Source organism: Saimiri boliviensis, chromosome 6, assembly GCF_048565385.1.
Source record: "Saimiri boliviensis isolate mSaiBol1 chromosome 6, mSaiBol1.pri, whole genome shotgun sequence".
Lineage (NCBI taxonomy): Eukaryota > Metazoa > Chordata > Mammalia > Primates > Cebidae > Saimiri > Saimiri boliviensis.
In genome coordinates, this window is record NC_133454.1 from 44324188 (window position 1) to 45477620 (window position 1153433).

Consider the following 1153433-nt stretch of genomic DNA (forward strand, 5'->3'; position numbering starts at 1 on the left):
ATGCATATGCATGAGGAGATTTGTAACCACAACTTTTTTGGTTTTCAAATTTTACTTTCCTAAAGATTTGAGGCTCATTACCTCACAACAGTATAGTACAAAATAAAGGTGCTTTTGTGGTTACCAAATTCTCAAAATGGACATTCAGGACAAGCTAATATTCTGGAAATAGGAGAAGCTTTAAATACACAACTTTTTGTCTTTTTAGATGGAGTCTTGCTCTGTCACCCAGGCTGGAATGCCATAGTGCAATCTCTGCTCACTGCAACCTCCACCTCCCGAGTTCAAGCAATTCTCCTGCCTCAGGCTCCCAAGTAGCTGGGATTATAGGTGCATGCTGCCACACCTGGCTAATTTTTGTATTTTTAGTAGAGACAAGGTTTCGACATGTCTACCCAGACTGGCCTTGAATTTCTGGGCTCAAATGGTCTGCCTCCTTCAGCCTTCCAAAGTGCTGGGATTACAGGCATCAGCCACTGTGCTCAGCCCACAACTATTAAACTTAGCTTTCTAAATGTTCCTCTGTGTGTTGTTGAATGTGTATTTGCTGAATATAGGAGGAAAGAAGTTTTTCATGCTTTTCTGCAGCTCCTTCCCAGAAGCTAAGAGAATTGGGCTAATACCTATTTAGTGGTATAGAAAATTGTCCAAGCAGAGATTGCAAAGACTTCTGTCTTAGACAGCTGTTCTCTGCAAGCCAAAGTCACATCGTTGGGCCAGGTGCCATGGCTCACCCATATAAACCCAGCTACTTGGGAGGCTGTGGCAGGAGGATCGCTTGAGCCCAGGAATTGGAAGTTGCAGTGAGCCATGATCATGCCTGGTAGGCAGAGCAAGATCCTGCCTCAAAAAAACAAAACAAAACAAAAAACAAAGTGACATTCTCCATGTGAGAGAGAGGGGGAAGGGAAAAGAGAAGGAGGAGGTGAAAAGAAGAAAAAGGAGAGGGAGGAGAAAGACAGAGGAGGAGGAAAAGGAAGAGAAAAAGGAGGGAAAGAGAAGAGAAAGAAAGGAGAGAGATCAAGTCCAGGACTGAAGGCTGATTCCAGCAACCACTGTCCATGAGAATTATTCCTGCCTGAATGAGTCCTCTATACTCAAATTCCTTTTGGGATCTTGGTATCTCACATGATACATGAACTTTGCTGATATTATCCTATGTAAGTGGTTCTTAAGCAGGGGGAATTTCTCTTCATCCCCACCCCAGTGGGGACATTTGGCCATGCCCTAGACATTTTTGATTGTCACAACTCCGGGGGTAGGGTGGGGAGGGATTAGTGGCAGAGGGGGCATGTAGCTACTGGTATCTAGTTCTTAGAAAATAGAGGTGGTGCTAAACCTCCTTCAATGCTCAGATGGCCCCTGAAGATAAGCAATCATTGAGTCCAAAAGGTCAACAGTGCAAGGTTGAGCAGCTTTGCTCTATCTGATATTGTCTTGCCTCATCAGCCTGATGTGTGACCCTGGTCATTCCCTATCTCTCATCCCACTTTTTTTGCTATCAACCAGAACGTATTTCTGTTTACATCTTCCATCCACAAATGTAATGCCTTTTCCATTTTAATCCAGCATTTATTATGCATCATGGCCATACTTCTGCAGTTTGAGGTGTTAGAGCAAAACTAGCACACATTTCTTTACTCTCCTTCAAAATGTCACTCATAAAAGATTCATTCTTATTATTAATCTTAGCAACCTCATTGTATGAAGTTTTTTCTTATTAAGTTGAGAACTCTCACCTTTTCACTTAAAGGAAGCACTTTACAACTTCTCTTTGGCATTTCTGAATTTCCAGCATCGCTACTGTTGCGCTTTGGGGCCATAATGCAATAAAACAAGGGTGACTTGAACACGAGCACTGTGAGACCTCAACTATTGATCTGATCATTGAAACGGCTGCTAAGTGACTAAGTTACAAGGAATGTAGACAGCATGGATAAACTGGACAAAGGGAGGATCCATATCCTGGATGGGAAGGAGCAGGATGGTGTGAGATTTAATCACACTACTCAGAAAAGTGTGCAATTTAATACTTTATCAATGTTTCCATTTAATATTTCCACAGTTGCAGAAAGTGAAGTCTTAGATAAAGGGTACCTATTGCATACTGTCTCATGAGCAACTTAGGGTACAGTAGAGGCTCAGCCTTGTACTCTTTGCTCCCCTCCAGAAAAGCTCAGAGGTATTTCTCTCCATTTTCTTCCTCTTAAATTTTCTAAATTAATAAATTAATTGATTCTTGAGACAGGGTCTTGCTCTGTCACCCAGGCTGGACTGCAGTGGCACAATCAAGGCTCACTGCAGCCTCAACCTCCTGGGCTTAAGCCATTCTCCCTCCCTGGCCCCCCAAGCAGCTGGGACTACAGGCAAGCATGCGCCACCATGGCCAGCTAAATTTTGTATTATTTTTTTGTAGAGAGGGGGCTTTGCCAAGTTTCCTAGGCTGGTCTGAAACTCCTCAGCCTCACAGAGTGTTAGGATTACAGATGTGAGTCACCATGGCTCCTTTTTGAGATATGCTGATTTTTAGACGTCTCATTGAAGAACTGAGTAAAATAATAAAATTCCAAGTAATTCTTATAGTTATTTTTTTATTTACCCTTGAAAGAGATCTTGATATTTTTATTGATATACTCTCTGCCAAACATTTTCTGACCTGACCTTCTAAATGTAGCTATTTGGTATGGATCTGCAGACCCTATAGTGGTGGTGGACAGGAAGTGTTCAGGAGAGCACAGAATTGGAGGGCAAGTCTGGTGATCACGCCATGCTTTTATAAGACATGGATTACCACAACAGCCTCAAAATTTTGTTTTATTTTTTTTTCTTTGGAGGGAGGGAATAAGAAACTAAAATAAATATTCTATTTGACAATGCTTGTTTCAGACTTGAAAAATTCATCATGTACAAAATGCCAACTCTCAAATAGGACAGTAGACCACCCAGGATTATGTATAATTTAATTCAGTATTTATGCCCATCCCATGGTGAGGAGTCACAGATCAAAAGTGCTACGTTCTCCTACTTTCCTGTAATATGATAGCTACAATTTATTTATTCTATTATTAATCCTTTTAATGTATTTTCTTATTAATCTTAACAGTAATTCTATGACTATTATTACCTAAATTTCACAGTTCTAAGAAGCATGTTTTCCCACCACTGAACGTCTCTGAAACCAGGATGGATCATACAGTGTCCCATAGCCACTGTCCGCAAGACAGCAGCTAGACACTGATTGTCGCTGCCCATTCATCAGCAAATTTGGTTGTAACTTTTTGTGACATGAAAGTAGCAGCATCAAATTATGGCTTGAGGAAAATCTTGGAGGCAGTAATAGGGTTGTCTTGTAGGAACTAAGCATCATTCAATGTTCTTAATGACATAGAAGCCAATATTATATAGAAAAGTGGGGACATCAGTGACTGAATAGAAAGCAATTCAGAAAAGTCTTTCTGGGGCAGATCACCTGAGGCCAGGAGGTTGAGATCAGACTGACCAACATGGTGAAACCCCATCTCTACTAAAAATAGAAAAATTTGCCAGACATGGTGGTGCATGCCTGTAGTCCTAGCTACTCAGGGAGGCTGAGGCAGGAGAATCGCTTGAACCCAGGAGGCAGAGGTTGCAGTGAACTGAGATGGCACCACTGGACTCCAGCCTGGATAACAGAGTGAGACTCTGTCTTTAAGAAAAAAGAAAAGTCTTACTATGTTATATTTGAGGAATACTTAAGTAACTTACTTTGCTAAGATTTTTATTTTTATCTGTGCATTACGGTAACTCCAATATATAACATTATTAGATTCAATGAAATAGGGTATTATCCCCTTCCTGTCCATAAAGAAAATTAACCTCAATGATATCATTTTGTGCAAGGTCACAAAACTATTAAGTGACAGAAGTAGGATGTGACCCTAGGTCTCCCAAACTCCAAAACCTGTGCTTATTTTCCACTGCCTTGTATTGAGCCTCTACTGAATTTTTATTAAAAATCACAGACCTGTCTGTTTATTTTCACTAACATTTTGTGGATCTAGAACGAGAACCAACTGATACATTTTTAAAATCTTCCTAAGTTCTTTTACAATGTGATACATGAACTCAATAAATGTATTAATAAGACTTTTGCTTTGTGGAAGCAAAATTTAACTTGGAGCTTGTCCAAACATTTTGAAACTTAAAAGAAGGAATCAACATTTATTAAGCTTCAGTTAGGCAAGGCATAGTGGCTTACTCCTGGAATCTCAGCGCTTTGGGAGGCTGAGGTGGGAGGATCACTTGAGGTCAGGAGTTCAAGATCAGCTGGCCAACATGGAAAAACCTTGTCTCTACTAAATATACCAAAATTACCTGGGCATGGTGGTGTGTGCCTGTAATTCCAGCTACTAGGGAGGCTGAGGCAGGAGAATCTCATGAACCCATGAGGCAGAGGTCACAGTGAGCTGAGATGACACCATTGCACTCCAGCATGGGTGGCAGAGCAAGACTCCATCTAAAAAAAAAAAAGCTTCAGCTACACAGGGCATTTAAAGATAGGTATTATCAGCCCCACTTTACAGATGAGGAAACAGAGTCACAGAATTTAGATAATTCATCTAAGGACAACTGCTAGGAAGCAGCAAAGCTGGGACTGAGTTCTTTTGACTGTGAGTGTGGATTTACCTCATCAATATGCAAAAGCAATAAAATATATTAACTCATCATTATTAAATGCTACCAAAGTTACATGTGTCTGGCAAGGAAGAATTTAATGCAAAATTTTTTCCTTTACATATACTTCTTTTATATTGTAGTGTTTGGTGTTAAATAGCAGAGCTTTTCAGGCAACCACAGCCAGACATAAAACTAACCCATTACTAACTCCTCAGTGATACTCATGTGAGGTTTTTTTTTTTTCCCCTTCAAATTTTTGTCTTTGGAGACAGTCTCACTCTGTCACCCAGGCTATAGTACAGTGGCGCGATCTTGGCTCACTGCAACCTCTACCTCCCACGTTCGGGTGACTAGTGCCTCAGCTTCCCAAGCAGCTGGAATTACAGTTGCATACCACCACACTTGGCTAAGTTTTTGTATTTTTAGTAGAGATGGGGTTTCCCCGTGTTGCCCAGGCTGGTCTCAAACTCCTGGGCTCAGGCAATCTGCCTACTTCAATCTTCCAGAGTGCTAGGATTACAGGTATGAGCCACCGTGCCTGGCCTTATGTGAATATTAATGCTGCATTAGGTTTCTTAACATTCCTGCTTCCATTGACAAAGAAGCAATTTCACACTATGCTCTGATTAGAAGCCTTGGAGATGTCCAATGAGTCTTTAAAGCAGGGGTTCCCAACCTGGGGGCCACACAGCAGCAGGTGAGTTCATATTTCAGAGAAGTCAGAAGTGTTTCTGAGTTCATATTTTAGAGAAGTCAAGCTATTTATTCTTGTGTAAGTTACTATCAGATTCAACTTCAAAACCTTTATACTTCTAGATTGAAAAGCACTTTTAGGTTGGGCATAGTGGCTCATGCCTAAAATCCCAGCACTCTGGAAGTCTGAGGCAGGAGGAGCTGTTGAGCCTGAGAGTTTAAGACCAGCCTGGGCAATGTAAGGAGACCCTGTCTCTACAACAAATTTTTAAAAATTAGCTTAGTATGATGTGTATGCCTGTAGTCCTAGCTACTTATGAGGCTGAGGCAGGAGGATCAGTTGAGTCTGGGAGGCCAAGGCTAGATGACACAGCGAGACCCTGTCTCAAAACAAAACCAAACAAACTTAGAAAAAAACTTTACTTTTACTTACATAAAATTGTCAACATTTAAGAAGTAAATAGTAAAATTTAAGAAGGTGTTACATAGTCAAATTTCATTATTGTGTTAATGCTCAATGAGACATGCCAAATGAATTATTACTGCACTGAGCAGGTGAATTTACAACAGAACATGTATAGCCTACTTGTGCTGATGAGTCATGATTTTTAAGTTTTCATTTATAATGTGTATCAATCAGTTACTCTGTGACAACTAAATTAAAATTGGTAAAAGACATTATAGCCATTAATAATGGGGGAAGAAATTATGGTTTTTTTGGTTTGTTTGTTTTTTTGAGAGTTTCACTCTTTCACCAGGCTGGAGTGTAGTGGCACAATCTCTGCTCACTGCAACCTCTGTTATTCTGGTTCAAGCGATTCTCCTTCCTCAGCCTCCCAAGTAGCTGGGACTACAGGCACACACCATTGCGCCCAGCTAATTTTTGTATTTTTAGTAGAGACAAGGTTTCACCATATTGGCCAGGATGGTCTCGATCTCCTGACCTTGTGATTCACCAGCCTCGGCCTCCCAAAGTGCTGGGATTACAGGTGTGAGCCACATTGCCCAGCCAGAAATTATGTTTTATGCTCTATTTTTTACTCTATCTAGATCACTACAGAGCAGGAAGCTCTGAAAAAAAACGGCCAGAGTACAACCCAATAGTTTGGTTTGTGCCACACTTACAGGAATCTATATACAAGTATTGATTATTTGGTAACTCTCAAGGTCAACAGGTGGCATGAGAAGAAACTGCTTCTGAGAAAGTATTAACAATAGTGTCAAGACAGTTCAGGAAGTTTATAGGAAGGGCCTACCATTAGTCCAGCATGTCGAAGTTGAGAAGTGCATTCATTCATTCATTCATTCATTCGTGCATCAAATATATCCTGGACATCCATGTGTGAAAGACACCTTGTGGGAAGCCAACACTGCTAAAGATATTAGCTAGCAGAGAAAACTTCGTTGTCCTACTGTCTACACAAAAAGGTTAAGGACTGAAAAAGACTAGTGGCCTATTTCTTTCTTACCAAAAGCTAGGCAAAAAGCTTTGCTTATCAATCATAGTGGCATTCTTTTTTTAAAAAAAGATTAAAGTTTTTTGTTTTTTTCTATGATTTGAAGCTCATTTCTTTCTTTGTATCTTTTTCTAAAATTTAAACATTTTTTCCTTGTTGCTACTATCTGGTCAGTTATATTGCTTAAGAGATAACAAGATTCATGTTATCTCAAGAGCGAGGGTCATGCTGATTGTGTTAGGAGAGACTTTCTCAGGGGAAATCTTTTTTCTCTCATCCTCACTTCCAATAGCTATTCACAATAATTTAGGACATGTTATATGAGTGAATATTTAATTTGGGAATAAACATAACGCCTAGTAAAGTATACAAAAGATTTATGAAGTGAGAGAAAACACTTAGGATTCATTTCATTTCTTCCATAGTCACAAAACTAAAATATATTTGTGCATAAAGAGTATTTAAACTTAAGCAAATAACCGGGTGCAGTGGCTCACACCAGTAATCCCAGCACTTTTGGAGGCCAAGATGGGCGATTGCTTGAGCCCAGGAGTTGAAGACCAGTCTGGGAAATATGGTGAAACCCCATCTCTATTAAAAATACAATAATTAACCAGGCATGGTGGTGCATACCTGTAGACCCAGTTACTTGGAGAATAAGGTGGGAGGATCGCTTGAATCTGGGAAGCAGAGGTTGCAGTGAGCCAAGATCGAGCAGCTGCACTCCAGCCAGGGTGATAGAGTGAGACCCTGTCTCAAAAAACAAAACCCCAAAAACAACAAACAAAAAGCTAATAATTCAGGTCCTTTGCTTTTGTCTGTATTTGGTATGCTGCCTATTATTTACCTGAGAAGCAAAACAAACTGGATATTCCAACTGAAAATGTGACTGTTATGACTCATACTTCCTGCTTGATTTCAAATCCTATTGTCTTTTGATTACCTCATTGGAATTCTGTGAATCACCTTGTCTTCTGTGTGTTGTCTAATTAGAAACAGCCTCCTGGTTTCTCCTGAGAGATGGCTTCCTTTTTGTTGTGGTCAGCATCACCATGACACTGCAACAGGGTGATCACATTCCAGAACAGTGGATGGTGTACTGAGCCAGGAGCCTGAATTAGGGATAGCATAATTCCATCCTATTCCTTAAATATTAGATGTGCATCTACTCAGTATAATGCTCAGTAGCGTAGTCCACGGTCTTTTAAAACTTTGCAACTTGGCAGAGGATTAGAAAATGTAAGGGAACAGCTGAAAAAAATGGGCCAGGGTAAAATGTTTAATCATTTTCAGTATTAATCAAGCCCCTCTTAAATTGAGATGAGGACTGACCTAAACCTAATTATTTTCCCTTTTGGGATAGAAAAATCCTAAGATCGTTCCCAGGGCTTGAGGCTATCACCAAGAGCTCCTTGGAATTTCTGAACTCTAAGATCTGGTCTAATTAGCCAGGCGTGCTGTCTGCTAGAGCCTGCAATCTCAGCTACTGGTGTGTGTTGGGGGTAGAGAAAGGATAAAGTGGGAGGATGGAATTGTTTGAGCATGGGAGTTCAAGGCTGCAGCGAGCTATGACTGGGGGCCCCTGCACTCCAGGCTGGGCAACAGAACTGAGACCCAAGATCTAGTCTACATTCCTCAAATTATTCACGATGCCCAATGTTTTTCTTTGTAAGCAGGACCTAATGTGGTAACAAATAGAGTCCACTAAAGCCATGAATGAGAAAGAAGGCGAAGTCTTGTTCTCCTTGTCCAGTGTTTTCCCGCTCAATGCTGTAAGAGCATTATTTGTTAATGGAGCATCATGTTTGGGTACAAGGGGAGGTGAAGGGAAGAAGGAAGGAAGGGGAAGGGAAGCAGGATGACTGAGGGTACTTCAGTGGTCCAGAAAGAGGTGGAAAATTTATCTGTTGGCTACTGGCTTGTTAGCCTACTAGGTGCAAATGCTGTTTGTGGTCATGAAAAGCTTAGTCATCTTGCAAAGGTGCACATAAGGCAAGACTTTTTTTTCCTATATTCTTTCTGTATTTTCTGTTAACACCAGCTGCACACCAGAGATGTTCTAGGCAGGTTAAAACTGGCGTAGAATTATATCTGATTAGTAAAGAGTTAATGAATTTATGGCAAAATTCTGAGTGGCTTAAGAAAGTCGGCTACAGCATAAGCTTCCTGAGCCACTTACGCAGGATGTTTAAGGACAGTTTAACCTGTTGGAGAATCATCACAAGGCATATAGCACTCTATCCCTTTCCTTACCTCTTAGAAGTTTCTGTGACATAATGAGACTTCATCTTTATTTTAGTGTATATATTTGTTGGAGTTACTAATAAAATAAGAAATTGCAAGATGAAAAGGCAGGGCGTGGTGTCTCATGCCTGTAATCCCAGGACTTTGGGAGGCTGAGGTGGGTGGATCACAAGGTCAGAAGATCGAGCCCATCCTGGCTAACACAGTGAAACCCTGTCTCTACTAAAAATTAAAAAAAAAAAAATTAGCTGGGCATGGCAGCACACACCTGTAGTCCCAGCTACTTGGGAGTCTGAGGCAGGAGAATAGCTTGGACCAGGGAGACAGAGGTTGCAGTGAGACAAGATCACGCCACTTCACTCCAGCCTGGGAGACAGAGCAAGACTGTTTTTTAAAAAAGAAATTACAAGAGAACATTTTTTAAAAATTCAGATAGGTTTGAATAGACAAAGAGGCATTTGTTTAGGGATGAGAGGTGGGTGGATTTGGGGGCGTATGCCCCCATATGCTTATTTGTGGAATTTGTGATGCATTTTTGGGGAGGAAGGGTCCTGGTAACCATTAAGAAATATTTCTGCCAGACACATTTGTTTTCCTAGAGTATTCTTAGGAGAATAGTCTGAGAATATTTTGGTCTGCTTCCACTTAGCACCTGAAATATACAAATCCTGAATGGAAAAGGCTCACATTGTATAATCCCCTGTACAATTCAAGTTTTACCCAGAATCAAATACAGAAACCTTATAAAGAAATGTGAATTTAAAAAATTAACTATATCGTGTTATTTCCTCTATTCCCTTCCGCCTCCCTCCATATAAATAAAATTGATAACATCACGAACGGTAGTCATTATTTTAGTGAATATGATTCATGTTTATAGCAGACCCTTGTGAAATGTCATTTCATACTATTTAATTCTCACGGCTGCCTGAGGCTGGTGGTTGAGAGATGATTATCCTCATAATGGGATGTTAGATTAAACCTGGTATCACTCTGGCCACTAACATACATGTATAATGATGCTGTCCGAAAATGACTGGTCAACCTCACAATGGCTTTTATGATCTGTAAGGTAATCCTTACTGTTCCTATCAGCGTGTGTCTGCCAACGTTTTCTTTGTCTCTATGTCTGCTAAGTCAAAAGCTACATACATTTTGTATATAGGTCCATGTATTCATGTATAGATCTTTTGTGTCTACATATCTATGTATGTCTATGACTTTTTTGCCTCAAATTCTTGCCTTTTATATACATTCTTTAGGAATCAAATCTGATGGCTTATTGTTTATCTATACATATTTGTTTTTCATTGAATATAGAATAGTTGTCTTCCTTTTATCCACCAAATTAATATCTTATGAATAGATGAGTTGTTTAACAGTCATTGTTATTGAAAATTAATTTGGTCTTGTTGAAAGTGACCGAAAGCATGAGCTTCACTCTCTCTGACCCAAAATAGTATAGTCATCCCTCTGTATACTTTGAGGATGGACTCCAGGACCCCTGCAAATCCCCAAATCCCCACATGCTCAAGTCCAGCAGTCTGCCCTGTAGAATCCCCGTGTGTGAAAAGCTTACGCTGCGTATATCAGGATTTCCTATCCCAGGAATACTGTATTTTCATTCTGTTCTTGGTTGAAAAGAATCACATATAAGTGGATCAGCGCAGTTCAAACCCGTGTTGTTCAAGGGGCGGCTGTATGTGGATTTTGACAAAAGTGTCCCGGATCTTTATGGCCTTTTGGTGTAGAAATATGCCTTACTCTTCCTGTTCCTTGTAACGTGATGAAATCTTGGCTTTTACTAGAGTGTCGTTTATGGCCGTGGTAGAAGCTCTTAGTCTAGCATTGGGTCAAGAATAGGCATAGAAGCTTCCAAACATGGCAAGGCCATCTTTGAGATTTCTGGTAGGATGGCCAGAAGATGGAGTAGGTGGAGTTTCTACTTCTCTTGGGAAAATTCTTTCAGCTAGTTCTCCTCTCCCTTCTTGCCAGTAGTTGGGGGAAGCAGGACACTCTTCTACCCCAGGGGAAATGCAGCAATTTTTTAATTATAAAAGAACAGATTCCTCGGAACATATCCTTGTGGAGAAAAAAATTGACTTTATCTATTAGATAAGTAAAATATATCTTGTTCTAATGTATAAACAACCATATTCTAATAGGCCAGAACTATTTTTCTCTATTTTACAAATGAGAAAGGGTAGACTCAAGTTAAATTTTGTACTCAAGGTTACATAGCTATTACATATTATTGCAATTTTTGTAGTTAATTGAAAAAGGTTATATGATAATTTCACATAGTTCAACTTAATAGAAAATCCAGGGCTGCAGTGCATGGATTCTGTCTCCTACCCTAGAGTCTTATCTTACACTAAAGTGAACTAAATATGGCCTGAGAAAGACTTCATACTTTGTATCTGAGCTCTTGTGGAGAACCATAACCTAGCTTACTAGGCAGACAAAATTGAAAACTAAACTTGAGAGTATGCACCTGTAACAATAGCTGAGTGTTGGTCAATCCCAGCAGCCATACTTCAACCACCCATAGTCTGCTGAGTGTTCAATCTGTGTTCAAATATGGCAAACACTAACTTGTAACCAATCTTACTGTTTCTGTACCTCACTTCCAATTTCTGTATATCACTTTACTTTTCTTTAGTCTATAAGTTTGCTCTGACCATGAGGTACCCCTGGAGTCTCTCTGAATCTGCTGTGATTCTGAAGGCTGTCCTATTCATGAATTGTTTCCTTTTTATTTATTTATTTGTTTTTGCTAAATTATAATTTACTCGATCAAATTTAACTTGTCTGAAGTTTTCTTTTAACACTTATATACCATTGTTTCTTACTTGGATCTTCAATGATGACTTGAATTGTTTTAATTTAAATGATACTTAATATATACAAACAAAAAATTAGGTACAAACTTCTGATTCATGTAGCTTTCTTAAACTATATAAGCAACAATATTTTAAAAATTAAAAAATTAGAAAAAACTAAATAACCTAAAAATCTATTTACCAACATGTATGTCATGAAATAGAGGGTATAGTATTGCTGAAAAAGAAAAGAACTAGATTTTTAAAAAAATCAACAATATGTTACTTTAATGAAATATTCAGTTTAATATTGTATCTTCCCAACACAACACTAATGAATAAAACACACTGTTTTCATAATTTTTAATTGCATACTTACTACTATATATACTGGTCCTAAACTGTTAAACTTCTGTAACGCATCTACTCATTTATGACAATATGCCTTTTATAGTATTTGCTGTGTGATGACTCAGTTCTTCTACCAGTTATCTCTATTTGCCTACTTGTAAAACTTTCACTCGCTTATACATTAAGCCTTCACTTGTATTGAACCCATCATGCATACATTATATTTGCTGCTTGTATTTTTTTTCCTCATTGGTTTATAACAATTAAAGTAGTTCATGACTCCACTGTATCCTATGATTTTCATACAAGCAAATGGAAGTCTCAGTGGATTAATTTTTCTATAAACTAAAGTATTTTTTCTGTGAAATTGCCTTTAAGTTTGAATTTTCACCTCAGTGAAGTACGTTTGACTTTGGTGAAAGAATTAAACATCAGTACTACTTTGAACACAGGTAACTGTTGGGCGTAAAATCAACCACTGATGCTTGCCAAGAAATTAAAGATTCAATGCTAAACATGTAGTTCTAACAACATAGAGAATGAAAATAACACAGAATCTTCTCCTGTAAACCTCAAAATGCTGGACACAATGTAACTATTTAGAAGTGTGATGTAATTTGATGTAACTATGTAGAGAAAGGAAACTCCCCATGCCAGAAGTGGAAAAAAAGATGTGAAAGCTTTGCGGTAAGCACACAGGCTGACTCTGCACTGGCCCTGGTGGGCAGAGATAATTTTAGACTTAGAAATTAGCAATGCTATTTAAGACCATAGGTTTTAAGCCTATGCAGGGATACTGAGAGAGATTTGCGTGTGTGAAAGAATGACTAGAATTCTCCCCATTGTCCCTGGGAGACTCAAAGGAAACTTGTCGATTCCTAGGTCTTTAGGCAGAAAGAAACATAAGCTCTCACTAGAAATTAAAATCCTAAAATACTCCATGGACAGATTTGGGACTTCCTGTATGGTCCAACCCCCCCCCCCCCACCCAAGTCACAAAGCTAATGTAAACCTCAACTTGACAGCCTGCCAGAAGCAAAAATTAAATAAACAAATAAGCTGAGGGTGATGGCTCATGACTGTAATCCCAGCGCTTTGGGAGGCTAAGGCAGGTGGATTGCTTGAAGCCAAGAGTTTGAGACCAACCAGGCCAACATGGCAAAACCCTGTCTGAACTAAAATAAAAAAAAAATTAGCCAGGCATGGTGGTGTGTGTCTGTAGTCCCAGCTACTCAGGAGGCTGAGGCATGGGAATCGCTTGAACCTGGAAGGCGGAGGTTGCAGTGAGCTGTGATTGCATCACTGAACTCCAACCTGGGTGACAGAGTGAGACTCTGTCTCAATAAATAAGTAAAAATTAAAAATAAATGTATTACCCTGTTCTCATGCTGCTATAAAGAACTGCTCAAGACCGGGTTATTTATAGAAGAAAGAGGTTTAATTGACTTCCAGTTCTGCATTCCTGGGGAGGCCTTAGGAAACTTACAATTATGGCTGAAGGCAAAGGGGGAGCAAAGCACCTTCTTCACAAGGCAGCAAGAGGGAGAGTGCTAGCAGGGGAAATGCCAGGCCCTTATAAAACCATCAGATCTTATGAGAACTCACTATTAGGAGAACAGCAAGGGGGAAGCTGCCTCCATGATCCAATCACTTCCCCTGGTCCCTCCCACGACATGGGGACAATGGGGATTACAATTCAAGATGAGATTTGGATGGGGACACATATAAATTAATATAAATAAATAAATAAGCTACTTTACAGGGTACTTCTAAACCCAAGGCTATATAGAAAAATGATACCCAGTGAAGATAAACCTAAATTTTGAAAATGACAAAGTATGAGAAGAAATAACCCACCTTATGTGAAAGTTAGCAGATTCAAGAAACAGCAGTTATGTACTCCCTCCCAAGCACTTCAGCTTATAGTATTATCAAATAAGCATGTTTAAAGCAAGAGATAAGAAAGAATAGAAATTACAACAAAATAAGATCAAGGTCCTACTTTTAAAAAATAAGATTTCTAAAAATAAAAATTAAAAAAATCAGCTACACTAATCCTTAAATAGGCAATTCGTGATCTGAAATACAGATCTAAGGGAATATACACAATTGTGGGTCTCAGAAAGTTTGAGAAATGGAAACTATGGAAGATAGTTTAAGAGATATGGAAGAAAGAAGAAAAATGTCCAATGCCTATCTAATAGGAAATTCCAAAGGAGAGAATGAAGAGTGCAATAGGCAGTATTTCAAATGATAATATCTGAGAATTTTCTTAAATTTATGAAAGACATGAATCTTCAGAATGACTAATGATGGAACAACTCAAATGAACAGAAAATATTAAGACACCCAAAGATTTTTAAAACTTAAACTAAAAGGGAACATTAGTTAAAATGACAATAGACTTTTCAACAGAAATTATCAAATTTGGAGTCAATGGAATAAAAGTTGCCAAACTGTCAACTTAGAATTCTATCCCCAACTAAATTATCATTCAATTGTCGAAATAAAATAAGGCCAAATAAAAATATTTTACGACAAAACAGAGATTTACCACTCATATTTCCTTGCTAGAAGAGCTACGGAAGGACTTACTTTAGGCAGAAACAATTTGAACAGAAAGGAAAGGATCAAGGCAAAGAGGGATTGAGCGATCAAGGAGAAGGAAGACACTGGTTTTGACTTCTTGCCTCATTTCTTCCCCGTTCCAGAAGGGCTTCTATGTTCCATTCTATTCTTTTTTTTTAATTATTATTTTTAATTTTTTTGTAGAGACAGGATCTCACCATGTTACCCAGGCTGGTCTTAGACTCCTGGGCTCAAGCAGTCCTCCCACCTCCCAAAATGCAGAGATGACGGGCATGAGCCACTGCGCCTGGCCTGTCCCTTCTATTCTTATGATTACTTGCCCTCTATCTCTTCTTCATTCTATGGAATTTTCTTCTGGTTTGTATCTTCTTCCCTGGGTGCCATTGGGCTCAGTATAAATTATAGTAGGGTACTGTGAAACAGAATAAGTGAGGGTAATAAGAAATAGCCTGATGAATATTTTCAAAATATTTTTGATGTAATGATTATACTAATGTCATTACATTATCACTGAAATAAAAACATAAAATTTTAAAGTTCTATGTACAATGGTTCAAGGCCACCAATTTGAAAGATGTGCTCAATAATATTTGGCCTCTTGTCTCATAGTTGTTCTAATTTTTTCTTAGCAGCAGGCTCATTTTTCGTCATGGTTATAGGCTTTTCCCAAACAGGCCAGCATGTGTTCATTGTTTTGCAAAAAAGTTTTTCATTTGAGGTGGGGCTTGTGTGTTGGAGATGTGTCTGTGGTGTGATTGGCATTATTGTTAAAGGCAAACTTCTCCAAGAATTGGAGAAAGGAAATGTGTCTAGCATGCTTTCTGGGTGCAGCATTGATATTGGCACACCCACAGAAAGCTCATTTGCCAGGTCCTTCCTGTTCAATCATGTAAACATCAGTGCTTAAGCAGCAGTGAAGTCATTGCCTGGCTAAACAGAAACTCTCATCCTTCAGTAACTGATTCTTTTAGATTCATTTGAACAGTTTGGGAAGGACCTCAACTTCCAGATCTCTGCCTCCATTAAACAGGAAAGGACATAGATTGAAATTTAAATTACATGTAAGATTCTCTGGATTCTGTGGTTTCAGTCTATTATCTGTCCTTTCCTTGTCTTCTATTGTTAAGTCACTTTTGTTTTGATACACTGGGTGGGGAACTGGCAATTCATCTTAACTCACAATGAGTAATGGAATGCTTCCGTCAGTACGCAGAACTGGAAACACTGCTAATCTAGATAAGCTTTCGAAGGTAGGTAACCGAAGTGAGCACACTTAGTGTTTCTATAGGAGCTTTTTTTTTTTTTTTTTTTTCTAGAAAGGTCACTTTTCATGATGCAGCATAGACTTTCTTGCCTGATCTGATAAAACACATTCAATGATATAAATGTCACAGTTTCTGTCTTACACAAAGGAAGACAAGTAGGTACGGAGAAATTAGGGGCAGCAATAGCATTGAGAGGATAAGTCATCATCTGTATTACAGGTAATCAGAAAGATCCCAGGCCCACAATTTCTTCTCCAATGGCCCTGCTTAGGTGGTAAATGAGGTATAAAGTCAAGCGAAAGTAACTTATAAGAGATTTTATTAAAATATGCAGCAGTGGAGTTCTTATTAAAGAGTGGGTTGAATATATGCTTTTACCTTTACTTGCTTCTAAAATGCTATTCAGATTACAGTAAAGACTTTAACATGGCAAGAATCCACAAGGACAAATTAAACAGAAAAAAAAAATGGGGGAAAAAAACCTTTGGAAGCTGGAAAGCAAATGGGCTAGTATAGGTGAACTTAGCAGAACTTAGAAAAAAGTAAAACCTAAGAAGTAGTGGAAGCTAAGAAGCAAATTGCTTCATACTACAGAGCTCAGAAAGGCTGGAATTGAAGGTGCTGAGTACCACTAAGTTCATCATGTAGCTGAGGTTAATACAAGATTAGTTGAAAGCCTATGTAGGAAGGAGTTGGATCACTAGGTCAACTCTGTGACTCTTCAGAGCTAGAATCAGATGGTTTTTCCCATCCTGACATAAAACTGGAATTGTGTTGCTCTCTGAGAGTAGAACCAGGCTTTGGGCTGGATGGCACCAGGCACAACTGAGGGTGGGGTTAGGAGATGCAAAGAAAACAAGCAGGGAGGCCGCATGTAGTGGCTTATCCCTGTAATCCCAGCACTTTGGGAGACCAAAGCAGGAGGATTGCTTGAGCCCAGGAGTTCCAGACTGAAGGGAGTTATGATCATGCTACTCTACTCCAGCCTGGGTGACAGAGCAACACCCTGTCTCTAAAAACAAAAAAAAAGAAAAAAGAGAAAATGAGCAAGGTGATGGTGGGAACTGAGTGTAAAACCACATACCTGATGGCAAGACTCCCAGCTTGCTCTGAGAATGCTGATAGCCAGATGTTAACCTCCAGGCAGGAGAGTGGATTTTTTTTTTTTCAGGAAAAACTGACTATCCCATGAGAAAAAAAGATAAATTTGAAATGCGTGGTTGGAGCCCCAACAAAATCTTAGCCAGACCACACTAGAGTGGTGATTCTCAACAGGGACGGCTTGGTCTTCCCTCCCACTAGGCATTGACAATGCCTAGAGATATTTTTTAGTTACAAATAAAGGGGGATGCTACCATCATCTAAAGGGTGGTGGTCAGGTATGGTGCTAAACATCGTACAGTGCATTGGACAGCCTCCCACAACAAAGAATTCACTAGTTTATAATCTCAATAACCTCTCTTGAGCAACTCTGCTCTACAGCAAAGTTTACCGGTTGAAAAGCACAGCCATGACTCACAGGATCAATCAGCTTTTTGATGCCTTATTCTTAAAAATGAAGAAACAGCCAAAGAACACTAAACACTCTGAATCTGAGAAAATCTTGTAACCAAATCTTTTCTTTTCTTTTTTTTTTTAAAGACAAAGTCTTGCTCTGTTGCTCAGGCTAGAGTGCAGTGGCGTGATCTTAGCTCGCTGCAACTTCTGTCTCCCAATTTCTCCTGCCTGAGCCTCTTGAGTAGCTGCGGTTACAGGTGCTAATATCTGTATTTTTAGTAGAGATGGGGTTTTGCCATGTTGATCAGGCTGGCCTCAAACTCCTGACCTCAAGTGATCCGTCTGCCTCAGCCTCCCAAAGTTCTGGGATTACAAGCATGAGCCACTGTGCCTAGCCCAGAAAGGCAGAAATTGTAATAATCAGATGGAAAGGCAAATGTAGATTTTTAAAAGGTAATGAAGAAGAATAAAATATGTGTTGTGTTTTATATATGTAAATATACATATGCATATATATATATACATTAAATCCTCATTAAAAGTTTTTAAAGTACATCCAAGAAAGCAGAAATAAGATGGTATAAAAGGAATCTGTATAGAAGAAACAGAATCCTAGGAAAATAATATATGGAATAAATTCAATAAAGTGTTGAAGCCGGGTATGGTGACTCATTCCTATAATCCCAGAGACTAGGGAGGTGCAGGCAGGAGGATCGCTTGAGACCAGGAGTTGGAGACCAGCTTGTGCAATATGCAAGACCCCCATTTCTACAAAAATTTAAAAAACTATTAGCTGAGCTTGGTGTTCCAAGAGGCAGAGGATCTGCTTGAGCCCAGGAGTTTGAGGTTGCAGTGAGCTGTGATCACATGACTGCACTCCAGCCTGGGTGACTGGGTGAAACTTGTACTCATAAAAAGGGTTGGGGGTAAGAGTAGGTGTAGAAAGATCAAGTTGAAGTAATTGTCCATATACTAGAACAAAAGGGCAAACAGGTGGAAAACTAGAGAGAAAAATAAAATGCCTAAGATATGTTGCAATCCAAAACTCAACAATGAAAGTTCCAGAAAAAGAGAACTGATAAAATGAAGGTGAAGAAATTATCAAAGGAACAATATAAGAAAATTTTCTGCAAAAGGAAGACAACAGTTTCTTGACTAAACGGGGTGACCATAACTGATGAAGAAGACCCATATTAAGGCACATTATTGTGAATGTTTCCAATTTCATGATTAGGAGAAAATAAGTAAGTAAATAAGTAGACATAAAGAGAAATACATCATATACAACGGATTGGGAATAGAATGGCATCGTATTTCTCAAGAGCAACACTGGAAAGTAAAATACCATGGAGTTTAATGTATTTGAGCAGTACATTCAAATCTGAGGAAAGTAATTTTCAACCCAGAATTCTGTGCTTAGCTAGACAACCAAAGAAGTGTGAAGATGTGATGAAGACATTTCAGGATAGCCAGGTCTAGCACACATGTAGCTGGAGTTCTAGAAGGATATAATATAAAATTAAAAACCAGCATATTCCAAGATAATGGCTGAGAATTTTCTAGAATTATTATCGTTATGTTTTTGAAACACAATCTCTGTAGCCCAGGCTGGAGTGCAGTGGTGCAAACACAGCTTACTGCAGCCTTGGTCTCCCAGGCTCAAGTGATCCTTCTGCCTTGGCCTCCTGAGTAACTGGGACCACAGGTGCACACCACTGCCACGGGACTCTTAGGGTTTCACTTAGCCAGAAACCTTTGTGGTGGGTGGCGCCTTGTGCTTGAGTATTGCTCATGCTTTCTGGCTCATTGTGTCCACTTGGTCTGGCAGGCTGCATTTGGCTCATGCTACTGGCCTAGATCCCACACCTGCCAAGGACAAGTGAGCATGGGGTCCAGCCGCCGCACACAGCCAGGCACACAGGCTGCTGTGGTGGGGGTGGGGGCGGCACAGTTCCAGGTGCTGGCACAGGTGCTGGCTCTGTGCAAGGCTATAGTTGGACCCGATATACTGCACACAGCTTCTACTGTGGGCACCTGCATTTGGATAAGGTGAATGCAATGGTGCCTGGAAGTTTGGAGACACCAGGAAGCACAGAGCCCCAAAGAGGTTGTCACAGCCCAGGCTTGGGTAGCCCCTAGGTCTGGGATCCCCAAATGACCACAGCTCTTCTCTCCTTCTCATCACCCACAAAGTGATGAGTTGCAGGGGGATGTTTCAGCCCTGTTTGTGTTATATACAATTCTTTCCATCCTGCCATTTGGAACATCCCGAGTTATTGTCCTGTGTCCAGGAAGAATGAGGTAGGTAGACAACTAGAGGGTGAGCAAAGCAGAGAGGACCTTCATTGAGTTACACAACAGCTCTGGCAAGCTGTTCTGACCAGTGTCCAGCTCTCAGCAGGAAGGAGACCCAGAGTGGGTAGCTTCTTTCTACAGGCAGGTTGTCCCAGACCGGTTGAGGAGACCTGAATTGAGTAGCTGCTTCTCACAGCTGGTCCACCCAACATATCTGTGAGTCTGGCTAAATGTAGAGTTTTTAATGGGCTTCACAAGGGAGGAAGTACATGCTGATTGGTCCACAGGTGGCCATGGGCAGGCCTGGAAAAAACACGGTAAGTTCTCACTCCAGGCTGCAGACTCCACCGAGAACTGACAACCTGGCCCCCATGCCTCAGGCTGTCCCTGGCTTGAAGGTGGGGCTTCTCCAGGACCCGCCCCTTTCTGTCCAGGAGACTAGCTGCCTCCTGCCACCATCAATCACGTCTTCCATGGCACCCAGGTTGTCTGTGCAGAGGGGCACCTGCAGGGCCATGCCAAGCTTCCCTCAGTGGCCCTTTGGGCTCCCCTTCATGCTCCTCAGTGCCCTAAGTCTGGAGGGGGCTGAGGCAGCAGGGGACTGGCATGTCAGCACCCCCAGAGCAGAGATCGGAGAGGGTGGCAGGAAAAGGAGAGGCCAGGCACCGGGAGCAGGCACTTCCAGGCCTGTGGGAGCAGGGGAGGCTTCCCAGGTCCCTGAGAGAGCAGGGATACCCAGCTTGGCAGCTGTGGTTGGGCGGCCACAGCTGCACCCGGAAGGGTGGGGTTCCCACTCAACCAACTGGAAGTGGGCAGGGTTCCCGCCAGCTCCATGGAGCCTGCAGCATCAGCCAGGCCTCCCCTCCCTTGTGCTGCAGACGGCATCTTCGCAGCAGCCACTCCAGATGGGCTGCTCCTACCATTGCCACCACACCCAGCTACTTAAAATATTTTTTGTAGAAGTGGAGCCTCTCCATATTGCCCAGACGGGTCTTGAACTCCTGGGCTTGAGCAATCATTCTGCCTCCCAAAGTGCTGGGATTACAATCATGAGCCACTGTGCCCAGCCAATTTTCCAGAATTATTTAAACATACTAAACCTCAGATTCAGGAAAGCTGACTAACCCAAAGCAGGACATATCAAAAAAACCCCACAACTATACACCTAATAGTGAAATAACAGAACAAAAATTAAAAATCCTAAAAGCAGCTGGAAAAAAGTCAGATGACTTACAAAAGAAGACTGTTAAAATGACAAGAACAGTAAAAGCTGGAAAGCAATGGCATAATATCCTCAACGTGATAAGAGAAAATTGCCCTCAACCTAGAATTCTATATCCACCAAACTACTTTCAGGAACAAACTAAACCATTTTAGGCAAACAAAATAGAGAACTCACAACTCAGAGCTTAGAAGTCAGAAGAAATTCTAAAAGATGTCTTTCAAGTCAAAGAAAATGATGCCAGAAGAAATAGTGAATAGAGATAATGATAAATATATGAAGAAATGTAAACCAACATTAATCACATAAAAACTTAATGTTTAATTAGTTATATATATAATTACATATATATATAATATATATATGTAATTATATATGTAATTTATATATTATATATTATATATATAAATTATATATATAAATTATATATATATATAACTTTATATATAAACAAACATCCTGGGCAGTAGTAGCATATAAGTCAGGAGGGAATGATTAGAGCTCAGGCATTTTATGATCCTTACATTTTTTAAAAGGAGAGTAAAGATAGGGTTAACTAGAAAGAGAATAAGTATAGAAAGTATAGCTCATAAACTATTGAAGGGGAAAATAAAATGGCCAAATGAAAATAAAAACCCGAAAGCAGACAAGGAATAAGTGAATTAATAATTAAGTAAACATAAATGAACCAAACTCTGCAATTATAAGACAGAGATTCTTATAAACAAATTCTAGCTATACGTAGTTTATAATAAACACACCAAAAATATAAGGGCACAGAAAGTTTAGAAGTAATAGAATGAAAAAATAAACCCTAAACAAATAACAACAACAACAAAAGCAAAAAGCATTCTCAGAAATAAAGAATATTACATTGTGATACAAGGCTTAACCAACTTTTGGCTTTTGTTTTTATCTTCTGTATAATGTAGCATTGATTTATGTTTAACTAAATTTCCTTCTTTCTTTTTTCTTTCTTTTTTTTTTTGAGACGGAGTTTCGCTCTTGTTACCCAGGCTGGAGTGCAATGGCGCGATCTCGGCTCACCGCAACCTCCGCCTCCTGGGTTCAGGCAATTCTCCTGCCTCAGCCTCCTGAGTAGCTGGGATTACAGGCACGCGCCACCATGCCCAGCTAATTTTTTGTATTTTTAGTAGAGACGGGGTTTCACCATGTTGACCAGGATGGTCTCTATCTCTTGACCTCGTGATCCACCCGCCTTGGCCTCCCAAGTGCTGGGATTACAGGCGTGAGCCACTGCGCCTGAACTGAATTTCATCTTATTACTTGCTTCTTTTCACCTTCTTTGGATTTATTATTTTATTCATTTTCTAACTTGTCCCTTCCTTTTTTTTTTTTAACTTGAGTTGGATGTTTTGGTCATTAATTTTCTTACCTTTATCTGTTTAAAATATAAGCATTTTAAGCCTATATTTTAAATGTCCCTCTAAATGTTTCTATAACTGCATCATACAAATATTTTCTTTATTATCATCTTTTAAGTAATTTTTAAGTTTCTATTTTGGTTTCTTTTTAGCCCATGATTGCTTTAAAAGTGTGCATTAAAAATTTTCAATCCTGTGGAGCTTTCCTAGTTTGTCATTGATTTCTCATTCAATTGCATTGTGGAGAGGTTATGTATGATGCTAAATAATTTGACATTTACTGTAATTCACTTTTTTAGTTGATATATATTTAGTATCTATATGTGTTCTCTCTATGCTCAAAATTAATGAGTATTGTTGAATTGTTATATGGAATATGCTATACATTTATGACTTAGGTACTTAATTGTGTTTTTCAAATTTTGTATGTACTTGTTATTCTTTTTCCCTATTTGCTGGTATTCTGGTGTCAGAATACCAGCAATACCAAGACACCACAGCTGAGGAGGAGGAGTTTGAGGAGTGTGCTGAGGAGGAGGTAGCCTAGAAGCTTCCTTTTCTAGGTAAAGTGGGCAAGCAGTGTGGATTCTTTAGTGTGTGCTGATAGCCATTGTCAGTACATACTTCTTTGAGTCTTTACATCTCCTCCTGCTACATTTTAAAGAATTTTGATAGTAAGTAGTTTGGCCTAATAAAACACTTTTATAGCAAAAAAAATTGATCTATAAATTAGATCTACAAATTATTTGATCTATAAATTAGAAGGTGTTGTGTTTAAAAAAATTCTATTCATTAAATTTTCCTTATCAATTTTTGCCTCATATATTATGAAGCTAAGTACTAAAAGTTTGTAATTATCACTTTTAAAAAATGAGTTAGCCACTGAAATTGACATAAAAATGCAAGTTGATGATTATCAGGTATGTATAGATGCTCTCAGGGTGTTCTTTTTTAAAGAAAAATAAGTACTAACTTATCTTTCTGTATACCTGCTTTCAATCTATTTCTGGCTTTTGGAGATTTCCCTCATTTCCTTTTGAGATACATTTTGAAAAAATTATTTTGCATGTCTTATTTTCTATTGGTTTTCAGGAGGGTTATTCTAGGCATGTATTTGACCATGATACTGGAAAATGAAACCTACCTTTCTTTTTATAAGCCTTTCCTCCCTTTGTTTCCTGCATTCTAATTTTTTTGACTGGATTTTCTAGAACCCCTTTTATGCATTCTAGTGGTTTGGAGCTTTGGAGATATACTGGAATTTAGCTCACTCAGCATCCATGCCAATCCTTCTGGTTTGCGTTTGGGTATTATAGAGGTTAGAGAGCTAAAATAACGTTTCTCAAATTCCCTGAAGCAAGGGATCCACATATGATATCATATCCACCCAAAGATCCCCATGTGTGTGCATTCTATTTCCCAGATGCACTCCCAAGAAATAGAAGGTAAGAGACCTTGGGCAGGGAGTTAGTTTCTTTTTTTCTTTTCTTTTCTTTTTTTTTTTTGAGATGGAGTTTCACTCTTGATACCCAGGCTGGAGTGCAATGGCATGATCTTGGCTCACCGCAACCTCCACCTCCTGGGTTCAGGCACTTCTCCTGCCTCAGCCTCCTGAGTAGCTGGGATTACAGGCACGCACCACCATGCTCAGCTAATTTTTTGTATTTTTAGTAGAGATGGGGTATCACCATGTTGACCAGGATGGTCTCGGTCTCTTGACCTCATGATCCACCCGCCTTGGCCTCCCAAAGTGCTGGGATTACAGGCTTAAGCCACCGCGCCCGGTGGCCGGGAGTTAGTTTCTTATTGAAGCAATGTATCAAAGGCATCTGGTTATTCTGGAAACAGCTGTGGTGTATTTTCTGGCATGTGGTCTTTGTATCGTGAGTGTCAAAATGCCAGGCATTGGTGGCAGTGTTTTTCCATTGGAATAGTTCTGTGTTTTGGTTGGCCATTTTCTTTTGCTATTTTGTCCCCAGCTGTATGGTTACTGGCTGTGTAGCATTCAAACTCAGCATGCTGGGCCTTTCAGAAATCTTCTGAGTTACTCCCAGACAGCTGGAAGCTTTTTAGCTGTTTTTGCTGTTTTGATTTTTTTGTTTTTGTTTTTGTTTGGTTACTTTCTTGGGGTATTGCCAAGGTATTCACCAATATCCTTAAGGGATTTTCCTGCTGAGTGTCAAGATCACTTCTCCACACTTCTCTTCTCCCTTTCCTCTGAGATGTTGGTCCCTTAAAGTCTTGAGTGCTTTGGGAAGCCTGAACTCCAGTTTTTATCTCTTCAGCCTTATAACATTGCTGAAGCTCTCCTAGTTTCTCTGACTCTTAGGAGCAGTCTTCTGCCCAGTTTCTTAGCCTCTCTCCTAAAAAGCTGAAAAATCAGCAGATGCCCCAAGGGAAATAATGACACGTGTAATAATGAGCTCACATCAATGAGCTTCTCTTCTCGCTTTTATCTTAGCCCCTCAAATAGATCTCACTATGTTGGAGGCTGTCCTATATTTATATCTATCTATATTCATCCTCCCTCTCCCAACTTTCATGGTTGTTTCCAAGTTGAAGTGGTTGGTATGTTCAGGCTACTTCATTATAGCAAGATGTAGAATTCCTCCACCACCTTCTTTCTTATTACCATGATGTTTTGAACATGCTATTTCCTTAGTCTTTTCTTCTTTGTCCTTACTTATTTTGAGGATAACTCCTACTTCAAGATTCTGCTCTATCATGACCTACTCTGATAATCAATCTCAAAGTCTAGTTTAGATTTGCCTCCTCTATGTTCCCTTGTGCTTATTCCTTAATACATAGTTTTATTATGTAAGACAGTTTTCAACCTATAGACCAAACTCCTTATGGGCAGAGATTTTGGTTTGTAGTTTTATATTCCCAGTGTGTAGGACAAATCTGGCATATAGTATTTGCTCAATTAATACAAAGTTAAAATTGAAATTCAGGCCAGGAGTGGTGGTCCACACCTGTAATCCCAACACTTTGGAAGTTTCAGCACTTTGGGAGTCTGAAGTGGGTGGATTGCTTAAGCTCAGGAGTTTGAGACCAGACTGGGCAACATAGCAAAACCCCATCTCCACAAAAAAACACAAAAATTAGCCAGGCATGGTAGCATGTGCCTGTAGTCCCAGCTTCTCAGCAGGATGAGGTGGGAGAATTGCTTGAGCCTGGGAGGCCAAGGCTGCAGTGAGCTCTGATCATTCCACTGCACTCCAGCCTGGATGACAGACTGAGAAACTGTTTAAAAAAAATTGAAATTCAAAATGGAATAATTTTCTATATGGCTATTGGACTTGGGAGGGATTTAAGGAGAGTGAATAATCAAGAAGTATGCTTTATGCTTCTAGTTCTAAGAATAGACCCACTGGTATGCATGATAAAGAGGACAAATCTTTTTCTCATGGGGTGGATGGCCCTTTCCATTGAAAACTAGGAAATCCACCCTCCTAGAGCCACCAGTTCTTTGGATAGGCTGTTGTTCCTGTACTAATAGCTCTCTCTTCCCCTGCTACAGTTTTCTGCCAGTGTGTTCCAGCCTCCGGGAAAGACTCACAGGATTGCCTGGAGAGGATGGTGCCATGTGGCCATTCCATATTTTAGGAATCTTGGCTAAATCCACATATTTTATCATTAACTTGTTAGGCATTTAACTAGCTTATTGATACTTCAACTTTCTTTGAAACACAGCCCACAAAAAATGGGTACTATTGTAACTCTCCCTCAAATTTGCATCCCAGCCAATCAAAGAGCTGACCTTTTCCTGTTGACTTGATCTTATTGGTGAGTTGACCCAGGATTTACTGTAGTTATTCTCCTGTCTGGTATTGCTTTCTGTTCTGTTTTCCTTTCACCCATTAGATCTGCTTTAGAGCCTCTTGTTTCTATTGTTTTGTCCAAGAAGCTTGTTCCATCTGTTTTTGCAGACACCTTAACAAGCTTCCCTTTTCCTAACCTTACTCATAATGTAGTATTACAATTAAAGTTCAGTAATTCAAATCCAGTATTGAAGTTGCACATAGAAGAAACAGTATGCTTCAAAAAACCATGATTGTTGATCATCTGTGCTTTTTTTAACGCTCAGATGTCCATGGGACATCTTGACAACTTGGTTCATGCCTATTGTGAACTACACGAGTTGTCAAGTTCTAGCACATTGTGAACTTTTTATTATAAGTGATTTCTCCTGTATTCCTCTCCTCCACCTCCAGTCAGAAATGATTAGCAGCTCTCGTCTGTTTCTACATTTCATGCCAGATGAAGGCATGTGAACAGAATGCCGACAAGCAGCATTTCAAGATTCACTGATATTTCTTGAAGAAGCCAGTGAATAGTTTGTTTCTTGGATACCTCTCTTAAATTAAATCATCTCACAGTTCTCAAGTACGTAGTACTGGTGTTGCTCAGAGTTTTGCCAAACGTAGGGATGAGTGTGCTTAATTCAATTGGCCTTGATGGATAGATTGGTTTCCTCTCCCTCCCTCCTACTTCCTTCACCTGGAAAACAGAGTTGGAAATAAGGATTCTTGGCCACAATGGCCCTGGTAGATCTAACCACTGGAATTTCACTTTTTTCAGTTGATCTTTTATGAAAGGGCCATATTCACCTACCAGGATGTAGTTGTCAGTCGGGATAGCTAGTGTAAATAACTTGCATTGTTTATGTCTCAGAAACAGAAACAAGTATTGCTGCACTTGGTTGTTTACATTCATTTATCTGGTCAGGGATAAATGTTAACAAGAATGCAAATGACAACAAAGGTTTATGGCATTCAATTAAGGTATATGTTTTATATTGTACATAGTGCACAAGAGTCTTTTTTTTTTGTCCTAAATAAATACCTGACAATGTCCAGTTTAAAAGAATCTGAAGTTGAAAGTGACAAAAACACAATACTTTCTCCAACAATATGACTGAAAATACACATTGTAGAAGTTGTACATGAAAGGAGCCGGAATATATGGAACAATGAAGTGTTTCACATGCTTATACTAGGATGAAATGGCATTTATTGTAGTCTGATCAATATGCCTTTGAGTAGGGCCGTCTCTGTTCCCAGAAATCCTCCAAATATCACTGAGGCAAATTTAATAACCAAATAGGATACCCCTAAGATTGGGCAAAGACTAGCTTATTTCTTTTTTTTTTTTTTTAGACAGAGTTTCGCTCTTGTTACCCAGGCTGGAGTGCAATGGTGCAATCTCGGCTCACTGCAACTTCTGCCTCCTGGGTTCAGGCAATTCTCCTGCCTCAGCTTCCTGAGTAGCTAGGATTACAGGCATGTGCCACCATGTCCAGCTAATTTTTTGTATTTTAGTAGAGATGAGGTTTCAATATGTTGACCAGGATGGTCTCTATCTCTTGACCTCGTGATCCACCTGCCTCGGCCTCCCAAAGTGCTGGGATTACAGGCGTGAGCCACCGTGCCTGGCAAGACTAGCTTATTTCAATGTTCCCTTCCATTTTTCACTCACTGAAAGGGAAACACTTTATGGTATTTTGTATATTCATAGTAATATCCAAGATATATTTAATATTGACAATAAAGGAAGAACTATAACAAAATTACTTGGGACAATGCTATTTTTAATGAATGTTTTTATCATAATGAAACTAATGCTAGGCTGGGAGCAATCTCTAATGCCTGTAACCCCAACACTTTGGGAGGCCAAGGCAGAGGATGACTTGAGGCCAGGAGTTTGAGAACAGCTGGGCAATGTAGGGAAACTCTCATCTTTAGGAAAAGAAAAAAAAAATAGCTGGGTGTGATGGCTGATGCACCTGTAGTGCTAGCTATTTGAGAGGCCAAGGTGGGAAGACTACTTGAGCCCAGGAGCTCAAGGTTACAGTGAGCTATGATGGCATACTGCATTCCAGTCTGGGTGACAGAGCAAGACTCTGTCTCTACGAGGAAACAACAAAGGAAAAAAAGAAAAGAATAAAGTAATGATGAAAGATGAAAGCAGATTATCTTGATGCTGTTGGAAATACTCAATGAATGGTAAAACCATTCATTGAGTAAATGAGCCTCAAGTAAGTTGAGGTGTATTTGTAAGTATAATAATAAAAACTAGGTCAAGTCAAAAGATTCTCCACTTGGCTTATCAATCTTTACATGGCTTCAAGGAAACCAGAATAGGTTCCCTAATTTTGAATATTAGTATAGGTTATACATATGCAGGCATTAAACCAATAAAAATTCACTAAAACTCTACAAGCTTCTAATAACTGCTTCTTTGCAGTGAATAAACAATTTATATGTGCTGAAATCATAAGAAATATTCAGTGAGCAAATTTATTGAGTGCCTCTTCTGCTTGGTAATGAGGGTTATTAAGAAGTACAAAAGAAGGGCTGGCTCAAGAAGTTTAGAATAATGTTTTGAAACAAAGATGAAATACAAGAGAAGATAATGGACATTGTATAACCTTGACAGAATGCCAGATGAATGCCGAGGTAATTTAGCCACTTATACGCGGTGATTTGGTAGACACTGAGACAGTTACTGGCAATAGAGTGGTGAAAAACTGGAATTCTCATCTCATAGATTATATGTTTTGGTCAGGAAGGTATAAAATAAACAAGGGGAAAATCTATACTAAAGATAATTTGAGATAATTACGGGTGTTCTAACTACCAAGCGTAACCAGACAACATTAGATGCATAGGTCAGGGAAGGCCTCGTAAGAAGGTGGTGATCTTTGGTCTGTTTGATCAGAACGAGTCAGCCATGTGAAGATCTGGGGAAAGGGCCAGTTCAAAACTGCACTGGCAAGAACAAGCTTGGCATGTTTGAGGGAATCAGAGTGTGGCTGAGTATTGTGAGCAGGGAGTCACAGAAGATCAGATGGGAGATGTAGCTAGGGCCAGAATATGAAGATCTGGAAAGGTTTGGCAGAGTTTGGACTCGTAAGTGTAACAGGAAGCCAGCTGGAGATTTCAAGCAGGAGAATAGACTTATTCCATTTGTTTCCAAAAACTGTGATGCTAAGAGTGTGTGCAAGAGAAATGAAAACATATGCCCCCATAACAACTTGTACATGAATGTTCATACCAGCATTATGCTTAGTAGAGAAAAGGTAGAAACAGCTCAAATGCCCATCAGCTGATGAATGCATAAACAAAATGTGGTTTATCCATACAATGGCATATTGCTTGTCCATAAAAAGAAATAAAGTACCAATAATGCTGCAACATAGATGGACCTGAAAACATTAAGAGAAAGAAGCGAGTCCCCAAAGGCTACATATTGTGTAATTCCATTTATGGGAAATGTGCAGAAGAGGCAAATATATAGAAACAGAAAGTAGACTAAAATTTGCTTAGAGCTGGTGGGAATAGAGATTGGAGAGGGTGGCAGCTAAAGGGTATAATGTTTCTTTTTGAGGTGATGAAAATGTTCTAAAACTGATCGTGATGTTGGTTGCACAACTCTGTGAATATATGAAAAGCTATTAAATTGTACACTTTTAAATGGATGAATTATATCTCAATAAAGCTGTTGCCCAAAAAAGGATTGTGATAAACCCTATAGAAATTCTGAAACCGTCTTTCTGGGTTGACCAAGAAAAGTTTAATAGAGAAGTCATCATTTGAGTTCATAGTAAAGTATGTGAGAAAATTAGGAGAGAAATACTTTGCATTTGTAAATGCATGATTAATTGCCAGGTAATTTTCCAATCTGTTTTCCAAGGGACATTTTTTTTTGTTCTGCAATAAAGATGCAATTAATGGTCACGTAAATTTGAGAAATAGTCATATTTCTTTCTTGGAGATTCACAATGCACTTTATCAGCCTATTAAAAAGTTCCGAGTAATCCTACAGCTTCTGTGGCTCAGAATAAAAGTGCCTGCTCAAAAGAATTTGAGGCTATATCATTGGACAAAATTTTCCTTCATCTCAGCATTAAGGTGACAGGAAGACAGAGCACTTTTTGGAAATGGAAAAGGAAGATATAGTCAAGGAAAACCTGAAATAACACCACAAATGTCTAAACTTACCAAAAAGACAGGAGTATCTCAACTGCTGTGCTGTAAGGCACAGTGGAAATCATTTACATGCCAGTATAGGAGCAGAATGAAAGACTGAAAGAGGTTTCCCACTGCATTTAAGCCCATAGGGCTTTGGCATCCTAGTAAAACCAAAACACAGACTTTGTGGACCCTTCTTCTCTCAGATGCTTCTGAGTCTCTGCTCTGGTCTTTGCCTGGCAGCAGCACTCTGGGTCTAGACTGCATTGACAGCTGGGTTCTCAGAACCAAAGTGAGGCATGTGAGAAACTCTGGATTGCATTAATTTAAAATTGGAGTTACTGTGGGAACCCCCAACTCTACTTAGGAAGGGTACTTCTGTAGTTTTTACTCAACAAATATTTATGGAGCACTTGCTGTATGCCAGGTGCCATTCTAGGTACCAGGTATACAGCAGAGAGCAAAACGGAAAAAATTCCTTGCCCTCATGTAACCAGTATTCTAGTGGAAAGGCCCAAAATAAGAGGAAATAAACATGGTAAAAGGCCTTTGTGAAAAGATAATTTTGTCTTTTTTTGAGATGGGGTCTTGCTCTGTTGCCCAGGCTGGAGTGCAGTGATACAGTCATAGCTCACTGCAGCCTCAACTTCCTGGGCTCAATCGATCCTTCTTCCTCAGCCTCCTGAGGAGGTTGGACTACAGGCATGCACCATCATGCCCAGATAGTATTTTTTTTACTTTTGTGGAGATGGGGTTTCACTATGTTGCTCTGGCTAGGAAAAGGGGATTTTGATAAAAGACTTAAAGGAAGTAAGGAAGCCAGCTTCAGAAGGAATAGTAGATGAAAAGGCCCTAATGTGAAAACATGCCTGGCGTGTTCAAGGAAGAGTAAAGATGTTAGTATAACTGAGCTGAAAGAGTATGGGGGAGGGTAGAAAAAAAAATGAGGTTGAAGAGAACACAGGAAGTCAGATCATGGGGGTCTTACAGGTCACAATAAGGACTTGCTTTTTACTCTGAGTGGGATGGTAAGCCATGGAGAGTTTTGAGCAGGGGACTGACATGATTAGACTCAGATTTTAACAGGATCACTCTACCTGCTGTGTGGAGAACAGACTGGAGGTAACGAAGACAGAAATTAGGAGAACAGTAAGAGGCTAATGCAACGATGTGAGAGAAGGAAGATAAAGGGGAGTGGGATCAGAGTGGTGGTAGTGGCAGTAATAAAAAGTAATTGAATTCTGAAGATATCTCAACAATGCCCCCCCCCCTTTTTTTTTTTACTTAACTCTGAAGATATTTTGAAGGTTGAGCTGACACAATTTATAAATGGAGTGAAGATGTCCATTTAAGAGTGACACTAGGTTTTGACCTGAGCAACTCAAAGGATTGAATTGTAATAAGCTGAGCTGGAGCAGATTGAGAGGAACGGTGGGAAGGAGTGGACCTGTCAGGGCTGAAGGCTAAGTTGGACAGGTTGAGCTTGAGGTTTTTAGACATCCAAGTAGAGATGTCAAACAGGCAGTTGGATACACAGAGCTAGAAGCCAGAAAATAGGTTTGTGCTAGAGATATAAATTTGGGTTTCCTCACTGTAGAGATGGTATTTAAAGCCGTGGTATTTAAAGTAACTTCACCTAGGAAGTGAGTTGGGGCTCAAAAACTGATACCCCAAATACGGCATTCTGACATACAGAACTGAAGAAATCTCCAGGTCTCTCTCAAAGACACTGAAATTCCTTTATCTTCCTAACATCCAGTCCCAACAAAAAGAAGAATTATTTTTTCTATACCTCCCTGGTATCTCTCATTATCTATTGCAGAAAAGAAGACTAAGAATGTAACCACTCCTGAACAGACCCTTTCACACGATAATGTCTGTTTCTCAGATTCATTCAAATTCCAAAGACAATACCATTTACCAGCTAATCTCTGTTTCAGATCCATTCATTCTCCCTGGTAACAATTTATTGCCCCTCAACAGAATTTCTCTTCTTCCCGGACCCATCATCTATTTTGACGGGATTCAAGTTCTGATTCTTTCTTCAACCTCATGATGGTAATGTCGATGCAAAAGGAAGAAGCTGAAGCAAAATTAATATAAGTAGAGAGTTTATTTGGGCCAAAGTTGACGATGGCAACCAGGATCATAGATTCTAGTTGCCCTGAATATACACAGTATGTAAGTTACATAGCAGTTACAAGGCGATTTTTAAAGGCAAAAAATGGGGACAGGGAGTAAGCTGGTGCAAAGCTGTTTGTTAGGAATTCTCACTGGTTTTCAGAATAATATTGGTTTGTGATTGGCTGTATGTGGTTAAGCTGTAGGATGTGGATTATATTATAGCACTGGTGTAGCACTGTTAGGTTAATTTACAGCTATTTGTGGCAATAGCAAGCAATTTTAACAGATGACTACAGAGCTCAAACCGGGGAGTAGGGTGTGATTTTTGTCTCATTTTAATGCCTCTCTGGGCCTAATAATTTGAAAGCACTCACATTCTTTTTATGAAAGTTCTTTTCTTTCCTCAGTGTATACGCATCTGCACTCGACAGGGAGATTGGGTCTTCATTCTGAAAGCTCTTATGTATACTCATCAAATAAATTTGCATGCTTCTTATCCTATGATTCTGCCTCATGTCAGGAATTTTCAATGAAACATTGGAGAACAAGATAAAAGTTTTCCTTGGCCCCTACAAAAGAAGAAAAGATCTAAAGACTTGGATCACTCTAAAATGTAGGGGTCAGGCATGAAAGGGAACCAAAAAAGAAACTCAGGGGTGGCAAGAGAGATTTTAAAATAAGCCAGGCGTGGTGGCTTATGTCTGTAATCCCAGCCCTTTGGGAGGCTGAGGTGGGTGGATCATGAGGTGAGGAGTTTGAGACCAGCCTGGCCAACATGGTGAAACCCGGTCTCTACTTAAAAATACAAAAATTAGCTGGGCATGGTGGCACACACCTGTAATTATACCACCCAGCTACTTGGGAGGCTGAGGCAAGAGAATTGCTCGAAACTGGGAGGCGGAGGTTGCAGTGAGCCGAGTGAGCCATTGCACTCCAGCCTGGGTGACAGAGTGAGACTCTGTCTCAAAAAAAAAAAAAAAAAAGGAGAGATTTAAAATTAAAAATTCAACAACTGTGGTATCCTGTTGCTCATGCCTGCAATCCCAGCACTTTGGGAGGCTGAAGCAGGTAGACCACAAGGTCAGGAGATGGAGATCATCCTGGCTAACATGGCAAAATCCTGTCTATACTAAAAATAACAAAATATTAGCTGGGCATGGTGGCAGGCACCTGTAGTCCCAGCTACTCTGGAGGCTGAGGCAGGAGAATTGCTTGAACCTGGGAGGTGGAGGCTGCAGTGAGCCAAGATTGTGAGATCAGCTGACTCTGTCTCAAAAAAAAAAAAAAAAAAAAAAAAGAGAAAGAAAGAAAGAAAAGAGTGGAGAAGAGAGAAAGCAACTGTGTCAAATAGTGCTGCTGGGATTGACACCTGGATTTGGTATTAAAGCAACCTTGGTAGAATAATTAGATGGATTGGTGAAGAAGAAACCTGATTAGAGTGGATTCAAGAGCTAACAGGAAGAGATATTAAAGACACCAAGCACAGAATGAACTTTCAATGATGTTTTCTGTAGAAATACAAACCAAAATAAAATTCTAAGCCCCTGAAACCAACCGAATGGAGCCCTCCTCTCAGTCAAGGGCATTCCAAAGTTCACCAAAAAAACTAGTTCAGGCCATGATGGGAAGTGGGGGTTGGACATGCCTCATTATACTCTCCACCCTTTGGAATTCAGGCACAGCTGATCAGAATTAACATGATAACAGCACTCTTAAGAATGACAAAATAGACTTTTGGTAGAAATAAGGCACCAAATTCCAGCCTGATTCTAGTATAGCATCATGTGACAGACAGCAGGCCATGAAGAAATTGAAGCATTGGCTGGGTGTGGTGGCTCACACCTGTAATCCCAGCACTTTGGGAGGCTAAGGCGGGTGGATCACTTGAGGTCAGGAGTTCAAGACCAGCCTGGCCAACATGGTGAAACACCATCTCTCCAGAAAATACAAAAATTAGCCAGGTGTGGTGGCATGTGCCTATAATCCCTGCTACTTGGGAGGCTGAGGCACAAGAATTACTTGAACCCCAGAGGCAGAGTTTGCAGTGAGCTGAGGTGGTGCCACTGCACTCCAGCCTGGGTGACAGAGTGAGACTCTGTCTCAAAATGAATAAAATAAAATAAAAAATAAGAAATTGAAGCATATTACCCCAAAATGGAAAACTCTAGATTCTATAGAGAATCTCCATTCCTTTCCAGGTCTTTTTCCTGATCCAGGAGATAACTGAGTACCTTTTTAGATCTGATAAGAGCTCTGAAGCCTGCTACCTAGAGGCCTCATCTGCATGATAAAACCGTGGTCTCCAAAACCCTTTAGTTTAATCAAGACATTCTTTTCTATTGATTCCAGGTCTTTAGATAATAACTCCTTTAACCAATTGCCAATCAGAAAATCTTTGAATTCAGCTATGAATGACCAAGACCCCTACTCCCCTCAAGTTGTCCTGACTTTCTGGACCAAACCAATGTACATCTTACATGTATTGACTGATGTCTTATATCTCCCCAAAATGTATAAAATCATGCTGTAGCCATACCTCCACCTTGGTCACAGTTCTCAGGATCTCCTGGGGCTGTGTCACAGGCCATTGGTCACTCATATTTGGCTCAGAATAAATCTTTTCAAATATTTCAGGGTCTGACTCTTTGTGTTGACAGAGAGGAGAGATATGGCATACTAGCTCATCAAGAGAAGTTTTTGTTTCTGGTTTTTTTTTCCTACTAAAAAAAAGTTTTGGGCATGCTGGCTTTGTAATCCTAGCACTTTGGAAGGCCCAGGTGGGTGGATCATTGAGCCCAGGAGTTTGAGACCAGCTAGGAAAACATGGCAAAATCTCGTCTCTACTAAAAACATAAAAATTTGACAGGTATAGTGATGTATGCCTGTGGTCCCAGCTACTTGGGAGGCTGAGGTAGGAGGATTGCTTGAGCCCAAGAGGTGAAGATTGTGGTGAGTCTAGATGGTGCCATTGCATTCCAGCCTGGACAATAGAGCAAAACCCTGTCTCAAAAAATAAAATAAAATAATATAGGGTTGGAGGAGAGAAAGCACACGATTGCTGGGCTGCATGGAGATCCTTGAGGAGCCTAGAGAGAATGGCATTGGATGCATTCATTTTAGGGCTGCCCTAGGATCAAATTGTGTCCAGTTTAGAGGAATCTGTGTAAAATAAAATTGAAAAAGAGTAGTCTTTGGGATTTTGATTTGATTTTAAGAATGTGGGGCTTTACTATATTGTACATTTGCTAAAAGGATGAAGGAGATTCATTATTTGTAATTTTTTGGTTTTTTTGAACGACAGTCTTGCTCTGCTGCCCAGGCGGGAGTGCAGTGGTGTGATCTCAGATTACTGTCACCTCTGCCTCCCAGGTTCAAGCAATTTTTATGCCTCAGCCTCCTGAGTAGCTGGGATTACAGGCATGTACCATCAACCTCAGCTAATTTTTCTATTTTAGTAGAGACAGGGTTTTGCCATGTTGGCCAGGCTGGTCTCAAAATCCTGTCCTTAAGTGATTTGCCTGCCTTAGCCTCCCAAAGTTCTGGGATTACAGGTGTGAGCCACTCTGTCCCTGGCCATTATTTGTGTTTTAATGTCACCTGGGAATTTGATAATGAAAGGGAATTTGTATTGTTCAAATCTGCAGTTTTTAAATATTGTTGACATTTCCTTATTTGGAATCATGCTACTAGGCTCATTGTATACCCATGGTTGTTGAGCTGTGTTTAGGGACTATATGTCTTAATATTTTTCTCAGGACAGTCCTAGCTTATGGTTTATGTGTCAGAGTAATTATTGATAGCTCTTCCTTCCACTCTCAAAGGTGTGCCAGTTCATTTTATAAATGCCAGAGTCCAAACTGGCTGAAGTGGTGGGAAAAAGATTAGGGAGCAATATTTTGTCTAAGAGGAATAAGGCCATGACTAAAGCCATGACTCATTTCAGAGGTTTTTTCAGCATAAGATGAATAGCCCACCAGGGGTCCCACAAGAAAATTCAAAGGACAAGATGTCATTGTATCTGATTATAACTGTAGGTCCTTTACCCAGTGCACCAAGATACCAGGTTGCAGTAGAGAAAGAGGTGTAATCGTGGGGCCATTGAATGAGGAAATGGGAGGAAACCTCAAATCCGTATCGCTTAGGATTTGGGGACAGAACTTTTAAGGGTTTTGGAGTGGGCCAAAGCATGGAGATTGTTGAATGGTCGAAAATGTAGAGTGAAGTCATGGGACAGGGAGAGAAGGAAACTTTTCTCATGCCGGTTTGGTTCCTCTCCGGGGGTCCTTAAATTGGTTGGCATCAGCTGTTTCCCTGGAATTTGAAATCTGAAAAACATCTTAAGCAATTCTTAAGCAAAAGCCTTATGATTCTAACATCAGAGATCCTAACTATAGGAACAGTGGGAATACGAGTGGTCAGTATCTAACGTTACTTTCAATTACAAGGAAGAGGGCCAAAGCACAGCCTGATTAATTATAGCTGCTTAATTATAATTACACTCTGTCCAGAATTCTTGTTAACCCTGTGGGGACAGTTTGATAATTATGAAGATTTGTAGTATACATATGCATAGGGTGACTCTGAGGGTAGTGGCTGATGTAAGGTCAATGGTTTCTTTTTCAACAGCTTTATTGAGATGTAATTCACATACCAATTTACCCAGTTTAAATGTACAGTTTGGCCAGGCACGGTGGCTCACATCTGTAATCCCAGCACTTTGCAAGGCTGAGGTGGGCAGGTGGGTTGAGCTCAGGAGTTCGAGACCAGCCTGGGCAACATTGCAAAACCCTGCCTCTACAGAAAATTTAAAAATTAGCTAGGCATGGTGATGCATGCCTGTAGTCCTAGGAACTCAGGAGGCTAAGGCAGGAGGATCACTTGAACCCAGGAGGTCAAGGCTGCAGTGAGCCAGGTTCATGCCACTGTACTCCAGCCTGGGTGACAAAGTGAAACTCTCTCAAAAACAAAAAAGTACAATTAAATAGGTTTTAGTATATTTTAAAAGTGATGCAAACAAATAATAATGATAATAGATATATATATTTTAAAAAGCTATGCAACCATCACTATGGTTTTAGGACATTTTCATCCCCCAAAAAACACCCATGCCCATTAGTAGTCATTCTGCATTTTCCCCCACTGCCTCCCTACCCTCTCCCACAGCCCCAGGCAACCACTCATCTACCTTCTGTTTCCATACATTTGAATATTCTGGTTATTTCATGTGAATGGAATCATATAATTTATGGTCTTTGGTGACTGGCTTTTTTTTCACATAGCATAATGTCTTCAACAGTGACTTATTGCAGTTGGACCCAAGGCTGTCCCAATGATTTATTATTTGGAGGAAGGTAGTTACTCTCATGGATGGCCAAAGCTATAATTATTAAACTGAAAACTGCCAGGGGGCTTGGGTTCTCCTCCACTCCTTATGTCTCCACAGAGGGGAGGGATGTTCTCTCTAGAAAGAGAAAGCATGGTAAGAATCCCATAACAATGCAAACAGCATGAGAACTCTATGTAGAAAGATTGCTATGAGCTCAATGGAGGAAACATTTATAGTGTGTTTTAGGTGATGGCTCAGATTTAGATAGAAGAATATGAGGGCAGAACCTAGTACAGAATCAAGTAGGCAGAAAATGGAAAATCTGTTAAATAATAAACGATCTTATAAATACCCAAGGGATATGTTGATGCTTATAACTTCATGTTAGAGACAAGCATAATTACCCAAATGGTATCATGAACAAGATGCTTGGAAAATCCCAGGTGAATGTTTATAGGCATAAACTGCATACTTCGTTAATAATAAAGTATGCATAGCTGTGTTATGGCCTGCAGTGGTAAATATCTGCATGTTTAGAAAACCAGATGCTTCCTGAAATCATTTTCTCCTCTGTTATTGCATTGCTTTTCTTGATGACTACAAGGTTTCTAGTTACTTTAAATTATTAAATTCAAGATATAATTTAAACATAATAAGAAGTATAAGTAGAATTTCAAATATAGCATTAAGAGCTGGGCATGGTGGCTCATGCCTATAATCCCAGCACTTTAGGAGGCTTAGGTGGGAGGACTGCTTGAAGTCAGGAATTTGAGACCAGCTTGAGCAACATTGCAAGACTGTGTCTCTACAAAAATAAATTTAAGAGGCCAGGTGCAGTGGCTGAAGCCTGTAATCCCAGCACTTTGGGAGGCCGAGGTGGGTGGATCATGAGGGCAAGAGATCGAGACCATCCTGGTCAACATGGTGAAACCCCGTCTCTACTAAAAATACAAAAAAATTAGCTGGGCATGGTGGCGTGTGCCTGTAATCCTAGCTACTCAGAAGGCTGAGGCAGGAGAATTGCCTGAACCCAGGAGGCGGAGATTGCGGTGAGCCAAGATTGCGCCATTGCACTCCAGCCTGGGCAACAAGAGCGAAACTCCATCTCAAAAAAAAAAAAAAAAAAAACAAAAAACAAAAAAAAAACAACAAAATTCACTAGTAATAGTAAGTACACAGACAAATACAGAGTGCTCTAACATTGTAATTGTGGTATGTAAACCACTCTTATCTTGAGTAGGAAGACTAAAAGACCTATCAAAAATAATAACTGCAACAACTTTTTAATAAATATATAGTATTAAGATATATAAATAGAAAAAACCAAAATGTCAAAAAGGGGAAAAGGATGGAATTAAAAGGTAGAGATTTTTAAATTTTTCTTTTTTTTTGTAATTAGAGTAAAATTGTCATCAGTTTAAAATAGTTGGTTATAAGATGTTATTTGCAAACTTTATGGTAACCACAGATAAAAAATCTGCAACAGATACACAAAAAATTTTTCAAAAGGAATGAAGACATACTACAGAGAAAATAACTTTTCCACAAAGGAAAATAGGAAGGAAGGAAGAACAAAAGAGAGGACCAACAAAACAACCAGAAACAAATAACAAAATGGCAGCAGTAAGTCTTATCTGTGAGCAATAACATGTAATGTAATTGGACTAAATTCTCTGGTCAAAAGACATAGTGGCTAAATGGATTTTTTAAAAAAGGACCCGGCTGGGCACAGTGGTTCATGTCTATAATCCCAGCACTTTGGGAGGCTGAGGCGGGCAGATCATGAGGTCAAGAGATCGAGACCATCCTGGCCAACACAGTGAAACCCCGTCTCTACTAAAAAAAAAAAAAAAAAAAAAAATTAGCTGTGTGTGGTGGCATGTGCCTGTGGTCCCAGATAGTTGGGAGGCTGAGGCGGAAGAATTGCTTGAACCCAGGAGGTGGAGGTTGCAGTCAGCTGAGATTGTGCCACTGCACTTCAGTCTGATGACAGAGCAAGACTCTGTCTCATAAAAAAAAAAAAAAGGACCCAAGTTTATGCTGCCTACAAGAAACATGTGACACCTATAAAGACACACATAAACTGAAAATAAAGAAATGGAAAAAGAGATTTCATGCAAATGAAAACCAAAAAAGAGCAAGAGCCAGGCATGGTGACTCATACCTGTAATCCCAGCACTTTGGGAAGCTGAGGTGGGAGAATTGCTTGAGGCTAGGAGTTCAAGACCAGTTGGGCAACATAGTGAGACCCTCATCTCTACAAAAAAACCTAAAAATCAGCTGAGTGTGGTGGTATGCATCTATAGTCCTAGCTACATGGGAGGCTGAGGTAAGAGGATTACTTGAGCCCAGGAGTTTGAGGTTACAGTTGAGGTATGATCACACCACTGCACTCCAGCCTGGGTAACAGAGTGACACCCTGTACAAAAAAATAAAATAAAATAAAATAAAAAAGGAGCTGGAGTAGCTATACTTATATCAGATAAAATGGATTTCAAGATAAAAACTGTAAAAGGAGACAAGAAAGTTATCATATTATGATAAAGGGGTTGATTCTGCAAGAGACCATAACAATTATAAATATATCTACATCCAACACTGGAACACCCAGATATATAATGCAAATATTATTAGAGTTAAAGTGAGAGATAGACCTCAATACAATAATCGTTGGAGGCCTCAACATCACACTTTCAGCATTGGACATATCTTCTACACAGAAAATCCACAAAGAAACATTGAACTTAGTCTGCACTACAGACCAAATGGAGCTATTAGACATTTACAGAACATTTCATCCAACAGCTAAAGAATACACATTATTCTCCTCAGCACATGGAAAATTCTCAAGTATAGACCATATATGAGGCCACGATACAAGTCTTTAAAAATTCAAAAACATTAAAATCATATTGAGTATCCTTTCTGATCACAATGGAATAGAACTAGGAATCAATAACAAGAACTTTAAAAACTATAAAAACCCATGAAAATTAAACAGTATGCTCTTGAGTGACCATTGAGTTGATGAAGAAATTAAGAAAGAAGTTTAAAAATTTCTTGAAACAAAACCAGAAACATAATATACCAAAACCTATGGGATATGCAAAATTATTGTAGTACTAAGAAGGAGGATTGTAGCAATAAATGTCTACATCAGAAAAGTAGAAAAACTTTAGATAAATAACCAATGATGCATCTTAAAAAACTAGAAAAGAGCAAACAAAACCCAACATTAGTAAAAGAAAATAAATAATAGTCTCTTGCTGCAGCAACGCGAGTGGGAGCACCAGAAATCCGGGCTTGGAGCGGGACCGTATGGATTGTTTTAAGAAAATGGTAGACAAACCAGACATGGGAGAAATCGCCAGCTTCGATAAGGCCAAGCTGAAGAAAACGGAGACACAGAAGAACACCCTGCCGACCAAAGAGACCACTGAGCAGGAGAAGCGGAGTGAAATTTCCTAAGAGCCTGGAGGATTTCCTGTCTCCGCCATCTTAAAGACCCTAGTCCTGATGTGGAGGAAGAGCCACCTGCAAGACGGACACGAGCCACAAGCTGCACTGTGAACCTGGGCACTCTGTGCTGATGCCACCGGCCTCTGGGTCTCCGAAGGGACCCCCCCAATCGGACTGCCAAATTCTCCAGTTTGCCCCGGGATATTATAGAAAATTATTTGTTTGAGTAATGAAAATAAAACACACCTCGTGGCAAAAAAAAAAAAAAGAAAATAAATAATAAAAATCATATTGATCACTTCAGCAGGAGTTCAAGGATACAGTAAGCGATGATTACATCTAGCTTGGTAACAGAGTGAGACCCCATCTCTAAAAAAAAATTAAGTAAAACTACAGGCCAACATCTCTGATAAACATAGATGCAAAAATCCTCAACAAAAAACTAACAAACCAAATTCAACAGCATATTAAGAAGATAATTCAGCTGGGCATGGTGTCTCACTCCTGCAAATCCCAGCACTTTGTGGGGCCAAGGTGGGCAGATTGCTCAAGGCCGGGATTTCAGGACTAGCCTGGGCAACATGATGAAACCCATTCTCTACTGAAAATAGAAAAAATTCGCCAGGTGTGATGATATGCACTTGTAGTTTCAGCTACTCAGGAGGCTGAGATTGACGGACAGCTTGAGCCTGGCAATTTGAGGCTGCAGTAAGCTGAGATCACACCACTGCACTGCAGCCTGGGTGGCAGAGTGAGACCCTGTCTCAAAAAAAAAAGTAAAAAATGAAAAGATAATTAATAATGGGGCCCGGCACGGTGGCTCAAGCCTGTAATCCCAGCACTTTGGGAGGCCGAGGCGGGTGGATCACGAGGTCAAGAGATCAAGACCATCCTGGTCAACATGATGAAACCCTGTCTCTAGTAAAAATACAAAAAAATTATCTGGGCATGGTGGTGCGTGCCTGTAATCCCAGCTACTCAGGAGGCTGAGGCAGGAGAATTGCCTGAACCTGGGAGGCGGAGGTTGCGGTGAGCCGAGATCGCGCCATTGCACTCCAGCCTGGGTAAGAAAGCGAAACTCCATCTCAAAAAAAAAAAAAAAAAAAAAAAAAAAAAAAGGTAATTAATCATAATCAAGTGGGAATCATTCTAGGAATGCAAAAACAGGTCAGTCTATGCAAATCCATAAACTTGATATATTATATCAATAGAATGAAGGACAAAAACATATGATCATTTCAATTAATGCTGAAAAAGCATTCAATAAAATTCAACATTCTTTTGTGATAAAAAGTCAAAAAACTGGGCCTAGAAGCAACATATCTCAACATGATAAAAGCCATATATGATAGAACCATAGTTAGTATCATACTGAATGGGGAAAAACAGCAAGCCTTTCCTCTAAGATACGAAACAAAACAAGGCTGCCCATGTTGACCATTGTTATTCAACCTAGTACTGGAAATCCTAGCTAGAGCAATTAGACAAGAGAAAGGAATAAAGGGCATCCAAATTGGAAAGGAAGAAGTCAAACTATTCTTGTTTGCAAATGATACTGTCTTACATTTAGAAAAATCTAAAAACTCTACCAAAAAACTATTAGAACTGATAAATTCAGTAAGATTGCAGGATACAAAATCAACATAGAACAATCAGTTGCATTTCTGTATGTCAACAGTGAACAATATGAAAAAGAAACCAAGATAGTAATCCCATTTACAGCACCTGGAAAGTATATAAAATACCTAGGAAATAACCAAGGAACTAAAGGTCTCTACAATGAAACTATGAAACATTGATGAGGCCGGGCATGGTGGTTCACACCTATAATCCCAGCGCTTTGGAAGGCTGAGGCAGGTGGATCACCTGAGGTCGGGTGTTCGTGACCAGGCCAAAATGGTGAAACCCAATCTCTACTAAAAATACAAAAATTAGTCAGGCATGGTGGCAGGTACATGTAATGCAAGCTACTTGGGAGTCTGAGGCAGGAGAATTACTTGAACCTGGGAGGCAGAAGTTGCAGTGAACTGAGATCGTGCCATTGCACTCCAGTGTATGTGACAGAGTGATACTGTATAATACCAGCACTTTGGGAGGCCGAGGTGGGTGGATCACGAGGTCAAGAGATCGAGACCATCCTGGTCAACATGGTGAAACCCCGTCTCTACTAAAAATACAAAAAAATTAGCTGGGCATGGTGGTGCGTGCCTGTAATCCCAGCTACTTAGGAGGCTGAGGCAGGAGAATTGCCTGAACCCAGGAGGCAGAGGTTGCAGTGAGCCGAGATGGTGCCATTGCACTCCAGCCTGGGTAATGAGAGCGAAACTCTGTCTCAAAAAAAAAAAAAAAAAAAAAAAAAAAAAGAATGACATAAACAGTGTATATACACAATGGAATATTATTCATCCATAAAAAAGAATGAAATCTTGTCATTTGCAACAACGTAGTTGGAACTGGAGGCCAATTTTGTTAAGTGAAATAAGCCAGGCACAGAAATACAAATATCACATGTTCTCACTCATATGTGGGAGCTAAAAAAATTGATCACATGAAGGCAAAAAGTTTGGAAAGTTTGTAGCCATTATAACTTCAGATATTGCTTCTGCTCCCTTCTCTCCTTTTTCTTGTATCCCAATTATATATAAGTTATATATTTGACAGTACTTGGCCTCTGCAAATTTTCCCCTTTTTTCCTTTATTCATTCCAGCTTGGAATGATCTATCTTCAAGTTAATGCATTTTCTTTTTTGTCTCTGTTGCCCAGGCTGGAGTGCAGTGGCGTGATCTCAGCTCACTGCAACCTCCACCTTCCAGGTTCAAACAATTCTCTGCCTCAGCCTCACAAGTAGCTGGGATTATAGGCACCTGCCACCACACCTGGTTAATTTTTGTATTTTTTAGTAGAGATGGGGTTTCACCATCTTGGCCAGGCTGGTCTTGAACTCCTGACCTCGTGATCCACCTGCCTCAGCCTCCCTAAGTGTTGGGATTATAGGTGTGAGCCACCGTGCCAGGCCAAGTTAATGGATTCTTGACTTGACTGTGTCAAGTACACGGTAAGCCCATCAGAGGCATTCTTTATTTCTCTTACAGCACTTTTGATATCTGACATTTCCTTCTGATTGCTTCTTAAAATGTTAATCTCACTGCTTATCTTATTCAACAATTCTGGCATATTATCTTTTTTTTTTCCATTAAAGTCTTTTAACATATTGGCCATAGTTATTTTAAAGTCCCTGTCTCATAATTCCAACATTTTCTTCACATCTGAGTCTGGTTCTGATGTTTGTCTTATCTCTTCAGACATTTTTTGTAGTATCTTTTGACATGCCTTAAATTTTTTTGTTGAAAGCTCTACGTGAAGTGTGTGAGGATTTATGTTAATCTTGCTGGGGGTTGAGCTTGGTTTAATGTTTGCTGTAGCTATAAGTGCCAGAGGCTTCAAATTCCTCTAACGTTTTTTGGTTTAGTCTCTTCTCTTGACTTTGGGTATCCCTAAGTTCTTCTCTTTAGAGAAAGTCTATGTCTTGCAGCTTTTTTAGTTATGCTTCACTACTATTATGATATAGTAAGTCTGGGCATGGTGGCTCATGCTTGTCATCTCAGCACTTTGGGAGGCCAAGGCGGGCAGATCACTTGAGGCAAGGAGTTCGAGATCAGCCTGGCTAACATGGTGAAGTCCCATCTCTATTAAAAATACCAAAAGGGCCGGGCGCAGAGGCTGAGGTGGGTGGATCATGAGGTCGAGAGATCGAGACCATCTTGGTCAACATGGTGAAACCCCGTCTCTACTAAAAATACAAAAAATTAGCTGGGCATGGTGGCATACATCTGTAGTCCCCAGCTACTAGGAGTCTGAGGCATGAGAATCACTTGAACCTGGAAAGTGGAGGTTACAGTGAGCCGAGATCATGCCACTGCACTCCAGCCTGGGTGACAGAGTGATTCTGTCTCTAAAAAAAATTAGTAATACTATATATAATATTATCTTATTATAATATATGAGTATACTGGAGCCTTGCTGGAGTGGTGGTGAGATGTAGAGGAGAGGGAGTTGTTTGTAATCTTCCCATTCAATTGCAGTCTTTTATTGAGTCTGTGTGTCTGGCCTGGACCTTCACGAGTATTTCTTCTTCTATAACCTTTCCTCCACCATAGGTAAGATAGGAAGATAGAGGCTGGAGTCAGAAGAAAGAGCTTTTTTTGTGACTTTGGCACAAGGATCTGGTTACGTTGTTTTCCCTGGAGAACAGGTCTTCCTTTGCTATGGAGAGGGCTTTGGGCTTATTTCAGAATTACTTTACCCTTCATCCCTACCAGAGCCATACAAGCAACTTTCTTAGATATTTACCTTGAGAATTTGGTGGGAAAGGCCCCCACTCTTATACTAGTCTACACTTAGCCTCCAGCAATTCATCAAAATCACCACGTAAGTGTTCCTACCAGTTTACGGTTTCAGCAACTTCTTCTGATAGGCACATCCCAGCTGTGAGTCTCTACATTTGCCTTTCTATTCAGATTCCAGCATAACAGTTTGCCCTAAAAACTCAGTTCTCTGGTGGGTCCAAGAAAAGTCATTGATTTTCACTTTGTCCAGATTTTTCTTATTGTAAAGATGACAGTGACAACGTCCAAGCTCTTTCAATGTTAGACCTGAAACTGGAAATCTTTTAGTAAATTGTTAATAGGAAAACTTGGCCAGGCATGCTGGCTCACACGTGTAATTCCAGCACTTTGGGAGGCTGAGGAAGGCAGGTTACTCGAGGTCAGGAATTTGAAACCAGCCAGGCCAATATGGCGAAACCTTGTCTTTACTAAAAATACAAAAATTAGCTGGGCATGGTGGTGGGCACCTGTAATCCCGGCTACGCGGGAGGCTGAGACAGGAAAATTGTTTGAACCTGGGAGGCAGAGGTTGCAGTGAGATAAAATCACGCCACTGCATTCCAGCCTGGGCAACAGGGTAAGCAGAGCGACTTCATCTCAAAAAAAAAGGAAAAACTTCAACTGAATTAAATTTAAAGGAGTTTAATTGAGCAAGGAATGATATTCTGGGCAGCTCCCAGAATTACAGCAGATTCAGAGAGACTCCAGGGATGCCTCATGGTCAGAACAAATTCTATGTTAAGAAAAGGGAAGTGACATACAGAAATCAGAAATGAGACACAGAAACAGCTGAATTGGTTGCAGGCTGGTGTTTGCCTTATTTGAAAACAGTGTGAACACTTAGGAGTCTATGAGTAGTTGAAGTATGGCCACTGGGATTGGCCGAGACTCAGTTATTGTTATAGGTGCATACTCCTAAATTAGATTTTCAATCTTGTCTGCCTATTAAGCTAGATTACGGTTTGTCCACAGGACTCAAATATAGAAATACAGAGTCCTTCTCAGGCCATATTTGTTTGTTTGTTTTTTGTTTTTTTTTTTGAGACGGAGTTTTGTTCTTGTTACCCAGGCTGGAGTGCAATGGCGCGATCTCGGCTCACTGCAACCTCCGCCTCCTGGGTTCAGGCAATTCTCCTGTCTCAGCCTCCTGAGTAGCTGGGATTACAGGCATATGCCACCATGCCCAGCTAATTTTTTGCACCTTTAGTAGAGACGGGGTTTCACCATGTTGACCAGGATGGTCTTGATCTCTTGACCTCGTGATCCACCCGCCTCGGCCTCCCAAAGTGCTGGGATTACAGGCTTGAGCCACCGCGCCCGGCATTTTTTGTATTTTTAGTAGAGATGGGGTGTCACCATGTTGACCAGGATGGTCTCAATCTCTTGACCTCGTGATCCACCTGCCTCGGCCTCCCAAAGTGCTGGGATTACAGGCTTGAGCCACCATGCCCGGCCTTATTTGGTTTGTTTTAACACTATATAAGACATAAAAATATATGAAAATTGTACATAGGTAGTGAACAATTAGATTCAAGGTTAACTCAAATAACTGAACTCAGTAAGATTGGCCCCAGCAAAAGATAAATTGCTATTTATGAAGATCCTAATTCTTTTTAGTACAGGATAGTTGGAAGTCTTTCCATGATGAAATAAATCAAAATTATGTATGTTTTGCAGTGCCACAAACTGGGAGAGAATACCAATGATATCATGTATTAGGTCACATATGACCCCGGGCATATCACTTAATTTTTCTTGCTTTCTGTTTTCTCATCTGGAAAATGAGTTGTGTGAGTTTAGAGAGAACATATGTAAAGAACGTAGAAATAGCACCTATTAGGTGCTCAATAAATGTTAGCAATTACTTTCTGTTAATTACAAAGAAGCATTGGAAACATGAACTAAAAAGAGAATTTTGGGAGTACTAATGGTAAAGCATATCCTAAAAACTCAATGTTTTAATAAGGCAGACAGACCTATCAGCACACCAAATTACTGAGTGACTATAAAAACCCAAGCCAAATTCAGTCCAATCCCAAGGGAAAACTAGCACTTACTCCTACACTGCCACCTGCTGGCCTGTGATAGACCAAAAATAATGATCTGGAAGTTCCAGTTTCTAAGTGAACACAGTGGTAGAAGTTAAGTTTATCTCAGACAAGTGATTAGGGCACAAGTTTCCAAGTATTCTTACTAGTGAACTACGGTATCAGAATCCTAATGTGTGGTAGCCACAGTAGTTTTTATTGATAATATTGATGAGTAGAGATGGTTTTGTTAGGCATCTCAGTAATCTTTATGTGTGAGAGCCACAGTGAGTTGTATTGATAACATTGAGGAGTAGAGATGATTTTGTTAAGCATCTTAGTATTATCCATGGTTCAAATATGAATCAAGGGCAGGTAGGGCATAGTGGCTCACACCTGTAATCCCAGAACTTTGGGAAGCGGAGTCAGGCAGATTACCTGAGTTCAGGAGTTCAAGATCAGCCTGGGCAACAGGACAAAACTCTGTCTCTACTAAAAATACAAAAAATTAGCCAGACATGGTGGCATGTGCCTGTGGTCTCAGCTACTTGGGGGACTGAGGCAGGAAGATGGCTTGAGCCCAGGAGGTCAAGGCTGCAATGAGCCCTGGTTGTGTCACTGCACTCCAGCCTGGGTGAGATCCTATCTCAAACAACAGCAACAACAACAAATAATCAAGGACATTTGGAAGCTTTATTTATTGCTATTTTCTCCTTGTATGTTAATTGTCATAGTTTTATTATGGTTTAATTTTGGTGGTATTAAACTTGAACTGATTCAAAGTATATAATTAATTATAATTGGCTTCAATTATTATGATTAATTGTAATTTTCTAGACCAGAGGTCCCTACGGAACAGAATTGCCTGGTTTCTGTTTCATACTTGCAGAATCAGAATATTTTTGGGTAAAGCTCAGGAAGTACTATTTTTTAAAAGCTTTCTATGTGATTCTCATGGAGTTAACTTGGGAGGTCATCATGTTTGTTTATAAATTCCTTGAGGCGAGGATAGTTTCTTCTTCATTTTTGTATTCTTGAGGCTTAACAATGTCTACTAGAAGACAATTAGATAAATAAATGAAAAAAGTTATACATAAAGGAATGAACAAAGGCATGTATAGACAAACTAATTGATTCATGACTCCTGGGTAGTTAGCAACACAGCACTTGTGGCAAGCTTAAACCGCCTGGCCTTTTAGTTTATGTGTACTAACCAATTAGGTATATATATATTTTATATATATATATATATATATATATATATAATAATATATAATATATATTTAATATATTATATATATATTAAATATATATATTAATTTAATATATATAAATTATATATTATCACCGCAACCTCTGCCTCCTGGGTTCAGGCAATTCTCCTGCCTCAGCCTCCCGAGTAGCTGGGATTACAGGTACGCGCCACCACGCCCAGCTAATTTTTTGTATTTTTAGTGGAGACGGGGTTTCACCTTGTTGACCAGGATGGTCTCGATCTCTTGACCTTGTGATCCACCCGCCTCGGCCTCCCAAAGTGCTGGGATTACAGGCTTGAGCCACCGCGCCTGGCCCTAACTTTCAGCATTTTTAAGCCTAGTTATTCTGATCTTGTGGGACTCTCTTAAAATTAAACAGTATTTAACTTTATTGACACCGCTGGGCACAGTGGCTCATGCCTGTAATCCCAACACTTTGGGAAGCTGAGGCAGGAAGATCACATGAGATTAATAGTTTGAGGCCAGCCTGGCCAACATGGTGAAACCCATTCTCTACTTAAAATAGAAAAATTAGCCAGGCCTGGTGGTGGGTGCCTGTTGTCCCAGCTACTCGGGTGGCTGAGACAGGAGAATCACTTGAACCTGGGAGGCAGAGGTTGCAGTGAGCTGAGATCGCACCACTTTACTCCAGCCTGGGCAACAGAGCAAGACTCCATCTCAAAAATAAAACAAAACAAAAAGACAAAAGCAAAGAACTATTATTGAAGAGGTCCACTGTGTGCCTGGGAGAACTGACCCATAAACAATTAACTCTAAAACATAATTTAGTAAAATGATTTAATATACTAAAAAAAGGAGAAAAAATTATCTGATTTTCCATTCAAAACAATTAAGGTCATTATGAAAGGGAGAAAATTAGATTGGCATCAGACAGCTTGGCATCAACACACTAAAAAACAGTGGAACAACCCTTTAAAAGAAACTCATGGGAAAGAAGTAAGAACTGAAGACTTTACAACTTGAGGCTATTGAGAAACAATTTAAAGCATGCAGAACCTCAGGGAATATCGCACCCCTAAGTTTTTTTCAAATGAAGAGGTGATTTGGAAAACGTTGGCAGTTGAAGAATGAGCATTAAATGTAATTTTAGAACTGAGTCTAAACAAAGTGGAGTCAGCATGGAAGAATAAAGCATAAATGTGATATGCTCTGACAATGCAAATGAAAGAAAATAAAATAAACTCATGGATTTCCATATTGATAATAAGTGGAAATCAATGAGTATCACTAACTCAAGGAAAAAGGAGTGTAAGAGCATCATATAAAGGACTTATTATATAGACAACTACTACACAGTGTTCTAAATGCAAAAATGTCAAAATGACCAAAAGTAACAGACAATATAGGAAAAGAACACATCAGATATAGTATATAAAATTTTATATAAATTACTATCACAGAACTGAGACCAAACTTATCAGCCATAACAATTAATTTAAGTGGACTCAAATTATCTAAAAACTTAAAGAAATGTTTTCAGATTGGTTCACAGTGAAGCAGTGAATAATCATTGTTAAAATTTAACAGCTTTTTTTCATACATATTGCTTTAAATTTGTATAAATTCTGAGATAAAATACTAAGCTATTATGTAATTTCTTACTACACATCAGAAAACATTTTTAAAAATTAATAGAATCATAAAACAGAAAAAAGAAAGCCATCATAGAGGAAAAAATAATATTATTGAGATAATAGAATATTTTTTTCAACATAAATATAGAAAATATTGGGGAAATATATAAAGATACTAGTTTCATTAGAACATAGAATTGAGAGCAGGATGGGAATTTGCTTTTTGTCTTCATGTCAACCACAAGAGAGGAATGTAAATAAAAATTAGAAGAGAAATAAATTGAATATACATTTGTAAAACACTCTCTCAGTTCAGGTACATGGGCAGGTAACTTGAATGTTAAAAAATGGGTCATTCTTGTTGGAAATCATCACAAGCAAATAAACAAAACAAACAAATGAAAAACCACATAAAAGCAAAACAAAACAAAAGCACAGGTGGAAGTTTTTGTAAAGTTTTTTTTTTTTTTTAAATACAAACTTTTTCAAACAGTAAAAAAGTTACTGGATTCTGGTTACTTGATTGTAACTTGAAGGAGTCTGCCTTTATTAAAAACGGAGGTAAAAAAAAATCAACAATATTATGCAAATGGATGAAAAGGCTGGCATATATTACTTCTTCTTAAAAACCATAAAGAAAATAAAAAAGCACATCAGCAAAGTGTTAAGTATTCAAAGATAAAATCTGATTTGAAAAGTATAATATATGTAGTTATTGGTGCTGTGAAACAGAGCTTATATTTAGAGGATAAAATATAAAATCAAATAGTTAACACTATCACATTGAATGATATCATTTAATTATGTAAATAAGGCAAGGATTATAAATATTGTCCAATTACCTAAAGTAATTAACTAAATTATAAAATGTATCAATCCCAAGTGGAAAAATACCAATGTGCTAGATTTACAGATTTCTAAAACCCTATATTTCCCTATGTGAATATAGAATTTGCTCAGCAGATGACATAACTGTGGAATCATTTGATCTACATATTTAGTAGACTACTTAAAACACAGAATAGAAACCAAAATAATGTGATAATTTGCTTATCCTCTGTTTAAGAAAAAAAGTGGGAGAATAGGAAGAATTCTTCCTGTAACGTCTTGAAAGCATTTAACTACCATCTTGGTTCAGTTACTTCTCTGCAAAACCAAGAGCAGTAAGAGATTAACTGAAGTCTGAATTCAAAGTAAATGACAAAAAAGTTTCTTACAGCAGTGTAAAAAATGTGACTGAAAAGAAATAACCTGACTAAAGTTTGACATGCTATAGTTTTGAGGTAAAGAATGTTATGGCAAATTGAGAATAATCTCCCCTTAAAAAACATAAAGTCCCTTCTTGTTCATAGATATCTAGGAAATTTACATCTGGTTCTGGTAATAATAATAATGTAATTATTAATTAAAAATGTAAAGGTCAGAGATATGACATTACCACAATTTATGTACATAAAGAACAAAGCTAATTTTGATAGGAAGATTTCCAACAAGTATTACAGAGCACTCCATATTCATTATGCATTCTTTAAACTTATGGTTAAAATTTAAAAAGTGAAAACCTTTAAAAAAAATTTTTTTTTTTTCGAGACAGCATCTCCAATTGTCACCCAGGCTGGAGTGCAGTAGTGCTATTACAGCTCACTATAACCTTGAACTTCTCAGATCAAGTGACACTGCCACCTTAGCTCCTGAGTAGCTAAGACTACAAGTGTGCATCACCACATTTGGCTCATTTTTAAATTTTTCATAAAGTGTTGCTATGTTGCTCAGGGAGCTCTTGAACTCCTGACCTGAAGCAATCCTTCTGCCTTAGCCTCCCAAAGTGTTGGGATTACAGGTGCGAGCCACTGCCTGACGGTTTTTAAACTATTGAAAATTTTGTATAATCCAAGAATTACACAATTACCTTTTAGCTGTTGGAACATTGTTGAAACACTGAAACTAACGTTTACTGAGGTTAATTTTGAAACTTGTAAAATACATGACGTACAGGTCCAGTTGAGGCCATCCTGCTACTAATTCTCAATTATAGGCAGTAAACAATTATCTTTTGTGCATTATTGATATTTTAAAAAGTAAATTATCACCTGTAATCCCAGCACTTAGGTAGGCCAAGGTGGGTGGATCACGAGGTCAAGAGATCGATACCATCCTGGTCAACATGGTGAAACCCCGTCTCTACTAAAAATACAAAAAATTAGCTGGGCATGGTGGCGCGTGCCTGTAATCCCAGCTACTCAGGAGGCTGAGGCAGGAGAATTGCCTGAACCCAGGAGGCGGAGGTTGCGGTGAGCCGAGATGGCGCCATTGCACTCCAGCCTAGGTAACAAGAGCAAAACTCCATCTCAAAAAAACAAAAAAACAAAAAAACAAAAAAAACAAAAGAACAAAGTAAATTATCTAGATAAACTTTGATGCTAGTCGAAGTTATGCTTTTAAAAACACCTATATTTTGGCCGGGCGCGGTGGCTCAAGCCTGTAATCCCAGCACTTTGGGAGGCCGAGGCAGGTGGATCACGAGGTCGAGAGTTCGAGACCATCCTGGTTGACATGGTGAAACCCTGTCTCTACTAAAAATACAAAAAATTAGCTGGGCATGGTGGCTCGTGCCTGTAATCCCAGCTACTCAGGAGGCTGAGGCAGGAGAATTGCCTGAACCCAGAAGGCGGAGGTTGTGGTGAGCCGAGATCGCGCCATTGCACTTCAGCCTGGGTAACAAGAGTGAAACTCCGTCTCAAACAAACAAACAAACAAACAAAACAAAACAAAACAAAACAAAACAAACCACCTATATTTAAATGTATTAGCTCAGTACCAATTTGGCATGACTTTTTGTTGTGAACTTTTTATATTTTAAACCATTTTTATTGAAAAATATAATATACCTATTGTTGGGGAGGAAATATAATTCTTCCTCAACCCTCATAAAATTGTAGTTAGGCACTACACACTGGGGTTTGTTGGGGGGAATTAGGGGAGGTACAGCGGGGGTTGGGGAGGTGGGGAGAGATAGCATGGGGAGAAATGCCAGATGTAGGTGATGGGGAGGAAGGCAGCAAATCACACTGCCACGTGTGTACCTATGCAACAATCTTGCATGTTCTTCACATGTACCCCAAAACCTAAAATGCAATAAAATAAATTAAAAAAATTGTAGTTAGAAGCAGCCCAGTGACAAAAGACAGATTAACAAGAACAAAATGAACAAGTTTAGTAATGTGTGCAGTGCTCGTCACATGGGAGTAACTTCAACGGAAAGTAACTCAAAGTAGTGGCTGGGAACTCTGGCTTATATAGCATCTTTAACAAAGGACGATACACTTCTAGAGCAATGACAGGAAAAAAGGGAACCAGTTTTGAGCTTCCAAATGTGGGAAACTGTGGAAGGTAAATGTATGTGAAGAAACTAATGGAGTAGGATTAGTTTGCAGATTCCTCCTGTGCTGTCTCTGGGCTGCTATGACAACTAGAATTGTTTCCAGTAAAAGGTAATTTATATCCTCTGTTTAAGCAAAAAAAGTGGGAGGATAGGAAGAGCTCTTCCCATGTTTGCTGCTTCTTAATTATCTTTAGCTAAAAAATAATGTTTTATCAAAGAGGCATATTTTGGGGTAACATATTCTTTTTTTTTTTTTACACTACAGAAAGCTACGTAAAATGACTGTAGAGTCTACTGAAGTATTATTAGGCAAATATCCTCATAGCTGTCATCTAGGTCAAGAAATAGAACTGTCCTGTCCATTCCAATAATTCTTTGAGAACTTTTTTTTTTCTGGCACTTCGAGATATTCCAGTTTATCTGGTTCTCTTTTTTGTGTCAGCCTGGAATTAGCTATTTCTTCAAAGGACTTTGGCTCATTTGATTGGAAAAAATGGTCTTTACAAACTGAGATCTGGGCAATGGTTGTGCTCATCACTACCGTTATTATCTTGCTTGACCAGAAAATCTTTTTAAAAAAGTTTTAAAGTACTGAAAGATTATAATGATCTTTTCAGAGTTTTTGAGACATGCAATTTGAATAATTATGATGATAAACTGTTGCAAACTTACAAATAGAAACTAAGTGATGGATAATATTAGATATTAGATAGGGCATCAATGCATGATGAACTATAAGCATTTTTTTTTTTTTAGATGGGGTCTCCCTCTTGTCATCCAGGCTGGAGTGCAGTTGTGTGATCTTGGCTCACTGAAACCTCTGCCTCCTGGGTTCAAGCGATTCTCCTGCCTCAGCCTCCTGAGTAGCTGGGATTATAGGCACATGCCACCATGCCTGGCTAAGTTTTGTATTTTCAGTAGAGACGGGGTTTTACCATGTTGGCTAGGCTGGTCTTGAACTCCTGGGTGATCCACCTGCCTTGACCTCCTGAACTGCTGGGAATACAGGCATAAGCCTCCATGCCCACCAAATATTACATTTTCTCCCTAAATTTTACAATGGACCCTCCCTCTGCTACTGGAGTATTGCCTCTATTTGTATTAATAGCAGTAGTTACCAGGCACATTTCCGATTTTTTTCTTTTTAGGTCTTTGGGATCTTTGTGAATATTGGTTGGAGGTGGAGAATATAGAGTCTTAAAACATGTTAAAACATATTTTATGTCCTCAGTATTACAATTGTAAGCCTATCTAGGGGTCATTTCTACAGAAAATAAGGTATTAGAGCAACTAAGCATTGAAACCATCATAAAGCTGTCATTTTAAGTGATACATATATGGTCTATTTTCATTACAAATTATTAAATCCTAATGACTTTGGAATGTGATACTGAGTTCTTGTGACTAAAATTTAAATTTTCTATTATTTTATGTTAACAATTTGATTTATATAACAAAAAAATGACTTATATGAAGAATTCTTTTTTTGTTCTCTGAATATTCTCTGTTCTTTTTTTTTTTTTTTTTTTTTTTGGAGACGGAGTTTCCCTCTTGTTACCCAGGCTGGAGTGCACTGGCGCGATCTCGGCTCACTGCAACCTCCGCCTCCTGGGTTCAGGCAATTCTCCTGCCTCAGCCTCCTGAGTAGCTGGGATCACAGGCACGCGCCACCATGCCCAGCTAATTTTTTGTATTTTTAGTAGAGACGGGGTTTCACCATGTTGACCAGGATGGTCTTGATCTCTTGACCTCATGATCCACCCGCCTCAGCCTCCCAAAGTGCTGGGATTACAGGCTTGAGCCACCGCGCCCGGCTCTCTGTTCTTATTTCCTGGGTATGAGGCCTTATCTTTCTAATAATATTAATAATGATTTTTTGAAGGCTTATTTTGCTCTCTGAATTAGTTTATTAAGTTAAACAATTTCCTAAAATGTTTGTTGGTCTTTGGTTATTCTTCCATATTTAATAATAAGGTGGTCAGTCAAGGTGGCTCACACCTGTAATCCCAGCACTTTGGGAGGCCAAGGCAGACGGATCACCTGAGGTCGGGAGTCCTGACCAACATGGAGAAACCCCATCTCTACTAAAAACACAAAAAATTAGCTGGGTGTGGTGATGCATGCCTGTAATCCCAGTGACTTGGGAGGCTGAGGGAGGAGAATCGCTTGAACCCGGGAGGTGGAGGTTGCAGTGAGCCAAGATCACACTATGGCACTCCAGCCTGGGCAACAATAACAAAACTCTGTCGCAAACAAACAAAAAAACCAAACAAAAGAATAAGGCTGATTAGAAATGAGTGAATGGAGGGCTTATTAACTGATAAGTTTCACTAAAGAGCAAGGGGTTCTGTCGCCCAGGCTGGTGTGCAGTGGTAGTGTCAGGGCTCACTATAGCCTTGGCTTCTTTAGGCTGAAGTGACCTTCCTGCCTCGGCCCTCTAGTAGCTGGGACTGCAGGTGTATACCACCAAGCATGGCTAATTTTTTTGAATTTTGGTAGAGGCAAGGTCTCACTATATTGCCCAGGCTGGTCTCAAACTTCTGGGCTCAAGCAATCCTCTCACTTTGGCCTTGGAAAGTGCTGGGATTATAGGCATAACCCACCGTGCCCAGCCCCTAAATGTCATTATATTGAGATCTTTCTCTTGGGCACTCGGTTTCCCTAGAGTTGAATTTTCCAGTTTCTTACCTGGGATGCATATAGGCCTGCAGGCATGCTGCAGTTTTAGGAAAAAAGTGACTTATAGCTGAGGGCCTTATTGTTCTGTAGGTATACATATGTGGTACACATGTGGTAAAATACACATCACATAAAGTTTAACATTTTAGCCATTTTTGAGTATACAGTTCAGTTGCATTAAGTACATTCACCCTTTGTGTAACCAGTCTGTAGAACTCTTCCCATCTTGCGAAACTGGAACTCTGCACTGATTAAACAGTAACCCCCCATTGGCCCCTCCCTGAGTCCCTGGCAACCACCATTCTATTCTCTCTATCATTTTGACAACTCTAAGTACCTTACATAAATAGAACCATATATAGTATTTGTCCTTTTGTGACTGGCTTATTTCACTTAGCTTAATATTCTTAAAGTTTATCCATGTTGTTGGCTTCTGTCAGAACTTCCTTCTTTATGAAAGCTGAATACTATTCCATTTTATGTGTATATTTTCTTTACTCGTTCATCAGTGGATAGAAACCTGCGTTGCTTCTACCTTTTAGCTATTGTGAATAGTGCCGTGGTGAACATGGTGTGCAAATATCTTTTTGAGACCCTGCTTTCAATTTTTTTGTCTGTATATACCCAGAAATGAAATTTGCTGGCTCATGTAGAGTTCTATTTTTAATTTTTTGAGGATGTATATATGCTTTTATATAATCTCTCCTTATTGAGCTTTACTGTCTACCACATCTAGTGTCCCTGAGTATAGAAATTCTGGTTCACCTACTGTCCTCACTCCCTTCCAGTAAGCCATGACCTGTTTGGAGGATGGACATAGAGGTGAGAGTAGTGATCTGAATATGTGGTTGGAAAGGGAATTTGAGGGCCCAAAATTCTGCATGTGAACTTCAAATTCATTTTTCCACTTTCCTTTGCCACAACTGAGCTCTCCTACCACGATCCAGTGTTTTCCTGGAGGCTCTAGGTAAGTGTGTCAAAAAACCCAATTCATTGAAATCCAGTTCACTTAAACGGACAACTAGCAATTACTTTTCTATTACCTACTTTTTTTTTCTTTTTTTTTGAGATGGAGTTTCACTCTTTCACCCAGGCTGTAGTAAAGTGAGGCGATCTCGGCTCACTGCAATCTCTGCCTTCCGGGTTCAAGCGATTCTCCTGCCTCCGCCTCTCCAGAGCGGATTATAGGCTCATGCCACTACGCCTGGTTAATTTTTGTATTTTTAATAGAGACGGGGTTTCACCATGTTGTCCCGGCTGGTCTCGAACTTCTGGTGGTCCCGACCTTAGTAGGTCCACCCGCCTCAACCTGCCAAAGTGCTGGGATTATAGGCGTGAGCCACTGTGCCCGGTCTCTACTATCTACTTCTTTACTTTTAGTTATCATTTTGTCTCCATAATAGCATTTTAAGGCAAATTCTGTTTGATTCCGTTCCAGTTTCCTTGTTGTTGCAGCTAGAGTCTGAGGGGCCCAGAGGAAAAGGAAAACCTAGAGGAGCATAAGAAGAATATAGAATATTTATTTTTATTCCTGAGAAAGTACAACCTCAGTTGATAGAAATCAGAAGTCATTAACAAGCTGTTTACTATTGGGCAAATCTTTTGGCTCGTTGGGCCGAAATGTGCAAAACGAGAATGCAATTTTAAGTCACAGGTTGTATGTGTGTACGCATACGCTCACGAACGCTTCTCGAAGTTGAACCTGGAGCAAAAGTGTTCGTATCCCTTAAATGGTCAGCGTATGACGTCACCATAGTAACAACAACAATGCGCATGCGTTTTTTAAAGAGCCGGCGTGCTCCAGGCGCCGCTCAGCGCCTCCGTATCCCCGTGATTGCTCCTCCCTGCAGGAGCGAATCTGCCAATCACAGCCCTCTTTTTCCTTACCGTCATTGGCGCGTGCCCCGGTTTCAAAAGCTCGGGGGCGGGTTTCCCGGTTCGCGCATGCGCCTTGGTGCGTTTTCCCCATGCTGGTTCCGCGATCTTGGCCTTAGGTGTCTCTCGTTTGGGGGTCGATCCGAACTGTCTCGGCTGCCGTGATGGTCAAAACTGCCGACTCTCCGGGTTCGGGAGCCCGGCCCGACCCGGTGCGGAGTTTCAATCGCTGGAAGAAAAAACACAGCCACAGGCAGAACAAAAAGAAGCAGTTGAGGAAGCAACTGAAGAAACCCGAGTGGCAGGTCGAGCGTGAGGATATCAGCCGCCTCATGCTGAACTATGAGAAGGTGAGGCCGGCGCTGGGGAGGGAGCGCAGGCCGGACAGCAGCAGGGCAGAGTGTCACTGTGGCGAGGGGTTGCAGAGTGGAGGAGGCGGACCTGTTACTGGGACCCGGCCGGGAATGGGAGGCCAAGCCGGGTGCCACAGCTCAAACCTCTCCACCGTCCTGGCCACTCTTTTGCTTGCTACACTGTTCCTGAAAAAAATGATAGAAATGCGGCGGTACCTAAGGGTAGGGAGACTAATGCTATAATAGCCACAGTCATATTCATAGTAATAATGCTGATGACAATAATGGTAATAACACCTACATTTTTAAGCACTCACCATGTGCTTACATTAATTGTTTGACTTGATCTGAGGTATGGATGTTAATAATCCCATTTTATAGATGAGAGAATTGAGGTTCTAAGAGAAATGAAACTCTTTAGTGTCCGAATCTCTCACGCTTAGTAGGTAGTGTGGATTTGGAAGCTAAATCCATGTCTTTCTAATCCCAAAGCCTTTGCTTTTAGTGATGAGACGAGACTGCATGCCCCAACATCATCTATGCACCTTCCTGTGGCCATCTCATTTTCTCCACAGGCTTCATGTTTCCATCCAAGAATTGGCCTAGGAAAGCTGGAACGCTGGTCTCTTTCTGTCACCTATCATTCCCATATTGTAGCTGGTGTTCCCAGATGAGTATACCTGAAACCATCACTTTGACCTGACTTCTCCCCCCAAACCCCAGGCTCCACAAGTCTGTCAATTCCTCTTTTCCCTTTCCCTAAATCTCGTGTTTGTTGGCCTTCACCCACATCCTTCAGCTTCTCAGCCTCCTTCTAGTGCAGTACAATCAGAGTTTTAACAGGTGGAATATTTTTGGAACTAAAGTTGCCATTGTGACAAATTACCACAAACATGGTGGCTTAAAACAACTGAGACCTTGAGGTCAGGAGTTCAAGATCAGCCTGGCCAACATGGTGAAACCCTATCTCTACTAAAAATATCAAAAAGTTAGCCGGGCGCGGTGGTGGGCGCCTGTAATCCCAGTTACTCGGAGGCTGAGGCAAGAGAATCACTCGAACCTGGGAGGTGGAGGTTGCAGTGACTCGAGATTGTGCCATTGCACTCCAGCCTGCTCAACATGAGTGAGACTCTGTCTCAAAAAACAAAAACAAAACACCCCCCCCCCCCAACAGCAGAGACTTATTCTGTCACGTTCTGGAGGCCACAGATCTGAAATCAGTTTCACTGGGCCAAAATCAAGGTGTCAGCAGAGACATGCTCTCTCCAGAGGTCCTAGGGGAGAATCTGTTTCTTGCCTTTGTAGCTTCTGGTGGCTGCTTGCATTCCTTGGCTTGTTGCTGCATAACTCAAGTCTCTGGCTTCTCCTGTGTCATTCTACCTCTTCTGTTATAAGGATGCTTGCGATTGCCTTTAGGGCCTACACAGATAATCCGGGATAATCACCCAATCTCAAGATCTTTAATCACATCTAAAAAGTCACTTTTGCTGTGTAAGGTAGCATTCCTAGCTTCCAGAGGTTAATACACGGATATAATTTGGCATCATTTTTAGCCTACCACATCTTAACTCCACCATCTCAGCAGACCATAGAGCTAGAATGGCAGTAGGAGCAGTCTTAGGTACTTCTCTCTTACCTTCTGTTATATCCAGTCCGTCACACTGGTGATCTGTTCTGCTTCTTAAAGGTTGCAAATGCTTTTTCATCCCTAGTGCATTGTCTTCAGCCTCCCATCATCTCTTACCTGGATTACTATAGCAAATATTGCATTCAACAGGGGTCAGCAAACTTTCTCTGTAAATGATAGTGAATGTTTTCAGCTTTGTGGTCAAAAGGGCGGAACTACTCAATTGCGCCCTTGTGATACAAAAGCTGCCATAGAAATACTTAAATGAATGGGTGTTGTTTTTCAGGAAAACTTTAGTAAAACAGGTGGCTGATATGGGATTTGGCCTGTAGGCCTTAAACCTTTCTAATTTATCCTCTATCCTTCGGCTAGAATGATTCTTTCCAAGATGAACATCTAATCATTTTACTCCTGATTAGAACCCTTCCTTGGCTCAGTTACTTTTAGAAAAATTGTCAAATACAGTGTGTCAACATGTTGTAGTTCACTGAAGAGTTCACTTATTTGCAGTCAGCCTGACCTGGTTTAAATCTCATTCTCTTCAGGTATTGGCTAGCCAGGTTTCTTCACCCCTTTAAGTCTCAGTTTCTTCTTTCAAAAAACAGAGGTTATTAGCCACCCAGAGCACTGCAAGGCTCAAATGAGATAATGCACAGATAATACAGATAATGCACAAGAGGTACATGACAGGCATCTATGAAGGAACAGCTTGCAGTTTTGTGAATTGTCCATGCTTCTTGTGCTTCTCCTTCTGGTACTTAATGTTTCCACTGCTTGCAGTGAGCATACCCATCTGTCCACTCTGAGGACAGGTACTCTTCCTTCCAGATTGAGTGCAAACTTCTCTTCATCACCTCCCCCGGCTGAGTTAGGGCTACTGTGCATCTGCAGCATTTTGTAGATACTTTCATTACAACATTTGTCAACTGTCTGTGATGACTGGCTTCAACTTTTTAAAAAAAACTCTCCTACTAGACTATGAACCATTCAAGGTCAGCAACCAGTGATACGCTCATCTTTGCACTCCCCAGAGTCGGGTAGCACAGTGCTTGTTCTTGATTAGGTGCTCAGTCAGTGTTTAGATGTTCTTCGCTGTGAGACTAGACCTTTCCCAGATTGCTTTGCTCTGGTTAGCAGCATTGGCATTGGCTAGTTCTTTTTTTGTTTGTTGTTTCAATAGCAACTGTGAACATTTATCAAACTTTTACGCATGCTGACTTTCTATATACTCACAACAAATAACCCTGTCAAATTGTTCCCATTGGCTGAGCGTGGTGGCTCACACCTGTAATCCCAGCCCTGTGGGAGGCTGAGGAAGGCGGATCACCTGAGGTCGGGAGTTGGAGACTGGCCTGACCAATGTGGAGAAACCCCATCTCTACTAAAAATACAAAATTAGGCGGGCGTGGTGGCACATGCCTGTAATCGCAGCTACTTGGGAGACTGAGGCAGGAGAATCATTTGAATTCGGGAGGCAGAGGTTGCCATGAACTGAGATCGCTCCATTGCACTCCAGCCTGGGCAACAAGAGTGAAACTCTGTCTTAAAAAAAAAAAAAAAAAAAAAAAGAAAGAAATTGTTCCCGTTATTCAGGTGAGGCAACTTTAAGGCACAGCAAGGTTAAATAATTTGTGTAATGTTAAACAGCTAGGAAGTGAAGAAGGAGTTCTAACCCAGGTAATCTGATACCAGTGCACCAAACCACTATGTTTTACTATGTTGCATTTATTTAAATCCCATTTGTTTCACTGTTGGAGCAACTTTTTCCTCCTGCTAAGCATTGTTCTGTTTCACTTCTTTAATTTTAGAAATATTTTCTTAAGATTTGGTTGAGACATAAACACAGTGGGAAATCAATTGTCAAGGTTAGCAATGCTGGATATAATCATTTGAATAGCAGGCTTATTATTCTCTAGGAAACCAAAGAGCAGGCCCTCACTAAGGGGCTCCTCAGGTGGTAACATTGTATGTAAAACTTACAACTGTAGCCATGGTAGACAGGTGATGTTCAGTAGCCTCACTGGTGAAATGCTGAACAATTTAACTGCAAAACCTTTTGAAACAATTTGATGGACGTTTTTCTAGGTGGGTGTAAGTATACATGGAAAAAAATATGCCCAAGTCCCTAGGGAACCTGGGCATGTAGGGGTTGGTATAGTTTGACGCGTTATATTAGGATGTATACAGTGTTATAATAGTAAATTTGTAACATGTACCTCAGTGCTCTGGAATTAGGGGATGGTGTAATTAGGGGAAGTTGAGTTATCCTATACTGAGCTCCTTCTGGTCAAATGCATTATAAAAACATGCTTCCTCTGGGTATGCTACCATTCTTCCTGGTGATTGCAGCCTCAGCCCTGGCTTGGGGAGCTGATGTGGGCTGGATTTCAACCCCTGCATCTCAGTCTTAGCAGATGTCACTGTGGAGCGTAATAACTGTCCAGTGCTTTGTGGTTGCCAACAGTGGAGCTAAGCTTTTTTTTTTTTTTTTTTTTTTTTTGAGATGGAGTCTCACTCTGTCACCCAGGCTAGAGTAAGGTGGCACACCATCACGGCTCAGTGTAGCCTTGACCTCCTGGACTCAAGCGACCGATCCACATCAGCCTCCTGAGTAGCTGGGACCACAGGTGCATGCCACCATGCCTGGATCATTTTTTTTGGTAATTTTTGTAGAGATGGGGTCTTACCGTATTTCTCAGGCCAATCTTGAAATGTGCTCAAGTGAACTGCCCACCTGTAATCCCAAAGTGCTGGGATTACAGGTGTGAGCTACTGTGCCTGGTGGAGCTAGTTTTTGAATGATGAGTTCATTAGATAGAAAAGATTGGCAAGGCTGTTCTAGGTGGAGGGAACATGAGGAAATATGGAGATGTGAAAATGCATGGAATTGTTTGAGGAAGGAAATATTCCTTGGATTGTTGCACGCATTCCTGAGTTGGCTTCACATGGGTTCGAGAAGAAGGTTCGACTGTGATGACTTTGGAGGCTGTAGCGGGTAGTATAGTGGCTTCCTAAAGCGTCCACATCCTAGGCCAGACACAGTGGCTCACGTCTGTAATCCCAGTACTTTGGGAGGCTGAGGTGGGCAGATCACTTGAGGTCAAGAGATTGAGACATCCTGGCTGACATGGTGAAAACCCATCTCTACTAAAAATACAAAAATTAGCAGGGTGTGGTGGTGCGCGCCTGTAGTCCCAGCTTCTTGGGAGGCTGAGGCAGGAGAATCGCTTGAACCCAGGAGGTGGAGGTTGCAGTGAGTCGAGATTGTACCACTGCACCCAGCCTGGCGACAGAATGAGGCTTCGTTTCAAAAAAACGAAAGTGTCCACATCCTAATACCTCGAACCTGTGACTATGTTAGATGGCAAGGGGCAATTAAAGTTGCTAATCAGCTGACCTTAAAGTAGGGTGATTATCCTGGATTATCCAGGTGGGCCCGATGTAATCACAAGTGTTCTTAGATGTGGAAGAGGGAGGCAGAAGCGTCAGTGTCAGAGTGATGTAAGAAGGCCTTGGAGTCTGTTGCTGGTTTTAAAGACAGAAGAGGGTTACACCTAGGAATGTGGGCAGCCTCTAGAAGCTGGAATAGGCAGGGAATGGACTTTCCCCTAGAGTCTTCAGAAAATAATGCCGCCCTGCTGACACCCTTGATTTTAGCCATGCGAAACCCATTGTGGACTTCTGACCTCCAGAGCTCTAAGGTAATATATTTGTGTTGGTTTAAGCCACTGTTTGTGGTAATTTATTACAGTAACGGTAGGACATTTATACAAAGGCCACAGTCAAAGACTTTATCTGGAAGCCCTGGGAAGCATGTGGCGGGAGTCTATGTGGAGAGTATACTCTAGCTGTAAACGTTGAAGGGTAAGAGACCAGGGAGGAGACTATGGAGACTATTGGTAGAGTTTAGGTTTTTAGTTTGTTGAGAAGCAGATGACAAAATGGGATTGGGTGAACTGGAGCTTTAGGGATTACGGGGGCAGGAGCGGGGATGCCTATGAAGGCTGAAGGAGAGGGAGCAGGAATGGGGAGGGAAAGGAGAGAAGGATGAAAGGAGGAGCAGGTAGGAAGAGTCTCAGACTGCAGAACAGTTCCAAGAAAGTTTCAGCCAGGCTGATGCGGAGTAATTGATCCAAAGTTGTCCATCAGATGAATCCCTGGGCCTGCTAAGCCCTGCCATTGACTAGGAGCAGCCTGGTGAAGGCATGGCTTTTTTATGGTGGGTCTTTAGGAGGCACAGGTGGCATGGCCAGTCAACTATGCGACTCACAGCAGGAGGGTGGTGTATTTCTTTTCTTTCTTTCTTTTTTTGAGACGAAGTCTTCCTCTGCTGCCCAGGGAGCAGTGCAATGGCGTGATCTTTGCTCACTGCAAACTCTGCCTCCCGGGTTCAAGTGATTCTCCTGCCTCAGCCTCTCAAGTAGCTGGGATCACAGGCACCCGCCACCATGCCCGGCTAATTTTTGTGTTTTTAGTAGAGATGGGGTTTCACCATCTTGACCAGGCTGGTCTTGAACTCCTGACCTTGTGATGAGGGTGGTGTATTTCTGAGGGGTAGTGTGTTTTGGAGTAACTGCTAGAGAAGTAGGGATTGAGGCTCACTGAGCAATGTTGAGCTGTGTTAGTTCACCAGCCGTTTTCACTATTGCTGAATGACTCTGTGCACCTGCACATTTAGACTATAATCAGCTGTATCATATAGAAACTGCATTCAAATCCCGATTTTTTTTTTTTTAATTAAAATTTGGTCTGGTGTAGTTGAGGTGGTTTGCTTTCCTTCCATGACTGCAATAGGTGGAGCATTCTAGGAAGTTTCAGTGCTTTTTTCACCAGGCATTATTCACTTGAGTAAGAAATAGGTATTACTAGACAGTTGTGAGAAGTATAAGAGGATGGTCAAAGAGGATGGTCAAATGATGTCCTCCTTTTCTCGTTCTCCCCTTTCTGACTTTTCCACCAGCAGTGGGAAGCCTTTAATAAAGACCATTCCTGAAATACCTCTTCCCTGAATTCAGAAGAACTATGAGGCAGATTTTTAGATTGAGTGAAAGTAGTGTGGAGATGGAAGTGATTTTTTTTTTTTTAACCCCCTAAGAAAGGGAAAAAGGGAAGGGGAAAGAGTTACTATCATTATTATTATTATTATTATTATTATTATTATTATTATTTTGAGATGGAGTCTTGCTGTGTTGCCCAGGCTGGGGTGCAGTGGCACTGTAACTGCTCACCAAAACCTCTGCCTCCCAGGTTCAAGCAATTCTGTCTTAGTCTCCCAAGTAGCTGGGATTATAGGTGTGTGCCACTGCGCCCGGCTAATTTTTGTATTTTTAGTAGAGACAGGGTTTCACCATGTTGGCCAGGCTGGTCTTGAACTCCTGACCTCAGGTGATCTGCCTGCATTGGCCTCCCAAAGTGTTGGGATTATAGGCGTAAGCCACTGCCCCCAGGTGAGTTATTTTGTTTGTAGGAACAATAGCTATCTCCTGCTGTGGCTGCTCTGTAATCCTTGGAATATAACTGAGAGTATTTAGAGCAGTGTCAGCAAACTCTTTCTGTAAAGGGCTGCATAGTATTAGGCTTTATGGTCCATACAGTCTCTTGAACTACTACACAGACAATAAATACATGAATTATTGTAGCTGTGCTCCAATAAAACTTTACTAAAACAGGCAGCAAATTGGATTTGGCCTGTAGGCTGTAGTTTGCTGGCCCCTGTTTTAGAACATCAGCAGAATCAAAATTTCCTTTTCTTTGTCTTCTTTAAAAGAATACAATATATAGTTTTCTGTTATAATCCTTGATGGAAGAATGTTGGAGCAGTTTCATTCTAAACTTTGCCTCCAGGAGGGTAACAGACTTTAGGAAGATGGAGGTACTGCACGGTATTTTGTTTGAGGAGCTCATTTTACCTGTGCTGTGTCTCTTGCTGGGGCGGAGGGCTTGAAGAGTGTGTTGGCAGCCTGCCTCCTTCTGTAGGCATTCCATTCCCTGTGAAAACAGCTTTTTGGCTGATAAAACCCAGAGTGCAAGGGTCGACCATACCTAATTTTAATGCCTTGTTTGGAAGATTATCTTGTAATTGAGGTTCCTTGCTGTGACAGGTTGTTATTTGAATAAACCATTTTTTCTAATGTTGGTATACTGATTCTGCTCCTTTCTGTTGATATCTGAAATGATTTGTAGGGATTAAGACAATGTTGTAATATTTGTATTTTTAGCATTTGAGGCCAGAGAGTAAACCCTGCCTGGGCTTTGTTAAGAATCCTAGGAGGAAAAAAGAAAAAAACACAAAGATTAAAAAAAAAAAGTAGAATCCTAGTAAGATGTGTAGATTGTAAAATGAAATACAGCTGTCATCCCTTCACTGCCTAGAGTGTAATTTAAATAAATGAACCATACAAATGCAGCTTTTTCTTTTTGCAAATAATGAATAATTTGGGAGCATATTTCCAGGTCTGAGCAGCGGTTCCTGCATTCTGCATCTGTAACAAAATAATTCTCCTGAGCAGCTGAAATGAAATTCAGAAAATTGGGTTTGTACTAATAAAGAACACCAGTAATGAATGTTTGAATAATGTAAAGTTAGAGAGCAAAATGTTAACTTACTGTGGCTTCAGAGCATGACAGACATTTCCCCTGATTATTTTTGAAATAATACCCTTCCTTCAGTATACCCCAAAATGAAACCAGATTGGATTTCATAGGCCACTGATTTATAGTTAAAACTTTGAATGGATTGTGCTAACCAGAAATATTTCTCCAACTAATTTCACGCTTTTTTCCAAATTGTGTATATAGAACTATTTTCATTGTGATCTTGTGAATTGTAACTTTGTCCTATTTCTTAAATTTATATCCCTTAAAAGATGATTGGAAGTAAATTTTCTTCCTAAAATTGATGTGGTTGGTGATGTGTTCAACACTTTGGAAGCCAGGGATGTTGAAGATAGTAATATGTTCGGTGTGTGTGTGTATTGGGTGACTTTTTCCCTTACCAACTGAAATAGTTACAAATGTATATTTGATTCAGGAACTGCCTCTTGAAGGCATATTTCCTTTCAGAAGGAATGATGGCTTTTAATTAGAATTGATGATTGAATTCAACCTTGCATTACTAGGGATGAGCTAGGCAGTACAATATAGAGAAAAAACAATTGTGTTGTGAAGCAAATGAATTACCCAGATTCCTTTTTCTTTTTTTTTCCAGATAAATGTAAGCGAAATTACAAGATTTTCAGATTTTCCCTTGTCGAAAAAAACACTGAAAGGTAGGTATATGGTGATCTTGGGATGTGTTATATATTTCTTGGTATTTTTGATAAATGGGAGAAGATTTAGAGAGTTTATCCTAAAAAAAACCTTATTTTGGCAAATTTTGGTATGAAAACAAGCAGTATTCAAGTTTCAACAGTTTGTTATTTTCATTCATCCAGAAAGGACTGATTAAAAGAAAAACAAGATTCCAACAGCCTCTAAATAAAATGAAATCTAATTGTGTTAGTTAAAATAAGCAAGGGAACAAACCAAGATATGACACCCTTTGTATCTGTTTGCTAGGGCTGGCATAACAAAATATCAGACTGGCTGGCTTAAACAACAGAGACTTTTCTCACAGTTCCCGAAAGGTGGAAGTCTGAGATCAAGATGCTGGCAGCATTGCTTTCCTTTTAAGGCAAAATAAGGGAAGGATCTGTTCAGGCCTCTCTCCTTGGCTTTTGGATGGCTGCCCTCTTGCCACCTTTTAATTTTTGTATAAATAAAATTTGTATATATTTACAGTGTATGACATGATGCTTTGAAATATATATATGCTGTGGAATGGCTAAATCAGGCGACTTATACATGTTGTAATAATACCTTATACTTTTTGTGGCTAAAACACTTAAAGTCTACTTAGTAATTTTTTTTCCAGTGTATTGTAATTAACTCTAGCCACCATGATATACACTAGATCTCTCTCTCTTTTTTTGAATACAGGGCCTTGCTCTGTCACCCAAAGTGCAATGCAGTTGTGTGATCTTGGCTCACTGCAGCCTTGACCTTCTGGGCTCAAGTGATCCTCACACCTCAGCCTCCTGAGCAGTTGGGACCACAGGTGCACACCACCATGCCTGCCTAATTAAAAAATTTTTTTTTGTAGGGACAGGGTTTTGCCATGTTGCCCAAACTGGTCTTGTATTTCTGAGCATAAACTATCTGCCTGCCTTTGCCTTCCAAAGTGCTGGGATTACAGGCGTGAGCCACCACGCCTAGCCTACAATAGGTCTATTGAACTTCTTCCTCCTAACTGAAATTTTGTATCCTTTGATTAACATCTTCCCACTCTCCTTACTTCCCCCAGCTCTGGTAACTACCATTCTACCTTCTGCTCCTATGAATTTGGCTTTTTAAGATTCTACATGTAAGTGAGATCATATGGTATCTTTATTGCTTTGCCTGGTTTATTTAACATGATGTCATCAGAGTTTATCCATGTTGTTGCAAATAACAGGATTTCCTTTTTAAAGGCTGAGTTATATTCCACTGTGTGTGTATATCTATATACCACATTTCTGTATGTACTCATTCATGGATACTTTGGTTAATTTCGTATGTTGGCTTCTGTGAATAATGCTGCAATGAACATGGGAGCACAAATACTTTTCAAAGAACTGGTTTTTTTTTTTTTGAGACGGAGTTTCGCTTTTGTTACCCAGGCTGGAGTGCAATGGCGCGATCTCGGCTCACCGCAACCTCTGCCTCCTGGGTTCAGGCAATTGTCCTGCCTCAGCCTCCTGAGTAGCTGGGATTACAGGCATGTGCCACCATGCCCAGCTAATTTTTTGTATTTTTAGTAGAGACAGGGTTTCACCATGTTTACCAGGATGGTATCGATCTCTTGACCTCGTGATCCACCCGCCTCGGCCTCCCAAAGTGCTGGGATTACAGGCTTGAGCCACCGCGCCTGGCCCCAGTACTGGTTTTATTAACATATCCTTTGGATCATACGCAATAGTGGAATAGCTGGATCATAGAGTAACTTGCCTCCTCTTCACATAGTTTTCCCTCTGTGCATGTGGACTCTTGATATCTCTTTGTTCAGATTTCTTCTAATAAAGACACCAGTTGTATTGGATGACAGCCAAACCCTATGGGGCTCTAACTTAGAGCCCCAAACCCTATGGGGCTCCAGTCACCTCTTTAAAGGCCTTCTCTCCAAATACAGTCCTGTTCTGAGGCATGAGGCATTAGGGCTTCAACATAGGACTTTTGGGGAACACAACTCACTTAGCCTATAACACTATCCTACGGGGATTTTCTAAAGTATAATTTTTCCCTCCATGTTGCCAGGTTTGCAAGAAGCTCAGTACCGTTTGGTAACTGAGATACAGAAGCAGACCATTGGATTGGCTTTACAAGGTAAAGATGTACTTGGAGCGGCTAAAACTGGATCTGGCAAGACTTTGGCTTTCCTTGTTCCAGTAAGTACATTATCACATTATCATTGGGTCAGACCCTCTATTAAACGATTTTATAATATTCTGTGCCCAGATGCAAATTATATGAAGAGAAGTTTTCATGTTAGATTTCGTGATCGATTGGCTAGAATGCAAGCTTCATCAAACAGGAGCCACATGTGTCTTGTTCACCATATTCCCCAGGTCCTATCACAGTGTCTTGTATGTGTCAGGTACTCAGTAACTTAATGAATGAACTATTGTGCCTTGACAAGTCATTACATTCTTGATGGAAGTGGGGTGCTCCAGCATGGCAGGTTAGAATGGTTCTGCTCTGCAGTAGGACTGGTGGGAGACACTGTTTCTGCTCTCACCCTTGCGAGCCTGCCAGTGGCATTTATACTTGCCACCTTGATTAGGCTAAAGCTGAAATATGCTCAGTTTAAGGAGCTTTAGGCCTGGGTTGAGAATTTTCTGGGACATTGCTATTGGTCTTTTATGGCAGTAAAACAGTAGAGCTTCTTAGGCATTCACTTCCATCTCTGTTATGTTGGTCTCCTAATTTTTCATTCTTATAAAGTGAAAAATCTTATTTTAATGATGATTCTAAATATTGCAGAACCACTTTTCTCTTAAATCCTAGTGTGCTTCTCCCCCTTAAAAAAAAAATGTCTCTCTATAGCTACAGAATTCAGTCACTATATAACTACAACAGCTACATGGGTGAAAGTTTATATATTTTTTGAGATGAAATCATGCTGTGTTGCCTGCCTGGGCTAGAGTGCAGTGGTACAGTCTTGGTTCACTGCAACCTCTGCCTCCCAGGTTCAAGTCATTCTTCTGCCTCAGTCTCAGAGTAGCTGGGATTACAGATGCGGGCTACCACACCCAGCTAATTTTTGTATTTTTAGTAGATACGGGGTTTCATCATGGCCAGGCTGGTCTTGAACTCATGACCTGAAGTGATGCACTCGCCTCAGCCTCTCAAAGTGTTGGGATTACAGGCGTGAGCCACTGTGCCCAGTCAAAAGTTTATTTTAGTGTGGTTATTTAGAAAATAATAAATAGGATTCTTAAATGTGTTGTTATGGTCTGTGGGTTGCTGCACATACCTTTCACTGATAGCCAGTTTCCTGATGGCATGGCTCTGGCAGCAGCTGAACTACCATGGGATTTCTTTTCCCTTCCCTCTGAGTTGGGGGTGGATGGTTCTGATGGAAGATAAACAAAATCTCTTGCTTTGGACTAGATAAAATGTGAGTGGTATGCCTACTGCTTGGAAGGTCCATTTGATTTGGAGGGGCAAAGTTGAGAGATACAGGTAAAAAAGCTGACTTCTGATGACTTACTGAACATGAATTTGCTGTCTTTTTGAGGTACTGGAAGCCTTATATCGTCTGCAGTGGACCTCAACAGATGGGCTGGGGGTTCTCATAATATCACCTACGAGAGAACTGGCCTATCAGACTTTTGAGGTTCTCCGAAAAGTAGGAAAGAATCATGACTTTTCAGCTGGTCTCATCATTGGTGGAAAGGTTTGTCCTTTTGTCTGTGTCCTTCCCTTCTTTCTGTAACCTATACTGGGGTACCGTGGCAGTTGACAGGGAGGCGGCAGAGACGTTATCTAAACAGACTGACTTCCTAGACCAGGGCCTTGTGGAAAAGTAGCACCTTGGTGTGGTCACTGTCATCTATGATCTGGTTGCCAATTTTGCAGGCCCAGAAAGTCCATTTTTTTTTTGTCAGTAAATCTGAATGGATTAGTTTCTCTAAGACATATCTACTTTAATCCTGTAAAGCTATTTGTTGATATCCATTGATAAAGATATTTCTGTATATGAACTAGTACCTTTTAATAAGGTGTCTATTTAAGAGGTTGAATAATTCAGAGCATTGGTACATCAGCAGCATAAGAAAGGAAGGTAGAGTGTTTGGAGGAATGTTTATAGTAGGGTCAAGATAAGACTTGCTGCTGACTTTTGTCTATCTTATAGCACATCTGGAATGCCTGAATCTACTAGAATCTCTAGACCACGAGGATAAATACTTGAATTTCTATGCAAACATGCACAAAAGAAGAAAAAATAGCATCACAAACCCTCATGTACCTGTTGTCCAACTTTAATAATTAACAGTATTCTGTTTTTTTTCTCCTAGCCTCCAGGTCTGTGAGACATGGTTCTTGTATCAAGGAGAGAACTTCTAAATGTAGAGAACTCGGCTCTTTTTTTCAGTTCACAAAGTACAGTCCTTGAGTGGTGTCAGAGTCTGTTCAGTGTCCCTAGGTCCCAAATTAAAAAACGAGAGTAATTCCAGTTTATATCAGTTCTAATCCAAACAGGAAATCGTGACTTGGAGTATTCATTTGATTATTTTTTTTCTTGGCTTCAAAGTCTATGAATAAGAATTTAGAAGAACTCTGAGCTCCTTATGTCTTCCCTTAAAGAGTTTTATTTAGCCCAGAAATGTGGATATGCTGCAGAAATACAAGGGAAAAGTTGTGTTTGTTTCCCAGAGTATCTAAGCTGCTGTGATGAAATGCCACATGCAGATGGCTTTTACAGTTTTGGTACACAGGCTGCTGAGAGTGATGTGTCCGTGTAATCAAAATAACTGTTTTCAGGATCTGAAACATGAAGCTGAGAGAATCAACAACATAAATATACTAGTGTGCACACCAGGTCGGCTTCTTCAACACATGGATGAAACGGTATCTTTTCATGCTACTGATCTCCAAATGTTAGGTGAGTCAAATAAGTTTCTAATAATAAAAAAGCTCAGACTTAGGAGAGAAGCCTTGTAAATTTTACTGATGGAAATTTTTCGTTGGATAAATGTTATGATTCAAAACAAACTTAAAAATTACTGAAACTTTTTGGCATTTGGGTCTAAACCCAGAAAGTAAAAGTAGACTTAAAAAAAATCAGAAGAGGCCGGGCGTGGTGGCTCAAGCCTGTAATCCCAGCACTTTGGGAGGCCGAGGCGGGTGGATCGCGAGGTCAGGAGATCGAGACCATCCTGGTCAACATGGTGAAACCCCGTCTCTACTAAAAAAAAAAAAATACAAAAAATTAGCTGGGCATGGTGGCGCGTGCCTGTAATTCCAGCTACTCAGGAGGCTGAGGCAGGAGAATTGCCTGAACCCAGGAGGCGGAGGTTGCGGTGAGCCTAGATCGCGCCATTGCACTCCAGCCTGGGTAACGAGCAAAACTCCGTCTCAAAAAAAAAAAAAAAAAAGAAGATATGTATGTTTACATATGAAATTCGGCACATTAGTATTAGACCATGACAAGATTATTTTTTTGTTGATTGAGATGCAGTTGCACTCTGGTTGCCCAGGCTGGAGTGCAGTGGCATGATCTTGGCTCACTGCAACCTCCACCTCCTGAGTTGAAGTGATAATCCTGCCTTAGCCTCCCAAGTAGCTGGGATTACAGGCATGAGCCACGACGTCCAACTAATTTTTATATTATTAGTAAAGGTGAGGTTTCTCCATGTTGGTCAGACTGGTCTCGGACTCCTAACCTCAGGTGATCCGCCCACCCTGGCATCCCAGAGTGCTGGGATTATAGGCCTGAGCCATAGCGCCTGGCCCCTGTGCCACAATTTTTAACACCTGCTTCTAATAACGTGAAAAGTCAAATTGGTAATTTTTTTTTTTTTTTTTTTTTTTTTTTTGAGAGAGTCTCACTCTGTCACCAGGCACTAGGCTAGAGTGCAGTGGCACAATCTTGGCTCACTGCAACCTCCGCCTCCTGGGCTCAAGCAGTTCTCTTGCTTCAGTCTTCCAAGTAGCTGGGACTACAGGCGCACGCCTCCATGCCCAGCTATTTTTTTGTATTTTTAGTAGAGACAGGGTTTCACCATATTGGCCAGGATGGTCTCGATCTCTTGACCTTGTGATCCGCCCACCTCGGCCTCCCAAAGTGCTGGGATTACAGGCTTGAGCCACCGCGCCCGGCCTGGTATTTTTTTTTTTAATGAACTTTTTCTTTTTGCTCGGTAATACTACCTAATGTGTATTTTTAGATCAACTTTGAGTGTTTTTGATTTATAGGAAAGTTGTAGTGGAGAGTTCCTGCGTATCCTTTACCTGGTTTCTCCTAATGTTAATGTCTTACATGACATGGTACCTTTATCAAAACTATGGTTAACATTTGCTAGATCATATAAATTCCAGACTTTATTCAGGTTTTGCCGGTTTTTCCGCTAATGGTCTTTTTCTGTTTTAGGGTCCAATCTAGGATACCACATTGCATTTAGCCTAATGTATGTTTTAGATATTATAGTTCAACTTGCATTTTCCTTTTTTAGTTCTTGATGAAGCAGATAGAATCTTGGATATGGGCTTTGCTGATACCATGAATGCTATTATTGAAAATCTCCCCAAGAAACGTCAGACTTTACTTTTCTCAGCAACACAAACTAAATCTGTAAAGGACCTTGCACGTTTGAGTTTGAAAAACCCTGAGTATGTCTGGGTTCACGAAAAAGCAAAATATAGGTAGGTACTCTTTGATTCAATCAAGATAAATGTTGTTTTCTTTTTAAGTTTAGGGATTTTATTTAAATATGTGTTTAATATATGTTTTTCAGGAATTAAGACATTTTATGTGTTATTCGTTATGCAAAGCGTAGTAAATATAACAGTTAAAATTACTCAAATTCTGGACATATCTTTAAATGTCAGAGTACTTGAATGTAGCTTTTCACAAAATGTGGTCTGAGTGGGGAACAAATGTTTTTCCATAAGACATTAACAGGAGTTTTACCATTTACCAACACTGCCTCTCCATAAACAAAGGTAGAAGGGATCAGATAGCAAATGGTGAGTCAAAGTGAAATAGTTTTGCTTCTATTTCTCAGAATCTTTAATATTTCCATGGACATTGTGATTGTTCAAAACAGTGGGAGGTGGATGTAGCTTCTTACATTTACCAAAATTATTTGGGTACAGAATTATCCTTTTTAGCAGGATTATACAGTTCTAACGTGTTATGGAACACATTTTATTAAACGCATTAATATTTAGCAAAATACCTTTCTGTCTAAAATTATTCTAGCAACTGTTATCTGTCTTGGTCTTACTAAAAACTAGAGCATAAAGTATGTGTATTACAGTAAAAGTATGTGTTTTGTGATATGCAAGTAGTTGGAGATTGATTGATTGATTGATTTAGAGGCGTGATCTTGCTCTGTTGCCCAGGCTGGAGGGCAGTTGTGCTCACTGCAGACTTGACCTCCTTGGCTCAAACAATCCTCCTGTTTCAGCTTCCTGAGTAGCTGGGACAACAGGGGCATACTACCACGCTTGGCTAATTTTAAAATTTTTCGTAAAGCTGGAAGTCTCACTACGTTGCTGAGGCTGGTTTCAAATTCCTGAGTTCAAACAGTCCTCCCACTTTGGCCTCCCAAAGTGTTGGGCATAAGCCACTGTGCCCAGCTGGAATATGTTTTAAGTTGTATTTTTATATGACAATTGGAAGGATATATATTTGGTATGCATCACTGCAGGCTTTCAGGAGAAATGTTTTCCAGTGAATATAAATTGTATTATTTGTTGAAGATAACAATGTAAATTCAACTCTATTATTTATACTTAAAATACTTATTTCTTCCTGCTCTGAAATGTTCTAAAAAGAAATAGATTTGAAAAATGAATTGTGTTATCTGAAAATTCCTTAAATAGAGAAAATATGAGTATTTAGGCCCATCTTGACCTTGCGTAATAGATGTTCAGGATTTAAAAAGCCTGAGAGGAGAGAGGCCAGATTCTTTGCTTTTGGGTGATCTTGGGGAATCTGAGTACTGATATCTTTGACTTTCAAGAACTTGGGAATGGAGTAATAAGAGATACTTGAGGTATAATTTTTTTCCTTGGCTTACTGTCAAGTAGATGTTGAGCTCTTAAAGTGTTGAGATAGCTGTTAAATTTTTTATGACAATTAACTTGAAAATTTAAAGACTGTCTAGGATTTTTGACTTTTCTTTTTCGATATTTCCCTCTTGCCTGTTTTTAATATTCATTGGACAAATTTTTCGATCATTAGATGTCTCTAAGACCTTTTATAATGTATGCAAGTTAATTTGTACCTGTTATTTCCTATACCCAATTTCCGTAGGTAAGAGTTGGGTATTTTCGGTAAATCATAAAGTTTTAGAAAAAAACTACAAAGACTTTGATACCATTTCACACATGATTTTTTGAAACCCAGTCCTATCACTTTGTAAAAATGTGGTGGACAAAATTTTCAGGAAACATTCTGGAAGGCAGGCATGTACTGATGTAATTTATAAAACCTCAGGTTATATGATAATGGCTGCAGTGTTCTAGTAGTCCAAATTTATGGGAAACATAAAAAAGCAGAGCTCTTAGGAATTTCATCTACTGTCAATGTTAGCTTTTCCCCTTTAGCAGCTTATCAATGTGGTTCATCCATCCTGAGAGATTATAATCAAGAATATTTTAAAGTATTAGAGAGTATCTACTCTCAAACTGCAAAGGACCCAACAACTAAAGAAAAATTAGATCTTTCTGAAGTTGTAAGTCAGAGCATGCTTAGAAACAGTATACTAGTGTTTTCAGTATGTTGTTATATACAGGCAACTGGTATTTCTAATGATTTTATTTTTGAGAGAATACGCCTTTGGGCCGTAGCAGTTTGCTGTTTTTCAGTGACAAGTTGAATTCTATGGTGGATTATGAAACATTTCAAATTTGAGATCTATTATGAGCTTATGTTTATTATGTTATTTAGTATTACATTGTCAGTTTGAAACATTGATCATTATGAAATGTTTCTTTGTTTTCTGTAGACTTTTCTTTTTTGGATTTGGTTTTTTGCTGCCTTCTTAGTGGCTTGGAGAAGCCCTTTAGAGGAATTAGTTCTTTATTTGTTATATGGGTAGCAAAACACTTCTCTACTCCCAGTGTTTTTTATTTTACAAAATGTTTTTTTTATCTTTACTAATACTTTTTTGCCGTTAAGTCTAGTTTTTTTCTTTTGGAGATGGAGTCTCGCTTTGTTACCTAGGGTGGAGTGCAGTGGTATGATCTCGGGTCACTGCAGTCTCTGCCTCCTGGGTTCAAGCAATTTTCCTTCCTCAGCCTCCTGAGCAGCTGGGATTACAGGTGCCTGCCACCATGCCCACCTAATTTTTGTCTTTTTAATAGAGATGAGGTTTCACCCTGTTGGCTAGGCTGGTTTTGAACTACTAACCTCAGGTGATCGATCTGCCTTGACCTCCCACAGTGCTGGGATTACAGGCTTGAGCCACCACTCCTGGCCAACTTTAAGTCTGATTTGATATTAGTCTACCTATAGCAACTTTGTTTCAGTTAGTGTTTGAACGGTGAATTCTTTCCCATCCTTTTACTTATTACATTGTTTATACTGTGTTTTTAGATTTGTCTTTGTGAGTAGTGTATTTTTAATCTGATATAATTGCTTTTGACATTGAATTTACCTAATTATTATTTAGGTTCCTTTACTTTTTCCTAACCTTTGTGTCCTCCTGGTTAAGAATTTTAATTCCACGTATGTCTTAAGCCCCAGAAGTCACTATTATCACTGTTTGTTTAGACTTACCCAGTTGTTCTTGTATTGTTAGGCTTCTACCTGAGGATTTTTCTTTTGCTCAGATAATTTCCTTTTAGTGCATGCTTGTTAGTGAAACAGTGTTTTGACCTTTCTGTAAACCTCTTTATTTCATCTTCATTTTTTTTTTTTTTGTAGCCTATCTTGGCAGTGTTTTTTTTTTTTTTTTCTTTCTTTGAACTCTTCAAAGACATCTTTCTGTTGTACTCCAGGCTCCGTTATTTCTCTTGTAGTCATCTGACAGTTGTCTTGTTTCTTTGAAGGTAATTTTTTCTTTTTTTCTGGCAGGCAGATGTCTTAAGGTCAGGTTGTCTTGATCTGGTCTAGCCTGGCAATTAGACTTTGGGGCTATCCTATTTCTGGTTTGTCCCGAGTCTTGGGGTATAACCTTCACAGATGAGGCATAGCCCTTCTCAGGGTCTCAGCCAAAAGACTGAGGTATCTACCAGGGCCCCTCTGTCTTGGCAAGCTCTGAACCCCATGGCTTTGTGACCCTGCCAGAATCTCTGCTTAATTATTTAGCTTCCCATTTGGTTGCTTTTTGCTTGTTTTTCTTCATTTTGCCTTGTGTGTGCTCAGTTTAGGGGTAGGCGTGCTCCTCAAGGGCAAATTGTTTGAAAAATTTAAGATTCAGTTTTCCTTCTCTCTGGGACCTGGGACTGACATGTTTAGGCTTAAGGCTGCTACCTTGTTTCTCTCCTGTCTTGAAATCAGCGAATGCTCTTGGGGAAAAAAGAGAGGTTAACAGAAGACTTGGCTCAGGGCATTTCCATTTTCTCTTTTTAGCACCTCAAGTCCTACCTGCCTTGGTGGCTCTCGGATGCTGTCAGTCTTTTTGTTTTGTTTTGCATTTATTCCTGCTTTTATAGTTGCTATTCAAGGCTGAAGGGTTAGTCTAATACAAGCAGCTTCTTAACTTTGTAGTTTTAGCAGCTGGTGGAAATTATTGCCAAGCTCTATTATTTCACTAGGATTTGCACAACTGTGAAATTTTAATTCTATTATTTCTTCATTAGTTTACATACTTTTATATCAAACAGCTTTCATGTGAACTGTGTGATTATTTGAGGTACAATTCTTACAGGAAATACTTACCTTTTTGAGACTGGGTCCTGCTCTGTCGCCCAGGCTGGATTGCAGTTGGGTGATTATAGCTCACTGTAGCCTTGACCTCTTGGGCTCAAATGATCCTCCTACCTCAGCTTCCAGAATGTATACTTTACTCTCTGTATCTGCTTTAACACCAATAAGTTGGTTCCCTAATATTTTCTGAAGGTTAGCAGTGTTTGCTTTTTGGTGGGGGACAGGGGTTGTGTGTACTTAAAATTAACTCAGATTTAATGACAATTAATGGTGAATTAATGATATTTAATCCATAGATTTAAACATCTTTTTATGTCCTTGAATCAATAGAAATTTTTGTATTTAATATTCATCTTGTATCATCCCAAACTTGGCTAGTAGATGCTTCAAGTTATTATCTGGAGTCTTTAGATACATTTTAGTAATCTTTGGTGGACTCCTTGCTTTCTGGTGATCTAAATTTATCTTAAATATACCCAGTTCTTACAAAATCCTTCTATTCTGCCACTTGCCACTTTCCTTAACAGTGTATCCTAGGCATACTCCACAGCAATATATGGATAGATTCTTCATTCCTTTTTTATAGTTGCATTATAATTAATTTATGTGGATGTATAATTGTTCATACTGCAAGTCCCAACTGATGGATACTTGGGTTGATTTTCATCATTTTTTGCTTTATAAATAATGCCATATATTTGTGTGTGTGTGTGTGTGTGTGTGTGTGTGTGTGTGTGTGTGTGTGTTTAAAACCAGAGTAGTGTTGGAATAGAATTCTAAGAGTAAGTTCAAACAGTAAATGCATGTATATTTTTTTCCAACATTTTATAATGAAATTTCAAATATACAATAAATTGGAAGACTTTTACAATAAATAACGTATACCAAACACCTAGATGCTACCTAATGATAGTATTCATTTACTTGGATTTATCCATCCCTTCTAACGCTGTGTATTAAACCATTTTATTTTTGATAGATTTCAGGGTAAATTGCAGATATTTGTATTCTTCTAAATACTTGGGCACACATATGACTATGAGAGTTTAATATTTGTACAGATTTTCTTTTGGCATAAAATTTATGTACAATGAAATATGCAAATTTTAAGAATACTGTTGACTTTGATGAATGTGTATATGTCTGTAATCTAAAACTCTAATAAGATGTAGAATACTGATCAGCCCAGCAAGTTCTCTTATGCCTCTTAGTTAGTCCTTGACCCTGCATTTTTAGAGGTGATCACTGTTCATGTCATGCTTTTTTTTGACACTGATTTCCAAGGGGTTTTGAATGTGTTTTAAAGTAATGTGTTAGGCCGGGCGCGGTGGCTCAAGCCTGTAATCCCAGCACTTTGGGAGGCCGAGGCGGGTGGATCACGAGGTCAAGAGATCGAGACCATCCTGGTCAACATGGTGAAACCCTGTCTCTACTAAAAATACAAAAAATTAGCTGGGCATGGTGGCGCGTGCCTGTAATCCCAGCTACTCAGGAGGCTGAGGCAGGAGAATTGCCTGAACCCAGGAGGCGGAGGTTGCGGTGAGCCGAGATCGCGCCATTGCACCCCAACCTGGGTAGCAAGAGCGAAACTCTGTCTCAAAAAAAAAAAAAAAATAAATAAAAAATAAATAAATAAAGTAATGTGTTGAATTCATTTCCTAAGGGACAATAGAGACACACTCTTTTTTTAGTGTATGTATGTAGGAAATTTGCTTGAAAGATGTGCCACTATTAAAACTTGTTTCCTTTTTTGGTCTGGATTTCAGTTACCAACATGACATATTTTAATGTTTTTCTTCTCCTTAATTCCGCAAGCACCCCTGCCACTTTGGAACAGAACTACATAGTTTGTGAGCTGCAGCAAAAAATAAGTGTGCTATATTCCTTTTTGAGAAGCCATCTGAAGAAGAAGAGCATTGTATTTTTTTCCAGTTGCAAAGAGGTATTGGCTGTTTATTTTTCTTCCTGAACTTATGTTGAATGTCCCTTTTGAAATGGCAAATTCCAATTAGATGAATTGTTATCTTGTACAGGGAGTACAGTGCTAGGTGTGGTGAGGGATCTTTAGTGTCCTTGTTGAAAAGGAATCGGTGGTTGAGACTTTATACTCCACAAGGGGGGAAACTGTGTCTTTTCTTAGGTATTATGTTAAGTGCTAGCAATATTGAAAATGTAGTAGCCCTTAGTAAATATTGGTAGAATGAATAATTATTAGCCAAGCTAAGCAGAGGTCTTTACAATCTGATACCTCCCTTGCCCTTCAAGAATACGGGAATGAGTGTGCCATTTATTTCCATGCCTTACATCTTTGTTTATGCTGATCTGTCGGGAATGCCTTCCCTGCATCCCTTCACCTAAATCTGGGGAAATACTTAGTTTTTTTGAGGCTAGGCTCAAATGTTATACCTGAAAGTCCCTTTTTGGCACTCCCTTTTTAAAAAATCAGTTGCTCCTTTCTCTAACCTTCTGAAATGTTTTGTTTATATCTTAATAAACTCTTCTTGAACACTAGCTCCATTGCCCCTTTCATGGTAGCCCCCCTCCCTTTTTTTTTTTCTTTTAAACAGGATTATTTCACTTTACTTTTCTTTTATAGAAACCCTGTGTTGTAGCCACAGCTGGAGTCTGGATCTGCTGCACAGAGACTCTGGTGTGGGTCTTTTTTGTTTTCTTCTTGAGACAGAGTCTCACTCTGTCTCCCAGGCTAGAGTGCAGTGGCATGATCTTGGCTCCCTGCAACCTACGCCTCCCAGGTTCAAGCAATTCTCCTGCCTCAGCCTCCGGAGTAACTGGGATTATAGGCGTCCGCCACCATGCCCAGTTAATTTTTGTATTTTTAGTAGAGATGAGGTTTCAACATGTTGGCCAGGCTGGTCTTAAACTCCTGACCTCAAGTGATCTGCTTGCCTTGGCCTCCCAAAGTGCTGGGATTACAGGTGTTAGTCACCTGCCTGTGCGTGGCCTCTGGTGTGGGTCTTAATGAGATGGCCAGTGAATTCCAGAGAGACTTGGTGAATATGGTCTCTTTCTAGAGATTGGGGGCAGGGTCAGGTAACTATAGGTCTTGGAGATGGCATCAAAGGTGGCCTTGACAGAGTTGCCCAGGGTGGTAGTGCAGCCTCTGGTTGAGAGATAGCAATTGTTAATACCTACCATCAGCAGCAGCTTCTTGGACATGGGTCCATGATGATGTCAGTGCCTCCTGAGGCAAGGACAAGGCTCATCAGCACAGAGCTGCAGAGGCCTGTCACCTTGCAAGAGCTGGTGGGCTTTCTGGTCTTGTTCCCCCAGCAGCCTCTCTGCACGAGGACAATAGAGAGCTTGGCCAAAATGGTGGTCCCTCAAATGGCAGTGACTGCCTCCTTGGGGCACCTGATACCCAGATCAGTGTGGCTTCTGTAGTCCCCAGTGGTAACATGCCTTGAACCTGGTGCATTGACCAGTGTGGGCCGCGTTTGGACCATGTAATTTTAGAAATCTCATTCTTGAGAGATGCCCCCAGGAAGATGTCAGTGACCTCAGATTCCTTGATGGGCTGAAGAAGAGATAGATCTCCTCCAGGGACTTGGTCTTCATGTCCTTGGCCAGACAGCTCAGCTTTGTGACTGGCATCCACTCCTTGGCCTTGCCTCAGTGGCCTTGGTTGCGGGTGCTGCTGCTGCTGCCTCTGCTGAAGCCTCTGTGGTTTTCCATTCCTGGTCCTGTGGACCCGCCCGCTGTACCAGCGTCATCTGCCATTTGATGTTTTCTTGTAGAAGCTGTTTTTACATCTTTACAAAAGAAAGGCCTAAGTCCCGCTATCTCTAATCTTGCCTGATATATTGCCCCAGAATCAGAACCTCTCTGGTGGTAGCAAATTGCGTCTGAGAAAGTGAATGACTAGTGATTGGGTAACAAGTCATTCTGCAATTCACTTGGTTTCCCATTCTTCACTTTCAGCAAAATTGAAGAGAGACTTTTATGGGGTCTCTCTCTTTCATTGAGCTAATAGATTACCAAAAATTATTTGGAATAATCTGTTATGAGTTGTGGCCTGTTTTATAGGCACTTAGAATTATACTATCTTTGAGTTTGTTTTGTTTCTGTAAACAGATTTTCTTAACACCCATGTTAGAGAAAATGCTGAACTCTTTTCAGTCTAGCAATCCATAGTATCCATGTATGGGTACATAAAGAGAACCAAAACAATTAGCTTCATATAGTCCTACACATTGAGATATATTTACAGTGTTTTTATTTATGTCTAACAGTTTTTTAAGTCAAATGCCAACATATTTCTAGGTTTGATCAGTTCTGTATCATTAATTGTTGTAATAATTGCTGAGCCTGAGAGGAAAGTTCAGTCGGCCTATGGTCACAGGAAATTAAGTTTTTTTTTCTTTTGTAAAAAATGAGTTATAATAACATGATTGATAAAAGGCTTTCAAGCTTCAACTTAAAATGCAATTTTGTGACATTAGGAAATAGAAATGGGAATTAAAGTAGGGAAGGAAATTAAATTTCTTATGATTAAAGAAGAGTTTCTTCACATTTTTTACGTGGTTGGAATTGGGTATCACATTGCTGTGCTATTTAGAATCTGTGGGATACGTTCATACGAGATAAGTGTTTATTTTAAAACATCAGTATTTACCAGAAATGATATTCTTTGCTACTGTTGAGATTTTGAAAGATTTCAGATATCAACATAAAAATACAAGAAGAACATTTTTTAAAAATCAAAGGAAATATGTGAACAAACACCCTTGAAGACCACAACTCTAGACTACATTTCTCTTTCTCTGCTCTATAAACAGTTTTTTAATTGGTAAAATTCATGCTGCTTAATACATTTTTGCTGTTCATCTTCTAAGCTTTATTGCTACCATCTGCTGTAAGCAACCTTTTTTTTTCTGTTAATGCCCCAGGTCCAATATCTGTACCGAGTGTTTTGCCGGCTACGCCCTGGTATTTCTATCCTTGCCCTCCATGGTCGACAGCAGCAAATGAGAAGAATGGAAGTCTATAATGAGTTTGTCCGTAAGAAAGCTGCAGTGCTCTTTGCTACTGATATTGCAGCCAGGGGGCTGGGTAAGAAAACTTCCTACCATGAAATTTCTGTGATCATGAGAAATGTAATTTGCTTATAAAGTGTATTTTGGGAAATCTAATAGACTAAAATACTTGGGTTTCTTTTCTTATTTTGTAAGAGAAAAGTAGTAATTTGGTAGCAGGTGATTAACATTAAGGATGTTTCAGTGAAAGTTTCTATAGTATTTGCATTTTTTGTGTTTTTACCCTTTCATGATAATCACACCATAGAATCCTGAGGAACCTACAAAATCAAAGGAGGATTAAAAGTTTAAAGATATGAAAACAATTCCTGTTTCTTTGAAGTTGGAAACTTGTTTATAGATACTGAACTCATTTAACAAGAAAAACCAGTGAAGTCCATGTTTTCACCTTTCTAATTTTTATCTGAGAAATCACTACATTTAATGTATTCAGATTTATTTTCAAAAAGCTACTTTGTGGATTATACAACTCCTGGCTTTGTCGGAGTGGGATGGGGATGGAAGTAATTAGAGAGGAAAACTAGACATAGCAACAAAGGGTGAGAATAATGGGTGATAATTTGAATCCTTCAATCAGTTTTATTGTTAATTATAGCAAATTTGAAGCATATACAAAAGCTGAATATGTTTAATCTACTCTCATATACTCAGCTTTAACGATTATCTTTTTCATAATTCTCCTGTCCCTCTTGCAGTACTCTAAAGCATATCTCAGATGTCATATTTATTAGTTTAGGCTGGAGTTTGTTAGCACAGTCATAGCTCACTGCAGCCTTGATCTACCAGGCTCAAGTGATACTCCTACCTTAGCTTCCCCAGCAGCTGGGACTACAGGCATGTACCTCCATGCCTGGCTAGTTTTTAAATGTTTTGTAGACATGGAATCTCACTGTGTTATCCAGACTGGTCTTGGACTTCTGATCTCAAGTGATCCTTTCCCCTTGGTCTCCCAAAGTACTGGGGTTACAGGTATGAGCCACCATGCCTGGGCTCTGTTGATGTTACCCTCTGATTTTTGAACCTGAGATAGTTTAGGTCACAAAACCCAATTTTGAACTTAAGTATACTCCTCTTTTTGGTTGTTGTTGAGATGAAATCTCGCTCTGTTGTCCAGGCTGGAGTGCAGTGGTGTGATCTTGGCTTACCGCAACCTCTGCCTCCTGGGTTCAAGTGATTTTTGTGCCTCAGCCTCCCCAGTAGTTAGGATTACAGGTGTCCACCACCATACCTGGCTAATTTTTATATTTTTAGTGGAGACTGGGTTTCACTGTATTGGCCAGGCTGGTCTTGAACTCCTGACCTCAAATGATCCACTTGCCTTGGCCTCCCAAAGTGCTGGGGTTAGAGGTGTGAGCCACCACACCCAGCTTAAGTATACGCCTTTTAAGGACAGATTTCTGTCTTCAAAATTATCTTACAGTTTAAAAAACGTTACACATATATACTACCTATTCACAATGAATGGATGTTAATATTTTGTCATTTTCCTTGGATTTTGTTAAAGAAGTATTAATTGATGTAGTGCTTTTTGTAACTCTTCCTCATTCCATTTTACGACCTCTTCCTCTTTGCAGACATAGTTACTGTCGACTATTTGATGTGTACCCTTTTAGTTGAAGGTTTTTTTTTTTTTTTTTTTAACCTCTAATTCAAAAACTCTGATAGAATTCAGCAGGTCTCTAAACTTGGATGGGGAAAAATACTTTCACTAGATTTTTAACTGAAATTTAGCATTATGAATTTAAGCAAGAAATTATAGTAGTTTTAGTAGTACCTGTGTCTGTGCCACAAATTGAAATAATTTTATATTACTTTTTACAGGTAGAATAGAATATCATTTACATTCAGTACTATTTTGACGTTATAGTCGTTATTAGACCTACGGCTAGGTCATGTTATTTAATGTGCTAGTAAATAGGCATACAAATTACTATATCAAATCTAATAAAAATGTTGAGTTCTATATTTCATTGTTTTTTCTTGTACTCCTAAATGTTTTATGCACTTAAAATATCCTGAGAAGGAATTCATAGGCTTTATCTAAGGCACAAAAAGTGTCAAGAGACTGTCAATAGTTTATTTTTAAAAAGTATTCTATGTGGATGTATTTATAAGCAATGTATAGTATCATCTTGGGTGTTTAAAAAGTTTGTGTAAAAATATCATCATACATACTAGTCTCTGTATAATGCTTTTCTTTGCTTTTGAAGCCTTTCCATGTTGATGTATGAAGATCTAATGTATTATGTGGTTTCCCATAGTATAAATTTATGTAGTTACACATTTATTCCTGCAGTAGTGGACAGAAGTTTTCAGTTTTTCTGTTACGGAAACGTTAGATAAATATCCTGAAGCGCTCTTTTGTGTAAATGTCTAAGAACTTCTTTAGGATACAGCAGTGACTTTTATTATTTTATTTTGTTGCCCAGGCTGATCTCGAACTCCTGAGCTCAAGCAATCCTCCTGCCTTGGCCTCCCAAGGTGTTGGGATTGGAGGCGTGAGCAACTGTGCCTGGTCTTATTTTTCAGTTTTATTTCTGAATAAATGATACATGCACATGGAATAAAAATTACTAGCAGGCCCTGCTGTACTCATCTTCACAGTTGAAGCAACTACTTAAAACCCTTATTTCTTTTTCTGGTGTGTTGCTCCATGTTACTCATTGGTTTATATTGCTGTTTTTTTAATCTATCAAGTTTAGAAATTTTAGACTTCTTTTTGTAACCTAACAATCTCGTCTCTTCTGCCACCCGCATCTTTCCCGTATGGTCATATTGTGACTTATTGTTAAATAAACTTTTCATATTTACATTGTTTTGATTATAATTCATTGTTGCCAAGGGAGGTAGCATGCTAAGACTGTTAGCTGTCTTGCACTTACTTTTGTGTGTTTTTTGAGGTAAATAGTTAATTGTTATAAAATTTGCTTAGTTTGGTGCTTCCAGTTCTGAATTCTCCAGTATTCTAGCAGGTGTCATGTGCCTCGTTCTCTAGCGATTCACAGGTCTCTTTCTTTTCTCGTTGCGACCTCCCTCTTGCAGCCTTCTGCCTCTAGCTCTAACCTGCCCTAGTTGCTCCTGTATGCCTGATGCATACTTCTCCTGGGACTTTTCTTTCCAGATACGTCTTCCACTTTCTTGGCTTACTTCTGCTACTATTTTTTAATTTTATTTTTTAAACTTAAAGCTCATTCTCTAATAGCTTCTAAGAAAGGGCATATGGGAGGTAGATTTTTGAGTTCTTGCAGATTTGATGATGGTTTAGGATTGGGAATAGAATTCTAGGTTGAAACGATTTTCTCTCAGAATCTTGCAGATGTTTTCCATTGTCTTCCAGTAGCCGGTATTCTGTGGAGAACATGTTCGCGTTTCTGATTCCTTTTTTGTAATCCTTACTTTCTTTTTCTGGATATTCTTGGGATTTACTGTTTATCTAGTGTTGTAACATTTTACAATAATGTAACTTATTGTGAAGTCTTACTTGTTGTGCAGGCCTTTAGCAGTACTTTTTCAGTGCAGACCAGTACAGTTTATTGGAATTTTCTCTCATAAAAATATTTCATGTCTACACTGTCTAATACTATAGCTAGTAGCCCCATGTGGCTATTGAACTCTTAAAATGCGGCTAGTGGAACTGGGGAAGGGAGGAGTTTTAAATTTTATTTAATTTTAATTAAACAGGAATAGCTATCATATTGAGGGGCATAGGACAGAGACTCATGTGTGTCTTGGTTGCAGGAAATTTACCTTTAAATTGCTTCTTGGTGTTTTGGTTAAAGAAACGTTATTTATGTTATTTTGACTATGTAATTGCTGCTCAGGGAATTAGTGTACTTAGATTGTTTCTTATACTTTTCCTTGTGATTCTCTTTGAACTAATAACTATCTTATCGTAAAATTTCTTCCTTCCCCCCACTCGTTCACTCCTTTTGGAAGAGTGTTTGACCTCTTTGATCTTCTAATTTTCCTGTTCTGTTTTTACTATTGCTCGTCTGTGTCTCTTGTTCTTTCTGGAAGATTTCTTTGATTTTATAATCCAAGTTTTCTATAAAAACATTAATTTTTAACTGTTAAGAACACCTTTACACCCTTTTATTGTTTGATGGATGCAGTGTTTTCTTTTTTCTGTTTTTTTGAGACACGGTTTCACTCTTGCCCAGGCTGGAGTACGGTGATGCAATCTTAGCTCACTGCAACCTCTGCTTTCCAGGTTCAAGCAATTCTCATGTATCAGCCTCTGAGTAGCAGGGATTATAGGTGCCCACCACCATGCCCAGCTAGTTTTTGTATTATTAGTAGAGACGGAGTTTTGCCATGTTGGCCAGGCTGGTCTCGAATTCCTGACCTCAAGCAATCCACCCACCTCAGCCTCCTGAAGTGCTGGGATTACAGATGTGAGCTACTGCGCCTGGCCAGATATAGTGTTTTCTCTCTTTGAAGACATTAAGTTTTTATATTCTGTTCTCCACATTGATTTTTTTCTTTTCTGTCTTTCATATTTGAGGCTTTTCTCCATTGTCTGCACTTGGATGCATTTTTATATTTAACAGTGAGGCCCTAAAACCTATTTGAAGTGATTTGTACATGGATGAGGCTTGTTGACTAAAGACCGTCGTTGTGAGACGATTTGGACAGTTGATCATTTTGGGGTGGATTCAAAATGTCAGTGCCTATTCTGTTTGAGCACTGAATCTCTCCTGAAAAGACAGTCTCAATCTCTTGAGAGCTAAGCTTGCTACTGGCTCTGGAAGCCTAGTAAGGAAGTCAGCACCTGGACCTCCCAGGCAGCATGCAGACTTCTTCCTCAGCACTCCTGTTCTCATTCTGGCTCTGGTGTCCCAGCATTCCACTGTATCCGGTGTCTGCGATCTGAAGCCTTTCTCTAGATAAGACTCTTGGTTCCCTTGAGGAGACGCAACTGTCCAGGATGAGAGAGGGGACCTCAGGTCCTACGTGTTGATTTCAACCCATCTTCCTCTTTACAGCCCTGCAATACGCCCTTGCTTTCTCAGCTACCTGAGAGCATATCTCTGTTCTGTTTCTTTTGGTTCTTCCTCCTCATACTAACATTTACCTTTTTGAATAGACTATGTGACTTAGTGACAGTTTTGATGCTCTTAAGTATCATTATCTTCCATATCTTTTCTGTTTTTGGTGCTCAGCCCTTTTCTCTGATAGGAGTTGATCTGAAATCTTTGAAGCAAAATCTGTAAATGACTGAAGGTAGTTCTCTTAAGAAGTTGTGACCAGGATTTTCTGGAAATAAATGAAAACTGCTATAGCCAGAAAATACATGTGGAGTAGTTGTTGCTGGGAAATAGGAGGAAGGACCTAGGAAGAAAGCGTTAATTTGAATGGAGCTGGGGATAATAGGAAAAGGAAAGAAGCTTCCCTTAAATTTAGAAACCAGTTCTGTAGTTCACTAGTACCCCATTAGAAGTGGTGCTTTCAGGTTATTAAATACTAGGGTATTTCACTCTTTGACACGAAGCAATCTGTCTCTTCTGTGTCAAATATGAAGTAATCTTCATATTCAAACAGTTATTAATTTTAGTTCATTTTTTCAAGAGAAATGTTCATCTTTTGGTTCATGCAGTTGATTTTATTTTTAATAGAGTTCATAGATGATATCTATCAGTTTGATGTGGTGAAAAGTACCGGCAGGCAATATCGTAAAATAAAAATAGTGCATTAGGGCAGATCTTGCAACCAGTTTCTTAACTTCGCATCCCTTCTCTGTAGATTTCCCAGCCGTGAATTGGGTTCTTCAGTTTGATTGCCCTGAGGATGCCAATACGTATATTCACAGAGCAGGTAGAACTGCCAGGTAGGTATACTGACTCACTTATTTTCTTTTGCTGCTATCTAAATGACAAAGCATGCTTTCTGAGCTGCAGATAAACAAGAAAGGAATTCAGGTGAGTGAGTGCTGGTTTGGCATTTTGTGGTGAGAGTTGGTAGCAACTTGACAGCTGTTGTAAATCATTATGGCTAAGATTTGATTAGTGCTGCAAAAAATCCATAAACATCTTATTTTAGTTTGTTTTAACTTTCCCTTTACTTTTCACCAGAACTGCTCACTGAAAGTCATCTCATTGGATCCTAATGACCTGTCAGTTAGGTATAGGACTGTAATAGTCCTCACTTATCCTCAGGGGTTATGTTCCAAGGTCCCAGTGGCTGCCCAAAATCACAGTACCAAACCCAATATATGCTATGTTTTTTCAATCTAATAACTGAGACAGCCAAGTAACTAACACATGGACGGGGTCTGGGGCGTTGATATGCTGGACAAAGGGATGATTCCCATCCTGGGCAGGACACAGTGGGATGGTGTGCCATTTTCTAGGCTACTCAGAAGTGCGAGCAATTTAAAACTTATAAATTGTTTATTTCTGGAATTTTCTATTTTTTTGGGCCCTGGTTGCCTGGGGGTAACTGAAACCACGGAAAGAGAAACCACAGATGAAGGGGGACTACTTACTGTATTATTAAATACCTGTTTTCAGATGAGGAAACTGAATCTTTGAGCAGTTAAACAATTTGTTCAAAGGTCCGCAGAGCCAGAATTTGAACCCAGACAGTCTGGCTCATCTAGTCTAGATCTTGTGCTTTTACCTTCTAGAGTGGAGGCTCTATTAAAGGGCTAAGTGGTTTGGGATCATAGATTTCTCTTTTTCCTTTCTTCCTAGCTCAGGAAAGAGAGGCATTGCTGAAGACTACTCCCTGTATCTCTCCTTCTTCCTATATGCCCCACTTCTCCCCCAAAGCATCGTTTATTTGCTCAAGAGGTATGAGGAACTGCCTAGAAAAGAACATAGTAAAGTCAGTCAGTTGGAATTAAATGGCATAGAAAGGCATCTGAATGAATCAAAAAGGATTGCACAAGTGTGATTGCTATTAAGCTATAGCAGTGAAGCTGGGAGATACACGTTCATGGTAGAATTGTAAATGGTTAACATTTTTCTGGATAGCATATGATAATACTTATTAACCACCTTACAGTTCTTCTTTTTGTCTTAGTAATACCACATCCGGAAATAGATCTTAAGAAAATAGAGAGATGAATAAAGTTTCAATATATATTTGTCTCACTGATACTTGTAGTGGTTAAGAACTGGAAATTACCTTGTTGTGATCTTTAGGATATGATTAATTATGGTCAGCCATAGATGGATCATTTCTTTAGTTTTACATTTTTGTTCTATTTTCTTTCTCATCAAAACTGGATGATTGGGTATTTATCTATGAATTCCAGTATTGGTCTAACTGGACCAACAGTTGCTTCCAATTTCAAGCCACAAATTCTTCTTCAAAACTTTCCCAGGTATGTCAGGATCTTTAGGCCCGAGCACAGACTGTCCTGTCTGACAGGCTTGCCTTACCACCTGCCCTGTGTCCTCTTGAGCAAGTTGCCTGAAGTAGGAAAGTGTACTCTATCCCTTGCTTACCTAGGAAGTTCCATTGGAGTTTAGTTCTTTTAGATTGCTATGCATTTATATTTTTTGGGTAGCTTTGAAAAAAAAAACACAATTTTTTAAATGTGGTCACTTTTTGTTTCAGCTGAAGTGAAGGTTTTTATGTCCTTTTATAACTTAGCAAGAAATAGAGCTTTTTAAAATTCTATTTTCTAATTTTCGTAAGAGATTTGAGTAAGTTTTTTTTTTTTTTGATTGATTCCTGTTTACCCTGTGGGCCATCTTTAAACATGGTTCATAATAAAAACGCACTCAAATTAAATGTGCTTCTTTTTGACCAGCATGATAGCAGGCAGAGAACAGTGTAATAGTAAAATACTATTTAAAAATAGGATTTATGTATTAGTGGGTTCAAAAATAAGTCTTTTAATTGCAATCGATGGTGTAGTTTTATACAAGCAATACAGTTAGGATTGGGTTTTGTATGTGATGTTATTGTACATTCAGACAAACTTGTTTCTAGAATTTTTTTTTCTTCTTAGAACTAAGTAAAATGGGACATGGGTAGAAGAGTTGCCTGTTCTCTTCTCCATTTTATGAAGGGATAGATGGTGCCTCATTGGTCTTTAATGTGTTGAGTACATGGTTTGTTTGTGTTTGACATGGAGTCTTTGCTCTGTCACCCAGGCTGGAGTGCAGTGGCACAATCTCAGCTCACTGCAACCTGCGCCTCCTGGGTTCAAGTGATTCTCCTGCCTCACCCTCCCAAGTAGCTGGGACTATAGGGATGTGCTACCTCACCTGGCTACGTTTTGTATTTTTAGTAGAGATAGGATTTCATCATGTTGGCCAGGTTGGTCTTGGATTCCTGACCTCAAGTGATCTGCCCGCCTCAGCCTCCCACAGTGCTGGGATTACAGGTGAGAGCCACTGTGCCCAGCAAATACATGTTTTGATTGTCGTTCATAGTGAGATATTTTGGGAAGTCATTGGTGGTTGGTGAAATGACCTCCTCCAGTGTGTCATTCTCAATCGTAGTTCTGTAAATTTGTGCATATACCTGTGCACATATCTGCATTCTGTGGCCCTGTGGGCCTCTGGATAGGCAAGGTTGGATATGGATCTCACAAGTACATTGAGCCAGGGGTGTAGGCACTTTTTATTTTTTCTTTTCCTTTTCAATATCTCTAATGTATTCTTTAATGTGATTATTTTGATATGTATTACATACTTTTTAGATGTGCCAGTGGTATTGATGGGGACAGGCAGACTGATTCCTAAATAGAATACATTTAGCAGGAAAATTATTCTTTCTATATGAAGATTATTGGACATGTCCATATAAATCAGGAAAGGATTCTAGAAGGGGAAGTATTTCAAGGTTCTTAGTTCCTGGAGAAGTTGTTGAAAATTTTTGTAGGTGAACATGCCGTGGTGAACATTAAATTGGGTCTTAATGACTGTGGAGATGAAGAGGAGTTAGAACAACACCACATTATTGTGTCTGAAGAGAGAGAATACTAATCTCTCTCTTCAGACACATGTTTTAATATAATTTTTAATGTGATCATTAACTTTTAAAGCACAGGCCTGTTTGACCTTTTGTAACCAATTACAAATATTTTGACTTGATTTTTTTAGATGTATAGTTAGTAGAAAGGTTTAGCATATATAATGCTTTTTTTTTTCTGGCAGTTTAAAAGTTGCCAGTGATGGGCTTAGAGATAATTAGAAAGTTTTGTGGACCATGAGACTGAATAATTGAATTGAATAAAGGCTAAATTAAAATTTGAATCTAATTAAAATCCTGTGTATTCGGCTGTAATTAAAACCAAGTGGCCAGATAGTGTTTGCTTTTGGAATTGAACTGTAATATATGAATATAGAAAAACAAATTGATTAGCAAAATCGCTAGGTTTTCTTTTTCTTTTTGTATTTTAGCTAAAAAAGTGATTTGGGTACTTCTGCCTTGAAATACCTAATTCTGTATTAATTTTACCTTTTTAAATTTCTTTTGATCTATAGCAGTTGAGAAATTTCCTTGTGTTTTCCTTAACCGTCACACCCCTTTTAACAAAATGATCTCCTTTAGAGATGAGTGAGGCCAGCTACGTGAATATAGTTTTACATGCTGTATCCTGTGATACATTCTACCGCTTTAAAAAGTAGTTTTCTTTAGGGCTTATAGTTTTTTTTTTTTTTTTTTTTTTTTTTTTTTTTTTTTTTTTTGGGTACAAAACCAAGCTCTTCAGTTTTTGTAAAAATATCCAGTTGAAAATAGAAAATATTTGGGAATGGAAAATAGACATCAAATATTCTCAACTTAAAAAACTTTTTATTTGGGGAGGGTGAGGAGGGTTGTAGGTAGAAGATGGACATTTATATATAGGTTTTTTTCCCAGAATAGTAGAAAGTAAAATAATTTTCAGCAATATTCTAATTTAGCCTTATTTGCCTGTCTACATTTTTTGACTCTCAGAAACTGTGTAACGTGAGCAGATTGTGATTCCACTAGGGGGCAGCAGAGGCCAAACCTTAGCATTGCATGCTCGTTGGCAGCAGTTTAGATCTTAGCAGCAAAAAGGAAGATGGCCAGTAGTTAAAATCTGTAATAATTTGTGAAGAGTTCATGGTTGTTTGTGGGAGACTACTGGTACTTTATGGAATAGCTAATTAGAATTTTTTAATAGTATCTTTAATTGGTTTGTGAATTGAAATGATAAAAGTAAAAAGACAATTTTCTTTTTTCTTTTCTTTTCTTTTTTTTTTGAGACGGAGTTTCGCTCTTGTTACCCAGGCTGGAGTGCAATGGTGCGATCTCGGCTCACCGCAACCTCCGCCTTCTGGGTTCAGGCAATTGTCCTGCCTCAGCCTCCTGAGTAGCTGGGATTACAGGCACGCGCCACCATGCCCAGCTATTTTTTTGTATTTTTAGTAGAAATGGGGTTTCACCATGTTGACCAGGATGGTCTCGATCTCTTGACCTCGTGATCCACCTGCCTCGGCCTCCCAAAGTGCTAGGATTACAAACTTGAGCCACCGCGCCCGGCCCTAAAAGACAATTTTCATGAGCATTAACTTTGCAAGGCTTACCATATGGACCTTAGATACAAGATAGGAGCAATCTTTGCTGGTGAAAATGATTTTCATTTCTTTAGCTTACATTCGTGAAGGTCTACAGTCTGCTTCTCCTAGAGAGTGGCTGATGCTTCTTTTTTCTTTTTTTTTTTTTTTTTTTGAGACGGTGTTTTGCTCTTGTTACCCAGGCTGGAGTGCAATGGCGCGATCCCGGCTCACTGCAACCTCCGCCTCCTGAGTTCAAGCAATTCTCTTGCCTCAGCCTCCTGAGTAGCTGGGATTACAGGCACGTGCCACCATGCCCAGCTAATGTTTTGTATTTTTAGTAGAGACGGGGTTTCACCATGTTGACCAGGATGGTCTCGATCTCTTGACCTCATGATCCACCCACCTCGGCCTCCCAAAGTGCTGGGATTACAGGCTTGAGCCACCGCGCCCGGCCTGGCTGATGCTTCTTTACATGGCCTTCTGTCTTTGTTGGTGTCTGAGATTTAAAGGTTGCATAAAAGGTCACAGCAAATATATTTTGCATCCTGAAGCAGTGAGGAGCTGGGGTAGAGTATAGCCAATATGGCTGTAGGTGTAGATAAGGAGGGCTGATATTTCTTAGGAGTTTATTTCCCAGGTACCCCTTGGGAATATTTCTTAGAATTCTGTTTCCCAGGCACCCCTTGGGAATAGGGATATCCTTACTTTGTTCTCCTGTCTAGTCAATACAGCAGGCAGAGTGTTCCTTCTAAAACATAAGTCAGATTATGTCACTCCTCTGATGGTATACCATTGCACTCAGAGTGAAAGCCAGTGATCCCCTGGGTCTAAACTATTTATCCCTTTCCCCCCAGTTTCCTAGTATTCTCCCCTTGTTCTCTGTGCTCCGTACTGGCTCTGCTGTTTCGTGTATGTGCCAGGCATGCTTTTGCTGGTAGGGCCTTTATATTGGTGCTCTCTCTTTTCTGCTGGAATGTCTTTTCCTCCAATATCCACATGGCTTCCTCATCCTCCCCAACCACTGCTTTTTTACCGTCCTCTACATTCCTTTTTTTGAAGTCCTTTATCACCTTCAAATACACGATTTACTTAGTATATTTTTAAATTGTTTTTCACCTTGTTTGATTGTAAGTTCCATAAAGGCAGCAATGTTTGTCTAATATATTGGTGTACCTTAAGTGTGTAGAACAGGACCTGGCATGTAGCAGACATTTGAGATAGTGATTCAGACCCATGAATCAGATCTTACCTAATATGTTAATTATCCTAATGTGTTAATTATTTATTTTGTATAACAAATTGACCCCTGGCTTGGTGGCTTAAAGCAATAACCATTTATTATCTTGCAGCTTCTGTGGGTCAGGAACTCAGTGTGATTCCTCTGGGTCCTCTGGCTGTCAGTCTGTCATCAGGCTGTAATGAAGGTGACAGATGGTACTTTACGGTTCAACTAGGGTTGCATCAGTTCTCATATTTATTCACACAGTTGTTGCCAGATTCATTTCCTCCTTGATTGTTGGTCAGAGGCATCTCTCAGTTCCTTTTCATGTGGTCTTCGTCACAGGGCAGCCACAACATGGTAACTGACCTCATCAGAGAGGGCACACGAGAGCTGAGGGAGAGAAAGATGAAGCAGCAATGTCTTTCATGACCTAGACTTAGAAGTCACAGTCCATCTTAACTGTAAAATCCTGGTGATTGCATATCAGCTCTATTCCTTGTGGGGGACAACACAAGGGTGTTAATACCAGGAGGTACAGATTATTGGGAGTTGTTTTAGAAGCTTTCTGCCATACCCAACATCAGATTTTATCACTGATTTCAAGGATAAAAGCAATCCCAAGATATAAGTGAAACAGGAAGAGGTGTGGGATCTCCATTATAGCTCCCTGGGTATTTTCTTGTCAAATTAGAGCCTGCGCTGGCCTAAGTTAACATAGAAGGCTCTAAATAATGTGTGGCTTAGATGGACGCTTGCACAGATGGACTATTTGTATACTCAGTCACAAAGCCCACCAGAGAAACATGCTTTTGAATCCATGAATTGTGAACAACCATGGTACATCCTATTAAAAGTTTCCCATAGGTGAGGACTCTTACCTGGCAAATACCATGTTTGTTTCCCTGAAGGTCTGTCATTAATATGTTTTCTAGGAGATTTGACCATAACACTTTTTTTGGGGATGGAGGGAGCATAGGGCAACCTCTTCCCTACCCCTCACCTCGTACCACATAGAGAACGAATGGACTGTGGTTTAGCCTTTTGCTTCCCCAAACTCAATAAATACTTGTATGAATAAACTCATTTAGCCCATAGAACAACTCATGAAAGAGGTTCTAGTATTAGGAAACTGTTTCTCAGAGACTTTGAGGTAGAATATGTCAAAGATTTTTCAGTTTAGTAAGTATCAGGGCTGGGATTGTGCTTGGATCTTTCTGACTCTACAACTCGTTCTTGCCAGTGTGCCCTGATACAGCTGTTTAAATCTAATGGATTCCTGTGGCTGCTGCTCCCATGCAGACCTTCTAGAATGCATGAGAGCCAGTTACTGGGAGAAGAAACATAGATGCCTTTAAATCTGTTGACATTTGTGGTCAGGAAGACAAACTAAAAGCACATGCATTTTCTTTCTTTGGACTATGAGAGATAGACATCCTGTAGTTGTTCGATCACTGCCTTTAAATAAAGTCAGGAATCCTAGGTTTGAATTTGACTTTGTTGCCTAATGACCTTATACCCTTGGACAAGTCTTTAACTTCTCTAAGCTTCAGTTTCTTTTCTGGTAAAATGGGGTTAATTGTATCTAACTCTGTTATTTCCTGAGAGTATAGTTTTAGGTAGTATCGGTACCACTTTCATTTGAGGTTTCTTTTTTTTCTTAATCTGTTAAAATTTAGCTTTTTAAAAAAAATTTTTCTGGGGACAAAGGTGATAGAATTTAATGATTTCTACCCTTTCTCTGTGAACCCCATAAATCCTTGTTCTTAATCAGTTTGCTAGAAGCTTTCCATGCAATATGTATTAGCCGGCTTGGTTTCTTTCTAATCACTTACAGTGAGCTTCATTTGTCACTGTTGGGCCTGACATGGTATACCTGTTTGTTATTTGAGATCTTAAGGTGCAGATGACTTTCTTTCCCCCAAAGTATTTCCAAAGTTCTTTTTTCCTGTTTTAAATCCAGTGTAGAATCTTCAGACATTCTGTAAGTCAGAGATACTTTTTTTCCTGGAATAAGCTCTCCTGCGTACCATGTTGCTCAGGAGGAACAGAACGGTTGGACTCAGATCCCTTATGGCTGTGTTTCTGCATCTGCATAACAGACTGTATTGTTCTCCCCCAGTGACATGAAATCTTGGGGATGGTCGTCACAGGGAAGGCTGAGGTGTAGGGAGACCAGAAGGAGATACAGGGCAGGAAAGAGAGGATTGTGCAATAGCAGAGCGTAAGCAAAATGTCTCTCTTTCTCCACTTCTTGATTATGATTGTATTGTGAGCAGTGACTAGTGTATCAGTCGTTAGAGCTGTGGAGTTTTGGATCCTAAAAGGACGTAAATCAGTAAGTTGTATAATGTATAAATAAGAGAATATAGTGAATAGTGATTTATTTAAAGTTATACAGCTAATCGTACAACAGGTCTAGAACCCAGTTGTTTTGATTCTAAATCTGATGGTTTTTTTTTTTTTTTTTTTTTTTGTGACTGAGTCTTGCTCTGTCACCCAGACTGGACTGCAGTGGTGTGATCTCGGCTCACTGCAGCCTCCGTTTCCAGGGATCAAGTGATTCTTCTGTGTCAGCCCCCTGAGTAGCTGGAACTACAGGGTGCACCCCCACGCCTGGCTAATTTTTGTACTTTTAGTAGAAACGGGGTTTTACCATGTTGGCCAGGCTGGTCTCGAACTCCTGACCTCAGGTGATTTGCGCACCGGCTTCCCAAAGTGTTGGGATTACAGGTGTGAGCCACCACGCTTGGCCAAGTCTGGTGTTTTATCTGCTGATACGGTGTCTATTGTTCGCTCACCAAATATTTGTTGTGCATGTGTTGACCTATGACACATGTATACATGTCCTCAAATTTAATAATTAAGATAAGGAAATATACTAATATTGGTAGTACTAGGATGTATGTTAAATGGGGTAAGAGTGATACAAAAGATGTAGGTCTTAAAAGTATATAGAGTATTTTTAATAACTGATATTACAAAAATAATGCTACTCACTAAACAGATTCTAGACAATAATGACAAAACAATTAAAATAACCTAAAATCCTAAAATTTTTTTCATGTACTTACGTATATATGTTTTTCTGGTTACAAAACTGGGATTGTTCTAAATAAACTTTTTGTAACCTGGAGAATGAGGCTAAGAGCACTGAGGGTGGCTATGCAGTTGTGAACAGTGTGTCACAGTCCATGGCAGGACGGTAGTGGACGGGACGAATGAGAAAAGTTTAAGGGACAGTTGAAGAGCCAACTAAATGGAGTTGATGTGCTGGAGAATCTGAATTTGAGTAAAGATTACTGGCTCATGGGCAGAAGGCAGATTATTGCCAGAATGACAGGGCTTTTTTCCTGCCTCTGGCTCTGGTTTGTTTGAAGGTTATTTCAGTAGAAGAATTACCATGTACGTCCAAGCCAATGGTCTGGATTCCAATTTTAACTAGCAATACTAGTGAGCTGCAGGATGTGGAGATAAGCTTCTTGATATAAGCTAGACAATCATGACCAATCTGTTGAGCATTCTTGTTTCTGGAGGGAATCCTGGTATAACTGAAAAAGTGGTGGATCAGAAGCTTAAAGTCTCTGATATTTAGTAACCAGCTGATTTTAGGCCAGCCTCTTGGGCTCTCAGGAATACTATTTTGTATTGCCACTTCCTACTGGTTGCTTGCTTTTAAGATCTGCAAATTAATGTATTAATACAAAAAAAAAAGTTTGTCATAAATTTGGAAGAGCTGCATAAATTCCATGCAGTGTTAATACTGATGGTGAAAATGAAATTTTGTTTTGGATGTAGGGCTTTTTGTCAGGTGGCTAGACTGTCTCTTAAAATAATTTGTCATGGTGGCTAGTTAAGACTGTATTGTATTGTTGAAAAATGCTGAGAGTGGACACTAAATGTTCTCACCACAGAAATGATAACTCTGTGAGGTAATACATATTTTAATTAGCTAGATGTAACTATTCTACAATGTGTATATACTCTAAGACATGTTGTACATGATAAGTACAATTTATCAATTTGAAGTAAGTATGTTTGAAAACAAATTTGTCGAAATACAGAGTTTTAAAGTGTAAATCTTTTGAAGAACACTTATTTTTTATACATTTAGGCTTGGGCCTTGAATATTGCTTTTGAAATCTAAAAGCTAGCTCATGGGTAAATAGAGTTTATTTTTGCAAGCATTTTTTTTTTAAAGAAAAATGTTCTTATGCCTTCTTTTAAAAAGTGCTTTTATTCTAGAACAAAAGCTTACTAGGGAACTTTGGTTATTAGTGTGTGGGTGGTAACTTGTGCTTTGTGGTGTTTTGGGGAAAAGATGTGTGTAATGTAAAATAGGTAAAATGGCTAGTGATCTTTTCAATGGGTGCTTGCCTTATGGAATTTGACTTTGAGTGTTATCCATTTTCCATTGGAAGTCTTTTTCTTCTGAAATTCCACTGTTGGAATTTGTCTTAATGTGTAGCCTTCTACATATATTCTGTTAGCTGTGGCTTTAAAAGTTTTGAACATGGTCCCTTAATGACTTTCGTCCTGACTCAGCCTCTTAAGTGCTCCCTGGGGATGAGTAGACGAGATGAATAGAGGTGTGCTAGCCTTATTATTCCTTCCTAGGGGTCAGTTGAAACATGTGAGAACGTGGAGTGAGTATCTTTTTGGTCTCCTAGGTTCTTGTAACCCTTGGCCACAGTCTGTGCCCCATGTAGACTTGCGGGCCTATTTATTTCATTTTCCCATCTCTGAACTTGAAGGTAGAGTATTAAAATGGTTGACTGTTGACTAGCCCTCAACCCATTGTTCTCCTCCTTTCTAATGGTTCTACACAGAATAAACTTTTCTACTTCAGAAGGTAATTCCCTTAACCTCAAGAGCCTGGTTGCCTCGAGCATTTTGGAAGTGTCCTGCTTGAGTCAGCATTAACTGATTCCTGTTCTCTTTGGACCTGTAATCTTTCCTTGGTGGAGTCTGGGAGCTTCAGAATTACGCTGTCTCTCCGTTATCTTGTCTGCTTAGCATGTCTTCTCATTGCTTCATATACTAGTAAATTTTGCCTTCACAGATGGTTTGGTCCAATACTGCTTAGGGGTCAGCTTTAAATTTGTATTTCTTTGTAGTGAACGAAGGTGAAAAACTTTGAGTCATATTATTCTGTGTTAAAATGCTATGAGGAAGTTATTTGGTACTGGTCTTTCAGTTCTAAAATGAATAATTGGTGACAGTAGTAAATTGTATGTTCAGCCTCACTCTGTCCCCTTTGTTGACTAGAAAAAGCAAGTAGGCGTAAAGAAGAGGGAAGTGTCCACTGGACTCTCAAATGCTGCTCTACCCCATGGAAAACTCGACTATCCCCTTTATATCCCTTCCCCTAATGTTGGACTGATTCCTAATTATTCTTTAGATTTCAGTTCAGATGTTGGTTTCTCAAGGCAGTGCCATCTCTCAGTATGTCAAAGCCAGATTTTTCTTCCAGCATTTGATGATGACATTCTACTTAAGTATTGGTGGTATTCAGTCTCTCTACACAGGGACATTCTAGGGCTTCTAAAAACAGGTTCTAATGTACATTTCTAGCCATCTTCCCTGCTGTTTGTGTAACGTGGCTTCAGTGTAATTTCTTTTTCTTATTCACTCTTTAATACATTTTCCTTGTATTGTCTGGTTTCCACTCCCTTGTTCACACTTTCTTCTCCTTTGTGACACCTTAGTCTCTTCACTACTTTAAATGCTAATGACTTCTGACTGCATGGATGGTTTAGTCCAGTACTGCCTAGGGGGACAGCTTTAAACTCATATTCCTTTCCCATCTTCAAGGCTCACCTGAAATTTCATTTCATACTCTATGACATATTTTGTTTTTCTCTGGCTAACCCTGAGAGGCCTCTTTTCCTTTCTGAGTTGGTGGTGTTTATTGCCCACGGTTGTCCTTTTGCACCTACTTACTTACTGTTTTGTGACTGTTCTCTTGACTCTCTTGCTTGTGTGTTTGTTTTTTTCTAGTCAATGGGAACATTAGATCACTGGAGACAGGGATTTTCATCTTCTGTTTCTTTATGTTCTTTACAGTTTATGCCCGCCACAAAGTTTCTCACTAAAAAGTTTATTTGCTCCTCACATTTTGTAGCATGAATCCTGGTGAGAGTGCTTTGAGATTGTTTTTTTTTTTTTTTTTAAATTTCTCCAGGTTTCCAATTGTGTTCCCTGTTTTATGCTTGTATGTAATGGCTGACATAAAGGTATCGGGAAAATCTGTATGCAAGTAGCACAAGAGACTTAATAACTGCAGGATGTCTTGTGGCTCATGTCAGTACAAATTTCTGAAGATACAGCATGAAATAAGATTTTACTAGGTGAGGGAAGAGAAGTAACATGGATTGGAGGCAAGTGTTTTACTTGAACAGATCTGTTTCTTATAACTAATGCTTCTAAACAATTTTACTTCCAAGGTGTAAATAAAGTTCCCAGGAAGAGAAGTTGAATTTTTTTTTTAAAGTATATATTGGGTACCATGTTTATTAAAAGATTAACTTCATTATGATCCTCTAGTGGCTTGAGTGAGAAATTGTCTCCTTGTTATATGGGTAGAGAGCTATTTAAGAAAATCTCTTTAATTGATTTCTTAGAATTTAGATCATCTTCCGTGGAACAGCTTAAAAGTCACTAGGAATAACTAGTGATGAAAATGATAGGAGGTGTTCAGAGCCCTAGTTTTCTGTTATCAGAGATTAAAAGCCAGTCTCTGACATTTACTGGTTAGATGAACTTGTTTTCATGTTTAACTGTTCATCACACTGCTAAAATGTAAAATGCAGATTGCATTGATGTATTAAAGATTTTGTTTCTTTTTGTTTAGGTACAAAGAGGATGGTGAAGCTTTATTAATTTTGCTTCCCTCAGAAAAAGCTATGGTGCAACAACTTCTTCAGAAGAAAGTACCTGTGAAGGAAATCAAGTAAGAGCTACTTGTTGTCTTTATGTTTTTAGGAAAATGAGGGCATGAAATTGTTATGCTTAATTATGTGCACCTAATTCCCTCCTCCTCCTAATTTATTCAACTGCCTGGTTTGACTTTTATAAAAAGGCTCTTTTTACAACAGTTTTAGTTTCACAGAAAAATTGAGAGGAAGATATAGAGTACCCCATTCCCTAAACATGCATAGCCTCTGCCATTATGTTGATTCCCCACCAGAAGATATCTACTACAATTGACTAATTGGTGTTGACGTTTTCTTACCAAAGTCCATAGTTTACACTATGGTGTGGTGTCCATTTTGTGGGTTTGCACAAATGTGTAATGATGCATATCTAGGATTTTAATATCATATGGCATTTTCACTGCTCTAAAAATCCTGTGTTCTGCTTATTTTTTCCTCTCCCATCCCCCTGAACCTCTGACAACTACTGATCTTTTTACTGTCTCCATAGTTATCTTTCCAGAATGTCATATATTATAGTTGGAATTATACAGTACCTAGCCTTTTCATATTGGCCTCTTTCACTAAGTAGTATGCATTTAAGGTTCCTCCATGTCTTTTCATGGCTTCATAGTACATTTCCTTTTAGTACTGCATAACATTTCATTGTCTGGATGCAACAGTTTTTATTCATCTACTGAAGATATATTTTTAAATTTTGTTTTGACCTTGTTTATATAATCAATTCAACTATAGCCTGGCTACAAGAATGACAGATTTGTATTGATTTTATGCAAATAACCACATTGCCATAAAAGCTAGTAAGTTGTCTGAATTCTGAGGGGTCAGGGAGAATAAGGTACCATATAAAGAATGTGTCATTTATAGGTTACTAAACAGAGGGTTAAAGATAGATCAAGAAGAGAAAGGATCTTTTCACTCTCGTAATAAAAATATGTAAAACCCTATCAGTAATATTAAAATGAAATAACCACAATTAGATTGTTCTCAGCAGTTCCCTTAATCATACTTAGGTCTTACAACTAGTGGATGTTGGATTAACGTTTGGCTTTCAAAGGTCTAAAGGACATCTTAATTGCTTCCAAGTTGTGGCAATTATGAATAAAGCTGCTAAAAACATCCATGTGAAGGATTTAATGTACACATAAGTTTTAAACTCTTTTGGATAAATATTACCAAGGAGCATGATTGCTGGGCCAGATGGTAAGAATATGTTTGGTTTAGTAAGAAACTGCCAAACTGTCTTCCAAAGTGGCTACACCATTTTGAATTCCTGCTAGCAATGAATGAATTTCTGTTGCTCCACATCCTTGTCAGCATTTGCAGATATTCTTTACCAAGGTGAGGAAATTGTCCCCTATTCCTAGTTTACTGAGTTTAAAAAAAAAAGATCATGAGTGGGTATTGGAATTTGTAAAAAAAAAAAAAATATTAAAAAAAAAATGTTGAGATCATGAGATTTTTTTTCTTTGTGAATGTTAAACCAGCCTTGCATTCCTGGGATAAATCTCACTTGGTTGTGATTTATAACTATTTTTATACCTTGTTAGATTTAATTTGCTAATATTTTGTTAGATTTATACCTAAGTGTTTCATTTTTGGGAGTGCTAATAATGTAAATGGTGTTGTTTTTAGTTTCAAATTCCACTTCTTTATTGCTGGTAAATTGATGTTCATAGTATTACTTCTTTTGGGGGGAGGAGGGGCAGAGTCTCGCTTTGCAGGTGCAATCTTGGCTTACTGCAACCTCTGCCTCCTGGGTTCAAGCAATTCTCAGCCTCCCAAAGCTCGAATTACAGGCATGTGCTACCATGCCTGGCTAGTTTTTGTATTTTTAGTAGAGATGAAGTCTTGCTATGTTGGCCAGGCTGGTCTTGAACTCCTAGCCTCAAGCAGTCTGCCTGCCTTGGCCTCCTAAAGTTGTTCATAGTATTCTTTTTATCCTTTTAATGTCTGTGGGGTTTGTACTGATTTTCCTTTTTTCATTTGTGATAAAAACAGGAAAGTGATTAACTTTTGTATATTAACTTTCAATCTTGTAGTTTTTCTATAATTGCTTATTAGTCTAGTAGTTTCTTTGTTCATTCTTTTTGATTTCCTACATAGATGATCATGTCATTTGTGAACAAAGTCAGTTCTATTTCTTCTTTCTCAATCAGTATGCCTTTGATTTCCTTTTCTTGTCTTATTGCCTTAATTAGGAATACTAGAGTGATGTTGGACAGCAGTGGTGAGAGGGGATGTCTTTGCTTTTTTCCTGATCTTAGCAGGAGAGCTTCCACTTTCTTACCATGAAGTATGATATTAGTAGTAGGTTTTTGTATTTGTTGAGGACTTTTGCGTCTATCATTATAAGTGATTAGTCTGTAGTTTTTTTTTTTCTCCCCTGTAATGTTTGTGTCTGATTTTGGTGTTAAAGTGATGTTGGCCTCGTAGAATGAGTTAGGAAGTATTCCCGCTGCTTCTGTCTTCTGATAGAGATGTTAGGAAATTGGTATTCTTTTTTAAATGTTTGGTAGAATTTATAGGCAAGCCCATTTGGGCTTGGTAATTTCTGTTTTGAAAGGTTATGAAGTACTGATTCAATTTCTTTAATAGATAGGCTATTGAGAGTGTTTATTTCTTATATGAATTTTGGCAGATTTTGTCATTCAAGGAATTGGTCTTCTTCATCTAGGTTATCTGTGGGCATAGAGGTGTTCATAATACTCTTTTTATCCTACTCTCCATGAGATTTGTAATGAAGTTTCTTCTTTCATTTCTGAAAATAACTTGTGTCCTTTTGTTTTCTTATTATGGTTATAGGCTTATGAATTTTTTTAGTTGTTCTTTTCAAAGAACCAGCTCTTGGTTTAACTTTTTTCCCTTTATTGATTTCCTGTTTTCAACTTCAGTCATTTCTGCTCTAGTTCTTTCTTCTGCTTGCTCTTGATTTAATTTACCCCTTTTCTGTTTCCCAAGTTGGAACTGTAGATGATTGATTTTCAGATATTTTCTTTCTAATACAGTCATGTGTTGCTTAATGATGGGAATAAGTTCTGAGAAGTGCATCATTAATTTTATCCTTGTATAAACATCATTGAGTACACTTACACAAACCTGGATGGTATAGCTTACTGTACACCTAGGCTATATGGTGTAGCCTAGCCTATTGCATTTAGGCTACAAACCTGTTCAGCATGAATATTGTACATGCGATTATAACACAATGGTAGGTATTTGTGTATCTAAACGTATCTAAATGTAGAAAAGGTACAGTAAAAATACAGTATAAAAGATAAAAAGCATACCTGCATAGGGCACTAACTATAGTGCTTGCAGGACTAGAAGTTGCTCGGATGTCAGTGAGTGGTGTGTGAATATGAAGGGTTAGCACTTTACTGTATACAGCTGTAGACTTGGTAAACATGTACACGTGGGCTATACTAAACTATTTTTTTTTTCAGTAATTAACCTTACCTTGCTGTAACTTCTTTTACTTTATAAACTTTTAGTTTAGCTTCTTGATTCTTTTGTGATTATACTGAGCTTAAAACACACATTATACAGCTATACAAAAATGTTTTTTTTATCCTTACTCTACAAGGTTTTTTTGGTTAAAAATATTTTTTTTCCTTTAAAAGTTTTTTTTTTTTTTTGTTAAAAATAGAGACACAAACACATGAGGCTAGGCCTACACAGGGTCAGGATCATTAATATCACTGTCTTTCATTTCCACATCATCTCACTAGAAAGCCTTCAGGGGCAATAACACGCATGGAGCTGTCATCATTTATGATGATGGTGCCTCCTTCTGCAGTACTTCCTGAAGGACCTGCCTGAGGGTATTTTTATAAGTAGAAGGAAAACACTGTAAAATAATAAAAAGTATAGTGAATAAATCAGTTAACAGTTATTTATCATTTTCAAGTATTACGTACCTCACCTAATTGTAAGTGCCATACTTTTATTTATCTCGCAGTGCAGTGTGTTTGCTTACACCAGCATCACCATAAACACGTGAGTAATGTGTTGCCCTACAATGTGAAGATGGCTGCGACATCACTAGGTGATAGGAATTTTTCAGCTTCACTAGCATGCTGCAGCCTTAGTCTCCCAGGCTTAAGTGATCCTCCTGAGTAGCTAGGATTACAGTCCTGTGCCACCATGCCTGGCTAATTTTTTTGATTATTATTAGAGACAAGGTCTTACTGTGTTGCTGAGGAAGATCTTTGCACTCCTGAGCTGAAGCAGTCCTTGGACTCCCAAAATGCTAGCATTACAGGTGTGAGCCACTGCTCCTGGCTTTCATTACAGCCTAATGGGACCACTGTTGTATATGCAGTCCATCACTGACTGACACATCATTATGTGACTCATGACTGTATATGCATTCAGTGGTATAAATTTCCCTCTAAGTATTGTTTTTGTTGTGTTCCACAAATTTTGTAAGTAATTTTCATTTTTATTAATGAGAAATTTTAAAATATTTTGATTTTGTTTTGACTTGTGTTAGAAGTGTGTTTAATCTCCATCTATTTTAGAATTTTCTAGTTACCTTTCTGTTATTTCTAGTTTATTTTTTTGAGACAGAGTCTTGCTGTGTTGCCCAGTCTGGAGTGAAGTGGCATGATCTCGGCTCACTGTAACCTCCACCTTCTGGATTCAAGTGATTCTCCTGCCTCAGCCTTCCAGTACCTGGGATTAGAGGTGTGTGCCACCATGCCTGGCTAATTTTTGTATTTTTAGTAGAGATGGGGTTTCACCATGTTGGGCAGGCTGGTCTTGAATTCCTGACCCCAGGTGATCTGCCCTCCTCAGCCTCCCAAAATGCTGTGATTACAGGTATGAGCCATCGTGCCTGCCCTATTTCTAGTTTAATTCCATTGTGGTCTGAAAGAAGATATTGTATGATTCATATTCTTTTAATTTTGCTAAGACATGTTTTATGGACCAGAATGTTTTATTTTGGTGAATGTTCCATGTGAGCTTGAGAAGATGTGTATTATGTTGTTGGATAAAGTAACCTCTAGATGTCTATTGAGTCCAGTTGATTGATGGTATTGTTGAGTTCAACTATGTTCTTACTGACTTTCTGCCTGCTGGATTTGTCTATTTCTGATAGAAAGGTTTTGAAGTCTCGATTATAACAGTGAATTCATCTTTCTGGATGCAGTTCTATCACTATTTTCCTCACATAGTTTGATGCTCTATTGTTAGGAGCCTATACATTAAGGATTGTTGCCTTTTTGGAGAATTGACTTCTTTATCATTATGTCATGCCATTTATCCCTCATAAGTTCCTTGCTTGGAAGTCTGCTCTGTCTGACATTAGTATAGCTATTTTTGCTTTCTTTTCATTAGTGTTAGCATGATATATTTTTATCAAACCACTTTTATTAATTTATGTATCTTCATATTGAAAGTTGTTTTATTGTAGACAACATATAGTTGGGTCTTGTTTTTTGATCCACTCTGACAACATCTCTTTTAATTGATGCATTTTGGCTATTGCTGTTGAAAGTGGTTATTGATATAGTTGGATGAATAGCTAATTATTTGCTACTGTTTTCTGTTTGTTGCCCTTGTTCTTTCTTCTTACGTTTGTCTCCTCTCTTACTGTATCTGAGAATCAGAAGATTGTTTTCTCCCCTTAGCATACCAGTTTGTTCTTTTTCACTTTTTTTTAGTGGTTGCTCTAATGTTTTTGCAATATACATTTACAAGTAATCCAAGCCCATTTTGAAATAATGACATAATGCTACAGCACTTTACAGGTAGTGTGAGTACCTTATAACCTAATTGTGATTTCTCCCTCCTGTCCCTCATATCACTGATGTCATTCATTTCACTTATGTAAAGCATACATAAGCATATATACATAAGATGTATACATAAACATACATAATTAAACACGCTGGAGCTATTATTTTGAGAAAAACTTAGATTAAAAATAAGAAAAACCTTAATTTACTGTCACTTATTCCTTTGTTGTACTCTTCCTTTGTTATGAAGATCTGAGTTTCTGACTTAGGTTTTTTTTTTTTTCTCTAAAGAACTGTTAAACATGTTTTGCAAGGCAATTCTGGCGATAAGTTTTGTCAATTTTTGTCTGAAAAAGTGTTTCTCTTTTGAGGGATGGTTTTGTGGGTTACAGAGTTCTAGGTTGGTGGTTTTTCTCTTTCTTTTTTTTTTTTGAGACGGAGTTTCGCTCTTGTTACCCAGGCTGGAGTGCAATGGCGCGATCTTGGCTCACCGCAACCTCCACCTCCTGGGCTCAGGCAATTCTCCTGCCTCAGCCTCCTGAGTAGCTGGGATTACAGGCACGCGCCACCACGCCCAGCTAGTTTTTTTGTATTTTTAGTAGAGACGGGGTTTCACCATGTTGACCAGGATGGTCTCGATCTCTCGACTTCGTGATCTACCCGCCTCGGCCTCCCAAAGTGCTGGGATTACAGGATTGAGCCACCGCGCCCGGCCGGTTTTTCTCTTTCAACACTTTAAATATTTCATTCCACCTCTCCTTGCTTGCATGGTGTCTGAGAAATCAGGTGTAATTCCTATCTTTGTTCTTCTATAGGTAAGGTACCCCCTGCCCACTTCTTTCAGGATTAAACAAATATTTAACTTTTTGTAGTTTGACAATGATATGCCTAGTTATAGCCTTAGTATCTCTCTCTTCCCCACCCATTCCTTACTTTGGCTTTTATCGTCCTTTCAGCTTTCCAAGCTCTTGGATCTGTGGTTTGGTGTCTGACATTAATTTGGAGGAAATTCTGAGTCATTACTGTTTCAAGCATTGCTTCTGTTTCTCTTCTCCTTCTGATACTCCCATCATGTGCATGTTCACTTTTCCTAATTGTCTTATAGTCCTTGGAGTTCTGTTGTGTTGTTTTCAGTCAGCTTTGGAGGTTTTTATCAAGTTCAGAGATTGTTTCCTCAGCTGTGTCAAATCTAGTAATAAATCCATCAAAGGCATCAGTCATTTCTGTTGCAGTTATTTTTGTTCTCACACATTTCTTTTTGATTCTTTCTTAGGTTGTCCATCTTTCTGAATTACGTTGCCCATCTGTGCATGTTACCTGTTTTATCCATTAGAATCCTTAGCATTTGAGTCATTGTTATTTTAAATTAAATTTCTGGTCTAATACTTCCAACATCCCTGCCATGTCTGGTTATGATGCTTGCTCTATCTCTTCAAATTATGTTTTTTGCTTTTAGTATGCCTTGTAATTTTTTTCATGATAGATATGATGTGCCAGGTGTTATAAAAGGAACTCCTGTAAATAGGCTTTAGTGATGTTATTGCTGTTGTGGTAAGGTGTTAAGGGGTGGGGGCTGTGGAGGAAGCATTTTTAAGACCTATAGTAGGCATCAGTCTTTTAGTGAGCCTGTGCCTCTGGACTGGGAACTTTACAAATTATTCTCTGTCTCTGCCTTCCCACCACCCCAACTTAAGTGGGAAAGGATGGCTAGACTTGGCTGTTTCCCTCTGTCCAGGTCACCTAGGCTCTGTGAAAACCCTAAGAGGCTTGGCTTTCATTAACAAGGCCTGCCCTCAAGAAACTAGTTAAGAACAGAGTGCTCAGGCATATTTCAAAATGGTTCAGTTTCTCCTTGTTTTGCTGAAAGCATGAGGGATTTTTTTCTGATATTTACTGTGAGAACTTGGTTGAGCTCCTGGGATAAAACTCATGAATATGGGGCTGCCCTATGAATGGGTCTGCCTGGAGTTTTTATTTCTCAGACTTGTCCACACCGAGGCTCCAGAAGGTTTTATCAATTACAGTTGAGGTTCTCCCACCCAGGCACTGACTCCACCTGTTGTTTCTGCTCATGGCTCAGCTCAAGTAGGCTGTGACTCCCTGTGCTCTCTTTCCTGTGTTAGGGACTGTGGTTTGTCCTGTGTCCTCCATCTCTATCACGGATAAAAGAAGAGTTGTTGATTTTTTTTCCCCCCAGTCTGTTCAGCTTTTTACTTGTTATAATGGTTATGATGGACTGATGACTTCCAAGCTGCATCCGTAGGGTACTGGATATCAGAAGTCTTTTTTTTTTTTTTTTCCCCTAAAAAAACTTTTTAAACAGCCTTTTCCCAAAGACTGTTAGTGGAGAAAATGAGCTGGAAAGGGAGAACTTGTTAACTTCAGGAAGCACTGATGATTGAAAGAATTAAACCTCTTGGGTGGAATTACTTTTGAGGTTGTCTCTCCATTTTAGAGAGTTGTGCTCTCTTGTCACTAAAGATGTGTAGATTCACAGTCAGTGGAATCCATCAGAATCTTACTTGTATTTGCCCAAAATAATTTTGAGAGTGGTTAGATTAGGGGAGGAGGGTTGAAGATACAGAAGAGACAAAATTGGTTGTGATTTGGTAATTGTTGAGGCCGAGTGAAAGTCTCTTTTTGTATATTTTGAAATTTTTAATAATAAAAATAGGTAAAGTCTAGCTCATCTACCACCACCTATCACCATCATGGCTTTGCAGAAACAACGTGGTTCAGCCTAACATCAGGGAAACAATGGGGTTGCTTTTGTGAAACCTAGACCTCTAAGATTTTTCTTGCCTGTAGCTTATCTGGGCAGAATTAGATATTCATCTCTGTCATAATATGCCTAATTTCTAAATAAGGGAATCACTGCAGTCTTTGGCTTCTTGTTTATTACTTGAAATTGGTTTTATGATGTTTGAAACAGAAATATTTATCAAAATGATATTAGGGTTAGGCATGGTGGCTCACACCAGTAACTCAGCACTTTGGGAATCCAAGGCAGAAGGATTGCTTGAGGCCAGGAGTTCCAGACCAGCCTGGGCAACACATTGAAACCCTGTCTCTACAAAAGAAGAAGCAAACAGACTAGCTGGGCATGTTGATGCAAGCCTGTAGTCCTAGTTACATGAGAAGCTGAGATGGGAAGTCACTTGAGCCCAGGAGTTCAAGGTTACAGCAGGCTGTGATTGCACCACTACACTGCAGCCTCACTGAGGGAACAGAGTGAGACTGCTTTAAAAAAAACATTAGATTTCATCTATTCCATTTCATATAGAATGGATCTCTAAACAGATAGACTACTTTCTATCTGCTGAGTTAAGAAGCAGCCAGTGCTAATTGTGGTGTTAATCTAAGTATCTCACTCAGCATGAGATGTTTAGAGAAAGCATCTGATGTGTCATTTCTTCATTTCTTTTCTCCTGTGTTACTCATAATAGGCAAGAAAGTCAAGCTTATATGTAGTTTAATGTCTGTCTAATCTGATTCATAGTTGAGAAATAGTTATACCTTTAAAAATACTGAGGAAAATTGGAAAATGGTGCTATTTTTAGTCTCCAAAATTGAAATACTTTATTTTAACCTTTATCTTTTTGTTACAAAGAATCAATCCAGAAAAACTTATAGATGTCCAGAAAAAATTGGAATCTTTTTTAGCTCAAGATCAAGATTTAAAAGAAAGAGCTCAAAGGGTAAGTCATTTTTGAATTGGATACCTTCATCAAATGGAAAAATAGTAAAGTTTATCTTTTTCTGCTACTTCTAGGTTCCATGTTTATGCCTCAGATAGTCGAGAAGTGTAATTTGCTGATAGATATATCTAGGTTATTGTTTTTTTTTTGCCAGAAATTTTTTTTTTTTTTTTGAGACAGAGTTGCTCTGTAGCCCAAGCTGGAGTGCAGTGGCACGATCTTGGTTCACTACAACCTTCGCCACTTGGGCTCAAGTGATTCTTGTGCCTCAGTTTCCTGGGTAGCTGGAACTACAGGTGTGAGCCATCACCATGCCTGACTTATTGTTTGTATTTTAGTAGAGAAGGGGTTTCACCATGTTGCCCAGAGTGGGCTGGAACTCCTGAGCTCAGGTCATCCGCCTGCCTTGGCCTCCCAAAGTGCTGGGATTACAGGTGTGAGCCACTACTATGCCCGACCAGTCTAGCTTATTCAAAATTTTGAAAAATATTTTTATATATAGATTGGGAAAATCATCTTTAGTGTTGTCAAAGACATATGGAAAGTCCTCTTAAATCAGATGTTTTGCATGCACAGTGGCCTGATTTCTAATACTTGATAATGTTAATAACTTTTTATTTCTTTTTTTTTTTTTTGAGACAGAGTTTCGCTCTTGTTACCCAGGCTGGAGTGCAATGGCACGATCTCGGCTCACTGCAACCTCCGCCTCCTGGGCTCAGGCAATTCTCCTGCCTCAACCTCCTAAGTAGCTGGGATTACAGGCATGCGCCACCACGCCCAGCAAGTTTTTTGTGTTTTTAGTAGAGACGGGGTTTCACCATGTTGACCAGGATGGTCTCGATCTCTCGACCTCGTGATCCACCTGCCTCGGCCTCCCAAAGTGCTGGGATTACAGGCTTAAGCCACCGCGCCCGGCCAACTTTTTATTTCTTTAGTAAAGTTGCTATTACTCCTGATTGTACTTTCTTGACTGTGAGATTAGTATCTTTCAACATTAGATTAAATTTTTAGAAAGTATAGAACTCTAGCTGTATTATCTTTAGGAATGAGATTTTTACTGGAAAGTTTACAAATCCTTCTCAGTCTCTGACTTGTATATGACTTAATGTTCCCCAATTACTTTTCTGGACTTAGAACTCTTGATTAGCAAATATATAAGGAAGTCAATATTTAGTTTTATTTTTCTTAATTGAAAAATTATATTTCTGGTATGTAACATGTTTTGAAATACACATTGTATAGTTGCTAAATTAAGCTGACTAGCATAGGTATGGTGAGAAATCTGTTTAAATTTTTTTTTTTTTTTAGTTTTTAGAATAGCCCACAATACATTCTTTGGTAAAGGAAGATGTGAAAATATTTTTAATTGTACTTTTTAACTTGAGTCCCTCTCATTTTCACCTGTCATTTACTGTCTTTTATTGCATTTACAAGATCTTTGCATCTCCAATAGCATATCAACAATGAGCCCAATAATAGGGATTCAGAGGTTGCATTCAGTAGATAGATGAAGTGGGAGGAAGAAAATAAAGGAAGAGTTACAGAAAGATCAGTCTGGCCAGGCACGGTGGCTCACACCTCTAATCCCATCACTTTGGGAGGCCAAGGTGGGTGGATCATGAGGTGAAGAGATCGGGACCATCCTGGCCAACATGGTGAAACCCCTTCTCTACTAAAAATACAAAAATTAGCTCAGTGTGGTGGCATGCGCCTGTAGTCCCAGCTACTTGGGAGGCTGAGGCAGAAGAATTGCCTGAAACTCGGAGGTGGAGGTTGCAGTGAGCTGAGATTGCACCACTGCACTCCAGCCTGAGAAAGGTCACCCTAAGTTGATAGAATAACCTGAGCAGAAAACCATTAAGTATGTAGGCTTTTATGTGGTAATTTTGAAACTTATTCCTGGCAAATAAGTTTTTTGTTTGCTTGTTTGTTTGTTTTGAGACAGTTTAGCTCTTATTGCCCAGGCTGGAGTGCAGTGGCATGATCTTGGCTCACTGCAACCTCTGCCTCCCAGGTTCAAGTGATTCTCCTGCCTCAGCCTCCCAAGTAGCTGGGATTACAGGTGCCTGCCACCACACCCGGCTAACTTTTTGTATTTTTAGTAGAGATAGGGCTTCACCATGCTGGCCAAGCTGGTCTTGAACTCCTGGCCTCAAGTGATCCACCTGCCTCAGCCTCCCAAAGTGCTGGGATTACAAATATAAGCCACTGCACCCAGGCAGAAGTAAGTTTTATTTAAAGAACAGATCTTAAATATTTTGCTAACTTATTTTATATTTTAGCAAATTATCATTGGTGTGCTTAGAATAACATTAATGATGAGGCTAAAATTTGAGTGCTTACTGTATACCAGGTACTTAGTTATGACAAGACTTTTACATATATTGTTACCTAATCTTCTCAACAACCAATGAGGTAGGTGGTATTGATTTGACTGTACAAATGAGTAAATGCTAGCTTGAAAGTTAAAAAATATCTAGAGTGGTTGGGTGCAGTGGCTCACGCCAGTAATCCCCGCACTCTGGAAGGCTGAGGTGGTCAGATCCCTTGAGGCCAGGAGTTTGAGACCAACCGGGCCAACATGGTAAAACCCTGTCTCTACTAAAAATAAATAATAATAATGATAATAATAAATTAGCTGGTTGGTGGTGGTACATGCCTATAATCCCAGCCACTTGGGTGGCTGAAGCATGAGAATTGCTTGAGCCCTGGAAGCAGAAATTGTAGTGAGCCATGAGCCGAGATTGTGCCACTGTACTGTAGCCTGGGCTACAGAGTGAGACTCCGTCTCAAAAACAAAAACAAAAAAACAAACCACAAAAAAACCCCCAAGCCCCCTCCCCCACAAAAACCCCACAAAACTATCTAGGGTAACATAGTTAATAAGTGGAAGACCTGAGACTTAAATCCAGGTCTGACTTTCTTGAGACCTACTGTGTTAGGAGAAATTAATTCCAAAGTCTGAGAGAATCCAATGGTAAGCTATACCAAGCTGGATAAGTTCACTTTGCCTGAGATCCAGTGAAAAGAATCTTTGAACAAATTGATATTCTTTATTCTTAAAAATTTTGGGCATGCAAACGTGTGAATGTTGCGTCTAGCAAACATCCTTTAAACTTGCAATTAAAATCTTCTAGGAGCTTTGGAAGCAGTATACACATTTAAACATAATAGATTAATTTTGGTGTGTAGTGACTTACTGCATGCCTAGGAGGTCATTCAGTTATCTATCAGAAAATATGAAACATTGTAAAGATGTTGTTTCATTGGTTTGTGCATACAATGGATGAGTCTTCCAGAACACAGATTATAGAAAAGCACATTGAAATAAATGATGTGATTTATTGGGTGTCACGCATGGTTTAGCAGAACGGCTAATTGTGTTGCCAGCAGCGGCAAGCTATCTAGTTTCATAGAAGTGATTTTCTAGGTTTTGATTCTAATCTGGATAGAACAAAAGTGATAAGCAACTGAGGTGATTGCTTGTGGATGATTGTAGTAGAAAAATTATCTTTAAATTGGTGCTAGATAAAATGTGAAGTTTAGGAAGTATGGAAATAGGAACTAAATATATGTGTCAAAAGTCTACTTAAAAATAAAAAATTACCTAGGTGTGTTTTGTTATCTGTTTATTTGACAAACTGACAAAGGATCAGGAAGGACCCTGTTTATATTCTGGTTTGTGTAACTCTAGTATGAGGATAGTTTTTTTTTTTTTTTTTTTTTTTTTAAACAGAAACAGAAAATATTCCAAGTTAATGATGAATTAGTTGAAATCATAAAAAGGAAAAGCTTTAGCAATAAAGCTTTTACTGTCATGATTTTAGTAAATCTCAATATGTCCCATTTTATGTAATTGGAAAAACTTATCTTTTGACACAATAAAAAATATTATGAATAACTAGAATTTATTAGTGTATTTCAGAAAATACACTAGGTATCTACGTGTGTTTAAAAAATTTTATTCTCATAATTCTAAGTATATCATTTTAGATAGATGAGGATACTGACATGTAGAGAAACAAGAAATTTGCTCTGGGAGTTAAGATTTTGAGCTCTGAATAGATTCCAAATCTATATTATTCTAAAGCCTATATTTTCCTCATTGTGTGCTTTATTGTAACGGAATTATACTAACTTTTAAAGTGGCTTTTTGGAAAGATGATATTCTGTGTTAGGTTGGCTTGAAATCAAATGCAAAGTTTTTTCTGATATTACAGTTCTAAAAGGTATATTTTCATGTATATATGGAATGGAGACATACTGAACTATTTTGTGGTTTTTCAATGCTATTGAATTTATCTCATTGGTTAATTTTCTTATGTTTTGGTCTAAACTCACTTTTAATTTCTATCATATTGTACTTTTCAACCTCTCAATTCAGTGTTTCGTCTCCTATATACGATCGGTGTATCTGATGAAGAATAAAGAAGTATTTGATGTGAGCAAGTTACCTATACCTGAATATGCCCTGTAAGTATTCCTAATACAGTTATAATAGTGAATTTTCAAAGTTAGAGGGAATTAATTAATTAATTTAGAGATGGGGTCTTGCTATGTTGTTCAGGTTGGTCTCAAACTTCTGGGCTCAAGCATTCCACCCACATCAACTTCCTTAAGTGCTAGGATCACAGGTGTACAGCCACTACACCTGGCCAGAGGGAATTTGTTTGAAATCTGTTCTCTGAGATTTTTAGTTTAAACTGCTCTGTCTTAAGTTAAAAGAATCTGTTTGTTAAAGATCTGCAGTGAAGAAAATGAAATCAAGACTTGGCAGGAAATTAGTTCAGTGTTCACTTCTTGTTATCAGGGAGCAGTTTGTTATTTGTAAGTATAAATTCCTTAGAGTGACATTGGCTGTTTCCTATAGTTTGATTTTAAAGGAGATGGAGAGCAACCAATAAGCATTATTTAAAATCTCTAAATGTCTTAAGTTTTCTCTTCTTCTCTGAAACCCTTGCCTGGATTACCATAGACATTTTATGCTTTGGATATGTGTCTCTTTGCTGGTTCTTCTTATGTTAGGTTGCTTACTGCCTGAATGAATATTCCTTCCGTCTTGGTGTTTCTTATAGGTGCTCATGGTTACTATGGCACGATGTCCGTTTTTAGTAACCGAGGTTACTATTGTATGAAACAGAATGGTTGGTTTTGTTTTGGCTTAGTATTTGAGGGATTTTTTTGGGGGAGGAAACAGGGTCTTTCTCTGTCACCCAGGCCAGGGTGCAGAGGAGTGATCATGGCTCACTGCATCCTTGACCTCCTGGGCTTAGGTGATCTTCCCATCTCAGCCTCCTGAGTCACTGGGACTACAGGTGCATGCTACCATGCCTGGCTAGTTTTCTGTATTTTTTGTAGAGACAGGGTTTCGCCATGTTGCCCAGGCTGGTTTCAAACTCTTGGGCTCAAGTAATCCTCCCTGCCTCAGCCTTTCAAAGTGCTGATATTACAGGTGTGAGCCTCTGCGCCTGACCAGGTTTTGTTTTTTAACCTTTTGACTTATAAATGAGGAATGTTTATTCTTCAGTGGGATCCTACCTGTGGGAGTGGTAAAAACACTGACAAAATCTTATAGAAGCACCCTTGAGATAATCATACTTTGAATATCAGCATAAAATTTCCCAGACAGTGGTGAAATATGTGATTACAAGGCAAGGGTGGTTTGTTTGGCTTGTTCTTAGGCATTTGAGTGCCTTTACCTTTAAACTGGGTCTAACTACAAATGTATCTGAGTGAGCTGCTGTTTTCTATTCTTTGTTAGATTATATGTTTACCATAACAGGTGATAGGTCAGTTGTTCTATTTTTGAATCTTTTAAATTGCTTTATAGCAGTCCAGGGCTGCTGACTTTCCCATTGAGTGATAGGTGGAAAACCATGTGCCATGGATAACACGTTGCTTGCTCATGTTTATATACCAGTTCCTAGTTTTATTATTTCTGAATATGATCCATGGCTTAGGCTATTAGCTGACTTTTGGCTCCCTGGGAATTTTTATCCTGGTTTTCTGATTTGACTTACTTGGAATATTAGCAGACAGGAAAGGCACAGGTCTTTAACACTGTCAGCCATATTTAGGGAAGAATTTGGTGCAATAGATTCCAGTACATTTTATCTGTTGATAGTTGAACACTTTTGCTTTTTGTGGTGCTTAGAGAAGGCAGAAAATTAACTTGAGAATAAATTTTAGTATAATTGAATTTGGTATTTTAATTTTTATAGATATTTAGCTGTGTAGTTTCCTTGAGATATGCAGTTTCCTTTAGAAGCCTTTGATATTTAAAGCAGTGGTATGTGTATAAGATATATTAAAGGTTTTAAAAATTTTACTAAAAAAACATGTTTTGAATACCTAATACGTACAGGTCATTGTATTAGATGTTAAATTGTAGTTATATAATATGTACTGCTACCTTCAAGAAACTCAGTTTTAGTAGCTGAGAGAGACATAAAAATGTAAGTGTAATACATTTGAGAGAAATCCTCTGGATGAGTTTGTGATTCTAACCCTAACAGTGGTGAAGGTGATGACATCAAGTTCTCATTAATTGCCTATATGCCAGGCACTAGTTTTAAGCACATTAACATCTATCAACTAATTTATTCTTACAACAACCCTGTGAGGTAGGTACTCTTAGCATCCTGTTTTGCACATGGAAAAGCTGTGGTATAGAAAGATTAAATCATGAGTTCTCACAGCTAGTAAATGACAGCCACATTCTGAACCTCAGCAATCTTATTTCTGAATCCATGCTTCTCAACATTACATCTCTCAGTTTATTTGAACCATGTCAGATAGGAAAAGAGCAGTGGATCCATGTTATGGTGTTACTGTTTATTCAGAGCAATCCTTGTTTTTAGATTTCCAGTTGATCAGTGAGAACTTAGTGAAAACTATTAGCTTTGACCCAAGCTGGGAAAGATATGATATTAAATTGAATCTTGACCTTAGATGGAGAAAATAAGATTTTTTTTTTCTCTTTGGTGTTTGGTTTATAAAATCCATTTTTACAGCAATGATTGTGCCATATCCTGTTTCAGGATGGAACATGGGTACCACATTCCAGTTCTTTTTCTGTAGAGAAATGTATTTTGTCCATTCATGATTATGTCTCCTCTGGTTTATTTAGTACTTAACATTTTATGGAGTAATTTCATGTACTTAGTTAATTGGATCTTTACAGCAACTGTGAGATAGTCCTGGCAGGTACTTTCCTGTGTTATGAGGAAGCTGAAACTGAGAGAATTGAATTGGAAATTGGCAAGTCTGGTACTTGAACTGTTATCTTGTTTCTGGTCCAGAGCTCTTTAGCTTATTCCATGTTACCGTCTTAAAGAAAAAATGGTGTCTAAAATGTTTTCCGACAGGTGTTGAGTGTATTTTGCCTTACTTCTTGGATCAGCTAACCTGTTAGTATCGAGTTGTATCTCACAGGAACATTTTCTTTAAAAAAGCTCTAGAAATCTCTGCTCTTGAAAAACTTCTATGGCACCTATAAACATATCAGTGGTGTTGAGATAACTCTTATCACATTTTCTCATATTTAAGGTCTCTTGGTCTTGCTGTGGCACCACGCGTAAGATTTCTTCAGAAAATGCAGAAACAACCCACCAAAGAATTGGTAATGAGCGAAGCTAATAAAGTAATTGAGCCAAGGGCACCCTCCCTCACCAATGATGAAGTGGAAGAATTTAGAGCCTACTTCAGTGAGAAAATGTCCATCCTTCAGAAAGGTGGAAAAAGACTTGAAGGGAGAGAGCACAGACTGGCTAATGATATTAGTGATGAAGAACAGGAAGAAGAGGAGGAGGAGGAAGAAGAAGAAGAAGCAGAAGAAGCAGAAGAAGAAGAAGAAGAAGAAGAAGAAGAAGAAGAAATGGAAGAGAAACTGGCAAAAGTAAAAGGATCTCAAGCTCCATCGTTTCCTAACACCAGTGAGGCACAGAAGATCAAGGAAGTTCCTACGCAGTTCCTGGACAGAGATGATGAGGAAGATGATGCTGATTTCTTGAAGGTGAAGCAGCGCAATGTGTTTGGATTGGACTTTAAAGAGGAGAAAACATTACAGGTAAGTTTACTCCTAATGGAGGGTCTTCTATTATATTGTCTTACTGTGTGCTTGTTGTTGCCGTTTGGGGACTGAGGGAAGTGAAAACTAAGAGAAACTTAGGCTGACTTTCTTTGCAATGAACTCTTCCTCCTTTCCTCCATATTTAAACACAGAATAAGGACCAGTGAATTTTCTTAGTATTCATAGCTTTGAGAACTCTAAGAGGTTAACAACTTTAATCTTATTTACTGCTTTTCTGATGCTGTGTTTTAAAAGTTGCCAAAGTCTGATTAAGTCTCAGAGGAAGGTGATGAAGTTCCTTGGTTTATGGCATGAGGATCCTTCATTATAATTCTTAAGATACTGCTTCTGATTGATTAAATTATAAGGAACAGTTGTAATTATTTAAATCTTTCTAAACATAAGTTTTACTCTTAATGCAACATTTGTTTATGGGAACCAAGCCAGTATCTTAAATAGTAAGTGAAAAGTTTTTTTAAAGTCTACTTGTGAATGTTTATGACAAGTTTTCATGTAGATCTTTTGTTTTTCTGTAGCCCTCTTCTAGGAGGAACAAAAGAAATAATCCATTTATGTAAAGCACTTCTTTTCCAGGGTGCTTTTGTAGGTGCACAGTAAATGTATTTCTCCATCTCTCTTACTCCCCTTCCTACTTTCTATGTCTTCATTCTTAATCATCTTTTAAAAAGGGAATTGAATAAAAAGTGAAGCTTGATTCTTACTCTTTATACAATGTTGAGTAAAATTCCAAGGCTCACAGTAGGAAATACATAATAGATTTTGATATGAAACTTAGAAAATGTGTTTATTTAAGTAACTAAAGATTAAAAAAACCTGGAAGATGTATTTATTGAACACTTACTATGTGTTCTGTGCTAGGCATTTTCTAAACATTTTCTCATTTAGTGTTCGAAGTACCTTCAGAAGTAGTTACTATTATCTCATTATACAGGTCATGAGAAAAAAAATAACTGTGGCACAGAGACAATATAATACTGTAGTGAGGCACAGAAGTAGTAAACAGTAAAGCTGGAATTTGAAGATAGGTATTCTGACTTTAATATTCATGCGCTTGTTCAGTAATCCTGTACTGTCTCATCCTGCTTCAAATTAGATCATTTTAAGTCTGCAGTTAAGACTCATTTTATCAATGAACTAAACAGAAAAAGTTAGATTTTTGCTTTAAATAATTTAGCCACTGTATTAACTGTTATGTTTGCCATTTTCTAAGAAATGACATAACCAAAGCATTAAATTGAGAAGGAATGATATAATTTTATAATACCATGCATTGTTCACATAAGTAGGACATGTGTCTAAGTACTGTTAGCTCATCTGGCATTAGAAAAATGTATATAGCAAAACAACTTTTTAAACTTCAAAAAAAGTTTTACTGTATATCAGTTATCTAAACTAACTTTTTAATGTAGACAGTTTGTTTTGACAAATGTATGGTGTTACATAATTACTACCACAATTAAGTGTCATCACTCCAAAACATGTCTTGTTCCTTTTGCAATTACTTTACCCTTCACTTAACCTCTGGCAACCACTGATCTGATTTCTACCCCTGTAATGTTGCACTTTTCAGAATGATGTAGAAGTAGGATAATATAGTATTTAGCCTTTTGTGTCTGGCTTCTTTCATTTAGCTTAATGTTATTGCACGTGCCAGTAGTTAGTTCCTTTTAATTGTTGAGTAGTATTTCATTGTATGGATGTACCACAGGTTTTCTTAAGTTTTAAATTGGCATTGGTTGTTTCCATTTTTTAGTGGTAATGACAAAAGTCATTATAAACATACACAGTTTTTATGTAGATAATTTTTTCATTTCTCAGGGAAACAAGTGGGGTTATTTTCTAGGAATAAGGTTACTGGGAACATATGTTAAGTGTATGTTTAACTTTGAGAAACTCCCCAGTTGTTTTCAAAATCAGCTCTTCCAATTTATGTTCCTGCCAGCAATGTATAGGAGTTTGAGTTTCATCCCATCTCGTCAGCATATGATATTATCAGTCTTTTAATTTTAGCCATTCCAGTAGGCATGTAGTGATACCTTACTGCAGTTTTAATTTGTATTTCCCTAATAACTGAACATCTCTACATGTGCTTATTTTCCATTCATATATCTTCTTTGGGGAAATGTTTTCAAGACCTTTGTCTCTCTTTTAAAATTGTGTTGCCTTAGTAAATTCTAAGAGTTCTTTGTATATTCTGAATACATATCCTTTATCAGATATATTTTGCTAATATTTTCTCCCAATCTATGGCTTGTTTTTATTTTAAGTGTCTTTTAATTGGCAAAGAACAGATACCTTAAATTTTGAAGTCTGATTTTTCACATTTTAATATTTGTATATGTGACCTATCTGATAAATCTGTGATTGACCAAAAGTCACAGATTTTCTCCTATGTTTTCTTCTAGAGGTTTTATAGTTTTAGCACTTATATTTAGGGCTAGGATCTACTTCACCTTAATTTTTGTATATCATGCTAAGTAAGGGTCAAGGTTCACTTTTTTATGCGTATGGGTATCCAATTGATCAAGTAGCACTTGTTTGGAAAAAACTATGCTTTTTCCATTGAAATATCATGACTCTTTGAAAGTCAGTTGACTATATATGTGTAAGTCTCTTTGTGGACTCCTGTTCTATATGTCTGTCCTTTCACCAGTAACACCAATTTTGATTTGTATGGTTTTATACTAAGTCTTAAATCTGCGAGTCTATAAACTGATATATATTTTCCTAAAATTGCTTTGACTATTTTTAGACCATTGCATTTTCATGTAAGTTTTTGAATCAGCTACTTTGTATAAAAAGCCTGCCAATGACTTCACTGAGGTTGCGTTGAATCTATAAATCTAACTGGAGAGAACTGACATTGTACAATACCTTTTTATTTAGGCTTTACTTAGTAACTTTAAGTGCACATATTTGAGTCATCTCTTACTACTTTTTTATAACTTTAAGTACATATATTTGAGTCATGTTTTACTATTTGATATTTTTAAATGCTATTATAAATGGTATTTTTAAAATTTCAATTTCCAATTATTTGTTGCCACTATATATAAATAGTTTGTTTTTATAGACTGATCATTCTAAACTGACCTATTAATTCTTGTGGCTTTTTGGGAGTTGCTTGGAATTTTCTTCTGTAGCTGATTATGAGGTTTGTGAATAAAGATGGTTTCATTTCTTCTTTATCATCTGTGTGCCTTATATTTCTTTTTTCTTTTCTTTTTGCTTGATTATACTGACTAGGATCTGTAGAATAGAAGTGGTAAGAGTAGCTGTTGCTGTGTTGTTCCTGATCTTACTGAGGGGGAAGCATTCAGTCTTTTACCATTATATCTGATGTTAGCTGTAGGTTTTTTTGTAATTACCTATGACATTGAGAAGCTTCCATCTATTCCTAGCTGGTTTAGTGTTTTTATGATAAAATGACTTGTGACTTGTGTCAGATGCTTTTTCTGTAACCATTAAGAAAATCATTAAGGTGATTATGTGGTGGCTTTTAGCCTGTTGATTATGGTATATTGATTTCCCCCTGCTACATGTTGAATCAAATATAAGTTCCTTTGAGAAACTCCATTTGAGCAAGATTTCTTTATATTAAAGGATTCTATTTGCTTATATTTTTGTTAAGGATCTTTCTGTTGTAAGGGATATTGGTTTGCAGGTTTTTTTTTTTGGTGATGACTTGACTGGGAATATGATACATTTTGAAACCTTTTTATATATTTTGCCAGCCTAGAGATCAGTTGTTCATTTTCCTACTAGCTATATATGTCCGTTTCCATTTGTTCACACTGTCACTGAATATTCACAGGTTTGTACTGTTTTGAAAATGAGTAAGAAGTACTGTCTTGTTTGACTCTTTCTTTGATTCCAATATGAATATTAATAATATTTTATATTAATAACATTATTTAGAAAGTTATGATTTCTTTCTTAATCTGTGCATATATTGCTTATATGTATTTTTCCCTGTTATAGTATTAGTGTCTTTCCTGTTGATTTGTAAGATGTCCTCAAACAGTAAAGTTGTCTCTGGCTTTTAACTTTCCTTTATGTCCCCTGTCATACAAAATTGTTCATTTGCCTGTGTTCTCTACTTGATTCCAAATTCCTTGAAATACTGCCTTTTTTTTTTAACTCAAGTAAAAATACTCAGAATTTTATTGCCATATGAATAAATTCAGAATTTGTATTCTAACTTTAAACAGGAGGGTTCTTGATTTTACTTTCTATATTAGAAATCAATAGCTAATTTAAAAAAATCTATTACAGCCATGATAAAAACAGTAAAAATTCACATTTTGTTTTTTAAAAAATGTTAACTACTAAGGTACAATTTATTTACCTAATGTCAGTGTCTAAGTTTTCTTGTTTGGACTGTTTATACCTTCAAATATAGATGACATGTTAAGTCTTTTTAGTCTTTCCTAGAAAGGACACATAGAAAATATATGTGAAGAGATCAACGATTTCATCCTTCAACTTTAGCATTCCTATTTAACAATTACATTTTCATTTTATGCTGTGACAAGGGCATGGTTAAAGATGAGTGAAAACATGATCCTTATGGATATATTTTAGTAAATGCAAATTTCAGTAAAATTGGAAAAAAAAGTTCTTGAAAAATGAAATAAATGAAAAGCACACACAGTATACAAGCTCATTTGAAAATTATTCTTAGATTCAATAGACATGAAATTACTTTGGCAAATTGCTGTAAAAACTTCAAATGCTCATTCTAACAAAACAACAACATGCCCTTTTCCTAACTTGTTTCTTTCCTCTCATTCCTGTGCAGACTTAGTGTATCTCACATCCAGGGCACCAGAGTTGATCTGTTGCCAAAGTCGAGTGCTCTGTTCTCGAGAGGCAGGGTAGGGGTCTCTCCGAGAGTGGTTTCAAGAAAAACCTCCTGTAAAATACCCTTTTACTCAGATTGCAAAATGCTTTTGGTGGAAAATCTCTAGTAAAACACAGAAAATTATAAAGAAAAAAAAAATAACCTATAATTCCACCACCTAGAGATAACGACTTTGTTTTTTGTAAGTATGAATATGCACATTTATTCATTTTTCTTTTTTTAGAAGTAAGATCTAACTCTGTCACAGGCTGGAAGGCAGTGGCATGATCGTGGGTCACTGTAGTCCCAAACTCCCAGGCCTGAGTGATCCTTCTTCCCTAGCCTCCTGAGTGGCTAGGACTGCAGGTGTATGCTACCATGCCTGGCTAATTAAAAAATTTTTTTTTTATAGAGATGGGGTTTTGCTGTATTCCCAGGATGGTCTCAAACTCCTGGCCCTAGATGATCCTCTCACCTTGGCCTCCCAAAGTGCTGAGATTACGTACGGGCACTAAGCCACTGTGCTCTGCCCATATACCCATTTTTAAAGAAATGAGATGCTCCTAGGTATATATATTTCCCCATGTCATTAAAGTGTCTTTGCACATATTTTTAGTGGTTGCCTAATATGCCATTAACTTTTATTTAACCATTCCCTTACTGTTGCATACTTAGGTTAATATCTTCCTTTTTAATCTCCATTTAAAGGGTTGTACTAATTGGCAGGTTTCTTTTCTCCTTCCCTTTGACTACTCTCATCAGCGTAACGTGGAACTGATTCTACAGTTCAAAAATGCAAGATAGGAATCTTCTTCTTATCTCATGGAAACACTTACTTTACAATAATTGTTTCAAAAATTTTACCCCCAAATGATTACTGAGCTGCACATATTAGGGCACAAGATGACCTAGTTCTCTTTGGGTTACTGACAAGGTTCTAAGAGGGCCCCAGTGACACTACATAATACCTCCTGTTGTTGTTTTTATTGAAGGAGGGTCAAAAATTCCTCCAGACCGTATTCAGATCTGCTCATCTACATCCAGAGAGGTTTTACCACATCACAGCTTGCCCCGGGCCTGATAAACTCTCAGTCCCTGAGGAGTGATTGATTAACCCACATTTCAGTAACTACCGTAAAATATGATTCTGTATCCACTCAGCGAAGTTGTCTCCCAAGTGCCCTTGATGCAGGGAGCAGGAATCGGAGCCTCTGCTTGGGACAGTGCACCTCTATGGAGCAAGTATCTTTTTCTCAGAGTGAAAAAAATGAAACAAGGAAGAACAAAAGAAATTGTTGCAAGCCTTTTTTTCCCTCCGTTAAACAGATGATGCCTGATTGGAGGTTTTACTTTGTATTTAAGAATAACTCACTTGTTAATAATGTACATCAGGCCAGGCATAGTGACTTACACCTGTAATCTCCCTGAGGTGCAGGACCACTTGAGCTCAGGAGACCAGGGCTACAGCAAGCCATGGCTGAATCACAACACTCCAGCCTAAGCAACAGAGAGAGACTCTGTCTCTAGAACAAACAACACAATGTACATCACTAATGTACATCAGATGGAAGATTTGGTCTGCAAATTCTTTAATGACATCTCTTGTGACCATCAGAATATCTTCCCGATGAATATTTTGGACATCTGGAAACATTCTTCTAAAGTCTTTTTGTTACCCTTGTCAGTCAGTTTCATCTGATGGTGTATTTTAAGATCTGGATTCTGGGCTATTTCTTCATGGTATTAGAACTAATGGATCAATTCAAGTGGGCATGAAGTTGCACTTTTGGCAATTCAGAGTAAAAGCTTATCTTCCATGGCTGATGCTCTTCTGCCTCCATCATGATTTCACCAGGAAAATAGTCCTCCACTCTTATTCTTGGTATGAACAATAGGATGAGATTTCAGTCAGTAAATTCTGTGGTCCTGAATTTCCTTCATATTGCTTTACTTCTGTACATTTTGATAAGCTGTACGTGTAGCTCTGGGTTCAGCTTTACCTCTTTGAGATTTCTCAACTGCGAGGACCTAGACAGGTTTTCCCCTATGACCAAAAAGCTTGTAGAAATGTGGCAACTCTCTGTCCCCTAACACATGTCTGAGTGGTAGGGAGCTGTCTTCCTGGGAAAACATACTCACGGGCAATCAAACAAAAGGAAAATACTGCCTTACTGATCCGTGTGTGTTCAGAGCCTGGAACGATGACTAGTGCAAATTTTACAAATGTTTTGTGAATGAGGGAGAGAATTAACTGAATTTCTTATTCCTTCACTTTGGTTTTGTTTGCTTTGGCTTGTATAGAACTCATAGGTAGGGTTTATTTTTGGAAAACCTGTCTTTTGTGAAGTTCACCTCATTGATTTATGATTCAGAAGGTATTGTTGAACTTTCTATAAATGTGAGCATAAAAAATTTACTTGACTCTGAATGATAGACTTACGTAGGCTGAGCTTTATAATTTAGATAGTAAATGGTAGTATCTATAGTGTTGTAAAATTCAGTTTACTAAGACTACATTTGCATTATACTATAAGAAGTTCTATCTTTACACATGTACCTGCACTTTTTTTTTTTGCTGTAATAAATTAAAAATATTACTGCATGTCTGTTAAATAAAAGGAACATTTTAGGGCAGTTGATAGGATTTTAGATACTAAACAAGGAATGTTTTGCAGTTTGTGTACATTCCTTAGTACTATGCACAAACAATAAGAGTTAAAGTTCTTGGTTCTCCAGTTGAAATAGAAACTCTAATTGCCTTTTCTTTTGTTTTTGAGATGGAGTCTTGCTCCGTCACCCAGGTCGGAGTGCAGTGGCCAATTTTGGCTCACTGCAACCTCTGCCTCCCAGGCTCAAGCGATTCTCCTGCCTCAGCCTCTGGAGTAGCTGAGATTATAGGTGCGTGCCATCACAGCCAGCTAATTTTTGTATTTTCAGTAGAGACGGGGTTTCACCATGTTGGCCATGCTGGTCTGGAATTCCTGACCTCAGATGATCTGCCCACCTCAGCCTCCCAAAGTGCTGGGATTACTGGCATGAGCTACCATGCCCTGCTCCTACCCCCGAGTCCCCAACTTTTTTTGTGTGAAATACCTCACCTAGATAACTTTACCTGTTACCTACTTTAGGATTTTTAAAATTAATGCTTATTCGCACTCATGTTAGTATCTTTTGATTCTTCTCCATGTTTTTAAGGAAGTTGGTTTTTAATGTGACTCCACATCCATGATCTCAATTGGCTTTCTTTATTTTATTTTATTTTATTATTTTTTTTGAGACAGGGTCTTGCTCTGTCACCCAGACTGGAGTGCAGTGATGTGATCAAGGCTGAAGCAGCCTTGACCTTATGGGCCCAAGTGATGCTGAATTGCTGGGTTCAAACCATCCTCCTGCCCCAGTCTGCCAAAGTTCTGGGATTATAGGCATGAGTCCCCACACCCAGCCTGGCTTTCCATTTTATCCTTTACTTTTGCATTTTATATTTTAGTGTTTTAGTGCATCCTTCAGTCACTGGAGGCTACTTTTTCCTTTATTACCTATTTTTAAGGATAGAACAGATATACAACAATCAAACCATACATAGGATGGGAAATAATACTATCGTTTGCACATATAAATGAGTGTGTTTCCTGTGGGAAGATAAGCACTTTTTCAGACACTGCTGACTTTGTTGAAATTTTTGTCGCTCATGTTTTGGAATTGTCTTTGTAGGTACCATACCAGACACAGAAGTGAACTGGTTTTGTTACTCATAGCTTATTCTCTTTATCTTGAATTTCTTTTATTTCATTTTTTCTCTCTCAGGAAAACGGAGGTTTGTCCAAGAACCAAATTGAAACTTGGAGCCAGTGGGAACCCATTAGATTGTAGATTTTATGGAATATGTCTAATAATCATATCATTATAATTAAGACCATAATTATTTGGCATTTTACCATATGCCGGGCACTTTCTACATAAGTTCTCATATTTCCTCATGACAGGAAAGGCAGCTATTATTTAAAATTAAGGAGGAGGAAAGGAAGGCTTTTAAGTGACTTGTCCAAGGTCACAGTCGTGAAGTTAGCAGTGAAACCTGTTTGTGATGCTAAGTCACATTTTCTTTCTCTCCAGTTGTGCCTGCCATTATTTGTACATAGTTTGCTTTCTGTAATTGGGTAATGGCAGTGTAATTGACAGTACTGTAAATAATTTTGGGCTACTCATTGTGTGCACACACTTGGAGTATAAAATGAATGTTTGCCTTTAGACTTGAGCGTAAGTGGAGAAGAGAGGTATTGAGTGCCAGGTGCAAGCAAGGCCTTCTGGAATGCTGCCTCGTCACATTCCTTTTCTATTTGATGAGATCAGTGCAGTGAAGGACAACAAGATTTTTTTTTTTTTTTTTTTTTTTTTTTTTTTTTTTTTTTTTTAGCAGTGGAGAGGGTGCCACGAGTGATGAAGCAATAAGAGATGTGTAGGAGAGAGTATAGGAGGAGTCAGGCACAAAGGCAGGAAGAGATGGCTGGTTGACCTCCCCACATAGGGAAGAGCCTTGTTTTGGCTAATTGTCTTGTTGGGTATTGAGAAAGTTGACCTCCAGGGAGATGGTGTTAGAGAAGAGCATGAACATATAATTACAATGTATTTTTGGAACATTTATTTCCTTAAATGCTAGAATGAAATCTTTAAGCATATGCTTGCTTTCTTCTTCAATTTAAACCTTTTTAGAAATGAGCCTGGGTAGATTCCATTTTAGCTCAAGAAATGTCCTTTTAAAGCTTTCTTAACAGTAAACATATGTCAGTTTTAATTAAGATTTGAATGATACCCATAGATTATTCTTTGTACCTTAGAATTGATTCCAGATCCTGTTTACATTGATTGAACCCTACTTGTTTTTTTTAGTAGCTTTTTCTTTTTCTTTTCTTTTTTTTTTTTTTAGTACTGTAAGAACTCACTGTTGGTGTTAAAACATAGATTACCTAACTTTGAAGCTTATGAGTATACTCTTATAAAAATATTCCAAGATCCAAATCAGGATTCTTCTATGTGGGAGCTAGGATTTTTTCTGCTTCTTGTCTCTTTACTTTTTCTCTCTCTTTCTCTCTGTTTTTCCCATTTTTCTTTTTTCTCCTTTCAGCAGCAACTTTCCTTATAGATGCCAGGGACTGTGTTACGTACTTAATGACTTTGAGAAGCTTTAACTATGTATTTGCAAAATAAGTACTGGAAAATGATTAACATCTATTAACTTTTTATAACTTACCATGCGTTTCAACTATCATACCTCATTCATTTAAATTCTTCCCACAGCTTTGTGTAGTGTTGCCGTCATTTTGTAAGTTCAGAGACAGGCTTTGACAGGTTCAGTTGCTTCCTTGCCTAGTGTTCCATAGTTAAGTGCTAGAGCTAGAGTCTGTACTTAGGCCCCTCTGACTTGCCTCAGTATGATTGTGCTTGCTTTGATTCCCATCATTTCTACATCTAGTGGTGGCTTTTAGTGTTCCATTTTTACTTCCAACTTGTACTGCCATTCTGCCCCCAGATTCTTATTACCTTGTTCTCGGCTGGTGGCGATACGCTTCATAATTGGTTCCCAGTGTTCTTCTGAGTCATCTTCCTGTGAACCTTGGTCAAATTAGTATTTTTTTCAAGTGGTTTACCCTCCATGCTCTGTTGTGTTTTGTAAGCTAGCCCCTACCCTATTGTCCTGCCAGCCCATTCTTCCTAGTTTCCACTTAAACAGTGAAGGATTCCTGCCTGGATTATTTTCTTCCCACTCCAGCATTTCACATCTTTGGAGATTCAGTGCTTATCTTGTCTCTTCTTTGAAGCCATCCTTTACTTCTTCAACCCACTGACCTCTGGATTCCAGTTGTTTATTCTGCTAGTATTTTTTTCTTTTTCTTGACATTTCATAATGTAGCCACATGACTCTTAATTTTTATTTCTGCCATACCTGGTAATTTGTGTTCAGGGGCCTTATATAATGTTCAGTTGACTTAAACAGAAGGAAGAGCTCTAAAGTCAAGACTACTGTACTCTGAATATTTGGTATCATGAGGTGAAACAGTGGTAGGATGATCTCATGCGTTGCCTGGCTGAAACAGAGTTTGGTATATATGCTCTTTTGTCTTATAGATGTCTTTTCTGCTTTTTGCATCCTGTGCTTAATTCTTTTGTGGTAATCTAAGCTTTGTTCCAATTCAAAAGGAGTAGTTATTGTGTGACTTGAAGCTTAGATGCATATATTGAGTTGCTTTATATGTTGCTTTTATATATATTTTTCCTATTTGAGTTTTGTATGCAGATGGCTTCCTGAGGATGTAAATTTTCAGTGGAAAGCTTAAAGCTGGTTTGGGCTTGATGTTTATTCTATAACACGCTGGCTCATTATATCAAATATTGACTTGTTTTCCTTCATTTCCTTCTTTTATACAATACTCAATATTTATGGCATTTGCTGATTAATAAATTTTCAAATCTACTTTTGTGGTCAAAATTTTAACAGCTACTTTTACAGGATGTATTTATCTTGGTTTTAAGGTGGTTATACAGGTAATGAAAGAAATGTGAAATAGGACAGGCTATTCTTGAGGGTCATGTGAATTGCCCTTGAAATTGATTGTTATATGATTGGAAATAAGAAGTTTTCAAATTCAGAAACAAGTGCTTGTTTATATAGGTCTAACAAATACAACTGTACAACACTGCTCATTTGGCAGATTATTTTCCGGAAATGCTGTTCCTAAGACCACTTTTTAAGTCTCTAAGCAGTCAGTGTGTGTATCAGTACCTGAGCTTGTTAATAGGATTTGTGATGATACTGGATTCAAATTTCACGTTTCTTTTCACCACTTTTAAATTGTCCAAATAAATTTTTGTTTTGACTTTGTTCTTTTCAATGCGTATTTTAAAACACAGCATCAAGTCTAAGGCAACAGCTGAGGCTAGTGCCATCTGTTGGTGGCAGGTAGAATTAGATCACTTTTGCTTTGATGCAAAGCTTTGTTCTTTACCACGAAAGTGTACATTTTAGGTGAAATGCTGGCTTATTAAGTGAAGGCTTCATGAGGTTTTTAGAAAAAAATCATTCAGTAAATATTGGAACACCTGCTATGTGCTAGGCATTAACTGTTAGAAAAACAAACAGTATTCCCTGTGCATTACGGGGGACGACGGACAAAAAAAATGAATATGTGTGCTATGGTAGAGGCAAGACGAAGCACTGTAAGGGGGATACAAGTTCAGGGAAGGCGAGTGGCATGCTGCAGTTCCAAAGAGAATGGTCAGAGGTGGTCACCCTGGAGGGTGTCTAAGGCACTCTTATATCATTGCTAGATCATGACCTTTAGAGGTTTTAAGCGTCGAAAAGATTGTTGTTTCTCCTCTTTCATAGGTAGTTTGAAATGAAAACAGTATGAAACTTGAAAACAAAGTCCTGAAATTATTTTTCAATGATGGTTACTTCACTGCTTTTATTGAAATAAATTATTTCAAGAACATTAAAAAAAAGTATTCCAGCTTTACTGGTTCTCTGAGCTTTACTGATTCTCTGAGTCACCTGCCAGTTGGTTGATAGAACACTGAGAGCTAGGCATTCTAGGGGCAAGGTGAAGGTAATTCAGACCCTCTTGGAAGCTGGTGCTAGTACTAAGTTAAGTGGGAACAGGGATGTCTGATGTCTGCGTATTAGGAAATGCCTACTGTTTAGTGAAAGTAAAGTATAAGGATAAACTTATTTATAAAGTAAATATTAAGATTAGCATAGAGATTTCTTGATGATTTAAATGTTAAGTCTTTAGGGCAGAGTTTCTCAAGCCATCTTTGCTGAAAGACTGATGTTTTAATTTTGAAGCAATCACAGACCAATGACTTAGTAAAATACGAACCCCCGTTTGCTTCCCTAGTTGTTGTTGTTGTTGTTGTTGTTGTTGTTGTTGTTGTTGTTCTTCTTCTTCTTCTTCTTCTTCTTCTTCTTCTTCTTTCTTCTTCTTCTTCTTTTTTTTTTATAACCTTTTTGCTTCTTCCCTTGTCTTTCTCTAGGTTGGATTGTTTTATTTTATCTTTCAATAATAAAACCTCATTCTGTATTCTTTTGTTTGTTTCTTTTGCTCATTTGCTATACAGTTATACAGTGTTGTAGGGTGTTTGTGTATGTGTGAGTGTGTGTATTAGTAACAATAAATATTTAATGGAAGTATACTGTCAGTCACTGAATACATTTTGCAGTTTCTTTATAACCCTTTCTGTGCCTCTTGGCTTACTATGGATGAACAAGATTTGGCCCTATAGGTGATACTACCAAAGTTGAAATAGGAGAGTTCCTTGGTTCGTTTCGGTATCGGGCTCTGTTAGGTTTGAATGTGTCTCCTCCAAAATTCCAATGTTGTCAATGGGATAATATTAAGAGATGGGGGGCTGTAAGAGGTGATTAGGTCAGAGGGCTCCTTCCTCCTTAATGGGATTAAGGCCCTTATAAAAAGACTTTTCGTAGTGTTCTTCCAGCTTGCTCTCTAGCTCCAGCTCGTTCTTCTGCCATGTGAGGACAGTCTTCCTCTTGCCTTCTGCCTTCTGCCCTGTGAGGATGCAGCGAGAAGGCTCATACCAGATGCCAAATACTGGTGCCCTGGTCTTGGACTTCCCTGCCTTCAGAACTGTGAGAAATTTCTCTTCTTTATAAATTACACAGTTCCAGGTATTTTGTTACAGCAGCACAAAGCAGACCAAGACAGGTTCTCTAGTTGAATTGTCCACCCTCTGCCCTGAAAGGGAAGGAAGATTAAGAAGAAGAATTAATATATAGGCTTCTGTAGGCACATTGTCTATATAATGAAGTGTGGAGTAGGATGAATCTCTTTGAATCAGGTAGCACTTCTTGCTTTTTTTCTTCATTCTCTGCGGCATCTTTCACGTTAGGCACTTAATGCTTGTTTGTAGCATGAAGTCCTTTTCTTCAAATGAGCCTCTTCCATGGCATTCATTGACAGCACTTCCATCCCTAGTATCAAAATAAAATAAGGGAAAAACTGTAGTTCTTCCTCAACACATTATTAATAGAAACATCTATGATTTTTGTTTTAATAAACCAAATTTTTAAAACTTATTTTTCAAGTCAGTATTGTTTTGCCATAGTACAAAAAAGTTTATCTCTATTAAGCAGGTAGCAGATCATCAATCTCTGGACATATTCCCCTCCAGAAGGCTGCTGCTGTTTTTGATTTCTTTTCTTCTTTTAGCTTGCCTGCTGGCTGTTACAATAGAGGTGACAGACGGTCTTGATACACTGTTGGGCAGAGAATCTGCTGGTTTTTATTTGGCATAACAAATGATTGAAAACAGTGGTATCTTTTTACAGTTCTAATAAGGCCAATGTGGTGGTGATTCTTATGGTGCATAAATTTTAGGCTCTAGAAACAAGTGCCTTAGTAAACTGGGCACTGTAAATGTCCCTGGACTATATAAGAAGGAATTTCTTGGCATCAAGGTGCATGAGATAGATATCACTTATTGCAACTTTTGGAAAACTGCATGAAGCTCCTATTTTCAAGGATGATCTGTCTTGGTGCCATTTTTCTTTCTGTTGGTCTATTCTCTCTCCACCTCTCTCATTGCTAGAGTCAGTGAATCAATTAATTTCTCAACGACAATCATGATAAGGTATGCCTACATGTAATAATTCACACCGAAGTTTGTTTTTTAAATTAAAGTGGCGTATTTCCCATTATGTCTTTGGGTCATGATGATTAGAATAATTCTTCCACCTGCATGCATTTTCATGTATACTGATTTTTGTCATGGGAAGCAGCAAAGCAGAGGAATGTTTTCTTTCTTGCTGTGATACCTAATTTTGGAAGGTACACTAATTTCAAAATGTTTGATGTAGGAAATGGTTGCATATTCCAAAAATATTTAGCACGAGCTTGCTAAATAATGCCCTCTCCTGTGGTTTGGATCAGCATTGTTTTTTTTCTTTGCATCTTTTGATCTATTTGAACTATCTTCTACTTGCTGACATATTCATAAAGCAGGATTTTGCAAATCAAAGAGTAGGTAAATTTCTATTAAAGCGCTGTATTTCTACTCCCCACTCAAATCTTCTGAAATGGAACTTTTTTTTTTTCAAGGAATCTACGAAAATCTGGCTTACAGTGAGTCTTATGTTCTCTTTACTGTTTTCTATTAAGTGTTTCTTAGGTTGGTTCCATTTTCAGTGTACTTAGTAATATGTGTTTTAGTAACTATTGAACCATTTTCTTTAATTTTATTTCTTGAGCCATTATTGAGTCTTTTTAGAAATAATACTTATTTCTCATCCCCCCTTCCATAATAAGAAGGAAAGAAGAGGTATTTTATTGCCCAAGAATATGCTGTCCATATCCTGGAGCCCAACTATCCAGTTTCCAATGTGTCTACTGGCACCAGCTTAGCTAACCAGACTTATGAGTTTGTAATTACATGATTAGGTATGGCATACTGAGTTATTCCTTCTTTTCCCTGCCTGCCCTAAGCCCCATTACCTCTGTTTTGTGACGGAAATTTCTGATTTCTTTGGCTTTTCTGATTACTGAAGAAAGAGAATTTTTCTAGGTTTCAGAATTATGAAGAGTCTGCGATTCTGCCCTACTTGTAGGTTTACAAATTAGCCTGCCACACTTTCTTAAGTTACTGGACAACTCATGGCACAGCAGGCAGTATGAGCTTCAAGTTTGCATTGGTTCTCCTGCCCCTCAAGTCCCACAGGGGCCATGTGGTGGCAGGCCTGGGTTGGTGCTGTACACAGAGTAGGTTTATGTCCCAGGTGTAAAGGCTCAACCTTAGGAGACCCCTGTTGTTATTAAAAGGCTGCTAGCAAACCTGGACAACCTTTGCTCCTGAGGGAGAAGTTATCTTTATTCTGGTCAGGAAACAAATTTGTCCTCTGCCCCCCATAGAGACACCATTTGTATCACCTAAGGCTGTATGCTATCCAGACATCCATGAAATAGTGTGGAAAAGTTGCTGACACAAGATGTACAGAAACAGGAGAGGCCCATGGACGATGGCTTCCCAAAGCTAGGTAGTAGCAAAACGTCAGAACTCTTTTGTTTTTTGTTGGCTTCTCCCAAATCAGAAAAGTTACTTTAGTTTAAATGATCAACATGAATTCCAGAGAGACACAGATTCTTCCATGTGAAAACCACTGCTTTGGTTTGATAAGATCCTAAATTAGCGGGTACTTGGCTTTTCTGGGGCCAAGTCAAGTACTCCAAAGTGTGCTTCCTGAGCAGTCTGTGCTTACCGCTGTTAGAGCACTCAGCATACTGCTGTCATATATGTTTTTCCCACTATACTGTATACCTTTATGACGGTAAGGAACATACTGTATTATTCATTTTTGGGTTATCTTTTAGGTTTGCTTGTCATTATAATACATTCTTAGTAGCTGTTCATTGAGTGAAGAAATAAATTGCCAGAAGCTTTTATCTATGCTTATTCAGATTCCTTACCCCAATTTGAGACTGTACCATCTGGTAGAAAAAGTACCAGGAATATAAAGGATTAGTAAATACTTGTTTTGTGAAGTGGTTAATCTTAGATAGAGTCCTGTGTTAGTTTTGAAAAACTGGCTCAGATGCAGAGTATTTTGTGTGAAATCATTCCCAAACCTAAGTTAATTCATTTGTCATCCTTTTTTTTTTTTTTTTTTTCCAGGTTGCTTTGATCTCCTGGATCTGTGTTTTTTATTTTTTTAATTTTTTAAATTTTTTAATTCTTATTTATGATCCTCTTAGGTTATCTTAAATTTTAGGTTGTGTGTGCGTGTGTGTGTGTGTGTGTGTGTGTGTGTGAGAGAGAGAGAGAGAAAGAGAGAGAGAGAGACAAGTTTTGGCTGCTCACCTTCTTTTTTTTGAAAAAAATTAGGTTTAGTAGTGTATGTGCAGGTTTGTTATATAGGTAAATTGCATGTCATGGGGGTTTGTGTACAGATTATTTCATTACCAGGCGATAAGCATAGTACCTGATAGGTAGTTACTGACCCTCATCCATCTTCCTGTTTCTACCCTCAAGTAGGCCCCTGTGTCTTTTGTTTCCTTCATGTTCACATGTACTCAATGTTTAACTTGCACTTACAAGTGAGAACATGGGGTATTTGGTTTTCTGTTCCTATGTTAGTTTGATTAGGATAATGACCTGTAGTTCTATCCATGTAGCTACAAGGAACATAATTTCATTCTTTTTTATGGCTGCATAGTATTCCATTGTGTATACCACATTTCTTTAGTCTACCATTGATGAGCATTTAGGTTGATTCCATGTCTTTGCTATTGTGAATACTGCTACAGTGAACATATGTATGCATGTGTCTTAAGGCTAGTATCTCTATATTCCTTTGGGTATATACCCAATAATGGGATTGCTGGGTTGAATGGTAATTCTGCTTTGAGTTTTTTGAGAAATCACCAGTCTGGTTTCCACAGTGGCTGAAGTAATCTACATTTCCACCAGCAGTATATAAGTGTTCCCTTTCACTACAGCTTTGCCAGTGTCTGTTATTTCTTTGACATTTTAATAATCTCCGTTTTGACTGTGTGAGATGCTATGTTATTGTTGTTTTGATTTGCATTTTTCTAGTGACTAGGGATGTTGAGCATTTTTTCATACGGTTTTTGGCCACACGTATGTCTTATTTTGGAAGGTATCTGTTCATGTCCTTTGCCTTCTTTGTAATGGAGTTGTTTTTTGCTTATTGATTTATGTTCCTTATAAATTCTGAATATTAAACATTTATTGGATGTGCAGCTTATTAATGTTTTGTTTATCTTCCAGAGTTTTTATAGTTTCAGGTTTTACATTTAAGTCAATCTATCTTGAGTTGATTTCTCTTTGTGGTGTAAGGAAGGGGGTCCAGTTTCAGTCTTTTGCATATGGCTAGCCAGTTATCCCAGCACCATTTATTGAATGGAGAATCCTTTCCCCATTGCTTGTTTTTGCCAACTTTGTTGAAGGTCAGATGGTTGTTGGTGTGTTGCCTTATTTTTTGGCTCTCTATGTTGTTCCATGAACCTATGCGTTTGTTTTGGTAGTAGTACCATGCTGTTTTGGTTATTGTAGCTTTACAGTATAGTTTGATGTTGGGTGATGTGATGCCTCCTACTTTATTCTTTCTGTTTAGGATTGCTTTGTCTATTTGGGCTATTTTTTGGTTCCATATGAATTTTAAAGTAGTTTTTTCTAATTCTGTGAAGAATATTATTGGTTGTTTGGTAGGAATAGCATTGAATTTAAATTGTTTTGGGAGGTATGGCCATTTTAATAATGCTAATTCTTCCTATCTGTGGGCATGGAATATTTTTCCATTTGTTTGTGTTCTCCTTTGATTTCTTTGACCAGTGTTTTGCATTTCTCATTGGGGAGTTCTACCTCCCAGGTTAGCTGTATTCCTAGGTACTTTATTTTTGTAGTTGCTTGGATATTGTTGGTGTATGGGAATGCTACTGGTTTTTATAGATTGGATTTTGTATCCTGAGACTTGGGTGAAGTTTATGAGAACAGAGAATATGGGATTTTCTAGGTATAGAATCTTATCATCTGCAAACAGGGATAGTTTGACTTTCTGTCTTCCTATTTGGGTGCCTTTTATTCTTTCTCTTGCCTGATTGCTCTGGCCAGGACTTCAAAAAGCTAGAAGGATCTCAAATTAATAACCTAGTCATCACAACTAGAGGAACAAAATCAAGAACAAACCAGCCCTAAAACTAACAGAATACAAAAAATCAGAGCAGAACTGAAGGAAATTGAGACACACAAAAATAACCACACAGGCTGGGCACAGTGGCTCATGCCTGTAATCCCAGCACCTTGGGAAGCTGAAGCAGGTGAATTGCCTTAGGTCAGGAGTTCGAAACCAGGCTGGCCAAAAGTGGTGAAACCCTGTCTTTACTGAAAATACAAAAATTAACTGGGTGAGGTGGTGCATGCCTGTAATCCCAGTTACTTGGGAGGCTGAGGCAGGATAATTGAACCTGGGAGGTGGAGGTTGCGGTGAGTGGAGATCATGCCACTGCACTCCAGCCTGGGCAACAAAGTGAGATTCTGTCTCAAACAAAAAGGCACTTTGGGAGGCTGAGGTGGGCAGATCATTAGGTCAGGAGTTCGAGACCAGCCTGACCAACGTAGTGGAAAAACTCTACCAAAGACCATAGACAAACTCTACCAAAAATACAAAAATTAGCCAGGCGTGGTGGTGTGCACCTGTAATCCCAGCTATTCAGGAGGCTGAGGCAGGAGAATCGCTTGATCCTGGGAAGCAGAGGTTGCAGTGAGCCAAGATTGCGCCGTTGCACTCCAGCCTGGGTGACAGAGCGAGATTCTGTCTCAAAAAAACAAAAACAAAAACAAAAACACAAAAGATCAATAAATCCAGGGGTGGTTTTTTTGAAAGAACTAATTAGATAAATAGACTGCTAGCTAGACTAATAAAAAGAGAGACAAGATACAAATAAATACAATCAGAAATGACAGAGAACATTACCACTGACCCTACAGAGATAGAAAAACCCCTCAGACTATTATGTACACCTCTATGCATGCACACTAGAAAACTTAGAAGATATGGATGAATTCCTGGAAACATACAACCTCCTGGGATTGAACCAGTAAGAAATTGAATCCCTGAAGAGACCAATAATAAGTTCTGAAATTGAATCAGTAATAAAAAGCCTCCCAACCAGAAAAAGCCCAGTACCACACAAATTCAGAGTTTCAGAGTCAGATTCTACTAGATGTATAAAAAAGAGCTGTTAACATTCTTGCTGAAACTATTCCAAAAATAGAGGAGAAGGAACCTCCTCCTTAATTCATAAGGCCAGTATCATCCTGATACCAAAAGCTGGCTGAGACACAACAAAAAGAAAACTTCAAGTCCTTGATAAACATAGATGCAAAAATCCTCAGCAAAATACTAGCAAACTGAATCCAGTGGCACATGCAAAAGCGAATCTGCCACAATCAAGTAAGCTTTATTCCTGGGATGCAAGGTTGGTTCAACATATGCAAATCAATAAATGTCATCTATCATATAATCAAAACTAAAAGCAAAAATGACTTATCTCAATATATTCTGAAAATGCTTTCCATAAAATTCAACATCTCTTCATGTTAAAAACCCTCAAACTAGGGATTGAAGATACATATTTCAAAATAATAAGAGCAATCTATGAAAAACCCACAGCTGACATACTGAATGGACAAAAGCTGGACACATTCTTCTTAAACTGGAATAAGAGAAGAATGCCCTCTCTCACCACTTCTATTCAACGTACTACTGAAAGCTGCACCTTCTTTTAAATATGGCTGGAAAAATTAACTTCTTATATTGAACTATTAGTAATTTTATTTTAGAGTAAGTTCACTGTAGAGATCAGTTAAATCTCAGTGCTGTCCCAGTGCTGTTCCACACTTAGGTTTTGGACCTATGTGTATATATGGTTTTGAGTAGGGTAAGATAAAGGGTGTGTGTGCTAATTACCATTGCCAGAAGACTTTGCAAGACTTTTTCCTATGGCTGTGTACTCCTTCAGCTTGAGAATAACCTTGGTAGAGGGAGTGGCAAATGGAAGCAGGTGTCCCATTTCTCAGTGCCAGCACAAGTGCTCTTAAACATGTGCAATGCCACTTGAGTCCTGTTGTCCCCATAATTCAGAATTCTGGAGAAGCAATATAAAAACTGCCAGGTAATATTTGTGTTCCTTTTGAGACATTTGAGTACATGTAATAATCAAAATTATGTAGTTATTTGAAACCAGAAATGAAAGTAGACTTTTTGGCAGGCCTGTGTGTTCATATCTGTGCTGGGTGATGTTCTTGCCAACAGTATACTTAGTAGTATCACTGAGAAAAATGATTCATAAGCTTTTTCAAATTCAGACCTACGACTTACTTATGCTTATATTCCCATTAATATCGTTCGTATCAATGGCTTGATATAGTTTTCTAGGAATCCCTCATTGTAAGTTGAGAGAAAGGGTAGTCTTGTCACAGTTAGGAAGCATTTCTTTAGTGGCGTTCATATAGTGAGTTGCACACGTTGTATGAAATGTAAAGCCTTAGCAGCTGCCTAAAAATGATTAATGAGGCATTTATGTCCCTGGTTTCTCAGGTTGAAAGATTCTGCTGGACTGCTTAGAACACCAACTTTATTCATAGTCTGTTGAGATCTCTGTTAAAAAACAAACAAAAGCAATCCACAGCCACTTCAGGAACTCGTTTGTTCTTTCAGTGAAAAGTCCATAGTGTTCAGACCCAAAAGTCTACGGATGAAAGAATTAAAAATACTATTTATTAAACCTTTATGCAGAGTGGATTAGCCTGAGCGTTTGGGAGTGTTGGTTGACTTTAAATGCACTCTGCCATGTTTCTTTTTAACCCCCAATAGTTAACCAGATGTTCTTTTACTCACTTATTATGGATATATTACTGTTTCAAATTTGAAAAATTTAGACTTGTCAGCCTTCAATAAAGTTAAATAGTGATACAGGACGTTCATGTGGAAATGTCAAGTGAAATGATAGAGCAGTGTAAGAAAGAAAATGTAAACTACTTACCTCCGTTATTAAAATATTTTAAATTTGGCCTAGAACTTTGAATTTTGTGGCTAGAATCTTGGAAGATCTTTCTGGAGTACTGGAGAATTGATAAGTATCTGAAGTTGTATCAGATATGATGGGTAAAGAAAGACGGAAAGAGGGTGTAAGAGCACAGAGTGTGTTGTGGCCAATTTTGGAAGGGTAGAAGAGCTCTGTAGGATATAGTGAGGGCTAATGAAACAAGTGAAGGAAAATTTCCCCTCCCCTTCCCCCCCTTCCCCCCTCCCCCTCCCCCCCTCCCCCCCTCCCGCCTTCCCCCTCCTCCCTTTCCTATACACGGTCTTACTCTGTCAACCCAGGCTAAAGTGCAGTGGCATGATCATGGCTCACTGTAGCCTCGACCTACTTAGGCTCATGTGATCCTCCCAGCTCAGTCTCCCAAGTAGCAGGGACTATAGGTGCATACCACTATCCTCAGCTAATTTTTTTTTTTGTGTGTGTGTGTTTTTTTTTTGGTAGAGGTGGTGTTTTGCCATGTTGCCCAGGCTGGTGTTGAACTCCTGGGCTCAGGCAATTTGCCTTGTCCTCCCCAAATGTTAAGATTACAGGCATGAGTCATAGCATCTGCCTGGAAAATTTTCTATTTTATGTTTTAAAATTACCCAGCCTTGCTACTGTGGCCACTTAGTGCTATTTAAATATAAATCTGATCGTGACCTTAAATAAATGAAAGTTGATACAGAATCATTTTAAAGCATGACTTCTAAAAGTGAGTCGTCTTCTTAACAATTGTCTGAAGTCTTAAATATTAAACATTCTAACTAGCCTTAATAGTTTAAATTTTTATCTGCAAGAAGAAAGTAAATTATTGAGATACTGAAGTCTTCTAGACCCTGAGGACCTGATATAACGTAGGGTTAGATATATTGAAAATTAGTGCATCCTGTTATTCCGTGCCTTTCTCTTTTAGTGTGTCTTTTTTTCTTTTGATAATAGCTTTTTTTGAGATGTAATTTCTGTCATACAATTTAGTCATTTAGAGTATGTAATTTAATAGTTTGTAGTGTGTTCACAAAGTTGTTCAGCCATTACCATGATCAGTTTTAGAATGTTTTTATCACTTCCAAAAAGAAGCTCTACACCCTTTAAGCTATTACCTCCATAACCTTCCATTCCCTTTAGATCTAAAGAACCACTAATCTATTTTCTGTCTATAGATTTACTTATTCTTGACAGAAGTAAATAATGATGGCTAATGAAACAAGTGAAGAAAATTCATTATTTTCTTCCATTCCCTTCAGATATAAGTAACCACAATTTATTTTTCTGTCTCTGTAGATTAACTTATTCTGGACATTTTATATGGAACGATTTCAAATGGAATAACAAAACGTATCTTTTGTGACTGGATTCTTAGCATTTTTTTTAAACTTCACATTGTTACATATGTCAGTATTTCCTTTCTTTTTCTGGCTGAATACTATTCCATTGTCTGGATATATTGCTTTTGTTCATGCATTCATCATTTAATGGACATTTGTTTTGTTTCCATCTTTTTGGCAATAATGAATAATGCTGCTACAAAATTGATGTACAAATTCTTCGATGGACATAAATACTCATTTCTTATAGGTATATACACCTAAGGCATGCAGTTGCTGGGTCAAATGGTAACACTTGAACTGTATGCCTGCATTTTAGAAGAACTGTCAGACTGTTTTCAAAAGTGTCTGCACCATTTTACATTTCCTGCCAGCAGTGTATGAGTGTTCCAATTCTTCCACATCCTCACTGTCACTCATTATCTGTTTGGTTATAGCTGTCTCACTAGGTAGGAAATAGTATCATTATGGTTTTGATTTGCCTTTTCCTGATGATCAATAAGGTTCTTATTCTCATGTTGTTTGTGGGTTGGTTGAATATAGAAAGCATCAGCATTAAAGATAATAACCTGTTGCTTGGTTTGCTATAGAAATGTTTTGGGGGAAGATAATGCAAGGGGCTGTGAGGATAAGACTTGAATCTTGAAGAAAAGAATTTAGCTGGGAATTGTAGTTATAAGGGCTTTTTAGCAGGGGTAGTGTAAACAAAGAAAGGGTTGCAGATAGAAATGTATATGTCATATTATAAAAAGGGACTGGGTGGAATTGTGAACATATATGTAAGGGGTCTGAACGTATAGGTAAGGGAATAGATGAATTTGAATGTGGGTTGTGCTAGATTGAGGCCCAGTGTATGAATTTGAGCTTGGCAGTATTAAACAGGGATCACTTAAAAAATTGTTTTTTGTTTAGTTTGATTATATATACAGTCATTTAAGGTAGAGTAGTCTGGTCAATATGTAAATTAGGGATAGCAGATAGATGTCCTACCATATGCTTAAACTAATTGGTAGCAATACCGTGGAACTTCTATATTATTAAAAAGAAGGATACATTCAGTTTGGTTCAATTGGCCAGCATGCAGTGATTGATTAATGAGGTCTACTTTTAGTATGGGATGAAAGAGACATGATCCTTGCTTATTTTCCATTTCTGTAGGGTGGGCTGAGGTGATAGCAGTGAATGTAAGAAACATGGAGAGAAGAGTTAATGCCTTAGTATTTTCAGACTACACAAAATGTGGCTTCTCCCTTGACCGTCCTTTCAATTTCTGTGAAACTTGTTTTCTTGCCTACATACTGCTAATTTCTCTGGCCTACTAATCCCCATGCTTTTATGCCTCCTTATTACTTCCTAGTCAATATCCTTTGGATTGTTAAATTAGTGCTTTAACTGATCTTCTTTCTCAAATCCATCCTCCAACATAGCTACTGGAATAGTCTTATTTAAATAAACATTTAACCACTGCTGGTAATGACCTTCCTCTTGCTGGATACAGTATAACCCTAAAGTTACTGTTTCATGAAATTTGTTCTTGTTAGTACCATGTTTATCAAACTTTTAATAGAACCTCATCTTTCTGGGTTCAGTGTGTCAGATAGAGACAGACACACACATATACAGTAAGACTGAAACAAAATTTGTCTGTGTAGGGACTTTTGATATGGCAAAATAAGCTAATAGATTGATGTGCCTGCAGAATAATTATAAACTTTGGATACAATTTAAAATCTAAGTACTCTAGAGTGTGAGCAAAACTAAGCAGATTTTAGAAGAGACTTGAAATTTCCAAGAAAAAAGTGGCACAGGGCGGATTTTCTGTTTTAGCAGCCTATCCAAAGGGTGGACCACAGTCACAGGGTGGAAAGCTCCTGTAGAAAGTATGCAGTCTTTCTGGTCTGGGGAACCCAGAGATAAAAGGCTAGGACAATCATATCTGCGGGGGAATGAGGGGAGACTTCTGAATGAGAGAGAGCGCCAGAAGAGGATAGCTTGAAATTATAGGGGACTTTACCTCTCCTTGGTCAGGAAATAATAGAACAACTAGATAAAAAAAATCAATAGACATAGAGACATTGAAAATCTGGACAACACTATCAACCGTGCTGGCCAAAATGTTATTGTAGAACACTCTATCCAACAACTGCAGAATTTTCATTTGTTAATTCACATGGTATATTCATAATGCACCGTTACTGGGTCGTGGAGAATCGCTGGAACCTGGGAGGCAGAGGTTGCAGTGAGCTGAGATCACGACACTGCACTCTAGCCTGGGCAACAGAGTGAGACTCTGCCTCCAAAAAAACAAACAAAGCAAAAGAAACAAAAACAGGTGGTGGAGGAGGTGGGGCGGGGGGAGAGAGAGAGCGAATTAAAATAGAAATCAGACATCTAGGGAGACCCCAAATATTGGGAAATTAAAGTCTGAAGGTAGTGTTCTTGCTAATTACCTGTTTTTGGTCGACTCTTGTACTCATTTTTATTTAATTATTTTAGAAATGGAGTCTTGTGCTGTCACTTGGGCTGGAGTACAGTGGCATAATCATAGCTCACTGCAGTCTTGAACTCCTGCGTTCAAGTAATCCTCCTGCCTCAGCTTCCAAGGCAGCTGGTACTAAAGATGCACGCTATCTTTCCTGCCTAATGTTTTTTGAAATGTTTTAATTTAAAAACTTATTTTTTTAAATCTTCCTGCCTTGGCCTCCCAAAGTGCCGTGATTCCAGGCATGAGCCATTATGTCTGGCCTAAACTCATTTTTAATTACTGGGGCAGTAGAATAAAGAGTGGGTTGGATATGAATTACTGAGAACCATGTCTAGATATTTTTGAAGGCTAGAGTGGTGATGGAAATAAAAATTCATCATTATGCTGCATTTGTGAAATAGGGACTTGGTACAGGTTACTATAATTCTCCCAAACAGGTGTTTACCCTGTTATTGATAGGAATGTTTTGCAAGGAATAGGATACTACTAACATTTATTTCACTATTCAAGGTTCTCAGCTTACTGACAAGATGGTGTGTTTTATCAGGTCTAAATTTAAAATTCTTTTGATACTTAAAGGTCAAAGAACTGATCCTTTTTTGTTATACTTGAAGGAAATCATATAACTTTCCTATTAAACACTTCCTTTAATTGCTTGGCTTTCTCTTCTGACACTTCTTAGAGGTGTCACTGCTGTGAGTTTTTCTGTAAATGTCAATAAATATAGCATCTGTAAGACCCCTAAGTTGGATGAATCACATTTAATGTGTAAAATTTGTTAATGAAGTTGAGTAATTTGTCATATTAAAATTAAGTAGTGATTATTTAAAGAGTGCAGAATTTTAACTAGGTGTTTATTTTTATTTAAGCAGAATTATTTGCAAGTTAAAATGGCCACTCACATTCTTGTTGCAAAGCTTTTTGTTTTGTCGTTTAAGAAACTTAGGTAAAACAAGTGTTTAAGAACTGTGTTTTACTGAAATTTTACATGTAATTTTTTGGCACTTCTAGTATGATGAGCAATCCTATAAATACTCTGTAAAAATGATTTTTGTCTTGGGCTTGTAATTTCCTTTTCTAAGGAAGAAAAAATGATTAGAATCAAGTATGATCAAAGCTAAAATTATATTGCAAAATTTGTATAAAGTACAGCTGTTGCTTTGAATGTTGTGGTTGTCCTTTGAGCTGGAGCTGCAAGGAAAAAAGTGAATGTTGTAGTTGATGGAAATGAGGAGCCATATTCAGATTCTGTTTTGAAAGATTTTGTTTGAGAAACTGGTTGTTAGAGAGTGTCATTGTTTTCTTCTTTGGGAAACAATCAGGAAAGGTAACCTCAAATATTTTTAATTTTAGTATATTTAGCAGTGAGTGATGCTATAGTACTCACTACCAGCATTTAGTACTAAATAGGCAGGTGTGATTTAGACTGAAAGACGGTTAGATAGTTGGCTAAACTGAAGATTCACTTGCCAAATATGATAACAGAAAGATAATGGGAGATGTGAATCTTAAGTTTTCTACTAGCTAGTCATTAGGTTATTGAACTACTCACACAATTATGCTATAAATCATTTTCCTATTATACAGAGATTTCCCCTAACTCATTCTCTTTCAGTCTCACCCTCTTCCTCTTGTCATAGACCCCCTTTGGCAGTCTGATAATGTCTATAGGCCCCTTTTCAGAGCAGTGTTTCAAATGTGTAATATATACATTGGCTTAGTTGGTACCACATTTATGGACTTCTCCCACCCAACTTTCATAATATACTAACAATATAATATATTTCATAATATATTGAATTAGATGGACTGTTCTTATATAAATGAATTTCCTATATGTTTCATATGTATATTACATATATCTGTATTTTTCTTTTTTTTTTTTGACACAAGGTCTCACTGTTGCCTAAGCTAGCGTGCAATGGCACAGTCATAGCTCACTGAAGCCTCAAACTCCTGGGCTCAAGAGGTCCTTTTACTTCAGCCTCCTGAGTAGCTAGAAGTATAAAACATGTGCATGACCACACCTGGTTAATTTTTTTTTTTTTTTTAAGAGATGGGCTTTCATTATGCTGCCCATGCTAGTCTTTCCTGTCATAGCCTCCCAAAATGCTGGGATTACAGCATGAGCCTCAACTCCTGTCCCCTAATTATATTTTCAATTGCCATGAAAGAGAGGACTTCTTATTTTGTTGCTTTTTATTCCTAGTATTTCTCGTGTTGTATTTTGATCAAAGAGATGATCAGTAGTGTTTAATATATTCACTGCCTTGTATAAATGTCTCAACATTTATAAGTAGATATGTAGGTAAATCTCTCAGAGGCCATGTACGTTAACATAAAAAATTAAGGGTTTTGGGATACTAGGTATAGGTATCTAGAGAATCACAATAAGTTGTAAAGCAAATGATTTTTATATTATTTACAAGATTTCGTTATAATGAAACTTTCCATGAGTTTGGAATCAAAGATTAAGAAGAGTCCATCTAATTCACTTCCTTTCATAACAAAAGCTCATAATCTGCAGTTAATATATTATGAAAGTCAAGTGGGAGGGGTCCATAAATGTGGTACCAACAAATCCAGTGTATATTTTATGCATTTGAAACATTACTCTGAGAGGAAGCCTATAGACATTATCAGACTGCCGAAGGGGGTCTATGACAGGAGAAAGAGGGTGAGAGTGAAAGAGAGTCAGGGGAAACCTGTGTACAGGAGGGAAATTGATTGATAGCATAATTGTGTGAGTAGTTCAATAACCTAATAACTGGTTAGTAGACTTTAGATTCACATCTCCCATTATCTTTCTATGATTACATTTGGCAAGTCAATCTGGTATTAGTCAGCTATATAACTGTCTTTCAGTCTAAATCACACCTGCTCATTTAGAGTTAAATAAGCTGGTAGTAGGTGCAACTGGGGCCACTGGAAGGCTTTAAAGAGATTTAAAAACCAGTGAAAATACAGTTTTGAGCCAAGATGCAAATTAGCAATATTTAACTCCAAAGCTAGAGTTCCCTCAACCATGTCAAGCCAGGTCTTAATATATGATTAAGTTTCCAATAAGTGTTACTGATTTTTGGCTCTAGAGCTCTCTCTCATTGGGGTAGGTGGAGAAGGAAGATGTCTCAGAATTATATGGATTGTGAGGAATGGGATATGTGGTAAGGACAAGGTAATGATATGGTGAAGTGATGTCTTGAGCATGGTCATGGTAGTTTGACCATAGGTCATGGCTTTTCTGTGGAGTTGTTAGAGCATTTGTGAGGGACCCTTCAAGTTTAATCTGGAGTTAAACCTACTGGATTCTTCTTGCTTCTGTGTGTGCATAACACAAGATAGAAAAAACAAGTAGTGTCCTAGTAAGTCTGTCAGTAGTGTTTTGGGTTGCTGCTTTTATTTTTGATGTTCTTTTCACTTTCTTTCCTGTGGGTTGAATTGGGTGGAGGTGGCTCACCAAGTAATTCAGGTAGAGCCTTGATTAAATTCACAACTGTCGCCTAATAGCAAGAACATCCAATAGTGTTTTATCTGATAACCAGTGATGCATGTTTTGCCTCACTATTACGGATCCATCTTTGTGTACTTACGAATGTCTGTTCTGATTAGGTAGTTGATGAATGTCGTGAATCAGTTGGAACAATTTTGTTGTTCTGGTCTAACAGCCAGATTGGATTACCGCATGCCATGTGGTAACCATTTATTGTGGAATAATCACAGTGGAGAAAACTTGTGGTATTTATTTGAGATGGTTTGTATTTGTCATTTTCATGTTACATACACCTTTAAAGTTGGATTTTTCCAATGCTAAACCATGAACGTAGCCTAACATTTTTTGCCGTTGTGAACAATAACACGTTAGATTTTAACACCTTAGGAGATAAAATAATATAAAGTGATTAGATTTTATATTCCTAGGATATTTGATGCTAGATTTTGAGCCATTACTAGGTAGTAAATGCCATTTGAGCTTCATTTTTCTCCCTTGGGGTCTGGCATGTAATATGTCCTAAATAATGTTTGCTGAATTGAATCCTGCTAGCCAAGCTATAATGTTGGAAAATGTACCACTCTTTATCATAAATTGGAAATGTGCTTTTTATCTGTTACCAGTGACTCTAGGAGTCTTTATTTCAGAAAGGAGAACTCTATAATACATAAAATTTGTACAAACCAAATGTGTGCTTAATTATTTTCTACAGATGAACTAACAGCAAGACTTTGAGTGCTCATTAAAAATTTATGTCTTAGTCCTAAGGCACAAACTTTACATAATTACTTGAACGCTTATCCTTGGTTGGATAAAAACTACTTAAATATAACCACTGTTTTGTGATTTCGCATTTGCTTATTTTTAGATTAAAATAAATAACAGTCCTTTTACAATATAGGTTGTTTATAAACATATAGACAAACCTACAAAATGGAGTTATCCATTTCGATGTAGATAAATGTTTACCAAAGGAAGCAATAACATGGTACATATTATGTGCATATGTTGCTTACAAGGGTTTATGAAACAAAATATTTTGTTAAGCTTTAAAGATACTCCAAAATGGCCAACCATTTTCCCTCTGTCATGTTTTCATGGCTTACATATTTTACATATCATGAATAGAAAAGATTCTCTGTTCACGAATTCCTGGTTCAGAACAAAATAGGAAACTAAAGTAAGCATTTATGGCATATAGTTCTTGTGGTGTATTTTCATTTGACAATTGAAAAGCATCATGAAAAATTGGAAGTATTGGACACAATGGCAAATAAGTAAAAGTATTCTGAAATGAATCTAGACATTTTTAGTGAAGTTCTATATTACATGAGTGAGTTTCATTTTTAATTTGGTGTTACTCTGAGCTACCTAGTACTTGATTTAATAGTATCGAGAGGCTTAATAAATTTAAAATTTGTTAGTCTTTTCTTCAGATACCTTAGGAATGTGAAGTGCTGAATATAGGGTCAAGTGTGTATGTATGAACTAACATATATTACATTTATTATTGGCTGTCTTTTCCCTTTAAAAGAGTGAATCTGGCTGGGCGCGGTGGCTCAAGCCCATAATCCCAGCACTTTGGGAGGCCGAGGCAGGTGGATCACGAGGTCAAAAGGTCGAGACCATCCTGATCAACATGGTGAAACCCCGTCTCTACTAAAAATACAAAAAATTAGCTGGGCATGGTGGCGCGTGCCTGTAATCCCAGCTACTCAGGAGGCTGAGGAAGGAGAATTGCCTGAACCCAGGAGGTGGAGGTTGCGGTGAGCCGAGATCGCGCCATTGCACTCCAGCCTGGGTAACAAGAGTGAAACTCCGTCTCAAAAAAAAAAAAAAAAAAAAAGAGTGAATCCAAGATATTAATTTCTTGATTTATCTTTTGCATTTGGTGTTGACATCATCTTATTCATTAAATAATTTGTTTCTAACCGTTAGTTTTGAAGCTGATTTATGTTGCAACAAAGTAATAGGCTTTCTGTAATGGCTGGTTTTCTGTTCAGATTTGATGCTGCTGTGTTGTCTGAAGTGCATCCTTCAGCTGGATGATCGTTTAACTGAATCATTTACTGTTTCTAGTGTACAGTATGGACTCCAAAGGCCTAGCCTTTGATATGAGCTTTACTTGCCTTCCCTCTGATTGCCTAGGTAGCATGAATTATTTCTTCATAAATGTCCTCATGGTATTTATTCATTAATATGTTTGAGGGCAGCACTTAATTTTTAAGATTTATTTTGGTAGTATCAAGTTTAGAACCTTCTGCCATAATCGAGTTTTCAGGTGGAATGTGTTTAATCCATTGGGGTGTAGGAAGAAATATTAGAACTTGTTTTTATTTAATTCTTCATATTTTTTGTGTATACTTGATTTTATATATAGTGACATAAATGAAAGTATACATTGGGTTCATATTTAAAATGTTTCTACAAAAAGATACAAGTCATTAAAAGCACTTGGAAATGAAATAGATGAGTAAGGGTAAAAATTAGAGTATAGCATTAGGTATATGAGAGGAAGAATGGTTATTCAAGACACACTGCGCATTTAGAATCTATAGGTGATAGAAGGAACAAAGAAGATTCTGTTTTCTTGTTCATAACTTTAGTTAGCCTGGGAAATCTATGAGAACAGAGAGCAAACGTTATTCACTATTCTATCCCTTGTGCTTACTTGGATGGGCAACCAGGAGCATAACAGTTAAAAACCAGAAAGGCAGAGCATCAGAAAAGGCTGGATTTTCCCACTGATACATTTACATCTGTTTAATTTGAATATGCTAACTCCAGTGAGCTCTCTTATATTTCCTGCCTTCACTATTTGAGGAAACCTGATTTAGTTGCCTGAATGTCATGACCCCCAACCCTGTCACAACAGATGCTGTCAGTGGGGAATAAATACGGGACAGGAATGAATGTAGGCTGTGTAGCAATTACTGTCCAAACTGCTGTGGTTTTGTAAGACCTGTTCTTGGGAGGAGGTGTTGTTTTCCCTGGGGACTTAGAAAAACCTAGAGGTGTCCATGAGAGCAGCAAAGAGAGAACGTGCTCTTAATCAACACTACATTAATGCATTCTCATAACATAAGCAAAACCACAAATCCTTCCTGCAAATAAAAGCATTTGCCCTGGAGAAAATCCTTGAAGTTACTTTTTATGGCTGCATGGTTTTTTTCTCTAACTTATGAGAGTCATGAATTTTATTGTGTACTCAAACTTTTAAAATACCTTTTTGATTATGAGGTAGCTTGGGGTTGGCAAACTATGGCTCCCGAGACAAATCTGGCCTGTTGCCTGTGTTGTAAATAAAGTTTTATTGGAACACATACGTACTCATTTGTTTAGGATTGCTTTCAGGCTGCACCCACAGGATTGAGTAGTTGTCATAGACCATGTGGGCCATAAAACCTAAAATATTGAACTGTCTAGCCCTTTATAGCAAAAAATTGTATACCTCTGAGGCTTTTGAGCTTGCAGATATTTTATGGATGGTTCTTTCTCTTTTCCCAGTTAGATGCTTTTCAGATGATTACATGGAGAAGCTTAGTTTTAGAAGACAATATAGTGGAATGGTTCACAACATTGCCTCTGGAGTAAAACTTAAGAGTTCAAATCTTGCCTCAGCCATTTGTAAACTGTGTAACTTGGGAAATACTGCTTCTTACTGTAGTTTTCCTCTTCTGGAAAATAGGGCTAATAATCGTACTAGCCCAAAAACTTGTTCTGAGAGTTAAAGTGAAGTGTTTAATATATAACGGGTGCTAAACAATTAAATATTAGCTGTTTTCATGTAAATCTTCCCCCTTCCTCTCTTTCTTTCTTTTGAAAAGGTAAAAGGAACTATTCCAAAGTCGTGTTTCATGTCAGAAGCCGAACCTTTCCTTATGCTCAGCTTCTGACTATACTGATTTTGTTAGTGCTGCTATAGTTGTCTTGTTAAAAGATGTTCAAACCACAGGAATGTTTGCAGTAAACTTTATCGAATGTGATTTGTGTTGTTTAATTTGTATTTATTTTTCATACATTAATTTAGTGAAATTCAACTTGAGATTATCATTAGATTGTTTATGGTGTCCTGTATGATTCTTATATGGAAAAGAATTTACCAGTGCTGTGAGACCACACCCATTTGGATGTCAAACTCACTGAGATCAAATGGCATTCTTGGCTTTAATCAGGCTGCAAACATAACAATTTAAATTTATAGTTGACTAGAGAATAAGGCCACTGAGTACAGTAGAACTAAATTTAAATTAACCCTCTATTTTCACTCAAGTTAATTTACTCACTTCACTGAGCTATTTATTTAGCTTTTAGATCACCGCATGTAGTTGGATTTGTCTGTTGATTTAAGATACTGTGGACTTTACCTGATCTGTGGTTTGTATAGTACTAAACGAGTAACTTTGTTCCTGTAACATCTTTGCGGGTCAGCTGTTAAAGCTGAAGATATGCTAGAGCTGTGTATAATTTTCTGCAGATGTTAGGTTGGCTTCTTTCAGAAGTCCCCTTCATTTCAGCCTGACTAAAACAAATAAGGTAGTATTCTCATGTTTCAGAATATCTGTCTGTGTTCGTTGATGGTTCGTGATGCCCATTAGGCTCTTGGCTAGTCCTATGGTAAATGAAGTACAGTTGATATGTTTTAGTAAATCACAGTTAACATCTATCTAGTCATATGTTGTTTTCACATCCTTTTGGTCTTAATTGAAGGCTAATAAATTATAAAGTTATTTGGGTAGAATTATCTCTTTCATAATTCCTCAGACATTGTGACACACAATCCCTCCTGACCTAGGAAAGATCTGAAAAACAAAGACAGTAAACCCATAACAGATGATTATAGTTTGAGTCTGTGTTGAACTTTTCAGTTTAATAGGTTCTCCTGTGGAGTGGACAGAGGGGAAAACTGCTGAGGCAGGTGCTGTGTCGGGAGCTTGATGACCTGGCCTTTGGTCTGGGGCTTCATTGAGTATCACAGGCACAATTTTAGCAACTGATTCACAGCAGAAGTCTCCATTCTGCCCCCGCAAATAATTCCTCAAACCAAATCATCAACCTTCCTGCAGTCTCCATCTCTGTCTTCTTTCTTCTTTCCCCTCTCTCTCTACAAGAAATGTTTGTTCTCTTTTCCAAGATTTATGTTGCATTTTAAAATGTCTGACTTGTAAAAACTTTGTTGCCAACTTTTGTGTATTTGTCTGTGTAACAGAAGCTACGCCTGTTAATTATAATTTTATGTAATTATCCAGTTAAAAATATTTACCGTTAACCATATTTTTCTAGTTTTGGGGACTATTTATGGGATTTGGAAACAGTTGTGTGCACATGTCACACTTTTATTTATGGTGATAACTTCCATACTTATCAAGGTTCCTAGGTTGCAATAGCTAGAAACGCTGTGATGAGGAGTGCCCCCAAGAGATTTCCTGTAAAAGCACAGTTAACTTCATTGGTGTCAACTTTAAAAATTAAGCCACCTTAATAATCAAGGTTTTTTCCCATAGTCTTGGTGATTATGCTTAGATGTGGCCAAACTCTTTAACTACATTTTTCCAGAACCACTGGTTGGTTGCCCTCTTGAAAATTTTTGTTCTCTCTGATCCTAATTTCTTAACCTTCTGACCCTTATAATCTATTGTTCTCCCTGTACTTGTTTTCTGGCTTTTCCTTGACCTGTGGTTCATTTTTTTACATCTGTCAATCTCAGCTACTGTTATTGCCTGCTGTTTTTACTACTGACTCTGTGGTCTATTTCTTCAACCTTTTCCTTTTTTGTTTTGGTTTTATTAGTACCTTTAATGTAATTGCATTCCTTTTTTTCCTCTTCATCAACGTGGCAAACTTTAAACCAGAATGAATCTGACTGTCAAATTTCCTTGCACTTACGTTTGGGCTGCCTACTGCTGCAGTAATCTCAGTTGGGCGCTTCTGTTTGTGCCGCCTTTTATACCATAGTAGCAGCATTGCCTTCACTGTTGTTCACCCTCGTAATTAGTCACCCCCCTGCTCAGCTTTTTCAAATGACCTCCAAGAGATGTTCAATGTGGCAGAGACTCAGGTTCATGGTAATAAGTGAGGGGTGAATCTATAGGTTATACTTACTGTATTTTCATCACCTACTGCAGGTTCATGCTCAGTGGGATTCAGGATGTTTGACAAATGCTTCTATCATTTATTTTTAGAATCTATACCATCTCAGTCTATAAGAGATTTGAAGTAGCTCACAGGAAATACATATCAAATAGTAAAATAAATTTAACAGTGAAACTTCTGGTTTTGGTAAAATTTTAGGGCAAGGGGATCTGTCATGGAGAAAATGGAATAATGGAGGGATTGTGTTAGTTTTCTGTGGCTGCTGTAATACACTGCTATATGCTTAGTGGCTTAAAGCAACACAAAATTATCTTAGAGATCTGCAGATTAGTAGTTTTAAATGAGTCTCACTCCAGTAAAAGCAAGGGGTCAATAGTGCTGTGTCCCTTTCTGGAGGCTCTACAGATGTAACCCTTTCCTTGTCTTTTTCCAGAAACCACCCACATTGGCCTCTTTCTGTATCTTCAAAGCCAACAACGGTGGATCAGGTACCAAGTTGTTCTGGCATCACATCACTCTGACCTCCCTTTCTGCCTCCTGTTTCCACTTTTAAGGATCCTTTTGGCTTTTGATTACATGGGACTCATCTGGATGACCCAGGACAGTCTCCTTACTTTAAGGCTGGCTGATTAGCTGCCTTAATTCCTTTTTACCATGTAACCTAACATGCTTCTGTCGTTTATTTTTGGAATCTATACCATCTCAGTATATTCACAGGATGCTGGGACATATTCACTGGATGCCGGGATTAGCATGTGGATATTTTTTGGGACCATTTTTCTGGCTACCACAGTAACTGATCATAAAGCTCCATTCAGTTGCTCTAGTTAAGTCATAATCGTGCCTCTAAGCTGCCTTTATGGTGGCCAAAAGAAAAATGGAAGTAGACCTTGTTATATGCTTTTCTGTGGCTATGCTAAAGAATATACTACCTATAGCAGTGCTATTATGGTACAGTCTATTTGATCCTTTCACTTGTTCTGGGTTCTGCACTAGTGGAGGTTGGCAGTAGTATGGTTAATAAAAGAAATTAGAAAATGGATAATTTAATAATTAAATCATTTATCTCAGATGCTATCTAAATTATTTTTAATTGTTTGATTATAATAACATAAAACGGTGTTTAAATTTCTTTTACTTACACCTCTCATATACCTATGGGACTAAAACAAAATAAAAAAGCTTAATACCAATACACTTCAAATAAATAACATTCATTTATGGGATGGATGATACTGTTTTTAGTTGGTCATGTGGGTACTCTACTGGTTTGTGTGATGATTCAGTGTTCCTACGTTAACCATCACTCTTATAGTTCCAGAGGTGTTGCTTGTTAATAGTGTAGTTTTTTTTTTTTTTTTTTTTTTTTTTTTTTTTTTTTTTTGAGGCAGAGTCTCACTCTGTCGCCAGGCGCCAGGCTGGAGTGCGGTGACATGACCTCGGCTCACTGCACCCTCCACCTCCCGGGTTCAAGTAATTCTCCTGCCTCAGCTTCCTGAGTAGTTGGGACTACAGGCGTGCACCACCATGCCCAGCTAATTTTTTGTATTTTTAGTAGAGAAGGGGTTTCACCATGTTGGCCAGGATGCTCTCTGTCTCTTGACCTCATGATCCGCCCACCTCGACCTCCCAAAGTGCTGGGATTACAGGTGTGAGCCACCGCGCCTGGCCAATAGTGTTAGTTTTCAATACTCCACTCAGGTGGTAGATATGGTTGTAAGATAGTCATCTACTTGATCCAGAATGTGCATATAGATTTTAAGATTGTCATCAAAACGCAAAATTAAAATGTTCTTATAGCCCACCCTTGAGACTACATCTGTTCTAGGGATTTTAAAGAATCTGAGTTTGCCAAATGCTAAAATGGCAGAATTTGGTTTTGTGTCTCGTAGCTCTGTGTCACTGTTTTTCGTGGATGCTATCTCATGGCTAGATTTTCTATACATTCCTTTAATCCAATAATTCAGAGTAGAATATGGCAGTATGATTTTTGTTTTAAGATGCTGCCTTGCCAGGTATACTTTATCAGGAATATTTAGTATTATTATAAAATTGCCAGGTAAAGAGGGAATTTTATGGGCATATATGTTTTGCTAAAGGAGGTATTTTTGCGTGGAGTATGTTTCTCTTCATTATGTTGAATTTGAAAGAAATGGTTTGGATGTGTCTTCGGAAATTGCCTTCATTGATCTATGTTAAAAAAAAAAAAGAGTCTCACACTATAAGAGTTAGACATAAATTGTGTTAGTGAAGGATACTCCTGTCAATTCCTTTGTTTCTCATTTTCTTTGAATTTGGAACATTCACTTACATCTTCTCATTAGTGTTTTCCTTATGGTGTATGTGGGTTGATTTTTGTTGATTTTTGTTTTTCCCCCTTAGCGTTCAATATGCTTAAGTGTTTTTTGTATATTGGATTGAATTTTGATGGATGTTATTTGTCTTAACAAAATATATATCTTTAAAGAAAATTGGCATAACTTCCTTGATTCCTTGGTGGGTGAGTGTGTGTATGAGGTGATGTGGTTATGGGTGGGCATATGAGGAATGAGGAGTGAGGGAAGGATGTGGAAATAATAAATTCTTTTCCATTTTTTGTATTTTTAAAAATGACTATATCTAATATATAAAAAAACTCAAATCTGTTCAAATTCATGCATGCTTTCATGTTAGTTCATATGAGAACATTCTCAACATCAATCCTGTAGAATTATGCGTGGTAATTTTATTTGGGCAGCTTAGGAGGGACCTCATTTTGTCAATAATGTCCTTGTTATTTTGTTTTAAATGTATATGTAAATGACATACCATGTTTTTATTTAGAAAAATACAAGATCATACTGGGATTTAATGTGTTTCTATTCATGTACAACATAGTACTGTTTTTTTTTTTGTTTTTTTTTTTTTTTTTTTTTTTTTGTGTGTGTGGTTTTTTTTTTTTAAAATAAATTGGGCTTCAGGGCCTGTATAGGAAAGACAGTTACCTTATCCTGTTTTGTACCTCAGTAACTTAGAGATGAGTGACGTGTCGAAGCAAAAGCCCAGAGTCTAGGAACGGGAAAACTGTTTATGCTGTTCTCAAAAAGGAGTTCTAAGTTTGATATTAGTCATTGCCATGTATTCTTTCTCTGATTTGCAGGGCTGTTCACTTAAATCTTCACTAAAGTGATGTGAAAAATTTTCGAAGGTAGAAGGCTGAATAAATATAGTCATTTAAGCCACTAAGCACATCTGTTGGAATTCTAGCAGTGTAGCAAAATTTAACCTAACATATAATACTTTAACCACAGCCTGCATTTTAAAAATAATACAAATATAAGGTATAAAATGAAAATAATTTTTGAATTCTCATCACTTCTGCTTTTATTATGGAGTGTGATATGACCTCCAAGGACCTGGTTAGTTTTCTGCCTTTTCTTTCCCAAATGGCAACAGTACAAGCATCCATCAAAAATGAGAACCAGGGCATGAGCAGATCTCTTTCAATTCAGTTGAGTACTCAAAGCAGGGAAGTTGTACAGGAAGCCTGCTTCTGTTTTAAATGTTAGGCAAATGTTAATGTAACTTGTGTTTTTCCTTTTGGAGAACAGTAGTCTAGAGGCAGCTCCTCCAAATTTTTTTTTTGTGGTTAGTTGAAGCAGTTACTTTTGTGTGGCAGTAACTATTTGCGGTCCTGGTCCTCTTTGAGTCAGGACTTTCTAAGTGGCTGTTAATGTTAACTTTTAAAGACTTTGAACTTGAAATCTTCTCTACTGCAACATTCCCTTGGTTTTGTATGCAATTACCTCTGGCTTAGTGAGACAGTTTTCCTATCATTGTGTTGCCTTCAGTGATTACTGACTAGAACTCCTTTGTTAGCTGGGCGGCTCAGAAAAACATGTATGGATCACTGTATTATGGGGATAAGGATTATGGAAAAAGGGTCAGTTATAAATTTGAATTTGTTTTCTGTGTAAGACATTTCAGCATCCCTAATGATGGTGTTTCTGCTCCAACTTATGTATCTTTTGGCCTCTGCCATTTGGGTCATCAGAGAAAATACCTTGTAAGAAGTAAAACTTACTGGTAGCATGGAGAGCTGTACTAGATACTGGATTTCCTGTAGTGTGCATTATGCGGAAGAACATACATGACTGCCATGAGAGATGTACTAGGAATGTAAAATAAGGTGTAGTTGTAATAAATCATTAAGCAAATTTATATAATGTTTCCTGCAGTAATGTAAATATGAAAAATCAAAGTTTGAGTTACTGCTCATTAAAAATGAGAGCAGTTGATGTTTATTGTTTAGACCTTGATCAGATGGCTGTTAAGCTTCTAAACTTTCAATTTCTCTTTTGATCTGATAGCTGACCGGAGGAGGTTGAAGTAGGATCTCTTAACTCCCTTCCTTGCTTTAAAATTCTGATGCTTTGGAGTATTTTTATTCTTTATGCTTTGATATGATTCACTTGTTATTGAATGAAATGCTCAAACAATGGCATTGACAAAATAGGTGTCTACTAGTGAGGTGGAAATAAATAAGTGGCCCCTGTGTAGGTAACATATTTGAGGAAATAAGCAGTTACTTCTCTGAGTTACTTTCCCATTTAGGACCATTGTACTGTCAGGTAAATGGTGTGGCTCATTTATATTTTGCTTGCGAAAACAACGCACACCAACCAGGGATTACAGGATAGTAAATAAATCCTTTTCCACTGTTGGTATTACTGAAATGATGGTCTTTGGGCATTATCAGTACAGATCAGCAACCCAGGTTCAAAAACTAGGCAATAGAGACCAAAAAGGAGTTCCTGAAAACAGAACATGATCTACTAGTCAACTAGAAGTTATCTTCTAAATGAAGGGGGAACTTGATTTTGAAGGTCCTATGAGTCAGAGGTTCTCCAAACATCTTAATTGTGTAGGCAAGGCAGATCTCTTTGGGGCTAAGTAAATGATCCTGATTAAAGTTAGGGGAAGGCAAAAGTTAAGTCTAGATCATGGTCTCACAGTTTGTACTTGTATGTAAAAATTATTTACATATTTTTCTTCCACATCCCCATGGAGAGTGCTTGTCTATTTGGCTGACAGTGAATGCTTTTTCTTTCCTTTCTCCAACAATAATACTGTTTTAAGCATTTCTTAAAATGTTGCGCATAAGGTGTGCTGGCTTTCCTTCACTGTATGTAGAACTCTTTGATTCCCTTTAGTCAGAGTGTCTTTGAATTTCCCTATCATGCCTCAAAGAAATTGTAGCCACAAATTGATGTGATTCTCTTTTAACTTGTTGCTATTCCTTGTTCTCATTGATTCTTGAGCAGGCTTCACTATAGTGCATTCCTCCCTGCAGAGGGGAAGTTGGGTGTCCTTGGCAGAATAGGTGCTCACTTAATAGGGGCAGAGAAGGGTGTGGTGCATGTTCTTCCTCTGGTTTCATTCACTTCCATTGTGACTAGATCAGACTGTATACTATATCAGTAATATTAAGAAGTTGGTAGCTCCTCTAATGTAGGAGAATGCCACTGCTGTCTCAATTTCATAGTCCTTTCTGAAGGTCATCCTCACTTGGGCTTATTTTTGCCGTCTCTCCTCTCAGTTTAAGAAGAATCCATAGTAACATAAACATTTTTAAAAAAACTTTCCAAAAGGCATTCTATTACTAGAAACATATGCCAATAACAACTAAATGTAAATAATCTAATCACCAGGTAGGAGATCTGTGGTCAGAGATGTGAGGGGATGCTTAGCATTTCAGAAAGCATATTTACTGTATCACTTAGCAGCATGCTTTTTCCAGTGTCGAATTTACTTGACTTCCTTTTAAAATGGGATAGAAAGCCTTTTATTTTAGGAGCCTTTTATAGTTATACTGTGATCTAACTAAACTCATTTGGTGAAAGAAGAGTGGACTTTCTTAATTGAATCTTTAAATTGAATTGTGACTCACTGGATAGTAGATTCTATTTTAATTGAGGATTAAGTTGGAGAGAATTTGATTCTGCTCAAAATTGATGTGTAATAAAAAGCAAAGAGTTTTTATTCCTAATAAACATTCTGTATCTAGTAATGATGCATTAAATAGTTTAAGCTTAAAAATTTTATGTAAGAATAGCTGGTATTCAAAGAGGAATATGCTGTGCTCTAAAAGGTTTCAAATTATTCACAGAAAATACAGATTGACAGAGGTTAACCATTCCAAATACAGAGCTTTCATTATTTTATTGGCTAAGTGAATAAAATAATGAGAATTGTAGAAACAGGAGCTTTTGGGGGGAAAGATACCTGAAACCTTTGGTAGATTTCCTGAATGGAAAATCTTCAGAACTTTTATGGGCAGTGCATATTGTGTTAGATAGCAGCAAAATGAAGTTTGCCTTCTTAAGTTTTATTTATTTTATTTTTTAAAAAGCTTTCTTGCATGGAATCATTAAACACAACATAAAAAGAGTGTAATCTCTTCCAGGGAATTTTGGGTTTGTCAACATAGAGCACATGATGAAGAGTGAAAGAAATGGTGACAGGTGTTGTTAGTTATTTTGGTATTATGAGGAAATAGTGTCTCGACGTTACTTTAATAAAATTCTCTCTGAGGTACATCACTTTCACTTTTTGAAAATGGGCATTGTAAATTAGGAGGACCTTCAAAGGATAAACAAAAAACAAAGCTTAAGAACAAAATATTGGGTGGGTTTGGTGGCTCTCTGTAATCCCAGAACTTTGGGAGGCCGAGGTGGGTGGATCACCTGAGGTCAGGAGTTTGAGACCAGCCTGACCAACATGGTGAAACCCCAACTCTACTAAAAATAAAAAAATTAGCCAGGTGTGGTGGTGGATGCCTGTAATCCCAGCTACTCAGGAGGCTGAGGCAGGAGAATTGCTTGAACCTGGGAGGCAGAGGATGTGGTGAGACAAAATTGGGTTACTGCACTCCAGCCTGGGCAAGAGGGAAATTCTGTCTCTAGAAAAGAAGAAAAAGAACAAAAATATCTACCCTGATACTGTGAATATGAGGAATCAGTATAATTTGAGATGGAATGAGGTGTAGCATGGAATGTATTTCTCTGTATTAGTTTCTCTGATTTTTGTCCCTTAAAAATCAGTAAAGATTTGAAAACTGATCATAGAATAACTACTTGAATAAAACAACTTGAATTGTCATCTGTAGTGATTCTAGTATAAATTACAACATAAAATTAAAACTTTGGAATAAAACAACACCTGTTCTTCAAAAGTATGTTCTCTTATATAAGACTGTTAGGACATGCAAATGAAAACAAATTTACATTGATTGCAATTTAAAGTTTATTTCTTTGTCTTAGATAATAACTTTTATGCAAGATTTTAATGGACTTTTCTATTAAATAATATAATGAAGAAGCCAAATTACCTCATAAACCAGAAAGAGAGGCAGAATAATCTATAGTAATATTATTTTGCAAATTGCCTGAGCAGATTTGTATCCTGACTCTGAGGGAACCAATATAACAGTCTATTATTTGTTTTAAATTGATGGGAGGTATCACGGTAGTGGTAGTGGGCCGAATATGAAAAGTAGACGCCTTCAGTTTATTCTAAATCCCCATCCTGTCCCTCCCTTGGATTCTTTAACGTATATAAAATTAATCATAGTGTTTAAGAAGCCATAAGAAAAAACAGTAACTTTAAAGTTTCACAATACTGTAGTTTTAGAAGATTACTTACAGCTCCTTCAGAAACATTACTGTAGACTAGATGACAAGAGACTATTAGTTTTAAGGTAAATTAGGTGCTCTGTCTTTAAATTTGGCCCAGAAAAATATCTGTAGCTGTAGTTTCACTTCAGCTGCCAAAATGCAATAAAATATTTTGACTGCTGTTTGAGAAATTTGACAACCTTATATTAAATTCAAGAGTTAGTTTACTTCTGCATTGCAAAATACATGGCTAACCATGGTGTTTGACATTTGCTCATGTACTTTTTACCACAGGAGCACACAAAATGATTTTTTATCTGCATTGAAATAAATGAGATTTTCTCTTGAGCCAGTGCCGCAATTCAACCATCATTTAGTTCTCACTGTGTGTTTTGCACATTGTTTGGTGAAGTGAGAAGGTATTAAATGAAATAGAAGATTAGATTAGGTGTTACTGTGAAGATCCTTAAATTGCTGTTGAATTTGGACATGTTTTAAGGAAATTTCAGTAGTTTCTCATTCATTTGAAGTATTGAATCATAGGTGCCTATAAAATTAAATGACCAAGTGATCCACAGATGTGTTCCTAATTTCTGCAAGCCTTATTTAAAGGCTTGGCAGAATAGGTGCTCTGTATTGATACTCAGTATTGATATTGATATCAGTATTGATAGTTTTACTTCTAAAAATAATTTTGATTTGGGTAGATTTCCCATTTTATCCACAGACCTCTACATTTATAGTTCTAATTATATTTTTTTCATATTCTTTTTTCTCCACTGTATGATAAACTTATGGAAGCATGTTTTTTTGTTTGCTTTTTTAACCTTCACAGAATCCAGCAGTTTTTCTGAGGAAGAATTAAATTAACATGTGGTTATACAACTCATTTTGTATCATGTCCGCTGTTACATATTCCCAATTCTTCCTTTGTAATGTCTCATCTATAACTTTGTTTCTGTCTTAGTTGTCATCATGAGAATAACGTAGCATAGGGTTTTTTGCTTTTTCTTTTAATATTTTACGTTTTGGGGTACATGCACAGATCTTGCAGGATTGTTACATAGCTATACACATGCCATGGTGGTTTGCTGTCTCCATCCCCCTTTCACCTACAGTAGGTATTTCTCCTAATGTTATCCCTCTCCAATCTCCCTACCCCTGCTATCCCTCCCCAGCCCCCCACAACTCCCTACAGACCCCAGTGTGTGATGTTCCCCTCCCTGTGCCCATGTGTTCTAATTGTTCAACACCCACTTATGAATGAGAACATATGGTGTTTGATTTTCTGTTCTTATGTCAGTTGGTAGCATAGGAATTTAAAAATTCTTCACTCAAGTGCATACCCATGTATTTGAAATAACTCTTTACACTGGTGTCTTCAGAGACTCTTGCTTGAAAACCATTGTAAATGCTGTATTCTTTAGATCTCTTTTTATCTTGATGACTATTGAACATTTATGGAACATGCACTGGTTAACATGTCTTTGTTTTCCCATTGTTACTATTTAGATTTGGAGTAAACTTGTCTTGTATGTAATAACTTGGGAATGAGGCTTATTCATGGTTCATAAAATTTTTAAGAAAATGATATGGAGGGAATTGTAGTTTGATGAATGTTGTGGTTTTTGAAATTAAATTGTAATAAGCCAGGGAAGCGCTGTATCAGGAAGGATCATCTATTTCATCACAGTATTTCCTGCACCAGTGCCTGGTACATAGTTAACATGCCTTGAGTAGTTGAAGGACTGAGTACCGTTACACAGGGTTGGTAGAATTATTAACTGGTGAGACTGGTGGGCAGCCATCAGGACTTCATGTGGCTTGTTGATTAAAAGCTTTCAAGAAAGTATGGAAAACTTAATTATTTTGAGTCCTTTTTTATTAAGTAATAGGTGCTAATTGATGTCTTTTAAGTGGTTGTTGGGGGTAAGGGACTCTTCTGCTTTTGGGGTACCAGCTTTTACAGCTCTCATATGGGAGAGTCAAAAGAAAAAGCAGTAGTGTATGTTTTTTCTTGGATGAGTATGGGCCTCATCATACATGTCATCAGTTATCTTTGTCATCTTGACATGATTTCAGCTGCCAGTAAACAATTCATCTGTGGACTTATCTTACTGATTATTGGAAGTCAGCATCGGGATTGCTTGTTTTATACTGAGATGCATTTTGAGAAAAGGCAGTATGAAAGTACATCTGTGCTAAGGAAATTCATTTTCTCCAGTGAAATAGAAGTCAGATTTCATGTTCCTTTGGGGCCAAACAATAAAACCTTGTCTCCTTTCCAATTCCAAAAAAGCTATTCAGACATTGGAGACTTGATAACGTGATGAGTATAAGACATTGATTACTGTGAGGAGAGGAAGGTGGGAAAGATTAGACTGCCTTTACTGAGATACACTGGCAGCATTAGCACCTACAGTGGAGATACGGCTGTCTCCTCTTAGGTTTTAGGAGTCAATCCCAGAGAGATGTGCTTTATGCCTAGCAGTTCACAACTGCAAATTTCAAACTGTTTTCAGTTTTTCTACTTGGACTCTGCTATTTTATCCCTCGGCCTTTACTCATGCTGTGATGAATACCTCTTACTTAGCTTTTTCCTTGCTAAATTAACTCATGATATAGTACATTAAGAGTTGTTTCATATGAAGAACAGTCTATACAATCCTGGGCATATACAGTTGACTCTTGAATAACATAGGTTCAAACTGTGAGAATCCACTTATGTGGATTTTTTTCTTATTAAAAATTACCCCAAGTGTGCCTGGCTCTCCCGCCTCCCCTTCCACCTCCTCCACTTCTGCCTCTGCTACCCCTGAGACAGTAAAACCTGCCCTTCTTCCTCCTCCTGCTGTTCAGCCTACTCATTGTAAAGACAACCAGGGTTAAGACCTTTATAATCATCTACTTCCACATAATCAATAGCAAGTATATTTTCTCTTCCATATGACTTAATAGCATTTTCTTTTCTCTAGCTTACTTTATTGTAAGAATATGATATATAATACATGTAACAAAGAAAATATGTGTTAATCAACTGTTTATGTTATTGATAAGACTTTCAGTCAACAGTAGGTTATTAGTGGTTAAGTTTCTGGAGAGTCAAAAGTGGATTTTTGACTGCCTGCCTGGGGTGGTGGGAAAGTGAGGGGAGAGTGAGTGCCTGTAACCCCTGTGTTGTTCAAGGGTCAACTGTATATCTGTGGTTTCCAAAGTGAGGAGCAGGATGTTCCTTTGGGATAAAAGAAAGAATTAGATTTTTCTCTCTATACATTTATCTTGAGAGGACAAAAGGTTTTCTCTTGTTTATTAATTGGGTTAACACTGGCACTCCTGATGTGTCATGTCAAGTGGACATTTGTTACATACAACATGAGAAGTATCCTGAGGAAGAGTGAGAGTTGGTGAAACAGTAGAATTTATATTGGTATACTGATTTATTTGTTGTCTTTCTGCATATTGTGGTGTATTTTAATTTGTTGTGTGGCCTAGTTATCTTAAACATCCAAATATTGTGGTTATCTTTGATGTTGTAAGAGCATACTTGAGGTAACTAAGTCTAAGATTAGCAGTATTTCTACCTCATGTACAATTTAAGTCCCTTGGAACACTATTCACTTTTCTATCTCAAATGTTACAGGGGTTCAGTATTTTGGTTTCATTTTTTAAAGTGCTCCCAATGTTAGTTGTTATCTTCCTCCTTGGATAGCAATGCTTATTATTTAAAAATTTAGCTATACATTTGCTATTTGCTCATCTTTTTTTTTTTTTTGCCCCATTTAAAAAATGAGATTTTAATTTTTAATATTTTAAAGTACCGTATTTTAGTAGTTATTTCAGTGAGGTTATGTTTTTGTTTTGTCTGAAATATTTTGTTTTTATCTGAAAATGTCTTTGTTTTGCTCTGAAATGTTGATTAGGTATGACAGTTATCTTTGTTAATCTGAAGGTATTATCCCATTGTTTTCTGGCGTGTGCTATAGCTGGGATTAGTCTGATTGTCATTCTCCTGAAGTAATTTGAATTTCTGATTGCATTTAAAATTTTGTATGCATAGTCACTGATTGGGATTCATATTTCCTGTGTCTAAGGATTCATCTCTTTCAACAGTTCTGGAAAATTACCAACTCTTTTCCCCCCCATTCACGACTTCAACTTGTTGCCATTTATTTTGTTGATGTTGTATAATCTCTTTATCATATTTTTTATTCCTTTCTCTCTCTGTGCTGTCTTCTGTTTAAGTTCTCAGATTTCTCTTCTAGTTCACTTCTGCCATCTTTTCTGTATCTGATTATGGTTTTAGCCCAGCTTTGGGATTTAAATTTTAGTGCCCATTTTTAATTGCAATAAGTTGTTTTTGGTTCTTTTTCTAATCTGCTGTTTAAAAAAGTACCATCTCAGTTTTGTGATTTTGATTTATTCTCTTGTATCTTTAGTAAATGTTAAATTTAGTTATTTTGGAGTAACTGTCACATAATTCTATATCATAAATGTCTTGGAAATATAAACTCCTATGTTGTGTGTGTTAACTTTCACAATGATGGGTTGTTTCCATGTTTTTTGGGGTATAATTTTGGATTATGAACTCATCCTTAGGCTGCTTTTCACTGTGGGAATTTTGTGTGGTCTAGTTTGAAATCATGGTCCTTGAGGACCTGTTTTGTATTTGCTTATACTCTTTAGTCTTAACCCTGGAAACTCTCAAATTACTGAGGGGCCCCAAAGAGCTTTTGTTTCTGTGGGTTATACCTATTGGTATTTACTGTATTAGACATTAACACTGAGATGTTTATTCAATATTTGTTAGTTTAAAATAATAAACTCATACTAACATAAAATAGTTAATGAAAAATAACTTGTCTCTCACAATTTAGTGAGAAAGTGACAGTGTTAGTTTTGCAGATCTCTTACATCTGGCTGAAGAGTTGAAAACAACAGGATTCTAATAACAGCTTCAGAATTCAATCTGTTGCATCATGTCACTTTGAAAGGTATTAAGAAAATCTGGCTTCACACAGATTTGTAGTTGGAAAAGGAGGAGTTTTTTCATTTATTCATTTTAATTTTTTTTGGGTACATAGGTGAATATATTTGTGGAGTACGTGAGGTGTTTTGGTACAGGCATGTAATGTGAAATTAGCACATTATGGAGAATGGGATATCTAGCCCCTCAAGTATTTATCTTTTGAGTTACAAACAATTTGATTACATTCTAAAGTTATCTAAAAATGTACAATTAAGTTACTATTCATTATAGTTATCCTATTATGCTATCAAATAGTAGGTCTTCTTATTCATTCTAACTACTGTTTTTTTTGGTACTTATTAACCATCCCACCTGCCTCTTGTACCAACCCCCTCACTACCCTTCCCAGCCTCTGGCAACCAATCTTCTATCTCTATGTCCATGAGTTCAGTTGTTTTGATTTTTAGATCCCACAAAAAAGTGAGAACATGCAATGTTTGTCTTTCTGTGCCTGGCTGATTTCACTTAACAATGATCTTCAAGTTCCATCCATGTTGTGGCAAATGACTGGATCTCATTCTTTTTATGGCTCACTAGTTCTCCATTGATCATAGATACCCCCACCCCCACTTTTTTTTTTTGAGATTGAGTCTTGCTCTGTCACCAGGCTGGAGTGCAGTGGCTCAATGTTGGCTCACTTCAACCTCCGCCTTCCGGGTTCAAGTGATTCTCCAACCTCAGCTTCCCGAGTAGCTGGGACTACAGGTATGCACCACCATGCCCAGCTGGTTTTTGCATTTTTAATAGAGATAGGGTTTCACTATGTTGGCCAGGATGGTCTCCATCTCTTGACCCCCATGATCCACTTGTCTCGGCCTCCCACAGTGCTGGGATTACATGCATGAGCCATGGTGCCTGGCCAGCCCCTTATTTTTCTTTTTTCTCCATTCATCTGTTGATGGTCATGTAGGTTGCTTCCAGATCTTAGCTATTGTAAACAGTGTTGGAACAAACAGTGGGAGTCCAGATACCTTTTTGATATATTTCCTTTCCTTGGGGTATATACCCAACAGTGGGATTGCTGTATCTTGTGGTAGCTCTGTTTTTAGTTTATTGAGGAGTCTCCAAAGTGTTCTCCATAATGGTTATGCTAATTTACATTCCCACCAACAGTGTAGGAGGGTTCCCTTTTCTCCACATCCTCACCAGCATTTGTTATTGCCTGTTGTTTGGATAAAAGCCATTTTAACTGGGGTGAGATGATAGCTCATTGTAGTTTTGTATTTGTCTGATGATCAGTGATGTTGAGCACCTTTTCATATGCCTGTTTGCCATTTGTGTGTCTGATTTTGAGAAATGTGTATTCAACTCTTTTGCTCATATTTTGATCAGATTATTAGATTTTTTGCCTATAGAGTTGTTTGAACTCCTTATATATTCTGGTTATTAATCACTTGTCAGATGGGTAGTTTGCCAGTATTTTTTCCCATTCTGTGGGGTGTCGCTTCACTTTGTTGATTGTTTCCTTTGCTGTGCAGAAGCTTTTTAACTTGATGGAAGGTTATGAGAAGGAGGCTTTGTTCTGGACTAGATGTTGTAGGGTCAATGGGAGGGTTCTTTTATTATCTTTTTTTTGTTGCATTTTTGGTTTTGGGGTACATGTGAAGAACATGCAAGATTGTTGCATAGGTATACACGTGGCAGTGTGATTTGCTGCCTTCTTCCCCATCACCTCTATCTGGCATTTCTCCCCATGCTATCTCTCCCCAACTCTCCACCCCCCACTGTCCCTCCCCTATTTTCCCCTAACAGACTCCAATGTGTAGTGCTCCCCTCCCTGTGTCCATGTGTTCTCATTGTTCAACACCTGCCTATGAGTGAGAACATGTGGTGTTTGATTTTCTGCTCTTGTGTCAGTTTGCTGAGAATGATGGTTTCCAGGTTCATCCATGTCCCTACAAAGGACATGAACTCACCGTTTTTTATGGCTGCATAGTATTCCATGGTGTGTATGTGCCCATTTTCCCTGTCCACTCTATCATCAATGGGCATTTGGGTTGGTTCCATGTCTTTGCTATTGGTTCTTTTATTATCTTAATGAGTCTTGTATTTCAGGAGAAAGGAATAAATGGAGGGTATAGCTTTAATTGGTAAAGAAGTCATAGTCATTCTTATTATTAGCTAGGAAAGCTGCATATTTGGTTATTTTTCTGGTTTGGACAGTGTTGATATGTTTGCTTGTTTTTGTCTTGTTCCACATGGTCAGTAGTCTTGTCTAGTGTTGATGTTATAATGGGAGGACATCAAGTCTTTGCTGTGAGGGTCAGGTCTTAGCAACATCAGGGCTCTGCTGATGGTACTGGATTTGTAGCTTTTAGGCTGCTTTTCTTCATTGTAGTTTGTCCATTGTTCTTGCATGTAAAGATGGTGCCCATGCAGAAAGATTGTAGTTCATCTTGTGACCCAACCTCACAAGTGTTTTTCCTCAAGGTAACTATTAAACTTCACTATGTAGCAGAAGTGCTTTATGTGTAGTTGCCATGTTGTCACACAGAGTATTAAAAAAACTAGTAGTGGGTTGAATAATGCCCCCCCCCCCGAAAAAAGATAGATCCATGCCTTTATCCTCACATCCTACAAATATTACCTTATTGGAAAAAGGGTGGCTGCAGATATAATTGAAGACCTTGAGATGAGGAAGTAATTTTGGATTTGATTAGGTAGGCTCTGAATCTAATGACAAGTGTCATGATGGGAGAGAGACACACAGGGAAGACACAGAGAAAGAAGGGGAGAGGACACAGATGAAGAGGCAGTGTGATGATGGGGCAGAGATTGAAGTGATGTGGCTAGAAGCCAAGGAATATCTGGAGACACAAAAAGCTGAATGAGGGAAGGAATTGGTTCTCCCCTAATAGCCATTGGCAAGAAGTGTGACTTTGCCGGCAACACTTTGATTTTGGTCTTCTGGCTTCTAGAACTCAGAATAAACGCTGTTAAAAAGCCATGAAGTTTGTGGGAATTCATCATGGCAGCTTTACTGGTCTCTGGCTTGTTAGGAACCAGGCCACACGGTGGGAAGTGAGTGGCAGGTGGGTGAGCAAGCATTACTGCCTGAGCTCTGCCTCCTGTCAGATCAGCAGCTGCATTAGATTTTAAAAAAAAAATACATATATTTTATTGTACTTTAGGTTCTAGGGTGCATGTGTAGAACATGCAGGATTGTTGCATAGGTACATACATGGCGGTGTGGTTTGCTGCCTCCACCCCCCGGTCACCTACATCTGGCATTTCTCCCCATGTTATCCCTCCCCAACCTCCCTACTCCCCGCTGTCCCTCCCCTATTCCCCACTAACAGACCCCAGTGTGTAATGCCCCCCTCTCTGTGTCCATGTGTTCTCATTGTTCAACACCCGCCTATGAGTGAGAACATGCGGTGTTTGATTTTCTGTGCTTGTGTCAGTTTGCTGAGAATGATGGTTTTCAGATTGATCCCTGCCCCTACAAAGGACACAAACTCATCATTTTTTATGGCTGCATAGTAGTCCATGGTTTATATGTGCCACATTTTCCTTGTCCAGTCTATCACTGATGGGCATTTGGGTTGGTTCCAGGTCTTTGCTATTGTAAACAGTGCTGCAATGAACATATGTGTGCATGTGTCTTTATAACAGAACAATTTATAACCCTTCGGATATATACCCAGTAATGGGATTGCTGGGTCAAATGCAACTTCTATTTCTAGGTCCTTGAGGAATCACCACACTGCCTTCCACAATGGTTGAACTAATTTACACTCCCACCAACAGTGTAAAAGTGTTCCTGTTTCTCCACATCCTCTCCAGCATCTGTTGTCTCCAGATTTTTTAATGATTGCCATTCTAACGGCATGAGATGGTATCTCCTTGTGGTTTTGATTTGCATTTCTCTAATGACCAGTGATGATGAGCATTTTTTCATATGTTTCTTGGCCTTACATATGTCTTCTTTTGAAAAGTGAACTGCACATGTGAGGGGTCTAGGCTGCACACTCCCTATGAGAATCTGACCACCCCCTGTCCGTGGAAAAACTGTCTTCCATGCCAAAAAGGTTGGGGATTGTTGTTAAGATACCAGTAGTTTAACCCATGATTGCTTTTGTATCATATCTGAAAATGTCAGTATGGTAAAACATCAGTGTTATTGTGAACATAGTTTTGACTGTGTAGACTTAATTGAAAGGGCATTTGAAGAACCTAGATAGAAAATGGAGAACTTTCTTCTTTGAGATTCTTTGGAATACAGGATATAGTAGCTACTTTTTCACTGCCAACTCAAATATAAAATGTAGCAGAGTTCCTTTTACTAATACATATGATATTTGTTGAATTAGAGATTGTTACTTATTGTTATGAACTTAAGATACTTGCATAAATGAGGGGTAAGAATGGTTTGTCGTCATTTAAGTGAAATCTACATCTAAGAGTTGATCTTTTAAGTGGCAGAAAGCAAACTCAACTCTGACTTTCTTTTCTGCTTAAGACAATTGGCTATTGGTTTTAGAGATCTACCTGTCAAGGTAGCTGCACTTATTGTTGATGTCTTACCTTTTGTTGAAGTGTACCTATCTGCCTGTGTTATTTAACTTCCATGGTTCTCTCTTGGAAATAATAAATTTTTTTTTTTTACTTATTGTTCCATTCTTCTACCCAGTGATGTCTAGGAGATCCACGAGCCTTTTCTCTCCCTTCTCTGCTTCTCACTGTGTGTACACATATGTGCATGTGCACACATACTCAAATGCATAAATGCACCTTTCATTTAGTTATCTTTCAGCTCTTTCTGGAATCTGATTCTGTCATTGTAGAATTGCATTTATGAATATTGATTTCCACAGATCTTTAAGGGTTGGCATTAGAGCCAAATTGAGGACCAAGTGTAGTAAGGACATTTAATTTATATCTTAGAGTTCCCTATGAAAAGGAATGTGAAACTTACTAATGTTTTTAAAAAACTCATTCAATTGCTTTGGAGTGTATTATAGTGCTGAAAAGGGAGACTCAGCCCTTCACTTGCTGGTAGGAAGATGAATATCAGGCCCAGAGAAACATAAAAGGAGATATCTTGGTTGTATCACACAAAATAGAAAGTACTGGTTTCTAGAGACACATGAAGAATGATGAGCTAGGGAATGTGTCACAGCTGCAAGGCTGCATATATGAAATCACTTGGTGAATAGAGCAAAGTGCTCTTAGGACAAACTTTGACAACAAAACAAACTGTTCCTAAACTAGTACTGTGTCAGCAGTGGACAACAGAAAGAGAAATCAGGCTTGTTGTTTTCCTTGTTTCCCTTAGGAAATGTGGAATGACTGAATTGTTGCTGCATTCTGTATACAGTAAGGAAATAAGTTTTGCTTTGGTTTAGTGTACCTTGTGAAGTGAGAATCATTTGTTCAATGTCAGTGTCACTAGGCTGGCATCTTGTGGGTATTGCCCTTTGCAGGCACGTACCTTGCAATTTTCTTTACACTGCTGAGTTTTTTACTATTGTTCATCCTCTTAACACAGTATACCATTTTGTTAACATCTGTTTGCTGTTATCTTTTGGTCTTTGGAGGCTTGTACTTAAATTATTTCTTGCATGTTTTAAAATTTATTTCTTGCTGGAGGAAGCAGAGTGGGTACACTCGATCCACTATTTTTAGCTGGAAATATCTGCCTTGATTAAGCCGCTGGTTTTGAAACATACCTGAGGTATGTCCCACCCCTCCCCCCACCCCCTACCCCGCAGTTCCTGGAACCTGTACTTGATTATATTAATTACACTAGAGAACATTGTTTTGCATTCCTTTTATCTCCTCCAGACCTGTAACCCTATAGTCTTTCTTATGCTGTATTCTTCTGTGTTTTCTCCAGCCAAGACTTTTCAACTTTACTTTTTATAGTTTGTGTTATGAAGAAATATAGGCTGTTAAATATGCTATTTCATACCGTTCTCTGGTATGCTTTAAGGATGGATTTGGGCATACATACAGCCTCTCTCCTCTCCAGTGATTCCTATCCCTGCTCTTAATGAGTTTCTAACTTGCTGGAACCAGAGATGCATCAGTGTGTATGACTGGGTGGCTGGCAGCATATTGCCCTTTGGTAATTTGTAACAACTTTTCTTACCAGTCTGTGCTTTGTTTGAAAGGACTCAGTAGCAACTAGGTTTATGAGTGACAGAGACCACAGTGAAACATTTTCAAAACCTATTCAGAATTAAACATTTGCTTATTTAAATGGTTGTTATTACCAAATGTATTCTATTCTGAAAAAAGTGAAATAAATGTGAAAGCTGTCTTTAGCTCATTAGTGAAATGAAGGAAACATTGTGAATATCAGGATGACTTGTCATGGGAAATTAAATGGAATTGAAAAAATGTTAATCTCAAATAGATTTTGCTTTGCATACTGACTTTTAAATATGTCAGTTTACATTGGCAGAAGGATCTATGAAGACTTTGACCTTCACAAGGAAGCACACAGTTATTTGACAACTGAGTGAATGTATTTAAAAAAAAAAAAAAGAGTGACATACCTGTCTGTCAATTCAGCAATTGGTGACAAGCTAACTGAAAAGAGTAGAAAGCACGAATTTATGCCAAGCCTTGGTATTTGAGTCAAGTTATGGAAACCTAAGTGTCTATTTGATTAATTGCATCATTTCAAAGTGATGCCTAACTATGCTGGCTAGCTCAGGTAGCATGTGGGAACAAGGAATGCATTGACTTTCTCACTTCCATTCCTAAATTCTATTTAAAATTTAGATATAACTATGATATCAGAAAAATTAATGTGACTTCAGATACTTATTCTCTATTTTTTTTTGTTACTTTCTCAACATAAATCTGCATATTTTTGATTTTAGTACAAAAGTGAAATTTTTTTTTTACATTTTGAGGCATACTTTACATGCAGTATAGGCACAGATTGTAAGCAAGTCCATGTGCCCTTTTCAGCCCCGTCTTCCTTCGATATGACTATTATTTCATTTACCATAGCTTAGCTTTGCCTATTTAATAACTTTATATAATCATACAGCATGTATTATTTTTATGTGTGTGTTTTTCTAGTTCAACATAGTGTTTGAAAAATTCGTTATGTTGGATGTGTCAGTAGGTACTTCATTTTTGATGCTGTGTTGTATCCTGTTTGAATATACAGCAATATGCTTAACTGTTCACTTGTATATGGACATTTGGGTTATTTCCAGATCTGTTGTAGTTTCACCCTTAGTTTTGAGAAACACTCCTTAGTCCTGGAGCCTTTCTGGGATTTCAGTGGAAAATCCAAGGTATCATCAAAGCTCTTCTTATTTGGTGGAACTCAGACTCCAGACGTTGTCTTCCTTTCAGTAAGGGTCAGCTGAAATCTCTTTTATGCTCTTTCTTCCAACTGTTATTTCTGTCTGAGCTCCTTGGAGGTTTGCCACTTCCAGGTGCATTTCAGCTGTCAGCCAAGAACTTGAGGAGGGTTATACGGCTATCTCTGAGCTGCCCTTTCTGTGGCTCACACTCTGTTTTGGGGTTCTTAATTTCTAGCTTCTCTGGGCCTGTGCTTCGTGTTCTGACTTTTTAAACTAATAGATAGTGGCTTTCTGTTTCAGTGCTAACAGTCCATACCAGGCAGAATGGGAATGTCTTCAGGGGAAAACTGGGTACAGTACATAGAATTCCAAAAATGGCCCCTCAAGATTTTGTGTCCTACTTAATCTTTGGCCAAGATTATAATACTACTTCCATGAGTATGTTAAATCATTAGTTGACATTAAGATGGGGGATTATTTTGGTGGGCCCAGTACTCACCTGAAATCCTTTACAAAATCTGAAGGTTTTCTGTGGCTGGTGGCAGAAGAGGAACTCAAATTTGAGGCACAAGGAGGATTTGACGTGTTGTTGCGGAGTTATAGATGGAGACTGTGAGAAGGTGGTCTAAAGAAACTGAGAGAAGTCCCTGGCTGACAGCCAGCAAGAAAATGGGGCTTCAGTCCTATAACCAGAAGGAAATAAATTCTGCCAACAACTTGAATGAGCTTGGAAGCTTCTCCAGAGCTTCCAGGTGAGGACTTAGCCCAGCTATTTTGATTTCAGACTTGTGATAACCCTGAGCAGAGAACTTGGCCATGCTGTGCCAGCTTTTTGACTTCCAGAATTGTGAGTGAATAAATGGATTTTAAGTGTCTAGGTTTGTGGTAATTATTGTTATGCAGCAACAGAAAACTAACTCAACAGGGATTTCCTGCAGCATGATTTCCTTCTTTCCTAAAGCTGTCCTCATTTTCTGCCGGATTTTGCTTATTCTCTAGTTGTTCCAATAGTAATTTTAAATATTCGTTGTTGCATTTGTAATTGTCGTCTATGGGAATGTTAGTTTGGTATAAATTATCCTGTCATTACTGGAGCTAGAACTCCTCCATGAAATTTGAGGATTCCTTTTTCTCCCTTTTCCTTCCCCTTTCCTTTTTTCTTTTTTTCTTTCCTTTTTTTTTTTTTGGAGATAGTCTTGCTGTGTCACCCAGGCTGCAAGTGCAGTAAGTAGCACCATCTCAGCTCACTGCAACCTCTGCCTCCTCCGTTAAAGTGATTCTCCTGCCTCAGTCTACCGAGTAGCTGAGATTTCAGGCGCATGCCCCCATACCTGGTTAATTTTGTTTTGTTTTGTTTTTGAGACAGTCTCACTCTGTCACCAGGCTGGAGTGCAGTGGTGTGATCTTGGCTCACTGCAGCCTCTGCCTCCCAGGTTCAAGTGATTCTCCTGTCTCAGCCTCCTGAGTAGCTGGGGTTACAGGTGCGTGCCGCCGTGCCCAGCTAATTTTTGTAGAGATGGGGTTTTACCATGTTGGGCAGGATGATCTCCAACTCCTGACCTCAAGCGATCCCCCCACCTCGGCCTCCCAGAGTGCTGGGATTACAGGTGTGAGGCACTGTATCTGGCCAGTTTTGTATTTTTAGTAGAGGTGAATTTTCACCATTATAGGCCAGGCTGGTCTCGAACTCCTGACTTGAGGCGATCAACCTGCCTTGGCCTTCCAAAGTGCTGGGATTACAGGTGTGAGCCACCATGCCCTGCCAAGAGTTCCTTTTTCACTTTAAAATTATTTACATGGGCTTCATATTAGTTGTATAACATTTCATTGTTTCGGAGTACCATTTTCCTAATGTTAGCTGTTTGGTCGTTTCTGAGTTTTGCTGCAAAAAAGTTGCAGAGAGATCTTTGAGAGTCTGTTTTTTGGCTCTGCTGTTTTATTTATGTGGGGGTAAATTGGAAAAAAATTCCTGGGTTAAAGGGATTGGAGGAAATAACACAGCCTTTGGAGTCAGATGTGTTGATATTTTGCCTTCTGTTAGGCTACTTAACTGGCCATGAGACTGTGGCAGGTTAGCATATTTTAGCCTCACTTTCTCCTTGTAGGAAAAGGGAATAAAATCTGTCTTTCATGGTTGATCAAGGATTAAACTATACATTTTTTAGAAAGCATTGGCAAAGTAATGGACATTTAATGGTAGATGAAGAGATGAAGGTAAGGACCACAGCTATGGATGTGTTTTGCCACCTTGCTTTCCAGAAGTAAAATGCCAACTTACAGTTGTGTTGCTTTCTTTAAATACATCTTCTGAATAACTAATTAAATGGAGATGGCTACAAATAGCAGAGCACAGGACAGAGCGGCTGAAGTTAAAGAGAAAGGAACAGAGCTTAATATTTACATATCGATTGTTGAGTCAGAGCTCCAAAAGATATATGTGTGTGTGTATATATATATATTCTTTTCTTTCAAGATTACACATCTAAAGGAAATCCTTTTGAGATGATGTTAGAGGAGTGGTTTTGCACTTTTTTTTTCCTCCTCTGTGCTTCTGTATAGGTCTAGTGTGTTTGCTTAGGCCAGAAAACACCTTTGCCTAGTTTGTTTCCAGTATAGCTGTAATTTGAATAATCCAGAGTTCTAAGAATTCTGTACTGTAGGTCCTTATCAAGTGCTAATTGGATTGTAACTTTCTTAGTGTACCACATCGTCTATAAATATATTACTCTTTGTGTCCTCAAGGATGCTATATTGTAACAACACTTTGAAATAATCCGTTCTTAGTATTCTACTCAAGCACTTTATTAATGGAGATGCTTAGGTTATATTGTTGCAAAACGTTTCTGCTATTGACAACTTGCTCTTTTTATTTGGATGGGGTAGTAAATAAAGGTACTTAATTTACATAAGCCTGTTGAATGAAATTCTCAAGAGGAATGAATTTTAAATGCAGCTTACAATGTGGTGACAGCTGATTCACTTACAAACAAGCTTGTTTAGTGGAACTGGACTAAATGAAGACTTTATACAGTAATTTTTTTTTTTTTAAATTTCAGCTTTTATTTTAGATACAGGGGATACATGTATATGATTGCTACATGGATATACTGGACCTCATAGTGAGCATAGTACCCAAGAGGTAGTTTTTCAACCCACACTCTTTTCCCTCCTTCCCCTCTCTAGTAGTCTGCAGTGTCTCTTATTCTCATTTATGTTCATGTGTGCTCAGTGTTTAGCTCCCACTTTTAAGTGAGAACATGTGGTATTTGGTTTTCTGTTCTTGTGTTAATTCACGTGGGCTTATGGCCTCCAGCTCCATTCATGTTGCTGTAAAGGACATGATTTTATTCTTTTCTATGGCTACGTCGTATTTCCTGGTGTATATGTACCATAATTTCTTTATCCAGTCCACCGTTGATGGGCGTCTAGGTTGATTTCATGTCTGCGATCATGAATAGCCTGGTGATGAACACTTGAGTGCATGTATCTTTTTGGTATAATGATCTATTTTCCTTTGGCTGTATACCCAGTAATGGGATTGCTGGGTTGAATGGTAGCTCTTATACAGTAGTTTTATAATGTAATTGTTTGTGATATATACCAAATACTATTCATAATACTGGACTATATGAAGGGATTAGCTCCATTCCTATCAACCTCTTCCTTTCTCTCTTCTTAACCCAGAGGTGAAAGAAGAAAGGCTTTATATTGCTTTTCAAAATTGTCCTACCAATTTATAGTTGTAGTGCCTTTTTGTTTTTTAAGCGAAATGAAAAAGCTGAGTTTTGGTTATCAGAGGTTCTAAAAATTGTAGTGAAAACTGTAAACCGAAGAATTGCCTTCCCACCCCCATTGTTTGTTTCCTTTCTTGGATGAACAGTTTGCAGCCTTGGTTTTGTTTTGTTTTTCTGGTAGAAATAAAATTAGCAAGATAATGAATAGGACAGCTGAACTGCTGTTTTTAATTTCTCTTCAAAAGTGTTAAAAATGCTGTTTCTGTAATATTATAAGTAAGGACTTTGTTTCCTTTGGCCATTGGGAGTTAAGAGCACAGCCATCAGAAGAGATTCTTCTCTGCTAGTCCCTTTTGACCTCCACAGAAGTGCATTTTCTCCTTGAGAAGGCTACTTGCAAACTCAGTTAATGCAGAACACGGAGTTCATTTGTTTAAAGGCTTGTGGCCCTAGGGCACAAATACAACATATCTGTTCTTCCAATTAATTTCTGACAAGCTCAGGTGATGACTATGATATGTCAGATTGTGTATGGTACAAGCCTTGGTTACCTTAGAAACCACCTCTTTTCTTAGGTTTCTACTTAGGAATTGTAGTTCCCACAGGCAATTCTGCAGAGTATTTTCAGAACTGAATTTGGAAATGGAGGACCCTGTATTCAGAGAAAGCACAGCCTCAGTTTCTTCTATCAATTCATTTTGCTATCATCCTTGAATATCTCTGGGTATGGTTAAAATCCCTATGATCAGTTTTTCTCAGCTGCAATTAGATTTCAGACTATTTCTTCATCTCTTCAGCGTCTGCATTCTCATTTCTCCGAGATCCCTTTCTGCTCACTTCTGCTCAATGCATTTTATTAATCTGTTGGAATGTACCTGAGACAATACCATCTACCATATTATACTTATAGTTGCTGGTTTTCAATGTTAGTTTTTTTAATACTTAGCAATTAACTTGGCAGATCCTGTGAAGAGAAGTAAATATTTTTTGCTCACAGATAATATCATTAAAGTTACAAATGAATATGTTCCTGTTTGTGTTCCTGTTATAGTGACCCTGTTTGCAACTGTGGCCAGCTGTCTTTACACTGCACGCAGAAGTTTAAACACTGAAGTGCCACCGCACAGAGACCCCCAACTTGAATTGGGCTATTCCGTGCCTGGTTCACCACTGCCACCTGGGACTTCCCCTACTCACCCGGGCCTTGCCCCAGCTGTAAATGCTGACGTGTTAAGAGACTGTTTCCAAAGCTTGTTGGGCTCCTTCAATGACATACAATTTCAGTGCAAAGACAGTCTACCAAATTACTAGTCAGTAGTAAGTGTCAATCAAGAGTATTTAGAATGTGAGGAGGATTGGGAGCAAGACTCTTGAGAGTGTAAATAGAATTCAGTAAGAAAGAAGGATAGGAGGAGAGTCAGAGTGACAGAATCAAGAAAGAGTAGTGAGTGGTATCAAGTTAGGCTTGACAGGTTAACTTCTCTGCAATCCATCCCCTTCCCTCAGTGCTCACTGACATGGCCTAAGTTTAGGTCATTTCTCTATTCTTCACTCACATATGCTTTGGCTGAAATACCTCTTCTTTCTCTCCTTACGATGTTATGCCTTCCTGTTAAACCTGTAGAACTCAGATCATTCATCACTTCGTTGAAACCATTTCTTAGTGCCCACTTCCTATGATTTCTCTTTGTCGTGTATAGATGCCTGTTACTGAACTTAGCACAATATTGGAATTGTTTCTATGGCTATTTTCTCCTATTAGATTGTGAGCTTTTTAAAGATATGAGACGGTTTTCATCATCTTTATTCATCAAGTGCCTAATGTAGAATTTAGCTTTATTGGAAGCTTAAAAGTAATCAAGAAAGAAATACGAAGACTTAAAATGAGCCATTAGTTTCAGGAATGAAGGAATAATTGGTGATCTTTACCAGAAGTTTTTATTCAAGTGGTAGAGGTGGAACGCTGTATTGAAAGGGGTTGATAAAGGAATAGAAGAGAAGAGGAGTGGGCCACACTTCAAGAAGGCTGCCTGTAAAAGGCAGGAGAGTGGATAGTGGAGGCTATAGCTGGCAGGATAGGAATATATGTATGGTGCAGTCTTATTCTGGATGTGAGAACGGGGAGATATCACTGTGTTTATAGCCTAAGGGAAGAAGAGAGTGGGGTTCAGGAGGATGTGGGAGAGGTTAAATTCAGGGTATGGGAGAGAGATGAACATTTTTTTTATAGCTACTTCAAACATGCTTATTTTTATTTTTTTAAATTTCAACTTTTATAGATTATAGGGTACATGAACAGGTTTGTTTCATGAGTGTATTGCATGACTGAAGTTTGGAGTACTGATGATCCTGTTGGATAGTGAGCATAGTACCCAATAGGTATGCACCCCTCTTCTTCTCTCCCCCACTTAGTAGTCCCCAGTGTCTGTTGTTCTCATCTTTATGTGTATTCAATGTTTTCACTCCCATTTAGTAGTGAGAATATGCAGTATTTTGTTTTCTATTCTTGTATTAACTTGCTTAGGATAACGGCCTCCAGCTCTATCCATGTTGCAGTTTTTTTTAAGGCTGCATAGTATTCCAGTGTGTATATGTTCCATATTTTATTTATTCAGTTAATCATTGATGGACACCTAGGTTGACTCCATGTTTTTTGCTATTGTGAATAGTACCACAGTGAACATACAAGTGAATATACGTTTTTGATACTGTGAATTATTTTTCTTTGGATACACACACACACACACACACACTGAGTAGTGGGATTGCTGGGTTGAATGGTAGTTCTGTTTTAAGTTCTTTGAGAAATCTCCAAACTGCTTTCCAAAGTGGCTGAACTAGTTTGCATTCCCACCAACAGCATTATAAGCATTCCATTTTCTTGGAAGTCTCTACAAAATCTGTTATTTTTTGACTTTTTAGTAATCTCCATTATGATTGGTGTGAGATGGTATCTCATTGTGGTTTTGATTTACATTTTCTTTGCCCTCCTGCACCTCCACTTGTTTTTGTCTTGCTTTGTTGCCCAGGCTGCAATGATGTGATCTCAGTTTACTGCAACCTTGACATCCTGGGCTTAAGCGATCTTCTTGTCTTAATCTCCAGAGTAGCTCTTTGCCCATTTTTAAATTGTATTGTTTGTTTCTTGCTAATTGTTTTAAGTTCCTTGCAGATTCTGGATATTAGACTTTTGTCAAATATCAAAATATTTGCAAATTTTTTGTCCCATTCTGTAGGCCAGGCGTCCTCAGACTTTTTACACCGGGGGCCAGTTCACTGTCCCTCAGACCGTTGGAGGGCCGCCACATACTGTGCTCCTCTCACTGACCACCAGTGAAAGAGGTGCCCCTTCCTGAAGTGCAGCGGGGTGCCAGATAAATGGCCTCAGGGGGCGGCATGTGGCCCGTGGGCTGCAGTTTGGGGACGCCTGCTGTAGGCTGTTTACTCTGTTGGGAATTTCTTTTGCTGTACAGAAGCTCTTTCATTTAATTAGGTCCCACTTGTCAATTTTCGTTTTTGTTGCAGTTGCTTTTGAGGACTTAATCTCAAATTCTTTGCCAAAGCCAATGTCAAGCAGGGTATTTTCTAGGTTTTCTTCCAGGATTTTTATCGTTTGTATATGGTGGTGGGGGTGGGGGTCCAGTTTCATTCTCCTGCATATGGCTAGCCAGTTATCCTTCTACCATTTATTGAGTAAGGAGCCCTTTCCTCATTGCTTATTCTTGTCAATTTTGTTGAAGATCAGATGGTTGTGGGTGTGTGGGTTTATTGCTGGGTTCTCTGTTCTGTTCCATTGGTCTATATGTCTGTTTTTATACCAGTACCATGCTTTTTTGATTACCGTAGCTTTATAATCTAGTTTGAAGTTGGGTAATGTAATCACAAATGGGTGTTGGATTTTATTGAAGGGTTTTTCTGCAGCATTGAAATGATCATATGGTTTTTGCTTTTGATTCCATTTATGTGGTGAGTCACATTTATTGATTTGTGTATGTTGAACCAACCTTGCATACATCCCAGGAATAAAGCCTATCTCCAATTTTATTCAATTCTTGTTTGATTTTAGTTATTTCTTCTACCAGCTTTAGAGTTGAATTTTTTTTTTATTCAATTCTTACTTGATTTTAGTTATTTCTTCTACCAGCTTTAGAGTTGAATTTTTTTTTTTTTTAAGTTTCTCTAGGTGTGATGTTAAAATGTTGGGATCTGTCCAACCACTTGATGAAGGTGCTCAGCCCTATGAACTTTCCTTTTATCATTGCTTTAGCTGCCTCCCAAAGGTTTTCATAAGTTGTGCCTCTGCTTTTGTTAATTTCAAAGAATTTTTTGTCATGATTTCACTGTTCACCTAATGAACAAAAGCAAGTTGTTTAATTCTTATGTTTTTGTGTATTTTTGAAAACTCTTCTTGATATTGATTTCAATTTTTATTGCACTGTGGTCTGAGTGTATTTGGAATTATTTCAATTTTTTTTGAATTTACTGAGACTTGCTTTAGGACTCAGCATGTGGTCGATCCTGGAATATGTTACAACATGTGCAGATAAGAACAGTGTGTATTCTATGGTTGTTAGGTGGAGTCTTCTGTAGACGTCTCTTAGATTCAGTTGTTCAGGTGTTGAGTTTAAGTCCAGAATTTGTTAGTTTTCTGCTTCAGTGATCTGTCTAATGCTGGCAGTGGGGTGTCAAAGTCTCCCACTATTATTGTGTAATAATGGCAGTGTAAGCCTTTTTGTAGGTCAAGAAGAACTTGTTTTATGATTCTGGGTGCTCCAGTGTTGGATGTCTATATGTTTAGGATAGTTAAGTCTTGTTGAATAGAAGTAGTACCATTATGTAGTGCCCTTCTTTGTTCTTCCTGATGGTTGTTGGTTTAGTCTGTTTTATCTGATATAGGAATAGTGACTCCTGCTCTTTATTTTCCATTTGCATGGTAGATCTTTATTTTTACTTTCAGCTGGTTTGTGCCATTACATGAGAGAGGCATCTGTTGAAGGCACCAGACATTTGGGTCTTGCCTTTTTATCCATCTTGCCACTCTGTGTCTTTTAAGTGGGGCATTTAGACCATTTACATTCAGAATTAGTATGAGATTTGGATCCTGCCTTTATGTTGTTGGCTGTTTTGTAGAGTTGATTATGTAATTGCTCTATATTGTCTGTGAGCTATGTGCTGGAGTGTGTTTTAGTGGTAGCAGCTTTTAAATTTTGTTTTCATGTTTAGCACTCCCTTTAGGACCTCTTGTAAGGCTGGTGTGGTAATGAATTCCCTTAGTGCTTACCTGTCTGAAAAGCATTTTTATTTCTCCTTCACTTACAAAGCTTAGATTGGTGGGATATGAGGTTCTTGGTTGGAATTTATTTTCTTTAAGAATGCTGAAAATAGGCCTCTATTATCTTCTGGCTTGTAAGGTTTCTGCTGAGAGGTCTGCAGTTTTTTTCTTTTGCATTTTCCTTGGAGAATCCGATGACTATGTGCCTTGGGAATGGTCATGTGGTATAGTATCTCACATAGGTTCTCTGTTTTTTTTTTTGAGTTTGTATATCTTCCTCTGTAGCAAGATTGGGGAGATTTTCATAGAGTATATTCTCAAATATGTTTTCCAAGTTGCTTACACTCTCTTCTTCTTTTTCAAGAATGCCAGTGAGTCGTAAACATGATCTCTTTACATAATCCCATATTACTCAGAGGATTTTTTTTTAAATTCCTTTTTTGTCTGAGTTGGTTTGAAAAATTGGTCCTCAAGCTCTGAGATTCATAGCATGTTCTATTCTGCTGTTAATGCTTTTGATTTTATTATTAAATTCTTGAATTAAAGTTTTCCCTTCCAGAGCTCAGTTTGGTTCTTAATATGGCTATTTTGTCTTTCAAGCTTCTGGATTGTTTTACTGGATTCCTTGGATTGGATTTCAACTTTGTCCTGCATCTTGATGAGCTTCCTTGCCATCCAGATTCTGAATTCTGTGTCTGTCATTTCATTCATGTCAGTCTGGTTAAGAACCATTTCTGGGTTCTTACTGATTCTTTCTCATGTGTGAAGGCTAGTGTTCCTGTAACTGTGATATAAGTTGGGTATAGGTAGTTGGCTTTGTTTCTGGGTGTTTACAGAGGGCCATGATTCTGTACCAAATCTTTATTTGTCGCTGGATTTTTAGAAGTTTTCTCTGGTGCTGTGCATCGGCAGAATGTTTTGGTGGTGTATTTTGGGTTGCAGTACAGTAGGTGGTGCTTAAAAGTGTTGGTCAGCAGATAGGTTCTTAGCCACACAGCTCTTTTTTATTTTGGTGCTGTTAGCAGTTAGTGTCTGTGGTGGTGGGAGAGAGAGATGACCCCCTGACCTGGTCCACTCCTAGGCCATGGAGGAGCCCTGTCCAATCACTGGCTGCATGCCCGCATTTCCTTTGTTAGATGTTCTGGTCCACAGGGCTCCCTCAGGCAGGGTCTGCAGTTGGCGGATAGATCGTACCCTTCCTGGGCTGGCCTTGTGGAGGGAGACATACCCCTCTCCCCTCCTGGCCTGTGAACCCAGGCATCAGAGGTTAGATTTTGATGTGTCAAGCTGTTCTCATTCCTTTGAAACCAAAGGAAGTTCTAAGTAATTGATTTAGAATTGAATCTGAGTGCAGAATCCCTTAAATAAGGTACTTCCCATTCTTGTCAAACCTTCAGTCAGAGCCATAGATGAATAGTGTCCTCCAGCAGCAAAAGATTGGTGGCAGCGACTTTTACTATGTTTAAGTATAGACCTGATGAGAGGACAAAGGAGAAGGTGTCACCTATTTGTTTCATTTTGGTTTTTGGAAATGCCCTTATTTATTTCAGACTAATATTTTATCTAGGAAATCGATCTTTAAAAGCCTGTGAAAGATGTGTGCATAAGATATTCTTCTATATACTCTTGCGTCATTCAGTTTCAAAGAAAAGTCTGCAGGTATCTTGAGGGGCATTTGTGCAGATACCTGATACCTGCCTATCTGTTCAAATATTCAAAATTAGGCATATTTTGTAAGCTGTGGAAAATTATTTTTGTATGCATTAAAGTGAAACCATTTTTGGCTGGCTCCTGTAAAATTGGCTTGTCCTTTGTCAGCAGAATGACTGAAGTTCTGCTTCTTGTTCATAAAAGCCAAACTTGTATCCCAAAAATCGTATTGCCAGCGATAACATGTAGGATGCTTTTACTGCAAGTAACAGAAAACACAACCATAGGTGGCTTAAAGAACCAGGAAAACTTTGTTACATAATGAGAAACCTGGACGAAAGGAAATTCTAGGGTCGATTAACTCAATAACATTGTCAAGATCAAAGTTTTATCCATATTCTGCTTGGACAATCTTAGTTCCTCATTGATTTGGCTTTTGTCCTCAGACTTGTCCCTCTTGATTAAAAGACCCTGTAACTCCAAATCAATTAAATCAGCATAGCTGGGGAGGGAGAACAGGTATTAATCTTTTAAAAGCTCCCAGGTGGTTTTATTGTGCAACTAGCTAAGAATGAGAACACTGAGTTACACCAATTAAGAGCCACCCAGGGGATTATAAACCTAGCTCTCTTAAAGCACATGGGTATTTGATAACCAAATAAATCTGTTCTTTTAGCAAGATATAAGGAGAGAAATTCAACCAGAAGTGTCTGCCCTACTCCATATGATTTAAAGTTTTAAAAAATTTTCACTTATTCTTTGATTTCATGTATAGTCACTATTATTACTTTAAAAAGAACTACATAAATGGTTTCTACTCACTTTAGACACAAATCTCTGGGTACACAGTTTTATTAATCCAATGAACTACAAAGACAATGCTTTGGGCAGGAAGGAAGCAGTGGTATTAAAGCACACTTTTCAGTCATTTTATGTGCAGATAACAATATTTAAGGCGAATGTAATCTGTATTGCCTTGTCTCCAGTGGATTGTAGCCACCTCTGTATTAATCAGAATTGATTCCCTTCTTCACAAATTATATCAAAAACACTTTCTGTTGTAGCTTTCTTCTCTCTCTTTTTTTCTTTTTTCAAATGCATTCTTCCTTCACTAATATGTGCCAAAATGAATTTATTGTCTCTCTTGACCTTTGTCTCATTTGATGGCATCACCTTGTTCTAGAGGAGGTAGGTATACTCAGATGTATGCATTTGTTGCCAAGACCTTTCTCTCAGACTTAGAGTCTCTGGCTGTTTTCTCTTCACTTCAATGCACAGAACTTGTGCCACTTCAGGGTCTTTTTTATCTTTGACTCTTAAAATTTACTTTAAGGTACCTCCCACTTACCCACACCTTCAGTGTATCTCTCTCTTAGTTTATCCCCAACAGTACTTCTAGAATTATCATTTAAAATCCTGTTGTCTTGACATTGACCTAATGGTTCCCACTTAACTACATAATAAAAATCCGGTGTGGTAGATTGTCTTTTCTAAAGTAGACAGAAAAATATCTCCCATCTCACATATTCTGCTTTATAATGTGGTTTTGATATTATTCTCACAAAGAGGTGGAGTCTATGTCCCTCTACTAGAATGTGGACAGGCTTGTGAAAGAGATACTAGTGTAACTTCCTAGTCCAAGTCACATAAAGTGTCTTGGCTTCTGCCTGTACATTTTGCATGCTCATTTTGGGACCACAGCTACCATGCTGTGGGAAAAAGCCCACCAAGACCTAAGACTTTAGCCCTTGCTAAGCTTCTAAGACAGCCAGCATCAGTGTACCTGCCAAACCGGTGATTTTGAAAAGCAGATCCTTCAGTCTCCCTGCCCTCCCAGCTGATGCTGTGTGGATCAGAGCCATCCCTGTTAAGTGCTGCCTACGTTAGAAAATCATGGGGGAAAAAGTGATCGTATGTATTCAAAGCAACTTATTTTTCTTTTTAAAACCTGCATTAATGAGGTATAAAATTTGTATAATAAATTCACTAATTTTAAGTATACAATTCATTGAGTTTTGACAAAATTTGTGGTGGTCTTTTCATACTACTGCATTTAAGTTTTGTTATTTTTTTTTAATCATTCCATAGAGTTCTCTTGTACACCTTCCAATTTTGTTCGGTCACCATCCTCAGCCCCTGGCAACTGATAGAAAGCTGATCTGTTTTCTGTCCCAATAGTTTTCCAGAATGGAAACCTTGTTTCTGTGCTACTTTTGGGCTTGTGTAAATAAACTTGCTATGAACATTCATGTATATGTCTTGCAGATGCAGGTTTTCATTTCTTTTGAGCAAATACTTTAAGAGTGGGATTGTTGAGTTATGTGATAGTTAGTGTTTAAATTTTTAAGAAACTGCCAAACTTTTTCAAAGTGGCTGTGACTACGTATTTGACTTTACCAGCAGTGTATGATAGTTCTAGTTGCTCTTCATCATTGCAAGCTCTTGGTATCGCCATTAATAAAAATACAGTTATTTTAGTAGCTATAAAGGCATATCTCATTGCTGTATTAATTTGCATATTTCTGTGACTAATGGTGTTGTGCTTACCTTTTATATATCATCTTTGAAGTTTCTATTCAAATCTGCCATTTAAAAACATTGGGTTATATTTTTAATACTCAGTTTTAAGATTCTTGAATATATTTGGGATATAAATTCTCTATTATATAGATTGAAAAGTTCTCTGATTCTGTGGGTTGTCTTTTCACTTGCTTGATGGTGTCCTTTGAAGTTTTTAATTTTGATGGAAGTCCAGTTTATCAAGTTTTCTTTTACGGTTTATATGCATTATGTTCTTTTAAAAACTTCACCTTAACAAGCTCACAAAGATTTTTCTCCTTTGTTCTGGAAGCTTTCTATTTTTAGTCTTGGATTTAGGCATATGATCCATTTTGAGTTTAATTTTGTATATGGTGTAGTGAAGTTTCAAAGTTCATTTGTTTGTGAAATAGATATCAGGTTGTTTTAGCAACATTTATTGTAAAGACTGTCTTTTCTTCATTGAATTATCTTGATACCTTTAGAAATAAGTATTATATTCATATGAATACATTTCTCTTTCACGAGTGTATATTCTGTTTCTTTGATTATCTGTCTGTCCTTATGCCAATATTCAGTAGCTTTATAATTAATCTTGAAATTGGTGTATGTCCTTTAACTTCTGGTCTTTTTTTTTTTTTTTTTTTTTTGAAAGTTGTTCTGGCTATTACAGGTTCTTTGCACTTCCATATACATTTTGTAGTAAGCTTTTAATTACTATAAAAAGATTGCTAGAATTCTTGGGGAATTACTAATATTGATCAATTTGTTGACATCTTGAAAATACTGTTTTCTGATCCTGTATTTCCATTTATTTGGGTGATTTTAAAAGTTTTTCAAAGCAGTGCTTTGTTTTCATTCTATGTGTCTTATACAAAGTTTGTTAAATTTATATGGCAGCCAGTAGGATGCAATTTCTGAAGAAGACTCAAAAGATCTAAAATGACAATGTCGGGAATTCAATGGCTTATTACGGGAAAAGGATGCAATACAGCAACAGGATTAGAGCATTAAAGATACGTGTCATAGGCAAAGGCTCCCTAATAGCAAGGGGTCTCGAGGGACTTTGATATACTAATTTATTTTTCTTTGGTTGAATAACTACCAGTGGGATTGCTGAATCATATGGCAGTTCCATTTTTAGTTTTTTGGGAGATCTTCATACTAGTTTTGTAGTGTTTTTATAGGTTTCTTAAAAATTTTCACATTGACAGTTATGGAGTCTTTGAATAAGGATAGTTTTTTTTTGTCATCCTTACCAATCCCTGTACCTTTTGTTTCTTTTTCTTGCCCTTTTGCACTAAGAGCTGTAATACAGTGTTGACTAGAAGTGGCAACAGCCTTTTTTCTAATCACTGAGTATCTCATTATTACATAGGATATTACCCCTAGAATTTTGGAGGTGTACTTCATCAAGTTGAATAAGTTCCATAAGTTCCATTTTCTTCTGTTCAGTTTTTTTTTCTTTAATCACAAATGGGTGTCGAATTTTGTCAAATGCCTTTTTCACATTATTAAGACAATCCTTTATTTTTAGTTGGGAGTTTGTTAATGGTGTTCATTGGTTTTTGAATGTTAAACCAACTTTTCTTTCCTGAAATAAACCCCTCTTGAAAATGACTCTTTTTATATGAAGCTTGGATCACTTTGCAACTATTTTAAGGATTTTTACGTCTATATTTGTGAAACCTAGTCCTCTGTAGTTTACTCTTAGTTTTTGTTTCTGAGACAGAGTCTCACTCTGTTGCCCAGGCTGGAGTGCAGTGGCACCATCTTGGCTCACTGCAACCTCCTGGGTTCAAACCATTCTCCTGCCTCAGCCTTCCCAGTAGCTGGGATTACAGGCACCATGCCTGGCTTTTTGTATTTTTAGTAGAGGTGGGATTTCACCCTGTTGGTCTCAAACTCCTGGCCACAAGTGATCTGTCTGCTTTGGCCTCCCAAAGTGCTGGAATTTATAGGCATGAGCCACTGTGCCCAGCCTAGTTTTCTCTTTTTTTTGGTAATGTCTGTGTCTGGTTTTGTTCATGGTAATGTTTGACTAATAGAATGATTTGGGAGGTATTTCCTCTTTTATATTTTATAAAAGTCAGTGTAGCAGTATTTGTAAATTTTTTTTTTTTGAGACATAGTCTCACTCTGTCACCCAGGCTGGAGTGTAGTGGCACATTCTCAGCTCACTGCAAACTCCACCTCCCGGGTTCAAGCAATCCTCCTGTCTCAACCTCTTGAGTAGCCAGGATTATAGGCATGTGCTACCATGCCTGGCTAATTTTTTTATTTTTAGTAGAGATGGGGTTTCATCATGTTGGTCAGGCTGGTCTCAAATTCCCGACCTCATGATCTGCCCACCTTGGCCTCCCAAAGTGCTGGGAATACATATGTGAGCCACCACGCTCAGCCCTCTTTTTTTTTTTTCCCCAAATTGTCTGGGCCTGGAAAACTTTCTTTTTGTAGGAAGGCTTTTAAACTACAAATTCTTTTTTTTTCCCTAATAAATATATAAGTATTCAGGTTATCTTTTTCTTTAAACAACATTCATTAATTTGTACCTTTCAATAAATTTGTTCATTCCATCTAAATAACCAAATGTTGATAGGAAGCTGTTAATAGTATTCTTACAATATCCCTTTAATGCCTGTATGATGTAGGGTGATTCTGTCTCTCAGTTGTGATGTTGCTAATTGTCTTTGTTGTCTTCCTTCCTGATTCAGGAGAAAAGACATCAGTTTTACTGACGTTTTATAGAGCCAATTTTGGGTTCATTGATTTTCTGTGTTATAGTTTTGTTCTGTGATGACAGAACTCTTGTATTCTAATGGACTGTATACTTGTGTTTTATCCCTTCATCTCCCATCAAACAATATGCTTTGGGGGACAAATTTGGTATTCTTCTCTTTCTTCCACTGAGTCTTGAATTAAATTGGACTCAGTAATGGTGGACGAAGGTCTTGGAAATTGCCATAAGTTGATTTATTCTTATGTCTATCACATATACAATTTGATAGCTAAAATGGCACAGAAAGATTTTTATTATATGGGATGGCAAATCTAGCCTTTTTAATCTAAAAATTATTTATAATCTATAAATATTTGAACTTACTAACATTCTTATTAAAGTACTTGAGATTAGTTTTGGTTTTATTTCCTTTGGTATGTAAAGAGAGAGTAGACTTTTTAGCGTATGCTGTTGTTTGATTGTGTTCTCCAAGGTTCTTGTGTTGGAAACTTGATGCCTGATGTGGAGGGAGGATTGGAGGTGGGACCTTTAAGAGGTGTTTCAGTGATGGGAGCACCACCCTCATGAGTGGATTCATGTCATTGTGTGAGGTTTCCTATAAAACGACAAGTTTGACCTCTTCTTGCTCTCTCTTTGACCTATGTGATGCCTTTCACCATGTTATAATGCAGTATTCTTATAGATGTTGGTACCTTGATTTTGGACTTCCCAGCCTCCCAAAGTGTGAGGAATAAACTTCTGTTCTTTATACATTAGTCAGTCTGTGGTATTCAGTTACAGAAGTGCAAAATGGGGTAAGACAATACTTCCACATGATTCAGGGCAGTCTTTTAACCTTACTCCAGATCTTTCTCACAAGCTGCAGAAGAGATGAATGCAAAGGAATCCACACTAAGATATAACAAAATAGGTAAATGATTTATATTACAAAAAGACCTATTCTAGGAGATAGAGCTCTGTCTAGTAAAGAGGGCTTACCTAGTACGTTCAGCATATGACTAGAGTTATAATTTCATTTAAAAATCTTTCAGAATTGCATCTATTATATAATTTGTAAGGAGAGCCATGTCTTTATTACAGCAGCTACATTTCCAGGGAATGTAAATACTTCTATTGTGCTTGGCCAACAGCAAGTAACAGAACACTGGCTATTTGCCAGCCTTTTCAAATCTTTCCCAGATGAGGAAAGGTATAAATAAATAAAACAATTTTTTTTGATTTCTGACAAATGGCCTAGGGGCTGAATGCTAATAAGCCGGGCCTCATTCTGCACCGTAAATAGTTTGTTGCCCCCTTTTCTGACTGTTCATCCATTCCTCAATAATCCCAAGGATGCAGAGTGCAGGCTGCCTCCTTCCTCTTATCCATGCTAGAAACCTCAGCCTCCTCTTTGAACTCAACCATTTAATTCTCTTATTTCTTTTCATTTTTCTAAAACTGTCACTTGACTCCCTATCTTCTGCTCTCATTCCCATCTATTTTCATATATTGCTGTCACAGTAATCTTCCTTAATGAGCATTTTGATTGTATCATTTTGCTCACAAACGTTCAATGCTTGCAGAATAAAGGACTCTAAACACCTAGTCTTCAATAAAAGTTCTTTTGGTTTTAACTTCTTGGGACATGTGCTCATCCTAAGTTACTCACCATTTCAGTTTCAATGAATTTTTCTGATCTTTGTTTTAATTTGAATTTTTGTAAAACACATGTAAAATTTACCATCTTAACTATATTTAAGTGTATGGTTCCCTAGGTAAATATATCATTGTACAACCAATCTTAAGAATTTTTTCATCTTGCAAAACTGCAACTCTATACCTTTTAAATAGTAATTCCATAACATCTGATTTTCTCCTCCCATCAGTCCTAGGCAGCCACCATTCTTCTGTTTCTATGAATTTGGCTACTCTAGATACCTCATAGAAAATGGAATTGTATAGTATTTGTCTTTCTTTGACTGGCTTGTTTTGCTTAGCATCATGTTCAACCTGTTGTAGCATGTATCAGAATTTCTTCCCCTTTTAAGGTTGAATATCAAATCTCCTTTTAAGAGTAGTTGTGTGTTTTTTTTTTTTTTTTTTTAAAGGAAAGGGTTGAGGATGTTAGTGTATTTGGTATCTGAGAGGGTTTACTATAGGGTGTAAATAGGGGATGAAAGATTTAGGGGCTTCTTAAGTTTTAACTTTGCATGCTGATTTAAAAATTATTTTTGGAATCATTTTTTTTTCTTTACAGTCTTTGTGATATATGTCTTTTCATTGAAAGCCTGTTAAAACAGTAATGTAAATATTTTTTGGAATCTCAATAACCCAGACAGTCTGAAAAATGTGTGCTTCTTTTGGAGTTCTTTTAATCATTGATAGAAATTTGGATGACATAGTTTACTTTGATTATTTAATGGAGCATTTTTTAATTGAATAAAGTTCAGGCTCTAATTTGGTTAGAACATTTATTTTTCTATTACTGAGTGGTTGATATCATTGTCTCCTGAAAGGGTTAGGTCTTGGCTTTTGTGATCAGAACCATCCAAAGATGTTCTTTAGGAGAACTCTGATCTCTTCTCATCTACAAAATATTCTCCTTTTTCCTAAATGTGAATTTCAAAGTCCTTAACATGCTTTACGATCTGATTCAAAGCTAAATTTTTTATTCTCTCTCTCATCAGATTGCAGTTCAAAATCCCCACTCACTTTCACCCCCCCACTCCATCCCCATCAGATGACTGAGAATTTTCCAAATGTGGCATATATATTTTGTCCTTGTCCTAACATAAATATTCTCTCTCCCTGGGATACCATATTCTTGTTTCTTTGTGTTAAAACATGCACTCTGAATGCAGAGACCATCCAAACAGGCTTTGTGTGAGCAACATGGCTGCTTATTCACCTGGGTGCCGGCAGGCTGAGCCTGAAAAGAGAGTCAGCAGAGGGCTGTGGGATAGGAGATGGCTTTATAGGTTTGGGGTAAACAGTGGAAAGCTACAGAAGTTACAGTTTAGGGTGATTTTTTGCAATCTGGGAGAGGGTTGTAGGTTTGCAAGCTGGGAGGGGGTCGTAGGGTCTGGAGTCTGGAGGTTGACCAAGGTTGGTTACAAAGTCCAATGGCCTTGTCAATTGAGTCTGGAATAAGAAACAATAGAAGACTGTCTCAAGTTAGGTGCAGCAGGGGTTGATAGTTTCTTCCAGGAACTCATCTAGGGTGTACGTGCAGGTCACAGAGGTTACCATGCCATTCATGGCACTGTTCGTTGGCCTAAAAGACCTTATACTTGGTGTCGAGTGGAATCTCACTATTCGATTGCAACCTTTGTCTGTCAAGGTTCTTCATCTGAACTTTACTTAAACAATGATTATTTGAGTGACTGTTCTCTTAGTTTCCCCAAGGTTGGTACATGAATAATAACATTCTAGATGTGAAAGATGTGAATTCATGACCTTCAGTGGATGCTTTAGGGCATTAAGTGTCCATTTTCTTGCAGACTCCCCGTTCAGAAAGGTCTAGTTTGAGTTTGGTTCTTTCTTTTGACCTTCCACAGATTTCATCCTCCACTGGAACATTTGTTTTATTTTAATCATTTGTTTGTATAGTGAGCTTTTCCATCAGACTGGGGATTTGAACTTTGTCTTATTTATTCTTACATCCCAGGACTTAGTACCATGCCTGAAACTGAGTTGATGTTCAGTAAATATTAGTTAGATTATGTCGACTTCCTGAAACTAGTTCAGCATGACAGTACTTTAAGCTGTTCATTTCCCATTTCCTTTTCCTTTCCTTTGTTGTTGTTGTGGTTGTTAAGAGATGGAATGTGTCTCTCTCTGTTACCCAGGCTGGGGTGCAGTGGCTCCATCATAGTTCACTGCAGCCTCCAATTCTTGGGCTTAAGTGATTCTCCCACTTCAGCCTCCCGAGCAGCTGGTACTACAGGCATACATGCCACTGCTCCTGGCTTCATTTCCTTTTCTTACTTATTTTTACATTCTTTCTTAAAATGAACATCTTAACATATAATGCTATGTTCTCCAGTTGAGTATGTATCTATCACACTCCAGCACTTGTTTCTTGTTACCTGTGTGGGTGCTTTACCTGTGCGGAATAGAGTTAAAGCTCCTAGTGACAGCTTACTGGTATGGACTTTTAGAACCTCCAGTGCCACATTTATAAGAAGTCAAAATCTTGTTGACCAATTTGCAATCAATATGGGAAACTGTGAGATGATGCTTTTGCTTAATTTTATTGGGCATGAATATTGTTGAATTCTTTATTTGATTATTATGTTGTTGCCTTTATAGATATCTATTTCCATTTTGTTAGTTGATGATTTTCACCATACATTATGATTTCTCACTTATCCTTTGAGTGTTTGATCTACAAATGATTGCGTGCCTAGGTGATAAAGAATTTTCCCCATTCTTCTTGTATTCCTATCTTTCCATTATATAGAGATAGAAATGCATATTGGTTGTTGTTTTTTATCTGCGTTTTTGTCAAGTATTAATATATGCTTAAATTCACAAAACGGTAATTCTTTAAGTTGGCAGAACCAGAGAACTCAGATACCAATTCCCTCATTCTCTGACTTGGAAAGATGAGGATAGTGCATCTTGTCTTCATAGAAGAGGCTCTGTAGTTAGAGTGTGTGCTTTGAAGTGTTAGAATGGGTATTCTGAATGCAAGAATGTGATTGTTTCGGTTTTGTTAAGAAAATATTTAACTGTACTGCAGTTTTCTAACAACACACACAAAAAAATACAACACATACAACAAAAAGGTTTATCATTATACCTCCTTACCTGCCTAACCTGTGAAGAGAAATGACAGGTTAGATATTTTGTAAACTGCCATAGAATCAGCTAGTAGTTGTCTATTATGCTGGCTTGTCTTTCTCCCCTCCTTAATGTTTGAGATAAATGTACTTTTTGAAATGTGTTTTCAAAGTTCCAAACTTATGCAATGTGAAACTATTTCAAGACTCTAAGTAGCTTGTCGCGTGTAGAAAAGTCTGCAAGACAAGAGGTCAGAAGACCTATGAATCTTGATTACACTAGGTACCATATTCTGATCATAAGCAAGTTTCATAACCTCTTATAGCCTCAATTTCTTGTCTACTTTCTTTTCACCACTTTATAATGCATCCATCCCTAGAAAGCAATGACCCCTTCTCCTGTTCTTCAAAAAGAATTCGAGGATGTTTTTGTGTGCCAGACGTTGTGCTCATAAAAACAACTAGTAAATAGTAAAGTTAGATTTCAAATCCAGGTTTTTTTTAAAAACACCAAAATCTGTGCCATTAACCAATGTATATGCTATCAGCTATTAACTGTCTTTCACCACAATTAATAGTAGAATGGTTACCTTGACTATTTTCTTTAGGGCTACCTATTAATTAAAAGGAAGATGCTTCTTAAAATCCAACATTGGAAAAAGAATAATATAGAAATTCTCAACATAGCACTGTTCCAGTAAGCTTATTTGTAATTAAAAAAAAAAAAAGAAAGAAAGGGAAGGGAGTAGGGGAAAGAGGAGGGAGAGAGAGACAGTGAGAGAGAGAGCGAGTGTGTGTGTGTGTGTGTGTGTGTGTGTGTGTGTTAGGATTTTCTGGACAAAAGTAGTGATGTGTTCCAGTTTTCTGGACAAAGTAGTGATGCGTTCCACCTAGTCAGTCTTGTAACAGTTTTGGTATCACAAATTTAACAACTTAGAGGAGTAACCTTTAATTTTGGATATAGGTTAAAATCAGATATCAAATTTTGGCAGGTCTTTCTTCTATATTCTTAGTTTGTTGATGTATAAACAACAACAAATTGTTTTTGAACAAAAATTGACAGTTGCTTTAATTTTAAAGATTTCTGGGTTAATTTACTTACATTATTGAAATAAATGTACATAACAATGAAAGAAGAAAACCTTGATACTTGGATCTCTTTTCAATGTTAAGTTTTTATAATAAACCATAATCTTTCTAAAAATTGTTTACACATTTTAAGCTTTTCTTTTTTCTTTTTTTTTTGAGATGGAGTTTTTCGCTCATTGCCCGGGCTGGAGTGCAATGGCATGATCTTGGCTCACTGCAACTTCCACTGTCCGGGTCTCCTGCCTCAGCCTCCCAAGTAGCTGGAATTACAGGTGTCGACTACCACGCCTGGCTAATTTTTTGTATTTTTGGTAGAAACAGGATTTCACCATGTTGGCCAGGCTGGTCTCAAACTCCTGACCTCAGGTGATCCACCTGCCTTGGCCTCCCAAAGTGCTGGGATTACAGATGTGAACCACTGCGCCTGGTGTCAACTTTTCTATTAAGAGCAACAAAAACAACAAAAAGTGGGATGAAAGGGACTTTAACAGATACCTCTTTTCCCTTAGAAGTTTTTTTTTGATACTGTGATAGAGACATGAGATTGTAGTGTGTATGAGGAACTTTATGGCATTCTGTGTGGTACCTAGGATATCTCTGCAATCATTCAGTTATTGAACAACATTGACCTTTTATTATGTGCCAGACCCTCTGCTGTAGAGCCAGAGAATGACAGTAATCCATATAGTAGTTGTCAAGGCAGCTCCATGTTAGCAGCAGACAGACAAATAGTAAACAAGTAAATCAGATAAATTCACAGTACAGTGAGCACTGTGAAGGAAGTAAGCAGGGTGCCGTCACTAAGAGAAACTGTGGTGGGAAGGATCCTTTAAATGTGGTGGCCAGCAAAGGCCTCTCTGAGAGGGCACATTGGATCTGAGGTCTGAAGATTGGGAAGGAACCAACTGAAGACGAGGGAGGAGCTAGCCATGTAAGAGGTGGGGAAGAATTCTGAACAGAGGGAAGACACTGTGAATGCCTTACAATGGGAGAGAAATTGGCACGATCTAGCAGTAGAAGGCCAACATGAAGAGATTAGAAAGAGTGAAGAGTTACTGGATGAGGTTGGAGAGGTAAGCAGTGGTCAGGCTTTGGGCCTATGATAAGGAGTTTGTGTTTTATTCTAATCTGGGAAGGCACTGAAGGATTCTGAACAGATTAAAGGTATGATCTTGGTCCATTTACCCTGGCTGCTGCTTTGGATAAGAGAAGCAGATGTCCTAGGTTAGGCAAACAGTAGCTTGGACTGGGTTACTAGATGCTTTGGATGTAATGGAAATATATGTCTGAGATAGAATTGACAGGATTTCCTAATGAATTAGAGATAGATGATGAGGGAAAGAGAAAACTCCAGCATGCCTCCTAAGTTTTGGACCTGAGCCTGGGAATTAAGGATTTGTAGAGTATAGTGGAAGTCATTGAAGTGGAAAAGGTAGGCTGGGCTCAAAGCTCGTTGAAGAGTTTGGGTTCTGTTGCTTAGTGAGAGACAAACAAGGATATTATATGTTCAAATTTATGTTTTAAGTTATGACTGGCAGCAATATCAAGTTAGGTGAGAGAGACTCAAAAGGAGAGGAATAGAAACCAGTTTAGAGAATACTGCAGTACTCTTTTTGTATTGGTTAAGAAGGATTGACTTGAGACAGATGGTTGGGGGTGGGTTGTGAGGGAAAGTTTTGAGAGATAAGAAAATGAATTGACTAGATGTGGTGACAATGCCTCACGTGTGCTGGCTGTCTAATATGTGAATGAAAGTAGCAGACTGTGGTGAACAGAAAAATCTTACCAGGATATTTGTGGGATAAGATAGTGAATTTCATTTTTTAGTAAGGTTGACATACCTTTCAGGCATCTAGGTGAAAATCCTTGGTAGGAAGCTAGACTATTCTGGGTCTGGTACACTAGAGAGTGTTTGAGATTTGAGAGTCATCTGCTTGGTTGTAAACAGGGTGGGTCACATAAAAGGATCTTCTACAAAAGAAGAATGTAGGGTGAGAAGGCTGGAAATAGTACCTGCTGAAATACAAAATAGAGGGTTTTTAATAGGAATAGAATGAAGGAAAAGAGATGGATTCATAGTTACTGGCAAGGTGAAAGGTAAATAAGAAAAGTGTCATGTCCTGAAAACCCCATGAATGAAGCGTTGAGTCACAGTGTGAAGCTGCAGATATGTCAGGTAAGAAAATTTCATTTACACATGTCCTTAGGATGCATCCTCATGTGTTTGAGGTCATAAGCTAAAAGGCTAATTTCATACAGTGATGAGAAGAAATTTTAATTAGTTTGAGTGAGTGAGGGGAGAAGACCATTTTTACAAAAACTTAGTTAAAATGGGAAGGAGAAAACGTAGCAATAGAAGTGTTTCAATGTTGGGAATGTGCAGAGTTTTTCACAACTTTTTCTCCCAGTGAATATTGTTACAAACCATGTGTTGGGGGATACTTTAAGAACGTAAAATGTGGATTACCTGTGTAATTTCACCTCTAAGTCAAAGAATGCTGAGCTGATTAGGATTGATTTTAGTGGGGGGGGCGAATACTGCATGATAGTAGTTTTTAATACATTTATGTATAGATTTGTTTATATTAGAATAGTATATACTTTTAGGATGATTAGACATAGTTTGGGCTGCCAGATCAGAGCAATTTTAAGTACCATAAAGATGTTGGCCTGTGAGGTCCTTTAGGTAGCCACATTGTAGAAATGGGCTGAAATATCCTGTTGTGGGAATATGTAAATCCAGTTTTGCAAATTAGAAAATAAGTGATCAGTAGTCCTTAAGGTTGTTTCCGTCTTCATTTGGTATCCCAGTGATAATGCACTATTTGGCAATGCAACAGGCTACATTTTGAAAAAGATTTACTCATCTACCCAGGCAGCCATCCTGTCAGCCATGCTCATGTCTCTCAGGTGGCCCACCTTTAAAAAAAAAAAAAGGAAAAAAATGGGAAAAGTGAAAATCTGGTATAGGGAAAATCTATTTCATTGAGTATGAGGGCAAGATTAAGCATGTATGCCCAAAGAACATCCACGTGCTTGCAATTAAGGCATGTACGTAGTTTTTATAATTGAACATAGTATTTAGAAGTTTGTCTGTAGTATTCTTGATGTCCAAATTGAAAAGGAAGGCAAAGGTTTTGACTTCATTCCAACTGTAATAGTGGAAAATAACATATTTTTTTTTTCCAGGAAATGGTAGTTTTTACTAGCACTAATCTTCATTTTCTTCTTCTTCTTCTATTTTTTTCTTTTGAGACAGAGTCTTGCTCTTGTTGCCCAGGCTGGAGTACAATGGCGTGATCTCGGCTCACTGCAACCTCCACTTCCTGGGTTCAAGCAATTCTCCTACCTCAGCCTCCCCAGTAGCTGGGATTACAGACAGGCACCACCACACCTGGCTAATTTTTTGTATTTTTAGTAGAGACAAGAGTTTCTCCATGTTGGTCTGGCTGGTCTGTAACTCCCAACCTCAGGTGATCCACCTGCCTCAGCCTCCCAAGGTTTTGACTTCATTCTAACTGTAATAGTGGAAAATAACTTTTTTTTTTTTTTTCCAGGAAATGCTAGTTTTTACTAGCACGAATCTTTTTACTAGCACTAATCTGGGATTACAGGCATGAGCCACCACGCCTGGCCCACTGATCTTAAAATAATTATTTGCGGCAATTTTGAGTGATACATTGGTCCATCTATTAAAACAGTGGAGAATGCAAGCTTTTATATAACCATTAACACCTGCTTCAAATGCCTTTCGTGCATTCACTCAAACATTTAGTAGGCCATTGCACTTACTCAGTGGAGTAGTGGGGATCAGAAACCACATTGCAGGGAATTAAGAGGCGAATAAAAGGTTAAAATGCAAGACATTTTGGGTAGATTTTCAGAGGTGGTTTTGCTTGGATGGTAAGATAATAAAGGGAATGTGGTGTTAGGGTCTCCACACCCTCCCTCCTTGTGTGGTGTTGACTTTTTGAGCATACATATCCTGACAGTGAAAACAGCAAACAAAGAGCTATGCCTTGTAAAGCCTTTCTGTACATGTGAAATACTCCCAATTTCAGTTGAATAGTCTTTGGATAAGAAAAAGGAAGGGAAGGAACAAAATTAAAAGATAGGAGTGAATATCAATAAAGGTGAAGGTAAGAATGGGAGCGTGGAGGCTGGGGGAGCTGTCTCTCAGTTTGCTTGATTCATTCAGAAAATACTGAGCTACATGCTCATACCAGGTAATGAGTAATGTCTGGAGACACAGACGGGATGAAGTCTGCCTTCATGGAGCCCACATTCTGATGCAGGTATCCTCCATAGTATTATGAGACACTGAAAAGCAGTTCTTCTGTAGCAGTGTCTGGCATGGTGCTTGGCTGCATAATAGTCACCCCCAAAAAATGAATTAACACATTTCTTTTGCATCTATTTATTCTACCCTTTTGCCCTAGTCTCATCTTTGATATAGCAAGCATATCAAAAATTGATAGATTTTTATATACTAATAATGAACATTGAAGAAGTGGTAATAAGAATGCTTTAAAAAGCTACTGTCAAGGGATTGGGGGGCTAGGGAAGAGATAGCAGCAGGTGGGGAGGTTGGGGAGGGATAACATTAGGAGAAATAGCTGCTGTAGGTGATGGGGGTGCGGAGGCAGCAAACCACCATGTCATGTGTATACCTATGTAACAATCCTGCAAGATCTGCACATATACCCCAGAACTTATAAGTATATATATATATATATATATATATATATATATATATATATATAAAGCTATCATCAACATTATCTGCAATGCTTCTTTTATGTATGGTTACTGTTAAAAGTTTTTGCATCTCAGAATACGTTGTTTCTTAAGTCATTCATAAATGTTTGAGGATTCTTCATGTAGAAAGTAGCTGTTTGGGAGCATGAGTTAAGGTAGGCTGAATTCCATCTGAAGAGATGGACAATTTCACTGCAAGATATAACAAGTGTTCAAAGTTACATGGGCACAGAGAAGTAGATGATTAATTAGTACTGGTTATTTGTTTTCCTTCCTAATTGATAAAAATCTGTTGTATATGTAGTGCGGTAGAACTTGCAAATTATATTAGCCTGAACTCTGGGCCCCAGGAGGGGTAGGCAAAGATGATTACTTTTTACGGTCTTTCTTTTGAACCTATTGTTGTTATTGTTGTTGTTTTTAACAAAATTAGGTGTTATTTGATCTTACTATGTTTCATGAGAGCAGTGATGACAATCTTAAGTGGAGATGCTGCACCCAATTGTATTTATAGATGATAAATTTGGTTTGGAGGACTGGGGTGGGTGTGTGTGTGTGTGTGTGTGTGCGCGCACACACACGAGAAAGAGAGAGAGAGAGACAGAGAGAGATGGGGGAAGAGGTTGACAAGTAGTGACAGTGTTGAGAGTGGTGCTAATTTTTTTTTTTTTTTTTTTTTTTTTTTTTTTTTTTGAGACGGAGTTTCACTCTTGTTACCCAGGCTGGAGTGCAATGGCGCGATCTCGGCTCACTGCAACCTCCGCCTCCTGGGTTCAGGCAATTCTCCTGCCTCAGCCTCCTGAGTAGCTGGGATTACAGGCACGCGCCACCATGCCCAGCTAATTTTTTGTATTTTTAGTAGAGACGGGGTTTCACCATGTTGACCGGGATGGTCTCGATCTCTTGACCTCGTGATCCACCTGCCTCGGCCTCCGAACGTGCTGGGATTACAGGCTTGAGCCACCGTGCCTGGCCGGTGCTAATTTTTTTTACAGCCTACTAATTGGGTTCACATCTCTAAAACAAGGGCATTGGATTAAATAGCCAAGCTTTATCCAAAGTATAAATTTTTGTTTCCATGGAACCTATAGTTTGGATTAGTCCCCCATGTCAGTGATAAGTGTGTACATGCACGCACAAACACACATGTAACTAGAAATTTTGGGAATTTTAACTACCCTTTTCTCTAAAAAACTCTGAAAACTCATTGAACATAATGTTATAACCTTAGAGAGATTTGTTTAAAAGTGAGCACCCAGCATGTTGCCTTTTTGGTGAATAGGAAAGAATCTTCCAAACTCATCACGCACCCATTTCCCACCTCCCCTAGACATGCATCACACAGTCACCTTTCTTCTTTACTCTGTTATATACTTTTTTCTCATAGCACTTGTTTCCTTGTCTATCTCCAATGGAATATGAACTTTCCAAGGGAGATGTTTGTTTTGATCACCTTCCATAGCAATCCCTTGTGAGATCACAAGATTCTGTTGAATCAATGGTAGCTGGCCACTTGTCACACTATTTGAGTATATACTGACCATCTTTTTGTACTCAGCAGTGTACCCAGTGCAGTGTGTTTGTGTATTGGGGATGATGGCAGCATTGGCTTTAGCTATATACACAGTCAGCTGTCACTTATAGAGATAAATGTTATGTATAAAAATTAGGAAATATGACAAGACCTGTAAACTTAAGAGCTAAATTATATGGTAGGAATTGATCCAAAGTCAGTGTATTGGAATGGGCAAAAAATGGCTTCATGGAATAGGTGAAACTTGAACTGGACTTCTAAAAGATGATGGGGCACAGGTAAGGGAGGATATTCCAGGAAAGCAGCCCTTTCCGTGAGACTCCTCTCTGAACTTCCTCTCATCTTAGCCCCATCTTTCAGGATTTATTTTTGAAAAGGAAACACATTAAAAAGTTACTCACTATCCTCTGCCATGATCTGGCATATAGCAAGTAATTAAATTTAAATATTATTTTTTTAATGTAACTATTTGTATAATATCTTTTACTCAGAAAACAAAACAAAAAACCCAGAAAACTTGTCGAACATAATGTTACAATCTTAGAGAGGTTTGTTTAATAGTGACTGCCCAACATGCTTGCCTTTTCAAAGAGTGGGAAGGAATCTTCCAAACTCTGACTGTGGCTCTATGTCCAATTATATTTTGTCATTAACTGCCCACCAGTTTCCCATTGCTTTATACTCTATAAATGACAAGTGATTCTATTGAATTTTGGTTAGTTGGCACAAATAGAGCAAAGGACAATTCTAAAAGAGAAACACAGGAAAGGGGAATTAATTATAATATTGGGGGGAAAGAGAGCTGAATAGTTAGGCATGATAGATAAGCACGAATTATGGCTAGACACTTGTTTTACTTTTCTTACATGTATTGCAGTTATACATATATGGAAGATCTTGATCTTTTTTGTTAATGTTCACTTAAATTATTTTTATCCTGGTACTAGTTTGATATAAGCATGTTACTATGTTCCTGATTCTCTTCTAGGAAAAGTATTGATTACTTTGCTTTGATAGCCTACAGCCAGCCTGCTCATTAATTTCCATGTAGCTGTTGTTAGAGACTTTGTCCAGCAAACTAAATGCTATTTGTGGAATAGAAAACAAAATCAATAACTAAGACATTTAGAAAAATCTAGTTAACTTCTTGGATTTGGTAAATCATTAATACACTGAATACTATGCCTTTGAAATAGACTTAATTTTTGCCACATAACATCACTGAATCTTGCTACAATTGATATGTATATAGTCAGTTAATTAACTGCCTTTGTTTTCAGTTGATTTTTTTTGTTCTGAATGTTTTTTATGTTATATCTCTCAAAAAGATGCACTTGAAGGAGCATATTAGTATTTCATATATTTCAGATGAAATAATTATACATGTCACCTCTCTGGCTGCTCTGATTTATAAATATATTGAAACTATAGTGGTAAACACTGAATTACAATTTTGTAGTTCTTATATATTACTACTCTTCATTTGGTTGTATATGTTCTTAAATAACTGTTGACTAGATGGATTGTAGTGTGATAAAAGATGTAAAATGGAGATTTCTGAAATTGTAATAATAAAAAAGCAGCCATATGGGAGGCTGAGACAGAATGGCTAGAACCCAGGAGGTGGAGTTTGCAGTGAGCTGAGATTGCACCACTGTTCTCCAGCCTGGGCAACAAGTGCAAAACTCCATCTCAAAAAAAAAAAAAAAAAGGGCAGCCATAAAAAAATGCCATCAGCTGGGCGTGGTGGCTCTTAGCTGGGCATGGTGGCATATGCCTGTAATCTCAGCTACTCGGGAGGCCAAGGCAGGAAAATTGCTTGAATCTGGAAGGCAGAGGTTGCAGTGAGTAGAGGTCGTACCACTGCACTGCAGCCTGGTCAGCAGAGTGACTTTGTCTCCCCTCCCCGCAAGAAAAGAGCCATGAACATTTCCTGTTTATGAACAGATTTGTACCAAGTTGTTCCTAAATTGGCACAAAATCCATGATGTATATTTTTGAAAACAGAAATCAATACCATAAGTATTTTCTGACATTAAAAAATTTAAGAGCACATATTTCTTTAAGAAAAATACCTATAAGAATAAGTTCCTAGAAGTGAAATGACTAACTCAAAGGGTATGTAAATTTTGAATTTTGATAGATATTGTAAATTGCACAAATTCACATTTCTACTCATAATATCTGATGCTACTTTATCTCCAAACACAGCATCTTTTCACATATTTTATCTTTTCTGGTTAGGAAGAAAAACATATCCTAGTGATGTTTACCTTGACATTTCTTATATTATTGAGTGAGCTATTTATATTGACTCTCCTGGGTACTGTCCATATCTTTTACCCCATTGGGCTGATGATCTTTTTTCTTTTTATATTTGCTCTGTCTATTGGGAAAATTTGCCTTTTGCTTCCAATCTGATGACTTGCAAATAACTTGATTTTGTTTTGTTTTTCTTTTGTTTTTCAGATTGGCATTTGTTTTGGGTCATATTTTTAAACCTATTATTTAGGTGAATTTGCCAATTTTGTCTTTTATGGGTTCTAAATTTCGTGTTAAAGTTGAAAAGGGCCTTCACTACTCTAATGTTATAAAAGAATAAACCTTGAGAGAATTCTAGTACTTTTATGGTTTAATATTTTGCATCTAAGCTTTTGATTCATTTGAAATTCTGTTGCAAGATGTGAAGTGTGGATCCAGCTTTTTTTTCTGTATAACTACCCAATTATTCTAATATTGCTCATTAGTCTATCTTTTCTGCTGATTTAACTTGTCACCTTTATCTGAAAAACTTATGAATGTTGGATCTGTTTTTGGTCTTTCTGTTTCGTTGATCTGTATGTTTGTTTATAATTAAATATTTTAGGGTGTTACTCATTATTCCTTTTCAGAGTTTTCTGAAATTCTGAACTTAAACTATTTTTATGTTTATTTCTTTACTTGGAGATTTCTGGTGGTGTAAATTTGAGCAATTCACCCTAGGGGTTTATTTTATTCTGGAATTTTTTTTCGTCTCCTTCTCCCTCTCCTTTACCTTCTACCCAAAGCTTTATCAGGAAGTCTAGAGTAATATTTATACCAGAAAGGTTACATTTCTCTAGCAACTCAGATGGGATAGACGTAGACTAAGAGATGGTAGGGTTGTCTTTGTATTGTAAATTAAACATCACCTTGTCTAGTTTTAATTTTTTATGTAAAGCTTATTTGCAGTCTGAAGAGTGATTTTTTTCTTGATCAGTCTCTATTTGTAACCATGCCATTTTTTTCATTTTTAATTAACATAATTTGTGAAATGTTAATTTTTTTTTTTTTTTTTTTTTTGGTTCTAAATCAAATGTGACTATAATTTGACAGCTTCACAACTTAATAAGCCCCAGGTGTAGGGAATTCACTCTCAACTCTGATCTCCAGCAGTTTTGGATGACAAATCATCACACCATGAGCTATACCTTTTTTATGCATCATAAATTACCATAGGAAACTGCAATAAAAATGTAAAATGCTTTGTATAAAAACTAACATAGCATCAGAGATTTTGTGCTTCATACAGTCTTGAACTTAAAGTCCTGAATCTTAAAGTATCAAACAAAAACGAAAACAAAAACAAAAAAACAAAAAAACCCCAAAAAACCTTTCTTAACTTTTGGAATGACTATCTTTAAACATCATTTTAAAAAGAAAAATGATCCTTAATTAAGTTAATGATCACTAGGGGGAAGATTATAATATATCAATATATTTGTTATAGGAATAAGTGAAATCAGTTAATATTTATCTGAATGTTCACAATTTAACCATGTTTAGTGCTATTGATTAAATAATCTAGTGCATTATATAAATCCAAAGAAACTGACTGTTTAAAGATAGTCTCTGGGAGCATAGATGAGGGCTCATTGCCCAGCTTGTTAGACATGAGGAAGAAAAGCAGAATCAGGAAAAGACTTATGTTATTGACATTAGAGCTAATCTAGAAGTATAAGTGGGAATGTTCTTTATTTTAACATTCTTTTCTTTTTCTTTCCTTCACATTGACTTTATATTTTAACCTTTTTATCAGCAAATCTTAATTTATTATTAGTAATTGTTGCCATTCATTTACCCTTCTGCTGAAAATTTGAAAAATAAATACATAAGAAAGAAAACAAAAATCAAGCATATTCCTGTCATATACTTTGATGTAATATTACCTTTTGATTAATATACTTCTGGGTCTTTTTTCCCTATGTGTACAAACATACACACTCCTTTTCCCAATACATTTCAAGTTACAGAGCAGACATGATACTATATTATGATTTGTTACCTTTCAAAAAAAATCAATACTAGGGAAAGCTGTAAAGTCATCCTTTGGTAAATACAGGGGTTGGTTCCAAATCTGTACACACTCAAGTTCAACAGTCCAGTCAGCACTGGGAAACTCATGTAAGTGAAAGGTTGACCTTCTTTATATATAGGTTTCACATTCTGCAAACCCCATATGATTTAGCTGGAACCAATCCATGTATAAGTGGACCTTTGAAGGTTAAAACCATATTGTTCAAGGGTCAACTGTATGCTTCTATAATGTCATAATTAATAGCTTAAATTTAATGCCATCATATGTCCTATTTTATGAATGGATATATAACATTTTATTCAGGGAACCCTTATTAAAATGCTTTTGGATTCCTCTTGATTTTTTTCTAAAAACACAATGATGTAATGAGAATTCTTTATTTGTAATCCTTAATTTTCTTGAAAATGTAAAAATCGATGACTAGGTATTCATTCTAGTAACCCGTTGTGTAGCTAAACTTTAGACTTATTAACACTAGATTGAATTCTGGACCTTTACCATGAAAGTCAGAGGATGAGGAAGAGAATTCCTTGAATGAGTAACTTACAGTTTTCACTACCTCACCTTACATTTTGTTTGAAATCTATTTGAGTCAGGTTTTCGTCCCTTCCAATCTGTTGAAATTTTTCTTGCTAAGGTCTGGAACAGTTCCTGTTTTGCTAAACTCAAGGATTGACCTAATAGTCATCTTAACGTCCTAGGACTCATCTTAATGTCCTAGCAACTTTTTTTGGGGTATGTCCTCTTCCCTTAGCTTTTGGCACATCATACTTCTGGATTTGTTCCAGCTTTCACTGGTTGTTCGTTCTTGGTTGCCTTTGCTCGTTCCTCCTCCTTTTCCCATCTTTAAATGATGGGGAATACCTCCAAGGCTTTGCCTTTAATTCTGTTCCCCATCTACATATGCTCCCGAGACAAATTTAGTAAGACCTTTTCTTTAAGAATCATATGCTAATGAATCCAAATATATGTCCTGAGCCTGTTCTACTTTTGTAAACTTATTTTAACTGGTTGTTTAATATCTCTTGGATGTTTAACACCATTTATTCAGTGACTCTGGACTCAGAGCAAAGCCCATGAGTTTGCTCTAAATCTTTTATCTACCACATGTACCCCATTAGGGAGTCTTGTGGACTTCAAAATATATCTAGACTCTACCACACTGTTCACTTACTTCCCTAATTCAAATGCCTTATCTTGAATGTAACCAACAAAGCAGCCTCTTTTTTTTTTTTTTTTTTTTTTGAGAGGGAGTCTTGCTCTGTCGCCCTGGCTGGAGTGCACTGGCACAATCTCAGCTCCTCAGCTCACTGCAACTTCCGCCTCACAGATTCTCCTGCCTCAGCCTCCCAAGTAGCTGAGATTATAGGTACCCACCACCATGCCTGGCTAGTTGTTGTATTTAGTAGAGACGGGGTTTCACCATGTTGGCTAGGCTGTCTCGAAGTACTCACCTCAGGTGATCTGCCTGCTTTGGCCTCCCAAAGTGCTGGGATTACGAGTATGAGCCACCATGCCTGGCCAATAAAATAGCCTTCAAATTGGTTTTCTTTTTCTCTTTCCTTGCTCCTATTATATCTTCATATCAGGCAAATCCCACCTTCCAAAGTAAAGATTATATCCTATATCTTGCTGAAAACTTGCACAGTAAAGTCCTCACTTAACGTCATAAATGGGTTACTGGTAACTTTGACTTTAAGAAAAATGGTGTTCTGTATGCCTTAGGAACTGAACTCTTGTTTGTATCAATTAGTCTGTAGCAACATTGGTTTTGTTATACAGTAGTTGTTTCACTTGAATTTGCAATTTCCAGGAATCTATCAACATAAACGATGTTAAGTGAGGACTTACTGTATTCTTTCTTTCACACTAAGGGTGAAATCTGTCTCCTGACTCTGTCCTATGAGGCCTTCTGTAATCCGGAATCTTCCTACGTGTCTTTTTCTCTTCTCACCGTCTACCCTGCTCACTCTTGACTAGCTGTCTTGAATTTTTTGCTTCTTGAAAACAACAAACTTATTTCCATTTATGTGCCTTTGCACTACTGTTTTTTCTACCTTGAACTGTTTATCTAGATTATTGCATGAATTCCTTTTTCATTTCTTCTATATCTTTTCACCTTCTTTAGAAAGGCATTCCCTCATTCCCTATTTTTCTAAAATTTTACCTTCTACCCAGTTACTCCCCTTACTCCCCTTTGTCTCTTAACACTTAAAAGCTCCATGACATGTGTATATTTGTCTCCTCACTATAATGCAAACTACTGTACCCCAGGTGCCTAGAATGGTACTAGTAGATAAGCCTGTTTTGTTGAATAAATGACTGAGCTTCCTTTATTCTTTGTAGTTCATATTTTATCCCTCTTAATCCTACAAGGGATTTGAAGTAGCTTATAAAGTGCTTTTAAATGTATTAAAATAGAAAACAGCAGGGCATGCAAAGTACAGATAGAATAGGAATGACTGGTGGGAAACTTAATACTCAGCTCATACAAGGTTTTACATAGTTCTTAAATGTTGATCAGGCATTTGCCTCTGAAGTCTTGACTGCGAAAACAAAGAGAAGAACACCTTTTCTATAAGGTGACAACATTCTGCTACGTTGGAGGAGCACAGCTTTTCTTACCATTTCAACAACTGTCCTGTGAGACGTAAAATAGTGAATTTTATACCTATCTTTAAAGTAATACCGATCTTTAAAGTAAACTGAAGGAATGACACCATGATAAATCTCAGGAAAGCAACTCTCTGGGAATGGATTAGATATTCACACACATTCCTATGTCCTCCTGTCAGTATCTCCTACCCTCACCAATGAACGTGCGTGTTTCTGAGTAAAGTAGGGCTTATTTCAACACCATTATCAAGGTGCAGATCTTTCTAGTGTCAGAATAGTGAGAGGCAGTTTATTCGTTATTTCTAAAATGTGAGGCTCATTCCAAAGCAGGTTGAAAATTAACCATACAGTGTGCTTTAGTCAAATGAGGCTTCCTGGAGGTTCTCAAGTAGCTGACCATAGTAACTATTGTGATCAAGCTATTCTGTGGTAGTTTGCGGTCTTTATTAGGAAGTTTTGACATTTAGCATCTTAGATTTGGAAGTAGGCATCTTATGGGTGAGTTTCATAAACTCCAGGAATATTAGCAGTAGAGAATTAATTACATTTTAATAGGAAATTTTGGTCAACTCAAACTGTTTACTTCATTTGATTGAAGTTGAATGTACTCAAAATTAGTTGAGGAAAATCTTTATTGGGATCATCATTAAGTTATTTAGTGTTTCATTTATTAGTGAGTCAGCTGAATCTTTCAAATTATTATATGGTGTAAATTACCAAAGTGCTTGGAGAAGAAATAGTCTAGAATATGCTGTGAACAGTACTGGTGAGGAATAGCATACTAACTTGAAAATGACCCTGCTTGAAAGTCAAAGATTGATTTTATGTTCCAGTATGCACTTTTTTGGGGGACTTACCACTTCTAGTTTTTTATCTCAAGACATTATTTTGTTGTGCTAGAGAATATATTTGGGAGATGGATGTCAATTATTTTGCATCTTGGGAGTATCTGTTTAAAAAATTCTCAAAGTTTACAATTGTTGTTATAATTACTCTATTTTCCCAATTTAAAGTTGATGCTTTGGGGTTTTGTTGGTGGGGAAAGTGACTTTTGGCAGTATGGTGCAATGTTTTGCAACACCTGGGAGGAGATTGTTTTCATTGAGTTTTTCCTCTTCCTTGTTCCTTCCTTTCTTGCGACTTTGTTTTCAGATTGTCTCTTTTTAATTGTTGTAACTGTCTTAGCTCTGTACAGCTGTCCTTTTCCCTGTCTTTTTTGTTCCATACATGCTGTCTTTTGGCCCATAATTACCCCTGAAACTTGTCACAGAACTCTTACTACCTTTCCTCCTTTTCCCCCTCAGCTTTATTTTACCTCTACCTATAATTAGTATTGTCTTTTTCCTAGAGTAAGGGAAGAAAATGCAATTTGTCTTTGTTTTCAGTCCCAGCATAGCCCTCTTGAGGGTAGTATTAGAACCTGAAGAAAACATTTAGATTGGCATTTTGACCAATATAAATTGCCTATTTGATTTGTAAATGACACTTCTTCAAAAAAAGTAAAAACAGTAGTTTTCTGCATTGATTTCTGTTGATATAATTATTTTAAAAATATGCAAGAAAAACAAATAGGTGTCTCAGTATAACATGATTTATTTAATGAATTTTCTGTTAAAGGGTTTGTTCAAGTAGAAACCATATGCCTGTCTATGAGGGCAATTATAGGGTCCAACATTTAGGGAGTAGGCTTAATCTTCCTACAAGCAATGTTCCTGAAGTTTATTTCAATCAGTGGAATTGTGGGGGCCTGAGAAGAGTACAGCTTCAAACTTCGAGAAGATAAATTTTGAAGTTTGATAAACCTGTCTGTAGAGCGTGCTTCTGTTCCTTTTAGTTGAGTAATTATTTCATCATCTGTAAAATACAGGCAGTCCCTCAAAAGAGTGGTTGTGCTGAGTAAATGAAATATAAGACAGCTAGCATGGTGTTTGGCACGTGGCATCTGTTAGTATCTACTGTTCACTAAATTCTGAAAGGTTTAGATATGTCAGGTAAGTCCCATCTGGATTGGCACTTGTCATCAGAGATCAGGACAGATTCCACAATGACATATGGCATGGATTTAAAGAAGCACTTAGTTGGGAAAAAGGAATATTTACAAAGCCAGGATCTGGTAGGGGAAGGAGTTGATTTCTCTATCTCCCTCTTATTCCACATAGGAGGATACTAGAGTTTTGCCAAGATGCTGGATACAGCATAGATTTTCATTCCACTTGAGTTATCCCTTCCCTTATTCTCCCTCTTTTAGAACAAGTAGCTGATCAGACTTATCAGTGTGTAATCATACCAACTACTAGAGAACCAGACATTAAAGTTGTGGATGCCTGCAGTCATGGGAGAAACTAAGCTGTCAGGCATGTGGAGACTTTGAAGTTCATGGGAAGTTGGGTCTGCCTTGCTGAGGGAGGAAGCCATGGTCCTGTCAGACATCGAGCATGGTTGCTGCCTCTCTTGCTGGGAAAGAGGATGGTGGAGTGGTTCCATGTCATGGTCTAGGCTGCCCACAGTGACTCCCAGTGTTTTCAGACAGGTTTGCTTCTCGTATCACACTTTATTGCTGAGGGCCTGTGAATCGGATTTCTCAACAAATAAATGCCAAGTTAAATGTGAAATAGTTTTATTTCTATGCTATTTAAGAAAACTGATCTTGATTAGCCCGAGCTCAACTTCGTTCCACAAATAATTACTGATTTGTTTAAGCATGGATTATGTGCTGGCTCAAGGAATTACAAAGTGCATGTGACAAAGTTCATTCTCTTAGGGAGCTGGGTGTTTCAGAGGGATGAAGTAAAAGAAGCTTTTAAAAATACAAGTAGGGTATAAGAAATATCACAAACATCAACAAAGGGCTGAGGATTGAAGGTGATAAGAAGTCTCAAATGTCTCAATATTGTGGTGAATCTGCTTTTAGAGGAAGAATTTCAAGCATATTGATAGGTCTTAAATTTTCTAGTCTCTTGAGGATAGTAGGAAGGAGAATGATTTTTAAAAAAATTGATTATGTAGCATGGATTTTGGGGAGTAGTAAAAATTTTATTAAAATTAGGAATTGATTTACAGTTTTTAGTGTAGGCTGTATTTCTGAAAATGCTGCATTTTAGTGTGACAATTTACTGATGAACTAGCAGGGACTCATTCTAAGGTAGGAGATAGGAGAAAAACTAATAAGCAAAAATCTGCTAACAACTTTAAATGGCTATCATACTTTTTAAAATGATTAAGTGCTAATTGGGGGGCAGATGGAAATTGCAAAGTAATGCAGAGCATTGAGGGATACGATATTTTCTTCTTTCTATCAGATGCTCTATTAGAAGAAATTAGAGGTCAGATTTAGTCATTACTATGGTCTTCATGAAAAAAAGAAAACAACACTTTTTAAAAAATGTGAGGAGTGTTAAATCTTTATTTGATATTACACAGAAACCACACTAAAATGTCTTTCAATAAGTAAAAAGAACCACTTTAGATTCAAGAAATTCTAATTAGACTGGCATAGTTATGGCCAAAAATATCAAGCAGTTATTGCTTCCTTATCTTCAAGTCTTGCCTTTAAGAGGCAAGTGAACATAAAAACACAGGTGAATCTTGTTTGGTTCTGAGACAGTGAAGGAGTATCCCCATTATTAAATATATTCACATAACCGGTTATATAAATCTAAATATAAAACCAGTCTCCAATAAGTTTTAAGATGACATTCACCATCTTAGTGAAAAGTTGAATGAAATCGAATCATATCTTTAGAAGGGGTAAGCAGTGATAGCATTTACTGAATTGGAATTACAACTAAAATTCAAAAATCTGAATATATTTATTTAACCACAAGCAAATCTTAGTTTTAAATCAGGACTGCCCAACAAAATATTCAAATTCTGGTATATGAGATCTATTAAATTATACACATTAAAAAAAATGAGACATTTCTCTTTTGTAATAAATAAGGCAGTGGCCAATTATTACTCATTAGTAGCGTTTTTGAGATTAGCTATAGAGTCTGCCCTTTCTGCCTTTTTCTTAATGCTGGCAAAGATCATTTTTGTTCCAGGGATGTACTTCTTGGGAGTCTCCAAATATTCCAACAAAGATCATTTTTGTTCCAGGTATGTACTTCTCGGTAGTCTCCAAATACTCCAACAAAGGCATTCTCCCTAGGTGATGCCTTTGTTCTTCTTATTGGCAGCTGTGTGAGAGAATCCAATGGCCTGACCTGTCTTCCATCCAAAGAGACCATGGATATTAGGCTCAGTATTGTGCTGGCCTCCCTTTTCCATGGTGTGACACTGGGCACACTTCTGAACAAAAATATTTTGCCTTTCTCAATGTCACCCATATTTAATTTAGCATGTATCTTTAGTCACTGGTGCTACAAAGGTTCCCACTATGAAGCTGGACATCCTGCTCTTAAAAATAACACTTTTAGAAACGAATTCCTTCAAGGATTCTTTTCATTTTAAAGAACACATTTGCTGTCAATCCACTCTTAATTTCTCATTTTATGAGGTCTCTCAGTATTGCTTAGGAAAACTATGATTCACAGAGGAAGGTCTAGCTCTAAGATGTTTCCACTGCAGATACTGTTAAATATTGCTCCTTGGCCAATTGGCTAAGATTAAATATAAGATACTCTTATATATGGTGTCAGGGTAGGAGCACAGACTAGGTTTTTGTAGGGTTTGGAGTTCTAGCCCTGACTTTGCTGATACTGTCTATGTGATCTCAGATTCTCTCTTAACTTTCCAGAGGTCGAGAGCAGATAGGTGGTGTTTCTCTAGGTGATCTTGGAGGGTACTTTTACCTTTCCAAGTACTGTAATAATACCAATATTTTTAAAAAACATCACCACTATGTGGCTTTGCACACCACATTTTTACAAATGGGTATGTGTGAGTATATCCAATTTTGAATAATCTTGGACATCATTCTGGTACATTTTGTGGAAACATAGTACACATAGGCTAGCCTTTGACTTTTTTCTGCTTAGCTAATATTTGTATATAATGCAAGGTAGAACTTGAAAACTTTACTGCACGTAGTAGTTGTGAACATAGCTTGGATGTAGTGGTGATGCTTGTTTCACTTTCTGTTTACATACAGCCCATGTATGTATTGGAATTTAATAATGTATGCCATTATAGAAAAATGTCAGACATAACAAGTGATGATCTCTTCTTGGGTGGCCAAGAGGACAGCTTTAACATTTCTTAAATGTCTTAAAATACTGTGCCAAAAATGGTGCTAAGAAATGGTAACCATGTACCAAACCCAGTTTGAATTTAGCATGTATCTTATTGTAGTTCTTTGCGAAGGCTTTAAATCATAGAGAGATTCTATGATTTAAATCATAGAGATTCTTTCTCTATGATTTAAAATATAGATGCACGTGTATGTGTGTGTTTTTGTATACTTGTAAAAATTGGTGGCTTGCTCAATAGCTAGTGTTACATGTCATTTGTTTGTTTAGACTTTAATGATGAATGAATTTACAGAAACTGCTTTATGCCACACTAACCAGACTGTCAACTAATTTGCTTTTCTTTTAGGTTTTGGAGCCAACTGTGGAATTCTCAGTCTAACATACAATGAACCATTCTTGAATGTTATTTTCATGCCCTTCCATTCTGTTCAAACAAATTCTGATTAAATTAGCTACTGGCACATTCTTGCTGAATCTCTGGTATCACTTAGAAGGAAGGTGGTAGAGGTGTAGATAGCTGAGGCAGTTCCCAAGATAAGTATATCATAGTGTCATATTGTTGGAAATAATTTCATGACTTTTGTCCCAGGACTTTTTTTTTTTTTTTTTTTTTTTTTTTTTGAGACAGGGTCTGGCTGGAGTGCAGTAGCGTACTGTTGGCTCACTGCAACCTCTGCCTCCTGAATTCAAGCGATTCTCCTGCCTCAGCCTCCCCAGTAGCTGGGATTACAGACACTTGCCACCATGCTTGGGTAACTTTTGTAATTTTAGTGGAGATGGAGTTTCACTGTGTTGGCCAGGCTGGTCTCGAACTCCTGACTTCAATCGATTCACTTGCCTCGGCCACCCAAAGTGCTGGGATTACAGGTATGAGCCACCATTCCTGTCCTGTCCTGGGACATCCTGACTTCAATCGATTCACTTGTCTCGGCCACCCAAAGTGCTGGGATTACAGGTATGAGCCACCATTCCTGTCCTGTCCTGGGACATTTAACTTAGTTCATTATCACCTTGTTACCTCCTCTATGTGGTCATTTTCCCTTAACCCTGTTAGCCAAATGGCCATGTGACACAAGTTATCTTTCCTTTTAGTGTTAATTGCTTTTTATTTTTGCTATGTAGCCTATACAATTTCTGAGTTCTAGAAGAATTCCAGAAACTATGAGAGATGAGAAATTGATATAGGTAATTTGGACACAAAAATGAAATCAATACTGTCTTTTTTTTTTTTTTTTTTTTAAATCTAAAAGGAGAGGCAAAAATGTATCAGGCACCATTTCTCTAAATTGCTTCCAGCTGCTTGCTTCCTAATATAGAAATATTTATTAAAAGTGGCAGGTTAAAAATTGGGTTTCTATGGCAAAATATGAGTGGTTTCATAATTTTGTTAAACAGCAGGAAATCGCTGAGATTTTTGTCACTGTAGTGGCTTTGTTTTTTTCCAGTGTCTTGGTGTAGAGCAAATACATATTTCCTAGCCAGCAAAGCAGAGCAATAAACAGCCTGAACAATTTAAACAAACCAAGGAAAATGTCCTAAGATCATAAATAGGGAATTAGGAGATTTTTCCCTTAAATATTTTAACATTATAAATGTTCAAAGAGGTAGAAGGAATCATTTAAGACAATAAATAAATTAACATAATCATAAAACTTGGTTGGGAATAAGACTTAGTTGGAACTGAGGCTTAAGTAAGAAAAATGGCATGAAAGGAAAGTCAGATAGGGCTTGGGTCAAGAACAGAAATTTACATGTTATTGCAGGTGCAGTGAAAGATTTAAATAAATATTAGGCCAAAATGCTATAAAGAGGTGTTTTAAAATTAAGAAGAAACTTAGGTTAGTTCTAGCAAGAAATTGAGGAAAGGAAGACAAATATGTTGAAGGTGTTGAAATGAGGGTTTTGGGAATGTATATCTGAAAAATGAGGGAAAATAGTGGAGGGTAGAAACTGTATTGGGGATATATTTGAAAGTTGTTTTTCTTAGGATACTTAATAGTTAAGGTGACAGGCACACATGCTCTGGAAGAGTTAGTTAGGTTAAGAAGCAGTTTCTGGAAAGTATTCCAAGTTAAACCTGTAGGCACCAGAAATCCTGAAGGAAGAATGTGGCAATCAAAAACATTGTATAGAACGTTCATATCGGCAGTATCAATAGAGGTTGTGCCTTATGGTCCTCCTTAATCAGAAGGAAGTCTGAACAAAACCGAGATCACTGTATATCTATGTAGTGTTGGTCTAGGGTTGGGAAGAAACAAGCAAGACATAGTCATCTGTTTGCTTATTCATATTTACCTGTTAAGATCACTTAAAAATGAATCATGGATATTTCATAGTAAATAGTTATTGTTGCTCAATATATCATTGTATTCATTAATCATTTTCATCACATTATAGATTAGAATTGTAATTTGCAAACCACGAGGAAAAAAGTAGTGCATGGCCTTATTAATCATACAGAAAAAAGAGATTAACATTTACTGGTAGTTTGTATCTTAATATAATCAGGACTAATCAAGCCTTGACAAACGAGTACCTTTGAGAGGAAATGTAGGCACTCATCTGTAGGACTTTGTGTTTGGAATAAATATGAATTATCTATATGATATACACATTTGGAAGGGTTGCTAAATGATTTTCTACATATAATTCATGATGTGTCGAGATAGTCAAGCATTACATAAAAATGAATTTTATAATAGCTGTGATTCTTATCAGAAGAGAATGAGAGTTGGGGTCTTATAGTTTGAGGTAGTATATTTGGTATTTAATTTGGACATGAAAACAATTTTTAGAAGTAATCAAGCTGTGTATAAAGTCTGAAAATCTTAAAAATTGGTACATTTATGAGACTAAGACTAATGGTCCTTTGCTTAAATGTCGTGGTTGTATGCTGACTTTCCTACAGTGTAACTAATTATAAGGGAGTTTTCACAAATACACTTTAGATAAAAGTATAAAGGTAAACAGAAATGACTGTCATAGAGACATAGTTCCCTTATAATAGTTGACAGAAAATGGTGCTTGACATTATTTACTATTATACCAACATTCACAAATGCTGAATATCACAAGCAAAAGGGCATATCATGACCATGAGACATCTTTTCATACTTCCCAAATAGTGTTATATTTTAGCTATGAAAGTCAGTTACCAGAGCCAAACTTGTTCTTAGCAAGTAGAATTTTTATATCTATTCAGCCAAGGAGTCTATTTAACCTTTCTGGGCCTCTTCATTTGCAGATAGGAGTGGAAACTGTAACCAGGTTCTTCATATCTTGTAGTCACATAGGATGCCCAATTTTTTTTATAGTTAAGGTGACTTTTGTTATAGTATTTTTTAATATTATTTTTTATATAGTATTTTTTATAGTTTTTTTTTTATTATACTTTAGGGTCTGGGGTACATGTGCAGATCATGCAGGATTGTTGCAAAGGTACATACATGGCAAGGTGGTTTGCTGCCTCCATCCCCCTGTCACCTATATCTGGCATTTCTCCCCATATTATCCCTCCCCACCTTCCCTACCCCCACTACCCGTCCCCTGCTCCCGCAGAACAGACCCCAGTGTGTGTTTCTGCTGCTCCCCTCCTTGTGTCTATATGTTCTTATTGTTCAACATCTGCCTATGAGTGAGAACATGCGCTGTTTGATTTTATGTCAGTTTGCTGAGAATGATGGTTTCCAGGTTCATCCATGTCCCTACAAAGGACACGAACTCATCATTTTTTATGGCTGCATAGTATTCCATGGTGTATATGTACCACATTTTCCTTGTCCAGTCTATCATTGATGGGCATTTGGGTTGGTTCCAGGTCTTTGCTATTGTACACAGTGCCGCAATGAACATATGTGTGCATATGTCTTTATAATAGAAAGATTTATAATCCTTTGGATATGTACCCGGTAATGGGATTGCTGGGTCAAATGGAATTTCTATTTCTAGGTCCTTGGGGAATCACCACACTGTTTTCCACAATGATTGAATTAATTTACACTTCCACCAACAGTGTAAAAGTGTTCCTATTTCTCCACATCCTCTTCAGCATCTGTTGTCTCCAGAATTTTTAATGATTGCCATTCTAACTGGTGTGAGATGGTATCTCAATGTGGTTTTGATTTGCATTTCTCTAATGACCAGTGGTGATGAGCATTTTTTCATTTTTTTTTTGGCCTCATATATGTCTTCTTTTGAAAGTGTTCATGTCCTTCGCCCACTTTTGAATGGGTTTATTTTTTTCTTGTAAATCTGTTTTAGTTCTTTGTAGATTCTGGATATTAGCCCCTTGTCAGATGGGTAGATTGCAAAATTTTTTTCCTATTGTGTTTGTTGCCAATTCACTCTTAAGGTTGTTTCTTTTGCTGTACAGAAGCTCTGGAGTTTAATTAGATCCCATTTGTCTATTTTTGCTTAAACTTCATATGGAACCAAAAGAGAGCCCACGTAGCCAAGACAATCCTAAGCAAAACAACAGAGCTAGAGGCATCACGCTACCTGACTTCAAACTATTCTACAAGGCTACAGTAATCAAAACAGCATGGTATTGGTACCAAAACAGAGATATAGACCAATGGAACAGGACAGAGGCCTGGGAGGCAACGCCACACATGGGCAACCATCTGATCTTTGACAAACCTCACAAAAACAAACAATGGGGAAAGGATTCCCTGTTTAATAAGTGGTGTTGGGATAACTGGCTAGCCATGTGGAGAAAACAAACTGGAGCCCTTCTTGACACCTTACACGAAAATTAACTCCAGATGGCTTGAAGACTTAAACGTAAGACCTAACACCATGAAAACCCTAGAAGAAAACCTAGGCAAAACCATTCAGGTCATAGGCATAGGCAGGGACTTCGTGATGCCCAATTTTTATATGTGGCCCAATTTCTTTAAGATAAAAATGGTGACTTGTGGCAGGGCCACATAGATGAGGAAGGTCTGTGTGGAGGAGATTGCATCCACATACATCTTCTGTTTTGTGTCCTCTGGGTCCCACCTCATTGAGAGGCCCTTGATCCGGAACATTGAAGCTCTAACTCATTGGCTTTCAGTTGCCATGCTCTGCTCTCTGAAAATCTTTCCTAAGGGGCTGTGGATTTAAAGGTGAAAAAAGCTATGGGAGTTTCTCAAATTAGCAATTCTCAAACATTCTAAATTGATAGAAATTTAAAAGGCAAATATTGAGTCAGATTGTGATGCTACAATCTTCTAAGGCAGTTTGAACAGAAATGAAACTGCGCATTGCAGAATATGAACAGAGTCAAATACCTTGAAGCTATATAACCTTGGACGAATTGCTAAATTAAGCTTTGGTTTTCTAATTAAAAATTGGTAGGAACAAGATTTGAAATTCTTCTGAACAGTAAATGAAATAATTTTATGTGGTTTATTCACTACTTCTTTCATTCATTGTTGAATGTTTCCTATATGCTAGCCTATCTGTGATACATTGGGGATACAAATAGAATAAAAATGATCTTAACCCTCATGGAAATTACAATCTATTAGGAAAAACCACAGAAGTAAACAAGTGATTACAATGGGACTTACTATAATGGGGATGAGAGTGAATGTAGGGTCTATGTAACAGGCTAATGCAATAGCAGTTCACTCCAGAGATTACAGCAACAGAGTTGGGTGGTGGAGGCAGATCTGATTTTCATTTTTCTCTTAATTTCCATTCCCAAACTTATGCATATGGTCAAGGTTTACTGTAATGTGCCTCCTGTTAAACCTTAAAACATGAGATTGGTAAAGATGGGTATTTTTTAGAAGAAAAATCTTATGGGCTTTCTTAAACCATTATAAATTATTTCCATAATTCCTAATTTGGAAGTACTCTTGTTTTGTGTAACTTTAGTTGATCTATGTTGCGGGCCTTTAATCCTCCTTGTATCTGTTGTGCCCTTCCCTTGCATTGCCCACCCTGCTCCCCATCCTGAAGCCAAAACTTCTCCTTTAGTCTTGTGTAATGTTAGGACTGTTCCTATTGCAGGTATGTTTGTCTTAGCAAATCAATATTTGTGTAGGAATTCTGAAAAGACAAACTTTCTTCCTGTAATAGCATTTTAAGTTGATCTCCTATTCTCTTTGGCTCTTTTAAAATTTCGTCTTTAGTTGTGGTATAAGATACATAACAGAATTTACTATTTTAACCATTTTAAAATGTGCAGTTCAGTAGTGTTAAGTACATTCACATTGATGTACAACCAATCTCCAGAACTTTACATTTTTCAGATCTAAAACTCTACCTGTTAGGGGTGGGTCTTAATTTTAAGACTACAGTTCTTGTAAAAATTTCACAAGCATAATACATTGGCTGCTTGCTGGTGATGGTATTAGATTTAGTATTTTTTACACATTTTAGTAGGTTTTTGGGGAACAGGTGGTGTTTGTTTACATGAATACATTCTTCAGTGGTGCTCTGTGAGATTTTGGTGTACCCATCACTGAGCAGTGCACACTGTACCCAATGTGTAGTCTTGTCCCTTGCCACCCCCAGCCCTTTTCCCTGAGTCTCCAAAGTCCGATGTATCATTCTTAGGTGTTTGTATCCTTATAACTTAGCTCCCACATATGAGTGAGAACATTTGATGTTTGGTTTTCCATTACTGAGTTACTTCTCTTAGCATAGTAGTCTCCAGTTCCATCCATGTTGCTGTGAATGCCATTATTTCATTCATTTTTACAGCTGAGTAGTATTCCAAGTAGTATTCCATTTCTTTTGAGTTGGAATCTCACTCCGTCAGAGAGTCTGGAGTGTAGTAGTGTGATCTTGGCTCCCTGCAACCTCTGCCTCCTGGCTTCAAACAATTCTCCTGTCTCAGCTTCCTGAGTAGCTGGGACTACAGGCATCTGCCATCACATCTGGCTAATTTTTGTATTTTTAGTAGAGACAGGGTTTTACCTCACTGGTCAAGCTGGACTTGACTCCTGATCTCAGGTGATCCACCCGCCTTGGCCTCCCAAATTGTTGAGATTGCAGGCATGAGCCACCACCCTAGCCTATCCATATTTCTTTATCTACTCATGGATTGATGGACATTTGGGCTAGTTCCATGTTTTTGCAATTGCAAATTGTGCTGCTGTAAGCCTGCATATGCAAGTATCTTTTTCATATGACTTCTTTTTCTCTGAGTAAATAGTTAATAGTGGGATTGATGGATCAAATGTTAGATTTACTCTTAGTTCTTTAAGGAATCTCCACACTGTTTTCTGTAGTGGTTGTACTAGTTTACATTCCAGCCAACACTGTTAGAGTGTTCCCTTTTCATCACATCAACGCCAACATCTCTTATTATTTGATTTTTTTATTATGTCCATTGTTGCAGAAGTGAGATGGTATCGTGTTGTGGTTTCTGTTTGCATTTTTCCCTGATAATCAGTGATGTTGAGCATTTTTCCACATGCTTGTTGGCCATTTGTATATCTTCTTTTGTTGAGAATTATCTATTCATGTCCTTAGCCCACTTTTTGATGGGATTGTTTGTATTTTTTTCTTGCTGATTTGTTTGAGTTCTTTGTCGATTCTGGATATTAGTATTTTTCAGGGGTATAGATGGTGAAGATTTTCTGTCACTCTGTGGGTTGTCTGTTAACTCTGCTGATTATTTCTTTTGCTATGCAGAAGCTTTTTAGTTTAATTAAGTCCCATCTATTTATCTTTGTTTTTGTTGCATTTGCTTTCAAGAGGTCATAACGTCTTTGGCGGAATCAAGTCTAAAAGGGTTTTTCTGATGTTGTTTTCTAGAATCTTTATAGTTTTAGGTCTTAGATTTGAGTCTGATCTGTCTTGAGTTGATTTTTGTATAAGGTGAGAGATGAGGATCCAGTTTCATTCTACTACATGTGGCTAGACAATTCTCCCACCCAGCACCTTTTGTTGAATAAGGTGGGCTTTTCTCACTTTATGTTTATTTTCTTTGTAAGTACTTGGCTTTATTTCTGGGTTCTCTATTGTGTTTCATCAGTCCATGTGCCTATTTTTATACCAGTACCATGCTCTTTAGGATAAGTATGGGCTTACAGTATAGTTTGAAGTTGGGTAATGTGATGCCTCCAGACTTTTTCTTTTTGCTTAATCTTGCTCTGGCTATGCAGGCTCTTTTTTGGTTCCATATTAATTTTAGGATTTTTTTTCTAGTTCCATAAAGAATGATGGTGGTATTTTGATGGAAATTGCATTGAATTTACAGATTGTTTTTGACAGTATGGTCATTTTCAAAATACTGATTTCACCCATTTATGAGCATAGGATGTATTTCCATTTGTTCATGTCATCTATGATTTCTTTCAGAATTGTTTTGTAGTTTTTTTTTTTCCTTGTGCTTTTTTTTTTCACATCTTTGGTTAGGTATATTTCTAAATATTTTATTTTTTTTGCAGCTATTGTGAAAGATGTTGAGTTCTTTGATTCTCAGTTTGGTTGCTGTTGGTGTATAGCAGTGCTACTAACTTGTGGACTTTAATTTTGTATCCTCTAACTTTGCTGAATTCATTTACCAGTTCTAGGAGCTTTCTGGATGAGTCTTTAGCATTTTCTAGGTATATAAACTTATCATCAGCAAACAGCAGCAGTTTGATTTCCTCTTTACCGGTTTGGATGCCCGTTATTTCTTTCTCTTGTCTCATTGCTCTGACTAGGACTTCCAGTACTATGTTGAATAGAAGTGGCGAAAGTGGGCATCCTTGTCTTGTTCCAGTTCTCAGGCGAAATGCTTTCAACTTTCCCCATTTATTATAATATTGGCTGTGGGTTTGTTTTAGATAGCTTTTATTACATTAAGTTATGTCCCTTCTATGCTGACTTGGCTGAGGGTTTTAATCATAAAGGGATGATGGATTTTGTCAAATGCCTTTTCTGTGTCTATTGAGATGATCATGTGATTTTTACTTTTGATTCTCTTTATAGTTTAAGAAAAGATTTTGTAGAGGGCTTTGAAACAAAATATCAAATAGTGTGTTCTTTTTTTTTTATTGCATTTTAGGTTTTGGGGTACATGTGATGAACATGCAAGATTGTTGCATAGGTACACACTTGGCAGTGTGGTTTGCTGCCTTCCATCCCCTCACCTGTATCTGTCATTTCTCCTCATGCTATCTCTTCCCACCTCCCCACCCCCCGCCCCTCCCCCATTTCCCCCCAACGGACCCCAGTGTGTAGTGCTCCCCTCCCTGTGTCCATGTGTTCTCATTGTTCAACACCCGTCTATGAGTGAGAATATACGGTGTTTGATTTTCTGCTCTTGTGTCAGTTTGCTGAGAATGATGGTTTCGAGGTTCATCCATGTCCCTACAAAGGACGTGAACTCATCGTTTTTGATGGCTGCGTAATATTCCATGGTGTATATGTACCACATTTTCCCTATCCAGTCTATCATCGTTGGGCATTTGGGTTGGTTCCAGGTCTTTGCTATTGTAAACAGTGCTGCAGTGAACATTCGTGTGCACGTGTCCTTGTAGTAGAATGATTTATAATCCTTTGGATATATACCCAGTAATGGGATTGCTGGGTCAAATGGGATTTCTATTTTTAGGTCCTTGAGGAATCGCCACACTGTCTTCCACAATGGTTGAATTAATTTACATTCGTGTGTTCTTGATTTTTACTGTAAAGTTAAATAATATTTGAATTACTATAGTTTGATTTAGGATGACTGAGGCAATATGTTAAGATAGCAGGTGGGCTTGCTCTTTCTTTTTTAAATCATAAGTTCTGTTAGAGTTTGGCTATTTAGCCAATAGAAATACGTATAGTTACATACATTTGGACTTTTGGGAAACAGTGTTTATCCATCTTAAATGCCCTTATTTTTCATAGGCATGGCTTCAGCTACAATAGGTAATCTTGAAGATCTCCTCCAGTGTTGACTGTTCTTTATTTTGTTGGTTTACCTCACTTGTACATATAACAGTTTTCATTATAAATTATTAATTGGCCCATATGCGAGCTACTTTAAGGAAACATAAAAGTCTGATTTCTTTGGACTGTCTTTAAATCTTTTGTTTTCCTATGATTTTTGCTTTTCATTTAAAACATCATTTTTTAACAATAGTTTCATTTTATTTCATAGGATATATAGTAATGCTTATATTAAAATAGATTTTTTATTAATTATATTTTGAATTTTCTTGTAGCCAACGTTAGCTAACATGGTCCTTATGATGAGAACCATTATGGTTTTGTGACTGGTGGTAGTGGCAGTTCTTTTATCATCTAGATTATTTGTAGTAACTTTTCTACACCTATTACAGGACACTGAGAGTGACTATCAATTTTGTATTTTATGATATTTTTCTTTTAGCTTTTTAAAGTTTAGCATACACATTGTAGAAGAGGTGCAAATAGAAAGTTGTATTTTGATGTTTTACATCTTGTCAGCCAATCTTTCATTATACTTCTTAGCACTGCTCTAAATTTCATTATTGTACCAATCACACAAAATCTTTCAAAAAATGTAACTCCTATCTAACAATAGATATATTTTGGTTAATTAATGAATAGAAGCAAGAAAAGTATTAATTTTATTTCTTGTCCCAAGAGCCAATTTTTAAACTTCTAAAAAAGTAAAATCTGCATGTTAAAGTTAAGTTTATTATTTAAAAATCTTCTAGTTGGAAAACTATAAAGTTTGGCACACAGGAAACATTTACTAAAATTGATTACATAAAAAATAAAAAATCTCACCTTGACAAAAACCAAATCATAGTGAAACAACAAGTTTACCTTGTACGGCAAAAGTCTAAATGTAAATGATGAGATGTGGTAAACTACTGAAGCATTGTTAACAAAGAAAAAGATTACATTACTTGATAAATTAAATGCCAGGAATTCATTAGAAATACTGGCAGATAATACAAATGGTGCACAGAAAAGTAATACCTTTGAAAGATGTTCTGTCATATGTAAAATAATACAACTGCAACTTAAAACTTCCCCAAGGTATCGTGTTTCATCAAGTTGACTGGCAACATAAAGCTTAATAATATACTTAGCTGCAGATGTGGTGAATCAATTCCTCATAAATTTTTGGTGGGAATATAAATTTGTGTAACTTTGGGAGGGTAACTGTACATACTCTTTGAGCACTTTCACTTTTAGAAACTTAACCTGGATATATAAAAGCACATGTGTGTGAATAGATATAATCAAGGCTTTTAATTGTGGGAGGTAGCTCTTTCAGTAACTTTACATTTTTCCTATATACTTGAATGTGAGTGGAATGTCTCTGGAAGGATACAGAAGCTGCTAATAGCACTTGATCCTTAGGAGGGAAACTGAGGTTGCTGAACAGGACATGTAAAGCAACCTTTTAAGTACAATTTACAGAATACATGTGCATGTATTACCTGTTAAAGTTAATATTAAAAAGAATGACATGGAACTAAGGCGGTCTTATCAGTGGACAGCACAGGTGTTAGCACATCACTGATGTGCAGACAGTGTCACAATATGTCAGTGTTTGCCACTCAATTCAAACATCTCTCCCTCAGAAGGAAGTTCCTTGACCTGCTCTCCTCACCCCTGACTCTCTAGGGCGGCCATATGCACTCATTCTATATTTATTTTTAAGCTCTTTTATCTGCAATTAATGTTTTGTTCTAGTTGTTTAATATCATTTTCCCCAGTTAGAGTTAGGCTCCAGGAAGACTGGGAGTCCACCTGTCTTGCATTGCTGCATCCTCACTATCTACTGTAATGCATTGGATAGCATTGCCATTCACAGCATCTTTGAATGAGTGAAGAATAATTCTAGAGTATCAGAGCAAAGCCAGAGCCTAACAGGAAACTATGATAAACAAGCCTCCTCTCACCCATGTGGGCATTTCTGTTCCTTCTTTCAGTGGCTTTCCTAAAACAAAAAGTTTTACTTTTTCGGGGGGTGGGTTGGCAGGCAGGACACAGGACTCTGAGAAACCGATAGAAATCATAAAAGGCAGAGATGAAAATACCTCTAAATTTTGTCATGTAATTTTAATGGTTTCATGGATTTCTCTAAAGCTCTTCAGTTTAACCCACCTCATTTAAGGATCCACTTGGCAGGATTGTTTTTCTGACCTTTATTCCATTGACAATTTTTAGCATCGTTTTTCTGATTTTTTTCCCTCTTGTTTCTAGCACTGGGCTATTGTGTTTTGTGAACATTTTCAATTTTTTTAATACTTTAAGTTCTGGAATACATTTGCAGAATGTACAGGTTTGCTACATAGGTATACACATGCTGTGGTGGTTTGCTGCATCAACCTGTCGCCTACATTAGATATTTCTCTTAATGCTATCCCTCCCCTAGCCCCCACCCCCTGATGAGCCCCAGTGTGTGATGTTCCCCTCCCTGTGTCCATGTGTTCTCATTGTTCAACTCCCACTTAGGAGTGAGAATATGTGGTGTTCAGTTTTCTGTTCTTGTGTTCGCTGAGAATGATGGTTTCCAGCTTCATTCATGTCTCTGTAAAGGACATGAACTCATCCTTTATGTCTGCGTAATATTCCATGTTGTGTATATGTCACATTTTTTAAATCCAGTCTATCACTGATTGACATTTGGGTTGGTTTCAAGTCTTTGCTACTGTGAACAGTGCTGCAGCAAACATACGTGTGCATGTGTCACTGGATATTTTACCATGTTCCTATGGTAAATTACTGTAATTGGAGGAAGAATATTGAGTTGCAAACAATGTGTTGCAATCATTTTGCTTTCCAAGTATATGTTTTCCTACTCTAAAAACTTAAGTTTTCAACTGCAAATTTTAAGATACATATGAAATCTTGGCTGGAAGATAGCTTTATTTATCTATTGCCAATTTATTACATAATGTAATTTTCATTCCTTTAATATTATCAAATAGGACAGTTCTAGTAACAGAGAAAATGTAAAGATTATTGGTCTACTATTCCTCCTGTTTATGCTTAAACTCTTTTAGGTTTTGGGAGGGGTTCCTAGTTAATAAGTCAAATAATGTTATTTCTGGACAGTGTTTTCAATGCTTCTCATTAGCCAGTGAGTAATAAATGCACCTAGTTTTGGAAAGTGTATTGCCAGAGTTGGATTGTTAATATAAAGCAACCATTTTGCTAATCATCTATGTTTCTTTTATGTTCTCACACAGAAGAAAGAACCTTCTAAATCCAGCATCAAGAAAAAAGTGACCAAAGTTGCAGAAGCAAAAAAAGTAATGAAGAGAAATTTTAAAGTGAATAAGAAGATAACATTTACTGAAGAAGGGGAGGTAAGATTCTAGAAGTATTTCATTTCTGAGGTACATTTTGAGTATTATGAGAGATTGACTCTCTTGCTTACTTACCACTCCTTAATGATAGAGTCAGTGTTTCTCTACAGCATGCTGGGCCATTCCTTTCACTGTTACTATAGGCTGTACATCAGCTCTGCTGCTGTGAACAAGGATGCCTTACTGGCAGTAAACCGAGATACTGCTTGGTAATACTGACACAGAATTGGTTTTGAACTTTCTAAATTATGTTTTTATAGATAAGATTTTCTCCTCATGGTATTCATCATCATATTCTGTGGAACAGGCACGAGAATACTAACACAGCTACTTGCCACAGCTTCTTGTGCTTCATTAAAAAAAAGCCTCTGCTTTGCACTTTCAATTTCAAATGCTGTACTTCCATACATCTTGCTGTGCTGGCTGTGGGAGGGTATTCTCTGCTTGATAAAGTAATCTCAGACACAGAGGTGCCTTGTTTTCATTTCACCTTTCCCTTGGCCATATTGTAAATACATAGCCATAGTATAGGGAAGGGGTTACCACTCAAAAATTACTCGTGAAAGTTCACTCTATTATATAACAGTTGTCTTCATTTTTAGTTGATGAACTAGATTCAGTATGTCAAGTGACTTACCTAAGGAGTGGTTATAGTAGGTAGGGTCTTTTGAATATCATCTCAGGGCCTCATTCTCACCAGCCCAGGTTTTCCTGACTATCCTTATAGTGCACACAGCACCTGACCTCAATCATAACCTAATTTCTCTTACCCTGCCTTACTTTTCTTCACAGCACTTACTTTATCACTTCAGTCTATATTTGACTGTTGTCAGTTTCTTCTGCTCCACTTTTCCTTGAGAGGAAGGCATTTTGTTCACTATTCTATCCCTCGTACCTAGAAAAGTGCCTAACCTAATAAACCCTTAGAAAAATTGATTGATTGAATGAAACCTCTATTTAAAAAAAAAAAAGCTTTCATATTAATTGTAATGTAGCGCATCATATATTTCATCATCACTAACACAAAGTCTGCTTAAGCAGCCTCTCTCCAATGGAGTGTTTCCTTTTAATTTTGAAATTTTGGATGTTATTTTGGGGTGTATAAATCAGATGAAAAGTAACAAAATAGTGTGCCATTCAAAGGTGCTGGAAGTCGAGGAGGAAGCTTATATAAATGACAGATAATGAATCTTCATGAAATTATTAAAAAGAGGTCAGCACTTGAGAAATAGACTAAACTAGAATAGTCATATGACATCTGATGTTCACTGTAAAATGAGATGAGTGCTGTTGGAGTAATGAGGTTCCTTATATGCTACTAAGTTTAACTGTGCAAATTATACCAATTAACTCTAAAAGGAATGTAAATCCTTAACCATAGAATGTTTCAGTGTGTACTCAGTGCTATTAGGAGATGTTTGTGGCTGTGAGCCATATTGAAACTTCTGACTTAAAGCTCTGAAAGAAATGCCACTACTTCTTTTTCCTAGCCCATAGAAGGATAAACCTTTTGCCTTCTGTGATTGCAGTAGGGATGAGGAGTTGAAATAACATGATATTCATACTGTTACAACTAATCCCTCACATTGCCTCTTCCTGGTCAGCGACTGCTAGCATGGCTGCTCAGTGATATTTAACACCCCCCATTGGTTGCTAAAAGTTGAGACTCCATAAAGATCTCATCTTGAAGAATGGTTATGGTAGCCACAGAGTGAGAGGGGAAGCATTAATACCTGGGATGTATGTGCTTGCAGTTTCCATTTGCTGGCAGGTTAATTAGCAGTCTTTTAAAACAGTAGTAGTTATTTAAATCTTTCTGGCAACTAATTATTAGATAAGAGTTATTTTTGTCTGAATTGTCTGTAAGGTTTTGTAGTGTTAGACTTAGAAACTCGCTGAGTCAAATAAACCTCTCTTTTTCTGGAAAGGACTCAGATATCCAGAGATTAATTTATTTAGCATTATATAGTAAGCTGGTGAAAAAGCTAGGACATTTAGCCAGGTCCCATCATTCCCAGATGAGTGCCCCATCTTCTATGTCACCTTGTTCCTTATCCTAAACTCTATGTGTAAAATCATGTGGATTTGAGCAAGCCTGTGAAACCCAAACTGATTTTCTCCTTTTTAGTTAGTTATTTCTGTCGTTATGTGTGCTGTTAGTTGATACGTGATTGATTGATCCATTTTGAGCACCTGTTTAATATATACCAGATACTATGTTGGACTCCAGGGATAAATGAACAAGACATGCAACTGCCCTCAAGGAGATTAATTCTAGCAAAAGAAACAGGAACATAAAACAATGCAGTACAATGAACTATGTGTGAGAGTAACGCATAGGGTGCCATGGAAGCTCAAAGGAGGTACAGCCTACTCAGTCTGACTCCTGCTGTGTGCAGATAATTTTGAGCTGAGTTGTGTGGAGAATAGGCTAATAAGAATGCTGTTTGGGAAGGTGCTGAAGCATCTCTATTCTGTGACTACCTTCTCCTCCAAATTATTCTGTGAAATTTTCTTTTAATCCTGTTCCCATTGGTATGGCTGCATTACTTTACTCTGACTAGGGCAGTCTCTTCTGTGGCTTGAAGTGGGTTAGAAGGTTTAAGATTACAGATTGTAAGGCAGAAAGTGGGTATCTGCACCTTTTTGGAATCATCAGACAAAATGAAGTGCTTTTCTGTGTTGTTCCCTGTTTCCTGTTGACACTGACCTTTTTCCTGCCTGTAGTTGGTTCAGCAGTGGCCACAAATGCAGAAATCGGCCATCAAGGATGCTGAGGAAGATGATGACACAGGTGGTATCAGCTTAGATAAAGCAAAGGAAAGACTTCAGGAAGAGGACAAATTTGACAAAGAAGAATATAGGAAGAAAATCAAGGCAAAGCATCGGGTAAGCTTTCCATCTTGAATTCATACTGAGTAAAATTTAGTATCTGTAAGTATATCTAAACATTCATTAGCTATTCATTAATAAGTGTAGTATTTTCTTCATTGTTTTCTGTGACACTTCTTTTTCTGTGGCTACTCTTTTCTTTGTTCATTTGTTCCTCTGCTAGGGAAGTCTGTATATTGACTGGTTTCTGAGAATGCCACTTAAATCTGTCTTTGGTCTGAGGTGATCCAAATAATATTAGTGGGTTTGTTGTTGTTATTACAGTTTTTATTTTGAGATAATTGTAGTTTCACTTATAGTTGATAGAGATATCCCAAGCTCTTCATTTCAATAATTTTGTTACTACTAGAATGTTACATGTAAAACTATGCAGGATGTAGCTTTCTGGAATTGGCATTTTTCACTCAGCGTTATCCTATGGAGATACCTCCAAGTTGTGTGCATCAGTGCTTTGTTCCTTTTATTACTGAGTGATGTTGCATGGTGTGGATGTACTTAGGTTTGTTTCACTATTCAACCATTGGAAAAGACTGATGATTTTTCCAGATTCAACTTAATACATTTCTTTCCATATCAATTACTTGATAATAGATTAAATTTATTATATTAAAATTGGAGACTTTGTAAAACTTGCGTAAAAATAAGCATGTGCCCTGTGGCCTTGAACTTGGCAGTTTTCTGTTATCCTTGATATAGTGGTCACACATGACATTATTATACCGTTATACGACTTAATTCCCTAAAAGTGAACATTTCACTACATAAAAGAATGAATTAATGAAATAAAGCAGATATACATTTTTAAAGAACTTCCTTCAGCATGCTTTTGACACAATGATTTTAGGCTAACACAGTGAGAAATATCTGAGAAACATTGCTATATTATTAAATTTTGTATTAATAACAAAATACCTTTGAATGTGGACATAGTCAAGTACATCCTGAGAAAGATTCTTATAGCTTTTCACTCCTATTTGACCTTTCATGGACCAGTACACACATTTTTATAAAAATAGAACAGCAATTCTCATTTCTTTATTTTAATATTTGATGCAGCTTCACAGTAGCATTTGATGAAAAAGTAGATATTGGAGATAGCTTTACGGATGGAAATGAATGTTGAGAAAAACATTCCAAAAACATGGAGAACAAAGGAACATGAAATATACTGGTTACAGTTATTGGATATTTATGTTAATGAGAGAACTAAACATTTCTTGCATTGCTGTTCTTACTGCAGTACTTAAATTGAAATTTGACATAAGCAATTTTTAAAAATCTTTCATATTAAGACTGTCAGGAGCTTGTTATGTTTCAGCTGGCAGTCTACTTAGAGTATCTATCCTGGGGACAACTGAACAAGAATGTATTATATCTAAGTTGTAGCCAGAAGTAAAAGAAACACGAAGGATTTAGATAAAATAAAGTTTGCCCCCTTCCCCTTCCTTGCTTTCTCTTTTCTCCCATGTGGAAGTTATTACTATATCCAGGTTGTAGAATATTTGAAACCTTTAGAAAGTTAATTTCAAATTGGCAAATTGTACATGTTTTATACAGTGTTTGTTTGCTAGGCTCTGCCATAGGCTGTGAACATAGAATATTTAAAATAACTGGGTGCTGCTGAGTGGGTGCAGTGGTTTGCACCTGTGATTTCGACTACTTCGAGGCTGAGGCAAGAAGATAACTTGAGCCCAGAACTTGAGGCTGTAGTGTGCTATAATTTTACCTGTAAATAGCCACTCAGTAATAATAGGCAACATAGCAAGACTCTGTCTTTTTACAAAAAAAAGAAAAACAAAAAACAAGAAAAAACTAACATACATATGTGGGTTCCTCCATCTTCAGGAAGATTATAGTTAAGTCTTAGTTAACTGTGGATTTGCTGTTACTTCCCAAAAGCTGCTTGCACATCTATTTTTTTAACATAAATTTTTTTTGGGATGAATAATGTATTCACATGGCTCAAAAATCAAGAAAAAAAATTGCACATTGAGAATTCATGCTTCTGCCTATATCTGTCTTATTTGTACCTACACCCTTATAACTAACTACTTTTATTTAAACATGTCCTTTTACTTTTTTTATGCTAATAGAAGTAAGTAGGAATACATACTTTTTTCTCCTTTTCTTACAGGAAAGATATATCTTTGTACATTTTGCCATTTTCACTTAGTTTTGAGCTTGTAAATAATTCTTTGCGTCATTGTTAGAACACAGCCTGTGATTTTTAGACCTCTCCAAGACTGTCTCATAGCAAGGTTAAACAGAGAATTTGGGGCTGACAAAGTTGTAAGAGAAATTACCGGAATTTTACATACATCTCGTTTGAAGTCAGTACTTCTGTGACTATAAGAGTCAAAGTCTTTTTAAAAACAAATGACAACTTTATATTTTATGTAAAATAGGTGTGTTCTGCACAAGACATACCTTCCAAATAGGATTTTGAAAATCTTATTTGGAAAAAAAGCACAAAGAAACAACTAGAATAGTTCTCTTTTCAACTTTAATATAAATGTTACCTGATACATGATTAATTCTGTGGTATTTTCATTGGTAAACACACGTAAGTATTTGTGAGTATTGAAGTAGAGAAAACTTTGCATTTGTGAGTACTGTAGCATTAGCATGCTTACTGCAATAGCATATATAAGGTATAGTATGGGTACTCAAATCATTTCTGTACCAAGCTGTTACGGAATGGATTTCTACTCAGGAAATATGGAATGTTTTCTTAAATAGCACATTTTCACATTCGGGATAGTGAAGCAGTGATGTTTGGTGGGAAGAATTCTGTGCTGTACTATGGAATACTTGTACTCGAGTCCTCAGTGTGGAATTACTAGTCCTCAGTATGGAATAAATAAAAGTAATTACAGTTTATACCCAGTCCCGTTTGGATTACTCGTCACCAATTGGGACTTTGCTTTCCTAATCTGAAAAATTAGGGAGTAGGAATGGGAGTTAGTGCCAGATGTTAGTAAGATCCTCTGGCTCCATAGATAGACATGGAAATAAATCATCCTTTACTGTTTGGAAGGTAGAATTTTGATTTGTATTTTTTTTTTCTCCCTGACAAGTCAGACTGCTTGCTTTACTTGATGAAAAGACTTTCTTCTTTACTTATTTCCAGTAACTATTACAACTTTTACTTTAAAAACTAAACATATTATTAATCCTGCACAAATTACTTTACTTTAATTAATTGCTTTACTTGAACACATTGTTGGTTTTCAAAGTCACATTTTTTTCCCCCCTAACTGAGTATACTGCTACTATAATGACAATTCTTTTTTTTTTTTTTAAAGATCTTTTTTTTTTTTATTTTTTTATTTTATTACATTTTATTGCATTTTAGGTTTCGGGGTACATGTGATGAACATGCAAGATTGTTGCATAGGTACACACATGGCAGTGTGGTTTGCTGCCTTCCGTCCCCTCACCTGTATCTGTCATTTCTCCCCATGCTATCTCTTCCCACTTCCCCACCCCCCGCCCCTCCCCCATTTCCCCCCAACGGACCCCAGTGTGTAGTGCTCCCCTCCCTGTGTCCTTGTATTCTCATTGTTCAACACCCGCCTATGAGCGAGAATATACGGTGTTTGATTTTCTGCTCTTGTGTCAGTTTGCTGAGAATGATGGTTTCCAGGTTCATCCATGTCCCTACAAAGGACGTGAACTCATCCTTTTTGATGGCTGTGTAATATTCCATGGTGTATATGTACCACATTTTCCCTATCCAGTCTATCATCGTTGGACATTTGGGTTGGTTCCAGGTATTTGCTATTGTAAACAGTGCTGCAATGAACATTCGTGTGCACGTGTCCTTGTAGTAGAATGATTTATAATCCTTTGGATATATACCCAGTAATGGGATTGCTGGGTCAAATGGGATTTCTATTTTTAGGTCCTTGAGGAATCGCCACACTGTCTTCCACAATGGTTGAACTAATTTACATTCCCACCAACAGTGTAGAAGTGTTCCTATTTCTCCACATCCTCTCCAGCATCTGTTGTTTCCAGATTTTTTAATGATCGCCATTCTAACTGGTGTGAGATGGTATCTCAATGTGGTTTTGATTTGCATTTCTCTGATGACCAGTGATGATGAGCATTTTTTCATATGTTTGTTGGCCTCCTGTATGTCTTCTTTTGTAAAGTGTCTGTTCATGTCCTTTGCCCATTTTTGAATGGGCTTGTTTGTTTTTTTCTTGTAGATCTGCTTTAGTTCTTTGTAAATTCTGGATATCAGCCCCTTGTCAGATGGGTAGGCTGCAAAAATTTTTTCCCATTCTGTTGGTTGCCGATTCACTCTACTGACTGTTTCTTTTGCCGTGCAGAAGCTGTGGAGTTTGATTAGGTCCCATTTGTCTATTTTGGCTTTTGTTGTCATTGCTTTTGGCGTTTTGGTCATGAAGTCCTTGCCTACACCTATGTCCTGAATGGTTTTGCCTAGATTTTCCTCTAAGGTTTTTATGGTGTTAGGTCTGATGTTTAAGTCTTTAATCCATCTGGAGTTAATTTTGGTGTAAGGTGTCAGGAAGGGGTCCTGTTTCTGCTTTCTGCACATGGCTAGCCAGTTTTCCCAACACCATTTATTAAACAGGGAGTCCTTTCCCCATTGCTTGTTTTTGTCGGGTTTGTCGAAGATCAGATGGTTGTGGGTATGTTGTATTTCCTGTGAGGCCTCTGTTCTGTTCCATTGGTCTATATCTCTGTTTTGGTACCAGTACCATGCTGTTTTGATTACTGTAGCCTTGTAGTATAGTTTGAAGTCCGGTAGTGTGATGCCTCCTGCTTTGTTCTTTCTGCTTAGAGTTGACTTGGCTATGCGGGCTCTCTTTTGGTTCCATATGAAGTTTAAGGTGTTTTTTTCCAGTTCTGTGAAGAAGGTCATTGGTAGCTTGATGGGAATAGCGTTGAATCTGTAAATTACTTTGGGCAGTATGGCCATTTTCACGATGTTGATTCTTCCTAACCATGAACATGGAATATTTCTCCATCTGTTTGTATCCTCTCTTATTTCATTGAGCAATGGCTTGTAGTTCTCCTTGAAGAGGTCCTTTACGTTCCTTGTTAGTTGTATTCCTAGGTACTTTATTCTCTTTGTAGCAATTGTGAATGGCAGTTCGTTCTTGATTTGGCTCTCTTGAAGTCTGTTACTGGTGTATAGGAATGCTTGTGATTTTTGCACGTTGATTTTGTATCCTGAGACTTTGCTGAAGTTGTTTATCAGTTTCAGGAGATTTTGGGCTGAGATGATGGGGTCTTCCAGATATACAATCATGTCATCTGCAAATAGAGACAATTTGATTTCCTCCTTTCCAAATTGGATACCCTTTATTTCTTTTTCTTGCCTGATTGCTCTGGCTAGAACTTCCAGTACTATATTGAATAGGAGTGGTGAGAGAGGGCATCCTTGTCTAGTGCCAGATTTCAAAGGGAATGCTTCCAGTTTTTGCCCATTCAGTATGATATTGGCTGTTGGTTTGTCGTAAATAGCTTTTATTGTTTTGAGATACGTTCCGTCAATACCTAGTTTATTGAGGGTTTTTAGCATAAAGGGTTGTTGAATTTTGTCAAAAGCCTTCTCTGCATCAATCGAGATAATCATGTGGTTTTTGTCTTTGGTTCTGTTTATGTGGTGAATTACGTTTATGGACTTGCGTATGTTGAACCAGCCTTGCATCCCCGGGATGAATCCTACTTGATCATGGTGGATGAGCTTTTTGATATGCTGTTGCAATCGGTTTGCCAGTATTTTATTGAAGATTTTTGCATCTATGTTCATCATGGATATTGGCCTGAAATTTTCTTTTCTTGTTGAGTCTCTGCCGGGTTTTGGTATCAGGATGATGTTTGTCTCGTAAAATGATTTGGGAAGGATTCCCTCTTTTTGGATTGTCTGGAATAGTTTCAGAAGGAATGGTATCAGCTCCTCCTTGTATGTCTGGTAGAATTCAGCTGTGAACCCATCTGGACCTGGGCTTTTTTTGGGTGGTAGGCTCTTTATTGCTGCCTCGACTTCAGACCATGTTATTGGTCTATTCAGGGTTTTGGCTTCTTCCAGATTTAGGCTTGGGAGGTTGCAGGTGTCCAGGAATTTATCCATTTCTTCCAGGTTTACTAGTTTATGTGCATAGAGTTGTTTGTAATAATCTCTGATGATGGTTTGGATTTCTGTGGAATCTGTGGTGATATCCCCTTTATCGTTTTTTATTGCATCAATTTGGTTATTCTCTCTTTTCTTTTTTATTAATCTGGCTAGTGGTCTGTCTATTTTGTTGATCTTTTCAAAAAACCAGCTCCTGGATTTATTGATTTTTTGGAGAGTTTTTTGTGTCTCTATTTCCTTCAGTTCTGCTCTGATCTTAGATATTTCCTGTCTTCTGCTAGGTTTTGAGTTTTTTTGATCTTGCTCCTCTAGCTCTTTCAATTTTGATGATAGGGTGTCAATTTTCGACCTCTCCTTTCTTCTCATGTGGGCACTCATTGCTATATATTTTCCTCTAGAGACTGCTTTAAATGTGTCCCAGAGATTCTGGTATGTTGTGTCTTCATTCTCATTGGTTTCTAAGAACATCTTTATTTCTGCCTTCATTTCATTGTTTATCCAGTCAACATTCAAGAGCAAGTTGTTCAGTTTCCATGAAGGTGTGTGATTCTGAGTTAGTTTCTGCATTCTGAGTTCTAACTCGATTGCACTGTGGTCTGAGAGACTGTTTGTTATGATTTCTGTTCTTTTGCATTTGCTGAGGAGTGATTTACTGCCAATTATGTGGTCAATCTTAGAGTAGGTGTGATGTGGTGCTGAGAAGAATGTATATTCTGTGGATTTGGGGTGGAGAGTTCTGTAAATGTCTATTAGGTTTGCTTGTTCCAGGTCTGTATTCAGGTCCTGGATATCCTTGTTGATTTTCTGTCTGGATGATCTGTCTAATATTGACAGTGGGGTGTTAAAGTCTCCCACTATTATTGTGTGGGAGTCCAAGTCCCTTTGTAGGTCATTAAGAACTTGCCTTATGTATCTGGGTGCTCCTGTATTGGGTGCATATATATTTAGGATCGTTAGCTCTTCTTTTTGCAGTGATCCTTTTACCATTATGTAATGTCCTTCTTTGTCTCTTTTGATCTTTGTTGCTTTAAAGTCTATTTTATCAGAGATGAGAATTGCCACTCCTGCCTTTTTTTGCTCTCCGTTTGCTTGGTAGAACTTCCTCCATCCCTTTATTTTGAGCCTTTGTGTATCCTTGCATGTAAGATGGGTTTCCTGGATACAGCACACTGATGGGTTTTGGCTTTTTATCCAGTTTGCCAGTCTGTGTCTTTTGATTGGGGCATTTAGTCCATTGACATTTAGGGATAGTATTGTTATGTGTGATTTTGATACTGTCATTTTGATGCTACCTGGCGTTTTGTTGGTTAGTTGATGCAGATTCTTGATTGTGTTCATGCTTTTTTACCATTTGGTATGTTTTTGGAGTGCCTGGTACTGGTTGTTCCTTTATATGTGTAGAGCCTCTTTCAGGAGTTCTTGTAGAGCAGGTTTGGTGGTGATGAAATCTCTGAGCGCTTGCTTGTTCACAAAGGATTCTATTTTTCCTTCGCTTATGAAGCTTAGTTTGGCTGGATAGGAGATTCTGGGTTGAAAGTTCTTTTCTTTAAGGATGTTGAATATTGGCCCCCAATCTCTTCTGGCTTGTAGGGCTTCTGCTGAGAGATCTGCTGTGAGTCTAATGGGCTCCCCTTTGTGGGTAATCCGACCTTTCTCTCTGGCTGCCCTTAGCATTTTCTCTTTCATTTCAACCTTGGTGAATCTGACGATTATGTGCCTTGGGGTTGCTCTTCTTGCGGAATATCTTTGTGGTGTTCTCTGTATTTCCTGGATTTGAATATTGGTCTGCCTTGCTAGGTTGGGGAAGTTTTCCCGGATAATATCCTGAAGAGTATTTTCCAGCTTGGATTCATTCTCTTCATCACATTCAGGTACACCTATCAGACGTAGATTAGGTCTTTTCACATAGTCCCACATTTCTTGAAGATTTTGTTCATTCCTTTTTGTGCTTTTTTCTCTGTTCTTGCCTTCTCTTTTTATTTCATTGAGTTGATCTTCGACCTCTGATATCCTTTCTTCTGCTTGGTCAATTCGGCTGTTGAAGCTTGTGCATGCTTCACGAAGTTCTCGCGTTGCGTTTTTCAGCTCCATCAATTCACTTATACTCCTCTCTATGCTGTCCATTCTCGTCAGCAGTTCGTCCAATCTTTTTTCAAGGTTCCTATTTTCTTTGTGTGCGGTTAGAACATGTTCTTTTAGCTCGCTGTAGTTTCTTACTACCCACCTTCTGAAGTCTGATTCTGTCATTTCATCACTCTCCTTCTCCATCCAGTCTGGTTCCCTTGCTGGTGAGGAGTTGTGATCCCTTTTAGGAGGAGAGATGTTCTGGTTTCGGGAGTTTTCATCCTTTTTACGCTGGTTTCTTCCCATTTTTGTGGGATTATCCACCTGTTGTCTGTCTCTGTCCCAGGGAGTTGGAGCTTTATGAGTTTCCATTGCACTACTGCCTTTTTTGATTTTTCTTTCAGGTCTGACCCGCCCAGCTAGCAGCAGGGCTAGCCACTGCCTGCCCGCAGGGGCTTTGCTGAGCTGCTGTGGGCTCCACCCAGCTGCCCTGAGCTCTTCCCTGTAGTCCTTTTTATATGGGCGTGGTTAGAACTGTCTGGGCAATGGTGGCCCCGCCTCTGTTATGGTGGACTCTCTCTGTTGTGGGAGGTTGCCTCGGCAACGGCGGGTTGCCTCGGCAACGGGGGCCTGCCTCAGTAGCGGTGGAGAGTCTCAGTAATGGCGGAAGCCCCTCCCCCACCGAGCCGGGCTGTCCAGGTTCAGCTGTGCTTGGTTTGAAGGGCTCAATCCAGTGGGTTTCCAATTACTGTTTTTGTTTTCGTTGTTGTTGTGGGTGGAAGGCTGGGACCAACCGAGCCTGATCACCTGGCTCCCTGACTCCGAGTCTTTTCTTTTAAGTTGAACGATCCCGAGTTCCGGTCGCTTGTTGAAAAGGCGCCGGGATCTCCCGTGCTGCGACTCAGGGAGTCGGCTCGAACTGCGGCGCCGGCTCCTGGCGGATTTTTTGCCTAGGAATCTCCTGGCCTGACTCGCTATTTCAGATGAATGGGCAACTCTGCCGTCTCAGGGCTCTGCTCGCCAGCTAAGAGGGCTCCCAGACCAGTGGTTTTTGCATGGAGAACCGCAGCAACAGGGAGTGGTCACAGCAGCCGCGGGGGCGGAATCAGCCCCACAGGGGCCAAAACAGCCACACCAGCTGGGACTGCGACACTGACGACCCCTCTGCCTGGGTATCTCCTGGTCTGTGGGCAATAAGAGTTCGTCTGTAAATGCGGCGTTCACTCACCCTCTGCACTTTCACTGGGAGCTGAAGTCCTGAGCTGTTCTTAGGCGGCCATCTTCCCAGCATTCCCCTATAATGACAATTCTTACTTCTGTTAGCACAAGGTTTTGCCTTGGGCAGATATAATTATGTTTCCCTTTGAGGCTGTCACTCATAATTTTGTTATTTCTTTGAAAGTATATTGAGAAGAATTGGATGTCCCTAAAGAATATTGAAGATGCTAACATCAGGGTCTAGGGGAAGCTTTATTTCAGGAAGATAGAAAAAGGTGAAGAAACTTTTGACGCAAGTTATAAATAAAGGATGTGCCTGAATAAATTTTGCATGTGAAAAAACTTCATAAAACCTATCACATGCTTCTGTATTTGACACATGTATTTTTTGAACGTATATCAATTTTAGAAGATTTTGTAAGCCTTGGCATTTTTTTCCAGTATGTTCAAATATTTTATTATATTTTTGTTTTAAAGGATGGGATATTTAATATGTAAGTAAATTGAGTCTTAATGATTCTGATTGGAAGTAGTTGTTTGCTCTTCTGTTTAACAGTTGACTGCCTTTAGTCATAGTTCTGCATATGTACTCAGTATGGTAAGACTCAGCTACTCACTCTGTTCTACTTGTTTTTCCCTCATGCTATTATACTTGTTCTTGAATCATATTTTCATCTACCAGATTCTGAAAGCTATATAATTTCTAATGTAATTCAGGTAAATTCACCATTCAACCATTGGAAAAGACTGATGATTTTTCCAGAGTTAAATCTTAAAGATTTAAAAAACTGAATCATAAACATTTTTTACCTTTTTTATTTTAAAGTTTTATTTTTAATTGACTCATAATTGTATGTATGGGGTACAATGAGATGTTTCATTACACGTATACATTATGGAATAATCAAGTCATGCTAATTAGCGTATCCATCACATATTCATCACCTCAAGTATTTATCATTACTTTGTGGTGAGAACGTTTAAAATCCATTCTTTTAGCTATTTTGAAATATACAATACATTATTATTAACATAGTCATCAAGCTGTGCAATAGATCATCAGAACTTTATTCCTCCTGTCTGACTGAAACTTTGTACACTGTAACCAACATCTTCCCTTTGCCCATCTCCCCTGCACCCCTTCCCCCTAATCCTTTGGTAACCACCATTCTATCTACTTCTATGAGCTCTATAAAGTCTACTTCTATGAGTTAGATTCCACAGATAAGTAAGATCATGTGGTATTTGCCTCTCTGCCTGGCTTATTTCACTTTGCCAAACATCTTATAGGTTCGTTCTTGTTGCAGATGGCAGAATTTTGTTCCTTCCTTAAGACTGAATAGTATTCCATTGTGTGTGTGTGTGTGTGTGTGTGTGTGTGTGTGTGTGTGTATATATATATATATATCACATTTTTTTAATCCATTGTCTGTTGATGGGTGCTTCAGTTATTCCATATCTTGACTGTTGTGAATAATGTTGCAATAAATGTGAAAGTACAGGCATCTCTTTGACATACAAATTTCAATTTGTTTGTATAGAAGAGGTCTAAAGGTTTTAACCGGTTTAGAGTACAAACCAAATCATATAGTTTGATGGCATCACTGGGAGTAGAACTCAAGTCAGCTGCTTCCTAAAATTCATAGCTGTTACTCTGGACTTCAGGGACCCTCCTGTAACTGTCTCGGGTCATTTAGCAGCTTTAGTTGCTCTTCATGAGTTTTCGTTGTAACCTTTAAGTATTGCTTTCTTCTGAGACCATTCCAGCCTTCAACTTTGTTGGGCACTTTTAGGTAGCTCTGCTTAAATAGTCTGCTATTTTTATTTTCTCTTTAGAATCTCTTGAAACCAACAACTGGAAATAAAAATAGAGCAAAGACTGTAATTTTTGCATATGAAACCATTAGTAAACTAGTAAACTGTAAACACAAAATGCTAATCCTACATGGAAGCAATGTGTTTTCTGATAATTGAGTCAGAACTGTTGAAAGGTAGGCCATGGATCCCATCTTTGAATGGTTTTTGCTTTAATGGAGTGAAAATCTGCTCTGTGTTATGTCATCATTCTTAGTTCTGAAAGATGACTTGTATTTAAGGTGATAATATTTGCTGAGAATGGAGAAAAACAATTCATTATCAAGTTCTTTCATTCCCTTGAAATTCGAGTGCTTTATCCATATTGGATTATGAATTTAGATAACATAAATATGTCAAGATCTGACTCTGGACTGCTTCCAAAGATGCTGCAGCATTACTCTAGCTTCCACTTACTACCAGCATGAACATTAGAAATTTAAGAAAGAATTAAAGGAAAACTTTAGAAAAATCTATCTTGTTTTATTGTTGACACAGAATTAAATTGGCATGGAATCCAGTTGACTTACTCATAAATTTGTATGATAGTCAAAAAAGAGGGAAGCTGTAATCAGGCATCTGAGGAATAATAGCAACAAGAATATTAACAATAACAAGTAACACTTACTTAACTGGGCCCTGCAGTAAATTTACATGTACCATCATATTATACACTAATATTAACTTGTGGAGTCAGTGAACTAGCATCATTTTACAGATTATAAAACTAAGACTTAGAAGGGTCAAGTAATGTGTCCAGAACCCTGCAGCTTACAAACAGCAGCTCTGGGACTCTTACCAAGGTCTTTGATACTCTTTAGACTTTATGCTTTTTAACTATTCAACTGTGTTGATATCTATTTCAAGCCATCAGACGAATGTTTTACAGCAGGGTAACTGAAGTGGTGAATAAAAAGGTGCAGGATGATCATAAGAGTAGAGGATTTTGAAGAAGAAATGACAAAGAATGGAAATTTTTCATGTTTCCAGGACAAGGTTATTGATCTGTAATAAATTAAATGTCATAGTTAGTAGTATAGTTTAAGACCCTGTACTAATACCACTTTTTCCTGAATGTTCACTGCATAGCTATATATGTACATATAGTAGTGCCAGAATACATTTTTCCATAGCTATGGCCATTTTATAGTCTAAAGTAATGTCAGAGACTGGTCTGACTCATATGGTCCTTATGAAATTTTACTAAGATCAGAAATGTCATATTGAGGAAAAGGGACTCAGCATCTGGTGCCTAATTCTAAAATGGATGTTGTGAATAAAGCTTATTTACCTGAGAGGATAGAAGATCCTTTTCTTTACAACCCCTTTTCCTTCTAGTTCCAGCCCTTTTACTGTCACAACCAGGTTTATTATTAAAATGGAAGCCAATCTGTTACTATAGAACCTTTGCCTATTATTTGGATATATCTGCCTAGGGGGTTTCTGTTCTTACTCTCATGAGCTTATAACATCTAGTGACATTAAGCTCAGTATCTTGGTGTTTGGGCTCTCTTTATATCCACCATCCCATGAGACAAATATTCAAAATTGCATAAATATGATCTATTTTCATGCTTTCTTTTGGGGATTTTTAAAAAAACCATGTGGTGTTGGAGAAATGTGTTGGTTATTAGGTTGATGGTGAGTAGGTAGAGATTGGGATTGAACAGGGAGCAGTTTGGTGCCAGTGGAATCAGAGAGTCTGATAGGATTAAGTTATAAACTGCAAAGGGCAATGGTCTATGTCTGTTTTGCCCATTATATGTATCCAGAGCCAATCATGTGGCCTGTCACATAGTAGCTTGGTAAATATTCAAAGGATTTAACTAATGAATCAGTGTTTCCACATCAGTTTGTTTTTTTCATTCTGTCTTCATATCCTTGTTATAGTTGTTACAGATTTATATATAGAAGCCCACTTTTTAATGTTCTTCAAGCAAAACTCTGTAAAATGGGTAACAAATCAGAGAACCTTGTTGTGTAAAGTTCGTGGGGAAGGATTTAGTGGAATTTTGTTCTTGGAGGTCAGGGGATATCTTTGGGAATTACAATTCTCATGATCTTTCTTTTGCTCATGTTCGTTAAGCCAGTTTTCTTCTCTGAAAGATAGGTTATTCTAATACTGAAGTAAAGATACATGTCCCCTTTTTCCTTATGTGATAGCTGGGGACTCAATTTCTTATCAAACTGACAGCATTGCCTGAGAGTCATGCAAATGGGTTGTACTTCCATTTGTAGATTTGAAAATAAGACTCACCCTAGAATGAAAAAGTTTAAATTCGTAATCGTGACTGCTCATGAAATTCATATTTCATGGTACTTTCTTTTCTGGAAGCTAAGGACTTATACTGTGTGAGGATCCAAAATAAATATCGTATCTATAAAGGGAGTATTTTATACCTTGAAATTTGATTTTCTGTTTTTCTGTCCCTGGTGAATTTGATTTTCATTACTGAATTTCATGCTCCCCTCATACTTAATCATTTGTAGTATGGCAGAACTAAAGATAACATTTTGCATTCTTTTTTTTTTTTTTTGTAGCATAAAATAGCTTTCAGTGCCAGAATGTCCTAAAAAATAAAATAGGAAAAATAAAGGAATTCAGGCATTCGAGCCACACCTAATTGAGTGGGGAGAAGGACCTCAGTTACTGAACCTAACGAAATTCACTTAAACCTTTCTCCTGAAGTCATTGTACTCCAGCCATGTGTTTTGCCATGTGTCATCAACCCTTAAAAATATTTTTTCCTACTTCCACAAAGAAAGAATATATTCATTTTCTAAGTTTTGAATTATGATGAATCTACTTCCAGTCATTTTGCTTCTCTATTGATGTTTACTCTTGGCACTTTTCAGAGTACTAACAAAGCGCTTTCAGACAAGAAATAAACGTTTTCTAATGATTCATTTCAAATTATTTTCCTTTAGTTTCACTTAGTATTGAAAGTTTGTCATTAGTGCATTTGTTTCAAGTCTTGGGAACGGAACATTTGCTGCATGTAAAAGTCTTTGGATATCTCTTGTTCATCTGAAAATTTTGGTAGGAAATTCATAAGGGAAAATTACTCATTTGCATGCACATGTAAATTCTGGTAGCCAATTTAAACCTGAAATTTAAAATATCTTTTAGTGATTATAATGTATTAATACTGGAATTTAGTAAAGTAGAAAATTGTCAATATTTTTTTCTCCTATGATTAAAATGACTAAATGGAAACCCCCAGCATTGTTATGTTTGCTTGAGTAGAAAGGGTTTTTCTGATGTGAATATGTTCGAGGTTATTCTTTGCAACTTTGAAGGGCCATTTGCAGACACTGATGTATCGGAGGAAGATCAGTTATTGAATAATTACAACAAAAATTTGCATGGCTTTTAAATGTGGGCAGTTACTTGTTTCATCTGCATAAAAGACTGGCAAAAATTTATTAAATAATGCCTATAAAATGCTGTCATAAAAAAAATGCTGTCAGGATTAAAAGACCTGTATAGTAGCAGACTATAATGGTAAAAGGAGTGGCAACACTTGTCTAAAACATATTGAAGATAGAAATACTATGCATGAACCTGCAAAGCGAAGTCAGTGTTCCAATGGAGGAAGTGTGAAGTGTAGTGGTGTGCCAGATTTGAGTGAGTGAGGACTTTAGCTCCCCAGGCCCAGTTTAGTCTCTAGTCCATCACTTACTATGTGTGACATCAGGCAAGTTATTAGTTACTTTGATCCATTTTTCATCTATAGAATGGGAATAATAATACTTTATAAATTCTGTTACATAGATTTAAAAAGAGAAAAGACCAAATTGTTTTATGAAATGCCTACTACATTGTTGATACTTAATAATTCTGAGCTATTACTGTTGGTAAGAAAATAGCATAGTAATGTTGCTAATGGACAAAGAATTTTTATGAAAGTACAATTTTATTGCTCTCTGTAGTTGCTATTTTATATAGCTATAATCTTAACATTAGTGTAAGCAGCAAAACACTCAAAAGTCATTGCAGTCTTTGCAGGGTAACAAAATATCTTTGTTCCATTTTAGTATCTAACCAAGGAAAACTCTGCAGGGGATGGGGTGGGTAGAGAAGGGAGATAAAGTTATAAATACATGTATCCACTTGCTAAAGCCAGCGCAAATGAAGCGTTAATTATGTTCAATGTTATCAGTTTTTTTTTCTTTAATCTTGTTTTGCTTCCTTCATGTATTTTGTAGTCTGCTAATGCGCAAAGAAAATCAGTAATTGGTGCCAACTTTTAAGAAGAATTTAGGCACAAATTGTTTAGAAACTGCCATCCATTGTCTTCTTTTTCCCCACAACTTGGGGAAGCATTGAGATTATTTTAATTTAGTGGCAGAACATCTCTCCTAATCTCATTAGAGAACCAATTCAGAGATAAAGTTTGATAATCACTATTGCATTAATTGGAGCTTGCTAAAATAATACTAGTTGTTATTTTCTTCTGTTTTTGAAGTCACATTGGTTAATGTTTAACCCCCCAAAATTAACATTTTTATTAGAAGGTATTTCAAAAAGCACCAGATTTGGCACATGAAGAGAACCAGTTTTGAGATAGGTCACTTTCTAACGAAGCTCTTTGATAATGAGCAAGCCAAAAGCTTTCTGAGTTTTTCTTTTTTCTTCTTTCCATTTCCTTCCATTGAACTTGGTTTCTAGAACTTCCAAGTAATCTCTAGAATGTGTCTGTTGTATAATTGTACATTATGTTTTATCTGTCCTGTTAGTTGTGTGTTTTATTTGAAAGTCAGTACTAAGGATTTTCCCCAAAGACAGAGAAGAAAAAGAATGATCACAGAAACAGATTAAACACATCTTACTCAGGGGCATGACGCATACACAGTAGCCATTTGATTTTTAGTTTTTGTTAGTTTCACTTGGAATTTAGCTTTCCTACTGTGTAGTTAGAAGCTATAGAAGCTGAATCTGTAAGTTCTGTGGACTCCTTTCCTCTTTGAATTAAACAAGTGTTTAACCCTCTTTGAGACTTTTAACTTTATGGTCTCAGTTTATCATAAAGGAGCCAATCTATAAACCTAGATACCGTGTATAGTAGCAGTTCCCATCCTTCTTGATGTAAGGATGTCTTGCATTCTCTCAGGTCTGTTATCATAGGATGGATTAGAGTTGGTTTTTGAACCTGGAGAAAGTCATGTGTATATAAAAAGCTTAATAGTACTGAAAGAGTGCTCAGACTTAGAAAACTTGTGCATTCTCACCTTAATATGTTTAATGATTGTTTTTACTTCATGAAATGAAAATTATTTGCAGTCCCTCCACCTTTCTGTTGTTGGCCTAGTAGTTCAAAAATTTTAAAAAACATGTAAGTTGTTAGCTATATACTCAAGATTGGGAATAGCCTTTATAGTAACACATTAGTCCTGGAGTGAAGACGTTTTTAAAATTTAAAACAGCATTCATTTCAACTTTAGCTGGATTATTTTGAATTTTAGCAATATACATATGTCTTTTTTCTTTTAATAAAATATGTTGCATTTGTCTGCCTATTTTGTGATCAGTGTAAAACTAATGGGGGGATTATAAGGCAATGTAATAAAATAACATACTTGGTGTGGGGAAAACTGGCTAACCATGTGCAGAAAGCTTCTTTCCTGACACCTTACACTAAAATTAACTCCAGATGGATTAAAGACTTAAAAATAAGACCTAACACCATAAAAACTCTAGAAGAAAATCTAGGCAAAACCATTCAGGACATAGGCATAGGCAAGGACTTCATGACCAAAACACCAAAAGCATTGGCAACAAAAGCCAAAATAGACAAATGGGACCTAATCAAACTCCATAGCTTCTGCACGGCAAAAGAAACAGTCATTAGAGTTAATCGGCAACCAACAGAATGGGGAAAAATTTCTGTAGTCTACCCATCTGACAAGGGGCTGATATCCGGAATTTACAAAGAACTAAAACAGATCTACAAGAAAAAAAACAAGCCCATTCAAAAGTGGGCGAAGGATATGAACAGACACTTTGCAAAAGAAGACATACAGGAGGCCAACAAACATATGAGAAAATGCTCATCATCACTGGTCATTAGAGAAATGCAAATCAAAACTACACTGAGATACCATCTCATGCCAGTTAGAATGGCGATCATTAAAAAATCTGGAGACAACAGATGCTGGAGAGGATGTGGAGAAATAGGAACACTTTTACACTGTTGGTGGGAGTGTAAATTAGTTCAACCATTGTGGAAGACAGTGTGGCGATTCCTCAAGGACCTAAAAATAGAAATCCCATTTGACCCAGCAATCCCATTACTGGGTATATATCCAAAGGATTATAAATCATTCTACTATAAGGACACATGCACACGAATGTTCATAGCAGAACTGTTTACAATAGCAAAGACCTGGAATCAACCCAAATGCCCATCGATGATAGACTGGACAGGGAAAATGTGGTATATATACACCATGGAATATTACGCAGCAATAAAAAACGATGAGTTCGTGTCCTTTATAGGGACATGGATGAACCTGGAAACCATCATTCTCAGCAAACTGACACAAGAGCAGAAAATCAAACACCGCATGTTCTCACTCATAGGCGGGTGTTGAAAAATGAGAACACATGGACACGGGGAGGGGAGCACTACACAATGGGGTCTGTTGGGGGGAAATGGGGGAGGGACGGGGGGGTGGGGAGGTGGGGAGAGATAGCATGGGGAGAAATGACAGATATAGGTGAGGGGAAGGAAGGCAGCAAATCACACTGCCATGTGTGTACCTATGCAACAGTCTTGCATGTTCTTCACATGTACCCCAAAACCTAAAATGCAATTAAAAAAATTAACAACAACAACAAAAAATACTTCGTAAGAATGGCCTTATGTTGTTTTTTTGTTTTAGAAAATATTGCCACTTTTCTAAGAACCCCCAGGATGAGGATGTCATAGCGTTTGTAAATTCTGTTTTCAGACAGAGGACAAAGGAAGTGGTCATTATTACATTTTTTTCTTTCTTTTAATTCTAATAGCTGACATTGCTTATGTACCAGTCATATATCAGACATTGTGCTAACCACTTATGTATTTTATATGACCTTTATAGCAACTTTATGAAGTTTATGCTCTCATTATTTCCATTTTTAGGTGAGTTAGAAAGTATAAATAGCTGAACATTGCATGGCCAGAGTAAGCGATAGAACTGGGATTTGATTCCAGATCTGTCTGACACATTCTTAGTGTTAATGAATACTTGTGCCAATCCCATAGTGGTAGTCAGTAAATATTTGCTGAAAAATGAATGTCACATATTAATTGGCTTTAGGAGATAAAACTGTAATGAATGCATAGTCTGTCTTATACCTAATTATGTCTTGCTAATTTCCCCCGTCTTCCTTGTCTTCAGGAGAAAAGACTGAAAGAAAGGGAAGCCAGACGAGAGGCCAAGAAGAGGCAGGCAAAGGTAAGGGTTTCTATACATTTATTTTTCTAAGATCTATTAAGGTAGAATTGACAGAAGCATTTTATATTTTGATAAGAACAATGCTCGTAATATTAAAATGGAATTTAAATAATCTTTTTAATATGGATTTTACATATTATTTGTATATCATGACATTCCAATTGGATTCAAGCCCTTCTTGAACCCATTGTGACCTTCTATTCACTTTCTTGTGTTTATCTGTTTCCTCTCTGATGCAGGGTGAAAAATCCCTAAGATAATTTGTTATTGGGCTTTGCCCCATTTACTCCACCACTTTTTTTCCATCATATTTTGTGTCTATTAAATACAAAAGGCAGTTGGCTCTGTGGGTCAGGCCTGATAGGATTTTCATCTGCACCGTCTTCAGGTAGACAGCCTGTGTGAACCCAACTTGATAACAGTTAACTCTGAAAGCATCAGTTCAGCTCTTAGAATTTGGAGGAAAAGCATTCTGTATCTCCCACTTTTACTATTTCTATATTCTGTAATTGATACTTTTCAGCAAATATATATGTACAGTTTTCCTCAAGTATGTATGTACAATTATAAACACTTTCCACATGCAGCTATGATTTTTATCTAATGTGTTCGCCACTGAGAAGTGTTCAGCTTCTGCATTCTGAGGACGTTTAGTAGAAATCATTTCCTAGAACCAGGGCCCAATAATGTATGTCATTTCTCATGCTGTATCTCATCGTGCTGTGTTGGACTAGCCATGATTTCTTCTTGGCAGTTAGAAAATCTCCAGCTCCCTTGAGGAAATCCATAATGTTCTTTCTCATTTTTTTCTATGCTGGCCATAGCACTTAGAGAACAAGTTAGAGATGATAATTCATGCTATAGTTCTGAAGTGGGAAGCAATTATTCTACAGTGTAAGATGAAAGCCTGCTTACATTCAGTATTAAATATCACTCTGTCTTCAAAGGTGCCTGAAAATGAGAGCTCCAATGTGTGCAGGCTGACTGCTAAATAAGGTGGTGGCTTCTGCATATGCTTTAAAGTGCAGTCGTGAACCACGATGGCAGGGACACTAGATCTCAGAGGCTGTAGTGGGAAAAATGTAAATGTAAGAAGAAAATCTTAAGTCTAATAAAAGCATTTGATATTTATGAATATTGCATGTTCAACATAAAAATCTATTTTATTTCACTAAGAAGCTCTCATTTCTGCATGTATAAATGTAAAATGAAAGATATAATCTAGAGCCAAAGAAAGTCCTGTTACTGTGTTTCCTTTGTGTGTATTCATGCATATTTGTATATATTACTCAATATAGTTTATTTTTATATATTTATTGATGCCGTATGCTAGATTTTTTTTCTTTAGTGTTTTAAGCTATAAGAAATTGCTTTCACCCTTAAGCTATCCTCCTGGATTTCTTTTCTTTTATTCCCCCATAAATTTGTGTGTATGTGTGGTGTTAATACTGTGTCTGCTGGGGAAATGAAAAAATGGTAAATGTGAGAATCAGGCTTTTTCATTGAAGGCTGATCTCTGAAGTGAACGCCTTTAGCCAAACTCTCCCCTGCATTTCCCACTTCCCTTCTGTGTTTGTCCCATGTGTTTGTTTCCTGATGTTTGAAAAAGGAAGAAGATTTTCTTGTCAAAAGAAGGTCTCATTTCTATATAACCACTAAGGATTGGACTATAAACAGAAAGAAGAGCTGACATGGCTTTGCAGCTCAGCCAGGAGCTTTAAATAGACAGAGGCTGTGTTTTATTACTGCTCTGAATAGTTTAGCTACCTCTATTTCACAGCCCTTGTCTAAGTGCTCAGAGATGGCAGCCCTTTTGTAAGAGCGATATTACCAGGGGGATCAGTGGCTGCTTTGCAGCCAAGACTCAACCATTCCTCAAGACACTGAGGAGTGGCAGCAGCGACAGGTTCAGGGTGACTGACAGAGCCCAAGGAATTAGCTTGAACCAACCTTTTGCACCCAGCTTCCTTTCAAATGAAAGTGACAGGAGGTGAAGGCTCTCATGCCTTTTGAGGTGCCTTTTGGAAGCAGACCCAGAAGATATTATTTGGAAAGACTTGGTAAAGGGATGATGGCACAAATTTCTGTGATATGTAAGGAGAACATGATGTCAATTACCAAGTTTCTCTCAGTTTGTGCACTTTAAATGACAAATGTGATTTAGTTTTTGAGTAAACTTTGTCTTCTCGTTGATCCTCTTATGTAAACCTAATCATTGTGTTACTTAGGATTTTGCCTTCTGAATTACTTTAGTCAGATTCCAGCTAGAGCATCCCTTTCATCCCTGAACCTACAAGGTATCCAGAAGATATTTTAATGGTCAGAGAAGGTGGTATTTGCAGACTTAATTTACCAGGAGAGTCTGGGCCCAGTGGCTCACACCTGTAATCCCAGCACTTCAGGAAGCCGAGGTGGGTGGATCAACTGAGTTCACGAGTTCAAGACCAGCCCGACCAACATGGAGAAACCCCGTCTCTACTAAAAATACAAGATTATCTGGGCATGTTGGCAAATGCCTATAATCCCAGCTACTCAGGAGGCTGAGGCAGGAGAATTGCTTGAACCTGAGCTGGGGTTGTGGCGAGCTGAGATCGTGCCATTGTACTCCAGCCTGTGCAACAAGAGTGAAACTCCGTCTCAAAAAAAAAAACAAAAAAAACAAAAAAACCCCACCAGGAAATGTAATCATAGCCATTTATGTTTTAAATCAATCACTTCATAGAATCTGAAAGTGTAAGAAAGAGAGGGCTCACATAGCTGTCTTTCTACCTTGTATTGTGTTTCATGCAGCAAACATCATTTTATTATATAAGGAAGGATATAAAGGACACATTATTATGATTATTATTTTTAATTTTGGGGAAAGTGTTTGAATAAAGTATAATGGAATTTATTTCCCAGAAAAGAGAGAGTTTAATGATAATGTGAATTTTTCAATTTTAGAAATTATGACTACTAGTAATCTCTTCTCTGGCATATTGAGAGTATTTCTAAGACAAATTACTTTAAAATGTGAGTAGGATAAAGTTGGAATAGACTCTCAGGAATCTCATACGACTTTTTGTTAAAAGATAGATCTTAGTTCTGCATAGAGTATGTTTTGTGTAGAATTGGGAATGGAAGATAAATGTGGAGCTGAAACTCTTCTGAGTTTAGCAGAGAAATATTTGAACAATAGAATTGCTTTACTCTAGCTAACAAGATGTTGTATATTCTTATGACCTAGAGATTTTAAACTAAGAACTGGAAAGATACTTGTAGCAATGATCAATAGACCACATTGCTTTTTGGGTTCAGATAGGTTACATAATCCTGGCATACAGCTTTACCTCATTATCTATCTAGATTTCCTGTTGCTTTGATGGTCACAAGTGCTGCTAGTAGGAATAGCTGGTCACTGGAATGATTTTGTAGAAATGTAAAGAAAAGGAACAACAATGCTGAAACTTGAGGAAATAGATCCTCAGAAATATCTCAGTGCTGTGCTGCTTTTGAAAAGAAAGTGTGGTTTATTAAACTAAAGTCTAAGGCCAATGAAATTAAATACTGACTATGCAGGAGCAAAGAGTAGGAAAGGGCTCAGAAACACTTAAAATAGTTAAAAGTTGCTTTGATTATATTACAGATGATGATTATAGTTCTTAGTTTTTAGGTGTGGGGAAAATTAAGTAAAATGTTATACATTTTGAGGTTCAAGTTTTATACATATTGCACATTTTCACTTGTTTTTATTTTCTGGTTTGTGTTGTGTTTTTACTTGTACTTAACAAATAGTGTCTTAAGTAATAGTTTCTTGAATACCTAAGGTAATCTCTGTACTAACAGAAAAGTAGTGTTGAAGTTAAAGCTGTTGGGATAGGAGGTCTGAAGAAGTAGCAGTTATTTAATTTTAAAACTCTAGGTCAGGCATAGTGGCTCATGCCTGTAATCCCAGCAGTTTGGGAGACCAAGTTGGGTGGATCACCTGAGGTGAGGGGTTTGAGACCAGCCTGGCCAACATGGCAAAACCCTGTCTCTACTAAAAATACAAAAAATGAGCTGGGTGTGGTGGTGCACGTCCCACCAGCATACTCGGAAGGCTGAGGCAGGAGAATCATTTGAACCTGGGAGGCGGAGGCGGAGGCTGCAGTGAGCTGAGATTATGCCACTGCACTCCAGCCTGGGCGACAGTGTGAGATTCCATCTCAAAAAAATAAAATGAAAACAAACAACAACAACAGCAAAAACTCTAATAGACCTGAGAGGTGCTCTGGACTGACTTTCTATTTCAACTAGTCTTCAATGACTTTTTCTCTGGCCCAACAGTAGTTCATGAAGCAAAACTATATTCATTTGATATTTTGTTCTTCCTGTATTTTTGGTGCTAAAATATCTTTTCATTTATGAAATAGTTCTGATAATTTTTAAAAAATTATTATTACTTGACAAAGTAAAAACCCATTTCAGGCCTTTAAAATCTTTTTTGAGCTTTTTCTGATCCATGAAATTGAAGAACGAGTGTGGCAGCCACTGATCTGCTCCAGTGGTTTCCAGTATTTTCTTGAGTGACCTATGGACTCTCCTCTCCACCCCCCAGCATTCCCTCATGAAAGGGTTATTTGGGCAGGGTTCTAGGCTTCCATTTAGTCCTCATCCAGAGCAGCCCCACTTTATTTTCCTCTTTATATATTGAGCTTCCAGGGAAGATTTTGTTTGAAATACTGTTTTCCTTAAATGTATACATACATAGTGAATACTTTTAAAGTACTCAAATAAATTAAGGCTGAAAGCAAGTAAATGGCTTGCCAAATGTCACTAGCTGCTTTGGTGGCAGAACTGGTATATGCCCTGGGTTTCCCGAATCTTCATTCCCTATCATTGTTTATTGTCCTGTGCTCTTTCTGTATGTTGCTTTTTTTTTCCTTTTTCTGTAGAAAAATCTCATCCATAATACATGATCTAATAACTAGTCATAAAAAATTGCTACTGGCAAATACCTGCAGTAAGGAAAGAGCTCTGGGCTGAGATCTAGAAATGAGGCTATTTCTTAAAGTTTCTGGGTGGCCTGGGACATGTCATTTATCTTTTTGGGCCTCTTCTCACCATACGTAAAAGGTTACCTTTTTCACAGAGATTTTTCTGTCTCTCCAAAAGCATGGGCTCCTGCTCCTTATGCATTATTCTGACATGTTACTTGGTGATTGTCTCTCGTCATTGGACTATAAACTCCTTGAGAGCAGCAGCTGAATTTTTTTCAAAGGTAGTACATAGTAAATGCTCTCTATATATTTGAATCGGTGAAATACAATTATATTCATTCTTTTTTTTTTTTTTTTTTTTTTTTTTTTTTTTTTTTTTGAGACGGAGTTTCGCTCTTGTTACCCAGGCTGGAGTGCAACGGCATGATCTCGGCTCACTGCAACCTCCGCCTCCTGGGTTCAGGCAATTCTCCTGCCTCAGCCTCCTGAGTAGCTGGGATTACAGGCACGCACCACCATGCCCAGCTAATTTTTTGTATTTTTAGTAGAGACGGGGTTTCACCATGTTGACCAGGATGGTCTCGATCTCTTGACCTCGTGATCCACCCGCCTTGGCCTCCCAAAGTGCTGGGATTACAGGCTTGAGCCACCGCGCCCAGCCTATATTCATTCTTAAAGTTAGCATGTTAGTACTATGTCAGTTACAAGCTCCTTGAGGTCTAGCACTTGGGCCTACAGAATACAGTAAATTTCCATTCTGCCAGACTGGATGTATCTAATACACTAAGCCCTTTCCAAGTTGCTGCTTCCCTTCCACCCCATCCTGTGTTAAACAGATCCATGAATTTGTATTAATATTATAGATTCTTTTTTTTTTTTTTTTTTTTTTTTTTTTTGAGACGGAGTTTCGCTCTTGTTACCCAGGCTGGAGTGCAATGGCGCGATCTCGGCTCACCGCAACCTCCGCCTCCTGGGTTCAGGCAATTCTCCTGCCTCAGCCTCCGGAGTAGCTGGGATTACAGGCACGCGCCACCATGCCCAGCTAATTTTTTGCACCTTTAGTAGAGACGGGGTTTCACCATGTTGACCAGGATGGTCTCGATCTCTTGACCTCGTGATCCACCCGCCTCGGCCTCCCAAAGTGCTGGGATTACAGGCTTGAGCCACCGCGCCTGGCAATATTATAGATTCTTAATATTAAAACAATGCAGTAAACTTTGTAGGCAATCAGAATCCTGTTAGAATATTTCACGCATGCCTTGTTTGTGAAGAATTTAATAAATTCTTAAAGAATGAATTGTCCTAAGATGTGCATATTGGTTTTACCTTTCTTCCTTCCTTTCATCTAACTTCGAGATCCTCAAGTTGCTTACTGAAAACTGAGTGTATGGTGCATTATGGGCGGTAAAAGGGATAACCTAGGATAAGTTGATCATGTGGATTTTCACCTTGCCTGTCAACTTGGGAACTGAACGTACATGGAAGTTGTGACTTCCCTCTGTAATGCAGTTCTTTGCCCATAAATATTTGTTAATTGACCAAAAAAAGTGGATCCTGCTAAAATATTGCTTTTGTGCCATTGATCATGAGTAGCCAATAATTATGACCTTATTCACATGTGGTTGGATTGTAAGAGAGATATCGCTCAGATCCAGGTCAAATTGCACTCCTTGATTCTGACTACTGATGACTCTTCAGTGGGTGTTAATGATGATCTTAAACTTGTTCAGGGAAGCCGTAACTCTGAGAATAAGATGAAATTTTTTAGGAAGCAAGTCAAACCTGCTACTTTTACACTTGGACTGTTATACCATATTAATTTAAGGCAGAATTTTAATGTAACTATGTCAGAATGTGTTTATTCTAGTACTTCTTAGAGAACTAATGCTTGGTGTTAGAATCAGAATATTATTTCTTTTATGAAATTTGCAAAATGTACTAACCAGATAAAACTTGAGGAAAACAGATTGATCATACATTTTAGTAAGGTGTCAAAACAAAACAAAACACTGCACATACACACACGTGTGTGTGTGTGTGTGTGTGTGTGTGTGTATATATATGCCTTTGTTTATGTTGTAGAAAATAGTTGTATTATTAAATGGTCTGGTAGGCTCTGCTCAGTTGGGTGGTCATTTAGATCCTTTCCAATGAATCAGCCAAAATAGTAAATCAATCCAGGTTATGCCCTTTATACTTCATCATGGTTTTTTCAGCTTATTTCAAGTTGGAGATAATTTGACATTTATATACTTGAGTTAGGGATTCATAGGCACATCTAACAGAACAAATTAACTGTATTTGAATCATTGCAGCCCGTTTCATTATGTGGCTGAGTCTATGTTATTCCAGTGGTTACATGCTCTACTTTGTAGAGACCTGCGTATGTGGGTGTGTGTGAATGTGACCATTATGATTGTGGAGACTGATACTTAGAAACATTTGCCCCTATTTTTATATGTATTAGCCTTCACTTACAGTCTGCATCATGGGAATTCTTTTGACTATTAGTAGTCATTACTGGCTGTTGTAAGATTATACCATCATGATTTCTGATATAGTATACAAAATTCTCAAAGTAAGTTGGAAAAAACATATAGATCCTTTCTTCTTCTTAATATTTGGTTTCATAACGCAGAATCCTGTTGCTAATGTGAAGAAGTATAGAGGCAGGGCTAGAGAACTATTTTAAGACTTGATTTTAGTAATTCTCAGCCTATGGTACAAGAATCTCTGTGGGGTTTCCATGTTATTACTAGGCATTTCCGAAATTCTCATGAGCATTGACTATTCAGTGAGTAAGTTATCTATACCATACAGATGTATTATTATTGCTTTAAAGTATATAAAGACTATATTAAGATTAACAAAATATGATCTTGTTTGTGATGCTAAATTCAGAGTACCCTTTTGTCTTGTATTTTCTTAAATGACATATACCACTGTAGAATTATCATCTTGTAAGTAGTTTGATGTTAAACGTCTTTCTATACTGAAAAAGATTGACAACACTGCCATATGGTATGTAAGCAGTAACAGCCATCCTCCTAACACTTAGTCGAAATTGAAGACAGACAGTCAAAGGGAGGAAGAAAAGAGGAGGAAGATGGGGAGGAGGAGGAGGAGGAGGAGGAGGAGGATGCAACTATTTTTTTTTTTTTTTTTTTTTGTGAGACAGTGTCTCACTCCATCACCCAGGCTTGAGTGCAGTGGTGTCTTCCCGACTCACTGCAACCTCCAGCTTCCAGGCTGAAGTGATTCTTGTGCTTTACCCTCCCGAGAGCTGGGACTACTGGCATGTGCCACCTTGCTTAGCTAATTTTTCTATTCTTAGTAGAGATGGGGTTTCGCCATGTTGGCCAGGCTCGCCTGGAACTTCTGGCTTCAAGTGATCTGCCCACTTTTGGCCTATCAAAGTGCTGGGATTGCAGGCGTGAGCCAGTGTGCCTGGCTGCCACTGTTTCTTAAAAGGAAGGGAAGTTTCCTCCATTTCTTAAAGGAGAAAAAAAGACAGTGGGAAAAGGAAATAACAGAGATGGAACACAGAAAAAAAACAGACGTAAGTTTCCTACTGTGATGGTTGATACTGAGTGTCAACTTGTTTCAATTTAAGGATACAAAGTATTGATCCTAGGTGTGTCTGTGAGGGTGTTGCCAGAAGAGATTAACATTTGAGTCAGTGGGCTAGGGAAGGCAGATCCACCCTTAATCTGGTGGGCACAATCTAACCAGCTGCCAGCAAATACAAAGCAGGCAAAAAAATGTGAAAAGGAGACACTGGCCTAGCCTCCCAGGCTACATCTTTCTCCCTTGCTGGATGCTTCCTGCCCAGATAGATTAACCTCTTGTGACTGCCCTGGGTGTGCCTGCCTACCAGAAACCCGATCTTGCAAGACCATTATTAAATGAAGTCTCACTTTTGCTGTTGTTTGTGCCTCTGAGTTCATTCTTTGGGTTTGCACGGGTGAGTGTTTCTCACAGCCGCACTAAGTATCATTGTTAAAGACTAGGAATAACCTAAATTATAGGTTAGATAAATTGTGGCATAGTTGTATAACAAATCGTTATATTGCTATGAAGGAATTATTGCTACATCCAATAACAGGCAAATTTCACAAACATGATTTGAGCAAAAGATGCCAGACAGAAGAGTAAATACTGTGATACTCAATTTGAATAAAGGTTTTTTTTTTTTTTTTTTTTTTGTAAAAGCAAAACTAATGCTTGAAGTTAGAGATACCTTTGGGAAAAGAAGGAGTCATTACTGGGAAGGAGCATAAGGGAGGTCCTAGAGACCTTGAGAGTGTTCTAATTTCTTAATCTGGGTGGTAGTTACATGGGGTATATTTACTTTGTGAAAATTCATCAGGCTATATTTGTGTACTTTTTTGGAGGTATGCCATACTTCAATTAAAAAGATCTCTTTCTCTCTCTCTCTCTCTCTCTCTCTCTCTCTCACACACACACACACACACACACACACACACACACACACCCCAATCTAATCAACTCTGTTGCCCAGGTTGTGGTATAGTAGCGCAATTAACAGCTCACTGTAATCTTTACCTTCTGGGCTCAAGCAGTCCTCCCACCTTAACCTCCTGAGTAGCTAGGACTACAGGAATGTACCACCAGATCTGGCTAATTTTTTATTTTGGTAGAGACAGGATCTCTCTATGTTGACCAGGTTGGTCTTGAACTCCTGGCAACAAGTGATCTTCCCACCTTGGCCTCCCAGTGTACTGGGATTATAGGCATGAGCCACTGAGCCCAGCCAAAGATTACTTTTAAAAAATGGTGGGGATAGTAAAGACATCTTTTTACATGCTTTCAGCATGTAAAATCCACAGATATTTTAATCTGTAGATTCAAGAATGTAAGATACTATGGATAACTCTTGTAATTCTAGAAGCATTAGGAGCCTTAGTCTCTGGAGTCATTCATGTTTTATGAAAGCTATGAAAGACAATTAATAATTTATATTCTTCAAATACAGATTGCTTTTAAAGTCTCCTTGTTCCAAGAAGTGTGATGTTTTACCTTCTAAAACTTACAAAACAATTTTCCCTAAATGAGAAAATGAGCTTTATTTTCAGTCTGGTGTAGATGAAAATGAAAAACAAAAAAAAAAAAAACAAAAACAAAAAACAACAAAAACAAAAAAAAACAACAAAAAACAAAACTAAACAAAACACTTTTTTTTTTTTTTAAATAAGGAGGAGTGTAGTCATCATTATGCTGTTCAGAGACTTTTAACCTCCTCCCCACCCCAGTGAGTTTTAGTTTCTACTCCAAACTTATGAGGTGGTTTGGTGGCCTTGGAATGTTGTGGAGATCTCTACTCTTCATGTGATAATATCTGATAGGACACTATTGAATTGGCATTTATTTAGATAAAGGAACACAAGGGTGATGAAAGGGACATTGGTCTTGAGTGGTCTTTATATGTGATTGTTGTAAGTTTATAAATTGAAATAGATGAATAGTAACTGACCATAGAAATTCAGAAACATACAAAGTTTGAAAGATTATCTAATAAAGAAGTGACTATCTTCCCATGAGGAGGCATATTGTTTGACTTACTTCATTCTTACCATAGATTCTCATTTTTCATTTATTTTTCATTGTGTGTCTTATGTGAATTAAGTATTTCTTTCCTTTCAACATCTGCAGGTTAAAGGTACTTAGCATCTGTAATGTACCTGGACTGTGTCTGCTCCAGTACTAAGAGTTTATTATCTTATTAAGGAGGAAGTAGGCACTTTTTATTAATATAGCCTCATTTTTATCTTTACTTGAGGGAATAAGTCTTTTGTGATTCCAGATCAAATGTTCAGCTTGGAAAATGCTGTAGAAACAGTATATACATGATCTAAAAGTTACTTTATCAAGAATTATATTGCTTATCTGTCTTTGGATTTTAAGATGATTACTGCTAGAATTAAGATCGATTGTTTTATTTTACCTATCTTGATTTCAGCTATGTACATTAGTTTTCCCCTTTACTACAGGCACATTTGATTTTAATTTCATAAAGTTATCTCATTTCCTTCAGTTGGAAAGGATATATATTCTCAAGTTTATCCATTTATTTATATTAGCACAGCTTTCTTTGGAAAGCATATTGTCGGAAGGCTTCAGACTCATTTAATTGCTTTTAATATGAGTTGTACATGTCTGAATTCTAAACACGACTGCTATTGATCCCAGCCTCCTGGCATCCATCCCACCCTAAGATTTTTGCCCCACTCTGTATAACTGGTACATGATGTTTTTGTGGTTGATACTTTGAGGAGAACAGAAAGTGAGAGAAGAAAGAAAATATTGTCATCTCTAAGCAAAAGATAAAAATAAGAATGGTTGGGACTACCATATTGTGAGTTCATCAGTAATGCTAAATCAGATTTTGGGCTTCAGTTCATTCAGCCTTTATCATTAACTGCCAGGTTGTTATAGCTGTTTTAAAAGAGCATTAGATTTGAAAAATAGGCCCAAATTCACTTCTCACCAGTAGGCTTTGGAATCCAGCACAGTCAGGTTTCCTCCGAGCCTCAGTTTCCTCTTGTGTAGAATAACAGTCGTGGTAGTGTTACCTGCATTGTCAACCTTCCAGGGTTCTTGTGAAGATAATGTGTAAGGGCTTCGTGAGCTATGAATCCTGTTTTAAAAAGTGAGCTGCGATTAATCAGCACTTAGTATATGTTGTCTTTTTAGGCAGGTTCATTCTGAAATACCTAGAATCTAAACTAGTGGTTCAGTCACGGCTGGAAATCAAGATGTCTCAAAATGCACGTATTTAGCTTCCTCCATCATCACCCTTCTCCCATCAGAATTACTGGGGTAGGGGACTTATTTGCTACTACCACCCCATTAAGAACCAGTGGTCTATATCCATATATAGAACCCACTTCTATGCTTTGTTTTTTTTGGTGACAGGGTCTTACTCTGTTGCCCAGGCTGGAGTGCAGTAGCGTGATCTTGGTTCACTGTAGTCTCAACTTGCCGGGCTCAAGTGATTCTCCCGCTTTGGCCTCTACAGTAGCTGGAACCACAGACACATGCCACCGAACCTGGCTAATTTTGTTTATTTTTTGTAGAGATAATGTCTCACTATGTTGCCCAGGCTGGTCTCAAACTCCTGGACTCAAGTGAGCCTCTTGCCTCAGCCTTCCAAAGTACTGGGATTACAGGTGTGAGCCACCATGCCTGGCAACTTCTATACTTCTTACAACCCTTAGGTGGTGGTTTGGCTACACCCCTCTGGCAGGATGTCTGCTAGAAGATATGAGGGTAAATGTAAGCCCAGTCTCTTAAATAAGTTACAAACCCAGAATGACAAGCTCTAGTTGCTTCAGTGTGCCTGATTGTAGGCAGGCTGGCACCTGTTCTTGGCATGAACCCTTTTCAACAGCATCTAAAACCAATGCTGAGATATGAGGGCATCAGAATATGAGAGAGATTTTGCCAAGAGCCTTGTAAAACACAAAGGGCACCAGGATTTGGCTTTTCCTTGGTGGATACATCTGTAAATCCTGTTGTGTGTTCAGCTCAATGTTGGAGGAAGGAGTACTTTGAGTGACCACACTGGGGGAAAGTGGCTCTGGTGTGTTGGGTGGAACCGGTGCTAACTTAGAGGGTCTGACAGCCTGGGAGCCTGATTTCTAATCCTGGTGATAGCAGTAGATTACTGGGTGGCCTTGAGCAAATCTCTTAACTGTGCTGCTTGAAGTATCCAGGACTATATATCCTGTAGGGCTCCTTTTAGCTGTACAATGAGGAGCTGATGAACTATTCTCTATAATTTTTTTATCCTTTCTAAACTTCCCATTTAATATTTTTGAGGTGTGTCACTTTTTCTGTATAGGAGCTTTGCCAGTGGTTGAAATACAGCAGGAGACTAACCATTTCAGTAGAAAGGATTTGATGGGCCTCCTTGGGGCTTTTGAAAAGTGTGAGATTTGGGAGGGTCTTACCAGTTTTTCACTGGCACACAAGGGGAATAGTAACAGGAGCTGGAGAAATTGGTGCATCATAGAGAATCTTGAACACCAGGTTGAAAATTTGAGCTGACTCAGGAGAGTGTGGGGTGTGTAGTGACATTTTGAGGGTGGAATGCAGCTAAAGTGGTAGGATGATCCTAGAAGGATTCATTTGTTTACTCCACACACATTTCTTAAGTGCCCTACTATGTGTTACCCCTCATAATGCCATGATAGAATTAACTTGGTCTAAGGAACCCACAGTCTAGTGGAGGAAATTTGTAAGCAGTGCAGTGTAATTAATACTACGATAGAGAAGTGTTGGGAGTTGTCTACATATGTAATGATTGAATACAAAGGAAAAAAATAATAAAACATCTATTTGGTATTTTCCATGTGTCGGGTAGTATTGTAAGTGCTAACTCATGGGGAGTTTAAGAAATGTATTTTAAGTGTACAAACTTCAGCTCTTGAAGTTACAGGTAATAATATTATCCCCATTTAACAGAAGAAGAAATTTTAGTACAGAAGGTTGAATACTTCCTTGTGTGTAGTGGATTCAGAATTCCAATTTGGTAGTTGGACCCTAGAGTGAATGAGAGAAAGAGCCAGGTCACAAGTCCTGGGGAACAGCAACAGTTAAGGGACAGGCAGATGAAAAGCAGCTGGGAAAACTGGCGTATTGTTCAGGGAAGTATGGAAAGAGAATTTAAAGGAGGACCTGGACAAGAGTGCTAAATGCCACAAGGAGTCAAAGTAGGTTGAGAACTGTAAACAAACATAGGATTCAGCAATGAGGGTATTATGTTTATGTTAAGATCAATTTTGTTTGCACTGTGTGGTTTGGTGGGAAGGGTTGCAGCAGCTAGGAAACTGTTTAGGAGTTAGAAAACCATTTCAGTAGTTGAGTTGTTAAGTCCTGGGCAGGACCGTGAATAGGTGGAAAGCGCATTTTATTCAAGAAATATAACTGTAAAATATCAGTAACTGAATGGAACATGGAGAGATTAGGAGAGATGAGTCAAAGATCACCCTTAGATTTCCCAAACTTGGCACCTACCATGTGCTGACTGCCTTAGGGGGAACTAAGAGCTATAACAGGACCATTTTTAATAGCTGCCAGTATTGAACTGTTGTGTATGATACACTGTGCTAAGGCATGCCATTTAGTCCTTACATGTAGATATTATCAACACATTTTGAGACGAGGGACCTGGGGCTTCAGTAAATGAAGTTTACTCAAGGAATGACTTTTAGTAAGCGACTGACTCCAAAATCTTTACATTTAGCTTCTGTTCTGTAAGGCAAGTCAGTAAAAGATAAAATAATGGACATAGTTATAAAAGCACCACTTGTGACTGATACAAAGTACAGACAGTTCAGACATTGGAGAGATTATATTGACTTGTAGGATTCACAAAAGAAAGCATCCCAGGGAAGGCATTTGAGTCAGGCCTTGAAGCATAAATCAAGATGAGTGTTGGTGAAAGTTCTTTCCTAGTAATGAGCTATGGAAATATTATAGTAACAGTAAGTGGGGTCAAATGTGCTAGGTTGATATCAAACAAAAGGAAACATTAAGTCATAAGTTATTACCAGCAGAATTTTACCTGGAAAGTAGAAATTCTTAAAGTCGAGCAATACAAGTTAAAATAGAGAGCTTTGAATATTAATAGTTATAATAAGTAGCTTGAGCTATATTGAGTAAGCAGTAGTCACTGAAGAGTTGAGAAAAGTAGGAATATGTGCTTCTGTACACGACTCACTTTTAAGTAATTCTGCCTATGCATTTATTCAGTAGTTTGATTAGAAAATTTGAACTTTGAAGAGTAAGCCAGAACCTCATTTGAGACTCTACCTTGGTAAATTTTGGCTGTTCAATTTAGGCCATTAATTTTTAAAAGTGAGATCTAGTCCCATCCATGATAAAATACCACACTGTTTTGAAAATTAACTACCATAGTCAATACCTGGAAGTGAACAAAATGCCTCCGTCAGTCAACATAGAAGTCATGACACCTGTGTATATGAGCATATACATTCTGCCTCCAGGCAAGGCCTACACACACCCATACACACTAATTTTCATTTTAGTCGGTCCTAACTAACATGCTTTTGTGACTGATAACACTGCAGAGGATAAATAACAAATTAGAACATGTAGTAAGTTAAAGGCTTATTAGACTATCCATTATCATATTTTCCTTATCAGAAAGGGAAATATGATAATGGACAGCAAGAAAAATGTGTAGGAAAATTATTAACAAAACAGATATCATGACTGTAAAACACAGTGATAGGGGCACAGAGCCCCCAGAAATCTCTCTAGACCCAGCGGGCACTACTTACAACTGTCAGTGTTACTGTTATAACACAACAGTAATGCTTTTCCTCAGACATCAAGGAAATAATAAGTTATACTCTGTCTTCAGGCAGCCCTCAATATATGGTCTGACTTAAAGATCTCTTTCATTTGAATGGTAGCTTGAGGAAACTCCTAGTTTTCTAGATATTATAGCTTTGCATATGCTGAACTGGGTTCATTTTTCTTTTACCTGCAGTGCTTAAGACTGACTGAATTTCTTCACTTTGTGATAGAGGTTTGCAGTCAGGAAAGAAGGGGCAGAAAAAATTTTGTGGGGCGTCATGTCATTTAATACCTAACAACAAAGGACTTTCATTTGCTTTTCATAGCAGCATTGTGAAATGCTATTTGTGTTGCCTCCATTTTTCAGATAAGGAAAGGAGACTCGGAAAGTTTAGGTAGAAGGGCATTCAGGGTGCAAGGAACATTATTAGTATGGCTGGATGATTGAAGACCGTGAAGGTATGGCTGTGGAAGAGTGAGGAGTTCAGGATAGGGTTTTCTACATCTTTTTTTCTTTTTTTTTTTTTTTTTTTGGCCTCTACCATAGAGTAAGAAATACATTTTCCATCCCTTCCCAGTAATGTGTACACACAACATTAAAAGAAAAATTTCACAAAATGATTACTTATCCTTTCTGTGTGCCACATGCTCAGAATTTTCTATTTCATTCTATTTTCGTTTTATAAAGTATTCATGACATTCTGAGTTGATACTCTAATGAGTTTGATGACACTGGTCTAATGTTAGTTGAAAGTAGATTATTTATGGAGAGGCAGAGCTACAGGATATGCTGTGGTTGTATTCCAAATGCTCCAGTGCCAGTGTTCTCTGATTGGGGCAAGAAAAGTCCTTGAAGAATTTGTGTCACGTTGCTATCATAATTATGACTTTGTGCCTCTACTGTAATATGACAATAATACCTTATCAGAGCTCCTTAACAGTTTATGAATAACCTTCACATATGTTATTTAATTCATTACCCATAATAACCTTGAGAGGAAGATAAGAGAAGCTGTCTGTTGCCTTTATACAGATGAAAAAACTCAGGGTTAAAGAGGTAAAGCTTTTAGACAGAGTTAGAAATTAAGCTTTCTTCTTTATAATTTTCTTTCTCTTTTTCTTTTTCTGACTGCTTGATAGTGAGTAGGAGAAAAAGCTAAGGTAACTCTCCTTTTCAAAAGTCTGGGCAAGAAATCATGATAAGGATGGACATGGAGGGAGAGAAGTTAGATGAAGAATTAAAGGAAAATCCAAATAATTGCTTGATGAATTTACTTTCATGTTGAAAGCCATGCAGACACATTCTAAACTGTGGTTCTTTCATTTTTAAGCCATTTTTTTTTTTCTTTTTTAAAAAGTTATGTTGTAAAATTCCAACCCATTTACCCTGCAAGACCAGGGCATAAAATTGCCATTATGCTCTGTCATGGCCTATGATCGTTTTCATCACTCATTTTCTCTTTGAAAGGAGCTGAATTGAGAAAGCATTTTTCATTGTTTAATGTTCAAATCTAAAAATACTGATATTTGAGCTTGAGAAGCATATCATTTGGAATAAGACATGTCAGCAGGTCTTTTGTCAAGTGTGAATTGTTTCAGATGTGCCTGACTCTTCCATTTTGGTGCAGATTATTCTGCATTTTCGTTGATAAGCTTTCATTAACATTTTATTTTGGGGGAATTTCTTACCCTTCTAAAATTCATTAAGTGTGTAAATCTTGCTGTAAATTGCAGTCTGAGCAGAGTGTGAATTATTCATGTTTATAAGTAAACTTTAAAATCTTTTGTACATTTGTGATGTCCTATAATTTTGCCAAAATAATTTTTTATTCACTTAGAAAAGTTCAATGTTTGAACTTTTATTTTATGAGTCAGTATATTGATACTGACTCATAAAATAATGCTTTTTGCAATGTGTTCATTTTTTAAGATTTTGACTGAAATTTTGGCAGTAGAGATTTCTACTTTCATTATAGAAAATTATGGTAGAATATGGATATGAATTAGGAGAAGGCTGAAATTGAAGAACGTACTTCATTCTTTGACTTGCCAGGAAAAACCCTAGAGATATCCTTCATTTCTTTCATTGTGACACTCCACCACAGTTTATTCGTAAATCCTATTTGACTTTATCTTAAAAGTAGATGAGAAAATTTGGTGGTTCATATAACATCTGGAGTTAAGTTCATAGTAATCTACCAATGTTGGTTTCTTAGTTGGGAGAAATAGACTATAAAATTACAATAGGAGAAACCTGCCTAAGGGGTATATGGGAATTCTGTACTATCTTTGAAAGTTTCTTATAAATTTATAATTATTTAAAAATAAAAACTTTATTAAAAATAGATCTAGAGTTTAACATTTTTGAACACTCCTGCTATCCCTTTCATCTAAGTCACCATTATCTCTAACATGAATTATTAATTGTAACAGCCTTCTAACTAGTCTGATAGTCTTCTTTATCTTACCTTCTCACTCTCCTACCCCGTTTATTCTTATAGTAGCCAGAATGAGCCTTTAAAAGTAAGTCACATTTTATAATTCCTCTGATCAGAACCCAATCTTTTAAGAGTTCTTCTGTCTAATTTGTAATAAAAACTACAAAGTTCACATGTGATCTTGCTCTCAGCTCCTTCTCTGATCTTATTTCCCATGGAACTGTCACTGACTCTCTTTACTTCAGGCTTTCTAATTACTCCTCAAATGCACCAAGCAGATTCTGGCCTTTGCTCTTGGCATCACCAGATAGCTTTGTAATTTGCTTCCTTACTGTCTCAAGATTTATGCTAAAACATCACTTTACTAGACAAGCATTCACTGATTTCCTGATGCAGAACAGCAAACTCCTCTTACTCTGTATTCTCTTGCCTTGATATATTTTTCTCCATAGTTCTCTTTCTACCAGGCAATATATAAATAAATACTAGTTCATTGCTTGTTTTTACCCTCACTAAATTGGGAACCTCATGAGAGGACAGGGACTTCGTTTTGTTCTCTGCTGAATCACCATTGCCTAGACTGATATGAGCAAATAGTAGGTCCTCAGTATTTATCGAGTGAAAGAAGCAGTAATTCTTTAATACAGTTACTCGTTTTCATTGTGACCTTCCAAAATAGTAAAATGCAGAGTCATAGCGTACTGTTAATTGAAAGGCATAGTAACTCTAGGGATGTTTCCTTCCAGAGGCAGAACAGTAAAACCAAATAAAGACAGTGAGGGCTAGAAAGTAGTGCTACTGGACTCAGAAATTAGCACATATGGACAATCTCTAATTATGTACTTTGTCTCCAAGTTCATAAGTAAGCTGAAACTTTTTTTCCCCATGGAAAATACATTAAATACTGTGGTTGATTTCCATTATCACTTAGGATGCCCATATAAAGTACTATATAAACAGGACACTTTGGCAACTGAAAGGGGTTGCAGTGACTGATTGTACCAAAACAGCTGTCCTGGGCAAACCCAGGCCATATGATCACTTTAATTATGACTCAGATGCCCTCAGCTCATGGGAAAGGGCATCCTGTCCTCTGCCGGGGGCTTGGAACTCTGGAATATGTAAGCTCCTGCTGGTAGAAAAATCTGAATTATTATGTAATGCCTCATTGCATTTTATTCATCCCCTTTTCTTTCCAGCATACTCTACTGGTCACCCTAGCATTGAGAAAAGAGAGAAATATCTTTTCCTTCCACCGTTCTAGAATTATAAACAAATTTCAGCCCTGCTTCCTCTATACCCATCCATTTGCCTATACCCCAGTTCCATCCTCCTCCTTACGAGTCTCATGAATTTTAAAAATTGAGCTTTGATAGGGTGAATGTCTCCCCCTTATTTATGTATAAGTACTAAGAAATTTAAATTAACAAATGATTGTATTGCTGGTAGCATTTTACTAAAATGACGTTTGTTGCGACATTCTGAATTTGCCTTATCAATTAACTGTCTTGCAGTAATCCTAATTCTTACTTTTGTTCTGTGTTTTCCAACTCCTCTTCTCAATTGTTCCTGTGAATACCAAACACTGGTACAATATTATATCGAGATAAATCACAAATACAGAAAAGCGATTGATGACTAATTGTACTTAGAGTCAATTTTACATAATTAATTTCCCATTAAGTGGTTATTTGCATTGAATATACTTTAAGATCATTGCGTTCTATCTTTGTGTCTGTAAAGCAAGTGTTTTCTTTACTATATTTGGCTATTTCAGAGGAAAGCAAATTGATATAAGCATAAAATACTTATGAAAATAGCCCTCATATCCTTGAAATTAGCACTTACATAAGTTTGTGTAGGGCGGTGGAAGGATGCGGGTGTAGCTTATAAAAAGTATTTTGAGTTCCACAAAATCAGGGCTACTTTGAGATAATATTCTCCCAAGGTTTAAACAGTTTAGTTTGCAAAACAAACTTGGTTTAACAGCAAAAATAGGAGTCCATTTTGGTTCAGCATGCTAGCTTCTCAACTGACTTCTATTATTTCTGGCACTAGTATCATTTGTTTCTTTTAGAAGAATTTGTAAGTTAATTGTGGCACTCAGTGGGATGTGTGTTTGTGTTTGAATTTGTGGAAATATTTGATAATATTTCTCTATAGCAGTACTTTTTGGTGCAGATACAAATATGTTTTCTTGAAAATACAGATGCTCGTTTCTATTGTCCCCCCTCCCATTTCCCTTTCTCTGGCGGTCATTCTCTTTCCCATCCATTCTCTCACTTTCCCACTCCTCCTACCTCTTCTGCTCTCATATTATAAAGGCTTCTAAAAACTAGGAATTACCCTCATTAAATATGAGCTGTGTTGTAACTCGAGATCAGGAGCCACTTCTCAGGAGGAAGTCTGGAATAAAATCTGAGTGTTTATAGAATAAACATCATGGGCATAATTCATATTTAAATCATACTGAGTGCTCACACAATTCTTTATGACTCTCACACGAATCACTGCAAGGTTAGCAAATTTTGCATTGTCATTTTGTGTTAGCGTAATTATTATGATATTTAAATTTGGACTAAGTAGCCCTTTTATTAGAGTGAAAAATTGAGTCAGGGTGTATTGTTTTTCCAAGTAGGTAGAGAAGGATGTCTTCATTGTCTGAAGGTCAAGTTTGAGGAAAAACTTGACACTTGGTCCATGAGTAGCATGAGATTTATCAGAAATGATTATGTTGCCTCAGTCCCAATGGGAACAAAAGTTATAGTCTCTTTTCTTCCTTTCATTGTCACCTCTAGATCAACAGATGTTATGCCTGATAGTTTAGAGAAAGATGTTTTTGACTGACTAAACCCCCTTTTTTTTTTTTTTTTGAGACGGAGTTTCGCTCTTGTTACCCAGGCTGGAGTGCAATGGCGCGATCTCGGCTCACCGCAACCTCCGCCTCCTGGGCTCAGGCAATTCTCCTGCCTCAGCCTCCCGAGTAGCTGGGATTACAGGCACGTGCCACCATGCCCAGCTAATTTTTTGTATTTTTAGTAGAGACGGGGTTTCACCATGTTGACCAGGATGGTCTCGATCTCTTGACCTCGTGATCCACCCGCCTCGGCCTCCCAAAGTGCTGGGATTACAGGCTTGAGCCACCGCGCCCGGCTAAACCCCTTTTTTATAGAAGTAAGCCATTATAGGATTGTTTTCCCCTTCTAATCTATGACTGCCTTTGTCTTATAACATTGTCCTGGCTGTCTCAAGCAAGAAACCTTTTATCCTTCTGAGAACACTGTCTTTTGGACAAACTCTTTTGTGGTCTGCATCTTCTTTGTTTTACTTATTAAAAAATCTCAAATTTCTTTCCTGAAACCTCTTCCCACAGAGTTTAAATGACTGTCCAAGAAGGACAATTCAGACTTAAGGCCCTCTGATATACATGTACACTGTCTAGGCATTTTGTTTGAACCAGAACATCCCTCAATGTTTTTATTTGCCATACAAAGCTACTTATGAGTAAGTTTAGATGTCATTATAGTTTTATTACAGGACAGACTGTAAAGCAGCAATCCCAAGTAAATTATTTTATTAATCTTTGATTCTTCTAGATATTGGACTAAATTGGATAAAACAGTACATGAACTTGTTTCATTCAAATAATTGCAAAGGGTCTATTTCTGTTAGGTGTTGTAGCTAACCAAGTAGCTACTTACTTGACCTAAGGGAAGGTGCATTCTATTTGATTTGCAAGATTGCTGAGAGTCAGAAGGCATACTGCTTTATGTGATATTTTCACAAAAGCCGGAAAAAAAAATAACTCTACAGCGTTTTACAGCCACAAGATATGTAGTAAAATTAGTGGTTCACCCAAGATGACTGGACTTATAGGAAAAAAATGCTAATGTAATGAAGATTAAAAGTTGCTTACAGTAAATTTTTAAAAAACGTTGCTTAGTGGAAAAACTGCATGACAATAAGAACTGTGGAGAGACAGAATGAACTCCCTCATGAAGGAAGTGTGCTGCACACTCTCTAGGTGCCATTCTCATTGAAGCCAGGAATTTCTGCCCTCCGTGAGAGTTTGGGTGAAACAGATCCCAAGGCCTTTCAAGACACTCAGCAGCTCATAATTATGTTGCTTACTCTGCATTGGAGATTAATCAGAAGCAGCAAACAACTTGTTATTTAGCAGAGAGCTATCTTTTAGCATGACAGTTAGTTTTTAAACATTTTTATTTTATTAAAAAAAATTTTTTTTTGTAAAGACGGGGTCTTGCTTTGTTGCCCAGTCTGTTCTTGAACTTGTAGCCTTAAGCCGTCCTCCCACCTCAGTCTCCCAAAGTGCTGCGATTACATGTGACAGCTGCTTTTAGAGCAGGTGCTCTGAGATATTTGAAGGTCCTTGAGAACAGTTTTATCTCTTTACTAGCTTAAAATTGTTCAAACCTCCTAACAAATCCAGCCTTACCGGACATCTCAAAAGCTCATTTCAGCCAGACATTTTTTTTTAACTGTCAGTGCCAGAATAATGGGGTTTGAATTAATGAAATGCTACAGTATTTCAGCTTAGTTCCATTATTGGTGAAAAAGAGGGCTGGCTCTGGAATCAGAATGTCTGGGTTTGAATTCTTGTGCAAGTTATTTAAACCCTTAGAGCGATTTCTCTGTTTATATAATGAAGATAAAAATAGTACCTATTTCATAGCACTGTTTGGGGGATTAAATGAAGTAATGCATGTAAAGTTACCACAGCTAAAGTTAAACAACCAATAAAACAGGATTATGGAGCCAGGAAGAGGTTTTGCCTATTTCAAGAAATAGCCCTAACCCAAGAAACCATAGGACCATGAAGTTTCTATGAAGCCTACATTACTGTGTATGACATTTTAATTCTGATTTAAAGAAAAAGAGAATGGCTGACTTAAGTCAATCTATGCTGGTTGTCTGACACACACATTTCCAAAGTTCTAATACACATATTTTAAAAATTAGACTTCTTGTATCTTAGGTCTTTGTCTCCATTGAGAACTTAATGAGTCATGATTTGAAAGTGTAGATTCTGGTAGAAACCAGAAGGTTTGATGGGTCAGAAGTTTGTGAAAAATTGCAGGTACTTCTAATCCCATTTTTAGAACTCCCTGTAGCCATTTTTCTGTCATTACAGAAGAACGGTTTCAGGGACTGTAAACGTAGAAGGGTCTCTCAGCAAGAGATTTGTTGCTGCAGTTTTTAAGCTCTCATCAGAATGCCTTTGCTGCTGCTGATGTGTTAAGTGCACAGATGCAGAGTAGTGCCTGTAACATACTAATGTTCATCCACAATAAATGACCAGGTGTCTAGGAGAAGCAGTTAGAAAAAGAGAGGATCTTTGTTTCCACAGGAAGAATATAAAGCTAACATCCTGCCAGACTGTAAAAACAGTAATACAGTAACTAAGGTCTGCCCAGTTCATGAGACACTTTGATGTTTCATGGTCCTATTGGTTAGCTTCTCATTACTGCCCTTTGCAAGGAGGTGGTTACTGTTGTAACTGGAGATAGTCAGTGAGGTTGGAGAGGCCAAATAATGAATTTCCGGCAAGCCTCTGTGGGTTTTACTGTTTATTTTCATACAGATGATGCCTAGTTTATAAGACACTGGGAACCTAACTTAGCCTGACTTAGGTCATTATGTGCCCTAGAGCATGTGATGTTCTTCCAGGTTTGTATGTGAAGAAAGTAGAACTTTGGAGAATATTACATAGTGTCTGAGAATATTAGGTTGAATCTTTGAAAAGTATTAGGTTGAATCTTTATTTTTTTAAGGGTCAACACCCTTTATCCCAAGTATGGCAACACAGATACAATAAGCAAATCATATAATAAGCAAATGACATAATAAGCAAATTAATATAATAAGCAAATTGCAATGGGAAGGGAAGAAGGAAAAAGATACACATATATTTACACTCACTAGACTATGGAGGATTCGCCACCACCAGTCTGGGAAGCAACAGCCTGGGCTCTAGAGTCGGCCACTTGTCTGTGCACAGACAGGGAGAGGTCTCATGGAGCTTTGGCACAGTCTGGGACCGTAGCTCTTTTTGTAACAAGTCGTTTGACATGAGATCCAGTCACAAGGGCCCTTCGTGACTGGGCACAAGGAACACAAAAAGGTCAACTTGTTTTTGTGATTGTCTGTTGTTTTTCAGTAACTAATGGATAGGAATAGATTAAAACAGATTTTTCCAAAAGAGTGCTGGACAAATACCCCAAGGGGCTCACACAACCTGTCCTGGGACTTGATGACCACTGTTTGTGTCATCAAGTTCAATTGATTTAACTTTTCTTCCACATTCTGCCTCAATTTATTACTCAGTTGCAGGAAAATACCTTTACAGATACACAGGGAAGACAGTTGATACAGATTACAGACAAAGGGTAAACACAGGAGAATTAAAAACACAATAAAAACCACACCCACCATGGCTTTGCAAGGAGAGGAATACTGTGAGAATTGTTGGGGATATACATATAACATTCAGTATGCAGTAAGGTGCAAACCACTCCTATACGGTAAGCGTACCTAATGCCATTCAGTTTTGCAACACAACAGTACACAGCTGAGCAAATTGATCTGATAACAACATAAGTCCATTGCTACCATCATTAAGAGCTTTTTCTACATGTAAGTTTCATTCATATATATATATATATATATATATATATATATATGTAAAATTATTTAAGTTCTGGGATACATGGGCAGAATGTGCAGGTTTGTTACATAGGTATACATGTGCCATGGTGGTTTGTTGTACCCGTTAACCCATCATCTACATTAGATATTTCTCCTAATGCTATCCCTCCCCTAGCCCCCAACCCCCTGACAGGCTGCAGTAAGTGATCTTTCCCTCCCTGTGTCCATGTGTTCTCATTGTTCAACTCCCATTTACAAGTGAGGACATGCGGTATTTAGTTTTCTGTTCCTGTGCTAATTTGCTGAGAATGATGGTTTCCAGCTTCATCCATGTCCCTGCAAAGAACATGAACTCACCCTTTTTTATGGCTGCATAGTATTCTGTGGGGTATATGTGTCACATTTTCTTTATCCAGTCTATCATTGATGGGCACTTGGGTTGGTTCCAAGTCTTTGCTATTGTGAATAGTGCTGGGATAAACATATGTGTGCATGTGTCTTTATAGAATAATTTATAATCCTTTGGCTATATACCCAGGAAAGGGATTGCTGGATCAAATGGTATTTCTGATTCTAGATCCTTGAGGAATTGCCACACTGTCTTCCACAATGGTTGAAATAATTTATACTCCCACCAAGTGTAAAAGTGTTTTTCCACATCCTCTCCAGCATTTGTTTCCTGTCTTTTTAATGATTGCCATTCTAACTAGTGTGAGATGGTATTTCATTGTGGTTTTGATTTGCATTACTCTAATGACCAGTGATGACGAGTTTTTTTCATGTTTGTTGGCTATATAAGCTGATCCCACAGAAATACAAACTACCATCAGAGAATACTATAAACACTCTTCACAAATAAACTAGGAAATCTAGAAGAAATGGATAAATTCCTGGACAAATACACCCTCCCAAGATTAAACCAGGAAGAAGTCGAATCCCTGAATAGACCAATAACAAGTTCTGAACTTGAGGCAGTAATTAATAGCCTACCAGTCAAAAAAACCCCAGGACCAGATGAATTGACAGCCGAATTCTACCAGAGGTACAAAGAGGAGCTGGTACCATTCCTTCTGAAACTATTCCAAATAATAGAAAAAGAGGGACTCTTCCCTAACTCATTTTATGAGGCCAGCATCATCCTGATACCAAAACCTGGCAGAGATATAACAAAAATAAAGAAAATTTTAGGCCAAGATCCCTGATGAACATAGATGTAAAAATCCTCAGTAAAATACTGGCAAACTGAATCTGGCAGCATGTCAAAAAGCTTATCCACCATGATCAAGTCAGCTTCAACCCTGGGATACAAGGCAGGTACAACATGTACAAATCAATAAACATAATCCATCACATAAACAGAACCAATGACAAAAACCACGTGATTATCTCAATAGATACAGAAAAGACCTTTGATAAAATTCAACACCCCGTCATGCTAAAAATTCTCAATAAACTAGGTATTGATGGAATGTACCTCAAAATAATAAGAGCTATTTATGACAAACCCACAGTCAATATCATACTGAATGGGCAAAAACTGGAAGCATTCCCTTTGAAAACTGGCACAAGACAAGAATGCCCTCTCTCACCACTTCTATTCAAAATAGTATTGGAAGTTCTGGCAAGGGCAATCAGGCAAGATAAAGAAATGAAGGGTATTCAGATAGGAAGAGAGGAAGTCAGATTGTCTCTATTTGCAGATGACATGATTGTGTATTTAAAAAACCCCATTTTCCCAGCCCAAATGTCCTTAAGCCATTAAGAAACTGTAGCAAAGTCTCAGGTTATAAAATCAATGTGCAAAAATCACAAGCATTTCTATACACCAATAACAGACAAGCAGAGAGCCAAATCTTGAGTGAACTCCCATTCACAATTGCTGCAAAGAGAATAAAATACCTAGTAATACAACTAACAAGAGATGTGAAGGACCTCTTCAAGGAGAACTACAAACCACTGCTCAAGGAAATAAGAAAGGACATAAACAAATGGGAAAACATTGCATGCTTATGAATAGGAAGAATTGATCTTGTGAAAATGGCCACACTGCCCAAAGTAATTTGTAGATTCAATGCTGTCTCCATCAAGCTACCACTGACTTCACAGAATTAGAAAAAACTACTTTAAATTTCATATGCAACCAAAAAAGAGCCCATATAGCCAAGAGAATCCTAAGCAGAAAGAACAATACTGGAGGCATCACACTACCTGACTTCAAATTATACTACAAGGCTAGAGTAACCAAAACAGCATGGTACTAGTACCAAAACAGATATATAAACCAATGGAACAGAATAGAGGCCTCAGAAATAACGCAACATATCTACAACCATCTGATCTTTGACAAACCTACCAAAAACAAGCAGTGGGGAAAAGAGTCCCTATTTAATAAATGATGTTGGGAAAACAGCAAAAGAAAATACCAGAGTGAACAGGCAGTCTACAGAATGGGAGAAAATGTGAAAATGTTTGCAATCTATCCATCTGACAAAGGTCTAATACCCAGAATCTACAAGGAACTTAAATTTACAAGAAAAAAGCAACCCTATCAAAAAGCAGGTAAAGGATATGAACAGACACTTTTCATAGGTTGAATCTTTATCAGAAAAATGAGGTTGAATCTTTAAAAAAATTACTGGTAATTGACAATTTCTTGATTAAAAACAGTGATACTACATGATAGATTGAATCTAATAATTATTTGTGTATTTCTAATTTGATGTTGGTTTTTGTGATTTGACTCTTATAGGATAGTCTTATTTTCACTCAGTTTTAGGTTTGTTAGGAGTACCTTCCTGTTACCATGTTATATCTGACATTTGTTATTTTCTCTCAACAAATGAGGAACCTGAAAATCAGACAGGTTAAGTGACTAAAGTTGTACACAAGTTATGTACCAGGAAAAGCCTCAGACTTCAAACATCTTTTCCCTCTTTGCCATATCAGTAGACAAAATGGTGAAGAACAGTCACAGAAGAACTCTGGATATTTAATTTGTTTGGCTCCCTACTTAGGAAGGGAAAATGTTGACTTTTGAGTCATGCAGGCCTGAATTAAAACCCAGTTTACTGACTAGCTCTGTAATCTTGAATGGGTTTCTTAAACTCGTTGAGCCTAAGTTTTTTCCTTTGTAAATTGGAGCTATATTAATACCTAAACTCTAAAGTTACTAAGAAATTTGTGAGCTAACATTTGTGCAGCACCTGTTAGTACACGGCACTTACAGATTTGTCCACAAATTAGTTCCCTCTCTTACCATGCTTTTCTAGAAGAGAGAAATCACATCCTTTTTTTGATTATTGGAGAAGTCATATCAAAGACCAGCATATGGGTGTTAAAATGTGCCAGCTTTTCTTGAAGTTTTTAGAGAGATTTCAGTGTTGTTGTACTACCACTAATGGTTGTGTCCAAATAAAAGTCAAAAATCTTCCTTTTAAAGAGAATTCTTGGTTTGATAGTGGTTAGTCCAGTTGACTTACCCAAACCCTACTAATTCTTGGGTTCTTTTGAAGACGTAGCTATGAGCACAGAGAACAGAAGGCCAAAGCTCAGCATATCATCTTCATAAACAACCAAAAATATTCTGGAGAATTTAAAACTCTGAATATATAGCCCCTGTTGTGAAAAGCATAAATGGATGAAGTCCTGGTTATCTTGTGGCTGTTTTTATATACTATATTTAACTTTTCAAAAGAATGTTTTCAGATTAAAGCTTGGTGCAATCTTGAATATAAATTTATGTCATTGCTTTGTATTTATGATTCTTTGAAAGTCATCAGCACCATTTGTCTTTTATTTTTTATGATGTAGATATTATTCTGGGATAGTAAAAAGTCTAGTAGGTTGTGTATATTTATAGTTGTTTAAATTTATGTAATACTTTTGGTTATAGACAGCAGAAGTATAATCTCATTTTAATGACCAAATGAAATTTCAGAAGTGTTACATCCAAATCTCGATCACATTTAGAAGCCTATTGTTATAGTTGCTATAACGAACTTCATTGAATTTCTAAATTATTTGTAAAGCGTGTACTAGATATTTATCATGTTATTAATAATCGAGGGGTGTTGTTTATGCATGGTTGATTTGGAGGATGGGGGGTGCCTTTTGAAGGTAAATTTACATTGTCTACATTTGATATGTAAAAGATCTTTATTTACTAATCTAAACTTGTGGACCTGAGTAGATACAGACTTCACTATGGACACCCTGTGGAAGATACTCGTATAGCTCCCTGGCTTGGAGAATTTTGTCTTGGTAAGGAGAAGGTAAAAAAGCACAGTTCCCATTTGCTTTGCCATTTGTTGTAGCTTTCCAAATCTGGCATAGCTTATCTGATCATTTGAAGTGAAACAGTCTAGCCTGAGGAAAATCAGTTTACATCAAGAAAGCTTATTAAGGCACAGCTGGATGAGGCTAGCATATGCGTCTTTTTCCTTTCCTTTATTTTGCTTCTGTTTATACCTTAGTGATTTCTTTTTCCCCTCCCTCCTTCCTTTTATTTCAGAAGAAGGAAGATATTTAAAGGAAGGCTTTTTTTCCTGCCATCTACTTATTTAAAAATAATTTCCATGAGAAAATAGCAAATTGGACTGTCATTGAGTGTTATTCAAAGTTAGGCATATTGGATTTGTATACAGGACAAAAATTTCAGTGTAATGACTTTCTGTTTCCAAATATGGAAAAGTTTTTAAAAAGAAAAGATAATGGACCACAATTTTTGCTCGTTCGTGTGTTTTTCCCTGGAAGAAAAGGCAACTCAGCTGAGCTGCACGGAAGCGTCCTCTTGTGAAGAACGGTTGCCTCAGTGACCTGGAGATTACATGTCAAAAGTTTTTTTGTGGATATAGATGTATACCACACCATCACTACAGCAACAAAGTTTTCATGTCTTTTTTCACCCACTTCTCTTGGTCAGCTACTGTTATTTCCACTGAATTATACTTTTTATATTGGTTTTCTTTTCTTGTTTTCTTTCCTTAATGTGGCAATTTAATTTTCCTTTTGAAATTCAGTTATGATTATTTAAAAATGATTCTCCTTTTTGCCACAATAACCCACCAAGTCTTGTGACAAAGACTTTCTATAATGTTTCACTTGGTTCTTCTGACGAAGGTCGTTATTTGACATGTTGTTATTATGGAATTCTCTGTATTAAGGACTTCCTAGATTTATTCCAGCATGAACTGCTTTGGTGAATACTTGCCTTCCTTTGTCATTTGCTTGCTCAAGCCATATGTTAGTGCAAAGAACTTGGACATTAGAGATGAACATAGTTGTTGTTGTTGTTGTTGTTGTTTTTATCTCAGTTTGGAAACTTACTATGTCTGTGAACTTAGAAAAATTATTTAACTGCTAAACTGGAATTTACTGATCTGTGGTAGTGGATGGCCACTAAATGAAGTACTTTTGTAGCTTTTCTTAGCTTCCATAGAGTTCCACATTTGTCACTAACTAGAATTGAGGAAAGAACAGTTTGTTGTTGTTTTTTTTCCACTGTGGAAATTTTCTAAGTCTTCTAAACATTTGGATTCATTAGCTAGCTGTATTCTTAAAAAGATACACAGATAGTTTCCTATTTATATAAATAGTGTATACTGTAGTTTAGATCCTTTTTCAAATTTCTGGGGTGGAATTACTATAAGTAATATAATTTTCCTAAAATGGTAATTTTTGCATTGCTCCCACTGATAAAATATCATGGATAAGAATTGCAGCAGATTTGGGAGCACTTAGTAACACATGGTTATAGTATTTGGCTTGGCTATTTTGATACAGGGGCAGTGCTGAAGGCCCAAAAAGACAAAGGTTTGTTATTTTACCTGTTGTTATGATTAAGTTACTCCGTTAAAGTAATTAACCTTGGCCGTAATCTGATGACTGTCACCAGCTCTGAATAGGTGACATTAGAAATAGAGTAAGATTGCTATCTGTAAACCAAATTTTACTAATAAAAAATGGATTTTACATTCTAATGGGGTTATTAAGACACAGCTTATTCAAATGAGCGTTGTCAGAATGTCCCTTATTACGTGATCTGTTGCTTCTAACACCTATCAAGAACAGGTGTTTATAGATATAATTGCATATTTTTTCAGCTTTTATGATGTTCAAAAAAAAATTGTTAGCAATTGAAGGCAATTGCCTAACTTTTGGATCCTTGAAGACTAGCTTTGAATAACATTTCACTGTGACACAATACTTTCTTAGCATTTGTAATAGTCAGTTTAGGTTGTCATAACAAAATACTTCAGACTGGATGGCTTAAGTCACACATTTATTTTCTCAGTTTAGTAAGTCAGGATTGGTTTCTGAGGAGGACTCTCTTCCTGGTCACCCTCTTACTGTGTCCTGACATGGCCTTTTCTTTGTGCCTGTTGGGGCTGGAGGGAGAATGAGATCGATTTGGTGTGTCCTTCCTCTTCTGAGTATACCAAGCCTATTGGATTAGGGTCCTACCCTTCTAACCTTATTATCTCCTTAAGGGCCTTGTCTCCACATACAGCCACATTGGGGGTTAGGGCTTCAATATGTTAATTTGGTGGTGGGAGTGAGGGGACAGAAAATGTAATCCATAATAGCATTGCATTATGTGTTGGATATGTAAAAATTAATTAGACATCGTCTTCATCTCTGAAGGGCTCACTTTCTAGTTCAGAAGCCCACTGTGTAAACAGATTATCTGTTTACCCTGCTATCATAATCTGAGAAATACGATAGCAGATATATTCAAATGACAGTCTTATTTTAGCTGGGTATTGGAAAAAAATATAGGAGTTGATGTGAACAAGGAAAACATAGGCACTTTGGTAAAAGGAAGTAACATCATACTCCAGGGTTGCTCTATAATTAACAGGGGATCTCAAGAAGTTTTTAAATAGGAAAGTAACATAATCCAGGTCATCTGGCTCAGACATCAGACAGATGTGGAATTTCCCATTTCCTTAAGCATGTAATCAAAGCTCTTATTACCAAGTGGTACTTAAAGCTATATTTCTAGAAGAGCTTTCTTCTGTGCTGCTTTGAAGTCTTTCTGCTATTGACCTTGAATTTTTATTTTGTAGCTTAAAGCATTTTACATTGTTCTCCCCTTTGACCTGAAAAAAAGCCTTAAGTACCAAATATTTATAAATAGACTTTTATATATCTTTTTGCTTACTGTGAATTAAACCGTATGTATTAAGTGTTTAAAACTTCTCCTTAATCATTTTTTAAATACCCTTTAAACCATTTCTCAATGCATCACATGCATTTCGAGCATAAAATTTTACAGGATCAAAAAGGATTCATATTTCATCCTCTACAAACCATTGTGAATAGTCAAAAGCTTGTAGCTTAGTGGTAGTATTCGCCCTCCCCTCCAAGATGGGGAGGCTGTTAAGTTTTATGACTGCCCTCCACGGGATGATTGCCTTTGTACAAGATTTTCTCATAGATCAATCTAGTGATGTGGAAGTAGATGTAAATTAAAGATGAGTAAGCACAGTGTGATCATAATGGCAAGCCTGCTATTTGAGGTAAAGCAATCTGGAAAAATAAGCCTTATAAAACAAGGTCTCTCTCTTTCATAACAGGATTATAGTTTGCGAGTGCTAATCCTTTCAGTTCAGTAATATGTAGATGGTTCCCAACTTATTTAGAATTTTCTCACTTTATGATGATGTGAAAGGGATACACATTCTGTAGAAGCCATACTTTGAGTACCCATACAACCCTTTTGTTTTTCACTTTCAGTACAGTATTCAGTGAATTACATGAGCTATTCAACACTATAATATAAATAGGCTTTATGTTAGATGGTTTTGCTCAATAGGCTAATGTAAGCATTCTGTACATGTTTAAGGTAGGCTGGGCTAAGATCATGTTTGGTAGGTTAGGTGTGTTAAATGCATTTTCAACTTACGATAGGTTTATCAGGATGTAACCCCTTTGTAAGTCAAGGAGTTATCTGTATACAGTAGTCCTTTTGTGATAATAAGGGACATATTTTAGATAAATAGTCTATATAGAGTTCTCAAATGTTATTTAATTTAAAAAACAATTTTTTACTACCACACTATATGGTGCTGACCAATGTTGCTTTATCCTATGGTAGAATATCCTTCAAGAGCAAACCAGTAGGAGATCTGCTAACAAGTGGTTGAATTATCAGGTCCGAATGCTTTTGTCTTTTAAAACTGTTTATTCCTATTGGAGAAGTGAATAGCATCAGGGTTGCTTTAACATGAAGTAATTATGAACTGTGGGGAAGAAAGAAAGTTAGAAAAGCATCCCATCCTCCATAAATGATGAAATCAAATAACATGAAATGATGTTTGCTCAAAATATGTCCCCACTCCTTTACAGCTGGTAACAGGCAGAAGCATTCACATTTTCTGTGCTCATTTGAAAAGTTAACTCTTGACATCAGGGTGTTCCATTCATGTTATCATCCCAGGGTGCTTCATTCATGCTTTAATTCCACATCTGTCTCAGAAATGGAGGCAGTGGTTAGAAAAGATTGAGCACCTAGTCAGTGAATGTTGGGGTGAAATGAGCTCAGCAATCTGTTTGAGTAGACTAGTGTTTAATTCCATCTTGTGAAGAGACAGATTTTAAAACCCCATAACAATTTCATGGTGGCATCTATAATGTAAGCAGTTAATCCTCTATTGTATAGATAATAAGGTAATTTGAAACATGCTTTTAAGTTGTTATATGTACATAGAGAGTCAAATTTATTTCTTTTCATTGATGGATGGGAAATGAGACCTAAGTTTCTTGTCTGTATTAACTTTTGTTTCTATTTCTGTTAGTACTTTAGGAAATTACAGAGAAGTGCGTTTCAGTAATGCGCAAAAATACTCTTCTAAGAAAGGATATTAAACTGTACAGCATACTATGCTTTTTGCTTTTTCTGGGCCAATGATAAGACCTTGAGCAAATCATTTAAAATCTCTGGGTCTCCAACATTTCCTCATTTATTCTTAAAATGTTGCTTCCATATCCAAAGTTCTGTTGTTCAGTGAAGTCTTTCTCCATTCCTTCCTGTTTTTCGCTCATACCATCTCAAATAATGATTATCATTAAAATCTTTAAGTATTGGCTTTAAAGGAGCAGGAATGGAATATGTTATGGGGATTTTCCCCTGCCTTGACATGCTCTCTCTGCTTAAGGACACTTTGTACTAAATTACATTAAAACTTAAGTTGTAGCTCAGCAGATTATTAATTTTGTTTGGTTGGAGTACCAAAGAAAATTGAAGATACCCTTTTCTCTGCATGTTATCTGTATGACTCATAAGAGCTAGGAGCTCTTTTTTTTAATAACATGAATAATTATGAGACTCAAAGGAAAATTATAGGATATTTTTGCCTTCAAAGCAGTCCATAATGAAATTCTAGATATGATGGATAGTAATTTTTTACTTTCAGTTAAGACATAGATTTGGAGGGTATCATGATACAAATAATTTTGTAGTTTTTCACTCCTGTAGTAATATATGCAGGTCACACCTTATTCAGCCTTGCTTTATTACCCCATAAACAAAGGAGCATTTAGGAAAAGAGCACTGAAGAAACAAATGAACCTAGGATGTTCCAACTCTGTACTAGTGAGCGTTTATCTGTGGACTTGAAAGATTCTTTTCCATCCTAATTCATTGACCCTTTTTTGTACTAGAAGGAAGTTGGACTAAATTAACTTTGGTAACAGTTAGAATTGCTAAAAATTGTTGAACACCTGAAGAAATGTCCAAGTGAATGAGACAGGTTCTATCGCTCCACCTCATTTAAAGATCAGGGGTCCAGTGGCTAGTGGAGAGTAAATAATAGCCTGACAGTGAGCGACAGATCTGGTATTCATCTAACACCCACCCACTCCTGCCACCTGCCTCTAAAACTCATGATTTGAACACTTCATTACACTGCCTTTCATCTTAAACAGTTTGTGAATTTCTGATACAAAAGTCTCCTTTCTTTTGGAGACAGGGTCTTGCTCTGTTGCCCAGGCTGGAGTGCCATGTTGCAAACATGGATCACTACAACCTCAACCTCCTTAGCTCACGTGACCTCCCCCTGCCCAGCTGCTGCCAGTTCAGCCTCCCACTATAGCTGCAACTACAGGCCTGTGTGACGATGCGCAGCTAATTTTAAAAACATTTTTTAGTAGAGATGGTGTTTTACTCTGTTGCCCAGGCTGATCTCCAACTCCTGGCCGCAAGTAATCCTCTTGACTCAGCCAGAAGTCTCCATGTTAAGCAACATTCAGCATCTCCAGATACTGCCCGTATCAGTTTCTAAGTATTCCTATGCAGTAGATTTTCTACAGTTTCCACAGTGTTGTGTTTTTGTGACACTTACTGATCTTTCAAAATAACTCTAAAATTGTTTTTATGTATTAAGTTGGTGTAAAAGTAATTGTTCTTTTTACCATTGCTTTTAGTAACAGAAACAGCAATAACTTTGCACCAACCTAATACATTCATACCACTCCATAATGTAATTTGGGCCACTGACATATTATAATACAGATGAGAAGAGAGACTTGATTGATGTTATGTAGATGGCAAAATGGCAGAACCAGCTCTAGAACCACTTCCTGGCTCATCCTATTTTCAGTAGACCATACTACTATGATGATTGCTTTTGAAGTTATTTAAAAAAAATTACCGACAGAATCTCTCAGATTAATACTGAGAAAAAAGTAGTAATTCAATATATTACTTTTTGTTATATCATATCCTTTCCTGCATCTGTGCCTTTCCATCTGTTACCACAAATGAATCGTCCCAACTCCAATTTAAGGCCACCCTCTCTACTTGGTTGCTGAATCCCATCCTCTAGTTTCTCCTTGGGGACTTTGTTCCAGGATTTTATTATGTTTCTTCTGTAATAGCAATTTCTCTCTCTTTACCAGATCTTCTCATTAGCATGCAAATATGTTATCTCTCTAATAAGGGGGAAAGTCTCTTTCTGGAGTCTGCATTCATCCTCAGTTTTGTTACATTGATTTCCCTTTGTAGTAAAATGCTACAGAATTCTGTATGCTGTTATTACCACTTCTTCATCTCTCGTCTCTTCAGGCTGCTTACTCAGCATGTTATACCTCCACTTCACCAAAACCTATCTTTTTACAATCAACGGCAACTTCTGTCTTATCAAATAAAGTGGTCAATTCTGTCTTTATTTTACTGGACCTCTCAGCCTTTGACATAGTTCTTCCATTCTCTCCTTGAAACCCTTCTTCAGTAAATTTCAGGTTATAAAATTCTCCTGAGTTTCCATTTGCCTCCCTGGGAACTCTTTTTCCATTGTCTTTTCTAACTTCTCTTCTACATCCAGACTTGCAGTTGTTAGAATGCTTCTGAGCTTAGTCCATGGACTTTTCCTCTGTCTTCGCTTGCTCCTGGATGATCTCATCCATTTTCAGCCTTTAGATACCTTTCCAATGTTGATGAAACCTAAGTTTCTATCCCTAGCTGTGACCTCTCCCCTGAGCCCCTGGTTCATATATTTAACTGCCTACTTAATATTTCCACTTTGGTGTCTATTAGGCATTTCAAATTTGTCACAACTACACAAATTTTTTTTGTTTACATATCTTCCTCCTGATTTCTGCTAAATCAGTCCCTCTCCAAATCTTCTCCGTCGCGATACATGCCATCATTACTCACTGGGTTGATTAGGGACAAACCTTCCTTTAACATACCAAGCTCATTGCTACTTCTGGGCCTTTATGCTTGATGATCCCTATTCTAGAAAGTTTGTTCCTCCCCTGTCTACACCTGGACTTCCCTCTCTCTAGCCTCTTCCCTCCTCCTCTCTCCCTTGCTTCTCGCCTTCTGTCTCTTCCCCTCCCCCCATAACTATTGATGGCTGCCTACCAATTACCTACTAATTAATATTTTTTCAGGCTTGATGTAGTTCTCTGTCTTCTGTTCCTTTCTGCTCTTTCTGCCCTTCTATACCTCAGAAGTCACAGCACTGGATCCCATCTCAGCTTTTATCATACTTCTACATTCTCCTCTTTTATGAAACTTTTCTTCCTCAGTTTCTCTAACTCTCTATCCCTACCCATTTCAGAATTATTGATCTTATTGGTTGAGTTATCTAATGTTTTGTTTTCTCTTTTGCTGCTTGAGAATTAAATAAAGTTCATCATCACACTTTTGTACTTCTTACTGTAGTTTTAAAAGATTTTCCTGTGTAACTTCAGTTATGATCTCTTCAGAGCCGACTTCCAAGTTTTATGAATGTAGCCCCACCTTTCTTTTGAGTGTCTTTCTCTACTTCTGCACACAAATGTTTTGATAAGCTTCACACATTAAATGTATTTATAATGTAACTCAACTTTCCTCTGCAGGTGGTCTTTCCACCATGATTTTGTGAAACTTTATGAAATTACCAAAAAGATGGTCAGACTTTATTGAGTCTTCCCCCTCCCTCCCTTTTATGTCCAGATTCCATTTACGGTTATTCTAATTTCCACTGCTTTTGTTAAATACTCTTTGTCACATTGTTCCTTTTTGTTATTGTTGTTTTCTTCTTTTGTTTGTTAATATGACTAATGACAGTAAGCTTCCAGTGGCCTTCAGTGTATCTTAGTGCCGTGTGTTACCACCAGTTTTCTTTCTCAAACTTGTATCTCATCTTGTCATTCTCCTTGTACCTCTAGCTCCTCGTTGCACAGTGAATATATTACATGTAACCTCACAGTGTGGTATCATAGGCCTTCCATTATTCCATCTCTGTCAGTTTTCACATTGTGTGTGTGTGTGTGTGTGTGTGTGTGTGTGTGTGTGTGTGTGTGTGTGATGGAATCTTGCTCTGTCGCCCAGGTTGGAGTATAGTGGCGTGGTCTCAGCTCACTGCAACCTCTGCCTCCTGGGTTCAAGTGATTCTCCTGCCTCAACCTCTTGAGTAGCTGGGCCTACAGGTGCCTGCCACCAACCCTGGTTAATTTTTGTACTTTTAGTATTTTTGTATTTTAGTAGAGACAGGGTTTCACCATGTTGGCCAGGCTGGTCTCGAATTCCTGACCTCGGGTAAGCCACCCTCCTCTGCCTCCCAAAGTGGTGGTATTGCAGGTGTGAGCCACTGCATCCTATTTTCACAATTTTAATGGCTCATTAAATTTCCTCTGCCTCTGCCCCCATTTTCCCATACTCTGCTTTGCAGATAGTAAGATAAAATGCTTTTTAATTGAGTTAAAACTAACAGCATGGAAAAATTTAGGGATGTAGCCAATATCACAAATGGTAACAAGTATAAAGCTCCTAAGGGTAACTTCTGGGGCCAAAATTTATGAATAATCAGACAATTCAATTAAGTCACCTTGAAGTAGAAAATCTTCTGTTTATTACATACAGATTAATGAGGTGTAGAATTAAGGGGAAAAATTTTTACGGGGAAATTGGGACTTGAGCTGATCCATAAAGGAGTAACTGGATTTGGACATGTCAAGGGAAGAAGGCAAAATTCAAGTGAAGATACCGCAGTGGGAATCGCTTACAGTGAACTAAAAGTTAATTTACCCATGTGTCATACCAGGTTTTTGGCATTTTATCTTGAGAAGGGGAGGGGATAAGGGGAAGGATGTATGATTCATTTTCCTCTGATATCTGTGCATACCACTTCTTGCCTTCTGTAGGTAGGCAGTAGCATTTGTTAATTTCTTATGTTTGCCGGGCCCTGTGAAAGATATGTAAGCCTCAAAAGTCTAAAAAGCAGGTTGTTAAATCCCCATTTTCAGATGAGAAAATAGATTCAGAAAGCTTAGATAAAATACCTAAGGAAATATCAGAGCTAGGGTTAAACTCAGAGCTTTTAGCTGTACAGTCTATCTTCTTCCTCTGAAAAATTATGTGAAAATTCATTGTTTTTTTCATAGGTCGTTTTCAATGACCTATGAAAATTCATTCTTTATATCAGCTTTTTGGATAATAGAATGTAAAAAAGCCTCTCTATACCCCCTGGAAATCTGAGTTCTTCTGAAAGGCCTGTTGAATTTTGCCATTGAAAATCCATCCTCATTTGAATGCTGTCTATAACATTGCTTTACCTGTCAGTCAAATTCAGGATATAAGATACCAGAAACAAAATAGCTTTTAGTTATTTGGAATGAAACAAATCAGAACCACTAGACAGCAGATCAGAAAGATATTTCTTCAAGACAAATCAAACAAGCATTTTTCAGTTATTTAACCACCAAGTTAAGTTTGAATCTGTGTTCATGTGCGGTTGTTTTCCAGCAAACATTATTCCACTAGTCATATAAAACTAATCTCATTCATGACTGATCTTACCCATTGCTAATCTGATTCAAAACTGATTTCATCAGGTGAAAATGCATGTGCTGTTCTGGATGTCTGCAGGTGATCCATTACGTTTATGATCATTGTTTTAGTTTAATGAAACATTTCTGTATTTTGTCTTTGGGCTGCATTAGTCACCATCCTTCTCTGTTCTTCCTCAACTAAATATGTAACTCTTGGAAAATGGTATATTATATAAAAACTCTAGAAATGGAATAATTAACTCATTACTTCCTGTTATATAGTTTGGAAATACCTAAAAATCAGAATATTTTTGATAGATAAATGGAAAATTGGGGTGTTTATCTGTAATTTCAATCTTCTGCATGGGAATACTTTATTGCCATGTTATACACGGCAGATTTAGGTTTCATGTAATATTTTCCTTTATCCAGTGTGGTAGTCAAAGTTATTAATCAATAATAGAATAGAGATAATTAATTGATATCTAGAATCAAGTACTTATTTTCAAAACAGGAAAGTGTCTAAGCATTCCTTTTAAAAAAATCTTAGAGGTATTTTTTTCTTTTTTATTTGTCTCTCTGTAGAAAATTAGTTGCTTGGGAAAGGGATATTTTTATTTTTGCTTTGTTCTAGTTTGTCATTGATTTTTTTTTTCCTTAAAAAAATGGTGGTACAGCAAGTTTGTTATGCTTTGAGCAGATTGCTAGTGAATTCTCTTAATGCAAGAATAAACCTGCACTAAACTGAAACTCATAGTCTGCTTTTAAAAAAACCAAAACCAAACACCATTAGTTAGAAATACAGCTTTTGGCCAGGTCCAGTGGCTCATTCCTATAATCCCAGCACTTTGGGAGGCCCAGATGGATGATTCACTTGAGGCCAGGAGTTCCAGGCCAGCCTGGCCAACATAGTGAAACTTCCTCTCTACTAAAAATACAAAACAACTATCTGGTCAGGGTAGTAGGTGCCTATAGTCCCAGCTAATTGTCAGGAAGGCTGAGGCAGGAGAATCACTTGAACCCGGGAGGTAGAGGTTGCAGCGAGCCTTGGTCCTACTACTGCACTCCAGCCTGGGTAACAGAGCAAGGACTCCATCTCAAAAAAAGAAAGAAAAAATACAGCTCTCCCCTCTTCCTACTTTTTAGTTACTAAATTGCCCTTGGTTTTTATACTGTTTTCAATCAGAGAAAATGGATATTACTTGTCTGAGATAGTGTTCTTAATGCTTATGAGCCTTATTTTTTAGGTTAGATGACTCATGGATTTTAATAGCCCTGTCAGTCACTTCATAGACAAGTCTTGGGAGAATAATAATGATTAGAATGAAAATAAAGATATCAAACCATTTGTATTGTTTTTCTGTAGGCCACAAACCATAAAAAATATATATATCTGTTTTGAATGTTAAATTTGAATAAGGGGTGGCAATACTATTCTAACATGAATGTATTGATAGCATGTCTGCATACACCAAGGGTGGCTTCAGTTATCTTGACTTATACTTACTCAATATAAATCTCACCGACCCCCCCGCCCACCCACCCACCACTTAGCATTGTAGTTATGTTGGCCAAAGAGTCCCCTAAAAATCTTTGTTTACAGAAGCCCAATGATGATCTGGGTAAGTAAAATATACTCTCTTCTGGTTGTAAAGGTCATGTGCCATTTGCTTCCTGTAGTCAGATACAGTTAATATTACTTGTCTTGACTATTTCTATATATTCCCTGCCTGACTTCCTGGCACACACAAACTCCTGAAAGTCTGCACAGCTGTACCTGTATTTTTGACTATCTGTACCTGTATTTTTGATTATGCTGCAAAATTCCTATTTCCTTTCCTAATTTGATGAGGTTGGCTTAAACTAAATCATTCTACCAAGGATACTGCATGGATGTGCCGCTCTGGTAATAGACTAGACAGGATATACATATTGATGTGTCTGACAAGATTTATCACATCTTACCCTATTTTTATTTTTTTTTTTAAAAAAGACTTTTTTTGAAAGCTAACCAGTAGACCCTGGTGTTCATCTCCAAGGTTGAAATCTAGTTTTCTACAATACAAGGTAGTATGATTTAGTGATAAGAACACAATTTGTAGCTAGAAGACCTAATTCTAATCCAGACCTTGCCCATTTACCAACAACATGGCCAAGGTGTTTTATATTTGAGTCATAGTTTCCTTTTTTATAAAATAGAAATAAAGGCCCATCAAATAGGTTTGTTTGAGAATTAAGAGTCAATATAGTAAAAGTGCTTTGTAAACTATTGATAATACAGGTATCAGAATTCTGATTTCAGGATCTTACAATGTTTCCAGGTTATCTTTCTCAGCTTTTATTATTACATAATTTGTAGATTTCATAATTACAAGAGAATAAAGCTGAAATCTGTAGTGATTCATAACTCATATTGCTTCTTTTATCTAAAATTTTAATGTCCCCCAATTTTTACTTAATTGAAGGTTCCACTTTAATGTGTTTGAATAATGGAAATTTTATTTTATTTATGACCTAGAAGTACCATCACTGTATAAAACTTCAGTAAGGGATTCCCACAATGGTTGAAAGATATTTTTCTTTTAAACATAAAGTATTCTTTTTGTTGATATTTAAGATTTTTTGAAATTTTAAATAATACAACCTTTAAAACTAATTTAAAAGGTACAAAATAAAATTGTCTTTATTCCTACTAATATCAGATGTTAACATTTTGTTTTGCTCCAGATTTCTTTTTATTAAAGAAATAAAATATTACTGAAAAAAACTTTTGCCAAAGTATGGATGACCATAACAAATGCCAGATTCTGTAGCTCACGTTATAACTTGAATTACAGCAATATATGGAGAAACCTTGAAAGGAGATTTAGTCATAGAATAACCATTTACCTGTGTGCTTTTATGGTTGCTATGAGACAAGTACACCAGAATTATAAAGCAAACTCAAAATTTTAGAAGACAGAGCCAAGAATGAAAAAGAAGCATGAGAATGAGAAAATGTTTTTGCTTAGAAATTTGGTTTGAATAGCCACATCGTAAGTATAAATGATTGCTCCGGCATTTGGAAGCATTATGGCATTATAAAGAAAATACAATGCATAACATACCAATTCTTTTTTTCTTTTTTCATTTTTTTTGCGGGGGATGGAGTCTTGCTGTGTCATCTAGGCTAGAGTTGCAGTGGTGTGATTTCGGCTCACTGCAACTTCTGCCCTCCGGGTTCAGGCAATTCTCCTCCCTCAGCCTCCTGAGTAGCTGGGATTATAGGCACCCACCACCATGCCCAGCTAATTTTTGTATTTTTAATAGAGATGGGGTTTTACCTCTTGGCCAGGCTTGTCTCAAACTCCACCTGCTTTAGCCTCCCAAAGTACTGGGATTAGAGGCCTGAGCCACCATGCCCAACCCCAGTTCTTTAATAAATAGTTTTCAATACTTAAATAGGTTAAGGAATTTATTTCTTTTGTAGCAGAGATTCAAAAAAATGTGTGTTGAATATTTCTATAAAGATAAAAAAGCATATAGAACTTGATATAGGACCAGATAATAGAGAATAAACCAATAGACCTTTGGTAGATGCATGGATGCCTTAGTCCAAGGCTTTCCCTGAGAATTTCATTATTCTGTCTCCTATAAGGATAAATGTAGTTTCATAGAAATGTCTTAGATAATCATGATCGATTCTAAGAATGAGAAAAAAATACATTATATGAGCCCACATTCTGTGCTTAGATGATGATAGCCTATAAACAGGCTATTAGTTCGGGAATCCATAGATGATAAACTGTAGCTCTCAGTCATAGCTGAGAGAGAGAGACTTCTGCCTGCTAGTAACTTGTTGGGAATAACAAATGGTGCCTGTGTAGGATTTATCAATGGTATGTTGCAAATGCCCTTGGCTATTCCAGAGCTGCTACTTTGCTCTCAAGTCCTCTGCGTGTCACCTGGTACCTGTAGTGCTGCAGCACCCCTTTCTTCCCTGTTGGTTCAACATGGTGCTTGCTGCTAGGATGCGTTTTTCAAATGCCACTTAAAAAAAAAAAAAAGCCTGTACGCTGCTTAGGGGTAGGCTTAGGAACCCATGTAGAACTCCTCATTGATTAAACTACTTTTTTCAGCATAATATGACTTTACCCTACAATCCTGCCAGGAATTTACTTGTTTATTACACCAAGTTCTATTCCACAGAGAATTGGGAGAGCTTGTGAGAATACTTATAATAAAATAATGGGTAAATATATTTAGAAATGAGGGAGGAACCAAGGAAATACTGTAATAAAGAGCTGAAGGTTGAGACTAAGGAATAAATCCCACCTGTGCCTGCCGATGCCTGCAGTATGAGATTAAGGCTTAGCTCTGAACTGCTGGATGTGACCTGATTTTCTGCTTCCCCTCTCAGCATGCGTCTGCTCTAGTGCATGCAGCCCTTCTCCCTGCTCTCCCTCTGTATTCAAGGGCATTTCTGTGTGACCATCTTTCCATCTACGACTTAGTTTAAAAATTTTGTCTCAAATCCATATCCTGCCTATTACGAAGCCCTTGTGGAACTCCTTTGACTCCTATAGCAGTTATACTCACCGTGCAGCAGGAGGGGGTGTTCATTAAGCATTTTGGTGATCAGGAATTGTTTTAGGCCGGCATTCTCAAGAAGATTTTAAGGATTTTGAGGAAGTTTTACATTTTTAAAACCTAGCCTGTTGGTTTTTTTTTTCATTCTTGTCATCCTGCAATGGTGCCTGTGCTCCCAACTTTCTTCCAGGCCCTTGAAAGATCACGTTTCACTCTCCTCCTGAGCCCTTCCAGGCACTGTGCAGGGCTGAGGTTATAACCTAGCCAGTGAAATCAGAATTGGCTGGCAGATAATAAGTAAGTCTGTCTATCCGTTGACTCTTGTATGTGCAGAAAGCATTATGAATGAACAACACACAGAAGGCAGCAAATCACATTGCCATGTGTGTACCTATGCAACAATCTTGCATGTTCTTCACATGTACCCCAAAACCTAAAATGCAGTAAGAAAAAATAAAAAATAAAATTGGAGCCTTCCATTATGGACCTTCTCAAATTATGTATGACTCTGTGGATACCTTAACCTATATCCAAAGAAAAGTAGACTTCTCAGAAAAGATTGTAAATCAGTCCTCAGCATAATGCCATTACTCTTGACCTTATATTACATACTGTGGTTCAGAAATGAACTTCAAGTAAACACTAACTCCGTCCTCTAAAGTATGCTACACCTGTAAAATTGGTCGTCTGATCACGCAGTGTTGTCATAGTTTACATCAGAATTGTGCTAGTTGAATTTGATGAGCAGCAGGCATGGGGCCAGAATTCTATAGAACTCTTTGTGGGGAGGACATGGAGAATAGGAAAGAGCTATACCTGGGTGTTATATAAAACAGCAACAAACAAAATATAAAATTAGCAAAGATGAGTTTTCTCAGACCTCATTTTGGCACTATCCTCAATTTGTTCAAGTATTATCAATAACTTCTTAATGTCTCCAGCCAGATCGCCGAGAAACCTGGAAAGCCTGCACGTGGATCTGGGAATGTACGGCATTGTCTGTGCTTTCTGTAGTAGTCAAAACAGATGTTGCTGTAGTTTGGATATTTGACCCTTAAAACCTCATAATGAAATTTTATCTCCCCAGTTTTGGAAGTAAGGCCTAGTGAGTGAGAGGTGTTTGGGTCTTGGGAATGGATCCCTCCTGAATGGCTTGGCGCCGTCCTGGTGGTAACAAGTGAGTTCTGTGTTCTTGATCTATTAGTTGTCAAGAGAGCTGGTGAAAAGAGCTGGCACCTGTCTCCCTCTTTCTCTTGCGTCCTTTCTCACCATGTGATGACTGCACAAGCTTGATCCCCTTCCTCTCTGGAAGTAGTCTGAGGCTCTCACCAGATGCCCAATCTTCCAGCCAACAGAATTGTGAGCCAAATAAACCATTTTTCTTTAGAAATTACCCAGTCTGAAGTATTTCTTTATAGCATGACAAATGGACTAAGATGTGTGATTTCATATCCTTTGCCATTAATATTTTTAACCTAATTTGTTGGTGTTTTTCTTCATTTGCATTATTATGTAGTAATTCCCGTGCAATCAGCATGTTTTAAAGACATGCCTCAAATAATTATCCTACATATATACTATTAATTTGAAAATATGTGAGTGCTATTATTAATAGAACTCGTGAAAAATGTACTTTAAAAGGGGGTTTCTAAGTTCATAATAGTTTTTGTCATTGCATACATTCTCAGATGACAAGTACAGTGATGATTTGGGACAAGATGGGAATTGAGGGATCTATACCATTTTTTTAAGTGAATAAAGGAAGTTCGTATTTCTAAAAGTCTAATAACCTTGGACTCAGAATTAGCATGTGTCCAACTGGCCCTTCCCAGTATTCTCCCCTATCCTTCACTCTTGCTGAACTGAACACCCCCGTTCCTTCCTGCCTCTCCATCTTTCCCATTGCCTTGTAAGTTCCAACTCATCTTCAAGATTGTTTAGAATCTTTTCTGTGAAATATTTGCTGTCCTCTTAGATTTATTTTATGTGTATGTGTATACTAATTATAGTAGTTCTATTAACAGGTATTTTACTCTATAGAAATCTTTCGCCTACTAAATTGACATATAGCAGATGATCAATAAATACTTGCTGAAGAAAGGAAGGAAAAGATGAAGTGCACACGAGAATTCATTAACATGTGTGGTAGCTTCTTAATATAGTGATAGTTTAGGATTGATTTGAAGATTATTCATATCATCAACTTGGTAGTACAGATTTTGGATGGTAAGGGATATTTTGTGGAAAGAATTTTGTATTAGCTTTATTTAAAAATAATTTAAAAGATTTGGGTTCTAGCTTTACTGCTGTATTTGTTTACTAAGCCTATAATTTTGTTACCTGTAAATGTGAAATTCTAACACATTTTCATTCATTCACTTTTTTCATTCCTTAAATATATGCTAGACATTGTTATTTTTGATTTTTAAATGTTAACCCATAAATAATCATATTGGTCCTTCTGATATTGCCTAAACCTTTAGAATATGCACCATGTTTGTGTTTTCCTTATGGCAGTTCATTTTCCTTTTTTTTTTTGGATGGGAGGGGAAGTACTTCTTTAAAAAAAATGCACGAAATAAACTGTCTTTTAAATATGTAATCACCAGAGATTATAGTCTCAACTATTTATCTTTAAATAATTACATGTGGATAGGTGATTTAATCTGAGTCCAACGCCTCAACAATGTATGAAAATTGTTTTTGTCAGTCCATTACAAGGGGAGCATTGATTGTAAACAGAATATTAGAGATTGATATGCAAGATTAGGTAATTTTTTTTCCAAACAGAGCAAGTAATAGAAAATAGAAATTTCATGCAAATGTATGCAGTTGGTAAGTTAGCTGTGATTACCAGGTATTCATCTCCCCAAAGTATATGTCTACTGTGCAAACAAAACATTTTCTTTGATTTTGTCTTGGTGAATGGAAAATTGATTATATTAAATGTTGCCCTATTGAAATCCACTTACAAATGACTGTGCATCAAACTGTAAAGAGATGGATTAGAGAATTGCAGCACTTAAAGGTTTTTGCTCCACAAGTGAATTTTATGAAAATCTAATGATCAGATGTTAATTATGAACTAGATAATTGCCTTTTCTTGATTAAAAAAGGAGAGCATGAGAATAATACATTTTGCATGTTTTAGCAGTGGAGGTACTAGGTTGGACGTACGTTCTCTATATCTTTACTGGGATTTTTGAAAGCTATAACTAATAATACAAGCTCACTTGATAATACTGTTGGTAGCACTAGTCTTTAGTAATTGTCACCAAAAATATTTGAGGAATTTTAACCCAAAATTCAGTAGTTCTGCTTAATACAGGGCTAATAGCAGAGGAAAGATCACGAATCCTATTTTAATAGCATAGATGCCCGGAAACCAACCATGTATCATGCTTCTGTTCTAATTGTCCTGCTTTCAGAAAATTCAGTAAAGTGTTTTCAGACTAATGAAAAGTTATCAGCCTGCTGCCCAGAATACTAAATTGTTTTCTTCCTTTGTAGTGATAGCTTTATGGTTTGAAATAAACCATTTATGCCAGAAGGAAAGTTATATCAACTTCCTCTTTGTGGCAATTCTCTATTTACCGAGCAGGACTGGAATGTTTGCATACATCATGCTACCCAAATTTAATCGTTCAGAGGAAGTGACTCAGAACTTTAAGATGCAAATTAATTGGAAATGACTTTAGTAGGAGATCCACGTTGCCGTGACTATATTAACCATCTTAGATCATAGGCGTAAGAACACAGCTACTGAGAACTGTTACAGAACAATTCTTGCTAGTTATTTATATATTCTGAAGAGTACTGACAGTGGCCACCTGCACATTTAAAAGGCAAAACAAATGAAGAAGCATGCTTGTGCATCCCGCATTATAGATATCTGCAGCCCTGGATGGTATTTAGAACTGGTGATGTTTTAAAAGCAGAAGTCCTTCACGTGTTTTTTATTTTCTTCCTGCCAATGCATGTTTTAACTGCACTCTCTAGGCTTATCATGGAAGGAACTGGTTTAGGCACGTTTTCTGTGGTGTGTTGCTGTGAAAATAAATGCATATACTGGTATCTGTTTAGTTACCAGTCTCCTTTAGCACAGGATGCTAACTCATACATGTTTTAGAGTTCGAAGTTGTCTGATTGGTACTGTCGTAGAAAACAGTCTAGGGTATATTGTTAAAGCAAGAGCATTCCTGGTCTTTACGAGATTGTTACTGAGTTCTGTTTGAAATCCTAATCATTCTATAACTGATACATATTTAGAGGAATTCAGACCAGTTTGGTATTATAAATCCATCCTCATATCTTTTCTTAGTTGCCTCTCTGATGGGAAAGAAAGATAATTTTTATGGAGTGCCTTCCTTGGACTGAATGCTTGGTACACACATAATCCTTACATGATAAGTGACATTGTCTGGCCTTGACTAGAAGACTGAGAAACTCAGTGTTGCAGTCGACTTGGGCGGGGGGCTGTGGGAGGGAGTAGGATCCAAAAGAGGAAAAGTAGAAAGACGTTTTTTAAGATAAAAGATGGTAATCCAAATGGAAGCTTTTAATTAAGCTGACTTCTGACCATAGAGCTCTTTAAAAAACTTTAAAAAAAATTTATTAGACTTTAGCTGAAACAGCTAATTATTCCTGGCTTTTTAACTACTTTAAACTGAAGTTACCTTCCAAGTATCTCAGGACCAAAACCAATAAACCTTTTATGACTTAATGAAGGAAGCACAAATTATCTCCGAAGAAGTGCAACACAGGCCTCACAAGATCCAGGACCACCCCCAAAGAAAGCTCAAAGAAAGCAGAGTTTCGCTAGCTGCAAGCAGGGGACAACCCATGTTTCTGCTTGGCGATATTCTCTAGGGTCTCAGCTTTCCAGCTAACTCTCTACACACGAAGGCGTGACAACTGTGTGCCCCATAGATGGAAGATTAAAGAAGACAGTTAGTGAGATAGGAAGTCAGAAGCTGTCCATGGAAGGGAAAGGATCAGTAACAAATGGGTACCCAAAAACTTGACTCACACAAATATTAAACCCATTTTAAAAATAAATGTTTCTTTTTTCTTTCCCCTTTTTTGTTAAAGGATTTACATCTCCAAGGGAGTGGTTCCTTGGCAGGGAATCAAACTTTTAGGCTGCCAAGGTGAAAGTGTAGAATTTTAACTACTAGACTACAAGGTGGAATGACCTTTATTTTGCAAATCCTGCAGGGGACCTGAGGCAGGCAGTTTGAACATACATAGGATTTTAACTTTATTTTAAATCTGATCTCTGCTTTCTTTTTTCTTTTTAAGAGACAATCTAAGGCTAGCCATGACACTAATATATGTCTTTCTTTCAGTTGGATCCTCCCATAAATACAAATAAGGCAACTGCTTGGAATGTGAGTTCTCCAAAGTCTTTTTCAAATACAGAAGAAGTCTTTCTAATTCAAAGGATCCATCTTCCAGCTGCTGACAGTCAGGATTTCCAGTTGGTGTATTATTCTAGTAGCAACTCAGTCCAGTAAGCCTCTTCATGGAAAGCCCATAAAGTTTAGAATAAAATTTAACTGTATAAGCAAAAGCTGTTTCTAGACAGGATGTAGAGGAGATAGTGCCCATGATCCTCCAAAAAAATTCACGCCCTGAAATAGGCAAAGAAAGAAAACAGTTCTTGTTGCCACAGAAGTCAAGGATAGCATTTGTGCATACAGTGCCTCCAATATCCCACAGATTTGTGAAGGGCTGCCCTGTCACAGACCCATTAATCCGTGACACTGAGTAGGCCCTTCTGGGATTGGACTTTCCCAGGACTAACCAGACAACAAGAATTGAGATGACAAAAGCCCAGTATGGATGGGACCTAAGATAAACTCTCCTGAGAGCATGACACATTCAGAATGAAGAATAGGCTGCTTAATATGTGACATGTCTCAGGGTTCCCAGTCTTTTCAGGCTGGCCACCAGACACGACCTGAAAATCATGTCCCCTAGATGGTGAAAACCAAGAGTAGGTGTTCCCATTTGGTCACAAACAAGCTCTCAAGGATGTAAAATAAGATGAGAGGGACCCTTTATAACAAATGACACAGAAAGAGCAGAAAAAAGGCTATTTCTGGGAGAAAAAGGATCAGAAAATATGAATATTCCTATTGAAAATACACCCAGGATTTCTACACGTAAGTCAGGTCATACAAATAATTTTCTCCCATTAATCAAAAATTTGGAGAGAAAAAAAAAAGATAAGTAGAGATTTTTACCACCCACTCAACTAGATTCCATCTACAGAGACTGGGATCCTGACTAGTAAGAAACACTCACCCTCTTGCTTGCTTGTCAGCCTCTAGGTTCCCTTGAATGTGGCTTCCAGAAGAGCAGAAGGACTTCGGTATCCTTCTCACGGTGCCAAAAGTGTAGGAGCAAATAGAGAACTTCCCCTTTGCCTTCCGGGTTTATTGAAAGTCAGCTGACAAAAGGCAGATTAATAGAAGAAACGGCATGCCAGTTAATGTATACACATTTGCATGGGAGTCATACAAAATATGAACGGTGTATGTGAGTCTCTTCAAGGAAGCCAGCAGAAATCCTAGTATTCTCATGTGCGCATTGAGCACAAGAAAGTTGAGAATTTCAGCAGCAACTTCCCATCTCTGGATGTTTCTCAATCTCTAGTTTATTCTCACTTTCTTACTTTTCTACTGCCTCTAGTTTCTGATCCTACAAATGCACTGGTCTATATCAATCCCTTTTCTCTGCAGTGTTGTTCTGGAACTATCTTTATTGTTGTTTGTTCCTCCCCCTGCGTAAAGTTATAAATTGTTTTGATTTTTCCAAGTGGCATTTCTTAACATTTTAATCTTGGGATGAAATCTAGATGCATGTAGATAGATTTTAAAACCAATTACAGAGATCTCAGGAGTATATTGAATATACTAGTTCCCATACTTCTACATTTCAAAAGAAATAGAGATACATGGTGTTGCCACCTGTTTATATTTACACATTAGGAACATTTAAAAGCATGGACAGTTACCACTTTTTTTGTAAAAAGAAAATAAAATAGTACAAGATAATATTAGAATAAAAGGATATCTGTTCCTATGATTTTTGGTACCTTTGTATCAACATGAAGACATGCACAGCAATATTAGAATTATTTTGTCATCCTAAACTTTTTTACCTGGTGATGTAGTTCAAATATGTCTTCACCCCATCTCATATTGAATTGTAATTGCCAATGTTGGAGGTGGGGGCTTTGGGAGGTGTTTAGGTCACGGGCAGATCCCTCATGGCTTGGCACTGTCCTTGTAATAGTGAGTTTTCATGAGACCTGGCTGTTTAAAAATATGTTGTACCATGTCAGGCATGGTGGCTCATGCCTGTAATCCCAGCCCTTTGGGAGGCTGAGGTGGGTAGATCACCTGAGGTCAGGAGTTGGAGACCAGCCTGACCAACATGATGAAACCCCATCTCTACTAAATACAAAAAAATTGGCTGGGCATGGTAACCCATGCCTCTAATCTAAGCTACTTGGGAGTCTGAGGCAGGAGAATCACTTGGACCCGGGGAGGGGGAGATAGCAGTGAGCTGAGATTGTGCCCTTGCACTCCACCCTGGACCAGAAGAGTGAAACTCCGTCTCTTGTTCTTGCCGTGTGAGACACTGGCTCTCCCTTTGTCTTCCACTGTGATTGTAAGCTTCCTGAGGCCTCACTGGAAGCTGAGCAGATATCAGTGTGATGCTTCCTGTATAGCCTGCAGAACTGTCAGCCAATTAAACCTCTTTTCTTAGAAATTACCCAGTCTCAGGTATTTCTTTATAGCAATGCAAGAATGACCTAACATACCTGGCTAAAATAATGGCCCCCTAGTATAGATATTTTGACTACTAAGAAATCCAAAGATATGTCAGCTCAGAATTCCGAGTCTAGTCCACCTTTCTAGAATAAATAAAGTCTAGAATAAATAAAGTCTTTCTAGAATAAATAAAGTCCACCTTTCTAGAATAAATAAAGTCCTCTGCTTTTCTTCTGCTAACTTAAACAACTGCTACTGCTGTCACTGATTGAGTGCCTGCATTAGCCAAGCTTAGCATAAGACACTTTATTTTCTCATTAGGCTTTAGAGTCATTACTTAGTTATTAATGCTATTTTATTCCAGATAATGAATCTCTGGTACAGTAAGGTTGTGATTTACCTAAAGTTGCACAACTGGAGTGGTGGACCCAAGATTTAGCAGAAGTAACTACCACTACCCTGTGTGTTCTTCCCTTACATGCCCAAGTTTGCCCCATATGGTCATCAGGTTAGCAGTGGAATAGTACCTGGTTGAGAGAGCCTGTGGGAGTTAAAATCCTGCTTCCCAAGCTGTGTACTCTGGGAAGGGACTGTCTCTGCTTAAAAGAAGGGGAACTTGGTACCTTCACTAGTTACGTTTCTAGTAGCTATCTTGTATGTGCCTACACAGTTCATGTCCTGTGTCTTTGTTTATGCTGTGCCGTCACTTACATGCCCTCCTCATCACCTCTACATGTTCCAATCCCCGTTTACCCTGAGCATAACTGAAATGGCATCGCCTTCATGAAGTCTTGACTAATATCTGCCACCACCTCCACCCTGTCCCAGTGCCAGAACTAGCCTTCTGTTGGACTCGCCTCCCTAGTACTTTAATTGTGTAGTTTCTCCTGTAGAACATCCTCCCTCCCTCATTTAGAATAATACATGCCCCTATGTTATTGACTGTGTTTGTCTGGAAGCATTTTTAGAGCAGGGAACAGATACGGTTTTTCTTTATATCCCCCAAAGTCCGTTACCATGTGTCCATCACGCATAGTAAGCACTCGATAAATATTTGTTGCATGAATTTAATGCACAAGCTAATCGTAGTCCTAGATTTCTAGACCAAGAGAGACAACAAGCACGTTCTTTCTGAGTTAAGATTTATATTAGAAGATATTTACATGATTTAAAGTTTAGCTTCCATATGTGTAGCTAACTTTTCATTATGGAATTTATTACCAAGACTAAAAAACTGTAAGCAGTATATATGAGCCTATGCCTTCTGAGATACTTTACCCTGCATCCTAGAGTACAGATTTTGTAGTTTTGTGAACATTCTGGGGTTATGTTCAGAAATCATCCCTTTGCTCTGAATAAACTGGAAGCTCATAAACATGCTGTAGTCTTAAATATTTTACTTGCTAATAAGCAGCTTCTCTATAAGACATTTTTCCTCTGTGGCTCTTATCAGAATTATAAACAAGAGGAAAGATAGGCCAGTCAGCACACATATCTGAAAGGCACAAATATTTTATTAGGAATAACCAAAATGTTTTACCACCTATGTATAGGGATTTTGATATCTAGGGTATTTAAAAAGTCATTATGGAAATGTATTAAATATCTTAAAATATAGTCAGTGATGTTAGATTCTGAAAGAACCAGAGCAAAACTGTCTGTGGGCATTTATGAAATAATAATTTAAACAGCCGGTAGAACTTGCGGATAACTTCATTGATACTTGACAGAGTAGTGAAAGGACTGCATTGTTCTTTGTTCTAGAAAGATGCTACTCAGGCATAACATCAGATTTTCTTAGTGTCCGATTTCTAGTCTGTCCTAGTTCCTCTCTTACGCTCTGTTTGTTACTCACATGACCAGTTTTCATGAGAACAGTATCAAGAATAGAGTCCCTAACAAAGAATTTTCTGGAGGTTGATTGACACCCAGGGCTGTAACTCATGAAATGTTTCTTTTAAGGCTACAGAATGTATCTAAACAGCAACGTAATTGAGACATTAAAGGTGTGCAGTAATGATTGTGGCTAGAGGCTTAGGGCACAAAACTTGATGCCTACTAGCTATGTTTGAGCCATAACAATAACTGGACCCAGAATTCTGAGCTGACATACCTTTGGATTTCTCAAAAGGGAAGTTGGATCTTCATGACATATGGGAAGAGGTTGGACTTTGGACTTTGGAGTGAAACATACTGGGATTTCTTTCCGACTCTATAAACTGCCTCATTGAGAAAATTATTTGGCCCCTTTAAGCCTCAGTTTTCAAATCTGAATTTGTGTAATGGTAGTATTAACACTTTCTATGGTTATAGCCTTTACCCTGCTTTAAGCCAAAAAGTTAAGGATTTTTTTTCTCTTACTGAATATTCACTTTTTAAAATTTAAGTGAGTATAATCTCTTTAGCACCTCTGGCAGTGATGGGATTTGAAATCAGGAAGTGTTCATGAACTTAAGTCTGAGTTTTTAAATTTATGCTAAGATGCTATCTCTTCCTCTTCCCTTGCTTTCTAATTTTTCTCTTAATGTACAACTGGATTGACCATTTCAGAGAAAATAAAGAGAATTTTTACATTATTAAATAATACTTTCTAGGAAAAAAAGGAAAAATAAATAATACTTTCTATTTGTTAAAAGTAGAATGTAAAAACATTTTGCATCTTTACATTAAAAATTAAAATAAGTAACCTTTAATATTTTATTTTTAAAATAGTGATAATGTATATATTGTAAAACTAAGGATTGCTTTGGAAAACAGGCAGTCTTCAAAAAGTAAGTCATAGAGTTACCGTACAACGCAGCAACTACAATCCCAGCTACATAATAAAAGAATTGAATACATGTCTACAAAAGACATACAATTCTGATGTCTTTGAAGAAATAAAGTTCTGTGGCTTTTAGTATTCATAAAGTTGTGCCACTACCAGCACCACTATCTAATTTCAGAACATCTTGACACCCCCAAAAGGAATCTAATACCCTTTGGTTCCATTTCAGTCCCTCTTCGCCTCTTTCTTGGCAACTACTAATCTACCTTCTGTCTTCATGATCTGCCTATTCCAGGCATTTCATATAAGACAATTCATGTAATATGTGGTGCTTTGCAATGGGCTTCTTTCACTGAACATAATGATTTCAAGGTTCATCCACGTCATAGCATGTATAGGGACTTCATTTCTTTCATTGACTGTACGATTGGCTTTCTGTATATCTGTGAATCCCTCATCCATGGATTCAACCGAACATGAATGAAAAATAGTTGAAAAAAATGGTATCTGTACTGAATATGCACAGACTTCTTGTCATTATGTCCTAAACAATACAGTATAAGAACTGTTTACATAGCATTTATAATACATTAAGTGTTATAAGTAATCTAGAGATGACAAAGTATATGGGATGATATGCATAGGCTATATGCAAATACTATACCATTTCATATCAGGGACTTAGCCCCCATGAATTTTGTTTGATTCTAACCAACCATGGATATTGAGGGATGACTAGAAAGGGTTCTGGAACTAATCCCCCACAGATACTAAGATATACTTTTTTTTCTTTGTATGGGTAGCCTACATTTTATTTATTCAGTTACCATTTATAGGACATTTATATTGTTTCCACTTCCTATTGTATTCCTGACTATGAACATTTATGTGCAGGTTTTTCTGTGGACGTATATTCAGTTCTCTGGGCTTTATACCTAGGATTGTAGTTGCTGGGTTGTATGAGAACTTGCTGATCAACTTTTTGAAAACTGCCTATTTTCCAAATCAAAGTACTCTTTAATTTTAAGGTTTTTGTTTTATTCCACTTACCTTGAGTCATTGGTATTATAATATTGGGAAGTGGGAGGGAGAGAAAAAGAAAAAAAAATTTTTTTGCTCTGATTTTTCTTTTTACAAATGGACATTTTATTTAAAACCAGTGACTTGGAAATGATCCTGCTCTATTAGAGTGGGGTGGTTTCAGCAGAAGTGACTGAGGCCTCTTTACAAAATGCTAAAGGAAAATAATGGTTTTGGTTGGAAATGTTCATTCAATGACATTTCATTCAGTGGTATCAAGGTGACATTTTTTGGGCAAGATACTCTGTCATGGTTTGTAATTTTTACATTTGTAGGACTGTTTTCCCCACGGTTTAGTGTTTCTGCATTCTTGAATGCACTTGGTTAATGGATTTTCACATTCTACTGGATTCATTCGTATGTGTTTGTCAAAACCTGAATTCATTCAGTTCATTTCTGATTTTAAATTGCTATTTATTTTTCACCATATATTGAGCCAGTTTTAATACCTGCTAAAAGTAGTTTTCAATAGCTAACTGAAAGAAATGGATTGGGTTCCCACTTAGACAAGTGATGATAAATTGATGGAACAAACCATGAAGAACGTAGTAAACCAAACATGTCCATGACTGAAAACCCATCTCCTCTGTTTATTTCTCTGAAGATCTCAACTAGCCACTTTGAGGTTTTTCTTTTCCCCTGAGATATGACAGTTTTGGCCAAAGATTGAAAATGTAGCCATGAGCCCACTCATTCCATGGCTGTTCTATGAATTATTGAAATGTTAGGAACTTTTGCCCTTAAAAAACGTTGCATTTGCGCTTAAGTTCTGGTTTTTTTTTTTTTTTTTTTTGCTTCTGAATATCCTAAGACTGGCGTGTGTCACCAGGCAGCTGAAACCTAAAAAACATGTTCAAGGCTTTCAGGGATGAAGGACCTTAAAGCTTAGGATAGTCTGATTTGAGACCTATGTTCTTATCAGTTCAGCGCCAAGCAGTAGTAACTGGGGGTTGCTGGCTGCCTATGGAGTATTTGAAAGTTACGACTCTACTCTCCCCACAAAATGTGTTATGTTTATTTATTAAATATTTTTCATATTGTTTCAGTGGTTTTGTGGCTTCCAGGAACCTCAGGTTAAGAACTCCTAATCTAAAGCTCTCCTGAACCTGTTATCATAATAGATTCCATATAGAGATCTTTTAGAGTTTTTAAAAAGTTTAATCTCTTTAATTTCAAAAGTATTATTTATTCTAAGGTACTATTAGATTGTTTAAAAGGAGGGGGGGAAATCCTGTGATCCAATCCCACCACCTGAAGTTTTCTCTATATATGTGTTTTATAGTACCTTCTTTATATTCTACTAATCCATTGTGAACACTTTTAAATGTCATTAAAATATTCTATGGGGGTGTCCTTTTTTAAAAAAAAACTTACAGTACAATTCACTGTTTGTGATTCACTTCTATGGGTTTTGACAAATGCATAGTGATGTATCCATCATAATTAAAGATGCAGTGTAGTTTCATCACCTCAAAATTCTGTCTTGCTGCCTTCTACTGATCTGTTTTCTGTACCGGTAAGTGTGCCTTTTCTGGAATTTCTTATCAATTGAGTCATCTAATATGTAGACTTTGGGGTGTGGCTTTTGGGGTTTAGCAAGATGCATTTGAGATTCATCCATTATATTAGGCTGTCCTTGCATTACTATAAAGAAATACCTGAGATTGGATGATTGGCTCATGGTTCTGCAGGCTATACAGGAAGCATAGTGGCATCTGCTTCTGAGGAGGCCTCAAAGAAGCTTCCAGTCATGGCAGAAGGCATTGAGCAGGAGTAAGAGAGAGTGGGGAGCATGACAAATACTTCTAAACTACCACATATTGCAAAGACAGTACCAAGGGGATGGAAGGGGATGGTACTAAACCCTTCATGAGAAATCTACCTTGTGATATCCAATTACTTCCCATTAGGCTCCACCTCCAGCATTGGGGATTACAATTCAACATTAGATTTGAGTGGGGACACAGATCCAAATCATATTATCCATGTTTTTGTATTTATTAATCCTTTTTATTATTGTGTTATATTAGCCATCAAACGATTTACTATTAATGCCTGGTTTGTAGTACTTTTATTTACCTTCCTCAGGAACTATGGTTCATTCTAACATTTATACTCCTTTGAGCCTTTATCATGTATTTAGTTTGAATTAGATTCTTTTGTGTATAATATTTTTTATTTTTATAGTAGGATACACTGCTTCCTTAGATGATACAAATACTTCGTATTTCTGCTTATGTTAGAATTTAGAGAAAGCAGGAGGGTCCTTAAGGATATGACTGCCAAACTGCTTGAATGTCTTTTCCCAGTGTGCACACATGGGTTGATGATAAATGTTAGTATAGGCATCATTACAAGCATTTCTCTTCCAGTGCGCATAACAACCTTGAATGGTAGATGTTCGTGTTCAGATTACTCTGATGAGGAAACAGGAGCTTCCTGAGTTAATTGCCTAAGGACACACAACTAGCCATCAGTGGAGCAGAAGTCAAATTAGTGTCTTGTAACTCGTCTCATATTAAAGTGTTCATTATTGTAAGGAAAATAGCGAACTGGAATTGTAATTTTTATGTTACTTATTTAGTGTAATATTTCTCAGAAAAGGCAAGAAATGAAGATGATCGATAAGATGCAGTATTGTTTAATAGGGCATTATGAAATTGTAGCATCATCAGTATCCTGTAGGGCTCTGTGAAATATTCATATATTAAGAAAGCAAGTGAGTAAGCAATTTAGGAAGAAGAATGAATTTTTTGCAAAGCAGCCTTAGAAGAAATTTCATTTTGCTAAAAGTCTTAAGGTTAAAATGCTGAATCAGAGTCCTTTACTGGCATGCTGTGTCTCAGATTACATTATTCTTTTATACCAATGCTCAGCACCCAGTAAGTGTGCAGTAAACAGTTGTTAAATGAATATTCCAAGTTCTGAAGATCCTTCTAATTTTGGAATATGCTCTTTAGCTTTTGGGAGATGATTAGGTCATAACAGTAGAGGCTGTCTGGACAAAGGACAGACAGAACTCAAAGTCATCCCTCTGCTCATATGAGACAAATGCTTATCTGATTACTTCCTCTGCCCTATTGTTTCACTAAGCTAGATTAAGGGATAAGTGACTATTCCTCTACCTCTGCCTTACATGCAAATTGTGTAGTTAGTAAGAGGCTAAACAGAGACTCAAAAGAATGCAACTGTTTGTCTCTTATGTACCTATGACCTGGAAGCCCCCTCCCTGCTTTGAATTGTCCTGCCTTTCCAGACAGTTGTGAAGTGATAGATATGTCAGAGCATATTTGTCTGACTCATGAAAATAAGTCAAAATGAGGTAAAAAATGAGGATGGTTCTGTGAGCCAAAAATATCTGAGACAAATCTCGACCAATTTTAAAAGTTTATTTTGCGAATGTTAAAGGACACACCCATGACACAGACTCAGGAGGTCCCGAAGGTGGTCGGGGCACAGCTTGGTTTTGTACATTTTAGGGAGACATAAGACATCAATCAGTATGTGTAAGATGTGTACATTGGTTCAGTCTGGAAAGGCAGGACAGCTTGAAGCAGGGATGGGGCTTCCAGGTCATAGGTACATAAGAGACAAACAGTTGCATTATTTTGAGTGTCTGATTAGCCGCTTACTAAATACACAATTTACATGTGAGACAGAGGTAGAGGAATAGTCACGTATGCCTTAGTCTGGCTTTAGTGAAACAATAGGGCAAAAGAAGCAATCAGATAAGGATTTGTCCCATATGAGCAGAGGGATGACTTTGAGTTCTGTCTGTCCTTTGTCTACACTAATATCCTTGTGGGCAAATTGTGAGGGAGATATGTAGCTTTTGTAGCTATCTTATTTAGGAATAAAATAGGAGACAGGGTTGCCTGACACAGTTCGTAGCTTGACTTTCCTTTGGCTCAATGACTTTCTGGTCCCTATTTTCTTTCGCTGTCCCATTTTGTAAATTATTTCTTAAATGACTCTTGAAATAAAAGATAGAGACAGAGCAGCTAAGAATGTCCATTTTCTTATCATATATGGCTAGAAAGTACATACTTCTAGGTTTTGCTGAAAAGACCTAGTACTTTAGGATGTTTTCATTATGGTGATACTATTTTTAACTTAGTGACTTCTGTTGTAAATTATAGTAGTTTTGTTTATTAATAAATTAAGGGTATTAGTGACATACTGTCCATAATACAGGTATTAGACATTTTATTGGTCGTTGTCATGAATTGACTGTAATGCACCACAGACAATATGGTATAGTATGAACATTACAATCATTTTGTAGATCAGAAGGCCTGGTTGTTGTCAATTACAAGTCACATTAAAACAAATCCAAATAGCATTTTATCCATTTGAAAGTAAATTTTTATTACTTTGAATTAGTATTTTTTATACCCCAATGTAAGTAAACATTTATATTGGAATATTAAGTTAAAGTATTTATATTAAGTTTTAATATCAAATTGTCTTAAGTTTTACATATTTTGTGAGGGTTACTTGCTTTGTAATACTAAAGGGACATAGTAAATAGTGGCATTATATATTAGTACAGTTGAATGATGTATTCTGCTCAAAGTGTCAGAGTACATATTGCAAAGCCAGCAGAGCAGCTGGAAATTAGGGGAATCTCGAGAGGCAGGCGTAGGGAGAATAAGCCCAACTCTGCCTCAGTTCTTGGCTAAGTGCCACATTATACAGGCTCAGGGGAGACCCATAGGAAACTAGGAACCACAAGATCAAAACATATACAAGCACCTTCTTACTATGGGTTAGAGTCTGCAGTTTTAATCCAGGCAAGGTACCTACCTGTTAGAATACAAATTCAATAATTCTCAGGAAACATGATAGAATCTAGTGTTTCTGTATTATGTTATCTATAATCTCTAGTTTACTATAAAAATTAAAAATTTTCTACATGGAATGAAACAGAAAAGTGTGATCTCTACCCAAAAAAAGGCAATCAGTAGAAGTTGGCTCTTAGCTCAGATTTGAATTTAGCAAAGACTTCAAAGCAGCTATTTTAAATATATTGAAAGAATTAAAGGAAAATCTGGTATCAATAAATGAAAAAATGATCTGAGCAGAGAAATGATAACCATTAAAACAAACAAACAAACTTGGAAATCCTAGAGCTGAAAAGTACAATTATTGAAATTTAAAAAATTGCCAGGTGGGCTCAAAAGCAGTTTGGCAATGTCAGAAGAAAGGAACAGCAAACCTGAACACTCAGTAGAAATTGCCCTGTATGAAGAATAGAAAAAAAAAAATGATAGGAGAAAAAGGAACGGAACCTACAAAACCTGTGAAGTAGTCCAATATACATGTGCTTGCAATCCTGAAAGGAGAGGTGACAAAGAGATATAAAAATATTTGTGGGAATAACGGCTGGAAACTCCCCATATTTAGGGAAAAACATTATTTACAGATTTAAGAAGCTTGCAGAGTCCCAAGAAATATGAACACAAAACCATTCCTAGATATATTCTAGTCAACTGTTTCGATAAACGAAAAATTATAAAAGCCACCGTAGGAAAATGATACTTGCTTATCCTTCAAGGAAAACAACTGAAAGTATTTGTTTCTGATGGTAACATTTGAGCCTTCAGGAAAACAAGAATTTTGGAAAACTTATATTAACCAGTATTTCTCATTATTTGACTTTGGAAAATTTGTAACCACCAACAGCTTCCCAATACTAAAAAGGTTTATTTTTTAAAAAAGAAAGACATTGATGGTGATGTTTAACAAATGTGACCTTGAAAAAGTATTTTGTAGGCTGGGCACTGTAGCTCATGCCTATAATTCCAGCACTTTGGGCGGACGAGGCAGGCAGATCACAAGGTTAGGAGTTCAAGACCAGCCTGACCACCATGGTGAAACCCTGTCTCCACTAAAAACACAAAAATTAGCCTGGTGTGGTGGCGTGCACCTGTAATCCCACCTATTTAAGAGACTGAGGCAGGAGAATTGATTGAATCTGGGAGGTAGAAGTTGTAGTGAGCTGAGACTGAGCCACTGCACTCCAGCCTGGGCAAGTGAGACTCCACCTCAAACAAACAAACAAACAAACAAAACTTTTGTAATGAAGTGCGTCAACATTTAGAGATTTGCATAAAGGTAATGTATGTAATTCAGTGAACAATTATTTTCCAAGTGACCAATGTATGATGTTACAAAATCATTTGCTAAATATCCAAAGTGCAAGGTAGACCAATGGATTTTAATATAACAAAGTACAAAAAGTTCATTGATATGGTTTCAGTTTTCATATCGCAACTAGTTTTTAAGAAGCTATTACATATCAACATTTGTTATGAAATCAACAAAGAATAACTGCAGTTTTCTGAAAAGGTTTAATTGCTCTTCCCCTCTGCGTATGAGAGGCCAGGTTTTCTTTATATATTTCAACCACAACAATATTGCAACAATGAATGCAGAGCAAATTTGAGAATTCAGCTGTCTTCACTTAAGCCAGACATTAAAGAGACTTGCAAAAATGTATGAAAAATTTAAAAACTCTTTAGAAAATTACAGCTATTTTTCATAAAATATATTTTTATGTTAAGACATAGTTTATTAAATGAATTAATATATATATTTTAATTCTTATTTTTAATTTCTAATGTAGTAAATGTCAGTAGATCTCCACATTAACTAAAGCTCCTTGGCCTCCTCCATTCTTTTTAGATATAAAGGCGTCCTGAGACCAAAATGTTTAGAATTGTTTTGAGTCTACTCTGCCTCCACTTTGAGACAGCACATTCCTTTAAGAGCATCAGACTGGAAAATTAGAAATATCATATAGCTCAGGAGATTAGTATTCTAGAGTTTATGGTGACATCCAATTTTTGTTGGTATCTTTGATTATTTTCAAGTAAACAATGAAATATGCTATCAAGCGTGCTGTTAAATGCTTCTAGTCCCTCTCCCCCCAGTTTCTTTCCAGACCTTTTATTTTTTTATGAGAGCCTCACCAGGAAAACAATAAGGGACTTTTGCAGTGGTGACTGATTCTTATTTTCTTATGTATAGAGGTTATCAAAAAACATTAGAGTACTTTAATAGTGAATAGCATAATAGTGCTAGCATAGTCATTGCTATGCTATTCTGATTTCTTACTCAGTTTCTGGGAACGAGCATTAATCATTTGAAATCAGAAGAATCATATAGAATCATTGAAGTTTGTATCATTTGGTATGAAGAAGAATTGTAAAGATGGCAACTGAAAGAAACCCTTAAGTTTTTTTTAGTCCTAATTATAATTTTCTGTTAAATGCATGGGCCAGTGATTGTTTCAGTTTATCTAGTAGTTGACAAAACCAGTCCACCAGAAATAAATTTGTTATGTGATGTTCATAACATAAATGTATAGTAAGCTTAACATTGCATTATTTTGTTTTTTGACAAAAATAACCACCAAAAATTAAAAACATAAAAGCCCACTTGTCTACCTGCTTGCATGAAACTGAATAGATCTCAGCTTCCATACATGCCCTTCCATGCATTATTACTTTTCCCATTTCTTGGTGTTTCACCCCTTTTCCCATTGCACTTGCATTTGAATTTGGAAGACCCATCACTGCAAATAGGCTTGTATAGATCTGATTGTTGTTGTTCTGTTTTTAAGAGACAGGGTCTTGCTCTGCCACCCAGGCTGACATGCAGTGGTGTGATCATGGCTCACTCGAGCCTCAGCCTTCTGGCACAATAGATCTTCTGGCCTCAGCCCCTGGAGTAGCCAGGACTACAGACACATGCCACCATGCCTAGCTAATAGATCTGATAATTTTTTAAGACTTAAACTATTGTGGTCCTAAAATCAGACAAATGTTACTGTACTCTTGCTCTGGTCTTTTATATTTTCACCTAATATTTTTGGTAGTTTTGAAACTGACATGTGTGGACAGGGGCACTAAAACAACTTTATATGCTATTTCTTTATGTTTATTTTTATTTTGTTTTAGAGATATTGCCCAGGCTTGTGTGCAGTAGCTATTCACAGACGATCATTGTGTACTACTGCCTCAAACTCCTGGGCTCAAGCAATCCCCTTGCCTCATCCTCCTGAGTAGCTGGGGTGACAGGAGCATGCCGCAGCACCTGGCCTTTATTCCTTTGATAATTGAATTGAGTTACATGGACATTATAAAATAGACGATTTTCTACTGTATTGTGTTTAAAGGACTTAATAGTGATTTGTTTTCTAAATCTTACTTTATTTTTGAAATGATAAGGATTTTCATTCTTTTAGCAAATGGTGTGGTTCTGAAAGTCACATAAAGGCCTTCACCAGAATTGAAAGCTTCTAATCTAAGGATGTCAATTAGAGGGATATCCATTTGGATCTGGAAATAAAACCTGATTGTTTATCAACTGACTTCTTCAACTACAGTTTCCCTTATTATTATTATATTATTTTTAGGCCAAAGATGAAGAGGAAGCCTTTCTGGATTGGAGTGATGATGATGATGGATTTGATCCAAGCACACTCCCAGATCCAGATAAGTATAGAAGCTCCGAAGATTCAGATAGTGAAGATACGGAAAACAAAACTAGGTATGTTTTTACCATTGGTATCAAATATATTCTCAATACTCGTATGAATCTTTTAATGAATCTGAAAGACATTGCTAAGAGTTCTACACTGAGAGTGTGTTTGTTTATTTGTTTGTTTGGTACCTTTACTTATATTCCTGGAAATCCTGCCGCTATTTTTTACTCATTTTGCTTCAGGTTCTAGAAATATGATTTTCTGATCATGTTAGGGCCTTTTTTTATTATTTTTGTAATCCTCATTAACAGATTTAAGTGTGATATATGAGTTGTATTTTTCCTTTCTTTATTCTTTTTTTCTTATGATTTTCTGAGTCCTTTATGCCTAAGTATTTGATGCACTAAAGATATGTTCTGTGCAAACAGAGTTTTATGGTTTTTTTTTTTTTTTTCATTTTCAAAGAACTACGTTAAAGATACTGTTAAAATTTTCCTTGAATTGTAAAAAGGGGACATTATTCCATGTTATTTTACATGGAATTAAATAACAAAATACTGGAGGGGCTGGGCACCGTGGCTTATGCCTCTAATCCCAACACTTTGAGAGGCTGAAGCGAGAAGGTTGCTTAAGTCAGGAGTTTGAGAGCAGCCTGATCAACAAAGTGAGACCCCAGATCTACAGTCGATCAATCAATCAGTCAAGGAAAACTTGTACAGAAACAACCCTTGACAAATTCCTTCACTTTAAAATCTGTCTATTTGCTATGATCTATTTGCCACCATTGCCAGAAACAATTGAAATGTGATGAATAATATGACTTGCTCAGCATTTGTTTTCAGAGTACTATGTATTAGATTAAAAGTCCGTTGATTTAAAAGTTGAGAATGTTAAATTTCATGCTCAATCTAAACGAGCTTCTTTACATAAGGGAGGTACTAATGACAGACAGAGCTAATATGATTAAAGGAAACTGGAAACTTGGGGTTATCCTTGAAGTGCTAGCACAGGGAGTTTGGACTTAGAGAAATAGGCCATGGAGAGCTATAATTTGTTTTAAACAATAACATTATGAAAAGGTCTTAAAGACTTTCTTAGGTGAAAATGCTGTAAGGAGACAGAGTCACTCTTCATTTGAATCTTTTTTTTTTTTGAGATGGAGTCTTGCTCTGTCTTTAGGCTGGAGTGAAATGGCGCAATCTTAGCTCACTGCAGCCTCTGCCTCCTGGGTTCAAGCAATTCTCCTACCTAAGCCTAACAAATAGCTGGGACTACAGGCTTGCACCACCACGCCCAGCTAATTTTTGTATTTTTAGTAGAGATGGGATTTCACCGTGTTGGCCAGGATGGTCTCGATCTCTTGACCTCTAGGGGTAAATGTATACACTCTTGAGTTCCTTGGTGTATGTGTCTGAGACCATTAGATGAACCCCGTTGGGGTCGGGTTTGCTGCCCCTTGTGTTTCTATATAAATGCACCTCTTTTGGAATGGTTTATAGGGTCTGATTTTGGTGGATGTGATTTAATATCAAATACATGACTTTCAATCATGATCTTCCAAGTGTTTCCATGTAACCTGACTGTCTGCAGGGAGCATTAATTGGTTCTTACAGTTCTGCAGCCATATTTTGCGTGTGTGTCTAATATATCTTTAAAAGATAGAGTTAACCTTTGAAACTTGTGGCAGGATGTCAGCAATCCTTCTGCATCTGATTTATATGGATTTTTTTCCCTAACATTTTTAATGATAGTTTCTGGGTCATCTTTCATCTGTGTACAGCAGGCATTTCATTTCATTCTTCTGCCATTTCTTACCCTTATGGTAACATTTCCATGCTACCACCTAGCTAATATAGCTTATTCTCTAGTAGCTCATGTGTTTCATCCTGTTAATTAGTTGTAAGTGTTTTGTACCTAGAAATTGTCTTTACATCTTTTTTTTTTTTTTTTTTTTTTTGGTACATCACTTAACTGCTCTAGCCTCAGTTCTTACCCTTAATATTAATGTCATGGCACAGTATTAACTCTAATATTAAGAATTACAAATACCCACTTGATCTGTTAGTCTCTGGGTGTTTGAATTGATTGATTGATTGATTGATGAAGGAGATTTACAGGGTTAAAAAAGAAATGTAATCATAAGAGTCTATATCATTGGTCCTAATATTAATAGCTTAAGTGATGTAAGAGGTGACAGAAATAGATGGAGAGTTGGAAGAAGCCAAGTTCATATAGTGTAAAGGTGATGAACAAGAAAGTAGGAGTACCTTGAGAGATGCCAAAGCACCTTAAATACAAGGTTCAGATGGAAAGTATTTAAGCATTATATGAAAATTAAAACCATTTTAATTTCAGGCACAGCTAACAAGTCTGCATTAGTGGAGACTGGGATTGGTCAACTTGTTTTAAGCTGACAGGAAATTTTTTGTTGAAGAGGAGGATATCAGTAAGTGCTTGATTACTGACAAGGAGTTTTATTCCTGTAGCATGTATAATACATAACTCCTGTAGCCTCCTAGCAGGTGTTTTGTTTTGGCCTGGGAACATGTAGCCTGTGTAATCGTCTTCTTATAGCGTTCTTCTAGATGAGAAAACCAAGACTTTAAGGGCTAAAATAACAGACGTGATCACAAGGAAAGTTAGGGACAGATCTGTGTGATCTTTATAAATTAAACTAATTTCCTAGTTCTAGAATCCCAATTAGGTTGTATAGAATTACCCTGGTGTTAAGAGAGGTAGCTCAGGGTAATGTCACTTGACTAAAGACCTGGATCCACGGACTAACCATAAGGTAGACTTGACTAAACAATGGCTTCCCACCTTCAGTGTTATTGGTATGGTGGCCCAGATAATTTTTTGTTTGGGGATGGTGATGAGCATCATTCCTGGCCTCCACCAATAGCAATCCCACCCATTTGGGACAACTAAAAATGTCTTTAGACATGGTCAGCTATCTCTGAGGGAGAAAAATGCCCACAGTTGAGAACAGCTGGACTAGACCCCAGATGGCAGATACATGTTACTGGTGTGTAATTTCCCCTGTCCTTTATTCAAAGTAGGCTTTTTCTCTATTCATTTCTATTTGGCCTAAACAGTCCTCAACACAGTCTCCATTAAGCAGGTGGAACTGGTGCAGAAGGTAAAACCTATTTGCCATTCCTGGACTAGAAGGCAGGATTTGGAGTAAATTATAAGTAGTAGCCTACATCTGTAGTTTCTATTTATACTTTAATTTCCATTTTTCTCCCCTTTCTGTGGTTTCTTTGCCTCCACAGCAATGAATCAAGATGTATATAAACAAAACCAAATTGTTTTGGATAAAGAAAATGTATTTGGAAGATTGTATATACTAGAATTCTTCCAGTTTGACTACATCTTTTTCTTTGCTTCTCATAAGCTGTATGACTATGTGCTAAGATCCTGTGGTGTCTGCTTTAGTGGACCCTCCTGGCATGTTCACAGGTCTTACTTGCTGTGCTGTCTCGACCCTTTTACCCAGAATTGAGGCAGTGGCTAGTACTCCGGCCTCTTGGACATCATCACATCTCTCAGTAGGTTATTCTCTGGCGATGCACTTAGCATTTTCAGAGATGAGTTCACTCTTAAGGGACTAGATAGACCAATTAGAAGGTAGCTATTAGTCCCCAACTAACTAGCATGATCTAGTTTCTTTGAAAGTTTCCTGTTTCTTATTTCTTCACTTTATTGACATGCATAAATATTCAGCATGAGCAACGCTTTCGTTTCTCCACATGGAAAGACACTGTAAGTTGGAACTAGGCAATGGAGAGCCAGAGGGGTGGAGAATGACAGAATCGGGGGTCAGTAGTTCCCCCTCTGGGAGGTCTGGCAGGATTTTAAAGAGTTTGTACTTCTGTCTTCTTAGTTCAGTACATAGCTGCAATAGAATTTAAACCACCTTTCACCCTCTAGAATTATCAGAATTGTTATCTCTAGCATGGAGACTTCAAAAGGGTTCTGATGTGGATTCAACTCAGTTGAATTAGCATGACCAAAAGAGATACTGCTTATAATATGGTTTCAGGGACAATGGAAATTACTTGACTTTGAGTGTCTTTTAATGAGCTTTAAGAATGCTGCCATGAATAAATGATTTATCCTAAAAAACAAACAAACAAACAAAAAAACAGACCTGTGGAACAGGGGAGCAGCTCATCTATCCATACTACAGAAGTAGTTGGGGCCAGAGGTCCTAACTCCATTTTAAGGATCTAGGATTTCATGTGCTATTTTTGACAAAAGTATAGAAGGGAGAGCTTGCTTTGATGTTCTCTGGCTTTTTTTTGCTCATCTTTATCCATCTTATGTGTTGGTCTAGGCTGTGTTAGCTCTGTGGCTTTTACCTCTCATTCTTCCTTTAAAAATGTAGAATTAACATAGGTAGAATTAATAGATGTTAGGATTTATTGTTGTTATTGTTGAAGACACAACAACTTGGTGGGAAACCCAGCTGTCTGTTTCAATGGGCTTTGTGACATTCATTGAGTTTATTGGTGTGCTGGGAACTGCACAGAATCCTATGTTCTTATCTCCAGTAAGTTTTGAAAGAGTTTTGTACCTTTTGAGGAACAAAGACCTCAGATACTGTAATTGCCTTTGGGCTCAAAAATGATTTTTTATTCCATATAGTCTGTATGATGAAGTTAGACCATGCTCACAATAAAAATATTTTTAAAAGCTTCTATGTGGGGTGCCAAGAAATAGAGTAAGAACCTTGTGTATTATTTAAATGATATTATACTTAAAAGTTTAAAATACCCACTTGATCTGTTAGTCTCTTGATTATATTTCTTCCATCCATTCTTTCAACTAAAAATGATTTAGTGTCTCTCATGGGCCAGGCATAGTGAGTGCAGGTACAGAAGATTAAACATTAAACAGGAAAAATATCTTTCCTGCTTTCACAAAGCTTTTTGTTCAGTGGAGGTAACAGGTAGCTAAGTAAGCAATTATACAGCAGTGTGATGGATGAGTGCTGTGGTTTATGCACTCGGAAGAGGCGGTGGAAAGTGGAGCTGATAGTGAATGAACATGGTGACCACATATGTGACAGGTCTAATCTAGGCCTGGTGAATCAGAAGGAGCTTCCTGAAGGCAGTGATGTCTACAGTAAATCGGACATAGGTGTAAATGTTAACTGAGCAGGGAGGAGGGTAAATTGCACTTCTAAAAAGTGTGGCCTCTGAAGTGAGATGAGTGTCTTTAACCATATTCCAGTTAAACTCATCTTTCAACAAAATTGTTTCTTTTTGCTGTGCTTCACAAGCTGAGAGACTTGACTCTGAGCATGTAAGATTAATTTTTATACATCTAGTAGCATTTATCATATGTGGTTTTTGGCCATCTTTGTGTGAATTGTTAATGATGTGAAAATTTGCCAAGTATTAAATACAGTGAAAAAGAAACAATTGGATGTTCCAGATATTTATTATCTAGTCAAATTAAGTTTTTAATATTTATAATGTTAACCTTTTTCAAAACAAAAAAAAAAAAAAAAGGAAAAAGAAAGATGATGATTAGACTCTTACTACCTTATATCAATCTTTGCTTTGCAGACTGTGTTCTCCAAGGCAGGTAGCTTTATAAAGAATTCTTACATGGTAGAGTATTTGGTAGATTATTCTAGGACACATAAGACCAATTACATCTATAATATGTACTGAGGCTATTGTCCTCATTTAGACATGATAATTTCTGTATGAATAGATACCTTTTCCTTTACAGAGTAAACTGTTCCACATCTAACATAATTAGCTGTTCTTTTTTTAATCTATCATTTTTGTTTTATTGATTTTTTAAATTGTACTTTAGGTTCTGGGGTACATGTGCAGATCATGCAAGACAGTTGAATAGGTAAACACATGGCAATGTGGTTTGCTGCCTCCATTGCCCCGTCACCTACATCTAACATTTCTCCCCATGTTATCCCTTCCCAGCCTCCTCACCCCTCAGCTGTCCCTCCCTTGGCACCCCCCCCAACAGACCCCAGTGTGTGATGCTCTCCTCCCTGAGTCCATGTGTTCTCATTGTTCAACACCTGCCTGTGAGTGAGAACACCCAGTGTTTGATTTTCTGTTCTTGTGTCTGTTTGCTGAGAATGATGGTTTCCAGATTCATCCATGTCCCTACAAAGGACACAAACTCATCATTTTTTATGCCTGCATAGTATTCCATGGTGTATATGTGCCACATTTTCCTTTTCCAGTCTATCATCAATGGGCTTTTGGGTTGGTTCCAGGTCTTTGCTATTGTAAACAGTGCCGCAGTGAACATACGTGTGCATGTGTCTTTATAATGGAATGACTTATAATCCTTTGAGTATATACCCAATAATGGGATTGCTCGGTCAAATGGAATTTCTATTTCTAGGTCCTTGAGGAAGCACCACACTGTCTTCCACAATGGTTGAACTAGTTTACATTCCCACCAACAGTGTAAAAGTGTTCTTATATCTCCACATCCTCTCCAGCATCTGTTGTCTCCAGATTTTTAAATGATTGCCATTCTAACTGGCATTGGTGGTATCTCAGTGTGGTTTTGATTTGCATTTCTCTAATAATCGGTGATGATGAGCATTTTTTCATATGTTTGTTGGCCTCATATATGTTTTCTTTTGAAAAGTGCCTGTTCATATCCTTCACCCACTTTTGATTTGGGTCAATTTTAGATTAGGTGTGATATGGTGGTAAGAATGTATATTCTGTGGATTTGGGGTGGAGTTTTCTGTAGATGTCTATTAGGCTTGCTTGGTCCAGATCTGAGTTCAGGTCCTGGATATCCTTGTTAATTTTCTGTCTCGTTGCTCTGTCTAATATTGACAGTGGAGTGTTAAAGTCTCCCACTATTATTGTGTGGGAGTCTCTTTGTAGGTCATTAAGAACTTACTTTATGTACCCAGGTGCTCCTGTATTGGGTGTGTATGTATTTAGGATTGTTAGTTCTTCTTGATGCATTGATGCTTTTACCATTATATAATGACCTTTTTTGTCTCTTTTGATCTTTGTTGGTTTAAAGTCAGTTTTATCAGAGACTAGGATGGCAACTCCTGCTTTTTTTTACTCTCCATTTGCTTGATAAATCTTCCTCCATTCCATTATTTTTAGCCTATGTGTGTCCTTGTATGTGAGATGGGTTTCCTGAATACAGCACGCCAATGGGTTTTGACTTTTTATCCAATTTGCCAGTCTTTGTCTTTTGAATGGAGCATTTAGTCCATTTACGTTTAAGGTTAATATTGTTATTTGTGGATATGATCCTGCCATTTTAATGCTAGCTGGATGTTTTGCCCGTTAGTTGACACATTGTCTTCATTGTGTCGATGGTCTTTACGATTTGGTATGTGTTTGGAGTGGCTGGTACTGGTTGTTCCTTTCCATGTTTAGTGCTTCTTTCAGGAGCTCTTATAAGGCAAGCCTGGTAGTGAAAAAATCTCTCAGCAATTGCTTGTTCATAAAGGATTTTCTTTCTCCTTTGCTCATGAAGCTTAGTTTGGCTGTATATGAAATTCTAGGTTGAAAGTTCTTTTCTTTAAGGATGTTGAATATTGGCCCCCACTCTCTTCTGGCTTGTAGGGTTTCTGCCAAGAGATCTGCTGTGACTCTGATGGGCCTGCCTTTTTGAGTAACCCAACCTTTCTCTCTGGCTGCCCTTAGCATTTTTCCCTTCATTTCAAGCCCGGTGAATCTGACAATTATGTCCCTTGGGGTTGCTGTTCTTGAGGAATATCTTTGTGGTGTTCTCTGTATTTCTTGGACTTGAATGTTGGCCTGCCTTGCTAGGTTAGGGAAGTTCTCTTGGATAATATCCTGAAGAGTGTTTTCCAGGTTAGATTCATTCTCTCCATCCATTCAGGTATACCTATCAAATGTAGATTAGGTCTTTTCACGTAATATGTTTCTTGAGGCTTTGTTCATTTCTTTTCACTCTTTTTTCTCTAGCCTTCTTGTTTTATTTCATTGAGTTGATCTTCAGTCTCTGATATCCTTTCTTCTGCTTGGTTGATTGGGCTATTGAAACTTGTGTATGCTTCTTGAAGTTCTCGTGCTGTGTTTTTCAGCTCCATCAAGTAGTTTATATTCTTCTCTAAGCGGTTTATTCTAGTTAGTGTCTCATCTAACCTTTTTTCTAGGTTCTTAGTTTATTTGCATTGGGTTAGCAACATGTTCTTTTAGCTCTGAGAAGTTTGTTATTACCCACTTTCTGAAGCCTGTTTCTCTCAATTCATCAGATTCATTCTCTATCCGTCTTTGATCCCTGGTGAGGAGTGTGATCCCTTGGATGAGGAGAGGCGTTATGGTTTCTGGTGTTTTGGGCTGGTTTCTTCCCGTCTTAGTGCTTTTATCTACCTGTGGTCTTCGTAGTTGATGACTTTTGGATGGGATCTCTGAGTGGATAACCTTTTTGTTGACATTCAAGCTATTTATTTCTGCTTCTAAGTTTTCCTTCTGATAGTCAGGCCTCTCTGCTGCCAGCACCGTTGGAGGTCCACTCTAGACCCTGCTTGCTTGGGGAATCACCCGCGGGGGCTGCAGAACAACAAGGGTTGCTGCCTGCTTCTTCCTCTGCTGTCCTCGTCCCAGAAGGGTACCCACCAGATGTCGGCCTGAGCTCTCCTTTATGAGGTGTCTCTTTGGATATACAGGGGTTGGGGAGCCATTTGAGGAGACAGTGTGTCCCTTATAGGAGCTCAGGTGCTGTGCTGGGAGCTCCATTGTTCTGTGTATAGCTGCTGGGCAGGTACTTTTAAGTCTGCTGCAGTTGAACTCATAACTGCCTCTTTTCCCAGGTGATCTGTCCTTGGAAGGTTGACTTTATTCGTAAGTTCCTATCATGCTGCTGCCTTTTTTCATGGATGCCCTGTCCCGCCCGTAGTAGTCTAGTCACAGTCTGCCAGCAGAGGCATTGCTGAGCTGCCACAGGCTCTGCCCAGCTGCTTTGTGAACTGCCTCAGTAGTGGCAGACTGCCTCTGTAGTGGGGGACGCCCATCCTCCCATTGAGTTGGATGGTCCTGGGTCCAGCTGCACTTGCTGCAAAACTCTCAATCCAGAGCGTTTCAGATTGCTTGTTTTGTGGGGGTGGTACCTGCTGAGCCAGATCGCCTGGCTCCCTGTCTCAGCCTCCTCCCTTTCAGTTGAATGGGCGGCTCTGTCTCCCAGGTGTTCCAGGTACCAGTCGAAACAGCCGCCCAGACTTGTGTGAGTTTCTGTGCAGGGATGTGGCACCGGCTAAACCGCTGTGCTGCAAACTCCTGGTGCTTTTCTGCCCAGGAATCTCCTGGTCTGTGGGCAGTGAAAGCTTGTTTGGAAATGTGGTGAGCACTCACCCTCTGCGCTCTTCTGTCTGGGAACTGCGCTCTGGAACTGTACCTATTTGGCCATCTTGAATCTCCTTAGCTGTTCTTTTAACCTATTTTTACACAGCTCTGAATCGAGAGACTAATCAAGGTTTTTGGTCTGTATGTTTGTTCATTTATTTGGGTTTTTGTTTTGTTTTTTAAAAATCTGTTCCATATTCATTTTCTATATTTTGGGTGAATCTGCCTGTCTTTAAAAATAACCTCTTATATGAGGTAGATGAACTACTTTAACCTCTGTGGTTTCTCCTAGTATTGAGTTTTGTGACATCTCTTAAATAAGTTTTTCTCAGTAATTATTCTAAAATTTTATAGTCAGCTTCATAATTTGTAGAAGACTTCTCACTTGGAAAACAAAGTTCTCAGAAACCATTTTCATTTCCTTCTTGTTTTTGGATGGGGGTAAATGTGGCCCTTACGCATTTTATATGAACTTTAATAGAATTATTGATGATAAATAGGATTTTTTAAAAGAGCTTTTTCTTACTCTAGGTGATTGTTTAAAAAAATGCTATTCACTACAGTTTCCAATTACTTGAACCTCTATTTGATTATGAATTTCATTGTGTGTAGCTAAGGTAGAAAAAAGTTGGCTCAGCTTAATTATGTGAATTTACTGTGTGCCTACCATTCTTTCCTTTTACTCTTTTCAACTTCTCGAGTATGTGCCCCATTCTTATATGCTGAGCAAGTTTCAAGAGAAAATCTCAATCATTTTTTTGTCAAACATTTTAAAATAAGAACAATATTTGAAGAAACTCCCAAGGCAGATCATTGGGGTGGGGGCTGGGAAAGGCAATATTTGTCTTAGAACTTTTAGAGAAAGGTTGTTACACATTGGGGAAGGAGGATGTTATTTTCTGGGATGAAGGCTGAGATGGCGAAGACACAGTGTGAGACATTGGAAGTTTAAGAGGCTACTCTCTGTCACTGTTTTTACCTTGTGCTTTCTGCTTTATCATTTAATCAATCATTATGTAACTCAAGACAGTTGTGAGCCTGTCATTTTTCAGAAGCGCCAGGATCTCTAAGAAGGATGAATGGCTTAGGATGCTATGAGGCTAAGATGAACCACCCTTGCTAGTAGGGTTCTTGGGTGGCTATCCGAACTCTGGAGCATAGAAACTTTGTTTTCACTGAAAAGACCTTTGTGAGTGACTTCTTAGGATGTTTCTCTTTGTCATTTCACATTGCATTCATGCCTAATGACTGCAGTCTTTCCATCACTTGCTTTTACCATAATTTCCTATCTACCTCTCTTTTAAAATATTTAGATTGTACCGATGCTTAGGTTTTTGGTTCTCGTTTGAAATTTATTTCACCTATACTTAGATTTTTGGTTCTTGTTTGATTTTATTTTGTTATTACAAGTAATTTTAATGGATTTTAATTTTTGTTAATGTAATTTTTTTTTTATTTTAAGATTTTACTCATGCTTAGGTTTTGGGTTTTTGTGTGATTTCATTTTGCTATTATAACTAATGTTTTAGTGGGCAGCTGTGTTGAAGACTGGGTTTTCTCTCCTTTGAAGTCATTTGAAGGACTAAGGAAGAGTGAGACTAAACTATAAAACTTCGTTTTGCCAGATAGCTGGAACCTTGGGGACATGCTTGGGTAGGTGACGATCTTGGGTATCGAAAACTAATTAGAGAAAGTAAATTGAGAGAGAAGCGGATGGGATATGTTTCTGGGGAGCACAAAATGTTCTACATGAGATCAGTCATGAGAAAAATGCATAGCATAAACCTGGCTTGTATGACGTTTAATTTTTTTTTAATCTGGAAGAAGACACATAAGTATACCTTCTAAACTTCTGTGGATCAGGGATTCTTTACCTGGACTTTATGGATGAGTTTTAGGGAAATCCTGAGATTGCATGCAAAATGATGGTGTGTGCGTGCATGTAGCATGAACACTCCCATGCAGTTAACTGGATGGATTTATGACCAGAAAAATTGATGGGGGCCAAAAACTTTTTGCCAGTTCCAAATGGCATTGTACATGTTTTATAGGTGGAAACACATATGTGGAGCAGTGGTGTGGTGTGCAGTCTTTGCCTTTATTTATTCCTCTCCATCCCCAACCTTTTCTGATTATTAGAATTCTGATCCAAGAGGACCAGTTTTTCCTTTCTTTTTGCAGTTATGTTTATAATGAACTCTGAGCCCATCAATCTTTTCTTAGATGAAATTGTTTTTACAAATTTGTTTTTAGTACTGAGCAGCTAGAAGAGAGACATTAAGGACGTGATACATTTTTACCACCAATTCTATACGCGGTAGCCTTTGCTGTCAGAAGAAGGCTGAGCACATTTTATGGAATGTACTGCAGTAATTAATCTTCATTAGGACTGTTGCATTGCCTCATAAATTAAAATTTATGGAAGGGGAAAAGTCTCTGGCACAACATATTTGAATACCAAGTGCCAGTACTTTAGGATAGATAGGTTTCTGAGAATGTTTCAAATAATCAAAAGCTCATTTATTAGGTTTAAAATAGTTAGGAAAAAAATCCAGGCTACATTTATGGATGTGAATGCAAGGAAAGTTTTATACAAATAGGTGCCCCAAACTGGCCTCGCAGGCACTAAACTCTTGGCTCTCTCGGTAGCTTTCCACAGCCAGTTCAGCAGCATGTTGTAAAAGGACATCTCAGGGATTCTGTGTAAGGGCGTATTCACTGTTCTCCACCTCCAGATACCCACCTCAGCTTCCTTGCAGCTATATTAGCCTGTGGTTTCACCTGATTTCTTAACTTTGCATTCCAAAGGAAAGAGAAGAAAAAGCAAGAGGTTGAAAAGCTGCTCAGACAGTATAATAAAGGGAGTGTGCTTTCTTCCAGCAGCCCCTTGTCCTTGATTTTGTTAAATTTCTGAATAGGCTGTACAGTGATGTCAGTCCCCTATTTTGTAATTTAACACCTAAGAACTTGCATGCCCCTAATTGTACATGAAGAAGGGCAGCTGCCACAGAAGTTATGAGCTCTAAAATGAGGCATCATGCTGCTTTCTGACTGCACAGACTCTTATCCAATGTCAGGCATACAGAATCCGCCATGATTTCAGTTGCCGTTTTATAGCTTAATTATTGGCACTGCCTGCCCCAGCATCCTTGGAAGTTTAGTGCTCTCTCTACTACATCCAGCAGGAGAGAAGTTGACAGGTTTTCTCATAAGATCTTTTTCTTCTATGATGGCTTGGCCACAGTCATATCAGACAGCACTTGGAACATTCTTGAAGCTTGGTGTAGTGGTTCTGATAACTGTGTCCTTGCAGCCCAGGGAGTGTGGTTTCTGGGTTACCAAGGACATTCTGACTTGTTTTCTTTGTATTTAATTCGCATATCATTTAAAGTATGCTGTTTACCAGTGAGTGGGCTTCCGATTCATGGCAGGCACCAATGATTACCTTCCTCCTCTTGGGATAATATGTCATTTGCCCCACTCCTTCCCACACTTACAAATGTATTGGCTAAAGCATCTTAAGAGTCAGGAAAGGAATTAAAAATTCAAGTGGAATAAGCCCTAGGAGTTTCTGCTACATGGAATAATATATCAGTGAGTCAGTCTCTCTCCTTATGCCTTTCTCTATCAATACATAGGAATTTAAACTATGTCTGATCCTAACAGGGTGTTCTCAGAGGCATCTGTTTTACAAAAATAGTTGCTCTAGCAGGTGCGAAATATGAATTACATGAGGGCCTGTGAACCGAGAGACTGAATACCTTGCCCACATGTACCCCTGCTTATAGTTTTGGAATATTAATATCCATGCGGTATTATCAACTTTGCAACAGGGAAAGTAATTTTGTGAAATTAAGACTCTGTTAGAACAAAGGCAGGCTACTTGGCTTTGTGGGGAAAACTGCGGGTTTGGGGGTCAGACACACCTGAGTTTGAATCTTTCTTTTACAAAGTTATGAACCTTTGACAGGTTACTTAATGTCTGTGACCCAGCTTTCTACATCAGTCGAGGGAAGATAATTTTTACCTTGCAAAGTTTTTGTGAAGATCTAATGAGGGTAAAAAGAAAGCGAAATATGACATTGAATAGGGTCATTAATATGTAGTAATCATTTTAATTACTAATAGCGAAACTGGTAGGAGTTTGTAAATGAGTATGTATGTTGATAGGAATAAAATTTAATGTCATCTAGGATATCTACTTTTCATTGTTTTCCTCATCGGAGTCATTCATGAAGTCCTCAGATACCACTAGACCCTATATTCAAGACAGTTTGCGAAAATATCCTACAGCCTGGTTGAAATTAATGATATAGTGACAATAATGTCATGTAACATATTCTATTCAAAATATGTATAGAGAGTCCATGTTACCAAATTGAGTGTAGTAATGCCCTTACCTGTCTGTTCTCTTCTGACATTCCCATAATTTAGACATTCAATAAACTGCTGGTTTACCATGTGACTGGCAGAGAGCAATAAAGAAGAGATACTGGACCCCAGCCCCTCATAGAGCTTAAACTCCAGCGAGAGAGACAGACCAGAGGGAAGTAAACAAAAGCAGACAAGAGGTGGTGACAGGACCTTGCAAACAATACCTGCAATGAGGGAGGAATTGGGAGAGTTCACTTTAGCCAAGATGGTTAGGAAAAACACTCTCTGAGGCGAGACCTGAAGAATTACCTCTGTGAAGAAGGAATGATTCATCCTAGTGTTCTAATCATGGTTTGCATAGACAATTAGTATTTAAATATTTAGTCTAATAGCATCATCATGATTGTACAGTTCTCCACATTCCTGTTAGGAGACTCCTTGGCTGCTTTTCACCTCATCATTGTTCTACCCATGTGTCTATCCTGGTTGTGATACTGACTTCATGGAAGGTGATGTGTATAAGAAACAGCTGCTATTCTAGTCCATACAGTGGCAACTCAGTAGAAAGCGGTGAGCCAGCATTGAAATTCTCATAAGAACAGAAAAGTGAAATTGAGATGGTCTGAGTACTCTAAATGAGGATGGGAAAGGTAACTCAGGTGATGTGTTAAAGGGCATGTAGTTCTTTGTGGATAAAAAGAGAAAACTCTAATGTGTTTTTATGCCTAATTAAGTTATAGTGTATTGGGGGTTGTACTAATACATTTTTTTTGACTTTCTTTTTAGCAGTTTTAGTTTTTACAGTAAAAATGCAGGGAAAAGTGTAGTTTTCCTATTTCCCCCACCACCTCTGCAGTTTCCCCTATTAGTAACATCTTGCATTAGTTTGATATATTTGTTACAACCGATGACTAATATTGATACATTATTATTAATTAATGCATATAGTTAAATTAGAGTTCACTTTTGGTATTGTATATCTTAACAGGTTTTGACAAATGTATAATGTCATGTGTCCATCATTATAGTATATACAATAGTTCATTGCCTTCACAATCCCTTGTGCTCCACCTATTTATCCTTCTCTTCTTCCCTCTTAATTTCTTGCAACCACTGGTCTTTTTATTGTATTCACAGTTTTGCCTTTTCTGGAATGCCATATGGGTGGAATCATGTATGCAACCTTTTCAGATTGGCTTCTTTCACTTAGCAATATATTTTTAAGGTTCTGCTATATCTTTTTGTGGCTTGATAGCTCATTTCTTTTTATCACTGAATAATATTCCATTGTATGGATGTATCACAGTTTGTTCATCTATTGAAAGATATCTTGGCTGCTTCCAAGTTTTGACAATTATGAATAAAGCTGCTATAAATATTCATGGGCAGGTTTTTGTGTGGTAATAAGGTTTCAGCTCCTTTGGGTAAATATCAGAGGGCATGACAGCTGGATCACATGGTAGAGAGAATATTTAGTTTTTTAAGAAACTGCTAAACTCTCTTCCGAAGTGGCTGTATCATTTTGCATTACTACCAGCAATAAATGAGAGCTCCTTTCACTCCACAGCCCGACCAGCTTCTTGTATTGTCAGTATTTTAGAGTTTAACCATTTCATAATAATTTTTGTAGTTTAAAGAAAGCTGTTTTTAACTTTTAAAATACAGTAGACTGTGAAAATAATATGCTTTGTCTTTTCAGATTTTGGTTATATGCTGGATTAAATACTATTCCACCAAACACGAAATTCTAGCTAAGCATAGCCCTTCCCTACAAACAGGGCTGCCCTTTGAGGAACTGTCTTCTCAGCCTCTCAAAGTAAAGGTTCTTACCTGAGATAAGGCTGATAATATACTTAATTATAACGAACACATCAAAGACTATTGTTGCTTGCTGAGGACCTTAACCTAACAGGGACCCAGAACCTCTCTTTCTTCCCAGAACATTTCTCTCAGGCTCTTACCCTATTTACTATCCCTTCCTGAGTGTCCCAGCTCCCCAGGAGTTCTCTCATGAGCCATGGTAGCACCACTGTACTCCAGCCTGGGCTGAGCAAGACCCTGTCTCAGTGAGGTGGGAGAAGACATCTCAAGTTAAAAGACTTTCACCGTACGTGGGGAAGACCAATATAATCCAGTTAACATCAACAGAAAAATAAGATGATGCCCACCATGGGGAAAGAAGCTATAGTTAACATTTATAATGCATTTACTCTGCATATATCACGTATTTAATCTTTCCATGAGGTAGATATTAGTCACATTTACAAACATAAAAATTGGCACTGTGTGATGTTAAGCAGTTTTCCCAAGTTTTAGGCAAGTACTAGGGTTTAAATAAGGTCAGACTGACTCCAAAGCCATTTTCTTTTTCTCTATACCAGAATTTTGGAAAAGATATATTTAACAACAGTAGTTGAATCACTGTTAAGTAACTGATTTTTAAAGCAGCTCTTTCAACATTAAACAGGGAAGGGGGGGAAAGTAGATATTTTTTTACATTATGACATGTGTACATTCCAGAGAACTTACGTGTAAAGTTAAGGAGGAAAAAGCTTCCATGGTCACAGTGTCTTCCAAATATACTGAGCTAAACTTGATAGAGACAAAGTTACAGTAAGATCCAGGCACAATGAACTAGATGCCATAAAATACCTTCAGTAATAAACCTTTTAGGAAACCAAAGATTCTTCTTAATCCTGTAGTGGTGGTTTCTCCTAATTTTGTCTTTAGATCTTGTGTCTCAATGTTACCCACAAGATTATTGTGTGTTCTGTGCCTTGCTGAAGCCTAAAAGCATTTATTTTCCTGCTTTGCCAGTCTAATAACCCTCTCACAGCAGTGAGGTTAGTCTGATAGGAATTGTTTTTAGTGAGCCGACGGAAGCTACTAGAACAAGGGGTCTGGTTTTTGGTTTTGTTTGTTTTGCACATTGCTTGTTTTATACATCAGCAATGTATAAACTGTTGAAAAGGAATCTACCCTTCTTTGCTGTAAAGGGCCAGATAGTAATCATTTTAAACTTTGAGGGATAATCACCTCTGCCAGTACACTGGTAAAACACCTGTAGACAATACATAAACAAGTAGGCATGGCTGTATCATCAGTAAAACTTGATGTATACATCAGGCACTGTGTGAAAGTTGGCCCACAGGTATAGTTCGCTGACCATCCTTTCCTTTTTAAAGTTGGTAGTCCACTTTAAAGTCTTGTTGAAAGCTTTATATACTTTGCAAAATTTACCTCCTCCTCCTCCTGTTTGAAAATACAAACCAGGTTGGGCATGGTGGCATGTGCTTATAGTCCCAGGGAGGTTGAGGCAGAAGGATTGTGTCAGACCAGTTCAAGGCCAGCCTGGGCAATGTAGCAAGACCCCCATCTCTAAAATGAAATAATAATAAAACGGGAACCACTTTTTGTCAATTTCTAGTCTTGGAGGATCCTCTTCGTTCTCCCTTGTATCAGAGATCGCCAAATGAACAAGATGGTTTCCACATTCTCTAAGAACCCAGTATGTAGTTCTCAGGAGTCAGGAATGTACTTCATTTAGAGTATCTAGTGGCTTCATATAATCTTCATCCACTTTGTTTCTTTCCTGAATACCAATGTTTCTTGTTTGTTTTTTCTAAATGTCTTTCTCTTCAGAAAAAAAAACACAAGTTATGAGTTGAGAATGTGCTTTTTGGTCTCATTTTCCATCAACACTAGGTAGTACTTCTTGTGACAAACACGAAAGCAATTTCAGTTTTAACTTCTAGTATTTTTTACAATTGCTGTATTTGCTTATTATACTCTTTGCTCAAATATTGTATCTGCTGGTGGCAAACCACCCTGAGTCTAAAGTTCAGAATAATGAGGGGCAATCCCAGTGTTACTGCATGTCTTATGGAACCTGATACCTTTGTCTCACAGTAATTTGTTGACTGTGCTACATGCTGTTAAAGAAAAAATTTAGTGATACTAAAGAATGGTAATTCAAACTTTATTCAAAGGTTAGGGACCACTGCAATGGAGTTTTGTAGTAGGGGTGAGAGATTGAGCTCAACTGCAGGTACAACTTGGACAAGTGAGAGTTAGAGATTTATAGGGAAGGATTGTTAATGGCAGGTGACTAGGAAGGAACATCAGGGATATGGAGGCTTCTGGCTAAACAGATTCCACAGGATTCTTACTGAAGGCAGGCCTGAGGGGTGGGAAATTTGACCAGATATTAAGGATGAGAGATTTTTGTTAAGCCGACTCAGCAGGATTCTTGCCAAAACTGGACTAACCGGACAGACCTGGAGTACAGACAGAGCCCAGTCAGAAAGAGGACTCATAAGAGCCAGACTCAAGTTTGGTCAAAACAGAGTATGTTTGTCAGTACTTCACTGAGGGTTAAGGTTTTGATGTGATCACACATTTTTAAAAGGATAATAGTTGGATATTATTGCAAAGAACATCAAAATTACTCATTTTTGTTGAAGTGACATGCCAAGTTTTGATCTTTTTATAGTCTTAGAAGTATTGTCTCTTTCTCATTCTGAATCTGAAGTTATGGGTACTTTTTTTTTGCTGTATAATTTCCCTTACGCCGTTAATGTTTTAATTTTAACTGTGGCTTTAATATCTTCAGTTTCTTTGGAATTAATGATATAGCGTTAAGAGAACAAAATACAACACAGATTTAAATGTCTGCTTACATACTGGCTTAAAATGAATCATCTATGCTGCAAAGAAGATGAGAATGTGGTTTTTGTTAGGGATCATTCTTTCTGACCATATGTTACATAGAGTGGGCCAATCAGACACTAAGCAATACAGAAGCTCAGCCCAGTGAGTTTATTTATTTCTTCAAGAAACATGTATTAAGCCCTTGGGTACCAAGTCATTGTAGCAAAGATTAAGACAAAGTTTTGTCCTTAGGGACTTGTAATCTAATAGAAGATAAGCACATAGACAGTTGTCATAAGGCATTTCAGATGGTGCGATGGAGGTATGCACATGTGAGGGGAACCCTAAGAGGGCACTTAACTCAGATGGTTATGGGTCGGGGAAGGCTTCCCAGAGCTGGCTCAGGTGAAGGATGGCAGTGAGTGAGGATGGCTGCAGAAGACCTAGAAAACATAGATGGATTTGAGAGATGATCAGTTAAATTAAGGATATAAAGGAACAGGTAGCGCAAGGATCACTTCCGGGTTTTTAGTGGGGAGTAGTCCTTTTCACTCAGAAGTGAAATAAACATAGGAAGAACAGATTTGGGGAAAACATAATAGGAGCATCCAGGAGCTGGTTGAATATGCTTATCCGGTGGTCTGGAAAAGACCCTAGGCTAAAGATGTGTATTTTTAAGTAATTAGCATTATGGAAGATCGTGGAAATACTGAACTGCATGAGAATATCCAGAATGACTATGTAAGACAAGAATAGTTGAGGCCGAATGATGGCACCTGGGGAAATAAGCATTTATGTAATGGATAGAGGAAGAGGAAACTGGTAAGGTACAATCAGGGAGGTTGTAGTGAACCTTTAAGTACTTTAAATTTAGATGATTGCTGATTACATCTCATATGAAGTTGCAGTCATGGTGAAATTTAAACTGTCCATTGACAGAGCGTTAACTCAGCAGAAGTTGTGTTTGAAAAAACAAGCTACTGGGTTTAGCCATAATTTGGCCACTTACATAATTTTAAAAAACATGCAAAGCCAAAATTTAGAACACCGGAACTTGTGATATTAAAAAGAGAGGATTAGTCAGCAGACAGGAGCCTGTGCACCCACAGACTGGATTGAGTGTTCTGGGGGTGCTTCCACACGTGACACTCTCCTCTGTAACTCTGCTGGAAGTTGAATTAGAAACAAAATCCGTTGAAATGTTGCTTTTTTTGTTGCAGTGATGGTTAATTCTTGGGACTTTGAACAATGCTAACCATCATTATTTTTACTATTTAGATGAATGGACCTTTATTGAATGAATTCTTTAAGTCATCTTCAGAGATGAAGACAAGGAGCCCCAAACCTCAAAAAGCTAGCAATTTAGTAGGCAGAAGAAGAAATCTATACAAAATTACAATGCATAAGGTGGAATCCTTGAGGAAGAGGTGTCATTTGAACTGGCTCTTGAAGGATAAGGGAGGTTTCTATAGTTAGAAAACAGGAAAGAGAATTCCAGATGGAGAAGCTAGAGCATGTCCAGGTTATAGAGAGGAACCCCAAAGAACAGAGGGCATATTAAGGGGGGCTAATGCAGAACAGGTTACAGAGGCAGGCTTATACCAGATCATGAGGCTCTCTAAAGATTATACTAATAATCTTTTCTAGAGAACCACTAAAATTTTTATGAAAAAGACAAGAGCCAAGCTGTGCTTTACAAAGACTGCTTCTCTAAGCATACTTACAATTGAAAAGAGAAATGATATTTCAACAAGATCCTTTATTTAAGGTTCTTTTTTTTTTTTTCTTTCCATTTTCTTGAGGGAAGAGTGGGCATGGAAACCATTATTGAATGGCTTCCTAAGAAGGCTGATATGTAAGACTGAAAAGTAAAATTATCAGGAATTCTCACAGGTTTCTTCATAAGATCCATGGAGCTCCATTTTCTGACCTGGAATGATGACTTCCAACCTTTTTATCATCACAGAGAACTTTTGTTTTCAACCATAGTGGTCCCATGTTTTGAAAGATTTTTGTCTCTCAAGAAAGTGAATAATGTTTCACATTTGTTTCATTAAAAAAGATGTAATTTCCAGTTCATCCATATTTCTGAAGTATCAAGCATTTACAAGGCTCAGTTAATAGAATTCTAGACAAAAGCAAACAAATCCCACAACTTAGTGTTTGGCATACAATTGCAGATTTTTAAAAAAATACTGAAAATAACCCATGATTCATATATCTCGACCTACATAGTCTCGCCTTTTCTCATAGTTTTATAGACACAGGGAGCCTAAGTTGGTGATCAGGATATCAACAAGAGCAAAGATTATGTAGCATACCTACTCTGTGTGTTTTTGAGCCTTCTGGAATTACAAAGAATAATTGACATATACCTAGCTACTCAGAACTTCAAATTTAATTTTTTTCTTTTATTTATTGGAGAGAGTAATTACAGGCTTGTTACAGAAAAATGAGAAGACATCTATATCAGCAAAAAGAACATTTTAAAAAGTCTTCCAAAACTTTGTAATGAAAACTTACAAATATGCTTTTAAAAATACAAATGGACTCTTTTTTGTATTGGTTTATAACTGTTTTCAGTGTTTATTAAAAGCAGTTCCTGCAACAATATTTTTAATAGCTGCATAGTATTTCATTTCTAATTTTATAACCTATTCAATCCTTTATGGCTGGACTCTGGGATTTCTAACTTTCTGAAATTAAAAGTAGCTGTCTGTTGAATATCCTTATGCTTAAATCTTTGTCTAGATCTCTAATTATTTCCTTCAGATAAAGTCCCAGAAGAAAAATTGCTGGGCATATAGTTTTTTTAAAGACTTTTGAAAGGTGCTGCCAAATTGCCCTCCAGAAAGATTATGCCATTTGCATGTCCACTCGGGAGTTTACCTCCTAATTGGGAGTTACAATGTGTACAGTTGGAAAAGAAAATCACTTTAGTATCAGGAAGTAGCAATATTAGGTGCAAAGTGACTAATAGATAATTAGTGCTTTACACTTCAGAAGAAATAGATCACTTTTAATAGGCAGATTGGTACCTTTCATGTGAGGGAATTGGAGATGAGTCTTGAAGGACAAAGGAAGACCTGGAAGAGGGAGGTGCCACATTTACAGCAAACACCAGTGGAAATTGTTGACAGAGTGTCTGCCAATCTCACATGTGAGGGCGGTGCCTGAGGAGTGAGGGACTGACCTGAACATCCTAACTTCAAGTTTTCCTCCAGCTCTTTTGTTTTTCATGAAATTAACACTTATTCTGGGGTGATGAGGTAGCTACAAGTGTCTGAAAAAATTAAAATGTTCAAACCAGGAAATCAACCCTATTGAAAAAATCATTTCAACTTCTAGGAGTATTTTGATGTTTTGTTTCAGAAAATTTAGAAATTCAGAAAGTTATATTCCATTTAAAACTCAATTACAAATAAAGATTTTAAAATTGAATTCACATTCCAAAGTTGTCTTTTTTTTTTATTAGCAATGAGTGAATTGTTTGGCTCAGATGGTTGCTTTGGTTATCAGACAAGCTTTTGTGTATCCATTTTCACAAAAATTTCAAAATCATTGAAATAGAATTTCCCTGTCATCATATTTTCATATTACATATTACATGATGATTTTTTTTCTCTTTTGTGTGATGTGTCCTTTAAATGGCACATTAGACATTACTAATGAAGTCTGTTTTATTTGGATTATTGAAAGACTGGTATCTCTGAATTCTTTAGCTCTACTTTTTATTTTTATAGCAGTAGTTGGGCTTTTGGGGTGCTGAGTTGAGCCATGCTTTTGCTTTTTAAGATGTGCTTTATCATCCATTATATTGCACGGTTTTAATGCTGACCAGTGATGTGTTTGTTTTTGACCCTTGCCTCAACATTTAAAGAATATGGCAAGAGTCTAACCCATTACGTCCCATGGTGGTACTGACCTGAAGATAAACTGCAGAGCTCAGGTTTGGACTTGCCCCCGTTTTGCAGGTCACTCCCTAGCTGTCAATCACCTCAGAACCTCCTTCCCTCCTTCGGCTTAATGGAGAACCCTTATTTCACTGCGTTTTCAACCTCTATTGCATTTTCATTATATCAGTGAACCTGTTATCTTCAGAGTGTTTTGCTACCTATTTGGTAAACGGCACCAGTGATGTGCTGCCCCCTATGGCACCTAATAGAACTCATGATGGAAAGATGCAAGAGCTCCTCCCAGAACTTGCAGAAAATAAAAACTCAAGAAACTAGAATTCTGTATTACACATATTAGACTGTTAACCCATCAGAAAGAAGTCCCTGTTCCTCACTGGATCCAGTGAGCTCCAGGTGGACACTAGCTAGATGGGGTCAGAACCCCACTGCCTGCATGATTCATCAGGATGTAAATAAAAGGGAGCCGTCTAGTACCAATCCATTTGGAAGAGACCGTTTCTGAAAATACCAGATAGTGGCTGTAGTTTACTTTCTGCTTCCTAATTATTTTCTAGGCTTATTACATTATCTCCCTTTTGGTAATGTATCTATAGAAGGCCAAAACTGTTTTTTAATAATTAATTTGTTATATAGATTGCCGCTTATTTGCTATAGAAAGTAGTATAAAAGGCCTTTCTAGAATTTGAAGTGATCCACAAAGCAGCAACGCTGCCTATTGTGAAAATACTTTGACTATATAAATTTTCCACCTTTTATTGTCTGAGCCACCTATTTCCTGCAGGGCGTGTAATGTGCAGGAGCACATTAACAGAGGAGGCAATCGATAGCCCACTAATTAGGCCGTTTCTGATGAGCTGATCTAAGATGCACTTGACTTACAGGCAGAGCAAAAATCAGTATGCCGTTAAACCAAGTAAATCCTGGCACTATAATCCTGTGGGACTGTCACAGGACTGGCCATACTCATAAGAAGATCAGGGCACAATACCTTTTTTTTTTTTTTAAGACCCCTTTTCACTAAGAATTATTTTAATTCTTTGCTGACTGAATTTGTATCACAGGAAACTCTTTCATGTTATCTCTCCAGGCACTCTTTTAAAATGCAGTGATTTGTGGCTTGAAATAACCTCATAGTGTCATTTGGTTTGCCTTTCCTCCAATGGTGAAAGAGAATGGCTGAGTTAGAACATTGGGCACTTCTGGGAGGTAAATGGAGGAATTATTTCCAGTTTTGCATCAAGCTGGTCCTAAATGGATTTAATGATTAGGCACATTCACTTTGCTATCCAGGCTGTCTTAAGAGTAATCCAGGCCACTAGAACTTGAGCAGTTTGTTGTCTTTTGGAACCATCTTGTGCTTGGGATATAATGTAATATTTTTGTGATTTTTTTTTTTTTTGCTGATTACATATAGTGAATATGAGGGTTTAAAAGGGAGACATTTATAGATAGAAAGTTAACATGTATTGAGCACTACTGTGTGTTCTCATTTATATAATTTCATTTAATTCTCACAATTTTACGTAAATCATTTCTGTCTTTACAAATAAGAAAACTGTGGCTTAGAAGTATTAGTTAAAGGTCTGACTGTGTTGATGCCAAACCAGTGCTCTTTCCACAGTTACTGGCATTTAAATGTTGACTGAGTTAACTCCAGTTACTTTCAAAAGCCTGCTTTTGGGGCTGGATTCAGTATCATTCGTATCTGGATTTGAATCCCATGGGTGTGATCTTGGTCCAGTCATTTAACCTCTCTTAACCTCATTGAAGAATGAGACTGATGCACTCTACACTGAGGGTTGCCATGAATATAAATGACATAAGCTATGGTAAGTCATGTAGCATAGTGTCAGACTCTGAGTAAGCCTTGATTCATGGTTGTTACTGCTAATAGATGGACTTTTTATTTTGTTTGAATCATGTATCCAATAATTGGGTCATCTTGGAACAGATAAATATCTCAAAATGCTTTGAGGAGGATGTTTTGCTTTTTCTTCTATTTTTAGCATATCAAATGATTTCTCTACTTTCAGAAATTAGCTTTGGTTTTACGGTCTGTGTCTTGGGTATGTACAAAATACGGCAATAATGTTTGCTTTTTTTAAGGCTGTGTGTCTTTGATACAGATTTTTAAATGGAGGAAATTTATTTGATGTCTTAAGTAATCTGTAATTTAACATCTCAAGTTCTATTTTATACACGATCTCTAGATCACAACTTACACAACAGATATTAGAAGCAGTACCTGGTGTCCAGATAGCTGTTAGCTTGCAGACTGCTCCCTAAAGATAACCTGACTTTCAGTAGAGGTAGTTTGATGTGGCAGGACAAGCACGCACTGGAGCCAGACATAACTGTGGTGCCTCTCAGTGTCCTCAAATTGTGGATGATACAGCTGTAACTTCCTGGAATTCTTGTGAAGATTGGATGACGCATTGTGAGCAAAGTACCTTGCACATGCCTGGTGCATGGTAGGACCTATTTACTGATGGGAAGGCGCTTACTAAGTATTCAGATATCTTGATGTTGCCATGGTTTCCTTCTTTCTTAAATAATATCATTTTACCAACTATCTGTTAATTTCGTCCTATTTTAAATGTTTGATTTCATACTGAGTCTAAAGTAAATCTTGGGATTTCTTCTCACCAGTGATACCAAGAAGCAGGGGATGAAGAAGAGGAACAACAGTGAAGTGGAAGACATGGGACCCACAAGGTGTAACAAGAAGTCCAAGTGGGACACATTAGAGCCTTTGGATACCGGCCTGTCTTTAGCAGAGGATGAAGAGCTTGTGTTACATCTGCTAAGAAGTCAAAGCTAAATACTTCCTGTGCCTGCCATCTCCTTGAAACCTTGGTTATGATTGCATGGCCAGAAGTTGAAAAACAATTGATTTGGGGGCACATAGGTACCATATGTCCCATTACCAAAGGACACATTTCTGGATAGAAGCAATCGTATCTCCAAGTCCCTCTCACAGGACATGCTTTGTGCCATCACTGAGCATACTCGGAACAAGGGTGGATGATACCATTTCCTGACCCTGTTTTCCAACATGTGTTCTGTTAGATTTTTATCCATGAGTTCCTGTACCTTGTCACTGGAAATGCTTCCTTTATGTTACTGGCAAGTTCCGGAGCTCTGTGTCATTGTTAGACATTCCTGTCTTGCTTACTGTACAGAAATTTCTGTTACTATTAAAATTGCTCATGACTTTGATGTATTTAATACTTGCAAAGAGACTGAGTATAGTGAACTAGCCCTAAGAAAGAATGGTATTTTTGAATTAAGATGATCAATAATAAACATATTTCCTATAAAAGAAAGTATTTATGTTTGCATTATGTCCAGTAACATAAGAGGACTCTCAAAGGAAGGTTCTTTTAGATTGCAGTGCTTGGCCAATTCCTGAAACAGTGAATTTGTCATATTCTTAAGTTAGCCTTCTCAAGGATATCATTTAACTTAACACTTGCAGATTTGCTAACGAAATCAGCAGAAGTTCTGAATCTGAAGACTGACTAAAACATGGTCTCTGACTGCGCACGTGGTAGCTGCAGGTCCTCTGTAAATGCTGTAGTCAGCAGCTGCCACAGAGCCCCACCCAGACCCAGTCCTGGTCATGAGTACAATGCAAAACAAGACAGAGCCTCTTTTTTTTTTTTTTTTTTTTTTTTTTACAAATAACTCAGATTTCTTCAAGGGAAAGAATATGCTAAAGAAATGGGTCTTGACATGAAACTGATTTTATCATAGTTTTGCCACCCTCTCATGGTTCTGTCCCTTTCCTATTTTCCCACTCCGTGCACAAACATTTTCAGTAACAGGTGCAAATAAATTATAAATACAAGGAAGAGGAATGATGGCCTTATACCTGGAGATCTCAAACCTTTTCAACTCAGCTTAGGTCCATATTTGTCTTGGAAAAGTTTCTCCTCCTTTTTTATTTGGTATCCTCGTTAGGTGGCACCAACATGATCTCACCATCAAAATGAAATCAGGTGATGCCTCAGCTTCTCCTTCTTCCCACCGTTTGCTTTTTTACTGGTTCTTTTGATGTCTCTTCTAGAACAACTTTTTTTCTTTCTTTCTCTTTTTTGAGACAGAGTTTTGCCCTTGTTGCCCAGGCTGGATTGAGTGCAATGGCACGATGTTGGCTCACTGAAACTACCTCCACCTCCTGGGTTCAAGTGATTCTCCTGCCTCAGTTTCTGGAGCAGCTAGGATTATAGGTGCCTGCCACCACACCCGGCTAATTTTTTGTATTTTTGTAGAGATGGGGTTTCTCCATGTTGGTCAGGCTGGTCTTGAACGCCTGACCTCAGGTGATCCACCTACCTTGGCCTCCCAAAGTGTTAGGATTATAGGCGTGAGCCACTGTGCCCAGCCACAACTTTCTTATCCATTGTTTCTTCTCTATTCTCACAGCTGCTGCCTTCAGTCAGAGTTCAGTCTCCCATCATGACCTGCTGAGACCCCTGCAAGATCTCCTGCCTAGCCACTGTGCCTCTGCTCTCACATTGCTCCAACCCAGCCTTCCCCTGGTGCTTAGAATTCACTGTACAGCACGTGGATCTAAGCACACTCCTCTCCAGCTGTTCCTTCTATGGTACTACAGTGCTTATCAGGTGATGTTACAGACCTTTGTTTATACATCCGTTGCCCCTTTTATATGACAAGTTTCTTGAAAAAGTAAAAGGGCCATGTTTCATCCCCAGAGCCAAATACGGCAACTGCCCTGTAATTGCTCAGTGAATCAATGAGAGGATGTTATAAAACCAACTCAATTTTTAAAGATCTTTTGTAGCACATTGCCCTATTACTTCTGGTAAGAAGGATACTGAATGATGTAAATGAGAACTAGATGAAATGGCTATATAGAGAAGAAAGGGGAAAGTGGATGGGAAAGGAATTCAGTGGACAACAACCTGGGTAGATTTTTTAAATTACAGTTTCCGGTCAGGCATGGTGGCCCAAGCCTGTAATCCCAGCACTTTGGGAGGCTGAGGCAGGAGGATTGCTTGAGGCCAGGGATTTGAGACATGCCTGGGCAACTTTGTGAGACCTTGTCTCTACAAATAATTCAAAAATCAGTGGTGGTGTACACCTGTGGCCTTAGCGACTTGGGATGCTGCAGTGGGAAGATGGCTTGGGCCCAGGAGGTCAAGGCTGCAGTGAGCTGTGACCGCGCCACTGTGTTCCAGCCTGGGTGACAGAGTGAGACCCTGTCTCAAAAAAAAAAAAAAAGTTTCTGATACAGGATCTCTTGGCCTTGAATATTTTCAGAAGACATAAAGATGCAAGAGTATGTAAACTGAAGGTTTACCATTGAATTTACCCTGTATGGTTTCAGATTGTTTTTCCTGACCCAAGGAATTAAAGCAGTTTACTCCCTGTATGTAAACATTGATTAAACATATTGCAAGGCCTTTGGTTCATAGACTAGTTTGAGTTGTATTTTGTTGCTGGAACTGAATGGATCCTGACTAATGTATACGTTATAGGGGATTTTAGTGTGCAAATTTTTCAAAACTAATTAAAAAGATCAGAATAGTGCTAATAGAAAACTTGGTTAACAGGTAATTAAGTGGGTTAAACTACCTACTGTTTTGGCTCCCGTTCATTTTTACCATGTGTATATGTTTAGTGGTAATAGACCCTTTTTTCTCGGACATCAGGGGTGGGTACCCGGTTAAAATCTGGCCAGCCATCAGAACCCATCTCCTAGAGACAGAGATTGGCACAGCTTTAATACGCAGGTGGGGATAATTAGACTCCTTCCCTGTGAGTGATAAGAAATTCTGAACACATGGGGAGTTACTTTGAAGGGGGGATGTAGAGTTAAAGCCCCGGGCTGCCTCTGAGAGACTGGGGAGAATAAGACCAACACACTGAGGCCAGCAGAGTAATGAGATGAAGAAAAGGCCCTGGATGATGTTGTTTGAGCCCCTTGTGGACTTCGAGGTTATAGCATGGATAAGTACATGTACATTTCTTTTTTTGCATAAAATATTTTGGGCTATATTTCTGTCCCTGAAACTGAATAGATCCTAATGTATGTGTCATAGGAGTTTTCCCTTTGCCAATTTTGAAAACTAGCTAAAGCATCAGAATTGCACTGGTGGAAAACTCAGGTAACAATATGATGGATTATATTTTGTTCAGCAGATACTCCAGCCCCCTGTCTCCCTTGGAGAACATATGCTTAACAGCCCACCAATATTGGGCTTGGTCATGTGCCCTGCTTTTTAGCCCATAATACAGTAGAAGTGACTGTGGGGTGGTTACACAAGAGCTTTTTAAATTTAATTTTATTTTTTTGAGACAGAGTTTCACTCTTGTTGCCCGGACTAGAGTGCAATGGCATGATCTTGACTCACCACAACCCTCACAAGCGATTCTCCTGCCTCAGAGATTACGGGCATGCACCACCACGCCCAGCTAATTGTGTATTTTTAGTTGAGATGGGGTTTCTACCTGTTTGTCAGGCTGGTCTCAAACTCCTGACCGCAGGTGATCCACCTGTCTTGGCTCACAAAGTGCTGGGATTACAGGCGTGAGACACCATACCCAGCCACATGCAGAGCTTTAAAGCTGCATTGATGTTTCCTTCAGTCCTCCTGCAGTCCTGCCTTACACCTTCAGATCAGCATGAACCAGAGAGAAGACACTCCTCAGTCTGGGTCCAAGGTGAGAAGGCAGATGAAGCAGACCTACAGCCACCTTTCAAACCTGCAGAACAAGAAATCCACTGAGTCTTGGGGGTTTATTACAGTAAAGCCTAATACACAAGGCAGGAGAAACATAACCAATGAGAAAGAACAGTCATTCATTCGACAAATGTTAATAAATTAAGCAACTACCGTATACCAGGACCTGTACTTGTGAAAGATACAAACAGTTCCTTCCTTTGCTACCGTGTAGCAGGGGGAGAGAGAAGCAGTTGCGTAATTTGAGTGCACCTTGAAAAGTGCAGACAGAAAGAGGAAGATTGTTGTTGTTTGAGGGAACTCATGCTGGAATGCCGGAAGGAAGGACGTAGGTAGCTGCTTGGTCTAGGACCCAGACAATAATTCTTGTTTGATGCTTAATGAAGGCTAAGGAGCCATTCATCAGACCCATGTAAAATGATCCCTAAAATTACATAAATCTCTGATGGATACAACCAGCAGCAGAACCCTTAGGAGGACTGCCATCTCATAAGCTTAACATGGCATTTTAGATTTGTTTGGGGCTGTAAAAAATTGTTAAGTTTAATTAAATGCAATTAATTTTGTTACACAACATTTGAAATATGCTGAACATGAAAAGTCACCTCAACTGCCAGAGGATGCAGATGTTCCTAGGAAGTGGGGGGAAGGAGGGAGGATGGGAGGTGGTGGTGTAGGTAAAGGGGAAAGAGCCTGCAACCCGGATTTCAAACCCTGTCTTTTAAGACCATTTTAATTAGACATGTAATCATAGGGTGATTTTCTTCCACAGCCCCTGCTGATCAGACAGCTCAGGGCAGACATGCTTTATGCCATATTACCTAGTGCCTGCTGACTCAGGAATTCTAACACATTAGCCTGTGAGGGAGGCTGGTCCCAAAAGCTGTGTCCAAACAAGGATGAATTAAGTGAATAACTTTTTTATTCTCAGAAACTGAAATTTAGGTAGTGAGCAAAATTGGAAGGTTATGAGACAGACCAGGGAGCACATGATAGGCAAAAAGAGCTCAAATTAGGAGTTAGTTAAACCTATAGGTGAAAAAGAACTGGTAAAAAGACAAGAGTAAGTGTTGAGGAACCCAACTGGTCATAGGACCGGTAGCAACGCACAGAGTAGTGAGTCATGGTCAGGGCCGTCTGCGGAAGACTCCCAGACCTAAGCTGACCCCTCTGGTTCTTGTCTCCATGAGCCTTCACCTTTTCATGGGTCTTCTTCTTGGACTCCTGTATAAGTCTGCCTCCTATGCCTAAGGCGTAAGACCCCTGTTGTCCTGCCTGAGCTAGGCCAAGTGAGTCTTCGGGTTTCTTATAACCCAAAGAGTATCAATAAAATTCAGAATACTCCAGTGCAGTGCATGGAAATCGCCAAACTTAGCAGGTGTGTTTGTGAAGCATCCTGTGTTGCTGACTTCTTTACCAAGCGCTTCCTTTGGTCTCCAGGCGATTCCCCGACATTGTCGTGATAGGGCTTTTACTGAAGAAGGCTCATTACTCTTCTTAAAGTGCACACTCTGATTCGGTACTTCTGGGTGGGTCCTGAGATTGTGCATTTCTAACAAACTCCTAGGAGGTGGTGAGGCTGCTGGCATATTTGAGAAGCATGGTTCTAGTGGAATTCAGAGAGGTATTAATGTCATTATTCACAGATACAGATTCAATCCAAGTTCAGGAAACAGATGGCACACACAAATTAGGATAATTCTAAGGGGGTTTAATAAAATAATTATTTGTATAGGAAGGGCAGGGTAAGGAAACCAGAAAGCATTGTCTGCCCCGAAGCTAGGAATAGAAGTGTTACCATCCCTCGCCCTGAGGGGATGAGAGAGAGTGTGTAGCTATCAGAATCCGGAAGGAGAAAGAACATAAACATCTGCTGTGTGACCTTCAGTTGAGATGATCTGTCAGGCTGAGGTGACCACAGGGAAGAAGCCACAGAATACAAACCCTGACCTCACTTTCTTCCTTTCTAGACGTCTGCCCGGGGTCTGCATTGGCCGTACCTGGCCCAAAACCAGAGGACGGATTGCCTGTAGATGTAATTTGTAGTCTCCCAGGACACAAAGCAAAGTAGAAAAGTAGGTGTGGGAGAAAACAGGAGAAACTGGCACAGGAGAGCTGTAGGGCACAAATAGGTGAGTCTTCTTTTGTGGGAGTAGGAGGCTTTCATAGACTTCATCCCCTCAGCCTCCACTGTGCACCAGGCAGGCGCCGTATACATCACCGAGCCAAGGTGCCCACATATTAGCTTGCCACCGTTAGACATGCCGCTCACCTCAGCAGGTGTGTTTGTGAACCACCCTGTGTTGCTGACTTCTCTAGGAAGCACTTCCTTTGGTCTCCAGGCCATTCCCCCACATCCTTGTGGTGGGGCTTTCCCTGAAGCAAGGCTCATGGCCAGCACCAGCAATCTATTCTTTCTCCACGTGATGGATGATCTTCATCAGTGGAATCAATGCCGAAAGTCTGCTAGTGCTCCTCCTTGGAGCACCTACCTGTGATGTTACATGTTTTCTTGAGTGTCACACCTTCAGGCTGCAGTAGAAAGATGGGCGCTGGCAGCCCTCCCATCTCTGTTAAAGCATTTTAATTAAATTTTTGTTCCTGTCACTCCCTGGAAACAATTCTTGTCAACTCACTACTACCAGCCTCCATCTTGCTATGTCCAAGAGCAGTTCTGGGGGCTCATCCTGATCAACCTTCCAGTAGAAGTGACGTTCCCACCTTCTCGAAATGCTTTTTTGCTTAGCTTTCAGAGAAGTCTCTCTCTCTCTGTCCTTACCGACTACTACTTTTCACTCTCTTTTTCTGGTTGCTCCTCATGTTCTTGAGTTCTAAACATTAGGAGCCTTCAGGTTGGTGCACAAGTACTTGCAGTTTCAGACCACAAATATTACATCATTATAACTAGGCTCAAACACATCTTTATTAATCAAAATAGGAACCAATTACAATCACATCTTTGCCAATGAGAAATAAGTTTGTTCATGCCTGTAGCACAAAAATCCATGTTTAGGGTTTTAATGAACTCTTGGGAAGCATTTTCTTTTTTTTTTTTTAATTTTTTAATTTTTAATTTTTTATTTATTTATTTTTTTGGGGGAAGCATTTTCTGCATCCTGCTGATTGTGGAAAGGTTTCCCTGCAAAAAGTTGTTGAGGTGCTTGAAGTGGTAGCCAGTTGGTGAGAGCTCAGGTGAATATGGTGTATGACAAAAACTTTGTAGCCCAAGTAGTTCAATTTTTGAAGCCTTGGTTGTGTGATGTGTGGTCTGGCGTTGTGGTGGAATTGGGCCCTTTCTGTTGACCAGTGCCAGCTGCAAGCATTGCTGTTTTTGGTGCACCTCATCGATCTGTTGAGCATACTTCTCAGATGTAACGATTTCACCAGGATTCAGAAAGCTATAGTGGATCAGACCGGCAGCAGACCACCACATGGTAACCATGACCTTTTTTTGGTGCAAGTTTGGCTTTGAGAAGTCCTTTAGAGGTTCTTCTTGGTCCAACCACTGAGCTGGTTGTTATATAAAATCCACTTTTTGTTGCACGTCACAATCTGATTGAGAAATGGTTCATTTTTGGTGGATAGAATAAGAGAAGGTATGATTTTAAAAAATTTTTGCTTAGCTCATGAAGCACCCACTTACCGAGCTCTTTCAGCTTTCCATTTTGCTTCAAATGCTGAATGTCCATAGAATGATCAATGTTGAGTTCTGGGACAACTTCTCATGTAAGAGGATCAGCTTCAATGATTGCTCTCAATGGGTCATTGTCAACTTTCGATGGCCAGCCACTCTGCTCCCTCATCTTCAAGGCTCTCATTTGCTTTGCAAAACTTCTTGAACCACCATTGCACTGTATGTGTGTTAGCAGTTTCTGGGCCAACTGCGTTGCTGATGTTGCGAGTTGTCTCCATTGCTTTGTGACCCATTTTGAATTTGAATAAGAAAATCACTCGAATTTGCTTTTTGTCTAACATCATTTTCATAGTCTAAAATAAACATAAAATAAACAGCAAGAAATAAATCCTTAGCCAAAAAAGAAAGAAATGTCCACTAAAATGATGTATAATATAACCACATTTATTTCAGTATCAAATGGCAAATTCCAACAATGCAAAAACCACAGTTCCTTTTGCACCAACCTAATAAATTTCCTCGTTGAGTGATCTCATCTAATCTCGTGGCATAAAATTGCATCTATACACTGATTACTCTCAAATTTCTGTCTGTTGATCAACATCTTTGCTTTCCAGACTCATTTCCAAATATATTCAACATCTCTACCTGGATGTTTAGTGGGCATCTTATACTTAATATGTCCCAAAATAAACTCCTAAATTCACCCCCTAATCTTCCCCTCCTTTTTCTTTTCCATCTCAGTAAATACCATCTCCATTATTTTGGTTTGTCGGGCCAAAACCTTGGATACATTCTTGACTTGTCTCTTCTGTCTTCCATCCAATTTATTAGCAAATCCAGTCAGCTCTTCTTTGGAAATATATTCAAAAGCCAACTTTTTAACACCATTTCGACTGCAGTTTCTACTCTATTCCATGCCATGATTCCCCGGACTTTTGCAATAACCTCTCAACTGGTCTTCCTGCTTCTAACTTTTCCCTCACACAGCAGTCAAAATGATCCTTTTAAATCATAAGCTGGATTGCGATGACTCTGCCAAAAACTAGTGGCTTCCTATCTCACTTCAAATATAGTAGTCCCTCTTTATCTGCATTTTTGCTTTCCAAGATTTTACTTACCTGCAGTCAATTGTGGTCTGAAAGTATTAGATGGAAAATTCCAGAAGGAATAAGTTCAGAAGTTTTAAGTGTGTTCCATTTTGATTAACATGATGAAATCTAGCCCCTTTCTGTTCCATCCTGGGTTGTAAATCATCCCTTGTCTAGTGGATTCACACTCACTGCGCTACTCATCCATTAGTCACCCTTCTCAGTTGTCAAATCTACTGTCAAGATATCACGGTGCTGTGTTCAAGTCACCTTATTTTACTGTGTAATGGCCCTAGAGCAGAAAAGTTGTGATGCTGACAATTCAGATATGCCAAACAGAAGCCATAAACTGCTTCCTTTAAGTATTGAAAGTTATTGGCTTAATAAGGAAAGAGAAAAAACACGTATGCTAAGGTTGCTAAGATATACAGTAACACTGAGTTTTCTATCAGTGAAACTGTGAAGAAGGAAAAAGAAATGTATGCTAGTTTTGGTGTTACACTTCAGACAGCACAAGGTACAGCCACAGTGTGTGATAAGCGCTTAGTTAAGATGGAAAGGTTATTACATTTGTGGGTAGAGGACATGAACAGACATGTCCTCCAATTGATAGCAATTGGGTTCATTACTGTCTGTGGTTTCAGGCATCCACTGGGAGTCTTGGAACATATACACCTATGGATATGTGGGGACTATTGTAAAATCAAACAGCTTTTCCATAGCCCACAAGGCCCTATATTTTGTTTCAACTCTAACCTCATCTACTACTTTTCTTTTACACCATTCTAGTTACACTGGACTCTGCTGCTGCTTTTTTTGTTTGTTTTGTTGTTGTTGGGGTTTTTTGTTTTTTGTTTTGAGACAGAGTCTCACTCTTGTTGCCTAGGCTGGGGTGCAGTGGTGCTCACTGCACCCTCTGCCTCCCAGGTTCAAGCAATTCTCCTGCCTTAGCCTCCTGATTAGCTGGGATTACAGGCATCTGCCACCACACCCAGCTAATTTTTGTATTTTTAGTAGAGACAGGGTTTCACCATGTTGGTCAATCTGGTCTCAAGTTCCCAACCTCAGGTGATCCACCCACCTCAGCCTCCCAAAGTGCTGAGATTACAGGTGTGAGCCACCGTACCCAGCTGTTGGACTCTGCTATTTTTATGCCTGAAGTTCTTTACTCTTGGGTGCCTGAAGGTCTCAAGTGTTACCTTATGAGATGTCTTCTATGACCAGTCAATAAAAAACAGCACCTTCTAAACTACCCAGGCATACTCTATTCCTAACCACTTACTTACCATTTACCACTGTCTGACATTGTTTTTGTCCATCTTCATGCTCCTTTCCTCTCCTCCCCCTGCCAAAGTAAGCTCCTTGACTGAGGCCAGAGAGTATCATCTTTGTTCATGGCTGTATCCCAGCTCCTAGAATAGTAAAAGGCACCTAGTGAACACACAACAAACAATAGAAGTATAATTAGTCAGATGAACAGATACATCTGACCAATTATTAGTCAGATGAACAGATACATCTGACCAATTATACTTCCGTTTGGGGTTCATCAGATTTTCTTTTAAAAAGCATATAACTCTAGCAGGACTGAGATAGTTAGTTATTCACACTAAAATCTACCCATGACAGCCATTGCCTAATACTCAGCTGGGGGAGGAAAAATGTTAAGCTTGGAAGGTAGAGCCTTTGGCTGAGTATAGAAAGTGGCAAATGCCCCCATTGAGATGGGCTTTGCACAGTCATAGAGCACCAAGGACCCTAATCCTAGGGGACGTATTGAGTTTACTGAGCATGAAGGTACCTGGGACATATTTGTCCCTTTGTTCTGAGGGCTGCTCTCTTGCTTGGAAATCAAATTACTGCTGTCTTAGGCCACTGACCAACTGTATATTGGCAGCTAGTTAGGCCCGTTGGAGTGGGACAGATCTGAATTGGAACTCCATCTCTACTTCTTACTTCTGGTTAATTGGTACCTATGACTTAATTAGCTGTTGAACTTAGATTTGACATTTGTTGTTTCTGAGCTTCATATTAGTCTACTATAAAGCATAACAGTTTTATGCACCTCCAGTCACTTTTTTGAGGATTAAATGAAACAATATAATTAATGTGTCTGGGTTACAGTAAGTGCTCAAGAGAAAGTTATTGCTAATAAGACCAATGGCTGCTCTTGAAATTCAGCTAGACTACAGAATCATGAGAGACCATGTGGAGAGAGAGGCCCACCCAGCTACCAGCCATTCCAGTCACCCAGCTGAGATGACAGACTTAGGAAAAACCCACCTTAGATAACCCAGGCCCTGCCAGACCCTTGGCTGAATGTACCCACATGTATAGCCATGATCAACACCATGTGGAACAGAAAACTGCCCAGCTCCACACACCAAGCCCACAGAATTGTGAAAAATAACAAATTATTGTGTACGCCTTTGAGTTTTGTTGTAGTTTATGAAGCAATAGATAACTAAAAGAGAATAACTCTACCACAATTTGTTTTTCATTTTCCTGTTAACAGACGTTTGAATTATTTTCAGGTTGGGGCTATTACAAATAAAGCTACCATAAACATTCTTGTATGGATATATGTATATATAAACAAACAACAAGTATATAAATTAACTCCTTCATAAATTCTTGCAAGATACCTTACTCTACATTGCCAATAAGTAAATCAATAACTAGAAGCCTTACTTCTACTCCAATGTAGAGGTATGTTACTTTATTCATTTTAACTGGTCTAATAGGTACAATGGAATATCCAGTGTGGTTTTTTTTGTTTGTTTGTTTTTTTCTTTTTTTTTTTCAGTGTGGTTTTTAGTTGTAAAATTAATGAAAGGTTTTATCATTCTTCACATTAACAAGAACCCTATGGTCATAGACCTTGGAGAAGCATCTTCAGAGACCTTCCATCTGAATTCCAGAGAAAACTGAATTATCTCCAACCCTCCTAAAGAATAATGTAGCCGGTATTGGTCTCACTACCTAGGGCCTCATTTTCTCTGCAGGTGGGAGGTGCTGTGTATGCTCCCTGGAAATCATCTGCGAAAATCAGGAGCGTGGGTGGTAAAACTGGGGGACCAGACCTGCACTGCTGTGTCCCAGTCAGCATGATTACTTCATCATGCTTTTCTAACCACACTATAACAATTTTTAAAAGTGTGAAAGATTGAGGTTCAATAGATGTCTCTAGCATTTTGCAATTTAAAAAAATTTTTGGAAAAATCTTTTAATTTCAGCATTTATGTAAATTTTGTGTTTTATACTTTAATACCATTTTTGTTTACTTAGGGAGGGGGGATTATACCATAATCTTCTCAGTGGTAAGGGACGTCAGAGATCTTAACCCACCTCCCTCAATGCGTGTCTGCTCCCAAGGCTGCCCTCAGTGATACCATTTGGGATATATGATGGGCCTCATGCTGTGGGAGGAAGGCAAGAATGGAATCTTCCAGCTTCATACTCTGATGCTAGCTCTGCCACTAGAACCTCTGTGACTTTGGGTCAGTCACAAAAGCTTCCTAAGCTCATTTTCTTTTCATATTATCAATGAATACATGTGTGTTATAGAAACACTGAAATTGTAGTTATGTAAAACAAAATAAATTACTGATATAGTTGGGATCTGTGTCCCCACCCAAATCTCATGTTGAAATTAATTCCCAGTGTTGGAGGTTGGGCCAGGTGGGAGGTGATTGAATCATGGGTGCAGTTTCTCATGAATGGTTTGGCACCATCCTCTTGGTGCTGTCCTTGCGATAGTGAATCAGTTCTCTTGGGATCTGGTTGTTTAAAAGTGCGTGGCACTTTCTCTCTCCCTTTTTCATGCTTTCACTATGCGATGTGCCTGCTCCCACTTTGCCTTTCGCCATGGTGGAAACTTCCTGAAGCCTCCCCAGAAGCAGATGCTGCTATCCTTCTTGTACATCCTGCAGGGCAATAAGCCAATAAAACCTCTTTTCTTATAAATTATCCCATCTTAGGTATTTCTTTTGTTATTGTTGTTGTCGTTGTTGTTATTTAGAGAAAGAGTTTTGCCATGTTGCCCAGGCTGGTCTCAAACTCCTGTGCTCAAGTGATTTTCCCACCTTGCCCTCTCAAAGTGTTGGGATTACAGGCATGAGCCACCACGTCTGGCCAGGTATTGCTTCATAGCAATGCAAAAACAACCTAATACCTGTCATTGAATGCCTGGAGATAACCATTGTTCATATTTTAGTGTATTTTCTTCTCTGTATATGAAAGAATTTATGAGATTATACTGTTTGTAAATTACATTTTTCTCTAAATACTTGGTAGACATTAAATGTCTTTTTACAACACAATTTTCAATGACGTACTAAAATTTCATTAAATACTATATAGTAACAACGAGCACACCTAGTGCCCAGATCTTGGTTTCCAATATCTACTATCATTCTCCAAACAAAGGAAAAAATTGGAGAAACAGCTGTTTCTAGAACTGTGGCAAGAAATATACAAGATGAGGCTGGGCATGGTAGCTCATGCCTGTAATCTCAGCATTTTGGGAGGCTATGTTGGGAGGATGGTTTGAGGCTAGAAGTTAGAGACCAGCCTGAGCAACCTAACGAGATCTTATGTCTACAAAAAGTTTAAAAATTAGCCAGGTGTAGTGGCGCACACCTGCAGTCCCAGCTACTCAGGAAACAGAGGTGGATCGCTTGAGCCTAGGAGTTCAAGGTTAATTGTGAGCTATGATGGTGCCACTGCCGCACTCCAACCTGGGCAACAGAGCAAGAACCTGTCTCTAAAAAAAACAAAAAACAAGCAAACAGAAAAGAAATATACAAGATGAGCCTGCAGCATCTTGTAGCGAAAGTAAGAGAGTGTGAAACATACACAAGACTCACAGCGTGAGAATATGCCAAGGAATACAGGAGCCAAGTGAAATTGCTCCCAGTGGCCAAAGATGAGAAAATTTGAGCAACAAAAAAAGTGGTACTGACTTAAAACCCAACGTGCAAAATAAGTATTCATTAGTCCATACTGACATAAATGAATATGTACGTAAATGTGGGAGTAGAGGCAAGTCTCTTGTGCAGGAGAATTCAAAATAATTCATGTAGTTGTCCTGCCCTTAAGGGGATGAAACATAAACTCCCACCCCTGAAGTGTGCGCTGTGCATAGTGACTTTCTTCCAAACAGTACAGTATGAAAGGAGCAAAAAGAGTAAACTTACAGTGGAAACACCTGAAAAACAGTAACTCTGCCAAGTGGTCAAAGTCGACATCGACAGTGATAAGTCATGTTCATAGTGTGTATCTCTGATATGATGTGATAACGATGGCACTTTGTCTCTGTGATCTTCCTCCCAGAATACATGACCCTGGTTTAATCACGGGAAGAACACTGGACAAATCCAAGTGGAGTGATATTCTACAAAATACCTGACTGGTACTTTTCCAAACTCTCAAGGTCACTGAAAACAAAAAATATCTGAGAAACAGTCACAGTCAAGAGGAGTTTAGGGGACATGGTGACAAAATGTCATGTGGTATCCTGGATGGAATACAAATAAGACATTTGGTAAAAAGTAAGGAAATCTGAATAAAGTATATGGTTTAATTAATCATAATTTATCAGTATTGGTTCATTAATTGTGCCAAATATGCCATACTAATGTAAGATGTTAATAATAGGGGAACTGGGTGTGGGGCATATGGAAATTCTCTATGCTGGCTTCACAGTGACTCTGTGAGTCTAAGGTGGTTCTAAAGTAAAAGGTTTGTTCAGAAGATGACATGCAACAGATGCATCATATTTTATTTGATCTCTTATGATTGAACATTTAAGTGGTTTCTAAATTTTTGCTATTGAATACATTTATGATGAATGTCCTTACAATTAAATCTTTGCACATATCCTTATTACTTCCTTCAGAATACATTTGTAGAAAGGAAATTGTGGGATAATAGATGTGCATATATAACAGTATTAAGGATTTCGATGCAAGATACCTAATGAGGTCTCCTCAGTTAAAGAGTAAGTTAACTCCAAATTGCAGTCAAGATAAAGGTTTAGAAAAGACTCATGGATACTTTTCGTGTCCAAGCTAGTCACATCAATGCCATGAGGAATTCTTTTCAACACCCTGAGAAAGCCACTTACCAATGTGGACCCTGTGTTCAGGGGTATGTCTTGCATTGGGCATCTATTGCCCTTACAAGAGTTAAATTAGACAACTTTACTTCCTCATGCTGTGACCATCTGAGTAAAAGAAAATGAAAGCAAAAAGGGGAGTGCAGCTGTCCAGAGACCCAGAAGATATGCACAGAGCCCTCCTGCCATTTTGTTCGGCAGTCAGACTAAGAATACTGTAGATCTGTGGTTCTAGACATTTGGTCCTCAGAACCAGCAGCATCAGTGTCACCTGGAAATTTGTTAAAAATGTGAATTTTTTGATTCTTCCCTAGATACACTGAATCAGAAATTCTGGGGTTGGGGCCCAGCAATATGTGGGGGTTTTTTGAGAAGTCCATATACTTTGAAATAAATTTTAGCAGGTTTATTGAGATGTAATTCACATACCATACAATTAACTCATTTAAAGTGTACACTTTAATGGTTTTTACTGTATTCACAGATTTATGCAATTATGAACACAATCAGTAACATTTTCATTACCTCATAAGGAAACCCTGTACTCTTTAGGTATCCCCTCCTCTCCCACCATGTTCCCCAGTCCTAGCAGTCATGAATGTACTTTCTGTCTCTGTGTATTTGCCTATTATGGACATTCTGTACAAATAGAAAAATACCTGCACAGCAAAAGAAACTATAATGAGTGAACAGGCAACCTACAGAATGGGAGAAAATTTTTGCAAACTATCCATCTGACAAAGAGCTAATATGCAGAATCTACAAGGAACTTAAACAAATTTACAAGGATAAAACAGCCTCATCAAAAAGTGAGCAAAGGACATGAAAAGACACTTCTCAAAAGAAGTCATTTATACAGCCAACAAACAGATGAAAGAAAATTCATCATCACTGGTCATTAGAGAAAAGCAAATCAAAAACCACAACAAGGTACCATCTCACACCAATTAGAATGGCGATCATTAAAAAGTCAGGAAACAACAGATACTGGCGAGGCTGTGGAGAAATAGGGAAGATTTTACACTGTTGGTGGGAGTACAAATTAGATCAAACATTGTGGAAGACAGTCTGCTTATTCCTCAAGGATGTAGAACCAGAAATAACATTTGATCTAGCAATCCCATTGCTGAGTATATACTGAAAGGATTATAAATCATTGTACTACAAAGATGCATGCACACATATGTTTATTGCAGCACTATATAGCAAAGCACAAAAGCAAAGACTTGGAACCAACCCAAATGCTCATCAATGATAGATTGGATAAAGAAAATGCGGCACATATACACCATGGAATACTATGCAGCCATAAAAAAGCATGAGTTCATGTCCTTTGCAGGGACATGGATGAAGCTGGAAACCATCATTCTCAGCAAACTAACACAAGAACAGAAAACCAAACACTGCATGTTCTCACTCATAAGTGGGAGTTGAACAATGAGAACACATGGACACAGGGAGGGGAACATCACACACTGGGATCTGTTGATGGCTGGGGGGCAAGGGGCGGAGTAGCAGTAGTATAAATACCTAATGCATGTGGGGCTTAAAACCTAGATGATGTGTTAATAGGTACAGCAAACCACCCTGGCACATATATACCTGTGTAACAAACCTGCACATTCTGCGCATGTATCCTGGAACTTAAAGTAAAATAAAATAAATAAATAAATAAGAAAATCTAGAGGAAATGGGTAAATTTCCATTTCACATAGTCTCCCAAAATTGAACCAGGAAGAAATAGGAAAAAAATAGTAAAGAAAAGAAAAATACAATCTAGATCTTTTGTGTCTGGCTTCTTTCACTGAGCATGATGTTTTCAAGGCTCATTTATGTTACAGGAGGTATTCATACTTCATTCCTTTTTATGGCCAAATAATGCCCCATTATTTGGATATACCACACTTCGTGTATATATTCATGAGTTGGTGGACACTTGGGTTTTTCTACCTTTTGGCGGTTAGAAATTGTCTTAGTCCATTTTCTGTTGCTTATATCAGAATATCTGACATTGGGTAATTTATAAAGAAAAGGAATTTATTTCTTACAGTTATGGAGGCAGAGAAGTCCAAGGTTGTAGTGGAGGGATGCATCTGCTGAGAACCTGCTGGTGCTTGGGGATGCTGTGAAGAGTCCTGAGTTAGCGCAGGGCATCAGGGTGCTGAGGGTGCCACCTGCTATCTCAGGTCTTCCTTCCTCTTGTAAAGCCACCAGTCTCCCTCCCTGAATAATCCATTTTTTCATCAACCCATTAATCCATGAATGCATTAACACATTCATGAGGCAGGGCCTTTATGATTCAATCACCTCTCAAAGGCCCCCCCGTCAATACTGCCAACTTGGGGATTAAGTTTCAACGTGAATTTTCGAGGGGCATTCAAACCATAGCAGGAATATTGCTGCTATGAACATTTCTGGGCAATATATATTTTCTCAACCCTTCAGGTGATTCTAGTGCATGCCAGAGTTTAAGAACCATTATTATAGATGGAATGGTTACAGGAACAAATCGAAGATAGTTCTTTTTAATAGAGATCATCACCTCTCCTTTAGGTTGTAAGTCAGTATAGAAAAGGAAAAACCTAGGTGGTGAAATCTGATGGTGTGTGGTCCAAGGACAGATGTCCTTGTTGCTGTAGAGATGTGAGGCAAGGTTGGGCTGAGATGACCAAAGGAAAGGAAGCCCTGGTTATAGTAAAAGTGCCCACTTTTTGACCACTAAGCTACCCCTATTAATTTACTAACATGTCATGACATTTTTTTCTTTTCTTTTCTTTTTTGAGACAGAGTCTCACTCTATTGCCCAGGCTGGAGTGTAGTGGCGCAATCTTGGCTCACTGCAACCTCCATCTCTGGGGTTCAAGCAATTCTCCTGCCTCAGCCTCCCTAGTAGCTGGGACTACAGACACACACCACCATGCCCAGCTAATTTTTGTAGTTTTAGTAGAGACGGGGTTTCACCATGTTGGCCAGGATGGTTTGGATCTACTGACCCCAGGTGATCCGCCTGCCTCGGCCTCCCAAAGTGCTGGGATTACAGGCATGAACCACCGGGCCTGGCCTATGTCGTTGTATTCTAAAGGTACTGGGCTCTTAAGTGTTAATCCTTCTCTTTAGGGGAAATGACTCAGCGACACCTCCTGCTTCTACAGTTCTTGAAACTGTATAAAGCCTTTTCTGTTCGCTGTCACACTCTCAATATACTCAGCTACAGCCTAGTCTCCCCATTTAACAGATAAGGCCATTGAGGCTTAGTGAGGTTCACTGACCTGCCTGAAGTCATAGAGCAGAGTATGACAAAGTTGGAAAAATTGGAATCAGAAACCCTTCACCCACCCTTAACCTCACCAGAACAGTGTTTTCAATTCTAGCTACACATTAAAATCACTGGAGAGGTTTTAAAAATACTGAAACCCAGGCTCTGTACCCAGTGATTCCATTTAATTGGTCTGAGGAAGGGGCCTAGGCACTGGTATTTTTTAAAGGCTTCCTGGATATTTTTTTTTCCAGTTACTTTCTTTAAAAAAATTTTTTTTAACTTTTCATTTGAAATAATTTCAGACTTCCAAAAAAAGATGTGAAATAGTACAAAGCAGTCCTGTGTATACTTCCCCCGGCTTTTCCAAATGTTAACATCTTACATAACCATAGCGCAGCTATCAAAGCCAGGCTATTAACACTGATACAATACTGTTCACTAATGTACAGACCTAGTTCAAATGGTAACAGTTACACTTGGTGGATAGTTCCAAATCATTCTGGAGAATTCATTGCTTTTAGTTATTTCATCCCTTTAGTGGACTTGAATCTTTCCTAGGTGATCTTAGTGTGCATCTAGGGTTGAAAACTGCTGGTGGACAGTGGAGCCCTGGAGTTAGTATTCTATTAAGTAGACTTAATTGGCTATATGGTGCATTTTTTTTCTTCCTGTTCTCTGACATGTAAGAGCTATGTCTGATAATCTAGTATGTTTCTAAGCTATTGTTATGCTGCTGATGGGATGAATCATTTGAAGATTTCTGACTATTTTTGTGAAGTGACAGTTAAATCTGCTGGGAGGAGAAATGAGCCCTAGTTATATTCACAGCAGGGTTACTGCCACCCTAGTGAAAAACAGAAAATGGTATATCGGAGAGGGAAGAGTTAAAGAGCTTTCAAATAGGAACTAGTGGGCTAGGTCTTCACAAAACTCAGTGCCATTCTTTGGATGTGTGTCTTGAATACAATTTAGATTTTAATGAGAGATGTGCTGGACTTTAATGTAAATGTATTTAGATGGGGAAGCCAAAGACGCTAAACTGAAAACCTTGCGTTTCCTACAGATAGTTTATTTAATTAAAACGTGTCTCTTAGCCTCTGGTCTTGACCCTGCTATTGCAAAGATGAGTCACTGAAACCTCAGCCTGTCTGTTATCCTGAATGACTGGCTGGAGCGTTCCAGCTGGAGGCATCACCTGGTCACACATGAAACTGGGTAACTCGTAAGGATTTTTACTTGTATTTTCTCCTTCAGTCTAACTACCTTTAGCCAATTAGAATTTTTCGGCCTCATCTATTTATTATCACCTGCTCTAGGTAAAAACAAACCTGAGTGTCTATGCCGTGTGCAAATTAGCATGACTCTGAGGGCCGCAAGCCTGAACAGAAACTATCCTCCAGAGAGTAAAAAGGTTATTAAATTTAAAACCATGTCCCCATCATCAGTACTGGATTCCTCTAGGCCACAGATGTTCACTGTCAGCAAGTGTTTCCTCTGTGAGGCACTGGTTTGGAAGAATTTGAACCTAATAGCATTCTATGTGTGCTGATATCAGAAATAGTATGCACAGATACATTGCCAGCCTTCAAATTCACAGAGAAAACAATCAGCTCCCATGATGTTAGGTGGCAGCCAGGGCTGTGGCCTTGTGGGTCCCAGCACAGGAGACTCTTATAACCCTCTGGGCTTTGGAACATGCTGCTCCCTCTGCCAAGAATGCCCTTTTCTCCCACCAACCCTCTTCTCCTGGCTCACTCCTGCCACCTCCTCTTGGAAGCATTCCTTGATTTCCTCCTCCAATTTGAGTTAGTAATCTTTTTCATATATTTGCACCACACTCAGTGCTTCTATGTGCTGCAGTAAAAGTAATTGTTTATTTGTCTGATTTCTCCGCATCCTAGCACCTAGCCCAGTGCCTGCCACATAGAAAGTGCCTACGATAATGTGCGTGTGTGGATAAATGATGAATGAGAGCTGCTGATTCAGTCTAACTACACCAAGCACTGTCTGTGTGAAGCCATTTGCACCCATTATCTCCTTTAATCTGGGCAGAATTTAATCCTTTAATTCTGAAGGGATGGTATTTTAGCCAGTTCTGCAGGTAAGGAAACAGGCTAAGTGACTTCCCCATGACACAGAACCAGGATTTGAACCTGGGCTATCTAAGTCCACAGCTTGGCCTCTGCCCCACAGACTCTTCCCTGCACAGCCTCAGCCAAAGTTTGCTGTGGTTGGCAGAGCAGCCGATGGCTGACCACAGTGGGGACGGAAGATCTCTGCACAGGGCAGGACCTGCGGGACTCTGAGAGCTACGTCTGCAGGACTTGGTTCTCCTTGGGAGACTTCATGGTGGAGACGCAGGGCTCCCAACAGTGGGGGGAGGGTGTGCTCTCCCTGATGGTGCCATGGGCCATGCCCAGTGTGTACTATTTGGTGAAAAAAAGGACGGCCTGGAAAAGTCCACAAGGACCAGACATCTACCCTGCCCCTGTGCCTTAAACCTCAGAACTGCCTTCAGCCTAGCGTCACTCCCAGTGTGCTGAGGCATTTAGCAGTCAGTCTGGCTACTCAGGAAGGATTTTGAGCCTCCATTTCTGACGATTCCTTAAGCTTTGCAGCCAGCTCGTTACCTCAGCGCTCCCGTAACTACAAGGGCAAATCAGCTGAGGCCCCACCATTTAGAGGGAGCTGTAAGCTACTTCTCTGCAAAGAAGGCACCAAAAAGATGAGGAAGAAAAGGAGGAGGGGTCTCAGTTGTCTCCTGCAGAGTGAGCACTCCAGGGTAATGAAAACTGCTGCCTGCATTGCAGCCCTGCTGCCCAGCTCTTCAGGTGAGTCAGGCTCAGCTCTGCCCTCCTCCCAGGCACACACCTCCAGATGTTCTGGAAGACAATGCAGGGATGGGTGAGAGGAGGGATCCCTTTGTGTCTGAGATTCCCCGTGGGGAGCCTGTGCTTGCCTCCTGGCTTTTCAGATGAGCAGGCATTTCAGCGTGAAGACAGTCCAGGCACTGTTAAGGTTTCTGAGACTCCGGAATCTCTCACTTGGAGAAGGCGCTTGTCTCTTTAAAACCCATCTCCTTCTACCCCTCTTCTTTCGTGTGCCTCCTGCAGCTGACGAGGAGAACTCGTGTGGGGTGGATCCTGTTCCCGCTTGGGCTGTCTGGGTTATTCAAATTTCTCTTCCTCTCCTCCCTCCTAGAATATTAATTCATAGATGGAGGCCTTTCTGGCACCACAAGTACTTTCTAAGTAAGGAGACTCCTCTCACATCCCTCCCACATGGAAGAGTTGGCCTAATAGGAACCTCTTCTCCCTTATACTTCCTGACTTTAGCTGACCAGACCACAGTGAGGCCCAGCCTTGAGCCCACAAACTCTGGTTCACAAGAGAAAAAAAAATAAGTTGGGTCAATGAGAGTCTCCTGCGCATTGAAACTCAAGGGAGTTTAAATTAGGTACTGCAGAGTCATAGCAGTGGAACGGGCAGTGGTTCTCAGAGCCAGAAGTTTGTGGCATTGAAGAGACACCAGAGTTGCCACAGCGGGCCACATCTCAGCCGGGATTTTGAGGAACCACTAGCACACACAGGCGAAAGGTAGACAGAAGCCACAACTAAGTATTGCATCTTGTCTAAAGCCTCACACTATAAAAGTCACATTTTCCCTTTCATTGTTTCCTCTTCTAATCTAAAAATATTAGAACTGCTGCCCCAGTATAACATATATGCTCTACAGGGCCCATGATGATCCGTGGTGATCAAGTCTTAACTGCAAGTCCGTTTCTTTTTCAATAGACTGTGCCCCCAGCCGAGTAAAGTAAACGCCCTTCGACATTATTGAGGCAGCTGTGAAGGATGCCTTTGATGTGCAGGCCAGGAAACGCAACCGGCGAGGTGAGCATCTATACCACGCTGTCAGTGGACTGCAGCCCTTCCTCTGACCACCTCCCAAATAACAGCCACCGTAAGATCTTAAGCATGGCTTCTGGAGAGGCTAAGGAGCTTAGAAGAAATATTAGAAATCTGTGGGTCCATCATTAAAAAGAGGACTAGGAATAGAAGGATGAGAAGATGTCAAGAATAAACTTAACATTCAAAACTGTCATCTCCAGGTGTCAGAATGCTTGCAGCTTAGATCATTCAGAGAAAAAGCAAACGTAGAAAATCTTCACGAAGGCATCCCACATGAAGAAACCCACTAGTATTATCAGGTGTTGGTAGAGTTGTTTTGATTCAACTTTGTAACTTTGGAAAAAAGAAAAGCCAACAAGGGGTATCATGAAGGGGTGCCCCTGTGTTCACTTGGACAGACTCAGTTGCAGCCCTGATTCGTGTGAGGCAAATGTACAGGTATGCTGTGTGGTTAAGGTGTTGGAGTAGTTTAATACTTTGCTTCCATTCTACCATTAAATCTTTGCAGAGGTCAGAGAGGAGTTCCGTAAGGAGTTTATATTTTGTTTTGATTTTTTTTTCTATGTTGGAGAGAGAGGGTTATTGAGTTCTCAGAAAATGGAAATTAGCCCTGTTCAGAGAATCTCAAGAAGCTGCCCTTAATAAAAATAGCAGAAATTAAGTGTTTCTCTTGCCATACAAATCTTTATTCCATATCAGGACAGTCAGCTGCATTCGTGGAATTGCTGCCTGGGCACCTGGGAGGCAGGAGGCTCAGCACCTGCCCAAGAAGATGCTATGGTTTCAAGTGCAGAGAGGAGCACATGAGGCTAGAGGGACTTTTTGTTTTCTGTTTTCCCAAATACACAGTACATAGTATAGCAGTCATTAGAAAACAAACCTGCCTTAAATTGGTTTACTGTTTGTCGAGGACAAGCTGGCAGTATACATCAAAAGCTGTGACTTAGTATCTCTGTTATATGGCAGTTTTACTATTAGCAATTTATGCTAAGGAAATAATAAAGGATAATGGAGGATCTTCATTTTAGAATTGTTTAGAATAAAACAAACAAACTGGAAATGGCACACATTTCCAACAGTTGGCAAGTGGATTAATCAGTTATGAGAGACTCGATGGAATACTACATATCCATTAAAAATTCTGTTGTCAAAAAAGACATAGACACTTCTCAAAAGAAGATATATAAGCGGCCAACAAACATAAAAAATGCTTCACATTACTAATCATCAGAGAAATGCAAATCAAAACCACATTGAAATACCATCTCATACCAGTCAGAATGGCTATTACTAAAAAGGCAAAAACAAAGAAAAAAACCACAACAGATTCTGGCAAGGCTGCAGAGAAAACAGAATGCTTATGCACTGTTGCTGGAAAGTAAATTAGTTCAGGTGCTGTGGAAGCAGTTTGGAGAGGTCTCAAAGAAGTTAAAACAGAGCTACCATTTGACCCAGCCATGTCATTCTTGGGTATGTACCCAAAGGAAAAGAAATTATTCTACCAAAAGACACATGCACATGTATGTTCATCACAGTGCTATTCAAAATAGCAAAGACATGGAATCCATCAGGTGCAGTGGCTCACACCTGTAATCCCAGCTACTCAGAAGCCTAAGACAGGAGAATTGCTTGAACCTGGGAGATGGAGGTTGCAGTGAGCTGAGATCGTGCTGCTGTGCTCCAGCCTGGGAGTACAAAACAAAAACAAAACCAAACAAAACAAAGACATGGAATCAACCTAGGTGTCCATCAACAGTGGATTGGCTTAAAAAAACCTGGTACGTATACACCACAGAATACTATGCAGCCATAAGAAAGAATGAAAACAACATGGATGCAGCTGGCGGCCATTATCCTAAGCAAATTAACTCAGGAACAGAAAACCAAATACTGCAAGTCCTCACTTACCAGTGGGAGCTAAACATTGGGTACTTACAGACATAAAGATGGCAACAATAAAAACTGAAGGCCACTAGAAAAGGGAGCGGGTTTGGGGAAGGGGGCCAAGATACCAACTTCGAGGTGCTATGTGCAGGACCTGGGTGGTGGGGTCATTTGTACCCCAAACCTCAGCATCGCACAGTATATCCAGGTAACAAACCTGCACAGGTACCCCCGAATGTAAAATAAAAGTTGAAATTATTTAAAAACATAAAAAAATATAAAGTGAGAAAATAAAATGAAAATAACAAAAAGTAGATTATTTAAAGGACTTCTATTTTTTTTTTGCAGGTTACTGTAAATCAGAAACAAAGCAAGTTTACAAATCAAAGGGCAGCATGAGCGTGGATCTAAGTGAAGGGTAAGAGGACTGGCCTTGGAATGTGTTTTAACTTTGGAAACACCTCTTCGGGATGTCCCTGACTTGCCATGACTGCTATCAGGTTTGTTTTACTCAAAGTATTTGTTCATTGTCCCTATTTGTTCCAATCCAATAGGACTTCAAAGATTTGAGGGCATTTTTGGTTTTCAATTTTAAAATGGCACCTAAAAATAAAAATTAGAAGAGAAAAATTCTGTTGTAAAAACATATTTCTGATATGAAAAGATGTTCATTGTGGGTGTGGGGGCTCATGCCTGTAATCCTAGCACTTTGGGAGGCTGAGGTGGATGGATCACGAGGTCAAGAGATCAAGACCATTCTGTCTCTACCAAAAATACAAAAATTAGCTGGGTGTGGTGGTACGTGCCTATAGTCCCACCTACTCAAGAGGCTGAGGCAGGAGAATCGCTTGGACCCAGGAGGTGGAGGTTGCACTGAGCCGAGATCACACCATTGCTCTCCAGCCTGGGTGACACACTCCATCTCAAAAAAAAAAAAAAAAAAAGCCAGGCATGGTGGCTCATGCCTGTAATCCCAACACTTTGGGAGGCTGAGGCGGGTGAATCACGAGGTCAGGAGTTTGAGACCAGCCTGGCCAACATGGAGAAACCCTGTCTCTACTAAAATACAAACATTAGCCGGGCATGGTGACAGGTGCCTACTTGGGAGACTGAGGCAGGAGAGTCACTTGAACCTGGGAGGCGGAAGTTGCAGTGAGCCAATATCACGCCATTGCACTCCAGCCTGGACGACAGAGTGAGACTCAGTCTCAAAAACAAAAAAAAAAGGAGGCAAAGATGCTCACTATATTCTCTACATTAAAAGAGGTCACAAATATAGTAATAATACAGAATGAGCCATTAAATAATTGCATATTTTCATGAGATTATGAATCACTTTTCTTTCCTGTCTGCATTTTGTATCTTCCCTCTGGTATCTACAATGGTTTGTTTTTCTTTTTAAAAAGGGGAGATAAGAAACCTGAACTGCTTAATGATTATTTGTGAAAAGCAAGAAGTGTTGTGACATTTCTTGGTGCATGTGTGGAAGAACCATGGGATGAATGTGTAGGAAGCAGTGGGGGTGGGGAGTTCCTGGGTTGGAAGAGCTGGACAGAAGGGAGGTCAGCTCACGAGTATGAGCTAAGCGGCTCTTACAAAAAGACCCCATCAGTGGGATAAAGCACGAAGCAGTTTGTCTCGCATGCCTCAGGTAAGCATTCCTGGACCATGGGCAGTGCTGTCCACTTCTTAGAGGACCAGATTCCTTTCAACTCAAGGCTCTGCCCTTCTCCAGCACTTTGCCATTCTCTGTCTGGATGGCCAAGGCTGAGTCACAGCAGCACATGGGAAGAAAGAGTGTGGAGGAGGAGGAGGTCAGGGCACACTGTTGGAGCTGCAGGCTGCAAGTGGTCCTGGTCGTGACACATGCCCCTGGTAAGAGCGTCATCCACAACCTCACCTAACTGTAAGGGAAGCTAAGCAGGCAAATGTGGCATGGCTGGCCAGCCTCGTGCCTGGCTTTGATGCCTTTTTCCTGTGGAAAAAGGGAAGAGTGGATTTTGGTGGACCGGCCTCCTCCGCTGTCGGTGTTGTCAGGGCCAAGTGGAGTCACAGCAAGCAGTGGGACGAGGAAGCAGAGGAGAGGAGGTGAAGAATGGAAGCCACTGCTAGCACCGTTCAACCAGGGTGGCTTGTTTGATGCATCAGATGATGGTCCCCAGTGCAGGGATGGCTGATGTGCTGGTGGGCTGAGCACTCCTGTTCATATTCCTAATGTGCCAGCATCACTGCTTTCTCTCCCACTCAGGAAAGAGTGTCAGAATTCAAGTCAATATGACATCAGTCAGAGGAACTTGGATTTCGACAGCAGACTCCTAACTCATCATCTCACCATCCCCAATCTATTGTCTCCTCCACAGCCAGATGAACCTTCTAAACCAAATCAGTGCAGCTCCCTTACCTGCTTCCAGCCCTTTAGAGGCTCTCTGGATAAGGTTGAAAACCTTTCCCTTGAGTCATGCTGTCCTTTGTAATAGGGCCTCTGCCTCCTTCAGCAGCCTGATGCTTTGCAAGTCTCCAGCTGTGCTGGTTGTATTAGCTCTTGGGTATAAAGAATCTGTCTCTGCTGCCTCAGGGCCAGCTTGAGCAGTCTTCCCCTTGTTCTTCTCCTGAATAACTCCTCCTCGTCCTTCAGGATCTTTGAGTAAACATCACTTCCACACGGGGACTTCCTGTCTCCCCGCGATCTGCAGAACACACCTGTGCTGTATATTTTCATACCCCTTGCATGTTCTTATGGCCTACAAAACACGCAGGTCCTCATGTGATAACATCTTCTTCATTTAATAATAGAGAACTCTGAGAGGGTTCCGACCTGTCTGTCTTGTTAGAGTCTATGTTAAATGGGTAAAGAAATAAAGCACTGGGTTGGTTCTTCAGTCATGGTGTAATCATTTCAAATGGTACGCTTTAGGACCAGGTGGAAGTTATCTTGGGGAAGGGTTACCAGTGAAAGGAGAGAGGCTCTTCTTTCCAAGAAGAGTGTGAAAAGGTGAGCAAAGCCTTCACTGACCTTGAGGAAGACGCCAGAGTTTTGGATACAGAAGCTAAAATAGGTAGGAATCAGATATTTCAGAAGGTGCAAAAAATAAGTGTGTCTGACCTTGTCTTCAGAGCATTCCTGGCCTCTGGGATATATTTGTATGCAGGTGTCATTTCGTATTTATAAATTAGCCTGGAGGGGCTGTGTGTGGGTCTGTAGGTGGACTGAAGGACAGTGGTGAGTCTGTAAGGGTGAGAGATTAGAGCAGAAAGGCTGAAAAAAAATGTCCAGTCTTCAGCATTTTGTACATCCATTTAATAAATAGCTTTTGACAGCTTACCGATGTGCCTGCCACTGTGCTGGATGCTTCTGGGGGCAAGAGGCACAGGCAATACAGAGATAGAGGATGGAAAGGTCAGGGTGTATGGGAGCATGGAGGAGAAAGCAGCAATTTCCTCAGGCCAGGTGGAGAAGGCATCATGGAAAGGGCAAATTTGAACTGGGCCGTAAGACAATAAATTAGAATTTCCAGTGGAAAGAGAGGAAAAAGGGCATTCTAGAAAAGCAAAGAACGGGAGCTTGAAAAATGTCCGTGTTTGGGCAATAGTGAGGAGCCAATGTGGATGGGGAACCCAGGCTGGAAAGCAGGGATGATAATAATGATCACCGACATTTAGCAGACATTTCTTATGTGCCAGACACTGCTTAAGTGCTTTGCCCATATAATCTCAGCTTATAAGCGGCAGAGCCAGGATTTTGAGCCAAGGCAGTCTGACTCCAGAGCTCATGCTTGTAAAAGCACGGGGCGATTCCACATTGTCAAGGAGACTGCATGCCAGGCTGAGCTCCTGGGAAGGGTGAGGGTTTGGGAAGGATTTTAGCATTTGGAAAATGATGCATTCAGACTGTGCTTTGGAAAGACCATTCTGAGACCTGTGTGAATACAGGATGTGCAAGCTGTCATGAGGGGCAGAAAACAGGGGATACTGCCCCACCAACAGGAAGCATAGTCTCCTTAACAAGCAGACCTCGCAAGTGAGCCGATTAAATGCTAGGGTTCCTACCACTGATAAAATAAAAACTCTAAAGGAGTTTAGAGGCAGCAGAGAAAGCTAAGCTGGGCAAATGGATGCAGCCATTTTAACTTCAGGGACAGTAGAGTTGAGTCCAAATCAAGATGTCCTTTGTCTCTTTGCAGTGGAACGACCCCATTTTTGTCCCCAGATATACTGGTTTGAATTGTATCCCCCAGAACTTCTTGCCCCTGAACCTCAGAGTGTGACCTTATTTGGAAATAGGATATTTTGGTAAAATTAGTTAAGATGAGACCATTCTGAAATAGAATGGGCCCCAAATCCAGTGACTGCTTTGTTGTGGGGTGTGTGTGTGTGTGTGTGTGTCTGTGTGTCTGTGTGTCTGTGTGTCTGTGTGTTTTGAGATTGAGTCTCGCTTAGTCACCCAGGCTGGAGTGCAGTAGCACAATCTTGGCTCACTGCAACCTCTGCCTCCTGGGTTCAAGTGATTCTCCAGCCTCAGCCTCTCAATACTAGCTGGGATTACAGGCACCTGCTGCTACGCCCGGCTAATTTTTTTTTTTTTTTTTAATTTTTAGTAAAGACAGGGTTTCATCATGTTGGCAAGGCTGGTCTCAAACCCTTGACCTCAAATTATTTGCCTGTCTTGGCCTCCCAAAGTGCTGGGATTATAGGCATGAGCCACTGGGCCCAGCCGACTGCTTTCCTTATGAGAAGCAGCGACACACACGGAGGACACAGACACACAGGGAAGATGGTCTTATGAAAGTGGAAGCCGGCATTGGAGTGGTCCTTCTGTAAGCTAAGAAAGCCAAAGATTGCTGCCAATCACCAGAAGCTAGCAAGAGGCAAAGAGGAATCCTCCCCTAGAAACTTCGGAGGGAGCATGGTTGTGCGGATGCTTTGCTTTTGATGTCTAGCCTCCAGAACCCTGAAGGGACAAAATTCTATTATTTTAAGTCATCTCGTTTGTGGTAATTGGTTATGGCAGCCCTAGCAAGCCAACACACCGGAGAAGCTGAGAAACCAGCAGTCAAGGTCCTGCTTCACTCACCTGATTTTAAGGACAGTAGTCCACAGCCACGTTGTTGAGGTTAACCAGGATAAAGACAGGGTGACTGAGGGCACGGGCTCTGGATTTCAAGTTCCACCTCCTCTGCCTACTCTCTGGGTGACCTTGAGCAAATTACTCAATTGCTATGTGCTTGGATTTCTTACCTGTAAGATGCAGTTAATGGTCTTCCTACCTCACAGGACTATTTTGGGGATTAAGTGAGTTTATATACTTAAATATTTACAGCAGTGGTTGCTGTTATTCTTATTGTTGTTGGTGGCATCATTTGCTTGGATTTGGGATGGGAAATAAGATATCCTAGACCTTCAGCACTGATCCCCCCTGCTTTAAACAAGGCATGCCCTCCCTCGTCTCTGTGCAGCATTTACCCAACATTCCACAGCCATGCTCCCACAAATGTAGCCTTGATGAAGGCTACAGGGGCTCCTTGCCCGTATTAGGCACAAAGCTGATTAAACATGCATGTGCATCTCAGCTTCAGGTTTGCATGTGCCAGTGCAGGGCTCTGCTGCCTGAGAGCCATCTGTGATTCAGACGGCGCCGGGTCCCCAGGGTCAGCATGCCAGGTCTGCTTTGAGATTGTTTGCTCCAGAAAAGGTGGTACAAGTTGCCAAGCAATGCAGAGGCCACAGCTGTTAGAAGGCAGGAATGATACCTCCAGGTCCCACAAGGCCCATTTCTAATGCAACAACTAGGGAAGAACGCCAAACACATTATTTGGAGTCTTTCTTTTCTAGTCTCAGCCTACCCACAGGTCGCAGGATAGCAACTGCCGAGCACACCAAGTCTGATTATCACGCTGGCAGCAAAAAAGAGTTTAGAAGAAATTGGAAGTGTTCTCTGGAGTTCTCATCCTGTTATTCTGCCCTGGTTTCTTAGAACTTTTGGCCTCTCTAAACGCAGGCTCTCCTAGGTCTGGGTGGACAGTCATTCCTTTTACTCTCCAGGGTTCTGACTTATAGACTATAAACACAAAGAACTCCTAGCCAAGCAGCGGTCCACAGGGCACCTTTATTTACCAAAGTAAAGGCTCTCCAGTAAACTCTGTAGGCATGAGGCCAAATAGAGTTTTCTCCCACCTCAAAATCAGACGTACCCATCATGGTAGATAAAGATGACTGCATATCCTTTAACTCTCCTCCTGTTTCAAGTGGGATCTATGACCCTACTCTTGAATCAGGATGGGATCTTCGGCTGCCTTGATCGATAGTATATGGGCAGAAGTAACATTGCCCAGTCTCCTAGTGACTTCTTTTTCTGTTCTTTTGAAATACTATTAGAACCCAGAGGGGCAGGTGAGATATCCAACTTCCCTGCTAGGAAACCACACAGTAGCCCTAAGACTCCATGGAGAGAAAGAGGCACCCAGCTGAGCCCAGCCTTCCAGCCATCCCCACCATGTTGCCAGGCATATGAGTGAAGCTGTCTGACCCCCCCCCCCCACCCACGGAGACCTGACCCAGACACTGGACAGACACCATGAAGTAACGCCAGTCAGTGTCATGTGGTGCAGAAGAATTGCTCAGTTGAGTTCATCCCAGATTCTTGACCTGCAAAATTGTAATATATTATGAAATATCTGTTCTTGTAAGCCATTAAACTTTGGCATAGTTTGTTACTCAGTAATAGGTCATTGGAACACACACCCAGTCTCAGATAAAGAAACGGAACACAGAGTAGAGATTGAGGTTGGCGTAATGGGCAGGCACTCTCTGGTTCTGCTTAGCAAAATGAGTCTGGGAACCCAAGGAGAGCCCAGGCCTCCAAAACCCAGAGACCCATAAGAGTGAGAGGTGAGACTGGGCATGGTGGCTCATGCCTGTAATCCCAGCACTTTGGGAAGCCGAGGTGGGTGGATCACGAGGTCAAGAGATTGAGACCCTCCAGGCCAACATGGTGAAACCCTGTCTCTACTAAAAAATACAAAAATTAGCTGGGCGTGGTGGCATGCGCCTGTAGTTCCAGCTACTAGGGAGGCTGAGGCAGGAGAATTGCTTGAAGCTGGGAGGCGGAGGTTGCAGTGAGCTGAGATTGCACCACTGCACTCCAGCCTGCTGGCTCCTGATGACAGAGCGAGACTCTGTCTCAGGAAAAAAAAAAAAAAAAAAAAAAAAAGAGTGAGAGGCACGATCAGCCCATATATAACTTTGTTATAGTGCAGAGGCCTGCCCGCTGTCAATGGGTCCAGTGGGTATCAGCTTTTCAACAGTTCAGATAAACCTGTCTCCAGAAAAAAAGCAAGTAAAAAGGCAGAAAGAAAGATCAAGTATCCCTTCCTGGGACTTCTTGAGTGGTTGGGAGTGTTTGTAGATGTTTCTTCTTCTGTGAAAACCTGAGAGCAGAGGAGTAAATATCATATGTTCAACATAAAAAAAAAGAAAGAAACAGGTTATTTGGTTTGACTTTGCAAGGAAAGGACATACTTAGAATTGGTAAGATAGAATCTGGCAAAATACTGGCTTTTCTCTTTTCAATTTATCTTTAGTCCGAAGCAGGCCATGTTCTATTATATGCTGTTGGCATTTTTAATTCCTCTCTTGAAGTTCTTATCACAATTGTAATTAATTGGTCATAGGATTGTCTGTGCTTTTCTATTCTGAAAGCCATGACAGTGAGGACTTTGTTCTCTTTTGAATCTGTGGGGCCTAGGGCCTAATAGATGCCCAGTGAATATTTACTGAATGGACACCTGAATCAATTAGGTGTGCCTGAGATTCAGCTCATGGAGCTCTGATCTCACCCCACTCTTTTTTTTTTTTCTTTTTGAGACAGAGTTTCACTCTCGTTACCCAGGCTGGAGTGCAATGGCGCTATCTCGGCTCACCGCAACCTCCGCCTCCTGGGTTCAGGCAATTCTCCTGCCTCAGCCTCCTGAGTAGCTGGGATTACAGGCACGTGCCACCATGCCCAGCTAATTTTTTGTATTTTTAGTAGAGACGGGGTTTCACCTTGTTGACCAGGATGGTCTCGATCTCTTGACCCTGTGATCCATCCGCCTCAACCTCCCAAAGTGCTGGGATTACAGGCTTGAGCCACTGCGCCTGGCCAATCTCACCCCACTCTTAAGGCCTCATTCTGTGAGCCAACACCTCAGCTCTCCTGTTCCTCAGCCTTATGGGGAGGACTTTCAGCAGGGCTTTCACACCCCTTGTCTAGTTCTGTAACCCACTTGATCTCCTAGCCTTACCATGTGGCACAATTGTAAGGTAATTACCATCTCTTCTGCATCAGTATGAGTCATAGAAAATGCTAAGATCACCTTCTATTCTAAACCTGCTGTGTGACTCTAAGCAAGTCACCGGACAGACTGAACCCCAGCCTTTAATAAATAAACACAATCTTGTCTCTGCTGACCTCACATGGTAGTTGTGGGAATCCAATCTGAAAATGAGGTCAAGACATTTCATAAAGCTCTCTTCAACTATTAACAATGAAAGTACACTCACAGGATTGAAATAGTATTTCAACCAGCTTTTTTGCCATGGCTAAGACATTTTTAAAAAACAGCTTTATTCTGGTATAATTAACATGTCATATAATTCACCATTTTAAAGTGTACAGCCCAGTCGTTTTTAGTATATTCACAGAGTTGTGCAGACATCACCATAATTAGTTTTCAAATATTTTCATCATCTTCAAAAGAAACCTCGTGTCTGTTAGTAGTTACATCCATTTCTCCTTCAGTCTTCCCCACCCAAGGCAAACACTAGTCTACTTTCTCTCTGTGAGTTTCATATAAATGGAATTATAGAATATGTGGCTTTCTGGGTCTGGTTTCTTTCAGTTAGCAGAATGTTTTCAAAGTTAATCCGTGCTGTAGTGTGTATCAGTGCTTCATTCCTTTTTATTGCCAAATTATATTCCATTGTATGGATATACCATATCTTGTTTATCCATTTTTCAGTTGATGGACATTTCACTTGTTTCCACATTTTAGCTACTGTGAATAATGCTGCTGTGAACATGCATCTACAAGTTTTTGTGTAGACCTATGCTTTCATTTCTCTTGAGTGGAATTGCTGGGTCATATGGTAACTCCATGTTTAACACCATGGCTCAGGAATTTGCTGGCTGGAGTATAGAAATGTGAGGCTGTTCCGGATGGTGGACAGAGAGGGAGAGAGAGAGAGATAGAGAGAGAGAGAGAGAGAGAGAGAGAGAGAGACAGAGAGAGAGAATGTGTGTGTGTGTGTGTGTGTGTGTGTGTGTGTGTGTGTGTGCTTGCGTGTTATACACAGATGTGTGCAGAAGCAGTGCTGCTGGGAGCAGCAACTTTTGACTATTATATTCAAAGTAATTCTTGGCCAGTCAAATTCCTGGTAACCCTGAAATTTCTGCCCATCTGCTGCTTTGTCTGAATGCTGCCCCTAGGAGGTGGTGGTGCTCATACAGCTCTTCAGTGAATTAGAAGACTTTGGCAAAAATTGATGAAAGCATTCTGGAAGAATTAATTAGTTATATGAAATGTATAGTAGAGAGTATTATAAATGTTATTATTAGTTGTCACCTGTGTGTTTAACACCTTTTATATCTACAACATTTATAATAAATGAATGGACATATACGTGTATATACATCTTTGCCCCCTAGAGAGCTGTTGTGGACATGTGCCTATATATACCAGGTCGGCAGTGTTAGCAAAGCAGTGCCACTGGGTCATCTGTCAGTGTTCTGAGCAACTGGACTAGGAGCTGTGGCAGAGGTGGGAGCAGAGAAGGAAGGTGAGTGTTTAAATTTACCAGGACAACGTTGGGTAACTGACAAAATATTGACCGTCATCCTTCCATACCCTTGTTCTGCCCCTCTGTAGCAATCCTTCTGGAGCCTCTGAGAAGGGCCTGCTCCTTACTTAGAATACCTCCTTTTAGGACTAGCTTCTTGTGGGCTTGCATTTCCCCAATCACTCTGAATCCACCACCGCACCTCATGTTAAGGGGTCCCATTTAAGTTAACTTCTGTGCCCACCCGGGCCTGAATTCCAAGACGGCATGTTTGCGCTGGTCTTTTTCAACTGTGGTCTCCCTTTTGCACAACATACTCTCCTTTTACCCTGCCCTGATTTCCTATCCTGGAGTCCTACACCCTGTGTCTGCCAAGGTGTCCATGACAAACACCCATCAAGATGGTTCTGGTATGCTTCCCCTTTGGTAAAAATGGCCCTTGTCAGGAGAATAATCTCTGGACAGACATCAGAAAGATAGTCTTGTGCTTCCTTGCTTTGATCATACGTGCTTTCCTTGCATTGCCTTTTATTGGCAGCGCAGATACGAAGAGCCTGCTGGCGTCACTGGAAATCAGCTGCTGTCTCTGGAGTAGGTGCCTCCTGAGTTGAGGAATGTTAGTTCCCAGTTGATGACAGTCTCTGATAATACTTTTAGCTTTTTCTTTCTGAGCCATTTCCCTGTGACTGACTCAGTACTGCAAGATTTAGTGGCTTATTATTATTATTTTTTAAGGGATGCTTCAGACCTCAGTTCACCTGTTCACTTTTCCTTTAAACAAGTCTGCTCTTGGAAGGACTCTGGTGCAATGACATTCCTGCCTGTCCTAGCAGGGCCTCAGGCTCTCGGGTGGAATCTCTGTTGCTCTTTCCCTGCCTCCTGCTTCCCAAGGCTCTGGTCATTTAGCCACCTACCAAACTCAGGAGAGAGCTTATGACACTAGACTTGGGAGACGTCAGGGGACCAGAGAGTTGGGGAAAGTGAGGATGGGGTAAGAAAGCCACATGTTTTCTGTCTGGTCCCAGGCTTGTAGGTGAATGCTTGTGCTGCCTCCAGATTCCCATTGCTTTTATAGCATTGTGTCAGATCTTCTTACTCCTAGAAGAATAAAGCCTCTGCCTCCTATACCTGCCACCCGAGATATGCCTGCCACCTGGGATTGCTTTGTGTTCAGAGTCTTCAGTCCATAGGTGGGCCTGAGTGCTTAAATGTCAAATCTGCAGAGAAAAAAGGCCTGATAGTGACAGTTTTGAGTGAGAAAACCCTGTTACTAAGTGCATAACGGCTTTTTTTTTTTTGCAGAACCAATATGATTTAATTCCATAAAAAATCGGCCTATTGATCCCTTTGTCAGTGAAATAAATTGATCAGGTGCTCACATCATGCCAGTGGATCAATTTTACTGCCACTGATGAGCTGAGAGCATTCTTCATTGGATAGTCTGTTAACACCTTAATTGATATATTTCATAATTTTATTGTCGCTTATAGCCGCAGGATTGCTTCTGGGGATAATAATTTATTTTTTTATTAGCAAGAGGTTCAGGGCAAAATTTGTGTGGTATTTCTCAAAAGTGGTTAAAACTGAGACATCTTTCAACATGTTTCAACAGCCAGAAAACTCTGGCCTTTGGATCCAAAGGAGACAGTTCCTGATCAGTGATGCTCCTGTATAGTTCACGTGGGAATGAGCATCTCTATCCACAAGTTTGGAAAGGCCCAGTAAATACCAGGTGCTCCTGTAATCCCAGCACTTTGGGAGGCTGAGACAGGAGGATTGCTCGAGGCCAGGAGTTCGAGACCAACCTGGGCAACAAAAAGGGACCTCATCTCTTAAAAAACCATTATCTGGGTGTGGTGGCCTGAGCCTGTGGTCATAGCTGCTCGGAAGGATGAGCCTGGAGGATCACTTAAGCCCAGGTGATGGAGGCTGGAGTGGGCTACGATTATGCCACTGCACTCCAGCCTGGGTGACGAAGTGAGACCCTGTCTCGAAAGAAAAAGAAAGAAAGAAAGAAAGAAAGGAAGGAAGGAAGGAAGGAAGGAGGGAGGGAAGGAAGGAAGGAAGGAAGGAAGGAGGGAGGGAGGGAGGGAAGGAAGGAAGGAAGGAAGGAAGGAAGGAAGGAAGGAAAGAAAAGAAAAGAAAGAAAGAAAGAAAGAAAAAGAAAGAAAGACCCACTAGGTGCTCATAAGTTGCAACTATGATTCGTTTATTGTAGTTGAGTTGCACTGACCTAGACTCTGTTCCAGTTTCCTAGGGCTAAGGACCTACCCAGTGTTTCACCAGCCACTGAATCACACCTTCTCTGCCTAATTTGCTTTCCTGGTGTCACTGGGGAGACTTGAGCTTTCTAGGATGCTGGAAACTAGGGCAGACCCACTTCCCCTGGAGGCTGGTTTCTAAACGGTGCTGACAGCCCTCACCAGGCCCTAGCAGGGAAATAGAAGGCTGGCTTCCCTCAGCCACTCCTCACCTCTCCATGCCTCTGCCATTCAAACCTTTCCTAAATATTTGCAGGCACACACAAATCCTGAGCAAATAATTGCCCAGAGAGTTAAATTGTAGTATTTAGTATTCTGTGCTGCTAGAGTCTCTCACACACTTCGTGGGTTTTTTTGTTGTTGTTTTTGAGATGGAGTATCACTCCACTGCCCAGGATGGAGTGCAGTGACGTGATCTTGGCTCACTGCAACCTCTGCCTCCTGGGTTCAAGCAATTCTCTGTTCAAGCCTTAGCTTCCAGAGTAGCTGAGATGACAGGTGCCCACCACCATAACTGGCTAATTTGTGTGTGTGTGTTTTTAGTAGAGACGGGGTTTCACCATCTTGGCCAGCCTGGTCTTGAACTCCTGACCTCATGATCCACCCACCTTGGCCTCCCAAAGTGCTGAAATTACAGGTGTGAGCCACCGCACCTGGCCTCACTCTATGATTTTTAAATGCAACTGGCAGCAAGCACATTTTGGAGGGTGTCCGCAGCACAGAGGCAGACGGAGTGTGTACAGAACTTCTGGACCTTTCCAGCCCTTTCCCCTGCCCCTCACTAAGCACCTGATGTGATTATTCTGTGCTAAAAATAGAAGTGTTATCACAGCTTTTCTGCAGGTGTTAAGCTTTGTGGAAAGAGATTTGCTTTTGTGTTTTCCAGCTCCCTTTCCAAGTCCTTGAGGGCCAGATGGATGAATGTGGCTTTATTATCATCTACGTGCAGGGTGCACTGGGAGGTGAGCAGGAGCAGCTCACCACTCGTGTGCATGGTCAGAGGCAAGGCCAGGGTGGAAGGATTTCCCAGTTCTCTCCACAGCCATGCTCATTTCAAACTGTGGCATTAAAAGCAGTCACTTGTAAATGTGCTTTTAAAAATTACCTTGGAAAAATGCTGAATTTTGCTCTTTTACTACCATACTTGAGTTAATACTTGAAAAAAGAGGGTGATTAGGGAATATTAGATGTAAATGTCAGGAGAATAAATCTTTTTCAAATTACGTATTTATTTATATTTATTAATTTTAAATTAGAGATGGGGTATTGCTATGTTGCCCAGGCTGGTCTCAAACTCCTGGCCTCAGGTGATCCTCCCGTCTGGGCCTCCCAGAGTGCTGGGATTACAGGCATGAGCCACTATACCTGGCCAGTTTAAAAATATTTATTCAATGGCCGGGCGCGGTGGCTCACGCCTGTAATCCCAGCACTTTGGGAGGCCGAGGCGGGTGGATCACGAGGTCAAGAGATCGAGACCATCCTGGTCAACATGGTGAAACCCTGTCTCTACTAAAAATGCAAAAAATTAGCTGGACATGGTGGCACGTGCCTATAATCCCAGCTACTCAGGAGGCTGAGGCAGGAGAATTGCCTGAACCCAGGAGGTGGAGGTTGCATTGAGCTGAGATCGCGCCATTGCACTCCAGCCTGGGTAACAAGCGCGAAACTCCGTCTCAAAAAAAAAAAAAAAATTTATTCAGTTCCTACTTTATACAAAGCAAGAAAGGTCTCCACACATTTGGTGGCACTAAGAGTTTATAGTCTAGTCTAGGAGTCAACATATAAATGTAGAAATTATGATAATACAATAAATAGTTTCCAATAGCACCTTTTTTAGCATATATAGGGTTTTCTCTTATTTCTTCTGGAATAGGTATTCTATCTGATCAATGAAGGCAGCAATCAGAGTGATATGCTGCTGGAGTGGTTATGCAATGTACCTGACTAACCCAGTAGCCCCTGTTCTAGGAGGAATAGATGGGTAGGGGTGAGACAGGATGAAGAAGGGAAGGACAGGTGGTGGGATTCTCCAGGAAGCCAACAAGGGGGCCTCAACAAAGCAACTCAAGCCCTGTGCTTGATTATATAAAAGCAGTGGAGAAAGTCTGCATTGGGAAGACATGGAAGTGAGCACTGTTACAGGTGACCTTCTGCCCCAACACCTTGTAATTTCTCCTAATAGCACCCTTATGGGCTTGATTATGCCCCTGTGCTAGGGACGATGTGTCTGTCAGAGCCAGGCCCTGAGGGGGCTCACCCTGTGTGACTCCGAGTAGGCTAAGCGGCTCCTCCCCATCAAGTGAGTGAACACTGGATTAGCTTGTTTCTCTTTCACATAACAGTTTAAGGTCTCTCCTCTGTGTAGTCATTCAGGGACCTAGATTGATGGCTGACTCCCTTCCAAGGGTGGATGCCTTATCCTGGCTTTTCCCATAAAAAGTAGAGTCCAAGTCATGGGCTTGGTGCAGGAGCTTTAATTAGAGTACTTAATTTTGGGATCCGAGGGACTATGTGAAGGTTGCTGGGAAAATTGAAGCAGAGATTGAAGTAAAGCCACTGCAAGTGTGGGCTACCAAGCAGGACCTCATTGTGAGAAAAAGAGGAATCACCTCACTGAGAATTCTGAGGAGTTGTGTATGAGTTTGCTAGGGTTGCTATAACAAAGTACCACAAACTGGGTGGCCAAAACAAAAGAAATGTATTGTCTCAGAGTTCTAAAAGTCCCAGAGCAAAGCGTTGGCAAGGTTGATTCATTCTGAGGGCTGTGAGGGAGAATCTCTTCCATGTTGCTTGCCTAGCTTCTGGAGGTTTGTTGACCATCTTTGATGTTCCCTGGCTTGTAGGCACATCACTGTCACCGCTTCCTTCATCTTAACATGATGTTCTCCCTGTCTTGCATGTCTATCTTCAAATTTCACCTTTCTAAAATGACACCAGCCATATTGGAATAGGGCCTGCCTTGAACTTGATCTTCTGCAAAGATCCTATTTCCATGTAAGGTCACATTCACAGGTACTGGGAGTTAGGGCTTCAGCATCTTTTCTGGGAACACAATTCAATGCATAACGAGCTGCATAAATGGACCTCAGAACTGCCTGCATAAGGTACCCAAAAGAAAAGGGTTGGCTCCTGGTCTCCCTTGTCAGTGCATCAAGAGGTATTGCTCTTCCAGATTGCACCTGTGTGAATGGCCTGTGGCTCCTGCTGGCATCCCAAGTGGCTCCAGGACAGAGAGTGAGAGACATGTGGAGCAGCTTTCAGGGTGCACTGGTGGAACAGCTGCTGGGGTAAAAGTTAAACCTAGAGGATGTGAGGTGAGGCCAGGAGGTATCTGATGTGGGGGACTTGGCGAGATGTTCCTTCACCCCCTACTCTCACCACCATGAGACTCCTGTTCGTCTGTTTCCTCTATTCGACTAGGAACTCCAAAAAGGCTGGTCTTTTTCGTAACTGTATCTCTGTTGCACAGCAGAGTTTCTGATACATTAAGGCATTTAATTCACACTGAAAGAATAGAGGGTTGTGCTTCTAGTCCCAATATCTCCATCACAGCTGGAAATTTGGGGGACTTGATATAGCCACAGAAATGTGCTTAAGTGAATTGGGGAAATAAGATTCCTTCCCCATCCCTCTTCCATGCATAGGTAAACTACTGGGAAGGTCACAAAGTGTGATCTGCCTTCTCCTCTCCTCTTCCCAGTGCCTCCCCCTTCTAACTTTTGAAGGATGGAGTTACGGCAGGGCATTTAGTTTTTAAAAATTTTGATATATCCCAACTGTCTTTTTGGTGAAACCACCTTGTAATACATCTTTGAGGTATTTTAATAACCAAATCCCTTTGAAAAGGATCCAGGCTGGAGCCTCAGGAGAACAAATAGTGCTCTAACAAAGTTCCTGCGTATTACTGTCATCATTGTCTCCTTTATTTCAACATGGCTTGCAGAGAGAGAAGGGAGGTCATCTGTAAAATGCTCATTTAAAAGTAATTTCTAAGCATCTGTCTGCACGGAGCCCTGCATTAGGTACTAAGTGGGCAGAGTGTGTTCAATTGAGATCCTAACAAGGTTGTGCTGAAGCACTTAGCCACTTGATGCTCACTGGGAGGACGGGGACACTGTGACCCGACTCTAGGAGGCACTTGGTAAGAAAAAGCAGAAAAAGAAATCTGTTTTGTTCTGACCTAAAAGCATGTGGCAGACTTCTTGAACCCGCAGTATCGATTTTGGGGCATTTGTGTTCGGGGCTTGGTGCTGGATTTCCTGTGGGTGGAGCTTACACATCCATTTCGCCTCCCCACATGCGCGTCCCTGGAGCCTCTCTTACCTCTGGTGGTCTCAGAGATAATCTATGTAGTCCGGGGCTGTATGGGCTGCCCCGGGGTTTTGTAAATACCTGGCTGGCTATGAATCAGCCCTTCCCCTCCTCGTTCTTTTAGAATCAAAAGACATTTACATAAAGCATCCCAAGAGGGTTGCAATGGGGCAAGTAAGGTTCTGTACCCTCTACGCCTTCCATCTCTCAAGTGGTAGACAAGTTGCTGCCTCACCTCTCCTAGCCTAGCGGTGTCTGTGGGGAAGATGACTACGTATTTACTCTGCCACCTAGATGTTGAGGGGTCAGGGGGCAAGGATCACCAAAAAGTGAGGAGAGTGGTTATCTGTGGTTATGCAAGGAGGGAGTTGGAAGGGTGTGGCAGCAAGTGTAATGTTGCTAGACAGCAGTCCCTCTCTGGCCCTCTTCCCCACCATGATGAAGAGCATCTGAGGAGAAGTGAAGGGACTACATCCTATTTTAGGAGAATCATTCTTTATGATCGTTTTTTTCCCATGGTAAACGCAGAACAAAAACCAGAAGTCCCATCAGAGGTTTTGCAGAGGAAAGATTGTAGCAGTTCCATTCTTGGGCTTTGGAGACTGAATTCCCAGCTTTGCCTTTATTTTCTGAAAGGCTTTGGTGAAGTGACTGAACCTTGCCAAGCCTCAGTCCCCTCCTCTGTAAAATGGGTATAATGGTAGAGCCCACCTCAGAAGGTGGTTATGAGAATTACACAAGGAAACCCAGGTAAAGCTGCTTATCACAGGACCTAGAAACAAAATCCAATTTTGATACATCAGCTACTGTTATTATTATTATTGTTGTTTTTAAGATTTTCTTTTTTTTTCTTACTTTAAGTTCCAGGATACATGTGTAGAATGTGTAGGTCTGTTACCTGGGTATACATGTGCCATGGTGGTTTGCTGCATCTATCAACCCGTCATTTAGTTTTCAATCCCCACATGCATTAGGTATTTGTCCTAATGCTCTCCCTCCTCTTTCCCTCCACTCCCTGACAGGCCCTGGTGTGTGATGTTCCCCTCCCTGTGTCCATGTTGTGTTCTCATTGTTCAACTCCCACTTATGAGTAAGAACATGCGGTGTTTGGTTTTCTGTTCCTGTGTTAGTTTGCTGAGAGTGATGGCTTCCAACTTCATCCATGTCCCTGCAAAGGACAGGAACTCAGTTTTCTTTATGGCTGCATGGTATTCCATGGTGTATATGTGCCACATTTTCCTCATCCAGTCTATCATCGATGGGCATTTGTGTTGGTTCCAAGTCTTTGCAATTGTAAGTAGTGTTGCAGTAAACTTAGGTGTGCATGTGTCTTTATAGTAGAATGGCTTATAATCCTTTGGGTATATACCCAGTAATGAGATTGCTGGGTCAAATGGTATTTCTGGTTCTACATCCTTGAGGAACTGCCAGACTGTCTTCTACAATGGTTGAGCTAATTTACACTCCAGCCAACAGTATAAAAGTGTTCCTATTTCACCATATCCTCACCAGCATCTATAGTTTCCTGACTTTTTAATAATTGCCATTCTGACTGGTGTGAGATAATAATCAGCTATTATTATTATTATTATTTACAATAATTGCCATTCTGACTGGTCTGAGATAATAATCAGCTGTTATTATTATTTACAATAATTGCCATTCTGACTGGTGTGAGATAATAATCAGCTATTATTATTATTATTATTTACAATAATTGCCATTCTGACTGGTGTGAGATAATAATCAGCTATTATTATTATTATTAGTATTATTATTTACAATATGTGGAATTCTCCTCAAGGGTTTCTTCCTGGGCTTTCCTTATTACCTTGCATTACTGATTAGCTGAGAAGACAGTGATGTTTCAGGATGGGACTGAGAAGCAAGTCAACTGGCCAGTCACTGGCCTATGGGGTAGAGGTGCTCTGGTGTTCTCTGGCTGGGGCCTATAAGGGATTCTCTGTAGCTGTACCTTGGAAATCTCAGACAGACTTCTGCTCTGTCTCTTCTCAGACTTTCAACTTCCAGGCTCTGACTAGGCTGGGTAACCTTACCTTCCTGGGAATCTTGCTTGGTTGCTAATTTAAACAGTGCCCTGACTGGTGTCCCTGTGGCTTAAGTGGTAGGTCCTGGATGACATCTGACAGCTAAAGTGAACCCAGGGTAGTTTAAGAAAGACCAGAAGCCACCTGTAGTGACACTAGGACTTGATTAGCCAGTAGCTCCTGAAATCAGTAAAAGATCTTAAAAAATAAACAGGTTTCCCAGTCTTTGGGAAAAAGCATACAATAAATAAATCCTCTGAATGCAGTATTTGCTTTAGGAAAATCCCAGAGACTCATAAGGCTCACCAGTATCTGTGCTCTGTTTTTCTTGCTGGGCCATGGCTGGACTGTGTTTTGCAGCCCTCACTGTTATTCGGTGAGTGAGTGAGGAGGCATGTAACTGAGTTCAGGCCAATACAATATGAGTGGAAGAGGGATGAGGCCTATTTCCAGCCCTGATCATAAGAACCTACTATTCCGGATCATCTCTCTCTCCTCCAGTTTACCAGTGGACTGGAGAGGATTCCAAAGAGGATGGGAACTTAGGATGCAAGGTTTCTGTGTCTTTGCATGACCATGTGTGAAATGATGATCCTGTCTTATAAGAAACAGATCATAATGGTATGACACCACTGAGATTTGGGGGTTGTCATTCTAGCAGCTAGTTTTATTTACTCTCCTACAGTTTGATGTGGTTTGGCTGTGTCCCTACCCAAATCTCATCTTGAATTGAAGCTCCTATAATTCCCATGTGTTGTGGGAGGGATCCAGTGGGAGATAATTGAATCATGGGGGCTGTTTCCCTCATACTGTTCTCATAGTAGTGAACAATTTTCACAAGATCTGATGGTTTTATAAGGGGAAACCACTTTTGCTTGGGTCTCATTCTCTCTTGCCACCACCATGTAAGAAGTGCCTTTCCCCTTCTATCGTGATGTGAGTCTATTAAACCTTTTTATTCTTTATAAATTACACAGTCTTGGGCATGTCTTTATCAGCAGCATGAAAACTGATATGTGGTTTATCTAAGATTATACTTTGTTCACATGCTGCAAGTGAATGTCTCAGTTCTGGGTAGATGGTGTAGGTGAATGTGATGGCATCTCGTATTCGAATGTATACTCTTTTTTCTTTTGGTCAAGACCATTGGTGATTGGTTGTTTTGTTGTAATAAGCCTTCAAAAGTCATTCATTTTAAATATGTTTCTCACCCATCTCTGTTCTCCCATGGCTAGGATGGGAAAATGACAGCCTCTTTGGGGTCAGTGTTGGTCCGGTTGGAGGGAGACAAGAGGAAAGATGATTAGAAGGTGAACTAGAGAGGATGCACTGGTCATTACAAAGGGGAGGCAGGTAGGGGGAAAGGGGGAGTCAGGGGTATTGCTAGGTTTTTGCCTTGGGCCACTGGATAGGCAGCATACACAGGAAAGGACCAGCCTTAAGGGCAAATATAAAGAAAGCTGGCATCCATGCATGCTTCCCATAAACCACCCTTTCTTGAGACATTACATGACTTCCTATCAGCTTTTCTGGACCACATCACCAGGTAATAGTTTGCAGTGGCCCTCAGGACCCTCTACTGAATTTTAACCAATTGTAACATAAAACCTAAAAGATGGTTTGGCTCATGTTTTCATCACACAACGTGTCTGTGCTTCATGAAGCTCGTTTATGGCAATGTGTACCTTTGCTGACTGCCATGGGTGTTTTTCTTCTGTGAATATTGTTTCTTTACATATTTATATTTATCGCATTTAATCACACATACAAGGCAGTCTCCAAAGAGTTTCTTAAAAGGGAACTTACAGGCATATTTGGAAATGAAATGGAGATGCTTTTTTTTTTTTTTTTCCTAGCTTTTGCTTTTTATGTAATGGGACTAATTTTTCTTGAGCCTTGATTGTCTCAGCCACTGGTTCCCATTCACAACTGCTCATCAAGATCACCTGGGAAGCTTTTAATAGACACAGCTTCTTGCCATGATCCCCTCCCCCAGGGGGTTCTGATTCACTGAGGATGTGGTCTCTGCAATTTAAGTTCGTCAGAAAATTCTGATGAGCAGGCAGGTTTGGGAATCACTCATCTGAGCCACAGTCTCCAGATTTATAACCCTAGCTTTGGATACATCAGCATTTTATTTTTGAAGAATTCATGGGCATTTTAGGGTAGAAGTAAATGGTGTTCTATTAATAAAAACTAATATTACATCACTGCATACTTGCTATTGGGATAGGTTCTTTTTAAATAAATATGTTACTTAAAATAATCCTCATTGATGAGTTATAGAGCATCTTCAGGTTTCAAAGCCAAGAAAACTGGAAGCTAATAGAGGCTGAAGAAATCTTTGAATGACTGACTAGTCAGGCGATCAAGTGGAGGAATATAGTTAAAACTGAAATATTTCTAACTCTAAAAGAAGCCTGTCTCTGAGCCACTACCCTGGATTGCCAGTTTACAGGATTAGTGATGCTCCCAGAATTTCTCAGTTGCTTTTTGCCTTTTGGAGATAAGACACCTTCCTCTGTTATTAGTGGGAGGGCAGTAAGTCAAGGCAAACACATCCTACAATTGCTGAGCGCTCTGGTGAAGAAAATCCTTGTTATTTCCCTGCCAGAAGAACTAGAGAGAAGGCCCTTGTTAAAAAAGATAAACAAAAGCACAGAAGAAAAGTGAAACCAAAAAAGATGCTTTCCTCCTTGATACTCGCCCTTGTTAAGATCTTTTATTCTTACCTTTTTTTTTTCAGTCAGGATTGATTTATTACTGATAAATAATACCTTTTATTGCATAGTTAATATATCCAGTTAAACTACACCCATATGATCACATGCTGCTTCTGTTTGTATTGTCATAAATCAATGAAAGACTGTTAATAGTAGCACTGGCTTAATCACTCTGATGCCTCTTGTTGCTAAGGGGGTTGTAAAAATAGATAGAGGTGTGAAACAATGTGTTTTCTGAGACTTGTCAGGCTTGATTGGAGCAGAAACATGGGCCTGGAAAGCAAGACCCATAAAAGCCTTTGAGATGAGGATGCGATAATAACAGCTCCATCACTTTACTTTTGCATGTCTCTTTGTGAAGCATTTTCCTTTAACCTTCCAAGAGTCCTGGGAAGCAGGAGTTTTGGCCTCCACAGGTGAGAAGGTGAGAAGGTGTAGGTGAGAAGATGTAGGCAGATTCCTGGTCCAGAGCTTTCTGTCCACTCGGGCCCAGAGGGACTTGTGCCATTTAGGTTTGTTCTTTGTAGCCCACTGATCCTTCTTAAAGACTTCAGGAGCTTGCAGTTTTCCAATGGGCTTGATGCGAAGTGAGGGCTGAGAGTCCAGGGCAGCTGCAGGCTGCACAAACATACTTCAGTCATTGGTAAAAAGGAAATAGAGAAGCAGAATGGTCGTTAAGTACCTCAGAGCTGAATTTGTCATAAATTCTCAGCCTTTTCAATAGTTGGCTTTATTAGGGCATGAGTCAGTGATATTTTTCTTCATTTCCTAACTTAGTGCTCACACAAGGATTATTACTGTAATATTTAGTTTTCTTGGCATTGTAGCTGAATTAAATGAAGACCAAGTGGGAACTAGAAGGAAATATCTCCTCCCCTCTGATCTACCTTCTCGGCCTGGTTTCCTGTTTTTAATTAACACAGTGGCGAACATAAGGATTGACCCACATGCTGTGGGCCTCCACAGAACCAGGACAGGCCTTGCAGAAATGAAGAAAAATTTCATTTAAAGTGTTTCTTAAATTGGATTGCTCCTTTTTTTTTTTTTTTTTTTTTTTTTTTTTTTTTAATTTCTAGCAGGCCTGTATACCAGGCACCCATGTGATTTTCTTGTTAGAAATAGGCTGAGTGGGGGAGGAGAGACATGCAGAGTATATTTTTTTCTTTTTGTGTGTGTTTTATTAGCTGGGGAGTATGTTGATTTTATCACATTCCCAATTCCAATTTATCTGCATCTCTGAGGCTAACTGGCAGCTGGAGCTGTGAATACTGGGACCAGGTGGGCTTGGAAGCTCTGTAGAATTCAGACAGGAATTTTACATCAGAACTAGACACAGATTTAGTAAGAGTGTGGGGACAACCATCAGAATTCTATGGAAATTGGCAAGCAATTGATCCTGCAAATGGCTTGGCCCAGGGAAATCTCAGTATCCCAGGAAGAAGGATGATATCAGTCTTGTGGGGACTTCTGGTCCCCCTGGTGCCTAAGAGGCCAGTAAAGAGCTGAGCAGTGGTCCAACGGCTTCTCTCTGCGGCTGCTGGGGTGCCGGGCACTGTCCTCCTGCAGCCTTGGCAGGACCTGCAACCTGCCTGCTTTTGTACTACCAGCCCTTGGAGAAAGAGACTCTGTCCTGTTTGCCAACGTCAAGCAGACCCGATCCCACTGAGCCAACAGAGAAAAAGAACATGCATCTGAAAGATCCTCCCAGCTGGAGAAAGATGAGTCATAACCAACAGAACACAATCTCAGCAAAACAGAGCTGTTGGAAGAAATGGGTAAAAAAGTAATAAGAAAACCTAAAGAAATTTAAGTGCATTACAAAAGGACTTTCTAAGGGCAAGAAAAGTCCTTACCAATTTAGCAGAAGTAGCTGAAGGAGTTAATGGTCACTGTTGAGGCCCACCCATATTGGTGGCTTAGAGGATCAAAATACAGAGCCAAATCAGATGAAAATAATGAGAAAAAAGCAGATAAAATCATGAGGGAAAAAAAGAGAGAGAGAGACTGTGAGGATAGAACCAGAAGACAACTTGGAAAGAATAGGATTTACAACAGGATACAAAGGAACAGCTGAAGAAGAGACAATAATTAAACATATAAGAAAAATCTCTGGAAGGACTTGAGTCTATATTGAAGGATCTAGCCAAGTTCCAGGTCAGGTTGATGAAAAAAGTGAGACCCAACATTACTCTGCTAAAAATTCCTTAACTCTAATTATAATGAGAAAATCCTGTAAGTTTTTAGACAGATTACTTATAAGGGAATAAGAGGAAGATTAGCATCAAACTCCTAATCTGGAAGCTAGAAGATACTGGAACAAGATCTACAGAAACTACACAACCTAAGAATTCAATGTTCAGCCAAGATACTCTCCCATCAAGGCAAAACAAAAACAAAACAAACAACAAAAAAACCCGCCATGGTTTGAAGACATGCAGTTCTCTAGTGTATATTTCACTCTCATTCACTATCTCAGTGAAATACTTGAAAAGGACTCAAAACAAATAGCAAATGAACTAGACTGGGAAGAAAATGAAGTGGAGAGGAAACAGTATCGAGCAAAGAACCTTACTCTCTGTAGATCCTGAACCACTAAGCACTCTCTACACTGAGACTAGAAGTGTAGAGAGCAGAGACGAGACCAAGACTTTAGGTGAAAAAATTTCCAATGAAAATAGGCTGCAAAACTAAATGGGTTCTCAACTTAGATTTATCTAATAGTTAAAGAAAGATACGGCCATCTTCCCAGCAGTCTCTGATAGTTGCAATGTTATATAAACTTTTCTAGATCACGGAAAAATGAAAAAGATGTTAATTCACTTAATAGAGTCCATCTTATTTTAATACTCTAATATTAAAATAAAGCATAATTGAAAATTTAAAAACTATAAATCAATCTAACTTAAGAGTACTGATGCGAAAAATAGAATAAACAGCAGATAGAATCTATTGGAGTTTTAAAAGAATACTGTACTGTGACCTAATCAGATTTACTTTAGAAATGCAAGAAAAGATGGATATATATCTGTATCAACATAACTCTAACAAGCAAATGGAAAGAGATTAAAAGAGATAATTAAAAGAGAAAAAATCACAGAATGCCGTTAGTAGCTTTTGAAAAGGCATTTTACAAAATTCTTATAAAAGACAGCTAAGTAGTATAGGTATAGAAGTAAACAACCTAAATATAGTAGAGATCAGTCATGATACCTACCAGCAAATATTACCTTAAGTGACAAAACACTACATGTATTTCTGTCAAAATCAGGAACTGAAAAGTTACATTCTCACCATCATTATACAACATTGTGTTGGAGTTCTAGTGAATGAAATAAGTCAAGAAAAGAAGTATGCTTTTTTCTTAACCTTTCAAAGCCCCCACGACTCTACTTTTAGATATTTAAAAAGGCTACTCAAGTTAGTAAAATAATTTTGTAAGGTAGCTGGAATAAAATTCATATATAAATACCAAAACTTGTCTTTTTTTAGTAAGCAGTCAGAAATGGGAAAAATACATTTATGACTTTAAGTACCAAGTAAATATACCAAGAAAGACACAGACTTATATGAGGAAAACTATAAAACCTTATTAAGGGACACATAACAATATCTAAACATTTGGAAAGACTTTCTTTTAACAAAGGTAAACATTTAGTACAAAAGTAGTTTCTTCAAAAATTTATGTGCATATTTTAGGTAATTTCTGTCAGTATCTCAACAGAGTTGAGATACTGACAGAAATTAGCCAATCTTACAGTGCATATGGAGGAAGGAATAATTTTTTTTATTTTTAAATTTTGAGTATTTTTAATTGATATAATTTTATATATATATATATCAGGTAGAAGGTGGTATTTCCATAAATGTATACAATGTATAATATTCAAATCAGGGTAATTAGTATATTCATCACCTCAAACTTTTATCATTTGTTTGTGTTGGGAACATTCAAAATGTGCTCTTCTAGCTATGTGAAAATATGCAATAAATTGTTCATTAGTCACTCTATAGTGCTATAGAAAATTGGAACTTACTCCCCCTATCTAGCTGTGATTTTCTGTTTGGAAGAGTGAGTTTTTTTTTTTTTTAGGCTAACAAAGAGAATTATGAAAAAAAAATTGAAGGGGAGACTTCCCTTACCAGATATTATGATCGACTTTTAAGACAATGAGATAATATCAACATGATACTGGTGTTGGAAAACACAAAGAGATTAGTGGAACAGAATAGATAATTCATAAATAAAGCTTGATTTGTGTGAGAATTTAATGTATTCCAGCAGGAAAAGGCTGGATTTAATAACATGGTCTTGGGATTCCTGGTTCTCCATCTAGATGAAAGCAAAATTGGATTCTTTTTATATGCATATGGTAATACAAATCTTGAAAAACAAATTGGGATTTAACTTGTACAATCTGATGGCAGGGGAGATCATAACCAAAGGAAAGATTTTACCAAACAAAATGAAAGAAAACTAAGTACATGATAGTTATAGAAAAAAAAATCAATGAAGAGCAGGATTCATAGCCATACATCTAATGATTTACAATTATCAAAAAGGGACAAACCTCCCAGTGGAAAAATTGGCAAATGATATGCAGAGACTATTTGCAGAAGAACAACTCCAGATGGCCAAAGCCTTATGAAAAGATATTAAAAGTCACTGGTGTTCAAGGAATCCAATTTTAAGTAACAGTGAGATGAAAAAAACCCAAAGGCCAAAATTTAAGAGAGCATTAACTTCCGTTGCTGTTGGGGATATGGAGAAGAGTTGTCCCTTTTTTCTACCCCCTTTATTTCTTAAAAAAAAAAACAAAAAACCAAAAAAACCCCAAAAATGGGATACGTGTACAAAATGCGCAGGTTTGTCATATAAATATACGTGTGCTATGGTAGTTTGCTGTCCTCTAAGTTCCCTTGCCTCACCTTGAACCACCCAACAGGACCTCGTGAGTGCTGTTCCCCTCTCTGTGTTCATGTGTTCTCAATGTTCAACTCCCGTTTGTGGGTGAGAACATGCAGTGTTTGGTTTTCTGTTTCTGTGTTAGTTTGCTGAGGATGATGGCTTTTAGCTTCATCCACATCCCTGCAAAGGACATGATCTCATTTCTTTTCATGGCAGCATAGTATTCCATGGCATATATGAACCACATTTTCCTTATCCAGTCTATCATTGATGGGCATTTGGGTTGGTTCCATATCTTTGAGGAGAAGATGTGGAATGCTGGTGGAAATATAAATTGTTAGTCTCTGTGAAAGTCAAACTGTCCAACACAATTAAAATGAACACTGCACATTCCTTTCTGTTCAGTAATCCCACTGTTGTGATTTTGATATGGTCTGTGTGTTTGTGTCATGCCCCCAAATTTATATGTTCAATGTAATATATATTACATATCAATGAGATGATATTAGAAGGTGAGATGTTTTGGGAGGTGATTAGAGCAAGGGGTAAAATTCTAATGAGTGGGTTTAGTGCCTCATAAAAAAGACTTGTGAAAATGCCTTGCCCTTTCCATCATCGAGGGTACTATGAGAAGGTACCATCTATGAACCAGAAAGTGGGTCCTCCCCAGATAATGAATCTGCTGGTACCTTGATCTTGGACTTCCCAGCCTCTGGAACTGTGAGAAATAAATTTCTGTTTATCAGCCATCCAGTTTAAGGCATTTTGTTATAGTAGCCTGAGCTAAGTATGGCAAACTTTATCCTACAAGGACAAAAACACCAGTATGTAGAGATACTGTGTTTGATAATTTTATGTGTCAATGTGATTGGGCCACAGGGTGCCCAGACGTTTGGTCAAACATTATTCTGGGTGTGTCTGTGAAGGTGTTTCTGGATAAGATTGACATTTGGATGAGTAGATTGAGTAAGGCAGGCTGCCCTCCACAGTGTGGGTGAGCCTCATCTAAGCAATTGAAACCCCAACTAGAGCAGCAGTGCTGACCCTTCCTCCGGTAAGAGGGACCTCCTTCTGCCTGACTTTCCTGAGCTGGGACATTGCTCTTTTCTTTCCTTCTGCCATGAACTGAAACATTGGCTCCTGTTAAGTCTTGAGCCTCCTGGCTTTTGGACTGGAACTTAAGCCATCAGCTCTCCTGGGGCTCCAGCCTGCTGACTGCAGATCTTGGGAATTTTCAGTCTCCAATTTTATATAATAAATCTCTTTTTATTTCTCTATCTTGATTTTTATGTGTGTGTGTATAAGATATATACATAAAATATATACACAAACATACACATGGGAAACAAAGTGAATGTTTATCAGGAGGGGAGTGGTTTTGTCAATTATTATTGACAAAATATACACCATAATATGCAGGCATTAAAAAAGCAAAATCAAAAGCAAAGTCAAACAAAAAACAAGCCTGTAACTCCAATGCTTGCCTTGGAAGGACTTCCATGAAAAGATATTAAAAGTCAATGTAACAGCTTCTGTTCTGTTGTTAGTGAATTGGCCTGGCCTTCTACAGGGCACTCAACTGCTGGCCAGGAGTCTGGGGTGGGAACATTTGCAGCTGCATTATGGTCTTTCTGCCCTCTTAAGAGGAGATGGTGGCATGAAGATGTCTGAATGGGCATCACTTAGATATCTTCCTGTCTGAGGAGAACACTGGGTTCCCTCAAGGTAGGATTTCTTGCTTGGCTTCTGCTGAGTATGATGTCAGCACAGATGGTGGCTGGGTTTTCTCTCCACTTGGCCATCTCATTCCAAATATTATGTTTTATGAAAACTGAAAGTGTTAAACAAATTCCTTCTGTCCAAGATAAATGGCATCACCCTGTTCTCTGTGTCCCTTCTTTATCTTGCATTCTTGTGTTCCAGCCTCCCCACCCTGTCCTTGCACTGCAATGTTTTCCATTGTCAGCTACAGCGTTTATTTAAGTCTCCATAGGTTTGCATCTATACTAGTAATTGACATCTCAGATGGACCGCTGGAGACAAAACACATTTTTATTTTTCTGAATGCTTTTGATTAGGATTTGAAAGAATCTTTTGACCAAAACCAACTTGGGGTTTGGGATGTTTAAATTTTATTTAAAGAAATGCCAACCCTATTTATTTAGTACCAGTCTGGAGAAAAGGAGTTAGAGCAAGAAAGAGCACGTGAATCTGGAGGGGATAAATTACAGCAGGTCCAGTCATCAGGATATCCAATTTTTCAGGCTACAGATTGGGACACATAACCTGGCAAATATGTTTGAAATAATGGAAGTATTATAATAAGGCAGACTGTTTTATATTTTCGCTGTCTCAGAACTTAGAGGAAAGCAATAAGCGTCTCTCTAGGTGTACAGAACAAGGAAACAGAGTGAACCATGTGATTTGAATTCCAAGGAAAACAAAATACTTGCTTCATTGCTGCCTCTGAAATTCCATCGTTCCTAGAGGATTTCAGAGGCAGGAGCCCTACTCTATTGAATAATTATTTAGGGGAGTCACATTATGGCATAATGTCTGCCGGCTTCTCAATTCAATGATTAGGAAATTGATTAGGAGTGATTTCTGGCAAGTTTTATGGACCTGGCCTCCAGATTGCTAATGTTTCAAGGAGGCTAGGAAACAAGTAATTAAGGACATTTGCTGTAGGTTTCTGTGCTGGCTCTTGCTTCTGGGCACATTCTGCACTTGAAAATGAAATGAGAAATTTAAAACCACAATCGACATCTCCTCTGCCATTTTCTAGTTTCTGGCCAAACCCCTGGTTTCTGTCTTTTATGCTCCAGGAAATAAAAATGGACTCCTTAATTACTTGTGGCCCCAAGTTGTTGCTCATGTGTCCATTGAGAGGCATGTTAATTGTTCATACAGGACAGAAATATAAGTCACCAGGATTTTTCAGGGTAGAACCAAATTGTTGTTCATGTAAGATTTCTCAAAATCACTCATAAGAGACTGAAAACATTTTATTTTGAATTTGGAATATGTAAAGAAATTGCTTTAATTGAATTTTCATGTTTTCTGATAAACTTTTAAAAAATCAAATTTGTTTCAAAAATTGCAGATAAATTGTGCCACATTTAGATGTATAGTTCTTGCTTAAAAAATAACATTATCTTCTTCTTATTTCTAATGAGGGAGCATTTTAAAGCATCAGAGTCCTAGTGCTGGAAGGGGCCTAGCAGTCATGATGTTCATCCCCTTCATTTTGTAGGTAAGATGTATACAAAATGTTCAGAGAGTTTGTACTTGCCCCACAGGTAGTTAAAAGTTCAGCAAGATTGGCACCTGGCTTTCCTGATTGTCCGGTGCTCTTTTCACTTTACTATATTGCACTAAAGAACGCATTGGCCAACTGTCTTCCTTACCTTGAAGACCACAGTTTTCAGTACAGCTAGAGGTTGCTATGGCTCTGCCCTGTTGGTACAGTCTTCAAATGACTCCATAGCTTGGCCTGATCATATGGTAGTTCTATTTTTAGTTTTTTGAAAAACCTCCAAACTGTTCTCCATAGTGGTTGTATTAATTTACATTTCTACCAACAGTGTATGAGGCTTCCCTTTTCTCCACACCCTTGCCGGGGTGTTACTGCCTGTCTTTTGGATAAAAGACTGGGGTAAGATGACATGTTATTGTAGTTTTGATTTGCTTTTCTCTGATGTTCAGTGGTGTTGAGCACCGTTTCATATACCTGTATGTCTAGGTATGTCTTTGGTTAGCATTGTAAGTCTTCTTTTGAGAACTGTCTATTCAAATCTTTTGCCAACTTTTTAATTAGATTACATCTTTTTCTATGGAGTTGTCTGAGTACCTTATATATTCTGGTTGTTAATCCTTTGTCAAATAGGTCGTTCGCCAATATTTTCCTCCCATTCTGTGGGTTGTCTCTTTACTTTGTTGATTGCTTCCTTTGCTGTGCAGAAACTTCTTAACTTGGTGTAACTCCATTTTTTCATTTTTGCTATGGTTGCCTGTAGTTTTGAGGTCTTACTCAAGAAATCTTCACCTAGACCAATATCCTGAAGTGTTTCCCCAATATTTTCTTCTAGTAGCTTCATAGTTTTGGGTCTTATATTTAAGTTTTTAAGCCACTTTGATTTGATTTTTGTATATTGCAAGAGATAAGGGTCTAGTTTCATTCTTCTGTACATGGATATCCAGTTTTCCCAGCACCATTTGAAGAGACTGTCCTTTCTCCAATTCATGTTCTTGGCACGTTTGTCAAAAATGAGTTCACCGTAAATGCATGCATTTAGTTCAGGGTTCTCTATTCGGTTCCATTTGTCTATGTGTCTGTTTTTATGCCAGTACCATGCTATTTTGGTTACTATAGCTCTGTAGTATAATTTGAAATCGGGTAATACGATGTCTCTAGTTTTGCTCTTTTTGCTTAGTATAGATTGTGTTTCCATATAAATTTTTGGATTATTATTTTCTATTTTTGTAAGAATATCATTGATATTTTGACAGAGATCACATTGCATCTGTAGATTGCTTTGGGTGGTATGGACATTTTAACAATATCGATTTTTTCAATCCATAAACATGGAATATCTTTCCACTTTTTTGTGTCTCTTCAATTTATTTCATCAGTGTCTTATAGTTTTCATTGTAGAAATATTTCACTTCTTTGGTTAAGTTAATAGGTATGTAATTTCATTTGTGACTATTTGTAAATGAGATTACTTTTTGATTTCTTTTTCATATTATTAATTGCTGGGGCAGATAAATACTGCTGATATTTATATGTCAATTTTTTTAAAAAAATCCTGCAACTTTACTGAGCTTGTTTGTCAGTTCTGCTAGTTTTTTGGTGGAGTCTTCAGGTTTTTCCAAATATAAGCTCATATCATCTGCAAACAAGGCTAATTTGACTTCTTCCTTTCCAATTTGAATGCTCTTTATTTCTTTGTCTTGTCTGATTATTCTAGCTAGAATTTCTAGTAATATGTTGAATAACAGTGGTGAAAGTGGGAATACTTGTCCTGTTCTAGATCTTAGAGGAAAGGTTTTTAGATTTTCTCCATTCAGTATGATACTAGGTATGGGTCTGTCATATGTGGCTTTTATTATGTTGAGGTTTGTTCCTTCTATACTTAGTTATTTTTTAAAATCATGAAGTGATGTTGAATTTTATCAAATGTTTTTTCAGCATCAATTTAAATGATTTTATGGTTTTTGTTCTTCATTTGGTTAACATAATGTAAGGTATCACATTGATTGATTTGCATATGTTGAATTATCCTTACATCCCAGGCATAAATCCTGCTTGGCCATGGTAAATCATCTTTTTAATGTATTCTTGAAGTCAGTTTGCTAGTATTTTGTTGAGAATTTTGGCATCAATATTAATTAGCAATATTGGCCTGTGGTTTTCCTTTTCAGATGTGTCTTTGGTTTTGGTATCAGGATAATACTGGCCTCATAAAAGAGTTTGAAAGTATTCCCCCCACCTCACCTCTGAATTTTTTTTGAATAGTTTGAGTAGGATTTGTATCCTGGGGCATAGGCTTTTCTTTGCTGTGAGACTTTTCATTATGGCTTTGATCTTGTTACTTGTTATTAAGTCTGTTCAGGTTTTGAATTTCTTCCTGGTTCAATCTTGTTATGTTGTATGTGTCTAGGAATTTGTCAACTTTTTCTAGATTTTTCAATTTATTAGCATATAGTTGCTCATAGTAATCACTAGTGATCCTTTGAATTTCTGCAGTATCAGTTGTAATGTCTCCTTTTTAAAAAATCACTGATTTTATTTATTTAGATCTTCTCTTTCTCTCTTTTTAGCTTGTCTGGCTAAATATTTATCAGTTTTGTCTTTTCAAAAAAACAGGGTTTTTTTTTGTTTGTTTCATTGATCTTTTGTATTGTTTTCTTCATTTCAATTTCATTTATTTCTGCTCTGATCTTATGTCTCTTCTACTAATTTTGGATTTGGCTTGCTTTTGCTTTTCTAGTTCTTTAAGATGCATCATTTGAAGTTTTTCTTCTTGTTACATGCAGGCACTTATAAACTTCCTTGTTAATAGTGCTTTTGCTTTATCCCATAGGTTTTGGCATGTTTTGTTTCCATTATCATTTGTTTAAAAATTTTTTCATAAGTGCTCTATTGACCTGCTGATCATTCATATATTTTAAATGTTCATGTATTTATATAGTTTCTAAAATACCTCTTGTTATTGAGTAAGAGTTCTATTCCATTGTGGTCAGAGAAGACATTGGATATTGTTTTAATTTTTCTGAATTTTTAAAAGATGTGTTTTGTGACCTAACATATGGTCTATTCTTGATGATAATCTATGTGCTGAAGAAAAGAATGTGTATTCTGCAACTATTGGGTAAGATAGTCTATAATGATTTGGTCTATGGTGCAGAGTACGTCTGATGTTTCTTTGTGATTTTTTGACTGGAAGACCTGTCTGATGCTGAAAGTGGGGTGTGGAAGCCTCCAGCTATTATTGTATTGGGGTCTATCTCTCTAGCTCTAATAATAGTTGCTTTTTATATCTATGTGCTCTGGTGTTGGGTGCATATATATTTATTTACAATTGTTATATTCTCTTGGTGAATTGACTATTGTTATGATGACCTTCTTTGTCTCTTCTTACAGCTTTTGTTTTAAAATCTATTTTGTCTGATATAAATGTAGCTATTCTTGCTCTTTTTTTGGCTTTCATTGGCATGGAATATCTTTTTTCATTTATTTATTTGCAGTCTATATATGTCTTTATGGATTAAGTATGTTTCTTTTAGGCAACAGATCATGAGTCTAATTTTTCCCTCCATTCAGCCACTCTATGTCTTTTGATTGGAGAATTTTGTTCATCTACATTCAATATTATTATTGATAAATGAGGACTTACCCCTGCCATTTTGTTACTTGTTTTCTGGTTGTCGTGTGGTCTTCTCTTCCTTCTTTCTTTCCTGTTTTCCTTTGAGCAAAGGAGTTTTTCTTTGTGATATGATTTAGTTTCTCAGTTTTAATTTTTTGTGTATCTGTTGTATGGTTTTTGACTTGAGGATACCAGGAGGCTTGCAAATACTATCTTATAGCCCAGTATTTAAACTGGTAACAACTTAGCACTGTTTGTATGAGCAAACAAATAAGCAAAGAGAAAACTAAGAAAGCCTCTATGCCTTAACTTTGTACTCCTGCTTTTTAACTTTTTGTTGTTTCTATTTATATCTTATTATACTGTCTATGTCTTAAAAAGTTGTTGTAGTTATTATTTTTGATTGGTTCATCATTTAGTTTTTCCACTTAAGATGAGAGTAGGTTACATATTGGTGCTACAATGTTATAATATTCTGTGGGGTTTTTTTTTTTTGATGTACTTAATATTATCAGAGAGTTTTGTACATTCAGACAATTTCGTATTGCTCATAAACATTCTTTTTGGTCTGATTAAGTACTCTTACCATTTCTTGTAGGACAGGTCTGATGATGAAATCACTCAGCTTTAGTTTGTCTGGGAAAGTCATTTTTCTCCTTCATGTTTGAAGGATACTTTTTCCAGATGTATCATTCTAGGATAGAAGATTTTTTTCTGCAGCACTTTAAATATGTCATGCCATTTTCTCCTGGTCTGTAAGGTTTCCACTGAAAAGTGTACTGCCAGACATATTGGAGCTCCATTGTATATTATTTGTTTCTTTTCTCTTGCTGCTTTTAGAAACCTTTTTTTATCCTTGTTCTTCAGAAGTTTGAGGTAGTCCTCTTAGGGTTAAATATGCTTGGTGTTCTATAACCTTCTTGTTCTTGGATATTGATATCTTGGTTTGGGAAGTTCTCTATTAATTGTCACTTTGAATAAACTTTCTACCCCTATCTCTTTCTCCACCTTCTCTTTAAGGCCAATAACCCTTATATTTGTCATTTTGAAGTTGTTTTTAGATCACTTAGATGTGCTTTATAATTTTTTATTCTTTTGTCTTCTCTGTGTATTTCTAAATAGCCTGTCATTAGGCTCACCAATTCTTTCTTTTATATGATCAATTATGCTATTAAAAGATTCTGATGTATTCTTCAGAATGCCAGTTGTATTTTTTAGCACCAGAATTTCTCCTTGATTTTTAAAAAATTATTTAAATCTCTTTGTTAAATGTATCTGATAGATTCTGAATTTCTTGTCTGTGTTATCCTTAATTTCTTTGAATTTTGTTGACATAACTCTTTGAATTATCTGCCTGAAAGGTCAGATAATCTCCAGGATTGATCTTGTGTCCGGTTTAGTTAATTTGGTGAGGTCATGTTTTTCTGGATGGTTTTGATGCTAGTAGATGTTTTTTAGTGTCTGGACATTAAAGAATTAGATATTTATGGCAGTCTTCATTGTCTGAACTTGTTTGTACTTCCTCTTCTTGGGAAGGCTTTCTAGAAATTCAAAAAGACTTGTGTGTTGTGATCTAAGCTGTATTTGCTTTAGAGGGTACCCCAAGTCCAGTAATGATACGGTTCTTGCAGACTCATAGAGGTACCCTTGTTTTCTTCCCATACGTTCTCCCAAGTGAATGGAGTAATTTTCCTCTGTTCTTAGCCACCTAGAGCTGGGGATAATGTGACAAAAACACCCCTGGGGCCACCACCCCTAGGACTGTGTTGAGTCAGACCTGAAGCCAGCACAGAATTGGGTCTCTCCAAAGGCCTGTTGTAACTACTCCCTGGTTATGGCCTATGTTTGCTCAAGACCCTGGGGCTGTACCATCAGCAGGTGGCAGAGCCTGCCAGGCCTATGTCCTTCCTTTTAGGGTGGCAAGTTCCCCCACACCCCTCCCCCATGTATGTGTCCAGAGGTGCCATCTGAGAGCTGGAAACTAGAGTCAAAAACCTTGGAAGTCTACCTGGTGTTCTATTGTATAGCAGCTGAGCTGGCACTCAAACCACAAGAGTCCTTCCTGCTCTTCCCCTCTTTTTCCAAAGGCAGAGGAGCCTCATTCTGTGGCCATGGTCAACACAGGCTAATAGAAAGTACTGCCAAACTACCATTGATGTTTCCTTAAATGGGCTCTTGAGTCAGCGTGTGGTGAATGTTGCCTGGCCTTGGGCTCACTATTCAGGACAGCAGGTTCCCCTCTGGCCCAGGGCAAGTCCAGAAATGCTGTTCAAAAGCCAAGCCCTGGAACTAGGGACCCTAAGAGGCCACTTGATGCTCTGTCCCCCAGTGGCTTAGCTGGTACCTAAGGTGAAAGACAAAGTTCCTTTCGCTTTTTCCTCTACTTTTCTCAAGTGGAGGGCATCTTATCCTGTAGCCACTACAGCTGGGAATATTCTGAGTCTCACTTGAAGCCAGCAAGTTTCAGAGTCTCTCCCAAGGACCTGGACATGGTACCTGGGTATCACTGCTAATTATTCAGGGCCCATGGGCTTTTTAATTAGTAGATGATAATCGTGCCAGGACTGTGTCCTTCCCTTCAAGGCAGCAGGTTCCCTTGTGTCCCAGAATGTGTCTAGAAATGTCATCTGAAAGCTGGGCCCTGGTAACAGGGCCTCGTGACTCTGACTGGTACCCTATCCTTCTGTAGCGCAGCTGATATCCAAGGTGCAAGACAAAGCCCTCCTCATTCTTCCCTCTCTTCTCCTCAAATGGAGGAATGGGGTCTCTTTTGGAGCTGTGAGCTGCACAGCCTGGGGTTAGGGAAGGGGTGATGCCAGCACTCAGCCACCTTGGCTGGTGTCTCAGGTAGAGACACTTGTCGCTACCTGTCCCTGTGCCTCACCTGTCCATCGTCTCTGGGTTCAGTTCAGCAGAAGGACTTGCCTAGGGGTTGCAGTCCTTGTGGCCTAGACGGCCTTTAAAGCTTATTTTGAGCCCCAGAGCACCAGAGCCCTCAATGGCAAGGCTTGCAGGAACTCAAGTTTGGACCACTGTGATTGGTGGTTCCCCTATGCCTAGGGCTGATTTAAATGCTCTCTCTGTGGACAGCTGTCAGCTGACTTTGGTTGTGTGTGTGTGTGTGTGTGTGTGTGTGTGTGTGTGTTTAATTGCATTTTATGTTTTGGGGTACATGTGAAAAACATGCAAGATTGTTGCATAGGTGCACACATAGCAGTGTGATTTGCTGCCTTCCTCCCCTTCACTTATATCTGACATTCCTCCTGATGCTATCTCTCCCCACCTCCCCACCCCCGCCCCTCCCCCATTTCCCCCCAACAGACCCCAGTGTGTAGTGCTCCCCTCCCCGTGTCCATGTGTTCTCGTTGTTCAACACCTGCCTATGAGTGAGAATATGCGGTGTTTGATTTTCTGCTTTTGTGTCAGTTTGCTGAGAATGATGGTTTCCAGGTTCATCCATGTCCCTATAAAGGACATGAACTCATCATTTTTGATGGCTGCATAATATTCCATGGTGTATATGTACCACATTTTCCCTGTCCAGTCTATCATCGATGGGCATTTGGGTTGGTTCCAGGTCTTTGCTATTGTAAACAGTGCTGCAATGAACATTCGTGTGCATGTGTCCTTATAGTAGAATGATTTATAATCCTTTGGATATATACCCAGTAATGGGATTGCTGGGTCAAATGCAATTTCTATTTCTAGGTCCTTAAGAAATCACCATACTGTCTTCCACAATGGTTGAACTAATTTACATTCCCACCAACAGTGTAAAAGTGTTCCTATTTCTCCACATCCTCTCCAGTATCTGTTGTCTCCAGATATTTTAATGATCGCCATTCTAACTGGCATGAGATGGTATCTCAATGTAGTTTTGATTTGCATTTCTCTAATGACCAGTGATGATGAGCATTTTTTCATGTTTGTTGGCCTCCTATATGTCTTCTTTTGCAAAGTGTCTGTTCATATCCTTTGCCCACTTTTGAATGGGCTTGTTTGTTTTTTTCTTGTAGATCTGTTTTAGTTCTTTGTAGATTGTGGATATCAGCCCTTTGTCAGATGGGTAGACTGCAAAAATTTTTCCCCATTCTGTTGGTTGCCAATTCACTCTACTGACTGTTTCTTTTGCCGTGCAGAAGCTGTGGAGTTTGATTAGGTCCCATTTGTCTATTTTGGCTTTTGTTGCCAATGCCCTTTTATAACAGGGCAGCACTGAGTTTACAAGTATCACTTCTGTTTGTGTTTTCCCTTTAGTAAAATATCATTACTTACATCTGTAAATATCAATTAAATCAGGCACAGACTGAACTAGAACTGAAATATTCATCATTTTTGGTAGGACCTCAGGAATCACCCTGTTAAACTACTCATTGTAGTCTCACCATTATCAGGGTAGCGCCTCTCTTTCCTTCTCAAGGTAGGCTTGCTTTGGCGGGCATAATGAGGTATTTTTCCTTCTGGAAAGCTGACCCCTGAGCTCAGGTCCCTTGAGTATTTCTGTGGAGGAAAGGACCAGAAATGAATCAAATGGGAACACAGGCATTTGTCTCCACATTTACTTTAATAGCTTCAAGGAAACAATGAGTCAAGATCTTAGGGTGGACATGGTGTCTCACACCTGTAATCTCAGCAGTTTAGGAGGCTGAGGCGGTGGATCATGAGGTCAGAAGATTGAGACCATCCTGGCCAACACAGGATGTATCTCTATTAAAAACACAAAAATTAGCCTGGCATTGTGGCACATGCCTGTAGTCCCAGCTACTTGGGAAGCCGAGGCAGGAGAATTGCTTGAACCCAGGAGGCAGAGGTTACAGTGAGCTGAGATTGTGCCACTACACTCCAGTCTGGGCAACAGGGCGAGACTGGGTCTCAAAAAAAAAAAAAAAAAAACCTAGGTCGGGGTAACTTATAGATGGCCCTCCTTCAGAAGCAGAGCTAAGTTTCTTGTGAGAAGATGACTTGAATCTTTTGTATTCTATGCTGATATGGGTTTAGGTACTTGGTTGGTGGGTTTGGAGGGAGAGTTGGTTCTTGAGCCTTTTCACTCACTCCTCTTCCCCATGGTCTTCCTTTTGGGAGATCTACACATACAAAGAACAAGGACCATATAGGATATGATTATCTGTTTTATTTCAATTAACCTTTCTCTGTAATCTTTTCATAAGTGTATTTTCAAGTAGGGGAAGGGGAGAATACATTGCTTTTACTCTAGCTGTTTTTCCAGGTGTAATAGATAGAATAGATCTAATGCCCTATTTTCAGTTCCAAAAGAGTCTAAGCAGTGAAAGTTCTCTTAACAGTATGATCTACAGTAGCACATGAGAAAATTTTAAGTCCTTGCTTTCAAAACACTTAAGACTCTTAGAGATAACATTAAGAAGCTTCTTCTTGGTATAAGATAATTAATAATAATAAGTTCTTAGAAAATTACATTTTAATGAATATGACAAAGATATATTTACAAACCCCCAAATTCCACATTAATGAAATCTAAATTCATGAGGTTTTACTCTACTCAGTATTATCCATTAAACTTTATTTTATACCCAATTATGAGTTGTTTAAATTCTCTTGACCACACATGAAATCTATCACTGAAGTTTTCACATGAGAAACTTAAATTCTTGGAGGAAATTATAATTTGTCTATATATAATTTCTAATTTGTGTTGTGCTATTTCGGTGTAAGGATAATGACATGAAATAGTAATTGTCCTTTAATAGACAGATGAAGGTAATTATAGTGATTATAAAAGATGCTGGCAAATATTGCAGTAAATGACCTAATTTAGTTCACATTACAGAAACTGTTAAAACTAAAGCATTAAATTATGTGTGCAATATTTATTAAAAATTACACAGCACAAATTCCTTTGATTGATACTTTTATAGAAACCATCTCTCATCTTTAGCAACCCAAATTCATGGTACTTGTTCACAAGTCAATAAATTCTAAAAGTTAGAGCCCAACAATATACTTTTCTTTGCATTTCTTTTCACTTTCTATCACTCTTCTGTCCTCTCTCCCTCTCTTTCTCCCTTCCCTTTTCTTTCCTTGACATCTGTAAGAGTTTGTCTCTTTCTCCATGTGTATTTACACCCGGGAAGTGACATGTCTAAGCCCTTTGTCTTGACAGGGGTAGAGGCATGAAGAAATGGCCACATGGTCAGGGATTAGAGTTTGAAAAGGAAGAAAATCTTCACATCCTTAAAATACTGTGGTCCACAGTTCTTTTCATGCTGCTCTGCTTCCTAGAGATGTAAGCCATTGGATAGCATCAATGGATAAAAAGACAGTTTATTAGAGCTGAAATCATCCTTTCTACATTGATGACAACTTTTTACTTGCAGGATTTCCTTCTTACTGGATCTTTCTGGGAAGTTCTCATTTGCTAGGTTGACTTACTTGGCCCTGGATTCATCTGGAGAGCTTGGCCTGCTTGGCCTTTGTGTCACTTCCCACTCCCTTCTCAGAATTAATGCTACTTTTCAGCAACCCTTGCAAATGCTTTTTCTAAAAATGTTCTCAGCAAAGCAAGAATCCTAATAATTATTCCTTCTGAAGCAGATGGCCTAGTGCCACCTGCTCCCCCTTTCTTCTTCTTTTCCAAGATAAATATTCCTCTTGACCAAACTCTCTTGATTTTGTACTGGCATTTTATAGCATTGTACAAATGATGCAACACTTAAATCACACCTAATTACCATCTCTGCCAGCAGGGATTGCTACCCAGAATGGAAATGGGAGAGACCCAAAAGGAACCAGATGAGAATCATCCATTTGAAAGGGGGAATCAAGTAATTGCAGTTGACCATTTTCTGTTAGGAAAGTCTAGGAACTCAGGCTATCAGTTCTTAACCCACCCGTAGCCTAGTGAGTAATTTATAAAGCCTTCTTCTGACTGGGTTGTTGCAGTAATAATACTATGTGCCTCTATTTGACAGGAACAGTTCTCTAGTTCTATGAAAGGATTCATAGAAGTTGAGAATGATTATGTCAGTGGAGGAGGCTTGGGCAAGGAAGGCCACAGCAAAGATCTTGCAAAGCCACCTATTTCAATGGAGGGAGATGATGCTTTGATTGCAGAGACTGTCCCAATGATCTGGGTTTTTATATTCCTTTATTTAAACAATTACCAACTTGGTTTTATTCCCCAATAATTCTGAGCCAGATTTTCCCCCTTTACTTTAATTTGTAGAAAGCTCAAGAGATGTAAAATAATTTTAAATATTGATTCGAGTCAAATATAATTAGATGTTAAATCTTGCAGAGCATGTTTTAAATAATCTGAAATATAACCTGTGCATCCACAGTGCTAGCAACCCAAAGCCCACAGTTGAGAGTTGGTGAATACATTAATGAATTTCTAAAAATTTCTGGTGTGCCAATGGCATCCTTCTTGTTTCCATGCTGACATAAATGTCATTTAAATGGAGTTTAGGAGCTGTTTAAAAATTAAATGCATCTACTTAATATGCCATTTAGTAATACTATTTTCAGATCTCATGTCTTCACCTATGTTGTCTCCTCTCCCTGGATTGTCTTTTTTCCTTCACCTTTAGAAGCTTTTTTAAATTCACCATCAGCCCTCCTCCCCACAACATACAGTTAACTTTTCCCATACCTGGGCTACTCATGTTTCTTTAACATTGTTGCACTTCAGTTTACTTGTCGGCTTGTCCACATAAGACCATGAGTTCTTGACTTGCTTTCTTAGCACATATATAAAATTGGAAGGCTACAGAGCAGATTACCATGACCTCTGTGAAAGGGTGACACACAAATTTGGGAAGCACTCCATATTTTTTAAAAAGAAGGGGAGTCTCATGGAAGAGAATAAGGAACCCCAAAATAAGACAACATACCTATAACCACTTGATCTTTGACAATTCTGACAGAAACAAGCAATGGGGAAAGGATTCCCTATTTAACAAATAGTGCTGGGATAACTGGCTAGCTATATGCAGAAAATTGAAACTGGACCCCTTCCTTATGCCATGCACAAAAATCAATTCAAAATGGATTAAAGACTTGAGTGTAAAATCCAAAACTATAAAAACCCTAGAAGAAAATCTAGGCAATACAACTTGTAACATAGGCACAGGCAAAGATTTCATGACAAAGATGCCAAAGGCAATTGTAACAAAGGCAAAAATTGACAAACGGGATGTAATTAAACAAAGCTTCTGCACAGGAAAAGAAACTATCATCAGAGTGAACAGATAATCCACAGAATGGGAGCAAATTTTTGTAATCTATTGATCTGACAAAGGTCTAATATCCAGCATCTACAAGAAACTTAAACAAATTTACAAGAAAAGAAAAATCCTGTTAAAGAGTGGGCAAAGGTGTAGTGGCTCACACCCGTAATCCCAGTACTTTGGGAGGCCAAGGTGGGCAGATCATCTGAGGTCAGGAGTTCGAGACCAGTCTGGCTAACATGGTGAAACCCCATCTCTACTATAAATACAAAAATTAGCGGGATGGTGGATGCCTGTGATCCCAGCTACTCGGGAGGCTGAGGCAGGAGAATCGCTTGAACCTGGGAGGTGGAGGTTGCAGTGAGCTGAGATCGCACCATTGCACTCTGGCTTGGGCAACAAGAGTAAAACTCTGTCTCAGAAAAAAGAAAGTGGCAAAGGACATGAACAGATACGTCTCAAGAGAAGACATACATGTGGCCAAGAAACATGAAAAAAACCTCAACATCACTGGTCATTAGAGAAATGTAAATCAAAACCACAGTGAGCTGGCATCTCACACCAGTCAGAATGGCTACTTTTAAAAAGTAAAAAAGCAACAGATGCTGGCAACATTATGGAGAAAGAGGAACACTTTTACACTGTTGGTGGGTGTGCAAATTAGTTCAACCATTGTGGAAGACAGTGTGGTGATTCCTCAAGGACCTAGAGGCAGAAATACCATTTGACTCAGCAATGCCATTACTGGGTATAGAACCAAAGGAATAGAAAAAGTTCTATGATAAAAATACATGTACATGTATGTTCACTGCAGCACTATTCACAATAGCAAAGACATGGAATCACCCTAAATGACCATCAATGATAGACTAGATAAATAAAATGTGGTACATATACACCATGGAATACTATGCAACCATAAAAAGAAACGAGATTATGTCCTTTGCAGGAATGTGAATGGAGCTGGACGCCATTATCCTTAGCAAATTAATGCAGGAACAGAAAAGCAAATACCACATGTTCTCACTTATAAATTGAAGTTGAATGTTGAGAACACATGGGCACATGGGAACTACACACACTGGGGCCCACTGGAGAGTGGGAGGTGAGAGGAGGGAGAGCATCAGGAAGAATAGCTAATGGATACTGGGCTTAATACCTAGGTGATGTGGTGATCTGTGCAGCAAACCCCATGACACACGTTTAGCTATGTAACAAACATGAGCATCCTGTACATGTAGCCCTGAACGTAAAAGCTGGAAATTTTAAAAAGTCAAACTTACAGAAAGAAAGAAGGTAATTCCCTGCCCTAAGTGGCTGTGTGTTTTTGTTTTAGTAATCACCACATCCTCAGTGCCCATCACAATGCTGGGCACACGGTAGGTACCAAGTAGATACCACTGCATTGAGAATAGCGGTGTTGCTGCTTAGTTCACCCTGTCCGCCTTTCATTGCTTTCTGGAAGGAAAGTGTTACCTTACAACAATATTGCCCTGTTAGGATTTGAGCTTTTTAGGTACAGGGTGTTGCTATCTTTAGGGTCACCATGACCACCTGGGCTGGAAAAACAATCTCTTAAAGATGTCAGATGGATCTGACACAGAAATTGACATCCATGTTCTTATACCCGGGTAAAGGGATTGAGCACATTACCATTATGCTTCAATAAAGCATTCTTTTTTCCCATTTGAAAGAATAAAAGTGGTTGTTGAAATCTTTGTGGAATGTAGCAAAAAGTAAAATTTCATAAAAAGTAAAAAACTGAAATGGTTTAAATTGTCACTGAAAACCATCAAAATCCTATCTTAAAAATTACAATTATTTTATATTTTATAATATTTGATACATAAAATATCTTACACATTTCCCATTAAATGTTAATAAATGCCATAAACATAATATTCAGCTTATAGAACTAGAACATTAAAAATACAGTTTCATCTATCTATATGCTTTATCTTCACCCCAGACCTCCATCTCTACTTTCAAGTAACTTTTCTTTTGAATTTTGGGTTTATCACTCCCATCTGTTTGATTTTAAACAACAGTGAGATGCAGCTTAATTGTCACTTGCCACTCACTGATACGGTTTTGATATGAGTCTGCAAGCAATTGATTTATTATGGTCTCTGTGCAGTCAAACCTCTCTGCTAATGTTAATCTGTATTTGCAGCGAGTCCTCAGTGCTAGCATCACTGTCTGCCTCTACCTCAGATCATCAGGCACTGGATTCACACAAGGAACCGACAACCTAGACCCCTCACATGCACAGCTGACAATAGGGCTTGCACTCCTATGAGAATCTAATGCTACCACTGATCTGACAATAGCAGAGCTCGGGTGATAATGCAAGTGATGGAGAGCAGCTGTAAATACGGATAAAGCTTCTTCCTTGCTCACCCACTGCCCACCTCCTGCTGTGCAGCCTGGTTCCTAATAGGCTATGGACCAGTACTGGCCCATGGCCCAGTGGTTAAGGACCCCTGGCCTAAAGAATGGGAAAAAATATTTGCAAACTAATTTTAATACACACTCTCTCTCTCTCTCTCTCTCTCTCTCTCTCTCTCTCTCTCTCTCTTTCTGTTTCTTAAAATCTGGGTATTGGAAGACAGTCCAGAAACTCAGGCAATGACTAATGAAACATTCTTACTTAGATCCTAAAGCAAGGAGATATAAAAATTCAGTAGGAGAAAATATCATACTGCTGACTGAATAGGACTTGTCAAGAAGATGCTGATATATCACACAGACACCATGGAATACTACCTAGCTATAAAAATAATAAGATTATGTCTTTTGCAGCAACATGGATGGAACTGGAGGCCATTATCCTCAATGAAATAACTCAAAAACAGGAAGTCAAATATCACATGTTCGTACCTGAAAGTGGGAGCTACACAGTGGGTACCCATGGATACACAGAATAGAGTAATAGACATAGGAGACTCCAAAAGGTGGGAGGGTGGGAGACGGAGGAAGGTTAAAAGTTACCTGTTGGGTACAAGGTTCACTATTCAGGTGACAGGTACACTGGAAGCTCAGACTTGTATGATGCAATACATGCATGTAAGAAACTGCCCTTGTACACCCTAAATAAATAAATAAATATACATTTTTAAAAAGTCTGTTGATATTAGTGAGGGCACTCTGCTTCTGAGATGGAAGTGAGGGATTCCATTGACACTAATGTAGTCCCTGTAAAGCTGAAGACCTGGCACCCTCAAATGACAAACACCCAGTGTATCAAAGTGAAAACATTGCTAGTTGCCTTGCCATGTTTTTGCAGCAGATCTAGGGACTGCTTCGACAAGCAAGCTGATTAGCTATAGGCAAGACTACATAGACTGAAAAAGAAGACTTTTATCTTCCCAGGATTAGTTTAAACCTTTCTCTGTAGTCTTTAGTGAGAATTAAAAAAAAAAAAAAACAACCAAACCAAACCAAACCAAAACAAAAAACCCAAAAACAACAAAGGGAGAAATTCATTACCTATCCATTCAACCTATACAAAGGGACTTACCAGTAGATGCACATTCATTCACAAGGAGAAGCCTTAAGTACTCAGGGACTTAAGTTGAAAGAATAAGCTGGCTGAGGCTTCTGGAAGATGGATGTTTGCTCCCAAATTTGTGGCTAACAGGTTTTGGCTAGACTCACTCTGGGCTCATGGGTAGCCTCAGAGTTCACTGGGGACAACTTCAACAGTGCTTTGGATGTAGTGGAGATCTCCTATATCCAACAGATCTCCACCCAGCTGGGTTTGTAATTAGCTAGGATGCCTGGTGGTTCAACTGGTAATAAAAGCCACCAATATTTTTGAAGCATTTACTTTGTGCCAGGTACCGTTCTAAGCCCTCTATGTGTGGAACCAACTTCCTTGTCACTGCGATCCTATGTCATAGGACTTAGGCACTACTATAATCATCCTCATTTTGCATCTGAGAAACCACTGCCCAAAGAGGACAAGTCACTTGCCTAAGGTCTCGCAGCTTGTGTCTGGAAATGTAGTAATGGTATCTAGGCCATCTCTTTGGAGCTTGCACATGTAAGAACAGGGCTGGTCTGGTTTCCCAGCAGGGTCAGAGGGGTTTGGAGGAAGTATCCATATTCCCAGCTTGTTCCTTTGAATGGTTTCATGGACTGAATTGTTTGGACAAATTTATATGTTGAAGTCCTAACCTCCAGATTCTCTGAATGTGACAGTATTTGGAGATAGAGTTTTAGTTTTATTATTTTAAAATTTTATTTTATTTTGAGATGGAGTTTTGCTCTTGTTGCCCAGGCTGGAGTGCAATGGTGTGATCTCAGCTCATCACAACCTCTGCCTCTTGGGTTCAAGCAATTCTCCTGCCTTAGCCTCCCGAGTAGCTAGGATTACAGGCATGCACCACTATACCAGGCTAATTTTGTATTTTTAGTAGAGATGGAGTTTCTCCATTTCATGTTGGTCAAGCTGGTCTTGAATTCCCAGCCTCAGGTTATGTGTCTACCTCGGTCTCCCAAAGTGCTGGGATTATAGGCACGAGTATCTGTACCCAGCCTGGAGATAGTTTTTAAAGAGATAATTAAATTGAAAAGACATCATGAGGGCAGGGCCTAATGAGTCCTATCAGCAAACTCAACTACAAGGGCAGGAACCAACCTTACCCTGGTGTCCTTACAAGAAGAAAAAATTTGGAAATGGACATGTACCGAGGAAAGACTATGTGAGGATGCATCAAGGATGTGGCCATCTACAAGCCGAGGAGAGAGGCTTCTGCAGAAATCAACCCTGCCAACAACTGGATCTTGGTCTCAGCCTCCAGAACTGTGAGAAAATAAATTTCTGCTGTTTAAACTACTCTGTCTGTGATACTCTTATGGCAGGTCTAGCACTGACAGATAGTCAAAGGTGTTCATTGTTGTGTCCACTTCTGTTTTCCTAGATGGTATTGCTAAGGAGCTGAGCATCTCTGTCCATCTGGTCTGGACTGAGGGACCAGGCATTTTTCCCTTTGTTGGGTGGCTATGGTCAACAGAGCCCTCTCCCTTTCTGTTCTGCAGCCCGCTGACCTCTGGCTGTGACTGGATTTATAGATCCTTGTTAAATCATTATCTAATGCAACATATTAAACTACAGTAAGCTCTCTGAGAAAGACGTGTTACTGAAGACTTCTGGGTCTTTCTTTTGTAACTTATGGCTTCTTAGAGACAGAAATAAAAGGTGTGAACAGGCATCTCTTGAAGGCTGAAGGCTGGGAGATCACATAGGTGGTTGAAATTCACATTAAATCCCTCCTGAACTTCACTCCCCAACACAGGGCAGCCCAAAGAGAAAAGAGAAAGCTCTTAGATCCTCCTGATAGAGGCTGCATCCTTAACACTGAAGATTTCCTTCCCCCAAGCTCATTAGTATATATGGAAAATTAGAAAATCCAATTAAAACAAGATCCCAAATGGCGTTGTCTTAATGTGTGTGAGCTTGATATCAGGTAGGCCTGAGGAGATGGGATCTAAATTCTATTCTGTTTGCCTTCTTATGTGAACATTGCTGCTTTATTTCACATACCAAAATATCTCTTATAGATTTCTAGCATGGAAAACAGTGTACTGCGAAAGTGGAGGCAATTTGTAGTTTATTGTCTCTTCACTTTGGCCATAGAGGAGAAAATGTACACACACACACACACACACAGAATTAATTGATATCCACTTAAATATCTCTTTTAAACCACACAGATTTCAAAACCCACCCCTCATCCTTGGTTCTGATTCTGGAGCAGAATTGTTTGTTTGGCTTCATCACTTCCAAGTTAGTTTGGGGGTGTTTATGCTGTGTGATTAGCTTGTGCTGAAAGGTGGCACATCCTGGAGGCAATCAGATAAGTATTCCGAGCTTCCAGTGTGCTGTGCAGAGGAAGTTATCAAAGAAGCAGGAGGTAAGGTTGGTTTCTGCCCTTATAGTTGAGTTTGCTGACAGGATTCACTGACTGGAAATAATGAGAGAGCTGCAGGATGCTACCTGTGTGATCCTAACCCCAGCTGAAGGGGCAGTGCAGCCAAGAGGGCTGGCAGGGCTGGCAGACAACACCTCTCGAAGAGTCTGCTGCTTGCAGCAACCCCTTGTTCCTAGGAACCACCACCCGCCATCCACAGGGTCACAAGGTGACACTACAGGTATACCTTGGAAGCCATGTGCTGGCTCTAGCAGTGACAAAGATGGATGCCTGAGCAAAACTGAGCCAACTGGCTTTTTTCCAGCGAGTCTGTGAAACTGATCCTGAGAACTCAGAAGGTGCAGGGGCTACCTTCTACCATGGGGTAGAGAAACAGGGAGAGCCAATCTATGGAGACACAGGGGAATGATGCTGGTGTTCAGGCAGAAGCTGCTCATGGCCATTCTCAGTTCTGCTCTTGAGTTCTGTGAGAGATGGCCCTTTATCTTCTTACTAAACTCTTTTTGACATATGCTGCTCCATTTGGTTCCTGTAGCTTGCAAATCAAGATTTCTAATTAAGGCAACTGGCTCATCAGACAAGAAGGTCCATTAGGACTGGGGTGAGGGGTTTATGGGGAATCCCATCAAATGAAAACCCAGTATTATAGGGCAAGAGAGACTTGTCTAGACTCCCCTGGTGAGAAGGGACCCAGAGTCTAGAGTATTTTCTAACTGAGTTTATAAGGAAGGACTGATCTTTTGTGTGACTGGCTTATGGGAAACATGAACAATTATTCTTGGCTTTTGTCTGTCTTAGCACAACAATCACTGCCATTGTCTGTGAACTTAAGGTAGAAATATTACTTTGATAAGCTTCCAGACACCTTCTTTAGTTTATTCTGTGGAACCACATATAGAAATTGTCATTTTCCCCCTGTCACAACTGTAGAAACACAAAACTGAAAATATACAGAAAAATACAAAGAAGAAAAAAAAATCACTGAAATTCTACATATGGAGACAACCAGTTTAAATCTTTTCTTACCGATAAAAAACATTTAGCCTGTAGCTATCTGTCTAGGTAGCTTTATGTTGCTAAATATCTAACTAGCTAAACATCTACCTATCTAGCTAGGTAGTCAACTCTATTTATATTACATGTTTTCTTAATCAAAATGTAATCATGTGGTACATGCTGTTTGAGGATCTAACCTTTCTCCCTTTGCAACATATCATTAACATTTTCCCTATCATAAAGATATTCTATTACAGCATCATTTTAATGAATGTATTATAGTTCTTTATAAGAATATACTATTAGCTATTTCTCCAGTCTCAAATATAAATAATATTAATTAAGCATCTTTATCAGAGAATCATCATACATGGTGATTTCTAAAGAAAATAATATGCTTAAAAAACTACATGAGACAATGGTAAACTACAAAACCCAATGTTTGCCAGATTACCTCTCAAAATGATTATACTGTTTATCTTTTCCATGAACAATTTATGAAAAGCACCCATTCCCCAAACTCTTGCCAACATCTTGTGCAGGCTTTTGTGCAAAGAAACCCATTTCTATCATTTACTGTAATAGTTGTTAATTTGCCCAAATTTTTTAGTTTCTCTTAGCCTCATTTCTTAGTCTGCTAAGTAAAGAAAAATAAATCCTTTCTAGGATTATTGTAAAGGTCAAAGAAGATAATTTCTGCACAACATTTAGCACTGTACTTGGCACACAGAAAACATCCAGTGACTATCTAGAAGAGACAGAAGAGTAAATGGCCAAGAATATGGTTTTGGAGTCCAAGTATCTGGATTAAAATTGTGTCCTCAGCACTGACTAGTTGTACGAACCTGGTATGTCACTTACCTCTCTGTGACTCATTCCCTTATCTGTAAAATTTCAAAAATAATAATAGTAACTTCCTCACAGTTACTTATTGGGAAGATTAATGAATTAATTCATGTCAAGTTCTTAGAAGACAATCTGGCTCATTGTTAACAATGAAAATTAGCTGTTGCTAGAAATATATATATATATATGTGTATATATATGTATATATATATAAAATACTTTAAAAATATGTTTAATGTTTTGTTTAATTTACAATTATTTGATTACTAGTAAGTTTACATAGTTTGAGAAATTATGTGTATTAGTTACTTGCATTTATTTTGCAAATGCCCATTCATGTTCACTGACCATTTTTTAATTGGCATGTTCATTTATTTTCTTTGAGATTTCTAAGACACTTTATGTATAAAATACATAAGAACTGTTTTTTCATATATGCTGCAAATATTTCTCTTGATTTAATTCTTGTCTTTTACTTTTCTTGCCTACTAAGAAATTGAAACATGGCATGCCTCAGTGGAAAAAGATTCAGAATTCCTGCATCTGCAGGGTTTCCCTCATGGAAATTACAACTTAGTAAAGAAAATGAGTCATATACAAATGGAGATAAAACAAGTAATGAGAGGCAACAGAGTAAACACTAAATAAGTAGTGTCAATAATAATGGTGAGAGTTGTCCACCTTTGCAAGAAGCTGGTTCCACTGTTGTGCAGTTCAGATGAGCGATTTTTGTATCCTGGAGTTGGTGAGTAGTGTTTACCCTTGAAGTGTCTGTTAATGAGTGATGTTTACCCTTGAAGCAATGTGAAGTTTGGATCAGAAGATGATTTAAAGCTATGAGACTATCCAGGAGAATGTTGTCATAATCTGGGAATGAGGAGGTGAGGAGCTTAATTAGGATATGACCTAAGAACCTTAATGGCAGACGAATCTTGAAAATGTAGTTCCCAGTCTTCTAGCCCTTTGAAACAGGTAGAGAGCATACTCCCTGTCTCAAGGAGACATCTTTCAACTGTTGTCCTAATAATCCTGTACTTACTACTCACCTCGAATTGATCCCACTCTTCATGCATCTGTTTCCCTCTGGGATTATGAGCTTCTTGGGAGTGGAAGTTACCCCATTTCTCTTTGTATCTTCAGCACCAAGCACAGAGCCTGCTTCAGAGTGTTCAGTAATGACTCCTGAATACACAGATGACCCTGCCAGAATCACTGATTTAGCATGGGAAGATTACATTGTTTGTGAACATAGAGCAAGGAGCCAGAGGAAGGAAGGACAGCAGGAGAGACTGGAGATAGAGGAAACAGATGGGAGGTAGGAGAGATGGGAATTAGAGAGGGAGATACGGGAGATGGTGGGTAGAGTGGGAGATAGATGGGGGAGGTGGAAGGTATGGGTAAGTAGAGATAAGAGATAGAGAGGAGAGATGGGAGATGGGAGGAGGTGGGAGATAAAGGGGGAGGTGGGAGATAGAAGGGAGAGGAGATGGGACTGTGTATAAAAATGAGATGCTGGAGGAGATAAGAGTGAATGGGATCAAGGGCAGGTGGAAGTATTAGTCTTGGCAGAAAAGCAGGACACATCTCAGATATGACAGTGAAGGAAGTTCTGGAGATATTTTAAGGACAGGTAGGAAAGCTGAAGGAGTTTACATTAAATTATATAATCTTCATAGTGAAAGTAAAACTACCTATAGAAAGTGAGGTGACACATTTGGAATTAAGGCTAAGGAAACAGGAGCGGCTGCTCTGGGCAATGCCATTCACAGAGAGCGCCAAGAGAGCTGTATGAAAGAGTTCTAGCAAGAGGGAGGGCCCTGCTAGGATTAGTATTTGCTCTTAGTAGTTTGTATGTGATCTTACATTGAAAGGAGCTCAGGGTTATTTTATCATTCTATTTCCATATTTTAGGATAGCTAGATTTTCTGGAGAAAGTCTTGGAAAAGAGAGGTCATTACTTAGCTGTGGAAGGGTCACATTTGGGTAGCAAAAGAGGTCCTAGGATGGCAGCGAATGCATTGTCAAAGTGAGATGTGGGCAGATGGTCCCTGAGATGGGTGATGGATGGGGAAGCTAACACAGGTGAGGAAATGGAGATCACAAGAAGCTGGAGAGGTGGAGTAAAGGACCAGGAATGGAGACGCTGACAATTTATAGACATGGCGTGCTGTTTTGCGGCTGTATAGATCCATGAAGACAGCTGTGGAATTCCTGTTACTCTGCAGTTTCCTGTGATTGAGTAGAGATTGGGGTCACTAGCTTTGCAGAGAAACTCAGAGATTAAATCTTCTGAGCCTCAATTTGGGAGTAGTGGTTATCGCCCATGCACATCAAAAGGCTACAGTGAGAATTCTATGTGAAAATGTATACAAGTGCATAGTATGCAATAAATATTTAATAATGATGCTACTATTAGTTTTCCCATAGGGAAACTTATAACTGCATGATGGTTCTGAAGAGCTAAAGGCAGAAACCCATGGGTTGTTATGAGTGCGGTGGAGTCTGACCCATTTGGACACATCTGTGAGCATAGGCAGAGGAAGTAGGAGGGAGGGGTATATGGTCTCGTGGCAAGTTGTAGGGACTAGGAGGCAGGAAAGGGCGACATGTTAGCAAAAGAAGGGCCAGCACATCCTGGCAGCTCTGGAAGATATTGGAGAGGGAGGCATGGTGGTGGGCACCAGGCTGGGTGTAGATTAAGTCCATCTCTGAGAAATCTATTAACACAATGTGGTAGAAGGAGCAGAGGCCTGAGTTCATAAGACGAAGAATTGACTGAGGCCTGCTTCTTCCACCTAAACCAGCCAAGGGCTGTGTGGCCTTGGGGAAGCCGCAAGAGGAGGAATGTGAAAGTGGTTTGTAGCCTGTTAGGTGCTGTGTGGTGTTGGGATGGGGGCCGTCGAGGATAGCCTTGGGACGGTTAGACATGAATGCATTCACACAGGGAGCATTATGCACCAACATGCGAATGAGTCTGATGACACTGACTTTGATGTAATTAAAAAATAGGCTTGGCCGGGCACGGTGGCTCAAGCCTGTAATCCCAGCACTTTGGGAGGCCGAGGCGGGTGGATCACGAGGGCAAGAGATCGAGACCATCCTGGTCAACATGGTGAAACCCCGTCTCTACTAAAAATACAAAACATTAGCTGGGCATGGTGGTGCGTGCCTGTAGTCCCAGCTACTCAGGAGGCTGAGGCAGGAGAATTGCTTGAACCCAGGAGGCGGAGGTTGCGGTGAGCCGAGATCGCGCCATTGCACTCCAGCCTGGGTAACAAGAGCGAAACTCCCGTCTCAAAAAAACAAAAACAAACAAACAAACAAACAAAAAAATAGGCTTAATTGTAAAAAATTTAATGAAGGTAAATTTTTTTAGAGCTGGTTTAGATTCAGAGCAAAATTGAGCTACAGATACAGTGATGTCCCATATACTCCCATATGTTCTTACTCCACCTGTGCTCAGCCTCCCCTATTACCAGTATCCCCCACTACGCTTGCTATAATTAAGGAACTTCCATTGACACATCATTATCACCCAGAATCCATAGTTTACGTTGGGGCCCAGTATTGGCATTATACATTCTACGGATTTTGATAAATGTGCAATGGCAGGTGTCTACCATTATAGTATGCAGAGTAGTTTCACTTCTCTAAAACTCCTCTGTGCTTTACCCCTTCATCCCTTCTCCCTGCTAACCCTTGGCAAGTACTGATCTTTTCACTGTCTCCATAGTGTTGCCTTTTCTAGAATGTCACAGAGTTGGAATAATATTAATAGTATGTGGCAGCCTGTTTTAGAGTTTGCAGAGGACTTTCATAACTACAGCAACCCTATGAGGCAGGTCTTTTTATCCCCATTCAATAGAGAAGGATGCTGAGGCTCTGAAGTTTGAAGTACTTGGCTGGAGATCCCATAGCAGGGGAAGCATGAAAGCATGGCCTTATCTTGGGTCTTCGAATTCCCTTCCTGCAATCATAGCCTTCCTTGGGGGAGGAGGAGAAGGCTATGGTGACTTATCATTGTCCTGTTTTTGCAAAGCCTTTTTCTGTAGCCCTGTATTTTTTCTTCTTTTCCAAGGAGACGGTGTATTCTGAATATGATTTTTCTTCTGCCACTGTTTCAGCCAGAGATCGGATTTTCTATTTGCTCTAAAGCTCCATTTGAAATGCTGCTGTCTCCTTTTCTGTCAGATCAGTCCTGAAAGATACTCCTGCCTGGCTGGATCCTCATGCCTACCCCTGGCCACTCACTTTCTGTTTCTCCCCATCTCATCTCTGTCAGTGATGGATCCTCATTTCAGCCAGGGCACCTTCCTTGGAAAGTGATGTTCTTTGTCCTTTCATTGCTTGCATTTCCTTCTGAATAGCCAGCTCTCAACCCCCAGCGTTCTCCTTTTAGATGTGTTATCTTGTGATTCGTTATGTTTAGCCAGGCTGTTTCATAAATGAATTCTACAGAGGGACAGACAGATTCTATAAAAACCATGATTCTGTTTTGCAACCACGAGTGGCTGACAGTGGGGGACATTGAGGTAGCACCTTCTGAGCTGGGGTTCGGGGCAGAGAGCATCTGTATAGCAAGGCTGCCTGTGTGCAAGAGGGAAGTGAGCATGGACTCAGGGAGCTGAGATACATTTTTGGCTTCATTACCCCTGGGTGGTTAAGGGTCTAGGCCTGCCTTCAGCAAAAAAGAGAGTGGAAGTTTACCTTCCACTCCTGCTCTCTTTCTCTAAGGCTGTCCTTCTGCTTCAGAGGCAAATGACTGACTGCTCAGTGTCCTGGCGAAGGCTTGACCAGATCACAGATGGTCGCAGACTTGGCAAAGTCTCCTGTGCCCTTTACATGGCACAGAAACAATGGTGGCAGTGGCAAACACTGGGTGTTTAAGTGGTTTCCTGTGTGGACAAATGACCAGAGTTCAAGGGAGCCTCCTTGATGTGTTGGTTCTGCAGAAAACCCTGAGAACTTTGCACAACTCCAGGGGATAACCTCTCCCCACCACCTGTAACAACTGAGACGGAATTTCCTGGCACTACATTAAAGGGTACCTCTGCATTGGATTTAAGTTGATTTGAAGTACATGCAGAATTATGGTACTAATGCATATCTCAGTTTATAGACCAAATTTAAGCCTGCTACGTCTTATAGCTGAATACAAAACCTTCTAGAGCCTTGGCCAGTCTCGTCCCTAGACACACCCTGTTCCAGCTCTACTTTTCAATATGGCCAAGCAGCTTGCACTTCCAACCAGAACTGCTTTTCTACCTTAGTACTTTTGCTTGGGGTGCTGAAGAAGATGCTTCTAAAACAAAGCCACTTATATATAGGTTAGTGTGTTTCAAACTGTGTGATATTGCTTCTTTCAGTGTTGATCACTAGGAAGAATCATGTGACACAGACACCATTGACCAGCATCCTTGAAGTGGCCTGGCATGAGAGCCGTCTGCCCAGGAGGGTCACTCTATAATGGCTGGGCCTTGCCAGTGGATTCTTTTTCTTGGTGAGTTCAAATGCAATAAACAGAATCAGCAGATAGCAGGACAGGAAGAAGCCAAGACATACAAGGAAAAGATGGTAGACAGAAGCTCAGTGGCAATAAACACCATAAATAAGCAGAAATAGGAGGGAAGGAGACCCCAAAACAAAGAAAGCATCTTTTACTAGAAACATGGGAATAGCAAAGCAGAGGGGAGAGAGAGAGAGAGAGAGAGAGAGAGAGAGAGAGGATGAGAAAGGCAGAGAGAGAGAGAGAGACTGACAGAGAGAGAGAGAGAGAGAGAGAGAGAGAGAGAGAGAGAGAGAGAGAGGCGCGCTAATCACCAGGGTGATGGATCACTAGAATTAGGGGCAATGGACCCACTTTTCAGAAAACCCAGGATAACTGAATGCTAAGAATGTGTTGGTTCCTGAATATCCCAAAGGAGATCTGACTATTCTGACATAGAGATGGCTTCCTGTCATTTCCTTGTGTATCTTTATATTAAATTCCCATTAACCAAACCAACTTTTTAGTCTTTCAATCTGGAAAAATCTCAGACAGTCTCCTCTGCTGAGATTGCTCTTCTGCCTGTGGCTAATTTAGAATCTTACTTTAAAACTTAGTTCAGATACCCGCCCCTCCTTGTTTTGTCTTGTGTTGGACCACTTGGGCTGCCACACAAAATAAACTGGGTCACTTATAAAAGATAGAAATTTATGCCGGGTGTGGTGGCTCACGCCTGTAATCCTAGCTCTTTGGAGGCCAAGGTGGGCGTATCACCTGAGGTTGGGAGTTCAAGACCAGCCTGACCAACATGGTGAAACCCCATCTTAAAAAGAAAAAAAAAAAAGAAGAAGAAATTTATTTCTCACGGTTCTGGAGGCTGGGAAGTCCAAGATCAAGATGCCAACAGATTCAATGTTTGATGGCAGCCCAGTTTCTCACAGATGGCACTTCTTGCTGTTGTCCTCACATGGTAGAAGGGGCAAGCTAACTCTCTGGGGTCTCTGTGTGTGGGCACTAATCCTTGAACAGTATATTAAGGATTAGTTGTGATTTGTTATGTTTAATCAGGCTGTTTCATAAATGAATTCTACAGAAGGACAGACAGATTCTATAAAACTTTGGTTCTGTTTTGTAACCATCTGTGGCTGACAGTGGGGGACATGGAAGTAGTACCCTCTGAGCTGGGGTTTGGGGCAGAGAACGTCCATGTAGCAAGACTGCCTGTATGCAAGGGGCCATCTCCCAAAGGCCCCACCTCCTAATGCCATAGCCTTTGGGGTTATGATTCAACACATCAATTTGGGAGAGACACAAACATTGAGATCACAGCACTTCCCTTCTCTCTCTTCCCCCCAGTCTCTCATTCTCTGTGATCCCTAAGCCTGTGAATATCTCCATCATTGCACCTATCTCACTGTGTATAATCATCTGTTTATCATTCCTATTAGATGTCTGCCTCTTGATAGCAGGGATTGTATTTTATTCATTTTGAAATCAAGCTAGCAAATGTCAAAGTTTGAAATTGAACTTACGTCTTGACTAGTAGTCTCTTTACTACTGTTTTATTCTGTCTCTCAATAGGTTTTATCAGCAAGAGATTTTTTTCCTAGTTCCTTTAAACTCATACAAGTTTAGGCCTTGGTGTTTTCTGAACCTGTCTGCTCTCAGAGTAGGACACAATTATTTGTTATTCTTAGGTTTGCTTGCTAATTTTTTAGCAGAAAAATAAAATTTGTGGTGATTTCTTTCTCTGAAGAGTAGTAAGGCTGAAACATTTACGGTTAAACAAATCTTTTAAGATCTATTCCCAGGTGCAAACCATGTCAAAATATACCAGACACATATGTGGCAAAAAAGGCCCAGAGATTTATAGTGAATTATGAATGAAGAAACAAGATTCTGGAAGCTTGGCTTCAGAAAAGCTGAACATAGAAGGAGGAATGAGGAACCTACTGACAGGGAGGGGACCAGGGTGCAGAATTAAAGGATGCATCACTCTCTAGTTTCTGCATGGAACTGGTGGGCAAAGGCTCCTTAAATTTTGCATCCTAATCTATGGGTTCGTTGTTTTAGAACCGAAAACAACTTGCTTTTTTTTAAAAAAAATGCTTTTGTGACTGGGACATTTAAGAAATGGGATGGTGTCTGTTTTGTTCACTGCCCTATCCCAGCACTGAGCACAGCTCCTGGCACACTGTCAGCACCCGATGGGTATTGATAAATGTTTGTTGAATGAGTAACTGAGGAAGATTTGGGAGGACCAAAGTAGGTTCAGCAATAAGCAGTGTTATGTCTTTTAGAGCAGACGAGAAATAAACAAGTTTAGAACAGATGACAGATTAGGTTAAGAGGATGAGAAACAGATCCTTGTATATCCAAAGCAAGGATGAGTTATAACTAGTTTCTTCTCTAGTGGGCTTTTACAAAGAAAACACTAACATAAAAAAAAAAAAGAAACTAATTTAGGCTAATGATATGGGATTACATGAGATGGAATTTGGAAGAACCTCCAAATCTTTATTTTGTTATTATTCATTGATTTATTTTTCTAGCAATCATTTATTGAACATCTGATTGATGTCATAATTGACACAGCTTAATTGCTGTGGCATAATCAAAGTCCTGGATCTAAATATGAGAGCCCTTTTGACCTAGCTGAAGGAATTTGGAGGAGGAGGTGGTGTTATCTGAGGGAGGCCTTCTGCAGCTGGGCAGAATCCAGCACCATACTATTCTAAAAGCCCTTTGATTCTATGTGATCAGCACCAGCAGTTGATTGGTTAATTGAAAAAGCTGAGTAAAATGAAGAAGCATAAAACATGATTCATCAGTTCCCTAGACATGCTATTTTAACTTAATCTGGATAAGTGTGCATTTATTTGCTGATCTTTTGACACAAAATCATGGTCTTTGAGTATGGGTACGTCATTGTGGAGTTCAGCACTGTAATTCTTGCATAACCATACCCACAGTACACCATCTGTGACTTCCAGTTTCAGTTTCTGTAAAATGGAATTAGAATTTAACACTAGGAAGCAATCTGAGTGTAGAACGCTTCAAGATTTGTATAACACCCTCCTCTCCCAATCTTTTCTTTATTTTTAATTTTTTGGATGCATAGTTCAGTACATAAATGCAATACATAATAAATTACATCAGGGTAAATGTGGTGTTCATCACCTCAAGCGTTATCCTTTGTGTTACAAACAATGCAATTATACTTTTAGTTGTAAATATATACATGTATAATTAAATTATTATTGACTATAGTCAACCTGTTGTGCTATCAAATACGAGGTCTTATTCTTTCTATTTTTTTTTGTGTCTATTAACTATTTTGATTCCCCCACAACAGCCACTACCCTTTCCAGCCACTGGTAACCATTCTTCTGCTGTCTCCATGTGTTAAATTGTTTTAGTTTTTAGATCCCACGAATAAGTAAGATCATGAGATGCTCGTCTTTCTGTGCCTGGCTTATTTCACTTAACATAATGCCCTTCAGTTTCATCCATGTTGTGGCAAATGACAGAATGTCATTCTTTTTTTATGACTGAATAATACTCCATTGTGTATAAGTACCACATTTTATCTTTTCATCTGCTGATGGATGCTTAGGTTGCTTCCAAATCTTGGCTATTGTGAATAATGCTGCAATAAATATGGGAGGGCAGATATTTGTTTGATATGTTTTGATGATTTGGTCTTAGATTTAAGTTTTTAATCACTTTGATTTGATTTTTGTATATGGCTAGAGATATGGTTCTCATTTAATTCTTCTGCATATGGATATCCAGTGTTCCCAGCACCATTTATTAATGAGACTGTTCTTTCCCCAGTGTATTTTCCTGACACCTTTGTTGAAAAAGTTCACTGTAGATGCATGGATTTGTTTCTGAGTTCTCTATTCTGTTCTATTGGTTTATATGTCTCTTTTTATGACAATATCATGCTGTTTGGTTACTACAGCTCTGTAATGTAATTTGAAGTCAGGTAATGTAATTCCTCCAAGTTTGTTCTTTATATTCAGAATAGCTTTGTCTCTTCTGGATCTTTTGCAGTTCTGTATAAATATTAGGATTGTTTTTTCTATTTCTGTGAAGAATGTCATCTATCTATCTATCTATCTAATCTATCTATCTATCTATCTATCTATCTATCTATCTATCTATCTATCTACAGTATCTATCTATCTATCTATGTGTTTTATTGAGACAGTGTCTCGCTTTGTCACCCAGACTGGAATATAGTGGTATAATCTTGACTCACTGCAACCTCCATCTCCTAGATTTAAGTGATTTTCCTGCCTCAGCCTCCCAAGTAGCTGGGACTACAGGCACATGGCACCAAACCTGGCTAATTTTTAAAAAATATGTATTTTTAGTAGAGATGCGTTTTCACCATATTGGCCAGGTTGGTCTCAAACTTCTGACCTCAAGTGATCTGTCCACCTCAGCCTCCCGAAGTGCTAGGATTATAGGCATAAGCCACTGCACCTGGCTGGTCATTGGTATTTTGATAGGGATTGGGTATTAACTATTTTGGTAGTATGGACATTTTAACAATATTGACTTTTCCAATCCATGAGCATGGAATACATTTACTTTTTTAAATGTCCTCTTCAGTTTCTTGCATCAGTGTTTTATAGTTTTCATTACAGATATCTTTTACTTCTTTGGTTTAGTTGATTTCCAGGTATTTAATTTTATTTGTGGCTATTATAAATGGGGTTACTTTTTTATTTCTTTTTCAGATTATTCCCTGTTGGCATATAGAAATGCTACTAATTTTTTATGTTGATTTTTTTATCCTGTAACTACTGAATTTGTTTATCAGTTCTAAGAGTTTTTTGGTAGAGTCTTTAGGCTTTTCCAAACATAAGATTATATTATCTGCAAACAAGAATAATTTGACTTCTTCCTTTCTGATTTGAATGCCCTTTATTTTGTTTTCTTGTCTGATGGCTTTAGCTAGGGTTTCTGGTGCTATGTTGAATAACAGTGGAGAAAGTGAGCATCCTTACTGTTTTCCTGATTTTAGAGGAAAGACTTTCACTTCCGTTTAGTGTGATACTAGCTGTGGGTCTGTCATCTATGACTTTTATTATGTTGAGGTATATTTTTTTGCATACCCTGTTTTTTGAGGGTTTTTATAATGAAGGGATGTTAAATTTTATCAAGTAGTTTTTCAGCGTCAGTTGAAATGATCATATTTTTTTTGTCCATTCTGTTGATATGATGTATTACATTGATTAATTCGCATGTGTTGAACTGTACTTGCATTCCAGGGATAAATCATGCTTGGTCATGATAAATAATCTTTTTAAGGTGTTGCTGAATTCAGTTTGCTAGCATGTAGTTGAGGATATGTGCATCAATAGTCCTCAGAGATATTGCCCTACAGTTCCTTTTTTTTTTTTTTTTGATTTGTATTTGGTTTTGGTAACAGATTAATACTGCACCATGGAATAAGTTTGGAAGTGTTCTTTTCTCTTCTGTTTGTCAGAATAGTTTGAGTAGGATTGCTATTAGTTCTTCTTCAAATATTTGGTAGGTTTCAGCAGTAAAGCCATTGAGTCCCAGGCTTTTCTTTGCCCGGAGACTTTTTATTACAACTTCAATCTTTTTACTTATTATAAGTCTGTTCAGACTTTGGGTTTCCTCCTGATTCAATTTTGCTAGGTTGTACATGTTTAGGAATTTATATTTGTCTTCTAAATTTTCTAATTTATTTCCATTTAGTTGCTCATAGTAGCCACTAATGATCCTTTGAATTTCTATTTCATTTTTCATTTTATTTATTTGTATTTTCTCTTTTTGCTTTTAGTCTGGCTAAATTTTTGTCAATTTTGTTTATCTTTTCAAAAAAACAAAGTTTTTGTTTCATTCATCTTTTATATTCTTTTCTTTGTTTCAATATCATTTATTTCTGTTCTAACATTTATTATTTCTTTTCTTCTACTAATTTTGGTTTTGGTTTGTTTTTGCCTTTCTGGTTATTTAAGATGCATAATTATTATTTGGAGCTTTTCAAATAATAATGATGGGCAAATCTGTTTATTTATTTTGAAGGTTTTCTTCTTCTTTTTATGTAGGCACTTATGTCTATAAAATTCCCCTTTACTATTGCATTTGATGTGTCTCATGGATTTGGTATGATATGTTTCAATTATCATTTGTTTCAATATTTTCTTCATAATTTCTCCATTAACCCCCTTAGTCATTCATAAGCATGTTTTTTACTTTCCATTTATTTACATGCTTTCTAAAAATTATCTTGTTATTGATTTCTAGTTTTATTTCACTGTGGTCAGAGAAAACACTTGGTATTACTTCAGTGTTTTTGAATGTTTCAAGACTTGTTTTGTGCCCTAACAGGTCTATCCTTGAGAATAATCTATGTGCTATGGAGAAGAGTGTGTATTCTGCAGCCATTGGATGAAATGTTCTGTAAATCTCTCATAGGTCCATTTGGTCTATAGAACAGATTAAATCCAATGCTTTGTCCTTTTCTGTCTGGAAGATCTGTCCAATGCTGAAAATGGGTTGTTGAAGTCTCCAGCTATTATTTTACTGGGGTCTGTCTCTCTAGCTCTAATAATATTTGCTTTATATATCTGGGTGCTCCAGTGTTGGGTGCATATATATTTATAATTTTTATGTCCTCTTGCTAAATTGGCCACTTTATCATTATATGATAACTTTCTTTGTCTCATCTCATAGTTTTTGTCTTGAGATCTATTTTGTCTGATATAAGTATAGCTACTCCTGCTCTTTTTTGGTTTCCATTGTCATGGAATATCTTTTTGCATCTCTTTATTTTCAGTCTATGTTTGTCTTTAGAGGTTAAGTGTGTTTCTTGTAGGCAACAAATGATATTTTGTAGGCAAAAAAAAAAAAATCATTCTTGTAGGTAACAAATCATTCTGATAATGAATCAAATATCTTCATATTAATATTTAATCAGCTTATAATATACAAGTATACCTACATATTGTATAAAGTAATACATAATATATGAGTATATAAAGTAATAATTACATTATGTAATTATAATAGGTAAAGAGTTGTTTAAACTGTTTAGATAGCTGGGCGCAGTGACTCATGCCTGTAATCCCAGCACTTCAGAAGGCCAAGATGGGAGGATTACTTGAGACCAGGAGTTCACGACCAGCCTTGGCAACGTAGAGAGATGCTGTCTATAAAGAAAATTAAAAATTAACCCAAGAGGTTGACGCTGCAGTGAACTACGATCATACCACTGAAATCTAATCTGGGATACAGAATGAGCTCTTTCCTGTCTTAATAAAATAAAACAAACCATTTAGATTATAATCATATAGTTCAGCTGGGAGAAATGTGTGTTAATAGAGACTGTGCTACCAGCTTAACCACAGCATTCAGTGTGCTATGGTCGTCAGTCTGCATGTTTTACAGAGGGCTGGAGCACTGTCAACTCAGTAAATACAGCTTAGTTAAGAGAATATCTATTAAATCCAGATTATACAACCATTTCCCAGATTTGGTCTTCTGTTTTGGATGTCCAGAAACTCACCCTTAGTTGAGACAAAGGTAATCAGACTTAAGATACTGGCTCAGATTAATGAATACAAATGGCTTAAGATCTATGGCAGTATATCAGCAGTTCATTTACAATGAAAGATAACTGTCAGAGGGCCCTGGCTATTGGAAGGCTGAATGGTGAGCATGTCTTGTCTATGCCTTCTTATTTGTTATTCTTTTATAATGTAAACTGTAATATTTTATAATTAGTTTAATGCCAGCTTATCTGGTAATTGACCTGAGGGTTGAATGAAGATTATATGAACGGTATGTGTGTGTGTGTGTGTGTGTGTGTGTGTGTGTGTGTCTGTGTCTGGTGTGTGCTTAGCTTTAATAGGCTTTTTTTAAAGAGTAGTTGCTTTAACAGGCCTTTTTTAAAGAGTAGTTTTAGGTTCACAGAAAAATGGAGTGGAAAGTACAAGAGTTTCCATACACTCCCAGCCCCTATATGTACGCACCCTCTCCCATTATCAACATCCCCACCAGAGTAGTATGTTTATTACAACTGATGAACTGCCATTAACACATCATGTGGCCCAAAGTCCATAGTTTATATTAGGACTCACACTTGGTGTGCATTCTTTGGCTTTGGACAAAAGTATAATGACACATATCCACCATTACAGTATCATATAGAATAGTTCACCACTCTAAAAATCCTTTGCTCTCTGCCTATTCATCCCTCACTTCCCTCCATTCCCGGCCATCACTGATCTTTCACTGTCTCTAGTTTTGCCCTTTCCAGAATTTCATGTAGTTGCAATCATACAGCATGTAGCCATTTCATATTGGCTTCTTTCACTTAGTAATGTGCATTTAGGGTTTCTCTGTGTCTTTTCATAACTTAATAGCTTACTTCTTTTTGGCACTGAATAATATTCCATTGTCTGGATGCCCCACAATTTATTTAACCACTCATGAGAGACATCCTGGATGCTCCCAAGTTTTGGCAATTATGAATAAATCCACTACTATAAACATCTATGTGTAGATTTTGTGTGGATATAAGTTGGTTGTCAACAAAGACAAAATGACAAGGTTGTTGTCATTGTTTGTACTTTACACTCGATTTTGTCGTGAACCTCATTCATCTTGCTATTTAACCTAAATAGCATATTTGGGTAATATACCAAGGTGAATGGGGATATTTTTGTTGGTTTGTCTTTGTTGTTATTTATTTTTTGCTAATTATGAAAGAGGCTTGAGGAGATTGCATGCTGCTGGGAAAGATCTTCAGAAAAGAAGAAACAGGTTTCAAAGATGGATTACAGACAATTAGAAATACTTATTCTTGGATGGGAGAGAAGATTCTTTACATGTTGACAAGCATAACCAGTAATAATAGGAGGAAGGATAAAAGAAAACGTGGCTGTATAGGAAGGAAGGTTGGCATGTTGGCATGAAGTTGAGAGAGTGCTCATCAGTGGCTTTTATTTTCTTGGTGAAGTAAGAGGTAACGTCATGAGTGTTTTAGAAAAGTAGGGAAGGCTTGGAAGAGTGGTCCTGGAGAAGAGCTTTCTCTCATTAGGGAAATAGCCAAGGCTGGCTGTGCCACTTGAGGGCCTGGATGGAACTGGAGGCCATGACTGATGGCAACCTGGATCTCCAATAGCCCCAGAGTTCAGAAGTGAACATAAGAAGGCAGAAGTTGGGTTGCTCTTGGGTAGTTTTGACAGTTGTGAGCAGGGAGCTTGTAATGTGATGGAAGAGACAGCTGCTCTGAGGTTTTCTTTTGTTTACTTTTTGCTTTTTTACTCTGTTTCTTTGTATTGGGACCTCTGTGAGGAGAGTGAAGTATGACTAGTGATAGGCTAACACATGTCTGAAAGTGCTTAGGGGCAGTTTGTTGGACTTGCCTTATGTTGAAATGCCCCCAAAATGCTGCTGATGCATTTTTGCATTTGGCAGTTCAACAGTTTAGGCAAATTAACACTAACTGAGAGTTTTCGTGGTCAGTGTCGGTACCTAGAAATATAAAAATACATATGAAGGGGCTCTTGTGTTCCAGGAGTTCACAATCTGGTGGGAGAGACAGACAAGTAATTATATGAAAAAAACAAAAACAAAACACAACAATGTGATAAGTCTAAAGATGAGGATGTTTACCTGGGGTTGTGGGTACCCAAGGAAGACTTGCCCCCAGCTTAGCTGTTGGCTCACCACATTGGAATGGCCATGGGTGGAAGAAGGCTCAGCTTCTGCCTCTTGCATAAGAAGGGGTGCTGTGTAGGGCACAAGTCTGGATGTGGCTGGAGTACTGGCTTCCTGCATGAAGGCAGGGACTGAGGTCTCAGAAGAGACAAGCCAGGCTCCCTGTGGGGGCTGTGGAACCAGAGCGGGTGAAGCCTAGCTTGGATGGGCTTTGCCAGGCACTTCTGCCAGGCTGCGTCAGCACTGCAGTGTGGATTCTCTATGTCAGGGAGCCTAGCAAGAACGATGATGAGCTTTGGTTGCATTCTACATCAGAGCACAGACATTTGCTGTAAAATCTCACTCAGCAAAGGATTGGACAGGACAGTGGTAGTCAGGAAGGAGCTCTGGGATGCGGGTCTTCACAAGTGTAAAGCTTGGGACCTATCCTCACATCTGTGAGTCTCAATAGAGCTTCAGTGCCCATGTGACTTTTCAGAACAAACACTGAGGTAAGGTTGAGAGGCAGCATAGGCACAGGCCATCTCTGGGTTTCAATCTTGTGATCTGACAAAGGAATGGGATTAATAGTAACAACAACAACAACAACAACTACAACAAATTCTGCTACTACTAACATTAAGCACTCATTTAATGAGTGACAGAAATTTATCATTCAATTTAACTACTAATTCAGGTTATATAGTAAATGTTAGCAGTCTTATTTTAAATAAAGTAAATCAAGGTTTGAAGAGACTGAACAACTTGCTCAGAATCATACAGTTGGGGTGATCAGCTAGGGCACAAGCTGAATGTGTCTGACTTTAAAGCTCAACCTTTAACCACAACTGCACACTGCCCCAGAAACATTTATATCTGTTTTCTTTCCAGTATTCAAGACAACTTTCCCTCTATTAGTTTACTTTAACTTCACAGTGTTCTTGGGAGACAAGCAGAACAGGTGATAATTGGTCTTATTATAAGGGCAGATGTGGAAACTGAGGCCCTGATCTAATAGGTGGTGAGCCTAGCAGTGTACACTGGGTTTGTAGCTGAGTTGAGCCTCTAACCAGTGTTCAGTGTCTATGGACTCATACTCTGATCCTGTTTCTCTGTTCTACCTAGCTGCACAGTTCGGTCTCCCTTATAGGACTACAAGTAGCATTCAGCATCCTTAGGGGATCTTAAATGCCTTTGAAAACAGCCCAAATCAGGGAGGAGGAGGAAGCAGCCTGAGTTGTGGGTATTTCCAATACCTGCAGCTGTTAAGATAACTACCAGGGGATCAGATACTGAATTTGAAGAAAGACACTTCTTAGGCCAGGGACTGGGGTTAACCCCTACATAGGGTAGATGGCTAGATACCAGGAAAAATCAGCCCAGACAAGGCCTGCCTGGGTTGTTTGCTTTCACTGTTCCCCTCTGCCCCCACAGGTTCTTGTGCCCAGTGGCCATACCTCTGCACTTTGCCTGTTCCCATAATTAAGAATTATGTCTCTCTCACGCATAGCCAGTACCTGACTTTACAAAGGCTTTTTCCTTACATGGTCTTATTGGCCTTCTATAACATCCATGGAGAAAAGAAAGTCAGGCAGGACATTTTATAAATGATTTTTAGAGGGATCAAATAATGTTTTCAAGATATACAGGTATTAGGTGGTGGAACAAGGACTCAAGCCTAACCCCATAACTCTAAAGTCTATGGTCTTTTTGCTACCCTAAAGAATTTCCCCAAATCCATCAGGTCTGCCTTCCATTTCCTCAAGGCTTAAAATTTCTCTGGCTTATGGGTTACTTCTCTCAGTTTGTTTCAACAAGATTCTGACAACAGAAATGTTGAAAATTGAGTACCAATTCCTAGGGATAAGGGAGTTACTTGGCATAGAAAACCTTTTAAAATCAATGTTCCTCAGATCACATTCCAATAGGCATTTATTCACTTTCCTATTACACCATGACCCAATCTCCCAAGTACTTCCATTGTTTCTTTTTTAACTTTTCTTTTAAGTTCAGGGGTACATGTGCAGGTGTGTTATATAGATAAACTTGTGTCATGGGGATTTGTTCTACAGATTATTTCATCACCCAGGTATTAAGTTGGGTACCCATTAGTTATTTTTTCTGCTCTCCTCCCTCCCCCCATTCTCCATCTTCTGATAGGTCCCAATGTGTGTTGTTCTTCTCTGTGTTCATATGTTCTCATCGTTTAGCTCCCACTTATAGGTGAGAACGTGTAGTGTTTGGTTTTCTGTTCCTGTGTTGGTTTGCTAAGGATAATGACCTCCAGCTCCATGCATGGGCCAGCAAAGAACATGATCCTGTTCTTTTTTTATAGCTGTACAGTATTCCATGATGTATATGTACCACATTTTCTTTATCCAGTCTATCACTGATGGACATTTAGGTTGATTCCATGTTTTTGCTCTTGTAAATAGTGCTGCAATGAACATACAGAAACTTTCTTTATAACAGAAAGGAACAGTTCTTTATAAAGATTGGAACTGTCTTTATAATAGAATGATTTCTATTCCTTTGGGTATATACCCAGTAATGGAATTGTTTTGTCTTTATAATAGAATGATTTCTATTGCTTTGAGTATATACCCAGTAATGGAAATGATATTTCTGTCTTTATGTCTTTGAGGAGTCACCATACTGTCTTCCACAATGGTTGAACTAATTTACACTACATTAACAGTGTATAAGCATTCCTTTTTCTCTACAACCTCACCAGCATCTGTTATTTTTTGACTTTTTAGTAATAGTGATTCTGACTGGTATGAGATGGTGTCTCGTGGTTTTGATTTGCATTTCTCTAATGATCAGTGCTGTCGTCTTAGCAATGCACTTGATCACGTGCCGGATCGTAAAGATGCTTAGTGCAAATGCATGCTCACTGCTCTGCTAAAGTCATGCTCTGCCAAAATCATACTCTGCCACTGGTGAGCCAGAGGCTCCATTTTCTTATAGGGGAAGGAACACAATTGTTATTAATTTCTCGTTGTGAAGAACAGCCTTTGACAACTGCATGGTTTTACTTGCTCTTCATGAGTAAGCCAGCCAATGGAAGAGACTTTGAGGGGTCTAAGGATGGACATAAAAATTACCTAAGAAATTTTACAGCTAGAAAGGACCCTAGAGACTACAGTCTGACCCTCATAATTTATAGATGAAAATGTCGGTTGAAATACTTTGGCTGTGAATAACAAAAGACCTATCAACCATGTCTTACATCCAAAGGACATGAGTTACTTACTTAATAATAAGTCTGGAGGATGTTGTAGTCGAGTTCATTGGCTCAGTGATAGCCCTTCAACAATGTAGGTTCTTCTGCTCTTTCTTCTGTGCTGTGTGTGTGTGGCAACATCCCAGCCTCACATCTTCCATGAAAAGGTGTAAAGGAGAAATCAACAGGGTATCTGGGGATGGTGAGAGAGTAGTTTCCTCTTATGTCTCTGTTTTCCAAGGATGATATGTATCCAGAATATCCCTAGATGACTGGCCCACATGTCTCACAGGACCCCGAGTCCAAAAATGGCTAGGATAGTGAGAGTCAGCATTTGTAGCCTCTGTAGTGGGATATGATCAAAGGGGAAGGGAATGCCTGATGGGTGGCCAACCATGGATATCTGGCCGATGGAGACACTGAGCTCTGAGAAACAACAGGATTTTTCTGAGATCACATAGTCTCTTGGAGCTAGGGCTAGCATCTAGATTTTCAGTTGAGTATTCAAAGTAGGCAACTGAGCGTGTGGAGAGGGAGAATTTCTGCACCACAGTTTCTTTGTCCCATTAGATCCATAGAGATCATATGGCCTAATTTTTGGCTGATCAAGGTCCCAGAGCTAAAATTCGGAGTCTGATTCTTTACAGAGCAAAATGGCCTTAGCAGCCAAGAGACTAAAATTTTCCTTTTGTATGTTAACTTCCAGGCTAAGTTATCAGGCCAGTGGCTTTGGCCATCAAAGAAAATGCTGATGTTTCTCTGTCAGAATTCATCTTTTGCAAGGTGTTGATGATTTTATATTGGTCAAAGTACAAAAGAAAAATACTTGAGTCTTTAATTCTCTTAAGATAAACTATTTTAGACACCCTCAGAAAAGTCAGGTAGGAAAAGATCAATAACTGCTTCCTGGACTCAGAGCCATAGATGGTTTATTTATGTGCCTGGGATGTTGTCGAGTGCATGCTCGGTACCCAAGCCTGTGGTCACATGGACGTAGATAACATCAAGCACTGAATTATTGAAACCAAGAGGGACTTAACTTCATTCACATCTCCTCTTGTGTTGATGCAGTAAAAAGCAACTTCTACTCTTGACTTCTTTGAAAAAGCTTTCCAGAGCTGTGATTTGGAATTACTTTTGCCAAAGATCTTAAGTTCAATATAGGTCAAACCCATCACATAACAATAATAGAATTCCTGGGAGAGTGCACGTAAATGCTGTTTGGGAAAAATCACATGATATTTTAAATGCACTGGAGAAGCAGGCAAGTTAAAGTAACCTTGAAAAACAATCTTTTGAAAGAGAAGACTTACGTTGCAATGCCATTTGTAATGCAAATAAGCTCTACCCTACATACCTGTTTAATATGTGATATGCTAAGTTGGGGTTTCTGGAAGTGTTTGGTAGTCATTGGCCCACACTGTGTTTCTATACTGTGAATGGGCAGAAGGACATTAAGAAGCTTGTTTTCTTCTACTTTGGCGTATGGGATTCTGCCTCATAGCAGAAGAAAGGCTGAAAATGTATCAGGAGCCATTGTAATGACTTTCAACATGATTCAGGGGGTACAGAAGAGCATGATGGAAAATTAACATTTGTGTGGAGAATGGAGGAGGGCATATAGGTAAATTCTAATTAGTATTCACAGGAACTTTGTAATCCTATGGTCAGATAATATGGAATGTCTCACACAGGCAGACTTCAAGCATTCGTGGGCCTGTGATCATTGCATCTCACTGTGAGCAAAACTTTGTCCTATTTTAGTGTATTAGTCTCTCCTCAGGGCTGATATCCATTTTCTGATCCTGCTGACCCTTTTCAAATAGAACTTCATTAGTTTCCAAAGCCCATGCAGTGCAGACCCTTGTAAGGTTTTTATTTGTACTCATTTGCTGATGGAACTTGAGCACCCCTCTCAGACTTTTTGACTCTGATTGCTAAGCACATTCCAAATGTAGGAATTTTCAGAGAAAGGTGGATATTTCCATCATGACTGGTCCCTTTTCTCTTGGGATTTTCTGGCAACCCAGGACCCTATTCCTTTGTCTTGGTTCATGGAGGACCAAATTCCTCCCTATTCTTTGAACAACCAAGCTCTTTCGACCTCAGGGCACTTGTTCATGTTAAGCCTCTACCTAGAATTCTCTCTACCCTAAACTTCATTGTCAATGGACAAAAATGCTTTTGGTTCCAAATATCAGAAAACAAGTAAAGCTGACTTAAATAAAAAAAAAAGAGAAAATACACTGGAAAGAAAATGGGGAGACTCATAAATAACGTAAACACAGGAATGTAAATGGGTATCAGGAACAAGGACCTGGGAGGCAGTAGGAATTAGGTTGTATTTTCTGTCTCTCATTTCTCCTTGGTTCTCACCTCTGCACATCCATTTCATTCTTTGCTCTTTGTAAATTGGCTTCCTTTTCTCCCTGCTCGCATGGTGGAAGACATGGACTCCCCACAGCTCCCAGGTTTATCACCTGTAGATTCAATTATCCAGAGGCTAGGGCTCTTTTTTGGGTTCTAATGTCAAATTCTCAGGAAGGCACTCTGGTTTATTCAGTTGACAGCCCATTTCTGGACCAGTGAACCATGTTGAGGGGCCAGATTCAAGCAAAATAAATGAAACCTCTTAATACAATGGCTATGGGCAAGATGGGCAGATTCCAGAGAACAGGGGTTGGGCAAGTCAAAGGATGTCTGCTATACCTTTTCTCCATGCCTGTGAAATAAATATATTTATTTATATAAATACATATCAATTAATAAATTAATCCCTCCCTCCCTCTCTCCCTCCTTCCTTCCTTCCTTCTTTCCTTGTCTCAGGAAAAATCCTAGTTTCTAGAAATACAGTTTTTTTTTTTTTTGTTTTTTTTTTAATAGAAATGGGGAAGCAAGACATGGTAGCTCATGCCTTGTAATCCCAGCACTTTGGGAGGCTGAGGCAAGTGGATCACTTGAGGTAAGGAGTTCAGGACAAGCATGGCTGATATGGTGAAACCCCATCTCTACTAAAAATACAAAAACTTAGCCAGCATGGTGGCAGATGCCGGTAATTTCAGCTACTTGGGAGGCTGAGACAGGAGAATTGCTATAGAACCCAGGAGGCAAAGGTTGCAGTGAGCTGAGATTGCACCACTGCACTCCAACTTAGGCAACAAGAGAGAAACTCCATCTCAAAAAAAAAAAAAAAAAAAAAAAAAGAGATGGGGTTTTGTGATGTTGGCCAGGTTGGTCTTGAGCTCATGGCCTCAAGCAATTCTCCTGCCTCAGCTTCCCAAAGTGATAGGATTACAGGCATGAGCCACCAGGCTCGGCCTAGAAATACAGCTCTGAGCAAAACCTGATCCTACCGCAGACATATTACAGATGAGCAGGAAACACAAATATATGGGAAACTGTTACTTTACTGCCTAGTTCAAATGTCACTCATATTGGTTGGATAAGTCTTCCCTGACCCTCTTCCTGTCCCCAGTTCTTACAAGTTGGTTGGTGTTACCTTTTTTTTTTTTTTTTTTTTTTTTTAATTTCCTGTGGCTCTATATACCTACCTCTACTATAGTAATCATATTTCATTCCAGTTTTGTTTCCATGATTCTGTCTCAGTAGCCTGTAAATTCCCAGAGAAAAGAGATGGACCCTGAAATCAGAGTAGTTGGTACAAGGTGGGTGTTCCGTGAAAGTCTATTGATTGAAAAAGCTGCTCTTCAGGTAAGTGAGGTCGGAGGCCTCCATTTCCTCTGGGGTATAAGGCAGGTGAGGGGGACCTTACGTAGCTACATGTATCAATATGGGTGGCCTGACAAGAAGACAGGGCTACCATGAACACATGACCTATTCAATATGATCAGAGTTGGAAGGATTAGATGTTGCCCACAAGAGTAATTGATATATCCCTCAATAGTCTCAGTGAGAAATGCCTCATAGCTCATTTTTATTATACAAAAAGATGGGTCAGACCATTTTCCTGGTGGGTTTGTTAAATCTTCAGTTTTCCTCCCTAAAAAGGAAGAATAGGACTGAGGTCTCTCCTTTCTGACTACTCCATTATTCATTATTTTCCTTCCCCTTCAAGCCCCTCTCTGTGATAGTCTCCAACGGATAGAAACAGTTTCTTAGCTTATTGAAGGAGAAAATAAGTGAAGTAAAATTCACCCAAAGCACTCACTGAGTGAGTCACGGAACAATTAGCAGCACCCAAGTTTGATTTAAACGGTAGTTTTTTTGTTTTGTTTTGTTTTGTTTTTTTAATCAGAAAGTTTCTTAAAGTATTTAGCTAGGACTTGTTATGCTTGTCAGAACTGACTCACCGGCCTTTTGGATTTTTGAGTGAATGCCATTGTTAGTTTTCAGTGTTCAACAAAGCATAATTGGCACCCCAAAATCCCATGTTTTTCCCTTTTCCCCTGAACCAGTTGTGAGTGGTGGGAGGCAGGCCTATGCTTCTGTTCTCCTGACATGTCTGGTGTGATGCTGGGTAATTGCTCTCCTTGCTGGATTGCTCTCTAAGGTTCTGGCTGCCGAGGATGTTTGGTGGGGGAAGCTTCTACCACATCTACTTCGGGCATTCTTCTCTGGGTTTTCTTCTTATTCCACATTTTGAGGAGAAAATCATTGGAAATTCTGCTCTGAATAATTCCCTGTCACCCTCCCTTTTTGCAGGAAGGATTCAAACAATGATCATGTGAGTTAGCAGATTTTCTTTTATCAAGATGCTGTTAGAGGCTGGGCATGGTGGCTCATACCTGTAATCCCAGCACTTTGGGAGGCCAGGGCGGGCAGATCATTTGAGGCCAGGAGTTCGAAACCACCGTGGCCAACATGACAAAACCCCACCTCTACTAAAAATACAAAAAAATGAGTCAGGCCTGGTGGCGTGTGCTTGAAATTCCAGCTACTCAGGAGGCTGAGGCACGAGAATCGCCTGAACCTGGTTTGAACCCGGGAGGCGGAAGTTTCAGTGAGCTGAGCACCACTGCATTCCAACCTAGGCTACAGAGCAAGACTCTGTTTCAAAAAAAAAAAAAAAAAAGAAGAAGAAAAAGATGCCATTAGTTCCCTTCTCTGTAAAATGAGGCTAATACTGGAACATACTTCACTGGGTTGTTGTGAGGAATAAATGACAAAACACATCATGTAAGGCATGCATACTCCACTCTCTTGCTATAGAGAAAGATGGTGGGGTCAAGATTCATCCGTGCCACATCCTCCATGGTACTCACAGTCCTGTGAGAAGCTACCTGCCATGGCTGAGGCCACCACTGCTGACCAGTCTCCCATCCCCCATACCAAAGGTGCTCCTATCCCAAATTCTATATCCAAAAAGAAACAGATGACCTTCAGATGTATGTGTTTTCAATCTATTCCCAATGAGTTTTTGCTTCCATTTATCTCTCACTTTAAATGATCTTTCATGTTAAACGGTGAGCAACTGCTGAAAAATAAGAGTTAAGAAATCTGGATTCTAATTAACTTTATCACTAATTGTTATGTAATGCGAGTCACTATTTTTTGGGTAATTGTTATGTAACTGTGAGTCTCTATTTTTTGAGTAAACAAAGGTGAGAAGATTAATGAAGGTTGTCAAGACCAGTGGAAGAACAGAACTGAGTTTCCGCAACGATACCTTACACATCCAGTGCTTTGCTTCCTTTGATTGCTTTAAGCCTGGCAAAGGTAGAAGAGTTATTTCTGACTTGCTCTGTGAGGTAACTAAGGCACAGAAGAATAGAGTCATTTTCCTATGGCCTGGCTTTGACATTCCTTCCCCATGCTCCAGTCTTCTGACAGAGTCCTCCTTGCTGTGTAATGTAATCATTGCTTTCTTATGTCTTTCTCCAACCAGAGTGATATCTTCTCGGAGGTAAAATCCTATCTTGTTCATTTTTTGTTTTTAGTGCCCATTTCAAGGGCACATGCCCAATATTTTTTGTAGAGTGAATGAATGAATGAGTGAATGAATGAATGGAAGAGAACCAAGACTCAAGACTTGATTCTTAAAAGTTCTCAGGCAACTTTTCCTTTATTCCTTTTATACTTTTTCTCATCTCATGGTGACCATAATGTTATTAGCTGAAAAAGAGAAATGGCAGATTTCAAGGATATGCATGGGAAATGCTAAACCAAGCATATACATTTTTTTCATTTGTTTTTTTTTTTTTTAAATGAGAAACCTCCAATCTGACATTACTCAGTCACCATAGATGAGCTCTGTGTTGGGCACTGAGCTTAGTGTTGCAGGCTTGCTGTCTGGCTTGGGAGATGGGGAGAATGTGTGTGAACATACTGCTCAGGGTCAACAGTGAGCACTGACGGTTTAGGAGCTAGGGGTGGCCACAAGAGGGAGCCGAGTTGGGGCTGCCCTCATGGAAGAGGCTGGAGTGGGACTGGGCCTCAAGGATCGGAGGGAAGTCGCTAGAAAGTGAGAATGCTGGCCAGGTGGTGGCTCACACCTGTAAACCTAGCACTTTGAGAGGCCAAAGAGGGTGGATCACTTGAGGTTAGGAGTTTGAGACCAGCCTGGCCAACATGGTGAAACCCTGGCTCTACTAAAAATACAAAAATTATCTGGGCATGGAGGCCTGCACCTGTATTCCCAGCTACTCCAGGAGGTTGAGGCAGGAGAATCGTTGGAACCTGAGAGGTGGAGTTGCAGTGAGTGGAGATGGCACCACTGCATTCCAGCCTGGGTGACAGAGTGAGACTGTCTCAACAAACAACAAACAACAACAACAACAAATAATGCAGAGAGGGTTCTAGGAGAGGGGAGGCAGCAGAGAGGGCAGTATAGGATGTGTCTGGGGACCGCTGGGGTTGCATGGTCTATTCGACTTTCATGGGAAACCCCAGGACTATTAAGGGGGTAAGAAACCCCCCCAGGTCTCCATGCCAAGCCAGTCCACTCTCACTCTGTATAGCTGTCTTAAGATGTGCTTTTTTGATGACTCAAATTACCTAATATGGTTGTTCTTTTGTTAGGAGAGTCCATATTAAAGATACTATGGGCAAGAAAGAAGAAAGTTGTTTCACCAAAGAAAAGGATAAACTGGAGTGTGCCAAACTTCTCTCTGAATATCCCTTGCTCGCCCACTTCCCAGCACGGACATTTGAGTCAGACAAAAAAGACTTGACTTTTTTTTTTTTTTGTATTTGTCACTTTCTACATAAACTTAGTAGTTATTCAACCTCCCTGAGCCTCAGTTTGCTTAGCTATACCACAGAGTAAAGAAATCTACCTTATAAAATTGCTGTGAGGATAAAATGCAATGATGTGGGAAAAGTGCTTAGTACACAGTGAGTGCACGGTAGGTGTGGCCAGCACCATGCTAGATACATTAGGTTCAAACTCAATGCCTACAGGGATTAGGTGAACCATGTGAATGAATAATGGAGACTATATGTGTAAGATAGGTATCAGGGCCTGATGGGGACTATACTCAAAAAAAAAAAAAAAAAAAAAGAAAAAGAAAAAGAAAGGTTGCATGTACTCTCTAAAAGGTGCAACTATTCTTCAGAGTCACTTACTTTTTTTCACTGGAATCTGAGCCCTGTGCTATCAGATTATCCTATTTTTTGGAAGGAAGTCAGTAATATAGAATTTCATATGAAAGCCTCTGATGTGGCAACCATGGCAGGGACCCACTCTTCCCTTCTTTCTCTGAATAATGAATCCCTCAAGTTTTAGTGAGACCCAAGCCCTCCCCTTCTTTCTACCCTCCACAAGCTAAATATTCTATTTTTTTCCACTTTCCTTGCAACTAGGCGTAGCCATTGGTCAAGTCTTGTTCAATGGAGGATGAAGATGTGTGCTATGCAAATTAATTGTCATGTCCTTAAAAGAAGCTCCTTGGGTTTCATTTCTCTTTCTCCCCTTCTTACTGGTGATGAGCCTGTTTCAGCCACATGGATAGGCTCATCACTTTCAGGGACAGTTGGTAGCAACAAGATAAGAGCAGAGTTACTCACACTCCTGGACTGCCTACCAGTCCAGATCTTTACTGAAAAAGAAGTAAATATCTATCTCATTTAAGCTACTGTTATTTGGTCTGTAATAAAGCAGAAGGACCAATACCTTAAATAATCAACAACAAATTCATTATTAAAAAAAAAAAAACCAAAAGGAACACCTTATATACAAAAAGTATATTTATGGGTTGAATTTGCTGATAGGGTGTTAGTTTTCTTAAGGAATTGAACCATGTAAGATGCAATTCATGCTTGTTAGAAACATGAGTACCACTGGAAAAAAAATCAGACTTGTGTACAAAGTGATTAATTCACAATATAAAACAGAGTGTATAGACTCTGAGTGGTACGGATTTTGAGTGTGATAAGAATTCTATGAATTAGGTACCAAAGAACAATTCCCTGCATGCTTTGCTGGGTCTCTGGCCATTCATTTGCCATGCCAGACTCCTAGTGTGGAAACAGTCAAGGGGATACAGGTGGGTCTGGGGACAGGTCCCTTCTATGCTTGTTGCCCCTAGTTACCTTTCAGGAGACACAGAGGTAAGATGCTCTGGACTGGTGGTGCTCCTGTTACTAAGCATCCACGCTTTGCATGGATTGTATCATTTAACCACACTACCGCATTTACAGGTGAGAAAGCTGTGGCTGATAGACATTAAGTAGCTTGCCTGGAATAATGGATAGAATATTCAAACCCAAGATTGTTCGGCACAAAGTTGTTTCTTTCTGCTGCTGAATGGCATCATCTGCCTCCTCGGTGTGCCATGGCAGGCTGAATGGTCTTGTTCATCATATTAAAAAAAGGCGAGGAGGAAAAACAACTCTGCGATTTGTATTTTGCCTTATTGAAGTTGCTTGAAGTAAATTCATGAGTGAGAAGTTCAAAGGGAGATAGGAAAAGGATGAAGTAGAAGAGACGCTTTATTATGATTCTTTTAACAGTTTAATCAAATCAAATAAGCCTAGAAGTAACAAACGGTGTTTGGAGCATCATTTACTTGAGATTCCCACAATGCATTTTGATCTCTAAGAAGAGAGGCTCATTAAACAGGAAGATTATCTGCTTATTTGGAATGACAAATATATCCTTACAATCATGGCTACAAATACTTGGGAGCCTGATCATAAACACGTTTTCATAATCCTTGCAAAGATAAATGGATGATAATTACTTCATTCAATGGCAAAAGCCTTGGTTTGGAGTATGCATCATAGTAACAATTTCTGCTATTCATATTCTAAAATGAATCTACATAATGTGTTACTTATAAACCCTGCTCTTTTTTCCTCCCTTCAGTTTCACTAGGAGACTCTCTTCATTTTATAGTATAAAGTAATTCAACTCTTTCATGACTGTCAGTTACTGCTTTAAAAATCACACTTTGGGTTTTAGTTCTCTGGTGAGCTAGGATCATTACTTATTTGTTGACATTGTGGCAGCAGGAACCTTTGTTTTCTTCAAGTTAAATGAACTACCATTTCAATATTGAAGTTTTGGGAACACCAAAGAACAGTTCTGAAACGACACAGTTGATGCTCTTAATTGCAGTGTAGAGCCTGGAGACCATCACTGAGTTGCAAATTAATAAAATCCTTCTGAAGTGGAAAGGTCATATTCAAAGAGACTGCAGATTTAAGCTATAAAAACCTGAGAAGGCATCTATATTTGCACGGGAAAAAATTTACCCTGATGCAGCCCTGATTATTGCTGAGGAAGAAAAATAAGTATTCTGAGCACCCAGAACAAGGTTAGCCACAGGAGAGGCAGGAGGTGGAAGGTGTCCAGCAGAAATGTGAGGGAGGGACCACATGCCACATTTGTCCCATTTCTTTCCTCTTCGCTCCAAAGTGAGAGACACAGGAGAGCTTCTTTTAGGGAAAACTGTACAAATTCCTCTAACCTCATTTCTCAGCAAAAATGCCACAAAAAGTTTCTACTTCTAGGAAAACAGAGGCCAGGGGTTTCCTGGTCAACTTTTTAATTCCTTTAAAAATTCTCTTTTTTCTTAGCCACAAAGTCACATCCTTTCCTGGAAGTAAAACTCACTCATACAGATTTTTACAAAAGATATTATTCAAGCTATTTGTGCAGAACAGCTTCTTACAATTCCTTTCCTACTGCTCAATAACCCCGTTTCCCACCCTGAATTTCAGCTCTAATCTCATTTCAGGTTCTTGGCCCACAGTACCTTTACTTTTTCATTTTTATCCCTCTTCTTGGTTTTTTCACTTTTCCATCGTGATTTGATTCATCATTTCTGCTTCAGAGAGACTCGGTGTGGTGAGCTCATGAATCTTCATTCTTTCTTTTCTCTTTTTACAAGGCCCCAGAAATACTTCTTTCTAACCACGCTTTTCTGATATGGTCTGTTTCTATAATCCTTAGCCTTCTGACTCCCAAATCTTTCGTTTTTGGAAAGTCAAAACTGTTGGATCTCCATGTGTCCTTTGACAAGGGTGGTCGTTTCAGCTCTCCACCAGAGACTGTATCTTCATCTCTCAACATCCCTAAGAAGCAGACAGAATTCTCTGGCCTCTTGACAGACATTTTTGTATCTCAAAAAGCAACAGAGCCTTGGCTTTTAGTATAATCTCTTTTCATCTCAGTTTCCCCATTTTTATTCTAAAACAGATGCCAGCCCTTGGCCTCATCAGCGTATTCAGACTCTGTTCCAGCACTTTGTCAACTCTGAGCCAAAATGCATCTTCTTTACTGTCTTCTGTAAGAAATTCAAGTATGCTTACTGGATATCTGTAGGGTCACAGGGCAAGGTCCCCTCCCAGAGCACACAGCATTTCTTTTGGAAAATCTTTATTAATCTTGCCTTGTCTTCTGTTTCCTCCTCCCTCCTACACCTTAGCCAGGGGTTCTGTTTTTCTGCTGACACATCTTCCAGTCTCCCTTGCAGAGCTCTGCTGCTTTTATTCCATTCTTCCCCATTTTCTTGACAGCCGCTGTTTCCTCTTTATTATGTAAAGTAGCTCTCTTTGCTCCTTCAAAGGAAATCTAGTGCCCAGCCCAGTACCCTGTCACGAGGCTGATTCTTCTTGATTTGGATGAGTGGGCTTATCCGACAGCTTTCTCTACACAGAAGAATTCTCTGACCAGCTGCTATGAACAAAAAGATAAACACTTCTCCATATCATTACTCATAAAATGGGGTTATTAATACTTCCTAGGGTTGCTGAGAGGATAAAAGAATATAATGAACAAAGAGGATTTAGCACAGTGTCGCTTATCATCATCATCACTGAGTGTGATCAGATTGTGCAGTCTTTATCTTTTCTCTCTCTGGATCTCTGTGGCTGCTTGCATTACAACACTTGTGGCTGAGTTGTCTGAGGATGCTCCTGGCTTTGAGCTCCCCAGCAGCAAGCACTTTATCTTATTCATCCTTGTCTCCAGCACCTGCTACCATAGTGCAGAGTGATGCGTGATAAATATTTGTTGAAATGGAGTCATTTGGCCTGAGGAGCTTCTGGTATATTCCAAAAGAGCACTTTATGTAGAGGAAAAGGCAGATCTTGGGAGAAATTAAAACTAAGGTCCAGGGCCAGTGCTGATGCCTATTCACATTCAGGTTTTTTTTTTTTTTTTTTTTTTTTTTACTGTGGAGCAGCCAATGTACTGAAAGTGCTTTGCAGTGCGGGGCAGGGAGGGGCTGTGCTCTTTCATTTTTTTGCGTCTCCTATGTCTAACACCATGACGGGCACAGAAGAGACACCAGGGCTCCCCACTCACAGGAGACTTTTCACATTCATTTCATTTGTTAGCAGCTTGATATTTAATTGTTAAAACTTAATAAGTTATTTGTTTTTTTAGTAAGTAACTTTTAATGTCTGTCAATGAGGTTCTAACTAGATGAACTGTTTATCATAAACTGAAGCAAAACACAACAGAATGAACTATGAGAACCTCCGTGTTGTTACTGAGATCACCCTGTGCTTTGCATCTCAAGTTCTCTTTCTGTTGTTTGAACAATCACTTGGTTAACTGGGAATGAGAGGAGGAAGAGTCTCCCTGGCTGCCTGGGATCAGGTTTTGTAGGATTCCTTCTCTGTGAGCTCTGCTTCTCTCAAGCCCAAGAAGAGTGTATGTGGGAAGAGCTGAGTTATAACATGGAAGTGTCCCAGGAATATGCTCATAATTTTATATCCTATCAATCCAATCTTCATTAAACATTTGTTTATCAGAGGCTGAAAATGTATCTCGTGGGGAAAGGATGCTGAGTGAAGAGCTCAGGTTCTACTTACTGCTCTAAGTAATTCATATTCGCCTCCCACCCCAAAGTTTTATACCTAACTTAGAAGAAAGAAATCTCTGTATCTTAGAAAGCAGCTCATTAATGTACCATTTCATGTTACTTGAATATGTTCCTGGGGTAAGTGAGGGGCTTATTCTGTAACACTAACTGGTGTTTCGAAATATTTTTTCCAACAACATAGAAAAGAACTCTGAAAAGAGTTCTTAGGCACATATGTTTTTCCATTTCATGAAATTTCTAATGATGTCTTTTGCAAAGGCATAAGAATGATACAATGGATTTTGGCAAAGAGTAGGGGCTGGGCAAGGGATAAAAGATTACAAATAGGGTGCAGTGTATACTGCGCAGGTGATGGGTGCACCAAAATCTCACAAATCACCTCTAAAGAACTTATGTAACCAAATGCCACCTGTGCTCCAATAACCTATGGAAAAAGTAAAAAAAAAAAAAAAATTTCGAATGATGTCTTAGCATCTATGATTGATTGACACCCTAGCTGGTATCACCTTAATATTGTTCTGCATTTAGCTCTACCATATCACCAATTAATATACACAAAATGCACTCCTTTTTTCTTCCTATCCTCCTGGTATTTCCATAGGATGTTGATTGCAAAATAAACTGGCCTTATATTAGATCTTCTAGTTTGGGGAGACTCTTGAATTCTGGCCTAAAAAATTATCTTATAAATGTATGATTCTACCTATTGCATAAGAAGATATAATATAAATCTTGATACCATTTATTATTAATTTTTATGACTATCAGTTATTGTTATGTAGTATTTGTTTTATTATTCTAGCAAGTGGTGTCTGTTAACTATGTGATTCTGAAATACTCTAGGTTTTGTGTCTCTAGTCAGGAGTTTCCAGAATTACATTCTGCAGCATTTCCCACTAAAGTAGCCCTGGTAACTCTGGTCTGATGGACTGAATAGATACATGAACACAGCACTATCTGGCTTATAAAAAAAACCTTTCTTTCATTTGGGCTGTCATGCCTTGAGTTGCTGCTCAAATGTACATAACTATAAAATATGGGAATAATGGTTTCTACCATGTTTCTTTCTCTCTCTCTCTCTCTCTTTTTTTTTTTTTGAGACAGAGTTTTATTCCACCCAGGCTGGAGTATAATGGAGTGATCTCGGTTCACTGCAACCTCCACCTCCCATGTACAAGCGATTCTCCTCAGCCTCTCCAGCCTCTCTAGTAGCTGGGACTACAGGCATGTGCCACTATGCCCAGCTAATTTTTTTGTATTTTTGGTAGAGACAGGGTTTTATCATGCTGTCCAGGCTGGTCTCGAACTCCTGATCTCAGGTCAGGATAACAAACATGAACTACCACTGTGCCTGGCCCCATGTTTCTTTATAGAGTGAAATCTCTTAATAACCAATCTCATTCTGGGATGTAGAGCACAAAACTTTGGTCCTGAAAAAGACCTCAGATATCTATTCCAACCACTTCCTTTTACAAATGAAAAACCTGAGGACAGGTGTAAAAGACTTGCCTGGGGTTCGGTCATAAAGTAAGAATCTCTTTTTACTTGCCTCTACTTGTGATTGTTGCTACTCTATTGCCACTATCAGCATTTTGTCAGGTTCCTTCCAGTTGTAGCACATCTGAAGACTTCACCCATTTGGCATAGTTTATGTTACCCCAAGTCCCATGCCAATCTCCGTGATTAAGCTTGCCATGGAGGGCAAGAAAAGTTCATAAAATCCAATCCCTTGTGGAAAATTAGCACCAGCTGTTGGGGTATTCCGATATCCAGATGGACACCTGACAGAATCACATCAAATTTTCAGGGAGGCAATTAGTCCCTGCACTTAGAACCATTCAATTTTATACTAACAATTAAACCCCAGTCTACAACATTAAAATGCGATTAGCCCTTCACTAATAATGCATAAGAAACATCAAGGTGATCATGAGAGAGGAGTGAGGATATCTGAAGTGCAAGAAGATTCATTCTCAGACTGTGTATTCTGCATTACTCTCCACTGGGTGAGATGGCAAAATGTCATTGGTGAGACATATGGACCATTTCTTTTGTTGATGTGAGTGGAGAGTTTCATATCTCATATCTTTGACTGACATCAAGGGATTTTAAAAAATATCATGTGCTGTTCTGGTTTAGATAGCAGTAAAAAAAAAAAAAACCTTTTCAAGCAATGTTTCAAGAGGTTGAAACAACTGACCTACTGAGCTTGAAGAAGAGACAGTTGAAGGGTACTTGAGAGTTTTCTGCAACATGACCGGTTTTTGTAGTTAGTGCACTGGCAGGCTGTGCCCTACCTCTACTGAAGCCAGAACAGATTGAAGCTAAAATGTTAGTGGGTCTTGGGTTTTAAGTTACCTATCGTTAATCGAGGGCGATATTATCCAGAATTCTTGGTTGAAAAGAGGAGAAACACAGCTTAAACTTCATCAAATGAAAAAATAATTTATTCTTCTTTTTTGAGATAGAGTTTCACTCTTGTGACCCAGGCTAGAGTGCAGTGGCACTATTTTGGCTCACAACCTCTGCCTCCTGGGTTCAAGCAATTCTCCTGCCTCAGTCTCCCGAGTAGCTGGGATTACAGGTGCTCACCACCACGTCCAGCTAATTTTTGTATTTTTAGTAGAGATGGGGTTTTGCCATGTTGGCCAGGCTGGTCTCGTGATCCACCCGCCTCAGCCTCCCAAAGTCCTGGGATTACAAGCATGAGCCACCGTGTACAGCCCTTTTCTTTTTTTTTTTCACTGAGAAGGTCACAGGTTATCAATTTCAAAGAAGGCTTGATCCAGGTGCTCATAAATACATTCACCACAAGCATCCATATGCACCAGCTGTTGCGCTGGATGCTTACACGTAGATTAATTTAGTCCCTGTGATAACTTATGGTTAGATAATATACCCCAGATTTAGAGATGATGAAATTGAGCCTTAGAAAAATTATCATGCTTCCAGTTAAAGAATGAGTAAATACCGGAGACAGAATAGGTTAATTTTTAATATGACACAGTATAAAAAAGAATTTTCAGACAACAAGGAGAATGAAACTTCTGAAAAAAGGTTAAAGAAGTTTCCTCCAGGGGACTTTGTATCAGGCCCCTTCAGGAAAATAAACCACACCAGTCATTTTAAGAGAGAATTTGACAAAAGAAATATTAAACAGGTATTTAAATAGTTAAAGGCAAAAGGGACACAGAAGTCACATAGGTGACTCTGGAGTTGGGGGGATACATGCAAGAAGTTGAGATTATTAGTATTAGAATTTAGGAGAAGGGGCCCAGGCAGCTGGCTGGTGCTGGTATCTCAGAGGAGTCCAATAAGGCTGGTTCTGGGAGTGTGGGAAACATTTGAAATTGGAACCAAGTACTGCTGCAGGAACAGAAAGTAGGCAGGAAGGAGGCGGAAGGGCCCTGCAGCCTCCCAGTTTCCTCCTAGCACCTCCTGTTGGCAGAGCCTAAACGCTGGCTGGCAAAGCAATGTCCTTTGCAGGCTCCCAGCTGCGTCGCAAAGCAGAGTACAGCAGGGTGGTTGGGGAGCTGGGAGACAATAGCTTAATTACCAACACTGCCTTTAAAAGTGGGAAGCTCTTACCTTTCAGAGTTCATAGTAAGACTGCTCACATATAAAATTTGAAAGATGGTTAAATGCTTTAATTTTTTAAAAACAATTTTAGGAGCTTTTTTTTTTTTTTCTCAGAATTTAACCTTACTTTTCTAGGTTTGGGGAATTTGCATAAAGAAGTCTGTCCTCCTGTGTGCAGATGATTACTAGGCCTCTCCTCAGTCCTATCCCAGGTAACATCAAGTTTGAAGCTTTCAGGCCATCTCCAATTCATTTCCATTCTGTAATTTATCCAAGTATTGCTGGGAGTTGATGTGAAAAGATCAAGGGCTATGAAGTCATAAAGGTGTGGATTCAGTCTTACCTCTGCCACTTTGTGGCTTAACCTTGGGTGAGTTAATCTTAATTTTTTCATTGTTTAAGTGAACATGACGATTCACATCTATACCATGGGTTTTTAAATAAGGTTTACTAGAAATAATATATAGAAAGCAACTGGAATATTGTCTGGCACTGCATTGATACTTAGAAACAAATTCTACCTCCTTTTCATTCAGCTCTTCTACTTGAAATTAAACAATGATTTTCAGATAGATCATCCTCCAGAATACAGAATCTCACTTTTGCAATGGCAGCAAAGATTGGACAGGCATTAATGTCCCCCTAATTATTTCTATCAGCTTTTCCTTAAAGTTCCTCTAAGTAATCAAACGATCTAAGCAGCTGTAATCACAGTTTCAAAAGAAGTTTTATATTTTCTTCTTTCATTTAGATTGCCACCCCTGGGCTCCCTCCCATGGAGAAAGTCTGAACGCAAAGACTGAATGTTGTCTTCTTCATACTCTCCTGAACTAACCTAAGATTTATTTATTGAAAATTGGGGTAGGGGGCCAAAGACCCATCATTAAAGTATGCAGTGTAGGCTTTGGGAATTGTGTATTCCAAGCACGCACTTCCAACATTTGGGAGATGCTATTTCTGAACTAACAGAAGCATTCTCTCCTTGGGAAGTGTGGATTAGGGGTAATGCTGGCAAAGTGTCTTGTGGGCCATTTTATAATGAAATTATAATTGGATAAATAGTCACAGATAAATAGTCACAGATGTGGACAATTGTAGTGCCTGCCTCAAAATACATTCGCCAGGGCAACAAAGAGAGAGAGAGAGAGAGAGAGAGAGAGAGAGAGAGAGAGAGAATTGCTTTATTTTTAATAATAATAGTTTATGTTTTCCTCATCAGAGAGTATAACCTTGCTAAGCATCTCCTGTGTCCTACTGTACTAGTTAGGGTTCTCCAGGGAACAGAACCAACAAGGTATATATAGATATTTAAGAGGGGATTTATTATAGGAACTGGCTCATACCACTAGGGAGGCTGAGAAGTCCTACTGTATGCTTTCTGCAAGCTGGAGAACCAGGGAAGCTGGTGGAGTAATTCTTTCTGGGTCAAGAAGCCTGAGAACCAGGGATGCTGATAGATAGTATAACTCTCAGTCCAAAGCCAGAAGCTTGAGAACAGCGTGGGGAGGGTAAAGGGAGTGAGCCTGGAGCTCTGATGTCCAAGGGCAAAAGAGGGGTGAATTCACCTTTCCTCTGCCTTTTCATTCTTTCTGGTGAGCGTGTGTTTTCTTTACTCAGTCTACCAACTTAAACGCTAATATCTTCCAGAAACATCCTAATAGACACACCTAGAAATAATGTTTTACTGGCTCTCTGGTTATCCCTTAGTCTAGTCAAGTTGGCATCAATTGAACCATCACATCTGGCTTTTACTAAACCAGCAAAGATTCAGTGTATGTCCTTCGAGGGTTTTCATGAATACAGCCTAGGATGGGAGGCACTGTTCCCTGCAGGAACCCCTGTGGAACAAGGTTTTACCTATGTTGCTACCGTGCCTTTCCCAATTAAAAAGCATCATGGTGCTAAATGCATTCGGATTTAGTATCCCAATAGGCCTCTTCCCACATGGGAGTTAATAACCTGTGAAAACTCAAGTCTAAAAGCAAAATCATCTTCAGTTCACATGAGGGCACAAGAGCAGGGCAACTCTCTAGCTTTCCTCTTTTTTAGGCAACATGTTTCCTTTCTCTCTTTTCTGTTTGTTTAATTCTTCCCCATTTTTTTTATCTCTTCTTTGAATCAAACTGCTTCTTGCACTGCAAACTCAGTATGTTGCTTCTCAGCCTCAATTGAATTTTTACAGCAAGTCATAAACCCTTGAAAATAGGATTTATAATGGAAACACTGATACAGCCCTAGCTAGCATGGCCACATAGGTGTTCTAATAACGCTGGATAGTAATATTCTCCAAATCTAATACTCTGTAGATTTTTTCTTGCTGTGATTTATACTGACCCAATTCTTTCTCTAACCTCTTGAGTGCCAAAGCCTGTGGTCTGCCACGTTCATAATTGACAAAGTCAAATGCCCTTTGGGCATGTCTGGATCACATTCATCTCTGGCAAAATATGTCACAGTTAACTCCTGTAGGCACAGACTCTGGGTGGGGGAGTCCTGGATGGAGGCAGGTTCCCTGGAGTGAGGCAGGCTTGGGTTGGTGGGGAGATGGGAGGTATAGCTGGCTGTGGGTTCTGGGACAAGACTAGTCCCGGTAGACAGAAGATAGTGGAAGGGAGAGTTTCTAGGTAAGCAGACAGGCTACCCTGACAGGTGTATAGAACACATTGATGGTGAGGCCAGGAAGCATTCACGGACACCAGGCAGGTGGTTCTCTTTAAAGAAGTCTGACAGCAGGTAACAGAGTTTCAGTCCTTAGCTGTTGTTCCTGGAGGGTTATAGTACAATTAAGGTATATGAATTTGGTCTTTGCCTTCAGTTTTTGGCATAGAGCTTTAGAAATTGGAATTTCCTAAATGATTGGACCGTCTTTTAAAATTCCTTTTTGTTTTGTTTTTGAAATGGAGTCTTGTTCTGTTGCCCAGGCTGGAGTGTAGTGGCATGATCTCAGCTCACTGCAACCTCTACTTCCCGGGTTCAAGCGATTCTCTTGCCTCGGCCTCCTGAGTAGCTGGGATTACAGGCATGCGCCATCACACCTGGCTAATTTTTGTATTTTTATTGAAGTTGGGGTTTTGCCATGTTGGTCAGGCTGGTTTTGAACTCCTGGCCTCAGGTGATCCACCTGCCTTGGCCTCCCAAAGTGCTGGGATTACAGGCATGAGCCACTGCATTTGGCCAGTCTTTTGTTACTCTAAAGGAGCCCCTTTTTGCCATATCTGAGTTTATGCTAATGAGGGGACTCAAGGGGGCACCTCAGATAGTTTCAAGGGAGGGGCTGGCCACACACTGTAATTAGAGGGTTGGAATTTTCAGCCCCACTCCTCAACTTCTAGGGAGGAAAGCGGGGCTAGAGATTGAGTGTAATCATCAGAGGCCAGTGATTCAATCAGTCATGTCAACATAATGAAGCCTTGAAAAAAAACCAAACTTTTGAACTACAAGTCTCGGGGGGATTTTCTGGGTTTATGAACACACTGATATGCTGGGGGAGCAGTGCACCTGCAGAGAGAATGGAAGCTCTGCATGTTCCCTTCATAACCCATAGCTTTCCTTACATGTCTCTTCCATTTGGTGTTCCTGAGTTATAGCTTTTATAAGAAAACTGAAATAGTAAGTATAGACTTTTCCTGAGATCTCTGAGTCATTTTAGCAAATTATTGGACCTGAGGACAGGTCATGGGAACTCTGGAACTTGTAATTGACTGGTCTGAGGCAGATATTCTGGGAATTCCATTTGCAGCTGGCATCTCGTGAAACAGACCTGTGGAATTTGCACCAACTGCAGATGGTCAGTGTCGGAATTGACTCGGACACCCATTTGTTATCAGAGAATTAGAGAAATGATTGTTTGGAAAACAATATAATGGCTAAGGAGAGGAGTGGCAAGAATAAGGCAGGGTCCAAATATCTGAAAGAGAAAGACCTGGAATTAAATGCCAAATCTGCTGTTTACCAGATGTGGGATGGCAGGAAATTTATATTTTCCCATTTGCAAAATGAATATAATGTATTTGTTAATTCGTTGTATTTTTTTATTTTTTTCATGACTGGCATATTATAAATAATCAAAAATATTTGTGCAATGAATGCGTGAAGGACTATGTAAGTAATAAATAACTTGCAACAGGGTTTCTAACCCAGGGAATAAGTGAGGAACTTAGCTGTGCATTTAGAGCACATAATCAAGGTTAGACCTACAAGGAAATGTATCTTGGTCGTAAATATATATATACAAACCATACAAATTCTTTTACTACCTACTCCTGTGATCAAGGTTGGGTCTAGATTCTTTGAAGCTTGTAGGCAAACATTAGGAGATCCCAATTATGGGGAAACACTGTCAAAGCTGGGACATGGAAAAGGTCTGGCTTACACAGTGTGGCAGAGAAATAAGAGCACGCAGGTTGTATCCTCAGCCTTCCTGGGTTCTAATCCTGCTATGGTTTGCAGGGCTTCCCTCCAAAACCCAGGTGTTGAAACTTTAGTGGCTAATTTGATGATTTTAACAGGTGAGGCCTTTAAGAGGCAATTAAGAAGCATTAGGGCTCCTTCCAGGTGAATGAAATTAAGTCCCATTGAAAAGAGCATGCGCGAGCTGTTCAGTTCCCTTACCCTTTGCCTTCTGTGAGGACATGGCGTTCCTTCCCTCTGGAGGACACAGCAGTAAGGTACTGTGTTTCAAGCAGACAGCAGTTCTCACCAAGTGCCAAACTTGCTGGTGCCTTGATTTTGAACTTTCTAGTCTCCAGAACTGTGAGAAAAAAATTTCTGTTCTTTATATATCACCCAGCTTTAGATATTTTGTTATAGTAGCACAAATAGTTTAAGGCAAATCCCAATTCTGTTTATTAGCTGTGTGAAAGTGGGCAGATTAATTTCTCTGACTTCTGGTGTTATTGTCTGCAAAGTGAAGTTAAGGCAGTACCGACCTCATCCGGTTACTGTGAGGATAACTTGAGAAGGTAGCAGGTACCCACCTGAAGTGCATAGAAATTGATTAGTATGTGTTACTATCTGGTTTTTGCTGTCTATTCTTTATGACAGAGCTTATTCAATAGATTAGGGTGATACTGTTCCAGAAAAAGCCAGGATGGGGTGGGAACTTCATCACCTTCCTAAGCAACTCCCAGGAAAATAAGAGCCCAGGACAGAAGATGAACAGGGTAGATACCCCCTGGAGCAGCTCCAATTCATCCCAGGACGAAGGGAAACTTAAAAGGCAGGGCTCAGGCACCCAAAGGGCTTCCCATTGTTCACCATGTCTTCTCAGAACCTGAAAGCACAATGTCTTTCTGCTCTGGCTTGGTGCATATTCCCCTTGGCAAACTGCAGTGGACCCTGCCTCTAGGTGGAAGTGCTGGTGAAGAAGCCTAGACAGAGCCTTGCTAACTAGTGCTTGAACAGGATAGGTAGAGGGGTTGCCACAATGCCTGGTGGGCTGAGGTGAGACAAGACTTCTGCCTTTTGATTGACTGTCTTTTGGGAGAGCCTCAGAGAGGTCTCACTGTGCACAGAAAAGGGGAACAGCAAATTGCTTCAGCTCAAAAGGTGCTCACAGTTGGCTAGATAGATTTGTTTAACTTTATACGTGTCTGTGCCTGATGTTTAATGAAGGTCGTTGAGGGTGAACTTTATAAAGAAATTTTGTGGGATACTATGTCAGAAACGGGTGTCGGATTTCCTTCCTATGTTTGCTTTTGCAAAGCCTCTTGCCTTCATCAAATAAGTGCAATGGTAAATTTTGAATAGGCAAGGGAAAGATGTGGAAAGAACGATAGAGAATCTTACATAGAATGCAGTGTTGCTACTGTAATCTCCGTCCACTGTAAGATAGAGTTAAAGGCATTCCTTGTAGGCATATTTCATATGCCACTGTTTTTTGAAATGTGAAAAAAACATTGGCATACTTTTGGACAAGCTACACTTCAAGCTTGTTTTAATGTTAATTTGATGGTGTGCTTTTTTTTTTTTTTTTAAACAAATCAAGCTGAAAAACCTTGAGGATTGTTGGTGAATACGTAGTAGACTTGATAACTATTTTCAAAATGCATGAATTTAGTAAAATTCTTTCTCACTATGTGTGCATAAATATTTGTAACCTGGCTTCCCTCGTATCCAGTGGTATAAAGAATTGCGCTGCCTTACGGTTTGGGTTTTTTTTTCTTCCAGTAAAAATTCGGATACTTTATTTGATGTTTACATTAAAATGTGACATACATGGCAATTCCAATATTTTGCTAGATGTCTTGTTTGAAGAATATCATTAAAGAAGAAATACAATGTTTGTCAGAGAAAGAAGATTGCAGTGTTAGAGCTGGACATCTCTTAGATAGCACTAAGTTTGATCCACAGTTCTTTAGGGAAAAAGCCTGAGGCCAGAGAGAAGTGCCTTGCCTAAGATCACCTGGGTAATTAGTGCTAAGATCACCTGGGTAATTAGTGCCTAAGATCACCTGGGTAATTAGCACTGTTATTCAACAGCACAGGTGGGAAAGTTCATCTGTTGACATAGTTGACTTTCTATAAGCTGCTAATGACAATTACGCTAAAAAGATCACGGATGTTCTGTGGATGGAGAATAGCCAATTGGAGGAGTGCACTAAGACACCCAGGTCCCAGATGGGAGCTCATTGGCCTCCTGGAGAAGAGGGAGGGATTGTAGAACTCTCTGGAAGGAGGCTGTCTGAGGTACATATTCGAGTGGGTGAGTTTCTCTAAATGGGGTCCTTTCCTACTGTGGACCTTTCTAGGATTCAGTGGAAAAATATTTTTTTGGTCTTTGGCTCTTATTTTGTGATTCTCTTTAAAAGCTTTAGATAAGCAAGGCCAGTGGTTAAAGGCTGTATGTTTTTGTCTTTGTTCAGCCTGAAGGTTGTGTGTAGTTCTGGCAGTTAACCTCGGAAATGAGTTATCCAGGTGACCTTAGGCAAGGCACTTTTCTCTGGCCTCAGGCTGTTTACCTAAAGAATTGAGGATCAGACTTGGTGCTATGGAAGGGGCTTTCAAAGAAAATCATGCCAGTTTTGTCCAACTTGGCAATTCTTGTGACTTAATATTTTCTCAGGGAGGCTTCATTTTGTACAGAATGAGAGAGACTAAGACCCAGGAGTACTCTATTTCTCCTCCATTTACTGATTTATTTTGGCCTTCAAAGGTCATGGGCTGTTGCGTGTGGCTGCCCAGGTTGTGCACTGCTGACTCCAGGTTTACGACCCTCGGATGTAAAGGAGTCAGATGCTGCCATTTTAGCAGCCTCTAAGCCTCACCTGTGTCTAGGATACCACATCTGCCTCTGCTGTTTTTGGGATTTTAGCTCTAGCTCTTCCCTGCTCTCCCACAGTCTCATCCTGTCTTTTGGCTTCCAGGGGACCCCAAATTTGGGTTCACCTATTCTGGGTAGCACTCATGAGCCACGTTTGCCTTTACTCCTTTGTCCTATCCAAATGCTGCCGTTCTGGGTGTGCCATACCTACTAGGAGGATAGGCGTGGCACATCTGGAGACCAATGACAACCTGAGAGAAAAGTTGTTCACAGTGTTGGGGAGAGGAGCACTTTGGGAGGACCTTGTGGAGGAAACCCTCAAGCTATCCCAGTTAGGACAGCTTTCCCTGCTCCCTCCCTCCGGGAGCTTTAGTTGGGAGAAGGATAGTTGGCCAATTAGTCCCCAAACACCCCTTTCTGTTTTTGCATCATCCACTTGAGGATAGGGCTTCTCCTTTAGTTGTCCTAAACACCACCTAGTTCTGGATTAGGTCCCTGCTTTTTTCTCATGAAACTGAACTTGGCTACAGACCTTTTCTTTTTCTCTCCTCCAGGACAGCTGAGAAAGGATGACTCTTTCCAAAGAAACTTTTGTGGTGCTTGTGTTGGTAAGTAATGAAAGACACAGGCACCTTCCAATAGATTGTTTTCTCTTAAAAATTTTATAAGAACACAAACAAGAATCCAGGAATAAAGGGGACTAAAGACTTGGTTAAAAGAAACAGTTATCTAGAAAATATCAGCTAAAAGAAGCAACTAAAAAGGAACCTACAGATAAGTATTCCGCTTTTGTGTCCAGAGACAAGGAGCCATAAGTATGTAGCTATAATTGAAGGAAGAAAATTTGTTTGGAAGAAAAGGGCTTTTCTACAGTTGCAGTAGGGGGCAAAAAATACATCTAAGGGGTAGATTCTTGAAAATATTTTAACGTGATTTTTTTTTTCCTGAGTTTATGACTTTCTCCTCAGCTAAGGATATCCATCTACCTGTAGGTATGTTAGGACTGTTATAAAGGAATGCAAAGAATGTACAGAGTAATGTTCAGTTTCTGAAACATTAAATATTTAATAGAATGCAGTAAAATTTCAGGCTTGAAAACTAGGCATTTAGTTTCAGAAAAGATTTACTAATCTAGGTTCCGTTTAACAAATTAGCAGCTAAGCCTGTAAGATTCATAGCTTAGAGTCCTCCTAATATGTAAGAGAAAGAGTGCACCCTTACTCAAGAGGATTTAGATCCTAGGTTTTTTCAAGGTGTAAACAATATCCCGTACTTGCAGTGAGACTTGGCCATAGGTGAGAGGGAAAGAATGACGTATGGCACTGCTGCTCAAAGTGCAGTTCCCAGACCAGCAGGGTCAGCATCGCTTGGGAACTCGTTAGACATGCAAATTCCTCAGTTTCACATTGAATTTACTGAAGCAGAAACCCTGGAGATAGCGCTCAGCAATCTATTATTTTTTTTTCTTTTCAACAAGCCTTTTGGGTGATTGTGATGCACAGTGAAATTTGAAAAGCACTAGTGGAAACCTCACCCCTTGCAGGGCAGTGCACACGGGAGGATGGGGGAGAGGCAGAGTACGAAAAGGTACAACTGCTCTGTCCCCAGTTTTCTTTCCTCCGAGCTTAAGCCAAAGAAGGGGATGAGTTTTAGAGCAGTCAGGGCAACCCAGAGGGAAGGGAGCTCTCCCATCCATGTTCCTGAATGGAACTCATCCATTCAGGGGGCCTGTACCAACTGAGGATGTCACCAAACCTAAACAGAATTTGGTGTTGGTGTATGGTCAGGTTGAGAAACTTTGAATTTTCAGTTTTTCTAAGCCTTCCTTAAGTCCCTCATGGTATGCACAGGTTCCAGACCTATCTGTGGGGCCAGCTAGGGAATTTATCCATAGGAGTGATTTTATCACGGGATAGTGGTTTAGATGATATTTTCCAGGTCAAGGCAGATGGAAGAAATAGTCAGATCTCAAAGGGTTCTCTAGCCTCAGGGAGGGCTCAGGAATTCCTTACTTAACCAGGTTGGTACAGGGCTCTTGCCAAGCAGAAAGAAGATGACACTAGCCACGGAGTGGACAAGTGACATTGCCCTGGGGTCCAGAGGACATTATCCTCCCCTTAATCAAACACTGCTATGAGCCACATACTTAATTCCATGTAATGAAGTGACATTTCAGAAGGGAGGAAGAGATAGTGAACACTTCAATTTCCCTATAGACAGAGCCTACCTAAAACAACTATTTAAATTACCTGTGTGGGCTAAGTTTTTACCAAATAGGACTTACAGTTTTCTCCTCATTTATTCCATACTCAGACCTGTACCTCAGTTATGATATACATTACATTTGTAGCCATATTACACATGGAATTTAATATCCAAAGACTTGGACTCCGAAGTACTGGCTCCACAAGTCACTTAACTTCTCTGTGTCTTAACTGAGTCTCACCTGTAAAACGGGGTTGGTAATATCTTTCATGCATTGTTATGTTGGAGAGAGAAAGGGCTTTGTAAATGGCGAGGAACTCTCCTAATCAAAATTTTATAATGAAATATAGAACCATACATCAGAGTGTTCGATAATAGTATTCTGGTAAACATCCTTCCAAAAGTTAAATTTAAATATTAACTTATGATTCAACTGCTTATTATATAGTGTCATTTGGGTGGTGTATAGACATCCCATAGTGAATGCCCTCCTCTTTGCCTAAATTCATTTCTCCTTCTAGTGGATATAGAATCAATTCTTTGAGAAAACTGCTTCTTTCCCGTGACAATCACAGCCTTTGGCCATGCAGGGTAGGGAATGTTAACCCATGCCAGGCAATTCAAGACCTTACCCGTGATATTCTACTAACAGGTTGGCAGAAAAGAGTTATTTTTTCTGATTGTTCAGCTTTAAATCAGAGCTTCTGCACCCCATACCCAGTAGGAGAGAATGAAACCAATGCACAGGTAGATACAAGGAAATGGGCAGAGAAAAGTGGCCCTGAGAGAGAAGCTCATGTCCCCAGTGCCAGTTTTTCCCAAGATCAAGTCACCCCTCTCTCCTTCTCAGTTATAGTAACATATTCCTTTTTTTTTTTTTTTTTTTTTGAGACAGAGTTTCGCTCTTGTTACCCAGGCTGGAGTGCAATGGCGTGATCTCGGCTCACTGCAACCTCTCCCTCCTGGGTTCAGGCAATTCTCCTGCCTCAGCCTCCTGAGTAGCTGGGATTACAGGCACGCACCACCATGCCCAGCTAATTTTTTGTATTTTTAGTGGAGACGGGGTTTCATCATGTTGACCAGGATGGTCTCGATCTCTTGACTTTGTGATCCACCCGCCTTGGCCTCCCAAAGTGCTGGGATTACAGGCTTGAGCCACCGCACCCGGCCCCATATTCCCTTTTAAGTTTGAATGGGGTTTTCATAACTTGCAAAGAAAAATACGGGTAAAATATGCATCTCAAACTCAAGAATACAAAATGAAACTCATCTGTCCCCTGTCTGGTGCTGCTCTTGTATTTCATTTGCATTGATGACATCATCACTGATCCCATTTTCCAGATGCCTGAGTTTCGTCGTGGTCTGTCATAGCCCTTGCCCTCTCCCCTACTCCCTCTTGAATTTGATCAGTTTTCTTCAGTCTACCCTAGTTCAGGCAACCATTATCTCTCCCCTGGATTACTGCAGTGGCTTTGTAACTAGTGTCCCTGCAATTAGTCCTGTCTGCTCTATTCTTTTCTCCCCTTTCCCACAAGAGGGATTCTTCCTAAGATGAAATTTATCATGTGACTAATGGGGCTCTGCCCCAGACATTGGGCTTTTGTTATGCGCTGTGAAACTCTAAGAGGCTTTATTAGACATAACATCTTCCTAATAGATTTGACCACAGGCTTTATGAAATATTTCATGGGGATAATGTTCTGCTGAACACAATTCGAGAAATAATATTCTAGAAGATTTTAAGGGCAACAGTTTACACTCTTTATTATTATTATTTTTTTTATTGCATTTTAGGTTTTGGGGTACATGTGAAGAACATGCACACACTCTTACCTCTACTTCACAAAAGTTCTGTACTAGAATTCTTAAAGTTCTTTAGAATGTGTCATCTTAATAATGCTGACATTTATTGAATTCTTACTATAGACCAGGCAATGCTAAATATTTCACATGCATTATGTTATATAACCTCCAAAACAGCCCTCGAGGTTGCTATTACTATCTGCATTTCATAGATGAGGAATAGAAGCTTAGGTTAATTTGCACAAATTCATGCAGGTGATAAATGGACGAGTTGGGATTTCTTGATTCTAGAGCCTGTATATTTAACTACCAGCCAGGATTTTTCAAATCATATTTTTTATAGCCCTAGGGTTCTGCAGATATACCTCAGAAGCAGCTACTAAGAAAGAAACCATGGGGAGAAGATGATGAAGGGAGACAGTTTCTGTGAAGCTGTGGGTTCCTCAGGGTCACTTCAACCGGAGCATCCAAACCTTTATCTCTTTTATCATTGAGGGTGATGCAGAAAGTTTTTCTCGTACAAATGGTTGTAAAATGTTGGGAATTACTGCCTGACTCGATACTGATATTTAAAGGAAATTTTCTGTGTCAGGAATCTTTTATTTCCTATTTATTCTAATTCCTGAGTCTCATTTCCATAAAGACAGAAAAGGAGCATTTGACCTCTAGAATGAGCTCATTCAGTTTGTATCATTTGTAGTTCCTGTTTATGAAACCAAAGGCTGTACGAAGTTTACTTAGCTGTATTTTGAAGTACATGAAATACGGAGGGGTGGGTGTAATGGAATACTCCATCTAAGCCCACCTGTTCCTTATTTCAGATGTTAGATTTAGGAAATTGAATGTCAGGTTAGGATATTGAGTGATTTCAGGAGACTGGATCCTAAAAACATAAAGTGGAAATGAAAGGAAATACAAACTGAGTAGAAGAATTTTCAAAGGGCAGGTTCCTTAAGCATCTCAATAAATTAGTTGAGAATGTGATTCAGCATGAAATCCGCTTCATCTCAGATATCTATCTTCGAGCTGCAGACTGGCTGGCATAGATCTCTGCCATCTGGCTTGGTTCCTTTTCTTCCTATCCTTGTTCTCCCAACTTAGACACCATCTTGTTTCCTGCCACTCAGGAGCAATCTGCCTAAACATGAATTTATGCACCAGCCTCAGCACTTTTGCCTCCATGATATAAACCTCCTGTACTGCTGAGGATTTCTACTTTATTTCTGCTTTCTATCTGGGGGCTAGGTCTAAGCCAGGATTCACTTTTTATTTTTTTCTAATCGGGGTGGTTAATACTGTTGGACTTCAGTGAAGACACAGCTGTTCCTCATTCAGGTTGTCTTAGTGATGATATGAATTCCAAGGGATCTACTCTATTTTCTTTTCAAGACAGTCTTTTTCTGTCACCCAGGCCTGAGTGCAGTGGCATGATCTCAGCTCAGTGCCACCTCAGCCTCTCAGGTGCAAGTGATTCTCCTGCCTCAGTCTCCCGAGTAGCTGGGACTACAGGAACGCATCACCACGCCCAGCTAATTTTTGTATTTTTTGTAGAGATGGGGTTTCACCATGTTGACCAGGATGATCTCCATCTCTTGACTATGTGATCCGCCCACCTTTGCTTCCCAAAGTGCTGGGATTACAGGCATGAGCCAACTTGCCTGGCCTAGGATCTAATCTTAATAAGCTTTTAAACTATGGCCTTGAGGAAGCTAATCTGATTTATTATTGTTTAAGTGATTGTTAATTAATGCTACTAAGGAATTAAATATTATGATACTTTAAGTTCTTGGGTACATGTGCAGAACGTGCAGGTTTGTTATGTAGGTAAACATGCCATGGCGGTTTCCTGAATCTATCGCCCTGTCATCTACATTAGGTATTTCTCCTAATGCTATCTCTTCCCAATTCCCCCTCCCACTGCTATTCCTTCCCCACCCCGTGAAAGGCCCCATTGTGTGTTTCCCTCCCTGTGTCCATGTGTTCTCATTGTTCAACACCCACTTATGAGTGAGAACATGCTGTGTTTGGTTTTCTGTTCTGTCAGTTTTTTGAGAATAATGGTTTCCAGCTTTGTCCATGTCCTTCCAAAGGACATGAATTCATCCTTTGTTATGGCTGCATAATATTCTATGGGGTACATTTCCTTCATCCAGTCTATCATTGATGAGCTATTGGGTTGGTTCCAAGTCTTTGCTATTGTGAATGGTGTCACAATAAACATATGTGTCATGTGTCTTTATAATAGAGTGATTTATAATCCTTTGGGTATATACCCAGTAATGGGATTGCTGGATCAAATGGTATTTCTATTTCTAGATCCTTGAGGAATCACCACACTGTGTTCCACAATGGTTGAACTGATTTGTACTCCTACCAGCAGTGTAAAAGTGTTCGTATTTCTCCACATCCTCTCTGGTATCTGTTGTCTCCTGACTTTTTGATCACCATTCTAACTGGCGTGAGATGGTATCTCAATGTAGTTTTGATTTGCATTTCTCTAATGACCAGTGATGAACTTTTTTTCATATGTTTGTTGGCCACATATATGTCGTCTTTGAGAAATGCCTGTTCATAATCTTTACTCAATTTTTAATGGGAGTTTTTTTTTCTTGTAAATTTAAGTTCTTTGTAGATTCTTGATATTAGCCCTTTGTCAGATGGGTAGATAGCAAAAATTTTTTCCCATTCCGTTTGCTGGTTTACTCTAATGATTTCTTTTGCTGTGCAGAAGCTCTTTAGTTTAATTAGATCCTGTTTGTCTATTTTGGATTTCGTTGCCATTGCTTTTGGTGAGGAGTTGAATATTTTTGATTGGAGGATTTTGTGCATAAAACCCCTTAATATGGTAGAATTGTATAATGGATTTGAATCTTAGATAGAAGATTATATTAGGTGGCCTCCTGGATTGCAACTCTTTTGATATATGCGTTTCAAAGCCAAGTAGGAAGGCCACTATTAGGTACCCTTCAATTAATAGATGGCAGGGTAAGGCAGACTTAAAGCTAGAATTTCACCTGGTCATAGCTATCCAATATGGATGCAAGTAAGAGACTGAACCAGGTAAAGAGAGGGCAAGGAGAGGTGATAGGTAGGAGAAATGTTGCCTGCTCCCTCTGCCCCCACCATGTGCATGTGCATGGAGTTACTTATATTATTGTGAGGTGTTTGTAAGGAAAAATTTCTCAAAAGACCTGAACAGACCCCAGGACCAAGAGCGTCTGATGAGTGGTGGTAGTGCCTGTGACTTTGGTGTCTTTCTTGGCTGAAAAAAAATTGAAAAGTGTCATACACCCAAAAACGTGACTATTAAACTTAGCACCCTTTTTCCTTAGGGATTCCCAAATCCTGAATTTCAGGCTTTAAAAAGTTGCTGGAAAGATCATCAGGAATAAAAATGGTCATATTTAAACCCATAAAAGAACATTAATTTAAATTATGATAATATGACCTATTAAAGAGATACACTTTGGTCTCCCACCAGACCAGGCTAAAATAAATCAATTTTTGTTAATCCTTTGGGGGAGAAAACAGAAGTTACTTACACTAGTGGTCAGAAATTAAAAATAAGAGAAACTGGCTACAATATATCGCTTTCCTCTTTAATGGTGTTTACACAGTGAATGGATCATCTGCTTTCAGGCTTGCTACATTTAAGCTCTGCACTTCAATGAAAATTGATGAAAAACATCACAAATTTAGAGAAATATCAAGCAGATTCCTGCCCACATCAGGAGGAGCATAGAGGACATGACACAGGTGTTCATGGCTGTAGAGGGAAGAATATGTAACAGTAGGTAGCATCTGTTCTTATTGAAGCTAATAATAGAGCAAGACAAATACTTTACATTAAAACTCAGACTTGGCTGGGTGTGGTGGCCTACACCAGTAATCCCAGCACTTTGGGAGGTCGAGGTGTATATATCACGAGGTCAGGAGTTCAAGACCAGCCTGGCCAAGATGGTAAAAACCCTTTTTCTACTAAAAATAAAAAAAATTAGCTGGGTGTTGTGGCAGGTGCCTATAATTTCAGCTACTTGGGAGACTGAGACAGGAGAATCGCTTGATCCTGGGGGTAGGGATGGGAGTGCAGAGGTTGCAATGAGCTGAGATCACACCACTGGCACTCCAGCCTGGTGATAGAGTGAGACTCTGTTTTAAAAAAATAAATACAAAAATTAGCTGGTTGTTGTGGTGGGCACCTGTAATCCCAGCTACTTGGGAGGCTGAGGCAGGAGAATCACTTGAATCCAGGAGGTGGAGGTTCCAGTGAGCCAAGATTTCACCACTGCACATCAGCCTGGGTGACAGAGAAATACTAAAAACAAACAAACAAACAAACAAAAACAACAAAAAAAATTCAGACCTGACCAACACCTAAACCGCCCGCTTACCTGTAACAGCATTTTCCCAGGAACATGGCCTCCATCCAAACCCCTCCTGTCTTGCCTTTGAATTCAATAGATAAAGTGGTGTAGGGAACTGAAGATCAGGTTTGGACTACCTCTATCATGGTGAACAAAATTTCAAGATGTCAAACAATTTGAGTAGAATTTAAAGCAAGAAAACCCAAAACAAAAAAAAACCTTTAAGATTGGGGTGGGAATAGGCACCGGATAATGAATAAAGGAATGCATTATCCCAAGGTGCTAAGATCACAAAAATGTCATGATGTATGACAACACATGAACATAACAGTATATCCACCATTCTTGACTAATTCATGTGTAAATGCAAAAATGTTTTGTTTCCAATCTTAGCTGAATCCTGTTGAACTTAGTTTTTATTCATTCATTCTACATTTAGTGAGAATTTACTGTGATTTAGGTGCTGAGTATACAGTGATAAAATAAAATCCTTGTTCTCATGGAGTTTGCACTGTTACAGATAATAGTTTTCCCTATCATAGTTAATTTTTTACTTTTTCAGATACTTTGATTTTGAAGCCATATGATCTACTAAGGATCTCTTTGTTTTGGGTTATTCTGTATGCTGTACTTAACGCTAGGTAGAGTGGCAAAGTGTTGCATAACACTAGGGCAAACAGAGGTACATTTTTGGCTTTGGAATATAGAGAGCAGGGCAAGCAACTGGGACAAAGAGCCTTGGATGTAAAATAAGTAGGACAAGAAAACCAGATTAAAAGCACAAGATAACAGGATAGTAGTAGATCTGAGGTTCCTGAGCACCAGGAACTAGTAGCTGAAACCAAGTGAGACACCTAGAGTTGGTAGGGTTGTGGGAGAAGGCAGAGACTTCATACTAAAGACCCATTAAGAAGTTCCTGAAGCAGAATTTCTTGGGAAAGTTGGAGGAAGGCATAGATAATGAACAAAATTCAGATGTGTGGGTCAGCAGCGAGTGCCAGTGAACACCAGGCTTAAGAGCTAGCTCAGGTGTCTTGGGAAAATAGAGCCAGAGATTAGTGGAAATGGAAAGACAAGAGTAAAGGCAATGACAGGCTCAGAGGCAGCTGATTGAATGGGCCATATTGGGAGGTGGGGTGGTTGCCCAACCAGTGGGTAGGGCAAGTGAGATGAGGCTTACAGGAGTCAGCAATAATTGCAGGTATGAAGGCAGGAAAACCTAAGTTGGAACTGGCAGGTACTCCTGCAAACAGGTTGAGCATTGAGACGGAGAAATCTGAAGCAAAGAGGGAAAATTGTGGGATGGGAAGGAAGTTGAGAATCTGGGTGAGGACCTAATCAGGAAGTTCAAGGGCCTCTTAACAGGAGGAGTAGGCTAGTTTGAGGAGGGCTGGCAGCCTGGCTCTCTTGGATTTGGAAAACCTTGGTTAAAAGTGGAAGATGACTTTGAAACACAAAAATTTTTTTGGAGGGTTATCTGAGAACGCCTAGGTTCCCCTCGCTGGGGGAGAGTCCTTCTCTTGAAGGACCCCAGTGCCTGGGAAAAGAAGCTGACATTTGTGAGCACGACTGTGCTTCAAACTGTATTAAGGAGTTGTATAGATAAATAATGGTGATGGGTGTTTTAATATGTAGCTTGCTGCTTCTACTCTCCCTTTTCTTCAGAAAACAGGAAAACTACTGTTTTAAAACATGAGTCAGGATTGGGACTACCAGGGTGGTGGTGTGGAGGAGCTCAGTGGATCCTTTCCCCAGCAAAAAAGTCATCTAATTGATAAAAATTACATATATGAAAAACCTGGAAATTGTCCTTAGAGCATACAACAAATAATGAAATACTCGAGAAAATCTACCAAATTTCAATAAGAACAGCGAGAGTCTATGGTGTTTGAGCTAAAACTTATGTCCACCCACCCCTCCCCTGGTGCCATGTGACAGAAACTCCACTATGAGTGCTCTGCTTTGGGCAGATGCAGCCAAGAAGATGGGGGCTTTCTTCCCACAGCTCCCAGTTTAGGGCTATTGGTGCATTGTTAGGCATAGGCTGCCAGTGTCTTTTATCTGTCTTCCAACCTCCCAGCCCATGTCATATAAAGACTAGATAGGAGCTGCTGAGAGGATTGATGCTACCGTGTCTTACCCAGCTGCCACTTATAGGGCAGGGGATATGTTCTAGGCATTGTAGGGCAAGAACACTGGGGCCCCATGTGCCCCCATCCCAGCCTGCTTGTAGGAGGGAGGCTTTTTCCCAGCATGGAAAAGCCTGTAAGATGAGGAACTATTCCTCTCCAGCCCTCTTCCCCAATACACCACTCCTAGAGCAATGGTGTCACTACAGGAGAAGTGAGCTGCTGTCACCTCCCCAGCTCCACTAAAGTGATACAGATGTTCTGTTTAGAAAAAGAGGCAGGATTTAAGGACAGCTAACCCACAACTCTGCTTGAAGAGACTAACTCTATTTGGAGTAAAGTATGGAGAAGTTCTTGCATAAGGGTTTTGTGGAAGACAGTATCTTGGTAGTGAGCAATTAAGAGGGGTTGGTAGTTCTGTGATACTACTAGTAGAGAAGGAAATAACCAAGGAGAACCCTCCTGGGTTGCAGTCATCCCCAGAGGTCCAAAATATTGTGCACATGTGCCTGTACCCACTCAGGAGCAATTGAAGTAGAATGTGGAGTACACTTGAAAGCATTACCAAAGCCATATACAGATCCATCAGCAAAATGTGGGAGCCTGATTGGATTAAAGGATTTAAACATAACCCGTGACCAACAGTGATTATGTAATAAGCTCTCTGAACTACTTACTCCTAGGAAACTATGCTTCAAAATAAAATTAAACTCTTTCCTGGTAGTCGGAAAAACTGTGATACCCAAAGCTGTGACTGCTCAGGAGTAAATGGTGAAGGAATCTTTGAGCTGCTAGCCCTGGCTGAACATGAGACAAAATTGCACACTTCCTGAACTGTGAATGTAATCTCTCAGCCACATATACTTTTAATGGTAAAGAACACATATCTAACTTAACAGGGGTCTTAAGTTCGACTCTTGATTAAAAAGTGGTTTATACAGATCCAAGAGTGACCCCTAATAATTTCAAGGCAACCACTATAAAAATGATCAAAGAACTAAAACTATGTTTAAAGATTTAGAGAAAGGTATGGTAACAATGACTTATCAAATGGAGGCTTTAAAAAACAAATTTTAAAGAACCAAATATAAATTCTGGAGCTAAAAAGTACAATAATAGAAATAAAGTATTTTGATAAAATAACAAAGTAAAAATAAATAAATGTTTACTACAAGGACTCGACACAATTTGAGTGGATGAAAGGACCAGAGAACTCAGTAGAGACTATGTAATCTGAGAAACAGAAAGTAAAGATAATAAAAAAATGAAAAATTTCAGAGAAATACAAAATACCATTTAGTGCACCAATATACAGGTAATGCCAGGAGATGAGAGAGACAAAGTAGAAAGATATTAAAAGAAATCATGGTTGAAAATTTTCCAAATCTGATCAGAAAGCATTAATATACACAACCAAGAAACTGAATGAACTCCAAACAGGACAAAGGCAAAGAAACTCACACCCAGAGCATCATAGTAAAAAGGTTGAAAATGAAAGATTCAGGCAGAAAGAAAAATAGTGAAAGCAGCACAAAAATCTCATAATGTACAAGAAAACCGTAATAAGATTAAGTGAACATCACATCAGAAACAATGGAGGCCAAAAGGCAGTGTGACAATGTTTCAAAAGTGCTGAATGAAAATATCATAAAAAACTATCAAAAATCCTATGTCTAGCAAAACTACTTTTAAAAATGAAGATGAGATAAATTCTCAGTTAAACAGAAATTGCGAGAATTTATTGCTGTCAGAGCTGCCTTATAAGAAATACTAACGGAAGTTCTGCAGGGTGAAAGGGAGTGACACCAGTCATTTGAATCTCCATGAAAAAAACAGAGCTCTGATAAAAGGTGATGATAAAGGACAGTGTTACTATAAATTTTTCTTCTGACTTAAAACAGTATCTAAAATTGTATTGTTGGACCTATAATACACAAAAATAATACATTCGATAACACCACAAAGCAAGGAGTGAGAAGGAAACTATTTGGAATTAGGAAATGACATCAGATGATTAAAATGCACAAGAAGAAATGAAGATAATCACAACTGGCAAATAAGAAAGTTCACATGTTTTTAAAAACTGTGTGCTCTCATTTCTTAGGTTTCATAAAAGACATACAATGTAAAAAGCAGTGATTACAATGTATTGTTATGTTTGTACATCTGTAATAACAAAAGAGGGAATGAAGCAACATAGGAAAAGTTTTAATATCTTACTGAAATTAAGTTTTTTTTTTTTTTATGAATTTGACTTTCTTTGTTTACTTTTATGAGGCAAAACAGCACATAGAGGCATCCACAGTATTTAATTTGTTTGGATAATAGTTACAGATAAACAGGTACACCCCATATACAATTACCAATACTTTTCATACAGTTCATATTTCAGTACATCAATACTATTTTATTTACACTCTATGTACATTAACATCTTTCTAAAGTAGGTGCATTGTCAACAAGTTTCATGCAGTAATTTACAAGGTGAATGTAGTTAATAGTTAATCTAATAAATTTTCTGCTAGTTCGTGAATTAAAAAAATTAATTACAACCAGTATAACAAACGCAGATCAAACAACATTAGTAGATTGTGCTACCTGCTTAAATAAAACATCTGTAGAAATTAAGTCAGTTTTAATCTGAAGTAGATTCTGATAAGATGTGTATTATAATGCCCTAGGGCGACCACTAAGAAAAAAACGAAAAATATATAGCTAAGAATAATTAAAGGAATTTAAATTGTATGCTAGAAAATAATTACTCAAGACAAAGGAGATAGAAGAGAAATACATAGAAAATGTAGCTATGAGACATGTAGAAAGCACACACCAAAGTGTTAATTGGCAATCCAAACATATCAATTATATATATATAATTATATATATAATTATATATATAATCAATTATATATATATATATATATATATACACACATATGTGTGTGTGTGTGTGTGTGTGTGTGTGTGTATTTTATTGCATTTTAGGTTCTGGGGTACATGGGCAGAACATGCAAGATTGTTGCATGGGTACATACACAGCAATGTGGTTTGCTGCCTACATCCCCCGTATCTCCTGTATCTGGCATTTCTCCCCAGGGTATCCCTGCCCAACCTCCCTAACCCCTGCTGTCACTCTAATCCCCTCCAACAGACCCCAGTGTCTGATGTTCCCCTCCCTGTGTCCATGTGTTCTCATTGTTCAACACCCGCCTATGAGTAAGAACATGCCAAGTTTGATTTTCTGTTCTTGTGTCAGTTTGCCGAGAATGTTGGTTTACAGATTCATCCATGTCCCTACAAAGGACGTAAACTCATTGTTTTTTTATGGCTGCATAGTATTCTATGGTGTATATGTGCCACATTTTCTTTGTCCAGTCCATCACGGATGGGCCTTTGGGTTGGTTCCAGGTCTTTGCTATTGTGAACAGTGCCACAATGAACATATATGTGCATATGTCTCTATAATAGAATGACTTATAATCCTTTGGATATATACTCAGTAATGGGATTGCTGGGTCAAATGGAATTTCTATTTCTAGGTCCTTGAGGATCCATCACACTGTCTTCCACAATGGTTGAACTAGTTTACACTCCCAACAACAGTATAAAAGTGTTCCTATTTCTCCACATCAGTTGATGCAGTTTCTTCATTGTGTTGATGCTCTTTACCATTCGGTATGTTTTTGGAGTGGCTGGTGTTGGTTGTTCCTTTCTATGTTTAGTGCCTCTTTCAGGAGCTCTTGTAAGGCAGGCCTGGTGGTGACGAAATCTCTCAGTAATTGCTTGTTCGTAAAGAATTTTATTTCTCCTTTGCTTCTGAAGCTTAGTTTGGCTGGATATGAAATTCCAGCTTGAAAGTTCTTTTCTTTAAGGATGTTGAATATTGGCCCCCAGTCTCTTCTGGCTGGTAGGGTTTCTGCTGAGAGATCTGCTGTGAGTCTGATGGGGTTCCCTTTGTGTGTAATCCGCCCTTTCTCTCTGGCTGCTCTTAGCATTTACTCCTTCATTTCAACCCTGGTGAATCTGAGGATTATGTGCCTTGAGGTTGTTCTTCTTGAGGAATATCTTTGTGGTGTTCTCTGTATTTCCTGGACTTGAATATTGGCCTGCCTTGCTAGGTTGGGGAAGTTCTCCTGGATAATATCCTGGAGAGTGTTTTCCAGCTTGGATTCATTCTCTCCATCACATTCAGGTATATTATCAAATGTAGATAAAGTCTTTTCATATTTCTTGGAGGCTTTCTTCATTTCCTTTACCTCTTTTCTCTCTAGTGTTGCCTTCTTGTTTTATTTCATTGAGTTGATCTTCAATCTCTGATAGCCTTTCTTCTCCTTGGTTGATTTGGCTATTGAAACTTGTGTATGCTTCGTGAAGTTCTCGTGTTGTGGTTTTCAGCTCCATTAAGTCATTTACATTCTTTTCTAAGCTGTTTATTCTTATTAGCATTTCGTCAGGGAGCTGCTTGAGAATACCGTCTGTTCCTTATAGGAGCTTAAGTGCTGAGCTGTGAGCTCCGTTGTTCCATTCAGGGCTTCTGGGCAGGTATGTTTAAGTCTGCTGCAGTAGAACTCATAACTGCCTTTTTCTCCAGGTCCTCTGTCCTGGGAAGGTGGGGCTTTATTTATAAGTTCCTAATGTGCTGCTGCCTTTTTTCAGAAATGCCCTGCCCAGTAAGGAGGTAGCCTAGTCACAGTCTACCAGCAGTGGTGTTGCTGAGCTGCTGCAGGCTCTGCCCAGCTGCTGTGTGAACTTCCTTACGGTTTTGTTTATAGAGGTATAGTTAGAACTGCCTCGGCACCGGCGGTCTGCCTCGGCACCGGCGGTCTGCCTTGGCCGGGGCTGATACCCTTCCCTCAGTGAGCTGGACCATCCTGGGTCCAGCTGCGCTTGCTGTGAAACTCTGGAGTGTTTCAGATTGCTGGTCTTTATGGGGGTGGGGCCTGCTGAGCCAGGTCACCTGGCTCCCTGTTTCAGCCCCTTTTTTTCAGTTGACTGAGTGGCTCTGTCTCCCAGGCATTCCAGTCGCCAGTTGAAACGACTGCCTTGTTTTTTTTTGTGTTTTTGTGTGGGGCCCACTGTGCTGGCTGAAACAGCCATGCTGGAAACTGGCGCTTTTCAGCCCAGGAATCTCCTGGTCTGTGGGCAATAATAACTCATTTGGAAATGTGGTGATCATTCACCCTCTGCATTGTTCTCACTGGGAACCGTACTCCAGAGCTGTTCCGATTTGGCCATCTTGAATCTGACCTCTGTGGCAATCATCAATAATAATATTAAATGTAAATATATCAAACAATCCAGTCAAAGAAAAGAGATTGTCAGATTTGATAAAAACAAAACAAAACATTACCCAGGAGTTATTTTAGATTCAAAGATACAAACAGGTTGAAAGTAAAAGAATGGAAAAAGATATACCATGCAAACACTAATTGTAAGAGATACAGAGTGGCTATAGTAATATCAGATAAATAGACTATAAGATAGCTATAAGTCAGATTATGTCACTTCTCTGTACAGAATCCTCTAGTAGCTGCCCTTTCCTGAGAAGAAAATCTAAACATTTAACCAGCAACTACTCCTCACTCCCTAATCTCATATCATCATTCTCTGAAAATGCCTTTATTCCATCCTACATTTTGATCTTAGGTTAGTTAGTTATAGAATTCTTGGTTGGAAATCAGTTTTTCTTGCTTGAAGACACTGCTCCATTTTTCCCTTTGGAAGCTTTGAGGATGGTTAGAGTGTTTTCTTCAGCCCTAGTACTCTGTAATATCATGAAAATGTACCAAAGTTTAGAATACTTTTCTTTCATTGTGCTGGCCACTCAATGGAATGGGCCCTTTGATTTGTAAATTTGTGTGTGTGTGTGTGTGTGTGTGTGTGTGTGTGTGTTTGTGTGTGTGTGAGATTTCTGTTCTTGTTTGCTCTGATCTGCCTTTCTGGGATAGCTTGTTTACTAACTCTTTACTAGGGTGGGTTGCTTCTGCAGATGACCACTACCACCCATTGTTTGTTGAGCTTTATTAGTTTTTGCCTTCCTGTCTTATTCCAAAGACTGGAAGGAACTTAATTTAACCTTAAGTGCCCTAAGCCTATTCTCTTGATCATCACTGGAGAGACAATTGTGCTTAATATTTATCAATCGCCAAATGAAAGTTAGTTACTCGTGACTCAGAGGTGACCACATGATGACCTGGAACATGGCTAACTATACATATGCCACTGCCCTGGATCAGTTGGATGGGCCTGCATCTTCTCCTTCCTGTCCTCTCTTTTTTGGCTTCTGTGCTTCCTGACTCTGATTTTCATAGGTCTGATACTAGCTTCACTTGTGTCTTGACACCACCTTTAGTCACCAGTTCTCCCAAACTGTCTCCAGCCCCTGTTCTCTGTGCATGTAACCTCTTGGTTCTTCTGGATCTAAAATTTCTAAGATTAATAACCACCCAAAATATTAGCTTACATTTATGGACAAAGATAGATATCATAATCCTCACTTTTCATATGGGGCAAGCTGAAGATTGGATAAAAGAGTGAGTCTCTCAATGCAGGTCTGACTCTAAAGTCTCATGCTTTTTCAGTCTTGCATGCTGCCTCTCAGTCCTGTGTTGTTATCAGGAGCAAATTAAGCAAGCAGTGTTAGAATCCGCACAGATTTGGGTTATGTTAATGGGCATGCAAACTCTCCATAAAAGTGTTCTCATTTTGAAAGCTTATTTCTGCAACTAGTGTGATAAACACAAATAAATGGATTTCTGTTGATAAGAATTAAGATGAGTTAGTTCCAGGGACGGTGGGGTCAGAGGAGGTAGGCTGGATTACTGAGGAAAGGGAGCCCTTTGGCAGTGCCCTTAAAGCACCTCATCCAGGCACTGCTTGGACAAGCAGAGCTAGGTGATAACAGCAGAGCTTTTATTGGCATTGCTTCTCGCACAGATGACAAAGCCAAGGACAATGTGTTCCAGCTTCAGGGGAAGCAAGCTGTGCATTAGGAGGTAAATCTCTGGCTTGCAAAAGGTTGAATAAGATGCTCTTTAAAAAAAGCTCACCAATTGGCTAAATTTAGGGTGGTGAGTACCATCCAGGCCAAGAATATTCTTTGGCCTTGGGCCCATAGCATTTTAATTTGACAGGGAATTGGATGCATTTTCATTTCCTCTAAGCTTTTCTCTTAACTCTGAGTACCTTTGCCTTTGGAGGCAGGAGACTATGTGCTGATAGTTGGCTGAGGCCCTGTAGCTGATTCATGTTGGCTTAGGCTGTTCTTACATTGCTATAAGAAATACCTGAGACTGAGTAATTCATAAAGAAAAGAGCTTTAATTGGCTCACAGTTCTGCAGGCTGTACAGAAAGCATAGCAAGAACATCTGCCTCTGGTGAGGTCTCAAGGAGCTTCCAATCATGGTGGAAGGCAAAGAAAAAGCAGGCATGTCACATGGTATGAGTGGGAGCAAGAGAGAGATCTGGAACTATGCAGGGGAGGTGTCACACACTTTTAAACTGCCAGATCTCATGAGAAGGAACTTATTCTCTTGAGGACAGCATCAAAATCCCATCACCTCCCACCAGGCCCCACCTCCAACACTGGGGATTACATTTCAACATGAGATTTGGTGGGGACATATATTCAAATTATATCACATGTTTTTGCTGATAATGACAGTTAAAGATGATCTTGCTGTACATTTGCAGTGAGAGATGGAGTGTTTACTGTGATGTTTTTACATAATTTTGTTTCATACGTCATCCATCTGGGGGAGGCTTTCTTGACTCTCTGCTGCTCTTCTCTTTATCCTTTGCATTCCCTCCTCTGAACTTTATTCTTTTAGTTGTAGCTGTTTCCAAAGACAAGAAGATCTTTGGCAACACGTGCCCTTTGCAGACCATAGTAAATGCCTGTTCATCTGCTTATTAACTCAGTGCCACTACTCCATGTCAAATGCCATAGCTTCCAGGGTGCCCAGCTTTGTTCCTACCATCTCATTTCCCAGAATGTAGAAACGGACATCCAAATCTGTCGAGAATTCAGAAACAATAAAGAAGAGTAAAAAAGTGTGGACTCTGACATCAGCAGATCCAAGTTTCAGTAACAACTTTGCTATTTACTTGACATGTTATTAACCTTACCAAGCATCATTTTTCTTGTCTGTGAGAAGGTGATAGCACCTTGTAAGCTTTTTTTCTGACTTGAAAGGGATACCCCTAGATACTCTTTAAATGGTGGTTTTCTTTTGTCTCTTCTTACAAGGAGCGGCTGGTTTGGCTTTGCTATTCTTTGCTCTGCCCTCTGATACTGCATATTCAGCAGTACTGATCTCTGGGTCTTCTAGTCACCTCCTTGGCTCATTGTGAACTCTAGGGAGGGTACCTGGTTTTCATGCCTGGGTGCTTCCACCTCCCTTCCACCAGGTTTATTGGTTTATTCCTCAGTAGACCTGAGTAGTTTTTAAAAAAAATTCCAACCATTAATCTGGTTCAGCTTCACTCATTCATTAAAGAAATATTTATTGAGCACTCCTATATGCCAACACTGTGTTAAGTACTGGTGATATATTCTCTGTCCTCAAGGAACCTACAGTTTTGTGAAGACAGACAAGTTCAATGCACAACTGCAGTGGTGCCAACTAATGCCAATATAGGTGAAGGCACACATAGAAAGGGTACTGAAACCAACCTGGGGACTCACCAAGGGCTTTGTGAAAAAAGAGACATTCATGTTGACATTCAAGAATGAGTAGGAACTGGCAGGGCAGAGACAGGGATAGCGTGGAGAGTGTGTGAAGGATGGTGAAAGTGAAGGCAGTGCATAGATGTGTAGCATCAAATGGACTGCGCCTTGGGGGAGATTGAGCCAACTATGGCACTGTCTACCTGCAAGCACCTGGCAGGCTGCTGGGACTGGAGTTATATTAGGGAGACAGAGCATCAAGGATGGCTGGCAAGAATTGTCTCTTTGTGGAGTATTTTACAAAATACTTTGACTTTTCAGATACTCTTCTGAAATAGTCCCAGTGTGATATTTCCATTGGTTAACGGGTAGGTGTTTGTGTGCATTTATGTGTGGAGAAGTGCAAAGTGTAGGGGAAAGTCACTTCTCTCTCAAGTTTTGTGCCATGATGTTAAATGTATTTTCTTTGTGGAACATTAATTCTTGAGATCCAGTCAGTCACTTTGAAGAACAAACCCGTGATACCTTCAGCCCAGGTAGGCCTATGTGCCTATTCCTGCTTGAGGTGCTCAAGCCCTCTCGTTGGACCTAAATGAGATGCTGCTGCTTTAGACAGGGTTTAAGTTGGTTGATGATGAGGAGGAACACATCACATGTGAATCAGGGTCACGGATGCCTGCCTGGGCATGAGGGACACAGTGTGTGTGTGTGTGTGTTGAAGGTGAGTAGGAAGCCACTACAACTCCAAAGCTGGCTGCCACGTTTCAGCTTCCTTTTCTGATGCTCCTACCTTGCCTATCTACTGCATGTGGGGAACACCTAGGTGCTTTGTTGCAAAGTCTGATGGATTAGCTAGTTACAGTCAAAGCGACTCAATGCTTTCAAGTCTATCTTGGTTGGAAGAGAGCTTCCACCTGAAACTCGCGGCCATAATCTCAGAGGAGGACGATTCTCTCTATTCTCCTGTTCTCCTTTCTCTTGCTCCCTGGCCGCCTTTGGATATAATACAAGGTAGTCCTGTTTGATCTGGATTCTTCAGATCCTGAGATGGTCAGAAATTCTAACCCTGTCCAGCAATTCTGGTGGATCCCAAGGCAGGTATCTCTGTGTAACTCTAGATACAATGCCTTTCTTCTAGCATCTTCATCTGTTCTCATCTTTGAATCAGAATTCCCTTTTTGCCAGAGGAAAATCTCTGAGATTCTTTAGTCTGTTTTGCATGTGATGGGAAGTGAGGTGACATCTTCAAGGTTACAGAGCTAGTTGAGAGCAAGGTCTCTAATTCTTAACCCAGTACTCTTTCCACTAAATAGCAACAGCTTTATCTACACTCCCTATGAATGGTCCCAAACTTCAATGTCAGAAGTGCGGTGGCGAACTGACATGCTAAATATCGTGCTAAGGGATTTACACATTATTCCCTCATGGATTCATCATCCTAGCCTTTGAAATAGGGCCATTGACCCTGATAGCAAAAGAAGGGAACCAATTCAGAGAGGTAAGCATCTTCACAGATGGAGCTAGAGTTTGAAGCAAGGTTCAAAGCTTATTTTTATTTTTATTTTTTTCCCCCAGGCAATTTGGCTTCAATCTGCTGTACTTGATGAGCCTAAGAACTAAAGGGCTTTGGGCAGGAGTTGCTGCCCCTTGCGTTTTACACTATGCAGAAATTCAAACCTGGGTCTGACTCTACATTTTCTTCTTTATCTTCTATAGTAAGGCCCTTAGGACTGAATTTCTCCACTTAGACACCCCTTGGTTACAATCCTGATTGAGTCTAATGGCTGCCTTTGCTAGCTCCGGGGGAGTGTATATTTTTCTTATTCAGCCATTTTGATTCTTCCCACAAATGTACAATATAATGTTCTTGACTTATGGGTTAGTTAAGGAATATGTGCTGACTGTGGGAAGAATAATTTTAAAATGCAAAGCTTACTAGTGTCAGAGATAGATCTCAAATTATTTTAAGTAGACTTTTGTACCTTATTGAAAAGACTCTTTGACTTGGAAGCTTGTAGATAATACATTTAATTGCTACTTGGAGTTCCTGCTTATATTACCAGCAGAGGCACTTGGAAAAGGTGGTCTTGACTGAAATTGTGGTTTCTCTTCTTTACATGTGAAACTTCTCTCTCCAGTTTCTGAATTACTGGAGAGAGATTTTCAGTGATGCATTCAATTATTTTAATATGCATTGATTCCCCCACAGGATGCAGGTCACCATAGGGAAGATGGTCAGTTTGTGCTATCTTAATTTGTTTTTGACCTTGGAAGTTAGAGAATTGAAATGCAGAGCTTAAAGGGGCCAGGATGGAGTTTGCCAGGATATGTATTGTCTTAGACTGAAGGAATTTATGTCATGTTTTCAGTCTCTGGGAGCTTGATGTGCTTTGTCTGTGACTGCCAGGGTGTCCCAAAAGGCTTTTGCAATATCTCTGATTTTTCTCATGTTACCACAGCATTTCATCCATGTGCTCCCTCTTCACGTCCAGTCTCAGCTGCCTCCCTCTTTCATAATTGCATTTTAAGGAAATCCCAAGTCTTAGCACCTTTGGTTTTTGGTACATAGGACACATGGCTGGGCAGCTCCCCAGGGCCAGTCTCCATCTGGTGTCAGGAGAAGACAGCCCAGTGTGCTTTCTTTCCGGCTCTTGCCCAGATGTCTCCAGTGTTTCTCAGCCAACAGCTTTCTGGCTTTTCACTGAATCATTGACCCACTGTGAGCTTTCACATTATCTCTTCCTTCCAGAGCAGCTGTGGATTGACTTTTTTTCAGGAGAGAAGCTCCTAAGACATAGATAGGGCCAGAAGGGCATTGGGAAAGAGTTCAGCTCATTTTCACACTTGATTCATCAGGAGTGAGCCAGAGATGAGATTTAAGGAGAGGATAGGGTGGAAAGCAACACTGCTCCTGGACACCCTCTTTAGAATGAGACCTGTTCTTCAGGTAGCTTTTGCAGCTTTTCTCAAACTTTCCATAATGCAGGGAGACACTGTAAGAGGCTATGGATATTCTGGCAAGAAAAGCAAGAGGACTTTCAGTGAGTAAACTTGATCTGGTGGAAATCAGCTTTAGACTTTTCTCCATGGAAGTGCCTTTCTAACTCCCTTAGCATACACCTTTTTTCTCCTCCCTCCACTTTGCTGGCTTTATGTGGTACTTCTTCCTGATTTCTGCCTGACTGGATAACTTACCTTTACCTGACACTGGCTGGATGCTCCCTGTTCTATGATGACTTGCAGCTATGGGCTTTAGTATGCCTCATAGTGACGTTATTGTCCAGTTCCTGAGGCTCTAGGAAGCAGCATTTATATTGGTATGGGGGTTAAATTAAACCTCGATGTGTTGCTACCTTATTTAAAAGATCACAAATACCCCCAGGTTTGGCGATAGCTGATCCTTGGGTAGTAATGAACAATGTTTCATAGTGTGTAGTTGTAAGTGATTCTTTGGGGGTTTCAGTTCTTCATTGTATGTAGGCAAACTCTGACCTAGTATAAAATGCCAGGGTTGGCATCCAGCCTAAATTACTGTAATGAAAACGTTTTTGGGGCTGGCTAGACCATCTCTCTTTTCAATCTCATTTCTTGCAGCTGCCCAGTAAATGGTAAGCACGAGGGAAAAATATAGGTCCATTCTTACTTCTCTGGAACCCATTTATTTAGTAGAAAAGATTCTACAATTAGGTGGTTTTTCTCCTCTTCATTTTTCCTGACAGATTTTTCTCTCCCTGTCATTTTGTAAGATTGATTTCCATCTTTAAAATGTGTTCACAGGGATGAGGGCTTTTCAGGGAAAGCATTACAAATCACCCACAACATCAGGCATCCTGGGAAGAAGCAGACCTGTTTCTACAGTGCTCATTTTTCAGAGAGAGCAGTGCCACCTGCCATCTTCCTGTATTTCCAATTTTGGATTGTCCTCGTCTGTTTGAAGATGGGGTATGTGAATTCCAGATGAGCTTGCGCTGGCTTTTAAAATTCACATGGTTTGAGGAGAAAGAGTGGTGACAGCTGATTGATGTAGAAATGGCTGAGGAAGCCAGGCTGAATCAGAAACCCCGATTCCAATGAAATCCCCCTCTTGGCTGAGTGCTTTCTTGTCACCACTGAGACCATATTTCAAAGTGATTTCACAGGTGTTAGTTCATTGACTCCTCCCAGCATCTCATGAAAGAGACAGGGTAGGAAAGATTAAGTCCACAGGGCGGAAGAGGAAGCTGAGAGCTTGAATGTTTTTGTGACTTAGACTTGGCCCAAGGCAGGTTAGCAGCAGAACTGGCATAAGAACCCAGTTCTTTCTCCGCTGTACCTGGAGGGTCTAAGGCTGAGGGAAACGGTTTTTGAAGTCTCTAAAAAGCTCCTTAGGTGGTACAGTATCAAGGAACTTGGAAGGGATCTTCAAGGAACTCTATCAAGGAACAGATAGAGCCTTGGAAGGGATCAGAAAATTAACCTCAAATTATCTGGATTTTAAAGCATCAATCAGTGTACGAAGTGTATTGAGTTCTTAGCATTGTATTTGGCCTGCAGTAGGTACTTAGTGAATATTTATTGAAATAATGAATAAGCTCTCATCTCTCCCAAGCGCTGAGAAAATAGAGCTCTGTGTTAAGCATAGCATATGGAGAGATGAGAAGGCACACATATAGAAGTGTAGCCCAGGAGCTTTGAAGGAAACCTCAGTGGCAACAACAACAAAAACAGGTGCAAAATGAGGCCCAAGTGCCTGTATTTCAGCCTTAAAGCTCCTGTTCTTGTGATCCTACAGGTTTTTGATTGACTCAACAGGGACTTTTTCCCCCCCCTCACATTGTCCATTGAAATTCTGGAAACCCCTATCTGGAAAGGAAACTGATATTTCCCAGTAGACATTTTCCATAGCTTCGATGTGGCCTATGCCAGCCATGGCCTGAGACATATTACTGCAAGCATTGTCCAGGTTAAAGTTTTGGAATTTGATTTTATTTTTGATGTCTCTCAAGTGGTTTTTATTTTGTTTTGTTTTGTTTTCTCTTAGGCTTTTGACTTAACTGTTTTCTGACTTGGGATAGATATATTTTAATCAACCATGCGGCTCCGATAGGTCTTCTTGATTTGGATTTTCTTGATGACCTCATACTTTGGCCATGACGTCTTCTCACTGCGTATCTGGATTTGGTCTTTGGGCTTTCTGATGCCAGATCACATGTTTGGTTTCAGAGTCCTAACTCCATCTGCAAATTTGGCTCCTGGACCTCTCTGGCCTCTGGCCCTATGACCTGCACCATGTTTCATTTTCAGTTTTTTTATATTTTCCTGTCTTTTTTTCTGACAACTCTTACTGACTATTGTTCCTGTAGGGGAGAAGTTATTTTGTAAACTTATAGCAGAAAAAAAAGTATCTAAATACTAACTGATGAGGTTAAAACAAGTATTTTTGGTCAAACTCCTCAATTTATTGATGAGAAAACAGACTCCAAGAGGTTTAGTGATTTCTATCAATTCACAGAGTTAGTGACTGACTCAAGTGTAGAAGTGAAGTCTCCTGACTCCTATTTTAGTGTTTATTCTTTTCTTTTACTTAAAAAAGTTATTTTTCATTGACAAATACAATTGTATATATTTATCATGTACAATATAATGTTTTGAAATATGTATACATTGTGGTATAGCCAAATTGAGCTGATTAACATACATATTAACTCCCATACTGACCATTTTTTTGTGGTATGAACACCTAAAATTTACTCTCCTGGCAATTTTCAAGAATATACTACATTGTGATTAACTACAATCACCACGTCATGCAGGAGTAATTGCCTTTACCCAACTAAAATCAGGTATTTGTTGATCAGCATCTCCTGATGTTTTATTTCCCCACTGTGTCCCCATGGTGTCACCTATTTTTCTTTTTCTCATTAGGTTTTTTCATTTTTAATTTTTGTGTGTATGTAGTAGGTGTATATTTATGGGTACTGGAGATATTTTGATATAGGCACACAATGTGTAATAATCACATCAGGGTAAATGGGGTATCTGTCTTCTCAAGCATTTTTCCTTTCTTTGTGTTAAAAACAATCCAGTTATATGCTTTAGTTATTTTAAAATGTACAATAAATTATTGTTGACTGAAGTTCCTCTACTGTGCTATCAAATAGTAGATTTTTTTTTTTTTTTTTTGAGATGGAGTCTTGCTGCTGTGTCACCCAGGCTAGAGTGCAGTGGCGTGATTTTGGCTCACTGCAGCCTCTGCCTCCCAGGTTCAAGCGATTCTCCTGCCTCAGCCTCCCAAAGTGCTGAGATTACAGGTGTGAACCACTGTGACTGGCCTCAAATACTAGATCTTACTCATTCCATCTAACTATATTTTTGTACCCATTAACCATCCCCAACCCCCACTACCATTCCCAGCCTCTAGTAATCATCCTTCTGTTCTCTAGCTCCGTGAGTTCTATTGCTTTAATTTTTAGCTCCTATAAATGAGTGAGAACATGTAAGTTTGTTTTTCTTTGCCCTACAAAATGTCCTCCAATTCCATTAGTATTCTTGTAAACGACAGAAGCTACTTTTTTATGGCTGAATAGTACTCCATTGTGTATATGTACCACATTTTCTTTACTCATTCACCTGTTGATGGATGCTTAGGTAGTTTCCAAATCTTGGCTGTTGTGAATAATGCTGCAATAAACATGGGAATGTAGATATCTCTTTAACATACTGATTTGCTTTCTTTTGGGTATATACCTAGCAGTGGGATTGCTGGATCATATAGTAGTTCCATATTTAGTTATTTGAGGAACCTCCATACTGTTCTCCATAGTGGCTGTACTAATTTACCTACCCAGAAACAGTATATGAGAGTTTTCTTTTCTCCACATCTTCACCAGCATTTGTTATTCCCTGTCTTTTGGATATAATCCCTTAACTGGGGTGAGATGATATCTCATTGTAGTTTTGATTTGCATTTCTCTGATGATCAGTGATGCTGAGCACCTTTTCTTATACCTGTTTGCCATTTGTATGTCTTCTTTTGAGAAATGTCTACTCAAATCTTTGGCCCACTTTTTAATTGAATTATTAGCTTTTTCTCCTGTTGAATTATTTGAGATTTTTATATATTCTTGTTATTAATCCCTTGTCAATTATTTTTCTTACATTTATAAAAATATCCGAGTTCCACTGACAGAGGAAAAGGGCCAGTTGAAACCTCTTTCCTAATGGAATGAATACACTTTCTTTCCTGTCTCTTGTTCTTTTTCATTCATACTTAAACTCCTAAAAAAGGAGAGGAATTTCAAATAAAAGTGCTTTTATTGCCTAATAGTTCTAGTCTCCCAAGGGCCAAGCCATAGGCCATTAGCAAAAGCATTATAGTTTGTTTCCACAGAGAAGCATAAGGTGATTTCTATGGTAACCATGATCAAAATGGAAATGGCAGATCGTACTGCATTTGGGAGCTAATTGTTGGCTATAGAAGACCACAGATACAATGGTCTTTGTGGGACCCATGGTCTCAGAATGGTGACGCTGGATGCCAGCCAAAGTTTCTAAGTGAATGAGCTTGAACAAACTTGATTTGTTCAGCTGTACAGATGAGAATCAGAATTGGATAAATCCAGATTTGAGATTTGGCCCGTATTTTGTCTAGGAGCTGGGTCATGTTTGGTGTTGTAGATGATATGAAGGCTTCTTCAGTGGCTAAGGAATAAAGCTCTACCTGGGAGTACCTGACCTGGGCAGGCTAGGTGCTGTTTACTGCTGTCTGTTCTGTAAGTCACATAGTGCCCTCCTATCTCAGAGTAGAGCCCATGATATGACCTCCATGTGGCCCTCTCATCTTGCTGTAGGGATAGCTAAGTTTCAGGCATAACTTGAGGTGAAGGTCACGCCAAGGGGTGATGGTCTTGTGGATGCTGCCATGGGCCTAGTTTACCTCAGAAAGTCTCCATTTCTTCCAGGTAATTACTACAAACCCAGAAATTCCAGGCCAAGGGTACAGAGTGCTGAAATAAGAGAAGCAGCAGTGGTTTTGGACAATGTCAGATGTGTGACCATGTTGTCTTGGCTGGTTTCTGCTCCAGGTGCTCCTGTGCCATTTCTCTGCCCACCTTCCTGTATTCACCATCCTGTTTCCCCAACTGCTACAGTTTCTCACATTCTACTTCCTTTTCTCTCTGTCAGGAAAGGAGGCTGACATTTCACAGCAGGCATTTCCAAAGTTTCAGTGGCTTATGACACACATGGCCTGACTCACACACCTTAAGTGTGTTGGAGGAGGAGTTGTAGAAATGGTTGCAATGGTTTAGGGTTAGAAAAAAGGAAATTCTGGCCCTGAATTACAATTATGAAATACTTTTCTTTAACATTAAGCACTCAACACACCTTCACTGTGGCTTACAATGAACCAGGACACAAAGTCAAATGATGGACAGCTTCCCGGAGCAGGTGGTACCTGAGCTACATCTTAAAGGATGAGTGAGCCGGGGAAAGAGCTGAAGGAAGTTCCAGCCAGCAGGGTCAGTAGGAACAATACTGTGGAGGAAAGAAGGAGCAGGCTACACAGGGATGTCACAAGCATTTTGTTTGCTAGAGCGTAGAATGAAGCAAAGCAGGAGATTGAGGTAGGAGTACAGGAGTCCTTTCTTATCATGTACTAGCTGAAATATTTGTTCTTTTATTATTGCTGTTTGAGGGACATTAATGAAAGCTACATTTTATAATCTATGTTAAGGGAACTACAGATATTACAAAACAATGGATAATTTTCAACTCACTTAACTCTGGCCAGGGAAGGCAGCCAGGAGAGAGCAGAGGGTGTAAAGCTTGCTTCCTTCCCCTTTTGTCAGAGGACTCACTTGAAGGACATGAGGCTCTGTAATATTTTTTCAATCTTGTCAAGGTCAGCTCCCTTTCTTTTCCTCTGGGGCTCCCCTGAGGGCTCCACCTTCCTCCCTCCAGCTGCCTATGCTGTGGAGTGGGTGAGAAGGCTTTGGGCTGGGAATAGGCTCCAGATGTGCCCCTAATTTTGTTGAATCATGTGACCTCAGAATTCACTTCACCTCTCTGAGCTTTAGTTTCTTTATTGGTAAAATGAAAATATCTGTACTTTGTGAAATCCTACTGGGGGACTTTGCTCTACTCTGAATGACCGTAGCTCCAGAGATGGTGCCTGCTAGGGCTTTCCTGAATTGTATTTTTATTTCAGATCTTAATAATTCAGGGCACTAGTGAAGCTATGTTGCCCTTCTTAGTTCATATTTTAAAGTCCTCTTTAAAGTTTGGATATATTTTGGTATCATTTCAGATAAAGAATAAAAAGTGTTGCTTTTTCCTCTCCCATCCCTCTTTCTTCATAGTACAACCTAATTAGAATCTATATTAACCAGGTCTTCTGGTCTGGGTATAGAGGGTACAAAAAGGAGATTTTTTACAAAGAAATAGATTAGTATAAAATGGAACATTGTCCTGAAGACATTTCCAAGGTCAAAGACACATGATCTCTTAGAGGTTGTGAGGGAGACATTCAGCATATTAATACAGTAGCTACCATTGATTAGACATAGTGTTCTGTTATGCACATTATCTCTAACCTTTATACAAACCTTGCGAGGTAGTTTTCTTTTCCTCATTTTGCAGGTGAGAAAACTGTGGCTCAGAGAAGTTCAGTAACGTGCCTGCAGTCGCAAAGCTAGGGCATGAGAAGTTGGAATGAGAACTGGATCTGTCAGGGAAGCTGGTTTTCCTTTCTTGGCCGCCCTGCCCCATCCGCTAGAGAAGCCTTATTGGGCCTGACATGAACTAGACACTCTCACCTGCCTCTGAATTCTAGGGAGTGACTAAGAAACTGAGGAGTGTAAAAGCTCCGTCTTCATCTGGGAGATGGAGTTGCAATGATTTTTAAATAAGGTTAAAGGACACAGTCTCTATGGTCAGAGGCAGGTGATTGTCTCTTATGGGGCTATTAGCCCAATTTTTGCACTTTGTGTAACATGCAGCTGACTCACTTTGGGTGGTGGATACTCATTTTTTCTATGCTAGGCATCTGCTTCTTTGTAGAATGGCGACTTCCAATAGTCATATTATTTCATGAACTCATCCCTTTGACCTTTGTTCGCTAATACAAGGTTGGACACCTGAGCGTTGCTGGGCCAATCAAGGCAGCCTGCCCTCTCACCCACAGTTGAATGACCTGTCTTTGGGATCTGACTGAGCCTGGGCCACAGTTTTCCTTTCCACTGTTTTAATTGAGATCAGAGAAGGTAGGTCAGTCTCTGAGGGCTGGAGCTTTAAAATCTATGAGTCTGGGGCTGATGTTGCCCATTATTCCTCCACCCTGGTCCACACTGACAGAGGAGAATGATGCAGGGGCACAGAGATGCAGATGCAAAAGAGTTGATTTGGATCCTGATTGTGCCTGGATTCCTAGTCTGAATTGCCGATGAGGTCCAGATATTCCTGGCTTAAGTTTGACGAGACACCTCAGTACACTTTGTTTGCCTAAACATTTTGGACTGAAACTTTGTCACTTGTAATCAAAGTCGCCCTCACTAGCTCACTTTGTAACTTTCTTTTCTGAACTGACCTAATGACTGTGGGTGAGCTGGGCGCCAGAGGAGGTGCTCAGGTGTTTAGAGCACTGTGCTGATGAAACCAAGGGTTTGCACCTCAGTGAGATGCTCTGTTCCACCTTGGCTAATTTCACTGTTTCTCAGCTCAGTGTTATACAAATGGTTGGTTTTGTTCCTCTGAAAAATTTTAGCTTTGGGCTTATCCCTTTAAAAGGTAGAGAGGATCTGGGAGCAGCTAGAACATTTTGTGACAAGAATTCCAAATCTTCAACCCATAAAATAACAGTGTTCTTCATAACTCTCTGGACCGATAAGAAAAATGCTCTGTGCTGCTTGCTCAGTTTTGCTTCTTGCCCCACCTTCTGTTTATTTCCCCATCTGCATTTGTTTTCTGAATTCCAAGACTGACCTCGACCTGGCTCTCAACCAGCACCATGTACAATATGATTGTGATATATTGGTAGTTTCTCTTAAGTCCCACTTTTTCATCCCGTTCCATTCTCCATTTCTGAGCCTTGGGTCAACTGGGGCCTTGTTTTGAGTTGGGACTCAGCTTCGCGTGCCTTCAGTAATAAGAGATAAATTATTTAAAAGCATTTAAAAGATTATGGTTGGATCAGTTAAAATTCATTATCACTACTTTTGACTGTAGGTCAGTAACATCATTTTTCTTAAAAAGAGCAGCTTCCATATTCATGTTTGGATGAGTTCAACTTGCTACAAAGTCTTCTAAATAAATTGAGATATCAAGGAAAGATATGGGCTTTCTTCCCCACTCAGTGTTCTTGTAACACATAGAACTTCTCTGTCAAATCATATTATACAAAACGTATTTTCATATTTGTTCTTATTTTTTTTATTACTTTTTATTATACCTTAAGTTCTGGCATACATGCACAGAATGTGTAGGTTTGTTACATAGGTACACACATGCCATGGTGATTTGCTGCATCCATCACCCATCATCTACATTAGGTATTTCTCCTAATGCTGTTCCTCCCCTAGCCCCCACCCACCAACAGGCCCCAGTGTATGATGTTCCCCTCCCTGTGTCCATGTGTTCTCATTGATCAACTCCCACTTACCAGTGAGAACATGTGGTATTTGGTTTTCTGTTCTTGTGTCAGTTTGCTGAGAATAATGGTTTCCAGCTTCATGTCCCTGCAAAGGATATGAACTCATCCTTCTTTATGGCTGCATAGTATTCCATGGTGTATGTGTGCCACATTTTCTTTATCCAGTCTATCATCAATGGGCATTTGAGTTGGTTCCAAGTCTTTGCTGTTATGAACAGTGGCGTAGTGAACATATGTGTGCACATGTCTTTATAATAGAATGATTTATAATCCTTTGGGTATATACCCAGTAATGGGCTTGCTGGTTCAAATGGTATTTCTAGTTCTAGATCCTTGAGGAATGGCCACACTGTCTTCCACAATGGTTGATCTGTTCTTACTTTTAAATGTATTAACATTAAAGCGAAAAAGGAAAAGAGAAAGTAATTTTTTTTTAAAAAGTACAAGTTGGTATTATGCCAATGATATTTATGCCTGCTTCTCACACATCACTTTGAACAGCAAACTGTTGAGATGGAGAAGCCACAGTATAATGAGACTGGTTACATGACTTCATGAAGACTCTGCTCCTGTTGGCTTGAAATGCTCAATAAATGTGTGCTGCATGAGTGTAGATAGAAAGCACAGCCTTTAATTATTGAGCTTATCCCAAATTAACTATGTGTGTGAGACTCCTTGCTGAAGAGACATAGCCTCAGGCATACACGCATTCATCCTAGTGTGGCTTCAAGGCTTCAGGGAGTTGCTGAATGCTCTGGGCCAATGTGAGCTTTCTCCACCTAGGCTATTTGTTACTTTACCCTCAGTTTGAAGTGATGCTGTCAATAATAATGCAGTATCAGTTGCTGTCATTTTCAAGTGGTCAAAATAAGAGTAGTGCTGGGAAATAGGAGTGTGAGTGTGAGGGAGGTGACGGGGGAGGAGCACAGGGCAGGTGACAGGCTCACAGAACAAGGCACCGCTTCAGGATGTGAATAACGGGACTTCCTCTTGTGTGTTTGATATAGCAAGCAAGGACCTCTTGGCTCTCTGGCACCAACCAATCTCTATCTAGCTTTCTCTCTGGTCATATCATTTCCCATGGCATGTCTTATCTTTCAGTTACATTGTTCTTTGGAGAATGGGGAACCTCCACACCATTGCTTGTACTGTTTTTTCACCCAGCACTGTATTTACATATACTTACTGCTCTCTATATCTTTCTAGAAGTTGTTCAAAGTTCGAAGTTGCCTCCCCTATAATGTCATCCCTGACTCCCATAGACAGAAGTCCTTCCTCAGAACTTCCATTATGCTGCGTATCCCTCTGTTATCATTAATTGCATCTTAGCATTTATATAGATGGGATGATACTGTATGTGACGTCTGTGACTTGCTTTTTTCCTCAATATTCTGTTTCTGACATTTATCCACATTCATGCATGTAGCTGTAGTTCATTTGCGTCACTGCTGTAGAGCATTAGGTAGTATCCATTTACCACAATTTGTCTGTTTCCTTGGTGATGAGCATGTGAATTGTTTTAGTTTGCTGCTTTTGACACTCAGTACTGCTCTGTTTTCCAGTGTACATTTGCAAGTGTATGTAGGATACACATCCTAAAGTGGAATCATGGTCCATACGGTCTGCACATTTTCAGATTTAAGAGTAATTTTAAATTATTTTGCAGATAAGATTCAATTATAGTCTCACCTATCCATGTGTGAGGGTTCTCATTGTCCTGTATCCTCACCAAAAGTTGGTAGTGTCGGAGTTGAATTTTTGTATTTTTATTAATGTGAAATCAGTTTTATTGCAGTTAAAATTACATTTCTCTGATTTTGATAAGGTTGACAACTTTTTCACATAGCTATTGTCAGTTTGTTCTTATGTGACAATACAGGACAGACTATTTTTCAATTAAGCTGTGACTTATCCATTGAGAGGTGGGAGATTATGAGAGATTACTGATATAAATACTTTGACAGTTACATTTGTTGCAACTTCCATTTTCCCTAGTTTGTTGGGTTTTGTAAATTTTGGTTTTTAAACAGCATCTCTTGCCTAATAGAAATGTCACATTTTTACATTTTTCATGTATTCACTGATGCCTAACGTTTCTCTAAAATGTGTGAAACGAAGCTGTATCCTGATCACCTTAGGCACATGTTACCAGGCTCTCCCTGAGGGCTCATATTTGGCTTACAATAAATCTCTTCAAAATAAGAAAACAAAGGAGTTGCATTTTAATATAGTGAAATACACCATTTGTTTTCTTTGTTACTTTTATGTTTTGCCTGTTTGTAGACATACTCTGTTGCTAAAACTTTAGAAGTTTTGCATTTCACAGTTAGCTTTATAATCTACCTGAAAGTGAATTTTGAAAAGTCAAATTTAACTTTTTTATATGGACAACGAGTTGTGACAATGACAATGCCAACTTTTAAATAGATCCTTCTTTCCCACTAACCTGGAAGGCCTCCTCTGGCATGTTAAGTTGCTAGGTGTGAATGGCCCTCTCTCTGAGCTTTCTGGCTGGTTTGTTGGTCTGTTTGTTCATTCTTGCCCTAGTGACACACTGACTCTATGACTATGGCTTTATAATATGTTCTGGTTTTTTTTTTTTTTTTTGAGATGGAGTTTTGCTCTTGTTACCCACGCTGGAGTGCAATGGCGCAATCTCGGCTCACTGCAACCTCCGCCTCCTGGGTTCAGGCAATTCTCCTGCCTCAGCCTCCTGAGTAGCTGGGATTACAGGCACGTGCCACCATGCCCAGCTAATTTTTTGTATTTTTAGTAGAGACGGGGTTTCACCATGTTGACCAGGATGGTCTCGATCTCTCGACCTCGTGATCCACCCACCTCGGCCTCCCAAAGTGCTGGGATTACAGGCGTGAGCCACCGCGCCCAGCTGTTCTGGTGTTTTTTTAGGGTGAGATTTCCTCTGTCCCTTCTCAGGGTTGTATTGAGCTTTTGTTTCTGTATCTATACGTTTTAAGTTCAAATTGCTCATATTAACGGAACAAAATAAAACTATCATTAGCATATTGATTGGAATTATATTGAAGCTACAGGTCTGTTTGGAAAAATTGATATCTTATGGTAGTTAGTTTTCCTGTTTATGCATATATTTCTCTATTTAGACAATTTTTAGTGCATTTTTCAATACTGTTTAATAGTTTTTGTCAAAAAGGTTCTACTTATTTTTTGTTATCTTTATTCCTGGGTGACTGCTTTTGTTGCTATAATAAAGATTATTTTAAAATTACTTTTTCTCTTTTGATGTACATTGATTTTATATTAATTTAACTTACTATAACCTCTTATCAATTCTAATTATAGTTGCTTTTGTATTTTCTTTGTTTACAGATGAATTCTGTCTACAATCTATTGATTCTTGCATTCAACAGACACTTATTGAGCAACCACAATGTGATGGCTGTTTCCTAGGCAATATTATAGAGAGTTAACAAACAAAATTCTCTGTCCTCAGTAGCTTATGTAGACTTTTTTTCCCTGATCCCTGGGCCTTTGGGAAGAGAAGGGTTAGAAGCTAGTTTGTAAGCCATCCTCTGTATCCTGGGGATGAGAGGAAAAGAACCAAAAAGAATGAAATGGCCTGGTGAAATCTCCTCCTAATCATAATGGAGAGTCTTTACACATGGAATGCTTTCAGTAGGATACACCTGTTCCCTGGAGTTTGCTTATGGCAAGCAAACTTGTGGTTTATAGATTTGTGAGGCATGGCCTACTGGAAGATGACAGGATCAGTTAGGTAATTTCTGATGTACACGATGGAGATATGTCATGAAAGGGATTGCTCCCCTGTGTGTAAGCGATGTCCAGCCTGCCTCATCAGAGAACTCTTTAAATCTGAATCCCTGATTTAAGGAGTCCAGATTTAAGAAGCAACAAAAGAGCTGGGGAGTTGTGACAGCAGTATCAGACTTCTCCATGATTTACTTGCTTTTTGTGATTTCCTTTATCTTTTGAATTGCTAATAAAGTTTTATGCTAGGTGAGATCTCTGATCCTTGTGAGATTGATTTGACCAACTCTCTGTGTCGTCACTGTGGCTAGCCATATGTATGTTGCTCTTGATTTTATATAGACTATGCCTAATGTTTCTTCGTTTAAAATGTTTTCTGTGTTTTAGTAGGTACTTTTTAGAAGGCTACAAAAATTTCTATTTTTTTACACTTAAAGGGTATTAAATTTTTAAATTTTTTCTCCATCTATTGAGATAATTAAGTGATTTTAAAAACCATGTTGATCTGGTGAATTGTATTGTTAGGTGTTAAACTTAGATTCCTTTTTTGTATTAGAGTCAGGGTCTCACTCTGTCACCCAAGCTAAAGTACAGTGGTCCAATCATGGTTCACAGCACCTCAGAATCCTGGGCTCAAGTGGTCCTCCTGCCTCAGCCTCCTGAGTAGCTGGGACTTACAGTTGAAGGCAATCATGGCTGGGAAAACATATATATTTGTAATTTTTGTAGAGATGGCAACAACAACCTTGCCATGTTGTTCAGGCTGGTCTTAAACTCTGGCTAAAATTTTTTTTTAAACTTTTTTTGTAGATAGGGTCTCACCATATTGCCCAGGCTAGTCTTGAATTCCCGGCCTCAAGTGACCCTCCTGCCTTGACCTTCCAAAGTACTGGGATTACAGGAGTGAGCCATAGTGTCCTGACTGCATTCTTTGAATAGATTTAAAGTGGTCCTGTCTTTTATATATGTTGTTGGTTTTAGTTTGTAGTATTTTAAAAATTGTGTTTAAGAGGGTGATTGACATTTTCTTGTAAGTACTTTCCTTTCCTAATTTTGATGACAAGATTACGTATTTTTATATGTGTATAGTCAACTTTAATTTTTCAGTGTTTCTCTTCTCCCATAAGCATACAGATTCATGAATGTTCTCAAATTATTATTTTAGCATTCCACAAGTTTTAATATGTATAATTATTTAATTCTAAGTACATTTTAATTTTCATAATTTTTTCTTATTTGACTCACGTATTAGAAATATTTTAATTTTTCATCATAGGAGCTTAAATTATTTTAATATTGAATTCTAATTTAATTGTGGTCAGGAATAGGCTCTATGACACACTGGTAATTAGAAATTTATTGAGACTTATGGCCTAATATTGAGATACTTTTTGTAAATGTTCTATGGATTTTGAGGATATTTTGTATTTCTTATTGTTGAATGCATGGTCTATAAATACCCATGAAATTAAGCTTCAATTTTTGTCTGCTTGACTAGTAAAAATTGATAGGGAGATGTTGAAACCTTCTATTATGATAGTAGGTTTATATATTCCTTGACCTTATTAACTTTCATTTGGTATCTTTTAGGATTAAAAATAACCCCTAAAAGGATGCAGATGGTCCTTGATTATTGAAAATTTTTATTAAGCAACAATTCTCTTTACATATGGTTTATATCTCAAAATTTAATTCACCAATATTATTAGTGAATATGAGCAAATTCACTTTTTGATTTGTATTTGACCAGTATATCTTTTTTATTTTTATATTTTTAGTGTTTCCATGTTTGTATATTTTAGATCTGTTTCTTAAAAATAGTATTCATCTGATTTAAGAAAATCCTATGTGACAGTCTTTTAATTAATGAGTTAAATTTGTATTTGCTATGATTACTGATCTATTTGCACTTATTTTACTGCATTAGATTGTACTTTCTGTTTGTTCCTGATGATCTGTGCTTCTTAATGTCACATTTCTGACCTGCTGTTTTCTTGTTCTACTTTCCCATCCCTATACCTTTTAGGAATATACATACCATTTGTCTTCTTTTACAGGTTTTCCTTGTGGACTTAAAATCTAAAATTAATTAGTGTATGAACTTCTTTTTGAATAATTCAAGAGTTTTTAATTCTTTTGTCTCTGATCATCCTCCTCTGGGCTTACGTGCTGTTATTCATAATTTCATTTTTCTCTTCAGGAAAAATCTCTCAAAATTAAGAATTACTATTTTATACAGTCAGGCTTTTCAGGTTTCTCTAAATCTTTACTCATTCCTTTGCTTCCCATTCTTTATTGCAGCTCAAATCTTTTTGAATGTTTTTCTTTCCTCTTGAGGTTTATCATTTAGAAGGTAACGTTTTGAGAGCATGTTAGTGAGAAGCTATCACACTTTCTGTTTATCTAAAATGTGTTTATTTTGCCCTTGTTCTTGAAAGATCATCTTGCTGAGTATATAATTGTAGGATTAGAGTTACTTTCACTCAACAAGTTGATATCTTTGGGAGATTTGATGTCAGTCTATCTTTGATTCCTTTTAAAATTATTCCTGCTTTTGTTTCATTGTGGTTGTTTTTAAGACCATCTTTTAGTCTTTCATATTCAGGAATTTTATTTTGATGTTTCTATTTTTATTATTCCATCTGAAATTCATCAGAGTTCAGAATCTAAAAACGGGCTTATTTCATATTCTGAAAGTTCCTCAGTGATTTTCTCCTCAAATATTAGATCTCCTCCATTCTTCCTACTAGCTAATTTCTGGACCATCAGTAAAATCAATGTTAGGCTCTCTAATTTTATCCTCGATGTCTTAATTCCCTTTTCTTGTTTTTTAAATCTTCTTATAATTTGTCCTTAATTAGGGATATATTTAAAAATGCATTTTTCAATGTAATAATTATCTTTTTACCTTACATCTAATTAAAATCAAAATCTAATTTTAGACTTTAAGCCTAATCTGTTTCTATATCTCAGTTATAAAGTTTTAAATTTCAATAGCTTTTTTTATTTCTAAAAGTCCTATTATGCTCTATTTAAAAGTTGGTTATTTTGAGTAGTCTTATTCTTGCTAACTTTTAAATTCCATTTTTGATTTCTTTAAACATTTTGCACAGTTATTTTATATTCTGAATCAGATAATGGCAAAATCTGAAGTCCTTGGGAAAGTGGTACTAAAACAACTTTGTTTTTTCCTCCTCAGACTCTTGCTCATGGTGCATTATTTCTTCATTCGAGTCATACTTTTAATTTTGAGCTCATTATTGTGTGTGCATGTGTGTGTCTTCCTTAGACACTGTGCATGTTAATTTACTTTAACATATATGAATTAGAAAAATACCAAATCCCTTGAAGCGGTTCATAAATCCATTTTACACAACCAGTTATAAATCCATTTTACACTTTCACTTTTACACTTTTACACTTTCTTTTGTTTTATCCTTTCAATCTTGATGCTTATTTTTTCATATTTCATTTAAAAAACGTTGAGGCCTTCCCTTATATTACTAGATGATTTCTGATAGTTGCAGCCCTTGGGAAATTTGTCCATTCATGCTGCTTGGTTCAATACAACACTCTGAGAGAAGTTTATTCTACTAAAGACAATGACTGATTGGACTTTAAAAATTTCTATAAATATGACATAATATGTAGCAGCCATGTTTCTAGCTGATTAATTGAACTTTAGCCCTACAAAAGATTCATAATTATGAGGCAATAAACACGTAAATTTCCCTTTCTGTCATAAAACTAAAGGTTCTATAGGTTGTAAGTTAGTCTTGAGTTTTTGTGTTGAGATTGCATTAATGCTGATTATTAGAATTTTCTTTTTCAGTCCCAACAAGTCACCTTAAAATCTATGGTGTATGGCAGATCCTGAGTTCCCACATGGAAAGCAAGGACTCAAATGTTAGAGACCTAAATTGACATCAGGATTGAGATAGATGTGTCAGTTCAACTTAGGAGTTATTGCTGGTCCAAGGAATGCAAGGAAGAGGCCATTTATGATTCTTCCAAGGAACATTCAGAGTTCCAGGATATTCTCTTGGACATCTGGAAACCTGTGTTATTTTATCTGAGCATGATTGAAAATTTGGGAAACTTTTTCATTCTTAGGTTAGACATATATCTACAAGATAAGACTGGTTTTTGGTAAGCTCTCATCTTTCTTATTTCTTTCTTTAAAGTTCAGATTCCTGATGTATTTTTGTCGGAAGATGTGGTCATGTTTGCATATGAGTTGAGAGCTCACAGTGGCTCAGTAACTAAGATTTTGCTCTAGTATTGGTCTCCCTTGCAGATGTTGAAAGTCCAATATGCTGTCATCCATGACAGTTCATGGGAAAGTTGACATAATAATGGTTTAGTTTTTCCGTTTGTAAATGGGCCATTTCACTAATAGAACAACTGAGAAATGTTTGAAAATATAAATAGTTGTTGTTTCAGAGAACAAGATTATCTTTCCAACACAGTAATATTTCTTCTTTGTGTAGCTAAATCTCTAACACGAGTCTCCCACAAAAGCTACAGAGACTTCGCCTAGAAGGTCTCAATGGCCTTAGAGACTTAGGTATTTCTTTTCTTTTTTTTTTTTGCATTTTTTCGTATACTGCATTTTATTTTTTAAATTTACTTTCTTTAAATTTTTTTACTTTATATTTCAATAGGTTTTTGGGGAACAGGTGGTACTTGGTTAAACAAATTCTTCACTGGTAATTTCTGAGATTTTGGTGCTCCTAACACATGCACTGTACCCCATATGTAGTCTTTTATCCCTTGCCACCCCATCTGTTTATCTGAGTTCCTGAAGTCCAATGTATAATTCTTAGGCCTCTGTGTCCTCATAGCTTAGCTCCTACATATGGGTGAGAACATAGGATGTTTGGTTTTCCATTCCTGAGTTAGTTCACATAGAATAATAGTCTCCAATTTTATCTAGGTTACAGGAAATGCCATTATTTCTTTCCCTTTTATGGCTGATGCCATGGGGTGTGTGTGTGTGTGTGTGTGTTTGTGTGTGTGTGTGTATGTGTGTATATATATGTATGTACATTTCTTTCCTTAAACATATATATATGTATATTTGGGCTGGTTCCATATTTTTGCAATTACAAATTGTGCTGCTATAATCATGTGTGTACAAGCATCTTTTTTGTACAATGACTTCTTTTCTTCTGGGTAGATAACTAGTAATGGGATTGCTGGATCACATGGTAGATCCACTTTTAATTCTTTAAGAAATCTCCACATTGTTTTCCATAGTGGTGGTACCAGTTTACATTCCCACTAACAGTGTAAAACTGTTACCTTTTCATCACAACCATACCAACATCTACTTTTTTGGATTTTTTGGTTATGGCCATTCTTGCAGGAATGAGGTGGTATTGCATTGTGGTTTTGATTTGCATATCCCTAATAGTTAGTGATGTTGAGCATTTTCCCACACACTTATTGGCCATTTGTATATCTCCTTTTGAGAATTGTCTATTCATGTCTTAGCCATATTTTTGATGAGATCTTTTTTTTTTTTTCCTTGCTGATTTGTTTGAGTTCTTTGTAAATTCTGGATGTTAGTCCTTTGCTGGATGTTTAGATTGTGAAGATTTTTCTCCCACTCTGTGTTGTCTGTTCACTTTTGCTGATAATTTCTTTTGCTGTGCTGAAGCTTTTTAATTTAAGTTCCATCTATTTATCTTTCTTTTTGTTGTATTTGCTTTTGGGTTCTTGGTCATGAAGTCTTTACCTAAGCTAACATCTAGAAGGAATTTTCCAATGTTTTCTTCTAGAATCTTTATGGTTTTAGGTGTTAGGTTGATGTCTTTGATCCATCTTGAGTTGATTTTTATATAAGGTGAGAAAGCATCCAGTTTCATTGTTTACCATGTGGCTTGGAAATTATCCCAGCACAATTTATTGAATAGTGTGTTCTTTCACCACTTTGCTTTTGTTTGGTTTGTGGAAGATCAGTTGTCTGTATTTGGCTTTATTTCTGGGTTTTCTATTCTGTTTCATTGGTCTATGCACCTATTTTTTTTTTTTTACCACTACTATGATGTTTTGTTGACTGTGGTCTTATAGTATAGTTTGAAGTTGGGTAATGTGATGCCTCCAGATTTGTTCTTTTTGCTTAGTCTTGCTTTGGCTATATGGGCTGCTTTTTGGTTCCATATGAATTTTAGGATTATTTTTCTAGTCTGTGAAGAATGACGGTGGTATCTTGATGGTAATTACATTGAATTTGTAGACTGCTTTTGGCAGTGTGGTCATTTTCATAATATTGATTCTACCATCCCTGAGCATGAGATGTGTTTCCATTTGTTTGTGTCTTCTACAATTTCTCTGAGTCGTGTCTTGTAGAGGTATTTCACCTCTTCGGTTAGGTATATTCCTAAGTGTTTTTTTCCTACTATTTTAAAAGGGGTTGAATTTTTGATTTGATTCTCAGCTTGGTCACTGTTGGTGTATAGCAGAGCTACTGATTTGCATACATTAATTTTGTATCCAGAAACTCTGCTGAATTTATTTATCAGTTGTAGGAGCTTTTTAGATGAGTCTTCAGGGTTTTCTATGTATATGATCAGCAAATAGTGACAGTTTGACTTCCTCTTTACTGATTTGGATTCCCTTTATTTATTTCTCTTGTCTCATTGCTCTGGTTAGGACTTCCAGTACTATATTGAATAGAAGTGGTGAAAATGGGCACCATTGTCTTGTTCCAGCTCTTAGGGAGAAGGATTTCAACCTTCTTCTCTAAAGTATAATGTTGGCTGTGGGTTTGTTGTAAATGGCTTTTATTACCTTAAGATATATCTGCTCTATGCTGATTTTGCTAAGAATTTTAATCATAAAGGGATACTGGATTTTGTCAAATGCTTTCTCTGCATCTATAGAGGGGATCATGTGATTTTTGTCTGAAATTCTGTTTATGTGGTGTATCACATTTATTGAATTACATATGTTAAATCATCCCTGCATCCCTGGTATGAAACCCATTTGATCATGGTGTATAATCTTTTCGATATATTATTGAATTTGGTTATCTAGTATTTGGTTGAGGATTTTTGCATGTATGTTCATCAGGGATATTGGTCTGTGGTTTTCTTTTTTGTTATGTCCTTCCTTGATTTTGGTGTCTACCGATAGTGGCTTCATAGAGTGATTTAGGGAGGATTCCCTCTTTATACTGTGGAATAGTTTTTGTAAGATTGGTACCAATTCTTCTTTGAAGGTCTGATAGGATTCAGCTGTGAATTCTTCTGGTTCTGGATATTTTTTTTTGTTGGCATTTTTAAAAATTATAATTTCAGTTTTGCTGTTTGTTACTGGTCTGTTCAGAGATTCTAGATCTTCCTGGTTTAATCTAAAAGGGTCGTATATTTTTGGGAATTTATCCATCTTCTCAAAGTGTTCCAGTTTATGTGCATAAAGTTGTTCATAGTATCCTTGAATAATCTTTTGTATTTCTGTGGTATCAAGTAGTAATACCTTCTGTTTCATTTCTAATTGAGCTTATTCGGATTTTTTTTTCTTGGTTAATCTCACTAATGGTTTATCAATTTTATTTATCTTTTCAGAGAACCAGGTGTTTATTTCATTTATCTTTTGTATTTTGTTTATTTGTTTCAATTTCACTTAGTTCTGCTCTGATCTTCATTATTTCTTTTATTCTGGGTTTGGGTTTGGATTGTTATTTCTCCATTTTCATGAGATGTGACCTTAGATTGTCCATTTGTGCTCTTTCAAACCTTTTGATGTAAGCCTTTACTGCTATGAACTTTCTTCTTTGCACCACGTGTGCTGTATCCCAGAGGTTTTGATAGGTTGTGTAACTATTGTTCAGTTCAAAGAATTTAAAAATTTTCATCTTTATATTATTGACCCAACAATCATTCAGGAGCAGGTTATTTAATTTACATATGTTTGCATCTTTTTCAGGGTTCCTTTTGAGGTTGATTTCCAATTCTATTCTGTGATCTGAGAGAGTACTTGTTGTAATTTTGGTTTTCTTACATTTACTGAGACTTACTTTGTTGCCTATCATATGGTCTATCTTGGAGAATGATACATGTGCTATGAATAGAATGTATATTCTGTAGTTGTTGGGTAAAATGTTCTGTAAATATACGTGAAGTCCATTTGTTGTAGGTTATAGTTTAGATCCATTGTTTTTCTCTTGACTGTCTGTCATTATGACCTATTACTGTAAATAGAATATTGATGTCTTCCACTATTCTATCTCCTTTCTTAGGTTTAGTAGTAATTGTTCTACAACTTTGGGAGCTCCGGGCTAAAGTGCATATATATTTAGAATTGTGATATTTTCCTGTTGGACTAGTCCTTTTATCATTTTATAATATCCCTTTGTCCTTTTTACATGCTGTTGCTTTACAGTTTGTTTTGCTTGCTACAAGAATAGCTACTCCTGCTTGCTTTTGGTGTCTATTTGAATGAGACGCCTTTTTAACCCCTTTACCTTAAGTTTCTGTGAGTCCTTACATGTTAGGTGAGTCTCCTAAAGACAGCAGAAACTTGGTGAATTCTTACCCATTCTGCTATTCTGTATCTTTTAAGTGGAACATTTAGGCCACTTACATTCAATGTTAGTTTTGAGATGTGAGTTAAGATTCTATTAGTTGTGCTATTTGTTGCCTAAATACTGTTTTTTTTCCCCCACTGTGTTATAGTTACATAGGTCCTGTGCTTTAAGGAAGTTCTATTTTGATGTATTTTGAGGATTTAAGAGTTAGAACCCTTTTTTTTTTAGCAGTTTTTGTAGTTCTGGCTTGATAGTGGTGAATTCTCTCAGCATTTGTCTGAAAAAGACAGCTCTTTATTTATGAAGCTTAGTTTTGCTGGATACAAAATTCTTGACCAATAATTGTTTATATTAAGGAGGCTAAAAATAGGTCCTCAATCTCTTCTTATGTGTGGGGTTTTTGCTGAGAAATCTGCTGTTAATCTGATAGGTTTTCCTTTATAGGTTACCTGATGCTTTTGCCTCACAGCTCTTAAGATCTTTCCTTTGTCTTGACTTTAGATAACCTTTTGACTGTGTGCGTAGGCAATGATTTTTTTGTGATGAGTTTCCCAGGTGTTCCCTGAGCTTCTTGTATTTGGATGTCTAGATCTCTATCAAGGCCAGGGAAATATTCCTCCATTTGTCCCTCAAATATGTTTTCCCAACTTTCAGATTTCTCTTATTCCTCTGGAACACCAATTATTCTTAGGTTTGAACATTTAATATAGTCCCCAAATTCTTGGAGGCTTTGTTCATTTTTTAAAATTATTTTTTCTTTGTCTTTGATGTATTGGGTTAATTTGAAAACCTTGTCTTAGAGCTCTGAAGTTTTTTTTTTCCACTTGTTTGAGTCTGTCACTGAGACTTTTTAGTGCCTTTTGTCTTCTCTAAGTGTGCCCTTAATTTCCAGAAGTGTGATTGTTTATGCCATTTCACTGAAGAAGTTTTCTTTCATATCCTGTATCATGATTTTTATTTAAGTTGACTTCACCTTTCTCTGGTGCCTCCTTGATTAGCTTAATAATTGACCTTCTGAATTCTTTTTCTGTCAAATCAGATATTTCCTCTTGGTTTGGATCCATTGCTGTTGAGCTGGTATGATCTTTTGGGGTATTAAAGTACCTCGTTTTGTGATATTACCAGAATTGTTTTTCTGGTTTCTTTTCATTTGAGTAGACTATGTCAGAGGAAATACCTAGGATTCAGAGGCTGCTGTTCAGATTCTTTTGTCCCACAAGGTATTCCATTTGTGTGGTATTCTCCCCCTTCCCTTAGGAATGGGGCTTTCTGAGAGATAAACTGTAGTGACTGTTTTTGCTCTTCTGTGTCTAGCCACTCATTGGAGCTACTGGGCTTTGGGTTGGTGGTGGGGAGTATCTACAGAGAGTCCTGTGATGTGATCTGCCTTCAGGTCTTGCAGCCATGGATACCAGCACCTTCACCAGTTGAAGTAGCAGGGGAATGAAGTGAACTCTGTGAGGATCTTCCGTTGTGTTTTTGTTTAGTGCACTGGCTTTGTGTTGTTTGGCCTCCAGCCAGGAGGTGGTGCTTTGAAGAGTGCATCAGCTGGGGCCCTATAAATAGGATGCAAACTTGCCCTAGGGACACTTGGTTAAGCATTCAGGTTTCTCAGGTGTAGGGCAGCTCCATAGAGCTCCCAAGAGTTTATGACCCAGGACTGGTAGAGAAAGATTATCAAGAGGGGGCAGGAATAGGCATATCTGAGCTCATCTTCTCCTTGGGTGGGGCTTGCTATGGCTGCTGATGGGGGTGGGAGTGGGGGGAGTGGGGGGTTGGACATGTGGTTCTCAGGCCAGTGGAGTTATATTCCCAGGGGGATTATGGCTGCCTCTGCTGAGTCATACAGGTTACCAGGGAAGTAAAGGAAAGCCAGCAGTCACAGGCCTCACCCTGTTCCTGTAACCCACAGTCCTAAAGGCCAATGTCACTTCCACAATGCCCCCAGAAAAGCACCAAGTCTATTTCCAGGCAGTCAGTGACCATGGCTGAGAACTTGCCCCGTACCATGAGCCTCACCCATACCATGAGAAAGCAAGCTGACTCACAGTTTTTCAGCATCTCAGGGAGTCTACAGCAGTGATCCAGTTTCTTCAGAGGGTCTATGGATTCTCTTGTCTTTCTAGTATGTTCCTGACATTGTTCCTGGAGCAAAAGTTTATAATGTGAGTCTCCACTTGCTGCTTTGTCTCTTCAAGGGGGAGCTGCAAGCTAGTTCTGCCTCCTATCCGCTGTCTTCATTCTTGTATCCAGCCCATTATGTTTTAAACATAGTCTGTGAGAAGCCTTAGGGGGCTAGTTTTAGATGCTTTTACCCAGAAAGAAATGACATTTGTTTTTGCCACACATCTGAGAGTATTACTAACTGGGACACACTTTAATTTACTTTCTGGATGTGAGGTTTCTCTGACTGTACCCGTAAGTGAACAGACCTAAGATTGTGGATTATAAATTCTTAAGAGGTGGCTATCATCAATGGTAATTATTTATTTTTTCTTACTACATTGATAGCAGAGATTTCCTTATAACCTCACATTATTGGAAGATTTTTTATTTTAACTCATTGTTTCACTAATGCTGAACTCTGACTTCCTTTGGAAATCCAGTGAAGCCTATGCATTTTTCTCAAAATATTTTTGCATACACAAAACACATGGATTATAAATTATTACAATTATATTGAAGTACAGTCATCAAATACTAAACAAATGTGGTATTTAGTATATATGCTTCTTACTCATGGATTAAATAAGATCTAGTTATGAGCCTAAAACTATTATAATTACTGTGCTCTGTTGCTTACCTTTTGTAATTAAAGACTATTTTAATTAGAGGCATATGAAAATACAGATGTATTTCTTTCTCCATATAAGTTCATAGATTCCTTGAATTCTTGCACAAATATTAATATTTTGAGTCTGCAGACTCCAGGTCAAAAACTTCTGGAAAGGACTAATCTCTTGTTGCCTTTTTCATAATCTGAAAACTCAAAGCTCCTGTAGCATTTGCTTCCCAGTTACCCTGACCTTAAAATTGTCTCTCTATGAGGATTTTGTTACTTTCTTAGAGATCAACACTATATTTCAAAGTTTGCTTTTGTTGTTTATACTGTAGCTTCTTGCATTGTAGTAAGAGGGCTCTTTTTTATTGTATAAGTATGGTATTGGCTGCCACACTGCCAAAAGTAGAATTGTATATTTCTTCCCTTATCATAAAATCTTGGAGGACAAAGACCTTTTCTTTTTGTTATTGTTAAACCCACAAAAATGGGTTCTATGTGTCATAGATATTCAGCAAATATTTGTTGAATGGCTAAGTAAATAAAGGCATGGCTGTGGGACCTAAAGTTGACCTCTGACTTCTCACTTCCCAAAGCCATCTATGTGAACTATCAAAAGAAGCAGATAGTTTCAAGGTTTTAAGAAGCAATCCTCTTGTGAATACAGCATGACCTATGTTCATAGTGAATATTCTATCTGGATCTATATATAGAGCTAATGAGTGAAACTTATACCAGGAATGGCTATATATAGATTTATCATGGTCCAGAGAGCAAGGGAGATTAAAACAGAGCTCTTAAATGACTTTTGAAAGATGCTATCATTTTCTACATTTTAATTACTCTAATAAAATCATTTTGAAAGAGAAACATATTACAAGACTGTCTCCTAAACACTCCACTTTAAGTACCACACTTCCATCTGAATAGATTGGTTTTCATTTTTGTTTAATGTCTTAACCTCAAGGGCAAAATCTGCCAGATTTCTCACTAGTGCTTCTTCCTCATAAGCTGCTGCCAAATGGAAAGTGACTGATTAGAAATCAAACTTTGGGATAACTATAATACAAACCTAACAGCTTCCCCACTATCATCATTTCAAGCTACTATTAAGAACAAGGAATAAAAAACACACCCAGATGTGTTAGTGACATTTTTCATCATGAAAGATCAAAATTTGATTCTTGCTATGTTTGGTTCCCACTGTAATTAGTCTTTCCTTTATAAAACATCATTGCTGTATTATTCCTTCTGCCACATTTTAAGAGCAAATTATGCATCACTTTTAGCATTTCATTCACCTCTTATTTACCAAAATGTGCTGAGTAAGAAATGGACATTTTGTTCAGAATGTGTAATATTCCAGAATGCCAAGTCTGTAGAAAGAAGACAAATGGGAGTGCAAAGAGAGAAAGCACACCAGAACCATTTCAGGTTTATCATGCTCAAAGGTAGCACTACGCACATACACATCCATTTTAGAGTGGAGAACTGGATAGCTCACACACCCATCTAGCTAAAAGGTCAGAAAAGAATCTTTTTCTCTTTGTTTACTGCCAAATGTATAGGTATTCTACTGTCCTGGGAGTTCCCAGGCAATATTCAGAATTAAAAAAAAAAAAGATAGAGGAGAGAGCTGGCAAGGATATTTCCTGGCTTTTAAATATTTGCCTTTTCCACATTTCCCTGGATTGAGTGTTGGTAGGTGAGTAGCTAATCTTTGGTAAATCATCAGTGGCTGAGATGAAAAGTGAGCAGGGCTAGTGGGTATTTGTCGTGGGTTGAATGTATCCCCCCAAAAGATATGTTAAAGTCCTAGCCCCCAGCACCTGTCAATGTGACCTAATTTGGTCACATTGGTCATCCTAGGTAAGGGTGGACCTTAATCCATTGATTGGTGACCTTTCATGATGAGGAAACTCTGGACACAGACACACAGTAGAGAAGGCCATGTGAAGATGGAGGTAGAGATGGTAGCGATGCAATTACAAGCCTAGGAACTTTAAGGGCTGCAGACCCAACCACCAGAAGATGGGAGGTAGTGCCCGCAAAATAGCAACCACCTCTGTAGACACCTTGGTTTCAGACTTTTCAGCCCCTGAACTGTGAGAAAATCAGTTTGTTTTTTTTTCTGATTTTAAGTTCTGAGGTACATGTACAGGATGTGCAGGTTTGTTACATAGGTAAACATGTACCAAGGTGATTTGCTGCACCTATCAATCCATCACCTAGGTATAAAGCACAGCATGCATTAGCTATTTTTCCTGATGTTCCCCGCTCACCCTGCCCCCAACAAGCCCCAGTGTGTGGTGTTCCCCTCCCTGTGTACATGTGTTCTCATTGTTCAGTTTTCACTTGTTTTTTTCATTTTTAAATTATTTTTATCATACTTCAAGTTCTGAGGTATATATGCAGATTGTGCAGGATTGTTACACAGGTATACACATGCCATGATGATTTGCTGCATCCATTCCCCCCACCATCATCTACGTTAGGTATTTCTCCTAATGTTATCCCTCCTCAATCCCCCCAATCCTGTTATCCCTCCCCTAGCCTTCCCACCCTCCAACAAGCCCCAGTGTGTGATGTTTCCCTCCCTGTGTCCATGTGTTTTCATTGTTCAATACCCACTTATGAGTAAGAACATGTGTGTTTGGTTTTCTGTTCTCATGTCAGTTTGCTGAGAATGATGATTTCCAGCTTCATTGATGTCCCTGCAAAGGACATGAACTTATTCTTTTTTATGCCTGTATAGTATTCCATGGTGTATATGTGCCACATTTTCTTTTATACAGTCTATCATTGATGGGCATTTGGGTTGGTTCCAAGTCTTTGCTATCCTAAAAAGTGCTGAAATTAGCATATGTGTGCATTTGTCTTTATAATAGAACAATTTATAATCCTTTAGGTATATCGCCCAGTAATGGGATTGCTGAGCCAAATGGGACTTCTAATTCTAGATCCTTGAGGAATTGCCATACTGTCTTCCACAATGCTTGAATTAAGTTACATTCCCACCAACAGTGTAAAAGTGTTCCTATTTCTCCACATCCTCTCCAGCATCTGTTGTCTTCAGATTTTTTTTAATGATCGCCATTCTAACTTGCATGAGATGTTATTTCAGTGTAGTTTGATTTGCATTTCTCTAGTGACCAGTGATGATGAGCATTTTTTCATATGTTTTTTGGCCACATAAATGTCTTTTTTTGAAAAAAATCTGTTCATATCCTTCACCCACTTTTTGATGGGGTTATTTTGTTTCTTGTAAATTTGTTTAAGTCCTTTGTAGATTCTGAATATTAGTCGTTTGTCAGATGGGTAGATTGCAAAAATTTTTTCCCATTCTGTTGGTTGCTGGTTCACTCTAATGATTGTTTCTTTTGCTGTGCAGAAGCTCTTAAGTTTAAGTAGATCCCATTTGTCTATTTTGGCTTTTGTTGCCAGTGCTTTTGGTGTTTTAGTCATGAAGTCCTTGCCTATGCCTATATCCTGAATGGTATTGCCTAGGTTTTCTTCTAGGGTTTTTATGGTGTTAGTCTTATGTTTAAATCTTTAATCCATCTAGAGTTGATTTTTGTATAAAGTGTAAGGAAGGGATCCAGTTTCAACTTTCTACATATGGCTAGCCAAAAAAAATTAATGGTTTTCCCAACATCATTTATTAAATAGGGAATACTTTCCCTGTTGTTTGTTATTTGTGAGATTTGTCAAAGATGAGATGGTTGTAGATGTGTGGCATTACTTCTGAGGCCTCTGTTCTGTTCCATTGGTCTATATCTCTGTTTTGGTACCAGTACCATGCTGTTTTGATTACTGTAGTCTCATAGTATGATTTGAAGTCATATAGCATGACACCTCTAGCTTTTTTTTTGGTTGGTATTGTCTTGTCTATGTGGGCTCGTTTTTGGTTCCATATGAAGTTTAAGGTGTTTTTTTTCCAGTACTGTGAAGAAGGCCAATGATAGCTTGATGGAGATAGCATTGAATATATAAATTAATTTGGGCAGTATGGCCATTTTCATGATATTGATTCTTCCTAACCATGAGCATGTTTTTCCAACTGTTTGTGTCCTCTTATTTCCTTGAGCTAGTGGTTTGTAGATCATCTTGATGTCCTTCACATCTCTTGTTAGTTGTGTTTCTATGTATTTTATTCTCTTTGTAGCACTTGTGAATGGGAGTTCACTCATAATTTGGCTCCCTGTTAGTGGTATATAGGAATGCTTGTGATTTCTGCACATTGATTTTGTATCCTGAGACTTTGCTGAAGTTGCTTATCAGTTTAAGGAGATTGTGGGCTGAGATGATTGGGTCTTCTAAATATACAATCATGTTTTCTGAAAATAGAGACAATTTGACTTCCTCTTTTCCTAACTGAATAGCCTTTATTTCTTTTTCTTTCCTGATTTCTCAGGCCAGAACTTCCAATACTGTACTGAATGCGAGTGGTGAGAGAGGGCACCCTTGCTCGTGCCAGTTTTCAAAGGAATGCTTCCAGTTTTTGCCTATTCAGTATAATACGGGCTGTGGGTTTGTCATAAATTGCTTTTATTATTTTGAGATATGAGAGTTTTTAGCATAAAAGGCTGTTGAATTTTGTGTCCAAGAATGTATCCATTTCTTCTAGATTTACTGGTTTATGTGCATAGAGGTGTTTGTAGTAATCTCTGATGGTAGTTTGTATTTCTGTGGAATTGGTGGTGATATCCTCTTCATCATTTTTTTATTGTATCTATACAGTTCTTTTTTCATTTTTATTAGTCTGGCTAGTAGTCTATCTATTCAGTCGATCTTCAACAAAACCAGCTCCTGGATTCCTTGTTTTTTTTTTTTTTTTAATTTTTTTAGGGTTTTTTTTAGGTTTTTTTTTTTTAATGTCTCTATCTCCTTCAGTTCTTCTTTGATCTTAGTTATTTCTTGTCTTTTGCTAGCTTTCGAATTTGTTGAACCTTGCTCTGCTAGTTCTTTTAATTGTGACATTAGGGTGTCGATTTTAGATCTTTCCTCACTTCTTATGTGGGTATTTAGTGTCATAAATTTACCCCTAGACACTGCTTTAAATGTGTTCCAGAGATTCTGGTACATTGGGTTTTTGTTCTCATTGGTTTGGAAGAACATCTTTATTTCTGCCTTCATTTTACTATTTTTTCCAGTAGTCATTCAGGAACAGGTTGTTCACTTTCCATGTATTTGTACAGTTTTGAGTGGGTTTCATAATCTTGAGTTCTAATTCGATTGCACCGTGATCTGGGAGACAGTTATTATTTCCATTCTTTTACATTTGCTAAGGAGCGATTTACTTCCAATTATGTGAATTATGTGGTCAATTTTAAAGTAAGTGCAATGTGGTGCTGAGAAGAATGTATATTCTGTGGATAGGAGATGGAGAGTTCTGTAGATGTCTATTACATCAGCTTGGTCCAGATCTGAGTTCTAGTCCTGGATATCCTTGTTAATTTTCTGTCTTGTTGATCTGTCTAATATTGACAGTGGAGTGTTGAAGTCTCCCACTATTATTGTGTGAGAGTCTAAGTCTCTTTGAATGTCATTAAGAACTTACTTTATGTATCTGGGTGCTCCTTTATTGGGTACATAAATATTTAGAATAGTTAGGTCTTCTATTTGCATCGATCCCTTTAGCATTATGTAATGCCCTTTTTTGTGTCTTTTGATCTTTGTTGGTTTCAAGGCTGTTTTATCAGACTAGGATTGCAACCCTGCTTTTTTTTTTGCTCTCCATTTGCTTGGTAAATCTTCCTCCATCCCTTTGTTTTGATCCTTTGTGTGTCTTTGCACATGAGATGGGTCTCCTGAATATAGCACACTGATGGTCTTGACTCTTTATCCAATTTGCCAGTCTGTGTCTTTTGATTGCGGCATTTGGTGCATTTACATGTAAGGGTAATATGTTTATATGTGAATGTGATCCTGCCATTTGATGCTAGCTGGTTGTTTTGCCTGTCCATTGATACAGTTTCCTCATTGTGTTGATGGTATTTACAATTTGGTATGTTTTTGCAGTGGCTGGTACCGGTTGTTCCTTCTCATGTTTAGTGCCTCCTTCAGGAGCTCTTGTAAGGCAGGCCTGGTGGTGATGACATCTCTCAGCAATTGATTGTGTGTAAAGGATTTTGTTTCTCTTTCACTTAAGCTTTGTTTGGCTGGTAGGAAATTCTGGGTTGAAAATTCTTTTCTTTAGGATGTTGAATATTGGCCCTCACTCTATTCTGGCTTGTAGAGTTTCTGCAGAGAGATCTGCTTCCCTTTTGTGTAACCTGACATTTCTCTCTGGCTGCCCTTAGCAATTTTTCCTTCATTTTAACTCTGGTGAATCTGATGATTATGTGCCTTGGGATTACTCCTTTTGAGAAATATCTTTGTGGTGTTCTCTGTATTTCTTGAATTTGAATATTGGCCTTCCTTGCTAGATTGGAAAAGTTCTCTTGGGTAATATCCTGAAGAGTGTTTTCCAACTTTGTTTCATTCTCCCCATCACATTCAGGTACACCAATCAAACCTTGATTTGGCCTTTTCATATAATCCCATATTTCTTGGAGGCTTTGTTCATTTCATGTTTTTTTCTAATCTTGCTTTCTCATTTTATTTCATTGAGTTGATCTTCAGTCTGATATCCTTTCTTCCACTTGATCAATTTGGCTTCGAAACTTATGTATGCTTTACGAAGTTCTAGTGCTGTGTTTTTCAGCTCCATCAGGTCATTTATGTTCTTCTCTAAGCTGGTTATTCTAGGTAACATTTCATCTAATCTTTTTTCAAGGTTTTTAGTTTCTTTGTGTTGGGTTAGAACATGCTCCTTTAGCTTGGAGAAGTTTGCTGTTATCCACCTTCTGAAGCCTGGTTCTGTCAGTTTGTCAAAGTCATTCTCTATCCAGTTTTGTTCCGTTGCTGATGAAGAGTTGTGATCTTTTAGGGGAAAAGAGGCATTCTAGTTTTTGTCAATTTCAGCCTTTTCGTGCTGGTTTCTTCCTATCTTTGTGGATTTATCTCCCTTTGGTCTTTGAAGTCGCTGACTTTCAGATGGGATCTCTGAGAGGATGTCCTTTTCTTTTGGTGATGAAGCTATTTCTTTCTGTTACTTAGTTTTCCTTCAAGCAGGCCCCTCTGCTGCAGGTCTGCTGGAGGTCCATTCTAGACCCTGCTTGCCTGGGTTGCAGAATAGCAAAGATTACTGCTTGTTTCTTGCTCTTGTAGCTTTGTCCCAGAAGAGTACCCACCAGATGTTATCCAGAGTCCTCTGTTATAGGTGTATCTTAGGATAAATGGGGGTCAGGAGGCCACTTAAAGAGGCAGTCTGTCTCTTATCAGAGCTCAAGTGCTGTGCTGGGAGCTCTATTACTCCCTTCAGAGCTGCTGGGCAGGGATGTTTAAGTTTGCTGAAGTGGAATTTACAACTGCCCCTTTTCCAGGTGCTCTGTCCTGGGAAGGTGGGTCTTTTTAAGTCCCTGATGGGCTGCTGCCTTTTTTCAGAGATGCCCTGCCCAGCAAGAAGGGAGTCACAGTCTGCCTGCAGAGGCCTTGCTGAGCTGCTGTGGGCTCTGCTCAAATGCTGTGTAAACTTCCCAGTGATTCTGTTTACACAGGCGATGTTAGAACTGCCGCAGTAGTGGCAAACACCTTCTCTCCCCACCAAGCTCAACCATTCCAGGTTGAGCTCAGACTGCTGTGCTGGCTGTGAGAATTTCAAGCTGGTGGATCTTAGTTTGTTGGTCTTTGCGGGGATGGGACCTGCAAAGCCAGTTCACTTGGCTCCCCGCCTTCAACCCCCTTTTTTTGGGGGAATGAGCAGTCTGTCTTGCTGGCATTCCAGCTGCCAGCTAAAACGGCTGCCCAGTTTTGTGCTGGAAACCTGGGGTGCTGGTGTTGCAGGCACTAGTGAGAATCTCCTGGTCTGCAGTTTGTAAAGACTCTAGGAAAAGTGCAATATCTGAGCCAGAGTGCCGGAAAGTCCAGAAAAGTCCCTAATGGCTTCCCTTGGCTAGGAGAATGAGTTCTCCAGCCCCTTGCACTTCCCGGGTGAGGCAATACCCCACTCTGCTTTGGTTTGTCCTTATTGGGCTACACCCACTGTCTAACCAGTTCTCTTGAGATGAACCTGGTACCTCAGTTGGAAGCACGGAGATCACTCACCTTCTGTGTTGCTCTCACTGGGAACCGTGCTGAGGAGCTGTTCCTATTCAGCCATCTGGGTGGAAGTCTCAGTTGTCACTTACAAGTGAAAACATGCATTATTTTGTTTTCTGTTCCTGCATTAGTTTACCGAAGATGATGGCTTCCAGCTTCATCCATGTCCCTGCAAAGGACATGATCTTATTCCTTTCTATGGCTGCATACTATTCCATGGTGTATATGTAAAATCCAGTCTATTATTGATGGGCATTTAGGTTGATTCCATGTCTTTGCTATTGTGAATAGTGCTGCAGTGAACATATGTGTGCATGTATCTTTGTAACAGAACTTTGGGTATATATCCAGTCATGGGATTGCTAGGTCAAATGGTATTTCCAGTTCTAAATCTTAAAGGAATTGCCACACTGTCTTCCACAATGGTTGGACTAATTTACATTCCCACCAAATGTAAAAGCATTTCTATTTCTCCTCAACCTTGCCAACATCTGTTGTTTCTTGAAATGTCTGTTTTAAATCAGCCAGTTTGTGGGACTTTGTTACAGCAGCCCTGAGAAACTAACCCAGTATTAGTCATCAATAAAGTGTTTTCTGGTTTCATTGATTTTTTTTTTTTTGATAATTCTTTGTGTTATTTACTTTGTTTGGTCTAAAACCCAGAACTCCAGCAGCTAACCCACAGGGCTTTTTGGATTGTATCTGCATTCACTTTCTTTGTGTTTTTTCCAAAAAACATTATTATTAAAAATAAACTTTAAAAAATAGGGACCATTATTTTCATCTTGAGTAATCAAAACCTTCTGGCACCTGCCCCCACTTCCCTCTGTTAATTTTCATTGAATTTTTTAAACCCCACACATTTGGCATATACACATATTGGCAAGGATAATGTTTGAACAAATGTTTGAGAAATGAGAAATAGAAAAAGAAAAGCTTGTGGGGTCTCGAATGTTAAACAACAACAATGAATATACACTGCGGGTTTCTGAGGAGAGGTCTTTTGGCTCATCCATGTGTTGGCCAGTGTGCTAAGGCATCATTTCCAGGGATTACTCTTTTCAAAGCACCACACTCTGGTGCCATCGTCTTTTCTTTTAGTGAACACTTTCTCTATCTCTGGTCTATCTCCTTTGCTAGATTCTAGGTGTCTCAGAGCAGGGTCCCATTTTCATTCCCTGTTTGTATCTTTGTTTTCAGCATCCTGCCTGGCAAAGAGCAGGTTCTCAGCCTTGGAACAACTGAGTCTCTGCCCTCCAGGGCCCCACGGTGCAAGCTGGCACTGCTTCTCAAAGCAACATTGACAAATGGCAATGGCTTTCTATTTGAGCCCATATTTGTTAATGCTGCTTTTAACAAGAAGTGCCAGCATGCTATACTGGCACTCACAGCACCATAAAAACAAAACAAAGTCATCTGCACAAAACTAGGATTATCCTGAGATAAGCCCCTACAGCCTGGGAGGGAAGTGCAAGAGAGGAGTCAAAATACAGATATATTTTAGGTCCAGGAGATATTCTCACATTTCTGGTTATCTACATTGTCCTACCCAAGTCTCTCTCTAGCAGTGATTTCAGTTAGCTGTGAATGCCCTGGCTTTAAATTAGTGACGGTGTTGCTATTGACTTTTGGGAGCAAATCTAAGCTACTCTTTTATACAGCTGATCTGTCAGGCCTTGCCAGCAGCTGCAGATCAATACCATCTCCCTCACCCTACCATACTCATTGGTCAGGATTTACTGGCTGCGGCTGTTCTGTGTTAACGCAGTTCTTATTATTTATTTTCAGTAGGTGGCCTTCTCACAGTAGTTGATCCGTCCCATGTCACCACATCCTTGTCCACCAGCTCCTGCTGCTGCCGTGGGCATCTTGCCAGCCCAGCACTGCCAGTGGAGAGTGGCTTTCTCTGCTTCCTCTAATCTCCCTTCCCCTTCCCTGCCATGTGAATTTTCATGATAAATCACCCAAGAAAGATTTCCAATGCATTTTGACAGGATGAAACTGTGTGATTCAGCTTGATCTTGTTAAGAACCCTATAACCAAATCCCCCAAAGCATGGCAGGCGAGGAAAGCTTGCAAATTGTGGACAGCTTGTCTCTCCAGCTGTGGGAGAGACTTAACTGACACTCTGCTGCCTTTGTGCCCTTGAGCTAAAGGAGGGAAGAATAGCTGCTGCACATTTTCATTTGCAAGTCCCTGTGTTTAGTGAAGGCCTTCTTGTAAGAGCTGAGTACCCAGTCTTCTAAGGAATGTACTAGCCCTCTTCATTCATTGATTCATTCTTCACTCATGGTTCAAATATGTGCATGATAAATGTAACAGGAATTATGGTAAATGATAAATAAGATACAAATTCATGCTCTCCAGGAACTGACATTGTGGTGGGGATAATAGATACACAAATAGGCAATTATACACCAGTATGTAGAGGGCAGTGGTGTAAAAAAGCATCAAAAAGTACAAAAAGATGGAGCCGCAAATTGTGTCTGGAAGGAGTGGTAATGAGGAAGATGAATTTCCTGGTGGAAGTGATGCCTAGACTAGCTTTAAAGGATGAATAGGGATATTCGCTTAGGGATTTGGGGTGGTGGAAGTGGGATGTCTTAGAGAGGAAAGCCGTGAGTAAATGCTTCCTTATAAATCTTTATTGCCTTCAATCTCAACTTGCTCATGGGCTGTGTGATTCACACATTAGCTGCTTTTGTGTGGTTCCTCCCCAGATGTGTGTTAAGTGACTATCTGACCCTAGCTTGCCCTGACTCAGTGTGGATCTCATTGTGTGGCCCAGATTTTTAGTAACCTGATTAAATAATCTTGGCCATGTTCAGGCTTCTCCTTGATTTGGGGTTTGCTACTGTCTTCTTGACATTGCCAGGTATTGGTGATTTTTGCCGATTATGCAACCAATTGAAAACTAAAACACATTGCCTTGGAAACAGGATGGCAGTGACCTCTGTCCAGGTTGACAGGAAATTCAAGGCTGGATTTATGTTTCTCCATATTATTTCCAACCACCTTACACATAGGAGGGGCTCAGTACATACTTGGTAAGAGAATGAACAAATGGATGGCCCAAATAACAGGCGTCTCTCTTCTGCTCTGTCTGTGATTATTACAAGACTGAGCAGAGAACAAGGATAGTCATGCCATTGTTAGAAAAATTCAACTTCTCCGCACAGTTAGAAGGAACATACAGGATTTGAGGGATCCTGAAGTCAGATGACCAGTGATATGTATGACATGGAAACCATACAGAAAGCAGAGTGCCCAGTACATGCAGGCACCTTGAACATAGGGGCTACAGCCTGGAAACTCGGAGTTGAGATGATGATGGAGTCAGATTAGTCTTTATTTTGTCTGCAGTGGCTCATATTTAGGGCTTGCCTTGGCTAGACAGGCAGACATTTTTATTCTGCATATGAGAGAGGCGGGAATGCTTTTTTCTGGGCAATCAGCTTAAAAAAGAGTGAAGTTCCTTGGCCTTCTGGAAATGCCAGAAGAGATGATGAAGTCTCTAAAGATCAGAAAAAAGCCAGGGTGGTAAATGACATTTTATTCATTAGGGTGGACACTTAAGTATTTTGTGCCTCTAAGAGTGTTTTGTCCTTTGTACACTGGATGGGGCTTCTGCAATACCATCAGCCATAATAACAGCAATAAAACCGTCTTACATTTGCATGGTACTTTGGAGTTGAAACGTGCTTTTATGTATGTAATTGAAATTATAGAAGAGACTTCTTGTCGGGGAAGGATGGGAGGAGGATGTTTTCAAATAATGATTGTTCCTGTCTTTTAGGAAATTTAACAATCAAGTTAAGTCTTTACTTACGGAGTCCAATTCAGGCTCAGCAACTGCAGTTCACACAGTAGGCTTACTACATGATTAGGAGAGTGAGCTTTCTTGTCTGTCCCGACCACCCCATGGCCAGTTGCCTGAACCCCATTTTCTCCCTGGAAAAGCCCTCGACTCATCATCTGTCAGTTGCACTCAGAATGGACATCACTCCTGCAGCCTTGGCTTCTGTTCCTGATTGCTTAGTTTCTAGAGACTGCAGGCTGAAGAGAAGAGCTTCCTAATAAAACTAGCTGAGTGAGTGACTGGTGCCTGCCCCTGGGACTGCAGTTGAGATGCCTCTGTCACTGAAACTGGTCCTTATCATGGCTCCTCCACAGGACTGTGTTGTGCCTCTTTCTGTTGCCTTTGCCATGGTAGTCATCACTCAGTTTGATGCCTGACATTCTGCCTTAGTCTCTGTACCTACTGGCAACCACAACCACCATGGCTACCATTTTATACCTCTTTTACCACCTGTGGTATGTAGGCAACTAAATAGCAACTGAGTCCTGTGTACAACTTGTATTCTTTGGGTCCTTTGGCTTCTTCTTTCACTTGATTCTTATTAGCACCAAGAAGGCAGGATTTCATGAGATAGCTATCCCACTTGATACCAGGCTTTGCTCTTGCTTTTGCAGCCAAGCATCCTGGCAGAAGTGGCAAGCAACACTTTCCCTCAACCAAGGCATGCTTGCTGGAGAAAAACAGCTGAGCCCAAGAAGACATAGGGCAAATTTTGATTATATATTCTTTCAATACAAGACTGTTTGGCTATATTTCTACTTCCTGATCATACCAGCAGGAAGGCATAATAATCACTGCCTCCAAAGGGCCAGGCAAATAATAAACATTTATTCTGATTCTCATAACCTGCATGGTTATTGTCTCCATATAATAGATTTAAAAAAACTGAGGTTCAGAGAGGTGAAGCAATTTACCCAATGTCATACTGATGGTAAGGGCCAGAACTAGATTTTATACTCAGATCTATCTGGTCTCAAAGCCCCATGCTCTTTCTACTCTACCATGATGCCTTCTGCCTTCCTTTCTGCAGTTGACTCATGCCAGGTCTCAGAGAAGGTACCCAAAACATAAGCAGGTTATCTAAAGCCATTCCATCTTTGAAAAAATCCTTAGTGATTTTGAGTTGTAGGACTAAATATTCATTATCTTATTTAAGATTCACAAAACCTCTGTGAAGTTGAGAAGGCAGCAGTTATTAAAAGAGTCATATGTGAATTGAGGAAACTGGAGCTTAGCAAGGTTAAATTATGTCTCCAAAATTACAAAGCTAAGAGTTGCTGGAGAACAGGCTCATTTCTAGGTTTTCTGGTTTAAATGTCCTTACATGTTAATGTAATCTTACTTTAAATCTGATTGAAGAAATAACATATTTTATGTAAAATACAAAAATGAAAAACCAAAATCCCACAAAGGATAAAATAAAAATCATGTGTAATTCTGACTTTGAAGGAACCTGTGTTTTTCCATCTGCCTCTTTGTAAACAAGGCAGACCTTTCCATTGTTCCCATGCTTGCAAGAATCCCTTTCCACTCTGAGACATGATTATGCCCAGCTATGAGACAATGGGGTTGGGCAAAGCACCAGGGAGGGGATATATAAGTCATCTACCTTTTCCCCTATGTCAAGGGTGTCCAATCTTTTGGCTTTCCTGTGCCACACTGGAAGAAGACTGTCTTGGGCCACACATAAAATACACTAACACTAACCATTGCTGATAAGCTAACAAAGAGAAGAAAAGGTAGATGAGAAAATCTTGCAATGTCTTAAAGTTTATGAATTTGTGTTGGGCTTCATTCAGAGCCATCCTGGGACACATGCAGTTCATGGGCCATGAATTGGACAAGCTTGCTCTGTGTGACTCTCACAGATTTGAGTCTGTGTCCTGACTTCAACAGTCTCTTTGCTTGTCTCTGGAGATCTGGGTTCCACTCAAGACTGTCCAGGATTAGTGGCTTTGATCCTTACTCAGCTTGGTAGTTAACAAAAATTTCTCTCGTTTATATTCATATGAGGATATCAGAAGTTGCCTTGGATAGAAGAAATCAAAGAAATATGCCAGTCAGCTTCCTTAAAATTGTTTGCGGTCCTTAAAACTTAAAAAAGTTAATGATCACAAACTTCTTCACAAGGTTTTCTCACTAAGGCAAGAGACACCTTTATCATTAAATGAGATTGTGAGGAGCCATTTAGAGAGTGGTAAGTTCTTGCTTACAGTTCATTGATCCTTCTACTGGGAGGAGTGCTCTGTGTGTCTTCAGCTCAGACATAAACGTGTCAGGACTGGGGCCCACTCAGGGTTACAGGGCTGGTGGAGGAGGTGGGAGAGCATCCCACAGTGGCAAAATGAGAGTGGCCTGAACAGGCTCCTTAGCATGGAAATAGAATTTCTAGTTTGTTCTGTTCATTGATTTTTCTCAGAGCTGCCGTTTCTTTACTTGCTTTTATTTGCTTTCTAGAATGCAGCAAAATATTTTGATCCCTGCCTAGAAATCTTAGCTTATCAAATTTGCACAAGGACTGAGGAACCCTTTGAATCAAAGGTGGAGATTTCTCAGATCCATAATCGGATCAAAACCAAGTTTTATGTTCTCCCTAGCCCCCTCTGCAGGCTTGGTTTGAACTCACTGAAAAGCAGAGGGATGCTCTCTCTTGCAGATAATTCTGTCTGCTTTTCTTTCTGTTCTGTTCTTTGTCCTCCTCCCCTATCCACCCACATCTCTCAATCTCAGCCCAAGAAGCAGAGCCATGCTTCTCACACTGTACTGAGAAAGCTCATGGCCCAGGGATCTTGTTAAAATACAGATTCTGATTCAAAGAATCTGGGGGTGGGGTCCGAGAACTCCAGGTTGTGGTCACCTCTGTAGGGTCCTGAGAGTGCTGTGGGGGCTGCAAACTTGGCTGCAGACTGACCTGCATGTATGCTTCACGGTTTAGGGGACCCACTGTGATGTTGCTGTGGTTTCAGGGTGACCCAAAGTTGTCAATGATGAGGAACAAAATAACTATTTGCCCCACTTTATGTCCCTATAGCGATCTTATGTAACTCGACACAGGCCCAAATGTTCCCTGTTCCTCATGAAGCCCACTGCGCCAACAATGTTGCCATTATTGCTTTTGAGGTCTTAGCTTGCTGGGCATTCCCTTGGCCAAAGCGAGGGCTGATAATAGAAATCCTTTACTTCCCACCTTTTCCCCCTCCCTGGCTTGGTTTTCTGTAGTGAGAGAGGTACCCTCTTCTGTATCTAGCGAGATGAGAGCAGTGTCTACATGACAGTTCCAAAATATGCCAGGAGTGAAGAAAAGGTGGAAATTGTGGTGTTTTGTCCGCTAAGTGACTCTTGATAATCAAGTTCAAATGTTGATTGACATGTTTTTCAACAGAGTTGAATCATTTTGATTTTTTTTTCTTTTAATTATTTTTCTTGGTTTATTACTTGACTGACTGGAAGAATTTGACTAGTATAACCTTATGGTAGGGTAGTCCTCTGTGACACAATTAATGGCTACGTAAATGTGGTTTTAACCGGATTATCCTTATGAAACCAGGTTGCTCTTCTGAGCTTCCTGTTAGGCATGGCATCCTAGGAGCCAGGACGTGGGTTTTCCGGTTGAGAAGAGTCAGTCTTTAGAATTTAATTGCCCTTGAAAAATGTTGCTGCTATGTAGTTGGGCATCCAAATAATTTCTAACGAATTAGTTTTCTGTAAATTTAAGTTGACACTGATTCTGTGCTGGAAATCTGAAAGATTCTTGGGTTCTCCAACAAATTCTCAACAGGAAGGAATAGGACGTGGTCTGTGTACAGCAGGATTTTTCAGGAGCAGAGGTAAGATGATTGTGTTGGTTGTCACGGTCTTTGGTGAAGGAACCTGACCTAACTGGTGGTAATTGAGAGGTAGTGGGAGAAGTAAATTCTGAAGTGCTAGGAATAACAGGAAAGGGCCTTAGCTAGAAGTGCTCCACTGACCAAAGGCCCTGGAAGAAGGCTAACTTGATATGGCATAAGGGCACAGTTTAGTCAGTCCAAGAACAGAGTCAGAAGCAAGGGGGTGCAGAATCATGCACCAGGCAGAAGTAAGTCCACCCAGAAATCTGCTCTGGACAGCTCTGCCTGGTGGCCCTTCCACAGTCTCTGCCCACAGAAGTGGCCCTAAGTGTCACAGACTTAAGTCCTTGGCTGCGCTTCCCTGTTAGCCATAGTTCATTGGCTCAGGGTGGACACCTGAGCCCAGGATGAGAATGCGAAGTCTGACAAGTGGCTTGTGACATGTTCTGTAGTGAGGCTCTGTCCAAACAGATGAATGAGATGAACTGGGTTAGGGGCATTCTCTTTCTGATGGGTGCAGGTAGGTGTAAGGCAGTGATGTGGAGCTGAGGCTGATAGTTGTGTTTGGCCAAACATAAGTGTAGGAAGAGGAAGCTGCTAGGAGGGAACATTCCTCCTCTTTCCTTGTGGACAGATTAGCTAGAATGGCATTCCCAGCCTCTTTCTGCCCCCTCATCCACTCCTTTTGAGAGAAGAAGAAGTGGCATTTTGGCTGGAATCTGGTCTTTTCTCTGCCATGCGGTCACAGGTAAGCTTAAATCCTCTGCCCTTGCAATTACTTCAGTTTGATTCCAGGGTTGCATATTACAGAACCCACTTGGTGGTAACCTAAGCCGCATTCTGCAAACAGTTTCACCAGTAATCAAGAGAATATTTTAATCTCTATCTGCCAGATTGCTGCATGTATCTTTCAGTCAGTTCTAAAGTTGACTAAAAAAATATGATTATTATTTATTCCCCAAACGCTGCTACATAAACTAGGGGTCTCAGAAACGAGATACTGGATCCAGTTTGGGGATCAAAATAACTGATACAATCCAGGCTGGTGGCTTTTCGCCTTGGCGGTCTGCAGTGACCTGTATTTGGCTGTGTGGCTAGCTTTTGCTGCTGTGTAGCTGGCTTCTAGTATGCCTGGCCCTGTAAGTGGCTGTAGGCCCTTGGTTTAATTAAGGGAACCACATGGGAAAATGATCTTGGTGACTTTGCTTACAGGCAAAAGGGTCCTTTTATACAGGAAAGCATGTGTTTCTATACAGACAGGGCTGCGTATGAGGGAGTTACTGCTTGGGTCTTAACGGAAGCCCAGCTGAGAGGTCAGCTGCAGCTGACCTTGGACAAGGCTGTGGCTTGTCTTGGTATTGCGGGGAAGGCTGAGAGAGAGATTTAATCATCAAAAAAGTTTTTGAGTCTCCCTGAAGGGTTACTTTGAAACAGGTAGAGTCCCAGGAACCAGTTGTTTTCTCCTCTTGCTGTGCTTCTACAAAGGTACCTAAATTCCACGTGGGCCTCACTAATGTGTACATGAGGTTTCCAGCTGAGAATTGTTAATGCCAGGCCTAACCAGTCTGCTACTGAACTGGCTGCTTCAAATTCCATTAACCGCACTCAAGAACAAAAGGGAATGGGGGAGGAGCAATTTCTAGTGTTCTTTGTCTTTTATAATTTATTTTAAAGTCCATAGCACCTGATATTCCCAGGCAGTCTCCCATCCAAGCACTAGACCCAACCCTGCTTAACTTCTGAGATCAGGTATGTACATGATGGTATGGCCTTAGACAGGTGTTCAGTCTTAAAAGTGAGTCCTGTAATGCTGCCCCACTAGGAGATCTCTAGGCTTCCTTGTTGTCTTAGTTTGCTTTCCACCAAGAGCTGAGTTGAGACTAGGTGCAGGTAGGGTGTTTCTTGTTTACTTGCTTTTGAAATGACTCCAGGAAGTTAAAGTGAGAAGATGGCGTAAGTGAGAAAGGGAAGGAGGGAAAGCAAGACAGGGTGTGTTACGGACTTGGTTTTCACCATGGACAAGAGGAGCCCTCTGGGAATTGAGTAGACTGCGCTAAGGTTGTATCTGGAGCATGGGAAGCTGGGCTACTTGTCTGCTGTGTCCTGTTCTCCGTGGATAGAGAGCAGGCCCCTTGCTTGTTGGCACAAGGACTGAGTGGCCTTCTCAGGCTTTGGAGGGGGACCTGAAGCAGAGAAGCCTTGGAAAGTGTTTGAAGGGCGATACTGGCAACCTGTCAGAACTGCCCAGCTCAGTTGTGTTGAAATCAAATGGGCTGTAGGGGGGATGTGGCATGAGGACCCCAGAGCTTCTGCTACAATTTGTTATACAAATGCTGACCATGACTTTGGATTTCTGAGGCTCACAAAATAGCAGGATTTAGCAATAAACAAATATCATAAGTCTGTATTATGTAGAGAATATGCTATCAAAAAGAACTAAAGTAGAGAATTATCTCAGTGAAATGATTGCAAATCCAAAGGCTATAAAGGCTTTGGCCTGGAATTCTTAGCTCCTAGAAATCAAATTAACTCAGGAAATGAAAGAGGAGCAAAATGGCTTGAGAAATATATTTCAAACTACTATCAGAATAGAAGGAAGGGAGACAATAAAATAAAGTAATGGAAGAAAAGGTGATTAAACTGTAATAAAAAAGATTTTCTTAGGAGATGTGCTGCAATCTAGAAACTAGAAGATACGAAATAGAAAACTTGATGTTTAAAAGCTTGTAGGCAGATATGAAAGGGAAAAAGAGATATGCCTAGGTGTAATTATTCATAACAGGATTTTCGAAAAGTAAAAATGGTTTTATTTATTTTAGTTTTTTAAAACTTACGTTTACTTAAATTTTATATTTTTATTGTATATATAATTGTACATATTTATGGGGTGCATACAAGTATATAATATGTATATTTTGATACAAGTATATAATGAGTGGTGATCAAATTTGGGTAATGGAGATATTTCCACCACCTTAAACATTTATCATTTCTTTGTGTTGAGAACACTCCAAATCTTCTCTTTTAGCTATTTTGAAATGTACAATAAATTAGTTAACTATAGTCATCCTTTTGTGCTACTAGGTATTAGATCTTAATGCTTATATCTAACTGTATTTTTGGGCCCATTAACTAACCCCCATTCTCTCTCCTACCCTTCCAAGCCTCTGGTAAACATCATTCTACTCTTTCTGAGATCAATGTTTATAGCTCCTACCTATAAGTAAGAACATGAGCTACTTGTCTTTGTGTGACTGGCTTGTTTCAGTTAACATAATGTTCTACATAATATTTGTCTATGTTGCTGCTGGGATATGGTTTCATTTTATTATAGTGGAGTAATATTCCATTGTGTATATATACACCACATTTTCTTTATCCAGTAATCCACTGATGGACATTTAGGTTGATTCAATATATTGGCTATTGTGAATAGTGCGGCAATAAACATGGGCATGTAGTTATCTCTTTGATATACTGATATCCTTTATTTTGGATATGTACTCAGCAGTGGATTGCTGGATCATATGGTAGTGCTAGTTTTAGTTTTTGAGGAACCTCCATACTATTTTTCATAGAGTCTGTACTACTTTACATTCCCACCAACAGTGTACTAGAGTTAAGAGGTAACTATTTTAGATGGTACTAAATCAGAAATAGTGACTGGGGTCCAACAAAAGTAAGAGAAGCAACGTCTTAGGAAAAAAAGCTGGAATTACTTCTCAAAAGATGCTGGAAGCCAAGCATGACTGAAATCAGTCTTTTAGAGCTTGCAGGCTGGGTCAGCTATACCAGGGATGATGGAACATTTGAGGGACTACTAGTAAGAGGCATGATTTGGAAAGCTCCAACGTGGCACAAACATCATGGACACCTTGAGGGAACATGCCCAAGAAATGTGTGGAATTCATACTCGAAGAGAAGGTGCAGGGAAAGTAGAAATATTAAATAGGAGCTGACAGAAAGTAATAGGTAAAATCCAGGCCTTTTGACCTGATGCAGACCCTATCCTGAATGGGATTTTCCAACTCCATGAGTTTTTAAAAGTGGGAAGGTTGGTTTGTAGAGTGGATAGCCATGGTAGACCTCGAGTGTTTTAATTGAGAATGGGTAAGAGAAAATCTGATGAAGTATTTTCCAAAATCAGTCTGAACCAGGAATCGAAGGGAAAGTAACACGAAAGATTGGCAGAATCTAGGAATAATTTAGCACTACCTGTGTTAGAACAAAAAGTAATGCCTTTTAGAAACATGTTTAATCATCAGAAACTCAATGGAGCCTTCTCAAAAGGAATAGGGGAACAACAGATGGAAATGGAGCAGAAAGGCAGTGCTAGGTATTCTACAAAAATTTCTCCAGGTCCTCCATCCATCTTTCCAGGCCCTGACCTGTACCCCTGGAAGTGTAGGCTGTTCTCTCATGCAGGCTTCTTTGCTCTCCAGATTTGGTTGGATATGTCCCAGCAGGGATCCCAGACTGGGAGGAGGGGAGGCTGAGGTATTCAATCCCTGGCTTCCTCCCTGCCAAGCTGCAGTTTGGCAGTGGCTGCATTTTTCCCCTATGTCTACAATTCCCTCCTCTTACAGCTTCAATGTAAGGCTGGTAATAGCTTCTGGGGTGCTACTCTTATCAGTTACCTTAACCTGCCTACAAATCCTCAAGCATAGGGCTCTTTAGAAAAAGGAAGATTGAGAGGTTTTTAGTTATGCAGAGAAGCAAAGAAAAGCACCTCAAATAAGATCTGTGGACGGATGCTGTCATCACTGCAGATCTCTAAACTTTGTAGTAACAAAATTACTCCTTGCATGAATGTCTCAAATGCCACTCTTGGAGAGAACATACACAGGGGTAGATTTCCCATCAGGTACCTTAAAGAGTGTCAAAATTAACCTGGCAATGGAAGCTTTCTCTCCATTGAGTTGGAGGGCACAGATGGGGGCCTCCTAACCTTGGCAGACTGTCCGGTGTCCTGGTGAGGCTGAATTGAGAGATCTTTGTCTGCTCTGCATCTTCCCCTCATAGTCCTGAGTCTTTGCTATGGTTTGAAGTAACACTGACTACTCAGATCTGGGGATGTAGGAATGAAGGAATTAGCTGCTGTAGGGTCTATATTTTAACAGTGTGAGACTTGTGCTGTGTTAATTTGGGTCCTGTTAACTCTTTTGATTCCTTTGAAGTGGGACATATGCAAATCTATCATGTAATCTAACTTGGGAGGATCTGAAAAAATTAAACTCACACAGTGAACAAGAACCCAGGTAGCAGCTACTGAAAAACCCCAAATCTACCTGGGCATCCTACAACATTCCTACCTGAGACTGAGTAGAATTAAAATCTAGGGTGATTGATTATGGATTTTAAATTCTTTGGATTTTAAAAGGCAAGATTATCTGATTTTGAATTAAATTTGCAAAGAGATTCTTTTTTTAACATGAATTTTTTTCTTGGAAAATTCATAATTTAAGATAATTTCTATTTAACTTTGGTGTAACTACTCTCAGTATTCTATTAATGGTGTACAGTATGTGTTTGTTGTTATTTAATAGCATTACAGAACCTCTGAGCTGTATTAAATTTCATGGCTGGGCAAATCTGCAATAGGAAATGGAATAGAGACTGAATTTTTCAGCTGTAATGGAATCGATGAACTGCGTCAACCCATTGCAGAGCTTTTAGAGGTCAAAAAGGTAGAGTGGGCCCAGAAGAATTCACAAGAAAGAAATGGCTTTGGGAGATCGAACTTGTGAAGACAGGACCAATTTCTGATCTCCTCCCACTCATTTGTTAGGACTTGGGATTAATGGAGTGATTCTCAGCTATGGCTGCTCATTGGAATCTTCTGGGAAGCTTTTAAAAATGCCCATACCCAGGTCACAGCTAGACTTACTGAAAATTATAAAAAATACTTCCTCATCTTCCTGTTTCAAAGTGAGATAACCGTTTCTTTTGCCCCAAATATGGTAATCCTTCTCAGAGGGAACATGAAAAAAATTGTTTATCTTCAGATTAAGATAATAGTAACAACCACTCACTGCATACCTGATATGTGCCAGAAAGGTACGATATTATCGTTGCCATTTTACAGCTGGAAAAACAGGGGTAATAAGTTACCACACTATAGAACACTTGCTAAATGCCAAGCACTCTGCTAAGATAGAGAAAGCAGATATAAGTATGTACATATATTGTAGAGTATATGTATATCTATATATAATCTCCCCATAATCCTTAGACATTCCTCTGACATATTTTGTTGTATGGATCTATTTAGTACTTGAATTTGAATAAAAGTCATTTATTTTATAATAATAAGAGATACTTATACCTTATATGGAGCTACTGAGGCAGATAGTACATTGCTATTAGTGGCAGTACCAGTGAGTTGGGGAGGAATATGCCCCCTTCCTCTTGTTCCCAGGTGGGATGACTTGCAGATTAACAACTCTGGTTATTTTCTCATCTCACTTAATGTCTCCAACAATAGTAGAACAAAATTATGTCTGGGGAGCTTGGGAAAAGCAACTAGTCATACATTTGCCTCTGCTTTCTCTCTTTGGATTCTTCTGAAAGAAGTGTTTGCTCTTTTCTGGCTATGAGATTAATTTAGTATTAACAGCATTTTGCTTTTGGATGAGGCTTATACTATCCAGCTCTGCGAGTGTCTGGGTGCATAGGATTAATTCAGGGCTGAGGTATTAGAAAGGCCTCTTGGCCCAGAATTTTGTTACATTCTCCAAACAGCATTATCAGTTAAAAGGAAAAAAAAGTCAGTATTTTTTACCTTCATTTTCATGACTTCTGTGTTTTTCTCTCAATTTGTTTTAACCTTAAGAGAAGAACAGAATAAATCAGGACCTGGGTGAACTGTTACATGTGGGTGCCACAGGAGGGCTCATAATTTGGTGATCCCTGAAATCAGTATGTTAAAAATACTTGCTTAACATTTATATAAGGGAATAGACATATATGTGTTTTTTTTGCTTATAAAATTTCTTTGCCTCTTTATGTCCAAAATTACTTGTGCTGTGATAATTTTAGGTGTCCTATGAGCCCTTTTGATGTTTAAAATGTGGTGCATATGCACAGCTTGTCATATGCATTGCACAAAATGTAACGTATCATTTTAACTTATTTACTTTATCTTTCATTTCTCAGTTTTTATCTCACTCATGATTGGATAGCTTTAGTTACTCAGACTCACTAAAGATAGAAGTAATGTACATAGAAATACTTGCTAAGTCTCATTCAAAATATTTTGAAAGTTTTGGAAGTTTTTTTTCCTGCCTATGTGTGTAGGCAAAGTATTTTCCATTTGTACTAGAAATGATTGAAATGGTGAACACAGAGAGGTCAGCATCAGTGAGGGGTATCTTTTACAATTTCTACTTGAGGGTATTACCTACCTCTATGTGAGGTGAGCCAGACTCATTTTGCCCATGGTGTAGTTGTGTGTAGAAACTGATACCACAGTTCTTGTCTGTATTCCCTGATATGTCTCTTACAGACTGATCTCACTGGACACCTACCTTTCTGGCTTTTCCCTTGATCAGGGGCTGAGGGTGATGCAGAAAGAGAGAGTGCTAGCCAAAATGTCAGACAGACCAGGCTTAAAGTTAGCGGGGCTTCAATTATGTCATGGAGTAGCTAGTTCTGATGGTGGTGCCTGGGATCAGAAATGTGGGTTAGAGCTCCTTTAACTGAAGATCCCAAGGGCTTACCAAGTAGATAAACATGGAGTGAGTATTTACATAAATGTGGCAATTTTTGACTTCACAAAGGTGTCATTAATATATTACACATTAGGATTATATATTAATATGCATTTATATATATACACACATTTATATATACGTATAGGCATTTACATATATAGACATATATATACACACCTTTAAATACATGTGCATGTATATATATGTGTGTGTATATCTATACATATATATATATAAATGTGTGTGTATGTATACACATATATGTTTATAAGTGTGTGTATATATATATACACGTGTGTGTGTGTGTGTGTGTATGTAAAATATTCCCAGTATAGGAGTGAGGTAAAATAAAGTAAAATATCTCTGTAAGGTCCGACTGTGACATGGAAGGCATGGTAACCTCTGTGACCCACACGTACACCTCTGGGTGGCCTCCTGGAACTAGAAAGTCTGAAGTCATGGGAAAACCACAAAAGAATTAATGATCAACCCCTGCAGTGCCTAACTAACTTGAGACATTCTTCTATTGTTTTTTATTCTGGCTGCAATTGATGAGGCCATTGGACTTTGTAACTGACCTCGGTCAACCTCATGACTCCAGACCCTATGATCCACTCCCAGCTTGCAAGCCTACAACCCCCTCCCAGCTTGCAAAAAACTGCCCTAAACTGTAACTTGTGTAACTTCTTAATGCTTACCTGAAACAACTCCTACCCCATTGCCTTCCATTCACTGACTCTTTTCAGACTCAGCCTGCCTGCACCCGGGTGTGTAAACAGCCACGTTGCTCACACAAAGCAAGTTTGGTGTGTGTGTATGTGGGTCTCCTTATTCAGAGCATGCATTTTAACATTTGGTGCCAGAAATGTGAGGTAGTGGTACTCCTTTGGGGAGACCAGCACCCTGTCCCCACTGCCTCTCTGGGAAGAGACCCACCTGACAGCTCAACACATCAGACCCAGCAGTTCACACTTAGTGGGCTAAACAGCCACCTTCAGATCAGTTAAGCAGTCTCTCTCTCTCTCTCTCTCTCTCTCTCTCTCTCTCTCTCTCTCTCTCTCTCTCTCTCTCTCTTCCTTCAGAGAGGAGGAGACAAGCCTCTCCTTCCTTCTCTCTTTTCCTTTAAATCTTTTTCCTAATGAAGACAAAGGAGACATTCTTTATCTGTGTAGAGTCAGAGGAGGCAAGTTTTTCTCTCACGCTCAAAAACTGACGTTGGTCATGGAGTCAGCAAGACAGTCTTCCCTTGGTGTCTGGTCAATGGTGAGGACACCTGCCTTGATCACTCACCCACGTCACAGCTCAGGAATCTGTCAGGGATGCCTACTGAAAACCCTGGTGGCTGCTTGCTCCTTCTCCTTGACTCGACTCTACTTCTCTCCTTAAAACTTAACTCCTGCGCTATGGACAATATTCTGCTCTCTATTCCTCAGTCTTTGCCTTTAACCTGTGTCCTAAAAAACATAAAACCTCTTCAACTGTTGCCCAGTCTGAAACCCAAAGTCTCATTTTTTCTGTAACATGGCCTGGCTTCAATACAAATTAGACAATGGTTCCAAATGGCCAGAAAATGGCACTTTCCATTTTTCTATTCTGTGAGACCTAAACAGTTTTTGTCAATGAATGGGCAAATGGTCTGAGGTGCCTGAAGTCCAAATATTTTTTTTCACACTCCAATCCCTCCCTAATCTCTGCTCTCAATGCAACCCATCCCAAAGTTTCCTTCTCTCCCTTTCATCGGCCCCTCCTGCTTCTGCAGGTAACCCAGAATCCTCCTTGTTCATCGACCCATCTGACCTTTCTCCTCCCTGTCTGTCCAAACCAGACCCTATTCCACGCTTTAACCCCCAATCCTGAGCTTCCCTCCTCTTCCTCTGCCCACAATCCACCTCTTTATGCCCCTTCTGTCCCCGCCCCACCTCATACCCGGTTCAGCTTACAGTTTAGACCCACAGATAACGCTCCTGCCCAACTCTTCCTTCAAGAGGTGGCTGGAGCCAAAGGCATAGTTAGGGTGTGCATTCCTTTCTCTTTATTTGACCTTCCCCAAATTGGCCAATGGTTAGGCTCCTTTTCATCAGATCATCCTAAATATATACAAGGGTTCCAATACTTAACCCAGTCTTATAATCTCACCTGGAATGACTTAAATGTCATGCTCACATCTAGTCTCATGCTTAATATGCATTTTGTCACCCAGCCATCCCCTGACATTAAAAAAGCTACAGAAATTAAAATGTAGCCCTCAATCCCCACAACAGGAATTAATCAATCTCACCTTCAAGGCGTTCAATAATGGGGAAAAGCTGCCCAGCAGCAGCGCGTCTCAGAGTCACAGATGATTGTCTCTGCCATAAGACAACCCCAGCCACACCCCCGACTCACAAAGACTTCAGACACCCAGTCTTCAGTGTCCAGTCACCCCTCCCAGACCTTGTTTCTAGCGTCAGAAGCCTGGCCACTGGGCCAAGGAATGCCCACAGCCCAGGATTCCTCCTAAGTCCTGCCCCGTCTGTGCGGGGCCCCACTGAAAGTTGGACTATCTGACTCTCATTGCTGCTCCCAGGCTCCTGGACCTCCAGTCCAAAGCTCTCAGACTGGATTGGCTTGGTGGCTGCAGACTGATGCTGCCTGATCATCTCAGAGGCCCCTGGACCATCACACATGCCAAGCCTTGGGTGACTCTTACAGTGGAGGGTAAGTCCATCTCGTTAATCAACAAGAGGCCACTCACTCCACGCTGCCTTCTTTTCAGGGACCTGTCTCCTTGGCCTCTAAAACTGTGGAGTGAATTGAGGGCAAGGCTTCCAGGCCTCTCAAAACTTCCCAAGTGTGCTGTCAATTAGGCCAGCACTCTTTTCTACATTCTTTTCTGATCATCTGCACTTGTCTAGTTCCCCTGTTAGGCCAAGAGATCCTAGCAAAATTGTCTGCCTCCTTAACTATTCCAGGGCTACGGCCACACCTCATTGCTGCCCTCCTCCCCAAACCCCTGCCTCCCTCAATACAGCTCCCCTTATGTCCCCCTACTTTAATCCTCGGGGGTGGGATGCCACCTCCCTATTCCTTGCTGCAAGTTACACGCCTCTCATCATCCCCTTAAAACCTAACCATTCTTATCCCACCCAGCGCCAGTACCCCATTCCAGCAGAAGCCTTAAAAGACCTAAAGCCTGTTATTACTTGCTTACTACAACATGGCCTTTTAGTTGCCGCTAACTCTCCTTACAATTCCCTTATCCTACCTTTCAAAAAAACCAGACAAATCCTACAGGCTAGTCCAAGACCTCCACCTCATTAATCAGATTGTACTTCCCATCCATCCTGTTGTACCAAACCCCTGTACCTTTCTGTCTTCTATGCCCCCTTCCACAACTCACTATTCTGTTCTTGCCTCTCAGCCTCTTTTCACCTTTACTTGGACTAACCCTGATACCCACCATTCCCAGCAGTTAACCTGAACCATTCTGCCCCAAGGTTTCGGAGATAGCCCTCATCACTTTAGTAACGTCCTTTCCCAGGATAATTTTGCTTCTGGATATCAGGTTTTGCCCTCATAACCAAACCACTATATAAACTGACAAAAGGAAACTTAGGTGACCCTATAGAGCCCAAATCTTTCCCTCATTCTTCCTTCTGTTCTCTCAAAAAAAAAGCCTAGAGACTGCTCTTAGTGCTCCCCATCTCCTCTCAACCCTTCTCTCTCTACTCAGCAGAAATAAAAGGCTGTGCTGCCTGATTTCTTAAACAGGAGCCAGGCCCACAGCCTTTAGCCTTTTTATCCAAACATCTTAACCTCACAGTCCTGGGATGGCCCTCATGCCTATGCCTATGTATACAGCAGCTGCTGCCCTGATACTCTTAGAATCTTTTAAAATTACAGGCTATACCCCACCTACCCTCTACAGCTCTCCCTCCACACAGTTACCCTACCAAACCCTGCTACAACCTTTAACAGCTGCAGCCCTTACTGGTTTCCTTGGCATTTGGGTCCAAAACTGCAGCCTCTGAGATACTTTCCCACCTTCTCAGTTTACACTTCCAGTTCTGTCTAAGCAAAGGACTCTTTTTTCCCCCTGTGGTTCTTCTTCTTACATCTGCCTTCCTACCAACTGGACAGGCACCTGTACCCTAGTTTTCCTTACTCCCAGAATCCAGCTTGGTAATGGAACCAAAGACTTCCTGTTCCCCTTGTAGTCCTGACATGACACAAGTAGGTGATTCCATTGATCCCCTTACTTGTAGGGTTAGGAATTACTACGCACTCAGCACAGGCATAGCAGGCCTTACTACTTGAATCATCACCATCCATAACCACTCTAATTTCTCTGCTAGTTTTGCAGAATTAATTTAATCACTATTCCTTCTTCAAGCTCAAGTAAATTGTCTAGCTGCAGTTGTCCTCCAAAACTACAAAACTCTTAATTTACCGACTGCTGAAAAAGAGGTCTTTGCCTATTCCTAAATGAAGAATGTTGTTTTTATGTAAACCAGTCCAGCCTGGTGTATAATACCGTCAATAGATGAAAAGACAGAACCCAAAACCTCACTAATCAGGCAAATGGTTTTTATGGACCTGGCTGGCCTGGCTGCACACTTTCTAACTGGGTGTCATGGCTTCTTCCAATCCTTAGTCCTCTGATACATATGTTTCTCCTTCTCTTATTTGGATCCTGTGTTTTCCAATTAATCTCTCAATTCCTACAAAATCGTATGCAGGCAATAACCAATAAATAGGACAAATGCCCCTTCTAACAACCCCAGAATATCACCCCTTGCCCTGAGGTCTCCCAGCAGTCTAAATTCTTTCCCATTTTTAGGTTTCCCCGCTGCCCCCTATGCTGCTTGAAGAAGCCCTGAGAAACATCACCCATCAGCCCTCTCTGTTGGCTTTTCTAATATTCCACTGCCCTCCACTCTTCATTTCCTTTTCCTTTGTATTACTAACATAAAAAGATAGGACAGGAATGTAAGGTTGGACTGTGCCATGGACAGCATGGTAATCTCTGTGACCCACATGTACACTTCTGGACAGCCTCCCAGAACTAGGAAGTCTGAAGTAAGGGGAAAACCACAAAAGAAGGAAAGATCAACACCTGTGGCACCTAACTTCAGACATTCTTTTATTGTTTCTTATTCTGGCCACAATTGATAAGGCCATTGGACTTTATAACTGACCTTGGTCAACCTCATGACTTCAGACCCTATGATCCCCTCCCAGCTTGCAAACCTACAACCCCCTCCCAGCTTGCAAAAAACTGCCCTAAACTGCAACTTGTGTAACTTTCCACTTCTTACCCCAAACCTATAAAACTAACTCCTACCCCAATGCCCTCCACTGACTCTCTTTTCGGACTCAGTCTGCCCTCATCCGGGTGAATGAACAGCCATGTTGCTCACACAAAGCCTGTTTGGGGGGTCTCTTCATTCAGAACGCACATTTTAATAATTTCCATCACTGAGATTCAGTGTACTGCGAAAGGCTTTAATACAGAAATTCAACACTATTTAGCTGTGTGTCCCATTTATTTTGTTATATCAATTGTATTATGAATTTATGATTATGGAAATTTTACATGGATATATAACTAGGTTATAACAATAAAGTTCTCCTTTTATGTCTAATTTTTTCATAGAAAATCAGAAATTAATATATGCAAGGATGATTGTTAAGTGAAGGAACACTGGATTATTTGGCTCACTTCGGACCTGACTGAGTCAATCACCCTAGGATCTCTTGGTCTTCATATTGCAATCTACTGCTGCTGCTTTAGGCCAACTCTAGTCAGGTGCAAAAAGCTACCTAAAAGCACTTTAAAAGTCCAGTTTGCTGGTGTTGTCGGTCAAGTCTCTGTCTGATCTGTAACTAGGGGGACCCCTCTCAATCTAGATCTTTCTTTCTAATGAAGTTTGCATTACTCTTTTCGTTGGCACTTAGTGCAGCTTACCACCTTCCTCCTTCTTGGGAGACCCACAGAGGGCCTGATTTTATTACTTGAGTTCTAATGGTTCTGTCAGTTTGGATCTTGATTCAGTGTAATCATAAATGATCATGTCTATTTTATTTCTGCATCCCCAGCATAATTTCTAGCATATAGTATATGTTCAATGAATGCTTGTTGAATTAAGGAACATATTTGTGGAACTTTTACCCACTAACATGCTGCACTGAAACACATTAAGAAGCCCAGAAGATATACTTTATTGAAATCTTAGCGGTAGCTATCTTGTTTTAAAATGCCAAATGACTCACGAATCAAATCAATAGGATTTTAATATTCTTTAGTAGACTTCCAAATTTGATGAAAATCTATCATCATTTTTGAATGTCGTTTTTGTTTAGATAATGCTAAACAAACAGTGATTAAATTGAAGATTTCATTTTGATGAGCCAATCAGCTTTTTAGTCATTAAGAGTTGACATTTATGTGTTGGTGGATTTGGATAAATGAAAATATACAGGCAGATCTTGTCTGATTTACATGTTAAAAATTTGACAAGTTTAATAAAGTATAATTAAATATAAATTTTAGAAAAGAGACAAGAAGCATGAATACTTAAATTTTTTATAATTAGGATTTTCTCCCCAATTCTCTTCTTCAGATTTGGTTTAATTTCTAGGGCTATATCTACAAGTTGACTGATCTTTTCTCCTCCCATTTAAAATCTGTTGTTTAGCTAATTGAGTGAATATTTTATTTTAAATATTATAATTTAGAATATTTATAATTTGGAATATAATTTAAAATACTTCATTTCAAATTTAATTTATAATTCAGTATATTTTAGAATATAATTTAGAATATTTCACTTCAGATACTGTAATTTAGAATTTGTTTTATTCATTTTTCTAAGAATCTCAATCTGTTTACTCATTATGACTATATTTTTAATGTAATTGAACAAATTTATAATAGCTGTTTTAAATTCATTGTCTGAAAATTCCAACATTTAGGTTTTCTAATGGTCTGTATTCACTAGTAGTTACCCCCACCTTGATTAGGGTCCACATTTTTCTGCTTTCTATGTCTAGAATTTTTTTATTGTATGCTTAAGACAGTATAATTCAGACTCTTTACAATGATATCTTAGAAAGACAAGGTATGTTGTCTTTCTTTAAAGGGTGCTGAGATAGGTAAGTATTGGGTGGCTCTTCTTGATTTTGTGTCAGGCTTGGTTTTCAGCTTTTTTAGAGCAGGGCTATTCAGTAAACCTTTCTCTTAAAACGATAAAAATGTTCTATGTCTATGCTTTTTAATATGGCTATCATCGGTCACATTGAGTTATTAAACATTTGAAATGTGGCTAATGAGACTGAGAAAATGAATTTTAAATTTAAGTTAATTTAAATTTGAATTGAAATTACCATATGTGTTTGCTCATACTTTATTGGCCAGTAATGTCTGGATTAAAATTTACTGTAAGGTATGGTATTTACTCCTATACCTTTCTGGAGTCTTAGTGAATGTCTGGGATGCTGACAGGTCTCTCTGTTCTGATTGGGCCAGAACTCCAATATCCCCCAGATTTACGTCACCTCTAGTGCTTTTGCTCCACATTTAAGTCTGTAACCACCACTCTACCAGGCTTTGTGGTTTTGCCCTGTGTATTTGCAGCACTGCCCTTGGCTGAGGATCTGTGGATGATCTCCACACAGAATTATTACTCTGATTTATTTTAGTTAAGATTTAGAATTTTTAGTATATTTTGGTTTTGAGTACTTCATTGTTCTTTTATGGCCTCTAAAGATGACCATAAAATTGTAGTCTTTAGGAATTAACACAGACTGTGATGGCAGCTTTTTGACTCCTGCCTCCCTATTTCCAAAGTGCTTTCTTCATCCCCTTATAGAATCTCTTACCACATTCCTCTAGTGAGTTATGCATGTATCTGTCTCCCAACTTAGTCTGTGAGCTATTTAAGGTTTCGGACTGTGTCTTTTTCACTTTTGTGTCTTCAGCGTCTAGAACCTGATGGGTGCATAGTAATCTGTTGGTCAAATTATAGATGAATTAGCAGAAGGCAGGAGAAACTGAACTTTTAACAGGCCACACAAGCCAGCAATGAAAAAGCAAATAAGTTGTCAAGTGAGCTGCCCACGGGAAAGAGGCAGTCAGGTAGAAATCGGGAGTTGTCTAGAAAGTTGTGTCTCATCACTGCACATTCAGTCTCTTTAAAGAGTTTGGGAATTGAAAAAGACTTTGAGATTCCCAATATCAACCCTTATTCCACTGGGAATGCGCAGAGCATTTCTTTTTCATTATTTTATTATTTTATTGTGATTTTATTTAATTTTTAAAATATATATGTTTTATTTCACTTTAGGTTCTGGGGTACATGTAAAGAATATACAGGATTGTTGCATACGTACATACATGGTAATGTCATTTGCTACCTCCATTCCCATCACCTATATCTGGCATTTCTCCCCATGTTATCCCTCCCCAACTCCCTACCCACCACTGTCCCTCCTCAGTCCCTGCTAACAGACCCGTATGTGATGCACCCCTCCCTGTGTCCATGTGTTCTCATTGTTCAGCACCCACCAGTGAGTGAGAACATGCGGTGTTTGATTTTCTGTTCTTGTATCAGTTTGCTGAGAATGATGATTTCAGGTTCATTTGAGTCCCTACAAAGAACATGAACTCACTGTTTTTTTATGGCTGTGAAGTGTTCCCTGATGTATATGTGCCACATTTTCCCCGTCCAGTCTATCATCAGTGTGCATTTGGGTTGGTTCCAGGTCTTTGCTATTGTAAACAGTGCAGTAAAGAACATATGTGTGTATGTGTCTTTATAATAGAACGATTTATAGTCCTCAGCATATATATCCAGTAATGGGATTGCTGGGTCAAATGGAATTTCTATTCTAGGCCCTTGAGGAATCGCCACACTGTCTCCCACAATGGTTGAAAAATTTACACTCCCACCAACAGTGTAAGAGTGTTCCTGTTTCTCCATATCCTCTCCAGCATCTGTTGTCTCCAGATTGTTTTAATGATTGCCATTCTAACTGACGTGAAATGGTATTTCAATTTGGTTTTGATTTGCATTTCTCTAATGACCAGTGATGAGCATTTTTTAATGTTTGTTGGCCTCATATATGTCTTCTTTTGAAAAGTGTCTGTTTATATCCTTCGCCCACTTTTGAATGGGTTTGTTTGTTTTTTTCTTGTAAATCTGTTTTAGTTCTTTGTAGGTTCTGGATGTTAGGCCTTTGTCAGATGGGTAGATTGCAAAATTTTTTTCCCATTTTATTGGTTGCCTATTCACTCTAATGATTGTTTCTTTTGCTGTACAGAAGCTCTGGAGTTTAATTAGATCACATTTGTCTAATTTGGCTTTTGTTGCCAATGTTTTTGGTGTTTTAGTCATGAAGTTCTTGCCTATGCCTATGTCCTGAATGGTTTTGCCTAGGTTTTCTTCTAGGATTTTTATGGTGTTTAGGTCTTATGTTTAAGTCTTTAATCCATCTGGAGTTAATTTTAGTGTAAGGTGTCAGGAAGGGATCCAGTTTCTGCTTTCTGTACATGGCTAGCTAGTTTTCCCAACACCATTTATTAAACATGGAATCCTTTCTTTATTGTTTTTGTCAGGTTTGTCAAAGATCAGATGGTTATAGATGTGTGGTGTTACCTCTGTTCTGTTTCATTGGTCTTTATGTCTGCTTTGGTACTAGTATCATGCTATTTTGATTACTGTAGCCTTGTAGTATAGTTTGAAGTAAAGTATTGTGATACCTCCAGCTTTGTTCTTTTTTGCTTAGAATTGACTTGGCTATGCAGGCTCTCTTTCGGTTCCATGTGAAGTTTAAGGTGTTTTTTTCCCCAGTTCTGTGAAGAAGATCATAGGTAGCTTGATGGAGATAGCATTGAATCTATAAATTACTTAGAGCAATATGGCCATCTTCACAATATTGATTCTTCCTAACCATGAGCATGGAATGTTTCTCCATCTCTTTGTGTCCTCTCTTATTTCCTTGAGCAGTGGTTTATAGTTCTTCTTGAAGAGGTCCTTTACATGCTTTGTTAGTTGGGTTCCTGGGTACTTTATTCTCTTTGTCGCAATTGTGAATGGCAGTTTGTTCTTGATTTGGCTCTCTTTAAGTCTGTTAGTGGTATGTAGAAATGCTTGTTATTTCTGCACATTGATACTGTATCCTGAGACTTTGCTGAAGTTGCTTATCAGTTTTAGGAGATTTTGGAATGAGACAATGGGGTCTTCTAAATATACAATCATGTCATCTGCAAATAGGACAGTTTGACTTCCTCCTTTCCGAATTGAATATGCTTTATCTCTTTTTCTTGCCTGATTGCTCTGGCTAGAACTTCCAATACTATATTGAATAGGAGTGGTGAGAGAAGGCATCCTTGTCTAGTGCCAGATTTCAAAGGGAATGTTTCTAGTTTTTGCCCATTCAATATGATATTGGCCATGGGCTTGTTGTAAATAGCTTTTATTATTTTGAGATATGTTCCATCGATACCTAGTTTTTAGCATAAAGTGCTGTTGAAGTTCATCAAAGGCCGTCTCTGCATCTGTTGAGATAATCACGTGGTTTTTGTCTTTGGTTCTGTTTATGTGGTGGATTACATTTATAGACTTGCGTATATTGAACCAGCCTTGCATCTGGGATGAAGCCTACTTGATTATGATGGATAAGCTTTTTGATATGCTATTGCAATCAGTTTGCCAGTATTTTATTGGAGATTTTTGCATCTACATTCATCATGTATATTGGCCTGAAGTTTTCTTTTCTTGTTGAGTCTCTGCCAGGTTTTGGTATCAGGATGATTTTGGTCTCATAAAATGATTTGGGAAGGATTCCCTCTTTTTGTATTGTTTGGAATAGTTTCAGAAGGAGTGGTACCAGCTCCTCTTTGTATGTCTGGTAGAATTTGGCTATGAGCCCATCTGGACCTGGGCTTTTTTTGGTTTGTAGGCTATTAATTGCTGCCTCAACTTCAGCCCTTGTTATTGGTCTATTCAGGGTTTTGACTTCTTCCTGGTTTAGGTTTGGGAGGGTGTAAGTGTCCAGGAATTTATCAATTTCTTCCAGGTTTACTGGTTTATGTGCACAGAGTTGTTTGTAGTAATCTCTCATGGTAGTTTGTATTTATGTGGAATCAGTGGTGATACCCCTTTATCATTTTTTATTGCATCTGTTTGATTCTTCTCTCTTTTCTTTTTTTATTAATCTGGCTAGCAGTCTTTCTATTTCGTTGATCTTTTAATAAAACCAACTCCTGGATTTATTAATATTTTGAAGAGTTTTTTGTGTCTCTATCTCCTTCAGTTCTGCTTGGATCTTAGTTATTTCTTGTCTTCTGCTAGATTTTATTTTTCATCTTGCTCCTCTAGCTCTTTCAATTTTGATAATAGGGTGTCAATTTTAGATCTTTCTTTGCTTCTCATGTGGGCATTTATTCCCGTAAATTTTTCTCTAGGAACTGCTTTAAATGTGTCCCAGAGATTCTGGTACATTGTGTCTTCATTCTTGTTGGTTTTGAAGAACATCTTTCTTTCTGTCTTCATTTCATCGTTTATCCAGTCAACATTCAAGAGCCAGTTGTTCATTTTCCATGAAGTTGTGTGGTTCTGAGTTAGTTTTTTAATCCTGAGTTCTAATTTGATTGCACTGTGGTCTGAGAGACTGTTTGTGTTGATTTCCATTCTTTTGCATTTGCTGAGGAGTGATTTACTTCCAATTATGTGGTCAGTTTTAGAGTAGGTGTGATGTGATCCTCAGAAGAATGTGTATTCTGTGGATTTGGGGTGTAAAGTTCTGTAATTGTCCATTAGCTTTGCATGGTCCAGATCTGAGTTCAAGTCCTGAATATGCTTGTTAATTTTCTGTCTCATTGATCTGTCTAATATTGACAGTGGAGTGTTAAAGACTCCCACTATTATTTTGTGGGAGTCTAAGTCTCTTTGTAGGTTTCAAGAAATTGCTTTATGTATCTGGGTCTTCCTGTATTGGGTGCGTATATATTTAGGATCGTTAGCTCTTCTTGTTGTATTGATCCTTTTACCATATGTAATGCCCTTCTTTTTCTGTTTTGACCTTTGTTGGTTTGAAGCCTGTTTAAGCAGAGACTAGGATTGCAACTCCTGTTTTTTTTTTTCCTCTCTCCATTTGCTTGGCAAATCTTCCTCCACCACTTTATTTTGATCCTATGTGTATCCTTGCATGTGAGGCGGATTTCCTGGATACAGCACACCCATGAGTCTTGACTTTTTATCCATTTTGCCAGTCCGTGTCTTTTGATTGGGGCATTTAGGCCATTTACATTCATTTTTAATATTGTTATGTGTGAATTTGATCCTGCCATTTTGTAACTGGCTGGTTTTCTTTTCCATTAGTTGACGCATTTTCTTCATTGCATTTTTGGTCTTTGCCAACTGGTTAGCTGTTGCAGTGACTGGTACTTTTCCTTTCTTTGCTTAGTGTTTCTTTCAGGAGCTCTTGTAGGGCAGGTATGGTGGTGACAAAATCCCTCAGCAATTGCTTGTTCATAAACGATTTTATTTCTCTTTTGCTTATGAAGCTTAGTTTGGCTGGATATGAAATTCTAGGTTGAAAGTTCTTTTCTTTAAGGATGTTGAATATTGGCCCCAGTCTCTTCTGGCTTATAGGGTTTCTGCCAAGAGATCTGCTGTGAGTGTGGTGGGCTTCCCTTTTTGGGTGACCCAATCTTTGTCTCTGGCTGCCCTTAGCATCTTTTCCTTCATTTCAACCCTGGTGAATCTGATGATACGTGCTTTGGGGTTGCTCTTCTCAAGAAATATCTTAGTAGTGTTGTCTGCATTTTCTGAATTTGAATGTTGGTCTGCCTTGCTAGGTTGGGGAAGTTCTCCTGGATAATATCCTGAAGGGTGTTTTCCAACTTGGTTTCATTCTCCTTGTCACATTCAGGTACACCCATGAAACCCATGCTTTTCTTGTAATATTTTGTCGACACTGCCCATTGAGGGCTGAGGAAGGGGGTACATGGGTGAGGCAGTGCTTGGCTTCCAAAATGTTTTTGTACGATTTGGTCATTTTCCACAATCTCATAGTTCTTGGAGGCTTTTTCCATTTCTTTTAACTATTTTTTCTCTAATGTTGCCTTCTCATTTTAATTCATTGAGTTTATCTTCAGTCTTGATATCATTTCTTGCACTTGATTGATTTGGCTATTGAAGCTTGTGTATGCTGCATGAAGTTGTGCTGTGTTTTTCAGCTCCAAGTAATTTATGTTTTTATCTAAGCTGGTTATTCTAGTTAGCATTTCATCTAACCCTTTTTCAAGATTCTTAGTTTCCTTGCATTGGGTTAGAGCATGCTCCTTTAGCTCGAAGAAGTTTGTTATTACCACCTTCTGAAGCCTGCTTCTGTCAACTTGTCAGTCATTCTCCATCCAGTTTTATTCCCTTGCTGGTGAAGAGTTGTGATTCTTTGGAGGAGAAGAGGCATTCTTTTTGTGCTGGTTTCTTCCCATCTTGGTGAATTTGTCTACTTTTGGTCTTTGAAATTGGTGACTTTTGAATAGGTTCTCTGAATGGATGTTCTTTCTGCTGATGTTGAAGCTATTTCTTTCTGTTTTTGGTTTTCCTTCTACAAGTCAGGTCCCTCGGCTGCAGATCTACTGGAGGTCCACTCTAGACCCAGCTTGTCAGGGAATCACCCTTGGGTGCTTCAGGACAGAAAAGATTGCTGCCTGTCCTTTCCTCTGGTAGCTTTGTCCTAGAAGGGTACCCACTAGATATCATCCAGAGCTCTCCTGTATGAAGTGTCTCTTAAGATAAGTTGGGGTCAGGGAGCTACTTGAGGAGACAGTCTGTTCCTTATCAGAGCTCAAGTGCTGTGCTGGGAGATCCAGCACTTCCTTTAGGGCTGCTGGGCAGAGATGTTTAAGTCTGCTGAAATGGAACCCGCAACTGCCCTTTTCCCCAGGTGCTCTGTCCCAGGAAGTTGCAGGCTTTATTTAGAAGTCCCTGATGGACTGCTGCCTTTTGTTCAGAGATGTCCTGCCCAGCAAGAAGGGAGTCTAGTCACAGTTTGCCTGCAGAGACCTTGCTGAGCTGCCACGGGCTCTGCCCAGTTGCTGTGTAAACTTCCTGGTGTCTTTGTTTATACAGGCAAGGTTAAAACTGCCTACTGGAGCCTCAGTAATAGTGGACACTCCTCCCCCTCACTGAGCTCAGTGTCCCAGATTGAGCTTAGACTGCTTTGCTGGCTCCTGGCTGCAATAATTTCAAGCCAGTGGATATTAGCTTTCTGGTCTTCATGGGGATGCGACCTGCCAAGCCACATCACTTGGCTCCCTGTCTTCACCCCCGTTTTTTTCAGGGGAGTCAGCAGTTCTGTCTCACTGGCATTCCAGGTGCCACTGGGGTATAAGGTAAAAAGAAAAAACTGTTGTGGCTAAAACAGCCTTGCAGTTTTGTGCTAGAAACCTGGGGCACTGGTGTTTTAGGCACAGGAGGGAATCTCCTGTTTTGCCTATCGTGAAGACCATGGGAAAAGTGCAGTATCTGAGCCAGAGTGCTGGGGTGTCTGGAAAAGTCCCTAATGGCTTCCTTTGGCTAAATGTATCACAGCTCAACCTCTCCTTGGCTAGATCCTTGGAATGACTTACTTTGACTCTAACAGTTGAGTGGAGATTAGACTGGAAAGAGAGTGATCTTAACTGATTGAAGTTAAAGCATCTTGATTATGCAATATTGTAGAAACATATGTTATGGACTGAATTATGTCACCCTGAAATTCAAGTGTTGAAACCCTAATCCATAATTAGGGAACCGTTTTTGGGGATAACAACTGGTTTTGGTCTTCAAAGAGGTGATTAAGTTAAACTGAGGCTGGTAGGGTGGGACTCTGAAGAGGGAGAGAGATCAAGGATATTTATCATAGAGAAAGGCCACCTGAGAGCATAGTGAGAAGATGGCCATATGCAAGCCATGGAGGGAGACCTCAGGATGAAACAAACCTTCCAACACCACAATCTTGAAATTCTAGCCAGTAGAACTGTGAGAAAATACATTTCTATTATTTTTAGGGTACCCTGTCTGTGGCAATTTTGTTATGGCAGTCTTAGCAAACAAATGCAACCTTTCACCATATGAGCGCAGTGTTAGGGCCCTTCAAGGGTCTTAGAAGGCAGACATGGAAGTGAAGGGCTCTGAAGCTTCATTTTCATTAGCTTTATGATAAATCCACCCCTTTATGCGGCTTCTAAGGTAGTGCCTGGGACTGTAAAAATGTCTGAACAAGGAAGGAAAGAAAAGGAAAGGGAAAGAAAGGGAGGGAAGGAATGGGAGAAAGAAGGGAGGAAAGGAAGAAGCAATGAGTTTAGTGCCCTAACAAGTCTTGGAAAGCATCTTTTCTGGTTACATGTGGAGATGGTGATGTCAGGGCACCTTTTCCAACCTCATCTGGTAGAGAAGAGGAAGCGGAGACATTCAAAGCAGGGAAACAGCATGAGATGAAGCTTGAGTGCTGGGCAGGCTTGAAGAGACATGAATTTGTGGCAGAGGTCAGATTACACAGGAATTTGTAATCTCAGTCTGGTGCTCTTTCCACCATCTCACAGCAGCTGCTTCCTTGTTTTGAAACAGGTATTTGTTCAACTCTTTAACCCTTAAAAACTTCTATTAGAAAACACCATGGTAGCAGACTGTTTTTCAAAGTTGCCACTGTAGGATCTCTTAACATGCATGCTCTTCTTGTAATATTTTGTTGACACTGCTCATTAAGTGCTGGGGTACAAGGGTGAGGCAGTGGTTGGCTCCCAAAATGTTTGTATACAATGATGCTGAACACAGCAAAAAAAAAAAAAAAAAAAAAAAAAAAAAAAAACAACACAACAAAAAACAAAAACCAAAAACCAAAAAACAAAAAAATCCTTTATAGACAGGATTTTTTTTTTCTGTTTTAGGCATTTGATTTACTTTAGTCTTTATGACATCTTTACCCTAGTACATGTACAGTCATGGATGCAGCAAGGCCAGCTTTGCTTTTACTTGTTAAAAAGGATTTATTGGTAAGAGTTAAAAAGAAAAACAAATGAGTTAAAATGTAGAAATGTCAGGAGTGTTCTTTCTACTAGGATTATTCAAATGGCCTTTTTGAAGAGGAAACAGCTGAGTAGAGAATTGAATAAGAGCAGGTGCTGTGATTGAATGTTTGTGTCCCTTCAACATTCATGTGGAAAGTGGAATCCTCAATGCAACGGTATTAAGAGATGGGGTTTCTAGGAAGCTATTAGGCTGTGAGGGTTCTGCCTTCCTGACTGGGATGAATGCCTTATAAAACAGTTGCAGGGAACTGGCTAGGTCTCTTTTTGCCCTACTGTTTGTTTTGTCATGTGAAGATACAGTGTCTGTCTTCTCTGGAAGAAGCAGTGTTCAAAGTGCCATCTTGGAAGCAGAGACCAGGCTTTCACTAGACATTAAACCTCGCAACACCTTGATCTTTGATTTCCCAGACTCCAGACTGTCTAGGAAATTTACGCTATATACAAAATGCTAAGTTCTGAGATATTTTGTTATAGCTGCACAAACAGAATATGACAGAGGAAAACATGAAATACTTAGGGGAACAGAATTCCAGGCAAAGAGAACAAATACAAGGACCTGAAAAGGGTTGCATGCATTTTTGCTGTCTCCAGCGACCTGCTATATTAAATGTTTTGGAGGAAAGATGCTCCCAGGATGGAATCTGGGTCCAGCTGCTCTGTTATTGTTATTATTTGTCAGCTGAGCTCCCTTTGGATTCCCAGAGTAAGATACAGGGCTGACTCTCCTGGGGCAGAGATGAACAAATGGGTCCTGGAGCCTAAGCATTTTCATCATTTGCCTCACACACACATCAGGACCGTTGCAGGAAGGACTTCTCCTCTGGAGAGTCCTTTGCATCACAGTGGCCTGTTTTTGTCTTTAAATAAGCCAATGAGCTTTCCGTCTTTATTGAAGGCTCTAGGAGTCTCTAGAATCTTACTTTCTAGCAGTTACCTTTTACTTGAAAATATAGGGCTTCATTTTTTGTAGATTACTGTTCCTAGTAGCAGATAGTCTCTTTTGTGTTTAATTACCTGTTCACTGCATTTATTTGCTAAGATGTCTAGTGAGAGACAGTTTGAGCATTCTGGAAAGAACATGGGTTCTCTGAGGTCAAAGTCATCCACGACTTAATAGCCATATGGCCTCAGGCAAACGATGCCTCTCTAGGTCTCAGCTTATCCATCTTGATGCTGGTAAATACTTCTTACTTCCATGTGGCAAATCCTAAATAACTCTTAATCTTTAACAATCCTTCTCATGTAACAATTAGGTGTTAAATTACAGTAATTTACCTGGCAGATAGGTTAAGAGACATTTAAGCACACAGTGAGCTTGCTCTTTAGATGGCTGGCTTATTTTGCTCTGTTGGCCCACACACTGATTTTAATGATCATTCACTCAGCTTTCCTGTTGGTGGTTAAACACTAGTTGCTGGCTCTTGAAAGGATCCTCAATCCTGTTATAGGGTATAGAGGCTAGGTAAAGAAACGGTGTTCAAATACTCTTACAAATGGCTCTCTCAAACACTGACTGCTAAGAGATATAATTGGATCAAAGGCACTTGGAAGCTTAGAAACCTGGCCTGGAGGGCATCGTCAGGTTTTCAAAAGTTTGGGGTCCAGGGTTTATTGGTGAGGGTCTCAATAAATAATCATAAGCAGTTACTGGAAACAGAAAAGTGTTACCAGGGGATATAGCAAATAATAATTACGACCACAGACCTGTAGGGTTAACATAAAACAATTTTTCACATGCAGTATTTCAATTATTATTCCTAAAAATTTTGTGAGGAAGGGAGAACAAATATTTTTCTTTTCACTCATTCATTCAGCTACCATTTATCAAACACCTATTGTGTCTTAGCAGGAATAGCCTCTTTTTCATATACAGATAATCTCACTGAGCCTCAAGACAATCTTGGAGAGAACTCTCAAGGTTTCCATTTCCCACCTCAGATACTCTCAGGAAGCTAAGATACTTATTCAGTGTTCCAAGATTAGAAAGTATCAAGGCAGGGATGATATTCAGCAAGTACCCATCAATGTGGGCTATACTTTTATTTTTAATTTTATTTTTTGTGGGTATAAGGTGCATATATTTATGGGGTACTTGAGAAGTTTTGATACAGGCATACAATGCATAATCACATCAGGTAAAATGGGTATTCATCATTTATCCTTTGTGTTACTTACAAATAATTCAATTATACTCCTTTAGTTATTTTAAAATTTGTAATTTAATTATTACAGTCACCCTATTGTGGTAGTAAATGCTAGGCCTTATCCTTTCTATTTTTTTTTTTTTTTTAAGTATCCATTAACCATCCCCACTTCCCCTACCTCACGCTATTATCATATGGTAATAGAGTTCTATTTTTATTTTTTGAGGAACTTACATACTGTTCTCCATAGTAGTTGTGATATATATCCTATTAGTTCTTTCTCTCTCGAGAACCATATGTATATTTATTCTCTTATTCTGTCCCTCTGGAGAACCTTAATACGGTAGTTGTACTAATGTACATTCTCACCAGCAGTGTATGTGGGTTCCCTTTTCTCCACATTCTGATCAGCATTTGTTACTGCCTATCTTTTGAATATAAACCATTTTAACTGCGGTGAGATGATAACACATTGTAGTTTTGAATTACATTTCTCTGGTGATAAATGATGGAGTATCTTTTCATACACCTGTTTGCCATTTGTACGTCGTCTTTGGAGAAACATCTATTCAAATCCTTTGCCCATTTTAAAATCAGATTATTAGATTGTTTTCTACAGAATTGTTTGAGCTCCCTATATGATCTGGTTATTATTCCCTTGTCAGATGGGTAGTTTGTCAATATCTTCTACCATCGTGTGGATTGTCTCTTTACTTTGTTGATAGTTTTCTTTGCTGTGCAAGAGCCATTTTTCTTTATTAGATCCCATTTGTCCATTTTTTTCTTTGGTTGCCTCTGTTTGTGGGGTATTGCTCATGAAATTTTTGCCCAGACCAATGTCTTAGAGAGTGTCCCCAATATTTTCTTACAGTAGTTTCATAGTTGGAGGTCTTTAAGTCTTTAACCCATTTTGATTTGATGTTTATATATGCAGAGAGAGAGCAAGATGGGGGGTGTGGGGTGGAGAGGTCTAGTTTCATTCTTCTGTATATGGATATCCAGTATTTCCAGTACCATTTACTGATGAAATTATCTTTTCCCAGGTGTGTGGGTTTGTTTCTGGCTTCTGTGTTCTGTCCCATTGGTCTATGTGTCTGTTTTTATGCCAGTACCATGCAGTTTTGGTTGTTACCGTGCTGGAGTAGAATGTGAAGTTAGGTAATGTGATTCTTCTAGTTTTTGGATCTTTGGTGGTTTCATACAGATTTTAGGCCTTTTTTTAAAATTTATGTGATGAATGCCATTGGTATTTTGATAAGGATTGCATTGAATCTGTAGATTGCTTTGGGTAGTGTGAACATTTTAACAATATTGATTTTTTTGATTCATAAACTATGATATCTTCCCATTTTTTGTATCTCCTTCAATTTTTTTTATCATTGTTGTATGGTTTTCATTATAGAGATTTCCTACTTCATTTGTAGGAAATTTAATTTTGTGGCTATAGTATGTGGGATTACTTTTTCAAAATTTATTTTTCAGATTATTCACTTCTGTATATAGAAATGCTACTGAATTTTGTGTGTTTTTTTTATCCTGTAGCTTTACTGAATTTGTCAGTTCTAATAGTTTTTTGGAGGAGTCTTTAGGTTTTTCCAAATATAAGATTATGTCATTTGCAAATAAGGATAATTTGATTTTTTCATTTCAATTTGATGCTCTTCATGTCTTTCTCTTGTCTGATTGCTCTAGCTAGAACTATGTTGAATAATAGTGGTGAAAGTGAGCATCCTTGTCGTGTTCCAGATGTTAGAAGAAAGACTTTCAGTTTCCCCCATTCAATATGATACTAGCTGTGGTTTTGTCATATATAGCTTTGATTATGTTGAGGTGTATTTCTCCTATATCCAGGTTTCTAGGAGTTTTTATTATGAAGATAAGTTGAATTTTATCAAATGCCTTTTCAGCATTGATTGAAATAATCACATGGTTTTTTGTCCTTCATTTTGTTAATATTATGTGTTACATTGATTGCTTTATGTATATTGAACCATTCTTGGATTCTTGGCATAAATCCTGCTGGAACATGATGAATAATCTTTTTATGTATTGTTAAATTCATTTTGCTAGCATTTTGTTAAGGATTTTTGCATCAATATTTGTCAGAGATGTTGACCTTTAGTGTTCTTTTTTTTTTTTTTTCAATGTTTTTGTTTTTGTAACAGGGTAATATTTCATAGGATGAGTTTGGAAGTATTTTCTCCTTTTTAATTTCTTGAAATAGTTTGAGTAGGATTGGTGTTAGTTCTTCTTTAAAGGCTTGGTAGAATTCATCAGTGAGGCCATCAAGTCCTGGGCTTTTCTTTACTGGGAGACTTATGGCTTTAATCTCATTACCTGTTACTGGTCTGTTCAGGTTTTGGATTTCTTCCTGGGTCAATCTTGATAGATTGTATGTGTCTAAATTTGACCATCTCTTCTAGATTTTCCAATTTATTGGCATATAGTTGCTCATAGTAACCACTAATGAGCCTGTGAATTTCTGTGGTATCAGTTGTAATGTCTCCTCTTTCATCTCTGGCTTTATTTCCTTGGATCTGCTCTTTTTTTCTTAGTCTCACTAAAGGTTTGTCAATTTTATTTAATTTTCCAAAAAAACTCCTTTTATTTCCTTTATATTTTGCACTTTTTTCATTTTAATTTCATTTATTTCTGCTCTGATCTTATTATTTCCTTTCTTGCAAGAATTTTGAGTTTGGATGGCTCTTCTCTGGTTAAGATCCATGCTGAAGTTGTTTATTTGAAGTTTTTCTTCTCTGTTGAAGTAGACACTTACAGCTGTAAGCTTCCTTTCTGGTAATGCTTTTTCTGTATCCCATAGGTTTTGATATGTTGTGTTTCCATTATCATTTGTTTCAGAAATTTTTCAATTTTCTTAATTTCTTCATTGACCCATTGGTCATTCAAGAGCGTATTGTTTAATTTCCATGTATTTATATAGTTTTCAAAATTCCTGTTACAATTTCTAGTTTTATTCTATTGTGGTCAGAGAAAATGCTTGATATTACTTCAATTTTTTGAATGTTTTAAGACTTGTTTTCTAACCTAACACATGGCCTATCCTTGAGAGTAATCCATGTGGTGGTGAGAAGAATGTGAGGATGGAAGTTCTGTAAATATAAGATTTATTTGGTCTATAGAGCAGATTAAATCTAATTTTTTTGGTTGATTTCCTTTCTGGGAGATCTGTCCAATTCTGAAAATGGGATATTGAAGTCTCTAGCTATTACTGTGTTGGTATCTTTCTCTTCAGTTGTAGTAATGTTTGCTCTATACGTCTAAGTACTCCAGTGTTGAGTACACATGTATTTACAAGTGTTGCATTCTTTTGCTAAATTGACCTCTTTGTCATTATATAGTGACCATCTTTGTCTCTTCTCATAGTTTTTGTCTTGAAATCTATTTTGTCTGATATTAGTGTAGCTACTGCTGCCCTTTTGTGGTTTGTATTGGCCTGGAATATCTTTTTCCATCCCTTTATTTTCATTTTATTTATGTCATTATAGATGTAGTATATTTCTGGTAGACAACACGTCATTGGGTCTTGTTTGTTTGTTTGTTTGTTTCAATTTAGGCACTCCACTTTTGGATTGGAAAGTTTAATTCATTTACATTCAATGTTATTATTGGCAAGTAAGGACTTACTCCTGCCATTTCGTTAGTCATTTTTCTTTCCTATCCTTTCCTTTTTATTTTCCTTTTCCTTTTTCTTTCTGTCTTTCTGTCTGTCTCTCTTTCTGTCTCTCACCTCGCCCTTCCCTCCCTCCTTCCCTCCCTTTTAGTGAAGATAATTTTCTCTGATAATGTTACTTTATTGCTTTCTATTTTGTGTGTGTATATTTGTCTGCTTTTTGGTTTGAGGGTATCGTGAGGCTTGTGAATAGTATCTTATAACGCATTATTTTAAGCCAGTAACAACTTGACACTTTTTATAAATAAACAAGCCAAAAAAAAAAAAAACCACACAAAACCTAAAACACTAATAAAGACTTTACCTCCCTGTGGCCCAGCTGATACCTGAAGCCAACAAGTCTGAGTTTCAACCAAGGCCCACAACATAGTCCTGGGTATCACTGCTCGTTATTCAGGGCTCAAGGGTTTTTCTCTTACCAGGTAATGAATCTTGCCAGGACTGGGTCCTTTCCTTCAAGGCAGTGGGTTCCCTTCAGACCCATTGTGAGTCTAGAAATGTTGTCTGGGAACTAGGGCTTGGAACAGGGGTCTCAGCACTCCGACTGGGGCACTATACTACTGTGGCTGAGCTGGTATCCAAGAAGCAAGACAAAGACCTTCCCATTTTTCCTGCTCCTCTCCTCAAGCAGAGGGAAGAGGCCTTTTTTGGGGGGTCCTAAACTGTTTAGCCTGGGGTTAGAGGAGGGGTGATGTCAGCATTCCCTTAGCCACTCTGGCTGTATCTCAGGAAGTTGCATGCCGACACAGTCCACTGGCAGTGAGCCCAGTTTACTAGTATGACTCACTTTGGATTTGCAGTCCTTGTGGCCTAGACTACATTTCAACTTTATTTAGAGGCCCAGAACACATTAAATTACTTGCAGGAACTTAAGTTCAAATTCCTGGGACTGGCAGTTTTCCTCTGGCTAGGTCTGGTTTAAATGCTTCCTCTGTGAGTGGGCATCAGTGAGTTTGATATGGTTTTGTTTTCTTGCACTGAGTTCAATGCCTTATAATTTCTGTTCTCTCTCTTCCCCAGGGCACAGAAATACTCTCTGTACCACATTGCTGCTGTGGGTGTATGGGAATGGTGGTTTTGGTGATTCAAGATTGTTTATTACCTCTTCAGTGCTGCTTTCAGTGATATAAAGTTAAAATCAGTTACTGGAAGTGCTCACCTGATTTATGGTTCTTATGAAGGTGCTTTTTTTTTTTGGTGTGTGTAGATAGTTGTTAAATTGGTATCCTTGTGGGGAGGATGATTGGTGGAGCTTTCTATTCTACCATTTTGCTCTGACCTCAGCTCTATCTAATACTTTTAATTAAAACATTACAATACTTAAGAATCTTTGGTAAATAGTCACTGCCGAAACCCCTCAAGCATTCCCATTCCTCTTCTCTCTTCCCTTCTTTCTGACCCACAGGGATCTCCCCAGGATTGAACAACCAACCAATTAATGCCTGGCATAGCAGGGAGCTTCCAGGACCTTGCTCCAGCATTATAGCCAGTATTGGTTCCAACTGATCAGTATGTTTGCCATACTAGTGAGTATTTGAATATCACCCCTGAAATAAGGGAAATTCAAATTCAGAGAGATTAAGTAGATTGTCCATAGTCCCAGTTAGGACTAAAACCCATTTTTTTGACTGTTGAGTTTTGTTTATTTCACAATATTACCCTATCTTCCAGTGAACGGAATTGTAAATAATGGGTCTTTAGATTTTACATTTTCTCTCTAAACAAACATTGAAGTTTCATTTAGCTTATTTATCAACAGACAATTTAATATATACTCCCAGCTTTAGGACTTAAAACCTTAATACTTTTATCAGACAGAAGCAAATAAGAAAAAGATCATCTCTAGACAGTTTGACTCTGACATTCTTGGAATTTGTGGGGGCATTTATGGTGGTGAAAACTAACACATTCTTTGTAAGGAATATACTTCTATTCTCAGGCATGTCGCATTTGATCCTCTCAACCATCATGTAGACAGAAACTCCAACTGGCAGGAGTGTCTGAAATTTCTGGACATTTGTTGTGGCTTTACTGCAAGCAGGACCTCTTCTGAATGTTGAATTAGGATTAGAGGAAATAATTCCAAGTCTGGGCAAAGGAAGTGCCTAGAGACAATGCCTCATAGGAAGTCTCAGAAGCAAAAAAGTCTTAAAAAGTTAGGAAGTCTCAGAAGTAAAAAAGTCTTCTTTTAGGCAAAACGATTTAGGTGGTAACCAAGAACTGGGGATGGGAGGCTCTGAGGCTGTAGAGCCAAAAATCAGTTTCTACTCATCAAAGACTCAAAAGATAATTGAGAAATAGACCAGTAGAAATACGTAACCATAGATTCTAGTACAGTGGTTTTTGGAATAGAAAGTGAGAGCTAACTGTAGAAGAAAACAGTATTACCTAGTAGCCCTATGCACCCTCCTATGGTTGGAATGATCCTTCTGCTTTTCAACACGAAAGTCTAGCACTGGATTGTTCCAGGATAAAAGATTTAGTGGGTAGGTACAGTGAGAGAATAAAGAAATGAGATTATATCAAGTATTAGCCAAAGAGTGGTTTAAATATTGGAAAACAGTGTCTAAGCTGGGTAGGGAAGAAGGTGGAGCTGAGCGTTTGGGAGAAAGTGAAGGTTAAGTGGCCTGGATGTCCTCATAAAGTCAAAGGTCAGGTGCAGAAAAAATTAGAAATGTTGATGCAATGGAAGAAAACGTTCAGGGAGTGCCATAGTAGACAGCTAGGTGTAGTAGACTATTGAAACAGCTGTGCTTCTGTGGACAACACAGGCTTCAGCTGAGGAACTATGGAGAGTGAATAGTCTGTGAAGAGGCTGAGAATAGTGTGGAATACAGAAGAGAGGATTAGGAGGAGGGAGACTGGAAGAAGATTGGAATGTTATGGTTGCAATTGGAATGAAGATAGCACAGACCAGTATGAGAATGAAACAGTAAGAAGGCATAAATGATTGGATGGTTGGCAATTTGGGGAAGTAGTCAGGATGGAAAGGACACAAAGCTGGCTTCAGCTTTCCAAGTGAAGCACCCATTGAGGTTGCTTCAGTGTTCAAGGGATTAATGGAGTCAGGATGCAGAGCATATGTCAGGATGTTTTTGTTTCAGGTTCCAAATGGAATGTGGAACAGAGTGCCAATGTATGTCCATATACATTCTTGTCTACCTAGGCAAGAAAGGATTGCTCTGTTCCCAGAACCCTCACCTTGATTTGAAGAACTAATATTTCTGGGAGGAGCTAGCTGAGGCTGGCATAAATTATTCTGAAGAGGTAATACTATCCCAAGTGTGCACACAATGGAATTAGTACATTAACAGCATCCTGCCCTCATATAGGAAGCATCATCAACCATCAACTTAGCAACCTCCCCTCCCTGCATTGTTGTTGAAAGGATATGGTTTCTGGGATAGTCCAATTATACACAGATTGATTCTTACTACAATTTACTTCAAAAATCTAAAAACTGAAAAAGATGGCTTTCCTGTTAATTCATGCCTTTGGAGGAGAACATGCTGTTGACTTTAGTTTATATTTTTGACCATTACTTGCTTGGTAGGATGGGGCATCAGTTTGTTCTGTAATAATGCTTTTTTAAATTAGTCCTCCTTTGGCATTCTTTATGTCCCTGATCCTCATAAAAATTAGGCTCTAATACTTTACCACTGTGAAGGGGCATTAACTGTTTCTCTTCCTTCAAAATCTGCCTTCTCCAATCTATCCTAAATATTATGATATCATATTTTCCCTAAAATATGATGTTTACAATGTCAATATCCTTTGTAAGCTATCATTGGCTCCCCATTTCCTAAGTGAAATTATCTAGACTTGGGTGTTTTTCAGTGTTTTCCAGGATATGACCAAACACCTTCCCAACTCAATCTTTCCCTTTGTAGGAGCCCACTTTTCTAGCCAAATTGATCTGTTAGCTGTCTGTTATTCAGGTTTATTAACTCACCTTTATTTCATTTTTATCATCCCTTTTCATGGAATAGCAACCCATTTTCTTCTGCTTATCTTCTGCTTTCTGAATCCAATCTGTACCAGTAAAGTTCTATGGCATTGACTATAAATGCCATGGAAGTTCACTTGAGGTGCACATGGTCATCCAGTCATTCAACCAACATTTGTTGTGCTTATACTATGTCTTACCCACAGTTTTAGGTACTGTTAAGCAACAACAATAATCACAGTTAAAACATGTGCTACACATTCTTCTGAGTGTTTTTATTATAATTGCTCATTTAATCCACAATTTAACTCAAATAATATTAATTTAATGTAAATGTGGACCAGGTACAGACTACTCTCTCAAGCCTCTCAGTCTTTTGGGGGAAGATAGAAAGTGAACAGTAATCATGATATAGTTAGCTAAAACCATCTTTTTCTTAAGTCTTTCACTTATTTTGTGTGAATTTTTGTTTCTGATATTTCCCTCTGTACTGTAACCTGTCCATTTGTTTTAGGTGGCAGCTAGGGTAGCTTAGGCTTACATCTTTAGGGAAGAGATATGGCAACATTCAGCTTTTGTGTCCATGGAAGAATTTTTAAACTCGTGGTAGAGTCAGTAGATAAAGCAAAAAATTTTTTTTCAGTCTTAAAAGTAGAAACCCCAAAGGACTCAGACTTAGAAATTGGAATTGCAAGACTAAGAATCTGTCAGAATCAGTTTTTGCAAATGAGAAGAGATGAATTCTTCCAGAGAAAAGACAAGATAATTGATGAGAATGCAAGAGTTAGAAACTGGTGTGTGTATCTGACATGGAGTAATATACCCTGAACTGAACCCCACCTGGTTGAGGACAATAGATGTACCAGATAGACTGGAGAATCTGAGAACAGAGGAGAGCAGGGTCCTGCTTCCCTGTTTGGAGTTTTGGGAAGTCATCAATCTTAGCAGAGTTAGAAGACATTGGCGAGGAGATGACTGTGTGGAGTGTCTAGACAAAGAGTCCTGAAATAGCCTCATTGAGTTTTATGCCACCCTAGAGAGGTATTTTCCAGCATCCTGACCAGGCTTAAAGAAAAAGTGCAGCAGAAGATGCTGGGTAAGTCTGTAGAAACAGAGACTACATGGGCCCAAAGCCTCAAAGCAGATGTAGATGGGGAAAGTTGCTGATGATCGGTCAGTGGGGGTGTGGCAGTCCATTTTTGCATTGCTATGAAGAAATACCTGAGACTGGGTCATTCATAAAGAAAAGACATTAAATTGGCTCACAGTTCTGCAGACTGTACAGGATATATGATGTTGATATCTGCTCAGCTTCTGGTGAGGACCTCTGGGAGCTTTTGCTCATGGCAGAAGGTTAAGCAGGAGCAGACATATCACATGGCAAGAGTGGGACCAAGTTCAAGAGAAGAGAATGAGGTCCCAGACTCTTTTAAACAACCCAATCTCATGCAAACTAACTGAGCAAGAATTCACTTATCACCCAAATGATGGTGCTAAGCCATTCATGAGGGGTATGATCCAGTCACCACCTGCCAGGTCCCACTCCATTCCTGGGAACCACATTTCAACATGACATTTGGAGGGGACAAATAACAAAAACATATCAGGAGGATTCCCATCTCAGCAGGTGTCAGCAGGGAGAGTGGACAGTATCAAGGTCATACCCAAATCTAAATACTCTCTAAGCTTCCCTGGGATTTAGATGTAATCATTGGAAGAAGAGGAAACTAAAAATCCAGAACTGACAGAGAAAACTTTGATCTAAACAAGAAAAACCTAACGTGACTAGATTAAGTTACTACCTCTAAATGGGGTCTCGAGCTAGAAATCACATTCAATTCCAAAAAAAAAAAAAAAAAAAAAAAAGAGAAAGTTGCATTTCTAGACATCTGAGTTTGTGTCCTGGGAAATTTGTATCTACCGTGTAATTTAGGAAATGGTGAAATTTTTGTGACTAAGGAGCCTGGAGAGGGAGGGACTTGAGCTGGATTTTATAGAATTTGCAGCATGAACAGGAACAAGTCCAATGTGGGTGGGGGGAATGCATGTAGAACATACGCAAAGGGAGAGAAGTGGGAATGGGAGCAAAGCTGGGATGAAGCCTAATTGTAAATTCACGCACGGAATTCATTTGGGAGAACACATGGTTGGACATGGAAGGGGAAGCCAGGATATGGAGAGCCTTGCGGGGCCAGGAAGAAGAGGTGTTGAATAGTTTTGTAAGATTTTAAGCTTAATAAGGAGGAAAAAGTGATAGGACATTTCTTGACTGTTTTCTGAAAGCCAGGCACTTTGCAAATAATATGATTTATTTATAATAATCTTCAAGGTATTTATAATCCTCATTTTATAAATGAATATACTCAAGCTCAGAGATGTTAAATTATTTATGTGGATTCAAATAGCTGATGATTGGCAGAGCAGGATTTAAACTCTTGTTCTTGGCTCCAAAGCCTCGGTATTTCCCACTGTATACTAGGCTCCCGCTGGTAGATTTCTGAATGAGAGAGAGACCTGAAAAATTAGTATTTTGAAAGTTTGGCCTGGCACAATTTTGAATGATGGACTTGGAGAGTGAAGGCGCTAGAGACCAGAAATTTGGGGAGCAAGGGATACAGGCTGGACTTGGGAAATGCTAACGGAAAAGAGAAAAAGGACATATCCAAAAAATGTTTTGAAGAAAGAACCTGTATGAGATAGGGTTTTTTTTTTTTTTTTTTTTTTTTGTCTAAATGATTTTTCTCCCCAGTTTCCAGTGGTTTCAGCTACATTATCTATAAACCTGCAGCCATTTAAAAAAAATCATAAAACATTAAAAAGGAGTAATAGCCCAAGGCTTTTAGTTTTTGGCAGGTTTAATCAAGGACATCTAGTTCTCATAATTAGTTTCCAGAAGGTGTGAGCTCTACCTACAGTGTTTCAAAGAAATAGTTTAACTTTCTCCAGGTTCTATGAAAGGAAAATTCATTTAGCCACTGTTGCAGCTTTCCACACATCCAGAGCTACAGACTGTTTTTCTGTAACATATGGGGAAAGAACAATGAAGGCACAGTCCTCTGAGATGTCTGAAATTTATACCCACGTTTTCATGGAATTTCTGGTAATAGGACATCTGGAACCTTGCTATCAGCAGTCTGCCACAAGCAACTGGTCCCTATTTCTGAGGTAGGTCTGCATAACAGAGGCTCTGATATTTTGTGAGAGGAGTTAATTTTCTTTTCACAAGGCCTTGCTGTCACCTGCAGTTACATGAACTAAGATAAAAGTTCAGGTTCTTCATAATACTTCAGGTACATTGGTTGCAAGCAATAAAAACAGATGCAGGCTAGTTTAAGCAAAAAAAAAAAAAAAAAAAAAAAAAAAAGTCGTGAAAGATTCCAGGATATTTCATGGGATTGAAAGAAAGCTAAAAAGTCAGTGACATTGGGAAGCTTTGGAGATCTCAGCAGCAGGACTTGGTGGACCTCTGCAGATTCCTGAAATTGATGCAGTCCAGCTCCTCCAATTCAAATTCCCAGGGAATGATTTGGTTGGCCCAGTTAGATGTAGGTCTCCCCCTGTGCATGATAGGCCATTTCCAGAATATGAACTCAGTCCCAGTTAGGCAGGAATCCCGTGACATGTCTACAATAATGGCCTTGGAGTAGGATAGAGCTGGATTAAATCCCAGCTGTTGTCCATTCATTCATCAATATTTATTGGGAATTTCTCATGTTCTAGACATATTTTATACTTGTAGGTGTTTAATAAATGTGGGTTTCCCCTTCCTGGAGAAAGACGAGCATAGAATATAGAGACATTTTCTGGTGTATGTGAGTTCCGATAATCAAGTTCATCAATAAAGAGAGGATTTATAAACATCCACCCTGACTGTTTCTGTTAAGAATTAAGGCAAACTCCAGAGGACCCTTGATGGAGAAGGGTTATTTATAGCAGTAAGTGGCTAGGTAAACTACTGGGTAAGACTTCAAGACTGAGTTTATAAATGTGAATTTGTATAATTTTTCAGGAGAGTAATAAAACCAAAGCCTTAAAATGTATATTTTTTGGCCCAGAAATCTTATTTCTAAGCATTTATTCATAGAAATAATCTGGCAAGAGTAGAAATAAAATGTTCAACATGGTAGGCTTAAAATTGGAAAATACTGTGAATGTCCAACAAAACAGAATTGTTTGCATTTTATTATAAAATATATGTAATGAACAACCTATGTTTTATTAATACCATGTAAAAGGCTATTAAAATGAAAGGTGCTAAGCAATGCGAAGAGCATGTAAAGCTGTATAATTCTCATTTTTTTTGGTGAAAAAGCAAGGAAAAGTATATATATATAGATTATGTAATCTATATTATACACAAATATATATAATTTATAATATATAATCCATGTATATAGATACATAAATATCTACTCTAGATATTTATAAATATATAAATATATCTATTTGTAACTATAAATATGTAGATTTTCTAGATATATAAATAAATCTGTATTACATAATATTTATATATTACATATATATAAATAGAGAAAACAGTGCTGATTTTTGAATAGAGCTATTTTAGGGGTTTATGTTTTTTGTTTTTTATTGCTGGTTTGTATTTTCAATTTTTTTGATAGTAATTACTATTTTTATAATTTGGAAATAAAAGTTATTAATATTTACAAAGATCTCAGTAGTGCCAATCTGCTACTTGGGAAAACTCTGCAGTGAAAGACACCGTATTGTTTAACTTCCTGTTTTAATTAGCCCACTAGAGCCTGCTTCCCTTGCTGTTGTCAGAATCTTTAAGGAAAAGTTGATCTTTCCTTTTTCCCTGCCCCCTTGTAACAAAAGGAGCATTAAAGTAGTTTTTCCTAGGCTACTACTGAACATCTCCCATTGAGAAGTGACTTAGGGTCATTAAAGGGCAGTACTACGAGAAGGCTTGTGAGAGACCTGCAGATAAAAGTAAACAAGTGACACGGAAGTGCTGGGTCCTGCTGGGGCCACGGGATTCTTGTCCTCCTATCCTGCAGTTAGGACAGCCAAGCCTCTGATTTATATCTCTGCTGTCTGCACCCTTTATATTATTAAGTGGATTGTGGGGTAGATCATACCTCTCGTCGAGCCATAAAAGCAGGACAACTCTAGTCTGCTTCTTCCCCTGGGCTGTTTTCATCTTAAAAAGTTTTAAAGGAAGGAAAATAATGGACATCCTTAGCGTATCTACCAAGTCCTTTTTCTTTTTAAAGATAAACTTTTCATTCTTTGCTGTTTACCTTGAAATTATGATAAAATACTATTGTTTCCTAGATACTATATTGAAAGAAATGATAATGACTGTTAATCTCCCCAAGTCCATGCTTAGGCAGCTCAAATGCTGATGTCTTTTCTGCTGATTGGTTTGACAAGGGCTTTCTTGAATTAAAGGCTCTGTGGAGTAAGACCCAGCTTCATGTTTTGAATGTCAATTCTGACCACTCAACATCTCTGTATCTTGGTTTACTCATCTGTACAATGGAGGTCATAATACCTATCTTAGTATTTGAAGTTTAGATATCATAAATGTTGTACACCTAGCATGTTCTCTGGTACATTAGGATGTGCTAAAATCTGTAACAATATCACCACTTAGGACTATATATCACAGCCATGGAAATTCAACTCAAAATGGCTTATGTGATCAAATTTATTGGCTGACATATCAGAAAAGATGAGGGGTAGAAGTAGCTTCAGGTGATTGTTTACTTATTTTTCCATAGGTTATTGGGGTACAGGTGGTACTTGGTTATATGAGTAGGTTCTTTAGTGGTGCTTTATGATATTTTGGTGCACCCATCACCTGAGCAGTATACACTATACCCTATTTGTAGTCTTTTATCCGTCACCCCCTTCCCACCCTTCCTCCCAAGTCCTTAAAGTCTTGTGGCTTTGCATTCTCATAGCTTAGCTCCCACATATCAGTAGGAACATATGGCATTTGGTTTTCCATTCCTGAGTTGCTTCACTTAGAATAATGGTCTCCAGTTTCATCCAGATCACTGCAAATGCTGCTAATTCATTCCTTTTTATGGCTGAGTAGTGTTCCATCATATATAAATATGTGTGTGTGTATATGTATATATATACCACAGTTTCTTTATTCACTTATTGACTGATGGGCATTTGGATTGGTTCCATGATTTTGCAGTTGCAAACTGTACTGCTATAAACATGCATGTGTAAGTATCTTTTTCATATTATGACTTCTCTTCCCCTGGGTAGATACCCAGTAGTGAGTTTGGTGGAGCAAATGGTAGTTTTACTTTTAGTTCTTTAAGAATCTCCACACTGTTTTCCACAGTGGCTGTACTAGTTTACATTGCCACCAGCAGTGTAGAAGTGTTCTCTGATCACAGCATCCATGCTAACATCAACTGTTTTTAAATTTTTTTATTATGGGCATTCTTGCAGGAGTAAATTGGTATTGCATTGTGGTTTTTACTTGCATTGCCTGCAGGTGAGATTTGGTCCACCTTTTCTTTTTCCTTTTTTTGTTTTGAGATGGAGTCTTGCTCTGTTGCCTAGGCTGGAGTACAGTGGCATAATCTCAACTCACTATGACCTCTGCCTCCCAGGCTTAAGCAATCCTCCTGCTTCAGCCTCCTGAGTAGCTGGAACTACAGGTGCCCACAACTATGCCTGGCTAATTTTTGTATTTTTAGTAGAGACTATGTTGGCCACGTTGGTCTCCCTCCTGACCTCAGTTGATCCGCTTACCTTGTCCTCCCAAAGTGTTGCGATTACAGGGGTGAGTGAGCCACCATGCCTGGCCTGATCTAATTAATAGTGGCACCAAGGAAAATTTCTCCTTATCTCCCATTCCACCTGCGTTCCGCATCTGCTCTGCCCTGCCTTCTGCTCCTCTTGAAGCTCTAGGATCTTCTTTTTTAATTGTAATAGTTCTAGATCACAGATTGTTACTTTCTGTCATAGAGACATACAGGAGGCCAACAAACATAAGAAAAAATGCTCATCATCATTGGTCATTAGAGAAATGCAAACCAAAACCACATTGAGATACCATCTCACACCAGTTAGAATGGTGATCATTAAAAAATCTGGAAACAACAGATGCTGGAGAGGATGTGGAGAAATAGGAACACTTTTACACTGTTGATGGGAATGTAAATTAATTCAACCATTGTGGAAGACAGTGTAGCGATTCCTCAAGGACCTAAAAATAGAAATCCCATTTGACCCAGCAATCCCATTACCGGGTATATATCCAAAGGATTATAAATCATTCTACTATAAGGACACATGCACACAAATGTTCATTGCAGCACTGTTCACAATAGCAAAGACCTGGAACCAACCCAAATGCCCAACGATGATAGACTGGATAGGGAAAATATGGTACATATACACCATGGAATATTACACAGCCATCAAAAACGATGAGTTCACATCCTTTGTAGGGACATGGATGAACCCGGAAAACATCATTCTCAGCAAACTGACACAAGAGCAGAAAATCAAACATCGCATGTTCTCATTCACAGGCGGGTGTTGATCGATGAGAACACATGGACACAGGGAGGGGAGCACTACACACTGGGGTCCATTGCGGGGAAAAGGGGGAGGGATGAGGGTGGGGAGGTGGGAAGAGGTAGCATGGGGAGAAAGGACAGATACAGGCGAGGGGACGGAAGGCAGCAAACCACACTGCCATGTGTGTACCTATGCAACAATCTAGCATGTTCTTCACATGTACCCCAAAACCTAAAATGCAATAAATTAAAAAAAGTTTCTTCTGGTATTTCCAGTTGACAAGAGGAAGAGGTTTTACTTTACCTGAAGCTGCAGCAATGTATGTTTATGTTTCACTGGCTCTGAGTTTCATTTCATACCAAACATGTTAGCCTGGGAAGTGGATATGTTAATCAGTTTGGGTCAATCAAATTCCATCCCGAGTGTTAAGGTTGAGTTGCACCCAAGCTACACAGATGAGAATTGAGAAGGAGGTGGTTTTGTAAAGGAAATTTCATACTCCCAGAAGGACAAGGGCTATATGTAAACTGCAGACAACAGATGTTTATCCCTGTGGTTTTAATTTGTGTTTACCTGACAGATAATGCTAGTGAGCAATTTTCATGTGTTTATTGGCTTTTCCTCTTTTTTCTTTTTTAAAGTGACAAATTCTTTTGCTAATGAAAACAAATTGTTTTCTTACTGGTTTGTAGGAGTTCTTTCTGCATTTTAGATATGAACACTTTGCCAGTGATACGTGTTGCAAATGTCTTCTCTCATCTGGGGCTTGCCTTGTCACTCTTGTAATGGCATCTTCTGATGAACACAAGTTTTGAATGTGAATAAAGTCCAATGTATCGATGTCATCCCTGTGGCATATACTTTCAATGGTTAAGAACCCTTTTCCAACCTCAAACTGTTATTGATGTTATTTTTATTGTTTATTTTACCCTTCACATTTAGGTCTGTGATCAGTCTGTAATTAAATATAACATATGAAACATATCAGGGTGGGCCTGAAAATGTTTTTTTTTGGAGAGAAAGTTTTAAATTACAAATTCAATAGCTGATAGATAATCATGATTTTTTGTTTGTTTGTTTTAGTTTTGGTAGTTGTGTCTTTTCAGAGATGTTTATCTCACCTAAATTGTTAAATTTATTGACAATAGTATCACTAAAGGATAAGGAAATATCCTTAAACATTAAAGCATTATTCTTTTAATGTTTATAGTAGGGGTTGGCAATCCTTTTTTCTGTAAGGGGCCGGAAAGGTACATCTTTTAAGCTTTATGAGCCATATAGTCTGACAATTTTTCAACTCCTGTTGCCATGCGAAAGCTGAAACAGATAATATGTAAATGAATGAAGATGACTGTGTTTCAGTAAAACTTTACTTGCGGATCCTAAAATAGAAATTTCATATAATTTTCATGTTTCACACAGTATTGCTTTCTTTTGGTATTTTTCTCAGTTAATGAAAACTGTAAAAACCATTCTTGGCTTTTTTCTGTACGAAACAGGTGGAGACTAGATTTGGCCTATGGAACATAGTTTAATCCCTGTTTCATAGTGTCTAGATTACTAGCTTCTCTTTCATTCTCAATTGAAAATTGGTGCTTCTTATTTTTTTCTTCATGATTTTTGCTAGAGCTTTTCAATTTTATTAATCTTTTGAGGAAGATATTTTTGGCTTTGCTCCTTTTCTCTAGTTCACCTATCTTCTATTGTATTTCTGTTCTTTATTATTTCTTCTACTTTATATTTGATTTTTTTCTTCTTAAGATCTTAGGTCATCAATTTTAAAATTTCTTTCTTTTTTAAAACAAGATTTTCAACCTATATGTTGTCCCTCTAAGCATTACTTTAAATGTACCTAACAAATTTCATTAGATTACATGGTTATGTTAATTCAGTTCACAATATTTAAAAATTAGCCTGTGCCTTACTCTTTGAATTAAGCCTTATTTAGAAGTGTGTTGCTTCAAATATTTGATAGTATTTGATATCTTTATTACTGGTTTCTAATTCATTTCTGTTGTGTTCAGAGAATATATAAGATTTTAATATTTTGAAATGAGTTGAGACTTTTTTAATAGTATGAAATAAAGCCTATCTTGGTGAACATCCAATGTACAGTTGAAAGAAATATTTATTTTAACTTGTGTCAGATATCAATTTGGTCAAGTTGGTTAGTAATTTTATTCAAATATTCTATATCTTTATTGAATTTTTTTCTCACTTGTTCTGTCAGTAAATTTCCAACTGTGATTGTGGATTTGTTTATCTGTTTGGTCCTTTTAAGTGTTTGCTTTACGTGTTTTGAAGCCCTTTTGTTAAGTACATCATCACACCTTTTATTATTAAGAAATATTGCTCTTCATTGTTGGGTGTATATCCAAAATAAAGGAAAGCAAGAACTTGAAGAGATACTTGTACACCTGTGTTAGCAGCAGCATTATTCACAATAGCCAAAAGGTGAAAGCAGCTCATGTCCACTGACAGATGAATGGATAAACAGAATGTGATAAAAACATGCAATGGAATATTATTCAGCCTTACGAAGGAAGGACGTTCAAATGCACGCTACAACACAGATGAACATTGAGTACATTACACTAGGTGACATTAGCCTGTCACAAAAAGACAAATACTGGATGATTTCGGTTATATAAGGTATCATAGAAACAGGAAGAAGCATGGTAGTTTTCAGGGGCTATAGAAAGGAGGAAATGAGGAGTTAGTGTTTATTGGATACAGAGTTTCAGTTTGGAAAGATGAAAAAGTTTCTAGAGATAAATGATTGTGATGACTGCACGATATAAAGACATGTAATGTCAGACTGGGCACGGTGGCTCACGCCTGTAATCCCAGCACTTTGGGAAGCTGAGGTGGATGGATTAATTGAAGTCAGGAGTTTGAGATCATCTTGGCCAACATGTGAAACCCTGTCTCTACTAAAAATACAAAAATTAGCTGGGCATGGTGGTGTGTGCTGGTAATCTCTGCTACTCCGGAGGCTTGAAGCAGGAGAATCATTTGAACCCAGGAGGCAGAGATTGCAGTGAGCTGAGATCTTGCCGTTACACTCCAGCCCAGCCTGGGTGACAGAGTGAGACTCCATCTCCAAAAAAAAAAAAGCTTAACGTCATAGAACTGTACACTTAAAAATATGGTAAATGTTATGTATATTTTGCCACAATTATGTAAAAATGCAAGAACCTTACAATGATACATTTTATTTCCTTCCATACTGTCTTACTTATGATAGATATTAAAAATTCTGGGTAGTATATAATGTTATCATTTTTGCTTTATAAAACATTAAGAGAAAAAATACAGTTTTAAAATTTATCCACATATTTGCCATTTCTGGCATTGTTATTTAGATGTGAGTTTCCATTTGTATTTTTCTTTGGTTTGAAGAGAAAATTGTTTAGTTTGAAGTCTCCTTAATTTGGCTTTAGCATTTCCTGTAGTGTAAATTAATTGGCAACAAATTCTTTCAGGTTTTGTTTATCTGAAAATGTACTTACTAACCCTCTTGTTAGCAGGCTACTTTTCCAGGTTTAAGACTCTTACTTAACATTTTTTAATCATTTAAAGAAGTCATTCTTTTTTCTTTTTCCTTCCATTGTATCTGATGAAAGGTAACTTATCATCATTGTTCCTCTATACATAATGTGCCAGTGTTCGGAGTGGCACAGAAATTCGAAGATTTTCTTTTTATTTTTGGGTTTCAAGAACTTGGCTATGGCCGACTTTCAAGATGGCCGCCTAAGAACAGCTCAGGACTTCAGCTCCCAGTGAAAGTGCAGAGGGTGAGTGGACGCCGCATTTCCAGATGAACTCTTATTGCCCACAGACCAGGAGATACCCAGGCAGAGGGGTCACCAGCATCGCAGTCCCAGCCGGTGCGGCTGTTTTGGCCCCCGCGGGGCTGATTCCGCCCGCGCGGCTGCTGTGACCACTCCCTGTTGCTGCGGTTCTCCATACAAAAGCCACTGGTCTGGGAGCCCTCTTAGCTGGCGAGCAGAGCCCTGAGACGGCAGAGTGGGCCATTCATCTGAAATAGCGAGCCAGGCCAGGAGATTCCTAGGCAAAAAATCCGCCAGGAGCCGGCGCCGCGGTTCGAGCCGACTCCGTGAGTCGCAGCACGGGAGATCCCGGCGCCTTTTCAACAAGCGACCGGAACGCGGGGTCGTTCAACTTAAAAGAAAAGACTCTGAGTCAGGGAGCCAGGTGATCAGGCTCGGTTGGTCCCAGCCTTCCACCCCCAACAACAACGAAAACAAAAACAGTAATTGGAAACCCTCTGGGTTGAGCCCTTCAAACCAAGCACAGCTGAACCGGGACGGTCCGGCTCCGTGGGGGAGGGGCTTCCGCCATTACTGAGACTCTCCACCACTACGGAGGCAGGCTGCCGTTGCCGAGGCAACCCGCCCTTGCTGAGGCAACCTGCCACAACAGAGAGAGTCCGCCATAACAGAGGCGGGGCCACCATTGCCCAGACAGTTCTAACTACGCCCATATAAAAAGGACTACAGGGAAGAGCTCAGGGCAGCTGGGCGGAGCCCACAGCAGCTCAGCAAAGCCCCTGCGGGCAGGCAGAGGCTAGGCGTGCTGCTAGCTGGGCAGGTCCGACCTGAAAAAAAAAAAAATCAAAAAAGGCAGTAGTGCAACGGAAACTCATAAAGCTCCAACTCCCTGGGACAGAGACAGACAACAGGTGGATAAACCCACAAAAATGGGTAGAAACCAGCGTAAAAAGGAGGAAAACTCCCGAAACCAGAACACCTCTCCTCCTAAAAGTGATCACAACTCCTCACCAGCAAGGGAACCAGACCGGATGGAGAAGGAGGGTGATGAAATGACAGAATCAGACTTCAGAAGATGGGTAGTAAGAAACTACAATGAGCTAAAAGAACATGTTCTAACCCATCGCAAAGAAAATAGGAACCTTGAAAAAAGATTGGACGAACTGCTGACGAGAATGGACAGCATAGAGAGGAGAATAAGTGAATTGATGGAGCTGAAAAACGCAACACGAGAACTTCGTGAAGCATGCACAAGCTTCAACAGCCGAATTGACCAAGCAGAAGAAAGGATATCAGAGGTCGAAGATCAACTCAATGAAATAAAAAGAGAAGGCAAGAACAGAGAAAAAAGCGCAAAAAGGAATGAACAAAATCTTCAAGAAATGTGGGACTATGTGAAAAGACCTAATCTACGTCTGATAGGTGTACCTGAATGTGATGAAGAGAATGAATCCAAGCTGGAAAATACTCTTCAGGATATTATCCAGGAAAACTTCCCCAGCCTAGCAAGGCAGACCAATATTCAAATCCAGGAAATACAGAGAACACCACAGAGATATTCCTCAAGAAGAGCAACCCCAAGGCACATAATCGTCAGATTCACCAGGGTTGAAATGAAAGAGAAAATGCTAAGGGCAGCCAGAGAGAAAGGTCGGGTTACCCACAAAGGGAAGCCCATTAGACTCACAGCAGATCTCTCAGCAGAAACCCTACAAGCCAGAAGAGACTGGGGGCCAATATTCAACATCCTTAAAGAAAAGAACTTTCAACCCAGGATCTCCTATCCAGCCAAACTCAGCTTCATAAGTGAAGGAAAAATAAAATCCTTTGTGAACAAGCAAGCACTCAGAGATTTCATCACCACCAAACCTGCTCTACAAGAACTCCTGAAAGAGGCTCTACACATATAAAGGAACAACCAGTACCAGCCACTCCAAAAACACACCAAATGGTAAAAAAGCAGCAACACAAATCAAGAATCTGCATCAACTAACCAACAAAACAGCCAGGTAGCATCAAAATGACAGCATCAAATTCACACATAACAATACTATCCCTAAATGTCAATGGACTAAATGCCCCAATCAAAAGACACAGACTGGCAAATTGGATAAAAAGACAAAACCCATCAGTGTGCTGTATCCAGGAAACCCATCTTACATGCAAGGATACACAAAGGCTCAAAATAAAGGGATGGAGGAAGATCTACCAAGCAAATGGAGAGCAAAAAAAGGCAGGAGTTGCAATTCTCATCTCTGATAAAATAGACTTTAAAGCAACAAAGATCAAAAGAGACAAAGAAGGACATTACATAATGGTAAAAGGATCACTGCAACAAGAAGAGCTAACGATCCTAAATATATATGCACCCAATACAGGACCACCCAGATACATAAGGCAAGTTCTTAATGACTTACAAAGAGACTTAGACTCCCACACAATAATAGTGGGAGACTTTAACACCCCATTGTCAATATTAGACAGATCAACCAGACAGAAAATCAACAAGGATATCCAGGACCTGAACACAGACCTGGAACGAGCAAACCTAATAGACATTTACAGAACTCTCCACCCCAAATCCACAGAATATACATTCTCCTCAGCACCACATCACACCTACTCTAAAATTGACCATATAATTGGCAATAAATCACTCCTCAGCAAATGCAAAAGAACAGAAATCATAACAAACAGTCTCTCAGACCACAGTGCAATCGAGTTAGAACTCAGAATGCAGAAACTAACTCAGAACCGCACAGCTTCATGGAAACTGAACAACTTGCTCTTGAATGTTGACTGGATAAACAATGAAATGAAGGCAGAAATAAAGATGTTCTTCGAAACCAATGAGAACGAAGACACAACATACCAGAATCTCTGGGACACATTTAAAGCAGTCTCTAGAGGAAAATATATAGCAATGAGTGCCCACATGAGAAGAAAGGAGAGATCTAAAATTGACACCCTATCATCAAAATTGAAAGAGCTAGAGGAGCAAGATCAAAAAAACTCAAAACCTAGCAGAAGACAGGAAATAACTAAGATCAGAGCAGAACTGAAGGAAATAGAGACACAAAAAACTCTTCAAAAAATCAATAAATCCAGGAGCTGGTTTTTTGAAAAGATCAACAAAATAGACAGACCACTAGCCAGATTAATAAAAAAGAAAAGAGAGAATAACCAAATTGATGCAATAAAAAACGATAAAGGGGATATCACCACAGATTCCACAGAAATCCAAACCATCATCAGAGATTATTACAAACAACTCTATGCACATAAACTAGTAAACCTGGAAGAAATGGATAAATTCCTGGACACCTGCAACCTCCCAAGCCTAAACCTGGAAGAAGCCGAAACCCTGAATAGACCAATAACATGGTCTGAAGTCGAGGCAGCAATAAAGAGCCTACCACCCAAAAAAAGCCCAGGTCCAGATGGGTTCACAGCTGAATTCTACCAGACATACAAGGAGGAGCTGATACCATTCCTTCTGAAACTATTCCAGACAATCCAAAAAGAGGGAATCCTTCCCAAATCATTTTACGAGACAAACATCATCCTGATACCAAAACCCGGCAGAGACTCAACAAGAAAAGAAAATTTCAGGCCAATATCCATGATGAACATAGATGCAAAAATCTTCAATAAAATACTGGCAAACCGATTGCAACAGCATATCAAAAAGCTCATCCACCATGATCAAGTAGGATTCATCCCGGGGATGCAAGGCTGGTTCAACATACGCAAGTCCATAAACGTAATTCACCACATAAACAGAACCAAAGACAAAAACCACATGATTATCTCGATTGATGCAGAGAAGGCTTTTGACAAAATTCAACAACCCTTTATGCTAAAAACCCTCAATAAACTAGGTATTGACGGAACGTATCTCAAAACAATAAAAGCTATTTACGACAAACCAACAGCCAATATCATACTGAATGGGCAAAAACTGGAAGCATTCCCTTTGAAATCTGGCACTAGACAAGGATGCCCTCTCTCACCACTCCTATTCAATATAGTACTGGAAGTTCTAGCCAGAGCAATCAGGCAAGAAAAAGAAATAAAGGGTATCCAAATTGGAAAGGAGGAAATCAAATTGTCTCTATTTGCAGATGACATGATTGTATATCTGGAAGACCCCATCATCTCAGCCCAAAATCTCCTGAAACTGATAAACAACTTCAGCAAAGTCTCAGGATACAAAATCAACGTGCAAAAATCACAAGCATTCCTATACACCAGTAATAGACTTCAAGAGAGCCAAGTCAAGAACGAACTGCCATTCACAATTGCTACAAAGAGAATAAAGTACCTAGGAATACAACTAACAAGGAACGTAAAGGACCTCTTCAAGGAGAACTACAAGCCATTGCTCAACGAAATAAGAGAGGATACAAACAGATGGAGAAACATTCCATGTTCATGGTTAGGAAGAATCAACATCGTGAAAATGGCCATACTGCCCAAAGTAATTTACAGATTCAACGCTATTCCCATCAAGCTACCAATGACCTTCTTCACAGAACTGGAAAAAAACACCTTAAACTTCATATGGAACCAAAAGAGCCCGCATAGCCAAGTCAATTCTAAGCAAAAAGAACAAAGCGGGAGGCATCACACTACCGGACTTCAAACTATACTACAAGGCTACAGTAATCAAAACAGCATGGTACTGGTACCAAAACAGAGATATAGACCAATGGAACAGAACAGAGGCCTCACAGGAAATACAACATACCCACAACCATCTGATCTTCGACAAACCTGACAAAAACAAGCAATGGGGAAAGGACTCCCTGTTTAATAAATGGTGTTGGGAAAACTGGCTAGCCATGTGCAGAAAGCAGAAACAGGACCCCTTCCTGACACCTTACACCAAAATTAACTCCAGATAGATTAAAGACTTAAACATCAGACCTAATACCATAAAAACCTTAGAAGAAAATCTAGGCAAAACCATTCAGGACATAGGTGTAGGCAAGGACTTCATGACCAAAACGCCAAAAGCAATGGCAACAAAAGCCAAAATAGACAAATGGGACCTAATCAAACTCCACAGCTTCTGCACGGCAAAAGAAACAGTCAGTAGAGTGAATCGGCAACCAACAGAATGGGAAAAAATTTTTGCAGTCTACCCATCTGACAAGGGGCTGATATCCAGAATTTACAAAGAACTAAAGCAGCTCTACAAGAAAAAAACAAACAAGCCCATTCAAAAATGGGCAAAGGATATGAACAGATACTTTACAAAAGAAGACATACAGGAGGCCAACAAACATATGAAAAAATGCTCATCATCACTGGTCATCAGAGAAATGCAAATCAAAACCACATTGAGATACCATCTCACACCAGTTAGAATGGCGATCATTAAAAAATCGGGAAACAACAGATGCTGGAGAGGATGTGGAGAAATAGGAACACTTTTACACTGTTGGTGGGAATGTAAATTAATTCAACCATTGTGGAAGACAGTGTGGCGATTCCTCAAGGACTTAAAAATAGAAATCCCATTTGACCCAGCAATCCCATTACTGGGTATATATCCAAAGGATTATAAATCATTCTACTACAAGGACACGTGCACACGAATGTTCATTGCAGCACTGTTTACAATAGCAAAGACCTGGAACCAACCCAAATGCCCAACGATGATAGACTGGATAGGGAAAATGTGGTACATATACACCATGGAATATTATGCAGCCATCGAAAACGATGAGTTCACGTCCTTTATAGGGACATGGATGAACCTGGAAACCATCATTCTCAGCAAACTGACACAAGAGCAGAAAATCAAACACCGTATATTCTCACTCATAGGTGGGTGTTGAACAATGAGAACACATGGACACAGGGAGGGGAGCACTACACACTGGGGTCTGTTGGGGGGAAATGGGGGAGGGGCGGGGGGTGGGGAGGTGGGAAGAGATAGCATGGGGAGAAATGACAGATATAGGTGAGGGGACGGAAGGCAGCAAAGCACACTGCCATGTGTGTACCTATGCAACAATCTTGCATGTTCATCACATGTACCCCAAAACCTAAAATGCAATAAAAAAAAGAAAAAAAAAAAAAAAAAAAAAAAAAGAACTTGGCTATGATGTATCCAGATAGGGATTCTTTTTTTCATATTTATTTTATTTGATTTTTTGCCAAACTTTTTGGATCTGTACATTGATTTATATTACCAGATTTGTGACATTTTCAACCATAATTTGTTCAAATAACATCTACATCATTTTTTCTCCTCTCCTTCGTAGATTCCAATTACATGTATGTTAGACCACTTCAAATTTTTCCAAATGTAACTGAAGCTCTTGCAATTAGAAAAAAGTATTTGTTTCCTGTTTGTTCTATTCTCTGAATAGATCAATTTCTCTTGATTTACTTGTGAGTTTATTTATTCTTTATTCTCCATAGTCTAATATGCTTTAAGCTCATATGGTGAAATCTTCATTTCAAATGGTAAAAATTTTGGTTTGAGTATTTTTATTTGGTTATTTAAAAAAATAATTTGTTTCTTTGTTTTGATTACCTGTTGGCTCATTATACCTATCTTTCTTTAAATACTTGTACACATTTCCAATAGCTGTTTTAAACTTCTTCTCTGCTAATTCTAATATCTTGATTATCATTGGTTCCTTTTTTTTGACCTCTAGTCTCTTAATTATGGGTCATTTTACATGTCTAATATTTTTATTATATGCTGTACATTATGGATAATATATTGAAAGAAGTTTGGATATTCTTTTAAAGGATGTTAAATTTTGTTCTGGTGGGCACTTATTGGAGGAAGTTCTTGATTCTGCTAGGCTTGGTTTTAGGCTTTTTAAGGGTGAGTTTATTTTTGTTTTGTCCTTAGTCTTACAGCATAATCCTTATTCTAGGATGTGGTCTTTAATCCTAAGGAATGGTCCTTCTGGGCTCCCAACTGAATATTCTAGATACTCAGTGAGGTCTCTCTATTCTGGCTCAGCCAATGTATCTAAGCATTTTTCAGCCTTTTGTATCTCCATTCAGAACTCACTCTCTCAAAAGCAGTTCTCTGCTGAGCATTATGAAATGCATTCTGCACATGCACAGCCTAGCTTTTAGCCAAGAACCTGAGGCAAACCTCCACATACTGTTTTGAGGCCCCTGTCTTACAGAGCTTTTAAAATTCCAGTATCTTGTTCCACAAAATCTGGCCACCTCAGCAGGAATGAACTCTGAGGTCGCTTCTGCAATTCAATGAGACAGCTACTCTCTACTTGGTGTCTGTCTCACCATCTCACAATGCTTTTTTGTTTGTTTGTTTTTGTTCTGGAAAGTGCTTCCAGGAAGAAATTCAAGAACTCTGGGTTTAACCAGAGTTTCACTTCTCTCAAGGACTTGATCCTGTGCTTCCCATTGTCTAATGAATGAGGACAGTTGTCTTCTGTATTTTGTCCAGTTTTTCAGTTGTTTTCAGCAGGAGAATAAGTATAATACTAGTCTTCCTTTCTTCCAGTTATTCTTTCTTTCCTTCCCTGAAGCAACTCTTAGTACATTATGTAAATGAGTAATAACTTCTCTGCCAGGTATGGTGGCTCACTCCTATAATCCTAGCACTTTGGGGGCCAAGGTAGGCTGATCACAAGTTGAGGAGTTTGAGACCAGCCTGGCCAATATGGTGAAACCCCGTCTCTACTAAAAATACAAAAACACACCATGCATGGTGGCACATGCCTGTAGTCTCAGCTACTTGGAAGACTGAGGCAGGAGAATTGCTTGAACCTGGGAGGAGAAGCTTGCAGTGAGCTGAGACTGCGCCACTGCACTCCAGCCTGGGCGACAGAGTGGGACTCTGTCTTAAAAAAAAAAAAGAAATCAGTAATAATTTCTGTTTTGAATGATTTTTGAACATCATTTTCTTGTCGCTATAACCATATACTTAAATTTATTTTATTTTATTTTTTAAATTGTACTTAGGTTCTGGGGTACATGTGCAGATCATGCAGGATTGTTGCATAGGTACACACATGGCAATGTTGTTTACTGTCTCCATCCCCCTGTCATCTACATCTGGCATTTCTCCCCATGTTATCCCTCCCTCTCCCCATGTTATCCCTCCTCACCCCCACACTGTCCCTCCCTTGGCCCCCGCAATAGGTCCCAGTGTGTGATGCTCCCCATGTTATCCCTCCCTCTCCCCATGTTATCCCTCATGGGGGTAACATTTCTCCCCTTGTAATCCCTCCTTCTCCCCATGTTATCCCTCCTCACCCCCACACTGTCCCTCCCTTGGCCCCCGCAATAGGTCCCAGTGTGTTATGCTCCCCTTCCTGTGTCCATGTGTTCTCGTTCAACACCCTCCTGTGAGTGAGAACATGTGGTGTTTGATTTTCTGTTCTTGTGTCAGTTTGCTGAGGATGATGGTTTCCAGATTCATCCATGTCCCTACAGAGGACAGGAACTCATCATTTTTTATGGGTGCAGAGTATTCCATGGTGTATATGTGCCACATTTTCCTTGTCTAGTGTATCTTCAATGGACATTTGGGTTGGTTCCATGTCTTTGCTATTGTAAACAGTGCTGCAGTGAACATACGTGTGCATGTGTCTTTATAATAGAATGATTCATAATCATTTGGTTATGTCCCAGTAATGGGATAGCTGGGTCAAATGGAATTTCAATTTCTAGGTCCTTGAGGAAGTGCACAACTGTCTTCCACAATGGTTGAACTAGGTACACTCCCACCAACAGTGTAAAAGTGTTCCTATTTCTCCACATCCTCTCCAGCATCTGCTGTCTCCAGATTTTTTAATGATTGCCATTCTGACTGGTGTGAGGTGGTATCTCAATGTGGTTTTGATTTGCATTTCTCTAATGACCAGTGATGAACATTTTTTCATATGTTTGTTGGCCTTGTAAATGTCTTCTTTTGAAAAGTGTCTGTTCGTATCTTTTTTCCCACTCTTGAATGGGTTTGTTTGTTTGTTTGTTTGTTTTCCTGTAAATCTGTTTTAGTTCTTTGTAGATTCTGGATATTAGCCCTTTTGTCAGATGGGTAGATTGCAAAAATTGTTTCCCATTCTTTTGGTTTCCGGTTCACTCTAATGATTGTTTCTTTTGCTGTGCAAAAGCTGTGGAGTTTAATTAAATTCCATTTGTCTATTTTGGCTTTTGTTGCCAATGCTTTTGGTGTTTTAGTCCTTGCCTATGCCTATGTCCTGAATGCTTTTGCCTAGGTTTTCTTCTAGGGTTTTTATGGTGTTAGGTCTTACATTTAAGTCTTTAATCCATCTAGAGTTAATTTTAGTGTAAGGTGTCAGGAAGGGGTCCAGTTTCTGCTTTGTGCACGTGGCTCACCAGTTTTCCCAACACCATTTATTAAACAGAGAATCATTTCCACATTGCTTGTTTTTGTCAGGTTTGTCAAAGATCAGACGGTTGTAGATGTGCGGCGTTGCCTCCGAGGCCTCTGTTCTGTTCCATTGGTCTGTGTCTGTGTTGGTACCAGTACCATGCTGTTTTAATTACTGTAGCCTTGCAGTATAACTTGAAATCAGGTAGCATGATGCCTCTAGCTTTGTTCTTTTTGCTTAGAAATGACTTGGCTATATGGGCTCTCTTTTGGTTCCATATAAAGTTTAAGGTGTTTTTTTTTTTTTCCAGTTCTGTTAAGAGGGTCATAGGTAGTTTGATGGGGACAGCACTGAATTTATAAATTACTTTGGGCAGTATGGCCATTTTCACAATATTGATTCTTCCTACCCATGAATGTGGAATATTTTTCCATCTGTTTGTGCTCTCTCTTATTTCCTTGAGCAGTGGTTTATAGTTCTCCTTGAAGAGGTCCTTTACATCCTTTGTTAGTTGTATTCCTAGGTATTTTATTATTTTTTTGTAGCAATTGTGAATGGCAGTTTGTTACTGATTTGGTTCCCTGATTCTTAAGAAATTCTCTCTTCCCTTAACAAATGTCTTGAGATGCTATTGATGTGCTTAAACAATATGGAATTATCTGCCTTTCTCTATCTGTCCACCTGACAGCTCTGGTCTAAGTCCTCTTCTTCTAAAATGTTTTGGGTTCTAGAAGAGGGCAAATACCTTTCATTAACAGTTCCTCTTTTGACTTTCTGCTTTACCAGGACTTTAGCACATTTTCATAATGAGGACACACAGGCAGATCAAAGATAGATTTCTGTCAGTTTTCTTGGTTTTCCTGTCTCCAGCTTCATTCATTTACTAGAGAGAACTTCTTAGAGCTCAGGAGGACCAAGAACAGGCTAAGTGAACACTTAGTACTGAATCACTCATTTTACCAGGATAAATTCTAAAAGTTATATTGTTTTGCTCTTATAAACAGGACAATTAATGTACTCAACAAAATACCAGGAATTCCATTTGGAGATTAGGGCAAATTTACAGATTATAGTACTTAATTCATCTTTTATGCAATAGACATTAAACAGAGGTACAAAGTTTTATTTTCTTTCCAGTGCAATCATTTTTCCATCTCTTCCAAAAGTTCCTTGTCCTAGGGCGGGAAGGAGAGCTTTGATAAGTAAATGGTTGTTAAGAAACAGAAATACTTCTTTCAAGCATTGTTTTAGGCAGCAGAACTAAAAAGATGAATAAGATATTGTGTCTACCCCCAGAAAGCTCATAATACAATGAGAGAAGATAACAGTAAGAGTTACAGTATAATGTTGTAGTACTAGAATGGAAGTGTATATAAAGGTTTGGAAGCAGAGAAAAGGGAGTGACATCTCTGGGGATGGAAGATGGTTGATACAAAGTCCAGTGAGTGCACAGTAGTTAATAACTCAGAGATTGAACTATTTTTAGCCTGGTGGAGTTAGAAGTTCTAGTAGGAGTATCTCCTGGTGTCAGTAGACTAGAATATAATTTTCTGGATGGGGAATAATTTTTAAATAAACTATTACAAAGGCTAAACAGATACAATGAAAGCAAGAAGGAATCTTAAAGAAGATCAGAAAGTTCTAGGGCAATTAGGATGTTGTGGAGATAAAGTAATTTTTTTTATATTGGTTATTGATACATAATAATTGTACATATATATAAGGTACAATGTGATGTTTCTGGTTACCAGAGACTGTGAAGGAATGGGGAGAAGATTGGGTAATAGATAGAATGAGTTCTATAATTACATAAGAGGAATAAGTTTGAGTATTCTATTTCATGGTACAGTGAGTACAGCTAACAATAATGCATTTGTAGTTCAGATAACTGGTAGGAAGGACTTTGAATGCTTTCACAACAAAGAACAATAAATGTTTATGGTGGTGGATGTGGTAATTACCATGATTTGATCACTATAAAATGTATACATGTATGGAGATAAAGTCATTTTTGTACATTGAGAAGTCACGAGTAATGTGTGAACTTAGCCAATGCTGGCTTGATTGCCTCTATTACCTATTTTCTTTGAGACAATCTGTGTGATATATCTTTAAATGTGGAATTTCAGAGAATAGAGACACATCTTAACCTGAGCTTGCTTCAGAAGGGAGCTCATGAGTGTGTTTTAATGTTAAGATCAAGAAACAGCATGAAAAATAATCTAAGTACGGCTGGTGGCAAATTACTGTTAATAAACTAGCTGCCTTTTTTGAGTGCTGGCTCACTGTCATATGTCTTTTCTACACTCACCATGATGCTCATGTAGGTTGTATTACATTAAATTAAATTCATCAAACATTTATTGGAGGCCTATTGTTCACAGGCACATAGTCTGTGGGATACAAAATTGATCTGGAACACTGACTGCAAGAAGAAAGTATCTTGGTTTCATTCAAACTTTCAGTATTCACAAAGTCACTTCATGGTGTAACAATTTGTATACCCAGAAAAACAGAGAAAAATACAGATTTCTGACTATTATATGTAGATACTTGAAATAAATTATTATCTTAACAGCTGGCAGCAGACTCTCTCTTAAGGAGGAAATTGTCTGTTTAGGGAAATACCTTGGTAAGATGTTAGAACAAAAATTGAGACATTGAAGTGATGATGGTTTAGTGAGGGATAAAACAACAAAGGACATGAAAAGCTTTTCATTAGATGTGAAGAGAATGTTATTGGAATGAGGAGGCCAAAAAGAGGCAGAATGTGAGATTGTCCTAGGATGGTTCATAACAAAGATGTCTAATTTACTTCTTTTTTTAAAATAGTACTTTAGGTTCTAGGGTACATGTGCAGATAATGCAGGATTGTTGTATAGGTACATACATGGCAAGGTGGTTTGCTGCCTCCATCCCCCCATCACCTATATCTGGCATAATCCCCATGTTATCCCTCCCCATGCCCTGCTGTCCCTCCCTTAACCCCCAACAATGGACCCCAGTATGTTATCCCCTCTCTGTGCTCATGCGTTCTCATTGTTCAACACTTACCTATAAGTGAGAACATGTGGTATTTGGTTTTCTGTCTTTGTGTCAATTTGCTGAGAATGATGGTTTCCAGATTCATCCATGTCCCTACAAAGAACATAAACTCATCATTTTTTATGGCTGCAGAGTATTTCATGGTATATATGTGCCACATTTTCTTTGTCCAGTATATAACTGATGGGCATTTGAGTTGGTTCCATGTCTTTGCTATTGTAAATAGTGGCGCAGTGAACATACTTGTGCATATGTCTTTATAATAGAACAATTTATAATCCTTTGGATATATAACCAGTAATAATAGGATTGCTGGGTCAAATGGAATTTCTGTTTCTAGATCCTTGAGGAATCACCACAGTGTATCCCACAATGGTTGAACTAATTTACACTCCCATCAGCAGTGTAAAAGTGTTCCTTTTACTCCACATCCTCTCCAACATCTGTTGTCTCTGGATTTTTTAAATGATAGCCGTTCTAATTGTCATGAGATGGTATCTCAATGTGGTTTTGATTTGCATTTCTCTAATGACCAATGATGATGAACATTTTTTCATATGTTTGTTGGCCTCATAAATGTCTTCTTTTGAAAAGTGTCTGTTCATATCTTTTGCCCACTTTTGAATGGGTTTATTTTTTTCCTTGTAAATCTGCTTTAGTTCTTTGTAGATTCTGCCTATTAGGCCTTTGATTTTTTTTTTTTTTTTTTTTTTTTTTTTTTTTTTTTTTTTTTGAGACGGAGTTTCACTCTTGTTACCCAGGCTGGAGTGCAATGGCGCGATCTCGGCTCACCGCAACCTCTGCCTCCTGGGTTCAAGCAATTCTCCTGCCTCAGCCTCCCGAGTAGCTGGGATTACAGGTGTGTGCCACCATGCCCAGCTAATTTTTGTATTTTTAGTAGAGACGGGGTTTCACCTTGTTTACCAGGATGGTTTCGATCTCTTGACCTCGTGATCCACCCACCTCAGCCTCCCAAAGTGCTGGGATTATAGGCGTGAGCCACCGCGCCTGGCCTTGATTTTTTTTTTTTTTGAAGGGGTTTTTGTGTCTCTATCTCCTTCAGTTATTCTCTGATCTTAGTCATTTATTGTCTTCTGCTAGCTTTTGAGTGTTTTTGATCTTGCTTCTCTATCTCTTCCAATTTTGATGATAGGGTGCCAATTTTAGTCTTTCCCTGCTTTTTGTGGATACTTGTTGCTATAAATTTTCCTCTAGACACTGCTTTAAATGTTTCTCAGAGATTCTGGTACATTGTGTCTTTGTTCTCATTAGTTTTGAAGAACATCTTTATTTCTCCCCTCATTCCATCATTTATCCAGTTGACATTCAGGAGCAAGTTGTTCAGTTTTCATGTCATTGTGTGGTTTTCAGTGAGTTTCTTAATCCTGAATTCTAATTATTGCACTGTGGTCTGAGAGACTGTTATGATTTCCATTCTTTTGCATTTGCTGAGTAGTGATTTACTTCCAATTATGTCATCAATTTTAGAGTAGTTGAGGTGTGGTGCTGAGAAGAATGTATATTCTTTGGATTTGGGGTGGAGAGTTCTGTAGATGTCTATTAGGTCTGCTTGGTCATTCAAGTTCTGGATATCCTAGCTAATTTTTGCCTCATTGATCTATTCTAATATTGATAGTGCAGTGTTAAATTCTCACACTGTTATTGTGTGGAAGTCTAAGTCTCTTTGTACGTCATTGAGAACTTGCTTTATGTATCTGGGTGCTCCTGTGTTGGGTGCACATATATTTATCATTACGTAAAGCCCTTCTTTGTCTCTTTTAATCTTGGTTGGTTTAAAGTCCATTTTATCATAGACTAGGATTGCAACCCCTGCTTTTTTTTTTGCTCTTCATTTGCTTGGTAAATCTCCTTTCATTCTTTGAGACTACGTGTTTCTTTGCATGTGATATGGGTCTCCTGAATACAGTACACCAAACCACTTTTTAAGTGGTTTGCCAGTCTGTGTCTTTTTTTTTATATTTTTTATTTTTATTGCATTTTAGGTTTTGGGGTACATGTGATGAACATGCAAGATTGTTGCATAGGTACACACATGGCAGTGTGGTTTGCTGCCTTCCGTCCCCTCACCTGTATCTGTCATTTCTCCCCATGCTGTCTCTTCCCACCTCCCCACCCCCCAGCGCCTCCTCCATTTCCCCCCAACAGACCCCAGTGTGTAGTGCTCCCCTCCCTGTGTCCATGTGTTCTCATTGTTCAATACCCGCCTATGAGTGAGAATATACGGTGTTTGATTTTCTGCTCTTGTGTCAGTTTGCTGAGAATGATGGTTTCCAGGTTCATCCATGTCCCTACAAAGGACGTGAACTCATCGTTTTTGATGGCTGCGTAATATTCCATGGTGTATATGTACCACATTTTCCGTATCCAGTCTATCATCGTTGGGCATTTGGGTTGGTTCCAGGTCTTTGCTATTGTAAACAGTGCTGCAATGAACATTCGTGTGCACGTGTCCTTGTAGTAGAATGATTTATAATCCTTTGGATATATACCCAGTAATGGGATTGCTGGGTCAAATGGGATTTCTATTTTTAGGTCCTTGAGGAATCGCCACACTGTCTTCCACAATGGTTGAATTAATTTACATTCCCACCAACAGTGTAAAAGTGTTCCTATTTCTCCACATCCTCTCCAGCATCTGTTGTTTCCCAATTTTTTAATGATCACCTTTCTAACTGGTGTGAGATGGTATCTCAATGTGGTTTTGATTTGCATTTCTCTGATGACCAGTGATGATGAGCATTTTTTCATATGTTTGTTGGCCTCCTGTATGTCTTCTTTTGTAAAGTATCTGTTCATATCCTTCGCCCATTTTTGAATGGGCTTGTTTGTTTTTTTCTTGTAGAGCTGCTTTAGTTCTTTGTAAATTCTGGATATCAGCCCCTTGTCAGATGGGTAGGCTGCAAAAATTTTTTCCCATTCTGTTGATTGCTGATTCACTCTACTGACTGTTTCTTTTGCCATGTGGAAGCTGTGGAGTTTGATTAGGTCCCATTTGTCTATTTTGGCTTTTGTTGCCATTGCTTTTGGCGTTTTGGTCATGAAGTCCTTGCCTACACCTATGTCCTGAATGGTTTTGCCTAGATTTTCTTCTAAGGTTTTAATGGTATTAGGTCTGATGTTTAAGTCTTTAATCCATCTGGAGTTAATTTTGGTGTAAGGTGTCAGGAAGGGGTCCTGTTTCTGCTTTCTGCACATGGCTAGCCAGTTTTCCCAACACCATTTATTAAACAGGGAGTCCTTTCCCCACTGCTTGTTTTTGTCAGGTTTGTCGAAGATCAGATGGTTGTGGGTATGTTGTATTCCCTCTGAGGCCTCTGTTCTGTTCCATTGGTCTATACCTCTGTTTTGGTACCAGTGCCATGCTGTTTTGATTACTGTAGCCTTGTAGTAACAAAGAAGGACATTACGTAATGGTAAAAGGATCACTGCAACAAGAAGAGCTAACGATCCTAAATATATATGCACCCAATACAGGAGTACCCAGATACATAAGGCAAGTTCTTAATGACTTACAAAGAGACTTAGACTCCCACACAATAATAGTGGGAGACTTTAACACCCCATTGTCAATATTAGACAGATCAACCAGACAGAAAATCAACAAGGATATCCAGGACCTGAATACAGACCTGGAACAAGCAAACCTAATAGACATTTACAGAACTCTTCACCCCAAATCCACAGAATATACATTCTTCTCAGCACCACATCACACCTACTCTAAAATTGACCACATAATTGGCAATAAATCACTCCTCAGCAAATGCAAAAGAACAGAAATCATAACAAACAGTCTCTCAGACCACAGTGCAATCGAGTTAGAACTCAGAATGCAGAAACTAACTCAGAACCGCACAGCTTCATGGAAACTGAACAACTTGCTCTTGAATGTCGACTGGATAAACAATGAAATGAAGGCAGAAATAAAGATGTTCTTCGAAACCAATGAGAACGAAGACACAACATACCAGAATCTCTGGGACACATTTAAAGCAGTCTCTAGAGGAAAATATATAGCAATGAGTGCCCACATGAGAAGAAAGGAGAGATCTAAAATTGACAGTCTGTGTCTTTTGATTGTGGTGTTCAGTCCATGTATATTTAATGTTAATATCTTTATGTGTGAATTTGAACCTGCCATTTTGTTACTGGATTTTTTTTTTTTTTTTTTTTTTTTGCCCATTAATTGACACAGCTTCTTCATTGTGTTGTTGGTCTTTGCCATTTGGTATGTTTTTGTTGTGGCTGGTACTGGTTGTTCGTTTTCATGTTTAGTGCTTCATTTAGAAGCTCTTGTAAGGCAGGTCTGGTGGTGATGAAGTCTCTCATAGTTGCTTGTCCATAAAGGATTTTATTTCTCCTTCACTTATGAAGCTTACTATGGCTGGATATGAAATTCTGAGTTGATAGTTCTTTTCTTTAAGGATGTTGAATGTTGGCCCTCACTCTCTTATGACTTGTAGTGTTTCTGCTGAGAGATCCACTGTGAGTCTGATGGGTTTCCCTTTGTGGGTGACCCAGCCTTTCTCTCTGGCTGCCCTTAGCATTTTTTCCTTCATTTCAACTCTGGTGAATCTGATGATTATGTGCCTTGGGGTTGCTCTTCTTGAAGAATATCTTTGTGGTGGTCTCTGTATTTCCTGGATTTGAATGTTGGCCTTCCCAGCTAGGTTGTTCTCCTGTATAATATCCTGGAGAGTGTTTTCCAGCTGTGATACATTCTCTCTGTCACATTCACATATGCAGATCAAGGGTAGATTATGTATTTTCACATAATCTAATATTTCTTGAAGGCTTTGTTCATTTATTTTTAATTTTTTCTCTAGTCTTCTCATTTTATTTCATTGAGTTGATTATCAATCTCTGACATCCTTTCTTCTGCTTGATCAATTTTGCTATTGAAACTTGGGTATACTTCACGAAGTTCTAATGCCATGTTTTTCAGCTCTGTCAGGTTGTTTGTGTTCTTCTTGAAGCTGGCTATTCTAGTTGGCATTTTGTATAACCTTTTTTATTGCTCTTAGTTTCTTTGCATTGGGTTAGAACATGCTCCTTTAGCTCAGAGAAGTTTGTTATTGTCCACATTCTGAAGCCTGTTTCTGTCAATCTGTCAAACTCATTCTCCATCCTGTTTTGTTTCCTTTCTGGTGAGGAGTTGTAATACCTTGGAGGAGGAGAGGTGTTCTGATCTTTGATGGTTTCATTCTTTTTGCACTGGTTTCTTCCCATCGTTGTGGATTTATCTAGCTTTGATCTCAGGGAGTGGCTTGATGATGCAGTCTGTCCCTTGTCTGCTTGTAGAGGCACTGCTGGGCTGCCACGGACTCAGTCTGGCTGCTATGTAGGCTTCTTGCATCTTCTTTACACAGGGAGATTAGGCCCACCTCTGTAATGGTGGATGCCCTTCTCCCTACCAAGCTCGATCCTTCCAGGTTGAGTTTGAACTGATGGCTGGCTGTGAAACCCTCAAGCAAGAGGGCTTCGGCCTGCTGGGGTTTGGGTGGGGAGGGACCTGTCTAGCCTATTGCCTGTCTCCATGCTTTTAGAAACCCCTCTCTCTGGGGGACCAGCAGCTTCCTTCTACAGGATCTCCTGGCCAGCCATTGCATCTGCCTAGATCTGTGCCAACAATCCGTGGCACCAGCTGGGGGTGCTAATCAACTCTGCAAAGATAACTCATGCACTTTTCAGCCTGTTGAAGATTTCCTAGTCTATGTGTTGCAGAGGCTTTGGGAGAAGCACAGTATCTGGACCAGTGTGCTGGAGTAGGGAAGCCCCTGATCCTCTGGTCAGATGCACTTCCAGGGTGGAGCAGCACCAACCAGTCCCATTGAAATGAACCTGGTACGTTGTTTGGAGATAGAGAGATCACTCACTTTCTGCGTCTCTCACTGGGAGCTGTGCACTGGAGCTGTTTCTATTTGGCCGTCTAGGTGGAAGTTAAAATGCCTTATAATCATCAGGTTGACCTAGGTTAAGAATTTGCTTCTTAGTTTAAAAGAAAGAACTCCATGATTGTACCACACTCCAACCTGGGCAACAAATTGGGACCCTTGGAATGATGTTGAAAGATTATATACTCTTGGAGTGCACAGGGTGTTTGCTTGTGCCTTCAGTGTCTGCTGGGGTGGTGCAGCAGGAGGTGGCTGATAGGTTCTGGGCCTCACTAGATGTCTAATTTCAATGTTAGGTGTTTGTGCTGTGGTGAAATGAACTCTTTATATCCCTCCCAGAAACCTTCAGTTACCTCTGCCATATATACAAAGGCTGTGTTCGTGTGTGTGTATGTGTGTGTGTGTGTGTGTGTGTGTGTGTGTGTGTGAGCTGGCAGGTGGGGGAGAAAGGGTGGAATTGGGGTACAGGAGAGAGAGCAAAAGAAATGGAGAGATGGTAAGGGGCTGTATTCCATATCTGCATTGATACAACACTCAGGATGGGAAGAAAGGATCATTAAGTAGGTCATTCTCTAAACTAAATAAGTTCTGCAAAACTATGGTAGAGGTGACCAAGAGAATGTGGGATACCCACATCTTGAAATTTGAATGTAGAGCTATTGCCGAAAAACTGCAATATTACAAATTGGTCTTATCTATATCTTAAGCGTCCTCATAACTCTGATAATGCCTTCAAAGTCCATAGATACTGCCTTAAAAAATCTTACCTTAGCTGTTCTTTTATTATTTTCGGTATTTCCCATCTCTTGAATCTAAGCCCCCCAAGAGTAGGATCTTGCCTATCTTGTTTACTGCTGTAATCCCAAAGGTTGGCACACTACCTAGTATAACAGTAGCACTTGGTATGGTTTGGCTCTGTGTCCTCACCCAAATCTTAGGTTGGATTCTAAGTCCCAGTGTTGGAGGATGTATTAGTCTATTTTCATGTGGGTGATAAAGACATGCTGGTGCATGGGAGGAAAAAGAGGTTTAATTGGACTTACAGTTCAGCTGAGGAGGTCTCAGAATGATGGTGGGAAGTGAAAGGCACTTCTTACATAGCAGAAGCAAGAGAAAATAGGAAAAAGCAAAAGCAGAATCCCCTGATAAACTCATCATATCTCGTGAGACTTACTATCACAAGAATAGTATGGGAAAGACGAGCCCCCATGATTCAGTACCCCCCCTTGGGTTCCTCCCACAACATGTGGGAATTCTGGGAGATACAATTCAAGTTGAGATTTGGGTGGGGACACAGCTCAAATATATCATTTTGCCCTTGCCCCTCCAAATCTCATGCCCTCATATTTCAAAACCAATCATGCCTTTCCAACAGTCCCCCAAAGTCTTAACTTATTTTAGCATTAACCCAAGAGTCCACATTCCAAAGTCTCATCTGAGACAAGGCAAGTCCCTTTTGTCTATGAGCCTGTAAAATCAAAAGCAAGCTAATTATTTCATAGATACAGCGAGGGTAGAGGTATTCAGTAAGTACAATAGTTCCAAATCCAAATGGGAGAAATTGGCCAAAACAAAGGGGTTACAAGGCTCATGCAAGTCCAAAATCCAAGAAGAAAATCAAATTTTAAAGCTCCAAATGATCTCCTTTGACTTCAGACCTCACATCTAGGTCACACTGATGCAAGAGGTGGGTCTTGGGCAGCTCTGCCCCTGTGGCTTTGCAGGGTACAGCATCCCTCCTGACTGTTTTCAAGGGCTACTGTTGACTGCCTGCAGCTTTTCCAGGCCCATGGTGCAAGTTGTTGGTGGATCTACGATTCTGGGATCTGAAGGATGGTGGCCCTTTTCTCACAGCTCCACTAGGCAGTGCCCCAGCAGGGACTCTTTGTGGGGGCTCTAACCCCATACATCCCTTCTTCACTGCCCTAGCAGAAGTTCTCCATGATGGCCTACCCCTGCAGCAAACTTTTGTCTGGGCATCCAGACATTTCTATACACCTTTCTGAAATCTAGGCAGAGGTTCTCACATGTCATTTCTTGACTTCTGTGTACCTGCAGGCTCAACAGCACATGGAAGCTGCCAAGGATTGTAGCTTCCACCCTCTGAAGCCACAGCCTGAGCTGTATGTGGGCCCCTTTCAGCCAAGGCTGGAGCAGTGGGGACACAGGTGGGATACAAGGTTGGAGCAGCTGCACATATCATGGGGACCTGGGCCCTGCCCATGAAACCACTTTTTCCTCCTGGACCTTCTGGCCTGTGATAGAAGGGTCTGCTGTGAAGGTCTCTGACATGGCCTGGAGACATTTTCTCCAAGTTCTTGAGGTTTAACATTAGGCTCCTTTCCACTTGTGCCAATTTCTGTAGCCAGGTGAATTTCTTCTCAGAAAATGTTTTTTTTTTCTTTTGTATTGCATAGCCAGGCTGCAAATTTTCCACACTTTTGTGCTCTTCTTCCTTTATAAAACTGAATGCGTTTAACAGCACCCAAATCACTTCTTGAATGCTTTGCTGCTTAGAAATTTCTTCTGTCAGATACCCTAAATCATCTCTTTCAAGTTGAAAGTTCCACACATCTCTAGGGCAGGGGCAAAATGCTGTGAGTCTCTTTGCTAAAGAAGAGTCACCTTTGCTCCAATTCCCAGTAAGTTCCTCCTCTCCATCTGAGACCACCTCAGCATGGATTTCATTGTTCATATAACTATCAGCATTTTGTTGAAAGCCAATCAACAAGTCTCTAGAAAGTTCCAAACTTTCCTATATTTTCCTGTCATCTTCTGAGCCTTCCAAACTGTCCCAGCCTCTGCCTGTTACTCAGTTCCAAAGTCACTTCCACATTTTTGGGTATCTTTTCAGCAGCACCCCACTCTACTGGTACCAATTTACTGTATTAATCCATCTTTATGCGCTGATAAAGACATATCCAAGACCAGGATGAAAAAGAGGTTTAATTGGACTTAGTTTCACATGGCTGAGGAGGCCTCAGAATCATGACAGGAGGTGAAAGTTACTTCTTATACAGCAGCAGCAAGAGAAAATGAGGAAGAAGCAGAATCAAAAACCCTGATAAACCTTAGATCTCATGGGACTTATTCACTATCATGAGAATAGCATGGGAAAACTAGCCCCATGATTCAATTACCTCCCCTTGGGTCCCTCCCATAACATTTGGGAATTCTGAGAGATAGAGTTTGAGTTGCATTTTTGGTGGGGACACAGCCAAACCACATCAGGAGGAGCCGGGTGGGAGGTGATTGAATCATGAGGGTGAATTTCCCCTTTGCTGTTCTCATGATAGCATTCTCAAGAGATCTGGTTGTTTGAAAGTTGGTAGCATGTTCCCCTTCTGAGTCATTCTTTCCTGCTAGCTACGTGAATATGTGCCTGCTTTCCCTTTGGTTCCCACTATGGTTGTAAGTTTCCTGAGGCCTCCCCAGAAGCAGAAGCCTGTACAGCCCACAGAACTTTGAGCACAAGTAAACCTCTTTTTCTTAAAGATTACCTGGCGTCAGGTAGTTCTTCATAGTATTGTGAGAATTGACTAATGCAGCACTTGATGGATATTTTCTGAATGAAGGGATCTTTAAACTACCTGGATTACATAAGCTCACACTAATGTTGTTCTTTGAAATTTTACTATACATTTTGTCAATAAAATACAGTTTTGTCCTTTATTGGACTGTATTTCTTTTCAAGTGTATTAGTACCAGTAATTTTAAAAGTAATTTTGTAGTCAAAAATAAGGCAGATACTTTCTTATCTGCTTCATTTACCCTCTCTGTCTCTTAACCAATCCCTATATCTATCGTAACATCAGCATGTCAAATTCTGTTGCCACCAAAATAGTGAGAGGGCTAGTAAAAATTTACAAATAAATAGGGGTGTCATCCTAAAAAGAATCAGTAGGTGAGGTGGGGTAGTTAAGGGACTTGTGTGTGAGATGTGAGCTTCCATGTCAAGACAGTACAATTCATACATTTTTTCCTTTCCCTTTTTGTCGAATATGAGAAGTTTCTTGGTAGAAACATCCAAGGACCCTGCACATGGGTCAGATCCACATAGGAATGGTATAGTTCACCCTTAGCCATTTTGACTTGGAAGTGAAGGCTGATATTTGAGAATTTGCATGGGTAGTTTTCTCCAAATGTTTAACATTGTCCTGTTGATGATTAATATTTTTGTATGAAGTTTGATTCTCCAGTTTTTGACACTGAGATACTGTTTATTAAACCTATACTTTTGTCTCTCCTCAGCATTATTTGCTCTTTCGGATCTCCCTTGGGGATAGGATTGTCAGATAAAATACAGGGCTCTTTGAACTTCAGACACACAATGAATAATTGTTTTTTAGTGGAAATATATCTTGTAGAATTTGGGACATACTTGCACTAAAATTATTTATTGTGTATCTAAAATTCAAATTTAACTGAGCCAATTAAAAACACCTTGTGATTTTATTTGTTGAATTTGGCAACCCTATTTAGGGAGAAAAGTCATTTTGGACTGAAATGTTGAAATTCATGTTTCAGGACATCTGTAGGTTATATGACAATATAAACTATTTCATCTTGGGAAGAAAGCATGGGACCACAGCAGTGTATCACCCTGGCAAGACCTAAACTGCTTTCCCAGCATTTTTCTTTTCAAAACACGTGCCAAAGTAATTTCCTAGATTGGGATAATAAATTTCAGATCTTTTAATACCATGTACTGTAATTAGCTGGATAATAATCTGTAATTATTCAGGGAAAGTGAACCCATGTATAAATTATTAGAGTTATAAACTATGCTCTTTTAATGGAGGAAGTTTTGGCCTTTTCTAATCAGCTGTGGCATTCAGAGCCTTCTGATGAGTATTTAGCCCTGTCTATCAGGCCGTCAGCTTCCTGTCCCTCCATTCTTCTTGGTGCCTCTCATGTTTTTCGGAAAGGCCTGGCGGGTGATGCTAGATCTACCAAGTTAGTAAATGGCACAGAGCCCAGACCAGGTATACAGAAAGCTGTGTGTGCTCTTTGAAGAAGGCCTGGTAGACACTTCTACAAAATTTAGGGATATAGATGCTCACAGACAGTGTGGCCTGGACACTGAGAACCCGTCAGGTGGAAAATAGAGGAAGTTGTATATGAAGGGTCATTTGGCACCAATCACCTCCCAAGGATATCTCCAATGGGATATACCTTCTACACACAGCACCTGCATCCATCCACAGCAGTTGTCAGAACTATGAAGTTAGAAAAGTTTATCATTACATCTCCCCTTGTTCTTTGTCCCTGAGTCGTCTTATCCTATCATGACCCCTGTCTGCTTCATTGCCAGTAGCTTGCTCACTTATCACTCTCCAGAGAAACTGTATTTTATTTAATTTTTAATTTTCATTTTAAATTCTGGGCTACATGTACAGGATATGCAGGTTTGTTACATAGGTAAATGTGTGCCATGGTGGTTTGCTGCACCTATCAACCCATCACCTAGATACTGAGCCCAGCATGCATTATCTAGTCTTCCTAATGCTCCCTGTCTCCCAACCCCACCTCCCAACAGGTCCCAGTGTGTGTTATTTCCCTCCCAGTGTCCATGTGTTCTTATTGTTCAGCTCTCACTTATAAGTGAGGACATGTGGTGTTTGGTTTTCAAAGAAACTGTATTTTAAAAGTGGAAGTCTGGAAAGAATTTTTTGTGCCTTTATCTAAGAAGCAAATCTCCAATAGTGAAATTTCAAACACTGTGAAGACTGTTGGGAAGATACTCTAGGAAGCTGGGACTTTCTGGTGTTCCTTGATCCATGGCACATGGAAAAACTGGTATAAGGCAAGTCATGTCTGGATCTTGATGTTAAAAATCTAAAGAAAATTTGGGGAGGGCTTAGTATAGTTACAACTTTTCCCCACATTTTGCTCCTGAGCTGCCATCAGGGGAATTTTTGATCCTCTGACTGAGGGGTCAGAAACCCAGGAATCTCAAAATCTTTCAGATCTTCTCTAATAGACATTGCATGTTCATTGTTAAAGGATCCCAAGAGTCTGCCTTATGCATTCAACATGAGAGGAAAAACTCATCACAACAATTCTGATATTTACCGAATGCCAAGTATGCATAAGGTAACTTGGCTATTTTTAAAAATATTCATAATATCCCTAAAACGTATCAGTGGACTTATTTACATATTAGCGGACTAAGGCTTCTTGAGATTAATGATTTGCCCAAATTCGTGACTGATGGAGCCAGAATTTGAATCCAGATGTGTCAATGTCTATTATGTGGACTCCATCACTACATTCTTCTGTTAACAGTAGCCCCGGGAGTGACACCTGGTGAAGAACTGTAACATAGGAGGAAACAGATTATATTGTCGAAATTCTCATGTTTCAAAAGTTAAGAATCTGAAGCCAGGGCTCCTAAATTACTTGTATAATGTCCCTCAGGTGGATAGGAGCAAAGTTGGAACTAGAGCCCATATTTCCTAACAGTACTTTTTCCACCAACTATTCCTAACCCTGTGCTGTGTGTTTCAGTCACAGATGGGTTTTGGTTCAGATTTGGCTAATTGTCAGTCCCGAGAAAGAGCCTTTCCATCAGCATGGCCATCTGTGTAGCTTCTCAAGGGCTCAGGAATCAGGATTGCCTCATTTTCTTTTTGCCTCTCCCAGGTCCATACCAGGAACAATTAGTAATTTGGTACATTTGTTGTTGTTGTTGATGTTGATGATGATGATGATGATGATGCCACCTTTTGGAAGCTTTGGATTAAAGAGACATAAATGCATCCTCTAGGTAATACATACATAAAGCATACACAGAAAAAAACCCCATAGTTCCTAATACCTCATGGATCATTTAATTGGATATAAATCAAATACATTTTGAGGACCACATTTTTGTTATTTGTTCATTTTTCCTGCCTGTAACCTGATTTATCTTAGACCCTGGGTTTATGATGATACATACTGACATGACATTTTTCACAAATATCATTTTACTACACCCCACAGCTTTTAGAATGAGCAAAATACCATTTTTCTTTTAGGGCTTTATCAGATACTGCTGGTTACAAATGAAAGTCTCATTCAGCATTTAAAAACTAATAGAAATATTGAAATAAGATGCATTTTCACTGATTGATGTCCATAAATAGTTACTGTTACTGTCTTTCTGCTACAGTTTGTACATTGAGTAGGACATAGGGAGATAGAAAATGCAGTCCATTCTTGCAAGATATTTATAATATAATTGGCAAACATGTCTGAAAATTTATACAATAAAATGAGACCATATAAGTCACAATTGAACGGTCTAATGATAAGATGAGAGGAGGTCATCTTGATCTTGTGTGAGCAGCCAGAGACTTCCTGACATAGACAGAATAGTGGCTGGAGCTGAAGTTCCTTTAGGATATTAAAGTGATACTGAGTCAGCCAATGTGTTTGCTGCACTTTGAGGGACAAGTGTGGCATCCAAAATGGCCTTGGTAAGTTGTGGCTGAGTGTAAGGCAATGAGCTAGAAATTCATTGGTGTCCCCCTGTGCAGCTTTGAATCCTGCTAAATATGAAATGTTTTTCTTCTCAGTGAGTTTACTTGGCTCATTGACATATCAGTTTGACAACCTAAAATTACCCAGAAAGGAGCTCCCTAACAGTTTTCTACAACAATGGTGCAGACTTCTTGACTAAGCTTGTCCTGCTCCAGCAGTCACTCAAGTCTCTGCTGCCAAAATGGCCTTGGTGAGTTGGAGAAAAGGTCCGGCACGGACAAAGCAAGTTCAAGAAGGCAGTACAGACAGAAAGGTGTGGTTCACTGATCCCTTCAAGAAATTTTTCTTTAGCACCTACTCTGAGTATAGGACACAGTGGTGAGTAGAAGCAGATATAACCTGATTGAGATATTGGGTGGAGGACATGCCTTTTGGGTTCTGTGCTTATCTAAGTCTATTTAGATTTCAGATAATGAGGAACTTTCCTAGAGACAGAAAAATGTGGTTGGTGTTTTCGGATGCGGAAAGGGCAGAGGATCAGAGTGAGTGGAGCATCTGACAATAAATCACGGTGTGGCACTGCATTATTATTATTGTTATCTAATTCTGGCTTTGCATAAAAGGTGTCTCACAGGTTAAGGTAATGTGGTTACCTTCATAATATGAAGGTAAATAATTTTTGTCATTCTGAGTCCAGGAATTTTGTTCTTCTGTGGACTAAGACCATAGAAAAGAAAACAAAAGATCCAGGGTCTACTTTTTCCTATCCTTGTCTTATGCCACTTTTCCTCCACTTTCAGCCTCCTCCTCATCCATGCCTTCTCTAAGAAATAAATGGAAAAAGAGACCTGTAGGATTCCCTCCATTAAAAGACCTGTACCCATTCAGATTCTCCACATTTCGTTTTGTGCTGCAATTTCAAGCTGTCACCTTTCTTCCCTGTATCTGTGCAGCACAGTATCCTCATATCAAGTGCTTTCCTGACTTCTAGCCAGAGAGCTGGTCTATTGTAATAGTAACTGCCATATTTATGCATAAGGGTTGAAGTTGGAACCCATTGTCTAGGCAGACAGGGGAACTCACAGAAAAATTGCTGTGGGAAGTGATTGTTTGCAATTTGGTTAAAAGAAAAAAGCTTTGCTGACTTGCGTGCACTGCAAGATAATTTAGCTCTGAAGTACAAGCAATAATAACTGAGTCTTTTCTGAGGGCCCTCATAAGTGAAAACCACAGCCACAGTAGCTGAGCTGACTATATGAGTTCAGAAAATGCCACAGGGAGCAGTTTTTAACCTCTGAGACGCTGTTACATCAGCCTTGTAAGTGTGCTCTTTTCATTTTTTCTACAGGTGCACACAGCCCATCCATCCCTTCTCCTGTGCAGCTTAGGGTTTGGGAGGGATTCTGACACTCAGCCCCCTCCTCTCCTACTTTTATGGCTAATGCATTTCAGGTGTTGGGACATATATTTGAGCAAATTCATAATAAAGGATGAAAGTCGCTAGGAGGCTAAAAAAATCTCTCTAGAAGTATTTTTTTCCTTTGATAAATACAGTATTTGTTATGGATTACACTTAAGTTTTTTAATAAGATATTTTGGTCTTTAAAGAGTATCTGTCACATTTCTCAGAGTTTATGCCCTTTAGATAGAGAATTAAGGGACATAAGTTCTAATGTCAGCTTTGTCATTAATGACGTTTGTGATCTTGGGCAAGCCTCTTGGTGATGGGAATGGGAGTCACTTTCCTCATCTGTGTACATCCTTGGCTGCCAGGACCCCAGACTAACCTGTGTTAGGTTCAGCCAAGGGCCACTAAAACCTTGAGCCTAAGAACAGGTTGGCATGGGGTCCTGGCTGCCAAGCCTGTCTTCTCTTGAGTCTACTTGCATGAAATGACATTCATGAGAACCTTTCCCTCCACTTTTCAGGCAAGAGAAAAAGGACATTTCTGTAAAGGCACTAGGTAAGGGGACCTAAGAAAATCTTAATATAGTAAAATGGGTAGATAATTTGGATCAATTTTTAGCCCTATAGCAAGAGAAGTTAGAGTAAGATCAATTTTGAGCCCCAATAGCAAGAGAAGTTAGAGTCTGAAGCTGAAGAAATAGTTTCTGTGACAGTCTGAGTGAGTCTGTGAGCATGGGACAATATGCTTTAGGGCTCAGTTGGCACAGAATGGCGCAGAAGTGGAAAGAGGGCTCTTGGCTTTCATCAGTTACATGAAGCAGCTCAGAAGTGAAAAGGATTCAAATTAAAGCCTTTTTCTAGGTTTAGTGGGGTCGAGCAGTCTTTAAAGAAGATGCCAAGAAAGGAGATTCTGAGAGGCTGATTTTGAGTCCCGTGTTTTGGGCACTGAGAAGTCAAAATGACAACTCCATCACCCCTGGCTAGTCTCCGTGGCCACCAGGTATCATTCCTACAGCCCCAAGCCTTAGCACACCATCAGAGAAATACATTTTTATAGTGAAGAAAATGGTCAGGAAATTCGATGAGCCTCCTGTAGGTCAGAAAGCACAGGGTTTCTTGGAGTTGTTTTATTGTCTTAAAAAAAGGAAACTACAAGGACACGTGCACACGTGCACACGAATGTTTACAATAGCAAAGACCTGGAACCAACCCAAATGCCCAACGATGATAGACTGGATACGGAAAATGTGGTACATATACACCATGGAATATTACGCAGCCATCAAAAACGATGAGTTCACGTCCTTTGTAGGGACATGGATGAACCTGGAAACCATCATTCTCAGCAAACTGACACAAGAGCAGAAAATCAAACACCGTATATTCTCACTCATAGGCGGGTGTTGAACAATGAGAACACATGGACACAGGGAGGGGAGCACTACACACTGGGGTCCGTTGGGGGGAAATGGGGGAGGGGTGGGGGGTGGGGAGGTGGGAAGAGATAGCATGGGGAGAAATGACAGATACAGGTGAGGGGACGGAAGGCAGCAAACCACACTGCCAAGTGTGTACCTATGCAACAATCTTGCATGTTCATCACATGTACCCCAAAACCTAAAATGCAATAAAAAAAAAAAGGAAACCCTTAAACTTTGGCTGAAACATGCTCCCCCGAGAGGCATGCTTTGGAACAACATACAGTAGGGATGCTGTGAGACAGTTTACCTGGCTTTTTGCTGGAATCTGTCCATCTGCTCTGGCAGACAATGCTGGTAATGCTGTGATGGAGAGCGTGGGTACACTTAGCAGTTATTCAGAAACTTGGCAAACTGTAGACTGCAAGTTCAGTGTCTCAGTCCTGACACAATGGTAGGGGAATGAACTGTGGCTACCTGTGTGTGCTGTTGTTCTTACAGAAAGCCACAGTGCATTGCTTTTCAAATCACGTTCCACAGAACCATAACTTTTCCTTAGTACCTACTTAGAGGACATTTAAGGGGACCTAGTGAGTGGGGAAGGATGGTGAGGGGTGGGAGGCTGAGGAGATGGGACCTGTGCTTCAGGCAGAGCTGCTCTGCTTTGCATATTGGGCCACTTCCTATGACTTTGTTTAAACAAAGCGCTCCTTGCCTAAATCACAGCCACTGTGATAGAGGCTTTGATTAGAAGGAGGTAGGTAGTTCAGGAGAGCCTCTAAAACTCATTTCTAGGAAAGCTTTCATGCAGGCTCAGACTGCAGTGACAACAGGAATAGCATTCTGTTCCCTAGGCTTCATAGGCATAATGTGGGGGTGGGGGGGGGAAGAAGTAGAAGAACTCCAAACCATTTGGAACTGTCACTAAGCCCTTGCCAGGGGCGAGGAGACAGTACAATTGTTGACTGACTTCACATTTCAGAGCATTGTCCAGGTAGATTGCAAATGCCGCCAAACTTGGAAGGGGCATCATCCAACCCTAAAGTGTGAGTGTTTGTGAAACAAGGGCCAGAGACTTTCTGAAGCAGAAAATCCACCATTTCATTGTTGTTGGCAGAGGATGTCCATTTCCTGGAAGACTGCAAGTTCAGAGAGCCTATAATCAGCGGTTAAGAAACAAATTCTGCTTGGAGCAGAGGAACTATACATCTCCCTCCTCCTTTCTATTCTGCCTTATCCTAATTCTCCAAAAGAAAAGTTCAGGTAAGAGAATATTTCCTAGTCGCATCTTACGTTTGAGGACTGAAGAACCTCTTGAAAAACAGTCATCAAAGGTAACTCCTTTCTCAAAGTTGCTCAAGTCTGGAGCCTTGGAAGCCTCCTAGCCTTTCTCCTTGCAAATTCATCCATCAGCTACTTTTATTGAGTCTTTCCTCAATATGAATTTAGAATCCCACTATCTTCACTACTTCCCTAATACTCTGATCAGTCTCCTTTTCACGAATTTGGATTCCTGCAATGGTTTCCTCACTGGCATTTCCACTTCCACAGTGTCTTCTCAGTAGAGAAGCCAGAGTAATTTTATTGTAGTGGAAGAAATTCAGTTGTCATGCTTTCCTGCATAAAACTCACAACATCACATTTCACTCTCAGCAGAAGCCAATATCTCTATAATGGCTTATGGGACCCCTCTAAGTGATCTGATTATTATTCCTCTACACTTGTCTCCTACTCTGCATTTCTCACTGGGCTCCAGCCATATTGGCTTTCTCAATGTTCTATGAACATTCTGGACACTCCTGTCTTAGGATCTCTGCTCCTTCTGCTTGAAATGCTCTTCCCACAGGTTGTTCTCTGGACATTAGAATGTTAATTTCTTCATCTTCTTTAAGCTTCCCTTTGCAGCGAGGTCTTTCCTAACTATTCGATTAACAATTGTACCTACCCCCTGCTTACATGCTTGCCACTGCTTTTACTTGGTTCTACTTTTTCACCCCAAAGCCCTGGTCACTTTCTAGCATTCTATACAGTTAATTTGTTTATTACATTTATTTTGTGTCTTTCCCTGGCAGAATAAAAACTCTATTAGAGCAGGGATCCTTGTCTGTTTTCTTCACTGCTATGTTCGAAGTGTCTAAATCATGTCTTACACTTATTAGGTGCTCAGTAAATGTTTAGTAAAAGAATCAGTGAGGAAAAGGACATGTCCTGCATACTGAATCTCTTCTACTTTAACTGTGTATGATTCTGTGATAAAAATAAGATTTTCTGAACAAGCTTTGCTTTCATGTCAGGAAAAAAACCTACTAGATTAGGAAAGTTAGATAACTTGCTGTATCTCTTCCCATTCAATAAGGCTCTTGTGGTAAGTATTCAGTACTTACTATGTGCTTATAGAATACTGCTGATGCCCCCAGAGTTGTGTTTTAATAATAATCCTCGGCTGGTGCAGTGGCTAATGCCTGTACTTCCAGCACTTTGGGAGGCTGAGGTGGTTGCATCATGAGGTCAGGAGTTCAAGAGCAGCCTGTCCAAGGTGGTGAAACCCCATCTCTACTAAAAATATGAAAAACAAACAAAAAGCCGGATGTGGTAGTGGGCACCTGTAATTCCACCTATTCTGGAGGCTGAGACAGAGAATTGCTTGAACATGGGAGGCAGAGGTTGCAGTGAGCTGAGATCATGCTACTACACTCCAGCCTGGTAACAGAGTGAGACTCTGTCTTAAAAAAATCATCAAAGACAAGGGAAAAACAAAAATGAGTAATTTTATCATAAGAAGAGCTATTTTCAGTAGGTGGGATATATTTAAGGTAGCTCCAAGCAGTTACAGCTAACATTGTTCTGGTTGGTGTTGGCTAATATTTCTAATTGTAAATGAATAAACTGGATAAAATGCATTCCAGCATTCAACTCAGTCTCATATGTCCTTTAGTGAATGAGGGTTTCTCAGGCCTGAGTGAGACCTGGAACATAGTCACCCAATGTGGTCAGGAGCTTTTGAGGTTCTGCTTATCTCCTGCTGATAACCCATGATATTGGTGTATCTTCTGTTTCCTAATGTACTGGTTTGAATAAGAACATAGGTGTCTGGAAGAGAAGGATGAGTTGTATCTATGTTAAGTGGAACTGTTGTTAAGAAAGTTTTTTTTCATTTGCACTTTTTTATGGTGCACATGTGATGTTTTGTTACGTGGATAGAATGTATAATAATAAAGTCAGGGTATTTGGAGTATCCATTACCTCAAGTATCATTTCCATATGTTGGGAACATTTCCAGTCCTGTCTTCTACCTATTTTGAAATATACAATATATTGTTGTTAACTATAATTACCCTATTCTACTATTGAACATTAGCATATCTTCCTTCTATCTAACTGTATGTTTGTATCCATTAACCGACCTCTCTTGGTAAGAAGGTTCTAAATGCATAAAAATAGGATTTTTAAAAATCCACATGGTTGTGAAGTTTTGACAGGGTGCAGTGGGTCACATCTGTAATCCCAGTACTTTGGGAGGCCAAGGTGGGCAAATCACTTGAAGTCAGAAGTTAAAGACCAGCCTGGTCAACATGGTAAAACTCTGTCTCTACTAAAAATTCAAAAATTAGCCATGTGTGGTGGCATGAGTGGGTAATCCCAGCTACTTGGGAGGCTGAAGTTAGGAGAATGGCTTGAATCCAGGAGGCAGAGGTTGCAGTGAACCAAGATCATGCCACTGCATTCCAGCCTGGGTGATGGAGCGAGACTCCATTTCAAACAAAACAAAACAAAAAGCAAACCATGTGGTTGTGAAGTTTCTATTTGAACCCCATTTTATAGTTCCTACCAACTTCCCATATCCCTACCTGATTGCTCTACAGAACACATTTCACCATCCCCTATCTACCTGTACAGAACATCTTCAGAAAATTGAAATAGAAGTAAGCAAGGAGAGGGGAATATATGGACTGTTCTTTATGTGAATATTTGGAAAGGTGAATAAAATGAGCTTCATAATAACTGAGCTTTGCCTTGAAAGTATACCTCAATAAATGTGCAGACAACCACTTTGTTGGCAATCAGCAAAGCAGAGGCAGTGCCCACATGTCAGAAATCAAATGCAGAAGACAGGCACTGGAATCGTTTCTGGGCATAGTGCAAGGTGAGGTCCCGTGGTTTATTTCTGTTTCCTCTCAGTTTTTAGACAGGAGAGGAAAGACCAAAATCTCCACGGCATAGGTTAACCATCCCACCAGGGCCTGGGAAGTTTCTTTTCTCTGCTCCACACACTCAGTGCTCATGGATTGAATCCTGGGAAATTGATTCCATCTCTTCCCCAGTGTCTTGATGATAATGGTCTTTTCATCTGAGCATTGGGTGAGTGATTGCAATGACCCAGTTTGTTGTAATATCATTGCATTACTGTATTGTGTGTTTTTATACTGCCTTAGGATATGGTAATGACTTTATTTGAACACAAGGGATATTTTCTGAAATCTCTGCTGTGTGATTTGAGAATATTACCATGCTGTGTGTGGACTTGCTTCAAGTACTGCAGTTAAAAACAAAAACAAAAACAAAAACAAAAACCTCAAAAAAGCTTCCACTAAAATGTAATAACTCCAAAGTGGAATGATACTTTCTGAATCTGCTTCCTTTTCACTTCTGATCTTGGTGCCTTTTACTTATTAATGTGTACCTGTAAGAATTGCTCAGAGGCACTAAAAATGTAAAATGTATGGAAAGCCGACTTTTACTGAATGCAATCTCCTTTGGTGGATATGGGTCAAATGAATCCTCTTAACCTCATTTGGTCAGATTGAAAAGTCCCTCCTGTCTCCAATTCTACATCTTAGTGGTTTGAATGGCTTATGTGGCTAAAATGCACAGACTGAGATTATCTTGACACAATTTCCTGAGTCCTCAGTATATTGGCAAAGACAGTAACGATTTAAAACCCCTCAACTGCTGTATGGTCAGCAATACTTATTCTGGGCCTCTTCTTCTAAGGTGTCCTTTCTCTTTGTGGCCAGGCTCAGACTAGCAATTTGACATCTGGCTTATTAGTTGGATGATTTGGGTTGAAGGTTTAAATTGTTTATTGGTGACCTCTGGGTTGGAGTTATCAGCATCTTCACCTCTTTTAACAGAGCAATTATGCTCCCCCAGGCTCTCAGTCAATGGTAGTAGTTACGCATCTTTCTTTCTTCCCCCTGTATCTCCCTGGCAGTCTATGTAGTCGGAGTAAAAACATACCATAATGACCTCTGGGAAAAACAAAAAGCGAGAATTTTTTTTTGTTTTTGTTTTTTAGTGCATTAGGCAACTAGCACACCAAAATATGCAAATAGTTGCAAATAAGATTTGGGGTTCAAGTTCTGAAGCCATGGAATAGTTGCAGTTTATCCCAGAACATGTTTTTCACCATTTGTGGCTTCAGTCCAGTGGTATATTCTGTCCTGGGGGCATGAGGATTGCTTCTCGACTTCTGATTATTTTAGGTATTTCTATTCCTCATTCCTCTTGCCTTATATTTCCTGGTTTCTGAAGTCGAAGATTTTTTTGAATGGTCTGATTCTTTGGGTCCTGCTAGGTAAAGCTTGGGGACTTGTGATGTCAGGTGAGATTTGCCCAGAGGGAAGTGTAACTTTTCAGAGCAACTTGCTATGTATGGGTAGACCATGTATCACAGGAGTAGAGCCTGTCTCTAGGTGCATTTCAGTGAGGGAAGAGAAGGTTACACTGGGGTGTTGGGAATATGGTGGGCAGCTATATTGGAATTTGGGGAAGAAAGGTGGAATTTATATTCTTATATAATGAAAGTTAAAAGTGGAAATTATCATCTCGGGTGACTGTTCCTGCTGTAAACAGTCCCATCGGTATTTGGGCTGATGGAGACCAGAGCAGACTTCCAAACCTGTATCCCAAGGCTATATTACTCCTTTGCTCATTCACTCATTCACTTATTTGTTGATTTATTCCATCCATTCAATTAATCCATTTATTCCCAGCTTTCACCTTGACACTTCTGATACAGAGAAAAATGCCACAGTTTCCCCCCGGCCCCACCCTTGTATTTAGTAGGAAAGGCCGAGGGCATAGATGGGTTGGTGATCACGGCATGGTGTGGTGTTGTATTCAAGGAAAGTACAGTGCTGTATGAGGACACAGAAGGGTGGCGTCCCACATAGCCTTGGAAATGAGGCCTTCGCTGAGTCTTAGTGGATGAGGAAAGGTAGCCTGGGAAAGAAGGAAGAGAAGGGCCTTCTGGGCAGTGGGACTGTGACCTATGGTAGGTCAAAGATGCTTTTTTAAAACACGTTTTTTCTCCATCTTCTGACTGACAGGAGGCCTCGTGTTGCCTGGGGTAATGTTTCTTGCATGTTCACTGAACTCATCTCACAACTTGGAGTTCTTTTTTTTTTTTTTTGCTCTGGGTGATGATTTAATTCCCTGGAAAATACATGGAGTCCACTGCTCAACTGATTTCAGGAAAGACTAGATATGTGTTCTATATGGATAGCGACTTCTCTAGGGATTCTGCTTTTCTCTTTAAAGAACTCATAACAATGTTTATAATGAAATCATTGTGGTTACAAAGAATCCCTACTAGCTGATAAAAGCTTGAATAGTCTTTGGGATTTCCTTCTAAGATTTGTATTCAACTGAGAGAACTGAGGTCAGAAGATGACAGTTTATAATGGTTATTGAAAGGGAATTGTTAAAGAAATATTCTAGCAAAATGGAGTCATACTCGATAGCCTGGTGCTATTTTTTGAAGTGAAGGCCCAGCTTTGATCCTTTCAGACTGCAAGACTGCACCAAAGAGATTCACAACATCCAGTGTCCTATCATTTCTCTCTCTCCCAATGTAGACCATTCTTCCTTCTGCTTAGCCACAGCTTGTATTTTCACTTCTGGCTTTCTCAACGTGCTGGAGAGGGTTAGAGGTATTACTATACCACAAACAACAGATGCTCTTTCTGAACACTGGAAAAATTGCCAAAGGTAAAAGAAGCCTTTTGCAATATCACACTAAGGTGTCTGAGTGCATTTTTCTTCCTTTCTGTGAAACAGAAAAAAGAAAAATAGATGCCCGAGGGTTAAACACTGCCAACTCTCAGCAAGCCCAGGATCTCAGCTATTAGAGAGCTGTATTTCTTCTAAACCCGAAACATGTTTTCACAAGGGTTAGTAATAAACACCAAGTGACAAGAGGGGGAAGCTGGGTGACAAGTGCCCCAGTTGGGGCCTGCTCTGAAAGTTCAGAAGTTCTGATTTTCAGACAGAGATGATTACTTCCTCAGCCATCCGATATATGTTTAGCCATGAGGAAATGATCCATATCAGAGAAACCTTTTTGATGAGGTGGGGTTGCTTTATTAAAAGAAACCTTTTTACTAGCTATGTCCTGGTTGTGGTTTTAACAAGAGAATTAAATGAACAGACGAGGGAGCTTTAAGTACATGTGGAGATTGGACCCATGACCTTGATCCTATTTTTGCCAAATTCATGCAACTTAAAGGGTTTGTGGTGGGAATGGTAAAGTAGGAACATTAGCAGGAAGTATAATCATTGGTATCAAACAGATCTGGATTTCAGATCTGTGTCTCCCACTTACGGCCTGTGTGGTTTAGACAAGTTACTTAACCTCTCTGATTGTTCATTTTCTCTTATATAAAATGGATATAATTAATTTCAGGTTGAGTATTAAAGATTAATATTAAGATAAAAAGAATGAATGTGTAAAAGTGTCTAGTATGATGCCTGATATTCAACAGAGAACACGTGAAATAATAGAAAAGAGCCAAAAGGTAAGACTTGTGGGTAAGACAAGACCTCAAGCACAGGCGAACATCTTCACTTATGCCTAGGATGATGGAAAACTTTGTAGGACCATACAATTGAGCTCCCTTACTTCAAAGTCAATAACAACAAACTAAAAATAACAACAGTAATGAATTGGGGTCATAGTAGGATTCTGCTGCTATTAAATGGTATGACCAGTGACCCAACAACACAAATGCTGTTCTACATCCATTCCTTTTGTCCCGTTTAGGTCCTGAGGTTGAAGCCTAATGAGTACTGCCTTCCTTCAGAACTTGGGGTATGAAATCTTATTAGAGGTATGTAGGAAGCAGAGAAGTAGCAGAACTAGCTAATTTGTAGAAGGGGCCCTAAGACTCCACTGTATCTACCCTACAGAGAGCAGGCAGAGCCAGCTCTCTGGGCAGTGTTTTCACCCATCAACATGCATACCAGGGAAGAGAGGTCACAGATCACAGAGTGATTCCCACCCCTTAGGAAGCCATGACTCAGTATACCCCCTGCAGTAACTTCATCACTGGGAAACAGGGTGAGGGGAGGGGACTGAGAATTTCACCTCCTTACAATAAGAATGGTAGCTAACATTTACTGAATCCCACCCACAGCCAGGTCTGTCTGGCTCCTAATCTCATGCTCTTAACTTCCCTGCTAGGAGGCCCCAAAAAGGAAAGGCAGTGTAACTTCTCAGATCTAAAAGACAAGAACGTGAATCCTTCTTTTTGAAAATTATTTTAGATGTAGCATATACCAATGCCTTCTTTTCTCCTTATTGTTTAAGCTTATAGAGTGTCCTTAATCATACCACACTTAACCTTGAGTGTTCTTGTTCCTGCTCAAGCCTTTTAAACTTTGTCCAGCTTGATAGATAAGTTACTTGATTTTCATCTTAGAAATCCATACTGTGAAATTTGCATCAGTTATCCTTTTCTTTATTAAAAATTGGCTTATATTGCAAGGTAAGCATTGTGTTCTCAATGTACAGAATCAATTTCATTTACATGTTAATAGAGTTAGGTCTGGGTGATGTGATAAAATCTTTTTAAGCAAACACAGACACCCTGTTAGATTGCACCAGGGTGTCTAGTAAAACAGAATAAATCTAGCTATTTCATTAGATGCTTCTAATTTTAAACTCGCAGTTCTGGAAAACTTTGCCATCCCTATCCTGTCTGAGGAGACATAGGATAAAGAAGCTAGTTCCATCACAGTGAATACATCTCTTGAACTAGGACCTCTGAATCCTTTCTGCATACCTTTAGAAGAAGCCTGATGACCTGTTGGAAAGATTTTATAAACAGGAAAGCCTTATCCTAATATTACCATTATTTCATTGATAATTCAGTTTTATTTAGAGTATGGTTATTAATTGTTTTTATGTGCCTGGCATATTCTGGATATTTTGGAGAGTTAAAAAAAATTACAGGACTTGACTTTTTTCTCTCAAAGATGCCATAATTTACTGGTGATATCAGGGATTCATGAAAGAAATAAGCTAGAAAATTAAAGTGCTTAATTAAATGTAGAAAATTTTTAAAAATGTGTTTTGGAGAATAAACATATCAGGGATGCAGTTCTCCACTGCAGTATTATACAGTTGTGTCACAATAAGTTGTGAGATTTGTTGTAAGTAATTTTTTAGTAATAATAATTGAAGACCTAAAATTTGTGAATTATTTTTTTTCCTATGAATTAGAATGAAGTCAGTGTAATTCCTAAAAGTATTACTTGTCTGCATGCTGAAATGCCTTCTTGAAGGAGAGAAAATCAGAGAGGTTGGATTTCACAAGCAGTAATTAGAGTGGTTTCTTGGTTAGGAGCTTGAGCCTCAGTCAGATATCCTGAGCTTAAATTTCAGTTTCCTCACTTTAACCTAATATTTTCTGAGACTCCCAGGTTTTGTTATGAAGATTCAAGGACATAAACCTTTGCAGTCATGAATACGTTGCTACATAGCAACCATCAGATAAATGTCAGCCAGTGTCATGACTAATTACATACAACACAATATACATAGCTATTGTTTAAGAGACCAGAAAGGGGAGCAAGCAGTGTTATCTAGAGTTAAGAAGGAAGACCTGAGAGCAGGATCCATGCAGAGAATGGTGCAAGTTTAGGAGTTCAGTCCCACTTTTGGCTAGGTATGCTCAGCTGCTTATTGTGTGAGCCCCCACACCATGCCTGACTTCCTTTTTCTCCATTACTGATGAGCCTACTTAGATTTTCTATTAGTTGTCCTTAAGGTTTGGCTTGATCCATATGTGATCAGATTGTGAAAACCTTGACTCTCAATTCATACTACTGATGTAGGACAGATAAATCCTAAATTGGGGGCTTAACTTGAGAGGGCTCTTGGCTTTATCCAGGAAAGAATTGAAAGGCAAGCTGTTGCTGTTAGATGATAATCTTCTGTTGGAAAGTATTGCTTCTTGCAAAGCAGGACTAACTTATAGGCATATGTGCCCAGAATAGGCAGCTCTTGGCAACTTTATTTATACTCAGGAACCCACTTTTGATTACATGTAAATTAAGGGGTGGGTCAATGAAAATTGAGGGGTGGGCTATTTAGAACTTTATAGGAAAGGAACCATAACTTCTAGGTTGATGCCATGGAAAGGGGTGGCAACTTCTGGGTCATCGCCATGGCATTTGTGAAGTGTCATGGCACTGGTGGTAGTATATTATGCTAATGAGCAGTGAGGGCAGCTAGGGATCACTTTCATTGTCATCTGTTGGTTCTTGCTGGTTTCTTTGCCTCATCCTGTATGGACCAGATCTTGTTTTAGTCAGCACAGCGGTACCGGGAAGCAAGTCCTGCCAGTCTCCTTCCTCACTACTATCTATCATTCTATTTCTACATCAATGCAGGCTGGACCCACCAAGTCCAGACCCAAACCCAAATGGGTACCTTTGTGTCATCCTCCAAATCTTTTGTTTTTGGTCAAACCAACTACCATTTTCCCTAGGAACTCTTTGAAATCATCACTTCCCTTAAGCCCATGAATTATATTCATTCTTTTTATTTTTAAATAAAATAATATTATTTTAAATATTTAAAAAACACATAAAAACCAGAAAGTAATAATGAACCTCCATAAACTTACACATATATACTCAATAATTTTGAAGATTTTGTCATCCTTGATCTAATTTTTTATTTAATGAATTATTTTAAAGCAAATCTCAGATAGCTTATTTCACACCTGTATACTTAAAAAAGAATCTCTAAAAATTGCATTTTTTAAAAAATTTTACTTTAGGTGCATACTGTATCTGGCATTTCTCCCAGTGTTATCCCTCCCCACCCTCCCCACTCCCTGGTGTCTCTCCCCTACCCCCTGCTGCTGTCTCTCCTCTACCCCCTCCACCTGCCCCCAGTGTGTGATGCTCCTCTCCTTGAGTCCACATTTTCTCATTGTTCAGCACCCACCTATGAGTGAAAACATGTGGTGTCTGGTTTTCTGTTCTTGTGTCTGCTGAGAACGATGGTTTCCAGGTTTATCCAAGTCACTACAAAGGACACGAACTCATCGTTTTTTTATGGCTGTGTAGTATTCCTTGGTATATCTATACCACATTTTCTTTGTCCAGTCTATCATTGATGGGCATTTGGGTTGGTTCCAGGTCTTTGCTATTGTACACAGAGTTGCAATAAACACATGTGTGCATGTGTCTTTATAGTAGAACAATTTATAGTTCCTTGGATATATACCCAGTAATGGGATTGCTGGGTCAAATGGAATTTCTATTTCTAGATCCTTCAGAAATCACCACACTGTCTTTCACAATGGTTGAACCAATTTACACTCCCACCAACTGTGTGAGAATGTTCCTATTTCTCCACATCCTCTCCAGCATCTGTTGTCTCCAGATTTTTTAATGATCTCCATTCTAACTGGTGTGAGATGGTATCTCAATGTGATTTTGATTTGCATATCTCTAATGACCAGTGATGATGAGCATTTTTTCATAGTTTGTTGGCCTGATATATGTCTTCTTTTGAAAAGTGTCTGTTCATATCCTTCATCCACTTTGGAATGGGATGGTTTGTTTTTTTTCTTGTATATCTGTTTTAGTTTTTTGTAGATTCTGGATATTAGCCCTTTGTCAGATGGGTAGATTGCAAAATTTGTTTCCTATTCTGTTGGTTGCCCATTCACTCTAATGATGGTTTCTTGTGCTGTACAGAAGCTCTGAATTTTAATTGGATCCCATTTGTCTATCTTGGCTTTTATTGACATTGCTTTTGGTGTTTTAGTCACAAAGTCCTTGCCTATACCTATGTCCTGGATGGTTTTGCCTATATTTTCTTCTAGTGTTTTTATGGTGTTAGGTTTTATGTTTAAATCTTTAATCCATCTGGAGTTAATTTTAGTGTAAGGTGACAGATAGGAGTCCAGTTTCTGCTTTCTGCACATTGCTAGCCAGTTTTCCCAGCACCATTTATTAAACGTGGAGTCTTTTCACCTTTGCTTTTTTTTGTCAGGTTTGTCAAAGATCAGATGGTTGTAGATGTGTGGTGTTGCTTCTGGGGCTCTGTTCTTTCCATTGGTCTATATCTCTGTTTTGGTACAAGTATCATGCTGTTTTGATTACTGTAGCCTTGTAGTATAGTTTGAAGTCCGGCAGTGTGATGCCTCCAGCTTTGTTCTTTTTGCTTAGGATTGTCTTGGCTATGTGGGCTCTCTTGTGATTCCATATGAAGTTTAAAGTGGTTTATTCCAGTTCTGTGAAGAAGGTCATCGGTAGCTTGATGGGGATAGCATTGAATTTATAAATTACTTTGGGTGGTATGGCCATTTTCATGATATTGATTATTCCTAACCGTGAGCATGGAATGTTTTTCCATCTGTTTGTGTCCTTTCTTATTTCATTGAGCGGTGGTTTGTAGTTGTCCTTGAGGAGGCTATTTACATCCTTTGTTAGTTGTATTCCTAGGTATTTTATTCTCTTTGTAGCAGCTGTGAATGGGAGTTCACTCTTGGTTTGGCTCTGTTTGTCTGTTATTGGTATATAAGAATGCTGTGATTTCTGCACATTGATTTTGTATCCTGAGCCTTTCCTGAAGTTGCTTATTAGTTTGAGGATATTTTGGGCTGAGATGATGGAGTCTTCTGGATATACAATCATGTCATCTGCAAATAGAAATAGTTTGACTTCCTCCTTTCCTAATTGAATACTGTTTATTTCTTTTTCTTGCCTGAATTGCTCTGGCTAGAACTTCCAATACTATATCAAATAGAAGTGGTGAGAGAGGGCATCCTCTTCTCATGCCTGATTTCAAAGGGAATTCTTACAGCTTTTGCCTGTTCAGTATGATATTGGCTGTAGGTTTGTCATATATAGCTTTTATCATTTTATAATACATTCTGTTCATACCTAGTTTATTGAGTTTTTAGCATGAAGGGCTGTTGAATTTTGTTGAAGGCCTTCTCTGCATATATTGAGATAATCATGTGGTTTTTGTCTTTGGTTCTGTTTATGTGATGGATTACGTTTATGGATTTGCATATGTTGAAACAGCCTTGCATCCCTGGAATGAAGCCTACTTGATTATGGTGGATAAGCTTCTTGATGTGCTGTTGCAATCTGTTTGCCAGTATTTGAAGATTTTTGTGTCGATGTTCATCATAGGTAGTGGCCTGAAGTTTTCCATTTTCATTGAGTCTCTACCTGGTTTTGGTATCAGGATGATGTTGGTCTCATAAAATGAGTTAGGGAGGATTCCCTCCTTTTGTATTGTTTTATACAGTTTCAGAAGGAATGGAACCAGCTCCTCTTGGTACATATGGTAGAATTTGGCTGTGAACCCGTCTGAACCTGGACTTTTTTTGGTTGGTAGGCTATTGATTGCTGCCTCTACTTCAGCCCTTGTTACTGGTCTACTCAGGTTTCAACTTCCTCCTGATTTAGTTTTGGTAGAGTACAAGTGTCTAGGAATTTATCCATTTCTTCTAGGTTTACTGGATTATGTGCATAGAGCTTTTTGTGGTAATCTCTGATGGTGGTTTGTATTTCTGTGGGATCAGTGGTGATATCTCGTTTATCTTTTTTTATTGTATCTATTTGATTCTTTTCCCTTTTCTTTTTTATTAATCTGGCTAGTGGTCTATTTTGTTGATCTTTTCAAAAAACCAGCCTCTGGATTTATTGGGTTTTTTTTGAAGAGTTTTTTGTGGCTCTGCCTCCTTCTGTTCTACTCTGATCTTAGTTATTTCTTGTTTTCTGCTAGGTTTTGAGGTTTTTTGATCTTGCTCCTCTAGCTCTTTCAATTTTGATGATAGGGTGTCAAATTTAGATCTTTCCTTGTTTCTCATGCATTTATTGCTGTAAATTTCTCTCTTGACACTCCCTTAAAGGTGTCCCAGAGATTCTGCTAAGTTGTGTCTTCATTCTGATTGGTTTGGAAGAACATCTTTATTTCTGCCTTCATTTCATTCTTTATCCAGTTGACACTCAGAAGCAAGTTGTTCAGTTTCTAAGTGGTTGTGCAGGTTTGAGTGTGATTCTTAAATTGAGTTCTACTCTGATTGTGCTGTTGGCTGATAGACTGTTATAATTTCTATTCTTTTGCATTTGCTGAGGGGTGATTTGCTTCCAACGATGTGGTCAATTTTCAAGTAAGTGCAATGTGGTGCTGAGAAAAATGTATATTCTGTGGATTTCGGGTGGAGCATTCTATATATGTCTATTAGGTCCACTTGGTCCACCTCTGCATTCAAGTCCTGGATGTCCTTGTTAGTTTTCTGTCTTGTTAATCTGTCTAATATTGACACTGGAGTGTTGGTCTCCCACTATTATAGTGCGGGAGTCTAAGTCCCCTTTCAGGTCATTAAGAACTTGCTTTATGGGATCGCTTTCAAGATGGCCGCCTAAGAACAGCTCAGGACTTCAGCTCCCAGTGAAAGTGCAGAGGGTGAGTGGACGCCGCATTTCCAGACGAACTCTTATTGCCCACAGACCAGGAGATACCCAGGCAGAGGGGTCGCCAGCGTCGCAGTCCCAGCCGGTGCGGCTGTTTTGGCCCCCGCGGGGCTGATTCCGCCCGCGCGGCTGCTGTGACCACTCCCTGTTGCTGCGGTTCTCTGTACAAAAGCCACTGGTCTGGGAGCCCTCTTAGCTGGCGAGCAGAGCCCTGAGACGGCAGAATAGCCCATTCATCTGAAATAGCGAGCCAGGCCAGGAGATTCCTAGGCAAAAAATCCGCCAGGAGCCGGCGCCGCGGTTCGAGCCGACTCCGTGAGTCGCAGCACGGGAGATCCTGGCGCCTTTTCAACAAGCGACCGGAACGCGGGGTCGTTCAACTTAAAAGAAAAGACTCTGAGTCAGGGAGCCAGGTGATCAGGCTCGGTTGGTCCCACCCCTCCACCCCCAACAACAACGAAAACAAAAACAGTAATTGGAAACCCTCTGGGTTGAGCCCTTCAAACCAAGCACAGCTGAACCGGGACAGTCCGGCTCCGTGGGGGAGGGGCTTCCGCCATTACTGAGACTCTCCACCACTACGGAGGCAGGGGGCCGTTGCCGAGGCAACCCGCCGTTGCCGAGGCACCCTGCCACAACAGAGAGAGTCCGCCATAACAGAGGCGGGGCCACCATTGCCCAGACAGTTCTAACTACGCCCATATAAAAAGGACTACAGGGAAGAGCTCAGGGCAGCTGGGCGGAGCCCACAGCAGCTCAGCAAAGCCCCTGCGGGCAGGCAGAGGCTAGGCATGCTGCTAGCTGGGCGGGTCCGACCTGGAAAAAAAAAAAAAAAATCAAAAAAGGCAGTAGTGCAACGGAAACTCATAAAGCTCCAACTCCCTGGGACAGAGACAGACAACAGGTGGATAAACCCACAAAAATGGGTAGAAACCAGCGTAAAAAGGAGGAAAACTCCCGAAACCAGAACACCTCTCCTCCTAAAAGTGATCACAACTCCTCACCAGCAAGGGAACCAGACCGGATGGAGAAGGAGGGTGATGAAATGACAGAATCAGACTTCAGAAGATGGGTAGTAAGAAACTACAATGAGCTAAAAGAACATGTTCTAACCCATCGCAAAGAAAATAGGAACCTTGAAAAAAGATTGGACGAACTGCTGACGAGAATGGACAGCATAGAGAGGAGAATAAGTGAATTGATGGAGCTGAAAAACGCAACACGAGAACTTCGTGAAGCATGCACAAGCTTCAACAGCCGAATTGACCAAGCAGAAGAAAGGATATCAGAGGTCGAAGACCAACTCAATGAAATAAAAAGAGAAGGCAAGAACAGAGAAAAAAGCGCAAAAAGGAATGAACAAAATCTTCAAGAAATGTGGGACTATGTGAAAAGACCTAATCTACGTCTGATAGGTGTACCTGAATGTGATGAAGAGAATGAATCCAAGCTGGAAAATACTCTTCAGGATATTATCCAGGAAAACTTCCCCAACCTAGCAAGGCAGACCAATATTCAAATCCAGGAAATACAGAGAACACCACAGAGATATTCCTCAAGAAGAGCAACCCCAAGGCACATAATCGTCAGATTCACCAGGGTTGAAATGAAAGAGAAAATGCTAAGGGCAGCCAGAGAGAAAGGTCGGGTTACCCACAAAGGGAAGCCCATTAGACTCACAGCAGATCTCTCAGCAGAAACCCTACAAGCCAGAAGAGACTGGGGGCCAATATTCAACATCCTTAAAGAAAAGAACTTTCAACCCAGAATCTCCTATCCAGCCAAACTCAGCTTCATAAGTGAAGGAAAAATAAAATCCTTTGTGAACAAGCAAGCACTCAGAGATTTCATCACCACCAAACCTGCTCTACAAGAACTCCTGAAAGAGGCTCTACACATATAAAGGAACAACCAGTACCAGCCACTCCAAAAACACACCAAATGGTAAAAAAGCAGCAACACAATCAAGAATCTGCATCAACTAACCAACAAAACAGCCAGGTAGCATCAAAATGACAGCATCAAATTCACACATAACAATACTATCCCTAAATGTCAATGGACTAAATGCCCCAATCAAAAGACACAGACTGGCAAATTGGATAAAAAGCCAAAATCCATCAGTGTGCTGTATCCAGGAAACCCATCTTACATGCAAGGATACACAAAGGCTCAAAATAAAGGGATGGAGGAAGATCTACCAAGGAAATGGAGAGCAAAAAAAGGCAGGAGTTGCAATTCTCATCTCTGATAAAATAGACTTTAAAGCAACAAAGATCAAAAGAGACAAAGAAGGACATTACATAATGGTAAAAGGATCACTGCAACAAGAAGAGCTAACGATCCTAAATATATATGCACCCAATACAGGAGCACCCAGATACATAAGGCAAGTTCTTAATGACTTACAAAGAGACTTAGACTCCCACACAATAATAGTGGGAGACTTTAACACCCCATTGTCAATATTAGATCAACCAGACAGAAAATCAACAAGGATATCCAGGACCTGAACACAGACCTGGAACGAGCAAACCTAATAGACATTTACAGAACTCTCCACCCCAAATCCACAGAATATACATTCTTCTCAGCACCACATCACACTTACTCTAAAATTGACCACATAATTGGCAATAAATCACTCCTCAGAAAATGCAAAAGAACAGAAATCATAACAAACAGTCTCTCAGACCACAGTGCAATCGAGTTAGAACTCAGAATGCAGAAACTAACTCAGAACCGCACAGCTTCATGGAAACTGAACAACTTGCTCTTGAATGTTGACTGGATAAACAATGAAATGAAGGCAGAAATAAAGATGTTCTTCGAAACCAATGAGAACGAAGACACAACATACCAGAATCTCTGGGACACATTTAAAGCAGTCTCTAGAGGAAAATATATAGCAATGAGTGCCCACATGAGAAGAAAGGAGAGATCTAAAATTGACACCCTATCATCAAAATGGAAAGAGCTAGAGGAGCAAGATCAAAAAAACTCAAAACCTAGCAGAAGACAGGAAATAACTAAGATCAGAGCAGAACTGAAGGAAATAGAGACACAAAAAACTCTTCAAAAAATCAATAAATCCAGGAGCTGGTTTTTTGAAAAGATCAACAAAATAGACAGACCACTAGCCAGATTAATAAAAAAGAAAAGAGAGAATAACCAAATTGATGCAATAAAAAACGATAAAGGGGATATCACCACAGATTCCACAGAAATCCAAACCATCATCAGAGATTATTACAAACAACTCTATGCACATAAACTAGTAAACCTGGAAGAAATGGATAAATTCCTGGACACCTGCAACCTCCCAAGCCTAAACCTGGAAGAAGCCGAAACCCTGAATAGACCAATAACATGGTCTGAAGTCGAGGCAGCAATAAAGAGCCTACCACCCAAAAAAAGCCCAGGTCCAGATGGGTTCACAGCTGAATTCTACCAGACATACAAGGAGGAGCTGATACCATTCCTTCTGAAACTATTCCAGACAATCCAAAAAGAGGGAATCCTTCCCAAATCATTTTACGAGACAAACATCATCCTGATACCAAAACCCGGCAGAGACTCAACAAGAAAAGAAAATTTCAGGCCAATATCCATGATGAACATAGATGCAAAAATCTTCAATAAAATACTGGCAAACCGATTGCAACAGCATATCAAAAAGCTCATCCACCATGATCAAGTAGGATTCATCCCGGGGATGCAAGGCTGGTTCAACATACGCAAGTCCATAAACGTAATTCACCACATAAACAGAACCAAAGACAAAAACCACATGATTATCTCGATTGATGCAGAGAAGGCTTTTGACAAAATTCAACAACCCTTTATGCTAAAAACCCTCAATAAACTAGGTATTGACGGAACGTATCTCAAAACAATAAAAGCTATTTACGACAAACCAACAGCCAATATCATACTGAATGGGCAAAAACTGGAAGCATTCCCTTTGAAATCTGGCACTAGACAAGGATGCCCTCTCTCACCACTCCTATTCAATATAGTACTGGAAGTTCTAGCCAGAGCAATCAGGCAAGAAAAAGAAATAAAGGGTATCCAAATTGGAAAGGAGAAAATCAAATTGTCTCTATTTGCAGATGACATGATTGTATATCTGGAAGACCCCATCATCTCAGCCCAAAATCTCCTGAAACTGATAAACAACTTCAGCAAAGTCTCAGGATACAAAATCAACGTGCAAAAATCACAAGCATTCCTATACACCAGTAATAGACTTCAAGAGAGCCAAATCAAGAACGAACTGCCATTCACAATTGCTACAAAGAGAATAAAGTACCTAGGAATACAACTAACAAGGAAGGTAAAGGACCTCTTCAAGGAGAACTACAAGCCATTGCTCAACGAAATAAGAGAGGATACAAACAGATGGAGAAACATTCCATGTTCATGGTTAGGAAGAATCAACATCGTGAAAATGGCCATACTGCCCAAAGTAATTTACAGATTCAACGCTATTCCCATCAAGCTACCAATGACCTTCTTCACAGAACTGGAAAAAAACACCTTAAACTTCATATGGAACCAAAAGAGAGCCCACATAGCCAACTCAATTCTAAGCAAAAAGAACAAAGTGGGAGGCATCACACTACCGGACTTCAAACTATACTACAAGGCTACAGTAATCAAAACAGCATGGTACTGGTACCAAAACAGAGATATAGACCAATGGAACAGAACAGAGGCCTCACAGGAAATACAACATACCCACAACCATCTGATCTTCGACAAACCTGACAAAAACAAGCAATGGGGAAAGGACTCCCTGTTTAATAAATGGTGTTGGGAAAACTGGCTAGCCATGTGCAGAAAGCAGAAACAGGACCCCTTCCTGACACCTTACACCAAAATTAACTCCAGATGGATTAAAGACTTAAACATCAGACCTAATACCATAAAAACCTTAGAAGAAAATCTAGGCAAAACCATTCAGGACATAGGTGTAGGCAAGGACTTCATGACCAAAACGCCAAAAGCAATGGCAACAAAAGCCAAAATAGACAAATGGGACCTAATCAAACTCCACAGCTTCTGCACGGCAAAAGAAACAGTCAGTAGAGTGAATCGGCAACCAACAGAATGGGAAAAAATTTTTGCAGTCTACCCATCTGACAAGGGGCTGATATCCAGAATTTACAAAGAACTAAAGCAGATCTACAAGAAAAAAACAAACAAGCCCATTCAAAAATGGGCAAAGGATATGAACAGATACTTTACAAAAGAAGACATACAGGAGGCCAACAAACATATGAAAAAATGCTCATCATCACTGGTCATCAGAGAAATGCAAATCAAAACCACATTGAGATACCATCTCACACCAGTTAGAATGGCGATCATTAAAAAATCGGGAAACAACAGATGCTGGAGAGGATGTGGAGAAATAGGAACACTTTTACACTGTTGGTGGGAATGTAAATTAATTCAACCATTGTGGAAGACAGTGTGGCGATTCCTCAAGGACCTAAAAATAGAAATCCCATTTGACCCAGCAATCCCATTACTGGGTATATATCCAAAGGATTATAAATCATTCTACTACAAGGACACGTGCACACGAATGTTCATTGCAGCACTGTTTACAATAGCAAAGACCTGGAACCAACCCAAATGCCCAACGATGATAGACTGGATAGGGAAAATGTGGTACATATACACCATGGAATATTATGCAGCCATCAAAAACGATGAGTTCACGTCCTTTATAGGGACATGGATGAACCTGGAAACCATCATTCTCAGCAAACTGACACAAGAGCAGAAAATCAAACACCGTATATTCTCGCTCATAGGCGGGTGTTGAGCAATGAGAACACATGGACACAGGGAGGGGAGCACTACACACTGGGGTCTGTTGGGGGGAAATGGGGGAGGGGCGGGGGGTGGGGAGGTGGGAAGAGATAGCATGGGGAGAAATGACAGATACAGGTGAGGGGACGGAAGGCAGCAAAGCACACTGCCATGTGTGTACCTATGCAACAATCTTGCATGTTCATCACATGTACCCCAAAACCTAAAATGCAATAAAAAAAAAAAAAAAAAAAAAAAAAAAGAACTTGCTTTATGTATCTGGGTGCTCTTGTGTTGGGTGCATATATATTTAGGATAGTTAGCTCTTCTTTTTGGATTGATCCTTTTACCATTATGTAGTGTCCTTGTCTCTTTTGATCTTTGTTGGTCTGAAGTCCATTTTATCAGAGATTAGGATTGCAACCCCTGCTTTTTTTTGTTCTCCATTTGCTTGGTAAATCTTCTTCCATCCCTTTATATTAAGTCTGTGTGTGTCTTTATGTGAGTTGGGTTTCCTGAATACAGCACACCAATGGGTCTTGACTTATTATCCAGTTTTTCAGTCTGTGTCTTTTGATTGGGGCGTGTAGGCCATTTACATTCAATGTTAATATTGTTGTGTGTGAATTTGATCCTGCCATTTTGTGTGATAATTAACTTCTTCAAACTTTCTGTCTCAACTTTTTATTTTGACCAAAATTATCTGTTTCACCAGGGTTTTTAAATACAGTCATGAAATGACATACATCCCCATATGAATTACAGGGATGTATTTTAAGAAACATCTTGTTCGATTATTTCATTATTGTGCAACATCATACAATGTAATTATACAAACCTATATGTATAGTCTTTTATACACTAGGTAATATGAGATAGCCTATTACTCCTAGGCTACAGACTTGTACAGCATGTTACTCTACTGAATATTGTAGGCAACTGTAACACATTGAGTATTTGTATATGTAAACATAGAAAAGATACAGTAAAATTGGATATTATATTGTTATAGGACCACTGTCATATTTGTGAAACATTATTAGGTAGCATATGACTGTATTAGCATAGAATTGTGCCAATTTGATTACATAGATTTTAAAAATATTAATTTTGATGGTTATTTTTTCTTTGTTATATTCAACTTGTATATTCTTACTTTCTACCTGTTTACTAAAGAAATAAGTTAACTAGAAGTTTGTCTAGTCGTTTTACTACTGTTTTTTAAAGGACAAGATTGTCTGCCTCCCTCCCTCCCTTCCTTCCTTCCTTTTTTCTTTCTTTTCTGTCTCCTGTCTTCCCATCCTTCTTAGTGCTATGTTTCTTTTTCTGTTTCTAACTCATTTATTTTTGCTTTTATCTTTAATTCTGCTTTTCAATATTCTTTGTTATTTTACCACTTTTGGAGTGGAGTGTTTAAGCCATTTTTTCATTCTTATTGATATAAAAAATGAAATTTATAAATTCTTATTTGAGCATTTACTTAAGCCGTGTCTTCTAGATGCTATATATTGTATTTCATTTATTTCATGAATTTTGCAATTATTTTTTATATTTTCTCCTTGACACAAGATTTGAGTGAAGTTTTGAAGAAAAACATTTCCAGATTGAAAGACTTTTAAAAGATTTTATTGTTACTTTCTAGTTCTATTGTGCTGTGGTAAGAATATGCTGTTTTTATTTTTTCTTTATTGCATTGACAAATACAAAAATACAAAAAAAGTAACAACCATATTCTTATTTGTACCCATAGTACTAAAATTCAAGTGAGTGGCATTTTTAATAGTATATTAAGTGACTTCTTTGGGAGGTGAGAAATAAAAACTGACTCATCAATGTTTGGGTAAGTAAGGAAGAGGTAGTAGATGCTTTGAAAAAGCAGCACAAATAAAAAATGGAAAAGCTCAGGTATTACATGACTAGACAAGAGGAATACATCACTCAAGAAATGACATTTCAGAAAAGAACTAGAAAACATATTTCAGAACTGAAGATTAAATTAAATACAAGAGTGAATAAACATTGAAGAAAGTACATTAAAAGAAACAAAGAACAAAAGAAAATAATTAATAATAACAACAATAAGTCACCAAATTTCAAAGATTTGTTTAAATGGCTCAAGAAAAAGTGACATTGAATATGAGCAAGGAAGACCCAACAGACTCCAATTATTCCTCCCCACCAGAAAGAAAACAGAACAAAACCAAAAAATGTGTAAAAGATAAATGTTTCAAATTATACTTCAAAAATCTTCCCTTGTAGTAAAAGAAAACTTTTATGTATATATTGAACAATCACAGTGTTGCCATGGAAAACTGACCCAGAATTGTCAGCACCAATTCATTTGCTAGTGAAAGTATTGGCCTTTAAATATAAAATAAGAATCTTTTGAGTATTGTGGGGGGGAAAGTCTAAGTCATTTACAGGGAAAGATCATCAAATTAGATTAAACATCTTAACAGTAACATTTCATGCTAGGAAACAATGTGGCACATTTAAAATAGTCAAAGAAAGAAAATGCAAACTAAGGTTGAAAATCCACCCTAAATTTCTTCAATATAAAGGTCAGATACATGGTAGAACTTAAGAAATATTGTTTTCATGAGCCTATCTTGAGGAATTTGCTAAGAACAAGCTTCAGAAAGCCATAAAATGATTGTAAAGATTTACATAACATTTGAGGAGCAAGCTTAAATATAATTATCTATAGAAATAAGACTAAGGGGTATAGATACATGTATTACAATAGTGTGAAATGGTATATACTCTAAGATTGTTAAAAATAAAAATAACAAAACTGAATGAGAAAATTAAGGGTAAATAGAAAGTAAGCCTTCTGACTATTATATAGGTATTAATTGGGTGTGTGTGTGTGCACGCACACCTTAAAGCTAACAAATCAAACAATAAATGGTAAGTATACTTAAGACTATAAAAAGTAACATTAAGATAATAGTGGAATCTAAAACTGGAGAAGGAGTAGAGAAAAGAAACAATAGTTCTTAACCTCAGTGTTGGTCGTAACAGGACATCATTATGCTATATCTGAATAAGAGATCAGTAACAGTATTATGCAAAAGTAAAAATGTGTCTGTGTCTAAAAAAATAAACTTTCGGCCAGGCGCGGTGGCTCACGCCTATAACCCCAGCACTTTGGGAGGCCGAGGCGAGTGGGTCACGAGGTCAAGAGATCGAGACCATCCTGGTGAAACCCCGTCTCTACTAAACATACAAAAAATTAGCCGAGCACGGTGGCATGTGCCTGTAGTCCCAGCTACTCGGGAGGCTGAGGCAGGAGAATTGCTTGAACCCAGGAGGCGGAGGTTGCAGTGAGCCAAGATCGTGCCATTGCACTCCAGCCTGGGTAACAAGAGCGAAACTCCGTCTCAAATAAATAAATAAATAAACTTTCAAATAAAACAAAACTGGTAAATAAAAGATGAGTTTAAAGTAAATCCAACGTAAAACAATATCAAATACATCTATCATGTCAATAAATGCAGGTGAACTTAACTCACCTAATAAAAGAAAATTGTTCTCATCTTGGCTTCTTTCAAAACCAGAAACATCAAGTAAATAAAGTGATTAGTAATAATATAGAATATCTATACAATAATCTATATTTTAGAATAAGATTTATCTGCAATAATGTAGGTCTTATTAATATGTTTGGAAACCCTGTTTTCCAATAAAAGTGTGTCCTTTCTTTAAGAGTACACATGGAACATTTATAAAATTAGCATTGTATTAGGCCACAGAGAATGTGAAAGAAACACTGAATTCCAAAAAATAAAAAATACAAATGGCGTATTCTGGCCACAATGCAATAAAGAAAAAATAAAAACAGCATATTCTTACCACAGCACAATAGAACTAGAAAGTAACAATAAAATCTTTTAAAAGTCTTTCAATCTGGAAATGTTTTTCTTCAAAACTTCACTCAAATCTTGTGTCAAGGAGAAAATATAAAAAATAATTGCAAAATTTATGAAATAAATGAAATACAATATATAGCATCTAGAAGACACGGCTTAAGTAAATGCTCAAATAAGAATTTATAAATTTCATTTTTTATATCAATAAGAATGAAAAAATGGCTTAAACACTCCACTCCAAAAGTGGTAAAATAACAAAGAATATTGAAAAGCAGAATTAAAGATAAAAGCAAAAATAAATGAGTTAGAAACAGAAAAAGAAACATAGCACTAAGAAGGATGGGAAGACAGGAGACAGAAAAGAAAGAAAAAAGGAAGGAAGGAAGGGAGGGAGGGAGGCAGACAATCTTGTCCTTTAAAAAACAGTAGTAAAACGACTAGACAAACTTCTAGTTAACTTATTTCTTTAGTAAACAGGTAGAAAGTAAGAATATACAAGTTGAATATAACAAAGAAAAAATAACCATCAAAATTAATATTTTTAAAATCTATGTAATCAAATTGGCACAATTCTATGCTAATACAGTCATATGCTACCTAATAATGTTTCACAAATATGACAGTGGTCCTATAACAATATAATATCCAATTTTACTGTATCTTTTCTATGTTTACATATACAAATACTCAATGTGTTACAGTTGCCTACAATATTCAGTAGAGTAACATGCTGTACAAGTCTGTAGCCTAGGAGTAATAGGCTATCTCATATTACCTAGTGTATAAAAGACTATACATATAGGTTTGTATAATTACATTGTATGATGTTGCGCAATAATGAAATAATCGAACAAGATGTTTCTTAAAATACATCCCTGTAATTCATATGGGGATGTATGTCATTTCATGACTGTATTTAAAAACCCTGGTGAAACAGATAATTTTGGTCAAAATAAAAAGTTGAGACAAAGTTTGAGGAAGTTAATTATCATACAAGAAGCCAAGAGAGTTTTCAAAAATTTATTTTTCACAACAGCCCCAGGCCCAGATGGTTTTATAGAGGAATACTACCAAACACTTAAAAATCAGATGGCCTAACTGATACTTAACTTGTTCTATATCATAGATGGTCATATGATCTTTCCCTTTTGATTAACTACTTTGAGGAAATATTTCAATGAATTTCCTTATATTGAATCATTTTACATTCCAAGATTAAACTTTCCATGATATAGAACAAAAATGGCCCAAAAGCTTATCCGGACCATAGAGCCTATAGGGATATTCTTTTTGTCACATTCTTAGATCTGTGTGCTCAGGTTTCTCTCAGAGTAGGGTGCTCTCCTTTGTAGGTCAATTTTTGAGGCAATTAAAAATTTTCCACAATTAGGAGGGTCAATTGGCAATCTCCTTTTGTTCCCTACCTTCCTGGCCACACAGCTGAAAATCCCAAGCAGGCTGCTGCTGTTGGTAGTTTGTTTTCTGTCATGAGGTTTTCTTGATAATACCCTCTCTATATTTTCTGTCTTTGGTATCAAGGTTGATCTATTTAGTTTGTTAGATGTGTTTTGGGGACACTGAAAAACTACACCATCACCATGATCATGTTCTCTTTTACCTTCTATTAAATCAACTTGCTTTTCCTTTAACAAGATATTAAAATCATTAAATATTTAATCCCTAAACTTCCTTTATACTTCCCCATATAAAAATGTGCCTTTATCCAGATCTATCTTTATTATCTTTTCAGACACAAGAAAATGTTCTAGGTATAACATGTGGGCAGGCCTGACAATGCTCTATGCAGCTTTGATTCTCTTTCTTCCTGCTATTTCTGGGAACTTACTCTGCTGGAAATCCTCTGCTCTGTCCTTAATATTCAGCCTCTCTTTTTCCTAAATCCTACTCCTTAGGCCGTAAACATTATCATCTTAAAAAAATCTTTCATTGACCCTGTATCCCTTCAAGATACCATCTACTATCTCTTCCTTACTTAGCCAAACATTGATGAGTCAGTTTTTCTGACCTCCCAAAGAAGTCACTTAATATACTATTAAAAAGGCCACTCACTTGAATTTTAGTACTATGGGTACAAGTAAGAATACGGTTGTTACTTTTTTGTATTTTTGTATTTGTCATCCAAATGTTTTGAACATTATTGGTGCTTAATAATTACTCTGTGATAGATAAAGTTGATGGATGTCCCTGCTCTTAAGAAGTAGTCTTTGGTGAAATAGGTTACCGGGAAAAGCTCCCAGAATTGAAATGTGAAGAAATCTGGCTTAGAGAAAAAGGTCCATGAATGGTGTTACTTGGAGACCTGATAGTTCTCAGTAACTAGCTTATTACCTTGTAGGGTAATCTTCCCGAATCTCCGAGAGGAGATGATAACCTATAGAAGTGCTATGATTTTTTCATAGCTAAAAAATTTGATCCCAAGTCCAGCTTGTTATGTTCAAGAAGCTGTTCCAAAGAAGATGGCATGGATGGGAGTTATCCTGGTGCAGTGAATTGACAGCCTAATGAAAACCCAAGACAGAATCAGTAGCACCTGGCTGGGCATGGTGGCTCGTGCCTATAATCCCAGCACTTTTGGGAGGCTGAGGTGGGTGGATCACATAAGGTTGGGAGTTCAAGACCAGCCTGACCAACATGATGAAATCCCATCTCTATCAAAAACATAAAAATAGCCAAGTGTGGTGGTACGTGCCTGTAATCCCAGCTATTTGGGAGCCTGAGGCACAAGAATTGCTTGAACCTGGGAGGCAGAGTTGCAGTGAGCCAAGATGGCACTACCACTGCATTGCAGCCTGGGTGACAGAGTGTTTCTGTCTTAAAAAAAAATAATTAGCACCAAATATCTTTCCTGTAGACACAGATTTATGAGTTCTCACCGGATGCTGTGACCTTCGTCTCATGCCAGCTGTCCTCCACTTTTGAGCCCCCACTTAATCTGTTTCTCCCACCTACAATGTTCTTCCTTCCCCCTCTGCGTACCCATCTTACCCCTCCCTCCAAGGCCCAGAGCACCTCCTACTTCCTTATCTGTATTTTTTTTTTGTACTTCACTAGAATTGTCTTCATTACTACACTTCTGTGTTTTATTGTTGTCATATTTAATGTGACTTAAATTTAATTTTATGAGGAGATATTTTAAGCCCCTAGAATGCCAAAGTGTAAGATTTAAAAAATCTTCACATCCCAGTCAGGGACTAGCACTGTGTTGGACTCATGGTGAGCTTTTATTAAATACTTGCAGGTTGATTGATCTATGGTGCCAATGTTAGAAAGGGTGAACATTGATCTGGAGCAGTTGGGATTGTGGGGAAATTTCCAGCAGTTTCCTCTTAGAGAAACTTCAAGTTTTAGACCAAGCCGTAAAGCCTTTGCTGTGAATCTGAAATCTGCTACAGATGCTCTTTGTATAGTTTTATTATTTTCAGGTTGCTAGCACTGATTAATGATGATCATGTGTTCAGGGGAGTTGGAAAAAATCTATATCGGACCTGTGATCCTCACTTCTTGAAACCACACAGGGCTTATCTTTGATTCTTGGGTATAGCACCTCTTGAACAAAGCCTTCCACTGTCTATAAAGCTGCCTCTGCCTCAGCCTCAATTGGACAGATTCCTTTGCTCAAAACTAGCTGCCCCAATCCTAATAGCTTCCAGCTGAGCTGGTCTGACTGCTGCTGCTGTTTCTCAGCAGTCCATGGCTTTACCACACCACTTGAAGCTTCGCACCAGTTCTTCCTTAAAGCATTTGCCTGCTCTCCCTTGCAGTCATGGGCAAGCTTGTCTGCATGACATACTCTATATCTACTGGCACCAAAAGCAACCTTCTGGAGGCCTGCCAGGGAGTCAGGATAAAAAGTTCATGGGTTACAACTCAGCTGGGTTGGTGCTGAGGATGGCAGATGTGCTGGATCTCGGACCTGTCTGCTGCAGGAGAGGGCAGGCACTGTCATGTGGATGCTGACTGCGGGCTCATTCTACTGTCAGGGAAATCTTTACTTCTCCATGTGGAGATCTGAGTGTGTTTCTCTTCCAAACTTATTTAAGCAGTTACTCCAAGATGCAATGCTATGTTTTCCCAAAGACTCTTTGGCAAAATATTCTTATCTGTGCCTTTCATGAACTCTTTATAGAATGTGGCTCTTAATCCTTTTAGGTCTGATACTTAGTTTGGTTCATTTGAATTAAACAAATGTTTGTTAAAAGGCTGGATTGCTGGGATTACAACTGTGAAGGAAACAGACATGCATGCATTCTCAGATTATAGTGAAAATTTTTCTCCTGTTTACTGGAACTTTCAAGATTTAATTTTTATATTTAAATCATTGATTTGTTGGAATTTATTTTGGTTTAAGGAATGACATGGGCATATAATTTTAAATATTTTTAGATAGTAACTCATTTGTTCATTCATCAAATAAACCATTTCTGACCTTCTCCCATGCACAGTACTCTCTTTATAATAGTAGAGTTTCTCCTTTTTTAAGAGTCAGTGTCTTCTAAGTAAAATATTTTTTTTTTTACAATTATTTCATTGGTTAAAAAAAAGAAAAGTCATGCAGTTTCCTGTGTTTCAAAAACATTGTATGCTAATACATTTCCAAATTTATACAGCAACTTTAATAATTAATGTTTGTTAATCATAACATTACATAACAAAAATAGGTTTCATTAGTGAATTTTTCTATGATATGGCTATATATCTCAGTCTTTTCTTTTATAACTTTTACATATGCTCTTGAGAAAATACAGTCAAAGTATTCATGTGACTCTCAATGTTGATGAAATTAAATTCTAAGTAAAAAAAAATCAATGAAATTAATGTAAATAGCTTATCACTAGTATGGACTAGAGTATTTTCAGGGAAAAATTTAACAGAGCAAGCACCAAGTATACAACTCCCAAGAGATCTGTGTGTGTCAGCTGTAACTTCATAGCATTCTACTCAGAGAATCCTAATTGACCTTCTTACATACAGGTAGTCTTGTAAGCCAGAGCAGGGGTGTTACATGAAATTCTTCCTAAGTTGAACTTTCGCCGTTTGAATGGCTGTATCACAAGATAAGGCTTTACTAAATGCAGTATGTGTTTGTCTCTACCTTTGGACTACCATTTTATTTTATTATCTGCCTCTTGATGCATCAACACTATACTTGTCTAATTATTGTAACTTAATATGTTTTAATATCAGAGCTAATCCTCACCATTTATTTCTCATTTTCCAGAATTTTCTGTTTTTATTCCTACGTGTTTATTTTTCCATTTATATTTTACAAATAATCTTGTGTAGTTATTAAACATACCTACTGAAATTTTATTGGAATTTAATGAGTTGTATAATTTCTTCATGGTTACTTGATTTCATTTTGATAGTGAGTCTTCCAGGATAAGAACAAATTATGCTTCTAAATCTATTCATGTCTTCTTTTTTGTAACTTCACAGAATCTAACAATTAATATAATCTTTAACATTTCTTGTTAAGTTTATTTCTACATATTATAGCTACTATTTAAACGGGGTCTTTTCCAACTGATTTTGTTTGTATACAGGATATTTATTTCTTTATTTATTTATTTGCAATGTATCCTCACTCTGTGGCCCAGTCTGGAGTGCAGTGGTGTGATCTCACTGAAACTTCTGCCTTCTGAGTTTAAGCGATTCGTCTGCCTCAGCCTCTGGAAAACTGGGGCTACAGGTGCCTGCCACTATTCCTGTCTAATTTTTGTATTTGTAGTAGAGTCAGGGTTTCACTGTATTAGCCAGGTTGGTCTTAAACTCCTGACCTCGTCATACACTTGCCTCAGCCTCCCAAAGTGCTGAGACTACAGGCATGACCCACCGTGCCCAGCCTGTTCTTTTTGTATATTAATTTTGCAGGAAGTGAGCTGAATTATGCTATTGTTTTAAAGTTTTAAAAGTTTTCCAGTTATATAATCATGTAGTTTTAAAATTTATCATATCTAGGGATTAATCCAGGAAAGAAGTATCTATGTATTAAGAGGTTTTCCTTTTTATCAATAATAAATTTGAGATTGGATCAAATGCCTTTCACCAGAGATGATGATAAGACTTTTCTTTTTCAATTTATTACTTTGGTAAATTATGTCAAGGGAACTCCACTTATAGATGTGGCTATACATTCTTTGAATGTGCTGTGTATTCTATTTATTGATGCTTTATTTAGGATTACTGCATTAATATGAGTAACATTGGCTCAGATGTTTTTGTGTGCTATCTTTTGGGATCAATAATGTGAAATAGTTTGAAGAGTATAAGATTGGGCTGGGCATGGTGGCTCATGCCTGTAATCCCAGCACTTTGGGAGGCCAAAGCGAGCAGATCACCTGAAGCCTGGAGTTCAAGACCAGCTTGGCCAACATGGTGAAACCCTGTCTCAACTAAAAATACAAATATTAGCTGGGTGTGGTGGTGGGTGTCTGTAATCCCTGCTACTCAGGAGGCTAAGGCATGAGGATCACTTGAATCCAGGAGGAGGAGGTTGCAGTGAGCAGAGATTGTGCCACTGCACTCCAGCCTGTGTGACAGAGTAAGACTCTGTCTCCAAAAAAAAAAAAAAAGTTGATACGATGTCTTTGAAAACATCTAAATGCTGGAAGGCTCTCTAATTAAATGCTCACTGTCCATTTTTTTTTTTTTTTGTGTGTGTGTGTTTATTTCCTAATTGACTTAAATTTAGCTTTGAGTAGGTTTTTATTTCAAGAAAAAATAGCATTTTTTAGTTGATTTTTGTACATTTGTATTTTTTTCTACTGGTATTTTACTTACATGAGAGTGTTGTGGCAGAAACTGCTGACTGCTCACCCAAGTCCATTTTCTCTTCTCTTTGGGTACACAATTCACTACATTTCCCAGTCTGCTCTGAGGTTAGGTATAGGTATATGGTGAAATTACAGATAAAGAAATACAAATGAAACTGATGTGTAGTCATTTTAGGCTTAACTTTGAAAACTTTCCATGCACTTGTTGTGAACCAGGCACTGTTGTAGGGAAATGGGACAAGGCAGTCAACAAAAGCCAACTCCCTGCTCTCTTAAGGCCTACTTTGAGATTGAAGAAAGATGATATGAAGAGAAGGATAATGTGGGCAGAAAAAATAGCATGATAGAAACACAGGAGTATAAACTGTAGGCTGTTTAGAAGACAGCATGTGGGTTGGTGTGACCAGAATGTAAATGGTGATGAGGTAGGCATGGTGAGAAATCACGGTGGTGAGATGAGCAAGGACCAGATTGTGCAAAGCCATACTAAAGGGTTTCATGTAACCAGTGAAGTAATATGTTTAGCAGTGTAGTGTCAATCAAGTCACTCTGAAAATGATCCAGAGGATTACTCCAGCATTAGATCCAGAGAATCTAGTCAAGTACTAGGCTGGTGTTGGACAGGAAACTGGATGACCACTAAGATAACAAGTTTAAGTGTCCAGGTAAGAGATGTTGAGAGTTGGGGTAGATGTAGTTTGAGAGGGAAGAATAATGAGGTGGAAGAAAGGTGGGGCTGAGGGTGAGTCCTGGTCCTTAGTGTGGGTGGACAGTGGCCATTCACCTGGACTGGTGTTTGGGACAGAGAGCAGGTACATTCTAATCTATAGGATTGAAAACATTTAAATTTTGTCTGTATCAGTTAGATGGCTGCTTATCTAAAATTTAGAGAAAGATGTTTACTAGTTTGTGCTTGTGTTTTTTCACCATAAGTGGTCAATTTGGACTTTTTTTTTTTTTGGTGTTTTTCTATTGCTCTATATTATAGGTTCAAGTTATTTATGTATTTATTCAAGTTGTTTTTATACCTTTAATGAGATTTCATGCTTCTGTTCACAAATGTATCCAACATTTACCTGCAAGCAGAATTGAATAAGCATGATTTCCAAGTGGATAGTTTATTCACAGCTTTCTGTAGCATTTTGAAAAGGTGTCAGAGTTATCAGTGTAAAGTGTTTCCTCATTTCTCTTAGGGTCTTTTCACACTTTTTAATACAGGCTGATATAATTCTCATAGGAAATAAATAGTTATGAATCATAAGTCTAGTTATTCAGCAAAATTGTTATTGCTATTTCAAAAAGGTACCTGTTGAAGGTAAATTAGAACACTTGGCCAAATGACTGTTTAGTTTTTATACATCTTTGGTGAAACAAGTGTTTAAGGTGCAAGAAAAGTAGTGAAATTTCCTTGGAATTGACTCATAGATTAATAATTTGAGATTTTTTCTTTATTGTTACTAGGTTTGAAAATAAGCATACAAAAAAGTGAATAATTTGTCATATATTTTGTATTTTTGATCTTTTCTTTTCCTATCTTTAAAAATTCACATTTACTCAGAATTAAAAAAATGTGGTGACTAATTATGAAAAGCAGTTTACAAAGTTTAAACTACATCAATGTAAAAAACTTCAAATTTGGGATGTTTTACTGAGATTTATATTGTCTGTTTTTAATGTCATGTCTAATATTAGAAAATTTGTAAATTTGTCATTCTTTTAAAAAACATTAACTGTTCTATTTATTTTGGAACTACATGAATTTACAAAAGATTTTTAATTTCATTTATAATTTTACACTTTTTTGATTCTTCACAGGCATTAAGTTTAGAGATTCACTGAATTATGTACTAGGTCAGCACTTATTTATGCTTTTATATTTGCCAAACATAGCTTTAAAAAATTTTTTTTGAAGAAAAGCTTCTTTAAACTAAATGTTTACTTTTCATAGTATAGTTCCATAATTCCTAGGTAAGCCTTCAAGTGTGCTAAGCAAAATACATTTTCAATTACACTAAAACATGATTCTGATTTTGGTTGGCAACATTCTTTCTCTGCCAGGTTTTTCCTAGTTAGGTCTACAAATTTTTTTCCATAACACCATCTGTCTAGTCTTTGGTCTTCTTTGAAACTGCCAGCATTCCTAGGCTAATGTGTGGGAAAGCAAGGCATATTCCAGAAAAAGAATGTGTGCTCTAAGATGTCGAAGCCTAACTTTGGCAAAGTGTGTCAAAAGCTGATCCTATGCTAGAAGTAGCATTCAAGCAGATTCTTATTTCTCCATTTTCAATGTAATTCCTCCAATTCTATTTTTTTTCTGGGTGCGTTAGTTTAAAAAACTTTCTGATTTGATATAATAATACTTACATGCCATTTTAAGAAATAATACAGATTCTGAGTATATTTAATTCATTTTTTCCCAATTCTAACATCTTGCATAATTATAGTACAATATCACAACCAGAATATTGACATTAATATAACCTACCAATTTTATTCATATCTTTTCAGTTGTATATGTACTCATCTGTGTGTCTGTGTGTGTATATATGGGTATGTTTTTAGTTCCATACAATTTTATCACAAGTGTAGATTTCTATATTTGCCACCACAGTTAAGATACAGAACATTTCCATCACCACAAAGATCCTTTGTATTATACTCTTATAAAGACATCTTTTCCATCGTCATAAAGATCCTTCGTGTTACTCTCTTGTAAAGACACCTGAGTATTAGTAATTAATACCCAGCAATACAAATACCTAGCAATTACAATACCTAGCAATTACAAATCTGTTATTTCTAATACCTAGCTTACAAATCTGTAATGCCTAGCAATTATAAATCTGTTATTTCTAAAATTTTGCCATTTCAAAAATGTCATAAGTGGAGTCATACAGTAAGAAATGTTTTCTATTCAGCCTAATTTCTTAAATGTTCATCCAGGTAGTTGCATGTATCAATAGTTCATTCCTTTTTATTACTAAGTAGTATTTCAAGGTATAGATATACCACATCTACCCACTGAAAAACGTAAAGGTTGTTTCCAGTTTGGGGCTATTAAAATAAAGCTGCTATGAACTTTCATACGTGAGTTTTCATTTCAATGTGAATTTCTGTCATAAATGCCCAAGAGTGCAATTGCTAGGTTGTATGGTAACATTACTGTTTATAAAAAACTGTCAAACTTTTTGCTTGAATGGCTGTATTATTTTTCATTTCTTCCAGCATTGTATGCATAATCCAGTTTTTCTGTATTTTTTCACCACTTGCATTGTTACTATTTTTAGTCATTTTGACAGGTATGTTTGGTGATTTGTGTTTACTTCATTCTTCTCTTTGTCGATCTTAAAACAATCAGCTTTTTAATTTTTTCAGTTTTATTAAGATAATAAGTAAATATATAATATGTAGAATGTGATGTTTTGACACAGACATATATGTGAAATGATTAAGCTAATTAACATTTTTGTCACCTCACATAGTTACCTCTTGATTGTTGTCATTATGATAATACCTAAGATCTATTCTCCTAGCAAATTGCAAATAAGAAAATATATTATTATTAACTGTAGTCACCAGGCTTTATATTAGGTCTCCAAAACTTATTTATCTTTTAATTTAAACTTATACTCTGTGACCTCCCCATTTCCTCCAACTCTGGGCCACTAGTAATCACCATTTTACTCTCCGTTTCTATGAGTTCAGCTTCGTTAGATCCCACAGGTAAGAGGGATCATGTAGAATTTGTCTATGTCAGGCTTATTCTATTTAGCATAATGCCCTCCATATTCATCGATGTCTTCAAAAATGACAGGATTTTCTTTTTAAAGACTGAATAAATTATTGTCTGTCTACCCCCCACCATGTATGTATGTGTGTGTGTGTGCACATGTTTATTTATCTGTCAGTGGACACTTTGTTTTTGCATCTTGGCTGTTGGGGATAATGTTACAGTGAACATGGAATGCACATATTTCTTTGAAATAGTGATTTTTCTCTCCTTTGGATATATATCAAGGAGTGGGGTTGCTGGATAATATAGTAATTCTGTTTTTATGGAACCTCCAATGGCTATACCAATTTATAGTTGCCACCAGTAGTGTATAAGGTTTACCTTTTCTCCATATCCTCACCAATACTTGTGTTTTTTTCTTGATAGTAGCCACCCTAACAGATGTGAGGTGATATCTCATTGTAGTTTTCATTTTCATTTCTTTGGCATTAGTAATGTTGAGCATTTTTTATATCTCCATTGGTTATTTGTATTATCTTCTTTGGAAAAATGTCTATTCAAGACCTTTATCCAGTTTTAGACCAGGTTATTTATTTTTGTGCTAAGGAGTCATCTGAGTTTCTTATATATTTTTGATATAACCACTTATTTTGTAAATAGTTTGCAATCATTTTCACCTATTCTGTAGGTTGCCTTTTAATTTTGTTAATTGTGGCCACTGCTGTGCAGAAAATGTTTAGTTTAATATAATCCCACTTGCCCATTTTTGGCTTTTGTTCCTTGTGCTTTTTGGGTCATATCAAAAAAAATTATTTACCAAGACCAATGTCATGAAGCTTTCCCTTCGTCATGTTTTCTTTCAGGAGTTTTTTGGCTTCAGATTTTATGTTCAAGTCTTTAATCTATTTTGAGGTGATTTTTATGTATAGCGTAAATTAAGGATTCAATTTTATTTGTTTTACATGTGGGTATTCAGTTCTCTCAACACCATTTATTGAAGACTGTTTTTTTCTCTATTGTATATTCTTGATGCCTTGGTTGAAGATTAGTTCATCATACATGTGTGAATTTATTTCTGAGTATTCTGTTCTAGTCGTCTATGTGTCTGCTTTTCTGTCCATATCATACTATTTTGATTACTGTTAGCTTTTCAATATAATTTGAAATCAGGAAGTGTGATATGTCCAGCTTTATTCTTCTAGCTCAAGATTACTTTAGCTATCTGAGGTTCTGTGGTTCCATACAAGTTTTAGTGTTATTTTTTTCTATTTCCAAAAAAGTGCCTTTGGAATTTTGATAGAGACTGCATTGAGTTTGTAGATAGCTGTGGGGTGCTTTGGGCATTTTAATAGTATTCTTCCAATCCATGAACATGAGATGTCTTTCATTTACGTGTGTCTTCTTCATTTTTGTCATCAATGTTTTACAGTTTTTAGTGTATAGATCTTGCACTTTAGTTAAATTTATTTATAAATACTTTAAAAATGTGATTGTAAATGGAAGTGTTTTCTTGATTTCTCTTTTGGATAGTTCATTGTTAGTACATAGAAACACTGTTGATTTTCATATGTTGATTTTGTATTCTGAAAATATACTTCATTCATAGTTCTAATCACTTTTTTATGGAGTCTTTAGATCATGTTATCTGCCAGTGGAGACAGTTTTACTTCTTCGTTTCAGATTTGAATGACTTTCATTTCTTTTTCTTGCCTAGTTACTTTGGCTAGGACTTTTAGTACTGTGTTGAACAGAAGTGACAAAAGTGGGCATCTTTGTATTTTTCCTGATCTTAGAGGAGATGTTTTCAACTTTCACTGTTAAACATGATGTTAGCTGTGGGCATGTTATATGTAGACTTTAAAGAGAAATTAAGAAATATCATGAGGCAAACAAAACTGAGAACATACGATTTACGGGATGCAGCAAAAGCAGTTCTAAGAGGGAAGTTTACAGCAATAAGTACATGTATAAAGAAAAGAAAGATTTCAGGTAAGCAACCTAAATTTAAACTTTAATAAACTGGAAAACAAACCCAAGATAAATCCAAAATCAGTAGAGAAAACAGTAGCAAAATCAAAACAGAAGTAAATTAGAGACTAGAAAAGCAATGGAAAAAATAAAAACTTAAGAGTTTGTTTTTTGAAAAGATAAGTAAAATTGACAAACTCTTAGCTAGAATAACTAAGAAAAAGAAGAAACTCAAAATTGTAAATAAAAGAGGACATATTACAACTGATGTTAAAGAAATGTAAAACATTAGAAGAGGCTACCATGAACAATTAAATGCCAACAAGTTGGATAACCTAGAAGAAATGAATAAATTCCTAGAAAGATACAACCTATCAAAACTGAATCATTAATAAATAGAACATGAACAGACCAATAATGAGTAAGGAGATTCAATCAGTAATAAAAAATCTCCCATCGAAGAAGAGACCAGAATCAGAAGGCTTCATGGCAGAATTCTATCAAACATTAAAAATGAACTAATACTAATCCTTCTCAAACTCTTGAAAAGATTGAAGAGAAGATATTACTTTCAAACTCATTTTATGAGGCCAGAGTTACCTTAATTCTAGTGCCATCTAGGGACATAACAACAATAACAAAAATGCAGGCCAGTATTCCTGATAAAAGCAAATGTAAAAATCCTCAACAAAATACTTGCAAACTGAATTCAACCACATATTAAAAGCATTATACACCATGATCAAATGAGATTTATTTCTGAGATGCAACAATGGTTCACCAATGAACCTGTTATTCTGCATTGGTAGAATGAAGATAAAAATAACATGACTATCTCAATAGATAAAGGAAAAGCATTTGATAAAGTTCAATGTCTTTACATATAAAAACTCTCAACAAATAAGGCATAGAGGATTTTTTTTCTGATTATTGATATTATCCATTTTTTTTCATGTTTTACATTTCATTAGTTTCTGCTCATTATTCTTATTATGTTCTTCCTTTTGTCTGGTCTGTGCTTACATTGCTCTTCTTCTAATTTCTTAAGATAGAAACTTTGTTATTGATTTGAGGCTTTTCCTCTTCTCTAATGTAAATATTTATCACTATAAATTTTTGTCTTAGCACTGCTTTAACTGTATTCCACATATTTTAATACATGTATTTTAATTTTTATTCAGGTGCCTGTATTTAAAAAAATGCCCCTTGCAATTTCTTATTTAGCCTATGGATTATTTAGAAGTATGTTGTTTAATTTCCAATTATTTGGAGGTTTTTCTAATGTATTTCTGCCATTGATTTCTAGTTTGATTCCATTATGGTCAAAAAGCATACCTTATATAAATGCAAGATTTCTTAATTTGCTGATGTTTGTTTTATGGTTGAGAACTTGCGCTATCCTGGCGAATGTTCTGGACTATTTGAAAAAAAAGTATTCTTTTGTCTAAAGTGTTCTCTATATGCCAATTAGATCTTATTGGTTAGTTGTGTTGTGCAGTTCTATATTCTTGCTGATTTTCTATCTGGTGGTTCTGTCATTTCCTTGAGAGTAAGATACAAAATTCTCAGCTATAATTTTGGATTTGTCTATTTCTCTTTTCAGCTGTATTAGTTTTTGCTTCACGTATTTTAAGGCTCTGTTGTTTGGCACATGCACACTAGTACTATGTTTACCTGGATTGATCCTTTTTTTTTTTTTTTTTAAATTGCATTTTAGGTTTTGGGGTACATGTGATGAACATGCAAGATTGTTGCATAGGTACACACTTGGCAGTGTGGTTTGCTGCCTTCCGTACCCTCACCTGTATCTGTCATTTCTCCCCATGCTATCTCTTCCCACCTCCCCACCCCCCGCCCCTCCCCCATTTCCCCCCAACGGACCCCAGTGTGTAGTGCTCCCCTCCCTGTGTCCATGTGTTCTCATTGTTCAACACCCACCTATGAGTGAGAATATATGGTGTTTGATTTTCTGCTCTTGTGTCAGTTTGCTGAGAATGATGGTTTCCAGGTTCATCCATGTCTCTACAAAGGACGTGAACTCATAATTTTTGATGGCTGCGTAATATTCCATGGTGTATATGTACCACATTTTCCCTATCCAGTCTATCATCGTTGGGCATTTGGGTTGGTTCCAGGTCTTTACTATTGTAAACAGTGCTGCAATGAACATTCGTGTGCACGTGTCCTTGTAGTAGAATGATTTATAATCCTTTGGATATATACCCAGTAATGGGATTGCTGGGTCAAATGGGATTTCTATTTTTAGGTCCTTGAGGAATCGCCACACTGTCTTCCACAATGGTTGAATTAATTTACATTCCCACCAACAGTGTAAAAGTGTTCCTATTTCTCCACATCCTCTCCAGCATCTGTTGTTTCCCGATTTTTTAATGGTCGCCATTCTAATTGGTGTGAGATGGTATCTCAATGTGGTTTTGATTTGCATTTCTCTGATGACCAGTGATGATGAGCATTTTTTCATATGTTTGTTGGCCTCCTGTATGTCTTCTTTTGTAAAGTATCTGTTCATATCCTTCGCCCATTTTTGAATAGGCTTGTTTTTTTCTTGTAGATCTGCTTTAGTTCTTTGTAAATTCTGGATATCAGCCCCTTGTCAGATGGGTAGACTGCAAAAATTTTTTCCCATTCTGTTGGTTGCCGATTCACTCTACTGACTGTTTCTTTTGCCGTGCAGAAGCTGTGGAGTTTGATTAGGTCCCATTTGTCTATTTTGGCTTTTGTTGCCATTGCTTTTGGCGTTTTGGTCATGAAGTCCTTGCCTACACCTATGTCCTGAATGGTTTTGCCTAGATTTTCTTCTAAGGTTTTAATGGTATTAGGTCTGATGTTTAAGTCTTTAATCCATCTGGAGTTAATTTTGGTGTAAGGTGTCAGGAAGGGGTCCTGTTTCTGATTTCTGCACATGGCTAGCCAGTTTTCCCAACACCATTTATTAAACAGGGAGTCCTTTCCTCATTGCTTGTTTTTGTCAGGTTTGTCGAAGATCAGATGGTTGTGGGTATGTTGTATTTCCTGTGAGGCCTCTGTTCTGTTCCATTGGTCTATATCTCTGTTTTGGTACCAGTACCATGCTGTTTTGATTACTGTAGCCTTGTAGTATAGTTTGAAGTCCGGTAGTGTGATGCCTCCTGCTTTGTTCTTTTTGCTTAGAATTGACTTGGCTATGCGGGCTCTCTTTTGGTTCCATATGAAGTTTAAGGTGTTTTTTTCCAGTTCTGTGAAGAAGGTCATTGGTAGCTTGATGGGAATAGCATTTAATCTGTAAATTACTTTGGGCAGTATGGCCATTTTCACGATGTTGATTCTTCCTAACCATGAACATGGAATGTTTTTCCATCTGTTTGTATCCTCTCTTATTTCGTTGAGCAATGGCTTGTAGTTCTCCTTGAAGAGGTCCTTTACGTTCCTTGTTAGTTGTATTCCTAGGTACTTTATTCTCTTTGTAGCAATTGTGAATGGCAGTTCGTTCTTGATTTGGCTCTCTTGAAGTCTATTACTGGTGTATAGGAATGCTTGTGATTTTTGCACGTTGATTTTGTATCCTGAGACTTTGCTGAAGTTGTTTATCAGTTTCAGGAGATTTTGGGCTGAGATGATGGGGTCTTCCAGATATACAATCATGTCATCTGCAAATAGAGACAATTTGATTTCCTCCTTTCCAATTTGGATACCCTTTATTTCTTTTTCTTACCTGATTGCTCTGGCTAGCACTTCCAGTACTATATTGAATAGGAGTGGTGAGAGAGGGCACCCTTGTCTAGTGCCAGATTTCAAAGGGAATGCTTCCAGTTTTTGCCCGTTCAGTATGATATTGGCTGTTGGTTTGTCATAAATAGCTTTTATTGTTTTGAGATACGTTCCGTCAATACCTAGTTTATTGAGGGTTTTTAGCATAAAGCGTTGTTGAATTTTGTCAAAAGCCTTCTCTGCATCAATCGAGATAATCATGTGGTTTTTGTCTTTGGTTCTGTTTATGTGGTGAATTACGTTTATGGACTTGCGTATGTTGAACCAGCCTTGCATCCCCGGGATGAATCCTACTTGATCATGGTGGATGAGCTTTTTGATATGCTGTTGCAATCGGTTTGCCAGTATTTTATTGAAGATTTTTGCATCTATGTTCATCATGGATATTGGCCTGAAATTTTCTTTTCTTGTTGAGTCTCTGCTGGGTTTTGGTATCAGGATGATGTTTGTCTCATAAAATGATTTGGGAAGAATTCCCTCTTTTTGGATTGTCTGGAATAGTTTCAGAAGGAATGGTATCAGCTCCTCTTTGTATGTCTGGTAGAATTCAGCTGTGAACCCATCTGGACCTGGGCGTTTTTTGGGTGGTAGGCTCTTTATTGCTGCCTCGACTTCAGACCATGTTATTGGTCTATTCAGGGTTTCGGCTTCTTCCAGGTTTAGGCTTGGGAGGATGCAGGTGTCCAGGAATTTATCCATTTCTTCCAGGTTTACTAGTTTATGGGCATAGAGTTGTTTTAATAATCTCTGATGATGGTTTGGATTTCTGTGGAATCTGTGGTGATATCCCCTTTATCGTTTTTTATTGCATCAATTTGGTTATTCTCTCTTTTCTTTTTTATTAATCTGGCTAGTGGTCTGTCTATTTTGTTGATCTTTTCAAAGAACCAGCTCCTGGATTTATTGATTTTTTGAAGAGTTTTTTGTGTCTCTTTTTCCTTCAGTTCTGCTCTGATCTTAGTTATTTCCTGTCTTCTGCTAGGTTTTGAGTTTTTTTGATCTTGCTCCTCTAGCTCTTTCAATTTTGATGATAGGGTGTCAATTTTAGATCTCTCCTTTCTTCTCATGTGGGCACTCATTGCTATATATTTTCCTCTAGAGACTGCTTTAAATGTGTCCCAGAGATTCTGGTATGTTGTGTCTTTGTTCTCACTGGTTTTGAAGAACATCTTTATTTCTGCCTTCATTTCATTGTTTATCCAGTCAACATTCAAGAGCAAGTTGTTCAGTTTCCATGAAGGTGTGCGGTTCTGAATTAGTTTCTGCATTCTGAGTTCTAACTCGATTGCACTGTGGTCTGAGAGACTGTTTGTTATGATTTCTGTTCTTTTGCATTTGCTGAGGAGTGATTTATTGCCAATTATGTGGTCAATTTTAGAGTAGGTGTGATGTGGTGCTGAGAAGAATGTATATTCTGTGGATTTGGGGTGGAGAGTTCTGTAAATGTCTATTAGGTTTGCTTTTTCCAGGTCTGAGTTCAGGTCCTGGATATCCTTGTTGATTTTCTGTCTGGATGATCTGTCTAATATTGACAATGGGGTGTTAAAGTCTCCCACTATTATTGTGTGGGAGTCTAAGTCTCTTTGTAAGTCATTAAGAACTTGCCTTATGTATCTGGGTGCTCCTGTATTGGGTGCGTATATATTTACTATCGTTAGCTCTTCTTGTTGCAGTGATCCTTTTACCATTATGTAATGTCCTTCTTTGTCTCTTTTGATCTTTGTTGCTTTAAAGTCTATTTTATCAGAGATGAGAATTGCAACTCCTGCCTTTTTTTGCTCTCCATTTGCTTGGTAGATCTTCCTCCATCCCTTTATTTTGAGCCTTTGTGTATCCTTGCATGTAAGATGGGTTTCCTGGATACAGCACACTGATGGGTTTTGGCTTTTTATCCAATTTGCCAGTCTGTGTCTTTTGATTGGGGCATTTAGTCCATTGACATTTAGGGATAGTATTGTTATGTGTGAATTTGATGCTGTCATTTTGATGCTACCTGGCTGTTTTGTTGGTTAGTTGATGCAGATTCTTGATTGTGTTGATGCTCTTTTACCATTTGGTGTGTTTTTGGAGTGGCTGGTACTGGTTGTTCCTTTATATGTGTAGAGCCTCTTTCAGGATTTCTTGTAGGGCAGGTTTGGTGGTGATGAAATCTCTGAGTGCTTGCTTGTTCACAAAGGATTTTATTTTTCCTTCACTTATGAAGCTTAGTTTGGCTGGATAGGAGATTCTGGGTTGAAAGTTCTTTTCTTTAAGGATGTTGAATATTGGCCCCCAATCTCTTCTGGCTTGTAGGGTTTCTGCTGAGAGATCTGCTGTGAGTCTAATGGGCTTCCCTTTGTGGGTAACCCGACCTTTCTCTCTGGCTGCCCTTAGCATTTTCTCTTTCATTTCAACCCTGGTGAATCTGACGATTATGTGCCTTGGGGTTGCTCTTCTTGAGGAATATCTTTGTGGTGTTCTCTGTATTTCCTGGATTTGAATATTGGTCTGCCTTGCTAGGTTGGGGAAGTTTTCCTGGATAATATCCTGAAGAGTATTTTCCAGCTTGGATTCATTCTCTTCATCACATTCAGGTACACCTATCAGACGTAGATTAGGTCTTTTCACATAGTCCCACATTTCTTGAAGATTTTGTTCATTCCTTTTTGTGCTTTTTTCTCTGTTCTTGCCTTCTCTTTTTATTTCATTTAGTTGATCTTCGACCTCTGATATCCTTTCTTCTGCTTGGTCAATTCGGCTGTTGAAGCTTGTGCATGCTTCACGAAGTTCTCGTGTTGCGTTTTTCAGCTCCATCAATTCACTTATACTCCTCTCTATGCTGTCCATTCTCGTCCAATCTTTTTTCAAGGTTCCTATTTTCTTTGTGTTGGGTTAGAACATGTTCTTTTAGCTCATTGTAGTTTCTTACTACCCACCTTCTGAAGTCTGATTCTGTCATTTCATCACCCTCCTTCTCCATCCAGTCTGGTTCCCTTGCTGGTGAGGAGTTGTGATCCCTTTTAGGAGGAGAGGTGTTCTGGTTTCGGGAGTTTTCATCCTTTTTGCACTGGTTTCTTCCCATTTTTGTGGGTTTATCCACCTGTTGTCTGTCTCTGTCCCAGGGAGTTGGAGCTTTATGAGTTTCCATTGCACTACTGCCTTTTTTGATTTTTCTTTCAGGTCTGACCCGCCCAGCTAGCAGCATGCCTAGCCACTGCCTGCCCGCAGGGGCTTTGCTGAGCTGCTGTGGGCTCCGCCCAGCTGCCCTGAGCTCTTCCCTGTAGTCCTTTTTATATGGGCGTAGTTAGAACTGTCTTGGCAACGGTGGCCCCGCCTCTGTTATGGCGGACTCTCTCTGTTGTGGCAGGTTGCCTCGGCAACGGCGGCCTGCCTCCGTAGCGGTGGAGAGTCTCAGTAATGGCAGAAGCCCCTCCCCCACGGAGCCCGACTGTCGGGGTTCAGCTGTGCTTGGTTTGGAGGGCTCAACCCAGAGGGTTTCCAATTACTATTTTTGTTTTCGTTGTTGTTGGGGGTGGTGGGATGGGACCGACCGAGCCTGATCACCTGGCTCCCTGACTCAGTCTTTTCTTTTAAGTTGAAGGACCCCGCGTTCCAGTCGCTTGTTGAAAAGGCACTGGGATCTCCCGTGCTGCAACTTACGGAGTTGGCTTGAACTGTGGTGCCGGCTCCTGGCGGATTTTTTGCCTAGGAATCTCCTGGCCTGACTCGCTATTTCAGATGAGTGGGCAACTCTGCCGTCTCAGGGCTCTGCTCGCCAGCTAAGAGGGCTCCCAGACCAGTGGCTTTCGTAAGGAGAACCGCAGCAACAGGGAGTGGTCACAGCAGCCGCGCGGGCGGAATCAGCCCCGCGGGGGCCAAAACAGCCGCACCGGCTGGGACTGCGACGCTGGCGACCCCTCTGCCTGGGTATCTCCTGATCTGTGGGCAATAAGAGTTCGTCTGGAAATGTGGCGTCCACTCACCCTCTGCACTTTCACTGGGAGCTGAAGTCCTGAGCTGTTCTTAGGCGGCCATCTTCCCAGCATTCCCCGGATTGATCCTTTTAACATTATGTAATGTTCCTCTTTGTGTCTTACAATTTTCTTTTGTTTGAAATCTACCTCATTTGACATTAATATAGTGACTTCTTCTTTTTAGGTTACTGTCTGCATGATATATCTGTTTTCAATTGTCCACTTACAACCTGTGTCTTTGCATTTGAAGTGAATTTCATAGACAGCCTATGTTGTATAATTTTATCTACTCTGCTAATATATTTTCATCATTGCATTTAGCTCACTTAAATTTGATGTGATTATTTATTTGTTAATTCTTAAGTCTCCCATTTTATTATTGGTTTTTCTTTTCTGTTGGTCCTGCTTTTTCTTCCTCTTTATTTTTTCTGACATTCCTGTGGGATACTTGGGCAGTTTTTTTGGATTCCAACCTGATTTATATATAGTATTTTTTAGTATTTGCTTTGTATAGTTTTCTTAGTAGTTGTGATAGGGGTGTGTGTGTGTGTGTGTGTGTGTGTGTATACACACTCATGTATGTATATACACCATATATACTCATGTATATATATACATAGACACATACATGCTGTATATCGCTAGGTATATATATACACACACACCATATATACATATATGTATATATACCATATATACTCACATATGTATATATATACACACACACATATGCTATCTACACACACGAGCGTGTATATATAACAGTATATATATATATACACACTATATATAACAGTATATATGCCATATGTATCACAGTATATATATACTATATATATCACTGTATACTACATATATTATAGTATATATACTACATATACACACACACAATATATCCTACATATATACACACACACTATATATCATGTAGTGTAATACCTACAGCAACTATTAAGAAAACTATACACAGAAAATATCAAATGTGTGTTTGTGTGTGTATATATATTTAAAATAAATGTATATATAAATACTATATATGTATAATAAATATATAAATACTATATAGATTTATAAATATGTTGGAATCTATATAGTGTGTACATATATATACATAGTGTGTTATATGTATATGTGTATGTGTACATATACACATACATATGTATATATATATATACACATATATATTCCAGCATTCTATATATTGTGTGTATACATACACACACTATATATACATATCAACTTATCCCTACTTGTAGTTAAATGTACAAAGATTACTTCCATTTAGTTTGCCCTCCCACTTTTTAAGTATAATTGCCTAAGTGTTTTCTCTATGTACATTGAACACTGTATCAAATGGCATTATAATTTTTGCTTTAATTATCAAGTGATTCAGGAACCTATAAAAAAGACTGTTATATTTGCCCCATTTCTAGCCATTTCAATATGCTGTTCCTTTGAAATTTAAAATTTTCTGTTATCAGTTCCTTTGCTTGAGCCATTCTTTAAGGGAAGGCTTGCTAGTAACACATTCTCTTAGTTTATTTTCATCTGAAAATGTTTTACTAGCCCCTCATTCCTGAATAGCATTTTCATCAGGTACAAAATTTCCTTCTTTTGACAGTTCTTACCTCTAGTACTTGGAAAACACATTACTTACTTCTGGCCTCCATGGTTTTATATGGGAAACCTGCAGTCATTTAAATTGGAATTCTCTTACTAGTAATGTGTCATTTCCCTCCAGTTGCTTTCAGGACTTTTTTCTTTGACTTTATTTTTCGGAAGTTTAATTATGCTGTGTCCCAGCATGTATTTCATTACATTTATTCTCTCTGGGGTTCACTCAGCATCTTGAATCTGTAGGTTTATGTTGTTTGTTATTTGTTTTGTTTGCCAAATTTGGGGAATGTGCAGCCATTATTTCCTAGAATATTTTTTCAGTCTCTCTTCTTCTTCTCTTTTTCAATAATTATGATAATATACATATCAACTCCTATGTTATCATCTCACAGGTCCCTGAGGCTCTATTTATTTTTATGTATTTTATCTCTTTTGTTCAGATTGGATAAATTCATCCTTTTTTTTTTCTTTCCATTTTTCTTTGAGACAGGGTCTCACTCTGTCACCCAGAGGAGTGCAGTGGCATGATCTCAGCTCACTGCAGCCTCGGCCTGCTGGACTCAGGTGAACTTGCCACCTCAGCCTCCCACGTAGTTGGGACTACAGGTGCAAGTCATGCCTGGCCACTTTTTTTACTGTTTGTAGAGACAGGGTTTTGCCATATCTCCCAGGCTGATCTCAAACAAGAGTGAATAAATTCTACTTATGTTTTGAGGTTAATTGATTTTATCCTCTTCACTCTACTATTGAGCCTATTTTGTGAGTCTTTATTACTGTATTTTTAAGTTCTACAATTTCCATTGGGTTCTTTTTTTAAAAAAAAATTACTTAAAATTTTGGGATACATTTGCAGAATGTGTAGGTTTGTTACGTAGGTGTGCATGTGCCATAATGATTTGCTGCACTTACCTACCTATCATCTAGGTTTTAAGCCCCACATGCATGAACTGTTTGTCCTGATACCCTCCCTCCCCTTACCCCCTAACCCCCGACAGGCCCTGGTGTGTGTGTTATTCCCTTCCCTGTGTCCATGTGTTTTCATTGTTCAACTCCCACTTATGAGTGAGAACACGTGGTGTTTAATTTCTGTTTTAGTTTGCTGAAAATAACGGCTTCCATGTCCCTGAAAAGGACATGATCTCATTTCTTTTTATGGCTGCATAGTGTTCCATTGTGTCTATGTATCACATTTTCTTTATCAATTATATCATTGATGGGCATTTGGGTTGATTTCATCTCTTTACTATTGTAAATAGTGTGGCAATAAACATGTGTGCTTGTGTCTTTATAGTAGAATGATTTATATTTCTTTGGGTATATATCCAGTAATGGGATTGCCAAGTCAAATGGTATTTATGATTCTAGATTCTTGAGGAATTACCACACTGTCTTTCACAATGGTGGAACTAATTTACATTACTAACAACAGTGTAAAAGCATTTGTATTTCTCCACAGCCTTGCCAGCATCTATTGTTTCTTGACTTTTTAATAATCGCTGTTCTGACTGACATGAGATGACCTCTCATTGTGGTTTTTATTTGCATTTTTCTAATCAGTAATGTTGAGCTTTTTTACATATGTTTGTTGGCTGTATAAATGTCTTCTTTTGAGAAATGTCTGTTCATGTCTTTTGCCCACTTTTTGATGAGTTTTCTTTTTCTTGTAAATTTGTTTAAATTTCTTATACATTCTGAATATTAGACCTTTGTTAGATGGGTAGATTGCAAAAATTATCTCTCATTCTGTAGGTTGCCTGTTCACTCAGATAGTTTTTTTTTCTGTACAGAAGCTCTTTAGTTTAATTAGATCCCATTTGAAATTTTAGCTTTTGCTGCAATTGCTTTTGGTGGTTTTGTCGTGAAATCTTTGCCCATGCCTATGTACTGAATAGTATTTCCTAGGTTTTCTTCTAGGGTTTTTATGGTTTTGAATTTTACATTTTTGAAGAGTCACATATTTTTATATATTATGTACCCCAATACATTTAATAATTGACTAATCATTGAATGTTTAGCTGTTTCCAATTTGGTACTATTGTAAAAAATACTAAGGTGATTATCTCTGTATGTAAACTTTATTCAAATATTTGATTTTTTTTTTTGGTAAATCTCTGATTTGGAGTTATTTAATTATCCATATTCCCAGAATCATTTATTTATAAATTCACTTGTTAAGCACCTACTTTATGCCATGCATTACTCTAGTGGGTGATACAGCAGTAAACAAAACAAATCCTGCTGCCGTGGAGATTGCATTATAATATGCATAGGGTGAGGGAGGGGAAAACAGGTAAACAAACAATGAAAATGTATAGTTTATGACATGATGGAAAGCACTATGGAAATTATTGATTAGCCTTTAATTTCCTCCTTACATAGAACACCTGCTGGTATGGCTGAAAGTAATACATGAAAATAGCAAGTGTTGGTGATAATCTGGAGCAACTGGAACTTAAACAATTCACTGGTGAGAATTTAAATTTGTATCAGGACTTTGGACAACCTTTGGCACTCTCTACTAAAGCAAAACGTGAGTACTCTATGTCCCAACAATTTTGTTCCTTGTTATTTGCTAACAACAAGAACAAATGAATGCCAATATCTACTAATGGACATGTGAAAAACTGTTCATAACCATACTTTATATAATGGCTCTAAACTAGAAACAACCGAAATAATAGACTTACTAAATTGTAGCATATGTATGTAGTGTTATGTACCATGGCAGTGAAAAAGAAGGAAACTACTGCTTTATGCACCAATGGAATGAATCTTACAGACCTGATGATTAGTGGAAGAGTACTAATACAAAAGAGTATGTGCTATTTAAAGCCACATACATGATGTTCAAGAATAAACAAAGCCAATGGTGATAGAGGCCAGAACAGTAATTGTCTTTGTAGGAGCAGTGTATTGACTGAGGGTGGGCATCATGGAAACTGCTGGTGCTGAAAATGTCCCATATCTTCATGTGTGTGTTGGTAAACAGATATATTTGCATATTTAATATTTGGACACTTTGTTGTATGTAGGTTCTACTTCAGTAAAAAATTAAATTATAAGTTCTCATGTATTCTGAATGCATTATGGGGCTGTCAAGTTTGTTCCGCTGATGTATTGATAATTGGTTTAGTGTGATATTATTTTGAAACTGATACAAGATTTATAATGGACTAATAGAATTTATTAGCTGATAACATATTCCTATATTCTCAAATACTTTTTTCTTCTCAAGTGGAACTCCATTTTTCCCCTGTAAAATGACCGCTTTTCTCATCTTTAATTCCATTGTCACACATAAAGAGATGGTCCCAAATCTCTGCATGTACCCAACAAGACCATTTGACCCTTCAAAACTCAAGGCCTTGTACCACTAACAGCATTGGGACTCTCAGGATTACTTAACCACCTCTCCCCCATCTCTGTTGACATTGATTACTTAGTGAAGTCCAAAATTTTTGAATTTCTTCATCCTCAGGACTCTCTTGCCCATTCATGCTGTGGAGAATGATGTAATCACATCAGTATCCCCCCTTAGTACTAATAACATCTGACATAATTAACATTTTGTTTATTTGTTCATCTGTTCTAGAATGTCAGCTCTACAAGGGTAGGAATCGTGTTAATTTTATTTACTTCCGTATCAGTCAGCAGGGAGTAGGATGAATGCAGTGCACTTGACTATAGTAAAAGAGAAATAAGTCCATCTTTCCGAGAGGGAATGTCTCTAATCTATCTCAGACCCAGCGCCTAGAAAAAACACTAGCTTTGGGTAGGTGTTTATTAATGTCTGTGGAATGAAAAGATGCCTTTCCTGGATAACTCGTTCCTATACCTTGGGAGGCCTACCAGACGTGTTGGTTGTTGAAACAGCCCAGCATTGATTTGGCCTTTGCAAGCTTGGCATTCTTTCTTTGGGAAGCTCTCCAGAGAAGTGGCCATGGCAGGCGGCTTCCCCAAAAGGCAGCAGCTGGCGCTTGAGATCTATGTCTTCCTTTGCTTCGCAAAGTTTTTATGGCACAGCTGAGAATATTCATAGAATTCTACCCAATGTTGCCTAATTACAATTTAGAATTTTACTCAATACCATGTAATTATACTTTAGAGCTTTGCCATCTCATTATACAGCAATTTTAGTGGTTGGGAGTGAATGGTTGTGGATGATGATTCCGGTCACTTTTATATGTGCGTAACTCCTCAGTGTGTGCCAGAGAAAGCTTTCAGGCAGCTGAAGGAGCAATGGGTTTTCCCTTCTTAAGAAGATGGCAAGAGAGTCAGGATAACGTTCAAATCGGATAGACTAGGTTCAAATACTAGTTTTTCTTGTCACTAGTTATGCAGTTATCAATTACTCAGATGATCTCATTTACTTCAAATTTTGCCTCTATAAAGTCAGGATAATATGTGATATACCATATAAGGATTGAATAAGATTAAAATGTCTAGAATAGGGCCTGTCTTAAATTAGGCACTCAACAAGTATTTCATTCTTACGCTATTTTGACATCAGAAAATGAAGAACTCTCTCCTCTCCAAAAGCATTTACCTCCTGTGTCCATGTTCTAATTTGGCATTGCTCATAGTCAAGCATACTGTGAGACACAGGGAATCTGGCATAGAAAACAGTTAATGAATATTTGACTACTTCTGAGAGAATGCACATGCAAAGGACATGAAGAGAGTCAACTAAATGTAGGCACATGTTCCTGTAGAAGAATAGATGGAATTCAAAGGGAGCCACAGTAAGCCTTATTTCCATTTTCTATCATTCTATTTCAAGTAGGGACTGATTTCAGCACCATCTCTGTCTGCTGATTACATGTCATCTATTCAGTTTTTATTGTCAGATTTCAGGTATCCTTAATACAAGGGCTATGTCATTTCTATAGTTTTACATTTCCTACACCATACAGAGTACTCTCTGGATATTTTACAGGTGTGGTAATGTTTTAACTTGATTTCGTCTTTTGTAGTGTAGGAGAACTACAATGCTCAGTAGGAACCTGGGGAAAAAAGAAAACGAGTTCCTTGTTAGATGAAATAAAATATTAATCCATAACAAACCAGTACAACAAACATATGCAAATCTGTTTTAGAGTCAGAATTTTCCCTAGGAATCACAACTGGATTGAAAGCTAAGCTCCCCAAATATGCCATTACAATTTTGAGTCATATAACACACTTTGTTTTGACCTCATGATTATTTATAAATACTCTGATTATAATCTATTTTCTCCTATGACATGCTATAAGAATCACTGGTGGAGGATCCAATGGGTGTGATATCTTTGAAAATTTTATTTCTCATTTAAAAATAGTGAAGACAATGTTCTTAGCCTTGTAAACTTTGATATTGTGATAAGCTCTGATATACAGACAAAACCACTTTCCTGGGTCTTTAAGGCTGAAGCTGTTAACCTATGAAATTCATTTGGGAAATCCACTCTGGGAGGTCTCTAAGAAGGTGAAAGGCTAGCTTACCAAATGACATCATAAACTCATCACTGGCTCTTCTCTTACAACTTGAAACATCCTCACAAAGCAACTTACCTGGAAACTCATTTTATGTTTGAACAGACAATATGGTATAAAAAGTGATCAATTAAAAAAAAAAAAAACGGAAGAGTTTTAGATCTGCAAGTGACCTGAAATCCCCTTTTGTATATGCCAATGAAAATATTATAAGGTCTTAGGTTTGGAAGAGTGCGAAGATACTGTCCAGTATCACCTCTACAATTAATTCAGTAATCTTCCTTATTCTGTCTCTGGCAGGTTATCATTAAATCTGAGTGAAGCTCATTATCACATGAAACAGTTTCTTTATTTTTAAAAGAAATTGGTGTTAAATTTAAATACAATGAAATGTATGGATCTGAAGTTACAATTAGAGTTTCAATAAGTATATCTGCCTAGGTAGTCATCCCTGAGAACAAAATATAGAACATTTATCTCTTCATTTCTCAAACAGATGTTATTATTAAAAAGATTATTTCTTATGTTGAAGCACAATCTGACTGCAATTTCTTTATGCTAGTCCTATTGTTCTTCTCTGGAGCCACACATATTCAGCCTGATGCCCTTCAAATATTTGAGCATTGAATATGACAATATAAACCCTTCAGAATACACTAAGAATCACATGTTCCAACATGGTGTCAGAGCATAAGTCAATGTGTTTATTTATCTAGGAAGTCTGGTGAAGGGGAGCTACTGCTTTCACTGTTGATTTGTGACCATGGGAAAGTTCTTTGCCATCATAAGCTATGTTGTCTTCACCTGTTAAATAAGGACAATATCTACCTAAGAGGGTTATTCAAGAAAATAAAGGATATAATGTATCTAAAATGCTTAATGTATTTCCTGGCCCTTAGTAAGGTATATAGTAGAAGCTACCAGATTTCATTTTTGCGAAATAGATTTAATCCTTTTTGAAAAATCCTTGGATAAAATGTGTTTCTAAATATGTCTCTTTTTTGAACAGGTATTAAGGAGTATATAATGTATTGAAAAGAGAACTGGATTTAGAATCAGATTATCTGTGTTTTAATCCTAGGTATTTCGTTTATTAGCCTGTGACCTTAACAAAACACTCAAGCTTCCTGACCCATTCCCACATATCTAAAGAAATGCTAATAATACCGCCTTACCAACGTCAAAGCATTGTTGAATAGCTCAAGGTTAAAGTACAATGTGAATTAAAGCTTTTATTAAATTGTAGTTTTCTATAGTAAGGTAAGGAGGAATAAAATCATAGTGTCCATTGAGAGGCAAGGTAGGAGACATCAACCTAAAAGAACCTCAAACTGAATATGCTTTTGTGGAATTAGAAATATGATGATGACACTCCGAATGTAAGACATAAAAAGGTGACTGGTACCCAAGGGTTGGGTTATTCCTGAAGCAGTGTCTATATCAAAGTGTTCTTCTCAAGAAACTCAGTGAAGGATGATGACTAGGTTGCAGATGAATATCTCACAATCCCTTCTGTTCCTTGGATATATTTCTAGAGGATGACATATTCTGGTTGAATTCACAGAGTCTTTTTTTTTTTAATTGGTAATTATTTGTTCCAGTTGAATCTAGCCAGTCAACACTCAGTGGCTGTGAAATACTTCTAGATTTTCTCTCGCAACTCAAACCATAAATTTTAGTTACCTAGTAAGCTGTTCCTATGTTTTCAGAATATCTTCATCACCTTGTAAATAAAAAGAATGCAGCATTAACGTTTAATTCCCAAGTTAGAGTGTCTCTAAGTGTCCCTCTCCTTGAATGCAGCATCTCAGTTTTTCTTACAACTCCATTCCCTTCTCCCCAACCCCAATTCTTCTGGGAAGGCCTCAATACTAACAATGTACACCAAACATCTTATGTAATGTAGTGGAGATAGACTGCGTACTTTGTCCCTAAGATCAGGAAGAAACATAGTTACTCTCACCACTTTTATTTGACATTGTTCCAGATGTCCCAAACAGTGTAGCAGGCAAGAATATAAAATAAGACGCACCATATTGGAAAAGAACAAGTAAAACTGCCCTTATTTGCAGATGACATGATTGTATATGTAGAGAATGCAATAAAATGTACCAAAAAGATTCTAGAAATAGAAAAGTCAGAGAGGTTGCAGGATATGAGATCAATTAAGTGGATAGTCATGGGGATGCATTCTGAGAAACGTGTCATTAGGTGATTTTGTTGTTGTGTAAACATCATAGAGTGTACTTACACAAACCTCGATGGTATAGCCTAAGCACATCTAGGTTATATGGTAGAGACTATTGCTTCTTGGCTACAGATGTGGACAGCATGTTACTGTACTGAATGAATGCTGTAGGCAATTGTACTGCAATGGTAAATATTTGTGTATTAAACCCAGAAAAGGCCCAGCAAAAATATGGCATAAAATATTATAAAATGGTACACCTACATAAGACACTGGCCATGAATGGAACTTGCAGGACTCGAAGTTGTGAATCAGTGAGTGAGTGGTGAGTGAATGTGAAGGCCTAGGACATTACCGTACATGATTGTAGACTTTATAACCACTGTACAATTAAGCTATACTAAATTTATAAAAAATAATTTTCTTTCTTCAATAACAACTTACTGTAATGTTTTTACTTTAGAAACTTAGATCTTGCTAAAATTTTTTTATTGTATTTTAGGTTCTGGGGTACATGTGTAGATCACACAGGATTGTTGCACAGGTACACACATGGCAATGTGGTTTGCCGCTTCCATTCCCCCTTAACCTACATCTGGCATTTCTCCTCATGTTATCCCTCCCCAACCTCCCCACTTCCCTTCTGTCCCTCCCTTGACCCCCTCCAACAGACCCCAGTGTGTGATGCTCCCCTCCCTGTGTCCATGTGTTCTCATTGTTCATCACCTGCCTATGAGTGAGAATATGCAGTGTTTGATTTTCTGTTCTTGTGTCAGTTTGTTGAGAATTAAGGTTTCCAGATTCATCCATGTCCCTACAAAGGACACAAACTCATTTTTTATGGCTGCATAGTATTCCATGGTGTATATGTGCCACATTTTCCTTGTCCAGTCATTTGGACATTTGTGTTGGTTCCAGGTCTTTGCTAATGTAAACAGTGCCGCTATGAACATACTTGTGCATGTGTCTTTATAATAGAATGATTTATAATCCTGTGGTATATACCCAGTAATGGGATTGCTGGGTCAAATGGATTTTCTATTTCTAGGTCCTTGAGGAAGCGCCACACTGTCTTCCACAATCGTTGAAAACTTTTTGTCTCTTGTTACAACAGTCAGCTTGAAACAGAAACACGTTGTATGACTGTAAAAAATATTTTCTCTGTGTATATCCTTATTCTATAAGTTTTCTTCTAGTTTAAAAAATTTTACTTTTAAAAATATTTTGATAAAAATGAAGGCACAGGCATTAGTCCAACCCTACACAGGGTCAAGATAATCAACTTCACTCTTTCATTTCATATCTTATCCCACTAGAAGGTCTTCAGAGGCAGTAGCATATATGGGATTGTCATCTCCTATGATAACAATGCCTTCTTCTAGAATACTTCCTGAAGGACCTGATGAGGCTCTTTTATAGTTAACTTTTTTATATATGTAAGTAGAAGAAGCATACACTAAAATAATGATCAAAAGTACAGTAAAAATGTAAACCAGTTAATGTCATTTATTATCAAGGATTATATACTCTATATAATTGTATGTGCCAGACTTTTGTACAAGTAGCAGTGCAGTATGTTTGTCTACATCAGCATCACCACAGACACGTGAGTCATAGTTTGTGCTACAATGTTACAGCAGTGATGTCACTAGGTGATAGGATTTTTTTGCTCCATTATACTCTTATGAGACCACTGTCATATATGTGCTCCATCATTAACTGAAATATTATGCACACGAGCATATTTCAATGTGCTAACAATGAGCTATAGTATATGTTAATCCTAAAGAAAGAATTTGTAAATTGAACTCTACTGAAATTAAGATTTTGTTTGTGAAAATGTGCTATTAAGAGAGTACAGTATAGACACAATCCATAGAATATAAACACTTGACCCTGTGTAGGGTTAGATTAATGTCTGTGTCTTCATTTTTATCAAAATGTTTTAAAAAGTAAAAAAAGGAAAAATTTTAAACTAGAAAAAAACTTAGAGAATAAGGATATACATACAGAAAGTATATATACTCTATGGATTGTGTTTATACTCCCTTAATAGCACATTTTCACAAAGAATATGTTTACCACACACATATTTGATAAAAGACCCATATCTGGAACACGTAAAGAGCTTGTATAAATCAAGATGAAAAAGACAGAACCCAATTTAAAAAATAGGCAAAAACAAAACAATTCAAGCAGAAACTTCCCACTGGTTAAGAAATACATGAAAAGATGTTCATCTGGATTTGTCATCGAGGAAATACAAATTGAAACTGCCATCTTCTGCTACTACACAACCACCAGAATGACTAAGATGAAAAAGACGGTAAGCACTAGAAGTTGATGAGAATGACAAAAATTAGTACTCATATTTCTGCTGCTAGGGGTATAAATTAGTATTTTTGCTTTGGAAATGTGTTTTGAAAAATGAAATGATGCATACTCTATAACCCAGAAATTCCATTCCAAAGCATAAAGCCGAAAGAGATGGCTGCCTTTAGCCACCAAAAGACATGTACATAATTGGTTAGAGCTGTACAATTCAAAGAGTCAAAACCTGAAATTATCCAAATATAATCACAAAAGAAGACTAAACAGAAATGAGGATAAAGGACATGACAAGCAACACTATGGATGAATCTCAGAAACATAATGTTGAGTAAAAGAAGCCAATGCAAAAAAATATATATTTGCATTTTTTTTGCAAAGTTCAAACAGGGAAAATAAGCTGTTAGACGTCAGGATCACAATTACTCTTGAGGGAGTTGGAGTGGTCTGATTGGTTCGGTTTGTGAAAATTCATCCAGCTATAAAATTATGATATGTATACTTTTTTATATGCATATCATACTTGAATGAAAAGTGAAAAATAAGATGAAATAAATCTATTTCCAGAAAATAAAAAACCTAAGACAGTTGTTCCAGCAGACCTGAGATAAAAGAAATCCTGAAATGAATTTTTCATGGAGAATAAAATGCTCCCTAATGGATACATGAAAATTCAGGATAGAATGAAACTTAAAAGTACAAGGTATAAAGGACTGTGTAAAAAAGAATTAAGTTCTTAATATTCATAGATGACATGATTGAAAATCTACTGGCAAACTTATATAATTAATAAATTTAGCATGATCATTTTATACAAAGTGTGCAAAATAAATTTTATTATATATGCCTGCAACATGTAGAAAATAAAATATAGGAATAATAAAATTTAAGATAGTATAAATAACAGCAAATACCTAGGAATAAGTCTATCGAAATATTTGTAAAACCTCTGTACAGAAAAAATGTATAGCATTGAAAGAAACTAAGTAAATACATGGAATGATATATAGATTGTTCATAGATTGGAATGCTCCTGTTGTAATGATGTTGTAACTCTCCTAAACTGAACTATAGATTCAACTTAATTACTATCAAAATTCCAATAAGTTATTTATTTATTATTGGAAACTGAGAAGTAAATTCTCAAGTTTATATGGAGATGCAAAGGGCCAAGAATAGCAGAACAATCTTGAAGAAGTTGAGCAAAGTTGAAAAACTGTTGATTATCAAGACTTAACAGGATAGTAATTAACACAATTGATTTTCACATATGGATAGGGAAATAAACCACTGAAGTGGAACAGAAGTACAGAAACATACTTACATATATACTATCACTTGATTTATGGTAAAGGTGATGCTCCATGGAAGGGATGACTTACCAAGATTTATCCTTCCACCTGGATCAATTAGAAAGTCATATAGAAAAAATCAAATCTTGACCCCCTATTTTCTACCAAACAAAAAGGCATAGCAATAAAGCTTCTAAAAGAAATAGTGATATATCTTTATGACCTTTTGATATACAAATATTTCTTAACATCAGAAAGCATTAAACACTTAAGGAAATATTTACAAATTAGATTTCAATAAAATTAGGGATTTCTAATTATAAAAAGGTACTGCTAAGAGGATTAATAAGACACAGACTGAGAGAAGATACTTGCAATACATATATTCAATAAAGAAGTTATTTGCATATATAAAAAAAGCACAGGAATCAATAAGGAAAAGAGAGTCATCCCAAAAGAGAAGTGAGCAAAAGACATAAGCAGGCACATTACAAAAGAAAATATTAAGGCAGCCAAAACACATAAGAAAATGTGCCATTGCACTCTAGCCCAGCCGACAGTGTGAGGCTCCATCTAAAAAAAAAAAAAAAAAAAAAAAGAAATTACTGTAACTGCTTTTCAGGATGTGTTTGTTGTGTTAAAAGCCCTTGGAGACTTGATTAGCTAAAATAATTAGCCTATTAACCATTTGTTTTTAATTAGATACGTTTTTTCATAGTCTCTTGGAGGGCTTGGGCTATATGGAGATCATGGAGTCAGACCTGTTCACCTTACAGGTGAGGCGATTCAGATGCAGAGAGGTCCATGAGAGTAGCTAACCGCAGAGTTAGTAAAAGAATCAACTTTTTGACTCTTGGTTGAATGTTCTGTATATTATACCTGAGAACATAGCTAACTGTTCTGCTTATTAAAGTCACTCACCTCACCATTTGCTTAGTAAACATTTATAACTAAGGAAGCATAGAAACTTCAGCCCACTCTGAGAATTACCATGAATTCCAAATATCTGAAGTCTAAGTTTTGTGTTTTTACTGTAGTTATTACTAAGCCATCAGAAGTTTTAGCCAGTCTTGCTGGGTAGAAAGCGAATTAACAGGTCCTGCACTATAGAAATGTCCGCATTCCATAAAAGGCATTCAGATTAATTCATAATCTGTTTAGCTACATTGCTCCACTGCAATAAACATTGGTATTAGAAGCAGCAGCATCTCTGCACTGAATATCATGCCATGTTATCGTAATTAGCAGTTCTTTGCTCAGCTGTCGCACAGCAATTTCATTCATTCAACAAATACTTGAGATTTGTGCCAGACCCAGTGTTTACATCTGGGGATACAAGATAACTTGGAAGAGTAAATTACGACCCTTTCTGAGCTTGGTAGACTACTGAAAACGAAAACTATTAAAGTGAGAAGTTATTATAGAGGAAGCATAGGAAACCATGAGAACATATGACAGGAGAACCTAACAGTTCTGGAAAGTGATGCATAAATTGAGACCTGAAAGATAACGAGGAGTCATCTGGATGAAGAGACAGGAAAAAACCATGCTAGGCACAGAGAACAGTGTGGGAAAACTGGAAGAAGAGAGCCCAGAAAGAACAGTAATGGCTGGAACATGGTCGGGGAGTTAAGGGAGATGACACTGAAGAACTGGCAGAGGACCTCAATCCCAGATTCCCGAGGGCCTTGAAGGCCATATGAAGAAGTTTTGATTTCATCCTAAGTCTCTGCTAGACTGTAAACTCTTGAGGGAAAGGCTTCGTTTTTCCATCTTTGTGTGCTGAGTGTCCACAGCATGCCAGACACAGACCAAGTATGTAGTGAATCATTGAAAGCTGAATAAGTGATACAGCTAATTGTAAATAATTTTCACCACTCTCCCTGGTTCCCACCCTGAAAGAATGCACTCTTACTTTGTACATATCGTTATATTAGATTTAAGTGATTTCTGTAGAGTAGGCCAGATAAATTTCAGAGATGTTCTAGAACTCTGTTCTTAGGATATAGTCTTCTCCAGTATATCCCTGAGGGAAAAGTACAAGAAGTTAAAGTCGACTGTCAGGTCATTGGGAAAATATCTGCTAGCTATGAGTGCATGATGTCTTTGTTGTTTGATCCTCGTAACAGTTAAATTTTAGTTCTAGCAAAGAAACAGAAGTGCTTCATGCTTAAAGCATTTGTTGGCAACAGCCTTGCAACCCTTAGGTCATTTGTTACAGGGAAATTGTAACATTCTGAAGACCATGACTATAGATGACTGCATTGTTATAGCCCCTTCTGATGCTTGCTAAGCACTGTTCAAGGTGGCAAAATTCAGGCATAACGGCTGGGGGTCAGCCCTAAATCATCTGTTTGTTATTTTTGTAGGTCTGTTGGGGTTCAACATGAAATTACCATGCTATTTGGAGACTTTGTAAATTCCTCATTTTGTTGTGTTTTTAATCAGGGTAAAAACCTATAATTGCAGATAACAGTTATTTTTGACAGTAGTGAGTGTAATTGTGATTGGTTTTGATAATTATATTTTATTATCAAATGAAGTATTTTACTGATTTTTGAATCTTCTTTTTAGGATAGGTGGTAGCAGACCTCCATTCAGTATTCATTGCCATGGAAACCAAATCTAGGCTAACTGAGCTGCTTTAGAATATTTACTGGTGTGTGGGTTTCTTGGTGAGGCATTTTGCCAGATAGTGCAATCCTTTATGATCTCTTTCCATTGACACCTGTGTGTGTGTGTGTGTGTGTGTGTGTGTGTGTGTGTGTGTGTGTGTGTATGTTTTGTGTGCCTCTTCACTTGAATTAGTAGGTAGTTTGATCTGAATCTATTTCTGAAAATACTAAATGGATTAGTTCCAAGCAGGTTGGGCTCCTGTGGTCATGTTGCCTGCTCAAATTTGTGTGCAAGTATGACTACTGAAGAAGTAACATGGGTGGAAACTGCTATTATTTTCTTCGGAGATAAAATTTCAGATTTGGGCATCTTTCCTTATAAAGGCTGCTGTGTTTTTCCTATAACGTACCCTGACAGTGTCTACTTGTATGCACAAGTGCATGAGTACGTACATGCAGGGACGTGTATACAGATATTGGATTCTTTGTGTCCACTGATATTTCATATGACTCAAGTTATATGAAGTTATTAGTTTTTTGGTGAAGTGAACATTACAGTTCTTATATCTTCTTGATTTAATAGAAGAAATGCCTTATGAATTCATTTAAATTTCATAAAATACTAACATGTCAATCATGTTTGTAGTGCCTCAGCATTCAAATCAGATGTTCCCATGGGCAAGTGAGAACTTAAACTTCCAATGAAACTAGATATTAGTGGGAAATACACAGAAAACAAAGTGATAGGCTGTACTGCCTGTGAGTTTGTAGAAGCAACATCTAATATAATGTGGTGTAGAGAATTTCCAGCATGCTCCACATCAAACCTAATGTGTCCCTTTTGTCCTGTGAACTGACTAGGCTACTGCACTTGGAGCCCATTGCCAGTGACTCCCTGTTAATTGATTACAGGATGATGGCTATTTTTTTTTGGGTTTTGTTTTTATTATACTTTAAGTTCTGGGGTACATGTGCAAATTGTGTAGGATTGTTACATAGGTATATACATGCCATGGTGGTTTTCTGTATCCGTCCCCCTGACACCTACATTAGGTATTTCTCCTAATGTTATCCCTACCCAATCCCCCTACCCCCTGCTATCCCTCCCCTAGCCCCCTCACCTCCCAACAGGCCCTGGTGTATGATGTTCCTCTCCCTGTGTCCATGTGTTCTCATTGTTCAACACCCACTTATGAGTGAGAACATGCAGTGTTTTCTTCTCTGTTTTTGTGTCAGTTTGCTGAGAATGATGGTTTCCAGCTTCATCTGTGTCCCTGTAAAGGACACGAATTCATCCTTTTTTTATGGCTGGAGAGTGTTTCATGGTGTATATGTGCCACATTTCTTTATCCAGTCTATCATTGTTGGGCCTTTGGGTTGGTTCCAAATCTTTGCTATTGTAAACAGTGCCACAGTGAACATACATGTGCATGTGTCTTTATAATAAAATGATTTATAATCCTTTGGGTATATACCCAGTAATATGATTGCTGGCTCAAATGGTATGTCTAGTTCTAGGTCATTGAAGAATTGCCACACTGTCTTCCACAATAGTTGAACTAGTTTACATTCTCACCAACAGTGTAAAAGCATTCTTATTTCTCCACATCATCTCCAGAATCTGTTGTCTTCAGATTTTTTAATGATCACTGTTCTAACTGGCATGAGATGGTATCTCAATGTGGTTTTGATTTGCATTTCTCTAATGATCAGTGATGATGAGCATTTTTTCATATGTTTGTTGGCATTGTAAATGTCTTCCTTTGAAAAGTGTCTGTTCATATCCTTTGCCCACATTTTGATGGGGTCGTTTGCTTTTTTCTCATAAATTTGTTTAAGTTCTTTGTAGATTCTGGATATTAGCCCTTTGTCAGACAGTTAGAATACAAAAATTTTGTTCCATTATGTTTGTTGCTGGTTCACTCTAGTGATAGTGCAGAAGCTTTTAAATTTAATCAGATTCCATTTGTCTATTTTGACTTCTGTTTCTATTGCTTTTGGTGTTTTAGTTATGAAGTCCTTGCCTATGCCTATGTCCTGAATAGTATTGCCTAGGTTTTCTTCTAGGGTTTTTATGGTGTTAGGTCTTATGTTTAAATCTTTAATCTACCTGGAGTTAATTTTTATATAAGGTGTAAGGAAGGGGTCCAGTTTCAGCTATCTATGCATGGATAGCCAGTCTTCTCAGCACTATTTATTAAACAGGAAATCCTTTCCCCATTGCTTGTTTTTGTCAGGTTTGTCAAAGACCAGATGATTTAGATGTGTGGCATTACATCTGAGGCCTCTCTGTTCTGTTCTATTTGTCTATCTCTCCGTTTTGGTATCAGTACTATGCTGTTTTGATTACTGTAGCCTTGTAGTATATTTTGAAGTTAGGTAGTTTGATGCCTCCAGCTTTGTTCTTTTTGCTTAGGATTGTCTTGGCTATGCGGGCTCTCCTTTGGTTCCATATTAAGGTTAAGTTGTTTTTTTCCAGTTCTGTGAAGAATGTTAGTGGTAGCTTGATGGGGATAATGTTGAATCTATAAATTACTTAGGGCCGTATTGCCATTTTCATGATACTGATTTTTCCTAACCATGAGCATGGACTGTTTTTCCATCTGTGTCTTCTCTTATTTCCTTGAGTAGTGGTTTGTATTTCTCCTTGAAGAGGTCCTTCACATCCTTTGTTCATTGTATTCCTAGGTATTTTATTCTCTCAATTGTGAATGGGAGTTAGGTCATGATTCGGCTCTCTGTTTGTCTGTTATTGTTGTATAGGAATGCTTGTGATTTTTGCACATTCATTTTGTATCCTGAGACTTTGCTGTAGTTGCTTATCATTTTAAGGAGACTTTGGACCGAGACAATGAAGTCTTCTAAAAATACAGTCATCTTGTCTGCAAACAGAGACAATTTGACTTGCTTTTTTTCTAATTGGATATTCTTTATTTTTTTTTTTCTTGCTTGATTGCTCTGGCCAGAACTTCCAATAGTATGTTGAATGACAGTGGTGGGTGTGGGCATCCTTGTCTAGTGCCAGTTTTCAAAGGGAATGCTTCCAGTTTTTGCCCATTCAGTATGATATTGTCTGTGGGTTTGTCATAGCTTTCATTATTTTGAGATATGGTCCATCAATACCTAGTTTATTCAGAGTGTTTAGTGTAAAGAGCTGCTAAATTTTGTCGAAGGCCTTCTCTGCATCTATTGAGATAATCATGTGTTTTTTGTCTTTGGTTCTGTTTATGTGATGGATTATTTTTATAGGTTTGCATATGTTGAACCAGCCTTGCATCCTTGGGATGAAGCCTACTTGATCATGAGGGATAAGCTTTTTGATACACTGTTGAATTCAGTTTGCCAGTATTATATTAAAGATTTTTGCATCAGTGTTCATCATGGATATTGGCCTGAAATTTTCTTTTTTGGTTGTGTCTGTCAGGTTTTGGTATCAGGATGATGTTGGTCTCATTTTATGAGACCAACTGATGAGTTAGGAAGGATTCCCTTTTTCTGTATTATTTGGAATAGGTTCAGAAGGATTGGTATCAGCTCCTCTTTGTATGTCTGGTAGAATTCGGCTGTGAATCCATCTGGACCTGGGCATTTTTTTGGTTGATAAGCTATTAATTGCCGCCTCAACTTCAGACCTTGTTATTGGTCTAATCAAGAGTTTAACTTCTTCTTGGTTTAGTCTTGGGAGGGTGTAATTGTCTGTGAATTTATCCATTTCTTTTAGGTTTACTGGTTGATGTGCATACAGGTGTTTGTAGTAATCTCTGATGATAGTTTATATTTCTGTGGAATCAGTGGTGATAGCCCCCTTTATCTTTTTTTAATTCATCTGTTCAATTCTTCTCTCTTTTCTTTTTTATTTGTCTGGCTAGCCGTCTATTTTGTTGATCTTTTCAAAAAACCAAATCCTGGATTTGTTGACTTTTTGAAGAGTTTTTTGTGTCTCTATCTCCTTGAGTTCTGCTCTGATCTTAGTTATTTCTTGTCTTTGGCTAGCTTTTAAATTGGTTTAATCTTTCTCTGCTAGTTCTTTTAATTGTAACATTAGGGTGTTGATTTTAGATCTTTCCTCACTTTTCATGTGGGCATTTAGTGTCATAAATTTCTCTCTAGATACTGCTTTAAATGTGTCCCAGAGATTCTGATATGTTGTGTCTTCATTCTTATTGGTTTTGAAGAACATCTTTACTTCTGTCTTCATTTCATTATTTATCCAGTAGTCACTCAGGAACAGGTTGTTCAGTTTCCATTTAGCTGTGCAGTTTTGAGTGAGTTTCTCAATCCTGAGTTCTAATTTAATTGCACCATGGTCTGAGAGACTGGTTGTTATGATTTCCATTCTTTTGCATTTGCTGAGGAGTGATTTACTTCCAATTACGTGGTCAGTTTTAGAGTAAGTGCAGTGTGGTGCTGAGAAGAATATATATTCTATGGATTTGGGGTGGAGAGTTCTGCAGATGTCTATTAGGTCTACTTAGTCCAGATCTGAGTTCAAGTCCTGGATATCCTTGTTAATTTTCTGTATTGTTAGTTTGTCTAATATTGACAGTGGAGTGTTAAAGTTCTCCACTATTATTGTTTGTGAGTCTAAGTCTTTTTGTAGGCCATTAAGAACTCTCTTTATGTATTTGGGTGCTCCTGTATTGGGTGCACATATATTTAGAATAGTTAGATCTTCTTGTTGCATTGATCCCTTTACCCTTATGCCTTTCTTTGTCTTTTTTGATCTTTGTTGGTTTAAAGTCTGCTTTATCAGAGGCTAGGATTGCAATCCCTGCTTTTTTTTGCTCTCCATTTTCTTGGTAAATCTTCTTCCATCCCTTTATTTTGAGCCTATGTGTCTCTTTGCAAATGAAATGGGTCTCCTGAGTATAGCCCACCAATGGGTCTTGATTCTTCATCCAGTTTGCCAGTCTGTGTCTTTTGATTGGGACATTTAGCCCATTTACATGTAAGATTAATATTGTTATGTGTAAATTTGATCTTCCCATTTTGATACTAGCTAGTTGTTTTGCTCATTAGTTAATTCAGTTTCCTCATTGTGTTGATGGTCTTTACCATTTGGTATGTTTTTGCAGTGGCTGGTACTGGTTGTTCCTTTCCCTGTTTAGTGCTTCCTTCAGGAGTTCTTGTAAGGCAGGCCTGATGGTGACAAAATCTCTCAGCAATTGCTTGTCCATAAAGGATTTTATTTCTCCTTCACTTATGAAGCTTAGTTTGGTGGGACATGAAATTCTTGGTGGAAAGTTCTTTTCTTTAAGAATGCTGAATATTGGCTCCCCACTCTCTTTTGGCTTGTACAGTTTCTGCGGAGAGAACCACTGTGAGTCTGATGGGCATCCCTTTGTGGATAACTCGACCTTTCTCTCTGGCTGCCCTTAGCATTTTTTCCTTCACTTCAAGCCTGGTGAATCTGACAATTACGTGCGTTGGGATTTCTCTTCTTGAGGAATATCTTTGTGGTGGTCTCTGTAGTTCCTGGATTTGAATGTTGTCCTGCCTTGCTAGGTTGGGAAAGTTCTCCTGGATAATACCCTGAAGAATGTTTTCCAACTTAATTTCATTCTCCCTGTCACATTCAGGTATACCAATCAAACGTAGATTAGGCCTTTTCACATAATCCCATATTTCTTTTCTTTTCTTTTCTTTTTTTTTTTTTTTTTGAGACGGAGTTTCGCTCTTGTTACCCAGGCTGGAGTGCAATGGCGCAATCTTGGCTCACCGCAACCTCCGCCTCCCGGGTTCAGGCAATTCTCCTGCCTCAGCGTCCTGAGTAGCTGGGATTACAGGCACGCGCCACCATGCCCAGCTAATTTTTTGTATTTTTAGTAGAGACGGGGTTTCACCATGTTGACCAGGATGGTCTCGATCTCTTGACCTCGTGATCCACCCGCCTCGGCCTCCCAAAGTGCTGGGATTACAGGCTTGAGCCACCGCGCCCGGCCCATAATCCCATATTTCTTGGAGGCTTTGTTTATTTCTTTTCACTCTTCTTTTTTCTTCTAATCTTGCTGCCTTATTTTATTTCATTGAGTTGATCTTCAGTCTCTGATATCTTTTCTTCTGCTTGATTGATTCAGCTATTGAAACTTGTGTATGGTTTGCAAAGTTCTTGTGCTATGTTTTTCAGCTCATCAAGTCGTTTGTTTTTCTCTAAGCTGGTTATTCTAGTTAGCATTTCATCTAATCTTTTTCCAAAGTTCTCAGGTTTTTTTTTTTTTTTTTCGCATTGGGTTAAAACATGTTCCTTTAGCTCAGAGAAGTTTGTTATTACCCACCTTCTGAAGAATGCTTCTGTCAGGTTGTCAAAGTTATTCTTCATCCTGTTTTGTTCCCTTGCTGGTGAGGAGTTGTGATCCCTTGGAGGTGAAGAAGAGTTCCAGTTTTGGTGATTTCAGCCTTTTTGCACTGGTTTCTTCCCATCTTAGTGGCTTTATCTACCTTTGGTCTTTGAAGTTGGTGACTTTCGGATGGGGTTTCTGAGTGTACATCCTTTCTGTTGATGTTGAAGCTATTTCTGTTTTTCAGTTTTCTTTCAAACAGTCCCCTCCGCTGCAGGAGTGCTGGAGGTCCACTCCAGATCCTATTTGCCTAGGAATCACCCATGGGGGATGCAGAACAGCAAGCATTGCTGCCTGTTCCTTTCTCTGGTAGCTTTGTCCCAGAAGGATACTTGCCAGATGCCATCCAGAGCTCTCCTGTATGATGTGTCTCTTAGTATATGCAGGGGTCAGGGATCCACTTGAGGAGGCAATCTGTACCTTTTCAGAGCTCAAGTGCTTTTCCTGGAGCTTCATTGCTCCCTTCAGAGCTTGGTTGGAAATGCAGAGATCACTCGCCTTCGTTGTTCTCACTGGGAACTGCACCCTGGAGCTGTTCCTATTCAGCCATCTTGGCTGAAGTCAGTGACTGTTTCTACTGTAAGATGATGACAACCAGGTATATGAGGCTGTGCGGCAATGAGGGATTCCTCATAAATATAGCGTGGAGAGAATAGTGAAAGAATCTAATGTTGAACTTTATTTTCTCCTTTGTTAGCAGTTTGTCCTTCTGAAAGTAGAGGGTGGATGTGACTTTGTATAAGCTTCTGTTTGTGAAGGTTAATTTCATGTGTTAACTTGATTGGGCCATGGGATGTCCAGATACTTGGTTAAACATTATTTCTGGGTGTGTCTGTAGGGGTGTTTATGGAAGAGATTAGCAGATTAGCATTTCAATCTATAAACGGAGTCAAGCAGATTGCCCTCCCCAGTGTGGCTGGGCATTATCTAATTCATTGAGGGCCTGAATGGAATAAAAAGGCAGAAGAAGGAGAAGTTGCTCTCTTTCTGCCTGATTGCATAAGCTGGGATATTGGTCTCCTCTTGCCCTTGGCCTGGGACTTAAACCATTGACTTTCCTTGGTTATCAGCCCATCAGACTCAGAGAGGAACTTAACATCATTGATTTTCCCATATCTCTGCCTTGTTGACTGAAGACTATGGGACTTCTTGGCTTCCATAGTTACATGAATCAATTTCTTATACTTTCTCCTTCTCTTTCTCTCTTGGTATATCTCTGTTTCCATCCTATAGGTTCTGTTTCTCTGGAAAATTCTCAGAAATACATCCTTCAGTCTCTTTGTTGCCTTCTTTCCCTGCTCTGGCCTATTTCTAGAGGGGCCCTATTCAAGTCCTAGGTCAGAAAGTTATCATTTCTCTATTTTCTTTCTCTGTAATAGGATCCATTGTCAAGGCTTCAACTCCCATCCCTCTCTAGCCTTCACTTCTCTCCTAAACTCTGTCACCTCACTTACAGCTTCTTGAGGAATGTGACCTCCTAGATACTGTCTTTGCATCTTTCTTCATAAACCAAGTCAACTCCCTGCTCCAACTCCCTAGGTTCTTTAGAGATGAAGGAAATTATCATTTTCTCAGTCATTTAGATTTACACATTGGCCTCATTCGTGACTACTTTCCCTTTTTACTTTATCCAACCTATAGTTCATAAATTATTGATATCTTATTCCTTAATAATTCTTATATTCCATCCCAAATTCTATAAGTATAATGTAATTAGTGTCATTATCTCTCATTCAGACATTTGCCCTAGTTTCACAATCAAACTTCCCAATTATCGGGCTCCTTTTTACCCAGCCCATCCTGCAAGTTGCTGACAAATTGTGTGTCTTAAACCTTATCCCTTATTAGGCCACCTCCTTATTCAAGACTGCTTAATGGCTTCCCAGTGCTTTTTATTAATAGCCAAACATCCATAATGTACCATTCTTAGATTCATTGCATCTTCTAGCTTTATTCCTTGGTGTTTACTCAAGTAAACCCAAAGTGTTTACTCAATTAGAAAATTTGGTTGTATTTAAATATATTATTGTGTCAAACTAGCAATTTTTAATTTGTTTCTGTATCTGTCTCATTCATTAGATCGTAAGTACCAGGGGTAGGCATTGTGTCTGCTTTTGATCATTACCATATCCTCCTACTTTCTGTAGTACCTACCACATAGCATAGTACATAGGTTTTAAATGACTGAATGAATATATTAAGTGGTTTGCTGTCACAGAACTTGGTGAATATACTTTTCATGCTTGAAATACCCATTAGTATGACTCTGTTAATTGCAATACTATTTATCCTTCAATATCTATCTAAATATAACCCCTTCTGTTAATTGTTACTTAAACTGTTTCCTCTCTCATCTTATCTGTGCCTCTGTTCTCTACTTCCACAGTTGAATGCATTCTTCTCCTCCTCCTTCTGGTTGCTCTGAAGCTCTTTTATGTCACTTAACATATAATAACATTATATATTGGACATTATATATGTGTATATATACACATATATACAATACATAATATATTGGATATTGGCATATGCTCCAACGAGCAGTAGACATTTTGTACTGACTCTGTTTGGCCTCATTTTCTCAGTGATTTAGACAAAGGAGTAAAAAGTATATTTATTACATTTATAGATGGTGTGAAGCTAGAAGAGTAGCCAGTGCTTTGATATTTAAGAATGCCTAGTGGCAGGAAAAGTAAACTGAGTCTAACAAGATGAGAGGAAAAAAAAGGAAAAATGTGCTTTATTAGTGAAAGTTTTTTACTGATATGCATGCTTCCCATACTATACTTCTATAGCTGATTTTAAGGACAAAAGCCTTCAAATCAGCTATAGAAGTATGGGAAGCATGGATATCAGTAAAAAACTTAGTCTTGGATGATAATTGGTTAAGTATAGGCAGAGTACTGTGGCTGCCAATATGCTGAAGCACTCTTGATCTTGGATATTGGATATATTGCTAGAAGTAGACTCCAGAATGAAGGTGGTAATAATTCTCCTTCACCTTAGGCTGAACTGTCTGCACTCTAAGAAACAATGGGGCATGTTTAAAGAAGAAGGAGCAGGATTTTGAAGGATCTGGAAACCATTCAGTCATGCCTATATGAGTAATTGGAGATATTCTGCATGTATCAAGGGCGATTGTGATAGCTGCCTCTCAGTTGTTATACCTTGTTTATTAAAGAAAGAGTAGAAATTACAGGAAGCCTTTGGAGAATCAGAAAAGGAAAGAACATTTTGTTGGCCAGAGGTATCCCAGGGGAATTTACTTCCTCCAGAAAGTGAGTTTCCAGTCCCTGGAAAAGTCCAAGCCAAATCTAAGTAATGTAGCTGAGTAGTTTCTAAAGTTCTTTATACCATACAGTCCTTAAATTCTAGATTTTCTTAAATTTTCTTATTTGTTGTGAAATGATGGGTAAATTTCTTCCATATTCATTTATTCAAACATGTATCAGATTTTAAATGTCTTTAGTGCTGTACTGTGCCAGATACTGGGAATACAATGATGAAGTAATCTTGACTGGTAGAGGAAATAAATATATACTAATAATTATCACATAGTGTGATAAGAGCTAAAACAGAAGTTATGAGATGTTATGGGAATATATCAAGGGTCATACATATTTTTCTGGGTGAAATCTTCACAATGGATTGACATTTGAACAGGCCTTTCAATGAACTGGAACACCCTTGGAGCATGGAAGATTTATAAATTCTGGATCATGTGGTAAATTATTCCCAGTAGACTTAGGGGAATATATACAAGGATAAATAAATGAATTGTCTTTTCTGGTCTAGAGATTTTTCTTTTTTAATTAACAATCTCCTATAAAAGAAATAAATGTTTATTTTAGAAAATGCAGTAAATCAAATGTATAAAGATGAAAAGAAAATAACCTGTAATTCCACTCCTGAGGGACAACTTCCATTAGTATTTTGAGTGCTGGCATTGGAAAGTAGGGAGGTCTAGTGTGTAGAATCATAGCTTTAAAAGTGTGAGGCAACAAGAAATGAGCAGAAATCTTCAGAGTAAGGAGTGGTCAGACAATTGAAGAACTGGAGGTTAAATAGCTCAGAGGGAGAGAACAGAAAACGCAAACACACTGAAGCAGGAAAACTTGTTATTTAAGGTGTAAGCAGGACATGAGTGTGGTTGAAAAGTATGATCCAAGGGAGAATTATACGGAGTTAGACTGGGGAGTAGGCAGGAGCGCAGACATGGAGAGGCCTGCAGGCCCTGTGCATCATATTTGCATTTCATTCCTAGTGTGTAGGGAAGCCACTGAAGGGTTTTGAGGCAGGAGCAGCATGATCTTGTTTATGCTTCTGAAAGAGTACTCTGGCTGCTGTGCGCAGGATGGACCGTGATGGTGTGTGTGGGCCGAATGGAAGCAGGAACTGTTGACAGGGCTGTTACAATAGTCTGTGCCAGAGCTGATGGTAGATTGAACCAGAATAGTAGGGGAGGGAGAAACAGTTTGGACTTGAATTTTTTTTAAGACACAGAATTAGTAAGACTTTGTGATTCCATATGGTGTGTGATGAAGAAGTGACATAAGGGATATATGATCACTTTATATCAGAAAACAGTGTATCTGTTGATTATTTTTCTATTTAGTATGGTTACCATAAAGTAAAATTGATGGGGTGATCATTGCACAATGTGGATTCAGTCATTCTTCACTGTTGTCTTAATATTTTTTTAGACACTCTTTCCAGATATTGTCATAAGCAAATACTTGGCTCAAATGGGTTCTATTTGACATTTGAAATCAACATTCTTTTGCTTTGGCTGGGCAAAATAGATAACCTGTACCTTCCTCTGTGAAAGCTCATTTTAAGAATACTTTGATTCCTATTAAATAATTATTTATTTTCTTGTAGGAAATTTAAAAAATAATGATGGGCAGAGAGAATATTAAAAAGATCACTGGAAATCCTATTTTCTAGATGTATAGCTATTAAAATTTTGTGGTGGAAACTTTGAGACAAAGACAGATTGATATGGAACTAACAAAGCTTGCCTATAGTCCCTTTACAGGCCCTCATTGGGACTTAGGTAATTTTGTATTCATCATTCTGTACTTTTTCCTAAAAGAGCTTCTCTTCTGATTTTTTAAACTTTAGATTGTATAAAACCTGGGATTCACCCTAATTTTCAGATTTTTTATTTGCAGGGAAATTTTATTTTACAACAAATATAATTATATGTCTCAATATATTATCAATATCTTCCCATAGTGTTGAATAGTCTATAATATTATTTTTATGGGGTATTATCTTGTGTCATATGCATGTACCATAATGTATTTAATTAAGTGACCATTGTTGAGACATTCTGGCTGGAAAAGTATTTTTTTTTCTATTAGAGTTTGATACTCATTAAATTCATACTGTGGCTCTCTTTCGACAAAGTACAGATTACCCAGCATGCTCTGGTTTTGGAGTATTCTTCTCTACATGATAATTTCTAGGAGTGGAAATAAAATACTGGGTGAATAATTTGTTTCTTCAATATTGTCTCTTCTTGTAGAACTGTGGATTTGGTCGGAGTTTGAGGTGACTCATTTAATCAGAATCAATTCAATTTTCTTTAACATGCTAAATAATTAAAATAAGAATTCTGCCTGGTATGTTTATTTAAAACTTTTTCAATTAATATTGTGCTTATTAGAATTATTAAACCAGTTTAAAGTGTGATCCCTGGCTACTCCAAAGAGATAAAAATAGATTGAATGAATGAGCTTTTGCAGCCAGTATTTTGAAAATGCTTATTAGATATTAACTTAGAACAGCATGAAATCTTAATGAAGAAGCTAATAGTCTAATTTTAAAAAAAACTATATGGAGATAATTTTGGGAACCCAGAAAACAACTAAAAAGAAACGTGATTTTATTCTCAAGAGCGAACAATTATACAGTGAATTTTTAACTAACACTGGAAGTGCATTAGAAGGGTGAATAAATTTGGTTTTCAGATAATAATAGAAACATAATCAGATATTATTGCATGAAATAATACTAATAAATGTTAAAACAACAATTCATGTGTGAATGTTAAAAATTATTGCTCACCAAAGGTTTTGGGTATTTTCTGGTTTGGGAGCTATCTCTGTGGTGCATCTTACTGTAGTTTTACCATTGATGTTGATGGTTATGTATGCAGAGCAGGTGACTTCCAATCCATATAGTAGACTGAGCTGATACAGGAAGTGTAGATAGCACATTCCCAACTTGTGGAGTTATTACAATGTAACAAAGTCAGAAATTCCATAGTCCAACTCAAAAGCAAAAAAAAAAAAAAAAAAAATTAAAAAAAATAATTTTGAGCAGTTAGAAACAAAGTCAGAGAGGGTGAGAGTAGGTTAAATCTGAAAAGCCCCAGAGTTTGCTGTAGGCCTAAGCAGAGAGTCAAATAATTAATGAACTCTCATTCATAATTGTTACAAAGAGAATAAAATACCTAGGAATACAACTAACAAGAGATTTGAAGGACCTCTCAAGGAGAACTATAAACCACTGCTCAGGGAAATCAGAGAGGGAACAAATGGAAAAATATTATATGGTCATAGATAGGAAGAATCAATATCATGAAAATGGCCATCCTGCCCAAAGTAATTTATAGATTCAATGCTATTCACATTAAACTACCATTAACACTCTTCATAAAATTAGGAAAAACCATTTTAAAATTCATATGGAACCAAAAAAGGTCCCAAATAGCCAAGACAACTCTAAGCAAAAAGTACAAAGCTGGAGGTATCAGACTAACTGACTTGAAACTGTACTACAAGACTGCAGAAACCAAAACAGCATGGTACTGGTACAAAAATAGACACATAGACCAATGGAACAGATTAGAGAACTCAGAAATAAGGCTGCACATCTAAAACGATCTGATCTTTGACAAACCTGACAAACACAAGGAATAGGGAATGGATTTCCTACTTAATAAATGATGCTGGGAAAACTGGCTAGCCATAGGCAGAAAACTGAAATTGGACTCCTTCTTTACACTTTATACAAAAATTAACTCAAGATGAGTTAAAGATTTAAGTATAAAATCCAAAACCATAAAACCCCAGAATAAAATCTAGGCAATACCATTTAAGATAAAGGCATGGGCAAAGATTGCATGACAAAAATGCCAAAAGTAATTGCAACAAAAGCAAAAATTGACAAATGGCATCTGAATAAACTAAAGAGCTTCTCCACAGCAAAACAATCATCAGAGTGGACAGACAACCTACAAAATGGGAGAAAAATTTTTGCAAATTGTCCATCTGACTAAGCTCTAATATCCAGAGTCTAGAAGGAACTTAAACAAATTTACAAGAAAAAAAAATCTATTAAAAAGTGGAAAAAGGACTAGAACAGACTTCTCAAAAGAAGACATTCATGTGGCCAAAAAACATATGAAAAAAAGCTCAACATCACTGATGATTAGAGAAATGCAAGTGAAAACCATGATGAGATACCATCTTACACCAGTCAGAATGGCAGTTACCAAAAAGTCAAGAAGCAAGAGATACTGGTGAGGTTGCAGAGAAAAAGAAACACTTTTACACTGTTGGAAGAGGTGAAATTAATTCAACCATTGTGGAAGGCGGTGTGGTGATTCCTTAAAGATGTAGAAGCAGAAATACCATTTGACCCAGAAATCCCACTGCTGGGTATATACCCAAAGGAATATAACTCATTCTATTATAAAGGTACATGCATGAATATGTTCATTGCAGCACTATTCACAATTGCAAAGACATGGAATCCACCCAAATGCCTGTCAATGATAGACTGGATAAAGAAAATATGGTACATACACAACATGGAATGCTGTTCAGCCATAAGAAGGGTCAAGATCATGTCCTTTGCAGGGACATGGTTGGAGCTTGATGTCATTATTCTCTGCAAGCTAATGCAGGAACAGAAAAACCAAACGTCAACTATTCCTTACTTACAAGCAGGAGCTGAATGATGAGAACACAGGGACACATGGAGGGCAATGTACACTGGGGCCTGTCTGAGGGTGGTGAGGGGAGGGAGAGCATCAGGAAGAATAGCTAATGGATGCTGGACTTAATACTTAGGTAATGGGTTGATCTGGCCGCAAACCACCGTGGCATATGTTTACCTATGCAACAAACTGGAACATCCTGTGCAAGTACCCCAGAACTTAAAAGTTGAAGAAGATAAAAAGGTGCTATAGGTCTAAGAGTCTATAGTTTTACAAATAATGGGAGGAGGTACTTAGAAGTCAAGGCCAAGGGTCCTATGTGTCTGGAAGTTAGTCCTCTGCCTAATCTAGAAGTTGGGAAAGGCTGTATTGTCTTTTAAACAGGATCTAACCCACTTAATCCTGATAATGATTTTTTTTTAATTTATAAAAATTGGTTTAGTGAAAAGAAAAAAAAAACTGAGCTGTGGGGTATCCTCTGCGGCCTAGTTTGCATGGAATTCCCACAGGAAATAACTTACTGAAAATAAGCTGTGCTAAAAACTACAAAGTACCTATCAAAATAATGACAGAAAATCAGTAGACTCAGGTAACTGGGAAAATTCACATTTGTTACTGATAATAGGCTACTGTGTGGAAATGATCCTACTTTCTAGGTGCTGATACTGAAGTTTCAATAGTGTAAGTGAGCTCCATCACAAAGGCACTAAGTGGAGAGCCAGCGTTCAAAATCAAACACCAGAGACCAAACCCTTGATCACTAGCCTGTATTGTTTTTCCGATAAAATTCAATTCCTTACAAATACAATAAAAGTTTGCCAAACTGAGTGTAGAGCTATCTTTAAGTATAGACAATGACAGACACATTTCTGTCAATAATAATCTCTTAATCATAGCTAAGAGAACTCGTTAGAAGAAACATAATAGTCCCCTGTCATCTGTGGTTTTGCTTTCCATGGTATCAGTTATCTGTAGGTCAACTGCAGTACAAATATATTAAATGGAAAATTCCAGAAATAAACAATTCATATGTTTTACATTGTCCACCATGCTGAGTAGTACAATGAAGCCTCATCATCCAGCTCTGTCCACTGGGATGTGAATCACCCTTTGTACAGTGTATCCACATTGTGCATGCTACACATTCATAAGTCACTCAAGTCGTTTGCTCCTGAAATCCAGCCATCAACATAGCCCTGGCTCCATGATCTGGGATCACTAGAAGCAGACAATCCTCCTTATCATATATAGTCAAAAGGTCTGTAGTAGCCTAATGTTACCTCATGATGCCTATGTCATTCACCTCACTTCATGTCATCCCATAGGCATTTTATCTCACATCATTGCAAGAAGGAGGGGTACAGTACAATAAGAGAGAGGGATGACATTCACATAACTTTTATTAGAGTATATTGTTATATAACTGTTCTATTTTATTGTTAATCTCTTACTGTGTCTAATTTATACATTAAACTCTATTGTAGATACGTATGTATAGAAAAAAGCATAGCAGGCTGGGTGTGGTGGGTCACACCTGTAATCCCAGCATTTTAGGAAGCTGAGGCGGGCAGATCACTTGAGGTCAGGAGTTTGAGACTAGTCTGACCAATATGGTGAAATTCCATTTCTATTAAAAATAAAAAATTAGCTGGATTTGGTGGTACATGCCTGTAATCCTAGCTACTCAGGAGACTGAGGTAGGATAATTGCTTGAACCTGGGAGGCAGAGGTTGCAGTGAGTTGAGATCACACCACTGCACTCCGGCCTGGGCAACAGAGTGAGACTTCATTTCAAAAAACAAACAAATGAAGAAACAAACAAAACATATATATAAGGTTCAGTATTATCTGCAGTTTTGGGGATCCACTGGAAGTCTTGAAATGTAGCCTCTGCAGATAAGGGAGAGACTGTTGTTTACAGCTAAGGCCAGGTAAGTTTCTTTTCTCAGCATAAGGCTCACTTCTCATTAATTTATTGCTCAATTTTTCTCTTCTGGTTTCAAACTTAGCGTGACTTACCCTTCCTAGAGGAGAAGCTTCAAAAGTTGCTTGCTCTCCTCCCTCGAGATGTGGCATGCTCTTAATGAACTCGTTGAAAACTAGAAATATATTTAAACATGTTTCAGATACATTCAAATCTAAATGTATCTGAATTTCTCCCCAGAAAAAAGGCTTTTTTTTTTTTTTTTTTCTTCTATATCTGGTAACTAACCTAAAGCTAGCTTCCATCAGTTGGTATCTGTGTTTTTCTCACAGTCTTTGAGGAAAAAGTTCCAGCTGTCAATCCTCTTTCAGATTGCACTGAATCTGTGAAAGAAAATATGGTATCATGGTCTAAACTTGACTTCCTCAGATTTTCTCCAGTCAACCTTGGTTACTTCTGGCAGGCATAGTTTGTGCATTCATCCTACTCATGTTCCTCCTTTGATAATTCCTGTCTATGTCCAGCAAATGTTTCTCCTCAAATTTTGGCTTGTGAAATGCCCAGAACTGCATCCTTTTGTTGGTTAGCACAATTGCTAGAATGTAAAGCCTGGTCACATCCACTGCTACTTAGCTTATATTTCACTTTAACAAGATCCTTCACCTTTTCCCCACCCTGCACTAATGCTAACTCTTTGGTTTAACTCATAAGGACTTTACAGCTCTTTTCTGATCAGGGCAAACTTTGAACCTGTAGTTCTCTTATATACTCATCTCAAGAAGAATAGCTCTGTTTCACTCAGGAGAAATATTTGCTCTCAACTGTTCCTTCTCCTCTCTCAACTTTAAGGTGTACAAATGTTGCTCTGCTCCTAAACTGGAATTTTCTCCCTGTCTTTATTGTTAAACCATTTTGTTTCTTCTGGAAATCCTTGATGTATGATTCACTCTAGGTTCCTCTGAAGGTCCATAGACTAGATAGGCTTTTCTCTGAACCTTTCTCCATATCGTCTTGGGGAGGAGAAGTGGAAAATAAGAACATTTGAGAATGGGGTATAATCCTGAAAGACTGAGTAATTACTCAGAACACAGCTACCTTGGATTGCCAAGATAAAGTTTTTCCTAGCAATTTCTGCCCTCAGTGGAACTTGGACTTAAGAACAAAGGGAGAGCAGTAAAATAACACAAATAGAGTTACTTGGGGTTTTTTCCTTTACAGTTGAGGAGTGGTATATAATTTTGGTGCATATAATCTTTTTGGTGTATATAATCTTTCATTAGTTCTTGGAAAAATTCAGTGAGAACTTGTGAAGTACCTTGCTCAGCATGTGAAACTCAAAGTTCAACAAGAGTTGATTTTTCTCATTTGTAAATTGATTAGGAAGTCCTGTTATTAAAAGCCACCTTCTGCTGATGAAAACCCAGAATGTCTTGTCTGATAGCCAGGGAAAAGATTTTCTTGGAACAACCCAGGGCTCAAAGAGGGGCAAAAATAGAAATGAGAAGAATGGAAATAGGCAACTTCCTTTTTGTCACCATTTGCAGTAGCCTGAATAAATGAAATATGTGAGTGGATGTGGATGGATTGTGGGTGGCCATTAAAGTCACTCCAGGTCACCAGTTTCTCAGGTTTTATGGCTCATTGCACAGCTCTTCCTCACTGCCACTTTGGTCTCAGTGCAGGGCTTTGGTGGCACTCCCTTTTTGCTGCCAATTAGGAAAGGGACTTTCCCCCATGGGTCATCCTGGTTCTATAAAATTCTCTGAAATAATCCTCTGAGTCTTGTAGGAACAGGGCTGTCACAGTGTTGCCAATAGAGACACATAGCTTTTCTTTATAGGGTTTGCTCTCAAAAACACTGTTCAAGATGTAAGATAAAAGAAGATAATACCTTCTCAGTAAAGTACACTTTACTGTTCCTGGATGTCTTGTGGGTTGCATAATTAGCATTTGAGGCCATTGGTGATCTACTGTCAATGTAGATACATCACAAAATAAAAAATCAAAATTAATTAGGTCAAGGCTCAGGCAGTCACTGGGGAAGGACGCTGTTAGATGAGCACTCCTTGTCACATGCTAGTGTTTCCTTCTAAGCTCTATGGAGTCTTGAGTTCTGGTGATGATGCCTGAATAAAACATTCTTTTAAATTCATAGGACTGATAATTAAGTGGCAGCTCTTCCCAAGGGAATGTATCTAAAATAGGCCATGGAATTGCAATTACGCTATTTCCAGTTGAGAATTTTTTCCCACAATCATTTGAATGTATCTGAAACATTCTTAAATATCTTTCTGTTTTTGAAAGGGGTAAATCTTGGAGTTATTCTCCCTTTGATTCTGTAATTATAGGATTTTAGCAGTTTAGTGATCATATAATTCTCAAACTAGAGCATTTGAAAGGATATGCTTTTAGGGTCAAGTCGTAGCCTAAGAGATGTCATTTAGGTATCCAGTATTAGAGCTTTTCTCTTGACTTAAAAGATATGTTCTGGGAATAACAGATGTAACTGTTGCAACCAGGATTTTTTCAGAATTTTGGACATTGTTGTTATTGTCCTTCCTCTCTATCAGTGTCAGTGTTCAAATTTGCATAGCAATTTCTTCTGATTTCTAAATTTGAAGATTAAATGCAATATTTGTAAGAGTACTTTTGAATAAGCAACATGGCATGGAAATGGAAAGTTCAGCAAACTGAGTTGGTACAAATAACTGGGGAACTTAATCAAAAAAGGTGGCACAGATGGCAAAGGGAAGGGAACTGCCATTTGTTGGTGCTAGAAGTATACCAGGTATTTATCTCTAACAATCTCATTTCTTCTTTAAACAATCCTTGCTGTCAGTCCTAACTGCATAAATGTGCAAACTGGGATTTACTCAGTTTCAGAAACTGCAAATTTTCCAAATCCAATGCTTTTCACATAGGGAAACTTGTATAGTACACATGCATCAGAATAGTCAAGGCAGAACTTTCCCAGTATTCGTTGGGTTAGAATTCTCCTGGTAGTGACTGAGCAAGCTTCCAAAAGCAGAGTTTCTGATAATTCTGGGTACTTTAAAATGCTTTGATATCTCAATTGTTTTCTTTTGTCTATATTTTTTAAATTAAAAAGTATAAAATTCACACATCAAAAAATATATATATATAGAAAGTAAAAGTGATAATAAGGATTACATGTCCACTTTCTTTTTAGGCACAGAATATAACTCACATTTGTTTCAGACAGAGAGTTAGTTAAGACATAGAATATTTCCTATTTTTAAGGCCATTGGATTTCCTTCTACAATAGAAACTTCAGCATTTCTCTCAACAGGGATCCATTAACTTGAATTTTCAGTTACTGTTTTCTCTATGGCTTTATGTTTTTATGGATACAAATTCCTACACACTATAATTTCTAGTTTTGAATGTTTTTAAATATGAAGTCAGTAGTACACTATGAATTCTTCTGTTCGTCCTTGCTTTCAGCTCACAGTATTGCTTTTGGGTTTCTTCTGTGTTAGCACATGTGGATGTAATTCATCCTTTTTCACAGTTGTGTAAAATAACATTGTATGAATAAACCATAATTTATTCCAACATTGATGTACATGTGAAGTTTTTTTCTGTTTGAGACTACTATGAATAATATCGTTATGAACATTATTTACATGTTTCAAAGTCCATTTTTATATAGGAACAGAAATACAGTTTTATACATTATGTAAATGTTCAAGTTTACTGAAAATTTCTAATTTATTCAAGTGGTTATTTCAGTATATATGCCTATAAACAGAATATAAGAATCCCTTTCTCAGCATTCCCATCAGGTATGTATCAGTTTGACTTGTCGATATTATTATAGTTTATATTTCTATTTCCTGATGGCTAATGAAATAGAAAAGCTTTTCATATATATAAATATATTTTATTCATATTGGCTTTGTTAAGTTCCTTGCATCTTTTGCCCATTCTTTTATTGAGTTGCCTTTTTTCCTTATTCCTGAATTTTTTTTTCTCAGAAGCCTATCTTTTGTTTTTTTTTTTTTAATGGACATATAATCATACATATTTGTGAAGTTCAGTGTGATGTTTTTATACATGTATACATTATATAATGATTAAATCAGGGTAGTTGGCATATTCATCATCTGAAACATTTATCTTTTTTTTTAATGGGAACATTCAAAATATGTAACTATTTTGACATATACAATACATTATTATTGTTAACTACATCACCGTGTGCAATATTATGCCAGATCTGATTTCTTAGTTCAACTCTAACAATACCAATTGGCCAACCTCTTACTGTCTCTCCTCTCCTCTACCTTCCCTGGACTCTCGTGGCCACTGTTGTACCCTCTACTTTGATGAGATCAACTTTTTCAGATTCTACACATGAGTGAGGTTATGTATTTGTTCTTATTTGCTTGGCTTGTTTCATTAAACATAATGTACACCATGTTCAACTATGTTGTCCCAAATAACAGAGTTTTGTTTTATTTATTGTTGAATAGTATTCCATGGTGTATAAATTTTAAAAATTCATCCTTTTGTTGATGAATTTTTCGTATCTTCAGGTTGATTTCATATCCCGACTTTTGGGGACAATGTTGCTATGAACATGGAAGGTTGCTCTTCAACATACTAATTTCATTTACTTTGAATATATACTCAGCAGTGAGATTTCAGGGTCATATGGAAGTTCTATTTTTAATTTTGGAGGGAACCTCCATATTGTTTATAATAATGACTGTAGGGATTACATCTGTACCAACACTATACAAGAATTCCTCTCTCCACATCCTCGCCAGTATTTATTATTTTTAATCTTCTTTTGATTTGCACAAATTTGTGAGACATACATGCAATTTTGTAACATGCATGGACTGTAGTGGCCAAGTCAGGACTTTTGGGGTATTAATCACCTGAATAAAATACATTGTACACATTAACCAATATCTTTATTATTATACATTAAGTTCTAAGATATGTGTGCAGAATATGCAGGTTTGTTACATAGGTAAACACATGCCATGGTGATTTGCTGTCATCTACATTAGGTATTTCTCCTAATGATATTCCTCCCCGACCCCCAGCAGGTCTCAGTATGTGATATTCTCTTCCCTGTGTTCGTGTGTTCTCATTGTTCAACTCCCACTTATGAGTGAGAACATGCAGTGTTTGGTTTTCTGTTCCTGTGTCGTTTGCTGAAAGTGATGGTTTCTAGCTTCATCTATGTCCCTGCAAAGGACACAAACTCAATTCTTTTTTATGGCTGTTTAGTACTCCATGGTATATATGCACCACATTTTCTTTAGTCTAGCATTGATGGGCATTTGGGTTGGTTCCAAGTCTTTGCTATTGTGTATAGTGCTGCAATAAACATGTGTGCATGTGTCTTTATAGTAGAACGATTTATAATGCTTTGGGTATATACCCAGTGATGGGATTGCTGGGTCAAATGGTATTTCTAGTTCTAGATCCTTGAGAAATTACTACACTGTCTTCCACAATAGTTGAACTAATTTGCACTGCCAATAATGTAAAAGCATTCCTATTTCTCCATATCCTCTCCAGCATCTGTTGTTTTCTGACTTTTTAATGATCGCATTGTAACAGGCTTGAGATGGTGTCTCATTGTGTTTTTGATTTGCATTTCTCTAATGATCAGTGATGATGAGGTTTTTTTCATATGTTTCTCGGCTGCATAAATGTCTTCTTTTGAGAAATGTCTGTTCATATCCTTTGCCCACTTTTTAATGTTTTTTTTTTTTTTTCTTGTAAGTTTGTTTAAGTTCTTTGTAGATTCAGGATATTAGCCCTTTGTCAGATAGATAGATCACAAAAATTTTCTCCCATTCTGTAGATGTCTATTCACTCTGATGATAGTTGCTTTTGCTGTGCAAAAACTCTTTAGTTTAATTAGATACTATTTGTCATTGCTTTTAATGTTTTAGTCATGAAGTATTTGCCCATGTTTTTGTCTTGAGCGGTATTACCTAGGTTTTCCTCTAGGACTTTTATGGTGTTAGGTCTTAGGTTTAAATCTTTAATCCATCTTGGGTTAATTTGTGTATAAAGTGTAAGGAAGGGATCTAGTTTCAGCTGTCTGCATATGGCTAGCTAGTTTTCCCAACACTATTTATTAAATAGGGAATCCTTTCTGTATTGCTTATTTTTGTTGAGTTTGTCAAAGATCAGATGGTTGTAGATGTGTGGCAATATTTCTGAGGCCTCTGTTCTGTTCCATTTGTCTACGAATCAGTTTTGGTACCAGTACTATTTTTTTTTTTTTGTTATTGTAGTCTCGTAGTACAGTTTGAAGTAAGGTAGTGTAATGCCTTTACCTTTGTTCTTTTTGCTTAGGATTGTCTTGGATATTTGGGCTCTTTTTTGGTTGCATATGAAATTTAAAGTGGTGTTTTCTAATTCTGCAAAGAAAGTAAATGGTACTTTGATAGAGATAGTGTTGAACATATAAATTATTTGGTCAGGACGGCCATTTCACGATATTAATTCTATCTAAGAGCATGGAATGTTTTTCCATTTGTTTGTATCCTCCCTTATTTCCTTGAGCAGTGGTGTGTAGTTCTCCCTGAAGAGGTCCTTCACATCCCTTGTAAGTTGTATCCTAAGTATTTTATTCTTTTTGTAGCAATTGCGAATGGGAGTTCACACATGATTTGGCTCTCTGTCTGTTATTGATGTATAGCAATGCTTGTGATTTTTACACATGGATTTTGTATCCTGAGACTTTGCTGAAGCTGCTTATCAGCTTAAGATTTTGGGCTGAGATGATTAGGCTCTCTGAATATAGTCATGTCATCTGCAAACAGATACAATTTGACTTCCTCTCTTCTGATTTGAATACCCTTTATTTCTTTCTCTTGCCTGATTGCCCTGGCCAGAACTTCCAATACTATGTTGAATAGGAGTGGTGAGACAGGGCATCCTTGTCTTGTGCCAGTTTTCAAAGGGAATGCTTCCAGCTTTTTTCTATTCAGTATGGTATTGTCTGTGGGTTTGTCATAAATAGCTCTAATGATTTTGAGATATGTTCCATCAATATCTAATTTATTGAGCATGTTTAGCGTGCAGGGGAGTTGAATTTCATCAAAGGCTTTTTCTACCTGTATTGAGATAATCATGTGTTTTTGTCACTGGTTTTGTTTATGTGATGGATTACATTTATAGACTTGTGTATGTTGAACTGGCCTTGCATTCAAGGGATAAAGCCACCTTAATAGTTGTGGATAAGATTTTTGATATGTTTCTGGATTAGGTTTGCCAGTATTTTATTGAGGATATTTGCATTAATGTTCATCAGGGATATTGGCCTGAAATTTTCTTTTTTTGTTGTGTCCCTGCCAGCTTTTGGTATCAGGATGATGCTGGCCTCATAAAATGAGTTAGAGAAGAGTCCCTCTTTTTCTGAAAAGTTTCATAAGGAATTTACCAGCTCCTCTTTGTACCTCTGGTAGAATTTGGCTGTCAATCTGTCTGTTCCTGGGCTTTTTTTGGTTGGGAGACTATTAGTGCCTCAATTTCAGAACTTGTTATTGGTCTATTCAGGAATTTTACTTCTTCATAATATAGTCTTTGGAGGGTGTGTGTGTCCAAGAATTTATATATTTCTTCTAGATTTTCTCATTTATATTCATAGAGGTGTGTATAGTATTCTCTGATAGTAATTTGTGTTTCTGTAGGATTAGTAGTGATATCACCTTTATCATTTTTTATTGTGTCTATTTGATTCTTCTCTTTATTAGTCTGGCTAGTGTTCTATCTATTTTGTTAATCTTTTCAAAAAATCACCTCCTGGATTTACTGATTTTTTGGAAGAGTTTTTCATGTCTCTGTCTCCTTCATTCTTCTCTGATCTTAGTTATTTCTTGTCTTCTGCTAGCTTTTGAATTTGTTTATTCTTGCTTCTCTAGTGTTTTTAATAGTCATGTTAGAGTGTTGATTTTAGATCTTTTCTGTCTTCTCCTATGGGCACTTAGTGCTATAAATTTCCCTCTAAACACTGCTTTAGTTGTGTCCCAGAGATTCTGGTACATTGTGTCTTTGCTCTCATTGGTTTCAAAAAACTTATTTATTTCTGCCTTGATTTCGTTATTTGCTCAGTAGCCATTCAAGAGCAGGTTGTTAAGTTTCCATGTAGTTGTGCAGTTTTGAGTGAGTTTTTAAAATCCTGAGTTCTAGTTTGATTGCACTGTGATCTGAGATACTGTTATGATTTCCTTTCTTTTACATTAGCTGAGGTAAAAATACATTTACTTCCAATTATGTGGTCATTTTTAGAGTAAGTGCGATGTGGTGGTGAGAAAAATGTGTATTCTATTGATTTGGAGTGGAGAGTTCTGTAGATGTCTGTTAGGTTTGCTTGATCCAGAGCTGAGTTGCAGTCCTGAATATTCTTGTTAAATTTTCTGTTTCATTGATCTAATATTGACAGTGGGGTATTTAATTCTTCCGCTATTCTTTGTGGGAGTCTAAGTCTCTCTGTAGATCTCCAAGAACTTGCTTTGTTAATCTGGATGCTCCTGTATTGGATACATATGTATTTAAGATAGTTAGCTCTTCTTGTTGCATTGATCCTTTTACCATTATGTAATGCCCTTCTTTGTCTTATTTGATATTTGTCGGTTTAAAGTCTGTTTTATCAGAGACTAGGATTGCAACCCCTGCTTTTTTTTTCTTTCTTTCCATTTGGTTGGTAAATATTTTTCCATTCCTTTATTTTGAGTCTATGTGTTTCTTTGCATGTGAGATGGGTCTCCTGAATATAGTACATCTATGGATCTTGTCTCTCACCAACTTGCCAGTCTGTGTCCTTTAATTGGGGCATTCAGCCCATTTATATTTAAGGTGTTAGTGTTATGTGTGAATATGTTTCAGACATTATGATGCCAGCTGGTTATTTTGCCCATTAGTGGATGCAGTTTCTTCATACTGTCAGTGTCAGTGGTCTTTACAATTTGGTATGTGTTTGCAGTGGCTGGTGCTAGTTTTTCATTTCCATATTTAGTGCTTCCTTCAGGAGCTCTTGTAAGGCAGACCTGGTGGTGACAAAAGGTCTCAGGATTTGCCTGTCTGTAAAGAATTTTATTTTTCCTTTGCTTATGAAACTTAGTTTGGTTGGATATGAAATTCTGGGTTGAAAATTCTTTTCTTTACAAATGAGGAATATTGGCCCCTACACTCGTCTGGCTTGTAGGGTTTGTGCAGTGACATCACTGTTAGTCTTAAGGGTTTCCCTTTGTGGGTAACCCAACCTTTGTCTCTGGATGCCTTTAACATTTTTCCTTCATTTCAACTTCGGTGAATCTGATGATTGTCTTGGGGTTGTATTCTTGAGGAGTATCTTTGTGGTGTTCTCTGTATTTCCTGAATTTGAATTTTGGCTTGTCTTGCTAGGTTGGGGAAGTTTTCCTGGATAATATCTTAAACAGTGTTTTCCAACTTGGTTCCTTTCTCCTTGTCACTTTCAGGTACACCAATCAAACATAGGTTTGGTCTTTTCACATAGTCCCATATTTCTTGGAGGCTTTGTTTATTCCTTTTCATTCTTTTTTCTCTAATCTTGTCTTCCAACTTTGTTTCCTTAAGTTGACTTCAATCTCTGATATCCTTTCTTTCAGTTGATTGATTCAGCTATTATTATTTGTGTATGCTTCTTGAAGGTGTTGTGCTGTTTTTCTGCTCCATCAGATTAATTAACCAGGTTAGAGTTCTACTCTAACCTGGTTATTCTAGTTAGCAATTCTTCTAATCTTTCTTCAAGTTTCTTAGCTTCCTTGCATTGGGTTAGAACATGGTCCTTTAGCTTGGAAGATTTTGTTATTACCCACCTTCTAAAACCTCCTTCGTCAATTCATCAAACTCATTCTCCATCTAGTTTTGTTTCCTTGCTGGTGAGGAGTTTTGATCCTTTGTAGGAGGCATCCTGGTTTTTGGAATTTTCAGCCTTTTTGTGCTTCTCATCCTCATGGATTTATCAACCTTTTGTCTTTAATGTCAGTGACTTTTGGATGGGGTTTCTGTGTGGCCATCCTTTTTGTTGATGTTGATGCTATTCCTTTCCGTTTCTTAGTTTTCCTTCTGTTAGAACCCTCTGCGGCAGGTCTTCTGGAGTTTGCTGGCAGTCCACTCCAGACCCTGTTTGCCTGGGTATCACCAACGGAGGCTGCAGAATAGCAAATATTGCTGCCTGCTCCTTCCTCTGGAAGATTTGTTCTAGAGAGGCACCTGCCAGATGCCAGCCAGAATTCTCCTGTGTGAGGTATCCGTTGACCCCTGCTGGGACACATCTCCCAATCAGGAGGCATGGGGGTCAGAGACCCACTTGAGGAGTTAGTCTGTCCCTTAGCAGAGCTCAGGCATTGTGCTGGGAGATTCACTGCTCTCTTCAGAGCTGGCACAGGAATATTTAAGTCTACTGAAGCTGTGCCCACAGCTGCCCCTTTTCCCATGTGCTCTGTCTCAGGGAGATTGTAGTTTTATCTATAATCCCCTGATGGGGGTTACTGTCTTTTTTTCACAGATGCCCTGCCCAGAGAGGAGGAATCTAGAGAGACTATCTGGATACAGTGGCTTTGCCAAGCTGCAGTGCGCTCCACACAGTCCAAATTTCCCAGAGGTTTTGTTTACACTGACAGGGGAAACCACCTACTCAAGACTCAGTAATGGTGAATGCCCCTTCCCCAACCAAGCCTGAGCATCCCAGGTCGACTTCAGACTGCTGTGCTGGCAGCAAGAATTTCAAGCCAATGCATTTTTAGCCTGCTGGGCTCTGCAGCAGTGGGATCAGCTAAGCTAGACCACTTGACTCCCTGGCTTCAGCCTCCTTTCCAGAGGAATGAATGGTTCTATCTCACTAGTGTTCCAAATGCTACTGGGGTATGAAAAAACTCCTGCAGCTAGCTCAGTGTTGCCTGAATGCCTACTCAGTTTTGTGCTTGAGACTCAGGGCCCTGGTGGTGTATTCACCTGAGGGTATCTCCTGGTCTGCAGATTGTGAAGACCGTGGGAGAAGTATAGTGTCTGTGCCAGAATGCACTGTTCCTCACAGCATAGTCCCTTACAGCTTCCCTTGGCTAGGGGAGGGAGTTCCCCAAACCCCTTTGCTTCCTGGTGACACCCCACCCTGCTTCAACTCACCCTCTGTGGGCTACACCCACTGGCTAACCAGTCCCAATAAAATGAGCTGGGTACCTCTGTTGGAAATGCACAAAGCATCCATCTTTTGTATTGATCTCATTTGGAGCTATAAACTGAAGCTGTTCCTGTTCAATTGTCTTGCCAGCCACCCCCAACAATATCTTTTTGTTAGTAACTGAGGTGAGGTCATATCTCCCTGTGGTTTTGGTTTGCATTTTTAATTCTCTCTCTCTCTCAATCTCTTTCTCTCTCTCTCTTTTGAGATGGAGTCTTCCTTTGATGCCAAGGCTGGAGTATAGTACATAATCTCAGCTCATTGGAGCCTCCTCCTCCCAGGATGAAGCAATTCTCTTGCCTTAGCCTCCTAAGCAGCTGCAATTGCAGGCACCTGCCACCATGCCTGACTAATTTTGTATTTTTTTTTTTTCTTTTTAGTAGAGATGGGGTTTCACCATTTTGGTCAGACTGATCTTGAACTCCTGACCTCAGGTGATCCACCTGCCTTGGCCTCCCAAAGTGTGGAGATTAGACATGAGCAACTGTGCCCGGCCTGCATTTTTTAATTAATTAGTTATGTTGAACAATTTTCTTATATGCCTGTGGTCATTTGTATGTCTTCCTTTGATAAACGTCTATGCAGTTCTTTTGCTCATTTTAAAAATCGGATTGTTTTTGAGTTGTTTGAGTTCTTTATACATTGTGGATATTAACCCCTTGTTAGATGCATAGTTTGCAAACATTTCCTCTCATTTGTAGGTGATATCCTTGCTCTGATGATTGTTACCTTGCTACACAGAAGCTTTTAGAGTGATGTCATCCTATTTTTCTATTTTTGCTTTTGTTGCTGTGCTTTTAAGGTATTATCCAAAAAATTCTTACTTAGACCAGTTTTGTGAAGAATTTTCTGCATGTTTTCTTCTAGTAGTTTAATAGTTTTGCCTCTTATGTTTAAGTCTTTAATCCATCTTGACTCGATTTTTGTATATGTTGAGAGATAGGGATCTAGTGTCATTATTGTGCATGTGATTATTCAGCTTTCCCAGCACGAGTTATTGAAAAGACTGTCCTTTTCCTAATGTATGTTCTTGGTACCTTTGTGAAAAATTAGTTGACTGTAGATATGTGGATTTATTTCCGGATTTTCTATTATGTTCTATTGGTTTATGTGTCTATTTCTATGAGAGTACCATGCCATTTTAGTTACCATACCAATATAGTATATTTTGAAGTCAGGTAGTATGATGCCTCCTGCTGTGTTCTTTTTGCTCAGTGTTGCATTGGCTATTCATGTTCTTTTGTTGTTTTGTACAAATCTTAGAATTTTTTTTTCTATTTCTGTGAAAAATATCATTGATACTTTAATAGAGATTGCATTGAATCTGTATATTGCTTTGGGTAGCATGGACATTTTAATAATATTAATTCTTCCAATCCATAAACTTGGAATATCCTGGACACTAACTTTTGTTGGTCATACATGGACAGATATCTTCCTTGAATCTAAGGTTTGCCTTGATGTTTAATATATTATTTGGTAAACACATGTATATGATTTTAATGTAGACAGACTCTATATATTTTTGTGACAGAGTTTTTTTCTTGTTACCCAGCTTGGAGTACAGTGGCACAATCTCGGCTCACTGCAACCTCTTCCTCCTGGGTTCAAGCAATTCTGCCTCAGCCTGGGTAGTTGAGATTACAGGTACCTGCCACCATGCCAGGCTCATTTTTTGTATTTTTAGTAGAGATGGGTTTTCACCATGTTGGGCAGGCTGGTCTCAAACTCCTGACCTCAGGTGAGTTACCCATCTCGGCCTTTCAAAGTACTAGGGTTATAGCTATGAGCCTCCATGCCTGGCATGGACTTAAATTTTTATTTATGTTTGATACATTTTTATGTCTCGTTGAAGAAATCTTCAATATTTAACAAGTTATAAAGTTAAAAAAATATGTTTTTTCTTAAAAGTTTTACTTTGTCTTTATTTTATACTGAATTTACTTAATTTTTGTTTATTATAACTAATCTGGATTATTTTCACATGAATATTTCATTTCCCATGTTGACAATGGTGAAGGCATTTGATCCATTATCCTGTGTGTAAGCAATATATTCTCCCCCATGTAGAAGGCTTTAAAATCATCTTTTTGTTTTCAGTTTTCTGATATAGCATAACAATATGTCTTAATTTGGGTTTATTTTTACTTATATTTTCGAACATTTAAAAGGACACTTGATTTGGGATATCATGTTTACTGTTTTTAGATTTTTTTTTCCTTGTATTATTCTGTGATTCTTTTTTTGAAGCACCTGTTGATAAGATGTGAGACCGACTGGACTTGTCCTCTAATTTTCTCATATTGTCCTCTAATTTTCTTATATTGTTTTTCCTATTTTCAATTTCTCTTTATGCTCTGGGTGCTGGAAGACTTGTTAAAACTTTATCTTTCAATGTCTCTATTAAGTTTTTAATTTATGCTATTATAACTTTAATAGCCAATGCTATTTTCCTGTTCTTGATTTTTTTATATTATCCTATTTTTATTTCATAGATGCCACATTTTCTCATTGTTGTGAGGATTTCATGATTTTATATATATATATATATATATATATATATATATATATATATACACACACATATATGTATTTGAGACGGAGTTTTGCTCTTGTTACTCAGGCTGGAATGCAATGGTGTGATCTCGGCTCACTGCAACCTCCGCCTCCAGGGTTCAAGCAGTTCTCCTCCCTCAGCCTCCCGAGTAGCTGGGACTACAGGCATGTATCACCATGCCCAGCTAATTGTATTTTTGGTAGAGACGGGGTTTCACCATGTTGACCAGGATGGTCTCGATCTCTGGACCTCATGATCCACCCGCCTCGGCTTCCCAAAGTGCTGGGATTACAGGCGTGAGCCACCACGCCCAGCCGATACTATTTTTAAAAAACATTTCTTCTCTCAACACAGTCTCTGTTTTGTTTAAATTATGTATTTTCTCTATGTTTGCTTTGGCCTCTGAAGGTGACCAGAAACTCTTATTCTCTCTCTGTATGTGTGCGTGCGTGCATGTAGCAGTGTTGTTAATGAATTTAATTGAAAGGGTGGGATTTTGTGATTACAGGAAATTTATTTGATTTGGAGAGAGCTGACATATTTGAAATTTTAAGTTTTTTAGATTAATAAATAAGATTTATTTTTTATTTGATTTTTCTTCTAAGATATAACTCAATATTAGGGTTCAGAGTTTTTCTTAAAGAGATATTTCACCTTCTTTAAAAATGTATTTCTTTATAACAGATTTTTTATCCTCTTATAATTAGTATATTAAAATTTTTATTTGCTAAATTTTTGTTGTGGGAACATAGAGATAAAATTGATTTTGTATATGGACTTTGCATTTGGGATACTTGCTAAGCTATCTTACTTTAATAACTTATTTATGGATTTATTTAAGTTTCCTGCGTACGCAATCATATCTTCTGAAATGTTATCTTGCTTCCTTTCTAATCCTTACTTCTTTTATTTCTTTTTTATTACCATGTTGCTGAGAGCTCCCTGTGCAATGTTGAATAGAACATTCTTTAGTAGTTTCTAATCTCAATGGCAAATTCTCAAGGTTTTACATTTTATGATGCCTGTTGCACATTTGTTGCACATAAATATTAGATTGGAGACTTTTTTCATATTTGCTAAGAATTTCTATGATAAATGAGTATTTAATTTTTTGAATGCTTTTTTTACATTTACTGAGATAAGCATATAATTTCTTCCTTTTATTTGCTAATATTATAACTTGGGTTGATTAATTTCTAAGATTCCTTTGTTAAATCCAACTTAATCATGTTATGTTATCACTTACATATCTTGGGATTTAGTTTCTTAATACTTCACTTAGGATTTTTGCTCAGATGTGAGCACAATTTCTCAGGCATTCTCTTATCCCTGTTTCTTCCTTTGATTCATTCTTTTCATCTATTTTTTTTTCTTTCCTTTCTTCCCTTTTCCTTCTCTTCCCCTCCTCTTCCTTTCTTTTTCTGTAGTCATCCAAGGATCTCAACTTAAAGTGGGAAGGTCTCTTAAAAGACTTCTCTCCTCTGGCTGACCTGCTCTTTACTCTGTCACCTTTGTTGAGCTGGGTTCCAACTGGTTTTTTGGTACTGGGACATGTCCTCAGGATGAAAGCCGTTTAGGTACTTGTTAGGTATTCATCTTTCATCTTAGAGTTCCAACTTTCTTCCCATCAAGAGATAGGGCCTGGCAGTCTTTACTGCCTTTCAGCAATTCATCAGTCTCCTTTTGTGGAAATACAAAAAACTGTACATGTTTAATATATGCAACTTGATCAATTTGGATGTAACTATAAAGCTGTAAAACTATCACCAGAATCTATGCCATAAACCTACTCTGCACCTCCAAATACTGCCTTTTGCTCTATTTATTATTATTGTTGCTGTTTTGTGATAAGAACACAACATAAAGTCTACTCTTTTAGGACATATTTAAGTATACAATACAGTATTGTTAACTATAGGCAGTATGTTGTACACTAGATCTCTGGGACTTACTTATCTTGTATGACTGAAACTTGGACCCTTTGACTAATATCTCTCCATTTCTTGCTTATCCCAGACCCTGGCAATCACCATTGCCTTCTTTTGTTCTAGGTGTTTATTCATACAAGTGATAACATGTAATGTTAGACCTTCTGTGTCTGAGTTATTTTACTTAGCATAGCGTCCTTCAGGTTGATTAAGTTGTTGCAAATGGTAGGATTTCCTTATTTTTAAGTCTAAATAATATTCCTCTGTATGTATGTGTGATATTTTCTTTATTGGTTCATTCATCTGTCAATCAATATTTGGGTTGCCTCCATGACGTGGCTACTGTGGGTAATGTTTCAATCAACATGGGGATAGTTACTTTTTTGAGAACATTATTTCAATTTTTTGAGAACATATCCAGAAGTGAGATTGCCATCATTTGGTAGTTTTATTTTTAATTTTTTAAGGAACCTCCATACTATTTTCCATAATGGCTGTATGTATCAACTTAAATTCCCACCAACAATGTGCAAGTGTTCCAACTTCTCCATATTCTCTCCAATAGCTACCTTCTGACTTTTTGAGAATAGCCACCCCAAGAGATAAGAGGTTGTCAGGCCATTCTTGAATTGCGATAAAGAAATGCCTAAGACTGCATAAAGAAAATGGGGAACATACACTCCATGGAATACTATGCAGCCGTATAAAAAGGATGAGTTCATGTCCTTTGTAGGGACATGGATGAAGCTGGAAAACATTCTCAGCAAACTAACACAAGAACAGAAAACCAAACACCACATTTTTCAGTCATAAGTGGGGGTTGAATAATGAGAACACATGGATAGAGAGAATGGAACATCACACACTAGGGCCTATCGGGAGGTGAGGAAGCTAGGAGAAGGATAGCATAAAAAAAATTACTTAATGTAGATGGTGGGTTGATGGGTGCAGTATCATACACATACCTATGTAACCTGTGCATTCTGCACATGTACCCCAGAACATAAAGTGAATAAAAAAATACCGAAGACTAGCTAACTTACAAAGAAAAAAGGTTTAATTGGCTAATGACTGTGGCAGGCTTTATAGGATAAATGGTGCTGGCATCTGCTTGGCTTCTGCTGAAGTCTCAGGGAGTTTTCACTCAGTGCAGGGCAAAGAAGGGGCAGGCACTTTACATGTCAAAAGCAGGAGCAAGCAAGAGAGCATTCGGGAGGGTGCCACATACTTTGAAGCCACCAGACCTTGTGTGAACTGAGAGTGAAAACTCATGCATCAGCAAGGGGATGGCCCAAACCATTCATGAGGGATTCAACCCCATGAACCTAATACCTTCCCATTATGCCTCACTTCCAACATTGGAGATTATATTTCAACATGAGAAGTGGGCAGTGACAAATATTTGAACTATATTAGAGGTGATACTTTGTTACAGTTTTGATTTGCATTTTCCTAATAATTAGTGATTTTGAGTACTTTTTCATGTATTTGTTGGCTATTGGCTATTTGTATGCCTTTGAAGAAATGCCCATTTAGTCCCTTTGCCTTTTTTTTGAGACAGTCTTGCTCCATCATCCAGGCTGGAGTGCAGTGGCATTATCTCAGCTGACTGCAACCTCTGCCTCCTGGGTACAAGCAGTTCTCCTGCTTCAGCCTCCTAAGTAGCTGGGACTACAGGTGTGTGCCACCACACAGAGATAATTTTGTATTTTTAGTAGAGATGGGGTTTCACCATGTTGGCTAGGCTGATCTCAAACTTCTGAACTCATGAACCTCCTGCTTTGACCTTCCAAAGTACTGGGATTTCAAGCATGAGCCACTGCACCCAGCTTAGGCCCTCTGTGCTATCGATTATTTTTGTTGTTGAGTTGTGGAAGTTTCTTATATACTTAGGATATTAGCTCTTTATCAGGTAATGGTATACAAATATTTTCTCCCATTCCATAACTTTCTTTTTTGTTCTGTTAATTAGTTCTTTCATTGCATAGAAGATTTTTAGTTTGATGTAATTGCCCTTGTCTATTTTTGTTTTTGTTGTCTATGCTTTTGGTGTCATGTCCAGGAATTTATTATAAAACCTAATATCTTGAAGCTTTTTTTGTATGTTTTGTCCTATGGTTTCAGGTCTTATATTTAAGTCTTTAATCTATTTGATTTTTGTGTATGGTTTAAGTTAAGAATGCAATTACATTATTTTTTGCTTGTAGATATCTAGTTTTCCAAATACCATTTATTGAAGAGACTCTCTTCTCTCCATTTTTAATTTTTGTCACCCTTGTTGAACATCATTTGACTGTGTATATGTGAGTTTATTTCTATACTCTCTATTATGTTCCATTTCTCTGTATATCTGTCTTTATGCCAGTACCATACTGCTTTAATTGCAGTAGCTTTGTAACGTAGTTTGAAATCAGGTACAATATTGATTCCAGCTTTGTTCTTACTTGAGATCACTTTGGCTATTTGACATCCCTTATGGTTCAATATATACTTTAGAATTTTTGTCTATTTATGTTAAGTGTCCCATTTGGATTTTGAAAGGGATTCCATTAAATGCATCGATTGTTTTTGGTGGTATGTACATTTAACAGTACTAATTATTCCAATGCATGAACATGAAAGATAATTTTTATTAATTGTATTGCTTTAATTTCTTTCATCAGTATTGTATAGTCTTCAGTGTACAAGTCTTTCAGCTCCTTTGTTAAATTTATGCAGAAGTATTTTATTTTCAGTGCTAATCTAAATGGGATTTCCTTAACTTTTTTTTTTTTTGGACAATTCATTGTTAATGTATAGAAACACTACTGATTTTTGTATGTTGATTTTGTGGGAATACTGGCATTATTTCTAATCTTAGAGGGAAATTTTCTGCTTTTTTCATGGTTTAGTATGCTATAGTCATGAGATTTTCATACAGGGCCTTTATTCTCTTTAAGTTTCTTCTATACTTAATTCATTCAGAATTTAAAACATAAAATGGTGTTGATTTTTGTAAAATTTTTTTCTACATCTGTGGAGATGATCATGTGGTTTTATAGTTCTTTTTTATGTTAATGTGGAATACAACATTGATTGATTTGTGTATATTAAACATTCTTGCAGCCCAGGAAGAAATCCATCTTGCTTATGGTGTATGACTCCTTTAATGTACTTTTAAATTTGGTTTGCTAATTTTTTTTCCTGTGGTGTCTTTTTCTTTGGTATCAGGGTGATGATGATCTCATAAAATGAGTTCGAAAGTATTCTTTTAATCTCAATTTTTGGAAGAATTTGAGAATTCGTATCAGTTTTTCTTTAAATATTTATCAGAAGTCGCCAGTGAAGCCATGAGTGTTTCTTTTTGAAAGGTTTATATTACTGATTCAATTTTCTTATTTGTTTTTGTTCTTAGAAGCTTTTCATTTCTTTTTGCTCCAGCCTTGGAAAGTTGCATGTTTCTAGGAGTTTATCCATCTCTTCTAGGTTACCCAGTTCGTTAACTTAAGAGTCCTTTGTGATTAATAATTGTTCGTAATATTCTCTTATGATTTAAAAAATTTCTGTTGTATCAGTTATAATACCTCCTCTTTGATTTCTGATTTGAGTCTTCTTTCCTTTTTTCTTAGCCTAAGGATTTTGCATTTAAAAAATCGTTTCAAAGGACTGATTCAATTTCTTTTTTTTTTTCTGTTGTCTTTCTATTCTCTATTTTATTGATTTCTGGTCTAATCTTAATTTCTTTCTTCTGCTAACTTTGGGCATAGCTTGTTTTGCTTTTTCTAGTTTCTTGAGGTGTAATGTTAGATTGTTGGAGATTTTTCTTTTACAATAGCTATAAACTTTCTCACTACAAACTTCTCTTTTAGTACTGCTTTTATAGAATCCTATAAGTTCTGCTATGTTGAACTTTTGTTTTTGAGGATATCAGATATTTTGTTTGTTTCCTTTTTAAACCCATTGATTGTTCAAGAATGTTTGTTTAATTGCCAAGTATTTGTGAATTTGTCTATTCTTTTTGTTACTGATTTTTAGTTTCATTCCCTTATAGCCAGAAAAGATACTTTCTTCTTAAATTTGATAAGAATTTTTTTTTTAAACTAGCATGTGATTTATTCAGGAGTATATTTGTGTGTGCTTGGGAAAAATGTGTATTCTGCTGCACTTGAGTGGAATATTCTGTACATGTCTGTTTGATTTTAACTACAATATTTTAAAGTCTGCCGTTTCTTGTTAATTTTGTGTTTGAGTTTTATATCTATTATTGCAAATGTGGTATTGAGATCTATGATTACTTTATTGCTGTCTTTTTCTCTCTTTAAATCTATCAGTGTTTATTTTATTTAGATGCTTCAGTGTTGGATGCATACATATTTATACTTGCAATATCTTCCTATGGAATTTACCTTTTTAAAAAATTAAGTAATGACATTATTTGTCTCTTGTGACAGTTTTTAACTTAAAGTTTATTTTTTTTTAACATAAGTATCACCATCTCTGATCTCTATTGATAACCATTTGCAAGAAATACCTTTCTTTGTTTCTTCACTTTCAGCTAATTTTGTATCCCTAAATCTAAAGTGGGTCTCTTGTAGATGGCATAGATTTTGATCCTGTTTTAAAAACTTATGTATCCTGTTTTTTGATTGGTGAGGTCAATTCATTTACATTTAAAATAGTTATTAACAGGTAAGGACTTACTACTGCCATTTTGTTAATTTCTTTCTGTCTGATTTGTAGTTCTTCAGTTTGTCTCTTTCTTTATTGCTAGCTTCTTTGTAATTTAGTTTTTTTGTAGTGATGCATTTTGATTTTTTAAAATGGTTTTTGAATTGGCTATAGTTTCTTTCTTCGTGGTTACCATGAAGCTTGCATACAACTTCTTATTCTTGTAATAGTCATTTTGAATTGATAACAACTTCAATTAGTTTTGAATTGATAACAACTTCAATTGTGTAGAAAAACTCTACACTTTATTTCCCCTTCAATACTTTTTGTTATTGATATCAGAATTTTATCCTTTTATATTGTGTATCAATTAAACAATTCTGTGGTTATAGTTATAATACCATTTTGTTGTTGTTGTTGTTGTTTTTAAGTGGAGTCTTGTTCTGTCACCCAGGCTGAAATGCAGTGCCATGATCTCAGCTTACTGCATCCTCCACCTCCCAGATTCGAACAATTCTCCTGTCTCAGCCTCCCAAGTACTTGGGACTACAGGTGTTTCCCACCACACCCAGCTAATTTTTTTACTTTTAGAGTTTCACCATATTGATTAGGCTGGTCTTGAATTCCCAACCTCAGTGATCCACCCACCTTGGCCTCCCAAAGTGCTAGGATTACAAGTGTGAGCCACTGCATTGAGCCACCATTGTCTTTCAACTTTTATACTGTGGCAAAAGTGAGTTATGCACCATCATTACAGTGTTATGTTATTTAGTATTTGTTTATATGTTTGCCTTTATCAGTGAGATTTATACTGTTATATTGGGTCATGTTACATTTTAGCATTCTTTTGTTTTTGAACTTTATTTGCTACCTTTGAAAATTCTTGTCACGATGGTCTAGTGGTGACAAACTATCAGTTTTTGTTTAAGAAATACTTTATCTTTCCTTCATTTTAAAAGAACTATTCTGTCAGAAATATTATTCTTGGTTAGTAGGTTTTTTTGTTTTTTGTTTTTTCTCTTTCCTTTCTGCACTTTGAGTCTTGCAGGCCTACAAGATTTCTGCTAAGAAATCTGATAGTTTTATGGAGATTTTCTTGCATATGATCAGCTTTTCTCTTGCTGCTTTCATTTACCTCTTTGTGTTTGCTGTTTGATAATTTAATTTTAACATTTCTCAGTATAGACCTCTTTAGGTGCCACCTATTTGGATCCATTGGGTCCCGTGAATTTAGATATTCTCTTCCTTCCTGAGATTTTGGAAGTTTTAGCCATTACTTCTTCTTTCTTTTTTCCTTCTCTTTATATTCTTTCTCCTTCTCCTTCTCCTCTCCTTCCCCTCTTCCTCCTCCTTCTCCTGCTGCTCTTCTTCTTCTCCTCCTCTTCTTCTTTCTCTTCTTTTTCTTATTCCCATTCTTTTATCTCCAAGGTTGGCTGGCTTCCCCAAGTCTGCAGCATTACCAGTGAATCATCATACATGCATTATTTCTTTAAATTAGCTTTCTGTCCCTTTCTTTTTCCCTTCTCCTTCTAGAACTTCCATTAATGCATATATTATTTTGCCAAGTGGTGGCTCATAAATACTGTAAGGTTTTCTTCATTCTTAAAAATATTTTCTTTGGTTCCTTGGAATGGGTAATTACTTGTTTCTGAGCCAGCTGATTCTTTCTTCTGTTGATCGTGTCTGATATAGAAGTTCTCTATTAAGTTTTTCAGCTGAGCCATTGTGTTATTCAGCTCTAGGATTTCTCTTTGGTTCTTTTTTATGGTTTGTATATCTGTTGAGCATCTTTTCCCCCCCATGTATTGTCACCTTCTTTTGTTTAGTTGTTTATAATTGTTCTCTTTTAGCTCATCGAGTGTTCTTGAAATAATTTGAATAATTTGTCAGGCAATTCATGGTTCTCTATTTGTTTAAATTTGGTAGCTGGAACTTCATTTTGATCCTTTGGGTAGTATCTTATTTACCTGATTCTTTGTAAATTTTGTAGCCTTGCTTTCGTATCTGTGCATTTGAAGAAGTAATCACCTATTTTAGTTTTACACACTGGCTTCAAGGAAAGCACTTTGTTCAGTCAGCCCAACCAGCATTTCTGAGTGGGCTGGCTAAAATGGTCTGAGTAGGCTTTCTGCTGGAGTCTGTGGGTGGTTGGACCACTGTCAAGGTACCTAGGTGAACTGACTTGGTGCCAGGGTCTATAGAAGTGGGCCTGGTGCTTGATTTGGCAGAGGCAGGCCTGATGCCAAAGGTCTGTGGGTTAGGCTTGCCAGGGTCTGTGGCAAAAGGCCTCATGCCAGGTTCCATGGAGGTATGAGAAACTCACTTATTTGTTTGTTTTCCCCATGAGACCACTCACAAGCCAAGAGGATTACTATGAGCACTGCACTGTACAGTGTAATAACCTCTTTATTAGATTTTGGAGCTTGTGTAAAGGTGTTTTTGTCAGTGGATGGTTGTTAAATTGATGTTTCTGTGCGGAGATGAGAACTTGAGCCTCCTAATACACTATCTAGCAGATGCCACCAATTCAACACCTTTAATTATATATATTTGTGTGTGCGTGTGTGTGTGTGTGCATGCACACGTGTGTGTATATATAAAATTAAAAGTGTTATATATATATATATATATATATATACACACACACACACACACACACATACACACACACACATTGGGTTCAGTAGAATATCACATAACCTGATATTACTAGAACAAAATACATTTAAAATGTGCTTTTCATGTTTTAACTGATTTTTGTTGCTTTGTAGCCGGAAGCTCTTTTTTTTTAAACTTTCTTCTGTGTTGCCTAAAGAGAAAGTATCCACCTTTTTAAAAACTCTTTTACAGAATAGAGAGCTTTACAAATATTTTCTACAAATACAGTTGTTTAAAAGCACAAGTGACTACCCTGTGACAATGTGAAGAGCTGTATCTGATTGTCAATTCACTCTAGTGTTTTTTTTAGCAAAATATATGGGGACCTTAAAATTTCCTTTTATGTTCTTGACCCTTATGTTATGCCACACTGGGTTACACACGAGGTCATATTTGTACTACATAAAACATATTTCCCAAATGTAACTCATGAAAGGAATTAGAATGAAAATGAGCCAAGTTAGACATGGTTAAAGTGAATATTGACAGGAAGGCAGCCAAGGAACTTTCTCAGTCATAGGCTGAACCTGTCTTTTCATGGCCTTGGACCTGTGCTTTGCTGTGCTCAGCCATGGGGCTATAGGCAGTCTGTTGTTGACTGTTGTCTCTGTCACTAAGAATACAGTGATTGTGGCTTATTTTGGGATTTTAAATCTGTTTTCTGCCCAGTGTTCACTATCTTGCCATTTTACATGTACACATTCATATGTCTAATAAGTAATTGTAAATATTTGCTTTGTTTTGAAGGATAATGCTCTTTGAAGTGAAGTTGACCTATGAATACTATTTTTAATGAAGAAATAATGTATACCCATTAGTATTCCAGGATTATACATCCAAAGAGACTTCTTAGGTTGGTTTCTGAAGCCCCTCCTGATAGAACCTCTTATTTTGATTCTGCCTCTTGACAAAAAGTACTAACAAATTTTTCAATTACTTGAGCCTAAATTTTATTTTTGTTTCTATCCACTTACTATCCAGGGACAAAATAATGTTTCTGTGAGTACATACACTTACATTTGGAACTACTTTCAAATCAGACAATATTGTACAGACAATTAGTTTCTGAAAGCTCCATTGGTTTATACCTCTGGATCTTTAGCCATCCTCTCTCTCCTTTTTCTGTCTGGCCAATTGTTTTCTCATCCTTCACAACCTCTCTAGGAAGGCTTGCTTGACTTTCTAATCTGGAGAAGTGTGTGCAACTCTGTTTCTCTTTTTCAGCTGTCATGTGTTCTACCATGATGTAGCTAACTGGTATGAAACTCAGGGCTGTATTACTTGGGCTCAAATCTAGGATCCACTAGTGGCAAGCCATGTGACTACAAACAAATCTTTAATGTCTTCATGTCTCAGTATCCTTTTCTATAAGACAGCCTAGTAACTTCCTCCAAAGATTGGGTGAATATTCTATTAGATGATAATGGTATACATAGAAAACAATACAGTTTGGACATAATAGGAACTAAGCAGATGCATGCTGTGATTTTTTGAAGCTGTTAGAACATTGTGTTAGACCATAGGCTACCTTTTTTTTTTCTACCTCCTGCTTTTTTTTTTTAAATTGCATTTTATGTTTTGGGGTACATGTGAAGAACATGCAAGATTGTTACATAGGTGCACACATGGCAGTGTGATTTGCTGCCTTCCTCCCCTTCACCTATATCTGACATTTCTCCCCATGCTATCTTTCCCCACCTCCCCACCCCCAATCCTTCCCCAATTTCCCCCCAACAGACCCCAGTGTGTAGTGCTCCCCTCCTTGTGTCCATGTGTTCTCATTGTTCAACACCCGCCTATGAGTGAGAATATGCGGTGTTTGATTTTCTGCTCTTGTGTCAGTTTGCTGAGAATGATGGTTTCCAGGTCCATCCATGTCCCTACAAAGGACATGAACTCATCGTTTTTGATGGCTGCATAATATTCTGTGGTGTATGTGTACCACATTTTCCCTGTCCAGTCTATCATTGATGGGCATTTGGATTGGTTCCAGGCCTTTGCTATTGTAAACAGTGCTGCAATGAACATTTGTGTGCATGTGTCCTTATAGTAGAATGATTTATAATCCTTTGGATAAATACCCAGTAATGGGATTGCTGGGTCAAATGGAATTTCTGTTTCTAGGTCCTTAAGGAATTGCCGCATTGTCTTCCACAATGGTTGAACTAATTTACACTCCCACCAACAGGGAGTAAAAGTGTAAAAGTGTTCCTATTTCTCCACATCCTCTCCAGCGTCTGTTGTCTCCAGATTTTTAAGTGATTGGCGATCATTAAAAAATCCTGTTTTTTTTTTTTTTTTTAAAAAGTACTTTAAGTTATGGGGTACATGTGCAGAACATGCAGGTTTGTTGCGTAGGTATACACACGCCATGGTGGTTAGCTGCATTTATCACCCCATCATCTATGTTAGGTATTTCTCCTAATGCTATCCCTCCCCTAGCCCCTGACCCACAACAGGCCTCAGTGTGAAATATTCCCCTCCCTGTGTTCATGTGTTCTCATTGTTCAGCTCCCACTTATGAGTGAGAACAGGTGATGTTTGGTTTTCTGTTCTTGTGTTAGTTTGCTGACAATGATGGTTTCCAGATTGACCCATGTCCCTGCAATGGACATGAACCCATTTTTTATGGCTGCATAGTATTCCATGGTGTATATGTGCCACATTTTTTTTATCCAGTCTTTATCCATTGATGGGTATTTGGGTTGGTTTGATGTCTCTGCTATTGTGAATAATGCCACAATAAACATACATGTTCATGTATCTATAATAGAATGATTTGTAATTATTTGTGTATATATCCAGTGATGGGATTGCTGGGTCAAATGTTATTTCTAGTTCTAGATTCTTGAGGAATCGACACACTGTCTTCTGCAGTGGTTGAACTAATTTACACTCCCACCAACAGTGTAAAAGCATTCATATTTCTCCAGCATCTGTTGTCTCCTGACTTTTTAATGATTGCCATTCTAAGTGGTGTGAGATGGTATCTCAGTGTGGTTTTTATTTGCATTTCTCCAATGACCATTGATAATGAGCTTTTTTTCGTATGTTTGTTGGCTGCATAAATAATTCCTTTTAAGAAGTGTCTGTTCATATCCTTTGCCCACTTTTTGGTGGAGTTGTTTTATTTTCTGTAAATTTGTTTAACTTCTTTGTAGATTCTTTGTCAGATGGGTAGACTGCAAAATTTTTCTCAAATTGTGTAGGTTGCCTATTCACTCTGATGATAGTTTCTTTTGCTCTTCAGAAGCCATTTAGTTTAATTAGGTCCCATTTGTCTATTTTGGCTTTTGTTGCCATTGGGTTTAATGTTTGAATCATGAAGTCTTTGCCCATGCCTATGTCCTGAATGGTACTGCCTAGGTTTTCTTCTAGGATTTTTATGGTTTTAGGTCTTAAGTTTAAATCTTTAATCCACTTTGAGTTAATTTTTGTATAAGGTGTAAGGAAGGGATCCAGTTTTAGCTTTTTGCATATGGCTAGCCAGTTTTCCAAACACTATTTATTAAATAGGTAATCCTTTCCCTCTTGCTTGATTTTGTCAAAGATCAGATAGTTGTAGGTGTGCAGCATTATTTCTGAGGCCTCTCTTCTGTTCTTTTGGTCTATATATCTATTTTGGAACCAGTACCATGCTGTTTTGGTTACTGTAGCCTTGTAGTATAGTTTGAAGTCAGGTAGTGTGATGCCTCCAGCTTTTTTGTTTGTTTGTTTGTTTTTGTTTTTGCTTAGAATTGTCTTGGCTATGTGGGCTCTCCTTTGGTTCCATATGAAATTTAAAGTGTTTGTTTCCAATTCTATGAAGAAAGTCAGTGGTAACTTGATGGGGATAACATTGAATCTAAAAATTACTTTGGGCAGTATGGCCATTTTCACAATATTGATTCTTCCTAATCATGAGTCTGGAATGTTTTTTTCCATCTGTTTGTGTCTTCTCTTACTTCCTTGAGCAGTGGTTTGCAGTTCTCCTTAAAGAGGTCCTTCATATCCCTTATAAGTTGCATTCCCATATTGAACTTTCTTTGTAGCAATTGTGAATGGGATTTCACTCATGATTTGGCTCTCTGTTGGTCTGTTAATGGTGTATAGAAATGCTTGTGATTTTAAACATTAATTTTGTATCCTGAGACTTGGCTGAAGTTGCTTATCAGCTTAAGGAGATTTTGGGTTGAGACAGTGGGATCTTCTAAATATCCAATTACATCATCTGCAAATTAAGACAGTTTGACCTCCTTTTTATCTGTTTGAATACACTTTATTTCTTTGTCTTGCCTGATTGCCCTGGCAGATCATTGGCTAACTTTTATGAGAGCCTCCTATCTCTGACTCCCAGATAGAGATCTCATTGAAATCAGAGATTGTCCTTCATCTCTCTCTGCTCAGCAACTGTCATGGTACCTGACAGTTGGCAGGTTTTTTCAAGAAGAATGATGCTAAAGAGTGAATGAATCTATGGATTCCAGAGCTTTCATGAGCATTGCTAGATTATTATAAGAGCTGACATTTCAGTATAATATTTACGTGACCTTAAATTTGACACAGTGTCTGCTCCAGAGAGTTCTGCCAGAGTGGACTGTTGTACAGACCTTTATCATTATCTGTCACCAAAGCAGTTGTAAATACCAATGTTTGAAACTTGTGGGTATATATCTATTTTTTGTGTGTGCTTGTGTGTGTGTATGTGTGCACACAAGTGTATGTGTGTGAGATAAATAGATAAGTAGATAGAATATGTTCCCTGTGTTAGTGAAAAATGCCTGAAGCAATTCACCAGAAATTTATATTATCCAATAATGGCCAAAAGTTCTTAGAGAAATGTTCACTACTAACCGTCTCCATTTCAATCCCATGAAGACATAGGTGAAAGTTAAAAGCAGATATCTTGACCTAATTCGTATCCCCTCTGTTTCTATTTAAGACAGAGGATCATTTAGCCCTTCTGTAAAACTCTAAACTCACAGGGTTCAGAGTGCAAAGCCATAGAAAGACCCTCCCAAGGGTGGCTCCATGAGGAAGGGTCCTGCTAGTACAGGAGGTGCTCTTACGGGACTGTGTTAAGGAAAACCGAGTCCACAAGGGGCATTAGTTTAAAAGGCAAGAGCTTCCTAGTGCCATGCTTCCATCCATGCCCCCATACGGGAACCTGGAGTTCTTTGTTTAACTTTCCTGTGTGCAGGCTAGGTAGAAATTTCAGGTGAGCTTCTTTGTTCAGAAAGCCTGCCAAAAGCCCTGGGAGGAGGGGCTCCTTTGTGGGCCCAAGCAAGCTGTCTGGGATCAGAGTCAAGGATTAATCAGCCCAGCAGAAGTTTGAAAACTCTTCTCATTGGACAAGAACATGAATGGGGCAGGAATAACTTCAAACTTAAAACCCCACTGCTCCTTACCTGTGCAGATTCCTTCTCTGGATCCCTTCCCATGTCAACCTGGGAGCTGTCTTTTCCTCTTTCCCTATATGGATATGCCCTCCAGATTTTCCTCCCATGGAAGTGTGGGAGCTCTCTACACTTCTCTCCCTTTCCCTTTCTCTGCCTAATAAATCTCTCTCTGCTAAACTCTTTAGGTTCATGATATTTGTAAGTTCCCCACACCTCCAGGGCCTCTACCTCCATTCCTGGGGAAGGAGAGGCCAAGAACTTCGGGCACATCCAATCAGGCAGGGAGCTAAGCCCCATCCCCTCCTATGACCTGGTTGCTCTCTGATCCTCCTGCAAGAATGAGCCATTTGTGCACCCACAGCCTGAGGGTGTAAACTCTAAATAAATGTGTAGAATGCACTGGAATTCACTTGTGTTCAATTACAATCTCTATTACCGTTTTCATTGAACAGGGTGAATGCTGCTTGCTGAGAATTTGGAGACCAAATAGAGAATCAGGGAAGAAGAATGGAGAGTAGAAACACTGATCATTATTTAAGCTGACAATGTGGCTGACTTCTACTGGAGTAAACATTGTTAATGTTTTATTGACCACCTGACTGTCTAGTGGTTGTTATCACCATTTCTTCACTTTTCATGATGCTTGGTTCTCTGGTAGGCTTCTGAGTATTAAAAAAAAATCTTGGCTCAGCTAATGTCATGTCACTGAGGGCCACCCTGTTACCCTTGAAGCGTTTGTGTTGCCATTTGTACTTGTTATTGTCTTACTCCAGCAGCATCCTCAAGGGATGGCAGCACGTTGTGGTGGAAAAAAGGCTGGGCTTAGAGTCAAAGACCTGTTTCATCCTGGCTCTCCACAATTTGTCACTCAGATGTGACTGTGGGTAAATCACTTAACCCTTTTTTTTTGTATATCTGCAAAGAGAATGGAGTCTAACATTGTCTCTAGACTTTCCTTACAGGACGTGGGAGGATCAACTAGAGTTTGGTAAAGTACTTTTTTATTGTTACAAGACCTCCTACACTTTGGCTCCATTAAGGAATGAACTTACTTTAATATATTCCATCTTTCTTAAGGAAAAGCCCTTGCTGAAGAAGTAGCAGCAAAAGCAGAACTTTAGTGGAAAGGTCAAATTATGGGTGTTTAAAACAAGTAAGAACCTCCAAACATTCCCAAATGTCACTGAATTTAGATCCCTTTTCAGCCTCCGTCTTTTTTGATTAACCAGAAGGAATTAAAAAAGCAACAACACCCTACCCTTTGTTATCATGTCTCTGCCTTTAAACTTCTGTTCAGAAAAGGAAGGTTGTTTTAGACTACTTCAGGTTTTTTATTCAGATACAATTCCTGGAACCTTGATCAGCAAAAGAATTCAGAAACTCCAAAAGGTAGCATTTTGTAGATTAAAAGAATCTTGTAAATGCCTGATATAATTAATTCTTTACAAATTTGGGTTCTCTCAAACTACTGGCCGCTTTACGAGAAAGATCAAGCTCTATTGATCTTTGAATTATTTCATAATAGCAGATTAGTAGTGGTTTAAGAAATTAAGAAATTAATAAATACCTTCACAGAAACATTGCTCGAATGGTAGATTTGTCTGTTAAACCTTGTAGCACTCTTTAAATTCCCAAACACTTGGAAAATATTCTTCAATCTCCTATAGTAGGATATAGCCTAATGGAAAAGAAAACTCTGCTCCTGTTTTGAGAATGCTTAATGACTGGGGAAAATATGGCACATGTTATAGCAAGGCTGAGCCACACTGTGGGACTGCAGGGAAGAAAGCACTGAATTCTTCCTGGAAGAGTGTGCCAAGGCTCAGGAAGCAGATATAGCCAAGTGTTTAAGCATACACTATGAGTTGCAAGAAAGATGAGGAGGCTCATGAGGCAGTCTAGAAAGAGGAAATGGTTTGGCCAGATTATAAATCTGAGACATCCCCAGCCATTCTTTTTGCAGTAGATTCTGCAGTGGTTCCTTTAGACGGTCCTACCTGACATTTTACATGATTGCACAGGGAGACATCTCTGATGAAGATGCCTGAAGCAGCAGCATATCACTGCATTGAGAAAACATAGTCTCTCTTTTTGTTAAAGGGCTATTACAAAAATAATACAGGTTAATTATGTAAATCAAGGAAAAAATTAGACTATGTATTAAGAGAATAAAATAATCACCCACAATACCTTCATTCAGGGGTAATCATTAGTAACATTTTATATTTTCCTTCTTCTATGCATGTTATTTTACCAAGCTGTGATAATATTAACATGTTTCCACGTCTGTACCCTTAAACATTTTGTTCAGAAAATAAAGACTAATATTAGTCTGGTCACAGCTAAGCAAAATAATATGCATAAAATATGCAAAATATACATTGGAAAGGAAATACTATTTTTTATTTTTACTTTTAACTCTTCTGGAAACAAAGCAGGTATGTATATTTATGGTGTGCATGAGATATTTTGATGTGTAATAATCACATAATGTAAAATGAGGTACCCATCCCCTCAAGCATTTATCCTTTTTGTTACAGACAATCCATTTATACTCTGTAGTTATTTTTAAATATACAATTAAATTATTACTGACCAGAGTCACCATGTTGTGCTAGCAAACGCTAGGACTCATTCATTCAATTTTTATACCCGTTAGCCATTTCCCTTACCATTGCCCTTCTCAGCTTCCAGTAATTATTCTTTTCTCTATATCCATGAATTTAATTATTTAATTGTTCAGATTTTTAGATCCTATAAATAAATGAGAAGATGTGATGTTTGTTTTTCTGTGCCTAATTTTATTTAACCATAATGATCTCCAGTTCCATACATGTCATTGTGAATTAAAGAATCTCATTCTTTTTTTGGTTGAATAGAACTTTATTATATATATGTGCCATATTTTCTTTTTTTTCAAATTTAGTGTTTATTACAAATATGTTATTCAGTAATATATAAGATCTATTACCACCTTAACTGAGAATGTACATAGTTCACCACTGAAACATAGAAGACTCTTAAACTGTCTTCTTGGTATAAATTAACAGCTTAACCAAATTTTAAAAGAAATGTGTATTTATGCTTCTGACAGTTCAAATTCAGTAGATTTTTATAACTTTACAGTCTATCTTTTAATTTCAGATTTTTGGGGAACAGGTGGTGTTTGGTTACATGGATAGATTCTTTCATGGTGATTACTGAGATTTTGTGGCATCCATCCCCTGAGCAGTGTACCCTCTAACCAGTATGTAGTCTTTTGCCCCCCATCATCCTCCCACCAATTCCCCCAAGTCTACAAAATACATTGCACCATTCTTATGTTTTTGCATCCTCATAGCTTAACTCCCACTTATAAGTGAGAACATACGATGTTTGGTTTTCCATTCCTGAGTTACTTCACTTAGAATAATAGTCACCAATTCCATCTAGGTTCTTGCAAATGATATTTTTTTTGTTTCAGTTCATGGCTAAGTAGTATTCTACATATGTGGAATGAATATGTGTGTGTGTGTGTGTGTATGTGTGTGTGTGTGTGTGTGTGTTTGTGTGTGTGTGTGTGCGCACCACAGATTTTTATATATTTTTACTGTAGTTTAGGTTCTGAAGTTCATGTGCAGATTATGCAGGATTGTTGCATAGGTACATACATGGCAATGTGGTTTGCTGCTGCTATTCCCATCACCTATATCTGGCATTTCTCCCCATGTTATCCCTCCCCAACCTCCCTACCCACTACTGTTCCTCCCCTAGTCCCTCCCAACAGATCCCCAGGTATGATGCTCCCCTTCCTGTGTCCATGTGTTCTCATTGTTCAACACCCACCCATGAGTGAGAACGTGTGGTGTTTGATTTTCTGTTCTTGTGTCGGTTTGCTGAAAATGATGGTTTTCACATTCACCCATGTTCCTATAAAGGACACAAACTCATTGTTTTTTTATGGCTGCATAGTATTCTATGGCATATTTGTGCCACATTTTCCTTGTCCAGTCAATCATCGATGGGCATCTGGGTTGGGTCCAGGTCTCGGCTACTGTAAACAGTGCCACAGTGAACATACATGTGCATGTGTGTTTATAATAGAATGATTTATAGTCCTTTGGCTATATACCCCGTAATGGTATTACTGGATTACTGGATCAAATGGACTTTCTATTTCAAGGTTCTGGAGGAATTGCCACACTGTATTCCACAATAGTTTAACTAATTTACACTCCCACCAACAGTGTAAAAGTGTTGCTATTTCTCCACATCCTCTCCAGCATCTGTTGTCTCCACATATTTTAATGATTGCCATTCTAACTGGCGTTGAAATGATATCTCAATATGGTTTTGATTTGCATTTCTTTAATGACCAGTGATGATGAACATTTTTTCCTATGTTTCTTGGCCACATAAATGTCTTCTTTTGAAAACTGTCTGTTCATGTCCTTCTCCCACTTTTAATGCTTTTTTTTTCTTGTAAATCTGTTTTAGTCATTTGCAGATTCCAGATATTAGTCCTTTGTCAGATGGGTAGATTACAAAATTTTTTCCCCATTCTGTAGGTTGCTGGTTTATTCTGATGATTGTTTATTTTGCTGTACAGAAGCTCTGGAGTTTAATTAGATCTATTTGTCTAGTTTGGCTTTTGTTGCCAATGCTTTTGGTGTTTTAGTCATGAAGTCCTTGCCTATGCCTATGTCCTGAATGGTTTTGCCTAAGTTTTTGTCTAGGGTTTTTATGGTCTTAGACCTTATGTTTAAGTCATTAACTCAGCTGGAGTTAATTTTAGTGTGTGGTGCCAGGAAGGGGTCCAGTTTTCAGTTTTCCTAATACCATTTATTATACAGGGAATCCTTTCCCCATTGCTTGTTTTTGACAGGTTTGTCAAAGATCAGATGATTGTAGATGTGTGGTGTTATCTCCAAGGCCCATGTTCTGTTCCATTGGTCTATGTCTCTGTTTTGGTACCAGTACCATGCTGTTTTGATTACTGTAGGCTTGCAGTATAGTTTGAAGTCAGGTAGTGTGATGCTTCCAGCTTTGTTCTTTTTGCTTAGGATTGTCTTGGCTATGTGGGCTCTCTGTTCCATATGAAGTTTAATGTGTTTTTTTTTTTCCCCAGTTCTGTGAAGAGGGTCATAGGTAGCTTGGTGGGGATAGTGTTGAATCCATAAATTACTTTGGGCAATATGGCCATTTTCACAATATTGATTCTTCTTAACCATGAGCATGGAATGTTTTTCCATCTGTTTGTGTCCTCTCTTATTTCCTTGAGAAGTGGTTTGTAGCTGTCCTTGAAGAGGTCCTTTACATCCTTTGCTAGTTGTATTCCTAGGTATTTTATTCTCTTTGTGAATGGGAGTTCACTCTTGATTTGGCTCTCTTTTAGTCTGTTATTGGTGTATAGGAATGCTTGTGATTTCTGCACATTGAATTTATATACTGAGGCTTTGCTTAAGTTGCTTATCAGTTTGAGAAGATTTTGGGCTGAGATGATGGGGTCTTCTAGATGTACAATCATGTCATCTGCAAATAGAGACAGTTAGACTCCCTCCTTTGCTAATTGAATATGCTTTATTTCTTTTTCTTGCCTGATTGCTCTGGCTAGAACTTCCGATACTGTATTGAATAGGAGTGGTGAGAGAGGGCATCCTTGTCTAGTGCCAGATTTCAAAGGGAATACTTTAAGTTTTTGCCCATTCAGTATGATATTGGCTGTGGGTTTATCATAAATAGCTTGCATTATTTTGAGATATGTTCCATCAATACCTAGTTTTGGAAAGTTTCTTGCATAAAGGGCTGTTGAATTTTGTCAAAGGCATTCTCTGCATCTATTGAAATAATCATGTGGTTTTTGACTTTGGTTCTGTTTATGTGGTGGATTACATTTATAGATTTGTGTATGTTGAACCAGCCTTGCATTCCCCGGGATGAAGCCTACTTGATCATGATGGATAAGCTTTTTGATATGCTGTTGCAATCAGTTTGCCAGTATTTTATTGAAGATTTTTGCATCTATGTTTATCATGGATATTGGCCTGAAGTTTTCTTTTTTTGTTGAGTCTCTGCTGGGTTTTCATATCAGGATGCTGTTGGTCTAAAAGAAGAAGTTAGGGAGGATTTCCTCTTTTTGTATTGTTTGGAATAGTTTCAGAAGGAGTGGTACCAGCTCCTCTTTGTATGACTGGTGTAATTTGGCTGTGAACCCATCTAGACTTGGGCTTTTTTTGGTTGGTAGGCTATTAATTGCTGCCTCAACTTCAGTCCTTGATATTGCTTTTTTCAGGGTTTTGACTACTTACTGGTTTAGGTTTAGGAGGATGTAAATGTCCAAGAATTTATTTCTTCTAGGTTTACTGGTTTATGTGCATAGAGTTTTTTTTGTATTAATCTCTGATGGTAATTTGTATTTCTGTGGAATCAGAGTTGATACCTCTTTGTCATTTTTTATTGCATCTATTTGATTCTTCTTTCTTTCCTTTTTTATTAATCTGGCTAGCAGTTTGTCTGTTTTGTTGATCTTTTCAAAAAACCATCTCTTGGATTCGTTGATTATTTTGAAGGGATTTTTGTGTGTCTATCTCCTTCACTTCTACTCTGATCTTTGTTATTTCTTGCCTTCTCCTTGCTTTTGAGTTTTTTTTTTTTTTTTTTTTTTTTGTTCCTCTAGCTCTTTGAAATTTTGATGATAGAGTGTGGATTTTAGATCTTTTCTTGCTTCACATGTGAGCATTTATTGCTATAAATTTCCCTCTAGACACTGCTTTAAATGTGTCCCATAAATTCTGGTATGTTGTGTCTTTGTTCTTGTTGGTTTTGAAGAACATCTTTATTTCTGCCTTCATTTCATTGTTTACCAGTCAACATTCAAGAGCCAGTTGTTCATTTTCCATGACGTTGTGTGGTTCTGAGTTAGTTTCTTAATCCTGAGTTCTAATTTGATTGTGCTGTGGTTGAGACACTGTTTGTTATGATTTCCATTCTTCTGCATTTGCTGAGGAGTGATTTACTTCCAATTATGTGGTCAGTTTTAGAGTAGGTGCATGTGGTGCTGAGAAGAATGTATATTCTGTAGATTTGGAGTGGAGAGTTCTGTAAATGTCTATTGGATTTACTTGGTCCAGATGTGAGTTCATGTCCTGGATATCCTTATTAGTTTTCTGTCTTGTTGATCTGTCTAATATTGACAGTGGAGTGTTAATGTCCCCGACTGTTATTTTGTGGGAGTCTAAATCTCTTTGTAGGTCATTGAGAACTTGCTTTATGTATCTGGGTGCTCCTGTATTGGGTGAGTATATATTTAGGATAGTTATTTATTCTGGTTGCATTGATCCTTTTATCATTATGTAATGCCCTTCTTTGTCTCTTTCTTTTGATCTTTGTTGGTTTAAAATTTATTTTATGAGAGTAGGATTGTAACTCCTGCTTTTTGTTTTGTTTTGTTTTGTTTTTTTTTTTGGCTCTCTGTTTGCTTGATAAATCCTACTCCATCCTTTTATTTTGAACCTATGTGTGTCCTTGTATGACAGATGGGTCTCCTGAATACAGCACATCCATGGGTTTTGACATTTTATCCAATTTGCCAGTCTGTCTTTTGATTGGGGCATTTAGCCCCTTTACATTTAAGATTAATATTGTTATGTGTGAATTTGATCCTGCCATTTTGATGCTAGCTTGTTGTTTTGCCCATTAGTTGATGCAGTTTCTTCACTGGGTTGATGATTTTTACCATTTGGTACATTTTTGGAGTGTCTGGTACTGGTTGTTCCTTTCCACATTTAGTCCTTCATTCAGGAGCTCTTGTAAGGCAGGTCTGGTGGTGATCACATCTCTCAGCAATTGCTTGTTCATAAAGTATTTTATTTCTTCTTCACTTATGAAGCTTAGTGTGGTTGGATATGACAGTCTAGTTTGAAAGCTCTTTTCTTTAAGGATGTTGAATATTGGCCCCTACTCTCTTCTGTCTTGTAGGGTTTCTTCCGAGAGATCCAATGTGAGTCTGAGGGGCTTCCCTTTGTGGGTAACCTGACCTTTCTCTCTGGCTCCCCTTAGCATTTTTTCCTTGATTTCAACCCTGATGAATCTGACGGTTATGTGCCTTGGGGTTGCTCTTCTTGAGGAGTATCTTTATGGTGTTCTCTGTATTTCCTGGACTGGAATGTTGGCCTCCCTTGCTATGTTGGGGAAGTTCTCCTGCATAATAACCCGAAGAGTGTTTTCCAGCTTAGATTCATTCTCTCTGTTACATTCAGGTATACCTATGAAATGTAGATTAGATCTTTTCACATAATCCCATATTTCTTGGAGGCTTCATTCATTTATTTTCACTTTTTTCTCTAATCTTGCCTTCTCATTTTATTTCATTGAGTTGATCTTCAATCTCTGATATCCTTTCTACTGCTTGGCCAATTTGACTATTGTAACTTGTATATGTTTCACAAAGGTCTCATGTTGTGTTTTACAGGTCCATCAAGTCATTTATATTCTTCTCTAAGCTGTTTATTTTGTTAGCATTTTGTCAAACATTTTTTCAATGTTCTTAGTTTCTTTATACTGTTTACTTTATACTTTAACTTAAAACATGTTATTTTAGCTGAGAGAAGTTTGTTATTAACCACCTTCTGAAACCTGTTTCTGTCAATTCATCAAACTCATTCTCCATCCAGCTTTGTTCCCTTGCTGGTGAGGAGTTGTGATCCCTTGGAGGAGGAAAGGCTTCTTGTTTTTAGTGTTTTCATCCTGTTTGTGCTGTTTTCTTCCCATCTTTGTGGATTTATCTACCTGTGGTCTTTGTTGTTGGTGACTTTTGGATGGGGTCTCTGAGTAGATGTCCTTTTTGCTGATGTTGAAGTTCTTTCTGTTTTTTAGTTTTCCTTCTAACAGGCCCCTCTGCTGTAGGACTGCTGGAGGTCCACTCCACACCCTGCTTACCTAGAAATCACCTGCAGTGGCTGCAGAACAGTAAGGGTTGCTACTGTTTTCTTCTTCTGTTATCTTCATCCCAGAATGGTACCCACCAGATGTCAGCCTGAGCTTTCCTTTATGAAGTGTCTCTTTGGATATACTGGGGTCAGGGAGCTACTTGAGGAGACAGTCTGTCCCTTATAGGAGCTCAAGTGCTGAGCGGTGAGCTTCTTGTTCCATTCAGAGCTGCTGGGCAGTTGCATTTAAGTCTGCTGCAGTGGAACTCATAACCACCTCTTTTCCCAGGTGCTCTGTCCTGGGAAGGTGGGGCTTTGTAAGTTCCTGATGTGCTGCTGTCTTTTTTTAGAGATGCCCTGCCCAGCAAGGAGTTAGTCTAGTCACAGTCCACCAGCAGAGGCATTGCTGAGCTGCCGTGGGCTCTGCCCAGCTGCTGCATGAACTTTATTTATGGTTTGGTTTACAGAAATACAGTTAGAACTGCCTCGGTAATGGCATTCTGCCTTCGTAATGGTGGTCTGCTTCAATAATGGCATACTGCCTTGGAAATGGCAGAGTACCTCAGTAAGGGTGGATTGTCTCAGTAATGGTGGACTGCCTCGGTAATGGCAGACTGCCTTAGTAGTTGTGGACTGCCTTGGTAATGGTGGATGCCCTTCCCCCAACCAAGCTTGACTGTCCCGGATCCAGCTGCGCTTGCTTTGAAACTGTAAATCAAGGACATTTCAGATTGTTGGTCTTTGTGAGGGTGGGACTCTCTAAGCCAGATCACCTGGCTCCCTGTTTCAGCCTGTTTTTTTTTTTTTTAAGTTGAATGGGTGGCTCTGTCTCCTAGGCGTTCCAGGCACCAGTTGAAATGGCCACCCAGATTTGTGTGAGTTTTTGTGCAGAGATGTGCAGCACTGGCTGAAACAGCTGTTCTAGAAACTCATGGCACTTTTCAGACCAGGAATCTCCTAGTGTGGGCAATAAAAACTCATTTGGAAATGCAGTGATCACTCACCCTCTGTGGTGTTCTCACTGGGAACTGCACTCCAGAGCTGTTCCTATTCTGTCATCTTGGATCTCCCCCACCACATTTTCTTTATCCAGTTGTTGACTGGACATTTAGGCTGGTTCGATAATATTGCAACTGCAAATTGTGCTTCTGTAAACATATGTGTACAAGTAACTTTTTTGTATAATGACTTCTTTTCATCTGGGTAGGTACCCTGTAGTGAGATTGCTTGATCAAATGGTAGGTCTACTTTTAGTGTTTTAAGACATCTTTGCACTGTTTTCCATAGTGGTTTTACTACTGTCGATTCCCACCAACAGTGTAAAAGTATTTCCTTTTCACCACATTCCTGCAAATATCTATTATTTTTTGGTATTTTGATTATGGCCATTCTTGCAGGAATAAGGTGATATTGCATTGTGGCTTTCATTTGCATTTCCCTGATCAATAGTGATATTGAGCATTTTTTATATGTTGGCCATGTATATATCTTCTTTTGAGAATTGTCAATTCATTTCCTTGCTCATTTTTTGATGGGGTTTTTTTTTTTTTCTTGCTGATTTGAGTTTCTTGTAGATTCTGGATATCAGTTCTTTGTTGAAAGATTTTTCTACCACTCTGTGTGTTGTCTGTTTACTCTGTTGATTGTTTATTTTGCTGTGCAGAAAATTTTTAGTTTAATTAGGTCCTGTTTATTTATTTTTGTTTTTATTGCATTTGCTTTTGGTGGTTTCATAATTCTTTCCCTAAGCCAATGTCCAGAAAAGCTTTTCTAACATTATCTTCTAGGAGTTTTATGATTTCAGATTTTCGATTTAATCCATCTTGAGTTGATTTTTGTATAAGGTGAGAGGTGGCAATCCAGTTTCATTTTCTACATGTGACTTGCTCATTTTCCCAGCACCATTTATTAAGGTGCCTTTTCCCCAATTTCTGTTTTTGTATGCTTTGTCAAAGATCAGTTGGCTCTAAGTATTTGACTTCATTGCCAGATTCTATTGTGTTCTATTGGTCTATGTGCCTGTTTTTATACTGGTACCATGCTGTTTTGGTGGCTATAGCTTGATAGTATAGTTTGAAGTAAGGTGCTGTGATGCATCTGTTTGTATGCATGCATGTGTGTTCTGTTATTTTTTATTTTATTTTATTTATTAATTTTTTGCTTAGGCTTGTTTTGGCTATGAAGGCTCTTTTTTCATTCCATATGAATTTTAGTATCACTTTTTCTAGTTATGTGAAGAATGATCTTGCTAGATTGATAAGAATTGGATTGAATTTTTTAGATTGCTTTTAGAAGTAAGGTCATTTTAGCAACATTAATTCCACCCATCCATGAGCATGGGATGTTTTTCTATATGTTTGTGTCGTCTATGACTTATTTTAGAATTGTTTTGTAGTTATTTGTGTAGAGACTTTCATGTCCTTGGTTGGGTTTATTTCTAAGTATTTTATTTTATTTTTGCAGCTATTGTGAAAGGGGTTGAGTTCTTGATTTGATTGATGCTGTTGGTGTGCAGCAGTGCTACTGATTTGTGTACATTGATTTTGTATACTGAAATTTTACTGAATTTATTTATCAGTTTTAGGAGCTTTTTGGATGAGTATTTATGATTTTCTATTTATATAATCTTACCACCAACAAATAGCAAAATTACTTTCTCTTTACTGATTTGGATGCCCTTTATTTCTTTATCTTGTCTGATTGCCCTGGCTAAGACTTCTGGTACTATGTTAAATAGAAGTGGTGAAACTGGGACTTCTTGTCCTGTTCCAGTTCTCAGGGGCAGGGTGGAATACTTAAAACTTTTCCCTGTTGATAATGTTGACTGTGGGTTTGCCATCAATGACTTTTATTACGTTGAGGTATGTCCCTTATATGCCAATTTTGCTGAGGGTTTTAATAATAAAGCGATGCTGGATTTTATCAAATGCTTTATCTGTGTCTATTGAGGTCATGTAATTTTTTTGTTTTTAAATCTGTTTATGTGATGTATCACTTTTATAAACTTACACACATTAAACCATCCCTGCATCCCTGGTATGAAAGCTACTCTATCATGGCGTATGATCTTTCTGAAATGCTGTTAGCTTTGATTAGCTTGTGTTTTGTTGAGAATTTTTGCATGTATACCCATCAGGGATATTGGTCTGTAGTTTTTGTTGTTGTTATTTCTTTTCCTGTTTTGGTATCAGGGTGGCAACTGGCTTAGTATAATGATTTAGGGAGGATTCTCTTTTTCTCTGCATTTTTGAATAGTGGTAATAGGATTGATATCATTGCTTCTTGGAATGTCTGGTAGAATTCATCTATGACTCCATCTGGTCCTGGACTTTTTGTTGTGGGAAAATTTTAAAGTTACCATTTGAGTCTGACTGCTTATTACTGATGTGTTCAGAATTTGTTTCTTCCTGATGTAATTTAGGAGGGTTGCATATTTTTAGGAATTTATCCATCTCCTCTAGGTTTTCTAGTTTGTGCATGTACAGGTATTCATAGTAGCCTTGTATAATCTTTTGCATTTCTGTGATGTCAGTTGTAATATCTTTCATTTCATTTCTTATAGAGCTTATTCGGATCTTTTCTCTTATTATCTTGGTCAATCTCACTAATAGCTCATCAGTTTTGTTGAAATTTTCATAGAGCAAGCTCTTTGTTTCTTTTCTTTTTTCTTTCTTTCTTTTTTTTTTTTTGTGGCATGCGTGTGTGTTTCAGTCTCATTTACTTCCACTCTTTTTTTCTTTTCTTCTGCTGATTTTGGGTTTGGTTTGTTCTTGTTTCTCTAGTTCCTTGAAGTGTGATCTTAAATTGTCCATTTGAGCTCTTTCAGGCTTTATGATGTAAGCATTTAATGCTATAAACATTCCTCTTTGCACCACTTTTGCTGTATACCAGAGGTTTTGATAGGTTGTGTCACTATTATTCAGTTCAAAGAATTTTTAAATTTCCATCTTCATTTCATTGTTGAACCAGTGATTATTCAGGAGCAGGTTATTTCATTTTCAGATACTTGCATGGAATTCTATTCCACTGTAATCTGAGAGAGTATTTGATACAATTTTAATTTTCTTTTATCTATTGTTTTCTAGCTCACCATGTGGTCTATCTTGGAGAATGTGTCACGTGCTGGTGAATAGAATGTATATTCTGCAGTTGCTGGGCAGAATGTTCTGTACATATCTGTTAAGGCCATTTGTACTAGGGCATAGTTTAAGTCCACTCTTTATTGACTTTCTGTCCTGCTGACCTGTCTAGTGCTGTAAGTGGAGTATTGGAATACCCTACTATTATTGTGTTGCCATTGATCTCATTACTTAGGTGTAGTAGTAACTGTTTTATAAATTTGAGAGCTCTAGTGTTACATGCAAATATATTTAGGATTGCAATATTTTTCCAGTTGGACTAGTTCTTTTATTAATATATAATGTCCCTCTTTGTCCTTAAGTGTTGTTGCTTTAAAGTCTCTTTTGTCTAACATAAGAAGAGCTATTCCTGGTTGCTTTTGGTGTCTATTTGCTTGGAATGTCTTTTTCTACCCCTTTACCTTAAGTTTCTGTGAGTCTTTTTGTTTTAGCGAAGACAGCAGATACTTGGTTGGTGGATACTTATCCATTCTGCCACTGTATCTCTTAAGTGGAGCATTTAGGTCATTTACATTCAATGTTAGTCTTGATATATGAGATACTATTCTATTCATTATGCTAGTTGTTGCCCGAATACTTTGTTTTTCTTTTCATTGTGTTATTGTTTTATAGGTCCTGCAGGATTTGTTTAAGCAGGCTTATTTTGGTGGACTTGTTTCAAGATTTCAAGGATTTGTTTCAATATTTAGAGCTCCCTTTAGTAGTTCTTTTAGTGCAGGCTTCGTAGTGGCAAATTCTCTCAGCCTTTGTCTGTCTGGAAAAAACGGTATCTTTCCTTCATTTATAAAGCTTTGCTTCACTGGATACAAAATTATTGGCCAATAATTGTTTTGTTTAAGGAGGCTAAATATAATATCCTGATCCCTTCTAGTTTTTAGCATTTCTCCTGAGAAATCTCTTAATCTGATAGGTTTCTCTTTAGAGGATATCTGATGTTTTTGCTTCACAGCTCTTAAGATTCTTTCTATCATCTTGTCTTTAGATAACCTGATGACTCTGGGCCTAAGCAATAATCTTTTGTGATGGAATTTCCTGGGTATTCTTTGAGTTTCTTGTATTTGGATGTCTAAATCTCTAGCAAGGCCAGGCATGTTTTCCACAATTATTCCCTCAAATATGCTTTTTAAACTTTTAGATTTCTCTTCTTAGAAACATATGTTATTCTTACGTTTGTTCATTTAACAATCCCAAACTTCTTGGAGGTTTTGTTCATTTTAAAAATTGTTTTTATATGTTTTTGTCAGACAGGGTTAATTCAAAAGCCTTGTCTTTGAGCTCTGAAGTTCTTTTGTTTACCTGCCTGATTATATTGTTGAGACTTTCCAGTATATTTTGCATTTCTTGAAGTGTGTTCTTGATATTCAGAAGTTGTGACTGTGTTTTATTAATGTTATCTATATTACTGGATATTTTCCCATCCATATCTTCTATCATTAAAAAAGTTTCTTTAAGTTGATATTTACCTTTCTCTGAGTCTCCTTGAGTAGCTTAATAGTTGACCTTCTGAATTTATTTTCTGGAAATTAAGAGATTTCTTGGTTTGGATCCATTGGAGGTGAGCTAGTGTGATCTTCTGGGGTGTTAAATAACTTTGTCATATTATCAGATTTGTTTGTCTGGTTCTTTCTCATTAGGGTAGACGCTGTCAGGGGAAAGATCCAGGGCTCCAGGGATACTGTTAAAATTCCTTTGTCCCATGGGGTGCTCCTTTGATATGGCATTCTCCTTCTTCCCTTAGTGGCTTAATTGCAGTGATTTTTAGTTGTTTTCTGGTTCTAGCTTCCCACAAAGCTACTGGGCTCCAGACTGGTACTGGGGGATGTCTGCAGAGTCTAGTGATGTGATTTACCTTTAGGTCTCTTAGTCCTGGATACCAGCACCTGCTTCAGTGGAGGTAGCAGGAGAATGAAGTGCACTCTGTGATGGCCCTTGGTTGTACTTTTGTTTAGTCCACTGGTTTTATGTTGGTTGGCCTCCAGCCAGGAGGTGGGACTTTCAAGAGAGCATCAGCTGTAGTAGTATAGGGAGGATATGAGCTTGCCCTAGGGTCACCTGGATGAGTATTCTGGTTTCTCAGGCAGTAGGCATGGCCATGTAGCCCCCAAGTGGTTATGTCCTTTGTCTTCAGCTACTAGGGCAAGTAGAGAAAGACCATAAAGTGGGGGTGAATGCTGGGGATAGGACAGAGGGGCCTCAGCTCCCTCCCCATCAATTGCCAAAGATGTAACCAGGGGACAGGATGCAGGGGCTCAGGTCCCTCCACATTTATCACCAAAGATGTAACTGGGGCTTGGGAGCAGAACTGTGAGGGTGTCCCAAAGATGATCCCAGTTTCCCCAATCCTATGTACCCAGGTTCTTGGCCTCTCTTTGCCCCAAAAATGGGGAAGGGCCCCTGGAAATGCAGTGAGCTTACCGTTTGTATTAATATGGACCCAAAGAGTTTAGCAGAGAGCAATTGATTAGGCAGAGAGAGAGAGAGAGAGAGAGAGAGAGAGAGAGAGAGAGAAGGAGAGAGAGAGCTCTGAAGCTGCCATGGGAGGGGAATCCAGAGGGGATATCCTCACAGGTAAGGGGCAGGGGGATTTTAACCCAGGAGTTACTCCTTCCCCCTTCATGTTCTCATTCAATGAGAGGGGTTCTTTCAAACTTCTGCTGGAGTGATTGATCTTTGACTCTGTTACTGGATTGGCTGCTAGGTTTGCAACTAGAGCCCCCACCTCCCAGAGCTTTTCTGCAGGCTTTTTAAACAAAGGATCTCACCTGGAATTTCTACCTAGGTCACACACTGGAAAGTCAGAGAAAGAACTCTAGGTTCCCGGATGGGGATGGGAATGGAGGCATGGCACTCGGAAGTTCCTGTCTTTGAAACCACACCCCTTGTGGGGACTCGGTTTTTCTTAACACAGTCCCTCAGGGGCAGGCATAGATGTGTCTGAACTCAGTCTTTCCTTGGATGGGGCTTGCTGTAGTCACTGTAGGGTATGAAAGTGTGGTTCTCAGGCCAGTAGAATTATGTTCCCAGGGATATTATTGCTGTGTCTTCTGTGTTGCACAGGGTCACGAGGGAAAAGCCCGCAGTGACAGGCCTCAGCCAGCTTCCCTGCAGCCAAAAAGACCAGTCTCACATCCACCATGCCCCCCAACAATACTGAGTTTTTTTTTCCCCAGGCAGCTGGTGAGCAGGGCTCAGAATTTGCCATAAACTACAAGCCTTTTCCCCAAGAAAGCCAGCCAGGTTTTCAGATTTCACACCTCCCTGCCTGCCATGGCTTTTGTGCTTGTATCTGTACTCCCTGTTTGCCCCCTCATCCAGATTCTGTCCAGGACACTTTGTGTTTGGTCAAAATTGTCACAAAGTTTAGCTGGAAGTTTTCTTCTCCCCATGGCATTTTCTCAAGGTCCTTAGCAGCCCTTCCTAAGGACCCCTGCAAGACAGATCCATAGATGGCTTTCCTGGTGACTGAGAGTGCCCACAGTGCTTTTCCTACTGCTTCATTTACTCCTATATTTCCCTTAGCTCTCTACATTGGTCTCAGCTCCAGGTAAGGTTAAATCCTTCTCCCAGGATCCTCAGTTAGGATGTATGTTCTCCAGCAGATTTTTCCCATTACACTCTTTGGGCACTCACAGTTTTTCAGCTGTATCACAGAGCCTGCAGTGGCAAACTGCTTCCTTCAAAGGGTCTTTGGATTATCTTGGCTTTCCTGATATGTTCCTGTGGTAGTTCTTGGAGCAAAAGTTCATGATGTGAGTATCCACATGCTGCTTGGTCTGAGTGGGAGCTTCAAGTTAATCTTGCCTCTTATCTGCCATTTTTTCCTCTAACCCATATTTTCTTAATCCATTCACCTGTTGTTGGATAGAGTGCTTCCAAATCTTGGCTATTGTGAGCAGTACTGCAACAAACATGGGAGTGCAAATATCACTTTGATATACTAATTTTCTTTCTTTCAGATGTATACCTAGCAGTGGGATTGATGGAGTATATAGTAGCTGTATTTGTAGTTTTTTGAGGAACCTCCATACTGCTCTCTTTAGTGGTTGTAGTAATTCGCATTCTCACCAACAATGTACAAGGTTTCCCTTTCTTCACGTGCTTATCAGCATTTGCTATTGCCTTTCTTTTGAATATAAGCCATTTTAACTGGAGTGAAATGATATCCATTGTAGTTTTGATTTGCATTTCTCTGATCATCAATAATGATGTCGAGCACCTTTTCATATGCCGGTTTGCCATTTGTATATATTCTTTTAAAAAATATCTATTTAAATCTTTTGTCCATTTTTAAATAAGACTATTGCCATTTTATCTTTGGAGTTGTTTGAGCTCCTTAAACTGGTTATTAATCCCTTGTCAGATGGGTAGTTTGCAAATATTTTCTCTCATTCTGTGGATTGTCACTCTACTTTGTTGATTGTTTCCTTTTCTGTACAGAAGCTTTTTCACTTGGTATGATCCAATTTTTTTAAATTTTTGTTTTGGTTACCTGTGCTTGTGGGATATCATTCAAGAAATTTGTGCCCAGACCAATGTCTTGGAGAGTTTTCTCAATGCGTTCTTATAATAGTTTTATAGTTTGAGGTCTTAGATTTAAGTTTTAGTCTCTTTTGATTTTATTTTTGTATACAGTAAGAGATAGAGGATCTAGTTGCATTCTTGTGCATATGAATATCCAGTTTTCCAGTACCATAATTGAAGAAACCGTCTTTTCCCCAGTGTATGTTCTTGGTACCTTTGTTAAAAATGAGTTCACTGTAGGTGGGTAGATTTCTTTCTGGGTTCTCCATTCTGTTTATTTGGTCTATGTGTCTTTATTGCCAGTACCATGCTGTCTTGATTACTATAGTTCTGCAGAATAAAATCTACAGTCTAAATATGATTCCTCCAGTTTTGTTCTGTTTTCTTAGGATAGTTTTAACTATTTCTATATTTTGTGGTTCTTTACAAATTTTGGATTTTTTTTTCTAATTCTTTGAAGAATGCTATTGGTATTTTTATAGAGATTTCATTTAGTCTGTAGGTTGCTTTGGGTAATATGGACATTTTGGACAATATTGATTCTTTGGATTCATGAACATGGAATCTCTTTCCATTTTTTGGTGTTCTCTTTAAATTTTTTCATCAGTGTTTTACCGTTTTTGTTAGAGATCTTTGACTTATTTGGTTAAGCTAATCCCTAGGTATTTAATTTTATTTGTGGCTATTGTAAATGAGATTACATTTTTGATTTATTTTTCACATTCTTTGGTGTTGGCATATAGAAACAGTACTGATTTTTGTATGCTGATTTTATATCCTGCAGCTTTACTGAATTTTCTTGTTCTAATAGATTTTTTGGAGGAGTCTTAAGGTTTTGTAAATATAAGATTATATCATCTGCACATAAGGATAATTTGACTTCTTTTTATTTTTTTTCCAATTTGGATTTTGGATGCCCTTTCTTTCTTTCTCTTGGCTGATTGCTCTAGCTAGGACTTCCCATACTATATTGAATAAAGGTGTAATTGTCTGCATCTACTGAGATGGTCAAGTTATTTTTCTTTTTATATCTGTTTATGTGGTGTATCACGTTTATTGACTTGCATATGTTAAATCATCCGTGGCATTCCTGGTATGAAACCCACTTGATCATGGTGTATGATCTTTTTGATATGCTGTTGGATTTGGTTAGCTAGTATTTGGTTGATGATTTTAGCATCTATGTTCATCAAGGATATTGGTCTGTAGTTTTCTTTTTTGGTTATGTCCTTTCCTAGTTTTGGTACTAGGGTGATGCTGGCTACACTGAATAAATTAGGGAGGTCTCCTTCGTTCTCCATCTTGTGGAATAGTGTCAAAAGTAGAATTCTGCTGTGAATCCATGTGGTCCTGGACTTTTTTGTTGTTGTTCTTGTTAATTTTTCAATTACCATTTCAATCTCACTGCTTGTAATTGGTCTGTCAAGGATATTTAATTCCTCTTTATTTAAGCTATCAGGTTGTATTTTTCCAGGAATTTATTTTTCTCTTCTGGGTTTTCTAGTTTGTGTGCATAAAGACATTCATAGTAGCCTGAAATGATCTTTTGTATTTCAGTGGCTTCAGTTGTAATATCTCCTGTTTCATTTCTTAGTGAGGTTATTTGGATTTTCTCTCTTCTTTTCTTGATTAATCTTGCTAATAGTCTGTTAATTTTACTTATTTTTTCCAAGAACCAGCTTTTTGTTTCATTTATCTTTTGTATTTTTTTGTTTCAATTTCATTTAGTTTTACTCTGATCCTGGTTATTTCCTTTCTTCTGCTGAGTTTGGATTTGGTTTGTTCTTTTTTCTCTATTTCCTTTAGGTGTGACCCTAGAATATCAGTTTGTGCTTATTCAGTCTTTTTGATGTAGACATTTAGGGCTATCAGCTTTCCTCTTAGCACTGCCTTTGCTGTATCCCAGAGGTTTTGATAGGTTGTGTCATTATTGTCATTCAGTTTGAATAATTTTTAAATTTCCATCTTGATTTCGTTTTTGACCCAGTGCTCATTCAGGAGCAGGTTATTTAATTTCCATGTGTTTGCATGGTTTTGAAGGTTCGTTTTGGAGTTGATTTCCAGTTCTATTCCACTGTAATCTGAGACAGTGCTTGATATAATTTTAATTTTTATGTTATATCGTATGGTCTGTCTTGGAGAAAGTCCCATGCACTGTTAAATAGAATTTGTATTCTCTGGTTGTTGGATGGAATCTTTTGTATACATCTGTTAAGTCCATTTGTTCCAAGGTATAGTTTAAATCCATTGTTTCTTTTTAGATGTTATAAGTAAAAATTTTCAGTGCCACAAAAGAAGTAGCACTTGAATATAAATTTCCTCAGCAAGGCAGTTTACTTCTATAGAAGGGAGTGGCCCACAATTGGAACAATGGCGAGTGCACACCTGGACAAGGGAGGGGAAGGGATACTTATTCATGATGGAGGTCACCCCTGCTGCTGTGTAATTATCCTGTTGGCTAGGGTTAGACCACAAATTCTAGTCTAATTCTGATTGGCTGTTTTAAAGGGAGTAGGGGTACAAGTTGGAGTGGAGGGGTGGGTAGTTTGGTAGGAAGGGTGTTATGGGCATCTCAGATCAGGTAGGCAGGGGTCAAAGCAGGTGATGGGAGCAGATGACTTGGATGGGTCAGGATGGAGCAGGGGACTGGAAGAAGAGATGTGAACTACTGATTAGAACTTGTGAAAATTTTGTTTACTGAAACTACAAGGAATTTAAACTTTAAAATGGAGAATAAAAGAATAATAAAGCTCAACATACTGACCTACAGATTCTTTGAAGAGAAACTTGGAGTTCACCATATCTAACAATACCCCATCGTGAATTTTTTTTAATCTTCCAACTTCCTTAACATGTCTTGACTTAGTTGTTCTGCTGTCCCTTTGACAGCATCCCTGGTGTAATTAATAAACTACTGCTGATCATAATGGATGTGATTTATTTAATTTACATTTTTATTAATTGTCACCTATGAAAATATTAAATTCTGTAGCTATTTGATCTCTGGTTTTAAATTTATTTGGTAACTCCAATAGTACTTATATAAACATGGGGATTAAAGGACCTCTGTAAGGCACTTTTTTTTTTTTTAACAATTTTCTTATTTTTATTGTACTTTAGGTTCTGGGGTACATGTGCAGATCATGCAGGGTTGTTGCATAGGTATTTACACGGCAAAGTGGTTTGCTGCCTCCATCCCCTCATCACCTATATCTGATATTTCTTCCCATGTTATCTCTCCCTAACCTCCCCATCCCTCACTGTCCATCCTCAGATCCCTCCCCCAAAAGACCCTAGTGTGTGATGCTCCCCTCCCTGTGTCCATTTGCTCCCATTGTTCAACACCTGCCTATGAGTCAAAACATCTCAGGTTTGATTTTCTGTTCTTGTGTCAGTTTGCTGAGAATGATGGTTTCCAGATTCATCCATGTCCCTACAAAGGACATGAACTCATCATTTTTATGGCTGCATAGTATTCCATTGGGTATATGTGCCACATTTTCTTTGTCCAGTCTATCACTGATGGGCATTTGGGTTGGTTCCAGGTCTTTGCTATTGTAAACAGTGCTGCAATGAACAGATGTGTGCATGTGTATTTATAAAAGAGAAATTTATAATCCTTTGGGTATATACCCAGTAATGGGATTGCTGGGTGAAATGGTATTTCTAGTTCTAGATCCTTGAGGAAACACCACACTGTCTTCCACAATGGTTGAACTAATTTACACTCCCACCAACAGTGTAAAAGTGTTCCTATTTTTCCACATCCTCTCCTGCATCTGCTGTCTCCAGATTTTTTTAATGATTGCCATTCTAACCGGTGTGAGATGGTATCTCAGTGTGGTTTTTATTTGTATTTGTCTAATGACCTGTGATGAGCATTTTTTCATGTTTGTTAGAGTCATATATGTCTTCTTTTTAAAAGTGTCTGTTCATATCCTTCACTCACTTTTGAAAGTTTTTTTTTTTCTTGTAAATCTCTTTTAGTTCTTTGTAGATTCTGAATATTAGCCCTTTGTCAGATGGGTAGATTGCAAAAATTTTTGCCTTTCTGTTGGTTGCTGGTTCACTCTAATGATTGTTTCTTTTGCTGTGTGGAAGCTCTGGAGTTTAATTAGATCCCATTTATTTATTTTGGCTTTTATTGCCAATGCTTTTGGTGTTTTAGTCATGAAGTTCTTGCCTATGCCTATGTTCTGAACGGCTTTGCCTAGGGTTTCTTCTAAAGTTTTTATGGCATTAGGTCTTATGTTTAAGTCTTTAATCCATCTGGAGTTAATTTTAGTGTAAGGTGTCAGGAAGGGGTCCAGTTTCTGCTTTCTGCACATGGCTAGCCAGTTTTCCCAACACCAATTAAACAGGGAATCCTTTCCCTATCACTTGTTTTTGTCAGGTTTGTCAAAGATCAGATGGTTATAGATGTGTGGTGTTACTTCTGAGGCCTCTGTTCTGTTCCATTGGTCTATGTCTCTGTTTTTGTACCAGTACCATGCTGTTTTGATTACTGTAGCCTTGTAGTATAAAGTCAGGTAGAAATGCTAGGGTGAAAGGGATGGCCAATTAGACTAGAGCGCAGGTATTGTTCTAATTAGTTAGCAGAGTACCCAGCAATAGTCCCCTGCAATTCACAACAGATTTGCTTGGGGATGAACAAAGGCAGATTGATTGGTAAGCTCTTGAACAGACTTGGTTTTACTGCATCCTGTAAAGTCTTCACAGAATGCCAACTTTTCCCTCTGCTGTGGAAGGCATGATGTAAAGTTAACACAAGGGGCTAGAGGCTGGATGGCCCTCAGGGGCTGACTCACAGGGCTCTTAAACTCAGGGAACAGCAGTGAAACAGTCATGACTGATCACCCAGGCTGTTGAGTTCTGGAAGAGAGCTGCCATACAGCTTTTGCCTGGTCCATGAGAGAACCACCCAAGTGGGAAGTGGACAGTCTGGGTTTCTGGCCTGTCTGATGCACAAGTGTAACAGTTGCTCATTTATCATGCGAGCAGAATATCTGATCCATTCCAGCCAAGCATTTGCATCCTGATAACTTTTTCAACTGCTAGTTTGTTTTAAATCTGTAACCTCTACAACTACATTGGTTTTATCTTTGAATAGATAGTGAGAGAAGGTTTGGTTTGTGAAGAACTTGGGAGAGGGAGAAGGAGTTGAAGGAGATGAGGAGGCAATAAAGCACATTTTAAAGAATTCTATGGGTCCTCTGAGACTTCTGCTTCTATACAATAAAAATGGCTTAATGAATGGGAAGAACTCTGGGGAGTGGAGGTGGTAATGTGTCTGACAACAGGGATGGGCAACTCCTTTAGTAAAATGAATACATGGTTGTAAGATACTGTAAGTACTAGTTGACATGGTCCATTCTTGCTCTTTAGTCTTCCGAAATGTGTTGAACCAAATATAGCATAAAAGCTCTATATTGAGGGAGCAAGACTTGTGGTTGACCCCGAAGTTTTCACTGAAATCTTCCCAGACTAAATGGTCCAAATTCACTAATGTCCAGTTTGAGGAGTGCCAGGAAGGACAGAGGTATTTTTCGGAAGTGAAGAGCTGTCTTTGACCTGACAAGTCCCCACATGGTATAACAAGGCAAGCATCAAATGTAATAGCTTGAGGCAAAATTGGCTTGGTTACATTAATAACTAGAAGGTAAGCAATAGAATGAGGAAAGAAGAAAGAGTAATAGAATAAAGAGAGTTAAATTTCTTTTAGCTTTAGTTTGGTAAGGTTTTCCCCGGGACTATGGCCCATAATTCCGGAGAAGGGCAGGGCCTTTTTGACTTGGGTATGATGAGTTCATACTTTTTCTGCTGTCCAGACTGTGGTTTCAGTAGTTAGGAACACCAGGTAAGATCCTTCCCAGGCCACTTTCAGCTTTTCATTCTCTCCAACTTTTGACAAGGTCGTGGTCCCCAGGCTGATGCTGGTGTGCTGGAAACTCCAGGGGTGGCACCTGTGCTAAGAGACCTTTAGTTCTGAGGGAAGAGAACGTGGAAGACAAATCAAGTATATGAACTGATATTTTTTGGTTTCAAATGTAGGGAGATCAGTAGTAGAGTGTCTTTTCAGGGAGGAGTTCAAACTCTTAACAGCATAATAGGCCTTCATACTTAACCTGATGAAGATGGGTGCCAGGGAGTATGATATTTCCATGTTATATCCAGTACCTGGGCTAATTTCCCAATGACATGTTCAGTAAAATGAGACCTATTATTTGAATCAATCAATACTGTAGACAACCAATTGGAGACATTTTTGTGAAACTAATCTGGATACTTTGGAATAGCCTTAAACCTGGATTTCTTCTCCCAAGTGGTAATAATTTTGTAGCTTGTTTATTAGTTTTCTTACATATTAAGCAACTGTCTGTAACCTGTTTGGCCAGGGTATAAATTCCTATGTACTCATAAACTCTGAAGACTGCATCACACGTAGCTTGGGGCCCCCAGTGGGTCCCTAGATGCAGTTGGAGGCAGATTCCCCTCATAAGTGTTTAGAAAACATTTCTCTCTAGTCTAGCAATATCCATTTTCCTTCTGAATTCTCTTTAGCATGCATTTTTATTAGTTTTTAGACCAAAGAAAGCCAAACATCATTTTATATTTGGCAATGCTTCCTATATGATTTTATACCAGATAAGCTAAATTTCACCTTTATATTAGTGTGCTATTAACATTAAACTAAATTTTAATAAAACCTTGTAGACATATTTATCTAATTTTAATGTCTGACCATGAGGTAAGATTTTTATGGACTCTCTAACTCTGTATAATTTTTGTTAAAGAGCAGGCTAGTGCCTTAAGAAAAAAAAGAAAAAAGAAAAAAGAAAAAATCAAAAAACTATTGTGCTTTTATTTTAATGTCCACTTCACAGAAAAACTGGATGATACTTCTTATCACTACTTAGTATGTTTGTTAAGTGTGCTCTGCATGAAGAGGCCCCTTAAACAGGCTTTGTGTGACCAACATGGCTGTTGATTCACCCAGGTGTGGGCAGGCTGAGTCTGAAAAGAAAATCAGTGGAGGGCAGTGGAATAGGAGTTGGTTTTATAGGTTTGGGGTAGGCAGTAGAAAGTTACACAAGTTACATTTCAGGGTGATTTTGGCAAGCTGGGAGGGGTTCATATAGTCTGGAGTCACAAGGTTGACCTATCAAGTTGAGCAAGGTCAGTTACAAAGTCCAGTTGCTGTATCAGTTGAGGTGGGAATAAGGAACAATAGAAGAATGTCTTGAAGTTAATTAGGCACTGCAAGTGTTGGTCATTCTTCTCCTTTTTGTGGTTTTCCAGTTACTTTGGCCTTTCTAGTTGGGGAATTCATCTGGACTGTACGTGCATGTCACAGAAGTTATCATGGCATAGTCCCTGGTGCAGTCAGCCTAAAAGACCTTACATTCCTGTCTTTTTATATTAGTAATATAAAAGAAAAAGAAATGAAGAGTAGAGCACAGTGGAATATTAGGAAGGCCAGCACAGAGGGGCATTTGGGGCAATGTTTCTCAGGCCTTTTTGCAGCAGTATTGGGGGTGGTTCGGAAACCCAAAAATGGGAAAGAATTTAGACTGCTGGGAGATCTTAGGGCAAGGGGTGATACTGTGGGGTTGTTAAAAGGAGAATTTGTCATATTGACTAATTGTTTATAGCTTGTGTAAAATTTTGTAGGAATTGAGAAATTAATTGGAAACACAGATTCCAAATAAGAGAAGGAGAAAGATAGGTATCAGAGGACTAAGGTTTGGAAGAAGACATGACACCCAGTTAGAGTGTCCAGGCAGTCCAGCTAGGTCCGGAATAACTATTTGCCTGATTATCAAACTTTTAGGTTCTTTTAATCTTCTGATGGCGTCATATACTAGGCCAGACTGGTTTACATGAAAACAACATCCTTCATTTAGAAATAGGCAAAGACCTCCTTTTTCAGCAGTAAGTAAATCAAGACCTCTGTGGTTTTGGAATTTACTTGAGCCTGAAAAGTTATAGTGATTGAGTTAATTCTGCAATGCTGGCAGACAAATTATTGCAGAGGCTACTGAAGGTTACAGTTGAAGTGGTAAATCCTGCTATGCCTGCGCCAAGTGCAGTTGTAATTCCTAACCTTACAAGTAAGGGATGAATGGAATGACCCACTTCTGTTATGTTAGGACCACAAGGGAAACAGGGAAGCTTTGGTTTCCATTGCAAAGCTGAATTTTGGGAGTAAGAAAAACTAGGGTACAAGTGCCTGTCCAGTTGGTAGGAAGGCAGATGTAAGAAGAACCGCAGAGGAAAAAAGTCCTTGGTTTAGGCAGAACTGAAAGTGTAAACTGAAAAGTTAGGAAAGTGTTCTGAGGGGGCTGGGGCTTTCTATCGCATCTCAGTTTTCTATCCCCACAACAGTTATGGAGGCCAAGGACACATGTCCTTATAAAGAAGGCAGCAAGGAGTGGGTGGCTCCTGTATTGATTAAGAAGGGGATGGACTTACCCTCCATCATGAGTTACTTGAAGCTTGATGTTTATGATGGTCCAGGGGGCCTCCTAGATGTTAAGGCAGCATTAGTCTTCAGCCACCAAGCCAAGAAGCAGTGATGTGAGTCAGTCATTCAGTCTTCTTGTGGGTGACTGCGCAGATGGGGCAGAGCTTAGAAGGAATTCCAGGCTTCAGGCATTCCTTGGCCCAGTGACCAGGTTTCTGGCACTTGAAGCAGGGTTGGGGATGGTCCTGGATGCTGTAGTCTGGGTGCTTTGAAGTCTATGTGAGCCAGTGGTGTGGCTGGGGTTTGTCTTACAGCAGAGGCAAGCTTCTGTATTTCTGAGATGTGCTGCTTTTGGGCAGCTTTTTCCCTATTGAACACCTTGAAGGTGAGGTTGATTAATTCCTGTTGTGTGGTTTGTGGGACAGATTTTGATTTCTGTAGCTTTTTGTAATGTCAGGGGCTGATTGGGTGATAAAATGTATATTAAGCATTCTTCAAGGGTAAGAGTAGAATTAAGGATGACGTTTAAGTCACTCAAGGTGAAATTATGGGACTGGGTTAAGTATTGGAAATATTTAGTAGGATCTGATGAAAAGGAGCCTAACCATTGGTCCATTTGGAAAAGGTCAGATAAAGAGAAAGAAACATGCATAGTTATGTATTTGGCTCCAGCCACCTCCTGAAGGGGGAATTGTTGGTCAGGGGTAGAGGAGTTACCTGTGGGACTAAACTGTAAGCCAGACTGGGTATGAGGTGGGGAGATAATGGGGGGGGACATAAGGAAGTGGGTTGTGGGCAGAAGAACAGGAGTGAGGCTTTGGGGATGGGGTTAGGGTTTGAATTAGGGTCTGATTAAGACAGGTGGGGAGGAGACATATCAGAAGGGTTGATGGATAAGGAAGATTCTGGGTTGCCAGCAGAGGCAGGAGGGGTAGACAGAAGGGAGAAAGGGAAAATTTGGGTAAGTTACATTGAGATCAGGATTGTAGTGTAAAAAAATGCCTGGACATTGGGCACTTTAGACCATTTGCATATTTGTTGACAAATATTGTTTAGGTTTTGCAGAATAGAAAAATTGAAAATGCTATTTTCTGGCCATTTGGAACCATTGTCTAATTTATACTGAGGCTAGGCTGTGTTACAGAAAAAAATGAGACGTTTAGTTTTCAGATCAGGTAACAGTAAAGAGGTTTTAAGTTTTATAGGATACAGTATGGAGGTGAAGACAGAGAAATAGAGGGTAGAATACTGTCTGTAGTGAAGGAGATACATTTTAAGGAAAGGAGTAGAGATGAGGAGAAGGAGTGAGCAGCTACCAGAGTTTCAGTAGGGGTCCCTAATTTTGTCTTGGGCTGTAACATGGTGAGTGATCAAGGCAGGTGTCTCCATGATTGACCAGACACCAAGAGAAGACCATCTTCCCTAGTTGAGTCCATGACCAACAATGGAGTTTTTGAGCACATGGATAAAAAGTGTCTTTTTTGCCTCTACTTAGAGAGGGAGACTGTCTTTGAGACTTGTCTCCTTGGGATTTAAAGGAAAAGAGAGAGAGAGGGAGATTGTCTCCTTTTCTCTAAAGAAAAAGCAAGAGGGAGAGATTGTCTTCTTTTTCTCTGAAAGAGAAAGAGAGAGAGAGAGAGAGAGAGAGAGAGAGAGAGAGAGAGAGAGAGAGAGAGGAGAGAGACTTGTCTCCTTTTTCTCTAAAGGAAAAGAGAAAGAAAGGAGAGGCTTGTCTCCTTTTCTCTATAGGAAAAGAGAGAAAGAGGGAGAGACTTGGCTCCTTTTCTCTATGTAGGAGACAGATTTAGAGGAAAAGAGAGAGAAAGAAGGACAGACTTGTCTCATTTTCTTTAGAGGAAAAGAGAGAAGTAGACTGCTTACCTGATCTGAAGGTGGCTAGAGGATCACTGGGCTACTCTAATGCACTGAGGTTGCAAGTAGGTCTCTTCACAGAGGGAGAGTGGGGACAGGGAGCTTGTCTCCCCAGAGAGTACACCTATTCCAGGTTTCAGCACCAAATGTTAAGCATGCTCTGAATGAAGGGACCCCCTAAACAGGATTGTTTGAGCAACATGGCTGTTGATTCACCTGGGTGCAGATGGGCTGGGTCCAAAAAGAGAGTCAGCAGAGTGTGGTCGGATAGTAGCTGGTTTCATAGGTTTGGCGTAGGCAGTGGAAAGTTACACAAGTTACATTTCAGGACAGCTTTTGCAAGTTGGGAGGGGGGTCATAGGATCTGGAGTCATGAGGTTGACCTATCAGTTGTGCAAGATCAGTTACAAGTCCAGTTGCCTTATCAGCTGAGGCAGGAATAAGGAACAATAGAAGAATGTCTCAAAGTTAATTAAGCACCATAGGTGTTGGTAATTCTCCTTTTTATGGTTTTCCAGTTACTTCAGACTTTCTAGTTCCAGGAACTCATCTGCAGTGTATGTGTAGGTCACAGAGGTTATCATGGCATAGTCCATGGTGCAGTCAGCCAGACTAAAAGATCTTAGAATGTTTACACACAAAATTTCCTTTATAATTAACATTTTAAATCTTGCTTATACCTTCAAAACAAAATATATTTTAAGTTTTTAATATATGTAGAAATCCACATTCTCATGCCTCTTTATAATCCTTTTACCAGTAGTATATTTTACTTTCCTTACACACCTTGCAATAAACTCTTTCTTCAATAGCTTTACATTTAGAAGGCCTAATTACTTTTAAATTTTACAAGATTTCTTGTGTAAATCTTTTTTAACAGTTTTCACGACTTTCACAGATGGTCTTGAACTTTCTGACTTGTAAACATCTTTTTCTTTAAACGGCCAGTAAATTTATTTTAGGACAAGGATTGACCATATCTAGGGTTTCCTAACTCTATTTCTGCAAGCATTTTCCTATTAATTACTGAATACCCATTGTGTCTTTTCCCTTTAATCACCCAAGAGGAACCATTTAAACCTGCTGGGTTAAGGGAATTATTAGTGATTAATGTTAAATTATTGTTATTTTTCTAACAGAATAGCCTTATACATTAAGATTTTTGAGTCCGTACACTACCTTTTTTTCTTTTTTATTCTTTTTTTTTTTTTTGACTTAGTTCTGACCAGATGAGGTATGCTCAATGAGGTTTCCTGTAAGGTATACATGTATGTATGTATGTATGTATGTATGTATGTATATATTTATATTCATTAGCAAAGTAGTTGAAGACACAGATTGAATGCATTTGGGCCATCTGTGGGCCACTGGGTTAAGGATTTTCCACAGGAAGGCTATGGGCTGTTAGTGGCTTCTGTCCCTTTGGGCAAGTATTTTTTTTTTTCCTGTGTTGCTGAGAGTACAGACTTATTCTTTGCACCAGATTGGTCCTGACTTCTTACTCATGAGGTCACCACAGTGAGGCAGCAGGAACACTTCTCCCCACGAGAGAGAGCCAGAGACCACTCCGCAAGGGGGATGGGGTCCCTGTATGGGCCACCAAGATTGGTATAAGCATAGTTTTTGGTGCCACAAAAGAAATAGCCCTCAAATATAAATTTCCTCAGCAAGGCAGTTTACTTCTATAGAAGGGTGCAGCTTACAGGTGAAACAATGGTAAGCACACACCTGGACAAGGGAATGAGAAGGGATACTTATGTCTGATGGAGGTCTCCCCTAGTGCTGTGTCATTCCCCTATTGGTTAGGGTTAGACTGCACAGACCAGTCTAATTCCAATTGGCTGTTTTAAAGGGAGCAGGGCTATGAGCTGAAGTGGCAGGATGGGTAGTTTCGTGAAAAGGACGGGTATCTGGGCAGGTCAGAGCAGGTAGCCAGGGGTCAAAGCAAGTGACTGGAGCAGATGACCAGAGCAGGTGACTGGAATGAGTAAGGATGGAGTGGGGGACTGGGGGAAGAGATGTAAACTACTGATTAGAACTGGTAGAAAGGTTCTAAAACTACAAGGAAGTTAAACTTTAAAGTGGAGAATTAATAAGAAAGCTGAACATACTGACAACTGTTTGAAGAGAAACTTGGGGTTCACTACATCTAACATTGACTTTCTGTCTTCATGACTTGTCCATTGCTGTCAGTGGAGTATTGAAGTCCCCCACTATTATTGGGTTCCTGTCTATCTCATTTAGGTCTATTAGTAATTGTTTTATAAATTTGGGAGCTCCAATGTTCATGGCATATATGTTTAAGGTTGTGATAATTTCCTGTTGGACAAGGCCTTTAACCATTATATAATGTCCCAGTTGTTCTCTTTTAACTGATGTTGCTTTAAAGTTTGTTTTGTCTGAAAGAAGAATAGCTACCCCTGCTCGCTTTTGATGTCCATTTGCATGAAACGGCTTTTTATACTGCTTACTTTATTTGAGTCTGTATGTGTTAGATGAGTCTCCTGAAGGCAGCAGAATAGTTGATTGGTGAGTTCTTATCCTTTCTGTAGTTCTGTATCTTTTTTTAAAAATTGTACTTTAGGTTGTGAGGTACATGTGCAGATTGTGCAATATTGTTGCATAGGTACACACATGGCATGGTGGTTTGCTGCCTTCATCCCCCCATCACCCACATCTGGTATTTCTCCCCTTGATATGCCTCCCTGTCCTCCCCACCCCCTGTTGTCCCTCCCCTACCCCCACCCAACAGTCCACAGTGTGTGATACTCCCCTCCCTGTGTCCACATGTTCTAATTGTTCAACAACCGCCAATGAGTGATAACATGCAGTGTTTGGTTTTCTGTTCTTTTGTTAGTTTGTTGAGAATGATGGTTCTGTGTCTTTTACGTGGAGCATTTAGGCCATTTACATGAACTCTCAAATACATCTCAATGGTAGTATTGAGATGTCAGGTACAGTTGCATTCATCATGCTATTTGTTTCCTGTGTACTTTTTTTTTTTTTTTGCTTTTTAACTTGTATTTTTGTTTCTTAGGTCCTGTGTGAATTATCATTTAAAGAGTTTCTGATGTGTTTCCAGGATTTGTTTAAAGATTTAGTCCTCATTTTAGTATTTCTTGTAGTGGTAGCTTGGTAATGGTGTATTTTCCCAGCAGTTGTTTGTCTGAAAAAGACTGTCTTTTCTTCATAGACGATGCTTAGTTTCACTGGATACAAAATTCTTGGCTAATAGTTGTTTTGTTTGAGGAAGCTGAAGAGAGGGCCCCAATCTCTTCTAGCTTTTAGGGTTTCTGCTGATAAATCTGCTGTTAATATGATAGGTTTTCCTTTATAGGTTACATGGTGCTTCTGTCTCATAGCTCTTATGATTCTTTCCTTTGTTTGAACTTTGGATAACCTGATAACAATGTGGTTAGGTGAATACATTTTTTGTGATGAATTTCCCAGGTGTTCTTTGTACTTTTTCTATTTGGATATACAGATCTCTCGCAAGGCTGAGGAAGTTTTCTGGATTATTTCCCAAATATATATATTTTAACTGTTAGATTTCTCTTCTTCCTAAAGAACACTGATTATTCTTAGGTTTGATTGTTTAACATAATCCCAGACTTCTCGTAGTCTTTGTTCATATTTTCTTATTCTTTTTTCTTTGTCTTTGTTAGATTGTTTTAATTCTAAGACCTTGTCTTTGAGCTCTGAATTTCTTTCTTCTACTTGTTAATTCCATTGCTGAGACTTTCCAGAGCACTTTGCATTTCTATAAGTATGCTCAGTGTTTCCTGACATTTTGATTGTTTTTTCTCTATGCTATCTATTTCCTTGAATATTTCTCCCTTTGCTTATTGCATCATTTTTTGGATTTCCTTGCATTGGGTTTCACCTTTCTCTGGTGCCTCCCTGATTAGCTTAGCAACTAACCTCCTTAATTCTTTTACAGGTAGATCAGGGATTTCTTCTTGGTTTCAATCCATTGCTGGTGGACTACTGTTATTTTGGGGGGCTCTTAGAGATCCTTGTTTTTTTAATGTTACAAGAGTTGGTTTTCCAGTTTCTTATCATTTGGGTTGCTCTGTCAGGGGGAAGGTCTAAGGCTGAAGGCTGTCGTTTAGATTCTTTTGTCCCACAGGGTGTTGCCTTTGTGTAGTACTCCCTCTCTTTTCCTATATGAGCTGAACTGCAGTGATTGCCATCTCTCTTCTTGGTCAAGCTACCCCACAAGCCTACTCAGCACTGAGTTGGTACTAGGGGTTGTCTGCACAGAGTCCAGTGATATGAACCACCTGGGTCTCTCAGCCATGCATATCAGTGCCTTTTTTGTGGAGGTGACAAGGGGGTGCAGTGGACTCTATGTGGGTTATTTGCCTTGGTAGTTTAATGCTCTATTTTTGTGCTGGTTGGCCTTCTGCTGGGAGGCACTTTGCGGAGAGCATCAGCTGCGGTAGTATGGAGAGAAATTGGTGGTGGGTGGGGCCCTAGAACTCCCAAGATTATATCCCCTTTGTTTTCAGCTACCAGTGTAGGAGAGAAGGACCATATGTAGGGACAGGGCTCAGCATGTCTGATTTCAGATTCTCCTTGGGCATTGCTTCCTGTGGCTGCTGTGGGGAGTGGGGGTGAGGTCATTGGAGTAGTGTACCTAGGAGAATTATGGCTGCCTCTGCTAAGTCATGCAGGTTGTCAGGAAAGTAAGAGAAATCTAGCAGTTGCAGGCCTCACCTAGCTCCCACACAAACTGTAGGGCTGGTCTCATTCCCACTGTGCCCTGCTTAACAGCGCTGAGTCTGTTTCCAGACAGTGGGCTAACTGGGCTTGATAACTTGCTTCAGGCTCCCTGCCTCTAAGCTGAGAAGGAAAAGGGCTTGGTTCTTCTCCTGCTTGTGGAGTTTGCACACCAGATTTGTGCCCTCTCCTGAGTTCTGGCCAGGAGGCTTCTCACCCCATTCATATTGTTGCAAAGTTCAGCTGGAGCTTTCCTTCTTTCTGTGGTGTCTTCTCCCCCACTCTTCTGGCCACCCTCTTGATGGATCCCTGCGGTGCCAGGCAGGAATAGCCTGCTAGGGGACCCAGTGAGCTCCCAGGGCCTTTCTGTTGCTTCCTTTACCCTTGTATTTTGCTTGATTCTTTAAATCAACTCAGCTCCAGTTAAGGTCAGAAATTTTCCTGCAAACAGAACTTCAGTTTCTCCAGGTGGGGTGTGTGTTGAGAAACGGAGGAACTTAACTTCCTTTCCCACTTCCACTGTTGGGGCATTCAGTATTTGGGGTGTCTCCTAGGTCCCGCAGGAGCAGTCTACTTCCTTCAAAGGGTCTGTGGGTCCTCTCAGGAATGCTGATGTTAAACGACTTTTAAATATTTATTGGCATTTTGTGACTTGTATGTTTATGCCTTTTAACTTGGTAAGGGGAAGATGGGGCAGTATCAATATTTTCTTAACAAATTATATGGGTTGTAGAGATATCACCGCTTGGTTATATTTGATGTAAACACTTAGATATTGTTTTTTGATTACCTTGCAAGTAAATTTATCTACCCTACAGACATTTGAATCACAAATGCTCAAATCTTCAAAACAATAGTCTGAACTTTAAAAAATTACCATAATAGAACACATGATAAAGGCCTCTTATATTTGTATTGAGTTTATAAAGTGCAATTGTTTAGGTTTAGTAGCTTACTTGGAGGCAGAGAACTGTAAATCCCGACAAAAGGAAGGACCAAACACATAAGAAAAACTTTATAAGGATAGAAGTAAATCTGTCTTATAAATTCTTAGTCTCTCTTTTCTATGCATTCACTTACAATTTCCTTCTGTACAAGTACTCCTAAATAGCTTATCATATTTGAAATTACGTATCCTGTGTCTTTCCAAACAGGTGTAAACTTCTTATTTACTTAAAAATCTGTGAACTGAATAGCTGTCACAAATGTACCACTGAGTAAAGGTCTAAGAAATTAATTAATACAATAATCCCCTTTTATCTACAGTTTTACCTTCTGTGGTTTCAGTTACCTGTGGTCAACCGTAGTCCAAATACATTAAATGAAAAATTCCAGAAATAATTATACACCATTAAATTGTAAATTATACACCATTAAATTAATTATACACCATTATTAAATTATACACCATTCTAAGTAAGATGATGAAATCTCACCCTGTGCCACCGCATTCCTCCTTCTTCACAAGAGTAAGTACAGTACAATAAGGTATTTTGAGAGAGAATGAGAGACCATGTTCACATAACTTATTACAGTATATTGTTGTAATTGTTTTACTGATTATTACTAGTCATTTAAATGTTTTGCTATGCCTAATTTATAAATTAAAATTTGTCATATGCATGTATATATAAGAAAAACATAGTATATGTAGGGTTTGGTACTATCCGTGGTTTCGAGTATTCATGGTGTGGTCTCAGAACATAACTTTTGTGAATAAGGAGAAACTGCTATAAATAAATGTATGACTAAGTAACCATAAAACATAAATAAATACAGATTTTAATATTCTTCTGATGTTAAATCTGCCAGTATTTTAAAATTTTTTTGGATTGCTTTTCTACCTAGAATGTCTTCACTTAAAGAACAGACAAATACTCAACTACGTTTCTTTCTGCTTTCTATGGTTTCATTTTAACATCTAACTTCTTAACTCATCTTAAATTTATTTGGATAAAGTGACATGAAAACGGAATAGATTATTTTTCGAATAGCTAAAAAATGGTCTTAACAATGTTTATTGAGTGCATCTGGCTTTTCTCCCTGATTTGTGATTATAGTTTCTGTGTCCTGGTTATATACCTTATTTTATTGATTTTTCCATTGATTTTCATATTAGTTTTATACTGATTATACTGTTTTAACGTCTAGTGAGGTTATTACTCTTCTTTTTTTATTTTCTTAAGCTATTCCAGATGATCTTTGGAAACAGTTATCAAAATATTTAAAAACACAGTTGGGAATTTGATTGGAACACATTAAATCTGATAATTAACTTGGAAAGAATTGACATTCCTTAGTAGTCTTTTTATTCAGCAACCTGGCTTGTCTACTTATTTAAGCTTCTTGTGTATCTGTCAGTAGTTTGGTAGATTTCCTCCCACATGAATTTAACCCTGACTTTACCTAGTATCTCCCTTTTCCTTAGAAGTCTAAATATATTGTCTCTCAGATGCCAGTTCTACAATTTATAAAATGTTGATGCCCTCTCTCAAACACTTTTATTTGGCACCACATGTGTTTTTATAGTCATCTCTGGCTCTGAATACATGACAAAGCTCACTGAAAAGGATTAGTCTATGGATCATTTTACCATCTTACTCTGTCTATTCCTATTCTATTTCACATTGACCTGGATATAGACTTTGGTCCTATTTCCTATTTGCACATACATATACATACACACACAAATTCATATGCTTATTCACACAAAGCTGCTCTCAAAAGCTCACACAAATCTGTAAATTCAAGAGACTTGGCTAAAAAATAGAAGGAATATAAAATTGAATCTTAAATATCTAGGTTATTAAAAAACAAAACAAAACCCTTTGGCTATCCTGCATAGTTTGTCAGATATTTTTATCCCCAAGTATCTATTTATTATGCAGAACTATCAAGGTAACTTTCCTTACTCTCATGGTTTTTCCTTTTTCTGTTGTCGCTCATGAAGATATTTTCTTGAATAAAGATGTTTTGTCCCTAATCTGAGGCCAGATATAGAAATGACGCCTCCAGCAATACAGGTTTTCACATTTCTTGTTGGGCTTATTTTCATATATTTTACTTCTTTATTTGTTGTTACAAATGGACATTTCTATTTTCTTTTAACAAATTACTGGTGATATACATAAAACTGTTAAAATTGTATGTTTATTTTATATCCTGACATTTGTAATTAATATACTTTCCTGTTTCATAATAATTGGATACCTCTTATTTTTGTTTTGTGTCATACTGTGAAATATGGGATTTGTGTGTGTCTGTGTGTTACCATGCTTCTCTTGTATCAAAGATTATCCAACATTTGTCCTATGGAGGGAAAAGTTGGTGGTTATAGGGTATAGGAGATGGCTATAAAATTAAGTCCTGTGTGTGCTCTCCTATAGTCTCAAGATATTACTTAAAATGTTTGTTTTTGAAGCCTTTTTCTGGTGAAAATAATTGACTAATAGGTGCTTCATAGTAACAGTAATAAGCTTTTGTCCTTTATTTTTTCTGCTGCATTTCAAGCAACTGTAAACTGAAAATCAGTCTTCCAAATAAACAACCTTAAGCATTTATTCCTTCTTGTTCAGAGCACTGTTTGTCTAGAGACAACATCATCATTTCTCACCATACATTCCTGGCCTGGGAATTCCAACATATGCCTCTTAAATGTTCCCTGACCTTATGATAATTCTTTGTCTTAAAAATGGTTAAATTCTGTGAATAGTAATTATAAGTGTTAAGTTGTATTTTCTTTCCTCACTACAGTCTAACATTAATAATTAAAATATAAAGCTTAAAAACTGGTTTAGGAGCCCCTTTCTTATATAATCAGCATTTGGAACTAAATATCCTACTGAAGATAAATAGAAGAGCTGAGAAAAAAAATTTCTTAAAGTCTACCTAAACTAAGGAGTAAACTAACAAGGTAGTGAGGAATTACTGTGCCAGGAACTGGAAAATGTCAAATCTATTTGAAGCTATTTTTCCCCCTGGAGGCATCTACTAATTCCTGAGGTGCTTGCTAATGGGCTGAAAAGCTGGTCATAATATTTGGAAGGCTTGTGAGGCTGAAGGCTCAGACATTGGAGTGCACAGACTGCCACCATATAAAGGCCTAGTGAACACCTCTTGTTTGGCATTAAACTTGGAAAGGCTAAAATCTATTCATAAAGGTAAATAGACTAACTAGAAATGAATAGCTTTTCAGAGACTGCTGCTCAGATTTTAATCATCTCAATGCATGAAACTGCTAGAAACAAATAAAAATCTTCTTTGAGAAAAGAAGATATCCTAGACCTTATTTCTACTTTTTAAAAAAAGACATGATTTGCAGTACATAACTAAAAATAACTAGGAACATGAAGTAAAGCAAGGTGAACAAAACTGGGGAGAAACCATAAGCAAAAGAAACCATACAGGGACTCCAGATGTTTGAATTTACATATAGTAAAACATTAAGATAAACATACTTACTATATTCCAAGAAATAGAAGACAAACCTATAAATCCTACCAAATATATGGAAAGTATAAAAAGAAATAACAGATTTGAATAAGAAAGCCAAATAGAAAATCTAGAGCTGAAATATACATAGCTGAAATTAAGAACTCAATGGATGGGTTTAAGAGTCTATTGGATACATCTGAAAAAGATAATAGTATGTAAGATATATCATTATGAATATCCAGAATGACTCATTGAAAGACAAAAGCATGGAAAACACAGAAGAGAAGGTAAGCAACAGTGGATACAGCTAGATATTCTGAAATTTCAATTATGTATTAGAAAGACAGGAGAGGTAAATGGAGAAGAAGCAATATCTTAAAAGATACTATTTTTTTTCAAAACTGATAAACAGCATCAACTCACGAATGCACGACACACCATAAAATCAAGAGAAAACATTGAAGAGTGTTCATCTAGCACAAATGAGATTAGTGAACATCACACAAAGACAAAAATTTAATGACATTTAGAGAAAAATGAGCCATTTCCTTCACTTGAGTAACAGATTGAGAGCTGCATCCAGGAACAAAAAGGCAACCAGAAGACAATTGTAATATATTTTCAGTGTCTGAAAAACAGTTACAGACAATCAAGCTATCTCTACTAACAAAGAAAAGGTATCTATACTCAACAAAATTTTCCTTCAAGAGTGAAGGTAAAAAAAAAAAATTCAAGGCAAAGTAAAACCATGTGAATTCATTACTTCTAATCTCTTCATAGTAACAGTAATAAGTAACAGAAATAATAAAGTAATTCTTTATAATTTTAGACTGAAGTGGTGCAAGCGTATTGAAGATAACAAAAAGGGTGAGAGTGAGATAAAAATGAAAAATGTTTAATACAGTAGTAACAGTATCATGTAATTTACAGTGAGCAGAGTTAAAGTACTAGAAACTGTAGTATGTAAGTTGAAAGGATGTGAACATTCTTCTAAGGTTACTGCATTGTCCAGGAAAAAGGTAAAAATGCTAGTTAATATTAAATATGAAGCACTGATAAATTGACATCATAATATTTAAAACAATTACCAAAATAGAGAATGTAACTATTAAGAAAATAAATGATTACTTAAAATAACTCAATAGCTAGAAACCCCAATAAGTAAAAAACTCCATGTCAAGAAATTCAAAAAATAACAGCAAATTAAATGCAAAAGAAGTAGACGTAATAATGGTAATGTCAGTAAAAATCCTAGTATAATTTTGGGCAAGAATTAATAAGCTGATTCTAAGACTTATATAAAATTGTAAAGGTCTAAGGACAAGCACAGTGTTTTGAAGAGTCAGGTGAGATAAGGTCCTTTACCAGAAGTGTAAGTGGCACCATCGCCTCTAGTGACCCACTAGTAAATTTGTTGCTTCCTGTTCCTGTGACATTATGACATGACATTATGTTCTGCTGGCCTAGAGGTCTTAGTTTCAGAGGGAGAAATCCTGCCACAAGGAGACACAACACCAACTGCATTTCACTGGAAGTTAAGATTACCACCTGGCTATTTTGAGCTCTTCCTACCTCTAAGTCACATACGATTTATTGACTCTGTATCAACATTTAATTGTTGTTGACTTTATGTAATAGCATTCGGGTTGAAGATTAGTGCACTTCTGGTTATATGAAAGATAGCTGTATTATGTTAGATGTAATTATGACCTTATTATTTGCTTTATTTGAAGATTATGCATAATTTCAGGAGATGTGTATGGGTTCAAGGTGACAAGGGGTGGACTTGTGATGATTAATATCAAGTGTGAACTTGATTTAAGGATTCAAAGTATTGTTCTCGGATGTGTCTGTAAGGGTGTTGCCAAAGGAGATTAATATTTGAGTTAGCGGACTGGTTGAGCATCATTTAATCAGTTACCATCAGGGCTAGCATAAAGCAAGCAGAAGAAGTTGGAAGGACTAGACTTGCTGAGTCTTCTGGTCTTGATCTTTCTCCTGTGCTGGATGGTTCATGCTCACAAAGATTAGACACTAAATTCTTCAGCTTTTGGCCTCTTAAACTTAAACCAGTGATTTGCAAGGAGCTCTCAGGCCTCTGGCCACACACTGAAGGCTGCACTGTCAGTTTCCCTACTTGTGAGGTTTTGGGACTTAGACTGGTTTCCTTGCTTCTCAGCTTGCAGAAAGCCTATCGTGGGACTTCACCTTGTGATTGCATGTTTCAGTTCTCTGTAATAAACTCCCTTTCATATATACATATATCCTATTAGATATCTCCCTCTAGAAAACACTGACTAATACACTCTGAATGATGGTTAGAACAATTAAAAAGGAAATTTAAAAAATATTAAAACCAATGAAAATGGAAATACAACATAATAAAATCTCTGGGATACAACACAAACAGTGCTAAGAGGGAAGTTTATAGCAATAAACACTTACATCGAAAAAAGTATAAATATTCCAGTGAACTAATCATGAATTCAGGGAACTAGATAAAGAACAAACCAAACTTCAAATAGGTAGAAGGAAAGAAATAATAAAGATCAGAGCAGAACTAAACAAACAGAAATGTAAAACAAACAAACAAAAAACAAAACACAAACAATGAAATGAACAGCAAGATTTTTGAAAAGACAAAAAACTCTGATAAACTCCTAGCTAGACTAACTAAGGAAAGAAGAGAAAAAACAAAACAAAAAAAAAAACAAAATAAATAAAATTAGAAGCCAAAAAGGAGACATTACAACTGATGTCTCAGGAATACAAAATATTATCAGACACCATTATGAACAACTATATGCTAACAAACTGGAAAATCTAGAGGAAATGGACAAGTTCCTGGATACATACTAAATATCACAATTAAATCAGGAAAAAATAAAAAAAACCCTAGACAGACCAATAATGTGTATAAAGATTAATTTAATAGCAAAAATCTCCCCCAAAAGAGTCAAGGACTGAATGGCTTTACTGCTGAATTCTACCAAGCTTATAAAGAACCAACATCAAGTCTCAAACTCTTCTGAAAAATAAAGGAAAGAATTCTTTTTAACTCATTCTATGAGGCCACATTACCTTGATTTCCAAAATAGACAACAACACAACAACAACAACAACAACAAAGCTCCAGGTCAGTATCACTGATGCATATTATTTTAGTCCATACTCATACTGCTATAAAGAACTTCCTAAGACTGAGTAATTTATAAATAACAGAGGTTTAATTGACTCACAGTTCCATGTGACTGGTGAGGCCTCAGGAAACTTACAATCACAACAGAAGGTGAAGGGAAAGCAAGGCACATCTTCATATGGCCAGAGCAGGAGAAAGAGAGCAAACAGTGAATTTCTATACAATTTTAAACAACTAGATCTTGTGAATACTCTATCATGAGAACAGCAAGGGGAAAGTCTTCCCCCATGATTCAGTTGCCTCCTGTCAGGCTTCTTATTCCACATGTGGGAGTTACAATTTAACATGAGATTTGGTTGGGGACACAGTCAAACCATATTATTGTACCCCGGGCACCTCACAAGTGTCATGTTTTTCTCACATTTCAAAACCATTCCTGCCTTCTCAGCAGTCCTTCAAAGTCTTAACTCATTCCAGCATTAATTCAAAAGTCCAAGTCGAAAGACTCATTTGAGACAATGCAAGTCCTTTTTGCCTATGAGCCTGTAAAATAAAAAACAAGATAGTTATTTCCAAGATACAATATGCGTACAGGCATTGGGTAAATGATGCAGTTTCAAAAGGAAGAAATCAGCCAACACAAAGGGGCTAGAAACCCAGCAGGGCAGTCGTTAAATCTTCAAGCTCTAAAATAATTTCCTTTGACTTCATGTCTCATATCCAGGGCATGTTGATGCAAGAGGTGAGCTTCCATAAATGTGGGCAGCTCCACCCCTGTGGCTCTGCAGGGTACATCCTCTGCAACTGCTTTCAGAGCCTGGCATTTAGTGCCTGTGGCCTTTATAGGTGCATGGTGTGAGCTGTTGGTGGATCTACCATTCTGGGATCTGAAGGATGGTGGTGGTCTTCTCATAGCTCCAGTAGGCAGTGTTTCCGTGGAGACTCTGTGGGGGCTTGGGGCTCCAATCTCACATTTCCCCTCTGCAGTGCCCCAATAGAGGCTCTCCACAAGGGCTCTACCTGTGCAGCAGACTTCTGCTTGGACAACTAGGTATTGTCATATATCCTTTCAAGAGGTTTTCAAGACCAAACTCTTTCCTTCTACATACCTGAAAGCCCAGTGCCATATGGAAGCTGTTAAGGCTTGGGGCTAGCACCCTCTGAAGCAACAGCATGAGCTGACCTTTGGCCTCTTTTAGCCACAGCTGGGGCTGGAGTGGTAGGATGCAGGCTACCAGATCCCAAGGTTGTGCAGAGCAGTGGGGCCCTGGTCCTGGCCAGGAAACAATTTTTACCTCCTAGGCCTCCAGGCCTGTGATGGGAGGGGCTGCCCTGAAGTTCTCTGAAATGTCCTGGAGATATTTTCTACATTGTCTTGGCTATTAACATTCAGCTCCTCTTTACTTATGCAAATTTCTGCAGCAAGTTTGAATTTCTCCCTAGAAAATGGAGTTTTCTACCACATGGTCAGGCTGCAAATGTCCCAGAGTTTTATGCTTTGCTTCCCTTTTAAATGTAAGTTCTCTTTGCTTATGCAAATGAGTATAGGCTTTTAGAAGCAGCCAGATCACATCTTGAATGTTACACTTCCTAGAAATTTCTTCTATCTGGTGCCCTAAATAATCTTTCTGAAGTTCAAAATTCCATAGATTTCTAGAGCAGGGACACAGTGCTGCTAGTATCTTTCCAAATCATAGCAAGAGTGACCTTTGTTTCAGTTTCCAGTGTGTTTCTCATTTCCCTCTGAGACCACCACAACTTGGACTTAATTGTCCATTATCACTATCAGCATTTGCGTCAAAATCATTCAACAAGTCTCTAGGAAGTTCCAAACTTTCTCTTATCTTTCTGTCCTCTTTTGAGCCCTTCATGCTGTTCAAACCTCTGCCTGTTACCCAGTTCCAAAGTTGCTTCTACATTTTCTAGCACCTTTATTGCAATGCCCCAATTTTCTGGTACCAATTTACTGTATTAATCCATTCCCACACTGCTATAAATAAATGTCCTGTATTAGTTCATTCCCACACTGCTATAAATTACCTGGGACTGGGTAGTTTCTAAAGAACAGAGGTTTAATTGACTCACAGTCCCACATGACTCAGAGGGCCTCAGGAAACTTACAATCATGATGGAAGTTAAAGGGGAAGGAAGGCATGTGTTCACATGGCCAGAGCAGGAGGAAGACAGCAAATGGTGAAGTGCTATACACTTTTAAACACCCAGATCTCATGAGAACTCTATCATAGAACAGAAAGGGTGAAGTTTGACCGTATGATCCAGTCCCCCTTCCATCAGGTTCCTCCTTCCACACATGGGGGTTACAATTTTACATGAGATTTGGATGGGTACACAGAGCCAAAGCATATCAAACATAGATGCAAAAATCCTCAACAAAGTACCAGCAATCTGAAACTAACCATACATCATAATTGATATGGTTTGGCGATGTACCCACTCAAATCTCATCTTGAATTACAGTTCTCATAATCCTTACATGCCATGGGAGGGACCCAGTGGGAGATAATTGAATCATGGAGACAGTTACTCTCATGCTGTCCTCATGATAGTAAGTTCTCATGAGATCTGATGGTTTTATAAGGGGCTTTCCCCACCTTTCACTAGCACTTCTCTCCCTGCCACCATGAAGAAGGACATATTTGCTTCCCCTTCTGCCATGCTTTTAAGTTTTCTTAGACATTCCCAGACATGCTGAACTGTGAATATATTAAACTTCTTTCCTTTATAAATTACCCAGTCTCAAGTATGTCTTTGTGAATAGCATGAGAATGGACTAATACAATAATGCTAATATACGATGATCAAGTGGGATTTAGTTCAGGGGTACAAGGATGGTTCAACATACACAAATTAATAAATGTGAAACACTGACTGAAATTAGGCCTAGGGAATGAGCTGCAGGGAGAGAGCCAACCTGGGGGGCAAATCAAGACCAGGGGAGGGGCACGTTCCTACCTGAAACCTGCGGCCAGCTCAGATGGTCAGGGGGCTTAACCCCCTCAGTGCTCTGTTTCAGATCCTGTGCTTACCTCATTCCTCCTGCAGCCCACAGTGCACAAGAGCCCTGCCAGATGGTGGGGTGCCATGGGTAGTCAATGCAAATCTGAGTAGCAACTACTGCCAGATGCAGCAAGCTGTTGTAAGGACCTGGGTGGGAGTTTGGACTAATGCCAGTGGGACAGACCATCCCAAAGAGGGAGGCAGAATTGAAAGCAGGGAAACAGAACATAAGGTCTGGCAGGCCCCACCTCCACAGAATTCAAACTGAAACCCTCTCTAGAGAGCTTAGCAGCAAATACACCGGCTTGACCCCAACGAGGAAGACCCAGCCGAGGTAGGAGAGAGGCCACTGGGAAGGCAGGGCCAATCTCACCTGCAAACAAACTCCGGCGAAGGACCACACACCCAACAACCTGGCTGAACCCAAGAGAGCCCAGCAACTCCCTCTACAGGCCAAAAAAGATACAGCTCCAACCTCAACAGAAAAAAATGTCAGAGACTCCTGAAATCACCAACTTCAAAGATTAAAGGGAGATAAATCTACAAAGATGGGGAAAAAAAGCACAAAAAGGATGAAACCATCAAACATCAGAACACCTCTTCTCCTCCCAGGGATCACAATTCCTCACCAACAAGGGAACAAAAAAAGAGAATGAATCTGATGAATTGACAGAAGCAGGCTTCAGAAGGTGGGTAATAACAAACTTCTTTGAGTTTAAAGGCCATATTCTAATGCAATACAAAGAAACTAAGAACCTTGAAAAAAGGTTAGACAAAATGCTAACTAGAATAACCAGCTTAGGGTAGAACATAAACAACTTGATGGAGCTGAAAACACAGTACAAGAACTTTGTGAAGTGTACACAAATTTCAACAGCCAAATCAATCAAGTAGAAGAGAGGATATCAGAGATAGAAGATCAAATCAATGAAATAAAATGAGAAGGCAAGATTAGAGAAAAAAGAGTGAAAAAAAATGAGCAAAGCCTCTAAGAACTATGGGATTATGTAAAAAAGCCTAACCTACGCTTGATCGGCATACCTGAATGTGACAGGGAGAATGAATTCAAGCTGGAAAATACTGTTCAAGATACTATCCAGGAGAATTTTTCCAACCTAACAAAGCAGGCCAACATTCAAATCCAGGAAATACAGAGAACACCACAAAGATATTCCTCGAGAAGAGCAACTCCAAGGCACATAGTTGTCAGATTCACCAGGGTTGAAATGAAGGAAAAAATCCTAAGAGCAGCCAGAGAGAAAGGTTGAGTCACCCACAAATGAAAGACCATCAGACTCACAGCGAATCTCTCGGCTGAAACCCTGCAAGCTAGAAGGAAGTGGGGACCAATATTCAACATAGTTAAAGAAAAGAACTTTCAACCCAGAATTTCACATCCCGCCAAACTAAGCTTCATAAGTGAAGGAGAAATAAAATCCCTTATGGACAAGCAATTGCTGAGAGATTTCATCACTACAAGACCTGCCTTACAGGAGCTACTGAAGGAAGTACTAAACAGGGAAAGGAACAACCAGTACCAGCCACTGCAAAAATGTACCAAATGGTAAATAATAATGATGCAATGAAGAAGCCATGTTAATTATTGGGCAAAACAACCAGCCAGGAACAAAATGACAGAATCAGATTCAAACATAACAATACTAACATTGAATATAAATGGCCTAAACACCCCAATCAAAAGACACAGACTGGCAAACTGGATAAAAAGTCAAGACCCATCGCTGTACTGTATTCAGGAGACCCATCTCACCTGCAAAGACTCACATAGACTCAAAGGGATGGAAAAAGATTCACCAAGCAAATGGAGAGAAGAAAAAACCCCACAAAAAACCACCAGGGGTAGCAATCCTAGTCTCTGATAAAACATACTTTAAACCAACAAAGATCAAAAGAGCCAAAGAAGGGCATTACTTAATGGTAGAAGGATCAATGCAACCAGAAGAGCTAACTATCCTAAATGTATATGCAACCAATGCAGGAGCACTCTGATACATAAAGTAAGTCATTAAAGACCTACAAAGAGACTTAGACTCCTACATAATGGTAATGGAAGACTTTAACATTCCATTGACAATATTGGACAGATTAAAGAGACAAAAAGTCAACAAGGATATCCAGGACTTGAACGCAGATTTGGACAAATGGGACCTAATTAAGAGCTTCCGCTCAGCAGAAGAAACAATCATTAGAGTAAAGTGGCAACCAACAGAATGAGAAAAAATTTTCACAATGTGCCCATCAGACGAAGGGCTAATATCCAGAATCTACAAAGAACTAAAGCAGATTTACAAGAAAAAAACAAATCTGTTCAAAAATGGTTGAAGGATATGAACAGGCACTTTTCAAAAGAAGACATATATGCAGCCAACAAACATGAAAAAGTGCTCATCATTGGTCATTAAAGAAATGCAAATCAAAGCCACATTGAGATACCATCTCATGCCAGTTAGAATGGTGATCATTAAAAAATATGGAGACAACAGATGCTGGAGAGGATGTGGAGAAAAAGGAACACTTTTACAGTGTTTGTGAGAATGTAAATTAGTTCAACCATTATAGAAGACAGTGTGGCGATTCCTCAAGAATCTAGAAATAGAAATTCCATTTGACCCAGCAATCCCATTACTGTATATACCCAAAGAATTATAAATCATTTTGTCATGAAGACATATGCACACATATGTTCACTGTGGTGCTGTTTATGATGGCAAGTACCTGGAACCAGCCCAAATGCCCATCGATGATGGACTGCACAAAAAAAAGTGGCACATATACACCATGAAATACTATGTAGCCATAAAATTGATGAGTTTGTGTCCTTTGTAGAGACATAGTTGAACCTAGAAACTATCATTCTCATCAAACTGACACAAGAACAGAAGCAAACACTACGTTTTCACTCATAGGCAGGTGATGAACAATGAGAACACTTGGGCACAGGGAAGGTGACAACACTCACAGGATTAGGTGGTCAAAGGCTTGGAGGGGAGGGGAGGAAGGAAGAGTGAAGGGGTTGGGGAGGACGGGGAGGGATAACACCAGGAGAAATGCCTGATGTAGGCAGGGTGGGGAGGGGGATGGAAAAATATAAAGAAAAAAAAAAAAGATAAATGTGATACGTTACATAGAATGAAGGACAAAAACTATATGAAAAAGCATTTGATAAAATCAAACATACTTTTGTGATAAAATTCTAAACAAACTTGGCATTGGAGACATACCTCAACAAAATAAAGGCTATATATGACAAACCCACAGCCTGGATTATACTGAATGTGAAAATCTGTAAGGCGTTTCTCTAAGAACTGCAAGTAGACAAGGATACACACTTTCATCCATCCCATTCAACATAGTACTGAAAGTCCTAGCCAGAACAATCAGACACTGGAATATTTAAATAGAAGGCCACCAAATAGAAAAAGAGAAGTCAAAATGTCCTCCTTCACAGATGACATAGTCTTATGTTTGGTAAAAACCTGAAGAGTCAACCAAAACTCTTAGATCTGATAAAAAGATTCAATAAGTTTGCATGATGCAACATCGACATACAAAGTTCAGTAGCCTTTTATACACTAATAATGAACTAGCTTAAAAAGAAATCAAGAAAAAAATTCCATTTATTATAGCCCCAAAATAAAATCCCTAGAATTAAATTTTACCTGATATACATAATTTCTACAAGAAAAACCACAATACATTGTTGAAATAAGTAGAAGACACAAATGAAAATGTATTCTATATTCATTAATTGGAAGCATTAACAATATTAAAATTAAAATATTTAAAAAGTGGGTAAAATATCTTAAATTTTTCATATGCTTGTTTTTCATATACTTTTTTTTTTTTTTTTTTTTTTTTTTTTTTTTTGAGACGGAGTTTCGCTCTTGTTACCCAGGCTGGAGTGCAATGGCGCGATCTCGGCTCACCGCAACCTCCGCCTCCTGGGTTCAGGCAATTCTCCTGCCTCAGCCTCCTGAGTAGCTGGGATTACAGGCACGCGCCACCATGCTCAGCTAATTTTTTTGTATTTTTAGTAGAGACGGGGTTTCACCATGTTGACCAGGATGGTCTCGATCTCTTGACCTCGTGATCCACCCGCCTCAGCCTCCCAAAGTGCTGGGATTACAGGCTTGAGCCACCGTGCCCGGCGTTTTTCATATACCTTTATCCATTTGTATGTCATCTTTCGATATTTCTCAGCAGGCTCGACATCACTAAACGTCAGGGTAATTCAAATCAAAACCACAATGAGGCATCATCCTATGCCAATAAGAATGTGTCAAAAAGGTATCTACCTATTTAATATAATGCTTATGAAAATACTAACATTTTTCACAGATTTAGAAAAGTCAATTCTAAAATGTGTGTGGAACCGAAAATATGTCCAAATAATCAAAGTGATCCTGAGCAAAACAAATAAACAAAGCTACAGGCATCATACTCTGACTTCAAAATATGTTACAATGTGTTATAATGTTGAAATAGGTTACAAAGCTCTAGCCAAAATGGCATGGTATTGATATAAAAACAGAATAGAATGGAACAGAATAGAGGACACAGAAATAAATCCATATATACACACACACACACACACACACACACACACACACACACACACACACAGCTAACTGATTTTTGACAAAGGTACCAAGAACATACACTGGTGAAAGGACATCCTCTTCAATAAATGGTGCTGGGAAAACTGGATATTTCATATGCAGGGAAAAATCCATATGTAGGAGAATGACAAGACCCCTACTTCTCACCATATACAAAAATAAAATGAATTGAGACTTAAATGCAAGACCTGAACCTATAAGGCTACTAGAAGAAAATACAGGGGAAACACTTCTGGACATTGGTGTAGGCAACAATTTTATGGCGAAATCTTCAAAAGCACAGACAACAAAAACAAAAGTAGACAAATGGGATTATATTACACTAAAAAGTATCTGCAAAGCAAAGGAAAAGAACAGAGTGAAGGAAAGTCTGTAGAATGGGAGGAAAACATTTGTAAACTATTCATCTGATGAGGGACTAATATCTAAATATACAAGGAACTCAAACACACAACAGCAAAAAACAAATCCCATTTAAAAAGTTGGCAAAATATCTGAAATGTTTTATATACCTGTTTTTCTTATACCTGTTATCCATTTGTCAACTTTTGATTTTTCTCAGCATGCTCAATATCACTAAATGTCAGGGTAATTCAAATCAAAACCGCAATGAAAAATCATCCTACATCAGTTAGAATGACTAGTATCAAGAAGATTTTGAAAAATAACATGGTAGTGAGGATGTGGAAAAAAATCAAACTCATATACACTGTCAGTGGGAATGTAAATTAGCATAGCCATTATGGAAAACTGCTTGGAGATTTCCCAAAAAACTAAAGAAATAGAACTACTATACAATCCAGCAATCACACTATTGGATTTTTATCCAAATAAGAGGAAAATCAGTATATCAAAGGCATATGTTCTTGTGTATTTCAGCACCATTTGCATTAGCAAAGATATGGAATCAAACTAAGTGTCCATCAGCAGAAGAATAGATAAGGGAAATGTGGTACATATGCATAACTGAATACTGTTCAGCCATACAGAAACTAAAATAATGTCATTTGCAGCACATGGATGGAACTGGAAGTCATTACATTAGGTGATATAAGCCAGACAAGGAAAGAAAAAATACTGTATTTTCTTACTTATATGTGGGAGCTAAAAAACGTTAATCTCAAGGAGGTAGGGAGTAGATTAGTAGTTACTAGAGGCTGGGAAGTGGGGTATGTGTGGGAGAGGGGATGAAGAAAGGTGGATTAATACATATAAGCATACAGTTAGATAAAGGGAATAAGTTCTAATGTTCTGTAGCAGAGCAGGATGATTATAGTTAACAATAATATCTTGTGTTTTTCAAAATAGCTGGAAGAGAGGACTTTGAAATATACCCCATACATAGACATGATAAATGCTCAAGAAGTTGGATATACTAACTCCCCTGATGTGATCATTACACATTCTATGCATGTAACAAAATGTCACATGTACCCCATAACTATGCACAGATATTACATATCAGTTAAAAATAAATAAAAGGTAAGGCTAAAAAAGAACGTTCATATTAGCATTGTCCAGACAACCACGTCTGTCACCAGTAGAACATTTAATAAATTGTGGCATATTCATAAAATGGAATGTATATAGCCATGAACATGAATAAACATGAATAAAATAAATGAAACAACCTGAAGCTTTTAAATGTAATGTTGAGTAAAATAAGCCTGACATAAAAATACATACTCTATAGTTCCATGTGTATAATGTACAAAAATCAAAACTAAACCATAGTGTGGTAGCAGTCAGGGTACAGGTTACCTTCTGGGGGCGAGAAAGTGACTAAGGTAATGATTAAGAAGGGCCACAGGGAAGGTGGGGTACTTCTAGGCTTTCAATGTTATTCTGTTTTAACTTGCTTAGTAGTAATTACATGGGAATTTGCTTTATATGATGTACTTTTATCCACTTTATACATGTATGTTTCTCCCCCTCAAAAAATGTAAAAATGACATATTTATGAGAGATGTTTTTGTTTTCATATCTGAACATACCTACATTTTTAGAAGAGGGAAGGAGAATTCCCTTGGAATGATGAATATTATTGCTGTGGAGCCAGTGTACCTTCATTTGTATCCTGGCTTCTTCGTTTTCGAACTTTGTGATCTTAGAGGGCTAGTTACCTTTTTTTTTCGTGGCTCAGTTTCCTTATTTCTATAATGGCATAATAGAAATAATAGTAACTGCCTCATAGCGTTGTATCAAATGAGTTAATACACAGGCATACCTCAGAGATACTGTGGGTTTAGGCCAGACCACTGCAATAAAGTGAATATTGCAATAAAGTGAGTCACACAAATTTTTTGCTTTCCCACAAGAGAAAAATTATGTTTGCACTATACTGTAGTCTGTTAAGTGTTCAATAATGTTATTTCTAAAAATGCACCTATCTTAATTAAAAAACTTTTTATTGCTAAAAAATGTTAACAGTCATCTGAGCTTTCAGTGAGTCATAATCTTTGGCTGATGTAGGGTCTTGCCTCAATGTTGATGGCTCTTGGCTGGTCAGGATGGTAGGTGCTGAAGGTTGGAGTGATTGTAGTAATTTCTGAAGACAACTGTGAAGTTTGCCACTTTAATTAATTCTTCTTTTCATGAAAAATTTCTCTGTAGCTTGAGATGCTGTTAACCATTTTATGAACAGTAGAACATTTTAAAAAATTGTAATCAATCTTCTCAAACCCTACTGCTGTTCAGTCAATTAAGTTTATGTAATATTCTAAATCCTTTGTTGCCATTTCGACAATGTTCACAGAATCTTTGCTAGGGGCAGACTTTATCTCAAGAAACAATTTTCTTTCCTCATTTATATGAAGCATTTTTTTCTGTTCAAGTATGATGATATTGCAACAGTTCAGTGATATCTTCAGGTTTCACTTCTAACTCTAGTTATCTTGCTATTTCTACCCTATCTACAGTTAATTCTTCCATGGAAGTCTTAAAACCCTCCTAGTCATCCATGAGGCTTGGAATCAACTTCCTCCAAACTCCTGGTAACGTATTTTGACCTCCCCTTATGAACCACGAGTGTTCTTAGTGGTATCTAGAATGATAAATTCTTTCCAGAAGGTTTTCAATTTACTTCACCCAGATTCACCTGAGGAATCACCGTCTATAACAGCTATAGCCTTAGAAAATGTATTTCTGAAATAAGACATAAAAGTCAAAATTACTATTTGACCCATGGGCTGCAAAATGGATGTTGTGTTAGCAGATGTGAGATAACCATCTCCTTAGACATGTCCATCAAAACTTTTGGATGATTAGGTGAATTGTCAGTGAGCAGTAATATTTTGAAAGGAATGTTTTTTTTCTGAGTAGTTAATATAAACAGTGAACTTAAAATACTCAGTAAACCATGGTTTAAACAGACAAGTTGTCATCCAGGCTTTGTTGTTTCATTTATAGAGCGCAGGTAGAGTAGACTTAGCAATTCTTAAGGGCCTTAGGATTTTCAGAATGGTCCATGTGCATTGGCTTCAATTTAAAGTCACCAGCTGCATTGGCCCCTAATAAGAGAATCAGCCTGTCCTTGGAAGCTTTGAAGCCAGACATTGATTTCTTCTCTAGCTATAGAAGTCCTGGGTAGCATCTTCTTCCAAGAGAAGGCTGTTTCATCTACATTGAAAATGTCCTAATTATATCGTTTCATCAATTATCTTAGTTAGTTCTTCTGAATAACTTGCTCCAGGCTGGGCGCAGTGGCTCATGCCTACAATTTCAGCATTTTGAGAGGCAGAGGTGGGGAGATCACTTGAGGTCAGGAATTTGAGACCAGCCTGGCCAACATGGTAAAACCCCATCTCTATGAAAAAATACAAAAATTAGCCAGGTGTGGTGGCATGAACCTGTAGTCCCAGGGTGGAGACTGAGGAGACTCTGGAGACTGAGTCATGAGAATCTCTTAAACCCAGGAGATGGAGGTTGCAGTGAACTGAGATCATGCGACTGCACTCCAGCCTAGGTGGCAGAGTGAGACTCTATGTGAAAAACAAACAAAACAAAACAACCTTTCTCCAGCTTCTACACTTTTTGCTTCGTGTTACACTTCTATGCGATGGAGATAGTTTTTTTCCTTAAACCTCATAAAGCAACCTCTGCTAGCTTTGAACTTTTATTCTGCATATTTGTCACCTTTCTCAGACTTCATAAAACTGAACAAAATTAAGACCTTGCTCTGGATTAGGTTTTGACTTAAGAGAATGTTGTGGCTAGATTGATCTTCTATCCAGACCAATAAAACTTCCTCCCAACCAATAAAACTTCCTCCACAACAGCAATAAGGTTTTTTTTTTTTTCCTTGTCATTCATATGTTCACTGGAGTAACACTTTTAATTTTCTTAAGAATTTTTCCTTCACATTCACAACTTGGCTAACTGGTGCAAGAGCCCTAGCTGTTGGTCTGTCTTGGCTTTCAACATCCATTCCTCACTAAGCTTACTGATTTTTAGCTTTTGATTTAAAATGAGAAAACTGTAACCTTTCCTTTTATTTGAACACTTAGAGGCCATCTTAAGGCTATTCATTGATTTAATTTCAATATCGTTCAGTCTAAGGAAATAGGGAGGCCTCAGCAGAGAGAGAGGGAGGTGGGGAAATGGCTAGCCAGGTGGGCAGTCAGAACACATACAACATTTGTTGATTAAGACACCATCTTACAATCCCGTTTGACCCAGCAATCCCATTACTGGGTATATCCAAAGGATTATAATTCATTCTACTATAATGACACATGCACATGAATGTTCATTGCAGCAGTGTTTACAATAGCAAAGGCCTGGAACCAACCCAAATGCCCATCGATGATAGACTGGACAGGGAAAATGTGGTACATATACACCATGGAATATTATGCAGCCATCAAAAAAGATGAGTTCGTGTCCTTTGTAGGGACATGGATGGACCTGGAAACCATCATTCTCAGCAAACTGACACAAGAGCAGAAAATCAAACACCGCATGTTCTCACTCATAGGCGGGTCTTGAACAATGAGAACACGTGGACACAGGGAGGGGAGCACCACACACTGGGGTCCGTTGGGGGGAAATGGGGGAGGACTGGGAGGGTGGGGAGGTGGGGAGGGATAACATGGGGAGAAATGACAGGTGAGGGGAAGGAAGGCAGCAAATCACACTGCCATGTATGTACCTATGCAACAATCTTACATGTTCTTCACATGTACCCCAAAACCTAACATGCAATAAAAAAAACACCAGCTTACATGGGCATGGTTGGCACACCAAAAGCATTTCAATAGTAACATCAATGATCAGTAATCACAGATTACCATAATGGATATAATAGTAATACAAGTTAAATGTGAGAATTACCAAAATGTGATACAGAGACATGATGTGAGCATAGGCTGTTGGGAAAATGGTGTCAATAGCCTTGTTTGATGCAGGGTTGCCACAAACCTTCAATTTGTGAAAAAAAATGCAGTATCTGTTAAGTACAATAAAATCAGGCATGCTTGTATTAAATGTGCTTAAAACAGTGCTCAGCACACAGTAGGATCTTGGTTTACATTATCCATTATTCTTTCTCTATTCTTCTTCCTCATCCTTTTCATCATTATTTTCTCAGGCTACTGTTAATGCAGAGGCTCCAAACTGTTGTTTAAAGTGATAAAGAATAGCCTTTCCCTTCTCTTAAGTCTTCAAACCCATATGTACTAGGAAGTCTTCATAGGGAGAACACACTTTTTCTCTACAGAACCTTTATCAGAGCAGCAGCCTGAGGGCAAAATCTGTTCTGCCAGATGCTCTGTATGTGAGGGTGATGGGGAGGGGCCTAAGAGGCCCAGCTGTTCCAATGTAGTTCTTAAATTAATTATCCTGATGATTTCCCTATTAGCCTCTCTGACTCATGTACTTACTTGCTTTGATCTTGGGGTTCCTCCAGGGTGCTCCTTGAGAAGAACTGTACTCCCCTCTGGTATGTTGGACAGATGTTTTCTCTGTGATTGCTTGCTTTATCTAATCATGGGGGTTTTCAGATAGTATAAATCTGTTAACACTTTAGTCTATTGATGACATTCTGTACTGTTTTCTAGTACTATTATGGTTATGTTCTTTTAAAATATGTCTTTTTTTTATTTAAACAAAGACTTTGTCAAGAGAGAAGGTAGGTATATGTGCTCATGTTGCTCCTTTAAATACACAGTACTCTTGTTCAGTCTTGTTATTTGTCAGAAATAGACTGCATTTCATTCTTGTTATTTACGTGTGGTGTTTGACTGTCAGTTCCCCTGTGATGTTACATTTTCTGTTCTTGAGTGTAGTTTAATTTATGTTAGCTTTCTATCCACTTTCTAACTAGTTTTCCCCCTTTTTTCCTGGATACTACACAACCTAAACCCTAGAATGGTGCCCAGTCAGACACCCAATAAATGTTTGAATAATTTAAATCAAATATGGTACCTTCCTTTACTTCCTTTATGTATTTTCATCAAAGTGATTTTCTTCAAAATTTGTCACATTTTTCCTGTGAACTGTCAGTTGATACAAATGTTTGGCCACTGGGAATATACTCGCCTCTTGTTCAGCCTTGACTTTCAACCTGCAACTGCTGAGTCTCTTCCAACTTCCAGTGATGGCCGAGAATAACTTATTGGCTCACAGACCCATCCTATAGTAATTCAATGGAGGTGACAAAGTGTGGGGAAGAAGTTTCATTTAAATCACAGGTTCCCAGAGGGCATAGTGAACTCAGGTTCAATTCCGTTTTGATTCAGTGTCCAATATTTCTGACATTTGATGGCGGGTCATGACAGTAAAAGCCTCCATCCAGGGATGATGATATCAAGGGAATGGATATACCTTCCTTCTGGTTGGTTTCTCTGATTTGGATGACTGGCTGCTGAGAAGGATTTGACAAGTGCTAAACAGCTGTCTAGAGCTCAGGCCAAATCAGTTGGGGTTTGAGACACAAACCTTGCTTCTACAGAGGATGAAAGTGCAAAACAGAAAACCACAGCAACCGTCTTTTCCCAAGTTAAGGAAGACAGGTATAGAAAAATACAGACTGTGACCCCCAATCCAGGCTGGCCAGGACTCATACAGACTCCACTCATCAATGTACATAAGGCTCTGAATATACCTCTAAGCTTTGTGAGGACTGTCTTAGGCCATGCTGAAAACCATTCTGTGAAATGAGGGTGGGGAAGGCAGGAATTAGTATGTTATCTTTGTTCCTTCAAATTGCTCCTCTAGATTTTCAATGTAGTTTTCAAGACCTATTGCTCTTGCTTTTATTGCGGTGCCTCTTTATTTGGCAGTCAGAAGGATCTTAATTCCTAAAGATGGGTGATGGGTAAAATGAGCTCATCTAAGCTCCTCCATCCCAGCTTCTGATCCCATGAGAGGAGGAGCCAGTCTGAAGTAGATTATTGAGCAGGCCCCAGGGATTGCAGCTGGTAGCACCAGCACTTCCTCTGCCTCTCCTTTTTTTTTTTTTTTTTTTTTTTTTTTGCAAGTTAGACTGATAGTGATACTACTGGGTGCTGACAGAACTTGCGAGTTCGTCTTGCCAACTGCTCCTGCCAAAGCTGGAAGGTGAAAGAGCAGCAACAGATGCTGCCATAGCAGCTGCAGCCATCTGCTAGAAGATAAAATATGTTGCCAAGAACAGTTCTGGGGAAGAAGAGAGGGGAAAAAGAGGACACACTTGAAATAAGCCAGCAGCTCCAGCTTAGAATCCAGAGCATGGCAGAGCTAATAGGTGGTTTCTTGTCTACCTTTCCTAAGATAATGCTCCCCACCTCACCATCTGCCATTCTGCCTTCTCTAACTCTGCTATTTCCTGATGGTGAGCAATGCCCACTCTTCACTCCCCCTTTTTGAGAGTGCTTTATGAAGGCAGCAGATCATTTGGCCCAGCCTTCCAAGCCCAGACTACATCAACGTTTGACCCTCTGGTTTCCTGAGCTCTTGTCAATTAAAATCAGTTTTCCTCTTTCTTGGATCCTTTTCAATTCCAGTACAGAGGCTAATACTTAGGCCTCCTAGATATAGAATTCACCATGAATTTGCTGTTATTATGCAGGAGGCTAGAAAATTCTAGAGTATTGGCTAAAAATTTTTAAATGTCTGATGAGTCAACTTCTCTAGACTTTAGTGTTATCATTTTTAAAATGGGATACAGAATTCATAAATACTAAAATTTACTAAACACTCAGTAGGCACTAATCTAAACATTTCATGTTTTTCATGTTTAGTAACTTATTTAAACCCCACAACAGCTCTGAGAAGTAGAAATTATTATCCCCATTTTGTAGATGAGAAAGTTGAAGCACAGTGTTTATATAACTCTACCATGCAGTTAGAAGTGGTAGGATTCAATTCTAGACAGCTGGGCTCTGGATTTTGTACTTTTCTCCATCATGTTATACTGCCTCTACAGAGTTCCTTCCAGTTTTAAGATTCCCTAATTTTTTCAAGAGCCTAGCTTTTTCTTTTCATTGTGGTGGACACCAGTATTAGAGATGAGGACTCTGACTAATTTTGCATTTCTCATCCTGGTAGAAATGTAACAAGTCACAGCTGGATTTTTAGAACTCTGGTTGCTACCTTTCAACTTTTTCTCTACTCTCAGATGCCCAGAACTGCCCATTGTCTATACCATGCCACTCCCTCAGCCACTTTCAGAAGCATCCATTGACTTTTCAGATCAAATGTCAAAACTTCTGTTACCTTCAAAGTTTTTCAACTAAATGATCTTATGTTGCATGCATGATCTCATTGTTTTCTAGCATATTCTTCCTTTTAGGAAAACTTGCATTCTTTTGTTGCTCTCCCCCCACTTCGCTTTGTCCTTCAACATTTACTGTTTACGTAAGAAAAGTACTGGTTTGTGCTTGTTTGCTTTAGAGTTTACAATCTACTTTCATGTTCATTATTCCATTGGCTCCCACAACAAATATATGAGGCATCTACCTGGATTATTACAACCAGACATTAGACTCTCTACCTCCATTCTTGTATTCTTCCTCCTCCCAGATTCTTCCTCCTCGTTGATGCCTGAGGAATCTTTCAGGAAGGACAAATCTGTCCATATCACCAACTGGTTTAAAATATTTCAGTGGGTTCTTATGCTGACAGACTCTTGCTGTTTTCTACCTTTCCAGCTCTTTTGTTCTCTCTCTCCTCTCCTTATCATATGACTCAGCAATACCAAACCAAATACAGTTCTCAGAACCCACTGCAATATCTCACACTGCTGAGACTTTGCTGGGCTCCTTCTTGAGCAGAAGGTGCCCTCCCCTTTTATTGCTGTCTAATTCCTACTGTCCTTTCGAAGTCTGGGCCAGCTCCTCCCGGTGGTTTCCCTGTCCCTTCCCCTGCTGCAAGATTATGTAGTCTAAGTGTGCCCATCCACATCTTAGCATTTATTTTGTATTAAAATGATCTATTTGTTATGTGCCTTGTCTCCAACTCTTCCTGGAATGCATAAGCTGTATCAGATACACCCTTGGAGCATTTGAATTCTAGGTCTTAGCACTGCAGCATTCTGCTAATTAAAGTACATTGATCTGTACTGAAGCCCCAAAATAGAGATCAGTAAAGTGAGTCTGAAAAAGTTTCAATCAACTTCTGTAGGTATTGTGGCTAGAAAATGACAGAGCGAGTATTAAATCTCATGACTGTCAATGCCTTAGGACAAGTTCTTTACCTGTGTTTTCAAATAGCGTCTTGGATCTACCCTCTTCATCTGTCTTCTCCTGCAAATCAAACTCTGTTTTCTAGATTATTTTATACAATGTTTTCCTCACTTGCTTATAATCTTCTTCAGATCAGGAACTGCTGCTTCTTTCTTCTCTGACTCATTATCTAATAAAATGCACCCAGTGGGACTCAGTCAGTGCTTGCCTTCTGACTGAAATACTTCAAAGCAAACCTCACTACACATGAAAATAAAGCATACTTGTACAGCTTGTGCAAATAGTGATTAAACCCCACTGTGTCTAGGGCTGGGTCTGTGTTGGCTCTTCCCAGCTTCCCCCAGTGTAAGCATGCTTTGCCAGCTTTCCACTATACCCCATTTTTCTAAGGCATCCTCACTTGGCTGGATAGTTCTAGCATGTGAAAAAGCTTTAGCAGAGTTGACTTCGTTTTACTGTGTGGTGGAAAATGCAAGGGACTCGGAGTTAAAAGACCTAGATTTGTGTTCCAGCTTTCTAGGCCCATAGTCTCTTATTTCAGTGTTAAGAATCAAAATAGTACTGTTCTATTTAAGTTCCAGAGTTATTGTGTGATCAAGTAAGGTAATGAGATAATTAATGCATATGAAAACTATTTTTGTAATCCATCCTTTCTATATAATCAGTCTTCATTATTTGGTACTTCTGTGTTTGCAAATTTGCCCTCTGCCTAAAATTTATGTGTAACCCCCAAATCAATACTCATGATATATCTCTGCAGTCATTGTCAGATGTGCACAGGGCTGTGAAAAATTTGAGTTACTCCCTCAACATTAATGTTCCCAGCTGAGGGAGAAAAAGGTGACATTCTGCCTTCTTGTTTTAGCTCTCATGCTATTAAGTGTCCTCTTTTTTGGTTTTGCTACATTTTTGTTGCATTTTTGTGTATTTTTTTTTTCTGATTTTACTGTTTAAAATGGCCCCAAGCTTGCTTTTGAAGTGCTGTCTAGTATTCTAAGCATAAGAAGGTTGCAATGCACCTTACAGAGAAAACACATATGTTAGAGAAGCTTCATTCAGGCATTAGTCATAGCAGTGTGGCGCCATGGGCCATAAGCTCAATGTTAATGATATCAGTTGGGTATGTTATATAAGGTGTCCTCAAAAAGGAAACACACATAAAACAATGTTATTTATTTACTGGTTGATGAAAATGTTGTGAGCAGAGGCTTGCAGTAACCTAACCCTGTGTCTCACCTGGGAGCCATGGCTTAGTGTTGGCTCATTCATTGTCCATGGTGACTTGGTAGGACAAAACTGGCCCCAATAATTAGAATTCGTTGCATTCGTTTGTAAGAGAATATTCCCATTTAAGTTCACTCTGTCTTGTCTTTAACCACTCCTAATCCTTAGCCCAGTGGCTCTCAAACTGTTCTTATTCCTTAAGAATCACCGAGGAACCTATTAAAATGTAGAGAAGATTTAATCTGTTCCCAACACAAAGAAATAACAAATGTTCAAAGTGATGGATATCCTAACTACCTTGATTTGATCATTATATCTTGTATGCATGAAGCAAAATAGCACATGTACAAATATTATGTATTAGTAAAAATGTAGAGTCCCAAGGCCACAGCCCTATTTTACTTTTCTTTTCTTTTTTCTTTTCTTTTCTTTTTTCTTTCTTTCTTTCTCTCTCTCTCTCTCTTTCTTTCTTTCTTTTCTTCTTTCTTTCTTTCTTGAGACAGAGTCTCGCTTTGTCAGCCAGGCTGGAATTGCAGTGGAGTGATCTTCGCTCACTGCAACCTCAGGTCAGGTTCAAGCAATTCTCCTGCCTCAGCTTCCTGAATAACTGGGATTACAGGCACCTGCCACCATGCCTGGATAATTTTTGTATTTTTAGTAGAGACGGGCATTTGCCATGTTGGCCAGGGTGGTCTCGTACTCCTGACCTCAAGCTATCTGCCCACCTCGGCCTTCCACAGTGCTTGCATTACAGGTGTGAGCCACTGCTCCTAGCCCTGAAGAGCTTCTGATGCAAGTTCAGAACCACCTGTCGGTAGGCCCTGATGCACACAAGGCCTCGAGTAGTGAGGTGGAGCTGCCAGAGTGTGGGCAGTGATGGGCTGATCAGCTGAGGCAGGTTTCTGGAGACTCTGTCCAACCTGATGCTCTGGGGGCCTTTCCATTTTCACATCTCACTGGAACTGCAGGAACCAGATAGGAGGGGAGCCCTAAGAAAGAGGAGGAGGAGGAGAAAAGCCACACTTTGTACCAGTTGCTCAAGCTTTTTATGTTTTGGAAGACTTGGGAAGGCATATTCTTTAACTTTTTACTAAATGGTCTACTGAAACATAGGCGAGGAGGAACTGAATTGTAGCACCCTTGGCCTGCAGACTTAAGACTCAGCAGCTCTGTGGTCATTGTAAACACATTAATGCTTTGTACCAGGATAAAAGCTAACACTGGCCAATGCTTGAATCCATTATATTTTGTAAAGGGAATGCCAATTAGTTTTCTACAAGTATTTACTTTTCCAATTAATCTCTGTTCCCAAATACTAGACTATTTAGAGACTTTTTTAAAAAAAATTACAACTTCAAGTTGTATTCAATGAGAAAACAAAATACTTTTTCAGAATTCTGGGACCCAGAGAGCTGGTTAGCCTCAGGCTTGGGAAGAACAGTGAGGGATAGTTAGTCCCCACTGAATGGTGGCGAAGGTGATTGCTGTGGAAGAAGGTGGGCTGTGGACATCAGACAGCATGGGTAGAAATCCTTGCTTTGCTATTTTCTAGCAGTGGGAGCCTGCAAAAAAATCCTCAACCTCTCATGTATTCCTCTTCTAGAGAAAATGAAGACAATGGCCTTGGTAAAGATGAGAAAAGATACTGCAAAGTTTTCTATCTGGGTGCATCTGGAACATAAGTGCTCTGTAAATGATAGTTATCCTCTTCTTCCTTCCTTTCAACCTCCCGTACATGGCAGTTGCACAGGCTGTATCATCTCTGTGGTCCTGGGCTATGCTGTAAGTTCTAGATGAAGTGCCTACTCTCTCCCTCTTCTCTTTCCCCTTTCTTTGATAACTTCGTCCGTTTCTCTAGAGCCTTAATGGAAATAGCTTTACATGATGAACCGATTTTGTGCTAATTGGATCATAGATAGTATTACTTTTCAAGGCAACAGTTTTGTTTTACCAGAGAGTTTTTGGAAATAAATGTTGGGAATTTCCTAGTGTTTTGGGTTGAGAATGGGATCATCTCCCAAATCAGCAGATGCTTAGCATGTGTTGATGAAGGCTGGACTTGACTGGGACGCCTCATTTATTTCACTTTCCTTGCTGAAAGATGATTCAGCCTAGAAGAGAGAAGGCTGGGATTCTTGATTCTGGAACATGACAGTTCTAATTATTAATCTTGGCTTTACCAGGTACTGTGTCAATTTAGGCAAATAGCCTTTCTGAGCCTCAGGTTTCTCACCTGTAAAATAGGGATAACAATGCTTATCTTTTAGACTTTTGTACTGATAGGCAATATTTTGTGGAAATGTCTGTCTCACAGTATGAGACAAGCAAATAGCCACCTCTATTATAGATCAATGAAAGGGTGAGCTAGATGTGGCTAATAGCTGGTAGGTTAAGAGAGCATGAGTTAGGTTAGTAGTTTTCTGCTAATAATTCTGTAACTAGTTGTGGTAATCTGTTGGCATGCTAATTTCAGGATGACTGAAAGCCAGTTTTTCTCTACTAATAGTTAAAGAACCAACATTTGAAATCACATTTTGAATATCATTCTCACTTACGTGACTTCTGATAAGCTTTCTTGAGTGAGAAAGGTATGGATTAATAATCTTTACCTGGAAAGTATGCTTTATTGGCAAAAATGAGTATGTTTGATTACATCAATGCTAAGAGTTTCTGTTCAGGGATATGTACCATAGACAGAGTTAACAGAGAGATAATAGACTAGGAAGAGATGTTTGTGATGTCTAGAATCAAAAAGCAATTAATATCTAAAATAAAGAGCTTCTTTATACAACTGGGAAAAGACAGGAGCCACAATAGCAAGTGGGCAAAAACAAACAAACAAACAAAAAACAAAACAAAACAAAAACCAAACCAAAAAAACACCCAAAGAAATCAGAATGTTTAAAAAATAGATGCAATGACTTAAACTCATGAATAATCAGAGATGTAAAAATTAAAGCAACCACTTTACTTTTTTGTAAATCTGGGTGTAAATTGGATAGCATCAAGTGTTAGCAAAGAGGTGGGGAAGCGGGACCCTTATTCGTGACTGGTAGGACTGTGAACTGCTAGAGGCACTGTGTGAAGCCATCTGTCAGTCTTAGGCAAAATCAAGCCGGCCTCTACCCAGTAATCCCATTCTCAAGATAATGTACCAGAAAAATCTTCATGGAAATGTACAAGGGGTCATGGATGAGAAGAGTCAACATTTGTAATAGTGAGGAGTTCAGGCTATGAACTTGTGATGGACCCTTTCTATGGACTATCCTGCAATAGTTGGGAGCAAGAAGCACACACCTCAACATAGATAAACCTTAAAACTGAGATACTAAGTAAAAAAGGTCAAAGGAATGAGGCCTGTTAGGCAGTAATATTTAGGTAAACTAAAGACACAAGTGTATGATTTTATAAGAAAAATCATTTTTTAAGGAAGCACATGGATGTGGTCTGTAATTTCTTGGCATATCCAGCTTTTAAAGTTTAATTTCTAAAAATACATATGGAAATATTACACAAACTTTTCTTAATAGATGCATAGCTTATTTTATCAGGTGTGTTTTTAATATGTAAAAAGCTATTAATGTTCCTAAAAATGTAAATGCATTAAAAGTTTAAGTATATGGGAGAAGCCTATTTTTTTAATACAGCAGAAAATTATTGTATTAATAATTACTATGTTTCTAAATTTGTTTTGTATCTAGAATTTATTAGTACAAAACACATTGGCATTTCCTGAATAACAAAGGGAATTACCATTCTTTCGATGAAGCTCTTCATGTCCTCTCAAATATTTTATCATATGACTCATTTTTCATGGAGGATTGTTGAGGGATGATGAAGTTACAGGGAACAAAATAAAGGTGAGCTATGATGATGGACTCATTCAAAGTGGATGCTGTCCTCTTCAGATAGATTTCCTAAAGATGGATTAGGAGAATTAAGTGAATATGTATTTATGTGATAAAAATTCACTTTTATCTGGAATGAAATAAATAGGCATGCTCAGTGGAATGTGCAGGGCAGTGTCTGGTTACAAGTAGGTTGCCTGAAACCTGGCAGAGATGAAAGGTAGACTGACCTGGCGCAGGATCATCTCAGATGAAAGCCAGAGAGGCAGAACATTTTCATGCGGGTCGCTACACGTTTGACACTAAAGTCAAAGTAATGACTGAGCAACTGACACCATTTAAAATAATGGGCCAGAATCATCTACCAAGAAGTTGAAATTATGTCAGCCCCCTTTTTTTGGCAAGAAGACACAAATCTCAAGATCAGTGATTTCTTTTAAAGGGTGACATTTGCCTGTCATTTCAGGGTGATCTAGCATCTGTGCATCATTCAAGAGTAAAGCTGATCAGGAATAGTACTTGATAGTGCAGTGCTGAGTGCCTTATATGTTTACAGCTACAGACTTCTGTTTCACTCAGCTCAGTTTCAAGGTGGCACCAGGGGCTGGCAAGTGGCAGCAGCTGTGGAACCTATGAGATTATCTATCATTCATTATGTAATGGATATTTATTACTTACTTTGGTAGGCCAACATCTTCTTTTGCTTGGGAATGTATTAACCTTTGTCCTTCTATATAAGCTTAAAATGTAAATCGTTTAGCTATTGTGTTTCCCAAATTCTCTTGTATATAACTTAGGCTGAAACAATCAGATGCTGCTGCCTTGAATTTTGAATCAAAGATTAGAAGTGCAAGAAGGCTGGGATGGATGAACATGAGAATTTGAAACATGAGTTTTCAGAGGCACAATAGGTAGGTATAACAATGCAGTGGCTGTATTTACTGACTAGTGCCTATGTTAGTGATGGTTGCAGCTGAAGTATGTAGAGTTTAGAGGTGACAGTGCTTTCGGTGGTCTGGTTTTATGGTACGAGAATTTTGGCTGTGGTTCAGGTTAATGCACTCGCTTCCCTTGCTGACTGTTTCCCAAGTCTGAATTTCCTGGCACTTATAAATTACCTAATATTCTTTTAATAAATTTACTTTCTGCTTATGTCAGCCAGAGGTGGTTTCTGCTGCAGCCAATAAAGCTGACTGATAAAAGATGCATGTCCAGGTTTCGGATGCTAATTGCTTTCTGGAATCAAGTGTGTGACCTGTGGTTTGTCATAATGTGTCTCTGAAAGGGTCTAAAACCATTTTATTAATAGATTATCATCATTGACTTTTAGATTACATGATTTCAACATCACATCTAGAAATCTCTGACTAAATTCATATTTAACGTGTACCTACTATGTGCCAGCCAATAGGGATACAATGGAGATGGTTCCTAGTTTCATGGTGCTCACTGTTTGAGAAAGGAGATGGACAAGAAAATGGACAATTGCAATATGCTCGTTATAAAAGGACAGCAGCTATAGGATCTAGGAGGACCATCAAACCCAGCCTTGTGCATGCTGGATAACAATATATAGTATATCTTTGCATGAATGTTGTGCTGTTATCTTAAATTTATCTTAATTTGCTACCTTGTGCCCCATTTGTTCATTTCCTTGTTTTCATATTTCCATTATGACTTCATTATTCTCCAAGTCACCTAGACCCATGCCTGGAAGATAATTCTTTAGCCTTCTATGTTCATTTAGTTGCCAAAATTTCAAGCATGTACATGTGTGTACATGGAAACCACACCTGAAACAATAGTTTCTTGAAACAATATTTTACTCTATGTCATGGTCTCTGTTTTCTATCCTATTCTATTTTGTGTTTTTAAAAATGCTGCTTCTAACCGATAAATTAATTTCATGACCAACTAGTGTTCTGTTACTCATACTTAAAAAAACTCTAATCTCTTATATATGTTCAAACTGTTAGTTCAAACTAGGTCCTTTTATTTATGAATGACTCCCCTATATTAAAAGCAACAGTATCAATACAAAATCAACTTTTGTTCAACACACTCTATCTTAATCTCTAGCCTTCTCATCATAGCCCAGAGAATCTCTATTTTCTTTTTCTTCATGCACTTAAATTTAGCTTTCATCACTGAGATGCCTCAGAAACTGCTTTTGCTAAGCTCACAGCATATGAGCTACCTCCATATTTTTAAATCCAGTGGATAGAGTCATTCTTTTGCTGGGTATCTCCCTTCTTCAGAAACTCGTGTTAACACACAGTTACATTGATTCCCCATTTATTGGTTTTCCTTCTACTTCTCTGTTCTCTCCTTTTTACAAGTTCTTTTTGGGCTCGTCCTCCTTCATCTGGTCATTCAAAATTTCTCAAGACTCAAATCTAGGTTTTTAAAAATCACTTACTGGCCTTATCCCCTCAGCTTTAATTTCCATGTACCTGCTATTATCTCTCAAATGGATATCACCTGCCCCAGAGTTTCTCAACCTTGGCACTTGGAGCTAGATGATTCTTTGTTATTGGGGGCTCTCTGATGCGTTGCAGGAGGGTTAGCAACATCTCTGGCCTCTACCTACTAGGCACAAGTAACAACTGCTCCCTCTTCCAGTTAAGACTAACAAAATGTGTCCAAATATTGTCAGTTGCCCTCTGGGGGACAAAGTCATCCCAACTGAGAATAATAGTGCTTCCTTGACTTTATTTTCAATGACCTAGTCAACACTTCCACTTGGATGTTTCAAATACACCTCAAATGTGTACATTAATCCTTGTCCTTTTTGAGAATCTCTTCATCTAATGTTTTAAGACAGAAAACTAAAAGTTAGGCTTCACACCTTCCTCTCCCTCACCACCCCAATATCTATTATTGAATCCAGTCTATTTAATTTGCTAAATATCTCTTGTGAATTTATTCACTTCCCTCCTTTCCTCTTTTAACTTTTTCCAGATGATATTTTTATTAATGTCATCACCACTCTTTCCTTCCAAGCTTGAAATCCTTAGAAATCATTAGAAGTTCAAAAACCCTTGGCTCTTTCCTTTCCATGTTCCCCTCTAACTGCTCTGTGCAAGTTTTATGATTTTTCTTCTTAAAAAAACTTCCAAATGATACCAACAGCCTTCTTGCTACATTCCCTGGCTCCAGTCTCTCCCTTCCCCTTCTAATATAGCTATAAACCCAGAGATATCTTGTTGAAATTCTCTCCATTATTTTAAAGTTCCATGCTCTTATTCATTACTCTACTCAATAACCAAAGCATTGATCCTGAAGTTTTGTTTGTTTAGATTCATCAGCTTGATTTTTATAGTTCTTTCTAATTTGATACCTCCCTATCAGTACCTATTACTAGCCCCATCCATGTAGCTTCTCTGCTACTGACATACACATTTGTTCACCAGTGTCTCATCTGGATATTTGCACATTTTTCTCTCCATCTGCAACTGTACCTTCTCTTCCACCTACTGAAGTCCATGTCTCTGAGGCAAGCTCAATAAATTTTTCATTAGCTAAGCTAGCCCACAGAGTACTCTTTCCTCACTAATCTCCCATTTAAACTTTTAATCTATACCAAATTGGTTCTCAATTGCTTACTTTTTAAAAAACTTCCGGCCGGGCGTGGTGGCTCAAGCCTGTAATCCCAGCACTTTGGGAGGCCGAGGCGGGTGGATCATGAGGTCGAGAGATCGAGACCATCCTGGTCAACATGGTGAAACCCCGTCTCTACTAAAAATACAAAACAAAATTAGCTGGGCATGGTGGCGCGTGCCTGTAATCCCAGCTACTCAGGAGGCTGAGGCAGGAGAATTACCTGAACCCAGGAGGCGGAGGTTGCGGTGAGCCGAGATTGCGCCATTGCACTCCAGCCTGGGTAACAAGAGCGAAAACTCTGTCTTAAAAAAAAAAAAAAAAAAAAAAAAATTTCCAGCACCCTAGGTTTTTCTACTTCCAACTTGATTGCAAGTTTATTGGAAGCAAGGTTCTCGTCTTATATGTCATCTGCATTTCACATTTCATTGATCAGAATGACCAGCACGTAGTACATGTTTAATAAGTGTTTTAATAAATATTGCTCGTTTTCAAAAGCCTTCTAAATAAGGCATAGTCTTTTTCAGTTAATTTTTTCCCAGGAAATTCTTTCTCATATTTTCCAGACTTCTTTTGTAGCTTAAACTTCATTGTTTTATTTTGAATTCAAAGAAATAAAAACAAAATGCTAGCTTTTTTTGTGAACATGAAAACCTGTGTCCTTCTTTCACCTTCTTGCAGTGATGTGTTGTTGTTTTCTAATCTCACTGCAGGGAAGATTTAAATGCCTTTATTTAAAAAATTTACTCTCTTGTTGCAAAGGTTAGGACTGTTCTCTTGAACTTGCTTTTGGAATCCATTTTTTTTTCTTTGTAAAAGATAAATAAGAAACCAAAGTATCATTGGAAGCCAATTACTTTTGCAGTCAATGTCTTCTGAACAAATAGGAGCACTCAGGAGAATGAGCCTATCTCAGAACAGAAGGTGAAGATTCTGATTAGGCTCCCAGATTCATTTTCTGTGGGGTGAGTTTTAATATTTGAAGGTGAGAAAGGTGAACTTAAGCTGAGCACAGTGTATGAAAACAGCCTACTTTTGCTAAGCAAATTACTTTGGAAGTGATTCAGCATCAAATTCAGAAAGGGTTGTGCGGGCTCTCAGAGGAGAAGGCTGAGGGGAAACTGCAGTTTCTGCTGGTGAGATACCAGTTATCCATTCAAGCTCATCAATCAATATTGGATGTCAGAAATGAAATTGAATGTCCTGATTACTGTGATAACGGCTAGGAAAATAAAGATATCCTGGAGAATGGCTGGAAGCAGAGAAGGCTTTAAGTTTTAACACTCTCCCCTAGAGATGGATTTTGCAAGACTTCCCCTAGGATCATGCTTAATACTCACTCTAAAACATTAGGAACTCAAATAATTTTGCAAGTATCATGCTATTTACTGGATTTTTTTTTTTTACAAAAGAAATACGTATAGTGGGCTCTTTTCTAGATTTTGGATGTAAATGCTCAAGTTTCATATTTAGACTTAAATAACATTTATCTAGTACCTACCATGTGCTGGACACTGTGCTGGTTTTGCAATTGCAGCTTTCTTTCAGTTTTCTCAGCAACTTTGTGAGGTAGATATTACAATTCCCATTTTACAGATAAGAGAATTGAGACTCAGAAAAGTTATGCATCTTGTCAAAGACATCTCTTAAGAATCAGGTTCTGGCTTTAAATTCATGTTCTCTGAATTCAAGTTTCATATTTGTTCCTTCCTGCCCTGGACAAAGTCTTGTAAATGTGCCAAATCCTGGCCAGTTGCAGTGGCTCAATCCCAGCACTTTGGGAGGCCAAGGCAGGGGGATTGCTTGAGGCCAAGATTTTGAGACCAGTCTGAGCAACATAGGAAGACCTCAACTCTCTTAAAAAAAAAAAAAAAAAGCAGCAGCAGCAGCCAGGTGTGGTGGTATGTGCCTATAGTCCTAGTTACTTAGGCAGCTGATGAGGGAAGATTGCTTGAGCTTAGCAGTTTGAAGCTGTGGTGAGCTAAGATCAAGCCACTGTACTACAGCCTGGGAAATAGAGTGAGATACTGTCTCTAAAAAAATAGTGCCAAATTCTATGAAGCTGGAGGTTCTTTCTAGCTTAAAACTAACAACCACTTCAGGTAAAGTGAGTATGCTCTTCTATGTTTCTCTGTTTCTTATGTATGAACTAAGTGGGGTATAAGCCAAAGAATTTCAGGTCACACAAACTGACAGGAGACCTCATCCTGGGATTTGATTTAACAATTTTCAGAGTATGTGAACTCACATACTTGCATATAACTTGACATGATAAAATAGTCCTAGCCAATTGTAGACCAGGGCTCTAACATTTGAGGACCTCAAGACACATGAAGGGCTGTTGTTGAGTTTGATTGATCAATACTGATATGGTTTGGCTGTTTCCTCAACCAAATCTCATCTTGAATTTACACGTGTTGGAGGAGAGAACCGGTGGGAGGTAATTGAATCATGGGGCAGGTCTTTCCTGTGCTGTTCTCAGGGTAGTAAGTCTCACAAGATCTAATGGGTATTATAAGGGTGAGTTTTTCTGCACACAAGCTGCCATCCATGTAAGATGCGACTTGTTTGCTCCTCCTTGCTTTCTGCTGTGATTGTGAGGCCTCCCTGCCATGTATAACTGTAAGTCTAACTAAACTTCTTTCTTCTGCAGATTGCTCAGTCTTGGTTATGTCTTAATCAGCAGCATGAAAACACACTAATACAAATACAGTGTGCTTTTATCTGTTTTAGATAGTTTTGAGATCACTCTTAAGTAGGGAAGATATTCCTATAAGTTTGTTCCTGCTCTTATCACTCTCTCATCATTTCTTATGGACACTTTATACCATTTTGTGACCTCCATCATCCCTAAATTTATTATTAAAGTCTTCAGAATCTGCTATAATTTTTCCTTGGGACCCAGTGATTTCATTGCCTGACAATGCCAGAATTTATCTCTTCAGAAGATGGTCTAGCCATCCAACTGATTACTTTTTCTATAGGCAGGGGATAGAGTTATATCTATATCTACAGATAGAGTGATATCTATATCTATAGTTATATCTATAGTATAGTTCTTAGCCCCCTGAAACTAACAGTGCAGTGAGGGAGGTGATATACAAAATATATGATACAACACATGAGGTACATACAGGTAAACAGCTACATTACTCAACGGGTATCCACAGACAAAGAGTAAAGCCTTTAATAAAGCATATATGTTTTGAATTGTGTCTTGAAGTTAGAGTAGATGTTTTCCAAAGAGGCAGGCAAAAAGGGAATGCTTGACAAATGCCCAAGCATAAATGTATCAAAGGAAATGGCCTGATGGAGTAAGAGCAAACAATCTGGTTGTAGTTGTGATATCATGTGCATGAGAATAATGGTGAAAGTTGACATAAGAACGGAGACTATTATACAGAACACAAAAGACCTTGTATGTTGTGCTAACAAGTTTAGACTTTATAGGTAATGGGGAATTATGACATTATTTTAATTGAGGAGTGCTATGGTTGGAATGTTTATTCCCTCCAAAACTCACGTTGAAATGTAATTGTCATTGAAAGAATATTAAGAAGTGGGACCTTAAAGAAGTGATTAGGCCATGAGGGCTCCACCCTTAGGAGTGAGACTGGTGTTCTCAGGAAGGCTTGAGTTTGGCCACCCTTCATCTCCCTTTCTTACCCTCCCACTTTCCATCATGTGATGATGCAGCAAGAAGGCCATTGCAAAAGGCTGACACCTTGATATTGAACTTCCCAGCCTCCAGAACTGTGATTCAATAAATTGCTGTTCATTATAAATTACTCAGTTTCAGATATTCTATTATAGCAGCATAAAATGAATGAAGACAAAGAAGTAACATGATCAAATTTGTGTTTTTGGAAGAACCTCACTGGAGTTAAAAGTAAAAGGGGCAAGAATCAAGGAATGGATAATGTTAGGAGCTTATTCACTAGCCTAGAAGACAGAATGAGCTTATTCACTAGCCTAGAAGACAGAATGAGGGCTTGAACTAAGAAAGTGGCAATGGGTAAGGAGTATAATTTCTTTCTTTCTTTTTTTTTTTTTTTTTTGGAGACAGAGTTTCGCCCTTGTTACCCAGGCTGGAGTGCAATGGCGCGATCTCAGCTCACTGCAACCTCCGCCTCCTGGGTTCAGGCAATTCTCCTGCCTCAGCCTCCTGAGTAGCTGGGATTACTACGTGGTGGCATGTGCCACCACGCCCAGCTAGTTTTTTGTATTTTTATTAGAGACGGGGTTTCACCATGTTGACCAGGATGGTCTCGATCTCTTGACCTCGTGAACCACCCGCCTCGGCCTCCCAAAGTGCTGGGATTACAGGCTTGAGCCACCGCGCCCGGCTGGAGTATAATTTCAAGGAATTACTAAGCCGCAGAATGAACCGTACTGAGTAAATGATAGAGAAGTAAGCCTAGGTACAGTGATCCAATCCAAAAATGAACTAATGCTGCATTATGGTCTCACTCTGGGTGACCATAAGAAGCAGTGGCAAGGGAAACCTTCTCCCAGTGAATAGAGCTTTGGGTAGTGTACTGGACCATCTACTTCATAAATAGTCCAAGATAAGGCTACACAGAAACTCATAGACAGTAGTCAATGGTTTGGTTGGCTTATCAGAGTTCTGGAATGAGTCATATAGGAAGACTGGAGACAATAAAGTCTGGGGAAGATAAATGCAGAGTGACTTATAGGAGTGGATACAAAGTACAATGACCTTTGTATCATATGTGCAGAAGACATCTCCTGTGGAAGACCACAAAAAACTAAAGAGATAAGATGATATAGAGAAGGTGTCAACGAGACCCTGTTTGTGGCCATCCTTGTATTAGCACTATAAGTTCATAAATAAAGTAGATAAAGTTCTAGAGAAGAAAGCCCTGTATAGACCTAACAGCATGGGTTCTTCTCACTAAGGCTGATTTAACTACTGTGGCTGTTGAGTATCTCACCTGCCAGCAACAGAGACCAATGCTTGATCACTTGATATAATATAATGCCTTGAGGGTATAAACTGGTCATTTGGAAGCAACTTTGATTAATTTAACCCATTCTACCTTAGGGAAAAAATCATTTCATCCTGACTGGGATTGACACACATTTTAGGCATGGATTTACCTTCCTGGCCTACAGTGCCACAGCCCAGTGCCACTATCTGAGGTCTCACAAAATGTCAGATTTACTTGTATTGGATGCCACATAACATTGTCCAGGACCAAGAGATAGTTTCACAGCAAAGGGTTATAGCAGTAGACAAATGGCCAGAAAAATCTGCTGGTCCGTCCACTTGGCATACCACCCAAAACTTTCCAGTGTGCCAAGTGGAAGGTATAGCTCACACATCATCTTAGGGTCATAACTTTTGAGGATGGGTGTTATCTTTTTGAATGTGCTTTACACTTTAAATCTGAGGCTGTTTTTTTGGTAGTGTGTCTATAGTACATGGATCCAGGAATCAAGGAATGAAAGTGGGAGTGTTTCTACTCACTATCATTCCCAGCAACCTATTTGAGAATTTGGTGTTTCTTAACATTTTACATTTGTGTGATTTTAAGTCTGACTTTTAAGTTTGTGTGCTTAGAGGTCCTATATTTCAGAGGAGGTGCACATCCTCCAGAACATAGAGTGAGAGTCCCACAGAATTTAAAGACACAGCTGCCACTTGGTCACCTTGGGATCCTGGTGTTAGAAAACCATTAAACTAGGGTAACTTAATCTGATCATCAAGAAGAGGTTGGACTACTGCTACATAATGAGAGCATAGAAGAATGTGTTTAGGACTTAAGTGTCCCACTGGGGTGTCTTAACATAATGGAAAGCACAGCAACTATGGTCTGATCAAGACCAGATCTCCAGAGGGCTCAGAGTCCTCAGTGAAGAGTCTCTGGATTATCCCACCAGGAAAACCACCTAGACCAGCAGAAATGCCAGTGAAGTGGAAGGGAATTTTACATGGGTAGTGAAGGAGGGAGATGATGAGTTTCAGTTCTTAAGACCAACTGTAGCAATGGGGGTAGTAGTTCCTGCCATTAATTCTTCTTTCAGAAGCTTTCTAGAATTTGTGAGCAACTAGAGTTCCAGAGAAGTTATGCCTAGATAGTGTGAATTTAATGTAAGAAGCAAGTAGATCTGAGTGTACAAATATTGGATTAGATACCTTACCCTGCCTTGATCCCGTTCTCTGATACATCAGTCCCACAGTTGCTGTAAGTTCTGGTTGCTAAAAGCTCACAATTGCCCTTTCTCAAGAGAATTGTCACCTGCTGGACAGAAGCCATGTTGCCCAGGAGATCTCTCTCCAACTCCTCTCCAGAAGGAGCCAGCAACCAATGACTGACTCGCATGGGAATGTAAGAGGATGGTCACCTTGACTCAAGGCACTACCACTAGTCTTGAGGAAAGAATACATTTTTGCTTAGGATTTTCTCCTATCTGGCTTTTCTTACTTCCTTTCTCATGAAAGCTGCCTACTAATAAATGACTTAAACAGAACCCTAATCTCAGTCTCTGCCTCATAGGAACCTGGCTTGAGTCAGAAGACCTGGCATGAGGGATGAATGTGGAGTAAGAAGTCTATAAGTAATAACAGATAATGTGAATGGAGAAGAAAGCTCAGGGAGGGCAAGTGAAATACGTGTAATAAAGACAAGCTTTAACAGGACTTGCTTTGGATGGCAGTTAAGAAAAATAATTTAAAATAGAAGACAGTGAAAGGAAGAAGGAAACAGTTAACAAGTAGTGAAAAAGGGTGAGAGTATATTTCGGGTCTCATCCATACCGCTGAATAATAGCAACAGCTGTCTAACTCATGTCTTATTTATTTTTCTTTTCCTTTTTTTTTTTTTTTGAGTCTTGCTTTGTTACTGAGGCTGGTGTGCAGAGGTGTGATCTCAGCTCACTGCAACCTCCATCTCCTGGGTTCAAGCAGTTCTTGTGTCTCAGTATCCCAAGTAGCTGGGATCACAGCCATGCACTCCCCCTCCTGGCTAATTTTTGTATTTTTAGTAGAGACAGGGTTTCCCCATGTTGGCCAGCCTGGTTTTGAACTTCTGGCCTCATGTGATCTGCCTGGCTTAGCCTCCCAAAGTTCTGGGATTATAGGTGTGAGCCACCATGACTGACCTTATTTATTTATTTTTCTGAGACAGGGTGTTGCTTTGTCATCCAGGTTGGAGTGTAGTGGTGCAATCGTGGCTCACTGGAACCTCAAAAAACACCTGGGATTATGGGATCCTCCCACCTCAGCCTTTCAAGTAGCCGGGACTATAGGTGCATACCACTGTATCTGGCTATATTTTTAATATATAGAGACAGGATCTCGATATGTTGGCCAGGTTGGTCTTGAATTCTTGGCCTCAAGCAATTCTCTGACCATGGCCTCCCAAAGTGCTAGGATTACAGGCATGAGCCACCATACCCAGCCTTTTTGTCTCCTTGGTATAAATGGGGTCTTGCTTTGTTGCCCAGGCTGATCCCAAACTCCTGGGCTCAAGCCATCCACCCACATTGGGCTCCCAAAATACTGTGGTTACAGACATGAGCCACTGCACCCAGCCTAACTCCTGTTTTAGACTCAGAAGCCAAAGGGAAGAGTTGTTACAGAAAGATTGGCAAGCATCTTTGTGAAGGGTGAGAACTTCAGATGTGATAATTGGAAATTCACTGGTATTCTCTAAGGGAATAGTTTATATTTACTCAAGAAACTCTGTGTTTATGGATTGGTTGATAGTTATGACACCCCTGATGGGGTTCTGTGCCTATGCTCACACCTGATTCTCAACTCTGTTTATGTAGATGTAGGTGTAGGGGCCAAGAAGAAGAAGGTGAAAGATTTCTGGTATGCTACTGCCCATGAAATTGGTCCGTGAAACAAGATGGATTATTTGATAAGTGATGTTGCAACAAATGTCTGGCCAACTTTAAACAGAAGGAGAAGAAAAAGCAAGAAAAAGAAAAAGTGAGCTTTAAGCTCCCTTCTTACATTTAAATGAATTCCACATGGACCAAAGATTTAAACAGGAAAAATGAACTATAAAAGTCTCAGGGGGAAAAAAATAGGCAAACTTTTTATAGCTTTAGAGTGGGGAGTATCTATCTAAGTAAAGCAATCTCAGAAATCATAGATGAAAACAGTGGATTAAAATTTCCATAGGATGAAAATAAGAATGTTTAATACTAGCTTAAGGTTTGAATACTGTATAGTCAGTATTTTTCAATTATTATTTCATTTGTTCCTCTGCACAAATGTTTGAGGTTAATATTCTTGCTATCTTCACTCTATTTTAAGGCAACAGAGGACCAGAAAGATTAGCTAAATTTCATAACGGTGCAAAATTATAAGTGGTAGAGTCAGAATTCCACTCATGTGGTAGGCTTTCAGAGCCTTATTTTATTTTTAAGTTTTTATTTTGAAAAGTTTTAGGTGTACAGAAAGTTGAGAAAATTGTACAGTGAACTATATCCTTCACTCAGCTTTTTCTAGTGTTGACATATTACATAACCACAATACAATTATTAAGAAGTTAATAAGTTAATATTGGCATAATACCATTGACTAAGCTATGAACTTTATTCAGATTTCCCTAGTTTTTCATAACATCCATTTTCTGTTCCAAGATTTAATCTCAAATCTGACACTACATTGAGCTGTGATGTCTTCACTGTCTCCTGCAAATTGTGACATTTACTTCATCTTTTCTTGTCCCTTATGATGATACTTTTGAACCTTACTGGCCAGGAATTTTGTAAAATATTCCCCGATTTGGGTTTATCTGGTATTTTCTGAACATTAGATTGTGGTTATGCTTTTTTGGCAAAAATATAACAGATGAATATATGCAGCTTTACTGCACTCATACCTGGGGTGCATGAAGTTAATATGTCTTATTCCTGGTGAGGTTAATCTTTATCACCTGATTAGGATGACACCTGCCAGGTTTCTCCAATGTAAAGTTATTTTCCCCTTTTGAATTAATAAATATTTTGGAGGCAATATCTTGAGTCTATGCAAGGATCTTGTTTCTCTTTTGGTTTTTATCCACTAGTTTAGCATTCACCTGTGAGTCTTGCAGTAATTATTGCTGCAGTTTTCTAATGGTGATATCAGTACTCCTTCTACACTTACTAATTTGAATTCTTTTATGAGAAAGAGTTTCCCTTATTCAATTATTTATATTAGTGTTAACTCATAGATATTTCATTCTTTTGGTTATAAATACAAAAATATAGTTACTTATTTGGTTCTAGCTTTGGACATTGAGAGCTCTTTTAGGTTAATTTCAGTGCTTTTTCAGAACACAACACCCGAATCAATTCATCCATCCTTCCCTTCTCTTTTTGCTTTCCCTTCCCTTTCCCTTCCTCTTTTCCTTTCCTTTTTCCTTCCCCTTCCTCTTTCCTTTTCCCTTTCCTTTCCCCTTCCCTTTCCCTTTCCCCTTCCCCTTTTCTTTCCCTCTTTCCTCCCCCTTCCTTTCCCCTTCCCTTCCCCCTTCTTTCCCCCTTCCCTTTCCTGTTCCCCTTCCCTTCCCCCTTCCCTTCCCCTTCCCCTTCCTCCTTCCCTCTCCCTTTTCTTTTTCCTTCTCTTCCCTTCCCTTCTCCCTTTCCCCTTCCCTTCCCGCTTTTCTTCTCCCTTTCCTTTTTCCTTATCTTCCCTTTTCCCTTCCCCTTCCCCCTTCTGTTCCCTTCTCCCTTCCCTTCCTTCCTCCCTTCTCCCTTCCTCCTTCCCTTTCCCTTTCCCTCCCCCCTTTGTTGTCTTCTTCCTTTCCCTTATGCCCTTCCTTTCCCTTTTCCCCTTCCTTTCTCTTCTCTTCCCTTCCTTTTTCCATTCTTCTTTCTTCCTTCTTGCCTTATTTTCTTTCTCCCTCGTTCTTCCTCCCTTTTCTGGCACCACAGGACACCCAATGATAATCTTGTGTTTTCCTTGCTACATGTGTGAAACAAACCACATCTCTAGGGAGTTCTTCTTTCCATTAGGGAAGGGCATTTAGAAAACAAGATCTTGGATGCTCCCTTCGTTTTTGAAGTACATTTTTCACTTAATGTAAAACTTGAGGCTGACAAGTTGTTTTCCTCTTCTTTCAGAGTGTTACAGATATTGTTCCATTGTCTTCTGGCTTTTTTTTTTCTTTTTTCCTTTGGGTACTTTTAAAATCATCTACTAATCTTTGGTTTTCAACAATTTGATTATGATAAGTTTTTATGTGAGTTTTCAATGTTTATCTTCCAGAGGCTTATTAAGCCTCCACTGATTTTTCCATTGATTTTTGCCTTTGATGGTCTGTTGTAGGTGTTATCCATACTTTCTTGATCCAAGTATCTTCTGTCTCTAATCTTTCTGCTGTTGTCAATAAAAGTGGTGGTCACTTCTGACTGAGATCTGATTTAGGTGAGACAGAGACAAGTCCTTCAGACATCCCTAAGATAGGTTAGTTAGAATATTGCAGATAAAGTCTACTCCACTCCCTCTGGTTTGAGAGAGGAATTGGGAACTGAAATGCCACCCTCTAGACTTAGACCACACTGTACCAGAAAGTGGATAGGACAGGGGCGAATAAACATGTAATGGAATTTCCTCCTGGTTTGAAAGTGACTTTTTCTTGATTGGATGTTTGCTTAGTTCTTGCAGAACTTCGACTGTCTTTCAGAGCTCCTACAACATTTTTAATTCAGCTTTTTAGTTTAGGTTTTCGTTTTTTTTTTTTTTTTTTTTACTGTTTCCATGGGCAAATGAAGGCTTGGGGTTTCCTAGTTCACCATTTTGTCTGTATAACTGTCCTTGACAATAGTGTTAAAGCTTTATTTTGACAGGTTGTTTGGCCCTACTTTTGAGTCGTCATTCTTCTGGGGATCTTTGTGTGATTAAACAAACAAACAAACAACAGCAACAAAAACCAAAATTTTTATCCCGTCAACCTGGGCAAAACTGTAGTGTTTCTTATCCTAGTATGAGCTGTGGAAATTGTTCAGCTTATGATTCCCTGGTATGTCTTTGCCTGATCTTTTGAGTTTTACTGTACATATTTTCACCTTAGCTTTCAGTGATAGATTCAAGGGAAATCCTATGCAGGCTTCTGGAAATTTTTCTCTACATAAATCTATCTTTGCCAGTATTCTACCCTGCAAATTCCAGCTATGTCCCTGAACTCTGATCTTTGTCTCCTCAACTCAGTGATACCATTATGGGCTCTTTCTTGTACCATGATTCAGGTAATACCCTCAAATAAAAATTCAGGGCTCACTTAGATTTCTGCTCCTTCTTTCGCTGTTTGCATTCCTGAACTGATGGCCTGTTGTCCAATACCAAAAAAGAGCCACTATATATGTATTGCCCTCTTTGCTAGTTATACACAATAGAAAGGCAATTTCAGTACTATTTAATTGATTATGACTGGAGGTGGAAAAACACTTTTTAATCTTTTGAATCCATGCTCGCCCTTACTCATAATTAAAATAATGCAATTGAAAATGTACCTTTTTTTTCGATTTTAATACTTCTGAAATAAAAATGTTTATGGGATAAAAGCAGAGTCCAGTCTGACAATCTTCCCTATCTACAATGCCTAACACTGAGACTCATGTAGACTAAGTGCTTAATATGTGTTTGTTGAGAAATCCTCTAAGCAATCAGGGAAAATGTTTATGCAGAACATAATTTTAGGGAAAGTAGAATTTGAGTCCAAATCCAAATCTTGAGTCACCTCCGCATGGTAGTCAACTTGCTTCTGTTTCTAACTCGATCATAGTAGCTCCTGGATTGTGATTTGTTCTCTATTTGGTCATCCTGTACGCCTTTGCTCTCAAATTTCCTTGGGGTCATCTAGAAAGTTATGGCTTCTGCTGCTATAGCTAATGTCAGAAAAGAGGACATAATTATTTCCTATAGAAGCTAGACTGTAAGTATTAAATTAAAAAAAAAAAATGGACTGCATCTGGGGTTTGCCATTGCCATGATCTTCAAGTAATATAATGTCATTAGATTCTTATTGTGTATGTGTCAGCATTTTAATCACTACTGTGGATGTTACAAAGCCCTAAGATATTACAAACATTGGTCTTTTGAGAAATATGTTTGTTTCATTTTTAAATCATTTACATAAAGTAAAAGTTGTTTATATAAGAGAGTCCTGGTGTTGAATTCCTATAAGTCTCCTTTCCTTTCTGCTACTAACATACTCAGAAAGATCTTTTCACATTTTTAGTATTAGCTTTGGCCTCAGCACCTGAGGATCACTCTGCCTCCTTGATCGAGTATTTACCTTTTTGGAGATGGTGAATACAGAAAACAGTTGTGGTTAAGGGCATGAAATTTGGAGTTAGAGAAAATTTCAAAACTTAGTTCAATCACTTTTTAATTCTGTGACCTTGAAAAATTTAAAGATCCTTTCTGGGACTATTTCTTCATTGGTAAAATGAGGGTAATAATTTCTTCTTTGTAGAGCTGCTATGAGGATTAAATGGGATAATTTATACAAAGCTCTTAGCATAATGTTTGGAATTTTATTGCAAACTAAATAAACTGAAATTATTATTACTATTAGTCATGAAGATGTATTGGTAAATTCCAGATAACAATACATCAATTATTTTAGTCATAGTTGCTGGTTTATTTTTGTCCTGTCCTTCACCTTAAAGCCCATGAGGTATATCTAGTTTCAGAGTTACTTTTTTAAGGCAAGAAACTTCCAGTTATTTTCTGTTCAGAAGATCCCATGTCACCATTTGGCATGGAAAAAAATACCCATAGTGACAGTGACAGCAGAAACCTGTTGTCATTCTTTCTTCCTCTTTTTTCTGCCATCTCCAGTCCCACAACACAGATTATACTGACACAGCAGAAGCTCATCCTAAGGCTGAATTCAGGATTTCAGGGCTGGAACTGCTGGAACACAGTTCTGAATAGTTTGCACTGTCCATCCAAATAGATTGCCATTCCAGTAATAAACCCATCTAGGTCTCTGCTGTGAAGACAGATCATAATTGATTGTTTTTACTAAAAGTTACAGTCAGAATTATTCTCTAAAGATACTGCTACTGAGCATGTGCCCACAACCTAAACATAGGTTATTGACAGACTTCAAACTTCCTGGGTGGGGAAAAGTTTCTAGAAGCACCTCAACTCTACCTTCCGTGTGTGTTCAGGGAAGTTCTGAGCTGGAGACTGAGATATCTGTCCTTCATTTTCTCTGGTAGGTTGTGGGAAATTATGGAGGCTTGTTGCATTTTAAGAATGTTTTCCTTAATTATAAAAGCTATACATAGTTGTTGTAGAAAATTTATAAATATATAAAACTTAAAAGAAAAAATTACCCTTCTCTCCCCCTAACACACACAAAAATTCCTGTCCTCCAAAGACAATCTTGATTTGAATTTGGAGTTTTTCCTTCTAGGCTTTTTTTCTTGCCCCACTTAAACCAGGTATTCATGGTGGATGCAGTTGGTTGCCTACTCAATAGCTATTAGCCTTCCTTTCCTGAAGTCAGAATACCAACAGTGTTTGAGAGACAATGTGTCTGATTTAGTTGGTGAATCATAAATCATAATAGATCTAAGCAAATCAGGATAATTATTTTCATATCACCAGTGATTGAACTAAGGGCAAACAAATGTCTCAGGACAGTGAGATGCATGAAAAGTCTACTAGTTTGGAGAGGGGGTGGGGTATGGGGAGCTGGGGAAAATTTTTAAAATCTCTAATTTAAAAATAGAATCAAATAAAAATAGCTTTGAATGCTGATGTTTAAAGATACTCTGTCTGGAAGATTAGCAGCCACTTGTAACCATGAAGCTGCAATGCCTTGGGATGCAAATCAATACCCAGAGGATGATGGAGTGGGCGGTTGAAAGGAGCAGGAGTCTTTGATGATGCTGCGGAGCTTGCTAACCAACCCAGCTCCTTATGGATAAATAACAAATACGAGAATGGTGCCAACAGGGGTGGTGTTTTGTTGTTGTTACTTGACACTGAACACATACTCACTGATAGACAGGCTTTTTTGATTTTGGTTTTGGTTTTTAAATTGCTGAACAAGATATCAGCTGTGAGACTGAGGGAGAAACTCTTGTTATTGGAATTAGGGGAATAGTTAGAAATCTTCAGGACCACAAAGGTGTCATCATTTATGATTTGTGCCCTTTAGATACTGTATCTTGATTAAATGTTACTCGAGTGAAGGCAAATGCAATTGAGCTGAGACTGCTCTTCCCTCATGTGCATATGTGTTTTTGGAGCACAGATTCTTCATAAATTATTTGCATTACTGAGCTGCTTAGAATTTATTTTGTTAAAGGTCTGAAGGTTGGAAAATATGGTAGAGACTATACCGGCTGCACTCTATGCTGGGCTCAGTCAATTGCCATTTGTCTGTTCCTGGAATGGCAGCAAACAGTTCATATGCTTTTAAACATCCTCTAACAACCTGTAGGGAATGTTGCTCTGGCTACTGGTCAAGAATCATCTGATTCTATAGAGCATGGTTACCGTAAGCTAGACAACAAAAATGATGAGGTTTTTCTTTTTTGTAGAAAAAGTTAGAGGTATAATATGTCCTAGTGAAATGTGAAAATATATAATACTCTGAACAAGCTATGTGTTGGGGCTGATCCTAGCCCCAGAATAATATGAATAGCTACCATTTATTGAGCTCCCAGAATGTGCTATCACTTTATGTTTATCTCTTTCAGTTTATTCTCTACAAGTAAGGGTCTCCAATTGATTTGCAAGAGACTGTTGAGACTCCTATTTACACATGAGAATGTGTCTCAAGTAGAATCTGCTGTAAGAAATACTTTTCTCCATAATTCTCTCTTTTCCCTGTAATTTCCTATATTTCCTTAGGCATTTATAAGTCACCTGGATTTCCCTCATAATTCTCTCAAACTCCTATATTTCCTTAGGCATTTGTAAGAGTCAACTGGCTTCTTCCTGGTTGACTATGATACCAATTCTATTTATTTATTGGATATATCAGTGCTGAAAAGAGTTAGAAGTCAATGTGGACAAAATGAACCTCAACTTATATACAAAAGGTCTATTTTTAAATAGATTGCATATCTGAATGTAAAAAAAACATGAGAGTGTATCTTCATCAATTTGAATAAGGGAAAATTTTTAAATAGGAAACACATTAAGTTGGATCACACTAAAATTAAGAGTTTCTGCTCCTCAAAAGAACATCATTAAGAGAGTGGTATTTAATTTGCTTAATAGCCTCCAGCTGCTTTCATGTTGCTGCAAAAGACATGATTTCATTCTTTTTTATGATTGCATAGTATTCCATGGTGTATATCTACCACATTTTCTTTTTTCAGTCCACCATTGATAGGCACTTAGGTTGATTCTATGTCTTGGTTATTTGAAAAGTGCTATGGTGAACATACAGGTTCATGTGTGTTTTTAACACAGGAACAGAAACCCAATACAATATGTTCTTACTTCGAAGAGGGAGCTAAACATTGGATGCTCATGGGCATAAAGATGGCACAAAGAGACACTAGAGCAGTGAGGGGGAGAGAGAGACAAGGGTTGAAAACTATGCTCACTAGTCAGGTGATGGGGTCATTTATACCTCAAACATCAGCAGTATACAATATACCCATGTAACAAACCGCTGCACATGTACCCTCTGCATCTAAAATAAAAGTTGCAATTTTTTGAGAAATAAAAAAGTATGTTGGACACTCCAGTGTGTCACTCAGATTCTTGGCTGAAGAACTTGTTGCCTCACCTGCTGGGAGTGCTGTTGGCAGCTATCCAGCAGCTTTCAGTTTCTTCAGGAGTTGTCTCAGCTACAGAGAGCTGCCCTGCCCAAGATCATGATTTCTTCATAGTGGCACATAGTCAATGAGTAATTGATGCAGGGGTGCAAAAAATCTGGCAGTCTCCATCCAACATGGCACAACTCTGAAGGGCCAGTCTAACTTCAAAACTCTGTGTGCTCAGCTGAGGCCGTTGTTTCTTCTGCATCACACATTGACTTGTCTGTCTGCTCAATCCTGTTAACAGCCTCTCCCTTTCATTTGAGCTATAGGGGATTCTTTAATAAATATTCAGCCTGTCAAACATTATCTGTGTGTGTCTTCTGGGGAACCCAACTTGTGACAAAGAATAAAAGGAAAAGCTGTAGAGCCAGAGAAAATATTTTTAGCTCATATAACTATGATGATGAAATCATGAACAGAATTAAATAAATAACTTCTAAAAGGTAAGAAAAGGAAAGAACCCAACATATAAGTGGGCAGGAGATTTGAAAAGTTTGTTTACAAAAGAGAATATTCAAAATGATTAATAAACAGAAGAAAAGGTGTGTAACCTTGTTACCAAAGAGAAAAAAATGTGCACAACCAAAGAGATACTGCTACGTATTCACCAGAATGGTTAACATTAAAAAGACTGTTAATATGAAGCATTGGTGAAGACATAGAGCAATCGAGACTCGTACATACTGCTACTGGAGGCATAAATTGGTATAACCTCTTTGGAAACGGAAACAACAGATTGGGATTATCTGCTAAGGCTTATGTGTGCACACATAACCCAGCAATTATGCTCGTAGATGTGCATTCAGAAGGAATGTGTGTACACATGTTTAGCACTCAAATTAATGGTTGCCTTTGAGGGAGAGTGATGGAGAGGAGGGATTCGAGGTGCTGATAATGTTGTGTGAGGTAATTCACTGAGGTGTACATTTATGCTTTCTGCAGTTTGCTATATGTGTGTTATATTTCAATTAAAAAAAGCAAAAATGGTTGGCTATGAAACCTTAAAAATAAATAACCTCAAATAAAGTTCTAGTACTAGAGGTATTGTGAGAAATTTGCCTTCTTCAGCATTGCAAGAATGAAGCACAGAAATCATGAGGACTATGGGAGCACAGGTAGAATTTCTATGTGATCAGTACCGATGGAGAAGAACAACTGAGGACATGTGATGATGATGATGATCTTTATAAATAATAAAAGCAAAATCTTTATTTTCCAACATCACATCAAGGTCATGCCTCATTGTTAAATTACAGCAGGATATCAACATCTCAGGTCACACACTAGTGTAAAGTGGGCTGATCCTACTTTTCTCGTTCTATGAATAAGTTACTTAACCTCTGGATATTTATATCCTTATTGCTGAAATATCAACAAGCCCCATCTCATGGTGTTATTGTAAAAAATAAAGCAAGGTATATCAAGTGTCTGCATATTGTAGGTGCGCAATAATCATGGTTCCTTTGTCACCACATCCTTTTGCACTGTCTTGTCATATTGTTTTATTGTAGTGAGGATTGGGATTGATAGTACAACCTTCAATCCACTCATTCCCTGTCATGAATCAGTAGTATGGCTTTAAAGGCATGTTCTTATTCCAGGGTTGAATTCTGATGGGTTTAACTTAGTTATGGCAATCCTAAAGTCCTTGACATTTTGATTCAAGATGAATGCTAAACATTTTTTTGACAACCACTTTCTTATGATCATGAGAAACCCAGCCTGAGAATGCAGCTGATCCATGCAGGGCAGAGGACATTCCTGAGAGAATCATAGGAAACAAAGCCTAAATCTTACTCCTGACATCTGAAGCACTCGCCCTAGACTTCTTGTTATATTAACAAATAAAATTTCATATTTCTTAAAGCTCTTAAAGTTTGAGTTTCTATTATAGACAAGTCACCTTAACTGATACACTCATAGTGACTTGTCATCAAAATCATTAGATCTTCTTCATATAATGTTATTAAGCACTGTATCTTTATACCCAAATTGGGAACTTATGTAGAATATGGTATAATTATCCTCATCAAATAACCACTTAATTTTAGTCAGACTGTCTTGATCTGTTTAAGTCTCTTTTTTAGAACTCATATTAGCAACATGTCTTCATGAAGTCCCAAGTTCCAGGGAAAAGAAAAAATCCCTGCATCGGCCTTCCCAACACACAATAATCAGAGTCCTGTTCCCTCTGCCTTTGCAGGAATTTATCACACTGTGTCTTTCTTTCCTTCTCTGTCTTTACTGCTCTGTACATCTCCCTGCTATGCATCTTTGGGTCTCTCTGTCTCTTCTTTCTCTCTCTCCTCTTTTTCAGTCTTACTCTGTATCTACATCTCTGTGTGTCTGCATCTCTCTCTCTCTCTCTCTCCCCCCCCCTCCCTCCCTCCCTCCTCTCTCTCTCTCTCTCTCTCTCTCTGTCTGTCTGTCCTCCATGTTGTCTTTCTCAGTCTTGATCTTTTTCTCTGTTTCTCTGTCTTGCCATTGCAGAGAGACTTCACTCTTTTTGCCCAGAAGGATTTAATTAATTGTTTGGAGAGTGAGCAACTGATGTGCATTTCTGATTATTCTTTGCCTAACCTAAAGGACTATAATAGGCATTATATGAAATTAATGCAATGTGGGTGTAAAATTAAAAGGAATCATCATAATTCTTCTTTCTTGAATTCTCTTTTTCCTCTATATGACCAAAAGGATGTGCCATGTTTTATCTGCACTTTGAATAACTTGTATGGTGGATACAAGATTTTCTATACCTGTTTTGTTTCTCACTTATTATAACTCTTAAAGTGTTTATTTTTTACTCTTTTTAAACAGTTTAACTCTATTTTTATTTTTTCTAGTCTTAATACCCTCAATGATTATTCTATTTTTAGTTGACAAATAATAATTGTCTATAATTGTGGTACCATGTAATGTTTCCACACATGTATATATTTTAGAAGGATCAAATTAAGGTAATTAGGATAACTATCACTTCAAATATTTATTTCTTTGTATTGAGAATATTTAAATTCTCTCTTTAGCTATTTTAAAATATATAGTATCTTACTGACTATAGTCAACTTGCTCTGTAGTCGAACATCAGAACTAACTTCTCTTATTTAACCATAACTTTGTACCTGCTGACCTTAAGAAGGTTTGGTTCTAGTCTTCTAAGCCACTTTACATTTCTGCTAATCAACACAATATTCCATTTTCTTTTGACATTTAATCCAGAGAACAGTGGAGTAGACAGGATGTGGTCTTTGTAAGAAAATCAGCATGCCTTTCCTCTGTCCAAGTGGTTTCTGAGATGTTGCCACAACACAGCATTTCTGTCTTTTTATTATTTATCTTGTCCTCAAAGTTCTTTCTCCACTCTGTGCTTCCACATCAGGTCCTTGATTTCATTGAAATAATTTACCATCTTGACTTAGAAACTTTTTAAACTCATCTTTAAAATCTGGAGTTTCTTGGTAATGTTTACCTGGTACTGCTTAATTCCTGTCATGGGTTTCATCCAATCAGATCTTAAGAGTACTTATAATATTCTTTTTGTCTTTTTTTTTTCCTTTTTGTGGAGAATGGGGTCTCTCTACATTGTCCAGGCAGGTCTTGAACTGTTGGGCTCAAGCTGTCCTCCTGCCTCTGCCTAAGTGCTGAGATTACAGGAGTGAGCCAGTGTACTAGCCTATAATATTTTTAATATTAAAATATGAAATTTAATATAAGCAGTTTATTAGTTTATACTGTAATATTAGAAAAATTCATTTGTTTAATAAATATACATATACACACATATATGTATATATGTATATATACATAAATGTATCCATCCATCCAATCTCTTACTGTTGGCTAAGTGCTAGGGTCACAGTAGTATATAGACAGTATGTATACTAGAGTATATAGTCCATATATAGACAGTATATATATTAGAGTATATAGTCTATATATAGACAGTATATCTACTAGAGTATATACTCTAATCTCCCCATCCTCACATAGCCCACTGCATTAAGTTGAATAGTGTTCCCCTAATATTCATGTCCATCTGAAAATGTGGAAATAGGGTCTTTGCACATGTAATGAAGTTAAGATAAAGTCATACTGGATAAAGGTGTACTCTAAATCTAATATGACTGGTGCCCTTATGAAAAGAAGGAAATGTGCTCACACACATACACAGCATAAACCCATGTAAGGATTGACAGAGGAGGATGCCATTTGAGGATGGGCAGAGACAGGAGGGACATATATGCAAACCAAGGAATGTCAAGGATTGGGGGCAGCCACCAGAAGCTGGGAGGTAGGCGTAGAACAGACCCTCCCTCCGAATTTCCAGTAGAAACCAGCTGTGTTTTCACTTCGATTTGAGACTTTCAGACTCCAGAATGGTGAGAGAATACATTCTTTTGTTTGGAAGCCATCCATTTTGTGGTAATTTGTTATGGCAGTCCTAGGAAACAAATGCTCATGCAGTCTTCTTTCTAAGCTCTTTTCTTGCTAATGTCTCTTGATTTTTTTGGAAGGGTTGGGAGGTCTCTCTTCCACTATCTTTCTTCTTGTAGTTTCATTGTTTCTGTCTACAGTATAATCTAGTCATTTATCTTCATCACTCTTGGCCATTTGCTTTAAGTCTTCAGAATCATGGTGTAATTTGCTTCTTCTCATTTTTCATGTGCTGTGTCCCTTGCTTGCCAGCATCCTTCAATTTTGGCATTATAAATCACAGTCTGAAAATGTGTTCTTTGATACCACCTATTTAACCAGCAACAACATTTTCCATATCTTCTTTCGCCAACCTGAAATGTGACCTTCAACAGGAAGAAAACACATGACCTATGGTTCTAATCCTTTAGGAATAGATGCATTGTGTGTGTTCTTTTGGCTAGTGTCATCCTTTTCATATTTAATTGAGTTTGATCTGTATCCTTTATGTTACTTTTGTCTTTCTGAAGAAAATATATGAGCATTGAAAGTGGAAAATATTGTTTTCTAACTTTAAATTTTTTTTTTCTTTTCCCTCTGAATGTTTAGCCGAAAAGTGGGCATAGGGATAGCATTTAATACTAACCGGGTAACTCATTTTCTTTTTCTTATCCTTTCTCATTTGCTTTCTCTTATGTTTTCTAGAAAAGTGTTGGGGAGTAGATGAACATGTGTTAGTCAGAGGCTCTTTGAAAAGCCCTGGTTAGGTCTTAATGATGTTCAGAATTTATGAGGATGTAAGTCAATTCATATCTTTGGCCACTAAGGGATTTTGTACAATTTTTTTGAGAGGATTCAGACTATGACAGTTGTTTTTCCACCGAGTAGACTACAGTTACTGGAGGATACCAATATTGGACTCAGAAATCTCTGAGATTCCCCTAATGTCAGAATTGGTGCAAATTATCCTCAAAAGAGAACTTGAGTTCTGATGATGATTTCCAGAGCTACATTTTGCTTAAATTGAATGCTTATGTCTATATGCTAGAATGTTGAAAATAAGCAGTTCCTCATTTGGAAAAAAAGTGGCTCTAACTGATATTCACCCCTCATTTATATAAGATTTTCTTATTTGTTGGTCAGATACTAGAGTTGAAGAAATTTAGGTTTTTAAAAAATTATTATTAAGCTTTGGCAAAATTTTTAAGTTGTTCTGAATGTTTTATTTTCCTGGAGAAAATTCCTGATGAAGTATAAACCATTAAAGCAAAGACTTCCTAGTTGAAATGCTCGATTTCTGAGAAATCATGTTCAAAATTTAGTGAACATAATATGAATTTAGTCTTATAACCATGAGGAATAAGTGCAGGCAAATTATTGAGCTCCTGATTTTTTAGTACATGTTTTGGCTATGAACTGTTTCTAGGTAATAAGAGAAACTAGTCAGAAACAAATATTACAAAATTTAAAAGAATTAATAGTTTCAGGCACCCAATTATTTATGTGCTTGAAATTTCTTAGTTATGACAGAAAATTTTAACTCATAGCTAATGTTGTTGTGTATTATAAAAGCACACAATGAAATTAATATTACATTAGTCAGGCTAACCATACCCTAAGTTCTCTTTTGTAGAAAATGGTTTATACCACGGTTCTGTTCATCAAACTAATTGTTATTGAGTACCTTAGAAGTTTAAATACTATAACAGCTAATTTTGATGATACAAAAATTATATGATTTGAGACCTCTTTCCATGGATCTTATAATCAATGAAGTAGGGATGACAAAACCAGTGCAAATGTAAGGAATGGTTGTCATGATTTTTGACATTCTATAATCGAAACACTATTCCTTTGTTCAGGGAATTTTTCACCTCATTAGTCGTTGTGGGAGGTAAGGCCTGTCTCTCTCTATAGGATATGAAAATTCCAGATACTTACCTAGTCAAATTTGCACTGAGGGCATTGCACTCTGGTCCCTGCTAATCAGGTGCAACCACTCTGGACAGAAAGATTTAGGGTTAAGATGAATTTTTTCTGGTGATTGTTCTCATAGGGTTGAGTTATTCAGAAAATGGTACAGCTAACAAGTCAGCATCTGTGACATGTGCCAGCAGTGTCTGTGGGTCAAGGCACAATCACTGGATGTTTGCAGAAGTAGCAGTGATGGATATTCTCCCCAGGACAGTTCTGTAGCCTAACTCTTGGCATTATTTTTGGTTGCTTATCCCCAGGCCTGATTCTTCAGCCTTCCTGGACATTCTATTAGCACTACTTAATTCTTCTTAAATAGTTACTCTGCTTAGACCCTTTAAGAATTAGTTTTTTATTTCTTAATGAAAAATCTTAGTGGTATAGCATATGTGTGTGTGTGTGTGTATGTATGTATGTATGTATGTATGTACAATTAAGCTTGCTTAAAGTACCATAGGAATGGTGGAAGAATGAGATTACTTCTTCTGAATATGTTTTATTTTCCTGGAGAAAATAGAAAAAAATAAAAAAATAAAAAGGATGGGGTCCTTTCAATGGGTTATTTACCTTGGATATGGTTGCCTACTATAATATGAATCTTGAGAGATTGAGTAGTCTACACTTGCACATCTAGCTAAAATAATAACTTTATTTATAATCTCAACAGTAAAGGTCTACAAAATCTTGTTCAATTTACAAATTAAAATACCTTCAATTTATAGCTACTTGGGCCTAAGAAATTTTATACATTGATTATACTGCAAACTATATATATATATATATATATATATATATATATATATATATATATAAAATATTTATATCATTATATAAACATACTCTGTGTGTGTGTGTATTCCTACAATAAACCCAGAGACTTGGTTAACTTGATTAATGTAGAGAATAAAGTCAGAGTAATTCAAGTTTAAAAGAATACAAGCTACTCCAAGGCCTGAATTCACACAGTCTAATTTGACCAAGTATGTAGTACCATTGCCAATGTTCCATGTCCCTTTTATTTAAGCTGCCTTGGCCTAGTAGAAAGCTGAGGCATGGACAGATAGACTAGATCTTCTGAAGTTGCTGGGGCAAGTTTAGCAAGCTTCGCTGGTGGTAAAGAATGCCAAAATAAAAATTTTCATCAAGCAATAGCTTTTGGGCTCTAGAAGGCAAGACCAACTCTGTCTTCCAGACATGTCAATCCACCTGCAGTTATGCATACATATTTGTGGTTCTGTAGTGAAAACTTCTTCTTTCAAGACTGTTTCTACCATTATAAACATCCACTTTTGAGCACAGGTCTTATTAACAGCTTGAAGGAGGGTTTACAGTCAGTAATCAAATAAAGGCGTACTATTCTCCAGTTCCACATTCTCCCTTCCCAGTGGACTTTTCCAGGGTTTAGAATTAATTCAAGGCATGTTTTAGGCATATTTCCCTATGTCTTACACACATTTATCAACGAATTTCAATTCAACAGTTGTTTTAGAGCATTTTCCTTGTGTCTAGGAAAAATTGAAGCCTTAGTATGCAAATCTTTTCCCATGTGTCAGTCTGAGTAAGATCAGCCTTTACAGAAATTGTGTTAAGCTCCTTTGGAGGCTGCTGGCTCTACTTAGAGTTATTGACTTCCAAATACATTTGTTGAACAACGACTATGAGACTCTATCACCTTTCTTTCTGTAACTTTTCCCTAAAATGCACTTAACATAAACATTTCTACCATGCAACTCAGAAAATGCATTATCTCTTTAAACAAGTGTTGATCTGGCTCACTATTTGTGTTGTTTTAATTTGGTTTGGTATTTTATACTGTAGTTTGAATGATTTTTTGTTTTTGTTTTTGAGACAGAGTTTTGCTCTTGTTGCCCAGGCTGGAGTACAATGGCACAATCTTAGCTAACTGCGATCTCTGCCTCCCAGGTTCAAACAAGTCTCCTGACTCCACCCCCTGAGTAGCTGGGATTAGAGGCATGTGCCACCATGCCCAGTGTTTTTAGTATAGATAAAGTTTCTCCATGTTGGTTAGGGTGGTCTTGAACTCCTGACCTCAGGTGATCCACCAGCCTCAGCCTCCCAAAGTGCTAGGATTATAGGCGTGAGCCAGTGCACCCGGCCTGAAGAATTTTTGAGGATAGATTCTGTTTGTGTTTGATCTATCTATCATAGAATATGTCTTTTTCCTGTACAACATTATTTAAGGATGAGCTATTCTAAATTTTATACCTTAGGCATGCATTGACAAAGAAGTTAATTAAATTTTTTGGTAATTAATTTAAATTCAATGCAATTGAAATCAATTGACAATTTTGTTTTTCAACCATACTTTAGGTTCTGGGGTACATGTGCAGATCATGCAGGATTGTCGCATAGGTACATACATGGCAAGTTGGTTTGCTGCCTCCATCCCCCGCTCCCGTCACCTATATCTGGCATTTCTCCCTATGTTATGTCTCCCCAACCTCCCCACTGTTCCTCCCCTAGTGCCTCCCAACAGATCCCAGTGTGTGATGCTCCCCTCCCTGTGTCCATGTGTTCTTATTGTTCAACACCCACCTATGAGTGAGAACATGCAGAATTTGATTTTCTGTTCTAGTGTCAGTTTGCTGAGAATAATGGTTTCCAGATTCATCCATGTCCCTACAAAGGACACAAACTCATCATTTTTTATGGCTGTATAGTATTCCATGGTGTATATGTGCCACATTTTCCTTGTCCGGTCTATCATTGATGAGCATTTGGGTTGGTTTCAGGTCTTTGCTATTGTAATCAGCACTGCAGTGAACATATATGTGCATGTGTCTTTATAATAGAATGATTTATAATTTGGGGGATATATGCCCAGTAATAGGATTCCTGGGTCAAATGGAATTTCTATTTCTAGGTCCTTGAGGAATTGCCACTCTGTCTTCCACAATGGTTGAAATAATTTACATTCTCACAAAGTGTAAAAGTGCATTTTTTCATGTTTGTTGGCCTCACATGTCTTCTTTTGAAAAGTGTCTGTTCATATCCTTTGCCCACTTTTGAATGGATTTGTTTGTTTTGACCTTGGACTACTTCTCCTCCAGAACTATGAGAAATAAATGTTCGTTGTATAAGCCACCCAGTTAATGGTATTTTGTTATAGCAGCCTGAGATGACTAATATCATCTTAAAAAGTCAAAGGAGATTATGAATGATGATTTAGGGGTACAAGGTATAGGTATAAGAGGTTAATAAGAGATAAGATTGAAAAGGTAGGTTGAGACCAGTTTAGAGAAGTCTTGATCCTGTGGTTAAAAAGTTTAAAAATCATTGGTAGGCCAAGGAAAAGTGTTTGAAATTTTTGAAGAAAGTAACATAACTAGAGTCATGTGTTGAGAAGATCAATCATGCATCCAAGTTCAGGCCCTACTGGAGAAGAGCTAAGTGTGGACGTGTAAGGCTATAAGGTCATATTGCTCTGGACACTGTTCTGAGTTGGTAAGCTGAGCAAACATGACCTGCATCATACTGTTGGAGGACTTTCAAGCTAAGGGTCATTGCTGGTATTTCCATTATTTACTCACCTACAAACTGAAACAAAACACTGTGTTCATAGTTGCATTTATTTTTTATTTTTTTAAATGGAGTTTCATTCTTGTTGACCAGACCTGGAGTGCAGTGGCACAATCTCGGCTTACTGAAACCTCCACCTCCTGGGTCCAAGTGTTTCTCCTGCCTCAGCCTCATAAGTAGCTGGTATTACAGGCACACACCACCATGCCTGGCTAATTTGTGTGTTTTGGGTGGAGATGGGATTTCACCATGTTGATCAGGCTGGTCTCAAACTCCTGACTTTATGATCCACCCATCTCAGCCTCCTAAAGTGCTAGGATTACAGGCGTGAGCCACCGTGTCCACCCATAGTTGCATTTATTCACAGAAAAGTAGATGAATTAAAAATAAACTGCTATTGGACCAGAGAAAATGAAAAGGAATTAAAGTGAACAGTTATTAGGCTTATGTCATATGTATCTTGTATGCCTCTTTCTTTCTCTGCTTATCTACACCTAAACAGGTTTTATGCACTTAATATCTAGGACTTCACATAACCAAAAATTTACAGAAGTGAGAATTCACAAGGAGGGAGGCACCAAAGAATGAACCTTCAACTTTTAAATGAGAATAAGAGTCTTCAGACTTTTGAAGGCGAGATTCTAATTTTCTTCAATTTGTGAGATTATCTGTAGATATATAATGGGTTTAATAAAGAGGCTTGTGGTGAGTAGAATATGACAATGTTGTTTTTTACCTAAGCCCTATGCTCCTGAAAATCAGTGGTAGCCAATAAATCCTACCCCACCTGCTCAACACTTTTGTGTCTCATAAAATGGTTTATTGCAGAGAATTTCTCTTTCCTGATGACTTAGATAAGACTCACAGATGCCTCTCTTGTTTGCCTGTAATAAGGTCAATCATACACCTTCTAAAATTCCCATTCTTTGCTTCAGAAATGATTAGCTGAGCTATTTGTGCCTACTGAGCAATACAGACAAAATACCTGCTACTGTCATTCAGTTAAACGTTAGTTTCTCTCCTTCCCCCAAGTCCTTGAGCTTTGACCCACCTTCAGACTGATCTAGCATCAAGCCAGCCCTTAATATCTTGAATGCTGACCGACCTCAGGGAAAGTATTACATGATCGACTGTCCCATAAACCCACCCTTTTTATCCTATTTACTCATGTCTGGTTTTTTGTTTTTGTTTTTTTATTCTAGCCCTATTCACTCCTTTCTATAAAAGAACACCCTTTTTCTGCTTGGCTCTTGAGAGGACTGCATGTCTTATAGACAGAGCATTCTCCACATTGGAATAGTCTCCAGCAATATTTCTTGCAATAATCCTTTTGATTAAAGTCTCTCATTACTTAAGTTTGGATTTGTTTCTTATTCTCTGAGTATGGTAAAGAGAATGAAATTTTTGTGTGTGTGCATGCAGCTATGCAATCATAGCTCAGTGCAGTGTTGAACTCCTAGGCTCAGCTGATCCTCTCACGTTAGCTCCCTAGTAGCTGGGACTACAAGCACATAACACCATGCCTGCCTAATTTTTTAAGTTTTTGTAGATACAGGGTCTCACTTTGTTGCCCAGGCTGCTCTCAAACTCCTAGCCTCAGGCAATTGTCCTGTCTTGACCCCCCAAAGTGCTAAGCTTACGGGCATGTGCCACTGTGCCTGATCAAGAATAAAATGAGAACCTGGAAGACTTCTACTACCAACTTTATTCCCTTACTTCCTTGAAATTTAACAAAAAGTGGAGAAGATAGCAGTGGTAACTAGATTAGAAAATCTTTTGTTACCATAGAATCTTCTAACCAAATGGATCTTAAGGATTAACCATCAGTTTGCAAATGAGAATGCTATGGCTCCATGTATCAATTTTTGTTTTTAAAGTAAATTTTTTATTTTATTGTAAGTTCTCAGATACATGTGCAGAACATTTAGTTTTGTTACATACGTATATATGTACCATGGTGGTTTGCTGCACCTATCAACCTGTCATTTAGGTTTTAAGCCCCACATGCATTAGGTATTTGTCTAGTGCTCTCCCTCCCTTTGTCCCCCAACCCTTGACAGGCCCTGGTGGGTGATGTTCCCCTCTCTGTGTCCATGTGTTCTTATTGTTCAACTCCCACTTATGAGTGAGAACATGAGGTTTGGTTTTCCATTTCTGTGTTAGTTTGCTGAGAATGATGGTTTCCAGCTTCATCCATGTGCCTGCAAAGGACATGAACTTATTCTTTTTTTTATGGCAGCATAGTATTCCATAGTGTATATGTGCCACATTTTCTTTATCCAAGTTTTCAGTTTTGTTAAGTAGCAATAGAAAGTTGATACATGGTGCTGGGAAAACTGGCTAGTTATATATCAATTTTTTATTGCTGCTTAACAAAACCCAAAACTTGGTAGTATAACAGCATTCATTTATCTGGCTTAAAATTCTGCTGGTTGGTAATGTGGGTTGACTCTAGCTTTTTAGCTCTGTTAGACTGGACTGTGTTCCCCTGTGTGTGTGTGTGTGTGTGTGTGTGTGTGTGTGTGTGTGTCCGTGCGCACACACGTGCTTACAGCATGCGTGCATGGGCACCTGCCAGGTTAGCTGGGGACTGCCTGGTTTAGGAAGGCATCAACTAAGATGGTTCACCTCTGCTCCACATGCTCTTTCATCCTCCGGCAGGCTAGCCTGGGCTTGTTCATATGGTGGCTATGCAGGATTCCAAAAGATTGCCTGGTACTATGCAAAGATTTTTGAGTCTGGCATCACATTGCTTGCAAAGCATTCTATTGGCCAAAACAAGTCACAAGGCTAGTATATATTCAAGAGGTGGAGAGAGATTTGATAGCTTGAATGGGAGGCACTACAAGAAATTCTGGACATTTTTGCAACCTAAAAAATCCTATGAGATAAAATAGTTTTTTAGTTTTTTTGTTTGTTTGTTTTTGTTTTTGTTTTTGTTTTTGTTTTTCTGAGACAGAGTTTCTCTCTTGTCACCCAGGCTGGAGTGCAATGGTGCAATCTCGGCTCACCACAACCTCCTCATCCCAGGTTCAAGCTATTCTCCTGTCTCAGCCTCCTGAGGAGCTGAGAGTACAGGCATGTGCCACCACGGCTGGCTAATTTTGTATTTTTAGTAGAGACAGTTTGCCCAAATTCCATATACTTAGTCAGTGGCAAAGTGAGCTGGAGAGAAATGGTCTGTATCTTAGTTTAGTACATTTTGCTGATTACAGTTTTGCAGCCTCCAGATAATACTCTGATTAGGGACTCTTCAACTGAAAGAAAAAGCATATTCCTTTTGAGAGGTTTTTCCATGGAAAGCAAATGGGAGGATGGAAACAGGGCTGTTCTATATGACTAGTCAGTCTGTGTCCTGCCCATGAGTGCTGGATTGCAAAGGTGAGTGGCAACTGAAACAGGGTTTGTGCTCTGCCTGCAACCCATGTGCTCTTTCATAGAGTTTTATTCACATGGAGAATTTCCTTTTGCTAATTTCTGCAAAGGCACTGTTCCTCAGCAAGCCATGTGTCTCCCTGAGGGGATGCCTGTTTCTAATCCTCTCAGAGCTCTCTGTGGGCTGCCTCTGGCTTTGGGCACGGAGCTCCAAGTGCTGCTGAGAAGTTGAATATGAAGACAACTGTTCCAAGCTCTTCTCCCAAACTGGCCATTCTCATAGATAGTCTGAAGATGTTTGCATTTGGAGAATGTTAATGAAAATGAGTCTAAGTACTAAGAAATAACTGATGATAAAAAAAAAGGCAAATCTGATTTTTGAATGCCTATATAGGAATTTTCAGGAACAGGAAGAGTCCTCCTTATTGTTTTTGGTTCATCCCACACTTGGCTTCCTGTTCCTCTTACCACTTTCCTCCGGCCTCTCTCTCTTGAAATAGCTCTTCTGTAGGTGTTATCAACCACACTGGTTGTGTGCTTTGTCTCAGTCACCTCCCTAGCAACTCATTCCTTCTGTTCACTGAATTCTGTGGGCTGTTCTGCTTGAGTTTTTTCTCCGCACGTGGTTTATTACCCTTTGAAATCCAATCTCTTTACTTCTAAAACTCTGAAAAGGAATGATATCTTTGCAGGAAACTGATGATAAGAGTAAGTATAAGATGTCTACTTAAATTTGAAGATGTTCTCTAAATAAATTCTACAAGTGCTTTCAGATCATTGGTTCTGTGCTACGAAACTCAGTTCTGTGGGATATTTGCCTGATGAAGGGATCTCTGAAAACAGCATTTTGCAGTTAATCGAGTTTGGCCAACAGTCCATGTTGCATATCTTTCTTAGATAGTCACACACACATTCACACATTAGAGGATCTGGAAGGTCCTCCAGAAATGATTCCTATTTAAGATTTTTTAGATATCCTTCAATTTATTGATTTGGAAGACCTTTATTCCCTTAAATCTACTAATATCAGGTAGATCTACTTTTCTATTCATGTCTTTTCTGGGCTCTTCAATTAGCTTGAAATTCTCTAATGGAGCAAAGTAAGGAGGATGTGCTTTTTATACCTCTTGTCTTGCACATCATAGGTATTCAATACATATTTACTAATTATTTAGATTGTAATTCGCAAGCCAATCATAATATGTTTGAAGTGGTTTGAACAGGCTTATTTTTCTTTTATGCTTAAAATATTCCCTCCATCCCTTTGTGTTTTCACAATCAGTATGAGAAGAGATTTTTCTAAGGACAGGTGACCATTCAGCCCAGTTCCCACCTGGTGCGTTTTAAATTCTGAATGGAGAGATGAGCTCTAACTGTGCCTCTAGGGTTTGCCATTCTACTTTGCATCATTATCCTTACCCTCGTAATGACTTTTTACTTATAAAAGTGCCAGACTTTTTCTGAGCACTACATTTACTATCATGGTTTCACCAAGTATCCCCACTCAGAACAAGACATGCTGCTTATAACACCTTAGCCATCACAGCAGCGGCAAATGTAAAACACATTTGTAAATCTGAATACTGAGCTTCATGCAACACATCAAATGCACCCAATCTTCCTGGCCCCATATGGGACTTGTGAACATATATTTAAACAGAACAAAAAAAGTTTTTACCCTTTATATCCCTTTTGTGGGTGTCTAGAATCAGTGATGGATTTCCTTTTTCTTATAGCTGCTGCTTACACATAGATATGAATCATGAAAGTAATAGGAATTATCTATATGCCACCTCAGTATCTATATGCCGGTGCTGAGGTGGCTCTCTCCTCTCAATGGCCCATCTTCTCCACTCCTGCCCTGACTTTGAATTACTAACATGCTGGAAATTTCCATTATTGGAGTCACTGTTTTAGGCCAATGCATTATCTTTCCAGAAGGCAACTGCTAAAATATCATGAATGTCCATGGACATTTCAGTATGAAATATTTGAACCAGTTAATTTCTGTAGAAGGGTGAGACTACAGGACCCTGAGTGCCCAGAAGGTTAAGTTTTTCAAGAATTTTTAGCCAAGCATTAGAGAGCAAGAAAGCCAAAAGCACTGGATTGTGTGGTTACAAAGATTCCAAGCCCCCAAAAAGGCAACACACAGACTCTGGCCTTGTCATTCTGTACCCTCTGCAGAATGGACACCCCTATCTTTTTTGCCTTGCCTACCCCTAATTGGTGTTCCAGGCCCAAAGCAAATACTGCTTTTTCCGTGAAGAGTCCCTCCTGGGCCAGTTATTACTATTTTATTTTTACCTCCATTGTATTTCACATTGATTTTGTGGCATCTCCACTTGCATTATATTTAGTGGTATATTAATCTGTTGTTTCCGTTCAAGTCACAAATTTATTTTTTTCTGTTTATTTTTAGATGCCTAGCATCTGATTCCTGGCACTTAGTGTGTCCTTATTCAATGCTTTTGGAGTTGAATTGGACCCAAGGCATTTGACAATCAATAAAATGGAGCAAACTTATTTTTTTTTAAGAAATTCTACATTTTGGGGCATTCTCAAGAGCTAAGACTAGCATCTCTCAATGGGCAAAGCATTCATCTGTCTGTTTTATGCATTTAAAATCTGTTTCTGTTAGCTAGAAGTAAATTGAATTTAAAAGGAACCCTTCTCCATTACACTGAATTCTGTCTTTTGCTTTTTTTGTCTTTAGATGGCTTTGACTTGCTTTTATAGAGATTGCTCTTTCCTTTCTTTCTAAGAAGTTTGATTTGGTTCATTTATTTCTCTCCCCTTCCTTCTTAACCTCCTCTCTTTCCTTTCCTTTGCATCAGTGTCATTGCTGTTATCAGTCATCATTGTCGTCATTACCCTCCATTGCCCTTGCTCTCCATGCCACATGCTTTACAAACACTATCTCACTTAGTCGTCACAGTGTTTTTTGGGAAAGGTTTTATTTTCCCTTTTCTAAAGATTAAAAAACTTGTGTTCAGAAAAGTTTAGAAGCTCATCCATGTCAGAGAGAGGAGGGATTTAATGCTTGGAGCGTCTCCCTATTCTTTGTCTCTTTCTCTCCTTCTTTCTCCCTTCCCTTCCCTCCCCTGCCCTTACCCCCCCTCCCCTCCCCTCCCCCACTTCCCTTCCATTTCCCTCCCCTTCCATTTCCTCCTTATCCTCCTTCTCCACCTTCTTCTTTTCCTTCTTCAATAAAGTCAGGATTTTGAATTCTGCTCTTTTACTCCAGAAGTAAATTTTTTTTTTTGGTTAATACATGTGCATGGTTTGGGTAGTTTTGACTCACTTAAGCCCCCCCTCAAACTCCAACTGAAGTTGAGAGGCTGGATTATCCTCACCGTTGCAGAAAGATGCCTGTATTCTCATGTACATTTGTGTAATCCATTAGTTGTCAGCCCAAAATTTACATCCACGGCCTAATAACTACTCACTGTGTGGGTGGCTTTTTCAGAAACAGATCTTCCTCCTTTTCCTGTTAATTTGTTCTTCCTGATCCCCTATTTTTAGATCAATTTTTTTTTCTTTGGGAAAATATTATATTTCTCTGTTGTCTAGTTTCATCAATGCTGTAGCAATGGAGGTGGATTTATGGGCAATTAGACGTAAAGACTGTTTTATACACCTAAGGAAGCTAGTTCTCAAGCTTAGATAGATCACCAGAGACCCTTGTCCAGGATTTAGGCTCACATAGTGTAGCTGCATTACAGATGATTTGCTAATAGGAAGAGGGGAAAAGTCCCAAATTAAGGTAGGCAATTTGCCTTCTGATTTATTAAATTCTTAACTATAATTGACCCAGAAAAGTGGTAACAAATAGGCCGATAGCTAACTTGAGGTAGGATGTGGCCACACCTGGAGCCCTCTCTGAGTTTGCAGACACTCTTAAGATTGTGGCACTGAGAAGGAGGTGTTGGACCTCCCAAGGGGCCCCCGGTGTAAGCGGTGTGATGATTAAACCATCATCTCTACTGTTGGAATGTTGCCCTCCATGATCTCATGGTCCCCAAATTTCAAAGCTTCCTCCAAAGGATGCCGCTCTTAAGTCCCTGTTTTATTGCATTTTTCTTTTTCAGAGGTGGGCCCTGTCTGTCTCAGGAGACATCCTTGGTTCTAGCATTTCTTTTATTCAGACCTCCCATCTGCTTCTTCAAATAATTCTACCAACCACATTTTCCATGATTTGCTTCATTATGTCTCCACGTCCCTTACACAGTGTGTGATTGTTATGGAGTTGGTGTTTCTTGGGGAGGAGAGCGGAAAAGACTGAGGGGGTTTATAAAAATAATGAGACTGAGATGTGCTTAAAGATGTTCCAAATAACCCACTTATAAATTGACTCTTTAGAGAGGCAGCTTTCAAAATTGGCCGGGGAGCTAGAAGGAAAAGAAGTAAAAATAATTCAAGCTCAGCAGATATATATTTAGATAACAAATTCAAAGAGAAGCAGATGAAGAAACCTGGATAAACAACTAAGCCCAGCAAATGAAAATAACAGATAGCAATTGGGCCACACAGCTGACACATGAATAGTAAATCTTGACAGAAAATTTGCAAACGAGGCAGCCCAGGGATTCAGAGTTTAACTGAGAAGCTGGGATCTAACAGCCCCAAAGTCCACGTGTCCCTGCTTGAGAAACACTCTGGAGCCAGGGCAGTGGGAAGTTTCCTCCTTGCCTCAGCAATAAGGGAAAGTAAATATACTACTGCATGATGCCAATATCATTATCCTCAGCTCAGCTCCGACCCCTCTCTGGCCCTCTGCTGAACTCAGGCCCTTTTCTAGGGGGGCCCATTTATGAAAGCGCTGTGCACTTGTTCCTTCATCCAATCAAAACCCTTGCTTGCCAGGAATTGTGCTAGCTGCTTGCAAATATTGATCTGTATTTGTATAGTGATTTACAGTTTGCCAGATATGTTCCAATACAGGCTTCTCAACAACTCGGGAAGTAGATTTGAATGCTTTCGTCTTATAGATAGGCTAGAGATGGGGAAACTCAGAAGGTTAAATAACTGCTTAAGGCCTCGCAGTTTTTGAATGGAAAATCTGGCCTTGAATATTTATCACTGGGTATACAAGGCACAGTATTAGTTGCTGAGATGCCAAAGATGAGTAAGACATTGTCTCTGCCCTCAAGAAGATTAGGAACCAAGACAGGAGAGCAAAATGAACAAGGACTTACCTCTGTATGGATAATGCAGATAATAAACTGTATGATAATAAAAGTATGATAAGAGAGGTACTTATGAAAGGTATAATTGAGTGGTGATTGATAAGAGTTTAAGGAATCTTTCCTTCTCCCGGCATTTGAATTGTCGTTGAGAACTGATGAGGCCAAAAGCACTCTCTGCCATCCAAAGGAATGAATCATAAATAGAGGCATTTCAGGTGATGGTGATAGGAGGGTAAGAAAGATACTTTTCCTCAGGATATCTGGCCTACTAACTCCCAGTTTGCATAATGTAGAGAGTTTTCTGTTAGGAAATCTGAACTTTTGGCCTATGTTTTAAATCCAAGTGGATAAGAATAGGTTCTCCAGTGAGCAGAGTCAAACTCCGTTATTGGACGGTTTAGGCTGTGGAAGCAGATTCTTCTGTAGCCCCTACTCTGAAATTGATTGGGTCCTGGCCTGTACTTGATCATGTAAGTGAGTAAACTCAGCTGTTTTATTACAAATTCACCCTTGTGCAATATCTCCTATAACTTTCCTCCTCTAAACCCCTTGCTTCTCTACCAGTGAGGTCTAATTTTTTGCCTAAACTATTACAATGGCCTTCTTCTCTAGCTTCTCTCTAGCCTCTGACCTATACTGCTGTGGAGTGACCAGTCTAATCCATAGCCATGATCACTATTGCTGCTGGGTTCAAAAATATTGGATGACTCCCCTTGACTTAGAGAAAAAAATCGTGATTTGATCTCAAAGGCTAGGGTAGGCATGCATCTCAGTACACCCAGGACATTCCTGCTTTGTAGCTATGGTTCTAGCATCATTGCTCTCCCTTCCACTTTCATATATGTCCTGGTTTGGTTGTTACACAACCCTAGGTCCTCAACCATCTTGTCCAAGCCTACATTCCAGATCCATAATCTAGTCTATCATTGCTGTGGTACCCAGTACTACAGGTATAGCTGTTTTAACCGTCCTCACCCTAGCCCTGTACTTCTTCAGCTTTGTACTTCTGTACCGCAGTGGCTTTTTTGCATACTTTACTCTTTTCAGCCTGGCTCAAATGCCACTGGCTCTTCTAGCCAATTCAGTTAGATCCAGAATTAACTGCTATTCCCTTCTGAACCCAGATCATTTCCTTGATTATTATCAGAGTGATTGGTTTTCCTTCTGTCATGAATAATCATTACAGACTAGATTCTCTTACTAGAACGTGAGTTCCTTAAGGGCAGTGAATGGGTTGATTGTCTTCCCAGTAGTGGCTTTTTGGCCCAGTATTTTGTATGGTAGAAGGTGCTCAGAAGTGTTAACAGGACTGTGATGTTGAATAGTTTAGTAAATTGGAAGTTAATTCATGACTGCTAAGTTTAGATAGGATTGTTCCCTTTTTCAACAGTGAGATCTTCTAGAGCCCTTGTGGACTTTTGCACTTTACCAGAGGGGCCTCATATGACCTGTTCTTATGTAACCAGGTCATAGGTTTCAGCCACAGACACATTATCCTTCACCAGATATTCCTTGCATCATTAATAACTACTATCCCTTTCTGTTTACTTTGTTTATTGAATACTTGTATCCTACTTTGAGCAACTCAATATAAGTAAATCAGAGGTGACGAAACACATTAAGGGATAATTGTTTGCTTTATGAAAAGATTCTGTATAGGATTGCTTTAATAGTCAATTCCTGTTATTTTTTATTTTATTTTAAAAATAATTGAGAAATAAATAAAGGCAGAACCAGGTCTTTGGAAGATTATGAATGGATTGGTATTTTTATTTTGGTTATCCTTTCTTAGTTTCCTGATTTGTTTTGAAACAAGTTCATTTTGCCTTTGACCACTCTGGGTTTCTGCCCTTGTCAATTCTTCACTTTTTATACAGACTACTGAAGACTGCAGCCTTAATTATCCCTGGAAGTTTACCCAGTGAAGATTTGTTGCTCTTTTTGTCACCTAGCATCTAGGAAAATTCTTCTGTGTTTGAGGAATTGAATTTATTGTTTTATTTATAAATAATTTGCTACCATAGAAGACAAAAATATTTGTTTTCCTAACTGCTCTTGTGACATGTGGCTTTGGTGCTTGCTAGCAGAGTACCATGACCAAATGTTGCACTGGAAACTAGTGCACAAAGAAAAAGTTACATTGGGAAACACCATCAAGTCAAGGATGGTGGCAGTTACATCTGATTTTTGAAGCAGGAGTGTTTGAGCAAACATGTTATTCCTAGCATTGGCCATGTTGGAGGTACAGCTGTGGGGCCTTAGACCAGCAATGGGAGAAATGAAGTTAGCAGTGAAGTAGCATTATGGTATGATTTGCTATAAATTCTTATTGCAGAACCTTTTTTTTTTTCTGCTCCTTTAATACTCTAGGAGATTTTATGAATGATCTAATATCCTTTAATAAATAATTATCTGTTTAGCTGGAGGTAGCTTCTGCTATTTGCAACTAATATAATTTTCATGGATATAGAATCCACATTATGTCCAAGCCTAGTTCATATTGTTGATTCTGTCCCTGGTAATTGTCATGGCAGATGGGATAGTGAGAGAGGGAATCCTGCCATGCTTGTGTGTCTGTAGTGTAGCTAGTGTCTGTGTCACAAAATCCTGGAGTCTAACTTTTAAAGAACTCTCATGTTTTTGACTGTTCTCCATCTCCATTGCCATCACCTGAGGCCAAGTTATCATCATTCTCTTCCAAGGGTACTGTATCCGTTTCCAAACCTGTCTCCCTCCGTGCAGTCTTAGTTCTCCGTAATCCATCCTCCATTCTGCAGTAAGAGTAAGATTTCTAAAGCATGCATCTGATCTTGGCACTGCACTTAGTGAACCCCTTTAATGGTTGTCTGATACTTTTTAATAAAATATAAAGTCCCCAACACAGCTTCAAGGCTTTAATGTTGCAGCTGTCTACCTTTCCAAGATCATATCTTACCTCTCTGTTCCTCCTTCTTTATGTGCCAAATATACTGAACTCTATGTCAGTTCCTTTAACATGGTCCTAACCTCTGGATCACTCTAATCCCCTTCTTAGAATACTATTCCTTTCCTCATTCAGTCTTGTGTGTCTGGCTCACTGTTTGTAATAGACAATATATTGCTAGCAGATGTAAAAAACAAATCTAAAATTCTCAGAGACTAACGACAATAAGAATGTATTTCTCATGTCTTCAGAGTACAGTGATAGTATTTCTAGCTGGGAGGCCTTTTTTTGTGGCCATTCAAGGGTTCATAATTCATGTGTCTCCATGGCTCCCCCATCATGTAGGTCTTTGGAGATGCCTCCATTCATTGGAGCATGGGGAAAGACAGAAAATGAAGACCCTCATGACCAAGCATGAAAGCAGCGTGTTTCACTTATACACACATGCACGCACGCACACACACACACACACGTGCACACACACATGCACGCACGCACGTACACACTTCCACCACATAGTCACTCAAAATAATAGGTGAGACTAGAAAATACGATCTGTCCGTATATGTATAGGAAGCAGACATTGAAGTCTCTGCTACAGAACTCATAAGTTTTGAGGCCTCAGCTATGACTGCCTTTTAGAGAATGACTTTGATTTTCTGCTCCTAAGTCTGTTTGGGTCAACATTTTGGTACTCTCAAATTAGCATATTTTCTGAGAGAGGCAATAGAGCATAGAAGCAAAAAAATGCAGGTTTTAGAACTCACATGACTTTGTATTCCACCTCCATTATTGACTAGCTATTGGATTTGAGCAGGTTACTTGATTCCATTTTGGGCCTAATTACCTTTTTTTGTAAAACTTGGGTATCAGTAGTGCTTACTTGAAGGCTTGTGGTGAGGACTAATGAGATCTTGCATGTAGGGCAATTAGTGCCCATATATGTATATGCACTCATGCATATACAGATTAAATGTTTAATAAATACTAGTACTTGTACTTCTCTTTTGTTTATCTACTATGGCACATACCAGTCCATAAAGTAAATGTTTGTTTACAGGCCTGTTCAGTGTCATTCGGGAGTTTGCTCATAAGAGCGCATTGTATACATCTATTCTCAACTCCACTTTCAGTTACCTCATATTGGTACCTTGAAATTGGCCATTGTTTATGTATTTATACCACAGAAATAGGCAAACACTATAAAATTTCAAGTTATGGTTCTCTTAACCTGTACACCACTGCTTCTGCATGCATTCCTTGCTGGGTTCTGTGGGTGAAGTTCTATGAAGGCAAAGCCCAGCACAGTGCCTCACATATAGTGAGTGCTCAACAATTATATTTTGAGAGACTGATTGAAAGTGTTGGAAGAGAGGCCGAGGCGGGGGGATCACAAGGTCGAGAGATCGAGACCATCCTGGTCAACATGGTGAAACCCCGTCTCTACTAAAAATACAAAAAATTAGCTGGACATGATGGAGCGTGCCTGTGATCCCAGCTACTCAGGAGGCTGAGGCAGGAGAATTGCCTGAACCCAGGAGGTGGAGGTTGCAGTAAGCCGAGATTGCACCATTGCACTCCAGCCTGGGTAACAAGAGCGAAACTCCGTCTCAAACAAACAAACAAACAAAAAAACAAACAAAAAAACCCTGGAACTTCTTAAAGCATGAGATTCTGTCATTTACAACATCATGAATGGAACTTGAGATCATTATGTTAAGAGACAAAAGCTAAGCACAGAAAGGCAAACATCACATGTTCTCACTTATTACTCAGAACTTTTGGAAAGGTAGTAGACGTATTGCATACACTACTTTGCTCCACCCTCTCTGCAGTTATTCAATTTGTATTCTTCCAACACTTTCAATCAGTCTTCCAAAATATAACAAAAAACTAAAACAACTGAACTTATAAACCGAGACTAGGAGGGTGGTTACCAGAGACTGAGAAGGTTGAGTGGGGGAGAAGGTGGGACTGATTAATGAGTGCAAAAAACAGAAAGAATAAATAAGACCTACTATTTGGTAGCACAAAGGTTTGATACAGTCAGTAATAACTTAGTTGTACATTAAAAAATAAGCAAAGTTTCTTAAAAAAAACAAGCTGTTAATTTCCTGAGACATATAATAGAAGCCACACGATGTAGAATAAGGCACCATAACTGATCTCGTGTGAAGTTTCATCCACTGTAAATTTTTGGCAAGTTGAATTGACTAGTTTCATCTTCCAGTAATTATTTTCCATGTTTCACTTGATGCCAGGATGAGCTTGGGTAACTCCCTTTATTTTATACTTGATAATTTTGAGGAGACGGCTATTCATTCATTTGTTATTCCAACTAATTCTGGAAAATATCATAGTGTTTGGGGACAGAAGGAGACCTTAAGCAGTTCCCTGGTTTTCTCCTCTGCCTCCACTGAAGGTATCAGACTCACCTTTTCTTTCTCAGGGCATCTGGCTCATACTCAATAAATATTTATTTTAAAGGCTTGTGTTAGCCAATTACACCAGAATCCTTTTAATACAAGATGCAGTCTAATAAATTCTAAGAGATAAACAGCAGCTTTCCTGTACTCATCCATTTATATGAAGGATTTGCTTTTTTCCTTCCTCTCACCCTCCTTCCTTCCCTTCTTTCCTTTTTTCCTTCCTTCTTTCTTCTATTTATTTTAAACATTTCAACCTAATCTTATGTCTATTACTTCACAGACATGACTTAGTACAGGTGGCCAGTGAGGGTTAAATTTTATCTTTCATTTTTCACCTCAAATGCAATATTTTATGCACATAAAGACCATTTATTTCACTTCAACACAATTTTCTCTGAACTTCAAAAATCCAATGCCCCATTCTTTTTTGTTAGTTATAAGTTCTGCCACACTCTGAATCTCTGTTATATGAAAGGAATCTCCTCACAGCACTCATTGCTTTATGTTGAAATTTCTTCTCAACCTGTGTATCTCTCTTTCTAGTTTGTGAATTTCTTGAAAACAGGGACTTTGTTTTATTGTTCTTGGTTTTTCCTGAACAGAAGGCAATATCTGGCACATAGGAGCTCTATAAATATGTCTTGAATGCCTGTATGTTTCATCGGTGAAAGAGAAGGCTGAGCCTTATAGTACTTTTATATGCCTGGTAGTGCAGAGGATATAGAGTTCTTAGCCACTGAAGGGAATTTAGAAATCTTTTAGTTCCTCAAATTCTCTCTTTTATAGATAAGACAACTGAAGGTTCGAAGATCTTGAGTAGGTTTCCTGAGGTCACACAGCTTATAAGTGGCAGAGCTGAGATTTGAACCCAAGTCTCCTTGTCCCAAATGGAACTTTTTCTATAACATTACAGCTGCTCTGTCTCCTGCTGGGCATATTCTGATTGATGGTGCTAGGCAGACTATGGTGATGCCGAAGAACTAAGTCCATTTTGGGGGTAAGTGTATTCTGTAAGAGTCCATTTAGCAGAAGAATAGTCATGAATTACTATTCTGAGGTTACAAAGAAATGTTCATTTCTACAGGAAAGGGAATATGCCATCAAATGGAGTCTAACTTACACTAGTTACTGCTCCTTCTGATCCATTACTTCAACTTTTGAGTTTATCCTCCAAAGCACAAAAGAAAAAGCACTGAAAAGAGTTTGTTATTTAGAAAATGTAATTCAACCTGAAGCTGTGAAAATGCAAGTCTTGTTTCTATTAAGGCAGGAAATATCCATTTACTAGGAGATTAAAATGGTAGCTATTTGCCTTTCTTTTAAATGGATTTTAAAAATACTCTGCTATAAGAATACAGCCACAGAAGAAACATGCCTGTCCAATCATAAGCAGAGACAAAAATAAGCTAAGAACTAGAAAACTCGAACAGGAGAATTACCTAACAACTAATCCTGCCCCCACTCTGACTGATGTGTTTATAATTTTCATTATTGAACTGAGCTACCACTGTGCTCTTTTGACATTTTCAAGTATAGTGCCTGGTGACTACAGAGTGTTTTTGTTTGTTTGTTTGTTTGTTTCGTTAAGTGTGACAATTCCTCAGGAGATGAGGATTCTGTCCGATGCCTACTGCCTGATCAGAAACAAGAAAAATGATTCTAAAATACATGATTGTTTATGACAGTCTTCCAAAATTGAAACAAAGGGAAGGGAAGTCATACAACTTTTTTGCTGATGATTTTCATTTCTCACAAATTCAGTGCTACTGGACACTGTGACAGTATGTAGTTGACAAGCTCAGAGTGCCAAAGAATAGAACAAGGAGGGCTATCAAAATAGCATGACTCTCCTTTAGATGTTCCTTGATCTTTTGACAATTTTAGGCACACATTTTAGGTGCCCAAGTCAATTCAGATCCACCAGGATACCTGAATGACAATCCAGAAACTATATTTCTTTTGCATTCTTCCATTAAACATAGCACACAGCTTAGTACATAGAGGGTGCTCAGTAAATATTTGTTGGATTATTAAATACATCCTCTATATGATCTTGTCTTTACAGTGCTTTCATTGACATTAATCTACTTAATCTATACTTCAGCATTGAGATGTGGGATCTATTGATGTCACTTTAAAACTGTGGAAGTTGAGCTGCAGTGAGAGTTAATGACTTGATCAAAAAGACATGAAGAAGCAATTCACAAACAAGCATAAAAATAAATATGATTAAATATTTGCAATGTCATTAATGATACAAATGCAACTAAATAGAATATACCATTTTCACTCATATTAGCAAAAATTTGGGCTTTTTTATTAGTATAAATTTAAGGGTGCAAGTGCAGTTTTCTTTAATGAATAATATATTATGTGCATATGCAATATGCGTCATGATGAAGCCTGGGCTTTTAATGTAACCATTACCTGAGTAATGTACTTTGTACCCACTAAGTAATTTCTCATTCCTTCCACTTTCCCATCCTTCCACCCTTCCAAGTCTCCAATGTCTGTTATTCCATACTCTTATGTCTATGTGTACACAATATAATATTTAGCTCCCACTTAATAAGTGAGAATATGTGACATTTGACTTTCTGTGTCTGAGCTGTTTTACTTAATATAATGACCTCCAGTTCCATCCATGTTCCTGAAAAAGACATAATTTTATTCTTTTTTATCTGAATAGTATTCCATTGTGTGTGTGTGTGTGTGTGTGTGTATACATTTAGGTGGATTCCATGTCTTTGTTAGAGTAAATCATACTGCAATAAACATGCAAGTACAGGTTTTTTTGATATGATCATTTCTTTTCCTTTGGGTAGATACTTAGTAGTGATAGTGCTAGGTCTAGGTCAAATGGAGCTCTACTTTCAGTTCTTTAAGAAATCTCTACACTATTTTCCATAGAGGCTGTACTAATTTACATTCCCATTAATAGTGTACAAGTGTTAATTTTTCTCAGCATCCTTGTCAACATTTGTTATTTTTTGACATTTTAATAATAGATATTCTGATTGGTATATCATATTTCATTGTGATTTTAATTTGCATTTCCCTGAGGATTGGTGATGCTATTTTTCAAATGCTTGTTGGACATTTATCTGTCTTCTTTTGAAAAATGTCTATCACATCCTTTGCCCACTTTTTAAAGACATTACTTGTTTTTTGTGGTGGTGGTGGTTGAGTTGTTGGAGTACCTTGTAAATTTTGGACATTAGTCACCTGTCATAGACAACAGTTTTCAAGTATTTCTCCCATTTTGCAGGTTGTTCATTGACTTTGCTGACTACTTCTTTTGCTGTGTAGAAGCTTTTTAGTTTAAGTCCCATTTGTCTATTTTTGTTTTTGTTGCTTGTGCTTTTGAGATCTTAAATTCTTTGCTAGACCAGTGTCCAGAAGAGTTTTCCCTAGGTTTTCCTCCAGTATTTTTATAGTTTTAAGTCTTATATTTAAGTCTTCAATAGATCTTCCACTGATTTTTGCATATGGTCAGAGATAGGGATGCAGTTTCATTCTTCTACATATGGCAATCCAATTTTCCCAGCATCATCTATTTGTAAAGGGTGTCTTTTCCACAAACACTGGATATTGACAAAAGTAAGAAAAAAACAGAAGCTTGAGTAATTTCAGTGTGAGTGTAAATTAGTATTACCTTTTTGGAGGTCACTTTGTCAATATGTACCACAATCCTTGAGAATTTACAAACCATTTGATCAGGTAATTCTGCTTAAAATCATTTATTTTGAGAAAATAATTATGCAACATGTTTGTAAGATGCTTATTAAAGCATCGTTTGTACTAATGAAAATAGAAGTATGCTAGACATCCACCAATGAAACAGTGATTAATCTGGGTGTGAATTGGTTAATGTATGTATATCCATGTATTGAAAATTAAATTAATGTAAGTATATCCTGTGTTCAGAATTAGACTAATTTGATAATATTTATTGGTATAAAAAATCTTTCATGACATATTAAGTCAAGAAAATAGTTTATGAAATATTTTGTACAATGTGGTTGCTTTTTGTTTGCTGTGGACGTGTGTAGATACTCACATGCTTATGTGTATGTGTTCCTGTATAAGGAAGGATACACTAAATCATACATTAACATATGAGCCCTCTGGGAGGTAAGAATTTAGGTTAATTTTATTTTCTTTATTCTTTTCTATATTTTCTGTATGTGGGCATTTGAAAAATATTGCATCCTGTTTTTCTCTTGTGGTTTGGATTTATTCATTGTTTAAAAATATTCTTCTTTTCAGGACTATCTAAGAGCACCTGTTGTTTTGGGAAATATTATTTCCATTAGCTCTTGAGTTTGCTGGCTCACTGATGGTAGATTTTTTTTGTCTGTTAATAACTGTGGGAGCTCATTTTACATAGGTCTTATCTATGGCAATTTTATGTGGCTTCCTAGAAATTGTTTCCCCAAGGGAATTTTTCATCCAACTCAATGGTATTGCCATGTAGGGACACCTTTTATATTAATTTCTCAATTTGAGGCTTCCCTGACCATGAAAGTGGTGTACATCCACTTACCAAAGCAATGTGAGGGCAGGCTGTTGTTGCAAATTCTTGACTTTTCTCACTTAGGGCACAGGTAAAAACAAAAAGCTTCCTGCAGTCTTCCTGAGTTGGTGGTCAGTTCTTCTTTTGCTTTTCAGTCCACACTTTGATCTTTTCTTCCCTTAATTTTATGTTCTCATTTTTCCTTTTGGTCTCCTTTATTTTCACCCAGATCTTTTCATTTTCCCCATTTATCTATTTCCCTCTCATTACAAACTTCCTCACATCATCCAGCTCTTCATCCAGGTGAGGATCTAAATTAAATTCTTTACCAGGCTGGAGCCCAGGAATTTACCCACCACCTAAAACTGGACATTAAACCTCAGGTTTCCTAGTTCCTGGGGATGGCATACTGTCCTGCAATCCATTGTGTCTCTTTTTACTGTGACCACTCTGGCTCACAAACTGGCTGCTTTCTCTGGTGTTTACTTTTATCTCTGTTTTTTTTTTCTTTTCTTTTTTTTGGCTCCTGAGGATTTCCTTCACTTTCCTAAGAGCTCAGCTATGTATTTAAAAGAATGTAATATTTTATTAAGCTTTACTATGTGTTTTGCAATAGAGATTTTTAAGTTATGTCCTAGAAATGCAAATCTTATATAAATAGGAAGAAAAACAATAAGCTGGTACATTTTGGAAAACAAAAAATGATTTGCCCAAGGTCATACATTGGCAGAAACAAGATTTGAAAGTAGGTCTTCTGACTCCAAATCTTATGTTCTTGTTCACTGTGTACACTGACCCAGGCCTCTTCAAAAATGAGCACAGGAAGTAAGGCAGAGAGGCAATGAGCTATCAGAAAGCAGAAGGGCTAGGTTCTTTCCAATAAATGTGTCAACTGTATAATATTGAGTAAATTTTATTCTCATATCTTTGGTTTTATTATTGGTGACAGCACAATAACATTTAAATTTGCTTATTGCCAATCTTGCCATTAGGATGTCCATAAACAAAGGACTGAAAGTTCTTAAAAGATGTTTAGAAAGAAAAAATAAAACATTTAAAAAAACACATACCTACCCCCCCACCATGTGTTTTATTATGAAAGGATGTTTTGTGGAGGTGTGGGTAATGTTATATACAGATACATTGATCCCGGGTATTTTGTTTGTAGCTCATCCTTTATTTCCCTTGTCATCCTTCATCATCAAGATTTCCAGTTTCCATATGGTCCTTTCCATCTCTTGTCTTCATAGTGTCCTCTGATATTGTTAATACTTGTATTCTGTCTTTCAATATTCAAACATTTATTAAAACCCTTTCTGGGGATACAGAGGGATCATAGACTGTAGGGGAGTGGCTGAGAAGACTCACTGGCAGTCCAGTGAGATGAGAGTTAGATAGAGATGAACACAGAGGGCTGGGAGAGCCAAGGGAAGGGAACTCCTTTTCACCTCTCTCCCATAAAATTACATCTGTCCTGTGTACTAGTCTTTTAAAGTCCTACCCCTAGCTATATGAGTCTACATATCAGAAAAAAAAATTGACCTAGTTTGATAAAGGCTGTTAATTTGTTTTCTTCAGGAAATTGACTTTCTAGGGACAGTTCTCCAGTTTGAAGGAATGATACTGCTAGTGGGGAATTCAGGCAGCCAGGCTGGCAGAGGGATTGTTTTGGTGCAGGCAAGCTTCTCATAGATTCCCCCAATCACGTCCTGTCACTTATAGCAACATATGGCCTAGAAGAACCCTGAATGGACAGCTCAAGCTGAGTTTTTTTCCTTAGAGCTACCTGGCTAACATTGACAAGATCTATTTTTTCAGGAGAGGTGGCTTTATATACAGGTGGGAAAAGCTTTCTTCTATGAAATGCTGTTCATAATTGCAACACATACCTTTGGAGCGATCTTGCTGGAAAAATAACATGCATGAATGTTGTGCAAAATTCACTTCTGCTGTGACCTTTCAGATAACCTGCGATGCCTCTAGTTTTTAGTTCTGAGTTTATCAAAGTTACAGGCTACAGTAAACTTGTCCTACTGAGTAATCTGCTCAAGGAAAATAAATCAGGGATTGGTAGAGAGAGTGGGGGTGGTTGAAAGGGGGCGACTAATCCTAGAATAGGTTAAAAAAGCAAAACACTCAAAGTAGAAATATTAAAAATAGAGAAGCCTCCAGGACCAGATGGTCAGAATTGTGAACAAGCCTGGGGACAAAATTAAATAAACCCTCAGGGAAATATTTTGTCATCCTTCTAGAAGCCTGGATGGGCACTCAGAACTGCTAAAGAACTTCCTGTGCCCCCTCCTCCATATAAAAGCTGCAGTAGTGAGAGTTACCTAAAATCTGACCTACTTTCCAGGAAACTTTTTTGGTTAGAAAAGGAAAGAAAACATGAAATGATACCAAGTCAGTGGGGTGCAGAGATACAAGCAGTGGCTTTGCTGTTAAGAAATGTGAACAAGTGCTAACTCTGTCAGTAATAGTAAGATGACCATTGACAGTTATTGAGTGCTAAGTGCCCTGTGTATATTACTTCACTAATGATTTACAAACCCCAAATGTATGGGGCTATCACCCCCATCTTTCTGACATAGACACACTCAAAAATGTTATGTACTTTGTCTGATATTCCACAGCTACTAGGAAGTGGAGCCAAGACTTGAACTTGGGTCACATCTTAGAATAGGCTTCTAACCATATGCTTCCCTGACTCATCTACCTGACTGACCTTTGGAAAGTCACTTTCTCTCTCAGTCTCATTTAAGTTTGTTTGTTTGTTTGTTTATTTATTTATTTATTTATTTATTTATTTATTTATTTAACTATCAAGTGAACCAGCTAGATTTGTCCCATCTGTTAATAAGTAAGTGCATAATTATTAGTTTAATGTTCATCTCTCCCTCCCAGATTCTAACTGCCACAAGGACAAGGGCTTCATTGGAACTGCCATATTATCAGCACCTAGCACAGTGTCTGTGTGGCATATGGCAGATGCTCAGTAAATATTCACTGAATGAATAAATGAACCATAGCAAATCTCTTTGACTTGTAATTCCTAAGATCCAACAACAGGAAAATCAGAGAAACCTTTCTCACCAATCTCCCCTGTTTCTGGAGGGTCTTTCCCAAAAGGACATGGACTTACTTATTGGTTTTTCTGTGATTCTGCTCTTGGAGCCAACACTATAGTTTCTGTTCCAGACCCAACAGTGTCACATTTTAAAGTCTCTTTGTGTAATTTAAGAAACAGTGGCGTAGTCAATATCAAGAACTTTAAAAGCCTATCCTTATTATTGGACTAGAAGTGACATAAACCTCAACTACCGTTCTTTCTCTGGAAAGCCTTCAGGACGGCTACAGTTGACCTTCTCTTCTCAGGACCACTAGTGTGTAGCTTCACAAAATCCAGTGTTATAAAACTCAGTACTTCTCACCTTCTGTCTTTAACCACTTCCTTGTCTGCATGTGCTTGCTTTTCTTGCTAACCCCTAAACCAAAAGGTGGGGTGACCACATGATTTATAAAGGTTTATTAGAGTGAAGAGGAAGGTAATCTGGAAGTTGATGAAGCTGAGGAAAGGGAAGACATGGCTCAGTCTACTTTCTTGCTACTTGTAGATGGCTGGAGAATGGCTATACCTTCGCTTATTGTCAGCAGTGACCTTGCAAATGGCGTTCTCAAGACTATATCAAGAAGCTATTGCAGTTGGCGATGTTAGTCTGTTTTTCAAACAGGCTCTGAATTTGTGTGCATTAAGGTATTACAAACCTTTTTCTTTTGCTTTCTTCTGTTCTTAAGTTTATAAGTGTCTGAAAGGTAAATACTATATCTTGATTGCCTTTTATATTCATTGTAGAACAAATGATTTACAGGCCCTCTTTCAGAGCTAACATTCTGGGACTTATTTGCTTATATTTAGACTTTTCCAGGGTGACTAGGGTTGGGGTGGGGAGTAGTGAAAGCTGGAAACTGTGTTCTGACCTGGGAACCACTGATGTTATGTATATCGTCTCTTCCATTGGTTATTAATATTTTTGATAAATAATACAGCCTGATGTTTGCTTTCTATTAAAAGAAGAACTTTATTATTTTGTTTTAAAATGTTTATGGATTTAGGGGGTACAAGTGCGAATTTCTTACATTAATATATTGCGTAATGATAAAGTTTGGGCTTTTGGTGTACCCATCACCTGAACTGTGAACACTGTACCCAATAGATAATTTTTCATTCCTTGCCCCTCTTTCACCCTCCCACCTTCTGTAGTCTCCAGTGTCTATTATTATTCTGCTTTGTATGTTCATGGGTATCCACCGTTTAGCTCATACCTATAAGTGAGGAGATGTGGTCTTTGACTTTCTGTTTGAGTTATTTCATTTAGAATAATGGCCTCCTGTAATGTCTGCTCTTTTACTATCTTGGGGATTCAACCTCATATTTCTTTTTCCAATTGTATGTTAAACTTACTGACTAGTAAATCTCAGGACAATTTGGGGTAGAATTTTTCAGGGACATTTTGTAAAATTGATTTATGTTTCTTCCTTAGTTTTTCTTCAATGTAGAAAGCCTAGTTCTGAAACATTAGTTAACGAAGAAAACATTTTCACCTGTCAACAAAGGAATTGAAAACCTTGTTGTTTTAACATTTTTCAAAGGTAAACAGCTATAGTCACTTTCTTTATGAGCAAAAATTTCTCCTATTGTTCTGTTATGGAAAGGAGTCACTTACTGAAGGCAGAGCTCAGGCTCAAAGAGTTGCAAGGAGTAGGGGTAGAGGGCAGAACTTGTATGTCAAGTGACAGAGCTGAATTTTCAACTTATTTACATTTTGTGGATGGCAAGTTCTGAAGTCTGGTGCTCTTGTCCTTGTTTCGAACTGTAACCACCCCTGCCAAAAGTACAATAAAGGAGATGCATTGATTATTCAACTTCATGTTCAACACATTACATTCTTTTGTATCTGTCATTTCTAGGCATCTTTCCCCAAACCTATCTTGATCCATCTTATGAAAGGATATTTTGTTTCATGCTGATCTTCTACATTAAATTTTTGTGGAGGCGGGACACAGTGGCTCACACATATAATCCCAGCACTTTGGGTGGCTGAGACGGGTGGATCACTTGAGCTCAGGAATTGGAGACCAACCTGGCCAACATGGTGAACACCATCTCTACCAAAAATACAAAACGAGGCAGAGGTTGCAGTGAGCCAAAATCATATCACCGCACTCCGGGTGAGAGTAAGACTCTGTCTGAAAAAAAAAAAAAAATTGTGGAAACTGAGGGCCTTTGGGGGAAACATCTTAGTTTTCTTTCTGGAAATTCATTCATTTTAGAATACCACTAGTCACTAGTATTAAGTTGTATGTATGCACTATAGTTTTGTTAAGAATTTATCAACTGATGGACATTGGTGTTTTCAATTTGAGGCTATTATAAATGAAACTGTTCTGAACATTCTGTACAAAGTTTTGGGTGAACATACTCTTCTACTTTTTGGATAAGTGTCTAAAAGAGCAATTGCTGGGTCGATGGTACTTGCATATTTAGTGCTATAACAGATTGCCAAACTGTTTTCCAAAGTAGTTGTCCTATTTTACAGTCCCATCAGCAATGCATGAGTTTCCCACATCCTTGCCAGCATTTAGTTTTGTTACTATTTTTTTTTTTTTTTTTTTTTTTACTGTAGCCGTTTGTAGGTGTGCAGTGAAATCATACTGTAGTTTTAATTTGCATTTCTCTGATGGCTAATGGTGCTGGACATCTTTTCATGTACTTACTTGCCATCTGTATATTCTCTCTGGTTAAGTATCCACTTTATCTTTTGCTAATAGATCTTTTGCTTATCCTTATTGCTGAAGTATATGTTCAACATTTTTTTTTCTATTTTTCTATTGAGTGTTCAATATTTTTCCTGTTTTCTTTTTAATTTATAAAAGTTTTTTATATAATCTGGATTTATGCCATTTTCAGATATATGTATTGCAGATATCATCTCCCATCTGTGAATTGCCTTTTTATTCTCTTAATGGTATCTTAAAATAATTGGGAAATCTTAATTCTAATGGAATCTGATATAATAAAATTTTATTTTATAATTAGCACTCTCTTGGATCTTACTACATCTCTGACTACTTCAAGATTGTGAAAATGTTTTCTTGTATATTTCTGAGAATTTTTATTGTCACTTAAGTTTTTATTGTCACATAAAGTTTTTTTTTTAATGTCTGAAAGATCTGACTTTTATGTTTCATTTTCATTGTTACTAGTAATTTGTGTTTTTCTTTTTCTCTTGGTCAGAATTGATAGGAGTTGATCAATTTTATTATATGGGGAAACATTTTGGTCTTGTTTTCTCTTGTATTGTTTTCTCATTTATTAATTTCAATTATACTTGTAATTTTTCTACTTTTCATACTTTCTGTTGTTTTTAGGTAAGTGAGGTGATAGCTTGAATAATTGATTTTCTACCTTTATTTTATAATACAAACATATAAAGCTAATAATTTCCCTCAAAGCCTTGCTTTAACTATGTTCCATAACTATTTATATTTTGTCATTTCTTCATCATCATGATTGAGTTCAAAATGCTATTTTCTTTTTTAATTTTTTTCTTGAAGCATAATTTATATCTAAGTATATTGTTTAATTTCCATGCAATTGTATTTAATTCTATGCAATTGTATTTTTTCTGGTTATCTTTTTGTTATTGAATATTGTTTAGTTTTATGTAGCCAGGAAATACACATTTTAAATTTTAGGTGCTTTAATTGTATACAAAGAGTCTTATGTGCCAGTAAGAAAGACTCAATACATTTCAAAGAATTAAAATCCTCTAGAATATACACTTTATGAATACATAGGGCTAAAATAAAGCTCTATAATAAGGGATAAGAAGATTGATAAACCAGGAATTCAGGATAATGGTTACCTTTTGAAGAGGGAGCAAGAATAGGTAGGGAATGGACCAGGCACCAATCAGTTAGAAGCATGTTATTGTAATATTCCTTGTTTCTATTTTGAATTGTGGATTCATAGGTGTTTATATGTTTAATATAACCAATCACTATGTTTATAAAACATAATATTTTACTGTTGAGAACTATTTCAAACATACAGAAAAGGACTGGAAATTCTAACACAACTGTAACACAGGATTAAATTATGTTTACATTTTGCTTTGTTTTAGGTGAGATTTTTCTTTATGTATTTAAAAATTCACAATATGGTTTTGATTTGTGTTTCAATCTGCACATGTACCCAAGTACATGTGACTTAAAGTATAATAAAAAAAATAAAAACAGAAACAAAAAACGAAACTGATAATATATAACAGAAAGCACCAAAGATTTTTAACCTATTCTTTTCGTCTTCTTTCTGCACTAGAGAGAACCACTACCCCAAAATGGTATGTGTCCTTTCCCATATAGAAGTTTGTATGCTTTTACTACCTTTGAATATAGTGATAAATTATAACTTATATTGTTTGTGTGCTTAATTTTAAAAGTAGTGTTTTATTTTGAAACTTATTGAGGAGAATATATTTTATATTCTCTTCTATATAACAATGTATTGTATAAATAAATCACAGTTGGTATTCCATTCCTCAACTTTTTCATTTTTATAAACAGTAAATAGTCCTTTAACATGTATATTTATGTATATGTATGTCTCTGGGGTATACATATAATAGCTGAATTTTATTTGATAAGACTGCTATTCAAAATGATTTTAATAAATTACATGGTTACTAACAATGCACAAAAATAACATTTTCTTACATCCTTGCCCCACTTGGTACTCATTTAACAAAACTTATATTTTCCTGAAATTCAAACTAATTGAACATTTTTTCAAATACATATTGGTTAAGTATTTTCTGCAATTGTGTTTCTGCCTTATTTTTTATACCTTTTGCTTAATTTCTGTGAACCTTTTGCCTTTTAAATACTGATTTGTAGTGGTTTATATACACACATATATTTTGTATGTTCTGTGTACTAATCTTTTGTAAATTTTATGTATTACAAACATAAGCTATGTCTTTGTCATCTTATGTCATTCAAAAGTTTTAACACAAGCAGATTTATCACTTTATATTTTGTACTTTGGTATCTTACTTAAGAAGTCCTTCCATACCTACGTATCATGAGCACTTTTTTTCTGTATGTTCTAAAAAACTTCAAATTTTATTTTTCATATATAGCTTTTAAATCTACTTGGTTTTTTTTTGGAGTTTCTATGTAGACAATCATGCTATCTGTAGATAAAGACAGTTTTGTTTACTCCTTCACAATCTGTGTATGTTTTATTTATTTTTCATTTCTTATTGCATTATCTAGGACTTCTGTTAGAGTATGATACTGAAAAGGATTGGTAGAGGAGCATTCTTGTCTGTTCCTGATCTTAGCAGGAAAATTTCTAGTTTCTCACTATTAAATATGATGTTAAATATAGGTTTGAAGATGTTCTTTATTAATTTAGAAAGTTTCTTTTTATTTCCAATTTGCTGAGAATATTGTTTTAATCATGAATAAGTCTTAGATTTTGTCAGATGCATTTTCTGCCTCTCTTGATATGATCAGATGACTTTTCTTCTTTAGCCTGTTGATAAGGATTATATTCATGGATTTTTAAATGTTGAACCAGCCTTGCATATCTGAGATAAATCCCAGCTGCCAGTAGTATGTAATTCTTTTTATACGTTGTTGGATTTGACTTGCTGATAGTTTGTTGTGGATTTTTACATTTATGTTTCTGAGAGGTATTGGTATGTATTTTCTTGTAATACTTTTATGATTTTAGTATTAGGATAATGCTGGCCTCACAGAATGAGCTAGGAAGTATTCTCTATGCTTCTGTGTTTTAGAATAGATCATAGAGAATTGGTATAATTTCTGCCTTAAATGTTTAGTAGAGTTCACCAGTGAACCCATATTGTTCCTCCACTTCATGTCTGTTTTCTCTGCCTGGAAGGCTCTTCCTCATTTATTATATCCATAAAACTATGACTTACCCTTTCTTTCTCTTTTTCTGGGGAAAAAAACCATATATATATATATATATATATATATATATATATATATATATATATGGTAATTTTTTTTTTTCCTCTAAAGTGCCAGACACTAGGTCTATGAATCACTCTCTACCACCTTTTACTTTGCCTCCTGAGGCCTCTCTTTTTGGAAGTATGCCTGCTGTGTGAGGCAGAATTCTCAACTCTCTCTTTTTCTCCTCTTTTGAAGACATGGCCATAGGCCCTTTTTAGTGCAAGAGTCAGTCTTTATTGCTTATCATTATGAAAAAGATAATTAAAGGTGCAACAAAAATAGTTAACAAAATATAATAAATATAATTAAAAGTGGAATGAATCTTTTTTTGCTCTTAGAATAATAAATTTTGCCTATTTTTTCCTTTTTTGAGTTACTAAACTTACAAAATAAGATAGGTGAGGTGGTAGTATGGTAATAAATAACTCCCAAATATCAGTGGCTAATCACAGGAAAGTTTATGTGTTTTTCATGCTACATTTTCATCCATCATGGTCACTCAGGGACCCATACTAATAAAAGAGCAACCACTTCTAATACTGCTGGCTGAGGCACTGGAAAACAAAAAGACTTTAGGGCAGGTGGGAGTTTCACTCTGGTCCTCAAGTGACACAGACTTTTCTCTCAAAACTCATTGACCAAACCTAGTCACATGACCCGTTGGTAACAAGGAAGTCAGGACATAATGAAAAATCTGCGAATATTTGGGGAACCATATTTTTAATACCTATCACAGTGAACAAAATCATCTTCATATTTCTAGAGAAGGTGTCCAAACTCTAGCCTTTCTCCAGATTTAGGGGAAAAGCATTACAACCTTCTCCTCCTCACAACATGAAGTTGCTAAAAATATCTGGATAAAATTATTCACATCTTCATGTTTTATATAGACAAAGACAATTTTCACTTTGAAGGATATTAGAATGAGAGATACCTATTTCAGGGACCTCTGATTCATACAGGAATAGTTCCCTTTATGCATGTGGATTCTATCCCTAACTCTATTTGTAAACCTAGAATTAATAATAATTAATAGAATAATAATAATGAAACATGACAATAATTTGGTGATTACTATGTCCTAAACATGCTGTAAGACATTTATATGTATTAATTAATATAATTATCACAACTCTCTGTAGTAGATAATACTAGTAATCCCATTTTATAGATGAGGAAACTATTACAGAACACAAGACTGCTAGAAAAGTTGCCCAAAGTCTTGCAGCTAATTAGCAAAGGAGTTGGGCTTTTATTTTGAGCATTCTGACCAGTTACCATGGTAGATGTATTAGTTTATTCTCACACTGCTATTCTCAAGACTGGGTAATTTATAAAGACAAGAGGTTTAATTGTCTCACAGTTCTGTATGGCTGGGGAGGCTTCAGGAAACTAACTATCATGGCAGAAGGTGAAGCAAACACATCCTTCTTCACATGGCAGCAGGAGAGAGAAGTGCCAAGTAAAAGGGGGAAAAGCCCATTATAAAACCATCAGGTCCCGTGAGAACTCACTATCATGCAAAAAGCATGGGAGGACTAGCCCCATGATCTAATCACCTCCCATGAGGGCTCCTTCCCAACACGTGGGGAATAAAATTCGGATTACAATTCAAGATATTATTATGGGGACACAGAGCCAAACCATATCAGTAGACTAGCTTTCTGCCTTTCACTTTCTTCACTGGGCTACTTGATGTGCTCATTATACTTACTTTATCTGGCTTTCTTGATACCTTCCTTCATCTAGACTAATACCCTTAGTATAAACCAATATACAAACAATAGCTTCCCTGCATCAGCAACAAGCTTTACTGATTTTTTTCTTTCTTCCTTGCTAATATAATACCTTTTAGTCTGTTTTTAGGTGTTTTTGAACCATTTGATAATCTTAGCCACATTGAACCAATGCCTTTGATAAAATGTCATAGGCCATGTCATTGACTCACTACTAATATCCTAAAGTAGGTTATCTGCTCCATTTTCCATATTAGTCATGATCCAGTCATAAAGAAGGACCACTTTAGGCATTTCATAAGAGGGAATTTAGTAAAAGGAATTGGCAAGGTCTGGAAGGGGAAGAGTCAAATGGGGAGTGGTGAGGTAACTCAGAGATGAGAAACAACAGAAGACTACTGCTATCTCCAGGGCTGGGAAGACAATGGGAGAAAATGTGTTTCCAAAATTCAGAGACAGGAGTTTTTAATAAGAGTCAGACCAAGACAGGGCTGCCTAGAAAATCTGGTACCACAGGAGTGGCTGTCTGATGGTGGCTTGAACCATGGCAAAAAATGAAGAAAAAAATCTTCTCCTAAAGTTGCTACTTAAGGTATTAAAAGAGAGGAGAAAATATCCTGGCTTCTCTCTATCTGCTCTCTAGCCTTCTCCCAGTTCTCCCCATTGGCTAAGTATTTCCAGATGCCAATTGAAAAGGAAGCCTAAGAAGTGTAGTTCATTGTGATACAGAGGAGACAAGGGGAAAGGCAGATACAGGATTTGAGAACAAATAAGCAATTGACTGGCACACCAACAACTCTGTAATTCTCTCTGAAAGAAAGTGATAAATTGTATATAGCTCAGTCAGTGTCATTAAAAAGTCATTTCTCTCTTAAATACATGTTATGTGATACAATCAGTTTTAACACATTTTTCACTTTTAAGGTGAATTGTTTGATATAATGTAGACACAGCCATAGTCAAAAAAATTACTAGTACATACTCTAGAGATGATTTAAAGTATATGGGAAGATGTGTGTAGTTGACATGCAAATACTATACCACTTATGTAAGAGACTTGAACATCCTTAGATTTTGATAGCCGTTAGGGTCCCATAACCAGTCTCCCGTGGATACCGAGGAATGACTGCATTTTATTTCAGAATTACTGTGTTCTCCTGTGAATGCCCAGGAATAATAGTTTTCAATTGACATGTGGAGTTATGATCCTTAAAGGCAAAGTGGAGATCTATGACTGTCTGCGTGACAGATTTATCTTGTTAAAAAGTGAGAACAAACAAACAAACTGGTTTTGGTGAGTCATATAGAATAGTTCTTCCCGAACTGTGTTTTAAAGATTAATCATTTCAGATGCTCCATGGAAAAACAAACAAACTATAGTAAAATAAATTTTGGGAAAGCTGCATAATGTAACCCCTTATAGGAAATTCAAAACGTCTAAAGAGTTGATGACATTTGGAAAAAAGAAAACAAATTCTGTTTAATCTAGCATTCCAAAATAATACATTTGAAAAGAAGAACCAGTCTCCTGCCATCATGCAGGTGAGAGGTAGTAGGTATCTAAATTAGGACAGTGACCACAGGGGTGATATGATAGATGGAGGTGACAATGGGACATTGAAATGATGAAGATTGCCTTCAGATTAGACTGGGAGTGGTACTAAGTTGAAGAGAGAAGTCAAGAGAAGCCAAAGAGATCTTTGGCAAATTTTATCCTTTTGAAAATTATCAAAGGAATAGTTGTGTTAATAACACGCATGGGGATGTATAAGAATGTTTATTTCAGCATCATTTATAGACATAAGAATCTAAAAACAAAGAAATACTCATCTGTAATAATGACTGATTGTTATATTTTGAATATAATAATATATATACTGATGTACACATAGGATTATTATACTCCTATTAAAAATGAGTAACTTCTATACTAATAGACTTGGAAAAATTTACATGATGTTCAGTGATAAAAGCAAGTATGCACAATATGGATCAATTTTAGCAAAAAAATTAAAAAGATAAAACATGAGAATATTAAAAAATGAATCAAAGATGACAGACTCCATTACTCTAACAAATAATTCCAAAATATTAGTGGCTTAACATAATAAAAGTATATTTCTTGCTCATGTCATAGTCCAGTGTGGGTCAGCAGGAGTTCTTTGTTTCTCTCCATTCAGCTGGCAGATGGAGAAAAAGACAAGGATCAGATGTGGAGGGATGACTTGTTTCTTCATATGCATCAGGCCTGGTAGAGGCACACATTACTTTCACTCATAATCCTTTGGTCACATCTGACTGCAGGAGAGGCTGGAAAATAAAATCCAGGTGTATGTGCAGGAGGGAGGAGGGAGTACAGGTATTGGTAAGTATCAGAAATCTCTTCCTTGAAGAGTCATTATCAGTAATAACCTACCTGTGGTGCGGTTTGAGAAGGGAATAATCAGAAGAGACCCAAAAGTCAGGCTGGGATATTCAGTAAGGAAATAATGGATTTAACTTTGGGGCTAGTGAGATTTGCTGGGGAGATCTTACTGGTGAGTTGCAGAGATGACTGAGGGTGGATGGAAGCTAAAATGGGTGCTAGCATGTCACATGCAGTCCTGCGAAGATTCTTCCAAAGTCTGTCTTCATGGGGACTGCATGGATGTGGATTCTGCCAGTGTTGAGTCTTCACAATCCTGGCTGCAGACTCTTCTTCTTTTGTTTGCTCTCAGGTTTGTTTCGGTTAACTGAGTACAATTCTCTGTGAGGCTGAAATGTTTGTCTCTTCTCTCTCTTTTTTGAGAAGGAGTTTCACTCTTGTTGCCCAGGCTGGAGTGCAATGATGCAATCTTGGTTCGCCACAACCTCTGCCTCCTGAGTTCAGGTGATTCTCCTGTCTCAGCCTCCTGAGTAGCTGGGATTATAGGTACCCACCACTACATCTGGCTAATTTTGTATTATTATTATTTTTTACTAGAGACAGATTTTCTCCATGTTGGTCAGGCTGGTTTCAAACTCCTGACCTCAGGTGATCCTCCCACCTTGGCCTCCCAAAGTGCTGCCATTTTTTTTTTTTTTTGAGACAGAGTTTCGCTCTGTTGTCCAGGCTGGAGTGCAGTGGTGTGATCTCGGCCCACTGCAACCTCTGCCTCTTTGGTTCAAGTGATTCTCCTGCCTCAGCCTCCTGAGTAGCTGGGACTACACCATGCCTGGCTGATTTTTTGTATTTTTAATAGAGATAAAGTTTCACCAGGTTAGCCAGGATGCTCTTATTCTCCTGACCTGTGACCTGCCCACCTTGGCCTCCCAAAGTGCTGGGATTACGGGCATGAGCCATTGCACCTGGCCTGTCTCTTCTCTTTCTTTCTCAGTCCTGCATCTCCTCAATTGTCCCCTTGGATTTCCTATGTCCTGGAGCCCTTGCTGAGCACAGCTTTATGAAGATTCGAGGATGTGAACGGCAGGGGTGGTATGCAAGGCCAAACTCTCTACCACCCTGGGGAAACTTCGAGCTGTTGTATTGTCTGTCTCTGATTTGTTATTAGCTTATTTTAATTAAGCCTTATAGTGTATGCTGAGTAAATCTTTCAGAAGTAAATGTAGAAAACAAAAGGGAAAAGAAAAAAAAATAACGTTAGTTTCTTTTCCAATAGTACAAAAATAAACCTGTCAGCTTAGTCAAATCAGTCAAATTTGATTTTCATGAAATGAATTCATCACTTTGTTAGCTTGGTTGAGTTGGCTGTCCAGTACCTGTCCTGTGCATGGGAATGGAAGCATTGGCTAGCCTGTTTGCACTGCCATGTAGTGATGGGAGAGAAGAGGTCTTTCTCTCCTTGCTTAGGTTGGTTGGGGTATGTGGGTCAGAGTCATGAGTGAGGGGAAACTGTCCTATCAACATGATTTACAGAATGGAAAAAGTTCACCTTGCTCTCAAATGGCCCTTCTGTGTTTATGAGACCCTAACGCTACTTGTTCCTACATTCTTGGAGATTGACATGAAAACACACAAGCCCTGTGGGAGGAATAACATAGAAAAACACTGTGATCTAGTTACACCACAGCCAAGTGCATGTGTAAATAGCCCTCCAGGAGCCTACCAGAAGCCAAGTACATGGAGCAAAAGGAGGAAGATTTTAATGAGCAAAAGAGAGGCAGCAAAGTGCAGAGGGTGCTGAGAGTCTACCTGAACAAGGTTCTGATGTGGTGGTCACCAGAGCCTTGGGACCTGAACAAGAGAAGAGTCACTAGAAAGCAGCATAGGCCCAGGGATTATGCTGATTTATTTTATAATTCTGCATAGCATTGAACGGCTTCTGCTAGAAATGTAAATTCCACATACATTGCACTGACCTCCTTTCCTAACTGTATCCTGAAAGGAGTCTTCTATTTGGACTAAGAGGTGAAAATAAGGAGACAAAAAGGCAAAGAAGGTCCAGTTATTTAAGATAGTCAGAGAACATATAAGCATTTCAGCTAAAAATTGGACAGAACGAAGCAGCAGTTAAGTCACTCTGAAGCAAATTAGACTAGAAAATGGACCTGTCCTTTCAACTCATGTCAACTGCAGGACCATGCCAGCTCCAGAACTCCACACGGGCACTCTCTTAACTTCCCCATTTTACCAAGCCAACTTCCATCCTTTCCCTTTTACAGCTGTTCATGTTAAAAGCACTCTGTAAGGAACACCCTGCATGCTAATCTCTGCCTCAGAGTCTGCTTCCCTAGGAACCCAACCTGCAGCAATTTATAAGGCACAGTTACTGTGCGGGGCACTGATACAGGGCATGGTGATATTTTATTTCCAGGGCCTGCATTTCTGGGGCTGTGTGTTTACTCTCAGCCCTGTCTCATGTCAACACCCTCAACCTGATGTTCCAAAATGTTGGTTCAGCAGATAGGTACTCTCAACAAAGTAAGGTACACAAGGATCCTTTCAAGGAAAGGTTCAAATCCCAGTGTGTGTAATTAGAGATACAGGTCTGCGGATGTGGAACAGTTCTTTCCCACCCTGATCCATCAGTTGTCTTGGCCAAGGGCACAGGCCTTTATCCTGAACATGAAGCGGCATCACATACCGCAACGCTCACTCCTGGTTCCTGGCCATCTCTGAGAGAAAACTCACTGTTTTCCTTTTTGCTGAGAAAGGATCAGAAAGGTGACACTCCACAGAGGCAAAGCTGGGGCTTTTAAGTCCGCCTTCTGGTCTAATTTCCTACAGAGTGACTTTAAACTGCTGCTTCTTTCTCTCCAATTTTAGCTGAAATGTTTCATATGTTCTCTCTCTGACTACCCTAAATAGCTGGCCCTTCTTTGACCTTTTGTCCCCTTATTTTCACCTCTTAGCCCAAATAGAAGACACCTTTCAAGATGTGGTTAGGAAAGGAGGTCAGTGCAAGGTATGTGAAATTTCCATTTCCGGCAGCAGCAGCAGGCTCAGTCTTATGCAGAATTATAAAATAAGTACATATAATCCCTGGCACCACGCTTCCTTCTAGTGACTCTTTTCTTACACAGGTCCCAAGGGCTCTCGTGACCACCACATCAGCATCTTATTCAGGCAGCCCCTGCACCTTTTATATCCCCTGTATAATTGGGTTCAGGATGCCCATGTGAAGAGGGATGACCTTGGGAAGGCAGATATCTCCAGCTGAGGCAGTCCCCAAAGAGAGACAACAGCTGAGAGCTGTCTTTCAGGAGCACTCTCAGCAGCTGGAGAAATAAATCCATAAAGTCTGACACAATACGTGGCATAATACACAGAGTCCGTGCTAACGTGTATGTTTTGACCAGATGTTAAACTGGTTTCTCACAAAATGAGAAAACACCCCTTCACCCCCATCCCTATCTCAGTTAATCTTGCAATGGCACCCTGCACTTCACCTAGGCAGGAAAGGGTAGATGGAGATGATTCATAAAAACTATGCCTGGATGGTATTCAAATAAGTGTAAATATCTCTGGGTACGCAGATTCAGTTATATTCTTACAAAGGGATGGTTTTGGTCAAGTGGTTCTCAACTAGGAGTGATTTTGCTCTCTAAAGGATATTTGGAAGTGTCTTAAGGTATTTGAGATGATTGTGACTGGGAGCAGGGGATAGTGCTACTGGCATGTAGTGGGTGGAGGTCATGGATGCTGCTAGACACGCTACAATACACAGGACAGCCCCCACAAAAGGTAATTATTCAGTCACAATGTCAGAAATGATGAACTTGAGAAACCCTGTCTTGGTCCATGGAGTGAAAATGAAAGTGCTGGATGCACTCTCTCTTCCTTCCCTTGATATGTTCCCCATCCGCCACCCGCCCCTACCATATTTATTGTGCTGTGTGGCTGTCTCTCTTTTTGCATCTAACTTCTGTCTTGATTCAAATGTTATTGAATACTTGTCTCATTTTCTTAATAGACTATGAGTGCCTGCAAGGCCAGAGTAGTTCTTATATATTAAATATCTCTCACAACACCTAGCACGTGGTAGGTACATATGTGCAGCCCCCCCCCCCCCCACCGTATATCTACTTGAGTTGTACTGCAGTAAAATACAGTGGAGAGCAGTGGTACAGAAGCTGATACCCTTCTATCGGATCAAAGTGATGTTCGTCACAGAGTATCAAATGCTTGTGAGATGTGTCAAGAGTTTAGGTCTTGTGTGTTAGGTGAGCTGGACAGAGGATGGTGGAGAATTTATAGTGTGCACTGAAGACTATGGCTAATCATGGCCCTTGGTTCCACTTATATATTGGGGTCATTCAGAATATGGATTCAGAATACAGGGGAAGCAAGGCCTGAAGATGATGTTTTTCCTGACTTCTTCAGTGTCTCCAGGGTAGAGGCTAGCTAAGAAGGCCTCTGAGGCTGAGGACACGAGAGACACTCAAAGAAGGGAGGGTTGTCTTGTATTCATGTCTTGTTCCTTTCATTTCCCTGATAACCTAAGGCCATTCATCTTTCCTTATATCCCACTGCCCAGACCAGAGGCTGGAGGGTTCTGTTTCTTATTCCTTGGTCTCTTGTAGTTAAGGCAGCCTGTGAGTTTGTAGAAGGGGCCATATTCAGAGCTGTAGTCTTCTGCTGGGAAAGAAGAGATATAACAGCCTCTTCTTTTCTTTATTATTCTTTGTCTGGGAGGAGAAGGCAGAATTACTAAGCAATTTTTAAAGCTTGCCTTAGAGTCTGAATTCCTGTCCCCACTGAAAATACCCTGTGTTCACAGACTCAATACTCAACAACTTGTCATTTTAATCGCAAGTTTATTAGACCGCCCAATACAATCAGCTCAGTGTATTAAAAATTCCTGGAAACAAAACTACTTCAGTGCAGAGTCTATATTGCTGTTCACGGAGCAATTTGTTTTTCTAGAATTTTTTAACAAGAAATACTATAGGAATTTCTTGCTAAAATCTGTTTTATTGGCATTGAGCCCTTAAGAAGACATCACAGGTGATGCTTTGCCCATACCAATAAGGCACATATCCCACTGTCCTGTGGAAGAGTATGTCATTTGCATAACACATTCAGCCCTATTGACACTGTTGCAATTTCTAATTCAGTTAGGTTTTTAGGACGTGCCCTTCTCTAGTCATAATAAAATCATTATAAAAACCTATGGGAGAAATGCATTCTCCTTGGACATATATTTGTTTTTAAATTGGAACATCTCCAACTGTTACTATTTTTGTGTGAAAATACCATAAGTGATTGGCCTAAATTATGAATCAGTTATCTCCCAAATTAAATTATTAAAATCACCATCATTACTGGGTTATCCTAATGTGAAAGCGAAGCAAGCTATAAAACATTAGAATATTCTTACATATTTAGCATGTGGAGACAGGTTGATGTCTTCTCAAGTGCATTATACTCAAAACATCTTTGCCATCCTGCCCATCCGGTGCTTGAGTGTGTGCAAGGCACACACACACAACCTTAGAAATAACCTAGCAACTAAGACAAACTGATTAAAGCTCCAAATCTATAAATGTAGTCACATTTGGAATAAAGACTTGATAATCTCATTATTAGTATAAGTGATTCCAACTGGTTCCCAGTAGCTTTGGATGTCTGATCTAAAATCTGAACTCTTGTCTTATACTTAGAGTGATACACAAAATTTTAAAGTAATTTTTCTAGGCAAGATGGAGGTGGAAAATGTTTTATTAACAAGAGAACCTTCAGTAGACATAAGTGCAATTCATTATTTAGAGGCAAAATCTAACTCTGAGTACATAGTTTATCAGGCAGTTATGTAGAAAATGAAGAAAAATGATTCCTACAAAATCACCAACTGGAACAATGTGAAAATATAGATTTAGAGAATCAAGGATTTCATAAAAGTATAGCAAAAAAATATAGTTTGGAGTCAGAAGCCCAAGTTAGGTATTTAATTTTTGAGTCTTAGCTGTAAAATAAAATAGGTGTTAAATTATATATAAATATATATATATATATATATTTATATATAATATAAATTATATTTATATTATATAAATATAATTTATACATATATATCTTACACACATATATCTTATGTGTTAAAATGGAAGTCAAGGAGATACACACACACACACACACACACACATATATCTTATGTGTTAAAATGGAAGTCAAGGAGATAATGTGAAAGCATTTATAAACTCTAGAGGTATATCATTTATTATCAGCATAATTATACGTTTTCAATACTTTAATCTGATTTTTATTGCAGCAGAATGCCAAGTTTTAGTCTCCAGAACAGGCATCCCCAAACTATGGCCCACGGGCCACATGCGGCCCCCTGAGGCCATTTATCCGGCCCCCTGCCGCACTTCTGGAAGGGGCACCTCTTTCATTGGTGGTCAGTGAGAGGAGCACAGTATGTGGCGGCCCTCCAATGGTCTGAGGGACAGTGAACTGGCCCCCTGTGTAAAAAGTTTGGGGACGCCTGCTCTAGAAACTGACAAGTGTATTATTTTTTGAAAGATGGAAATAAGTCTTCAATTTATTTGATTCATCATTGGGAATTTGTGAATTTCTCTTCTGAAGTATTTTCCACAATTGTAAATAAAAGGATTCTCATGAAATAATTTGTCTAGGAAAGGATATCTTATCTAATTTTTCAATTATCACCCATTTCCCTGAAGAAGGACCATGGCTCTGAGAAAATGGGGGCACAGGGGCAGCCCAGTTTGATAAAGAAAGTGAGGTAGTGGCAGCATAAAGTTGCTTTCATCATAAGTCTTGTGATTGGAGGGATCTGTGGTGTTGGGGAGCAAGAGAGGGTCCTGTTGTTCTCACACTGCTATAAAGATACTACCTGAGACTGGGTAATTTATAAACAAAAGAGGTTTAATTGATTCATGATTCCACATGGGTGGAGAGGCCTCAGGAAACTTAAAATTATGGTGGAAGGCAAAGGGGAAGCAAGGCACATCTTACATAGTGGCAGGAGAGAGAGGGAGACGGACAGTGCCAGACATTTATCAAACAGCCAGATCTCGTCAGAACTATCACCAGAACATCATGGAGGAAACAACCTCCACGATCCAATCACCTCCCACCAGGGTCCTCCCTCCACATGTGGAGATTATAATTCAGGATGACACAGAGCCAAACTGTATTATTCCCCCCAGGCCCCTCCCAAATCCCATGTCCTTCTCACATTTGAAAATGCAATCATGCCTTCCTAATGGTTCCCCAAAGTCTTGACTCATTCCAGCATTAACACAAAAGTCAAAGTCCAAAGTCTCATTTCAGACAAGGCAAGTCCTTTCTGCCTATAAGTCTATAAAATAAAAAAACAAGTTACTTCCAAGATACAGTGGGGGTACAGGCTTTGGGTAAATGTTCTCATTTCAAATGGGAGAAACTGGCCAAACAATGGGGCCACAGATCCCTTCCAAGTCCAAAACCCAGTGGTGCAGTAATTAAATCCTAAAGCTCTGAAGTGAACTCCTTTGACTCCATGATTTATATCCGGGACATGATGATGCAAGGGGTGGTCTCTCATGATCTTGGGCACCTGGCAACTAAGGTGTAGGACGACATATAAAAAGAAAAGAGCTTCAACCCCACTTCTTGACATCCAAGGCCAGTTCTGTTCGTGAAAGACTCACTCATCTCCAGTATTTCCTACCCAGAAATTTGTAGATGAACGTGGGTTTTATAATTTCTGCATCTTTCTATTAATAATAGGTCATTCTTTTGTGTTCTTTTCTTCTTTGTCCAAAGAGGGAGAGACAGAAACTGCAAAACACTGACACTGACTAGATTATAAGCAGCATTCTTATTCCTGGTTAACCTTGGAGACGCCAAGCTGACATTCTAGGCAGACAGAATATATACACTAAGAGAAGGCAACTTAGAAGCCTTCCCTTGCATATTGGATTGACAGACAGGGTTTGGGATGGGAGAGACTAGTTCTTCAATGCAATCAGCAAAGGTGCCCAGGGCATGAGCTTGGGAGAATCTGACAGAAATGGGCAATTGTGTTTGGATCAACCTTCCAGAAGCATGGCCTAATGTCAAGTCAGGGCCAGGTGGAGGATGCAGGCCGGTGATCTGCAGTGGGACTTAGAGAAGAGTGACTGGATTCCCACGGAATGGCAGCAGCAGGGGATGCTAGAGTAAGCCCTCAGTTTGGTAACGTCCTGGTCAGCAGCCTGATGTGCAGCCTCTGCCCTGGGTAGGTTGGCCTCACTGCCCAGGTCCCCTCTTGGTGCTTGGTGCCCCCATCTGTCTCTCAGCTCTGCCTTGCCTTGGGAAACTGTTCCATCCTGCTTGGCTACTGGGCCTCTGATGCAGTGCTTTTCCCTGTTCCTCAGTTTGCTTGTGTGCCTATATCCCTGATGCAAGTTTATGACTTATTCAACTAGGCTTTTCCTGCCTTCCCAGCCATTCTCTATGCTCTTCTAGAACTGCTTGTAATTCCAGAACTAATGGGGCCTTAGTAGGGGAAGACATATCCCAAAGGCATCATCTTATTATTAGGCAAGAATACAAATATATACAACAGGTAAACCAACTTTATTTTTGCAAGATGACACTGAATTCAGGTAGGCAGCTACTCAAATTGGCTAGAGTTGAGGGAAAGCATGAGTTGGAAATAAATCAATTAAACAAGTTGGCTTAGATTGACTGGTCATTTCAACCTAAATGCTTGATCACTTTGCACTGAGTAGACACAGGTTTAGAGAGCTTCCAAAACACAGTTCCCATAGCAACTATACAAAAAAGAAATGGCAATAAGAAGCAGTACATGTGGAATTTATTTTATCTTTTTTTGCCTGACTTCCTTTAGTCCCATCTCATATTCCCTTAGGCGCTGGCCATCTGGGTATGTTCTTTTTTACTTAGCAGTTTTCCGCAGGAAAGAACTCCGTTTAAAATGCCCTTTCTTACCTACCTCTGACTGACAGAATGAGATTGTCATTTGCAACTGTGAACTTGAGTCTTTCGTGGCTCTAATGAAATCTTACCTCAAACTGTCCCTGTCCTTCTCCCTTGAACTTCACTGGTTACCATTGCTATAGGATTAGGGAATTTATTACGAGAAGAATTAAGATTTTTGCTCTGGGACTTGTTTTGGTGATTTCTTTCAGTAAGGGAACACATCATTTTGCACACAGCAGCTCCTGTAGCTCTGAAAATCTCAAAGAAAAATCCAGCCTTGAAGTCTCATTCCGCCACTCCCTGCCACCCTTCTTATCACTAACAAGTAGATGATTCAGAACAGTCTATGTTTTGGCAATTTACACACTAATGTTTAATTCAGCCTCCTTTATTGATTTCTATCTTAATTCAAATGTCCATCTTCTGAAACTTGAAAAATATTTTCATTAGAATTACACTGAGCTTCCTTTTTAAAATAAACACATAACACAACAGAACAGGATGTCTCACCCAAAATTCATTTCATTATGTTTAAAACAATTTATTTCCTCTCATTTTTGAAATCTCTTTACCTAAGAATTGCTTCCATTTTCTGTTCCTAATACATGTGTAAAGATGTGCACTTGAAGTTGCTTGTTTATCCCTAAATTATAAAAGCAGTTGCAGACTTTCTTAACCATTTCTCTGAGGTTACATGTCAGATTTCCTCAGATTTATGTTCAAAGTCTTCTAGAGGTTTATCCCAACCTACCTTTGCAGTTTATACCAAAACAAAAAAGATGCAAACATCTTCATCTCTGTCACTGGTCCGCCAAAGTACCTTACCATTTCCAGCTACCTACCTATCTCTGCTCATGCCATTCCTTTTACCTGGGATGACATCTGACGTCTTTTCAGCAATTAAAAATTTTCTTTCCCATTTTCTACTTCAATTTCTCTTTTTTAAGCCAATTTTGATCTCTCTCTCTCTCTCTCTCTCACACACACACACACACACACACACACACGCTTATTATTACATGCTCCTTGTTTGGTGTTGGTATTGGCATGTAGTTGCTGTATAGGAAACTACTGAAAGATCAATGGTTTAAACAGTAAGCATTCTCAAGCTTAAGAGTCCACAGTTCAATAGTGGTTCTGCTGATTTAGTATGGGCTTATCTGGGCAGCTCTGCTGCATGCTAAGAGTTAACTGAGATTGCCTCCAAATGAGAAGCTGGGCTCAAGTCTGCACCATGTATGTTTATTTAGGGGCCTAGGTTGAAGGGACAGTTATTACCTGGGGATCTTCTCTTGGCAGACCACTGGAGTGTGAAAAAAAAACCAAGCCAAACACACAAATACTCTTAAGGCTTCTGCTCAGATCACATTCACTAATACTTTAAGGCCAGAGCAAGTTATGTGTCCAAACCCAAGATCAACTGTGCACAGAAGTCTACTCTTTCCATAGTGGGAGGAGAAGGAGTATATTTGCTGACCATGAATGCAAACTGTCAAGGAATTCTTCATGTACTGCAGTATCCCCTTCCCATGTAGGTATGCTGCATTTACCTGTGTGGATAAGCTTCTGCTTAAAAAGTAGAGCTATATTTTATCATTCTGCTGTCCATCCCTAGCACCTATCCCAATGACAGACAGGTAGCTGGACCCAAGTTAATATTTGTTTATCTGCTGGGCGCAGTGGCTCAAGCCTGTAATCCCAGCACTTTGGGAGGCTGAGGCGGGTGGATCACGAGGTTGAGAGATCAAGACCATCCCGGTCAACATGTTGAAACCCCGTCTCTACTAAAAATACGAAAGTTAGCTGGGCATGGTGGCGCGTGCCTGTAATCCCAGCTACTCGGGAGGCTGAGGTAGGAGAATTGCCTGAGCCCAGGAGGCGGAGGTTGCGGTGAGCCGAGATCACGCCATTGCACTCCAGCCTGGGTAACAAGAGCCAAACTCCGTCTCAAAAAAAAAAAAAAAAATAATAATAATAATAATAATAAATTTGTTTATCTGTTATTTTCACTGCATATTTTAGAGCAGTTTTAAGTTCACAGCAAAATTGTGAGGAAGATACCGAGATCTCCTATATTCCATGCCCTGACATATGTAGCTTCACCCATTATCAACATCCCCCATCACAGTGGTAGCTTTGTTATAATTGGTGGACATTATAACATTGACATATTATAATCCAGACACATATTTTACATTAGTATTCACAGTTGGTGTTGTACATTCTATGGGTTTTTCAACAAATTTTTAATGTCATGTATCCACCACTATAGTATCAGTATTTTCACTGCCCTAAATCTTCTGTGCTCTGCCTATTCATCCTTCTTTATTCATTAGCCACAGGCAAGCACTGATCTTTTCACTGCTCTGTAGTTTTGCTTTTTCTACAATGTCATATCGTTGGAATTATACAGTATATAACCTTTCAGATTGGCTTCTTTCACTTAGTAATATGCATTTAAGTTTCACTTATGTCTTTTCATGGCGTGATAGCTCATATCTTTATAGCAATGAATAACATTTCATCGTCTCAATGTACCACAGTTTATCCATTCACCTGCTGAAGGACATCTTGATTTCTTCCAAATTTTAGCAATTATAATAAGCTGCTGTAAACATTTGCGTGCAGGCTTTTGTGTAGATGTAAATTTTCACCACTATTGGGTAAACGGCAAGGAACCCAATTTCTGGATTGCATGTTAAGCATATGTTTAGTTTTATAAGAAACTGCCAAACTGCCCTCCAAAGTGGCTGTACCATTTTGCATCCCTGCCAGCAATGAATGAGATTTCATTGCTCCACATCCTCAACAGCATTTAGTGTTGACAGTGTTTTGGATTTTGGCCATTCTAATAAGAGGTGGTATTTCATTGTTTTTTTGATTTCCTTGATGTAGTGCATCTTTTCACATTTTCACCCTTATTATATACCAACAGATACCTCAGCATTAGCTTCCAAGGATGGTCTGAATAAGAGTAGGTCCAAGAGATCCCATCAGTTTGGGGTAAACAATGACTATTTACACATTTCCAGCCATTTTAAGTCCTATGCAGTGGCACAGCTAGGTAACTGTGGTGAATCAAGATGGGCAGGTAACGGTGTGTTTATTTAAATTGTACATTACCGGATCAGTTTGGAAAACTGACACACTGAAAGATGAAACCCTGCTCAGAAGATTCTTTATGAGCCATTCTAGTCTCTTCAGGGGCAAAACATCAGTTGTCTATTTTTATTTTGTAAAAATAAAATGACAGCATATTTGGTCATAGCCTCCATCTACTTTTGGCAACGATAGCTCTTTTTTGCCTTTTCACTCTGTCTACTGTATAACATAGATTCCAAGTATCTCCTTGAGCGAATTCTTGAGTGGCTTAATGCAAACTTGCAGTGTCTTTTATGGGCTCTGGCACACGCAGGGCTTCCTTTTGCAGCTGCATTGCTGATCAACGTGTAAAAATAAATCCTTCCCAGGACATTTTTTCACAATGAGAATAAAGTGGGCTGCAGGGGAATTCACAGCTGAGAAGTATTATAAAAGCATGAGCTGGGCATAGTGGCTCACACCTGTAATTCCAATACTTTGAGAAGTTGAGGCGGGAGATCACTTGAGGTCAGGAGTTCAAGACCAGCCTGGCCAACATGGTGAAACCCCACCTCTACTAAAGATATAAAAATTAGCTGGTCATGGTGATGCAAACCTGTAATCCCAGCTACTTTGGAGGCTGAGGCATGAGAATTGCTCGAACCCAGGAGGCAGAGGTTGTAGCGAGCTGAGATGGTATCACTGCACTTCAGCCTGGTTGATAGAGCAAGATGCTGTCTCAAAAGAAAAAAACAAAACAAAACAGGGATTATGGGTTTGAAGGTAAGACAGATCTGAGTTTGAAATGTTATCTTCAATAATTAATTAAAAAATCAAAAAGTATTTATTGATTGTTTACAATGTACCTGGAAGGGTAGCACAAGGACAAGTGAAACAATGCATGTTTTTATGTAAAATATGCTTCATGGATATGAGGTGCTTATGTTGTACATTATTTTTTATTGCTATTTTTTACTTTGTGATCTAAATATTTATTTTTTTATTTCAAATTTTATTTTAGATTCAGGGAGTATATATGCAAGTTTGTTAAATGGACATATTGCATGATGCTGAGGTTTGGAGTACAATTGATCTTATCACCCAGGCAGTGAGCATAGTACTCAGTAGTTAGTTTTTCAACCCTTGGTGCCCTCCCTCCTCTAGTAGTTCCCATGCGCTTCTGTTTTCTACACTATCTTGCTGTTCTCTGACCAGCTCCTCCATACATCAAGATCCTTAATTTCATTGAACATTAAATGAAAAATGGGTAATTAACCAGTTAAAATCAGTTAATAGTATTTACGTGTTATGTGTGTACTGCACTAGGCCTGTAAATCAGTATTTCTTTGTGCACTAGGCTAGAAAATTGCACATATTTGGAATTTCTTATTTTAGGGAAGAGCAGGCCAAACCTCTCACCAATTAAGCCGTTTTTAGCTAGGGATAATTTTGCTCTCTGTGGCAGACATTTGACAATACCTAGAGATATTTTTATTGTCGCCACTTGTTGAAGTGAATGCTGTTGGCACCTTACGGGGTGCTACTTCTAGTGGGTAGAGTCTGAGATGCTGCTACATATCTTACATTGCACAGCACTGGTCCCTGTCTCACAACCAAGTATTTTATGGCCCAGAATGTTTAGAGTGTCACTGATGAGAAAGCCTACAGTCCAACTAGGGAACAAGGGGGAAGGGGATTTTCTAAGTGAAAAGTGGATTTTGTCGAAAATCTCACTCTTGCCTTAAGAATCATGTGAATTTGGACTTAGGTTGGCAGTGTCTAGAGGTGCTGAACCATCTGAGTAATTTACATTAAGACTGTCTCTGTAAAAACCCACATGTTTTCAACTGATTAAATAAATGCAAGAAGAGTTTCTCTCTTCTCATTGCTCGTAAATCAAGGTAAATGACTCAGAATTCATTGGCAGAAATTACTGACAACAATCTTGTTCTCAAGCTGCTGCATAACCTAGAATTTGAAAGCACAAACATGGGTTGCAACCAAAACACAGGCCCTGAGCTGTCCTATGTTCTACTCCTCACTCAAGCTTTTCTATATGTTTGAGTCCTTGGCTATTTGGGGAATGATCCATACATTATTCTGGCACTGAGAAGTTGAGGTGTTTGCACAATTCTCCTAGCAGATTGTTATGACAGCAGGCCCTGTCTCTCTACCACCCGCCCTAATTCCTCCTCTCCTTTTACCTCTTGCTAGGTAAAGTCTGAGAAATCCACCTCTTATGTTGCAGGTGGCAGCTGACAAAAAGGAGTTCAGGAATTCAAGTTGATGATGTAGATTTAGGTTTACTCTATTGGAAGCTGTTTCCAATAACAGGACTTTGCAGAATTACACCAAGTGGGTAGTCAGAAAGTCAACACAAAGCGAGAAGCTAAGGTGGAAACTAGAGGGAGTAATGTTGCGGTATCTGGCTGGCCCTTCACAAAGTCTGTTTCCTTTTTTTCTTGATTACATTTCCTACTCCCTTTGCAGTGATCACACGGAAGGCCAGTGGAATATGTAAATAAATGATATTTGCCACTTCAGCCTGGATCCATAAAAACTTTCCATACATCTTCCAAATGGATTTGGAGGCTTAGGGCAATCTTGAATATGTTGAGGATGGCACAGCCCCCTCCTCCCTTAAATAATATGATAGCCATGCTATGAGAAGCAATATCCAGTGACCTGAAAAGCAGCAGCTTGGGGATGAGACAAGTCGGCAAACAGGCAGCAGGGGAGAAGCATGTGCAAAGAGGCAGTGAAGACTATGGAAAGGGGTTTATCTGACTTTTAACAACCAGGCATTACTTGCTGGGAAGCTCTCTCCACGGCTGCATCTAGCAGGTGTTATCCGATTTCTTGACAATGATTCTGGACAGCCAAAGAGACATTTGATAAACATAAGAGATTAGAGAATAATTACAAATAAGTCACTGTGATGAAAAGCATAGCCCTCACTCTGACAGATCTGCCTGGAGAGGCAGTTGTCAGAGGTAGACAATTTCACTCTAGAACACCATTAATGTCTTTTTTCTCTCCATGCTTTCCACATATTCTGACCAATTATTTTTCCTTCATTATGTTCCCTAGGGTAAAAAGAAAGTCTTTTTTCTTTTTTTCTTTTTAAAAGAAAAGCCATACTAATGGCAAAAACAAATAACTCTATCCTGGACTTCCCATTACAAGCACCCACAGGTTTTAATTAAGATCGAGTCTCTTTTTTTTTTTCCTACCTCAAACATCATTTTCCTTAGTGGCACAGGTGGCCACAGAAATCACTTGGAAATGGCCTTGGAACTTGTTTAATGTCACTGCGTAATCAGTTTTCTAAATGTCACTGATTCAAACTGTTCATTTTTATCTTAAGTTTCTACCCCACTTCTCTTTCCTTCCAGGTAGGCCACCCTCAACATATCTGCATGGAAGAAAAAAACCTTCTTCTGTTTGGTTTTATTCCACTTTTTTTTTTTTTTAAGATTGTGAAAGGGCCTCCAGGCAGGGGACACCTACACAGATGATCAGATAATGTTTCTGTTTCAATAAGGAATGTTGTAATGTATGACAACTAAGGCTCCTTTTACTACTGAGAAGTAGGGTTTTCTACATCTTTGTATCTCTTCCAGACTCCTGCAGATTTGGCAAGGCACCTGCCACCCTGACTCCTTATTCCAGACCTCTTGAGATGCTCAAGGGTTTAGACAGAACTCAGCTGTCTAGAAATGTTTCAAGGGCACGATTCTTAGTTCTTTCCCCCAACTTCAGCTCTTTATCCAGATTTTATTACATACTCATTTTCTCTAGATTGTTGATAAGAAAATAATGGTAATACATTTTAAATATATTCTAAATAAACCACATAAAAGGACAGCATAACTCACCTTTATGACCTAAGCATGAAGGAACAGTGCAGATGAAGGTGATGGAAGGCGACATATGTTAGAAAAGGGCTTGAGACCTGAATCTGCCCATTTTACCTCAGGAGTTAACCTGCAGGGGATTACATACCCTTCCTCTTTATAAACCTTGCTCTCCTCTTGAAATTATGGTTTAAGGTAATGAAACACCTTGTCTTTCTCATACTACTTTAGGTAGAAATGAGTCTTTTTATTTAATAGTGTTCAATAAGAATAGGAAGCCTCAGAGAGGAAAAAATGAGGGCTGCTGCACACAGTGGGCAACACCACTCTTTACTCAACAAGCATCAATGCTGCCAGTCTCTAGGACTTAGCAATGGAAAGAAAGAGTTCCTGCTTTTCTGAGAGCTCCTAGTCCAATGGTAGGGATGGGAATATTAATACTTCATTATGACAAGTATAAATACCTTTATACTTCCTTTAGGAAGGTGAGCAAGACACCAAAGGAACCAAAGAGGAAAGGTAACCCATGGAAAAACTGAAGGCTTTTCAGAGGGGGAGCACTAATTTGGCTTCATTTTTATATAACAAATAGTTCAGTTAACCCAGTGGGGGGAGGATGCAAAAGAAGCTATTTGGGGGCATGATGAGTTTAAACTGGTTGTAGGCTATTCAGGCCTTGTGGTCAGGATATATAATAACAGATCTATAATAGATTATATAGAAATAGACTTGGGCACCTATGATATATAGTAATTAGGGCCATAGAAGTCAGTTTTTCCAGGAAGAGTATACACAAAGCTAAAGAATGAGGCAGATGAATGGTGGGAGAAATCTGGCATATAGATTGTCTGCAATAAATATTTGTTGCATAAGAAAATGAATGAATGAATGAATGAATGAATGAACAAACGATCATGGAAAGTATATTGAAAAGGAGTAACCCAAAGATGGCCAGAAAACCAGTAGAGAAGGAAAAAAAGACAAATTTCAAGAAGGATGATTGTAAATAGCGTTAAATACTGAAGAGAGACCAAATAAGATCAGCTGGACTGAAATGTGTGTATTACATTCACCTATCAGAGGAATATTAAAAATCTACATTTTAAATTATGGAAACCCTTATGTACATTTTTAGTTCTATAAAATCCTGGAGATTCTGACCAATACAATAAGATCAGAAATGAGAAGCATAAACATAGGAAAGGCAGACATAAAATTATATTATTTGCAGATAATTTCAATGAAAATCTAGGAAATCAGCAAAATATTAGACTAATTAAAAACTTTACCAAAGTTTCTGGCAATATTAACAGTAGCATTTTCTATACCAATTAATAACCAGCTAAAAATGTAATATAAAATAGATTTCAGTTAAAATTGAGGAAAACCTATAAAACTACCTAGTAATTAACAAATTATCGACAAAACTGATGGGAATTTTAAAAATATGGTGAAAGTGAAGAAGTTTTTTTTTTTTTAAGAGAATATGATAAACTGATTCTAAAATTTATATGGAGAAATAAAGTTCTTAAATACTAAAGAAGTATTTCGACAAAGCAAGATCAAGACGGGTAGACTTAGCCTACCAGACACTAAGAAATATTACAAAATCATAATAATAAAACCAGCAAGTTACTGGTGAAGCTGCAAATATATAGACCAGTAGAACATAGTGGAGGCCAGAAATAGGTGCAATTTGTATGAGGATTTGCTGGGCAGAGGGGATGTTACAAATCAGTGGAGAAGGGTAATTACAGAAGGGGAAATGCAAGTGACTCCTAAGTATATGAGGAAGCGCTCTACCTAACTGGTAGTCAAAATTGGGTATAGTGGCTCACACCTGTAATCCCAGCACTTCGGGAATCTGAGGCTAGAGGACTGAGCCCAGGAGTTTGAGATCAGCCTAGGCAGCACAGGGAGACCCCATATATACAAATACAAAAACAAAAATGAATATAGCTAGTAATCAGAAAAATATAAATTAAAACAACAGTGAACTAAAATGAGAAATAAAGCATATCACTATAAAAAAAATCAATGAAACACAAAGGAATACAGCAGGAAAGGAAAAGATGTACCCAAGAACTTCAAAACAGGGAGAAAATGAGGAATAGCTAAGTAAGTCCTTCCCTATCAATAATTACTTTAAACATGGATGGATTATACTCCCCAATCCAAAGACAGAGCATAGTACACAAACAAAAACAAGATTCAACTCCTTCTGTCTGTAAGAAATTCACTTTGAATGTAAAAACAGTCTGAAAGTGAAAGGATGAAAAAAGATATTTTGCGTAAATGACAACCAAAAGAGAGCGGGGGTGGCTATAATTACAGCAGGAAAGATTTAAGTGATTTTTAGATTCAGTGCTACCCCCATAAAAATCCCAATGACATTTTAAAAATCAAAAACTGTTACAAGAGATGAGGATATTGTATAATAATAAAAGGATCAATTCATCAGAAAGTAATGTAATTATAAATATATACCTAACATCAAAGCACCTAAGGATACACTGAGAAACATTGACAGAGAGAAATGGAAAGTGACTGGGTGAGGTGGCTCATGCCTGTAATTCCAGCACTTTGGGAGGTCTAGATGGGGGGATCACCTAGGGTCATGATTTCAAGACTAGCCTGGCCAACATGGTGAAACCCCATTTCTACTAAAAATACAAAAACTAGCTGGGCATGGTGGTGGGTGCCTGTAATCTCAGCTACTCAGGAGGCTGCGGCGGGAGAAATACTTGAACCTGGGAGGCAGATGTTGCAGTGAGCCGAGGTCATGCTACTGTACTCCAGCCTGGGTAGAAGAGTAAGAACCCCCTCTTAAATTTAAAAAAAAAAAAAGAAAAGAAAAGAAAAGAAAAGAAAAGAAATGGAATGCAAAACAATTAATTGTAGGAGACTTCAGTACTCCTTTCAACAATGAATAGATCATCCAGACAGAAAAACAGTAAGTAAAAAGTGGCCTTGTGCTATACTCTAGACCAAATGAATTTAACAATCATATACAGAACATTCCATCTGACAGTAGCTGAACACATTCTTCTCAAGGGCACACAAAACAATTTCCAGGATACATTGTATATTAGGTCACAAAATAAATTTTAACAAACCAAAAAGATGGAAATAATATCAGGTATCTTTTCTGACTGCAATGGTATGAAACTTGAAATCAATAGAGGTTGAGTAGCCCTTATCTGAAATGCTTAGGAGCACAAGTGTTTTGGATTTTGGATTTCTTGAGGTTTGGGAATATTTGCATTATATACTTACTGGTTGAACATCCCAAATCCAAAACTCTGAAGTCTAAAATTCTCCAAAACTGAAAACTTTTTGAATATCAACCTGATACACAAAGAAACTGTTCATTGCATTTTGAAGCATTTTGGATTTCAGATTTTTGAATTTGGGATGCTCACCCTGTAACAGAAGGAAAACTGAAAAATTCACAAATACATGGAAATTAAACAGCATGTTTCTGAACAACCAGTGGGGTCAAAGAAGAAATGATAAGGGAAATTTAAAAGTATCTGAGACTCTGTGGTTTGGCTGTGTGTACGCACCCAAATATCAATTTGAATTATACTCCCATAATTCCTGCAAGTTGTGGGAGGGACTCAGTGCGAGATAATTTGAATCATGGGGTCAGTTTCCCCCATACTGTTCTTTTGGTAGTAAGTACCATGAGATCCAATGTTTTTATCAGGGCTTTCCACTTTTGCATCTTCCTCATTTTCTCTTGCCACTGCCATGTAAGAAGTGTCTTTCACCTCCCGCCATGATTCTGAGGCCTCCTCAGTCATGTGGAACTATAAGTTCAGTTAAACCTCTTTGTCTTCCCAGTCTCTGGTATGTCTTAATTAGCAGTGTGAAAGTGGACTAATACATGTGATAAATGAAAATGAAAACACAACACCCCAGAACCTATAGAGTGCAGCAAAAGCAATTCTGAGAGATAAGTTTATAAAGATATATGCCTACATTAAAAAAAAATTAGGTTCTAAATAAACAGCCTAATGTTACACATCATGAAATTAGAAAAAGAAGAGCTAAGCCAAAGTTAGCAGAAGGGAGGATATAACAAAAATCAGAACATAAATAAATAAAATAGAGACAAGAAAACAATAGGAAGGATCAATGAAACTGAGTTGATTTTTGAAAAGATAAAAATACAGAAAACTTTAGCTAGACTAAATAAGAAAAAAGTAGAGAAGACATTAATAAATCAGAAATTAAAGAGAAGACATGACAACCAATACCACAGAAATACACAGGATCATAAGAGTTTACTATGAGCAATTATACGTCAACAAACTGTATGACCTAGAAGAAATGGATGTATTTCTAGACACTTACTAGGAGCTTGCTAAGACTGAATCATGAAGAAATAGAAAATCTGCACACCATTAAAAAAGAAGAGTGAAGCAGTAATAATATTAAAAATTTCTGATCAAAGAAAAGCTCTCATCAAAGAAAATGGCTTCATTGCGCAATTCAACCAAATATTTAAATAAGTAATGCCAATCCCTCTCAAGATCTTCCAAAAAACGGAAGAGGAGAGAACACTTCCAAACTCATTTTATGAGTTCAGCATTATCCTGATACCAAAGCCAGAGAAAGCCACTATAAGAAAGTTATAGGCCAAGTTCCCAATGCCTATAGATGCAAAAATACTCAACAAGATAGCAAACTGAATTCAACAGCATATTAAAAAGATCATGCATGATGATCAAGTGAGATTTATCCCAGGGAAGCAATGATAACTTAACATATACAAATCATTTAATGTGATATACTACATTAAGAGAATAAAATATAAAACTCACATGATCATCTCAATAAAGGCATAAGAATTTGACAAAATTTAACAACTTTCATGATAAAGTCTCAAACTAGATAAAGAATTTATGTAAGTATAATAAGTGCATATAGCAAGCCCACTGCTAATATTTTATTCAACATGGTATTGGAAGTTCTGGCCAGAATAATTAGGCAAGAAAGAGAAATAAAGGACATGCAAACTGAAAAGGAGAAGTAAAACAATCTCTGTTTGCAGATTACATAATCTCATATGTAGAAAACCCTGATTAAAAATGAGTAAAAATACTTAGTAGACATTTCTCCAAAGAAGACATACAAATGGACAACAGGTATGAAAAAGTGCTCAACATCACTAATTATTAGGAAAAGGCAAATCAAAACCATAATGAGATACAACCTCACACCTGTTAGGATAGCTGCCATCCAAAATATAAAATATAACAAGTGTTGACAAATGTGTGGATAAACTGGATCTCTTGTACTTTGTTGGAGGAAATGCAGAATGGTAGAGTCACTTTGAAAAACAGTCTGGAGTTCCATAAAAAAATTATAAACAGAACTATCATATGATCCAGTAATCCCACTTCTGAGTAAATACCCAAAAAATTGAAATCAGAATCCAGAAGAGATATCTATACTCCCATGGTTTACTGAAGCATGATTCATAATAGCCAAGATATGTAAGCAATCTCAACGCCCACTGATGGATGAACAGTCAAAGCATGGTATGTAGATACAACAGATATTATTCAGCCCTTAAGGAGGAAATCCTACCATATGTGACAAGATGAATGAGCCTGGAAAATATTCTACTTAGCAAAATGAGCTAGTCAAAGAAGAACAAATATTGCATGTTTCCACTTGTGAGAAGTATCTAAAATATTCAAACTCATAGAAGTAGAGACTAGAATAGTGGTTGCCATGGGCCAGTGGAAGGGAAATGGGAGAGTTGTTCAATGGCTGTAAGCCTCAGCTATGCAAAATGAGTAAGTTCAAGAGATCTGCTGTTAAGCATTGTACTTATAGTTAAAATAGTGTGCACTTAAAAGATTTGAGAGGATACATCTCATGTTAAGTGCTCTTACACACACACACACACACACACACACACACACACACACACCCCACAAAACAAAATCAACCAACCAACCAATAAAAGACAAAAGAGCACAAGGAATCTTTTGGAAGTGATGGATGTGTTTGTTACCTTGGTTACGGTGATGGTTTCATGGTTATATGCATGTCTCCAAACTCATCAAATTGTATACATTAAATATGTACAATTTTTGTGTATAAATTTTGCCTCAGTAAATCTGTTTAAAAAATAACAGAGAACTCTAAAGTGTATTAAATATTAAAATTGAATATGTTTTTAAGTATATGAGCTAATAATTATATCCTTTACTGTTGGAAGGATAAATCAGGGCAGTCATGTTATTTTGTTGAACAGTCAGATGGTAGTTAATGGAATCAAATATATGTATACCTTACAAACAATTATTTTCATTCCTGGGAGTATAAACTGGACCAGTGTTTTTCAAAGTTTAGTCTACATGTGAATCACTTGATTCTGTTAAAATGGAGATCCTAATTGAGTAAGTCTGTGGTGTGGCCTGCATTTATAACAAATTCTATGGGATGGAAACACTGCTGGTTGGTGAACAATACTTTGAAGAGCAAGGCCCTAGAATAATAATTCTCACTGTCATGTACATGTTGGAATCACTTGGGACCTCAATAAAAATACTGTTATACAAGTCCCACCCCAGAACAACTGAGTTGGGTTTGAGGTAGGGAAGGTGAGGAGTGTGGTCTCCAAGCGCTAGTACCTAAAAACAAAAGAACTTTGCAGATGATTCTAATATATAACCAAGGTTGAAAATCTTTGAGATACATTTTCTCATAGGAAGCACAATTTTACATACACACACACATACACGTGTGTGTGTGTGTGTGTGTGTGTAACGGACATCTTGGCAAATAATCAAAATGTCCATAATTCATGTGTGGATTAGTAAATTTGTGGTATATGTGCAGAATAGAATACTATTAAAAAGTCTAGATAAATAAAACATTTATATATAACAATATAGGCAAATGTCAAAAAACACCTGGAACAAAGAAAATTATATTTTTGCAGCATGGTAACATTTGGGTAAACTATACATACAGACAATGCTAAGTATTTTGCTATGTACTTGCATTTAATAACATACGTATATAAAAATATACCTATATGGCTTGTACCTTAGGCAGATAAGAGTAGAATTAGGATGAGCACAAAGAAAGAATGCAACAGAAATATATTTTTTTATTTATATTTATTTACTTCTTATACTTTAAGTTCTGGGCTATATGTGCAGAACATGCAGGTTTGTTACATAGGTATACATGTGCCATGGTGGTTTGCTGCATCCATCACCCCATCATCTACATCAGATATTTCTCCTAATGCTATCTCTCCCCTATCTCCCCACCCCCTGCTATCCATCCCCTAGCCATCCACCCCTCAATAGGCTCCGGTGGGAGATGTTCCCCTCCCTGTGTCCATGTTTTCTCATTGTTCAACACCCACTTATAAGTGAAAACATGGCATTTGGTTTTCTGTTCTTGTGTCTGTTTGCTGAGAATGATGGTTTCTAGCTTCACGTCCCTGTAAAGGATATGAACTCATCCTTTTTTATGGCTGCTTAGTATTCCGTGGTGTATATGCGCCACATGTTCTTTATCCAGTCCATCACTGATGGGAATTTGGGTTGCTTCCAAGTCTTTGCTATTGTGAACGGTGCCACAATGAACACAGGTGTGCATGTGTCATTATAATAGAATGATTTATAATCCTTTGGGTATACACCCAGTAACGGGATTGCTGGGTCAAATGATATTTCTATTTCTAGATCCTTGAGGAATTATCATACCATCTTCCACAATTGTTGAACTAATTTACACTCCCACCAACAGTGTAAAAGCATTCCTATTTCTCCACATACTCTCCAGCATCTGTTGTCTCCCTCTATTTTAATGATCTCTATTCTAACTGGCATGAGATGGTATCTCAATGTGGTTTTGATTTGCATTTCTCTAATGACCAGTGATGAGCTTTTCTTCATATTTTTGTTGACTGCATAAATGCCTTCTTTTGAAAACTGTCTGTTCATGTCCTTTGCCCACTTTTGAATGCATTTTTTTTCTTGTAAATCTGTTTTAGTCATTTGTAGATTCCAGATATAAGTCCTTTGTCAGATGGGTAGATTGCAAAATTTTTTCCCATTCTGTTGGTTGCCAGTTTACTCTAATGATATTTTCTTTTGCTGTGCAGAAGCGCTGGAGTTTAATTAGATCCCATTTGTCTGTTTTGGCTTTTGTTGCCATTGCTTTCGGTATTTTAGTCATGAAGTCCTTGCCCATGCCTATGTCCTGAATGATATTGAATAGGTTTTCTTCTAGGGTTTTTATGGTGTTAGGTCTTATGTTTAAATCTTTAATCCCTTTGGAATTATTTTTTGTATAAGGTGTCAGAAAGGGGTCCAGATTCAGCTCTCTGCATATGGCTAGCCAGCTTTTCCAACACCATTTATTAAGCAGGGAATTCTTTCCCCATTGCTTGTTTTTGTGAGGTTTATCAAAGATCAGATGGTTGTAGATGTGTGGCATTATTTCTGAGGACTCTGTTCTGTTCCATTGGTCTATATCTCTGTTTTTGGTAGCAGTACTATGCTGTTTTGATTACCATAGGCTTGTAGAATGGTTTGAAGTCAGGTAGGGTGATGCTTCCAGATTTTTTTTTTTTTTTTTTTTTGGCTTAGAGTTGTCTTAGCTATACAGGCACATTTTTGTTTCCATCTGAAATTTAAGGTGTTTTTTTTTCCCAATTCTCTGAAGAAATTAAGAGTATTTTTTTTTTTTGAGACAGGGTTTCACCATGTTGATCAGGCTGGTCTTGAACTCCCAACCTCAGGTGATCCACCCGCCTTGGCCTCCAAAGTGCTTGGATTACAAGCGTGAGCCAAATTTTTTAAAAACTCAATTCTATGCATCAGGTTAAAAAAAAATAGAGAAATCACCAGCTCTTTTAAATAAACTTAAAAAAATAATTTCTATGAAGTTACTGGCATAAAAATCAAAATGTTTGATGAGAGAATGTGGAGTAAGACTATTTTCCTGCATGGCTAGCATTAAAAAGTTAGCTGGAGAAGAAATTAAAGAGGTAGGGATAGAAAGAAGAGCCTAGAGGGGGTATTTTTATGTGAGATTCTTCAACCAATTGGTAGATGGAGAGGAGGGAATCTGCAGAGAAGATGAAGTTGAGCCCCTGAACTGCCAGTGACTGGTTCTTGAAGATGCAGGAAGCTATGGAAATCCAGAACAATGGTTCTAAATGCTGTTCTGCCAATTAGAGATTGCTTAGTTTTATGAGGGCACCTGGGATATACATTCAGTATTCAGTATCTCCCACTGATTTTTTAGCATGAAAAATTTACTACCAAGAGAAAGATCTGAAGAGCTTGTGAAACATAGATTCCTAGGGAATTCAGATAATTCAGATTCAGCTAAGTGGGCATTGGAAATTCCATATTTTGAACAAAGTTTTCAAGTGAGTTGTATGTTTATTAAATTTGGGAAGGACTTGTTTAGGACATAGGTGAAGAGAATAGTTTTGGGTAGAGGAAAGTAGTGTTCTCCTTTTGGGACAGCTAAAAAGATTTCAGGATGGATGTGGTTACAGGTAAGGTTACTGGTTTAAGCAAGATGGGCTCTGGATGTGTCATCTGGTAAGACAAGTGGGGAAAATGTGTGCCTCATCTAGAAATCTGGCTTCAGAGCTTGTAAGAAATTCTTTGAGGGTAACAGTGACTGACATTGCTCCAAAAGTACCCTGGCCTCTTGTCCCAGGAAAAGGGAGTTCTTAAACAAAAATAGTGAGGTGTCTGTAAGTTGAAGACTAAATGACCTATAATGCCACTAAGGCTAGATCAGCTAGGATCTGTGCAGAGTGGCTGAGTGGAGGCCCTCAGAATGAAGCAGGTCACAGAGGCAACTATTACTGGAGAGCAGTAAGATGTTTTCTGGAGCTATCATAAAGAATGGAGATGGACTCAGGACCCTTCTCCACTAGATGGTCTGTGTGATGGAAACTGTGGGAGGACAGTGGAAAGAGGTTTGGGTAGTGGGAGACTGATAGGAAAACTATTCACCAGTGATGACCCCATGATTCTGTGACCCTTTTCTGTGCTATATCTTGAACTCATTTTTTTTCCACACTCTTTGTCACATAATCCCATCTACCTAACAAGCTTGAGTTCCTTCTTAAAGTACCATCTCAAGAATCATTTTCAAGACTCATCTTCTGTGAGAACTTCCCCTTACTTCCAGATACTGGTGAGCTCTTCCTTGGTGTTCCAGTGCATCATGTTTATACCTCCCATTGTTGTGTACACCAAATTGCATTCCCCCTGCTAGCTTAGAAAGAGCTACAAGTTCTCAATAAATAGCCATGAATTAATAAATAAAATAATAAACTGAGTGATTAGAAGAACCAAATGATTCTGTGACTATCCGCTAAGCCTTTGATTGTCTATACGTAACCAGGGATGGCCTGGAAAAGAAGTGCTATAGAGCTAAACATAGTAGCTGCATGTATAGTCTAGAGCAGTCTACACCCATTCACCACCAATGTACCAGGAAGTCTAGGAAATAAAAGTCAACAAATACAATTCTATCCTAGGTAATTGAAAAGCAGTTGATATGTTTCTAAAGCCTAGTGCGATAAGCTGTGCCCTGTGTGGAATACCGCATAACACAGTTTCAAGATAGTTATGACTCTTGTTTTCTAGATACCAATAAAACACAAAATACTGAGAAAGGGACTTTCTTAAAGATAGAGATGTCTGATTCACTATCATCTTACAGTAATCTCCCATTATATCATCTAGCCTTACTTATTCTCCTTGAGTATTCAGCACATCTATGTATATTTCTATTCAGTTATAAGTAGCTTACATGTGACATATATGTTCATGTCTCATCACCATGATTATATATTGTATATATGGGTAATCTCCCCCAGGTATCTTGGTCATTGCATTTCACACAACAGATGTGATATCATAGAATGGTAGGAAGCATATAACATAAAATTCTCATTTTGCAAAAGAGAAAACTGAGACCTAGGGATGTTATACAAACTTTCCTATATTACACTTCATTCAAACAATGGAAGAGTCATCAAATTACTCATTCAACAAATATTTCAGCGACTTAATGTGCAAAAATATACAAAATGTTGGCTATGAAGATGAATACAACACACCCTGACATCAATAATTTCACAGTCTTCTTGGGAACACACACATAAACAGCAGTACACTGTCAATGGAGTATGTACTTCGGTTTAAAACTTTGGAGAACAGTTTAACAATGTATAATTTTTAAAAAAAAAAATGTCCTTGGTTCTTCAAATCCACTCTCAAGAGTTAACCCAGTAGAAATAAACAGATGCAAGCAAGGATTTAGCTATAAACTATTCTCTTTTTTTCTTTTTAAAAACTATTGCTTGATTTCAGAATAAACTATGATTTGTGACCCATGGAATCCTTTGCTATTGAAATGTGCATTGAGGAAAAATATTAACAGGAGAAGATGATCATAACAGATCACTGAAAAGGTAAGAGTAGATTCCATTGTGGTCTATATATTACAAACCCATTTATGAAAAGTATATCTGTATTTATGCCTAGAAAGAAGACTCTCTAATAGAAAGAAAAAATTTCTTTCTAATGAAAATAACTGTATCTGGATATCAAAATAGCATTGAGCTCCTGAATATCTGGGTCTGTCCATGTAGGGGCAGAAGGCTGGAAGAACTGAGTTGGTACAGACTGACTTATTCATCAATGACCCACTGAACATGAGCAGTTCTCATTTTCTACTGAATTGTCCAAATTGAAGAGGATATGTAAATGCTTTTTAAAAAAATTTTATGGAGGAAAACCTAAAATATTTTTCTGTAAATCTTGGTAAAGAAGGAACTAGAAACAAACACATCAAAGTCAAATCTGCTATCAAAAAACATCCCGAGCATGTGAGAGCACAGTCCTGCTCCTTCTCTTTTGCCAGACAAAGGTATTGACACTCCTTCTGGTGAGTCCCATGTCCCTGCCAGGCTCTGAGTATCATCACCAAATATCTCATCATGTTCAGAACAGGTTGTGTATTTTGATGGTTTTTATTCTTTGAAAACAGGTAATTTAGGCATACATCCTAAGGTGTTTTTAGGCAGAACAGCAAGTTACCCAGAACATTCCTTTCTCTAATCGTCCAAATAATCAGGTATTTATTGATTATTTAGATCCTGCCAATTTCTGTTTTTACTAAAGTGCTTTCAGTCTATTATGAAGGCTTCAGCATGACATGAAAGGATGAACTGAGATAAATTCAATGGGAACGCTGCACCAAGGTCAGAGTGAAAATATTTACCTCGCAAAGACCTCCAGGCACTCAGATTAAATTAGAACAGTAATGAGTACATGCTCTTTTCTATTTATTTAGTTGGCAGGAGGTACTTTATTTTATATACATCACATATCCATCACTGAAAATGTATTCTATTTTTAAAGTGTCACACCCTATTGGATAGAGCAGGCATCCCCAAACTACGGCCCGGCCCGAGGGCCACATGCGGCCCCCCGAGGCCATTTATCCGCCCCTCCCCACCCCCCGGCCCCCGCTGCACTTCAGGAAGGGGCACCTCTTTCATTGGTCAGTGAGAGAAGCACAGTATGTGACGGCCCTCTAATCGTCTGAGGGACAGTGAACTGGCCCCCTGTGTAAAAAGTTTGGGGATGCCTGGGATAGAGAATCTGGCTTCTTAAAGGTCATGGAGGCAGAGAAAGGGGAAAGAGGCAGAGAACAAACATTTATTGAACATCTCCTGGGATCTCATTTAACCCTCCTCCTTGAATCCTCATTGATCCCAGTTCTCAAACCTTCCAGTGAGTTATTATGATTCCCATTTTACAGATGAACAAATTGAGATTGAGTTTCAGAGAGTTAAAAAGTACAGCACACCTGTGGTTACATAATTGGGAGTGACAAATAGATTTCAGACTCAGGTCTGTCACATCCCAAAGCTGTGGTTTTTCTATAGTACTTTTGAAGGTTGGACAGAATGAATGCCATGGTGTCATGCTAAATCAAAAAGGAGGCAGAGAGACCAAGTGACAGGGAATGTAGACTTGCCATTTAGACATTGAACCCCTTCTATGAAACTGTCACACAGTTTCCAACATTAATATCAGCAGAGCTTGAGAGATGTAGTCAAGGGAGGTGAATATGATTAGACTCCTATGCACATTTACAGGAAGTTAAGTAGGACTAACTGTCAGCAAAGTTAAGGAGTAGGGGGTCATTATCTGTGTTGGTGGGCCTGCCCCTCTCAGGTGGGACAGAGCATGCAGGCTTATGTTGAATCAAAATCAGGTTCTTAGCTATTTCTCACAGGTCCTATTTATGCCTTCTGGGGTTATGTAGTGTACTGAAAGGCAATGCTAAACAATTTTTAAAAGAGCTGATATCCTCTAATGAGATAGTTAAGAGAGGCTTCTTGTAGAAGAATGTGTCTTATGAGAACAAGCTTTAGGCAGGCCTCTTCCAGAAGTCACCTTTGAATTTCCATTGATTCTATTTCCTCTCTTAGGTTGTGTTTGGGATTTTTGTTCTTCACTTGAAATGAGCCAGAAGTAAGCAGGCCTCTGGTTCTGGGATGAAAATCCTCTAAGGATGTCTTCTGTTGCCATATGTTGAGAGAGTATGGACTGTGTAAGAAGCAAACACAGGCTTTGGAGTGGTCCCAATGAACGTCTCAAATAGAGCCAAAGCCCTGTATTGAAGAAATAGATAGAAATAAATTCTTTTGTAATTATTATTATTTTTGAGATGGAGTTTTGCTATGCTGCTCAGGCTGGAGTATGGCAGCACAATCTTGGCTAACTGAAGCCTTCACCTCCTAGGTTCAAGAGATTCTCCTGCCTCAGCCTCTCGAGTAGCTGGGATTATAGGCGCCCACTATATATGCTTGGCTAATTTATGTATTTTTAGTAGAGTTGGTGTTTCACCATGTTGGCCAGGCTTGTCTCAGACTCCTGGCCCCAAGAGATCTGATCCCTCACTGTCCCCCAAAGTGTTGGGATTACAGATATGAGCCACCACGCCTGGACTATGAGATTTTTTTGACAACTGACTTGAAAAGAAATAGACACCAATTATAAAAGACCTGGTAAAGCATCTAGTATGTTTTATTGGAATGGAAACTATTAAGAGGAATTTTGTGTATTACATAAAATTGACTGTAATTCACTTATTGGGTGCTGGATCATTGAAAATACAGCAGCCATAATCTTGAATTGGGTTCTAGTGATTGTATACTTAGTTCATACTAACTCTTCCCTTTCTAACCCTTGAGCTTCTGGCTGTAGGTGCTCAACTGATCCAGATGACTGAAGACATAGCCACTGCTTGTGCCAGAGGCCTGGCCAATGAAGACTATCCATAAATTCAATGAACTGTCACTCAGTGTGTGTCAGAAAGGCACCCTGGATTAATGGAAAGAGAAGGATTTTCAGACAGGCAGAATAACGTTTAAATCCCGGCTTCATCAGGTATATTTGTGTGCATATGCCCTTAGAAGAATTTTTTAATCCCTCATTTTCTTCAACTATGAAATGGAGATAATTTTCTGTCCCACAGGGTGTTATAAGAATTAAGTGGAATCATGTTTGCAAATGCTGCATGTGATCGTAGTTGCTAGGAGCATATCTGTTCCCTTTCTGTTTTCTATTGGTATCTCCCTTGACTTTTATTCTTTCTCTAGGCTGGGGTTTAGGATAAGGACATGTTAATAAGGGCTCTCAGATACATGTCCACACCCCAGCTCTTTGGGGTTGCTGCCTCTGCCAACTGCTCCTGCTTCCTCTTTTGACCACTTTGATTCTCATCAGCACTTTTACAGAAAGATGAACCAGAGGGCATGGAAAAAGTAAAACTGAAACCCATCTGCTGAATTCTTTGAATGCACAATTTTTGAAGGAGACTAAAAGCTACTAATGGAATTGGGCATGTGTGGGGCTTTTATTTAGGATGCGGTTACTCTAGACAGTACAGAGAGGAATCAAACGTAATGCCTGCCATCCAGGGCCTTGCTCAGCAAGGAAGGAGTTGTACATACAGATGAATAATTTCAGGAGTGTGGTAACTGTTGTAATAGAGGTATGAACAGGTTATTAGGTAATTAGGGTCCACAGATTGCTATTCTCCTCCTTCTCTATGTCTTTCATTACTGAAGCTAGAGATGCCTTCTGGCCCATCACCACTGGAGTGGCAATTTACTGTGGGGTCTGGAAAGGACATTAGGCTTCTTAACTTCTCCACAGATTTTGCTTCTAATGAATTAATTCTTAGCCCTAGAGAACTTAATGGCAACTTGCTATTATTAACAAAGAATGACAGATAGAGAGATGACATTGAACTGTGTTAATGTTATGGGAAACAAATCAACTTCTATTGACATAGTATCCGATTTAGATAATGGATTACAGTGTCTCATATTTCAGTGCCCTTCCTGGGCTCAAATCTAAGAGCAAGATGTGTTTTTGTAAGATCTGATACCACCATAATCCCAAGAGTTTGCTTTATTCTCTCATTAAAAAAAGGAGAGAAGTCAGCTCCTTCAGATTATCTGTTTAAATTCCTAAGAATTAATGTATTATAATTGAATATTACTTATAAGTCAGCACCATCATGCCAAAGTGCATCGTATGACACAACAATAATATAACTTAGATTGTCTGTTAGGATACATGTCCTTTTTAATGTTTGGTTTAATTTTGCTGTTAATAATCATAAATTTATTTTGACCCAAAATATATCTGTGTTTCCAATAATATAGATCAACTGGCATTAGAATAGAGTCAGAACTAACCTATGTTTCCTGTTCTCATGCAACCATCACAGCTGAGTGTGCAGTGGCCTCTCTTCTTCCACATAGAATTCCTCTGACCATTCACATTTGGAGTCAGGCAATAGCCGATTTTATGTCAGTCAGCTCTGATGTCATAATTCCATAATTTGAAATAATCCATGAATACTGTGTAGAAACTCTGTGTACTCTAAATATTCTTCATCACCTACTTCTTTTTATGCTATAAAATCATGAGGAATAGAGGTTTGGAGAAATGAAGAGGGGCCAAGATTGAAATTCCACTATACATTGCAGAATTTAAGAATTTCCATTTGCACAGTGCGTTCTGTATGCTAGAAAATTTCCACATTTTAAGAGCTTCACATTATACTCTAAAGGAGAAATTGGTTATCTCCACATTACAGAGGTAGTAACTGAGTCTTACAGAGAGTAAAGTGATTCATCTCAAGTTTTCAGAATTAGTAGTGGCTCAGCTAGAGTCCATACCTAAGTTTGTTTGGCTTCGAATCCACTAGCTGGATGTTGGTCTGAATTAACAAACTAGGGGCACATGGGACCCTATCCTACTCAAGGCCATGTTGTTTTGTTTTGCATGGTCAGCACCAAGCCATGCTTTCCCCAGTTTCCTCCCTTATACCTTGTCATATATGTCATACAAATGATTTTCTCTTGCTTGTCCCTAGCAGCATTTAGAGTCTGTGGTACCTCTTCCTGGTATAATGGAATAATAGTGAGTTTTTGAGTCAGACACTAAAGCATTTTAGTCTGGACCCAGCCAATTATGAACAATGTGTACTTTAGGTAAGTCTATGAGCCTGTTTCTTCCACACTAATGGGAATAACCAAACCTAGGTCATAGAGTTGCTGTAAAGATTAAAAGGAAAAGCACGAAAAGTACTTGATATTCTGTAAATAGTGACATCTGTCATCTCTGACTCTCATTGCCATCTTTTGTGAAATCACTCTTTGAGAAAATTCCACATTTTCTTAAAGCTGCAAAGCCTTTGTCCCTAGGAAAGTGTTGATTGAAGCTATAGTATCAATTGCTACTATAAAAGGATATTAACTAGAAGTTGTGCTGCCTTCATTTCCATGGAGGGGTGGAATTGAAAGATGTCAAATACCAGTGAAAGTGTGAGAACAATCCTCATATTTCTGTATAATTTATAACAAATTTTTAGTAAACGCCTTCATGATTCTTGGTCACTCAACCATATCAAAGATCTAAAAGAAGAGCCACATAGGGAGAGGTGGGCAGATTGGTGAAAAGATTTCCTAGGAGCTGGCTGTTACTGTATAAAGAGTTTCTACCAGAAGAGTTCTTTGGGGGAGGGATCCAAGACGGCTGAATAGGAACAGCTCTGGAGTACAGTTCCCAGCAAGAACAATGCAGAGGGTGAGTGAACTCCCTATTTCCAAACAAGTTATTACTGCCCACAGACCAGGACATTCCAGTGCTAAAAAGTGCCATGAGTTTCCAGCACAGCTGTTTCAGCTGGTGCAGCGGGTCCCCACACAAAAACTTACACAAATCTGGGCAGCCATTTCAACTGGCACCTGGAATGCCTGGGAGACAGAGCTGCCCATTCAACTGAAATAAAAGGGGCTGAAACAGGGAGCCAGATGGGTCCCACCCCCACAAAGACCACTGGTCTATCTGAAATACTCTGGATTGAGAGTTTCATAGCAAGCACAGCTGGACCCAGAACAGTCCAGCTCTGTTGGGGAAAGGGCATCTGCCATTACAGAGGCCATTCTAACTATACCTCTATAAACAAAACCTCAAGGAAGTTCACACAGCAACTGGGCAGAGCCCGCAGCAGCTCAGCAACATATCTGCTGGCAGACTGTGACTAGGCTACCTTCTTGCTGGGCAGGGCAGATCAGGAACTTATAACTGCATTTTCTTCCCAGGTGCTTTGTCCTGGGAAGGTGGGGCTTTATAACTTCCACTGCAGCAGACTTAAACATACTTGCTCAGTAGTTCTGAACAGAACAATGGAGCTCACAGCTCAGCACTTGATCTCCTATAAGGGACAGACTGTCTTCTCAAACAACTCCCTGACCCCTGTGTATCCAAAAAGAGTCAGCTGATACAGGAGAGCTCAGGCTGACATCTGGTGGGTATCCTTCTGGGACAAAGATAACAAAAGAAAAAACTGGCAGCAACCCTTACTGTTCTGCAGCCACTGCAGGTGATCCCCAGGCAAGCAGGGCCTGGAGTGGACCTCAGCAGGCCTACAGCAGAGGGGCCTGTTAGAAGGAAAACTAAAAAACAAATAACTTCATGATCAACAAAAAGGACATCCACTCAGAGACCCTATCTGAAAGTCACCAACTACAAAGACGACAGGTGGATAAATCCACAAAGATGGGAAGGAAACAGCACAAAAAGGATGAAAACAGGCAAAACTAGAATGCCTCTCCTCTTCCAAGGAATCACAACTCCTCACCAGCAAGGGAACAAGCTGGATGGAGAATGAATCTGATGAATTGACAGAAACAGGCTTCAGAAAGTGGGTAATAACAAACCTCTCTGAGCTAAAAGAACATGTTCTAACCCAAAGCAAAGAAACTAAAAAACATGAAAAAAGGTTTGGTGAAATGCTAGTGAGAATAAACAGCCTAGAGAAGAATAAAAATGACTTAATGGAGCTGAAAAACACAACATGAGAACTTTACAAAGCATACACGAGTTTCAATAGCCGAATTGACCAAGCAGAAGGAAGGATATCAGAGACTGAAGATCAACTCAACGGAATAAAATGAGAAGGCGGGCCGGGCGCGGTGGCTCAAGCCTGTAATCCCAGCACTTTGGGAGGCCGAGACGGGTGGATCACGAGGTCAAGAGATCGAGACCATCCTGGTCAACATGGTGAAACCCCGCCTCTACTAAAAATACTAAAAATTAGCTGGGCATGGTGGCGTGTGCCTGTAATCCCAGCTACTCAGGAGGCTGAGGCAGGAGAATTGCCTGAACCCAGGAGGCGGAGGTTGCGGTGAGCCGAGATCGCGCCATTGCACTCCAGCCTGGGCAACAAGAGCGAAACTCCATCTCAAAAAAAAAAAAAAAAAAAAAAAAAAAAAAAAAAAAAAAAAAATGAGAAGGCAAGATTAGAGAAAAAGAGTAAAAATAAATGAACAAAGCCTCCAAGAAATATGGGATTATGTGAAAAGACCTAATCTATGTTTGATAGGTGTACCTCAGTGTGATGGAGAGAATGAATCCAAGCTGGAAAACACTCTTCAAGATATTATCCAGGAAAACTTCCCCAACCTAGCAAGGCAGGCCAACATTCAAGTCCAGGAAATACAGAGAACTGCACAGAGATATACCTCAGGAAGAACAACCCCAAAGCACACAATCATGAGATTCACCAGGGTTAAATTAAAGAAAAAATGCTAAGGGCAGCCAGAGAGAAAGGTCGGGTTACCCACAAAAGGAAGCCCATCAGACTCACAGTAGATCTCAGCAGAAACCCTACCAGCATATTCAACATCCTTAAAGAAAACACCTTTCAACCTAGAATTTCATATCTAGCCAAACTAAGCTTCATAAGTGAAGGAGAAATAAAGTCCTTTACAAACAAGCAATTGCTCAGGCATTTCTTCACCACCAGGCCTGCCTTATGAGAGCTCCTGAAAGCAACACTAAACATAGAAAGGAACAACCAGTACCAGCCACTCCAAAGAGTAAAAAACATTGACAGAATGAAGAAACTGTGTCAACTAATGGGCAAAAGAGCCAGCTAGAATCAAAATGGCAGGATCAAATTCACACATAACAATATGAACCTTAAATGTAAATGGGCTAAATGCCCCAATCAAAAGACACAGACTGGCAAATTGGATAAAAAGTCAAATCTCATAGGTGTGCTATATTCAGGAAACCCATCTCACATGCAAGGACACACATATGCTCAAAATAAAGGGATGGAGGAAGATTTACTAAGCAAATGGAGAGCAAAAAAAGCAGGAGCTGCAATCCTAGTCTCTGATAAAATAGACTTTAAACCAACATCAAAAGAGACAAGAGTATTACACAATGGTAAAAAGATCAATGCAACAAGAAAAGCTAATGATCCTAAATATATGTGTACACAATACAGGAGCACCCAGATACATAAAGCAAGTTCCTAATGACCTACAAAGAGACTTAGACTCCCACACAATAATACTGGAAGACTTTAACACTCCACTGTCAATATTAGATAAATCAACGAGACAGAAAATTAACAAGGATATCCAGAACTTAAACTCAGATCTGGACCAAGCAAACATAATAGACATCTACAGAACTCCACTCCAAATCCATAGAACAGGCATCCCCAAACTACAGCCCGTGGGCCGCATGTGGCCCCTTGAGGCCATTTATCTGGCCCTCCACCACACTTCAGGAAGGGGCACCTCTTTCATTGGTGGTCAGTGAGAGGAGCACAGTATGTGGTGGCCCTCCAACAGTCTGAGGGACAGTGAACTGGCCCCCTGTGTAAAAAGTTTGGGGATGCCTGCCATAGAATATACATTATTCTCAGCACCACATCACACCTACTCTAAAATTGACCATATAATTGGAAGTAAATCACAACAGACTCTCAGACCACGGTGCAATCAAATTAGAACTCAGCATTAAAAAACTAACTCAGAACCACACAACTTCATGGAAAGCGAACAACTGACTCTTGAATGTTGATTGGATAAACAATGAAATGAAGGCAGAAATAAAGATGTTCTTTGAAACCAATGACAACAAAGGCACAATGTACCAGAATTTCTGGGACACATCTAAAGCAGTGTCTAGAGGAAAATTTATAGCAATAAGTGTCCACATGAGAAGCAAGGAAAGATCTAAAATTGATATGCTATCATCAAATTTGAAAGAGCTAGAGGAGCAAGATCAAAAACGTCAAAAGCTAGCAGAAAACAAGAAATAGATCAGAGCAGGACTGAAGGAAATAGAGACACAAAAAAATCAATAAATCCAGGAGCAAGTTCTTTGAAAAGATCAACAAAATAGACCACTAGCCAGATTAATAAAAAAAGAGAGAAGAATCAAGTAGAGGCAATAAAAAATGATAAAGGGGATATCACCACCAATTCCACAGAAATACAAACTACCATCAGAGATTACTACACACAACTCTTTGCACAGAAACCAGTAAACCTGGAAGAAATGGATAAACTCCTGGACACTTGCACCCTCCCAAGCCTAAACCAGGAAGAACAGGAAGAAGTTGAAACCCTGAATAGACCAATAAGGGCTGAAGTTGAAGCAGCATTTAATAGCCTACGAACCAAAAAAAAAAAAAAAAAAAAAAAAAAAAAAAAAAAAAACCCAAGTCCAGGTGGGTTCACAGCTGAATTCTACCAGACATACAAAGAAGAGCTGGTATCACTCCTTCTGTAAATACTCCAAACAATCCAAAAAGAGGGAATCCTTCTTAAATCATTTTATAAGACCAACATCATCATGATACCAAAACCTGGCAGAGATTTAACAAAAAAGAAAACATCAGGGCAATATCCATGGTGAACATAGATGCAAAAATCTTCAATAAAATACTGGCAAACAGATTGCAATAGCACATCAAAAAGCTTATCCATCACGATCAAGTAGGCTTCATCCTGGGGATGAAAGGCTGGTTCAACATACGCAAGTCTATAAATATAATTCACCACATAAACAGAACCAAAGACAAAAACCACATGATTATCTCAATAGATGGAGAAAAGTCTTCAAAAAATTTCAACAGTCCTTTATGCTAAAAACTCTCAATAAACTAGGTATCAACTGAATGTATCTCAAAACAATAAAAGCTATTTATGACAAACCTACAGCCAATATTGTACTGAATAGGCAAAAACTGGAAGCATTCCTTTTGAAATCTGGCACAAGACAAGGATGCTCTCTCTCACCACTCCTATTCAATATAGTATTGGAAGTTCTAGCCAGAGCAATCAGGCAAGAAAAAGCGTATTCAATTAGAAAAGGAGGAAGTCAAATTTTCTCTATTTGCAGACAACATGATTGTGTATTTAGAAGACCCAATTATCTCAGCCCAAAATCTCCTGAAACTGATAAGCAACTTCAGCAAAGTCTCAGGATACAAAATCATTGTGCAGAAATCACAAGTATTATATTGTGCAGAAATCACAAGCATCATACATCAATAACAGACTTAAAGAGAGCCAAATCAAGAACAAACTGCCATTCACAACTGCTACAAAAAAAATAAAATATATAGGGATACGACTAACAAAGGAAGTAAAGAATCTCTTCAAGGAGAACTACAAACCACTGCTCAAGGAAATAAGAGAGAACACAAACAGATGGAAAACATTCCATGTTCATGAAGAGTCAATATTGTGAAAATGGCCATACTGCCCAAAGTAATTTATAGATTCATTGCTAGCCACATCAACCTACCTAATAACCTCTTCACATAATTGGAAAAAAAAAAACCTTAAACTTCATATGGAACCTAAAGAGAGCCCACAAAGCCAAGATCATTCTAAGCAAAAAGAGCAAAGCTGGAGGCATCAAGCTACCTGACTTCAAACTATACTACACCGCTACAGTAATCAAAACAGCATGGTACTGGTATCAAAACAGAGACATAGACTAATGGAACAGAACAGAGGCCTTAGAGGCAATGCCACACATCTGCAACAATCTGATCTTTGACAAACCTGACAAAAACAAACAATGGGGAAAAGATTCCCTGTTTAATAAATGGTGTTGGGAAAACTGGCTAGCCGTGTGCAGAAAGCAGAAACTGGACCCCTTCCTGACACCTTACACTAAAATTGACTCCAGATGGATTGAAGACTTAAACATAAGGCGTAACCCCATAAAAACCATAGAAGAAAACCTAGGCAAAACCATTCAGGACATAGGCAAGTAATTCATGACTAAAACACCAAAAGCATTGGCAATAAAAGCCAAAATAGACAAATTGGATCTAATTAAACTTCAGAGCTTCTTCATAGCCAAAGAAACAATCATTAGAGTGAACCAGGAACCAACAGAATGGGAAAAAAGTTTTGCAATCTACCTAAGGGCTGATATCCAGAATCTACAAAGAACTAAAACAGATTTACAAGAAACAAACAAACAAACCCATTCAAAACTGGGCTAAGGATATGAACAGACACTTTTCAAAAGAAAACATGAAAAAATGCTCATAATCACTGGCCAACAAACATATGAAAAAATGCTCATCATCACTGGTCATTAGAGAAATGCAAATTAAAACCACATTGAGGTACCATCTCAATGCCAATTAGAATGGCAGTCCTTTAAAAATTAGGAGACAGCAGATGCTGGAGAGGATGTGGAGAAATAAGAACACTTTTATACTGTTGGGGGGAGTGTAAATTAGTTCAACCATTGTCGACAGAGTGGCGATTCCTCAAGGACCTAGAAATAGAAATTCCATTTAACCCAGGAATCCCATTACTGGGTATATATCCAAAGGATTATAAATCATTCCATTGTAAAGATACATGTACATGTATGTTTATTGTGGCACTGTTTACAATAGCAAAGACCTGGAACCAACCCAAATGTCCATCAACAATAGACTGGACAAAGAAAATGTGGCACATATACAGCATGGAATACTATGCAGCCTTAAAAAATGATGAGTTTGTGTCCTTTGCAGGGACATGGATGTATCTGGAAACCATCATTCTCAGCAAACTGACACGAGAACAGAAAATCAAACGCCGCATGTCCTCACTCATAGGCGGGTGTTGAAGAATGAGAATACATGGACACAGGGATGGGAGCATCACACACTGGGGTTTGTTGGGGGTGAATAGGGGAGGGATAGTGGGGTGGGGAAGGGAGGTTGGAGAGGGATAACGTGGGGAGAAATGCCAGATATAGGTGACAGGAGGATGCAGGCAGCAAACCACACTGCCATGTAGGTACCTATGCAACAATTGTGCATCTTCTGCACATGTACCCCAGAATCAAAATGCAATAAAATATTTTTTTAAAGAAGTTCTGTAAGTCCCTGTTTTCCTTGTGGAACACCTGCAAGGCAGCCACACAGGTAAGTTACAAACATGTTTTTCAAGATATAAGACATGCCACAAGACATGTCAGGGTGATGAACTGCCTTTATGCCCATTTCTGTAAAACGTCCTGCTTTGTATTTTCACTCTCTGGAAAGTATAAAAGAAAGCCTGTCTCCTTTGTCTAACGCTCTGCCATTTTGGACATCAGTCTGAGCTGGGCAGGTATACACCTAAAATAAATCTTTCTGCAACCTCTAAAAGAAATAAAAGTTTCTACCCTTTCTTTTGCATCATGCCAAATGGTACAGATTATTATATGGCCCTTTGGAGTTATATACATATATAGATTGCTTGGAAGTTGTATAGAATACCAGCAAGGGAGTGAGAAAGTGATACAGGGAGGACAACACAGCCATTAAAAGGTATACTACTAATCCAGCTACCATGAGAGTTTATGCTCAAAGGGAAATTTTGGGAAATGGTGCCAAATACATGGCATACATATGTATATATGTTGCATGTGTGTGTTACTGCAGTTGCTAGAGAGGGGTGCTGTTTACCTGGGTTTCATTCTCATGCAGAAAACCTAGATGACAAAAGTCAGATAGGTTGCGTTGGTGGCAGAATCAGGAGACAGTTGCTGTAATTGCATTGATCTGAATTATTTAAGTCCATTCAGAGCAAAGGTACATGAACGTTTTCCATAGAGCAAATGTAAGCCACATGGAGGAACTCGTAACAAATGTTGTCAGTGTTTCATCTATATCTCTTAAGCCCTTCTATTTCAGTGTGCTACTATAGACTTCAAAGGCCTTTTTCTGGAACTAGAGGAGGTCACTCTGCCTGTGGTTAAAGTACGTCAGATTGTCAGGGAATTAGATTCTCCTTGGAGCAGTCTTAAACCTAGATGGAAGTGAGGTAAGACTGAAGTGCACTTACACATCTACACATATCACAGCTCCCTTGTTTCTAATCTGGAATGTCCCTGAGGCATGTATTTGGCACTATTTCCCAAAATGTCCCTGTGAGTATAAACTCTCATGGTAGCTGTCTTAGTAGCATACCTTTTATTGGCTGTCTTTTCTTCCCTGTGTCACTTTCACTTTCTCACTCTCCTACTGGTATTCCATACCACTTCCAAACAAAGTATTTTTATTCCTTTCCCTGCCTCAGGGTCTTATTCTGGGTGAACCTAAACTAAGACAACTGGTGCTAGAAAAAGTCCAAGGAAGAATACCCTCATGATGGGATTCTAGGACTTGCCAGCCAGATCACAAAAGGTCCCCATTACGACTAGTGATAAGATGGCACTGATAATTCCTGGCATACTGAGCATCTCAATTACAAATGCTCTCATCTGGGTATTTTTCTGTAGTGTAGTGGTTATTATACTATCATTTGTACTGAATTACAATAGGATATAGGCTTATGCAATATTGCTAGCATTTCTTCAGTATGGTGGCAATGGTAATTATCAAGACTGTGGAATTGTTTTTGTCTTAGTGGTATTGAAGGAAAAAAAAAAAAAAGACAACTTTCATTCAGCTGACCATAAAATAAGAGCTCAGTGTGAAACTCAAAAGACAATGCAGCATCGAAGGATAATATATTTACTGTAACTACAGAGCAGATCCAGCTGAAAATCAAATCTGGGACCTGAGGGTGTGTGAGAGAGAAAATTGCAAAGACTTACTTCTCAACCTTGAAGATAAATATGAGACTTTATGCCTTGGTAGAAAAGGATTATGACCGAGACCTGAGAAGGGGATATTTGAGGATAGATGTGCTTTGGAACCTTGAACTTCTTCCACACTCCCCCAAACCTCTAGGTATGTGGAAATCATTCACTCCCCATTGTTACAGGACATCATATGCTTGTTGCCTGGAAAATAGAAGACTTACCAAAGGCAGACACCTCATAAAATGGTATTTGTCTTCTTTAAGCATTACCTGTACTTCCCCCCCTCCCCAGTTTCTAGGACAATAACTTGGGCCAAAACTCAGTTTGAACCCCTGGAAAAAATACTTTTCCTATTCCAGGAAAACAAAAAACAAGGAATTGTTAACAAACGAGTTGCAAGAACTGGATAATCTTTCCTGGAAGAATCAGAGAGAAGATGCCTCAAAGTGAACTTTTAAGAGTGCTAGCCCAGCAGTGAGAAATTTAAGACTGGAAAGAGAGGATTTTTGGAAATGGGGACATTTCTCTTATGACCTCAGCTAAATGTACTGGGATGGACTCTTGGAACTGATACTAACATGCTGCTGGGATAGTTCCTCAGTACTTAGAAAGCAATGGCATGCAATAAATGAGATAGAGTTGGTGCATAAATTTCCAGCTCCTTTTCCTCAGGTAGAAAAGTTATTGGGTAGGTACTGAATGTTCTTTCTCAAAAGTTTTCTCTTAGGATTAAGCAACAAGGAGCTGAAATAAATTAGAGATTCCTAATAGACAAAGAAATAGTGAGCAGTGACAACTGAGCAAACAGGTGAATATAAACAGGTCAAGGAAAGAGTCCCTCATCCTGAGTCAATCTAAACATCTGTCAGGCTCCAGGAGTGTAAAGAACCAATCTAACTAAAATATTCTTACCTCATTACCATTTTCCTCTTACTTGCTTTGACTACAGAAATATAAGAAACTAGTAATCTAGGGATAAGCAGAGGAGGAAAAGAAAAAGAAATAAAAGCCAGCTAAATAGAGAAGCCAAATATTACTCCTTTTCCTGCTCCAGGCTTTCTGTTTAAAATAACCCCAAGATTTGAGAAAAGAAAATAATTTTTGAATGTTTATGAGTGTCAGGCTAGAGGGTCTACTGAATTGACATTGTGTTTATGATTTAAAGGGTTGTAGGATTGTCTTTTAACTAAAAGTGATTCAAAAAGTCACTAAAACTTAATTTTTTTCATCTAGCATCTGGAAAAAAATTATTTACAATATCTGAAGGAACAGTGAAATAAAAAAAAAAGTTTCACTTGATTACATCAGATGTGCCCATTCAACATGCCAGTACTCCTGCTTTATTGTTGCTTTTGTCTTCCTCAGAAACACTCTGACTTTACTCCCTGTATGTCCTGTTACAGTAATAAAAAGTATAGTTGATAGCAATTGATGTAGAGAAAAGGCAACAGATTGAGCTGGAAGAAATCTAAGCTGTCCCATGTGTTTCTTCCTAGTCAGCCATACTTTGTGGTTAATAACTCCCAGGCTATTTTAAAGCCATATTCACATGTCTTCATTTGTTTTCTTGTTGAAGGATAAAGTGATATATAGACAATAAAAAAGACTCTAAGATATTAAAGGTTGAGGCCGGGTGCAGTGGCTCAAACCTGTAATCCCAGCACTTTGGGAGGCTGAGGCAGGTGGATCACCAGAGGTCAGGAGTTTGAGACCAGCCTGGCCAACATGGGGAACCACATCTCTACTAAAAACACAATTATTAGCTGGGTGTGGTAGCTGGTGCCTGTGATCCCAGCTACTCAGGAGGCTGAGGCAAGAGAATCACTTGAAGTCCGGAGGTGAAGGTTGCAGTAAGCCAAGATCACACCACTGCACTCCAGCCTGGCCGACAGAGTAAAACTCCATCTCAAAAAAAAAAAAGATTGAAAACCATGAAACCCTGGGGCCATTTGCCTTTGTCTCTTGGGTCTTAAGATGAATACAGTAATATCTACTTGACAAGGATGTGAGAAACAGGAGGAATTGAGATGGCTGCTTCCAATGTGGAGTAAGTCACCATCACTGTGTTCCATCAGTCTTCCAGAACACTGTGTACTATATACCAATGTAAACAATATGTGACTCAAACCAAGTATTTCTTTCTTGCTGTGGACTTCCGTGTTATAGAAAACAAAACCAAGAAACTATACTCAAATCTAGCAAGATCACTTCCCCTTTCTTTGCATGAAATTTCATTGACCATGGAAAACAAAAATTGTATTGGCACTATTTGTTCTTCCCCAAACCCTCTTTATCGATCCCTGGACTTAATCTTTTTTGCTTTTGTTGCAGATTGATTGCTTAGAGAATGTCTGATGTTTTCTTTCCACATCAGTGTTTCTCAATTAAATAACTCAGAGAAAATAATCAATAAAGTTGTCATAAGATACAAGTAAGGCTCAAGAAGATACCCATCTCTTTCTCTGAACCATCATTTTCTAACAGTACAGAGACAAGTTGTATGTTTAGGCCAGTAGTTCTCAGCCAGGGGTGATTTTGCTTGTCCCTTGACCCCCCATGACTCTTGACAGTGTTAGACACATTTTTGGTTGTGACAGCTAAGGAGGGGTGCTATATTGGCATCTAGTGGGTAGAGGCCAGGAATGGTGCCAAGCATCAATGTTAGTTCCCTATTGCTGCATAACAAGTCACCATGAACTTAGTAGCTTAAAAAGTACACATTTATACCTGATAGTTCTGTAGGTCAGCAGTCTGGTGGGTGGAGGAAGTGGGGCTTGACCAGCTTCTCTGGTTAGAGTCTCACAGGGATGAAATCAAGATGACAGCCAGACTGGGCTCTTATCTGGAGGCTATGGGGAAGAATCCACTTCAAAGCTTATTCACATTTGTTGGAAAAAGTTAGTTTCTTAAAGTTGTAACACTGAACTCCCCATTTCCTTGCTGGCTGTCAGCCAGAGGCTGTTCCCAGCTCCTAAAGGACACCCATATTGGTTTGCTTGTGACTCCTTCATCTTCAATCAATATCAACAATAGCATGTTGAATCCCCCAAGTGCCTTGAATCTCTGATTTTCTCTTCTTCTGCTTAGCAGGTGGGGGTGTGTGGGGAAATAACCTTCTTCTTTAGAAGAGCTCACTTGATTGGATCAGGCCTATTGGAATAATCTCCATGTCTTAAGTTTAGCTATTTGGGACTTTGATTACATCTAAAAAAATTTTTGTCATACCATCCAACCTGGGCAGTATAGTGAGACACCCCCCACCAGCTCTACCAAAAAGTGAATTAATTAAAAAAAATAGCCAGATGTGGTAGCACATGCATGTAGTCCCAGCAACTTGGCGGGGGGAGGGGGGAGCAGCATGAGGCAGGAGGATTGCTTGAACCTAGGAGGTCAAGGCTGCAGTGAACTATGATTGCACCACTGTACTCTGGTCTGGATGACAGAGCAAGACCCTGTCTCAAAAAAAAAAAAAAAAAAAAAAAAAAAAAAAAAAAAAAAAAGTCACAGAAGTATCTCAATTAGTTTTGTTAAATAACCATTGGATTTAATGATTTAATATTGTGGGACCATCTTTGGAATACTGCTAATCACAACAGCCTACACAAGGCATTAGATAGCCTCCCACAACAAAGAAGTATATGGTCCCAAGCTCCTATAGTGGCAAGGTTGAGAAACCCTAATCTAGGCATATCTTTTTCTGGATGATGGAAGTATTTTCAGTTTATCTTTCTTATGAAAAGCAGATTCTCAGCCTACAGCACTTGAAAGAAGCATATGCCACTCGGTTTCTGATCATGATCCAGGACTCTCATTATCCAGGATCTGTTCATCACAAAGATCTTATCAAAGATTTGACATTTGCTGGTCCATCTATTTTTACCTATCTACCCCTTTAACTTCACATCTATCAGTCAACTTAGTATACACTCTTCTGTTCTTTGACAGGATAGTTTAAAAATATTAGGAAAAGAGGGAATTGTTAACATTCTCTTTGACCAGATAATCAGAATGTGATCACCTTTGTAACTAGAATGCAAGTTTCGAATTGCAGAGACTTTTCCTTGATCCCTGGTGTACCAAGCCCTTGATACAATTTGTGGCACATAGTAGTTGCACTCTGGGTATTTGTTCAATAAATGAGTTTCCCAGTCAGGAATCATGGGACAAGAGGAATCTTCACTTTTTGCACAAACATTCAAATTTAACTGGGCCTGAGCATAATCAGAGAATGGTTTTACTATGAAGTGTAAAGAGATGAAGCATATGTTTGTGTCACTGGAGCTTAGCAGCACCTGAAAAGCATGTAAAGGTATATAGGATTTCATGTTTCTTAAAAATTAGAGGAGCCACCTAATTCAAACTCCCACTTCAGTAAGAAATCTCCAACACCTCTGGTGGGTCTCATTTGTGTTTGAGTTTTTCCAAATGGTGTAACAGGGGCTAGATGCTTTGGAAAAGTAATCTTCAGAGATTTTTTACCCATATGCTCCCTAAAATAATTTTGGAAAATCATGGACTCCTTTGTACATTTTTAAGTTGACATCTAAAACTTCTAAATCACAAATTTAATACTTTTAAATAGTGTAATTTCTGGCATATTCCATATCCTACATTTTCTTTAAATATATTTGGTAAAAACTTTGGATCAACAGATTTAATGCATTCAATTTGTGTAGCATGTCTTCCATACAATCTATCAGGCAAATTCAGTTCTAACTGTCAATCTAAATAGACAAATCAGGCTTACTGTTTCCAAAAACAGTCTGGATCCATTTTTCAATTTAAATAAACCAGAATACGTTCATTCCTCTGACAACCACCTTACTTTTAAACTCTAAATTGATACATAGACAGGTAAGACATAGAGCCTTAAAATAAGTTTGTCCCCAAATGACAGCTGTCACCTCTCTCAGGAGTCATACGTCCTCAAGGTAATGCTTTTCATAGTTTCACAAAGGTTTTCACACCCTGAGTAAATGTACTATAGTAAAATTGAGGACTGGTGAGACATACGTTTTTCTTCTGTGAAATAGGACAAATGCAAGGAGAGGTGACAAAAGATAAATTTTAATCCCAGATAGATACGTTTTGGGGAGAAGTACATATAGAGGTAGAGGACTTGGAAAATAATTCCCTTAAAAGTATACATATTCCCCTAGAAAATTTCTAATGTATTCTCAGGGATTGACTCCTCCAGTTTGAAGACTGCTGATGTATATAACCAGCTCCGTGGTTAGAAAGGTCTTTCCACTACTGAAATAATGCATTGAAAGAGGCTTCCTATCCTGTATCTGTTTTTCTATATTTCTGTTCTCTCTGGAGTATGTTGGGTAGGATAAATCCATCTCCTATTGATGATACTCCAAACATTTTAAGAGGCTATGATACATTCCCCACATCTTTCCATGTCTTAAGATTAATATTTTCAGCTCCTTGAATTGCTTATTAACTATCATTGTTTTTAGTCCCTTCACCTTTCTAGTCATCTTCACATAGAGGACACTAATACTTATCAATTTTTTTCTGAATTTTGATGTCCAAAACAATATAGTGCTTCTATTGCCAGGGATAAAATATCAATCTTAGTAATTTTCTTTATAATGTAATGAGCTATTTACTGAATGCTTGCTATATGCTCAGTGCTGAAAACAGCACTGCAAAAAACATTCTAATACTATTATTGCCATTTTGCAGAGGACAATACTGAATTAGAATAAAACTAGATAACTAGAACAAATTCAAGAACTTCACTCTGAGCTTTGTTTATTAATTATTTGCTGGCTGGGACAGTAGTTGATTTAATAGTAACATGGCAACATATGACACTTTTCTCTAAGTTAGCTCAAGATTATTTAACTTGAAAGCAAATATTAAATACCTCTGCAGGTATGCAGGGACCCAGATTAGAGGAGATATAAGATTAGACAAAATGTCAGAATCAGTTGCACATTCACTAGAAAAGTCCCTGTAAATCGAAGAGGAGCCTGGCATATATTATGCTGTACTGTTGTTTAGAATGACTTGCCTAAATCAAACTAGACTTTGTTCAGTCCAAGAGAATCTGTGGAGATCCTGTAGACTGCTGCTGATTGGAAGGAAAGACCTGAACAACGGGGATTTCCCATCTTCCCTCCTGTACTTCAACCAAGCATCTCTGCTTTTCTCTAGCTTTACATAATTACCACAATCAAAAGTAGATAGAGGTAAAATAAAAATAGAGGAGTGTGTGTGAAAGAGAAAAAGGGAAAGAGAGAGCGAGAGACAGAAGTCATGAAAAAGTAGTCACAAAAAGAATACTCTGGAATCAGTTACCTGGGTTTTAGCCCAATAATATATGTGGCAATATACTTCTCAGTGAGTTACCTGGACATGGCCTTTAAACACGCTGAGCTTTAGTTTTCTCACCTTACCTATAGCAGGTACTCAAAAGATTTTTGTTGAATAATTTTGTATTTTGCAAAAAATAACCTTGCGAGATTGTAGAGAGGATTAATGCTAATATAGGGTTTAGTATAGCCTGGCACATAGTAAGTGTTTGGCAAATAATAACAGTTATTATTATTGAATCAATGCTTCTTAGATTTAGGTACAGGTGCCCATGTGGCACTTTTTTCTAAGTTAGGTTGAGATTCTTCATTAAACTTGAAATATTAAATGGTGTTAAATATTTGGAACCTGCTTGTGTCCAGAGGGGCATCCCCATTACAAGGGAAGATTACAGGAATTTCAGAAGTTTCTTGGTTCTGCACTCTTGGGACTGTGGCTTGTGAAGTTTGGTATGAAAAATAGTGGCAACAATGATATTGTCTGGAAGAAGCCTTGTCATTAAGCCAGATGTGCCAAAATCATACGGTAAGTCAGTGGGATCAATTCCTGCAGTCCAAGAGGTGTGCATATTTGCTGTCATTGCCCTTCCTTGGGTTTGAAACACACTGCCTGATGACATCCAACTCTGTGTATTTAGGACATTTGTCCTCTGGGTAAGAACAAATTATGAACCTACTGCCTATTCTTGAAAGAGAAAAGAAAAAAAAAATGTGTACCATGCTTTTGACCTGAAAACTAATGCCTTGAATCTACCTAAATCATTTCCAGTTAAATACCATTGTCTGGGTGAATCACGTTCATCTGCTGTAGACTGTAAATTCTCCAGATTAAGACCTTGTCTTTTCATAGGATGTATAAAATAATGCACACAGTTTTAGCAGTCCTGGTATAACAGATGGCTATCATTTGTAACAAAAGAGTAACATTGGAAGCCTTCTGACATAACCTTGGAATTTGGCATGCAAGAAAAATCCCATAACATACATATCGTAATCCCATAACATGTTGTGAAGATATATTCCCCATAGGGAAAACCCAGTAACTCATTTCTTCAAATCTAGAAAACAGAAGGAACACTGAGAGTCAATTCTAATTATGTAAAAATTCTTTGCTTTACAAGGTAACTTTTAAAAAATTATAAAATATTGCTATATGCTCAGTGCTGAAAATAGCACTGCAAAAAAGATTCTATTACTGCTATTGCCCTAAATATCCTATTCTTGAAATAACCAGATCTCTTTTTGGAGTATTCAAAATTGGATTTGCTTTACAAAATGTTTATTAGACTGAACTTCTCAGGAGCAAAGAGAGTGTGTAAAAATGGGGTATTGCCTGTCAGGAGTCAATGGTAAAGTGTCACTTAGTCAGTGAAAAAAAAACTCACCATTCCATCCTGAGACCACCAAAGCCAAACTGTCCAAATGTGGCAGGTGGCTATTTCAAGCATCATGTGCTCTCATTCCAGGCAGGAAGGTGATGCTAGCATTGGGGTGGGGGTGGGGGGGTGGTCATCAGTAACAGTGTAATCCTGATCACAGGGTCAGAAGGGATGCCCTGTTTACAGCTTTTCCCTCCACCTGTCAGACCCTCTTTCTTTACAAGCACAGCAAACACAAGCAAATAAGTGGTCCTCAATCATTTCTGATACATCACAGGAAAGAACAACAACATACACTGCACCATTCAGTTTAGCAAGTAAGCAAGCTACGGGCACTGTGCTAGACTCAGAGAAAACAAGACAAGGAGGAAAGAAGAAAATACACCCGAGTGCCTTCAAAGACCATGCAATGTCTTTAGGTACTGTTCCTAGCTGGCTTCTCCAACAGAAAAATGAGCATACTCCTTTTCAAAGCTGGATACTGTAACCAAATGCACTATTCATATTTTTCTAAGACTTCTAAACCAATAGATGACTAGTCTCTTTCCAGATTTAGAGAAGCTGTTGAATTCTTTTCTGGAAGTTTTAATCTGTTTTGCTAAGAGGTTGTGCTCCAAACACTTTGCCAAGAGTTAGGGCCAGTGAAGGGGTACTTTGTGTGAGCTACAATACTTAGAATTTTCATAAGGAGTTCTTTCTGCCTTCCTCTGAGTAATTTCATCTTTCTGCCTTATAAGACTGTATGCTTTATGTGCTCATGAGTGTCTACATTGTCAGACTAGAAGGGGTGTTTAATACATTGAGCGAGTCTGGGGCCTAGAGATGAGTAGGTGAAGGATGCAAGGAGGAGGATTATGAATCAGGGGGAGTGAAAGATAACTTGGAAACTCCAGGGGAGGAAAATGGCTAATTTGGATTGTTTAATTTGCTCAGGTTTGTGTTTTGGGTTCTGTCACACTTGTGTTGAGAAATGCCCCTGTCATCTAATGCATGCAGTTTATGTTCAGAACCAGGGTTAGCACAGAGAGGATTTGGAGTGGGGAATTTTCTTCAGCCACCAGGCAGAAAGTCTGATCTGTGCACTGAAAGGAGATGGTTCTCCAGGGTGTAAAAATGTGATCCTGGCACCAAAGGGTCAGCTCTAGAACAAAATCAGAAAGCTGGAGAACTGAAGATTCAACCCTTCCCAGCCAAGAGAGTGCGAAAGGTGGGTTGCTTGCAGGGTGGGTGTGGGGGTTGCTCCTTCTAGCTCCTGGGCTGGAGAAGGGCAGGGAACTGGGAAGTGTGTGTCAGAGGCTCGCTATGCCAGGACAAGGTGTTGGGGTAAGAGGGTGGGTGGGGGCCTGAGGGGTGGCTTGGAGCCCTGGCAGTGGCTGCCTGACGTCACCAGCCTCTCTGGCAATAGGCTGCGAGCTGAGCTCCCTGAAGCGGCGGTGAAGGCGGCAGCGGCGGCGGTGGCGGCGGCGGCGGCGGCGGCAGCAGCGAGGCTCGGTCGGTCTCTGGCCCATTCACTCCGCGCCTTCTGCAGGCGCCACTGCAGCCGCGCGGCGGGGGCTCCCTCCTTGCAGACAGCTGGCGGTCCAGGTAAGAGACAAGGTGCGACTAAAGGCTTCTGATGGCCGGGTGACCTGACGACCGGCGCTACTGGGGAAGGCAGCTCAGGCGGCCTGTGCAGCCACCTCTGGACATAGCTCTGGCTCCCGCCCCTGCCCCGGACCAGGATCCGGCTTGCTTGCGCGCTGCCTCGCTGCTCCGCAGTGCAACAGTTTGCAGCTGCCTCTTGAGAGCAGCAAGGAGGCTCCCTGTGAGCTTCGGGTCTACTGGCTCCAGTCTCCCGGAAAAGCCTCGGGGCCTTCCGGCTGGGTCTGGGAAAGACAGAAGGTCCGTTCCCCAAACTTTGAAGGCGGAAACCCTCCCCTTCCCATTCCAGCTCTTCTAGAAAGAAGCAGACTACTGTCAAGTTGGGGTCACAGAGAGATGGGGAGGAGGGGGCCGTTTGTGGGAATGTGTCAGCTGAGAAGGATGTTTCCGCTGTATTTTTTTTTTTTTTGGAGGGGGGAGAATGCCAGGGAAGAAGGCTGGAGAAGAGATGGAGCGCGTTCCTGCGCGTCAGCCACGGTCGCGGACAGAGGCAGAGTGGGATGTGGTGCCAGGGGTATCCCCCTGGGAATGGAACCCGAGAGATCTGACACCGTTCCAGAGAGGGCGAGTCTGGAGTGTGGGGGAGGTGGATGGGAAGAAGGGAAGACTGCGTACCCGAAGCCTCCTTCGTGGCCTGGGGTGGGTGCTGGGAAGGGTAGGATCCAGGTGAAGATATCCGCCGATGGGGAGCAGAAATGAGGAGATCCGGTGCTCTGGGAAGTAGGGAATTCAATCCGAAGCAGCTGCGTGTCTGTTGTAATTATAAAGTTGTGAAGGGCGGAAGGGAAGCTGCCTTATCTGCTGAGTAATCGGCACCTCCGCGGTGCGGGCGCAGACCCCATCCTGCCGAGTGGCGTGAGCAGGCAGCTGGTGGCTCTGGTGCACGGCCAGGGGTGGGCAGGCTGGGGTCCGCTGACCGAAAAGACGGGCAGCGCCCAGCTCAGGCAGTGTGCCCAGAGGGCCGTTTTGCGGTGGTGTTTGATCCTTCCCGACCGACCGCACTCCCCCGGGCAGCAGCCGAGATTCTAACTAAGCTTTGTGTCTTTGCAGCCTGGTGCCTCCGCGAAGGAAAGGGGCGCGCAGAGACAGGTTCGAGGTGGAATCGGCGAGGATCTCTCCGGCGCCGTTCACTCCTTGGTCGCCTTGCTTGCCAGCAGTTGCTCCGTTAGTCCTTGGCTCGCTTGCACACCCCCTCCCGCTATAGGGAGCGGTTTTGGGTGGTGTGGGCTCCATCCTCTTCTTGGCTGGTGGGAACGGTGTGCTCAAAGGGGAAGCCTAGTGAGCCCGGCCCCTTTCAGCCCCGCGCCAATGAGTGCCAGGGCACCGAAGGAGCTGAGGCTGGCGTTGCCGCCGTGTCTCCTCAACCGGACCTTTGCTTCCCCCAACGCCAGCGGCAGCGGCAGCATGGGGGCCCGTGGCCCAGGCGCAGGCGGCAGCGGCACCTGCATCACGCAGGTGGGACAGCAGCTCTTCCAGTCCTTCTCCTCTACGCTGGTGCTGATTGTCCTGGTCACCCTCATCTTCTGCCTCATCGTGCTGTCCCTCTCCACGTTCCACATCCACAAGCGTAGGATGAAGAAGCGGAAGATGCAGAGGGCTCAGGAGGAATATGAGCGGGATCACTGCAGCGGCAGCCGTGGTGGCGGAGGGCTACCCCGACCCAGCAGGCAGGCCCCAACCCACGCAAAGGAAACCCGGCTGGAGAGGCAGCCCCGGGACTCTCCATTCTGCACTCCCTCCAATGCCTCGTCCTCCTCCTCTTCATCCCCTGGCCTCCCGTGCCAGGGTCCCTGTGCTCCTCCGCCTCCACTGCCAGCCTCCAGTCCCCAAGGAGCACACGCAGCTTCCTCCTGTTTGGACACAGCTGGCGAGGGCCTTTTGCAAACGGTGGTACTGTCCTGATCGTCTAGCCCCTCTCGTTCCCCGTCCTCATTTCCAGCATCTTTGCCATCCTTGCTTTTCTCCTCCTTCCTGCCTTTTCCATTTTCCTCTGGCCCCTTTCCTCTTCCTGGTTTCCTTACCTGCCCTCCCATTACTCTTGTTTCTCCTCCGCCGAGGCACTGTGCGGTATTTGTAAATATTGGGCGAGGAAAGTCTCTGAAGAAGAAATAACGCTGATAATACTTTAATAATATTTATAGTAATTATTATACTAATAACACAATCCAAGCGCATGACAAATCACATAATTTCTCATTGTCAGTGAAGGATGCATCTTCCCACTCCACCCCGCGCTCCCCTCAATTAGGAGGAGAAACCGCACAAGCTACCAAATATATAAAAGGCATTGATTCTCGGAGCAGAGGGAGGGGAGGGGGCCCAGTAATGTACATAGCTGTCAAGTTAAGGTTTAGTTTCCTTCCTTCCCCTCTGACCCCTAAGCTTTCACTTTTCCTTTAGCTTCCCTCACCTCCCCATTCCCACCCTCCGCAGGGCTCAGGCAATAGTATATAAAGAAAACGTCTATATGAAGCACCAGGACTGCAAGAGGCCATGGAGAAAGTCCCCGGAAAGCGTTTATGACAGGTACCCCTTGCCAGTCAGGTCATTTCTCACTCCTTGGTTAATCATTACCTTTTCCAGGACAGAGCATTTGATTTACTTTTTAAAATGTCCCTCGCTGGCCGAGCATAAGTACATTAAAATCTTTAAATACGTTTTTTTTTTTTTAAAAAAAAAGCTAACGCTTTCACTCCCTGCCCCGCCCCCACCCGTACACCTTTGACTTGTGACATTTTCAGGATTTACGGAGGATCTGGGAGCTGTCCAGCCAGGTCTGGTGCTGAAGTCGCCTCACCGTTCTGGTTACTTCCTCTAGTTGTGAAGGCGGAGGAGAGGCTTTTTGGAAAGAGACTATTCTGGCTTTTGGTTGGGTTCTTTTTTCTTTTTCTACAATCGGGTTAGCGTGTACTATTGGTTTTCTTATTATTAAACGTTGCATAAGTTATCTTTTTGTAAAAAAAAAAAAGTATTAGGTGATGTGTAGTACTGAAAGTGCAGTATCTAACCAACTAGAATGTTTGTTTTATTTTTAGAACAAGTGCACCTTTGTTATATATTTATAATATTGGTACCAAATACAGAAAAAACTATAGTTCTGTACTATGTCCTCCAAACTGTATAGTATTGTTCTTAATTTCCAGCTGTTGATATAATGGTTACCACTGGATGAGAAATTCAGTGGTGCAGACCTGGCTTCTGCTGTTTCCAGAAGTGTTCTTTTGTACCTTATCCTGTAGTAGACTGTTATAAAAAGATGACACACATGCTTTATTTTTTTCTTTTGCAAATAATAGAAAAAACCACAACCACAGAAACAATGGATGTGCAGGAATGCCATCTATTAAAAAACATAGTTAATATTTAAACAGTGCCTGTAGTTCTCCCTGCATGCAGTTACCACCTGGAGGCAGTGGTGTGTGTGCTTGCTTGTACTATAAATGGTTGGAGATGAGACTGGTGGGGATGTTGGGCAATTTGGATGACAGGACATGAGAATTTCAAGAAGTTTGATCTAGTAATTACTTACAGGATAAAAATATTTGCAGCGTGTTTAGTTACAAATCTCTGCCTGCAGCAAAGGAAAGGCTCTCTCTTTCTCTGTCTGCCCTAGCCAGCTTCACTGAATATACACAAATACTGAGAAAAAATTTGAGAAAATATAAATATTTTATTATTTTCTAATGCAAGACGAGGTCATCTATGTTAGAAATGGAATTCGTCTATAATTGTTTACTACCTTGTTTCCTTTGGTTGAATGACAGAAGAAGCCAGAAGCGTATTATAATATTAACTATATGCAGTGGCATCTCTTCTTGGAAATTAAGCCTTTGACAGCTATTCAAATTTTTGGGAACTGTATGAATGAAAATGATCTGCAAAAAGCTCTACCAAGAGAGTCCTTCCTGTTCTGCAGGGTGTAAGGCAATAGTGACACTAAAAGCATCCCTCTCCTAAACAACTAGTTGTTCTAAATTGTCTGCTTGGTCCAGGCACATGTGCTCTTATTCAGAGGAAATATTACCTCTAATGTTTTTGGTCATTATTTAATTGCCCAAGCTTAGTCTGCATCTCTTATAAAAATAATTTATTAAAGTTAATCACCCACTAGATAATCCCCTTTCCTGAAGCACAGAAGATCATCACTGAAGCATGCCATCTTGTAATATTAGGAAGACCAGGGAAAATATTTGGATACAATATGTTAAACAATGAACCAGATTTTCTCCAGTGCCTTAGTCACTTCCTATTAATAGGTAAAAGAGTGCATTAACTCCCTCAGGCCACTAGGGAATCCTTTAGTGCATCAGACTTCTACAGTGTACATCAGAATGACTAAGGCACTGTGAAGAAGAAAGTCCATTAATTTTTGTAGCTCACCCTCATCCAGTGGTAGCTCTTTAATATCTTACTACAGAATGACTTTTAGACTTGAAATTTGAATAGAATCAGGGACCCAGAAGGGAGCTTCGTCATTTCCAATGAGCTCCAATAAGTGCATGGACATTACTTTCTTCCCCTTATTTGGTGCACTTTCTACAGTGAATAATTTCCCATTTTATTAAAGCAATAAGATGTTCTGTTGTGAGCAGTGCTGGATAACGATTCAATTTTCTTGGTGCTGAAGCTACGCATATGTTCTTGCCTTATGAATCATAGTACATTCGAGGCATGCAATAATAACCCCCTTCCAAGGAGCAGCCTGTACACTTTGTGGGATAATTAAGAAGTTATCCTACATCATTTTCCCCCAAAGGAATGCAAGGAGCAAGAGAAATAAAAGCATCATGTATATTGTAAAATAAATAAATAAAAAAGATCTCAATACCTCTCAACATGGGCACACATCTGTAATACACTATTATTGTGCACCTTTAAATGTGTATGCCTTTATCCATTAATTGACTATGGTTTAATATTTTAAATAGTGCTCTGTGTAAAGATGATGCAGTTTGTGAGTCAAAATTCATACTGAACTTAATATACTCAGAACCTAAGCTTCCAGTGGTATCACTTGTGATTTTTTTCATGAGATAGAGAATTACATGAAATTCTAGTAACCCAGTTCCCACACCAAATTATTTCAATAAGCACATATCTAAGCAATTTGTACAGACCCTGTTTAAAGCACTGCTTTTCAGAGAGCTCAATTGGCAGTCTCAGGAGCTTGGGATGCTACCAACAGGGCATTGAGGTTTTCATTTTTATGAAACAAAAGGCAATCTGGAAATAGCTAAATTTATTTCAAGGATTTTATTTACTGATGTCCGTCAAACTAATTGCTTCAAACCCCTATAGCTACAGCTTAACTTCTGCACTTGCTATTCAGTATTAATAAGGTGGCATGCTTGATTCTTACTGTTTTTAAAAAATGAGAAAATTTGGAGGGAGAATACTATTATATCAACTGTACAAGACTCTGAATCTTAAAGATGTAGATGGATATAATCTTTAGACTTTATATACACCCATAGATATGTATTTATATATGCATACATTTTGTATAAATTTGCAATTGACTTTTTGTATTCTCTTTTCTGTCATTACAAGAATGAGATGGAAACTAAATAGTTGTTCCATCCTCTTATCCAAAGAGGATACTGAAAAGTCAGGTATGTGCATGCACTTATTACTCTGGGTCAAATCTGAATGACTTTCTCTTTAGTAATGAAAGGGGAGAGTCCTGGTTAGCTTGGAAAATTGGTAATTAGATAAGCTTCCTTTCCTAGGTTAGTGACTCAAATGTAGCAATGATAATAACGTTATGACCATGTCAATGTGGTCTGAATATCTAGACAGAAAGCAAAAATATCCAGAAGAGGTTTAGGGCCATCTAGACCACAAACCTGGAATCTGGATTGTGGTTTGATTTTTTTTTTTTCATTTTCAACCTGTATGTTGTGTAGAGATACAACTTTTATCTGCATAGCTAAAGTGAAAACATTACAATTATCTTTAGTTTGAAAAATCATTTTTAGATAATATGGACAAATTAGCTTTAAGAAACTTAACATCTGAATTTTCCACCATTTCTATCTGCATCAATTGTATCAATTAGACAATGGTTAAATTCTTTTTTTAATCATGTAGACATACACTTTAGTGTTTTTCTGTGGGTGACAGTTGAACAATTGCTAGATGATATTATGTGAAAGTTACAGGTTAAATTAGAAGCAGAAACTTTAATATAATCTGATCAGTTTTCTTAGTCCCATTCCCATATGAATTTGATCTGTGAATTTGAATCTGAAAGATCTACTTATTTGGGCCATTTTTTGTTGGAACTAGTGATTGTGACTCATGGATGTTTCAGGTCATATTAGAATAAATTGCCCAATTTATAGGAGAGTGTTTAATAATTGGAATGAATGTAAATCTGATTCTGATTTGGTTATTTGGTAACATTTGAGAAACAGCTAATGTGGCTTGACATCAATACTTATTAATGTCACCAACCTAATAATACAATTGGTGCCAGGTATGAATTGTATACTGAGAATAAGAATTAACTTTAATTAGAGACAACGACTTATCAAGGAGGTCCTACCCCTTTGACATAGGGATATTTCCCTTACAGTTGTGATTACAAGGGGTTGTTTCTTGTAATCAGAGATTAAAAGCAACAACAGTGAAGTGATGATAACAACAACAGAAAAACTGACTTTCAAACTTGAGTATACCCAATAGACAGAAGAAAACAGATATTAGAATTCATGGAAAATATGTTTTGCTTTTCTATCAATAAAAGAGTTTTCTTGTTAATTGGCTTTTTGGACAATATTTCCTCACCAGTTTATTGTATAATATACCGGGATAACATAATTACTTATTCTATTACACTCAGTTACTCAAAGAAATTATATTGTTTTTAAAAAATATTTTCCCAGCTCATCTGCTCTTCATCACAAACCAACTACATCTTAGAAATGGGATGTGTATAAAATTTAGGACAACCCAATAAACAGTCCACTATAATAATTTAGCAGCTTCTTTAGGCAGATGCTCAGGATCTTGAGGTAATATACTTAAATTCTCAGATTTCTTCTTTCTCTGCCTCCACTTGTCTAATATAATATAATCAGGTATATCAGGAAGGGATGTGGGCTGACATGATTTTGTGCCAATTAGAGCAAAGGCAGCCCCCAATTTATGTAAATTCTGATGGATCCTAGCTGAACCCTGCTGAAAAGGAGCTGCTCCTAAGTTTGAAGTGCTATTGTCCTACTGGCTTTTGTGTTGACATTTATCACTGCCATTTTATACCCTGGACCTTTGTCTTCCATCTCAAACTCATCATTCACAGGAACCTGTATATCCTGACCCCTGCCATCCATAGATCCACCAGTGCTTGCACACATTGTCCCCTTCTTGGAGATTCAGGAACTTCTGGGTTCCCTGCATCTTCTGGACTGGTGGGTGAAAAGCTTGGGTCTATCTTGTAATTATTCATCCCTCCACATCCATTCGACTACTCTTGCTTCATGTTAGATGGTGCCATGAGGATTTCTTCTGACATCATGTATATCCACAATAATATATTTAAGGGAAGGGAGTTTGCCATTTATATCCAATCCTTGAGCTTCTCCAAAGCTATTTAAATGTTTAAGATAACACCACTCTTTTTGACTCCTAAATATGTGTGAAGAGGAGCATGAAAGCTTTAATGGCCACCTGCTTCATTTTTCTCTTATTTTTCTCAAAATTGCCCCAGGCTGCAAGAGGCAAATAGTTCTCTTAATGCCTACTTTTCTCTACCAAAGACGACTCCTACTATGGTTAGCTTCCTGCTTCTGCAATGGACTTAATCATCTTCTTCCTGCTGTCAGTCTTATGATTAACTCTTACTGACAGTTGGACAGGGTGAAAGAGAAAGAAAGATAAGCTTATTAATTAAGGGATCCTAAATCAGGACCTATTTGAAACATATGACACCCACCATAGTAAATCTCTATATTCTTACAAGGGACATGTACTCATGATTAAGCTCCTACCCTCCCCTTTTCCATGAAGGTGGGAGCTTGATTATCTTGCATTTATTTTCATATAAACTTCTACACACTTCCTCTATTTTTGGCTAGAAAACCTGATTTCTAAACCTTATATCATGATTTGTCCCTAAGAAGGCACAAACTCTTGCAAATACTGGTCCATTATTTCATCCTATCTCCTACCCTTTAGGAGCTGCAGATTCTGTGTAGGAAATACTTCTCTTGAGCTTGGATAAACTTCTAGTGTATCTTGAATACTGGAATGGAGATGAGTAGCTACTCGATGTAAAGGCAGCAGCAAGTAAAGAATGGTGATACAATCCTATCCCTAGCCATTGTCCACTTAACTCCCAGTAGGTCTATGTGCTCTAACTTCAGCTGTTTAGCTCAAGAGAAGTATGAGTATTAACTCGGCTATCTCTCACAAGAGTAGCATGGTTCCATTCCCCAACTGCTTCAGTTTCTCTGGGTGGATCAATTTATGAAATATTAGCTGTGTATTCTCTTTCTGATTAGTTGTTGAAATCCATTAACTTCTTCCCCAAATACAAACTACAGGTATGTCCCAGGCTTGAACTGATGTAATAGTGGGTCTCCCTCTCTCAAAAAGTGGCTCTAAAACTTTACAGAACAAGAGGAAGCTCTTGGGATAACCTTTCTTCAACCCTCTTTTCTAATTTATGCTGAATATTGTCATCTGCATTTGCAAATCCTCTCTCTTCTTGGATCATGACCTTAAGTCAAAATCTTAAGTTTTAGCTTAGAGGTTGGTAGTCATATTTTGGAATAAAAATTTTCTGCACATGGAATCTCAAATTTTTTTAGGAAAGCACCTTCTAACCTCAATGCATTTAGGTGGCAAAAATGCATTGAGATGACAAAAATACTCACCCTTCAAATGCAGATGTGCACAACAAATGTGGCTACTTAATTTTCCCGTAATTCATCTTATTTTTCTCATAGGGACTGATTTCCTTGAAAGTTCTCTTAAGAAAGTCACCACATTATCAAATTTTCTCTTTCCTTTGCCCCTTTCCAGGGTTGTGTCTGGGTATAATTTATGTTATCTCATGGTGGCAGAGGAAGAAATGTCTTTAGATCTATGCAGAGTTAAAGGAACTTGCTGGTTCAGCTGGAGAGTGGCCAGACTGTTTTGCTTCCCAAACTGGTGGCTGCTATTCTACAGCAAGTCCTATCTTGTACCCCCAACTGGAGCCTAGGACCCTGGATAATTTTCTAGAGTCTCAAACTTTGAGTCTACAGTGGCTTTTTATTTCAACTGAAGAATTTTGCTGTTTTACTGTGTTCTAAGCATCCCTGGGCTCCTTTAACGAGGACAAATGGGAATTTCTGGGTTCCATTCAGGTGACAGAAAACAAGAAACCTTCTAGGAGCCTACTGCCATGACCATCATCCCATTGCCACTGCCTTCTGGTTGGAAACAGGAAAGTACAGTAGCTCTCCCTATTAAAGGTTCCCACTAGTAGAGACATGGATACTTGCTAAAGCCCTTACTACCTTCAAAGTCCTCTGGCTTCCTGATCCTATTAGAATGTTTATCATTGGATCCCTCTCTATTGTAACTTGTCTCTGAATCAAAGGGTTTGGGGAGCAAGAGTCTTAGAATTCATCTTCCTCAATCAATATTAGATTCCTCTCTCCCCTCTCCAAATCACCCAGGACTGGAAGGGTTAGACTTTTCTAAGCAGTCCCTTAAGAACTTTCTTTAGTAAAAGGTATAATCAGACAAGATAGGGTAGATTTTAGGCTTTTTGTTTTCTACATACCACATTCTATACACTGACTGTAGCTTCACAGCTGTCTTAAAATGGAAACTAGAATGTGGAAGAGCGATAAATGAGCCTACACTGAGAGGCACATCAAATATTAGTTACACTCATATATATGTAGATGTTTATTTCAAATTGCATGGTAGGTAGGAATTCAGTGACGTCTGAAATACACTGTCTTCCCCTTTTTTTTTTGCCAAAGTATGGGCTCTTAATTCAGTATGAACTAAGTTAAAAGCTTAGTTCCTGTGATTTATTCTGTAGGCCCCTGGCAAGCATCCTCGAGAAAGATCATAACTGCCAGCAATCTTTTGCACTTCCATATGGATCAGCCTTTTCTAGAAATCCCATGATGGGAAGGAGAGGAGGAAGTGCAGGTCACTCAATTCCAAAGGGGAGGAAAGAGCAAATAAAGGAGAGGCAGAGAAAGGCTCACTTCTCTACCTTTGCCTTGTGGCAAAAGCTTTCTTGGGGCATCTTCCCACACCCACCATATCCCAAGTTTTCCTGTTGGGAGATGCCTAAAAGATTATGTTCTACAAGTGAGAATTAGCCATGCCGTGTGGCAGGATTATTTTCAAGGTCCACCTTGGTTAGTTCGGTTCTTAAACTCTTAGGTAGTTTCATTTCTTTTTCCCAGGGAAACTGTCCTATTACTGACAGTGGTCAATCAGCCTGGAGTCTTTGCTGTTTGTCCTTATCCTGGTAACTAGCTAGGCTTTGCTTGACCATTGACTAGATGTCATTGACTGATATATGTATCTAGTTGAAGGGATAATCCCTTTGAACCTTTCCTCTTTGAGAATATTCAGTCAACATACATTTATTGTTGAGACAGCTATACGGCAGGCATCATTTTGTCTCAGGAATGCAGCAGTAATAATGTAAGCAAATGTCCTGCCCTTATGGGGGTTTCTTCTAGTGGGGATAGACAATAAACAAAACACCTACGTAAGTTATAGAGTATATTACAGAAAGAAAAGTCCTTTGAAGACAAATCAGGGAAGGGGGGTGGTGTGGATTTTAAATAGGGTGGTTAGAGGCAGCCTCTGACATTTGAGCAAAGACTTCAAGAAGCCATGCAGATGTGAGATTTAATTGACTAAAAATTGCTTATACAGAAGAATTTTTGAAACCTAATTTCATCCAGGTTCCTAATTTTATAAATTAGCAAACTGAATTTTTGTAGGAAGAAGGCAAAAAATCTTAGGCTCTTGGAACATTGTATCAGGTACTGACGTTCCCAAAGTAAGGAGGAGTGATGAAATCTGCTGGTACTTTGAGTAGTCGTCTAATCAACCAATAAATTTTAATTTTATCCATGTGTGGCAATAAATGTATGATAAAGTATTTCCAAGCACAAAGAAGTAACAACTAAGTCTATCCGGGAAGGTTAGGAAAAGATTTTCTATATTTTATTTGGGTTTTGAGGCATAAGCAGAAATTCACAAGAAGAAGAAAAGCACTTGAGGCAGAAGAAAAAGCACATACAAAACACAGAGGTAAGAGTATTGTGCATATTTAAACAAGTGTTATGCTGTTCATACTGGGATTGTCAAAAGAGAAATCTGAAAAATAGAAGTAAGCCAGATTGTTAAGGGCTCTGCAAGGGCAGCATTTAAAGATACGCCTTTTCTGTTGTTGATGGGGAATCCATGAGAAATTTTGAATATAGAGCTGAGTTATAGATTTGGGTTTATTATAAATTACTCTGGGAAGATCACTGTATAAAACAGATGTAATGGTGATTGAGACACCAGATATGAAGCAGCTGCAATAATCCTGTGACAAATTATGAGGGTTTGAACTAATGGAGATGGGGATGAAAGATAAGGGCATAGTCAAGTGCATGTTAGGTTATGGAACTGATGGAGTTGGTGACTCATAGATGCATGGTGTGAGGGAAAAGAACAAAAAGGGGAGGAAAGGGCAGAGAATAGGTTTCTGCTTTCTATTTTATGGCTCAGAGCACCCCTGGTTGGGTGCGTTTAGCTGTCACGACTTGGTGAAAAAGTTAATAAAAGGGTGTTCAAAGGAAGGTTCTGAGCTTTTCTGGCACAGCCTTTAATGAGTTTGTCACTAGAGCATGTTCAGAATGTGGTAAAGCATAGCTCTATGGAGCAGTCTGCAATTTGCTCTGTGAGCTTCAAGAAATTACACTGTCATCATCTTGTAATTCTTGATAACTGATATTCATAGTCTGTCATGTTGAAGCAGTGCTCCATATGTCTGGAAGTGTTTGTGTGTTCTGACATTAGCTGCTAGACCGTTTGTTGCAATTCTGAGGCATGCCTGCAGAGAATCATGATGTTACACATAATCTATTGTAAAGCCCACTTTACTCTCTTGGAATATAGGGATCAGATAGGACCCCATTGACAGCAATAAGAATCAATATACTGCTGAGAAGAAACCCATGTGTTGGTGAAGATGTTGAAAAGCCAACACACCCAGGGAAGTGGCCCGGGTTCAAATCTTGGTTCTGACACTTGGTAGGTATGAGACGTTGAAGAAGTTTCTGAACTTCTCCATGCTTCAGTTTCATGAAGGTTTATTGTGTGAATTAAATTAGAAAACATATGCAAATATCTAACAATAGTGGGCAATGAGTATACGGTAGTCCCTGTTCTGGCTGCTTTTATGAGGATCGGTTTGGGGAAGGGAAGGAGTACTTTTCTGGTAGATGATTAATAGCAAACTCATGTTCTTTGTGCTCTGAAGTCACACTGCAATCTCTAGCAAAGGGCCTGGTACATGGTAGTTGTTTAGTAAAGATGCTAAATAAGCAAGTGAATAAATGAATTGCAATCCTATGGACATATGCCTGATAAAGTACTCTGGTACTACTGTAAAAGGAGTCTTGGCAGAATCACAAGAGCAACAGAAAGGCAAAGCAATAGTATATTTGGGAGTCATCAGTTGCACTTGATTTCTGGATGGCAATAAGAGTGGCTTCATTGGAATCTTTGGCATTGTTCAATAATCTGTGTCTTCAAGAAAATGTTTGGCAGATAGAGCATTTCTCCCCATCCCACTTCCCTAAACTCTGCTTGCCTGAATAGCCCAACAAAGCTTGCTTTTAGGATCTAAGCCCTAATACTTCTCATGGGTGGCACAGGAGCAGTGAGTCAGCCATAGGAACTGAAGCCAAGTGGACATGTGTTGAAGGAAAAGGATCAGGTACTCAATCAGTCACCTGGCATTTCCTCAAAACTTCTGCACTGAGGGAGATGCTAAAAAAGGCAGGGCCCCTTGTCTCAAATAATTTATGAATCGGTTAGGGAGAAAAGACTTTCAGAATGAAATAATACAAGGAAACCAAGGTAAATGGCAATTAGAAATAAAAATAAGCCCAAGTTGAATAAACACAAACTGATCATGCTGATGTAATCTTCTTTTATTCTCATGTCTAGAATGGGAGCCATAAGATTCTACTTGTTGGTAGATAGAGAAATGAGCATCTAATAGCAGAATTTGGAGTTGAAGCAAGGAAAGGCCCTTGTACTGTTTCTTCTGACTAGAAAGCATGTCACTGTCTTTCAGTGGTTATGAAAACAACAAGCTTCTGGTAGAATTGCCACAATGCAGCATTCCTCTTTTTAATCCTTCCGCCCACCCCAGGACACTCATATACTCTCCAAACTACACAATGTACTGCTCTGTGACCCTTCCACTTGAAGGGCTGCCCTTCTAAATTTAGGTTCATTATCTCTCTCTGAGCATTAAAAGTGAAAGCATGCCCCTGTCATAATAGCATCTGTGACCTACTCCTTATCTTCTTAGGACCATGGTCTTTGCAACATTGAACATGCATATTTGGCAATAATCTGCAATAGTGGCTCCTAATAATTTATGGTAACATTCTCACTTTCACAGAAGCCCCCAACACTTTAGGCAGGAGGGAATATTTGGGGGCACAGCTTTGGATTCAGGAGGGTTGATCTGAGTACCCTCCCAATTCAATCAAGGGAGTAGCCACCTGCTTAACACTGCCTTTAGCAGCCAAGACCCAGGACATTTAAGATCTATAGGGTTCTCAGGTCCTGAAAAGTGTAGCTCCCCAATCTATCCCTGCCATGTGATTTAATATAAAAATAATGTAAAACTGAAAAATAAGGAGATACACTACTAATAATGTTTTAATTTTAAACATGGCAATTGTTTTAATGCCTTGTTATAGTAACAGTTACTATTTTTTTTTCTTCTTTCTTTTTTTTTTTTTTTTTTTTTGAGACAGAGTTTCATTCTTGTTACCCAGGCTGGAGTGCAACGGCGTGATCTCAGCTCACCGCAACTTCTGCCTCCTGGGTTCAGGCAATTATCCTGCCTCAGCCTCCTGAATAGGTGGGATTACAGGCATGCGCCACCATGCTCAGCTAATGTTTTGTATTTTTAGTAGAGACAGGGTTTCACCATGTTGACCAGGATGGTCGTGATCTCTTGACCTCGTGATCCACCCGCCTCGGCCTCCCAAAGTGCTGGGATTACAGGCTTGAGCCACCGTGCCCAGCCAACAGTTACTATTTTTGCATGCTCAGCCTGCCTGATTGAAAACCTAGCTAGCGCCAAACAGAGCTTAAGGAGCGATTTGGCAGCCAAGTTTTGCCTCTAGAAGAGCTAATGGTTCATATTAGGATTGAGGGACTGGGTGGGGAAAGTTTATCAACCAATCTCTGAACCTGCTGAGCTCAGCCCAAAGGAAGAGGTGTTGCTGGTTTCACGTTAACATGGTCCCCAGTGTGCAAGGAAAGAATGATGGGACCACAGGGTTTTTGAAGTCCTGTTAGACACTAATCTCTACATTTTCATTCAGGTTTGAGGGCCACGTTGGCTATGTGGACCGTGACAGCATGCTCATTCCTGCAGCCTCTGATCAGTAGGCTTTTTGTCTCCTTGTATGCCAGAGCTTCTCAGGAACTATTCCAGAGCAATCAGTCATCACTGACTTAGACTGCTTCTGAGCCATGCCACCTGTGGGCCTTCAGTGGAGTCTACTCAGCTTTCATTATCTTTCTAGGAAGCCACCTGTGCAAGATTTTTTTTTTTTTTTTTTAAGTTAGGGGCTCCAGGAAGGCTGTTTCAACATAGCAGAGAATGATTGATTTTTGTTCTTTTTCTTTTTTTTTTTTTAAATCATCAGCATTATTTTTAAAAAGGGATACTTTAGCACATATTATGAACTCTTCTATCTAGACACAAGGCGAGTGCCCTTTTTTACACCTTTTCTGTATCCAGCTAAACTATCTCACTTAACACCCAGAGTAAACTTTCAAAGTCTATTATTCCCATTTTATAAAGAACTGAAGCTCATGGAGATTAAGTAATTTCCCAGGTCATCCATCTAATAAGTGACTGAGTGTGTACTGAATTATGATTTGCTTAACTCTAAAGCCTCTGCTCTTTCTTCTCTGTGCCACCAGGCAAAAACACCATTCCTGTGACTTTTTCTCATCAATTTCAAATACATTATTTCCATGAGACTGTCTAAGCACCCCTTAAAATTCACCTTTCAAACAAAAAGACAAAGAACAACAATATGTAGCCATCAAGGAAACTTCTTGAAATGTAGCATAGGGACCCATTCATATGAGAATCCGAGGGAACAATGGAAAAGTTAAGGAAGATTGTCAAACCTACTAAATCCATAGGTTACTTGGGCTTGATCTAATTACTTACTGGATCTGAATCTCTAGAGGCAGGTCTCAGGAATTGTTATCTTTATGAAATTCCCCAAGTGATGCCAATGCAAGCTAAAACCACTGTTCCAGAGGGATGCCTGATGAGGAAGAATGAAGATCTTGGGGGAAAATATAATTTCTATACATTTTTTTCAAGATTTGAATGGGAAATAGCTTTTTGTTTTCAGGATTCTCTGGAGTGCCATCCAGTGCAATGCTTATTAACTATGTGTTTGTTACTGTTGTAGAGAGATGTTTTTTCTCTGTGCACTTACATGTAGCAATGGAGTTGAATGGAATGACCTAGCTTTTTCAGGTCTGTTCCTTTTTGTTGGTATGAAGGAAACAACAACAAAAAATCTCATGTCCCTCAGATCTTGCTGTAAGAGTCAATACATCTGGCAAAGACTCTCCTTCCAAAGACAAGTAAATGGAATTATGCAGATTGAATTGGCAAAGTAATGGCTCCTGAAACAAACTCAAAATCCACAGCCACCCACCAAATTGCATAAAAATGGAGCTGTGGGCCAGAGACAATACATTGCAGTCCCAAATGCAATTAAATAAAATGCTGCCAATACAGCTGTTGGTATATATCACTGTAGCTTGAAAAACAATCAGTTACTTTTTCAGGACTGAAGAAGGTCATATGCTTTATCAGAGTACTGTCAATATTATTCTTTTTCAAGAAGCCAAATATAACAGAAAGGGGAAAAAATCAAATAAGGCCAAAGAAGGTAGGGCCATAGCTATTATGTGTTTAAATCAGAGATTTGAACTTTATTATTTAAAGAAATGATGTAAATCAGATGATTGGAGAAATTTCACTGTCACTGAATAACATAAGCTTTCAAAATTATGCCAGAAACATTACATTATATTTTCACTCTTCACAAAAGTCTGTGGAGTGGGGATTGTCTTCACCCATGTTTTGCTAATGAGGAAACCAGGTGGAGTGAAGCTAACCTTGCCTGTGGCCACATGGGGAGGGCTCTGGCCCTGGAGCCCAATACTGAGCTGTGACTTGGTTTGTCTCTATTCTGGCAGATATATTTTATTCTTGCATTATGTCTGCTCTTCCTTATTTCTTTTCTAACACCAGAGCTGTGCCTGCTCCAAAATGCTGTATTTTTCTCTGTGGTTGGCTGCTTTTGTGAATGGTAACTTTAACCAACTTCTCTTGCCATGGTTGAAAATGGCCTATAGCAAGGAGTTCACTTCCTTACTATCCTTCCTACTTCACTTACCCTAACTGTCCTTGCTTTCTGATGGAGAATCAGCTCACCAGGTGCAAAGGACCCACTGTTGAGTTGCAATAGGATATGATTAAGAGCATTAGGTCTAGAGTTAGACTATCTGGGTTTGAACCCAACTTCCATGATTTACTAGCTATGTGAAAGTGATTTGGGGCAAGTTACTTAGCCTCTCTACTCCTCAATCTGCTTATCTGTAGAACAGGAGGATAAAGGGTAATGAATAAATACATGCTTAGAACTCTGATTAGCACAAAGTAAATGCTCAACCTATGCTGCAGCTGTGTTACTTTGTTGTTAAATATTAGTAATTAGAAACCTTGAGCCCAGCTATGTGCTAATGTGTAACACAACCCAAACAATCCACAACAAAAGAAACCAAAAAAACCTTCAGAGACAAAACAAGTTCAGTGGCTGAGAGTGGACTCCAAAGCCACACTACCTGTCTTCATATCTTAGCTTGTCACTCAACAGCTGTGTGACTTGTTTAACTTTTCTGTGCTTAAATTTTCTGATTTGAACATAGTGAAATAGAAATGTTAGGAAGACTGAAAACAAGTTAACATTTCCAAGTGCTTAGAAAAGGCCTGTTACATAGTATGAACTGCCTAGGTGGTTACTGACAACAATTTTTAAACAATACTGATGAATCCCTTTCTTGAAATGGTGGATTTTTAATCACTTTTTTTTTTTTTCTGAGACTCAGTTTCGCTCTTGTTACCCAGGCTGGAGTGCAATGGCGTGATCTCGGCTCACTGCAACCTCCGCCTCCTGGGTTCAGGCAATTCTCCTGCCTCAGCCCCCTGAGTAGCTGGGATTACAGGAATGCACCACCATGCCTGGCTAATTTTTTGTATTTTTAGTAGAGACGGGGTTTCACCATGTTGACCAGGATGGTCTCGATCTCTTGACCTCGTGATCCACCCACCTCGGCCTCCCAAAGTGCTGGGATTACAGGCTTGAGCTACCACTCCCGGCCTTAATCACCTATTCTATGTGTGTGGCCACTATAGCTTTGTCAGGTATTAAAGCCCAAATTGTTGGCAAACTCTGGTAATGTATTAACCTGAATTTACACACACTAATTTTTAGCAACCCTTAATTTAAAGGCCTCAGTGGCTTACTTAGTCATCTAAAAAACTCACATCGTATAAATTGATGTGTCATGAGAACTGAGAAAAGGACTTGCATTTTTGGATCAGTTTTCTGACCATCAAGAAAACTCTTAGAGCCCACTGGAAGCCACAGATGACATGCTGAGAAACTTGGGTCTGTGTAAACTTCCCCTGACAGTGTGAAAACTTCTTCTTCCCACCCACTTTGCCCCTGGAAACATGCAAGAAGGGCAGAAGCATACACAACCACTCATTGATGGACAACTGGCACTGCCTATGGCAACTCTGACAAGAACATCACTCGCCAATGCTTAATGCCAGTTAAGTGTTCAGTGGAGCTAAGCACATGTGTGAGCACCTCTCCAGAACATGGGAAGAAGCATCTGCAGTGCAAAGTGCTTAGATTTTGGAGTTAGTCAGGCCTGTATTAATACCTGCTCCATCCCTCACCAGACATGGGACTTGGAGCAATTCACTCAGATCCTCTGAGTTTCTCAACCTTAAAACAGGGCTAATAACACCTTACAAAATAACTTTAATAAAACTAACTTTGATAAAATTAATTTTGTTAAAAAAATGTATGCAGTCCATTTAATACAGCAACTGAAATATAGATTGTGTTTCTCCCCATCAACAACAATAGCTACCACTTACTGTGTACTTGATGAGCACATAGGCACTATGTTAGGCACTCAGAATGCATTATTTTCTTTTCATTCTAGGAGGTCATATGAGACAGGTTCTACTATTCCTTTTCCTATAGATAGGGAAATGTATGCTAGGAAGGGTAAAAATCTTACCTAAAGTCACATGGCTAGAGGTATAGAGAGGTATAGTTTGACACTGGGTTTGTCTTATTTGAAACTCATGCACTTTCTGACCCCTTTTAGGCTATCGTTCTCCCTCATCCCTCTATTTTAATTCCTTTAGTCCTTCAAAGGCAACCATAGGACCCACTCTTAAAGTAACTATATAAACTACAACATCAGTTATCCAAAAACATAGCCCAGGTTACTTGTTTATCCTCAGGATGTTAATAGAGCTCAAGACAGCTGGGTGTAAACAGATCAAAGCCAGGCAGCAAACCTGACTGACCGTGCTGGATGAAGTTTATCTTCCAAAGGATAATACATTTGGGGACCTGAACTTCAGCTCTTTTTATCTTGTAGTTCTGAAATAACTTGTTTCAGAAATGGTAGGTTGAGTTTTACTATCCAGAACTGGTTTGGAGGAATACCATTGGCTTAGTCTGAGATTTCTCATTAAAGCTCTAGCCCAAGATCAACACTGATGTTTTCATTCATTTTCTCCCAGAATGAAGTCCCCAAACACCCTCCAATATCTCACTAGGCATCTTAGCACTTCTTTGATTTCTAATTGCTTCTTTTTCTATTAGTAAATCCAAGGAAGGCTAATGGGCCTCCAAGTTTGGAACCTAATATACCTGGCTATTCAGTGAAGCATTCCTTTTACAGTTTTACAAGAGTGGCTCATTCAAGCAGGGAATCTTCTTAAGTAATGGATTTCACCTACCCTAGTTTAGGAATGATAAGCAAATAAAACAGCAGCAATTCTAATATCAGTAGTATGGGCAGTGTTCCCTAATGGGCTTCGGAATGCAAGTCATTTTTCTTACACTTGAAACCAGGATTAAATTGGCATGCACAGTACACACACTTGCACATGTTTGATTCTGTGAGATTTTTGCATTTCTGGTTAAGAATACCTTTGTGAAGATATGAGAAGCTCTTCTAAAGGTACTGGGAATATTTAGCCTCCACTCTGGAGTAGGTAGATATTATTGCCATTTTACAGAGATGGTCTTGGGAATGGTAGATACACTATTAAGTATGGATCATCACTTGATATCGTAATAGTATACCACCTCTGTCCTGATTAAATGAGTCCAAAACACCCATAAAAGCTGGGTGTATATTTCTCATTAGCAGTGTTCTTCACATTGTTGCTTCAGGCCAACTTCCACTGACTTGTTCTGCTCTTTCTCACTTTGCCCTTCCTTCTGCTCACAACCTACTCCTTCTTGGCCACACACTATGGCTCCTGCTGTTCCTTTTAACCTTTGAATATGTGACCCTAAAGTTCTAGTTTTGTTACCTATGGTGTATACTGTCAGTTCCTCTTCACAGCCCCTTGGCATTTGTATTCCTTTATGTGTGGATTCCTCTTACTGAAAGCACTGCAGAGGCCTGAGCAAGTTCTCAAACATGCTGAGCCTCCTTTCACAGCAGCAGAAATCCCAGGAAGTTAACATCCCTGCAAGAAAACCATCACCAATCATAGATTGGTAAATAAAACCTCCAGCTTCCTTGCCCCTAGAATGAACCAATTCTGAGATGTGTTTTATACAGTCTCCCTAAGACTCTCCTTGACTTAGTTTTCCCCTCCCCTACTGGTACTTCTTGGAATCTCCTCCTACATAAATTATACTTAAGTCCTTATCTCAAGCCTGCTACTTGGGATACCCAACCTACAATATCACCCCAGTTTTATTTATTTGTTTTAAGATGAAGTCTTTGTCACCCAGGCTGTAGTGCAGGGTCACAATCTTGGCTCACCACAACCTCTGCTTCCCACGTTCAAGTGATTCTCCTGCCTCAGCCTTCCGAGTAACTGAGATTACAGGTACCTGCCAGCACATCTACTTTTGTATTTTTAGTAGCGAGGGTTTTACCATGTTGGCCAGGCTGGTCTTGAACTCCTGACCTTGGGAGATCCACCTGCCTCAGCCTCCCAAAGTGCTGGGATTACAGGCATGAGCCACTGCACCTGACCCCATCCCAGTTGCAGATATGAGCCTCCTCCAATGCATGAACTTATATCTGCTTCCTGAGACCCAGGGTAAGAGATAGGACTTAGCCCTTAAGTCCTACTTATAGTCCTGTGACAAACGCCCCAGTCAGACCTCATCTTCACCCAGGATCTTCTAGGCAGGAGGATCTTGAGACATTACAATTAACTAAATTGATGTGGAAATTTATTATTTATGCAAGTGAGTATGTTAAATAGGCAGTTTTTGAGGAAGTTTCCCAAATTACCTGGTCATTTCAGCAATCACTTTGCAAAAAAAAAAAGGGGGGGCTTGGTATGGAGAGACAATACAATATCATGGTTAAGAGCCTGGGCTCTGTAGTCACATAGAATGGGGTTCAAATTATGGTTCTGACTCTTGCCACCTATGTGAACTTGGGGCAGGGTAACTAACTTTTCTGGGTCACAGTTTCTTTATAAAATGGGAATGATAATAATAGAACCTATTTCAGAGAATTATTATGAAATATAAATGCTAGAATCTTAAAACCCTTAGAGTCCAGCAAATTGTTCATATTCAATACATATTAGCAATCATCATCATTCCCTAAGGTATAATATACCATAACATGCCCAAATACATAAAATAGGTCATTACTATGCTCTCCTTTTAAAAAGAGAAATGCCTTTCAGCATAAACACACAAAACCAAAGATTTCCTACTACCTAGTAAGTGAATCTTTGGGGAGCAAAATAAAATCCCTTTGGATTAATGTATCACTCTTTGTTTTAGGTATGGTTCCCTGCAAGTGGAGCCTGGCATGGCATTGTTATACAAGTGATTTATTGCAGGAGACTGCTTGGGTGAAACCTCAGAGAAAATAGCTAAACAAAAATGTCCATTCAGCTGTGCCTAGAACAAGCCTAATCCCTAATCCCAGGGAGCTCTGGAGTATGAATGGCTTTACAAAGTTATTCCACCTTAAGGCAAAGAGCAGTCTCTGTGTTTCATACTAATCCATCTCTCTGTGTGTGGCACACTTTCAGGGGGAAGACACAGCCTCCCAGATATTTCCAGGTTAGGTGGCTTCTGTTTGCTGAGAAGGAGTATCAGGAGAAGGGTCCAGCTGTGACCTCTTAGCAGCTAGCACTCTCTGCAGTTGAGGGATGGATGCATTGCTTGGTAAAGAGAATGTAAGTGGGACTTCCATAGCATTCCTCTATTTCCATAAGATGTATAGCATATTGTTAATAGCAAAATTCGACAGTCATTTCTGCTTTGATAATCAGAACAAAACTCCACTAATGGTTATTCTGCTTCTTGATCAATTGGTAGCACAAAGTACCCCAGTAGTCTGTTTCTTCCCACACCAGCTCCCAAGAGTGTGACTTCTTGTTAAATATAGTGGTCATAGGCTATTATCAAGGCATATTTGTATAGATATCTATTCCTTTGGTATCTCCTATAACTTCCTACTAATTTTGAGGATTCTGAACTTGCTCTGAGATCTCATTTGGTCAGCATTTCTGCATCAAGAAAAGTCTTTGGCTCATGCCTATAATCCCAGCACTTTGGGAGGCAGATGTGGGTGGATCACGAGGTCAAGAGATGGAGACCATCCTGGTCAACATGGTAAAACCCCGTCTCTACTAAAAATACAAAAATTAGCTGGGTGTGGTGGTGCATGCCTGTAGTCCCATCTACTCGGGAGGCTAAGGCAGGAGAATTGCTTGAACCCTGGAGGCAGAAGTTACGGTGAGCCCAGATCACAGCATTGCACTCCAGCCTGGGTAACAAGAGTGAAACTCTGTCTAAAAAAAAAAGGTCTCAATGTGGTAAAGCAATTCCACTGGCTGGTGGGTTTCACATAAAAAGGTGGTAAGGCAATTCCACTGGTTGTGTTTTCAGACAGACTGTCTATATTGCACAGCAACATATTTTGGGTTCAGGAACTCAAATCTTGAACCCATCTCACTCCCTTTCCAAAAAGCCGTTTTCTAAGTAATCCCCTTGATACCCATGGCTACGCTCTGTTTACTTATGGCTAACAGAGTTGGTAACCAAAATGGGGTAGCTGGAGAATACTGGATATTGAATTAGGAGGCTTTAGTGTGAGTTCTGTTTCATCACTTACCAGCTGTGTGAGCCTGAGCAAGTCATTTTTCTATTGGCTCTCAGTTATCTTTTTTTAAAATTAATTCACATTACCTGCCTTGGGCCCCTCACAAGGTCACTGTATGATCAATTGAGAAAACATACTAAATGGCCTTATAAAACATTGTCCCATGATAGATGATTAACATTATTGTTCTTGTCATTGTTAATATATTTGCTTTTGACTGCCTCTAGTCTTATGATTTTGGTTATGTGTGGTATAGCCCCAAATAATTACCTATAAGAATACCTGTGAAAGCCAGAGCAGTGGCTCTACCTTTGCCTAAGCATCTCTTCTTAACTGTACAGTGGCCCATTTTCCTCTCTCTCTGACATCCCAATAATTCCTCTGGGGTTACACAGGCAGTGATTTTCTCAGGCTCTACAACTGACTCACTAAAGAACGGCCAATGGAGAGATTTGACAAGATAATTGTCTGAGATCCAGTCACCTAAAGTCTTTTTTCCCTGCTTAAAAGTTATCCAACTTTATCCAAGACTAGCTTTCCAGAGAAACAGCATTATTCTGCTACACCAGTGACGATGATTTCAAAATTCATTAAAATCAGTAATTTAACTTCAGAAATACTCATGTAGTTTATTGCTTTTAATGCAAAAGTTAACTCTTTCTTTCAGAGCTTTTCTAGAATCCTCCAGTACTATTGTAGCTGAAATACACACAGAACACTTGGCACTCACTGGTAGAAGCTATGGGCACTGGCTTGTTGAAGGTTCCAAAATGTATCCAAGGTGCCGAAACATACCAGGTGTGTGGTGGGATGGAGGGTCAGCTGCCCAAAGTCCTTGACACACTTTTGTTTGGATATAGATTATTGAACCTATTGTATTTATTGACAGCACAAACATTTTTTGGCCACATTGTGTGTATAAAGGACCTTGACTTAGGTGAAAGGATATAATCCCTACGTTGAAAGAATTACACTTTCGGAAATGGGGCTAGAAAGAGAAAGCCTAGGAGGAAAACACAAGGATGGTGAGTGGGAAGGAAGACTCTGCTGAATGGGGGATGAATATGGTCAGTCGGGACACACCAGTTCATTAGACTGCTGCTCTGTTACAAAGGGCTGTTTGGGAGCCTTCAAAGGGTGGCATATTAGAACATGGAGGATATTATCTGGTTTTGAAGGCAAACAGGTAGATCAAGTAAAGGGGTTTATTTCTATTATTGAGGTTATATAAAACCTAGCCACTCAGAATGTGGTCCAAGCAGCACTGGTATCACCTGGGAGCTAATTAGACATGTAGGACTTTAGGCCCTATTCCAGAGGTACTGACTCCAGTTTGAAAAAATGCCCAAGTGACTGCACATCCTGTTTGATAACCACTGCTATAAAGAATCCAAAAAAGGATAAGACAGGAGTATCTTTCTTAAGGAGATGAGGCAAAGGAGCTATTGGAAACTTAATATTTCTGTGAACCAGTTTTATAACCATGGAAGGAGCCAGTCTCTGCCTCTAGCCTCTATGCTTCTAAAACTGAGGATGTTGGATGCCTTTCTGAAGGTTTTCCTTTACCCAGGGATCTTGGTTCCAACCCTTACTCAAGATAGCAGCTCCCATCAACATACTGTGACTCAGCATCAATGCACACCTGCCTTTATCTGGTCCTCCTGTTGGTCTGGCTGGGCTTCTGCCTTGTTTCCTTGCACCCCAATCTTAGTCATAATAAATGGGCCGTCCCTTGTCAGTCTTACCATTGCTAATTGCTCCACTGAAGACTGAAGTTTGTGATAATTCTAGTATTAAGTCTTCTTTCCTGTTGAGAGATCTCCCAGATACTTCCTAGATTTCAAAGGATTACCTAGTTAGAGATTCCTCATTGCAGTATTTTCTGTTCCCCTTACTACCTTTCTTAGACACTCATACCAACATCTGGCTTTTATTTATTTTTATTTGAATTAGAATCTCCCTCTGCCACCCAGGCTGAAGTGCAGTGGCACAGTCTTGGCTCACTACAACCTCCACCTCATAGGTTCAAGTGATTCTTTTGGCTCAGGCTCCTGAGTAGCTGGGACTCTGCAGCTGCACACCACCAGGCCTCTTTTTTGTGTGTGTTTCTTAGTAGAGACAGGGTTTCACCATGTTGTCCAGGCCAATCTCAAACTCCTGACCTCAAGTGATCTGCCTGCCTTGGACTCCCAAAGTGCTGGGATTACAAGTGTGAGCCACCATACCTGGCCCTACCTTGCTTTCATTATGACCTATCGTTCCCTTATTATTCATTACTATGTCTTACTCTTAACACTTAATATAATTTGACTTTAAAGAAATGATGGAAGAAGAGTTTGTTTCCAGCATGGTTTAGTAAATCCTTACCAGACTGAACTTTAGTTTACAGCTATAAACTCTGACAAAAGACAAAAATAGCTAGCTGAAGGCTCAGGATTGAACAAAAGCAGGCAAAGTTTGGAGTAGGTAAAAAAAAAAAGGCTATAACAGGTGAGTTTTCTGTTTTGACAGTTTTTAGCATAAGGGCAGACTGTAGCCAGCAGTGCTTGAGCACTGAAACTCTGATAGAAAACCCACAGATTTTCTAGCATGGAGAACCAGACAACAGAGTTCAGAGGATTCATGGGTACTGAGAAAGTGAGAGAAGAGTATTATTGTTAGCCATTATGACGGCTAACACCCATAATCCCAACACTTTGAGAGGCTGAAGTGGGAGGATCACTTAATCTAGGAGTTCGAGACCAGCCTGGGCAACACAGTGAGACATCATCTTTATGAAAAATTTAAGAAAATTATCCAGGCATGGTGGTGCATGCCTGTAGTTCCAGCTACTGAGATGGTAGGATTGCTTGAGTCAGGGAGGTTGAGGCAGGAGTGAGCTGTGATTGAGTCACTGCATTCCAGCCTGGATGACAAAGTTAGACTCCGTCTCAAAAAAAAAAAAAAAAAAAAAAAAAAAAGAGTTCTGGAAAGGAGAATGGGAGAGAAGTGAAGCTTTATATTCTTTGTGTAAACTCTTTTCAAATCACAAACTGACCCCTGAATCACTCATGCACAGAGCAGACTCATAGCACCCAAAGGATAAAGAGACTTAGCTGAAACTTGAACTACTACCCGAGACAGAGTTTTCTATTTGAGTCCAACCAATTTAACTGCATTCAAAAATTTAAAAATAGCAATACTTTTGAGAGAAATATAGAATCCACGGTCTTCACAGCAGAGTAGTCACAATGGTCAGGATAGGATCCAAAATTACTTGAGATTTGAAGGATTAGAAAAGTTGGCTCATTCCCCAAAGAAAACACAATAAACAGAGGACATACTCAAGGTGACTTAGATGTTGGAAATAGCATATAGGGACTTCAAAGAAGCTATTACAACTATGCTCAATGAGGTAAAGAAAAACATGCTCAAAAATATGTAGAAACTATAAAGTATAGAAGTGGGTGAAATAGAAAATTTTGAACTAAAATGAGAAATACATAAAATTTTAAAATTACTAGATAGGCTTAACATCTAAATAAAAGCAACAAGTGAAAGAGGTAGCAAATTTGAAAACAGAGCAATACAAATAATTCAGAAAAACAGACAGAAAAAATATTATAAAAACCAGATCAAACAACAACAACAAAAACACTTAAAGCCAAGGTCCCCATGAGATAATACAGAAAAAAACAAACAAACATATGTAATTGTAATCTCAGACTAAGAGGGAAGAGATAATGGGGAAGAAAGTTGTTTTGAATAATAAGAGCTGAAAATAACTGTTTAGTTAATCATAAATTTACATATACAAGAAGCTCAGTTAACTCTAAGGAAGAATATTAAGAAGTCAATTCAAAGTCAAACTTCTGAAACTGAAAATAGAAAATAATTGCTTATTTCTATCTTAGACTTGCCCTTTGCTTGTTGCATATTAAAGGTCTTTTATTAGGTACACAGACATTTATTATTGTTTTATGTGCATTTTCCAATTATAAAATGTCTCTTAATCTCTCAAAATCTATTTTAAAATTCCCTTAAAATCTATTTTGTCTAATATTAATCTAGCTATGCCAGTCCCTTTATGCTTATGTTTTGCACTGTACATATTTTTCTGTCCTATTTTCAACCTATACCTTAATGTTCAAAGTATATATTCTGCAGACAGCACACAGTTGGATCTTGCTTATTTTAATCTTATCTAGCATACTCTTCCCTTTAGTTACAGCATTTACTCCATTAACAGTTAATGTACTTATTGGTATAAGTGAGGCTCAAAAGGGCATGTAGTTGTGTAGTTTCTCCTTATTGAGATTTTTAAACTTAAAACAATTTTATTCCCCAATTCTACATCTCTGTCATCTGAAGAACCCATGTGTTAATTTTCTGAGTTTTTCTGGGATTCTTTACTAGGAACTGACTTGCATTTTATCAAAATCTCTATCTGTGGGTTTAGGTTTAAGTGTCTTCATTCTGGTAAATTAGTTTCTATTATCCTATCTGCTTTCCTTCTTCCAAATAAGTGTTAACATTTTGTTCAACAAATGTTTATTATATCCCTCCTCTACAGCAGGCATTGTATTAGACATTAAAAATCCAACAGAAATAAAGCTCCTGAACACCAGAAGCTTAAATTATAACGAGGGAGACAGAAAATAAAGCCATAAAATGATATGGTTTATGGTATGTTAAGTGGGATAGACAGAGATAAACAGGCTAATCAAGGTAGGGAATGGACATTTGGGCTGCTTTTTTTATACAGGGTAGGCAGACAGGCCTCTCTGATAAGATAGCCTTTCTCATCTGCCATTTTTTTTCTGTTTGCTTTAAAATTTGGAATTTTTGAGAAAAATTCTTCTGTACTAATTTTAATGAAATTTGAGGAGAAGAACAAAGATAAATACATGTGTTTAATTCACTAAGATTAACTGGAATTTTAACTTGTTCTTCTCTAGGTCTGTTCACCTAAACAGACACAAAATTTAGGTATTTCTTTTTTTTTTTTTTAATTGCATTTTAGGTTTTGGGGTACATGTGATGAACATGCAAGATTGTTGCATAGGTACACACATGGCAGTGTGGTTTGCTGCCTTCCGTCCCCTCACCTGTATCTGTCATTTCTCCCCATGCTATCTCTTCCCACCTACCCGCCCCTCCCCCATTTCCCCCCAACGGACCCCAGTGTGTAATGCTCCCCTCCCTGTGTCCATGTGTTCTCATTGTTCAACACCCGCCTATGAGTGAGAATATACGGTGTTTGATTTTCTGCTCTTGTGTCAGTTTGCTGAGAATGATGGTTTCCAGGTTCATCCATGTCCCTACAAAGGACGTGAACTCATCGTTTTTGATGGCTGTGTAATATTCCATGGTGTATATGTACCACATTTTCCCTATCCAGTCTATCATCGTTGGGCATTTGGGTTGGTTCCAGGTCTTTGCTATTGGGAACAGTGCTGCAATGAACATTCGTGTGCACGTGTCCTTGTAGTAGAATGATTTATAATCCTTTGGATATATACCCAGTAATGGGATTGCTGGGTCAAATGGGATTTCTATTTTTAGGTCCTTGAGGAATCGCCACACTGTCTTCCACAATGGTTGAATTAATTTACATTCCCACCAACAGTGTAAAAGTGTTCCTATTTCTCCACATCCTCTCCAGCATCTGTTGTTTCCCGATTTTTTAATGATCGCCATTCTAACTGGTGTGAGATGGTATCTCAATGTGGTTTTGATTTGCATTTCTCTGATGACCAGTGATTATGAGCATTTTTTCATATGTTTGTTGGCCTCCTGTATGTCTTCTTTTGTAAAGTATCTGTTCATATCCTTCGCCCATTTTTGAATGGGCTTGTTTGTTTTTTTTTCTTGTGGATCTGCTTTAGTTCTTTGTAAATTCTGGATATCAGCCCCTTGTCAGATGGGTAGGCTGCAAAAATTTTTTCCAATTCTGTTGGTTGCCGATTCACTCTACGGACTGTTCCTTTTGCCGTGCAGAAGCTGTGGAGTTTGATTAGGTCCCATTTGTCTATTTTGGCTTTTGTTGCCATTGCTTTTGGCGTTTTGGTCATGAAGTCCTTGCCTACACCTATGTCCTGAATGGTTTTGCCTAGATTTTCTTCTAAGGTTTTTATGGTATTAGGTCTGATGTTTAAGTCTTTAATCCATCTGGAGTTAATTTTGGTGTAAGGTGTCAGGAAGGGGTCCTGTTTCTGCTTTCTACACATGGCTAGCCAGTTTTCCCAACACCATTTATTAAACAGGGAGTCCTTTCCCCATTGCCTGTTTTTGTCAGGTTTGTCGAAGATCAGATGGTTGTGGGTATGTTGTATTTCCTCTGAGGCCTCTGTTCTGTTCCATTGGTCTATATCTCTATTTTGGTACCGGTACCATGCTGTTTTGATTACTGTAGCCTTGTAGTATAGTTTGAAGTCCAGTAGTGTGATGCCTCCTGCTTTGTTCTTTTTGCTTAGAATTGACTTGGCTATGCGGGCTCTCTTTTGGTTCCATATGAAGTTTAAGGTGGTTTTTTCCAGTTCTGTGAAGAAGGTCATTGGTAGCTTGATGGGAATAGCGTTGAATCTGTAAATTACTTTGGGCAGTATGGCCATTTTCACGATGTTGATTCTTCCTAACCATGAACATGGAATGTTTCTCCATCTGTTTGTATCCTCTCTTATTTCGTTGAGCAATGGCTTGTAGTTCTCCTTGAAGAGGTCCTTTACGTTCCTTGTTAGTTGTATTCCTAGGTACTTTATTCTCTTTGTAGCAATTGTGAATGGCAGTTCGTTCTTGATTTGGCTCTCTTGAAGTCTATTACTGGTGTATAGGAATGCTTGTGATTTTTGCACGTTGATTTTGTATCCTGAGACTTTGCTGAAGTTGTTTATCAGTTTCAGGAGATTTTGGGCTGAGATGATGGGGTCTTCCAGATATGCAATCATGTCATCTGCAAATAGAGACAATTTGATTTCCTCCTTTCCAATTTGGATACCCTTTATTTCTTTTTCTTGCCTGATTGCTCTGGCTAGCACTTCCAGTACTATATTGAATAGGAGTGGTGAGAGAGGGCATCCTTGTCTAGTGCCAGATTTCAAAGGGAATGCTTCCAGTTTTTGCCCATTCAGTATGATATTGGCTGTTGGTTTGTCGTAAATAGCTTTTATTGTTTTGAGGTACGTTCCGTCAATACCTAGTTTATTGAGGGTTTTTAGCATAAAGCGTTGTTGAATTTTGTCAAAAGCCTTCTCTGCATCAATCGAGATAATCATGTGGTTTTTGTCTTTGGTTCTGTTTATGTGGTGAATTACGTTTATGGACTTGCGTATGTTGAACCAGCCTTGCATCCCCAGGATGAATCCTACTTGATCATGGTGGATGAGCTTTTTGATATGCTGTTGCAATCGGTTTGCCAGTATTTTATTGAAGATTTTTGCATCTATGTTCATCATGGATATTGGCCTGAAATTTTCTTTTCTTGCTGAGTCTCTGCCGGGTTTTGGTATCAGGATGATGTTTGTCTCATAAAATGATTTGGGAAGGATTCCCTCTTTTTGGATTGTTTGGTATAGTTTCAGAAGGAATGGTATCAGCTCCTCTATGTCTGGTAGAATTCAGCTGTGAACCCATCTGGACCTGGGCTTTTTTTGGGTGGTAGGCTCTTTATTGCTGCCTCGACTTCAGACCATGTTATTGGTCTATTCAGGGTTTCGGCTTCTTCCAGGTTTAGGCTTGGGAGGATGCACGTGTCCAGGAATTTATCCATTTCTTCCAGGTTTACTAGTTTATGGGCATAGAGTTGTTTGTAATAATCTCTGATGATGGTTTGGATTTCTGTGGAATCTGTGGTGATATCCCCTTTATCGTTCTTTATTGCATCAATTTGGTTATTCTCTCTTTTCTTTTTTATTAATCTGGCTAGTGGTCTATTTTGTTGATCTTTTCAAAAAACCAGCTCCTGGATTTATTGATTTTTTGAAGAGTTTTTTGTGTCTCTATTTCCTTCAGTTCTGCTCTGATCTTAGTTATTTCCTGTCTTCTGCTAGGTTTTGAGTTTTTTTGATCTTGCTCCTCTAGCTCTTTCAATTTTGATGATAGGGTGTCAATTTTCGATCTCTCCTTTCTTCTCATGTGGGCACTCATTGCTATATATTTTCCTCTAGAGACTGCTTTAAATGTGTCCCAGAGATTCTGGTATGTTGTGTCTTCGTTCTCATTGGTTTCGAAGAACATCTTTATTTCTGCCTTCATTTCATTGTTTATCCAGTCAACATTCAAGAGCAAGTTATTCAGTTTCCATGAAGCTGTGCGGTTCTGAGTTAGTTTCTGCATTCTGAGTTCTAACTCGATTGCACTGTGGTCTGAGAGACTGTTTGTTATGATTTCTGTTCTTTTGCATTTGCTGAGGAGTGATTTATTGCCAATTATGTGGTCAATTTTAGAGTAGGTGTGATGTGGTGCTGAGAAGAATGTATATTCTGTGGATTTTGGGTGGAGAGTTCTGTAAATGTCTATTAGGTTTGCTTTTTCCAGGTCTGTATTCAGGTCCTGGATATCCTTGTTGATTTTCTGTCTGGTTGATCTGTCTAATATTGACAATGGGGTGTTAAAGTCTCCCACTATTATTGTGTGGGAGTCTAAGTCTCTTTGTAAGTCATTAAGAACTTGCCTTATGTATCTGGGTGCTCCTGTATTGGGTGCATATATATTTAGGATCGTTAGCTCTTCTTGTTGCAGTGATCCTTTTACCATTATGTAATGTCCTTCTTTGTCTCTTTTGATCTTTGTTGCTTTAAAGTCTATTTTATCAGAGATAAGAATTGCAACTCCTGCCTTTTTTTGCTCTCCATTTGCTTGGTAGATCTTCCTCCATCCCTTTATTTTGAGCCTTTGTGTATCCTTGCATGTAAGATGGGTTTCCTGGATACAGCACACTGATGGGTTTGGCTTTTTATCCAATTTGCCAGTCTGTACCTTTTGATTGGCGCATATAATCCATTGACATTTAGGGATAGTATTGTTATGTGTGAATTTGATACTGTCAGTTTGATGCTACCTGGCTGTTTTGTTGGTTAGTTGATGCAGATTCTTGATTGTGTTGATGCTCTTTTACCATTTGGTGTGTTTTTGGAGTGGCTGGTACTGGTTGTTCCTTTATATGTGTAGAGCCTCTTTCAGGAGTTCTTGTAGGGCAGGTTTGGTGGTGATGAAATCTCTGAGTGCTTGCTTGTTCACAAAGGATTTTATTTTTCCTTCACTTATGAAGCTGAGTTTGGCTGGATAGGAGATTCTGGGTTGAAAGTTCTTTTCTTTAAGGATGTTGAATATTGGCCTCCAATCTCTTCTGGCTTGTAGGGTTTCTGCTGAGAGGTCTGCTGTGAGTCTAATGGGCTTCCCTTTGTGGGTAACCCGACCTTTCTCTCTGGCTGCCCTTAGCATTTTCTCTTTCATTTCAACCCTGGTGAATCTGACGATTATGTGCCTTGGGGTTGCTCTTCTTGAGGAATATCTTTGTGGTGTTCTCTGTATTTCCTGGATTTGAATATTGGTCTGCCTTCCTAGGTTGGGGAAGTTTTCCTGGATAATATCCTGAAGATTATTTTCCAGCTTGGATTCATTCTCTTCATCACATTCAGGTACACCTATCAGACGTAGATTAGGTCTTTTCACATAGTCCCACATTTCTTGAAGATTTTGTTCATTCCTTTTTGTGCTTTTTTCTCTGTTCTTGCCTTCTCTTTTTATTTCATTGAGTTGCTCTTCGACCTCTGATATCCTTTCTTCTGCTTGGTCAATTCGGCTGTTGAAGCTTGTGCATGCTTCACGAAGTTCTCGTGTTGCGTTTTTCAGCTCCATCAATTCACTTATACTCCTCTCTATGCTGTCCATTCTCGTCAGCAGTTTGTCCAATCTTTTTTCAAGGTTCCTCTTTTCTTTGCGTTTGGTTAGAACATGTTCTTTTAGCTCGCTGTAGTTTCTTACTACCCACCTTCTGAAGTCTGATTCTGTCATTTCATCACCCTCCTTCTCCATCCAGTCTGGTTCCCTTGCTGGTGAGGAGTTGTGGTCCCTTTTAGGAGGAGAGGTGTCCTGGTTTCGGGAGTTTTCATCCTTTTTGTGCTGGTTTCTTCCCATTTTTGTGGGGTTATCCACCTGTTGTCTGTCTCTGTCCCAGGGAGTTGGAGCTGTATGAGTTTCCATTGCACTACTGCCTTTTTTGATTTTTCTTTCAGGTCTGACCCACCCAGCTAGCAGCAGGCCTAGCCACTGCCTGCCTGCAGGGGCTTTGCTGAGCTACTGTGGGCTCCGCCCAGCTGCCCTGAGCTCTTCCCTGTAGTCCTTTTTATGTAGGTGTAGTTAGAACTGTCTTGGCAATGGTGGCCCCGCCTCTGTTATGGCAGACTCTCTCTGTTGTGGCAGGTTGCCTCGGCAACGGCGGGTTGCCTTGGCAATGGCAGCCTGCCTCCGTAGTGGTGGAGAGTCTCAGTAATGGTGGAAGCCCCTCCCCCACGGAGCCGCACGGTCCTGTTCAGCTGTGCTTGGTTTGGATGGCTCAACCCAGAGGGTTTCCAATTACTGTTTTTGTTTTCATTGTTGTTGGGGGTGGAGGGGTGGGACCAACCGAGCCTGATCACCTGGCTCCCTGACTCAAGAGTCTTTTCTTTTAAGTTGAAAGACCCTGCGTTCCGGTCACTTGTTGAAAAGGCGCCAGGATCTCCCATGCTGCGACTCACGGAGTCGGCTTGAACTGCGGCGCCGGCTCCTGGCGGATTTTTTGCCTAGGAATCTCCTGGCCTGACTCGCTATTTCAGATGAGTGGGCAACTCTGCCATCTCAGGGCTCTGCTCGCCAGCTAAGAGGGCTCCCAGACCAGTGGCTTCTGTACCGAGAACCACAGCAACAGGGAGTGGCCATAGCAGCCGCGCGGGCGGAATCAGCCCCGCGGGGGCCAAAACAGCCGCACCGGCTGGGACTGCGACGCTGGTGACCCCTCTGCCTGGGTGTCTCCTGGTCTGTGGGCAATAAGAGTTCGTCTGGAAATGCAGCGTCCACTCACCCTCTGCACTTTCACTGGGAGCTGAAGTCCTGAGCTGTTCTTAGGTGGCCATCTTCCCAGCATTCGACAAAATTTAGGTATTTCTAACCAGACTCAGTTTCAAGCCAGGTTCCACAGTTTAGGGTTTCCTCAATCCCCAGAGTTCTTTGCCATAGGCAACCAAATTCAATTGCTAGATATTACTCTAAAAGCACACAATACATTCTTCAAATACAATTTATTTAACATTTTGAAATAAGCGTTCTTAATATTTCAAGCTGTTTATATTTTCTTAATCTTGCAAATAATTCTATAAGGAACACTAGTATACAATCTGCCTGGCATTGTTATCTAGCCTATCTAAATGCAAAATAAGTCAAGATTCTATTGTGGAGTTTAAGGTTTTTTTCCTCCAAGTATTTAGCATTTAAATTTCTGGGATAAATGGTTTACTCCTATTACCTTCTCACTATAGGCCTCCTATGGAAAATGAATTCTGTTTTATGTTCAGCAAACACGCATTATTTTTAGCTCTTTCCTGAGGGACATTAAGTTACCATGAAGAGGGCACATTAAAATGATGTATAAATCAATGGCATCATTATAAATTGAATAGTAATGAGATGTCAGGCTTAAATAGCCTGAAGACCACCTAATAAGAAAGTTAACAGCAGGGTAGCAATGAAATCTTTTATCTGCTTCTTATTCCGAAGAAAAATAAATTACATGTTACAGCTGCAGCTTTGAAGAGTTAAAATAGCATTTCTCTTTGTGGTAGAACATATCTTTTTGGAAATTATCTTTAAAGTAACAGGACATTACACCATAGGCTTTGGTTACTGATGGTGAAATATGTGCATTTTACTGCAGTGAGTGCCAAGCTTAATGCCGGCTGATAATTTGCTTATTTTCTTAAAAAAATTTATTCTTTGCCTCCTTTCCCTGAGCCTTGTTGGAGCATTGGGGAAAAAATGAAAAACATTTTTCCTCTTCCTTTTTTGAGCTTATACTCAAAGGGAAGAGAAATGAATTGATTATCACAAGACACTATGACGGATGACACAAGTAGAGGTAATCAGTACCAGGGGAACCTAACGTTTTCTTTAGAAGTCAGGCAATGATTCTATGGAAGAAAGCATTGTTGAGTTTCCAGAGAAATGGGAGAATAATGTATTGATTGAAGGCATTCTAGAAGCACTAAAGTTCTACAATGGCAGAAACTGAGTCTGTTCATCCTTCATTATTCCATCCTCATCACGTAAGACAGCACCCACAGCACCCATCCACTATGGACCATTAATAAGTTTTTGTAGAAGAAAGGAAGAGAGCACGGGACAAAATAAGTTTTTAATACACTGTCAAATTGTGTGTGTGTGTGTGTGTGTGTGGTGTGTGTGTGTGTAACATCCTTAAAGTTACTTGGAACTGTTTTTTTCAAAGGCAGTAACTGATTGATGCTCCATACACAGTTGATTGCCTAAACAATGGACTTAAAAGTGATTTCATTGTAAAATAGGTGATCATTTTAATTTTTCAGATGACTAAGTAAGGCTTTCACTCTTGCTTTCCCTATTGTATACTGTCCATGCAATAGAGTAAGCTTTTTATAGAATAAAATATAGATAAAAATGTAGAAAATAATTAAATTATATATTCATCAAAAGTCTATTGAGTCTATTATGTGTGAGGCTCTATGAAAGTCTTAGACATAGAAAAATAAGAAGACAGTCTCTATGTTCAAGGAATTTATGGTCTGTGAGGAAGGCAGATGCTGAAACAGACAATTTGCATGTGATCTAGGTATTATTAAGATATGTATAAATTATTCTACCATAAAGACACATGCATGTGAATATTCTTTCCAGCACTACTTATAATAGCAAAGACATGGAATCAATCCAAGTACTCATTAATGATAGATTGGATAAAGAAAATGTGGTACATATACACCATGAAATCCTATGCAGCCATATAAAAGAATGAGATCATGTCTTTTGCAGGAACATGGAGCTGGAGGCCATCATCCTTAACAAATTAATGCAGGAGCAGAAAACCAAGTACCACATGTTCTCACTTGTGTGTGAGAGCTAAATCATGAAAACTTCTCAATACAAAGAAAGAAACAACAGACACTGGGGTCTACTTCAGAGTGGAGGGTGAGAGGAGGGAGAGGAGCAGAAAAAATAGCTATTGGGTACTGAGCTTCATACCTGAGTGAGGAGATAATCTGTATAACAAGCTTTTATAATAAGAGTTTACCTACGTAACAAACCTTTACATATACCCTTGAGCCTAAAAGTTAAAAATAAAATGCTAGATAGTGTATAGGATGAAGGTGGAATTGGTTATCAAGGAAGATATTGTAGACAAAGTGATACCTTGGTTGAATATTATAAGGTAAATATGGGATAGGTAATGAAGAAGAAAGATATTTTTTACAAATGTTTGGAGACAAGTTGATGACATGTTTTGGTAATGAAAAGTTAAAGCGCAGCATGCAAAGTATGGGCAAGGAGGGGAGATTAAAAAGAAATGGTGGTAACTGGGCTAGAGAGTTGGATGGAGCCAAATTATAAAGAACCCATGCAAAAAAGTTAAATTTTTGTTCTAGGGAGAATTGTAAGGTTTTGAACAGGGCAGTAACATGGTCAGATTTGCATGCTAGCAGTGGTATAATATTGGCTGCATAGGAAAACATGCCCACATGCAGGGAAATGACCTAAAAGGTTGCTACAGTCCTCCACGTGATGCATGATGATGGTGTGAAGGAGATATAAGATACTGAGTGAAGCGATGTTTTTGAAGTTACTCATGAAGAAGAGTGGGAGAGGTTATGGAGAGGAGGGAGTGAGAAAACAACTGCTCGAGTGAGGTCCTGAAGAGTCAGAAGGAAAGTGAATCTAGAATTCAGGCAGAAATTAGACCTTCACAAGGGTAATGTCTTCTTTCCCATGGAGTTCTGAGACAAATTTGTCAGCTGTCTGTGAATGCAGATAAATAAATAAGAAGCTCATTTTCATATAGTTTTTCCTGCAAAGAAATTTTACACTCTCTCCCCTACTGCCATTCTGACACAATTATAGTACTCCTGTGGGATCTATGTTTTATTCTTTTTTATGCACTCATACCTGGTATAGTAAATGAAGCATAGCAGGTAACAAACAAATGTGCTTCCTTTCTTGCAACTCGGCATGGAATCAATATCTCATGTGAATCCAGTGTGTGAGTAAATGTATTTAAGACTCCATGAATGATTGCAATAGCCATTAAGATTAGTTACAGACATAGCTTTTCTTGAGACACAATTGTATGCAAGTACCAGAATAGAGGAAATACACTTTTATGTTCCTTTATGTTGGTCTTCTACTTTACTGAACTTTGGAGAAAGGATAAGTAGGGGGAAGTCTTCTTTGTTGATTTGCAACTGGTCTTGAGAAACTGAGGAATGTGTATAGGATTAATGATAAAAATTTTCTCTATGGGATATGTGTATTATGATTCCGGCACTTTCTAGCATATCTGGAAGGCAGAAGATCCTTTGCTGGCGTGGAAATACAACAGAGGTACTAATATTTATGAAAAGAATTCTTTAGAAAGTCAAATATAAAGGACTCCTGATAGTGTTTTTAATCTCCTAGAACCACTAACAAAAAGGCAGAGCTACAATTTAAAGCTTTTTATGAGATTCAATTCAGCTAAAGAAAATGTGCATATATATTGTGCACTTATTCTGTGAAATGCACTGTACTCAATACCACTGTGCTTTTGAGAATAAAAAAAAAAAGTCACCACCTTCAGAACGATAAATTATGAGATACGTCCTTTGGCAGAATAAACTCATGCCTTTATTCAAGCTCTGGCCCAAGGCACAAAGCTTGCCTAGTAGAGCTAGCAGTCATTTTCAACCCTGACTTACCATCTTTATCAGATACCTTTGTGTGGTATATGAATTGTATAAGCTTCGTGTAGCAGCTCTATTTTGGGAACACAGAATGCAAAATTGAAGACCAGTCCCTGATATCCAAGTACTCTCATCTTAGTAGGGAGAAACATACACAGCCAAACATCCAAGTGACTCTAACATAAGGCACAGAAGAATAGTGTTCTAATGAGGCCCACACATAGTTCTATAGATATCCCTAAAACAATAGGAAATCAGACCAACATTTATTCCCATAGCAGCATGATACTCTGAGGAGGCTGTCACAGGATTTATACAGCCCAGCAACAAATACAGACATCTGACAATGGAGGGGAACCATCTGTGAAAATATAAGCAGCCCCATGACATGCAAATACTTAGATAATATTTTAATTAGCATTTCATGGCTTTAGAAGTACAGAGCTAAAAATACATTCTCTGGGGAGACTATGAAGACATTATTACATGCTGTAGTAAGTGTTGGCTGAGACTGTGAACAAAGAAGTACGGAAAGATGACAACTAATTTTAGGGATTGCAAATTATTTTCCAATAAAAAAATGCTTCATACACTGCATAGTGAGCATACAATAAATACTAGCCCCCAGAGATGGTACACATCCTTCAATAATGTTTTGTCGTTATGTTGATGAGAAAAAAAAATTTAATGAAGTTTTCGCATTGTCCCCATGTCTGTGTTGGTTTTCTCTGGGTACTCTGGTTTCCTTTCGTATCCCAAAAATGTGTACATTAGGTTAACTGGCATCTCTAAATTGTCACAGCCTGGGTGAGTGTGCGTGTGTAAGTCGACACTGTGGTGGAATAACATCCTGTGCATGGTTGGTTCCCCACTTGTAACCTGAGCTGCCAGGATAGGCTCTAGCCACCTGCAACTCTCAATTGGAGTAACTAGCTAAATAATTATCTCATTTGTTTTTACTAATCTATCCTAAATGTATATGTAGCTCTTTTTATTTCAATGTTTACTATTAGAAGTGCTCTGATGCTGAATTAGAAGTTTGATGATGTTTTTGTAAACAGAAATATACCTTAGAAATTAACTCTTGTTTATAGCAATTAGCCTATGATGATAATACTGTGTTGATTTTGTTCTATATTGTTTCACTTGAAGTTGGAGTTTCCAAGAGGCTATGGATGATGCTGTGAGGACTTATTGTAAAGTTTGCATATAAGTATGTCAAGAAAAAAGATCTGTAAATAAATACCTATAATAGACATTGAAAAGGAAATGAGAATTTCATACCATTTGTGGGTAAGGTCAACGGTAACCCTCATTATGGCCTATAACATGATATCTAATGTTTCAATTTGAAATAGAATACTGGAATTGATGGTTATAGATCTCTTCTGGGAAGCATATCTTTGGTTCTAGTATCTATTTTATTGGTAGAAAATACCATAAACCATCATTCTCATTCTAACAAGTTAAACAATTTTGATAAGCTAAAAATAATTTTTTCTTAATATATCAAAGAGGTGAAAATATGATATAAAACAAACCTAAATTAACTAGCTTCTAGAAAATGACAATCACAAAACAGAAGAACCATGGCTACTAGTCTCATCCCAGATGAGAGTAGTATAAGGAGGAATCTGCCATTTTTTTTTTTTTTAATGAGAAACTAGCTGAAACTTTAAGAAACTCAAAAACATGTAGACAGGCATGAAAGATTATAATTCTAAGGAGCACCAGCCACTGAATGAACTTGCACCCACCCTCCAACTCTCAGGAATTCACAAAGGTCTCTGGGGTAGTATACTACAGTCTGGAAACAGAATAGTAGAACTGACAGAGACACCCCCTGAAGCACAGGCAGATTTACTTCAAATGCAAGTTACCCATTCTTTACAAGAGGGAAAGGGCATACACTATGAGAGAAATCCATCTGAGGCTCATGAGGAATTTAGCTACCAAAGGCCTGGAGAAAGGGCAAGAGAGCTGAGAGAACTGCCTTGGAGTCACTAAAGACCTTTATCAAATGCAAGGTGGCTGTGTTCTAAAGACTGGGTGCAGATCAGTAGGGAAGAGAGAGATTCACAAGGTACAGAACGTTACCAGTCACAAGGTACCAGAGAGCAATCACAGTTCTCTAGTTACTTAATAAGCTGGCAATGAGCTATAATGCAGAAAGGTGATCTCTTATGGTTAACAAAGTTGGTGTCTCAACTGTAAATCATAATGAGAACTCCAGAAAGTTGTCAGTCTCATAACAATAAGTGACCCATGGACAAGAAAGAAAACAATGACTAAAAGCAGACCCAGAGCTGGAACAGAAGTTGCATTATCAAACAGAACTTAAAATAACTATAATCGTTTTTAATGCTAAAGAATCTTATGAAAATGGTAAACAAAATGTGTTAACCAATGATAAATTTTGGTAGAAACACAGAGTCTATGAACAAAATCAAATGAAAATGCTAAAAATAAAAAATAAAGTAACATAAATGAAAAGTGAATCAGATGGGCCTAAGAGCAGGCTAGATACAAAGGAAACAATTAGTGTACTTCAAACTGATCAAAGAAAACACCCAAAGTGAAACACAAGTAGAACAAAAATTAGTTTAAAAATTGGCACTCAATTTTGTGGGAAAATATTTTAAAAGTCAGATATGTATGTACTTGGAGTTCCTGAAAGGGGATACAGAAAAATATTTGAAAAAATAATGACCAAAACTTTCAAATACAGCTATCAAATCAAAGATGCAAACTCAGAGATCCCAAGGACAAATAGAAGGAAATCTATACACAGGCCCATCACATTCACATCACTAAAACAAGGGGAAAAAAAGCAAATGTTTAAAAAGCTAGAGAAAACAAAACACACTATAAATATAGGAACAATAATCTGATTTATAAATTACTTTTTATCAGACACAATGGCCAGAAAGCAATGAAATGACATCTGTAAGGTGCTGAGAAATTATACTGTCAAGATAAATTCTGTCACTGGAAAAAATAATGTATGAAGATGGTTGAAATCTGGTGATAAAGACAGACGTTTAAATAAATGATTCTGAGACAACTAGTAGGAATTTGCAAAAAAATAGGCAAAATTATATCTTATACAAGAAAAGACTGTAAGTCCTATAAAAAAGAAGTAGAGATGAAATTATTGCTTAGCCTTCATGTAAAAGAAGGCTATCTAAAATTTGACCCAAAATCTTAAGCTAATAATAGAACAGATTGGTAAGTTCAACTACAGAGAACACTGTATGGTTTTTTTAAAAACCTAACATTTCAAAAGATATCCCCAAAACTGGGGAAAAATATTTACACTATATGCATCAAACAAAGGCTTGACATCCCTAATATACAGATAACTCTTAAAAATACAGGAACCAAAGACTGAAAAACTAATAGAAAAATAAGATGATGTGAAAAGATTGTCAACAAAGATGTAAAATGGCTTTCAAACTCACTTGTAATCAGAAAATACAGATACTGGGCCAGGCGCAGTGGCTCACGCCTGTAATCCCAGTACTTTGGGAGGCCGAGGTGGGTGAATCACAAGGTCAAGAGATCCAGACCATCCTGGTCAACATGGTGAAACCCTGTCTCTACTAGAAATACAAAAAATTAGCTAGGCATGGTGGCGCATGCCTGTGATCCCAGCTACTCAGGAGGCTGAGGCAGGAGAATTGCCTGAACCCAGGAGGCGGAGGTTGTGGTAAGCCGAGATCACGCCATTGCACTCCAGCCTGGGTAACAAGAGCGAAACTCCGTCTCAAAAAAAAAAAAAGAAAAGAAAAGAAAATACAGATACCATTAATTGTTTGATTAGACTGGCAAAATTAAAAGGTATGCTGATATGTTCTGCTGGCAATGCTGTGAAGAAACAGATACTCACACATTATTGGTGGAAATGCAAATTTGTTCAACTTTTCTAAAGGAAAATTTGACCATACCTACTAAAAGTACATATGCACTTGCCTATGACTCATAAGTGTCACTTCTAGAAGTATAACCTGAAGATACACCTCAAACAACACAAACATGCATATGCAAAGGCTTATTCATTGGAGCATTGTTGCAAACAGTAAAATATTGGAAACAACCTAAATGTTTGTGCATAGGACAGTGGTTGAATAAATACCATATCCACACAAGTAATCACTAGGCAGTTGTCAAAAAGAACAAGGTAGAGCTTTATTAACAGATATGAAATGACTTCTTGGATATAAAATTGAGTGGGAAAAAAAAGAGTATCCATATTATGCTACTTTTCAGGGAAGAAAGAAGAGGATCTAGCAATTTGTGCAGAAGAAATACAGGAAGGATATACCAAACGCTAAAGATATTGGATATATATGGAGTTGAGGTAGGTAAGGGTGGAAATGAATGAGAAATGGGAACAGATTTGTAGGGAGGAGGATGGGGTAATAATTCTCAAATTATAACTCTTTGCATAATTTTGGCCCTTAAAACTACAGTAACATCTTGTATGCCACAGAAAATAAATAATTAAATTTAACTAGGCTGTATGAGGAACAAAAAATGAAATGCAAACAATAATTAACTGATCCCAAAATCTTACAAATTCAGTATTTGTAGTGTTGTGTTACAAATGAATATCATAGCCACATTGAAGGGGAAAAGGAAAAAAAAAAGAATCTGAATATTTTTTGGAAAACAGTCTTTGACTGCATACTATGGGCTAATGACAAAAAGAATTACAATGAAATGCTGTAGATTAGTTGTAAGTCTGTTATCCCAGTGATACGGGTTACCAATTCTCTAATCACTTTATACATACACTAGGATTTAATAAATACATGAATATACTCTAAGTAAGGAGAGCAAGTTTTCTCACGGATGGATAAAGAATTTATACCTAAGGAAGCAGGAAAGCTAAATTAGAACATGTGTTATTGAACTGTAATAAAAAGTATCAGTATATATTATTTACATTTTAAAAAATATAGAGAGAGATAGATATATATGGAAATATATGTAACAATATGCTTACACATGTGTGTATGTGTAGTTTAGGATATTTATACACATTTCATATCCCTGTCTGCTGGAAAGGTCTAGGAGCAACCAGAACACTCATAGCCCAGAAACTGAGAAATGTCATGCTTCAATGAAGAGAACCAGGGCTCCTTGGGGAAGCTGTCTGTAGGACTGGGACAGGGAAAAGACAAAATGAGACAAAAACATTGGGTGATGTCAGAATATAAGAAAGTACTTTAAAATAGATGAAGAGAAACTAGCTCACTTACATTGCTTATAGAAATGTAAAATTGTACAGCCACTCTGGATAATTTTTTAATAAAACCAAACATGAGGTTATCATAAGATCCAAAAGTTGCACTCTTAGGAATTTATTAAGAATGAAAACTGATATTCACACAAAAACCTCCAAATAAATGTTTATAACAGCTTTATTCACAATATCCCCAAACTAGAAACCACCTAGATGTTCTACAATGGGTGAATGGTTAAACAACTGATTACACAACCATCCATATAATACTACCCAGAAACAGAGAAAAAATAAACCATTGAAATACACAATTTAATTTGGATTAATTGCCAGGGAATTATTCCAAGAGAAAAAAAAAGCCAGTATCAAAAAGGCTGCATATTCTCAGTCTGTTTACATTAATATTTGAAATGACAAAGTTTTAGAAATGGAAAATAATTTGTAGTTGCCAAGTACTAGGTACTATGATGGGATGGGTAGTGAGAAGGAGATGTACATTTATAAAAGGGAAACATGAAGAATGCTTGTGGTATTAAAACTGTTCCATGTCTTAACTATGGTGGTGAATATGTAAGCCTACATGTGACAAAATTGCAAGGAAATAATATACTCTCTCATTCATACATATACACACAAGTATAAGTTAAACTAAGGAAACTCGAAGAAGACTGATGGATTGTACCAATATCCATATCCTGGTTGCAATATTGTACTACAGTTTTGCAAGGTGTTAGAATTGAGAGTGGCTAAGGGCACAAGGACTTTCTCTGTATTATTCCTTATGATTACATGTAAATCTGCAATTATCCCTAAATTAAAAGTTTAACAAAACAAAAATGATAATGGAATGACAAAGAACATGAAAGTCAAACAGAAGGAGCTCCCAATGGCTAAAACTAAAAAAAATTAAGCAAAATAATTATTATAATACAAGTATTAGATTGTAACCCATATAATAAAATAAATACAACTACACTAATGCACATAAATAAAATAAATGAATAAAAATAAACTCTTCTTGATAGAGTAACTTCAAATAACAAATATAGATGAAATGCAATACATATGCAATAATCATTAGGCTATTATCTAAAAAATAAGTTATAGATAATATTCATCAATGATGCTAAAATCAGTGAGTGAAAAATTTGAGGACAAACAGGACATTGGTATAGTCTCAAAATATTTCCTGCAAGGTATTTATTTTAAAAATTCAATTATTAACTAAGCTGTTATGAATATTCATGTATAGGTTCTTGTGTGAGCATAGTTTTCCTTTCTCTAGAATAAATGTTTAGCAGATACCATCCTAACTAAGTGATGGATGTTAATAAAACACTACAAATTGACACATTGTACTCTCCTAATTTAATGCAGTTGGAAGAACTGTTTCATTCAGTCCTTGCTTATCTCTGTAGCAATAGTGACGACTCCTGGTCAGATTCTGAGAACTATCAGAATGATCACAAACTCATTAGGTAATGATGTTATTTGATGTTCCTAAAGCACTGGGTCAAGATGAATTAGGTTGTCAGTATATTAAAGTAAATATGAAGGTCCACGCTCTTTACTTGATGCTTGGTGTGGGGGTACACTATGTCTAGTCATATGGCAGATATGTGTTTATGTGACTGGCTCCCCTTAGGAACTTTCCACTCTAAGATTCAAACTCTTTCTGGACAAGGAAACCTCAAACATATACCTAAAGTTAACAGCTAGAAAGATAAATATGTCTGTGAAGTTTTGTCCAGCAGAGAATGAAAAGAGACTGTGTTTGACCTTTCTAGCACATGCCTATGTACATCATTTTCCTGCATATTATCCTGTGCTATAATAAACTTTATCTGCAAGTATAATTTTAGGTTGAGACATACGAGTTCTCCTAGTGAACCACCAAACTAGTGACTGGGTTTTGGACACTTCAGAAGGGAACACCATATCATCTCTATGAATATTCTTGCACAAAATGCATAACATTAATCTAATCATAAGACAGCACCAGAAAAAAACAAAATCATAAAATGTCCTACAGAATAACTGACAGTACTCATAAAAAGTGTGAAGTCATGAAAATAATTTTTAAACCCCCAGAAATTGTCACTTATTGGAGGAGATTAAGGATCCTTAAAAACTGAATGCAATGTGAGATGCTGGATTGGATCCCTGAATAGAAAAAATAACAGTGGGGAAATTTGTAAAAGATCCTGAGTTTAGTTTCGTGTACGTATGATTTAGTTAACAGATTTATGTGGCTGCTAGTTTCTCAGTTTGGGAATTTTCTAGTTTTCTTGATGAAATGTATACATAAGCTCTATGCACTGTTTTTGCAACTTTTAAGTCTACAATTATTTGAAATACAAAATGCAAACAAAAATAAAATAAAAAATGTTTTAAGACAGACAAAAATTAAGAAAATACATTTCCAGCAAGTCTGTCTCACAAAATATGCTTTAAAAACTCAAAATGTTCCATAGGCTGAAGAGAAATAATCACAGATTAGCCATAAGGAATTAATAGCACAGAAAAGTGTAAATATAAAATTTTTTTTAAAGTAGGCTTTAACTACTTTTTCATACCTTAGTGATGAAATGATTTGTATAACAAACCCCCGTGACACAAGTTACCTATGTAACAAACCTGGACTTGTGCCCTCAAACTTCAAATAAAACATGTATATTAGGTCAGGTGTAGTGGCTCACACTTGTAATCCAAGTACTTTGGGATGTTGAGGCAGGTGGATCATGAGGTCAGGAGTTCAAGACGAGCCTGATCAACATAGTGAAATCCTATCTCTAACCAAAAATAAAAACATTAGCTGGCCGTGGTGGCATGCTCCTATACTACTCAGGAGGCTGAGGCAGGAGAATCGCTTTAACGCAGGAAGCGGAGGCTGCAGTGAACAGAGATTGTACCACAGCACTCTAGCCTGTGTGGCAGAGTGAGATTCTGTCTCAAAAAAAAAAAAAAAAAAGAAAAGAAAAAAAGAAAAGAAAGAAAGAAAGAAAGAAATGCATATTGTAATGTCTATAGTAATATTACAAAATAAAATGTCAACAAAAGACAGAAAATATAATAAAAATTTAAACCATAAATACCCAATAAGGTAGTAGGAAAGGGGAAGCAGAAAAAGAAATTTGATCAAATAAGAAACAACTAGTCAAATAAAAACTAAATATGGGATGGGAAATGTAAGCATGAACATATCAATATTTACCTTAAGTGCAAATACACTATCAAAAACTTTAGTTAAAAAGAACAGATTATCAGACTGAATATAAAACAGTATTTGTGGTTTAAAAGAAAAATATTTTACATATAAAGAAATGGTTTGCAAGTAAAAAGAGAAAAAGTATATAATGAAAAGATTATCAGACTATATATAAAACACTATTTGTGATTTAGAAGAAAAACATTTTATATATGAAGAAATAGTTTGAAAGTAAAAAGATGAAAAAAGGTGTATCATGAAAATACTAACCATAGAGAAGCTGGTATAGCCACATGAAAATCAAAGTAGACTTTAAGACATCAATCAAAGTAGACATTAAGGCAAAGTATATTATTAGACATTAAAGAGGGCTATTTCAAAATGATTAAAAGGTTTAATTTATCTGCAAGACAAAACAGTCACAAATATGTATAAATCTAATAACAGAGCTTCAAAATGTATATGGAAATACAGATAGAACTTAAGAGGACAAAAGAAAAAATTGCATAATAGTTAGAAATTTTACTAAACTTCTTCAGGAATTGATACAAGAAGTACACACACAAAAGTAAAGATATGAAAGAGCTAAACAACTTGACTTCATTGATATTTATACAACACTACACCTAACAAGTTCAGAGTACACATTCATTTCTTTTACATGCAAATCACACACTGAGCCATAAAACAGGTAACAACAAATACCAAGGGACTGAATCATATGGAGTATATTCTATTACTACTGTGTAATTAAGTTAGAATTTATTAATAATACAATATTTTTGAAGCCCTCCAACTATTTGGAAATTAATATTGTACTTCTAAATAATTAATTCATCATGGCATAATGGAGTCTAAGATACTCAGGAGGTGTTTGGATACTGCAGAGATTAGATTTTTAATCTCTTAATTGCTTGCTCTGGGAGAAGCCAGACAAGACAACAAAGGGACAGGAAGCACTCTGTGGATAGTCTCCTTATGAACACATTTAGGGTTGTTACCTCCAGGAATGTCACCAGAGTCTCACAGTGAAACTCCAAGAATAATTCTTTTCTGACACTCACAGGAGGTGGGGTAGAGTTATCACTGTAAAATAGTTCAAAATATTTTTCTAAAACAAAGGCTTACTCCCCAAAGGAAAAGACTTTACCAGACCAGTGTGTCTCAGCAGATCTCAGCTAGAAGTAAGAGCATTTATTCAACTGCAGGCCCCTCCAGCCTTCCTGACTCACCCCTCACCTTGTTAGAAAGGTAGAACTATGTGATTGGAGAAACACTTGTCATGTTCACAGCCTAGAAACACAAGGTCACTAAAAGACTGAGATTAAAATTATACTCTCTGCTCCCCATACCCTGACAGTTCCAGCATAACAAGGGATTGCAGCTGATCGAGCTGCAAGATGTAGACTCCCTCTGAGTAGCAGTACTTGAAGCCCTAAAATCAGAATGAAAGACAAAAACAAGTAGAGGAATTTCAAGGCTTTGGCACCTACATCTAAACTAAACATTGAACACGGCCCAACTTCTAACTAGATTAGCATACATCTTCATACACAAGACCTGTTAACTTCTGTTCCTATTGAGTACAACATGTCTGGCTTTCAACAAAACATTATGAAGCATGTCAAAAGCAAAAACAAAACAAAAAATCAGAAATGGAAATCAGAATTGGATATATAACACAATTGTTGAGATTATAAGACAGATATTAAATAATCACAATTAATATCAGGTTTCTAATGGAAAAAGTAGACAACAGCCAAGAACAGAGGGATAATGTAAGCAGAGAGACAGAAACTTTAAAAAAAGATTAAAAAATAAATGCTAGAAATAAAAATGACTTCATCAGAAATAATGTACTTGATCAGCTCATTAGTAGACTTAACACCACAGAAGAAAAAATAAGTTTGAAAGTAAATAAAGAGTAATTTCTCAAACTAAAATGCAACAAGAAAAAAAAAAGAGAAAAGGACACCTTGAAATTGTGAAAAAATTTCAGAAGATATAATGTACACATAATCAAAATCCTGAAGGAGAAAGAGTGGAAGAAATATTGGAAGTAATAACAGCCAAGAACTTTTCAAAATTAGACAGATAATTTCAGATCCAGGAAGCTCAGAGAACAACAGCAAGAAAAAAAAAAAAAAAAAAAAAAAAAAAAAAAAAAAAAAAAAAAAAACCATAAACAGAACAAAGCAACCCCAAACCAAACCAAAACAAAACAAAAAATTACACCTTGGAATATTCAAGCTACACAAAATCAAAGACATAAAGAAAATATTTTTTTTAAATGCCACAAGTGGGAAGAACTTACCTAGAGAGAAAAAAGAATAATAAGAGCAATTTCTTTCAGAAGGCATGCAAGCAAGAAAAGAGGTAGATTTAAGAGTTAAAACAAGAGAAAAGAAACACTCAAAGGGGCTCAACAGTCAAAGACAGGTTTATTTCTCCAAAATAAAATTTTAATATTTTATAGAAAGTAGACATTCAGGTTGAGGTTAAAATAAAAGATTGTGGAGAACAAGGTTCTTTCCTGAATAGGAAACAAATGTTTCCTATTCAGACCTTTAAAAGGTGTGAGACTCTTATTTAAACTCTTCAAGATTGGGACGGCCTGGAAGAAAAAGATCTAGCTATGTTAATAGAGATTTTTTACAGATGCCCATTTTTCCCCACAAAGGACAGCTTTACAGGACCATTTCAAAATATGACAGAAAAACATGCTTTGAGATAAAATATTTTGATTTTCTTCTTTACTACATAGTGTTATATCAGAGTCAGATTGGAAAGTAAGTCATAATATATAGGTTTAAATAAAACCCATCTGCTGAGAATATATGGTTTGTAGGACATGACTCCCCAGACCCCTTAAATAGAAATTTGGGCAAGATTTCAAAAAATCGATCAGTGTTTAATCCTCTCTGTCTATGTGTGCAAAGACACAAACGGGCTCAAAATAAAGGGATGGAGGAAGATTTACAAAGCAAATGGAAAGGGGGAAAAAAAAAAAGCAGGGGTTGCAATCCTAGTCTTGGATACAACAAATTTAAAACAACAAAGATCAAAAAAGACAAAGAAAGACATTACAAAGGGATCAATGCAACAAGAAGAGCTAACTATCCGAAATATATATGTACCAAATACAGGAGCACCTAGATTTATAAAGCAAGTTCTTAGAGACCTACAAAGAGACTTAGGCTTCCACGCAATAATAGTGGGAGATGTTAGTACCCCACTGTCAATATTAGACAGACCAATAAGACAGAAAATTAACAAGAATATTCAGAACTTGAACTCAGCTCTGGAACAAGAAGAACTAATAGACATTCACAGAAGTCTCCACCCCAAACCAACAGGAATACATTCCTCTCAGCACCACATAGCACTTATTCTAAAATTGACCATGCAACTGGAAGTAAAACATGGCTCAGCAAATGTAAAGGAATGGAAATCATAACAGTTTCTAAACCACAGTGAAATCAAATCAGAAATCATTATTAAGAAACTCACTCAAAACCACATAACTACCTGGAAATTGAACAACCTGCTTCTGAATGACTACTGGGTAAATAACAAAATGAAGACAAAAATAAATAAGTTCTTTGAAACCAATGAGAATATACCAGAATCTCTGGGACATAGCTAAAGCAGTGTTTAGATGAAAATTTATAGCACTAAATGCCCACAGGAGAAAGTGGGAAAAATCTAAAAATTAACACCCTACCATCACAATTAAAAAAACTAGAGAAGCAAGAGCAAACCAATTAAAAGGCTAATAGAAGACAAGAAATAACTAAGATCAGAGTTGAACTGAAGGAGATAAGAGACATGAAAAACCCTTCAAAAATCAATGAATCCAGGAGCTAGTTTGAAAAGATTAACAAAATAGATAGACCACTAGTCAGACTAACAAAGAAGAGAGAAGAATCAAATAGACAGAATAAAAAATGATAAAACGGGTATCAACACTAATCCCACAGAAATAAAACTACCATTAGAGAATACTATAAATAGCTCTATGCAAATAAACTAGAAAATCTAGAAGAAAATGGATAAATCTCTGGACATTTACACCCTCCCATGACTAAACCTGGAAGAAGTTGAATCCCTGAATAGACCAATAAAAAGTTCTAAAATTGAGGCAAGTAGGTTTTTGTTTGTTTGTTGTTTGTTTGTTTTAAATACATGAAGTCTTGCTCTTGTTGCCTGGGTTGGAGTGGAATGGTGTGATCTTGGCTCACCACAACCTCCGCCTCCTGGGTTCAAGCAATTCTTCTACCTCAGCCTCCCGAGTAGCTGGGATTACAGGCATGTGCCACCATGGCCAGCTAATTTTTTATTTTTAGTAGAGACAAAGTTTCTCCATAATGGTCAGTCTGGTCTTGAACTCCCAACCTCAGGTGATCTGCCTGCTTTGGCCTCCCAGAGTGATGGGATTACAGGCATGAGCCACCATGCCTGGCTGAGGCAGTAATGGGCTATCAACCAAAAAAAAAAAAAGAAGACGGATTCACAGCTGAATTCTCCCAAATGTACAAAGAGGAGCTGGTACCATTCCTTCTAAAACTATTCCAAACAATAGAAAAAGAGGGATTCCTCTGTAATTTTTTGAAGCTAGCATCATTTTATGAAGCTAGCATCATCCTGTTACCAAAACCTGGCAGAGATACAACAAAGAAAAGAAAATTTCAGGCCAATATCCTTGATGAACACCAATGCAAAAATCCTCAGTAAAATAATGACAAACCAAATCCAGCAGCACGTGAAAAAGCTAATCCACCATGATCAAGTCAGTTTCATCCCTGGGATTCAAGGCTGGTTCAACATATGAAAATCAATAAACATAATCCATCACATAAACAGAACCAAAGACAGAAACCACAGTATCATCTCAATAGATGCAGAAAAGGCCTTCGATAAAATTCCACAGTTCATCATGCTTAAAACACGCAATAAACTAGGTATTGATGGAATGTACCTCAAAATAATAAGAGCTATTTATGACAAACCCACAGCCAATGTCATGCTGAATGGGCAAAAGCTGAAAGCATTCTCTTTGAAAACTGGCACAAGACAAAGATGCTCTTCTCACCACTCCTATTCAACATAGTGTTGGAAGTTCTGGCTAGGGCAATTAGACAAGAGAAAGAAAGAAACAATATTCTAATAGGAAGAGAGGAAGTCAAATTATCTCTGTTTGTGGATGACATGTTTGTGGATGACATGTTTGTGGATGACATGATTGCACAAAATCAATGTGCAAAAATCACAAGCATTTCTATCACCAATAAAAGACAAATAGAGAGCCAAATCATGAGTGAATTTCTATTCACAATTGCTACAAAGAGAATAAAATACCTAGGAATACAACTTACACGGAATGTGAAGGACCTCTTCAAGGAGAACTACAAACCATTGCTCAAGGAAATAAGAGGACACAAATGAAAAAACATTCCATGCTTATGGATAGGAAGAATCAATATCATGAAAATGGCCATACTGCCCAAAGTAATTTGTAGATTCAGTGCTATTCCCATCAATCTACCACTGCCTTTCTTCACAGAATTAGAAAAAAACTACTTTGAATTTCATATTTAACCAAAAAAGAGCCCATACAGCCAAGACAATCCTAAGCAAAAAGAACTGAGCTGGAAGCATCATGCTACCTGACTTCAAACTATACTACAAGGCTACAGTAACAAAAACAGCATGATGCTCATACAAGAACAGATATATAGACTAGTGGAACAGTACAGAGGCCTCAGACAGAACATCACACATCTACAGCCATCTGATGTTTGACAAACCTGAAAAAAAAAGCAATGTGGAAAAGATTCCCTCTTTAATAAATGGTGTTAAGAAAACTGGCTAGCCACATGCAGAAAACTGAAACTGGACTTCTTCCTTACACCTTACATAAAAATTAACTCAAGATAGATTAAAGATTTAAATCTAAAACCTAAAACCACAAACACCCTAGAAGAAAACCTAGGCAACAGCATTCAGAACATAGGCATGGGTTAAGACTTCATGACTAAAACACAAAAAGCAACTGCAATAAAAGCCAAATTTGACAAGTGGGTCTAATCTAACTAAAGAGCTTCTGCACAGCAAAAAACCACAAAACTATCAACATGAACAGGCAATCTACAGAACCGGAAAAAATTTCTTAAATTCTGACAGAGGGCTAATATCCAGAATCTACAAGGAACCTAAACCAATTTACAGGAAAAAAGAGAACAACCCCATTAAAAAGTGGACATAGGATATGAATAGACACTTTTCAAAAGAAGACATCTTTGCAGCCAACGGACATATATAAAAAAAGTTCATGATCATTGGTCATTAGAGAAATGCAAATCAAAACCACACTGAGATACCATCTCACAACAGTTAGAATGGAAATTGTTAAGTCAGGAAACAACAGATGCTGGAGAGAATATGGAAAAATAGGAAAACTTTTATATCGTTGGTGGGAGTGTCAATGAGTTTGATCATTGTAGAAGACAGTGTGGTGATTCCTCAAGGATCTAGAACTAGAGATACCATTTGAACCAGCAATCCCATTACTGGGTATATACCCAAAGGATTATAAATCATTTTACTATAAAGACACATGCATATGTATGTTTATTGCAGTACTATTCACAATAATAAAGACTTGGAACCAATCCATCAATGATAGTTTGGATAAAGAAAATGTGGCACATATGCACTATGGAATACTATGCAGCCATAAAAAATTAATGAGTTTATATTCTTTGCAGGGCTATGGAGGAAGCTGGAAACCATAATTCTCAGCCAACTAACACAGAAACAGAAAACCAAACACCACATGTTCTCACTCATAAATGGGAGTTGAGCAATGAGAGCATATGGGCACAAAGAGGGGAATATCTTACACTGTGGCCTGTGGAGGAGTGTGGAGCTAGCGGAGGGATAGCGTTATGAGAAATACATAATGTAGATGACAGGTTGATGGGTGCAGCAAACCACTATGGCATATGTATATCTATGAAACAAACCTGCATGTTCTGCGTATGTATCCCAGAACTTGAGGTATAATAATAAAAAAAACCAAATCATAATTGCTACTACATCATTAAAAAACAAGAATAAATTTTAAAAATTTTTAAAAATTAAAGACATCAGAGAACTATGGATGAAAATACTATAAAAAAAAATAAATGCAGGCATAGGAAAAGTTTTTTCTGGGTAACAGAGAAAAATGACTTCTTTTATCATCCTGGCCATGTGCTAAGTTTGAGCATAGAGATATGGAGCATGGGCTGAATGGGGTAAGCCAAAGAAGAAGTCTACAGTACACTAATGCTTGCAGACCTACTGCAACACACAGAAGGTAGGTCTTACCTTAAGGTCATTTGAAATCAGGTGAATGAAAACTAAGTTAAGCTGTCACTAATTTCTGACCAAGCTCTATTCTTTATTAGATCAAAAAGATCGGCCTTTTACTCTAGCTGTCTTACAATGAAAGGGCAATGCTCTTTCAGAGGAAAAATTACCAACTTCAGTTTCAATGGTTTTTTTTATACACTTTTGCCATGCAATCAAAATATTATGAAGTACACAAAAAAGTAGAAAAATATAATACATAATCAAGCATAAAAACTGCCAATAGATGTAGATACAAGAACATACTAGAATTATAGACAATAATTAAACAATTATTAGTTCTGTTAAATGTAGGAAAACATGGACAAAATAGATACATTATTAATAAATTTATTAGAGAAATTGGTTCTCTGAGAAGAATGTTATAAATATTTTGGAAGTGAAAAGTACTATATCTGAAGTTAAGAAGGTGTTGCCTAGCGTGAATAGTACAATAGATACATAAGATGAAAGCCTCATTTCAAACGTATAATAGACATTATACAAACTGAAGCACAAATAGCTAAAAGCATATCTAAAACCAATACCAAAGGAGTAGAGTCTGACTCTGTTAATGGTCTGACAGATGTTTAACTAGAATCCCTGAAGACAGAAAGAATGGAGTAAAGCAATATTTTACCTCAGATGGGAGAACAGAGATTCAGAAACAAATAGCAAGAATTTAAAATGATAAATATGTTAGAACATATAAAAGACTATTTTTTTAATTATACAAATATTGACTTTAAAATAACTACATTTGTGTGTTTTAGGATTTATATAGACAAAAACAAAAGCAATATATATGACAACTATAGTACATAAAGAAGAATTTTTTTTACTTGTTTTAAGGTTTATATATTGCTTATGAAGTAATAACATACTAAAACAACAACAACAACAACAACAAACCAGAGTCCTCAAAATGAAATGATAATAAATGTTCAAATAAAACTGGAAAAGTCAGAAAAAGAGGAGGAAAAAAAGAAACTGATACCACAAACAGAAAACAGTTACAAAAATGATATTAATACACAACTATATTAATAATCACTTTTAATGTAAATGATTTAAATAAACAAATAAAAAAGATTGACGAAATGGATAAAATATGACCAAACTGTATTTTTTGCTACAAGAAATCCAGTTTAATTATAGAGACAGGCTAAAGATAAAGGGATGGAGAAATATGAACTAACACTGACACTACCAAAAGCAAGCTAGAATGGCCCTAATTTAGGCAAAGTAGACTTCAGAACAAGAAAAATTATCACAAGTAAGAGATTACATAATGATAAAAGGCCAATTCCCCAAGGAGAAATAATATTAAACATATATACACTAATCACCATTGTGTCTAAATGCATAAGACAAAAACTAATAGAACTGAAAGGAGAAAAAGACCAATTAACTATCATTGTTGGAACTACCAACAACCCTCTTTCACTAATTGACAGATCATGCTGTTTAAAAAAAAGTTGATCTCATCAGTGCTATTAGACAACTTGATCTAATTAATATTTATAGAATACTCTTCCCCAAAACAGAGGAATACACTTTTACCACCAGCTCACATAGATTATTAAACAAGACAGACCACATTTTCTGCTATAAAACACAACTTAATTTTAAAAGAATAGAAATTACATGAAGTATTTTCTTAAATCACAATGGACTTGAACTGGAAATCAACAACAGAAAAATAGCTGTACAATCTCAAAATATAGGAAAGATAAACAACACACTTTCAAATAACAATAGAATCAGATAGGAAGTCCCAAGGGAAGTTAAAACAACACTTTGAATGAAGTGAAAGTGAAAATACTGCTTAACACAACATGCCAAAACTTATGGAATATATAAAAGCCATCCTAAGGTTGAAATTTATAGTTATCAACATATTAAAAAGAAACATCTCAAATTAACAACTTAAATTGACAATTGAAGGGACTAAATAAAGAAAAACAAAGCAAACCCAAGGCTAGTAGAAGGGAGAAAATAATAAAGATTAGAGCAGAGAATGAAAAATAGTAGAAAAAATTTAGTAAAAACAAGAGTTGATTCTCAAAAAGATCAACAAAATTGGCAAACTTTTAGCTGGACTGACAAATTAAAAAGAAGACCCAAATAACCAAAATTAGAAATAATAGTAGGGTCTTACAGAAATAAAGAGGATACAAAGTGAATATAATGAACAATTGTACACCAATAAATTAGATAACCTAGATGAACAAATTTCTAAAAATACACAAATTATCTAAATGGATTAAAAAAGAAAAGAAAAACATCATTAGATCTATAGCAATAAATAAAATCAGTCATCAAAAACCTCCTAACGAAGTCCAGAACCAGATTACTTCATTGATGAATACTACCAAATGCTTAAAAAAAATTAACACATCTTTCTCAAGCTCTTCTAACAAAATGAAGAGGCAGACACACTTCTAACTAATTTATGAGGTCCACATTACTCTAACATCAAAGCCAGATAAAGACATCACAAGAAAATAAAGTTACAGATAAATAATCCTTATGAGTATAGATGTAAAAGTTCTTAACAAAACACTAGCAAACTGAACTTAACAGCATATTAAAAGGATTATACACTGTGACCAAATGAAATTTGTCTGAGGACTTCAAGGATCATTCAATGTATGAAAATCAATGTAGCACAATACATTAATAGAACAAAGAGGGTGAGAAAAGCACATGATAATCTTAATTGATACCAAATAGACATTTGACAATATCCAACACTCTCTTATCATTAAGAAAAAATGTCATAAAACCAGGAATATAAGTCAACTTTCTGAACATAATAAAGGGAACTTATTTTTTAAAATATTCTCAGCTAAGATTAAACTCAATTAACATTCAACTAAAATATTTGCCCCTAATTAGAAACGTGACAAGGATGCCACATTGACCAATGCTGTTCAACATTGTACTGGAAATTTTAGCCAGAGCAAATAGATAAATAAAAGAATTAAGAGGCACTTAAATTGAAAAAAAGAAATAAAACTATCTCTGTTTATATAGGACATGGTACTGTATGTAAGAAATCCCAAAGAATCCACAACAAAGCTAATAGAGGTAAAAAATGAATTCATCAAAGTTGTAGGATATAAGATCATTACACAAACATTATTTGCATTGTTGTACATCTGCAATAAACAATCCAAAAAGAAAATGAAAACAATTCCATTCAAATAGTATGTGAAAAAATAAAATAGCTAGGAATAAATTTGACCAAGGAGATAAGACTTATACATTGAAAACTACAAAACATTGTTCAAATAACTTACAGGAGCCCTGAATAAATAAAAAGACATCCTGTATTAATGAGTAGGAAGACTTAATATTATTAAGATGTCAAGACTTCCTAAAACTATCTACAGATTCAATGCAATTTCTACCAAAATTCCAACAGTCTTATTGCAGAAATGGAAAAGCCAAACTCAAATTTATATAGAGCTGAAGTGAGTCCCAGTGGTTAATTTGGGCCCATTTTAACTTCACATAAATCTTGAAACAATCTCGATACATAATAACAAAGTTTTATATATGTTTTTTCACAATAATAAACAATTTCTACTTTTTTTGAGCAAAAATCTCAAATATTTAACCAAAGAAAATAATGGCCACTAAGCACATGAAAAGATGTTCAACATCATGTATAATCAGATAAATGCAAAACAAAACTATAATGTGAAATCATTCTACAACCACTTGAAGGCTAAAATCAAAGTCTGACAATACCAAATTCTGGCAAGGATTCATAGCTAGCAAAACTCCCAAACGTTGTTGGTGGGAATGTGGAAGGGTACAACCATTTTGATGAACTCTTTTCCAGATTCTTATAACATTAAACCATACATCTACCCACAACTTAGCAATTCCACGCCTGTAAACAAACCAGAGAGAAAAAGACATGTTTTCAGAATATGACTTTTACAACAATGTCATTTCATTGACCTGATGTCCTTTGATGTAAAAAGTTAATTTTGGTAATGTCCAATTTATCTATATTTTCTCTTTTGTTGCTCATGTTTTGGTGTCATATCTTAGAATATATTGCCAAATTCAAGGTCATGAAGGTTGATGGATAAAATAAAGGTCATGAAGCTTGATAAAAATAGCTTTGCAAATTTGTACTTGTAATTTAATAACAAAGAATGTGACTTTAAATTTTTTGAAGATGCTCAGGAACATGGCTTGAACTATTCAGACTTTGTAGTTGCCTTTGAACGTCTGTTGGAACCATAGATTATTACTTGTTTCAAATGGACTGCATGTAAATTTTATTTTTACTATCAAGCTTATCATATTGAGTTTAAAATTTAAAAATCAATGCAAAAGACCATCGGAAAGACTTTCCTTTTATGGAACAGTTTCTCCTTCACATCTTTCAGTGAAGTACTGATTGCTCTTTTAAATTCTTCTTGATATTGTTTTAGATTATTTAGAAAAGATTATGGTGAAAAGGGGAAAGGTGAAGAAAATACTCATTTGGCTTTCTTGAAAATCTGGGTCAGGTCATTACCTCTATGATGAGGTGGTTTAGTTGCCACATAAAAAAGACCTGGAGCTGGGCTGTAACACTCTGCTATACTGCTAACTTATTGGTTAATGAAGCAAGTAAGACAACCTCTTATTCAAAATTGTTACTTCCAGCTGCGAATAAATCCAGCTTCTTTGGAAATGCGACTGGCTGATATCTGAGTCCCTACTCTAACTGTGAAACCTAAATATTTAGTGAGGTTTTTTTTTTTTTTTTTTTACACCTATTATGCTATAAATTCATAGGGAATAGGTCCCAGCAGCTCAGGCTCCTTCCCATTGGTTCTCACAAAGTGTGCTTCTCTGGGTGGAGCAGGCTCTTGCTTCAGTTGAACCTCGGTACTTTTCTCTTTGACTTCCTTCTTTTTCTGACCATTTTCCTTCACGCATTTCAGGAAGCTATCTCAGCTCTTAGAGTGCTTAATGTGCTCAATACACACATTAATTCTCTTGTCAAGAATCTTGCTCTTAACACTGCGTAACATTGTAGGCTCTTCCAGTTTTGCCATAGTAACACTTGTGGAGCATTCCTTTTTGAACAGTACTCATTCCCTTGATGTCCATAATGTCACCATTCTTAGATTCACACATATGTGGCCAAAGGAACAACTCCATGTTTTCTAAAAGGTCTAAGAACATGTATCAGGTGCCTCTCCTCTTTCCCTTTGTTTTCATCATTTTGACAAATTTATGAAAGAGAAAAGGAAGTTTCAGGCACATTTAAGCTATAAGTAATCCAGTCTGGGAAGAATACAGGATAGTGAGAGATTATATTAGAATGTGAAGATACTGCATGAAAGAATAAAAAGAGTCATCAAGAAACCATGGAAACTTTTTGGGTATACATATAACATGATGAGAACATGAAGCATACACTTTAATAAGATAATATAATAGTTGTATGGAGGGCAGTTTAGAATCAAGAATAGAGGCAGCAATGTCAGGAACATGGCCGTCTCTCATATTTCAAACCAATAATCCAAAGAAAAGATAATGAAGGCCTAATCTGGGATGATGACAGAAAAATTAAGAAAAAAGAAAGAATGTAAGAAGCACTGTGAGGGATGGAGCAAGATTGTGTAATAGAAGCCTATGCTGTTTGTCCCCTTCACCCCCTACCCCATGCTGGAATAGTGAATAAAAATAGCTGTTTGGTAACCACAGTTTCACTTGTTCAAAGCTGTTTAATTGTGGCAGTACTATCTCAACATGTTTTGTATTCACTGTATTAAAGGAATCTCTTTAAACAACAACAATAAAAAAAAAAGAGGAAAGGGAAATACTTCAAAATTCATTCTACAAGGCTAATATTACCCTGCTGCCAAAAAACAAACAAACAAAAACAAACAACAACAAAAAAAAAAACACAGAAAAAAACACATTAAAAAAAAAAAAAAGAAAACTACAGGCCAATATCTCTGATAAATATTGATGCAAAAATTCTCAACAGAATACTAGCAAACTGAATTCCACAAAATATTTTTAAAAATCATTCATCATGAGCAAATGAGATTTATCCCAGGGATGCAAGTATGACTCAATATACACAAATTAATCAATGTGATACATCATATCAAGGAAATGAGGGAGAAAAACCTATGATCATTTTAATGTCGAAAAAGCATTTGATAAAGTTCAACATCCTTTCATGATTAAAAACTCCAAAAAAAAAACTAAATATAGAAGGAAAATATCTCAACATAATAAAAGCCATATATGACAGACCCATAGCTAGTATCATAATAAATGGGATAAAACTGAAAGCCTTTCCTCTTAGATCTGGAACATAACAAGGATGCCTACTCTCACTGCTGTTATTCAATATAGTACTGGAAGTCTTAGCTAGAGCAATCAGACAAGAGAAAAAGTAAAGGGCATCCAAACTGGAAATGAAAAAATAAAGTTAGCCTTTTTACAGATATGATCTTATGTTTGGGAAAACCTAGATTTCACCAAAAAAACTATTACAACTGATAAACAAGTTCAGTAAAATTACAGGATATAAAGTAAACATATAAAAATCAGTAGCATTGCTATTTACCAATAGTGAACAATCTGCAAAAGAAATAAAGTAATCCCATTTTTCATAACAAATACCTAAGAATAAACCAAAGAAGTGAAAAATCTCTAAAATACAAACTATAAAACACTGATGAAAGAAATTGAAGAGGATGCAAAAAAAAAAAAAAGAAAAAAAAGAGGAAAGATATTTTATGTTCATGGATTGGAAGAGTATTGTCAAAATAATTATACTACCAAAGTAATCTACAGATTCAATGCAATCCCTACCAAATTACCAATTACATTCTTCAAAGAAATTAAAAAACAAATTATAAAATTTATAGAGAATCACAAAAGGCCAAGAATAGACAAAGCTATCTAGAGCAAAAAGAACAAAACTGGAGAAATTCCATTACCTGAGTTTAAATTATAGTACAGAGATATAGTAACCAAAATAGCAGAATACTATCACAGAAACATACACATAGACCAATACAACAGAATAGAGAAACCAGAAACAAATACACACACCTGCAGTGAACTCATTTTTGAGCAAGGTGTCAAGAGCATACATTGGGGAAAAGACAAACTCTTCAATAAATGATGCTGGGAAAACTGGATATCCGTATGCAGAAGAATCAAACTTGAGCCCCATCTCTCTCCTTATACAAAAATCAAATAAAAATAGATTAAATCTAAGATCTCAAACTATGAAAGCACTATAAGCAAACATTGGGATAACTCTCCAGGACATTGGTCTGGGAAAAATATCTTGAGTAATACTCCTCAAGCACAGGCAACCAAAGCAAAAACGGACAAATGGCATCACATACAAGTTAAAAAGCTTCTACACAGCAAAGAAAACAATAAAGTGATGAAATAATCCACAGAATGGGCTAAAATACTTGCAAACTACCCATGTAACAAGGGACTGATATCCACAATATATAAGGAGCTCAGGAAAAAAATCTAATGATCTGATCAAAAAATGAGCCAAAGATTTGTATAGACATTTCTCAAAAGAAAACATACAAATAGTAGGCAAGGTTATTAAAAGGTGTTTAACATCACTGGTCATCAGAGAAATACAAATCCAGACTACAATGAAATATCATCTCATCCCAGTTAAAATGGCTTTTATCCAAGACAGGCAACAATAAATACTGGTGAAGATACGGAGAAAAAGGAACTCTTACACATTCTTGGTGACAATGTAAGTTAGTATAACCACTATGAACAACAGTTTGGAGGTTCTTCAAAAAACTAAAAGTAGAGATAACATATTATCCAGCACTCTCGCTATTGGATATATACCCAAAAGAAAAGAAATCAGTATATTTAAGAGATTGCTGTACTCCCCTGTTTGTTGCAGCACTTTTTACAATAGTAAAGATTTGGAAGCAACCTAAGTATCCATTGACAGACAAATGGATAAAGAAATTCTGGTAGTTATACACAATGGAGTACTATACAGCCATAAAAGAATGAAATTTTTGTTATTTGCAACAATATGGATGGAACTAGAGATGATTATGTTAACTGAAATAATAAGTCAGGCACAGAGTGACAAACTTCGTATGTTCTCACTTGCAGGAGCTCAAAATTGAAACATTTTTTTTTTAGCATTTTCTAAAATTAGATAGTTGTAGGTTTGTGGTCTTATTTCTGGTTTCACTGTTTTGTTACATTGGTCTGTGTGTCTCTTTTTTATACCAGTACCACACTGTTTTGTTTATTATAACCCTGAAAAATAATCTGTACACAAGTTTACCTATGTAACAAACCTGCATTTGTACTCCTAAACTTAAAAGTTAAAAAAAAATTAAAATAATTGAACACACTGGGATAGAGAGTAGAAGGATGGTTACCAGAGGTTGGGAAGGGTAGTGGTGGAAGGTGGGAATTGTTAATAGGTAAAAAACAATCATTAGAAATAAAAAATAAGACCTAGGATTTGATAGCACAATGAGGTGACTATAGTCAATAATAACTATACATTTTATTTTTTACTTGTTGTTGTTGAGAGTTTCTGTCACTCAGAGTGAAGTGCAGTTGTGTAATCTCAGCTCACTGCAACCTCTGCCTCCCAGGGACAAGCAATTCTCCTGTCTCAGCCTCCCAAGTAGCTGGGACTACAGGTGTGCACCAACATACCCAGCTAATTTTTGTATTTTTAGTAGAGATGGGATTTCACTGTGTTGTCCAGGCTGGTCTTGAACTCCTGACCTCAAGCCATCTGCCTGCCTCAGCCTCCCAATATGCTGGGATTACAGGTGTGAGCCACCTTGTTCAGCCCTTTAACTGTACATTTTAAATAACTAAAAGAGTATAACTGGATGGTTTGTAACACAAGGGACAAATGCCTTGAGTGTACTGATGCCTCATTTTACATGATGTGACTATTAAACATTGCATGCCTGTATCAAAATATCTTATAGACCACCTAAATATATCCACCTACTATGTACCCACAAACCTGAAAAATAAAATTTAAAAAAAGCATGTGAACTTAAAAGAATTTGGCAATTTATTGGCCCATTGGTTGAGATAAATGAATTTAGCTCTGCTGTTTTTGCACTAGGAAGTAAAGTACCTGCTGTAATGACGAAATTTGCATGCCTGTGTCTGGTATTTGTTTATGGGCTCTCCACAGCCCAGACGATGTTTCATTTATAACAGAGCTCAGATGACTGCCCTTGTACAAATACATTGGCTCCGTAAACTTTAAGGCAGTTGTGATCAATTATGTCACATCCTTTTATGAAGTAGAATGACTGTTTGCTTAGCTGCCAGGCTCACAAAGAGCAGTTCCTCTGTGTTTTCTGTGAAGTTACACTGATCAGGATATAGCCTTACCTGATGTGTATATACAAGAATGTCCTATGAAGATCTGCATTAGTTCTTCCATCCAAAGGAACTGGCAAAGACCATCAGTATTTTGTGATGAGCTTCTTTAATATTATACCTGATATTGGCTCATCATGTAACTATGTTACATGAATTGAATTAAATTCAACAGACAATAACTGAGAGGAAGTTCTAGGGTTTTAAACTGTTTGCAAGCAACACATAATAATTATTTAAACAGCTAAGTTACAATGGTTTCAAATAAAAATTTATCACAATAGCGGAAGACTTGACTTTTTTCTCCCACAGATGAAAGCAAGTTAATTTTCTGGTTTCCTTCTCTACAGGTAGTGAGGCCATGGAGTTTTAACACAAATATAATCCTGTCATGTCTCCCTAGTCTTCAATCAGAATATCTTTTCTTCAATTATTACTTATTTCTTTTTATTATTTAAATATATTGATGGGTGTAGGTTGCTTATAAAATTTATATTAGTCTTCACTGGAAGCCACAAATTTTATGTAAACTAGTCCAAGTAACTCTACCAGAGCTAAGATACCTTAACCTGTGGTCACAAGAGGGCTGTGTCACCAAGAAGATAAACAAGAAACTGCAGAATGATTATGACAATAGGAAAGCTATCTAAAACATACAGGTCTACAAATACAATATGCTGGGAGGAATTACAATTAAACCAATTGAAGAAGTATTCTTTATTATTTACTTGCAATGAAAAGAATGGTTGAACAATGACAACTACAGTGAGTCCAGCAATAATTCAATAATTAAAAGAATGATTTTCTCACCCTATTGGATTTATAGTGAAGTGTCACAAATTTGTCTTTAATACATAAGCACAGTCATACTTGGGAAAATAACAGTGAGGACACTTACATTTGGAGAAAATCATTAAACAACATTCTGCTTTAGTTCTAAGATTGTTTTGCCTTTTCTGCTTAATTCTGTTACTTCATAAATTTGGCTCCCAATTTGTCACAGTATATACTCCATTTTTTTCCTCTACTCCTTTTTACTGTTTCTAATGTCATATATCGTTTTGATGTATGTGAATGAACAATGTTCCTCTTTATTTTTTATGGAAAACTTGTACTCGAGTAAACTTCTCTTTCTTGAGACAGATAAAACATATTATAAAGCTGTATAGGCTTGGTGTTTGCTTTGTTGGCAGATTAACAATTACATGTTAAATATCTATAACAGTTATCAGCTTTTTTCATGTTGGTACATTTTCTTTGCATTTTAACTCTCATGTTTCTATCTCTCTCATATGTTGCATGTTATATAACTTATTTTAGTCACACATTTCTTTCAATTCTTTACTTCTCTTTTCAATTGTATTTCTTTAAAACTATTCACTGTTTAATTTTAACAAAATATCTTAACACATATATAGAAAACTGCACAACTCATAAGCATACAACTCCATTCATTTTAAAAGCATGAACACACAAATGCAGCCAAAACCCACAACAGCCGCAACAAAAAAATAAAACATTTACATACTCTTAAGCAGCTTTCCTTGAGGCATCTTTTCAGTCACTATCACTATCATTCAGAAAGGCAATTATTAGCTTTACTTCTATCACTGTGGATAGTTTTACCTAGTTTTAAACTTTATATAAAGGAAATTATGTGGTTTAACTTCTTCATTGCCAGTTAACAAAAGTTGCATAAATTTTATTGGTCTTTTCAATAAACCAACTTTTGATTGCTTTGATTTCCTTTTATATCCCTCTCCTAATTCATTGATTTTCAGCTGTGATATTTATATTTTTATTCTTCTTTTTGAGTTTGGTTTGCTTTTCTTTTCTAAATCACTAATTATTGATATTAGTTCTTTCATCCTAATATACCCATTTAATATTTTACAGTTCTGTCACATTCTCTTTATCCTTGCTTCTTCTTTAGGGACTTCTATTACATTGTCTTATAGGTCTCCAAAGCTCTTCATTTTCCTTCAAAATTTTTCTTGCTAGTCTTCACTGTGGATAAGTCCTATTTATCTTCCTTCTTGCATAGTAATTTTTTCTTTGCCAGCTGAAATTTTCTATTTCACCTATCTAGTGAATTTTAATTTCAGTTATGGTACATATCAACTTTAGAATTTCTATTTTGTATAATCTCTGTTTCTCTGTTGAGATTCTCTGATGAGCCACTGTCATTATATTTTCCTTTAATTCTTTGAGCAAAGTTTAATACTTTGGATATATTTATAATAGCATTTTTGAATTCCTTGTGTACCAAATAGGCAATATCTCAGCCCACTTAACATCAATTTCTAATAACTGCTTTCTCTTTGAGTATGGGTTATACTTTCTAGTTTCTTTGCATTTTTTTTAACTGAAGATGAGCCCTTTTAGATAATTAAGTGTATTGACTTTGAACTCTGATTTGTTTTCCTAGGACTTTTTCAAAAATAAATTTCATGTTTTATAGTCTTAATTTTTCAGCAAAATTGAGCAGGAAGTACAGAGATTTTCCATATGCCCCCTGCTCCCACATATGTATAGGCTCCCACATATGTATAGGCTCCCACATTATGAATATACCCCATCATAGTGGCACATTTGTTCCAACTGATAAAACCTAAATTGACACATTATTATCATCCAGAGTCTATAATTTATATCAGAGTTTATGCTTGTTATATGGTTTATGAGTTTGGAAATATGTATAGTGTCATTTTATCCAACACTATAATATCACACAGAATAGTTTCACTACTTTAAAGTCCTCTCTACAGACATACATTTTTAAGTAACTGGCCTAGTCTTAAACTTCAAAATCTATCATTACTGTAGTGTGTGGCTGTTGATGTTTCTACTCAACAATTTAGGCAGAAATTGTAGCCAGTCAACCCAAACTCTTAAGACTTCTACACTTTACTTGTTGAGTTTTGTGTGGATTTGAGAGCACATTCAAATTCAGCCTGTTTTTAAGTCCTCCATGACTTCCTCTGTCTTATATGCTCTTTACGGTATTTGTTGCACATAAAAGGAGTTTCTTAGTCAGTGAAGGATGTGAAATACCTGTCCAGTCTTTCTGTGGCTCTCTCATTTGCAGGATCTCCCTGTTAAATAATTACTGGTTGGTATGCCACTTTCCCCAACCAGGACTACAAATTTAGGAGAGTAAAGACAAAGATTTTCCTATTGGTTTCTATCCAATTCACCACTTTTAGGTGATAAATCTGTCACTCACCCATCCTATTCTGCTCCTCAAATCATGTATGCTCACTTTCTCAGCATTCTTGGATTCTCAGGCATCCACACACTATTCCTCTAATAGTCATAGTTTCTTAATTTGTCTTTTATTTCCAGAGCACTACATTTATTGTTTTAAACAGTTTTACACAGTGTTATTCTGCTTATATATTTTCTTTCTTTTTTGAAATGGAATCTTGCTCTGTTGCTCAGGCTGGAGGGCAATGGCATGATCTTGGCTCACTACAATCTCCACCTCCTGGGTTCAAATGATTCTCTTGCCTCAGCCTCCCAAGTAGCTGGGATTATAGGCACCTTCCCCATGTCTGCCTAATTTTTGTATTTTTAGTAGAGTCAGGATTTCATCGTGTTGGCCAGGCTGGTGTCAAACTCCTGACCTCAGGTGATCCACCCATCCCAGCCTCCCAAAGTGCTGGGATAACAGGCATGAGCCACCACACCTGGCCATTTCTCTAGTTCTTTTAATTGTGAGGTTAAGGTGTAGATTTTAGATCTTTCCTCTTTTCTCTTGTGGGTATTCAGTGCTATAAATTTTCCTTTACACACAGTTTTAAATTTGTCCCAGAGATTCTGGTACATTGCGTCTTTGTTCTAATTGGTTTCAAAGAACATCTTCATTTCTGCCTTAACTTTGTTATTTACCCAGTAGTCATTCAGGAGCAGGTTGTTCAGTTTCCATGTAGTTGTATGGTTTTGAGTAAGTTTCTTAATCCTGAGTTCTAATTTGATTGCACTGTGGTCAAACTATTTGCTATAATTCTGTTCTTTGCTGAGGTGTGCTTTACTTCCACTTATGTGATCAATTTTAGATTAAGTGTGACGTGGTGCTGTGAAGAGTGTGTATTTTGTTGATTTGGGGTGGAGAGTTCTGTAAATGTCTATTGGATCCCCTTGGTCCAGAGCTAAGTTTACTCCCTGAATTTTCAATCTCATTCCATTTGCTTGGTAAATCTTCCTCCATCCCTCAATTTTCAGCTTATGTGTTTGCACTAAATGGGTCTCCTGAACAGCACATCTATGGGTCTTGACTCTTTATCCAATTTGCCAGTCTTGCCTTATAATGGGGGCATTTAGCCTGTTTACATTTAAAAGTGTCAATGATCTTTACAATTTGGTATGTTTTTGTAGTGACTAGTACCAGTTTTTCCTTTCTATATTTAGGGCTTACTTCAGAAGCCCTTGTAAGGTAGGTTTGGTGGTGACAAAATCTCTCAGAATTTGCTTATCCTTAAAGGACTATATTTCTCCTTCACTTATGAAGATTAGTTTGTCTGGATATGAAATTCTAGGTTGAAAATACTTTTAAGAATGTGGAATATTGACCCTCACCCTCTTCTGGCTTGTAGCATTTCTGTAGTGGGATCCACTGTTAGTCTTATGGGCTTCCCTTTGTGGTAATCCGACCTTCCTTCTCTAGATACCCTTAACATTTTTTCCTTCATTTCAACATTGGTGAATCTCATAGTTATGTGTCTTGAGGTTTCTCTTCTCAAGGATTATATTGGTGGTGTTCTCTGTATTTCCTGAATTTGAATGTTGGTCTTTCTTGCTAGGTTGGGGAAGTTCTCCTGGATAATATCCTGAAGAGTGTTTTCCATTTTGTTTCCATTTTTCTCATCAGTTTCAGGTACACTAATGAAATGTAGGTTTGGTCTTTTCAAACAGTCCCATATTTCTTGGAGGGTTTGTTCATTTCTTTTTATTCTTTTTTTCTCTAATATTGTCTTCACGCTCTATTTCATTAAGTTGATATTCAATCTTGATATCCTTTCTTCTGCTTGATCAATTTGGCTACTGATACTTGTGTATGCTTCAAGGAGTTTTTGTGCTGCATTTTTCAGCTCCATCAGGTTATTTATCTTCTTCTTTTAATTGGTTATTCTAATTAGCAATTCCTGTAAGCTTCTGTCAGCATTCTTAGCTTCCTTGCATTGGGTTAGAACATGCTCCATTAGCTCAAACGAGTTTGTTATTACCTAACTCCTGAAGCCTACTTCTGTCAATTTGTCAAACTCATTCTCTGTCCAGTTTTGTTCCCTTTCTGGAAAGGAGTTGTGAGCTTTTAAAGGAGAAGAGACATTCTGGTTTTTGGAATTTTCAGCCTTTTTGTGCTTGTTTTTCCTCATTTTTGTGGATTTATCTACCTTTGGTCTTTGATGTTGGTGATCTTCAGATGGGTTTTTGTGTAGACTTTCTTTTTGTTAATGTCGAAGCTATTTCTTTCTGTTTGTTAATTTTCCTTCTAACAGTCATGACCCTCTGCTGAAGGTCTGCCAGAGTTTGCTGGATATCCACTACAGACCCTGTTTGCCTGGGTATCACCAGCAGAGGCTGCAGAACAGCAAAAATTGCTTCATATTTCTTCTCTGGAAGCTTTGTTCCAGAGGGACACCTGCCAGATGCTAGCCAGAGCTCTCCTGTATGGGGTGTCTGTTGACCCCTGCCTGGAGATGCCTCCCAGTCAGGAGGCACAGGAGTCAGGTAACCACTTGAGGAGGTAGTCTACCCCTTATCAGAGCTCAAGCACTGTGTTGGGATATCCGCTGCTCTCTTCAGAGCCAACAGGCAGAAACATTTAAGTTTGCTGAAACAGCACCCACAGCCACCACTTCCCCCAGGTGCTCTTTCCCAGGGAGATGAGACTTTTATCTATAATCCACTGACTGAGGCTTCTGCCTTACTTTGAGAGATGCCCTGCCCAGAGATGAAGGATTTAAAGAGCCTTAATTATTGAAAATCTCTTGTATAATTGTTTTATGGAATTGTTTCTTTTCAGATTGACTGCAGATCTTTTGGATCAGAGGGAATATAGTAGCTTAGATTTGCTAGCATGGGAAGGAGACTCAGGCTAATACATACCTGATGCTCCAAAGTTGCAGCATCAGTGGTGCTATAAGGTATAGAAAAGAAGAGTGCTGATCAGCATAATAGACTTCAATGATTCTGGAAGTAGCAATCTAAGTACTTGGCAGAGAAATAAAGACTATGGAATTTTGTGCACAAAGATCTATACAACCACATTCAATTGACCTGAAAGCATATATATTTTTTTCTTCTCTTCGGATATTATATGACTAAACCTATAATTCAATCTTTGACTTCCTATATTTATTTATAATTAGTATCTAGGTAATAAGAGAAACACACTATATAATTACAACTGTAAAGAGGGTTGAGAAGAAGACCTTATGTTTAGATTAAGTAGGACGGAGTGTCAACAAATATCTGAAGAGGGTGAATATTAGAGATAAAAAGGGAAATATTAATTAACACGCAAGGGAATATAAGTAGGAGTAGTAAGATGATACTATTTCTTTCTGTTTGTTAGTTTTCCATCTAACAGGCCCCTCTGCTGCAGGTCTGCTGCAGTTTGCTGGATATCCACTACAAACCCTGTTTGCCTGGATATCACCAGTGGATATGTGGGAATTTATATACATACATGTATATATATATATATATATATATATATATATATACACACACACACACACACACACACACACACATATATATATATAAAATATTTTATATATATGTAATAGGGAAATATATTATATATAAAAATTAAAAATATATATAAAATAGGGAATATATATATATATATATATGAAATATAAGTAGGAGTAATAAGGTCAAAGGGAGTGGAGAGACTTGAGCAGGTCATAACTGAAATGAGAAAAAAAAATCACCAAACTCTAGAAGCCTCAAATAAGATTAGACTATTTCTCTGAGAAGAACATTTTATGGGTATGAAAAATTTTAAGACATTCACACAGGAAAGCAAAAGTTAAATACACATTTATGGCCATGGTATCTTCTTAGAGCATAAGTCATAGTTTATTTAGTATTTTTATCTGTGCAGATAAAGAAACTAGCAGTGTTGACAGAAAATTTCTAGTTTAATGGAATTAATTACTTATTTCAAAAAGACCTCAGGTTTCTGCATGCTACACCACACATTGCTGCCCAAATCATTCCCAGTGTTTGTTTCCTACAGCCAATTTGCATAACTATGTAAGGGGCAAGGAACTAGAAGAGAGTTACTTAACTCAAGCTAACATGTCTTCTTGGGCTACACAGTAATAGAGGGCATGCTAACCTGGAATAAGAATTTTACAATAATTTAGCTAATTCTCAAACTAATATTAGAAAATATGTCACCTTATGTGGTAGATTAGATTGGTTTATTGTTCCCAATTATTTGCAGTTTTCCTTGAAAGAGGATAGCCATTGACATCAAGCTTGGCCCTTTGACTTTCTCCCTTGCTTATTTCCCTGTGCTGTGAATATAACATTTTCCAGTTATATGCTGCTCCTTTACCCTAGATTTAAGAAAGAAAAAATCCATGTCTTGCAAAACCACAGATAGTATAGTCTGAATATTTATCTCTGCCCAAATATCGTGTTTAATTATTATCTCTAGTGCTGGATGTAGGGCTTGGTGGAATGTATTTAGATCATGGGGGCAGATCCCTCATGGCTTGGTGCTGTCTTTGTGATAGTAAGTTCTTGTAAGATATGGTCATTTAAAAATATGTGGTACTTCCTGACCCCATGAGTTCTCTTACTCCTATTCTCACCACTGGATGTGCCTGCTTCTTCTTTGCCTTCTGCCCTAAATGTAAGCTTCGTGAGACCTCTCCAGAAGCCAAGTAGATGTCACCACCATGCTTCCTATAATAGCCTGCAGAACTATAAGCCAATTAAATATTCTTATCTATAAATTGCCCAACCTCAGGTATTTCTTTTTAGCAATGCAGGAGTGGCCTAATACAACATATAAGGCACAGCTAATATGTAACATGAGCAAGACATAAACCTTTGTTTCAAGAAGCACTAAGATTTGCAGATTATTTATCATACATTATAACCTAATGGGAACTGACTAATATATCTTATTATCTTCACTTTATGTATGAGAAAACAGCCAGAAAAAGTCATACAAGATTTATAATTACCTGGGAATGTACAATTAGGCAGTGGTGGACCTGAGATTTAAACCAATAGAGCCCATACAATTCCTAAGCTCTTCTACTTATTGATTGAATTTAACACATCTTGTGTAGGTTGGTTCTACTCTAATTATTCAGACTCAGCTCTTTGTAATCCCAAATAGTCCATGGATGCCCTTGATAGGACATCAGCTCTGGATTTTACTATGTGGAAAGCTGAAAAGAAAAAAAATGTAATTGTTAATAGGGCTAACCTATATGGCCACTTTCTTCATTGAAAATATAAAGGACATTATTTGGCTTACTGAAAAATTCCTGGGAACATTTTTTTTAATACTGGGCTTTATTTTATAGAGTTAGACATCTGTTTAATGACCAACATTTTCTAAGCCACTATGCTTTTGGCTTGTGATCCTACTTGTAATAAGAAGATTGAGAATCAGAAGAAATAGGTTCAAGCCATAACAGTATCACTTATCAAGGTTCAATTTGAAATAAACCACTTAGCATTATTTGTTAAATAAGAATAGTGATTTCTGTAATAATCTCTAAGACAGTTGCTAACAAGATTAAATGAGGTATGTAAAATCACTTTATTAATTATATAGAACTACACACAAATATAAACCATTGTGCTTCTCATTAGAATTTCAGTATGAGAAAGATTTTCAAAGGTCATTGACAGCTCTTTACAAAGAGAACTGGGAGATTTCCAGGTAAGGGGAGAGAGTCAGAAGAAAAAGTAAAGTATTCTCACCTTTACAAAACTTCACAAAAGTGACTACATTTGTTTCATTTAAGTCTACTCTCCTTTTCATGGTGGGGAGAAGAAAATATATTTTATGACTAAACCTAGTTGAGTAGAACTGATAGCTGCCAAAAGATAAGGGAGAATAGAGTACTTCAGAGAATGGGAAATACTATTTACAACACACAAGGATTCTAATATAGTGACAGATCTTCAGATACGCATTTATAAAAATAAAATATTGAAATAGTTCAACAAATCATCTTTTCATTCATTCAAAACTTATTGATGATCTTCTATGTGCCAAACATTGTTCTAAATATTAGAGATGCACCAAAAAACAGAACGGGGTCCCTTATGTAATTTATATTTTAGTGGAGAGAGACAGAAAATAAACAAGTAAGCTATCATAAGTATAATTGCAAATAGTTATGCTTTCTAGGGAGAAATAAAATTAATGAATAGAGACTGAGTTGAGGTTAGAAGTTGGATAAAATTGTTGAGGAGGTAATGTTTAACCTGAGATCTAAAACAAGAGAGAATGGGAGGAAAGCTTTCTAGACAGAAGAAGTGCAATCGCAGACACACTGAGATAGAAATGAAAGAAAATAAATATTTGTCAATCACAGAGAATTTGGGGGCACCTACTAAGATAAGAGCTCAAAAAGGATCAGTTACGTAGCCCTTCTAAGCCAGGAGAAGAATTTTACTTTTAAGTGTAGTTGAAAATCACTGGAGAGCTTTATTTAGTAGAGCTGTATACACACGCTTATTTTTTAAATATCATTTTGATTCCTGTAGGGGAAAATAGACAGTACTGGATTAACAAAACAGAGAGGAAATCCAATGAAGAGGCTATTGCACCAATTAAGATGCGGTAGGCTTATGGCTTAGCAATGAATTTAGCATTTAGCAGTGACTATAGAGCAAAGTGTTCAGACTGATGCTATGTTTTCGCAATAGATCCAAGAAAATATCCTGATGATTTGGATCTGCAGTGTGAAGGAAAATAAACCCATGAGGATTCCAAGGTTGTTATATTCATTATTAGAATGAATTTGGGATTCTACTAGATTAGAAAGGCTTGTAGAAGCTACAACTAGAGTGGAAGTCGATCAAGATATTCCTTTTGGATATGATTCTAGATGACTACTAGATATTGTGATGATTAATTTTACGTGTCAACTTTACTGGGACAGGAATGGCCAGATACTGTATTAAACGTTATTCTGGATATGTCTGTGAGGATGTTTCTGGATGATATTAACATCTGAATTGGTAGACGGAGAAAAGCATATTGCCCCCCTCCAGTGTAAGTGAGCCTGAATAGAACAAAAAGATTAATAAGAGAGAATTTGCTGTTTCTGCCTGACTGTCTTCAGCCAGAATGCTGGTCTTCTCCTGTCTTCATATTTGGACTCAGACTGGAACTTATATCACTAGCTCTCCTGGTTCCCAGGACTTTGGACTTAGACTGGACTCATACCATCAGTGTATTAGGACAGAACTAATGGAATATATGTATATATGTATGTATGTGTGTACACACACACACACACACACACACACACATATATATATATATATATATATATATATATATATATATATATATGGCATAGTTTATTGAGTATTAGCTCCCACAATCATAAGGTCCCACTATAGGTCACCTGGAGGCTGAGGAGCAAGGAGAGCCATTCAGAGTTCCAAAACTGAAGAACATGGAGTCCAATGTTTGAGGGTAGGAAGTATTTATAGCATGGGAGAAAGATGTAGGCTGGGAGGCTAGACCAGTCTCTCTTTTCATATTTTTCTGCTAGCTTTATATTCTAACTGCACAGGCAGCTGATTAGATGGTGTCCACCCAGAGTAAGGATGAGTCTACCTTTTCCAACCCACCAACTCAAATATTAATCTCCTTTAGCAACACCCTCACAGACACAACCATGATCAATACTTTGTATCCTTCAATCTGATCAAGTTGACACTCAGTATTAACCATCACAAGTCCACCTCTTGTCAACTTGAACCCATATGCATCTCCTGAGATCATAATCTTCAAATAAAGACAATAATGTGGTCATAATTATGCCTAAAATACAACTATCCTTTGTACAACTGGAAATGGATGAAATCCCTGACTCAAATACAATTACATAAAGTTAACAGTACTTAAATGCTGATGCAAAGTCAACGAATCTTACATCACATAATAAAGGAGAAAGGAAATACACGATGATATTTTCTTAGTTCAAGTGTATACATGCACAAACATGCTTTTATCAAAAGAAGGAGGAAAAATTTATAACAATCGCAGTCCTCATTTCTGTGGCTGATCACGTGGTCATAGCTGGTATTGATGCTTACCTTCTTCTAAAATGCATTTTGTATTCTTTTTGCCTTCAGCAGATTGTTTTTTTTTTTTTTTTCTCTCCACTGGTGGAGTGACCGAAACCTTCATTCCTGAAGGGTCTGGGTCATTTTTAGTCCTGCCTGCATTGGGCTATTATAGTTTTCCATTGACCTTAATCACAGGGCATGGTAATACTAAGAGAATCCCTGAGTTCATCATTTTCTTTCATCACTTTGCCCACTAAACTTAGGAGCAACCAACCAGCTTCATTATGTTCCTTGGTTCTCTGCATATGGTCAAAGGCATTATGTATAGAGTCAATAAACTCCTTGCCTCTCATGAGTGATGAATCAGGAGTGTCAAATGCATTTATTTTGCATACCTCTCTAAATAGTTCATGCCCAGGACTATCAGTTTTCCATACTATTAGAAATAGAGTCCTTAGCATTTTGGAGTCTAATCATATTAAGCAGCCAACTCCAGAAACCTCCAAACCAACAAAAGAACCGTATCCTTAATATTCTGTTACTCTAGAATCACTTCTGGTATCAAAATATGTATGAGTTAGAGTTCTCTAGATGGGTAGAACTAGTGGAAAAAAAAAAATATATATATATATATATATATATATATATATATTTGGGGAGAGAGAGAAAGAGAGAGCGAGCAAGCATGAGTGCACAAGAGTGTGAGAATTAGTTCCATTCCTCTAGAGAACCCTAACTTACACAGATTTTGGTACCAGGAGTGTGTACATACACACAAACACACACATAAAGTGGAGTTTATTAAGTATTACCTCACACGATCACAAGGTCCCACAATAGGCTGCCTGCATGCTGAGGAAGGAGAGCCAATCCAAGTTCCAAAACTGAGAAACTTGGAGTCTGATGTTCAAGGGCAGAAACCAACCAGCGAAGGAGAAAGATGTAGGCTGGGCGGCTAGGCCAGTTTCTTTTTACGTTTTTCTGCCTGCTTATATTCTAACAGAGCTGGCAGCTGATTAGATTGTGGCCACCCATATTTAGACTGGGTTTGCCTTTCCCAGTCTACTAACTCAAATGTTAATCTCCTTCAGCAACACCCACACAGACAACCCCAGGATCAATATTTTATATACTTTAATCCAATCGAGTTGACACTCACTATTAATCATCACAATCCTGGGTCTCTAGTTTGCTGATTGCAGATCTTTGGACTTAGCCTCCATAACCACATGAGCCAATTCCCTATAGTAAATGTCTCTCTTCTCTCTCTCTCTCTCTCTCTCATATATATATACATCCATCCATCCATATGTATATAAGTATATGTATATGTATATATGTACACATATATGTATAAACACAAACACACACACATATATACATATATATCCGTCCCAGACTAATACAGAGATCCAAATGGGAATATCAAGTTTTCAGATATGTAAATCTGGAGATAAGAGGTAAGATTCATATTAACGGTATCTGTTAGATACTCATCAGTGTATGTATTAAGTTTAAATCCTCAAACTTGATGAGACTGTAAGTAAAGAAAAGAGACAACCAAAGAAAACACTCTGGAGCTATACAGTATTTAGACCCAGGAGCTTCCTCCTATCTACACAGAAACAGCACATTAGCTACTTAATAAATATTATGTAAACGAATAAATTTTTTACTATAGGAACTGCCTAATTTATTAGAAAATAATTACTATGCCATGCCTGGTCTAACACACCTAATTTGTGTACCAATATATGTAAGCTTTATCATTCTGACTTCATGCTAACAAATACTGGGAATCAGTAAAGGTTAACTCTCCATTTTATTATTTTTATTTCAATATATTTTACCCACTCCAAGACAATCTTTCTATAATACTTGTGAGTTTCACAATGCTGGCTTGTGTCAGAGGAAATCTTCAGTTGATTCCATTTAGTCCCCATTCAATTAGCAATATGAGGTGGAAGCTTTTCCTTCCATAGGCCCCTGTCTGTTTTGTACATCCACATGATCAAACCATTTTTTTTCAGGAGCTTATGGCTATCCTGGGTCACCATAATTTGTAAAGGATTGAACAAAATATTAACAGATAAATGGCACTTCTTCTCATGGAGTCAGAGGTTAATGAGACTCACAGGAATGATTATGGTAGGTTACAAAACTCTATGGTGCAGAAGTTCACAATGTTTACTTGAATGGCAACAGAAGGCCCGTTGTACATTGACTTGTTTCCTGCTTTTGATTAATGGATTGCATTTGGTCATATTTTGGGCTCTCTTTAGTAGACAATTCCTTTCTGTTCTATGAAGTACATCCTAATTTAGAATCTTCCTTTACAATTATGGTCCTTCCAATTTTCCTCCCCACTGTCAGCTTTATAAATTCTCACCTATTCTCATATTTAGAGTTTTATGGCTCTTAAATTACTGTCTTGCCAATGGGTTATTTATAGGTAAATGTTGTGTCCTCTGGCTTTAGGATATTTTGCTGTTGTTGTTGTTACTATTTAAAGCTGAACTCACAGTATTCAAGACAATTATTTTTCTTTCGAGAGCTGTTTTTTTTTACCATGACTTTGACCTTTTTGCTCACAAATGGAATTGATGTATTTCTTTTAGATAGTGATTTTTCTCTCATACTAAAGCAGTTAGTAAAATTGAATCAATGGCTTTGGAGGTTGGGGAAAGCAAAGGGTAGCCAGAAAAACGTGGGAAGAAAAATCTTATATAATATTTGGAAAGAGCATTCATTGGTAAACTGTGTCAGGTAAAGGATATTCTATGTTACACAATTAGATCTTCATTTTAAAATTGTGTATTGTTCTAAGGAAAATTCTAGAGCAAAGTATATAGCTTCTGACATAGAGAGCAGAAAGGCTTTACCACCCTTCTACAGGCTTTTATCTGAATATGAAATTAGTTTCTGTGAGCCATGACCTTCATTGGCTCCACAAGATCATATTTTGTGTTCCTGCAGGAAACCCTGAACCAAGGATTTGAGTGCAAGTTTATTTAGAAATAACCCAAACAGATGGGAGTGGGACAGTAATATAGGGGAGAGAGAAGCCAATCCTGCTACATTAATGAGCAACATTATGGGGAACTGTTGCTTAAATCCTGCTGGAAATCTCTGGCAGACTGTGCAAAACACACTTCATGGGGGCCTGGAAAAGTAAGGAAGCTTGTGGGTTTGTCATTCAATGCTTACTCTTCAATGACTGAGTTCACCTCTAAAAATTAACTTACTACTAGTGGCCTGCCTCACATAGACAAATCACATCAGAATAAAAAAAAAAGAAAAAAGAAAAGTTAAGCACAGCAATACAGTGGCTTGCGGTAGAAAGTTATTAACATTCTTAAGAATGTAAATGCCAGGGGGATCCCAAGATGGCCGAATAAGAGTCAGCTCTGGAAAGCAGCTCCCAACTAGAGAGATGCAGAAGCCAAGTGGTCTCCACAATTCCAAATGAGATACCAGGTTCATTTTGTGGGTCTGGTCACAGGGGGTATAAACCAAATAGGGCAAGTTGCAGCAAGGCAGGGCACTGCCTCACCTCGGAGGAGCATGCAACTGACCAGAGGACTGGGGGATCCCCCCTCTGGGACTTTGGTTCAGATACAGCATGCTACCCAAGCCCTCTACAACCCACAGAACAGGAGGTCTCTGCTGGGCTGAAAAGCCTTAGTGAGCTGCCTAAACAGGGCAAAACAGCAACTTCACTCAGTGCTGGGATTGCAGGACAGACCTAGGCAGAAGCACTAGCTGTCATGAAAGCCAAAAAGCTGATGGGATGGAGCTACCTGCCCCCCAGTAAGAAGGGGAACAGTAGGCAGGAAAACAGCCCAAATGTCAGGGCAGGTGCCCCTGCTGCACAAAGCCCAGCAGGCCAAAAAACTCTCACTCCAGAGTTAGGTACCAAGAAAGTCAAATTAGAGAGTGACCAGGAACTATCCAGCTCAGCTGGCAGAAGGGAAGCCAACATGGCAGAAGCCTGACTAATTTTCCTGAGTAAACAAAAGATGCAGCAGCTCTGCTGAATCTGTGGCAGCCCAGCAGAACCTCTGCAGGAAGACAAAGGACACCTCCCCAAGCAGCTATGTGAGATCAAAAGTATATAAATCCAAGAGATGGGGAGAAACCAGAGCAAAAAGAATGAAACCATCAAAAAGCAGAAAGTCTTTCCCCTCACCATGAGATCACCACTCCTCACCAGCAAGGGAACAAAACAGGATGGAGAATGAATTTGGTGAATTGACAGAAGCAGGCTTCAGAAGGTGGGTAACAACAAACTTCTCTGAGTTAAAGGAACATGTTCTATCCCAATGCAAAAAAACTAAAAACTTTGAAAAATGGTTAGACGAAATGCTAACTAGAATAACCAGCTTAAAGAAGAATATAAACGATTTGATGAAGCTGAGAAACACAGCCCAAGAACTTCACAAAGCATACATAAGTTTCGATAGCCAAATAAATCAAGCAGAAGAAAGGAAATCAGAGACTGAAGATCAAATCAATGAAATAAAACAAGAAGGCAAGAAAAGAGAACAAAGAGTGAAAAGAAATGAACAAAGCCTCCAAGAAATATAGGATCATGTGAAAAAACCTAAACTACGCCTGATGAGAAGATGGCAGGGATAATGAATCCAAGCTGGAAAACACTCTTCAGGATATTATCCAGGAGAACTTCTCCAACCTAGCAAGGCAGGCCAACATTCAAATACAGGAAATACAGAGCACTACAACAATACTCCTCTAGAAAAGCAACTCCAAGGCACATAATTGTCAGGTTCACCAGGGTTGAAAGGAAGGAAAAGATACTAAGGGCAGCCAGAGAGAAAGGTCAGATCAACCTCAAAGTGAAGCCCATCAGACTCATAGTGGATCTCTTGGCAGAAATCCAACAAGCCAGAAGAGCGTGGGGTCCAATATTCAACATCCTTAAAGAAAAGAACTTTCAACCTAACATTTCATATCCAGCCAAACTAATCTTCATAAGTGAAAGAGAAAGGAAATCCTTCATGGACAAGAAATTGCTGAGAGATTTTGTCACTTCCAGACCTGCCCTGCAAGAGCTCCTGAAGGAAGCACTAAACACAGAAAGGAAAAACCAGTACCAGCCACTACAAAAAAAAGAACCAAATGGTAAAGACCAAATATGCAATGAAGAACTTACACCAACCAAAGGCAAAAATAACCAACTAGTAATAAAATGGCAGGATCAAATTCACACATAACAATATTAACATTAACTGTAAATGGACTAAATGCTCCAATAAAAAGACACAGACAGGCAAATTGGATAAAAAGCCAAGAACCACTGGTGTGCTGTATTCAAGAAACCTGTCTCATGTGCAAAGACATAGATAGACTCAAAATAAAGGGATGGGAGATTTACCAAGCAAATGAAGAAAAAAAAGTGCAGGGGTGGCAATCCTAGTCTCTGATAAAATTGACTTTAAACCAACAAAAATCAAAAGTGACAAAGGATCAATACAACAAGAAGAGCTAATGATCCTAAATATATACATACCAAATACAGGAGCACATAGAAACATAATGCAAGTCCTAATGACCTACAAAGAGACTTAGGCTCCTGCAGAATAATAGTGGGAGATTTTAAAACTCCACTGTCAATATTAGACAGATCAACAAGACAGAAAATCAACAAGGAAATCTGCAACTTGAATGCAGATCTGGACCAAGTGAATTTAATAGACATTTACAGAGCTCTCCACCCCAAATCCATAGAATAAACATTCTTCTCAGCACCACATCACACTTACTCTAAAATTGACCACATAATTGAAAGTAAATCACTCCTAAGCAAATGCAAAAGAATGGAAATCATAAGAAACAGTCTCTCGGACCCCAGTGCAATCAAATTAGAACTCAGGATTAAGAAACTAACTCAAAACCCCACAACTTCATGGAAAATGAACAACTGACTCCTGAATGCAGACTGGATAAATAATGAAATGAAGGCAGTAATAAAGATGTTCTTCAAAACCAATGAGAACGAAGACACAACATACCAGAATCTCTGGGATGCATGTAAAGCAGTGTCTAGAAAAAAATTCATAGCAATAAAGGCCCACATGAGGATCAAGGAAAGGTCTAAAATCAATACCCTACCATCAAAATTGAAAGAGAGGAGCAAGATCAAAAAAAAACTCAAAAGCTAGAAGATGACAAGCAATAACTAAGATCGGAGCAGAACTGAAGGAGATAAAGACACAAAAAAACCCTTCAAGAAATCAACAAATCCAGGAGCTGGTTTTTGAAAAGATCAACCATAGATAGACTGCTATCCAAATGAATGAAAACGAAGAGAGAGAAGAATCGAATAGATGCAATAAAAAATGATAAAGGGGTCATTGCCACTGAATCCACAGAAATACAAACTACCATCAGAGATTACTACAAACAACTCTATGCACACAAACCAGTAAACCTGGAAGAAATGGATAAATTCCTGGACACTTGCACTCTCCCAAGACTAAATGAGGAAGAAGTTGAATCCCTGAATAGACCAATAACAAGGGCTGAAGTTGAGGGAGCAATTAATAGCCTACCAACTAAAAAAACCCCAGGTCCAGATTGATTTACAGCCGAATTCTGCCAGACATACAAAGAGGAACTGGTACTATTCCTTTGGAAACTATTCCAAATGATACTAAAAGAGGGAATCCTCCCCAACTCATTTTATGAGAGCAACATCATCCTAATACCAGAACCAGGCAGAGACACAACTAAAAAAGAAAACTTCCGGCCAATATCCATGATGAACATAGATGCAAAAATCTTCAATAAAATACTGGCAAACAAAATGCAAAAGCAAATTAAAACTTATTCATCATGATCAAGTAGGCTTCATCCTCGGGATGCAAGGCTGGTTCAACATATGCAAGTCTATAAATGTAAACCATCACATAATCAGAACCAAAGACAAAAACCACATGATTCTCTCAACAGATGCAGAAAAGGCCTTCAACAAAATTCAACAGCCCTTTATGCTAAAACCCCTAATTAACTAGGTATCAATGGTACATATCACAAAATAATAAAAGCTATTTATGACAAACCCACAGCCAATATCATACTGAATGGGCAAAAACTGGAAGCATTCCCTTTGAAATCTAGCACAAGACAAGGATGCCCTCTCTCACCACTCCTGTTCAATATACTATTGGAAGTTCTAGCCAGAGCAATCAGGCAAGCAAAAGAAATAAAGGATATTCAATTAGGAAAAGAGGAATCCAAATTGCGTCTATTTGCAGAAAACATGATTGTATATTTAGAAGACCCTATCGTCTCAGCTCAAAATCTCCTGAAATTGCTAAGAAACTTCAGCAAAGTCTCAGGTTACAAAATAAATGTGGAGAATCAAAAGCATATCTATACACCAATAACAGACTAATAGAAAGCCAAATCACAAGTGAACTCCCATTCACAATTGCTACAAAGAGAATAAAATACCTAGGAATACAACTAACAAAGGATGCAAAGGACCTCTTCAAGGAGAACTACAAACCACTGCTCAATGAAATAAGAGAGGACATAAACAGATGGAAAAATATCCCATGCTCATGGTTAGGAAGAATCAACATCGTGAAAATGGCCATACTGCCCAAAGTAATTTATAGATTCAATGCAATACTGATCAAGCTACCAATGACCTTCTTTACAGAACTGGAAAAAAACACTTCAAACTTCACATGGAACCAAAAGAGAAGACTGCATAGCCAAAATAATCCTAAGCAAAAACAAAACAAAAAACAAAACAAAAAAAAAACCAAAAAACAAAGCTGGAGGGATCACACTGTCTTACTTCAAACTATACTACAAGGCCACGGTAATCAAAACAGCATGGTATTTGTACCAAAACAGAGATATAGACCAATGGAACACAACAGAGGCCTCAAAAGCAACACCAGACATCTACAATCATCTTTGACAAACCTCACAAAAACAAGCAATGGGGAAAGAATTTTCTGTTTAATAAATAATGTTGGGAAAACTGGCTAACCATGTGCAGAAAGCAAGAACTGGACCCCTTCCTGACACCTTATACTAAAATTAACTCCAGATGGATTAAAGATCTAAACATAAGACCTAACACCATAAAAACGTTAGAAGAAAACCTCGTCAAAACCATTCAGGACATAGGCACAGTCAAGGACTTCATGGCTAAACCACTGAAAGCAATGGCAATAAAAGACAAAATAGACAAATGGATCTAATTAAACTCCAGAGGTTATGCACAGCAAAGAAAACAATCATCAGCACAAACCAGCCACTAATAGAATGGGAAAAAATTTTTGCAATCTACCCATCTAACAAAGGGCTAATATCCAGAATCCAGAAAGAATAAAACAGATTTACAAGAAAAAAAAAGAAAAGAAAAGAAAAAAAAACCCATACAAAAGTGGGCGAAGGATATGAACAGACACTTTACAAAAGAAGATATCAATGAGGCCTACAAACATATGAAAAAATACTCATCATCACTGATCATTAGAGAAATGCAAATCAAAACAACAATGAGATACCATCTCACACCAGTTAGAATGGCGATCATTTAAAAAATCTGGAGACAAGAGATGCTGGAGAGGATATGGAGAAATAGGAACAATTTTACACTATTCATCTGACTGTAAATTAGTTCAAACATTGTGGAAGACAGTGTGGCGATTCCTCAAGGACCTAGAAATAGAAATACCATTTGACTCAGCAATCCCATTACTGGGTATATACCCAAAGAATTATAAATTGTTCTATAATAAAGACACATGCACATATACGTTCATTGCAGCACTGTTTACAATAGCAAAGACCCAGAACCAACCCAAATGTCCACCATGGATAGACTGGATAAAGAAAATGTGGCACATATATACCATGGAATACTATGCAGTCATAAAAAATGATGAGTTCGTGTCCTTCATAGGGACATGGATGAATCTGGAAATCATCATTCTCAGCAAACTGACACAAGAAACAAAAACCAAACACCATATGTTATCACTCATAGATGGGTGTTGAACAATTAGAACACATGGACACCGGGAGGGGAGCATCACACACTGCGGTCAGTGGGGGCTGGGCTAGGGGAGGGACATCAGGTGTGGGAAGGGTGGAGAGGGATAATGAGAGGAGAAATACCAGATATGGGCGATGGGAGAATGAAGGCAGCAAACCACCTTGCCATGTATGTACCTATGCGAGAATTCTGCATGATCTGCACATGTACCCCAGAACAAAAAGTACAATAAAAAAGAATTGTAAATGCCAAGGCAATATGAGTAGGGCACTTCAACAGCCTCCAAATCTCAGTTGCTTAAAAACAACAACAACAAAAACGTTTTTCTCACCAATACTACAAATATATCACAATGTGGCAAGTCAGTTTAGTCAGTGACATCCTTACTCTAGGACTCAGCTGATGTGAAATGGATAATGCTTGTGAAGAAGGAAAGAGAGCTCTGAAGGATAGAACATAAGTAATTAAACTCTCCTGCCTAAAGGCAACACACCCCATTTCTGACAACTCATTGTCTGGAAACAGTCACATGACTCCTTAAAACAAAGAGAGCCAGAAAATTCAGTTCTGTATGTGTATGGTTAAAAAAGAAAGAAGAGAAGAAGTCGATTTTAATGAGCAGCACAGTTTACCTCAGTTTCCCTTTTGGTCACCAAATATCTGGTTACATATCCTCACATGCAAAATATACTCACCTACTCCCCAAAGAAGCAACCCAATGCTTCCCTCAGGTGACAGCTTCAGATTATCCATCCCCTTTCCTGTGAACCCAGTAAACAATGACAGAACAGGAATGGGATAACTGTAATACACATTTTCATTTGGAAACAAGAACAATGAGAAATACAAAGCAGATACCAATCTGTGGCAGTTCATCTGTCCTATTTGTCAGATACTTTGAGGGCCACCTATGGAAGAAAGATGTATTCCTTGACTAGACTGCAATCCTGCTCCCTTGTCTGTTTTCTGCATGAACCATGGCTTTATATTATAAAATATCATTCATTATCCATTACTTTTTCAGTAAGATCTAAATGGAGTGTTGGGATATTTCCTCCCTAGGGACTGAGTAGGCTTCTTAGTCTGCTTCTTACCTGTAGAAGGGTAAGGGCCCACGTGTTATTTTATGTCTTGAGCAATCACAGTTCCCTTTAGTCTAAAAAATGATTCCTTTGTCAGAGGTTTTTAAATAATCAGTATAATAGCCACACCCTTGATTCTCTTCGTGCTGCAAATCTGTTTTTAAACTTTTGTCATTCAAAGCCTTTATCAATTTTGTCATTATTTGAGGCTGAGAAGCAGTTGTTTCCAAGATACTTTAGAAGTTTTGCAAGCCCTCCTCATTCTATTTTGTTCCTTCTTGAAATCTGGCCAATTCATTTCTTTGCTCTTTTCTTTTTTTCTAATATCTTGCTGAACACAGAAACTAGCAACCAATACATACTAATGACATTCTATTCTTCTACCTCTTTCCTGTTGCTAAAATTTTATTAAGTGCATGACTGGACTTCCAAGTTATTACAGACATCAGTTCTACCAAATGTTTGCCAGCATACAATATTACAACTATTCTAACTCCTCAGAATAGTTTCTTTCCCACCCACCACCAGACCCCTAAGCTAATGGCACTTATTTTAGGCAATATTTTTCTTGTTGTCACCTCTCTTCTAGGCATACACTTTTGTATCAGTCAAGATAGAATAAATTACGCTGTGATAAGGAGCAGCCTCAAAAATCTCAGTGGCTTAAAATAACAAAGATTTATATGTAAATCACGCTGGGAGATTTTCTTGGTGTCATCTTCCTCTAATAATGTGCTAATAGAGAAGCCATTATCTTGAAATTTGCCATCACAGAGTGAAAATATATTCTGGAAAGTTTTATATAAGTAATTAAATACTCCAATTCCAATCACACATGGACACATCACTTATGTTCACAACTCATTGGCTAGAAATAATAATACAATGCCACCCAGTCACCAAAGGGTCATGGAATTCAGACTCCCCAGTGCCAGAAGGAGAAACGAACCAAATACTTACTAAACATATCAATGAATACCAGATTCAATTACTAGGAGTAGAACCTGAGTAGAAGAGACTCACACAGCACCCTCTTCCACCTCCAGGGACCTCAGATATGGAAGCAATGATTCTCACCATCTGGGTATGCTCAGCAGGCATTACCCACTCATATAGCCATATGTGCGTGGTTCCAATCTTTTTCCACCTCCTAACTACTTGGAAATGTAGGATTTAGAGACCATTCAAACTGCATAGCCACAAAATGTTAGTTGTTGAAGTTTTTGATCTCCTATAGCCCAACTCTTATATTTTTAGAGATAAGTGTATCTATTAATGGTGACCACTAACAATTTATACTACTAATAATGACCAGTTATCAAACATTTGTTATGTTCCAGGAAAGTTGTTAAGCAATCAATGTGTTTTCTCATGTAATTGTCCAAGAAAATTAATGAAAAGGTATTATTTTTAGGCTCATTTTCTATATTAAAAATCAGGCTGGAGGAAGTCCAAGGGCTTACTTAAGGTAGCACAGACAACAAATGCTAGGGTTTGGATTCAAATGCAAATCCACCTAGGTCCAACATCCTTGTTGTCAAACATTGCATCATAGCTCCTCCTATGTGTGGTATTTCATTTATCATTATTAGATTTTCATTTTTAGCACCTTATATTGTCAAGTTCATTCTTCCTCTTGATATCAAAATGCAGTGTTTCTGAGTTATGTGATAAGTGTACAGAAATACCTTTGCTGAACTGATGCCAGTAAAAACTGAATCCCCAAATCCCAAGATGTTTAATTATTGTATCCAGATGCTGGGATGACAAGTTTTATTTACACATCCCTCATTTGTTTCCATGCTTGGTCTGGTTCCTCTTTGCTCTGCAACTGTCCTTAGGGGCATTTTTGCTTAATGGAACAGCGAGATCAATAAGCAGGACTGTTTTATTAGCCTCAACAAATGGCAGAATAACTGTCCTGATGGCCACATTTTGGTAGATCTGTTATCAGGGCTTTGGTGTTCTGCATTTTAAAACAGGCTTTTGTCAGAGGAAAGCAGATTGAAAGATGAAAAGAGAATCCCAATGAAATTATTAAAAAACCCCTAGATCCAGCCATGCTTGAAGTCAGGTAACTTCCATATTCTTCCTGATAAAATCTTTTTGTGTTCTCTTACTATAGTTTGGATATAGATATAAAAAATATCATTGATTTAATTTGTGTTGAAGTCTGTTAGTTATACTTTCCACTCTTCATTTAATTTCAGTTGAATAAATAGCTTCTTCTAACCCAAATCTATGTGAAGAAGAGGTACTTTAAAGGACACAAATTAATTCCCACTTCTAGGTTATAAAGCCTATGTTTGCATTTATTTTGTGATTTGGCAGTATTAGCCAACCTTCTACAAAATAATGTTCACTTAAAATTACTTATGCACATTGTTGTACTTTGATGTCAGCTTTTATTATAGGGCATTAGAATTAAGAGCCTATATTAGTTTCCTATGGCTGCTGTAACAAATTAGTACAAACAGTGGTTTAAAACAATTTAATTTATTCTTTTAAGGTTCTGAAGGCCAGAAGTCAGACATCAGTGTCACTGGGCTGGAGTCAAGGTTTCAGCAGGGATGTAGCTCCTTAGATGGCTTTAGGGGAAAAAACTTTTCCTTTCCTTTTCCAGCTTCTAGTGCTATATTCCTCACATTACTGGGTTTATGGACACTTCCTCTGTTTTCAAAACCAGTAGCACAGAATCTTCAGGTTCTCTCCTCTGTCATATCACCTTTTCCTCTGTAGCAGTATCTTCCTTGGCCTCTCTTTAATAAGGATGCATGTGAGCACATTTAGGGCCCATCCAAATAATACAGGCTAATCTCCTCATCTCAAAATCTGTAATTTAATCATATCTTTTGGTATATAAGGCAATACTTAACTATATTTTTTACACAAGGCAGTAACAGTTTCCAGGGATTAGCAAATGGATATCCTTGGGGACCACTGCTTAATCCAACTGCTTCTGTGTGCGTTATAAGCCCTAATTTGAGATTGGTGTTTCCTTATATATTTTTCTATATATTAAGAATACAGTTTTGAAGTTCATCTTGGAAAAAATTCTCTTAAATATAAATTAGTACTTTTATAGATTTTATTTAAATTTTTAAGGTTTCTTTTTTTCTCATCCTGAATTCCAGAAAACTCATTGTCTAATTTGCTACCCACTAACGAACATATACTAATCTTATGGGCAACATATCTACCTCTTCTTCCTTTGTGGTTTTGACTTTTAAATTGTAATATTCTGTTAACCATAGGTTACATATGTATGTGTAGTATTTTGTGTATGTGTGTGTGTGTGTTTGTGTGTGCACATTACTGAAAATCATTTCAGTCTTTTTAAAACCCATTACCAGGGTACCAGGCAATTTGCTAGAAATACAAGTTTCATGTAGGCCAGAAGAGAAGGTCTATGTGTAAACAGGATAAAACATGTATTGAACAATGAAGTCACAGCCACTTCCACTACAATCTATTCATTAGACCCAAGTTACTAAATCTGCCTTACATTCAAGGGAGGGGGAATTAAATTCCACCTCTTGGAAGGAGGACTATTGTAGTAGTCCATTCTTACACTGCTAATAAAGACATATTGAGACTGGGTAATTTATAAAGGAAAGAGATTTAAGCAACTCACAGTTCAGCCTGGCTGGGGAAGCTTCAGGAAACTTACAATCATGGTTGAATGGGAGACAAACACATCCTTCTTCACATGATGGCAGGAAGAAGAATGAGTGCCCAGAGAAGGGGGAAGCCCCTTATAAAACCATCAGATCTGGTAAGAAGTTACTATCCCGAGAACAGGATGGTAAAAACCACCCCCATGATTCAATTAGCTCCACCTGGTGCCTCCCACAACATGCAGGGAGTATAGGACTACAATTCAAGATGATATTTGGGTAGGGACACAGCCAAAACATATCAAGGATCAAAGAATTTGAAGACATTTTAAAACCATTGTGGTCTTATTATTTTAATAGCTTTCTTATTGTTCTTTCCGATTCTTGTGGAATCAACAATAGTTCATTCTACACCCAGCAGCTGAAATAATTATCCAAAATGTAAATTAGATCATTTAGCATCCCTGATTGATTCTTTCCAGTGGCTTCCCTTTACCTAGAATGAAATTAAAATGGCTACCAATGCCAACAAGCTCTTATGTGCTGGCAACTGCCAACTTCAGTGACTAAATTTTACGAGTTTCACTCTCTTTCCTCTAAGATCTAGCCCAGAGTTTCTGAGCTTCCACATACTGATATATGGGGTTAGATAATTATTTGACCTGAGGGTCTGTCCAGTGCATTGTATATGTTTGGCAGCCTCTCAGGCCTCCGCCAACTCGATTCCAGTAGCATCTCCTCAGATGTAACAATTAAGAATGTCTGCAGGCATTGCTAAATGTCCCTTGGGTGACAACCTCATCTCTGCTTGAGAACAGGTGGATGTTCTCCAAGTGTCTTCAGCTGTAATAGCCATCTTTATGTTCCTGGAAGATAATAATCTCCTTTACAGCATCTTTCACTATTTTAACTTGACTACACATTTATTTGTTTATGTTTGTTGTCTATCACTTCTGCATCCTGAATACAAATACCACAAGACTAGGTCTTTCTCTGGGGAGACAGTACAGATGGAGAATTAAACAGAGAGAAAGACAAACCCTACAACATTCAGCAATAAATAAAAACTGGTGCCAACAAGGGAGCCTGGAAGGAAGCAATTAGGAAGGTAGAAGTAAAATGAATTGAATGTGTTTGAAAAGCCAAGAGTAGAGAATATCTCAACAAGGAGCAAAAACATGCCCCAGAGCTGCTGATGTTCCTGGGATCGAGGAGAGTCCCTAGAATCTAGGCATTCTAGATAAGATCCACTCATTCATCAAAATACTTTAATTGGTTGGAATTGAGAGTAGATCTAGAAGCCTGCATATTTTTCACCTTCCTTTTCTTCTAGCAACGTTCAAGATCGCCACTGATCATCTCACCAAGCTACTTACCCTTTTGACCAACTTAAACACTAACCTCTAGAAACCCCAACTCCCAGGTCATTTTTCTCCCACCCTCTGAAATCACGTTTCCTTATGGTTCATTACCTCTTGTCATCCCCCTCAACCTCAAACAACAACTCTCTTCTCACGGAAAGTCCTGAAACATTCCCACCCCTTCAGCATGTTCATCAGTCTCCAGGAAAAGTCATTATTTTTTCAACATCCTCTCTAAGTACAGCTGAAGCTTGACTGACTCTCCCCCTGAAGTTTCAGCTTGCCATGTAGCCCTCTCAAGTGGTAATATTTTACCGCTCACATTCTACACACCATAGGATACCCTCTCATCTTCCATTTCCAAACTGGAATTGTCACCTGTGAATGACATGTAATCAGACTATTCCACCTTGTGGTCATTTAACAGACAACTACCCCTGGAGGAGCTCCCCAACACACACTCTTTAAGCTTTAGCTTCTCAATTTTTGACTCATTCCAATACTCCTCCTAACACAGTTCATGTAGACATCAATTTCCATGAAGATAATCTTCCCAGCAACCTGGAATCTTAGTTACTGGCTCACTTTTCTTCTAATAATCTTGTGCCCCATCCTTCATATTTCAGTTATCCACTCCCATACTTATAAATCATATTTCATCATTATCATTAAGTTCATTTTCATTATTAACTGAATTTCAAACACTTTCTTGTTTCAGTTTACCCTCTGAAGTTTCCCACATGCTACTATCTTTTAATATCCAGGCCCTGCAGCTCACTGGCTTTATAACTCTTTCCCTGTCTTCAACCCTGTCATGACCTCACTATCCCCCTTACCCTGTTTAAATTCCAAGGTGCATGATTATTCACTGTCTCTTGCATACATTCTCAAGTTCTCAAGCTTCTGAAATCTCTCTGTATTTATCATACTTGTCTAGCAAAATCTCTTCCTTGGTTAAATCCAATATTCCACCTACTTTGTATCTGTACTCTAATTACTGAACATGGTTGGGAAAATCTCCCAAACATTATGATAATTTAGTTCATAACTATTAGCTTCAAAGAAGCCCCTTCTGTGGCTCTGCAATTGTAATACATTTTCCTAGTTTTTTCATGCTCCTGCTCTTCTAGATGACAATTTTTTGAAAAACGTTTAGGTTCAGCAGTACATATACAAGTTTGTAATATAGATAAATTGTGCAGCATGGGGTTTGGTTTACAGATTATTTCATCACCCAAGTGAGAAGCATAGTATCTGATAGGTAGTTTTTCAATCCTCACCTTCCTACCTGTCTCTACCCTCCAGTAGGTCTCTCGTTCACTTCTTTGTGTCTATATGTATTCAATATGTAAGCTTCTCTTTTATGAGTGAAAACGTGTGGTATTTGGTTTTCTGTTCCTGTGTCAGTTTGCTTACAATAGTGGCCTCCACCTCCATCCATGTTGCTGCAAAGGACATGATCTGATGTTTTATGGCTGATAGTATCCCATGGTGTATATGTACCACATTTTCTTTGTCCAGCCTACTGTTGATGGGCACTTAGATTGATTCCTTGTCTTTGCTATTGTGAACAGTGCTGTGATGAACATATATGTGCCTGTGTCTTTATGGTAGAATAATATATTCCTTTGGGCATATATTCAATAATGGGATTGCAGAATTGAATGGTAATTCTGCCTTCAGTTCTTTGAGAAATCAAACTGCTTTCTGCAATGGTTGAACCAATTTACATGCACAGTGTATAAGCATTCCCTTTCCTCCACAACCTTGGCAGCATCTGTGATTTTTTGACTTTTTAGTCATAGCCACTCTGGTGTGAGATGGTATTTCATCATGGTTTTTATTTTCGTTTTTCAAATGATCTATAATGTTAAATTTATTTTCATATGATTGTTGGCCACATGTATATCTTTTTTGAAAAGTATCTGCTCATGTCCTTCACCTACTTTTTTGTGTTTATGTTTTGCTTGTTGATATGTTTAAGTTTCCTATAGATTCTGGATATTAGGCCTTTGTTGGATGCTTAGTTTGCAAATATTTTCTTCCATTCTGTATGTTGTCTTTTTACTCTGTAGATAGTTTCTTTTGCTGTGCAGCAGCTCTTTAGTTGCTGTGCAGCAGCTCTTTAGTTTGAGTGGGTCTCACTCGTCAAGTTTTGTTTTGTCTTTAACATGAAATCTTTGCCAGGTCTTACAGCCAGAAAGGTATTCAACTACAAGGGTACCATAAAACAGAACAGCATGGTACTGGTATAAAAACAGACACATAGACCAATGGAACAGAATATAGACTCCAGAAATAATGGTGCACATCTCCAACCATCTGATCCTCAATGAAGTCAACAAAAACAATGAGGAAAGGACTCTCTATTCAATAAATTGTGCTAGGATAACTGGTTAGCCATAGGCAGAACATTGAAACTGAACCCCTTCCTTATACCATATACAAAAATCAACTCAAAATGGTTTAAAGGCTTAAATGTAAATTCCAAAGCTATAAAAGCCCGGGAAGATAACCTACAATTTTATGTGATTTCCTTAAGCTCTAACATCTTTACTCTCCTAAATCTCAGTTGTTGGCTTTGCTTCCTATTTCACTGAGAAAGTAGAAGCAAAATGAAACAAATTTTAAGGTTGTTGCCTCCACAAGCATCCATATACTTGCATTTGTGCCCATTTATTATGTCTTTCTGCCTGACTCTTCTACTTATACACTAGGTCTCAGTTCATCTCACTTATTCCAGGGCATATTTATGATAACTCCCTCTTCTCTCAGGCATCATCAGTTTCTCCTTATCAACTCCCACTCTCTATCTTATCATCTTAGTTTAAGAACAGGCTATTATTTCTCCCATCTTAAATAAAGCCTTTTTGACCCTAGTCTCTCTTCCAGCTACTACATAAAATTTTTACTCTTTATAGCAAACATTTCCAAATATTTACCTATATTTGCTATTGCTAATTCCTTTTCTCCTGTTTCCTCTTGAACTCATTCCATTTAGGCTTTCACCTCTCATTTATCCACTGAAGCTACTCTTGTCAAAGTTATTTTCACCCTTCTTGATGCTATGTCCAATGGTTAATTTGTAGTGCACATCTTACTGGAATTTTCAGTTGCCTTTAACATATTATTTTTCTTGAATACTGTTCGTTCTTGGCCTCTTGAATTTTACACTATTTTTGACCTCACTGGCTACTCTTTATTAGCATTTTTGTCTGTTTTTTTTTTTTTTGCTGGTTATTTCTCATCATATTGACTCTAAATTTTGGTATCAGGTAGGGTTTTCTGTTTGTTGACCCTAAATATACAGTATCATGAGAATTCCAACAGTGTTGGGTTTCCATGAATGAAACTTCAGGATGAATATCTTCAAAATAGCTCTGGATGTGCCTTATGTAAAAATCTGTACTTGTTGATTAACTTCTTGTCTCAAAGTACCCAATATATTGAGATCTTTTTTACTCCCTCTCCTATCTGCCTCAGCAGTATTTTAAATTGCTTATTAGAGCAGTTATGCATTTAGAATATTAATGAGGACTAGCACACTCATCTATTAAATTACAATGGCATGTTAAAATTCAGAAATTCTGTATTTTGGAGCTTGAGCCACTAATAAAGAAAGCAGTGTCAAGGTGATTTTCAGATCGTTTTAACAGAATAACTAATGTAAAAGGATACGAATTTCTATCCTGGACTGCTTTCCATTTCAAAGTTGATGAGAAGACTGTGCAGCTGGCAATAAAGACAGAAAATTTATAAGGGTATGCAAGGTAGATTACGATGCAACCTAGCTGTTGAATTTTTCATCTGTATCATAAACAAAGAAGGATAAGAAACATTTACTCTGCATTTCAAAGAACTACACATGAAAATAGACTGTGGAATGGAAAGCCAGCACAATTAAATTCCAGTCTTTAAAATGTCACTGCATTTTAGATATTTCTGTGTATGGTTTCTTTCTTTTTTTTTTTCTTTTTTTTCTTTTTATTAAGCTTTATAAAACTCCTATCTCATTTGGAGAACAAGTCACTGAAGAGCAGCAACTAAAGTATTAGAAATCCCAATTACATTATAGATTCTTAACTAAATGTCATCCTAGTATTTCAGTGTGCAGTGATTAACCTGAGGAGATTTTATCTTTATAAACAGCTTATGCTACAATACAAAGCCTGATAACAATTCCTAAGACCAGGTAATATGAATTGTCATTATGGATGTTGTCAGAAAGTTAAAATTGGAAGTGTAAACTAAACTGCTTGAAATTTTAGTGATTATGTGTTGTTACTGTAATGATGGCTCCAGAGATTTGGGCACATACTTAGAAGATGGAGAGGAAGATTAAATCAATTGTCTCAAACAGGCATATCAAGGGACCTTTAGAGGACAGATTATCTCTTCTGATGTCAACCTCCTGACATCAACCGGATTCAACAGTGTCCTTGCTAACATCAGGTCAACAGTTATTAATTCATCCAATTGAGGTAAAATTTATGATATTTCACTTTGTACCTTCTCTTACTGCTAATATAAGGGACATCCCATTTTCTAAGTACTGTTTTTATTTCTTTGTGTGTATACAAACATACATACATACACATATAATTACAGTAAATTTTATCTCTGTCAAGTACTTGACAAGATGTGCTATTGTTTAAGAAAGAAACGTCATTAATATTCATGGATCACTTTGGTTTAACAGATGGAAGATTCTTTTTAAATTCATTTTTAAAGCTGGCTTTTTTTTTTTTTTTTTTTTACATCATCTACTATGGCTTTTTCACATACAGTTAATGTTTATGGACATTCCAGAAGGTTATAAAAACCACCTGTGATAAATGTTAATTATTAGGGACCTAACAAATGTACTCAGGCTCCTGCAAGACTCTGTTGCTCAGTTATTATAGATGTAAATTAGAAATGTGAAGCCGTAAACAAGGCTATGATGCACTGGCATAATGGAGAGCTGTGAGCAGGTGGTCACAGTGACGTTTTGTTTTGCCAACATAGCATTTTAACATTGATTTGCCAACGTTAAAATATTTTGTGTTCACAAAGACATCTGAATTAATATTGGAGGATCTGGGAACACTTGCCTATATTCAATGGTATGTATGCTGCTGGGTGTTTAACATCCAGACTTTGAAAAAAGTCTTGATTTGTAGGATTTGCCTATTTCTATGGTGACTGCTATTTGAGCTACTAAAGGTGACCGTTTTTCCTGAAGCTGGGAAGATGTACATAGTCTGCTCTCACAAACTAGTATAGTTCCAGCACACCACTGCCTGTATTATTCCTTAACGAAATTGGCTGAAGTTACCAGTTACCCCTTTTAGACAAAGCACAATCTGATTCTTCATGTTCTGTGTCTCATCTGTGTCACTTATTCACATGGCATACTGATTTGCATAGGAGTGTTGTTTGTGCTTGTGGCCTCTGTCATAAGAAATAATTACGTTGAGACTTAAGGCCTGAAACCTTGGAAAAATAAGTAATCTCAATGTTATTTTAAGTAGGCAGTGTAGTCAATGCCTTAGGTTGAAAAGAGCTGACCCAATCAGGGGAACAGGATAAACTGGGGATAGGAAGAGTACAAAGGTGCACTGGGCCAATATCCATGCATCTGTAGGATGTAGCCCCAGTTTTTTCTGAAGGACTTGACCTTTGCAATGATTAGTAGACAAAGACTGGGGCAGAAATGGGATCATAAAAAAAACCGCTGGTCTGGGGTACAGCCTCCTGGAGTATGTAGGGATGACATCTTAGTCTTGGCTGCTATAACAAATTACCATAGATCAGGTGGCTTTACAAAACACTTATCTCTGATAGTTATAAAGACTGATAATTCCAAGATCAAGGTACCAGTAGATCTTGTGTGAGATGAGGACCCACTTCCTAATTTGAAGCTGGACATCTTGCTGTGTTTTCATATGAAGGGGAGCAGAGAGATAGAAAGTCCTCTCATGTCTTTTCATAAGGGCACTAATCTCATTAAAGAAATCTTAACTTTCATGACCCAGTCACCTGCCAAATGCCCAGCCTTCTACTACCATAACATTGGAGATTAGGATTTTAACATATGAGTTTTGTGGAAACACAAACATTCAGTCTGTTGCAGCTGATAACCTGAGTAAGCACCTAGTGATTTCAATTGGTCTCATTTCTTTCCGGGTACCTCTGGGGAGGTATGACCAAATACCTGCCTGGTCTATAAGACAGCTGACCTGCCATACCCGCCCTAGCCCTTCGCATACTCCACTGCACTGCTTTCATGAACAAACGCTAAGCCTTCCCAGAATTACCATATGTGATCATGAAGACTGTACTCTGCACAACTTTAAGGGGGACCTTTCCCATACAGATGATAATGTTAATGGTTTTCCCTTAGCCATTTAGTGCACAGCCTGTGCAACATACCTGTGTACAAATAAGACAAAACAAATGAGGACATGCAAAGGGTATTTATTCAGAGATTGCTATAGCGGGGAAGTCAGCCACTGTCACTTGCATTTGCAGAGACTCAAAGGCAGGCAGAGGAGTGAGAGAGCTTCATAATGGGGCAAAAGGAAGGCTTCAGTACACAAGGATTGTAGGTTGTTAGCACAGGGAAGTCATAGGCAGGCTAACTAGAAGCAGAGTATCCTATGGGATTGGTTCTAGGTGCGTTATCTGGCTTTCTCGGGTTGGTTTTAAGTTGGAAGCAGGAAGAAAAATTAGAACAGCTGTCAGTTATTAAACTCTGGACATTTGGAGCTGATTATTATAGTAGTTATTGTTTAACTTCCTGGAGAGTTACTATAGATAATAGTCCCAATTTCCTACAAGACTGACTTATAGAAAAGTGGCTGTGGGTCAGAATTCTATTTTTATATATGGTCTGGCCATTGTCCTTTGTATATTCAATCTCTCACCTGGTGGCCTACCTACCTTTCTGATTGTCTGCTTTTCCTTTATTACACATTATTTTTGAGGCTATTTGCAAATTGAGCCTTGTCAATACCAGGTCCTCCAACACTCAAAATAATTTTTTACAATGGTACATTTTAGGTAATGATGGGATATTGGTAGAGATGGGGTAGAACAGTCTATGTCTCATCGCTGCAAAAAAAAAGCAGTAGGAATAAATAGAAGAGAAGGGTCAGCCCCACCTATGCAGCAAATCATGTTTGAAGGCCAATACTTCTTCAGTGTTGGCTTATCATATTTTGGGATTGTCCAAGTTGCAACTTATGCCTTCATTGGATGAGTTTTTACTTAAAATGATAATTGACTTTACCCATCCTGAGACACTAAAGTCAATGAAGGAGTTAAATATATCTTAATGTGCTTAATTCTAAGGGTGCAAAAGTAAAAGCTAAAAGGGCTATTGTAAAATAAAAAATTAAGTGATATGAAAGTAAATGGAATAATGGAATACAACAAAGGCTTTGCTAGTTATTCTTCCTTGCAAATAACATGCCCTTATACATATATTTCTCTCTTTTTTGACTTATCTCTGGAGTAGGAGCAGGGACCATGCTCTTTTGAATTACCCACAGAACAGGTTGGATGCCTTTAACACATTGCTGGCCAGTCAGCTAAGCTATGTAGTTTTTCGAAGGGAAGAAGTTGTATAAGATAAAGCCCAAGATACAAGTTGTATCATGCACATAACCACTGCTGGTAGCTTTATAGAGAGTGTTGTTGACCTCTGGTCAGGCCTGGGTCAGAGTCTCCTCTGTATCCTGTTGTCAATAGATTCAGCCCCTGTTCTCATTCAGAGTGGCACATACAGTAAACATCATTCCATTTCCTTGTAAACTTCACAAATGGTATGCAGCAAATTTAGCTTCCAAATGTATGTGGCTTCATGATAAAGATACATATAAAATATATTCTTGAAAATTGGGATTTTCTGAATTCTGTTTTTTATTCTATTTCCATATTGCTGCTCTCTATTCCTTCAATATTCTGCTTTTTCAACCTTTATACATTGAAACTTACTATGGGGTTTTCCCTTTCGTGCTCTCAAATTCTACCTTTTAAAGGTAGTACCTTTGCAATGAAGTAATTTCTGTCTAGTTTTGCTTTGTCTTAGCATGCACTATGAAGAACTTCCCTCCCCTAATCCTATCTTTTCTTCCACCTCTATCTTTTTCTTCATCTCCTGCTTCTTCCCTTCAGCTTGCCTTTTTGCTCTTTGCCTTAGCTGTGCCTGTTTTGTGTTAGTGTTGATGGTAGTTCACAGGCAGGAATATATTTACTGTATCTACATTATACCACATTTGATACCACAAGATATCTAGCTGTGTTTTCTGGTTTGACAATGATTCCCCCAGAAAAATATTTTTTTCTTTTTCTTCCCCAGATGATACATTCAAATTTTTAACTTCAAATTGTGTATGCTAGGTCTCTAGCAGGAAAAAAGTATCATTTTACATTATTTGTGGTTGTGTGTGTTTAAGTACATTAACAGGTATAGAAGGTAAAAAATAGATTTAGGACCACTAAACCATTATTGTTTTGTTCTAAAATTATAATAATACTGGGAAGTGGCTGTCTTTTTTTCATTTGTTTCTCTAGCTGTGCAATATAAGGTAAACTGCTGATAAACGACACTGCTTTTGATTAAAGTTTAAATGTTAGGTGTCTGTCTTTATGCAGACAAATTTTCAAAAAAGGTCCCTTCCTCTCCACTTTAGAACACATACTCCCTTTTAAGCACATGATTCAAAAGTGAGCAGAAAATAATTTTGCAAGAAGAAAAAAATCACTTCTTCCTCCTAGCAAACATGACTCCTGCCAAGGCGGCCCATAACTTAACACTGAGAGGACTGGACTTTAGCTCCCACTTGTCCCTTCGTCTGAGTGGTTTAATCTAGAGTGTTGGTAGATTCCCTTTACTGGGCTGTGCACCCGTCACAAGCTGCTTTAAGTGTTGGCTTAGCCAGGGTTCCACCACAGACCCAGTAGGAGAGAGGGAAAGAAAATTCATTACAAGGAATTGGCTCACAGAATGGATGATTGTGAGGACTAGCTAGAGAAGTCCAAAATCCATAGAATAGGACTTTAAGAAGAACTGGTGGAACTCTTAGGTGTGAGTTGAAGTTGATTATCTACAGGCAGAATTTCTTCTTCTTTTGAAAGGCCTCAGTTCTGCTCTTAAGACATTTCAATTGATTGAATCAGGCCCACCCAGATTTTCCAGGGTAATCTTTCTTATTAACAGTCAACGGATTATAGATTTTAGTCACATCTATAACATGCCTTCACTGCAACACTTAGGGTTTGATTGAATAACTGGGAACTATTGCTTAGTCAAATTGATGCATAAAACTATCACAACTGCTAAGGGTCATAGCTGCACCTTTCCCCAAGAAATGTCCTCAGCTAATGGGACCCATCTGGCCTGAGAGGCTATGCCCCATCTCAGGAACAGCTCATAGCCAATGTGTTACTGTACAGGGTTTCAAAAGGCCTTCTATCTTACCTCAAATTGGACGCAAGCTGTGGTGTAATTTATGTTCCAGAGTCCTCCTCATCATGGGTTAGACCAAAGCTAAGCTTTATCTGGGATCACCTGCTCAGCTCTTTCCCTACTCTGTCCTGCTTTCCTTACTTGTTTGTAGGTTTAGCCTAAGGAACACACTCCCACTAGATCATATGCCTTGGAATCCTTGCCTCAGGCTCTGCTTTCTAGGGAGACTTACTATAACAGGGCATTCATACAGTGCATACACTATTCAACTATACAAGCAGCCTGTGGTTGGGCCTCCCATGTTTTCCTTTGTACAGCCTTCCACCTCTTTTCCCCCAACTTATTTTTCTAGAAATACTTCATCAGGTTTAGTCTATAATGTAATACTTTGGAACTTGCCAAACTGTAGATTGATCATATAGTTATAGTTCCACTGGCCTTAGGACAAACCATGGGCCAATGGTACTGGAGATAGTTTGTAATTTTTTTTTTTGCTCCTACCTTTTTTTTAATATTAATATTCTTCCTCCCTTTTTTCTATCTCTGCTCTATTCTTTTTTTCTTTTCTCTTATTCTCTTTCCTGTTTCTGTTTTAATGCCTTGGCCCCACTAGTGGAAGCCTGTGGGCATTGCTCAGCTCAGCCAGGAGCCTACATGGGTAAGAAGGCTGCTAAATTATATTCTACTTTGTAATATGGTTTTAACTGGCTGCAAAGCTTGTCTTCATGGAAAGAACAGAGAACTCCTCTATGGTATTTGGCTTTTGATTTATTCTGCTTATTTTAGGTCATCTGTTCTAAACTTTCACCTAGTACGCCCTGCCACTGATATACTGCTGTCTACCTGTCTGTATGATACAAATCCATTGCTAGTCATGGCCACACTTTATTCTCCCCAAAACCATCTCCTTAGCTATGGCCTCTGAAGACTTCAGAAGGCCGTTCTTGCCACATGTTCCATTAGGGGCCAGGAGAGGAAGTACTGGATTCTCCCCAGATTCCAGAAAGAAAAATCTGAGGGATAAGCCCTGACCTCATCGAGACCTTCAAGGGTCTCAGGCTGCTTAGGGTCAAAGGCTGTTGAACACTAAAGCGAGGTAGTGTCATTCATATCCTGTATCCCTATTCTTGTTGGGTCATTCCAAATGGAATCCCCCAAGTCATCTATTATCTAATGTGCTCAACCAGCTCAGCTCTTCTTTGTTCACATTCCCTATTCTGGGCATCACTTTCTAGTATGTTTTGTTTTTAGAGACAAGATTTCAGTATGTTGCCCAGACTGGACTTGGATCCTCCTGCTTCAGCCGCCAGAATAGCTACCTAAAACTCTGATTTGGTCAATCTTTTGGCCTTTTTTATCTTCCTATACTGCCTCTCTAAGAATGAGATTTGCCTTGTGGCCTTCTAAAATAAATGACTTTTGTCATCAACTGTATCACTTATCTTGCAGTCAAAAGTAGTTAGAGGTTAAGAATTTTATGAGTTTCTTATAAGCCACTTTCAGACTTTTGTTCTTTTCCAGAGACAAACAAATGTTTACATTTATTGCCAATATTCATCTACAATGGCTCCTGCTTGGGCCTTACCACCTGAGCGTTCCTCTTTTCAGATCCCAAACTCTGGTTTCTTATTTCTAAACAGAACTCCCTGTGCTTTCATCTTACAGACTCAGTATAGCTATTTAATTTGTTTGTTTTCCCTTTACGTCAATGCCCACAATACCTTGATTCAGTTTTTCCCTTGTTCATTAGGGAGAATTTTACATGCACCCACTCACTCTTTCCCCACCTCTTCCAAGAGCCCTTAGCCAACCACTCCAGTTACTCTCTAGCTGGCACTCCCAAAACATGCCTCCTTTTTCATCTGTTGAGTAAAGATGGAAAAGCCCACATAAAAGTGGACATTGATGCCATACGCATTCTTACATTGATGTCCTCAATGTCTTCAACAATATTATGTATCCTTGTACAAACATGTTACCTATTTCAACAATAGCTCTTTCAAGACCATAGGCACTTGCTGTTGTTCAAATAAGTTATGATTCTAAGTGAAATATTCTATTAAATTATGATGAATATTTTCTAGATAGCCAAAAAGAAAACTGAAGCTATAAGAAACAATATATGAAATACATTGAATAATAAGAAAATATAATGCATTGAATAATATAAGCAGCAGCAAAGAAACAATCAACAGCATGAAGAGACAACCAGTTGACTGGAGAAAACATGTGCAAATTAATCATCCAACAGGGAACTAATATCTAGAATATAAAGGAATGCAAACAACTCAATAGTATAAAAACAAATAATCCCATTGAAAAATTGGGCAAAAAACATAAATAGACATTTCTCAAAAGAAGACACAAATGGCCAACAGATACATGCAAAAATGCTTGGCGTCACTAATCATCAGGGAAATGCACATCAAATGCACAATAAGGGCTGGGCACAGTGGCTTATGCTTGTAATCCCAGCACTTTGGGAGGCTGAGGCGGGAGGATCACAAAGTCAGGAGTTCGAGGCAAGCCTGACCAAAAAGGTGAAATCCCATCTCTACTAAAAACACAAAAATTAGCCAGGCGTGGTGGTGTGTACCTGTAATCCCAGCTACTTGGAAGGCTGAGGAGAATCTCTTGAACCCAGGAGGTTAAGGTTGTAGTGAGCTGAGATTGCACCACTGCATTCCAGCCTGGGTTACAGAGAGAGAGTCTTTCTCAAATAAATAAATAAATAAATAAAGATCAATAAATCCAGGAGCTGGTTTTTCAAAAAGATCAACAAAATAGACCACTAGCTAGATTAATAAAAAAGAAAAGAGAATAATAAAAAAGATGCCATAAAAAAACAAGAAAGGGAATATCACCACAGATTCCACAGAAATACAAACCATCATCAGAGATTATTACAAACAACTCTATGCACATAAACTAGTAAACCTGGAAGAAATGGATAAATTCCTGGACACTTGCATCCTCCCAAGCCTAAACAAGGAAGAAGTCAAAACCCTGAATAGACCAATAACAAGGGCAGAAGTTGAGGCAGCAATTAAGAGCTTACCAACTAAAAAAAGCCCAGGTCCAGATGGGTTCACAGCCAAATTCTACCAGACATACAAAGAGGAGGTGGTACCATTCCTTCTGAAACTAATCCAAATAATCCAAAAAGAGGGAATCCTTCCTAAATTATTTTATGAGACCAACATTATCCAGATACTAAAACCCAGCAGAGACTCAGCAAGAAAAGAAAACTTCAGGCCAATAACCATGATGAACATAGATGCAAAAATCTTCAGTAAAATACTGGCAAGCTGATTGCAACAGCACATCAAAAAGCTTATCCACTATGATCAAGTAGGCTTCATCCCAGATATGCAAGGCTATTTCAACATATGCAAGTCTATAAACGTAATTCACCACATAAACAGAACCAAAGACAAAAACCACATGATTATCCCAACTGATGCAGAGAAGGCCTTTGACGAACTTCAACAACCCTTTATGCTAAAAACCCTCAATAAACTAGGTATTGACGGAACGTATCTCAAAATAGTAAAAGCTATTTATGACAAACCAGCAGCCAGTATCATACTGAATGGGCAAAAACTGGAAGCATTCCCTTTCAAATCTGGCACTAGACAAGGATGCCCTCTCTGACCACTCCTATTCAATACAGTACTGGAAGTTATAGCCAGAGCAATCAAGCAAGAAAAAGAAATGAAGGGTATTCAAATATGAAAGGAGAAAATCAAATTGTGTCTATTTGTAGACGACATGATTGTTTATCTAGAAGACCCCATTGTCTCAGCCCAAAATCTCCTGAAACTGATAAGCAACTTCAACAAAGTCTCAGGATACAAAATCAATGTGCAAAAATCACAAGCATTCCTATACACCAATAACAGACTTAAAGAGAGCCAAATCAAGAATGAACTGCCATTCACAATTGCTACAAAGGAATAAAATACCTAGGAATACAATTAACAAGGAACGTAAAGGACCTCTTCAAGGAGAGCTACAAACCATGGCTCAACAAAATAAGAGGACACAAACAGATGGAGAAACATCCCATGTTCATGGTTAGGAAGAATCAATATCGTGAAAATGGCCATACTGCCCAAAGTAATTTACAGATTAAATGCTATCACCATCAAGCTACCAATGACCTTCTTCACAGAACTGGAAAAAAACACCTTAAACTTCATATGAAACCAAAAGAGAGCCCGCATAGCCAAGTCAATTCTAAGCAAAAAGAACAAAGCTGGAGGCATCACATTACTCGACTTCAAACTATACTACAAGGCTACAGTAATCTAAACAGCATGGTACTGGTACAAAAACAGAGACATAGACCAATGGAACAGAATAGAGGCCTCAGAGGCAACACCACACATCTACAATGATCTGATCTTTGAAAAACCTGAAAAAAAAAAAAGCAATGGGGAAAGGATTCCCTGTTCAATAAATAATGTTGGGAAAACTGGCTAGCCATATGCAGAAAGCAGAAACTGGAACCCCTTCCTGACACTGTACACTAAAATTAACTCCAGATGAATTAAAGACTTAAACATAAGACCTAACACCATAAAAACCCTAGAAGACAATATAGGCAAAACCATTCAGGACATAGGTATAGGCAAGGATTTCATGACCAAAACACCAAAAGCACTGGCAACAAAAGCCAAAATAGACAAATGGGACCTAGTCAAACTCTACAGCTTCTGCACAGCAAAAGAAATAGTCATTAGAGTGAATCGGTAACCAACAGAATGGGAAAAAATTTTTGCAATCTACCCTTCTGACAAAGGGCTGATATCCAGAATTTACAAAGAACTAAAACAGATCTACAAGAAAAAAAACAAACAAGCCCATTCAAAAGTGGACAAAGGCTATGAACAGACACTTTACAAAAGAAAACATACATGAAGCCAAAAAAACATATAAAAAAGTGCTCATCATCACTGGTCATTAGAGAAATGCAAATCAAAACTACATTGAGATACCATCTCATGCCAGTTAGAATGGCAATCATTAAAAAATCTGGAGACAACAGATGCTGGAGAGGATGTGGAGTAATAGGAACACTTTTACACTGTTGGTGGGAGTGTAAATTAGTTCAACCATTGTGGAAGAAGGTATAGTGATTCCCCAAGGACCTAAAAGAGAAATTCTATTTGACCCAGCAATCCCATTACTGGGTATATATCCAAAGGATTATAAATCGTTCTACTATAAGGACACATGCACACGAATGTTCATTGCAGCACTGTTTACAATAGCAAAGACCTGGAACCAACCCAAATGCCCATCAATAATAGACTGGATAGGGAAAATGTGGCACATATACACCATGGAATTCTATGCAGCCATAAAAACTGATGAGTTTGTGCCCTTTGTAAGGACATGGATGAACCTGGAAACCATCATTATCAGCAAACTGACACAAGAACAGAAAATCAAACACTACATGTTCTCACTCATAGGTGGGTGTTGAACAATGAGAACACATGGACACAGGGAGGGGAGCATCACACACTGGGGTCTGCAGGGGGGAAGTAGGGGAGGGACAGCAGGGGGTGGGGATCTGGGGAGAGAGAGCATGGGGAGAAATGCCAGATATAGGTAATGGGGAGGAAGGCAAAAAATCACACTGCCATGTGTGTACCTATGCAACAATCTTGCATGTTCTTCACATGTACCCCCAAACCTAAAATGCAGTAATAAAAAAATTATATACACACACACATTCTTCCTTTCTTAGGGTAAGAGATGCTGTAGCTACCAAACGACTTTAAGGTATAATTTTCTGACCATCTACTATGTACCAGACACTTTAAGCAATTTTCTGAACCCACCATGCGTTTTTGCACTTCTTTGTTCATTCTTGTGTTGTTCTCAGTCTATAAATCTCAAGGCAAACTTATGCTACTGAACCAAATTGAGGTCTGCTTGCCCAGCACAGTAAAAGCCAAGCATGCATACAGAGCTTTTGCAGACCCAGAAAGGAGGACGTTTATTTGCAGGGCACCGAGCTAGGAAAATCAGGCAGCTCCCACTTGAGACTTGGCCTTCTTGATGGCTTACAATCAAGAGTTTTCAAAGGCAGAGATAAATTGCTGGAAAGCAGAAGTTACAAGGGCAAGACGGTAAATCAATATACGGAGATCATACGTTGGTTTGGCCTAAAAGGTGATATGTCTTGAAGTGGGCAGGAGAGGTGAGCAGCACAATCACAGGTGGATTCAAAGATTCCATGATTTGCAGTTGGCTAAAAAACACAAAGGTTTGTCTAAATACTTGGGGTCAAGAAAAAGGAAAGTTAAGGTTTGATCTGTGGGCATAACTTCTTCCAGGCCTTTCAGAAAGAAATGTAAACCAAGAACAGAAGAACAGCAGAGAGAATTTAGTCCTCAGCTCCCCGTTATCTGAGGTCTACCTGCTAGCAAATCCATTTGGTGGGGGTATGTGTTTCTGTAAAACAAGTCAGAGACATATGTTAAAAAGTCATCTTTGCTTCCTATAGGGAACCAGGCTTCTAACTTCCTTGGCTATTGTTTTATGGTATCATTAACTTCTTGCTTATCAGGCTGCTCATTTATTTCTCATCGATAGCTAGGGGCCTGAAATTTTCCTGGAAGAAACCCAAGATTTTCTTTTATTTCCAAGCTTGTGGGTAGGAGGGGTAGCAGGCCACTAATGGGGGTCCTTGCTTTGTCTTACTTACAAACCTACAGCCTTAGGCCAAGTCCCAGTTCAATTATTTATAGGCATAATCTTAACTAGATTACTAGGATTTCTCATCAACAAAAAAAAAGTGATAATAATACCTAGTCAAGTGTGTGTGTGTGTGTGTCTGTGTTTGAATTAAATACAGCAATGTACACAGATACCTTTAGTGCAATCCCTGATTCAGAGGTTAAAATGCCTAGCAGATAATAAAGGTTTTTCTGCCCTTTTCTTTCACTTTTCCATATTAAATCCTAGACATTCTTCAAGGCTTAGCTCAAATATGACCTCTTCTTGGTCAAACATTTTTCTTTTCTCCTTTGCAGTAACTCAGTACAATGTATGTTCCTTTATTTAGCCTTTTTTATTCTGCCTTGCATTGGAGTTATTTGTTCATGTGTCTTACTGCTTTCTAGTAGATTTTAAACTCTTCAAGGGCAGAGAGACCTGTCTCATTTGTCTTTGCATTTGTCCTTCCTACTCACAATACTCAATGAGTACCTGGTGAGTAAAAGGCACTCAACAACGTTTATTAAGATTGAATGAAATAAAACCTAACAGGTTTTGCAAATTAAATGAACTTATCTGGTCCCAGACCCTCAAGAAACTTTTAGAAAAGGGAAAAAATGAAATAGGCAGAAGGCACCTAGGATATGTTCTCTCAATCATCAGCAAGGTTAAAACTAAAGATTCATGTCATCTTGAAGCTTAGACAAGAAATATTTGCAGTTAACCAAGTGTTATAAGGAAGTCACTCCACATGGGTTTTGCATAGCTCTGTTAATAACAAAGACATACCACAGAATTATTTGACATTTTTCTTTATAGAGCTTATTTCATACATGGCTCCGGACTCAGAGCTTAACTTAGCTTGAATAATGCCTGTCAGAGGATAGAAAAAGGCTGTAACCTCAAAGGCTGCAAAGGCAGTGAAGGAGAGAATGAAACGTCCAAGGGTATTTTGATGCTCATTGTCTCTTCACAGTTTTGACCACAAGGCTTAAAAATACTTGCAATAGCAAAGATTTCAATATTTAGGAAAAAATAGAAGCAATGTTTTTTAATTGCTTGCTGCTCTTATTTAAAAAATCATAACTCAGGATAGTATTTAAGTAATTGATATAGTTTGTGGAATTATGGTTAATTTTCAAAATTAGGTTGTAAAATCAGCAAGAAGAAAACAAACAATCCTATTAAAAAGTTGACTAAGGACATGAATTGGCAATTCTCAAAAGAATATATACAAGTGACCATAGTTGCAACGGAGACTAGTCTCTGCAAGGCCTGAAGTACTTACTATGCACTTTAAAAAAAATAGCTAATTATTAGATGTTTTATCATACTCTCTACCTGAGTCTCAGGTTGCTGTTCCTCCTGAGTGCTGTTAAACCAGCCCTGTTCACTCCCTGTCTCCAGCCCAACTTTGTCTTTGAGGCAAATTTGAATAGACAGAGGGTAATCCCTGGCCTTGGAGAATATCCATAATTACAAAAAAAGAGGATAAACAGGACTGTCATAAAACAGGCTATCATAGCCTAATAGAAACCACTGGAAAGATTTCAAAAAAGACAGGCATTTTTAATGGTGTCTATAGAGTAGCAAAAAAATTGAAAAAATGAGAAAAGATTACTGAATTTGACCATTAGCTGGTCACTGGTAACCTTTGGATCTGTACGAATCAGTTGAATGACAAGGGTGGAAACCGAATTTCAGGCAGTAAAGAAGATAATGACTTGGATTTCCAGAATGGACTTAGCATTGTTGGCTAAGGAGATTAGCACTTCCTGCCTAATTTCTAATTTCTCAAGGGCAATTTTGTGATTCTGTTTCCTTATTTAACCTCTGTACACATTAAGAAGAGCTAGTTACACTCATCATTTGTAATCAAGCAGCTGTTGTATCTGGAGGATCTCTTGACAGTCACAATCTCACTTACACAGTATCTCTAATTGAGTGTTTGGTTTCTCCTAATTTTTCTTTTTTGGGGAGATACACATATACATACAGATAGATAGATAGATAGATACATACATACATACATATATATCTTTTGTCCCAGTCTGTGCTGTTTAAATCTCTGATAGAAGCCATAAAATGTTAATGAGGCCACATCTTTTATGGTGGACAGAGAGATCAATAGCTTTCAGGTATTAATGAGATGTCCTCAAAATTTATGTCCATTGTTAGAGAGCTGATGGCTCCCTGCTGGACTGTCAGACCTTGCTTAAATGGACAACCAAAGGCATTTTCCAGCCCTACATAAATTTGAGTCTTTGGGCTTGGATATTCAGCAAATGTAGTAAAAATTCAATCCATCTCAGTCATGAACTTCTTCCTTACCTTCAAACTTTCATGTCTCTAACCTCAAAGAGAACTGTTCCACTTCCTTCCCAAGGTTAACTTCTCCAACTGTGCTTTTGATCTTGACTCCCGTCACCTCCTCGGGCATTCATTCATCATTTATTTTTCTGATATTTTTAACTTCTCTTTCACGACTTCCTCTCTTCAATTTACAAATATATTTAAACCTCTCTCCTCCCAAGAAAAATTTCTCATTTGACCTGCTTTTCTCTCAAGTCATGGCCCTTCACTGCCGCCTTCACACTCCCATCCCATTTTACTGTAAAACTTTTTAAAAGACAATGCTCCACTGGATGTATTATTTTCTCACCATTTTTCTCTGCTTTATAATAAAGTTTGGCTCAAGTCCCACCTTGCTGTTGCAAATACTCTGCAAGAGTCACTACTGATCTTCCGCTACCAAATTCTCACCTCTTTTTAGTCCTCTTGTACTTGACCCCTCAAGCCTTCTGATCCCTCTGCTGACACTCTCTTGTGTCCTAGGAGTCAGATGTTTATTGGTTCTTCTTCCTCTCTGATCACTAGCTTCTGGCTCATCTTTTATGGATTCCTGTTTCTTTGTATTCTTTAAGACTGGAATATCTCAGATTTTTGTTCTAGGGCTTTTTTCTTTGATAAATTCTTCCTGGGACCCTTCATCCTTATTAATAAATTCACCTATCTTTTAAACACCCAAGTAACTCCCAAATCTATACCTGTAGATTTGTCCTATTTCCTGAACTTCAGACCAATAGGACTTTCTGGGTCAAACAGAACTTTCAGTGTTGTTGCTGTTTTTGTTTTTTGTTTTTTTGATTTGTTTTGTTTTGTTTTGCACTGTGCAATACAGTACCCACTAGCCACCTGTAGTTACTGAGCACTTTAAATGTGGCTAATATGTTGAACAAAATTTTAGTTGTATTTGTTTAATTTAAATTTCAATAGCTCTATGTGGCTAGTGACTACTGAAGTGGGCAACAAAGCCTAAGACTCTCTGATTTAAATCCCCTATTAGAGATCTCTTTTTAACTTTTTCTCTGAATATATCCTAAACTAATCATCCAACCTCCCAAATGTCTTCTTTTTCTATATGCCTCATTTCATTAAATAGCATCATCATCTAAATATTTATTCCAGTGGCAAACCTCAGAGTCACATTAAACATTTTTATTTTCTACACATGAATATGCTTGGAATTTGCTATTTGGAATGACATGACATCCTGTATTAGTCCATTTTCACACTGCTATAAAGATACTGCCGGAGACTGGGTAATTTATAAAGGAAAAGGGTTTAATTGACTCACAGTTTTGCATGGCTGAGGAGGCCCTAGAAAACTCAATCATGGTGAAAGGTGAAGGGGGAGCAAGGCACATCTTACACGGTGGCAGGGGAAAGAGAGGGACGAGTAAGGCAAGAACTGCCAAACACATTTAAAACCATCAGCTCTCATGAGAACTCACTCACTATCATGGGAGCAGCATAGGGAAAACCATCTCCATAATCCAATCACCTCCCACCAAGTCCCTCCCTGGACACCTGGGGATTATAATTCAAGATGAGGTTGGGGTGGGGACACAGAGCCAAACCATATCATACCTTAACCTTTGTTGTAAGGAATTCTCTATTTTCAGGGAGATAACCTTGCTTCTGAATGTGTAAAGAATAGGATATTAAAACAAGCCATTAAGAAATGTTGAGTTCAATTAGACTTTTCTGTTCTCTGGGCAGTCTATAATCTCAACTTTGTTATTTCATACACCATCTGTGACACCAACTGGTGTTACAATGGCAGCTGCTAACCCTTCACTTTTTCTGCTTCCTGAAGACCAACCAATAGCTTATTTCTCCTCCCTCTTCGCCAGTGATATGAGGAGAAACTATATCAGATAGTTAGTCTGACTAATGAATAGATATCCAGAAGCTGTCTTGAGGGGCTGTCTTCCAGTTCTAAAGAAACTATAAAATGATCTAAGAAAGAATCCTCTTAGAGTCTTCAGAGTCAGAGCCAAGAAATTCTTGTGTCACTAACTAGCAGAACACTAGCCTCTGATGTTCTTCCCAAGCCTAACATCCACTGGAGGATTCAGAATTTTCATGCAGTATAGAAAGAAACAGGACTGAGAAACCTTGAGAATTCATCAAGGTGATGCTTGTATCTCACCTTTAACCCACATTTCTGTTTTAATGGCTTGTCCTTTGAGTTAAAAGTCATAAATATTCACTCATTTAAGTGACGGGGACTGGGATTGTTACTTTCATTTTTAGCATACTCATGAGGACAAAGTCAAACCTCAAGATGTGGAGAAAAAAGGCCAGTGTGTAGCTTGCTGCCATCTGTTCGGCAGGTGAAAGAAGGTGTCCTCTTAAATTAAAGCATCCCCATCAGCTACAGAATGATACGCTTCTTGCTTGCCTGAATGATTTCAATAATCTAATTACCCTTACCTCTAGCCTTTCCTTCTACAATCCATCCACTGCCATAGTCATTTTACAATCTTTTTTTTTCCAGTTTTCCCCTCTTAAAATATAAAGTCCTAATGTTTCAAAAAGCATGTGAGATCCTTTGTAATCTGATTCTCACCTAAATGACAACTCTGATACATGCCTTCTCTCTCACACATCCAATGTGATGAACTTTCAGGCATTTGCCAAAAATCAAGGTTAACTCCCCTCTCTGAATCAGACCTAATAAGCAGTGAAGAGCTCTCAGAAGGCCTGACGTCCTTAGAGATCAATCCAAATGTTTTATTCCTCCTTGAGTTGCTTGCTGCTATCTAAAATAACATTATGTAATAAGTTATTCAGATAATGCCAGGTTTCAGCTTTTTGCTTTTGAGAATTATTCTTTTTCTTTTTAATTTTTCAAATGCCTGAGACTACTACCTCCACACACTATAGGTTTTCCCCCAAACCAGATGTGTGTTTCAGCCAGGGCAAGTGTAGTGACCCTTTATTTAGCACCGCCTTGGAAAGACATGATTGACCATAATGACATCCAATCATAACTTGATTGTATTATAGGAAGTGTTTTAGTGGGTAATTACCTCTATTCTGCTACAGCAACAGGAAGCAACAAGCTGAGACTACCTTTGCACAGAGAGAAATTATCATAGGAACAGTGAAACATGCATTCATTTTTCAGGGTACATATGATTTCTTTTTTGGAAATGAATATACAGATCTTGCTGAAATGTACTTACTAGTAACAGGCTGCAAGTTTTATTCTTTATACATGAGAAGGGAAAAATCATTGAAATGTGATGAGTCTTGGGGAATCCGTCTTTTTTGGGAAGTCAAACCAAAAATCTCTTCTCATGTCTGAACACACCAAATTATTCATTAAGCAGTCTGATGCTATGTGCCTTACACTTGCTCTTTCCTTATCTTAATGCTTTCCTCTCCCCTCCCCTCTTAGGGAATATCTTCCATCATCCACGATGCTGTTTACACATCTTTTCACAGATTTATTCTCCTGAATTTTTACAAATCATATTGGCCTCTAGTGGTGCATTCACCATATTTTACTTCAGTTATGTTCAGTATTTTTGGTCCCTGTTACCTCCTGATACTGAAATCAAAACAAAGACGGTACAAAATGAGAGAGAGAACGAATGAGAATTCCAGACCAATAACCCTCATGAATATATATATGAAAATACTTAATATTAACAACTAAAGTTCAGCCATATGTAAAAATAATTACATACAGTAACAAGTGGGATTTATTTCATAAATGCAAGGTTGACTTTAAATATTTAAACAATCAGTTAATATAATCACCATATTAAGAAGCTAAAAAGAAAATTCCTGTGATCTTATCAATCCATGCAGAAAAAGCATTTGACAAAATTACACACCCACTTATGATAAATAAAGAATAGAAAGTAATTTCTTCAACTTAATAAAGAACATTTGCCAAACACCTATAGCTAACATTATACTTAACTGTGAAAGACTGAATGCTTTCTCCTTAAGATTAGAACCAGATGAAGGTCTTGTTCTCACCACTTTTATTCAACATAATGCTGGAAGTTCTAGTAAGTGAAATAAGAAAGGAAATAAAAGACATAAAAATCATAGGAAAAAGCTGCCCCTATTCACATTTTTTTTTTAATTTTTGTGGGTACATAGTATGTGTATATGTTTACGGGGTATCAGTTATACTCTTGTTATTTTAAAATGTGCAATAAATTATTGTTGACTGTAGTCACCCTGTTGTGCTATCAAATATTCAAACTAGATAGTATTCATTCTATCTAATTCTATTTTTGTACCCATTAATCACCCGCTTTACCCCAATGCACCCCCCCACAACACACACACACACACATTATCCTTCATAGCCTGCGGTAACCATCCTTCTACTCTCCATCTCCATGAGCTCTACTGTTTTAACTTTTAGCTCCCACAAATGAGAACATATCGTCTTTATTGCACTTAACATAATTTCTTCCAGTTCCATCTATGTCAATGCAAATGTCAGAATCTCCTTTTTTATGGCTGAATAGTACTCCATTATGTCTAGGTACTCAATTTTTAAATCCATTCATCTGTTGATAGATACCTAAACTTCATCCAAATCTTGGTTATTGTGATCTAAATCTTTGGTCACTGAAGGCATATGTGCAGTAGGGGATACTCCATGCCCAGCAGCACTGTGACTCTTGAAAGCTTGTAGAGGTACCACCTTGATGATTTTCAGTGAGATCTGGGCAAATTCCCTGTATTATCCAAAAGAGATTCTTGTTTTCTTCCCTAACTTTCTCACAAACAGAGTATCTCTGTGCTGAACTGCCTGGAGCAACAGAAGAGGTGACTACCCCTGCAGCCCCCACAATTGGGACTGTGCTCAGTCAGATCTGAAGTACATCACTGGGTCTTGTCCAAGGTTTGCAGTGGCCACTGGATGACTACCACTGATGTTCACTGAAGGCCCAGGGGCTCTCCGTCAGCAGCTCATGAATCTAGCCAGGCTTATGTCGTTCCCTTCAGGGTGGCAAGCTCCACCTTGGTCCAGACATGCTGCATAGAAGCCAGGGCCTGGAGTTGAGAATCTTAGGAATCTACTTGATGTGGTCTATTCTACTGGGACTAGCAGGCACCCAAGCCATAAGACAGTCCTTCCCACTCTTCCTTCTCCTTTCCTAATGAAGAAGTCATCTCTTCCCATAGCTACCACTGCTTCAGGCCCTGGCTATTCGATAAGACTACTTGGCTACCACCAATGTTCACTCAAGGCCCAAGGGCTCCTCAGTCAGCTTGTGGTGAATGCTGCCAGGCCTGTGTCTCTCCCTTTGTGGGAGTAGGCTCCCCTCTGGCCCAGACTGGGTCCAAAAATGCCATCCAGAAGTCAAGGCCTAGAACTGGGGACCCCCAGGAGCCCACTTAGTGCTCTAACTCACTGACTGAGCTGGTGTCCACACTGCAAGCCTAAGTCCTCCTTATTCTTTCCTCTCTTTTCCTCAAGCAGGAATCTCTCCCCATGGCCACTAAAACTGGGAGTGTGCTGGGTCACACCTGAAGCCAGCATGACCCTGTGTCTCCCCTAAGACCCACAGTAAGTACTGCCTGGGTACTGCTGATATTTATTCAAAGCCCAGGGGTTCTTCAGTCAGTAGGTGATAAATCCTGTCAGGACTGAGTCCTTCCCTTCAAGGCAGTGGGTTCTCTTCCAGCCCAGGGTGTGTCTAGAAATGTCATCCAGGAACTAAGCCCTGGAATGGGTGCCTCAGAACTCTTTTTGATGCCCTGTTCTACTGTGAATTCTTCAACTTTGAAACAAATATAATAATAGCCCCTCCACAGAACAAATCCCTTCTTGCTTAGGGACCAAATTTCCTTCGTAAAACAAACAAATTAGCCATAAGATTGGAAATTATGGCTCAGAAGTCATGCAGCTAAGAGGCCAAAAGATTCCTAACTGCCCTAATTGCTCCTATGAATAACATTACTATTGTAAAATCCAGGATTGGTATATGAGGTATTTTTCAGACCCTGCATTCTGATGGATTATCTGGTGCTACACAGATCAGTAAACTGGCTCATCTGATCTTGTGACCCCATCCAAGAACTGACTCCACGCAAGAAGGCAACTTCAACTTCCTATGATTTCATCTCTGATGAAACCAATCAGAATTCCCTAGCCCCATGCCCAACAAACTATCTTTAAAAAACCATAGCCTCTGAACTTTCAGAGAAGATGATTTCAGCAATAAAACTCCAACTTTCCATTTAGTCGGCTCTGTGTCTATTAAACACTTTCTCTATTGCAATTTTCCTGTCGTGATAGTCTCTATCTGAGTAGTGTGTAAGATGAACTTGCTGGGCAGTTACAAAGGTCAGAAAATGCATATAAATACACAAAAATTAATTGTATTTTTATGTAGTAGCAATGAACACGTGGACAACAAAATTAAAAATGCAATCTCACAATCAACAAATAAAGAAGACATAAATACGTATAAAACTAACACAATATGTAAAGAATTTGTATGTTGAAGAAAACACTAATTAAAGAAATCAAATAAAATCTAAGGAAATGGAAAGATACACTGTGTTCATGAATTTAAATGCTCAAAATAGTAAAAATATGTCAATTCTTCCCAAAGTGATTTATAGATTTGATAGATGTCCTACCAAAATCTCAGCAAGACATTTTTTTGTAGATACAGAAAATATTATTTTAAAATTTACATGGAAAGGCAAAGGAAATATAATAACTAAAACAATTTTGAAAAGAATAAAGTAGGATGAATCACTGTGTTTTATTTCAAAACTTGCTGTACATACATTAATCAAGACTGTGTAGTATTGGCAGAAGCATAGACATGTGGATTAATGGAACAGAATAAATAACCTAGAAATGGAAGAACCCAGAAGTAGACCTATAGAAATATGCCCAGCTGATTTTTGGCAAAGGCACAAAAGCACTCCGATGGAGGAAAATAACCTTTTCAGGAAATGGTGCTGAAGCAATTGAACATCCATAGGCAAAACAAACAAACAAACAAAATTGAACTAAGTCTTACATTTTATATAAAATTTTACTCAAAGTGAATCATGAACTTAAATTTAAAATATACAACTTCTAGAAAAATGACTTACAAGGAAGGGAGAAGGGATCAAACAACAACCTTTGAATTAAGGCCTACTCAAGTTTGGAAAAAGTTAGTTCCTTAAAAAGTTAATCAGAGTTACCATATAGCATAGCAGTTCTCCAAAATATCTACACAAAGAAACAAAACGTATGTTCACACAAAAACTTGTACATGAATGTTCATAATAGCATCATTTGTTACTCTAAAAAGGTATAAACAACCAAAATGTCTATTAAATGATGAATGGATAAACAAGCTGTGGCATATTCATTAAATAGGATATTATTCAACTATATAAAGAAATGAAGTACAGATTCATCCTACAACATGAATAAAGTTTGAAAATTATGTTAATTAAAAAACAGACACAAGGGTCACATATTGTATGATTACATTTATAGAAAATACCCAGAAAAGGCAAATTCATAGAGGCAGAAAGTAGATTAGTGACTATAAGAGTAGGAAGAAGAAAAGTTGAAGAGTGACTGCCAACAGTTATGAGATTTCTTTTAGAGAAACAAAAAATGTTCTAGAATTTAGTGGTAAAAGCTAAAGTGGTGATGGCTGTAAAAAAAATCTTAGAAATATACTGAAAAAACTGAATCATACACTTTAAAGGGATGAATTTTGTCTGACGTAAACTATATCTAAAAAAAACCCCATATATATGAAAGTACTATATGACCCAGAACTTGCACTTTTGAACATTTGTTCTGGAGAAATGAAACCTATATTCACACAAAAACCTGTATGCAATGTTCATAAGGGCTATATTCCAATATCCCAAACTGGAAACAACCTAATATCCTCCAACGAGTGAATGGTTAATCCACTCACTGTGGTACATCCATATTATGGAATATTACTGGCAATAAAATAGAAGGAACTGTAGATATATGCAATCACATGAATAAAATTCCAGAGAATTATGCCCAGTAAAAAAAAAAAAGCCAATATTCAAAACTGGCATACCTCATAATTCCACTTATATAACATTACAATGACAAAATTGTAGAAATGGGGAATAGATTCATAACTAGCAGAGGTTCAGAATGGGGAAGGGAGGTATAGGACAGGTGTGGATATGACAATAAAAGAAAAACATGTAGGATTCTTGTGGTGATAGAAGTTTTTTTCTATATTGACTGTATCAATGTCAATATCCTGACTGTAACATTATACTATAGCTTTGCAAGATTTTACCAGGGAAACGAAGTATACACAAGTTATCTCTATTATTTTTTTACAATTGCATGCAAACCTATAATTATCCCCAAATTTAAAAGTTTAATTTTAAAAAACAAAAAAGAAATCTCTGAAGTCAGTCTCTGGAGGTATTTGCCAAGTAAAACTCAGTGCAAGAATGATAACGTTCTAAAATATAATCATGACCTGCTATCTCTCTTTCTCCCTTCTCATCTGTCTCTCTTTCCCTCTCTTTCTTTCTTGCGTTCACCGTAATTCCACTAGAACTGAGCCACGTGCCTGGCTAGGTCCTAGATGCTAAGGTTACAGAAACAAATGAGCTGAATCCTGTCTCCTTTAAGGAGCTGTTCATAATCTCTCTTGGAAGAAACAGTTAGGTGGGGCCTGTGGCTCACACCTGTAATCCCACCATTTTGGAAGGCCAAGGTGGGCAGACCACTTGAGGCCAGGAGCTCAAAGCCAGCCTGGCCAACAAGGTGAAAACCACTCTCTCCAAAAAAAAAAAGAAGAAGAAGAAGAAGAAGAAGAACAACAATAATAGACTGATACAAAAATTCCTTTGATTCCTTTGACTTAAGGAAAGATAATAGTTTGTCATCTTGAGATTCATCTCCAATTCTGGGGCAGTGAGGGACATCCATGATATATCACTTGTTCTTGTTTCTTTGAACTATTTAAACTGCATTCCAAATAGCTCATTTGATGCCAAAGAGCAAACTGTGGCAAATTCTTTTAAGCGGTTAACATTCTTTACTTATGAACTATGCATTCCTTACCGACATTAGGAAATTTCTTTTGCTAAAGTAACTTTGATTCCCCATTAACACCTTATTTGTCATTTTTGTTTTTCTTATTGTGTCATTTTTAAATCCACAGGCAGAGCATAAAAATATAATTTCTCACATAATTTAGTGCTAAGTTCATATTTGAGATGGCAAAGTAGTGGATGTCATGATATTAAACCTCTGTTTGGGTTGTTATTTTACCTCCATTTGAGGCTGCAAAAGTTCAATCTGTTTAGTAATAATTTTGCATTTTTGTTATTGTGTCTTTCTTGTCTGATTTCAAACCAATCCAGAAGAGTTTTGGGTTTTCTCTTCTCCTGGTTTGGTTTGTTTGCCAGATTTACTGATTTCAAACTAAAAATGCTATATATTATATTAGGATTCATGACTTGATTTGTTTAGGGTCTTTTCAAAGCAGGTAACCATTGTGGATAAGTGAATAACTTTGGGACCAATATGCCAGGCTTATGTAATTTGAACTTCAGTTTTCTAATCTGTTAAATCGGAATCATAGGTCTATAAGAATTCAATTTATCTCAAAGTAGATTAAAAATGTAAATATAAGACCTCAAACTATAAAAACTCTAGAAGAAAACCTAGAAAATACCCTTCTCAACACCAGCCTTGGCAAAGACTTCATGATAAAGATTTCAAATGCAATTGCAACAGAAACAAAAACTGACAAGTGGGAACTAATTTAAGTAAAGAGCTTCTTTCTGCATAGCAAAATGAATTATCAACAGAGTAAAAAGACAACCTACAGAATAAGAGAAAATATTCGCAAACTGTGCATCTAAAAAAGGTCTAATATCCAGAATCTATAAGAAACCTAAACAAATCAATGAGCAAAAACCAAATAATCCTAATGAAAAATGGGTAAAGGACCCTGTTCAAAAGAAGACATCTGTGTGGCCAACAAATATTTAAAACGCACATCATCACCAATCATCAGAGAAATGCAAATCAAAACCATGATGACTCACATCAATCAAAATGGCTATTGTTAAAAAGTCAAAAAAACAACAGATATTGGCAAGACTGTGGAAAAAAGGGAATGCTTATACACTGTAGGTGAGGATGTGAATTAGTTCAACCACTGTGGAAAGCAATTTGGAAATATCTCAAAGAACTTAAAACAAACCTACCATTTTCTCCAGGGATTCCATTACTGGGTACATATCCACAAGAAAATGAATCTTTCTCCCAAAAAGACACATGCACTTGTATATTCACTGTAGCACTATTCACAACAGTAAAGATGTGGAATCAACCTTGGTGCCCATCAATGGTGGATTAGGTAAAGAAAATGTGGTACATATACACCAAGGAATACTATACAGCCATAGAAAGAATGAAATCATGCCCTTTACAGTAACATGGATATAGCTGGAGGCCATAATCCTAAGCAAGCAAACACAATAACAGAAAAACAAATACCACATGTTCTCACTTATAAGTGGGAGTTAAACAGAGTACACATACACATAAATATGAGAACAGGCTGGGCACGGTGGCTCAAGCCTGTAATCCCAGCACTTTGGGAGGCCAAGGCGGGTGGATCACGAGGTCAAATGATCGAGACCATCCTGGTCAACACGGTGAAAGCCCATCTCTCCTAAAAATACAAAAAATTAGCTGGGCATGGTTGCACATGCCTGTAATCCCAGCTACTCAGGAGGCTGAGGCAGGAGAATTGCCTGAACCCAGGAGGCGGAGGTTGCGGTGAGCCGAGATCGTGCCATTGCACTCCAGCCTGGGTAACAAGAGTGAAACTCCATCTCAAAAAAAAAAAAATGTGTATATATATATATATATATATATATATATATATATATATGAGAACAATAGACACTGGAGACTACCTAGAGGGAAGAAGGGAAGAAAGAGCGAGTTGAAAGACTACCTGGTGGGTACTATTCTCACTAGTTGATGGAATCACCTGTACCCCAAACCTCAGAATCACATAGTATACTCGTGTAACAAACCTGCACATATACGCCCAAACTAAAGACAAAGTTAAAACTACTTTTAAAAATAAAAACGGATTCATGTCAAGTATATAGAAATATACCTAGCATAAAACTGTACTCTATAAATCTTAGCAGGAGATATATTATTCCATCAGCATTGTAGATGTGCCCACCTGTATTATATTATCTTAGTCATGCAACACTTAAGTAGATACAATGAAGACGGCCTTTTAGGAAGGAAAGCAGCTTATCATTGCTCACAAATATCTTGACTCTGTAATTTTATCTGATCTTCAAAAAATCCTCTACAGGTAATTTGCACTTATAATTTTTAAAGCATTCACATCCATGTAATCCACTTTAGTTACACACACTTATATGGTCTCTGAGATCATTATCTAGTTCTCCATTTCACAGACATCAAAACTACACTCAAAAAAGAAGGTACATTGTCAAGATCAGAGCCTAAAATGTGAAAGAGCTTGAACTGGAACTCTAGCACTACACCCTTCCATCACATCTCATTTATTTTGTCTAAAAGAATTCATTTTTTTCAAGTATGAGGAATCTGAGTCTAATGAAAATATCTTCCTTTTTTGAATGACTTTATTTTTTATATGCTTCATCAAAGAGTGGAAATATATAGTCTGTCTTTCAGAATTTGCTCTGGTCAAACCTGCTTGAGATGTGCTGACTCTTTTGTATAAGAAGCTTGGTTATTTTGTCTTTTAAGACACAACTAAATGCCTACATATTCCATAAAGTCCTCCTTAATCCTCCTAATCTGAACTTGTACTGCTATCTGTCCAACTAGCTAGGCATTTACCCTATGCTTCCTTTTACTGGGCATATATTCTATGCTTCCCTTAATGCAGATTGCTATACATCTTTTTGTGGTCACTCCTGTCCCTTCAATTTGACTAACAATGTCCTCTTGGACAAAGATCTCTTTGCCTAGCAGAGTACTTGGTTCTAACAGGTGCGCAGTTCAGTGACAATGATGATGATGATAATGATAGTGATAATAATGGTATTATCTACTATAACCTCTCCATTGGTGTTCTCACCATGGCTGTGACCCTGGAAAGCATTACTTCATTGGTTGGTCACTGATCAATCATATTCACCTGTGTTCATTAATGTGACCAATATTTTCTGAGACTATACTATATGTCAGTCCCTATCTATGCACCAATGTTATGAAGACAAAGAAGCCCTAAATTCAGGGACTTACATCCTAATGGAAAAGATAGACTTAAAAAAATAAGTACACTAATCTATTGGAAATATTATAGGGTAAATGCCTAGCTAGTTGGAGTGAGCACATTTCAAGCAGACTTGACCAGAGCAAATTCTAAAAGACACAGACTATATATTTCCAGCTGAAATCAGGTGATATAATAGAAATATTACCAACATGGCAAAAACGAGGGGAAGAGTTCTGAGTTATTTACAAAGAGAGAGGGATGGATTCCAGAAACTCATCAGAGAGGAGGCAGAATTTGAGCCAAGTCTTTAAAGATAAGTGAAACAAATTTACTAATGTCTGCTTTTTTCCTGCTGCTGGAATAAAATATGCCCCAAGGCCTGACAAGACCACCAGTTTAAAGTGCCTGAAGCTAAAACAGAACTAGAGATTTTGATGTTCAACTATTGGATTAGCAGGTAATGGCATGATCTAATTTAAAGAAAGAAATTATCTGTTATTTGAAGAAATTACTGTGGAATGACATGGAATTGTATGGAGATCATTGTGGCCTGCTCTTTTAGTAGAGGGGCTTCATCTATGCCATCGTGCGGGATTCTAAAGAACTCATAAAGAAAAATAGATTTGCTCTGCATTTGAGACTTTCAGATACATAATGTATAGATAGGTTTCATTGTACATTAGTGAGCAAAATCTCCATATAATTAGCACTATGGCTGAGCAGTGTGGCTCATGTCTGTAATTCCAACACTTCAGGAGGCTGGATAGAGAGAATAGTTTGAGGCCAGGAATTCAAGGCCAGCCTTGGCATTATAGCAAGGCTATGTCCCTATAAAAACGTTTAAAAATTATCTAGGCTTGGTGGCTCAGGCATGTGGTCCCAGCTACTTGGGAGGCTGAAGTGGGAGGATTCCTAGAGCCCAGGAGTTTGAAGCTTCAGTGAGCTATGATTACAGCACTGGACTGTAGCCTGGGTGACAGAGAAAGACTCTGTCTCTAACAAAACAAAACCACAACGGGAAAACTGTATTTTATTGAACATGTATTTGTTGAGCACCTATTCTGTGCCAGGTACTATTACAGGAGCTAAAGCTCTAGCAACAAACAAAACAGACAAAATCACTGCCCTCTTGAAGTTTATGTTCCCATGGGAATAAACTGACAGTAAGCAAATGAATAGGTTAATTTACAGTATATTAGAAAGTGAAAGTACTACATAGAAAAGTAAAAAGCAGGGTAAGTAAGAACTATCAGGTAGGAAGCATTTTGCAAGTTGCATTTTTAAATAGACTGATTAGGAAAGGTCCCACTCAGAAGGGAGAAATCAACTTAAAATTTGAAAGGGATGAGAGTGAGCAATACAAATATTTGCCAACTTCCCTTGTTCTAGGATACAGTTTAAGTCTGTTGTTTCTTTGTTGACTTTCTCTCTTGATGACCTGTCTGTCTAGTGCTGTCAGTAGAGTATTGATGTCTCCACTATCATTGTGTTGGCATCTGTCTCATTTTTTTTTAGGTTTAGTAGTAATTGTTTTATAAATTTGCAAGCTTCAGTGTTAGGTGCATATATCTAGGATTGTGATATTTTCCTGTTGGACTAGACCTTTTATCATTATATAATATCCTTCGTTGTTTTTTTTAACTGTTGTTGCTTTAAAGTTTGTTTTGTCTGATACAACAATAGCTACTACTGCTCACTTTTGGTGTCCATTTGCATGGGATATCTTTTTCCACCTTTTTGCCTTAAGTTTATGTGTCCTTATGAGTTAGGTAAGTATCTTGAAGACAGCAGATTCTTGCTTGGTGAATTCTTATCCATTCTACCATTCTGTATCTTTTATATGGAGCATTCAGGCCATTTACACTCAGCATTAGTATTAAGCTGTATTGTAAATTGTGCTGCTATAAGCATGCACGAGCATGTGTCTTTTTCATGTTAATGACTCCTTTTCCTTAGGATAGATACCCACCAATGGGATTCCTGGGCTGAATTGTAGATTTACTGCTTTAAGGAAACTCCATACTGTTTCCACAGTGATTGTACTAATTTACATTCCCATCAGCAGTGTAAAAGTGTTTCCTTTCACCACACCCCCACTAACATCTATTATTTTTTGACCAAAGGGCTTTTGCTTGGCAAAAGGAACAGTCAGCAGAGTAAATAGACGACTCCCAGAGTGGGAGAAAATCTTCACAATCTATCCATCTGACAAAGGACTATATCCAGAATCTACAATGAACTCCAACAAATCAGCAAGAGAAAAACAAACAATCCCATCAAAAAGTGGACTAAGGAAATGAATAGACAATTCTCAAAAGAAAACTTATAAATGGCCAACAAACACATGAAAAAATGCTCAACATCACTAATGATCAGGGACATGCAAATCAAAACCATAATGCAATACCACCTCACTTTTGCAAGAATGGCAAAAATAAAAAAGGAACAGTAGCTGTTGGCATGGATGCAGTGATCAGAGAACACTTCTACACTGCTGGTAGGAATGTAAACAAGTACAGCAGCTACAGAAAACAGTGTGGAGATTCCTTAAAGAACTAAAAGTAGAACAGTAATTTATTCCAGCAATCCCACTACTGGATATTGGCCCAGAGGAAAAGAAGTCATTATTCCAAAATAATGCAGCAAAATTCACAATAGCAAAATCATGGAATTCACAATAGCAAAATCATGCCCATCAAGCAATGAGTGAATAAAGGAACCGCGGTGTATCTATGCAATGGAATACTACTCAGCCACAAAATGGAATGAATTAACAGCATTTGCAATAACCTGGATGAGATTGTAGACTATTATTTTAAGTTAAGTAACTCAGGAATGGAAAACCAAACATCATATGTTCTCACTGATATGTGGGAACTAAGCTATGAGAACACAAAGGCATCAGAATGATACAATAAACTCTGGGAACTTGGGGGAAAGAATGGGAGTGGGGAGGGATAAAAGACAATATATATGGTGCAGTGTATACTGCTCAGGTGATGGGTACACCAGGATCTCACAAATCGCCACTAAAGAACTTACTCATATAAGCAAATATCACCTGCACCCCTTTACTAGGAAAAGTAATTTAAAAATAAAAATGGTTACAAAAAAAGAATGTAGGCTATTCTTAATGAAAATATGCATATGCACACCATCAATGTGTTGAATCTGGAATACAGGGTTGTTGTAGTTGCTTATATACTGCTGGCTTCTTAAAAACTTAACATTTCCAATGTGTCAGAGCTAAGCAACATGTGTTCCTTGGAACTAAAATGAAGGAAATTGTCGTTGTAAAGGTCCTCAACATATTGAGATCTTGCATGGATTTCTAAATTATTTGCTTATTTTGCACAAATATTTTATTTAAAATGTACACTATCAAAGGTAAAAAATTATTGTACAAGAGATGTGAGAAGATTTAATTAAAATTCTGGCTCACTTTTTCTTCTACATTATTAGTTGCCTCTATTGTTTTCTACCTTGCATTGCATCCATGATTGCAATGGGTTGAAGTAACTGCAGAAGGATTTGATAGTGCTTTTGTTAGCTTTTGTAATTGAAATAGATTTTCACTAAATATACACTGTTAACAATTTGAATAAAATGTCTTTTATTATCTGAGAGCAATTTTCATGGAACAAAGTTGAGCCTGCACCTTTCTGATTTTGCGAGCAAAGTATTTGATTAAGCTGACTAGCTTAGTGTGACTACCCTTAAGAACAATGAAGTATTCTATGAAAAACCCACTTACTGAAGACTACCAGTGAGCTAACTGGAGTCTATTGTGTGTTTTTTGACTGACGAGATACCTCTGTGTGAAAAGAAAAACAGGGAAGCAAAAATAAACTTCATGAACTCAAGTTGGCCAAATGAGACTGGGGTTACCTTGGTCAGGAATTGGGTGGTCAAAGTAAGAGAAATCACTTAAGGTTACTTAAATATAAATGAGATACTAATTGCTAATAAACAAGATGCCTTTTAAAACAGGGACTATAGCCATCCTCACATAGGGCTGGAACAAGAACTGGAAAGAATATGAGAATGAGGCACCCTATTTGCTTGTCAGCTTGTCTCCACATTGATCTTTGGATTTACATAGTCTCTTATTTTTTTGCTTTTATTTGCCTATATTTATTTTTATCTCTCCAAAGGCCAGATTCCTCTGGCCATTTCCACATGCACCTAATACAACCACCTGACAAGAGGTAATGGAGCCAGCTCCTGGAGCCTTTTGTGCTGTGGTTCCAGATTTTCAGGAATTTGAAGTTTATTTAATTATATTTGGACCTGATGGCATAGTTCTGGCCTTCAGAATCCCTAGAATTCTGAGTGAGTCCCAGAACTCCAGGGAGCAGAGAAGCTCTGAGGGCTAGGTCCCCAGGTTTGCATGGTTTGGTTAGAAAAAAAAAAAATCTTAAGAGCATTGGAAGGTCAGCAGATATTCTTGGTTTTTCCCTTTGTCTCCATTTGGAGACCCTTTTCCCTATTGGGGGCATCTGCTGACTCGTGCTGCCCAGAGCTTCCTCGTATGATCCCCACCTGCTCTCTTTGTCAGCAGTGGAACTTTCTCCAGACTTATTTCAACTATATCCACTGTCATTTGCACGTTCCTAGCCTCTTATTTGTTCAGCTATATTCGAAATGACATGATCTAGCAAACATGGAACCCTTCGCAGTCAACAAAGAGTACCTGTTTTCAAAAGACCTTTAGATAGTGACTCAGGTAATAAGAATGCAAGAGAAATGCAGGAGTCATCTGTCAAAAGGTTCTTTCTGAGATAGGCAGGTATAATATAAATTAGGGAGATTTGGACTTAAACCCAGCTCCCCTACTGTTAGTTGTGAGAACTTAAAGAACTGCTTGAGACATCTGCTACTGCATTTCCAAACGTCTCTCAGTTCTACTTAGTCCATAGAGTTGTTGTGTGGAACAAATGAGGTAAACACACAAATATGTGAAATGCCAGACACGGTAGGATCTCAATAAATAATAATCCCTCAATCCACCCTCCTCCCATGCTCTTTCACTGTCCCTGTTTCCTATCACAATTCTCACACAGCTATCTGGAGTTTCTAACTTCTCATATACCCCCTCTGTCAGAGGTTATATGCAAAACCTGCAGACCCACAGATACGATCCAAGCCTCATCCTTCTCCCAGGTCTAGGACCTTGCTATTCAAAGTGTGATTCTTGAACCAACAGCATCACCTGAGAGCTTGTTAGAAATGCAAAATCTCACCCCAGGCCTCTTGAATAAGAACTGACATTTTAAAAAGTCTTCCAGGTGGTTTCTAAACATATTAAAGTTTGAGAAACACTAATCTGGGATAGGAACCACAGTGGATACAGATTATCTCTTAACAAGGACAGTCAACTTAGAGCAGGCGTCCCCAAACTACGGCCCCCGCAGGCCGCATGCGGCCCCCTGAGGCCATTTATCCGGCCCCCCGCTGCACTTCAGGAAGGGGCACCTCTTTCATTGGTGGTCAGTGAGAGGAGCACAGTATGTGGCGGCCCTCCAACGGTCTGAGGGACAGTGAACTGGCCCCCTGTGTAAAAAGTTTGGGGACGCCTGCCTTAGAGTAAGACTTACACACTGGGGGCACCTTTAAAAAAATCTCTCTCCAGGGCAGATATTTCTCACTCCTTTATGAACAGATTGGAGTATTAGAGACAGGATGTCACACTCCTCCAATAAAAGATATAGTTGGTTAAAATTTCCTAGACAACCGAAGGATTCCAAGACAAAGACGCACTTTGAATCTAAAAGGTAGGTGCTGGCATCAGGAACTAAGAAGATCTGAGGACTCATTTCCAACGACATCATCTTTTAATCGTGGAAACTTCTTTTTGTTCTTTCTAGCTAATATTAACTTTCATTAGTCACACCCCCACACATGGCCATAAGCATAACGATAATGATCATAATAACAACTGCTGCATTTTCACCATGGGTTCTGTATTTACAAGGTCAAATATTTTACCTGTCTCACTAAAAACTCTTGGAGTCATGATTCCATTTTATAGATAAGGAAACTAAGACTCAGGGCTGTCCAGTAACTTGCCTCAGGTACAATATTGTATTGAAAGATATACAGATTTTCTATCAGCCCATTTTTTTAAGATAAGATTATAACGTATCTAATCAAAAAACAAAAAAAAACAAAACTCAATGAGTTACTTTAAAAATAAAATTTTTACATACCTCAATTAAATCAGGATTTTCCAAACTAAATAATAGAAATATGTTATACAATAGCCACCCCTTATGAAATGTCTCATTGACTAACCTTAATAGTTTATTTTAAAAAAAAATTATACTACTATTTTTTAAAAGTGCCCAAAGCTGGGTAATTTATAAAGGAAAGAGGTCTAGTTGACTCACATTTCACCATGGCTGGGGAAGGCCTCAGGCAACTTAAAATCACACCAGAAGGCAAAGCAGCAGCAAGGCACCCTCCTCTCAAGGCGGCAGGAAGGCGAAAAGCTGAGTGAAGGGAAAGGAGTCCTTTATAAAACCGTAAGATCTCGTGATAACTCAGTTACCATCACGAGGACAGCATGGGGGAAACTGCTTCATGATTCAGTGGCCTCCACCTGGTCTCTCCCTTCACCCAGGGGGATTAGGGGATTACAATTCCAAATGAGATTTGGGTGGAAACATAAAGGCTAAGCCTGTCAAATTCCAACTCCAAAAATGATGCTTTTAACCACTGGCAATATGTCATGCTGTGCTGTACTGCTTCTGGTGCTGCTTTCGCTGTCCCTGTTTCCTATCACAATTCTCACACAGCTATCTGGAGTTTCTAACTTCTCATATACCCCCTCTGTCAGAGGTTATATGCAAAACCTGCAGACCCACAGATAAGATCCAAGCCTCATCCTTCTCCCAGGTCTAGGACCTTGCTATTCAAAGTGTGATTCTTGAACCAACAGCATCACCTGAGAGCTTGTTAGAAATGCAAAATCTCACCCCCGGCCTCCTGAATAAGAACTGACATTTTAAAAAGTCTTCCAGGTGGTTTCTAAACATATTAAAGTTTGAGAAACACTAATCTGGGATAGGAACCACAGTGGATACAGATTATCTTAATTGCTTGGGTATTTTTCAGCATGTTAATCTCCTTTCTGCATTAGCCATAATATTTGATCCCTGTAAGCAATCTCCACTTTGGAGCTTTTCACATTCTTTTCCTTTTCTCACTTCAGTCAGCAGCAAATTCATCTCTCTTAGAGAATTTTGTAGTCAGAAAATAATTTGATTTTGGGAGTGTTCCTTGCTTCACCCTAAATAGAAGGTACTGTTCAGGTCGTCACTATAGAGGTCAGGCTCTCCAACTGGCAAAATCCTTGTCATTCAAAGCATAAGGGCTGTTTTCCTTCATTTTCTGGACCTGAGCCTTCTCTTCTTATTCCTTTCCATGTTGAACTTGGACTTAGTGCAACTGCATGAACAACAACTGTCTATCTTTGCATGAAACATGCTGAAGATGTCAGTTGCTCTACATTTTCTCTGAAAGACGCCCCTTGCAACTTACTGCTAAAAAGGATTTCTGTCTCTTTTCTTTAGAGCAAATAAAGCCACAGAAGTGGAACTCATTTAAAGAAAGAAGGTAGTAACCAAGATGCACTGGGCCTTTAACTTTGGCAAAATTGGAATTTCAAGTAATTTTTTACTATGATGCTTTTCAGTTGATTAAAGTTGGTGAAAATAGAGGGTCAAGCAGTCTGTGGAGCTGGTCAATCAATTATAATAGATTACTCATCTTTAAAAAATTCAGTGATTTAAAGGTATTGCCAATGGTCAGCAGAACAAGGGAACTTCCCAGAGCCCATTCCATCTCTCTTCCTTTCATTACAGCCCTGATTAGGAGGCCACAGGAAGGATGTTGAGCTAGCCCACAATGGCCTTGGAGAATAAAGGAGAGTGCTGAGAATAATGCTTACTGAGAAGGCTAGAAACGTGCAGAAGGGGAATCTTCCATGATTCGACTATTGCCTCTCAGTATTTCACAGAGCCCTGGACTGCTAAAATAATGGTTCTTTGAAAAGGGATATCCTCTGGGAAAGATAAAAAATGATATAGGGTTGCAAGAGGATGTACTAATTACGTGTGGTAAGAATCTTAATTACAAAACTAATACATCCTCATTATAGAGGACTGGGAATCACGAAAAAGGTCCATAGAGGGAAATAAAAATTGCCCATAATCCCACTAGCCAAAATATTTATTTTGTATTGGATTATATTTTCCTTCAGATATACACATTTAAAAAATTCATGATAATTAGTAAATACTATTAAAGGCACAGTGTTAATAACTATGACATATAATTGTAACCAATGTTGCTTATGTGAGATTATTAGGTTGAATATTTGGCTATTTCTAATTTCTAGCTATTAAAAGTAGCCCTGTTATGAATATTCTTTAACATAAATCTTTGACTATCTGTGATTATCTCCTTAGAGTAAACTCCTACAAGTGAGATTACAGAGTGAGAAGTATGATCATTTTTAATGTTTCTAATCATATATATGTGTACATATGTGTGTGTGTGTGTGTGTGTGTGTGTGTGTAGCTAATTGCTTCTGGAAAGATTACTTCCAATTTGCATCTCCAACAGCTGAGTTTGTTATTATCCATTGCAGCCTTATTAGTATTTTTTAGTTATAAATAATAAAATAATGAACAAACAAACAAAAACCAAGTCAACCTTCCTTAAACAGAAAGGGGATTTGCTGGCTCATATAACTGGAAGGTTATAGTTTCACTGGTATCCTCCTTATGTTAGTTTCATCCTGAGTCTCATTTCTTTGTGGTCATCATTGGCTGCTAGTGGTGAACTTCTTTTATATCTAGAGGAGAAAGGAGTCATTCCGAAAGCGCTGATGAAAGTTATTCAATTGGACAGGTTAAGTTAGGATAAAACATTGAGATTAAGAAGATCCAGTTACCTTGATGGGAATTAGCACTGAGGGAGCATTCTAGGGGCAGAGCGAGGGCCAAACCTACCCTTGCCATACTGTTGCTCACAACAGCAAAGGTATATATATAACTGATGTTTGTAAGACAGCCACTATGTCCTATTAAATACTGTCAGCTTTGAAACTTTACCAACATAATTGGAAGAAATGCTACTCTACTGTGGTTTCATTTTGCATTTCATTGTTTACTACTGAGGTTTAATATATTTTTAAAAATATGTATTGGCCATTTGCATATCTTCCTCAGTGAGCTGATTCTTCAGGCCCTTTCCCCAATGAAATTCATTATCTTATAGGTTGTAAGTTATATTTAGGATCTTAAACATGTAGAAAAGCCTGACTGCACATTAAACCAATTTAGGGAGTTTCAAAAAACATGATATCATGACCTCACCTCCAAAGATTTTCATTTAATGCATGCAGAGAATGTTTTTAAAATCTCCCTGGAGACTTGAGAAATGTTAGCTTTTTGAAACACCCTTTCTCGAACTTACTTATATCTCTCTCACATTGCACCTAAACTTTGTTTCTTTTACAAATTACTCTGGAATCCTGCAAGATATCGTAAATAGCTCTAGTAAATGAGAAACTTACTCAAATCCTACATAAAACAGAATGAGATGTATATTCATGACCACTTAGTATGAACTAAGTCAAGCAATCAGCAGCTTCTCTGGCAGGGTCAATGTGGCAGTGCTTAAATTGTCATTGGCTCCTTCCTTTCTGATTAAGGGGAAAAACCAAAGACGTCCCCAAGGGAGGAAAAAAAAAAAAAACCAATCCAGGGAAAGTATATTTGTAAACAGGGAATTTAACAGGAACATGTTCTTGTTGAGAAGCAGAAAAATATTTACTTCTACTTGGGTTGTTTATGGCATTGTAGCTGTGCTACAGAAACAAATGGTGTTATGCTTGGTTTATTACCACTCCTAGAGCCCAAGGAAATGTAAGCAGACATTTCTTTTAACAAATGACAGTGCTTCTATTAAGCAGCTATTCGGCATGCATCTGCCTTCTCCATGTTTGGGGACTAACAGAGTACTTGTTATTCCCAGGATGTGTTAAGTCAATGGAATCAAATGAGAAACTTGGTTCCTTCCAACATTGCACTGACAAATTGGTTGGATTTTTCTTTTTAAATCAGAAACACCTCCCTGCTCTGAATCATCAATCAGGAAAAATTGCTTCATAAATGTTTCTTTTCTTGGCCATAACTAAGATGTGCTTCCTCTTTTTGTGTTCAGGAGGGCTACCAACGCCTTCCTTTGACGACTAAGAGAAAAGGTAGCATTCCAATTCAGCAGTTCCTGCCATCACCTCTAAGTGTTGTATTTGATAACTCATCATATATGCTTGAAATCTTACTTTATACCTATATCATTCATTGATCATCTTTGATTATATCCCTCAATCTTCTTGTTGATATATCCATAGCTATTTGATATTTATCAAATAATTAAAATATTTAACATTTTAAACAAACACATAAGCACCATCTGGCAAAATAATTGCAACTATTTCTAAACAGAACCAGCACCAAGGTATGGTTTGTTAGCTACGGGAAAAAATGATAAGGCAAGTGCATTGCAGAGGCAGATGAGACAAGTACAGAGGCATTAGGAAAGCTTTCCCCTAAAAGACAGAGCCTTGTGCTTTATATATTTTAACTTATACTTGTATTCTTCCTTGTCCAAAAGGTATAAGGAAATGCCTAGAGGACTTCATTATTCTAGAAGCCTAATTTGACCTACTAAGTCCATAGAAAATGGAATCAGTTAGAGAAAGGAAATACATTTTTGCCTCTTTGAGAGTTAATACAAAAATGCAGATTTTTAAAAAATATAATCAGTCCCCAAGGAGGTTGAGCCTCTCTTCACATTTTGCAAATCCAGCAAAGTGCAGCAAACTGTGAAGTTTAGCAATGAGGGAACAATCCCAACCCTCAAAGAGGCAGTATAGTTTATTACTGTCTGAAAATTCAAATGTCAAACCACTGAGAAAGATGTGGTTGAGATTTTTTCTTCTCTGGCAGACAAGAAGAAAAAGTAGGCAGCAGCCCTGGTGATAGTCAACACAGTTTTTTTTTTTTTTTCCCTTGAAGTGGAAGGCAAAAATAAACAACTTTCTAGAGCAGGCTAGTGCAGCTATGAGCCAAAAGACAAAAGGTCCCTCATGCTACTAATGGAGGCCCTTCTGTTCCTGCCATGTCTTCCTAGGGAGGTACCTCTCCCTTTGCCTATATGTCCTCATCGTCTTTTAGGTAGGGGAGTACCACTGAAAGAAAAAGGCCTTATGAACCAAAGTGAAATATATACAAATTTTCATCACATGTGTAACATGAGGATCATAGCTAATAACACTGTATTGTATTTGAGAAATTTTAAGTACTCTTGCCAAAAAACAGGTAGGGGGTAACTATGTGAAATGACAAATATGTTAATTTGCTTGACCATAGTAACCATTTCACTATATATGTATTTTAAAATATTATGTTGCACACCTTAAATATATGTAATAAAACTTCATTACAAGCATACTATGTGAACTTGAGCTAGTTATTGATATTTTAAAATTCAGTTTTCTCAGTAACAAAATGGGCATAAATAAACATAGGGGCTCAAAAAATATAAAGAGAAGAAGAAAAGAGGAAAGTGAAGTAAAGAGAGAAAGATTGGGGGCAAGGAGAGAAGAGAAAAAGAGAATAGGGTAGGGAGAAAGGAAAAGAGGGAGGGAGAATGGGTGGAAGGGAGGCAGATGGATGTTATCTTTAGGATCAAATGGAGTCGTTTCTAAACCAACCTTAGTTCCCCATCTGTTCCCTTTTCCTTTGCTTCTCCCAGCCCCTCTTCCTGTATCCTCTCCTCAGGGAACTGACAACACCCAGTCATAACCCTCCACACAGGAAGGCCCTGCTGTGGATGTGACTTCTGCGGATGTGACCAACGAGCCCATTCAAAGCACAGCATGAAGATGACAAATGGCACTGGGCTGCCTGAATCAGGTTAACTTTGCCTGGGCTGTCCTCATGGAAGGAAGATAGAACATCACATTGTTGGAGAAGCCTGAAAGGAATCAATTTATCTGCCATTATTAGGCTTTTATTTAGTCACTCTCTCTCAACTAAAACTTATTTTTAAATTACTATTGTGCTCTATTGAGGAAGAAAAGTAAAACATAAAACAAAACTACTTCAGTTTTTTGTTCTGTTTTCTTCTGGAAAGGAGGGGTGGCAGGGAAAATGAGAATAAAGGGTAAAAGTCTGGAGCACTTATTGAGCACTTACTAGGTGCTGTCCCATTTTTTAAGTGATGTGTATATTTTATTTCATTTTGTCATCATCATGACATTATAAGGTAGGTATGATTATAGATTATCTCCTTTGTATAGAGACAATGCTGACACAGAGACTTTAAAATGTCCTCAATTAGGTCTTGAGCTAGAAGAGTGGAGCTGGAATCAAAACCCAGATACTCTGATTCTAGAATTCTTGAACTTAATCTTTACACTGAGAGTGAGCATGGGCCTGAAGTTGAACAAACCTGAGTTCAAGCATTAGCCCTGCCAACTAAGGTCTAAGTAACCTTGCGAGCATTAATTTCTTTAAACTTTGTGAGCATTCATTTCTTCGTGATATAATGTATGTAAAAACCTTTAGCATGAGGCTTGGCATAGAGTAACTTTTCAAAAAAAATGTTAGCTAGGAATAGTTTCACGTTACTATGGAGGTTGCAGAAATGGCAACATTACTTTGTTTTAATTTGCTAATTGTTAATTTTTGTACATTCATCACAACACAGGCACAGTTGGCATTGGGGCAACTATTTATGTTGAAGCATTCTTACTTTAGAAAAAAATAATAAATCACATTCTGAAAACCTCATTGCATTTGGATGAAATGGTTTCTGCTTTTATGATGAACTCCTAAATAGGATTTAAAAATCATCCTCGAAAGAAGTAGACTGTGTATAATAATAAATTTCTACACTATTATTCTGATTTTTTTTAATACTATCTAACCCTTATTGTTTTGTCTAGATCATTAAGAAACTGTATTTGAAGGGCTTAAAAGAAAGCGATGTTGTAGAAAAAATTCAAGTTCAAAACTCAGATATGAAAACTCTTTTTGCTCACAGACTTGAGACACACATCTGCTTTGGTTTTTGTGTTGAATATACCTGAATATATATAGGAAACCTTTGAATTTTCTTTGAAAAAGGATATATTACAAAATAATAGCTCCATGAGGAAGCAACCTTAGACTGGTACCAATCCTACCAAATTCAGTTTCATAAATGTGTGCTATTTATTGGCTTTGAGCTAGTAGGTTGAGTAAAATGAGGGAAACAATTTAGGTACCTTTTCTTTTAATAATTTGTTGAAAAGCAGTACCAATTTTCCTAAATACCCTCTGTTATTATGCCTGAATAGTATTGCAACTCTGCAATTTAAACTATTTCCTAAGATGTTTTCTATCAATGTATATTGTCTTTATACCAACTAATTCTAAAGAACCTTAGTAATTTTCATCTTTTTCAACAAACCCTGTAGGTGAGAATAACTAGACTTCCAGCAGTGAAGTACAGGTAAAGAGCAGAGCAGTGAAAAGAGAATAGAAAGCCAGGCCAGAGACTCTGGAAACAGGCTAGGGAAGGGGGTCGGGAGGAAGAACAACAGGATGGCTTCTCTAATTGTTAGCTCTATCTCAGCCTTTTAAAAGACCCTTGACCCCAAGGAAGAAAGCAAATGGCCGCTTTTCTCCCAAACCATGTGGATTTAAAGATATTCTCTTTTTTTGAAAAGATTATCATGATTTAGAGCACGCTCTGTTTCATTTTACAGCATTTAGAACCAAAAGAAGAAGAACAGAGGGGAAGAGGACAAGGGAAAGAGGGAGAGAAAGGGGCAGGCACAAAAAGAGATGGGGAGGAGAAGGGATGAGATTGGGAGGGAGGGGAAGTGAAGGGGATGGGAGATAAAGATGCTGTGGGATCTCTTTCCCACCTGCTGACAAAGTAAACACTTCCTAATTTGTTTTTGGTACTCATCAAAAACAGAAGGCAGTGATAGAAGAAAAGTGGGTGAGAGTGCAAATGAAAAACAGAGGGTGAGAGTAAAGGAGAGAGAAGGAGGCAGGGGAAATACAGGAGTGATAGAGATATGAAGAGACAGAAAGAGGAAGGAACAGACCAACAGGATAACCACAGTTGAAATCGCTTTCTATCTTGCCTGATGCATGTTTTTAGTACCTATCTTATCCCACACATTGGGATAAGCTTTCAAAGGCAACCCCACGGTGGTACCAGTCATGACACAATTCTGGGCCAGTCCAGGAACTAGCCCCATGCCTCAGTGCATTACCAAGAAATCAGACACACCAATGACACACTCTGTGTGTGTCATTTCTGGATTAGAAACTTATTTTTAAAAGCAAATTTAAGAGTCAACAATTATTTTCTAATTGCAAAGCAGGCGTATGCCTTATACACATGTCTTCAGAAGCAGAATTGGTGGGACAGAGAAGGAAAGTTGTCTCTTGTATTTATCAGAGCACATTCCTAACAGCCAGACACAGTTATGGGCAAAAACATTTGGATCCTGAGGTGAAATGGAGAGAGAGAAACAGACAGACAGACAAAGAATAGATGACTATCCACTGGCTCTTCCATCATCAGCCCAGAAGTGGTGCAAGTCACTTCTGCTCAAATTTTATTAGCCAGAAAGGTTTACATGACTATACCTAACCTAAGGGAGCAAGAAAACAACCCTACTAGGCCTTGATGGAGGAGGGGCCAGAATATTGATAAATAATCCTTGTCGCCACTAAGAGGGAAATAGCCTTTTGAAAAGTGTTCTAGGTAAGAGAGTTGCATGTGCAAAGTCCCAGAGACAAGAGAAAGTGGTGTTGTAGGCTCTACTAGAAGTTCAGAATATCTGAAGTATGGGTTTCAAAGGAAGAACTTGTGAACAATAAAGCTTGAAAGTTAAGCATGAGAAGATCATTTACAGTCTTGTAAGCTGTATTAAATAACTTAGATTCTTTTTAAATCTTAAAACAACAAAGGTTTATTCTCCTGCTTCTCATCCATTGAGTTTCTTGAGGGCTCTGATCTCACAAAATCCTTAGACAGGAACCCAGGCTGACAGAATGTCCAGAATTTGCATTTTTCCCCCATGTTTATTGTCTTTTTTTTTTTTAAATGTTTCTACTTTTAAAAAGTTTTTTTTGTTTCTTAAGATATACATGTGCAGAATGTGCAGATGTGTTACATAGGTATACATGTGCCATGGTGGTTTGCTGCATCTATTGACTCAGCCTCTAAGTTCCCTCCCCTTGTCCCCGACTCCCCAACAGGCCCTGGTGTGTGATGTTCCCCTCTCTGTGCCCATGTGTTCTCATTGTTCAACTCCCACTTATGACTGAGAACATGTAGTTATAACTTGGAATTTTATCCTATAAGCAATGGGAAGCCATTGAAAGATGTAAAGGTTTGTAGCAATGCAATTAGACCAGTATTTGAGAAGATCCTTGCTGAACAGCCTGGAAGGAAACAAGAATAAATTCATTGATTCTTTTATCAAATACAGTACTGTATGTCAGGCATCAGATCCCCGACTTACAGGCTTGAAATACAGTGGATTCAGGGAAAGCAATGAGGATGCTGTTAATGGTTCATATCCAGACAAGTTATGTGAGTGACCTAGGTGAAGATATTAAGGTATTGGAGATAGGGGTAGAGAGAAGTGGACATATTTGAGAAAAAGCTTTTGGGTGTGGATGGTGAAAGAGGGGAAGAATTCCATAAAAATATTCTTCCTGCGATTTGGTCTGCAGGGTGAATAGTGATGTCATTTACTGTGATGGGGAGCACTGTTAATGAATAGGTGTGGACAGGCAGGAAGTTGGATAAGTTCCATTTTGGCACAAAATTTGAGCTTGTAATTGAGTTCTTGTTTTCTACTTGTTTTTGTCATTGGATTTAATAATGATTTCATTTAGTTGTTTGAAACATTACTTTTTAGCTAACTTCTTGGATTTGGTGACAGAGCATTTAACATTTTCTCTGGCTTGGACTCAGGCACTCTTCAGACTCAGTTTTTGTAGCTCCATCCTCCCCTCTTCTTCTAAGCTCCTGACTCTCAAGGGGAAGGATGGAGAAATTTGTAAGGTACTGGTCTTACCTCACCCAGGGGTGGGAAGAAGCTCGTTCAGATAACTTCACCTACTGTTCATTTAGTTCAAAGGCCTATGCCATCTCTATCATTTGCAAGTATTTATATTTAATTGTACAATATTAAAAAGCAAAAACCACACTAAAATTTTAATGGCTTTGAACATCCAAGTGATGGTGAGGATGTGGAGCAAACTTTTCTTCAGTGCTCTCAGGAGTTTAAATCACATACAAACCTTCGATGTGATTAATCCACTGTTTGGTACATACCCTAGAGAAACTCATCACATATGTCCCAGGACCCATGAGCAGAAGGAGTACATATTGCAGAATTCTTTGTCATATCTAAAATTGAAAAAAAAAAACACTAAATAACCAGAAAGAATAGAATGTATAAATAACTGTTGTCTATTCACAAAACAGTATATCTACAGTAATGATCATGACCAAATCATAGCCATGATTAACATTATAGATGATTCTCACATGTAGTGATGAACGAAATAAGCAAGACAAGAAGGAATTTTAACTACTGTTCAATTTAAATAAGGTTCAAAATAGACAAAGTTGCCACAGTATTTAGGAATGGGTAACAAACCATAAAGAAAAGCAAAATATGATTATCAAAAAATTCAGGGTAGTCATTACCTCTGGAAGGAGGATTTGAGTTGGGACAAGGGAGAGGCAGCCCAGGGCCTGGAGCTCTTGCAGAGCTATCAAAGCTCTGTTTCTTATGAATGAAATTGACTCTTATACTTTAGGGGTGAAGAATTAACCTAAATTCTGGTTTGGAACATTGATTCTAAACTCAAAGGTAAAATATTGCTTTAATGTGGGTTCTCTACACTCATCAGAAAAAGAGGTTTGTAGTGATAGGTTTAGATGCAGAAAAGGGAACAAAGAAATGAGCTGGTGTTGGATTGCAGCCATTGGTGAGAAGACATTAACGCAGGAGGACTCTTTGACTAGCCTTGTTCTGGGGACTGACACCTGCTGCCCTGAATCTGAGGGCTACATCCTTTTTTCACATTCTGCCTAGATGGGGCATCTGATTATTTCATTCCTTTCTTTTAACTTGGTTCTCAGTCACAGTGGCTTTTAGGGTGGCTGTTCCTTTCATCAGGGAGTGGAACATGCCCCAGAGTCACCTTCTGCATTATATTTATATAGAGTGATGGCCTCCTAAAGGTCTTTGTGTGGATTATGGTGGCATACATTTCCTCTTTGTAAATTTTTATTACATTTTTTTGTTTTCTGATTATTAATATAATACACAAAATCTACATGTATTAACTTACAAAGGCCACAAAGACATAACATTGAGTACAGCAAAAGCAAGTTGTAGATATGTACAAAATATCATTTATTTTTTGGTGGTGTATTTTTATGTGAGTGTATATGCATGCCAAAGCAGAGAAAAAAGTCCTAGGAAGCTAGACAACAGAGGTTTTTAACTGGTGGTGATTTTGCCCCCCAGAGGACATTTAGCAAAGCCTGGAGACATTTTTAGTTTTCACAATTAAGAGATGGGTGCTCCTGGCATCTGGTGGGTAGAGACCAGATATCCTACAATGTACAGAAGAGCAATCCCCATCCACTCTTAAAAGAAGTGTTATCCTGCCCAACATGTCTGCAGTGCTGCTGTTGAGAAATCCAGTCTCCCACCAAATTAGTAACCATGTTACTCTCTATGGAGGGGACTGAAATTATAAGATACTTAGGAAGTATTTCAGACCTATCTGTGGTGTGTGAGTTTCAAATATAACAATTTTCTTATCATCTATAAAATATTAATAAATGTATGAAAACAATCTATATCTATTACAAAACCATAGTCAATACCAAAACATTAAAAAGAAATCAATTAAAACTATCTAAAATCCAGTATTCAGATATCCGGTGTTTTAAAAATCATTTTTCCTATGTGTATATCTGTGCACATGTAGAATTATATTTCTAAAATGATGTTAATACTCTGCACTAGGTTTAACATTTTTTCACTCACATTATATAATGAACATTTCCCCAGGTCCCATATTAATTTATGTCAATAAATATTTCTCAAAAACAGAATTTTAAGTGGCTGTGAAACATTCAGTCTAAATGGATGTATCAGAGCTACATTTCTAAAATAAATTCAAAAATATTTCTAATAAGGCAATGTTTATGTTTAGCATATATTCAAGTGAAGACAAATTTTTGAAGCAAAGAGGTTTACGAGGAGAATAAGGCATATCACAAAATACCAACTTCAGATTTCAGTCCTATAATGACCTCTTTTCATTTTCAATACTGAATAAAATTAACAGAAATTAACAGATAGCATATACATTTGAAAATAGGAATTTGAGAGCTAACTGCCAACTTTGAAAAGATATTACTTAATTATGTTGCTACAGCAAGAAACCTCCTAAAATACAAGTAATTGCCATTTGTGGTTTAATTACTCCATTCTCTCAAGAACATAGTTTGGAGCTCAAGTATGCATATTGGGTAGCGATTAACCTTCAATAGTAACATAGAGGACATCAAATAGCTTGTTTAAGCATCTCTCTTCCTGAAATGCCACTAAAATAAATTAAATTCCAATTTCTATTCACGGATTAGAGCAAATTGCTCATTACGGTCAGGCAAATGGAGACCTTTTGACAAGTGGGAGGACGTGGAGTCAGAAATGACTGCCAGTAAGAAGGTTTGTGGCAGTGAAAAGACAGGAAGGTGAAAGAGCAAAAGCCCTTAGCAAGTGCGGGCTCCCCGCCTTCCCAGCGCTCAGCTTTCCCACACTTTGGCCACCGGCTCATTTAGTTCTGGGTGGTTTGAAAATGCTTCTAGGTCACTACCAGATTATCTTCTGCTCCATACACTTGACTTTACATGTCTTCAGAATAACAGGAGGATTTAGTGAAACAGTTGGAATTTGTTTCCTGAAGTGCCATGTATTCAGAAAACAAAATGAAGAGATGATGATTCTGTAGATGTAAGGCAATATTCTGTACAGCCAAGTTCCTCTGTGGTTAAAGATGGGGACTCTGGAGCCATAATCTCCACAGAGTAGCTCTGTAACTTTGGACAAGTCACCTAACCTCTCTGTACCTCAGATTCCTCTATCTGCCCAACGGCAATAGCACTAATTTCCATGTCTTGTGATTGCTTGAGGATGAATTTGAGGCTGTCTTCGTCTATTTGTGTTGCCGTAACAGAGAATATCACAAACTGGGTCATTTATAAAGAACAGAATTTTATTTCCTCTCAGTTCTGGACACTGGGAAGTCTGAGATTAAGACACCCACAGGTTTATGTGTCTGCTGAGAATCTGGTCTCTGCTTCCAAGATGGCACCTTGAAAGCTGCATCCTCCAGAGGGGAGGAACTGTTGTGTCCTCACATGACAGAAGGCAGAAGGGCAAGAAAGGGCAAACTCTATTTCAAGCCCTTTTGAAATAGCATTAATCCATTCAGGAGCAGGGATACTTCACAGCCTAATCCCTCTGAAAGGCCCAACTCTTAATACTACCACACTGGCAACACCTGAATTTTGGAGGGGGACACTCAAACCATAGCAGAGGAATATACAGAAAGCAGTGCCCTGGACACCAGGACTTGCTCAGTCTTACAAGGTGTTACAGTTCTCTATTTTACTCCACTCCTCCAACAGTCTGAAACATCCAATTCTCCGAATGACAAAGGGCTCTATTAAGCTCAGAACAGTGTTCTGAAAGAGTGTAAAGAGAAGATCAAGGGCATTTGGGAAGGTTTGATAGAGAACACTCTTCCACCGTGGCCTGTTAGCCTCTCTCTGCTCTGACCCATGCATCTCTTGCTGGACCTGTTTTCAAGTGGCTTTTGCTCTCAGCATGGGTGAGAATAAATCTAGGCTGACTTGTCCTTTCTTTCTGATTTAGGAAGGGGGAAAACAGCTTTCTAACTTAGTGCTTTTAGGGAAATTGTCATTTACACACTGATTCATTTATTCAGTTGTTCAATAGAAAGCATGTCTGCTCTCTGTGACAAACATAGTATCAGTAGGTGTGCAAAATGAGACCCTATTCTGAGAAAGCTCGTGGTTTGTGGAAAGAGGGAGATGTTTCAATAGATCTCAACAGAACAATGAAGACTATTAACAAGCAAAACAACAACAAAAACACAATCACTGGTCCCTTTCTCTATACAGTCTTTTCCCGCTTCCCTTTAAAAGAAAAATCTGCCTCTTCTCATAGACGCTGGCAAAGAAACCAACATTTCATATTTAAAAAGTTATGGCTTACATTCAACCTGTGGAACATCTAGCAGAAATTCCTTTCGGAATGTTTAATCAAGTAACTACCATCTCAGTCTCTCAGAATGCAACTGGTATTCACTACTGTTGAGTCTTCTCCTCATTTTTCGTGTTGAAAAAATATGTCAAAATTAAGGGAAAAAAAAAGAGCACTTTGACTTTGATACAATCCTAGGACTTAAATCCAATGCCAGAAAGTATGGATTTTTGGATAAAACTCTTTATAAGGTTGTCATGACAAGTTTCCTAATTCTATTAGAGTTTTGACTATATGTGGTTGTCTGACCTATTTTGACTCAAGGCTGAGAGCTTTTCTAGTTGGTCTATTTGGGTTAAAATGATTCTCTTCTGGCTTAATCAGGGAGCTTTGTCATGGCAGCTGTGACTTGAAGGCTTGCCAGAAATGATAGATGCTGGAATGACAGACCTGGACAAGTATTGTGAAGAAGGTCTACTCTGCTAAGATTCTTTGGTTATGGAGTGCCTCTCCTAACGTGAGACTCGGACTGAAATTCCTTTTGGAATAGTTAATCAGGTAACTACTGTCCCAGTCTCTCAGAATGCAGCTGATATTCACTACCATTGAGTCCTTACCCCACTTTTTTTGTGTTGAAAAAGATATTTTGGAAAATTCCTTTTTCAACACAAAAACTAAAAAGGCATATTTGGAAAATACCTTAAAGAATGTTATTTATTAGGCAAGAGCACCAATACACAGGCTTAAGAAGGACAAAAGTCCTTTGCAAATAACTTTGTCCTAGGGTAAGTAGAGAATCTTTTGAGGGAAAGATAAATACATGCACACTTCAGACCTGGGAATCTGTTCCTGTCTTGCCGTCCCAGCTTCCATGCAGATTTCCCATGTGAATGATCCTGCACATTAACCTCTAGAAGCAGGCTAGTCAAATCAGTTTGTCCTTGTTAATAACTGAATTGTCTGAGAGGGGTAATGACTTCTGTAGTCCTTGTCCTCGAATCCCTCAAATTACTATAATTGGAGCCCTTTAGCATCCACCTGTGGGTCCATATTTTCTTTAGACTCTAAAAGTAATTGTTTTCCTGAATTTGGGGGGAGTCCAAGGATTCCCCGATTCTACATCATCTGCTTTGCTCTGGCACCACTCTGATCTTGTGCTACAGATAGAATGGCTGGATCCTCACCTTGTTCTTGATGCCAAGACACTTGCAATAGACATAGTTCCAGAAATTGATTTGATACTTTAGTATTTTGATCTAAACAGGTTTGTAGGGACTAGACTTCTCCCTTGCATTGGACAGTCTTCCCAGGGACAAGAATCTGATTTCCTTTTTTTTCTTTTAAAAAAGAGTCTCATTGTATTGCCCAGGGTGGAGTGCAGTGGCACAATCTCAGCTCACTGCAACCTCTGCCTCCTGTGTTCAGGCAATTCTTGTGCCTTAGTCTCCTGAGTAGCTGGAACTATAGTCACCTGCCACCACACCCAGCTAATTTTTTTAAAAATTTATTTTAGTTGAGATGGGGTTTCTCCATGTTTCCCAGAGTGGTCTCGAACTCCTGAGCTCAGACAATCCACCTCAGCTCTTCAAAGTGCTAGGATTACAGGCATGAGCCACCACATGCCCAGCCAAGAATCTGATTTCTAAATGCTAATCCCATACTAGGTAGTTGATACCCAAAATCAATTTCTGACTGCATGCTACATTTATCTGAGGGCCCTCTACCAGTGGCCCATAGCTGTCACTGCTAGTGTATCCACCTAATATGTACTATCTATTGGACCTGACCCCTCTACCCAGTCTTCTTTCACATTATACCTGTCTGTTCATTTTTTTCTAATTCCTTAATATTAGTATCCCCTCACATAATCTGAAGTTTACTCATTCAAAAGTATTCATGTGAATACCTGTGGTAAGTACTTTGGGCACAAAGCTGTACAAGACAGAGGCTAACATGTTCACAGGGCTTCTTATCTAGTATGGGATGCAGACGATGAAATGAGCTATGACAGCAGTGAGGAAATGAGGCAGGGGAAGTGTTGGGTGCCATGGAAGCATTTTCGAGAAAACTAACTCATCCTTTGAGTATCAGATGAGACATCCTGGAGGAAGTGGTATGTAAATTGGCACCCGAAGATTAAAATAGACAATGGGAAAGAATTGCGAGAAACGGTCAGGAGAGATTACCTCGGGCAGGAGAACTAGAGTAGCTGAATACCAGGGAAGAGAAAGAGTGCATGGCTTATTGAGACATTGAAAACATGCTCCAGAAGCTGAGTGCTGAAAGCAGTAGCAGTTCACGGCCCAGGTTATACAGGTAGGAAGTTTGGTCTCTATACTAATAGCATTGGGAAAGCTCTGAAGCACTTTTAGAAAAGTGGCATGCCATATGGGTGTTTAGCTTCCTAGTCCTGGCCCCCTGATCTAATAGGTATATTTTACTCACAATCAAAATCAGGATTCTGATGGCTAGTTATACCAATTTACCATGGGAGGTTTTGTCAAAAAGGACCAGGAAAGCTTTAGTCATGCCATGTAGATACGTTCTCATATTGATAGCTAATCTGAGTAACTTCACTAAAAATACCTCTTCTTCATTTGATGATGGCAGACTAATTTTGGTGCTGATAACTTCACTATTCTTTATGATGGCTGTAAGGCGTATTTTGAAATATGAGTCCACAAAAGGCATCTTATTGTGGAAAATACAGCCAGATTGTTCTCCAGCTGCCATCGTCAGAAAGAAAACACTGAAGTCTAATTAAAATGCAGCATAGATTGTATCACTTAGGCTTTCCAATAACTATTTCTAATAACTAGGGGGAAAAAAGACTGTTAACCTATCTCCACACACTCTAGACAGCCTTATGTTTATTTTTAAATGTTGAAAGGCAGAGCAAGTGAACATGGAAGGATCCAGTCATGTCTCCTTTAAATGCACAGTATCCACTAATTAATTCATAATAAATATTTCAGAAAACCTGGTAACTTCTAGGTAGCTTATGAAGATGAAAGAATTTTTTTCTCCTTCTGGATAAAAATTGATCAAAATACTAAAACCCAGTAAGAAACTCCTAGTAAGAAAGAGTTAATACAATGTGTCAATAAGATGCTATAGTTTGCAGTGTGATAAGTGCAATCTTCCTTCACCTTTCTATTCCTAAATTGGAGCTACAATGAATGGGTGAATGAGTGAGACAAAAACTGTTACTTTCTGCTCTAAAGATGATAAACTTGTTTTCTAGTCTGGCCTTTGCATTATCTTATTCCCATCACACACACACACACACACACACACACACACACACACACGTGAAAAAAACAGATGCCACATAGATGGCCACTCCAATTCCTTGAAATTTTTTATTTATAAAGAAATTTAAATAATTTCACTTACCTCCTTTATGTTCTTTGAAAAAAATTCAAGAAACACAAATTATATTCAAGAAACCATACTAAGAAATGAAAAACATACTTTTCAGTTCTATATTACAGAAATTTTTTTAAAAGCAGAGTGAAAATATATGTGCATGTATAGATATAGAATATGTAGATATATAAGCATATCTGTGTGTGTATATATATATAAATATATGCATGCTTGTATATGTGTGTGTGTGTGTGTGTGTGTGTGTGTGTGTGTGTGTGTGTATACATGTAACAGAGATGTATAAATACTGAGAGAACGAGAACACAAGGCAGAGGGACACAGAATAAAATCCACAGAAGTACAAGTAAAGAAAAGAGGTAGCAATCCAGAAACCTACAGAGAGGGGCAACAGCCTGGAAGCCTTTGACCTCCCTATTCAGCTGGCCTGAGAACATCAGAGCAGATGAGCAGCTCCTGTACCCACCCTTCAGTTCTCCAATGACCTCTGCACCATTTGGAAATCATTCTTTCTCCAGGACAAATATAATTGTTCCCTTTTTATTTACAAATTTAAAATAGGGAATTTTGAAATACTTGTTCTACTTCGGAATTAAAATTCACTGAAGACAGAGATCAACTCCAGAGGCCCTCGGTTCCCCACACCTGTTGCCTGCAGCTCTTGGATATGCAGTATTTCCCCTCCACTGTTTGTTGTTGTTGCCTTTGTTATTGCTCTAATGGCCACTGCCTACATATCTGGATAAAATCCTTCTCTAGAGATCTGTATGTGAGATCTACATGTATAATTTGGCCCCTTTATGCTGGTATTTCTTCAGAATCCTGCAGATTGCAATCCCCTCTCTAGCTGCAGATGAACATAACAGACCTAGACAGGATATGGTGTCCCCAGTACTTATCATAGTACCTTGTCTGTGGTAGGTGCCAAGCAAATATTTTAGAAACATTAAACAAATTAGGAGCTGTACTTTTCTTTTTTCTTTTTTTTGAGATGAGGCTCACTCTGTTGCCCAGGCTGGAGTGCAGTAGCACAATTTCAGCTCACTGCAACTTCAACCTGTTGGGTTCAAGCCATTCTCCTGCCTCAGCCTCCCAAGTAGCTGGAACTACAGGCATACACCGACACACCCAGCTATTTTTTGTATTTTCAGTAGAGATGGGGTTTCACCATGTTGGCCAGGCTAGTCTTGAACTCCTGACCTCAAGTGATTCACCTGCCTTGGCCTCCCAAAATGCTGGGATTACAGCCATGAGCCACCGTTCCCTGTTGTACTTTTCATTCCCACTAAAAACAAACCATGCAACATACAACAGTTTCTGGTATTTACATTCCAGATCCTATTAGTTTATGATGTTCTCAACCAAAGATCCCTACATTACATTACATTGATTAGTTCTTGAGATAAGCTTGGATTTGAGAGCATTTGTTAGTCTCAAATATTTTTAAAGGACTGATTTGATTATTCAGGAATGTAATTGTACTTGGTTCTGCAAATATTTTTATCTTATTTTCATTTAAAACTAGAATGCTTGGGCTGGGCTCAGTGGCTCATGCCTTTAATTCCAGCACTTTGGGAGGCCGAGGCAGGCAGATAGCCAGTGGTCAGGAGTTCAAGACCAGCCTAGCCAATATGGTAAAACCCCATCTCTACTAAAAGTACAAAAAATTAGCTGGGTGTGGTGGTGCACACCTGTAATCCCAGCTACTTGGGAGGCTGAGGCAGAAGAATTGCTTGAACCTGGGAGGTGGAGGTTGCAGTGAGCCAAGATAGTGCCACTACACTCCAGCCTGGGCAACAGAGCCAGACTCAGTCTCAAAACAAAAATAAACAAAACTAGAATGCTTCAACATCCTATTTTGGGGGAAAAAGTTAGCTTGATAACCTGAAGGGAACATTTGTTTCACAGGAATTTATAAATATATGCCCTAAGCCATTAATGTGAATGCAGACACTGGAAGATAAAATGAACACATTTGTATCTCAGAACTCTTGCTACAACCCAAAATGTATTATTAGCCATCAGTTCCATTTTCAAGCTTCAATGCAACCTTTTTTAGCAAAGGATTTTATTTAAGTGCTTTTTTACCCTCTCTGAAAGCTGTTCTAATATAAGATTTAAGATTGAGGTGTAGTAATGGTCTTCAATGCTTTTTTCCCCCCGCCCTGTCAACCATGAGCATCCACATGGGAGATTAAGGAATGAACTGGAAGGAAGCCAGCATACGGCTTTTCCATTCTTCCTGCCTCCCTCATCTTTTACTATATTTCTCACCTCTGTTCAACTTTCAAGGTGAAATGAGGATGTGAGAAGGGCAGATGGATCGTGCCTGGATAGCACTGAGTCAAATAATAGCAGAACTGTGAAGACAATGATCTTTCATTCACTTTTTCCATATTTAAATTGCTTTTTAGGACTCAGTGTTTCCTACAAGAATACCTGGAATTTTAAAACACATGCTTACCTGGCTGTATATATGAGAAAGTTCAAACTGTTAATGGCTTTACATTAAAAAGTGTATCTCACTTTTTAAAAATAAAAACAAAAATGGAATTAAAAGCATGAATGTAGGCAGTCTACGGCAGGTCTGGTCATTCCATTCCATGGTCTTCAGGACCAAGTTCTTTCTATCTGTCATCTCTGCCATTTTCACATGTTTCTTAGCACCCAGATTAGTTGCTGGAGCTCCAGACATCATATCGGGATTTCAGGAAGCAGGAAAGAAGAAAGTAAAGAAGGCTTTTCAGATGTTCGACCAGCAACTTTAGCTGGTTTCTCATTGACATCAAACCACCAGGAAAATGTAACTTTTTACCCCAGCACACTATAACCTGGAATATAATTTGCATTCTATAAGTAAGGAAGAAGGGAGAATGAATATTGCGTAGGCAATTTTAAGTCTCTACCACATTTCCAAGCTTCACTCCCAATACACTTAAGGCTGCCATGTTGCACAACTCCAGCTGCGATCCACATTGCAGTCTATGCGCACAAAAGTGGAAATATTAGATGCATTCACCTAGTACCAGTACCTTTCCCAAAGGAACGTATTTAATTTACACCTTTATGTATATATTCAACATCAGAATTAATTGATAGTAACTGGTCTCATGCAATAGAATGATTGTTTCTGAAATGGTTAATTTAAGTTTGAACATGTACATATGGAACAAGCATAAATAACCATCAGATATGACTTTGGCGTGATTCTGCAGTTATCTGCCATTCTTCTATCACTAGCCAGTTGGTGAAACAGAATTTTGTGTCTCATTATCATAATATTTCTCATCCTCTCACTTGCAGCAGATGAGACTAAAGTCTCTCCTCTTGGTGCCTTGATAATTTTTGTTATTCAATTATTTATATGTATCTCATTACATATTTATCACTTACCTGTGTGACATTTGGACTGGAAAGCTCCTGAGGAAAATAGACTACATCTTAAAGTCACAGTTCTCTGAAGACCCACAGATGCACCTCCAAAAAAGAATTACTCCTTCAGAGGGGCAGGAGCTGTCTTCTCTGGTTTGGAGGTTTTAAAAATAAGTCTAGTGATGTTTGTTGCCATGGATCTGGCTTGTGGGCAGCCAGCCTGAGAGGAGATGTAGGAGAGGAAGAATGTCCCAATGGTGTACAAGCTCCTGGAGTTCCTGTCATCTCCTGCCCTTCCTTCAGTGAGCTCAGTTTTTTTTAAGCTAATAGGAGTTCTTTTTTGTGTGTGTTACTTGGAACTAAAGACCTCAATAATATAGCATGGATAATCATCATGTTGCAATACTATGACATCTTATTCTTCTATCTCTGGGCTAAAGGCTCTTTCTCTAAAGGTCACTAGCCAGATTTGGACCAAAACTATTCAGATTATTAATGACCCAAACCTCTCAAATTTCCACGGATTTGAAGCTACCTTGAGAGATACCTCATGCTCCGTGGTCTCCAGGAGGAATTATAGGGAATGGGCCTTTTCCATTTCTAGCTTGAGACTGGAAATGTCAGTCTACTCTGAGATACAAAACTGAGTCAGATATGGAAAAGAGTTTTCTGTAATGGGGGAGAGGATTTACAAGACTCAGACTAAGCTTATAAGATGTAGGTGTAATATATAAAGAGCATTCACATGTACTGGAGGGGTTTTACCCTTCTGTGAGTAGACCTTTTCAGTCCGAAGCACAGCAACAAGAAGCATAACCAAATTTGAAAATGTGGGCTCCATTCTGAACATTAACGAGTTTCTAGAGCCTTAAGCAGCAATACCACATCTCTGATTGTATAGAAAGGACATAAACTTATTGGCCAGACGCTTATTCAAAGAAGTCACAGGTTATCTAAAGTACAGTAAGACCCAGCATCACCGATGACATTTTCACTAACAAGTTACATTATTTTATGGTTTATGTTTCATACCCCTTTCTATTTTCCTTCTTACCTCACAGCCAGTTGCTAATAAATAATAAAATGAGCAAAGGCAGATAGGAAGAAAGAGAAGCAGATAAGCAAATGGCATGAATAACCGCAAACAACATGGACTTATCCTGAACAATCAAGAGCTGATTTGCAAAATTATAGTGCATCCTAGAGAGCCTCTTGCTTTCCAAAGGCTGCAAACTCTACAGTAATTACCTAATCAATAAGCACAATCCTCTTGCCTTGAGCAGATTTGCAATTTTCAGGCAGAGAAATCAGAAATAGAGTCAGTGAGGGAATTACTTTATTAAGAAATCCTTCCATGTGTACAGGGTTTTATAGCTCACGGTGAACTTCACATTCATTATCTTGTTGTATTAGCCAGCAAACCCTATATGATAGAACAGATATGGTTATTCACACCCCATGGAAGAGCAAACTCAAACTCACAGGTGCTCTCTAGGTAGCCCTAATTCATGCATCTGATAAAGTCTTAAAGGTGAGACTTTAAACCAGATCCTATATTCCTACTTCAGGAGCCTTTTTTGATTAAATTGACTGGCCTGAGAATCAGGAGCATTTGGCCCTTAGGATCACTCCATTTTTTTTCTTGGTAAGGTATTTCCCCTGATGATTCAATTAACATATGACATTTACAGAAAATTTGTAACACAAATAAAGCAGATACAAATCACTCAAAACTGGAAATTGAATGCTAAAAGTAGTTTAGCATGCGTTTTTCTAACATTTTTTGTTGTATAACCAAAAATAATTTGTTGTATATTATTTTTTGTTGTATAACCAAGAATAATAATTGTGGACATAATAAATATGATAGGTACTGTTCCAAGTACTTTATACGTGTTACTTAATTAACCATCACAGTAGCCTTTTGAAGAAGGTACGATTATCCTTATTTTATGAATGAAGAAACTGAGGCACAGCAGGGTTCAGAACTTGCCCAATATCACATAGCTACTGTGTGTGGTTTAATCTAATATAAGTTTGTTTTTGTTACTTGAAACTAGAGACCTGAATAATATAGCATGGATAATCGTCATGTTGTAATACTATATCATATTCTTAATTTCAATCATGCTCTTAACTTCAATAAACCTCCCCCTAGAAACACACATGCACACATGCACACATATATAAATATACAAATTTAGGACCATCTCTTCATTTCTTTAGAAAATTCATTTTTTACTTATGTGTATTGCATATTTTTACATTATTCACCTGCAACCAAAAAGTCAATGTACTCCTTTGCTTCAACTCTCAGTGGTTCCAGTACCCATAGGTCATCATACAAGTTCTTCTGCAGGGCACTTGAGGCCTTGAGTAATCCAGCTCCTTTATACTTGGAAACCTGTCAGTTACACTAAGGAAAAATGTAAGATTCCTTATCCATGCTGTTTTCTATACCCTGGATTTTGCTAGTTCTTTTCTCTGGAATGCCTTCTCATTTCTCTTCCTCAGTTTAACCTCTGTTATTTTAAGACTCTGCTTGGGAGCCATTTCCTCCAGGAAGAATTTCTTCTGCAATTCCACCACACTGTGAACTGAAAAAGGTAAGCCTCATCTGTGCTGTCCCATGGTCCCCTTAGGACAAAGAAGCTTAGGCATTCCTCAAGTGTTTGAAATAAATCCGTTCAGGGACAAAGCCTGCCTAGACACTGCATTTGAAGTATGCCCAAGTCTCCCATTATGGAATCTAATTCTACTCTTGAGTGATCTTGTGAAGTCCTAAAGGAATCTTGAATCAGAATTTCCTTGCATTAGAAGAGATTCCTGGGAGTGGGCAGCTGGTGGCAGTCCCTCTTTGCTCCTCTCCCCCTCATCAGCCTGCCAAGTTTCCTGGTACAGAGCCAGCCTATGACTTAGAAGACTTTTCAAAGAGGCTTACTTCCCTACAGCTTTGACTGCCAATAATTCTCTTTAGCTTCTTGCTTAGATTAGTGAGAATACAAACTCCCTTTGGGGTAATACTGCTTTTTGCGAATTTTCTATATCTTAGTATGAAAGAACAGTCTAGAAGAAAGTTCAGAAAAGGAAGGGGAAAATAACAGGACATTCTGAATTCTGCTTAAGGCTGACCCTCATTAGATGCCACCCCTAGAGTTGTAGCCACCAGTCACAGGGGAGTGAGCCTAGGGTATCTGGGTCTGGAAACCCATGAGGATTTCCATTACATGGTAATCCTTATACTTTTGCCTATACTGTCAGTCAGAGCAGCCAGACAGCACCCAGAGGGTCATGACTTGGCTATCTAGTGGTTCCTACTCACAGGGTGACATTGCCTCCTTCTTCAGAATTCGCATAGGGATTTCCCCTGCATCCCACACTGAGATTTGCATACTTCCAAAAGCAGTTTCAACAATCTTGTATTATCTGGAGGATTTGCTGATTGTGAAGGATGCAGTGGCTAAGATAAGGAATATATCTGTTTCTCTTATGACTCCTTTGTAGGTAATGGAACGTTACTTATTTAAGTAGTATATCCATCTTTATGAAGGGAACAGAGTCTCTCAATTGCTATTTTTTTTCCTTAGCATCCTTCTCTTAAAATCACAGTAGCCTTGATACAGAAGTTTATTTCTCTTATGCAGATCTTTGTTTCAAGTCCCATCACTGAAGCAGCTCATGGAAACTAGTGTCGAAAATAACCTAGTCCTCAAATCTAATATCATTTCGTCAATAGAAGGACCTTGGACTAGACAGAGGCTAGGGTGAGAATTAAGGTTGCTGGAATGATATTTAGTTTTCTTATAAAGGCTGTAGTGATCAAATTCAAATCATTTCACTGCTGAGTTTTTATTTCCTCCTTAGAAAAACACAACCTCCCTCCCACGTACACGTGCTGATGGACGGCAGTTGGCAAACATCCCCAAAGTATTGAAATTATATGGTTGCCTTTTCTATCAACAACTTTCTTAGTAAAAGGTTCTTAGGGGCTCAGTATGGCTCAGGTAAAAATTGCCTTTCATCTATTTCTTCCTTGCTCTCCAGATAATCCATGGCTAAAATTAGTAATGCTTAGTTCAGTTAAAAAAAAAAATGTTACAGCAGGGAGCCATGGAAACGGTGTTGGAGCCACTTCCCCTTCAGGGAGCTGCCTTTTGCAGGATATGACTTATTGCCGATCAAATGAAACAACTCACTGCATTTGAAGCCGGGGGTTGAAATTAGTTAAAAGCACAGAAAAATCTCCAAAAGCACCATCCTTCACATTTTTTTTCTTCTCCCTTCATTCCATCCAGGAAAGAAAAATTTATCTCAAATTAAGTGTTGAATTTTTTATTATTATACTTTAAGTTCTGGGATACGTGTCCAGAATCTGCAGGTTTGTTACACTGGTATACACGTGCCATGGTGATTTGCTGCACCTGTTACATAGGTATACACATGCCATGGTGACTTGCTGCACCCATCAACTCATCATCTACATTAGGTATTTTTCCTAATGCTGTCCCTCACTTTTCCCCCCAATCCCTGACAGGCCCTGGTGTGTGATGTTTCCCTCCCTGTGTCTATGTGTTCTCATTGTTCAGCTCCTACTTACAAGTGACAACATGTGTTGTTTGGTTTTCTATTCCTGTGGTAGTTTGCTGAGAATGATGGTTTCCAGTTTCATCCATGTCCCTGCAAAGGACATGAACTCATCCTTTTTTATGGCTGCATAGTATGCCATGGTGCCACATTTTCTTTATCCAGTCTATGATTGATGGACATTTGGGTTGGTTCCAAGTCTTTGCTATTGCGAACAGTGCTGCAATAAACATATATGTGCATGTGTCTTTATAGAATGACTTAAAATCCATTGCTTTTGAGTCCAGTATGAGAAGATTAATCTGCTGACCCACCATCCGGTATTTGAGGTGTCTTTTCAGTAGTTCTAGTGGAAAATGATGTTAAAGTTAATTAATGCCTTCCTCCATACATTATTTTATAGTTTATAAGAAAGATTCCCCGTGCACTGTCACTGAAGTCTTAGGATAACATCTCAGAGGTGAATATGATGAGCAAACTCCCAATCATATGAGGAAATTGAAGCTTAGCCGGGCTTGTAAACTCAGCTTGTGACAGGAGGAAATAAGGTAAGAGTTTACATCTGTCACCTGTGATTCCATTCTCTGATCTGCATGTGACTAGGGTACCAAACTGATGTGACTGAGGGTGGGAAACCTTCAAATAAGTATAACTGACTTTTTTATGGCCAGAATTATAACCGCTTAAGTCTCTATTTGGCAAATGTTCAGCTTCGCCGTGGTCAACCTCCCTGAATCTACCAGGTCCTCCCCTACCTTAGAGAGCAGAGCCCTCCTGATGCCTCTGGGAAGAAACCAGTATTGGGATGCTACGTTCTGACCCATTTGTCCTTTGTCCATAGAACTCTTCCTCTGGATCTTTCTTTTCTTCCAATTTCCACCACCCCTGTTTATCTGCATTCACCCCTTTCCTCCTGGTCTCTGCTCCTCTGACAAAGTCATCTAAGAAGCTAATTCATCTAAATGTGTTCGCAAAGCCTAATGAATTAATGGATCTCTGAACAGAGACTTTTGCATTTTAACAGAGACCTTAATTGCTATGGTTTAACTTAATGGCTACTTAATATAAGTTTGGTCAACCTCACCAAGGTCAGGTGCATCAAAAATAAAATGAGATCAAGACAGAAAAATATTTGAAGTTTAGTGTGCATAGAAAAGAATAGTACTGCAATCAGGATACCTCAAGCCAAAATGATATGAGGCCCCAATGACAGCAGTTGCAACCCAGTTTAAAAAGTGTAAAGGAAGAAGTATTTTGATCTTTTTCTTGATTGGCTATTTTATATTAACAGGCTTTTTAAGGCAAGTAGAGCTGTTTAAGCTGATTCATCTATAGAATATTGGTTTAATTTCATCTATAGAATATTGGTTTAAATTAGGCTAACAATGATAAAAAGTTCATGTTTTGTGTTTCATTTCTAATTAGAACTAGCATTTTAAAGAGATCGTGACAGTTTAAGATTTGGCTATGTGGCTATGGGAAGTTGATTTTGGGATATATCTAAAGGGTGGCCTCCATTTTTATTTTCCTCTAACAGGAGTCAAACCCCAATGTCCTCAAGTAGAGCCACAATGGGGATTGAGGGTGATAATTTTGGGGAGAATGAGCATTTAATCAACTATTCTTGTAGAAAATTTTTCTCTTTTGCAGTTTGTTCAGTAGTGCATCCTCAGGAAACTGCAGTTTCTTTTTTTTATTTATTTGTTATACTTTAAGTTCTGGGGTACATGTGCATATTGTGCAGGTTTGTTACATAGGTATACATGTGCCATGGTGGTGGTTTGCTGCATCCATCACCCCATCATCTACATTAAGTATTTCTCCTAATGCTATCCTTCCCCAAACCCCCATGCCCTACTATTCCTCCCCTAGCTCCCCACCACCCAGGCCCCAGTGTGTGATGTTCCCCTCTCTGTGTCCATGTGTTCTCATTGTTCAACATCCACTTATGAGTGAGAACATGCAGTGTTTGGTTTTCTGTTCTTGTGTTAGTTTGCTGAGAATGATGGCTTCCAGTTTCATCCATGTCCCTGCAAAGGACATGAATTCACCCCTTCTTAAGGCTGCATAGTATTCCATGGTGTATATGTGCCACATTTTCTTTATCCAGTCTATCATTGATGGACATTTGGATTGGTTCCAAGCCTTTGCTATTATGAACAGTGCCACAATAAACATACGTGTGCATGTGTCTTTATATAATAGAATAATTTATAATCCTTTGGATATATACCCAGTGATGGGATTGCTGGGTCAAATGCATGCAAAAACCTGCATGATAAATTCCAATGATCATAAGGATTTAATTTTATTATTAAATAATAATATGGCAATTCCTTAAGGGTCTCCGTCACCACACTAGCTTCTATTAGTGAAGGATTTAATATTATTATTAAATCCTTATGATCACTGGAATTTATCATGCAGGTTTCCTGCCCTCTCGCCACTTCACTCCCCATCCCCATCCTAAATACTGCCATAGCTTCCCTGGAAGCTCTGGGGCCAGACTGGGGATCCTGACTGCTGCAGCTACTGAAGTCACACTGTATTAGTCCATTTTTATGCTGCTGATAAAGATATACCAAAGACTGGAAAGAGAAAGAGGCTTAATTAGACTTACAGTTCCACATGACTGGCAGGGGAGGCCTCAGAATCATGACCAGAGGCAAAAGGCCCTTCTTACATGGTGGCAGCAAGAGAAAATGGGGACGATGCAAAAGTGGAAACCCCTGATAAACCCATCAGATCTGAAGAGACTCATTCACCACCACAAAAACAGTAGGGGGGAAACTGCCCCCATGATTCAAATTCTCTCCCACCTGGCTTCTCCCACAACACGTGGGAATTATGAGAATATAATTTAAAATGAGATTTGGGTGAGAACATGAAGCCAAACCATGTTACACACCACATGCCTGGCTTTCTTCTTGCCTCTTGAAGCCTGTTCTCAGAGGTCCTTCATTGAATCCATGAGCTACATAGTACTTCATGAGGTTGGGAAGGCAAAGAACTCATGCAGTGTGGTTTTCTTGTCCCAGGGTGTATCTAATATTGTTCAAACTGGGTTTTGTTTCTATTCAATACATGAGATAAATTTTTTGAAATGATAATTATTTTGATGGGCTTTCAAAATTTTTGTCATTATTGCATGCTCATGTGGCTATTCTTTACTCTCTGTTCTCAAAGCAGGAGGACCACTAGCATCACAAAGGCTCTTCTCAAAGTCATTTTCATACTAACCTGCAAGAGAAGGTGTGTCTGGCAACATAGCTCTCACTGCCAAATTCACTGTGTACAACAGAGCAGAGAAGACAACCACACACATGACTTACATTTGAGTGCCAGAAATTGTTTATTCTGAGCATATAACCGTAATGGCTTCTTCTTCTGTGAAATCTTCCTTGTGTCTCTCCCACCCTCTACTCTGCTGTCTGGGCTCCCATAGTATCCTATACTCACCTCTAAGGTCTTATCAAATGTCTTGTATCTGTCCTTTTTCTTTTAACTTCTTCCTGAGAGGAATAACTGTTCACTATCTTTATAATCTCAATTTCTACCATGATAGCTATTGAATGAGTTTAGACTAAAGGCTTGCATGAAAATACAGACAATAAATAGATCTTATCTCACATGGTAATTCTCATCAGCTAAAAGTGGCTGCCTAGTAATAGTGCAGTGGTTGATTACTAATCCCTGGCATGGGCAGGGTCTGGGGTCCTGGTGGCTCTAGTCTAGATACATACCATCTCTAAATTAAAGAATACATGGCACATTATAAACTCTAGCATGCCATGACTTTTTCATATCTGGCCTTATCTTGGAAGAACTACATTTAAAAGTCTGACTTGATGGGTGTAGATTCAGAAGGTTACTCTGCTTATATTTTCATCTTTTTTCCCTCTATTCCTAATAAAGAGGTTCTTAGGTATCTATAAGCAGAGTAATCCAGGATAAATTCTTTAGGAAAAAGTGCAGCTTTGCAATACACTTTTCAAAAATTCTTGCCTCTTCAGTGGAAGTATTGTGAAATAGGACAAAATATGAATAAAACATTGTGAAATGTTTCACATTTTAAATATGTTGAATTCCATATCCCAAGAAAAAATTACAAAGTTCTGAAGCTTTTATTTCTAAGAATGTGATACCTCATTTCTACATCTGAAAATCTGTTAGGTTCCTGTATTACCTTATATTTGCTATCATCATAAAATATAATTAAATATATTTACATATAAATAGTAATATATAATTGTATAATACATGTATATTGCTTGAAATGTGTATATATAAACACATATATATTGCTTTTTAATTAAATAATTACATATAGGTATTTAATTATAAGTTATGTTTCTGGAAGACATCTGGCAAAACTGGTATCTTATAAAGGTTTACACTTCTTTCAACTGAAATGTGTACATAATTGGCTTATATATCTAACTCAGAAAAGTGTTTTTCTTATTTACGGAAATAGATTATTACTGCTGACTCTATTAATAATGAAAATCCAATCATAGCATTTATGAAATATAAAATTGGTATTAAGTAATATAGAGGAATGATGTTTTATGGTAAAATGGCTTGGTTCTAAAGGTCTTAAACGGCATGAGAAAATGAATAAAGTTACTATTCTTGATGTATGAATGCTCACTCCCTTTTGAGGCTCTAAGAAACATCCATGCTGAATCAAACTCAATATTTGTTAATTTTATTGGCTATGGCAGAGACAGCTCATGATCTCCCAATTACTGCTCCACCCTTCTTTTAGCAATAGAACCCTCAAGTTTTAGCTGGGCATAGGCATTTCCCAGCTTCCATTTCACCTAGATGTGATTATGTAACTAAATTCTCACTAATGGATTAGGAAGAGAAGTGATGTTTACAATTGGCAGTTGTGTCTTCCACTTCCTTTTTCCTCTGATGACTAGCCAGGATGTGAAGACTCTGCACTGGAAACCTGAGATATCATCTCAGACCAAAGGGAAATCCTGTATGTTGACAGCAAACCTGCGAGATAGAAAAAGCCTGGGTCCCTGATGCTATGGAGCTTCCATGTCAGTCCTGGCCTGCTTATGCTCAGATTATTATATGTGTGAGAGAAATTTCTCTCTTGTTCCTGTCACCAGGTTTTGTTTCAAAAACCAAACCATTTGATTTGCTTCTGTCTTAACTCTTCCAGTGGCTTCTTTTTGTTACTCTTCCTAATGAGACCACTAAATCGAGGGTATTGTTCTTGGAGTAGAGGCCACTTTCGAAGACTATATCAAAGGAATGGAAATGATGGGTCCTGAATCACAGAGTCAGAGTACCATCCACTGACTGGCAGTTAGTTACAATCTCCCAACTCATTTCACAGCTGGGGTGGGGTGGTTGAGATTAAGGGCTTTCTTGTTAGATGCACTGGGGTTTGAATACTGAGTATGCCTTGGAATCTGTCTTTATTGGACTAATTGTATTGGGTATATAAGGGATGGTAGGTTTTAGCCCCAAATCAATTTTGCCCTCTTCTTTAAATAAATAATAAAACTGCCAAGATTTTTCTGGGCTCATGCCACTCAAAATCCACACTTTCCAACTTCTCTTTCAGTAGCCATATGACTAAGGTTGGCTTCAGGAGCCTGAAACCTCTGCAGTGACACAAGGTCACCCACTCAGAAGGGTACTGTTCAGAAAGCCATCATGCTTGGTTTAATGCTCAGCTATTACTGGCTTGAAATTCTTAATAATTTTTTAACAAGGGTCTTTGCATTTTAATTATGTACTGAGACCTCTAAATTATGCAGCTTGTCCTACATATGTCTAATGGAATGTGAATGGGACCTTGAAACATTTGTTTAGTATGGAGCCTGCATTTTCTCATCTAAAATGGGGACATATACATATATTTATATATTATATATAATGGGGATTTATATATATGAAATTAAATAAAATAAAATTATAGGACAATACATGCCACATAGTAAGTACTCAATAAATACAGACTTTTTAAACTGAGACAAACTAATATTTTTGCCACAATCACCATGACCCCTGACACTAAACGAAATTCCTATGAAAACTTGAGGATATGCCTAATCTGATAGAAGACAGGGATACAAACAGTAATGTCATGTATATGTTTTACCTGTGATTAAAACAAACAATTAGATAATCCTTTCCTTTCCAGTACACTGTCACAGATGTTGGGGAATCCGAGAAATAGGAAGGAGATTCATACAGAACTGCAAGCTAAAAGGTGAGCCCTAAACACACATACACAGACGTGGTACAGGGTATGAGTGGGTTGCAGGTATAGTACACTATGACTTTTGGAGAAATGAGTGTGTGGGAGAGTAACCTCATGGATGGCTGGATCACAGTTTCAGGCAAGAGATATATGACACATTTAGGACATTTCTGTGGGCAGAATTGAGGGGGTTTTGCCACCAGTCTACCTTGACCTGAAGTGCACAAGCTTTAAAAACCTCATTTCTCCAGAAATTAAGTTTTCTGAGAGAAAGCATCACCTAGGACAGGGTGCAATAAAGAAGAGTTGGAGGGAATTATGAGGCCTGAAGATGGGGGCTGAAGAAAAAGGTTGTCGGTAAGGCAAAATTTGAGAAGATGCTAAAAAAGGGATTGCAGAAAAGTGAGCTACATGCGCCTCAGCCCCTAACACTACAGCCAAGTTACATCCTCTCTACACAGAGATGCCTCCTGCCCCAGTGACTCAAGGAAGACCCATTAAGCAGCTGACTGTGGGCTCTGCTGCAATTAACATCCTGATGGAAGCACAGTAAGAGGAAGGGAAAGGGAAATTATAACACTAGTAATACCTAGCGCTTACTAAGCACCTGGCATTTAATCATCACAAGAACCTTATGAGACAAGTTATCATTTCCATCTTCTGAGATTTCACAGCCAGTCCTGAAGGAGTTTGACCTGAGCAGAGTTGGTTGACTTCAAACCTGTGTACTTCACTGAATTATTTTACATTATCCCCATGTTTAAGCTACAGTATTTGTAAGAGAAATCCTCTTATTTTATGGGCTTCCACAGTGGAAACTATGAGTTTCCAAGTGACTAAAATGAACAGGTTGAAGATATTTTTAGTTGGAGTATTAGTTTAAGGCAGGGATGTTTCATGCCAGTCTTATAATGAAATGGTCCTTAATAAAAGGTGCTATCGTTTGGATGTTTGACCCCTCCAAATTTTATGTTGAAATTTTATCTCCAATGTTAGAGGTTGGGCCTAAAAATTTGGAGCTTTCAGTCGTGGGGTCAGAACCCTTATGAATACATTAATGCCTACCCTCACTGGATGAGGGGGTGGGGGATAAGTGATTTCTTACTCTTATTAGTCCCTGTGAGAGCTGGTTTTTTAAAAAAGAGGCTGCCTCCTCCCCCATCGCTCTTTCTTGTTTCCTCTTTCACCATATGATCTCTGCATATATTCCTTCACCTTGTGCCATGAGTGACAGCAGCCTGAGGCTTTTGCTATACTCTCAGTCTTTCAGCCAGAAGAATCATGAGCCAAGTAAACCTATTTTCTTTAGAGCACATCTTGCTATTCTTATTTCAGACAAAACAGACTTTAAACCAACAATGGTCAAAAAGGATAAAGAACAAAATTACATAATGGTAAAGGGTTCAATTCAACATAAAGATACATATATATATATATATATATATATATATATATATATATATATATCTTCGTGTGTGTATATGTGTGTGTATCTATATGTGTGTGTATATATGTGATATATATATACACATATATACACATACATGAAGATATATATATATGGTAAATATATATATATATATATCTTCATGTTGAACCCTTTACCATTATGTAATTCTGTTCTTTATCTTCTTTGATTAATGTTGGTTGTATATATACACACACACACACACTCAAAACTGAAGTACCCAGATTTATAAAGCAAGTTCGTAGAGACTTAAGAGGAGGCTTAGATAACCATAAAATAATAGTGGGAGACTTCAACACCCCACTGACAGTATTGGACAGATCATCAGGGCAGAATCTTAACAAAGATATTCATGACATAAACTTGACACTCGAACAAATAGACCTAACACACATCTATAGAACACTCCATGGAATAACAACAGAATATACATTTTCTCATCTGCACCTGGCACATACTCTAAAATTGACCACATGCTCAGCAATTCTCAACAAATTCAAAAAATCTGAAATTATACCAACTACACTCTCATGCCACAGTGCAATAAAAACAGAAATCAATACCAGGAAGAGCTTTGAGAACCGTGCAATTAAATGGAAATTAAGCAATCTGCTCCTGAATGATTTTTGGGCAAATAATGAAATTAAGGCAGAAATCAAGAAACCTTTTGAAAATAATGAAAAATGCAGTACCAGAATCTTTGGAACACAGCTAAAGCTGTGTTAAGAGGAAAGTTGATAGTGTTAAATGCCCACATCAAAAAGTTAGAAAGATCTCAAATTAATAACCTAACATCATACCTAGAGGAACTACAAAAGCAACAGCAAACCAACTCCAAAGCTAGCAGAAGAAAAGAAAGAACTGAAATCAGAGCGGGACTGAACAAAATGGAAATGAGAAAAACCATACAAAATGTCAATGAAATCAGAAGTTGGTTATTTGGAAAAATACATAATATTGATCGACCACTAGCTAGGCTAATAAAAAAGAAGATGCAAATAAGCACAATTAGAAATGACAAACAGGACATTGCCACCAGCCCCACAGAAATGCAAAAATCTCTCAGAGACTATTATAAACCCCTTTATGCATACAAACTAGAAAACCTAGAAGAAATGGATAAATACCTAGAAATATACAACCTTCCAAGACTGAACAAGGAAGAAATTGAAATCTTGAACAGACCAATAACAATTTCTAAAATTCAATCAGTAGTTTAAAAAAATTACTAACCTGAAAAAGCCCTGTACCAGACAGATTCATAGCCAAATTCTGCCAGACATATAATGAAGAGCTGGTACCAATTCTACAGAAATTATTTCAAAAAATCAAAGAGAAGGAGCTCCTCCCTCTCTCATTCTATAAGGCCAGCATTATTCTGTTACCAAAACCTGACAGAGACACAATGAAAGAAAAAAAACTTCAGGCTAAAATACCTGATGAACATAGATGCAAAAATCCTCAACAAAATATTATCAAACCAAATCCAGCAACACAGAGAAAAGGTATTCCACCACAATCAAGTAGGCTTCATCCCTGGGATGCAAGTTTGGCTCAACATATGCTATAATCATCAATAAATGTGATTCATCACATAAACAGACCTAAAACCAAAAACTATATAATTACCTGAATAGACACAGTAAAGGCATTTTGATAAAAGAGAGTCAAATTCCCTTCATGGTAAAACTCTCAAAAAACTAACTACTGAAGGAATATACCTCAAAATTATAACAGCTATCTATGACAAATCCACAGCCAACATCATATTAAACACATAGAAGCTGGAACCACTCCCTTTGAGAGCCAGAACAAGACAAGAATGCCTACTGTCACCACTCCTACTCAACACAGTACTGAAAGTGTAGCCAGAGCAATCAAGCAAGGGAAAGAAATAAATGGCATCCAAATAGGAAAAGAGGAAGTCAAACTATCTCTCTTTACAGACTTTAGACCTAGAAAACCCCAAATTCTCTCCTCAAAGGCTCCTAAATCTGATAAACAACTTCAGCTAAGTTTCAGAATAAAAAATAAATGTAAAAAATCAGTAGCATTTCTATATACTAATAATGTCCAAGCTGAGAGCGAAATCAAGAACACAATCCCATTCCCAATAGCCACAAAAATAATAAAATAAATACCTAGGAATACAGGTACCCAGGGAGGTGAAAGATCTCTACAATGAAAATTACAAAACACTGCTGAAAGATGTCTGAGACAACACAAACAAGTGGAAAAACATTCCATGCTCATGGATAAAAAGAATGATTATTGCTAAAGTGGCCATACTGCCCCAAAAATGTATACATTCAATGTTATTTCTATCAAATCATTGATGATATTATTCACAGAATTAGAAAAACACTATTACAAAATTCACTGTGAACCAAAAGAGTCTGAATAGCTAAAGCTGAAGCAAGAAGAACAAAGTTGGAGTCATCACATTACCTGACTTCAAACTATACTATAAGGCTACAGCAGCTAAATCAGCATGGTACCAGTATGAAAACAGACACATAGACAGAGGAAACAGATTAGAGAACCCAGAAGTAAAGCTGCACACTTACAACCATCTGATCTTCGATATAGATGACAAAAACAAGCACTAGGGAAAGAAATCCCTATTCAACAAATGGTGCAGTATAACTAGCTAACTATATTCAGAAGACTGAAACTGGACTCCTACCTTTCACCACATACAAAAATTAACTCAAGATGAATTAAATACTTAAGTATAAAACCTAAAAGTATAAGAACCCTAGAAGAAAATGTAGGAAATGTCATTCTGAACATTAACCCTAGCAAAGACTTCATGATAAAGACTCAAAAAGCAATTGCAATAAAACTCATGTCAAAAATGGACAAGTGGGACCTAATTAAAGAGTTTCCGCACAGAAAAACAAAACAAAACAAAACAAAAAACAAACAAACAAACAAAAAAACTATCAACAGAGTAAACAGACAACCTACAGAATGGGAGAAAATATTTGCAAACTATGCATCAGACAAAGCTCTAATATCCAGAATCTAAGGAACTTAAATCAACAACCAACAAACAATCCCATTAAAAAATGGGTAAATAACTTCTTTCAAAAGAAGACATACACATGGTGGACAAATATATGAACAAATGCTCAGTAACCCTAATAATTAGAGAAATACAAATCCAAGTCACAGTGAGATACTATCTCACAACAGTAAGAATGGCTATCATTAAAGTAAAAAATAACAGATTGTAGCAAGTTTGCAGAGAAAAGGGAATGTTTATATACTGCTGGTGGGGATGTAAATTAATTAAGCCACCGTGGAAGCAGTCTAGTGATTTCCCCAAAAACTTAAAATAGAACTACCATTCAACCCAACAATCACACCATCACCCACCACTGGGTATATATGCAAAGGAATATAAATCATTCTACTATGAAAACACATGCATATGTATGTTTATGTCAGCACTTTTCAAAATACCAAAGACATAGAATCAACCTAGATGTCCATCAATGGTGCACTTCATAAAGAAAATGTGGTACATATACAGTATAGAATACTATGCAGCCATAAAAAATAATAAAATTATGTCCTTTGCAGTGACACTGATAAAGCTGAAGGCCATTATCCTAAAGAGAACAGAAATCTGAATACTGCATAGTCTCACTTACAAGTTTGAGCTGAAAACTACATACTCATGGACACAAAGAAGTGAACAATAGACACCAAGGCCTACTTGAGAGTGGAGGGTGATAGAAGGGTGAGGATTGAAAAATTATCTATCAGGTATTATGCTGATTACCTGGGTGACAAAATTATCTGTATACAAATCTTCTGTGGCATGCAATTTATTTATGTAAGAAACCCGCATATGTACCTCTGGAACCTAAATTAAAAGTTGAAATGAAAACAAAACAAAACCCTTTTCTTTATAAATTACCCAAACTGGGTATTCCTTTATAGCAACACAAATGGGCTAAGATAAAAGGCCTCAAAGTGGCCAGATGCAGTGGCTCACATCTATAATTCCATCACTTTGAGAGGCTGAGGCAGGCAGATCACCTGAAGTCAGGAGTTTGAGATCAGCCTGGCCAACATAGTGAAACCCCATCTCTACTAAAAATACAAAAATTAGCTAGGCATCATGGTATGCATCTGTAATCCCAGCTACACAGGAGGTTGAGGTAGGGGAAACGCTTGAACCCGGGAGGCAGAGTTTGCAAAGAGCTGAGATCATCCCACTGTACTCCAGCTGGGTGACAGAGTGAGACTCCTTCTTAAAAAAAAAAAAAAAATCCTCAAATTCAAACTTCTGAAGGCATCCAAGGACTGCATTCAGAAGTGCTATTCTTAGTACTGGAATACAATGGTGAACAAGAACTTGGTGTAGTCTCTATCTTCAAAGAACTTACTTCATCTATTACTTAAGTTTGAAGCAGAATTGAGGACAGGTTACCAAGGACCTTCTGTCCCTATTTAGTAGTCTGGAGTTTATTTTGAGAACAATAGAGATTCATTCAAATATCTGAACTAGATGAGTAATGTGAGATTTATATCACTTACATGTCATCCTAGAAACACTGTGAGGAAGGACTGGAGTAAGAGAAAACTAGACAGGAAGTCTAGCTGGTAGACCAGAGGCATTTTGCTGGACGGGTACTCCTAAGACGCCCTTTAATGGAACAGCATGTAGATGCTACTCTCTACTAGAAGTATTGGTGACTACTGTCTGATCACAAACACATGTAGAGTCGAGAAGTGACAGAAAGTATTACTTTTTTCTCTGCTTTATTGGGGAAAAGAATCCCTGTTCATTATAATCCCCTTCTCTCCTGTCATGTTCTCATGAGACTGTGTTGGGGGGAGATAAGGGGTCATACCCATGGCAGTGGGAGGAGGAGAGCCAGTGAACTAAGAAGAGAGGCCTGCAGGTGCCATGTTGTTGGAAGACATGCAAGGAAGAATCTGGCATTTTAGGCATAAAGGAAGTGACCAGGTGCAAAGGGAAGAAAGACGTCACTGGGTAGGGGCCACTCTGTACTCAAGTGGAAGGGAATAGTGATTCCTGCGATGCAGGCAGGGCATCCAGTAAGCTCCCAGAGAGCAAGTAATTGATGCTGCCAACTGAGTACAGCCATGCAGGCCAAAACAGACCATCCAGCCAGGAGTGAGTCTTTGCTGATTGAGTGGAGAGTGGAAGAACATAACAAAGACAAGACCTGAATAGCAACTGAACCCACTTGAGTTCTGCGATGAGCTGAGAGAGTATCCAACTTCGGGTCAAGATTTTTCTCGTATTTGTTTTAAATCTGCCCCAGTGCATGGAGACTTGGGCTGCCAAGGAGCTGGATGCTTGGGTTAAACACAGCAATGCCTTTCCCCAGTGGACCTCTCCTGCCAGACTGTTCCCCTTGGTTTTCTTCACATCTTCAGAGGCACCTCTGCCCCAGTTCTGTCCAAAGCTAAGAAACACATTCCCATCCAGTCATTTCTTCCTTCCATTGTTATTTCTAGTAGACCTGTGAGGATTCTCCTGATTTCTCTGGCTGTCAGTTCAGCTTACATTAGAATGAATGAGAGAGAGCATGAGATAAAAAAAGAGAAATTATGGAATCATTTGAACTGGACTTACAACCACAAAGAAAACTGTATCAATACTTGCAGAATTTGAAAGCTACATGGAAAATAATAGACCACCACTGCTCAGATATTTGAGAACCATATCTGTGCACCTAATGGAAGGATTTCTCTGCACCTTCTACCTGACTCTGAAGATGCACACATGGGTTTAGGAATATTGGCTCAGGAACCCAAAAGGTTTACAGAATTAAATCTGGTCTAGTAAATAACAAACAGTACTTTTCCAGAGATATTTTAGAAGTGGACTGATGTATATCTATTCCTTCTTTGTTTCAACAGCAGATTTTATTGTTCACTAAATCTTGATTATTTTAAACACACAACCTTGTTTGTTCAAGTCAGTAAGTAAATGAGAGTGGATTCTTCCTCTCATCAGCACAGTCAGTGCAACCTGAACAAGCACTTACCACACAGGGATTCTTTATTACTGAGTGTGTGGTTTTCTTTCCCCTGCCCCTTACCTCCAGGGCATAGACACATGCCTATCTCATTCCCTGACACCAATAGATTGCACACAACTCTGAAAAAGGGCAGATCTTTTTGCATCTGTGTTTACCCCATAGTACCCAATAGATTTACAATACAACACACCTTTAGATTGTATTTTCCAAAGATGGCTGCACCAGCATATCCCATACCATATGCTGTGCATACTGTATGAGGCTGACAGTCTTCCCATTCCCTTGAATCTGGCTAGGCCAGTAACTAAAAAACTAAGTGACACTATGTGACTTCTGAAGTTAAGTTATAAAATGACAACAGATTCTACCTCATCTTCTTTAGATGCTTGCACTTGAAACCCAGCCTCTACCTGTGAGGAGGCGTATGGCACACGGACAGGCCATGGGTAGGTATGCCCACTGACAGCCCATTGAGCAGTTGAGGTCCCAGCTATGAGCTTACATCAACTTTCTTCTGACATGAATAGGCCTCACTCCCACCTTTGAACCACTCCAGTTCCTGCCTGTAAAACAGAGACTTGCCTTGCTAACCCCTGGCCAAAGTGCATATTTGCGAGCTAAATAAATGACCATTGTCATTTTAAGTGTCTAAGTTTGGGGTGGCTTGTTATGCCACAATAGACATCCAGAACTTCTATCGTCTTCTCTCCTCTACTGTGTTAATTCACAGTCACATCTCCCCCCAGTCAAACTCTAGGTTCCTTAGAGTCTGGAGGCTTTCCAGTCAAAATTTTCTTTCCAGAATTTTCTTTTATACCACACTATATTTTAGCCAAACTAAGTTCCTTGCTGTTCTCTGTACGTGATCTTAGATTTCCAGTCTTTGCACATTTGATCACCCTGTGTCTTTGTTGTGCATGCACCTTGTACCATCTACGTTCACCTAAGTCTTACTGTTTTTGAGACTGAGTCTCATGCCATGAAGAATTTCCTGATTTCTCCAGTCACTCTTGTGAAATTCTATAGCAGTATAGATGAATCTCTTTCTCTTTCTTTTTTAAGTGACAGAGTCTTGCTCTGTTGCCCAAGGCTGGAGTGCAGTGGCACCATCTAGGCTCACTGCAACCTCTGCCTCCCTGGTTCAAGCACTTCTCATGTCTCAGCCTCTTGAGTGGTTGAGATTACAGGCATGAACCACCACACCCAGATAATTTTTGTATTTTTAGTAGAGACAGGGTTTTACCATGTTGGCCAGGTTGCTCTTGAGCTCCTGACCTCAGATGATTCACCCGCCTCGGCCTCCCAAAGTGCTGAATTACAGGCAAGAGCCACCGTGCCCGGAAAGATGAATTTCTCTTGCCAGTATAATCTCCTACCTTATATTACCATTACATGTTTACAGACATTTCTTTACACCCAGACTGTCATGTCTCCCATTACATCCACCTACCTGAAAAATATTTACAGAGTCTCTGCTACTCACCTACAGTGTGCTAGCCACAGTGCAAAGAGCACCAAACAAAGGCAGATGTGGCCTCTGCCCTGATGGCACTTTGCATCTAATGAGGAAAATGCAATAAATTAGCAGTTGTGTGACTATTATTCTCCTTTGATTTTAACTATGTCAGTCAATCTGGGACCTAACATGATACCCTATTTTCTCTGTGGATGTGAGAGACAACGTGGAGTAGCTAGACATCTAGGTTCAAATCCCATCAATCCAACTCATTATCTGTGAACATGAAACAAGGGCCTAACTCTGTGCTTTATTTTCCTCACTGATCAAATGGAGATAATTTTAGATACATCATACTTTAGTTCTTATTATGAATGAGAAAACTCATATAAGTTTCATCTTTGTGCCGGGCACAGGGTGGGCATTCAGTTAACTCATACATCGCTTTGTTCCCACCTTCTTTCACTTAATGTGGAGCTCAGTCCTTGGCTTCCACTCTGCTAATGAGACTAACCAACTGATGTCCAATACTCAGACCCTGTCCTTCTCCTGTACATACAACTCCTTTGGTGTGCATAACACTGTTTCTTCAGACATCTACACATACCACCTGGGTGGTAAAGGAAGAAAGATATCACTCATTGTCACCTGGCTGACTCCCATGCATTACATAAAATTCAGCCAAAGTGGTACTTCCTCAGGGAAACTGTTTATTCCCACCCCAGACCCCATCAGACTATATTATTTTCCTTTGTTCTAGGTCATAGCACCTTATACTTTTCTTCCACAACACTTGCCACAACTGGAATTCATTACTTTTAACCTATCTATTACTTCTGTTTGATAATAAGCTCCATGAAGGCAGGGGCCAGGTCTGTGTTGTCACCATGATCACCAGCACCAGGTAAAATGACTGTTACATAGGATGTACTCAACAGATATTTATAGAGTTAATGAACAGAAGAAGACATTGCAGTAGAAGCTAAAACCCCAAAAGAGGACTACATTAGGAGGCACTGAGTCAACAATTTTTCTTTATTCAATAACCCTCATTACCACCCTCCACACTCCAGAGACCATTCTTCTTGAGCATTTCTATGATTAACCTTCAGAAGATTCTGAGGTCAAAGGGTGGGGGTCTTCTTTAATGAACCCAAAAGCATCATTTATTTATTTTGCCAGCTAATTAGTTTCTCTGAAGAACACCTCCCAATTGCCAGTGATGACCTATGGAAGGCATAACAAAAGAACTTTAAAGTCTGATGTTTCAGTCAAACCAGCTAAGTCTATAATAGCAAGCCCAAAAGGGTAACTGACATTTTGAGAGAGTTATGGCTGGACTAACTACACTCCAAGACATTCATGCTGTGGTATCGTAAGCCTTCCAGAGATGTTGAACCTCAAGATCTTTTGAAGCCAAGTTGCTCACATAATTTTTACTTAAAAATATAGGTAACAGCTGTTCCTCCCTGCTGTGAGCAGGTAACAGGCCATTCTCCCAACACATTCTAAAACAGGATTGTCTATTCTCTCCTCATAGCCAAAGGGTTGCAATAAAATACCTTTCCCCCACCAAGTGTGAGGCCAGATATAGCACAGTAAAAAATAAAACTTGGAATCTTTTTTTTTTTTGCAAATATTAGCATTAATTATTTCTTCAGCAATATGAGGCCAAAATCCCCATAGGGTCTAGCTAAGTCAACACTGTTCCTATTATTACCACAATGCAGGACATGGCTGCACATCTGCTTCCCACTCATAACAGAGCCTGCTGAGGCTTCACTGTGTAAGGATGAGTTTAGTCAGAATCAGCATATCTACTGATCTAAAACCCTTATGACTAGAAAGATGTATTAGATCAGACCGCATAGCTTTTATATATTAACAGATTGGAAGTAACTCTCCTTACCAAGTTAGAAAAGGCTGCTGGGAATGAGAAAAGAAAGAGAATAAGAAAATCGGTGGTACCTGCTATAGTCTGACTTTCATATATCTGAAGAATGTAGTGCAGTAATTGAGTAAAGTCTATTCCCACTTTGCTATCTTGGGAATTTTTCATGTGCTAGATCCTGGGAAAATTCATTCGGCTCTGCTTCCTTTTTGTTCCAAATGTATAAGTGCTATTAACATGAAACAGGGAGGAAAAGCAAGACTAATGCAGCTCATTTTCCCGTAAAAATTTTCCTCAGAGGAGAAAAAGGCTTTCTCTTCATTTTGCATGCAGAAATATCCTATGCAAGTTTCTATGAAATTCTGCCTAATGAGGTGTGAATATTGTACCAATATACGCTGGTAGAAGCATATCTTAGCTCTAAGATTCTATTCTGCTAATGAATACTATTTTTTTTTGTTCCAATTGTTTCTAAGTAATAAAATATCTCGCCAGGCACCGTGGCTCACACCTCTAATCCCAGCACTTTGGGAGGCCGAGGCAGGTGGATCATGAGGTCAGGAGATCGAGACCATCCTGGCCAACATGGTGAAACCCCATCTCTACTAAAAAAAAATACAAAACATTAGCCGGGCATGGTAGTTCATGCCTATAGTCTCAGCTACTCAGGAGGCTGAGGCAGGAGAATTGCTTGAACCTGGAGGCAGAGGTTGCAGTGAGCCAAGATTATGCCACTGCCCTCCAGCCTGGCTACAAAGTAAGTCTCTGTCTCAAAAAAAAGAAAGAAAGAAAGAAAGAAACACCTCAGGATGTTAATGTTAGAAACACAAATACAATACCATCATCATATTTTTTCATTTAACAAACATTTAATTAGCACTACACTAGGCACTGTGGGAACAGAAAATCTAATGAAGGGAAGACTTTCATTCCTGGCCAAGATGGGAGGAACAGAAATACCCTGCCACATGAACCAAAATATAAACAATAAATTTGAAACAATAGTTTCAAGATACCAGATATCAGACAATGAACAGTATCCTTGAGAGATGGGAAACAAATGAGATGGGACAATAATTGCCTTATGTTAATGCCTTGAGATAATTTTCAGGTGGAATAATAAAGGAAAGGGGAATAAGGAGGAACCCGGAAGACACCCTGAATGAGAAGATAAAGCTGAAAGTCCAAGTAGACCTAACTGCTTAAAATTCATGGGATAATGTAGGGGAGATCAGAGAGCTACACAAATAGAACCCTAGCAATATGCAGAGGGTCCCCTGGGAGTATTCAGCAGAGCACTCATTTGTGAATTCGTGTGAGGAACCTGTGAATGGGAAAAGAACCACCTGATAGGAGGAGAGAGAACCGGGTCTAATGTGCACACAGGTCTAGGAACGGTGCTTACTACTACAGCCAGACTGGAAAACCCTAGGCCTCCTAGGGAGTATACAGAATATATATAAAATATACAGAAGGCCTGCCTCAAGAATAGAAAACAATTAGCCCTGGTTTGATCACTGCTCCAATTCTAATAAATCTGAAAAGCAAAACCTGAAAGGATCAAATTGTTTTAAGCAACTTTGCATTCCAGAACAATGCTCAGAAATATTTGTAGAAATTGAAAAATATTTCAGTCATAAAAAAGAATGAGTTCCTGTCCTTTGCAGGGACATAATGAAGGTGGAAACTGTCATTCTCAGCAAACTAACATAGAAACAGAAAACCGAACACCGCATGTTCTCACTCATAAGTGGGAGTTGAACAATGAAAACACTGGACACAGGGAGGGGAACATCACATACTGGGGCCTTTCAGTGGGGGTTGGGGGAGAGGAGAAAGGGAGAGGGTGAGAGCATTAGGACAAATACCTAGCTCATGCAGAGCTTAAAATCTAGGTGATGGGTTGATAGGTGTAGCAAACCACCATGGCACATATATACCTATGTAACAAAACTGCACGTTCAGCACATGTGTCCCAGAAATTAAAGTAAATTTTAAAACAAATAAAAAAAAACTTCAGCATCCAAAAAGGTAAAATTCACAATGTTTGGCATCTAATAGAAAGTTACCAGGTACGTAAAGAAGCAGGAAAATAAGATTCTTAATGAGGAGAACAATTAGTCAATTGAAACTGATACAGTCTTGACACAGAGGTTAAAATTAACAAGCAAGGACATTAAAACATGCAGAATAACTGTAACACTTATGCTTGAAAAGTTAAAAAAATTATTATAAAACCCAATTTAGCCGGGCGCGGTGGCTCAAGCCTGTAATCCCAGCACTTTGGGAGGCCGAGGCGGGTGGATCACGAGGTCAAGAGATCGAGACCATCCTGGTCAACATGGTGAAACCCCGTCTCTACTAAAAATACAAAAAATTAGCTGGGCATGGTGGCACGTGCCTGTAATCCCAGCTACTCAGGAGGCTGAGGCAGGAGAATTGCCTGAACCCAGGAGGCGGAGGTTGCGGTGAGCCGAGATCGCGCCATTGCACTCCAGCCTGGGTAACAAGAGCGAAACTCCGTCTCAAAAAAAAAACAAACAAACAAACAAACGAAAAAAACAAACAAAAACCAATTTAACTGATGTGGATGAAAACTACCATGTAGCAGATGATAAAATACACTGGATAGGATTACCCATAGATTTTACTTTGCAAAGATTGGTGAACTTAAATACATGACAAAAACGATCTAAAATAAAAAGAGAAAAAAGCATTTTTAGAAATCTAACAACACCTTGATGACCTGTAAAACGATTTCAAGTGGCCTAATATCTAGATAATTGAAGTCCCAAAGGAGAGGAGAAAGATGGGAGATAAAAAAGACAATGTGAAGAAGTAACAGCTAAAACTTTTCCAAATTTTTTGAAAACAATTACCCACAAATTCAAAATGCTCAAATAATTCCAAGCACAAGAAACATTTTTTTAAAAAACTTTTCACCAAAGCGTATCATAATGGCAAATTGCTAAAAACTAGTTATAAAGAAGAAAATCTTAAAAGCAACTGGAAAAAAAGACCATATGCACTAAAGAACAATGATTAGGATGACAGCACATTTCTCATGCGAAACAATATGAGAAGACGGTGAAGCAGCATTTTTAAAGTGTTAAGAGAAAAAAATTGAACTGCAAAAAACGAAAGATAAAAAAGAATTTTATAATGAGCAAAAATATATTTCAAAACTGAAGGTGAAATAAGGACCTTTTCAGACATGTAAATGTAGAAATAATGACCAACAGAATTGTGCTAAAGAAGCATAAAAGAAAGTCCTTTGGGCAGAAGAAAAAGGATACCAAACCTGTATAAAGCCATGGAGATCACCAGAAGTAATAACAACTGGGGTAAATATACATTTTTCCTTTTGTTTATATCTCTTTAAAAATAATCGGCTCTTTAAGTGAAAAGTAATAGCAATAAACACAGTCTGCAGTTTGTAACATGTATAAAAATTAAATGTGTCACATCAATAGCACACAGGCTAGGAGAAGATAAACGGAAGTATAACTACTGTAAGGCTTTTATACAGCAGTGACTATGGCATATTATCCCTTGAAGGTAGACTTTGAAAAGTTAAAAAATGTATACTGTAAACTTTAAGAAACTAGAGAAATAAGAGCAAATTAGGACTAGAATAAACAGAAAAATGAAGATCAATAGGAAATCAGTGAAATACAAACACACACACACACACACACACACACACACACACACACACAAAATAAAGACAGACCAATAAAACTAAAGGCTAGTTCTTTGAGAACTATATATCTGGAAGATATATATAAGATATATATATATATCTTAAGTGCTCAAGTGAAGTTTATTCCAGGAGAATAAGGTTGGTATAACATTCAAAAACCAATATTAATTAGCAAAACAAAGGCAAGATAGGTATAACTTTCAAAAACCAACATAAATCATATTAACAAAACCAATTAAAATCAGCCTCTATAAATGTTCCCCATCTCTATGTTACGGTCTAGAAATTGCCTCAAGGCAGAAATTCAGTGCAATCTTAAAACTCATTCCATTTATTTTCTTTTTCTCATTCACAGTCCTGCACTTCCTAATCAATGTCTGAAAATCATTGTTTCATAGTCATTTATGGCTAGAAGTATAATTTTTATTACTGCATGTAGTACATGTAAACAGAATTCCCAATCTTTGGCATTAATTGTAGTTGTTACACATTTTTTTTTCTGTTAAGCAAATAAATGATACATTATTAAAGTTAAACTCCATGTAAATACTGACATATCTGGATTTAAGTATATTATCTTGGTTTTTTCTTAAATTTCTTAATTTTTTTCTGTGTCTTTTGTCTTTGTATTTCTCAGATTAACTGTATGTCTTTTTATCATTCTCCTCTACCAACTTTAATTTTACATTCATGTATAATTCTTTCAATGGTAATCTCAGAAATTTTAAAAATGCATCAATGACTTACTGCAGTCTACCTTGTTATTACTTCTACCAGAGCTCAATAAGTGAAGGAAAGATTAACCCCATTTGCTTGTTTATAGTTTTTGTGCTATTGTTGTCATAATTTACTTCCACATATGTTGTAAACTGAGAAGATACTAGATTTTCTTATAGTTAGGCTTTGTTTACATTAACATATAATTAATTATTTTGGTAATCTACTAATTTATTTCTTCCAATAGTTTTGAAGTTCAACCTAGAATCATTAGTCTAATCATTACAATTATTAATATTAATAATCATTAATACAATTTTAATTGTTACTTCTAATAAATAGATGAATCTGTTATTTTCTGAATAAATGTTCTGCTGATAAAATGTTTTGTTTTTCTTAAAATACCTCTACTTTCCCTTTATTCTAAAAGTTATTTTTGCTGTTTATAGAATTCTAGGTAGGCAGCATTGTTTTACTTAACACTTTGACAAAGGCTTTCAATTGTCTTTGGCTTCTATCATTTCTGTTGATAAGCCAGCAATAATATTTTCCATTGCTTGTTGAAAAGTTTCTTCCATTGTCTTTTCCAATTTTCCTTCTTTCCCATTTCTGTTTTCTTTCTGGGATTACCAGTTACACAGACTGTTTGATTATACCCTGCATGTCTTTCATGTACTCTTCTATTCCTTCAATTCTTGTTCGCTCTGTGCTACAGTTGAGATTTTTCTATTAGTCTGTCTTTAAATTTATTAACCTTGTCTTCAGTCATGTCCAGGCTGGATTTTAACAGAGACAGTGAACTTTTTATTTATTTTGTAATTTTAAATTACAGAATGTCTAATTTTTTCTCAAGAGTCTAGTTCTCAGTTTAATTATCCACATATTTATTTTCTTTCTCTTTTTCACTATTTTCTTGATCATACTTTTCACATGTGACATATGTATTATACACAAACATATACTTTTAATGGATATTTTAACATTTTATCTATTTGATAAAAATTATATATACTTATATACAACTTGTTTTAAAATATATATACATTGTGGAATGGCTAAATTGAACTGATGAATAAATGCATTATTTCACATATTTACTTTCCTGCAATAAGAATACTTAAAATCAACTCTCTTAGCAATGTTCAGTATGACATGTTATCATTACCTATAGCCATCACGTTGTACAGTAAAACTCTTGAACTTATTCTTCCTAACTGAAATTTTGTGTCCTTTGACCAACATCTCTCCAACCCAAAACCCATTCTCTAGTAATCAATATTTTAATCTTCATTTATGAGTTTACCTTTTTTATATTCCACATGTAAGATCATGCAATATTCATCTTTCTGTGCTCGATTTATTTTATTTAACAAAATGTCTCCAGTTCCATCCATGTTGTTGCAAATGACAGGATTACATTTTTTTAAGGCAGAATAGTATTCCCATCACATTTTCTTTATTCACTCACCCATTGATGGACACTTACATTGATTCCATGTCCTAGCTATTGTAAATAATGCTGCAACGAATGTGAAAGTGAAGACATACTGGTTTCACTATCTTCAGAGATATACTCAGAGGTGAAATTGCTGAATCATACGGTAATTATATTGTTACTTTTTTGAGGAATCTCCATGTGATTTTCCATAATGGCCGTACTAATTTACATTCCTCCCAATGGTATGTAACGATTCCCTTTTTTCCACATCCTGTCTGACACTTACTCTTTTTGATAATAGCAGTCCTAATAGGTGTTAGGTGAAAATTATGATTTTAATTTACATTTCTCTGATGTTTAGTGATGTTAAACAATTTTTCATATGCCTGTTGAGCTTTTATATACCTCCTTTAGAGAAAAACCTATTCTGGTCATTTGCTCATGTATTAATTGGATTATTTTATTATTGAGTTGAGTCTACTATGTATTTTGAATATTAACCCTTTATCAGATGTATGATTTGCAAATATTTTCTCACAATCTGTCAGTTGTCATTTGCTCTGTTGATTGTTTCTTTGCTGTGCAGAAGCTTTTGAGTTTGATGTAATATCATTTGTCTATTTTTGTTTTTCCTGTCTTTTGAGCTTTGTATCCAAAAATTCATTGCCCAAACCAATGTCCTGGCGCTTTGCACTCATGTTTTCTCTGGTAGTTTATATATATATATATATATATATATATATATGTATAAAATTTATTTTTATTGCATTTTATGTTTTGTGGTACATGTGAAGTTTTAGGTTGTACATTGAAGTCTTCAATTCACTTTCAGTTGAGTTTTTATACGACATAAGGGTTTAATTTCATTCATATGCATATGAATATCCAGTTGTTCCAACATCATTTATAGAAGAGATTGTTCTTTTTCCATTGTACATTCTTGGCATCTTTGTAAAAATCAATTTACTGTAAATGTGTGGATTTATTTCTGGGCTTTCTGTTTTGTTCCATTGACCTAGGTATCTGTTTTTATGCCACTACCACACTTTTTTTATTACTACAGTTTTGTAGTAGATTTTCAATCAGGTTGTTTAATGTCCACTGTCATGCTTTTTTGATCAAGATTTATTGGGCTATTCAGGGTCATTTTTGTGGTTCCATACGAATTTTGAAGTTGCTTTTTTCTTTTCTTTCATTGAAAAATGTCATTGAGGCTGGGTGTGGAGGCTCATGCCTGTAATCCCAACACTTTGGAAGGCTGAGGTGGGTGGATCATGTGAGGTAGGTCAGGAGTTCAAGACCAGCTTAGCCAACATGGCAAAACCCTCTCTCTACTATAAAAAAGGGAAAAAAAAAATCAGTCGGGTGTGGTAGCATATGCCTGCAATCCCAGCTACTCAGGAGGCTGAGGTAGAAGAATTGCTTGAACCCAGGAGACGGAGGTTGCAGTGAGCCGAAATTGCACTACTGCACTCTAGCCTTGGCAACAGAGTGAGACGCCATCTCAAAAAAAAAAAAAAAAGAAAGAAAAAAAAAGAAAGAAAAAAAAAGGAAAAGTGTCATTGGATTTTGATAAAAGAAAAGTGTCATTGGATTTTGATAGCGTTACACAGGTATTTTACCTCTTTGGTTAAATTTATTTCAAAGAATTTTTTGTAGTTATTGTAAATGGGATTTTTTTCTTGATATCTTCTTTTTTGATAGTTTATTTCTAGTGTTTAGAAATGCTACTTATTTTTGTATGTTGATTTATCTGCTGCAACTTTAGTAAAATCTTTTATTAGTTCTAAGAAGTTTTGGTGCAGTCTTTCAGGTTTTTACATATAAGATAATGTCATCTGCAAATAGGGACAATTTAGGTTTTTCCTTTCAAATTTCAATGCCTTCTTTTCTATCTCTTGAATAACTGCTCTAAGACTTCCAGTATTATATAAAACAGAAAGGTTAAGAATGGGCATCCTTATCTTATCCCAGATTTTAGAAGAAACATTTTCAGCTACTCACCATTTAGCATAGTGTTAGCTGTAGGTTTGTCATATATAGCTTTTATTCTTTTGAGGTACATTCATTCTGTACCTAATTTGTTGAGAATTTTGATCATGAAGGGATGAACTTTGGCAAATGATTTTTCTGCATCAGTTGAGATGAAAACATAGTTTTGTCCTTCATTCTGTTAATAACATATATCACATTTATAGATTTGCACATGATGAATCATCCTTGCATCCCTGGCATAAATCTCACCTGAACATGGTGAATGATTCTTTTAATGTATTGTTGATTTTAGTTTACTGGTGTTCCATCGAGGATTTTTGTATCTATGTCATCAGGGATATTGCCCTATAATTTTTTTTTTCTTCTAGTGTTCTTGCCTGTCTTTGGTATGAGGGTAATGTGAGCCTCTTAAAATGAGTTTGGAAGTATTCTTGCTTCTTCAATTTTTTGGAGGACTTTGAAAAGAATTGGTATTAGGCTTTTTAAAACTCTTTGGTTGATTTCAGGAGTGAAGCCATCGGGTACTGAGTTGTTCTTTAATGGAAGGCTTTTAACTACAGATTCAATCTCTTTATTTGTTATGATCTGTGAAGGTTTCTTTTTTTTATTTCTTCATGATTTAGTCTTGGTAGATTGTATGCATGAAGAAATTTTTTCCCTTTTTTTAGGTTATTCAATTTGTTGGCATAAAACTGTTCATAGTCATATTTTATGATCCTTTGTATTTCTGTGCTAACAGTTGTAATGTCACCTATTTCATTTCTAATTTCACTTGAGTGGTCTCTCTTGTTTCTTAGTATAGCTAGAGGTTCGTCAATTTTGTTTACCTTTTCAAAAAAAATCAATCCTTAGTTTCAATGATCTTTTTATTGCTTTTCATTTCTATTTGGTTTACTTCTGCTTTTATGTTTATTGTCTTTCTGCTAACTTGGACTTAGTTTGTTCTTGTATTTCTAGTTCATTGAGGTGGAATGTTGTTTATTTGCATTTTTTTCTTTTTTGAGGTAGGTGTTTATTGCTATCAACTTTCCTCTTAAAACTGCTTTTACTGCATCCCTTAAGTTTTGGTATGTTGTGTTTTTACCTTTGTGTGTCTCATGATAGTTTTACTTTCTTCATTGACCCATTAGTTATTCAGGATCATGTTGTTTAATTTCCATGTATTCATGAATTTCCTGAAATTTCTACCGTTACTGATTTCTAGTTTCACACATTTGTAGTCAGAAAAGATACTTAATATGATTTTAGCCTTTGTAAATTTGTTAAGACTTGCTTTGTGGCCTAACTTGTAATCTATCCTAGAGAATGTTCTATGTAGAACTTAAGAATAATGTATATTCTGCTGCTGTTGTATATGCTACTCTATATATGCCTGTTAGGACCATTAGGTCTAATGCATAGTTTATGTTTGATGTTTCCTTATTGACTTTCTATCTGGATGATCTGTCCATTGCTGAAAGCTGACCATTGAAGAAATCCTCTATTATTATTGTCTTACAGTCTATCTCTCCTTTCAGGTCTATAAATATTTTTTTTGCATGTTTAGATGTTCGGATGTTGGGGGAATATATATTTATAATGCTTATATCATTGATAAATTTACCCCTTTATTATTATATAATAATTTCTTTGTCTTGTTTTACAGTTCTTGTCTAAGTTTATATTATCTAACTTCTCCTCCTCTCTTTTGGTTTTGAGTTGCATGAAATATCTTTTTCTATGCCTTCATTTTCAGTGTATATGTGTCCTTATATGTGAGATGAGCCTCTTAGGGAGCTTCAGATTGAATCTTCTTTTTTTATCCATCCAGCCACTTTATCTCTCTTGAATAGAGAATATAATCCATTTACACTCAAAGGAATTATTGATATGCAAGGACTTACTACTGCCATTTTATCAATAATTTTCTGATTGTTTTATAGACCCTTTGTTCTATTCCTCTCTTGCTCTCTTCTTTTGTGATTTAATGCTATTTTTCTAGCGATATGCTTTTATTCCTTAGTTTTTATCTTTTGTATCTATTGCAGGTTTGTACTTCGTGGTTACCATGTGACTTGCAAAAAATCTTAGTTACAAAATGTTATTTTAAGCTAATAACAACTTTGATTGGAAAAAAGAAAACCTACTACACTTTTACTTCAAATCCTTAGCCTTTTAAATTTTAACATCACAATTTACATTTTTACATATTATATCTTTTGTAACGTAATTATTGTAGTAATCATTATTTATAGTTTTGTCTTTTTTTTTTTTTTAATTGCATTTTAGGTTTTGGGGTACATGTGATGAACATGCAAGATTGTTGCATAGGTACACACATGGCAGTGTGCATTGCTGCCTTCTGTCCCCTCACCTGTATCTGTCATTTCTCCCCATGCTATCTCTTCCCACCTCCCCACCCCCCGCCCCTCCCCCATTTCCCCCCAACAGACCCCAGTGTGTAGTGCTCCCCTCCCTGTGTCCATGTGTTCTCATTGTTCAACACCCGCCTATGAGCGAGAATATACGGTGTTTGATTTTCTGCTCTTGTGTCAGTTTGCTGAGAATGATGGTTTCCAGGTTCATCCATGTCCCTATAAAGGACGTGAACTCATCGTTTTTGATGGCTGCATAATATTCCATGGTGTATATGTACCACATTTTCCCTATCCAGTCTATCATCGTTGGGCATTTGGGTTGGTTCCAGGTCTTTGCTATTGTAAACAGTGCTGCAATGAACATTCGTGTGCACGTGTCCTTGTAGTAGAATGATTTATAATCCTTTGGATATATACCCAGTAATGGGATTGCTGGGTCAAATGGGATTTCTATTTTTAGGTCCTTGAGGAATCGCCACACTGTCTTCCACAATGGTTGAATTAATTTACATTCCCACCAACAGTGTAAAAGTGTTCCTATTTCTCCACATCCTCTCCAGCATCTGTTGTTTCCCGATTTTTTAATGATCGCCATTCTAACTGGTGTGAGATGGTATCTCAATGTGGTTTTGATTTGCATTTCTCTGATGACCAGTGATGATGAGCATTTTTTCATATGTTTGTTGGCCTCCTGTATGTCTTCTTTTGTAAAGTATCTGTTCATATCCTTTGCCCATTTTTGAATGGGCTTGTTTGTTTTTTCTTGTAGATCTGCTTTAGTTCTTTGTAAATTCTGGATATCAGCCCCTTGTCAGATGGGTAGACTGCAAAAATTTTTTCCCATTCTGTTGGTTGCCGATTCACTCTACTGACTGTTTCTTTTGCCGTGCAGAAGCTGTGGAGTTTGATTAGGTCCCATTTGTCTATTTTGGCTTTTGTTGCCATTGCTTTTGGCGTTTTGGTCATGAAGTCCTTGCCTACACCTATGTCCTGAATGGTTTTGCCTAGATTTTCTTCTAAGGTTTTTATGGTATTAGGTCTGATGTTTAAGTCTTTAATCCATCTGGAGTTAATTTTGGTGTAAGGTGTCAGGAAGGGGTCCTGTTTCTGCTTTCTGCACATGGCTAGCCAGTTTTCCCAACACCATTTATTAAACAGGGAGTCCTTTCCCCATTGCTTGTTTTTGTCAGGTTTGTCGAAGATCAGATGGTTGTGGGTATGTTGTATTTCCTGTGAGGCCTCTGTTCTGTTCCATTGGTCTATATCTCTGTTTTGGTACCAGTACCATGCTGTTTTGATTACTGTAGCCTTGTAGTATAGTTTGAAGTCCGGTAGTGTGATGCCTCCCGCTTTGTTCTTTTTGCTTAGAATTGACTTGGCTATGCGGGCTCTCTTTTGGTTCCATATGAAGTTTAAGGTGTTTTTTTCCAGTTCTGTGAAGAAGGTCATTGGTAGCTTGATGGGAATAGCGTTGAATCTGTAAATTACTTTGGGCAGTATGGCCATTTTCACGATGTTGATTCTTCCTAACCATGAACATGGAATGTTTCTCCATCTGTTTGTATCCTCTCTTATTTCGTTGAGCAATGGTTTGTAGTTCTCCTTGAAGAGGTCCTTTACGTTCCTTGTTAGTTGTATTCCTAGGTACTTTATTCTCTTTGTAGCAATTGTGAATGGCAGTTCGTTCTTGATTTGGCTCTCTTGAAGTCTATTACTGGTGTATAGGAATGCTTCTGATTTTTGCACGTTGATTTTGTATCCTGAGACTTTGCTGAAGTTGTTTATCAGTTTCAGGAGATTTTGGGCTGAGATGATGGGGTCTTCCAGATATACAATCATGTCATCTGCAAATAGAGACAATTTGATTTCCTCCTTTCCAATTTGGATACCCTTTATTTCTTTTTCTTGCCTGATTGCTCTGGCTAGAACTTCCAGTACTCTATTGAATAGGAGTGGTGAGAGAGGGCATCCTTGTCTAGTGCCAGATTTCAAAGGGAATGCTTCCAGTTTTTGCCCATTCAGTATGATATTGGCTGTTGGTTTGTCGTAAATAGCTTTTATTGTTTTGAGATACGTTCCGTCAATACCTAGTTTATTGAGGGTTTTTAGCATAAAGGGTTGTTGAATTTTGTCAAAAGCCTTCTCTGCATCAATCGAGATAATCATGTGGTTTTTGTCTTTGGTTCTGTTTATGTGGTGAATTACGTTTATGGACTTGCGTATGTTGAACCAGCCTTGCATCCCCGGGATGAATCCTACTTGATCATGGTGGATGAGCCTTTTGATATGCTGTTGCAATCGGTTTGCCAGTATTTTATTGAAGATTTTTGCATCTATGTTCATCATGGATATTGGCCTGAAATTTTCTTTTCTTGTTGAGTCTCTGCCGGGTTTTGGTATCAGGATGATGTTTGTCTCGTAAAATGATTTGGGAAGGATTCCCTCTTTTTGGATTGTCTGGAATAGTTTCAGAAGGAATGGTATCAGCTCCTCCTTGTATGTCTGGTAGAATTCAGCTGTGAACCCATCTGGACCTGGGCTTTTTTTGGGTGGTAGGCTCTTTATTGCTGCCTCGACTTCAGACCATGTTATTGGTCTATTCAGGGTTTCGGCTTCTTCCAGGTTTAGGCTTGGGAGGTTGCAGGTGTCCAGGAATTTATCCATTTCTTCCAGGTTTACTAGTTTATGTGCATAGAGTTGTTTGTAATAATCTCTGATGATGGTTTGGATTTCTGTGGAATCTGTGGTGATATCCCCTTTATCGTTTTTTATTGCATCAATTTGGTTATTCTCTCTTTTCTTTTTTATTAATCTGGCTAGTGGTCTGTCTATTTTGTTGATCTTTTCAAAAAACCAGCTCCTGGATTTATTGATTTTTTGAAGAGTTTTTTGTGTCTCTATTTCCTTCAGTTCTGCTCTGATCTTAGTTATTTCCTGTCTTCTGCTAGGTTTTGAGTTTTTTTGATCTTGCTCCTCTAGCTCTTTCAATTTTGATGATAGGGTGTCAATTTTAGATCTCTCCTTTCTTCTCATGTGGGCACTCATTGCTATATATTTTCCTCTAGAGACTGCTTTAAATGTGTCCCAGAGATTCTGGTATGTTGTGTCTTCGTTCTCATTGGTTTCGAAGAACATCTTTATTTCTGCCTTCATTTCATTGTTTATCCAGTCAACATTCAAGAGCAAGTTGTTCAGTTTCCATGAAGCTGTGCGGTTCTGAGTTAGTTTCTGCATTCTGAGTTCTAACTCGATTGCACTGTGGTCTGAGAGACTGTTTGTTATGATTTCTGTTCTTTTGCATTTGCTGAGGAGTGATTTATTGCCAATTATGTGGTCAATTTTAGAGTAGGTGTGATGTGGTGCTGAGAAGAATGTATATTCTGTGGATTTGGGGTGGAGAGTTCTGTAAATGTCTATTAGGTTTGCTCGTTCCAGGTCTGTGTTCAGGTCCTGGATATCCTTGTTGATTTTCTGTCTGGTTGATCTGTCTAATATTGACAATGGGGTGTTAAAGTCTCCCACTATTATTGTGTGGGAGTCTAAGTCTCTTTGTAAGTCATTAAGAACTTGCCTTATGTATCTGGGTGCTCCTGTATTGGGTGCATATATATTTAGGATCGTTAGCTCTTCTTGTTGCAGTGATCCTTTTACCATTATGTAATGTCCTTCTTTGTCTCTTTTGATCTTTGTTGCTGTAAAGTCTATTTTATCAGAGATGAGAATTGCAACTCCTGCCTTTTTTTGCTCTCCATTTGCTTGGTAGATCTTCCTCCATCCCTTTATTTTGAGCCTTTGTGTATCCTTGCATGTAAGATGGGTTTCCTGGATACAGCACACTGATGGGTTTTGGCTTTTTATCCAATTTGCCAGTCTGTGTCTTTTGATTGGGGCATTTAGTCCATTGACATTTAGGGATAGTATTGTTATGTGTGAATTTGATTCTGTCATTTTGATGCTATCTGGCTGTTTTGTTGGTTAGTTGATGCAGATTCTTGATTGTGTTGCTGCTTTTTTACCATTTGGTGTGTTTTTGGAGCGGCTGGTACTGGTTGTTCCTTTATATGTGTAGAGCCTCTTTCAGGAGTTCTTGTAGAGCAGGTTTGGTGGTGATGAAATCTCTGAGTGCTTGCTTGTTCACAAAGGATTTTATTTTTCCTTCACTTATGAAGCTGAGTTTGGCTGGATAGGAGATTCTGGGTTGAAAGTTCTTTTCTTTAAGGATGCTGAATATTGGCCCCCAGTCTCTTCTGGCTTGTAGGGTTTCTGCTGAGAGATCTGCTGTGAGTCTAATGGGCTTCCCTTTGTGGGTAACCCGACCTTTCTCTCTGGCTGCCCTTAGCATTTTCTCTTTCATTTCAACCCTGGTGAATCTGACGATTATGTGCCTTGGGGTTGCTCTTCTTGAGGAATATCTCTGTGGTGTTCTCTGTATTTCCTGGATTTGAATATTGGTCTGCCTTGCTAGGTTGGGGAAGTTTTCCTGGATAATATCCTGAAGAGTATTTTCCAGCTTGGATTCATTCTCTTCATCACATTCAGGTACACCTATCAGACGTAGATTAGGTCTTTTCACATAGTCCCACATTTCTTGAAGATTTTGTTCATTCCTTTTTGCGCTTTTTTCTCTGTTCTTGCCTTCTCTTTTTATTTCATTGAGTTGGTCTTCGACCTCTGATATCCTTTCTTCTGCTTGGTCAATTCGGCTGTTGAAGCTTGTGCATGCTTCACGAAGTTCTCATGTTGCGTTTTTCAGCTCCATCAATTCACTTATTCTCCTCTCTATGCTGTCCATTCTCGTCAGCAGTTCGTCCAATTTTTTTCAAGGTTCCTATTTTCTTTGCGATGGGTTAGAACATGTTCTTTTAGCTCATTGTAGTTTCTTACTACCCATCTTCTGAAGTCTGATTCTGTCATTTCATCACCCTCCTTCTCCATCCGGTCTGGTTCCCTTGCTGGTGAGGAGTTGTGATCACTTTTAGGAGGAGAGGTGTTCTGGTTTCGGGAGTTTTCATCCTTTTTACGCTGGTTTCTACCCATTTTTGTGGGTTTATCCACCTGTTGTCTGTCTCTGTCCCAGGGAGTTGGAGCTGTATGAGTTTCCATTGCACTACTGCCTTTTTTGATTTTTTTTTTCAGGTCGGACCCGCCCAGCTAGCAGCACGCCTAGCCTCTGCCTGCCCGCAGGGGCTTTGCTGAGCTGCTGTGGGCTCCGCCCAGCTGTCCTGAGCTCTTCCCTGTAGTCCTTTTTATATGGGCGTAGTTAGAACTGTCTGGGCAATGGTGGCCCCGCCTCTGTTATGGCGGACTCTCTCTGTTGTGGCAGGTTGCCTCGGCAACGGCGGGTTGCCTTGGCAAAGGCAGCCTGCCTCCGTAGTGGTGGAGAGTCTCAGTAATGGCGGAAGCCCCTCCCCCACGGAGCTGGACCCGTCCCGGTTCAGCTGTGCTTGGTTTGAAGGGCTCAACCCAGAGGGTTTCCAATTACTGTTTTTGTTTTCGTTGTTGTTGGGGGTGGAGGGGTGGGACCAACGGAACCTGATCACCTGGCTCCCTGACTCAGAGTCTTTTCTTTTAAGTTGAACGACCCCGCGTTCCAGTCGCTTGTTGAAAAGGCGCCGGGATCTCCCGTGCTGCGACTCACGGAGTCGGCTCGAACCGTGGCGCCGGCTCCTGGCGGATTTTTTGCCTAGGAATCTCCTGGCCTGACTCGCTATTTCAGATGAATGGGCTATTCTGCCGTCTCAGGGCTCTGCTCACCAGCTAAGAGGGCTCCCAGACCAGTGGCTTTTGTACGGAGAACCGCAGCAACAGGGAGTGGTCACAGCAGCCGCGCGGGCGGAATCAGCCCCGCGGGGGCCAAAACAGCCGCACCGGCTGGGACTGCGACGCTGGCGACCCCTCTGCCTGAGTATCTCCTGGTCTGTGGGCAATAAGAGTTCGTCTGGAAATGCGGCGTCCACTCACCCTCTGCACTTTCACTGGGAGCTGAAGTCCTGAGGTGTTCTTAGGCGGCCATCTTGAAAGTCCAGTCTATAGTTTTGTCTTTTAACTTCTGTAGTAAAGATATATGACTTACTCACAACCATTACAGGATTAGATTATTTTAAATTGTGTAGTTACTAAGTTTTACACTTTCATATGTTTTTAATGTGACTAATTAGCAATCTTTTCTTTTTCATCTTGAGGAACTACCTTTAGCATTTATTGTAAGACAGGTCTGGCAGTAATGAACTCCATAAGTTTTCCTTTGTCTAGGAATTTTTATCTCTCCTTTATTTCTGAAGAACAGCTTTGCTGGCTACAGTATTATTCTTTGGCTATTGTTTTACTTCACCAGCTTGAATATGCCATCTCACTCTCTCATGGCCTGTAAGGTCTCTGCTAAGAAATCTGCTGCTAGCCTTATTAGAACTCCCTTCTACATCAATTGCTTCTGCACCATAGTTTATAATATGTCTTGGTGGAGTATTATTTGAATTGAATTCAGCTGGAGACTTCTAACCTTCCCATACCTCTATAGTTTCCAGATTTTGAAAGTTTACTGCTAATATTTCTGTAAATAAGTTTTCTATTCCTTTGCCTTTCTTTTCTCCTTCCCTACTCCACTACTCAAACATTTGCTCTTTAGATGCTGTTCCATTAATCTAATGAGCTTTTTTTCATTCTTTTTTCCTCTGACAGTATATTTTTAAATAATCTGTCTCCAAATTCACAGATTCTTTCTTCTGCTTGATCAATTCAGCTGTTTATGCTCTCTGATGCATTTTTTCATTTTATTTATTGCATTTTCCAGCTCTATAATTTGTTTTTGGCTGTTTTTACTTCAATCACTCTGTTAAATTTCTTTTTTTGGCAATTTATTGTTTGTCTGATTTTGCTGAATTGCTTTTCTGTATTTTCCTGAAGTTCATTGAGCTTCCTTAAATCAATTATTTTAAATTCTTTGTCTAATAGTTTGCATATCTCAATTTTCTTTTTTGAGTTTGGCTACTGGGAGATTATTACACCCTTTGGGTGTTGGTATAGCTTCTTGGTTTTTCTTGTTTCTTATTGCCTTATGGTGATGTCTGGGCATTTAAAGACCTTAAGGCTTATTCCAGTTTTTGCAGCTTGGCTTTGTATAAGAAACCCCTTTTCAAGTCAACCTATCTAGAGATTCTAGCAGGTTATCTGACATGGTCTAAGTGTAAGCTTTCTATTTCAGTCCTTGGTCAGGCTGTACCAGTACTGGTGTTGGCAGGTGGATGAACCTCATGCTTGGGTCTGCAGGGTTAGTCCTATATCCTGGATTCACAGGTGGACCTATTGGTTGTATATGCAGGATGGGCCTGAAGTCTGGATCCATGAGGGAGGTCTTGGAGCCTGTATACATAAAGGCTCAGCTGAAGCCTGAGTCTATAGCACTGGACCTAGTGCTGGAATAGGCCTTGAACCTGAGTTCACAAGAGATGGCTAGGTGTGTGGTGGGCTTGGGTTGACTGGGATGGACCCAGAGCCTTATGCCATGAAGGCTTACTTGCAGCCTTAGTCTTCAGAGTTGTCCTTATGAGCCTCAGTCCTTGGTTAGCCTGGAACTTGAGTCTACTAGGATAAGCCTTGACTCTGGGTCTTCTGGATCCTGAAGCTCTGGGGCCTGGCCTGGAGCCCTGGGCCAGCATAAAGCCTAAATCTGTGGGGGCTTATCTAGAGACATCATTGAAGACATTGGCCTGGTTCCTGGAGCCACTGGGCTGTCCTGGAGCCTGAGACAACAGGTTCCACTGGGGCCAACCCAGAGGCTGGGTGTGTAGGTACTGGCCAAGAGGCTAAGTCTGTGAGGATGGCCTGGTTCTTAGCATCTCAGGGGCAGACCTGGGACCTGGGCACATAAAGGAAGTCTTGGGACCTGGATATGTGATGCTTTGTTCTACTGGGACTTACGTGATCTCTGAGTCTGCTGGAACATGAAGGTACAGGGGCTGGCTTAAAGGGTAAAGACACAGGGACAAGCCTGACACTGGGAAGGCCTGGAGCCTGGTCCACAGGGGTTGGCGTAGCAATGGGTAAACTCGAATTCTGTATCTACAGGGGTGATCTGGAGGTGAGGTCCACAGGTACTGAGTTAGGCCTGAAGCCTTGGTCTCTGGGAGCCAGTCTGTTTCTGGGGACAGTTCAGAGCCTGAGGCCAGAGGTCCAGTCTGGCTTTGAGGCAGGCCCGTAGCCAGATTCTTTAAGAGCTGTCCTGGTGTGGGAGCAGAAGCCACTTGGGCCTGCCTGGCACTGGGACTGGTCAGATCCTGGGGCCACTGAGGTCAGCCTGGTGGTAGGGTAGGCCCAGAGACCTAATCCATCTGGGGCACCTGGAGCCTGGGCCTGCAGGAGCCTGTCTGAATCAGGGTGAACTTGAAGACTCAGTCTTGAGTACCAGTTTAGAGCCTGGAGTCACAAAGGCTAATCTGGTGCTGGGTGGGACTACAGCCTACAATTTCAGGGGCTGTCCTGGAGACTGGGTTCACTGGTGCTGGTCTTATGTCAGGTCCTGGAGTGTGCCTAATATGGTGCATGTTTGTATCTTAATTATCAGTCACAATTTTCTGACTCTTGAATGTTGACTAGTTTTTTTTTCTTTATATCAAACATTAGGAATTAAAAAACCATAGAATCTGAGTATGATGTTATCTTCTAGCTGGCCTAATGTCAGGTCTGGAGTGTGCCTGAAGCCTGTGGCTGTGGGGGCCAGCCTAGTGCTGTGGATAGTTCGGGCCTCATGCTACTGGAGTCAGCCTGACAGTGGGACAGAGGCCAGGTCTGCTATGGAGTCTTGGAGCCTAGAGCTGCAGGATTTAGCCTAGTGCTAGGACAGGCCTGGAAATTCAGTCTGCAGATAGAGTCTGGAGTCATGGGGGCTTGCTCAGTATTGATTTTTACTGGGGTGGGCCTAGTTTGGGGGGTCTGAAGCAAATTCTGGTGCTTACTTTCCTCTCCTTTCCCCATGCAAAGAGTACCTCTCTCCATGTTGTGCTGCCTGGGGTTAGAGGAGAAGCAATGTGAGCAAAGTAAAACTGTCCTTTCCTACCCTCTTCAATGTGCCTTAAAAATTTCTGTTACGCCTGGGTGCTATAATTTCTCACCTTGTTTCATTAGCTTTTTGAAGGTTTTTTTGTGTGTGTGCATGAATAGTTGTTTGAATTAATATTTCTGTGGCTGGAGGAGTGCAGGAGAGTCCTATTCTGCCATCTTGCTGATAGCCCTCGGTGCATATTTGTATCTTGATTATCAATCAGATTTTTCTGACTTCTAAATGTTTACAAACTTTTTTGCTTTATACCAAACATTATGAACAAAAGAACTATAGAATCTGAGTATGATGTTATCTTCTAATATGGATGATTTGATCTTTCCTCTGGCAGAGTTGGATACCCTCAATCTAGTGAGAATTGAGCCAAAATAAAAGCAGATTGATGTCTAGTAAAACTGAGTCTACTTCTGTTTTGCTTTGTTTTTTGTTTTTCAAGGAATATTTAATAACAAGGTATACAACATATGGTTATCTAATATATAATTTTATGTTATTGCAGTAAATGAATATATCTTGTTCACTGGATAAAAAGGGCCTGCTTTATATGCATTCAATTCAGTGCAATTAAAAAATACTGTGATTAGCATTTCATAACTTCAGATTTTGAATAGGTGCCAGTGTTTCCTTTTTCATATGAGAAAAAAATTCCCATTTTTAAAACTAACATTTCTTGAAAGTCAAAACCAGAGTTCTGAGCAAGAACTTTGGGAAGAAAGGACAACACATTAGCAAATGCTTGGATGCCGAGTTGGGCCCTGGACTTAGATTTCATCAGGACTTCTGCCATTGCCACAGCACTGGAACTCACAGCCATCATCAATAGCTTTTTTGACAGCCCTCAGGCCATCTCTTACAGCATCTTTGATTTGAGTGTGTATGTGCTTATTTGGTCCTTTCACCAGTAATGCGACAGAGCTGGGATTGTTATATTTCTCAATAATTTTTTTTCTCTCCCAGTGTATACTCACAGACAAGCCCTGTATATCCTACACAGTCAGGATTTAGGTCATCAAAAGAATTAGAGCCACCCCATCACAAGACAAGAATCAGCCTCTCTATATTTCTTCTTTTAGCTCTATGTAGAACTACTATGCCTTCTTTTTCAAGAGCACCTAAGCAAAAGAGGTCAATTCCATTTTGATAAATAATAACAACCCCTTCATATAAATCACCACAAACTTTTTTTACTTCTATTATTTTTAAATTCTATATCCAGTGAATTTTCTTTTAGCTTTTGCTAGTTTTTATCCCTCTTCCTGACACTTGTAAAACAAATCCAGAAGATAGTCCATACTTACACCAAAAAAAATAATTTTTTTTATTTTATCCACATTAATTTTGTAAATGTGAACTTTGGTTTTACCAGAACATATTTGTTTCGGGGTTTTTTAACTTTTGTTTTATGTTTGGGGTACATGTGACCATTTGTCACCTAGATAAACACATGCAACAGGGGTTTGTTGTACATACTATTTTGTCACCCAGGTATTAAGCATAGTACCCAATAGTTATCTTTTATTTTGTTCCCACTTTCAACTGAGAACATGTAGTATGCATCAGTTTGCTAAGGATAATAGCATCCAGCTCCATCCATGTTCCTGCAAAATACATAATCTCATTCTTTTTATGGCTGTATAGTATTTCATTGTGCATATGTACCCCATTTTCTTTATGCAATCTGTCATTGATGGGCATTTAGGTTGATTACACATCTTTGCCATTGTGAATAGAGCTGCAATGAACATTCTCATGCATGTGTCTTTAAGGCAGAATGATTTATATTCCTCTGGGTATATGCCCAGTAATGGGATTGTTGGGTCAAATGGTAGCTTTGCTTTTAGCTCTCTGAAGAATCACCATACTGCTTTCTGCAATTATTAAACTTACACTCCACCAATAGTGTGTAAGTGTCCCCTTTTGCTACAACCTCACCAGCATCTGGGTTTTGTTAAAAATTTTTAATAATTGTCATTCTGACTGATGTGACATGGTATCTCATTGTGGTTTTCATTTGAATTTCTCTAATCAGTGATGTTGAGTTTTTCTTCATATAATTGTTGGCCACATGTATGTCTTCTTATGAAAAGTGTCTATTCATGTATTTGCCTACTTTTTCTTGTAATTTTGTTCAAGTTCCTTATAGATGCTGGATATCACACCTTTGTCAAATGAATAATTTGCAAATATTTTCTCCCATTCTGTAGGTTGTATGTTAAGTCTGTTGATAGTTTCTTTTGCTTTTATTTCAATTGCTTTCGGCATCTTCATCATGAAATCTCTGTCCATGTCTATGTCCTGAATGGTATTGCCTAGGTTGTCTTCAGGGCTTTTATGGTTTGGGGTTTTACATTTGTCTTTGTGCATCTTGAGTTAATTTTTTTATACGGTATAAAAAAAGAGTCCAGTTTTAATCTTCTGCAAATAGCTAGCCATGAAACTGTAAGGTTCTGTAGGAAAGCTTAGGGGCAAAGATGTCTTACAAAAAAAACGCAAAAAGCAATAATCTTAAAAGGAAAAGAATGATTAATTGTATATCATCAAATTTTACATCTTCTTTTAAGGAATACCATTTTAAAATATAAAGCAAGGATTATATTCAAAGTATATGTATAATAATTTGTACCTAGAATATATAAAGAACTTCTACATACTGATAATAAAATGTAAATAATTGAATAAAAATGGGTAAAAGATCTGAATACATCATTAACGAAGATATATTAATGGAAAATAAGCAATTAAAAGGTGTTCATTGTCATTAGTCATCAGGAAAATTCAAATTAAAACCACAATGAGCTATCACAAAACACATTATAAATAGGCTAAAATTACAATGACAAGCCTATGAAATATATATATATATATATATATATATATATATATATATATAGAGAGAGAGAGAGAGAGAGAGAGAGAGAGAGAGAGAGAATCTTGCTCTGTAGCCTAGGCTGGGTGCAATGGTGAGATCTCGGATCACTGAAACTTCCGCTTCCCAGGTTCAAGCAATTCTCCTGCCTCAGACTCTTGAGTTGCTGGGATTATAGGCACTCGCCATCATGCCTGGCTAATTTTTGTGTTTTTATAGAGATGGGGTTTTACCATGTTGGCCAGGCTGATCTTGAATTCCTGACCTCGGGTGATCCACCTGCCTTGGCCTCCCAAAGTGCTGGGATTACAGGTGGGAGCCACTGCGCCCGGCAAAGTTCCTAATATATGTAATAACATAGGCCAATCTCAAAATTTTACTTTATGTGAAAAATTTTATATACAAAATATTGCATTCTCAATGATTCTATTTATATCAAGTCCATGAATATGCAAAACTAATTAATGGTGGTAGCAATCAGAACTATGGTGTGATGTTGTGTGGGCTGTGGAAGCTGACTAGAAGGGACCTGGAAGACAAATTCTGAAAATTGGGAAGATATTCTTTATCTGGATAGATGTGTTGATTACATTAATGTATATCTTTTTCAAAACTCATCAAATGGTATATTTAAAATATTAATAGTTCACCTAAATTTTAAAAAATCATATTTTAAACTGCAAAAATATGATTTGACTCTCAAATAAATGAATACTTTTGAGCCAGCAAGTAAAAGCCTTTACGACCATTACTTTTTTGATCAGGAAACTAAATTGCAGATACGTGGTGTTTTAGTGATTTTCCTAAAGTCACTAAAGGAAAAAAAAAAAGTCAAAAAATAAAATATTTTTTCCTAAAGTCAAAAAATAAAAAGGCAATATTCAAAGTGGAAAAAAAGAAGTTTCTGGTCCTAATCCAAGTACATTTAATAATACATCGTAGCATACTTATCCAAAATAATTTAACATATTCAGACTAAATTTCTAACGCCATTTAAAATGGTAAAATAAAACATTGGGGGTAAACTTGAACAAGATTCACAGCTTTATTAAATAACAAAATGGAATCTTGACATCAAGTCTTAGTATTTAAGTGTTACGGTTTAGTTTGTAATTCCATGATTTTTTAAAAAATAAAACAATACCATGAAATGATCATATTATTGCCTATAATTCTCAATTAGAATTTAGAAATTTGGGGTCAAAAACTGTTTTATGCTACATATGATAATGCACTATACTCATTCAGCATGTGTTGAGTGGCTCATATGCAGCAGCACAGTCCTGGATTATTTTTTGGATGCAAAGTTGAGTACTGAGGCATTGCTTAGGTCACTTTAACTGGTTTACCTTTCCTATCCACTTAATTCTAAGATGGCATTATAGATAATATAATTTAATTATGTAACTTATTTTTTAACAAGTTACAGAAGTACAATTTTGGAGTAAACCATGAAAACTAGATGCCAAGAACTGATGGTAGGCATCAGAATTTTGAGTCTGCTTTTTTGTCTCAAATATTTTATTCTACCTTAAATTACTTTATAATTTTAGCTTAGATTTTTGGATAAGTGTACTATGAAGAAACATTAAAAATATTGAGTACTGAGGCTCCAAATGAATCAAATTCCCTCTGCAATTAGTGATTCTCTCTTTGTAACATGTAGCTGGATAAAGAATAACAAGTTTCTCATATAATTAAACAGATTGAAGTTCTGATCCCTGTCTCTCTGACTGATAGCTTATCCTGAGATGACGAATAGGGATGAGGCCAAACATAAGGATTTTAGTGTGATATTTTAGCTATATCTGTTCCAATCAGTAGTAACTTCCAGAGTGTCAATTGCAACTGCTCTCTGTAGGGCTAGCCACTAGATGCTCTAACAGTGTCCTTCTGGGAGGGATATTGCTTCCCAGCAACATCCTCTTTATGCCAGCGGTTGGACAGCTCCGAATGATGCTCTAGCTCAGCTTCAGCACCACCTCTAGAGGTCACTTCCCAGGTGGGTGCGTGCTGATTACCCCTGGAATAGTAGTTTTCAACATTTTTCCTGAGGGAATACTACACTTTGCATTGTGACTCAGTGAACACGTCATACATGTATAAAATCAAAACAAATATCACAAAACAATACCCTTATTACATGTGATGTTGTATCTTGTTTAATTCTTAAATAAGAATCACAACAACCTGAATTGGTTTCATGAGCAATAATGGTTAACGTGCCGTCTATAAAAGATTGATCTAGAGGTAGCAATTATACAGGGGCATTAACCTCCGTAAAAGATTTTTAAAAAGAATTTTGACAAATTTCAGGTGTAGAGAAGTGATTAATTTCCAACATTTTGAACATGAAGAATATTCATATACATGGAACCTAATCAGGGCTTCTTTTAACAGAGAAGGTAGAAAACAACACAGTCAAAAATTATATGCTAATACCTTCTGCATCATCAGTAGGTATTTTTTGTAACATTTTTTGTTTATTTCAGCATACACCTTCATATTATTACTTCATCCCAAAACTATCTATTTTTTGTTGTTGTTGATATATAAAAGAACATGGCTAGGCCAGGTGCAGTGGCTCACGCCTGTAATCCCAGCACTTTAGGAGGCCAAGGCAGGCAGATTACTTGAGGTCAGGAGTTTGAAACCAGCGTGGCAAACATGATGAAACTCCGTCTATAATAAAAATACAAAAATTAACCAAGTGTAGTGGTGCATGCCTGTAATCCCAGCTGCTCAGGAGAATTGCCTGAACCTTGGAGGCAGAGGTAGCTGTGAGCCGAGATTGCACCACTATACTCCAGCCTGAACAAAAGCATGAGACTCCACCTAAAAAAAAAAAAAAAAAGAACATGGCTAGCTTTTTGTAATTTATTAGAGAGTGTATCTTCTACTTTTTAATTTTATCTTATAATAAAAATGTAGTTTAATTATTTTGGAATTACATACTTCTAAGGGTAATGGTTTCAAATAAATGCATGTGTGCACACACACACACATATATACACCCAGTTTTGTTCTCTGTCTTGGACAATTTCAATTCCCCAGTTTGACACACTGTCAGAGGTTAGATTGAGGGTCAGAGCATGATGTCAAAATTCCAGTGGAGAAAGTACCCGTGAAAAGTCTCTGGGGAAAGCAACATGCTGAAGTCTGACATGTTATCTCTCATCAAGTTCAACTAAGGAAGAGTTTCCTCCAGTATCAGAAAAGATCTTGGCCTTCAGATGAGCAACACAAGAAGTCATTGGCTTTGTATTGGGCCAGCTATATGAAAAAACTGAAAACTTAGAAAATAGATTCACAGCAGCACAGTGAGATGCATGTGCTATTAAACACAGAGACATACATATCTCCCAGTTCACTCCAGAGCCTATGATCACTGCAAGGACGATGAAATCATTTGCTATATCTGTTAGAATTGTGCTTGCCTGCGATTAACCACAAAAGCAACACAAACAAAAAGACTCCACAGGGTTAAGCAAATAAGGATTGACTTGATCTATGCAATAAGAAGAGCATATATTGGCATTTTACTGCTGGCTTTGGGGCTCAACCATGCCACGAAAGACCCGTCTCTATCTCTTCATCTCACCACTCTTGTCCTTAGTACATTGGCCTTTGTCCACATTCTTATAGCCTTGTGATCTCAAGATGACTACTTAGGCCTCATGTTCACATCTCAGATGGAAAATGGGGAAAGGCAAGTAAGCTTAAAGAAAAAGTACCTTCTCCCAGGGATCCTATGCAGGCTGCCCTCCACAGAGACTTTTATAGACACTATATTGTCCAGAACATGGCTATGGCTACTCTCTTGCTGCTAGTGAAATCAAGTGCTTTTAGTGAGGCATATTAATGTCCTGCACTATGAGAAGGGAAATGAAAACTGACAAATACTTCTCTTATTCTCTCCCCTCCAAGTGTGTGTGTTGTTCTTTCTCAGTCTCTCAATTTTCTGAGCACATATAGCTAAGTTTGGTAAAATCAACTGTATATATGGCATAATCCCACTATAATTCACTCATGAATTAATTTACAGATACATGAGAGATGAACTGGGAAGGAAATTAAAATTTGCTGAGTATCTAAAATGAGCTAAACAAGTTGTTAGGCCTTTTTTATATGTGTGTGAACATATATAGATAGATATAGATGGTATAGATATAGTGTGTGGTGTGTATATACCTTTCTCTAGGTTTTTATAAGATGTATATGTAACTTACGGATACACACCAATATATACAAAAACCTATTACAAAGGCATAATTACGTATATGCTTCATATTGAGAGAATGATACACAGATTACGGAAGTTGCTTGCAGCCTCTTAACTAGAGATTGGCAAGAGTAGAGTCAAGATTTAGACATAATTCTGTCCATAATCCATGCTGCTTTACAACCAGAAGATAGACGAGGCAAGAGAAAATATGCATGCAATATTTTGCAGTCTGCACAAAATTTTAAATTGATCATTACTGAAGTATTCAAGTCACTAAGACAATATATTTAGCCAGAAAATAGCCTCCTGTGTTCATATGCAAGTTTTGAGTATCTTCCAAGCCCAGCTCTAATGTGACGAGGGCTTGGATGACCTGTTGCCAAGAAAGCAGTAGTGCTACATTTTTTATTGGACTGACTAGCTGTTCTGATGTCACTTAGGAACAGCCTGAGGGCAAACACGTCTTTTTGCTCCTGTTTCCTGAATCCCAAATAGACATGGTTTTTGTCAGAGCCTCATGACAGGCATAGCTTTGGCACAGATCCCAGAGCCACCATGTGGCCACCATAGCCCTCAAACTCTTTCCACTTTGGCACAGTGAAAGCAGGATCTGTTCTGAATTGAAAAGGGAGCTCTATATTGTTTCCGAAAGGGAGATACGGTGGAGAACAAATAAATAAATTTCACTGATAACAAAACAGACATTGCAAATTTCATCACTAGGGACTTCAGAAACATTACAAACACTGTTTATTTAACACAGTCTCTGGGATGTTTTTTACCATACTCCACAATGGGTAGGGCAAGCACAGAATAATAGTTTTCTTTTGCATAATGTACAACTGTTTAAAGCTAAGTTATTTCTGGAAAAAATGAGACTTCGATCCACAGAAAAAATGCAGTAAGAAATGGATTTAGCTTAAAAATGAATTGGGTTCAATACAAATGTGTAAATCAAGAGCTAGGATATTTACATCTCATGTCCTTTAATAAAAATAACCTGGGTGAGCTCTCACAGTCGTTTGAAAACCTAATACAGTCTTCACGTTATTGTCTAGTTACTAGTATGCTGCTTCTACTACCTGTAAAGATCAATTTGTGTAGCAGTATCATGCACTGTTTATTTAAGTGACAAGGAAAATGACAATTATCCTTCTTCCTTGTGGTAATGTCCATTGAGACGAATTATTTCTGAAGAAGTTGAGAACTGCGCTATGGAGAAGAGCACCTGCATTTTCTGCAGGACTGGAGATTATCTGCATTCAAAGCCAAACAGAGCACTTTGCATTAGTGGCCATACACAGGAAGTCAGAATGGCAAATTAGAAGTGACCGCTAGATCCCCAAACCTGACTTATAAGGCTCTGAAAATCAGATGGATAAGTAGAAAAGCATTGATCATGAACCTTTCCATGCAAATCAGAAGTAAAGGAAGAGCTAGGAATTCTTTTCTTGATATTTCATGAACGTGCCATTTTATTTGTCCCTCTGAGTGAAAATGAAGGAGAAAAGAATTATTTATAGAGCCCTGACTTAGTGTTTTTCTAGGCACTTTACATACTTTTTTTTTATATACCCAAAGGAGATAGGTATTATTACTTCCATTTGCCAGAAAAGGGAACTGAAGTTATAAGTGGCAAGGAAACCTATGCATGCTTTCAAGACGGAAAGAAATAGCAGAGTTTAAATACAAACACAGATTAGACTACTTCCGGAACCATTTTTCTCTCCCAGATGTATGATGTTCCCAGACAGGAAAAATGAGACTCATTAATTTCCTCATTATAATCAATTCTAAGAGTTGGAGACCAACATTCCTATGGCAGAATATTTGTTTGAAACCTCATATTGTGAGAACGAATAAGCTGAAGATCATCATGAAGAAAGGTAACCAGGATTGGTAGGAATTTGAACATTCTGACAAAGAAAAGCCAAAGAAAGGGTGGAAGTGTAGATCATCAAGTAAGTGGGTGAGCATGTTAAAGGTAAGAAAAGCTTACACAGGGAAGGCTATTCTGGTGGCTATTAGAAAGAAGCAAATGTCAGCCTACCACTGGAAATGATTTATTGTAATTAAATGATATTTTAAAATTGGAGCAGGTTATATCATACAGTGCTGACACCTAGACTTAACAATCTTGGTTCTAAGAGGATGAAAAGTGGGCTTCTGCAGTGGGTAGAAGATTAAATGAGATGACCTCTATTGTATATCTCATCACTTTCTTTTATGCTATAAATTATAATTCTGTATAGGTTAGGAGCATTGCATGACCTTTGTTTTTGGTGTAGAAGTATCACTCATGTCAGCAGTCCTAGAGCCCAAAGAGAGTGGATACAGGAAAGTGAGCAGCAAAAAAGAACATGAATAAAAGAATGCTTTGGTAAAGAAGGCAAGTGAGAAAAGGAATTCTTAAAGATGCTGCCTTCTTACATTAGATATTCTTGAAAACTAAGAATCAGGAATGTATAAATCCATACTTCTAGATTAACAAAAGGAATCAGGGAGAAAGGCAGGATTAGATGCAAATATTAAATTGTAAAACTGAAAGCAGTCAGGCTAGATTATAGGATTGTTTGAGTGTAATGATCATGTCTCAATCTTCCACTTGTCCAGTTCAGCATCTACCACTTATTCTTTACACATAGAAGATAGTATACATTAACAGAATCTCCTAAAAGGACATAAAACTTAACAAAAGACAGAATTCAAATAAATGAGAAGAAATGATAGGGAATTATGAGCATTATACAAAAGAAAACCTTTTATTCTGTGTGTACCTACGCATTGGAGATAAAATGCCTGTGGAATATAAACTAATTTTGTGCCTAGAAAAGATGATGCTATGGAATCTTTGACTGGCACAGAAATATATGAAAGATATAGAGGTAAACTTGTACCCATGATGTGAGGGGAACCACACATGGTAAAAATAAGTATTTTTGTTAAACCAGTCCCAGCACTCAGGAATGCTATTTCCACATACTCCCTTACATGGAGTGGTAATACAGGGAATTCCTTAAGTATATGCTTCCATACATTGCCCTTGTGACCTTATCACAGTGAGCCCAGTTCATTGGGCCAGGGATAGATTTCTATGCCAGAGGCTGCTATCTCTGGGCTGGCCAGTGGCCTCTGAGGTGGTTTGTTATTAGAAGTCTATCAGCAGGTACATTCTTCACTGACAGACAGCCTAAGAAGTAAGCTTTAGGATTGTCAGATTTAGCAAACAAATAGGACTCCCAATTAAATTTGAATTTCAAGTAAATAAGGAATCATTTTCTATTTAAGTTGCTAATTTGCCTGGGTCATATCTATACAAAAAGTTATTTTCTATTTACCTGCAATTAAAATTTAACTGAGCACACTGTATTTACCTGACAGCTCTAGTCAGATTGAAGCTCAAGACAGAAAGTTTTGCAGTCATAGAGAAGTATTAGGGAATATATAGATGGAGTTCATGAACAGGAAGCCACAGTCACCTACTGCTGGGAGGAATAAAGTTACCTAGTCACTAGAGCTGCTGCCATGCCAAGAGGGTACTGTGCTACCTCTAAGCAACATCTCAGCTCCTCAGAAGATCTTGTGAGGCACTGCTTAGATTATTACTCAGACTTTCTATTTCTCCGTGATTTCTTTCAACAAACCCCCATTAACTGAGGGAATCTGAGTGCATTTCTTTTATTGGCAACTGAAGAGACTATAACTGCCACAGACACTGTTATTTGTCTGCTTAAAATGCATTCCCTCTTTTTCCTTACTATCAAAATTCTAATTTTAGTTGGGATGTCAATGTGCTTATAGGATCTAAATCAAGAATGACAATCTAATTTCATTTTCACAGCCTCTCTTGTAGCTAGAGAGGCCTATATAATCTGATTCTGATATATGAGACCTAACTGGATGTGGTTTCTGGGAAAACTTTGCTTTTCCCAGGAAAAAAAAAAAAGACAGATGTTGCTGACATGATCCCTCCCACCACCTTTTCCCTGACTCAAATGAGGACTGATTATCTTGAATAGCAGCAGCCTTCATGTGACCATGACTCTATTACATTAAAAAAATGAAACCAATGTGCGAAATGGTAGCATCATTGAGCAGCAGAAATAGCACAAGCAACTACCTTCTAATAGTTATATATGTTGTTATCTAAGAAAAAAAAACCCTCCTTTGCTTAAGCCACTATAAATTGGCATTTCTGTTACTTGCAGCCAAATCTAATCCTAATAAATCAAACAAAGAAATTATCCTAGGATCCACTGAACATACCTTACTTCAAGTTTCATAGCAAATTATCACAAATAAGAAGACAGAATTCCCCCCAAATATGCTGATACTGTTTGGATGTTTGTCTCCTCCAAATCTCATGTTAAAATGTGATTCCCAGTGTTGGAGGTGTGGCCTGGTGTGAGATAATTAGATCAAGAAGGCAGAGCCCTCATGGATAGTTTAGCTCCATTCCCTTGGTGATAAGTGAGTTCTCACTTAGTTCACCAGAGATCTCGTTATTATAAGAGTCTGGGACCTCCCATTCTCTCTTACTCCATCTTGCCATGTGACATGGTTGCTTTCACCTTGCCTTCCACCATGCTTGGAAGCTTCCAGAGGCCCTCATTAGGAGCAGATGCTGCAGCCATGCTTATACAGCCTGCAGAACTATGAGCCAATTAAAACTCTTTTCTTTATAAATTACTCTATCTCAGGTATTTTTTTATAGCAATGCAAGAACAGACTGACACATATTTCATGATCATTTCTGATTTTGCAACTCTTTTTAGAATTCTCTTCCTTCTCCACTTCTCTGAATTGTCTTTTGTTAAGTCTTATTTCTGAGAGATTCTATTATCTTAGCCCACATTGATTCTCTTCCTATTCTGAATCTGATGGTATTTACAGCCTAGAGTCTAAAACATTCATTTCATGCTTGAGGACAGCAAAACTCTGTTATTTTATCACTTCATTCCTGTGCCATTATGTATGCAACATTTCTATTTATTGGATGGCAGACTTCTGGAAGACCAACATATACATATACATACACATACACTTCTTGTGTTTTGAATGTCCACCATGATGTTTGCTAGAATTAAACATTAGATAAACACTTGTCTTGACAAGAGAGCAATGATAATGTTGTTGGAGGATATTTGGAGGTAATTTGATGGGATCCCTGGTGCAGATTCAGGGTGAAGAAATAAAAACTTTCCATCAGCACTGATTAGCATCTCATTTCTATAAATGCTTAAAGATATAATTGTGCCTTTTTGTTTATGAGGGGGTGAGACAATGTGACAGTGGTGTGAAAACAAAAACTAGATTTTTTTTAAAGGCACATATTTTCACTGTGTCTGGCCTTTTTCCTTACTTGGACCAACAAAGGTGCCTGGAGGAGAGTCTTCACAGTGATAAGAGTCTATAACAATGCTGGTACATTTGACATCGCCCTGGGAATTCCTCTTTATTTCCCCAAATGGAAATAATTTCTTGCTCTTCTGAGCTACTACAAGAGATCTCATCTGTGCAGACCATCTGGGCATTTTTTTGTCTTTTGAAATAAAGCATTTGTGTATAAGACCGATTGCTGTAGTAGACTGAAAATTTAAAGGACCTGCTAACTATGTTTTGATAGTCCTACTCCAAGGGTTTATATGCCAAGGCCTTTAACAAAGACGACAAACAGTAAACACATTTGCTGAGGAATTCACTATGTCGTCTAAGTCTCTAGCTTTGCTAGACTGCTAACCAGTGGTTATTACTCTGAAGTGTATTGCCCCCATGAGTCTCTGAGTGATCTTTCATGGTATTCATGAAATATCCATGAAAGGATGATAAATACATGCATGGCATGTATTAGTTAGATAGAATAAACTAACTATCTAACTAAATAGAGTTAAGAATCATTGCATCTACTTGCTCATATATTGCAGACCTCCATCTGGTAGCAGTTAACTTTGGCTACACATTAGACAGCTTTTAAAACCACTTCAAGAATTATATTAATAGTATAACTGGTCTGGGGTAGAGCCTAAGCATGAATGAGTACTTTTAAAGGTTCCCTGGAAGAGTGTAGTGTATAGACAAGGTTGATTCTCAACCTCAAAAACTCCTTTTAGTCATTAGATATTGCTTGGACTGTTGTCTTGACTTCTGTTCTATGGTAGTCCTTACCATTTTTACAAGGAGTAATTTTCTAGGGCATGCTATTCAGACCTTAATTCTGAATCTTTCTGTCTCAGAATCTGAAACATTTCCTTGGGTCATTTAAAGTTTCTGGAACTATACTCAGTGCCCTCTTATTCTTTAATTCTAACAGGGAACATAACATACTTTCTTTATATCAACTGTGTACCCAGGAAAGGAAAGGAAATGCTTTCATTTGCCTGACCACAGTGCTCAGGAAACTTCTGCATATATGGTCACATGTAAGCACAAAACAATCTTGGAACCAGTAGCTGTACCAATAATTAGAAAGCTCTCTTTAAACAAGAAGTGTCATAACCCAGGTGAAAGCAGCTTCTTGTCAATTGGGTTTGATTTCCATGACTTATCAGGAGACTTGAAACTTGATATTCTTCTCCCGTTTCCCCCATGCTAAGAATTGACAGCTTTTGGAATAGACACAGATTTCTGAGACATTGTCAGATTGTTATCTTATAGGGATATTTTGTGACTATTATCTTAATTTGCCATTTCCTAGAATTAGGCAACCCATCACACATCTGATTCTTTGAGATATAATTATTCACTGTGTGTATCATACAGGCTCTTTGCTTCTTCGCCTTCCTAAGTTAACCTCTTTGGGCATTTTTCTCCCTGTTAGCAGTTCTGCCAAGTTCAGTTGTGGAAGAAGCAAAAAAGGAAACTTACATGTGCTTCTTTGTTCATGGTCAGGTAGGAGAAGAGGTCAGATTTCATAACTAAAGTTCATTGTATGTTTGCCCGTGCATGTATTTATCATCCTAATTCAAAATATACAGAGACTTTTAAAAGGTTAGCTCACTTCATAAATGCCTTTTAAAGCTACTTTTGTTCTTCCTTTACTGAGAGTGGCAAATGATTAACTTCTACTTTTACTTCCCCTAAATGACTCTTCCACTGTTAAAGGCCACATCGTTGATAGCCTGAGTATGACCATGATGAGCTGACCAGCATAAACAGAGTAAAGATCTTTTTATTTGCAAACTCCTACAAATAAGAAGAAAATGTAAAAGCAGAGTATGAGGAGTAAGTAAGTGGCTAATGGAGAATGCCAGGAAATACTTCTGTGGACCGAGAAAGTTACAAAACCAATAGAAGTCCCTGCATTTATAAGGTCAGTTGGTAGTTCTGATAAAGCATCCACAGGATGCTTAGGAATCCGGAAACAACCTCAATGGGATATGTAATCATGAACAAACGGCATAACAGGAGCAAGGGCTGACACCTTTACACTCAGGGCAAACCATTCAAAGCCATAACCGGATTCACTGGAAGTTCAGATTCTACACCATTATGATATATACAGCTCGTAAAGTTGAAAAATATTCAGTATTTAGAAAAAACAAAGAGCATTTATGAAGCATGCTGGTCCTCTCATATGTCTTTCTTAAGGGGACATTAATTTACATAAACAGGGCTTTAGGGGAGCACTGTGGCATAGAAATGGAAGATATGGGTTTCTCAGTTAGATAGTCAAAGGTTCAAATCCCAATTGTGCCACTGATGTGTGACTTAGCTGTGTGATCTTTATGTTTTTAACTTTTGTAAGCCTGACACAAATAGTTATATATTAGCTTCTATTACTACTATTATTGTTATAGCAACAAAGATAATATTTATTAAGAATTTAGTATTACGTTAGACACTGAGTTAACGGACCTAGCTCCTGATATTTGTAAACAGTCTAACATAGTAAAAAGAGTAAGATTTCCTGGTATAGAGACCTTGATTCTAATCACTGCCCTATCAATTGTCTATTTATGACTTGCAGCAAGTTGCTTTGTCCTTTTAAGCCTCCATTTCCTCATTAAAAAAATAAAAGTTAACACCTACCTAGAATTTTTATAAGAATTAAATGTTGATTAGATAACATATGCTACCTGGTTAGCAAAGTGTCTGCTGTGTAAGGGGCCCACAAATAAGGATGGTTCTTTTCATTCTTATCTCTGCAATCTTCCAGCCACTGAGTATCTAGGTTGATGTGGAATGTGGCAAGGCACATTCTTACCCAAGAGCAAGCACTGAGAAAGTACACAGATTAATGTCAGATGGAGTACACAGGCATGGTCAGATAGAGGAATCAGAGTGGAACAATAAATGATGAGATGAGCATTGGTGTTGACACTTTAGACATAGAAAGGGCAAGAAGCATTCACTATTAGTGGATAAGAATATTTTCAACAATATTTTATAGGAAACTTAAGAGAAGGCTAATTTTTAGAGGCCTCCTTGCTTCCAAAGATCTTATGAAGAACTGGGAGTTCATCATGTGATTATATTTGTGATTGCTTGGAATGTTTGCAAGATAGTTAAAGTTCAAGAAGTATAATTATCAAGTGTTGACTACTTACATGGCTACTTTATAAGTTGGAAGATTATATCTTCCAAAGGCATTGAAATATTATTTTGCAAACCTTAGTTAAAAGGTATGATAGAGGTAATTGAGATAAAGAGCCTTAGTTTATTTCTTAAAGTAACTGCCTAAAAGAGACAAAGATTTGAGGAGTAGGAGGCAATTATTCCCTTCGGCTGCTTTGCTAGTTAAAAAAAAAAAAAAAAAAAAAAAAAAGGAATGGCCTTGGAAAAGGTTCAATGGTTGGGAAGAAAACCAATTTTGTTGTTGTTGTTCTAAATCTAACTGGCAGAAAATTAACAGGTTGAGCATATTTAGTTAGCCTTTTTTATACTAGTGTGTATCTTGTTTATTTAGGGTCTGTCATCTTTATTATGGTTAGTGCTTCAAGATGGCATTGACTGAGAACTGAGTTGAATTGACCAAAAAAATTCTGTACTTTTATTTACCCTTTTCTTCTCCAGATTAGTTTTTAAAACCAACATCTTCCTTTTGGTGTTGCTTTCTCTAACAAGAACAGTTAAATAAACAAATCATTAGTCTGAGAACAGACATGCTACTACAAGCCCAATTGCCCAATTTAACTGATCACCGATGGATGCTAGTCATGACATATGACATCCAGCTTTCTAAAAAGCAAAATTCCTGTACCATTTTGTCGATTATTACAAAGAGTGGCAGCTTGCAAATGTGCTAAACCAAGAAAAAGAAAGAAAAGCTGTAACATGTGCTTGCTTTCTGAGATCTGTTCTCTTTCCTTTGTCAATAATAACTTACTTCTGTTGGATTACACAAATACAGCATGTTGCTGTAATCAGTTTCTGCCCAGCATTAATAAGCTTTTGGGAACAAGCAGTGGATATAATACTAGTTATTCAAACCTCTAATTTTTCTTCCATTGAATAACAGCTTTTATTTGTAGCATTAGTGTTGATTCCATTCCAACCTATTTTCTTAAGATGGAGGATGAATAGCCCCTGAAGTTTTTTATACTCTCTTTCCAGTTAGGAATTATTTCCTAATAATATGGCAGGAGGAGCATGTTTCCCAAGGGCAAAGCATTAAATCTCAGCACTTTCCTTCCTGGGCCTTAACTGAGGGCTAAGTGTTCTTGCTGAGTCAACTTTGGGAAGGAATTCAGGTTTCTTTGTATTCAGCAGATGTTCTTGGCATGAGGGAAGATCATATCTTCCAAGGGTTTTGAAAATATTATTTTACAAACCTTAGTTAAAAGGTATGATAGAAGGGAGATAAAGAGCTTTAGTTTATTTCTTAGAGAAATTGCCTAAACGGGACATAGGTTTGAAGAGTAGGAGGCAATTACTACTTCCTGGCTGCTTTGCTAGTGAAAAAAAAAAGAAGAAGAAAGAAAAGAAACGGCCTTGTGTATTAGTCCGTTTTCATGCTGCTGATAAAGACATACCCAAGACTGGGCAATTTACAAAAGAAAGAGGTTTATTGGACCTACATTTCCAAGTGGCTGGGAAGGCCTCACAATCATGATAGAAGGTGAAAGGCATGTCTCACATGGCCACAGACAAGGGAAGAGAAACTGTGCAGGAAAACTCCCCTTTATAAAACAATCAGATCTCATGAGACGCATTCACTGTCACAAGAACAGCACAGTGATTGCTGTTCTCTTACATCCTCATATTCAATCACCTCACACCGGGTTTCTCCCACAACACATAGGAATTGTGGGAGTTACAATTCAAGGTGAGATTTGTGTGGGGACACAGTCAAACCATATCACCTCGGAAAAGTACTCTTCTAATTTCTCTCTTTCCCTGAAAACAACTCTCAGGGATGATCATATAATGTTCTATACACATTCAGGATGGGAAAGCAAAAATAGTAAAGTCTGTCTTCTTAAAGCATGTGTGCCAGAAAACACATCCCTGTCCTAGCATGGGTTACAGGGTGTATGTTAAACACAGCAGCAGATGTGAAAAGTTGATGATGGGATTGCATACAGATTTTACACTTATCCCAGAAATAAGAATAATGATAATTATTCTCATTTATTCATTGAATTATTACTATGTGCCAGTCTCTGGCAGAGTAATTCACACATGTAACTTATTTATAACTTCCAGCTACACCATGAGGTAAGTATAACCAACCCCCACTTTTTAAATGCAAAACCTTAATGATTCAAGTAACTTAGAGAAGGTCTCAGAGTTTAATAAGTGGTAGAGCCAGGAATTGAATGCAAGTCTATCTGATGACAAATTTTGTAGTCTAACCCTTTCTTAGGCTTGCCCATGCATTCTAAAATGCAAGCTCTGTGCTTCATATTTGCTAGTGGAGATACCTATTTCCATAATGGACTCAAATACAACAATTTCATTTCACATTTTTTATTTTTATTTTTTCTCCCTATGCTAGAATGACAATCTATCTTGAGAAGCCACTGAACTGAGTACCAGAAATCTTTGGTTCAATACCATTCTTTTCTAACTCCTTTGAGACTTTAAACCATGGATTGCCAATTTTACAAAGTCTATTATTTAAGTTATACTTCTTTTTTTCTTAAAAAAAATTCCTGTCTTCATTCTGTCCTTACTTTAGTTACTGTCTTCTTTGTCTGTCTTTTATGGTCAAACTTTTTAAATGATCAGTCTATACTTCTCTATGTCTACATTTCTTTATCTCCTATTCACTCCTCAGCCCCCCTCACTCTGCTCTCAAGCTTTATCAAACCAAAGAAACTGCTCTCACTGAAACAATTCTGGCTACCTAATTGTCAAAACTAGAGCCTTTCTTCTTGATTGAGCTGCAGGCACTGCCCCTTCTGCTTTCTCTCTTGGAAAGAAAAGAGAAGGCTCTTTTTCTCCACATTCTCCTCCTCCTCAGTTTTCTTTGGTCCTATTCCTCTGCTCCCCTTTCAGATGTTGTTGTCATGTATCCTTGCACACACACACATCACTTTGGAGTTGCCTCATTCATTGCAACAACTTCAATTACTATCCAGTATGTGACTTTAAATCTTGTAACTCTACCTTGATCAGGCTTTATTAATTCATTTACTTATCTACTCAAAGTTAAAATATTGAGTAACCAAATACTCACAAGGCACTGTGCTTGAGTCCATGCCCTGGAAGAATTTGGGGTCTGAGAAGGGAGACATGCTTACAGGCAAGCAATTATAAAACAGAAAATCCCTTGACAGAGACATGAAAAAACACACCCAGGAGGTATCCCTATGTTGTCTGAAATGGCAAGAATTATTATAAAAGAGTTTTCTAGCAGGAATGACCACTAACTTCAATAGTGGAGTAGCAAGGGTTGGAGTAGATGGGAGAATGGGTAAAGGACAGGTGAAAAGCTATTACAGGGAAGGACAGCATGAAAAAAGATGTGGAGGGAGAACCAGCTGGTGTGTCTGAGAAACTCCAGGTGTTTTGTGACTGCCAAAGTCCAAGTAAGAGAACAGCAAGAGATGAGGCTTTGGGGATAGCAAGAGTCAGATCGGGGAGGGATTTTTATGCCTTGTCAAAGTGTTGGGTCATATGTCATAAATGGTAGGTTTTATATATAGGATAGTCACAGTCAAATATCCATTTATATAGATCATACCTATAAGATTCTGCATATTAATTAAGCTCAAAGTCAACATATTTCTGATACTATTCCCAAAACTACACATACTTTTCTAGATCTTTCCCTTGAAATTTAGATTAAAAAATATATCCAGGTATGCTGAACAATACTACTCAGATGCTAAATAGGGCATTCAAACTTACCTGTCATCACGTATTCTTTACCTCTGTTAGAACATCATCATCCACCCACTCCTATAAACTAGAAACCTCAATGTGATCCATGGTTACCTCTTTCTTTCATTCAAACCCTGCACCAATCTTTCTCAGATTTTTCTACCAAATACCCGTAAATGGCAGTAATAAATGGTTAGAGCTTGAAAGCAAGAATGAGATGGATTGAGGAGTGAATGGAAGGTAGAGAAATACAGATCTTTTTTAAAGTTTGGTCAAGAAAGACAAAAAGAAAGAGCACTGGGCCAGGCATGATGGTTCATGTCTATAAATCCAGCCCTTTGGGAGGCTAAGTGGGAAGATTGCTTAAGCCCAGGAATCTGAGACAAATCTGAGAAACACAGAGAGACCGCTTCTCTACAAAAATTTTAAAATTAGCCAGGTGTAGTGGCATGTGCCTGTAGTTCCAGCTACTTGGGAGGCTGAGTTGAGAGGATTGCTTGAGCCTGGGAGGTTGAGGCTGCAGTGAGATGTGATTGTGCCACTGCACCCAAGCCTGAGGCAGCAGAGCGAGACTGTCTCAAAATAAAAAAGAAAATGAAAAAGAGAATAGTGACTAAAGAGAGAACAAAATGAAGACAACATTTTTTTAATAGCCTTCAGTGGAGTAAAACATGTCTTCCTGTGTATTAATAATTCACCCACCACAAGCAAAAATATCCCTTTATTTTACATGTCTTAGAAAGTAAAGCAAGATTTGAGTTTAATTAAAAATGTTTTTGTTTGAATATTATATCACTTGGCTAGTGCTGAATAACAACAAAACACAAATTCTCAGTGGTATCAGTCTTAAGAGTTTATTTAGTTCATGCATCTGTGGAATCTGGGCTCAACTGAGTGACTGTTGAGTTCAGCTGGGTTCTTTCACATATCTAAAGCAGCTAGGAGTTGACCCATGCAGTCAGGGCTTTGACTGGGGAGGTTTAACTGGAATCCATGTGTCTCTCCTCTTCCTCTTGGGATCAGTGAGGAAGCAGAACAATAACTGAGGTTCAGGGAAGTAAGCCCAATCATGTAATTAGTTTTCAGGTCTTTGCTTATCTCCTGTCCACTAACACTTCATCCCCCCAGATAAGTCACATGACCAAACCCAACGAAAGTCAAGGACAAGGAAATATACTCTATTTACTGCATTAATGCAAACCACTACAAATATAAACATGTTTTAAATAACCTAGGCAAATTAACATTTCCCTCTATAACCAAATGTAAAATAGATGCGCTAGGAGATGGGTCATAGTACTTATTAGTCTCCTTATCTGTAACATGTGGCTGATAATGATATTGTTGAAAGGAATAAATTGCTTAGCCCAGAGCCTGGCATATATTAACCATTTGACAAACGTTAGTATTATCCATACTACTATTTTTGGGATAGGGTTGAAATATATATCCCTTCTCTTGAGTTTTGTTTTCTTTTTCTTTTTTGAGATACTGTCTCACTCTGTCACCCAAGCTGGAGTGCAGTGGCACTCCAATCTCAGTTCACTGTAAGCACTCCAATCTCAGTTCAAGCAATTCCCCTGCCTCAGCCTCCCGAGTAGCTGGAATTACAGGTGCACACCACCATGCCCGGCTAATTTTTGTATTTTTAATAGAGATAGGGTTTTGCCACATTGGTCAGGCTGGTCTCAAACTCCTATAGCAAGTAATCCCCTCACCTGAGCCTCCCAAAGTGCTGGGATTACAGGTGTGACCCACCATGCCAAGACCTATCTTGGCTTTTAAAACTTGGACTATGATCATCATGCATCCTAGGAATTAGTCTTGGATGAGCTTTCCAGATTATGTCATATTTATGCCTCCCAGCCCATCATTACATATGCCAACTTGAAAAGTTTCTCAAAGGAAGATTATAGCAATACCAGATTCATAAAGGAAATGGAGATTTACATCCTCCCCAGTTCTCTCTCCTAATCCTGCCTTTCCAGAAACATTCTAGTTTAGATGCCCCTTGAAGTCAGACAAATCAGCACATTTCTCTGTTCCTCCTTGATGAATGGATTACCACTTCTAAAAAAAAATATATTCCTTAGCCACATTACATTTATTAACTGGAAATAAAAATTAATTTGGACATAAATTTATTATAAGTAGATCAATATTCCTCTCTGTTCCCTGCTGCAATATTGTAACACAAGATTAGAACACATTTACTACACTTGGCACCTAGGCTTTCAGTGGTTATAGTCTGTAAATCAATGCTTCATTATATAATTCAAACTAATCCCATAATTGAGTCTAATTAACAATAGCATCAGATAATTATTATAGAATTATTGAAAGTAGAGATTGAAGAGATTTGTTCATTTATTCTATGTGCTCCCTGCTGACTACAGTTCCCTGTGGCTTTTATTTCAAAGTGATTTGTTTGGTTTTATCTTGAAGACTTGTAAAAATTAGTCTCTCTCATTTTTTCCTTTTTGACCCCACTTAGAAGTACAATAGGTTTTACCACATATTTTGGTATAATATTTATTTTCAATAGTACTCGTCTCTCATAATTCTTTTAAGATGTGCTCTGTTTGGGGAGCTACAAGGCAATCTAGACTACATTTGCAAGAGAGGAAATGTTCAGTGACAGTGACTATGAAAAAGATAATATATTAGCTTGTTTAACAAAAGCACAATCCGATCCAAGGGCTCGCACAGGAATTTGTTTCTACTTCTCTGGCTCTTTCTCTAATCAGTTTTCTTCTCTGCCAGGCTGTCCCTAAGTGGCAGCAAAAGTGGATTTCAATGGCTCCAGCCTTCCACAAGAGACCTACTCTTTTCCAATGCCTGCATTAATCCCCCAAACAAATGCCAATTGGTTCTGAAATATGCACCCAGTCTTAAGAAATTCTGTCCCAAGTTGGATGGAATATTCTGACTGGCCAGGCGAGGTCACATGTCTACCATTATTATGATAGAGGAAGTAAGATTTCTTGATCAATAGCTCCACAAAATGATAGGGAGGAGAGGAGGATCAGCTTCTGTAAGGAATGGATGTAAGGCTCAGATAAAGCAAAAAAAGGTATACAGGTACCACCTTCCTTAGTCTTGTTCTAAGCTAGCTGCAACTTCTTCCCTCTTATTTCCACAGAAGACTGGGAAGGAGCCACACCTTTAGATAGCTATTCCAGCTATCTAAAGAGCACAATAGAAAGGTTTTTGTTTGTTTGGTGTTTTCTTTTTCTTTTTCTCTTTTTTTTTTTTTTTTTTTTTTTGCTGAATTATGAAAAATTCTGAGCCAAGTGAATAAAGAACACGCTGACATTTCAAGCACCCAAGTGAGCCTGATCTCAAGAATGTGAAACATCATGTCAAGAGACATGGAGAGCCTGGGAGGGGGAGGAGAACTGAAGGACATATGCAGTCTCTCTAAGAACCTACAGCCAAATTATTTTCTCAGTACAAGAGAATAGTTCCTTAGAATAAAGTAAACTATAGGATATCTACCAATTCTAAATTATAATTCCCTCATGAATTCTCTTTCCTCCTGAGAACTAAATTCTAATGGAGAATTGCATCCGACTTCCGTTGGCAGAAGATCTGACCTTGTGAGTAGAGAATTTGGGTGGTCGGTGCAACGTCATGTAACTCAAGGCAGTTTAAGAGAAATTGTTATAGGGAAAGTGACCACCGGAGGGAGGGCCTTTGAGTATTTTTTTTATTCAGTTAAAGAAACGCTGCACCTTCAGATCATGGGAACTATCTACTTGGATATTCTTTCACATGGCATGCACCTTCACACCATGATAACTATCTGCTTGGATATTCTTTCTTGGCAAGAGAAGGAATTCTTAGGATATATCATTGTCTTCTCTACTCCTCCCCCAGCAGAGCAACTCAGTTTACCATCAACATCCAAAAAAATATTTCCATGTCCTATGTCTTGTCTTTTTGGCAAATTGGCACGATAGTACAGAAAAACATCTAGAAGCAACTGAACTTACTTTTGCTCTGTGACTTTGGAAAAAAATAGTTCCATCACAAGTGTTTTTAATATAATTGAAAGACATCTGATATGAAGTTAATAACAAATTTCAATGAATAAAACAACAGCCTGATTCCTATGTGAGTCTGTCTTGTGCTTGACTTTCGAATGTGAAACAAATAAAGATACTGAGAAGGGCTAGCAGCTAGGAAAAAATCTTTCACACAATACAGGAATGTGTGCAGTTTAAAAATTATGGCTAACCCTTAGATATTGATTGAAGTCACATAAGACAGAAACTCTGAGATTGGCATTAAGGAATAAGAATTCTCCAAAGAAAGATATTTATCTGACTCCTATGCTGGCATTCACTCATGTGATCATTCCCAGTTTAAAGATGATTAGTAACATTTAAAATAATGCAGGTGATGTTTATTAAAATTGATACAATTGTCTCACTCTTTGCTATATCACAAAACTACCTTCAAACCCAAACTCAAACTGCTTGTATCAAGAAATGAGGTATTTCACTGTCAGATGATTTTGGCTATGCACTGGAGATCATTCTAACTAGTTTTGACCTGGTTACCACACAATTTGACAAAATGTCCTTGAAAGTAACTTGGAAATCCTGGGTGATGGCATTAGGACCTACTCAGCCTCCACATCCATCTCACCCTGTTCATATACACACCCCTTGAGCCCTTCATAGACATCATACATATGCAGATTCTTTGGGTTTACTGACCAATCTTGAGAGCCCTAGAAGAATATTTTGAGCATGTGGTGCCCATGTTTCTCCATCTAGCTAATCTCTGAACCTAATATTACTGAGCATCTTAAGCTAGGGACAAGTTTTATATATTGCTTAATGAGCCAGTAAGTTAGTGAAATCATCTTAATATGGTGTATGTTTTTCTATCTCTATATCTAAAAAGCATATAGAGCTAGAATTCTGCCTAAATATGATTCAGACTATTCTCTAAATAACTGAGCAAGATCAGGACTTCTCAACTTGACAATACCTTAGACTTCACTTGATCCTCATAACTGATGACTCTATAAACAGGGTAGATGAGAGAATTTTGCTCTTGGCAAGTGGAGAACTGTCTGCCTATTACACAGGATGTTTCCATGATGAAGGTCATGACCAGATGTTCCTTATCCATGTCTCTAAAGTGGTTTTATTTGATAAGGGTTGGAAGGAGGGTTGAAGAGGAAAAGATAAAGGCATCCTAGATTAGTAATAAATATAGACTCTCCTAGCAGAATGACTCCTATGCTGATGAAACAAGAACATAAATGCAAGACTGGCCTTTCTATTATAGCTTTACCATTTAAAATGTACATGTGTAAGAGAATCCTCATAGTAATTACATTCTCACAGCAGTTTCCCTTGAATGGGTAAGGTCCTACAAAACTACCCCCAAATACTGTCAGTCTCCCTTAAAATCAGATTATCATATTATTACTTGCTAGAGTCTTATCTATTCCGGGCTAATGCTTATTTTTTCTAATCCTTTCTAAATTATTTAATTCAAGTTATTCATGCACATACTTTAAATAATTAAAATTTTCGGGACTTTCAAGATGGCCGCCTAAGAACAGCTCAGGACTTCAGCTCCCAGTGAAAGTGCAGAGGGTGAGTGGACGCCGCATTTCCAGACGAACTCTTATTGCCCACAGACCAGGAGATACCCAGGCAGAGGGGTCGCCAGCGTCGCAGTCCCAGCCGGTGCGGCTGTTTTGGCCCCCGCGGGGCTGATTCCGCCCGCGCGGCTGTTGTGACCACTCCCTGTTGCTGCGGTTCTCCGTACAAAAGCCACTGGTCTGGGAGCCCTCTTAGCTGGCGAGCAGAGCCTTGAGACGGCAGAATAGCCCATTCATCTGAAATAGCGAGCCAGGCCAGGAGATTCCTAGGCAAAAAATCCGCCAGGAGCCGGCGCCACGGTTCGAGCCGACTCCGTGAGTCACAGCACGGGAGATCCCGGCGCCTTTTCAACAAGCGACTGGAACGCGGGGTCGTTCAACTTAAAAGAAAAGACTCTGAGTCAGGGAGCCAGGTGATCAGGCTCGGTTGGTCCCACCCCTCCACCCCCAACAACAACGAAAACAAAAACAGTAATTGGAAACCCTCTGGGTTGAGCCCTTCAAACCAAGCACAGCTGAACCGGGACGGGTCCGGCTCCGTGGGGGAGGGGCTTCCGCCATTACTGAGACTCTCCACCGCTACGGAGGCAGGCTGCCGTTGCCGAGGCAACCTGCCACAACAGAGAGAGTCCCCCATAACAGAGGCGGGGCCACCATTGCCCAGACAGTTCTAACTACTCCCATATAAAAAGGACTACAGGGAAGAGCTCAGGGCAGCTGGGCGGAGCCCACAGCAGCTCAGCAAAGCCCCTGCGGGCAGGCAGAGGCTAGGCCTGCTGCTAGCTGGGCGGGTCCGACCTGAAAAAAAAAATCAAAAAAGGCAGTAGTGCAACGGAAACTCATAAAGCTCCAACTCCCTGGGACAGAGACAGACAACAGGTGGATAAACCCACAAAAATGGGTAGAAACCAGCGTAAAAAGGATGAAAACTCCCGAAACCAGAACACCTCTCCTCCTAAAAGTGATCACAACTCCTCACCAGCAAGGGAACCAGACCGGATGGAGAAGGAGGGTGATGAAATGACAGAATCAGACTTCAGAAGATGGGTAGTAAGAAACTACAATGAGCTAAAAGAACATGTTCTAACCCATCGCAAAGAAAATAGGAACCTTGAAAAAAGATTGGACGAACTGCTGACGAGAATGGACAGCATAGAGAGGAGAATAAGTGAATTGATGGAGCTGAAAAACGCAACACGAGAACTTCGTGAAGCATGCACAAGCTTCAACAGCCGAATTGACCAAGCAGAAGAAAGGATATCAGAGGTCGAAGACCAACTCAATGAAATAAAAAGAGAAGGCAAGAACAGAGAAAAAAGCGCAAAAAGGAATGAACAAAATCTTCAAGAAATGTGGGACTATGTGAAAAGACCTAATCTACGTCTGATAGGTGTACCTGAATGTGATGAAGAGAATGAATCCAAGCTGGAAAATACTCTTCAGGATATTATCCAGGAAAACTTCCCCAACCTAGCAAGGCAGACCAATATTCAAATCCAGGAAATACAGAGAACACCACAGAGATATTCCTCAAGAAGAGCAACCCCAAGGCACATAATCGTCAGATTCACCAGGGTTGAAATGAAAGAGAAAATGCTAAGGGCAGCCAGAGAGAAAGGTCGGGTTACCCACAAAGGGAAGCCCATTAGACTCACAGCAGATCTCTCAGCAGAAACCCTACAAGCCAGAAGAGACTGGGGGCCAATATTCAACATCCTTAAAGAAAAGAACTTTCAACCCAGAATCTCCTATCCAGCCAAACTCAGCTTCATAAGTGAAGGAAAAATAAAATCCTTTGTGAACAAGCAAGCACTCAGAGATTTCATCACCACCAAACCTGCTCTACAAGAACTCCTGAAAGAGGCTCTACACATATAAAGGAACAACCAGTACCAGCCACTCCAAAAACACACCAAATGGTAAAAAAGCAGCAACACAATCAAGAATCTGCATCAACTAACCAACAAAACAGCCAGGTAGCATCAAAATGACAGCATCAAATTCACACATAACAATACTATCCCTAAATGTCAATGGACTAAATGCCCCAATCAAAAGACACAGACTGGCAAATTGGATAAAAAGCCAAAACCCATCAGTGTGCTGTATCCAGGAAACCCATCTTACATGCAAGGATACACAAAGGCTCAAAATAAAGGGATGGAGGAAGATCTACCAAGCAAATGGAGAGCAAAAAAAGGCAGGAGTTGCAATTCTCATCTCTGATAAAATAGACTTTACAGCAACAAAGATCAAAAGAGACAAAGAAGGACATTACATAATGGTAAAAGGATCACTGCAACAAGAAGAGCTAACGATCCTAAATATATATGCACCCAATACAGGAGCACCCAGATACATAAGGCAAGTTCTTAATGACTTACAAAGAGACTTAGACTCCCACACAATAATAGTGGGAGACTTTAACACCCCATTGTCAATATTAGACAGATCAACCAGACAGAAAATCAACAAGGATATCCAGGACCTGAACACAGACCTGGAACGAGCAAACCTAATAGACATTTACAGAACTCTCCACCCCAAATCCACAGAATATACATTCTTCTCAGCACCACATCACACCTACTCTAAAATTGACCACATAATTGGCAATAAATCACTTCTCAGCAAATGCAAAAGAACAGAAATCATAACAAACAGTCTCTCAGACCACAGTGCAATCGAGTTAGAACTCAGAATGCAGAAACTAACTCAGAACCGCACAGCTTCATGGAAACTGAACAACTTGCTCTTGAATGTTGACTGGATAAACAATGAAATGAAGGCAGAAATAAAGATGTTCTTCGAAACCAATGAGAACGAAGACACAACATACCAGAATCTCTGGGACACATTTAAAGCAGTCTCTAGAGGAAAATATATAGCAATGAGTGCCCACATGAGAAGAAAGGAGAGATCTAAAATTGACACCCTATCATCAAAATTGAAAGAGCTAGAGGAGCAAGATCAAAAAAACTCAAAACCTAGCAGAAGACAGGAAATAACTAAGATCAGAGCAGAACTGAAGGAAATAGAGACACAAAAAACTCTTCAAAAAATCAATAAATCCAGGAGCTGGTTTTTTGAAAAGATCAACAAAATAGACAGACCACTAGCCAGATTAATAAAAAAGAAAAGAGAGAATAACCAAATTGATGCAATAAAAAATGATAAAGGGGATATCACCACAGATTCCACAGAAATCCAAACCATCATCAGAGATTATTACAAACAACTCTATGCACATAAACTAGTAAACCTGGAAGAAATGGATAAATTCCTGGACACCTGCAACCTCCCAAGCCTAAACCTGGAAGAAGCCGAAACCCTGAATAGACCAATAACATGGTCTGAAGTCGAGGCAGCAATAAAGAGCCTACCACCCAAAAAAAGCACAGGTCCAGATGGGTTCACAGCTGAATTCTACCAGACATACAAGGAGGAGCTGATACCATTCCTTCTGAAACTATTCCAGACAATCCAAAAAGAGGGAATCCTTCCCAAATCATTTTATGAGACAAACATCATCCTGATACCAAAACCCGGCAGAGACTCAACAAGAAAAGAAAATTTCAGGCCAATATCCATGATGAACATAGATGCAAAAATCTTCAATAAAATACTGGCAAACCGATTGCAACAGCATATCAAAAAGCTCATCCACCATGATCAAGTAGGATTCATCCCGGGGATGCAAGGCTGGTTCAACATACGCAAGTCCATAAACGTAATTCACCACATAAACAGAACCAAAGACAAAAACCACATGATTATCTCGATTGATGCAGAGAAGGCTTTTGACAAAATTCAACAACCCTTTATGCTAAAAACCCTCAATAAACTAGGTATTGACGGAACGTATCTCAAAACAATAAAAGCTATTTACGACAAACCAACAGCCAATATCATACTGAATGGGCAAAAACTGGAAGCATTCCCTTTGAAATCTGGCACTAGACAAGGATGCCCTCTCTCACCACTCCTATTCAATATAGTACTGGAAGTTCTAGCCAGAGCAATCAGGCAAGAAAAAGAAATAAAGGGTATCTAAATTGGAAAGGAGGAAATCAAATTGTCTCTATTTGCAGATGACATGATTGCATATCTGGAAGACCCCATCATCTCAGCCCAAAATCTCCTGAAACTGATAAACAACTTCAGCAAAGTCTCAGGATACAAAATCAACGTGCAAAAATCACAAGCATTCCTATACACCAGTAATAGACTTCAAGAGAGCCAAATCAAGAACGAACTGCCATTCACAATTGCTACAAAGAGAATAAAGTACCTAGGAATACAACTAACAAGGAACGTAAAGGACCTCTTCAAGGAGAACTACAAGCCATTGCTCAACGAAATAAGAGAGGATACAAACAGATGGAGAAACATTCCATGTTCATGGTTAGGAAGAATCAACATCGTGAAAATGGCCATACTGCCCAAAGTAATTTACAGATTCAACGCTATTCCCATCAAGCTACCAATGACCTTCTTCACAGAACTGGAAAAAAACACCTTAAACTTCATATGGAACCAAAAGAGAGCCCGCATAGCCAAGTCAATTCTAAGCAAAAAGAACAAAGCGGGAGGCATCACACTACCGGACTTCAAACTATACTACAAGGCTACAGTAATCAAAACAGCATGGTACTGGTACCAAAACAGAGATATAGACCAATGGAACAGAACAGAGGCCTCACAGGAAATACAACATACCCACAACCATCTGATCTTCGACAAACCTGACAAAAACAAGCGATGGGGAAAGGACTCCCTGTTTAATAAATGGTGTTGGGAAAACTGGCTAGCCATGTGCAGAAAGCAGAAACAGGACCCCTTCCTGACACCTTACACCAAAATTAACTCCAGATGGATTAAAGACTTAAACATCAGACCTAATACCATAAAAACCTTAGAAGAAAATCTAGGCAAAACCATTCAGGACATAGGTGTAGGCAAGGACTTCATGACCAAAACGCCAAAAGCAATGGCAACAAAAGCCAAAATAGACAAATGGACCTAATCAAACTCCACAGCTTCTGCACGGCAAAAGAAACAGTCAGTAGAGTGAATCGGCAACCAACAGAATGGGAAAAAATTTTTGCAGTCTACCCATCTGACAAGGGGCTGATATCCAGAATTTACAAAGAACTAAAGCAGATCTACAAGAAAAAAACAAACAAGCCCATTCAAAAATGGGCAAAGGATATGAACAGATACTTTACAAAAGAAGACATACAGGAGGCCAACAAACATATGAAAAAATGCTCATCATCACTGGTCATCAGAGAAATGCAAATCAAAACCACATTGAGATACCATCTCACACCAGTTAGAATGGCGATCATTAAAAAATCGGGAAACAACAGATGCTGGAGAGGATGTGGAGAAATAGGAACACTTTTACACTGTTGGTGGGAATGTAAATTAATTCAACCATTGTGGAAGACAGTGTGGCGATTCCTCAAGGACCTAAAAATAGAAATCCCATTTGACCCAGCAATCCCATTACTGGGTATATATCCAAAGGATTATAAATCATTCTACTACAAGGACACATGCACACGAATGTTCATTGCAGCACTGTTTACAATAGCAAAGACCTGGAACCAACCCAAATGCCCAACGATGATAGACTGGATAGGGAAAATGTGGTACATATACACCATGGAATATTACGCAGCCATCAAAAACGATGAGTTCACGTCCTTTATAGGGACATGGATGAACCTGGAAACCATCATTCTCAGCAAACTGACACAAGAGCAGAAAATCAAACACCGTATATTCTCGCTCATAGGCGGGTGTTGAACAATGAGAACACATGGACACAGGGAGGGGAGCACTACACACTGGGGTCTGTTGGGGGGAAATGGGGGAGGGGCGGGGGGTGGGGAGGTGGGAAGAGATAGCATGGGGAGAAATGACAGATACAGGTGAGGGGACGGAAGGCAGCAAAGCACACTGCCATGTGTGTACCTATGCAACAATCTTGTATGTTCATCACATGTACCCCAAAACCTAAAATGCAATTAAAAAAAAAAAAATTTTCATAAGGATTATTATTTAAAACAAAATTAAACTAAATGAAACAGCTGTCCTCTCTCAAAATCTTTGCCTGTTTTCCGCCCTCAGAAGAAACCACTTTAAATTTATTCGAATGTTAATTTTAGTGTTTACCTCTATATCTCTACTTAACATGGTTCTTGTACCTCTGCTTTGTCTGGGGGAGGTTTTGGTATGAACAGTTATGGTCCTACGGAAGAGGATTTTGTTCTCTTTCACTACCACTTCCTTTGCTCCATTTTTCTGCAATGATTGTATCATAATTATAATAAAACCAGCATTCAGTACTTATCTTAATATGACAAAGAAAACATTACTCACAGCTGAGCCTTGTAGTATACTAAAATAACTTTCGCTTTTCTGTGTTTTGTTTTCATAGAGTTAAAAATTTAACTGTTTAGTTTTCTATGTACTTACATATCATCAGTTCATCAACAAACTCTCTCAATATATGCAGACACATCAGGCATCTCATTAATTTCATCTTGTCAGAGACATTTTCTTATAGCTTTCTGTCCTACTCCAGTGTGAAGTGTGGTCTCTACCTTTCACAGCAGCTCTCTTGGGGGTCTCCCTTCACCATTAACCTGGGGATTCCTTTGTCTTTATCTTGAGTTTGATCTTCTTATCTTTAGATCCTGATTTTCTTCTTCTCTTCATATAGTCCCTTGTGTTATGGGGCACATCTTGCAGCAGTTTCCTCAAAAAGGGTGTTTACTCAATGTTTTCAGATAGTAGTTCATGACAGACACAGAACAAGATAATTCAGTTCAGAAGTGCTAATAGCTAGTGTGTATCCTAATTATCTTGATATTCTGGTAGATATTCTTGCATTCATTTACCCATTCAACAAATATTCTTTAAGCCTTTGCCACGTGTCAAGCACCAAGTACAATCTGCTTTAATGCAGAAACATAAATGGTGTTAAATTACAGCCTGTAAATATTTTATAGTTACAAATCCCTCATCAACTATTTGAAAAATTGTGATTGGCAACAATCTGTAGTTGCTACCCTTCTCTTCCATCTGTTGAACTCAAGTGTTATATCCAGTGTCCAAATGGGAATAACTTAGGCATTATTTAATGTAATAAAATATTTTAAGATTTTAAATATATGTATACTATCACCATGACTTTTTTTTTTTTTTTTTTTTTTTTTTTTTTTTTTTTTGCTTATTGTTGCAAAGCAACTTGAAATCCAACTTTATGCTGGTTAAGCTTAATGTTTCTGAAAAAGGAGCCTAAAGTTTCAGGTCCAAAACACTAAAGTATTTGTACAATACTTTCATTTCTTCTGTGAATCTTAATGTTATACATGAAAAGGAATTCACACAGTGCAATAAGGCACATCAGCATTCGTCCAGCTCTATGTGGGGTATTACTTAGTCACTTCTATTAATCTCATTTGTCTATAGCTTAGGAAACTTTGCTCAACAAGCAGAAACCTCTCTATATATCTTACAGAAAATTTAAGTCTTTCTTATTTATGTTACAGGAAATATCATAATAGTTAAGAACAAGACCCTAGCACTAAATTACCTATGTTTAAATCTTGTCTGTCATTTCCTGACTACAAAAGCATGACAAAATTACTTATATTCCCTATGCTTCAGTTTTTCTGTCTGCAAACAGGGGACAGTGATAGCAGGATTAACATAAAATAATTCATATCGAGTACCTTGAACAGTACTTGGCCCTTATCATAATTATTATGTATAATTATTGTCTTAAATATAACAAATAGGAAAAAAATAAGAATTTCTCTTGCAGAGGGATTATCCATCTCCTTCCTTTATTCTGTGGCATGTGTTTCCATTTGGCTGTTAAAAAATTCTCATTTCTTTTGGTTATTAGAATAATGTTGCAATTATTATCATCCCATTTTCAAAGTAAGCAAACTGAGATTCAGATGTTAAGTGATTAGCCAGGGTTCACACTTAAATCCAAGTCCTTTATTCACAGATCTCATGCTCATTCCGTTACATGAGATGGCCGCCATATAAAACAGCAAGTGACAAGAATTTATCATTTTTCTTTAATTAAATAACTTTGGGTCTTGTATTTAAAGAAAATGCTGACAGTAATTACTCTTTGTACAACGATATCGTTAGAAAGATTAATTCAGCCCAAGGAGATCCTATACTATTAAAATCGGAAGGTTGCAGCTGTTGGCCATGGCTGTTTTTTGGGTGATTCAGTCTCCCAAACTCCTGGTGAGCCTAAAGCTTTGTTTAGGAAGGGAGCAAGTAAGTCTCTAGCAACCAACCCAAATGTCAGTCAGACAAAGTATCAAAATGTATATAGTTTTTAAGTATATGTTCATGTTTATATTCTAAATTTAAAGTACAAGTTTTAGAGAAGAATAAAATAGTTATTAGGAGTTTAAAAACAAATTATATGCAGGACTCAATTTATATTGAGAATTTTTCTTAATTGGTTGAGTTGATTTATAAGCTTAAAGATGTGGCAACACCTAATTCTGTCATCTTTACTGACACTACTGCTAAGCCATTTGATTATTTGTTCAACCAAAAAAATTCTCATTATATCTAGAGCAATTAAAATTTGAAGATATAGTTGAATAAGCTATTTTTTAATTTTTTAATACCTAACAATTCTGCATACCTAGATTCCCCAGTCCTTCTATATCCTTTGTTTTAAATACTTGATTTTTAATACATATAATGCATAAAAGCCAAAGAACCTTAAGGACTAATAGATATATCTTTTCCCTTCTTGTATTCCTTACTTCAGTCTATAAATAAAATTGATATAAGAGTTAAAAAGAAATTATTCAGGCACATAGTGAGGGTGAGGGTGTAATTACTAAGGTTTTTTTTTTTTCTTAATGAAAAGCAGTCCCCAAATCATTTTTCTTTCTAACAAAGACCAGCCTGTAAAATTGAGCTGAAGACAGACTAGCAAGCTAGAAGCTTACACAGGTGAATGCCAGCAGCTGTGCCAGTAGAAAAAGGCTACCTGGAACTAGGCATGTTCAAATGGCAGCTCCATCTTCCCTTCTCTTTGCCAGCCATGTGTATGGTAAGGAGCAGGCAACATGGCACCACCCAGGCAAAGACCCCATTTGTATAAGGTTAGGGTGGGGTGCCCAGCTTTTCCACATGCTATGTAAATGTCACACCTGGTCCAACAAATCTGTGGGCCCTACGCGAATCAAACACCACCTCCTCAAGCCTACCTATAAAATCCAGTGCACTACACCATAGCTGGATGTTATATGTAAATTTTTGGTGCTGCAGAAGAAGTAGCACTTGAATATAAATTTCCTCAGCAAGGCAATTTACTTCTGTAGAAGGGTGCAGCTCACAGATTGGACAACAGTGAGCACACACACCTGGACAAGGGAGAGGAAGGGGTTCTTATTCCTGATGAAGGTAGTCCCTACTGCTGCGTCATTCTCCTACTAGCTGGGGTTAGACTGCACAGTCTAGTCTAACTCTGATTGGTTATTTTAAGGGGAGCAGGAGTAGGACCCAGAGTGGCAGAGTGGGTAGTTTCGCCAGGAAAGACGGTTACAAAACAGGTCAGGGCAGGTAGCCAGGGGTGACCTAGGTCAGAGAAGGTGACCAGAGCAGGTGACCAGGGCAGGTGACTGGGATGAGTCAGGATGGAGCAGAGGACCAGGGGACACAGATATGAACTACTGATTAGAATTGGTAGAAAAGTTTGTTTACTGAAACTACAAGGAAGTTAAACTTTAAAATAGAGGACAAAGAACTGAACATACTGACATACTGATTCTTGGAAGATAAACTTGGAGTTTACTATATCTAACATGGACATCCCACTTGGGAGTTCCTCTCTCTCTCTCACAGGAGAAAGAGTTGTTCTTCCTCTTCATTTTTCCTATTAAACCTCCACTCTTAAACTCACTCTTTGTGTGTGTCCAAGTCCTTAATTTCCTTGTCATGAGGCAGTAAACCTTGGGTATTACCCCAGTCAATGATGTCACTCCAAAATGTGAAACAAAGCATTTTTTTTAATATTAAAATGTAGACACCATACATGTCTAAACGTCAATCAGAGAGACTTTGTTCAATCATTCAGTGTGGCCAGAAAGTCTTGAACCTGAGTTGTGCCCCCAGATCCTCTCACCCCACTTCCTCCCAAATGGAGGAGCTCTCTTACCTGAGTGTAGAGGCTTAAATCTGCTAAAGGGGAGGTGGTCTCAGATACAGAATGGGACATCTTATCATCTTGGGCTGTTTTGCTCCGTGACAGTTTAGGGAAAAGCAACTCCAAATAAAGAGTTGTTTCTGGCTTTTTCTCTTTCCTGGGACGTCAGGCAATCCCCTCCCTGAGGTTTGGGAAACTCTCTAGAGGAGCCCACAGAGGTTAGCTGTCACTGCCCTAGGAAGCTTGTTCATGACCCAAAGCAGCCAGATTTTCACTTTCAGCACAGGCAAGGCTGAGCACTGCAGGATTACCTTAGTTGGCCTGGTTTAATAACTAGCTCTGTCCTTTTTCAGAGTAACACATTACCCAAGTCTGAAGCAACATAAATAAACTGGATTTCTGACAGCTCAATTTTGAGTGGAAAGACACAATGAAATAAAATACCTTGTGTTGTGCCATTCTTCTAAAAAAAAATATAAAGACAGAAATAAGAAAAAGAGCAACAACTGAAATCCCTGCTCTTCAGTTTAGTCATTTGATCTTCTGCCTGAACCTCTTACCAAAGCTGCCTTGATAGCAATGCAATTGATAGATTTAAATTTTATTTCTACTTTCTGCTATCCAGCAGAAATGATAGCAAAGCCAAGTTTGTCCAAAGACAGGTAGGAAAGATGTGGGGAGTAAAATAATAGAGAACGTTGAAGTCTGGCTTCCCAATTCCTGTGTAGTTGAGCATTAATGGCATTGTTTGTGTAATTTTATGACAAAGCCCAGATGGATATGGAACACAGTCTAAGAGTTTATAGGACTTGCCCTTAATATTTTCCTGCTTGGCGTGGGCATCTTAACAAAACAGAGAATGTTTTTGGCTAATTAGATGCATCAGCATGCTTTCAGGAAGTGAAAGGTAAATCAGTACCTGTGTTACTGAGGGAAAGAAAGGATCCAGCTGGATGGAGCAGAGCAACTTACAAGACCCACCCTTTGTGATGGGCCAGTAGATTCCAGAAGGGTTCATTCTGCAAGGCTGGGAAGGCAACCAGTATCAATGATGGGTGGTTTCATACAGGCTCACTTTTATATGCAGATCCAGAGAGCCAAGAGAAGGGCCAAAATCACACAGTTGTACCCTACCATACTATGAATCAACTGCAATTTCTACCTCACAGCATCTGGCTGTGTAAGATTTAAATCTAGGTAGCAACTTCACATTCAGAAGGTGCAGAATTTAACTGTTGCTCCTAACTCAGAGAAATCATACCCGTCTATGTTTCCAGGTGGGAATGTTTTAGACTCTAGTGAAAACCCATGTAAATGGGTACTGGTCCCAACTACTTTGTCTAAGTGAATCTGATTTTTCTCTCTCTCTTTAAAGAAGCAGTATAGAGTTAAGTCAGTGAGGAGCAACCTGGCCCACGGAATGGGCCTGTTTGGCAAGTGTTTGACTGAATCAGAAGAGCAGCATTGTGGGCAGGTAAAAATCACACACTCCCCTTGAACAAGGAAGCAACAGGGAAGGAGAGAAGAAAAAGACACACTGCAGATGGAATCAAACTAACCACTCAACAGGTTCTCCTGGACTGCTGCAGAGACAGAGCAATCTATCAAGACAGGGGAATTGCAATAATAATTCATGCAGAGCCAGCTGTGCGGGAGACTGGAGTTATATTACTCAAATCAGTCTCCCTCAAAATTTAGAGATGGAGTTTTTAAGGATAATTTGGTGAGCAGGGTGTCAGGAAGCAGGGAAGGCTAATTGGTTGGGTAGGAGATGAAATCATAGGGAGCTGAAGCTGGCTTGTGTGCTGAGTCAGTTCCTGGGTGGAAGTAACAAAACCAGATGAGCCAATTTATCGTCTGGGTGGTGCCAGCTGACCCATCTAGTGCAGAATTTGCAAAACATCTCAAGCATTGATCTTAAGTTTTACCATAGTGGTGCTATTCCCAGGAGCCATTTGGGGAGTATTTGAGAGAGTGCTGTTGTCATCTTTGTTTTAAAGCTAAACTATAAACAGAGTTTCTCCCAAAGCTAATTTGGCCTACACCCAGGAATGAACAAGGAAAGCTTGGAGGATAGAAGCGAGATGGAATCAGTTAAGTCAGATCTCTTTCAGCGTAATATTTGTGACAGAGGCAAGAGATAGCCAAGGGTCCTCCTCGAAACCCCACCTTCAAACCTAAAACAGCCTGAAGGCTAAGAGACCAGATTGCTGGTCCCAGATAAAACCTGTGACCCAGAGGAAGAACTCTGCCTGTTATCCACCCTTTCCTGACTGATTCTTTCTGAATAACGCCCACATGTACAATGGGGGAACTGGGTGGAGCCAAGGGAAATTCGCACCTTGCACAGGGGGAAGGAGTCTGGGCTCTTCAGGTGTGTGTGGTGGCCTGGAATTCAATGGGGAGCTGCTGGCAGGATTCCTTCTTGCTTTACTGAGTAATCTTTTTTTTTTTCTTTTTGCCCAATAAATTCTGCTCTCCTCACTGTTCAGTGTGTCCACGTGCCTAATCTTTCCTGGTTGTGTGACAGGAACCCGGTTTTAGCGAAACAAATGAACAAAAATTCTGCATCAATTGTCTCAATTATAATTTTTGCAACAGTGCTTTGAAGACCATTATTGTTGGCAACATCCCTTGGTCTCCAGGAAAGCTGGGAGTTGAGACCGGAGAAGAGGGAGGCCGTGAGATGGCTTGGGGAAGTGCTTGAAGCAGCCTTGTTGCATACTAAAGGAGAACAGCTGCAAAGCTTGGTATCACACTGACCTATTTTCAAACCCAAGTTTAGTCATTTCTTAATCATTTTCTACTTTTGTCGTCTAAAGCAAATTAGTTTTTCCTAGGAACAAAATGAATTTTGTAATAATACCTCAGCTTAAGGGCACTTGTGAGAGTTAAACCAAATAACACTTATCAGATGTATCACTATGCCCCACATGTAGTGAGCACTCAGTAGGTCACTGGTGGGGTGTCATAGCTGCTACCAAGGAAAGGAAAAGTGTCTCTCCTCAAACCATTGGAACTTTCCTCCCAAATGGGAATCAAGGTCCCAGAGGCAGAGTGGCTGTTACCCAGCCATGCTCCAGGGCATCCTCCTCTCTGGCAGTGCAAATAACCACGACAAAATTCAAACCAACCTTAACTAGAAAAGGTGGAAGGGATACTTTTTAAAGAACACAGTATTTCAAAGAAATTAAGAGAGAAATGCAGCTGGGCCTCAGGAATAACTTGAAGCAGAAGGCTGGGACCCAATTCCTTTGTTTTGTTGAGCAGGATTCTCTTTTCCATTAGGCAGCACAGAACTAAGAAAGGCAACAGGGGAGTTAACATGGCTGTCTGGTCCCTGTCCTTAACTTTGTTTTCTGTTTCTTTGGCGTCTGTTTTGCTGAGGTCATGACTGTGGAAACTTTTAATTGTGGGGTCCAAGTAGCAGAAGATAATCTTGGATTTATATTTTATAGTCTAGTCCCTCAAAGGGAGCCTAACTTGTTTTTACCAGTTCCAGTTTCACCAAGAATGACAGTGATTATCCTATTTGGGCAAGGTAGCTGCCCTTAAACCCTAACCATGTCTGTAATGAGCACAGTTTGGGTCAGTTGCTCGGGCCTGGATCAACCACCATGGCCACTGGGGCAAAGTCATGTCAGATTTCACAGGGTGGGTCCCATGGTAACCATGTACATGGGGACAGGGGACAGTTTCCAGAAGAAGTGGAGTTCTAGGAAGATGAAGTGTTAAGAGGACCCAGCCCAGAGGGCTCTCCATGCTGGAAGGGTGGTGTGATGGAAGCAATTCATTTTTTTCCATATTCTTAGATTCCATGGGGGTATCATGCTCTAATCCTGTGTTCTCCACAGAGGTAGAATAAACCATGTCATCAGGACAAACACAGACCTCCTTGTGGAAGAAGCATTGGAGGAATTTTGCAAAAAGGATCTTTGTATCGTTTTTTGAAACAAGTCTTTTGGAGTCTAATGGCCCAATGCAAACAACTCAAGATTTACTTGACTTGTATCAATTAACAGAATGTAAAAGTTAAGAAGTGGGATTGTACACTGTTGGTGGGAATGTAAATTAATTCAACCACTGTGGAAGACAGTGTGGCAATTCCTCAAGGACCTAAAAATAGAAATCCCATTTGACCCAGCAATCCCATTGCTGGGTATATATCCAAAGGATTATAAATCATTCTACTATAAGGACACATGCACACAAATGTTCATTGCAGCACTGTTTACAATAGCAAAGACCTGGAACCAACCCAAATGCCCAACGATGATAGACTGGATAGGGAAAATGTGGTACATATACACCATGGAATATTACGCAGCCATCAAAAACGATGAGTTCATGTCCTTTGTAGGGACATGGATGAACCTGGAAACCATCATTCTCAGCAAACTGACACAAGAACAGAAAATCAAGCACTGCATGTTCTCACTCATAGGCAGGTGTTGAACAATGAGAACACATGGACACAGGGAGGGGAACACTATACATTGGGGTCCGTTGGGGGGAAATGGGGGAGGGACAGGCGGTGGGGAGGTGGGAAGAGATAGCATGGGGAGAAATGACAGATACAGGCGAGGGGACAGAAGGCAGAAAACCACACTGCCATGAGTGTACCTATGCAACAATCTTGCATGTTCTTCACATGTACCCCAAAACCTAAAATGCAATTTAAAAAAAATAAAATGAAATGAAAAAAAAAAAAAGAAGTGGGATTGAATTTTGGTTGTGCCACATAATTGTATGACCTAGGGCATATTGCCAAGACTTTGTTTCTTCACGTAGAAAAATATAACGAAGATACCATCCAACCAGTATTGTAAGAATTGTGAGAAAGTACATATATCATGTCTAGTACAGTGTGTAAGATACAGCACTCAAGAGACAATTGGTGGCCTGGCAATGTGGCTCACACCTATAATCCCAGCACTTTGAAAAGCCAAGGTAGGCAGATCACTTGAGGTCAGGAGTTTAAGGTCAGCCTGGTCCACATGGTAAAATGCCATTTCAACTAAAAATACAAAAGTTAGCCAGGTGTGGTTGTGCACACCTGTAATCCCAGTTACTCAATTGGCTGAGGCAGAAGAATTGCTTGAACCCAGGAGGCAGAGATAACAATAAGCTGAAATCTCACCATCGCACTCCAGCCTGGGCAACAGAGACTTGGTCTCAAAAAAAAAAAAAAAAAACAGAGACAATTGCTATCATTATTTATACTTCTTAAACAATTTTTATTCAACAGATTAATAATACACAACTCTAAATTATAACTGTCAGTGTTTCTTTTTCAGAGATGATAAACATCCTGAGGACTGGGATTCCTTCTTACTGTCTTTCTGTTATCAGCCTCCCTCATACTCCCTTTGCAGCAGCTCACTAGATGTTGACCCGATACTAAATAGTGAGTGCATGATGATTGGGCCAGATGGCTGGTGGTCCAATGTGTGTTTTCTACTGTTTTATTGTCTTATTTGGTAGGGGGCTATGCAAACAGGCAGCATCCTATGTTAACACAATTAGGATGTACACTGTGAGCTGGTATCTTTCACACTTTTAACTTTCAGATGAATTAGTTCCATTTATTTGTTTATTTGTTCATTCATTTAACTATTGAACATCTACTTTCATTTAACTATTGAACAAATACCCTGCTTCCAAGGCATTTTCATAAAATACCTTACGCTGGTACAGGGATGCCCCTATGCACAAACCCATTAGCCCCAGAGTATAACTTCTGTTTAATTTTCTGTATGACCCACTTGTCAGTGACCTCCTTTAGAAAAGGAACCACACAGTTTTTTTTCTGTGCCTTGCTTAGTGACTTTTACATAACAAGGCTCGATAGTAAACAAATGAATGGATGAATGATTTTCTAGAATTATCCTAGAGAACCCTGATAACCTTTACATAGATTTATTCCCATTGAATTTGCAGATCTTTTGAGTGAGATAGGAAAAGCAGCACCTTTTATAGGTTGAGCCCTTTGAGCCATCCAAGTCTTGCATGAATGACCTGAGTGAGAGATATATACCCATGGTATCTGAAGCAAGCAAAACGAAGCAAAATCTAACGGTGAGAACAAAATTTGATTTTAAGAAAATGCCTCTTCCGCTAATCTTCAATTTTCTCTCTTCTTAGAGAGAAAAGATATGCTTTCTGTCTTTCAACCTTTAGCTCTTTGCCCTCTGAGCTCAAACTTATTTTATGAGTAACCTGAAACAATTGTATCCATGGAAATGGCCTAGCCACTTCCCAGAGCAGAATGTAGCTTTTGCAACTTTTGCACACTTGGGTCAGGCAAGTAACTGTTTTGACAGATACAGTTTTCAAAGGTGATTGTAAATAGATTTTAAATCACGCTTTGAAATAATAATTGTTGTTTTATTCTATTCAAATGCTAATATAGAAAACCAATGGGTTACCCTTATTCCTCCAAGAGAATAACAGACACTAGGAATTGGGTAATTTAAAAATCACCCTGTAAATAAAACATATATATTTTTAAGTGATACATACTTATTATAAAAACTTTGGAAAACACACAAGAAAGAAATTTTAGTTTTCTGTTCAAGAAGGCAGACTCAGCACTCATTAAAGCCTGTATATCTTATCTCTAAGTCCCCAGACATTGGAAGAAAATAGTATTTATAGCCATCATCTTCATATCTCCTTGCCTGGGATACAAAGTTATCTGAATTTGACATTATTGAGTTTAACATTAAATAAGCTGTATCAGTGATATATACTAAATTTTTAACATGTTGATCCATGGAAGTCAAGTATATTTGATATCTAGCTCACCAACAAGTTCCCTTTTATCTGATTTTAGTAATGACAAAACAAAACAAAAACCTCACTTTTCTAAAGCCAGAAGCAATTACATAAGACTGCCAATCAAGTTATATTTTCGTTAGTGATTTATCTAGCAAAGTGTATATAGCCAGGCACCGTTCCAAGTGCTGTAGGAATACTAACTCACCAATTGTCATAGCAATGTTATAAAGTATATACTATTATCTGTATTTTACAGATGAGGAACGTGGGGACATTGAGAGTTGTGGTAAATAAGAGAGCTAGTTAATGGAATGGAGTAACACTCTGGATGGTTGCTGGAATCCTCTTCCCCTAAATTCCTGCTTCAAATATATTTTTTCAACTTAAAAAATAAACTATTTAGAGCAGTTTTATGTTCACAGCAAAACTTAGCAGAAAATACGGAGTTCTTACAGATCCCCTCCCAGACACATGCATAGCCTCTCCTACCATCAACATCCCGAATCAGAGTGGCATGTTTGTGACAACTGACGAACAGGATCAGTCAGCGTTCTGAATCCAGGTATAATTTTTGACCATTCCTTTCTTTTTACCAGTCTTTCAATTCTTCTGTCCCTGTCCCAAAGACCTATAACTACTGTCTGCAACACGTTTTCAATAAAAGTTTATAAATTGTTATGCATGTATAGTTTACCTTACAATATTTCGGCATCTATAAACAAGATATAATTCATGTCATAGGCTGTTTAACCTTCAACACTAGAAGCAATCAGTTGATTTAATTGAAAATGAACATTCCAAGAGTCTCCAGCTAGTGTTGTATCAAAAAGGCCACCCTCCAGGGGCAGCTAAGACAATGGCATTTGGGTCTGTTATCCAGGTCTCACTCAACACTTAAGGCTTGGCTAATTAACACAACCAAGGATGGAAGTAGTTTAATTATTGGTGAAAATAGTGGCTTGTCAATTTTCCTAATAAATTTTAGAAATGGATTTTTGTGTTAATGAAATTATAGGGATTCAATATATGTAGATTGGCTTATATAACTTAGAAATATTTTTCACACTTGAAGAGAAAATGAGACTGTAGCAAGCCTGGTAGCTAGTACTCCTCATCCTAGATCCAGAAAGTGAATAGGATTTCTGGTTGGCTGATGCAAAGTATAAAGTAACTGGATCCTGCCTCTGGAATTTTGTCCTGAATATCTTGAGTGACCCTTCATGTGAAGTGATGCACAAAACCTCTGCAGTGATAAAGAGCTGGGACTTCATTGAGCTTAAAGAACAGGCTTATTCAACCATAGGAGGCTTGCTTACTAATACATGTTTGTTCGGTATATGTCCACATGTGGCAGGATCTGGTCAAAGACTTGTTTTCACTAGCAGTCAATTAATCTTATAGTAAGGCTATGGGGCAGTAGCTAACCTTTACCTCCTTTAATCTTCTGTTGAGGATACTGTTATTTATGAAAGAGAGCCTAAGAGTTGTGCATAGCAAAGTGATCCAAGGTTGGCTCATAATTCACATAACAGAAGGTAATTGTGAAAGAAAACTAGGAGTACATCTGAATACTACTGTTGCTAAATCCATTGTCCATCCCCTCACTGAGGGGCTCTCTTACTTCTTTCCTTAGACTCAAGCCCGTTGGCATGTTGCTAGAATACACACTCCTGTTTCTCTGCATGGTTGCTAGAAAATATTGTCACTTTATTATCAGAGCAGTTTTGCTTCTCCTGGGTCTTGATCTCTCCCATCCAGATTGGTCTGAGACCTTTCCTTAACATTTTCTTACGCAAAGGTGGTCTTAATCATGGTGGTTACTCTTGTCCTTTTCCTTATAATACAGAAATATCCCTAGGTTTTAAATTTCACATTTGTTTTCTTTTGTTCAAATATGAGATGACTGACCCAATGATAATGCAGTCCAGGAAAATATTTAAAGTTGACAATTGTTATTTTCAGAGCTCCAAGTGCCTATAAGCACTCCCACTGCAAGGTGCTTGGGGCATTCACTCTTATTTTGTTCCAAACAGTCCTTAAAGAATCTAATGTATTTGTTCCCATTGAGGTATTATTGATTGGTAAGCTTTGACAGGAAATAAAGGCAGGAAAACATAGCATGATTTTCAGAAGTCCACATTCAACAAATGTTTATCGAGCAACCACTGCCTCTCACTAGGTGGATACATAAAGGTTCTAATCCAAAGCTCGCCCTAAGGCGTGGATGACAAGAATTTTATTAGGTGCCACTCCTTTATACCAATTCCTCTCCATCTGCTCTTGGCTTTGCACAGAAAAAAAACAAAATTCAAAAACAAAACAAAACAAAACACAGAGGCAGAGGAATAGAAAGACTGATAATAAGAAAGGAATGATCAATAATTATACCTGGATTCAGACTCCACAGTGATGACATTGTTCATCAGTTGCAACAAATGTACTACTCTGGTATGGGATGTTGATGGTAGGGGAGGCTATGCATGGGTCCTGGAGGAAGTCCATGAGAACTCTGTATTTTTTGTTCAATTTTGCTGTGAGCAAAATAGTCTTTTTATTTAGTTTTTTATTTTTTGAGATGGAGTCTTGGTCTGTCACCCAGGCTGGAATGCAATGGCTCTATCTGAGCTCACTGAAACCTCTGCTTCTGGGGTTCAAGTGATTCATCTGCCTCAGCTTCCCAAGCAGCTGGGACTACAGGCATGCACCCAGCTAATGTTTGTATGTTTGGTAGAGATAAGGTTTCACCACATTGGCTAGGCTGGTCTCGAACTCCTCACTTCAGGTGATCCAACCCCCTCAGCCTCCCAAAGTTCTGGGATTACAGGCATGAGCCACCACGTCCGGCCAAAATAGTCTGTTTTTTAAGCTATATATATATATAGTTGTGTGTGTGTGTGTGTGTGTGTGTGTGTGTACATACACATACACATTTAAAGCAGGTTTTCAAGGTAAGAGTATTCCAGCATCCAAGTCTGAGCTAAAGGAAATTCCTAAAGAAGGCTGTGTTATATAAATTCTAGAATTACAGCATATTTGGGTCCGTACGTGAAAATTTAACCTTCCAAACTATCTTCCTCCTAAGTCACTACTGTAGAAGGTGCAGTATATTTAAGAGGGTTTTTCTATTCTAATTTTACTCCCGAAATCACATATGACATCCCACCTCTTGGGCACTGCTCAATAGGCAGAGAGCATAGCCTGCCACATAGATGAAGCCATTTCTCCCTCAGTCAGTCAGTGGTAACCCAGCTGGAAGGCTCTAGCTCCCTAGCTGAGTACAGTTAAGTGCTGAATGCAAAGTCATCTGGGAATTGGCAACTCCTTGAACCTGGCCAATGTTTTGATTACAGAAACCAAAAATAGATAAGCAACTGTGGAGCTCCAGGTAGGAGGCACTGAAGATAGAATGCATCTGCTTTAGCCTGGAGTAGGAGCAGAGTCTTAAGAGATGTGAGTTCTAACACCAGCTTCATCATAGCCTGTGATTCCATCTTTGGCAGGCAGGGTAGGAGGGATGCATGGAGAGGAGTTTAGGGAAGGATACTACCTACACTCTTCATAGGGGCTTGAAGATTATCAAGTGAGAAAAAGGTTGGGAATTCTTTCTACAGATTTAAAATATCTCTTGCTATTCAAATAGCAAGATACCATTGTACTAAGAATACTTGGCTATTTTGAAATAAATGAATTTTACACAATATCTCCATAGCTGTAAATCATCTTCCTGTGCCTAGTCCTAGCTTCTGTCCCTTCTTTCATCAAGGAGTCCCATTTCTATAGCTTGAGTGTTCTCCCTTCACCTGACTCTTATTTCTCAATTTCCATGAGGTCTCTGGTTTACAGGAGCTATTCTTGGTTCGCCCTCCTCAATCACTTCCTGGGATGAGAAATTAAAATACCATCTGCAGGAGGTCCTAAGTGTCTGCCTTCCCTACTACTGTCTTTTCTTTTTTTCTCTCTCCTCCTCCTTCTCTTCTTTCCTGTTCTTCATCTAGTCCCCAAAACAATGGAATAGAGTAGAGAGAGCAAAGGATGTGAATTAGACAGGTTTGAATCCCAGCTGTGTCTCTCCTACTTGGGTGGTTAAAATGTCATGGTCATAATATGTTAGATAAACATATTATCTAATCACTCTGAACTTCAGGCTCTTCATCTGAAAAAATAAAAATACTAATTTGGATATTTAATCCAGAGTTGGAATGATGCTGCTTATCTTAACTGTTCCCTCCCTCTCCATCTATTTGCACCCTTCTGACCTGTGAAGCAGATTCCTACTACTTTAGAAAGTTCTCAGATTATCTAAAGCCTACCTATTTACCTCAGATTAAGAACTCTTCCTGCAAACACCCTTTTCAAAGGTAACAGGAAACTACACATCAGGTAGTTGTAGAGTTTGCTTTATTCAACTATGATAACAAAAATATACCTCTAAAAGTCATACTTCTCTTTTGATGCTAGATTCATGACCCTGGGCAAATTGTCTGACCTCTCTGCAGCTGCTTCAGCAATATGCTTTTGTGATGACTTAATGAGTTAATACATGTAAAGAACTCAAAATGTTTCTTGACACATAATGATTATTCAATAAGTGCAATAAGTAGTAGTAATAGTAGAAGTAGTAGTAGTAAGAGTAGTATTTTTTTTGAGTGTCAAATAACGTCCAATAAAGTTAATGTCCTATCTCTAGCACTCTGTGCGCCAAAAAATAGCAAAGAGATCTTTCATTAGCATCCGTGGTCTCTATCTACTTTTTACCATCTTCACCTTAAAGAATAAAATCCTGAGACATGGCAGGCAAGAGAAGTCACAGTGTGGAAAGTTTACAAGGCTAAAAGTTAGGACAAGCAGATTTTAATACATACTGTGCCACTAAATAGTTTTGTGACCCTAGGAAAGTTACCTGGCCTTTTTGAGTGTTGTCTTTATCACTGTCTTATCAACTAGCTCTAGAAGATGCCTTCTAGCTCCAACAGCTCATGAAACTATGCTCTACACCAATAACTACAGTGAAGAGAGACATACACAGAGTTCAGAGAATCTACCCCTTCCCTAGTGTTTCACATTTGGCTGACTTCCTTGAACCTGACACTGAATAAAGAAACACAGAACATTTTAATTTATGGTCCAAACAAAAGATACTTTTAATTAACATTTAGAAGCCAATTCCACAGACAGTATCTGGAAGTGAGCCCAGAAGAAAAGAAAGATTATAATATAACCAAATAAACCTTTAAAATATCAAAAAGTGGCTGAAGAGGAATTATGTGTACCTGAGTAAGTCAAGGTAAGGTCATGTGGGGATAAAGTGACTTGAGCATGCAACTTCAGCTCAGCTAGGCTGCAGTTATATGTGACCCCTCTAAGTGGTCAAGGAAACGTACCCAATCCAGACTTTGACTTTTCACTCTGCAGAGTTATCTTTGGCCAGGAATATATGGCAAAACGCAGAGGAATGTGTTTCTTAGAGTGATTCCTACTAATCAGAAGTGTAAGGAAACTTATGGGATGATGGATATGTTTATTCTCTTGATCATGGTGATAGTTTTCTGGATGTATACATATCAAAATGTATCCAATTGTACACTTTAAATATGTGTGGTTTATAGTATATCAGTTCTCCCCCAATAAAGTTGTTAAAAACATTTTGTAACAATTATTAAAATTATCTTGGTCCTCACAGTCTCATTCATATGTTTCCCTTGGAGGTCCTTTTGAGAGAATAGTTCTGACTTAGAACAGAATATCAGCATTACTGGGACTCTGGCCAAATTCCACTTCAACAGCACCCTAATTTCATGTTGAGTAACAGCACCTTCCACCCTTTGCACAAGGGACACTTCTTTCTTGAGAGACTCTCTTGCACGTACCATCTCCTGTCTCAATGTAGCTTCATAGTGATGTGGCCTCTGCTGGTCCAGAGAACCATACTGAGAAAAGGAGCAACAATGCAATCAGCCAGAATATAACGGGTAGAACCTATGACCAATAGAAATGACAGAAAGAAAGGCATCCAAGGCAGTGGCATATTTCCAAGGAAGCCATGGTGGATGGTCCAAACCTACACAGACTATGAAAAACACTATAATGTGGAAGCTTAGGAATGCCACTAACAAAGATCCACAGAAAGTGGCAGCAGGATAGGGAAGAACATTTAATTTTATAATTACCTAAAGCTGAATGTAACTCAGGCTAATAGAGGTCTTTATTTAATGACTCTCTGAGAAGACAATATGTAAGTATATATCAACCATATGCTTTCTATTACAATGTAAAAGAAACTAATGAAATAATGCATGTGAATGGGCTTTGTAAAGTACAGGGCATAGATAACACTAAACACTAACTGTTCTTTAGTATAGCTCAGAAGAATTAATGATTAGGGACAAAATGTATGCTGATGGTGTTGAAAGCATAAGAAACAACCCAGAAGTCAAAAGAAGTCTGAGTGTCTATATAGGGTTTATTTCTGAATCACATGACCCAACAACTTGGCAAGCGATAATACACATTAACAGTCTTATCAATCTATAAAACATGCAAAATGTTTATTTTGAGTAACGCACATGTGTAAGTGAGTGTGTATATCCATCTATTAATCTGTAAATTTATATATTTAAATTTTTCCTGTTACGTGGCTTACCATTTTGACTTCTATGGAAGGTCAGAAGTCTGGACTCACAGGTTAGCCAAAGGTTTAGGCATTGTCCTACAGCACCTCTGAATGTTAAAGACTGTTATATGTTATATTGGTCATGTCAACAGCTCCATTCTTGAAAAAGAAGCTATGTGATTTGCCTTAAATGAAATTGAAATATCCCTATATCAGAGCAGATCCAGCTTATTCAATGCTGCAGTATATTTAAAAGTTTATGCTTTTTGCTTGCCATACTTTCTTCAGGGAACTCCTTCTCTCCCACATCTATCAATGTGATGATTTAGCCCTAGTTGATAAAGACAGCATGTCTTTGCTCACAGCAATCAGTTCAGTTATGGGCACATGATTGAGGTTGTGTCAAGCAGGATCACACCTGAAATTTCTGCTATAGACATTGACAATAAGGTGATCTCTTTTCACACTTTTTAATAACTAAGATTATAAACCTGCAGCTGCTGCTGGTTACCATAAAAAAGGTAAACATTTCAGAATGAAGCCAAGATACAGAAAGAAAAGCCAGGCTAGAAATGGATACTGTTTTCATGCCAACATATGGGCCTCTAGGTCCAACCATTCCTGAAGTCAGATGCACCACTGTATTTTCCAGGTACATAAGCCAATAATACCTTTATTTATTATATGAATTTGAGCTGCATTTCTACTACTTGCAATAAACAAATACCAATTTTACACGAAGGATATAAAATGCAGGTCCCTTATAGGACATAAATTTTACCATTGGTGCCACCACATTGTTATCTTTCCACCCAAATATAAAAGAAAAACTAGCTTTCAGAGAAGTTGTATTTATCTTGAGGAGGCTTAAAGTTCTTGGCCTACATTTTAGAGCTAGAAGAGCTTAAAACTGCCTCCAACCACTCTCACAAAGATTAACCTAGTAGAAATTTGGGTGCAGTGCATATTTCAACACTTTTTTTGGATAGAGTGTGAAACACAAGGCTGTGTACATTGGTTCAAGTGATTTTCAGTTCTGTTTATCCAGTCTAGCAAATGAAGTTATTTATGTTGACTATGTCTGTCTTATCATATTGAAGAAAGAAAATTTTCATATTTCATTTTACGGCATGAGCACCCTAAAACTTTATACATCAATCTGTACATACTTGCAGTCACCCTAAAGAATATTTCTGGGGCCAGGCTGGGGATTAGGAACTCTGATCTGTGTATGTACTATATGGTACACTGTGCTATGTAGTACAGTGAGTAATGAGAGGAAAATTAAACACTTTCACATTTCTTTAATGTACTAAATTTTTTAAAATAGTTACATAAGGCATCATATCCTGATACAGCAAGATTTTCATATTTCTAGAATACAAACATCTCAGATAGAGTCCAGTAGTAGATTGCTCACCTCAAAAAGCCTTCAAATAAGAAGCAGCTTCTTTAAATCTGTTTGGTAAGCTGGCTACAAGTCAGCCAACAGGGAATTCACATGCCTGTCATACTTGATCAGGAAGAAATATTTGAGCTAATTTATATTACAGGAAGCTCACTGGTATAGATTTTACTGGAATCGGTTCTTCAGAGAAGAAATTAAAAGTTTTCTTTCTAAATCAATATGAATTCTCAGGCCTAGAACTTTTCTGAATTTAGAAATTATAACTAGTCTTTGAATATAAACTAAACTCCTTGACAGTATGTTGTGAAACAGTGCCTGTACACATACATAGAAAATATACACACAGACATATATACATTTTTAAGAATAACTGACATTTGAGGTCTACTTACATTTATCTATTCATATTTACCTCTGGGTCTTTGTCAATTTCTCCCATTGCTTTTATATCGGTAAGGAGTAAAAACAGAAGTATTTGGCTGCAGTAAATTCTTTAAATTCCATTGATTCTGTTTACCTCAAATAACTATTTTTTGCTGCTACTATTCAATCTTCAAATAAAAGGCAATTTTCTGTATTATGAGTGATCCAATTCTACTGTTTAAATGTCCAAATTAATTTGACAGTTATCGTCATTACTTCAGCTTTTAAAATAATGAAATACACAGCCTCCTGAGAGGCTGGTCAATAACTGTCATTTAGTCAATTCCCAAAAATAAATGTTGAACACTGATCCAGCCGTGATTTTTTTCCATTATAATACATTTTAAAATAGGAGTAAAATGATGGTATAGGAGCTAACATATTCAAAGAACAAGAGAGTGTCTTTGGGGTTGATAAATGACTACAACAAGAGGCAGTGGATGACATGATTCCCAATGCTGGTGGGTTTCAGGAAGGAGGGAGAACAGGTCTAGCAGTGAAAGGGTGAGGAAGATGACTACTCCAGATCCAGACCCTGTGGTAAGAAAACTGTGGAACTCAGAATCAAACTTTAGTTAGAGATAGTGACAGGAACATTCAGAGCAGGTTCTGAAGATGAGGAAATTTTGCTGGCAACTGACCTTGAGTTTCAGAAAGCACAATTCATTGGTTTTAGGTTGACAGAGATGGTTGAGATCAAAATTGGGTTGTAAAGAGCTTGATGGGTATGAAACAGAGTGGAGTAACCTGGGAGTCCTGGGCTTCTTGTCATGACTGATACAAAGACAGCAATGGGCATAATTCATTCCTAAGAAAGGCAGTAACTTCTGTGATACATTAGCAAAACTATCTTATAAATTAAATATTTCTGTTATTTAACAAACTCCTAAATACTGTGTTGGTTTTCATTTAGAAAACATATATTGAAGAAATACGATGTTATCTGAGAGCAGAGGTAGGCAAGGATAGGACATAAACAATGATTCAAATAAGAATCAACATCGTGAAAATGGCCATACTGCCCAAAGTAATTTACAGATTCAACGCTATTCCCATCAAGCTACCAATGACCTTCTTCACAGAACTGGAAAAAAACACCTTAAACTTCATATGGAACCAAAAGAGAGCCCGCATAGCCAAGTCAATTCTAAGCAAAAAGAACAAAGCAGGAGGCATCACACTACCGGACTTCAAACTATACTACAAGGCTACAGTAATCAAAACAGCATGGTACTGGTACCAAAACAGAGATATAGACCAATGGAACAGAACAGAGGCCTCACAGGAAATACAACATACCCACAACCATCTGATCTTCGACAAACCTGACAAAAACAAGCAATGGGGAAAGGATTCCCTGTTTAATAAATGGTGTTGGGAAAACTGGCTAGCCATGTGCAGAAAGCAGAAACAGGACCCCTTCCTGACACCTTACACCAAAATTAACTCCGGATGGATTAAAGACTTAAACATCAGACCTATTACCATAAAAACCTTAGAAGAAAATCTAGGCAAAACCATTCAGGACATAGGTGTAGGCAAGGACTTCATGACCAAAACGCCAAAAGCAATGGCAACAAAAGCCAAAATAGACAAATGGGACCTAATCAAACTCCACAGCTTCTGCACGGCAAAAGAAACAGTCAGTAGAGTGAATCGGCAACCAACAGAATGGGAAAAAAATTTTGCAGCCTACCCATCTGACAAGGGGCTGATATCCAGAATTTACAAAGAACTAAAGCAGATCTACAAGAAAAAAACAAACAAGCCCATTCAAAAATGGGCAAAGGATATGAACAGATACTTTACAAAAGAAGACATACAGGAGGCCAACAAACATATGAAAAAATGCTCATCATCACTGGTCATCAGAGAAATGCAAATCAAAACCACATTGAGATACCATCTCACACCAGTTAGAATGGCGATCATTAAAAAATCGGGAAACAACAGATGCTGGAGAGGATGTGGAGAAATAGGAACACTTTTACACTGTTGGTGGGAATGTAAATTAATTCAACCATTGTGGAAGACAGTGTGGCAATTCCTCAAGGACCTAAAAATAGAAATCTCATTTGACCCAGCAATCCCATTACTGGGTATATATCCAAAGGATTATAAATCATTCTACTACAAGGACACGTGCACACGAATGTTCATTGCAGCACTGTTTACAATAGCAAAGACCTGGAACCAGCCCAAATGCCCAACGATGATAGACTGGATAGGGAAAATGTGGTACATATACACCATGGAATATTACGCAGCCATCAAAAACGATGAGTTCATGTCCTTTGTAGGGACATGGATGAACCTGGAAACCATCATTCTCAGCAAACTGACACAAGAGCAGAAAATCAAACACCGTATATTCTCACTCACAGGTGGGTGTTGAACAATGAGAACACATGGACACAGGGAGGGGAGCACTACACACTGGGGTCCGTTGGGGGGAAATGGGGGAGGGGCGGGGAGTGGGGAGGTGGGAAGAGATAGCATGGGGAGAAATGACAGATACAGGTGAGGGGACAGAAGGCAGCAAACCACACTGCCAAGTGTGTACCTATGCAACAATCTTGCATGTTCATCACATGTACCCCAAAACCTAAAATGCAATTAAAAAAAAAAAAGATAAGTCAAGCACCACAATAAATAATGGCTATAAGGAATTATAACTTTGAGTAAAAGAATTTGAGTTCATAGTACAAAAAGTAGGAGGAGAAGATTTAAAAAAAAAAAAGCTCTTCTTTTAAAATAAAATCAAGCCATACATGCAGAAGAAATAATATAATTAGAAAATCTACATTCTGTAATTAACAATGTAATAATTGAGTCAAGTGAGAAACATCAATGGATCCTAAAACCATTTGGTACAAGCTTATTGGAGAATCCACTTAAACCAAAAGTATCACCTTACTTTAATTAAGAATAACTTAATTATGTATTAATTACAAAGAGGATACCTTTAGAATGGGAGGTATGAGAGATAGAAATAGAAATGGCCAGGTTATCAAACGACCAATGATAAAAACAAACAAACAAACAAAAAGCTGACCTTACAGGCCCCTGATGATTCAATGGGAAGGGCACATTATGTTTATAGTACTTTTACCAAAATAACAAAATTTAATCCTGAATCTGTTCATGAAGAAAAATCAGAAAAATAAGATTGGAGGCATTTTACAAGACCACTAATCTAGAATCTTGAAAAATGCCAACTGTTCTAGGATAAAAGGGCAGTACAACTTTGAACTATACTACAAGGCTACAGTAACCAAAACAGCACAGTACTAATACACAAACATGCACACAGACCAATGGAACAGAATAAAGAGCCCAGAAATAGTGCTACACACCTACAACCAACTGATCTTCCACAAAATCAACAAAACAAGCACTGATAAAAAGACTCCTGTTCAATAAATGGTGCTGGGATAATTAGCCAGACACATGCAGAAGATTGAGATTGGTACTCTTCCTTATACCACATACAAAAATCAACTCAAGATGGATTACAGACTTAAATGTAAAACCTAAGACTATAAAAAACTCCTGAAGATATCAAAGAAAATACCACTTTGGACATAGGACCTGGCAAACAGTTCATGACAAAGACACCCAAAGCAATTGTGACAAAAATAAAAATTGGCAAATGGGACCTAATTAAACTAAAGAGCTTCTTCACAGCAAAAGAAACTATCAACAGAATAGACAGACAACCTACAGAATGGAGAAAATATCTTCAAGCTATGCATTTGACAAAGGTATAATATTCAGCATTTATAAGGAATTTAAACAAATTAACATGCAAAAAGCAAATGACCCCATAAAAAGTGGGCAAAAGATATCAACAGATACTTTTCAAAAGAAGACATACATATGGCCAACAAGCATATGAAAAAAGGCTCAATATCACTAATCATTGGAGAAATGCAAATCAAAACCGCAATAAGATGCTATCTCATACCAGTCAGAATGGCTATTAGTAAAAATTCAAAAAACAACATATACTGGCAAGGTTGCAGAGAAAAGGGAATGCATATACACTACTGCTGGTGGGAATATAGGTTAGTTCAACCACTGTGGAAAGCAGTGTGGCAATTTTTTAAAGAACTTAAAACAGATCCTTTTGAAACAGCATTCTCATTATTGGCTATATCCCCTAAGGAATATAAATCATTCTACCATAAAGACACATACATGCCTATGTTCATCACAGCACTATTCACAATAGCAAATATGTGGAATCAACCTAAATGCCCATCAATGATAGACTAGATAAATAAAATGTGGCATATGTACACTATAGAACACTACACATCCATAAAAAAGAATAAGATCATGTCCTTGGCAGCAACATGGATGGAGCTAGAGGGCATCATCCTAAGCAAACTAACATACACAGAAAACTAAATACCATATACTTTTCTAAGTGGGAGCTAAACATTGTATATGTATGGTTAGAAAGAAGGAAACAACAGACACCTGGGCCTACTTGCAGATGGAGAGTGGAAGGAGAGTAAAGATAGAAAAACTACCTATAAGGTACTTATTACCTATTTTGTTACTAACTGGGTGACAAAAAAATCTGTATATCAAATCTCCATTACATGCAATTTAGCTGTATCCCAGACCTGTACATGTACCCCTGAACCTAAAATAAGTTTTAAAAGAAATGAATAAAGGAAGTAAAATAACATGGCAACTGGAGGTAATGCATGATTATTGGTTGGATAAACAAGAATAAAAGAATAATTAAAAGAAAGAAAAGCACAACCATGAAGAAAAGGAATTTTTCACATGGACTGTATTTTGGATAATATTTATCTATGTTACATTTCTTTGGTGCAGTAATAGTACTTTGATTATTTAGGAGAATGTCCTCGTGCTTCAGCAAATAGGTATTTCAGTGTGAAGTATTACGATGTCTGCAATACTCAAATGGCCCAGCAAAAATAAAAATGAAAAGGGAAAGAGAGAAAAACCAAAGGTGACAAAATGTTAACAACTGGGGAATCTAGGTGAAGAGTATAAGATGTTCATTGTGCTAATCTTGAAATTGTTTACAGATTTGACATTTTTCAAAATTTAAAGAGGAAAAAACTCTCAACTCTTCATTCTCTTAAGCTACATTCCAGCTCAAGAAAAAATACTATGTGTCAGCATCCTTCACAAGTCACTTAAGCCAATTTTGTGATTTCTCCTAAATTGGCCAAAGTTGTTTTAATAGACCAACAAGATTGTGTCTGATTAAACTACAGAGAAGAGTCAAATAAAAGAAAAATGGCATCTGTGATCCAAATGGAAAAAATAATCTGTCAAAATATTATTTCATGTTGTGTCTTTGTTATGCCCAGCAAGTCATGCCACTTTGTTATTTTTTTAAAGCTCAGTTAGAAAGTTTGAATCTATTTTAAAAGGACATGTGAAGCAAATCCCAGCAGGGTTTGTTCTCATCAACTTGTATCTTTCATAAAGCTGCATTTTGTTCTGATTAAATGTGTTTTTAAATTTTTTAGCCTGAGCATAAAAGTCTGGTTAAAAATTAGATGGTAAGTTGAAAGACTGATAAAGCTGTTATTTTGAAAATATACGTGCTAATTTGGAACATCATGATTCTTACTACGTAAATGGATAAGGGAAGGAAGGGTGAAGTTAGAGTGATTTACAAGTTGGTTCCCAAAAAATTCCCTTTTGAAAAAAAATGTGCCCTGAATGTGCACTGTATGTCTACACTGTTCCATTTTTAAAATTTTGTGTTTGCCATAAAGAAGAGAGAGGAAGCAGGAGTTGGAACATGTAATTTTGAAGGAAAAAAATCATCTCTTTCTGACCTAGCACTAAATATTTGACCTAATAGAAGTTTCTTGCAAAGGTTTCTGACAACAACATGCTCCTGAGTCTAGAAGGGGAGTCACAGGTGAAGCCACAAAGAAGCTGGCAAAGCCTTTACTCTAAGTACTCACTCCTTGAGGTCTGAACCAAGCATTGGCACCATTTAGGAGTTTGTTAGAAATACAGGGTCTCTGGCCTCACTTTAATGCTAATGTATGAAAATCTGCCTTTTAATAAGATCCTCCAGTGACTCATTTGCTTATTAAAATTTGAGAAGCACTGTTCTGAAAGAAGTGGCTTTCTGCTTTAGCTACTGTGCTGTAGAATCACCTAGGAACTCAAAATTTCTTATGTCTGGTATCATGGGCCACATTGTGTCTCCTCAAAACAATATATGTTCAAGTCCTAAGACTCTGTACTTATGATGGTGACCTGATTGTAAAGTACATCTTTGCAATGTCATCAAGGTGGATTAGGGTGGATCCTAAATATAACTGGTTTCATTATAAGAGAAAGAAGGCAATTTGGATAGAGACACAAGGATAGGGAAGAAGGTCATGTGGCAGCAGAGGCAGAGATTGAAGTGATGCAACTACAAGTCAAGGGATGCTTAAGATTGCTGGCAACTACCAGAAGCTAGGGAGAAGCAAGGATGGATCCTCCATCAGAGCCTCGAGAGGGTGCGTGGCCCTGGCCTCAGTTTCCAGACTCTAGAACTGTGAGAGAACACGTTTCTGTTGTTTTAAGCCACCACATTTGTGGCAATTCTAGTAGCCCTAGGAAACTAATACACTTGTGTTTTGCCTCCAAAATTTCTTGATTTAATTTTCTGGGGCATAGCCTAAGGGTTTTGAAGTACAGTGATTCTAATGTAGGGCCAAAGTTAAGACCCACTACTCCAAATGTTCGAAGCAGATAAGAAAGCAGTTTCTTACCTAAGTCTTAGAAAAAGTTAAGGGAATTGGAAAGTGATGAAAAAATATTGTAATTTAGAAGATTAAAGCTAAATGTTTCTAGGTGTTTTTTTTTTAATCATGCTCAAAATAGGATACATATACAGCACATAGCATTCAAATTTATGTAATGTCCATTGTTTTGCTTTGAAGATTAACACAGCATTTTAATGGGAAATTTAACAATTCAATGGAATCAGATCAACTCATAATGTTACACCTGCAAGAAGGGTATCATTGTGTTACAGGACCAGACTGTACTGTCCATCTGCCAGCAGAATAGTGCTTTGGAGGAAAGAAATAGTCTGTTGTACTCTGATCCTACAAATCAAGTTCCAACAGTTAATACAAATATCTAGTCCACAGTTCTGATAGCTTCCACATTCATGAAATTTAAGCCTAATTTGAGAATTCTGCCATAAACATTCTTAAGAGTATTTATTATTTACAGGAATTCTACAGGAACATTGATGAGAACCCATTAAATGTGTTCTAAACAATACAATATTAGAAAAGAAAGAATCTTAAACAACTAATCTAATTCACACTATACAGTAACAGAGTTTTCAATTTACCTATGTATTGAAAAGTATATGAAACATAAAGCTGCAACTCCCTTCTACCAAATCTTCTGAATATTTGGCAGATAATTTGATGATTCACATATCGTATTTATGTGATATCCACACAGATACGTGAGAGCTCCTAGTCCTTGATCTAAACAAGTGTAAAACTATAGAAAAAGATCTGAGATTATGCACTAGATAGTAGGGTTAATGGTAGATTTTTTAAAGTTCATATTTTATTCTACTTACCCATATTTTCTAGCTTTTCTCCCATAAACAAGTAGAGTTCTTTTTATTTAAAAAAATAGGATTGTTTTACACTTTTAATAAAAGGGATAAAAGCAAGGAACACATAAGATAAATATTCATGTAAGTTTCTAATTCAAGCCACAAACCCTGGATATAATAAGTTTAGAATTAGCCAGGAATGTTAAGCTCAAAGAAAATGCCCTGAATGTGATTCATTTCCATCCATCAAGATTATTGCTACTTCTTTACATGAGTTATAGCTGTAGCAAACCTTCTAAACTTTCCTAGAGAAAAGCCAAATGAAATTAACAGTAAGTCGATAAATTAATGCATCTAAATTTTGCAGTTACAACTCAGCAGAGAGAGACGCATACAAAAACACCCCAGCCCATATTGGATGCTAGTAGTTGAAAATGGGAAGGAAGCTAGAATTTAATGGAGCACTTGATCATGGAAGGCAACATAATAGAAACTTTCTAAATAAAAGCCCTTTCAATTACTGCTGCTGCCAAATGAGGTAGATAATGAAAGTGAAGCTCAGAGACTCTTGAGTCACACATGGTTACAAATTTAAGTGGCAGAGCTATGTCTTAACATCACATTTTCTGATTTACAGTCCAGAAAGGGCTTAAATTTTAAGCTCCGAATGCAATGATGTGCATGAAGGGCCAAGGATGAGGATTTCCATAGGGTTCTTTTAATGTTAAGTTTAATGAGAAACTGCTGAGCAACAAAAAAATGCTAAGAAAATAAAAAAAACAGGATAAAGAAATTGAGGTTTAAGAAAGAGAAAGTAGGATAATGCATAAATAGTGTAAAGGATTAAAAGACAAATTAAAAAGAGAATCATGACTAAGTTAGTTTTGGAAGGCAGTAAGTTAGGCAAACTATGATGCACCACGTCAAAACACTACAGAAAAGAGGAAGAACAATAAAGCGCCTAAAGACAGAAATAAAGACTGACCTAAGGACAGAAATACCATTCAACTTCACAATCCCATTACTCGCTATATACAGAAAGAAATATAAATCATCCTATTATAAAACACATGCATAAATATGTTCATTGCAGCACCATTCACAATACAAAGACATGGAATCAATCTAAATGTCCATCAATGATAGAATGGATAAAGAAAATGTGGTATATATATACCATGGATTACTAGGCAGCCATAAAAATGAAGGAGATCACGCCCTTTTCAGGGACATGGATGGAGCTGGAAATGATTATCCTTAGCAAACTAACGTAGGAACAGAAAATCAAATACTCTCACTTTTAAGTGGGAGCTAAATGATGAGAACACATGGACACATAAAGGGGAACAACACACACTGGGGCCTACTGGAGGGTGGAGGGTGCAGAGGTGGGAGAGGGTCAGGAAAAATAACAAATGGATACTAGGCTTCATACCTGTGTGGTGAAATAATCTGTACAACAAACCCTCATGATACCAGTTTACCAATTTACAAACCTACACATGTACCCCTGAATGTAAAAGCTCAAAAAGGAAAAGTAAAAACACACAAACTAACCGATTAAATAATATCAAAGGAATCCCCCAAGTGTCTACAGTTAGTGTGTCATACGTGTGTTTACTGATAATTATAATATTATTTGAAGTGCCACACCTTTACATCAACATTACATGACATTAAAAATGACAGCAGTAGCAAGGCAGGGAATTCCACAGCCTAAAGTGAATGAAGAAGAGAATGTAATTGAGAGGATCTCTATTTGTCTAACAGAACCATACATATTAATAGAATTTGCATCACCTATTAGAGATGGCAAGAATGAGATGCAATGATAAAAGCATGAATCAAATTAGAAATAAAAGGCAATTTTCTCAACCTGATAAATGGAATCTATGAAAAACAGGTAATGTCATACTTAATAGTGAAAAACTGAAAGCTTTCCTCCTAAGATCAGAAATAAGACAAGAATATTCACTCTGCCACTTCTTTCAACATTGTATTGAAGGTCCCAGTCAAGGCAACTAGTCAATAAAAAGAAAAGGCATTCAGATTAGAAAGAAGCAGCACAACCACTTATATTTGCAGATAACATAATCTCATATATAGAAAATCATAAGGAACCCACCAAAAAAAACCTGTTAGTGCCAATACACAAATCACAAATTCAGCAAGTTTTCAGGATACAAGATCAATGTGCACAAATCAGTTGTGTTTCTACAACTAGCAATAAACAACCTGAAAATGAAATTAAGAAAGTAGTGCCATGGAAATAGCACAAAAATGACAAAATAGTTAGAAATAAATTTAACAAAAGAAGTATAAGATTTTTACATTGAAATCCATAAAATATCATTGAAAAAACTGGAGAAGACCAAGTAAATAGACAGACATCCTCTATTTACGGATTGGAATCCTTACTATTGTTTAAATAATAATACTCTCCAAATTAATCTACAAATTCAATGCAAACCCTATTTAACTTATCAAAATCCAAGCTGCCATTTTTGCAGAAACTGAGAACTTGATCCTAAAATTCATGTGGCAATGCAAAGAGCCTGGAATAGCCAAAACAATCTTGAAAAAGAAGAGTAAAGTTGGAGGACTCCCACATCCGATTTCAAAACTCACTACAAAGCCACAGTAATGAAGTAGTGATAATATAAAGATAGACATATTGATCAAAAGAATAGAATTGAGAATTTAGAAATAAATCCATGTATCTATGGTCCATTGATTTTTCAACAAGGATGCTAAGATAATTTAATGAGAAAAGAATGGTCTTTTCAATAAATAGCGCTGAGACAATTGGATATGCACATGTAAAAATATGAAGTTGGAACCCTACCTCTTATCATATATAAAAACTTAAATGAATCAAATACCTAAATGTAGGAGCTAAAACTATAAAGCTTTTAGAAAAATATCATAGGCCAGAATCTTTATAATCTTGTATTAGGAAATGATTTGTTAGATTTGAGACCACAAGTACAGCAACAAAAGAAAAATAAGCTGGACATCCTCAAAATTAAAACATCATTAATAAAGTGAAAAAACAACCCATAGAATGGGTGAAAATGATTGCAAATTACATGTCTGTTCATGGATTTACATTTAGAATATATAAAGCACTCTTACAACTTAATAATCAATCCAATTAAAAATGGGCAAGTTTTGAATAGATGCTTCTTGAAAGAAGATATATAAATGGTCAATAAGCACATGAAAAGATGCTCAACATCATTAATCGTTAGGTAAATGCAAATCAGAGTCACTATGAGATACCATGTCACACCCACTAAGAATGATTTAATTAAAGTAACTGAAAATAACGAGTGTTGGTGAGAATGTGGAGAAATTGGAACCTTCATATACAGCAAGTGAAAATGTACAATGCTGTAGCCACTTTGGAAAAATGATCAGCATTTTCTCAAAATGTTAACCATGGAGTTATCATGTGGCCTAGTAATTCTACTCCTAGGTATATGCCCAAGAAAACTGAAAACATATGTCATGCCAAAACTTGTATACAATGTTCATAGAAGTGTTAATCATAATAGTCCAAAAGTGCAAATAAAAAAATAAATCAACTGATGAATGGATAAAGCAAACATAGCATTCTTCATTTATTTCTATATAACAGAAAAAAGAAATGAAGTATTCATGTATGCTATTATTATGTGTATGACCTTTGAAAACAGTATGTCATGTTAAAGAAGACAGACATCACATTGTGTGATTCCATTTATAAGATATGTCCAGAATAGACATAGAGACAGAAAGTAGTTAAGTACTTCCCAGGGTCTGAGGAGACAAAGGAATGTGGAGTGACTGTTAGTGTATATATGGATAATGTACATATAGGTAATTTGGGGGCAGAGGGAGGTGAAAATACTCTAAAATTAGATAGTAGTGATTATGGTGATGGTTGTATAACTTTGAATATACTAAGAACACTTCATTGTTCACATTAAAAGTGAATTTTATGGTATGTAAATTTTATCTTAAAGTTTGTATTAAAAAATAAAACCACGTGGAGACCTTATAGTGATCAAACCAAAATAATATAATAATAATAATAATAAAGAATGGAATGCAAGGTTAAAATTCAATAGGTCAAACAGTAGACACACACATACTCCCCTCTTCTGCTTGTTCCCCTCTGCTGAACTAAGTGTTGATCACCTGGGTGCCTGGGAATTGACCATCCTCATCAGCCACTGGTGCACATGTGTGCTATCCATGGGCATAAAGATGAGCCTATCTTACCATTAGAAGTGATTATATGAACCACATATCATCTTCATTAGGCTGAAGACAGAGGGTTCTTCTGAAGATTAAATTGTCTCAGAGGAAAATAAACTAACATTTCTGAGTGCACAATAATAAAAGTCACCTATGTCTCTCTTTAAAATGAAACATGCCAAGAAATGAAGCCCAAAGTTGTGTATATTTCCTTCTAAAAACTAAGGATTTGATGAATGGTATCCAATGTGAGAGGCATTGAAGTTAAAATGGCATCATGAAGATAATATAAGAGAACTAAAGTAATACAAAACAAAACAAAACTATATAACTATAAAACAAGGGCAATTTTATACAACCATCACCATAAGTTGCTGGTTTCACGGAGGTTGGTAGATTAAGAGACCAAATAGGGAAGGGGATATCCATGGTTACAAGGACTGTAGAATTAAGATGTGCTATGTCCGATCAATGACTTAATGTACGGATGTACGGTTAATGAACTACATTGCTGGATGATATCCATGTGTTGTACGATTTAATGGGGGTTGGCTTGCTATGTACTATGGTCCTCTGTGGAATTAGAGTTCTTGCTTGTAAGCATGTTTGTCAATAAGTTATACAACCATCACCATAATCACTACTATCTAATTTTTAACAAGAACAATCAGAATGAAAAAGAGCTCATGGAAATAAGTAAGTGACCACCAAAAAAATAAGAACTAGAAACCCCAAACCGTGGAAATCACCCAAAACAGAAAACAAAAAGGCAAACAATATGGGAAAAAACAAATGTGAGAGTCATAGGAAATCAATACAGGACACCCAGCATCTAGAAAGAGAAAACTAAGAAATTGGAAGATTCAAAAAAAGGTTTTGTCATAGGTCAGCATCCCAATGAGATGGACACTGAGACCCTGAGATTTGCAAGCAGCATGTTTCCTGGGGAATATTTTTTGTGTGTGTGATTGTTTTTTTTTTTTATTTTTTAATTTTTCTTTTTTCTTTTTTATTTATTTATTTATTTATTTATTTAATTGCATTTTAGGTTTTGGGGTACATGTGATGAACATGCAAGATTGTTGCATAGGTACACACATGGCAGTGTGCTTTGCTGCCTTCCGTCCCCTCACCTGTATCTGTCATTTCTCCCCATGCTATCTCTTCCCACCTCCCCACCTCTCGCCCCTCCCCCATTTCCCCCCAACGGACCCCAGTGTGTAGTGCTCCCCTCCCTGTGTCCATGTGTTCTCATTGTTCAACACCCGCCTATGAGCGAGAATATACGGTGTTTGATTTTCTGCTCTTGTGTCAGTTTGCTGAGAATGATGGTTTCCAGGTTCATCCATGTCCCTACAAAGGACGTGAACTCATCGTTTTTGATGGCTGCATAATATTCCATGGTGTATATGTACCACATTTTCCCTATCCTGGGGAATAATTTTGGGAAGATGACATTTGCGGGGTGAAGAAAGTAGGACAAGGCAGACAGAAAGAACTGTCCAGTAGATGTGCTTCAATAGAGGCTTCAGGGAATTTTATAGTTGGCATGACCTTTAGAATTGTTCTAACTGAGGCAATATCCTCAATATTTGAAACCCCACACTGACCAGTCAGTGGACCCAAGCTGCCCTCAAGATGGGGCAAAACTATGAGAAAGTCAATGAGGGCAATTCCTGGAGTGAGGGTCAGTTGTGAGTCTTCAGCATCAACCTCCCCTAGCAAATGAATGTCTCAGTCTGGTGGGGGTCCTAAGTTACGGATTAGCATACCCTATAAAGATTAAAACAAGAAGATATTCCAGAAGGTAGAATAAAAAGCCAAAGACAGAATATGAGAACAGCATTAATAGGAAATCTTTCCAGGAGACCAAATCCAGGAGATCCTGATAAAGAGAAATAAGAAAGTGCAAAGTATTTTTAAGTGCAGATAATTTATCAGATAAGAGATAGAAGTCTCCAGAATGAATTCATGTTACTGGGCACTTGATGGGCTTTTTCATTCTGGAGACTCAAGTACTTTAGCTTTGAGAAATTATCTATATATAAATATGTATAAAGCATATTTTCTGGGCCAGGCAGTAGAAATAGACCCACATTTAGGCAAGTTTTCTTAGAACATTTAGAACCAGAAAAATCAAAAAACGGCAAAAATTTAGTGAAAAAATACATACTATAAAAACTAAAAGTATCAAAGGTAGAAGATAAGCAATAGAGTTTGGAAGGGGGCTTCCAGATGGCTGACTAAATGCATCCAGTACTTGTCCCCACTGCAACAAAAGATGAAACAGTGAATAGATAATCACATGTCAAACAGAGCATTTAACAGAGAACACTGGAATTCAGCAGGGAAGTAACAGGGACCCTCTGAAGCCCAGAAGGAAAGGAAAATCAAGCAGCTGGCAGGGGTCAGCTCAGAACCAAAACCCACTCCCTGTTGTAGGGAAAAGATAAGTGAGAGATACACAACAGCTCACACTCCCACCATGGATTCCTGCAATCCCAGCCACAGAGTAGCCCCTTAACTTTTGTGGTCCCTAAGATTAGTATAGAGAGCTTTCTGGAGTCCACAAAACAGCACTGTTCCAGACAGGGAATTTGCACTGGATCCAGGCACCCCCCGAGACCCATGCAGCTGCAATATAACACCATCTTAAGAATCCAGCTCTGACCAGACTACATCATACTCTGGGTCTCAAAAGCCCCTGTAGCTCTATATCCCTGGAGCCCTACTGATGTTCCCCTATGTCCGGTCAGAGGACTGCAGCATTGCAGTGCCAGGTGTTCCCAGTGGTGTCGGTGGGTCCCCAGCACTCTAGCCTATGTTGTGTCCTATACCCCAGGGATCAGGTGGGATGGCACATGAGGGAGGCTGCTTCCAGGGCAAATGAAGCCAAAGTACATGGTCCCCAGAGCCTGGTAGTTACCTGCTTGGGGCCACAGCCATGGCAGCAACCCCCTCATCCTCACCCCAGCAACAGGGCTGATATGCACCTGCATGCACTTTCAGAAATCCTGTGGACTGCCCTACCAATGTGTTGTCCTGGGACTTGAGAACACGCTTGCCCCTCCCACTGCCATTGGTGCCCATGTACACCATTCAGGGGCATAAGGACAGGCGTGACCTGCCCACCATCACCTCCCTTATCTAAACATGCTATCCAGAGACCTCGGGATTGAACTATCCAATTATCTGCAGGGCATGCTCATGCACACCATTAGAAGACATGAGGATGGGCCTGCCTTGCCTGCTGCCATGGCCACCAATGCTCACACACTGTCCAAGGGCCTAGGGATTGATTCACCCCACCCACCATTGCTAGTGCCCATGCACACCATCCAGGAGCCTGAAAAAAGGTTTATCCCTTCAGTCACCACTGGTGCCCATATGTACCACCTGAGTGCCTGGGAATTGACTATCCTCATCAGCCACTGGTGCACATGTGTGCCATCCATGGGCATAAAGATAAGCCTATCTCACCTTCTGCCAGCATTCATGTCTTTCCCCCAGGGTGGCGGCAGGCTGTGGGACCAGTCCACTCAGCCTTACTGCTACTACTAGCATCCGCCCATGTACACCACCTGGAAGCTGGGGAAGCAGCTTGCATAGTCCACCATCACTACCACTGAAACTTGCATGCACTCCTCAAGGGCCCAAAACATGACCTGCTGCCACTACTTCCACTGCTGATACCATGCACACCACTTAGGGGTTCAAAGATGGCCTGCTGCTGCCACCAACAGCACCTGAGCACGAGACTTGGAAGCCAAAGGACTGGCATACACAAATTTGCCATAGCTGGCACCTAGGTGTGCCACTCAACGGAGTGAAGACAGCATGCTCAGCCCAACACTGCCATCACTGGTGCCAAGGACCTGCCTGCCTGGTGTCCCCAGATCCAGCAAGGCCTCACCACAGCCTTCACTAACAACCACAGCCTATGCCACTATAGAACTCAAAGACACCACTGGTGCTGATGACAGCTAAAGAAATTACTACTACTGTTTTTTTTTTTTACTATTACGCTCACCTAGAATTGAAGCCAAAGACCCTCCTCAATACTACAGATATGTCTATGGGAAAAAAGTCTTTCTCTACCAAAGCCAATTCATAAAGCTGAAAGAAGCAATCATTATAACAGATGCACAGGTATTAACACAAGGACACAAAGAGCAAAGATTTATTAAACCTTCAAAGGAACACAATAAATCCCTAGTAGCAAATCCCAAAGAAAAAAAATCTATTAAATATCTGAAAAACAATTCAAAATAATATGAAAGAAACTCAGTCAGTGAGATACAAGATAAATAATATAAAGAAATAAGGAAAAAAATTATGTTCTGAATGAGAAATTCAACAGAGATAGATATTACAATAAAAATATGGAAATGCTGAAACTGAAGAATGCCATGAATAAAATTAAAGAATACAATTCAGAGCTTCAACAATAGACTAGATAAGGCAGAACAAAGAATATCTGGACTTGAAGATAGGTTTTTTTGGTAACCCAGTCAAGACAAAAAATAATAAGAAAAAGTTATGAAGAAAGCCTACATGACATATGGGACACCACTAAGGGACCAAATATTCAAATTTTGAAAGTTCTAAAAGGAAAAAAGTTGAACAAAGTCATAGAAAATTTATTTGGCAAAATAATAGGTGAAAACTTTCCACATCCTGCAAAAGATATAGACATCTAGATCCCCAGATATTCAAACAAAAATGTTCTCCTCTAAAGCACTTTAAAGTCAAACTGGTCAGAAGTCAAACACAAAGGGAAAATTCTAAAAACAGAAAGAGAAAGAACACCAAGTGAACTATAAGAGAATCTCCAACGGACTAATAGTGTATCTCTCAGCAGAAACCTTACAGGCCAGGTGAGAATTGGGTGACATATTCAATGTGGAGAAAGAAAAGAAAGAAAAAAAGAAAAAGAAATTAGAGAGAGAAAGAGAGAATGAACTTCTCGTTAAGAATATTACAGCTAGCAAAGCTATCCTTTAAAATATGTAGGAGAAATAGTCTCACATACACAAGAAAGCTGAGAACTCATTGTCACTAGATGGTCTTACAAGAAAACACTTAAGATAGTCCTACAGCTGAAAACAAAAACATAGTATCATCATTAAAACACACAAAAGTATAAAACTCATGTGTAGAGCAAATATTCAAATGAGAAAGTGAAATGAGTCAAACATTGTCTCTATAAAAACCTACCAATGTGTAAAGGTAAATAATAAAGAAGAAAAGAACAAGGATATACAAGACAAAGAGGAAACAAACTGACAGTAAGCCCCATCTATCAATAACAACATTTAATGTAAATGGTTTAAATTCCTCTAAAAGATATAGTTTTATGCTATTTTTGTTTTTGTTTTGATTTTTTTTTAAAGATGGAACATTAGAATATTTCAGTGTGATTCAGACACTTGGAAATAGCAAGAGAGTGCATAAAGATCAACTCTCTGAGCTTAATTCAAGAAGATAAATGGGAATCCACCAAAATAGTGAAGGACATTCCAGGTCGTGGGGAGTAGAATGTGGGCAAACAGTCCCTGTGATGATGTCCAGCTGATAAAAGTGAATGAAGCCCCAGTACATAAGAGAGGCAGAGAGCCGCCTCCTGTAACTCATCTTTCCACTGGGAATCTAGGCAACTCAGACTGAAAGAGGGCACTTTGTTTCTCCCAAGCTCCAGAGCTAACTTAGGGAGACAACTGGGGGTACTGAGAGGAAAAGACACTGGAAAAAGCTGTCGGCATTTTTTTCAGGCCCTGGACCAAGAACAGAATGACATTTTTAATCCAGGCGCATATAAAGTCAGACATTCTTTGGCAACCTGGCTGCCTAGACATGCAGGCATTTTAGTCTTGGGCCAGAGATTGGAGCATTTGCTCTGGCATGCAATAGGGGCCTCCACTGCTAGAATTGTGGAAAATTTCTCAGCAGTAGGTACTGGAATTGTGCTCTCCCTTATCATAGACTGGAGAGGACAGAAGAGCTACTACAGTTGCGGTTTCTCTGGAAAGTAAGACGTGTAGCTAGGGATAGCCTGGCAACCTGCAACTGGGGTGCATGTGTCACTGTTGTGTCATTTCCAGCCTGTTCCCCTGAGATTGTGGTGCAGTGGGGCCCTCTCCACTCCACCTTCAGCCAGAAATCCAGGCATTCAGAGGACATGCTTGCCTGTTCTAGCCGTATGAACCACCCCACCCTTCCTGGGCATAGATCATGATGCAGTGAGGCCCTCTCTGCTTCATATTCAGACAGATCTCCAGTCATTTGGAGCACCCACTCTCATGGAACAGCAACCTGAGGAATCCCATCCTTCCTAGGCAGAGGTTCTGGTGCAGTGGAGGCCTCTCTGTTCCATTCTCAGGCTAAACTCCAGGCATTTGGATCACCCACTGACCTAGACTGGCAGCTTTAGCTGCCCCACCCTTCCTGTGCAGAGACTGTGATACAGTGTGGCCTTCTCCATGCCCAGGCAGAACTCTAGGAAGTCAGAGCACCCACTCGCATGGATCAGTAGCTTGAGCCACTCTCCCCTTCCTGTGCAGAGATTTTAGTGAAGTGGGGCCCTCTCTGCTCTTCAGTCAGGCAGATCACCAGCTATTCTGAGCACCCACTCATCTAAATTGGCAGCCTGAGGTGGCACGACCTTCCTGTGCAGACTGTGGTAAAACAGGGCCCTCTCCACCCCACACCCAGGCATATCTCCAGGCAGACCAGGAATTCCAGCCTGAGCCACTCCATCTTTTCTCTGCAGAGACTGTGGTACACTCCATGACTAGACAGATCTCTAAGCACTTTGAGAACCTACTCTCCTGGATTAGGAGCTTAGGCCACCAACCCCCCGCACTTCCACCCTTGCAAAGAACTTTAGGTTGAAGAAGTTTCCCAACTCCATTCTTAGGCATACCTCTGGATGTTTTGTGGCCAGCCAGTGGATTCTTTCTCAATGCTGGTGCTTGTACCTGCCATTGGGGGACCTGTAGGTAGGTCTGACTGGTCTGGCCCAGCTGATCATGCTCCCTTCACCCCTGGGGATGAGCAGGGATCTCAGACCACTCTGCACTTCACGGATTAGCCCACTACCTAAAGTAACAGAGAGCTTCTCCCAGTAAACAAGGATGAAACATATACCTAGCCACGCAGGCTGCAGCTGGCTTTTACTCGTAAGTGCCATCTACTGGCTCATAGATTATACTGCACAGTGCAATATAAAACTTGCTAAAGGTCCATAGGGCTATAGAAGCACAGCCAAATAAGTTTACCAGGATTCTCCACACTCAAACCCCCTTGGAGGTTGTGGAAGGTAAAAGAAAACAAATTTAAAATTACAGAGAAAAAAAAGAAGAAGAAAAATTCTACCCTCATGAAAATAATTAACAAAAATTAGATGTGCCAGCAGCTCCCGATGAGAAGAAACTGGCATAAGAATTCTGGCACCACAAAAAAATATAAACTTACTGACACCACCAAATGATAACATTAACTCTCAATCGATGGGCTGTAACCAAAATGGAAACTCAGAATTGACACAAAGAATTCAAAGCACAGACTGCAAGCAAGTTCAGTGAGATCCAAGACAAAGATGAAAATCAACACAAAGAAGCTTCCAAATCAATGAAAAAACATGAAATAAAAGATAACTATATTAAAAAGAAATCAATCAGTGTTTCTGGTGTTTAAAAAAATTTTCAAAATATAATTGAAACCTTTATCAATAGACTGAACTAAGAAAAAAGAATTCCAGAGATTGAAGACTAGTCTTTAGAACTAACCCAAAACAAAGTAAAAAACCTGGAAAATATATTTGAGGGAAAAATTTTTTAAAATTTTCTTAATCTTGCTAGTGAAGGAGACATCTAGATACAAGAAATCCTGAGAACGCCAGCAAGATACTGTACAAAACAAAATCACCAAGGCAAATAGTCAACACCAGACTGTCCAAGGTCAATGTTAAAGAAACATATCTTAATAGTAGTTAGATAAAAGGTTAAGCAAGATACAAAGGAAATCCCATTAAGCTAACAGCAGACTTCACAGCCAGAACCTTACAAGCTAGGCTAGATTAAGGGTCCTTATTCGGCATTCTTTAACCAAAGAAATTTCTAATCAAGAATTTCATATCCGACCAAACTAAGCTTCCTAAGAGAAGGAGACATAAACTCTGTTCCAGACAAGCAAGCTCCAAGGGAATTTGTTACCATTAGACCAGTCTTATAAGAGATTCTTAAGGAAATTCTAAACATAAAAATGAAAGAATAATACCTGCTACCACAAAACACACTTAACTACATAGTTGACACCCCATAAAGCAAGAACATGATAAAAACAACAAAGCAACCAGCAAACCACTTCATGATAGGATTGAAATTTCACATATCAATATTAACCTTGAATGTAAATGATTTAGACATCCCACTTAAATGGCACAGAGTGCCAAAGTGGATTTTTTTTTTATTTAAAAAAAGACCCATCCATCTACTCTCTTCAATAGACACATCTCACATGTAAGGACATCCATAGGCTCAAAGTAAAGGGGTAAAGAAATATCTATCAAACAAATAGAAAACAAAAAGGAGCAGAGGTCACTAGTCTTAGATAAAACACACATTGAACAAACAATTGTTAAAAGCGGGGGGGGGGGCATTACATAATGATAAATGGTTCAATTTTACGAGATTATTTAACTATCCTAAATACACACAAACTCAACATTGGAGCACCCAAATTCATAAAACAAGTACTTCTAAACCTATGAAAAACTCAGACAATAAGAGCAGGGGACTACAACACTCAGCTAACTGTATTAGACATATCACTGAGGCAGAAAACTAACAAATTCTGGACTTAAACTTGAGGCTTGACCAATTATAACTAACAGACAGGCTTGACCAATTATAACTAACAGACATCTACAGAATACTCCACCCAATAATCACAAAATATACATTCTTCTCATCTGAACATAGAACATACTCTAAGATTTTACACATGCTTAATAAAGCAAGTGTCAATAAATTCAAAAAGTGAAATCATATCAATCATACTCTCAGAAAACAATGCAATAAAAATTTTTCAAAAAGGACACAAGCATTCACTTGGCTTGGCTTCAAAGGGCCCTGAACTCAGGATGTCTACAAACCACAATATCCATGGAAACGTAAAAAATTGTTCCCAAATGATTTTTGAGGTAAAAAACAAAATTAAAGTCTAAAATTTAAAAATTTTTGAAAGAAATAAAAATGGAGATACAACATATAAAAATCTCTGGGATGCTGTAAAAGCAGTGTTAAGAGGAAAATTTATAGTGTTAAATGCCTACCTCAAAATGTTAGAAAGATTTTAAGCAATCTAACATCATACCTAGAGGAACCAGAAAAACAAGAAAAAACTAACCCCATACCTAGCAGAAGAAAAGAAATAATCAAAATCAGAGCAGAAGTGAAAGAAATTGAGACCCAAATCCCAGCACTTTGGGAGCCTGAAGCGGGTGGATCACGAGGTCAAGAGATCGAGACCATCCAGGCCAACATGGTGAAAACCCGTCTCTACTAAAAATACAAAAAATTAGCTGGGCATGGTGGCGCATGCCTGTAGTCCCAGCTACTCAGGAGACTGAGGCAGGAGAATTGCCTGAACCCAGGAGATGGAGGTTGCAGTGAGCCAAGATTGCGCCATTGCACTCCAGCCTGGGTAGCAAGAGTGAAACTCCATCTCAAAAAAAAAAAAAAAAAGAAAAAGAAAAAAAGAAACTGAGACCCAAAAAATACTATATAAAGAATTGATGAAACAAAAAATTTATTCTTGTAAAGAATAAACAAGATTAATAGACTCTTAGCTAGACTAACAAAAGAGAGAGAAAGATCCAAAGAAGCACAACCAGAAATTAAAAAGAAAAAAAAAAAAGCCCTCATACATTATGAAGACATCTAGGCACACAAACTAGAAAACCTGAAGGAAATGGATAAATTCCTTTAAACACATAACTCCCAAGACAGAATCTGGAAGAAATTGAAACCCTGAACAAATATCAAGGTCTGAAATTTAATTAACAATTAAAAATCTACCAATGAATTTGAGCCCCAGACCAGATAGATTCACAGCCAAATTCTACCCAGATATACAAAGAGCTAGTGCCAATCCTATTATAACTATTCCAAAAAAAAAAAAAAAAAAAATCAAGAAGAGACTCCTCCCTAACTAATTCTATGAAACCAGAATGACCCTGATATCAAAACCTGGCAAAGATACAATTTAAAAAGAAAGCTACAAACAAATATTCCTGAATAACATAGACACAGAAATCATCAAGAAGATACTAGCAAACCAAATCCAACAGTACATATAAAAGTTAATTCACTGTGATCAAGTAGGCTTAACTCCTGAAATGCAAGGTTGGTGCAATATATGCATACTGATAAATGTGATTCACCACATAAAGAGAATTAAAAACAAAAACCATATGACTATCTCAACAGATGTGAAAAAAGTCTCCCATAAAATCTAACATAATTCATATGAAAAGCCCACAACTGACTAGGCATCAAAGGAAAATACCTCAAAATAGTAAGAGCCATCAAACCCACATTAAACATCATACTGAATGAATAGGCAAAAGCTGGAACAATTCCACTTGAGAACAAGACAAGGATGCTTACACTCACCACACCTGTTCAACATAGTACTAGAAGTCCTAGCCAGAGCATCAGATAAGAGAAAGAAAGAAAAGGTATCCAAAAAGAAAAAAAAAAAAAAGTCAAACTATCTCTCTTCACTGAAGATACAATTCTACACCTAAGAAACCACAAAGACTCTACCAAAAGGCTCCTGGAACTGATAAACAACTTCAGTAAAGTTTCAGGATACAAAATAACATATGAAAATCAGTAGCATTTCTCTCTACCAATAATTTCAAGTTGAGAGGCAAATCACGAATGCAATTTTATTTAAAATAGTCACATACACACAAAATACCAGGGAACACAGCTAAGCAAGGAGGGGAAAGATCTCTACAAGGACTATGAAACACTGTTGAAAAAAATTATAGGATGATACAAACTAATTGGAAAACATTCCATGTTAATGAATTGGAAGAATCAATTTATTGGTTCCACTATCAATACTGGAAGAAGCAATCTACAGAGTCAACTCTATTCCTATCAACCTACTAACATCATTATTCAAAGATTTAGAAGAAAAACTCTTTTAAAATTCATTTTCAACCAATAAAGAGTCCAAATATCCAAAGTAATCCTAAGGAGAAACAAAAACTGGAGGAATCAAATTATCTGACTTCATATACTACAAGGCTGCAGTAAATAAAGTATCATGATACTGTCACAAAAACAAACACATAGGCCAGTGGAACAAAACAGAGGACCCAGAAATAAAGCCACAAACATATAGCCATCTGATCTCAACAAAATTATGAAAAGTAAGCAGTGGGAAAAGAACTCCTTATTCAATTAATGGTGCTGGGATAGCTGTCTAGCCACAAACAGAAGAATGAAAGTGGATCTCTACCTTTCACCATATACAAAAATGAATTCCAGATAGATTAAAGATTTAAATGTAAGACCTCAAACTATAATAATCCTAGAAGGAAACCTGCAAAACACTATTGTAGACATTGCCTTTGAGAAAGAATTTATGACTAAGTCCTCAAAAGCAATTTTTAAAAAACACCAAAAATTCACAAATAGGACCTAATTAAAATAAAGAGCTTCTGCACAGAAAAAGAAACTATCAACAGTGTAAACAGACATACCACAGAATGGGAGAAAATATTCATAAACTATGCACCTGAGAAAGATCTAATACCCAGAATCTATAAGGAACTTAAACAAATAAACATGCAAAAAGCATGTTTAAACTCCTTTTAAAAAATGGGCAAATGATATGAACAGACACTTCTGAAAACCAGACATACAAGGAGCCAACAAGCATATGGGAAAATGTTCATTATCACTAATCATCAGAGAAATGCCAATGAAAACCACAATGACATACCATCATACCATCAATCAGAATGAGTATTATTAAAAGGTCAAAAAACAAGTGCTGGCAAGGCTGCAGAGAAAAAGGAACATTTATATGCTGTTGGTGTGAATGTGAACTAGTTCTACCACGGTGGAAAGCAGTCTGGAGATTTCTGAAAGAACTTAAAATGGAACTACCATTTGACCCAGCCATCCTATCACTGGATATATATACCCAAAGGGATATAAATAGTTCTATCATAAGACACATGCATATGTATGCTCAATGCAACACTATTATTCACAATAGCAAACACATGGAATCAACCTAAATGCCCATAAGTAGTGTATTGGATAAAGAAAATGTGGTTTATATACACCATGAAATACCACGCAGGCATAAAAAAGAGTAAAATTATGTCCTCTGCAGTAGAATGAATGCAGCTAGAGACCATTACCCTAATCAAATTAACATACAAACAGAAAACCAAATACTACATGTTCTCACTTATAAGTGGGAGCTAAGCATTGGGTACTCACAAAAATCAAGATGGAAACAACAGACACAGGGGACTTCCATAGTGGGGAGGGATAGATGGGAGCAAACATTTAAAAACTAATTATCGGGTTGCTCACTACCTGCATGACAGAATCATTCATCCCCTAAACCTCAGTAGTCTTCAATACACCCATGTAAAAAACCTGCACCTGTACTCTCTGAGTCTAAAATAAAAGTTGAAATTATTTAATAAAAATAAATAAAATATATAGACTAACTGAATGGATCCAAAATACAACAAAATACAATGGATCCAATATACAACTATATGTATATGCTGCCTATGAGAAACTCACTTCAACTGTAATAACACAGACTGAAAGTGAAGGGACAAAAAAAAAAAATCCATACAGATAGAAACCAAAAGCATCCAGGAGTAGTGATGCTTATATCAAATGAAACCCATTTTATGTCAAAAATCATAAAAAGAGAAAAAGAAGATTCTTATATAATGATAAAGGAGCCAATCCACAAGAAGATATAATAATTTAACTACATTCTCCCAACACCAGAGTACCCAGATAAATAAAGCAAATATTAATAGTGCTAAAGAAACAACCCAATATAATAATAGTTGGGGACTCCCTGCCCCCCAATTCAGCATTGGAAAGATCATCTAGGCAGAAAGTCAACATCAAACATCAGACTTAACATGCATCATAGAACAGACAGACCTAACAGACATTCACAGAGTATTTCATCCAATAGTTGCAGAATGGTCTTTTTGATAATGCTCAGAATATCATCCATGATAGACCACATATTACACACAAAATGAGTCTCAAAAAAATGTTGAAAACTGAAATCATATCAAGTATCTCCTCAGACCACTATGTAGTAGAACTAGAAATCAATAATAAGAGAAAATTAGATGCTATACAAATACTTGGAAGTAAAACAACAGGCTCCTGAACAACTATTGGGTGAATGAATAAATTAAGAAATGAATTAAATAAATTATTGAAACAAAAATAAAAACACAGCATGCCAAAACCCATTGAATGTAGGAAAATAAGTGCTAAGAGGAGAGACTATAGCAATAAATGTCTACATCAGAAAACTAGAAAGCTATAGAATAAATAACCTAATTATCTGCCTCCAAGAACTAGAAAACAAACCAAATCCCAAATTAGAAGGAAAGAAATAATAAATTAGTAATTAATAACAAACAGAGCAGAACTAAATCTGAGTTTTGCAGATACTGGGGTTTTATTTTTTCAAACCAGGAGTTTAGATGAGGACACAAATAATCATGTTATCAAACTGTAGAATGCAATACTTAACAAAAAGTTAGATGAAGATTTACAAAGTTTAGGCTGAAAATACAAAACCAGAAGTAGTAAATTTAACAAAATAAAAATAAAATGATCCCCAGAAATTTTTTTAAAAAAGTATTTTTAAAAAGAACGGTAAAATGAATACATGTATAATGAATCTACCTCGCCCATAATTTTAAAAAAGTCTAATTGTGATGTAATCTTTGGGGTTTGAAAACAAAATTTAAATTATCTGATAAGTTTACAGTGAAAGTTGTAATACTGTCTCTGCCATCTTTTCTTCTATGGAAAGTGATTTGGCATGGAATTTCAATATCTATTTTAAAAGAATATTTGTGACCCAAACATTAGCTTCTGGCAATTTATCTTAAGTAATTAAAAAGAATAAAAGTTGTGTTCAAGAATATGTTTGATACAGCTTTCATTATAATAGTAGCAAATCAGAACTATAAAAATAAAAAGCGCCGGGCGCGGTGGCTCAAGCCTGTAATCCCAGCACTTTGGGAGGCCGAGGCGGGTGAATCACGAGGTCAAGAGATCGAGACCATCCTGGTCAACATGGTGAAACCCCGTCTCTACTAAAAATACAAAAAATTGGCTGGGCATGGTGGCATGTGCCTGTTATCCCAGCTACTCAGGAGGCTGAGGCAGGAGAATTGCCTGAACCCAGGAGGCGGAGGTTGCGGTGAGCCGAGATCGTGCCATTGCACCCCAGCCTGGGTAACAAGAGCAAAACTCCGTCTCAAAAAAAAAATAAATAAATAAAAAGCAACTACTTAATCTATAGTCATTAAAATGAAAATGACTTTGGAAACTATGCTGAACAAAGAACACATTTGGTATAATGCTTGTTGAACAGAGAACACAAATTGTCCCCATTATGATGATTATGTGAACTATATGTGCATGAATGAAATCCAGGAAGAAATACACATGAATGAGAATAATTGGGCTGAATCATAAAATTGTGAGTAACAGCTTTTCTTTTGTGAAAATAATTCTTCTCAATTTTACTGTAAAAACAATTACAAGAAATACATTGGCGGTCTGAGTAGAAGATGGCCGAATAGAAACAGCTCTGGAGTGCAGTTCCCAGTGAGAATAACACAGAAGGTGAGTGATCACTGCATTTCCAATCGAGTTGTTACTGCCTACTGACCAGGAGATTTCCGGGCTGAAAAGTGCCATGAGTCTCCAACACAGCTGTTTCAGCTGGCACAGTGGGTCTCCACATAAAACCTCACACAAATCTAGCTGGCCATTTCAAATGGCACCTGGAAGGCCTGGGAGACAGAGCCAACCATTCAACTGAAAAAAAGCGGGTTGACAAAGGGAGCCAGGTGATCTGGCTTGGTGGGTGCCACCCCTACAACGCGAAACACTGTGTCTTGAGAGTTTCACAGCAAGCGCAGCTAAACTCTGAAAGGTCCAGCTCTGTGGGGGGAAGGGCATCTGCCATTACGAGGCAGTCCACCAATACTGAGGTAGGCCGCCATTACTGAGGCAGACCGCCATTACCAAGGCAGCTCTAGCTATACCCCTTGAGCTCCTAAAGGGTCAGACTGTCTCCTCAAGCTGCTTTCTGACCCCCATATATCCAAAGAGACACCTCATAAGGAGAGCTCAGGCTGACATCTGGCAGATATCCTTCTAGGATGAAGACAACAGAAGAAGAAAGTGGCAGCAGCCCTTACAGGCTTCAGAAGGTAGGTAATAATAAAATTCTCTGAGCTAAAAGTACAGATGCTAACCCGAAGCAAAGAAACTAAGAACCTTGAAAAAAAAAGGTTTGACGAAATGCTGACAAGAATAAATGGCTTAGAGAAGAATATAAATGACCTGATGGAGCTGAAAAACACAAGAACTTTGAGAAGCATACACGAGTTTCAATAGCTGAAATCAACCAAGCAGAAGAAAGAATATCCAAGATTGAAGATCAACTCAGTAAAATAAAATGAGAAGGCAAGATCAGAGAAAAAATTGTGAAAAGAAATGAACAAAGCCTTCAAGAAATATGGGATTATGTGAAAAGACCTAATCTACATTTCATAGGTGTACCTGAATGTGACAGAGACAATGAATCCAAGCTGGAAAACACTCTTCAGGATATTATTCAGAAGAACTTCCCCAACCTAGCAAGACAGGCCAACATTCAAGTCCAGGACATACAGAGAACACCACAAAGGTATTCCTCAAGAAGAGCAACCCCCAAGGCACATAATCATCAGATTCACCAGTGTTGAAATGAAGGAAAAAATGCTAAGGGCAGCCAGAGAGAAAGGTTGGGTTACCCACAAAGGGAGCCCCATCAGACTCACAGCAGATCTCTCGGCAGAAAACCTACAAGGCAGAAGAGAGTGGAGGCTGGTATTCAACATCCTTAAAGAAAAGAACTTTCAACCTAGAATTTCATAATCAGCCAAACTATGTTTCATAAGCAAAGTAGAAATAAAATCTTTTACAAACTAGCAATTACTGAGAGATTTTGTCACCAACAGGCCTGCCTTACAAGAGATTCTGAAAGAAGCACTACACAAGGAAAGGAACAAACAGTACCAGCCACTCCAAAAATGTAAAAATGGTAAAGACCATTGACACAATGAAGAAAATACTCATTACCGGGTATATATCCAAAGGATTATAAATCATTCTATTATAAAGACACATGCACACGTATGTTCATTGTGGCATTGTTTACAATAGCAAAGACATGGAACCAACCCAAATGCCCATTGACAATACACTTGACAAGGAAAATGTGGCACATATACACCATGGAGTACTATTCAGCCATAAAAAATGATGAGTCTGTGTCCTTTGTAGAGACATGGATGAATCTGAAAACCATCATTCTCAGCAAACTGACCCAAGAACAGAAAATCAAACACGACATGTTCTCACTCATAGGCAGGTGTTGAACAATGAGGACGCATGGTCACAGGGAGGGAGCATCACACACTGGGGTCTGTTGGGGAAGAATGGGGAGGGACAGCAGGGGATGGGGATGTTGGGAAGATAACATGGGGAGAAATGTCAGATATAGGTGACAGGGGGATGGAGACAGCAAACCACATTGCCATGTAGGTACCTATGCAACAATCCTGCATGTTCTGCACATGTGCCCCAGAACCTAAAGTACAATAAAAATATATATAAAGATATATATATGTATAAAAGAAATATATTAGCATATTTTAAATGGATTATGTGTTAAAAATGGGCAACTCAGACTTCCTTGGCTTTGCTGCGCATGCCTGAATTTTCTTGTCTTCCCCATTACATCAAATATTCCACATGTAAATTACTCTCTGTCACTCTTCTCTCATGCTCACTCTTCCGTCAGTGTCCCTGTTTTACACACACACACACACACACACACACACACACACACACACACCTGAAACAGTTGAAGCCACTCACAAGGCTAGTACTAGGTTTCCATCAAATCCTCATATGATAAGAGGCTAGAACTTGAGCCTTTCTGGTTTAATATTCAGAATTAGTCCTCACTCTTAAAGTATTTTTTTTTTACTCCTTACACTCCATGTTTTTCCAAATATACAGTGCAATTCAAATATACAGTGCAATTCAGATTTAATAGCTTTGTCTAACTATCCAAACCTAGGGTTGGAGAGAAAAATCAGTCACAGAGGGGGACTTTGCCTTTCTGTCACTAGCTCTAGCCCCTCCTATTAATGCTACATATTTATCCTCTCTTCCCAGGCCTGATCACTAGAGAGCAATAATATGAGATGATAGGACATGAAAAGCTTGTAGGCAAAAATGCATTTTGGAGGAATCAGATCTTTTGAAACAGTCTGAGGTTAATGCCTGCATTAAACAAGTACAAGTAATACCTGTGGCTCCAGTTTGTGGCCAAAAAATATCCAGGAATCTGAAAAGGTCACAGTCAAAAGCTCTGAGTAGTGTAACAGAAAGTAAGAAAATATGATGACTCAAGAAAATTTGAAGAGACTTTATGGAATTTAAAGCTAAAAGAAAGACGAACACAACTAACCTGCATCTGGTATTAACTGAGGGAAACGCAGAGCCTGCAAAAGCCTTTCACAGTCATGGTAAATTGGCACCATTCAGTATGTCAACTTGGATTTAGCTCAATGACGTCATTTTAACATGCTAATGTAGAGGGAAGCATGCTACATGCTTCTAGTACTCTTTCTAAAATACTCAGGTTAATCTTGTATCATTTCCCCAGAGTTGCTGGAACCATCTGGGTGAAATCAATGGGCTCTATATTTACTCACCAGGAGTGAAAGAATTGCCTTAGTAATCAAGAGATGCCCTCTGACTCATGTCCTGCTAGAGAAGCCATCTTTCTTTGGAAACTGAAAGCATTTTAATCACTTTATTTCAGCACTTATACCCTTGCACTTTCTACTTTATGCTATGATTCGCTTCAGGAGTAGGTCTGAATTTAGTAAGAAGCCTTTGTTACAATGCTTCCAACCAAGGCTAGAGAGAAACTTTTTTAAAAAGAAAGAAAGAAAAAAAAAAAAAAACTAGAGAAAAAATGCATCCTATAATATTTCTAGGCTGATAAATTTGAGGTTATAGAGTTACATACTAAGTGCATACAAACACACGCTCACGCGCACACACACACACACGTCAGGAATCCAGAGCAAAATTAACTTTTAGTGACACCTAGGAGAAAGAGATTGTATGCAAGGATAAACAAAAAGATACTGATATATCTGATGTAATAATTTTAAGTAACACATCTGGTCATATCCAGAAATGGCTAAGTGGTCCTCTCCATACATTTATTTGGACCTAGAATGACTGAATTTTACAGATCTGTGTAATATGGTCATCCCATAAAGAAATCTTCAATGTCAAAATCAAGAGCCAACTTATGCAGTGGAAGCTCAAACATAATTGTGTCTAAACCCAGAAGCACAAGTGCTCTAGGATTTATGACTAGGGAAGCTTTATTTAAAAATAAAACTCAAACATAGAAAACCTGAAGCCCTCAACATCAAGGAGTTTTATAATGTTTATCCTCAACACTGCTCAGTTCAGAAGTTTATCAGAGTCATAAAACCTTACAGAAAAATGAGATATATAACAGATGTAATACAATCTGCCTCTGTCCTTACATTTGTTTATGCTTGGAAAAATATCATAGTGTTAATGCCATCCTATAAACAAGAGTAAAGCAGAGTCATCCAGCTCGTAATAAGCCCAGATATTAACCCAGGTTTGGACCATGGCTGATTATTTTATTTAACCATCAGATTTACTCTTCCAATGAATTAGAAATATTATTAAGTTCATAGGCTTTGGAATTATGTAGACTTGAAATCCAGATGAAATCTTAATTCTATCATTTATTACACCACTTCATGAAAGTTACTTCATCTCTCAGAAGGTTGTCATGAAGATTAAATAAAGTAGCATGCCCTAAATACTCAGTACAGCACCCAGGACATAGTAGGCAATTAATTGTAGCTACTATTTTTATTACTACAGCAGTATAATGAAATTAAAATATCTGCTGAATATCTAATAGTTTAGGATGATAACATACCTTTGAAATTAGAGAGATCACCCAGGTGCTTACTTTAAATGTGGCACAATTGCCATGTGTAACTGGAATAAAAACTATTGTATTCTATATTCCCTCTTCAGGCCCACTGGCCATAATCAGCAGATAAGTGTATTATCGAGGGATGGGAGAAAAGATAACTAAAATATTTTCAATCAAAAAGGCCATGACTTAACCAAGAGGAAAAGACAGAATACGTTAGTTGAAGTGGAAGAAAGCAAAGAGAAACTTACATGGTACGATGTGAGAGCTAGTTTCGATAGTATGAAAATTAGTGGGTGGGGGATAACCTTAGAGGAAGCCTTGGGGTACCAAAGGGGGAGAACAAGACAAATAGGGAGACAATTCAAAGATAAATTAAGTCTTGGGTAAATCTTTATGAGAAATAAAAAGTTGGTTTTTGAGTGCTGTGTCAGCATTGCAGACTGACAACAGAGATGTTCTTTGAGAGATGTAACTGAAACTTGGAATTACGTTAATTATGTTTTGTTGCAGGACTACCCTTCTTCTACTGCAGTGCTGTGCCAGATGTGGTCCATGCAGAGCCTTGGAATATGCTTGGTCTACACATATACAAAGAGTCATATATTTAAATATTTATTGAAAGCTTACTGGGTTTTAGAAAGGAGAGACACAATTAGAACTTTTGAAGCCATCATGGGTCAGTTTACAGCACAGATATTGAGCCCCTGCAGTTTCCCCAGCATTACAGTCACTGAGAAGGTTTGATATATTCTGGCTGAGCTTGCATACTTTCTCCTTTAGACTTATCCTTCTGTCTAGATACTACTGTCACCTGTTTTGTGGCACTGTAGGTTGGGGACAGAGGTGAACATTGCAGTTGAGGGTATAGCCATCTTTAGGAGAAAAATATATTTAGGAAAAATACTTTCATTTTCACTATTCAAAATAAAGTAGTTCATTCACATAAAGAGCTGAAAACTAAGAATAGAAATTTTTAGGTACTAGGAATAATAATTATTATATCAATTATAGCAACAGTTATCATTTACTGAGTAATTTTATACATAAATATAATGATGGCCAAAAAGGATGTATAATTTGCCAAAGGTAGCAAAACTAAGTAAGTTGTCAAGCTGGGTTTAAAATTTATGTTTTGCTCTCAAACCAGTTAACCATCATTCTATATTAACTTTCATTCTATAAACTACCATTCTATATTACCAGTATGAATATATTCTGCATTTATAGTATATAATAAATAGATTCTGTAAAGTAAAAAAGATATAAAGAGAAAAAAAATATTCTAATGCATAACCTTACTCCCAGACATAACTGATAATACTTTGAGGTAACTGTATTTTCTTTCAGTCCTATTTTTCTTTGCTTCTTTGTATCTTTTTAAGTCATTTTAAATTATTCTGTTTTGGTTCTAAGCTTGCTCTCAATGAAGTATAATAAAACAAGTCCTAATTTTTAAATACCAGGAGAAACTACCTTGTTATTTCTTCTAAATTACAAAATGACCACACGGGGCCTTCAATCTACTTGTTCTGTCTTTTCTTTAAATCAGTCTGCTTTCTGTCTGATCTCCTTGAAACCACAAATCTCTGAATTACTCTTCTCTGCTCAGTTTCTGAGCTGCCTGTTTGTTCCACTGACTGCAGGTTCTCCTGCTGAACACATTGAATTAATCCCTCTACTCTGCTGTAAGTTAAGTGGCTTAACAACTTGACTTTTTAATAAAGCTAGACCCACAGACCCCCTCATTTCAATATGACAAGTGATGAAATGCAATATTTACAAGTTAATCCCAATGACTTTATTTACAATTTCCCTAACAAACTACATGAATTTTCAGGCAAGGTGTAGGAACTAAATGGATCTGAATTTTGATCCCAGTCCTATACTCGCCTAGCTGTGAAAATTACCTCTCTAAGCCTGAAATTTTATTACCGGGAAAATGAGCATAACCAAAAAATGGAATTCAATTTTTCAGGCATACCAGAGGATTAAATTATAGTATGTATATAAAATATCCAGAAACAATTACTGTTTAACAGACGTTAATTCCATCATCTCTAAAAATTATGTTGTGAATTAAACGTATTATCTTTCTTAAACAATTAAAATAGTGTCATGATACTGAGAAAAAATATGTATATCAAGGGATATTGAAGCATCATGGAGCTGTAATGATATATTACTATATTTTTTAAATAAGATTTTATCTTACTAACAGCAATTAAGCATATGTAAAACCACAGAATAAACTTGGCACTTTCAAGATTCATGGTAGTTGAATATCATGAAATAGCTAATTAAATATTTTATGCTTTAATGACAAAATTATTTTTATTGAAGCATATCAAATATAACTTTCAGCCACATGATCAGAGTTAAACACTATTAATTTGTCTTAACTATTCTTATAATGATATGCCTGTCACTATATATCAGCTCATTTCCTGAGTAAAGAAAAATAATAAAGGAGGCAAAATGATGGGGTTGCATAAATTCCACCCAGTAAGACAAAGTAAGACACAGACCTGCAGTCATAGAAAATGGTAATGGAGTAGTAAACGAACACAAACAGTGAGTTGATTTTTTAAACAGGAGAGGTTAATTGGGGGCAGGGAAAAATAATAAGGCAACACACTCAGCACTTTGGGAGGCCGAGGTGGGTGGATCACTAGGTCAAGAGATCGAGACCATCCTGGTCAACACGGTGAAACCCCGTCTCAACTAAAAACACAAAAAATTAGCTGGGCATGATGGTGCATGCCTGTAATCCCAGCTACTCAGGAGGCTGAGGCAGGAGAATTGCCTGAACCCAGGAGGCGGAGGTTGCAGTGAGCCGAGATCACGCCATTGCACTCCAGCCTGGGTAACAAGAGCAAAACTCCGTCTCAAAAAAAATAAAAATAAATAAAAATAAATAAAAATAAAAATAAAGCAACACACTCTTCTTGGTATATACAAAAATGGGATGTCAGATAGATTTGTAACCCCAGCTATTCTGTGGCTTTGTGTGCTTGTGGATTTTTCCTTTGATAACATATATAAAGGGACAAAAATTAATCAGATTAAGTAAGAAGGGTTCAAAGCATGGGTTCAGAAGAGATAAAAGGGCAGCAAAGCTCAGCAAATAAATGTTAACAAAGAGGATTCTGTGGGAACCTAACACATAGATATTGTATTTTTATTTGGCAAACTTTGGCTGTGGTGTCATTTTGACCCTCCTTAACAGAGGGTCAAAGTTTTTTTGATTTTTTGATTTTTTTGATTTTTTTGCAGCAGATTTTTTGTTGCAACACTAGAAAGCAGTACACCCAGGTGAGTCATGTGGAACGCCTTCATGTGTTAACCTGTAAGGTGAGGAGACTAAAATTTGCAACATAAATGTAAAGGCTCATCGATCTGAATTCCCCTGGAAGATGCAATGACCCCAAGAAAAGGCTGGTAGGGCCCACCTCACTTATCTCAGGATGATTTTCCTCACCGGCTCTGGCTGAGGGTTACCCCTTCATATTCTTTTTCCTTCTGATGACTACACAGGGTATTTGCTGAGAGAGTGGTTCTGCCTCATGATATGGGGTGTGCTATTCATCCTACTGGCATCTGGGTGACAAGTGTGGTAATTAAGAATGGAAGAAATGCCAGTAGCAAGAGCAGATTGGAGTAAAAGACTGATTACTGGGATAAGTAGTGGCTTGCCTTTCTGGTGAGGGCCTCTTCATTGTCTGGGAGTTCAGCCTATAATTGGGTGTGGGCAGAAGAGGCCACAGATAAATAAATGTCTCTTTCAGGGCAGATATATGATTTGTACTGCTCACTGTGGGGTACAGTCCAGGTTGCCCTGGCACCCCTGTAAATAGATGCCTCATGATGGAAGCCTAGCATTTGAGTTAACAGTTTTCAGGTTGCCAAAAGGAACATTTACTATGTGACCAGAACCTACAATGAGCCTCAAGGTGCTTTCTCTAGAGATACAGTAGTTTTGCACTCATATCAAAGCACAAACCAAAATGAGGAAAATCAAAAAACAGAAATCCAAAGAAAACGACCTCCCAGTGCTCCTGAAAACATCAAACCCTTCAAAGGAAAGGAAAACACTTGAAAGGGTATGAGAACTGTTTTCTCACTTGGGAAAAGAGCATCTACTGATGCTGAATATTAAAGTTCCAGGGAAGAAAGGACCAAATTTTGTTTTCTCTCCCTTCTTACCCTTTCTCAGCTTTAGTCTGATTTCAGTGAAGGAAAAATTTACTTCATGTTAAACAGAATCTCTTTTCTCTGTCAAGCTGTAAATTGCTTTGAATAGCTTTTCATGATTTTTAATTTCACCAACATGAAATTGGTCATTATTTATGGCTTATCACACTGGAGACAAGATTTCTGGAGATAGAAGCTAATTTAGATGTAAAGTAATTTCTCCGCAAATATTTTCTTTCTAATCATGAGGAGATTCATTTTGGCTTTTTCAGGGTCTTGCAAATAAAATGAATCCAAATAAGATTTTGTTTATTCAAATCCTAATGAATCCAGAGCCGGAAAACAGTGCAATCCCTAATATGGTCTTCAATGCATATAGATTAATTTGTTTACAGATTGCAGGAAAACTGTATGAAATATTGATTCACTCAGAACATGAACATACCATCCACCTAAGAATGGAGCTTAACATTGTCTGCAGACAAGAGGATCAAAGGTCCTGGGCCTCTGGTACATTGCAGGTCATGGATTTGGTTTAAAGAAGGTTATTAGTGTAAATTCAGGAAGAAGAAATAAACTATGAAACATGGAATTTTCTTTCTGGCTGGCAGTAAGTGGCCAGATTTAATTATAAAATTTGGTTGTCACTATGGACCAGAGCTGGGTAGCTGTGAATGAATGTCATGGAGAGCACTCTGGTTCTTCTTGCTGTTCAAACACAGCTTTCCCACAACAGGTCTTGTTAATAGAAAGTTGGAACCTGTGCATGCCATTAAACAAAGATAGAATGGTGGCACCTAGGTATTAAAACATATAAGGCTTGAAAGAAAATGTCTCCAATGTCAGCTTCCCTAAAAATAGGAGATACTATATTTAGCCTCACCCATAGATTTCTTCTCTGCAATTAGAGAGGATAGAATATTTTTAGATTCATGCCTGTCAATCTAAAAAGCTTCAGGAAAGTGTTATTCATTGTCACAACACCTCATGAGAGCTGCAGCATTGTCTAATTGTGTGTATTAATCCATTTTCTTACTACTCTGAAGAACTGCCCAAGACTGGGTAATTTTTAAAGAAACAAGCTTTACTTGACTCACAGTTCAGCATGGCTGGGAGACCTCACGAAACTTACAATCATGACTGAAGGCTAAGGGGAAGCAAGGCACCTTCTTCATAAGGCAGCAGGAAGGAGAAATGTCAAGTGAAAGGGGAAGAGCCTCTTATAAAACCATCAAATCTTGTGATAATTCACTCACTATCACAAGAATAGCATTGGGGAAACAACCCTCAGGATTCAGTTACCTCCACCTGGTGCCTCCCTTGACATGTGGGGATTAAAGGGGTTATTGGGATTGTACTTCAAGATGAGATCTGGGTGAGAACACAAAGCATAACTATATCATTGTGAAAATAGTTTTTAAATGAGAATAAAAGGATGCATTTGCCATTTAGTGGTAGCTAACATCTATTGGAAACATACTATATTCTAGGTACTGTGCTAAGAACTTCATATATATTGTTGTACTTAATCATTAACCATTTAAATAACATCATATGGTTAGAATTATTTTTTTCTTTATTCTATAGATGAAAAACAAAACAGACAAGTTAGGCAATTTGTTAGGTAACACAATAAGTGATAGAATTGGGCCTGGAATCCAGGTAGCCCTATTATAGAGCCCATGAACTAATTACTGTGCATATTAGCTCTAAAATTTAATCCAATTCAGGTAATAAATTTATAGATTTACATTATCTGATTGTATCACCCAATCCACATCTCTTAAAGAAACTCCTTACATTATATAAAAATATACATAAACCAAGAAATGATGGTAATGTGCAATACCCCCCTCAAAGAAACCAAACTTCACTCAATGAATTCATCCTCAAATGTGGGGCTCTTGACTTGAGGTCCAGAAATGGTATTTAGGAGTTTGTAAATTCCAGGAGTTTAATGCAAAATTGTGGGTCCAAGTTCTCCATGTTCTCAGAGAGGTTCAGGAATCTACAATGGTAAATAGTCTCCAGCTGTGTCATCTGGGAAATTTTAAAAAGTAAAGAGATAAAGGGCAAAGATTGTGTAATATTAAAGGTCCTAGAAACTGCTCTGGTGTATTAGTCCATTTCACACTGCTGTTAAAGACATACCTGAGACTGGGCAATATTCACAATAGAAAGAGATTATTTGGATTTACAGTTTCATATGGCTGGCGAAGCCTCACAATCATGGAAGCAGGAAAGGAAGCAAGTCACGTCTCACATGGACAGCAGCAAGCAGATAGAGAACTCATGCAGGGGAACTCCGCTTTTTAAAAAATTCAGGTCTCATAAGTCTTACTCACTATCACAAGAACAGCTTGGGAAAGACTTGCTCCCATGATTCAATTTTCTTTCACAGAGTCCCTCCCACAATATGAAGGATTTCAAGATGCAATTTGGGTGGGGACACAGTCAAACCATATCATTCCACTCCTGACCCCTCCCAAATCTCCTATCCTCACATTTCAAAACCAATCATTCCTTCCCAACCGTCTCCCAAAGTCTTAATTCAACTTGAAAGTCCAATTTAAAGTGTCATCTGAGACAAGATAAGTACAGTCATTGGGAAAATACAGCCATTCCAAATGGGAGAAATTGGCTAAAAACAAAGGGGCTACAGGCCCCATGCAAGTCTGAAATCCAGAAAGGCTGTCAAATCTTGAAACTCCAAAATGATCTCCTTTGACTCCATGTCTCACATCCAAGTCATACTGATGCAAGAGGGGGGTTCCCATAGTCTTAGGCAGCTCTGCCCTGTGGCTTTGTAGGGTGCAGCCTCCTTCCCAGGTGCTTTCATGGACTGGCATTATCTGTAGCTTTTCCAGGTGCATAATACAGGTTGTCAGTGGATCTATCATTCTGGGGTCTGGAGGATGGTGGCCCTCTTCTTAAGTTCCACTAGGTGGTACCCCAGTAAGGACTCTATCTGGGGGCTCTGATCCCAGATTTCCTTTCTACACTGCCCTAGCAAACGTTCTCCATGGGAGTCCTACCCCTGCAGCAAACATCCACCCAGACATGCAGGCCTTTCAAAACATCTTCTGAAATCTAGGCCAAAGTTCCCAAACCTCAATTCTTAACTACTGTGCACTCACAGCCTCAACACCACAAGGAAGCTGCCAAGGCTTGAGACTTGCATCCTCTGAAGCCACAGCTCAAGCTCTACATTGGCCCCTTTCAGCCCTGGCTTGAGTGACTTGGACAGAATGTACCAAGTCCCTAGGCTGCACACAACATGGGACCCTAGGCCTGGCCCACAAAACCACTTTTTTCTCCTAGGCCTTCATGCCTGTGATGGGATGGGCTGCCATGAAGACCTCTGACATGCCCTGGAGACATTTTCCCCATTGTCTCCGGGATTAACATTCAGCTCCTCATTACTTATGCGAATGTCTGCAGCCAGTTTGAATTTCTCTCCAGAAAATGGAATTTTCTTTTCTATCACATTGTCAGGTTACAAACTTTCCAAACGTCTATGCTCTGCTTACCTTATAAAACTGAATGCTTTTAACAACCCCCAAGTCACCTCTTGAATGTTTTGCTGCTTAGAAATTTCTTCTACCAGATACCTAAATCATCCCTCTCAAGTTCAAAGTTCCACAAATCTCTAGGTCAAGGGCAAAATGCCACTAGTCTCTTTGCTAAAGCATAACAAGAGTCACTTTGCTCTAGTTTCCAACAAGTTCCTCATCTCTGTCTGAGACCACCTCAGCCTGGACCTTATTGTTCTTATCACTATCAGCATTTTTGTCAAAGCCATTCAAAAAGTCTCTAGAAAGTTCCAAACTTTCCCACATTTTTCTGTCTTCTTCTGAACCCTCCAAGCTCTTCCAACCTTTGCTTGTTACCCAGTTCCAAAGTCACTTCTACATTTTCAGGTAACTTTTCAGCAGCACCCCACCCCGGTAGCAATTTACTGTATTAGTCCATTTTTACACTGCTGATAAAGATATACCCGATTTAAATTTACAAAAGAAAGAGATTTAATTGGATTTATGTTTCTACATGGCTGGCAAAGCTTCACAATCATAGTGGAAGGCAAGGAAGAGCAAGTCACATCTTACAGGTATAGCAGCAGGCAAAGAGAGAGAGCACTCATGCAAGGGAACTGCTCTTTTTAAAATCATCAGATCTCTGAGACTTATTCACTATCATGCGAACAGAATGGGAAAGACTTGCCCATAATTCAACTACCTCCCACTGGGTCCCTCCAACAACACATGAGAATTCAAGATGAGATTTGGGTGGGGACACAGACAAACCCTATCAACTGGTGACCTCCATAAAGAGATCAAGAAACAGCTGACCACTACTTCCCTGCAGAGGATATAGAGACATAACAATAGTTCACATTTGTTTGGTACTGACCAAGTCTCAGGCACTAATCACTTTATATTTGTTAACATGATAAACCCAGGCAGTCAAGTGTCAGAACCTCCATCTATAATGAACTTTGGAATACTGCCTTATGCTGACAGGGAGTTGATGGTGGGTGATGAAGAAGGGGAGAGGGAACTGAGTTATCAACTGATGATTATCACACAATTACTGGCATCATTTGGCTTGATCATTGCCTTATCCTCCCCAGAGAAAGAGAAAGGTATATACTTCTGGAACACTTTGTTGTCAAGTGTCAGTTAAGGGGCTGAGTGGGCTTATGGGAAGGCTAGAACTTGCAGATGAAGCACGGCAGCATAAAGGGGTCGGCTAAAGACAAAATGGATGGGTGGAAATAGACCAGTTGAGAGATGTAATCTCAATGAAAACCAAGAGTGAAATAAGTTTGTTTCAAAGAATCACTGTAGATTTAGGCATGAAAGAAAATGAGCCTGATTGAAGATTTAAAGGAGTAGACAGTCTCAGGTGGTACTGAGAATGGGAAAAAGTGGAGTAAGGGATGCAGGAGCCCAGAGCAGAGTGCTGGAGACGCTCTTGTTCAGAGGCCAATGAGAATTCCTGGCACTTTCATATTACCACATTTGCTCCCACCACCAAGTGGTTTAAGAGCCACTTCCAAGAAGCCAGGAAAGCTTCATACCTGGATGCAGGGATTTATCCTCCCTAAGAAGCACCTTGCATTTAAGCTGTTGCCTCTGATTTCTGTAGCCAGCTGAAGACTGGTGACTTGCAAGCTACTGTGTCATGTAAATCTAGTGACCTACCCTAAGTCACACAGCCATTGTGTGACAGTGATATTGAGATTTGAATTGAGATGTCTCTGTCTCCAAAGTCTACATTCTGGCCATGATACATTGATTCAAATGAGTCCTCCTGGCTTCTATTAAATGTCAAAAGAGCAAACAGAAATATGCAAAGCTATTTACACCAAAATAGTCATTACTGATCAGTATTGATCAGTCATTTCAATGTCTCAGCAATACCTATTTTCTAAACCCTGGGTACTTAATAACAGTAAGTTTGCTCTTACTGATGTGTATCTCATTTTGATCATTTCTTGACTATTTTCTTCTAATGTCATTTAATTCTTTCCTTCTCCTTACTTCTGTAATCAGTTATATCATGAAACACAAAAATCTCTTTATAGAGACTATTTACTATTACGAAACTTCAGTTATACAATTATCACATAGAAAATTATCATGTGGCTATTAAGGAATGGGTATCTTTTAAAATTCTAATACAAATTTTAAGAAAAATGTAATATCAGAAAAATCCAATTTCTTCCCTGGAGAAGTCCTTTAAAGTCCTCACATAGTCCTTACAGGCAGAGTTTTCCAGTAAGCCCTGGAATAGCTCTTCTGATGAGTTTCAAATATTTATTGCTTCTTTTTAGACTGGGTACACCAAAGGTAGAGTTTTACAGGAAAAGTGATATATAATTTCCATTTTGCCTCATATTTTCCCTTTATTTTCTTCATTTCAAATTGTATTTTAGCATATATATACATATATATGTATATGTATATGTGTATACATATAGTGAGTTATCCCTTAATGTCATTGAGAGGGACTTGGAAACTGCAACTTAAGCAAAATGACATAAAATTAAAGCAAATTTTGCCATAGACTAATTGATACAAACAAGAGTTAAGTTTCTATGCCATGTAAACTAGTCATAAAAAATATCTCCAAATTTATAAAACCCAAAACACTTTTAATATTAAACATTGAAATAAATGTGTGCTTTGCAATGTGAACACCATTATCCATGTGTTCCTTTTCCCTTCCTATTTTTTTTTTCAATTTGCCTACAGTAACATTAGATATTTACTGGTGTTTTGCTTTTACCTGTTAGGTTATAGTCTAAGTATTTTTCGCATTAATATATAATCTTCAAAGCCACTATTTAAGGATCATATACTATATCAAATGATTTATCATAATTACTTACTGAAGCCTCCGCTTTATACTAGTTAGGTTATTTATATTTTTATACTATAAATGATGTTACAAATATCTTCATCTATATGAAGATTTTTTTAATATTTTGGTTTTATTTTCTCAGTTAATTATTCTAGAAATTGAAACAAAGAGTTAAAGGGCAAAAACATTTTTATGCTGCTTGGTATTATCAGAAAACAATGGTTTCTATGAAAAACTGGGAGTTAAAGCTCACAAGAACCAGGATAAATGGTATAGATGTGTGATAGAAAGAATGAATGCATTTGATCATAGGAATACAGGATGTTCACTACTGTATGTGCATAAAGGCTAACATGTTGAACTATTTTGTGCAATATGCTAAAGTTATAAATACAGCAAAAGGATTGTCATACATAAGAACCCTAACAGAAAAGTAGCACTAAATTGCTTTTCTAAAGTGTTCTACCAATTCACATTATCTCCAGAAATGAATGATGGTGGCAGTATTTTAGAACCATTACAGAATTATATAGTATCATTTTTTTAAACCTTTGATAATTTAATGAGAACTACTCTGTTCTCATCCGCATTGATTTTATAGGTCAGCTGAACTTTTAACTACATATGATTTTCAAAACACATGTTTACTGGTATTCTGCCATTGATTTTTTTTTCTGGGTACACTCCTCTTAGAATCTAATTCTGCCCAGACTCCCTCAAAGAAGAACCCATATTTCTAACTTTCAAGGGCTTTACTATTACTCATGGTGATACTTACATTTTATTTACATTGTCGCCTCCTCACAGCATAGATCTTTTCTCTGGTGTTTTATGTTTTGCAAACTGCTGCATAACACTTGTGATGGTTTATAAATAATAAATAAAGTCCTGTAGCCCTCTGTCAGCAGTCTTTGATCAAGGGCATCTTTCAACTGACTTCACATAAGCAGCCATGAAAAAGAAAAACAAGGAACCTTCTTCTCAATAGTTTGATTGTTTATCTGCAATGATCAACCAGGTTGCTGACAAGTAGGTGTCAAAAACACACTCCATACCAGTTCCCAGTGAAACTTCATGTCCCTGGTGGACTCTTGCAAAGCTCTGCATATCCAGGATGGCTGCTGTGAGATCACTTTTGAGTGGGTTGAAGGGTGACAGAATCCCTTGGTTTTGCCTCTTTATCAGGAAACCTACATTATTTAAGAAGGTTCATATATGTGGATGTCATTGATCTCAGCTACTGAAAGTGGAAAGGAAACCGAAGTGTTTACATTTTACTGTCAATTCTTCTACAGTAGAGTTTGATCATAAGTATGTGAGGTGATGGATAGGTTAATTAGCCTGATTGCCATAATCATTTTACAATGTATATCAAACATCACATTGCACACTTTAAATACTGCACACAATTTTTGTCAGATACGCCTCAATAAAGCTGAAAAAAAATCCATAAAACTTCAATTCATTGTTTCCACCAATTGAAAAAGAACAACAAATTTTGGGTTTAATATCATGGCCAGTTGTTCCAGGGAGCAGTGGAAAAGAAGATATACAGAAAAGGAAAAGAGACTACAGAGTGGAAGAAGAGAAGCAGAGAAGTAGAGGAGAACTGAGGTAGACATAATAGAACAATAAAAGTATTACTGAAGACAGAAAGGGAAAAAAAATCTAGTAAGGAATTAGACAGAGAACAGGATCCAGATAAAGAGAGAGAAACTCAGGAATCTCAGAGGTGGGCATATGTTACCATGCTGTCTAGCTAAAGTGCTGCTTATCTGCATATATGTGCTTTTCAAAAACTTTATTTTGAAATATTTGTATATCATGGCATTGCAAAACATTTTAACATATACAAAAGTAGGTCGAATAATTGTAATAAAATTTATAAAGCTATTATTCAGCTTCAACAATCTTGGTTCATCTCTAGGCTGGGTTCATCTCTACCTTTATTCACTATCTGTATTACTTTCAAATTCCAAACATAATATCATTTCAAATATGTCATTATGAAATTCTAAAACATAACTCATTTTAAAATAACCACAATATTATAAACACATCTAAAATATAATAACACCAAAGCATCAGTTTTCAAATTTCCAATCATCTCCTAAAAAAAAAAATCAATGTGTCTTTGCCAAGCATGTTTTTAATTGTGGGCATTGTTTTTTAAATTTATATCCAAATAATAACCACAGATCCTGGTGATCTTTTTTAACCTGGGAACTCTCCTCCTAGTACTTTATATTCCTTGCACTTTATTGTTGAAGAAGACACTCATTTGTCCTATCAGAATTTCCTGCAGTTTGGATTTTGCTCATTGCAGTCAGAAATGTAAAATAGTTCTACAACGTTTGCTCATTCAGAAATGTTGTAGAATAGTTCTAAGGGAAATGGTAGGGGAAGTGTGTTTTCCTTTTTGTTTTTTTGTTTTTTTTTTTACATGGTAGGTACCCACTGAAGCATTTTTTTTAATTGCATTTTAGGTTTTGGGGTACATGTGATGAACATGCAAGATTGTTGCATAGGTACACACATGGCAGTGTGGTTTGCTGCCTTCCATCCCCTCACCTGTATCTGTCATTTCTCCCCATGCTATCTCTTCCCACCTCCCCACCCCCCCGCCCCTCCCCCATTTCCCCCCAACGGACCCGTGTGTAGCGCTCCCCTCCCTGTGTCCATGTGTTCTCATTGTTCAACACCCGCCTATGAGTGAGAATATACGGTGCTTGATTTTCTGCTCTTGTGTCAGTTTGCTGAGAATGATGGTTTCCAGGTTCATCCATGTCCCTACAAAGGACGTGAACTCATCGTTTTTGATGGCTGCGTAATTTATTCTCTCTTTTCTTTTTTATTAATCTGGCTAGTGGTCTATTTTGTTGATCTTTTCAAAAAACCAGCTCCTGGATTTATTGATTTTTTGAAGAGTTTTTGTGTCTCTATTTCCTTCAGTTCTGCTCTAATCTTAGTTATTTCCTGTCTTCTGCTAGGTTTTGAGTTTTTTTGATCTTGCTCCTCTAGCTCTTTCAATTTTGATGATAGGGTGTCAATTTTAGATCTCTCCTTTCTTCTCATGTGGGCACTCATTGCTATATATTTTCCTCTAGAGACTGTTTTAAATGTGTCCCAGAGATTCTGGTATGCTGTGTCTTCGTTCTCATTGGTTTTGAAGAACATCTTTATTTCTGCCTTCATTTCATTGTTTATCCAGTCAACATTCAAGAGCAAGTTGTTCAGTTTCCATGAAGCTGTGCGGTTCTGAGTTAGTTTCTGCATTCTGAGTTCTAACTCGATTGCACTGTGGTCTGAGAGACTGTTTGTTATGATTTCTGTTCTTTTGCATTTGCTGAGGAGTGATTTATTGCCAATTATGTGGTCAATTTTAGAGTAGGTGTGATGTGGTGCTGAGAAGAATGTATATTCTGCGGATTTGGGGTGGAGAGTTCTGTAAATGTCTATTAGGTTTGCTTGTTCCAGGTCTGTATTCAGGTCCTGGATATCCTTGTTGATTTTCTGTCTGGTTGATCTGTCTAATATTGACAATGGGGTGTTAAAGTCTCCCACTATTATTGTGTGGGAGTCTAAGTCTCTTTGTAAGTCATTAAGAACTTGCCGTATGTATCTGGGTGCTCCTGTATTGGGTGCGTATATATTTAGGATCGTTAGCTCTTCTTGTTGCAGTGATCATTTTACCATTATGTAATGTCCTTCTTTGTCTCTTTTGATCTTTGTTGCTTTAAAGTCTATTTTATCAGAGATGAGAATTGCAACTCCTGCCTTTTTTTGCTCTCCATTTCCTTGGTAGATCTTCCTCCATCCCTTTATTTTGAGCCTTTGTGTATCCTTGCATGTAAGATGGGTTTCCTGGATACAGCACACTGATGGGTTTTGGCTTTTTATCCAATTTGCCAGTCTGTGTCTTTTGATTGGGGCATTTAGTCCATTGACATTTAGGGATAGTATTGTTATGTGTGAATTTGATGCTGTCATTTTGATGCTACCTGGCTGTTTTGTTGGTTAGTTGATGCAGATTCTTGATTGTGTTGATGCTCTTTTACCATTTGGTGTGTTTTTGGAGTGGCTGGTACTGGTTGTTCCTTTATATGTGTAGATCCTCTTTCAGGAGTTCTTGTAGAGCAGGTTTGGTGGTGATGAAATCTCTGAGTGCTTGCTTGTTCACAAAGGATTTTATTTTTCCTTCACTTATGAAGCTTAGTTTGGCTGGATAGGAGATTCTGGGTTGAAAGTTCTTTTCTTTAAGGATGTTGAATATTGGCCCCCAATCTCTTCTGGCTTGTAGGGTTTCTGCTGAGAGATCTGCTGTGAGTCTAATGGGCTTCCCTTTGTGGGTAACCCGACCTTTCTCTCTGGCTGCCCTTAGCATTTTCTCTTTCATTTCAACCCTGGTGAATCTGACGATTATGTGCCTTGGGGTTGCTCTTCTTGAGGAATATCTTTGTGGTGTTCTCTGTATTTCCTGTATTTGAATATTGGTCTGCCTTGCTAGGTTGGGAAAGTTTTCCTGGATAATATCCTGAAGAGTATTTTCCAGCTTGGATTCATTCTCTTCATCACATTCAGGTACACCTATCAGACGTAGATTAGGTCTTTTCACATAGTCCCACATTTCTTGAAGATTTTGTTCATTCCTTTTTGCGCTTTTTTCTCTGTTCTTGCCTTCTCTTTTTATTTCATTGAGTTGATCTTCAACCTCTGATATCCTTTCTTCTGCTTGGTCGATTCGGCTGTTGAAGCTTGTGCATGCTTCACGAAGTTCTCGTGTTGCATTTTTCAGCTCCATCAATTCACTTATACTCCTCTCTATGCTGTCCATTCTCATCAGCAGTTCATCCAATCTTTTTTCAAGGTTCCTATTTTCTTTGTGTACGGTTAGAACATGTTCTTTTAGCTCATTGTAGTTTCTTACTACCCACCTTCTGAAGTCTGATTCTGTCATTTCATCACCCTCCTTCTCCATCCAGTCTGGTTCCCTTGCTGGTGAGGAGTTGTGATCCCTTTTAGGAGGAGAGGTGTTCTGGTTTCGGGAGTTTTCATCCTTTTTGCGCTGGTTTCTTCCCATTTTTGTGGGTTTATCCACCTGTTGTCTGTCTCTGTCCCAGGGAGTTGGAGCTTTATCAAGTGTGTTTTTCTTAATTCCCCATTTTTATGCAAGGAAGCCTGTTGAAGTTTCTCTTCAGTTTTTTTAATCTGACTTTAAAGTTTTTGATTACCTTTCTGGTAATGACAAGATTTGTCAATTTCATCCTGTACATTTTCTGCCCCAAACCTGAAATCAGCCAATTCTCCAAGAAGTCCTGTTTTCTTACAGTGACAAATAGTATTTCAATAACACAAGTGGGTGATAAGGATGTTAAGGATAATGAACAATCATTTTAAACTGACCAACAAAAACTATACATATATGCAAGGTAAAACACACCATGAGTTCATCCTCATATTTCAGATTTAAATTGAGGAACACAGATTTTTATTAATTGTTTTTTCTTTTTATTGTACTTTAGGTTCTGGGGTACATGTGTAGATCATGCAGGACCGTTGCATAGGTACACACATGGCAATGTGGTTTGCTGCCTCCATCCCCCCGTCACCTACATCTCTCATTTCTCCCCATGATATCCCTCCCCAATCTCTACACCCCCCTGCTGTCCTTCCCTTGGCCCCCTCAACAGATCCCAGATGCTCCCTTCCCTGTATCCCTGTGTTTTCATTGTTCAACACCCACCTATGAGTAAGAACATACAGTATTTGATTTTCTCTTCTTGTGTCAGTTTGCTGAGAATGATGGTTTCCAGATTCATCCATGTCCCCACAAAGGAAGAAACTCATCATTTTTTATGGATACACAATATTCCATGGTGTATATGTGTCACATTTTCCTTGTCTGGTGTATCATCAATGGGCATTTGGGTTGGTTCCAGATCTTTGCTATTGTAAACAGTGCCACTATAAACATACATATGCATATGTCTTTATAATAGAACAATTTATAATCCTTTGGATATATACCCAGTAATGAGATTGATGGGTCAAATGGAATTTCTACTTCTAGGTCCTTGAGGAATTGCCACACGGTCTACCACAATGGTTGAACTAATTTACATTCCCGCCAACAGTGTAAAAGTGTTCCTGTTTCTCCACATCCTCTCCAGCATCTGTTGTCTCCAGATTTTTAATGATTGCCATTCAAACTGGCATGAGGTGATATCTCAATGTGGTTTTGATTTGCATTTCTCTAATAATCAGTGATAATGAACATTTTTTCATGTGTTTGTTGGCCTCATATATGTCTTCTTTTGAATTCATTCATGCTTGCTCCTAGCACTTATATTGACTATATTTTTTATCCTAAATTTTATCTTTTTTTGGAGCTTTTTCCTGCTAATGATGTGAAGGATGAATCTCAGTTACTTGGGAGGCTGAGGCAGGAGAAGAATCACTTGAACCTGGGAGGCAGAGGTTGCACTGAGCCAACAGGATTTCCTGTTTAATAAATGGTGTTGGGAAACTGGCTAGCCATGTGCAGAAAGCAGAAACTGGACCCCTTCCTGACATCTTACACCAGGCGTCCCCAAACTTTTTACACAGGGGACCATGAGAACTCCACCCTCATGACCTAATCACTTCCCAAAGGC

At 38.3% G+C, this 1153433-nt stretch overlaps 3 protein-coding genes, 1 non-coding gene and 1 pseudogene across 7 annotated transcripts; 4 read left to right on the plus strand and 1 right to left on the minus strand.

Annotated features, from left to right (window-relative positions):
• Positions 1 to 41166: 41166 nt before the first annotated feature.
• Positions 41167 to 41647, plus strand: LOC120364671 (thymosin beta-10-like). Its single transcript, XM_039471321.2, has one exon. It carries the CDS (start codon positions 41221 to 41223, stop codon positions 41368 to 41370), a length of 150 nt encoding a protein of 49 aa, XP_039327255.1. The 5' UTR covers positions 41167 to 41220; the 3' UTR covers positions 41371 to 41647.
• Positions 41648 to 58644: 16997 nt separating this feature from the next.
• DDX10 (DEAD-box helicase 10) lies at positions 58645 to 850506 on the plus strand. The gene is made up of 23 exons (XM_074400547.1): positions 58645 to 58911; positions 67749 to 67809; positions 69872 to 70002; positions 71355 to 71513; positions 72602 to 72722; positions 74293 to 74482; positions 80475 to 80601; positions 83567 to 83729; positions 89456 to 89540; positions 102270 to 102368; positions 111706 to 111793; positions 116178 to 116266; positions 119342 to 119861; positions 228015 to 228134; positions 230862 to 231023; positions 249661 to 249717; positions 313008 to 313141; positions 338002 to 339980; positions 359959 to 360057; positions 362308 to 362459; positions 636122 to 636272; positions 842988 to 843088; positions 845885 to 850506. The coding sequence occupies exons 1-18, from the start codon at positions 58726 to 58728 to the stop codon at positions 338171 to 338173; spliced, it is 2664 nt and encodes an 887-aa protein (XP_074256648.1). The 5' UTR covers positions 58645 to 58725; the 3' UTR covers positions 338174 to 339980; positions 359959 to 360057; positions 362308 to 362459; positions 636122 to 636272; positions 842988 to 843088; positions 845885 to 850506.
• LOC141584942 (histone-lysine N-methyltransferase SETMAR-like) lies at positions 345148 to 352281 on the minus strand (annotated as a pseudogene).
• Positions 402599 to 402700, plus strand: LOC120364771 (U6 spliceosomal RNA). The gene has a single exon (XR_005579917.1). It is a non-coding gene; the product is annotated as a U6 spliceosomal RNA (small nuclear RNA).
• A 10017-nt stretch (positions 850507 to 860523) lies between the features above and the next one.
• Positions 860524 to 873213, plus strand: C6H11orf87 (chromosome 6 C11orf87 homolog). Of its 4 annotated transcripts, XR_012518031.1 has the most exons (5): positions 860524 to 866017; positions 866216 to 866394; positions 866865 to 867015; positions 867502 to 868977; positions 869193 to 873213. XR_012518031.1 is itself a non-coding variant. In XM_074400548.1 (4 exons), the coding sequence occupies exons 3-4, from the start codon at positions 866980 to 866982 to the stop codon at positions 868351 to 868353; spliced, it is 888 nt and encodes a 295-aa protein (XP_074256649.1). In that variant the 5' UTR covers positions 860524 to 866017; positions 866216 to 866394; positions 866865 to 866979; the 3' UTR covers positions 868354 to 873213. The 4 variants fall into 4 exon arrangements, 3 of the variants coding, with proteins under 3 accessions (XP_074256649.1, XP_003923783.1, XP_074256650.1); XM_074400548.1 differs by having other exon boundaries at positions 867502 to 873213; XM_003923734.4 differs by lacking the exon at positions 866865 to 867015 and having other exon boundaries at positions 867502 to 873213.
• The last annotated feature ends 280220 nt before the right edge of the window (positions 873214 to 1153433 follow it).

Coding starts and splice junctions, on each gene's coding strand:
- C6H11orf87 (XM_074400548.1), top strand. CDS start 866,980: ATGGAACCCGAGAGATCTGACACCGTTCCAGAGAGG. Junction 867,016..867,501: donor CTGACACCGTTCCAGAGAGG/GCGAGTCTGGAG, acceptor GTGTCTTTGCAG/CCTGGTGCCTCCGCGAAGGA.
- DDX10 (XM_074400547.1), top strand. CDS start 58,726: ATGGTCAAAACTGCCGACTCTCCGGGTTCGGGAGCCCGGCCCGACCCG. Junction 72,723..74,292: donor TACTGATCTCCAAATGTTAG/GTGAGTCAAATA, acceptor TTCCTTTTTTAG/TTCTTGATGAAGCAGATAGA. Junction 228,135..230,861: donor CATTTACTGAAGAAGGGGAG/GTAAGATTCTAG, acceptor TCCTGCCTGTAG/TTGGTTCAGCAGTGGCCACA.
- LOC120364671 (XM_039471321.2), top strand. CDS start 41,221: ATGGATTGTTTTAAGAAAATGGTAGACAAACCAGACATGGGAGAAATC.